The sequence below is a fragment of the Giraffa tippelskirchi genome, chromosome 4 (genome assembly GCF_054371585.1).
Source record: "Giraffa tippelskirchi isolate mGirTip1 chromosome 4, T2T-mGirTip1v1.2.pri, whole genome shotgun sequence".
NCBI lineage: Eukaryota > Metazoa > Chordata > Mammalia > Artiodactyla > Giraffidae > Giraffa > Giraffa tippelskirchi.
The window spans coordinates 178146221-179096897 of NC_137278.1; the positions used below are offsets into that span (position 1 = coordinate 178146221).

The following is a 950677-nucleotide window of genomic DNA, read 5'->3' on the forward strand; positions in this document are numbered from 1 at the left end:
AGTCTAGGGTATCAGACTAAGATAACATGAGGCAGGCTAGTTTCTAAACTGAAGGCATTCCTAACAAATTCCCCTAGGTTTTTAAGGTACCTGACCTGAATCAAATTAGAGCCAAGTGGCCTTTTGGAAGTTTGGTGACATCTATAGACTCTTTTTCAGAATAGTGTTTTTAAATGCATAAAATAAGCTACCTAGGGTATAAAGGAAACTGATTACATTAATGTAAAGTTATTAAAATAATAAAACTGAAATTTTATATAGTTCTGATGTAGGCAGCTTCTAAGACGACTCTTAATAATCCTCAGTTCAGTTCAGTTCAGTCGCTCAGTCGTGTCCGACTCTTTGCGACCCCATGAATTGCAGCACTCCAGGCCTCCCTGTCCATCACCAACTCCCGGAGTTTACCCAAACTCATGTCCATCAAGTCGGTGATGCCATCCAACCATCTCATCCTCTGTCGTCCCCTTCTTCTCCTGCCCCCAATCCTTCCCAGCATTAGGGTCTTTTCCAATGAGTCAACTCTTTGCATGAGGTGGCCAAAGTATTGGAGTTTCAGCTTCAACATCAGTGCTTCCAATGAACACCCAGGACTGATCTTCTTTAGGATGGACTGGTTGGACCTTCTTGCAGTCCAAGGGACTCTCAAGAGTCTTCTCCAACACCTTCTCACCTTCTGGTATTCCTATCTTGCACAACCCCTTTCTCTTGAGTGTGGACTGCACCTAGTGACCTGGTTTTGCAAAGGAGAATACAGCAAAAATGATGAGATGTCATCTCCACGATTGGGTTACAAAGAACTCTGGCTTCCATCTTGTTCATCCTCTCTTGCTCCATTTCTTACTCACTCTGATGAAAGCAGCTGTCATTCCCTGCCCTGTCTTGAGGAGAGGGCCATGCAGTAAACAAAAAGCAAGGTCTCCAGTCAACAGACACTTAGGAATTGGGGCACCTAGTCCAACAACCTGTGAAGAACTGAATCCTGCCCACAACCACATAGAAGCAGACTCTGTCCCAGTGGAACTTCAGGATGACTACAGCCTGGTAAAGGACCCTGAGCCAACATACACAGCGAAGGCTTGCAAGATTCCTACCCCACAGACACTGTGAAATAATATGTATTCGTTTTTTAAGCCATTAATTTGGGCCAGGGTAATTTATTACACAGCCATAGATATTAATAGTTATATATTTGCTTCTTTATTAATGCATCAAATAACAAGATCAATACCTACAGTAATTTTGCAGTAGTGATATACATAAACAATATTTTGAGATATCTGTACCAACTTAATGTGGTAGAAAATATGCATGATTTCTTTTGGGAACAAAGCCAAAGATTTCTAATATTACTATGGTTTGCTGAATATATTCATAATGGAAGAAACGATCATTTTCAATTAAGGATTAGTGAAAAATACATTGATGCATATGTATTATTAATGCATATGTTTATATATATGTATATAAAATGTGTATATTTATTTTTCGTTAAAGTTCACAGACCCAGATTGAGAACTGTTGGCCTAAATAATAGATTTTTTGGTAGGACTTTACAAAACTCTTCTTATCAACTCTCTTATTATCATTCATAATTAAAATTCAGGTAATACGGGTAACAGATACACACCAAGGTCATTGCTAACTTTAGTAACCTATAGTTGAATATGAATTTTTATCCCCTATCTTTCACTTATTCCTTCTTCTCTAAATTACACCAAATGTGGATAAACAAACTAAAATTGTAGCCCACAGAGAAAAATCATGGTGAAAACCTTTTTGGCACCCAGAATTCATCTGATTTTTGTTTTCAGTGTGTGAAATTTAATATTGCTTTTATTCTCCTCGACCTACCATGTAGTAAATAACCAGAGAATACCAAATGACGGTAGTAAATGGTAACAGAAGGAAGCTATTAGTAAAACCCTTCCACATAGAAAACATAGAAACAGAAAAGTTGTTTTCCTGTGTACGCAGCTTTGCATCTGTGGGATATGGTCAAAGTAGTATTTAAACTTTTTGCTTTAAATGCATTGAACAACAAACACAAAAATGTACAAACAAATGAACCAAGCTCTCAACTCAGGAAACCTGAAAAAGAAAACAAAATAAATTCAAAGAAAGTAGAAGAATGTTAAGATTATAGCAAAATCCCTTCCAGATGTCCTGGCCCTTATGTGTACCAAGTATTATAGATCAAATACATAATTGCTCCCATATATAGCTCCATTTTTCAAATGGATGTCATTTATTAAGATTAACAAATTCAAATACAATTCTAAAATATAAAGGCAGAAATTAATGTAACACAAAGTAAAAAAAAAAAGTCTGAAATTGACTTTGACACAATTGAGTGACTGAATTGAACTGAACTGAATCCAGGGGAGACACAGCTAGCAAGGATGATAATAGAGATATAACTGCTGATATGGAGATTTTTTTTAAGCATTAAAAATTATGATGAAAAGGAGAGTGAGGATTTTCCTCACTTGTATTGTAATCTTTATAATAAGTTGGTGAGTTAGGTATTATTATCACCAGTTTATAGATGATGAAACTGAGGCTCAAAGAGCTCTAATGGTTTACCCTAGGTCACCCAGTAGCAAGTAGCAAAGCCAGCAACCCAGATTCCTAACAGTGGATCAAAGAAGCACTACTAAGCAGAAGTAAAAGCATGGAAACAGAGAAACTAGTCTGAAGTACTTACCTGTTTAAAACATGTTCAGTGACTGTTAAACGTGAGTACTGCATGCATGCTAAGTCGCTTCAGTCATATCTGATTCTGTGTGGCACTATGGACTCTAGCCTGCCAGGCTCCTCTGTCCATAGGATTCTCCAGGCAAGAATACTGGAGTGGATTGCCATGCCCTTCTCCAGGATATCTTCCTGACCCAAGGATCGAATCTGCTACTCTTAGGTCTCCTGCATTGGCAGGCAGGTTCTTTACCACTAGTGCCACCTGAGAAGCCCACTAGTATGATGATAATCCCCATCCTTTAAGTGGAATTAAGACTACAGCTGCCTACATGCAGACATATGGACAGAAATATGTCTCAGCATTATGTATTCGTAACTGTGAAAAGTTGGAACTAATCTAAATACCTAAAGATAGGGATTAGTGTAATAAATTATGGTGGATCTGTACAGTGTAATAGCACATATTTGTTTAAAATTGTATGTAGATAAATGGTTAATGACATAGAAAGATGTTCAGAATATATTGTTAGGTTTGGGAGTTGTAAAGCATGTTACCAACAGTCTAACAGCTTTTGCATAAAAATTATTTGAAAAACAATATATGTACATATTCATAATATAGGCTTCCCAGGTGGTGCTAGTGATAAAAAAATCCACCCGCTAATGCCGGAGACATAAGACATGCGGGTTTGATCCCTGGGTCGGGAAGATCCTCTGGAGTAGAAAATGGCAACCCACTCCAGTATTCTGACTGGGAAAATTCCATGGACAAAGGAGCCTGTCGGACTACAGTCTGTGAGGCTGCAAAGAGTTGGACACGACTGAATGACTGAGCACATACACATAAATACATACATTCATAATATACACATTCCATATATATAGATAGATAGATAGATAAATTTTTAAAGACTGAAAGAAAAGCAGTAAAATAAAAGCTTTAAGTGTTGTGATTATGAAAAAAGATTATGATATATAATGTTATGCCAATTAATTTTTTTTAAGGAGAGAGAGAATAGGTGCTTTTTAGTCTGCTTGGAAGACTGTCCTGACAGGAAGACATTAATTTTTCCGTTTTGGAAAAGATAGAAAGTAGATAGGATTTACGAAAAAAAAGTGAATGGACTTTTCCAGTTGACGTGAAGAGTGCTTGACCCCTGGCTTCTTTTCTCATAGCCAAGGTTTTCAAAGGGGCTCTTGCCCAGACAAGCTAAATGCAATTCAGGTTTGTCTGTTTGAAAACAAAGTCTCTTTTCTACAAGCTTCAGGGGACTTTCACTGGACCATTTAGTCAAACACATGACAATCCATTCAGAACTCTCACCAGACTGCCTTCTGAAAAATACTTTATAAACCTGGGAACAATGACTTCTAATTTGATTTATACTTTAATTTTTAGCTGGCTTGACTAAAATGAAAACTATTTATCACCTAAGGTTTATAGCATTCCAAGTTTAGGCTATTTCTCTCCCAAAATTAAAAGCACCTATGTAAATCAAAAAACCCAAAGAAAAGCATAAAGGGAAGGTAAAAATATACTACATCTAACTGAAGTGGTAAAGAATCTACCTGCCAATGCAGGAGATGATGTATGCATAGATTCGATCCCTGGGTCTGAAAGATCCCCTGGAATATAAAATGACACCTGCTCCAATATTCTTACCTGAAAAATTCCACAGACAGAAGAGCTACAGTCCATGGGATCATGAGGAGTCGGACACAACTGAACACTTACATAAAGCAACCCATCTTTTTGCATTTTATTTATTACTCTTCTAGCAGAAAAATCAGATTGGATTTGTATTCCAAAGACCTGGTTCTCTTACTACTGAATGACCTTGCACAGATCAAAAAAGTCCTATTTCCTCATTTGTAAGATGGGAGAATAGCAATAGGATATTTGCAGCAAAAAAAAGAAATATTTTTTTGATTAAAGTACTTTGTGAACCATACAACACCATTGCCATAATGGAAAGAATATTGAAGATAGAAAGATCTCAGTTTAGTAATAGCTACCTTTTAGGATTAAATGAAATTAAATGAGATAATATAAACACCTATTATAGAACTCAGAACATATTCACTGTCAGTTCAAGGTAGCTGTCTTTATTATCCTCACTAATACTAATAATTAACAAAAATGCATGTTTCAGAATGAAACCCTGTTACTTTTGTCAACTGCAAATCAAATGAATTCTCTGCATCTACAAATGACTTTTGGTGATATTTACATCCATGAAGAGAGAGGAAGTCCCTGCAGACCTTTCTTGCTTTGATTTGTGTCTCCTCTCTATTAATTTTTATAGATTTCTGATACTAATAGAGATACAGTGGATTTTCCATCTGTGAAATAGGAAATATAGTGCATACAGAAGATGAGACAAAGTGATGCTGTGATAACAGACAATCAGAGAATTTTAGTGGCTTAAAATGGTTAAGATTTATTTATTACTAGTGTTTCATGCCCAATTCAGGCCAGCAATAAGGCTTGCTCATCAGGATTACTCAGGGTTCTAAACCAATACAGCAGCTACCATCTTGAACATTGCTAATTTTTATGCCAGAAGGAAAAGACAAGATGGAAGTGTCTCAAATAGAGACTTCTGCTTACAACTCATTGATTGACCAGAAGCAGTTCGATGGCCCCCATACAAATAAAAGAAAGCCAAGAGGTACAATCTCCTCATATTCTAGGAAGGAGACATCTCTGACACTCCACCCTTCTAGTGCAGTGAGCATGGGTTCTATCCCTGGTTGGGGAAATAAGATCCTGCATGTCACATCAGTTCAGTTGCTCAGTCATGTCCAACTCTTTGCAACCCCACGGACTGCAGCATGCCAGGCTTCTCTGCCCATCACCAACTCCCAGACATTACTCAAACTCTTGTCCATTGAGTTGGTTCGTCCCCTACTCCTGCCTTCAATCATTCCCAGCATCAGGGTCTTTTCCAGTGAGTCAGCTCTTTGCATCAGGTGGCCAAAGTATTGGAGTTTCAGCTTCAACGTCAGTCCCTCCAATGAATATTCAGGACTGATTTCCTTTGGGATTGGCTGCTCTGATCTCCTTACAGTCCAAGAGACTCTCAAGAATCTTCTCCAATACCACAGCTCAAAAGCATCAATTCTTCGGCGCTCAGCTTTCTTTATAGTCCAACTCTCACATCCATACATGATTACTGGAAAAACCATAGCTTTGACTAGATGGACCTTTGTTGGCAAAGTAATGTCTCTGCCTGTTGATATGCTATCTAGGTTGGTCATATCTTTTCTTCCAAGGAGCAAGCATCTTTTAATTTCATGGCTGCAGTCATCATCTGCTGTGATTTTGGAGCACCCCAAAATAAAGTCTGTCACTGTTTGCGTTGTTTCCCCATCTATTTGCCATGAAGTGATGGAACCTGATGCCATGATCTTAGTTTTCTGAATGTTGAGTTTTAAGCCAACTTTTTCACTCTCCTCTTTCACTTTCATCCAGAGGCTCTTTAGTTCCTCACTTTCTGCCATAAGGCTGGTGTCATCCCTTATGTCACATAGTGTGGCCCAAAAATTTTTTTTAAAAGAAGGAGAAGATATCCCAGGAAGGAGAAAAAAACAGGAATATTTGTCAGTAGTATTAATATTAATGACCACTACATACTGTATGTGTGAAAAACACTGTTCAAATACTAGGTGTTACTTGAGTCCCTTTCTCCATCTCTTAAAGAAACACTGATAGTTAAGCTCTTTACAAAAGAAAAATGCAAGATACTATATAATATTTTGTAATAATATATATTTGATGCAATTTTAATTTTTAAAACATGAAATTATTACAGAAAAAATAACTTCTCCTTGGTCTCTTCAGTCTCTTGTGACATTCATTCACATTAGAAATTCACTCACATTATATAATATCCTATTTTTAAAAGATTTTATTTTTAAAACTAAAAAGTAGAGTCTTTTTTCTTCAATCTCATTGCCGTTTCCATTCCCAATTTTAGGACTGAGTCCTAAAAATTTTATTTTATCAAGTAAAAGAAAGACTATCCCTCCAAAGACTGTTTTTCATGACAATAGTGGAATTCAACTTATAAAAAATTCATGCATAATGTAGGCAGTCTAATGAAAGCTAAAATAATTTGAATATATTCTGGGAAGTTAATGTAGTCACTTTGTTGTAGAGTGTCTATTCATATTCTGTGAATCTAGAACTTAAAATTATTATACCTTTATAAAGCAATCACTTTCCAGTTTTAAAAAGAATGTTAATGGTATCACTCTGGTTTTTAAATAAATATTTATTTATTTTAAATATTATTTTTAAAATATTATTAAAATATTTATTTTAAATAAATGGATAACCTATTTGGTTTTTGGATCTGCCCCAGAGTTCCTATACTTTATTTGGTTCTTCCTTTATAATTTATCAGCCCGTTTAATATAGAGTATCTTTTATAAAAAGTTGATTTCTTTATAAGTGATTATGACTGCTTCAAAATCTATTCGCATTGTTAATAGATAATATCAGATCTCAGAAAAATCTGTAAACTAAACTTTCATGCATCGGAGAAGGAAATGGCAACCCACTCCAGTGTTCTTGCCTGGAGAATCCCAGGGACGGGGGAGCCTGGTGGGCTGCCGTCTATGGGGTCACACAGAGTCGGACACGACTGAAGCGACTTAGCAGCAGCAGCAAGAGGGTTTAGAGGAGATTTTTTTTTTAACACCTCCCATCTTTTGGTCTTTCCTTCTCTTGAGATGCATGCATGCTCAGTCGCTCAGTTGTGTCTGACCCTTTGCGGTCCCCATGGACTATAACCCTCCAGGCTCCTCTGTCCACCGGATTCTCCAGGCAAGAGTACTGGAGTGGTTGCCATACCCTCCTCCAGGGGATCTTCACGACCCAGGCATCGACCCCACATCAACTGCATTGGCAGGCAGATTCTTTATCTCTGAGCCACCTGGGAAGCCCAAACCTCAGTTTATTCATCTATAATATGGAAAATTTAGGAAGTTCTTATTATCAGAGGATAATTGTTACCCGGGAAAAAAAAGCAAATATCAGAGGGAGGGGCAGTATTTTATAGTAACCATGGAAGAAAATTTATATTTATTTTACTAAATTAAAAAATAATTGGAAAAAATTCAGGTTACAATGTAGCCATGAAATACTTAGACTGAACAGAGCCTGAATCACATTAGGGATTTTTTTTTAACATTTTTTTTCTGACATTGTATGATATTATGCACTGACATCCTCAATTTACATTTAACATCACAATCATATAGAGGGTTCGTCTTAAAAAAATAAGTTTTCTGAGATCTTTTGATGTTCATATTTTTCTATTTTAAACCATTGTTTTCAATAGTTTCCACTTTGTGAAAACAGTTAAAACAATTGAACTTCCTCCTCAGTTATCTCTTCCCATTAGAGAGTGTCGACTTTAGGGCAAATTCCTAGAAGTGGATCAAAGAGAATGCACATTTTATATTTCCCACACTGATTGCAAAAACTATCATCCCGAGGTTGCACTAATTTCCACTGTTACCAACACACAGTACAAGAAAATATCCATTTCCCCTTATGCTGTTCACACCAGGACTTGTCCACATTTTCAGTCTTTCTAGAGAAAGAGAGACTCGCAGATGTAGAAAACAAACATATTGTGATTACCAAAGGGGATGCAGGGGGAAGGGAGAAATAAATTAAGAGTTTGGGGTTAACATATACATACTGTTATATATAGAATGCTGCTGCGGCTGCTGCTAAGTTGCTTCAGTCATGCCCAACTCTGTGCCACCCCATAGACGGCAGCCCACCAGGCTCTCCCGTCCCTGGGATTCTCCAGGCAAGAACACTGGAGTGGGTTGTCATTGCCTTCTCCAATGCAAGAAAGTGAAAAGTGAGAGTGAAGTCACTCAGTCATGTCCGACTCTTCGCGACCCCATGGACTGCAGCCTACCGGGCTCCTCCGTCCATGGGATTTTCCAGGCAAGAGTACTGGAGTGGGGTGCCATTGCCTTCTCTGATATATAGAATAAATGACAAGAATTCCCCTGGTGGCCCAGTGGTTAAGAATTCACCTGTCAAGCAGGGGACATAGGTTCGATCCCTAGTGGGGGATGATCCCACATATCCAGGGGCAACTAAGCTTGTGCACCACAACTACTTAAGCCTGGAGCCACAATTATTGAAGTTGATGCACCCTAGAGCTTGTGCTCCGCAATGAAGAGAAGCCACTGCAATGAGAAACACAAGCACCAAAACTAGAGAGTAGCCCCTGCTCACCGCAACTAGAGAAAGACCGTGCACATCAATGAAGACCTAGCACAGCCAAAATTAAATAAATAAATAAAATAAGCAACAAGGACCCACTGTATATATAGCACAGGGAACTATATTCAATATCTTGTAATAATCTATAATGGAAAAGAATCTAAATATATATGTGTATATATATATATATATATATATATACGTATAGCTGAATCACTTTGCTGTACACCTGAAACTAATGCAACATTGTAAATGAACCAGACTTCAATTTTAAAAATGGTTTTAAAAAAAAGAAAGCAAGAGAGACTAAGACTTTGGTATGGTATTAAAAATAAAACCCAGTGTTAAGTGGAAGGTTTGTGTGGAGACTCATTTTGCAATAGGTCCATTTGTTAGTAGTTATTTTCATGTTTTGAGACTCGTTTGAAGAATCTCATAAGAATAGGGACTCAGGGAATGAATACTTGGATAAGGAGGACCCCCTCCTCTGCATCTGATATAATCTCCTCATAGACACTCAGTTCTGAGTCCCTGTTCTTCCTCTCAACTGTGGAGGTAAGGTTGAGAACAAGACATATAAGGAAGAAAGTCACAAAACCTGTGGCTTGTTTGATCATAGAGGATTCAGGTAGAGTCTGGGGTCATGTTGTTTGTTGCTGGGTTGATGATTTCTCTTTGCCTAATAGTTTTATAAATCTAGAAACAAGGGATTGTAGGGGAGAAGTTATTGGACCTATCTCTCATTCTGCTACACTCTCCAACACCCCTGAGAGTCAGGTTGATTTCAGAGGGTTGGACTCATGTATTTTATGCTGATTTGGTTTCCTGGAGGAAGTAACCCAAATAGGGCTTTCAAAAACATGATTTTTTTTTCTGATTAGGCCACATAGGGCCTTGCAGATGAGGTTAAGATTTATCTACCCTTAATAACAACTGGCAGCTATTACAGGGTTTTAGGCAGATGAATGATGTGTCAAATTTACATTTAAAAAGTACTCTGTTTCTCTTGTATGGAGAACTGGCCTTATAAGTATTAAGTTGAATATTGTAAGTTGCCATGGTAAGCAGGAATAAATGTCTGGTCTACTTGTGGGTGAGTCCAACCAGGGCTGAATAGTACAAATATGATCAGATACGACAAATCAGATAAGTGAACATCAGATGTATCATCTTAGTCATTAAATACATTTCTGATTTAGCTTCTCATTTAGATTTTCTTATGGATTAGGGGTATGCCAGTTAGCCAGTAGAAAAATTTTGTTTGCAAGTCAATTACTTTTCTCATTATAAATTGCTACATGTTCTTTTCAGAGCTATATTACTATTGTTCTGTATTAGTTTCTTTAAGTTTGATCACCTCTGACAAAGTTACATTTCTAGCTTGCAAAGCTAAGGACCAAGCTCTAAGGACAAAGCCTCTTGTTGACATCTTAGTGGTGGTTCTCTGACTGTAACAGTCTCTGGTAGAATCTCGCTGGAGTAAAATTCTTTTAAGAGGATTAATACACAGACTATTTTAATAATTCTGAAGTGTTTTAAATGAGCCTGTTTTAATGTTTGAAATGATTATTGAAAGACTCACTCACCTATTTAAAATGGCCTAACTGTGGGTCAGTTTTCCCAGGGAAAAGACCCTAAAACTCTCAGGTTAGTACGCAGGAGGTTTATTGGAAAGTGATCTCTGGCACAACTCAGGTGAGCGAGAGAAGGTAGCAGGATTAGGCAGAGGAAGAAATGGAACTCAGATGCAGATGCAACAGAAGCTTCAGTCTATCCCCCAGAGTTGGGATTACTTTTCCAAGTTGTCCAGTTGAGACAAGGGGACAGGACTTTGCACCTCAATCTCAACCAGCTGTTGAATGTGGGAGAGGCAGCCACTTGGCTCAAGGAATAGATGAAGAAGGATGCGTCTGTGGGCACCAGTGTTTCCAGCAGATGTGGAGTTGGATGGTGTCCCACAGCATCCACTACCAGCCCACTGAAGTGGTTCCAGGCTTCATCCTTGGTCATAGGCTTGTTTATTGCATGTACCAATAAAGTCAGTCAGTCAGTTCAGTCACTCAGTCATTTCTGACTCTTTGTAACCCCAAGGACTGCATCACCGGCTTCCTTGTCCATCACCGACTCCTGGAGTTTACTTAAACTCATGTGCATTGAGTCGGTGATGCCATCCAACCATCTCATCCTCTGTCATCCCCTTCTCCTCCTGCCTTCAATCTTTCCCAGCATCAGGATCTATTCAAATGAGTCAGTTCTTCACATCAGGTGGCCAAAGTATTGGAGTTTCAGCTTCAGCATAAGTCCTTTCAATGAATATTCAGGACTGATTTCCTTTAGGATTGACTGGTTTGATCTCCTTGCAGTCCAAAGGACTCTCAGGAGTCTTCTCCAACACCACAGTTCAAAAGCATCAATTCTTCGGTGCTCAGCTTTCTTTATGGGTCCAACACTCACATCCATACATGACTACTGGAAAAACCATAGCTTTGACTAGATGGACTTTTGTTGGCAAAGTAATGTCTCTACTTTTTAATATGCTGTCTAGGTTGGTCATATCTTTTCTTCCAAGGAGCAAGCATCTTTTAATTTCATGGCTGCAGTCACCATCTGCAGTGATTTTGGAGCCCCAAAAATGAAGTCTGTCACTGTTTCCATCGTTTCCCCATCTATTTGCCATGAAGTGATGGGACCAGATGCCAGGATCTTAGTTTTCTGAAAAGCCAACTTTTTCACTCTCCTCTTTCACTTTCCTCAAGAGGCTCTTTAGTTCTTCTTCACTTTCTGCCATTACAGTGGTGTCATCTGCATATCTGAGGTTATTGATATTTCTCCTGGCAATCGTGATTCCAGCTTGTGCTTCTTCCAGCCCAGCATCTTGCAGGATGTACTCTGCACATAAGTTAAATAAGCAGGGTGACAATATACAGCCTTAATGTACTTCTTTCCCGATTTGGAACCTGTCTGTTGTTCCATGTCTGGTTCTAACTGTTGCTTCTTGCCCTGATACAGATTTCTCAGGAGGCAGGTAAGCTGGTCTGGTATTTCCATCTCTTTCAGAATTTTCCACAGTTTGTGGTGATCCACACAATTAAAGGCTTTGGCACCGTCAATAAAGCAGAAGTAGATGTTTTTCTGGAACTCTCTTGCTTTTTCGATGATTCAACAGATGTTGGCAATTTGATCTCTGGTTGCTCTGCCTTTTCTAAATCCAGCTTGAACATCTGGAAGGTCACGGTTCACGTACTGTTGAAGCCTGGCTTGGAGAATTTTGAGGGTTACTTTACTAGCGTGTGAGATGAGTGCAATTGTACGGTAGTTTGAGCATTCTTTGGCATTGCAATGAAAACTGACCTTTTCCAATCCTGTGGCCACTGCTGAGTTTTCCAAATTTGCTGACATATTGAGTGCAGCACTTTCACACCATCATCTTTCAGGATTTGAAATAGTGCAACTGGAATTCCACTACCTCCACTAGCTTTGCTTGTAGTGATGCTTCTTAAGGCCCATTTGACTTCCTCATTCCAGGATATCTGGCTCTAGGTGAGTGATCACACCATCATGGTTATCTGGGTCATGAAGATCTGTTTTGTATAGTTCTTCTGTGTATTCTTGCCACCTCTTTTTACTATCTTCTGCTTCTGTTAGGTCTATACCATTTCTCTCCATTATTGTGCCCATCTTTGCAGAAAATGTCCCTTGATATCTCTAATTTTCTTGAAGAGATCTCTAGTCTTTCCCATTCTGTTGTTTTCCTCTATTTCTTTGCATTGATCACTGAGGAAGGCTTTCTTATCTCTCCTTGCTATTCTTTGGAACACTGCATTCAGATGGGTATATCTTTCCTTTTCTCCTTTGCCTTTCACTTCTCTTCTTTTCTCAGCTCTTTGTAAGGCCTCCTCAGACAGCCATTTTGCCTTTTTGCATTTCTTTTTCTTGGGGATGGTCTTGATCACCATCTCCTGTACAATGGCATGAACCTGGGTCCATAGTTCTTCAGGCACTCTGTCTATCAGATCTAATCCCTTGAATCTATTTGTCACTTCTATATTGAATCTATTTGTTACCGACCTGCCAACACAGGAGACATAAGAGACTTGAGTTCTGTCTCTGGTTCATGAAGATCCCCTGGAGGAGGGCAAGGCTACCCACTCCATCATTTTTGCCTGGAGAAACCTATGGACAGAGGATCCTTGCTGGCTATAGTTCATGGGGTTAGAAAGAGTCAGATATGACTGAAGGGACTCAACAGCAGCAGCAGCATGATATAGTGAGGTCACATTACTTTTATCTTACCCTGTGGTGGTGGTGGTTTAGTCGTTAAGTTGTGTCCGACACCAACACTTGCAACCCCATGGTCTGTAGCCTGCCAGGCTCCTCTGTCCATGGGATTCTCCAGGCAAGAATACTGGAGTGGGTTGCCATTTCCTTCTCCACAGGATCTTCCAACCCAGGAATCGAACCCAGGTCTCCTGCACTGCAGACAGACTCTTTACTGATGAGCTACAACCCTTGTAGCTCACCCTGCTTTCCCTCAAATTCATCATGAAGAACATCAGATGAACAGAAGTCAGAGATACTATGCAAAATAACTGGTCTATACTCTTCAAAATATAAACTTCATGGAAAAACAAAAGGTGGACTGAGAAATTGTTTTAGATTTTAAAAACTAGAGAGATAACACAGCTAAATGCAACATTTAATCCCCAATTAGATCCTTGACCAGAATTTTATGATTATTTACTATAAAGGACATTTTGGTGACAGTTGATGAAAATATGATTAAGATCTATAATTTAGATAAAGTTAATGTGAATTTTCTGATTTTGATGATCATTTTATGGTTATGTAAGACAATATTCTGTTCCTAAGAAATACACACAGGAATATTTAAGCATAAAATGGTGAAACATTTCATTTGAACAATGCCATTTATTTTTGTCTCAAATACTCCCAGTTTTGCCCTGGAAAAACTACTGTATCTGTCAATGGAGAACCTGACATTTTTAGTGCATCCTAAGTCGCTTGGGTAGTGCCCAACATTGAGCGACCCTATGGACTGTAGCCCACCAGGCTCCTCTGTCCATGGGTTCTCCAGGCAAGAATACTGGACTGGGTTGTCGTGTTCTTCCTGGGGGAACTTCCTGACATTTTCAGTAACTAAGACTAATTACAAATCACAGAAATATATTTACCTAGAATGCATACAATAAGAAAAAATCTTGCTTCCTAAAAGGGCTCTTTCTTAAAGTTGTTTTATTTTTTTTGACAAGAGCCAGGTGGCTCGTGCAACTACCTCCTTCCTGAGTATGTCTTTTGTTCCTGAGGTCAAAAGGCCCTATTTCATTTGCCTTCCCTCTTTGATATTTTTAAAAGAGCAATTTGTTTCAAACTAGTTCCATATTATGTAAATATTGTTAGTGGAACCTCCAAGGGAATTACAGTATCTAAGTGATGGTAAAGTAGTCCCTCCAGTTTCAATCAGTAAGGTGCTTTGAGTCCTGCTGAGCCCTTCTGAATACAATAAGAATAATATTGTTACAAACTTTACAGTTATTTAGTGCTTTCATCAAAGGATCCCAAAGCAATTTACATGTATTAATTAAGCAACTGAACACTCCTGTGAGCATGCTGTATATTATTCTCTTCACTTCAAAGATGATTCAACTAAAGAAAAATTAAATGGTGATAAATAGATCATGGAATTCTCCAGGCAAGAATACTGGGGTGGGTAGCCATTCCCTTCTCCAGGGGATCTTACGGACCCAGGGATCAAACCCATGTCTCTTACATCTCCTGTATTGGCAGGCAGGATCTTTACCACTAGTACCACCTGGGAAACCCCAATAAATAGATAGGTGTATAGTCGTGTCTGACTCTTTGCGACCCCATGGACTGTAGCCTGCCAGGCTCCTCTGTCCATGGAATTCTCCAGACAAGAATACTGGGGTGGGTAGCTATTTCCCTCTTCAGGGATCTTCGTGACCCAGGGATCGAACCCAAGTCTTCTGAGTTGCAGGCAGATTCTTTACTGTGTGAGCCGTCAGGGAAGCCCCATATACATACTGGATTGGCCAGAAAAGTCCTTAGAGATTTTATGTCAGGTAATATCAAAAAACTCAAACAAACTTTGGCCAACCCAATACATATGAATATAGTAGTAGTTAGTGTTAGTCACTCGGTCATGTCTGACTCTTTGCAACCCATGGACTGTAGCCCGCCAGGCTCCTTTGTCCATGGAATTCTCCAGGCAAGAATAATGGAGTGGGTTGTCATTTCCTCCTCCAGGGACATATGTATATAAATGTATATATTTAAGTACTTATATGGGTTATAAAATTAATGAAAACAATTGTTTACCATATAAAACTAATGCCTTTTATTTACTTATTTTTATACCTCTAATGTCTATCTATCTATCTATGTGATAACCAACTCATCCCAGTTTGCCAGGGATTTCCTTGGTTCCAGCACTGAAAATCTTGTGTCTTAGAACAACCTCAGTATCAGGCAAAGCAGAAACATTGGTTACTCTAAGTAGAACTTTTGGGTTTTTTTTTTTCAAGATAAATGAATGAAAATTGACTTTAAAAGTCAAAGATCCCACTAGTTAATAAAGTGTGGACTGGCCTTGTGGTCCTATGAATTTAAATTTCACTCTGTTCTGTTAAAGAAGTGAAAATTGGGTCAACTTACATGGGCTTTTACATTCTCCACCAAACATTTTAAATTGAAATTTTTTTGAGGATCTGGCTATATAAATAAATAGTGGTACAAAACAGAATTGCATTTTGCTTCTAGCCTCTTGTGAGTCCAATCTTAAAATTCATAGCACTGAGAAATGGAAGTTATTAAAGTTTTAAGGGGTTGAAGCTTCATAATAGGAAGGTAGACTAGGAAAAATATAAAGTCAAAAATGCATCAACAGAACCCTCAGAGATGAGAAATAACAGATTTTGGCAAAAACAGAAGCAAGAAGTATGTTAATGGGACTTCCCTGGTGGCACAATGGGTAGGAATCAGCCTGCCAGTGCAGGGGACACAGGTTTGATCCCTGATCCTAGGAGATTCCACATGCCTTGGAACAGCTAAGGCCATGTGCCACAACTACTGAGAACATACTCTGGAGCCTATGAGCTTCAGCTACTGAGCCCATGTGATGCAAGTACTGAAGCTCACGCACTAGAGCCTGTGCTCCAAACTAGGAGAGACTGCCGCAATGAGAAGACTACACATTGTGACTAGAGAGTAGCCCCTGCTCACCACAACTCGAGAAAGCCCACGTGCAGCAACAAAACACTCAGCACAGCCAACGATCAACAAACAAATGAAATTTCTAAACAAGAAATATGTTAATGAATGGCTTCCTACAGTAACATTGGATCTTGACCTTAGCATCATCATCATCAACATTATCATCGTCATCATCATCCCACTGTTTGCTGTTCAGTCTCTCACTCATGTCCGACTCTTTGTGACCCCATGGACTGCAGCATGCCAGGCTTCCCTGTCCTTCACCATCTTCCAGAGCTTGCTCAAACTTATGTTCATTGAGTCAATGATGCCATCCAACCATCTCATCCTCTGTCGTCCCCTTCTCCTCCTGCCTTCAATCTTTCTCAACATCAAGGTCTTTTCCAGTGAGTCGGCTCCTTGCATCAGGTGGCCAAAGTATTAGAGCTTCAGCTTCAGCTCAGTCCTTCCAATGAATATTCAGATTGATTTCCTTTAGGATTGACTTCTTTGATCTCCTTGCTGTCCAAGGGACTCCCAAGAGTTTTCTCCAACACCACAGATTGAAAGCATAAATTCTTCAGCGCTCAGCCTTCTTTATGGTCCAACTCTCACATCCATACATGACTATTGGAAAAACCACAGCGTCGACTATACAGACCTTTGTCAGCAAAGTAATGTCTGCTTTTTAATATGCTGTCTAGGTTTGTCATAGGTTTTCTTCCAAGGAGCTAGTGTCTTTTAATTTCATGGCTGCAGCCACCATCGTCAGTGAATTTGGAGCCCAAGAAAATAAAATCTGTCACTGTTTACATTGTTTCCCCATCTATTTGCCATGAAGTGATAGGACTGGATGCCATGATCTTAGTTTTTTGAATGTTGAGTTTCAAGCCAGCTTTTTCACTCTCCTCTTTCACCTTCACTAACGAGGCTCTTAAGTTCCACTTTGCTTTCTGCCATAAGGGTGGTGTCATCTGCATATCTGAGGTTATTGATATTTCTCCTGGCAATCTTGATTCCAACTTGTGCTTCACCCAGCCTGGCATTATGCATGATGTACTCTGCACATAAGTTAAATAAGCAGGGTAACAATATATAGCCTTGACATACTCCTTTCCCAATTTTGAACTAGTCTGTTGTTCCATCCCACTATAAATTAGTACTATATAGACTTTCAAATTGTTCATATTTTATACATAAAGACAAGATTAAAAAGTGATTAAAATGAATGAAACCGTTTTATGTATACCCATGTGTATGGCTATTGTGTACAGCAATCAGATTACCTTTAATTCACATCACATAACTCTTCCTTAAAAATGAAAACTAGACAAAACTAAAAGGAAGTATACTCAGAAGAAATCACTCCCTTCTTTACACTTTGTATCTTGTGAACATTTTACCATAGCATTTGTGATATTCCAAAGATGTACAGTGATTGTTGATATATAATAAATATTCAATAAATATTCTTTGAAAAAAAGACTTGGAGAAAGAAAAGCATTCAAGCAAGGGTAGAATAGTCTACTGAAAATTAGTTCTTCTAAACACACAAGAGCTCCCTAGACAATGGGTAAGACATTTGTTCTTAATTGAGAAGAAGGGTATGAAAACAAAGGGATGTAAGATTATGGCTTCCGTCATTAAGAAGATTGAACTTAGATTAGGGAGCTATGATTAAAAGTTTAAAAATGCCTGTGTTCAGTCTGTATGTATGTGTGTGTGCTCAGTCATGTCCTACTCTTTGCAACCTGATGGACTATAGCCCACTGGGCTCTTCTGTCCATGGGATTTCCCAGGCAAGAATACTGGAGTGGGATGCCATTTCCTTCTCGAGGGGATCTTCCCAGCCCGAGGATCAAACCTTTGTATCCTGCACTGGCAGGCAGATTCTTTACCACTGTGCTCCCTGGGAAGCCCCTTGTGTTCGGTACAGTAATACAAAACTCCAGGTAAGTAAAAGTCAAATGAATGATAAGGACAGTATACTCGGAGAGACTGCAAGATCACTATGACCTAGATTAGAGTAGGTGAGATCTTCACTTAGATTCACCTCCTCCAGGAACCCTGGCCTGATGATCTAAGATTGGGTTGGATGTTCCTCTCAAGGTCTTGCTCTCTCAGTATGGAGGTTTCGAAATTGCCTTTTCTTCTCTGTTTCTGCCACTAGGCAAAATGTCTTTGAAGGTAGAAACTCTATTGCATTCACCATCACATCTCCAATAGCTTTCATTATGCTTGGCAAATAAAAGGCCAAAAAGAAATGGTTTTTGAAAGACTGAGTACATGAGTGAATAAAAAAATCTTTTGACTGAATATTAAAGCATTTGGAAAAGGTATAGGATTTGACATACAGAAAAAAGGAAAACAATGTGGGCAAAGGTGGAGAAACAGAAATGATGTGTTGACAAAACACTGACTGGACTAGAAGTTCCAGGAAGGAGAATTTAGAATACAAAACTAGAAAAGTAGGTTGGGATTGAACATCAGAGCAAGAATTTTTATAATTTTACTTATTTATGGCTGTGCTGGGTCTTCATTGCTGCACGAGCTTTTCTCTAGCTACAGCGAGCTGGGGTTACTCTCTAGTTGCAATATGCGAGCTTCTCATTGCAGAGGCTTCTCTTCTTGCAGAGCACTGGCTCTAACTGCCCGGGTTTCTGTACTTGCAGCTCATGGGCTCGACAGCACAAGCAGGCTCGATATGTGTGGCACATGGGCTTAGTTACTCCACGGTATGTGGGATCATCCGAGATCAGGAATCGAACGTGCGTCTCCTACATTTCCAGGTGGATTCTTTACCACTTAGCCACCAGGGAAGACCCCAGAGTAAGGATTTTTCACTTGATGTTCTAAGCAACAGGAAGGCAATAAAGGTTTAAGTTGGGAGATGATAAAATCAGTGAACTTCTTCAGGAAGATCAGTGGCAAGGAATGGGATGGTTTAGTTGAATGAAGAGAGGGAAGATACAGAGGTCAGTTAAAAGACAAATCCCAGTCATATGCACAGCTCAACTTTCTGTTGTCTCATTCTTACATATTAAGAGATAATCAAGCATTTGATGAAAGCTACAGCATTAAAGAAGAAGATAAAGACAAATAAATAGAAAAAGTGGCCTGGCAAAAACAGCTAATGCAGGGAGTAGGACGGAACTTTTAAAACAAAAATGCAAATAAAATCAAATTGAAGTGATATATTCCTAAAACATGAATGAGATGCTACAGAGAAGAAAAAGTCAAAGAACAAACCTCATTCTTGGGAAGCTAAAATAGAACTGCCAAAAACATTTAAAAATGGAAGATAAAACAGGGAGATTCGGTAATATGGAATAAAAAAAGACATAAAGGTAAAAAGCAGGAGAGAAAGTTAAGAAACAAGAGATTATTCCAAGAAGTCCCAACTGACTAAAAAGCATTTCGAAATGAAAGAACAACACAATAGAAAAGCTAAATAGAGAAACACTGTCTTCACATTGCAAAAGCCCGTTGATTGCAGAACAGGATGAATAGGGAAAATAAAGAGAAAGTAAAAACTCAGATACATCACTGGGGATGCATAAAGATAAAATCTTCTAGAAAGAAATTTCACACACACACACACACACCTAATCTTTGTCATCAAAGCCGCAAAAGGTAAGCATGCTTCAGACTTCTCATCAGCAGTAGTGCTGTCAAAATTCTAAGAGAAAATGAATTTCCACCTAGAATTCTATGTCCAGCCTAACTACCAATTATATGGAAAGCCAAATACAAGACTTTTCAAATATGTAAGAATTTGGAAATTTTACTCCCAATGCATCCTTTCTTAGGAAGTATTTGAGTACAGCAAAATGGAAATAGAGATCCGTAAGGCTAATCGAGGAGAATGACGAAGGGAAGTACCATCATGGCATTTATTTAGAAAAAAACTAAATAAAGAGAAACCCCTTCAATTATCCAGCAAATACTTATTGTGCTAGGCACTCTTCTAGGTGCTAGGAATTCATTGTTGCTTCACAAAGTCATCATAATGCTTCCATTCTGACATGGGAGACAAAAGAAGTAAACAAATATGTATATAAGCTAACTGTTGGAAATGATCGATGCTATGATGAAAAATAAAGCAGGGAAAGGAAAGGTATGCTGGTTCAGTCATTGTGGACAAGGAAAGCTTCTCTTGTGGGGTGGCCCTTGAGGGGAGTCTTGAAAGAAATGAGGAACTGGGTCTAGGAAAATCTGGGGGAAGATTATTTCAGGAAGAAGAAACAGGAAGTGCAAGAATCCAGAGGCAGAAATGAGCTTTGTGTCTTTGAAGAGTGGAAAGAGGGCAACAGTAAGTAGCTAGAATGGTGGGTGTGACACAAGACAGGAGATGATGGGAGAGAGATAAGCAGGGGCCAATTCATGAAAGCCTTCTCTGTCTTGTTAACTGTGCCCATAAAGTCATTGAAGGGTTTGGGGCAAGAGAACAAAGTGAACAAGAAAATGGAGGAATACAGGAAAAGGAGAATTCCGTGTGCTTGATGGTGTGATTGAAATAATGGAAAATATTGAGGATTAAGCCAGAGAATGAAAGAAAAAAAAAAAGGAAGGTAATTTGAAACTATAGGGGAAACAGTGATAGAAAGAAATAGAATTATCACACATTATGTGCCTCTCCATGAAAGATATTTAACTCAATACAAAAATAGAAATAATTTTCATTGACTTTCAATTTTCAGGATGGATTGGGGGAAGCATGAAACAGAGGAAGCAGAATAGCACAGTAGTTATAAGAGTGCTATTCTAAAAGCAGACTGCTTGAATTTGAAACCCAGCTTTGCCATTTATTAGCCATATGATCTTTGGAAAATTATTTAACCTCTGTTCTTCAGTTTCCTTACCTAGAAAATGGGCATAATAAAAGTACCTACCTCATACAGCTGTAAGGAGAAAATGAGTTGATACTGTAATATAGATAAAACAGTATTTGCATATAGTTGCCATTACATTAGGGTTTTGTGGGACTTTCCCCGTGGTCCAGTGGCTAAGACTCCACGCTCCCGATGCAGGAGGCCTGGTCAGGAAACTAGATCACACATGCTGCAACTAAGACCACATATACCCAAATAAATAACTATTTCCTTAAATTATAATTGTGTATGATTAGAGGGTGGTAGAAAAGTGTTCCTCCTGAATTTCCCTCCTGCATGTATGAAATTCCAATATCAGAAATTTTGTCCAAGGTTCTACAATTTTTTAGAGTCCTCTGTGAAATAAAAATTCCCTTGAGAGGAATGGCATCTTAAACTCTCATTTGCTGCAAATGTGTTTGAATTAATCAAATCCTTTCCAACCTCAGTCCTGTCTGAGCACAAAGGCAGCATGGTGGGCAACCGAGATGGGGAAAGGGGTCCATTGGCCAGGAGAGTAAACAGCTTCAGAAAGGGAGGTGGTAGGATCGTTCAAAAGGCGACTAACGTGGACAACTCCAAGACAAACAACCTCCCCTTGTGGCCAAGAGCCGGACTTCAATCAATGGAGTCCTGGCTCCTTGTTGCTCCACCGCCAGTCCTGACTGTGTCATGTTGACGTGTTTGAACAAAGATAGACTCCGGCATCAATTTCAGGTTTGGCGCAGGCTCCCGGTTATTTATTAACGACTGAAAAACCATGTTATTTCTGGATCTTCCATGGAGTCAAAACCAGGGACCACTTTCTTCACATTTATTTTTGTCCGAGGCTGACTGGCCCCTGTAGTGGACTTGATCCTGAAGGGTAGTCCCTGAACCAGCTCAGCCTCAAGGGCTTGGGAGGGGCTGTTTATTCAGGCAGGAAATGGTTCCCAGAAATTCCACCCGCCTTTGGGAGTGGTTGCCTTGGGAGGCCTTTCAATCCCCTCAGACTGGGGCCTCTGGCTGGCCAAATTCCCCTAGTATTTCCACAAAAACTGTGTCTGCATTTGAGCAGAAAGAACATGTGGACAAGTTAGGACTTGCCCCTTTTCAAGATGAGATCCATAAGCAATCTGCTTTGGGAGTTGATGAAATCTGAAACATGGCCATTTACAGGAAACTTTTTTAGGTTTTCAGATTTCATTTGGAGAGAAATGTGATACAGGAGGAAACTGTGCCGGCTTAAACCATTGCCATCTGTATCTGCATTTAAAGTATAGAAGTCATAAAATTTTAAAGCTGGAAGAGACTTAACATCACCTAGTCCCCCTCCCTTCTTTATGTGTATGCTACTGCTAAGTCACTTCAGTCGTGTCCGACTCTGTGCGACCCCAAAGATGGCAGCCCACCAGGCTCCACCGTCCCTGGGATTCTCCAGGCAAGAATACTGGAGTGGGTTGCCATTTCCTTATCCAGTGCATGAAAGGGAAAAGTGAAAGTGAAGTCGCTCAGTCGTGTCCGACTCTTAGCGACCCCATGGACTGTAGCCTACCAGACTCCTCCGTCCATGGGATTTTCCAGGCAAGAGTACTGGAGTGGGGTGCCATTGCCTTCTCCGTTATGTGTATGAGGGAAATAAAATATCAATATCAACTGAGAGTGACTGACATTAAACTCAGGTGTGTTGACTTCCAGGCTAGGACTTCAATTCATCAGACACTATCTGCAACCTGGAGGGGATTGGAAATACACTCTATGAGTTTTGGTAAAAACACTATATTTTCTTTGTCTGATACCATTATCTACCAAAATGTAAAAATAAATTGAAATGTTGTAAAATTTTTAATAGTTTTTAAATGGTTTAAAAATTTTAAAGACTACAAAAATGTAACACCATCTACAACTCACAGACACCTGTAACCTATGCTGTGTCCTCTGAGAAACTACAAATTAGCTCACCTTAGTAGTTGGTAAAGCCCTCTGAGGTGGAAGTAATTAATGGGGGGCGGGGGGGGGGAATTATTAGATATCTCTTTTGCAGTCCCTCTCCTAACCAGTTGGCGCAGCTTAGATGCCTGGGTATTTGTGAGGGAAAAAGAAACTAAGAAGCTGAGGGTTGGCAACAGCCAGGCAGGTCTAGCCCAGCATGGCCCCTGTACTGTGAGCCCAAGGGTTCTGGATCGAGAGCACCAGGGAGCCAGAGATAGAAAACAAGGATGGGAGAGAACAGGAAAATTTGGAAGCAGACAGATAGGAATCAGACACATAGGACTGTGCTCAGCTCTCAGACTTCGTGTGGTCTTTCTATGGCCTAAACTGTAAAGTGTATCCACCCCGAAATATGGAAACACTAATATGCAATCAGACTGATAAAATGAGCAAATGTAGAAAAACAAAGTGAATGCTTAAGAGAAGGTAGGGATGGAGTAGGGAATATAGGATGTCAAGGAAGAAAGCACTTTCCTCGGTAAGGCAGTGTCAGTGAAAAATCACCTCTACTACTCAACACTTTATCCCTCTCTCACTGACTCATTGCTTAGACTCTAAAAAATGAACCTTATTTTTTAGAGCACTTTTATGTTCACAGCAAAACTGAGTGGAGGTACAAAGAGTTCCCCTTCTGAGCACAACCCCTCACCCCCCATCACTTTCAAGATCCAGCATCAGAGTGGTACATTTGTTACAATCGATGAACTTACACTGACAGGTCATTATCACCCAAGTCTATAATTTATACTAGAGTTCACTCCCAGTGTTTTAAATTCTTTGGGTTTTAAAAAGCAATGAATGCAATCCACCATTACAGTATCATACAAAATAGTTTCACTGCCCTAAAATTCATCTATACTCTGTCTATTCATCTGTCTTTCCCCTGTAACCCCTGGAACACACTGATCTTTTTATATGTTCAGAATGTCATATTGTAGGAATCATACAGTTTGTAGCCTTCTCAGATTGGCTTCTCAGTAGTATGCATTTGAGGTTTCTCCACATCTTTTTTGGCTTAATAGATCATTTTCTTTTAGTGATAGAAAACATTTCATTGTCTGGATATAGCACAGTTTATTTATCCATTCACTTACTAAAGAATACCTTGATTGCTTCCTTTCCTAGTGATGTATGATATTGAACACTCTTTTATATGTTTACTTGCTATCTATACATCTTTGTTGAGGCGTTTATTTAAGTCTTTGACCAATTTTTTATTCATATTGTTTATTTTTTAATGTTGAGTTCTTTGTATATTTTGTACAAGTCTTTTCTCAGATATGTTTTTTGCAAATGTTTTCTCCCATCTTGTGTCTTCTCATTCTCTTGATAGTGTCTTTCACAGTGCAGAGGTTTTTAATTTTAGTAAAGTTTCTAGCTTTTAATTTAATTTAAAATTAAACTTTTTAATTTTTAGCTTTTTAGCTTTTTTTAATTTAACTTTTAGTTTTTAATTTTAGCTCAGTCATGTCCAACTCTTTGTGACCCTATGGACTGCAACCTGCCAGGCTCCTCAGTCCATGGGATTCCCCAGGCAAGAGTACTGGAGTGGGTTGCCATTTCCTTCTCCAGGGGATCTTCACAGCCCAGGGATCAAAAGTCTCCTACACTGCAGGAGGATTCTTTACTGCTGAGCCATCAGGGAAACCCCTGATTGAAGTATAGCTTATCAATGATTTCTTTCAAGGATAATGCCTTTGGCGTTGTATTTAAAAAGTCATTCCCACACCCAAGATTATCTTGATTTCCTCTGACGTTATCTTCTAGGAGTGTTACAGTTTTGTATTTTACAATTATCTATGAACTACTTTAAGTTAATTTTTGTGAAGGAAGTAAGGTCTGTATCTGGATTCATTTTTTACATCTGAATGTCCAGTTGTTCCAGCACCATCTCTTGAAAAAACTATCTTTCTTCCATTGTATTGCCTTTGCTTCTTTGTCAGGGTTACTTGCTTGTATTTTTTATTGAGATTGCCTTGAATCAAGTTGAGAAGAACTGACATCATGACCAGATTTGGTCCTCCTATCTGTGAACATGGAATATCTCTTCATTTATTTATTTTGATTTTATTTCATCAGAGTTTTCCTCTGTTTTCTTCCAATAGATATTGTATGCTGCTAAGTCGCTTCAGTCGTGTCCGACTCTGTGCGACCCCATAGACGGCAGCCCACCAGGCTCCACTGTCCCTGGGATTCTCCAGGCAAGAATACTGGAGTGGGTTGCCATTTCCTTCTCCAATGCATGAAAGGGAAAAGTGAAAGTGAAGTTGCTCAGTCGTGTCCAACTCCTAGCGACCCCATGGACTGTAGCCTACCAGGCTCCTCCGTCCATGGGATTTTCCAGGCAAGAGTACTGCAGTGGGTTGCTATTGTATATATTTTGTTAAATGTATACCCAAGTATTTCTTTAGTATTTCTTTTGGGAAATATTAATGGACATAGTACTGTATATTTATTTCATTTTTTACTTGTTCATTGCTGGTATAAGAAATTGACTTTTGTATATTAACCTTACATCCAACCAACTTGCTGTAATAGCTTATTAGTTCCAGAAGGTTTTTTGTCTGTTCTTTCAGGTTTTCTACATGGACAGCTTATGATCTTTTAAGTTTTGTTATACCTGGGTTTTGTTTCAGTTACTTCAAAACAGTGAAGCAGCAGAGTTGGGAGAAGGGGTTTGTGAGCAGGGGGTTTCCCCTGATTCCCCAGACTGAACAGAGCTGCACCATCAGGTTTGTGCTTAGGTCAAAGCACTTGGAAGGATAGTGAAGGAGTGAGATAGTGAGTGAATGAGGTAATTACTTCAGTAGTTCTTCAGATCTTTTGTCTGATTTTTGGCTATTGTTTCTCCTAAGTGCTTTCTTTTCCTAAACAGCCATGGGCAGCTAGAGATGCCACCTTGTTCTTAGGACCTTGTACAATACTTCAAAATTTCTAACATGAAGCTGTCTTGTCCTCAAGTTTGTTCTTTTGCAACCCTGCCTACCCAGCTGGTCTCCAGGGAGACATCTCCTTAATGGAGCAATCTCAGAACTTAAAAAAAAAAGAGATAACTTTGCTGCTTTATCCCATTCCCCTCTCCCAACCTCCTGGAAGTCCTGGGCCAAGTCAGGTGGCCTCTACAAGCAAATATTTACAAATGTTTGTTCAACATTGATTTGGTCAGGATATGGGTAAATTTTTTTGATCAATAAAAAAATGCATTTAGAAACATATTTACTGCTAATTCACTTCCACTAGCTGAAGAACAGGAAATGTTCTAAAAAAATTTTTAACAGTCACTTCCCATTTTTCTGAAGCTCTCTTCTCTCTTGTGTTTTGTTTTGTTTGTAATTTTATGAATTAGAAAACATTTTGAGAGACATGAAAGGGTGAGTAAAACAAACCACTCACTCTCAAAAAGCCCTAGGTCATACATCAACAGATTCAGGAATTTCAGCTAAACACTAGTGCACATATTCACCTCAAAAATATCCAAATTAGATTGGCTGCTGCTACTAAAGAGTGCTGTTTTCATTTCCTTTTGAGGGGAGTGTCCACCCCAGCAAGACTGTAACCAATTTTCATTTCCTTAGCTATATGAGGAGATGACAGAAAACCCAGAATTAGAGTACATTACTTTTCAGTTAATTCCAGTGAAATATTGATGTTGATTTGTTTTTGCCAATGTAATTTTCACATTCTTTGACTATCACCCCTCCCCCCCCCACCTCCTTTCACAGCTGCCCATTGGCCTGCCTTTTTAATCTGGCTCTGAAACTTTGTGACCTAGTCCAGTCACATAATTTCTTTCTAAAATACTCTTCCTTGATTCACTGACTTGAAGCTGACAATTTACTCCTGAATAATTTAACTCCTTTCTTGGAACTGCCTCCCTTAAGATTTCTCCTCACCTTTACTTCTGAGGATGGAAAGGAAGTAAACATGTTAGAGGTTCACTGTGTAATTGGCTAAGAAATACATGGACCTGACAGCAAGGACTTTACTCAATCTGATGTAATATAACCTTGCTTGATCTGTATTCATCACAGTACCCACCTTTAGTGTGAACTAGTGTGATAGTTTGACTAGGATACTCTCCTTTGGTCAGAAGGTGATGGATGTATGAAAAGAAGAGACACAATTGATTCATACAGTAATTCTACCTTGACTGCTTTACAGCAATATCAACTGTACTTCAATTCAGAATTCGATATTTTACAAGCATATTTGGCAATACTGTTGTGGGAGATAACTTGGAAATATGCAATAAACTATTAGAATACCTACATTAGCCAAAAGTCATGGTTGCCTAAGGACAAAAAAGTGAAACATGCAAGTATTAGTTGCTCAGTCATGTCTGACTCTTTGTGATTTCGAGGACTGTAGCCCTCCAGGCTCCTCCACCCATGGAATTCTCCAGGCAAGAATATTGGAGTGAGTGGATAGCCATTCTCTTCTCCAGGGGATCTTCCCAATTCAGGGACTGAACCTGGGTCTCCTGCATTGTAGGCAGATTCTTTACCATCTGAGCCACTAGAAAAGCAAACCAGCTCCAATTGTTTTAAGCAAAAAGGAGAAGTTATTAGGTCAAGTAACTGGAAAAGTCTAGAGGAGCACCTTGCTTCTGGAATCAGGAAGTTGAATGTTGTCATCAGGAATCTTCCTTCTCTCTCCATCTCTCAGCTGTGCTTTCTTCTATGTTGGCATCATTGTTGCAAAGATGTCTTTTGTCATTTCCAGTCTTAAATAATCTGTGGTGCCCATAATTTCAGAAGAAAAAGAGCTGTTTTTATCCAAGTATCATTATCAGATATAGAAAAATTCTCCCTTATTGACCCAGCTTAGATCATATACCACTCCTGGACTAGTCACTCTGTCTGGAGTGGTAGGAAACAGGATACTGATTAACCCCAGCCATGTGACAAAACATTCCACCAGGTGGTTGAGAAGCAATTCCTGAAAGGCAGTGCATGGGTGGCGTATGAGGTCAGTTCTATCATCTGAAAAAGGCAAAGAATTCTAGGCAGAAATAAGGGACATCTATATCCAAGGTTCTTAATCTTCTATGTATTTACTTTTAGGAAATAATCAGGAGTGTGAGGGAGTTTCAAGGGTATTCATGACAGAATTATTTATAATAATGCAAACCAGAAAGAATTGAAATATTCAATAATGAGGGATTAGTTGAATAAATTATGGTATGATGTATTCAAAGGAACACTACACAGCCTTTGAAAAATGTGCTGTTGAAGAAAATGATATGAAAAAAGTGTTCATGACATGTTGTTAAGCATGACAATTGTGTGCAGTGTCCCAGTGTATACAATGTATTTCCACATATGTGCACATTTTATCTAAAAAAACATATTGATGTTGATTACCTCTCCATGAAATTAGGAGTTATTTTAAGCATTCTGATATTTTCTTTATTTTCTACAGTAAATATGTATTTTTTAAAATTAAAAACATTACTGAAAAACTTTTAATTCCTCACTACCAATTAAAAACTGATCATGCTATTTCTCTCTGGGAAAGAAGTTGCTGAAATAGAAATCCTAATTACTGGTAAATAGCAAATTCTACGGAAAGGAAACTAATTAGGAGAATAAATTATTCACAAGTTTTCTAAGATTAGCTAAGACCCAAATGTATTCTCCATTATGTCACATTTCCATATTTTGATGATTTATTTGTATGCACACCACTGAGTCTTTCAGAAGTGATCAACTGGCCAGATCCATACTCAAAGCACCAGGCCAGATATCCACACAGAGAGACACTCACAGTTCCTTTCTAAACTTTACTCTTGAATGTATTTGGAGAAAGTGAAATGTATTTCCTGCAGTTAGAGACCAAGACTTTTTCTTGATCATATTAAAAACATTCAGACTGGAGGAAACAACTTCTGCAAAACAGAGAGCAATAAGCATCCTAAGTGAACAAACCTTAGCTCCTGAATTGCTTATTCACTTGTTTCAATTTTTCCTGGGGAACTCCCTTTTTGAATGAGACTTGGCATCATCCTGAGAGCTTCTAAGTTATCTGACCCAGGAGAGAGGATCGAATAATTGGTCTCTCCCCAGTTTACAAATAATATATCAATGAGCCAAATCTTTACAAGCCCAAAGGGAAAACTTTAATTATGCCAGTGACTTTTTAAAAAGCACAAAATTAAGAGGAAGGACAAAAGCAACATTCACATTCAATGATTTCTGCCATTACTTGTGTCCATCACTTCACCTGGAAGCTAGCCCCATTCCTTTTTGAATTACCAAACCAGTGGCAGAAGCCTCCATGTGGCTCAGACGGTAAAGAGTCTGCCTGAAATACAGGAGACCCAGGTTCGACCCCTGGGTTGGGAAGATCCCCTGGAGAAGAAAATGGCAACCCATTCCATTAATCTGGCCTGGAAAATCCCGTGGATGGAGGTGCCTGACAGGTTCAGTCCATGGGGTTGTAAAGAGTTGCACATGAATGATCGACTTCACTTTCACTTTCAAACCAGTGGCAGCTTGATGCCATGTGAAGATGGCTTACAAGGTGCTCACTAATGCAGATGATGTTTCTGTTTCTTGTCACCCTTGCACCACAAGACACAACTACTCGTAGAAGTTTTTTCAACAAAGAGTCCCCTTTGTCTGGCAAAATTGTTCTTGTCACTGGAGAAGGAAACTTAACAAAGTTTATGCAATAATACAAGGCCTATCCAAGGGTCCCCAAACTCTGGCATCTAATGCCTGATGATGTGAGGTGGAACTGACATTAAAATAATAGAAATAAACTATACAATAAATGTAATGAGCTTGAATCATCCCCAAACCATCCCCCCACCCAACCTCTGGCCCGTGGAAAAATTGTCTCCCATGAAACTGGTTTCTGGTGCCCAAGAAGCTGGGCAACATCCTTTCTTCTTCCTTATTAACAAAACTCCAAATTTCTTTGGGAGGGCAACATGTTCAGCTAAAAACCTCCATTTCCCAAGTTGTCACACATGGGGAGGTACCACTCAAATCCCCTCATTTCTGGAAAGGATTTGCTACCCATGTCAAAGTTGCCAGTTACTTCCTGGCAACTTTCAAATTGAAATCTTGCTTTCCTCAGAAGATCCTGCTCTCCTGCTGCTCTCCTCAGGGCTCTCCTCAGCCCCCAGACAATGTCTAGCAGGATGAGAATACAAAGCCCAGCCATTTCCACCCAACCCAGGATTCCCCTAGTGGGCAACTCTTGCTGTCACTCAGCTGGCAGACACTGTCAGATTTGCTTCAGGGCATGCTGACTCTCCCTGCCCAACTGGGCTTCCTGCTTCTTTCACAGGTGTTACTCCCCATTAAACCATGCTCACTCCTCACTGTCTCAGCATCTACTCCCTGAAGAACAAAACTGGCCACACCCAGCTTCCTTTGTGGTTTTGGTCAGCCACGTGACACAGTTCTGATCAGTGAGATGTAAGCGGAAGTTGATAGGTGGGAGCCTAGAAAACCACTGTAATCAGAAGCAGTTTCAACTGACACACCTTTTGCTCTTTGCTGTTTTCCTCTTTCTTGCCTGGGACACAGATGTGTTTTAAACTGTGGAGCAGCCATCTTGTGACGAGGTAATAAGCACTAGGTTTAACACCTCATACTAAAAACGGCACAGTAGAAACCTGAAAAGAGCCTGGGTCCTAGAAGGCGGTGTGAAGGGATCATACAAGTCTCGTGTACCTCCAGGTTTCTTATTTTGTGTAACAAATAACTTCCTTACTTGTTTAAGACTTGGTATACAGGCTTTACAGCAGACTGCAAATCTATGACTTGCACATCTATGTTGCCCTGGGAAATGAAGGGTTTTAGCTGGACATGTTGCCCTCCCAAAGAAATTTGGAGTTCTGCTAATAACAAAGAAGAAAGGATATCGTGCAGGCCATTGTTGTACCAGATATACTTTGTTAAGTTTCCTTCACAAGTGACAAGAACTGTCTTGCTAGATTCCCAGGACATAGGAAAATGCTCTTGATATTAAGCATGTTAAGCAATAGCAGTAGGTTACAGAGCATGTGCAGAGCACGGTCCTCATCATCTTGTGTGAGTGTACATACACGCACACAGGCAGATACCGGTTATATACGCATTTTAACATGTACACATGCAGATATCTATTATCTGCACATTTTACACACATTATAGACATTTCATCTATATAAAGCTAAAATATGTGCTTAAGAAGAGGAGGGGCATGGTGATATTCAGCCAAATGAGCTAAGTCAGCCTCGTTCAGTGAGGGGACTGGGAATGACATCACTTTACCTTCCGCTTCTCCTTTAGTGGCTTAACTCATGAGGAACTAAACCAACAGCATGTGAAATATTTTCTGTGTAGACAGAAAGCAAATGTTTATCAGTTGTATAATACCCATATTGATTTACCCAGGAAACTGTAAAGCCAAACGCTGCATGTAATTTAAGCCAAGCATCTCTTTTCCTAGGAGAGTATGAGAATTCCAAATGTCTACCTTGTCATCTTCTGAGAATTCTCAATGACAAGAAAAGACACCCAATCTTTAAATTTTTGAATAAGGAAAATCAGGCAGCCACCCATGCATGGGGGAGTGGAAAGGGGCTTGAATTAGAAATTGGAAAATCTGAATTGCAGGCCTAGGGTACTGAATCACTTCATCTGCAAAGATGGTAATATGGCCTACCTTAACATTTTTCACAGGGTGCTGTGAAAATCAAATGAGATGATCGCTGTTGTTCAGGCACTCATTCATGTCCAACTCTTTGCAACCCCATAGACTGTGGCATGCCAGGCTTCCCTGTCCTTCACCATCTCTTGGAGTTTGCTCAAACTCATGTCCATTGAGTTGGTGATGCCACTCAACCATCTCACCCTCTGCTGTCCTAAATTAATAATAATAACTAAGGTTCTCTGTATGCCAGGCACTGTTTGCATACTTTTATATATTTTAACTCATTCAATTCTTGCACCAGCCCAATGATATTATGTGATGTGACTATGGGACCCAGAATGCCCTGAGGGCCATTCACTCAATTTGTGGGTGGACACAAGTATGTATTTATTATGAAGCAAATAGGCTTCAACATAAGGCTGAATTTTGCAATAAGACATTCATGATCTTTAATGCAGAATGACAAACTTAGACAGTGTATTGGGGCTTCACAGGTGGTGCTAAAGATAAAGAATCCACCTTCCAATGCTGGAGACATAAGAGACGTAGGTTCAATCCCTGAGTTGGGAAGATTCCCTGGAGGAGGAAATGGCAACGCATTCCAGTGTTCTTGCCTGAAGAATCCCATGGACAGAGGAACTTGGTGGGCTACAGTCTATCAGGTTGCAAAGAGTCAGACATGACTGAAGCAACTTAGCACACAGGCAGACTGTGTATTAAAAGGCAGTGTCGTGACTTTGCTGACAAAGGTCCATATGGTCAAAGCTATGGTTTTTCCAGTAGTCATGTACAGATGTAAGAACTGAACCATAAAAAAGGCTAAGTGCTGAAGAATTAACGCTTTTGAATTGTAATGCTGGAGAAGGCTCTATAGAGTCCCTTGGACAGCAAGGAGATCAAACCAGTCAGTCCTAGAGGGAATCAACCCTGACTATTCATTGGAAGGACTGATGCTGAAGCTCCAATACTTCGGTCACCTGATGCAAAAAAAAAAAAAAAAACTATTCATTGGAAAAGACCCTGATGTTGGGAAAGATTGAAGACAGAAGGAGAAGGGGGCACCAGAGAATGAGCTAGTTAGATACCATCACTGACTTGATGGGCATGAATTTCCACAAACTCTGGGAGATAGTGGAGGACAGAGGAGCTTGACGTGCTGCAGTTCATAGGGTCACAAAGAGTTGGACACAACTGAACAACAACACTTGCTTCACTGGTATTTCACATTTCAGAAAATGTTTAATTATGACTGAACATTGAGACACTTGTAGATTTTCGTGCTTCTAATTATTTCTAAGAAAAGCAGACACAGGTAAGGAAAACTGCTGAAGATGGAGGGATTTCTTTCACCTTTTCCTTACTTCTTTGCCTTATCCCAGAAAGAGGGAAACTCACATGCTTCTTTCCTCTCTCACTTCACTCCTTTTTATGTCTCTCCTCATAGGAGAGACTGAGATGCTTGGTCAGAGTTGGGAACATTTGTTAGACCAGTTTAACGGGTTATTTAACTTATATGCAGAGCACATCATGAGAAACGCTGGGCTGGAAGAAGCATAAGCTGGAATCAAGATTGCCAGGAGAAATATCAATAACCTCAGATATGCAGATGACACCACCCTTATGGCAGAAAGTGAAGAAGAACTAAAGAGCCTCTTGATGAAAGTGAGAGAGGAGAGTGAAAAAGTTGGCTTAAAGCTCAACATTCAGAAAACTAAGATCATGGCATCTGGTCCCATCACTTCATGGCAAATAGATGGGGAAACAGTGGAAACAATGTCAGACTTTATTTTTTTGGGCTCCAAAATCACTGCAGATGGTGATTGCAGCCATGAAATTAAAAGACACTTACTCCTTGGAAGGAAAGTTATGACCAACCTAGATAACATATCAAAAAGCAGAGACATTACTTTGCCAACAAAGGTCCATCTAGTCAAGACTATGGTTTTTCCAGTGGTCATGTATGGATGTGAGAGTTGGACTGTGAAGAAAGCTGAGCGCCGAAGAATTGATGCTTTTGAACTGTGGTGTTGGAGAAGACTCTTGAGAGTCCCTTGGACTGCAAGGAGAGCCAACCAGTCCATCCTAAAGCAGACCAGCCCTGGGTGTTCATTGGAAGGACTGATGTGGAAGCTGAAACGCCAATACTTTGGCCATCTGATGCGAAGAGCTGACTCATTTGAAAAGACCCTGATGCTGGGAAAGATTGAAGGCAGGAGGAGAAGGGGACGACAGAGGATGAGATGGTTGGATGGCATCACTGACTCGATGGACATGAGTTTGGGTAAACTCTGGGAGTTGGTGATGGACAGGGAAGCCTGGTGTGCTGCAGTCCCAGCCACGTGCCTCAATATGCAGGTACCAAGTCTACTTACTAACCTGTGTGCAAAAGAGGAAACTCCAGCACAGCCTCAGCCAGACTCAAAATTCAGTCTCTAACTCTGCAGTTTATCACACCCTTGCCTTTGAGGGAAGGGACTATTGAGAGTTCCTTGTCCAGCAAGGAGATCAAAACAGTCAGTTGTAAAGGGAATTGGTCCTGAATATTCATTGAAAAGACTGATGCTGAAGCTGAAGCTCCAATCCTTTGGCCACCTGGTGTGAAGAACTGACTCATTGGAAAAGACCCTGATGCTGGGAGAGATTGAAGGCAGGAGGAGAAGGGGATGACAGAGGATGAGATGGTTGGATAGCATCACCAGCTTGATGGACATGAGTTTGAGCAATCTTCAGGAGCTGGTGATGGACAGGGAAGCCTGGTGTGCTGCAGTCCATGGGGTCACAAAAAATTGGACATGCCTAAGCAACTGAACTGAAGTGAACTGACATAAGCTAAGACATAAAAGACGTTGAGAATACTAGCTGGCATATCATAAGCCCTAGTTATTTTATGATATGCCAGGCAGTGTTCACTGACTTGTGCAGCTGAGACCAACTCACCTGTTCTCTCCCCAGAGGCCAGGCCTGGTCTCAGGTAAGGACAACAGAAGTCAGCATGTCAGTTACGGTAGTCCTGAGTGAAAATTGATCTCACTTCATGATCTATCCCTCTAGGAGGAAGTCTTTGCCTTCAGCCCCATTTTCCACAAGAATTAAATTTCCTTGCTCTGAATTCCAGCTCTATTGACCAGGTCTTTTGTGCTTGTCTCTAGACCTCCCTGATGCCAGTCATTTATCCATATGTCAGTTCAGTTAGTCAGTTCAGTCACTCAGTCGTGTCCGATTCTTTGCGACCCCATGAATTGCAGCACCCCAGGCCTCTCTGTCCATCACCAACTCCCGGAGTCTACCCATATGGGTAGTCTATCCATATGGGTCTTTGCTAATTATCTCTGCTGCTCCCTCCTTCTACACTGCTTGGATAGAGATGATTTCTTAGACAATGGTTCTGACCTTTTGCTAATAGAACATGACCATAAAATGTTTGGCTTAGTATTGAGTTCAACTGCATAAAATAGAAAACTAAAATAATGAATGTACACCGGTAAGAAATTTGTTTTTTCTCATGAAAAATAAATCCAGGCTCCAGAGTTGCTCTGTGACATCATGTGTTTACCAGTCTCCTTTCTCATTCTGTAATACTGTCCATGGGCTTCTCCTGGTGGCTCAGCGGTAAAGAATCCTTCTGCAATGCAGAGACACAGGTTCAATCCCTAGGTTGGGAAGATCCCCTGGAGAATGAAATGACAACCCACTCCACTATTCTTGCTTAGAGAATTCCAGGGACAGAGGAGCTTGCCAGACTACAATCCATGGGGTGTCAAAAGAGTTGGACATTATTTAGTGACTAAACACACACACACAAACGCACAATCCTGTCCATAATGGTCAATTTCACCCTCATGTGGCCTACTGACTACCCGACAGTAGCTGCACAGGAGAATTCCAGGCAGGGAGAAGGAGGAAGAGAAAAGGAGAAGTGTGTGCCTGCTAGGTAAATCAGTTCCCTTTTAAGAACTTCTGTAGATGCTTCACCCAAGGGCTTCTGACATCTCACTGACCACCCCAATCTACAAGGAAGGTTGGTAAATATGCTTCTCAGGATTGCCAGATTAAATAGTTCCTGGGACATTCTTATACTAAGAAATTATTCATTGATTAACTGAAATACAAAATTAACTGACAGTCTTATGTTTTGAATTTGTTAGGCTTGCAAACGTAGTATTTTTATTTGACAGGACACACCGTCATACCCAACAAGATGGGCATCGAATTGGAAACAGAGCAGTCAGCCAGCAGTCCCTACCATGTTGAGCCTTCTGTTTACTTCTGTAGCTTCATCTTTCAGATTTTAATTCAGATTTTCACTCCCTACATGCAATGCCAAGTCGCTTCAGTCTTGTCCGACTCTCTGTGACCCTGTGGACTATAGCCCACCGGGCTCCTCTGTCCATGGGACTTTCCAGGCAAGAATACTAGAGTGAGTTGACATGCCCTTCTCCAGGTTCCTCTCCTTATCCCTAGAGTGATTAGCCAACTTCAGTTTTACTAGGGTTCCTCATCTACAACAATTCTAATATCAGAACGCTTTTATTTTATTTGAAGTTTTCGTTGAGAGGTGAATAGAGGGAGAGGCATTTAGCTCAACTGGATGTTAAAGATAAACGAATGCTAATATAATTTGTCATATTAATTTCATAGCCTAAATATTTAGGTCCACGTCCCTAAATAAAGTGTCTTCTATCTCACAGCCTTTATAGTACCTAACTCTGGTTTTTAATCATTAATTTCAAGGTAACAAGTATAGGAACAAAAAATGGTGATGTAATTAAGTTAAAAGGAAGGCAGAAGGCAAATTGAGGAAAGTGTGCAGAAGTGAGCTGTTTCATCATTCATTGTAACAGGATGTCAGCACACCATGTTTAACACTGATAAATTATAAGTAGTTAAATATATATACTTTAAAAGATTCCTTTGGGTTTTTGTGGAGTAAGGCAGGAAGTTATTGTCTCTTTTTGCTGTACTTCTCCTTTTAATTTTTTTTTATTATTGGAGTATAATTAGTTTATAATGTTGTATTAGTTTCTGCTATACAATGAAGTGAATCAGCTATATGTGTATATATATCCCCTTCCTCTTGGATCTCCCTCCCAGCTCCCCCTCATCTCACTCCTCTAGGTCATCACAGAGCACCGAGCTGAGCTCCCTGTGCTTCAAGCAACTTCTCACTACCTTTCTATTTTACACATAGTAGTGTATTTATGTCAGTGCTACTTGCTCAGTTTGTCCTACTCTTCCCTCCCCCGCCCCATGTCCAAATGTCCATTCTCTTCATCTGTGTCTCTTCCTGCCCTGCAAATCGGCTCATTTGTACTATTTTTCTAGATTCCATATATATATATGTGTTAATATACAATATCTGTTTTTCCTTTTCTTATTTACTTCACTCCTGTGACAGACACTAGGTATATCCGTTGCCTTTCGATAAACATCATGATTATTTAACTTTTAAAAATTCTGTGATTGAATTATTTCACTGAAAATTAAAATGTAGAGGTGAGCTCTGACTATGTATGGAGTTTTATCTTCCTAGAATAAACAAGATGGTGTAGCAAGAGAACTGTTAGAATTAATCAATAATAGTGACCAACAGACTGGGCCCTGGTAAATGAACCAGGTGAAAGGTATGCTTGGTGTCTGTCAACCACCACATTTTTCTTTTTACAGACTTCCTTCTTTTCTGTTCACCTGAGACCTAACATTTCCATTCTTCAAAAACCTCTCATCTGCAAGGGTCAGAAATTCATCAACTTTGTTGTAAATGACAAAGAAGCTTAGAGAATTCCTTTCTTCATGGATTGTTGTTATTGTTAAGTCATTAAGTCATATCTGACTCTTTGTGACCCCATGGACCACAGCTCACCAGGCTTCCCTGTCCTTCACTATCTCTCAGAGTTTGCTCAAACTCATGTCCATCGAGTCGGTGATGCCATCCAATCATCTCATCCTCTGTTGTCCCCTTCTCCTCCTGCCCTCAATCTTTCCCAGCATCAGGGTCTTTTCCAATGATTCGGCTCTTCGCATCAGGTGGCCAAAGTATTGGAGCTTCAGCTTCAGCATCAGTCCTTCCAATAAATATTCAATGTTGATTTCTTTTAGGATTGACTGATTTGATCTCCTTGCTGTCCAAGGGACTCTCAAGAGTCTTCTCCAGCACCACAGTTCAATTCCTCATAGGTATTTTGATTAAAAAGATAGGAAGCTTTTAAGGTCAAGGAACAAAACTGGCCAGAACTCTGGATCTCAGTTGTTAGAGGAAAGCTCTCTGGGGCAGCAGTTTTCCCTAAGATTCCTGATGTCAGGAGGAGGAAGTGGTGAGACAAGGTTTGCCTGTTGGTAAGGCTGTCACGCTAGGAATCATTCATTTGCTCTAGAACTTTGAGTGATATGATTATTCTGCGGAATTAGATCATTTCTCCAACTTATATTTATAGTTAAAAAAAAATAAAAACAGTCTTGGGCAGAGTAGATAAACCTCTAATTCAGAGCCCTATTTAAAATCAAGCCACCGTAACACAAATGTAGGTTTAATAAGGGCTTCTTTGAAATAGATCACTTTGTAATAATTATAAAGTATATTATCCCCACTACTTCTAATAGAATTACTGCAACTTAAACATGTTACTGCAGTATAGGCAGGATGTAATGTGATTTGGGGGCTTCCGTGGTGGCTCAGACTGTAAAAGAATCTACCTGCAATGCAGGAGACCTGGGTTCGATCCCTGGATCAGGAAGGTCCACTGGAGAAGGGAATGGCAACTCACTCCAGTATTCTTGCCTTGGAATGGCTACCCACTCCAATATTCTTGCTTAGAGAATTCCATGGACAGAGGAGCCTGGCAGACTACAGTCCATGGGGTCACAAAGAGTCGGATAGGACAGTGACTAATACTTTCACTTTAAATGTGATTTTTAAACCTCTTTATATTGGTAGAATGGAAAGAATATTTTATTCCTTTTTAGTTATGTATAGATTTAAAAATTGAAGTAACTTTCCATTGTTTTTGATCATTCTAAAATAATACACATTCATTGTTAAAATTAAAGCAATGCAAAAGTATACATACTATACTGTGGCAGATTGTCATAGTGCATCCAACACACTTTTCTCATAATGAGATCCTGACACTTTTCCATCAGGAACAAAATCTAGAACTCACAGAAGCAGAAAACAGATTGGAGAGTTTTGCCAGGGGCTGAAGTCAGGGGTGGGGGAAATGGTAAATGTGGTCAAAAGACACAAACTTCTGCTTTGTAAGATGAATAAGTTCTTGGGCTATAATGTACAGATTGAGGACTACGGTTCATAATACTATGTTGTATATTTGAAAATTGCTAAGAGATTTTAAAAGCTCTTGCCACACACAGAAAACAATTGTAACTATGTGTTAACTTATCCCATTGCAGTAATCATCTTGCAATATATACACATATAAAATCATGACATCACATACCTTTAAACTAATACAATGCTATGTGTCAGTTATATCTCATTAGCTGGGGAAAGAGAGATGAGGGTCAGATTCCTCACCTTGGACCTGAATGGTGCATGTATGCTCAGTTGGGTCCGACTCTGCGACCCTGTGGACTATAGCTCACCAGGCTCATCTGTCCATGGGATTCTCCAGGCAAGAATACTGGAGTGGGTTGCCATTTCCTCCTCCAGGGATCTTCCCAACCCAGGGATAAGAATCCATGTCTCCTGCATCTCCTTCGTTGCAGGCACCCTGCTGAGCAACTTCAAAAATCCAGATCCACATAAACAATAAGAGTTGATAAAGAAATACTGTTGTTTCAAGCCACACGTTTTAGGGTGAATTGTGATGCAGTGTTAGATAAACAGAATAGCTTCTTCATTTCTCATCCAAGATATAACTACGATTACTAGTTGAGTGTATATTCATAAAGACATTTTGTTAAATTTTTAACGAACTTAAAAAAAGACTAATAAGCTCATAGTACGTATATTATTATGTAACCTTTCTCTCCACTTAAAAATATATCAGTGTGGAAGGGTTCTGTTTTCTCCACATCCTTGCCAAGATTTGTCATTTGTAGACTTTTTGATGATAGCCATTATGATTGCAGTTTTGATTTGCATTTCTCTGATGATTAGCAATGTACATATATATATCAGTTGTATTCGACTTTTTGCAACTCCATGGATTGTAGCCTGCCAGGCTTCTCTGTCCATGGAATTCTCCAGGCAAGAATACTGGAGTGGGTTGTCATTCCCTTCTCCAGGTGATCTTCCCGACACAGGAATGGAACCTGGGTCTCCTGCATTGCAGGCAGATTCTCTACCATCTGAGCCACATTTCTCTCTATATATGTATTATTACATAACATTTTTATCCATTTAATATATCTTTGTCCATCAGCATTTGGATCAACATCATCCTTTTTTTCTAGCCAAGCCAAGCCAGCATGTGGGATCTTAGTTCCTCAACCAGGGACAGAACCCATGTCCCCTGCATTAGGAGCTTGGAGGCTTAACCACTGGATCATCAGGGAAGTCCCATGTTATCCTTTAATATCCACATAATACTCCACTCTATGGATGTCCCATAATTTATTTCCCAACCTCTTAGTGACATATATATGTATGTATGTATATATTTCCAGTATTTTTTAAATAAATATTTATGTATTTCATAATAAAACTATAATCGTACTATCATACTATTGTTTTTGATTTTAAAAATGCTAAGTTAACATCATCACATGTGAATTTGTATGTGTTTGTCCCGTTATTTATTCTAAATGTTTAAAAATAAACAAGCTAAACCAAAGGTACGAACATTTTAAAACTTTATACAAACTGCAAAATCCATATGAAAAACATTCTTCTAATTCATTCCCCAACAATGGAAAATGAGAAGATAATTTCTCTATAATCTGTTAACTCTGATAATTTAAGAATAATCTACCGAGTTGTAAATTGGTTTATAATATTATATCAGTTTCAGGTGATTCACAACACAGTGATCCAAAATTTTTATAGATTATACTCCATTTAAAGTTATTATAAAATATGGTCTCTATTCCCTATACTGTACAATGTATCTTTGTAGCTTATTTATTTCATACATAGTAGTTTGCATCTCTTAATCTCCATCTCTATCTTGTCCTCCCACTTCCCTTTTCCCCTGATAAGCACTAGTTTGTCCCCTTTATCTATGAGTCTTTGTTTTATTATATTACTTCATTTGTTTTATTTTTAGATTCCATGTATAAGTGAAATTATATAGTACTTTTCTTTCTCTGACTTATTTCACTAAATATAATATTAATATTGTCCAGGTCCATTCAGGTTGTTACATACAACAAAATTTCCTTCTTTTTTAATCTCTGAGTAGTATTCCATTGGAGAAGGAAATGGCAACCGACTCCAGTGTTCTTGCCTGGAAAATCCCATGGATGGAGGAGCCTGGTGGGCTGCAGTCCATGGGATCGCTAAGAGTCAGACACGACTGAGCGACTTCACTTTCACTTTTCACTTTCATGCATTGGAGAAGGAAATGGCAACTCACTCCAGTACTCTTGCCTGGAGAATCCCAGGGACAGCAGAGCCTGGTGGGCTGCTGTCTATGGGGTCGCATAGAGTTGGACACGACTGAAGTGACTTAGCAGCAGCAGCAGTATTCCATTGTATATATATATATATATATATATATACACCACATCATCTTTATCCATTCATCTGTTGATAGACACTGAGCTTGCTTCCATATCTTGGCTATTGTAAATAATGCTCTATGAACACTTAGGTCCATGAATGTTTTCAAATTAGTGTTTTTGTTTTCTTTAGATATATACCCAGGTGTGAAATTGCCAGGTCATATGGTAGTTTCATTTTTAGTTTTTTGAGGAACACCTATACTGTTTTCCACAATGGCTGCCACCAATATTCACATTTCCACAGCAGTGTATGAGTGTTTTCTTTTCTCCACATCCTTGCCAATGTTTGTTATTTTTATACTTTTTGAGGACAGTCATTTCTGGCAGGTGTAGATGATATCTCATCATGGTTTTGATTTGCATTTCTCTGATGATTAGCAGTGTTGAGCTTCTTTTCATGTGCCTGTTGACCATCTGTATGTCTTCTTTGGGAAAATGTCTATCCAGGACTCTGCTCATTTTTAAATTGGGTGTGTTTTTGCTTTTGTATGAGTTGTTTATATATTTGGATATTAATCCATTATTGATCATATCATTTGCAAATCTTTTCTCCCATTCAGTAGGTTGTCTTTCATTTTGTCAGTGGTTTCCTTTGCTGTGCAAAAGCTTTTAAGTTTGGTTAGGTCCTACTTCTCACTCTGTTCATCCATTCATCTCACAAGTTGTTTGACCATCTTTAGGATTATGACCCTGAACTCCTTCTCCTGTAGATTGCCAGTCTCCACTTCAATTAGTTCTTCCAGGGTTTTATTTTGTTCTTTCATTTAGAACATGTTCTTCCTGTTGCTTCATTTTGCCTAATTTGCTGTTTTTATTTTTCTGTATGTGGTAGGTTGGTTATGTTTCCTGACCTTGAAAAGAGACCTTTTGTGGGAGATATCCTATTCATCCCAACAGCACACTCCCCCTCTGGTCACCAGGACTATAGGTTCTAGGGGTGTCTCTTATGTGGGTTGCAGGGGTCCTTCTCTTGGGGCAAATTGGCTATTTGGGAGGTCTGGTAGGCATGGCTGGCCCTCTGTCTGATTGGTTGCCAGGCCCTGCCTTGTGCCGAGGCTGCTGGCTATTGGTTGGCAAGGGCAGGTCACAAGGTGCCTGGCTCCAGGAACCCTGGGAGCTCCCAGGTCTAGTGCTGCTCACTTGTGAGCAGAGTCAGGTTCTGGGCTGGGTGATTGTAGGGTCAGGTTCCTGAATGTAGTGTCAGTCAGCCAGCCTGCTGATAAGTGGAGCTGGATCCTGAGGACCAAGGTCTCTCAGAGCTGGTATTGGCCTGCAGGTGGATGTGACTAGACTGGGAGTAGTGGTGGCAGTGGGGGTGAGTTGAGAAGACAGTGGCAGGGGGGTTGTTGTGGCACTAGTGCAAGCTGACTGGTGGGCAGAGATACGGCCCAGGGGCTCTGGCAGCAGGCCCCTGGATGTCCTGAAACTGATGTTGGCCATTGATGGGTGGGATTGGATCCCCAGGCTGCTGGCAGAAGGTCCCAGAGTGTCTCAGAGCTGGCGTTGACCTGCTAATGGGCAGGCTGCAGGGCCAAGGTGGTCCTGAGGCTGGTGTCTGCCCATTGATGGGTGGGGTCATGGCCCAGGGCATCCCAAAACTGGTGCCTGCCAATCGATGAGTGCAATCAGGTCCTGGGTTAGAGACCCACTGGCAGAGAGAGCTGGGTCTTGGAGGGGGAGTGTCAAGCTGCTGGTGGGTGAGGCCAAAGCCCTGGGTGTTCTGGAACCAGTGCTGGGTCACTGGTAGATGCAGCTGGGTCCTGGGATCTCTGGATGCAGGGCTCTGGGGGTCTTGGAACTGGTGTTGGCCTATTAGTGGGTGGGATCAGTTCCTGACACAGCTGGCTGCAGGGCTATGGTGGCCCTGAGCTGGAGCCTGGCCATTCATGGGTGGAGCTGGTCCCAGGGTCTCTGGCTGTAGGGTATACAGGGCTCCCAGAGCTGGTGTTGACTCAGATCATTTAAAAATGTTTTGATCTTTGCTGGTCTCAGTGGTTAAATTATTTCACTTTTGTTTTAATTTATGTGTGTTCAATTACTTTACATTATAAGATACAGCCGACCTTAGTTTGGGTGTGTACTGTCTTTGGAGAAGATTACTGGAGTTAAAAACTCTTCAGCACCACAGAGAGTCCTTTCTAGAGAATTCAGAGCTCTCCTGCCTCCTGGGCCATCCTGTGGACTGTGGCCTTGCACAATGATGACTGGATCCAGTGATGACTGGATTTTTCATATCGTATCCTTTTGCTTTAGCATTTTGGGGATTTCAAGAATATTATTTTTTTAATGCCTTTTAAATATCATGCATCTTCTAAAAAGAAACAAGCCTGATTATAAAACACTCAATGTATTATATTAATTATAAGAATATATTTATACTTTAAAAAAATATTTTTATTTGGCCTTAAAATTTTGCGTTTTCATATCTCTAGAAAATTAACCTCTCACCAGTTTGAATGTTTGTGCCACTTGAGAGGTTATTTTCAAATTTTTCCTCTTTAACATTCCTATTGGGTCCATTTATTCTTGTTATCACTCTATCTAAAGCTTATACTGAATTTGAATATGTCATTAATTTGGAAACTGATCTTTTTCGGTTTGCAAGGAATTGTTTTTTGTTTTGGTCTATAAGCATTGAAAAATCCTAGAAAATGTTACTGATTCAGATTTATAATATATGTAAGATGATAACTGTTATCTGTATGATTTACAGTTTAAAATGCCTTCATGTATATAAAATTTCATTGTAATGTTGAGATACTAACAACTCTGGGAGTGGGGATTATCATCCATGTTGTTCAGAAGGGAATGGACATCAGTGAGGAGCAATGATTTATTTGTCCAATAAACTACAGAACTGAAAAAAAAAAAAAAAGAATCCAGCTGCCAATTCAACAGAGATGGGTTCGATCCCTGGTCTGGAAAGATCCCACATACCATGGGGCAGCTGAGCCCATGCACCATTACTACTAGCCTGCACATCCTAGAGCCCATGCTCCGCAACTAGAGAAGCCATTGCAATGAGAAGCCCACACACAGCAACTAGAGAAAACTCTGGCATAGCAATGAAGACCCAGAGCAGCCAAAAATAAATAAATACACAAATAAAATTTTTTAAAAATAAAATGGCAGTATTAGGTAGTTGTGAGAGAAATCTTACAGCCTGCAAAGCTGAAAATACTTATTATCTGGCCCTTTACTTAAAAAGGCTTGTTAATCCTCGTCTATTTTTAGTAAGAAAAGAGATGTGCCCTTTGGACTTAATCCATTAAACCTCTCACCTCATAAAATCCGCAAGCATTAGAATTGTGAAAAGGAATGTTCCTCATAAAATAGAATCTCAGTTCAGGAAGTGTCAGGAGTCAGCTAAGGGCCTTGTAGGAAATTCATGTACAACTTAAATGTCTAGGAAGTGTCTAGTTATCATTGAAAAATAATGACCTGACATTTGAGATTTGTAGATCATTTTCTCTGAATTTGAATAATAGCAGCCTGCAATTTGTGTCCAGCTCAGCTGGAATTAGTCTTTCCTTCCTTGGTAGGAAGAAAGGAAATATTCCTCCAGAATATTTCATTCTCTCTGTTACAACATCCATTTCAATTGGCCTTGCATTAATTTATTTTCATGAGTGTACTTCCAGACTAGGGTTATAGACACCATGTGTTAAGAAACTCTTTTGTCCAACCCTGGAGCCTCCATGAAGTTTTCCCAAAGCAAATATTGATAAATGGTGGTTGAATGAATGTCACTAATGCAAATGTGAAAAATAGGTTTATGATACACTGATCTTTTGAAACCATGGGCAAACCTTCAGCAGAGATTCTTCATACTATGCTTCATGCATACACATTTTCAATCCAGTTTATTCTGCTTATATCTGTTTCACTTGTTCATGTATGTGTACAGAAAGGAAGTCATCTCAAGAATGCCTCCTAACAATAGCATTCTGTTGTTAAAAAAATAAAAAAAGACCAAGACAAAACAATTCTCTTGAAAAAGTAAATGCCTTGTCTGGGGTCAAGCAATTTTCTCAGGAAACTGACATTATTGTTAACCGGAACACCCTTCTGGACTTCATTTCCTTAACTCTTCACTGTTTAGCTTCATCAGATAATGAATCTTATTTAGCAGTCCAAGTGACAGCTGATCCAGTAAGCCTGTGGTTTTCATCTATGTGAAGTCACAGTTGTAGTCCAGACCCAGTGGAGTCTAAATGAAGCAACCTTAAGGTACTTTATTTGCCTTTGGATAAGTAAAGCTCTTGGTTGCAAGATAATAGAAACACAGCTTGAATTTGCCTGAGAGAGGAAGTGGTGTGCTGCGTGCTAAGTCACTTCAGTCCTGTCCAACTCTTTGTGACCCCGTGGACTGCCGCCTGCCAGGCTCCTCTGTCCAAGGGATTCTTTAGGCAAGAATATTGGAGTGGGTGGCCATTCCCTTCTCCAAAGAGAGGGGGTGGGAAGGCAAGGATAGCTGTCTCACAAAATCCAAGAAGGAGGTGAATAACCTAATAAGGGGGAAATTGGAATGCAGCAGAGCCTCTGGAACCATGGGAACCAGGGACTGGAAAACTGCCAGAATTCTCTCCTTCTCCATTTGGAATCTCTGCTTCCCTCCACATGCCACCCTCAGTCTCAGTGTAGATCAATCTTCCCTATCAGGAAACCTAACCTTACACAGCTCCTTTCTCTCTCTCTTTCAAACCTACAGCTTTATTCCTAAAGAGGCACAGTGTCTCAATTTTAATTAGAAAAATCCCAGGGAAAACCTTTGGGCCCAGGTTGGACCAAAGCTAACAGGAGATGTGTCGTATAAAAATGACACTCTTATCCTAGATGAGGGGGCGAAGAGGGAGACAGGATGGAGAAGAGACTGCTCCTTTCCTAGGAAAAGGGAGCCAGAAGGGTATTGGGTTAACAGCTCTGTCCATGTTCTTTGCTCTGTTTGAGGGCATGGATTGTCCTATTTACAAACAAATCCCTAAGATTCTGGAAAGACAAAAAAAGGGTTAGGAAAGAGCCACCCACTGGATACTTCTAGCATAGTGGCTTCAGTGAAAGGCAAGGAGAGGTGATATGTTTATCTGAAGCACAATTCCCTGATAGCTCAGTTGGTAAAGAATCCACCTGCAATGCAGGAGACCCTGGTTCGATCTCTGGATAGGGAAGATCTCCTAGGGAAGGGATAGGCTACCCACTCCAGTATTCTGGCCTGGAGAATTCCATAGACTGTATAGTCTATGGGGTCGCAAAGAGTCGGACACCTGAGCGGCTTTCACTTTCACTTTCAGTGACAGTAGGCTTCCCATCAAAGGACATCAAGAAAAATTGACAAGAAGGGACTTCCCTGGTGGTCTAGTGGTTAAGACTCCACTGTAAGGGATGCAGGTTCAATCCCTGGTTGGAGAACTAAGATCTCGCATGCCCCATGACATGGCCAAAAAAAGAGAGAGAGAAAGAAATTGACAAGGAGCACCTAACATATGTAGCACCTGAAACGGAGCCTACTGGGAAGGTCTGGTCTGTTTTCCTCACATGAAAGACTGTAACTCCGCAGTGCCTTATGGTTTCTCTAAGCACTGCCCAGGACTGCCACCAGCCCAGGAGTGCCTTTGTGCAAATTAGAAAGACATCCCTTCCTTGAGCTGACCCAGCACCTGTCCACCTCCCTAGCACCCTGCCAGGACTACTGTGTTGAGTGCTGGATTTCAGCCTCCTTATACCCCTCAGTTTGGGCCCCACCAGCCCAGGGTCTCACCTGCACAAGCATCTCTGGCAGTCCAGGCCACCCAGAAGGAAGTGAGGCAGGCAGGCTATCCCTTCTCCAAAAGCAAGACTTCCAGCATCAGTAAAAGTAAGGCTCGGTGGTAGCTTGGGCTTGGTGATGGAAGACAGTAGAAGGAAAGGCAACATGGCTAAATTGGAAGGCCTCTAGGAATGGACAGCCCATCCCCAGGTACCAGAGCCATAGGGACATCTCTGGTAGTGGAGAGGTCAGCCAAAAACTCCACGGACTGAGTGACAGCAGAAGCAACATTAGCTTCTGAGGCTCTTGGGCTGATTCAAGGAGGAACAGTGATGAGAGTCTGTGCACACTTGTCTCTCCCACTTACAATTTTTTTTTTAAACAGGAATTAATCAATTAACAGAGATCAAATTGCCAACATTTGCTGGATCATCGATAAAGCAAGAGAGTTCCAGAAAAACATCTATTTCTGCTTTATTGACTATGCCAAAACCTTTGACTGTGTGGATCACAATAAACTGTGGAAAATTCTGAAAGAGATGGGAATACCAGACCATCTGACCTACCTCTTGAGAAACCTGTATGCAGGTCAGGAAGCAACAGTTAGAACTGGACATGGAACAACAGACTGGTTCCAAATAGGAAAAGGAGTACGTCAAGGCTATATATTGTCACCCTGCTTATGTAACTTATATGCAGAGTACATCATGAGAAACGCTGGGCTGGAGGAAGCACAAGCTGGAATCAAGATTTCCGGGAGAAATATCAATGACCTCAGATATGCAGATGACACCACCCTTATGGCAGAAAGTGATGAAGAACTAAAGAGCCTCTTGATGAAAGTGAAAGAGGAGAGTGAAAAATTTGGCTTAAAGCTCAACATTCAGAAAACTAAGATCATGGGGAATAGATGGGGAAACAGAGGAAACAGTGGCTGACTTTATTTTTTTAGGCTCCAAAATCACTGCAGATGGTGATTGCAGCCATGAAATTAAAAGACGCTTACTCCTTGGAAGGAAAGTTATGAGCAACCTAGACAGCATATTAAAAAGCAGAGACATTACCTTGTCAACAAAGGTCCATCTAGTCAAGGCTATGGTTTTTCCAGTAGTCATGTATGGATGTAAGAGTTGGACTATGAAGAAAGCTGAGTGCCGCAGAATTGATGCTTTTGAGCTGTGGTGTTGGAGAGGACTCTTGAGAGTCCCTTGGACTTCAAGGAGATCCAACCAGTCCATCCTAAAGGAGATCAGCCCTGGGTGTTCATTGAAGGGATTGATGTGGAAGCTGAAACTCCAATACTTTGGCCACCTGATGTGAAGAGCTGACTCATTTGAAAAGACCCTGTTGCTCAGAAAGATTGAAGGCAGGAAGAGAAGGGGATGACAGAGGATAAGATGGTTGGGTGGCATCACCAACTCAGCAGATGAGTTTGGGTAAACTCCAGGAGTTGGTGATGGACAGGGAGGCCTGGTGTGCTGCGGTTCGTGGGGTTGCAAGGAGTCAGACATGACTGAGCGACTGAAATGAACTGAACTGAATCAATTAACTAATGAAGAATTTATGTAGCAAAATTCCTTGATAGAGATGAAACATTTTTATCTCCTTCAAAGACCATATGATATCACTTCTATGTGGAGTCTAAAATATGACACAAGTGATCTTATCTACAAAACAAAAACAGACTCACAGCCATGGAGAACAGACTGGTGGTTGCTAAGAGGAAGGGGGTGGGGAAGGGATGGATAGAGAGTTTGGGGTTAGCAGTTGCAACCTAGTATACATAAGATGGATAAACAAGAAGGTCTTACTGCCTAGAACAGAGAACTATATTCAATATCTTGTGATAAACCTAATGGAAAAGAACATGAAAGTGAATATATATATGTGTATATCTGAACACATGAATCACTTTGATGTACACCCAAAACTAACACAACATTGTAAATCAACTATACTTTGATAGAATGAATTTAAAAACTTTGTTGTATCCTTTGATTTTACCTTTGAAACATCAAAAATAACTCCCCTTTGAAGGACATGGCTGTGTAAGGATTTAGGGAAGCTGTACTCAGAAAAGGTAATGCAGGATTTAGGAATGCCATTTTTATAATGTTGTATTCAAAGTTGTAGGGTAGTTTGTCTTCAAAGAGAAGCCACACTTTCATCCTTCTCAGAGTGAGGAGTCAGTCCATTTAAGGTGCAAAAGAAAGGCACTGGCTCCCGGAAGCAGAAACAGGAGAAGGGAAGATGATCAAGGTTAGGGTCTGGGGGTGGGGGACACCAGAATCTGGTTGTGCTGCCTTCTGATAGCAGCTGGAGATCAGCTTCCACCCTGGAGGTCCTGAGCACCCTGAGCCTGGGCGATCAGGGTGCAGTTCTGCCGCAAATGGGCATCAGGCCAGTGCCTGCAGTAATGGCCATAATAGCAGAGCCATCATCCCAGCAATGCAGCCCAGGGAATCAGTATCCAGGCAGCCTGCCACTGTGCTGTTAGAGTCCCGTTTATTTTTGTCCTTCGAAGGAGCCGCCCATGAATGTTCCAGTCACAGCATGAGTCAGAGTCTTGTTCCCCAAGAGCTGCTGCAACGATGCCTCCATTCCACGCTCTCCCCCACTTCCTGGACTCCATCTGAGAGCTGCTCACCAGGGCTCTGTATGAATTAGGTGCAAGCTGACTCTCCTACTCTGACGCTTGCACAGAGCCACAGGGGGCGGGGAAGTGGGAAAGAACTGGACACTCGTTACATGTGTCTGTGACAAAAAGTAGCATTCAAACCACTGAAGGAAAGAACAGATCATTTAAAATTTTTGGGTCAATTGACTAGCAATTAGGGGGAAAATATTAGCTCATTACTTCACTCTATCTAACTAAATACAGACTTTTATTTTATACTCGAGGATAGTTGATTAACAATGTTGTGTTAGTTTCAGGTGTACAACAACGTGATTCAGTTACACACTTACATGTATTTGTTCTTTTTCCTGGAGAAGGAAACAGCAACCCACTCCAATATTCTTGCCTGGAAAATGCTATGGGCAGAGGAGCCTGACAGGCTACAGTCCGTGGGGTAGCAAAGAGTCGGACACAACTGAGTGACTTCACTTTCCAGTTAGGTTGTTACAGAATATTGAACAGAGTCCCCTGTGTTATATAGTAGGTCCTTGTTGGTTATCCATTTTAGATATAACAGTGTGCACATCCCAAACTCCCTAACTATCCCTTAATGTAAACATTTTAGACATAAAAATTATTTAAAAATAGGAAGAACTATGACAAATAAACAATGTTAAGTACAAACAGTTGGAAACTTCTGTGTGGCTAAATTTTTAAATCACATATAAATTTCAAACATAAGTGACAAACTGAGGAAAATAATAATGCGAGGCAAAGGGTTACTACTCATAATATTAACAGAGCTCATACAATGCATGAAAAACTCAAACTTCAATAGAAAAAATGGGCAAAAGTCACAAACAGGTAAGTAAAACACATTGGTCAAAAAATATATGAAAAAATGTTCAACTTTGCTAAAACTCAGAGGCAAATTGAAGCAATAACAAGATAATTTTCACCTGTCAGATTAGCAAAGATTTTTAATTGCAGAAGCTCACACACTGACAAGGTTGGAAGACATGTATACTTCATGCTTTTTCTATTGGAGTATAAAATGGCACAACTTTCCCAGAGGGAAATCTGATAAGAAGTATCAAAACATAAGATATACATTCTCTTTGATGAAGCAATTCTACATGTAAGACTTTAATCCAAAGAGATTATTACACCTCCTTGAAAAGATGTATTTAGACTTTATCAGTTTGAAAAATAAGAAATAACTTTAATGTTTCTTAGTAGGGGCTTCCCTGGTGGCTCAGACAGTAAAGAATCCGCCTGCAGAGCAAGAGACCTGGGTTCGATCCTCGGGTTGGGAAGATGATCCCCTGGAGGAGGGCATGGCAACCCACTCTAGTATTCTTGCCTGGAGAACTTCCTGGACAGAGGATCCTGACAGGCTACAGTTCATGGGGTCACAAAGAGTGGGACATGACTGAGCGACTAAGCACAGCACGGTACAGTAGGGGCTGGTTAAGTAATTGTGGCACATGCATTTATGGACTGCTTTACAGCCCTTGAAAAGAATGATGCGGACTTCCCTGGTGGACCAATGGTTTAGAATCCACCTGCTAGTGCAGGGGACATGGGGTTGATCCTTGGTCCAGGAAGATCCCACATGCCGCAGGGCAACCAAGCTTGGGCATCACAACTAGAGAGTAGCCCCTATTTGCTGCAACTAGAGACAGCTCAAGCACACTAATGAAGACCCAGGGCAGCCAAAAATAAATAAATAAGAATGATGTAAATTTATATCAACACAGAAAGATGACTTCAATGATTGAATCTTTAAGGACCATGCCATTCAGTCATATCAACTACTATCCTTCCTTATCAGCAGAGTTTTTGATAAATTGCCCCTTATTAAATTGGCACTTGGTTCATAGCTTTGCAAATGACTATCATCCAAAGAGACTTAAATAACTGCATAAATAACCCATACCCTTTCCAGTCTCAGGAATTCTTGAATTTCTCATTTACAATAGAATACTATAGATTCATAGAAAGTTGCGAATACAGTATGGGGATGTCCCCAGTGCCCTTCCCCCAGTTTCCCTCAATGGTTACATTTTACATAACAATAGTGCAACATTAAAACCAGGAAACTAACATGGGAATAATGTGTGCAGTTCTATACCATTTTATCACCAGTGTGGGTTTATGGAACCACCACTGCAATCATGACATAAAACTATTCCATCACCACAAAGAGCTCTCTCATTTGCATCTCTGTTTCTTTTTTAAAGTCTCATCAGATCCTTGAGAGAACGGACACATATGTTATATGGGTTTGTGTTCTCAGAGTCTCACACATGGTGCCCTGCTCTCAGAAGGCACTGCTAAATGTTTGTGACAGCAAGGATGGAAGAATGGAAGGGGCATCTAATCCATGGAGGCCAGCAAGAGTTGCCTGGGATCCAGGGCAGACTATGACAATGCTTAGCTCCAAGCCAGTGACCAGGGACCTGAGGACAGAGCCCTCTTCCTTGTGAATAAGGAATCTCCTTTATCTCCTGGTGAATAACATATTAGCAGATGCAGCAAGAGTCAGAATGGTGAGGCTCGTACGTGCATGCATGCTAAGTTGCTTTAGTCATGTTGGACTCTTTGCAACCCTATTGGACCATAGCCCACGAAGTTCATCTGTCCATTGGATTCTCCAGGCAAGAATACTGGAGTGGGTTGCCATGCCCGCATCCAGGGGATCTTCTCGGCCCAGAGATTGAACCCACATCTCTTATGTCTCCTCCATTAGCAGCTGGGTTTATACCACTAATGCCACCTGGGAAGCCCTAGTGAGGCTTACCTCACATTAATTCCAACAGTTAATCATACTTCTGTTTGTTTGTAGCAGGGGCTTCCCTAGTGGCTCAGACAGTAAAGAATCTGCCTCCTATGTGGGAGACCTGGGTTTGATCCCTGGGTCAGGAAGATCCCCTGGAGAAGGAGATGGCAACCCACTCCAATATTCTTGCCTGGGAAATCCCATGGACAGAAGAGTCTGCTGGGCTAGAGCTCATGGGGTCGCAAAGAGTTGGACACAACTGTGACCAACATTACACTGTCTGTAGCAGAGAGGAAGGACTTTCTCAATTCAGTCCCTTTTGTAGGAATCTCTGACATCACACCACATGGCCAGTTACTGTCTTCATTCTACCTAATGACTGCCCTGCTCTCACATCACCAGCACTTCCTGTGCATACTAGAAGAATCAGGGAGACCATCTTGACTTCAGCTTGTCTACTACTAGGCTAGCATATGGGACAACATTTGTCTCAAGGCTCAGCACTTTTGTTCAGTCCTAGGACATGATTTTAAAATTTTGCTTACTAGTAATTGCTCTTGATATATATTTTTGTTGTCCAGTAACTATGATAGTCAATAGGAGAACTCTAAAACTGGGAAGAGAGGAAAAGCACACAAGAAAATAGCTAGAAAAACTGCATAGACAATTACACATACGTTCATGGCTAAACTCGCCCCACATTAAATGTGCATGTGTTTGTTTATCATCAAATCACTATTCCTATTAGAAGGAAAAGTAAGGAAATATTTATCCAACATGTTCCATGTTATTATAAGATTTTAATCAGAGCAAAAGTCAGTTTGGGTTCCCTTAAATAGTGTGGTTAAATCCTCCAAAATGAGAAACATTAGCTTGGAATCTCTTTGTCAACAATGAGCAATTGTTGTCTAGTCTGCAAGTCTCAAAAGACAATTATTTGATTTCCAAGCCTTAAACTTATTTACCAGTGGTAATTTATAAACTTGGTGCAACAATTTGTGAGCTGATGTTACGCTTCCAGCAGGGTGGTTTGGAAACGGTCCATATGGGAATTCATTTTCTTTTTTTTTTTGGCCTGGCTGCGGGACATAGGGGATCTTAATTCCCTGACCAGAGATCAAACTGGTGCCTTCTGAAATGGAAGCCTGGAGTTTTAACCACTGGACCAGCAGGGAAGTCCTAGAAATGTATTTATAATGGAGGAAATGAGAGGCAATACATGGGTCTCTTCATCTGGGAAATGGCCGGGGGGGGGGTGTTAGGAAGTACAGTGTGTCTTGTACATTAAGTGAAAGACCCATTGGTATCTTTCAGGGTGCTTTTGATGTTAAAGACTGATGTTTGCAGAAAGCACACACACAGGATGAACGTGGTTAGAAAGACAGGGATCTTGTTTCACTTACTGGCATTGCCTCAGTGCTCAGGATTGTGCTTGGTGGATGGTGGGCTCTCAGAAAATTTTGACTGAAAGAATAGTCAGCACTTATACCACATGCAAGGGAGAAAGAACAAATCAATAGGTGTTCAGTTATCAATTGCCAACTCAAGGCTTCCTGGGTAATAACGTTACAACACAAGACTTAGCCACACAGCCTGTTGGGTCATAGCAAAATGAGAGAGGATTGAGAGAGAAACAAGGAGTCAGAGGAATAAGGTCAGAGGAGACGACCGAAACAGCTCTGGAAAACTTCCATGGTTCAGGGCCAGCTTCGGTTGGGTTTGGGCAAGTCAGTCCAGTCTGGAGGGTAGGGCGTGACAGTGTGAGTCCCAGTAATAGGCTAGAATCAAAGTCAGGTGGATGGAGAACAGTCCTGTCCTAGCAGAACCTGAGTCACTTTGCTGTACGGCAAAAATTGGCACAGCATTGTTAATCAAATAAGTAAACATACAAAGCAAAAAACAAAAAACCCCACAAATTTAAAATAAACTAACAAGGCAGCCAGGCTACATTTCCCCTTTTTTACTAAGCAGCCCCAGATTTTCTGTTGCAATTACATACTTTGCTCTCTGAAGAATGTATTTTCACCTTAGTATTTTCTGCTACTTTACAGATGAGAGCTGTAAAGTAAGTATGAGCTTCAGGGAGAGGAGGGATGAGGAGTAGAAAGAGGAAATAGAGAAAGGAACAGGAGAAATTAAGACATCCCTGTACCACTTGTGCCAGGGCTGGATCAGGATTGCTGATGCCCCACCTCCTAGTTACTGCCCAGTATCCTGCCCACTCCTGGCTTCCTGTCTGCCACAATGCTACAACTGCAACAAACCACAACCTCTGGAGAGCCAACCTAGGACAGAGGAAGCCTTGCCCACTGCATCCCAACACTGTAGCCACCTTTGTTCTGAGTGCCTGGCTTCCCGCTATACACACTGAAGTTCCGCTCTCCTGCGGTTACTTGACCTTTTAAGGGCTTTTTCCTTTGTAGCATGAGCATCTCAATCAGTGAGACAGAGCTGGAAGGTCATCCAGTCTAGAATGCCTCTGAAGCCAAAGCTAATAAATAGCTGAAAAATGGGTCAATGTTGGGAAAGAAAGACTTTGTGTGTGTCTATGTGTGATTTTAAACTAACAGGAAAATCATTGTAAATAGAATTCCAGCAGGACAAATTCATACCCAACGGGAAATTGTAAATGGTTCTAAGAAATAGCTAAGAACATAAACTATTCGCAGGAAAAAAACTGAAGGATGACATCATCGCCTCTAAAAGGAGTTGGTGTCTTAAAAATAAATAAATAAACTGACCCATGAGGCGAAGGGATAACCAGAGCATATCTGGATTCTTTGCCCTGTATTTTTACAGCAAGATTAAAAAAAAAAAAGATTTCAAGCATGATTCTGAGAGGGTGAATCAGGGAGACCATCTTGATAAAACTGGGAAGAGAGGAAAAACATAGAAGAAAATAGCTAGACAAACTGTATAGACAATTACACATACATTCATGGCTAAGCACACCCCACATAGAACATGCATGTGTGTGTTTATTGTCAAATTACTATTCCTATTAAAAGGAGAAAGAAGAAAATATTTATCCAACATGACCCATGTTATTATAAGATTTTAATCAGATCAAAAGTCAACTTCTGTCTACATCCACACCCATCGCTTCTCTTTTCTCCTCTTCAGTAAAAGATGAATCTCTCACCCATCAAAGGCCAACACCTCTGCCTCTCTTTGACCCTCCCTTCCATCTTCTTGGTAACTCTCCTCGATTAATTGCTTTTTCTCTCTCTTGAATCTTCAACCTGTCTCCCTTGCCTTCTCTCTTTCATCTGCCTGCAGTACAAGAGACCTGGGTTAAATCCTTGGGTTGGGAAGATCCCCACAAACAAATCAAGTGACTTGGAACTAGCAGATGTAATTTCCAAAGAGAGAGACTCTAGCATATATGGGAAGGGCAAGAATATCAGCATCTCAGTCAGATGTGTTGATCTCTCAGAAAGAAAAGGCTTTTGACGTCTCCTCATAACACTCTCTGGCCAAGTTAATGTTAACCAGGGTCCAGATGGGAGGCGAAGCAGTTGGAGCTTCCTGAAAGGTTCACTCAGTGATAAAGGTGGTCTTGGAGTCCAGCCCAGGGATCTGTTAGCAGGAAGTGGGATGCTAGTGAAAGCCTTGGGCACAAAGCAGGAGAGACAGGTCTCAATAGATTGAAATTGGTTTTAAGAAGTTCTTAGGGCTTCCCTGGTGGCTCAGTGGTAAGGAATCCATTTGCCAATGCAGGAGACTTGGGTTTGATCCCTGATCTGGGAGGATCCCACATGCTGCGGAGCAATGAAGCCTGTTTGTCACCACTCCTGAGCTTGTGCTCTAGAGTGCTGGAGCCGCAGTTACTAAAGCCCTTGAGCCCTAGAGCCTGTGCTCCACCAGAGAAGCCACCCCAATGGGAAGCCAATGCACTGCAGTGAAGAGTAGCCCCCACTCATTACAACTAGAGAAAGTTTGACCAAAGCAATGAAGACCAGGCAAGGCCAAAAATAAATAAGTAAATAAATAAGGAGTGATAATAACAGTACCTAATTTATAAAGTTATTAGGAAGATTGAAAAAATTAACACTGTTAAAACATGTATCTAGCACATAGGACGGAGAAGGCAATGGCACCCCACTCCAGCACTCTTGCCTGGAAAATCCCATGGATGGAGGAGCCTGGTAGGCTGCAGTCCATGGGGTCACTAAGAGTCAGGCACAACTGAGCGACTTCACTTTCACTTTTCACTTTCATGCATTGGAGAAGGCAATGGCAACCCACTCCAGTGTTCTTGCCTGGAGAATCTCAGGGACAGGGGAACCTGGTGGGCTGCCATCTATGGGGTTGCACAGAGTCGGACATGACTGAAGCAACTTAGCAGCAGCAGCAGCAGCACATAGGAAGCTTTTTTTTTTAAATTAAAAACTTGTATCAAGTGCCAACCACTAATCAAATGCTGTTTTAGGTGCTGAAAATACAGTGGTGAACATGTAGCTTCTATTCTAGTGTAACAGCAGTTAATAAACCAATAAACAACACGGTAAATAATACAGTGGCTTGTGATAAGAAGCACTCTAAAAAAATAACATGATGAGCATGCTTTTTTGAACAGGGTAGTAAAGAAAGCCCTCTATGAGAAGATGGTATTTGACATAGATCTGAACAGAGTGAGGGCATACATCATGAGGATATCTAGGTGGAAAAGTATTCTACACAAAGGAAACAGCATATGCAAAAGTCCTGAGTCAGGCATGTGCTTGGGGATTTCCCAAGAGAGCTGGAAGACCAATGTGCCTTGAGAAGTGAGAGTAAGGAAAAAGGATAGGAAATGAGATCATAGAAGCAGGCAGGGGCCAGATCATAGAGTCTTGTAGGCTGTGATTAGGACTGGATTTTGTTTAAGATCAGTCATAAGCCACTGGAGAGGATTGAACAGTGAAGTTATCGGGCATATCTGTAGAAGGATTGTGAGGATGAGAATGAAAGCAAGGAGAGTTGTTAGGTAGGAATACTCCAGATATGAGATGATGGTGCCTCAGACTGTGTGGTGTCTGTAGAGGTGTAGTATAGTTGTATTGGAACTAATAATACTCTGATTGTCAGCTTGGTCACAGGTGTGACAGAAAAAAGAAGCACAGAAGTGCTTGTTCCGAGCAACTTGGGAGAATGGTGTCACCATTCACTGAGATGAATATCATTCAGGAAGTAGCTTTTGGGGGAGGGGAGGTGTTGAAAAGTTTGGTCTTCATTGGTTTAAGAGGATGTGAGAGAGAGGTGTGTGTGTGTGTACATACATGTAATGGAATATTACTCAGCCATAAAAAATGAAATGATGCCATTTGCTGCAACATGGTTGGACCTAGAGATTATTATACTAAGTGAAATAAGTCAGAGAAATAAAAATATTATAAAATATCACTTATATGTGGAATCTAAAAAAGAATGCAAACAAATATAAGGACAAAACAGAAACAAACTCACAGACATAGACAACAAATTAATGATTTCCAAAGAGGAAAGGCAGGGAGGGGAATAAAAAGTATGAGATAAATAGATATAAATTACAATACATAAAATAGATAAGCAACAAGGATTCACTGTATAGCACAGTGAATAATTAAAATAATTATCAATATCTTATAATAAATGATAATGGAAAATAATCTGATACATATATATGAATACATATATATATGTATACATCTGTAAACATGATTACATATATGTATACATATATATGATTCAGTATGATAATCTCTAGGTCCAATCATGTTGCTGCAAATACATATACATATATATAAAACTGAACCACTTTGCTGAATACCTGAAACTAATACAATATTGCAAATCAACTACACTTCAAAAAAAAGGTTCGGTTTTGGACATCTTAATTTTGAAATACAAATTAGACATCCAAATCCAGTACATGCTCAGTCGTTCAGTTGTTTCCAACTCTTTGCGACCCCAAGGACCATAACCCACCAGGTTCCTCTGTCCATGGGATTCTCCAAGCAAGAACACTGGATTGGTAGTCATGCCCTTCTCCAGGGATCATCCTGACCCAGGGATTGAACCCAGGGCTTCTGCATGGGAAGCCCCATGGCTGCTACATTGAATGGCAAAGGGAATTTTGCAGACGTGAATTAAATTGGGGATCTTGAGATGGGGAGATTGTCCAGGATTATCCAAGTGGCCCCAATGTAATCCCCAAGGTTCTTCTAAGAGAGAAGGGAATGTGAAGATGGAAATGGGGAAGACTGAGATTTAAAGATGCTGTGATCCTGGATTTGAAGTTGGAGGAAAGGTCCATTAGCCAAGAAATGCGAGAAATACAGTTCTAGGAACTGGGGAAGGCAAGGAAACATTCTCCCTAAAAGCTTCCAGAAGCAAACAGTCCTGCTGATACCTTGATGGTATCACTGAAACCAATTTTAGACTTCTGGCTTCCAGAACTATAAAAGAATAATCTGTGTTGTTTTAAGCTGTCAAGGTTCTGGTAATTTGTTACAACAGCAATAGATAACTGGGCTTCCCAGGTGGCGCTGGTGGTAAAGAATCCACCTGCCAATGCAGGTATATATAAGAGACATGGGTTCAATCCCTGGGTCAGGAAGATCTCTTGGAGAAGGGCATGGCAACTCACTTCAGTATTCCTGCCTGGAGAATCCTATGGACAGAGGAGCCCGGTGGGCTGTGGTCCATGGGGTTGCAAAGAGTCAGACACGACTGAAGCAACTTCACACACGCACACCCAATAGGTAACTAATATGACAGGGTGATGTGGGAGGCATGGCCACCACTGGTGAGGATATGAGAGAGATGTAGAACTGGTGAGATGGTGAAAGTCCCCGGATTCTTCAAGAGTAGGACAGTCTATGAGAAAAAACTATGAAGTAGCCTCAAGCTTGGGATGGGTGTCATTTCTAACCAGCTCATAGAAGTCTGTGCTTCCAGGAAGACCAAGAACTGACTTCCCTTGATGAAAACTTGTATTGAATCAAAGCAACTTGTACTGGGTTACCCAGGCTTTCTTCAAGATTGAGGACTGACACACCTGTACCAAGTGAGGTTGGGTCCCAGGCTTTGGGGATGAGGAATGGCACCTTGGTTCAGTACCCAGTGCAGTGCGTTAAACATAAAGATTGATTTGATTGTGTATATACTCAGTTGTGTCTGATTCTTTGTGACCCCATGGACTGTAGCCCATCACGCTCCTTTATCCATGGGACTCTTCAAGCAAGAATACTGGAGTGGGTTGCCATTTCCTTTTCCAAGGGATCTTCCTGACCCAGGGATCGAGCTCAAATCCTTTGCATCTCCTGCATTGGCAGGTAGATTCTTTAACAGCTGAGCCACTTTGGACTGTAACCCTAGGGGCTCCAGTAAAATTGTCCCTTGTTACATCGGAGTACCTCAATATGTAAGGTAAATGCTAACAACTATGAAATGGGAAGTTAACAGTAACACAATAATAGTGGGAGAATTTAATACACCACTCACACCTATGGATAGGTCAACCAAACAGAAAATTAGCAAGGAAACACAAGCTTTAAGTGATACAATGGTCCAGTTAGACCTAATTGATATCTATAGGACATTTTACCCCAAAACAATGAATTTCACCCTTTTCTCAAGTGCACACGGAACATTCTCCAGGATACATCACATTCTGGGCCATAAACCTAGCCTTGGTAGACTCAAAAAAATTGAAATCATTTCAAGCATCTTCTCTGATCACAATGCAGTAAGATTAGAAGTCAACTACAGGGAAAAAAACTGTTAAAAATACAAACATATGGAGGCTAAACAACACGCTTCTGAAGAACCAACAAATCACAGAAGAAATCACAAAGGAAATCAAAGTATGCATAGAAACAAATGAAAATGAAAACACAACAACCCAAAACCTATGGAATTCAGTAAAAGCAGTGCTAAGAGGGAGGTTTAGAGCAATACAAGCTTACCTCAAGAAACAAGAGAAACAACAAATAAATAATCTAACTTTACACCTAAAGCAACTAAAAGAAGACATGAAGAAACCCAAAGTTAGTAGAAGAAAGAAATCATAAAAATCAGAGCACAAATGAATGAAAAGGAAAGGCAACTATAGCAAGAATCAACAAAGCTAAAAGCTGGTGCTTTGAGAAGATAAATAAAACACACAAACCATTAACCAGACTCATCAAGAAAAAAGAGAGAAGAATCAAATCAATAAAATTAGAAATGAAAATGGAGAAATCACAACAGACAACACAGAAATACGAAAGGATCATAAGAAACTGCTATAGGCAACTATACGCCAATAAAACAGGCAACTTGGAAGAAATGGACAAATTCTTAGAAAAGTATAACCTTCCAAAACTGAACCAGGAAGAAATAGAAAATCTTAACAGTCTCATCACAAGCAAGGAAATAGAAACTGTAATAAAAAATCCCCAAGAAAAAGAAGTGCAAAAAAGCAAAATGTCTGTCTGAGGAGACCTTACAAACAGCTGTGAAAAGAAGAGAAGCGAAAAGCAAAGGAGAAAAGGAAAGATATACCCATTTTAATGCAGAGTTCAAAAGAATAGCAAGGAGAGATAAAAAAGCCTTCCTCAGGGATCAATGCAAATAAATAGAGGAAAACAATAGAATGGGAAAGACTAGAGATCTCTTCAAAAAATTAGAGATACGGCTCGATAAAGGAAAGAAATGGTATGGACCTAACAAAAGCAGAAGATATTAAGAAGAAGTGGCAAGAATACACAGAAGAACTGTACAAAATAGATCTTCATGACCCAGATAATCACAGTGGTGTGATCACTCACACTCACCTAGAGCCAGACATCCTGGAATGTGAAGTCAAGTGGGTCTTAGGAAGCATCACTATGAACAAAGCTAGTGGAGGTGATGGAATTCCAGTTGAGCTATTTCAAATCCTAAAAGATGATGCTGTGAAAGTGCTGTACTCAATATGTCAGCAAATCTGGAAAACTAAGCAGTGGCCACAGGACTGGAAAAGGTCAGTTTTCATTCCAATCCCAAAGAAAGGCAATACCAAAGAATGCTCAAACAATCACACAATTGCACTCATCTCACACGCTAGTAAATTAATGCTCAAAATTCTCCAAGCCAGGCTTCAGCAATATGTGAACCATGAACTTCCAGATGTTCAAGGTGGATTTAGAAAAGGCAGAGGAACCAGAGATCAAATTGCCAACATCCACTGGATCATTAAACAAAGCAAGAGAGTTTCACAAAAACATCTATTTCTGCTTTATTGACTATGTCAAAGCCTTTGACTGTGTGGATCCCAATAAACTATGGAAAATTCTGAAAGAGATGGGCATACCAGACCACCTGACCTGCCTCTTAAGAAACCTGTATGCAGGTCAGGAAGCAACAGTTAGAACAGGACATGGAACCATAGACTGGTTCCAAATAGGAAAAGGAGTACATCAAGGCTGTATATTGTCACCCTGCTTATTTAACTTAGATGCAGAGTACATTATGAGAAACACAGGGCTGGAGGAAGCACAAGCTGAAATCAAGATTGCCAGGAGAAATCTCAATAACCTCAGATATGCAGATGACACCACCCTTATGGCAGAAAGTGAAGAAGAACTAAAAAGTCTCTTGATGAAAGTGAGAGAGGAGAGTGAAAAAGTTGGCTTAAAGCTGGAAATTCAGAAAACAAAGATCATGGCATCCGGTCCCATCACTTCATGGGAAATAGATGGGGAAACAGTGGAAACAGTGTCAGACTTTATTTTGGGGGGTTCTAAAATCACTGCAGATGGTGATTGCAGCCATGAAATTAAAAGACGCTTACTCCTTGGAAGGAAAGTTATGAGCAACCTAGACAGCATATTAAAAAGCAGAGACATTACTTTGTCAACAAAGTCCATCTAGCCAAGGCTATGGTTTTTCCAGTGGTCATGTATGGATGTGAGAGTTGGACAGTGAAGAAAGCTGAGCGCCGAATAATTGATGCCTTTGAACTGTGGTGTTGGAGAAGACTCTTGAGAGTCCCTTGGACTTCAAGGAGATCCAACCAGTCCATCCTAAAGGAGATCAGTCCTGGGTGTTCATTGGTAGGACTGATGTTGAAGCTGAAACTCCAATACTTTGGCCACCTGATGTGAAGAGCTGACTCATTTGAAAAGACCCTGATGCTGGGAAAGATTGAGGGCAGGAGGAGAAGGGGACGACAGAGGATGAGTTGGTTGGATGGCATCACCGACTCAATGGACATGAGTTTGGGTAGATTCTGGCAGTTGGTGATGGACAGGGAAGTCTGGCGTGCTGCGGTTCATGGGGTTGCAAAGAGTCGGACACGACTGAGTGACTGAACTGAATTGAACTGAATAAAAAAATCTTCCAACAAACAAAAGCCCAGGACCAGATGGCTTCACAGGTGAATTCTACCAAAAATTTAGAGAAGGGCTTCTTTCATAGCTCAGTTGGTAAAGAATCTGCCTGCAAATCAGGAGACCCAGGTTCTATTCCTGGGTCAGGAAGATCTGCGGGAGAAGGAAATGGCAACCCACTCCAGTATTCTTGCCTGAAGAATCCCATAGACAGAGGAGCCTGGTAGGCTACAGTCCATGGGGTCGCAAGAGTTGGACACTGCTTAGTGACTAAATCACCACCAACACCTATCCTACTCAAACTCTTCCAGAAAATTGCAGAGGAAGGTAAACTCCCAAGCCCATTCTATGAGGCCACTGTCACCCTAATACCAAAACCAGACAAAGATGCCACAAAAAAAGAGAACTCCAGGCCAATATCACTGATGAACATAGATGCAGAAATCCTCAACAAAATTCTAGCAAACAGACTCCAACAATGTATTAAAAAGTTCATGTATCATGACCAAGTGGGCTTTATCCCAGAGATACAAGGATTCTTCAATATTTGCAAATCAATCAATGTGACACACTACCTTAACAAATTGAAAGATAAAAACCATATGATTATCTCAATAGATCAGAGAAAGGCTTTGACAAAATTCAACACCCATTTATGATAAAAACTCTCCAGAATGCAGGCATAGAAGGAACATACAACACAATAAAAGCCATATATGATAAACCCACAGCAAACTTTATCCTCAATGGCAAAAAATTGAAAGCATTTCCTCTAAAGTCAGGAACAAGACAAGGGCACCCACTCTCACCACTACTATTCAACATAGTTTTGGAAGTTTTAGCCACAGCAATCAGAGAAGAAAAAGAAATAAAAACAATCCAGATTGGAAAATGAGAAGTAAAACTCTCATTGTCTGCAGATTACATGATCCTCTACATAGAAAACCCTAAAGACGCCACCAGAAAACTACTACAGCTAATCAATGAATATAATAAATTTGCAGGATATAAAATTAATACACAGAAATCCCTTGCATTCCTATACACTAACAATGAGAAAACAGAAAGAGAAATTAAGGAAACAATCCCATTCACCACTGTAATGAAAAGAATAAAATACTTAGGAATATATCTACCTAAAGAAACAAAAGACCTATATATAGAAAACTATAAAACACTGATGAAAGAAATCAAAGATGAGAAATATACCATGTTCATGGATTGGAAGAATCAATATAGTGAAAATGAGTATACTACCCAAAGCAATCTACAGATTCAACACAATTCCTGTCAAGCTACCAATGGTATTTTTCACAGAACTAGAACAAAAAACTTCACAATTTGTATGAAAACATAAAAAAACTTGAATAACCAAAGCAATCTTGAGAAAGAATGGAACTGGAGAAATCAACCTGCCTGACTTCAGGCTATACTACAAAGCTACAGTCATCAAGACAGTATGGTACTGGCACAAAGACAGAAATATAAATCAATGGAACAAAATAGAAAGCCCAGAGATGAATCCACACACCTATGGACACCTTATCTTTGACAATGGAGGCAAAAATATACAATGGAGAAAATACAATCTCTTTAACAAGTGGTGCTGGGAAAACTGGTCAACCACTTGTAAAAGAATGAAACTAGACACTTTCTAACAGCATACACAAAAATAAACTCAAAATGTATTAAAGATCTAAATGTAAGGCCAGAAACTATAAAAATCCTAGAGGAAAACATAGGCAGAACACTCTCTGACATAAATCACAGCAGGATCCTCTATGACCCACCTCCCAGAGTAATGGAAATAAAAGCAAAAATAACAAATGGGACTTAATTAAACTTAAAAGCTTTTGCACAACAAAGAAAACTATAAGCAAAGTAAAAAGACAGCTTTCAGAATGGGAGAATATAATAGCAAATGAAGCAACTGACAAAGAATTAATGTCAAAAATATACAAGCAGCTCATGCAGCTCAATATCAGAAAAATAAATGACCCAATCAAAAAACAGCCCAAAGAACTAATCAGACATTTCTCCAATGAAGACATACAGATGGCTAACAAACACACAAAAAGATGCTCAACATGACTTATCAGAGAAATGCAAATCAAAACCACAATGAGGTAAAATCTCACACCAGTCAGAATGGCTGCTATCAAAAAGTCTACAAACAATAACTGCTAGAGAGGGTTTGGAGAAAATGGAACCCTCTTACCTTGTTGGTGGGAATGTAAACTAGTGCAGCCACTATGGAGAACAGTATGGAGATTTCTTAAAAAACTGGAAATAGAACTGCCATACTACCCAGCAATCCCCTTACTGAGCATACACACCAAGGAGACCAGAATTGAAAGAGACACATGTACCCCAATGTTCATTGCAGCACCATTTACAATGGCTGGACATGGAAGCAACCTAGATGTCCATCGGCAGAGAATGGATAAGAAAGTTGTGGTACATATACACAATGGAATATTACTCAGCCATTAAAAAAGAATACATTTGAATCAGTTCCAATGAGGTGGATGAAATTGGAGCCTATTATACATAGTGAAGCAAATTAGAAAGAAAAACTTCAATACAGTATATTAATGCATATATATGGAATTTAGAAAGATGGTAATGATGACCCTATATGCAGGACAGCAAAAGGGACATAGATATAAAGAACAGACTTTTGAACTCTGGGAAAAGGCAAGGGTGGGATGATTTGAGAGAAAAGGAATGGTGAAATAGGTGAAATAGATGACCAGTCCAAGTTTGATGCATGAAACAGGGAACTCAAAGCTGGTGCACTGGGAAAACCCAGAGGGATAGGATGGGGAGGGAGGTGATAGGGGGATACATGTACACCCATGGCTGATTCATGTTAATGTATGGCAAAATCCACCACAATACTGTAATGTAATTAGCATCCAATTAAAATTAATAAATTTTAAAAATAAAGAATAGATACATGTACAAAAAAAAAAATTGTCCCTGTTTTTCCTCCTGGACAATGTTACTCAGAAAACAAGAAGCACATAGACATATTCACCCACACATATACCTTTCTCAGAACTGGGACAGATACTTTCTTATTCTAGATTTCTAAATAAAGCCCTGGAGGAAAAATTTCTACCCAAACTTAAAGTATTAAAGGAAGTAATGACACATATGATTCTAAGGAAATTCATGCCATTTTTTCCCACATATATCCAGACTCATGAGCATTCCACCCAGAAAAAGGAAAAAATGTCAGCATTAGTTAGAACAAGTTACCACTGTACCTGATTTATTGCTCATTCCAGGGTAACTGCAAACAGATGCCATAATAATTTCACTTTAATCAACCATTGTGTGACTAATCAAAATACCAAAATACTACCATTTTTCACAGGACTATCTAAATTTCCTAAAGTTGTCCCCTGAAAAGGCTGCTTGCTGGAACACTGGAGTACTGCTGACGTGCTCCCAAGGAAAGCATCATGCACAGAATGACGTTATATCATTTCAGAACTCTGAGGTTTTTAGAAAATTTCAAGTACTCTTGGTTTGAGTGACACTGAGTCAGAACCTAATGGGTTTTGGTACACAGTCATAAGAATTCATAAATTGAACACTAGATATGTCATTTTTATTATTAACTTTTTCCTGATTATTAAAAACAGTGCATGTCATTATAGAAAATTTAGGGATGCAGAAAAGTGCACAATAGGAAAATATAAATCACCCATAAAGAACCACCTGGACATAGAACTATTAATATGTTGTATTTTTTAGTTGAAGCATAGCTGATAACATCTTACTGTATTTTTTAATGTATTTTATTTCCAGACAATTTTTAAATGTTTATATATTGATGTATGTGTGTTTTCTTTTTAAAACATTCAGAACATACTGAAAAGCTACAACCTGAAATTTTATTGTATCACAAACATTCTCCCAAGTCAATCAATATTCTTGAAAAATCTGAGTTTACTGGTTGTGTCATACGGATTTACCATACTTATTAAGGATCTCACATTATTGGGCTTTATTTTTCCAAGATTCAGAAAAACCTTTGTATTTAAATACTTATGAAAACTTCTAATTATTTTACAAGTAAATTCTTAGAATTAATGGGACAGAGGATAGTAATTTTTTTAACTTGTTATTTTATATTGGAGTATAGCCAATCAGCAATGTTGTGATAGCTTTAGATGACAACAAAAGGACTCAGCCATACACATGTATGTATCCATTCTCCCCCAAACTCCCCTTCATTGAGGCGGCCACATAACCATGAGTAGAGTTCCCTGTGCTATACAGTAGGTACTTCTAGAGAGAGGATAGTAATTTTAAAGGTCCTGATAGAGAAGAGTAGTAACAGTCTACATTTCCACAAACTTATACCTATTCTGAGTATTATCTTGTTTATATTAAAAACTAAGACTCAGGAACAAACAGAAAGCCTCCAACAGTCATAATCAAGCACATGTCAGATTGTAGGTAAACCCACCTTTCCTGAATAGACAGCTGAAATTTCTGCCGTGGAATTTCTAGCTGAGTTTCACATTAACAGGCGTATTTTAAAAAGCAATGCTTTCCTTCTTCCTTTCTGGTGTGTGTGTGTGTTTCCAATGAACATCTATAACTTTTATGATTAGGAAAACAAGACCTAAGTTAAAAACACAAGGATATGCCTTTAACTCAATAGTTCTACAGACAAAATCTTGCTGAATTAGTACACCTATTATACACATCATTCAGAATAAAACATAGTAGAACACAACCAGAATATTTGCTTTTTTTACATGTCAAATGGGATCCAAGAAAGGAAGATTATTTGTTATTTTTGTTTGTTTAGTTTACCGAAAAAGATTTTGAGAAAACAACACAACCAGCATATTTAAAAGAAGCACTGCTTCAGTTTTTTGCTCAAAATGGAAATGATCCTTTTCTTCTAAAAATGTGTTAGAAATCCCAAACGTTTCTTTGACCCTCCACCCACACCTATCTCTTCCACCATCTCTCTCCTCTTCTACCCATAAGACTTTAAAAAAATTATTTATTTATTTATTTTAATTGGAAGCTAATTACTTTACACTATTGTCCCATAAGACATTTGAAAGTCATCTACACTTGCTGGAAGCCGTAACTTCTTCAGCCTCCTTTCAGTTCATAGTTGCATCGTGTCTTTGTTCCAACTATTCCCCTAAAACTTGGTGTATAAGTGTGATCAGTGATGTTCCACTGAGAAATCCATTGATTACATGTTGTCCTTATTTGAGTGGATCTTTCTGCTGAATGTAATGCTGGAGACTACTTCTTCCTTCTTGAAATTCTCAACCCTTGGCTTTAGTGACTCCATTTATTCTTGGGGATCTTTAAGGCCTTCTAACCCTTTCTTCTTGCACTTTCCTAAGCTCCTCTTCCACCACTCACTTCACAGATCTTGATATTCTCCCAGTTTCTCGCTGGCTCTTCTCTTTTTGTTCTGCGTGTCCGTCCTGACAGACCTCACACACTCTCACAGTTGTAACAGTTCCTTGAATGTCAAGTCTCCCAAACCCATTCTCTGTCTAAGGCCTCAGACACACAAATCTGTCTGTTCAATATATGCATTGAAATTTACCGCCACAGAAAACGCGAGTGAATGTGTCCCAAATTCTCCTCCTCTTTACAGGCTTCTCCACCATTCTCTGTTGGTGACATTACTTAAGGAATAGTGTCCAACTCTTTGTGACTCCATGGACTACAGCATTCCAGGCTCCCCTGTCTTTCACTGTCTCCTGGAGTTTGCTGATTCGTGTCCACTGAGTCAGTGATGCTATCTAACCATCTCATCCTCTGCCATCCCCTTCTCCTCTTACCCTCAATCTTTCCCAACATCAGGGTCTTTTCCAGTAAGTCTGCTCTTTGCATAAGGTGGTCAAAGTATTGGAGCTTAAACTTTATCATCAGTCCTTCCAATGAATATTCAGGGTTGATTTCCTTTAAGATTGACTGGTTTGAATTCCTTGCAGTCCAAGGGACTCTCAAGAGTCTCGTCCACCACTACAGTTCAAAAGCATCAATTCTTCAGTGCTCAGCCTTCTTTATGGTCCAACTCTCACAATTTCATGTCTTAAATATCTCTTAAATCAGTCTTTTTCTCTTCAATCACTGTCCCTTAATCTAGATTCAGTTATTTGTCATCTCTCATCTGAACCATTTCACCAGCCACAAAATTTGCCCTCTCCCTTCAGGATGGCTCTCTTCGAATCCATCCTCCAGTAGCTTACCAGGTCTCTAATAGCAAAATCTAACTCTGTGACCCTCCACATAAACCTCGGTGGTTTCTACAGCTGTTATAGCAAAGAGTCCCCCCACCCCACAGACCAACTCCAATCGTTCAATGGTAATTTCTAGACTCTTGTGTTGAGAAGGACTATGAAGACATGTCAGAGGTTCATAATGAACAATGGCTGTCATTGGTAAGGGAAGAAAGAGTAGTGGCCCTTATTCTGTGTATTTCCTTCCTTCTGATGAACAGAACAAAAACCCAACTCTTTCATCTTTACCATTTGATACTTTCTCCTCTCTCTTTACACTGTAGAGCTTTAAGTCCCATCCCTCATCACTCTGTTTCTGGAATCGGTGCTTTTGTGAAAGAGCTATCGCTACATGAAACACCTCTATCTGCCTCCCATACTCCCTGCTCCTGACTAACTTTATCCCATTATTTGAGACTCAGGCCCGAATGCATATATCTAGTATACTTTTGAACTTTCCATGTGGCTCAGTGTTAAAGAATCTGCCTGCCAATGCAGGAGATGCAGGAGACATAGGTTCAATCCTTGGGTCAAGAAGATCTCCTAGAGGAGGAAATGGCAACCTACTCGGGTATTCTTGCCTGGAAGAACCCCATGGGCAGAAGAGCCCAATAGGCTACAGTTCATAGGGTCACAAAGAGTCAGACATGACTGAGTGAGCATGAGCACAAGTATATCTTCACTGACTCCCCATGTTTCCAGCCAAGGTTGGGTGAAGTGTTCTTTCTCTGTGTTTCCTCCAAATTTCAAGTTTCCCTCTATCATTACATATTGTCTAGTTATACATCTATCCCCGTCCCCAATATGTTGTCAACTACTTGAAATAGATGTAAATTCTTTGCAAAGGGATGCAAAATCTTTGTCATGTTCCATCCCCCAAAGGTGACATCTATTTCTTTACCTCCTTGGATCTGGACAGGCCTGGGCCTATTCTTTAAGAAGACTGGCAACTTCTAATTTTTTCCTTTTGCGACTCAGCTTCCAAACTGTGAGGAAGCCCAAGCAGCCATGGAAGGACAAAATGTGGAAGATAACCATCATCCTTGGCTGGCAGCCTTAACTAGTAGCTTTATTCAGCACCAACTTGCCTGTCACATGAACAAACTGTCTTGAAAGTAGCCCTCCATTCTTCTGGAGCAGTTGAGCAACCCAGGTCACTCTGGTCAAAAGGAACAGAGATGAGTTGTCCTTACAAGTCCTGACCAAATTACAAAATCATAGACAAAGGGATGAATGTTATTGCTTTAAACCACAAGATTTGAGGGTAGTCTATTTTACAGTATTAGATAAAACAAATGATTTGGTTCTATTGACTGAAACTGGTCTTTGATTGTGACTTTTCCTCCCTTGCTAATCATATTGGTTTCTTTCACTTAACTTTATACTTTGATTTTCCCTTGTTTAATTTTGGATAATATTCTCAGGTGATTAGTTAGGATGATTTCTCAACATTATAAAATGCTATGGAAAAGTACACATATTTGATGTATGTGGTTTCCCTGTTTTCAGCAGTATGATAATCATTTTTCATTAGGAAGATATACTTTTTCAAAGACTTGTCCAAAAACATGTCAGGTTGCCTTTTGGTGAAATAAGCAAAAATTTTTTAAACTGAAATATAAAGGCATGTAGTACTCCTGTGCCTTTGACCAATACATCTTACTCAGGTTGGGTAGAGGTTGGCTGTGTTGTCTAACTCAATGAATGGACTTCTTTGTGAAGGGTCATCTGCCTAATGCATCCAGCCATGTTAGCTGAAAGTACTAACCATCTTACTTCTGTCCATTTGAAGCACTCCAGCATACATAGCTCTAAGAGCAGATAAGATATTCCATGCTGTAAGACTCTAGTAGGATAAAAACTTCCCTCTATTCCGAACTGCTTTAAAAATTCTGACCTTCAAAAAAAAGAAGAAATCCTGGACAATAGAAAATTCAACATCACATCAGGCCTGAATGTTAATATTTCACTTTAATTATTTGCATATATTTAACACATCATTTGACAACTTTCATGTGACAGCTACAAAACTCCGCATCCTTTTGCCTTAAAGCCAAGATATGTTTGGCTGTCTATAGGTCTACTTTTCAATTTTAGGAGGAAGGAGATCAGTTCTATTCATGTGTTTGTAGTAAACCATCTTTCCTAGTCTTCCCTATATAGCCTATTAGCATAAATGAACCCCACCCCTTAATACTGTCCCCCTTCTAGGAACAATGTAGACATTTCTCTCTTAAGTGACCATCTCCACTCTAAGTTGGCAATTGACGTTACTATACATTTGGCAATGTTATTCATTCATTCAATCAATAAAATTTTTTGCTATGTTGTAGGCATTGTTCTGAGAACTTTATATTTGCCCACGAAACAAACAGACAAGGTCTAGTCTCATGAAGCTTAAATTTCAGGGGCAGGGTGTGATTTTAGTCAATTAAAAAAATTGAACAACTTCCCTGATGGACCAGTAGTTAAGACTCCACGCCTCTAATGCAGGGGGTTCCGATTCCATCCCTGGTCAGGAAACTGAGATGCCATAGTGTTGTGCAATGTGGCCAAAATTTTTTTTTAAATAATTTTTTTAAAGAACTTGGGTTTTAAAAATAAAATAAAAAATTAAATGAACAAGATAATTTCAGGCAGTGTTATGAAGAATATATAGTTCAGTAATGTGCTAGAAGGGCTTCCTTGGTGGCTCAGCAGTAAAAGAATTTGCTTGCAATGCAGGAGACACAGATTTGATCCCTGGGTGAGGAAGATACCCTGGAGGAGGGCATGGCAACCCACTCCAGTATTCTTGTCTTGGAGAATCCCATAGACAGAGGCACTTGGCAGGCTACAGTCCGTGGAGTCACAGTGACTTAGATATGACTGAAGCAACTTAGCATGCATGCAGTGTGCTAAAGAGTGTCGGGGGGTGGGGAGCTACTTCAGATTTGATGCCAAGAGAAGTCTCTCTGAGCAGGGGACCTACAAACATAAGCCACCCTTCCTATTCTCAGCCCAGTCTGACAATGAGGGATTGAGAAAAAGGAGAAAAGCTAGCTGAACTTCATTATGAAATACCTAAAAGCCTTCTTCAGTGGTAGTGGGGAATGGAAATAATCTTCAGGAGATACTTTTGATGTGAACTGATTTTCTTTTCTTCTCTTCCCACTTCTTCTGGTTGGAGCTAAGAGAGACGACGCCAAAGTCCCGGATTTCAGGAAGCAGGCACAGTGGGTTTGTTTCCTAAGGCAGCCATCATAAATTACCACAAACTGAAACAACTGGAAATTTATTTTCTCGTGGTTCTGGAGGCTAGACATACAAGATCAACTTGTGAGCAGGGCCCTCCAAAAGACTGTAGGGTTGCACAATGAAGGAAACTATAAGCAAGGTGAAAAGACAGCCTTCAGAATGGGTGAAAATAATAGCAAACAAAGCAACTGACAAATAATTAATCTCAAAAATATACAAGCAACTCCTGCAGCTCAAGTCCAGAAAAATAAACGACCCAATAAAAAAAATGGGCCAAAGAACTAAACAGACATTTCTCCAAAGAAGACATACAGATGGCTAACAAACACACGAAAAGATGCTCAACATCACTCATTATCCAAGAAATGCAAATCAAAACCACAATGAGGTACCATTTCATGCCAGTCAGGATGGCTGCTATCCAAAAGTCTACAAGCAATAAATGCTGGAGAGGGTGTGGAGAAAAGGGAACCCTCTTACTCTGTTGGTGGGAATGCAAACTAGTACAGCCACTATGGAGAACAGTGTGGAGATTCCTTAAAAAACTGGAAATAGAACTGCCATATGACCCAGCAATCCCACTACTGGTCATACACACCAAGGAAACCAGAATTGAAAGAGACCCGTGTACCCCAATGTTCATCGCAGCACTGTTTATAATAGCCAAGACATGGAAGCAACCTTAATGTCCATCAGCAGATGAATGGATAAGGAAGCTGTGGTACATATACACAATGGAATATTACTCAGCCATTAAAAAAGAATACATTTGACTCAGTTCCAATGAGGTGGAAGAGACTGGAGCCTATTATACACAGTGAAGCCAGAAAGGAAAACACCAATACAGTATACTAACGCATATATATGGAATTTAGAAAGATGGTAACGATAACCCTATATGAGAGACAGCAAAAGAGACACAGATGTATAGAACAGTCTTTTGGACTCTGTGGGAGAGGGCGAGGCTGGGATGATTTGGGAGAATGGCATTGAAACATGTATATTATCATATGTGAAACAGATCACCAGTCCAGGTTTGATGCATGAGACAGGGTGCTTGGGGCTGGTGCACTGGGATGACCCAGAGGGATGGGATGGGGAGGGAGAGGGGAGAGGGGGTTCAGGATGGGGAACACATGTACACTCGTGGCAGATTCATGTCTATGTATGGCAAAGCCACCACAATATTGTAAAGTAATTAGCCTCCAATTAAAATAAATAAATTTATATTTAAAAAAGACACTAGGGAAGGATTCTTCTTTGTTTCTTCATAGCTTCTGGTGGTTGTCAGCAATCCTCGGTGTTCCTTGGTTTGCAGCATCGTAACTTTAACCTCTGCCTCAGTTTTCACACTGCCTGATTCCCTGTATCTCCTCTGTGTCTCTTTTTATTAAAAAAAGAAAAAAGGATTTTTAATAAAAAAATTTCCCTCTTTTTATAGACATGTGTCATTGGATTCAGAATGGCTTCCTTGGTGGCTCAGCTGGTAAAGAATCCACCTGCAATGTGGGAGACCTGGGTTCGATCCCTGAGTTGGGAAGATCCCCTGGAGAAGGGAAAGGCTATCCATTCCAGTATTGTGGCCTGGAGAATTCCAAGGACTGTATTGTCTACAGGGTCACAAAAAGTCAGACACAACTGAGTGACTTTCACTCACCCTAACCCAATATGACCTCATTTTAACTTGATTATATCTGCAAAACCCTATTCCAAATAATACCATACTCATAGGTTCTGGGTAGACATGAATTGGGAGGAACTATTCAACCAATAACAGAAAGTCAGCTGGAACTCTCATCAGCGGGAGGAAATAGACCCCAACAACTTGACGTCATCCAGAGACTAAAGAGGAAGGAAAAGTGTGGGGACCTACTGAGAGGCATGGTCTGTGGAGTCTCGCTGTCTAATTTTAACTTTGCTTCTAGTGTCATCAATCTCTTCTGTTATCCTCAAGAATTGAGTTGTTTGTCAAACTGCTAAAGCCTCTTAGGAAGTGCTTCAGGAGAAGGCCCAGAGTAGTTGAATCCATGATTAAGCAAAGTGGGTGAGGAGATCACAGCAACACAAGGAGGTAACTGCCACACAGCCAAATGGATCAGCAATCTTGATCTGAGACAACAACAAAAATCAGGACTACCTGGGTGTCCTTGGAACTGTTTGGTGACAAAATCTTTAATGATGCAGGATTCATTCACCCAACCAACAGCATTCCTCAAATACCTGCTATCTGCCAAGAACCTTGTTGGTGCTGGGGAAAAACTGCTGAAGTACCAGAAGCTGGTCCCTGCTCTGGAGAATTTTATTGCCATCAAGGATGCTGAGAATTGGAAGGGTGATGTTCTTCAGATGTAAAGGAAAATGTGACCACAGGAGCTGAGTTGAGGACATGACTTACACTGATTATAAAGTGATAGGACTTCCTTCATGGAGTGGTAGATTAGAATCTGCCTTGCGATGAAGAGAACACCACAGGTTTGATCCCTGATCTGGGAAGAGTCCATGTGCTGCAGAGCAACTAAGCCCATGTGCCACAACTACTGAGCTCATGTTCTGCAACTACTGGAGCCCGCATGCCTAGAGCCTGTGCTCCACAGCAAGAGAAACCATCACAATGAGAGTCCTGTGCACTGCAACAAAGATTAGCCCCTGCTCACTGCAACTAGGGAAAGTCCATGCAAAGCAATGATGACTCGGAACAGCCAAAAATAAATGAATAAAATTATTAAAAAAACTAAAGTGATGGCTAGCACAACCAATGTTTGTTGATTGCCTCCCACACACCAGGCATTATGCTGGATACCAGCATTCAAAGGCAGCATCCACCCTACTCCCCGTCTTCCAGCTTCTCCTTCACGGTTTCATGGAATCTTTAGACACCACAAATTCTAAGACATTGATGTCCCTACAACCTCCCTCAAAATAATCACTTTAATTGGTGTGCTTTGTTTGGAAATAGCCCCATAATAGTATCAAATATCAAACATTTGATCACTCAGCATTCCAGCTTGAAAAACACAAATCAATGCCTCAGTGTCCTTCTTCTTAACTTCTATTTAAATCCCTTAGCACTGGCACAGAGACACACAGCGCAGTTTCTGGGACAAGGCAGACATTCATTCATATTCAAAATCACTCTGCACCGGGTACTAACCAAATGTTAGTTTCTGTTTCCTTCCTAAATGAATATCACAGGTGTGCTTGCTGGTCATAGCAATGAGTACAGAATAAAAGAAATAAAATTCTGATGAGTGATCTCACTATGATTTAGCCAAAGAAAGAATCACTGTAGTTCAAAATTTCAGAGAAGTTATGCCTTCTCAAGATCTTGCAAGAATTCATCTCCAGCTTTTCTTTAATGTTGAATTTTCCTCTGGATCATAGTTTCTGTTGTGTAATACTCTGGTCTTCTCTTCTTTCTTGCCTTCTCCTTGGATCCCTCATCCAAGATACAGAGTCCTCACTGTTAAGCTGGTTAACTACACGCAAATTGTAATACTTCTGTCTAAATAAAATTTGGATGGGCAACTTACATCTATCGTATAAGAGCTTGTAGAAATCAATGTCTAAGCTGTCACTTGTGAACATACCTCATCTGATGTGACTCATTTTTCTTTCACAATTATGGACACCATGATATTAGGGAGAAATATCTACAACCTCAGATATGCAGATAATACCACTTTAATGGCAGAAAGTGAAGAGGAACTAAAGAGCCTCTTGATGAAGGTGAAAAAGGAGAGTGAAAAAGCTGACTTAAAACTCAACATTCGAAAAACTAAGATCATGGCATCTGGTCCTATCACTTTATGGCAAATAGATGGCAAAATGTGGGAACAGTGTCAGATTTCATTTTATTGGCCTCCAAAATCAATGTGGACAGTGATTGCAGACCTGAAATTATGACGCTTGTTCCTTGAAAGAATAGTTATGTCAAACCTAGACAGTGTTTTAAAAAGCAGAGACATCACTTTGCCAACAAAGGCCTGTATGTATAGTCAAAGCTATGGTTTTTCCAGTAGTCATGTATGGATGTGAGAGTTGGACCATAAAGAAGGCTGAGCACAAGACAATTGACACTTTTTAACTGTGGTGCTGGAGAAGACTCTTGAGAGTCCCTTAGATTGCAAGGAGATCAAACCAGTCAATCCTAAAGGAAATCAACCCTGAATATTCATTGGAAGGTCTGACCCTGAAGCTGAAGATCCAGTATTCTGGCCAACTGATGTGAAGAACTGACACATTGGAAAAGACCCTGATGCTGGGAAAGATTGAGGGCAGGAGGAGAAGCAGGCAACAGAAGGTGAGATGGTTGGATGGCATCACTGACTCAGTGACATGAGTTTGAGAAAACTCAAGGAGATAGTGATGGACAAAGAAGCCTGGCGTGCTGTAGTTCATGGGCTCACAAAGAGTCAGACACAACTTAGCGACTGAACAACAGCAACAACAATGACATCAGAAGAGAACACAGTGTGATGAAAGACCAGGGCTTTGGGGTCAGGTCCAGTTTTGAGTCCCTATTCTTCCATGTGCCACCTGAGTGAACATAGACAAGTTCCTTAATTTTTTTCAGCTGGAAATCATAGTTATATTTCTGAGCTATAGTGAGAACTGGAAACAAACTATGAAAACTGTCTGGCAGGTGATAGGCACTTAATTCCTGGAAGCTATTCCTTTTATTCTAGTCATGCCCAGTAATCTACATAATCTCTTGAATCTATTTATGGTTGCTTCTGACATTTCTACTTTTGCCTTTTTTATATTGGTTATGAATGTACTTGTAAAAATAAACCTGGTGTCTTCTAAATGCAAGGGGGAAAAACCCAATTAAGATTACATTACATAAAATTGAGTACTGGAATTCAAGCTGTGAGATAAAGTTTAAACAGATTAACTACCAAGAACTGGTGGTGAGGTCATAGCTTAAAATAATTTGGCAGAGTTAAACCAGACTAGCACAAACAGACTTCTGAATTGGCACATAGCACAAAAGGTGGTTCTCTTATGCCCAAATATAGAGGTTGACTCATGCAGTCTGGGTGAAACATCTGAGGAACCAAGTGATATCATTCAAGGAGGCAGGATGACATCATTCTGCAAATGTTTCTTGTCTGTCTGGTTTTGGCCTTGAGACTTCTGGGGCTCTTGTGTCTCATGATTTCCAGCAGTTGCTCTTAAACTCTCCCCTCCTTGAGGGAGGCAACATTAGTCCTCGCCTATCTTTATATTTCCTGCATGTTATAAATATTTTTCCACGTCTGGCACAGTATCTGGTTTCCACTCTGCTTCTTCTACTGAAACTGGTCTCAAAACGGTTGCTAAAAATAGTCTAGTTGCCCAATCCAGTGGATCCTTTCAAGTTCCCTTCCCTCTGGAACTGTGGGCTGTGGTTGACATGTGGATCAACTCTTCTTCCTCACCCCTTTCTTTGCTTCCTTATACCTGTCTTATGATTCTCTGGATTCTGAAGATCACTTCTTACGACCCTCCTTCGCTTGTTTCTCTTCAGTAACTCACCCTTAGACGTTCTCCAGGGCTATCATTGAAGCTTCTTCTCTGGCCCCGGGGCCCCCTGGCAAGCTTATCTCCTGGCTTCCCTAGTCTCAATCACTGCTTCTGCTATGACCTTCTCCAAACAAAACCTGGACAGGTCACTGTCCCAGCTAAGAACCTTCCATTTTCCCTGTTGCTTTCAAGTTGGATCCACACACTCTAGGAAGAGTGTCAACTCCTTCCTAACCTGGTCTCAGCAAATCCTCTGACCTTCCTCTCCCACCAGGGAGCTTCTCCGCCTACGGTCACGCGACTTCTCTGTTTCTCCACCCTCTGCACCCAAAACTCTCACAGATCCTCTAAGATCCCACTCAAAGGCCATCCATACAAAGTCTTCCTTAGCAGCTTCCTCCCTCCACCCTGGTGGAATGAGTGGCTGCCTCACCACATACCATGTTTGCCTACTTCTAGCAGAGCTCTAACCATGTTTTGTTACTGTCTGTTCTTCTCTTTTTTGTCTGTACCTGTAGATGATGATTTCTTGAGAGCAGAGAATTTACCTTCTTTGTCTTATTATTATCCATATCCCCTAGCACAGGCCTTGCAGATAATCACATTCTCAAGAAATACTTCTCCATTTGAACTGAACCTATTTTTTCAAAATCAGCCTTCTAATCAGATTCAGTTGCTTTGCTACCTGCAACAGAAGAAAGAGAGAAACACAAAGTGTCTGCCATGCACTCAATGTATGTTAGGCCATTGGACTTTCTTGGCAAAACTCTTTTCCACACTCTCTATATAATTAAACTGTAGGCAAAGAAAGGTGTGTTCCATGCTTTTTTTATGCACAACCAACTTCAAGGTCAGCTAAATTCCAGTGCAGAATCATCAGAAAGATCCAGCTTGTCTAATCAACTCTATGTGAATCAAGGGCCTCTTCCATGAAGTTGAATAAGCCTTTCTAGGACATCAGGGTATCATTTAGCAAATTTCTTCTCCTAGCAGATTAAATAGGGCTTGGATATATGTTATAACAGATGCACATAAGCTCTAATTTTGTTCAGCAAAATAAATGGTTACTTAAAATTAAGTCTGGACCAACTAAAATTTTTCGTGGATCACTCAGACAGAAATAAAGCTCATGATAACGGTTGTGGAGAGCACAGTTTTTCTACTTGCACCTGCTCCATTCACTCAAGATCTGCTTCACCAGTTATCTCTGGATAGGAACATCTAACGGAGTTCTTTAGCTCCGGATTTCATAAAGGCATCAGAAAAAGCCTACTCTGAATGACTGAATTTCTACTGCTTAATAAGGGTGCACACAACATATAATATATGTTTCTATAAAATAATGGATAACATGTATTAAGCAAGACCATACATATGTCAGGCCCTTGCTGTATTTCTTACAAGGATTATATCATTTCCTCACAATAACCATATAAGGGAAATTGCTATTATCTCCCTATTATAAATGAGGAAACTGAAGGTCAGAAGGTCAGTAACTTCCAAATGTTACAGAACTACTGTGAAGTGAGCTAGGAGTCAAAGACTGCCTCTTGCTCCAGTGAATTTAGAGGATAGAGAGATGTCAGTGAAAAGCACCTGTTTATGAAGGGAAGGATGATGACTCATAGCCATGTTAATATGGAAACGTGGTTGGTCAGGTCTCAATCTTTATGCACTTTCTTCTGGCCCAATCTTTTTCAATTACAGATACAGAAGACTTTATTTCTTTTTGAAGTGGAAAAGAGAGTGGGAAAGGGAGAGATGTTGAGGAAGTTCAAGTATATGGATGCACGCTTTCTTGCTCAAACCTCAACTTATGACTCAGTTCAGTTCAGTTCAGTCGCTCAGTCGTGTCCGATTCTTTGTGACTCCATAAATCGCAGCACACCAGGCCTCCCTGTCCATCATCAACTTCCGGAGTTTACCCAAACTCATGTTCATCGAGTCGGTGATGCCATCCAGCCATCTCATCCTCTGTCGTCCCCTTCTCCTCCAGCCCCCAATCCTTCCCAGCATCAGGGTCTTTTCCAATGAGTCAACTCTTCACATGAGGTGGCCAAAGTATTGGAGTTTCAGCTTCAACATCAGTCCTTCCAATGAACACCCAGGGCTGATCTCCTTTAGGATGGACTGGTTGGATCTCCATGCAGTCCAAGGGACTCTCAAGAGTCTTCTCCAACACCACAGTTCAAAAGCATCAATTCTTCGGTACTCAGCTTTCTTCACCATCCAACTCTCACATCCATACATGACCACTGGAAAAGCCATAGTCTTGACTAGACAGACCTTTGTTGGCAAAGTAATGTCTCTGCTTTTTAATATGCTATCTAGGTTGGTTATAACTTTCCTTCCAAGGAGTAAGCGTCTTTTAATTTCATGGCTGCAATCACCATCTGCAGTGATTTTGGAGCCCCCCAAAATAAAGTCTGACACTGTTTCCACAGTTTCCCCATCTATTTGCCATGAAGTGATGGGACCAGATGCCATGACCTTAGTTTTCTGAATGTTGAGCTTTAAGCCAACTTTTTCACTCTCTTCTCTCACTTTCATCAAGAGGCTTTTTAGTTCTTCTTCACTTTCTGCCATAAGGGTGGTGTCATCTGCATATCTGAGGTTATTGATATTTCTCTACGTTTGGATAAACGGAGGCTCTGCTCAGTATCCCTTAGGATCCTGACAGTGGGTCTGATTGCACCTTAGCAGAAACCGCTCTGCCTTTGCCTGGACCTCTCCCCGCCCCCCCGCAGGGGAGCTCTGTAGCAGGGGGCCCAGTGGGCTCCAGAACAGGATATAAAGTACTGTCGTTCAATAGTTTCATCAAAGTGGACATTTCTTTTGTAAACTGACATTTCTCTTTCACTTTTCTAGTGTCTAGTGGAAAAATACTCCCATATCATTTTTGAAGTGTAAGAGCTATAATATTGAACTGTATCTCTAAGAATAATTGTTACTAACTCTCAAATAAATCACTTCAAGTCTATCATTTAAAATAGAATTGCAATTATTATGAAATGCAATGATTAATGCATTGCATTAGCTAAAATTGCATTTTTAAAAATTTTAGGTGGATTACCAACAATCATTAATAATAAAAGTACAGAAAGATACAAAGCATTTGACAGCACACTGTATTACTGAAGGTGTGAGAAAACAGACATTCTTGTATATTGCCAGTAGGCATAGCAATTGATGAAATTTTTCATTGACAGCAATTTGGAAATAACTATTGAAATTACAAATGCATTTACAGATGATTCATGGGTAATTCACTGTAGCTTTATTTGTAGCAGCAAGAGACTACAGCCTAACTATCCATCAATAAAGTATATACAATGCAAACCTAAAAAGACTGAGGCAGCTCTGTTGGTGATATGGAATGAGAGCTAAATTACACACGTGTGTGTGTTTGTACCATTGGTGTGCTGGCTAATGTTCAACTACCCACCTCCCCAAGTGTAGTTCCACAAATGTTGGTTGACAAGTAAGATGAAAGTGAACCAATGAAGATGTATTCTGGAGCTTCATTGGTTCCTCAACGATGCAAGTGACTTATTTGCTGGAATGGAAAATAATTTCAAATAATGGAAGAACATTTCCTCAATTTTTTATTATATTCACAATGACAAACACTTAGGTTTAATTTGTATTCTTCACATGTTTACCATCTGCAGACAATCAATCAAACAAAAAATTAAGCCTTGATTTTTATGATTTGCTGATTTCTGGTGGAAATACTCCCACAATGGCCAATTTCAAGTTGCCAATGTGACATCACTGAATACAGAGTTGGGAAAAAATGCACATACCTACACGGAGGTCATTATATAGCATTTACCCCTTTCAAATACAGTATATGCAAATAATTTCACAACAAACATATAATAGTAAAATATAGTAGAATAATTAGGAAGTGATGAATTTTTAGTATTTCTTATCTGTTATAACTTAATTGTAAGTTTATTTATTTTGAAATAGTAGCTGTGTTTAATAACCAACACACAAAATTCCTGAAAATTTAACATTCAGCTCTCATGAGCTGATATGAGCTGGCACCAACATCCCACCACATATACAATGAGATAGTGTCCCACCAGGAAACAGAAAGCACATGTGGAGGAAAATCTGAAGAGAATTAGTTGAAGGGTATGATCGAGGTTAAGGAAACACAAAGAGAAGCTGACAGATGTGTGAATACACACACAAAAAAGAATTGTACACTTTAAGTGAGTGCTGTGTATGGTATGTGCGTTATACTGCAACAAACCTGCTTTGAAACATGAGAGAAGTGCTGAGGCCTCCGGGGACCAGCATTGACAGGAAACTGTTACCATCCCTAAATCTTATGGGTCAAGAGGAGGGAACAGTGTTAACAGAGCCTCTGTGAGATAAAGACCACGAGGAGGGGCTCCCCGAAAGAGCTGCAGTTGTGGATGGATTGATCCACTGCCCCGACAGCAGCTCTGAAGCAAATGATGTTGTGCAGGAGGATAGTGCAGCCTTTCTCCTCTCCTGCCCTTCAACCCACCATGCCTCACGTTGGCCAAACTCCACTCCAAGTCAGAGGGCAAGGCAACCTCTGTGATGTTTGCATACAGGTCAACACCTTAGACTCCTTGGAAGGAAAGCTATGACAAACCTAGACAGTGTATTAAAAAGCAGAGACCTCACTTTGCTGACAAAGGTCTGTACAGTCAAAGCTATGGTTTTTCCAGGAGTCATGTATGGATGTGAGAGTTGGACCATAAAGAAGGCTGAACGCTGAAGAATTGATGATGGAGAAGACTCTTGAGAGTCCGTTGGACAGCAAGGAGATCAAACCAGTCAATCCTAAAGGAAATCAACCCTGATTATTCATTGGAAGGACTGATACTGAGGCTGAAGCTCCAATACTTTGGCCACCTGATACAAAGAGCCAACTCATGGGAAAGACCTTGAGGCTGGGAAAGAATGAAGGCAGAAGGCGAAGGGAGCGGCAGAGGATGAGATGGTTAGATAGTCTCATGGACTCAATGGACATGAATCTGAGCAAACTCCAGGAGAGAGTGAAGGACAGGGAAGCCTAGCATGTTGCAGTCCATAGGGTTGCAAAGAATCAGACATGACTTAACCACTGAACAACAATAACTCCTTAGAGCACAGAGCAGATCCATAAAAGGTAGATAATGAATCTGAGGGCAAACAGAAAATGATCACACACACACACACAAGTATTCGCTAATAAAGTATATGTATACAATATTTCTGGAAGAAACACAAGAAAATTGTTACTGCTAGTTGGCTCCAGGAAAGGAGAAAGATTGAAAACATAGACTTTTTCATCTATAACATTTTGTAGCTTTTGCATTTTGAACCTTGTAAATATATTACCTATTTCCAAAAATTAGTAACATTAGCATTTAAAAAATAAATATAGAAACAATGAAGTTTGTGATAGCCGTTAAGGCTGGTCAGAATAGCCTGCTACTTTTCCCCTGAGTGCAGAGTAGGACTGTAATTCCCAGTGTCTGTTGAAGTTAGGTGTCACTACTTGTCTTATGTGAAGGATGAAATATGAGAACTAATGTGCATCACATCAGGCAGAAGCTTTAAGAGCCAGTGCATGTATTGCCATTTTCTCTTTTTGCCACTTCATGCCACCTCTGTCAGCCAGAGTCCAAGATATACAAGGAATAGACACCCACCCTCCTACCCCACCACACTAACATTGGACTTTTAGTATGAGTGAGAAATAACCTGTGTTGTTTGAAATTATTGAAATTATAGGATTGTTTGCTACTAGAGCATAAAATGGCCATAAATTTACATTTGTTTATTTTTGGCTGCGCTGGGTCTTCGTTGCCACACATGGGCTTTCTCTAGTTGTGGTGAGTGGGGACTATTCACTACGGTGCTCGGGTTTCTCATTGCAGCGGCTTCTCTCGTTGCAGAGCTCAGGCTCTAGGCAAACGAGCTTCAGTAGTTGCAGCACGTGTGGTCAGTAGGTGTGGCACATGGGCTTAGTTGCTCTGCAGCATGTGGAATCTTCCTAGACCAGGGATCGAACCCGAGTCCCCTACACTGGCAGGCGGACTCTTATCCACTGCACCACCAGGCAAGTCCTAAACTGGCCTACTTTTGCTGGTAAAAAATGGAGCCTGATGACTCCTGGCATTATTTTCAAATAAAAAACATTTTATTTGAATGTACATAAAGAATATGTACATTTAACCTCTTGTATTAAAAACAATACATATATTTAGACCCATGGAAATACCATGGATTTTGACAATATGAATTTTATGAATGTCAATTCTAACTTTACATTCAGCAATTTATATCAATTGCCTCAAAAAAAATGCATTTTGACCAAACAATTCTGTGCTAAGTTAATTCAGTCATGTGCAACTCTGAGCTGCCCAATGGACTGTAGCCCGCCAGGCTTCTCTGTCCATGGGATTCTCCAGAAAGGGATGCTGGAGCGGGTTGCATTTCCTCCTCCAGGGGATCTTTCCAACCCAGGGATCAAACCAGCATCTCTCACATCTCCTGCATTGGCAGGCAGGTTCTTTACCACTAGCACCACGTGGGAAGCCCTGAACAATTCTACTCCTAGGAATTAATCCTAATGAAACAACCAATAATAACAGCTAAATTTTACTGAACAATTATTATGCAACAGACACTCTTCTAAGAGCTTCACACAAATTAATTTAGTATGCTTATAGCAATACTATGATGTATGACATTATTACCTATCACTGTTACACTTTTATACAAAGAGACTGAGGCTTAGAGAAGTTAAGCAACTTGTCAAAAATTATACAACTATTTGGAGAAATGTCTGTTTAGTTCTTACAGATGGCTAACAAACACATGAAAAGATGCTCAACATCACTCATTATTAGAGAAATGCAAATCAAAACCACAATGAGGTATCATTTCATGCCAGTCAGAATGGCTGCTATCCAAAAGTCTACGAGCAATAAATGCTGGAGAGGGTGTGGAGAAAAGGGAACCCTCTTACACTGTTGGTGGGAATGCAAACTAGTACAGCCACTATGGAGAACAGTGTGGAGATTCCTTAAAAAACTGGGAATAGAACTGCCATATGACCCAGCAATCCCACTGCTGGGCATACACACCGAGGAAACCAGAACTGAAAGAGACGCGTGTACCCCAATGTTCATCGCAGCACTGTTTACAATAGCCAGGACATGGAAGCAACCTAGATGTCCATCAGCAGACGAATGGATAAGGAAGCTGTGGTACATATACACAATGGAATATTACTCAGCCATTAAAAAAATACATTTGAATCGGTTCTACTGAGATGGATGAAACTGGAGCCCATTATACAGAGTGAAGTAAGCCAGAAAGAAAAACACCAATACAGTATACTAATGCATATATATGGAATTTGAAAAATGGTAACGATAACCCTATATGTGAGACAGAATAAGAGACACAGATGCATAGAACAATCTTATGGACTCTGAGGGAGAAGGTGAGGGTGGGACGTTCTGGGAGAATTGCATTGAAACATGTATATTATCATATGTGAAACAGAACACCATTCCATGTTCGATGCATGAGACAAATGCTCAGGGCCGGGGTAATGGGATGACCCAGAGGGATGGGATGGGGAGGGAGGTGGGTGGGGGGTCCAGGAAGGGGAACACATGTAAACCCATGGCTGATTCATGTCAATGTATGGCAAAAACTATTACAATATTGTAAAGTAATTAGCCCCCAACTAAAATAAATAAATTTATAAAAAAAAAATTATACAACTAATAGGCAGAGTAGCAAGGATTTAAATCAATCAGCTCGATTCCCGAGTTTATGTGAAATTTCAGCCACTATGATATATTGCTACTTTTTCCCCTATCTATTTCTTCTTTGACCTACAGACTTGTTAATTTTCAAAGGTATGGTCTTTTCCTAGTGATTTTGTTCTCAAGTTTACTGAGGAATATCTGATAGATACCATCATATATATTTAAAGTGCATGACATGATGATTGTATATATTATTACTATTATTTCATTATATACATAATGAAATGAAATAATTGCCAAGATCAAGATAATTAACACATCCATCACTTAGTGGTGAAGATGCTTAAGATCTATTCTCAGCAGCTTTCAAGTGTACAGTAACATTACCAGCTGTAGTCACCGTGCTGTACAGTAGACACTCAGAATTTGTTCTTCTGTAATTCAAAGTTTGTGCCCTTTGACCTACATCTCTCCATTTCCCCCTCCCATCCACCCCTGGTAACCACTGTTCTATTTTCTGTTTCTATTAAATCGGCTTTTTTTTTTTTTTTTTGGTTTAAGATTCCACGTGTAAGTGGTACCATACCTACTGCTACTTCTTAAATAGCTTTAAGGATTTAAATCACAAGTCTGCTTTAGAACCATGAAGCTGGGAAGCAAATCAAGTGTCCACATGTGAGACAATGTTGAATCAATTGCAGTCACACTGAGTGCTAGAATACATACCGTGGAGAGGCAGTTGCTTCCTACAGATCACAGAGAGGCACAGGAAAAATGATTGGAATATATAGAATAAGAATAAAATTTAAAATTCTTGTCCTAATTTCCAAAAAGTATGTGCATAAACATATACTTTGTTGGTTTCGAGCTTTGGAGTGGAGCCCAGAACAAGACAAGGATATGAGCAAGTCCAGTATTCAGTCTGGAAAGCTTATTCTTGGATAGTGGATCTTGCATGAGTTTTTCTTCTAAGTATCTCCATGCATTTTTTGATTTTCTGTAATACCACATATAAATCCTATATTTAATAGTGTCACACTGAGCTCACATAGAAGATCCTGAAACAAGAGCTTGCCCACAGTGACTGGTTTGTTCAGTGATACCAGGGAACAGGAGTAAGAATGTGAAAGTGAAACTATTGCTGGTGAATTTAAGGTTCTTTCTTCATTGTGAAAGAACACAGAGATGAAATAACAGGTAAGAAGTGGATTTATTTAGAGAGAAACACATTCCACAGACAGAGTGTGGGCCATTACAGAAGGTGAGAGAGCTTTGGAATATGACATGGTTAGCTTTTATGGGCTGGGTAATTTCCTAGGTTAATTAGTGGCAGGATTATTCCAATTATTTGGGAGAAAGGGTGGCGATTTCCAGGAGCTGGGTTGCCTCCCACTCTTTAGCCTTTTATGATCAGCCTCAGAACTGTCATGGCGCCGGTGGGTGTGTCATTTAGCATATCCTAATGTATTACAATAAGCATATAATGAGGCTCAAGGTTTACTGGAAGGTGAATCTTCTCCATCTTGAACCTAGTTGTTTCTAACTAGTTTTTGTCATGGCCTATAAGCCATGTTTTTCTTTTGAAGGTTGTGCCCTGCCCCCTTCCCTCTTGTTTCAAAATCAAGGGTGTGACGTGTTATAAAGCTGCTCACCACTAGGGGAAACTGAGGTGTTCCTTCTAGAACCCTCTCCAAAGAGCCAAGTAGAATGGACCTCCCCACTGTCTGTCTGAGGGACATAAGACAGGAGGACTTCTCAGCTCCTTCTCCACAGGTCAAGGGTTTTAAGTCCTTCCTATTTCCAAGTTTGCATGTTTGTCAGAAAAGCTAGGAAGTTTGCTGAAGGTGACCCACAGCAGAGCAGAGAAGCCTCTGAGCAGCAAACTAGAGCTCTGAAGGGCAGCTGACATGAAGTGTTGGAATGGAACTGAGGTGAACAAGGTGAAATGAGAGGTGAGCCTTGAGACATAAGAGATGTACCATATATAACTTTATGAAGTTTAGGAATTGAAATTCCTGACTCTTCCAGTCATGACTCTCTTCTTAATTAGACTGTGATAAGACCCATGTCTTATCTTGTTTTTCTTTTACAGTAGAGCTTCATTGTAGAAGAAAATGTCAAGTGGGATTTCCTGAAACTATCGACTTCTCCATCCAGCCAAGAGAGTAAATAAGAAACTAAGTTACATCTCAGAGGAGCATGGCAGAGATCAGAGCCATCCTCAAAGATTTAAAGGCTACCTTTGTGGCTCAGTGGTAGAGAATCCATCTGCCAATGCAGGAGACACAGGTTCAATCCCTGGATCAGGAAGATCCCCCTGGAGGAGGGCATGGCAACCCACTCCAGTATTCTTGCTTGGAGAATCCCATGGACAGAGGAACCTGGTGAGCTCTAGTCCATGGGGTCGCAAAGCGTCGGACACAACTTAGCAAATAAACAACAACAACAACAAAGATTTAAAGGGTGCAGAGGTGGTGGTGCCCATTTAATTATTGTTCTGGAATCTATAAAAACCAGATGGTGGGTGATCATGCATTATGTAAATGTAACAAAGGAATAGCCCAATTGCAGCTGTTGGGCTGGATATGGGACCTGTACTGAAGCACATTAACAGAGCCTCAAGTATGTAGTGTGTGGTTGATCTGGTGAGCATATTATTTTTCATATCAGTCAAAAGAGGAACCAAAAGCAGTTTTCAATTGGCACAAAATGACATAATATATATTCACATACTGTTCATGGGGTTCTCAAGGCAAGAATGCTGATGTGGTTTGTCTAGTCAAAGCTATGGTTTTTCTAGTAGTCATATATGGATGTGAGAGTTGGACCATAAAGAAGGCTGAGCGCAGAAGAATTGATGCTTTTGAACTGTGGTGCTGGAGAAGACTCTTGAGTGTTCATTGGACAGCAAGGAGATCAAACCAGTCAATCTTAAAGGAAATTGATCCTGAATATTCATTGGAAGGACTGATGCTGAAGCTGAATCTCCAATACTTTAGCCACCTGATGCAAAGAGCTGACTCATGGGAAAAGATCCTGACTCTGAGAAAGATTGAGGGCAGGAGGAGAAGCAGGCAACAGAGGGTGAGATGGTTGGATGGCATCACTGGCTAAATGAATGTAAGTTTGAGCAAACACTGGGAGATAGTGAAGGACAGGGAAGTCTGGCATACTGCAGTCCAAAGAGTCAGATACAACTGAGCAACTGAACAACAATATATTCTCAGGATTGCCCCAGGACTATGTTAATTCTCCCATAGGGATCCATGCTATTCGGACATTTCACAAAATTACATTGGTCTACCATTCTGAGGAAATGTTAATGAACAAGATGTGCCATGTACCCTAGATGCCTTGATGAGACATATCGAATCCAGAGGGTGAAAACTCAGCCCTAGAAAGATCCAGAGGCCTGCCAGATTAGCGTAGGACATGGAGAGTTATCCCCTCCCACATACAAGGTGAAAAGTGTTAGTCACTCAGTCATGGCCAACTCTTTGTGATCCCATAGACTGTAGCCCACCAGGCTCCTTTGTCCATGGGATTCTCCAGGCAAGAATACTGGAGTGAGTAGCCATTCCCTTCTCCAGGGGGTCTTCCCAACTAGGGATCAAACCCAGGTCTCCCACATTGCAGGCAGATTCTTTACCATCTGAGCCACAAAGGAAGCCCAGATATAAGGTAGGTTACTGCATCTTTCACTTTCAGCTTGTGAGAAAGAAGCACACCACTTGTCAGGCATATTTATCATTTGTTTGCAGACTATTCCACACTGAGGTACACTCTTTCGGTTCATTTATAGGGTGACTTGGAAGGCTGCTTGCCCAGGGCAAGAGAAGAGTTTGTAGCATGTTCAGTTTTCAGTAAAAGCAGCCTTGCATGTTGGGTCATACATCCCAGCAGATCCCATGGTAGCAGAAGTACCAGTTGAAGAAAAGATGCCATGTGAGTTCTTGGGCAAGTCCCAGTAGGAGGATCACAATGCAGACCTCTAGGGTTCTCAAAGAGATGCCATGCCACTTGCTGCAGAGACTAGGAAGAGAAAAACAAATACCGTATATTAATGCCCATATGTGAAATCTAGAAAAATGGTACAGATGAACTTATTTGCAGGGCAGAAATAGAGATACAAGCATAGGCAATGCATGTGTGGACACGGTGAAGGGGATGGGTGGTGGATGAATTGGGAAATTAGGACTGACTTTGTGCACTGTACACTGCAATGTGTAAAACAGATAGCTAGTGGGAAGAAGCACAAGGAGCTCAGTCGATGCTCGGTGATGACCTAGAGGGGTGGGATGGGGGGGAGATGGGGAGGAAATCCAAGAGGAAGGAGATACATGTAAACATATAGCTGATTCATGTCTTTGTAGAGCAGAAACTAACACAACATTGTAAAGGAACTATACCTAAAATTTTTTAGACATGCAGCCCCTGGCAGGCTACTGGGCCCTGATGTAGTCTACCCCCTACCATGGAACATCAAGTGACTCTGCGTCCAGAATTGCTCATCATGAGCTGGATGCTCTCGGATTCCCAGGTCACAAGTTAGACAGGCCTAGCAGCAACGCACTATTGTAAGTGAGAAGCAGTACCCTGGAGACTGTGCTTGAGCAGGCGCAGAAGCCAAAGAAACTTTGTGAAAGATGACCCCAACCCCCAGAAAAGCTATTTAATCTCTCCTGACCTCAGTGTCCTTCTTTTTGAAACAAGGTGGATGATACTTTAACTAGGCTCTTGAGAGGCCTGTCAAGTACCATTGTGCAGCCTGTGAACTGTACAAATGTACTGAGTAGAGGAGGTGAGAAGAGGCTGACATTCCCGTTGGGCTCAAATCCCTGGGCAGCATCTACCAAGCAGAGGTACCCATTTCTATTTGCGCAAGGGCCTCTATGGGCTACTTCAGGCCTGTCTATTGTCAGGATTTAAATGATATTACAGATGTAAGGCATCTATTAATAGTAAGTAGTAATAAATGGTAGTTGCTGCTGTATTCTGCTGTCTCCAAGTCCATCAGTTACTGAAAGCCTAAGTTAAAAATGTGGTGCTAGTGGTAAAGAACCTACCTGCTGATGCAGGAGACTCAGGAGATGCAGGTTGGATCCTTGGGTTAGGAAGATCCCCTGCAGGAGGAAATGGCAACCTACTCCAGTGTTCTCTCCTGGAAAATCCCACGGACAGAGGAGCCTGGGGAGCTATAGTCCATAGGGTCACAAAGAGTCAGACATGACTGAAGCGACTTAGCATGCATGCATGCTAGTTAAAAGTAGAAGTCAGCACTGAAGCCCTACATGACAAAAATGGTCACAGAGAAATGGCATGTCTCTGACAGAATCAGCTTCCCCCAATGGACTCTAAGGACCATGAAGTGGGGATCTGCCTCACTCATGCCTGGATGCTCCTGGGACTTAGTAACACAATAAATAATAGCTGAATGATTGGGTAATTGAGAGAAAGGATAATTTTACTTTTTGAAAAAAAAAAGTAACAGCATCTTTGAAAATATTTGCTTGGAGCTCTTTCTTGAGTATCTTTCCATATCTTGATTTCAGCTTGCCAGTTCTCAGAGTTTTCTGTAGTTTCGAGGCCACTTCTGGAATAAATCTAGGTCAATGTTCAGAATAACTTGCTTTAACTGACTAGAATTTAGAGAGAGAATCCTCAATAAGGTAACTAAGCAACAACAGTCCCACAGAATCTCCAAGTTCAGCTCTTTGTCTTGTTTACTATGTAATCAAACTATATCTCTTGGCCCATTTATGTTACACTGATCAAGTTTAAAAAGACGCCATGAAATTAAAAGATGCTTGCTCCTTGGAAGAAAAGCTATGACAAACCTAGACAGCATATTAAAAAGCAGAGACATTACTTTGCTGACAAAGATCCATCTAGTCAAAGCCATGGTTTTTCCAGTAGTCATGTATGGATGTGAGAGTTGGATCATAAAGAAAGCTGAGTGCCAAAGAATTGATGCTTTTGAACTGTGGTGTTGGAGAAGACTGAAGAACTGACTCATTGGAAAGGACCCTGATGCTGGGAAAGATTGAAGGAAGGAGGAGAAGGGAACGACAAAGGATGAGATGGTGGGATGGCATCACTGACTTGATGGACATGAGTTTGAGCAAGCTCCTGGAGTTGGTGATGGACAGAGAAGCCTGGCATGCAGAAGTCCATGGGGTCACAAAGAATCAGACACAACTGAGCGAATGAACTGAATGAACTGAACTGAATTGATCAAGTTTAAGTCTGATTCATTTAAAGTTATCCAGCTGACCTTTGTTGTCACTTTTAGACTATGTAGGAAGAGTCTGATTTCTTCCATTAAGCTTACTGAACTGTGTGACGGGTGAGGGAAAAAACTATCTTGAGAGATAAGTTTCTGATAGAACCTTCTCTGGTCCTATCTAGACTCTACCCCTTTGCAATTGTGCAGTGGAGAATCAAACCTCCCTGGTGGCTTAGATGATAAAGAATCTGCCTGCAATGCAGGAGACCCAGGTTCAAAGCCTGGGTCAGGAAAATCCCCTGGAGAAGGGAATAGCTACCCATTCCAATGTTCTTGCCTAGAGAATCCCATGGGCAGAGGAGTCAGGTGACCTATAGTTCATGGAGGTGCAAAGAGTCAGACACAACTGATCAACTTTGGAGTCCAGCAAAAGAATGTTTTGAGTTCAGCAAATTTAATTTTCCTATAGTTACCTCTGATTTAGTGTAAGTGGTCTGAACTAGCTTTAAAATACGGTATGATGTGGTGAGATGCAATGTGATAGATTGTGATAAGTCTTACTCTTATTACTCATTTATTCTGTGTGTGCTCCCTCTCTTTTGTTCCATTGCCTGGTTGAATTCCTCTGTTTCTCCTACCTCAACACTGACTGGGCTGATTCACTTGTCAGAATTAAATTTTACATGTTGCACCAACAGTTTTAAACATCACTGAGGACTCCAGGCCCTGTGACAGTAAAAACAAGAAGGAGCTTTGCAAACTTCCCCATAGAAGGGCAACCTCATTGAGGATCAGAAGGGCCTTTGTTCTTCCTCAGAACAGTTAATCTCTCTTGCTAAATTTGCCTTCCACACTGTCCCAGAGACTTCTGAAGAGTTCTGTTCTTGGAGCATTTCTTTAGTCACTCCCAAGATGTTTTACTGTCACAGTAAGCCTTGTCTTTTGCTTGTTTTAGTTGCCTGTTTAAAGGTTGCTTTTAGAATAGTCTTCTTTCCAATTAATCTTTATATTCAGTAACTTGGATGATAAACAAGCAGTATTATGTTGTCATTTCTCTATGAGAACAGAATTTCCTAGAATTAATAATTATATTAAACACGAGAGAGCAACATACTGGAGCATTTTAAGAGCGCCCATATCTGTAAATGCAGCTTAAAAATCTTTTCTCCTTAAGTAAATTTTATTAACTCTATTTACTTCACAGAAAAATGGTAAAAGGGAGGAGGAAAAAAATTACATTCTGCATAATAATTGTGTTTTGGGAAGCTACATTTTAAAACTCACAAAAATTTGAAGAGAGGACGATACAGATTTCTTCAGGTAAGGTTTGCCATTTTTGGTCTTAACAGAATAATTGATGGCTGGCATTCTATTCCTGATCTAAGAAGTTCTAGATTCCTTTCTTTTCAAAAAGATTGGCTAAGACTCACTCCATTCCCAGAATTTTCTCAGTGCTCACCAAATTCTCTTTCTTGGATACCCCTATGCTGTTCAATTAACACCTTAAATCCCATTTCTCAGATAACCCAGGAAAATGACAGCAGGGCTAATCCTTGTAAGGGAATGGCTAAGAGCATGAATCCTAATGCTACACTAGCTCTACCACTTACTACCTGTGTAACACTGGGGAAGTTGACTAAGTTCTCTGTGCCTCTTTTTCCCATTTATAAAATACTGCTGCTGCTGCTGCTAAGTCGTTTCAGTCGTGTCCGACTCTGTGCGACCCCATAGACGGCAGCCCACCAGGCTCCGCCGTCCCTGGGATTCTCCAGGCAAGAGTACTGGAGTGGGGTGCCATTGCCTTCTCTGATTTATAAAATGGGGATAGCTATATTATGTACCTCAAAGCATTATGAGGAGGAGTCAATGATTTTATCTACTTAAAGTATTCAGAATAGTAGGGAGTAAGAACTATATGAATGTTGTTAAATAGAATTTTATCTAACAACGTCTAAACCTGACTTTTTCTCTCTAAAATCTTTTGATTATACAAAATAAACCAACATTAAACATTAATCATCCACAACATAAAAAAGTATTTTTATCCCATAAATCCACTGGAAGAAATTGTTAGTAATTTTTAATGTCTATTATATTATAAACAAATCTAATAAGTATCCTTATCACTGGTTATAAACAAACTAGATGTCCAACAATAAATGAAGATATCAAGAGAATACATAATTTGTAAAATGAAGTACAAATTTATGTTCAATATGTTTAAGTGAAAAAAAGCAGGTTACATGAAAATAGTATGTATATGATTCTATTTTTTTCATTATTTATTTATTATCTTTTTATTTTTGGTTGCACTGGGTCTTCGTTGCTGTGAGCAGGGTCTACACTTCATTGTGGCATGTGGGTTTCTACTCTCAGTGGCTTCTCTTCTTGCAGAGCACAGGCTCTAGGGTGAGCGGGCTTCAGTAGTTGTGGCACATGGGCTCAGTAGTTGTGGCTGCTGCTAAGTCACTTCAGTTGTGTCCGACTCTGTGCGACCCCACAGACGGCAGCCCACCAGGCTCCTCCGTCCCTGGGATTCTCTAGGCGAGAACACTGGAGTGGGTTGCCATTTCCTTCTCCAATGTGTGAAAGTGAAAAGCGAAAGTGAAGTCGCTCAGTCATGTCTGACTCTCAGTGACCCCACGGACTGCAGCCTACCAGGCTCCTCCATCCATGGGATTTTCTAGGCAAGAGTACTGGAGCGGGGTGCCACACAGGCTTAATTGTCCCATGGCATGTGGAATTTTCCCAGACCAGAAACTGAACTTCTGTCCCCTGCATTGGCAGGCTGATTCTTATTCACTGTACCACCAGGGAAGTCCTGATTCTATTTTTTTATTGAAACAATAGGTACCAAATAACAAGGCTAAAAAAAAGCCTAAACAGATAGACACCAAAATGTTCATAGTGGTTATTTTTAGGTGATGAAATGATGAATGGCTTCTATTTTCTCTTTTTTTGTCAAAGTCTGGATCTTCTAAATTATCTTCAAGGCTATTAATTACTTTGGAATAAAATGTGTGTGTGTGAGTCGCTCAGTCACGTCCGACTCTTTGCAACTCTATAGACTGTAGCCCACCAGGCTCCTCTGCCCATGGAATTCTCCAGGCAAGAATACTGAAGTGGGTTGCCATTCCCTTCTCCAAAAAAACTAAAAATTAATCATAAGAATATAGATTAATTGTGGAAATTTATTTTCTCTCCATGGGAATCTCTAAAAATAAATGGTGAAATGCATTGAATTCGTCTAATTAGATAAAATCACAACTTCCATAAACCTCAAATTTAGTATGATGTCTTAAATCCCATTGCCTTTAAATAACTTAAGACACTAAAAGGTATTTTAAACAATCCTGCACTTATTAACTTGGATATTTTAGTCATTTGTTCTCACTTTCTTCTTACATTGTACATGGGCTTAGTCGCTCAGTCGTGTCTGATTCTTTGCCACCCCATGGACTGTAGCTCAGCAGGCTCCTCTGTCTATGGGGATTCTCCAGGCAAGAATACTGGAGTGGATTGCCATGCCCTCCGCCAGGGGATCTTCCCAACCCAGGGATCGAACCCAGGTTTCCCACATTACAGGCGATTCTCCACCATATGAACCACCAAGGAAACCCATGAATACCTATATTAGTTGTGGATAATTAATGTTTAATGTTGGTTTATTTTTTATAATCAAACTTTTAAAACAACTTATTACACTAAATTTGAGAACTGAAGCAGATTTTCTGTGAATAAAATAATTTTAATTACTTCAATTTACAAAATAACAGAAATAAAAAGTTTTAAGGTACTAATTATGAGACAAGATAGATGATTACTTAATTGAATACATTTTCCAAAAATCAGAGAGAAAAATTAAATATAGTATCTTATGGAACAGTATAGAGAGCCCAGAAATAAGCCCACACACATACAGCCAATTAATCTTTGACAAAGGAGGCAAGAATACACAATGGAGAAAAGACAGTCTCCTCAGCAAGTGGTTTTGGGAAAGTTGGACAGTGGCATGTAAATCAATGAAGTTAGAACACACCCTTACACCATACACAAAAATTAAAATGGCCTAAAGACCTAAACATAATACATGACATCATAAAACTCCTGGAAGAAATCATAGGCAAAACATTCTCTGATATAAATTGTACTAGTGTTTTCTTAGGTCAATTTCCCAAGGCAATAGAAATAAAACAATAATAAACAAATGGGATATAATCAAACTTACAAGTTTTTGCACCACAAAGGAAACAATAAACAAAGCAAAAAGATTACCTACAGAATGGGAGAAAATATTTGCAAGTGATGCCAACAACAAGGGCTTAATTTCCAGAATATACAAACAGCTCATGCAACTCAAAAACAACAACAAAAAACCCAATCAGAAAGTGAGCAGAAGACCTAAATAGACATTTCTCCAAAGAAGAAATACAGATGGCCAATAGACACATGAAAAGTTGCTTAACATCACTAATTACTAGAGAAATGCATAGCAAAACTACAATGAGGTATCACCTCACATTGGTCAGAATGGCCATGATTCAAAAGTCTACAAATAACAAATGCTGGAGAGGGTGTGGGAAAAAGGGAAACTTCCTACCCTATTGGTGGGAATATAAGTTGGTGCAGGCACAATGGAAAATAGTATGGAGGTAGCTCAGAAAATGGAAAATAAAATTACCATATGATCCAGCAATCCCACTCCTGGGCATATAACCAGACAAAACTATAATTCAAATAGATACACGCACCTCTATGTTCATAGTAGCACTATTCACAATAGCCAAGATATAGAAACAAGCTAAATGTCTGTCAGCAGACGAATGGATAAAGATGTAGTACGTATATACAATGGAACACTGCATAGGTGTGTGCTAAGTCGCTTCAGTCGTGTCCAACTCTGTGCAACTCTGTGGACTGCAGCCTGCCAGGCTTCTTTGTCCATGGGATTCTCTAGGCAAGAATACTGGAGTGGGTTGCCGTGCCCTCCTCCAGGGAATCTTCCTGATCCAGGGATCGAATCTGTGTTTATTATGTCTACGTACATTGGCAGGCGGGTTTTTTACCACTAGTGCCACCTGGGAAGCCCCATAGTGGAATACAACTCAGTCATTAAAAATAATGAAATAATGCAACTAGAGATTATCATACTAAGTGAAGTCAGAAAGAGAAAGCCAAATACAGTATTATATCATGTATATGTGGAATCTAAAATATGACACAAATGAACCTATCTAAGAAACAGAATCACGGACATAGAGAACAGACTGGTGGTTGCCAAGGGGGAGTGGTTTGGGGGAGGAATGGAGTGGGAGGTTGAGATTAACAGTGTAAGCTATTATTAATATATAGAGCATGGATAAACAACAAGGTCCCACTGTATAACACAGGGAATTATCTTCAATATCCTGTAATAAACCATAATGGAAAAGAATATTTAAAAAAAAGAATGTGCACATATATATTTATAACTGAATCACTTTGCTGTAAAAAAACAAAAAAAGCAAAAATTAACATAACATTGTAAATCAACTGTATATGTGTGTGTGCACACATCCGTGAACAGTCATGTCTGACCCTTTGCAGCCCCGTGGACTGTAGCCTGCAAGGTTCCTATGTCCATGGGATTTCCTGGGCAAGAATACTGGAGTGGGTTGCCATTTCCTCCTGCAGGGAATCTTCCTGACCCAGGGATCTAACTCTCATCTTCTGCATCTTTGGCAGTGGCAGGCAGTTTCTTTACCACTGAGTGACCAAGGAAGCCCAAATCAACGATACTTCAATTTTTTAAATGTGTAAATGTGCCATCTTAGCATTTAAGAGATTACATGTGTCACTTCTGGTTTTGCCTTTCTTCAAGTGTGACTTTGTTTCTCCTCAAGCTCAGTTGTAATATTTTTCCAGGCTCATCTATGACCCTTGTGGTTCTTCCTTTAATCACCCTTTAAAGTGTTCAACAGATTAAGTAAAATCCTTGCGAAACTGCCAACTCCTCTTTTTCCTTTTTTTTTCTTTTTAAACTACACTGGGGATTATCTTCTATCTCATACTAAGAACCATAAACCTAAGAGCCACAATGAATCAGTACATTGGGGAACTAATAAATCAATACATTTAAATTTGAGGGAAGTCAGTTGATTTTTGTTCTACAAAACTGAGAAGCCAATTTCTGTCACTTATTAAATCAACAATTAACCCACTAATTTACATACTTCTTTCCTCCAATATTTATTTCAACCTTGCTAAAGAGCCTCTTGATGAAAGTGAAGGAAGAGAGTGAAAAAGTTGGCTTAAAGCTCAACGTTCAGAAAACTAAGATCATGGCATCTGGTCCCATCACTTCATGGGAAATAGATGGGGAAACAGTGGAAACAGTGTCAGACTTTATTTTTTTGGGCTCCAAAATCACTGCTGATGGTGATTGCAGCCATGAAATTAAAAGACGCTTACTCCTTGGAAGGAAGGTTATGGCCAACCTAGAGAGCATATTTAAAAGCAGAGGCATTACTTTGCCAACAAAAGCCCATCTAGTCAAGGCTATGGTTTTTCCAGTGGTCATGTACGGATGTGAGAGTTGGACGGTGAAGAAAGCTGAGCGCTGAAGAATTGATGCTTTTGAACTGTGGTGTTGGAGAAGACTCTTGAGAGTCCCTTGGACTGCAAGGAGATCCAATCAATCCATCCTAAAGGAGATCAATCCTGGAAGGATTGGAAGGACTGATATTGAAGCTGAAACTCCAATATTTTGGCCACCTTATGGGAAGAGTTGACTCATTGGAAAAGACCCTGATGCTGGGTAGGATTGAGGGCAGGAGGAGAAGGGGACGACAGAGGATGAGATGGTTGGATGGCATCACTGACTCGATGGACATGTGTTTGGGTAGACTCCGGGAGTTGGTGATGGACAGAGAGGCCTGGCGTGCTGAAATTCATGGGGTCGCAAAGAGTTGGACACGACTGAGCGACTGAACTGAACTGAACTCCATGCAACCCTTCTCTCTAGCTAGTTTACTCATTTTTGTCTCTAAGAGGAATTCCCCACTGGATTGTTGAAAACTTGCTACCTTTGTTTCTCTTGAATTTGTTTTCTGATTTAGAAAAGAAAAAGTTCTGAAAAGAAGATGACCCAGTCTTTCAGAGTGAATAAAAACTTTCCTCACCCACAGTAGAAATCTTATAGTATTTTTTTCCCCAGAACTGTAAGACAGTGGGGAAGGAATTTTTTTTTTCTTATTTAGAAGTACTGAATAAAAAGTTTAAAAGATATCAAAAATCTTACTTAGAAAATCTACTAACCAAGAATCAGTAGAAAACACCCAGAAAACTACAAAGAGGTTTTAAGAAAAATTAAGTCAAAGACTCTTCTCTTATAATCTAATTTCTCTAACTACTGAAAGGTTCAATGAGTATTTCTATTCCAGATCTTACAGTATAAAGAAAGACATGGGTTCTTATTTGCAAAAACTTTTCCACAGATATTGCTTTTATATATTCAAAATATATTCCTTTTTGCTCCCTTTGGAAATCTGTAACTCTAGATAAAATTACTCTTCACTTAGGTTTTATTGAATGGAGCCACATTAATAACTTTTATTTCCAATTGTTGCTTTATTATTTATTTTGAATCATTGTAAAGAAGACATCGCTGGGACTTCCCTGACTGTCCAGTGGTTAAAACCCCAAGCTTCCACTCCAGGGGGCACAGGTTCGATCTCTGATCAGGGAACTAAGATCCTGCATGCCACGTGGCCACAAAAAATATATATATATATTTCTTATATCAAAATTTTCCTAAAACTCCAAATATATTTGGTCACTTTTCGTTGGGCTGTTCTTCGCTGTTTTTTTTTAAGTTTATTCTTATTTCAAAATAAATACATGTATAATAGGGAAAATACTACTATTTTAGTAGTAAAGTAAACTGAAACTTACCAGCCCTGAGTCAGAGATAATCACCATTAATATTTTGTTGTATACCTACATACATATAATTCATTATATCTCTTCAGAATTTTCATGAGGTAATTAAGTAAGAAACAAACAAACAAACAAATGTTTCCCCTCAGCTATAATCAATGATACATTTCCATGATCTTTTGTCAAATAGTAAATTATATAAACATTTACTGGGTCACTGTTATCTGCTTCTCACAAAAATGGCACTATTCCTTTATGTTTCCACATAAGCAATATTGCCACCAGGTTCCATTATTTTACTCTAATTATCTCTTATCCTTATTTTAAATTCTACTGGATTTTTTCTTTATCTCATAGATTGTATCTGTCTGCTATCAACTCAACATTTCCATCTATAGAAATCACTAGGAATCCTGATTTTATAATCTGTCATTTGAGCTAAGCCTCCTACTTTTGTGTCCTCAACATACTTAAAAATAATTTCTTCTAAGCCTTCATTTAAATCGTTCGTTAAAAATGTCAAGCCATTTGTAGAATAAGATAAGGCTGGCTAAAAAAAAAACAAGAAACTTCCCTGGCGATCCAGTGGTTAAGACGCCATACTTCTAAAGCAAGGGGTGCAGATTCAGCCCCTGACTGGAGAACTAATATCCCACATGCCACACAGCACAGTTAAAAAATAAATTAAAAAAGACAGATATACAGAGAGAGGACAAGAACAAAGTAGCTCACTACACAATTCCAGTGTAAAGACAACTGGAGAACAATAAGAAAGTGCACCGTGGATGCACAGCTGGAGGTCCAGTTTAAAAGAAGGGAAGGAACTGAATCTACACCCACCCTGAGAAAAAGTGTTAGAATGGGGACCTGAATTCAAACAAATCTTCACAAATCTTTTCATATTACACGGGGGAGGGTTATATACCTATATGATTGCAAAAAATTGCATGCTTATGTCATGTAAGTATGCCTGGAATGTTACAATAAAAATATATGCTTTTTACAATCAATTAGAGGATGGAAGGAAGATTTGATTGCTGAGGTTTCAGTCAGCAGCGTGTGGACTAGTCTACATGGCACCTGTGTGCAAATTAGGAAAAAAGGACTCTTCCCCAGGCTGTCAGAGCTCCGCACAAGGGCTTGGCAAGAACAGCAGAGGTTGGACTTCTGCCCTCACTGGCCCGCTTGCCAGGAGTCCACGTGCACGGACACAGAGGAGTTGGCCGCATCTCTGCTTTGCCAGCGGCTCCTTGCTAGGCTCTGACAATAGGGGGCGCTAGAGGGAGCCGGCAGGGCTGGACGGGGAAGAAGGGACTTGTTCCTGCCTGTGGCCCTTCAGCTGGCTACGGTTATTGCCAGCAGCACCCCCATTAACTCTTACCCCCCGTAGCAGCAGGTAGATCCAGTATGCAGTTTTCTCGACACTTGCAGGACAAGTTGCCTCGCGTGCCCTCAAGGACACTAGGCAGCCGACCCTTCCTCAGAGTTGGGTCCAGCTCAGGCGGGCGCCTCCTCCGACCCAGAGACGCCAGCGCAGCCTGAGAAGCACCCTCTTCCTCAGATGGCTGAATTTCAGCTCCTCAGGGCCCCTTCTCTAAGTTTCTACGTTTTAACAATCATTCCAATCTCTTGCCAACCGTTTTCTCGATCCTGAAGGTAATTAACAGTTTCTTGTAGTTGCTACTTGGGCAGTACATTCGATTTCTCTTTATACCTTTATGGTTACCAACTTGACAATTTCATACCTAATTGACAGTTCATTACATTAAATTCTTTTTGTCAAATAACTGTGCAGTTCCTGTCTCTTGACTAGACTCTGACCGGTGCAAAGAGGAGGATGCAGTGGAACAATAAAGGGTACAATTTGCATATGTGGTCTTCTTAAGACATTACTTGAACTGCCCTAACAGCCACATTACTCAAAAAGGGGAAACTTTCCATCATCCTCTTGAGCTGGGGATTACTGCCAGAATCAAAAAACTAGCTGGCTTAGTTGGCAGACTCTCCTTAGAGAATCCTGGTTGGGGAGTGATAAACCCAGCTTACATCTTTCCAAAGAGGTTGTATTAATCACAAACAAGTTATGCTACAATAACAAACAACTCTCCAATTAGCAATGGCTTAGAACAGCAGTCCCCAACCTTTCTGGCACCAGGAACGGTTTCATGGAAGATAATTTTCCACCAACCTGGGAGGAGGTCGGGGAGGGATGGTTTCTGGATGATTCAAGTGTATTACGTTTATTGTGCACTTTATTTCTGTTATTATTACATCAGCTCCACCTCAGATCATCAGGCATTAGATCCCAGACATTGGGGACCCCTGGCTTAGAACATTTACCTATCTTGAAGGTTTCCTAGTGGCCAAGGATCTGCTGCAGCTCTGTCCCATGGTTCTGCTCCAACTATCTCCTTCATTTTGGGGCTTGAGCCAAAGATGATGCCCCTCTCCTTGTCTCTTGGCAGAGGGAAGAGGGTAGGAATGGAACCAGGCAATGGCTGCTGTGTCTGTTAGTCAAAGCTAGTCAGGTAGTCAAAGCCATTATCAATAAGGCAGGTGCATAAATGATTAACAGAATCTTTTCCCTGCTGTGTAAGAATCTGACCTTCAGTTAACGCACTAACTCTGTTCCCCTAGACCCAGAGGAGAGTAATGTGTTAACAGTGTTCTTCAACAACAGTGCTCATAGTAAATATGATCTCAGATTAGAAATTGCATCTGTCCTGAGAGTAACTGGACTTCCCTGGTGGCTCAGTTGGTAAAGAATCCTCCTGCAATGCAAAAGATCCAAATTCAATTCCTGGGTCAGGAAGATTCCCTGGAGAAGGAAATGGCAACCCATTCCAGTATGCTTACCTGGGAAATTCCATGGATCCCAGTCCATGGAGTTGCAAGAGTCAGACACGACTTAGCGACCAAACCAACCAACCAACAACTGGGAGGAACTATAAATGCATAATAGATCCCTGATGGAGGCTGTGTAGATTTAGCTCCCCTGAGTGTGGTGACAATTTTCAGTGAGCATGTCCTTGTGGGGATGCTAGAAGCTATGCTTCTGAAGTTTTAAAGGAGATATTGGCTCCTTTGGGGCGTGAGTGGGTCCTGCACCAGTCCCAGGTATGTCACATCTTGCACTTGAGCTGTCGCCAGGAAGCTGTGTGATTTGGTGTCCCATGGAAGAGGAACACTTAACGCTTCCCTGCTGGCAAATTGTGATTCCTGTCCTATGTTCTTCTGCTGAATCTGATGCCAAAGTAATCGATGGTAGTTTTGTGCATCTGAATATTGACTTGAATCTAAGAATATGCCATGGTGGAAATATAGGTGGAAAATGTATCAATATAGTCTCCCACGGGGAAGCACTACAAGGCTGTAGGCTCTTCTCACAGGAGAGGAGCAAATAATTAGGTGTGGTAATAAATTCTCCTGGTGGCTCAGAAGGTAAAGAATCTGCCTGTAATAAGTCGGACATGACTGAATGACTAAGCATACACAATAAACTCTCCAAGAGAGATTCTCCTACAGGACCCTGGTACCTTTCAGCAAAGAATAGATTGAGAACTACTGATCAATAGAGGCAAAATGGAAAGAGTAATGGGTTTGTGATCTCGAAGATCTCAGAAGCCTGCATCTCTTGCTTACTGCTTATAACATGAGTGATTGAGCATCGGAATACTCACCTATGAATATATAATCATTTTGGCCTTGTTACTAAAAAGAAAAAAATTGAAACAAGCAAAAAAAAAAAAAGTGGAATTATCTGCTCATGTGATTGGAAGAGCCTGGGATGCAGTCATAATCTAATGAACTTGAGTTTCCAGGACTCACTTTGTCCCCATCTCCAATTTTTTTTTCACTTCTTCGCTTCGTGCTAACCTACTTCAGGGAGGGTTTTTTTTTCACATGACAGAGATGTTGGCAGTTCTTGATCACAGTCTTACAATGAGCATATAAAAGTCTTTTTAAATTTATGATTTCATTTTACTATGTGGCTGGGTTCTCTCATTACCGCACCGGTCTTAACAAGACTGTCTATATTTAGGCAGATAGTTCTGATGTTTGCAAACTGAAGGCAATCCTTTTTGCTAGAGAACCTGGAGAAAACATAGAAAATGAGTAAGCTGATTATCATAAAGTACTATGAATGGTCAGGATCATGGAGATCATCTAGTCCATGCGTTCTGTGTTCATTTAACCTTCATCTAACCTGTCTTCATATAACTTTGATCTAACTTTCCCTGGTGGCTCAGATGGAAAAGAATCTGCCTGTAATGCAGGAGATCCAGGTTCGAGCCCTGGGTCAGAAAGATCCCCTGGAGAAGGGAATGGCAACCCACTCCAGTATTCCTGCCTGAAAAATCCCATGGGCAGAGGAGCCTGGAGGGCTACAGTCCATGGGATAGCAAAGAGCTGGACACAACTGAGTGGCTAATGTTAACCTTCTAGCATCCTTCCCAAGATGCTTGCTTACCCTTCTCTGTTCTTGTTCAGATAATACCTTAAAAGTCTTTCCATTTTTATTAAGAATTTTTACAAACTTACACTTATTCTGGACTTTAATCCTTGCAGCCATCCTACTGTCTTCTTATGTTTCTCCTACTTGTTTTCCTTTGGAATTTTTCACATTTATGCAATCAGATAATATTTTAGAATGTTCTCCTTTTTTCCCTATTACATACGCTATTTCTTTGAATTTTTGTAAATCTGCTTTGCTAAGCCTATCCATTCCGTTAGAATGTAATTGTTGTTGCTTAGTCACTAAGGCATGTCTGACTCTTTCTCAACCCCATGGACTATAGCCCCCCAGGCTCCCCTGTCCATGGGATTTCCCAGGCAAGAATACTGGAGTGGGCTGCCATTTCCTTCTTCAGGGGATCTTCCTGATCGAACCTGCATCTCCTGCATTGGGAGGCAGATTTTATTTCATAGTAATTTCCCTGATATAATCAGTCTTTTCTTTCTTATTTTGGTAGGAAAAAAAGTTAGAATGTTGAGTTTCCCTTTGATTTTCTCTACTTTCTACGAATGTTTCAGTTAGAGTTCTTGCAAACAAAGAAAATAAATCTAATTTGCTTAAGGAGAAAAATAATGTTTGGAGGGGTTGAAAGTTACACTATAGGCAAGAAGACCAAATAAACAGACTCAGGCAGGAACATACATAGACAAAGCGCAGCTAAGACCCTGCCAAATAGAGCCATCTGTGTAGGGTGCCCTATTGGCACTGGCCCTGCTGGAGCGTCACAGCTGTGCTGCTGGCATCTGCTCCCTCTGGACACTTAGCTTAATGCCTCTGAACTCACTGTGTCTCTGTAGATACAGTAAAATTTGTTCAGTCATGTCTGACTATTTACAACCCCATGGACTGTAGCCCACCAGGCTTCTCTGTCCTGAATTATCAGAATTAGCTATTAACTTGGACAGCCAGGAGATCAAACCAGTCAATTCTAAACGAAATCAGTCCTGAATATACACTGGAAGAACTGATGCTGAAGCTAAAGCTCCAGTACTCTGGCCACCTGGTGCAAAGAGCCGACTCACTGGAAAAAAAACCCTGATGCTGGGAACCATTGAGGGCAGGAGGAGAAGGGGGCCCATAAAGGATGAGATGGCTGGATGGGATCATCGACACAACGGGCATGACTCTAAGCAAGCTCCAGGAGATAGTGAAGGACAGGGAAGCCTGGTGTGCTACAGTCCATGGGTTTGCAAAGAGTCAGACATGACTGAGCAACTTAACAACAACTATTAACCAACTAGAAAGACTGTCCTTCCCTCCAGTTTCCATATCAATCAGAGCTCTTCATTTTTTATTTCTCCCCTTGTGATTCTCTCAAAGAAGATGTTCATGTACTGGGCTACCAAAACAATAAGAAACCATTACAAAAATATCCAAGAAATGCAAGGATTTGTCAGTGTCATTCCTTTAACATAATTAGTGTTCAGGGTGTTGGTATATTTGAATTCCTACATTACCACTCTAATCTGTCCTCTGTAGTTTTCATAATTCATGAGGAAAACATCTTTTATATAATTTATTATCCTATGTCCTCATTGTAATCTAACGACAATAGCATTTTTGTTTGGCCCTGTTTTTATCCTAGTCTGAGGTCTTATGAAATGTTAAAACTGTGTTTGGTGGGGAGAAAATTACCATATAAAATTGAGAAGCACTGCAAACTCAAAGTGTAGAAGCACTACAAACTCCCTTTTGAAAAATTTCAAACACAATAGCATATCAAAGGTTTGGAGAAATCATAAAGTAAAAATTTTTTAAAGGTTAATTTAAATTAATGGATTTTAATTTAAAATTAATTAAAATTAAATGAATTTAATTTTAACTCAATTTTTATCATTCTTACTAGAGTATTGTTCGAGTTACTTGACTGTTGGCCTTCAACTTCATACTATTCTCCTTCCTGCCTCTCACGGGCTGGAAGCCTGAAAACCACATCTCCCAGACTCTCCCATCTGCTGGATCTGATTAGGTTCTGGCACAGAAAGTCCTGGCAAGAGGTTAGAAAGCAGGAGAAGCAAAGGAGCCCTGATTTTCCTCCTTCTGCTCTGGCTGGGCAGCCACCCAGCTGGCCATGGCAGGTCATCACAGGCCACACAGGTTGCTGTAACGGTGGCATGGTCATAGCAACAGCGCCAGAGGACAAACAGCAGCTCCAGCAGCAGCAGCAAGTCTATCAGCAAAAGCCAGAATGCTGGTTTCCAGAATCCTGAACCATCATTTGGACTGCTGGCTTCATGTGAAGTAGCAGCTGTTGTGGTTCCAGCAGCAGTGTGGCAGTGATGCTCTCAAAGCCTCAATAGCACAGCACTCATGGGATTCAGGAAGCATCCTTTTCCCTTTCACTCCTCCTGCCATACAGGTTGACAGCTTCCTGGACTTACTGATATCTGGGGAGCATCCTTTCACCTCTTTGCACCTTCAGCCCTTCTAACACTTTTGCAGACAATCTCTATATTAAAGGCTAAAGGTTAGAGAAATCTGAGTTGTTTCCACTGTTCTGGTTAGACACGGAAAGATACAAACATAGTCTTTCCCTCCCAGCAAACATAAGATCTTTTAGAACTACAGTATTCTGCCTAACTTTCCAATACTTTGGCCACCTGATGAGAAGAGCCAACTCATTGGAAAAGACCTTGATGCTGGGAAAGATTGAAGGTAGGAGGAGAAGGGGATGACAAAGAATGAGATGGTTGGATGGTATCATCAATTCAATGGACATGAGTTTGAGCAAGCTCCAGGAGATAGTAAGGACAGGGAAGCCTGGCGTGCTGCAGTCCATGGTGTTGTAAAGAATTGGACGCTACTGAGTGACTGAACAATGAAAACATTCTGCATGACATGGTTTAGGAAAGGCAAACAGCCCAAATCATCTCTACCTTTCTTCTGTTTTCTAGTTGTTGATTTTTCTATAAATAGGTACTCTGACTATTTACAATGAGTGAGAAAAAATGGGAAGAAATTAAAAGTGGAGTCACAGTAAGATCTTCTGTTTTCTTTAGTGTGAATCATCATGTGTGCTTAAAGATCAGATTTATAAATAGGGATACCAAATTCCAAGTCCTTGGTGAAGTTTACTAAGAGAAACTAACATTTCACAGATGAGCCAAATGCTCCTAAGTGTAAAAGTTTTGGTTCTCAAATATCTGAAGAAAAACCATACACATTTCAGCACTGTAATAAGAGTCAACAAGCTGGAACCAGTTTTGCCCTTTAAAGCACTTCAAAGGAAAGGTGTACCTCGGCCACTCCTATTTTTTTTTTTTCTAGAAGGTAAATAAAAGTGACTAAAGCAACTGGTAATCCCAAGCCTGTATTTTTCTCATGTGGACAAAAAAGACCTCATAAGGATTTTGAGTTTCGTTATTCATAATGAGCCCTTCCTTTTGTTCTTATAACATGCCAAGCTTGTTCCCAGTGCCTTAGCCCTGGCTCCTTGCTCAGTTGGTTTTTTTTAATGATCCAAGTCTCAGCTCAAATTGCCACCCCCACAGATAGGTCTTCCCAGACAACTGCACCTGACTTCCCCACCACACCCCAGCATCTCTCCCATCAGCCTGTATCCATCACCCTGTTTTATTGTCTTCTAAGCTCCTACTTACACTATCTGAAATGACCATTCTGATGTATTTGCTTATTTGTTAATTGCTCATCTCCTCACTCCAGTATGTGATCTCTTTAAAAGTAAAGACCTGATCTGGCTCACTCATCCCTGTATCCCAGAGCAGTCCCTGCACACATTGGGGGTGCTATAAATATTTGCATCATGAATGAAAAAGTAGCTGACCTCCCCTATTATACTCAGCTGTTTAGGCCACTCTGCTGGACTCTCTACCATGCTAAGACAGTCCCTGCTCTCCAGAATTTTGAGAAACTACCACATCCAGTGTGACCCAATTATCCTAAATATACAGTTTGGGTCTATAAACAGCTACTGATAGAGATAGATCTTAGTACAATGTGAAAGTAATAAAACAATATATTTGTTGTTGATTTGCTAAGTTGTATCTGACTTGTGGATGCCATGGTCCATGGGGTCACAAAAGAGTCAGATATGACTTAGTGACTAAACCACTACCATGGACTATAGCCCGCCAGCCTCCTCTGTCTATGGGATTTCCCAGGCAAGAATACTGGAATGGGTTGTCATTTCCTTCTTCCGGGGATCTCCCCAACCCAGGGATCAAACTCACAGCTCCTACATAGGCAGGTGGATTCTTTACCTCTGAGATACCAGGGAAGCCCCAAAACAATAGTAATCAGAAAATTAAATAAATTCAATAATTAATGTATGTTTGTTCACAAAGGTTCAAAGTTCAGGTTTATATGCTTATCTAGATTCTATAAATTCTCTGAATTTATTAAATAAGGTATAAGATTATGTAAGAGTTCAAGCTTTTATGAGTCTTGTTCCTATACTTAAAAGATTCAGGATGGAGTATTAAGAAGTGCCCTGAGTTTGGAATCAGAGGGCCATGGGTTCTGGGTCAATGGACAGTTAACTGCTGACCCTCAGTATTTCCTTAGAAATAGTGATTTCTACCTCACAGGAATCACAGAGCTGTGGGAGGTTCAAGAAATAAAAGAAAACCAATTATAAATAATGTTTATTGGTTACTTCATATCAGACCAAATACTTGACATTTATTATTCATATCAACAACATAATCCTATAAGGTAGGTCATTATATTTCTTATTTTATGGATTCAATATCTGAGTGGTAATGTGAGTTAACCAAGGTCACATGACTTGTAAGTGGTATGGCCAGGGCTCAAACCTGGAGCCTATATACTAAACTGTTACGTCTTATGGCTTCTACAAAGAAAAAAGTTGTTCAATGCTGATGTATAAATAATCTTTCAAGAAGTTCTTGCAATAGTAATCAGGAGACTGCAGAGTAATATCCTATTTTCCTAACCTCAGCTTACATCTACGGACCTTGAAGCCGACACTTCTGGTATTCTCAGCAGCTAATTTCTAGCAAAATCAAGGGAGTAAACTTCAATTTGGAGTCACCATATAAGTCCTGGATTCTGCATAGCATGCTTTATTGGCAACTATTCCTTTGTTTTGATTTAGCAAAACCAAAAAAAATAGGCTGACATTGAACTTGCATCTCAAATCTGAAAAAGTCTCTCTGAATTCCTATGTATCCACCATTGTTAGAAAGAATAAGTACAAATCAAGGGAATTAAGTTTAATCCCCCTAATAAATAAAGAGAGCCCCAACCAGGGTTAGGGAGAAATCTGTTCCAGCAGCGCTCTTAGGAAAGACAGAGATTTACTGTACTGTTTGGTGTTATTTGCTGAAGTATTTAGAATAAGCCACTGTCTGAGAGAGTAGACTATATCAGGAAGGAGCTTAACTCTTCCAAAATTAAACCGTGTATTCAATCGCTTATTGGATATTTTTTCCTCCAAAAGCACCTGTGTTTAATAAGTAATTTTTTCACTGTAGGTTGACAAAAATAATTTCAAGATCATAAGTATGATCCTGGTGTCTAAGGATTTTCTTACATCTTAGCTCTCGCAGAAGAAGAGTGTACTTTAAGGAGAGTCTTCCAATTCATGGGGTCGCAGAGTCGGACACGACTGAGTGACTGAACTGAACTGAATTGAACTTCCAACTTTAGCCAATCTTGGGTCTGAGAAATAAACAAGATTAATGTAAACAGAATAGAATCAACTGACAAGAAAATGCTTCATTGTCATGCTTATCAGGGTTATGTGACTTATGATGTACCTCCAGAGTGTCCCAATTCTTCTTGCCATAATAAAACAATTAAAACAAAATACCAAGCTATACCCGACTTCAAACAAAGGGGAAAGAGTAAGAAGAAAAAATGTAACCACTGATGGTTACATCTGCCACCTCACTTCTCTCTCCTGGACCCTTAAGCAATCTTAGCAATGTAAAAGTACAGTCTTATTTTTCTTTTGAGGCAGCAGTTCTCAAACTTTTGTCTCAAGAACATTTTATACTCTTAAAAATTATCAAGAACTCTGAAGAATTTGGGGTTGGATGATATCTAATAAATGGGAAATTGTTAACATTCAGGCATACCTCAGGGATATTGTACCTCAGAGATATTATAGATTCTGTTCCACCGCAATAAAACTAATCTCACAATAAATCAAGTCACATGAATATTTTGGCTTCCCACTGCATATAAAAGTTATGTTTACACTATATTGTAGTCACATTTTGTCTAAAATATGTACACACTTTCATTTAAAACTATGCTCTTGCTAAAAAATGCTAACCATCATGTGAGCCTTCAGTGAGTCATAATCTTTTTGTTAGTGGAGGTTTTTGCATCGATGTTGATGGCTGCTGACTGATCAGGGTAGTGGTTGCTGAAGGTTGGGGTGGCTGTGGCAATTTCTTAAAATAAGGCAATGAAGTTTTCTTTCACAAATATTTCTCTGTAGCATGCAATGCTACTGAGATGACCTAATAATTAAGTATAAGGGTTGCTTTATTATCATATAGGCCTATGATCCCAAATTTTTTTATTGGACACTCCATCCAAACAAATGTTTAGTTGATATTCCTGATATATGCATATTTATTTTTTATAAACTATATACATAATACTGTGCTAATACATTTCAGTTGTCATACTTCTAAAGACAGAAATTTTGAAAGGATTTAAAACTATTCTTGGGACTTCCCTGGTGGTCCATTGGTTAAGAATCTGCCTTGCCATTGAGACATGTGTATTGTCATATGTGAAACAGAGCACCATTCCATGTTCGATGCATGTGACAAGGGCTCGGGGCCGGGGCAGTGGGATGATCCAGAGGGATGGGAGGGGGAGGGAGGTGGGTGGGGGGTTCGGGAAGGGGAACACATGTAAACCCATGGCTGATTCTTGTCAATGTATGGCAAAAACTATTACAATATTGTAAAGTAATTAGCCCCCAAGTAAAATAAATAAATTTATAAAAAAAAAAAAAAAAAAAGAATCTGCCTTGCAATGCAGGGGACACAGGTTCGATCCCTGGTCAGGGAATTAAGATCCCACATGATGTGGAACAACTAAGAGCAATGAAGATCTGTCACTCCAAAACTCAGACTGACACAGCCAGATAAATATTTTTAAAACAAATTTAAAATTACTCTTTAATATTTTTATTTTATGTTTTATAAAACTTTTTTCTTCACCAAAGAAATTTTAGTGAGAGAAATGTAATTGAATAGCTTTGTCTCTATAATATTTGGTTTGGGACTATGGGATAAAGTGATATAAAGTTCTGGTTTCAAGTTTAGTTTATACTAATGTTTGGTAGTAATGGCTCTGACAGCTAAAAAAGATCTTGCAAAAAATTATGGATTCAAACTTAAAGGTTAGCTGCATTTACTAAATCAGTTCACCCACCTATTATACAAGTTTTTCTTTTTTAGCATTTAAGTAGTAAATTTCCACCTTTCCAGATGTCAATACATTCTTCTTGCAAAGACTAAAACTTTTTGTATTTCCATATTTTAAATAAATTCTTTCAAAACTAATGTTTGGGAAATTTTTAAAATAGATCAGATAGTTTTATTTTAGAGATACTGTAAGTGTTTAGATAGGAGAGTTTTTATAGATGATGAAAATCATTTTTGTCCAAAAACATCGCATAATAACAAGGTCTACTGTCCAGAGAACTATATTCAATATCCTGTGATAAACTGTAAGGAAAAGAATTAAAAAAGAAAAAAAGAACATATATATGTGTATGACTGAATCACTTTGCTATACAGCAGTAATTAACACAACACCGTAAATCAGCTATGCATGTCTGCTAAGTCGCTTCAGTCATGTCCGACTCTTTGCAACCCTATGGACTATAACCTGCCAGCTCCTCTCTCCATGAGATTCATCAGGCAAGAATACTGGAGTGGGTTTCCATGCCCTCCTCCAAGGAATCTTACCGACCCAGGGATCAAACCTGGGTCGATCTTCAACAAAAAATAAAAACAAAACACGTGTCCAGGAGAAAGATGCTAGACTACTGTACCTGTCTAGTCATTTACCCTCCATAATAACCCCATGAGGCAATTAGTAATATCATTGCTATTTTTCAGCTCTGCATGGACATAGGTAACCTGTCCAAGGTCGTACAACTAATAAGTGGCAGTGCAAGCAGGGTGGTGCACGCACGTATACTATTAACCACTTTTTACTTCGTCTCTCCTGCCTTCAGCCAGTAAGTAGCAGGTCTCTGCTGCTGACCTATCCAATGAACGTGGACATAAAAGATAATTCACCATCCAGAAGAAGTGCTCAAGGAATTTCCTCTGTTGTCATCACTAGGACTTAACAACTTCTCTATGAAGAGCCATGTTATGTCCCTCTCCTTTTCAGACAAGAGTAGACATTTGGTCATTGTTATCGATTTTCAGTCCCTAAGTCGTGTCTGACTCTGCAACTCCATGAACCACAGCACATCAGGCTTCCCTGTCCTTCACAATCTCTCGGAGCTTGCTAAAACTCATGTCCATTGAGTCAGTGATGCCATCCAACCATCTCATCCTCTGCCGTACTCTTCTCCTTCTGCCCTCAATCTTTCCCAGCATCAGGGTCTTTTCCAATGAGTCAACTCTTCGCATCAGGTGGCCAAAGTATTGGAGCTTCAGCTTCAGCATCAATCCTTCCAGTGAATATTCAGGGTTGATTTCCTTTACGACTGATTGGTTGGATCTCCTCGCCATCCAAGGGACTTTCAAGATCTCCTCCAGCACCACAATTCGAAAGTATCAATTCTTTGTCGCTCAGTCTTCTTTATGGTCCAAATCTCACATCTGTACATGACTACTAGAAAAACCATAGATTTGACCATAAAACCTTTGTCAGCAAAGTGATGTTGTCTCTGCTTTCTAATATGCTGTCCTGGTCATAGATTCAAGTTGCTGGCTCCAGCAGAACACTAGCTCAAATCAAAATCACAACACTAGCTTTGAGTGGATTCCAGGGGACTTGTGATGTCTGCTACCAAGCCAGCTAGTCCTCAGGTTCCTTTCTAGGACACATCAGCTTCCCAAATAGAACCAAAGTTCAGGGTTAAACTGCCCTCTTGTGGTGAAAGATTGTTGCCTGTTTGGTTTTAGAAGACCCAATCTGCATCATCAAGGCATCAGTGCCTTAAGGGAGTTTCTTTCCCTCTATCTAAGGCCTTTCTCAGGCAACCAGAAGAAAAAAAAAATGCAATCCTCCATAGGCAGGGGCAAAGATGAAGAGTCAGGACATGATGGCAGGCAGTTCACCTTTCTAAATTCCACTTAGTGTTGAACTTTTGAGGAGTTCAGGAGACAGAGTGAGAGTCAGTCTTGTGGAAACAAATCAAAATGCCTTTTCCAACAATATCTGCAGTGGCTAACAGCAAGCCAGTTCTGCTGAACGGTTCTATGAAGACCTACAAAACCTTCTAGAACTTACACCCAAAAAAGATGTCCTCTTCATTATAGTGGACTGGAATGCAAAAGTAGGAAGTCAAGAGACACCTGGAGTAACAGGCAAATTTGGCCTTGAGTACAAAACAAAGCAGGTCAAAGGCTAACAAGAGTTTTGCCAAGAGAACACACTGGTCATAGCAAACATCTTCTTCCAACAACACAAGAGAAGACTCTACACATGGACATCACCAGATGGCCAGTACCGAAATCAGACTGATTATATTCTTTAAAGCCAAAGATGGAGAAGCTCTATACAGTCAGCAAAAACAAGACCAGGAGCTGACTGTGGCTCAGATCAGGAACTCCTTATTGCCAAATTCAGACTGAAACTGAAGAAAAGAGGGAAAACCACTAGACCATTCAGGTATGACCTAAATCAAATCCCTTATGATTATACAGTGGAAGTGACAAATAGATTTAAGGGATTAGATCAGATAGAGTACCTGAAGAATTACGGACAGAGGTTCATGACATTGTACAGGATGCAGTGATCAAGACCAGCCCCAAGAAAAACTAATGCAAAAAGGCAAAATGATTTTCTGAGGAGGTTTTACAAATAGCTGAGAAAAGAATAGAAGCTAAAGGCAAAGGAAAAAAGAAAACATAATACCCATTTGAATGCAGAGTTCCAAAGAATAGCAAGGAGAGATAAGAAAGCCTTCCTCAGTGATCAATGCAAAGAAATAGAGGAAAACAATAGAATGGGAAAGACTAGAGATCTCTTCAAGAAAATTAAAGACACCAAGGGAACATTTCATGCAAAGATGGGCACAATAAAGGACAGAAATGGTATGGACCGAACAGAAGCAGAAGATATTAAGAAGAGGTGGCAAGAATACACAGAAGAACTATACAAAAAAGATCTTCATGACCCAGATAACCACGATGGTGTGATCACTCACCTAGAGCCAGACATCCTGGAATGCAAAGTCAAGTGGGCCTTAGGAAACATCACTACAAACAAAGCTAGTGGAAGTGATGGAATTCCAGTTGAGCTATTTCAAATTCTAAAAGATGATGCTGTGAAAGTGCTGCACTCAATATGCCAGCAAATCTGGAAAACTCAGCAGCAGCCACAGGACTGGGAAAGGTCAGTTTTCATTCCAATCCCAAAGAAAGGCAATGCCAAAGAATGCTCAAACTACTGCACAACTGCACTCATCTCACATGCTAGCAAAGTAATGTTCAGAATTCTCCAAGCCAGGCTTCAACAGTACGTGAACTGTGAACTTCCAGATGTTCAAGCTGGATTTAGAAAAGGCAGAGGAACCAGAGATCAAATTGCCAACACTGCTGGATCATAGAAAATGTAAGAGAGTTCCAGAAAAAAATCTACTTCTGCGTTACTGACTATGCCAAAGCCTTCGAATGTGTGGATCACAACAAACTGGAAAATTCTTAGAGATGGGAATACCAGACCACCTGACCTGCCTCCTGAGAAATCTGTATGCAGGTCAAGAAGCAACAGTTAGAACCGGACATGAAACAACAGACTGGTTCCAAATCGGGAAAGGAGTACATCAAGGCTGTATATTGTCACCCTGCTTATTTAACTTACATGCAGAGTACATCATGTGAAATGCTGGGGTGGATGAAGCACAAGCTGGAATCAAGATCGCCGGGAGGAATATCAGTAACCTCAGATATGCAGATGACACCACCCTTATGGCAGAAAGTGAAGAAGAACTAAAGAGCCTCTTGATGAAAATGAAAGAGGAGAGTGGAAAAGTTGGCTTAAAGCTCAACATTCAGAAAACTAAGATCATGGCATCCGGTCCCACCATTTCATGGCAAATAAATGGGGAAACAATGGAAGCAGTGACAGATTTTATTTTGGGGGGCTCCAAAATCACTGCAGATGGTGACTGCAGCCATGAAATTAAAAGACACTTGCTTCTTGGAAGAAAAGCTATGACCAACCTAGACAGCATATTAAAATGCAGAGACATTATCAACAAAGGTCTGTCTATTCAAAGCTATGGTTTTTTCAGTAGTCATGTATGGATGTGAGAGTTGGACTATAAAGAAAGCTGAATGCCAAAGAATTGATGCTTTTGAACTGTGGTGTTGGAGAAGACTCTTGAGAGTCCCTTGGACTGCAAGAAGATCCAACCAGTCCATCCTAAAGGAAATCAGTCCTGAATATTCATTGGAAGGACTGATGCTGAAGCTGAAACTCCAATACTTTGGCCACCTGATGTGAAGAGCTGACTCACTAGAAAAGACCCTGATTCTGGGAAAGATTGAAGGTAGGAGGAGAAGGTGATAATAGAGGATGAGATGGTTGGATGGCATCACCAACACGATGGACATGAGTTTGAGTAGGCTCTGAGAGTTGGTGATGGACAGGGAAGCCTTGTGTGCTGCAGTCCATGGGGTTGCAAAGAGTTGGACACGACTGAGCGACTGAACTCTGCTGAACTCAGTCACAAGTAAAACAATGTGTTATGCTGCTTAAAAATGTGCCACCTTAAACCTTTTTATTGAAAACATGACCCTTAAATGTAGTTTACATAAAATGTTGAGTTGTATTAAATACATGCCTCTCTACTCTAGAATATTATTATACTACGTTAAAAGACCCTCTTTCACTTCTTTGATGGCACCCGTTTCTTTCCATCAGAAAGGTAATCAGTGCCTTGCATTTTGTCTTTGGAATCTCCTTGCTTTCCTTTAAGTTATATAAAATAAACATACATTTATAAGCCTGCCTGAATAGATGCAGCCCTGGCCAAGAATACATGCAAGCCTAGGGATCATATACCCAAACGTATGAAATTCATAAGTCAAGCTAGTAAAGTGTCAATTTAAAAAATAAGTTTTGTCTCCCTGCCCAGAAAAGTGAACCTTCCTGAAAACCTAGACAGCTAGATTCAAATTTCTGATTATCAGTAAGGTTGAGCATTTTTGGACCTTTATTGGCCATTCTTCTACTGTAAAATGATTAAGTGTTTTGCAATTTTTTTGATGGGTTGGGTTTTTTTTTTGATTGATTCATAGAAGGGTTTTATATATTCTAGATACTAACCCTTTGTCCAGTTAACAAGTCTTGCAAATATCTGCTCTGCCCCAAGTTGAGCTTGCACTTTCATTCTTCTTGGAGTATTTTTATAAACACAAAGTCTAAATTTCAATGCATTTAAATTAAATTTACTCCACTGCACTGTGCTTAGTTGTGTCAAACTGTTTCCTGTCCCATGGAGTATAGCATCCCAGGTCCTCTTCCCATGGAATTTTTCAAGCAAGAATACTGGAGTGGGCCTTTTCTAAATTAGTTAATATGTATAAAAGTTTGAAGCAGTATGATATACATTGCTTATTGTAATTTTTATATTCTTTTCCTTTATAATGTGAACTTTTTATATCTAGTTCAAAAAAATCCTTTCCTGTCCTGAAGTTACACAGATATTTCCTCAAGAATGTCGTTTTAAAGTTTTAGATATTTGCCCTTCACCTGGCAAGAATTTTTTCTTTTTCGCAACAGCTTTATTGAGAAAAATTAGCATAAGTCACCCATTTACAGTATACCATTTTCATTAAATTCACATTTGTGCAACAGTCACCACTATCTAATTCCAGAAAATTTTCATCACCCCAAAAAGAAACCCCAGAGGTACTTTATATTATGACTTTAACATATAGCATGTATATAATCAATATTCTAGCACAATTTCTATTCTTTCCCCAGTGATTTGTAACCTCATCTCTGTCACAAATCAAGTTTTCATATCTGTGAGGATCTGTTAGAGCTTTTGCATTGGTCTATTTATCTATCTTTCCACTAACACATGCTGTCTTAATTAGTAAATACTATTAAAGCAAGCTGTCATTCTGTTATTTTTTCATGAGAATATTAATTTCTATTAATACTTTGTACTTCCATATAACTTGTCAACTTCCACAAGAATCTCAGCTGGAAACTTAAAATTGTGTTAATTCATGAGGAAAATTGATATATTTACAATAATGATTCCTGTTTCATAAAGATATTATTCTCCATTTATTCCAGTTCTAAAAATGTTTGAAAATAGTTTTATAATTCTTCCTCAATTTTTGTTCTATTTCTCCTCAAATGTTTTACATTTTTACTGCAAAGTTGAAAGTTTTTTTTGCTATTGAAAATGTTTTTTTCAAAAGCCTTTTTTCCTACAATTTGTTGCCACTGTGGTGCACATTGTTTTTATGTCTAACGTGCAAAACCTCCCGAAGTCTATCTATAGAATCTTCTTTATTTTCTCTCAAGGCAATTATTTCATCTTTAAATAATAAGAAATTGTTTCTATTTTATAATTTTTCTTTTTAAAGCTTAAATGTGTAGGTTATTACTGTCAGCACAAAATGAATAGATGTGATTATAGCAGGCATCCTTGTCTTGTTCCCAAACTTAAAGGGAATTCATTTGATATTTCAGGATGTTTGCTGTATTTTGTAAGTCACTTGCCGCATTTAAAATTTTTTGTTTCTTCTTTGCCAAGAATTTTTTCATAAATGATGTTGAATATTATCAAATGCTTTTCCTACACCAAGTTAGATGATCATGATTTTGATTTTAATCTGTTAATGTGACAAATTACATTACTATTTGTAATCAAAGATCCCATCAATTCTGAAACACACCATGACTTTATGCTCCATTAAAGAATGAAACAACAGCTCCCCACTGAATATTCCAATTTAAGATACAGTTAAGAAAAATATAGGCATTTTAGAATTGCCAAAATACAGAGTAAATCATGAAGAAAAACTCCCATGCACTCTTGAGATTAAACACAGATTGTGATGCACACAATTTTTTCTTTAGCGGTTCACATTATTTAAGTTATCTCTCTTTTTTCCTTAATCAAACTCACCTAGGTTGTTCATTGCTGCCGCTGCTGCTAAGTCGCTTCAGTCATGTCCGACTCTGTGTGACCTCATAGACAGCAGCCCACCAGGCTCCCCCGTCCCTGGGATTCTCCAGGCAAGAACACTGGAGTGGGTTGCCATTGCCTTCTCCAATGCATGAAAGTGAAAGTGAAGTCGCTCAGTCGTGTCCGACTCGTAGAGACCCCATTGACTGCAGCCTACCAGGCTCCTCCGTCCATGGGATTTTCCAGGCAAGAATACTGGAGTGGGGTGCCATTGCCTTTTCCATAGGTTGTTCATTACCTTACTCTTTTTGAATCCCAACTTTGGGCTTTTCTTATTCTCTCAAGGTATAGTTGCTTTCTTAGTTTTCTGTTATGATTTGGTACTTCCTTCTTTCAGTTTGAAGTTTAGCAGATTAATTTTCAGCTCCCTTTTTTCTAATATAAGCAAGTAATACAATATTGTCCCTCCTAAATGCTGTCTTAGCTAATGCAACAAGTTTCTATATGTAGTTTGGTTTTATTTAGTTCTGAATTATGTCCTAACCTCCACTATCACTTCCTCTGATCTCCAAGTTGTCTCTTAGTGTTAGTTTTTTACCATTCATCTTAATTTTATCCTGAACATGCACGCAAAATGTTCTGATCAGATAAGATTTCTTATTACTTGAAGTAAATGCCTCCACACCCTTTACTCCAGACTTAGACCTGGGGCTATGTGTTAAAAGAGTCATGGGATTTTTTTCCTACACAGTGAGTGGTGTTAAAACAAATCCAGACTTAAGTACAAGACTTTGGGACACCAGAGGAACTACTGCAAATGGGCAAGGAGGCTATAGCAACAGGATTCACAGAGACTTAAGTCTGCAAGCTGCTCAAAAACAGATCGTGTATGTGTGCTCAGTCATGTCTGACTCTTTGCGATCCCAAGGACTGTAGGCCACCAGGCTCCTCTGTCCATGGGATTTCCCAGCCAAGAATACTAGAGTGGGTTTGCCATTTCTCCTCCAGAGGATCTTCCCGACCCAGAGATTGAACCTACGTCTCCTGCGTTCTTTAGCAGGTGGATTTTTTCCCACTGCGCCACCTGGGAAGCTCAAATACAGGTCAGATCCTTTTAATAGGAACAAGTAAGCAAGGCTAGAAAGATCTGGCTGTGAGGGAGTGAAGGGAACAGATGACAGAATGGGACAGTTGATCAGGGAATGTCTTTTCTGTGTTCCATTTTCAGGAGGTGTGGCTGAGGAGAGTCTCTTCTACATTCCAGGGCTGGCTCAGGCTGAGGGTGGATTCAAGTTCAGGGGACTCTAGGGGAGAGTCTAAAGTGTGATCAAGTCAAGTTAGAGGGCATTTTGTCCAGAGTGGTCTTTGGGAACAACCAGTTCAACAAACAATTCATGAGATAAAAAACAGGAATCTGGAGGCTCTAGGTCTGGCTGCATCACAGGTAGTCAAAGGAGTCATCCACTCATCGTACCTAAGTCATATTGGGAAAGGTGGTTCTCTGCAGGAAGCCATTTCCTGGAATACAGTAGAGGGATTTCTTCACTGTTCTGCCCATACATTTATTTCAGCTCTGAGGACCTCCTAATCCAATAGCCACAAAATGGTGCCTAAGAGAAGCTGCTGCAAACCATCTTTATGAATTATGTTATACAATCTCTATGCATATTTCAGAATATGTATTGTCCTCTTTCTATAATACCTTAAACAGGGGGGTGGGGGGAATGCCAATTTCAAATATAAGAAGTTTCTTTCAGGGAAGAGTAATATTTTAACAGTAGTCAGTCTACCATTTAAGGCTGTAACTTATTTCTCTTTTGGGGTTAACTGCATTGAGTATGCTCAGTCATTCAGCTGTGTCTGCTTCTCTGCAACCCCATCCACCAGGCTTCACTGTCCATGGACTTTTCCAGACAAGAATACTGGAGCAGATTGCCATTTCCTACTCTAGGGGATCTTTCTGACCTAAGGATCAAAACCGAGTATCTTGTGTCTCCTGCGTTGGCAGGCAGATTTTTTTACTACTGCACCCTGGGAAGCCCAAAATGTTTTGAATGGGGTTCATTATTTTGAAGACTACTTTCTTTTGTGAGCTCCTTTACATCCTTTATTCTAGTGTTTAAAAATAAAATTAATTTTAAGTGATGTCAGAGAGAATAAGCTTAACATTTAAAATTATCTGTTAGTATGGATAACATTCAACAATTTAAAAAGCTAATGATTCTATAAGTTGTCTTACTGGAGCTAAAATGTACTCTCTAAGCAGTATTTTTCAAAAACTGTAGAAGTGCTTGATTATGATGGAATTCAAGGAGATCCAAGAGTTGGATGCATAAGCATACTTGAAAAAGCAGACACAAATCAGCAATAACAAAGGGCTGGACTTCCCTGATGGCTCAGTGGTGAACAATCTGCCTGCCAATGCAGGACACATGGCTTCCATCCCTGGTCCAGGAGGATCCCATATGCCTTGGAGCAACTATGCCCGTGGGTAACAACTATTGAGCCTGTGCTCTAGAGCTCAGGAGCTGCAACTACTGAGCCCACATGCTGCAATTACTGAAGCCCAAGTGCCCTAGATCACATGCTCTTCAACAAGAGAAGCCACTGCAATAAGAAGCCCATGCACCACAACTAGAGAGTAGCCTCCAACCAACACAACTAGAGAAAAGCCCATGCAACAACAAAGACCCAGCACAGTCAAACATAAATAAATAAAATTTTTTAAAAAGGGCCAATGGAGACAATGATATTGAAGTAGTAATAACTGATGTAGCAGAAGCATGTTCTGGTCAAATAGAATGCAGCAATAAAGGCTGAGAGGCTTATAAGATCAGAAAACAAACTCTGGATAAATAAAAAGAATGAGAAGGAATCTATGACTCAGGAAACGTATATACGCCACTATTTCACTATGCAAATTAAGGAGAGAAACAGGGAGAAAAAAAAACAGGCAAAGAGATAAGAGAGAAAAAGTTGAGAATGAAGAAAATTCTTCTCACAATAGCATGAAAATTACACAGAGACAATTTCTTATTAGAAACAAATGTGGAGATGAACGAGAATGGGTTCGAGGTTCTAGGAAAAGAGGAAAAAGCCTCCAAAAGTGACCTGGTATCTCATACAGCCACATTAACTCCTTGTTTTTAAAAAGCAACAAGGTTTCAGAGTCATTCCTTGCTCAAGCTCCAAATTTTTTTTTTTTAATAAATTTATTTATTTCAGTTGGGGGCTAATTACTTTACAATATTGTAGTGGTTTTTGCCATACATTGACATGAATCAGCGGTTTACATGTTCAAGCTCCAAATTTATACCATGTCACCATTACAGAGGTAGAAGGATGTCAACCTAAATTCAAAAGTCCACGCTCTCTGCATTTACCACCTCCTGAGGGATGTTTTGATTTGTAAAGACTGCAGAAACATGACAAAAATAAAGACAGAGATTATGTCACAACAGAATTTTATAGTATTGCTGTTTATTAATTATGAACATTAATGCAATATTGGCCTCAATAATTTCACTCAGATAATAAAAAATAGTGGCATATTGACAGTTTTAAAGCTGGTTCATTCACGATTTTACAAGCTTATTTATTAAGAGTGAAATCGGAAGACTATTTAAAATAGATGAAAAGATAACGCATGTCATAGTGCTCAATGTTTCTGGAACTGTTGGTAAGGCTTGTACCTAAATCTGATGCAGAATTCTTACTGGTATCGAAACAGTTCTTTCCTCACCTGCAGTATGTATACCCAGGTGCTATGAGTCTGGAAGAGACTGGCTATGGGTACCGCTTCTTGTCTTCAGCTGGGACTGTGCAATATCAGCAAGTGCGCTCTGTATCTTTTCCAGAAGCATGTCCCCTCGGTAGACAACATCCTCCAGACTGGTAGCAGCCTCGTGGTTTTCCTCTTCCAGCTTATATAAACTAGCAGCCTTTGTGAGAAAACACAAATTTAAGAATAGTTTGAGAAATGAAAAACTCAGAGACTGATAAAAGTTGAGGAGGAAAGAAATTGCAATGAAAATATTTTCTTTTAAATCTGATGGCTATGCGACCACTGTGATAGATTTTTTTGCCAGTGGCAGAAATTCTAAGATCAGATATTACTTGAGAGTCTTCCCTGTATGAACTATTTAAAAGATGACTTTTCAATTAGAGATCTCTGGATGGCTACATGAAACTCCTTTCCACACTGCTTTCAGACACTGCTCTTCTACTCCTTATCCAGAATGGTCCCTCTCTTGTCACTATTGGCAAGGAAAAGAACCCAACTAAGGAAAATGGCAAGTTTCCTTGTAACTCAAAACTGGACAACTATATATATTCAGCACAGTCTTAAACAGGCTGCAGTAATTTACAATAAAACTCCCATTTAAAATTTAGAGTAACTTTGAATATTGTAATAAAAGGTACTAAATCTATTTCCTTGAATTCAAAATTCTATTTGTAAAATTCTCAAAGGAAAAGAGATTTTTACCTGTAAAGCAGCTGTAGATTCTTCACTGGGTAAGGAATCTATCAGAACATCAATGTCTTTTGCTGTTCGTGCAATCAGTGCTGCAAAAAGCTGGGCATATTCTAGAGAAAAATAGCACTCATTGAGGATATTAGAGAATCTCAAGTTTTCAGAAAGAGAAATTAAAGTTTAATGAAACCAGGAAACTTCATTACTTTTTCTGTATTAGGCTTCTAATGATAAAAGTGTAATTTTAACACATCAATTCTATTATGTCTGAGAATTAGCTTTAATGTTAACTCAAATTAGAACTTAAGCATAATGTATTATCATTTCATTATTAGGACAATATGGGGGTCCCTTGAATAAAGGAATGTGTAAATTGGATGCCATTTTTATTAAGGTCCCACAAGTAAAAATTTAGCTAAATTCACACAATTCTCCTTTAGAGAAGTAAAAAATCTGTTATGTATTAAAAGACATTAAAAGAATTATGAGTTGTTATGTAAATTTACTGTAATGAATTCATTTCTTTTATGACAAACTTGTAATATTCTCAAAAAATAACATTTTTAGAAAGCCACAAATAAGTTGAATATTTCAATAAATCTGATTTTAAGGTATTACAGGTAATGTGAGAGTCAAACTAAGAGAAGCCAAGAAAATCCGTTTACCTTCTGTAGGGTTAGCCGGCTGATCTTTGTTAATGGCTGTCTGAATATTACTAAAGGAGGCAGGAGGGCCACACTGCTGCAGCACTCCAATGGCATTACAAAACTGATCTGCAAGCTGGAGGCAAAGGAAAGGTGGCCAAGTTAGAATGGATTTATCCTCTTTAAGGACTTTATTGGTAACAGTGGCAGCAACGTTTCTATAATGTTCTCTCAGCAAAAATAAATAAATAAAACAGAAAGGAGTAATTCTGGGTAACAAAAACCAGTTACTAACAATGATTAAATGTTTTATTTTTTTTTACAGTTTTAAAAAATGTTTTATTTTGTATTGGGGTATAGCTGATTCATAAACGTTTTAATCATGCAAAGAAACTAAATTCTCAGTGGCTCAGTCATGTCCAAATCTTTGCAAACCCATGGCTCCTTTGTCCCTGGGCTTTTTTCAGGCAGGAATACTGGAGTGGTTGCCATTTCCCCCTCCAGGGGATCTTCCCTATCCTGGGATGGAACTCAGCCTCCTGTGTCTCTTGCATTGGCAAGCGGATTCTTTACTGCTCTGCAACCTGGGAAGCCCTAAAGAAACTATGTTTGGTATCAATTTAGTTGAGACAGTTAAAAAGAAAAACAAAATCATCTTTCTTTTCTTCCCAAGGTAACAGAATGATAAAAGAAATATAGGCCAGTACCTTCTGCAAGCACAAGTAAATACTTTTGGGGGAGCAGTGGTGGAAAAGAGCACATGTGACAGGCAAACATCTCAGAATGGCCCCAGGCTAAATTTTTAAATGTGACTCATATACAAGGTATATGATCCCTTTTCTGAAACCAGAGTAATTACAAGTAGAAAGAAATAATGGTGGGAAAAGACTGCACCTTACGTATGTCTGAAATGTTTTTCTCCAGGACTCAAAACTCCTAGTGCTCTAAAAGTATTTCTTAAGCCGTTTGAAGATTGAGAATACCAAGTCCTTACTTACTGAAACTGTGTCCCATGGGGTTAATGGAAGCTAGCACCTTACACAAAAGACTGGAGTATGTCTTACAGAACAGCAGATAAGGAAACAGCTTATGACAAGGCCCTTTGCTTGTAACCTGCCTCTAATGATTATGTTTGCTTTAGCTTTTTTCTTTCCCTAATTGCATACCTTCCAAGCTTCACACAGCCCACATAATACAGCACCAGACTTCTTACCACCCCAACAGATAATGCTCCTGATGTGTGAGTCACTATAGTAACAGGGACTTAAGCTGTTTCTCAAAAATTTGAAAAATCTGGAGTAAGGTCCTGCCCAGTTCAGACCAGTTAAGAACAGTTGGGAACAACGACCCTACCTGGGTCTCCTGCATTGCAGGCAAATTGTTTACATCTGAGCTACCAGGGGAGCCCTAAGAACTGGTCCTGTGCAGAATACTGATTACTTTACCTTCTCTCTATCTCCAATCACTTTACATCACGCCTGAGACCACCCTACTTCTTTATCCATAAAATCTCAAGCCTCTTTATTTTCTGTTTGTTTCCCATGCCTACGCCCCACCCCACAGCCAAGAGGCATGTGGGATCTTAGTTCCCTGACCAGGGATTGAACCCATGCCCCCTGCATTGGAAGTGCAGAATCTTAAACTTTGGACCACCAGGCAAGTCCTCCAAATCTCAAGTCTCTTGCCTTCTGGGAAGCAATCTGAGATCTGCCCTCCTATCTTGTCACTCCGCTGCTTCCGGAATAAACAAACCCCTTCTCTGGCTGCAAAATGATGTCTCAGCATTTGGCCAGATGTGGATCCAGCAAACAAACTTAGCTTTGTTAACATTACCATCTCCAAACCTAAGACTCCTACCCTCACCAACTTCTCTTCATAGTCCTGACCACTCAAACTGCAATTCCTTGTCTCCAATCAGTGAATCAGTATTTCCACTAAGATTCACTGCCATAATTTGAATGACAGAACTCAACAGTCAACTATTTCCTTTAATGTCTAATTTGAATTGAGAATCTTCCAGTCAACCAGTCTACCTTCAGACTCTTAACTTTCATCTTCAAATCCTGCTAATATTACTACAAATCTTTCCCTTTTCCTTCTACCATCACCGATGCTGTTAGTGCAACAAATTGCTTCACACAAGAATTGTTTACAATAGCTCCTTACTATTTTCTAGTTCTTATTTTCTAGGTTATTTTACTCTGCTCCAAAATTCTGAGCTAGCCCCAGCATGGTTTTCAAGATAAATCTCCAAATCTTCAGGTTATTCCAAAGCTTTCAATAATCGAACTCAACCCTACTTGTTCATATCTACTAGTCCTTTATATATCCCTGACAAGTGAAAATTCATTCCTGACTACACGGTTTTTGTTCACATTTTTGCAAAGGTATTGGGTGGCAGTAAGGGCTCTGAGCCTATAGAAATATAGATTCTGATTCTGGTAACTGGAGTGTGTTAACTGAGAACATTCTCACATTAGGTTAAACACAGTGGCTGTTTATTCTGTCCATATGAAGCTCTCAAAATCCATTTACTCAACAAATATTTATCAAAATAATTCTAGGGACTTCCCTGGTGGCTCAGTAGTAACAAACCCACCTGTCAATGCAGGGGACACAGGTTCAATCCCTGGTGTGAGGAGATTCCACATGCTGCAGGGCAACTAAACTCCTGCACCAAAACCACCGAGCCAGCGCTCCAGAGTCCCTGACCCTCAACTACTGGGAAGCCCACATACCGAAAGCCTGTTGTCCACAGCAAGCGAAATCACTGCAGTGAGAAGCCTGTGCACCCCCGGCCCCCAGCCTCCACTCAGTGCATCAAGAAAAAGCCTGTGCACAGCAATAAAGACGTAGTGCAGCCATATATAAATAAACAATAAATAAATCTTAAAGAAAAAAAAACAAAAAAAAAAGAGCTCTATGAGAAGCACTGTGTGTATAATTGTATAAACATTATAGTGATAAAGCGAATAAGACAGTTTGCTCTCATGGAGTTCTCAGAGGGTAAAATAACTTTATTTTAAAAATTTTACAAATAATTATGATTCAGATAAATCCTAATGAGATTCCCTTACTTTAGTTAATATCACTCAACAGTCCACTTCAGTACTTACAGCTCAAAGTTCACTTCAGTCGCTCCATGGTGTCTGACTCTTTTCAACCCCATGCACTGCAGCACACGAGGCCTCCCTGTTCATCACCAACTCTCGGAGTTTATTCAAACTCATGTCCACTGAGTCAGTGATGCCATCCAACCATCTCATCCTCTTTTGTTCCCTTCTCCTCCTGCCTTCAATCTTGCCCAGCATCAGGGTCTTTTCTAGTGAGTCAGTTCTTCACATCAGGTGGCCAAAGGATTGGAGCTTCAGCTTCAGCATCAGTCCTTCCAATGAATATTCTGGATTGATCTCCTTTAGGATGGACTAGCTGGATCTCCTTGCAGTCCAAGGGACTCTGAAGAGTCTTCTCCAACACCACAGTTCAAAAGCATCAATTCTTCAGCACTCAGCTTTCTTTATGGTCCAACTCTCACATCCATACATGACTACTGGAAAAACCATAGCCTTGACTAGACAGACCTTTGTTGATAAAGTAATGTCTCTGCTTTTTAATATGCTGTCTAGGTTGGTCACAGCTTTTCTTACAAGGAGCAAGCATCTTTTAATTTCATGGCTGCAGTCACCATCTGCAGTGATTTTGGAGCCCAAGAAAATAAACTCTGTCACTGTTTCCATTGTTTCCCCATCTATTTGCCATGAAGTGATGGGACCAGATGCCATGGTCTTAGTTTGTTGAATGTTGAGTTTTAAGCCAGTTTTTTCCTCTCCTCTTTCACTATCACCAAGCAGCTCTTTAGTTCCTCTTCCTTTCTGCCATAAGGGTGGTGTCATCTGCATATCTGAGGTTACTGATATCCCAGCAATCTTGATTCCAGCTTGTGCTTCATCTAGCCTGGCATTTCACATGATGTACTCTGCATATAAGTTAAATAAGTAGGGTGACAACATACAGCCTTGATGTACTCCTTTCTCGATTTGGAACCAGTCTGTTGTTTCATGTCCGGTTCTAACTGCTACTTCTTGACAAGCCTACAGATTTCTCAGGAGGTAGGTCAGGTGGTCTGGTATTCCCATCTCTTGGAAGAATTTTTCAGTTTGTTGTGATCCACACAAAGGCTTTGGTGTAGTCAATAAAGCAGAAGTAGACGTTTTCCTGGAACTCTCTTGCTTTTTTGATGATCCAGCAGATGTTGGCAATTTGATCTCTGGTTCCTCTGCCTTTTCTAAATGCAGTTTGAACATCTGGAAGGTCACAGTTCATGTACTGTTGAAGCCTGGCTTGGAGAATTCTAAACATTACTCTGCTAGCATGTGGGATGAGTGCAATTGTGCGGTAGTTTGAACATTCTTTGGCATTGCCTTTCTTTGGGATTGGAATGAAAAACTGACCTTTCCCAGTCCTGTGGCCACTGCTGAGTTTTCCAAATTGCTGGCATTTTGAGTGCAGCACTTTCACAGCATCATCTTTCAGGATTTGAAATAGCTCAACTGGAATTCCATCACCTCCACTAGCTTTCTTTGTAGTGATGCTTCCTAAGGCCCACTTGACTTTGCATTCCAGGATGTCTGGCTCTAGGTGAGTGATCACACCATCGTGATTATCTGGGTCATGAAGATCTTTTTTATATAGTTCTTCTGTGTATTCTTGCCACCTCTTCTTAATATCTCTTGCTTCTGTTCGGTCCATACCGCTTCTGTCCTTTATTGTGCCCATCTTTGCATGAAATGTTCCCTTGGTGTCTTTAATTTTCTTGAAGAGATCTCTAGTCTTTCCCATTCTATTGTTTTCCTCTATTTATTTGCATTGATCACTGAGGAAGGCTTTCTTATCTCTCTTTGCTATTCTTCGGAACGTTGCATTCAGATGGGTATATTTTTCCTTTTCTCCTTCGCCTTTGGCGCATCTCTTCTTTTCTCAGCTATTTGTAAGGCCTCCTCAGACAACCATTTTGCCTTTTTTGCACTTGTTTTTCTTGGGGATGGTCTTGATCACTGCATCCAGTACCATGTCATGAACCTCCATCCATAGTTCTTCAGGCACTCTATCAGATCTAATCCCCTGAATCTATGTCACTTCCACTGTATAATCATAAAGGATTTGATTTAGGTCATACCTGAATGGTCCAGTGGTTTTTCCCACTTTCTTCAATTTAAGTCTGAATTTTACATAAGTTCATGAGCTGAGCCACAGTCCGCTCCCGGTCTTGTCTGCTGACTGTAAGAGCTTCTCCCTCTTTGGCTGCAAAGAATATAATCAAACTGATTTCAGTATTGACCATCTGGTGATGTCCATGTGTACAGTCATCTCTTATGTTGTTGGAAGAGGGTGCTTGCTATGACCAGTGTGTTCTCTTGGCAAAATTCTGTTAGCCTTTGCCCTGCTTCATTTTGTACTCCAAGGCCAAACTTGCCTGTTACTCCAGGTGTCTCTTGACTTCCTACTTTTGCATTCCAGTCCCCTATGATGAAAGGGACATCGTTTTTTGGTGTTAGTTCTAGAAAGTCTTGTATATGTCATCATAGAACTGTTCAACTTCAGCTTCTTCAGCATTAATGGTTGCAGCACAGATCTGGATTACTGTTATTGAATGGTTTGCCTTGGAAATGAACAGAGATCATTCTATTGTTTTTGAGATTGCACCCAAGTACTGCATTTTGGACTCTATTTAACCTAACATTCCAGGTTCCTATGCAATATTGTTCTTTACAGAATCAAACTATACTTCCATCAGCAGTCACATTCACAACTGGGTATTGTTTTCACTTTGGCTCCCTCTCTTCATTCCTTCTGGAGTTATTTTTCCACTCTTCCCCAGTAGCATATTGGGCATCTGCCAACCTGGGGAGTTCTTCTTTCAGTGTCGTATTTTTTGCCTTTTCATACTGTTCATGTGGTTCTCAAGGCAAGCATACTGAAGTAGTTTGCCATCCCCTTTTCCAGTGGACCACATTTTGTCAGAACTCTCCACCCATGACCCGTCCATCTTGGGTGGCCCTACATAGCATGGCTCATAGTTTCAATGAGTTAGACAAGGCTGTGATCCATCTGATCAGTTTAATTAGTTTTCTGTGATTGTGGTTTTCAATCTGTCAAGAATAGGTAACCATGGGTTTAAAAAAAGGGTGTCCTTATATGATGTTGGAAACTTACTGCTCTGATGAGGCTGATAGGACGCTCAGACCTCAGACCCTTTAGAGAATGCAGTTGGGTATCTCTAGAGCCAGAAATTTCTGCCTACAGCTGAAAACACTCGATTAATTACAACTCCTAACTACATACTGCTTTTGCATTATTTAAATGTCTCGAGTATATGACATCTTTCTAACCAGACTGTAAACTCCTCAAGGAGTAACTCTCTGTAACCATGACAGTGTTTTTATATACCAGGAAACCATACCAGATAACCTAGAGGCTTTCCTCCAAAATCCAATGATCAACCATGGAGTTAAGGGCCATATTCACTTTGTCCTTACTATCCTTCTGGCTATGAGACATATATGAATATGCAACATTTCCCCTAAAATAATATTTGTATCCAGCAGTCATTACAATTTAATTTTGTGAAGCCTCAAAGAAGTATCTCCCTGAGGGAGACTGGCTGGCCACCCAGGCAAGTCACCAAAGGTAGAATTCATCTTGGTGAATTTATCAACATTTAGAGGCTGACCCTCATACACAAAATAGATCCGTTTCTCACAGGCAGAGTCACACTCTTCAAGTGTACAAACACTGAGTGATAACAAGAATACCAACTTATTAGCTTCCAGTGAGAAAAAACTGGCAAGAGACTAGGTAGTTTGATTTTCCAGTCAACATCTACAGGTGTCTTACCTGGGACATCATATTATAAACAGAATGACAGAAATGTAACTACCAATGAAAAACAATTTAGCTCTTAATGGTAATAAGTATATGAATGCTTTGGTTTGCATATACTTTCCACGCAGACATAAATAACAGGAAAAATAACCAGAAAGATTAAAGTATGGGGGGCGACTTACAACACCTGACCTTTCATAGGGAGGAGACTCATTGGCAGATGTTTTAAAAACCTTAAAGATATACAAAGACCATAAGATTCACTTTTATCAAGATGTCAGTTCCCCTTAAACTGACAAGTTGGGGGAGCAGCCAAGAGATGGAACTTGGTCTATAGGAACCAACTAGGATGAAACAAAACTTTTCACATCACTCCAGCCCCAATCTGAAAATTGTAGCCGAAGAATACTCTCGGCTAACATCTAATGACAAAGATCCAATCATTAAGAACCCAGATTTCTCTCCGCGGGTTAAAATTGATACGGGGAAAAAAGCTTCCGCTTCTTCTCTCCTCCCAGCAAAAAAAAGAAAAAAGAGAAGGAAAGATCCATAAGCACCACTGACAAGAAAATAAAACTGGTCCCAGAGAACAAGACAAGCCGGTGAAGCCTGACAGTCCACACAGTGAGATCCTCCACTTGGCAGGCGAAGAGGCCGCCGGCTCCCGGCCCGCCTCGCAGCCCGTTTCAGACCTTCCAGACCGCGGCGCCGCCTCCAGCCAACCCCAGAGCTTGTTGCTGAAGCCCAGCCTCAGTCCACTCCCTACTTCCGAGTTTCGTCCCTCACACTTCTTTTTCTAACATGCTTTTTTTCGGGAAGGAAGACGAGGGAAATTAATCGAGTGCAATTGCTCACCGAGTTCACGGCGTCCTGCAGCTGCGTGAGGCGATCCGCCATATTTCTCCCGCAAACAAAGAGACGTGAAAGCCGCTGCTCCTACGCAATTGGACAGTCATGGCCAATCACAGGGCTGCATTCTTGGAGGGGTGGAGTCAAGCCAAACACCAAACCCCGTAGCGAAGGGGCGGGGCTTTCCCGAGCCTTACGTTTGTTTAGACTAAACTCCACTTGAAATGAACAGACGCAGCCTAGAAATTGAAAGACCTTGCGTACTCCTTAGAAGGAAAGTTATGACCAACCTAGACAGCACATTGAAAAGCAGAGACATTACTTTGCCATCAAAGGTCCGTCTAGTCAAGGCTATGGTTTTTCCAGTAGTCATGTATGGATGTGAGAATTGGACTATAAAGAAAGCTGAGCACCGAAGAATTGATGCTTTTGAACTGTGGTGCTGGAGAAGACTCTTGAGAGTCCTTTGGACTGCAAGGAGATCCAACCAGTCCATCCTAAAGGAAATCAGTCCTGAATATTCATTGGAAGGACTGATGCTGAAGCTGAAACTCCAATCCTTTGGCCACCTGATGCGAAGAGCTGACTCACTAGAAAAGACCCTGATACTGGGAAATATTGAACGCGGGAGGAGAAGGGGGGCGACAGAGGATGAGATGGTTGGATGGCATCACCGACTCAATGGACATGAATTTGAGTTAACTCCGGGAGTTGGTATTGGACAGGGAGGCCTGGCGTGCTGCAGCCCATGGGGTCGCAAAGAGTCGGACACGACTGAGTGACTGAACTGAACTCCACTTGGGATAACCCTGCTGTGCCACTGTCTGTATTCTGTGGGTTTTCACAAGTCGCTCGGTTTTGGAGGTCAGCATACTTTCTCATGACTTAGGTGTTATGCACTATACAGAGATTGTTCAATTGTGCGGTTTTTAAATGTAGTTTTCCTTACCCTCCCTTGCGTTCTTAAACATCGCCTTGAATACTTTACCTATTTTACATTGCTTTAGCTTTCTAGGTGACCACAAAACATACACAGCAAGCAACTAAAGAATTCTTGCGAGTCATGATACTGACTTTCGTTTTAAGAAATACGAATTAAAATTCAGCAACCGATCAGGACAGACTGGGTTCGGGTGCCCCTCTGTTGCATTTGGGTGCAGAGTGCCTTAGCCAAGTGGAGGCTGGATGCGTGTTTAACTGTGGATGTGCTGGGGAAGTTGACATACATGAGATGGAAAGCGTCCAAAACAAGTACTGAAGGGAGCTGTAATGTCCGTGTTGAAAGAGTACGAACAAGAGAGGTCTTGTGGGCGAAAGCGAGAGGAGGAAGATGAGCTAGGTGACAGATAAGCAGTTTGTGTGTCCGTGACCTCGGTAAGGAACAGAGTAGGCTTAGTGGAGAGGAGAGTGGAAGTCTCACTGTGTAGTCGTAAGAGAAGAGGTTCCTAGAAAATAAGCCAGGTGTGGAGGTGGGGCAAGTTCAATTTTAAAAATGATAAACTGTGCAATTTAGGCTTACAGTCGGGGCCTCCTAAGGGTATCAGTCTGAAGAGTGATACTAGAAACTTGGTATTTAAGGGACATTAGCCTGGGGACAGTCTGGAAAGAAATGGGGCTGGAATCAGCTAATGATAAGCTCCCAGATCCTAATCAGGCAGATTATCCCTGGGGATGATCTCCCAGGGCTGAGGGTGGGGTGGAGAAAACTATCCACTGGGAGCTTGGCTTGTTGGATCTATTCCAACCTTCTGTTTCGCCCTGACACCCACCCTATCTCCAAACAATGGACAAACATTCTGGGACCTAATTAGGAACCTCTCCAGGTTTCCCTAATTCATAGGAATAATGATAGAGAACTCCAATTTGTCTTAACTGTATGTGGGCTAAGCTTGCGACCCTCTCTTCTTGGCCCCAGCTGAGGGTATACATTACTGAATGCCTGCCATGTGCCAAGAAGTATGTCAGGGGTGCTGAGTTTGCAAAGATGAATAAGTCAGGGGCTCACAAGGAGAAGGGGTTTGCATTTATTTAAGAATGAGTTAAGTTGTACCTAGACTAGGGTGTTGACCCTGATAGGAGAAGAGGCTAGTTTTGAAGGAAAAGTTCATGTGAATCGAATACAGAGGGATGAATAAGCATGCCCATGAAGGGAGAATACTAAGTTTTGTTGCCTGATGGAAGAGAAGTTGGGCTCTTGAGGTAGAACCACTAGGAGACAATTCCTGTTACAACCCAACTTCCATCCTGTCATCCTGTTGACATTGAAACCCAAGCAGAAAGATTTGGGTATCAACCTAAGATTTCTCTGGAGTTACTGGAAACTGTAAAAAAGAGATCTTAGGTTTCTGTCCAGCCCTTTCTGCTTGTGTTTCAAGGCTGACCATAACTTGGCTCTAGTAAACCGATCCTCCTCATCTTGCAGTCATTTTCTGATTGAAATAATCACTTCAGATTTTTCAGCCACAGCTTCTGAAAACCCTTGGTTTTCCCAGGCTTCTTCAGCCTCTTCTGGCCACGGACCCCTTAAGAATTAGATGAAAACTGTGGACTTTTCCCCAGACTAGGCTCTCAAAATTTTGCATACATTTAAGGGATTTGTGAATATCTTGAAGCTGTGAACTTCAGATAATAACTCATCAGCCTAATACAGTCTTAGATATGTAGCTCAGGATGTCTCAACAATGCCTCTATTGACATTTTGGGTTGATTATTCTTTGTCCTAGGGGTGCTGTCCTGGGCATTGTAGGATGTTTGCCAGCATCCCTGTCTTCTATGCTTGAGGTGATGGTAGCAATGCCCTCCCCTTTCCCCAGTCATAACAACCCAGAATATCTCCAGATATTCCCAAATATCTCCTGGGAAGTGTGGGGCAAAATTGCCCCCAGTTGACAACCATTCCCGGTGGCTCAGATGGTAAAGAATCTACACGCAATGTGGGTGACTAAGATTTGATCCCTGGGTCAGGAAGTTTCCCCGGAGTAGGGTATGGCAACCCACTCCAGTACTCTTGCCTGGAGAATTCTGTGGTCAGAGGAACCTGGCAGGCTACAGTCCATGGGGTCCAAAGAATTAGAAATTACTGAGCGACTAAGGTTTTATCAAAACAATTTCTTTGCTGTTATTTAATTCATACTGTCCTTTATGTACAGTTGGGAAGGTCCCCTGGAGGAGGAAATGGCAACCCACTCCAGTATTTTTCCTAGAGAATCCCATGGACAGAGGAGCCTGGTGGGCTATAGTCCAAGTTGTCGCAAAAAGTCGGACACGACTGAGCGACTAACACTGTCTTTGAAACACAATTTTGGTATGTTCTGTTAAGCTTTATATTATTAAAAGTTTCAAATATACACAAAAGTAAAGAGAATAGTATAGGGAGCACTCATGTACCCATCATCTAGCTTCACATTTTTTTAATCAACTTATAGCCTATCTTGTAGCATTTTAATCTGTTTAATCTGTAATGACAGTTTTTTCAGAAAAAAGAAAACTAACAGTTCTTTAACTTGACATTTTAGACCCTTAACTGCCTTTATTAACTATTCAGTCACAATTTATTTAACTTCTAAACTGTTCCAAGCACGGTGCTAAAATACTGTAAGCATTTGCTATAGTAGATTACTTGCAATTCCCTATAGATGCTCTGCTGTTTCACACTCCTGTGCACATCATATAAGACACATTAATTCTCTTTTCCTGTATGAAAAGCCCACACTTCATTCCTACCTTGATTTTGTTCCCTTGTTGATCATCCATTTAGCTTTAAACCTCACTTTGAACAGTTTATTTTTTGATAATACATTTCCTGAAACCCTAGAGTAAGTTAATTGCTCCCAATCTTTACAATTGTTCCCTGTACTTCTGTTATTACACTTAGCAAATTGAGATTTAATTATCCATGCAGGACTCTCATTCACTCACCACCATTAGCTACTTGTGAGCAGGAAACATATTTTAATTGTTTCCATATTTCTAACGCCTAACACCTAGCATTTAGCCTGACACATAGAAGCCACTGAATGCATATTTATAGACTAACAGAATGAATTTCCTAGCATATTGATTTCCATATAAATTACTAAACATTTATTGAATTTAATTTAATAAACACAGTCCAAAGAATGTAACCAGCAGGAAAAACAAAAGTATTAAAAAATACAGAGCTAAGGTAAGTTTAGAATCAGAGAAGATAGGAACTTCCCTGGTGGTCCAGTGGCCAATGCAGGGAGCCTGAGTTCGATCCCTGGTCAGTAAACTAGATCCCACGGCCACAGTGAAGATCCTGCGTGCTGCAGCTAAGACCTAGAGCAGTCAAATAAAAAAAAATTTTTTTTTAAAGAATGAGATAGGATAAATGGTAGAGCTTCACATAGAACCTTTCCTGCCTTTCCCCTGAAACCCTATTCCCATCTCCATCCAAATGTCTTCAGTTCAGTTCAGTCACTCAGTCATGTCCAACTCTTTTTGACCCCATGGACTGCAGCAAGCCAGGCTTCCCTGTCCATCACAAGCTCCTGGAGCTTGCTCAAACTCATGTCCATCGAATCAGTGATGCCATCCAACCATCTCATCCTCTGTCGTCCCCTTCTCCTCCTGCCTTCAATCTTTTCCAGCATCTTGCATTTTGTCAAAAATCTAGGATAAATTGCCCACCTTCCTTCCTTTTGTAAACTTTAAGCAGTCCTCAAGGCTCTAGTTATTTATTTGTTGGATTCGTGTTTGGTTTCAATTTTTAGGAATAAAATCTCATCTGCAAAGCTGGTGGGCCCATTTGCTTCACAGGTTGCCAGTGGAACTCTGACATGAGCAAGGAACCCCAGCCAATACTCTTCCCAAGCTGTTACAGTATTCCAGAGCCAAGGTAATGAGATCCTCTTCTGCTTACTGACACATCTACCATCATCTGTCTTCTGCAGGTATGGGGAACTGCAATGCAAAAACGTGGAGAAGGAAACATAGGATTAGTTCAGGGAAGTGAAACTAATTCAGCATGGCCAGCACACAGGAGTTGAGTTGCACCAAGAACCCAGAATGCTGGATGGGCACTACATCATGAAAAACGTGTCATTCTCAGGAAGATGGACTGTTACCCTGAATGATTTTACCAGAAAACCTTCAGAACATTATCTTTTAAAAAAATTATTTTCTTAATCAAAAGCTATATACACTCATAGACATTTTACAAAGGACAGAGAAAATCATTCTTATTTAAAAAATTAATTAATTAATTTTGGTTGTGCTGGGTCTTTGTTGCTGTGCACAGGCTTTTTCTAGTTGTGGCTAGTGGAGGCAACTCTCTAGTTGTGGTGCATGGGCTTCTCATTGTGGTGGCTTCTCTTTGTAGCAGAGTCCAGGCTCCAGGGCTTGTGGATTTCAGTAGTTGTGGCACATGAGATTAGTAGTTGTGGCGCACAGGCATAGTTGCCCCGAGGCATGTGGAATTTTCCCAGACCAGAGATTGAACCAGTGTCCCCTGCATTGGCAGGTAGATTCTTTACCACTGACCACCAGGGAAGTCTGAGAAAATTATTTTTAATCCAATCACCTGGAGATAAACTATTTTAAACATTGTAATAATGTTCTTTCAAACTTTCTGACATATAAACATGAATGCATATCAAAAAGAAAACAAAGTTTATACTATATATATATTTTGTATTGCTTTTTAACTTGTCTTTTCATAAACATTTCCTGATCAATCAGTTGCCTTTTAAAGCATGATTTTTGATGGGCTACACAGTATTCTATCACATGGATGCATTATAGGTTATTTAATTACTTCCTTAATTGTTGGGGATTTAGGCTGTTTTAGTTCTTTTTGCTATAGTAAATAGCACCTTGAACAGTTTTGTACACTATATAAAATTTTTATACACATTTACATACTTAGATCTAAAAGTGTAATTAACACACTAAAGCTGTGAGTATTTTTAAGATTTTTGATGCAGCTCATGTTATAAAAAGGTGTATGAAATTACACTGTCACTAGTTCTATCATAGAATGTCTTCTCAGATCTTTCATCCACACTCAAAGTTCTTGTTCTTTTGAAATATTTGCAGCTTAGTTTCTTGACTTGATTTTTTATGTATGTTTGTTACTAGTAAATTTGAACTTATTTTTCATGTTTATTGGGCATTTGTGTTTCTTTTATTATTTTTATTTTTATTTTTTTTAAAACATATTTATTCATTTGGCTGCACTGGGTCTTAGATGCAGCGTGTGGGATCTAGTTCCTGACCTGGGGTTGAACCTGAGCCCCCTGCATTGGAAGCGCAGAGTCTTAGCCACCAGGGAAGCCCCTCTTTTATTTTTTTAAGATTTCCTATTCATGTTGTTTGCTAACTTATATTTTTGGCCATCAACTTGATCATATTGTTTATGGTGATTTTGACTTTAATATAATTAAGAATGTTAAGTAGCCAAATCTACCAGTCTTTTTCTTTATGGCTTCCTCCTTTGCTTTTTTGCTTAGTAAGTTCCTCCACTTTCATGCTGCCAGATTCCAAGAGATTTTTGCTCAAATAAATTCTTAAAAGAGTGGGAGATCTGAGATATATAATTTATTTTTTGGTTATACTGGGTCTTCATTACTTCTAGCCATCTTTTCCTAGTTTCGAAGAGTGGGAGCTACTCTCTAGTTGTGGTGTGCAGGCTTCTCACTGTGGTGGCCTCTCCCCCGTGGAGCACAGGCTTCAGTAGTTGCAGCACTGTGATCAGAAGTTCTGGCTCTCCGGCTCTAGAGAACCGACTCAGCAGTTGTGGTACATGGGCTTAGTCACATCTTTAGAATCCTCCTGGACCAGGGATTGAACCCATGTCTCCTGCATTGGCAGGCAGACTCTCATCCACTGTGCCATCAGAGAAGTCCCAATTTTTTTTTTAAACATGTATTTCCTCTAGCTCTTTTAAGATTTTGTGACAATGTGAGAGTTGTAATCCTCCCTCCCTAATACAGTTAACCAGTTATCAAACACAATTTATTGCATGCTCCATCCGTGGATCCAAATGCTACCCTTATAATCGCTCCCATCATCTTCTTGGTATTTCATCTACTGAGAGTTACTGGAATGAGGACAGTAATAAAAACCATAGGAATAAACAGTAGTACCGCAGCTGTGAACATTTAGACCAGGCAGAGGAAGGACAGGAAAAGACTTGTGCCTGTTAATATTATGGTGATTGCTATAGGTTTTTAGTTTAGTAGTGGATTAACCAAATATGTAATTTTCAACATGATTGTTCATTGAAATATATAACTGAAAAAGTAAAAGTGAAGTCGCTCAAGAGTGGGTTGCCATTTCCTTCTCCAGGGGATCCTCCTGACCCAGGAATCAACCCAGGTGTGCCCACATTGTAGGAAGATGCTTTACCGTCTGAGCCACCAGGGAAGTCCTCAAAAAGGTGAAAGAGCAGGAAAAATAAAGCAAGGCACTCTTCTCCAAATAACTTTGAATCTATAAACCTAATTCCACCATCGTCTCGCGAGCCATCTAATCACATGGACCACTGTTCTTTAAACAGTCCTCGGGTATAAAATTTGAGAGAGGAAGTTCAGCTGAAGGTCTTGAGTCTTCGAGGATATTTCGCTTGGAGAAAATGAAACCTCATTTTTAAACGTGGCCCTCATCACTATCGAAATAAGTACTACAGACACAGCATCACCCCCACATTTTCAAACTAATCTCTCCCTGAGCCGCTAAGGCAATTGCGACAGGGAGAAACGAGCATCTCCAGCGTTTTGAGCACCAGATTCCTCTTTTTTTTCCCTTTTGCAAAGGACCGTTAAACGTGGTACCGGGAGACGTTAGGCCGCAAAAGAAAGGGTTATTTTTTTACTCGAACGGTGGCTTTCGTAAGTGCAAAGATACCAAAGTTGAGAGACACAGGTTACACCACAGAACTTCCTGGGGTCGTCGCTGACCCCGGGGTGGGAGTCTGAGAAGCTCGGCCGGCCGAACGGAGCCTCGTGCCGCCCGGACACGCCCCTCGATCCCGCCCGGCTCCCGGCCCCGCCCCGGCCCGCCCTCGGGCCCGGTCGCCCCCGCCCAGGCCCGGCCCAGGCCCCGCCCCCGAGGCCCCGCCGCCGTGACGTAAAGGTCTGGAGGAGGCGCGAGGCGGCGCAGCTGGGCTAATTGCCGGAACTGGAACGGTCTACTGGGCCCGGGGCGCGCGGGCTCTGCGGGGCTGGCAGGTGTGCAGCGTGTGCATCTGGGTAGTGATGGCGCCAGGCGCGGGCGACCCGGGGTAGCGCTGGCGAGACGGCGAGGCCCGGCCCGGGCAGCGATGGGGCTCCTTCGGCTGCTGCTCATCGCGGTGCTGGCTTCGGTAACCCGGGCGGCCGGCGGAGCTGAGATCGTCGGAAACTCCAGCGAAGGTAAGGTCGGGGGCGCCTGACTTCTGCAACCCAAACTTGGTCTTGCATTTATTGCAGGGTCAAAATCCTCCCTGGGGTCAGTCCACTCAGCCGGGGAGGCGGTGCGTTCAGAACTGGCAGGAATGGATCGAGGTCCTTTCCTGCAGGAGGCAAGTACTATTGGCTAAGGAGGCCCTACTGTCAACCTCCTAATCTATCCTGGGGAAATGGGAAGAGATAGGAAACCCGCTTGCCCAGACACATTATTCTCTCCCTTAGGGCGTAGCCATGTTTTCAGGTTTAATTTAACACCGTAAAACACCCCCTTGCTCCCAAGTGGCTGATCTGAACCTCTGTACTGCGAGGCTTGATAAAACCAAGCTGCAGCGGTTCTTGTACTCCCCAAATCTAGATGCTTTTCAAATTCGTTATCCTCGGCGGAGTTTAAAAGGAAAAGTGAACCCAGAATGGGACTTCAGGTCATAGGTCATGTGCTTAGTGAATGGATCTTAGCACTAGTTAGTGTTTTGTTACCGTAAACTGTAAAAAGCACTAATTGTACCAAGCTGATAATCATGTGCTTTTCCGTGACGTGAGGTCAAGCGTAGTTTCGTTATGTATTGAGCTTAAGAGACTAGTAGTTCTGAAACATAACATTTTCTGAATAATGTGATTGTGCTTCTAAATGCTTATCTGTGAAACGCTCTGTGCAAACTGAATCCTAGAATTTTTGCCCAGGACTTAAGGCCAAAGCTGAAAAGGGCAGTTATACTTTTGCAGGAAAAAAAAAAAAAGCCTTGTTTCTAACAGGGCACTCACATTCACTGCGTGCAGTGTGTGCCAGGTGCTTTTCATGGCAGTGTTATTTAGTCCTCACAACCCTATGAGATAGTTACTGTCCCTCACTGGTGGAGGATGAAGCTGAGACCCAGGATGATGCTCACTACCGGAGTAAACAGCTCAGTGGGGCACAGGTAGCATATGAACCCAAGTGTGTCTTGTAAATTTCATGGTCCTCCCCTTCTACAAAGCTGCCCTCCAATGAGAATGCTTTATTTAGTATGGTGCTTTAACCTTAATTCTTCTCTGAATTCTTATTCCTTGAAATAGAATCTCTTCTCCCTTCCTCATCAGGCCATCTCCATTCTTCCAAGGAGAAGAGTCTGAGAGATTAGAGTGTGCAGATGATCAGACTCGTGAAGTAATTTGAGAAATTAATGTTTTTCAGATGCTGTTTCTCACCTCCTTTCTGTGATTACAGCACTAGCATTTCCTCAGCCACGTTATTCTTCTGCCCTTGCATCAGTATTGTTGTTATGGGTAGGAGAAGGGCAGCATGTGGCAACGTGACTGCTGAGCAGTAATGAAACCTTATATTCTCCCCATCTGTCAGGTAGAGATCAGAGTGGGAATTAACAGAGACACTTCAGCACTTGCATGATCCTCCTGGAAAATGGCTGGATTTCTATTGGAGGATTCTGACAACTTACCAACTTGAAATTGAGCAAGTGCCATAAGTTAGGAGGATTTACCCAGCTTATAGCAGGATAAGCTAACTTGACACCTTGTGTAGTGGTTTAGAAAGAAGCTAAGGGAAGCTTTAAAGGTGGCAGACTGAGTTTTTAGAATGTTGGAGGACGGTGACCAGTGGGGCACAGGAGATGAATCCTACATCTAAACAATTTTCCCTTCTCTTGGAGTCCCGGTTCCCTGCTGCCCTTAACACCTTTAATTCAGTATTATTTCAGGTTCATATCCAGTAACTCACATGGAACTTACCGAGTGTTTGGAGTTTAGCATCGTGCCCTTTGAACCTTCTCAAGTGCCTTAAGGAAGGTAGCAGGCCACTTGTGTAGTTAGTTGCAAGTGTTCTCTTTCTCTCAAAAGTGTGTACGTGTTTGTATTTCTTTTCATCTTTTAGGGCTAATGAAAATTCATAAGAAGGCATCAGTGAGAAATTGGGAGGGCAGTTGAATGCCAGCCAGCTCAAGTGGCTGAACTATTTTTAATACTCCATCTGAAGAGAATTATGAAGTGTTGACAGATCTCTCCTACAATTTGCTGTGTTAAAGCACAAACATAAAGAGATATGTATTAGTAAAATAGTAAAAAGGAAGAGTTGGTAAATGTTAAGGTTGCACATTTAGGCTCTGATTGGGAAAGAAAAGGAAAATAGTGGGATTAGGCAGCGTCTTTTAGAATGGTATTATTGGAAAGGAGGCATTCCCAGGGGGCTCAATGGTAAAGAATCCACCTGCAATGTAAGAGACATGAGTTCAATCCTTGGGTCGGGAAGATCACCTGGAAGAGGAAATGGCAAGCCACTCCAGTATTTTTGTCTGGGAAATCCCATGGACAGAGGAGCCTGGTGGGCTGCAGTCCATAATATCGCAAAGTCAGACATGATTGAGCCATGAGCACACATACTTTTTTTTTTTTTCACACACACATATTGAAAGAAAAAATGACTCTGGGTAGGAATGGAGGAAGAGTATGAAAATAGAAAAAGATCCTGCTGTGGGTTAGATGGCAAAAAATATTTTTGGCAGAAAAGGCAGAGGTACTGCTTTTTAGAGAAGAGCTACAACCTGAGCGCTCTGTCTCCTGGTAGCCATTTGCCCTGTAATATCCTTTGATGTGCTGTCTTTCCCGCCCACCCCCAAGTCATAAGACCTAAATATCCCCTCATAAAATGTTTCTGATGCATCCTTTTCCAGATGACTTTGAGGTGCAGTTAACTTCCTGTTAACCTCTTCAGGATGTGTTTTGTGTGCGTGTCTTCTTTCGCCATTTGTGTTTTTATGAGTAGTGACTGAATGCAGTTTCTGCCCGGCGGCATTGTTAAAGTCGTCTTGACTTGCAGTGTTTTTCCCTGTCGCTCTATGGAAGTCACTTTCTCAATGCTGTTTATAATGGATGTGCTGGGCATTTAGCCATGTGAGACCTCTTCTTTTCACTAGTATATTTGTAACAGAACCATACTGACTGCCTGCATATTTTTTTTCTTGATAACTACATGAACCTCTGAAACACTGGAAAGCTAATGGAAGTTAATAATGATGTTTTGTTGTGCAGTATTGGATAGTTTACAAATATTTTTCCCATTTGATACTTTGAGCAGCCATTTGATGTATGCGCTACAGTTGTCTGCATTTTACCCCGAGGGAACTGAGGTCCAGAGGAAATAGTTACTTGACTTGAGGTCACAGAATTCAGCCATCATTTACCAAACACTTATCGTGTGCCAGTCAGTTTCCTGGGACTGTATGAGGCCCTGGAATATCAAATATGACAGAGCCCTGCAAGTCAGGACTCAAACCATAACTGGTTTGTTTAACGTGCAACCTTCTATAAACATTGTGAAATGGCTCTTGGATTGCCTGTGTAATGCTGCCAAAGAATTTTCACACAGAAGTTAGATAAAGGTAACTAAGGATAGGAAAAAATATAATTATCCTTCCCTAATTCATCAAGCATTGTGTTAGGAGTTCTCACACCTGGCAGAACATTAGAATCACCTGGAGTGCTTTGAAAAAAAGGCATGTTGATGAAGAGACAACTAGAAATTGAAATATAAAATAAAAAGCAAATTTATAATACCATCAAGAAACATTAAATATTTAGAGATGATTATAATGGGATATGAAGCAGTCTGTACACAGAAAACTATACAATGTTCTTGCGATAAATTAAGAAACTTAATAGAGGGATATCTCAAAATCACAGAAGAATTCTGTGTTATAAAGATATTTCTTCCTAAATTAATACTTTCAGTGCCATCCCAATCAAATTTCTACAGGTTTTTGTTTTGTTTTGTGAAAATTGACAAGTTGCTTTCTAACATTTATGTGGAAATGAAAAAGGGCCAAAAATAGTCAAGACAGTCTTGAAGAGGAAGAACAAATTTGGGGCAGAAATTAAGACTGTCATACTGGTGTTAAGACTGAGCGACTTCATTTCCACTTGTCACTTTCACGCATTGGAGAAGGAAATGGCAACCCACTCCAGTGTTCTTGCCTGGAGAATCACAGGGACGGGGGAGCCTGGTGGGCTGCTGTCTATGGGATCACACAGAGTCGGACACGACTGAAGCGACTTAGCAGCAGCAGTTATTTTGTTAAGTTACCAGTTGTTTAGTAATATATTTTTATTGCTATGGTCGTGTCTTTCCCTACTGTCTATTAAATCACTGGAAGTTTTTGGTTCTCCAAGTATTTCTGAGTTGTGATAGATTAGGGAAAGGTTAAGAAAACCAAGATTTCACTAGCTGGTAGCATCAATCTCTTTTAGGGTTTGTAAAGGTTATAAATGGTTTTTCGAGTAGTCATGTATGGATGTGAGTGTTGGACAATAAAGAAAGCTGAGCACCAAAGAATTGTTGCTTTTGAACTGTGGTGTTGGAGAAGACTCTTGAGAGTCCCTTGGACTGCAAGAAGATCAAACCAGTCAATCCTAAAGGAAATCAGTCCCGAATATTCATTGGAAGGACAGATGCTGAAGCTGAAACTCCAATCCTTTGGCCACTTGATGCGAAGAACTGACTCATTGGAAAAGACCCTGATGCTGGAAAAGATTGAAGGCAGGAGGAGAAGGGGACAACAGAGGATGGGATAGTTGGATGGCATCACCAACTCGACGGACATGAGTTTGTGCAAGCTCTGGGAGTTGGTGAAGGACAGGGAAGCCTGGCCTGCTGCAGTCCATGGGGTCACAAAGAGTTGGACGTGACTGAGCAACTGAACTGACTGAAAGATTCTACAGCATATTTTGATTCAAGGCCCATGTAATGGGAGACAGACATAAAGATTATCAAGAGAGTTTCCAAGACAGGCTTACGGGCAAATTTAAGTGTTAAGTGATAATAACCTTTATGAATTTGCTTACATCAGTTTCAGTCACAACACCCAAGAGGCAGAGTGACTAGTTCAGCAGAAATACTTAAATAAATATTTGTCAAATAGAGAAAATGGGGTGGGGAGGCTCTGAAAACACAAAAACTGAAAATGTAACTCGAAAACGGAGGCCGGTAAATGAACTGAGTGCTGTGGACAGTTCAAGGATGGAAATCTAATTAATTCCTAGGAAAGAAAACTGATCCTGCTCTTAGTTTTACAGACTAGAATTTATGGATGGTTTTAAGACTTGGAAGATGGTGGATAGGTGATACCAAAATTAAAGTGCAAAACATGTTAGGGCCATTTACTGAGATCCACTTAATTTTATACATAATTTTGGTTTCCTAGTAAAGTAATCTGGGGAAGAAAATGGCAACCCGCTCCAGCGTTCTTGCCTGGGAAATCCCATGGACAGTGGGCTACCATCCATGGGGTCTCAAAGAGTTGGACACTCCTTAGAGACTGAGCACAATAGAGTAATCATGGTTATGGAAAGGCCTGGGATATATTAAAGTGCTTTCCTTACTCCCTTTAAAAAAACAAAACAGGAAACTCGCCACTTTTTCCAGACTTCCGTTGATTCTGTTAGTCGCTTCTTAATATTTTTACCTCTATTTGGGCTGGAGTTTTGTTCCACATAAAAAGTGAAATGTCTTTCTTGTTACCTAAATAAGAAATACACCGCCTTCATTAAAATTTTCTCTGGGTTTTTAGAAATTAAATTATAACAACAAATAACCTCTTTTGTCATCAATTAAAAAATTAAGTTACAAAGGTACTATAGAGAGTAGCTTTTATTCTGGGCTTCCCAGGTGGCTCAGTGTCTGCCAAGCAGGAGACATGGGTTCCATTCCCGGGTTGGGAAGATCCTCTGAGGAAGGAAATGGCAACCCACTCCCATATTTTTGCCTGGGAAATCCCATGGACAGAGGAATCTGGTGGGCTACAGTCCAGGGGTTTGCAAAGAGTTGGACTCAACTTAGGGACTCAACAACAACAACAAAAACCTTTATTCTCATCCACTATTTATATGTTCTGTTTGGCTTTCTTGGTTAGCCTTTCTTAATAGTCTTTCTTTTTTTTTAATCATCCAGATGGAGTACTTGTGTTAACAACAAAAACAGCAGAAAAGTATTGAAAAAGTTAGTTTTCTCTGGAAATTGTACATAAGAAAGAGTTAGGAAGTTATTAAGTGTCTGGAGTGTTTCTTTCAGCTCCAACTGACTCAAATTTCTTTCTAAAAAAAAAATGATTGTTCCACCTTAAGACTTTGGTGAATATAATCTTTGCTTCATCAACTCCTTTTCATCTATATTAAATTGAAATCTTTTTGTTTATTTTTAGACTCCAACACCCAAGCCTGCTTATGTAATGCTTTCGAACTCTGCTGTTTATGCAAAGATACACTGACTCTAGGGCAGAGGGTGAGATGAAAACCCAGAACCACACAGAAGTCAAAGCAGCCCATTTAGTGGATTCCTTGAGAATTAGGTTGGAAAAGGAAAGAAGTGGTGAGCGGCAACAAGAAAGACACGCAGAGTGAATGAAATACAGCCAGACAGTGGAGGCAGGTTGGCAGATGGGAAAGCCTAGATGAGGTGTTGGAAAACTTGTTATAGCCTACCTTTTATGTGGACTCTGAACTTGATCTTTCAACAAACAAAAAGCTCCTTGAAGACCTGTTTTTCATGAAGTACCTGGTGTGGACACTCAATACACATTTTTGCCCACATTGATGACACTTTCCTTTACAAGCTGGGTAATATAGTCCTATTAGACAGATGAAGAAATTGAGGTTTAAGGGAATTAAGTAACTTTCCTGAGATCACATAGCTAGTAAAGGATGGGATAAAACTGAAGCCAGATGTGTCTCTCTAGCTGGACTGATTTCAGAATGTATTCTTTAGTACCCATGCATTTACAATCAGTGGTAACTCATGAGGGTTGTTAATCCTTAAATTCAGGGATTCTGTTCTGAATAGAGTTGTTATTGCTGCTACCGAGAAAGAGGGATTTTCCTGGGCTCTGGAAGCTGCGCACCTTGAACATCCTGGTGTTTGCATCTTTGGAAATACCTTTCTTCCCCTTCAGTTCTCAATTTCACCCTTTCCAGATGAGTCACCTTGGGTGGGGCTGGGGGGAGGTTTATGAGAGGGTGGAGGGTTGCTGCTTCTGCCTTTTAAGCTTCATTGTCCTCATTAGTGAATAGCTGCTCAACAGTTTTTTCTGAGGATTAAATTAACCTTGCATGTGTGTTTAAGCATACAATTCCTACAAATTGGTTACAGAGAAGTATGAATGTTACAATGAAACATTTCTCCCCTTGTAGGTCTTCTGGAATTTTCTATGGGGAAATTTAGATACCTGGAGCTCAAGAAGCCCTCTCCAGAGGAAGCTATTTTGCGTCATATTTCCAGCAATGTCACTTTTGTTATTTTCCAAATACACTCACAGTATCAGAATACAACAATTTCTTTTTCTGAGGTAAGTACGAAGAGTTACGTCCATAAAAGCCATTTCCACAATTTGGTATCTTGTATTTAGTGTGAGCATTAGAAATTAATGCCTCTTTATGTGTTAAATTTTTCAAAGATCAAGATTGAGTCCTGTCAGTTTAGTAATTTAAGCTGGCTAGGAGGCGAATATCTAAGGCCTTTCTTGAGTGGTGACCTCTGACCTAAAAGAGGGGTGATGCTGCTAAGTTTGGGGCGAGGGCAGCTTGTACCAAATGTCTCCTGCCTGCAGTTGGGCTTTCCTCATACTTCCCACCTTTTCTTTTTCTTACCCTACTAGGTCCTTAGTGATTTTTACCTGAGAATACATTTTAATGGATTTCTGTGGTCATTCAGCCATTTAGTGTTGAAGTTTACTAAGACGCCTAATAGGATCAGCTTTATCCTTTAGAGATTCATCGAAACAAAAGAATTCTCAGTTTAACCAGAGCAGTGCTGGGCTCCCAGCAGCATTTGAGACCCTCTTAGAGAGGTCCTCACTAAACCCCTGAACCTCAACCTCGTCTCTGAGAAGTTTTCAAATATCCTGAATCAGCTGAAGCCATTAAGGCTTTGCCATTTCTGGTACCCTTTACAGATCTACTTATTTTTAGTCCATATGACCCCTTAGACTAATACATGAATTTCACTCCGTATGAAGCTGTGCTGCATTTTTATTTGTCCTCAGCCTACCTCTGGCTTCCCTTGTAGCTCAGCTGGTAAAGAATCCGCCTGCAATGCAGGAGACCCTGGTTCGATTCCTGGATTGGGAAGATCCCCTGAAGGAGGGTATGGCAATGCACTCCAGTATTCTTGCCTGGAGAATCCCCATGGACAGAGGAGCCTAGCAGGCTACAGTCCATGAGGTCGCAAAGAGTCAGACACGACTGAGAAACTCAGCACAGCACAAGCCTACCTTCTAATATTCTGGAATTTGCTAAATGAAGCTGTCTTCATCCAGTCTCTATATGTTTTATGGACATTGGTAATAGTATCTTTCACACTAAGTGTTCTGTAATTTTTGTTCCTGCCTTCCTGCCCCTACCACAAAGGTTTTGAAGGGGTGTGTGTGTGTGTGTGTGTGTGGTTTGATAGACTAGATATGGGGGCTTTCCTGCTGGCTCTGTGGTAAAGAATCCTCCTGCCAATGCAAGAAACATGGGTTCAATCCCTGATTCAGGAAGACCCCGCATGCCATGGAGCACAACTAAGCCCATCCGCCACAACTAGTGAGCCCATGTGCTGCAACTGCTGAAGCCTGAGCGCCCTAGAGAGGGTGCTCTGCCACAAGAGAAGCCACCATCATGAGAAGCCGATGCACTGCAACTAGAGAGTAGCCCCTGCTCGCCACAAGTAGAGAAAAGCCCATGCAGCAATTAAGACCCAGCACAGCCAAAAATTAATAGACTAGAAGTGGAAGGGTTTGATTGAGGAAAAGAGGAAGGAATAAATTATACTAGTTGAAGATATAATAGTGTATATGACCCATACATTGATTTTGCTGGAGTTCTTTGCAGCCAGAGCAGAAATCAAAGCATGTTGAATTTCATAACTTTCTTAGAAGGAAAAAACATTCTCATTCTTCAGGGGGAAGCCAAGTTTTTTTATGGCACTAAATTCAAAGGGAAACTTTCTATTCAGGCACTTACCTAGGAGACACAGTAAAATGGCACATAGATGATTTCCTTCTTAATAACATCACAGCAAAGACAACGTTTGAAGGAAGAGACGGGGTGGAGGAAAAAATGCAGTTATATTTATTGGATGCCCACTCTGTGCTAGGCCAGTGATCCTTGAGCTCGTGGGGCCAAAGACTTGGTGTCTGCTGAAATCGTGGACTCTCTACCTGGCAGAATGTATGACTACATCTGTATAATTTCACGGGGGACTCTGGAAATGCATTGAGCCTCCTTGTTAGGACCCCTTGCATTTGGTTTTCCACATAGTTAATTTAATTCTTATAACAGTTCGTCCAAGTAGTTCTAATGTTTATTTTTACTTTTGAGGAAACAGAGGTTAGGTGAAGGGGTACCTGCATGACTGACATGACAAAAGTGGCCTGGATGAGCAGCATCTTGGGTCTCAGTTTTCATGCAGAAAGGATCTTAGTTATCCTTAACGATAATCATGTTCCTTTCTTGGGCTGCCTTTAGTTCTCTCTGTATTTATACTGCTGAGAAGATGATAACCATAACTGTGCATAATTCTAGAAGGGAGTGGTCTGCATGAAGAGAGCTGTTTCTATTGTAACTTCCTGATGACTTGTGACATCTTGGAGTTTTGGGGTCATCTTGGCAGTGAGTTCTTTGAAACTTTTGACCCTTAAGTTCTCTTATGCTTGTCAAGTTGAAACCCATGTGGCACTTTTTTCTTCCCATTTCCTTCTTGTTCAGTTGCTCAGTCGTGTGTGACTCTTTGCGACCCCATGGACTGCAGCCCACCAGGCTTCCCTGTCCTTCACTATCTGCCGAAGTTTGCTCAAACTCATGTCTGTCGAGTCGGTGATGTCATCCAACCATCTCATCCTCTGTCGCCCCCTTCTCCTCTTGCCCTCAATCTTTCCCAGCATCAGGGTCTTTTCCTTAACTTTGAGAAAACACTCTGAATCTACTACCTCTCAACTTGAGTACTTTGTTATTCAAAAAGCTTTCCCAGCAGATGGGGGGAGGGGATGAGAGAGTATGGGGGTGTAAGGAAGAGTAAGAACGGGACACAAAGAAGATGATCTCTGTGTTCACTGTCTTGGTCTTGGTGATGGTTTCCCAGGTGCCTGCATTTATCAAAACTTATATTGGTATACTTTATGTGTAATTTATAATATGTAAATTATAACTGTTTTTTCAAAAACTTCTCAAGAACCAAACTCTTTAGGGGCAGAGCTTCTATTTTTTGTCTCAGTAGTGGTCTAGTTAATTTGTATATCAGGACCACAAATGGAGGCCACCCTAGTGACTTGGCCCATGTCACAAATCTAAACCTAAGACTGCACTTACAGAGAATGCCTGTCAAGGAAACCTAACTTACATTGATCACAATCCTCCAGCTCAGCTTAGCCAGCTCACTTTACCCTAGAAAATAGGACTTGCTCGTCTTCTGACTAAATCCCAACCTCCTAACTGAGCTTGCTCTTCTAATGCTCTAAAAAGCTAATTCATGCCCCACATCCCTTGGGAAGCATGCTCCACATATAGTGAGGCACTGTCCTCCCCCAATCCATCAGTGATGTTCCATTGAATAAAGGACATCAGACTTGTTACTAAATTGTTTTAGTTTTGTCATTTCCATGGAAGTCCTTAACCCAGTAGTCTTAGTACTTGAAATGCATGCTAAGTCAATTCAGTCTTGTCTGACTCTTTGTGACCCCATGGACTGTAGCCCACTAAGCTCTTCTGTCCATGGAATTCTCCAGGCAGGAATACTGGAGAGGGTTGCCATCCCTTCCTCCAGGGGATCCTCCTGAACCAGGGATCGAACCCTCATCTCTTATGTCTCCTGCACTGGCAGGCAAGTTTTTACCACTAGCAACACATGTGAAACCAAGTACTTGACATAGTAAATCCTAACTGAAGGGACTGAAAAGCTTGGGAATGTTATTGTGTATCTGCTATTCCTGATCAAAGAGTGTATATTTTAAATAATTCCTCCATGTGTATTTGTGGGCACATGCACATAGAGGTGGAAATAATTCTTTAATCAACTAAGGAAGGTCTTTTTTACTCCTTTTTGGTTTTGAGAAGCTTTGGAATAGGGCACACACCCTAGATTCACTCTGGCATTGAAACACTTTGTTCAACTGCTGATTTGCGATGACTCTTCTTTTCTTGTTGCAGACTCTCCTTCCTAATGCCTCGGGGACGGGCACTGACAAAGGACTGGTTTCCATTCTGAGACCAGAGCAGAGTATGTGCACTTGGCACTTGGAGACATTAGACCCTGAGCCTGTCCAAAATGTGGCCATTCCACTGTCCTACTCGGAAAGCGGTAACCTTTCTATCATCAACTCCTTATTACTATCCAGAATGCAGGACTTGTGGGTGAGAATTTAGAGATAACTATAATCCTATTAAAAGTGTTTATTATAAGTATGGTACTCCGAATTAGAAAGGTTTTAACAGCGGAGGAGTCAGAGAATTAGCATGATGAGTGAAAGCCCAGGAAGGGACTAGGACTAGAACACAGGTATTCATTTGGAGAACACTGAAGGAGCCCTTGGAGAAACTGTAACAGAAAGATTAGACTTGTCAAGAGGAGGGGTTGATTCATGTTGATGTATGGCCAAGACCAATACAATATTGTAAAGCAAATATCCTTCAATTGAAAATAAATAAATTAAAAAAAAAAAAAAAGGCAAGACATGGTCTTCATACACTAGTTGATGGTTCTAGGCAGAGGAAGACATGGGAGAAGAATGGGTATTTGGAGAATGATGGACAGTGGGTATGGCTGGAGCCAGAGTGTGAAGGTCCTGGTATATAATGTGAGGTCTACACTCTTTACTGAGGCAGCATAGAGACTTCTGAAGCAGAGGAATGACCTGATGCCTTTCCTCTCTTAGAAGGTTAACCTTAGAAGCAGTGTGGGGAGTGGATTGGAGGGGGCATAGCAGAGTCAAGACAACACAACTTTCAGGATTCAAAATGAGAAATGAAGATTTGAACAGAGGCCCTGAGAAAGGGATAGAGAGGACAGGCTGGATTTGAGAAATTTGGAATGTGGAATTACAAGATACAATGACCAGTGGTTATGGGTTGTTAAAAGTGGGGAGCACAGACTTCCCATTTGGGCAGCTGGGAGATGATCAGAATAGTGATCAGATGGGGTGTTTGTGGTGCTGGATGTTCTAGGTGGTTGGGATGGGGTTAGATGGTGACTTCAGTTTGACACATTGAATCTGAGACACTTGTAGGACATCTGGATGGACTTGCATAGTAGGCAGCTGAAAATAAGGGCCTAGGGTGGAGGAGTGGGGTTAGATATCCAACTGAACAGCTGAATAGCTGTTAGTAAAGTCATGGAAGTGAATGAGGTCATCCAGGCATGAACTTAGAGATTTAGGGCGGAAAATTATAGCAAATACTTTCCTAGTGCCTGCCGCAGTTTCTGGGGGATGCTAACTGCTGAAGAATAATTAGAAGACTAAGGAGTAGACAGGACAGTGAGAAGAGAGACTGGATGCCCAGCATTATAAGAAGTGGTAAATAGGACTTTGCAGAGAGGTCAAGAGAGTGACTAAAAATGTCCCTATGGTGGCACAATCCAGAGTCAGTGGTGGCCTTTAATGAGAGTCATTTTAGTGACACCATGAGGGTGAAAACCAGATCATAGTGATCGAGGAGTGAAGGCGAGGGGAGGAGATTTACATTCTCTGAAAGTTTGATGGTAAAGGGAAGGAGAGGTTACAATAACTAGAAAAGGAGGTAGAATTCCAAAAAGTGATGGGAGGTGAAGAAAAACAGTTATATGTAGCCAAAGGGTAATTACTTGATTTAAAGAATGATAGATGTCAAACTTTCATCAAGGTCAGTGTACAAAGAAAATTAATGAGCAGTGGAGTGTCAGTTACAGTACACATGCTTTTCTCGGGTGTGGTAAATGTTGGTAAATACAGGAAAAGAAGAGTATGAAAGAAGAGCATAGAATTCTGAAACAGTGCACACTGGGTGTCTCCATTCCAGAGCTGCAGAATTCCAGCAGTTTATGGAAATTAAGAACCAGCTGTGGAAACGATTGAATGAGTGTTTGAAGCTGCGATCTTAAAATACTTTAAACTGGTTTACCTTCTTGTGTCTTAACTTCTCCTCTTGAGCCCACCATACACAGTTCTTTACATGGAGTTGAACTAATGTCAAGTGACTTCTTTAAGCTTTGTCTTGGTTAAAGGTTATGAATAGGATTCCTAAGAAGAGCTGTTTTAACTATATTATGAATGTAAATTAAATACCCCAAGGGGATTCCCAGGTGGTGTTAGTGGGAAAGAACCTGCCTTCCAATGCAGGAGATGCGGGTTTGGTCCCTGGGTTGGGAAGATCCCTTGAAGGAGGGCATGGCAACCCACTCCAGTATTCTTGCCTGGAGAATCCCATGGACAGAGGAGCCAGATGGGCTATGGTCCATAGGGTCACAAAGAGTCAGACACAACTGAAGCAGCTTAGCATGCAGGCATGCAAATACCCCAGATTTATTTTGTGTTTAATTGTGCACAAGCTATGTCTAATACATGATCCTGGGGTTCTTGAGATCTTTTATTTTTTCCTCTTTTATGTATACACAAAGACTCTTCCAGCAACGAGGATGAGAGGTTGACACCATCTTTCTCCTTGTTGAAAGAGTTAAGTGAAAAGTGGACACCCTTTTTCTATTTACCAGGATCTAATGAAAACTTCTCAGAATCTAAAGAAAATGTGTTTAGGTAATGCATGCATTCAACATTTGGCATACAATTTCCGGGTGTTCAAGAAGCTCCTAAAACCCATTCTTGGACCCCAGCTTCAGAATCGCTGTCTCTTCTGATGTTTTCAACTCTAGAGCAGAAGCTGGCAAACTGCAGAGCACAAGGCAAAGCCAGCTCACGGCCTGTTTTGTGCATAAAGTCATTTTAGAACACAGCCGTTCACTTACATATCATCTGTGATTGCTTTCCTGCCACGGGGCAGGGTTGAGTAGCTGCCACAGAGACCAAAGAGTCTGAATAGCTTCTAAAATATTTACTGTCTGGCCCTGTACAGAAAAGATCTTCCACAGCCCATCACCTTATATAGCTTTACCCTCAGTCCATGAGGTAGTACAAAGCTAGAAGCTCTCCACTGAACTTCTATGTTGGGTGTTCTTGTAAGAGTGGGGTTCTCTTTTTCTGAGTGTGCTTTGAATATATAAGAATTCTAAGTAACTTCCTGGTTTCCCATCTAGATCCTATCCCTGGTGGCTGTAACTTGGAGTTTGATGTAGATATCGATCCAAACATTTACTTGGAGTATAATTTCTTTGAAACAACTATCAAATTTGCTCCAGCAAACCTAGGCTATGCGAGGTATGTCTGTCTCCCAACTCCCAAAACTCTTTATAGGATAAGCATGAATCACTGTTGTGTAGACTGAATAAATTCTCTCAAAATCCATAGTTCTCCTTAGCAAAGTTGAACTGCTTATTTTTTTTTCCAAATAGAAGTAATTTAAGCTTTGTTATTAATACTTAAGGTGTCATTTACAGTTAGTCTTGTTTCCCTCCGTTCTTATGAAGAGCCAAATGTTGTCTTTATTAGGAGCTTAGAAGTACATCTTAGTTTTTGTAAAGAATTTTAAATATAGAAAGCATTTTGGGGACTTCCCTGGTGGTCCAGTGGCTAAGACTCTGTGCTCCCAATGCAGGAGGCGTGGGTTCGATCCCTGTTCAGGGAACTAGGCCCACATGCCTCAACTAAGAGCTCACATGCTACAACCAAATATTCCATGTGCGGCAACAAAAACCCGATGTAGCCAAATAAATAAATATTTTAAAAAAGAAAACATTCTGTAGCTGTGAAACATTCCTATGTTTGTAAGGATTTTATTATTTTAACTAAAACTCTGCCCTAATTTCTACTTTAATAGTAATGATAGGTAACATTTGAACACTCTCTGTGTATCATTTACAGTGCTGCTGAATACTCTATGTTCTTTGTCATTGAATCCTTAGAATTTTATGAAGAAGGGGCTGTTGTTCTTATTTTACAGAACGGTGCCGTAAGGGTTGTTGAGGTTAAGTGACTTGCCCACATACACACGGCCAACAAGTAGCTAAGCTGGCAGTTGACTCAGCCTGACTGAAACTCACATCTGGTTAATTAACCATACATACCGCTTCTCTTTCCTTAGTGATGCCAAACTGGGGATCGCTGTTGCAGAAGTTTGAAGCTTTGATTCCTTTTTACATTAGTAGATGAGATTCGTAGCATGAGAGATTGATGTTCAGCTTTGTTGGTTGATTTTAGAGGTGCAGATCCTCCGCCGTGTGATGTCAAGACGGGCCTGGACTCCAGGTGGAGGTTGCAGTATGATGTCTATCAGTATTTTCTGCCTGAGAACGACCTCACTGAAGAGGTGTTGCTGAGACATCTGCAGAGGATGGCCGAGGTGCCTCAGGTGCAGGCCAATGCTGTCAAGGTAAGTCTGATACCTGTAATTCCTGTAGCCAGACTGTGACTCCTTTGTAAGAGCTGAGAAGGGGAGAAGCTACCAGGAGCTTATTATTATTACTATTTTTACTGTTTTCTTGGTCTTTCTAGGATTCTCATTTTATCCTCTTTGATTTCATTGTCATCTTGGGAGTCAATGCCAGTGACATCCCAGAGTAACATTGGCTTTTGAGGAGATGCCTGTAAATTTTGTTATGTTTTGTTGCAGCCACGACTGTGGCTGGTTATCTTGAGCTATGGGTGGAAGTGGGTGGTCATTTTCTGTGTACTCCCATAACTATTAGATTAAAAAAATTGAGAAATGTAAAGTGTATAGTGTCTCGAGAAAAAATAATGTGAAACTATTTAAAGATATACGCATTATTCTACTATTTAAATGCAAGTACAAAGTTTGTAACTTGCAGCAAAAATTTTCTCTGAGCTTTTGAACCCCTGAAAACTCTTGCTACTCCTCAAGTGTGGGGGTACAGGTTGGCAGCACTGGCATCACGTGGGAATTTGTTAGAGTCACAGACTCAGGCTCCACCCCAGACCTACAGAATCAGCCTCTGTATTTTATGATCCCCAGGTGATTCCTCTGCACATTAAAATTTGAGACTCATACTCTTGATCATTTTTGTGGAGGGCAGGATTTTGTCTTTACGTCTTAAAAGGAACCCAATATCAGTCTGATAAACAAGGACTTCTGTCAGTCTGGTGGTTGGTGAGGAGCATTTTTGCAGACTGTCATGATCTTCCCAGAAGGTTGCAGACTACCGGATTATATAGAAAGAAGCGATTGAAACAGGCACCATGGGCCTTCCCTGGTGATTCAGTGGCTAAGACTCTGAGCTTCGGATACAGAGGGTCTGGGTTTGCTCCCTGGGCAGGGAACTAGATCCCATGTGCTGCAGCTAAAGATCCCGCGTGCCGCAACAAAGAATGAAGACCCCAGATGTCGCAACTAACACCTGGCACAGCCAACATAATTAATTAATTAAATTTTAAAAATATTGTGATTATTCACAAATTAGGAAGCTCAATTCGAAAAGTTTGCCTTTGTACATAGGAAATTTTGAAGAGCACTTTTATTCTCATGAAGAATATAAAAATTCATATAACAGAGTCTTTTTAGAATACTTTTTTTTATTTTAAGCTGTACCTCATGGCTTGTGGGATCTTAGTTCCCCAACCGGGATCAAACCCAGACCTTTGGCAGTAAGAACCCAGAGTCCTAACCAGTGGACTGCCAGGGAATTCCCTAGGTTACTGTTTAACTTTTGGTTAAGAGTTAGAACATCATGTGCCAGAATTCAAGGAAACACTAATTGAGGACATGACAAAAAGACTGTGGAGCCTATTTGAAGAGGCTCACACTGACCAACTCAGGCAATTCAGTCATAAAAAAGAACATGATCGACTATGTCCTGAATAAAGAAGAACATCTTTAGTCCATCCTGATACTAAAAAAAAAGAAAAAGGAAAATTCCTCAGTTGCTACCTACCATTGGAGCAACTTACATAAAATTACTCTGAAAATTGATAAAAGGGAAGGAATTTACCTTTAACAAAAGAAGGATGTGAATTCACCCCCAATCGATAAGAGAAAGCTCCCCTTCATTTTTTTTAGTATTTATTCACTTATTTTGGCTGTGCTGGGTCTCCGTTGCTGCACACAGGCTTTCTCTAGCTGTGGCGAGCAGGGGCTACTCTCCAGTTGTGGTGTGCGGGCTTCTCATTGCGGTGGCTTTTCTTGTTGCACCGGCTCTAGGATGCATAGGCTCAATAGTTGCAATTCACAGGCTCAGTTGCCCCATGACATGTGGGATCTTCATGGACCAGGTATCAAAACACTGTTACTTGCATTGTAAGATGAATTCTTAACCACCAGACTACCTGGGAAGCCTCAGAAAAACTCTTAAGAAGAATGCCAGCTAGTGACTGCAGAAGAATAATAGAATTAGAAAATCACCATTTTATGACCCTCAATGAAATAATTCAGGCAAGGATCTCCAGGTGAAAGAGTGCCTAAATAGTACCCTGAGGTTAATTCTAATTGCAGAGGGAAAACTACTTTGAGAATGGAGTGATCCGATGGTCTCTACCTTATCTGTGTGGTCAAAGTTGACTTTGCTGATGAACCTGCATTATGTGCTTAAACCAATGTAGGCTGACTTTATCACCATCACTTATGGAATATTCTAGCAAAACAGGTTCAACTTGATTTCCTGTTTATAGGAGTTTCTGTTTACAAGAAATCCATGGGATGAAAGTACAAATTAGACACCCTGAGCACAATCTGATAAATTCAGATTGGAGAATAATCTATAAAATAACTTCCTTCATCTTTCAAAGGTGGGAGAAAGTTGGTTCCAGATTACAGAGATTGGAGATAAACATATGTGGAACTTGGTTGGATCTTGGTTAAGGGGGAGAACAGTTATAAAAGACATTCGGGGAAATTCGAATATGGACTGCATATTAGATAATAAGAAATTGTTAATTTTCTTAGGTGAGCTAAGGTATTGTGGGCACATCAGAGAATATCCTTGTACTTGGTACTTTGCTATTCAAAGAGTGGTGGGTGAATGCATAGCATTGCAACACCTGAGAGTTTCTTAGAAAAGCAGAACCTTGGGTACCTCCTCTGACCAGCAGAATCAGAATCTGCCATGATTCATAGTCCACTAAGTTTGAGAAGCACTGAGTTAGGACATGCATGCTGAAGTATTTAGAAGTGAAATGCCATGATACTTGTCACTTACTTAAAAAAGAAAAAAAAAAAAATATATATATATATATAGGGGAGAGAAGGGAGAAAGAGGGGAGGACAGAAAAGCGAATGTGCTAAAATAATAACAACTATTGAATCTAAGTGGTGGTATATAACTTATTCATTGTGTTTTTCTTTCAACAGTTCTCTCAGGTTGAATGTCTCATAATAAAAACTTGGGAGAGTAGAAGCTAATGTTAACAGCATTCTGTTGGATTTGACCAGTCCTTTCCCCAGAAAACATATTTTTGAAGGCTAAGTGCTATATTTAAACAGTAGAAGTTTTCTAAGAAGCTTCTAATTATTCATTCCTGAAACTCTTAATATTTAGTTTTCTCTCTTCTGTTAGTAGGAACCTCTCTGTGTGTGAGGGCTAAGTGGAGCTTTTGTTTTTATTACATGTATCCCCTATCTAGAAGAATGAAAGTAGAACGCCTCCTAACACCATACACAAAAATAAACTAAATGGATTAAAGACTGAAATAAGGCCAGAAACTATAAAGCTTTTAGAGGAAAACATAGGCAGTACACTCCTTGACATAAATCAAAGCAAGATCCTCTATGACCCACCTCCTAAAGTAATGGAAATAAAAAAAATAAACAAATGAGACCTCATTAAACCTAAAAGCTTTTGCAGAGCAAAGAAAACTATAAACAAGGTGCAAAGACAACCCTCAGAATGGGAGAAAATAATAGCAAAAGAAATAACTGACAAAGATTAATCTCCAAAATATATAAGCAGCTCATGCAGCTCAATACCAGAAAAACACAACCCAATCAAAAAGAGCAGAAGAGCTAAACAGACATTTCTCAAAGAAGACTTGCAGATGGCTAATAAACACAGGAAAACATGCTCAACATCTCTCATTATTAGAGAAATACAAATCAAAACTACAATGAGATCTCATGAGATATCACCTTACACTGGCCAGAATGGCCATCGTCAAAAAATTTACAAACAATAAATGCTGGAGAGCGTGTGGAGACAAGGGAACCCTTTTGCATTGTTGGTGGGAGTATAAATTGATATAGCTCACCATATAACCCAACAATCCCACTGCTGAGCATATACTCTGAGAAAACCAGAATTAAAAAAAGACACATGTACCCCAGTGTTCATCGCAGCCCTATTTACAATAGCTAGGACATGAGTCAGTGCTAATGAGGTGGATGAACAGCTATTACACAGAGTGTAAGTAAGTCAGAAAGAGAAAAACAAATATTGTATATTAGTGCATAGATATGGAATCTAGAGAGATGGTACTGACGGACCTATCTGCAGGGCAGCAGTGGAGATGCAGATAGAGAGAACAGACTTGTGGACGCAGTGGAGAAAGGAGAAGGTGGGACGAATTGAGAGAGTAGCATTAAAACATACACATTACCATATGTAAAATAGATAGCTAATGAGACTTGGCTGTGTGATGCAGGGAGCTCAACCCTGTACTCTGTGACAACCTAAAGGGGTGGGAGGTGGGAAGGAGTTTCAGGAGCGGGGGACATGTGTATAACTATGGCTGATTCATGTTAACGTATGGCAGAAACCAACACAGTATTGTAAAGCAATTATCCTCCAATTAAAAATAAATAAATTTTTTAAAAAACAACCTTTAAAAGGGAACTTTTGAAGTGAAGGTCTACAGGATAACACAGCTATATGTAATTTTTCTTATTTCAGAGCCTGTTAGACAAAAGTAAGTGGGTGCTCTCTGTGAGATGTTAACCCCCACGACCTATGTTGGCTCTGGCTGTCAGTGATTACTGGACCCTCACTCTGTGCGGAGTATTGACAGGAGACTAGTGAGCAGGATGTATAAGGTTCCTGCCCTTACATCTTTAACAGTCTAGCAGATGGGAAAAATTCTTTTACTTTGTCCTAACTAGCACATTTTACTTAATCATTATATCACATTTTACTTAAATTATTAACATATGCAGTCTTTAGATGTTTTTGTGTAAGAGCTTGATCATGTCAGCACGAACAGACTGTGTAGATAATCTTCTTACAAACTCAAATGAGTTGGCAAGCTATGATATATAGGATGGATAGATAACAAATTGCTATGTATAGCAAGTGCGTGCCTGCTAAGTCACTTCAGTCTTGTCCAGCTCTGCGACCCTATGGACTGTAGCTCGCCAGGCTCCTCTGTCTATGGGGATTCTCCAGGCAAGAATACTGGAGTAGGTTGCCATGCCCTCCTCCAGGGGATCTTCCCGACCCAGGGATCGAACCAGTATCTCTTATGTCTCCTGCATTGGCAGGAGAGTTCTTTACCACTAGCACCACCTGGGAAGCCCAAGGTATAGCACAGGGAACTATATTCAGTATCCTGTGATAAGCCAGAATAGAAAAGAATATGAAAAAAATATATGTGTGTATAACTGAGTCACTTTGCTGTGTAGCAGAAATTAACACAACATTGTAAATCATCTGTACTTCAATACATTAAAAAAAGTCAAATGGGCTGGTGTAGATTTTAAACAAGAATGATGCTTTCATATTAGAATTTAATAGCACATGTAGGTGGGATTATAATAGAAAAGCTTGTGGGGTTTGATTTTTTTAACTTAAATACTAATCATGCATTATTTTTGGCTTCAGGTGGTCACCCTAACAGCTGACGATAAGACAAGTGTTTCCTTCTCCTCTCTCCGGGGACAGGGGGTCATTTACAATGTCATCGTTCGGGATCCATTTCTAAACACGTCCACGACTTATGTGCCCACTCACACGTACGCTTGCAGCTTTGAGGCAGAGGAGGGTAATTGTTCTTCCCTTGGTGAGTATGTAGATTTCGACTGTGAACTTTCTTCTTTGGCCTTGAAGATCTTTATCAACTAGTAAAGAACTTCAGGATATTTACAAGTGCTTTTGTCTTATTTATTCATTCATGCATTAAGCACATGCCTCCGGAGGGCCTGTGTTACTCTGCTCTCTGTTCTAGGCTCTGGGATAGACGAGTGAACAAAATGGACAAAATACCTGCCCTCCTGGAGCCTGCATTTTAGTGGTGGAGGGGAATGAGGCAGACAAAAGACATTTGTTAAATACACAGTACCTAAGATAAGGGATGAGGGCTAAGGAGCAAGAATTAAGTAGGAAAGGGAGATAACCAGTGAGGGCGAGAGAATTTGAGAAACTAGCTAGGGAAGTCCTTGCTGAACTGGTAGCATTAGGGTGGAGACCCATGGCAAAGCAAGGAGCCATGCCCGTGTCTGGGGTGGGGAGTGGGTTGCCAGGCTGAGGAGACAGCCAGCGAAGAGCCCTCAACTGGGAGCCTGCCTGGTGTAGCTGCAGGAGTGAGCAGCCCCGCAGGTCCTCCTTTGAGCTACAGCTTTTATTCTGTGTGCAATGAAAAGGCATTGGAGGGCCTGAGCAAATAATACTATGATCTGTTTCAAATTTTAATGGGATCACTCTGGTGCTTTTCTTGAGAAAAATCAGGGGCAAGAGCAGAAATAGAGAGATTGATGAGGAGGCCATCACAGTGTCCAGGAGAGAGAGGACAGTGGCACTTGGGGTGTTGTAACATCATCCTGTGTGTGTGTATTTAGCATTTTATTCTGAAACAGTTTCGCAGGAAAGATGTAAAAATAATTCAGAGAATTCTGTATAATCTTCACCAACATTCCTCAAATGTTAGTTAACATGTTGTGCTGTTTGCTTTTCATTCTTTATCTAGACATACACACATATCTACATTTTTTTCCCCCTGAAGCATTTGAGAGTAAGTTGCAGATATAAAGACCCTTTTGCCCTAAAATATTTCTGTTTGTTTCCTTATATAGCCATAGTGACATTATCAAATCACAAAATGAACATTGATATACTACTGTTACTTAATCTATAGATGTTATCAAATTTCATTGTTTGTTCCACTAATGTCCTTTATAACCAAAGGAAAAAATTTTTTCTGGTTCTGGGGTCCACTTCAGTATCACATGGTGCTTTATCTTTAATCTGGAATAATTTCTTAGTCTATTTTTGTCTTTCAAAAAACTTTTCCTTTTTGAGGAGTACAGATTAGTATTTATTTTTGTAGAAAGTCCTCAGTTTGGGTTTATCAGATGTTTCCTCCTAACTAAGTTCAGATGATGCATCTTTGCCAGGAATACAAAAGAAGTGATGGAGTGTTATTCTCTGCAGACACCTGATGTCTATCTGTTCCATTCCTGGTGGTCATAATCCTGAGTACTTGGTTAGGGGTGTCTGCCAGGTTTCTCCACTGACAAGTAACTATTTTTCCCTTTAAATATCTTTTGGGAAGATACTTTGAATGCAGGCAAATATCCACTTCTCAAACTCTTCACTTGCTGGGTGGAGGATCCAGTGAACTTGCCTGAAATATTACCAGCAGGTTTGCCAAATGGCATTTTCCTATATTTATCGTTTCTTTCATGTTTATAGCTGTAGGAAAGAGGAGAGGGTCTCGGGACTGAGCTGATGGGCCAGCTAAGAAAGAGACTGGAAGAGGACCTTTGGATTTAGCAACAACTGGAAGTTACTGGTGCCCTTGGGAGCGTTTCAGAGGAGCCTGATTGGAGTATGTTCAAGAACAAATAGGAGGAAAGAAATTGGAGAAAGAGTTCAAAGAGCTCTTTCAAGGAGTTTTCTATAAAGAATAAAGTCTGTCGGTTGTGGGAATTCCCTGGTGGCCCAGTGGCTAGGACTCGGCGCTTTTACTGCCTGAGTGGCCTGAGTTCGGTCCCTGGTTGGGGAACTAAGATCCCACAAGCTGCACAGTGCGGCCAAAAAATAAAATAAATAAATAAAGTCTGTCGGTTGTGTTCAAGCAGGGATTAATTTTTGCTCTTCTCTGCTAGAGCTATATCCCACCCAGTCTTCCAGTGCCATGTACAAGAGCCTTGAGAGATACAGTGCAAGAAACCAGGCAGATATAAGTTCTATGATTTGACGGCTAGGCTAGATCTTGTCTGGGTTTTTCTGTTCCCTTTCCCTAAACTCTTTGCATCAGGGCCCCTCCTGATCAGAGCACTCTGGGCCCCGTCTTTCCACTTTAGGTGGAGGAGAGGGAAAGGTCCCATCTGATTGTTCCTTCAACTCAGGGTGGAACCCTCCAGGTCATGTGGGTTCTATCACTTTCCTTTTCAAGCTCGATGCACACTAGCACGACCTTCCTGAGCTTGGAGTAGGGAGGATGTATCCACGTTACCTCATTTAAAAAAAAATTTTTTTTTATTGGAGTATAGTTGCTTTACAGTGTTGTGTTATTTTCTGCTGTAGAGCAAAGTGAATCAACTGTACATATATACATGAATCCCCTGTGTTTTGCCATTTAATTAAAACCTTTGCCTATGTCATTACCTATAGCAATGCTGTGATGACTAAAAACACTGTAAACATTGGCTCTCCATCCTCCCATCCCACTTTCTATCTTACCTCTCAGTTCTACTTATGAAACCTTGTCTCCTCTCTGGTTTGCTTATATGTTTGACTTTCTCTCTCTTTCCTTCCTGGTATCGTGATCGGAGATTCTTAGTTCCCCTCTGCTATCTAATGTCCTGGAGGAACATATCTAAACTGGGTCAGTTTTTATTGGGCCGCTTGCCATCTCTGGTGATTGTACTTGTTGGAAACTTCCACTAGATTTTCACTTGAAAAAAATTATCCCACTAAACTGCATGTTTTTGTTATAATGATTGAATCATAGAGCAGCAGTCAATCATAGGGCAGGAGGAGAAGGGGGCGTCAGAGGGTTAGATGGTTGGATGGCATCACCAAATCAATGGACATAAGTTTGAGCAAGCTTCGGGAGATGGTGAAGGACAGGGAAGCTTGGTGTGCCATAGTCCATGGGGTTGCAAGGAGTCGGACATGACTTAGCAACTGGACAACAACAAATAGGTCTGAAATAAGCAGAATGTGGCAGTAACTCTCATTTCATCTTTCCTTTCAGCTCTTCATTCACAGAGAAACTGATATGTAGGTATATTTTATGCCCTGCAAGTTCTGGCCTTCTATCTTGTGTTCTTTATCTAAATGTAGGTCTTCATGGTATCCACTGGAATGCTTGAGTATTTTATGTGTTTGGACTTGTAGTTGGTTTGTAATACCTCACATAAGTTTGTGTAGGTGCTGTGTTTTTATTTTTAGTTCAGGAATTATTTTCTTGTGTTTATCTCAGAGGAGTCATGACGGTGGTGAATTTAGTGGGCCTATTTTCCCCTTCAGTAGGGTTTACCTTTCGAATCCTAGTTTTTGTATTTAAGTTTGTGCTGCTTGAGGATCACAGGATTTAGATTCTTCTGCTTTAGGGAGCATATTGTGCTTTATCATTAGTTATTAAACTAGATTTTTTTCCAGAGCAACATGCATAATTGATAAGATTGGTAGTGACTTGTTCACGTGTGACTTGTAGAATAATACTTGTTCTTTTATTTTAATGTGAGTTTCGGTTAACTTCATTTGTTAGGGAAAACTTCAGTGAGCTTCCATATACCATTATCCAGCCTTATCAATTTTGATTCATGGCTGTTATCTTGTTTCAGTTATACACCCACCCGTGTCTCTGCCCCTCCACCCTCCTTTATCACTGGGTTTTTTTAGAGCAGGTACCTAATTGTCATTTTGCTTACGAAATTTTGGTATGTATATCTTAAAGAAAAGGGCTATTTAAAAAAAAATAGCCACAGTAGCATTAATACACGTTTCAATGAAAAATATTGAAGATAATTCCTTAATGGCATCAAATTAACATCCAGTGTTTACATTTTCCCAGTCTTGTTTTTCACAGTTCATTTGTTTGAGTCAGGTGTCACATGAGGTCTGTATATTGCATGCAATTGGTGTGTCTTAAATTCTCTTGATGCCACAGTTCTCCCTCCCCACTCTCTCCTTTTTTTTTCTTCTAGATTCTTTGTGAAGAAACAGAATTATTTGTTTTAGGCACACTCTCTTTCCTTCTATTTTCCACCGTTCCCTTCCCCAAACATGTCACAGGTAGAATTGCAGACCCTTATCAGGAAGCAGCGTTGTTTGATTTCTCTTTCTGTGGGACCTGCAGCCATTGGTATTCATCACCCATATAAAGTCATCAAGGGTAGCAAGAATGTTTCTAAAATAATGTATATACTTATGGAATAAATTATCACTTCACTCTACTTTTTTTTCATGAAGCTGTTGTTCTGTATTAAATAGATACAAAGTATCAAATTGGATATATTATCCACTTAATCTTTACTCTTTTTAGGAAGAGTATCTACCAAAGTCTTCTTCACTCTTTTTGCCCTGCTTGGCCTCTTCATCTGTTTCTTTGGACACAGATTCTGGAAAACAGGTATTTTGTCTAATATAGTTGCTACTTACATGCCTCTGGTTTTTTGGCTTTTGTTTTGTTTTGTTTTGTTTTTCCCCGAAATGCTGCTGGGGAGTTTATGACCTGTAAGGAGAGTAAGCAACTGGTCATCTCCACTATTTTCATTGATTTGTAGCTGGGATCTTTTAGTAAACATTTTACTGAATTACAGTGCATTTTAATTTTTTCTCTTTTCTCCACTAGGGAGTGCAAACTCCTCTTGTTAAGCAGGGTATAAAGTTTGATTTGTGCATCCACCTTTATCAATTGCTAGAGTGACTAGTTGACCAAACATTACTAATTAGAAATCAGAATGTCTGTATACAAAATATATGTGGATTTTGGTGATGGTGATGGACATGGTTTTGCACAAATCAGGCTGCAGGGCACAGTGAAGTTGAAATGTCTGCACAACCCTGGGAGGTTCAAACAGCAAATGGGAACTCCACGATCTGCTCAGTGAAACCCAGTGAAGGGAGGAGAATATGAAATGTGCTTATTAAATTGACTTGAATTCTTTGGATTACCTTTCATATAACTAACGTTTGCATGAGTGCTTAGTCACTCAGTCATGTCCGACTCTTTGCAACCCCATGGACTGTAGCCCACCAGGCTTCTCTGTCTATGGGATTTCCAGGCAAGAACACTGGAGCACGTTGCCATTTCCTCCTCCAGGGGGTCTTAACTCTCCTGTGTTTCCTGCATTGCAGACGGATTCTTTACCCATTGAGCCTAATGTTTGTAGCTACTAAAAAAAAATGAATCCTTTGTGTAATTCATTAACAGGGGATATAATGGTATAACAAGGGGAGAGTGAATGTAATCCTGATCTTAGAAAACTGTTTGAACTGATAAATTGTTTGAAACAGCAACTCCTTTCCCTCCATTGCTACCTTTTTTTATCTTGATTGAGAAGAGAATATTGTGAAGACTATTTAATTGCTCAAAATGTAGAATGATCCTATAGTACAGAATTTCATTGTTAAGCTGTATGTAGAGTTTAAAAGATACTGCTAGGTTTTTATGGTTAAAAACAATAGTCGATGTTCATATTAAACAAGAGAGGATGAATTAAAAGAAGACATAAAAGTCAGATTTTGCTTTGGAATATATTTTTTTAATCTTTCAAATTCTATTTTTGCTCATGTAATGAAGGGCTCCCAGGTGGCACTTCCACCTGCCAATGCAGAAGACACAAGAGATGTGGGTTCGATGCCTGGGTTGGGAAGATTCCCTGTAGTAGGAAATGGCACCCCACTCCAGTATTCTTGCCTGGAAACTTCCATGGGCAGAGGAGTCTGGCAGGCTGCAGTCCATGGAGCCACAAAGAGTAGGACATGGTTGAGTGACTGAGCACAATGAACTGAAATCTAGTGTGTAATTTCAGATCAGACACAATAACAAAAGTACTATTTTTGTTTTAAATCAGAACTATAAATATATTAAACCAAATTAACAACTGATCAATCGAAACTGACCTATATACAAAAAATGTATCCAATAGTTAATACTTTAATTTGTACCCATCTAATAAAAATATTTACCCCCAATGACTTCTGAAATTTTCCTGCCTTTTAGATAATTATTTATTTTCTTTGAATGCCCTCATGTATACATTCTGGGAACTGAAGAATGTATTTGTAGATTAGACATTTAAATTGCATTTACTAACCGTAGCTTTTTTTTTTTTGCTTTCTTGGTGGTCTGCTACTAGAACTATTCTTTATAGGCTTTATCTTCATGGGATTCTTCTTTTATATACTGATTACAAGAGTGACACCTATTAAGTATGATGGTAAGTGAACATAATATAGTTTGATGGAGGTTCGAACAGCAAGGTGCTGTGTTTGCACACAGCATCCCTTGTATAGTCTGGCCAGTACTGAGTATGTTATCCTCTTATGTGTGTAAAATAACTGGCCACCTATGCTCTACACATCTTTTCTGAACGACTCCTTCAGACCTTCTCTCCAGGGTTTTTAATCTGCATGGAGAATTCCTTGGTACTCACGGAAAGGAAGGGCCATGTGGATTATAAGCCTGTTTTCCAGCTATGTGGTATATTGACAGTATGACATTAACAACAGTCAGAGTGTTAGGATTTTCTTTACCTCAAAACAAACACAACCCTCCTTCCTTGTCATGTTGAACAGAATGCTTGTCACCCCTTCTTCCGCAGTCCCAGATAGAGGTTGTACCAGACCATGCCTGTCACTCATCCTCAGCGGCTTAGCTCCCCGACTGGTTTCCAGTCTCAGACCCTCCCTAGAGAGGGCCTCTCCCTGCTGGTTTCATGGCACTGCTGATGCACCCTTGGTGCCCGACCCAGAGAAAGGCTAGTCTAGTCTGGCTTTGGTAACGTTAGTGTGTCTGAGCGTGCATCTGAGAAGCTCTGATTTAACTGTCCATCTGCTCCCCTTTTGCAGTCCGCCTGATTGTGACGGCCGTCGCTGGAAGCATTGGTGGAATTTTCTTGGTAGCTGCTTGGTGGCGATTTGGAGTCCTCACGTTCTGCATGCTGTGTGTCGGACTGGTGCTGGGCTTCCTCGTCGCGTCAGTGGCTTTCTTCACTCCCCTGGGTAGGAGATGTATAACTCGTTATGTGCATGCAGTTCATTGTCAGAGACTTTATTTCATCTCTCCAGTACACGTCCCCCCGACCCCTTGTCAAGGATTTGGGGCGTCTCCTGAGAGTTCTGGAAACTTGCATGGATAATGTGCCACTTTAGGGAAAGCCAGTACCAATAAGAATCCCCCTTTCCTCAAAGGCGCCCTATGTAGATGAATTCTAGAACATCTTCAGAGGTTGCCTTGGACCTACGTGTCATGATAAGGGGTCTGTGTGTATTTCTGTTGGTTGAAATTAATGGAGGAAAGGGAATTCTTTATATATGGCAGAACAGTGGTTTTCATTTTTTAAAACCCTGCAACACTTTCTTCAAGGGAGTCTTAACCAGAAGCCTGATACAACCCACAGATAAATTTGGCACTACTCTGATGGGCAGCTGAGCCAGGGAGCCTGGTGCTCTGTTGCCAGGCTTCTCTTGTACCCCTAACCCCTGCTCCCACCCTTTGCAAGCCCTGAGTGTTCCTGAGGTGCCTACTTGTAGTCATCCTAGCGCAGTAGCACAGGGACGGTTTGGGGGATTTTAAATTATTCAGTTTCTATCCGTTGAAAAGATCTAGTTAATGTGTAAGTTAACTCCCTTTCGTAGGGAAGGAAAGATTTTCCTTTTAACCTGCTAGGTTCTTTGGCTGCTCTAATAATTCAATTGACATAGGACAGATTAATAGGAGAAAAACAAATTTAATTCTGTACCACTGGAGTCCCATGAAAATAGAAGACTCAAAGGCAGTCAGGCAGTTGAGGCTTCTCTGCCATCCTGAGCTAAGAATTCAGATGGAGTCTGAGGCTTCAGAGAGAAGGAGGGCAGTTCACAGGAACATAAGGGCAGGTGTTTGGTAATCAGATGTCTGCCATTGCAGATATAAAGCTGTCTCTGGTAATTGCTTTCATTCTGGGCCAGGCCTGTGATCTAAATTCTTTTAGGCAGTAAAGGGAGAGAAAAGTTTCCCCCAAATCTGCTGGGTCTTGATTGCCTTCAGCTCAAAATAATCCACATGGCAAAGGGGCCCATTTTGGGGTGGCTGTTCTGCTCCCCTTCACTTCGTAGTTGTATGATAACTTTCATTTCTTCAGTGGTAAAAAATCCTCCTGCCAATGCAGGAGAGACAAGAGATGTGGGTTCAATGCCTGGGTCAGGAAGATCCTCTGGAGAAGGAAATGGCAACCCACTCCAATATTCCTGCCTGGAGAATCCCATGGACAGAGGAGCCTGGTGGGCTACAGTCGATGGGGTCACAAAAGTCAGGCACAACTGAGCACACACACACTATACATAAAATAGATAAACAACAAGGACTTACTGTATAGCACAGGGAACTATATTCAGTATTTTGTAATAACCTGTAATGGAAGATACTTCAAAAAAGAAGTGTGTGTGTGTCTGTGTGTGAGTGGGTGGGTGGGTGGGAGTATAGCTGAATCAGTTTGCTGTATCCCAGAAGCTAACACGACATTATTAATTAATTATATTTCAAGAAAAAATAAAATTTTTAAAAAGGGTATCTATGGCCAGAAGTACTCTATTAGGCTATTTTCTTCTTCTGATAATGTTTAGTTCTTATATTAAAAACTTTTTAAACCAGAAAGAATTGGTGACCTGTGTGTTTACCGATGATTCCAAGGCCCTTTGCTCTGATTTTAGCAAACCTTCAGCCAAGTTCATTCCAGGCCGCCTTACAGGTAGCTCTTTATCTACCTGCAAAGTAGCATTGTTTAGATTCGGCTAAATCATAAACTCTCAGGGATGTTTATTGAAAATACAGACTCAGAGCTCTACTCTAGAAGTGCTAAACCAAATACTACTTAATGAGCTTCCTTTTTGTTAATGTTTAGAAGATGGAGGGATGATAGGTTAGAATCTTTTGTAGTTAATGTGTTGAACTATCTTACTTTTAGTAGTTAATGTATGAGCTATCTCATCACTCAAGGACATTTAGGGTAAATGTGACCTTAATTAGAGTGGGTGCAAACTCATATTTCTAAGCATTAAAATTTGGGAAAGATTTGGTTGACTTCTAGATTTAATGAAATTACTGTCTTCACTTTATTATGTGTCCTCTGAATCAGTCTTCTCATGCCTGGCATCATAACTGCTATTGTTAATCTCTTGTATTCCTTTTTTTAAAGTCACATGTGCATGTTATGAAGGATAGCATAGGTGAACTGGAGATATTATCCATCATTCACCTCACTGAAGCATGTTGCAGTTTGCTTTCTGAGAACATGGGGTCTCCAGATCAGAGCCCCTCACTATGGACCTCCAGCTCTTTCAGGATACGTGGGTCTCAAGACACAGGGACATCTCCAGTTGGACTGAGGGATGGTGCCAGTGTCAGTATTAAATAATTGTCAGATTTACATTTTTGTTATTTAAACATAATTTATAATAGGAGTTCTAATATATCCATCCTGGGTCACCCCAAGGTACACTGCACTTTGGAGAAGAGTTTAGTAGGATGGATTAGCTCACATCTTAGCTAAATGATTAGCTCACATCTTTCCTGATGCCTGAGAAAAAGTCACATCTTCCAGTGTACAGAGGATAAACAGAAAATGCATTGATGGTCAAAATCTACTAAACAGGGTTTGCTCCTTATATGGGACTTCATATATCATATGATGACTCTGAATGCCACTTATACTTTTTACTTCACAGTACAAAATCAGGGAATTATAGAAATTTATAGCTAGAAGGGATGATTTGAAGCTTGGAGATAAAGTGGTTCAACCTTTTCATTTTAAGGATCAGGAAATGGGCCCAGCATCACAGCTGGTGAATGGTAGAGCTTGGACTAGTCCAGCCTCTTCTAAGTTATCCTGTAATAAATGCAGAGCATTACCTGCTTGATTTTTCCTCCTACCCCTCTACTTTCTTAGGACACATCCTTCAAAGAGGATTGTATTGATAGTTAAGTGAAAAGAAATCAATTCATTTCATAGTGCCTGTTTGTTACATTAAACCTTCAGGGTATGCCTCTGTTCACATGTTGAGAAAATGAAACTTCACTTGGTGAACCTGTTGTTTACTCTTGATTTCTTTCTGCTTTTCCAGGAAACCTAAAGATTTTCCGTGTCGACGCAGTATTCTGGGTGACCTTCTCTTGTATAGCCATTTTCATTCCAGTGGTTTTCATGGGCTGCTTAAGAATAGTAAGTGTTTCATCAGGTCAGGATATTCACCCTATTTTCCTGGGCCTTCCTTTGTTCATTATTGCATCATTTTGCATTTCTGTTCACTAGAGAGAGCTGTCTGTTTGTATCAAATGATTGATTTTGAATAGCCTTGTTACTGTGAAAGCAAGAGAAGTTCTTATTACAATGATCACATTATTTTTTCCAATAAGTGGTGCAGGTCATCACACTTCTAACAGCAGGAGCAGAGAAGGTAGAGCTTACAGTGATGCAGCCACCTGATGGATTGTTCATTTCTGCTGTCTCTCCAGGAGATTCTTCATCTCCTTAGAATTTATTATTGAAGTTATTTTAGAGGGAAGACCTTTTCTATGATGAGGGAAACTGTTTTATGAACCATAGGTGTTGAAAGTTGTTTTCAGTTTATCTTTTTTTTTCATAATTTTATTTATTTTTCAGCCAAAATAAATTAATAAATGCACTGGGTCTTCAATGCTGCAAGGGGGGTTTCTCTAGTTGCGGTGAGCAGGGACTTCTTGTTGCAGCGTGCAGGCTTCTCACTGTGGTGGCTACTGTTGTTGCTGAGCACAGGCTCTCAGACACTCGGGCTTCAGTAGTTGTGGCATGCGGGCTCAGTAGTTGAGGTTCCCAGACTCTAGAGCACAGGCTCCGTAGTTACAGTGCACGGGCTTGGTTGCTCCAAGGTATACGGGATCGTCTCGAATCTGGGATTGAACCTGTGTCTCCTGCATTGGCAGGTGGATTCTTTACCACTGAGCCACCAAGGAAGCCCCAGTTTATCTTTTCAGGTAACGTTTATTCAGTTCTAAGATTTGGTCCCTTTTCATATGCCCTGAAGGAGCAGGAGTGATTCCCTGCTCCTCAAGGTTGAGGCCAGTGATGAAAGCTATAAAAACTATTATTGTTCTACCAGAGGTGATGCCTGAACACTTCTGCTTTTCCACAGCTGAACATACTGAGTTGTGGATTCATTGGCTCCTATTCGGTGGTCTTGGCCGTGGACAGTTACCTGTACACAAGCCTTTCTTACATCACTTTGAACATACTCAGGAGAGCACTCCATGTGGATTTCCGCAGAGCTTTCATGAATGTGCCTTTTCAAACGAATGGTAAGACTCTAAATCCAAGAACCAAGTGATAGTCAGGTAGGAATATTGGCTTACCTGAGCCAATACTGAGCTCTTACCTGAGCTCTCTTACAAGAGCTCTTATAACCAGATTGAAAGAAGGTTAACGGGACATAAGGAGGAAATTCACACCATCCAGATGCTATTAGAGCCCTGAGTTAATGATTACTTATGATCATAGGAGCAAAGAATTTAAATTTGTAAGGTGGCTGAAATTCATACTTCTGAAAATCTAATAAATGAACTTATTAAGAAATTTCTAAACCAGGATTACTAAGGTTTATCTAGTCATTCGCAGTTGTTAGAAAAATGCTGAGAATAAAGCTGGTTGGCACCTTATGAGTTGAGGGTAGGGTGAGGGGTGAGAAGGACAACCTGATTTTTTAAGTCATTCCTTTGTTTCCTTCCTATGAAGAAGCACATAATTTGCTAATAAAAAGAGAAAGTGGTTTTCAATCAGTAGTTGTGTTTTTCCTCAATTGTACGAGTCTACCCACTAAAGATTTTCCATTAAATTTTTGAAAGAAAAAAAAATGACTACTAAATCAAATTTCACAAAAATTGCAAGATATGTTGGTTTCAGAATGTTAAAATAGGGAGGATGGTAAAGCAAGCCTTAGAATCGAAGGTATAGAAGCATGATTGCAATTGTTACGAATATTTAAGGTCAGCTCTTTCCCTCTCCTATCCTGAACCTGCCCTCATGGTTTAAGAGGTTGATGGTAGAGACCTTGAAATCCACATGTCGTGGAAGTTTCAGTATTTGGCCAAACCTTTTACTAGAAGCTCAGTACAGTTTGTTGAAGCTCTTCATGCATTTCTATGTCTACTCTGTATGAATGGGGTGGGGTCCCATACAGGATGGAATGAGAAAAGAAGAGCATGGTGGTGTCTGATGTTCCATGTTGTATGACTGTGAGATCACTGCCTTTCCTCTCCACTCTGGAAAAACACAACAAACAACTCTGCCTGTGAGCGCTATGCCTGTAGTCATAAACTACTGGAATACCAAGGCTCCAGACAACTGATTCCTTTATAACTCTGTCTGGACTTTCAAATGCCTGTAATAGGAAATTCCTGTCTTGAAATGTAAGACCATAGTTTCCTTGCTTATTCCCTGGCTTGTAAGTGAGGAAATACGCATATATTTGGACATACTCACCAGAAAGTATAGTGTCAACTGAGAAAAGACGATACAGATTGAGGCTATAAAATGTTGTCTTAACATCTGTGCTAGGTTTTAAAATACGAAAGTTCAAACTGTGCTTTTCTACTGTTCTGTAGACTTTATTATCCTGGCAGTATGGGGGATGCTGGCTGTAAGTGGAATTACGCTACAGATTCGAAGAGAAAGAGGGCAGCCGTTTTTCCCTCCCCACCCATACAAGTTATGGAAGCGAGAGCGTGAGCGCAGAGTGACGAACATTCTGGACCCCAGCTACCACATCCCTCCACTGAGAGAGCGACTCTTCAGCCGATTAACCCAGATCAAAGAGCTCTTCCAGAAGGAACAGCCAGCCGGAGAGAGAACGCCCCTGCTTCTGTAGATGCCAGAACAAGTACTATCTCAGGTTCGGTGTTGCTGCCCGGCTGCTTCCGCAGTCTCTGGGGCAACTCTGCCAAGAAACTGGCTCTGCATCTGTGCCTTGTACAGTACTGTGGTCTCTTTATTGAAAGAGGGTAAGGGCATGCCTGGGAGATGACAATAATTCCAAGTGAGAGTGAGACAGGTGGTCATAATGTTGGTGGTAAGGAGGTTATTCTTTATTACCAAATGCTTAAGAAATTACATTTTTGGTTTATAAGTTATGTGTCAACTTACTCCATTAAGTAGATACACTTAAAAAAAAAGAAATTAAAAATTAATGGTTGTTCTGTAAAGCCATGGTGGGTTTTTTTGTCTTCTGCTTTTTTGTTTTTTTTGTAACTCCTTGAATAATTCTTTCACCTAAGTCTGTCTAAACTTGGGGACCAGGGCACGGAGGGCGGTTTTATTTAAATAAATTTTTATTTGCCACTGTGTTTGTAGTTTTGGGGAAGTTTTGGGGATTTGGTACTGCACCTTTGAACTTCAGAGTACAAAGGAGGGAGAACTAATTTTCTGACTACAAGCAGTCTGATTCCTTAGTTGCACATAAATATCATATATTATCAAAAATTACCTTTTTGTTATATCTTTGTGATAAAATACATATTTATCCTGTCGATCATTTTTAAATGTATATATAGTTCAGTTGGTATTCCTCATCTTTGCCTTTTATTGCTTAGAATGGTAAATAGCTGAAATATTTCAATCATTTGAAAAGAGGTCAATTTATATAGATAGTAAAGCTCTTATATGGATGACTTATTTATATTCCAGATAAAAAATGACTTTTTTTCCTTTCAAAACCTTTTAAAATAGTTTTGACAGCTTATTTCTAATTTAAACTGCATTCAATGACATATAAATTGTTTTATTTTTGGGAGATAAATTGGGTCCTAGCTTCATCTATAGTCCCATTAATAAGGAAACCTTTAAAATATTTGCATTTTGTAGTTCTTTCTACTAAATTAGTTGTTAGAGCATTGGTACAGTTTCAAAAATTTCAGTATGAAGTCTTTGTCCTATCTGTGTTGTAAATTGATGAGGAGAGAGAAAGGATTTAGGTGTTGCATAGAGCTGCTTTCAATGAGGCCCTTGGATTCTGTAAGGAGAGTCCCTTCAATTCTGACTTTGTTGTACCATAAGAAAGCACCCAGATGCCTTGGGCTGCATCCTTGCTCCTCATGGCCTTCTAACAACTGTCAGAGTCTCCGCTAGGGTTCTACCTTGTATCTGAAGCTGGTGACTAAGATGCCTGAGTGGCTGTGAGGTTGGTTGTGGTTGCCCTACTCCTATTTGTGAGTCAACCACTATTTAAATGATGCTGCTTTTACAGCTTTTTCAACATACAATAGGTTTTTGATGCTTCAAGTAACTGGAAACTTTTCAGCTTTGCTCTTAAAAGTGTTATGGAAAGGCTGAAACAAAATGAAAAAAAATGTATGATAATTTCTTGCATTGAAAAATTGAAATTACACAGGTGTTTGTTTACTATTTATTTTGTAATCTTCACTGTTTATATAACTTCAAAAAACACTTGAATGTGAAGAAAAAAATGTGGGGTTTTTTTATGATTCACCATAGAGATTCTGTATTCTGCTGTATCATAAATTCTAACAAAGTGATGTGGAATATTTGTGTTTTTTTTTTCTATACCATCAAAATGTCTGCCAGAAAAGATTATAAAGACAAAACATACTTTCTTGGAGTGGGGAGACAAACTGTTTAAAATTTTTCATGATAATTTGTGAGTAATAGACCAGTTTGTTTAATTTTTTAATAATAAGTACCTATTTTGAAAAAAATGCAAAAAAGTCTCATTATTATAAACTTTTTTACCAATGGTATTTGTATAAAAGTAATAAGACATGAGGACAGTTCATATCTATAAACACAAAATTATTTAACCTGAACAAATAATTCTTTATTTCAAAAAATCAGTTTAACAGAAACAGACTCACAGGAAACAAATTTATGGTTGTGGGATGGTGTGCGGGGGTGGGGTGGGAAGGTTGAAGGGGAGGGATAGTTAGGGAATTTGAGATATACATGTACACAGTGCTATATTTAAAATGGATAACCGGCAAGGACCTACTTTATAGCATAGGGAACTCTGCTCAACGTTATATAACAACCTAATTGGGATAAGAATTTTAAAAAGGATACAAAGATCCTTTGGATAAAAGGATAAAATTTTTCCTTTGGAAAAAAGGATAAAATTTAAAAGAATTTTAAAAGGATATTCTTTTAAAAAGAATTTAAAAAAAATCAGTTTAAGCATAAGTGGAATGATAGGAAATGAAGGAAATCTGGGTTAACGTGTTAAAGGTTATATCCTTTATTAGAAAGAAAGCTGTTTCCTTTAATGCATTAGTTTGTGTTAATGTCATTAGTACTTCAGTTGTGTCAAACAGAAAAATAATAGTGTTGTCAGAAACTTGTTTCTACCATTTAAATATTTTAGTTCAGATTAACCTATTATGGATTAGTTATTAGGTTGCCAAACCACAGCAGCTAACCAGTTCTATAGACCTGTTGAGTTCTATATAAAGTGGGATAGAAAACTGATTCTGACAAAGAAATTGCTACAATGTTAGAGCAGGAATGGACTTTAGATACAATGTTATCTGATCTTAACATGTAATCATGTTATTTTGTACTTGAGGAAATTCTTAAAGAGTAAATTATATAAAGTCATAGTTATCAAATAATAGTGCCCAGACCAAAATTTGAGAACTCCCTATCCAAATGTGCTTTACACTCTTATTCTGATGTGAAAATGTGAATCATTGATTTTTTTCAATTTTTTACTGTTGTTAGTGAATTCTTAGGAAGCTCCCGTGCTCCTAATATTGCCATGATCTCTTCTGGGAAGGTGTTAATTTTACACAGTGAAACATGTTTTTCCAAGTTACAGTCATGGACCATTTCATATTCATTATAAAGTATATTATATATATTTAGTTTCCAATTCCATAAGTATTTCACCACAGCAGCACTTGTAATGAATTTTTTGGTATCAGGTTCACTCCTTGATGATGTACTTGATACCTGTTGTTAACCTTCATTAAAACACCAGAATTCTTGGCTCTCATTTCCTGAAAACTGTAGGCTTTCCCACTGTGATCCAGTCCTTGGGAGCAAGGCTGCCTGTGTTTTCCTTTTTGACATGTACTGAATTGTGCCACCCACCACCCAAAAATTATATGTTGAAGCCCTCACCTGCCAGTATTTCATAGTGTGACTGTATTTGGAGAGAAGTGAAAAGTGACAGTTGTTAGTTGCTTAGTTGTGTCTGACTCTTTGTAACTCCACGGACTGTAACCCACAAGGCTCCTCTATCCATGGGATTCTCCAGGCAAGAATCCTGGAGTGGGTTGCCACTTCCTACTCCAGGGGATCTTCCTGACCCAGGGATCGAACCCAGGTCTCCTGCATTGCAGGGTTCTCCCACATTGCAAGCAGATTCTTTACCGTCTGAGCCACCAGGGAAGCCCCATTTGGAGAGAGGGCTTTATTAAGGAGTTAATTAATTCAGTGATCAAGCTTCCCTGGTGGCTCAGATGGTAAAGAATCTGCCCACAATGCGGGAGGCCCTGGTTTGATCCCTGGGTCAGGAAGATCCCCTGGAGTAGGAAATGGCAACCCACTCCAGTATGCTTGTCTGGAGAATTGCAAAAAGTCGGACATGATTGAGTGGCTAACACTCTCACTTAGGTGAAAATGAGGCCATCAGGGCGAGCCCTTAATCCAATCTGAAAAAGATTAGAACATACAAGAACCCTGGGACAAAGTAGGTGTGAGCACACGATGAGATGGTGGCCACCAGCCAGCAGAGGAGAGCGGCCTCAGATGAAACCAACCTTGATCTTGGACTTTCAGCCTCAGAACTGAGAAAATTTCTGATGTGATGCCGCCTGGTCTGTGGTATTTTTGTTATGGCAACCCTGGCAAATGACTACACTTTACAAGTCCATTTATTCTGCTTGTTGATTGGAAGACACCTGTGCAGTTTGGCTACTGCTTTTGCAAGGACCACTCTTTATGAAACTGAGGTAGAGAGGGGCTCAAGTTAGTGGAAACTTGGACTCACCAAGGACCCTATAATCACAGCACTGGGGAGGCTGGCACTTCTGGATCAAGCTACATCAGCACCAGGGACAAAATTTTAAAAATTGTTAATACCATAATAGTCTGATTTGGACCTCACCTTCACTCATCCATGGAATATTTTGTTAAGTTCCTAAGTGCAAGGCATTGGCAAAAATCAGGCCCAGTCCCTGCTTCAGGGTTTAGTGTGTGATGAGGCAGACACTAAAATGGTTACAGAAAATAAATACAATATGCAATGGAAATTTACCATGGAATTGGGGGTAAAATCTGGGATGCCAGGGAAGAATTCCTTGAGGAAATGACATTTAAGTGGAGACCTGGAGGATGATCTTCATTTTTTGAATGTTGAATTTTAAGCTAGTTTTTTTTCACTCTCCTCTTTCACCCTCATCAAGAGGCTCTTTAGTTCCTCTTTACTCTCTGCCATAAGGGTGGTGTCATCTGTGTATCTGAGGTTATTGGTATTTCTCCCATTAATCTTGATTCAAGCTTGTGCTTCATCCAGCCGGTATTTCACATGATGTAACCTACGTATAAGTTAAATAAGCAGGGTGACAACATACAGCCTTGATGTACTCCTTTTCCAATTTTGAACCAGTCCATGGAACAATGGATAGTTAGAACAATGGTTCTAACTGTTGCTTCTTGGCCTGCATACAGGTTTCTCGGGAGGTAGGTAAGGTAGTCCCATCACTTCATGGCAAATAGAAGGGTAAAAAATGGAAACAGTGACAGACTTTGTTTAATTGGGCTCCAAAATCACTGCGGATGGTGACTGCAGCCATGAAATTAAAAGATGCTTGTTCCTTAGAAGGAAAGCTATGACGAACATAGACAGTATATTAAAACTCAGAGACATCACTTTGCCAACAAATGTCCATATAGTCAAAGCCATAGTTTTTCCAGTGGTCATGTACGGTTGTGAGAGTTGCACCACTATAAGGAAGGCTGAGCACCAAAGAATTGATGCTTTTGAACTGTGGTGTTGGACAAGAGTCTTGAGAGCCTCTTGGACAGCAAGGAGATCCAACCAGTCAATCATAAAGGAAATCAGTCCTGAATATTCATTGGAAGGACTGATGCTGAAGCTCCAATACTTTGGCCACCTGATGAGAAGAGTTGACTCATTAGAAAAGACCCTGATGCTGGGAAAGATTGAAGGCAGGAGGAGAAGGGGACGACAGAGGATGAGATGGTTGGATGGCATCACTGACTCGATGGACATGAGTTTGAGAAAACTCTGGGAGATAGTGTAGGAGAAGCCTGGCTTCTTTGCAGTCCATGGGATCAAAAAGAGTCGGACACGACAGTGACTGAACAACAGCTGGAGGATGAGGGATTCCCTGGTGGCTCAGCTGGTAAAGAATCTGCCTGCAGTGTGGGAGACCCGGGTTTGATCCCTGGGTTGGGAAGATCCCCTGGAGAAGGGAATGGCAACCCACTCCAGTATTCTTGCATGGAGAATCCCATGGACAGGGAAGCCTGGCAGGCTACAGTCCATGGGGTCACAAAGAGTCAGACATGGCTGAGCAACCAACAGTTTCACTTTCACTGGAGGATGAGTTAGGACCACAAGGAGGCACAGTGCATTCCATGTAGTAGAGGAAAAGCATGAACAAAGCCTGGAGGCCTTCCCTTCTCATTTTGGAGATGCCCCAGTGGAATCTCACTTTTATGCCCACCAGTCATCATAGCCCTTCATTTTGGTGCTTGGCAGAATCAGCGCTCCCATTCTCAGCCCTTGTCATTTTGGGCAGCTGATCCAGACAAGATGTTGTCATTTTTTTTAATCGAGTTACAATTGATATATAACATTGTGTAAGTTGAAGGTTTACCATGTGCTGATTTAATACATTTATATATTACTATATAATTATCATTAGAGCATTAACATCTCTATCATATCACACAATTATCATTTCTTTTTTGTGGTGAGAACAGTTAAGATTTCATTTATCAGCAACTTATAGTATTGCTGACTGTAATCATTATGCTGTGAATTAGATGTCCAGAATGCATCTATTTCCCTTCTCATTGTAAGTTTATACCTTTAAACATTCTCCCCAGCTCCCCTTCCCCCTACCCCTGGTAACCACCATTCTACTTCTGTTATTAGGAGTTTGGCTTCATTAGATTCCACAGATGAGTAGTACCATAGTTGTTTGTCTTTCTCTGCTGACTTATTTCACTGAGCATAATGCTGTCAAGGGTCATCTATATTGTCACAAATGGCAGAATTTCCTTATTTCCTATGGTTAAATAATATTTGCTTACATACATATGCAACATCTTTGTCATTCATCCATTGAAGGACACTTAGGTAGTTTCCCTATCTTGGCTATTGTGAATGATGCTGCAATAAACACAGGCATAAAGATAATTTTTCAATATTCTGTTTTCCTTTTTGTGTGTGGGTTTGTGTGTGTATATCTAGTAGTGGGATTGCTGGATTATATGATAGTTCTGTCTTTATTGTCAGTATTCTCTTCCTCATTAAATTTTAACTGTTCTACAAGACTACACAGAGCACATCTTGCCTTTTAAATTTACCTTTTTCCATTCCTCCCAAGACCCTAGAATTTAGTGATCATTCCTTGGCAGGTAGGTCAGAATCCCAGTGACTCACAAGGCGTGACCCTTGGAATCTCTCCTTCTATTCCAGAGTCCTGTACACACAAGTATAATAATATATGTTACACTACTTCCCCTGGAAGGAGGCTAATAAATGGCCACATTTCTTTTGAAGTCTTTTCCCTTTGAAGTCCTTAAGGATGAAAAAGCCTATTTCACATGAGGTTTCATGGCTCCTCCTCCAATGGATTATCTTTTGCCCAGATTAGCTTGAATGTGCTCAGCCTGCCTGTAGTCATGGTGCAGGATGCATGCTAGTATCTGGGAGCTTTGAGGAGAGGGGCAGAGGATCAGAAGCAGCTGCAAACAGCAAGGAAGAAAATGTATTAAGCTCCCTGCTTCTCCAAGGGTGGTGTGTATCACATAAAACACACCAGTGATTTTCTTTCTACTGAACAGAGATGTTTTTCACCTCTTGCATTCTATGTATGTCTAGAGTCTGCATGAGCTGGGAACAAAAACCTTACAATTACTGAGATAGGTCTTAAAATGAACATATTCTAGGGGAAGTTAATATTTGAGAAATCCATTCATTTTCTCTCACATCAGCTTTTGGTTTGACAGGACTCAGCACTTCATCCTTGAGTGGTACCAAAATCAGAGATAAAAATCCTCTGGCATTGAAAGCAACCAAGGACGACTAGCCCTGTTCATCAGCTATTTATACAAATCAAAGCAATGTGCTGAGGTTCAGGGTTACATACAAATATGATAAGGACAAGCTGTTAGGGAATGCCAGTTCTAATGAGCTTTCTTCGTTTCAGTTCAGTTCAGTTGTGTCCAACGCTTTGCAATCCCATGGACTGCAGCACGCTGAGTTTCCTTGTCCATCACCAACTCCCGGAGCTTGCTCAACCTCATGTCCATTGAGTCAATGATGCCATCCAACCATCTCACCCTCTGTCTTCCCCTTCTCCTCCCACCTTTGATCTTTCCCAGCATCAGGGCCTTTTCCAATGAGTCAGCTCTTTGCATCAGGTGGCCAAAGTATTGGAGCTTCAGCTTCAGCATCAGTCCTTCCAATGAACATTCAGGACTGATCTCCTTTAGGATAGACTAGTTGGGTCTCCTTGCTGTCCAAGGGATTCTTAAGAGTCTTCTCCAACACCACAGTTCAAAAGCATCAATTCTTCAGCACTCAGCTTTCTTTATGGTCCAACTCTCACATCCATACATGACTATTGGAAAAACCATAGCTTTGACTAGATGGACCTTTGTTGGCAAAGTAATGTCTCTGCTTTTCAATATACTATCTAGGTTGGTCATAACTTTTCTTCCAAGGGGCAAGCGCCTTCTAATTTCATGACTGCAGTCACCATCTGCAGTGATTTTGGAGCCCAAGAAAATAAAGTCTGTCACTGTTTCCATTGTTTCCCCATCTATTTGCCATGAAGTGATGGGACCAGATGTCATGATCTTAGTTTTCCTGAATGTTGAGTTTTAAGCCTTTTTTTTTCACTCTCCTCTTTCACTTTTATCAAGAGGCTCTTTAGTTCTTCGCTTTCTGCCATAACGGTGGTGTCATCTGCGTATCTGAGGTTACTGATATTTCTCCCCGCAATCTTGATTCCAGCATGTGCTTCATCCAGCATGGCATTTTGCATGATGTACTCTGCATATAAGTTAAATAAGCAGGGTGACAATATACAGCCTTGACATACTCCTTTCCCAATTTGGAACCAGTCTGTTGTTCCATGTCTGGTTCTAACTGTTGCTTCTTAACCTGCATACAGATTTCTCAGGAGGCAGGTAAGGCAGTCTGATATTCCCATCTCTTGAAGAATTTTCTACAGTTTGTTGTGATCTCCACAGTCAAAGTTTCTGGTGTAGTCAATAAAACAGAAGTAGATGTTTTTCTGGAAATCTCTTGCTTTTTTGATGATCCAACGGATGTTGGCAATTTGATCTCTGGTTCCTCTGCCTTTTCTAAATCCAGCTTGAACATCTGGAAGTTCATGGTTCACTGTTGAAGCCTCTTGGAGAATTTTGAGCATTACCTTGCTAGCATGTGAGATGAGTGCAATTGTGTGGTAGTTTGAACATTCTTTGGCATTGCCCTTCTTTGGGACTGGAAAGAAAACGGATCTTTTCCAGTCCTGTGGCCACTGCTGAGTTTTCCAAATTTGCTGGCATATCGAGTGCAGCACTTTCACAGCATCATCTTTTAGGATTTGAAATAGCTCAACTGGAATTCCATCACCTCTACTAGCTTTGTTTGTAGTGATGCTTCCTAAGGCCCATTTGACTTCACATTCTAGGATGTCTGGCTCTAGGTGAGTGATCAGACCATCATGGTTATCTGGGTCATGAAGATCATTTTTGTATAGTTCTTCTGTGTATTCTTGCCACCTCTTCTTAATATCTTCTGTTTCTGTTGGGTCCATACCATTTCTGTCCTTTATTGTGCTCATTTTTGCATGAAATGTTCCCTTGGTATCTCTAATTTTCTTGAAGAGATCTCTAGTCTTTCTCATTCTATTCTTTTCCTCTATTTCTTTCCATTGATCACTGAGAATTTGTTAGAAAACTCAAATGTAGCCTACTGATACTCAAGAAGTAGGCCCTGTGTTTCAAGATCAGTGCATTTTTATTCTAGGCACAATCCTATCCATTGATGTTGATTTCAATATAACGAATTTTCTGAAGGCTTTTGGTTACTCCACAACAGTGGCCTTACTCTTTCCCTTTTGCTCATGTGGAAAAAGACAACAGATATCATTAACTGAAAAAAAAAATCAAGGTGAAAAAGCAAGGAAACTTATTAGACATGGGTTTTAGGATGAGGTTGACTACTTTGAATTTTATATTTTCCATGTATTGGATTTTTAACCATGTACAGTTCTTTTTCCTTTATGTGAAAAATAAATAACTAAAGTGAACATAATCTAACAAACCTCTGGGAATTTATGCACCAGACATTACAGTGCAAAAGCCTATATATATGAATGTTTATTTTTTATATGAATGTTTAATGCAGCATTGTTTTAATAAAAACTGCAAACAATCTGAATAAACACCAATAAGGGAAATAGTTGAAAAAATTATAATGCATTTATCCAATGATGGTTACTAAAATTGGTTTGTAGGCGAAAGAATCTAGTTGGCTAGAGCATGTTACCAATAGAATCATTTGTTAGAATACTGATGTTATTTGCTTCTGTACATTTCTCCCAATGGATTTGATTTTTCGGTCAGTTCGGTTCAGTTGCTCAGTTGTGTCCACCTCTTCATGACCCCATGGACTTAGTTGTTTTATGTGCAATTTAGTATTAAGCTTCTTATGCAAATTTAGGTATGTATTTTTTTCTTCCTGTTGTTCGAGTCAAGCCACAGTAAATAATAAACCTCAATGAATAGGTATCAATAATTTATCTTTAGATTATTAAAAAACTAAATTTAACTCTTTTCCTGTTGTATTTAGGTTGAATCCAGTTTAACTCAATCACTATCGTAATGTGGCTTTAGCCAGTGAAAGCAGTGGTGATGCTGAGAAATGGTAAGATTCTGATACACAGTTGACCCTTGAATAACAGGTTTGAATGGATTTTTTTTTCAATAGTAAATACTACAGCAATACATCATCCATGGTTGGTCGATCCACAGATTCAGAACCTCACGATACAGAGGAACACCGGATATAGAGGGCTGACTCTGTTATACTCAGATGTTCAACTGTGTAGAATTAGCACTACTAAACCCCATTGTTGTTCAAGGGTCAATGGTATTTAGAAGGGAGACTCGACAGGATTTGCTGATGAACTGGGTACAAGATTTAAGACGTGGAGTCAAAGATGCCACCAAGGATTTTGGCTCTAGTAGGAGTTGGAAAGATGGAGCTGTCATCAACTGAGATGGGGAAAAATACAGAGAGATCTGAGAGTCAGACGGGGAATTCAGCTTTGGACATCTTAAGTTTGATATTTCTTTTAGTCACAGTTGGAGGAGTCTAGAGTTAATGAGGTCTAATTGAGAGCTGTAAATGTGGGAGTCATCTAGCATATAGGTGGTATTTAAAGTCACAAGACTGGATGAGATCAGCAAGGAAGTGAGGTAGATTCAGAACAGGAATAAAAACCAAGCCCTGTGCTTCTCTAATGTTAAGAAATCACAAAGAAAAGAACAAAGGAGAATGAGCTGCAGCCAGCGAGTTAAAAAGGAAACGACCCCTCAAAAACCAATTAGAAATTCTTTTTCATCAATAGTTCACTAAAAATTGTACTCCTGTTTTACTCTGAAAGTCAAAAAAGGTCATAGTCACCACAAATTAAGTTAAGGATCTGTGATCTTCCATTCATTACAGTCAGTTTAGGAACACAACATTTTGGAAGATATCTTGATGTTAAAGAGTATCAATTTGAGCAGAAAACATTTTATCTGTAAGCCTGTACATAACTGTTTTTTTAGAATTGTATTCTTTTTATAAAATAAATAACATGGTGGATAGATGATAAATAATAGATGATATATTCATTTCCTACGTCTGCAGTAACAAATTACTACAGGCTGGTACAGGCTGGGGGGGTAGCTTAACAGAAATGTATCCTCTCAGAGTTCTGAAACTCAAAAAGGCCAGATGCCTGGGATTAAGCAGGGCTGATCCCTTCTGGAGGGCCTGAGGGAGATAAGGTCATTCCATGTCTCTTTCCAACTTTCTGGCGGCACCTCATAAACCTTAGGGTTCCTTGATGTGCATAACTCTCTGCCTCTGCCTTCACGTTGACTTTCTCCTTGTGAGTTTCAAATCTCTTCTTTTCTTATAAGGACACTAGTCATTGGATCCAGGATCCATACAATATCCAGGAAGATCTTATCCTGAGATCTTTAAAACTTTAAAGACTGTATCTGCAAATAGGTTCACATCCACAGGCAGAGCAGTTAGGACCCGGACATATCACTGGAAGACACTTTTAAACCCACTACAGATGATCAACAGGTCTGCAGATTCAGCAATAAGTTGCTGGCCAGTTCCTAAGGAATACAGGTAGAAGCTGTTGCCAAGTATTAATTTTGTGGTAAGAAAAGATAAACAGCCCTAAAAAAATACCTACAAGTAAGAATAAATGTAAGCATTGTTTTCAACTTAACTTGGAGACCATACCAATTTTAATCACTCATCTTTATTGATAAAATAGGTTCCTAGCAGTACAGTCGCAGACATAAGTTTAAGGGTTCTGCTTAAAAAAAAAAGTATGGGCTAGAACACTGTTGCTATATAACAAAGTACATGTTTTTAAACACCAAGTTCTTAAAATAATATCCAAGTAAGAAGACCAAGAATAAATTAATTCAACCTATTTATAAAAATAATTATTTATCAAGTAATGTTTTATAATAGAGCTGCCCCAACAAATTGCCTCAGACTTAATCTCAATTGTGTAGCTTATTTTAATTATGACTTGGGATAAAAACTCTATGAATGTGCCATCAAATTAAAGGATACTTTCCCAAAAACCAATAGAAAAGTTTAAAAATAAAATTTATCACTTGTTTATAAAATACCAATCAAGACTTCTGAATGAGAAAATAAATCTGTTTAATGTTTGGGCCCATTAGCCCTTTTCTATTCAGTCAGTCCCCTCAATTATTCCAAACTCAAGATAAAAAAATTCCAAAGTGAAAAGCAGTTTTGAATTTTACCATATATGAAATTATACATAAAAGTTACCATGTGATTATTACTTTAACAAATTATACACTCCAAAGTAGAATGTTCTATCATGTGTATTTTAATATATATTCAATATAAATGAGTATAGTATATTTAATAATATTTGACATTCTTACCTTTTCTTCTATAATCACCACAAAATATGAAAAACTTAAGATTTTGACTGATGTCAGCACATTTCTATTTCTAGTGGCTTTTAAAAACTTATATATTGGACATATATTTTGTAAAAAATAAAACAAATACTTAGAAATCCAGATTTCCCCCCTCCTCCCATGGCACTCCCCCCAACCCCTTGACTGAAAGGTTACAAGAAATATCTTTTGCTTATGTTTATGAAAACCAGATGGAGCTTTAGACCTAGAAAAAAACTTTTTAATTTTAATTTACTGTTTCTGTATCTCTTAAGAGTAATTACTTTAAAAAAGGTTCTGAGGCAGAGCAATTCCCAATTTACTGTGAAATTACCATACCTAGCTTGCTGTATCAAACATTTCAACTGTTAGCTAAATGAGCTACATAATATCCTTAAAGATTAACCAGAGAAGAGAAAAATCTCATCTTCATTACTGATTTAGAACCAAAACTTATTCAAAGAAGTAGTTTAACCTACTAAATATGTCTTTTATAAGCTCTTCTTTCTTAGAAAGTAGTATTCCTTCTCTTTCATTCCTGAAGTGATATCTCATGTACTTAAGCAAGTCATGGACAAGTGTCAGCTCATTATTATGATAAATGAGCTCAAATTAAATTAGTTATTTTATTTATGGTACATATAAAACATTCCTAAAAGCCTTTTAAACTGAACTTTATTTGACAAAAATTTAAATTAATGAGAAGGTAGACAGGCAATCATTAAAGCTGAAGTCTCATGGTACATAAGCTATTTGTTAACTTTCACCAAATAGGAAGAATATAATTTAGTATGATGATTTTTCCATTCATAATACTGTGGCAAAATTTGTATTTTAAAATTGGGATATTTTTTATGAATTCCAAGACGTTTGTTGGGAATATTCATGTTTATCTAAATGTTAACCGAAAGCCAACAGCACTGCTGAAAGCTCTTGTTATGTTCAGTAGTTGCTGTGAAACTTTAATTCTGCCAATTACATTTAATTGGCAGAATCAATTACATTTAATTGGCAGAATTACAAAATTCTTGTAATTCAAATTTTGTAATTTTGTAATTATAAAAATTACAAAAAATTACAAAAATCTTGGTCACTAATTAACAAAGGCTTAATTTCTACTTTTCAATTATATTTTGGAATAAAGTCTGTGACCATTAACTATGCATTTTTTCATTGCTATCTTTTAAATGTCCTTGCCAGTGCACTGTACATATTATAGAAAAAAAAAAACCAAAACCACGGGTAACTTGAGATGGATTTTGCTGTTAATTCATTCACTTAACAAGCCAGTCCCAGTGAGTGTGTTGGAACTTTGTAAGAAGTTCACAGACTTAAAAAGCTCTTCAACTCTTCCTCAGACTGAGGTCACTACTGGTTACTAATGCTGACAAAGATGTACTTTCTGACATATCCTCTTTCCTAAGGTTCAAAAATGATTCTCGAGTTATTTGAAGAATCTCTCTCAAGCCTTTATTTTCTTGCTATAAGGAAGCAAACAAAAAGAAGCAGTCAGCACGGTGGCTATAATAGTAAAAACATATCTTAAGGAAAATCAAACATATGAAGGTATGATAAATAAAAAGCAAGTACTGTAATTGGCAGAAACGTATTAAATCAGTGGGTCCCCAACCTTCTTGCCACCAGGAACCAGTCTCATGGAAGACAATTTTTCCATAGGCTGGAGGTAGGGGGTGGGAGGAGGGAAGGAGTTGGTTTCAGGATGATTCAAGTGCATTACATTTATTGTGCCTTTTATTTCTATTATTATTACATCAACTCCACCTCAGATCATCAGGCAGTGGATCTTGGAGGTCAGGGAACCCTGTATTAAATGATATACGCCGCTGAAGCTGACAACTTGAATCCAGAGAACAGTTTTATAAAGAGGTAGGAATTATGTGTTCAGTGTCTTCTACCACTGTGAAGGCTTTTTATTTATGCAGCTTTAATTACAGAACTTCAGAAACTGCCTTATTTTACAACACAGTATATATAGATGAAGAGGAGCTTTCCTGGTGGCTCAGTGGTAAAGAATCTGCCTACAATGCAGGAAAGGTGGGTTTTGATCCCTGAGTCAGGAAGATCCTCTGGAGTGGGAAATGGCAACCCACTCCAGTATTCTTGCCTGGAGAATTCCCTGGACAGATGAGCCTGGTGGGCTACAGTCCAAGGGGTCTCAAAAGCATCGGACATGACCGAGCGACTAAACAACAATATGGATGAAGAAAATAACATCTAGATTTTTATTTATGTAAACAAAGAAAGTCTGTGAATAATACCCTGGGGCTAACACCTCTTAGTACTTTAGTACTTTTATTATTTTCCATGATAGCATGGAATGCAGGGCAAGCCTGGTTTGCTTTCCTTGTGGGGATTTAACAGCAGCAGGCTGGCTGAATAGATTGTGGTGTTTTTTAAGAAGGAAAGTAAGCGACCAAATTGAGCACTGGTAAACAACTTTGCCCTTATCTTCTAGATTAGTTACTGTAAGTCCATGGGGTCGCAAAGAGTTGGACATGACTGAGCAACTGAACTGAACTACTGTAAGAAATTTTTAGACATTTAAAAATAACTATCATAATTTATTCTCTACAGCTTTGTCTTTGGTCTCATTTTCTAAGTTTCAGTGGTATAAAACAGGCATCAGCAAACTATAGCTGGGCTTGAGGCCTGTTATTATAAATTAAAACTGTACTGCAACATAGTTGAGTCCAGTCTTATTTTGTGTGTGTATGGCTGCTTTTTCGTTTCAGTGGCAGAGCTGAGTACCTACAACAGAGACTGCCTGATTTTCACAGCTGAAAAGATTTATTATCTGGCCTTTTACTGAGAAAGTTTGCTTGCCTTAGTTACAAAGAATGAGAGAACTTTGTACAGTTAGAAAAATCATTTTGGTCTCCTATAACCAATTTCTCCACCATGATTTCAAAATGAAGGTTTTAAAATTATAAAGGTCACCTGTTCTACCAATTTGAGCTATTCAACAATGACTTGTGCTTTTGCTACCACAAAATAAAGGACAGATGCGATAAAAGCTTTTATGTGAAGTGTTAGTTGCTCGGTCGTGTCTGATTCTTTGCGACCCCATGGACTGTAGCCCTCTAGGCTCTCTGTCCATGGGATTTTCCAGGCATGAATACTGGAGTGGGTTGCCATTCCCTTCTCCAGTGGATCTTCTGACTCAGGGATTGAACCCAGGTCTCCTGCATTGCAGGCATATTCTTTACCATCTGAGCCGTCAGGTGGTAATAACGTTTTTATATCCCCTAGAAACATACAAGTGGCCAAAGAATATTATTTGTGGATTAAAAAAAAATTTCCCCCTGCATCATTGTGATCTCTGATAAAATAGAGATATTTTAACAAATTACTAAGCTGAAGAATTATATTCACCTAATAACAGAAGCAACACAGGATCAAAAAAAAGTCAATTTTCTCAATGACTGGTGTAAGTTTACTACTGATCTTAGACTCCTACATTACTATAAATGAACGTTACTAGCATCCCAGAAAGTATATATTTAAAAATGAGATATATTTTCTGTCATAAATCTTTGTACAAATAGTTTTCACCTACATGTGCAATTTAAAACTTACTTCAAGTTGAAATATTCGTTCCTGTTCCTTGCAACCCTGTTGCTCGTCAATTTCAATGGCTTTCCTCATTACTGCTGCCATTTCAGTTATCTGGTCAACATGTGCTTGTAATTCCTAAAAAAAAAAAAAGATGGAAGCTGTAAATCAATGAAACACTTAAAAAAAAAACAACTCCTCTTTTTATAAAATCTGCATTACTACTTGATATGAATGTTAATACCTTTACACTGCCATTTACATTAATGTAATATATCAAACAGATATTTATTTACAAGACTATTGACTGCCGATAAATGTCCTTGTGAAGTCAGATTTCTGTTAGGACTAGGATTAAGGATAAGCAGCACAATATATCTAAATCCACGAACAGGAAGAATACTCATTTCACATTCCTCTCACCACAAATGATCAGCAACATTTTCTTTTTCGTACCTACATGCCCCATGACCAAACTAATGGGAAGATATATATTCAGTATCTATTCCTTCCTGAAGTCTTCATGATTTATAAATATATTCTATGTTATCCATCCCTAAAAACTGATCTCAATTCAATCTAGAATCTTTCCAGACTATAATCCTCACTGACAGCAGGACCTATACATTGCTTGTAATTCTCTATTATTTAATGTTAGGTATATAATAGATGATAAGTATTGAGTAAATAATAAGTATTGAATGAAATGAACAGAGTTCTGCTTTTATTATTCTTTTTTACACACCTATGGTGTGCAGGCACTATGCTAGGTGAGAGGAATAATGTTCCCTCATTTCAAAGAGCTTACAGTCAGTGAAAGAGATAGACAAAAGGTTTTATAATTTCTCTGTTGTTTATAATCAGCAGGGACACAAGGCTAATACTTTTTTAAATGAATAACTTCTATAGACCATTGCTCACTGGCAACTGAGGGTTCCTTTGTTATACTAAGGCCAAAACTTAAATATAGAAGTTAACAGTTTCCCACATAAACATTCAGTCTCTTAAATAGTTGTATATACTCTATTTGGAAAAAAGATTTGAACAAGACCCCTCAAAACCTACAACACTAGTAAACTGTGGAAGGAATATAAATATTCAAACAGACAATAGGAATATCTTTAGCAAACCACACGTTTAATATCTTAACTAACAAAAATACAGATCCTTATATTAATATAATCTATACAAAGCTATTACACAGGAAGAAGGCAAAATAAACTACACTGTACAGTACAGTGCTATTTAAATTGAAATTACTTGAAGTCAAATACATTTTAAGAAATTAACAATTCAGCCCCTCAGTTGCACTGCTGACATTTAATAGCCACATGTGGCTGGTGGCTTCCAATTTGAATAGCACAGATAAAGAACATTTCCATCACTGCAGAAAGTTCTATTAGACAGCTCTGGATTAGAATGATGGTAAGAATGATATCAAGATAAGCAACTGTCATGTCCTATAAAAATTAAAAAAAAATAATTACAATCCCTCCTACCATAAAGGGAGCCTAACTTTTAAAAGCAAGTCAAGTACAGGTAACTGCAGCAGCAAGTTGGATAAGGATATGAGTAAAAATTTTGCATACCAACAGCTTTCTCAGTTTATGATTTGATGTCTTATGGCACTGACTTAGGTTAAACAACTACAAGGAAACAAATAATCATTTGCCTCTAAAACAGAAGAAAACAAGAAACTACTTTTTTAGGACAGTCTGTTCTAACAAAACCATCATAAGAAAAAAAAACCTCAATACAAACAGAAGGGTATTTTTACAGGCCTGGTTCCTGGATGATCCACTTATTACAATAAGATCTTTAGGGAAGTATCATAGATCTCTTAAAAGGCACAAGAGGGCAAGACCTGTGCTTTCAAAATGTTTTAAAAGCAAGAAGTGGTAGCAACAAAATCTTTGGACTCTTTTGAAATAGCATTCAAGGAAAAAAAAGACAAAACAGAACAGACACAATGGAGAGGTTGCTACTATACTTAATTGTAACACCTAAACAAAGGTAATTTTATTTTATTGTGAATGCAAATTAAAGCACTGTAAACTATGGAAAATCTGAATTAAAACAGTTCATTTAATTGTTTGACTAAACAAAATTTTTACAAAGTCAGATTAAAGTTACTGTCAAGAAAATGTCTTTGATGTCTACAAAGAGGACAACCGTTTGAAGCTTCCTAAAATTTTGCAGCTACAGTTAACTAGAACAACAAAATGAAAGGCTGGCCCAAAGAACCTTTAAAGCCTGCAGTTACCTAACAGGCTATGTATAATGCAATACACAGCGAATTCATGACAGATTTAAAGTTTTTACACTTGAGTATTTTTGTAAGGCTATCAAAAGCATAGTGTTTTTTAAAAGCAATTTCATTTATTTGCTGATTTAATTTGGGAGAATTTAATGTAAAAGAACTTTTTAAATGCCACCCCCCTCCATCCACACCCCCAAAGTTGACTGTTTTATTTAGTGTACATTCTGATTTGCTTCCAAGTGCCTCCTCTCCAGTCCATGTTGAGGTGCTTCAAGGATGTGTCGAGATGCACCAAGGAAGAATCCTTCAGAGCTGTTACGATGCACCATGTCAATCTGTAGTACAGAGTCATTATAATGTTAATACGGACAATATCCGTAATTTAAAAACTGAATGAGTGTTAGTTCATGCGTGTTAGCCAACTGTTGGAAATGTTTGTTTTTTTAAGATTTCCAAAAAGGTAGTAGTTCAAAAATAATGTAAAAATGAGTGTTTGAATGAAAATGAGTTCTGCTCAAACTTTTTACTGGCTTTTAAACATGTCCTCAAGAACTTCTAGGTGAGGGCAGAATTCTGTTACAGTAGTCTCAATAGAGCCTTTTACTCCAAAATGCTGTTAAGTGTAACTCTGTGTTTTACCCAAAAATGTGTTATAAATTATTTTTTTGTTTAGGTATATCGGAGCACCAGTACCTAAACATACCCTGGAAGCTCATACTTATCATGCAAGTTTCTCTGCTCATCCATTTCTGCTTGTTAAGCCCCCAAATTAATTCGAGGCTAGATTTAGATGGATTTGCTACCTTTCCTTGCCACTTTCCCAGATTCTCCTCTTGAGAACTAATCTTGCTTCTTCTAGTACTCCAGTAATAATCCAGATCTCTATTTAGGATTCATCACATCCTACCTTATGTTAGATAATCTTGTTTGTATCTGTATCTCCCAATGCACTGAAAGGTCCTATGGTAGAATAATAAAACTTATTCATTCATCTCATTATGACAACTAAGCTAGTGCAAGTGTTAATAAATATTTGTTTGAATCAAAGCGTCTCCTTTTTGGGAAAAATCAAAATCACAAACATTAATATGTATTAGTTAGAATTAATAACAAGTAACTGAACTGTTATTTCATGGAAGGCAAGAATCAGCACTTAGAAGAAGAATTTCATCTGCATAATGAAAAAGGATGGCTTACAGCTATCTTAAGAACATGTTTAACTTGCTAATTAATAAAACAGCTGTAATGAATGGTAAAATCTAATGTGTTTTAGAAAACATTTGCTTATGACATAGCTGCTACCATGAGGGACTAGCTAGCTTCAGTATCTTATTCTTAAGTACTTGCTTGCCAGAGTATTCTCTGTAGATCTTAAAAAATTTGTTAGGCTGTTAAACACAAGGGCCTTTTGGAATGTCTCAAGAACATACTTATTTTACCAATAATTTTAAGTCAGTTCATATTTGTACCTTAAAAAAACCTCCTAAATTATATATTCAAAATAAAATGTTTTTATAATGATAGTAACGATACATTTTATACTCAAAAGATTGCCACTTAACTGTCCAAGGTTCCTTTTGCTTAGGAGATAAATAGCATAATTAGATAATATTAAAACCACATTTGTTAATTTATTATTATACTATTTGACACAAGAGCTATTACCTACTTCCTTAATATGGAAAGTTGAATTTACATGTTAAAGCAATTTACTAGATATTTATTTTTAGTAGAATTAATAATAAAAAATACCTAAAAGGCACCAAGATGGAAGAAATATTTTAAAGAATCTAAAATGTGTTTTAATAATCAAGAAATATAAAAATACGTTATAACAGTCAATACTTCTTAAATAACACTCATTATAACTAATAAAAAATAGTTAGCTCATCATTATCCAACAGAGATAATGGCCTCGTAGTCACAATCTATTCTAATATTTTTCACACCAGCAGTTAAAAATCAGTTTAAAATAAAATGTAAATGGTAAAGGACTATTCTATCTTCTCACAGCAGCTGCTAGCAAACACAGGGATCACAACTAATAAGATGAACAGCAGAAATAACACTGATTTCTAGCCAGTTCAGCTCTGTCTCTAAAAATGATGTTGAGTGGTATGTGATGGATGATAGGATGGGTGGGAAGGCAACATATATAGTACATTGTTTCTTTTCCTCCCCCACCCCTTGGTGCTTCCATTAATAATCAGGAGTATCTACAGTCTGGATGAATTAGCCTCATTCAGAAGACAGTCTTAAAAACAAATCTAACTTTAGCTGTTTCCGGATTTTTAAAAAGGTTTTTGGGCATTTAATTTTCATTTTTGCAACATATACCAATACACAAGTTAGAAGAAATATTTCTTTGAAGCAGGTAACATTATAATTTTGAATAATTTGAATTGAATAGACTTACCTTTATTTCCCAAATGTTTACTTTTTAATATATATTATAAGCTACTAGGGAAGAATGGGAGTTTGAAGACTAAATCAAACAGAAAATGACACATAACTTGAAAAAAATAAGGAAAAGAAGAAAATGTCAAAAAGAGAAGTATTCAATATCATGTAAGACACCTGTGATTTTTTAAAAATCTGAACACAAGTTAATTGATTGTCCTTTTTTCAAATTATATTTACAGAATGGGATTACCTTAGTGTGTTGCTCTTTTAACTTCATTATTATTCCTGGATCATCTTTTTTGCTAGCCATTAGCAATCTAAACATTTGCTCTCGATACTTGCTCATTATAAGTTCCAAGGCAGATTGATGTTCTTCCAGGGATGTACGTAATTCTATCAAGAGTAACAGTATATTTTATTTAAACTTGAGTTTAAGATGCACAATGTATTCTCTTCCACATTACATTTTTAAAAAAGCAACTTATAATGGGGGTATTTCATAAAGAAAACATGAGGTACAAAAATCTAGCCATATGGAAATAAAGGACACCAAATGGAGTCCTTTATTAGTTTTCAAAATAACCATTTTAAGCTCATTTTTTGAGAATCATTTTAACAACTATTTACTGAACAACAATTGAGTGTCAGATCATGCTCTATATTAGGAATACCAAAAGGCCATAAAGTTCAGTCTAGTGGAGAAAACAAAACATCAATAATTGTAACACAATGTGGTAAGGGCAGAGGGGAGCTCTACTCTAATACATATAAAAAGTCTGTGAGGAAAAATTCGTGGAGGCTTCACAGAAGTATAGTAGTGAGATGAACGTACATTCCTTCAGTCGAAAAATAAAGGACAGGGCATTCTAAGCAGGGAGGCATGAAAGTGGATGGTATGTTCGGGAACTTGTTCAGTGTGGCAAAAGCAAAGGTCTCATGGAGAAGGGAGGTATGGGAAGAATACAAAAAAGAAGGCTTAGAGTCAACTTTGAAGGCCTCTGGATAAGGAAATAGTATACAGTGAGGGTTCTTAAGCAAAAGAACAACATGACCAGATATGTTTTTGTAAAATTAATCTGATGACTGTGCTGAAGATGGACTGGAGAGGAAAGAGCCTGAAATCAAGGAGACCAATGAGGATACTTCAGGCCGGAGACTATAAACACCTAAGCTAGGGGCCAAAGTGGTGGGACTGCAGAGAATGAAACTGAGTTATTTCACAGGTAATAATTTCAGTGGTACAAATGGATATTGAAGGTGAGAGCCTAAGATGATTTCAAGTAAGGTAGACAGACATTCATATGTAGGATTGGATAAAGAGAAATATATGTAATTGAAGCATAATGGACTAGAAAAAGTGACTTTAACAGGCTATTTTCCCATTTAATATTTAAAAAATATTAATTGATCTGAATTCAATAGTGCAATTGGAGATTAAAGCTCACTTTTGATTTGCTATACACAGTGATAATATAGCTTGCCTTTGTTCTCTTGTTGCAATTCTCTGATTTGTCTGTTTTCTTGCTGGATTCCCATAACTAATGTGGACCGTGGCCGATGTCTTGCAACTTCATTAAGTTCTTGAATTTCTTCTTGATACTAATGAAAAGATTTTTTTTCAAGATGTAAGAGAATATATTTGAAAATATGTATCTTACATATGTGTATATATGTGTGTACATTTCATAAATAATTCTTACAGCTCAACAATAAAAAGAAAAAGAACCCAATTAAAAAATGGGCAAATGACTAAGTTCTGAGGATACAATGGACATCATGGTGTCTAAAGTTAACAATACTATATTATATATTTGGAATTTGTCAAGAGAATACAGCTTAAATATTCTCACCACATATACACAGTAATTACATATAGTAATTATGTGAGGTGACAGAAGTATTAACTAACCTCATGGTAGTAGGTAATGGTTCCACAATATATACATGTGTACTGTATACCTTAAACTTACACAATGTTGTACATCAAGTATATCTCAATAAAGCTGAAAAATATGGGCAAAGGATTTGAAGGAGACATTTCTCTAAAGATGACACACAAATGGTCAATAAACACATGAAAGATACTTAACATCATTAGTCATTAAGGAAATACAGCTCAATATAACAAGGAGATAGCACATGACAACCACTAGGATGACTTTAATCAAAAAGCAAGTAATAACGAGTTTAACAGAGGATGTGCAGAAATTGCTAACTCCTATATATTGTTGATGGGAATGTAAAATGATGTAGCTGTTTTGGTAAACAGACAGGCAGATCCTCAAAAAGTTAAACATAGAGGTATAAGACCCTTCTATTCTACAGCTAGGTATATACCCAAGAAAACTGAAAACAGATGTCCACATAGAAATGTATACACAAGTATTCACAGCAGTATTATACATAATTGCCCCAGAAGAAAAACAATCCAAATGTTCATCAACCAATGAATAGAAAAACATAAAGTGCTATATCCTTACAATGAATATTATTAATATTTAGCAATAAAAAGGAATGAAGTACTGATACATACTAGAACACAGATGAAACTTGAAAACATTAAAAAACCAGTCACAATAAGTCATATATGGTATGATTCCATTCATATGATATGTTTAAAACAGGCAAACCCACAGACTGACAGATTCATGGTTGCCAGGAACCAGGGAAAGGGAGAGTTAGGGAGCAGCTTTAGGGGTAACAAAGTGTTCTAAAATTAGACAGTGATTATGGTTGCAGAGCACGTGAATATACTAAAATCCAATCAACTGCACCCTTCAAAAGGGTAAATTGTAGGGGACTTCCTTGGTGGCCCAGTGGTTAAAACTCCATGCTTCCAGCAGATGTGGGTTCGTTTTGTGGTTGGGGAACTAAGATCCAGCACGCCATGTGGTGCAGCCAAAAAATAAAAAAACAGTAAATTTTATGGGATGGTTCTTAACTCTGGTTGTCAACCTCCCCCCCTCTTTTTACAACTCAATACAAGATATGTATGTTCACTGGAACATATGAGTCAAGCTAGACAGGGAAGTATGTAATGTGTTTAGGGCAGCAGAGTTGCAAAACAAAATATGGGGCTGGCCAAAAAGTTCAGGCTTTCCCATACGATGTCATGGAAAAACCCACATGAACTTTTCAGCTAATCCAACAGATAAACTTGCTTCACCTTTTCAGCAGCTTTGTTAAATCAGTACCCCCAGGTTGCTGCTTCCTTTTACAAAAGAGATGCGCTTCACGAGAATAAGCTATAAACATATATTTTCCTACAGTGATTTCCATCATAGTTTCTATAGTTCTCTTAAAGTTAAAACCTTTATCAAAAGAGGGTTTAAAATAGTAGTTCAACTTCATAGCCCATTGGAAAGTTCTTATACACAATGGTAAGGATAACAAGAAGTGAAGCCTTTTTCATTTCTTCCTTAATTGGCAGCTGCTAAGTCGCTTCAGTCGTGTCCGACTCTGTGTGACCCCACAGACGGCAGCCCACCAGGCTCCGCCGTCCCTGGGATTCTCCAGGCAAGAACACTGGAGTGGGTTGCCATTTCCTTCTCCAGTGCATGAAAGTGAAAAGTGGAAGTGAAGTCGCTCAGTCGTGTCTGACTCTTCACGACCCCGTGGACTGCAGCCTTCCAGGCTCCTCCGTTCATGGGATTGCCAGCAGTAAATGAAAAATAAGGTAGCAAATATAAATGAATAGGGCTTCTCAGGTGGCTCAGCAGTAAAGAATCCACCTGCCAATGCAGGAAATGCAAGTTCAATTCCTGGGTTGGGAAGATCCCCTGGAGTAAGAAATGGCAACCCACTCCAGTATTCTTGCCTAGAAAATCCCATGGACAGAGGAGCCTGGTGGGTTATAGTCCATGGTGTCGCACAGTTGGACACGACTGAGCATGCACACACACACACAAATGCAGTAACTGCACAAGGTGAAAACGAGATATTGCTTTGCATCATCTTCAAAAACTATTATTAAACAGCACCACCAAAATATTCTTATAAAAATATTTCTACATTATAAAAATAGAACAAAATATGTGTCACTATTAGTAAAAGATATTATCTCATCTTTGTCAAATGTATTTAGACCTAAAAAAATTTATGTATTTTCCAAACTCAAATCTGCATCACTGTAAGAAATTAAGTGATCAGATCTACAAGTTTGAGAAGATATATATACACACATAAATGTCAGTTGACCTTGACAAAATTATATTTCAATCTAAAGTAAACTAAAACATACAAGTCAAGCTACTTTTAAACTTCAGAAAACATTAAAAATAAAATACTAGTTAAGCAGAAGTTTAAAATAAAAGCAACACATAAATGTCAATGACTGCCTTTTAAAAATAGAATCAACAGGGGGAAAAAAAAGTCAAACCTGCTTCATAGCTTCTACTCGCTTGTTGAGAGCTGTGGTTTGCTCAATCAAAGATTCCGCTGCATCGTCGTGATCTCTCAATCTTTCAACAAGGGCTTTAGCATCAGCAAGTGCCTTCTCAATGGTGCAACTCATTTCTGAAGGAATACATAGGATTAAAATGAAAAACAGATTCAAAAGAAAGCTGGCATATCAATCTTGTTTTAGTTCTGCTTTAACACACATTATGCTTAAGCTACATTTGTTACCGAATCGTTCACTGTCTCAGGATGAAAAACATCTAAGAGCATCTGTGGTTTTGATTCTGTTAAGATGGAACAAACGTGAAAGTGAATTTATAATATTAAAAAAATTATACACAACATAAACATATATAATTATATATTACATATATACACGTGTTTATATATACACATTTATTTATATATATATACAAAAAGTTTGAGAACAAAATCAGAATGTATTTTAAACACCCTGAATATACAGTGGGGACAAAAGTGTACATTCAATAAATACATTTTATGTTATATAGACTCCTCTATCCATAGGATTCTTCAGGCAAGAATACTGGAATGGGTTGCCATTCCCTTCTGCAGGGGATCTTCTCAACCCAGGGATCGAACCCATGTCTCCTACGGCTCCCACATTGTAGGCGGATTCTTTAGTGCACTGAAGAAGTGATGCTTTTGAACTATTACAATATTGTAAAGTAATTAGCCCCCAACTAAAATAAATAAATTTATTAAAAAAAAAAAAGATTAGGGAGGGGAATTAAGAGACAAACGACTGTGTATAGCACAAATAAGCAACAAGGATACTTTGTACAGTGTAGGGAGTATAGTCAAAATTGAATAATAACTTTAAAAAAAAAATAAATAAAAATAAAAACAGAAAAAAATGTCTTACAGTAAAAATAAATGGTTGCAACAGATGGTGAAAGAAAATAAAAAAGCAAAGTCTAGAGAAAGCTGTAAAAGATTTGAGAAAAGTTTATCTTAAGTTAACAGAACTCAGGTATGAGGACCTTGACAGTCCGAGGTCCCAACATGTAAATGACACTGTTGGGACTAATATCAGAAGAAACCTCCTTATGCTTTGTAATAACATGACATCTACAAACAATAGCTAGGTTGTGTTTCCAAATAAAATGTACTAAAGTTCTCATACAGGATGAGGTGACAGGTGATCAAATACCTATACTGTGTGTAATTCAGTAAGCTGCCCTCTCCCCTAAAGCCATGCTTTCAGAATTGTCTGGGCAAAGGAATCTGTAGATTAACTGAAACAGAGCCCTGAATCTAGATGCAATCTTTTCAGATAATCATAAATCTTTCTTCTGAAATATGAAAAAGTTAAGCTGTGTCTGAGGTTACCAACTTGACAACATGTTAGACAGGGAGATATATGGGCTTCCCTGATGGCTCAGACGGTAGAGAATCTTACCTATCCCCAGTGTTTTGCCTTTATCTTTAGTTCATTTGCTGTTTATTTGCATGTGTGGAATATCTAATTATATTTTCCTTTTCTCATGGAGATAACCAATTGTCCCATTTCCCATTTTTTGGACAGTACGTTCCTCCCCACTGAATTTTAATGCCACATCTGTTGTATGTTTTCTCAATAAATGTATGGGTATGTTTCTGAGCTCTCTATTTCTGGATCTATTTATCTATCAGTACGCTGCCTCAGCTGTTAGATTCCAACTGTTGGTAGCTTTCTGAACCTAAGGGATATAACCTTATACTGAATTTTGGCTCATTGGGATAATTGTTATCCCCGTTTTATCAATGAGCAAACAGATCCAGGACTTGAACAGAAAGGAGCTGACTGACAGCACCATGCAGCAAGGAAGGAGCCAAGCAAGTACCAGAAATAGAACTTCTGATCCCAGTCTAGGGGATGTTCATCAGCCAAGATGGACCTCCAGGGCTCTGCCTGCTTCTACCAATATAAAAACTACCATGGTCTTCTGGGTGGAAAAACAAAGCAAATTCCTTGAGGCTACTCCACCAATGAGACTTCCAAAATATTATATCAACTACATTTCAAACCAGCAGTAGAAAATAAGTGTAAGTGTAAACGAAGATGAAAAAATAACAAATTTCTAATATCTTCCCTCACAACCAGTAAGAAGCCTACCACTTACTTTAACCAGTCATCAGAGTTAATCTTTAAGACTGCTAAAAACAGAAAACAGGCCCCAAATGGAGTCACTTATGCTAAGCCCCACATCACCAAACCAAGACTTAACTTACAGTTTTGGCCTCTTCCAGAAATGGAACCTTGAGTCACTCAATCAGGAATCACTGTGAGGTCATTTGCCTGACAGACTCCTGCCATCCCCTAAAGGGAACTGACCTTGTCACATCCAACCTGCTTTTTGCTAGTATAATTTCCTTGTTCCTTTTCCTATAAAAGTGTCTCATTTTGTACAGCTCCTTGGAACTCTTTTCTGCTAGATGGGGTGCTGCCTGATTCATGAATTGTTGAACAAAGCCAAAAAAAGATTTTTAAAGTTTACTCAGTTGAATTTTATTTTTTAACAAGACCAACTAGGCTTCTTGAAACTATAATTAACATCCACTTAAAAAAACTTCTCTAGATTGCATAATGAAATACTCCTATCAAAATGAACTACATTTAAAATCTGTTTTGTAACTATAAAAACTTATTTATTCAGGGAAAGTGTTAGCTACTCAGTTGTGTCTGACTCCTTGCAACCCTATGGACTGCAGCCTGCCAGACTCCTCTGTCCATGGAATTCTCCAGGCAAGAATATTGGAGTTGGTCCATTCTCTTCTCCAGGGGATCTTCCCAACCCAGGGATCGAACCTGGGTCTCCTGCATTGCAGGCAGATTTTTTACCATCTGAGTCACCAGGAAAGCCCAATTCTATTCAGGGTAAGGGATTATAAAAAACAGGTAATTAAAAGCATACTTTTATTAGCATTTTAAACAGTGACATAAAATTTCTAAGAGTCTGTATGTTTATTTCCTGTATGTGAAACCACAGAAAAGTTTAAAATATTTTATAATATGCATTTACTTTGCCACATTTTTGGAAACCACTGTGCTTCTCTCCCTCCCCCAGTCCTCCTTTTTCGTTGGTAACTGCAGTGGGAGGAAGATTTGTTTTCCCATTCTCCGACAAGTTTTAAATTAAAAAAAAAAACTCCAATTAAAAAAAAAAAGATAGTCTCAATTTATCTATTTTTAAGTGCACGTCTTAACTAGTCATACTTAACTAGTGTACTTACTTACATCATCTTCTACAGGTTAAGTTCAGATTACAGGTAAAATTTTTTTAAAGCAGTTCCTGGTCCTACTCCCCACCCCCACCCCCATGTTAAGCACATTCTCGCCCACTCTACCAACCAAAGACATCTGCAGTCAGACTCCTGGCAGAGCCTTCAGAACATTCTGCTGCTGATAAAAGAGAAACCACCACCCACCCAAGAAACTGCCAGCTGTTTACTTTTAGACTTTGGTTAAGAAAAATTTAACGAAATTAAAATCACTCTTCTTTCTCCTTTATCCACAAATCCATTATCCTATAGCTGGAACCACAGAGAAATACTGTGACCACTGACATACCACAGATGTGTCTATAAATGTCAACAATCTAGTTTGGTTAAAAGTTTTTATTGTTCGGGCTGGTGCCTCTAAAGTTAATTTGTAGAAAATATTAACTGACAGCCATGAAGTACAAAAATAAAAGGCATAGTTATGGTTTTCTTAGAAATTTACAGAGATAAGAAAGAAAACATGTAAATTATAAATTATATATTTTATAAAGCACCTTACACACACATATCACTGTATTTGAAAGCACAAAAATTTTTCACTGTCTTTGGAAGTAATGGAATGAACACACTTAAGAGTTTTATGAAGCAGCTTTTTGAAAGGAAGAGAATTTGAAAGCAAGAACACAGGTGAAGTTTTTTTTTTTAATTACATGTTTCCTTGGAATTGTGACTAAATATAAGTTCATATACATATATGTTCAAACAGGAGTGACAATTTTAGAAGAAACTAATCTAACCTAAACCAGTTATTTCTAACCTATGGGCAAGGAATCACTGGAAGGGTGGCACTGGAAGGGTGGCACAGATGTACATGCACTAAGCATGGTCTGTAGTCTCAATATTTCTCTCATACCTATATATCCCACTATTTTTAAGAGACTGCTAATGATAAAATACAAAATCATGTAAAAGAATAATAGTTTCATGCCACAATGTACAATCTCAACTAACAGATACTAAAAATACAATTACTTGTGTGTTGCTGCTGCTGCTGCTGCTAAGTCACTTCAGTCGTGACCAACTCTGTGTGACCCCATAGACGGCAGCCCACCAGCCTCCCCCGTCCCTGGGATTCTCCAGGCAAGAATACTGGAGTGGGTGTTAGTGGTACAGAATTCCTCATACTCAAAACTGGTCAGCGTTTTTGAAACTAATATATAAGGTTCCTCTGGCTCTAAAATTCTACATTTTTCGAGGATGCTAAGGACTCCTACTCCTACGATGAATCTTCAGAACTATTATATTAGAAATGGGGCTTCCCAGGTGGCTCAGTGGTAAAGAATACACCTGCCAATGCAGGAGACTTGGGTTCAATCCCTGGGTCAGGAAGATTCCCCTGGAGTAAGAAATGGCAATCTGCTCCAGTATTCTTGCCTGGAAAATTTCAGAAACAGAGGAGACTGGGGGGCTATAGTCCACGATGCTACTAAGAGTTGGACACGACTGAACAACTAAGCACGCACACACACATTATAAATAAGTATACACATGTATATATTAATACAAATAATGCCTGCTATGTGCCAAGCACTGAATTAACTTTTGCTACAAAGATGAATAAGATGTGATTCCAGACTCAAGCTCAAATTGGTAGGAGACAAGATACTTGAATAAATAATGTTACACAGTCTAAAAAGCTTTGTAGAAATACTGTTTCAAGTGCTTTGGGAGAACAGTGGTACTATCAGCATCATCTGGGGGAGCCTGAGAAGACAATGGTCTATGAATTAGATTTTGATAGGTGGTTTTATAAAAAGGAAGAGGAAGCATTCAAGACAAATGGTACAGCACATAAAAAAGGCAGAGAGCTGTAAAAGTGCTTGGGGTGTTTGGACAAACAGCCAGCAGTCTGGCGTGAACGAATATTGAGGTACTGGCAATATAAAACAGAAAAGGTAAAAATGGATTGGGGCAGATAGTAAAAGGCGCTATGTGATATGCTTGACAAATAGGCCTTAATTCTGTCAGCGGTAAGGTTATTGAAAAAGTTTCAAGAAAGGATTGACATAAACAGATTCGTATTTCAGAATGGTAACCAGGGGAGGAGGATGGTGGGGAAATCATCTGGTTTTGAAAGAAGAAATAGCACAGTGCAGTACAAGCGGAAATACAGTCAAGGATGAGCCTTGGGTTTCTAGTGCGGACAACTGGATGGATACCAGTATTATTATCTCACATCGGATACAGAAAAAAGGTAAGACGAAAACCAAGAAAAAGGTAGGATTCGTCAGAGGGCAGTTTAAAGACAGTTGGTTATTCGCGAAGAGAACTAGGAAAAGAGTAATATTTCTTGAAGGGTGGTTTCAAGAAAGGGAATGGTTCTTACGCCCAAGAGGTAAATTGAAGCCTGAAAAGGAACCCTCTTCTATCCCTGCCGACCACCCCCACCCCGCCCCGCCAACGGTGAGCTGCCAGGTGGGTTAGGCAGGAAGAAAACAGAGAACACAGGTGTGTCCACACGGGTTAGAGCCAAGGCTTTTCATCGAACTTTCTGCACCTGAATTCCGGAAAGAGGTGCTCAGAGCTGAGGACAGGAAGTACCGCGCCCAGGAACGGACAGCCGGTAGTTCAAGAGGTGGTGCAAAAGGGGAAGGAAGCCTACGACTCCCTACGCCCGCTCGTCTCCCTGGATTGATTCCACTTACTCTGGTCTCAATCCCTCGCAGCCGTCAGCTGTGGCGGTTAGGACTCAAAGCCTCTGCCAACGGGGACCTGTGCACCCAAGGGAAAAGACTCCTCCCGCCTGTTCAGCTTCCTCAGCGAGCAGACGCAGAACCCAGGACAGGCAATGCAGGGCTGGCTGCGGGGATCCAAGGGCTCAGCCCCATCACTGGCAAGGAGAAAAATCTCCGGCGACCGCCTCCGACCAGCACGCTCAAATCGCTTTAACCTCGCGAGACTTCCTTCCTAGCGTAACGGTGGGGGGTTGGGGGACAGACCTCAGCGATTTATTTGAGGCCTCTAGCTGACATGCGCAAGAAGTAGGGGCGGGCCACTTTGCGTCCCTCCCCGCTAGTCCACACTCGGGCTTTTGCTCGGCCTCTCGCAAAGTCTCGCGATTTTGCTAGGGGAAACGGGCTGGGTGGACAGACGGAGCGGGGAGATCTAGTGGGAGGCCCTTGCGCTTAGGGGGCCGTGGCTGGTTTAGCCGGTGCTGTGGTTGGTACTACGCTGTTGGGGAGGCTCTCAGGTCGCCTGGATCAGTCTTCCTAGTGGGTGACTGAGAAAATTAGCGGGTAGAAAATCTTGAGGGTCGGAGGCATTTTTTTTCTTGGCTCCGCCCTCTTCCTGTTAGAGACCTGGGCGTCTGGCCCGCCGAGGGGGAAGGGCAGCTTGGCGGGGCTGTCGAAGACTGCTTTGCGCACGCGCCAGTCCGAGTGTGTGAGTGTTTGTGTTCACGCGCAGGCGCGCGCGCGCTCCTGCATTTAGGAAGCCTGGGAAGGACCGGTGTGCTAAGAGATGAGCGGGGAAAGCATAGTCCCCTGTCTTTGGTACCAGTCACTCCTGACTGTGCGCTGACCCTCCCCACCCAGCCAGCAGCCTTTTCCAGAGAGGCTGTGGTCCATAGCCTCTGTTCGTTTTCACTGCAGGACCAGGCACGAAAGTAAGCGAACCTCGATCCTGAGGTCTTCCCTATCCACTCACCTTGTACTTTCTACCCCCAACCTTCCAGCAGAGTGTGTCTAGGTTTCTCAAAGAAGAGTTTTGCATGAAGGGGAAATGCGTTTGAAAGCAGTAGAAGAAAATAGGTAGATTGTAAAGAGTCAGTTCGTTTTGATGAGCACTTTTGCTCTGTTTACCATGTGCTTTTCGAATGTGGATTGTCTATCCAGTATAAGATTTTCTTAGCGAAGCAAGGGAGTTCCTATAAGAAAAAGTTCTTGAAGTTCTTCCTCCCCACCAGCGTGATGGTAGCACCTAAGTTTTTCTGTTCTACATGATAAATTTACCGTGGTGTTTCGTAAGCTAAGAGGGAGAATGTGAATTTGAGGTCCTTATCCTAATGCGAAGACCAGATATGCAGTTATCTTAGGAGATGTTTGTTATGTTTTGGACTTCCCTTTGTTGTCACTCCTCTTTCCAGTTCATTCTTTCTACCCCCCTACCCTTCTTCAGAAGTCTTGAGATTTTTTTGGAGGGAAGCTTCCAAATACTGGCTTACTTAAGTTTAGGGATTTATATGTAATTGATGTCAATTAACAAGGATCATCAAAAGTGTATTTGAAGAGTACTTGTCGTTTATTATGTTTGATATTGTGTAAGGGAAACAATTCGATTATTTGTAAAAATATTTTCTTCTGACAAGTTTAAGTGCATTCCAAAAGCGAAAAATGTATGCATGGATTGCAATGTTGCCTGCCTCCGGTAGAATGACAGGTTAATATGGAGTAGCTCATCCCTTGAGTTGATAGTTACTTTCTTGTCATGACCTCATTACATCTTGTCCTTTGTTGGATAAATTTCATTGAATGCTGATTATTTATGTTCCTACCAAATCTTCTTGTGGAAAAGAGACAGTCATTAGAAATAATTTAAGAGATTAAATGTTATTATATAAGATGTTTGGCTAATATATTTTATCCTTTACAGGTTAAAACAAGATGAAGATTTTTTCTGAATCTCATAAAACAGTGTTTGTGGTGGATCACTGCCCTTACATGGCAGAGTCATGCAGACAGCATGTCGAGTTTGATATGCTGGTGAAGAATAGGACCCAAGGAATCATCCCATTGGCCCCCATATCTAAATCGTTGTGGACTTGCTCAGTAGAATCTTCCATGGAATATTGTAGAATAATGTATGACATATTTCCTTTCAAAAAGCTGGTGAGTGTGAAGTACAAGGAAAATCATAATTTGGGGGGTGTACTTAACTGCTTGTTACATTTTTTTATATATGAATTTGCTATCAATTTGAGTTACTGTTTATTTGCTACTTTAAAAATGTGATATATAGAACTCCCCTTTGGGATTAATGTGTTATGTGTATTTAATCGGGGCCAACAATAATAATAACAGCTTACAGTTACGGAGCTCTTCTTACATGTGCTTCATATTTATTAATTCCTATGACTCTCACAACAGTCCTATGAGGTAATTACTGTAATTAATGGGACAACATTCAAAGTATGTAATAACCAGAAAGGAACAGACACTGACCACTGAGAACGTCGCCAGCACAAGCAGAAGGGATGTTGGCTGAAAGGACTTTGTCAGAGTGTGTTGGTGTGTTCCATGTGAATATCAGTCTTGTTTATTACTGCCTTGTTGAAGATGCAGAAACTGATGTCAGAAGAAGCAACTGTTCTGAGTCATATAGCTAGTTAGAGGCAGAACCAGAATTCTAAGAACCAGGCTGCTTACAGTTTTAGTGAAAGTGTCCTAAACCGCTGCAGGGTTTGGCCATATTGTAAAGAAATACTCTTAAGAATGCTAAGTAGAAATTGTTTTTATCAATAAGAAGGGAAATGTAAGATTGATAAAAATTTCGAGTATGAAAATTATCTTCAGGTTTCAGAATGTCAACTGTTCTATTTAAGGGAAGTCATTTGGTTAGCCACAAGTGGATGATGTGCTTTCTGTCTCATTTGGAGCTGCCTCGGCTGGGACCTGTGGTTGTTTAGTCACCTCAGTCATGTCCAACTCTTTGCGACCCCATGGACTGTAGCCCGCCAGGCTCCTCTGTCCATGGGATTTCCCAGGCAAGAATACTGGAATGGGTAGGCTGGGACCTAGCCAGTTCATAGACTGGCATAGACAGAGGAGTAACAGAAAAGCTGAACATGGAAAGTCTAATATCTATTACACATTCAGATGTATTCTAAATTAAATATAAATTGCTTTTAGTCCTTCTGTAAATTGTGTATCATGTAGGATAAAAAAGAAAGTGTATATGAGAGGAAGCATAATGTAGTGGTTGAGGGCATAGGTTTCGGTTCAAATTCTGACGTCATTAAGCAACCAGCAGTGTGACCTTGATCTTTTTGCTTCATCTCTTCAAGCCTCAGTTTCTTCCCTAGTCAGCATAACACCTCCTTCCTATGATTGTTGTAAGATTTCATCGCAGTAATGTGAGTAAAGGGGCCAGTAAGACATGTTCCTGTCAGATAAGCCTCAGGAGAAAAGGCTACTTATCAAACTTACTGGGGAATCAAAACTAGTATTTCACAGATAATAAGAAAAAAGATCGTGAATTAGACTGTACAGTTCAGTGAAAAATAAATAATCTCACCCTCCTCCCAAAAGAGAACACTGCCATATTCTGATGTATTTTCTATTATGTCCTTACTGTCATCATCTTACCTGATAGTATTTTTTCGTTTGCATTTTCCTTTAAAATTTAGAATGAAGTCCAAATCCATTCTTCTGGTCTCCACTGCCTTATGTGATATGACTCCGGCATAATTTTCTGGCCTTATGAGAGTGCACAGAGGCTTTTGCATTTGCAGTTTGCTGTACCTCGTATTCTCTACCCCCATCTCTTACCCTGCTGGTTTCTTTTGGTCATTTTGGATCCCCCTCAATTGCCACTTCTATAGAGAGCCCTATTCTGATCAACTGATCTAAAAAAGCTAAACAATTTCTTTTTCATAGCATTTATCACTCTCTGAAATCATCTTGTTCATTTATTTTTGTTTGTATTCTTCCTGCACTGCCCTGTATCTTTCTACATCCGAGAACCCCTGACGTTCCCCACTTTGTGAGGGGCAGAACTGTTTTCCTGGTACTGGGTGTTCTGTGTATGTATGAATGAATCAGTCAAACCAGCGCTAGAGACTGCACTTCCAGTTGTGTTTGTATTACATATATTAAAAGATACTTATAATGAAATAAATATTTTAAATATGACGTAATTGAGTGGAATTGAAGTTGAATACTAATTATTTCTTTGAACTCTATTAGGTGAATTTCATTGTAAGTGACTCTGGAGCACATGTTTTAAATTCTTGGACTCAAGAAGACCAAAATTTGCAGGAGGTATGCTTAGGTTTCTTTTGTTTTTTGCTTAGGTTTTGAGTTGTGGCCATTTTTGAAAATATCTGAATACAGTAATACTCCCTTAAAAAATAATTTTTTTTACTGTTGTAGTGTTTGCATGTAGGTTTAAAACACCAACTAACACGAAAAGAAAAACAGCTATCTACCTTCCAGTCTTTCCCCACTTCCTAGAAGCAAGCTTTCAACTCTCTAGCTCATCTAGTATTTACTTCCATATTTCTGAATAACATTTTTACTGCTATTTATAGAGTTCCTAATTTAAATCTTATTTATCATTATTGTCAGTGAAGATTTACCTTTTATACTTTCTCTTGCATATGCCACTATGACTGCCTACTTCCCTTCCCCGATTTTCTCAGTACTGTTATATCAGAAGTTTTGGTTAATTCAAAATTCCATGTTTACATTATGTCTACATAAAGGTTTAACCCTTCTAAGCCAAGTAGTGTATGTGATTGTTTCACTTTGTTTGTGTTTTGTTTAAGCTTTTATTAAAATATAGTTGATTTACAGCTCTGTATAAGTTTAAGATGTACAGCACAATGATTTGACTTCTGTATTATTTCCTTTCTTGTACAATTTTTTTATGTCTTCCTGGAATTTGTATTTATTTTTTTCGCTTTTAATGTACTTAGTTTTCTGAGAATATATTGCTGTTTTCCTCATGTCTCTACAAAAAAATCTCAATATTTTATTATTGGTGAATTAGAAATTAGGCAGTTTGATTTTTTTTTTTCCCTTGAAAACCTTCCCGGAGCTCACTCTTGGGCTGCAGATTGAACTGGCTGCGTTCTAGGCCTGGTGCCCTGCTGTCATCCTCCTCGCTCCCTGCCTTTCAGTTCCCAATTTTTTTCCTCTTTTTTATTTTTTTTTTGTGTGTATAATCTCTTGTTTGGGGAGGATATATCCTCCAGAATTTCTGTAATTTACCTTACAGTTTATTCCTACTAAAGGTATAAAAATTTAAGTTTGGAAATAATTTTTTCTTCAAAATTCTGAGGAACTTACTCAACTGTTACATAGCTTCCAGTCTTGTCGAGAAGTCAAATATTTTTTCCTTTGTAAAATGGAAATATTTCTTTGTAACATTTTAGAATATTTTCTTTCCTCCTTTATGTTCTGAAATTTCCCAATTATTTGCCCTAGTGTTGGTCTTTTGTCATTCATTGAGCTAGGGCTTATATTCTTCCAGGGAAATTTCCCTGTACTGTTTCTTTGATAATGTTCTTGTCTTTGTGTTCTACATCTTTCGGGAATCCCTATGAGTGGGAAATTGGACTTGCTGAATTAATTTCCTTATTCTTTTTCTCATTGGTCCTCATTGTTCTTTCTGAGCCTTTTACCTATTTCCGTTTAACCCTTATATGGAACTTTTTATTTGATCATATCTTTAATTTCCAAGAACTTTTACTTATGCTTTAATTATGTACATGTTTGTCATTTTTCTTCTCTTGTTTTATGGGTGTAATTTTTCAATCTCAAGATACTATAATTTATTTGATGTTTTCTTTTGATCTCTTGTGTTTTCAGTGTTCTTTTCATGTTGAGGCTTTTCTTAAATGCCTGCTGATACTTGGGTATACAATCTTGTTTAAAAGAAAGGCACTGAACAGCAGGTGAGAAGATCTGCATCTTACGAAGTAGGTATTGCTGACTGGTCTTTGTCATAGTTATCTGATTGTTCTCCCTGGGAGACCTCTGGATGTCAGAAGGAACAGATCACCTCTCTGGGACCACTCAGGCTCTCCAGGGAAGACCTTCCACTTTTCTACCTCTATGCTGTAAACCTGGTTATCAGCCTTCTGGGAACCAGGGGAGAGGGTAGATGAAATATTGAACTTTCACTCAACCTTTCTGGTTTTGGTCTAGTATTGTGCTGTCCAATGTACTAGCCATATGTAGCTACTATTAGCTATTAAGTAGCTACTATTTAAAATTAAATTAACTGGAAAAGACCTTGATCCTGGGAAAAACTGAGGGCAAAAGGAGAAGAGGGTGACAGAGGATGCGATGGTTGGATGACATCACTGACTCAGTGGACATGGATTTGAGCAAACTCAGGGAGATAGTGAAGGACAGAGGAGCCTGGTGGGCTGCAGGTCATGGAGTCGCAAAGAGTTGGACGTGACTTAGTGACTGAACAAAATTAAATGCAGTTAAAAAGTTCAGTTTCTTTGTAGTACTAGCCATGTTTCAGATGCTCAAATAAACTACGTGTGGATAGTGGCTACTGTACAGCATAGATATAGAACATTTCCATCATCACAGAAATAGAACATTTCCATCACCACAGAAAATTCTTTTGGGCAGCACTGGTCTAGTGTCTTACCCTTACATTCTGCTGTGCTTGGTGAAATCCATGTTTGGTAACTTTCTGGTTCAGTTCCTCCAAGGGAAGTGATTCTGTGTCTGGGGAGAGGTGGTCACTTGCATGGGTAGGGTGTAAGTTGGGGAGTCAAGTTGTACCTTATACTGACTTCAACTCATTCACAGTTTTCAGTATCTTGCTCACTCTTGCTTTGTGTGGTACTTGATGCCTCAGCTCCTGAACTTCTCTTAGATTCTGAAAAGCCTATCCTCTTGCTTTTTCCCCTATAGGCTCTTAGATTCAGCTAATTCAGTGTTGCTAAGTTGATTACCGGTCCTCTATCCAGTTTCACACATTCTTGCTGACATCTCTTGTTTATTCTCTTGTCTGCTCCTCCATTCTCTTTATCTTTGTGAGTTTATTGGGGTTCCCCCCTCTGCCCCCCTGCCTTTGGTGTTTGCTTTTTAAAATTAAATTCCTTTACTACAGTTTTAGTGGAGTTTTAGGAGGAAGCAGAAATAAACCCATGCTCAATACATCAAGTTTATGCTTTTTAAATATGTGTCTAAGGATACTGAGTTTATGGTAGATTGCATCTTTGCTGTTGTTTAGTTGGATAGCAGACTTCAGTCTACAAATTTCTTCACTGATGAATATGAGCAAGAGAGCAGGCATTAGTGAAATATTTCAATACATTATTTTGAACTATTTCATGTTAAAAATTCTCTGTTAATGGATATCCTTTAATGAAAATCGCTCAGTCGTGTCCAACTCTTTGCGACCCCATGGAGTATACAGTCCATGGAATTCTCCAGGCCAGAATACTGGAGTGGGTGACTATTTCCTTCTCCAGGGTATCTTCCCAACACAAGGATCAAACCCAGGTCTCCCACATTGCAGGCAGATTCTTTATTAGCTAAGCCACCAGGGAAGCCCTTAATGGAAATAATCCCATCCAAATGGGGGTTTTAAATTGAATACTTCTAAGAAAATGTGTTTATCACAGTGTTTGGTCTTAAAATATTGTGATTAACATAATATATAAACATTTCTAATCTTCTTTTGAGGTAACTCATTGAAGATGGCAGGTGGGTAGGAGGGCTGTTTTTTGGCTTGTCTTTGCATTTATATCACTCCAGAATGATCTTTATTCTTTCATTGCTTGAAAAAAATATTAAAGATTCCATTCATTCCCCCTGTACAATCTCTTAGAAATAGCGTGTATTCTGTTTTGTTCTTTCAAGAGGTACTGTGAAAGAAGCCTGAGGCTTCTCTAGTTGTATATGAATAAAAATAAGTACAAATTTGTATAGATTTTCCTTACTGCACCTTTGCAGTTCAGTAAAAGGTATACATTTGATATGGTAGATATACTGATGATATGAGAATTATTGTACTACTTCCTTCTGCTTTTTTTAAAATTAGTTTATTTATCTATTTTTTAACTTTACAATATAGTATTTGTTTTGCCATACACTGACATGAATCCACCATGGGTGTACATGTTTTCTCCTTACAGAACCCCCCTCCCACCTCCCTTCCCATCCCATCCCTCTGGGTCATCCTGGTGCTCCAGCCCCGAGCGCCCTGTATCATGCATCGAACTCCTTCTGCTTTCTGAAGGTGAAGAAATATTATATCACACTGTATCACAAGAGTTGCTTTTAGATTATGAACTGAAGGGGAACTAATTGTGAATGCAACCATATAGCAAAGCATTGATGTTTAGGATGATACAAAGTAATTGACATTTTGTAAAAATTATGTATCATCATCTCCATGTTGACACATTTTATGTTTAGCTTTAATTATCCATGTTACACCTTTCTCTAGTTTTTTTGAATAATAAAGAGAAACAATTGAAGTAGATTGAATGAAGAATGTTTAGGCTGGAAGGATTGTAGACATTTTTTGCTTTGGCTGTTTCTTCATGCTGGTGAAGGAGCTGAAGCCCAGGGGGCCAGAGGTAGTTTGACTTTCATGCTTAGATCCAGGGCTTCTTCTCTTACATCTCATAATGCTATGCTCTCTTTACATGGTAGATCTTATTAAAAAAAATTGTCCAATTTTAAGAGTCTTGTTTTTGTTAGCTAAATTTAAGTAAAGTCTACGAGTATCATACTGATGTGGGGCAGGTTCTATTGGTTTCACTTTCAGATTAGGTTAAAGGACTAGGAGAGATTGACCAGGATCACACGGTATTAAAAGGCACAGCCAGAATTTCAGCCCATATTTATCTGACTCCAGAAGGTAAACTTTCTTTCTGCTGCTTTCCCATGACCACAGCACCCCTCTCCTAAAAAGCAGTTTCTCCTATGAACCAGGAACTTTTATAGTGATGTGTACACAGTGATTTTTCTTTTTTGATTATTGTTTATGAGTAGGTAATATCTATGTAGTTTAAAAATAAAATTTGCATATATATTGGCCTGTGTACATATGTACATACATGTGTGTGTAAATAAAAGCTAAGCCTTGAAGAATTTCCCACTTGTCCCCTGCTTCAGTTAGTGGTGTACTAGAGCCTGCTTATACCAGCTTGAGAGAGCTGAGTGTGTGAATTCCATCTCACCTTTGCACTCAGTGAAAGATTGAAATAAGCTATCATGGGAGTTTTTAACTATAGGTACTGGCAAATACTACATATTAGGAATTTTTTTTGTTAAGAGAACTGGTTTACCGGCACATCACCGTTTATCCCCGTCATTATTAGTTTTTAACTGGACCTTCGAATGTATCTTTCTCCATACATAGAACAAAGTCCTCACTCTCTTTTAAAGATTGTTTTAACTATTCTGGATCCTTGCAGTTCCATATGAACTTTCAGATCTGCTTATCAGTTTCTAGAAAAGTCAGCTGGAATTCTGACAGGGCATATGTTTAATCCTAGTTCAGTTTGGGTAGTATTGTCATCTTAACAATAGGAAATCTTCCAATCCATGAACATAGGGTGTTTTCTATTCATTTAGATCTTTGATTTATTTCAACAATATTTCATAGTTCTCAGAGTATAAAATTTGCATTTCCTTTGTTAAATTATTCCTAAGCATTTTATTCTTTTTGGTGCTATTGTAAATGGAATTATTTGCTTAATTTCACTTTTGAATTTTTCTTTGCAAGTGCATAGCAGTGCAATTGGTTTTTGTCTTTTGATCATGTACTTGCAACCTTGCTGAGTTTTATTATTTTTAGAAAATTTCTAATGGATTCCTTAGAATTTTCTACATGCATGATTATGTTATCTGCAACATAGAGATAGTTGTACTTCTTCCTTTCCAATCTGAATTCCTTTTGCATCTTTTTCTTTCCTAATTGCCCAGGAGAGAACCTCTAGTACACTGCTAAATAGAAATGGTGACAGTGGATATCCTTCTGTTTCTAATCTTAGAGGGAATGCATCTGTTAAGCATGATATTATGTAAAGGTTTTTCGTAGATGCCTTTTATCTGCTTGAGAAGGTTCCCTTCTGTTTCTAGTTTGTTAACTGTTTTTATCATGAAAAGATTTTATTCTGTTTTTTTACCTTGGCTCATTTAATCCTCTCTCAACCCTTGAAAGGATTTTAGATTTTTGTCAAATGCTTTTTCTGGAGCTGATCATGTGATTTTTAAAAAATTCTATTGATAGCATTTGCATTAATTAATTTTTGGATGTTAAATCAACTTTGCATTCCTGGGATAAGTCCCACTTGGTCATGGTATATATTCTTTTGAAATGTTGCTGGATTCAATTTGCTAGTATGTTGTTGAAGACACTTGTGTCCATATTTATAACATACATTGGTCTATAGTTTCCATTTCTTGTGATGCCTTTGTCTGACTTGTGCTTATTCTTGTCAACATAATTGTTTCCCCTTTTACTTAGCTGATGGCAGCATTAGCTGCTGTTGGGCCTCCTAATCCACGGGCAGACCCAGAATGCTGCAGTATTCTGCATGGTCTCGTTGCAGCAGTGGAAACCCTCTGTAAAATTACTGAATACCAACATGAGGCTCGTACTCTGCTAATGGAGAATGCAGAACGTGTTGGAAATAGAGGACGAATAATTTGTATTACTAATGCAAAAAGGTGAGACATTAATCACAGTAATTCCTACTGAGGAATTTTTCACGTCCTAGTGTGGTTTTTATTTAAAAAAAGTAGAGGCAACATGTTAGCATGTAAGCATATCACATGTGGCCTTTCTAATATCAAAGTTGTGTTCCCAGTTCTAAAATATCCAGTTCACCTCAGTGAAACTGTTTTAAATTGTTATCATGTAGGTCAGTTTGACTTTTTTCCCTCACTAGTTTTTCATTTAGTTGGTTGTTTGGTATTGTGAATGAGCATGCTACAGACAATCCTTATTGCAATAATTAAAGTGCCTCTAACACGATACCACAGCTGAATAGTGTGTTTTTTTCTCTTATTGTTTATTTAACTTGGTTATGTCTTTTTTATCCCATAGTGATAGTCATGTGCGAATGCTTGAGGACTGTGTCCAAGAAACAATTCATGAGCATAACAAACTTGCTGCAAATTCAGATCAGTGAGTAAAATCCATAAATGTAACAAATATTCCATTTTTATAGTCCTGTTTATTTCATTATAATTATTCCAGTAATTTAATTAATAATTGGTAGCATTCCCTTGAATTCTCTACTGGCTCTACAAATTAGTCAAAACGTGTGTTTGATCAGAAACTTCTTGTCCCATTTTCCCTTTCACTTTAAAATTTTACTTTTTGCTCACAGGAAAGGTGACCAGAAGGATAACATAATAAATATATTTATAATGCATATTTTTAATGGCTAAATCTCATACTCTGTTACAAGTCTGTAAAATGCCAAATCAAAACATTACATTAATTACATTGTATGAATTTTTTAAAAAGAAAAAAGCTACTAAAGACATGTTTGGGACAATTGTAGTGTGGAGTATATGTTAGATTGAGCTACTATTAAATTTCTAGATGGAGTACTGGTATTATTGTTAACAAGTAGGATTATTCTCACTAGGAGAAGGAAGCATGCTGAGGTATGTAGGAGTGAAGTATCATTGCCTTTGCAACTTACTCTTAAATGACTTAGTAAAAAAAAGAAACAGTGTACATCTATTTAGTCATTTATAGTGGAAATGAATGTAACTAACAGTGAATATAGGTTAAGGATATATGGGTGTTCATTGAATAGTTCCTTTTAATTTTTCTGTAGGTTTGGAAATTTTAAAGTGAAAAGTTGGCTCACAGATATAGAGAACAAACTAGTAGTTAGCAGTGGAAAGAGGGAAGGGTGGAGGGGCAAGTTAGGGGTAAGGATTAAGAGGTACAAACTACTGTATATAAATAACTAAGCTACAAGGATATATTGTACAACATGGGGAATATAGCCAATATTTTGTACTAACTATAAATGGAGTATAATTTTTAAAAATTGTGAATCACTGTGTTGTAAACCTGCAACTTTTATTGTACATCAGCTGGACCTCAATTTAAAAAATTAAATAAAATAAACTGGAGGGGCAAAAAATCAGATAAAAAGTTGGGGTAACTTTTTAGTATTACAAATCCTGTATTCTTGGAAATAACCAATTATAGGTAATATGCTTGCCTGATTTTGTCCTTAAAAACGCTAGTAGGTATGTGTATGTTCTCAGTTGTGGCCAACTCCATGTACTGTAGCCTGTCAAGCTCCTCGGAAGGTGGAATTTTCAAGGCAAGAATAGTGGAAAGGGTTGCCATTTAAATACTAGTAAAAGGGAAATTAATACACAATATATTCATTTTTATACGTGGCAGTTATCTTTTGAAAATTATACCAGAATATAAGAATTTTTCCTTTATTGTATCCTTCAAACACACAGAAAATGATCATTTTTGCATTTGAATTAAATTCATAAAAATTATTCATTAAATGTTTGTACAAGGATAGCAATTATACAATCTTTCTGAATATTTAGCTTTTATGTTAACTGTACTAATCTGATTTGTACACTGTTTTAGTATATTAAATGTTTTATGGTTTACCTGCCTGAATTCTTTCCATAGTATGTGTTATCTTTTAAGTGAAAAGTTTCTCTTTTAAGTCTCATGCAGATTCAGAAATGTGAGCTAGTCTTGATTCACACCTACCCAGTTGGTGAAGACAGCCTTGTATCTGATCGTCCTAAGAAAGAGGTAAGTAGAGGTCATGAAAGAAGAGGTCATTGTTAGTTATTAATGATAAATACAAGTTTTAGCATAAGAATAGTCAGATTGCCAACATTTTCTGCTAAGAAAATTTAGAGTTTTGTTGAAATCTACCTGTATGGCAAAATACCTGGATTGGTTCTTTATTTTAATATTGTAGATTTTGAAAGTATTTTCTGTTTTGCTTGCCTCTTGATGTTTATTTCAAATAACTTCTGTTTTTTTCTTTAGCATTATTTATTATAAACATCTAAAGTATTAATGAATTTTTTTTTATAACTGGTTGGTTTTTTTAGGTTATCTCTGTCATGTGTTTTAGGTGATTTCCAGTGTACACCCATTTTTTTGTTAGCTTTTTTGTGACTGTTGATAACATGACAGTATATTGGCTTTACTTTATGATAAGGAAACAATTTACTTACAATAAATATTACCCTGAAACGAATAAAATATTGTTACCTTGTTATAAGTGACTTTTGGCTGCCTTGTTACATTTATTGGTGACAAAATATGACATTTGTAGTGATTTTCATTCTATGTAATGAGTAGTGTTATCTGCAGAGGTTAGTCTTCTTCACAAAATTAATTATTCTACAATATTTCTGTGGGTCACCTCAAATCAATTTTACATATAGATAAATAGAAGTAAAACTTATAAATTAAAATATATATTTAAATCAAAGATTATTCTACTCTGAGTTTCAAGAGGAAAGAGATTTTTACCTGTTCACTGCTGTATCCTCCAATAACTCACAATTTCTGGCAATCAATATAGTAAGTTCTCCTTACCTATCTGTTGACTGAATGAATGAATAAAAATGTATTACTAAGATAATGATTATGAATAACTTATGGATCTTTTGTTCCCTATCTCAGAAGTTTAAAAGTACTTAATTTTTATGGGTTGAAGTAAAATATTTAGCCCTAAGTTACAATGTATTAATGTTTTGTGGGTTATTTTTTTTTCATACTTCTCTATAGTTGTCCCCCGTTTTAACCAGTGAAGTTCATAGTGTTCGTGCAGGACGGCATCTTGCTACCAAATTAAATATTTTAGTACAGCAGCATTTCGACTTGGCTTCAACTACTATTACTAATATTCCAATGAAGGTAGGCAGTTCTTCTTCTTGCTACTTTGAAAACTCTGCTTTGCTTTTTAAGTATTTGCTTGATATGAATAATTTGTTTTAATGAACCTTAATTCTTTCTCCCCATATCATATTTTCTGTTTTGCTAGCCCACATTCAGTGTCTTTGACCAGGTTAGTATATAATGAAAAGCAACATGAAAGGATCACAGAAGAAAATGCAATGTTTTTTTCCTAATTTGAACCTTCTATATCAGCTTTTTTGTTTTTAATTTTGTTCTCATTATTTTCATCAAAATATAATTTTCATCTGAAATGATTACTTTTTCTGTGATTCTTTTCCTGACAGTTGTTATTAGATTTAACTCACTTCGTGTGTTCTAGTAGATCTTGTTTCCTTTATTTTTGTTCTTCCCTACCCAGTATAAAGGTGTTTGTAACTGATGGATCTAACTAGGGGAAAAAAGTTTATAATTTTAAACAAGTTTATTATTCTAGTTGAAAAACTACCATATGAGTCTTATGATTTTACTAAAGGATTTTCTTAGGAATCTGTTACTAACTTGTCATTTTCATTACGGGCTTCCCTGATGACTCAGTGGTCAAGATTCTGCCTGCCAATGCAGGAGATGTGGGTTCAGTCCCTGGGTCAGGAGGATCCCCTGGAGAAGGAAATGACAACCCACTCCAGTATTCTTACCTGGGAGATCCCATGGACAGAGGAGCCTGGAGCATTACAGTCCATGGGGTCACAAAAGAGTCAGACACAACTTAGTGACTAAACAACAACAGCAACAGCATTTTCATTATATTACTTAGTTGTCTAAGACCAGTACAATGCCTGACCTATAGAAAGCTTCACATGAATTTTTACTGAATGGAGTTAAGTTTAATTGTATTGTTTATGTCTGCAAACATAAAGTAGCCACTATATCTAAACATTTAAATTCATTTCTTATAAGTCCAGTTGTATTTTTTTGCACATTAAAAAAATTAATTTGCATGAGAAATGTAATCTTTTCATTATTAATTCCTTCCTTATACCAGTGGCTGGCTCTTCAGTGGAAATTATAGCCTTAACCAATAGATGACTTTGGGTGAGGAAGCAATTAAGAAGTAAAATAGCATAGTAGATGTACTTTATATAATTTCATGAGTTGTAAGCATAATCCTCTGAGGGTGATAGATACATTACTTTTTAAATTTGACCATATTTGTGTGCTACTGGTGTGACTCCTCAATCTCTGTCTCTTTCTTGTAAATAGATAATACTAACGTTTCTATTTACTGGTTAGTGAAAACAAGTTGCTCAACTTGTTTATTAGTCTATATTTGCTATTTTATATAATTGGTGCTTGTTAATTTACTATAGGAATTTAAAGATGCTATTTCCTCCTTTAAACAACTATTGTACAATTAGCAAAGTATTTGAGTTACATCATATTTGTGTATAAAAAAGTATTGGCAGGACAATGCATTCAGAGTAAAAAAATATCTAAATTTCTAGATTAGTCATCTACATTAATTCTGACATAAAAACCATTACTTTATTGCTGAAATGTAGCCAGTAATTTTTTTCATATAGTTTGTATTGAATTGGAAAATTATTGCATTTTTAAATAGATTAATTACTGAGCACATTGTCCCATTATTATAGCTAATTTCTGTTGAATATGTTTGATCTCACTTTAAGCAAAATGAATAATTAATTACATCATTATTTTAAAATCAAAGCCAAATTATTTTTAATTTTGCTTTAAGGAAGAACAACATGCTAACACATCTGCCAATTATGATGTGGAGCTGCTTCATCACAAAGATGCACATGTAGATTTCCTGAAAAGTGGTAAGTAAGAGACTTTGGAATGGAGAAGGCGATGGCATCCCACTCCAGTACTCTTGCCTGGAAAATCCCATGGATGGAGGAGCCTGGCAGGCTGCAGTCCATGGGGTCATGAAGAGTCGGACACGACTGAAGCGATTTAGCAGCAGCAGCAAGAGACTTTGGAAAGTATTATTTTATAAGATCTAACATAGGAAAACATACTAACAGCTTTGAGAAGTTCTTGAGTAACTAACTCGATGACTTTAGTTCATCCCTTTGCAAACTTATCTGACAGTGTCACCCATTAATGGCCATGGAACCTAGTGTTCTATTGAATATACTTTGGGAAAGATGAGGCTAATGGAACAAATACAGGTATACCTTGTTTTATCATGCTTTGCTTTAACAGGTGTAGCTTTTTTTTTTAAATTGAATGTTTGTGGTAACGGGTTGAACAAATCTATTGGTGTCATTTTTTAATAGCACTTGCTCGCTTCATGTCTCTATGTCACATTATGATGATTCTCACAATATTTCAAACTTTTTCATCATCATTATATTTGTTATGGTGACCTGTGATCGATGATCTTTGATGTTGCTATTGTAATTGTTTTGGGGTGCCACAAACTGTACCCATATAAGACAGAGAATTTACCCATAAATGTTGTGTGTGTTCTGACTGCTCCACAAACTGGTTCCCTGTCTCTTTCCCTCTTCTTGGGCCACCTTATTCCCTGAGACACAAAAATACTGATATTATTAGATTAGATAATCTCCAAGTCCATCCATGTTGCTGCAAATGGTGTTATTTCATTCTTGTTAATGGCCGAGTAATACTCCTTGGTATGTATGTACCATACCTTCTTTATCCATTCATCTTCACTGGACATTTAGGTTCTTCTATGTCTTGACTGTTGTAAACAGTGCTGCAGTGAAAATTGGGCTGCATATATCTTTCCGAATTAGTTTTCTCTAGGTATATGCCCAAGAGTGGGCTTGCTGGATCATATAGTAGCTCTGTTTTTAGTTTTTTAAAGAACCTTGGTACTGTTCTCCATAATGGCTGTGTTTATTTACATTCTCATCAACAATGTAAGAGGGTTCCCTTTTCTTGTCAACCTCACCAACATTTATTGTTTGCAGATTTTTTTAATTATGGCCATTCTGATACCTCATTGTAGTTTTGATTTGCATTTCTCTAATAATTAGCAATATTGAGCACCTTTTCATGTGCCTCTTGGCCATGTGTATATCGTCTTTGGAGAAATGTCTCTTTAGGTCTTTTGACCATTTTTTGATTGGATTGTTTTTTTGATATTGAGTTGCATGAGCTGTTTGTAAATTTTGGAGACTAATCCCTTGTCCATCGCACATTTTCAAATATTTTTTCCCATTCTGTGGGTCATTTTGTTTATGATTTCCTTTGCCGTGAAAAAGCTTTTGAGTTTAATTATGTCCCATTTGTTTATTTTTGTTTTAATTTTCGTTACCTGGACATCTCTCACTTTTAAATCAAAAGCTCAAAATGATTAAGCTTAGTGAGGAAGGCATGTTGAGAGCCAAAATAGGCTGAAAGTGAGGCCTCTTGTGCCAAACAGTTAGCCAAGTTGTGAATGCAAAGGAAAAGTTCTTGAAGTTAAAAGTGCTACTTCAGTGAACAGAAAAATGGTAAGAAAGTGAAACAGCCTTATTGCTGACATGGAGAAGGTTACAGTGGTCTAGATAGGTTAGACTAGCCACAATATTCCCTAAAGCCAAAGCCTGATCAGAGCAAGGCCTTCACTCTCTTCAATTTGTGAAGGCTGAAAGAGATGAGGAAGATACAGAAGAAAAGTTTGAAGCTAGCAGAGGCTGGTTCTTGAGATTTAAGCAAAGAAACTCTGTCTATAACATACAAATGCAAGGTGAAGCAGCAACTACTGATGTAGAAGCTGCAGCAAGTTGTTCAGAAGATAGAGCTCAATAATCACTGAAGTCAGCTACACTAAACAACAGATTTGCAGTGTATATTATACAGCCTTCTATTGGAATAAAATGCCATCTAGGACTCTCATGGCTAGAGAGAAGTCAGTGTCTGACTTCAAAGCTTCAGAGGAAAGGCAGACACTTTTATTAGGGAAACTAATGCAGCTGGTGACTTGAAGTTTAAGGCAGTGCTAATTTACCATTCTGAAAATCCTAGGGCCCTTAGGAATTATGCTAAATCTACTCCACCTGTGTTCTATCAGCATAACAACAAAGCCTGGATAATAGCACATCTGTTGACACCATGGTTTACTGATTCTAAGTAACAACAGGGTCTACTGATTTTAAGCCCACAGTTGAAACCTGCTGCTCAGAGAAATGGGTTTCTTTTAAAACGTTACTGCTCGTTGCACAGTACATCAGATCTCTCAAGAGCTCTGATGGAGACATACAGTGAAATTAATGTTTTCATGCCTGCTAACACAACATCCATTCTGCAGCACCTGGATGAAGGAGTAATTTTGACTTTCAAGCCTTGTGTTTAGTCACTCAGTCGTGTCTGACTCTTTTCAACCCTATGGACTGTAGCCCACGAGGCTCGTCTGTCCCTGGGATTTTTCCAGGCAAGAATACTGGAGTGGGTTACCATTTCCTCCTCTAGGGGACCTTCCTGACACAGGGATCAAACCCACATCTCCTGCCTGCCTCTCCTACACTGGCAGGTGAATTCTTTACCACTTGAGCCATGTGGGAAGCCCTTCAAGCCTTACTATTTAAGAAATATATTTTGTAGAACTATAATTGCCTTTGATAGTGATTCCTCTGATTGAGCTTGGCTAAAAATGTTGAAAACCTTCTGGAAAAGATTTACCATTCTATATGTTGTTAAGACCATTTATTGTTTGTGGGAAGAGGTCAAAATATCAACTTAACAGGAGTTTGGGAGAAGTTGATTCCAACCCTCTTGGATGACTTTGAGAAGTTTAAGACTTCAGTGTTGTCATTATTTTAACATCTGTTTACTCAACTCCATTAAGGCAAAAAATGTTCATTTTATATCTCATATATTTAACTTATAGACTCCTCATTTTATGTTTTTTTCTAATAAATTTATTGGGATTCAGAACAATGAGTTAACGTATTTTAGATTCCTGAAGGTTTAGTTACATAACCATATTATTTTATCATTTAATGATGTCAGAGGGAAACAGTTGTAGATTCTTGAAATGTAAAAAAAAATTTTCTCTTGATTTTTAGTGTAATGAATAAAATGATTTAAGTTATTAACAACAAATTTGGAGGAAAATAAAGTACCTATTTTAATAATAACTAATATCCAAACTCTGTTTGGTGTTTTTTAAGAGACTTAATAAAAAAGATGTTCTCCCAGGCTTATTTTTTCTTATGAAGCTTAAACTCTTTCAGAAATCTTGGCACACATTTGAAGTTTGTGATCTATTTAATAATCGTAATCAGTATTTCTCTAACTTATTTTTAAAGGTGATAACCATTTAAGTGGCAGCAGTAGAGAAGGCTCATTTAAAGAAACAATAACATTAAAGTGGTGCACACCGAGGACAAATAACATTGGTAGGTACTTAAAAATAATCGAAGGTGAAAAGAATAAATCAAAAGGTTCTTTTTAAGTATTAGGTAGGGTTCATTTGTTTCTTTTTGAATTTTTGTTTTCATTATTTTAGGGGCTCAAAGAACAAGTTTTTGTTTTTGCTTGTTTTTCTCTTTTAATTACAGAAATATTCTTTCAAATCAGTATTTTCTTCTATTTCAGAATTACACTATTGCACTGGCGCTTACCGAATTTCACCTGTAGATGTAAATAGTAGACCTTCCTCCTGCCTTACTAATTTTCTTCTAAATGGTAACTTTACTTTATTTGTTTTTACTGCGATCATTACAAGTGAATCATTAGAATATGTGAAAATCTGAATTCTGGAAAAGCTTAAATATAGTCTATAACCATTTTACTTTCCAAAGCTGTTTTGTTGGTTTTGGTAGCTAAGTCGTGTCCAAATCTTAACGACCCCATCTACTGTAGCCTGCCAGGCTCCTCTGTCCATGGGATTCTCCAGGCAAGAATACTGGAGTGGGTTGCCATTTCCTTCTCCAGGGGATCTTCCTGACCCGGGAATCAAACCCAGGTCTCTTGCATTGCAGGCAGATTCTTTACCAACTGAGCTACAAGGGAAGCGCAAAGCTGTTTTAAACTTGTATAATTATAAATACCTTTTAACAGTGTTACTAATGTTTAAAAATAAGTTGACTTTATGTCTTTCAACTGCTGTATCTAAGTAAATTTATTTAGTATATTTTTTGGTATTTTTATTTTAAAAAATTGACATTTAGAGTCTTAAGTTGATTTTTTTGGAAGATAGAATGATATAGATTATCTTGGCCTATTGAATTTTAAATTGTAAAATATAAATGGACTTATTTCTCTTTACTATTCCTTTATCATAAATAAATATTCTATTTTCAGTAATATATGATGTGATTCTTAGAGATATAACTTTAAATTTGTGGTTTCCTTGAGTAAAAATTGTTTTTTAAAGCCAAATTATTGAATTCCACTTGCTAAAACTAAATTCCAGTGACTCCTTTGGTGATTCTTACAATAACTAGGTTTTGGAACCACTGTAGTAAAGAGTTACTCTGCCTTTATCATAAAGTTAGTTCAATTGTTATATTAAACACAGTTTGATTATCAGATCAGGTAAAATCCAGATTAAATAACATTTGATCATGTAAAATAGAAAGTAGTTAACAATAACTATGCTGATAGGGAGGTATTGTAGAAGTGAATTAAGACTTGCTTTCTTCCTAAAATGGTTTGTAGCTTTGATAATCGGAGGCTTATATAAGAGTTGTCCCACTTTTTTCTTGACGTTTGGGAAAAAATTTTTATATGAGCTTGTAACTGAATGAAACCAAACATACCAGAGACCACTATACTTATTCTGGAAAACTGTCTTACATACCTGTATAAGCTTGGAGTAACCAAGAGAAGGCTAAGGCTAGCATTCAAATTTTTAGAACTTGATATGCAGATAGACTGAATTAGCAATGCTAGTTAAAATATGAGGGGCAATAAGTAAAATGAAAAATCTAGATGTTGATGGGAAAAATTAAGAGCCACTTGAATTCCATCACTGATAAGAGTAATCTTGTTTTTGACAGGCCGTTCTGTTTTATTGGAACAACCACGAAAGTCAGGTTCCAAAGTCATTAGTCATATGCTTAGTAGCCATGGAGGAGAGATTTTTTTGCACGTCCTTAGCAGTTCTCGATCCATTCTAGAAGATCCACCTTCAATTAGTGAAGGATGTGGAGGAAGAGTTACCGACTACCGGATTACAGTAAGACTCTAATACCTATAAATTTTGAGTCGATCATTCAGTGAATATGTAGAAGGCCTATTATATGCTAAGACCTGTAGCAGAAAGAAGTTTAGAGAAGTTGGTTTTTTATTATTATTTTAATTAGGTGAATTTCCTGCAGTACTTGCTCAAAAGAGCTATTTATCACTATGACATCTTCCCTATGTATTCATTGTATGCTGAGATGTATGTGGATAGCATTGACATGATGGAATTATAGGAAAGAACGGAAATTGATTTGAACTAATACCTTAGGCTGAATGTTATTTCTAGTAACTTAAGTGCCAAGCATAAACCTTTGAATGTTTGGATTCTGCTACTTTGAAATAACACTGTCAATTTTTGTGTTATTGATAGGTACATACAGGGCAATTATGTCTATTTTTGATAGAAACTGTATTGTTCTGATTTGAATTTTTCAAGCTCTACCCATCTGTTATATTGGATATTTCATGACTGGTCTACTTTTCAAGGTGGTTACAACAATTAAATGTAAATTACCTATAATTCCATCATTAAAGATAACCACTGTTAACATTTTGATGTTGTGTTAAGATAATTTTTAAGTAGAATGGTATTTTAATGTGACAAACTTATTCCTTTATCTACATATAATAGAAAAGATATAAATTAAAGATGTGAAGAAAAATGAGTGGTTTTAAAAAGTGGAAAGAACCATGAATGTATTTATGTTTGAGGCTTTCTTCATCTCCATTGAGTAAAGGCTGAGTTTCATGTTCAAAAAGAAAGGAAAAAATTACTGCGTGGAGGGTGGGCTGCTAGAGGAAATGCTTTGTTGTATATCACAGGACAGAAGACATCAGGGGAACAGACTGTTACATGTAATCCACACTGAAACACTAGAAAATAGCTTCTAATTTTATCTTATTTGGTTATCATTAGGATTTTGGTGAATTTATGAGGGAAAACAGATTAACTCCTTTTCTAGACCCCAGATATAAAATCGATGGAAGTCTTGAGATCCCTTTGGAACGAGCAAAAGATCAGTTAGAAAAGCATACCCGTTACTGGCCTATGATTATTTCACAAACCACCATTTTTAATATGCAAGCGGTAAGTGTGAAATAGTTTGTTTTTCTTTTGGATTAATGATATATCATTTATAGATAACATTTATCAAGCAAAGAATAAAATTACATGAGTTTGTTACAGTTAAACAATAGAAAATGGAAATGATAGTAATAGATTAGCTCTCTATGGTGATGTTTAAAATCAATTCAAGTTCTGTCTAGGTGCTTTGATACTATTTTTTATGACAGATTTTCTTTTTCTCTCCTTTTTTTTGGAATCTGACAGGTAGTTCCATTAGCCAGTGTTATTGTGAAAGAGTCTTTGACAGAAGAAGATGTATTAAACTGTCAAAAAACAATATACAACTTAGTTGATATGGAAAGAAAAAACGATCCTCTGCCTATTTCCACAGTTGGTACAAGAGGAAAAGGCCCTAAAAGGTAGGTTTTTTTCCTTTCTTTCCCATATATCATATTTACTTGATGCTTATTGGTTTTTTTTTTTTTGAGGTAACTTATTTCACATGTATATTATGTGTTTGAGAGTGTATATCTACACATACATAGAATTAAGGTGAAATGATAAGAAACATAAAATAGATGAATTAGACACATTATCAGTTAGAATTGCACCACTGGAAGAGAAAGGAAGCCCATGTTTAATTATCTCTTTTAACTTCATCATTAACAAGTGACACTTGGATATTATTTAAGGAGTATTTTGTAAGGACATTATTTTTAAATCTTTACTTCAGAGATGAACAGTACCGTATCATGTGGAATGAATTAGAAACCCTTGTCAGAGCCCATATCAACAATTCGGAGAAACATCAAAGAGTCTTGGAATGTCTAATGGCATGTAGAAGCAAACCCCCAGAAGAAGAAGAACGAAAGAAACGAGGAAGAAAGAGGGAGGACAAAGAGGACAAGTCAGAGAAAGCAGTGAAAGATTATGAACAGGAGAAATCCTGGCAAGATTCCGAGAGGTGATTTGTTGATATTAACATAGCTCCGTGGTGCCTTCTGGCATATGACATTCTACATGTAACACATTTGAACATTCAGACCTTATTTATTAGTAATGCGTTTAATGTGTTTATTGTACTTTATAGCTGTTATTTTATCATTCTTCAAATCTGGAAGGTCTTTCTTGGGCTTAAAGAGGTTTTTTGTTTTGTTTTTCTTTTTGCTATTAACAGCAAAGGTAGTGTTTAATTTTTCCTAATTAACTTCTGATTTTTGTTATCTGTAATTGCTGATGTGTTAATACATGATTATACATGTTAATACATGATTTTTATTATCAGTAATTGCATTTATGTGTTATGCACATCAAAGGCATAGTTTTATTTATTTATTTAGTGAATATTTTTTAAATGCCTATCATGCATACATTTGGCATAAGATCCCTACCCTGGAAGGATGAACAGTGTTGTGTAGAGGTTGACCAAGTAAGTGAGCAATTTATAGCAAAGTGTGAAAGACGCTGCTGTAAAAATAGGCATAGGAAAAACACTTGAAAGCACAGAAGGTCATAGTCCTGTTCTGGAAACCTTCCTCCTTAGTACATTCTTTTTCCTCAGTTTGTGATTTATGTAGTAGTGTCAGGTTAAATTTGAAAAAAACAAAAAATAATAAACATCTATAAATAAAAAATATCATGACATATTAGTTGGATTCATCTTCTGCCTCCTTGCCAGAAATCAGGCAAAGAGCCAGGTAACTATTGTAATGGCAACAGTTAAAAGCAGAACTTTGATGGAAAATTTCAGACATATGCAGCAGTAGAACAGTCACCTATTATCTTCTTTCAACAGTTAATCAATTTGTAGCAGATCTCATTTCATATATATCCACATCCATTCCCTTCACCATCACCACCCTCCACTTTCCCCATGTGAATATTTTGAAGCTAATACTGAAAAGTGTATTATTTCATTCATAAGCAGGCAGAACACTTTTATTCTTTTTGGCCTTAGAAATTCACTTCTTCCTTAGGGCTGCTGAGTTTCTGACACAAAATTATCTTGCTTTAAGAAGAGGAGGGAAGAGTATTATCATTCCGATCCCATTGATCTTCAAGTACATGAAATTCAAGATAAGCTTGGAGTTAAGTTCCTAGCTTATGGAACATAAATACATTTTCACAGTGCATAAATAGGAAACAAATTCTAGTAGATTTCTTAATCTTAGTTCTAATTTGAAACAGTGTTTTGTCTGTATCTTTAGAAAAATTAAAATTGTGGATTATTTTCCAAAGATCACATTATTTCTGATCTTTTGCATTTTACCTTCTTAAAATACCCCCCTTTTTTTTTTTTTACAGTTTTAGCACCATTTTATAGCTAACTACATTACTGAATAATGACACTATGATGAAGAAAAAGAAAAAGTATTTATATTCATTAAGTTCTCTTACCTTATTATAGATTGAAGGTTAGCTTCTGATTTGTTCCTGATTTGTTCTTAGGCTTATGTTGTGAGAGCAGGTATCTTAATAAGACTGATATGCAAAGTCTAGTTTAATTACTGAGCCGTTTAGATTTGTAAGAATGAAAACGTTAAATTTTTTTTTTAATGTGGAAGTTTTTATTATTTGTTCCTCTGAAAGATTAAAAGGAATCTTAGAACGTGGGAAAGAAGAGCTGGCTGAAGCTGAGATTATAAAAGATTCACCTGATTCCCCAGAACCCCCAAATAAAAAGCCTCTTGTTGAGATGGATGAAACTCCACCAGTAGAAAAATCAAAAGGTAAGGTAGAACTGTGGTAACTATGTCAACAGTTTTCCAGTTTAGTTCTGTTGTACAGAGTCCTCTATGTTTTGTATGAGGAAGAGCTGCTCATGGCTCCTGATGTCACTTCAGTTCAGTCGCTCAGTCGTGTCTGACTCTTTGCAACCCATTGACTGCAGCACACCAGGCCTCCCTGTCCATCACCAACTCCCAGAGCTTGCTTAAAGTCATGTCCATCGAGTTGGTGATGGTGATGCCATCCAACCATCTCATTCTCCTCTTGCCTTCAACCTTTCCCATCATCAGGGTCTTTTCTAAGGAGTCAGTTCTTCGCATCAGATGGCCCAAGGATTGGAGCTTCAGCTTCAGCATCAGTCCTTCCAATGAATATTCAGGACTGATTTCCTTTAGGACTGACTGGTTGGATCTCCTTGCAGTCCAAGGGACTCTCTAGAGTCTTCTCCAGCACAATAGTTCAAAAGCATCAATTCTTTGGCACTCAGCTTTCTTTATGGTCCAGCTCTCACATCCTTACATGACTACTGGAAAAACCGTAGCTTTGGCTAGACGGACCTTTGTCAGCAAAGTAATGTTTCTGCCTTTTAATATGCTGTCTAGGTTGGTCATAGCTTTTTATTGTAGACCTTAGTTATCTTGTAGGTAAACTAAATTCAGTTCTTTCAGAGTAAATGGGAGATGGTATGACAGTGGACTGGGTTTTTAATCACTGCACCCTTACCAATACAGAAAGGCCTCAAGGCTGGCCAGGTTACAGTTATTGGTAGCTCATCCTAGGGAGAAGGTAGGTTTGTTTGTTTTTTTGTGTACTGCTATTGTAGTATATATTATAATACATCTTAGTATTCTCCAATTCGCTGGTTTCTTTGAAATTAGAGATAGAGGCAATCTTATAAAATTTGTCTTTCAGGCATTTGCCAGGGTACCTGGAAAATACTAGGCTTTAAATAAATGTCTCCTGGTAAATTATCCTATTATTCATATGCCACTGCTGATGAGGATGCAGTTAATTTAGGTTTATTGTAAACAATGCTTCAACATTGTTTGGAAATTACAACTCTAAGAATTATTAGTAGTAACAAAATGTTGCAGACAACTGAAACATGTATTAGTAAGAGAATGACTTAAATGATGGTGTGTCCATAGGGTGGAATTTATAAAGCCCCAGAATTACTATTGTCACAAATGTCTACTCTTCCCTCTCGCTAATATATATCATTTCAGATTTTAACTTAGATAACTACTTTTTCAGGAAAGACTTCCCTCACCTCCTTTCACACTTACTTGTGTTCTTTTTGATGATAGCCATTCTGACAGTTGTGGGGAGATATCTTATTGTGGTTTTGATTTACCTTTCCCTGATGACTGAGGATATTGAACATCTTTTCATGTGCCTGTTGGCCATCTACATTTCCTCTTTGGAAAAATGCATATTCAGGTCTTCTGCCCAATTTTAAATTGGGTTGTTTATTTTTTTGATGTTGAGTTGTAAGAGCTGTTTATATATTTTGGATATTAACCCCTTATTGGTCATATCAATTGCAAGTATTATATCCCATTCAGTAGGTTTTGGTTTTATTTTGTTGATGGTTTCCTTTGCTGTGCAGAATCTTTTACGTTTAATTAGGTTCCATTTGTTTATTTTTCCTTTTGCTTTGGGGACAGATCAGAAAAAAATCATTGCTATGATTTATTTCAAAGAGTATTCTGTCTGTGTTTCCCTCTAGGAGTTTTATGGTTAATGGTCTTAACGTTTAGGTCTTTAATCCATTTTGAGTTTATTTTTGTATATGGTGTTAGAGAATGTTTTTTGCCTTTTCATATTGTACAGAAAAGAGTTAACTATAGCAGGCCTGAAGCTACTATCATCATTAGAAAAGCCTGCTTGCATGTTTGGCCCTTGGCTGACATCTGGGAATATGGCTTTCGAAACATTTCCCAAATGATGAAGTTATGTCTGAATTAAACACCTGCTTTCCTTCTGGGAATCTGTAATTTTGTTGGTTGTAGTTAGGAAGAGAATGCATATGTTCCCAGCCTCTATAAAAACTTTGAACTCTTGAATCTTAATTGTGCTTTTCTGACAGAAATATTGTATACACATAGCTGCATTTTTGCTGCTGGAGGGAGTATGCACTCTGTATGAACCCTCATGGGAAGGAGAGAACATGGAAAGCCTGCAGATGGATTTCTCTAGTCTTTGCCTGTTGTGTCTTTCTGCCACACTGGGCTGGCTATGTGTTCCTACTGTGCTGCTGTAATGATTCTTAGCTATGATTATAACTTTAATTTTAGTTATTTGAGTCCTTCTAGCAAATCACTGAACTCTAGTAGGTGGTCTTGGAGATCCCTAAACACATAACAAATTTTAGAATAAAGGGAAGATGATATTGCTTAAATTCATATAAAGTGAACAAGAATTAGGGGTAAATTTGTAAATTTTGAAGTAATGAATTGTTCTACTTTTTTTCTCTTCTTTCAAATATTACACCAGGGCCAGTGTCCTTATTATCTTTATGGAGTAATAGAATCAACACTGCCAATTCCAGAAAGCATCAGGAGTTTGCTGGACGTTTGAACTCTGTTAATAACAGAGCTGAGTTATATCAACATCTTAAAGAGGAAAATGGGTTTGTATTATTTATTGTAGAAATTAGTTTTGTTAATTGCCTTATTATAATTTTAAAAAATAAACACTGCCTGTTTTTTGTGTTCAGCAGTTTTGATAATGTTACTTAAAAAGAGAAAAAAAAAATCACTTTCTTAAATTTTTGGTTCTTGTGAAAGACCTGATATTGTTCTTTGTAACCATGAATGTTCAGTAAACATCATAGAGGGAAAAATCATAAAGAAAACTTGTATGTAGCACTGACCCTTGTATAAAATGACAGGGAGAAAATATTTTCCTAGTAAGTAGAACAGTATTAGGAATACTGAGTTTAATTGAATAAATCCAAAATCTAAAAATAATTGAAGATTTATTAGAATAAATATAAAATAATTTAAATGGTTATTTTAATTGCTTTTTTAGAAGAAATTCTCTTTAAAATGTATTGATAAAAGAAATTTCTTTAGTAGAAAAGGAAATAAATTCTAGTCTAAATAGTAAAGATTTTTTCCTTTATTTTTACTTTGAGCAGTATAGTGAATAAAACCAGTGGCCTTTGAAATGAAAGCTTGGGAAAGTCACATGATCTCTTTGGGCCTCCCTCAATTTTCACTCATTTGCAAAACAAGGAAGTTAAACTAATAATCAGGAACCCTCAAGTTAGTCGTTTTCTAAAGTGCTTACATTCTTCTGTTCTGTGACTATATTAGATTTTAATTTCATTTAAAAGTTAGATAAGGAGAAAAAATATGGGTAGTTAATGAATATTTTATTTTACCAGCATGGTTTTTCCCTCCTATTTTTCAGAATGGAGACAACAGAAAATGGAAAAGCCAGCCGGCAGTAAAGAGTGACTTGAGCAACTGAATTTAGTATACTGCATAAATATTTTGGATGGAATTTGATATAAGAACTTTTACAGCAAGATTGTATAGTTATGTTGCCTGGACTGGTTTTTACATTTTTAAAATATTTCAACTAACTTTATCTTTTTTGTAGTAATTGTAAAATTGGCACATATGTCAAAAATATACATTTGTCCTCCCAAATTAAACAAATTTATTTTATGGTAGAGGGTCTTCCCTCTGGAAATGTTTTTTAAAAAATTCTTAGGCTTCTCTTTGCCAAATAAAACTATTAAAATATCTAAAATGCAAAATATCGGAGTGTTCTTTTAAGTAAAAGATTATATTCATGTAATGGCTGACAATTTTAAGAAATTTTTAAGAAACTTTAACAATTTGGGTGATATTTACAGTATTTAATATAAAATATTGCCTATAAATCTGCAACATATGTGGTGCTTTTCCAAAAACTGTTTTGTTTGCTTATTTTGTATTTTATTTTAGATTATTTTGTGTGTGTGTGTTGCCCATTTAAAAGCAGAGTTTTCTGGTAGTTTTCAGTTTTGGGATGTTAACATGTTGGATGATGTTATTTATTCTTTTTCTGCCAAAAACTTTACCATCCATTAACTTTTCATATTGAAAAAGAAGCATGAAGGAGGTTGCTTTACAGACGTATTTACCCATATTGGATGATGTTATAATTCTTTTTCTGCTAAAAGCTTACTCATTAACTTTTCATATTGAAAGGGAAGATTAAAGGAGATTGCTTCTGCAAACTTAAAGAAAAGTTACTAGTTGCTTATTTTAATCCCTGAATAGAATCTTGGTCTCCTCATCTCTCAGAAATTTCACAGTTATACGGTATATGTTTGGTGAGTCTTCTTCCTGTGCTGCTTTTGGAAGCTCATAACATATTGTCCTAGGCGTGTCATTTTTCTTTGAATTTCTACTAGAGAACAGGAAAAGCTCTTTGTTTAAATGTAGAAATTCATATTTTCTGTTTAAAAAAAAAAAAACACTTGTGCTTAAGCAGGGGTTCACCAGGTTCCCTTGTCAATCCAGTGAAATTTCTTGTGTCCTCCTTTATCAGCTCCTGTGTGATTCTAAGCTGTTGCATCTGCCCTCTCCCCTAAGCTAGTGCCATCTTAATTTCTACCACTGTGTTTAGATACACACCACTCAAAAGCATGACCAGACCTAATTAGCACCTAGACTTGCAAGATTTCAGGAGTTGTAACCCAGTACTAAATTATTGGATCATTTACTTGTGGTTGAATTCTGACCATTTCTGCCTTATCCTTGATACCCATTTAACTTGTACCAAGTTGAAGTTCCTAGTTTAGTTCTTAATTCAAAAATACTTTCTTTATAACCCATTTGAAAGAGACTCTTTTTTAGTCTCAACTTGTGCTGCTTCCTTTCCCATGTGCCAAGGCAACGCTCCTTGTTGACAGACGTACCTACATTTCAGTCTTATTTTTAAGTATTATTTTTGCATATATACTGCTGTTACTGTGTTCTACCAACTGGGAGAATGTTTCTGTGGCTGCATTTTGAACTACTGTAGGTAGTTTCTATATTATTCTATATGTTGTTGGTGGTTTAATATTCTCCAGTAGACACACTCTTACCTGTCTAACTAGATGCCTTTTGAGCACCTAAAATTGAGCTCCTCCTTCATCTCCCACAGAACATCAGGCTATGTATTATTGGTCTTATCCTGCAACACCTAGTACAGCCTTTTGGTGGAAGTGACTGTTTTAGGACAAAAATGGAAGGATTGGTGAGTGTTTGGTTCTTCTAAAACAGGATCCATATTGAGGATTTACTAGTCAAGAGAAGTGGACAAAACATAAATTTAAAAAATTATTACCCTTCCAATACTGGAATCTAAGCTTAAGTCCAGACTTACTGATCATGGGAATCAAAGCTACCCTAGAGAGAACAAGTACACTTTCAATTCTGAAGATTCTGATACCAGTATCATGGAGCAAAAGATGTCCCTTATTTTTGTCCCCTGACCCCAACAACACCAATGAAAGTTTGACATCCATCCATGGACAAAAGTCCCTTTGAGAGAGCTGTGGAATTCTGCATCCTTTGACAGACTGAGAAGAGTCTCAGCCACCTGTGTGTTGAGGTAGACTCAGCTGTGGACCATGCAGTGGCTCATGAAGAGCCTCCAAACCCTCAGCTACACTCTGGGAACCCCTGGAAAACATATCTTAGGCAGTCACCCATGGACAGGAGAGCCTTTGTGGAATTCCAAGTTTCTAGGACACCATTGAGCAAAAAAAAGTTTCAGCACACCATTGAGCAAAAAAAAAAAGTACATCTGGAGGTATTGGAGTAGATAAGAGAAACAGCTTGATCTTACTTGCATCACCCTCCAAGGTGACACAGCATAGGGCCAAAAGAGATCTTAGTGTGGAGAAAGGGAGAGTGTATAAGCACCCAACTTTCCCAGTGGTGTTAACTCTTACAAAAGTTAAGAGTATTAAAAATAATAACTATAGCTACAATAATTTGTTAATAAATATAGAATATAAAAGATGATTGTGACATCAAAAGCATGAAGAGGGGAATAAAAGTGTAGAGTTCTTGTATGTGATTGAAATTATCAGTGTAATGTATACTGATATGTGTATATTTTATGTAAACCTCATGGTAACTACAAAGCAAAAATCTACAGTAGATTCACATGACATAAGGGGCAGGGAATCAAAGCGTACCACTCTAGAAAATCATCAATTCACAAAATAAGGTAACAAGAGAGGAAGAAAGGAACAAGAGAAATACAAAACAGCCAAGAATAAAGATGACATTACCGAGTCTTTACCTATCAATAAGTACTCGAAAAGTAAATAGATTGAATTCTCAGTTAAAGACATACAGTGACTGGATGGATTTAAAAAAAATATGAGACACAACTGTATACTGCCTGCAAGAGACTCCTTCAGCTTTAAGGACACATATATGCTCAAAATGAAGAGAGGAAAGCAGTATTCCATGCAAGTGAAAACCAAAAGAGAGCAGGGTAGATATACTTTATATCAGACAAAATAGACTTAAAGCCAAAAATGATGACAAGAGACAGTCATTATATAATGATAAAGGGATCAATTCACCAAGAAAATATCAGAATCATATATTCACCCATAATTGAGCACCTTAAGCAAATGTCAACTGCTCTGAAAGGATAAATATTATTGTATTATAACCAATAATAGCAGGGGACTTCAATACCCTAATTTCAACAATGAATGAGTAATTCAGATAGAAAACTAATGGTTAAATGAACCAAGCAGTCATACAAAACATTTCATCCAACTGCAACAGAACACATATTGTCCTCAAGCACACACAGAATATTCTCCAGGATAGTTCACATGGTAGGTCATAAAGCAAATCGTAGCAAATTTACGAAGACTGAAATAATACCAAGTATCTTTTATGCCCACAGTGGTATGAAACTGAAAGTTGATAACAGGAGGAAAACTTAAAAATTTACAAAAATGTGAAAATAAATAACACTCTCTTGAGCAATCAATAGGTCAAGGAAGAAATCAAAAGAGAAAATTTAAAATATCTTAAAAATGGAAATTTCAGCATATCAAAACATAGTATGATGAAAAATAGAGTTTGTAGCGATTAACACTTATATCAGAGAATAAAGATCTGTAGTAAACAATCTAACTTTACACCTCATGAAACCAGAAAAAGAAGAAGCAAAGTCCAAAGTAAGAAGAAGGAAGGAAATAACAAAGATCAGAGCATAAATAAATGAAATAGAGGTCAGAAAAACAGCAGAAGAAATAAAACTAAGAGCTGGATTTATTGAAAAGATAAAATTGACAAATATCTAACTAGACTAAAGAAAAAAGACTCAAAATGATAAATGAAAGTGGAGACATTATAACTGATAATACAGAAATATAAAAGATGTTGAGACTGCTAGGAACAATTATATGCCAACAAACTGTAACACAGAAAAAAAAATAAATTCCTAGAAATATACAACCAGACTGAATCATGAAGAAATAGAATATCTGAGCAGACCAATCATAAGTAAGGAGATTGAATCAGTAATAAAAAAACATTCACCAAAGGATAAGCCCAGGACCAAATTATTTCACTGGTAAATTCTACAAAACTGTTAAAGAAGTAATGCCAACACTTCTCAAACTCTTCCACAAAACGGAAGAAGAGGAAACACTCTCAAACGCATTCTATGAGGCCAGCATTACCCTGATACCAAATCCAGACAAGAACACTACAAGAAGAGAAACTAGAACTTATGGATATAGATGCAAAACTTTTCAACAAAATGTTAGCCAAACCAAATTCAATGACAAATTAAAAAGTGTACACACACCATGATTAAGGGGGATTTAGCAAAGATGGCTCAACATATAAAAATCAGTAATTTGTGATGAATCACATTAATCAAATAAAAAATAAAAATCATAAAATCACCTCGATAGATGCAAAAAAGCATTTGATAAAATACAACATTCTTTTATGATAAAAGTACTCAACTAATTGGATATAGAAGTAACATATCTCAACATAATTAAGGCCTTATATGACAAGTTCCGGAGAAGACAATGGCACCCCACTCCAGTACTCTTGCCTGGAAAATCCCATGGATGGAGGAGCCTGGTAGGCTGCAGTTCATGGGGTCGCTAAGAAGCGGACACGACTGAGCGACTTCACTTTCACTTTTCCCTTTCATGCACTGGAGAAGGAAATGGCAACCCACTCCAGTATTCTTGCCTGGAGAATCCCAGGGATGGGGGAGCCTGGTGGGCTGCCATCTATGGGGTCGCACAGAGTCGGACACGACTGAAGCGACTTAGCAGCAGCAGCAGCAGCAGCAGCATGACAAGTTCACAGTTCACAACATACTCATTGATGAATGGTTGAAAACTTTTTCTCTAAGATAAAGAACAAGACTACTTTTATTCAGCATAGTACTGGAAGTCAGAGTAATCAAGCAAGAAAAATAAATAAAAAGCATTCAAGTTGGGAAAACAAGAGGTAAAACTGACTTTGTTTGCAGATGATATAATTTTAAATAGAAAATACTAAGACTCTACCAAAAAAAAAAAAAAACCTGATAGAACTAATCAAAAAGTTCAGTAAAGTTGCAACATAAAACATCAACATACAGAATTAAATTGCATTTATGTACACTAACAATGAAGTATCTGAAAAAGAATAAAATTTTATTTACCATAGTATCAAAAAGAGTAAAACACTAAAGAATAAATTTAACCAAGAGGTGAAAGGTCTATGTACATTGAAAACTATGACTCTGGTTAAAGAAACTGAAGAAGACACAAACAAATGGAAAGATATTCCATGTTTATGGATCAGAAAAATTAATATGTTTAAAATATCCATACTACCAAAAGATATCTATAGATTCAGTGTAATCCCTATCAAAATTCTAGTGGCATTTTCACTAAAAAACAAACAAACAAAAAAAAGGGTTCTAAAATTTGTATGGAGTCATAAAAGAATCCTGAGAAAGAACAAAGGTGGAGGCATCACAGGAGCTGATTTTCAACTATACTACAAAGCTATAGTAATCAAAGCAGTATGGTACTGACATAAAAATACACACATAGACCAATGAAACAGAGTTGAGAGCCCATAAATAAATTCTCACATGTATGGTCAACTGATATTTGAAAAGGGAGCCAAGAATATTCAATAAATGGCACTGGGAAAACTGGATAACATGTGAAACTATATCCCTATCTCACAAAAATTAATTTGAAATGGATTTAAAACTTAAAAACAAGACTTGAAGCCATAAAACTCCTAGAAAAAGATAAAGGAGGGAAACTTACTGACAATTATTTTTTGGATATGACACCAAAAGTACAAACAACAAAAGCAAAAATTAATAAGTGGGACTACCTCAAGCCCATGGTCGGGAAGATCCTTTGGAGAAGGAAATGGAAACCCACTCCAGGATCCTTGCCTGGAAAATCCCATGGACAGAGGAGCCTGGTGGCTACAATCCATGGGGTCTAAAAGAGTTGGACACAACTGAGCGACTGAGCATAGCACCTTAAGCTAAAGAGCACAGCAAAAAAAACAATCAATAAATTCAAAAGCAACCTTTGATACGGGAGAAAATTTTGCTAATTATGTATCTGATAAGGGGTTAATATAGAAAGAACTCATACAGCTCAATGTCAGAAAAGGGATTGAGTCAACATTTTTCCAAAGAAGATATACAAATCATCAGTTCAGTATCTGAATTAAATACACCCATTCCAGTCCATTTTAGTTCACTGATTGCTAAAATGTCAACGTTCAGTCTTGTTATCTTTGTTTGACCACTTTCAATTTACCCTGATTCATGGACCTAACATTCCAGGTTCCTATGCAATATTTTTCTTTATAACATCGAACTTTACTTTCACCAGCAGTCACACTCACAACTGGGCACTGTTTTTTGCTTTGGCTCTATCTCTTCATTCTTTCTGGAGTTATTTCTCCACTCTTTTCTAGTAGCATATTGGGCACTTCTGACCTGGGGAGTTCATCTTTCAGTGTCCTATCTTTTTGCCTTTTCATACTGTTTATGAGGTTCTCAAGGCAAGAATACTGAAGTGGTTTGTTATTCCCTTCTCCAGTGAACCACATTTTGTCAGAACTCTCCACCATGACCCATTTGTGTTGGGTGGCTCTAAATGGCATGGCTCATAGTTTCACTGAGTTAGACAAGGCTATGGTCAATGTGATCAGTTTGGTTAGTTTTCTCTGATTGTTGGACAAGATGGTAGAGTAAAAGGACGTGCATCATCTTCTCCTGCAAAAACTGCAAAATTGCAAATCAGAGTGTCCATGAGTCTATAGTAGAGGCATGGGTCGACAGTATACAAATCATAGTGTATGGTAAAATTTTCACAATCCTGTGATAATTGCATGGTTTGTTTGATGAACTATTACAGTCATAAATAGTGTGATATTTTACTCCAAAAATTTCATGTTTATATGAATATTGTTCAAAATCGCTGTATGGACATGTGCAAACCTCATTAATGCATATACTTGTTAATATGTGGATTGACACTTGTATATCATACAATAAGACCAAAAAACACACAGCATAGTTTTAGAGGAAAGTTGCCAATTGTTTGAATTCTTGAATACTGCTCCTGTATTCCTGACTTTACAGTACTAAGTACCCTTAGTTGAGGGCAAAATAATCTACAGAAGTTTGTTCTCATTGTTTTATGAGGCACTATGTTATTTGCTTTGTTATTTCTGTAACACTTCAATTAAAGTGACCAGCACAATTGTACATGTGTGGAGAACAAAAGTGTCCAGATGTTAACTTTGTTATGGAGGTGTTGCTTATGTGAGCAAATCTAGAAATGTCCATATTATTGTAAAGATTTGAAGCACTAGACTTAATTCTGAGAGCTCTGAATTTATTATTAGGTTTCATTTCATTGAGATATAGTTCCATTATTAAAATGAACATATTAGATTGAACCATATAAAATTGTCATTTTTAAACTAAAACCAAAATTGAATATTGGCCATTTCATGTGGCTTGATTTGTAGATTTGTTTTTATATTCTGACCAAATATTCGGGAGAAACTAAATTTAGTAGCTTGTGCATATTGAAACAAGTTCTTCCTAATGAAAGGTGCAAACTTAATTTAGTGTCTTATTTGTAACATTTTAAATTAATTCCACCACTGCCCTGAATCAATTTAAAATTAAAAGCTTCAAAGGACCTATGGCTTATTCATGATGATGTTTGGTAGAAACCAATGTAATACTGTAAAGTAATTATCCTTTAATTAAAAATAAATAAAATTTTTAAAAAGCTTCAAAGAGAAGAGCATTTTGAATTTAAATGCCCCTGTAATTTCCTTCTTAGTAAGGAATGGAGTAATACTCAACTATTTAGATTTGAATATTAAAAGAAGAAAGAAATATTATCCTATTTAAAAGCACACATCACATTAAATTTATGTACTTACCAAGTTCAAGAACAGTTCTTCAGAATATGTTTTAAGTGGTAGAAGAGAAGGGAAAAATAAAGGTCAAAGAGGTCAGAATAAAAAAGTGCCACAAGTGTTGCAGAGATGTGCAGAAGACTGAAGATTTAGACAAGGCCAGCCAAAAGTTATACCAACCAAGATGTTGGCAGTTACTTCCAAAAAGCCATTTCCATGGAGTGGTGAGAGTAGAAACTAAACTGTAGTGATTAAAATGTTGTTTGAATGAAGTTAGAAGGGGAGGATATGAATCAGCTCTTTCAGAAGTGTGGTGACCAAAGTGCTCTTGCCAGATATGGTAGCTCAATAAGAGAATAGAACTGAGGGAAGGTTTGTTGTTATTTTTTGGTAGTCTTTTAAAAAAATATCAATATCATGTGCTTGTTTGTGAGCTAAGGGTAAGAATACAAAGGAGTCATTTAACAATATTCTTCCAATTCATGAGCATGGTATGTCTATCTGTGTCATCTTCAATTTCTTTCATCAGTGTCATAATTTTCTGAGTACAGGTGTTTTAATTTATCTCCTTAGTTAGATTTATTGACAGGTTTTAGATTTGGGGTTTTTTGCTTTTTTTGTTTTTTGTCTGTTCTGTATAACTTGCAGGATCTGTTTCCTGACCAGGGATTGAAGCCAGGCCATGGCACTGAAAGTGGTGTATCCTAATCACCAGATCACCAGAACTCCCAATTCTCAGGTATTTAATTCTTTTGGTTGTTATTTTAAATGGGATTCTTTTCTTAATTTCTCTTTCTGATAGCTTGTTGTTAGAATATAAAAATGCATCATATTTATGTACATCAATTTTGTATCCTGCATTCATTGATGAGTTCTAGTAGCTATTTTGTTGACATCTTAAAAATCTTCTACATAAAGTATCATGTCAATGGCAAACAGTGACAGTTTTATGTCTTCCTTTCCAATTTGGATCCTGTATTTCTTTTAGTTGTCTGATTGCTATGGCTAGGACTTTCAATACTGTATTGAACTAAAATGGTGAGAGTGGCCATCCTTATCTTGTTCCTGATCTTAGAAGAAATGCTTTAAGCTGTTCATCACTGAGTATGATGTTAAGCATGGGTTTGTCATTGATGGTTCTTATTATGTTGTGGGAGGCTCCCTCTATTGGGCCCTCATGGCTCAGATGGTAAGGAATCTGCCTGCAATGCAAGAGACCCAGTCCCTGGGTTGGGAAGATCTCCTGGAGAAGAGAATGGCTACCCACTCTAGTATTCTTGCCTGGAGAATCCCATGGACAGAGAAGCCTGGTAGGCTACAGTCCATGGGATCTCAAAGAGTCAGACACGACTGAGTGACTTTCACTTTCACTTTCAGGTTCCCTTTATGCCCACATCCTGGAGAGTTTTTAATCATAATGGATATTTAATTTTTTCAAAAGCTTTTCATTCATCTATTAAGATGATCATATGATTTTTAATTCTTCAGTTTATTAATGTGGCATATCACATTGATTGATTTGTAGATATTGAACAATCCCTGCATCTCTGGGATAAATCCCAATTAATCAAGATGTATGATCCTTTTTAATGTATTGTTGAATGTAGTTTGCTAATATCTTGTTGAGGCTTTTTGCATCTATGTTCATCAGTGATAATGACTTATAACTTTCTTTTAGTGTGTGTGATATCTTTGTCTGGTTTGGGTATCAGGGTGATGCTGGCCTGGTAGAATGAGTGTGGAAGCAGTCCTTTCTCTGAAATTTTTGGAATAGTTTGGGGGCTTCCCATGTAGCTCAGTTGGTAAAGAATCTGCCCTCAGTGCAGGAGACCCAGGTTTGATCCCTGGGTCAGGAAGATCCCCTGGAGAAGGAAATGGCAACCCATTCCAGTATCCTTGCCTGGAAAATCCCATGGACAGAGGAGCCTGGTGGGCTGCAGTCCGTAGGGTGCAAAGAGTCGGACACGACTGAGTGACTAATGCTTACATTTTGAGAAGGAGAGGTGTTAGCTCTTCTCTAAATGCAGGTGGGATCCACCTGTGAAGCCGTCTGGTCTAGGGCTTTTGTTTGTTAGGAGTTTTTAAATTACTGACTCAACTTCATTATTGATAAGTGTTTCACTCATATTTCCTATTTCCTCCTGATTCAGTCTTGGGGAAAGAATTAGTATTGTTAAAAATAACCACACTACCCTGTAGGACAATCTACAGATTCAATGCAATCCCTATCAAAATACCGATAGCATTTCTCACAGAACTAGAACAAATAATTCTAAAATTTGTATGGAAGCACAACAGATCTTGGATAGCCAGAACAATCATAAGAAGAAGAATGAAACGGATGTATCACCTCCCTAATTTAAAACTACGCTACAAAGCTACAATCATCAAACAGCATGGTACTGACACAAAAACAGACACTCAGATCAATGGAACAGAATGGAGAGCCCAGAAATGAAATCACACTTGTATGGGCAATTGATCTACAACAAAGGAGGTGAAAATATACACTAGGGAAAATATAGCCTCTTCAATAAATAGTTTTGGGAAAATTGAACAGCTACATGCAAAAGAATCAAACTGGACTACTTTCTCACACCATATACAAAAATCAACCTAAAATGGATTAAAGACTCTAAGACTTGAAGCCATAAAACTTCTAGAAGGAAATACTGGCAGTATGATCTTTGACATCAGTCTTAGCAATATTTTTTTTGATATATTTCCTTACACAGAGCAGCAAAAGTAAAAATAGACAAATTAAACTATATCAAACTAAAAGGCTTTAGCACAGCAAAAGAAACCAACAACAAAGTGAAAAGGCCACCTACTGAATGAGAGAAGATATTTCCAAATGATAAATCTGAAAAAGAGTTAATATTTAAAACATACAAACAACTTATACAACTCAACATTCAAAAACCAAACAATCCGATTTTAAAAATGGGCAGAGGGCCTGAATAGACAATTTTCCAAAGCAGACATATAGATGGTTAACAGACACATGAAGAGATATTCAACACCACTAATCATCAAGTAAATGCAAATCAAAACCACAAGATATCATCTCAGACCTGTCAGAAGAGTATTATCAAAACATCAACAAATAACCAGTGTTGGCAAGGATGTGGAGAAAAGCAACCCTTGTGCACTGTGGTGAGACTGTAGATTGGTGCAGACACTGTGGAGAACAGTATGGAGAGTCCTCAAAAAACTAGAAATATGATCCAGCACTTTTACTTCTTTGCATTTATCCAAAGAAATTGAAAACACTAATTAGAAAAGGTACATGCACCCATGTTCATTGCAGAATTATTTTCAATAGCCAAGATATGGAAGCCACCTAAGCAACCATAGTCGATGAATGGATAAAGAATATGTTGTCGTTGTTGTTCAGTTGCTAAGCCATGCTCCAACTGTTTGTGACTCCATGGGTTTCACCATGCCAGGCTTAGAAAATTGGGCTTCCCTGGTGGCTAGATGGTAAAGAATTACTCAGCTGTAATAATGAAATTTTGCCATTTGTGACAACATGGATGGACCTTGAGGGTATTACGCTAAGTGAAATTAAGTCTGACAGAGACAAATACTACACAGTCTCACTTATATGTAGAATCTAAAAACAAAACAGATGAACAACCATAATCAAATAGAAAGAGTTATAGATTCAGAGAACAAGCAGGTGGCTGCTGGAAGGAGTTGGGTCCGGGGAGGACAGAGATGGGTAACATAGATTAAGAGGTACAGACTTTCAGTTCCAATATAATGAGTGAAAGGTATGAAATGCACAGTGTCATGAATGTAGTCAATAACTATGTGATATCTTTGTATCGTGACAGATGACAAGTACACTTATCATGGTGACCTTTTGAAATGTACAGAAATACTGAATCACTATGTTTTGCACAAAGAGCTAATATAGAATTGTAGGTCAATTATACTTCAAAAACAAACTAATTAACAAATAGGAAAAGAGACTAGATTTGTAGCTACCAGAGGGGGAAATAAATGAAGGCGGTCAAAAGGTACAAACTTCCAGTTGTAAGATAAGTAACAAGTACCAGGGATTTAAGGTACAATATGATAAAGATAATTAACACTGCCATACATAATAAATGAAAGTTATTAAGAGAATTAATCTTGAGTTCTCATAACAACAAATATTTTTTCTCTTTATCGTGATGTATATACAGGAGATGATGAATGTTCTCTAAATCTATTGTGGTAAATCATTTAATGATACATGTAAATGAAATCGTTGCTTAAACAGTGCTATATGTCAACTCAGCACTTTTATTTCTATCTCAATAAAACTTGAAAAAAATTTAAAAATACAATGGAGAGGTAAGCATTTACTCATTCTTTCCTGTTCATAGTCAAATCTTAACCTATTGCAGAATTTATTATTTATAGTTAAACTATGCCATCATGCTGAGGTTGTAATGAATGTCTTATGTTGGCAGTTTATAGCATTTTGTACACTGGGAAATGCTGTTGCCAGTGATGCAATTACTTTCCATAATGGATGAGTCTAGATGATTTGTTTATGATAGTGGTGGCCTGGATGACATAAATTTATAATTGATCATCAGGCTTCTAAGGAGAGGTAAGTAATTAGAATTAATTGGTAGTATGTTAATACAATTAATGCAGAGGATGAAGTATTTATTGCTTTTTATTGTTCATTTTACCTGCTTTCTAGATCAGTCATTCCTGTTTGTCACACAGTTGTTGACACGTCTGGCTTTCTGACAGTATCACTCCCTTCTCCTCTGGCTAATAAGATCCACTTCATTGTGAAAGCTGGTGTTTTGGAGCCTGGAAGACTGCCTACTCTTGTGTCTGTGGCAGAGATCGCATTTTCTCTGTAGGGTTGATGTTGAGAGGCAATGGTGCCCCTCTCCATAATCCAGGTGAGGGTGGAACTTCACACTCCAGGATAGGGGGCTTTCTCAGCCTTAGAACATACATTTCTTGGTCTGAATGACTTATTAAGTTTCTCCTTTGAAGCATCAGGGACTGAGGAAAAAGAAAAGTCTTACAGTTTCTATAGAAATGGTGAGCAACACCTGCCGCTACTGCAACAGTCAGTATACACACACTTACTAACAAACCCAAAGGCAGATTTTTAATCTAGGGGCTATTTTCTGTGTTAGATGAGGTAAGATGACTGTTCTCAATTAACACACCATTGTCTGGCTCCAGAATAAGGCAAATTCCACCATATGTGATGTTTTCAATTGTGCCAATTTTATGTTCTGGGGACAAAAGTTTGGGTGGACATTTCCATCAGACCTCCTTAGTTTAAACATCGTTTCCTGAATTTCTCTGTTAGGACACCTTTTCAGAGGACTGCTGTTGACTACACATAAGGTTCTGTTATACTAGCATATGATAGTAGATCCTGGTCTTAGGGTGGTTAATACAATTTGTTCAGTGCTGCTGGAGTTTAGGTAGTCAGTGAGTTTAGCAAAAAACAAACCAATTAAACTGCAGCCAGCTTTCGGGACCCAAAGGATGATCATTTACTGATCTTATTGCAAGTGTCAAGTGAGTTGAGCTCCCGTCTTCCTGATCATAAAAAGTGTAAGAAGGAATTGAGAAATAGGGTCTGTGCCTGACAGTTGCTCTTATCAACTGAACTGGATTAACAACTGTTGGAAACGTGTTGGGTTGACCTAGAAGGAACAAACAAGAAACAGATTTCAACAAATACCATTTTCATTTAAATATTTGACATTGTCTTGATGGTTGACTTATTTCTCCCTATATTCCCTTTTGGAGCTGATGCGTGTGTGCGTGTGTATGTGTGTGTATGTGTGCACATGTATGATCAGTTGTGTTCTACTCTCTTTGACCCCCATGGACTATACTGCCAGGCCCCCTGTCTATGGAATTTTCCAAGCAAGAATACTGGAGTGGGTTACCATTTCCTCCTCCAGGGGATCTTCCTGACCCAGGGATTGAACCTGTATCTCTTGCGTCTCCTGCATTGGCGGGTGGATTCTTTACCATTAGTGCTACCTGGTGGGAAAGCACATGTATCCTGTATTTGGGTACCACTTAGTAGCTCCAGGAAGGAGTGAAGGGTCTGAATTCTTTCATCTGTTTTTAGCCTTCCTCCTTCTACTCAAGGGTCAGGTTCATCCATCATGAGCTCTGTCTACTCTTTCTCTTCTGTTTTGTTTTTCCCACTTCTGTCTCCCTCTCCTCTACTTCATTTTCTCCCTTACAAACAATTGGTAGATTTCACATTACAGCCTTGATGCTGCTTATTATATTTATGGAGTTTGTTAGTTTCTAAATTGCTTGATCTTCTCAGTCTTTTTATAGTATGGAAGAACATCTTGAGATTAACTCATTAATAGTATCGAATAACTAAGTCTGGGTTGGAGGGCTCCAGAAACACAGTAATTTGGCAGTCGGTTCAAATTTCTAAACTGTGTGTGTGTGTGTGTGATTTAAAAGCTCAACAGGGACATTTTTTTAAGTTTAGGATATAAGGGACTTCTCTAGTGGTCCAGTGGCTAAGATTCCACGTTCCCAATGCAGGGGGCTAAGGTTTGATCCCTGCTTAGGGAACTAGATCCCACATGCTGCTAACTAAGAGCCCTCGGGCCCCAACTAAAGATCTCATATGCCGCATTGAAGATCAAAGATCCTGTGTGCTACAACTAAAACTGGTGCAGCCAAAAAAGAAAATATTAAAAAATAAAGTTCAGGACATAAAAGTTGGATAATTGAACAGAAACACAGTAATAACTAGTATTCTAATTTCAGTGAATACATTTAAATCTCACAGAAGCTAGAAAATAATTTAAGTTTTGCACAGCAAATGTTTGATGTTGTTGGAGAAAGAAGATGAGGTGACTGATTATTGCAAAAATGGAAATATGCTGCAATATAACAAAGGCAGGTGGCTTTAGATATTGTGAGTTGCACTAAGTTGGAAAGAAGAGCGTCATACTAGGGGAAAAACAATGAATCTAGAAGAAAAAATGGGGCAACTACTTGATGAAGAGAAACACTATGTTGAAGTGATATCTGAGCACTGTTGCATATTTCATGGGACAGGCTAGCAGTTATATGTTCTAACTACCAGGGAGATAAGTTCCAAACACACTCAAGTTCCATCAGCCTTCCCTCCTTGGCAATAGAATTGCTTACCTGGGGGTGACATGTCCTCAGGTTTCTGAGATTCAGAATGGAGAGCACATGTTTTCAGCATCTTTGTTGCAAGAAGCAATTCATATTGAGTGAGAGATATAACAAACTGGTTATATATTGTATATAAAATGTAACAAACTGGTTATATTTTGTCTAAATGATGTCTCTGAAAAGATGATGCTGTGAAAATGCTGCACTCAATATGCCAGCAAATTTGGAAAACTCAGCAGTGGCCACAGGACTGGAAAAGGTCAGTTTTCATTCCAATCCCAAAGAAAGGCAATGCCGAAGAATGCTCAAACTACCGCACAATTGCACTCATCTCACACACTAGTAAAGTAATGCTCAAAACTCTCCAAGCCAGGCTTCAGCAATACATGAACTGTGAACTTCCAGATGTTCAAGCTGATTTTAGAAAAGGCAGAGGAAACAGAGATCAAATTGCCAACATCCGATGGATCATCGAAAAAGCAAGAGAGTTCCAGAAAAACATCTATTTCTGCTTTATTGACTATGCCAAAGCCTTTGACTGTGTGGATCACAATAAACTGTGGAAAATTCTTCAAGAGATGGGACTACCAGACCACCTGATCTGCCTGTTGAGAAACCTGTATGCAGGTCAGGAAGCAACAGTTAGAACTGGACATGGAACAACAGACTGGTTCCAAATAGGAAAAGGAGTACATCAAGGCTGTATATTGTCACCCTGCTTATTCAGCTTATATGCAGAGTACATCATGAGAAATGCTGGGTTGGATGAAGCACAAGCTGGAACCAAGATTGACAAGAGAAATATCAATGACCTCAGATATGCAGATGACACCACCCTTATGGCAGAAAGTGAAGAAGAACTAAAGGGCCTCTTGAAAGTGAAAGAGGAGAGTGAAAAAGTTGGCTTAAAGCTCAACATTCAGAAAACTAAGATCATGGCATCTGGTTCCATCACTTCATGGCAGATAGATGGGCAAACAGTGGAAACAGTGGCTGACTTTATTTTTCTGGGCTCCAAAATCACTGCAGATGGCGACTGCAGCCATGAAATTAAAAGACGCTTACTCCTTGGAGGGAAAGTTATGACCAACCTAGACAGCATATTAAAAAGCAGAGACATCACTTTGTCAACAAAGGTCCATCTAGTCAAGCATATGGTTTTTCCAGTGGTCATGTATGGATGTGAGAGTTGGACTATAAAGAAAGCTGAGTGCCGAAGAATTGATGCTTTTGAACTGTGGTGTTGGAGAAGACTCTTGAGAGTCCCTTGGACTGCAAGGAGATCCGACCAGTCCATCCTAAAGGAGATCAATCCTGGGTGTTCATTGGAAGGACTGATGTTGAAGCTGAAACTCCAATCCTTTGGCCACTTGATGCGAAGAGCTGACTCATTTGAAAAGACCCTGATGCTGGGAAAGATTGAGGGCAGGAGGAGAGGGGGACAACAGAGGATGAGACAGTTGGATGGCATCACCGACTCAATGGACATGGGTTTGGGTAAGCTCCGGGAGTTGGTGATGGACAGGGAGGCCTGGCGTGCTGCAATTCATGGGGTCGCAAAGAATCGGACACGACTGAGCAACTGAACTGAAAACTCTGGAGTGAATCCAAATAAAATGGTGAGCATCAATTTAAATTAAATGTTTAATGCAAACATAGGAATTCTCCTAGAATTAAAAATCATACATGAAAATTTCTATGAAGTTATCATACAAATATGCTTCAATATGAAACAGGTTCTAAGAAAATCACTCTGATATGAGTTACCTAGTTCAGAAAAGAGAAGATGGGCGGAGATGATAACAGGTTACATTTAAAGAACATTCATCCAATGCCAGGCATTGTGCTAAGTGTATATTTCATTTTATCTTCACAACAAATATATGGGGATAAAAATTATCCTCAATTTATAAATGACGAAAATGAAATAATAAAATTAAGTAGCTCCTCAAGGTCACACAATAGTATATTATAGAACTAGATTTAAAACACTTGTCTGACTGTAGATACTGGATTTTTAATCAATATTGCCTGTGTTTAGAGTATATGATGAGAGAGAAGATGGTCTTAACTTTACTGGTAGAGATTAAATTTGTTAGCAAGACTTTTTCTAATGATGAGGAACCACAAGGTTGCAACAGATGATTAATGTCTTGCTGAGATAATTTAAGAATAATAATAACCAGACAGCATGGCCTAAGAGATGGCTTAAAGTTCCTTCCAGTTTTGTTAATCTTTGGTAAATCTGAATTGTATTTAACCTGTAGAGGGTAGAAAATGGATATCATGTCTTTTTTAATTTTTTAAAAAATTTATTTATTTTTTAATTGAATGATAATTGCTTTACAGAATTTTGTTGGTTTCTGTCAAACCTCAACATGAATCACCCATAGTGGATACTGTATTTTGTTGAATTTTCTTACATAATATTTTATTACAAGTTTTTCCTCCTGAAAATCACTATGCTCCTTGTAGAAATATTGGAAAATACAGAAACTATAAAGAGAAGAAAATAAAAAACTTATAATGTCACCACAGTTGACATAAGGCACTATATTTGAATCTTAACACTCTATTTTAATCTGAATATTTTAACCAACATTAGCTGATTACTACTACCTGTTAGTATAAAAATTCACTGAAAAATACAACAAATAGAAAACTAAGCAACTACCACAATCTTACCTCGCATGTTGATAACATCAGAAACAGCCCCATATCTTGTCAATAAGTTTTGGGAGGTATGTGAGTGACTTATCACCATTTCAGTAGAATCCAGGTTAAACATTATGTTGCCTGCTGAAGTGTGGCTAGTTCTGGAGAATTTGCCAAAAACTAAATGTTGTATGCCTGAATACCAGTCACTAGGAAAATGCAGTACAGTCTTTGAGCCCATACTTTCAGGTAACTCAAATGTATTTACAAATTTGGGCAGCTCAGAAAGGGATAAATCTGATAAATGCATCAATGATGAAATCTCCTTAGAATAAGATTGAGTTCTCATAATCACATCAGATGATGAGTCTTCTTCTAATTGGTTGTTGGTGAAACAAGCAGTTCGCCACAGCCAAAGAGTTGAGCCAAATGTACTATCCCATACAAATTTTGTATTTACGTTCATCCTAAGAGGTGAAAGTGTCTCTGCAGGAGTGGAGAATGAATGATTCTTCTGAGAAACTTTAGGAGTCTCAGACACATGACTATGGTCATGAAGATGCTTCTGTCTCAGCTGGCTTGGCCAGAGAAACCACCTAAACTCAAGGGGAAGATGGGAGGCTGCCAACGTCTCCCTTGCTGATGCTGAAGGTATCAGGAGGCTATTAGGTGACAGTACAAAGCTTTCCATGTAGACTGGGTCAAAGCCACTCCATTTGCAGAGCAATGTTGTCACTGAAGATAGTCCCTCAGAAGATGAGGCTGTATCCGATATTACTTCCTCTGAGATGGAGGACCCAGGAGAATGAAAGTACTGGGATAAGTCAAGCAGGGCTCTTGAATACCAAGCTTGACTAACTGACTCTGAGTCAATGTCAAATAAAACAGGATGCCTTTGTCTTTTTGTCCTGTGGATCAAGCTGTGCCCTTTTATTCCCCACTCTGTTGAGTCTAGTTTTCCTAATAACATTGATATGGTAGTTCTACTCTGAAGGAAGTAAAAATCTGTGAATGAAGTAGCTGTTGATACCATAGAAGGAATGACCTCAGGCAAAGCAAAAGAATATTCAAGATTTGTTTTCAAGGAGAATTCTCTTTAACGAATTCTGGGTTGCTACTGTATGCAGCAGCCTTGTTGTCTTTGCGTACCTTGGAGTACCTGGAATAAAGTCAGGGTTGAGGATAGGAGTGATCTGTCTTAAGCAATCAAATAAGCTGGAAATTGATGAGGCCTCATCTTTAGGGGGCTTCCCAGGTGGCGAAGTGGTAATCCCCCTGCCAATGCAGGAGATGCAAGAGATGCGAGTTGGATCCCTGGATCATGAAGATCCTCTGGAGGAGGAAATAGCAACCTGCTCCAGTATTCTTGCCTGGAAAATCCCATGAAGAGAGGAGACTGGTGGGCTAGAGTCCATGGGGTCATAGAGTCAGGCACAAATATGCGACTGAGCAGGCACAGACATGTCTTTAGGGATCCAAGACATCACTAAGGTAGATAATGAATCAGAGAAGGGTTTGTTTGGTTTTCTTGTTATTTCATTTGGCCCCACTGGGACAGCCCTTCACTGTCTGGGTCGTCTTCTCTGAGGTTTTTGAGGTAATCTCCAACCTGTAATCTTATATCCTGAAATCTGGGCAGGACACTTAGAGGAAGCATGCTGTTGAAAAACTTGTATTAGTTCTGGCAGTGTTGTAGAAACCTCACGGTCCATAGGCCAGTGGAATTGTACAGAGGGACCTTGTAAAGGAATGACATACCTGGGATCTGCAGCCAACACTGGAAGTTTCCAAAGGTGCTTGTTTGTCTTCTTAAGAAGTTCATAGTCACTCAAGATGGATCCAAGGGGAAATAGTCTGCCAGTATGTGTACCAAAAAGAGACGGTTTCCAACACCAAGAGTTTCGGCAGCTGCTTTAACAGTAATTTAGCTACGTTGGTAGAAAACTTTGAGCCTCCTTGGACCCTAACACTGAAGATTTAAAAGAACAACGCAGAGTGGATTATTGCCTTATTAACAACCCCTCACTTTTTTGTGGGCCTTCAGACTGTATTTAGAATGATATCGGCTTCCCAGGTGGTGCTAGTGGTAAAGAACCCACCTGCCAAGGCAGGAGACGTAAGAGACCTGGGTTTGATCCCTGGGTCTGGAAGATTCCCTGGAGGAGGATATATAATATTCTCACATGGTTTATTGTTACCTCCAATAACTAGGAGAAGATGGAGGACAGGTATTATAATCCCTAATATATAGCTGAAGAAACTGAGATTCAAAGAGCTAAGTAAAATGTCCAAACGAACAGAGCAACTACCTGATCCAAACCCAGGTGTTTGATGACTTCAAATCAGAAGATAAGAATTTCAGTAGGAAAGTCATTTTGGAGTTTGAAAATTTTGAGTTATTTAATTGATCTGAGTTTCAGTTTCTTCAAATAGAAAATGGGTATAGTAATTTCTCTTTAAGAGATATTTTATTTGTTTCAAGTGGACCATTTTTAAAGCCTTCACTGAATTTGTTACAATACTGTCTCTGTTTTATGTTTTGCTTTTTCAGCCTCAAGGCATGTGGGATCTTAGCTACCTGACCAAGATCGAACCCGTATCCCCTGCATTGGAAGGCAAAGTCTTCACCACTGACCACCAGGAAAGTGCTAGATATTTTCAATATGAACTGACATAGGACACTTCGCGAGTCACCTGGCAAAAAAAAAGCCTTTTCACTCCACTGCACCTGTCCTGTTCCTTTCTGTCCCTGCTCTTCTTTTCCTGTGACCTTTCCTATCCTTCCCATCCCTGTGTTCTGCCCTGTGTCCTTCCTTTCATCGTACCTCATGTCCTTTCCTTCCTTGCATCCTTCTTTTCCTTTCACCTTCCTGTATCCCTCTTTTCCCTGCACCTTCCTTTTGCTTTGCTCTCTTATACTTCTTTATCTCACACCTTTTTCATCTAAATGAATGGTACATCTCCTCTTAAATGGAAGTATTGGCTTGTAGTTCCCGCAATTACTAAATACACTCTTTTAAGTAATAGACCCTGATTTGACCTCAGTCCAGAGTTGGGGTCGTGAGGCTAGTGTGTCTAGAAGGTCCTGGCTTTACTGAATGAAACATCAAGTTAAAATCCTCACAGATCCAGAGAGGACCTGAGCATCATACAGCCCTGGTTTACTGTTGAAATGAGTCAGTTCAGTTCAGTTCAGTCACTCAGTCATGTCCGACTCCTTGCGACCCCATGAACCACAGCACACCAGGCCTCCCTGTCCATCACCAACTCCCTGAGTCCACCCAAACCCATGTCCATCGAGTTGGTGATGCCATCCAGACATCTCATCTGCTGTCATCCCCTTCTCCTGCCCTCAATCTTTCCCAGCATCAGGGTCTTTTCAAATGAGTCAGCTCTTTGCATCACGTGGCCAAAGGATTGGAGTTTCAGCTTCAACATCAGTCCTTGCAATGAACACCCAGGACTGATCTCCTTTAGGATGGACTGGTCGGATCTCCTTGCAGTCCAAGGGACTCTCAAGAGTCTTCTCCAACACCACAGTTCAAAAGCATCAATTCTTCGGCACTCAGCTTTCTTTATAGTCCAACTCTCACATCCATACATGACCACTGGAAAAATCTTATGCTTGACTAGACAGACCTTTGTTGACAAAGTAATGTCTCTGCTTTTTAATATGCTGTCTATGTTGGTCATAACTTTCCTTTCAAGGAGTAAGTGTCTTTTAATTTCATGGCTGCAGTCGCCATCTGCAGTGATTTTGGAGCCCAGAAAAATAAACTCAGCCAGTTTCCACTGTTTGCCCATCTATCTGCCATGAAGTGATGGGACCAGATGCCATGATCTTAGTTTTCTGAATGTTGAGTTTTAAGCCAACTTTTTCACTCTCCTCTTTCACTTTCATCAAGAGGCTCTTTAGTTCTTCTTCACTTTCTGCCGTAAGGGTGATGTCATCTGCCTATCTGAGGTCACTGATATTTCTCTTGGCAATCTTGATTCCAGCTTATGCTTCCTCCAGCCCAGCGTTTCTCATGATGTACTCTGCATATAAGTTAAATAAGCAGGGTGACAATATACAGCCTTGATGTACTCCTTTTCCTATTTGGAACCAGTCTGTTGTTCCATGTCCAGTTCTTCCTGACCTGCATACAGGTTTCTCAACAGGCAGATCAGGTGGTCTGGTATTCCCATCTCTTGAAGAATTTTCCACAGTTTATTGTGATCTACACAGTCAAAGGCTATGGCATAGTCAATAAAGCAGAAATAGATGTTTTTCTGGAACTCTCTCGCCTTTTCAATGATCCATCAGATGTTGGCAATTTGATCTCTGTTTCCTCTGCCTTTTCTAAAACCATCTTGAACATTTGGAAGTTCACAGTTCACATGTTGCTGAAGCCTGGCTTGGAGAATTTTAAGCATTACTTTACTAGTGTGTGAGATGAGTGCAATTGTGTGGTAGTTTGAGCATTCTTCGGCGTTGCCTTTCTTTGGGAGTGGAATGAAAACTGACCTTTTCCAGTCCTGTGGCCACTGCTGAGTTTTCCAAATTTGCTGGCATATTGAGTGCAGCACTTTCACAGCATCATCTTTCAGGATTTGAAATAGCTCAACTGGAATTCCATCACCTCCACTAGCTTTGTTCATAGTGATGTTTCCTAAGGCCAACTTGACTTCACATTCCAGGATGTCTGGCTCTAGGTGAGTGATCACACCATCGCGATTATCTGGGTTGTGAAGAACTTTTTTGTACAATTCTTCTGTGTATTCTTGCCACCTCTTCTTAATATCTTCTGCTTCTGTTAGGTCCTTACCATTTCTGTCCTTTATTGAGCCCATCTTTGCATGAAATGTTCCCTTGGTATCTCTAATTTTCTTAAAAAGATCTCTAGTCTTTCCCATTCTATTATTTTCCTCTATTTCTTTGCAATGATCGCTGAGCGAGGCTTGCTTATCTCTCCTTGCTATTCTTTGGAACTCTGCATTCAAATGGATATATCTTTCCTTTTCTCCTTTGTTTTTTCACTTCCTGTCTTTTCACAACTATTTGTAAGGCCTCCTCAGACAGCCATTTTGCTTTTTTGCATTTCTTTTTCTTTGGGATGGTCTTGATTCCTGTCTCCTGCACAATGTCAGGAACCTCCATCCATAGTTCATCAGGCATTCTGTCTATCAGATCTAGTCCTTTAAATCTATTTCTCACTTCTACTGTATAGACATAAGGGATTTGATTTAGGCCATACCTGAATGGTCTAGTTGTTTTCTCCACTTTCTTCAATTTCAGTCTGAATTTGGCAATAAGGAGTTCATGATCTGATCCACAGCCAGCTCCTGGTCTTGTTTTTGCTGACTGTATAGAGCTTCTCCATCTTTGGCTGCAAAGAATACAATCAATCTGATTTCGGTGTTGACCATCTGGTGATGTCCATGTGTAGAGTCTTCTCTTGTGTTGTTGGAAGAGGGTGTTTGCTATGACCAGTGCGTTCTCTTGGCAGAACTCTATTAGCCTTTGCCCTGCTTCATTCTGTACTCCAAGGCCAAATTTGCCTGTTACTCCAGGTGTTTCTTGACTTCCTACTTTTGCATTCCAGTCCCCTATAATGAAAAGGACATCTTTTTTGGGTGTTAGTTCTAGAAGATCTTGTAGGTCTTCATAGAACTGTTCAACTTCAGCATCTTCAGCGTTACTGGTCGGGGGATAGACTTGAATTACCGTGATATGGAATAGTTTGCCTTGGAAATGAATAGAGATCATTCTGTCATTTTTGAGATTGCACCCAAGTACTGCATTTCAGACTCTTTTGTTGACTATGATGGCTACTCCATTTCTTCTAAGGGATTCCTCCCCACAGTAGTAGATATAATGGTCATCTGAGTTAAATTCACCCATTCCAGTCCATCTTAGTTCACTGATTCCTAGAATGTTGATGTTCACTCTTGTCATCTCCTGTTTGACCACTTTCAATTTGCCCTGATTCATGGACCTAACATTCCAGGTTCCTATGCAATATTGCTCTTTACAGCATTGAATCTTGCTTCTATTCACAACTGGGTGTTGTTTTTGCTTTGGCTCCATCCCATCATTCTTTTTGGAGTTATTTCTCCACTGATCTCCAGTAGCATATTGGGCACCTACTGACCTGGGGAGTTCATCTTTCAATGTCCTATCTTTTTGCCTTTTCATACTGTTCATGGGGTTCTCGAGGCAAGAATACTGAAGTGGTTTGCCATTCCCTTCTCCAGTGGACCACATTCTGTCAGACCTCTCCACCATGACCTGTCCATCTTGGGTGGCCCCATACGGCATGGCTTAGTTTCACTGAGTTAGACAAGGCTGTGGTCCATGTGATCAGATTGAAATGAGCAGGCATGCTAAAACAAAAACTATAAAAAAATTTTTTTTTAGGTCTTTTAAGACAAGGAAAATAGATTTTATTTCCAGGGTGAAGTGATTAGATTCTGTTCTGAAGGCTTCTGTTTCTTCCCTTCATATCTAAGACCTTCAAATGTGCCATGGAGCCCACAAGACTTTTCAAGATCCAGGGTTTGCTAACTTCTCTAGCCTCATTTCCCGCCACTGGCCAACTCACCCTGTGTTCCACCGATGCCAAATTTTGTGTGGTTTCCCACACATATCATTCTGCTTAATGCTTTTGTAACCATCAAAGAAGTCCTTCTTTGAGACTATAGTGCCTCCTTTTCTGACCAGCTAACTCCAACTTTAAAAATCCTTCATAGACATGATCTCATCCAAAAAGTTTTGCCAACATCCTACCCTCAGCTGGGTTAAGCTACTAATTTAGCCTCTATAGCTTTTTCTTTTTTACTTGAAAGTAAAAAAGTGCGGTTGATTTACAATGTTGTGTTAGTTTCAGATGTACAGTAATGTGAGTGTTTGTATATTATACATACAAATACATATATGTTCTTTTTCATATTCCTGTCCATTATAGGTTATTGAAAGATGTTGACTATAATTCCCTGTGCTCTACAGTAGAACTTTGTTTATTATCTATTTTATATATATGGTGTGTATTTGCTAATCCCAAACTCCTAATTTATCCCTCCCTTTCCCCTTCATTAACCATAGCTTTGTCGTCTATGTTTTTGTTTTGTAAATAAGTTCATTTGTATTATTTTTTTGATTCCACATACAAACGACATCATATGATATTTGTCTTTCTCTGTCTGACATTTCACTTAGTATGATATTCTCTAGGTCCATCAATGTTGCTGCAAATTAGCCTCTACATATTTCATATGGTTCTGTTATTGCATTTGTTACACTATATTACAGTTTCTTTATTACATTCCTACATGCCCTACTGCACTATTAGACTGAGTTCTCTGTCAACAATTTATTCCTATTATCTCCTGCTCCTGGCTTTGGGATGTGGCAAATAGTAAGCACTCACTAAATTCTTAATGAATGAATGAGTAGATAAATGAACAAAAAAATATGCCATGGTACATGCAAAGACACCTTATAAATTGTGAGTAATACACGAACACAATAAAAGATTCACAAGACACAAAAATGAAAATCATAAAATATACAATGTTCCTTTTTACCCCCTCATTTTTGTTGCCCAGTCTCTTAGTTTTCCTCCCTTACTGTTACTATAATAGTCTGATCTATTCTATGCTTACAAGGCATATGTGTATTCAGGTTGCTGCCTTTTGAAAGAGAAAAGGAGGACTGTTCTCAGTTAGTGTGTGGTCCATGAGTGTAAAATAAAACGGTGTGAGAAATTAAATCTTAGTTCCCAAGAGTTCATTTATTTGGAGAGTTTGTCTTCCAATTCAAGGAATTATCATAATAAGCTTTGCTCTAAGAGCCTGTATATTAGCAACATTGTAAAATGTGACTGCTTCCTTTTGTGGCGGTCTTCTGTTCCTTACTCTTTCTCTAGGGCAAGGTTTTACTTCTTCATATCCTGTCCTTGCTCTTGATTAAACTCATAGGCTGAGAACCTCACACAGCTGTCCTGGTACTTTTTAAAATGAGGACACTCACCCACTTGGAGAAGGGATCAAGCTTGTTTCCTTTACGTCATCCCTGTCCAGCACATGAAGGGTAGAGGTGATGGAGGCTGTTCATGTTTGCTGGAAACAGAAATCCCCAGGCACCAGCGCCATGATTTGGAAATCTCTTCCTTCATCTTCTAAAGGCAGTCCTTGCAAGTTCTTGATAGAAGGGTTATATTCTAGCCATCTTGGCAATCTAACGTTATGAACCAGTGTAACCTGTTAAGTTACATGTGAACTTACCTTTAGGAAGACGTTTTATGTTTGTTTTCTTGCTCTGTTCCTGTGACAGAGTACTGATAACAAGAGTTAAAGATCTCTGTTGAGATAGAAACGTCAAGTTTAATCATAAATCAGTATTTTTAAACCCTGCGAATAGACATTCTTTCATCTCTGGCTCGTAAAGTCCTTATGAAAAACAAACTTTGAGTAGAAATCATAGAATAAACATTAAACTTGATTAAACTACTTGGACAAGTATTACACTAAAAAAAAGTTTACCCAAACCTAGCAGCTATTTAATGATTGACAATTAAGACTTGTGTCTAAAAATGTTATGTTCTATTAAATTCAAATACAGAATTGTTTTTCTTCTTGAACTAAGTTCCTCATAGGAAAATTTATTCTGAACCTTTTAAAATAACTTCATTTCTTGGTTAGTGCTCTAAGACACGTACATATAAATTATTACATGGACAACTTGGAAAGCTTGAACTATTTATTCTTTAAATTTTTAAAATTTTTGTTCCTCATGCTATGCAGTAGGTCCTTGTTGGTTATCCATTTTAAATATAGCAGTGTATACATCTATACATCCCAAACTCCCTAGCTTTATGTCCATCCCAAACTCCCTAGCTTTCCCTTCCCCCATACCTTCCCCCCTGGGAACCACAAGTTCATTCTCTAAGTCTGTGAGTCTATTTCTGTTTTGTACAGTTTCTTTTTAGATTCTGCATATAAGGGATATCATACAATGTTTCAGCTTCTCTGTCTGACTTACTTCACTCAGTATGACAATCTCTTGGTCCATCCATGTTGCTGTAAATGGCATGATTTTATTCTTTTTAATGATCCCTGTTTATTTTTAATAACTGCAAGAACACAGTGCTGAACAGATGGGTTAAAGATACTTAAATGCTTACCTGAAACTGGTTTATTTTTCCTTGGAAGGCACAGGGAGGAAAATGGATAATAGAATAATTTTCCAATGATAGCACCTGTGTCTGGCTTGCCATGAAGAGTCTGGATCTCTTCGCATGAATAGTGAGTTGTCACAGCCAGCACATTCACAGAGACGGATGTCAGCACCAGCCCCAGACATGGTATTGTTGAAACTCTTCTGATCCACTTCAGGGACAAAGGAGTACGGTGAGGTAGGCTCCCCTGTGTTTCTTACTGGTATCCACGGCTCACTTGGGTAACTGGATATCACATTACTGAACCTCAAACTGCCTAAAAACAAAAGCAACAACATTTAAGCTCAGCCCATTAGCATTTCTAACTTATCTTCAGAGCAATATTTAAGGGTTAGAAGCCTTTCGCTTTCACATATCATTTGCATCAACTAACAGAGAATTGAAGATTCCCACTATTTCAAAACATCACTGCTCTGCGGTGACAGTACAACGAGTGAGAGAGGGAAACCACTGATGCATTTTGACAAAGTCAGGCTTGTGTGGCTTCCTGTAGTGGTTCCATCCAGCTCTACCTAGAGTTAATATGGGGCTCCCAAAAGGATGTTAATGTAAATAATACAGTAAAAGCAAATATAAAACAGCAACAAAAAGCCTTCCGCAAAGAAACAGACATCCCATTTTCACCTGTGCCCCCATAATAGAGATCAGAGGCTTTTCAGCAGCCCTGTCCCTCATTTTCATCATATTGACCTCCCTTTGGGAAAATTTGCTCTGCCTGTTTCGTGACCAAATGATGTAGTGACCAATCACAGTCACCCACCTCTCTGGCCAGGCAGGTGAGCAAATAACTATGGGTTGGTCAGTAAAAGTCCTCAGTGCCTCTTGCTGTTGGGAAAGACCAGGTTTAGGGAGGAGACCCAGGCTCGACTTTTAGTGTGTTCTGGGGTTTTATATGCACATGCTGGGACATAAAATCTCTCCCTTTCCTCTCAGGCTGGTTGAATGTTAACCTGTGGCTTCTTATCACTGCTCCTTCCTCTCCCCACTCCGCTTCTCTCAACGCCTCTGGTTACTGGAACTTACAGAACAGCCCAGTCATGCACAGGCACTCTGGAAAATGTCGAATAACCCACAGTGCGAGCTACGCTTTGTTCCTTTTCAACTCCCAGTGGACTGGTGGTGTCTGTAGCATTTCTTCTTCAGGTTGAGCACGATATTAAGCTTAGCCGGTAGAGAGCGCCGGAGAGACACTGCAGGAAGAAGGAGGCGTCTGGTTTCCGGGCGTTGTTAACGCTTTTGCTGGTTCCTGCTGTAGGACTCAGCAAGATTGTGTGTGAAAGAGGACATCCAGTGTGCTCTGCACTCGCCACACAGCGTCCCTTGGTGACCTGGCAGCCCGGCCCAGGCCCAGCTGACCACTAACCGTGACTCTCCCGCCTGGACGCTGGCATGTTCCAGACATTCGTCAGCCAGTGGTACCCAGACCATCTCTATGCATCCGCCTGTCAGCCTCGGAACATCTGTACCCTGGAAGATTGTTTCCAGCTGGTGACTGTGGACCAGCTCTGCCTCAGACAACCCAGTAAACATCCCTGTCATCTTGGGGGTGGCAAGCATCATTTTCTCTAAAGAGATCTAAACCCTGCTCTTGGAGAGTGAACCCTCTCCAGGTTTTCTCTCCCTTAGGCACTGTCCAACAGCCTTAGGTATACTTTAGAGTCTTCTTTACATCTTTTTAAAGCTATTCTCCTAAGTTAATAATTCTTTACATAAAACCTTCCCTTTTCAAATTCCTATGTGTCCTGTTTCCTTATTGTCCAGACTGATTCACCCCTTATTCTTAATATTAGTTTTAATTTCTTTAATTGGCTTGGTTCCTTTCTTATCTTCAGGTTGGTAATGTTTTATTATTACTATTCCACCACTGAAGTCTATGTAAAATGGGAGAAGTAATGCCTTTCTTACCTGTTATTATGTATATGGAAGAGTTTGTAAATTATAAAGTGATAGTTTATGTTTGTTGTTTTTATTATCTAACAGCCCTTCTCTCTTATTTTATTTAGCCTCACCCCTGCTCTGTTTCTAGAATATTGGTTCTTGACTTTTGCCTTCTCTCTGTACCTTAGCTTCTCATACCTATGGGTTCACCTTGATCTCTTGCTGAAACTCTAGGCTTAATGTCTCTATGACTGTCAGTAGTTATTCTACACTGTGTAGGTTGTGGAAAATAATGTCCTTAATTTTTAATTTGACCATCAAGACTTCATTTACTCAACATTCATGAGGGCCTGTGATGTGCAAGACACTGTTTGGGTGCTGGACATCTAGAAGTGAACAAGATAGGCAAAGCCCCTATGTTTGTGGAGTTTATAATCCACAATTCAACCCTAATCTATCCTTCCAGACTCATCTTGCTGCTTTAACATGCGCTCTGAGGAAAGTAAACAGTCATTTTCCTGCCTGTCTTCTATTATTAAACCTGAAATGATCTCCATCCTCTCTGTCTATCTGTACCCTATGTTTTAAGACCCAATTAAAAACCATCCATGAATCTTCAGTAGACAACTCCCAAAGCACTTAGAGCAGTGATTCACAACTTTTCCCAAAGCTTGTCTGAGAGTTAAAATATGCCCTTTTTGTAACAGTGGCCAATATTACCCTCAATTGGAAACGGGAGGGTTTTTGCCAGAATTTCAGCATGTAGGTGTGTGTGTGTGTGTGTGTGTGTGTGTAGAGGGGCCGGGGGTGGGAGGCATGTATAATTTGAAAGTCTTCTCGGTGATTTTGATATATCTCCATAGAAGGACCTGGCTCCTTCCTTGTTAAGAATCACTGGGTTCTGTATCTTCTGTTTCTCAGTGAAATATGTGTAGCTTTTAAAACAGTTTATTTTGTTCAAATTCTCATGTTTCATCTTCTTAATTAAATGGAAACACATTAGGAAAAAGTTCAGTGGGTCTGCTACTTCTTGAGATTCTTCCCTGCCCACAATTCCTACTTGTGTGTATTACACACAGAATGTCAAGAAATATTGAAATGATTATTGGTTTTACTTGCAAATTGCAAAACCAAAACCAAATAAAATACTGTTTGCCTTAACAACTATTGACCAAGCTTCCCCCCCCCCCTTTTTTTTTGCCAAAGGAGTCTAAGTCCATTTCCTGGCTTGTGCCACACATTTAATTTTAGATTAAAAAATCAAGGTTATATCTAAATATAAGAGTTAAAACTATAAAACTTTCTGATGAAAACTTGGGGAAAAACTTTATGACCTTGAATTAGACAAAAAATTCTTAGGCTATAAGAAGCACATAATTACCAAAATTGTTAATTTCTTTTAAAGGTGACAATATCAAATGCTGGCAATAATGTGGGGAAACATTGTTAATAGTTTCAAAATGGCACTGCTGCTGCTGCTGCTAAGTCGCTTCAGTTGTGTCTGTCTCTGTGCGACCCCATAGACGGCAGCCCACCAGGCTCCCCCGTCCCTGGGATTCTCCAGGCAAGAACACTGGAGTGGGTTGCCATCTCCTTCTCCAATGCATGAAAGTGACAAGTGAAAGTGAAGTCGCTCAGTCGTGTCCCACTCTTCGAGACTCCATAGACGGCAGCCCACCAGGCTCCCCCGTCCCTGGGATTCTCCAGGCAAGAACACTGGAGTGGGGTGCCATCGCCTTCTCTTTCAAAATGGCACAGCTACTTTGAAAACCACACCAACCATTTCTAACAGAGCTAATCACATAAATACAGAATTTATCAAATATACAGTTTATTATTATTTCTGGTGGCAATATAACATTTCAGAAACCCAAATTTGAAATTACTTTAAAGATTAACATTTTGCTTTTTAATGAGGCAATTCCTCCTTAATGTATTTTTTCTGCACTTAGCTGTCTCTTCTTTAGATAAACAGTCCCACCTCACCTGACTGCCACAGAGAAACCACTTCCCATCCTTTGGGCTTTTCAGTTGCTTATCTTCGACCCTCTTTAAGTTCTCCAACAGTCTTTCACACAAACAGAATGAAAGGAAACATCAAGAAAGAGTTTCATCTTGTCTAAATATAAAAGACCACTTCACTTAAATGATGACTGGGAGAAAATGTGGCCAAGAACCAGCAGCATTTGATGCTGTCTTTGGGAAATGAGCTGACAGTGTGAACACGACCGTCAGCCCTGCAGCTTTCCCAAGTCTGCTGGGATCTGCCTTCAAACTCCCTGTGGAGAGGATGGGGTTGTCAGGAGGGAGTGCTCATGTATGTCAGAAAGGGAATGTGGACCTGGACACACTGCCATCTGTTTCACTGAGCTTAATGACCCAACAAAGTTAGTATCCATCATTCTGATGAGTCCTGAAAATAGAAAGCTCCCTCCAGTCAACAGTTTGTAACCTTCTTATTAAGCATTTCAGGCTTTATCAACAGAATGATAAACGGAAAGTGGGGGAGGAATAGAAAGCTCTGAATTGGAGGGAGTTCTTGTTTCTTTCCCAATTAACTAGCTAGTCCACTTCCTGTCTTGGCGTCTCAGATTTTGCAGTTGTTGAATTAGAGACGATCAGACCAAAAGTTCCCTATGGTCTCTTTCTGTTCTTACATTTTATGATTTCGTAGTGATAGGCGACAAGAACTTACTGAAGTGAACCCTTCTCCTTGTGGCAATTGTAAGAGAATTAGCAGAAGTAACTGCCCTTGTTTACTTGACTGTCTTACTTGGAAGCACTTCAGTGACTCCTGAGGGTTGAAGAGACTGAGCACTTCAAATTCCATTTCATCATCCACACTGTTAAAGAAAGCCTAAAACAGATTTACTGGATAGCTTGAAAATATGTGTTTGAGTATGTTAGAGAGCTACTGTTCATTTAAATAGGTAGGAACTTAGTGGGCTCTTTCCATTCTCTGCGACATGTGATAACAGAAAATAAATAATAGAGTAACTTTGCCAGAGTGTTAGATTCTGGGTTCCTTTGGCTGATGAACAGGATGATCCAAGAAGTAAACAGAGAATGATCTCATTCTTAAAATCTTGATTTTTAGGTACTTTTCCAAAAGAAAAGTGTATTTCAGGTGTGAGATCAAAAAACCATAACAATTAAAAAATCTATGGCTAGAAAATTCATAAAGTTTGAGCTTAAAAAGATTTGAGGTGGCTTTTTTTTTCCTTCTCTCAGAACTTCAGCAACACATAGATAGACACACTGTTTGCAAGTGGTTGCCTAGTAACTGCTTATTTACAGTGACTATGGGGACCACTTCCCTGTAGCCTGACTCTAAAACTAGAAAGTTCAGGGAAAACACAAACACTAAATGATTTATTTCATTGATCATCAGTTTGATTTTCAAACATTCTGTAATTCTTATGTTTTAAAAGTACCAGCTTTAAACAGTGGATTAAAAAAATACAGTGTGATATTTGCTTTGTTTTAGTAGGAAAATAATGCATTTTCATTTATTGTGGTTATTGAAATATTAGGATTGTAGAAATAAATCTTATTATGTCCTTTTTCTTTGTGCTGCCTTTTGTGCCTCCCTTCTTTAATATTGCTGTCTTTCAAATTCATTGTTTTCCCTTATTTGAGTCTTTCACATGTACTAACTTAGAAATAATAAGCTCTGTGTCTTTTATTTTGGTGGTTATTCCAATTATTTTAATGTGAACACTTGTCAGAGTTTATAGTTGTTCAATAATTTTACCTTCCAAAAACTGCAAAGACTCTAGAATCTTGTTGTTGTTTTTAGCCATGTGGCATGCGGAATCTTAAGTTCCCCAACCAGGGATTGAACCCACTCTGCCAGGTAGAAGCATAGAGTCTCAACCACTGGACTGTCAGGGAAGTGCCAACCTTAGAATGTTTTAATTCTGACCACCTTCCACCCTCTCACTATTTGTAAGTTCTATAATGGTGTTTTAGGCTAATTATTCCCACTGATTTTTATAACATTACAATCAATGTAATCAGGTATTATAAACAATCAATGTTGTTTATTTTATCCTTATATTACCAATGTCTTTGTTACCATTTCTTTTGAAATAGGGTCTTTCCTTCAGTCCTTTGGTGAGCTCTTTGGTAGTAAATTCTCTCAGTTTTTATTTGTCTGAAAATTATTTTCTTAAAGGTATTAATAATAGGCTGTCAATTGTTTTATCTCAGCCTGTAGAAGATACTCTACTGTCTCTGGCTTCTCTCATTGCTGTTGAGAAGTCGGTTGTCAGCCTAATTTCTGTCTCATTATGGGTGATGCATCTTCTGTCTGTGCACTGTTGAAGGCATTTTGTCTTTTGGTGTTTTGCGGCTATGATTAAGTATAGAATACTTTTTTTTCCATCCTGCTTTTTGTTTTGTTTTCATTTAGTTTTTCTGGATTTGTGCCTTTCAGGCATTCTGGGAAATTCCCAGCCATTATCCTGACAAATAATATTTCTTACCTATTCTAGTACCTCATTCTGGAATGATAGTTAGATCTCACTCTATACTCCATGTCTTTTAACTTCTATTTCATATATTTCATCTCTGTCTGGGATATTTCCTGAATTTTATTGTATGTTTCTTCCCATTCTCAAATTTTCTCCTCAGGTATAGCTAACAGATTATTCCTGTCCATTGATATTTTACAATTCAAGTGTTGATCTCTAGAAATTTTGTTTGGTTCTCTTTATTTATTTATGTATTTATTTTCACTCATGCATTTTATTTTGTTTAATTTTTTTAAATTTTATATTGGAGTATAGTTGATTAACAAGGTTGTGATAATTTCAGGTGTACAGCAAAGTGATTCAGTTATAATGTACATGAATCTCTTCTTTTTCAATTCTTTTCCCAGTTAGGTTATTAGAGAGTATTGAACAGGATTTCCTGTGCTACACAGTAGGTCCTTGTTGGTAATCTATTTTAAGTATAGTAGTGTGTACATGTCAATTGTTTGGTTCTCTTTAAAATCTGTTTGTTCATCTGTGGAGTTTGTTGTTCTTTATTCATATTTTGAGCTTTCACATTTATTTATTTAAACATATTAAATATAATTATTTTGTATCTGTGTCTAGTAATTCCAACACCAGAAGCCTTTGGGGATCTTTTTCCCCTGTTGTTTTTGCTGTCTCCTATTCATGGTGCCTTACTTCCTTGTGCAAGGAATTGTGCAAATTCATTTGTGAATTACTCCTTTTCCTTGGGTCTTTTTTTATTTAATCGAAGTGTAGTTACTTTACAATGTTATGTCAATCTCTGCTGTACAACCAAGTGACTCAGTTATACACATTCTTTTTTTGTATCCTTTTCCATTATGGTTTATCACATGATACTGAATATAGTTTCCTGTTCTATGCACCTTGCTGTTTATCCATTATAAATGTAAAGTTTCTTGGATCTTTATCTATGGGAATTTTTGTGTCCTAGATTTTACTGTCTTCTGCCAACCATTTAGGAGACAATATCACCATTTTAAATAAATTGTTATCTCAAGAAATTTTATTTATTTATTTTTTTGATACAGTGGCAAACTGTAAATCAAAATTCAGGCTGTAAATCATTGTGAGAGTCAGGCTGTTATTCTCTGTCAGTGAGGGTTTTTACTTGGTTAGGAGACCTGAATATTTCTTTCTTTCCTGCTATTTTATCCATCAGTTTATTTGTTTCTAGTAAGAGAGTCATTTAGGGCATCTAGTCTGCCATCTTGCTGGAAATGGAATAATCTTATAAAATTCAAAGTTGAATGCACCTTATTTTTGTCATGAGAATTTCTTACTTGACATGAAGCACCAGTGCCTAAAAAGTCACACATTTGGATCAAGTTAGCAGAAAGAGTAAGTGAGAATTGTTACAACATAAATGGGACTGTAGTTCTATTTTTTGTAATATCCATGGACATAGAACCTGAAACTTGCCAAATTTCAGAATTTACTGTACTCAAGATCTGTGTCATTGACTTTAAAAAGTGAAATGTGAGGGTTTTTTAAAAAAAATATTTATGTATTTGACTGTATCAGGTTTTCATTGGGTCATGCAGGATCTTTTGTTATGCCACGTGGGCTTAAGTAGTTGTGGCACGCTGGCTTTGTTGCTCTGCTGCATGTGGGATCTTAGTTTCCAAACCGGTGATTGGACCCACGTCCCTTGCATTGCAAGGCAGATTCTTAACCACTGGACCACCAGGGATGTTCCTAATGTGTAAGTTTTGAAAGAGACTTGGATCCCTCCTGGTAACTTAATGTTAATAAACAAATTATATTGATTTAAGCGCAAGATCCACTTTAGGAGTGGTTTATACTTGATACTGGATCTGAAGGTGTAAATTCCCAGTGATGGATACAGCCAGGTGTGTTGTGCTGACACCCAGGAAAACATTCCTCTTTGCCTTCCCTTTTTTCTTTTGATGCTCAGTTGCCATGATCAGAAACAGGTATTACTTTCTGAGGACAATTCTGAAAAATAGTTCACCTCAGAAATTTATGTGAACAAGCTACTCAGTGCCAATAGCAAGTTGGTAAATACCATGTTCCCAGGAATAGTGCAAATGGCTGTATACCTGTTTCAACCTCTGTGGGGCTTGATGAAACCTGCTGTTGTCTCAAAAGTTCCTCAACAAAATAACAAAACGAAGGACACTGCATATTCAGCTACTGCTTGCTGTAACCTGCATAGACCCAAGATTTCCTCAAGCTTAAAAATGCTTTCATTTCTTTGAGTCACTGCAGACTATTAATAGAAGCTTTCGCTGTCTCTGGGAATCATTTAGCTGAATGCAGCTCTTGCTGTAGGGAGAGTGAGTGGTCAGTGATGAGACCACCCTTGTTCCCTAAGTCCTGTTCAAGTAGGCCATCTAGAATGCTCATCAAAAGAAGACAGATAAGCAGTTCAGAATCACAGAGTAAATGATCCAATCATGGTTTATTCAATAATTAAAAAAAAATTTACTGTGTATCTACTGTGGTCTCTGGCATTGTTCTAAGTGCTAGAGATACAATAGAGAGGAAAACAACCCCATTGCTACAGCTCACAGTCCTGGAGTGGAGGACAGATGAGAAAAAACAGATGAGTCCATTACTAGAACTTTTTTTGCCTGCACTCCACAGGATCCTAGTTCCCTGAGCGGGGATCAAATCCACACCCTCTGCATTGGAAGCAAAGAGCCTCAACCACTGGACCACCAGAAAAGTGTCCCATTACCAGAGCTTAATGAAGGCCTTAATCGGGGAGGTAGAGGCTGCTATTCAACCTTCTGGGGTGCACTCTGCTGGTCCCCCGTGGAGTTTTTCAGCCAAAACTGTACTACATCACAACACAGCAGAGAAAACAGCATGCCAGGAACTATCCCCCCAAAATGAAGCGATGCAGAGGGTGGGGTGGGAACAGGAGCAAGAAACGATGATGAATCTATTGTAATTATTTGACCTTGCAGGAGAAGTTTCAAACATATTAAGAAAGCTTGTTTAGTAAACAAAACATTGGTACATTGGTCTGGCACATGGAATTTGTAGACAAAACTGGGAAAAAGGAAGTGAAAAAATTTTTAGTTTGGAATTGAAAAGCCAAATTTTAGTATTTTTCTATGTTCACAAAAATAGCTTCATTTTAAAAACTAAATCCTTATGTAAAGAATTTTTTAAGGCCATGAAAATACCATCATAATGATGGACATATGTCATTTACATTTGTCCAAACCCATATGGACTTCCAAGGTGGTGCTAGTGGTAAAGAACCCACCTGCCAATGCAGGTAGGTATAAGAGACTTGGGTTCAATCCCTGGGTCAGGAAGATCCCCTGGAGGAGGGCATGGCAACCCACTCCAGTATTCTTGCCTGGAGAACCCCCATGGACAGAGGCTGGTGGGCTACAGTCCATATGGTCACAAAGAGTTGGACACAACTGAAGTGATTCAGAGAGAAAAACCCATAGAATATAAAACACTAACAGTGAACTCTAACATAAACCAGGGGCCTTGGATAATCATGATGTGTCAGTGTTGGTTCATCAGTGTAGCAAATGTACCCCTTTTGCTGATAATGGGGGAGGCCATGCCTCTGTGGGGGCAGGAAATAATGGGAAATCTCTGTACCTTCCAATCAATTTTGCTGTGAACCTAAAATTTCTCTTAAAAAAAAGTTTAGTTTCAAAAAAGAAAATTTGCATCTTCGTTGTGTGCTCCGACCACACCCCCTTATAAAGCAGCCACATAAGTGAATCAGATATTACAGAATAAAAAACCCATCAACACACAGTGTCTTAAATGAATAAGAGTGGCTCTAGCACTAGTATGTGTTAGCATTTTCTTGGGAATAATAGTTGTGAAATTTGCTCAGTCATGTCTGACTCTTTGTGACCCCATAGACTACACAGTCCATGGGATTCTCCAGGCCAGAATACTGGAGTGGGTAGCTGATCCCTTCTCCAGGGTATCTTCCCAACACAGGGATTGAACCCAGGTCTCCTGCATTGCAAGTGGATTCTTTACCAGCTGAGCCACAAGGGAAGCCCAGGAATAATGGTTAGATAAAGCTTAACACTCCCATTGGAACATTAAAAACATTTTCTCTGCTTTTTCAGTTGTCAAACCCAAGAGCCGGCTTTATCACCAGAGCCCTCTTTCGAATGCTCCTTATCATCTGGTTGTCGCTGCTTGTCAGCACTTGGCTACTCTTTCTTCTCTCTGGTTTGGCTCTGGGCACAAAAGTGAAGTTGTTAGTTTTTTGCCAACTGTCTCCATGATGACTGGTAGGAAATAATTGATCCTTCCTTCATTGTTTGTAGTGAAAGCCTGTCTCCAGTTCTATAAGCTTTCCTCTGCATCTTGCCTGGGGAAGCCAAGACAGACATATTTTCCCTGGGCCCTGGCCATCTGACCCACTCCCCATGCATTGTTTTCTCTAGATCAGGAGGCTGGGGCAAGCACCATTCACCCTGAGGGGGAGCAGATGAAGGGGATGTGTGTGGGAGTGAAAAAGCCTAGTTTTAAAGAGAGAATATTGTGGGTACCATGCCTACCTGGATAGCCTGGCATGATGAGAAATCATTATTTTTTTCATATCTTCAACAATATTCTGATCAGCATGCCTTTCTCATCACTAGTCCTAGCTGAGATTTTAACACTATTCTCTGTTCATGAGAAAAAAAAAAATCTGTATTTAGTTTACAAACATTACATCATCAAGAGGGCAAAGTTTAAAGTACTTGACCTGTCTCTGAACATTGTTACAGAGCTGTCTTAACAAATGAGACATAGAACAATGTTTTCAAGAGTCCTAGGAAAATGTTATTTCTTAAGATATAGACTATACATGGGGTGCTTGGGAGTCACAGATGCTGGTGATAGTCTTGATAGTCACATTTTATTCATTGATGTGAAATTCCAGGTAAGTAAGGCCTGCACAGGTGTTGCCAAAACTCACCCTCTGTTCAGTGGTGCTGAATAGAAATGTGGAGATAGAGTTTTGGGTGACATAGAAAGAAGAGTAGCTTCTATTGCTTTGCTAGACAAAGGGGCCCACAGTGGGCGAATGCCCTGAAGACAGTGCCCTGGAGGGGGTATTGAGGAGTTTTATAGTGTTCAAGGAGCAGGGCATGATCAGCTTGTGGACAGCTCTTGGACTGATTGACATCAAGGTGAAGTTTCAAGCATCATCCATCTTCTGAGTTCAATCAGTGTAGGGTCTATATTCTTGTGGTCAGCAGATTTCATCTGAGTGAGGGGTGGAAGGGGGCGGTCTGCCTCCCAGAAAACAACTTAGGAATGTGTGTCACGCCTTTATCTATGTCTTTCAGGGAACTGGGAATATGATGATTCTGTTATGTGGCAGAATTATCGTCTAAATTGTTACCAGTTTCCTAGCCCAACAGCTTTTCTTTGTCTCTACATCTTCACATTTCCCAATCATTAACTCTTGAGTCAGCATTTTACTTCAAAAGTCAAGGACAGAGGGGCTTGTACACTGTTCCACAGGGATCAGACCTGACTTTTTTTTTTGCCTCATACTCTATACCCAAATCCTGTTGATTCTACTTTCAAAATATAGTGTATTCCTAAATCAAGCATGTCTCAACATTGCATCTTAGTCCAAAACACCATTATCTATTTCCCCGGGGCACTGAAGTAGACTTTACTTCCATTACCTTTGATCACTTTCCCATCCACCCAGCTGTTGGGTTGGGCCACTGAGTCTCCAAAGGTTCAAATGACAAATTTTTTTCAAGGAAATTGGCTTTGTGGCTCCTCCCTCCCCCAGGTTGTTTTTGCCTTATCTGCATGGTTATCCCTGGGGCATCCTTGACAGGTGATGTATGGGATACTAGAGATGACTATGTAAGTAAGAGCATGGAGCTGCTGGGACTTTCCTCGTGGTCCAGTGGTTGAGACTCTGTGTTTCCAATGCAGGGGCCACAGCAGGTTCCATTACTGGTTGGTGAATTAAGATCCCAAATGCCCTGTGGTGGGGCTTCCCAGGTTGCTTAGTGGTAAAGAATCTGCCTGCAATGCTGGAGATATGTGGGTTCAACCCCTGGATCAGGAAGATTCCCTCCAGGAAGGCATGGCAACCCACTCTAGTATTCTTGCCTGGAGAATACCAGGGACAGAGGAGCCTGGCAGGCTATAGTCCATAGGGTCACAAAGAGTTGGACATGACTGAAGCAACTGAGCATGCATGCATGCACATGCTCTGTGGTGAGGCCAAAAGATTTTAAAAAAATGAGTAGGGATCTGCTATGGAGTGTGGAGCTCACAGAGAAGAATCAAGAAAAGTTCATGTTGGACAAGAGGATTTTTTGCACCAATAAAAGACTCTCATCTTAACAGTTTCTGCTTCAAAATAAACAAGTTCCAGGACAAAAGTTTAATATGCCCTAAGGGTGTAAACTGAAGGTCATATAACTCATGAAGAATAAAGTCCAGAAATTTTCCAGCAAAGATAAACATGAGGCTATATACATAAAGTTGGGCTTCTACAGGTGGCTCAGTAGTAAAGATTCTGCCCACCAAAGCAGGAGATGTGGATTCAGTCCCTGGGTTGGGAAGATCCCCTGGAGAAGAAAATGGCAACCCACTCCAGTATTCTTGCCTGGGAAATCCCATGGATAGATGAGCCTGGCAGACTGGAGTTCATGGGGTCCCGAAAAGTCGGACACGACCTAGTGACTAAACATCAGCAGCAGCATACACACGAAATAGGATCACCTCAGTGAATACGCTAGCATTAAATGCAGGGGCTAAGTTGAAAGGAATGTTTTGTCTTTAATGATTTTTTTTCTTCAGATTTCTGTTTGTAAGCTTCTGTTATTAGGCCCTTCTCCACACTATTTGTATGTACTATTTATATATCCAGTAGTCATGTATGGATGTGAGAGTTGGACTATAAAGAAAGCTGAGCACCGAAGAATTGATGCTTTTCAACTGTGGTGTTGGAGAAGACTCTTGAGAGTCCTTTGGACAGCAAGGAGATCCAACCAGTCCATCCTAAAAGAGATCAGTCCTGGGTGTTCATTGCAAGGACTGATGTTGAAGCTGAAACTCCAATACTTTGGCCACCTCATGCGAAGAGCTGACTCATTGGAAAAGACCCTGATGCTGGGAAAGATTGAGGGCAGGAGGAGAAGGGGACAACAGAAGATGAGATGGTTGGATGGCATCACCAACTCAATGCACATGGGTTTGGATAAACTCCGGGAGTTGGTGATGGACAGGGAGGCCTGGCGTGCTGCTATTCATGGGGTCGCAAAGAGTCGGACATGCTGAGCAACTGAACTGAACCACACTATTTGAAGAATGACTATCTATTGTGGACACAACTATAGCAAAGTGAATGCCAGTTGGCAAACTGAACTGTACAAGAAGCCTGTTTTTCTACAGTCCTACACTCTACCACTGAGCTATGGCAGGAGGTATAGCAGTCTGTTCTTCTATAACCTAATTTCTGTTTGGAGCCCCCACTCTTCCAATGCAGCAGGAATTAATCTCTGTGAGTTCAGGGATTTCCTCCCACATTTCCCAGAGTTGCATCAAATTTCTGGAGAATGTTCAGCGGATGAAAGTTTGGGAGTGGAAGTACAAATTTGAATCTGACCTCTGGTCACCATCTATCCATGCTGGCAGGCATCAATGGGATGGCCAACACTGGGAATGGGAAAAACCTGCCACTCCGGCTCCCACAAGGACAACACCCTCAGTATCTATCTGTTGGACACACCTAGCAGTCATTTTTCTAGGCTATTCCCAGGAACCCAAAAACCTATGTGGAGCTTTGGTAATGCCTCTTTCCCACCTGATTCTTGGATGAATGAGGGAGAAGGGAGGGGGTGGGCCCATCTCGAGGCCATGTTAGCATCTATGTTCCAACTTCTTCCTACACCAGGAAATCTTTGTTGGGGATCCCATCCTCTACATTACTGAGTAGATATCTACATCTTATTTATGCCCTGCACACTTGCCATTCTCTTTGGGTGTCAAAAGCCAAAAGAAGCTCATTATTTTCTGCTTTCTGTTGATTTATTCTGCCTGAGGGTGTGCACGCTCACTCACTCAGTCGTGTCCGACTCTTTGTGGCCCTATGGACTGGTCCCTTCAGGATCCTCTGTCTGTGGGATTCTCTAGGTAAGAATTCTGGGGTGAGTTGCCATACCCTCCTCCAGGAGGATCTTCCTGACTCAGGGATCAAACCCAAGTCTCTTACATCTCCTGCATTGGCAGGCAGGTTCTTTGCCACTAGTGCCACCTGGGAAGCACCCGGCCTGAGGTTAATAGAATTCAAATAACCTATCTGCTGTTTGGAAGACATTAAGAATGAAGAAGTAGAGAAAATAATAGAGGAAAACATTGGCTAGTACTTAAAAAATGTATCCTACCTCATAACTTTCTATTGATTAATTCCCTAACAGATGTCTGAAGCATAGACTGGAGTGGTGTCTGGAACAGGCTAAACCTCTTTATGCATACTAAATGATGATTACATGCTCTAATATGATGCATAGGAGCTCTTAAAAATATTATTTGCAACAACTTAGAATGTAATTAGATTATATGGAGTCCATTTCTGCTATGATCTGGCCATAGAATGCTAGGCAAATCAATCACTTAACTTTCTAAACATAGATTTTCCTATTTGTAAAGTGGGGATAATAACCTCTACTTCACACAATTTTGTGGAAATTAAATCATGTTAAATAATCAAGGTGATGCATCACAACCATTAAGTAAGCTCTTATTTGTTCATTCATCCATTTATCAACTCATGGGTTCACCCTTTCTGTCATCAGGTATGCATGCTTTACTACTGTACAGCAAGACTACAGCCACTGTTTTTGTTTTTGCTTTTTTTTAATTAATGTGGATGGCTCTTTCTTTCTGACTGTGTCAGATCTTAGTTGCAGTTACAGCATGTGGGATCTTTGTTGCACCATATAGATCCTTTGTTGTGGTGTACAGGCTTCTCTCTAGTTGGGGCACATGGGCTCAGTAGTTGGAGTGTATGGACTTAGTTGCCCTGGCACACATGGGTTCTTAATTCCCCGACCAGGGATAGAACCTGTGTCTCCCTCATTGGAAGGCAGATTCGTAACCACTGGACCACCAGGAAAGTCCCCAGCTGCTGTTAATGAAGCTTTTGCAATATATACAAACAGGTCTTTGGGTGGATGTGCCTGCCTAGCCATTTATCAAGTCAATTATAGATAGAAGCCCTAAGTAAAATCAGTGCAGATAAGCCCTGGCTTCACTATTCCCAAGGATCCTATGAACAACGTTCATGACTAGGGCCTCCCCATTGCCCTTACTGGCTTTCAGCAGATGAATACTTTAGAGCAGAAATAGTAACCTATGGACAATAACATCCCCCTCATCTCTTCTTTAAATAAATATTATCAATGATACTTTATGGGCTTCACATAGAGACTAGGATGAGATAAACTCAGTTCTAGAGCAGAGATCATAACTATTCTTTCTCTTTTCATTGCAGTATAATTTTTATACAATAACATGGACTGATCTTACATGTTCAGTTCGATGAGTTTTTGACAATTCTATACACCACCCTGAGCAAGAATTAAACATTTTTATCACCATCCCCACAGTTTACCCTCATGGGCTTCCCTGGTGGCTCAGACGGTAAGGAATCTGCCTGCAATGCAGGAGACACGGGTTTGATCCTGGGTCAGGAATATCCCCTGGGGAAGGAAACAGCAACCCACTCCAGTATTCTTGCCTGGAGAATTCCATGGACAGAGGAGTCTGGTGGGCTACAGTCCATGGGGTCACAAAGAGTCAGACACGAATGAGCATAAAGCTAGGAATTTACTCTCGTGCCCCTTTCTAGTCAATTCTCCTACCAATATGGCTGAATTTTTTAAATTGTGAGAGTCCCCAAATGTTCTTAGGGATGACTTCTATTTTAGTTACCATTTGAATTCTCACAACTTTCATCTGTTGGAAGTAAACTAATGAGAGACAATGCTTGCTGCATCATCTCAAAATCCGTAACTATTCTGGGAGGTTGGAACTATTCCTCCTTTCATGTTACAGATGAGAAAACCGAAGCTTAATGAGATAAAGTCAGTTACCCAAAGGTCAAAAAGCTCTGAGTGGCAGAGCTGGAATTTGAACTCAGGAGGGTCTGATTATAGAAGTTTTATTTTAAAAAAAACCACATTTATTCAGCATCATGATCAGACTATTACATTTAGCAATCAGTAGCATGGGTACAAAAAAAGAGCCAACTAAAACACTTCGTTGGAAGGCTTTACACTTTTCACAGAAGAGAAACTAAAATAACCTGTTATACAATTAGTCGCAAACACAGTCCTGGAGGTTTTTTATCCATACATCTGAGTCTTGTCTAAAACATGTCTTCTTCGTAGCAGCTAGGCCCCGCCACCACTGTGCCTGGGTGAGTTCGCAGGTCTGTTGTAACCTGTGGTTTCCCTGTCACTTGTCTGACTATCTTTTCTTCCTAAGTTTTGTTTCCTGACAGTAATGAAAACCTTCTGTCGCTGCCATAGCTACTGCTGGAACTGCCATAGCTACCTTGGTTTCATGGGTTTAGCAAAGTATTGGCCTCCACCACCACAAGGGCCTGAACTTCTGCCTCCAAAATTTCCTCCTGTCATGGGTCCAAAATTCGAAGCTTGACTATTGTAACTGCCAAAACCGTTGTAGCTTTTGCCACCTCCAAAATTGTTTTCGTCGTCACCAAATCCATTATGGAGCTTCCCTGGTAGTTTGGCTGGTAAAGAATCTGCCTGCAATGTGAGAGACCTGGGTTTGATCCCTGGGTTGGGAAGATCCCCTGAAAAGGGCACGGCAACCCACTCCAGTATTCTTGCCTGGAGAATCCCAGTGGACAGAAGAGACAGGGGGCGTAAAAAGTCGGACACAACTGAGCAACTAAGCATTGCACAAATCCATTATAGCCGTCCCCACTGCCTCCATATCCACCACCACCACCACAGCTGCCACCAAAACCACCTCGAACACTGAAGTTTCCTCCTCGACTAAAGTTGTCATTCCCACCGAAATCACTAGCCGCCATTCACTCACCAGCCAGTGAAGCACTAACCATCTCTTGCTAAGGTTAGTCTTTCCTTACTTCACAGTTGTGATCATTCACAGTGTGGTATTTCTGAATGATAGTCTTGTCTACAGAGTCATGGTATCAAAGGTTACGAAAGCAAAGTCTCTCTTTTTGCCACTGCCTCAGTCTGTCATGATTTCAAACACTTCAGTTTCCCCATACTGTTCAAAATAATCTCTCAAGTGATATCCTTCAGTGTCTTCTTTAGTGCCACTCATAAAAATCATTTTTTCACAGTTAAGTTGGCACAAAGTCTTTGAGAATCTTCCCCTGAGATGGCCCTCTTGGGCTCCACAACTCTTTCATCACTTTCCGTGGCCTTGCCTTCCTGGCCGCATCCACCTCCTCCACAAGGCACATGTGACAAACCCGAAGCCTCTGGAGTGCTTGGTGTTTGGAGCCCTCATTACCACACACTCTGTTCCCCATTGCTCAAAATGGCTCCTCAGACTCTCCTCAGTTGTTTCAAAGCTCAAAAGTCTGATGAAGAGCTTCCGCAGCTGTTTGAGTTCCTTGGGAGATTCTGAGTTAGACAGTCGTGCAGCAGCGAGGGTGGTTGGACACTTGAACGATGCTTACCGGGCAGCGTCCATGGGCAGAAAGGTTGGAACTTGACTTTTAAATCACTATACTAAAGAGCAGGTACACCTTGAGGTTTGGCTCATGACTACAATTCTCCTGGATCTGAATTTTGGGCATCTGTAATTATGACATCTGCTGTAGATAGCGTTAGTGACTCAGTTGTGTCTGACGCGACCCCATGGACTATAGACTGCTGGGCTCCTCCATCCATGAAATTCTTCAGGCAAGAATACTGGAGTGGGTTGCCATTCTTTTCTCCAGGGGATCTTCCCAACCCAAGGATCAAACCCGGTCTCCCACATTGCAGGCAGATTCTTTACCATCTGAGCTACTAGGGAAGCCCTATGATGACAAAAGGAGAAAGAATAAGTTGGTTGACTTAATACCATCATACAGTATAACTTCCATGTCCTTTATAGTATCTTCACAAGCCTTTCATTAGCTTATGCCTGCAAGATTTCTATCAGTTGATGGTTAACCATAATGGTGATCATGATAATGATGAGAATTATGAAAACAAACATTTCTGAGCACTTATTATATTTAAGGTGCCATATGAGGCCCTGTACCTTAATTTCCTTATTTAGTTCTCATAACCACTTTCAGGTTAGAATCTGTCATTAACATTTTTACAGACTAAGACATTGAGACTTTAGAGAGCCTGAGTGACTTGCCCAGTGCTGTCCAGTTAAGAAGGTGGTAGAATGGATTTTGAATCTTGTCAGGCTGTCCCAAGAGCTTGCGTTTCAACCACCACCCTATACAGCCTCTTAATCCTCTATTTATGCCCTCAGTCCTGTTAATAAAGAATGGTTTTGGTTCTTGCCCGAACTAGATTCCACCAGTACAACTATGTGAGCATGAACTCTGCCAGCTGGCACTCTTGAAGATAAGATCCTTTTAGTCCCAAACGCTCAAGTCCACCCGGTCTTCAGAAACTTGGACAACAGCCAGCCTGGCCTCTGGCCAAGTTATGAAGTAGAGGAAGTTGGTCTTTGGCATTTTATACTTCCCTGCACTCTGCCATACCCTCTAAATATCCTATCAATCAAAGATTCCTCTAATTTTCAGTTCCTGGAGCCCAAATCTTGCCAAAAGGACTGAATTCTTAAGTTTCTGCCTGTTTACTTCTTGAGACTCCCTGAGCTCCTCAAGCCCCAGCTTGCTGATTTTCCATCTGTATCTGAGTCAGTTTCACTCTAGTTTCCCATCCATGCCTGTGTTAATGTACTCATGGAGGGAGGTTGATAGAGGCCCTCCAGACACTCAAGGCTTTCTAGAGATAGGACCCCTATCTACTGGGTTGGCCAAAAAGTTCATTTGGGTTTTTCCATAACATCTTATAGGAAAACTCAAACAAGCTTTTTGGCCAACTCAATATTTTGGCAACTGGAGTGCTCTGTGTTCCAGGACTGATAGGAAAGGAAGAGATGGCAGCCTTAGTGATAACAACAGCTAATCACAGAGTATTTAATCTGTGCCCTGAACTGTTCTAAGTACTTTATATGTGCATGCACGCTAAGTTGCTTCAGTCATGTCCCTCTCTTTGTGATACCATGGACTGTAGCCCACCAGGCTCCTCTGTCCATGGGGATTCTCCAGGCAAGAATACTGGAGTGGGTTGCCATGCCCTCCTCCAGAGGATCTTCCCAACTCAGGGATCAAACCTATGTCTCTTATGTCTACCTGCATTGGCAAATAGGTTCTTTACCACTAGCACCACCTGGGAAGCCACCTGGGAAGCACTTTATACATATTAATTTATTTCATCCTTCCAACAGTCCTATGAGGTATTTTAGTCAAGGCTCCAGCAAGAAATAGGAGATACACAGAGATGAAATTCTGAAGCAAATTCAAAGAAGGGACTATTTGCAGATGTGTAGGCAGATCTGAGGGAATCAATCAGGAATGCTGAGGCATCCAGGAAACTAGCCATAGTAGAAAACCATTCCTACCCCTAGGCTGAAAGAGCAGTCAAGAAAACGGTGTTAGAGCTGATGAAGAGCTTCTCCAGGAAGAGCTGCTCTCAGTCATGGGATGAGTCAGAGCTCCAGTGATGTGGGGACTGGGGCAGCAGGGGATGTGACCATCGCGGGGGTTAGTGAGGTGTTGGGGAAACAAGTGCTCTTCCTCCTTCCAATTTCCTATCATCAGTAGTCATGTATGGATATGAGAGTTGGACTATAAAGAAAGCTGAGTGCCGAAGAATTGATGCTTTTGAACTGTGGTGTTGGAGAAGACTTTTGAGAGTCCCTCGGACTGCAAGGAGATCCAACCAGTCCATCCTAAAGGAGATCAGTTCTGGGTGTTAATTGGAAGAACTGATGTTGAGGCTGAAACTCCAGTACTTTGGCCACCTGATGTGAAGAGCTGACTCATTTGAAAAGACCCTGAATCTGGGAAAGATTGGAGGTAGGAGGAGAAGGGGATGACAGAGGATGAGATGGTTGGATGGCATCACCGACTCAATGGACATGAGTCTGAGTAAATTCTGGGAGTTGGTGATGGACAGGGAGGCCTGGTGTGCTGCAGTCCATGGGTTTGCAGAGTCAGACACGACTGAGCAACTGAACTGAACTGAACTGAAGCAACTAGAAGCCTGAGGTGGGTCTGGGTGGTATAGGCTGGAGGTACCCATTGCCATGGGGCTCAGTACATGGCTTAAGGACAGAGAAAAACCACAAAGCACAGAGAGGTTGAGCAATGGACCCAATGTCACAGAATTAGGGAGTGGAAGCACTAGGATTGGAATGGAGGCTGATACACCGTCGCTAGCGTTGAGGAGTCCTCCCACATTTCCATCGAGTCTGACAGCTTCCAAAAATGCCCTTGGGCTCCAGTCATCTCTTTAAAATGTCCTTGTCCACAGTAGACCTTGAGCAGAAATTACTTCGTGACAGGTTTGGGTGACACTGGTAGGTCTTGGCCAATTCGATGGGTTAATGATAACTAACATGGTTAAGCTTATGAAATGGAAAGATCATGAACTAGTAAGTTTGCCCGAAGACTGCTGAGAAGTTGGGGAGAATCATTTTGCCTCAGCAGAGGAGAAACTGAGACCTGTGATTTCTGGGTGAGAGAAGTCAGTATGTCTTCAGTGTGAACAATTTCTGAAAAAAAAAAAGAAAAATCTACCCACCTGGGTTGAACCTGCTCATGGCAGAACAACTGCATTGCATGGAGACATTTCCTGTGAAAAGAGGTACATAAAAGCACTCCCATGAAAGAGAAAATTCAAGAGAAATGAAATGATTAGAATTTCATGAATGATTGATTAGAATCAATGAATGAATCTAATGAATGAATGATTAGAATCTAATGAATGATTAGATTTTTTTACATTAAAATAGTGAAGCTCTCATAATAGCCTTTTAGTATTTATTTGTTTCTAATTAACTTTTTGTTTTCTTCTTGGAAAAATTGGGCAGCAAGCTAAAGTACACTCTCCCCCTCCTTTTTTTTTGCTTGTGCTGGGACTTCATTGGTGCGGGCTTTTCTCTAGTTGCAGTGAGCAGGGTCTACTCTCTAGTGCTCAGGCTTCACATTGAGGTAGCTCCTCATTGCAGAGCATGGGCTCTAGTGAAGTGGACTTCAGTAGATACAGCGCACATGCTCAGTATTTGTGACTACTGGGCTCTAGTGCCGTGGGGAATCTTCCCAGATCAGGGATCAAACCCATGTCTCTTGCACTGGCAGGTAGATTCTTTACCACTGAGCCACTTGGGAAGCCTCTAAAGTACACTTTTAATGTAAGCCAGACAATGGCTTCTATGAAGAAAAAGAATGAAGCTTGGAAAGAGGGAAGAGGCCCAGGGTGATGCATTAAGAGGCACAGAGTGTAAGAAAAATATCAGCTTTCCTTACGTAATTTAGCAACAGAATTGTATACTCTGTAATGGGTCACTATGGCTTGGCATTACCTCTGTAATTTGAGAAAGAAAAGCAGTCTTAAGCAGACGGAACAGTTTTCTGGTAGAATTCTGTGAAAAGTAAATCAAATGTACTCAGCTTATAATCAAACCAAATGTTATAGACCCAGAGAACACTCTTTCCCACTAGGCATTTTTCTCTCCTACTATTTGTTCACAAGTTGTTCCGGTAAAATTCTATTCTATTAAGCTATTTGAAATTTGAAATTGGCTTTAGGTAAGCAATCTTTATTTATCATAAAGATGAAATATAATTGCCTTAATTTTTATTCTTTCTAGAATTTGGCTATTTCTGGCATCTGATCCCATTACTTCATGGCAAGTAGAAGGGGAAAAAGTGGAAACAGTGACAGATTTTATTTTCTTGGCCTCCAAAATCACTGTGGCCTGTGACTACAGCCATGAAATTCAAAGACACTTGCTTCTTGGAAGGAAAGCTGTGAGAAACCTAGACAGTGTATTAAAAAACAGAGACATCACTTTGCTGACAAAGGTCTATATAGTTAAAGCTATAGTTTTTCCAGTCATGTATAGATGTAAGAGTTGGACCATGAAGAATGCTGAGCACTGAAGAATTGATGCTTTTGAACTGTGTTGCTGGAGAAGACTCTTGAGAGTCCCTTGGACTGCAAGGAGATCAAACCAGTCAATCCTAAAGGAAATCAGTCCTGAATATTCATTGGAAGGACTGATGCTGAAGCTGAAGCTCTAATCCTTTGGCCACCTAATGCGAAGAGCCAACTCATTGGAAAAGATCCTGATGCTGGGAAAGATTGAGCGCAGGAGGAGAAGAGGGTGACAGAGGATGAGATGGTTGGGTGACATCACCGACTCAATGGACTTGAGTTTGAGCAAATTCTGGGAAATGGTGATGGACAGGGAAGCCTGGCGTACTGCAGTTCATGAGGTCACAAACGGTCAGATAGGACTGAGCAACTGAACAACAACTGGAGAAAGAAGGTTGGGGGAGTATACCATAGCTGTCTTCCCTCTTGGTGACCATAGCATATGGAATAAACATTAGAGTTGTTGTGAAAATTTTTAATGGGACAAACTCAGGAAAGAGCTGGACACATCAGGGAAACATTTCAGTTCAATGGAAGGAAGAGCCGTTCAACCTGAAACGGGTTCCCTTGAGAGTTATTGAGTTTTATTTAGCTGGAGACTCTCATACATGGACTCTCTGTGATTTATGTAAAGTCAAGGCGAGCATATGCAGGGTACCGAGCCGGGTAAATCTCAGTGCCTCTCCTGTATTCCGATGACTAAATGTCTGTCCCTTCTTGAGGAAAGGAAAGAGAAATATAGCCAGAACACAAGAGTCCATGAGCAAATAAAGCCTTTGTAATGGTCTGAATGGGCTGTGTTGATGACTGACAGATTAATGGTGGAATAATTTCCGCTGTTTGTCCTGTAATGAGTGTTTGTACCTTGGGTTTACAACAAAATTCTCACCCTGTGAACTTTTCCAGCTGGATTTCAAAGAAAGGAAATGGTTTGGCTTAAGCGACAATTAACAGAATTCCTTCTCATTAATTATTTTCTGTATTATTTTTATCACAGGCAAATAGGTAGCTATTTGTTTCAGTTATAAACCTAAAATCTTATAAGTTTAAGATAAGAGTTTACATCCAATTTATTTACAAAATGTATGATTTCCTGAATGCTTAAACTTTGTATGGATCCTTTTCTTCTGAACACAGAAATATGAAATTTATTTCTACCTAGCAGCATCCTTACATCCCCTCACAGAAAAGTATTTTTGTATTAATTTATTCATTTTCCATCTCACAAATGGGAATTTTTCTAAGCAGTTCCTCCTCTCTTTCTTTGATTATTTAACATGTTTTCCTCTCTATTTTAACCTTTCACTCTCTCCCACTTCTTACCTCTTCTTCATTCCAGTTCATTGAGGAAAAAAAAGCATTGGGTGGTGCTCTCTGCTCATCTCCTGGAAAATCCTATGAACACATCTATTTCTGCACCCATCTTCTTCCTCTTTCCTTCCCTTTCAGTAAAAGAAATGTTCCTCCTTTTTAAAAAAATTAAAGGCAATGTTCAATGAAGGTAAAAGAAGGGCTAGGTTCTATGTTTGTGAAGAATCATGTCATGGTGAAGAAAAACTGATCATTTACAGGCAATTAATGAGAGTGAGGCTTATGTTTTTTTCCATAAAAAGAGGAAAATGATTTCAGAATTCCTAGTGACCTATCTAAAATTTGGTTGCATTTAGCTTATGACATTGAGACAATCAGTCCACAAGCATTTATTGCCCTTTCCTCATTGTACACAGTAAACAATTTTATGTTTGGAGGCAGATGTACCCAAGAATGCTCAGAGGACCTGAATAAACATTTTTCCAAAGAAGACATGCAGATGGCCAACGGGCACATGAAAGGATGTTCTACATCATTAATCATCAAGGAAATGCAAATCAAAACCACAATGAGATATCACTTCACACCTGTCAGAATGGCTATTATCAAAAAGAATGCAAATAACAAGTGATAGCAAGGATGTGGAAAAAAGGATATCTTTAACACTGTTGCAGGGAATGTAAATTGGTGCCGCTGCTATAGAAAAAACAACATGGAGATTACTCAAAAAACTCAGACTAGAACTACCATATCATCCAGCAATTCCACTTCTGGGTATATATCAGAAGAAAACAAGACACTAATCAGAAAAGATATATGGACCTTTATGTTCACTGCAGCATTGTTTTCAATAGCCAAGATACAGAACCAACCTAAGGGACCATTAAGAGATTAATGAATATAAAGTATGAATATAAACTATGTTGTAAAAAAAGAAAACAGGAAATTAACAAGCTATACAGTATTATTAACTAAAGTACAGATTTTGTTCAAATTTCACAAAATTTTATGCCAGTGTCCACTATATGTTTTCATACCTTATTCAAGACTCCACATTGTGTTTAATTACATTGAGCAGCTTCAGCTGTGTGCAAAAAATTCTGGTAAATTCTCTTTTCATTTTTATTCTATTACAAATATTTAAAATTTCTTTGTCATGGCTTCTTAGATATATCCAGCATTTAAAAGTGGACATTTAATTTCCAAATACATGGGATTTTGTTTAAAGTATCTTTGATATTGATTTCGCACTTTTCATTTCATTTAAATGTTTTCTTCTCTGCAATCACCCTCTGTGCTTTTTTCAGTCTTCTAACTTCACTGAGGTTTTTAATGGCTAAGTCAAAGATCTCTCTTGGTAAATGTCACACTGCACTTGATAATATGTGGGCCTATTTTTAAATATCTTTTGATACTGATTTCTAACATAATTCCATAGTGATAAGTGAATAGATTCTGTATGATTTCAATAACTTTAGACCATGATACTTTTGCACCTTGTTTTATGTCCTTGGATCTGTTCCAGCATCTCCGACTTTACAATCTATAGGAACTTGAATAGAATTTGTATCCCACTGTTGTGTGAAAATTAGACCGATTTTAATTATGTTGAATTGGTTCACAGTGCTTTTCAGGTCTACTATATCCTTCTACTTCTCTGTATATTCATTCTATTCATTTTTGAGAGTTTGATATTGAAACTCCAACTAAAAATCTTAATTTATCTACTTAAAAAATAATTGTGACATATAGTGGAACTATATGTAAACTTGTTCTGTATTTTCCAGTTATAGTGTCCCGTAAATGTGTTATCATGCTTTCATAATTTTTAAAAAAATATTAAAAAAGGAAAAAAGAGATGAATGAATAAAGAAGTGGTATATATAGATGATGGAATATTAGTCAGCAATAAAAAGCAATGAAATATTTCTATTTGTGACAACATTCATGGAGCTAGATGGTATTAATACTCAGTGAAATAAGTTAGAGAAAAATATTATATGACTTCACGTGTACGTAAAATCTAAAAACAAATCAAATAACCAAACAACAAAACAAAAACAGAGCCTATAGCCCATAGTAGTGAGAACAAACAGGGTGGTTGCCAGACAGGAAAGGCAGTTGGGAGAGGAAAGAAAGAGGTAAGTGAGACCAAGAGGTACAGACTTGCAGTTGGAAAAATAATTGAGTCACAGGTATGAAACATACAGTGCGGGAATATAGTCAAGGACTATGTAACATCTTTTTATGGTGACATATTGTAACTAGACTTCATGTGATCATTTTGAAATGTATAGAAATATATTGTGTGCCAGGAGCTAGCATAGTATTGTTGGTCAATTATACTCCAAAAGAAGAGAAGCAGACAAATTCATAGAAAAAGAGATCAGGTCTGTGGTTACCAGAGGCAGATGTTGGGATGGAGGGCAAATTGGATGAAGGCAGTCAAAAAGCACAAACTTCTAGTTTCAGGATAAATAAGTATTAGCAATGTGATGTACAACATGAACAAGATAATCAACACTTCTCTACATTATAAATGAAAGTTGTTAAAGAGAACAAATCTTAAGATTTCTCATCACAAGCAAAAATATTTTTCTTTTCTTTAATTTTGTATTCATATGAAATAATAGATGTTCACTAAACTTATTGTAATCATTTCATGATATATGTAAGTCAAATCATTATGCTGTACACTTAAAACTTATATAATGCTGCATGCCAATTATACCTCAATAAAACTGGGAAAAAAAAAACAACAAGAAAAGAAACTGTGAAGAAATGATTGATCTTAGGAAGTTAATACCATTCTACTACCCTTATGTCTGCTACCCACAGGACATTTGATTCATTTTTGTGACAGTTTGTGATGACTCTGAACATGAAGTTCAGTTCAGTGGCTCAGTCGTGTCCGACTCTTTGCGACCCCATGAATCGCAGCACGCCAGGCTTCCCTGTACATCACCAACTCCCGGAGTTTACCCAAACTCATGTTCATTGAGTCGGTGATGCCATCCAGCCATCTCATCCTCTGTCGTTCCCTTCTCCTCCTGCCCCCAAATCCTTCCCAGCATCAGGGTCTTTTCCAATGAGTCAACTCTTCGCATGAGGTGGTTAAAGTATTGGAGTTTCAGCTTCAAAATCAGTCCTTCCAATGAACACCCAGGACTGATCTCCTTTAGGATGGACTGGTTGGATCTTCTTGCAGTCCAAGGGGCTCTCGAGAGTCTTCTCCAACACCACAGTTCAAAAGCATCAATTCTTCGGCGCTCAGCTGTCTTCACCGTCCAACTCTCACATCCATACATGACCACTGGAAAAACCATAGCCTTGACTAGACGGACCTTTGTCGGCAAAGTAACGTCTCTGCTTTTTAAAATGCTTCTAGGTTGGTCATAACTTTCCTTCCAAGGAGTAAGCGTCTTTTAATTTCATGGCTGCAGTCACCATCTGCAGTGATTTTGGAGCCCCCAAAAATAAAGTCTGACACTGTTTCCACTGTTTACCCATCTATTTCCCATGAAGTGATGGGACCGGATGCCATGATCTTAGTTTTCTGAATGTTGAGCTTTAAGCCAACTTTTTCACTCTCCTCTTTCACTTTCCTCAAGAGATAGTGTCTTTTATAAAAAATCTTTTAATTGCTCCACACCTCCATCCAATCCATTATCATGTCCTTTGATTCAAACTTTCAGACAATTTTAAATGAGCCCATTTCTCTTCATCTCTACTACCCCCACTAGAGTTCACACCAATATTGTTTTTTGCCTGGGCTACTACATGAAGCTTTCTCACTAGTGTCCCTACATTATTTCTTGCTCCCCTTGGGTCTTTTCTTCATGCAGCAGCCAGAGCCATCTTATTTCAAATGCAGCTGATCATTAGGACTCAAACCCGTCTATTAGACAAACAAGTATAAATGTCTAGGCAGGTAGATATAGCATTCGGAATTAAACTTGAAGTGGAAAACCTGTATGTGAAGGTAGACTCAAAAGAGAAGAGGCCCAGTGTTTAAGCACTGAAATAAAATATTGTTTAGATGCTTCAGATATACTAAGGCACCAGCAATCAGTAAAGTGCCAATACAAGGAAAACCAAGAGAAGGTGATATTCCTGGAGCCAACAGAAGAAAATAGATCAAAGAGGAGGGAGTCAGCCACTGTGTAAAATGTTGATGATAGGAGAAGTAAGACGAGGACAGAGAACTGCTGATTTAGCATCATGGAGGTCACAGGCGATGCTGATGGGAGTAGTTTCAGTGGATTCATGGGGGCAAAGCCAAAGCATTCAAAAGAGAATGGGAGGAGGACTTCCCTGCTGGTCCAGGGGTTAAGAATCCACCTGCCAATGCAGAGGACATGGGTTCCTTCTCTGGTCTGGGAAGATCCCACATGCCTCAGAGCAACCAAGCCTGCATACCACAATGACTGAGCCCACACTCTAGAGGCCACATGCTGCAACTACTGCACCTAGAACCCATGAACATGTGCAACACGAGAAGCCACTGCAGTGAGAAGTCTGAGCTCCACAACAAATAGTAGCCCCCACTCACTGCAAGTAGAGAAAGACTGCGCAGCAAAGAAGACCCAGTGCAGCCATAAATAAAATTTAAAACGAGAGAGAGAATGGGGAGGAGACAAATTAGAGAATGAGACTGCACAACTCTGTTCAGGAGGTTTTCTGTAAGGGGATTAGCTGCCATAAGGGTGAGCTCATAACAACAGAGCAGGGGACACAGGAAATGGCAGAGGTGTGCTGGTATGCGCTTGTGGAACTTCTGTCTCAATTGTTTCAATTTCCTCAGGAGCTGGGAGACAAGGTTACCATCAGGAAGAGTGTCAGAGCTGGCAAGCAGCTGTGGCATTTGAGGAGGGATGAGAAGGTATGAGCAGTCATACAGAGGAGTGGAAGAGGGACGGAATTAAGAGAATGTGTTCTGACTGCCTCACTCCCTGGAAGTCCAGTAGTTATGATTTTAACACCAAAAACATTTTGTATTTGGGGTATAGCTGATTAACAATGTTGTGATAGTTTCAGGTGAACAGTGAAGGGACTCAACCGTACGTATCCCGTAGTTATGATTCTAGAATGGCACTGGTCTGTGTGGGTTTACATTTTTCTCTAGTGATATTAGTTAGCAGTGCAGGTTGCAGCAAGCTGGGATACTGGATTTAGCCAGAGTTGCAGTTGTCTAGGTGAATAACACAAAGAGAGAGAGAAGACAAAGAAAATTGAAATAGTCATGTGTGATGATGACAACGGACCTTAAGCCAGCTGAGTAAGGAAAATAGGACCTGTGAGAGGCAGAGATCAGTGGGATCTTAGCAGGCTGAAAAGTGGTGGATTTAGGGTAGTTACAAAAATAGGAAGCAGATGGTAGTGAGAGAGTAGCTGCTTGAGATTAAAGTTTATGTTTATAGTTACTATTGGTAATGATAAGGACCCACAACATGCTCATAGAGTGAGCAGACGAAGCAGAGAGGAAAAATAGGGGTTGGTTAAGTTAGAGACCAGGATGTGAGAAAGATCTTTTATGTAGATACTGAAAGTATTATGAGTTATGCTTGAAGTGCTGGCAAGAGTAATAGTGAGCCAGAAGGTAAATCTTCAGAAAATTGAAAAGGATGACTCAGCAGTCTGCAGATGACTGTGATAAGATTCAGTTCAGTTCAGTTCAGTCGCTCAGTCATGTCAGACTCTGCGACCCCATGCACTGAAGCACGCCAGGCCTCCCTGTCCATCATCAACTCCTGAAGTTTACTCAAACTCATGTCCATTGAGTTGGTGATGCCATCCAAGCATCTCATCCTCTGTCATCCCCTTCTCTTCCCACCTTCAATCTTTTCCAGATTCAGGGTCTTTTCAAATGAGTCAGCTCTTCACATCAGGTGGCCAAAGTACTGGAGTTTCAGCTTCAGCATCAGTCCTTCCAATGAATATTCAGGACTGATTTCCTTTAGAATCAGCTGGTTTGATCTCATTGCAGTCCAAGGGGCTCTCAAGAGTCTTCTCCAACACCACAGTTCAAAAGCGTCAATTCTTCTGTGCTCAGCTTTCTTTAAGTCCAACTCTCACATCTATACATGACTACTGGAAAAACCATAGCCTTGACGAGACGGACCTTGGTTGACAAAGTAATGTCTCTGCTTTTTAATATGCTGTCTAGGTTGGTCATAACTTTCCTTCCAAGAAGTAAGCGTCTTTTATTTTAATGGCTGCAGTCACCATCTGCAGTGATTTTGGAGCCCCAAAAAATAAAGTCTGCCACATAGAATATTCAAACCTGGGTACCAAAGAACAATAAAACCAAAACTATAATGCCGGAATGTAATAGAGCTCATAAAAGAAGCACAAAATGTTATGACCACAGTTCTCAAATTTTAGCAAGCATCAGAATTCTTACACAATTTGTTAAAATACAGATTGCTGGGCCCCACCCCTCCAAGTTTGTTATATAGTAAGTCTGGAGTGGGGTCCAGTGATTTGCATTTCTAACAAGTTCCCAGCAGTGATATTCCCAGCAGAATATCAAAGCAGCAGTGATGCTGATGGTCTTGGAGCCACATTTCAAAAACGAACTTGCTATGGAAATTTAGAATAAGGAGGGATTTCTTCTGGCTGGAAAGATCAAGGATGATTTGTGAAGAATATTCTGTATTTCTTTGCACAATTTTAGAAACGACAGAGTTTGACATCATCAAATATCGTATATTTGGTATAAAGAAGAGAAGTCATAATTTTGAGTCACATATTTACCTACTCTGCATGTCAGAGGAACTGAGAAAACATGGTTTCTTCATATGTCTAACACTATCAACATTTTTCACACCACATGCTAAGTCACTTCAGTCGTGTCTGACTCTTTGCCACCCTATGAACTGTAGCCCACCAGACTCCTCTGTCCAAGGGATTGTCCAGGCAAGAATACTGGAGTGGGTTGCTGTGCTCTCTTTCAGGGGATCTTTCCAATCCAGGGATCAAACCCTTGTTTCTTTACGTCTCCTATATTGGCAGGCAGGTTCTTTACCACCGGTGCCACTAAGAAAGCCCCCCATATGCACACAATGTTGTATGCCAATTATATCTCAATAAAAACCTAGACAGAAAAATAAAACTGCATTATCCAAAGCAGATTTGATCCTCATCAAGACTTCATCTGATGGACGACAAGAAAAAAAACTGACTTCAGTCCATTCTGTTTAAACTTTGATATGTTGTTGTTGATTAATTGCTAAGTCGTGTCTGACCCTTTGGGACCCCATGGACTGTAGCCCACCAGGCTCCTCTGTCAGTGGATTTCCCAGGCAAGAACACTGGAGTGGGTTGCTATTCCCTTCTGCAGGGAATCTTCCTGATCCATGTCTCCTGAATTGGCAGGCAGATTCTTCTTTTTTTAAAAAAAAATTATTTATTTATTTTAATTGGAGGCTAATTACTTAACAATATTGTAGTGGTTTTTGCCATACATTTACATGAATCAGCCACGGGTGTACATGTGACCCTGTCCCTTCCCATTCCATCCCTCTGGGTTGTGGCAGGCAGATTCTTCTCTTTTTTTTGATTTATTAAATTATTTTAATTGGAGGCTAATTACTTTGCAATATTGTGGTGGTTTTTGCCATACATTGACATGACATGAGTCAGCCACGGGTGTACATGTGACCCCATTCTGAACAACCCTCCCACCTCCCTTCCCATTCCATCGCTCTGGGTTGCGGCAGGCGGATTCTTTACCACTGAACCACCAGGGAAGTCCCAACTTTGATCTAGTTACATAAATTCAAGCAATCCCTTTAAGTCAGTATTTAATATCTTTGGGGTGAAATGTTTGGCCTTTTGGATTTCACCTGGTAGAATGTGGTTTTGTGACCTTGTGGCTGTGGGGGGATGGGGTCCCGCCCTGTGCTTTGGCTTCTCTCTTCTCTGTGGTGAAACCTCTTGTCTGCCAGGCTGCTGCTCGCCCTGCTGATATTCTTGGCTGAGGTCTGTGCTGGTGTAACCCATGGCCTGCTCACTGAGCTTGATCTGAGCCCAGGAATTCTCTTTCACCAAGTTGGCATTAGCTTGCTTGCCATTGTCCCCTCTGAGTTTCTGCCCTGTCTCCTATCTGGCCACTGGCCTGGTGGATTATGGATCATCTCACCCTTTACCAAAGTGGGGTGGGATGTATGACAGCGGCCCTGTGGCAACCTCACTGGGTCTCTGTTCATATGACTTCACATTCTAACCCTTGGGATTCTCACTTTGGGTCCCATCTCTACATTGGGCTTCTCTGGTGGCTCAGGAGGTAAAGAATCTGCCTGCAATGCAGGAGACCTGGGTTAGATCCCTGTGTCAGGAAGATCTACTAGAGAATGGAATGGCAACCCACTCCAATATTCTTGCCTGGAGAATCCCATGGACAGAGGAGCCTAGTAGGCTATAGTCCAAAGGGTCACAAAGAGTTGGACATGAATGAGTGACTAACACTTTCACACTTTCTACCACATGGGAGTAAAAGCAAATTTTGGGGATCTGCTGTCTGTCTCCCCTCTCTGCCCAATGACACTGACTCACCACTTTTTCTCTAACATGCACTCTGCCTCCCTCATTTAGCATGGGATTTGCCTGAGAGGCAGCCTCCTTCTGAAACTCTACTGGAAGCAGAGCATGACCCCGACTCTGCCCTCAGCATTGCCCTCCAACTAGCCTACATGCCTCCCTCCATCCTCCTGTCTCTAACGCCCCAGACTGAGGAGATCAGAGCATCTCATCCACCTCCCTCGCTGCCTTTTTTGTCTATTCCTGCGCTGTACTTAGGCATCAGAGAAGTGCTCTCCACCCCTCTTCATATTTGAATATCCTTGAAATTGGGTCTTAGAATTCATATCATGTCCTTAGTTTAATTAGCAGAATTTGTTCTTTCTTGGTGGTGTAATGGTGCTCCTTATAATCAATGTTGTCTTAGATTCTAAAACACTGCATCTCTTTATTTCTCCTGTATCACATTCTCCTATTTCCACTTTATTGTCAAAACTGAGTGCACTAGTGTCACTAAAGATATCGTCCCTGCTCTGTGGCAGGTCTTATTTGTTGAAAGAGAAATAACAAATTTAATAAATTCCTTCTCCACCATTCTGGATTTTTACCTACTGTCTTGATCAAGAAACCCAAAACATGCCCTTCTACCTCTGGTATGATTAAAATCCAGGGCTTGGTCTCTGAGATGAAGACAGCATTGAAATCTGATTTTGGAGTGGGGAATAAAATGTATCTGTTTAACAGTTGCAAAGTAAATGTGATACCTGTTACACATTTGAATATCAAAGCAAAAGTTACTTTTATAAAGGTATTGTTGATAATGATGGTAACAATTTGATGCTGATAGTAGTTTTTCAATAGTTTAATTGCTAATAGTGATAACTAATTTTCTATTATTGGAAAGTAATTGTTTAGGTTGGGGCCTCTTTAAATTCAATTTTTTATTAGAGTATAATTGATTTAAAATATTGTGTTAGTTTCTGCTATACAGCAAAGTGATTCAATGATACATATATGTATTCTTTTAATTTTCTTTATCATTATGGTTTACTACAGGATATTGAATGTAATATCCCTGTGCTATACAGTAGGACTTTGTTGCTTATCTATTTTATATATAGCGGCTTGTATATGCTAATCCCAAACTCCTAATTTATCCCTCCCCCACCCTCTCTTCCTTTTGATAACCATAAGTTTGTTCTGTATGTCTGTTAGTCTTTCTGTTTTGTGGATAAGTTCATTTGTGTCATATTTTAAATTCCACATATAAGTGATATTGTATGGTATTTGTCTTTCCGTTTCTGACTTACTTTGCTTAGTATGATAATCTCTAGATAAAGCATTTAAGAAACAAGGCAAATAAAAATTTACTTATGATGGAAAGATGATAATGATCTACTGTTTAAAAAATAGTTTCCAAATGGTTTGAATAGCATGATCTTTTCTATTGTTAATCTTATTTTCTGTTTTATACTATACGCACGATTTATTTGTATATTCTTCTAAAAATCAAGCATAGTTTCTCTTACTACAAAAAAGATTCTAATGTAATATGATAATGAGATGAGAGTGAGAAGGTTATGATTTAATTCTTGATTTATGAACAAATCACCTGATTTATCTGGTCCTTAGCTTTTGTCACTTGTAAAATGAGAAAAAGATGATACTCATCTAGGTAAGGACCTGTTATCAAGTCTGGGAGTATTCTGTTTGCAAAATCAATAGAAAAAATGAGTTCAAAAGGGAAAGCGAAAATAGAAACCTAAGCTTAAACTCAAGTATTTGACTATTTCATTATAGTGTGAATTATCCAGAGAATTGCATTAGTTCTCCACCTCATTTTGCATTGTTAGTAAACATCATCAGAAACACCTACAAATGTTTTAACTTCTTCACCTATAAAAGCTTAAGAAATTTAAAAATATGAACTGAAAAATATACATATGTGAATAGTCACCTTCTTATTGTTATCTTAGGTTTATTAAGATTTATTAATACTGATGATTCAGTCATTTATCATAATCAGATTGAATCATATAAAGTTCGCAGTCATGGATTCTTTTCTCTCAGGCACACTTTCTGCTTCTATGATACATTTTGGAGCATGAATTATGCTGGACAAACTGACAAATATGGAATTTTCTGTTCTTCTGAAATATGCAAGTATTACAACGAAATAAAATAATTTTCATTTTAAGGTTAGTGATGACATGTTACATATCTGTCGGGAATATATTTAATCCTTACACAATTGTCGCAAATTAATACAGCATTTTTCTTCAGATTATATAAAGTTTAATACTACGGTCTTTGGGATTGTACTAAATTGAGACTAGATAGATGCTTTTTTGCTTATAAATCCAATTTGAGAATTCCTCTAACTCAGAATGAAGATGAAAAATCTAACAGTGGACAAACTAAGTATGCAGCTGGAAGCTATTTGATACTTCTCATTACAAATTGAGGGACTGATAAAAAACGAAAAAATGCAACTTGTTTTCCTGAAAATGTTACCAAAGAAACAAGTTCTCATAATCTATTAATATACACCACAGTTTTTTCACATTTACAAGTACTCTCCCTATTTTCAGACATAATTTTTTACATTGTCTCCTTTTATTCACTGTATCTAGCTCAACTAGATAGAGAAATGATTTTGAAAATTGTAAAAACTGTTAAAATACATGTTAAGTGATAAAGTTGTTCTAAGCAGTCGTTGTACAAATGGTTAGGCCAAGAGAATTTTGTTATGAGAATTCATATAAAATATTAATGTTTAGATGGTTAAATCTCTATTTTATAAGCAGATCATGTTATTGAGTGGAGAAGGAAATGGCAACCCACTCCCAGGAAAGTATTCTGTCCTGGGAAATCCCATGGACAGAGGAACCTGGAGGGTTGTAGTCTCTGCGGTTGCAAGAGTCGCCCACAACTTAGTGACTAAACCACCACCACCATGTTGTCAAAGAGGAGCTGTGATATGGAGAGTTTTCTTTCCTGGCCTTCAGAAAGGTGCTGGTCCTGAGTCAATGAAAATTGCTAGTGAATAATGGGTAGCTTATGATATGTAGTATTTGTTGACTTGTAATTACCACAATTTCCTGCTTTGTTTTAACACTGCAAATGTCTTAATTATTCACATTAATACACATCAACTTAAAAAAATCTTAAGACTAGTCAGCTATGTGCCTTCATCTATGTGACAATAATTTTTGTAAATGTGAGATGAGTTCAGAATGTATTATAGATCAAAATTAATATGGAAGATTTTAAAAATAAGTTATTTGGGAACAAGCTATATCCTAGAAGAAATATAAAGCTTGAGAGAGTAAAATCAGAAATTCTCTCGATTGGTAAGGGTTTAGCTATTTAATTCTTACACATGGGAGGCAATTATTTTTAATCAAAATGTATCTTTTTATTCTTTGAGAACATTCATTCAAAGAAAGCATCTGTTGCACTGACATTCTAAAATCCAAACAAAGAATAAATGCATCCTAACAAGTAAGCTGATCCTAGAAGGGCTGGGTCTTGCTACCCTAGCCTGGCTACCTTGTTCTGCATCACATTGTGTGGAGGGTGGGGGGATAGTTTTCTTTTTTCTTAATTTTTAAAATTTATTTATTTATTTTTAGCTTTGCTAGGTCTTTGTTGCTCTACTTGGGCTTTCCTAGTTGCGGTGCACAAGCTTTTTTTTTTGCAGATCACAGGCTCTAGTGTGGGTGAGTTTCAATAGTTGTGGTGCCTGGGCTTAGTTGCCCCATAGCAGGTGAAATCTTCCCAGACCAGGGATCGAACCTGTGTCCCCTGCATTGGCAGATGGATTCTTTACCACTGAGTTACCTAGGAATTCCAATAGTTCTCTTTATTGATCCCTTACTTACCATCTGCCTCCTCTACCCTTCTACCCTCTCCATTCCTTTACTTTTCTATCTATATGTTTTGTATAACTTGAAAAAATTCCTATTTTTGTCTTCTTTCCAAAAGATAAAACACATTTGTGTCGTTATGCTATTAAAGATACATTGCCAAAATAATATTTGATTATAGTAAATCCACACATACAGACAGACATTATGAGTCTATTTCAATTTGGGATAAATTATGGAAACAAACAATAAAATGTGTTTGACTTATGTAAGTAGAAAATACTGTGCACACAGGTGCCGAACTTTATTGATCAGCTATTTCATTGAGCTAGTATTTTAATATATTTTGAATGTGAAAATATTTGACATTCTTTCTGATACAAACCACTCAAGTCTGTTTTGTTTTTTTTTTTCACCCTTGAGAGTCTCTATATAATAACTATCTTATAAATAGAAATGTTTGGAATTCTTTTTGAATGTATGCTTTGAAAGACATGTATCATTGGACTTACTGTTCATGGGTGACAGTGTATGGTTTTATTTATTTTTCTTCAGAGCATCAGTTTTCTACATTCTCTTCCCTCACTAAATTCTTTCTTAGTAATATACACGAAAAGACTTTCTTGTTGATCCAGTGGTTAAGAATCTGCTTGCCAATGCAGGGGACATGGGTTTGATCACTGCCGGGAAGATTCCACACTCCTCAGGGCAACTAAATCTGTGTCCCACAATTATTGAAGATGACACACCCTAGACCTGTGCTCTGCAACAAAAGAAGCCACCGCAGTAAGTCCCCACATTACAGCTAGAGAGTAGTCTCCACTCGCCGCAACTAGAGAAAGCCCGTTCATAGCAATGAAGACCCAGCACAGTCACAAACACGGCTAGAGAAAGTAATATACACAAAAATACATCCCTATCAGAGGAAAGTGTCAGTCCAAAAAATTGAGGAGCTTAATCTTTTTTTTCTTCCAGTTTTATTGAGATAGAATTGACATGCAGCACTGTTTGCATTTAAGATGTATAGCATAATGATTTGATTTACCTTCATCATGAAGTGATTATCACAGTAAGTTTAGTGAACATCTATCATCTCATATAAGTACAAAATTAAAGAACTAGAAAAAGATTGGTGTTTATTGTGTTGTGAACTCAGAATTTACTCTTAACAACTTTTATATGTAGCATTACAACAGTGTTAATTATGTTTGTCATGTCATATTATACATTCCATTCCTAGTACTTATTTATCCTATAACTGAAGGTTTATACATTTGACTGCTTTTATCCAGTTCCCCTACATACCACCCCAGTTCTGGTAGCCACAAATCTGATTTATTTTTCTATGAATGTGTTTGCTTTTGAAATAAAATCGACCCATAGCACTATGTTAGTTTCTGTTACACAGCATAGTGATTTGATATTCCTATACACTTCAAACTGATCACCATGATGAGTCTAGTTACAATGTTTGCATACAAAGATATTGCATAGTTATTGATCTTATTCTCCACACTGTACATTTCACATTCAGGAGCTTAATTTTTATTGTGATATTGAAATATACCCAAATTTAATTTAGATTTTAATGTCTTGTTCAAAAAAAAGAGGAAAATAACAATTTTGGTAGAGCAGGAAATTTTGCTGCCTCATACTGAATGTAGCTCCTGGGGGTAGCAGGAGAAGGGAATTGCTTTTCTCTGTTTCAGTAGCATGATGCCCTTGGAAGCATGAGCATGCGACAGTTCTTTGTTGTTGTTCAGTTGCTAAGTTGTGTCTGACTATTTGCGATTCCATAGACTGCAGCACACCAGGCTTCTCGGTCCTCCACTATCTCCCGAAGTTTGTTCAAATTCATGTCCATTGAGTTGGTGATGCCATCCAACCATCTCATCCTTTGCCACCCCACTCTCCTCCTGCCCTCAATCTTTCCCAGCATCAGGGTCTTTTCCAATGACTCAGCTCTTCACATCAGGTGACCAAAGTATTGGAGCTTCAGCATCAGCCCTTCCAATGAATATTCAGGGTTGATTTCCTTTAGGATTGACTGGTTTGTTCTCCTTGCTGTCCAATAGACTCTCAAGAGTCTTCTCCAACACCACAGTTCGAAAGCATCAATTCTTTGGCATTCAGCCTTCTTTATGGTTCAACTCTCACATCCACACATGACTAGTGGAAAAACCATAGCTTTGACTACACGGATCTTTGTCAGCAAAGTGATGTCTCTGCTTTTTAATACATTGTCTAGGTTTTTTCATAGCTTTCCTTCCAAGGAGCAAACATCTTTGAATTTTATGGCTGCTGTCACTGTCCGAAATGTGTTTGAAGCCCAAGAAAGTAAAATCTGCCACTGTTTCCATTGTTTCCCCATCTGTTTGAGACGAAGTGATGGGATTGGATGCCATGATCTTGCTTTTCAAATGCTGAGTTTTAAGCCAACTTTTTCACTTTCCTCTTTCACCTTCATCAAGAGGTTCTTTAGTTCCTCTTCGCTTTCTGCCATTAGGGTGTTGTCATCTTTTCAGCTTGTGCTTCATCCAGTCTGGCATTTTGCATAATGTACTCTGCATATAAGTTAAATAAGTAAGGTGACAATACACAGCCTTGACGTCCTCTTTTCCAATTTTGAACCCGTTCATTGTTCCATGTCTTGTGCTAACTGTAGCTTCTTGACCCAAGTACAGGTTTCTCAGGAGGCAGGTAAGGTGGTCTGTTATTCCCATCTTTTTAAGAGATTCAGATGCTCAAAGGGTAACTTTTTTCATTTTCAACTTTTCACCTTAATTCTGACTTTAGAACTCAGTCTTCAAGAAAGATGGAACTGTATAGTTCGTAAAATATTTACTGTCAATTTTTTCTTTTTCTTTAATGCCTATCCAGTTTTACATGACTTACAAAAATAGGTTGGCATTTTCTAAATAATGTTTGGATCAAACTCCTTGAGGGCAGAAACAATTTTTTGTCACTGTTATATAACTACCATGTAACATGATAGCATAGGTGCTCCATCAATATTTGCTGATGAGTAAAATGACTGCCAGGATGTCCCATTAACTTTGAATAAACTGCTATATTTAAAGCGTTTAAATGTTCATGTCCACTTGCTTTATAAGAACACTGTCAGGTGAATGACACACAATTAGTTTTAAGTTTCCACTGCCTGTGTACAAACTGACCTGGCCATGGAGGAAAAGAACACAGGGAGACTCAGCTTGGGGAAAAATGAAAGCTGAGACTTTCAACAAGTTAGTGGAAGAAGTGGATGGATATACAGAAGTGTAGAATCCTGAACACCTCTAACCCAACATAAAGTTTATCAGCGCACTTGGCAAAAGTCAAAAGCTGAATCAGAAATAAACATGAATGGTGCAGGGTAGACTATGCCACATGGATTGATGGGCTGTGTTGCAGTGATAGTGAAAGCAGAGAGAATAAGTGCTCTCCTCTCTCTCTATCTCCTTGCCTTTTGGTCCATGAATATGTCAACAATAAGAAAATCTATGGGGAAAAAGATGAGCATTAAATTGGAAGAAAATACTCATGACAAAAAGCAAACAATTATTTTCTCTTTTAAAAAATTTATTTTATTAAATTATAGTTGATTTACAATGTTGTGTTAATTTCTGCTGAACAGCAAAGTGCTTCAGTTATACATACATATATTCTTTTTCATACTCTGTTTAAAAATGTGTATTTGTTTATATGGCTGCACTGGGTCTTAGTTGTGGCACTCAGCACATTCGATCTTCATTGTATCATGCAGAATCTTTAGTTGCGGCATGAGAACTCTTAGTTATGGCACATGGGATCTATTTAGTTCCCCAAGCAGGGATTGAATCTGGGCCTCCTGCATTGGGAGCATGGAGTCTTAGCCACTGGACCACCAGGGAAGTCCCCTCTTTTTCATATTCTTATCTGTTTTTTAAAATTTATTAGAGTATATTTGATTTACAAAGTTGTGTTAATTTCTTCTGTACAGCAAAGTGACTCAGTTATACACATATCCACTCTTTTTTAGATTCTTTTCCCATAAAGGTCACTGCAGAGTATTGAATAGTTTCCTGTGCTATACAGTAAGTCCTTATTGGTTATTTATCTTTTATATAGTAGTGTGTATACATCAATTCCAGTCTCCCAATTTATCCCTCCCTACCCCTTCCCTCCACCCTGTAACAATAAGTTTGTTTTCTACATCTGTGAATCTATTTCTGTTTTAAAAACAAATGATTTTTAAACTCTAAGAATACAAAGTATAGTTAATGTAGACTTGCAACGTAGCTGCTAAGAAAATCAGTATGGTACAACTTTATATGGCATTGTGTATGGCTGTGTTGGGGGAGATGGCATACATTAAGAAATATTAACCTTAGAGACATGAACCATTATGCAATGACTCTAGGGGAGAGTATTTCAAGTGCTGTGAGAATGAAGGAATTGCATGTTCATTAGAAGCAAATAGAACAGATGTTGCTAACAAATTGTCTGAAAAGTCCTAGCATGTTCCCTTCTCATCCTCTAGTTCTACCCACTGCTGCTTACACCTTCTCTCAGAAGTTGACAGACTAGAAGGAAGTGAGCATGTATTCAAAACCTGGTGTTATGTTATCTTCTTCCACACACAAACATGGACAGGAAATGACATTTGAGCCAGGTGTTCATCTCTTCAGGGAAATGAAAGTCTGTGTGAAGTGGCCGTGATGGTTGCAATGTTTGAAGGAATGTGTTTGTCTAGTGTAAACCTACTTCCATATGAAAAATACTAGATTCGCTTTATACAATAGCCCTCAGGCATTCTTAAGAGAAGATGCAATATAATTTGGGAGAGTTTTGGGGAGCTGACTTTAAGCCTGTTTATTTGAGTATCTCTCAAAATCTCTTGGGAGAAGGCAACGGCGCCCCACTCCAGTACTCTTGCCTGGAAAATCCCATGGACAGAAGAGCCTGGTAGGCTGCAGTCCGTGGGGTCGCGAAGAGTCGGACACGACTGAGCGACTTCACTTTCACTTTTCACTTTCATGCATTGGAGAAGGAAATGGCAACCCACTCCAGTGTTCTTGCCTGGAGAATCCCAGGGACAGCGGAGCCTGCTGGGCTTCCGTCTATGGGGTCGCACAGAGTTGGGCCCGACTGAAGCGACGCAGCAGCAGCAAAATCTCTTATTCAGTTTAGAGTTTTATATAATGACCAAAAAATGAATATTGTTATGTCATTTATGGCAAGTTTTATTCAATATCAAGCCTGCTCCAGTTTGATATGCAGAGATTGATTGTAATGGTGAACCTAGCCAAATCCTGACTTAGCCCAAGGCCCAGAACTAAGGCAAAAATGGTAACAGGTTTAGTTGCAACACTTTCCTGTTACCTGGTACCCAGAAATAACCAGACTCCAAACACTGATAAGGTTGTCACGGAGAACTACATTCCAATCTTAAATGTTTTTGCCAAGAAGGGTGGATTTGAATTCTACAGGCTTCTTGAATTTCCACTTGGCATCTGTCTGCTGAGATGTTCTGAAAGATGCCAGGAGACACGTGTGTGTATGTGCCTAGTTGCTCAGTCATGTCTAACTCTTTGCGATCCCATAAACTGTAGCCCACCAGGCTCCTCTGTCCGCGGGATTCTCTAGGCAAGAATACTGGAGTGGGTTGCCATGCCCTCCTCCAGGGGATCTTCCCGACCCAGGAATTGAACTCATGTCTCTCTTGTTTCCGGCATTGGCAGGCAGGTTCTTTACCACTAGTGCCCCACCTTGGAGGCCCTCTAGGAGACACTGGGCCAGCCAAAAGTGAATTATTGTAATGCCACGCAGCTATATATCCTCTGCTTGTAATTTCACTAGAAAGACTGTGATAAACACTTTCTTAAAAATATGCCTTAACAAGAAAAGCTTAAGTGAAAAACCAGAATCAAAAGCTGACGTCCTAGGCCTGTCTTCTGCATGACTGAATCTGGTATTTCCATTTTCTCCTGTTCTGCCTTCACTCTATTGTGTCAACTGTGAGACTTTGAAAAAATCTTTCTCAGAGTTTCTTTAGAAATTTTTCCATTTAAAAAGAAGTGTCATTTATTGCTGTGATTTTTATTTTTTCATTTAAAAAAATACAAACTTTCTAAAACATTAGGAAAGTAGAGCAAATTAGTCCTAGTTTTATCATACAAGTCTTTTATTCTAGTATGTTGTTTTCCCGTGCCATTTTAGTGACCAAACTCAATACAGAACTTTGATCCTACTTGTAAACCTTGACCTAAATCCTTTTATAAATGTTACGTATCCTTAATAAGAATCATTGGCATACACCATGTTAGTTACTACTTCTACATCACTGATTTGCTATTTGCTCAATATTTGCTTTGTTTCCAATATTTATTATTATTAATACTATGACAAAAAATTGTGAGTAAAGTATTTTTCATATATAGAATTATTTCCTTAGGATATACTCCTTGGATCTATATTGCCATTTAAAATGGCTGTAAAGATACAAGATTGGCTCTTTCACTATCAGCATTGGTTATTATAAGTAAAAAATATTTTTGCTATTATGAGAAATGAAATCTCACCATTATATTACTTTCATTTCTTGTCTACCTCCAACATTTTGCCTATAACATTTGTTGCATATAGTTTGCCCATCTTGTTGTTTTCTTTTAAATTTTATTAGAATTTTGACATAATATTTTACAGTTGTATGAATTAAATCTACTTGACATTTTACTTTATGTTTTATATCAATACATATGTATTTTAAATTAAGAAATCCCTTATATATACTTTTAAATATTAAATTTCATTTTTGAGTTTTTTATTGAGAAACTACATTCTCCTGAATTTATTTTTATTTTAAGATGTCATGTGGTGTTCTAAAAGCACTAAACTAAAATTTTTAGCCAACCACGGTTTGCGTATATGGTACAACTTTACATGGGTGTGTGTATATGCCTGGGTGTTGGTTAAAATTGCAGATGCAAAACCCACTAATAGGGAGGACCAACTGTACCAACTCCCTCAGGGGACTTGAGCATCTGGGGACTTTGGTATCCGTGGACCCTCTTGGAACCAATCCCCCACAGACACTGAGAAATGACAATGTGACAGTTTATAGTAGGTACACAAATGAGAGGAAACCAAGGCAAATTTGGGAAAGGTCAGGTCAGAAAAAAGACTTCAGGAAGTTCTCCTTGAGTTTATTCTCCCTGTTTTTGTCCTTTTCTGAGTTATGGTGCTATTTTCTCTTTTCTCCCACTAGTTGGGTGCCCTTGGGTTGGTTCCTTAACTTCTCTTAGACTCAGTTTCTTCAGCTGTAAAATGGGGCTGATAGTAAGTAGTAATTATCTCCTGGAAGTTCTCAGATAATATATGAGAAGAGAAGTGCTCCGCTCGGAGACTCCAATATGGAAGTCATTAATATAATTATTTTTTCCCATCTCTTTCCTTTCTACTCACACTTGCTCTTACGTCTTTCATTCTCATTGACAGTTACCAGTTTGACGAGTTTGGCCTTAGTAGTCTGTTTCCACTCATTAAGACAAGGTTAAAGTTCCTGAAGTAAACCTTTAAGAGCAAGTCAGAAATCCCGAGGCATCTGGGAAATGGATTACACATTGAGAAATTGCTCCTAGTTTGCCTTTTAGGACCTTAATTGCCCCCACTGCACTTCTTATAGTACGGGAAGTCTGTGAGAGGTGAGGGATAGTCAGAGGTCTGCTCTGTGTCTTCCCGTTATCACGCTGGGGACCGCAAGCACAACAGCTTTTTCTGGTGTTAGACGGCAGTTTTCTCCCGGGGTTTTATCTGCCCCCCTTCTGTGAAGAGATAAAAACTTGTCGAAGGCAGAGTTCCCATGGGACATTGTGGGGTGGTTTTGTAGCACCAGTGTGGGAATTTAGCCAGTTTGGTTTCAAAATTTGTTTTCTCTATTATGTTTGAAATTTCTTGGTTAAAAATCAGATTTCTTTCTTTTAAAGAAATTTTAAAGAATCAAATATCCCTGAGAGAGATTATCAGGCGTTCACTACTGTTTATTGAAGGGGCTGATGTGTAAATAAAGCAGCTATTGACTCAGACTCTCTGGAGACAGGTCTGGTGTTGACTTTGTCATTGATCTGTCTTCTTGCACAGGTCACAGTATCTCTGATGTTTGGTTTTCTTATAACTTTTAATATTGCTTTTCTCTCAGACAATGGTAATCACAAAAATAACTAACACCTTGTCAAACTTGTTAAGTGTATTTTCTAATTTAAATCTCACAAGGACTATAGGAGGCAGGTACTATTGTTCTCATTTTACAGATAAAGAAAATGAGGCATCAGAGGCTGAATATTTGCATAAAGTCAGCAGAGAATCAATTAGTGACTTAAACCAGGTTTCCCTGGTGGCTCAGACCATGAAGAATCCATCTGTAATGCAGGAGACCTGGGTTCAATCACTGGGTTGGGATGATCCCCTGGAGAAGGAAATGACAACCCACTCCAGTATTCTTGCCTGGAGAAGTCCATGGACAGAGGAGCCTGGTGGTTATAGTCCATGGGCTTGCACAGAGTAGGACATGACTGAGTGACTAACACACACACAAACCAGGTCTATGCGACGCTTTGTTTTTAATTATTCTGGTATACAGTTATGATTGATGACTGTTGTCCTGATATCTAGCTGAGAACATGAAATTATATTAGAGGAAGAATAGTTGCAAATCGAAGTAAGCAAGAATTGAAATATTTGAGCAGTTTAACAGTTGGTGTTATAAATATCTCTAAGAGGTTGGAAGAATATTTTAATAGGATGTTAAATAGGGACTTTCAGTAGAGACACTGAAATACAATAGTTAAGACCAAGATTCAAATTGTGAAGGGACACATTTGAGCTAGGCTGTTGGAGATGATAAACGATTTTGAAGTGCTTTGGAGTGCGGTGCTGCTGTGTTATGAGTCCTGCCCCACCCCCAGTGCTTGGGCAAGATCCAAGTGTATGTGTGTGTGTATTGGGAGGAGGGTGTGGAAGGGATAACCGGCTCTCACAATCTAGTTTACTGGGAAGAACTTCAAAGGCACCACTGGGGGAGATTGGAATTTGTCCCCCGCAGGTAGGGAAACACAGTAGACCCGATGTCAAACTCCAGCTTTGGAAATAGGTTAAAGGTCAGGAGATGGGTTGGACACCATTCTTGGCAGGAAAATCAAACTTGCTGCCGCTTTGGGATTGGCCTACATTTGTGGAGTTTTCCCAAGCTAAAAGAGTGTTTCTTGTGGATCAATCTTTAAAATGAGACCTGGTTTGGGATTATTGCTAAACTCTTCTCCACTAGACAACACTTTGACAGTGATCAAAACTAAAGCCGTAAACAAGGGGACAGACGGACACCACTTTCCTGAAGTCAAGTCACCTGAAGAAGTGCACGTCATCACTTAACGTATTAATACTATTCTAGCTGGAAACACTTAACCTAATCTAGTTAGGAAGAAATGCAAGACAAAACCAAACAGAGGACGATCCTATAAATAAATGGCCTGATTCTTCAAAACTGTCAATGTTATTAAAGACAAAGGATGTCTGAAGAATTGGTGAAGACACTGAAGAAATATGACAGCTAAATGCTGTATGTGATCCTGCATGGGATTCTGTCCTGGAGGAAAAACAATGCCATCAAGCAGTGGTCCTCAACCTTTCTGGCATCAGGGACTGGTTCTGTGAAGAAATATGACAGCTAAATGCTGTATGTGATCCTGCATGGGATTCTGTCCTGGAGGAAAAACAATGCCATCAAGCAGTGGTCCCCAACCTTTCTGGCATCAGGGACTGGTTCTGTGGAAGACAATTTTTCCACCGACTGGGGGTGGTGGGGATGGTTTTGAGATGATTCAAGCACATTACATTTACTGTACACTTTATTTCTATTATTTTTACATCAGCTCTACCTCAGATGATCAGGCATTAGATTCTGAAAGCTGGGGACCCCTGCTCTGAAGGACAATTGACAACACTGGATTATGGACAGTAGATTAAAGTTTTAGATCGATGTTAACTTTTCTGAGCTGGATAGCTGTATTATGGATACAGAAGAGAATATCTTTGCTCTTAGGAATACATGAAGTCCTAGGTAAAGGGGCATGATATATGCAAGCTATAGACAGATGGTTCTAAAAATAAATTGTATGTGTGTATGTGTGTGTTTGTAGAGAAAGACAACGACAAAACAAAGGTGGCAAATTATAAAAATTCGTGAATTTGGGTCAAAGTAATGTGTTCTTCATAAAAAGTTACTCTTTTGTAACTTTTCTATAAGTTTGAGATTATTTCAGAATAAAAATGAAAAATATTATTTTTTCAGCAATGCCTTCCCACTCACCAAGGTCTGTTTCACCCGAACTCCCTCTACCCCTTCCACACATGACCACCTCCTCCAGAAATGCTAGTAAACCTCACTCTAGATGAGAAATGCTGGGCTGGAAGAAGCACAAGCTGGAATCAAGATTGCCAGGAGAAATATCAATAACCTCAGATATGCAGATGATACCACCCTTATGGCAGAAAGTGAAGAAGAACTAAAGAGCCTCTTGATGAAAGTGAAAGAGGAGAGTGAAAAAGCTGGCTTAAAGCTCAACATTCAGAAAACTAAGATTATGGCATCTAGTCTCATCACTTCATGGGAAATAGATGGGGAAACAGTGGAAACAGTGTCAGACTTTATTTTTTTGGGCTCCAAAATCACTGCAGATGGTGACTGCAGCCATGAAATTAAAAGACGCTTACTCTTTGGAAGGAAAGTTATGACCAACCTAGATAGCATATTAAAAAGCAGAGACATTACTTTGCCAACAAATGTCCGTCTAGTCAAGGCTATGGTTTTTCCAGTAGTCATGTATGGATGTGAGAGTTGGATGGTGAAGAAAGCTGAGTGCCGAAGAATTGATGCTTTTGAACTGTGTTGTTGGAGAAGACTCTTGAGAGTCCCTTGGACTGCAAGGAGATCCAACCAGTCCATGCTAAAGGAGATCAATCCTGGGTGTTCATTGGAAAGACTGATGTTGAAGCTTAAACTCCAATACTTTGGTCACCTCATGCGAAGAGTTGACTCATTGGAAAAGACCTTGATGCTGGGAAGGATTGGGGGCAGGAGGAGAAGGGGACGACAGAGGATGAGATGGCTGGATGGCATCACCGACTCTGTGGACATGAGTTTGGGTAAACTCCGGGAGTTAGTGATGAACAGGGAAGCCTGGCGTGCTGCGATTCATGGGGTTGCAAAGAGTCAGACATGACTGAGTGACTTAACTGAACTGAACTGAGACCTGCTAAGTCAACATTTTCATGTGATGGGGCCTAGGGAGCTGTGTTTTAAGATGGTTCTTACACTAAAGTTTGAGAAGCACTGGTTTAGACTAGTCAGAACCCATGCTTGGAGTTGGAGGGGGAGTGGCATTGACCCCACTCAGGCTGGTAGACATGGGGGAAAAGTGGACAGTTCTCTGGGATCTACCTCTCCACAGTGGTAGATTCTCCTACAAATCCTATGAGAATCCTATCAGCTTCCCCTTCTACATTCTTCCCTATATCATCCTCTATTCTCATTCCAGCTTGCACCTGGAGGCAAGTCACAGCACTTTTTTAGTCCAAAATTACATAACAGGCTGTATACATGACGAAGGCATATTAGTTAGAGGACAAATCCACAGAACTCTCCCTAGTGAATATAGAGATTGGGATTCAGCAGGGAGGGGCACTTTGCCCTGGCTGTACCTGGGACACTTCCCTGGGGAAATGGAGCTTGGGCCTGTAGAGGTGGGAGGAGGGAAAGAGGAAGGGGAATTTCTGGCAGAGGAACCATTGCATTCAAAAGCATGAAGACTGAGACTTCCCTGTGGCCCAGTGCCTAAGACCCTGAGCTCCCAATGCAGGGGGCTTGTGTTTGATCCTTGGTGAGGGAACTAGATCCCACATGCTGCAACTAAGAATTTGCATGCAACAACTAAAAGGTCTTGCATTGCACAATGAAGATTGAAGATTTCACATAGCACAACTAAGACCCTGTGCAGTCAATAAAAATAAAAATCATGAGACTAAAAGTACTAGATTATATGTGGGAAGTCTGGCTTCCCACGAGGCTATCAGGAGTGGAAGAGTAGAAACTAAAGTTATCAAAGGAAGAGACCAGATAATGACCACTGTGCAACGTTATGACGTGGTGGTATCATATTCTCAGCAGAGGAAATCCATTTAGATGCCCACAGTATCTAATATTCATACCAGCAGGGTAAAGACTTTAAACTTTCTTCTGTAGACAAGGGGGTGTCACTGTAAGTTTGAGCAGTTTTTGATCAGGTCAACCTTGTAAGGAGAGTGCTCAGGCTTGCTGTGAGGACTCCGAGTGGGGAAGACTGGAAGAGTAGAGACTTGGGTGCAGGCAACAGGTATAGGATGGAGCAAGTGGGGAAGGTAAAGAGGAGACATTTTTTGAGATAAAGGAAAGAAAGCAAGTAGAGAAAAGAAAAAAGAGTGACTCCAAGACCTTGTGCCTGATTACTTAAGAGGTTGCTGATGCCATTGGTGACAAAAGTGATTTGATTGGAAGATGGAACATTTTGAGTTTGTGCATTCAGACAATTAATGAGGAATTAAGTAATGTGTTTTACCCCACATACAGCTTCATTGAATTCTTTTTAGTGGTAACCTACCACCTTTTCCCCAGTCTTGGCAGCTAAGTATGAGGCTACTGTTGCTCCAAGTAGGTGTCAGGTGAAACCAAGAACACAGAGGTGAAGTTAAAGGGAAAAATATAGTGAGCAAAAGTGTAAGTTTGAAGAAAACTTTCTCATCACTCCCAAAAGGAACACTGTGTCCTTTCTTATCCACTCCAGGCCATAGGTAACCACTAATTGGCTTAGAAAATATTATTTATTTATTTGCCTGCACTGGGTCTTAGTTGCTGCATGTGGATCTTTAGTTGCAGTATGAGTGCAGTCTTAGCTACTGAATCACCAGGGACGTCCCCATTAATTGACTTTTAATCTACATGAATTTGCCTATTTTGCACATTTCATATAGTTAGAATCATATAACATGAGATCTTTTGTGCCTGGTTTCTTTCACTTAGCATAATGTTTTCAAGATTTATCCATGTTGTAGTATGAACCAGTAGTTTTTATGGCCATGTACCATTCCACTGTGTATTTATCCATTCATCATGGATGATGGACATTGGCTATTATGAATAAAGATACTGTGAATATTTTTGTACAAATTTTTTTTTGTGCACATATATGCTTTCACTTCTCTTGAATACATATGTAGAGATGGAATTGCTGAAAGTGAAAGTGAAGTCACACTCCTTGCAACCCTACGGACTGTAGCCCACCAGGCTCCTCTGTCCATGGGGATTCTCCGGGCAAGAATACTGGAATGGGTTGCCATTTCTTTCACCAGGGGATCTTCCTGACCCAGGGATCAAACCCAGGTCTCCCACATTGCAGGCAGACTCTTTACCCTCTGAGCCACCAGGGAATTGCTGGGTCAAATGTTAAGTTTGTTTAACTTTTTTAAGGACTATCAAACTCTTTTTCCACAATATGTAATTTTATATTTCTACTAGCAATAGAGCATCCCAATTTTTCCATATCTTTGTCAACACTCATTATTATCTTATCAGTCCCTTATTAGATATATGATTTGCAAATACTTTCTCCCATATGATTATTTTAACTCTCTTGATAGCATCCTTTGAGGCACAAAATTTTTAACTTTGGTAAAGTCAAATTTATCTGTCTTTTCTTTTGTTGCTTATGGCTTTGGTGCCATATTTACGAGACTATTGATAAATTCAATATTATGAACATTTACCCCTATTTAAAAAATTTATTTTTAATTGAAGGATAATTACAATATTGTGTTGGTTTCTGAATACATCAACACCTTTATGTTTTCTTATAGGACTTTTACAGTATTAGCGCATATATTTAGGTCCGTTTTGAGTTAATTTTTGTATATGATGTGAGGCCAAACTGTTCTTTAATAATTTAATCTGTTTCAATTGCCCATCTCTACTGGTGGTAAAAATCTAGTCAACTCTGGATACATTAAGTTTAGGTTTCCTCAATCACCACAGTTTTAGTCTCAGTAAATTTAGGACTCGGCATTTTCCTTCATCCTCTTCTTATGTGGAATTTAGCCAAGTCATTAATGGTTAATGGTACCGTTGACAAGCAGTATGTACAGAATGGGTTAGAATTAGGATGAGATTTAAATGCGGTTCTCTGTCCTAGGATTAGCTTCAAAGAGAAGACAATGATAGGTCCTGAAGAAAGTTTGGGAATCTGGGATTAGAGTGAACATGCATCCCAACTGAAGTACGGTTACTCTTGGAGGTAGCAAGTTTCACAGAGGTCCCTGAGACTCTATAACAATAGCTGTACTAGGGGATTTTTCTCCCACACATTCAACATGTATTTATTAATTGCCTATCATGTGCCAAGAACTCTAATAATAGTGGAATAAAGCAGGAATGAAAACAGACAAATTCTCTGCCATCCTGGAACTCCTATTCTAGTGGGAGGAGACAGGACAATAAATAAGCAAATAACATGTTGTGCTAAAAATAATCTAAGAAAAATAGAATAGGGGAGACATAGAACAAATGAAGCTGAGGACAGTATTTTTTACAGGGTGGTCAGGGAAAGTCTCCTGTGATACGGTAACATCAGAGCTGAGACCTGAAGCAGGAGAAGGACTGAACCCTGCAGATACACGTGGGAAGCATACACAAGGTAGAGGGAACAGCAAGTGCAGGGCCCTCCTATGGCACATGTGAGGGTGAACGAGGTGGCCAAGATGGCTGGAATGGAAGGGGTCAAGCCAGCGGTGGGAGATGAAGTCAGAGATGCGATGGTGGGCTCTCAGAATGGTTGTGCAGGTGTGGACTGCTCACCACTCACTCATATACAAGGTGCTGCTCACATATGTGTACCTGCACAGCTGCACCACATCAGCCCAGGGGGAAGATCAATATAGGGCCTTAAAGGCCATGGAAGTGACTTTAGAATTCACTCTGAGACGGGACGCCATTGCAATGTTTTGAGCAGAGGCTTGACTTAATTTCTATGTTAACAGCAAATGTCTGGCTTCTTGGTAGAGAATAGATCATAAAGGTGCAATGGTGGAAGAGGGGAGGTCAGTGAGCAGTCTGCTGTGATCCAGGAGAGAGATGATCGAGGCATGGACCAGGGTTGTAGGATTTTGTTTATAGTTTGAAAGCTGAGTTGACAGGATTTGCTGGTAAATTGAATGTGGGATATGAGGGAGAGAGGAGTCAAAAATGATTCCGAGGTTTCCAAGCTGAGAAAATGGATAGAACTGCCAGAATAGCTAAGGCACAGAAGACTCTTCAGTGGTTGACTGACCATCTATTTCATGTTAATGCAGAAGTGTGACTGGATTCAGGTCTCAGACTATACAGGACACCTCAGTGGATGGTGGGTGGTGGGGATGGGGTGAGGAGGAAAAAAGACATTGATCTTGGTTATGTGACGTGAAGTTTGTACCTGTTCATTAGTATGAACCTACTTGTTTTATAATGTCTTGTTCACTGATAAGTTTATACCTAGGGGAAACAAAGAAAAACATTCATGACTTTGGCCAATAATAGTGGAGCATCCATTTGGATATTTGGCACAGGATTGTGCAACATGGGAAACCATAGAATGTAATCCACGGATTTCTTGGATAAATAGAAACCTCCATTTTCAGGGTCTTCATCAAGTTCCATCTCAAGCTTTTAAATAGTTCCTCTGTTCAATGCCTGGGAGGTTCCCAATATTAATATAGTGTATCATGTAGACAGAAGAGAGCTTCTGTCACATAACAGGCATTTCTAAGTTGCTAAGTAATGATTTCCAAAGGAGAACCCAGAAGTAAAGGGAGATCTGTCAGTTACATGGTAGGACAATGACTGGGTCCAGTTTATCTCAACACATACAGGCTTTGCACTGACATTTCCTGGATTCTGTTTTTTTCTCCTCTATCTTGCATGCTTTCTAAACGTCTGAATATTAAGCTTATTCCTTCAGTATAGAACTTACCAGCCAATGCAGGAGACATAAGAGACACAGGTTCCATTCCTGGGTTGGGAAGATCCCCTGGAAAAGGAAATGGCAGCCCACTCTAGCATTCTTGCCTGTAGAATCCCGTGGACAGAGGAGCCTGGTGGGCTACAGACTATGGGGTCCTAAAGAATCCCACATGACTAAAGCAACTTTGCAGAAGCAGCTTTACTTCCATTATATGATTATAAGTGTCAACCCAAACCATCGTCAAAATGTAAGACAGCCTTGAACTGTAAATTTAAATTTCGGTCAGTTGCACAATTTGGCACACACCTCTTTGTGCTCCCTGAGTCCCTTCACCTTTGCTCTGGGGGATTACTTAGGTTGAAATTGTTTGATTGGGTGGCTAGTGTCCTAACTGCTGCCCAAATTTGCCTTTTCCAGGTCTTCCGGAAGGATAGGACCAAAGTCTTTTAAAATGATAAGACGAGGGTTACAAAAACAACAAAGAAGGTGTGGAAACATGTCCCGCTGCCAGTTTCATTCATGACCTTTGGAACTTTAAGAGTCAGAAGCTTTACAAAGGAAACAAACCGAGGCTGTCAGTGAGAGGGTGACAGCAGGCTCCGGAGGTGGAAGGTTAAACCTGGTCTTGGGATTAAGAGCCGGAGGCGCGGCCTCTGAGGCTTAATAGAAGGTTCGCTGCTTACGGTTGGCTAAAAAATTGCTGGCTCGGCCAAGTGACTTTCCCCTCGCGTCTACCTGGACATGTGCTGACGGGTCAAGTTTCACTAACTCCTTACATTAATACTACAGACAAAAACCTAAACTACTAACTCCACATGGAGACAAACCCTTCCCTCTCCCTCCCGACTGTCTCCCTCCTTTTCCCTCATATTTTCTTTCCTTATTGTGTATTTTGAAAAAGTTCTATTTTTTTCCTTTATTTCAATACACTCCTTTCTCTCCCTCTGTAAGCATATTACCCATTCCACGCACCCACCCCACCCTGACTCCTCCTTTACATCTCCAGGCGTGAGGCTGGCTCCCTCTGCTCGGGTCCAGCGCGCCCGCCCCATAGCCAATTCTCATGCTCCCCGCCCCCTTTAAGACGCGGGAACGGGTCTGGACCCCGCTGTCCTTCGCCTTCCCAGGCGGGAACTGTCGCATCCCAAGTCTAGCCACTCCAGGTCGGCTCTCGGGCGACAGCTTCCCGGCTCGGGGGCCCCGCTGTCGCCCCTCCAGCGCCTCCCTGCGTTCGGTGCGCGCGCGCCCCGGCTTCCCGGGTGGCCCGGTCCCCCGCCCCCTAAAGTCGTCCCTCCCTGGCCGGGCTCCGCCCCCCGCCGCCGCTGCCTGATTGGCCTCCGCCTCCTTGTCCCCACGCTCCTCGGCTCCCCTTCGCCCAATGGGCACCACCACCTGGTCCAAAAATTTCCCCGAGAGGACCCAAAGGCTCTGCAAGCAGCAGCTCCGGCCAGGCGGCGGGGACCACCGCGGAGGCGCGCGCGGAGGGCTTGCGGAGGCGGGAGCGGAGGGGCGAGGAGGAGGAGCAAAGGTGTCGCAGAGAAAAGTTCTGAAAGGAACAGGAAACCTGCCGGGGAGGCGGCGGCTGCGGCTCTCCCGGCGTCCGGGCGGCGCGCGTCGCGGGGTCTCCGGAGCTGCGGCTCCGTTCCTGGCAGCTCTCCCGGCGCAGCTCAATCCCTCTGGCCCTGCCAGTCGCCGCCGCCGCCGCCGCTGTTCTGCGCTGCAGGAGGGCGCTCCGTTTCGCCTCTGCCGCTGCGGCTCCCCGGAGAGGGCGGCGTGGGTGCTGAGAAGGGAACGTCTTCTTCGGAGCATGAAGCAGCATGTCCGATAAAATGTCCAGCTTCCTCTACATAGGGGACATCGTGTCCCTGTACGCGGAGGGCTCGGTCAACGGTTTCATCAACACGCTGGGGTAAGCCGGGGCGGGGGCCGGGGAGCGCGGGCTGGGGAGCGCTGGCGCTTGGTCCCCTCGGAGCTCATCCCCTTCGCCTGGGGTGGCCGGGCAGGCTCTGTGCCCGCGGACAGCGCGGTGCGCTCGGCTCGCGCGCTCGCAGGAAGCTGCCGGTGGAGGCAGGACTTTCTCAGCAACTTCGTAATCTCGAGCTCAGACTCATCTGAAAAGGAGGAAGTGATTCAGAAGCCCAACACAGGCCCGACGAAGTCTTCGTTGGCCTCTCCGTGGGTTGTTTTGATTAAAAAAAAAAAACAACAAAACTTTTTTTTTTTTTACCCTTACAGGTGGGGAAAAAAAAAAACCCACCACAAACAACACGGCTCCTCTCCCCACCTTTGCTCGCTGCGACTCTCAAGCCCCTGCCCTTCACGGCCGGGTTTGTAAGAGCAGTCGATAAAAGTCTGTGGCCTTGGACGTGAGACTCGGGCGATGAGGCGAGCGGGAGGAGTGTGGCTTTGCCCTGCGGGAGGAGCTCACTGTCCCCGCTTCGCTGAAGTAATTTCCTTTTGGCCGTGCCAAACGGGAACTCGCCTCGCCTTGGGGGCGACCTGGGGGCTTCTGAGTTCTAGAATTCACACCTGCTTTCTCCCCTCTCCGGGCCTGGGCCCGCTGAAATGCTCAGCCTCTTCTGGGACGCAGCCAAGTGCATGGCTCTTGAGATTGAAGTTGATTTTTGAATGGGGGAAGTAGGTATATAAACATAACCTGTGCTAGCTGGGTAAAGAGGACTTCCTTGATTACTAGTATTTTCTCTCTGTCCTGATGTTGAATACCAGTCTGTAGTTTTAATGCGCACTGCATTGTCTTTTGAGAGGCACATTTTTTGTTGCTGTTGCCGCCTAGTCTCAGTAGCTGGACTCCCCAGTCTTAGAGATTTTAGGCTGAGGAACTGGTGTTTCCACTTAAGACTGGTCACTTTTTTTTTTCTTCTGCTGTTAGATTTTAGGGCACACGACTTAACATGCAGTGCCCTTGAATGGTGACTTTGAGCCATGCCATTAACAGGGTGGTGTCTACTTGACAGGGGACATGGGAGTCCCAACTTCCACAGTTTCTGTTACTTGTGCATCTCCTCTAATGAGTGAAAGAAGGGAGGTAGATTTAATGTAATTCCTTTAAGATCAGTGTTAATTTATTGTGAAACTAAAGCATGGAAGAAATAAAACAGCAGTAACAACATGCTTGGTGCTGAGTTTGTAAATCATAAGCTGCCATTTGTTTCTGGGAGAGTTCAAGGTTCAAGGTCAGTGTTTGGGGCCCCAACAACATTTTGCAGATGAACTCTGCTGCACCTCATCCTTCTCCACTGTGAACTCTCTTTGTGGAGGTAACACGGTGGTTAAGCTGGAGGGGCCTGGGATCAAATCTCTGCTTTTCCTCTTATGAACCTGATGACCCTGGGCCAGTTGTACAATTGCATCTCAGTTTCCTCACCTCTGAAAATGGAAAGATCATTGTTACTACCTCATAGGATTGTGCTAAGAAGTGAGTTAACATAAAGTGTTTAGTATAGCACCAGGCACAGGAGCAGTTGTATAAAATGTTCGCTATTGTAATTATCACTCCCTTGGTAACTGTGAGCAATAGAGACATTCTTGGACAAAATAATAAAAAGGATTAGGAATAAAGTATAAAACCTAGTCAAATAAAAAGCCATGTTTTTGTAGTGTCTTATTCAGCAAAAGAGGGCTTCCCTGGTGGCTCAGATGGTAATGAATCTACCTGCCATGTGGGAGACTCGGGTTCAATCCCTGGTTGGGAAGATCCGCTGGAGAAGAGAATGGCAACCCACTCCAGTATTCTTGTCTGGAGAATTCCATGGACAGAGGAGTCTGGCCAGCTACAGTCCATGGGGTTTCAAAGAGTCAGACACAGCTGAGCGACTAATACACACTTTCAGCAGAGGAATATGTTTGGTAACTACCTTCTTAAGCGCTTGTAGTGTCTCTCCTGCTCAATTTGGAGATGGAGAAGTGGAGGGGAAGAGAAATGAAGTGACTTACCTACGAAGCAGAGGACATTAATGTCAAAAGCTGGAACTGTAGCTCTGTCCCCAGATTCTCAGCCAAGTGTGTATTTCTTTGGTTACATATTGCTGTCTTTAAGCCTTGAGAGAAAGAAGCTTGACCTTTAATGTAGCATGTAGAGTTGTATTCGACATTTCTTGCTGGTGTTGTGGAAGTTGAGTTGCTTTAGAGTGTGTTTGTGCAGTATTATTTTTCTGTTGACAAACGGATTCTTTTTGAGGTTTCTATGACAAGACCTCTGTGCAGCTCAATTCTAAGGTGAGGATAGATCTTTGGGTACACTACTGCCGGTGAAGCTTGGTGCTTGGAGTGTTCTTTTTCTTTATGGAGTACACGGAGTAGTTGGAGTACAATGTAGTTCATGGAAGTTTGTAGGAAAATCCACATTACGATTATATTCTTGTGGCCCTTAAGTTTCTTCAAAGGTGTGTGAATTGTTAAAGTGAATCAGAGAGCTTGATTGGAGACGTTGGCATTGTATTTAGTTAGCCAGCATAGTTTGTTTCACTCTAATATTAAAAACTCAGCGGAAGAGCTAAAAATGAGGCTGAAAGTTTCTGACTTCTGTTTTCACTCTTTATCTGTTTTACACTTTTGGTTGTGTGATGGTTTTTCAAATTCAGCTTAATTATCACAAGATAATTCATAGATATTTATTTGTCTGCAGATAAATCCTATCTGATTTTAGTATCTAGTGTGGAAATTTGAGAGGATACACATTGCTATTATTTGGCTTTTGGAAATTTTTTGCAATAAAGTCATGAATTTTTCAGCTGGAAAAAAAATTACAGGTTTTCGTTCTGTTAGAGTTCAGTAGGCCCTTTCAGAGGCCTTTCCAACTGGAAATGTGGTAAGATTTGTGTAGGCTCTGTGACCTAGCTTTTAAGTTCAGTTTCTCAGTCTGAGAAATTAGACTGCTTCTGTTGCAAAGGTTTGCATTTCCCTCCCTCCCACACACCTCCCCACAATTATCCTTTAACCAGGATTTATCTGATGTTTCTGAATCCTGAGTTGTCGCTAAATAAGGTCGAGTATTGTTCTTCCAATTTGTATTGGTAACAAAGGGGCCTGGTTTATATTTTCTAACTTAATTGTCATAGAAATATCTATTTAGGAAACACTTATATTGACTTAAGGAAAACTGTTAAATCCTGTTGGATGAAGATGGTGAATATATTTTAAATACACAATTGTTTTTTGCTACTGTACACTTTAAGGTTATGTTTTTATTTTTCTTTTAAAAGTGAAGGAGTTTGGGGATATGCTGTAGAGTTTCAAATGTGGTGTTGCTTTTGTTTTTTTTTAATTTTTAAAATAATTGAGGTATAGTTCATTTACAATGTGTTAATTTCTGCTTTGCAGCTAAGTGATTCAGTTATGCATATATATATATATATATATAGTTTTTTAATATTCTTTTCCATTATGGTTTATCATAGGATAGTTCTCTGTGCTATACAGTAGAACCTTGTTGTTTATTCATTCTCTATATAATAGCTTACATCTGCTAACCCCAACCTCCCACTTTATCTCTCCCCCAACCCCTATCCCTTATGGTATTTACCTTTCTCCCTTTTTTTTTTTTAATATTTTTTGATGTAGACCATTTTTAAAGTCTTTATTGAATTTGTTACAATGTTGCTTTTGTTTTATGTTTTGGTTTTTTGACTCTGAGGCATGTTGGATCTTAACTCCCTGACCAGGGATTGAACCAGCACCCTCTACATTGGAAGGGAGAGTCTTAACTGCTGAATCACCAGGGAAGTCTGTATCTTTCTCTTTCTGATTTCTCTTAGTATGATAATCTGTAGGTCCATCTGTGTTGCTGCAAATGGTATTATAAAATTCTTTTTTATGGCTGAGTAATATTCCATTGTATGTGTATACCACATCTTCTTTATCAGTCCATCTATTGATGGACATTTAGGTTGTTTCCATGTCTTGGCTATTGTGAATAGTGCTGCTATGAACATAGCTCATATATCTTTTTGAATTATAGTTCTGTCTGGATATATGCCCAGGAGTGGGATTGCTGGATCACATGGTAATTTTTAGTTTTCTGAGGAACCTCCATACTGTTTTCCATAGTGGCTGTACCAACTTACATTCCCAACAGTGTAGGAGGGTTCCCTTTCTTCCACATCCTCTCCAGCATTTGTGATTTGTAGAGTTTTTGAGGATGGTGATTTTATTTGCACCAAATGCAGTGTTAATTGTCTCTTTCCCCTTCCTCAATTTTCTTTATATTAAGATTTGCTTTGCTAGTCATTGATACTTGTTTTTTTTCTTAATTTTTATTTTATATTGGAGCATAGTTGATTAATAATGTTGTGTTTCAGATGTACAGCAAAGTGATTTAGTTATACATGTACATGTATCAATTTTTTTTCAAATTCTTTTCCCATTTAGGTTATTACAGAATATTGAGCAGTGTTCCCTGTGCTGTACAGGGGACTGTATATCCTTATTGGCTATCCATTTTATATATAGTAGTGTGTATATGTCAATCCCAAACTCCCAATCTATCCCTCCCTCCCCTTCTGCCTGGTAACCATAAGTTCATTCTCTAAGTAGGTGAGTCTGTTTCTGTTTTGTAAATAAATATATTGGTATCATTTTTTTTAGATTTCACATGTAAATGATATTGTGACATTTGGTTTTCTATTTCTGAATTACTTTACTTAGTATGATAATCTCCAGGTCCATCCATGTTACTGCAAATGACATTATTTCATTCTTTTTAATGGCTGAGTACTGCACAATTGCACTCATCTCACATGCTAGTCAAGTAATGCTTAAAATTCTCCAAGCCAGGCTTCAGCAATATGTGAACTATGAACTTGCAGATGTTCAAGCTGGTTTTAGAAAAGGCAGAGGAATGAGAGATCAAATTGCCAACATCCAATGGATCATTGAAAAAGCAAGAGAGTACCAGAAAAACATCTATTTCTGCTTCATTGACTATGCCAAAGCCTTTGACTGTGTGGATCACAATAAACTGTGGAAAATCCTGAAAGAGCTGGGAATACCAGACCATCTGACCTGTCTCTTGAGAAACCTATATGTGGGTCAGGAAGCAACAGTTAGAACTGGACATGGAACAGCAGACTGGTTCCAAATAGGAAAAGGAGTACGTCAAGGCTGTATATTGTCACCCTGCTTATTTAACTTATATGCAGAGTACATCATGAGAAACGCTGGGCTGGAAGAAACACAAGCTGGAATCAGGATTGCTGGGAGAAATATCAATAACCTCAGATATGCAGATGATACCACCCTTATGGCAGAAAGTGAAGAAGAACTAGAGAGCCTCTTGATGAAAGTGAAAGTGGAGAGTGAAAAAGTTGGCTTAAAGCTCAACATTCAGAAAACTAAGATCATGGCATCCGGTCCCATCACTTCATGACAGATAGATGGGGAGACAGTGGAAACAGTGGCTGACTTTATCTTTCTGGGCTCCAAAATCACTGCAGATGGTGACTGCAGCCATGAAATTAAAAGGTTCTTACTCCTTGGAAGGAAAGTTGTGACCAGCCTAGATAGCATATTAAAAAGCAGAGACATTACTTTGCCAACAAAAGTCCATCTAGTCAAGGCTATAGTTTTTCCAGTGGTCATGTATGGATGTGAGAGTTGGACGGTGAAGAAAGCTGAGTGCTGCAGAATTGATGCTTTTGAACTGTGGTGTTGGAGAAGACTCTTGAGAGTCCCTTGGACTGCAAGGAGATCCACCCAGTCCATCCTAAAGGAGATCAATCCTGGTGTTCATTGGAAGGACTGATGTTGAAGCTGAAACTCCAATACTTTGGCCACCTGATGCGAAGAGCTGACTCATTGGAAAAGACCCTGATGCTGGGAAAGATTGAGGGCAGGAGGAGAAAGGGACGACAGAGGATGAGATGTCTGGATGGCATCACCGACTCGATGGACATGGGTTTGGGTGGACTCAGGGAGTTGGTGATGGACAGGGAGGACTGGCGTGCTGTGGTTCATGGAGTTGCAAAGAGTCGGACATGACTGAGTGACTGAACTGAACTGAATATACCATTGTATATATGTACCACATTTTCTTTATCCATTCATCTTTCACTGGACATTTAGGTTGCTTCCACGTCTTGGCTATTGTAAATAATGCTGCAATGAACTCTGTTGTGAATGTACCATTTCGAACCATGTTTTTCTCCAGGTATATGCCCAAGAGTGGGATTGCTGGATCATATGGTAGCTCTAATTTTGTTTTTTAAGGAAACTCCCTATAGTTCTCCATAGTGGATACACCAATTTATATTCCCACCTACAGTGTAGGAGGGTTCCCATCTCTGCACATCCTCTCCAGCATTTATTGTTTATAGATTTTTTTGATGATTGCCAATCTGGGTGGTATGAAGTGATATCTCATTGTCGTTTTGATTTGCATTTATCTAATAATTAGTGATTTGAGTATCTTTTCACGTGCCTCTTGGCCATCCATAGGTCTTCTTTGAGGAAATATCTACTTAGGTCTTCTGCCCATTTTTTGATTGGGTTGTTTGTTTTTTGGATATTGAGCCGCTTGAACTCTTTGTAAATTTCAGAGCCTGATTCTTGTTGGTCACATCATTTGCAAATATTTTCTCCCATTCTGTGGGCTGTCATTTTGTTTTGCCTATGGTTTTGTTTGCTGTGCAAAAGCTTCTGAGTTAATACGGTCCCATTTGTTTATTTTTACTTTTATTTCCATTACTCTAGGAGATGGCTCAAAAAAGATATTGCTGTGATTTATGTCAAAGAGTTTTCTCTGTTTTCCACTAAAGTTTTATGGTATCTGGTCTTCCATTTAGGTCTTTAATCAATTTTGAGTTTATTTTTTTGTATGGTGTTAATTCAACCTAGTTTTGGAAGTCCTAGCCTTGACACTTCTGACATTAGCTATTTTGGGTACATCACCTTGATCAACGGTCTGATACCACACTGTGGGCGTGAGCATGACAGAATTCCCAGGATGGGTGGGACAGTAGAATCAGTGAAAAGTACACCGTTGTTTCATTGTCTGTTCTGCTTGTAGCTCAGAGTTCAGTGAATGACAAGTGTGTGTAGTCATGTACGTCTATATACGTATATTTAAGTGATTACTGCCTTTGGTTTGAGGGTTCTTCTCAGGACCTACCAAGAATCAACACCAGCTTGTTAAGGTCTGAGAAAATGCTCAGGTGACCATCCGTTGAAGCAGTGACTGCCAAGTATCATAATAATTGCTTAGCCAGAGTGGCTAAAGATCAGGACTCTTATTTTTAGTTCATGTTTGATTTTGCTCAGTTCAGTGAATTTTGTTTCCACGTTCAATGATGGATATCAGGTAGGGGAATGGTGGGTCACACCATTTATAATTCTGACTTAATCCCTCAGATAAATGAACAGGACTGTGTAAAGTCCTATGTTTATTTTTCCCAATCATAGTCCCTTGAATTTCCCTTTCTGATCTTTTTTTCTGCTTAAAGTTTTTAATATTTAAATGTTTGCAAATTTGATTTTTAATTTTTTCTTCTTTTACTTAATTTTTCTGCTCTTTTCATAGTTTAGAAAATCTTCCATCTAGTAGGACTGTTTAATCAGTAGAGACGCAGATGAAACAAGGAACGGTTACAGCTGACTTATAGTTGCATTAATTTGTAATTTATCTTTAGTCTCTTCTGGATAGAACTCTTCCAAGTAACAGCCATTATTTTCTGCTATAACTAGGTGTATAAATTTACCTCTGTTTTGGCTACAGCATTTGTTACTATGATAAAAGTATCTAAAAATCCATTGGATATTTGCATGTGTCTTTAAAGAGGAGGAAGAAGACAGTATAATCTTGAATACTGAGTTGTTTTGGAAAGTCTGAGGGTTAGTAGTGTCATGTTATGGAACTTGAAATCAGCTGGAGTACAAAGACAGCTTCTGAAGTGGTGAACATAAAGTCTATTTTAAGCTGAAAGGTCGACCATTTCTTAAACTTTGAAGTCATTCCATAAACAACAGGGTAGCTTTTAGACCCTCTCTGGTGGAGAGCTCAGTCAGGTAAACAACCATGCTTCCTTAAGTGCCCCGATCCTTGACTTTGGTAGAAGAGAATTCAAAGGCAAATGATTGCCCTTATTCTTTATTTAACCGAGCTTTTTTGCTTAAAACATTTTTTTTTTTTTGCATAGGTAGCGCTTTTCACAATCATGTTTTCCCTTTGGAACCCAGCATATAGACAGAATACTTTAAAAGTTAAAAGTTAAATTCAAACGTTTAAAACAAATTCCGGACACAAGGTGTATCTTCATATATAAATATAAAGGAAGTAACAGTGGACTTCTATGACAGATTTCTAGCATAACAGATGATTGAATTTTACTCCTTTTGTTGACATCAGAACTTGGTAATAAATCACCAGATAGTAATCAGAGAAGTGAAATTTTAATGGTCATTCATCTATTCATTTATTTAATGAGTAAAATTGATTGTGCCTTTCAAATGCACAGTGGTTTTCTACTCTCATGCAGATTTAGGTGGGAATGTTTTTAATATATGCTTTAGAAAACCATAAATCTGATTTAAAAATATAGAAAAAATATCCACGGAAAATAGTGAAAGCAAAGACCTTTCAGCGTGGTTTTTAACAGTGATACAGTGACACTGTATCATGGATGGGTGCATGCTTTTCATTTTTATTTTCATTCTTATGTCTCCTGTGTTTGCCAGATTGTACATATGTTTCTTTAATTAGACATTTATTACTGTTACAGTCAGCACAGTTAACTAAAATGAAAATAATGTTTTTGAGGATCTTCAGTTTCTTATTACTGTTCATCAACAATGTTTATTTTAAAAAGCATAAAGAAAGCATTTTCCTGGTCATTATCAGTAGACAAAAACCACAAACCAGGAACTGCATGTTGCTAAAATATATAGGTCATATGTTTGCCATAAAATTTTTTGTTCCTAGTTATTTATTGTTGGTATTTTACAATGTATTATGGAAAAATATTTGTCCAGTAATGGTGATCCTTTATAAATGGTTGATTTAACTTTTGCTTCCCTTGTGGCTCAGATAGTAAAGAATCTGCCTGCAATGTGGGAAACCTGGGTTCGATCCCTGGGTTGGGAAGATCCCCTGGAGAAGGGAATGGCTACCCACCCATGAACAGAGGAGCCTGGCAGGCAACAGTCCATGGGATCACAAAGAGCTGGACACGACTGAGTGACTAACACTGACTTGTACAGTAAATATATAGTCTGTTTTATTTTAGAAGTCTGTTTACACGTGTAAGAAGTATGCCCTTCAGCATGACTGACTAGTTCATTTTAATAATCTTAGTACCCACTATGGAACTTTTATTGTATCAGTTTCTATGGGTATTACTTAGTGAGGCCTCTGTGTGTGTATGTGATTGAAATCATTTGATTAATTGTTTTTATTGAATATCTTTGAAATGGATGCATTAGCCCTTTCAAAATTCAAATCAATGGTTAATAATAGCGATTTTATAGTTTATTCTGACACAAACCTACAGAACTCCAACCCTGAATTAAGAATAAATTATCAGTTTATTCAGAAAAATTTAATCATAAAATTGAAAATGTGTCCCCAGCATGATCAAGTCTATGGACCATTCTTGGTGATATGGTTTATGCTGGAGGATGCTGCAGATGAATCACTGGTTCATTTGACACATAGCTAACAAACCCTGACTATGTGTTAGGGATCCAGCATGAAGAGATGCCAGATATTGTGCTATTTTAATTATTGTTTCAGAATTCAAGCTTCCTTTGACAATTTGTGGTATGACATTTGACTAGGATTTATGGGCGTCTAGGGGCATTTGACACCTTTGCCCTCAGAGTTGTAAATGCCACAAGATCAGGAACTGACTCTGACTTTTAACCCTTGTATGCTCAGCACCTCACATAATTCCTGCTACACAGTAGGCATTTCATAAATATTTGTGAAATCAGCGTAGTCATTATTTAGTCACGGAGCTAAGATTGGTATTGAATAACTACAACATAAAGCAGTTCTTTTCAAATAAAGATGATTAAAAACAGAGATCACAGGGAAACCAAAGACGATTCTTTGAGTGGTATGACCCGAAGAAGGCTTCAAAGAGGAGGTGATATTTAGCTGAACTTTGTGGGATCATTAAGATGAATATTTGTCTCAAACCTGTGTCCATAATTTGATCATGTATGTGGAGCCCTATACCAAGGTCACAGTGTGGAGCCCTGTACCAAGGTCACAGAATAAAAATCTCTGGAACTGACCAAGGCCCATAGCAACTTTTGCCATGAGCCTCTGGATCTAAATTGGCCAGTTCCTTGCCTGGTAATCAAACCCAGGCCGCAGTGGTGGGAGTGCTGAATGCTAACCACTAGGCCAAACAATATATTCTTGGTACTTTTTTCTTTTATTCAAAAAATTAGTGAAATTTTACTGTTCATATTAGTGGCTCCAAAAAAAGAAGCAAAAATTTGATATTATTGAGATGTGCAAAGATTGAAGAAATATCCTAAGAACATATTTTATGCTTATTTATCAAATGTAAGAGCTTTAAGTTTGATTCAGGCCCTCTGAATTTGTCATGTGCTGAGACATGTTTACTGAATTTACTCAGTTTGCTGAGACAAGAGATAAAGAGGGTAGGATATAAAGCCCAGAAACTTGGCAATTATTTGGGGGAATTTTTATAGTATTTCCAGCTTCTTTGAATATTCTGTTTTCATTCCTTTCCCCCTATTTCTCCTCATCCTGGTGTTTCATCATTTTTCTTCCTTAATCATGGACTTCAGTTGTCTTCTAGATCCCTGGAAGCTTTGCTAATAAAGACAACTTTCCATCTAAAATAGTTATAATTTTTTTTGTTTGTTTCATAGTGCCTGAGACTATTCAACATATGCGCACAAGTACAGGCGCGTGCGTGCATACACACACACACACTCCACTTGGTGTAGAGTACTGTTCTGGTATCTGTGGAGCCCACTCTGCTCTCATTTCCTTTTGGTGTTTAACAAGCAATAGAGGCCATAGATAGATTCCTGTGATGGCCGGGAAAGACTTAGGAAGTGAACAAAGCATAATCTAAATTCATATCTAAATTCTTAGAATTCAAGCATGTGTTATTAAGATTCTATCTAAAGTGTTTGAGTCATTGTTAAAATATCATCAGAAAAATCTCTTTGTGAAAATTGCAAATTGCTGGACTTCTATTATGTATTTGTTATACAAAAAAACTCCTCAGTGGAATCTTAGAGCAAACTTTTATGTTTTTAATTAAATAATTCCTAGATGTCTAGCTCTCTAAGATCTGTGGTAATGACTGATTATGAAATAGCCACTAGGAGCAGACACTACTACTCTCTACATATTATCTCCTATTGAAAAGAGGATTTTTCAAATTGTGTAAAGAACTTACGGATTATCAGAGCTAAATATAACATATCAAACAAACAAAAACCCAACCAAAAATGAAACTGGATTAAAAAAATTGTTGGTTAACTTTTCCAGTGGCAAATCAAAGTGTATAATTTATAAAAATTAGAGAATATTAAGTGCCCTCCAACTTATATTTAGTTAAATTATTTGCAAGCCTTATATTGCATTGCCTTGGAACTCTGAAAAGCTGCCTGTAGGTATCTCTTGTTATTCTTTTTTTTTAAATAAAGTATTTATTGCTGCATTGGGTCTTCATTGCTGTGTGTAGGCTTTCTCTAGTTGCAGCGAGTGGGGAGCTATTTATTCTGTAGTTGTGGTGCACGGACTTCTGGTGCAGGCTTCAGTAGTTGTGGCTCTTGGATTCTAGAGCACAGGCTCAATAGTTGCAGTGCATGGGCTTTGTTGCTCTGTAGCTTGTGGGATCTTCTCGGACCAGGGATTGAACCCTAGTCTCCTGCACTGGCAGGTGGATTCTTTATCACTGAGCCGTCAATAGCTGTCTCTTGCTATTTTAATTTTTACTATCTGATCACAAAAGCTCAAAAGATTTGGAAAGCAAAAGATACTTGCATATCTCTTCGCTCATATGGATAAAGCTTAAGAACTGAATATTAGAAGTAAAGTTCCATTGTTAGTAAGGAACAGAAACCATCTTTGGCTAGCTTAAGCAAAGAAGGGAATTTATGAGTACAAGGATCCTGGATGAGCTCCAGGAAATTGAATGATGAGCTCAACAAGTGAACATCAAGAAAGGCAGAAACTCAGAGCTGCTGTGGGTATCTTGGTAGCAGAACCTTCTGTCTGGTCCTGCCATTTACAGGACTAGGATACAGCAATTCCTATACCCTTTATCTTCTTACCACTCAAAATGCAGAGTGATAGAATTTGGCTCCACTTGGATTAATCACTTATGTCCATGAAGAAAAGTCACAAGGCTGGATCTGATTATCAGGGAAATCACTGTTAGCGGGGCTCTGATTTCTGCCTGCTTCCAGGGTGGTGTGGTATGGCAGGAAGAGAGTGCAGAGGACCTGAGTGAACTGAGATCTCACCACTTAGTAGGTAACTGAATAGTAACTCCTCAGCACCTTTTAAAATTATGCTCCTATTCGTAACATAAAATGTACTGTCTTTTTTTTTTTTTAATATTTATTTCTTTGACTGTGCTGTGTCTTAGTTGTGGCGCTCGCAATCTTCTCTCTTTGTGTGGCATGCGGTATTGAATCTGGACTGTCTGCACTGGGAGTGCAGACTCTTAGCTACTGGACCACCAGGGAAGTCCCCCATCTTACTCATCTTTAGGTGTAAAGTTCAGTGGTGTTAAATGCATTCACAATATTGGGCAACCATCACCATTATCCATTTTCAGAACTTTTTCATCATCTCAAAGAGAAACTCTTCACCCTTTTGAAAATAACTCCCCATCTCCCTCACCAGGCCCCCCTCCCCCACTTTGGTGTGGTCCTTTTGGGTCTGGCTTATTTTATTTAACATAATGCTTTCAAGGATCATCCATATTGTAGCATGTGTCAGTACTCTATCCCTTTTTATTGCTGAATAATATCTCATGATAAGGGTACAGCCCATTGTGTTTATTCATTCATCAGTTGATTATCATTTGTGTGGCTCCTACCTTTTGACTATTATGAGTAATGCCTCAATGAATTTATGTGTGTAAGGTTCTATGTGGACATATTCTTAATTCCTTTGGGTGTATACCTAAGGAGGGGAATTGCCTGGTCATATGGTACCATATTTAACATTTTGCCTCAGCCTTTCCTGTTCTCTTTATCTTGCTTTACATTTTTCTTTCATACCTTCTTATTATACACAATGTAATTAACTATTTCTTGTGTTCATTGTTTATTACCTGCCTGCCCCTGGTAGAATGTAAGCTCTTTGAAGGCCGAGATCTTTTGTTTTGTCACTGAGTATCTTAAGTGCTTGACTCCATAAATATTTGTTGAATGAATACATGTTGAATTAGGATATGAACGTTCCCAGATCTCTAAGTAGATGTTAACATCAGCCCTGCTCTGGGAAAAAAGTCAATTTAATTGTAAAGTCAGTGTAATTGTTCTTATTAAATACTTTGAGAATCCATAAGGGTAATTCTTTTAAAATGGATGAGAGTTGTCACTAGATTTATAGTGCTATTAACTCTTACTGTACTAGGAACTTTAATAAATCTCTTGGGTCATATCTCTGTACCTCCCTAGCCTAACATGCGATAAAACTTACGGGCTGGAAAAAGTAATGTATATAGCCTTATTTAATTGTTTGAGTGTTATAGACACATTGAAATTGTTATTTCTGAAAGTTCAGTTTTATTTTTGCACATGCAAAAAGTGAATTTGTAAGCATTTTGTGAGACCTTTTCTTAATTTCGATCAGCTCTTTTTCTTAGTGGATAATATATAATACATCCAGGGAAATATTTTGTACTTTTAACATCTTTAAGCAAAAAAGTTTAGTTGAAAATAATTTGCTAATATGAAACCAGAAAGTAATTGGGGAATTTATAATTTTATTTTACTAAATAGAAGACAGCATATAACAAGTTGTAATTTTTATTTCTGAAATTTAGGAATAAGTGTCTGGAAAGGGATGGGTACTTAAATGTAGGTTGAGGAGAACAAGTGAACGGTATTTTTGTTCTTCATTACTTAATATTCTTTCTGTTGACTCAGTCTGTTATAATGTGCTCTGCCTCAGTCTTATTCCAAAAGACATGTTTTGTTATTCTCTTTAAGAATTTAGAATTCTCCAGTGTTGTTATTCACTCTTATTCTTGGGGGGATCCTTACTGATAGTGATGTACCAATGGGAACTGCTTTGAGAGCATATTTGCATATAGGAAAGAGAAATAAAGGGAAAATGTAGATGTGTACAAATGATAAAATAATGTAGAAACATGGAACAAGGTCATTCTGTTCCCTCTAGTCCTAACATGCTGTGATCCACTGTGATAGATGTTTAGAAATATGATATCTTTAGAAAAGTAATATTGAGATAAAAGATGCATTAGAAATCCAAAGTAAGTTAATGATTCAAGGACTAGTTATTTGTGTTTGGCTAAAGTGTTCAAGGTCATTGCTAGTATCAGGGATATAACTACTTAGACATTTGCGTTTCAAGTAGACTTTTGGTTTCAGCCATGTTTGCAAAGAGGGTAATTTTAGTTTGGGTTTGTTAAAATTCACAGGGAAGAATTTACAACACACCTTGTTGTGTTGAGGACTCTACTTGTGGCTAGGAATGGTTAATACTATAACATTTTAAGTCAAATCAAGATTATTTGTCAATGAAAGTGTTAGTTATTTAAAACTTTACTGAATGAATCCATTGCCAGGATTAATAACAAATGATAAAAGACCTTTATTTATCTTTCTTCCCTATTTACCTGGAAGGACACGATTTAGTAACTGAGTTCCAATTCTAAATCCATGTCCAGAATGAGCCTCCTTTCCTGGTCAGCACAAATGAAGTCATTGTTATGTGTCATGGTGAAACAAAGTACTTATTTCTGAAGTCTTAGCTGCTAAAGAATCTCTCAGAACTGGCTTTTAAAAACTATCAAACTGCAAGTAGAAAAACATTTTGTTAATTATTGGAGAATCTGAAAAAATAATTGTTGAAGTTAATTGACAGGTACAGGCTCTGGAGAGTCAATAATTACTTTGGCAACAAGATAGCCATAATTTTATACTATAAACATTTTTGAAAGAATAGATCAACATTCATATTGTACTTTTTTCAAAATTGAAGTTGTAATACATGCTCAAAGAATTAATATCAACTGCATTATTTAGTTTGAATCATATTTAATTTAGCAAAATGCACAATGATTTTAATTTTTTATCCGAGTGTGCTAGTTAGTCTCCCAAATTAGTTTTTCACTCTTTCATGCTAATAGAAGTATTTGAGTGCATGGATGCTGAGAATAAAGACCACATTTCCTAGCCTCTTCTGTAGCCAGGTGTGGCTTCAGAGTAGAACGTGTGGTCAGACCCTTACAGGAGATGTTTACTCCCCTCTTCTGACCCTCCAGCCCACTCCCATTTAGCTGTTTGTAATGTGCGAGGGAAGAAGCCATCTCGAACCATGTGAATGAAGCCAATACTTTAGGAGTAACAGGATATCAAGAAATGAACCTGTTCTCTGGACATTTGGAAATCCTGGCTGTACTGTATTTGAACAGAAGATGAAACAAGATGGGCTGACAAGGGTCAGATCATGTATTCCCCATTAGGCAATGTGAAGCCCTTGATGAACTGTTAAGTGGAAGAATGAAATGGTCAGATTTTGCTCTAGGAAAATCAGACAGTGGTAAAGAGAAGTAGAAGAAAGCTGCAAATGGCAGGCATGGGAGGAACCAGGTGACTCAGCAGCCTGAACCCAGCAGCTGAAGTGGGGATGTAGAGTAGCTTCTCACCAGAATCATTGAAGGGACAGTATCTTTGTTTAGTGTCTGACTTTAGACCCAAATGATTTATGAATGAAAATATTCATTGTTGCATTTGAGGCTTTATTACTTTAAAAAATTGAGTATATAGACTTGAAAGGTTTCTCGTCATTGCTTCCAGTTGGGTAGAATGTCATTAAGTAGGACCTTTCCGTGGTTCTGGGAGGAGGTACAAGCTTTGTTTTGTACCGTATTTCCATCCTACAGCTCTGTTTTAGGCATAGGCGTTTTTTTAGTTGCACAGACATCCTGAGTTTCCTCTTAACACAGGGCTTTTTCACATGTTTGTTTCCTCTGTTGGGTTGATTTCCCCTCTTAAGCCCTTTGTGCGTGCTAAGTCGCTTCTGTCGTGTCCTACTCTTTGCGACCCTATGGACTGTAGCCCACCAGGCTTCCCTGTCCGTGGGATTCTCCAGGCAAGAATACTGGAGTGGGTTGCCATGCCCTCCTCCAGAGGATCTTCCTCACCCAGGGATCAAACCCACCTCTCTTGCATCTCCTGCATTGGCAGGCATGTTCTTTACCGTTAGCGCTACCTGGGAAGCCCTTATCTTTCCCTTAATTAAAGCCTGTTTATCATTCAGATTTCAGCTCTGTGATGCTTCTGTAGTGAGCTTTCTTTGCTATATATATGCTCATACAGTACTGCATTCTTTTCCTTCAGAAAGTTTATCCCAGTTGTAGTTTTCATTGTACTACTTTTATAATATTATTGGATTATCTGTGTTTCTCCCAGGCTTCCCAGGTGGCTCAGTGGTAAAGCATCTGCCTGCCAATGCAGGAGATGCGGGTTTAATCACTGGGTCGGGAAGATCCCTTGGAGAAGGAAATGGCATCCCTCACCAGTATTCAGTCCAGTGTCCTCCTGCATTGGCAGGCGGATTCTTTATCACTGAGCCACCTGGGAAGCTTGGGAGAAACAGAGATAATCCGATAATGTTATAAAAGAAGTACAATTAAAACTACAACTGGGTAAACTTTCTGAAGGAATAAATCCCATGGACAGAAGAACCTAGTGGGCTGCAGTCCATGGTGTTGTAAGAGTCAGACGTGACTGGGTGACTAAATAACTAATGTTTCTCCCACTAGGCTTTAAACTGTGTAAGGGCAGCAACTGTATTATTTACAGTTACATCCCCAATGCTTTGCACAGTATCTGTCACATAATAGGTTTTCAAGAAATATATATTGAACAAATGAATAATGTTTTAGCATAATGGCTAAGAGGATGAGTTTTTGAGCAGATAAACTTGGTTTCAAATTATGTCTTTCTCATGGTATGATGTTTGGAAGTTACTTAATATCGAAAACCTCAACTTTCTTATCTGTAAAGAGGGATTGTTACCTATAGTATTGCCATGATGACTAATGGAAATTAACATATGTAAAACCTTTAGCTTCAGCCTCTTAGAATACGGGACCTAAGTGTTAAATAGGTGGAAACCATTATTATTACTATTATTATTCTATCTGAAAAAATCAGCAGGAGTCTCTCTGGAAGCTTGGCTAAGTTTGTACTTCATTGATTTGAAAGTTCTCCCATATTATGTTTATAAAACTTTGCAGTAAACCAGTTTTTCAGTGGGTATTTGTTTAGTAGGCTGTTCAAAGGCACTCCGCCTTATCTATTGTTTGCTTTGGTTTTTGCCTTTTTTTTCTTCCTTCCTTACTTTGATAATGTGTACTACTAAACTGCAGGCATTTCTGTTTATCTTGTATTAGTGGTTTGATCCATACTATCTTTTTGTTGCAATGCAAACACTTAAAGTGTATCAACATTAGTCACAGCCTTTGAATTGCTTGGCATACATTTTCCATATCTTCCTTGACTAGAATTTTCAAGTCTTGTTAAATTTTAAAGCCATCACACTACTTAAGTGGCTAACATTTCTTCCCTCCTGGAACACAGTCGTGAAAGGAAACAGTTTTATTTATTGAGACAAAACAAATGTTTGCTTTGAAGCCATTAGAATGGAGGTTTTGCATAAGTTTCCACTGAGCAGCTGGTGTCACCATCCCTTCTCTGAGGTTTCCTGTTGCCAAGAATTCCTTCTGAGCTTCTGTGACTGTTAGAGGGATTAGCAAAAACATTTATCTAATTTGGACAATTAATCAGTTTAGAAATAAACAAATTTGCCTAGGACAATCATGTCAGATTTTAAACAGTGACTAATCAAATTATAATGGTTACTTCTCTTTAAAATAATAATGATTTTTAGACAAAATCATAGGAATCTGAAAGGCATAGAGAGGGTATCTTACTCCTGCCACTTAGATGTACCTAGTGAACAAAAATGATCCAGGTTGTAGCCTTCTTTTGATTATGACATGGAAGGAGATTTTGCTATTTGCCAGAATCTTAGTGTGTATATACACTCAGACTATTGAAGCCCTCTTAAAAATTAAAGCATTAAAACACTTAAACCTGGTTTGCAAACTCTTGTTAGAAAATTTCTCTGTGAGAAGGTATTTCCTTTTAGTTAAGAGCAATTCCTGATGGTGCAGTTTATGCCAATTTGTTATCTCTAGTCTTACTGGACTAACTAGTAATGGATAAAAGTGCTGCATCCCTTGTTCTGACAGTGAACTAGTCAATCTGAAGACCATTTGTTAGCCAGGATGTTTTTTAGTTGCAAGAAACAGAAAACTCAATTAGAACAATTGTTAGCAAAGAGAACTTTTTAAAAGCTTTTTGTTTTATATTGGAGTATAGCCATTAACAACGTTGTGGTAGTTTTAGGTAGACAGCAAAGGTACTTGGCCATACACTAAACTCCCCTCCCATCCAGGCTGGTACATAACATGGAACAGAGTTCTCTGTGCTATAAAGCAGGTCCTTGTTGTTTATCCATTTAAAATATAGCAGTGTGTACATGTCCATCCCAAACTCCCTAACTATCCCTTCCCCCCATCCCCACCCCCCTCTGGCAACCAACAAGAATGTATGGTTTATGATCAGGGTAGCTAAAAAGTCTATGCATAACTTTGTTACAGGCTCTCTGGCTTTATCCTTCTGTTTTGTCATCACTGTTAGTCCATCCTCAGATCAGGCCTTCTGCCTCTAGTGGCAGTGTGTCTGCTGGCAGCTTCATCGTTACCATATTCTACTGTCTTACATCCAGAGCTGAAAAGAGAGAGTCTCAGTTCCTTCAACTCTGGAAGTGCGGCAGTCTTCACTGTTGCAATGACTGGGATAACAGTCCCATCTTCAGCTGAACACTGTGGCCAGGGGATGAGAGGCTCTGATGACAGAGGATACACCATCATGCCCTACGTGGAAGAAGAGCCCTTCTCCATTCTCCTTTCAGGGCTCAGTGGCCAGAAGGAAGACAGTGGATGCTGGAAAGGCAAAGACAACATGTGTCTGCTGCAGCCAGATGGGATTGCCCTGTGGGCATAACAAAACCATGTTTCCTGTGTCCTTACCATCAGGTTTTAAAATGTGAAGCCATTAGTTTTTTTTTTTTTTAATATATTTTTTTATTGAAGGATAATTGCTTTACAGAATTTTGTTGTTTTCTGTCAAACCTCAACATGAATCAGCCATAGGTATACATATATCCCCTCCCTTTGAACCTCCCTCCCATTTCCCGCCCCATCCCACCCCTCTAGATTGATACAGAGCCCCTGTTTGAGTTTCCTGAGCCAAACAGCAAATTCCCATTGGCTATATAGTTTACATATGGTAATGTAAGTTTCCATGTTACTCTTTCCATATATCTCACTCTCTCCTCCCATCTCCCCATGTCCATAAATCTATTCTCTATGTCTGTTTCTCCATTGCTGCCCTGAAAATAAATTCTTCAATACCATTTTTCAATATTCCATATATATGCATTAGAATATGATATTTATCATTTTCTTTCTGACTCACTTTACTCTGTATAATAGGTTCTAGGTTCGTCCACCTCATCAGAACTAACTCAAAGGTGTTCCTTTTTATGGCTGAGTAATATTCCATTGTGTATATGTACCACAACTTTATCCATTCATCTGTTGATGGACATCTAGGTTGCTTCCATGTTCTAGCTATTGTAAATAGTGCTGCAATGAACAATGGGATACATGTGTCTTTTTCAACCCTGGTTTCCTCAGGGTATATGCCTAGGAGTGGGATTGCTGGGTCATATGATGGTTTTATTCCTAGTTTTTTAGGGAATTTCCGTACTGTCTTCCATAGTGGCTGTATCAATTTACATTCCCACCAACAGTGCAAGAGCATTCCCTTTTCTCCACATCCTCTCCAGCGTTTATTGTTTGTAGACTTTTTGATGAGGGCTGTTCTGACAGTTGTGAGGTAATATCTCATTGTAGTTTTGATTTGCATTTCTTTAATAATGAATGATGTTGAGCATCTTTTCATATGTTTGTTAGCCATCTGTTTGTCTTCTTCTGAGAAATGCCTGTTGAAGTCTTTTTCCCACTTTTTGATTGGGTTGTTTATTCTTCTGGCATTGAGTTGTATGAGCTGCTTTATATATTTTGGAAATTAATCCTTTGTCAGTTGCTTCATTTACTATTATTTTCTCCCATTCTGAGGGTTGTCTTTTCACCTTGCTTATTGTTTCCTTTGCTGTGCAAAAGCTTTTGAGTTTAATCAGGTTCCACTTGTTTACTTTTTTTTTTTATTTCTGTTACTCTAGAAGGTGGGTCATAGAGGATCTTGCTTTGATTTATGTCATCAAGTGTTCTGCCTATGTTTTCTTCTAAGAGTTTTATAGTCTGATTTTACATTTAGGTCTTTAATCCATTTTGAGTTTATCTTTGTGTATGATGTTAGGAAGTGTTCTAATTTCATTCTTTTACATGTAGCTGTCCAGTTTTCCCAGCACCATTTATTGAAGAGGCTGTCTTTGCCCCATTGTATATTCTTGCCTTCTTTGTAAAAAATAAGGTACCCATAGATGCATGGGTTTACTTCTGGGCTTTCTATCTTGTTCCATTGGTCTATATTTCAGTTTTTGTGCCAGTACTATACTGTCTTGATGACTGTAGCTTTGTAGTATAATCTGGAGTCAGGATGGTTGATTCCTCCTGCTCCATTCTTCTTTCTCAAGACTGCTTTGGCTATTCGGGGTCTTTTGTGGTTTCATATGAATTGTGAAATTTTTTGTTCTAGTTCTGTGAAAAATGCCATTGGTAATTTGATAGGGATCACACTGAATCTGTAGATTGTGTTTGGTAGTATAGTCATTTTCACAATATTGATTCTTCCTACCCAGGAACGTGGAATATCTCTCCATCTGTTTATGTCATTTTTGATTTCTTTCATCAGTGTCTTATAATTTAATGTGTACAGTTCTTTTGTCTCCTTAGGTAAGTTTATTCCTAGATATTTAATTCTTTTTGTTGCAATGGTGAATGGGATTGATTCCTTAATTTCTTTTTCTGATTTTTCATTGTTAGTATATAGAAATACAAGTGATTTCTGTGTATTGATTTTGTATCCTGCAGCTTTGGTAAATTCACTAATTAGCTCTAGTAATTTTCTGATACTATCTTTAGGGTTTTCTATGTACAGTATCATGTCACCTGCAAACAGCGAGAGCTTTACTTCTTCTTTTCTGATCTGGATTCCTCTTATTTTTTTTTCTTCTCTGATTACTGTAGCTAGGACTTCCAGGACTATGTTGAATAAGGGTGGTGAAAGTGGACACCGTTGTCTTGTTCCTGATCTTAGGGGGAATGCTTTCAGTTTTTCACCACTGAGAATAATGTTTGCTGTAGGCTTATCATATATGGCCTTTACTTTGTTGAGGTAGATTCCTTCTATGCCCATTTTTTGAAGAGTTTTAATCATAAATGGGTGCTGAATTTTGTCAAAGGTGTTTTCTGCATCTGTTGAGATGATCATATGGTTTTTATCTTTCAATTTGTTACTATAGTGTATCACATTGATTGGTTTGTATATATTGAAGAATCCTTGCATTCCTGGAATAAACCCAGCTTGATCAAGGTATATGAGCTTTTTGATGTGTTGTTGAATTCTGTTTGCTAAAAGTTTGTTGAGGATTTTTACATCTATGTTTATCAGTGACATTGGCCTGTAGTCTTCTTTTTTTTGCATTGTCTTTGTCTGGTTTTGGTATCAGGGTGATGATGGCCTCGTAGAATGGGTTTGGAATTGTTCCTTCCCCTGCAATTTTTTGAAAGAATTTTATAAGGATAGGCATTAGCTCTTCTCTAAATGATAGTATTCTCCTGTGAAGCCATCTGGTCCTGGGCTTTTGTTTTTTGGGAGATTTTTGATCACAGCTTCAATTTCAGTGCTTGTAATTGGGTTGTTCATAATTTCTATTTCTTCCTGGTTCAGTCTTGAAGATTGGACTTTTCTAACAATCTGTCCATTTCTTCCAGGTTATCCATTTTATTGCCATATAGTTGTTCATAATAGTCTCTTGTAATCCTTTGATTTCTGCATTGTCTGTTAACCTCTCCTTTTTCATTTATAATTTTGTTGATTCTTCTCTCTTTTTTCCTTGATGAGCCTGGCTAAAGGCTTGTCAATTTTGTCTATTTTCCCAAAGAACCAGCTTTTAATTTTATTAATCTTTGCTATTGTTTCTTTCATTTCTTTTTCATTTATTTCTGCTTGGATCTTTATGATTTCTTTCCTTCCACTGATTTTGTTGTTGTTCTTTTTTTCCCCCCAGTTTTTTTAGGTGTAAAGTTAGACTGTCTATTCAATGTTTTTCTTATTTCTTGAGGTAGGATTGTACTGCTATAAACTTCCCTCTTAGAACTGCTTTTGCTGCATCCCATAGGTTTTGAGTTGTTGTGTTTTCATTGTCATTTGTTACTAGAAACTTTTTGATTTCCCTTTTGATTTCGTCAGTAACCTGTTGGTTATTTAGAAATGTGTTGTTTAATCTCCGTGTGTTTGTGTTTCTTACAGTTTTTTCTTGTAATTGATATCTGATATCATAGCATGGTCAGAGAATATGCTTGATATGATTTCAATTTTGTTAAATTTACTGAGGTTTGATTTGTGACCCAAGATATGGTCTATCCTGGAGAATGTTCCATGTGCACTTGAGAAGAAGGTGTATTCTTCTGCATTTGGATGGAATGTCCTGAAGATATCAATGAGATCATCTCATCTAATGTATCATTTAAGACTTCTGTTCCTTTTTTAATTTTCTGTTTTGATGATCTGTCGATTGGTGTGAGTGGGGTGTTAAAGTCTCCTACTATTGTGTTACTGTCAATTTCTCCTTTTGTGTCTGTTATTGTTTATCTTATGTATTGAGGTGCTCCTATGTTGGGTGCATAGATATTTACAATTGTTATGTCTTCCTCTTGGATTGATCCCTGGATCATTATGTAGTGTCCTTCCTTATCTCTTGTAATCTTTATTTTAAGGTCTATTTTGTCTGATATGAGGATTGGTACTCCAGCTTTCTTTTGCTTCCCATTTGCATGGAATATATTTTTCCATCCTCTCACTTTCAGTCTATATGTGTCTTTAGATCTGAAGTGGGTTTCTTGTAGACAGCATATATATGGGTCTTGTTTTTGTATCCATTCAGCCAGTCTATGTCTTTTGGTTGGAGCATTTAATCCATTTACATTTTAAGTAATTATTGATATATATGTTCCTATTGCCATTTTCTTAATTGTTTGGGGTTGATTTTGTAGATCTTTTTTCTTCTTTTGTATTTCTTGACTATATAAATCCCTTTAACAGTTGTGGTAAAGCTGGTTTGGTGGTACTGAATTCTGTTAACTTTTGTTTGTCTGAAAAGCTTTTTATTTCTCCATCGATTTTGAATGAGATCCTTGCTGGGTACTGTAATCTTTGTTGTAGATTTTTCCCTTTCAGTACTTTAACTATATCCTGCCATTCCCTTCTGGCCTGCAGAGTTTCTGCTGAAAGATCAGCTGTTAAGCATATGGGGTTTCCCTTGTAGGTTACTTACTGCTTCTCCGTTGCTGCTTTTCATATTCTTTCTTTGTGTTTAGTCTTTGTTAGATTGATTAGTATGTGTCTTGGTGTGTTTCTCCTTGGGTTCATCCTGTATGGGACTCTTTGCGCCTCTTGGACTTGACTGACTATTTTCTTTTCCATGTTGGGGAAATTTTCAACTATAATCTCGTCAAAAATGTTCTCATACCCTTTCTTTTGCTCTTCTTCTTCTGGGTCCCCTATAATTTGAATGTTGGTGCATTTGATATTGTCCCAGAGGTCTCTGAGACTGTCCTCAGTTCTTTTCATTCTTTTTACTTTATTCTGCCCTTCAAAAGTTATTTCCACCATTTTATCTTCCAGCTCACTAATTCATTCTTCTGCTTCAGATATTCTGCTATTGATTCCTTCTAGAGTATTTTTAATTTCAGTAATTGTGTTGTTTGTCTCTGTATGTTTATTCTTTAATTCTTCTAGGTCTTTGTTAATTGATTCTTGCATTTTCTCCATTTTGTTTTCAAGGTTTTTGATCATCTTTACTATCATTATTCTGAATTCTTCTTCAGGTAGTTTGCCTATTTCCTCTTCATTTATTTGGACTTCTGTGTTTCTCGTTTGTTCCTTCATTTGTGTAATACTTCTCTGCCTTTTCATTATTATTTTTTTAGCTTATCTTGTTTGAAGACTCCTTTTCCCAGGCTTCAAGGTTGAATTCTTTCTTCCTTTTGGTTTCTGCCCTCTTATGGTTGGTCTAGTGGTTTGTATAAGCTTCATAAAGGGTAAGATTTGTGCTTTTTGGTTTGTTGTTTGTTTGTTTTTCCTCTGATGGGCAAGGCTGAGTGAGGTGGTAATCCTGTCTGCTGACGATTGGGTTTGTATTTTTGTTTTGTTTATTGTTTAGCACAGGGTGCTACTGTCGGTTGGGTGATGCCAGGTCTTGTATCCGAGTGGTTTCCTTTGTGAGTTCTCACTATTTGATATTCCCTACGATTAGTTCTCTGGTTGTCTAGGGTCTTGGAGTCAGTGCTCCAACTCCAAAGGCTCAGGGCTTGATCTCTGGTCAGGAACAAAGATTCCACAAGTGGTTTCTTATGGAATTAAGTGAGATTAAAACAAATATCCAAAAATGAGAAACCAAAGATGAACCCCAGACAAATGGCAGTTACAAAATCAGGCAAATAGTAATTAAAATAATGGAATATACACATATACATATACACCCATGAGCAAAGTGAGAACAGTCCAACAAAAATAAAGTATAGTAGATAGACCTGGTGAAGAAAGGAAACCAAAAATTATATTTACCAGTTAAGAACAAAACTAACTAAAGCACAAACTGGAAAACAAAACTAAAGCAAGGTGCCAAGTGGGGAATAAAGCAATGAAAATAAAACTAACAAATATGTTGAGAGGAAAGGAAAGAAAGAAGAGAAAGAAAGGATATGCAAAGTTAAATAAAGGCAGATGAGGAAGATTTATATACATTATAGATGAACTGCAAGGGGAAAAGAACAGCACGAAAGGTGACCAAAGGAATCAATGTAGAAAAATATAATATTTAAGAGCAATGAAAAATTAAAATTATAAAAAAGAGAGAAAAAAAACAGAAGAGGAAAGAGAAAGGAAAAAGAAAAAAGGAAACTCCATAGAACTGCAAAAGCTCAACATAGAGGCAGAGATTTATAACAACAATAAAAAATGTGACTGAATATACACCCATAAGCAAAATCAAAATAGTCCAACAAAAATAAAGTACAATAGATTGACCTGGCAAACAAAGGAAACCAAAAATTAAATCTACCAGAACAGAGCTAACCAAAGCTCAAACTGGAGAACACAGCTAAAGCAAGGTGCCAATTGGGGAATAAAGGAATGAAAAGAAAACTAACATATACCTTGAGAGGAAAGGGAAGAAGGAAAAGAAAGGAAGAATAGACATGCAAAGTTAAATAGAGGTAGATAAAGAAGATTTACATACATTAAAGATTAACTGCAAGGGAAAGAGAACAGTAGGAAAAGCAAACAAAGGAAGAAATGTAGAAAAAAATAATAACTGGTTTAAAAAAGTAAAAATTAAAATTAAAAAAAGAAAAAAAAAAAAACTGGATAGAACTGCAAAAGCCCAGTGTAGAGGCAGAGGTTTTTAACAACAATGAAAAATGTGACTGAGGAAAAAAAAAAAATCTCAAAAGCTTAATAAGATTTTATAGTGCCAATAAAATCAACAACTACAGCAGAGAGGGAAGAAAAAGGAAAAAAAAAAGAAAAAAATCCAAAAGAATCTACAGAACAAGTCAAAACATAAGAACAATAAATGTTTTTCTTGAGTCACTGCTGTCAGAATCCTTTCCCTCACTTGGAGTCAGTCTACCTCACCTCCCTAAGATAATCTCCAGCACCGTGCTGATCTCTGGACCTGCTGTGAGGGCAGCTCAGATTCTAACCTGGTTCTATTCCTATGTGTTCTTGCCTCCAGTGTCCACAGTGTTCTTTTGTGGGAGATCTCAGTGACCTTTTATATATTCCGTAGACACAGAGTCTGCCTAGTTGATTGTGTGGATTTAATCTGCAGCTTGTACAGCTGTTGGGAGGGTTTGGGGTCTTCTTCCTTAACCACACTGTCCCTGGGTTTCAACTGTGGTTTTATTTCCACCTCTGCATGTGGGTCATCCACTGGGGTTTGCTCCTGAGGCTGCCTGGAAGACTTGGGTTTGCCCCTGTGAGGGCCTGGTGTGAAGGTGGTGCAGCTGCTTGGGTTGCAGGGGTTCTGGCAGCACCAGGTACTCAGGGGAGTTGGCGGCTAGGGCAGCAGGAAATACAGTGCTCTAGACAGGCATGGCAGCCAGTATTGGCCAATACGCCCCATTATTCTTGCCTGGAGAACCCCCGTCTTTGACAGAGAAGGAAGCCACAGTCTACAGGGTCACAAAGAATCGGACACTACTGAAGCGACCCTGCATGCATTCAAATTCAAATTTTTTTTAAAGAGACCACATATGAAAGATATTGTATGTACCTATGACTGATTCATGTTGATACATGGCAGAAACCAACACAATATTGTAAAGCAACTATCCTCCAATTAAAAATAAATAAATTTAGAAAAGAAAGAGACATTGTATGGCATTTATCTTTTTTTGTCTGACTTATTTCACTTAGCATATTTCACTTCAAGGTCCATTCATGTTGTTACAGTAGAAAGATTTCCTTTCTATTTTATGGCTGAATAATATCCTATTATATACATTCATTAATATTTTGTTTAAATAATATACAGTTGTATGTGGTATATACCACATTTTCTCAGTTTATCCATCAGTGCGGTTCAGTTCAGTTGCTCAGTCATGTCCAACACTTTGCAACCCCATGGACTGAAGCATGCCAGGCTTCTCCGTCCGTCACCAACTCTGGAGCTTGCTCAGACTCATGGTCATTGAGTAGGTAATGCCATCCAGCCAGTCTCATCCTCTGTTGTCCCTTTCTCCTTCTGTGTTCAGTCTTTCCCAGCATCAGGGTCTTTTTCAGTGAGTCAGTTCTTCACACCAGGTGGCCAAAGTATTGGAGTTTCAGCTTCAGCATAGGTCTTTCCAATGAATATTCAGGACTGATTTCCTTTAGGATTGACTGGTTTGAACTCCTTGCAGTCCAAGGGACTGTCAAGAGTCTTCTCCAACACCACTGTTTGAAAGCATCAATTCTTCGGCACTCACATCCATACATGACTACTGGAAAAACCATAGCTTTGACTAGATGGACATTTGTTGACAAAGTAATGTCTCTGCTTTTTAATATACTGCCTAGGTTGGTTATAGCTTTTCTTCCCAGCAGCAAGCGTCTTTTAATTTCATGGCTGCAGTCACCATCTGCAGTGATTTTGGAGCCCAAGAAAATAAAGTCTGTCACTGTTTCCATTGTTTCCCTGTCTATTTGCCATGAAGTGGTGGGACTGGATACCATGATCTTAATTTTTTGAATGTTGAGTTTTAAGCCAGCTTTTTCACTCTCCTCTTTTACTTTCATCAAGAGGTCCTTTAGTTCCTCTTCACTTTCTGCCATAAGAGTGGTGTCATCTGCATATCTGAGGTTATTGCTATTTCTCCTGACAATCTTGATTCCAGCCTGTGGTTCATCTAGCCTGGCATTTTGCATGATGTATTCTGCATATAAGTTAAATAAGCATGGTGACAATATACATCCTTGACGTACTCCTTTCCCAATCTGGAACCAGTCTGTTGTTCCATGTCTGGTTCTAACTGTTGCTTCTTGACCTGCATACAGATTTCTCAGGAGGCAGGTAAGGTGGTCTGGTATTCCCATCTCTTGAAGAATTTTCCACAGTTTGTTGTGATCCACACAGTCAAAAGCTTTAGCATAGTCAATGAAGTATAAGTAGATGTTTTTTCTGAAACTCTCTTGCTTTTTCTGTGATCCAGCAGATATTGGCAATTTGATCTCTGGTTCCTCTGCCTTTTCTAAATCCAGCTTGATCATCTGAAAGTTCACAGTTCACGTACTGTTGAAGCCTGGCTTGGAGAATTTTGAACATTACTTTGCTAGTGTGTGAGATGAGCAATTGTGCAGTAGTTTGAACATTCTTTGGCATTGCCTTTCTTTGGGATTGAAATGAAAACTGATCTTTTCCAGTCCCATGAACACTGCTGAGTTTTCCAAATTTGCTGGCATATTGAATGCAACACCTTTAGCAGCAGCATCTTTTAGGATTTGAAATAGCTCATCTGGAATTCTATCACCTCCATTCACTTTGCTCCTAATGATGCTTATCCATCAGTGGACACTTAAGCTGTTTCCGTATCTTGGCTATTGTAAATATGCTGCGGTGAAGTGGGATGTATATGGCTTTTCAGGTTAGTGTTTTTGTTTTCTTCAGTTACATACCTAGAAGTGGAATTTCTGGATCATATATGGTAGTTATATTTTTAATTTTTGAGGAACCTCTATATTATTTTCCATAGTGGCACCAGTGGCGAAGAGTCTCCTTGCCAGTATAGGAGACACAAGAGGCGCGAGTCAATCCCTAGGTTGGGAAGATCCCCTGGAGTAGGAAATGGCAACCCATTCTAGTGTTCTTGCCTGGAAAATTCATGGACAGAGGAGCCTGCTGTGCTACAATCCATAGGATCACAAAGAGTCAGACACAACTGAGCATGCATGGGCATGCCCGCACATATGCACCAATTTACATTCCAACCAACAGTGCAAAAGGATTCTCTTTTCTCTACGTCTTTGCTAACACTTGTTAATTCTTTGTCTTTTTGTTAATAGCCATTCTAACAGGTGAGAGGTGATATCTTATTTTGATTTTGGTCTGTATTTCCCAGATAATTAATGATGTTGAGCACCTTTGCATGTGCTTATTGACCATCTGAGTGTCTTATTTGGAAAAACTGTCTATTCAGGTCTGTTGCCCATTTAAAAATTGGATTTTATAAGTTCTTTATATACTTTGGATATTAACTTCTAGATATCTGATTTGCAAATATTTTTTCCCATTCAGTGGATTGCCTTTCATTTTTTGATACCTTTCTTTGCTGTGCAGAAGCTTTTTAGTTTCTAAAAAACTAATAAACATGTTCTAATAAACATAGTTCCACTGTTTATTTTTGCTTTTGTAGCTTTTACTTTTGGTGTCAGATTCAAAAAATCATCATCAAGAGTGATTTCCAATAGCAGGTTACTGCCTTTGTTTTCTTCTAGGAGTTTTATGGTTTCAGGTGTTACATTCAGGTCTTTAATCCATTCTGAGTTAATGTCTGTATATTGTGTAAGATAGTGGTTCCCGTTTTATTTGTTTGCATGTGGCTGTTCAGTTTTCCCAACACCATATACTGCAGATACTGTCCTTTCTACATTGAATATTCTTTGCTCCTTTGCCAAAGTTAATTGAACATATATGTGTGGGTTTATTTCTGAGTTCTCTATTCTGTTCTGTTTATTTATGTGTCTGCCTCTACCCGCCCCTGCCATGCCATAATGTTTTAATTACTATAGCTTTGTAATAGCATTTGAAATGAAGGAGCATGATGCATCCATGCTTGTTCTTTCTTAAAGTTGCTTTGGATTTTCAGGGTTTTTTTTTATGGTTCCATATAAATTTTAGGATTGTTTGTTCTACTTCTGTGAAAAATGCCATTGGAATTTTGATAAGGATTGCATTGAATCTGTATATTGCTTTGAGTAGTATGAACATTTTAACAATATTATTTTTTTCTATCAATGAGTATAGAATATCTTACCATTTATTTGTGTCTTCAATTTCTTTCATTAATGTGTTGTAATGTTCACTATACAACTCTTTCACTGCCTTGCTTAAATTTATTCCTAAGGTTTAAAAACTGATTAAGTCATAAAGAAGTCACTGAAACCTATTTATTTTCAACAATTGAATCATATTACACATTTAGTATCAGTGGCTTACTTTTCCAGATTTGCTATAATTTTAAGGCCAGGAAAATGTTTCCCCTTTAGCAGGGATGCAAATAACTGTTGAATTAGTTACATAATTCAGTATTTTCTTGATTATATTTTGTGTTTATTGATAAAGAAACATATCTGGAAAATAGAAATAATTTATATTCAGTTCAGTTCAGTTCAGTCGCTCAGTCGTGTCCGACTCTCTGCGACCCCATGAATTGCAGCACGCCAGGCCTCTCTGTCCATCACCAACTCCCGGAGTCTACCCAAACCCATGTTCATCGAGTCGGTGATGCCATCCAACCATCTCATCCTCTGTCGTCCCCTTCTCCTCCCGCCCCCAATCCTACCCAGCATTAGGGTCTTTTCCAATGAGTCAACCCTTCGCATGACGTGGCCAAAGTATTGGAGCTTCAGCTTCAACATCAGACCTTCCAATGAACACCCAGGATTGATCTCTTTTAGGATGGATTGATTGGATCTCCTTGCAGTCCAAGGGACTCTCAAGAGTCTTCTCCAACACCACAGTTCAAAAGCATCAATTCTTCGGCGCTCAGCTTTCTTCACCGTCCAACTCTCACATCCATACATGACCACTGGAAAAACCATAGCCTTGACTGGACGGACTTTTGTTGGCAAAGTAATGTCTCTGCTTTTAAACATGCTATCTAGGTTGGCCATAACCTTCCTTCCAAGGAGTAAGCGTCTTTTAATTTCATGGCTGCAGTCACCATCAGCAGTGATTCTGGAGCCCAAAAAAGTAAAGTCTGACACTGTTTCCACTGTTTCCCCATCTATTTCCCATGGAGTGATGGGACCAGATGCCATAATCTTAGTTTTCTGAATGTTGAGCTTCAAGCCAACTTTTTCACTCTCCTCCTTCACCTTCATCAAGAGGCTCTTTAGTTCTTCTTCACTTTCTGCCATAAGGGTGGTGTCATCTGCATATCTGAGGTTATTGATATTTCTCCTGGCAATCTTGATTCCAGCTTGTGTTTCTTCCAGCCCAGCGTTTCTCATGATGTACTCTGCATATAAGTTAAATAAGCAGGGTGACAATATACAACCTTGATGTACTCCTTTTCCTATTTGGAACCAGTCTGTTGTTCCATGTCCAGTTCTAACGGTTGCTTCCTGACCTGCATACAGGTTTCTCAAGAGACAGGTCAGATGGTCTGGTACTCCCATCTCTTTCAGAATTTTCCACAGTTTATTGTGATCCACACAGTCAAAGGCTTTGGCATAGTCAATAAAGCAGAAATAGATGTTTTTCTGGAACTCTCTTGCTTTTTCAATGATCCAGCGGATATTGGCAATTTGATCTCTGGTTCCTCTGCCTTTTCTAAAACCAGCTTGAACATCTGGAAGTTCACGGTTCACGTATTGCTGAAGCCTGGCTTGGAGAATTTTGAGCATTACTTTACTAGCATGTGAGATGAGTGCAATTGTGTGGTAGTTTGAACATTCTTTGGCATTGCCTTTCTTTGGGATAGGAACGAAAACTGACCTTTTCCAGTCCTGTGGCCACTGCTGAGTTTTCCAAATTTGCTGGCATATTGAGTGCAGCACTTTCACAGCATCACCTTTGAGGATTTGAAATAGCTCAACTGGAATTCCATCACCTCCACTAGCTTTGTTCGTAGTGATGCTTTCTAAGGCCCACTTGACTTCACATTCCAGGATGTCTGGCTCTAGGTGAGTGATCACACCATCGTGATTATCTGGGTCGTGAAGATCTTTTTTGTACAGTTCTTCTGTGTATTCTTGCCACCTCTTCTTAATATCTTCTGCTTCTGTTAGGTCCATACCATTTCTGTCCTTTATCGAGCCTATCTTTGCATGAAATGTTCCTTTGGTATCTCTAATTTTCTTGAAGAGGTCTCTAGTCTTTCCCAATCTGTTGTTTTCCTCTATTTGTTTGCACTGATCGCTGAGGAAGGCTTTCTTATCTCTCCTTGCTATTCTTTGGAACTCTGCATTCAGATGAGAATATCTTTTCTTTTCTCCTTTGCTTTTCGCTTCTCTTCTCTTATTAGTTGTGTACATTATTAAATACCTTCTTTGAGGCAGTGGTTTTAAAGCTATACTCCAAATATCATCTAATTACAATTCAACAGATCAGTCATGACATTTGGTGTGTCATTAAGGTAACCTACCTGATAACATTTTTTTAAACCTTGAAACATCAAAGGAGAGATGAGACATAAGTTTAAGATTTGTTGACTGTTAGAAAGAAATCTAGTGAAGCTGTTTCTTAAAATTGCAGTGTTTAGGGAAGTTTAAAAGGCAAAATAGTAAACACAGTTATGTGTCTAAATCAAGATATTCATAAATTAAAGGAAATGTAACATTAAATGAAGGAAATAAAGCATTTCCTATCGCATCCTTTCTTTTCCTGTTTTTAAATTCCAGGCCCTTTAGAGAAAACTTCAGCTGCTTAACAGTTCTTTAGGCCATGGATAGAATACTTATGAGTCTGGCCCAGTAACAGCCCCTGCACTGCCAAGTTCTTGGAATTTAGATTTTCGACAGTCTGGAAAGAGGCTTTTGATTAGTTTGTGAACAGAAGGGAGGGCTGAACATCCCTGTGGTGCTGCGCTGAGGATAGGGAAGAACTAGAAAGGGTGGACAGTGGGGAAGCAGTGAGTTCCTACTGTATAACTTTTTTACATTCAGAGAGAATTCAGTAATGTAGAGTGCTGAATTCAGCAGGTAGCTGAAGATATGTCATTTCACTAATTTAACACTGAAAAATAGGACTCTCCAAGGGAAAAGCTATAAGGATTTGGGGCAATCCTTTACTATAGGGACTATGCATAGAATTACTTTGAGAGAGGAAACTAGAAAAGGCATGTGGTGATGCTATTGGTAGTAGTAAATCTTGTCCACAGTGAATTATGTGCCTTTTTCATAGACTTTCTTCAGACAGGACAAAAGCAAGGGCCAAATGCCATGGTGAAGGATTTTTATTCTTTATATGTGTGTGTGTGTGTATGTGTGTGCTCAGTCATGTCCAGCTCTTTGCGACTCCATGGACTGTAGCGCGCCAGACTCCTCTGTCTGTGAATTTTCCACAAGGATACTGGAGTGGGTTGCCATTTCCTCCTCAAGGGGATCTTCCTAACCCAGGGATTGAACCCACATCTCCTGGGTCTCCTGCATTGGCAGGCATCTTCTTTACCACTGTGCTACCTAGGAAGCCATTTCTCCTGGCAGCAGTTGTCAGCATCTGCATGGATGAGACCCTCCAGTGATGAAGCCCTTAGTGTCTAATCCAGAACCAAAGCACAGCTGCAGAATTTTGTCTCTTGACGGATGTATTTTTTCCATGTAATTTGTGGTTATGAATGGTATTGTGACTTAATGTGCAAAGTGGAAAACTTTAATAAAAAGCTGAAAGTTGCATTGGTTTATGGGAGAAATTGAGTTTGTTATGAAGTTTACATTTGTTTCTTAGAGGATGTCCAATAAGATGGGGGTAATCGTGGATGTTTATCTTTTTCTTCTTGATTAGAAGTTTGGTTTGAAATCATCAGTTTGGCAAGATGACTGGGCCCTAAAAACAGTTGTTCTAAAAGGCAATTTAAAAAATATTTTGAATAAACTTTACTTAATATCTTTTTAAAGCTTGCTGTTTATCCATCTTATATAAAATAATTGTCCTACTATATAGCGCAGGAAAGGGGCTTCCCTGATAGCTCAGTTGGTAAAGAATCAGCTTGCAGTGCAAGAGACCTCGTTTCGATTCCTGGGTCGGGAAGATCCACTGGAGAAGGGATAGGCTACCCACTCCAGTATTCTTTGGCTTCCTTTGTGGCTCAGCTAGTAAAGAATCCACCTGCAATGTGGGAGACCTGGGTTCGATCCTTGGGTTTGATCCCTGGGTTAGGAAGATCCCCTGGAGAAGGGACCAGCTACCCACTCCAGTATTCTGGCCTGGGAATTCCATGGACTGTATAGTCTATGGGGTCGCAAAGAGTTGGTCATGACTGAGTGACTTTCATTTCACTTCACTTCACAGCACAGGGAACTATATTCAGTATCTTGTGACAAACCATAATGGAAAAGAATATGATAAAGAATATTTTTGTGCATATGTATATATATACATAAACGTGTCACCTTGCTATACAGAAGAAACTAACACAGCATTGTGAACAACTATAATTCAACAAAATTAAAAAAAAATCTGTTTAAAGCTTGACATTATAAAAGAGAAAGAATGAGAGAGACAGATATAGAAGACTAAGGAGAGCATGAATTACCTGAAGATTGCAGCTGGTTTTTTTTCCTGGGGCAAAATGACTGCTGGTGACATTGTTTTTCTCTTGCCTCTCCACGGGGGCAAGAGAGTCATAGCATCTTGAGGAAACCGAGAAAATCTTAACCAAAATGTCAGATGTTGCTGTCCCTAGGGAGAGATCTTTTATACCAACCATAAGTAAACTTTGGGCTGGTCTTATTAAGTCTACTTCCTAAATGTATGGTGTTAAAAATTATAGCTTAGAGAAATTGTATCTTTTCATAGATGGTTGGTATTTATATGTCTACTATGCTGAATGAGGAAATGTAATTTTTATTTAGAGACTGCAAATCTAGAATTAGGAGGCATAATTACTCCTTTAAGTTATTCAGAATATCAGTTTGTGAGATTCCAAAGGCATAGCAATTATGTGGAAAACCTAGGATGAGAAAGAGAGTATGAGTGTTGGTAGACCAGTTGCTATTTCCTGTGAATTCAGTGAAAAAGGCTGGTGAAACTTAACTTCTGTCCAGACATTTTTAGAGAAGAGTGACGGTAATGGATCCCTCATGAATATGAATCAGTGAATTATTTGGGCAGGATAAAAAATTTCATTGTTTACCTTTGATTACTTGGTCTTCAGTTTCCCTCCATAGGATGGCAGAAAGTTGAGAAATGAGTTATTTTGTCTTGAAAAAGAATCTGCTTTTGGTAACTTAGAAGTAGGAATAGCCAAAGCAAAAGCCACCAGAACACATTCTTAGAGACAGTTTTGATGAGAAAATAATTGTGATGCATCAGCTGGTGTTTAAACATCTGCAAAGATCTTTTTTTTTTTTTTTTTGAATAAGGATAAGCAGTGACCCTGGTTCCTGTTTTTTTTTTTTTTACCAGATACGAATCTGATCAGTATCAATTAAGAAGGAAACCATTTTGCAGGTGAAAGGAGGTTGCTTTTCTTTTGGGTCCAGGAAATGCAAGTGTGAAGCATAAACAACCTGTATATAAAATGAGTTAGAAAGGAGGGCAGAATATCCACATCCATTCTCATGAAGGGGAGAATGCAGAAGATGGTACCTTTCTTGAGTTTGTCTTTGTACAATTAATTTTCCTCTCACTTAAAATTCTAAAGATGAGGCATATAACTTCAAGAGAAACTTCTATAATGGTAATTTCCCCTTTGACTTTTGCTTGTTGCGGCTTGATTGCTCTTTAGTTGTATTGAATTACAGCATGGAAACTTCCAAATACAAATTAAGTTGCTAAGGGAGAAGAAAAAAATTGGTTGTTAATGATAGCAGTATTTGTTAACTGGGCCCTTCAAAACTTAATGTGGGCGGGCATGGGAGTGGGGATGGAATTTTCCTTTTAAAAAGAGATATGTAATTCCTTTGCATCCTATCAGTTTTAAAAAAGTTATTGAGCTATTTGTTGGCAAAGAACAGCTTCCTAGGAAGAGGAGACTATGTGACTTGAGGAGAGGACCTAAATATTTTATTCTCTGTTCCTTACAGCCTTTAATTGAGGTACTATTATTTGAGGTACTTTCTAGGTTTTTAGGGTTTAAGGCAACCACTTTTTGGGCTTCCCTAGTGGCTCAGCAGTAAAGAATTCACCCGCCAATGCAGGAGACCCTGGTTCGATCCCTGAGTCTAGAAGATCTGCTGGAGAAGAAAATGGTAATCCCCTCCAGTATTGTTGCCTGGGAAATCCTGTGAACAGAGGGGCCTGGTGGGCTACAGTCCGTGGGTTATCAGAAGAGTTGGACACAACTTGTGACTAAACAAGTGTAGTTTTATTTGCATAGAAAAATAAAGTATGAAAAGAGTTAGCTTCCTAATAGATGTTCAAGGAGAATAATATTTATGTAAAATCCCTGTTGAATAGAGTGTGTCTTCTTTGAACAAAACTATGCTAACATTATGATAGGAGAATTTCCATAAGAACTTAAGGCATCTTGATCCTAAGGTATGCTTATGTTCCAAGAGTTTTTCTAAATCTTTTGGCTGGGGGCTGGGGGAGGCCATGTTCCCTTTTGAGACTAAGAGACAATTTATGGTTCAACTTGCCATGAATATACACAAACATAAAATTTTACATTTATTGAGGGTGTTCAGTGCTCCCTAAAACCCACTCTGTGGACCTAAGCTTGGGAGCACTTGTATTAGTGTGTAATTATGGTGCTTATATTAAGATGTAAGCTCTGGGTTTGGTCTGTCTTGTACTCTGTTGTTTACCAGTGCCTGGGACCATGCCTGGCTCACAGTCAGCCCTCAATGAATATTTGTTGAATGGATGAGTAAGGGACAAAATGAATATATCTTGTTTGTGGTTACGTGGCCACTCTGGATTTTCTGGTTGCTTATATTCAATACTTTACCAGTTCTTTACTAGCTCTGTGCCCTTCATGGGTACATTAACTTCTTTTGCAAGGAATAGAGACCCAATCCGTTTAAATAAAACAAAGACTTTTTGGTTTGCATTGCTGAGAAGTGCATGAGGAGGTCTAGCTTCAGGTACAGCTGGAACCAGGGGTTCAGTTGATGAGACCAAGATTCTGTCTTTTGCTTCATTTTTTTCCTCCTTTTGGGCTTTCTGCTCTGTCACTTTTTCCACCCATGGTGGGGAAAAATGATTCCTGACAGTATTAGACCTACACTTTCCATCACAATTCTTGATCCTAGAAGGAGATTAGGACTGCTCCCTTTTCCATTCATTGTTCATATCTGCTTCTGTAAAGGTGCTTTGGCCCTGCTGGGGTTGCATACTGTCCTCTGGATGAAGCACTGTGTCTGGGAGGATGCGACAAGAGGGGTCGGCCTAGGCCTCTTATCCTCCCTTGGGTGGCCGAGAGGCCTTCTTGGTTCTTAACTATGCTCTGTTAAGAGTTTTAAGTGGAAAATGGAAGCTTCTAAAAGGTTAAGGAGCAGAATAAAAGGTAACATATGTCTGAGGCACCTTTCCTATATAATTCATTTCAGGTTGATATGGTCTTGGGATGTCAATGGGTCCCTTACTGAGCAACTGGTTTTCTGGATGATATCACCAAACACACTTACATCCTCAATGGAATGACTGCTATCTTTCTTGCAGAATTTTTGAGAATTAAGAGAATAAATGCCAACGTTAACTAAGTGAGCATAGTAATCTTGTGAAACCTGTTATAAATCAGAGAGAGCTTCTGTCTTCAGATTGCAGGCGCAGTGATTTGGATTTTCTGTACATGTTCTAGCTTTGACTTATCGGCCTTGCAGTGACTCCTGTAGGACATCAACATATGCTGAACACCCTGTGCTTGGCAGGGCTCGTACATGGAACCAGTGCGGGTTGGCTCTGGGTGGGGAAGGAAATACTTTAGAATATGTGGGTGTTGTTTGAAACACTCTGCTGTGTATTTCGGAGAAGGCAATGGCACCCCACTCCAGTACTCTTGCCTGGAAAATCCCATGGACAAAGGAGCCTGGTAGGCTACAGTCCATGGGGTCGCTAAGAGTCGGACACGACTGAGCAACTTCACTTTCACTTTTCCCTTTCATGCACTGGAGAAGGAAATGGCAACCCACTCCAGTATTCCTGCCTGGAGAATCCCACGGATGGCGGAGCCTGGTGGGCTGCCGTCTATGGGGTCGCATAGAGTCAGACACGACTGAGGCGACTTAGCAGCAGCAGTAGCAGCTATGTATTTTTTTTTATTATAATTTCACTGTTTTTTCTTTGACATATATTTCATTCAACAATGATTTTCTAATGATGCATATATATTTTTTAAAGACAAGAGGAATGTTTTCTTTCTATACTTATGCAAGTTTAAGAATAACCCACTGAGGAAGATTCAAATGCGTTGAAAATCTTGAGATATATTTTGATAAGTTAAGACAGTTTAATTTTGAAATGCATAATGTTCTTAATTTTCTGTTTGGTTCATTGTGGACCCGTGCTGAGCAGGAGACTATTAAATCCTTGATGCAGTGCTGACTTTTGAAACTTAGATTTTTTAAAAAATTTAATTAATTTATTTTAATTGGAGGATAATTACTTTATAATATTGTGATGTTTTTTGCCATACATCAACATGAATCAACTTCCCTGGTAGCTCAGTTGATAAAGAATCTGCTTGCAGTGCAGGAGACCAGGGTTGAATCCCTGGGTTAGGAATATCCCCTGGAGAAGGAAATGGCAACCCACTCCAGTACTGCCTGGAAAATCTCATGGATAGAAGAGCCTGGTGGGCTGCAGTCCATGAGGTTGTAAGAGTCAGACATGACTTAGCGACTAAACCACCGTATACATGTGTCCCCCCTATCCTGAACCCCTTCTGCCTCCCTTCCCACCCTATCCCTCTGGGTTGTCCCAGAGCACTTGCTCTGAGTGCCCTGTTTCATGCATTAAACTTGCACTGGTCATCTATTTTACATTTGGTGATATACTTGTTTCATTGTTATTCTCTCAGATCATCCCACCCTTGCCTTCTCCCACTGTGTCCAAAAGTCTGTTCTTTATGTCTGTGTCTCTTTTGCTACCCTGCATGTAGGATTGTCAGTACCATCTTTCTAAATTCCATATATATGTGTTAATATACAGTTATTTGTCTTTCTCTTTCTGACTTACTTCTCTCTGGATAATAGGCTCCAGGCTCATCCACTTCATTAGAACTGACTCAAATGCATTCCTTTTTATAGCTGAGTAATATTCCATTGTGTATATGTACCACAAATTCCTTATCCATTCATCTGCCTACGGACATCTAGGTTGCTTCCATGTCCTAGCTATTGTAAATAGTGCTGCATTGATCATTGGGGTACATGTGTCTCTTCAGTTCTGGTTTCCTCAGTGTATATGCCGAGCAGTGAGATTGCTGGGTTGTATGGCAGTTCTATTCCCAGTTTTTTAAAGATTCTCCATAGTTCTCCATAGTGGTTGTACCAGTTTGCATTCCCACCAACAGTGTAAGAGGGTTCCCTTTTCTCCACACCCTCTCCAGCATTTATTGTTTGTAGACTTTTTGGTGATGGCCATTCTGACCCGTGTGAGATGATACCTCACTGTAGTATTGATTTGCATTTCTCTAATTATGAGTGATGTTGAGCATCTTTTCATGTGTTTATTAGCCAGCTGTATGCCTTCTTTGGAGAAACGTCTATTTAGGTCTTTTTCCCACTTTTTGATTGAGTTGTTCATTCTTCTGGTGTTGAGCTGCGTGACAGCTTGTATATTTTGGAGATTAATTCTTTGTCAGTTGCTTCATTTGTTATTATCTTCTCCCATTCTAGGGGCTGTCTTTTCACCTTGCTTATAGTTTCCTTCCTTGTGTAAAAGATTTTAAGTTTAATTAGATCTCATTTATTTTTTGTTTTTATTTCTGTTACTTTGGGAGGTGGGTCATAGAGGATCTTGCTCTGATTTATCTCAAAGAGTGTTCTGCCTGTGTTTTTCCCTAGGAGTTTTATAGTTTCTCATCTTACATTTACGTCTTTAACCCATTTTGAGTTTATTTTTGTGTACGGTGAAACTTAGATTTTTAATATGTTCGGCTCCTCATCCTGAACTTCTTTTTCTTGTTCAGTGTCTAAATGCAAATTTATTTGGAAAACTTCCACACCTTTATCCTTTCTTTTTCCCATGAGGTCTTAGTTTAGAGATTCAATTAGAATCTAGTGTGCCTGACACAAAAAAGTTGGTCAGTTGCTTGTGTTTAATGAAAGGATGAGTGAATGTAAGTGAATGTGTAACAGCATGCAACAGTGTGTAACAGTGTGCTTTACAAGGAGCAGGGTTATGTCATATTTTTCCTATTAAAAAATCATATTTGAAGAACGTTTTCCACCAAGAAGTTGAATAAATTAATTTACACAATTAGATAAATGATTATAAAGTATTTACTGTCAGACATTGTCTGGTTTTTGAATTCTGAAGTACTTATTTATGGTGAATACTCTATTGCTATAATACTATATGGTAAATATATATATTTAATATATAATACTGTATGGTGGTGCTTCTCCAGTGGCTCATGCAGTAAAGAATCTGCATGCAATGCAGGATCACAGGAGATGCAGGTTTGATTCCTGGGTCAGGAAGATCCCCTGGAGCAGGGGATGGCAACCCACTCCAGTATTCTTGCCTGGACAGAGGAGCCTGGCGGGCTATAGTCCATAGGGTCACAAAGAGTCGGACATGACTGAAGTGACTTAGCACAAATGCACGCACGACTGTGTAGTAATGTATATATGTATTGTACTTAGATATAAATAATATGTAAAATCCTACTCCGCAAACCAATATAATAGCCCTTAAAGAGACAATAGCTATTCACACCTCTGCTGACATTTCCTGCTCTTCTTCTCCCTTAGGATATTGATAGTTTGTATGAGACTCTCATGGACTCTCACTTTTCTCACCTTAATGCCTGTGCTCATCTCCAAGGTGGGCTTTCTGCCTCTGTCTCCATCTTTCCTACCGGCCTGTTCTCAGCTTAGCAACCATCTTTTTGCATAGAAGTCAGAATAATCTGACTTTTTTCTGTTTTAAACCTTCCAGGAGCTACAATATCACTCATAGTGAAAGCCAGAGTCAATTCTAGGACGTGGAGGTCCTGTAGGATCTGGCCTTCCGTTCCTTGGCCTTTCTGACCTCCTTTCCAATTGCTCGTTCCCATCAGCCATATTGGCTTCCTTGTCGGTCCTCAAACATGACAAACATGCTCCCACTGTGCTGTTTCTTCTGCCTGGAATGCAGTTCTCTTAGATAACTCCCGCACCTCCTTTATATCTTCTATCATGTTTTATGTTTCCTTTTTAAAGTAGTGTTTATCCCTTAGCACATCCCATGGATGGAGGAGCCTGGTGTGCTACAGGCCATGAGGTGGCAGAGAGTCAGACACGACAGAGCGACTAACACACTAAGTAATTAATGGATTTATTGTGTTTATTGTTTATTTGTTTCCTACTACTCCCTGCAAGAGTGTTGGTTTTGTTTGCTCTTAGAACAATACCTGGCACATCGTACTGCTCAGTCAATATTTGTGGAATGAATGAATTTCCTGGTGAAGAGATTTCAATTCATTTTTCTGTGGTGATTACCTTACTGCTGAACATTTTTCAACAACTATGTATTAATAATAAACAACCGGAATGAAAATGATGAATTCTAATAATTATTGAGAATGTACTTTGTGCTGGGTATTTGTAATAAATAACATTGATGATGATGATGGCTATCCTTTATTGAATGTTAACTTTGTACTGGGTGTTTCGCATTGTCAAATCAGTTGATTTTTCAGATCAACTCTATGAAGTTAGTACTAAGTTATCTCAGTTTTATAGGTAGGCCAGAGAAATAACTTCCCAACATCACATGTTTATGTGGAATCAGTACAGCTGTGATATTAGAATCTTAAAAGGAAACATCATCTGCTTGTCGCTTTAACACGGTAACTTTTATACCCTCCAACTTACTGGAAAAAAGAAGTCTAGTTTCTTATGCTAATCATTGTGAGAATTGGTTTATGGTTCCCAGAGGTTTTTCTGGTGAGGGAACTTCTCTTGCCAACTATTTCCTCCTAGATATGTTTCTCTTTTATGTCTGATTAGCATGGTATTTGGTTCTCATATTCATCTCTTTTTGAAGAAGGTAGCATAGTTAAAAGAACAGAGAAGACACAGGTCCTAACAGCTATAAAACTAATTGCTAGTTGCATTGTACTCTGGAGATTTCAAAGGAGAGAAATATTTTTGGCTAAATTATGTTTGTTCTGCCTAGGAGCTCCTACTGACTGGGTTATTTTTTGAGGTCTCTTTTAGCCACTCACTTCTGTAATATATGATTGTTACTTTTATGTTTTGCTGAGGGCATGAGCCCAGGAGGAGCAGTTCAATCACTGTTATATACTTAATTCATCTTTTCTTCCTGCGTTCTTCCTGCTACCTCTTTATTGACCTCGTTTTGTCTTTTGAGATTTGTTTTCTTTATCCTTGTGGTCCACTGAAGTATGTAAGTTCATTCATTCAACAGTTATTTCTATATACTGACTATATGCCAGTCACTATGCTAGGTATTGAGAATATGAAGATTAAATATATACTGCTGCAGTCTCCAAGGATCTCAGTGTTTATTAGAGACATGGAACTAAAAGTATTATACAATATATAGCAGCTTGAAAGGGCGCATATCAAATACAGTGGGATCATAGAAGGAGACCCTAAGCTTCTAGAGGATTGAAGAGTATGGAGTTTTAAGCTAAATATGTGTACTGTGAGCCAAGAGAATTTGTCAAAACCTTGTAAATTTAGGCTATATTGTCAAAATATAGTAGGGATACGAAAATCATATAACCTGAAAAGAGTTGAGGACCCTGGTATATACTTTTTTCCTAGAAAAATGACACAGATGAAACTATTTGCAAAGCAGATATAGAGAACAAACATCTGGACACTAGGAGGGTAAAAGGAGAGTGTGATGTATTGGGAGATTGGGACTGACATAAATGTTTACTTACACTTATACACTGTTATGCATAAAATAGATGACTAACAAGAGCCTACTGTTTAGCACAGGGAGCTCTATTCAATGCTCTTTGGGTTCAGAGAGAGGGTATATGTATGTGTATAGCTGATTTACTTTGTGGTATAGCAGAAACCAACAAAAACATTGTAAAGCAACTAAACTCCAGTAAAAGAAACTTAAGAAAACAATGCCAATAGATTGCTGGACACACCGCTGCCACACACTTTCAGTTTGTAAAAAGAATGCAGTATCTGTAAAACACAATGAAGCAAAGCACAATGACACAGGTATGCTTGTACTTCTATTGCCTTTTATATCTCTTACCTGATTTTTCCATTCTCTGCAAGGTACAGATTTCTAAAATTTCAGAGACAAGAAGAGGCCTTTATAAGATGCAGCCCAACACTGTAAAGCCATCAGGTCTGCTTTATTCATGGATGGTCTTGCTTTGTTGAAACATTTTTTCAGCAAGGCCTAATCTAAGAAGACTCAAGGAACAATCAGAATATTAGTGGGTATTGGATCTTGTTTGTTTTCTTCTCAAATGAAGGTTGTGTCTCCACAATAAGTACCTGAGTGTGCATTCTTAACTAGATCTTTCATTTCCTAGAGGTGCAAACTCTTCAGAAAAAGATAAACATAATTTCTGAGATAATGTTATGCAAGCACTATATGGCAAATAGCTTGCGTAAGTGTCATAATACACTTATGTGGTAGGTTCTTTCAGTCAGTGCCGTTCAGTCACTCAGTCGTGTCCAGCTCTGTGACCCCATGGACTGCAGCGTGCCAGGCTTTGCTGTCCATCACCAACTCCCGGAGCTTACTCAAACTCATGTGCATCGAGTTGGTGATGCCATCCAACCATCTCATCCTCTGTTGTCCCCTTCTCCTCCTGCCTTCAGTCCTTCCCAGCATCAGGGTCTTTTCCAATGAGTCAGTTCTTCACATCAGGTGACCAAAGTATTGGAATTTCAGCTTCAGCATCAGTCCTTCCAATGAATATTCAGGACCGATTTCCTTTAGGATTGACTGGTTGGATCTCCTTGCAGTCCAAGGGAATCTCAAGAGTCTTCTCCAACACCCCAGTTCAAAAGCATCAATTTTTCGACACTCAGCCTTCTTCATGGTTCAACTCTCACATCCATACATGACTACTGGAAAAACTATAGCTTTGAATGGACGGACCTTTGTCGACAAAGTAATATCTCTGCTTTTTAATATGCTGTCTAGGTTGGTCATAGCTTTTCTTCCAAGGAGAAAATGTCCTTTAGTTTCATGGCTGCAGTCACCATCTGCAGTGATTTTGGAGCCCAAGGAAATAAATAAAGTCTGTCACTGTTTCTACTGTTTCCCCATCTATTTGCCGTGAAGTGATAGACTGGGTGCCATGATGTTGTTTTTTTGAATGTTGAGCTTTAAGCCAACTTTTTCACTCTCTCCTTTCACTTTCATCAAGAGGCTCTTCAGTTTCTCTCCACTTTCTGCCATAAGGGTGGTGTCATCTGCGTATCTGAAGTTATTGAAGTTATTGAAGTTATTTCTCCTGACAATCTTGATTCCAGCTTGTGCTTCATACAGCCCGGTATTTTGCATGATGTTCTCTGAATATAAGTTAAATAAACAGGGGACAATATACAGCCTGACAATATATAGGTTCTTTAGGTTCTTGTTATTAATCCTTCATTTTACAAATGAGGAAACTGAGACTCAAAGAAGTTAAATAACTTTCCTAGTGTCACACAGCCAGTAAATGGCAAGGTCAGAATTTGAATCCAAGCATTCTGATGACACCAGAGTTGCAAATCTTAATCATTACACTATGTGTAACATTATTAATGCTAATTGGTTAATAATCATTTTTGTCCTGTGCTCATAATTCCTGTTACATTTCTTAGTCCCAACTGTCCCCTGTGTAGATTTTAATTATTGGTGGGAATACTAGGAGGATGGAAGGGAGAAGACAGCATATGAAGTAAATCAGTACATTTGAGAGACCCGGAATATTAATGTTATATATACTCTCAAAAAGAAAATATTTTCTCCACTTGTTGTTTTATATATTTCTATGAGAAGTTTCATGTTTTACATATGTCCGTTAGATCAGGCTTGTTAATTATGGGTTTTAAAGCATGTATCCTTACTACATTTTGTCTGCTTGCCCTATCAGTAATTGAGAAATATGTTGAAATCTCCCACTGTGATAATATCTTTGTTAATTTCTCCTTGTAGTTCTAAACTTTTTTTTTTTGCATAATTTGAGGCTGTTACATTAAAATTTAGAATTGTTTTATATTCTTAGAGAACTGAAACACTTCTTGTTATTTAATCACCTTATTTGTTTTGAATAATGCTTTTTTTAAAAAAAATCTGAAGTCTATTTTTCTACCATAGCTTTCTTTTGATCAGTATTTCTTTAATGTGCTTTTCTCTGTCCTTATGTTCTAGGTATAATTCTAGTAAATAACATATGGTGGGATTTTTTCATTCAGTCTGGACATCTTTTTTTTTTTTTTTTTAGTCTGTCTTTGAAGTGGAAAGTTAAAAATTAAATTTATTATGATTAATATTGACTTATTTCTACCTTCTTACTTTGTGCCTTATGTTAATCATGATTTTCCCCAATTTTTCTTCTCTCTTAATTATTTTTTGGATCAATTGAATTTTTGCTTATTTTTCTTTTTGTTTTGTTCATCCTTCTCTGTTGGCTCTGTATTTACATATTAATACTAGTTCTGTTTCAGTATTTTAAAAATTATACTATGCACACTCATTAAAGTAAAAATTTAAATGATATTTAGCTAATGCTTGTACAACTGAGAACCATGAAACTATTTAACTCTGATCACTCTCTTTTTGCTTATATGCAGATATATGATATGTAATGTACTTTTAAAAAAGTCATATGTTAGTCGTTATTATTCTTTTATACTAAAAATGTTTATTTACATTTATTCACATGTTAGTTTTTTCCTTCCCATTTCTTCTTAGAACTGATATTTTTGTACTAAGATAATTTTCCTTCTACCTGAAGTATATCCTGGAAAGTTTTTTAGTGAAAATCTGTTAGCGGTAAATTTTAATTTTTATCTATCTAAAAATACTTTGACATTACCCTGTTCTTAAAAATTAGTTTTGCTGGGCACACAGTTTCAACTAGATGATTGCATTCAAAGAAATGATTCCAAAATCTTCTGGCCTGTGTTGTAGAATCTGAGACGCTAGCAGCCCAATGTGTTGTGTTTTCTGTATTTGTGGATTCATACCTTTCATTAGTTTAGGATATTCTCAAACATTATTTCTTCAAATATTGCCTCTCTTCCATTTGTCTATTCTTCCAAGGATGCTAAATATAACACATTGATACTTTCTCGTTCCATCCCTTGTGTTTCTTGTGTGTTAGTCACTCAGTTGTGTCTGACTCTTTGTGACCCCATGGACTGTAGCTCACCAGGCTCCTCTGTCCATGGGATTTTCCAGGCAAGAATACTGGAGTGAGTTGCCATTCCCTTCTTCAGGGGATCTTCCTGAGCCAGGGACTGGACCCAGGTCTCTTGCATTTCAGGCAGATTCTTTAAGCCACCAGGGAAGCCCTGGTGTTTCTTGACCCCTCTTTCATATTTTTTCTCTTTCCTGTCCTCTGTTTCATTTTGAGCAATTTCTTAATATCTATCTTCTAGGTTATTAATTAGTTGTGTGTGATTTTCTATCTTAAACCCACCTACTGAGTTTAACAATTATTTTTTGTTTCTGGAAATTCTTTATCAAGTCTGTCTGGCCATTTTTGATGTGCTCTTTCTCTTTTTTCATTTAAGAAAAGTATCTTTAATGTCTATAAATATTTATAATAGTTATAGTTTAAGTTGGTAATTAAAGTGTATGTTTGTTGTTGCTTTTGCTGATGCGATAGCAGTTTGCTGCAGTAGAAACTTTGAAAATATTTGAACTCATATTTCTTGAGTATAATCTACAATATAATTGCTATAACTCTGGACAGAAAATAATAAACAACTATGTGGAAGTGTGAGTGAGTAACCAAAACCAGACAGAAACCTGCGGCAGGGGAGGTGTCTATTCTTGGAATAAGAGAGTGTCATTATATGAGTTTCCCATTTTATATAGCCTTTTTACTGGTAGCACCTTTAAGTTGATACCAACCAGGTGGCAAAAACTCAGATAGGGTTGACAGTCTGGTAGTATTAGTATTAATAAAGTTCTGGATCTGAACTTTGCCCGGTCTGTCACTTGTACCAGTGCCAAAGATTTTCTAGCTCTCTGCAGATGACTGAGAACTGGTAGTAGTTAAGGTAACCTTGCTGCTGCTGCTAAGTCGTGTCAGTCGTGTCCCTTAGCTATCATTAAATAATTGATCTCAACTGATATTGATGACACTTTGTAAATGCTTTGACTTTCATGAGAACGGAAATGGGCAAGCTAGAATAAAATGCTGGATACACTGGCTTGCAATAGTATTGAGTTCAAAGAGGTTGAGCAGACAGGGTAGAGAGGATCAAGGAAAGAAAGTTATTAGATGGAGAAGGAAAATCTGAGAAGAAAATGATTGCTTTCTTTGGCTAGATTAAGACTTTAAGCTTTCAGAATATACAGGCAAATCCTTTCTGCAGTCATGGTTAGGTAATACATGCTTCTCTTTGTGAGGTAATGTGTAATTCTTTTAGTTTTTTCCCACCAGTTCTACCAGCATCCATACTCTGATGAATATAATTGTTTCACTAAATGATGGCTTCTTGCAGTGATTTCTAAAAATGTTAATATGTGAGCAACAGCATTGCCTTTGTAGTCCTCAGGATATGCATTTTGTGTAAAGGTCTTTAAGTCTTTTGGCATAGAGAGTGCTGATCAAAAAAATTTAAGCATAAGGATTCACTCAGTGTTTTTCAAGATTTCTATGTAGTATTATTTGATAATTTAGTGTTTATGCTATAATTTATGTGTGGTTTAGATTAATTTTATCTTTCATGGAAGAACAACTGGAAACATTTGAAATACGTAAGAGCAAGCACAATTTCAGCTTTGGAAGGAACCAATTTTAGAAATATTAGCAGCAACAAACCTGTGTATGGTTGAAAAGCTTACATGTAGAATTAAATATACTTTTAATGTTTAAACTTAAAGTATTTGTGTTAGTAAAAATATATTATTGAAATAGGAAACCTAATAAGAGAAAATAATGTTCAACTTTATTGATTTAATTTTTAAAAATCTCACATTTCTAGTGGCAAAAGGGAATTTAATTCTACTTTATTGGCAAAATATGAGTCTAGGCCATGAGTGAATTTTCTATGTTGCATCTGTTTTATATTTACAAGTTAGAACACTCTTTGGCAGAAAGTTTAACAATGAAATTACTTCCCTTTTTGTGTGATTAGAATTGTTTATGGCGTTATGCAGGGGTGTATCCACAGGACTTATCAGATCTGAGGTATGGAGCTGGACATTTGTAGAACCTAGTATTTCCTGTTAAGTTACTCTGAATTATGCGACAGATTAATTGGCTTACAAACAAGAAACTACAGGCCTTGTTGTTGTTCAGTTGCTAAGTCATGTCCGATTCTTTGTGACGCTACAGACTGCAGCATGCCAGGCTTCCCTGTCCTTCTCCATTTCCCAGAGTTTGTTCAAACTTATGTCCATTGAGTTGGTGATGCCATCCAATCATCTCCTCCTTTGTTACCCCCTTCTCCTCCTGTCTCAATCTTTCCCAGCATCAGGATCTTTTCCAGTGAGTCGAATTGGCTCTACAGGCCTGGAGGTTGGCTTTTTACTTAGGCAACTTGAATATTGGTCAGTAAAAAAATATTCCCATTACTAAATGGCAAGACGTTAGGATGCTAAAACACTGCATTCTAAGACTGTGGTGAATGAATGGAACAAAGATCACACACTAGTACTTTGCTTGATATGTTAAAATAATAAAAAAACTTTAAGCAATTTATTCTGAACAGTTAAACTTTCAAAATACAATATATACAATATTTTAAAATCAGAATTTGCTACTGAAAGATGATACCAAAGCCAACTTTGATTACAAAATAGAATCAGAGAAATGGGAAACCACAGAAATAGAAGGAATTTGTGAGATCACAGCTGCCCCATTTAGAAAATGAGGCAGAGAGAAGTTAAGTGGATAGCATAAACACAGCTGGCTGTAAAGTGGCAGACTAAGGATTTGAGCTCAACACATGTTTCTTCTCCTCTAGTACTACTTCTAAGTGACGATAAAGGAGGGTGATGTGCCAGGGTTGACTGATGGCGGGTAGTGGGGTTGTATGGGGTGGAGGGACAGTTTTGCTAAAAGTCAGAAAATTGCAGCTAGAGGAGAAATTCATATGGCTATCAGGGTAAAACTCCCAGGTAAGGGTAAAATGGTTTGTGACAGAGGCCTGAGAGTTCTGTAAAGGTAATTCCATCATAATGAACCTGGTCACAATATTAGCTCTCTTTCTTACTAATAGTTTTTGATAATGCCTATCTGTGGATTCCCCTTTTCTCTCTCCCCTCAAATTCATTTTATTTAAATGTGCTTCAAAACCATTGTATTAGAAACGAACTATATCATTTAATTGCACAAGGATTGCATATGTGTAGTAGGCAAATATCAGGAAGACAACACACTTATTTAAAAAAGTATGATATTTCAAAGGTAGAAATATCAGTTATGGCTTCATGAGGAAAAACATATGACTAACATATTGTATTTTACCTATTTTGTGGCATTTTCTTTACAATTGGTGGAATAATAAGGGACTGGAGACCAAAAGAGTAATTTGCTTTCTTTTGGAAGTCTACTTAAAAATTAGAGAGCCGTGTATTTTTATACAATAATTTATTTACACTCCATGTGTATTCCTAAAATATATCCTATTTAATTTTGCCTACTTATGCCTTCTATATAAATGGAATTATATTACATTTGAGACTTAACTTGTTTTTAGCTCAGTTTCATGTATTTGAGTGTTGTTGCATGCAGCTGCAATTTATTCACCTTTTAAAATAGTTTTTTGCTTGAAATTACTCACTTGTCATGGTATATTTATTTACATTACTATTACTGATGGACATTTGAGTTTTTCCCGTGTTTGCTATCATGAAGTGTTGCCTCAAAAACTCTTGTATCAACACATGTCTTCAGATGCACAAAATTTGCAAGATTTCTCTAGGGGACATATCTGTCCAGTTAAAATTTGATTCATGTATATTTTTGATTCATATTTATGTATAAAATCATTCAAAGTAGCTAATGAAATCTCCTTATAGATACCTTGGAAGGTCTAATTGTTGAAAGATTTTTTTTCTTATTAATTACAGTGAACAAATAATTTACAGTTATGACCTTATGAAGAGAAGATAGATATGAAGGATAACAGGTTTTATGTTAGCTGAGTTTCAGTGACAGATTGAGAATTTTTGGCTCTGGCTATAATTGCCCATTTGGCCTACTTGCTGATTCAAACAAGGGGAGATTAATACAACCCTTTAAAAAGTGTACTGACAGATTGAAGTTGAAAGGTTCTATATAAGATATTTTTGTTTAGAGCAGGCTGTCTTGGTCCTTATCAGGATTTGACATTTTTGATAACTTTCTGAGATATGTCACTCTTTCTTCCATCTACTATTAGTTAACCATTTGTTAGTTCCAGTTATTTTTATTGATTTTGTGATCTATTAATACCGAAAATAACATTATTGATTTACTCAGTTGTTCAAAAAGTGACTCAGTCATTCACTCACTTAATACTTAACACCTTGCATGTTTGAGGCCAGCATTTAGATTTGGGCATATTATGAGGGCTTCCCAGGTGACACTAGTGATAAAGAACCCACCTGCCAATGAAAGAGACATAAGAGACGTGGGTTTGATCCTTGGGTCAGGAAGATCCTCTGGAGGAGGGCATGGTAACCATACCAGTATTCTTGCCTGGAGAATCCCACGGACAGAGGAGCCTGGCGGACTACAGCCCGTAGGGTTGCCAAGAGTTGGGCATGACTGAAGTGACTTAGCATGCATGCATGCATGCATGCAGAACAGAAATGTGCTGACTCTCCTGGAACTTATAATTTGTAGTGCTAGTAAAATATGCATGTATAAGAAAACTTGATGGAGTGTGAGACATTCTCTTATAGAGGACAGCTTCAGGTACTATGGGATTATAGGTGCTACTAATCCATTCAAGAAAGATTGGAAAGTGTTTAAAAAGTACAGATTCTTAGACTATATCCTCAGAAATATTTGTTTGCTAGATAGGGACCAAAGAAAGGTATTGTTATTATTACCTCATGTATATATGATTCAGTCAATGAGCCAGATTTGGGAAACACTGTTTATGAGTGAGAAAAATGGGAAGAATCATGAGATGGTATTTAAATGACTTCAGGATGGTATAGATGGCTTTCAGATGGTTTTCTGCTCATTTGCCAAAGGTTGGTCTTTATATTTGTACCTATTCAATTGTAAATCCTTGTTCCGTAAGTTATAAAAGTTAACTGCTCCAATGGTGGATGGGAAAGCCTGGTTTATTGGTAGTACACATGAAAAAACCTGAAATTGTTTGGCTATAATGAGTGTCAGAAGTGGGCTTGACTTCCATGGAAGCTGATATAATCTTAGGTAGCATAACTGTAAGTTTAGTGTCAGAAAGAAGGAGGTGAAAGATCCCTGACCCCTGCACTTGTTGGAGATGCACCTGGATTCATGTGAATAGTCTCTGGGATCACATTTATGGGGGGCTGTTAACACTTGGATTCATGAAAGGATGTTGAGCTCCTTGGTAAATATCCATATGAGGAAGAACTAGAGAGAAATAGACTTGTTCATCCTTGAAAAAGAAAACTTAGTCCAAAAGAAAGAACTGAGATCAAAAAGGGAAAGTTATTTGGGAAAGCCAGTCTCATTGTTTTTCGTTGATTCATTTATTTATTTAACAAATATTTACTTAGTGGCCACTATAACTCATTCTAATGGGTGCCAAGGATATAATGGTAAACTAGACGGATTCAGTTTCTGACTTCATAGAGTTATGATTTATTGAAAGATCCAACTAATAAGGAAGTAGTTAGTACTGTGATGGGAAAAAGACCTATAAAACAGAGCAGGAAGATGGTAAGTGGTGAATACTCTAGCCCTGCAGGTATTCAAGAAGAGGCTCTTAGAGATATTGTAGAAGTTGTGCAGTAAAGTCATGTTTAACATTTAACATCTGGGATCATATATGTTTTTCTAACATTCACACTGTTAGAAAATTCACACTTGTTTCACACTGTTAGAAAATTCACACTTGTTTCTTTATCCACCCATTTCATCGTAACCTTCCCTTTTTTCCATTCTCTCCAAGCTCAGTTCCAGTTCATTCAGTCTGTATGATGAGATGACTGACTTTGTAATTTTCACAGACTTTGGTTTGTAAGGGATAGGACAAATTGTTTGAACTGAAGTCACTTTTAATGACTAATGTTTTTATCTGGGCTATCAGATGATTGAGGATAGGCATAAATATTTACATAAGTGCACTGTGACCTGACTGATGGCTTTAGTTTTTTCCCATTCCTCTTGGTGGCAAGCCACCATGCAGGTGGACACTCCTTGGACTACTCTAGGGGAGCCTGTATTTCTGTGGGAATGGCAGACACAAAGACTAAGTAAAATATCAATGCCACTTTTAATACAGATTTTGTGTGCTCTAGAGGAGTTGTTGTTGTTCAGTTGCTAAGTCACGTCTGAGTCTCTGAGAACCCATGGGCCACAGCATGCTGGGCTTCCCCTGCCCTCCACCATCTCCTGGACTTGTTCACATTCATGTCCATTGAGTCAGTGATGTCATCCAACTTCTCCTCTCCAATGCTATCATCCTGTGCTGTCCCCTTCTCCTTTTGCCTTCAGTCTTTCCGAGCATCAGGGTCTTTTCCAGTGAGTTGGCTGTTCTCATCAGGTGGCCAGAGTAGAGCTTCAGCTTCAGCATCAGTCTTTCCAATGAATATTCAGGGCTGTTTTCCTTTAGGATTGACTGGTTTGATCTCCCTGCAGTCCAAGGGACTCTCAAGAGTCTTCTCCAAATTTGAAAGCATCAATTCTTTGGCCCTCAGTCTTCTTTATGGTCTAACTCTCACATCTGTACATGACTACTGGAAACACCAAAGCTTTGACGCGGACCTTTGTCAGTAAAGTGATGCCTGTTTTTTTAATGTGCTGTCTAGGCTTGTCATAGCTTTCCTTCCAAGGAGCAAGCATCTTTTAATTTCATGACTGCAGTCACTGTCCACAGTGATTTTGGAGCCCCAAAAAGTAAAATGTGTCCACTTTTTCCCTTCTATTTGCCATGAAGTCTCTAAATTAGACTATGTGCTTTTTTTTGATTATTATGTTTTGAATTCTTAACTTTTTTTTTAATTGGAGGATAATTGTTATGATGTTATGTTGATTTCTGCTGTATATCAACATGAATCAGGTATAAGTGTACAGATAACCCCTCTCTTTTCAGCCTCCCTTCCACGCCTCCCCCATCACACATCCACACCCCCTCCCCGCCCCGGCCGTCACTGAGCCCTCAGCTGAGCTCCCTGTACTATATAGCTGCTCCCTACCAGCTATCTATTTTACACATAGTGGTGTATACACGTCAGTGCTACTTTCCCAATTCATCCCACCCTCTCCTTGCCCCACAATTTAACTAGTTAGAAAAGCTGAAGTTTCCCTCACAACATTTTTTTAGATTTAAATATTATATTGTGATTATATTGTGACATCCTTAGGACTCTGAGCCTTTCACATTCAGTGTTATAGCCTGAAGTTGGATTTTTTGGAGGTTTGGGTTTGCTGTCTCCTGACCTATTGTGACTTCCTGTTTCTAAGAAAACAATTTTGAATACTCTTAAAAGGAATTTCTTGCATGCTTGGCAGCTCTTGTAAAACCACATTTTAGTAAACCAGTATGAATGAAGTATACTAAACAAAGAACTATATGCTTGACCAAATTATTATTTTGTTTGGTGGAAATTGGATCTTATAGAAAAATCCAGTGATTTAGGAAGTGTCTGCTTTTGTAAACAGATAAACTAGGAACCAAAAGTTTCATCTTGATTTGGTTGATTATTCTAGTTCAAGGGGACTGTTGATCATGAATTGGGGTTTACTTTGTGCTGGGGTTAATGCATGCTTTTTAGCAAAGTTGAAACTGGGGCATCGTTCTTCAAATGAGCTCATAAATTTGGAACTAATGTGCATTCTCACAATATTCTGGAGAAAACCCTAATGGCTCTCATCACTTAGTCAATGGTGAAAATGACTATCAGTGAGTCTTTTGGTAGTTAGATATTACCCTGACACAGAGATTCATGTCTCTTGGCTCTCAGATCAGAGATTCAGCTTTTCTGGGAATTGTCCTTGAAATTGACTTTTCATGGATATTTTAATAGGGGCAAGTTTTTGTAACTAGAAAGGTACTCTGTTCATTTGAGTAAATTTGTTGAGTACTCATCACTAAGTGTCAGGGATCCTTCTAGAGGAAGATAGGAATAAGGCAGGTGAAGTCCCTAATGTTATTATCTTAAACACTTAATATTTAAGGGCTTACTCTATGCTAGAAACTGTGCTAGGTACATTACAGCTAAGAAGTTAGTCAGTCCTCTTAACAATACCATGAGGTGGGTACTCTTATCTGTGTTTGCAGGTGTAGTGAAGGAGGTTCAAACCCCAACCTGGCTGGGAAGTGGCTGAGCCATAGTTGAACAAAGGATGAGCACTTTTTATCCCACTGTGTCATCACTGTGAGCCTGATCTCATAAGCTTAGACATTCCTTATAAAAATAAAACAAAACATGCTTGCATACACACTGGAATATAAAAACTATGGGCAGTCTAACCCCTGTTAATGTTTCGGTGTCTGTGTTCCAGTCCTCATATGTGTCTCTGTAGAGGGCTGTGTGTGTGTATGTGTGTTTCAGTTCAGTTCAGTTCAGTCTCTCAGTCGTGTCCGACTCTTTGCGACCCCATGAACTGCAGCACTCCAGGCCTCGCTGTCCATCACCAACTCCCGGAGTTCACCCAAACCCATGTCCATTGAGTCGGTGATGCCATCCAAGCATCTCATCCTCTGTCATCCCCTTCTCCTCCTGCTCTCAGTCTTTCTCAGCATCAGGGTCTTTTCCAATGAGTCAGCTCTTCGCATCAGGTGGCCAAAGTATTGGAGTTTAAGCTTCAACATCAGTCCTTCCAATGAACATACAGGACTGATCTCCTTTAGGATGGACTGGTTGGCTCTCCTTGCAGTCCAAGGGACTCTCCCAGTCCTCATATGTGTCTCTGTAGAGGAGTGTGTGTGTGTGTGTGTGTGTATGTGTTTAAATATATACAATATCTTATTGATTTGTTCCCACTTATTTTCACCACGTATTATAAATGTTTTCCACACCACTGCCTTTAAAAAATAGAATTGTAAATGGCTCTGCAGTGTTTCATGGTTTGTCAGTATCATGATTTCTCTAACGTTTCCTGCTGCTGCTGCTCAGTGCTTAGCCATGTCCAACTCTTTGCAACCCCATGGACTGTAACCCAACAGGCTTCTCTGTCCACGGAATTTTTCCAGACAAGAATACTGGAGTGGGTTGCTATTTCCTCCTCTGGGGGATCTTCTCTACCTAGGAATTGAACCCTCGTCTCTTATGTCTCCTGTGTTCGCAGATGGATTCTTTACCACTTAGCACCACCTGGAAAGCCTTAACAGTATTTCAGCTTTAAGTTTTGTAAACCTTGCTTTAATTCATGCCTGTGTAACCAGATCTTTTTACAAATCCACGACTATTCAAACATTCTGAATGAAGAGTGGTATTAAAACTCTTTGTAAACATTGATGCAGTCTCCATGTGCATTTTGTGCTCTGTGGACACGACGATGTCAACAGTGTGAACGTTCTTTTCCTTCCAGACTGGTGGATGACCGATGTGTGGTGCACCCAGAGGCAGGGGACCTTGCCAACCCTCCCAAGAAGTTCCGAGGTAAGAAAGAAATACTTATTTTATATGACCTAAGTGGGGATATTTTTGTGTCTTAAAAGAAGTAATGTTAGAAATTGAATGTAAAACTTTCAAATAGAAATATATCTGCTGGAAATTCTTTCAAAAGTTCCCCATTGTTTTTCTTCCTTGACACATTGAAGGACTGATACTGAAAGAATAGCTTCAAGTTTTATTTTGCTGGACAGTAGTCTGTATGTTGAAAGGAAATCTTGGTAATTATTAAATAACTGTGAGAGGCCACTTTTCAAAGCAGTAAATATAGCTAAATGATACGTATTTATATATTTCTGTGACAGTTGCACCATAAATATTAGCGTTTCCTTACCAGCTCTTTAATTTATCTTTGTAAAATCTCCAGCATGGTGACACTGATGTGTTCGTTTCACTTTTAAAATGTCACTTTGGGTGATACATAATAGCAAAAATTGTCTTAGAACTCCCTTCTAGGTATAATTTTAGAGATAGTGTCATACTATCAACTGAGAAGTTGTTCATAGTAGCAAACCGATTATGACTGTTACAAGAGAAGGATTAATGGGACTTGTAGAGAATCATAGACAACTAAGACCAGTCATTAAGAGCTTGTGCAATTCAAACTGATAAACTTTATAGTGTATACTTATAATAATAATATAATAATAACAACTTAAAAGCAGCATTCATTTTGAACACACTGTGTCAGCATTCCTCCTCACACTGGTGAAACACAGCTTTAATAAGGGAGCCTGATCTGGACAGAGAGTCAGAGGGGTTCGCTGGAGCCCCAGACCCAGGTCAGGATGCTGTCCCCGTGTGCAGGGGAGGAGGGGGCCTTCACATCTGGTGAGTGTTTCCCACGCTTCATGTTCTGTAACTTTTTACACAATTGTTATTATGAGGATTTGCAGGAATATTGCATTTCCATCCCACCGAGAGTGACAAACACAGTAAATGTGGTTTGAGTGACATCAGTCACTTTGAGTACGTGATCCACATGTCTCCCCATGTGGGGAAGTTAGCGAGAAAGCGGACTGTGGGAGTGATACCACCCATCAGTGCACCCGGCAGTGCTCACTGGGGACACCTCCCAGCCCTGGGCCTGTGAGGTCTTCTCACCACACACAGTCCCCATGCAGGAGGGACTCACTGTTGAGCTGCTTGAAGGAGAGTCAGCGGTTGTGACAAACAAGACACAGAGCGCTCCAGGATAGTTTGCCGGAGACTGTGCAGTGAGTGTGTGGAAATGATTTCAGACGCAGAAGAGGCTAGAGGAGCCTAATGGAAGAACGGACACTATGAAAAAGAACATACAGGTTCTAGAAGGCGTGAGCTAGTGTATTGTATGAGGAGATGAGGAGACTGGTATGGAAGAGAGAGCGGAGGAGATTACCCGGAATGCAGTGTAGAGGAAAGTGTGAACGAGTCCTGAAAAGCCCGTGTTGAGGAGAGACCGAGAGGGTCTAGCAGCATCTAATCAGATTCTAGAAGGAGAGGCTGGAGTGCATGAGAATGAGACAACATGTAAAGAGATATGGGTGAGAACTTTCCTAAGTTGTAGAAAGCCACTGTTTCTCAGGTGGAACAGATACATTGAATTCAGAGAAGAGATGATAAGCAAATTCAGATCCACAGACTCTTTCGTGAACTATAAGATGTGGAAGATAAAAAGTTTTAAAAGCAAACTGGGACAACAGATCTGTATTTTGTAGCAGAAAAAAGCGTGGAGTCTGTGTTTGACCGCATTTCTTGCCGACTGTCATCTTAAGTAGGTCACCCAACCACTTAGTGTCTCCGAGGACATCTGTCATTGCCTGGTGGGACCAGAGGTGGATAAAAACAAGAATAATCTTGCCACACAAGGCTCTTTGTGGCTTGAAATCTTTCCAGAGAATAAATGTAAAAGTGTTTTAAGTCATTATACAAATGGTAGCTAACTTATGATAGAAAGGCATAATGTATTTCCTTTAAACAAAATTGGCTCTTCTCTTACATTATAACCTCTTCAAGGGCAGGCTTTTCTTTTTTTCTTTTTGTGTTTCCCAGGCACAGAACTTTGCTCATAGTAGACATCAGAAAAAAATAGCCATTAGATGTTTATGGGTGAGAGACCAACACTTTCCCTGGGATCGTGTGATACAATTTGTTTCCCAGGGGTGCTTCATGCTTCATGACCATGAGCTTGTGTAGCCTTATTCCTCTGTCAGTCAGGGGAAGTTAATCTGTCAAGGATAAATCTTCAGGGTTTGTGGCTGTCTTTTTTCTTTTAAATATTTTAGTGTGTCTGAGCGAACTCTGCAGTAACAGCTCTGTACCCAGGAGGTAATTATACACAGATACTTGGTGTCATATGATTCAGTGGGCATTGGTTCAAAGTATGAATCATTCAGGTGCTCCGTCTGCCCCTGGAAGGCTGTGTTTTCCTGTAATCTAATACTTTAGGTCATTGTCGTTGCTGGTTTGCTCTCATTTTCTACCTCTTGTGTAAGACTGAGTCATTTGCCTCCACTCATCATTGGAGAAGGAGGATATCTTGCTATTGAAGATTCAAGATTCCTTTTTGTCTTAAAGCTCTGACTCTTCTCCTTGGATTCTTGGAGGCCCATCCTGATGGGGCCCCAGAGAATTCCATGAGGTGGGCTTGCATTGCTTTCCCTGGCCTTCACATTGCTTGACAGACCTTGTTTTCCCAATTCTCTATCCTTTCTCATACCTTATTCTTTTGCAGCTTCATCCTTCTCTTCCTGAAATGTGTTCCTCCTGTTCCCTTTGGCTGTAAAAGCCATCACTTTTGCATAGATTGACCTCCCAAGATCACCACGCCTGCCTTTCAAGACCCCTCTGCCAAGTTTCCAGAGCACCCTCTCTTATTGTTACTTTTTAGATAATATGAAGAAACAACACTGTATCAGCAGTTCAGGTGCACCTCATTTCTTCTTGCCTCAGCCAAACAAATGGTGTCCTCAAATTAATTTGAAACAATTTTTATTTTTCATACTTACTGTGTGGTTTGTTCAAGTGGATCATAAAATTTTAGAGCTTCTAGGCAATTAGCAGTCAATTGAGGAGTTCCCTGGTGGTACAGTAGATAAGCATCTGCCTGGAATGCAGGGGACGTGGGTTCGATTCCTGGCCGGGGAAGACTCCACATGCCCTGGAGCAACTAAGCTCTTGTGGCAAAACTACTTGAGCCCATGCTGTAGGGCCCATGAGCAGCAACTACTGAGCCCACATGCTGCACCTACTAAAGCTTGTGCTTAGAGCCTGTGGTCCACAACAAGAGCAGCCACCACACTGGAGGCCTGTGCACTGCAACGAAGACTAGTCCCCACTCATCGAAACTAGAGAATGCTCATGCACAGTGATGAACACCCAGCACAACCAAAATAAATAAATAAAAAGTAAATCGAATATGCATCTCTCAATTTTTTTAATGAGGAACCAAAATTTTAAAGAGGTTGATACAATTATTCTCAATACACACAATTGTACAAGCAATATTCCTTTGACGGGTTCCCTCTGCTTTTCACATGAACAGAAGAAATGAAGCTTTAACAAACAAACAGCTTCCCAAGGGTTATTTAAAACCTGGAGGATGGACAGCTATTTTCAGTAACCACACCATCAGAATAGCACTAACCAAAGCACATTGGCTTTCTCTTAAGTAAGTGCAGAAGTCTTTTCATGATCAAATATTCTTTCATTTTTAAAGATCAGGTATAAACTTTGGAATACATTTTGGTTATGAAGTCGTAAAGGGAGTATAAAGAGTTCCCTTCCACCCACTTTCCCCTGTGTTAGCATCTTGTATAACTGTGGTACATTTGTCACAGTTAAGAAATTACCATTTGTACATTCAGTTCAGTTCAGTCGCTCAGTCGTGTCCGACTCTTTGCGATCCCATGAATCGGAGCATGCCAGGTCTCCCTGTCCATCACCAACTCCCGGAGTCCACCCAAACCCATGTCCATCCATTACTGTTGACTAAATTCCAGGCTTCCTTTGAATGTCACCAGTTTTCCACTATCCTTCCCCAATCCTGATCCCGTTCAGGATCCCACATGCCATTAGTCATCATGGCTGTTTAGTCTCCTCTGGCTTGTTCCACTTTCTCAGTCTTTCCTTGTTATTTATTTATTTATTTATTTAATGACCTTGATACTTTTGAAGAGTACTGGCCAGCTATCTTGTAGAATGTCTCTTGATTTTGGTCTGGCTGATGTTTTCATCATAATTAGACAGGGGCTAAGGTTTTGAGAAGGGATATTAACTGCCTTTCTCCCTACATCGTATCAGGGGCACATATTGTCAACACGATTTATCACTAATCCTATTTTTTGATATATAGTTTTAAAGAAATATTTGCTTAATTGTTTGGCTGTGCCAGGTGTTAGTTGCAGCACGTGGGATCTTTTAGTTATGGCATGCTAACTCTTAGTTGCAGCATGTGGGATCTAGTTCCCTTACCAGGGGTTGAACCCAGGCCTCCTGCGTTGGGAATGCGGAGTCTTAGTGAAGATCCTGATATACAGTTTAGCCCTCCTCCTGCACACTAAATGATAGCAGTTATTTCTGTTGACTTTACATTCTTTCCATTTTTCTTTTCCCTGTTCTTGTTCCTTTATGTATGTCTCCCCCTATTCTCAAGAGAAGTTGGGTATAGATTTTTCCAAACGTTTAGACCTATTAATACATGCGCGTTTTCTGTTAGGAGGAGAAACTGACCTAAATCAAAACAAGAGAGGTTTGTGTGCCCTTTTCTTAACCATAAAGGTGATAAAACACAGAAGTAACCCAGAACCCAGGGGGCCACTCCCCAGGAGGGCTGAGGGAAGAGAAGACAGGCCTTTCTCTTAGACCACAGGCTTTTTGGCTGTTTGCTCTAGAAATTTCTAGCTCTGTGACTCTGTGGTCATTTGACATGTGACTATTTCATAATCCACCAGCCCTATCAAAAGGCCACTTCTGGCAAGCAAAAAGTCATTCTGAGGCAATAATTTTGAATGCTTCAGGAACTAAAACAGAGACTTTCTGTGCTGTGTGATGCCACTTGAAGGCAGGTAGTGAGTATCAGGGACGGGGAGAACACTGACATGACATTTCTTTAACTCAGTTTCTTCTGGGCTTATAACTCAGAGTGCCATTTTGAAGGCTGGGATTTTCATCTTTGGGCTTCCCTGGTGGCTCAGTTGTAAAGAACCTGCCTACCAAGCAGGAGACATGGGTTCGATTCCCTGGGTTGGGAAGATTCCATGAGGAGGGCATGGCAACCCACTCCACTATTCTTGCCTGGAGAATCCCATGGACAGAGGAGCCTGGTGGGCTGCAGTCCATGGGGTCGCAAAAGGGTTGGACATGATGTAGTGACCAAACAAAAACAGGAGCAACAACAATACTTTCACCTTTTGGCTCTACTCATGGAGGTTATGGGCTTCCCTGGTGGCCCAGATGGTTAAGAATCTGCCTGCAATGCAAGAGACCCAGGTTTAATCCCTGGATTGGGAAGATCCCCTGGAGAAGGGAATGGCTACCCATTCCAGTGGAATTAAGATTGCCAGGAGAAATATCAATAACCTCAGATATGCAGATGATACCACCCTTATGGCAGAAAGTGAAGAAGAACTAAAGAGTCTCTTAATGAAAGTGAAAGAGGAGAGTGAAAAAGTTGGCTTAAAACTCAACATTCAGAAAACTAAGATCATGGCATCTGGTCCCATCACTTCATGGCAAATAGATGGGAAACAGTGGAAACAGTGACAGACTTTATTTTTTTGGGCTTCAAAATTACTGCAGATGGTGACTGCAGCCATGAAATTAAAAGGCGTTTACTCCTTGGAAGAAAAGTTATGGCCAACCTAGACAGCATATTAAAAAGCAGAGACATTACTTTGCCAACAAAGGTCCATGTAGTCAAAGCTATGGTTTTTCCAGTAGTCAGGTATGGATATGAGAGTTGGACCATAAAGAAAGCTGAGCACAGAATTGATGCTTTTGAATGTGGTATTGGAGAAGACTCTTGAGAGTCCCTTGGACTGAAAGGAGATCCAACCAGTCCATTCTAAAGGAGATCAGTCCTGAATGTTCATTGGAAGGACTGATGTTGAAGCTGAAACTCCAATACTTTGGCCACGTGATGCGAAGAACTGACTCATTGGAAAAGACCCTGATGTTGGGAAAGATTGAAGGCGGGAGGAGAAGGGGGATGACAAGAGGATGAGATGGTTGGATGGCATCACCGACTCAATGGACATGAGTTTGAGTAAACTCCAGGAGATTGTGATGGACAGGGAGGCCTGGTGTGCTTCAGTCCATGGGGTCGCAAAGAGTCGGACGCTACTGAACTGAACTGAACTGAACCCACTCCAGTATTCTTGCCTGGGAATTCCATGGACAGAGGAGCCTGGTGGGCTACCGTCCATAGGGTCACAAAGAGTCAGACATGACTGAGAGACTAACACTTTCATGGAGATTATACACTTAAAAGCATTGGCGAAAAAGCTATCTGGCTAAGTAGTAGCTTTGACGTTTTATATAGTTGAATGTGTCAATCTTGTCTAACATAGTAATTCTCTGGTATGAGCCAATTTATAAATATCTACTTCCTCTACCAGTTTCACAGTTCCTTTATTGAGTTCCTTCAGATTTGATGATCATGTAGTTTTTGGGATGAAGACTGAAAATATTTCAGATTTGAAATCACTAACATTTATTGACCGAGCGCTTAATACATGCAACACTGGGCTCAGGACTTCCTGTGCATTAATATTTATAGTCATCTCAATAACTCTATAAAGTAGAAATTGTTGCTGTCTCAATTTTGCAGTTGAGAGAGTTAAGTATAAAGAAATTATACAACCATTTTAAGGTCCCCAAGCTTATTAGTGGTGGAGTTGGGACTCAAAATGAATTTGTCTAACTCTGGAGCTGTTTGTTTTTAACGACTGTACCCTACTGTCTGTTGTATAATACCCTCCTGTAAATTCTACCTGTTGGCCCTGAAAAGCCACATAGATTTCCATCTAATCCCTCTTCCACACAATGAAGCTTTAAGTATTTGTTTGTTATTGTTTGGTTGCTCAGTGGTGTTTGACTCTTTGTGACCTCACAGACTGCCGCACGCCAGGCTTCCCTGTCCCTCACCATCTCCCGGAGCTTGCTCAGACTCATGTCCATTGAATCGATGATGCCATCGAGCCATGTCATCCTCTGTCCCCCCCTACTTCTCCTGCCATTCTGTATTTGTTTAGCATGATTTTATTCCTGTACATCTTTTCTTCTACAGTCTTAATTTAAAAAATTATTTCACCTGTTGCCAGCTGCATTGTCTTCAGTGATTTCTCTAGTCTTCATCTCGCTGCTATGTTTGGATTCTGGTTAGGCTCCTATTTGTCAATGTCATTCTTAGTGGTGTAGGAAAATCGGAACATAGTACATTTGGGTGTGTTGTGATGAGACCCTCCCTTGTTTTTGGATGCCACACTTGCAGCCCAAGAGTCCTGAGCAGAACTCCGCAACTCCCCTATAGCTGTTAGTCAAGCCAGACTCCTGAGGCTTTTTCATTTGCATCTCTGGACCCTTGCTTTCCTTCTCCTGTGCTCCATACTTGGTATTTTGGAGCCAGATGGGGGATCTGTTATGTTTCATCTTTTGAGCATTGGTCATTATTCTAGCCTGCCAAACTTCCTCTTTCTCTCTCATTCTCTCTTTTTCGATCTTAACTCTCATCCACATTATTTATTCAAAATCTCAGTCTCCTGATATCTTGAAGCTGAAGTGGATCACAGGGATATACGTGATAGTCTCCTTTCATGTGTTACTCCAGTGTGACTGAACACACCTGAAGAGAACTAGATTAGGACTGTGTTGGTTGGAGCTGTTGTCACATCAGACCCTGGAAGACGTGGGTGGAGAGAATCAATTTGGGAAGTGGTCCTGGGAAGTGTGAGGGAGTGAGGGAGAGTGAGCCTAATGCAATGAAAGGTGGTGAAGTGTGCATGGAGCTTCCCGGGTAGCACTAGTGGGAAAGAGCCTGCCTGCCAATGCAGAAGGTGTCAGAGATGCAAGTTTGATCTCTGGGTCCGGAAGATCCCCTGGAGGAGGGCATGGTATCCCACTCCAGTATTCCTGCCTGGAGAATCCCATGGACAGAGGAGCCTGGCAGGCTGCACCCCATAGAGTTGCACACAGTTGGACAGGACTGAAGTGACTTAGCAAGCATGCACACAAAGTGTGCGTAAGACTCACCACTGTGGCAACTGGTGCTCAGTCCTTTGGGGCCCTTTGAGAAACCACAAGGAACATGCCTCAGAATCTCCTATCCAAGGCTGGAGCCAAGTTTTATCCTCGGTGGGTTTGTGGATTGTGTTGTCATCTCTTCCACATGAACTTCTGGGTTGGTCCTGCTTGCTAGCTGAGCAAGTTCTCCAAGTGTTGGGGAAGCGATCATGAAGACGAGGAGCGATGCAGGCACTTGAGCTTGGAACCTGCCCACATGCTTGGAACTGTCCACTGTGGTTGTCAGTGAACTTGAGCCTGAGGACACATAGTTGCAGTACTTGTGTGTGCTTAGAATTTGCACCCATTTCTTTATTTGAAAGACCTATGATGAGACTACAAACTGTTTGAGGGTAAAAACTGTGCTCTGTTGAGTTACCTAGATCAAGAACAGTCTTTTGTGTATCATTGGGGTTGAATTAGTTTTTGTTGAATTAATGAATAAAGTCCTAGAAAATTGTAATTCTGAAAGGCAATATAATTTCAGTTCTGTCATCACATGCTTTTCTTGAGGTCTTAATATTACCCAGTGTGTAACATAGATGTTAGGTGATTATTTCACTCATGAGAAAGCAAAGTATAGACCTATTATATTATTACAGCATTATATTCTCCACCTCTGACTTTCAGTTCATTGGTGTTAAAAATATGTATTCTGACATATAAATCTGTAGTGTGAATAGCAGAAGATGAAAACTTCTACATGAATTAAGTGAAGTTCTTTTAGGTTGTAGCATTTGGTAGTGTGGTGCTGCTCAATTTAGAAAACTGCAGTGAATTTCCAAGCCAGAAACTACATGGTTTATTGAAAAACATCTTTAACATTCTCCAGTTGAATGTTTCTGCTGTGTTGAGTCTGTGTATTTGTGGTAAGTCACCATATTAAGAACCTTCTATAGCTAATCCCCTCTTATTAAACTCTTAAGTGGCAGTGGAAATTGGATAGTAAGTTTATTCTTTTCAGTGAGATTTCAGAGAAGGGCCAAAAGATGGAATGAAAAAACATTTCTTTGTCTCTTTGCTTCTCTTGTTGAATCTAGTCAGGATTGTAAAAGGGCTTGTACTTTTAAAATATTTTAGTCTCTGTTGGAAGGAAGTTGCTGTCCTTCTGAATGGTTTTCTGTTTGGGGCTGCAACAACAAGAACAACACAATTAATTGTGTGTCTGTCCCTCTGTGTAAGCTGTGTGAACTTTGATTGATTTGTGGCTTTGACTTGTGAAGTTTAATTTGCTCCATGAAGAGTAAAAGTAATGGGTAGAAAATGAACACTTGTGATCTCCATGGTTTAGTATTGTTAGAACAACTCCCTAGTTTACTGTTCCTGTATCCATGGGCCAATTTTTCTGAGTTGGGAACTTGTTGTAAAAATCTCCCTTCGAGTGTTATGCATGATGTTAAATGTGTGTCTAAATTTTTGGTAAGTAGAGAATAAATACCTTTTGTCTGTGAACATTTTAACTTAATAACCAAGACTGCTCTTTCTAAGAATAGAAAGTCCTACATATTGAAATTCTTAACTTTGAGTGCTTTGAATGGCCTTTGTCCATGTTGCCTTACTTAATTCATGGTAGCCTCATTTTACAGATATAGAAATCACACTGTGAGGAAGTCAACTAATATGCTCAAGGTCACACGGCTGTTAGGTGATGAGACCGGCTTATCTGAAGCTGATGTTTTGAACTGTATAAGATCTCATTATAATTAGTAGAGATTTATTGATTATTCACTGTGTGCAGTGCAGTGTGTGAGTTAGAAAATAATGCTGCTCTCAAGGAATTTATAATCTAATGAGGGAGATAAGATGTGTGTGTAAATAATTGCAACCCAACATAGAAAGTACAGGTTCAGTTCAGTTCAGTCGCTCAGTCATGTCCAACTCTTTGCAACCCCATAGAATGCAGCACTCCAGGCTTCCCTGTCCATCATCAACTCCCAGAGCTTGCTCACACTCATGTCCATCAAGTTGGTGATGCCATCCAAGCATCTCATTGTCTGCTGTCCCCTTCTCCTCCTGCTTTCAATCTTTCCCAGCATCAGGGTCTTTTCCAAGGAGTCAGTTCTTCGCATCAGATAGCCAAAGTACTGGAGTTTCAGCTTCAGCATCAGTCCTTCCAATGAATATTCAGGGCTGATTTCCTTTAGGATCGGCTGGTTTGATCCCCTTGCAGTCCAAGGGACTCTCAAGAGTCTTTTCCAACACCACAGTTCAAAAGCATCAATTCTTCGGTGCTCAGCTTTGTTTATAGTCCAACTCTCACATCCATACATGACTACTGGAAAAACTATAGCTTTTATTAGACAGATCTTTGTTGGCAAAATAATGTCTCTGCTTTTTAATATGCTGGCTAGGTTGGTCATAACTTTTCTTCCAAGCAGCAAGCATCTTTTAATTTCATGGCTGCAGTCACCATCTGGAGTGACTTTGGAGCCCAAGAGAATAAAGTCTGTCACTGTTTCCACTGTTTCCCCATCTGTTTGCCATGAAGTGATGAGACCAAATGCCATGATCTTAGTTTTCTGAATGTTGACCTTTAAGCCAACTTTTTCACTCTCCTCTTTCACTTTCATCAAGAGGCTCTTCAGTTCCTCTTCACTTTCTGCCATAAGGGTGGTGTCATCTGCATATCTGAGGTTATTGATATTTCTCCCAGCAATCTTGATTCCAGCTTGTGCTTCATCCAGCACAGCATTTTGCATGATGTATTCTGCATATAAGTTAAATAAGCAGGGTGACAATATACAGCGTTGATGTATTCCTTTCCCAATTTGTAACCCATCTGTTGTTCCTTGTCCAGTTCTAACTGTTGCTTCTTGACCTGCATACAGATTTCTCAGGAGGCAGGTAAGGTGGTCTGGTATTCCCATCTCTTGAAGAATTTTCCAGTTTGTTGTGATCTACACAGTCAAAGGCTTTGGCGTAATCAATGAAGCAGAAGTAGATGTTTTTCTGGAACTCTCTTGCTATTTCGATGATCCAAGGGGTGTTGGCAATTTGATCTCTGGTTCCTCTGCCTTTTCTAAAACCAGCTTGAACATCTGGAAGTTCACGGTTCATGTGCTGTTGAAGCCTGGCTTAGAGAATTTTGAGCATTACTTTGCTAGCGTGTGAGATGAGTGCAATTGTGCAGTAGTGTGAACATTCTTTGACATTGTCCTTCTTTGGGACTGGAATGAAAACTGACCTTTTCCAGTCCTGTGGCCACTGCTGCGTTTTCCAAATTTGTTGGTATATTGAGTACAACACTTTCACAGCATCATCTTTTGGAGTTTGAAATAGCTCAGCTGGAATTCCATCACTTCCACTAGCTTTGTTTTTAGTGATGCTTCCTAAGGCCCACTTGACTTTGCACTCTAGGATGTCTGGCTCTAGGCGAGTGATAACACCATCTTGGTTATATGGGTCATTAAAATCTTTCTTGTATAGTTCTTCTGTGTATTCTTGCCATCTCTTCTTAATATCTTCTGCTTCTGTTAGGTCCATACCATTTCTGCCCTTTATTGTGCCCATCTTCACATGAAATGTTCCCTTGGTATCTCTAACTTTCTTGAAGAGATCTCTAGTCTTTCCCATTCTGTTGTTTTCCTCTGTTTCTTGCATTGATCACTGAGGAATGCTTTCTTATCTCTACTTGCTCTTCTTTGGAACGCTGCATTCAAATGGGTATATGTTTCCTTTTTTCCTTTGCTTTTCACTTCTCTTCTTTTTTCTGCTATTTGTAAGGCCTCCTCAGACAACCATTTTGCCCTTTTGCATTTCTTTTTCTTGGGGATGGGCTTGATCCCTGCCTCCTGTACAGTGTCACAAAGCTACATCCATAGTTCTTCAGGCACTCTATCAGATCTAATCCCCTGAATCTATTTGTCACTTCCACTGTATAATTGTAAGGGATTGGATTTAGGTCATACCTGAATGGTCTAGTGGTTTTCCCTACTTTCTTCAATTTCAGTCTGAATTTGGCAATAAGGAGTTCATGATCTGAGTCACAGTCAGCTCCTGGTCTTGCTTTTGTTGACTGTGTAGAGCTTCTCCATCTTTGGCTTCAAAGAATATAATCAATCTGATTTTGGTATTGACCATCTGGTGAAGAAAGTGCAAAGGGCTACATAAAATGTTATAGTCATGGTATTGTGGAAGGATGGAGTTTTTTTTTTTATTTTTTACAACTTTATTGAGGTACAGTTGTTTAAAATGTACAATTTGATGAGTTTTGACATATACATATACCAGTGAAACCACCATCACAATAAAGGAGAAAATGAGCTACTTTTCTATTAATAGTAAAACAAGTAAATTCTAGTTAAGGAGTCCAACTGGTAAACCATAGTATATATTCCATGCTGGTAGATGGAAAAGACCCTGATGATAGGAAAGATTGAGGGCAGGAGGAGAAGGGGCCGATAGAGGATGAGATGGTTGGATGGCATCATCAACTCAATGGACAGGAGTTTGAGCAAACTCTGGGAGATGGTGAGGGAGAGGGAAGTCTGGCATACTTCAGTCCATGGGGTTGCAAAGAGTCAGACATGACTGAGTGACTGAAGAACATCAATGCTAGTAGACTCATGAGCTGGAGCAGGTGTGACCCTGTGGAGCCCAGAGGTGTAGGATGGCATGCACAAAGATATATGGTAGGACATTGGTCCTGATGGTTCATGGGGCCACTACTGCCTCCACCTGTTTGCTCCCAAGCCATTTACCCTTCCTCTTGGGGCACATGGACCTGTAGCGGTCTCTGATTTAGTAAATGCACTGCGTGCTGAAGAATGGCACTTTAGTCTTCCAGAGAGTTGCCTGGAACATCGATTGTGTCTTTAGAAAAGCATTTCAGCATTCTGTGAGACTGGTTGTTCCTGGGCACATTATGCGATTAGCTATACATCCCACAACCATGGGTTATTCCCATACCTCATTTACTGGTCTGGTCATGTGCTGTGCTTGGTGGCCTCCATGCCTGTGAATCGGGTAATTCTCATAACCACAGGGGGCCAAAAGTAATAGGATGAAGATAATAAGAATCACATTGAGAAAATAGAGGGTGTCAGTATACGGTAACAGGCAAGATGACTGGTAAAGAAAAAGATTCTGTAGAACCAGAAAGCTAATCTTGTTCTGTCATGTTGGATAGAAGCTAGCCACTTCCAAAGGCTGCAAATTTTAGTGAATTCCTGAGTTCTCAGTCTGAGGTTTAATGGCTTGTAGTCTGGATAAAATGACGTATGTCTTTTCAGTTGACAAAAGTATCCCGTAGTTTCATACTGTACTAATTGTTTTTAATTGTTATTTATTTTTGACTGTGCTGGGTCTTTGTTGCCACTTGCCGGCTTTCTCTAGTTGGGGTGGACAGGAGCTAGTCTCTAGTTGTGGTGAGGTTGCTTCTCTTGTTGGGAAATGCAGGCTCAGTAGTTGTGATGCATGGGCTTAGTTGCTCCCTGGCATGTGGGATCTTCCTGGACCAGGGATCGAACCTGTGTCTCTTGTATTGACAGGTGGATTTTTAACTATTGGACCATCAGGGAAGTCTTGTCATGCTATGTTCATTGTTAAGAGTGGGTGATAAGACCCTTTCTATTGATGCTCAAGGGCAATTTTCCTCTGATATCTTTTCTGGAAACCAGATCTCCATATTTCAAAACTGGAGACTTCAATTTCCTGTTTTGAGAGATGAGAAGAGCTCCTTAATTAAGATAGCATTTTCCCTGTTAGTAGAAAGATTTGTGCCTATGGGGAAGAGACATTTTGGCTTTTCGGGCCTAGTATTCACCTTTTCATGAAAGTGGTTCCTAGGGAAATACTTGGTATGCAAAGCTAAATTGCATTTCCCTTTTAAATAGTAAGTATAATACGGAGATGAAAGTGCCAAGCCATTACCCAAATAAATTTGGCCTCTGCAGGACATAGACAAGTAAACCAATGATAACTAAATGTGATCAGGGCTACTCTACTACCACGGCTGCTAATCACTGACATTTATTTAGTCCTTACTATATGTCAGGTGATGTCTGCAATGCTTTATATTGTCTTAATCCATTCAATCTTTCTGAAACCCTAAGAAGTATGCACTGTTATTAAGATATTATCTGCGTGTGCTGTATAAGGTGATGAATTTCCCAGGAGGCTCAGCAGGTAAACAGTTTGCCTGCAATGCAGGAGACGCAGGAGACTTGGGTTTGATTCCTGGGTCAGGAAGATCCCCTGGAGAAGGAAATGGCAGTCCACTCCCGTATTCCTGCCTGAAAAATCCCATGGACAGAGGAGCCTGGTGGGCTACACAGTCCATGGGATTGCAAAGAGTCAGACACAACTGAGTGACTAAGGGCACAATACTGCAGACCTTGAAACAAAAAAAATATAAGGTGCTAAAACAGAAATAAAACAACAACAAAAACCAAAGGCCTACAGAAGATAGAAGTTTATTTCTCTTTCACCTAATAGTTCCTAGGTGAGTGATACAGAACTGTCTTGTAACTGTATTGTCTTTAACATGTGGCTTCCAAAATTGCTTCAGTAGTTACTATTCCGTAGTCAGTACAAAGAGGGCAAAGGGCAAGCAGATTCTTCTTTAAGGAGAACTTCTGGATTTGCATGTATTACTCCTACTCATGTGTAATAGTCATATAGTATATTGGGCTGAATGAGATCCTAGTTCCCGGACCAAGGATCGAACCCATGTTCCCTGCATTGGCAGGTGGACTCCCAACCACTGGACCACTAGAGAAGTCCCAACACATCCCATTTTGTGGATGAGTAGATAAGGTACAGAGAAGTTAAGTAACTTGTCCAAGGTCATATAACTAGTAAGAAGCAAAAGACTGATTGAAATCCAGACTCTTAACCACTATCTATACTGCTTTTAGTCCTAAAGGGCTATTGAAGTAAGAGAAGATTATAATTGCCTTGTGAATTCAGAGGAAGAATGGAGGTAAGCTGGAGCTGTGGAAGGATGGGCAGTTGTTAACTGGGTGGAAAGGAGAGGGCTGCGGAGAAATAGGCACAGGGATGTGTAGTAGCATGACTCATTTGTGGTTGTGGTTTTAGGAATGTTAAAAGCTGAGGAGAATGTGGAATAGTGACAGAAATGAGCTTGGAGGAGGGTCTGGGTGCTTCAATTTTTAACACCCACCCTCCTCCCCCACCAAAAAAAAAAAACCCCAAAACAAAACTGAGTGGCTTTCTGAGCATTCATTTGCTTCACTCCTGAATCTCTGGGTTTGCTTGTGGCTCCTTCTGTTCTGAGCTGACTTGGCTGATCTCTGATGAACTTGTTTGTGGATCTGTGATCAGCTGATGGCTGGATGGTATGGGCTGGCTTCACTCATCTCTCTGTGGATAGGTTGTTAACAGGCGTGGCTGGGCCATTCATCTCAATCTCTGTCAGCTCAGATTCTTCCCATAAGGAGAGTGTGAGAACAGCCAGAAAGGGCAGTCCCTCTCCCCTGGTGCTGAGGTATTATTCAGACCTCTAATGTTACATGGCTAAGTTCAGAGGCAAAGAGGGGAGAAATTAACAGTGTCTTTTGACAGAAGTACCTGCAAAGCCACTTGTAAAGAGACAGGCATACAGGGATGAGAAGAATTTATGACTGCTTGCCATTTACCACAGCAGTGAACTTGGTTCTGGCATCCTTTCTGCCAGAGGGGTAGATCTAGAAGATTGTTGGAGATGTTAATCTCGAGGTGCAGGAAAAATATCCAGATGCAAAATACAGATTTGAAATTTGTCAGCATATAGATAGAATTTAAAGCTGTGAGTGAGAAGAGTTCCCTAAATGGAATCCCTGAGAATACTAACATTTAAGGTACTTCTCCCAAAACAACAATATCAAGAACCACAATGAAGTACTATTACAAAAATGACTAAAATAAAACTACTGACAATATCAAGTGTTTGCAAGGATGCAGATCAGCTAGGACTCTCATGCATTTGTCAGTGGTGTGAAAAATGCTCCAGCCATTTTGGAAAAGAGTTTAGCAGTTTCTTATAAAGGTAAACATACATAACTATAAAAGCCCAAATCTCACTCTTAAATATTTACCAAGAACAATTAAAACTTAGTTTCATACAAAGATATCTGTTCCTCAATGCTTATATTAAAAACTGGAAAAAATTAAAAAAATCTTTTTTAATGAGTGGATAAATAATACACGAAGTACATTACCATTCAACAGTAAACAGGAGTGAACCAGGGATACCTCCAACCATATGGTGACTCTCAAGTGCATGACACTAGGTAAAAGAAGTCAGTCTCAAAAATCTGCCTAACATATGGTTCCATTTATATGCCATTCTGGAAAAGGCTGAGGCAGGAGGGGTAAATTTAGTCAGTTCAAGATAGAATAGTCCAGAGGGGAAAACTAGCCCTGAAATGGTTAGAAGTTCATGTGATCCAAAAGTAATCTCATGACTTCACTGAAAAATAATGAAGTCTCCCCACTGTACACTTCTGTGAATTTTTTTCACCTCTAAGTCTAGCTGTGTTGAAACATGGAGAAAGCCCTTAAGCATTCAGGACTCTCTGCTTCTCTGGGCCCTCTCTGGAGGTCCTCGGTGAGGTCATCAGATATTTACATAATACAGTATTAAGTTGGGGGGAAAGAACAATCCTTATGAAAGTACAACAAAGCACATTTTAATCACTTTTATAGGATGTTTGTTCTTCTAAATACATGGAAGGTTAGAGTATTTCTACCTGTGCTATATCTATTATTATTTTTGTGTTTCTTAGGTAATTTCAAGTATATTATTCCAGTGGAATTTCCTATGAGAAATGCATTGCTTTTATAATATAGTTTTCAGAAACACATTGTGGTGAGAAGCATGGACTGTTTGTAAAACTAAAGCTATGGCTCAAAACTCTTCAGTGAATTAAATTGTAGCTATTTTTTTAAATTTATTTTTTAACTGGAGGAAATTTGCTTTACAATGTTGTGTTGATTTCTGCTGTACAACAATGCAAATCAGCCATAATTATACATATAATCCCCTCCCTCTTGACCGTCACTCCCTTCCCCCATCTTACCCCTGTAGGTCGTCAAAGAGCACCAGGGTGGGCTCCTTGTGTTATTTTTAAATAAACTATTTCCCTATCCTCTCTTATTTTGTCATGTATTAGGTGTGTTAAAAACATATTAAAAAGTCAGTCACCCCAGTTTTCACAAGCTGTATAGCATAAAATATCTCTAGTGGGAGGGAAAATATCTTACCCACATTTGATATTTTAAGTGAAAGTGTGTGTGAATTAAGATTATACTTCTATGGTTTATGGTAGATTGGCCTTACTTATTTTCTTCTTTTGAGTATTAAATGAATTAATATATGTTTTGTTTCTGAAAGTCTCTGTACATCCTATAAAACTTATTAATCATTAACTTACTCAAGCAACCACTAAGATAAAAGATAAATTTGTACATTGTGTGCTCAAGTCCAAGTCAACTGCCTTTCTTCCCAGGTGTTGATTTAGTGAATGAGCATTTTCAAGATCTTCTCTGATCAGGTGCCCTTGTTTACATTTTGTGGTTTTCAAGGTAAATACAGCAGTTTCAGAATAAAGCAAACTGCTGGCGGGTGGCAGTGTTTGTTTTACAAATGCTTGGAAGTAGTTTGGAAACGTTGCCTTTGAAGAATAAGAGGTAAAAAGTGAACAAAGCAGCCCTCTGCGTAGAGATCCAGCCTCAACTGGTGACTCACCACCCTCTCACCTTGTTCTCAAGCCTTGTCGTCTTCTGTTAGCTGCTGTGTGCTGTGCTTAGTCCCTCAGTCATGTCCGACTCTTTGCAACCCCATGGACTGTAGCCCACCAGGCTCTTCTGTCCATGGGGATTCTCCAGGCAAGAATACTGGAGTGCGTTGCCTGCCCTCCTCCAGGGGATCTTCCCAACCTAGCAATCAAACCCAGGTCTTTCTCATTGTAGGCAGTTTCTTTACTGACTGAACCCCTAGGGAAGCCCAAGAATACTGGAGTGGGTAGCCTATCCCTTCTCCAGGGGATCTTCCTGACCCAGGAATTGAATTGGGGTCTCCTGCATTGCAGGCAGATTCTTTACCAGTTTGTTACTGAGGACCCCTGTAAAAAGAGATTTATGCCCTGAAAGTGAAAGTGATAGGTCCCTAGGAGTTCACGGAGTCTTGCTTCTTCTCTAATGTTTTGCTATATGACTGTGATTTTTGGTGGTGGTGGTGGTGGTGTGTGTGTGTGTGTGCATGTGCGTGTTGGTGTGTGTGACTCTTCCACTGGATGACTTAGAGCTGGTTAAAATTAAACTTCTAGAGTCTCTCAAGCTCCATGAAAAACCAGAAGATAATAAGCACATCCAGAAAGTATTCTATCTTGAAATCATAGGTATAGATAGGCTAAAAATGATTTTTAAGCTAACACTTTCTAAACGACAGAAGCTTCAGCTCTGGTGAGAAATAAGGCCTTGGGATTTGTCCTTCTGGTTCCATTTAGATGTACTGCATGAAGCACAAGTCCAGCTATGATTATTCTAGAAAGCTTCATGGTTATGCAACTTGTACTCTGATTGTATCTGCATAATTGAAACCTCCATGTTGATAAATAATGGAAGGCAAAAAGAGTTAAAACAAAGTTAATTATGTGGTTAGCTTGGGAGTTAGGTTTTGTGAAAAGTGAAACTCACTCAGTCGTGTCTGACTGTGACCCCATGGAACTCTAACCTGCTAGGGTCCTCTGTCCATGGAATTCTCCAGGCAAGAATACTGGAGTTGGTTGCCATTTCTGTCTCCAAGGGATCTTCCCGATTCAGGGATCAAACCTAGGTTCTCCTGCATTAGGTTTTGTGATGTTACCACATAAAAGAAAAAAAATCAAATACTTGAAATGTCATGTTAAAAAAAACAGTGTGACTGTCCAGTGGGCAAATGTATAAAAAAAGGAAAGAGCAGCTGATTGAGTGTAACTGGTATATTGACTTAAAGCAATAGTTGGATGTTCTTTGATTCCTGTTTCTTTGTCACCTTTGTTTTTTAAAAAATATATATTTGGCCAGCATTGTTAATAAAACTAAAGGCAGTTACCTTCACTGGTTGGCTTCCATATAGGCAAGCCCAGAGAGCAAGCAAGTTCCCTACTTTCACCTAACACAGAGATGGGTAGCGTGTTCTAGTGGCTTTTTTGGATATTCTCCCAATATCTTCCTTGCCCCCCTAAATAAAATATCAAACAGCCTGGAATTCAAGGTTTCATCACTTAAATAGCCTAGAACAAAAGTAGCCTTGAAACAGCAACTTAGTTGCATAAAACCTTTTGGACTTGGGAACTGATCCCTTTCTTCAGAGAAAACAAGGCAGTCAGGAACATTTGCTACATGTGTTCTCTGAGTCATGCTATGATGGTTGTATAGCAACCAAGCAAGCTGAAGACAGCCCCACCTCGGTTGCCACAGGCCATGCTGTGCTGTGCCTAGTTGCTCAGTCATGTCTGACTCTTTGTGACCCCATGGACTGTAGCCCGCCAGGCTCCTCTGTGCGTGAGATTCTCCAGGCAAGAATACTGGAGTGGGAAGCCTATCCCTTCTCCCGGGGATCTTTGAGACCCAGGAATTGAACAGGGTCTCCTACATTGCAGGCAGATTCTTTATCAGCTGAGGAAAGCCCACCACAGGCCATAAGAGATGGTAAATGCAAAGTATGAATTACTTGTAGCACTTGTAGGGGTCCTCAAGACTCTTTTGAGAGGGTCTTCAAGATCAAAGTATTTTCATAATGATACTCAGGTGTTATTTGTCTTTTCCACTCTCATTCTTTGTTGACTGTACAGTGGAGTTTTCCAGAGGGCCTGTGAAGTGTGATGCTGTCATCTCTCTTTGTTAATGCAACGTATACTTGTGTTTTATTGTGTTGCAAATTTCTAATTTTAACCTGTTGTATAGTAAACATCGATAGAAACAGCCCACAAAAGAAAGTCTCTTATCTTTTAAGCTTGTGAAGAGGTCTTGATACCAAAAAATTTGAGAACAATTTACTAGAGAAACAATCAAGTAGCAAGAGTTAAGAATCAGCTTAACTGAGCTTTGGGAAACAGCATGTGTTAAAAGCAGTGGATAGGCAGGGAACAGGTGAGAATTCTGGTCAGGGAGAGTAATTAGAAGTCAGACCAGCAGGTATACCTAAGGAGGCAGGACAAAATGAAGGGACAAGGTAGATAGATATTTTCCATGAACTTTGCGAGTTCAGCACTGTGCCTACAGCAGGATGGACCTTTGACAAATATTTATGAATGAATGAATTGGCAAGTATAAAGATTGTGGAATCACATAAAAATTTGAAAAACATAAGGTGCAGTGTTTATCATAATATTTTTTATAATGAAGGAAACTTAAATATGCACAAGGAGAAAAAAAGATATAGATGTTGTGATTTGTCCTTAGTAGAAATTTAATATTTTCAAGTAAAGTTTAATAACTACAAAATATGAAATGGGTATATATATCCATATATATGGGCTTCCCAGGTGGCGGTAGTGGTAAAGAACCTGCCTGCCCATGCAGAGATGTAAGAGACATGAGTTTGATCTCTGGAGGAGGACATGGCAATCAACTCAGTATTCTTGCTTGGGAAGTCCCATGGACGGAGGAACCTGGAGGGTTATAGTCCATGGGGTTGCAGAGTCAGACATGACCGAAGTGACAGCACACACAGCACACGTCTGTATATATACACACACACACACACACACACACACACACACACACACACACACACACACTGCATCTTCTTTATCCATTAATCTGTTGGTGAACACTCAAGTTGCTTCCATATCTTGGCTATTGTAAATAATGCTATGAAGAACATAGGGGTGCATATAGCTTTACAAATTCGTATTTACATATACAATGGAATATTACTCAGCCATAATAAATAATTGAAATCTTACCATTTGCAATAACAGAGATAGACCTAGAGGGTATTTTGCTAGGTGAAATAAGTCAGACAAAGACAAATACTGTAATATTTCACTTGTATCTGGAATCTAAAAAACAAAACAAATGAACAAACATAACAAAATGGAAACTGAGTCATAGATACGGAGAACAAACATGTGGTTGTCAGAGAGGGAGGGGGTTATGGGGAAGAAAGAAATGGATGAGGCACATGAAGCAGTACAAACTTTCATTTGCAAAATAATTGAGTCGTGGGTATGAAATGTACAGGGTGGGGAATAGAGTTGATAATGCATAATATCTTTGTATGGTGACCGACTGTAACTAGACTTACAGTGGTGAGCATTTGAAATGTATAGAAATATCGAATCACTGTGTTGTACAGTAAGAACTAACATATTGTTGTAGGTTAATTATATACCTCAAAAGCAAACAAATAGACTCATAGAAAAAGGTAATAAGTTTATACTTAAAAGAAGTGTGGGGTGGGGAGGAGATGGTGAATTGGAGGAAGGCAATCAAAAGGTACAAACTTCCAGTTATAAGATAAATAAGCACCAGAGGTGTACTATACAACATGACAAATATAATTAATACTGCTGTTAGTTATGATTAACACTTAGGATTTAAGAGTTCTGAGAGTTCTCATCATGAAGAAAAAAATAGTTTTTTTCCCTGTTCTTTAATATCGTATCTACATGAGGTGATGGATGTTCACCAACCCTATTGTGATAATCATTTAATAATGTATGTAAGTCAAATCTTTATGATGTACACTGTAAACTTATACAGTGCTATATGCTAATTTTGTCTCAATAAAACTGGAAAAAAGAGATAATGTGAAGTGTGAAAAGGCTCTAGTTAAAATTGTAAATATAATACATTTTCAGTTACCTAAAATACATATGCATGTATAGTTGTATATTTTGGTAACTGTATCTGTTTGCCTTTCTAAGAGCATACATCAAAATAATAAATATGGTTAACCTTGGGGCATGAAAAAAGTTAGGACTTTTATTTTTATTTTTTTGTATTCTTTATATTTTCCAAAGTGTTTTGATCATATATCAGTTTTATATTAAGAGAAAAGTCATTTTTTTTTACATACACACACTTATTTGAAGCCACTAGAAAAATTTTGAGTTGTTTCAGATTGAGATATTTTTCTGTCCTAGGCTCAGAATTTTTTAATTTCTTTGCTGCCTGTATGAAGCTGGCTTGAATGTCTGGAGGAGGCAGAGAAAGAGGGAATTCCAGGCAGAGGAGGGAGTACTGGCAGCCAATACTGCCCTTATCAGAAGGAAGACACAAACTCAAGAAGTCATTTTAATTTGTCCTGTAACACCTACTGCTCCTTGTGATGATCTTTACTAGAATCTGGGCTCAGAAGGAGGCCTGGCTGCTGCAGGGGTGTCAAGAAAAGGACAAGAAAGCTTGCAGCAGCAAGTAGAAGAAAATAAAGAAATACTAGTTTATCTGCAGCTTTGCTTGCCCTTTGCCATTTAGAAGATACAAAAACTAGGCCTATATTAGGAGGGAAAATAATAATAATTAAATATATATATATATATATATATATATATATCATGCACACATATATTCTACTTGCTAAAGTTTTTAGTTGTTTTTCTAGCTGTAGAACATAGATTGTCCTTTAGTGCTTCACTTTTTATCTTTTTTCCTTTCTTTAGTAGAGGAAATTTTTGGACATTTAAAAGTGAAAAGACCATATTAAAAAATTAGCTCAAAGAAGATTATAGACATAAATGTAAGAGAGAAAACTATTGAGATTATTAGAAACAAACATAGGAATAACTCTCTGTGATGTTAGGTTATGCAGTGATTTCTTAGATATGACATCAGAAGCACAAGTGATAAATAGATAGACTGGACTTCATCAAAATTAAAACCTTTATGCTTCAAAGTACAGCATCAAGAAAGTGTAAAGATAACCCATGATCTGGGAGAAAATATTTGCAAAACATATATCTGATAAAAGGCTCATATCTCAAATGTATGAAGAGCTCCTACAACTCAATAATAAAAAGAAAAATGATGTAATTGAAAAATGGGCAAAAGATATGAACCCGTATTTCTCAAAAAAAGATAAAAATGGTCAATTAAGCACATTAAAATATGTTAAATATCAGTAGTCATTGGGGAAGTATATATAAAATCCACTGTGAATATTACTTCACACATGTAGTATGGCTGTACTAAAAAAGATTGATAATAACAAGTGTTGGTGAGAATATGAAATATTAGAACCTTTATACACTGCTGATGGGAATATAAAATAATACGTAGTTTTGGAGAACAATCCAGGAGTTCCTCAAAAAGATAAAGCTATCATTTGACCTAGGAAATCATCTCTAGATATATACCTAGATGAAATGAAACATAATCCACGCTAAAACTTGCATACAGATGTTCATAGCAGGATTATTTATAATAGCCCAAAGTGAAAAAAGTCCCAAATGTTCATCAGCTGATACATGGATAAACATAACATGGTATATCCCCACAAGGGAACATTATTTACCCATAAAAAGGAAGGATGTACTGATACATGACATGGATGAACCTTGAAACCATTATGCTAAGTTACAAAAGACTCCATATTATATGATACTATTTCTGTGAAATGTCCAGAGTAACACAAAGTAGATTAGTGATACACAGAGATGAAGGAGGGGATGGCAATCCTCTTCAGTATTCTTGCTTGGAGAATCTCATGGACAGAGGATCCTGGCGAGCTATAGACCATGGGGTTGCAAAGAGTCAGACACGACTGAGTGACTAACACACACACACACACACACACACACACACACACACAGGTGAAGGAAGGGGGTGTAGGGGAGTGGGGAGTGGGGAGTACAAGATTTCTTTTTGAGGTGATGAATTGTTCTAAAGTTAATATATACTGATATTTGTACAGTTCTCTGAATATTTTTAAAACAATTGAATTGTACCTTTAAAGTGTGAACTTAATGGAATATAAATTATATATTTATCAAGCTTATGAAAAGCAAAAGGTCATGTAGCCAACATGTGATAAAATGTTAAAACTCATAAGTTGTACCAACTTGGTGTACTATTATTGTTGTCCAGTCAGCCAAAATATGTGAAAATTGTAAGCTTTAGAGAGGTTATGAGCTTCCTCCTCTTAAAAAAGAGAGGCTATGTGGAAATAGGCACTCTTACACTCAAGGAGAAATATAAATTAGCACAGACTGTCTGGAGAGCTGTCTGATGAACCAAGGCTACTGTACAAGGCTTTGGCTGAGAGAGGGAAATATAAAATAGCCAGCAAGCAAAGAATTATGATCTTAAATGTTGAATAATAAGGTTCTGTCTCTGCCTACTTATGAGCATATAAGTTCAGTGATCAGTGGCTCATAAAACCTATTATTAGCTCATAAAATATATAATTAACATAGGCTGATGAATCAAAATAGGATGGGCAAAGCTCAAGGCAGATGAGGATATCTTCAGTTGTTTTGTTGTTTTTGAAGGTTTGGAGGCAGGAGGAGAAGGGGACGACAGAGGATGAGATGGCTGGATGGCATCACTGACTCGATGGACGTGGGTTTGGGTAGACTCCGAGGGTTGGTGATGGACAGGGAGGCCTGGCGTGCTGCGATTCATGGGGTCGCAAAGAGTCGGACACGACTGAGCGACTGAATTGAACTGAACTGAGTTGCTAAGTCATGTCTGACTCTTTGTGACCCCATGGACCATAGTCCTCCAGGCCTCTCTGTCCATGAGATTTCACAGGCAAGAATACTGGAGTGGGTTGCCATTTCCTATTCCAGGGGATCTTCCCCACGCAGGGATGGAACCTGCATTTCTAGTGTCTCCTGCATTGGCAGGCGGATTCTTTATCAATGAGACACCTGGGAAGCCCCATTCTGATGTATATCACATGGAAAATACTATTTTGTTGGATTTTCACACAAAATTCTAGGGTGTTACTTATGTTTCACTTTGACAAAGAAATGTTCCAGTTTATATTAGTTAGACTTTTCCTTACCATTCTATCTGATAACAGATCTAGATGAAAGAACCTGATAATCTTATCAAAGCCTTTGTTCTAGTTGAGTCTTAGGGCAGCTAGAAAGTGGACAAAGAACTTGCAGAACGTTTTTTTTTGTTTGTTTGTTTATTTTAAAGCTCTGTTCCTCAAAATAGCTAAAAAAAGAAACAATCAAAATATCCAACAATTTAAGAGTAAGTAAACCATGAAATATCGATGCTATTAAAAATAGGTGCACCTTTGCTACACGTTTTTAGGTATACATTTCTGCTATGGAAGTAAAAACTCTACAAAGTATAACCCTCTTGTTTATTTTTTCATTCCCAGCAAATAGCATAGTGCTTGGCACATACTATGTACTCACTAAATGTTTAACAGATGAGCCTGGAAAATTTTATTTTTTGTTAGACTTTTCTTTTCTGTATATTAGGAGTAGTTCATAATTAAGAAAGATTAAAATAGAACAAAACCATGTGCCTACCTCTGTTGTTGCTATGTAACATTTTATTTATTAATAAGGATTCAAAGAGAATATGTTCCTTTATGTTTTGAAATATTTTCCTTTAAAAATGTAAGTATTATGAACAAATAAGAGCAACACACAACTTCTAGAACATTGGGAGTTACTATTTGGTGCAGATCGTACTTTGTTCAAAGTGTCACTATCCACAATTCAGAGTCCATTATCAACCCTTCTGCTTTCTAGTGGAAGGGCCTATAGATGTCAGGATCATTGCAAAAGAAACAAAAAGCCTGAGGAATAAGAAAGGGAAGGGAGAGGGGAAGGTCACTGTTACATGTTAAATACCACTTGATGAAGAGAAGAAAGGGAAGAGGAAAGATGAAAACTGCCAATATTAGGTCTGCTGAGATAGAATTAACTGGGTAGCGTGCGTGCGCGTAGTCGCTCAGTCATGTCCGACTCTTGCAACCCTATAGACTGTAGCCTGCCAGGCTCCTGTGTTCATGGGATTCTCCAGGCAAGAATACCGGAGTGGGCTGCCATTTCCTTCTCCAACTGGGTAGAGCCTCAAACTAACATTGCTCTTTTTTTTATTAGACATTATTTTTAAGAGAAGTTTTAGCTTCACAGCAAAATGATAGCAAAGTATAGAGATTTCCCAGGTCAACATCCCCCACCAGAGTAGGACATTTGTTATAATTGATAACTTACATTGATATATCATTTCACTGGAAGTCTGTTGTTTGCACTAAGGTTCACTCTTGGTGGTGTACATTCAGTGGAGGTTGACAAATTCATAATGATATGTATCTACCATTACCGTATCACATAGAGTCATGTCGCTGCATATGTGTGTTCCACCTATTCATTCCACCCTCTCCACTAAACCCTGTCAACCCCTGAGCCATTTTTTGCCATTTTTTTTGTTATAATTGACATAAAATACTGCATTCGTTTAAGACGTACAACATAATGATTTGATACATGTATACATTGTGAAACAACTACCACAATAAATTTAGTTAACGTCTATCACTTCACTTACAGTTTTTTTCTTGTGATGAGAACTTTTAAGATTTACTCTTTTAGCAACTTTCAAGTATACAATACAGTATTGTTAACTATATTGTTGATATTGTAATAGTGTTTAGTCACTCTGCTGAACTCCCCAGAACTTATTTATCTTTTAACTAGAAGTTTGTTAAACTTTGGACTGCCTTCACATCCCCATCCACTACCCTGCCTCATCACCTCGCATCCCCGCCCCACCTCTGGCAACCATTAATCTGTTCTGTTTCTGTGAGTTTGTTTTTTTCTTTTTTTTTAGATTTCTCTTATAAGTGCTATCATACAGTATTTGTCTTTCTTTGCCTGACTCATTTTACTTAGCATAATGCCCTCAAGTTCCATCCATGCTGTCACAAATGGCAAGATTTTTCCTTCTTTATGGCTGAAGAATATTCCTCATGGAATATTATTCCTTTATGGCTGAATAATATTCAACCTCCCATTGAATATATTCCATTAATATTTCATTCCAATAATATTCCATTATATATGGTATGTACTTTATTTCTTTTTTCCATTCATCTGTTGATGGACGCTTAGATTGTTTCCATGTTTTAGTTATTGTAAATAATAATGCAGTGAACTTGAGAGTGCAGATATTTCTTTGAGACAGTGATTTCATTTCCTTAAGATCCAAACATAGGATTGCTGGACTATATATATAGTAGTTCTACTTTTAATTTTTTGAATAATCTCCAGTTTTTCATAGTTGCCACACCAATTTACATTCCACCAATAGTGCATAAAGGCTCCCTTTTTTGTACATCCTCACCAACTCTTATCTCTTATCTTTTTGATGATAGCCGTTCTAACAGCTGTGAGGTGATACCTCATTGTGTTTTATATTTGCATTTCCCTGATGATTAATGATGTTGAGCACTTTCTTATGTACTTGTTGGCCATCTGTATATCTTCTTTGGAAAAATGTCTCTTCATGTCTTTCCAGTTTTTAATCAGATTGTTTGGGTATTTGCTGCTGAACTGTATGACTTCTTTATAGGTTTTGAATATTAGCTCCTTATCAGGTATATGATTTGCAAATATTTTCTCCCATTTAGTAGGTTGCATTTTCATTTTGTTGATAGTTTCCTTTGCTGTGCAGAAACTTTTTCGTTTGATGTAGTCCCACTTTTTTTTAATTTTTGTTTTTGTTCCCTTTGTTATTGGTGCAGAATCCTGTCCATTTTTAAATTGGATTGTTTATTATTTTGCTGTTGAGTTTTATGAATTCTTTATATATTTTGGATATTAATCCCTTATCAGATATTTGTTTCACAAGTATCTTCTCCCATTCTAATCTCTGATCCTTTCACTTTTTGCCTTGGTTTTGCTTTTTCCAGGACGTCACACATTTGGAATCATATAGTATGTAGCCTTTTCAGACTGGCTTCTTTTACTTAAGTCTATGCATTTAAGGATCCTACTTGTCTTTTCATGACTTTGATAGCTCATTTCTTTTTAGAATATTAGTATATTCTGTCATCTGGATTCCCACAGTGAATTTATCCATTGACATACTGAAGGACATCTTGGTTGCTTCCAAATTTTGCATATTAGGAATAAAGCTGCTATAAACATCTGAGTGCAGCTTTGGATAAACACCAAGAAGCTTGCTGGATCAGATGTTAAGATTATATTTAGTTTTATAAGAAACTCCTAAATAGTTTTTCCAAGTTGATGTACTATTCTGCATTCTCACCAGTAATGATTGAGAATTCTTGCCAATATTTGATGGTCTTCGTCTTTTAGGTTTGGGGCATTCTCACTGGTATGTAGTTGTATCTCATTATTTTAATTTGCAATTCCTTAATGGCAAATGATGTTGAGCATCTTTTCAGTTGTTTCTGTGCCATCTCTGTATCTTCTTTGGTGAAGTATCTGCTTAGGTTTTTTTGCTCAGTTTTTAATTGGGTCATTGGTTTTCTTATCATTGAATTTTAAGAGTTTATTGTATATTTTTGATAACAATCCTTTGTCAGGTAAATTTTTTTACAAATATTTTATCTCCATCTGTAGCTTATCTTATTCTCTAGACAGTGTCTTTTGCAGAGTAGAAGTTTTTAATTTTAATAAAGTCTAGCTTACCAGTTATTTCTTTCGTGGATTGAGCCTTTGCTACTGTATCTAAAAAGTCATCACCATACACAAGGTCATCTCGGTTTTTACCTATATTATCTTCTAGGAATTTTATAGTTTCACGTTTTACATCTAGGTCTGTGTTCCAGTTTGAGTTAATTTTTGTGAAGAGTGTAAGGTCTTCAATTTTTTTTTTTTTTTTTGCATGTTGCTATCCAGTTGTTCCAGCATCATTTGTTGAAAAGCTCATCTTTCTCCATTTTGCTGCTTTTGGTCCTTTGTCAAAGATCTGTTGCTGTAAATGGGAGTCTACTTCTGGACTCTATTCTATTCCATTGATCTGTTTTTCTCTTCTTTCATTTGTAGCATGTAGTCTTGATTACTATAGCTTCATAGTAAATCTTGAAGTAGCCCTTTTCTTTTTCACTAAGGACAAATTGGGAAGTTGGTGGGGAAGATGGATACAAAAATTTCACCTTTTATAAGCTAAAAGCTAGGTTTGAAGATTTGACTTGAGGCATTTTGACCAAGTGGGTATGCTGATTGTGAATCTATAATAGAGTCAAGTAAAAGTCTTTACCCAGTAACAAGCAGCATTCAGGTATTCAGGTAAGGCCCTTTATTTCCTTAGTAGGAGGAAGCCAAAGGGTGGGACATGTCACAGTTTCACTCTTCAAGTCCCATCACTAGAAAGAAACAGTGGAAGTGGAAAAGAACCTTTTCCCCACCAGTAATAGCACTGTTAAAACAATAGCAACATGAATGCTGATCAGCCAGCATAAAACTAGAAAGTGCAAGCACCTCAAAAGCCCCTGTGTGCCCCTTACTCATCTCCTGCCATTTCTTCCCCCACAGAGATAACTACTGTCCTGACTTTTGTGTTAACCAACCTCTTTCTTTAGTTTTTATCATTTACAATATATGTATGTATTTCTAAATTAAATATACAAATCTCGTTGTTTTCTGGGTCCATGAAATTGGATGGAAAAAATTACATCCTTGTTTTCATTCACTTTTTTTATGTTTCACTATTTTTTATTAGTTGATTGCCTTTAATTACGAACGGAGCTAATAAAGCATTATCTGAGACAGTGTCTGTTGGCTCCACTAGCTCACCGAAGGCCCGCGGCACATTCTTGCTAGGGTATTTCCTGGGAGTGGCATTGCTAGGTCTGAGAACATGTTTTCCCAGTCTTACCAGGAACCAGCAGATGTTCCATTCTAGCCCTTCTTGTCAGAATTAGTCCTTTAACCACAGAGCATGGCCAATAATGTGAGGGACTGCTTTCTCAGTTCTCCAAAGAATGGCACATAACCAGTCCATTCTATGTGATAGGAGAGATGTTGATTTGTTAGTAAATTTCTTAGGCATTAGGGCTTACTTCTCTCCTGGAACCACAGAGCTGGCATACAATTCTTGGTTGTCTTACTGGGAGCTTCTTTGTCCTGGGCTGGGTGTAATGGAGTCAGACTGATGGAGGTTTAGACCCTGTCCTGGCCACTTACTAGGAGTGTGACTTTGAGGGGTTACTTCATCCCAGTCTGTCTCAGTGTACACACTGTAAAATGATGGTGATATTGATGTTCTGAGGTTCTTTGAAAATTATACAATTTGTGTAAATTTACAAGCACAGTTACTAGCTCAGTGTGTATCACTAAGGGTTGTTTTCTTCCTAATCCCCACCCAGTCCCTATATTATTAATACAAGGAATCAGAGATATAGATGGAAGATATAGTTAAATTTCTGTATCTTATATAATATTTCTTCTTTCTTTCCCCTTTTCCTTGAAATGCTTGAAATTGATTTATATATAGTATATAATATATTATATATTAATAAATATATAATATATTAATAAATATATAATACATATATACACTCACTTCAGTTCAGTTGCTCAGTCGTGTCCAACTCTTTGTGACCCTGTGGACTGCAGCATGCCAGGCTTCCCTGTCCATCACCAGCTCCCGGAGCTTGCTCAAACTCATGTCCACTGAGTCGGTGATGCCATCCAACCATCTCATCCTCTGACCTCCCCTTCTTCCCCCACCTTCAATCTTTCCCAGCAGCAGGGTCTTTTCTAAGAAGTCAGTTTTTCGCATCAGGTGGCCAAAGTATGGGAGCTTCAGCTTCAGCATCAGTCCTTCCAATGAATATTCAGGACTGATTTCCTTTAGAATCAGCTGATTTGATCTCCTTGCAGTCCAAGGGACTCTCAAGAGTCTTCTCCAACACTACAGTTAATAAGCATCAATTCTTCAGCACTCAGCCTTCTTTATGGTCCAACTCTCACATCCATACATGACTACTGGAAAAAACATAGGTTTGACTAGATGGACCTTTGTCGGTGAAGTCATGTCTCTGCCTTTTAATATGCTGTCTAGGTTGGTCATAGCTTTTCTTTCAAGGAGCAAGCATCTTTTAATTTCATGGTTGCAATCACCATCTGCAGTGATTTTGGAGCCCCCCCAAAATAAAGTCTGTCACTGTTTCCATTGTTTCCCCATCTATTTGCCATGAAGTGTTGGGACCAGATGCCATGATCTTAGTCTTCTGAATGTTGAGTTTTAAGCCAGCCTTTTCACTTTCTTCTTTTGCTTTCATTAATAGGTTTTTCAGTTCCTCTTCGCTTTCTACCATAAGAGTGGTGTCATTGCTTATCTGAGGTTATTGATATTTCTCCTGGCAATCTTGATTCCAGCTTGTGCTTCATCTAGTCCGGCAGTTTGCATGATGTACTCTGCATATAAGTTAAATAAGCAGGGTGACCATATACAGCTTTGACGTACTCCTTTCCCAATTTGGAACCAGTCCATTGTTCCATGTCTGGTTCTAACTGTTGCTTCTTGACCTGCATAAAGAGTTCTCAGGAGGCAGGTATGGTGGTCTGGTATTTGCATCTCTTGAAGAATTTTCCAGTTTGTCATGATCGGCACAGTCAAAGGCTTTGGCATAGTCAATAAAGCAGAAATAGATGTTTTTCTGGAACTCTCTTGCTTTTTCTATGATCTAACAGATGTTGGCAATTTGATCTCTGTTTCCTCTGCCTTTTCTAAATCCAGCTTGAACATCTGGAAGTTCATGGTTCACGTACTGTTGAAGCCTGGCTTGGAGAATTTTGAGCATTACTTTGTTCGTGTGTGAGATGAGTGCAGTTGTGTGGTATTTTGAACATCTTTGGCATTGCCTTTCTTTGGGATTGAAATGAAAAGTGACTTTTCCAGTCCTGTGGCCACTGCTGAGTTTTCCAAATTTGCTGGCATATTGAGTGTAGCGCTTTCACAGCATCATCTTTTATGACTTGAAGTAGCTCAGCTGGAATTCCATCACCTCCACTAGCTTTGTTCATAGTGATGCTTCATAAGGCCTACTTGACTTTGCACTGCAGGATATCTGGCTCTATGTGAGTGATCACACCATTGTGGTTATCTGGATCATGAGGATCTTTTTTATACAGTTTTTCTGTATATTCTTGCCACCTTTTCTTAATATCTTCTGCTTCTGTTATATATATATATATATATATATACATTTTAAAATTAGAATACAGTTGATTTACAGTTTTGTGTTAATTTCTGCTCTACAACAAAGTGATTCAGTCATACATATACATACTTTTTTTTCATATTCTTTTCCATTATGATACTGAATATAGTTCCCTGTTCTTTACAGTAGGACTTTGTTGTTTATCCATTTTATATATTCTATTTGCATCCACTAACCCCAAACTCCCATTCCATCCCTCCCCTCCTTTTTCCCTTCACAAGCCCAAGTCTGTTGAGAGTTGTTTTAATTTTCACCTCTGTTATTCCAGTACACTCATGTTTGATTCTGGTGACCTCCACATTGCTGTGACTTTAGTTCAGACTTCGTTTGGGCTCAGTGGAGGAGTCAGCACAAGTCACTGAAGCTCTAGAGAAGATTATGTGGACATCACATGCCTTGTCCCTGGCTTTGCCCACAGCTGCTACTTCAGTGTCTTGTCACTCTTTAGTCTGGTTCCACCACCTCTAATTACTCTTCAGTCTTTGACAGCATCCTTCTCACCTTTCATTAGGTGGTTTGTGTGTGTCAGCTCATAGAATTAGTAATTTTGTGTTTAATTTGTCTAGATTTGCTTAGTGTTTGCAAAGCTTGTGTAATTTCCTTAGGTAAGATACAGTTTATAACAGAATGATACCTTGCAATTTAAATAGCAGCTGTTAGGGAAGACAGACAGTTACAAACTACTCTCTTTCTGCTCTTTTGCAAAACAGCTGTGCTCTGATGAAATGAATAATATGTTTTGGGACATACCTGGATTTGCTACTGTGGTTTGATTTACATAAACAAAGGAAAAACTCTAGTTATTTGAATTTGCTTCCAAGTGCAGCACAAGTCTATTCCTGTGAGAGAATTTTGAAAGAGTAAACTGTCTTGTTCCTAAGAGAAGGAAATTCTTATCTGTTAGTTCTTACAGTGGATATGACCCATCACCTACTTCTAGGAAGGGGTGTTTTACTTGAAAGGTAAGAATTTATGTGTGTATCATTCACTTATTTCTAAAGTATTTAATTAATACTTTTTATGTGCTTTATACATTAAAAAGTTTTTTTTTTAAATTTCCCCAGCTTTATGAAGGTTGATTGACAACTAAAATTATGTACATTTAAAGCATAAAAGGTGATGATGTGATATATGTGTATGTTAGATACTTTGATAGATGTTGGAAATCTGAAGGTGATCAATACATACACTGTTCCTGCTCTCATGGTGCGAGTGGCCACTGATGCCCAGAACGTTTTTATCTTTTTTTTTTTGTCTTCATCGTGGGGCACATGGAACTTCCCTACCAGGGATCGAACTTATGCTCCCTGCATTGAAGTGCAGAGTCTTAAACACTGTACCACCATGGAAGTCCTTATGCCCAGAACGTTCAAGTATGACTTCTTGACTTTGGTCATAGTGGGTCAGAGGTGGTCTGTAGAGGGTCAATAACTTGTTTGAAAAGCCATATGTTTTGTAAATATTTCATTTTATATCTCTCTTGGCATTTAATAAGAAAATTTAAAAGAAAATGCTGGCTTATTTCCTTTGCATTAAGGAGAATAAAGAAAATCCCTGTTTCCGCCCATGTGCCCAGTTCAAAAGGAGAAGCCATAGACCATTGACAGATGGGCAGCAGGTGAAATATTAATACTTTGGTGGCCACTGAAACTCAGTAAGATAGTCTGGCTACTGAAGCAGGTGCCATAGTCTACCTGGGGCTTCTCTTTCTGTGTCTAACCTATAAACACATGGACATTCTCTTTCCTAATAAGAGGCTTTGTATTACTGGGCTTGTGTCTTTTAACAGTAACATTGGAAAGTTGGGCTATTTTAGGAGCTGTTATGGCAGTATCATGGGAAAAGGCTAGTTTTAAGGTGGGAAACCCTTTTTTTCTTCATTAAGGAACATTAATCCTCACAAAATTAATCAAGTAAGGGTCAGTTGCCAAGCAAAAGCATACAATAAACAAAGAGGAGAAGACTAACATTAATAATCATCTGTTACATATTATAGTAGGTAGTAATTGGTTATTTCTCAGTTTTCTTGCTCAACAAATCTTTTAAAACTGAGAAAAGGAGACATCAGTGTATATTAAATGGATACTTAAAATATACTTTTATATAATCTGTCTAGTTAATGAATAGAGAAGATTAGAAGGGGGAGATGGAGAGTGAGAAGGATGGGGGTGGAGAGAGGATGTGGAAGAGATAGCTCCAGCTGATTGAAGAGATGGAGATGGAGGAGCCAGCCATGAGGAGGGAGGAGGAAGCAGGAGGAGAGTTACTTACCCTGGACTCTTAATTTGGGTAGTTTTTTTTTTTTTTTTTTTTTATTTATTTATTTTTCCCTTTGTAGTATATATTTTATTTTATTTTATTTTTTTTTAATTTTTTAAATAAATTTATTTATTTTAGTTGGGGGCTAATTACTTTACAATATTGTAATAGTTTTTGCCATACATTGACATGAATCAGCCATGGGTTTACATGTGTTCCCCTTCCTGGACCCCCCACCCACCTCCCTCCCCATCCCATCCCTCTGGGTCATCCCATTGCCCCGGCCCTGAGCCCTTGTCTCATGCATCGAACATGGAATGGTGTTCTGTTTCACATACGATAATATACATGTTTCAATGCTATTCTCCCAGAACGTCCCACCCTCACCTTCTCCCTCAGAGTCCATAAAATTGTTCCATGCATCTGTGTCTCTTATTCTGACTCGCATATAGGGTTATCGTTACCATCTTTCAAATTCCATATATATGCATTAGTATACTGTATTGGTGTTTTTCTTTCTGGCTTACTTCACTCTGTATAATGGGCTCCAGTTTCATCCATCTCAGTAGAACCGATTCAAAACAAAACTGACAAGCCATTAGCCAGACTCATCAAGAAACAACGGGAGAAGAATCAGATCAACAAAATTAGAAATGAAAATGGAGAGATCACAACAGACTCCACAGAAATACAAAGGATCATAAGAGACTACTACCAACAGCTATATGCCAATAAAATGGACAACTTGGAAGAAATGGACAAATTCTTAGAAAAGTATAACTTTCCAAAACTGAACCAGGAAGAAATAGAAGATCTTAACAGACCCATCACAAGCACGGAAATCGAAACTGTAATCAGAAATCTTCCAGCAAACAAAAGCCCAGGACCAGACGGCTTCACAGCGGAATTCTACCAAAAATTTAGAGAAGAGCTAACACCTATCCTACTCAAACTCTTCCAGAAAATTGCAGAAGATGGTAAACTTCCAAACTCATTCTGTGAGGCCACCATCACCCTAATTCCAAAACCAGACAAAGATGTCACAAAAAAGGAAAACTACAGGCCAATATCACTGATGAACATAGATGCAAAAATCCTTAATAAAATTCTAGCAAACAGAATCCAACATCATATTAAAAAGATCATACATCGTGACCAAGTGGGCTTTATCCCAGGAATGCAAGGTTTTTTTAACATCCGCAAATCAATCAATGTAATACACCACATTAACAAATTGAAAGAAAAAAACCATATGGTTATCTCAATAGATGCAGAAAAAGCCTTTGACAAAATTCAGCATCCATTTATGATAAAAACCCTCCGGGTAGTTTTTTTTTTTTTAGAATCAAGCTTGTTGACTCTTACCGGTTCTTTGGAATTCTAATTAGTGCATAAACAATTACTCTTAATGCTTCGAGAGCTGGCTTTGACTTTCTACAAGTTCTCAAGTAGGAGAGTGATAGCAGTCACCTCCTATCCTCACTTCCCCATTGTCTACCTCCTGAAGAGGATATTTTTTCTAAGGATTCTGGCTCAAAAATCCTCACAACATAGGGAACACTTCCTGAGAGCCCAATACAATCAAACGGATATGAATGTATATCAGATAGAGAAAGAAGAAAAGTTGAATTAAATAAATGGGTTTTCACGTATTCAAAAATTTATGCCTATATGAAAACTAACTAGTCATTATCTCACCTGAGGATGTAATAGGAGAAACTGGCTTAAACAGTCTGAAAAAAGTAGTATAGACAAGAAGATCTGTATCACTAACCAAGAGGGCTGTTGAAATTAAGATGAGTTTTTAGATGTCTGAAGTGAAATCTTTAAAAGATTTCTTTACTCTTGAAAACCTGTTATTAATCCTGCATATGCATTTGCCTTTTCATAATTGTTAAAAGCTAAACTGAGGCACATTAACATTTTTTTGAAGGGTTTGTGAACAAACACAATTCTAATGGGACCATGCCAAATCAGAAGTGGTTAGGAGCTTTCTAAGGACAGGAGCTAAGGGCAAGGTTTTTACAGACAGGATGCAGAAACAAAGCAAAGCAATTACTTGATTGGTTACTGCTTATTCAGTTGCTTTGAAAAAGCCTCTTTGGCTGTTTGTCATTGGTTGTTCTTAAGTTTCACTTTCTCGGATTTGCTTCTGGCTTCTGTTGATTTGCGTATTTAGGCTACCAAGGCATTAGATGCTGCCAGCACTGGCCCCTCCACCCAATCCTCCCCCATGTGATGGCCTCCTGTTTAAATACTTTAACAAGAGTATACACACATAGTTGTATAATTCTGTGGGTTTGGTCAGTCGTGCGGCAAAAATAGTTTTATGGGTGGGTTTAAACTCATGTTGATTAATGGTGTTTGTTTAGGACCTTTAAAACTTCTATTACAAAGTGATGTGTTTTGACAGCTCAGGTTCAGCTGATTTGAGTTGAGGGTAGGGTATTGTTGGAAGTAGTAGAGAAGCGAACCTCTGTCACCATAACTCATGCCTGCAACATGGGCTCTAGCAGTGTGAGATGAACACTGATGATGTCACGTGACTGTAGAACTGTCTCCTCAGAAGTGGCCATCTGTTGCTTTGAACCCGAAGACAGTGGTCTTTCAACTTTTTTGATCATATATTCCAACAGAAACAAAGTAGGAATAATAGATGTTTAATTATAGATTATATATATTATATATGTATTACTGTAATACTGAGTAGTATACATTATTGAACATACATAGAAATAAGTTAAAAAATAGGGGATAAATATGAATATATATTCAGTTTTTAGACATTTCTTCCACCCTCTAGTAGACTGGGCACTCCCTGAGAATGTGCACACCTTTGTGGAAACCTTCTGCCCTAGTATTTTGCCTTTATGATGACTCAGCTGTTTTCATGGCCTGACTGGTGTTAACTAGCTACCTGATCTTGGGCAGATAATCTCACTTAACTCATGTGTAAATTTGGGAGTAATTATAGCTATCTCTTGGAATTGCACTAAGACATCACAAGTTGTAGCAGTCTGAAATGTCAGCACTTTTCCTCATACCATTTCTATCTCATCTCTTCTGTTCATTCATGATATGTACTTCCTTCTCTTCTGCCTTGGGATTTTAGTTTACTAATTTCACTTTGTGTGTTTCTCCTGACTTCCCCCCCCCACGCCCAGTCTTGTGTACTGAGAGAGTATTGGTTTAGGCTAATTTGTTATAATGCTATGTCCAGTTTTACTGTCCAGTTCTGGTTTTCATCAGTTGTTCTAGTGTCATTACAGTTCTTTTAACTTTTGAAGGTGTCCTGGTTTAGAATAAAGGACATGTCCTGCCCCCCCCCCCCCATTAATCAGTCACCAGCAAGTATAGAGGACCTTGATGGGAGCAGACCTCTTGAATGAAGGTCAGCACCTTGGCACTACACAGATGAGAGATGGTTATTTTCAGATGAACTGTTAGTCTCTAGTTTATCCCAGCTGCTATCAGAAGAGAGCGAGGGGTCTTATAACTTACTATCTATAAGGAAATGACCGAGGCAGTGGTAAGTATGGCATGCCCATAGAGAGATGTTGAGTGTATCTACTGTCTACGCAGATTGCAGAATGAAAATCAATTTTTTTTTGGATATTGAAGTTAGAAATCTACATCTGTGACCTGAAACTTGACATCATGGTGAACGTTTTCGAAACTGAGAAAAAGTTCTTTCAATGTGGAATGAAGTGTTATGCTATTATGCAAGGTTACATTCATGTTCATAACAGGAGTTTAGAAATAGGTCTCGTTCTTCCCCAGACTCTCAAGAAGCAGCAGAATCGTTTCTTGTTCTCCTAGTGTCTTACTCAAGACTGTGGCTCCTTGTCTTGTGTTTTTTTTTTTTTTTCCGTTTCTGGCTCCATGCTTCACCCCTGTTGGACACTCAGCAAATTTTAATTAGCAATGGTGAAGCTTATTCTCACAGTGCTGGGGGAGAAAAAAACCATACATGATTAATAAATCATGCATGTCTTTTTCACTTTCAAAGATCCTATAACTGTGTCCTAAGACATAGTATTTAAAATTACTAGACTTGTTAGGGAATTATAGGTAGAGGGCTTATGTTATAGTAAAGAAAATGAGTTTTTTGGTATTTATTTTTACTTTTTTGGCATTTATGGGGATTGATCACATAAGAAGCTATTGGACAAGTTAACTTTTGCATTCCTTGAGATCTATAGGCTTCTTTTCCTAAAAAGAACATTGATATTTGGTTGTGATCTTCAGTGCTCAAATGTTAACAACCCTGACACAAGACTTGAAAACAAAGGTCTTTATTTCCTCTAGTAGAATCAGGAGCAGGTGATGAATGTAGTGGACTGTATGAGCTTTTCATTGGTTCTACAGGAGAAAAAAAATAGGGATTGAAACTGTTTGATGTGTACATTTAGAAAATCAGTTATGATTTAAATGTGAATACAGTTCAGATTTTTCCACAAAACCTTGACATTTTATATTATACTAGAATAAGCAGTGACTTTCCCCTTAGAAATTTATATGAGTAATATGTCTGAAAGCTGCTTTGGATCACAGTCTATTTTTCATTTTCCAACCTGGAAGTTTTATAAGTCAATGCTGACCTTCTTAAGTTCTGTTTGTCTTTTAGTTTGCATATTGGACTCACTGAACTGTAGGAATGACAACTTATGAGAACTTAGTAGGGAATCCACATAATACTTTTGAAGAAAGGCTACAGATATTTGGGTACCATATGGTACTGTACAGTCAAATCCTTGTCAAATCAAATTCATACAGTAATGAATCTCACTTCTTTTAGTCATTCAGCACATACCTAAAGGTACAGATTTCCTCAGATTTTGCCCTTTTCCCTTCTTAATTCTTATACTTCTATTTTAAAATTTCAGTGATTCTTGCAGTTTAAATTGCCATCTTTGTGCTGATGGACTCTAAAATTTGTATTTCAAGTTCCTTATAATTTTCTTTTCTAGTGACCCTGGAGGAAGTGGTATTTTAGAATCCCATCTACTATTTCACAATTTAAAAATGAGTTTATTTAAATGTCAAGAAATAATCATTGTAATTCTTATTAAGACTAAAAGGAAGGTCTTATTTCATGCGGAAAATGAGACACCCAGTGGACTTGTCCTCAGGCAACAGGGAAATCATGACCCTGATGATGAAAGGATGGTTTAGAGATACATGTCTGAAACTCAGAGAGGAGCAGCTGCCAAATGGGAATTTGCTGTATGACTCAGGAAACTCAAACAGGGCCTCTGTATCAACCTAGAAGGGTGGGGTGGGGAGGGAGATGGGAGAGAGATTCAAGAGGGAGGGGATATATGTATGCCTATGACTGATTCATGTTCAGGTTTGACAGAAAACAACAAAATTCTGTAAAGCAATTACCTTTCAATTAAAAAATAAATAAATTTTTAAAAAAGAAAAAAAAACAGTGAGAAAGAATGATTTTTTTGGTAATATTATAGGATTAGTTGAGTGTTACAAAATTAATTAGAGAAGCCTTCCTGGAGAAAGTGATTCTTCAGGGTTTTGAAGTTAGAAGGGATTTGACTTGGTGGGAAGTTAACAGGCTGAATTATTTAGATGATAGAACAACACACATAGGTCTCTTTGAAAGGAAAAACAAGCTCTGGGTTTGGGGCAGGGACTTTTTTTGTGTGTTTGAAACAGAGAATCTGTTGAGGAATAATGAGAAAAGGTCAATGAAGTAGTGATATAAAATAGGAGATTTGGTGGAGCACACTCAAGATGGGGTAAATGAATTTGCACTTGATGCAGAAGAATTCTTAAACAGAAAACTATGCTAAAAGCAGTGTTGGAGGGACTTCCTGGTGGACCAGTGGTTAAGACATCATTTTCCCAATGCAGGGGACCTGGGTTCAATCCTTGGTCAGGGAACTAGGCTCTGCATGCTGCAGCTAAGAGTCAGTGTAGCCCAGAAAAAAAAAAGCAATGTCGGAAAAAATTGATCCAGTAGACACAAGACTGAATTGAAAGGGGAGACTCAAGCAAGGACATATAGTTAGTTGTCTTGATGAGAGGTGATGAGCTATGAGCTTAGGTGAAGCTGTGCAAATAGAGAATGGTAGTTGTTAAAGCAAGAGGCATATCAGAAAAACCATATTCGATTAGACAAAAATTTATATTTGAATGAGTAAGTATTAAGACAAGAGGAGTTGAAGATGTTTTCAATCATACGTTTTGTTTGAATTATATGAAATTACCAATATTTGACATTTTAAATCTTCCAAAGTGGTAGCTTTATATGATTCCTGGTTATATACACCTGGTTGGGTGATAACCACTCTCAAAAGTGGGTAGCAGCACTAATAAAGAACCAAGAATTGCAAGGGTAGCAATGCTACCAGCTAACTGGAGACAATGTTTTTAAGTGATGGTGGATTTTTTTCAGAGCTCTGAGCTGGGAGCTGAGTAAATTACAGAATTGAGAACAAAATAAATAAAGACAAATTTCACAAATAATCTTTGAAGTTTTAAACATGTACATATTTATATACCAACTCAAAGTGCTGATAAAACAATATGGCCTTTGAAACTGGATTAAGTAGTCTTTAACTAGTTTAGAGAAACTCTGGAAGATTGATTAACTGTCCAGACAACTTTCCTCTGACCTGGGCAATTGCTCGCTTCTGATTTACTTGGATATTTAGCAAGCAAAAGGAATTTTGTGAATCTGGAAGAAAGTCGAAGCATGTTTGCCTCACTTTTACAGTCACTCTGATGTAGCTTATAAGAGAATTAGGCTCAAGTTAATTAAGAAACTAAACAAAATACAACACACACACACAACTAATAAGAGAGCACTTGAGACCTTTGAAGGAACAGGCGTGTATACACAATGGTTTTGGAATACCCACTTTGACTGAATTACTTTGGTAATCATCTCTTTTTCTTTATGTGCATCTTATTGGTGAGTATAAATTAATTAATCATAAGTGGCCCACATGTGCTTCAGTAATGAAGAAAACAGTGTCACCAGATTAAATTTGTGACCCTCTCAGCAGACCAGGGGTGTTCTGAGTTTCCAGATAAAACCTCCCAAGACTTCTTTGAAGAAGACGTGAATTACCCGACTCCATCTCCCAGGAGGCGGCCGCACCAGTAGGACTGAACAGCAGCTGAGGAAAGACGTGTTCATGGTTTAGAGTGGCAGATTGTTAGGTTGTTTCCACTCATTTCCTATTCAAACTCACGTCCAGTGCTTCCTGAACACCACAGAGAACACTAGCCCTGTCTTCTCTGGCTCAGTAGATGGGGGACATGGGCAAAAAAGAATGGGCTCATTCTCCAGGTGGCCTCCATTTGCATGCAGATTTTACTGGGTCTTCAAAGAAGCAGCTCATGAACAGCCATGCAGGGACTTGTGTGTGTGTCTGTGTGTGTGGTAGGAATATTATATTTCAAGCTGTTTGTGCTCCCTTAGGATGAATGGGGTGAGATGTTTTATATTTAATCCCACTCTGTGTCCCCTAGGTTAGGTACTGCTGGGTTATTCAAAAGAAATTTAATGTTTAGGCTCTGAATTTGAGGGAGTTGGGAAATAAGGTGGGGAGATAAGCTTCTTTGTATAAAATAACTAAAGAACAACAAAAAACTGTTTATAATCATTGTTGGATAGTAAATATTGGAGGGATCTGAGAAGGGGGTTTCTTATGAGCTGCTGCAGTCGGGGATGGCTTCTTGGAAGACTGAGGTATATGTTTTAAAATTAAATTGGCATGTACTGAACATATACTAGGTTAGCCTCTGTTCGCAGCAAGGACTAACATTTGAGTTACAAATAATTCTATTTTTTATCCATTAAGTAGAGCCACTTTTTGATAATTGGGTTCCACAAAATAACTTTGTGACCACGACATTTAAGCCAAATGTTTAAACCAAATGTTTCCTGATTTTTGCTTCATGAAATTTGATTACCCTACAGACTTCTATGGGCTTCCTAGGTGGTGCAGTGGTAAAGAATCTGCCTGCCAATGCAGGAGATGTAAGAGATGCGAGTTCCATCCCTGGGTCAGGAAGTTCCCCTAGAGAAGGAAACGGCAACCCACTCCAGTATTCTTTTCTGGAAAATCCCATGGACAGAGGAACTTGGTGGTCTTGTCCGTGGGGTCGCAAAGAGTCAGACACATCTGAGCAACTGAGCACCCCCCGCCACCCCTACAGACTTCTGTAAGGGAGAATTTTAAGGCATTTCTTCTTTCTTAAAACAGAGGTTCTGGGAAGGCATTCAGGGGCGCTTCTTCAAACAATGTGAGTCCGCTTTCTCTGTAGCAATTGTTCTAACAAGCTGACAGTTCAACTCTGCTGTTTGGACTATTGAAACATAATCCTGTACCATTTAACGGATTGTTAGAGCATCCAGAGTTTATGCCTCAAATAAACTTTTATGTCGGTGGCACAGAGGGTGGCTGCCGTCCTCTGCCAGGGTTCAGGCCACAGAGCCGGGAGCCTCACGACGTGTCATCGTTAGAGTGCAATCAAAACTGTGCCTCCGCTGGACTAGCTCACATTTGGCCAAGTCACAGCTGCTTTATGTCTGTGTGTGTTCAAGGATAAAAGGCAAAAACACCTGGGCTCCTTTCTGTTTCCATGTTTTCATCTGGCAGGCAAAGAACACGGGAGGTCTGTTGTTCACCGTTCCTGGATCACATCAAAGCCTGCCTGTTCGAGCAGAACCACAGCTAATCTGTGGGCAGGACAGGCCCCTGCGACCCGTGAGAACATTAAGAGTGCTGCTACTTCGGAAGGATTCTATCGCTTTCACAAAAACATTTTAGCTCAGAAAAGTGGCACCTATCATCATTTGCCTAACTTTGTTTCACAAAGAACTTCTCCAGACAGTCTAAAATGAATAATCACATCTTGACTGCAAATTTATTTTCCTCTGTGCTCACCTTTTCCTTTTAAAAAGATCCCAGGAACCACTTTCAAGAAAAGATAGCACATTTCCTGGTGCTTTGTTTTTTTATTTTTTATTTTTTTAGCCAATCATGGGTGGAATCCAGTTAAGTTGCAGGCTCCTGTAGTTCTTCCTGATGTCTCTTGTTTATGGTCAAAGTGATTCATACTTATGATGAAAAATTCAGATGGTACCAAAGGTTGTGGGATTTTATTCAACATCTGGGAAGTAATATCACTAATATTTATTCATTTCTTTCACTCTTTTATCCATGTGTGTGTGTTCATTCATTCAGGAAACATTCACTGAGCATTTAGTAAGTGCCAGACATTTATCAGGTGGTGATATTTTTCTACACGAGGTAGGAAAATAAATCAGGGTGGCTGAGAGTACAGGCTGTAAAGGGGCTGCTTGCTGTTTTCACTGTGCTGGGGCTGGGGTGTCACTGATACTTGAGCAGAGGCCTGAAGAAAGAGTCAAGAGTTGACTATGCAGAAATGCTGGGGAAAAGGCAAAGGCAGAGAAAGCAGCAAGGCCCAAGGCCCTGAAGTAGGGGTTCCTGGGTAAGTGTCAGCAATAGTGAATGACGGTGAGGAGGCTGGGGGACCTCGAGAATGGCCTGAAGGTGGAGTAGGGAAGTCAAGAAAGCCCTTGAGGGTGCTGGAGCTGGAAGAGTGAAGCTAATGCAGGGTTTTGAGCAGAGGCTGATGGTACCTGATTGTCTTTCAGTGGGTCCACTTCCCCCGCCTTTTGGAGACTCGACAGTCAGAGGGGTGGAAAAAGGGAGCTTTGTCAGGAGGCTGTTGCTGTAGCCAGGAGAGAAGTGGTGATTTGGGTCAGAGCAGTGAGTTGGTAAGAAAGGGGATTCCAGGTATATTTTAAAGGTAGAACCTATAGTGTAGGTTGTCTTTTGTTTTTTGTTTATGATTTCCTTTTGGCTTCTCTGGTGGTTCAGTGGTTGAAAACCCACCTGCCAATGCAGGAGACCTGGGTTCGATCCCTGGATTGGGAACATCCCCTGGAGAAGGGAATTGCTACCCATTTCAGTATTCTTGCCTGGAGGATTCCATGGACAGAGAAGCCTGGCAGGCTACAGTCCACGTGTTTGCAAAGAGTTGACTGAGACCCAACTCAGTTCAGACATGACTGAGCAGCTGACACTTTCACTTTCATGGTGTTAAAGAATGAAATAATGCCATTTGCAGCAACATGGATAGACCTAGACATTATCATACTAAGTGAAGTAAGCAGGATAAAGACAAGTATCATATACTATTGCATATATGTGTAATCTAAAATATGATACAAGTGAACTTATGTACAAAACAAATAGACCTACAGACATAGAAAACACATTACCAAAACACATTACCAAAGAGAAAGAGGGGGAGGGATAAATTAGAGTCTGGGATTAACATATGCACACTACTATATATAAAATATTATTAGATAACCAACAAGGACCTACTGTATAACACAGGGAGCTCTACTCAATATTTTATAATAACCTATATGGGGAAAGAATCTGGAAAAGAATAGATTATATATATGTATAACTGAATCACTTTGTTGTATACCTCAAAATGTCACAACATTGTAAATCAACTATTTTAACAACAACAAAAGTAAATTAAAAAATAAAGTTTATCTGTTACAGTGGGTAAAAAAAGAACCTAAAGATGTTTTATTATTTTGGACATGAGGTACAAGAGATGGGAATCAAGAATGGCTCTGGAGTTTTTAGTCTAGGCAACTGAAAAGGTGAAATTACTTCCTTGAGCACACACTATGTGCTGTGGAGCTTACAAGCTACAATGTTAAGGACTGTAAAAGGATTTTTTCTTCACAAAGTTCTCTGGTGAAATTTAACTTACATTCAATAAAACACATAAACATTCAGTAAGCTTAAGTGTATCAAGTGTAAGTTTAATATATTTTTACATATATATTCATGTAATTATCAATCAGTTTCCTTATGCCCTTTCCCACTCTTTGTCAGTTCTTCTGTTTAAAGTAACCACTATTTTTACCCTTATTACCATAGACTAGTTTTCTCTGCTTTTGAACTGTATGTAAATAGAACCATATCATACATATTATTTTTTAATTAAGCTTTAAAATGGAGATATAATGTACATACCATAAAATTCATATTTTAAAGTGCACAATTCAGTGTTGTTGAGTACACTTGCAAATCTATACAACTCTCCCACTCTGAAACTCCAGAACTTTTTCAACATTCCCCAAACGTTGGCCATTAACAGTCACTCTCCAATCTCCCCACCTTCTACCCTGGCAACCACGAATCTACTTCCTGCCCCTTTGGACTTGTACATTCTGGATATTTCATATAAATGGAAACATATAATATGTGACCTTTTGTGGCTGGCTTCTTTCACTTAGTATAATATTTTCAAGGTTTATTCATGTTGTATCGTGAGTCAACAAATCATTCCTGTTTATTGCTGAATAATATCCCATTGTGGGAATATGCCATATTTTATCTATCCTCAGTTGATGGAAATTTGAGTTGTTTCCCATTTTAGGCTATTATGCTTACTGTTGCTATAAACACACATGTACAAGTTTTTGTGTGGATATACATTTTCAGTTATCTTGGGTATAGACCTGGGCTTGAAAAGCACGTCCCCTGGGTGGCTGTTTTCTGCTGATCAGCATTATGTCTGTGTAGTTAATTCATTTGTGGTGTTGTGTGTTTCAGCAGCTCATTCTTTTTCACTACTCTTTAGGATTCTGTTCTATGAATGTACCACAATTTATTTATCCAAATACGATTGATGGACATTTGGACTATTTCCGGTTTGGGGCTATGGTGAATAATACTGCTGTGAACATTCTTTATATGACTTTTGGTGGAAAAAGCACTCATTTCTCCTGGATAAACACACAAAAGTGATGTTGCTAGGTCATCCTTCTTCATCTGTCTTTCCACATTGTTCTGGTGTGCTCATTCACGCTGGTGCTGGGCACGCCCTTGGCTTCTTGCCCACCTGCTGCAAGAGTCCATCCCCGCCTGGGCACACATTTAGGACCGACTTTTATCTAGTCTCTCTGAAGCATCTTGTAACAATCCTGTCCTTCCTTATATACCTTTTTTCCCCCCCTGTTGAAGAACAAAGTCAAGTTTAGCATATTTGTGGATTTGTGGACCTCCATGAGTCCCATCCAGCTGTTTGTTCATGGTTCCCAGGTCAAGAATCTTCTCAATTTTGTGATGCCTTAAACATACCAGTCCTCTTCAACCTTCCCCCTCTTCTTTAATATCTTCTGTTTCAAGCTGTCACTGTCAACTGATGTACAAGTAGGAAGGACCGTATGTGTGACTCTTTGCGACCCCATGGACGCTTGCCAGGCTCCTCCTCTGTCCACGGGGATTCTCCAGGCAAGAATACTGGAGTGGGTTGCCATGCCCTGCTCCAGGGATCTTCCCAACCCAGGGATCGAACCCATGTCTCCTGCATTCCAGGCAGATTCTTTACTGTCTGAGCTACCAGGGAAGCCCTGAAGGACCATATATTCACATATATAAAACTGGCTAGTACAGAGACCCTGACCTTGCTGGGAAAAGAGGTTAGAATTATTAGCACTTAGAAAAGTCACTGTCTTGTTGGGAAACTCCCATTGTTTCAATTCTTCTAACCTTCACCACTCCTGTTAAATAAACTCCTTAAGTGGAGACTAAAAGGGATACACTGCAATTGAACTGGACTCTCCCTGGCTGAGAAGGCATCACCCTGTCCTCAGACGCAGCCAGCCTCCGAGTGGTATATGCTGCCTTGAGCTTCGTCCCTCACCGGGAGCCTTCCTCTCCTAGCCTGGGCAGTCTTCCTGCCTCAGATTTTCTTTATGGGCAGTAATTGGGTGCTAATTAATCACAGAGTTCCATGGAAAAGAATATGAGTGGACTAAACAAAGTAGACAGTTAAGTAGTTCATAGTAAGTTAGATCTTTTTCTTGGGAAAATGAAAAATTCTTGTTTAAAAAGTTTTTGTTAAAAAATTTGTTAAAAAAAATTTTTTTTATAAAGAGTTTTATAAAGCACAGAGTGAAAATCACTTTTCCTTCCTCTGCAATGCTCACTTCCATTCCTCATGGTGAATAGTTTATCTTCTTGTGTTTTTATCAAGCATATAATAGCGTGGTGTAGCTTTGTTTGTTTTTATAACACCGAGATCACATTATGTGTGTGGTGTAGCTTACTTCTTCCACTCGGCAGGGCAGCACAGATGTGCTTCTGTGGATGTGCTTCATAAGTGCTGATGTACCTTCCTTTTTTCTCGTCTTTCTTAATGCTTAGTTTTCTTTATTTACTCGTGTTTAGAGTAATGAGTTGATACCTTGACCTTCAAAGAAGACTAATAAGTATTTTTTCTCATAACTGTGAACTCATGGATTTTAACGTATTTGCTGTGCTTTAGTCCACTTTAGTCGTTAACCTTCAGGCACAGATAGCCTCATCCTTGTTGAGTAGGAGCCTCTTTTGACGTGACTCAGTTGGTGTCACTCACTTTCAGGTAGGACAAGGTATTCCAGGCTGTCCTTTCCTCCAAATTAGAATTAAAATTTGAGTTAAGCCTCAGTTTTATTGTGTGCTGTGTTTAGGAAAATGTGTCTCACTAGGTTTAATCAGATCTCCTTGCTGCAGCCCTGGGTGTGCCTTATCGGTCCATCGCCAGGTATGTGTGAGAGCCTCCAGGTGCAGAAAAGGGCAGCTGGAGCCTGGTCTGTAGCCAGCAAGTCACCTTGTCTTCCTCTTCCTCCCAAACCAAGCCAACCACAACCCAAAGAGCAAAAAAAACAATAAATCCTTATTATGTCCTCAGAATTTTATCTTTTATCTTAAGACTATTTATGGGACACCACTGATCCATCGAAAAGAAAGCAGTTTAGGGCTATATACAAATCTAGTGATTTTTTTTTTTTTCGGTTTTATTTTACAGTAATTTACATATAATAAGACTCACCCATTTTAAGTGCCTAGTTCAATAAGTTTTGGAAAATGCAGTTTTGCAGCCAACACATGATCATATTTCCATTACCCCCAACTCAAAAATTCTTTTGTCCCCTTGCAGTCAAGCCTTGTCCCCAGCCCAGTGCTAGGTGAACCACTGACTTTGTTTTGGATGCTCTAGTTTGGCCTTTTCTAGAATTTCATATAAATGGCATCATTATGGTGTATAGTTTTTTTGTGTCTGGCTTCCACGGGCTTCCCTGGTAGCTCAGATGGCAAAGAATCTGCCTGCTATGTGAAGGATCTGGGTTCGATCCCTGGGTCAGGAAGATCTCCTGGGGAAGGGCATGGCAATCCACTCCAGTGTTCTTGTCTAGGAAATCCCATGGACAGAGGAGCCTGCAGTCCAGAGGGTGGCAAAGAATTGGGCACGATTGAGCAACTAACACTTTTCACACTTTCTTCCACTTTGTGTATATTTTTGAGATTTATCCATGCTGTTTTGTGTATGACTAGTTCAGTCTTTTTTTTTTTGACTCAGTAATATTCCATTCTGTGGATATACTAATACATTTGAAGTTGCATTGTTTCCCTTTTTTGTTTTTGGCTATTATGAATAATGCTGATATAAACATTTGTGGACAGGGAAGTCTGATGTGCTGCATTTCACGGAGGTTGCAAAGAGTAGGACAAGACTTAGCAACTGAACAGCAAACATCTGTGTATGAGGCTTTGTGTGGACATGTGTTTGAATTTTCTTGAGTAGGTACCTTGGAACGAGGATTCCTAAACTATATATTCAGTGTATATTTAATTTTTCAAGGAATTGCCAAAATGCCCTGTCTCCTACAGAAGCTACTCTGTCACCCCATCTTCTAAGTTTCCTACTGCTCATGCCCAGCCTGCTCTCTGGAAGTCTTCCCTTTCCTGCCATTTCCTAGTTCTTCAGTATCTTACTGCCCTGACTTCCCAACATGCAAAATAGCTGGTTTATGTGTGTCCTTTCCACCTCTAGTGTATAAAAGCGGAGACTCTGAGGGCAGTTACGAGGGTTTGACTCCGGGCTCCACTACTTGTTTAATTCTGTGACCCTGGGCAAAACCTAACCTTCTGTCTCCACTTCACCATCCGTGAAATGGGAATGAGAGTAGGACCTTTCTCTCATTTTTCTTTTTTTGATTTATTTACATTTATTTTAATTTTTTACAAATTACAGTGAAATTTAGTTGACTTACAATATTACTTTCTGATGTGCAATATAGTAATTTGATATTTTTGTAAATTATACATCATACAAAGTTATTATAAAATATTGACTGTATTCCATGTGCTATACAGTATGTCCTTGTAATTTATTTTTAAAAATTTTTATTGGAGTATGATAGAATTGATGTGAAGCTCTTATCATAGTGCTTGGTACATAGTGTCTGACCATTCATTGTTAGCTGTTATTAGAGTGTGTGTGAGTGTGTGTGTGTTTTGTGCAGGGAGGGTGTTTCTTAGTTTTTATACTTGAAACTTTAATTCTCTGTTCACCTTCTTTTCATCTGAAAGGATCTTATGAAGTTAAGTGACTTAAGTGACAAAATATCACAGCAAGCATGCTTCTGAAACTCTGAGATATAATCGACACAACTGTATTTGCTCATCCGGAATGTAAAGTTGGAAGTAATAATAATGGATATTTATGTAATGCTTTAATTTTGAGTATTTTACCCTTTACTGACAGATATTTCATAGTGAAAGACTTAGAAGGTCTGGGGCTGCAATTTCTTGGTCTTTGTAATAGTGAGATGCCAGCCAGTCCATGATGTGATAAACACAGATGGGGCGGGTGAGCTGTCTGAGCTTTTTATCGGGAAATTCTAAACATGAACTCTATAACCTTTCATGCCAGTCATCTCTGCCAAGGGTCCCGTCATAACACAGAAGGCAGTAGGTAGTATATAGAAAGGGCCTTCTTCTTAATACAAGATCCCTTTGACAGAATTTCTCATCTGCCTCTGCCTGAACGCTATTGTGAAAGCTAACTTGCCTGTGATTAATTGCTGTTATTCTTCAAATAGCATGATCTCTATATTATACCGGCTTCCCTATGTGCCCAGCTTTGGAGATATGCTATTTTGTTAGGGTGCCACTTAAAATGTGGCAGCTATAATTGAGCCCAGCATTCTGAGTGTGCATCATTGAGCTTAATATTCTGAATGTGTCCCCGGTTCTCTGGTTGAAGCTCCTTTCTTCCGTGAATCAGCCTGAAATGTCTCCATCACCTTTCTAGTCGCCATATCACGGTATTCATTTATTATATTAGGGGTGAACATACACTTTATCGTCTAAATTAGGATACTTTTGAGAGTAAAAAAGGACACAATAATTAAGCTCAGGCACCAGGCATAAAACCAGAATTGGCCTGGACACATAAAATTATATGAAGTTGAACTCAAATCTGTCAGATACTCAAGCAGCTGCATTTTTCTCAACTTGAATTCAGAACTGTACTTTTGTTAAAGTTTCGTTGTGTTGATGTTTGTCCTGTAGAGATTATTTCAAATCTAGATTTTTGTCTGTCAAATTAATTATTCATCCCCATTCTGCACTGTCTGAAAATTTGATACACGCCTTTCTTGCACATCCTTCCCAGTCATTGGTAATATAAAACTTACCTCCCCAGATCCACAGCACCAGCTCATCTTCACTTTTAAACTGAGGCCCAGGATCCTAGAGTGTTCCTGTCTCAAATATTTGCATTTTAACAGGAGACAAAAATGAGTAAAACTTTTTGGAGCAGAAAGAACAGAAATCTAACGATTGTTTCTCAGGCAACTTGGCAGGTGTTTCCTCTGCAAATTTTGAGCATCTTCCATATACTAGATATTAGGTGCTGAATGTAGTGCTGTGCACTGTGCTTAGTTGCTCAGTTGGATCAGACTCTTTGTGACCCCGTGGACTGTAGCCCTCCAGGCTCCTCTGTCCATGGGGATTCTCCAGGCGAGAATACCGGAGTGGGTTGCCATGCTCTCCTCCAGGGGATCTTCCCAACCCAGGGATCAAACCCAGGGGAATTCTTTACCATCTGAGCCACCAGGGATGCCCAAGAATACTGGAGCGGGTAGCCTAATTCCTTTTCCAGAGGAACTTGCTGACCCAGGAATTGAACCAGGGTCTCCTGCATTGCAGGTGGATTCTTTACCAGCTGAGCTACCAGGGAAGCTGAATGTAGAGTTACATGCAAAATATTAATTAGCAAAAGGTGCCGTCTGATGGATAGGTAAGGTAGTAAAGGTAGAGGTCAACTAGAGTGGGGGTGAAAAAGAGGAAGATACATTTCAAAGGGTATCTTCCTGTTCTATTGTAATTGCCTATATAGGCACTTCATGGGGTAATTAATAGAAGGATACTTTTTATTTCAAAGTAAAAACTGGATTTCAAAGTCTATAAATAAAGAAAAAGTTCCTTTGATCATGTCAGTTTTCTCTCCTCTTGACAACAGAATTCCTTCCTTCCTTTGTTTCCTTTCCTTCCCCTCCTTTTCTCCTCGCTTTATATAGATTTGTTTTTTAAAAATTTCATTTCCTTTAACCCTAACCTGTATTCATGTGTAATCCTATAGAAGAGTCACTTTCAAACACTTTGTATTGAAACTCTCAGTGTGGAACTGAATACTCTACATTTCACATCATAATCCAGCATGTAACACACACACACACACACACACACACGAAATGAGTTTCTTGAATGGAATACTTGCTAGTGCAGTGACTTTTGTTTACCTTCTCTTCTCTTCCCATTCCATTTCATTCCATCCCTCTTGAAGCTCCATGCTGATATATGGTAGAAACCATCACAATATTATAAAATAGTTATCCTCCAATTAAAAATAAAATAAAATTAAAAAATCAAATGCCATTTCATTCCATCCCATTTCATTTCAGTTCATTCAAAAAGGGCTGATTGAAGCCAAATAAATTGACTTCAAACTTGGTTTGCACAATTACAGTTTTTAAAACAATTGTTGTTTAGTTGCTAAGTCATATCTGACTGCTTGTGACCCTAGAGATTGCAGCATACCAGGCTTCCCTGTCCTTCACTATTTCCCAGAGTTTGCTCAAACTCGTGTCCATTGAATTATTGTCCATTTACTTATAAATTATCTATAGAGATAGATGCTTTATGGTCATAATAATCAACAAAAAGTAGTTTTACTTGGGCACAACTCTGCAATAACAGTGATGATTAGGACTTTGGGATCTTTTTTTTTTCTTTATGGGTAAATATCTGCTCACAGAGGACCTAGCATGAGACACTGATTTTGTTTTGGTTCTCCTGTATGGATATAACAGTGAATTCAACAGCTAGATAATGAACAGCAAGAAATTCTTCAATCTAAATACATAACTCTCCATTACATAATTATATCTTGGCATAAAATATTTTGTGTTCAACTTTAAAAAAGTTTAAGCCAGGAGTTATTATTGCCATCCTGCAATTGGTTTAAAAAGCCCATCACTATAAAGTTATTTTCCCTGTCTTAAAAGTTTAGTTTTCAGCTATTTGAAAATTATTACTTTTAAAGTGGAGGCCTTGAGGTCACGAAATATCCTGCCTAATTGTTTCTAGCTTGCTACTTTGTTACTTCCATTAAGTCAGAGTTGCAGATACTCAGCCCTTTTTTAAATACATTTTTGGGTCCTTATAGGAGAGGTTTGAGCTTCCCAGGTGGCGTTAGTGGTAAAGAACCCACCTGCCAAAGCAGGAGACATAAGAGATGTGGGTTCAATCCCTGGTTTGGGAAGATCCCCTGGAGGGGGGCATGACAACCCACTCTAGTATTCTTGCCTGGAGAATCCCATGGACAAAGAAGCCTGGTGGGCTCCTTTGTCCGTGGGATTGCAAAGAGCCAGACATGACTGAAGCAATTTGGCACGTATGCACAGGAGAAGTTAAGCATCTCTCGGAGTATGAAACCAGGAAAAGTTAGACTATCATGTTGTGTTTTAATTTCAATAAATGTACCTAAATGTATCTTTTATCATGTATCAGAATTTTATTCTTTTTATGGCAGAGCTATAGTCCATTGTAAGTGTATACCACATTTTGTTTATCTATTCATCTCTTGATGGATGTTTGGATTTCTTTTACTTCTTGTAAAAACAGAGGTTAATCTGGAGTAAATCTAAAAACTATTTTTGAAAATTTAGGATAGATATTCAGTTTCAGTTTCTTCATTTATCAAACTAATGCTAACCTCAAAGTGTTTTTAGAAGAATTAAGTTAGGGAATGTGACAAGCTCTGATACATAGGAGACACTATAAAAGTGTATTATATAGTTATAAATGCAAATACAAGTAAACACATATAAAATGTATATAAATAAGTATTGTGTATATGTATGTCTATGTCTATACATATGGTGGTGGTAGTGGTTTAGTTGCTTAGTGGTGTCCATCTCGTTTGTGATCCCACAGACTGTAGCCCACCAGGTTCCTTTGTCCATGGAATTCTCCAGGCAAGAATAGTGGAGTGGGTTGCCATTTCCTTTTCCAGGGGATCTTCCTAACCCAGAAATCAAATCCACATCTCCTGCTTGGCAGGCAGATTCTTTATCACTGAGCCACCTTGGGAAGCCCTGTGTCTCTATGTATACACACACACATTTATGTATGTATAAATTTGCTTCAGTTTCTTTCAGACATGATATTTGTGTATTGTGACTTGAAGACTTGCATTTTGATTTTGGAATCAGCCTGCTTATTACACATTTTTTGATTGTCAGTGTTAATATGAAACTTTAAGAATGGGAAATTAATTGAAAATTATAAATTATGATGTTTTGATAGTGAATTCTGCTTAGACCTAGTGTTTGCATAATGCTAAAATTAAAACCTTGACAGGAATGAAAATAAGCATTGGTACATTTGAATTTTATTTTTCTGTCTCACTCCAGAGGAAGCAGAATATAAAATTTCATTTGTTTTTGAGAATTTAGCCATTAATGTAGGAATCAGGTAATAAATGTTTTTGAGACTAAGATTTTGTAACATTCCTATTGATGTCTTAACATTTAATTAATTATATATGCATATGTGGTGTACTGGGCTTCCCTTGTGGCTCAGCTGGTAAAGAATCCACCTGCAATGCAGGAGACCTGGGTTCCACCCCTGGGTTGGGAAGATCCCCTGGAGAAGGGAAAGGCTACCCAATCCAGTATTCTGGCCTGGAGAATTCCATGGCCTGTATAGTCCATGGGGTCACCAAGAGTCGGACAGGACTGAGTGACTTTCATTTCACTTTCATGTGGCATACGTCCCATGATAAAACATAAATGTTCCTTTGAGGTATTATAATTGTTTTATATATATGTATCTAGATATCAGAAATCTATATATTTATAGATGTAGATAGATATCCATGGGGTCGCAAAGAGTCGGACTCGACTGAGCGACTTTCACTTACTCAGATAGATAGATAGATTTCAGAGGATTTCAGTTCACATTCTGGCTTAATTCCTCACCAACTTTTTGGATTTAAGAGAAGCATCAATTTCTTTCTCTGGAATATAGAGAAAATTATCCTCGCTAACTCTCAGTGTTGTTGTGAAGATCAGATGTTCTTTATTATCAATATGCAGTCCTCTCTGTATTTTACGAGGTGCTCCAAGGCAGTTAACTGTATCCAGCAAGCCAAGTATGATATCAACATCTGTCACCACGGGGCCAGACAGTCCCTTCACAGGGCTTTCAAGCATCCTGTGTGTGATTGAACTTGTTTATATTTGTAAGTTATTTCAATCTATAGATTCTATCTTGAATGACTAAGGCAACTTAACTCTGAGCTTTTGCTTCCTATGTCAGAGAAGGGAAAGGTTAGATTTTATCTGGAGCCCCTTTGAGTTGTAACATTTTCATAATCTACAGGCCATTTCTCTCCTTCTTCAGTAGTAAAATAGCTGACTTTTGCTTAGAGGAAGCTATCCTGCAATCTTCATGGTTGTCCAGCCACATATTGTGATAAATTTTAACACATGCTAACACCTGCAGTAAATTTTCTTTGGCCTTTGTAACATTCTAGAGGATGCTTCCCCTCTTAGACACCCTCTATCCTTGCCTTTGATCATGATCAGGGAATAGATGTTTGGTTTGAAATTTCCACGCATAAACAAAACAAAACAGACTCCTTAAAAAAAAAACATACTCTAAACTTAAAGAGTTCTTTACACACACTGTATTTCAGGATACATTTCTTAGAGAAACTGAAAAACAAAAAGAGGGCTACAATTGTATTTTTGGCCAGTGAATGTGTACCTCTCTCTGACCAACTGTTAATTCTAATTGCTGGCATCCAGTCACCCCTCATCTGCCTGTCCCTGCCCCTGGGGAGAGTTTTGTTACCACTGAAGGGCCTGTTGTCTTCATGGAACTCTGCTCCATCCGGTTTATATTAAAAACAGGAGAAGCTCAGAGGCTTTCCCTCCCCACCTTTCTCCATGTGGAGATAATAAAGCCCTTGGCAGCCACATTCCCTGTAATCAACATGAGGTAATTTTATAGGCTTCCATGAAAGAGCCATTTGTTGAATGCCTGCTTTGTGACACCCATTTGCTGATGGTTTAATGTTTTGCCTCATTTAAATCTTACGACATCTCTTGGAGGGAGAAGAAATGAAACAAAGTTTTCTTTCCACCATTACCAAGGGAAATTGTTGGCTACTATATAACTTGAACTTCATGTATAATAACCTAGAATAGAGTCCTATAGACAGTTTCTAGGGTGCAAAAGCTGCCTTGTATTTTAGGAAGTACTTGTATCTGTACAAAGCAAAACATTTGAGAACTATTTTAGTGAGGTATTGTGAGTAGAAATTTAGACTGGTTTCCTTCCAGATGCACATGGAGTTGCTTGGGAAGGTTAGTTCTTTGATTTACAGTGTTACATACTGTGGAATACATGCTGCACACCATTTGAATGGCTTTCATATTTCTTCCTTCCACCAACATTTATTAGAAGGTTTAAGATGCCAGCAGATCTTTCAGTTCAACGTGAACACTTCTGGGAGGTTTGATTTCCTTCCATGGTTTTAAAATAAATGTTCCAATTTTAAGACTTTTTTTTTGTTTTTACAATATTGCTTGACTGAACATAGCCTGCTTTGTCAGATTTCTAACATTTCCTGACCTTCTATAATTCTGCAAAATTGCTGGCCTTACATATTGAGGTTAAGTTTTTAAAAAAAAATTTAACTAGAATTACGTGTTTGTAATTACTTATTTGTGCTTTTGATGTTTGCTCTATGAAGCAAACCTTGCCTTTTTTTAAAAAAAAATTATTCTTTGAGTCTTGAAATGCTAGAGATTGTTGCTACCTAGTTAATAAATGACACTAAGTAGCTTTGTAATTAGCAAACTCCCTGAGGTCTTCTTTCCTAGCAGTATATGCGTCTTTAATTTTAGAGCAGACCGAGGGATTCCAGAGTTCTGACAGCAGGGTGAGGAGGGTGATGAGAGTGGATAGATGGCTCTGGATTCCTACCTGCCAAAGAAAGTGTTAGTTGCTCAGTCGTGTCCAACTCTTTGTGAGCCCATGTAGCCCACCAGGCTTCTTTGTCCATGGAATTCTCCAGGCAAGAATGTTGGAGTGGGTGGCCATTCCCTTCTCTAGGAGATCTCCCCAACCCAGGAACTGAAACCTAGGTTTCCTCCTGCATTGCAGGCAGATTCGTTACCAGCTGAGCCGCCAGCGAAGAGAAATCAAGGCTTTCTGTCAAGGCTGTACCCATGCTGGTGCTAGTTATTGCTTCTGCATATTTTAAAAGATATTACATGGTAGTGGAGACTTCACCCACTACTTCTTGCTGTGCTCTTTCAGGGAATTCAAGAACTGGATACAAAAACACATTGTGGCATCTGAGACTGTGGCATCACTGAAGGGGTGAACACCTTGTCATGAATTTGACATTTTGGGGTTACGTTTGGGTTTACTCTGAGAACTCTACTTTTTGAAGCTCTTTACTGAAATCTCTGTAACTGTTTAGTCACTTCTTAATCTTAGTAAAGCTACTGCTGAATGAATGGAGCAATATTAATAATAATACCTTACATTTAATGCTTATTATAGGGCTTTAAAGTTCACAGAGTAATTTCACAGATTCTCTATTATTTTATTTTTATTTTTTTGTTCATCTCAGCAGCCCTGTGAATTAGCTGTGGTGAGTATTATTACCACCTTTATTGTGCAGTAAATTTAAAATCAGACAGAATACGTGACTAGCCCAAGACCAGTAGATTTTTAAAAATGTTTTCCAAAGAAGGTAGAGGGAGAGTTACACACACACACACACACACACACACACACACACACACACACACACACCCATCACTGTTACCACCAACAGCATTTTTACAGAGGTCTGCATGCCCTAGGTTTCTTCCTGTCAACCAAAATAGTCCTGTGATGTTGGTACCCACAGAAACACTTCAATTATTTACAAAATGAGATGCCTCCTGGGGAAGGTGGCTGAGGAGAACTATACAGCTGAGGCTCTGAAAATGGAAATGGCTTTGAAAATCTAAGCCTTAGTGTCTCAACCAGGGTGGGAGGATGTCAGCTAGACTATCCTCACTTTCCCTCTCCCTCACCCTTTCCCACCCCACACTAATAGGTAAGACTAAGCCTGTTGGTTCTGCTGCTTTCTTTTTAAATCTGCAGCTACCCTAAAACTCCCACATGCCTAGATCCTCCCTATCTCTGATCACACTGGCAGTGGACTTTCATGCTGGGCTTCTCATCTTGTTGTTTATGTCATCCTCCACATGTTGTTAAGAGCTGAAAACCCAAAGAATAGGGTGTTTTCCCTGGGGTAAAGAGCATACTCCTAACCTAGAATATGGCACTCTGCCGACCCAGATTTCAGCCAGTGTCGCCGATTTCATTTCACAGCCGGGAATGTCATTTTCCTACCCTGTTGGCAGGTCCCTGGACATTCTGCTTCTCTGCCCTTGTTCCGGCCATGGGTTCTGTTTGAGATGTCCCCCTCTCCCAACCCCTGAGCATTCGAACCTTCTTGCCAACATGCTGATTGATTCTTAAACACTTGACTTGTGTCTTCTTCTCTGGAAGACTTTTCTGGATCCCCCTAAACAATGTGAATGGGCTCTTGCATCTTTGAGGCCCACAGCACCTTCTCTAGAGCCTCATTGTGAAAATTCATCACACAGTCAATGCCTGTTTCACTCACTAGACTGAGAGCTTTCTGAGGACAGGGTCTGAGTCTTCACATCCAGAGGCGCAACCTACTAGTCAACCCTAGTTGGCTGGATGTTTGACTGGATGCTTCACAATTGCTTTGGCTATGACGATGAGGACTGGGACAGTTTCTTTGCTAGCTACCCAAGGATACCATTCATTAGGAGTGCTCCTGGGGTGGTCTAGAATTTAAGAAAAAATATTTTCTTTGTCAAAAGACTATTTCCTAATGGATTTAACTAGGGATTTGAAGTAATGGAGAACCCGTTTTTGTTTTTTTTTTTTCTTTTCTTTCTTTATAGGTGAAGGTAATCAGAAGTAGAGATTGCAGATTATGGAGTTGAGTTCTACTTAAATATAGGCCTGTATTTTCACTGCACTAAACAATGTAAGATTTGGCCATTAGCCTAATATAGGACAGTTAAAGCAGTCTGCTGTATTACTTCGGGAGTACTCTTTTGGAGATATCGCTAAACAACCTTGGTATGCGTGCTTGTAAAACTTGTATATTCTCTTTGTAGATACTAATATATAGGAATAGTTTCTAGGGGTTATCAGCTATGTTGCCAAGGAAAACAGTTTTTAAATCTAGTTATTTGGGTTTCACACACTTGTGCCTGGTGAGGATTCCTGTCTCCTGCTGTAATTATGAGTCTTTCGATCTACTTTGAGCAGTTAGAAGGTATCTGTTTTCTGCTACTTATAAAATATTTACTCATGCACATCAATAACTTTTAGACCAGAAGTTAATAATGTTTTCTATAGCTGTATATGTGTAGAGGGGAGGCAATCAATAGAATTTGTATCATTTATAATTATAAGCTATAGAAAAAAGTCATTATTTCTTCTGAGTTTTAAAACTTCCTTAAGTAATTTACAGTAATATTTATTGATCATGTGTGTCATTAGAACCAAAAGAAAGCAAGATTTGAAAAGAGATTGCCTCGGACTTCCCTGGTGGTGCAGTGGATAGGTATCCACCTGCTAATGCAGGGGACAGGGGTTCGACCCCTGGTCTGGGAAGATCCCACATGCCACGGAGCAACTAAACCCATGTGCCACAACTACTGAGCCTGTGCTCTGGAACCCTGATCTGCAACTAGCGAACCCATGTGTTGCAACTACTGAAGCCTGCGAGCCTAGAGCCTGTGCTCCACAACAAGAGAAGCCACTGCAATGAGAAGCCTGTGTACCACAATGAAGAGCAGTCCTTGTTCACCACAACTGGAGAAAATCGCAGCAACAAAAACCCAGTGCAGCCAAAAATAGATAAATAACAAAAGTATATAAAAAAAGAAAAGAGATCACCCCATTTAATTCTATACTTAATTTTAAAGAGAATAATAGAATGAGCATATATATATATTTGTATATAATATAGTCAATAATGTGCCTAAAATTGACATTTGAGTTGACTGAATTGTATCTTTGGAAATGTATTTGAAAAATGAAAATGAATGTGAACATTAACACATCAGTCAAAACAAGGTTAATTTATATAGAATATTTACAAATTTTTGTGAGATAAATGAAAATAATGTTTGGATCTTCTGTGACAATACTCCTTTACTATAGAATATTGGGAATTGACCTCTATTCTAGATTGTAATCCATTCCACAAACATACAGAATCATTAACAAATAAAAGCAGTGTTCAAACTTCCCCTTTCCTCTTCAAACAGAAAACATTTATTTTTTCACTTAGAGATAGCACTATATTATTCCACTATGATTTCCTAACTTGATATTTAGTAGTAGAGTTAGGACTATAATCTTGGTTTTTTGTTTTGCTTTGTTTTTCCCTTATAACAATGCAGTGCAATCATTATAACATACTGCATCTCAGATTTCCACACCGTGTTCACCCTAGGTATGTGTAACCTTGGGGAATAGATGGTGGAAATGTGATTGCTTGATTGCTGTGATTGTTTGTACTTCTTCCATCACTTTTGACTGTCAGAGATACATATCATGAATAAGTAATTGATTGTGCAAGGTCAGATAAAGCAAGGAAAGACACTAATCTGGTTCTACTGACTTTCTAAGACCAGGTACCCCATTATAATTAAGAAGTGCTTAATAATATTTACATTGGTTTGGTTTCTTTATAAATCACATTAGCTATGGTTTCTTTTAAAAACCCTAAACTAATGAAAAAGATGGTATTTTAACAGACTAAATAATTATTTGAAAAGAAATGTTATGGGTAGAACTTAAGAATTCACCAGAGTATGGGCTAAATGATGTTTAAGTGTTATTTGTACTCAGACATTCAAGATTCTAATACTCAGCTATAAGGGAAATCTAAAAAATGCTGGTCCCCTTAGTTACAGTGTTTTCGTTTGTTGGTTTGTCTTAGACTGCCTCTTTAAGGTGTGCCCTATGAACCGATATTCTGCTCAGAAGCAATATTGGAAAGCCAAGCAAGCTAAACAAGGGAACCACACAGAGGCGGCCTTGTTGAAGAAATTACAGGTAAGGACCAGCCTTCCATCTCTCTGGCTTAAGATAGAACAAGTACAACAGTAACAAAAGATCTATTCCAGAGCGTAGTGATTTCCCTCAATACGCTGAGATCCAGAATAGATGTGGCAACACGCTGAAAGTGGAAAGGACTTTTAAGTCCTTTTAATCAGTGTATGACTACTGATTTCCTGGTGTGTAGGTAATGTATTTCTTGCTATTTATTAGGGTGTGCCAGACCAATTCAGATATTCACATCACACTGAAAACCAATTCAGAATCTTCGCAGGAATAACAAATCCAGTTATATTTTACTTGACATAGTAACCAATTTTTTTTGAAAGACTATCAGAAAAAAATTGAAAGTCTGTTGTTTCTGATTTGGACTCTGTGTAGATTTAATAGGACTTAGTTTGTCATTAAAATTCCTGTTACTTTTAGAATTGAAACTGTATTTTGAAGCTTTTGAAATTTATCTGTGTTTGGCTTCTCTAGCAATACTCCTTCTGAAAATAATTTTTTAAGACCAAACTGCTTAGTCCTTTTTCTGAAATTTCTAAAAGAAGAGCTTATCAACATATTTTAGGCTACATTTCAACATTAAACTGAGAGAATTGTCACACATTATAATCATATATTTAGTTACTGCCCCACTTCTCCCTGAGCACCAAGTTTAAAGCAATCCTCCTATTTTAGTCTTGATTGTATTCTTTGTGCCTGAAATAAACCTTTTTTCTGTGTCAGCTATTGTGCTCTATTTGTTATGCTTTCACAGTAAATATTTGATAATCACTTTATAGCATGCTGCAGAACTGGAACAAAAACAGAATGAATCAGAGAATAAGAAGCTATTGGGAGAAATTGTGAAATACAGTAATGTTATACAAGTAAGTGTCTATTTATTTTTGTGTAAAAGAGATGAATATTTTATTGATAATTTGCATTTGGTAGGAATGCCAACCTGCATTAAAATTGGGGGCTACAGTAGTTTGTTCTTTGGTCAGAATTATACAGACAGTGTGATATTTTCAGTTGATATTCAGCACGTCATTCTATATGAATAAATCTAGTGTGTACACATAAAGAAATGAGCTTATCTAGATGAATTGCACAAATTATTAAATCAAAGGAAGAAGATGGGGAAAGCTTGTAATAAAATAGTCTTTTAGAATTAATGAGACTAAACGTGTAACATATGAAGCTTTATCTTTTCATTTTGTAGGGAGGAAAGTTTTCAAATTGTACTTTTAGATGAGAACTGTCCTTCAGTTATTATATCTTTATTTCAATTAGTGTGTGCACTGATTTATTTCATCAGCATTTCTTTCTTGTGCTTCACTTAGATCTTTTAATTTTTCACTTGGATAGTTGTTAATACATGCCCCACCTTGTTCCAAAAAGAATGTAAGGCATTTTCAAAAATGCCTTTCACATAACAAGATAAAATAGAAATAAATAAGGCAACTGAATCAAAGGGAAAATACTGATTGCATGAATAAAGTGAAGTCAAAGGTGAGGCATGTTTATCATATCCATGTTGTAAAGGCTGGTAAACTTTGAGTTGAAGCCTTTTTGTTGCTCGTCTAGGTATAAGGCCGTGTGAAATATTGTGATATTCACATATTAGTAGAAGGCCTGTACAGAGAACTAAGTCAGAAGTTTGGAAGCACAAACATTCCCAGGAAGAGGACCAGAGAACTGTTTCTCCAATGAGCTCTCATAAAGAGGACACTGTTTAATATAGTAAACAATGGCCCTAACAACTTCCTTACCATAAATGCTACAATGAGGTGTTTCATAGAGCTGTTTCAAAAAATAACATCCCCTGATGTTTTGTTATTGGCCAGTGGCCACGTGCCAGAGCGGGACCAACAGAGCAGTTCTCTGATGGGGCAAGAGGAGAGCCCTGGGTCTGCCACTCCCCGGCTGTTATGAGTTAATCCCATAATAGACTGTGTGTTACCTGTGGCTGAATGTCCCTTGGGTGGTCCTCCATAACTAGAGTTTCTCTTAACCAAGTTTTGCTTCATATTAAGTGCCAGCAAGCAGAGCTTATGTTTCTTGTCAAGAATCTGACATGCAAATGTTTCCCGACACATTAAGGGCTGAGCCACCCCCTCTTAACAGAGTGGATTCCAAAAGGACTGGAGTTGGCCCGTGAGGGTTTTCACTGATTTCACTGGAAATTTCTGAGATAATTTCCTTCTTATTTTGTGGATGTTAAAACGACCATCCTTTTTTTCTTTTGAAATGATTGCAATAATAGATAGGAAGGTTATTTGTTTCAGTTTTCCTACTCAGAATAATGTCTTGGAAAAGTTTTGCCCATGGGATCCAAATAACCCCAGCAGTGGCACTCCTGCCTTCATCTGAGAAGGAGCAGGATCATGTCCTCTTGGGGAGTGGCAGAGGTTGTTTAGGACGAGCAGCTGGTCTCTTCACACAGGGGGATGAGGGCCGGTTTTAGGCAGGGGTGGTTAATAATATGAAGTGGGTTGATGCCGTATTCCAGTTCCTTGGTTATCCTTTAATATCGTTTGCTTTTGTGGCCGGGCAGGAATTGAGAAAGAATATATTGGGTTGGTCAAAAAGTTCATTCAGGCTTTTCTGTAATGTCTTATGAAAACCTGAATAAACATTTTGGCCAACCCAGTAGTTGGGAGTAACATCCTGGTCTCTTTTGGAAAGCCTGGGTTTATCCTATTATTTATCAGTAGATGAAAATCATTCAGGGATGTGTCCTTAGTTTTTTTTCCTTATGTGCTCACTTCATATGAAACAGCACTGGGGGTGGAGGTGAGGAGGAACCCAAAGTCAACTTGGAAAGATGATGAGTCTGCAAAGATCTTCTTTGTTTACTCTCTTCCCTGAGCCGTATTATGTGGGTATGTGATATAAATATAAACACATATATGTAATGAACAGAGGAGATCAAAGAATGAAGGCAGTAATCCCTAACTTTTTCCTACAGCTACTGCATATAAAAAGCAACAAGTATCTGACTGTCAACAAGAGATTACCTGCTTTACTGGAGAAGAATGCCATGCGCGTGTCCTTGGATGCTGCGGGAAATGAAGGGTCTTGGTTTTATATTCATCCCTTCTGGAAGCTGAGAAGCGAGGGCGACAATGTATGTAGCTCTAAGATGAAGAGAAAAACAGTGCGTTCTTGAAGATGTTAGTTCTTAATAATGGGGAATCCAAAAAGTGCGAAGAAAGGAAAGATAGTTTTCAAGCTTCAACATATTATTATTATTATTTTTTTCAACATATTATTTTAAGTTAATTCCTTTAATAGGTTGAAAGCATTTATTTATAGTACAGATTGTGCTCGGGAATCATAAAAAGACTAAGATCAGATTGAATTAATCATCTTCTGGCCAGAATTTTGTGAAAGAATTTAAGTAACATTAAAATATTGGCTGAGACTTTTAAGGGAGAAAGGAGAAGAGTTTGCTTCTTGGCCTTATCAAGGAGGGAGTGTGGCTGTATAGAAGAAGCTGTGTTTAGGAGATAGAGTTTATTCCTTGGAATTAATAGAGTAACACAGCAAATCTTGACAATATGTCATTTATTGGCTCAGTGGCCAGTTGTTTACAATCTGTACAACTTAATAGATGTGTAATGTATGAGGAGATGTGTAATGTAATGATTGGCAGTGGCTCATTGATGACAATACTTAAATATGTTGTATCATATGAATTTTAGTAGTTGCAAAATATTTTTCTGCTGCTTTATGGAGCAGGGAAAATAAAAATTACATGTGATGATTCAATAGGATCAATAGTTAGATATTTTTGTGTGTAATAGATGAAGTAGCAGGTGACAGTCCCTGGCATGTGGGAGATGCTTAATAAATTCTGGTTGACACCAAGTACTCAATAAGTTTTATAAATAGAATACAAATATTGGGTCAGGTGATCAATAAAAATAGTTGAGATTTTTAAAAAATTAACATTAAAAATTGAAAACAATGTTAAAGTCTTACTATTCTAACAGTTTTCTCAATCAATACTGTAATGATATTTTAAAATGTATTGGCTGTTTCTTGTCTTAGAAATGTCTTATGTTGTAATAAATCTATTTTTCTAGTGAATTTTGAAGTCCAAATTCAACTCCACAGGTTACAAGCTTCATGGTTTAATTTGATTAATAGATTAACTGATGATATCCTCCTTTGGTAAGGTTTGGGAGAAGCATGGCATGCAGGAATGTAATGCACTTTAAACTTGTTTTGGATTCCTTGAAAATAAGTTATTTTCTTTTTCCTTTTGGCATCAAGTGATGTGTGCTGTGAGCATGACATATATTTTAATTTCAGTAGGTAGTTAATTACAGTCAACTCTCAATTATTCCGGGACTGGTCATGCAGCTTAAGACAACCTGTGTCTTTGGATGCCCTGTATTAAAATATTTCTCTAGCCCCCTAAACTGAGTAGGGTCCCTGTTTGCAGGTAGTCAATGAAAATTAAGCATGAAAGCAAACAAAAGCTGAGCTCAAGCTCTAAAGGAATGGGGTGAAATCATTGGATAAACTGGGGCCTTGAGATTAAAGTGGATTTTATTAATTCATGCTATCTAATTTTTCATCTTATCTATTCCTTTCCCTACTCCCAAATGCCTTTATGGACTTCCCTCATGGTTCAGATGGTAAAGAAGCTACCTTTAATGTGGGAGACCCAGGTTCGATCCCTGGGTTAGGAAGATCCCCTGGATAAGGGAATGGCAACCCACTCCAGTATTCTTGCCTGGAGAATTCCATGGACAGAGGCGCCTGGTGGGCTACAGTTCATGGGGTCACAAAGAGTTTGACATGACTGAATGACGAACAGTAAGCTCCAGATGCTCCTTGTCAATAAGCTATAATAAGGATGATTTGATTAATTCATCCTATCTAATTTTTCATCTTCTATTCCTTTCCCTACTTCCAAATGTCTTTACAGGATCAAAGAGAGTTGACTGTAATGAACTATTTCAAATAATTAGTTGGACTGGATTGCAGGATGGGGAACAACCTACCACCCAAGCACTCCATCTTGGTTAAAGTGGATAGTATAATTGTTATGTGCAAAATAGAGATCCTCTTTCTATAGATGTGCTCCATAAAGCATGGCTAAAACAACCTTACACATTGCTTTTTGCTGAAATAGCTCACTGTTTTTGCTCACCACTGTAGCTTTTGTGTGTGATTAAGGTTGCTGTGAAATCATAAGCACATCCATAGACCTTTATTTCCATGAAAATAATTGTATCGTAATGCTCATTTTCCTCCTTAAAAGTAGGTAGCATTTTTCTGAAATACAAGCGTCCTGTATTTTATTGAAGGCAGTTGGAAACCCTGTCATTTCATAACAAGTGGTTTAATTACTATTGATTTTTTGAAGCAGTTTTTAATAAAATTTTTTAAATTATGAAAGTATGATAACATTTACTGGAGACTTGGAAAATACAGAACCAAGTTATGTATATTGCCACTATATGTTACAATTATTTTTTAAGTAGATAAATTAAGATTTTTTGGTTGGAGTTTCAGTATCAAACTCTCAGAAATTAGAATGAATAGACAGAAAAGTAGAAGGGATATAGTAGACCTGAAGAACACTATGAACCAATTCAACATTATTAAGATTTATACAATTTTCACACAATAGCAGCATACAAATTCTATTTGTTTCCTTGACTGTATAAGACTATAGATTTTTTAAAAAAACATTAAACTGAAAGGAAGAAGTTGCAAGATTTAAAGGACTTTTAAATTTCTATTTTATTATTTACTAATTACTTAGGTTGTGATTTAGGTTATAACTACCCAAAAGATGTTCAGTAGCTGAAAGCTAATGTTGACTGAGGCTGATGATAGGCTGGAGAGAAAAGTGCTCATACCCTCAAAAAATCAGTAGTTTCTACTGTTTAAGGCCATCTCTGTCATATATCTTATAGAATTTCAGTGTAGATAATTTTTGGGGAAAAGTAGTTTCGTGTGTCCCTCAACTTTTAGTTGTGTAGATGTCCATGCTTGCTGTTGTCCAGAAAGTCATTGGAGACAGCTTTGAGCAGAGTACATAAATATTTTATTTTCATTTATCTTCCCTTGATTGAGTAGTTAATTTTTCATCTTCAACTTTGATCTAAGAAGACATTGGTTGTTTACCTTGATAGTAGATTTTAAAAGGGAGAAAATGTCAGATAGTTCTTTCAATCAAGAAAAAGAAAAACAACCCTTAGGGAAAGAGCCTCTTTAAATAGCAAGTAGATTTCACTCTTTTTTTTTTTTAATAAATTTATTTATTTTAGTTGGGGGCTAATTACTTTACAATATTGTAATAGTTTTTGCCATACATTGACATGAATCAGCCATGGGTTTACATGTGTTCCCCTTCCTGGACCCCCCACCCACCTCCCTCCCCATCCCATGCCTCTGGGTCATCCCATTGCCCCGGTCCTGAGCATTTGTCTCATGCATCGAACATGGAATGGTGTTCTATTTCACATATGATAATATACATGTTTCAATGCTATTCTCCCAGAACGTCCCACCCTCACCTTCTCCCTCAGAGTCCATAAGACTGTTCTATGCATCTGTGTCTCTTATTCTGTCTCGCATATAGGGTTATCGTTACCATCTTTCAAATTCCATATATATGCATTAGTATACTGTATTGGTGTTTTCCTTTCTGGATTTCACTCTTTTGAAAACCTAGACTCCTTGGAATTCCAGAGAAGGTGGCACTCGATCCCTGGTATTTTGATTTCTACTGCAGTGTTCTTTTCACAACACCAGGTGCCACTTCAAAAGAAGGGTGGCTGCCGGTGGTATTGTGTTGTTCTTTATTTTCAGTAAAATCCCAGCATGAATCTTCCATGGCTGTTACATAGAATCAGCAGAAATCCTTTTGGAATTGCAGTTTTTTAAAAATGTGTGTGCACTAGGGTGAAAGTGATATGGCAGAAAATGATATCATCCTCAAGTTCTGTATTAAATATATGGCTTCTCAGAGTACACCTCTCCCCATCAGTGAATCATGCTCCATGCCTGCACTCTTCTGAAAATACTACCAAATTCACTAAGTTATCTAAACAGATAAGAATTCCTCAAGAATAGAGACTACTTCTTACACACGTTTGTGTTATTCCTAGCACTTCTTACTGTTCTTTTTATATCTTATGATTAGCATCTTGTCCATTTCATTTGTCAGTCTTATTCATCATGTGTGCCCAAAGTAACAATTGTCAACTACAAGACCTAGGACCTGGAAATTAGTGAGATAATTTTAGATTCTCTTTATGAATACCACACTTAAGAATACTTGAAGTTGGTGAAATTTTGGCTATATGACTAGTCTCTTAAAGTTATAGAAGACTTTACAGCTATTGTTTGGAAGTAAAACTAATATAGGGATTGATCCAAAGCATACAGAAAGCTATGGTAAAATAGTGAGAGCACTGACTATAGGTGCAACCAAAAGTATTCTTTTAATTAGAAAGATATAGCTAAAATATGTCATTATATTTAGCAACTTATTGGCTAATATTTATATAGTACAGACAGGAATGATAGTGAACCAAATCTAACTGTTCTTTAGGAAATTGGAAGACCAGATGTAGTATTGGCAGAGTGTAGTGTCAAGTCCCAGTGTCTGTAGAATTGAAGACTACTCAAGCTTCCACATGATTTTGAGACTTGGAGTTGGCTTGATGTCACGTGCAATAACATACGTTTTTGTTTTTCGAGGGAGGTATTGAAAATATGTCTGCCGTGTTGATTTTTGTTTATTTGGTTTATAATTTAATTGCTTAAAATAGATAGCAATTCATGATTCAAAGATAGAAAACAATATAAAGATATATAGGGAGAAGTCTCTTTTTAATCCTTTTTTCCATGTTCCCAGTTCCCACTTCTCTTTTTCACAGTTAACCACTGGGGTAATTTCTTATGCGTATACTCCTACTCTCCCTTTTTTACACAAACATAGCCCAGTTCTGCCCTCTCATCCTCTCACTTAACACAGTTTCTAAATGATTTTTTCCTTATTTGGAGATAATAAAGAGCTTCTGTAATGATTCTTTCTGAATCACAGCCTCCACCTGATTATGGACTTGAAAGGCTGAATGGTGAATAGAGACCAGTCCTGTAAATAACAGAAGCTATTCCTGCAAACCAAAGAATAACCTTCTGTTGCTCGATTAATGAGCTTATGGCTTCTCTATCATATTTGAATCTCCAGGTATAGTTTGTGACAACAGTACTATAGGTGAATGTAGACTCTTGTATATAATTTATTGACATTGAAAATGTGAAATTATATTCCTTAAAGTCTTAGTCTAGATTCAGATCCAGGGAGAAGGCATTTTATCTGGTTTTTTTTTGTCTCAATCCTAATTTGTTTTTCAGTTGTCTACTAATCTATTCTAAATTTAGTTGATATGAAATATGCAAAAGGAAGGTATTGGTTTTCATTTCTGAAGTGGTGAGCAATTCTGTGAAGAAGAGTGAAGGTACTACAGTAGTAAATCTTCTAGTGGAACTTGACAAAAGTAACTTTAATAACTATAAAGTAACTGTTCACTATTATCATTAAGAAAAGCACAACTTCATTTCCCCAAAATTTGAATGACGAATAAAGACACTTAAAGATCAAGCAGACATTGTTAATAAAAAGATCAACTTTGACTTATTTCTTTAGTGCACTTTTCCCATAATTAATTTTAATTTTTATTTACAAATGAGCACCAAGTTTAAGGAACACTGTTAGTATTGGATGTTTAAGATAAAAGTGAACCGGTTGCCCAAGGCCCAAACTATAAACATGTTCCTATAGGGTCATACCAGATTCTTCATTTTCTGAATCCAGATGATATTAGAATGTTTATTAAATTTCTGAGACTATGGGGCAGATCAAATATAGTAGATTTGTTTTTAATTTAGAGCAAATACAAATGTTTAAGATTCCCTGCTTGCACTTGAAGTGGTTCTAATGTTTAGGCAGATTCTTGTTTTGTGGCAGATGGATTCATTCTTGATAGCTCCTGTGTACATGACATCAGACCTCTGTGGAGGGATGCTGACCTAATTATTGACATTAAGAAAGCTCTAACTGAAATGGCAGACCAATAAGAAAAGACTAGGGACTTGCTTGGCAGTCCAGTGGTTAAGATTCCACGCTTCGACCACAAGGGGTGTGGATTTGATCCCTGGTTGGGGAACTAAGATCCCACATGCCAAGCAAAAGAAAAAAAAATCTACACCAGCTTTATGAATCCACACTTATAGGCCCTGTGGGACATGATTATATAATCATTTATCAGAAGATATTTTACCTTAAAGAGAAAAGAATTGACCTAAAATTTGATGAACAGGTCAAATATTAGGTCAATAATGAGGACTCTTTACAGTTATTTTTAGCATCAAATATATCACCACAGATCCATGCAGTGTTTCAGTTGCAACTTAATTCTGATTTCCAGATTGTTGTTGGAGATAAAGTTGTTTTGATGCCCGTGAATGCAGGACAGCCACTACATGCCAGCAACATAGAACTACTCGATAATCCAGGGTGTAAAGAGGTAAGTTTGGGAGGAAAGGAAGTGAATTTGTTGATTTTTATCATGAGAAGAAAAAGAAATCTTATAGTTTCTTTCATTGTTTTCGTAAGCATAAGACCAGTTTATGCTAGTTATTATTACTAAGATACCTATAGATTTAGTCCTATAGATATAGTCCTTTGAAGATATTTTTTGACATACCCCCATTGTCCAAAGTTGTTCTTTTTTCTCCTTCCTCTAGTTGAAGTAGTAATTCATGATATAAGATGGAACCTGCAGTCTTATAACTTAACATCTCTTCATTAATAGGTGAATGCTGTTAATTGCAACACTAGCTGGAAAATTACTTTATTCATGAAATACAGTTCCTATCGAGAAGATGTACTAAAAGGAGTAAGTATGTCACGTAGAACATTTGCTGGAAGAATTGAAGAGTGTCTTACTGAGCTTCTAGATGCAAAACCTATGTATTCACTGTGTTTGAAATTTAGAATGTTACTGTAAACCTTAAAACTCATGTTGAGTTTTCCTTCCTATATTTGGAAATGTATGCGTAATCATTAAAAGCCAAGTGTTAGCAGAAGGGCCCAGAATATCAAAAACCTGCAGAGTCACCTACTTCTTACGTCTGTTTGTTCAAACTTTTGTTGAAAATAGTTTTTAATTTATTTATTTTTAATTGAAGGATAATTGCTTTACAATATTGGTTTCATTTCTACCGTGCATCAACATGAATTAGCCATGGGCATACATAGGTCCCCATACATACCTCCCTCCCATCTCCTACCCTTTCCCACTCCTCTAGGTGGTCACAGAGCCCTGGTTTGAGTTCCCTGAAACATACAGCAAAGGAAATACAGTTTTTTTGCCTCTTTTTCTAGGGTGATGTTGTTCGATTGTTCCATGCGGAACAAGAGAAGTTTCTGACTTGTGATGAATATGAGAAAAAACAGCACATTTTCCTTCGTACAACCTTGCGTCAATCAGCCACTTCTGCTACCAGTTCTAAAGCACTCTGGGAAATAGAGGTGCGTAAGTAATTTTTGGCTTTTAATAAATGCTTATATCTAAAAGACAAGGTCACTTGTATGGTTTGTTGTTATAAGCATCACTTGTGCATGCATGCACGCTCAGTTGCTTCAGTTGTGTCTGACTCTTTTCGACTTCATCACTCTAGCCCGCCAGGCTCCTCTGTCCATGGGGTTCTCCAGGCAGGAATACTGAAGTGGGTTGCCATGCCCTCCTCCAAGGCATCTTTCCGACCCAGGGACTGAGCCTGCTTCTCTTATGTCTCCTGCATTGATAGGCAGATTCTTTACCACTAGTGCTACCTGGGAAGCCCAAGCATCACTTGTGATAGATCCATGAAACAATAATTTTGGTGAAGCCTGTTGTACCTCTTTACTGCTGTGACCAGTCTGAAACGTTGCTACTTCCTTTATTTATCTTCTTAGAGGCATCTTTCTCTTTCTCTTGAATTTAATAAGGGCATATATATATAATTTTGCTTTTAAGAATTCCATTGTAAAGTGTTGACTTCAGGCCAACATCAGACGGCAGGCCTTGTGCCTTGAATGGCACTGGTGTTGAGATGGAGCAGGAGGATTCACTGTAAGTGAGCATCAGAAATACACAGTCACTGAAAAGAACATTTGTGTCTTCTGAGGATGCTCTTTCTATTGGAGTGAGGAGAACCATAGTTAAGAATTCATTCACCTTTAAGAGGTATTTTCTTAAATGTGCCAATACGATAGAGTAATTAAGAAAATGTAAGGTATGGGTTTTTCTTTAAAGGAACTTTCTGTATACTGGAAGAGATAAGATATGCCTGTGCTGTGCTTAGTCACTCGGTTGTGTCTGACTCTGCAACCCCATGGACTATAGCCCGCCAGGCTCCTCTATCCATGGAGAGTCTCCAGGCAAGAAAGATATACCTGAGTGACTACAAACAACCCGATAAGTTCCATCTGGATTTAATGTATCTCCAGCCACTATAGCAGTGGTTCTCAACCATTTCAAACCCATCACCCCCCACTTTTATAGCAATAGATTTTGTTATACTTCCTTTATGTACGAAAATGAAATTCATGGTTAATATTATTATTATATATTCTCATGATTAAAAAATCAACAAAATGCCCAAATTCTAATATAAAGAAGATACAAAAGGAAAATAATTTATAATGAAATATATGCATCTCAACATATAAATACATACTCTAGAAACTATAACATTTATACCCATCTTGGGGCTTCCCTAATAGCTCAGTTGGTAAAGAATCTGCCTGCAATGCAGGAGACCCCAGTTCGATTCCTGGGTCGGGAAGATCTGCTGGAGAAGGGATAGGCTAACCACTCCAGTATTCTTGGACTTCCCTTGTGGCTCAGCTGGTAAAGAATCCACCTGCAATGCAGGAGACGTAGGTTCGATCTCTGGGTTGGGAAGATCTCTGGAGATGGGAAAGGCTACCCACTCCAGTATTCTGGCCTGGAGAATTCCATGGACTATAAAGTCCATGGGGTCGCAAAGAGTTGGACGCGACTGAGAGACTTTCAGTTTCTCTTCACTTTCACGGATTCATTTAGATTTGGGAGAAGTGATAAAAGAAGAGGGTAAGAAGACATTCTATACAAGTACAGGAAAATGAAATAGCAGAGCTAAATGTGGGCCCTTGGGTAATATCTAGTATTAGGAGAGGTAATAACAGAACAGACTTATTTGTACATGATTTAAAAAAGAAATCACCATAATTGAAATAAGGATAATGAGGCAAATTACAAGCTATTGAAACAGAGAAAATGAGGAAGTATAATATTTATGTAAATGAGCCAAGCCTTAATTATAAATGTTACATAAAGACAATTCTCTAAGTTATGACATGGTTTAGAATAGAGATGAACTAGCACAAAAGCATGTTGAGGCATATTTTCAGTCTCTTGCATTCAGAAGGGACCATATCCTTCAATGTATTTGGAGGCTTTATACGTTGGTCTTTAGTAGGTGACAGGGAATTAAGTTGGTGTAAAACAACTATCGCCAAAACTACATAATCCTCTTCCCAGAAGCCAATCTCACAAATTCTCTTATTAGAATAAGAGAAAGATAACAGGCAACCGGGAAATAAATACATAGTTAAAATAAACATTTTTTTCATACCATAGATTTCTTATCATTGTGCTCCAAGAATTTTCAAAATATAGGGGGTAGGGCTTCCCTGGTGGCTCAGTTGGTAACGAATCTTGCCTGCAATGCAGGAGACCCAGGTTTGATCCCTGGATTGGGAAGATCCCCTGGAGAAGGGAATGGCTACCCACTCTAGTATTCTTGCCTGGAGAATTCCATGGAGAGGGTAACCTAGTGGGTTACAGTCCATGGGGTCGCATAGAGTCGGACACGACTGAGCAACTAACACTTTCACCTTTCACTTTCTTTCAGCAGTACTGTTAAATGCTATTTTAAAATTTTATTAGCAAAATACAGTGATGGAAAAGTTATATAGCAAATTTCTTACACAGTGAGTTTGGTTCCAACTCTGTTAAAAGAAGTTTTGTATCTTCCCTCTTATATATGTGCTGTTAGTTTTATAGCTCTTGATGTAATTTTACCACTGCACCAAAATCCTTCCCAACAAAATGCGTGGTTGGAAATGTTATGATCCATTGAGCAGTCATAATAGAGAGAGTGAATACATTATTCAGTAATTTTGACATAGTGTCTTGGATTCACGTAAGCTTCCTTATCCACAGTGAATTTCTCTAAAATGATTGGCCTTTTCATACAACGTGATGTAAAAGCTTTTCCATATGATTACATGTTACAACACTAGCAGTTTATATTTGTGGTAGGTTTTATTTCTGTTGGAGATTTGAAAATGATACTAGGGGACACTTCTGTATGGTGTGCTACATCAACCAGGCCTCAGTTCAGGAAGCCTGAGCATCAGGTGCTTCAAGCAGACAGGTATTTAAAATTGGAAATTGTTGGAAGGACTGGATGGGAAAAACTGGGATGAAGAATATGGTTTTATGTTAAGATCTGGTAGGGCTGGAAGCCAGGGCTGCCTCTTCCTGTGCTCCACCACGCCTCCCTGTGGGAGGCCCTGCAAGGCACCTGCTGCCACCTTTATTGGAGCCCTTAGAGAAGTCTCTCTTTCACTCTCCTTTGCTTCCTGTCCTGGTGATACAGCAGGGCACTTAGAAGGACTGGGATGGTCCTGAGTGTCACACACAGTATCTAGCCTATGCTTGAACTCTTCTGTGAATTGCAGGATATTTAATATCTTGGCCACTGTTCATTCATTCCAGTAGCGTCCCTCAAAAATGACTGTGATAAATGAAAACGTCCTCTCTTCCCTGACTCCAAATTGTCCTTTAGGGAGCTGTATCTACTACTATTGCTAGACCTGCTAATGTATAGGGCAGGAGTTCTTAGTCTGTGATCCCTGGTGAGTGTCAAGTTATTTATTAACCTACAGCAGTTGCATACAAAAGGTGTGAGAATATGTGTGTATGTTAGACAACTCATGGATTTTATCAGATTCTCAGAGATATCTGTGTCTCTCCCAAAGGAGTAAGAGTTCAAATATTGACAAGATCATGGTAGGGGGTGGGATTAGCAAAGGACTGGTGGAAGAAGGTTGATTTGAGAACTGAACTTTAAAGGATAAGCAGGTGTTTGGCCATAGGGGGAGTATTTTTGTAAGACTTCATCCGCTTTGAAGTATTTTCGTAGTTATCTCATTTGAGCTTTTGGAGTATGGGAAGAAATGGGAGCTGGAGTCTAGCAAAAGGCATTGGGAAGTTCTATACATTTGTTTGCCTGGTGGCTCAGATGGTAAAGAATCTACCTGCAATGCAGGAGGTCCAGGTTTGATCCCTCATCGGCAAGATCCCCTGGAGAAGGGAATGGCAACCCACTCCAGTATTCTTTCCTGGAGAATTCCATGGACAGAGGAACCTGGAGGGCAATAGTCCATGGGATCGCAAAGGGGCAGACATCACTAAACGACTAACACTTTCACTTTCACATCATACGTTAACACACAGAATTGAGACTGGGGCAGGAGGCAAAGAATATCAAAAAGAAGAAGGTGATCTGCTGAAGAACAGTGGAAAGTTATCTGAGCACTCTAATATGCCTTGTGATATTTACTCTTCACAACAATCCTATGAATTAAACCTACTTAGTACATGAAGAAACAGGCTTCTGAGATGTGACATTCCTTGCTGTGATCATACCATAGTCATTAACGTCAAGAACGTGTATGCTCAGTTGTAGCTGACTCTTTGCGACCCCATGGACTGTAGCCCATCAGGCTTCTCTGTCCATGGGATTATCCAGGCAAGAATACTGGAGTGAGTCATTGGTGGGACCCAAAACCAGTTGTCTCTGAACTGGAGAACTTGAACTTTGCTTCAACACTGAGCCACTTGTCATAAGCGACAGTTTCAGACCTTCTACCACTTTCATTTTCAGTGCACCTAATGGCTCAGCATCTAGGACAGGCATCAAAGGACATGGTGTTAGTAAACAAGCAACACATAGAAAGAGCCAGGAATGAAATTAGTCCAGACTTCCAGGCCTTGGCTTTGTGGTTCTCTCTGCCTGGAATGACCTCTTCCAGTCTCTCTGCATCACCATCTCATTCTTATCCATCAGAGTGCCCGTGCTGGCTGCCATATTGATCCAAAGTAGCCTTCTGTAGGGAGCTTCCCTGGTGACTCAGTGGTAAAGAATCCACTTGCCAATGCAGGAGTCGTGGGTCTGACCCCTGGGTAGGGAAGATACCCTGGAGAAGGCAGTGGCTACCCACTCCAGTATACTTGTATACTTCCCATGGACAGGGAAGCCTGGCAGACTACGGCCCATGTGGTCGCAAAGAGTAGGACACGACTGAGCGGCTGAGCATGAGCGCAAGCCTTCTCGGGTATTCAATCACGCACTCTATTTATTTCCTCCTGGTGTTGCCAAATCTTATTCATTGAAAGCTTAGTCTTATTCATTGCTCTGGTCCCTACTGCCTAGAAGAGTACCTGGCACCTGGTAGACTCTTAACATAATCTGTTGAACGAATGAGTAACAAATGTGGGGAAGCCCCCCCAGTATTTCCAGTTTGGGCCTGGAAACATGTCTTTTGGAGTAAGGCTGTATTTGCAGATATGAGGCATGAGAATCATGCAAGCCCAGTGAGGTAACTGTTCTCTTATTTATGGGGAATCTTGTTTTTGCTACATTGGACTCCTGAAAATGTATATTAGATTTGACAAGTTTAATGTTAACATGCGGGTACCCCATGTAACCTGTTGAGATTTGCTTGCCAGGAACATGCATGTCTTTTAGGCATTGTTTTTGTTTCTTTTTTGTCTGTAGGTAGTTCATCATGATCCATGCCGTGGGGGTGCAGGACAGTGGAACAGCTTGTTCAGATTTAAACATCTTGCAACCGGGAACTATTTAGCTGCAGAGGTAAGATTAATGGATATAGTGTTGTAAAATCTCTGGTGCGGAAATAGTGAAACAGGCAATAGAGAAGATGTATTTGTAGGAACAGTTATTGTGCACATTTGATTATTGCCAATCAGGTACTGGATTGGCATGTCCACTATTCTCAAAATGTAAATATTAATTGAAATCTTAAAATAATCTTTGTTTTGAAAATAAAAACAGCAGCAACCACCACCACAGAACCGTGTGGTTGGTTTGCTGGAAGGGTATTTGGGAGAGGGTATCTGATTTGCATCTGTGTGGGATTCATCCTGAGACTTCCTGTTTAGCTTCACTCTGTCAGAATGTCTGATTTGGAACCCTGATCAGCTCGTAGTTGCTGTGGTGTAGTCTAGATAGTTTCAGATTGATCTTCTGTGGCGGTTCTTTCACTGGTGGGTGGCTTTCATTGTTCAAACCGTTGGAAAGGAAAGGGTTTTTTTTTTCCCCCCTGAGATACTGCACTGTCCTAAAACTGTCAATAAAAATGGTAAAAACATAGAAAGGTCTTTTCTTTCTCCACTAAATGCATGTTGACAATCAGAGTGAAGAGTGGTAGAATAACAGCACTGAAGTTGTAGGAATGATTTAATTAAAGTTTAGTTATCTGGTTTAAAACTAGTTTTGAAAATACTTGTTATAATTTTTAATTTATTTTTTCTTAAATCTTTTTAAAATTGAAGTATGGTTAATTTGCGATATTGTGTTAGTCTCACATTTACAGCAAAGTGATTCAGTTATATGTACATAATATACATGTTGTGTATCTATATATATGTATTTATATTCTTTTTAAAATTCTTTTCCATTTTAGGTTATTGTAAGATATTGAATATAGCTCCCTGTGAAAGTGAAAGTCACTCAGTTGTGTCCTACTCTTTGTGACCCCATGGACTATACTAGTCCATGGAATTCTCTGGGCCAGAATACAGGAGTGGGTAGCCTTTTCCTTCTCCAGGGCATCTTCCCAACCCAGGTATCAAACCCAGGTCTCCCTCATTGCAGGCGGATTCTTTGCCAGCTGAGCCACAAGGGAAACCCATAGTTCCCTGTACTATACAGTAAATCTTTGTTGTTTATTTTATATATGGTATTGTGTAGAGAAGCTTTGTTTTCAGATATATGAAATATCCATTCATTTTACTCTTAACTCTGTTTTTCAACTTAGAGTTTCTTCTGGGATTCTAAACCAGAATTTTGTCTTGGAATGTCTAGTATTAATTATCTAACTTTTGCTTTTGGATGTTTCAGAGGGTAAGTAGGTGGGGCTGGAAAGCTGATGAGAAAAAAGTGGTGCAAACAGGAAGTTTCTATAAATATGCTGACCCCAATCTAAAGTAGAACTCAAACCCATTACCCTCTCCACCATGTTAATCTGTGATGGTTTTCCTTATAGTATTTCCCACGTTCTCACTTTTTATTTCTTATTTTATTGACTTTCTCTGTCAGAATGAATACTCTCTGAAGGCAGGAATTTTTTTTTTTTTATGTGCTAACATCACCACTGCATGCCCAGCACCTGGGAAAGTGCCTGGTACTTTGAAAGCATTTGGTGAATACATTTTGAATGAATGAATGGATATGAAGAAGCTATTCAGGCTTCTCTAAGCTTAGAGAATGGGAAAAAAGAAAATTTTAGAATTTGTATCTGAGACACATTTGAGACCATATTTGGGCAAATTAATCTCTCTAAACTCCCATTTCCTCTGCTAGAAAATGGGGATAATCACAATATTTATATAAGTTTATCAAGAGAATGAAATGATACAAAGTGCTTGGCGTAATGTGTGACCATGGTAAGCGCTTCCAGAAAGGAATGCTGGCATGATTAATTTTATTATATGGCAAGTAGAAAGCATCCTTACTTTTATAAATATCTGGCTCAACTTTAATGAATTGGCTCACTTAAATGAAATAGAGCCTCACAATTTATGAGCTGCTTATACCATAAATGTTTTGAAGTAACATTTTTTGGAAAAGTAAAGCTTTGGAAGAGTTAAGCAGTAAGGTAAGAGAATCTTGTCTAAAATAAGAAATAGAAAAGTCTACTGGGTGTCCTACCAAAGATTAGAAATTAGGATTAAAATTCTCTTAGAAATGGGGAAACACTCAAGTACAACACACCTTGGTAAAGGGCAGTGGGGGACTCAAGGAAGGGCAGCTGCCTGGTGGATGAATAAGGCAGATGGGGAAGAAAGAGAGGCGTGTTCAGGCAGTGAGGCAGAGGAGATGTGTGTATTTTACAAACTAGTTCCATATGGGTAATTCATGTGTGTATCACACATAAGATATATGTGAGTTAAGAAGTGATGCTAGAAGGTGGGAGGGGAGTGGCGGGGCCAGAAACGTAGGGTAGCTGGTATTTTCAGGCCATATATATTAAGCCATGCCGAATGTGTTTAAACTTTAGCTTAAAGAGCAGCGTTCTAAATAATCTGTGTTCAAAACAGACCACTCTGGAGTGGCACTGTCCAATATGGTAGTCACCAGCCACGTGCTGGCTATTTAAACTTTATGTTTTTAAAATTAAGTAAAATTAGAAAAGACTGGCAGCCTGGGAAGTCACACAAGCAACAGGAAAATCAAATGTGCTGAGTCACAGATGCCAAGCAAGGGAAGATAGGGTTTCCACAAGGAGGGAGTGCTACAGAAAAGGTCAGGAACAAAATGTCTTCACAGCACTTGGCAAGAATATGGTCATCTGTGACTTCACTGAGAGCATTTTTAGTGAAGACCAGAATGCAGAGGGCAGAGGAAGAGACGAGGAAGCCAGCAATCAGAGGGAGGTGTGGACTGAGATTTGTATGATGGTTGTGAAGGGGGAGAAACAGAGTCATAAAAGGAAAGGAGGAGTTCTATTAGATTTTTATAAAGTGTTTTTTAAACAGTAAGATGGATGAGCTGTTCTAGGGAAGGATCTATCAGAGGGCAGGATTTGGAGGCATGTTACTCTTTTCCTCCAACTTTTCCACTTTCAACACACCTATTTATAATTTGAAATGTTCATTTAGTATGCTTAGGCACCCCTGTCAATTGGATGATATAATTCTTAAATTGCCTTTGAGTTCATGGTATTTATATTGGCCAATGCAGCAAAGAGAGCCTGGAGTAGTGGGAAGAAAAGTCCCAGGTAGACTGCTTACAATCTCTCTGCCTTTAAGCAAGTATTTGACCTCTCTGAACCTCAGTTCCCTTGAGTGTGAAAAGGTGATAATATATATTATATGAGATTTTTTGGAATTAAAGAATACCTTGTGTATTTTCAGCAGCTTGTACATAGAGGGTATTTAGTAAGTATTAAGTCCCTTTGCTTCCATTGGGAGGAAGGTGAAAGGAAATGTGTAGTTGTGTTTATTATTATTTTAAAATTTATCTTTATTACTTTTGTTATTCATAACTGACATTTCTTTGTCAGTCAGATAACTTAAGGGGGAAAATGTTTCGGGAATCACCACTGGCTACCTTGTATCTAGAACAGTCTCTGATAATTTATATTCAGTAAGTATTGAATAGTCTAATGAATAAATCATAGAGAGAATGAAGTTTTAAATCCACTCATTTCGCTTGGCAAAGCAGGAAACCCAGAGTCAGAGAAGTGATTTATTTTTTCCAAAGTTAAGAAACAAGGTTAATGATAGTATTCAGGCTGAATGCCACACTTGTATTGCTTCATCCCTATCAGCGAGTCTCAACCGAGGATGGTCTTGTTCCCAGGGGGTGTTTGACAAAGTCTGGAGACATTTTTATTGTCACAGTTGGGGAGAGGGAGCTACTGGCATCTAGTGGGTAGAGGCTAGGGATGCAGCTAAACATCCTATAAAGTGCAGGACAGATCGCACAACAGAGAATGATCTGGGCCCAAATGTCACTAGTGCCAATGTTGAGAAACTGATGTATGTTATACTGAAATTACATAATCATTTTATTCACTGCCTTCTAGGTGAAAGCACTTCTGTTTCTTCTGTTACTGTGAAGAAAACAAAGATGACTAACATTTTGTCCTTGTCCTTCAAGAATGTGCAGTTTGGGGGGGAAATTATATTAACTCATCACTGGGACATCTGTTTGTCAGTTGTTTCCAGCATACATAAATATCTGAGATAACAGATTATGTGTAAGGTTTAAATTATTAACATTTAAAGATGACCATGATAAATCTCACAGTAAGTTTAAAGAGCTGCTACCTTAAATCTAAGCACATATGAGAAAAAACACCTAAAATTTTTACTTATACTTTCTTGATCTGATATTCCATTTAACCAGTGCTTACTGGGTGGCTAAGTTATTCAGAAAAATGTAATAAGCTTATTTTTTAGAAATGAAGGGGAAACTAAAGAAAATTAGACTATTTCATATGCTGAATATTCTGTAGTCTTAACTGTGGAAACAAAACACGTAAATTACAAGCTATTCAAGAATAGCACCATGTTTTTTTTGTGTGTGTGGGTGTGAATTATAGAAAACATCTAGGAATTAGGACTGTGATATGATATAACACTGTTTAGACTTATTCTTTAAATTAATAAAGTGAACTAAGGTTTAGAAATGAACCCTTACTCAGTTGGAATATCTCCAACAGTGTTGTCTTAGCAAATTAAGGGTTTATTTTTGAATAATATACAGTGCTACTAACTCATGGAAAAAATGTGAAACAAAATATTTAATTGCGAATTAGGTAACAGGGCATTTGTGACTGTATTATTGGGCTTTCTTCTATGTCAGTTTCTGTAAGCCATGCAAGAAATGAGGTGACATGAACGGAAGTAAACACTCCTACATTTTTGCTTTTTTTTCCCTTTTTAAAAATTTATGTATTTTTTAACTGAAGGATAATTGCTTTACAGAATTTTGTTGTTTTCTGTCAAACTGCAACATGAATCAGCCATTGGTATACATATATCCCCTCCCTTTTGAACCTTGCTTTTAATATACAGCATGGTTGTCAGCACACTCCTTGCCATTTTGCCATAGATATTTTTCTTGTATCACCTTATTGGTGCAGGAGTGTTCATAATCCTGTCTGTGGCTGAGAAAGTAATTTTATCATAATTTGAATAAGACAGTATGAAAACCTCAGTAAATAGTTCTTCCACAGCTATGGGAAGAATTATAACTCAAATATCACAATTTCTAATCTGCTGCATTTTCTTTCTTTGGGTGTTATTAAAGGACTAACTTTTGATGATCATTTCCCAAATAAGGTAGAGTAACAGTGAAAAATAATTTTGTTAAAGGTTTTGTAATTGCCCGTTTTAAGACAACTAGCTTATTTATCTGTAGATAGGCCAGACTTCCACCAGATGGCAGTAAACACTTACTTCCTAACTCTAGTCTTTGGATTTAGTTAATTAAAACCTTAGTACTCAAGAACTTGTACATTAGCATAGAATCTTACGTATATTAGGGCTGTAGTTTTAAATACCTCAATGTTTGTTTCTCTTTCAAATGTATCAGCCATAGTATATGAAAACGGTCTTTATATATATGTGTGTGTATGTATGTATGTATGTATGCAAAATTTATATACAATAGAGGAACATACATACCAGACTCCATATACAATAAATATGTATCAAAATATAAATGATGCCTGGCACATGTAAGCAGCCTGTAAATGTTATTTTTCCCTTCTTTTCTGGCCCTAGCAATAATAGGTTGGCTCTGAAATGCCTCGTCATTGGAAAGAGGAACATATAATTATTTAAAATTATACATGTGTTGATTTTATGACTTCAGTGTTATATATAATAAAAATTGATCAAAAGACATTTCATTATAAGAAAGTAATTTTTTTTTTTACGAAAATGAACATAAATTTTGGACTTATAACTTGCCATCTGCTGCTTGCTGTTCTTTAGAGAGATGGTTGCAGCTGTCTTTAATTTGATAAGTGGTACAGCCATGACTTTCACTGTCTAGGTGCTTATGATATTAATCTTTCTCTCTGCCACTTTTCTATTCTAACTTGTCATATTCTCTGCCTGACTTCATTCTAGTCCTCTTTGGCCACTTAAACGAAGACTCCCTTCAAAGCTTAGTTTCAGGACTTTTCTGGTGGTCCAGTGACTAAAACTCTGCACTCCCAATTAAGGGTGCCTGAGTTCAATCCCTGCTCAGGGAACTAGACTCCACATGCCACAGCTAAGAGATCTCACATACTTCAACTAAGACCCAATACAGCCAAAAAAATAAATACATGATTTTTTAAAATTAAAAAAGTTTAGTGCCTATTTGCTCTTTCTCTTCTCTCTCTGTTACTTACTCTCCTGGCTGCAGTGGGCCATGACTTTGATCTTAGATATTTCACTGCCATTGAAACTCAATAATCATATCTAAGATGGAATTGTTTCCCCAGAGAGACTAAGTTTTCTTAGCTCTGGGTGAAAAACTTGGGAGTTATGATAAACATTTTTTCTCTCTCTGTGTTCTCCCTCAATCTTCAGGTTCTCTTGACTCCATGTCTGTAGAATCTTTCCCATCCGCTTTCTCCTTTCTATTTCAACATTGTTATTGATGTTGGGGCTCTACCACCACTTACTCCAACCTTGCACTTGGTTACATTGTCTCTTTTATCATCTGTCTCTATCTCCTGCTAAGTATGGCCAAGTGAGGATTTTTAATGCACTGTTTCTGCGAACATTTTGTCAGTGATGTATGCAACATCTTCCTGAAGATGCAAACCCTTTAGCATGTGGCAAAAAAAGCCCCAAGGTGAGGGTGGGACGTTCTGGGAGAATAGCATTGAAACATGTATATTATCATATGTGAAACAGAACACCATTCCATGTTGGATGCTTGAGACAAAGGCTCAGGGCTGGGGCAATGGGATGACCCAGAGGGATGGGATGGGGAGGGAGGTGGGTGGGGGGTCCAGGAAGGGGAACACATGTAAACTCATGGCTGATTCATGTCAATGTATGGCAAAAACTATTACAATATTGTAAAGCAATTAGCCCCCAACTAAAATAAATAAATTTATTAAAGATTAAAAAAAAAAAGCCCCATTGGTTAGGCCTTCCTTCTCACCTTGGATCATATCAGTCCTCATTATGGGGGTGGGAGGGAAGTCATTGGCTATCAGAACTAAAAGATGGAGCTTTGGAACCATCAGACTGGTGCTTCTGAATAACCTGCTGCTCTCCAGTGGTTTGACTTTGTCTGGAGTACTGCTCTTAGTGTGCCCCAGGCGCCTCACCTTGAAAATGGGGTTAAGGGTTGCTTCCAATAGGATAATTGTATGGGGAAATGAATTAACCTTTAAAAGCATATAAAAAGTACTCCATAAATGACATTTACGGGCCTTCTCTGATCAAGGCTCATTTTCTCAGATATTTGGCAGTAGCTCCCCTTGTACTGCCTGCCTTCTTCATTCCAGCCTTCTGTCTTTCTTTTTTTTTTTTCCAGTATTAATTTTAAATTTTATTTTTTAACTTTTAATTTTATATTGGAGTATAGTTGATTTACAATGTTGTGTTAGTTGCAAGTGTAAAGCAAAGGGATTCAGTTATAAATATAAATATATCTGTCCTTTTTCAGATTCTTTGCCCGTGGGTTATTACAAGAGTATTGAGTAGAGGTCCCTGTGCTATACAGCACTTCCTTTCTGAGAATCAATTTTATACAGAAAATATTTCCTTCTCTCCCAGTTGTAATTCTACCTATCCTTCAAGGCTTCACTCATATGCTACCTTCGCCAAGAATAATTCTTTTTTTTTTTAAATTATTTGTTTGCTTATTTTTCGGTAGTGCTGGGTCTTTGCGGTGCACTCGGGCTTTCTCTAGGGGTGGTGAGCTGGGGCTACTCTTCCTTTCAGTGTGTGGTCTTCTCATTCTGGTGACTTCTCTTGTTGCAGAGCAGAGGCTCGAGGTGCATGGGCTTCAGTAGTTGTGGAGCACAAGCTTATTTGCTCTGTTGCATGTGAAATCTTCCTGGACCAGGGATCGAACCCATGTGTCCTGCATTGGCAGGCGAGTTCTTATCTACTGTACCACCGGTGAAGTCCCTTCATGAATAATTTCTGAGTAAATTTGCCCACCACAGATCCCTCCTTCTTCTGACCTATTATTATTTATAAATTATTCATTCCTGTCTTGTATCTCTTGTCTCATTCTATTTTGTATTACTGCTAACTGTATTTATGTCTTATTTTCCCTCCTAAATTGTAAGGTCTTGTGGTCAGGGACCATATTCTGTTTGCCTTTGTGAAAATACCTAATGCCACTATGCTTTGTCCATTATAGATGCTCTATTAATATTTATTGAGTAAATGATTGAATAACATATTAGATCTCTCTCTCCAATGCCAGATTTATAATTCATCTTTTAACATAAAGAAATACTTCCTTTAAAGTCCTAAAAGATTCAGGAAGCTTCATATCACCGTGTCTTTTTTCCCCTTCTTTAGAAATACATTTTTTGATTCATCCTTAGTCTAATTGCTGGATTACTATTATGGTTATAGTTAGAGAAGGAAATCAGCAGTATAATTAAAATGTACAGTAAAGCATATATTTATTTGATCTTTGGTTAATGTTGATGAATTTATATAGCCATAGATTTATTTGGGTACTCCTTCCTTCTTCTTTCTTTTTCTTCCTCTTTTCCTCCTCCTCCTCACCATTATTATTATATTACTTTAATGAATTTACTGAAGCAATAATTTTTTATAAAAAAGGCCACATTGCAGTCTGAGACACAAGATGGGACGAAATCGAACTGATGAGCACCATCTTTAGTATTGTTACCAAAGACATGAGTACGTAAAGTTTAATGACGTGGAATTAGTATGATTAGGCTTTAGTCACAGACTTCTTTCATTTTACAGATGAAGACCCTCAGTTCTTTTGGAGTTAGGTGACCTCTCCTAAGACCCGTGGTATTTCCTTCCAGCCAGAGTCTGGAATCCAGTTCCCCACACATCTGTCAGGGACTGGACTGAGTGATGCTAAAAGGGTGAAATGTGTGAAGATAATTTTAGAAAGTAACATTGACTTTAAGGTAGAATGTGACCTGTGTCTTAAAGGGCATATGTGATTCTGTGTTTGACTTTGGTACGTTAATTCCTGTTTCTGTACACATTTTAGTGATGGATATGTCATGGCTTCTAGCATGAATTTGATTTATTTTACAGTTTCTGTAACCAACTAGTCCAAATGCTTATTGGATGAAAACTTTGACCATACAGTATATCCTGGTTAAACTTGCTGCCTACCTTTTGAATATAGTTTAGCTATAATTTTAGCATATATATTGTAATTTAAAGGAAAGTTCTGAATTCTTCAAGCTGAAAAAAGGAAAACAATGATCCTTTTTTTATTAAAGGCATTTTATTTTATTTTTAATTTGGCTACGCCACACAGCATGAAAGATCTTAGTTCCCTGACCAGGGATTGAACCTGGTTTCTAGCAGTGAAAACAGCCAAGTCCTAGCATTGAACCTCCATGAAATTCCCTAACACAGTGATCCTTGACTAAGAAAGCTGAATAAACCCCTTCTGTGCCCCTTGTTGGAACTTTTATTACTACCGAGTAAAAGTGTGTCTTTTTGAGTTTGATTAATCAGTACACTGCCTTTTCACTTTCTGCCTTTCACTGTTGGATTCCAAAAGCAAGAATAGTACTCTTCTGGAACTGACTCATTTAATCACAATTCAGGGGAATTTAAGGAGCTTGAGGTACACATCTCCATAGAAAAATAAAGTTCAGCCTCAGATCTCCCCAGTTACGGGCCTGGCACCAAGAGGCAACTTGTAACTGGATTCCTCTTTTATAACCCCTCCTCCACCCTATTGTCTGTCTGCTCTGAAACTTGGAAGACTGCTGTCCAGTGGCTCTTGGACTGGCTTCTCCTTTTCAGCAACTCTTCTCCCTTATACCCCCACCCATTTTCTGGTTTGTTTAACCATAGTTTAGCTTTGTCTGTTCTTAGATTTCATATGAATGGAGTCATACCATGTGTGGCTTCTCCCACTTTAAAATTGAAATATAGTTGACATATTTGTAGGTGTACAATATAATGACTTGCTATATATCTATACACACACACACACACACACACACACACACACACACACACACACACACACACACACACACACACACACACACACACACACACACATATATAGTGGTAGTGGTAAAGATATATATATATAGGTGCTAGTGGTAAAAAACCTGCCTGCCAATGGAGGAGATGCAAAAGACACAAGTTTGATCCCTGGGTCTGGAAGATCCTCTGGAGGAGGAAATGGCAACCCACTCCAGTATTCTTGCCTGGGAAATCCCATGGACAGAGAAGCCTGGCAGACAACAATCCATGCGGTCACAGAGAGTTGGACATGACTGAAGTGACTTCACACACACACACACACACACACACACACACACACACATGACATATATATAGAAATGATTACCACAGTAAATCTTGATAACATCCATCAACACAGTTATAAAATTTTTTTCTTGTGGTGAGAACTTTGAAGATCGACTCTTTTAGCAACTTCCAAATATACAATTCAGTATTATTAAATGTAGTTACCATGCTGTACATTACATCCCCAGGACTTATTGTCTTATCATTGGAAGTTAGTACCTTTTGACTCTGCCTTCATCCGTTTCTCCCACGACCATCCCCGCCTCTGATGACCACAAATCTGTTCTCTGTTTAAGTTCATTTTCTGTTTTTTTGTTTCTTTGTTTTGGATGCCACATGTAGGTGAGCTCATACAGTATTTGCCTGTGCTGTGCTTAGTCACTCAGTCATGTCTGACTCTTTGCGGCCCCATTGACTGCAGCCTACAGTGTTTGCCAATCTCTGTCTAACTTATTTCACCTAGTATAGTGCCCTCAAGATCCATCTGTGCTGTTGCAGATGGCAGGATTTCCTTCTTCTTCTTCTTCTTTTTTTACGATTGAGTAATATTCCATGGTATATACTTTTGAGATCCTTCCTTGTTATGTACATCAGCAGCTCTGTGTTTTATTGCTGACTAGTACGCCATTGCTTGAATATGCCATGTTTTGCTAATCCAGTCTCCGGTTACATGGTATACATTTTTGTCTAAGCCTAAATTCTAGCTCAGTTTTATATCCCTACCATTGTTCCTCCCCACCTTTCCCATCATCTTCAAATGATTGTGTCTTTTTAGTTGATTTTCCTCGAATATGGTCTCCAGGAAACTCCTGGAATATGAACTCAGCATACACTGTTCTTTCTTCAGCTGAGGAAAGCTTCATTTTCCACTATCCTTGATTATTGCTTGTGTTTCACTTATTTTCTCTTCCTTTTAGTACTCTGGAGGTCTATTAGTTGATACCCCATTCTCTGGTCCTCTATGACTATTTCCTTTTTCCTAATTTTCATTTCTTTACATGTTTCCTCTGTGTTGAAAGATAGCTGTTCAATTTTTGTTCTTTACGTCAGTCATTTCCAATAACATCAAATATGCTCATTCCTGCTGCTGACATGGACTTTAATTTTGTATTTATGTTTTCATTATTATTGAAATTCCCCTTAATTTAACTTCTTTTTATATTGTGATTCTTTACTTTTTATATTATTTTATTATTTATCTTATTATTTTATATTATATTTTTAGCCGTTCATATTTTGCTATCTTCATATAGAGGCAGTGTTTACTTGTACTTTCTTGAATGTGTCAAGCCATTTCCTGAAAACTTATTTTGTATCATATTGAGCTTCCCAGGTGGCTCAGTGGGTAAAGAATCCACCTGCCAGTGCAGGAAATGCAGGAGACTTGGGTTCAATCCCTGGGTGGGGAAGACTGCCGGAGAAGGAAATGGCAACCCACTCCAGTATTCTTGCCTGGAGAATCCCATGGACAGAGGAGACTGGCGGGCAGTCCATGGGGTTGCAAAGAATCAGACATGATTGAGCACGCTTGCAGGCATACCATAGATAATATTCAGAAAGACTCTGAGAACAAATTCCCTCTGTTTTAACATACTTTGTAATCTGTCCCATATTGTTTTTTTCATGCTTTCCTCCCTTATTATCCTCAGAAGCAGAAGGGTTGAGTGGATGGTCTTTTTGTTCCTCTTCCTTTTTCTCAATCCTCTTGCTGGATCTTTAGCTGCAGGACAGCCTACAGGGTCCCTGCCTACTTCCCAGTTCCAGCAGGTATCGACTCTGCATCCCTGGGATCTCTTGCAGTTGTGTCTCTTCCTGGCTCTTCTGCTATTTCCCCGTTATCTCCATCATCATGCAGTGTCATTCCAGATTGCAGCAGCTACAGTTCTTTCTCTTCTCGCTGTTTCTTCAGGCAGAGCTTCTTAGAAAACCCTCTGCCATCATATGCTCCCTCTGCTTTCTGACCATTTGCTTTCTGAGCTCTGTTGTTTCTCTTTGATCATGAGAAGCAGAGAGAGGTAATGGAGAGTGGATGGAAGGATGTGCTCAGATATTCAGTTGTGTCTGACTCTTTGCGACACCATGGACTGTATGTAGCCTGCCAGACTCCTCTGTCTATGGGATTCTTCTGGCAAGAATACTGGAGTGGGGTGCCATTTCCTCTTCCGAGGGATCTTCCAGACTCAGGGATAAAACTTGATTCTGTTGTGTCTCCTGCGTTGGCAGGCAGATTCTTTACCACTAGTGCCACTTGAGAAGCCCAGATGGAAGGATGGGGGGGAAATTTTCTGCTCCATTCCACAGCAGCTTTTCAGGGATGGAGAAGTACTTCTGTATGGGTCTTTGGTTGGTGAATACTTGGTTTCTGTGGGTCAGCAGGCAAATCGTGGAACCACAGCCAGTATCTTCTGAACTGTGTTCACTTGGCCACTAGCCTGAAGTGAGGTTGATATTTGCCATGAGATGACAACTGGGGAGATATTGCCTCTCCTCCAGCTTTATAATTACTGTCAATTCATTGAAGATTTGAGGCTTAGGTTGTTTTCAGTCTAAGTCTTCAATGTTATTGAGAGTATTTTGCTGTTTGATCTTTTTTCAGCACCTTCATTAATATTTAGCAATTAATTGACAGGGGCATTCGTCAGAGCTACTAACCAAGTGTCATACTGAAAAAGACCTCTAGCCTTATGTCTTAAGTGGTGACTTTAATTACCTGGTGTTGCATATTATATACACAAACTGACTCACATTAATAGGATTACATTCAACTGGACAGCTTGTTATTTTGAGAAAACAGCCTGTAAACCAAATGAGCAACAAGAACACCTTTTTAAAACTGTGTAGCCTGGTGGAAAGATTGAAGTCAGGAGGAGAAGGGGATAAAAGAGGATGAGATGGTTGGATGACATCACTGACTTGATGGACATGAGTTTGAGCAAGCTCCGAGAGGTGGTGATGGACAGGGAAGCCTGGCGTGCTGCTGTCCGTGGTTTGCAAAGAGTCGGACATGACTGGGTGACTGAACTGAAGTCCAGTGGGAGTCAGGAGTTATGAATTCTAGCCAGCTGGAAATGTGTGGGCCAACACACAGCGTATCCAGATCTCATGCTTCTCGTTGGAATGACCCCCAAACTACTCCACAGCCCAGCCCAGAGACATGAGTTCTTTTTTGTTAAATAATCCTCCTGCATTAGCTGACATAGGTGATACATGTATGTGTGCGTGTATGTATATATATGTGTGTGTGTGTGTGTATGTGTGTGTGTGTGTGTGTGTGTGTGTGTATGTATATATATAGTTCCTCTTTTGCTTGACTTTCTTTTCTTGTGTGTATAGCATGTGCAGCAGGATCTTGAATCACAGTTAAAACTTGCCTTTGGTCTACTTTTTAAACTTGGTATCTGCATTATTGGTCAATGGCAGGTTTTGTGGTAGGCAAAATGAAATTTCTCGAATGCTTCCTAGGAGGTGAGATTGTCAGCTCTCACTTGTTCAAAAATGTCAACTGTTTGATATAAACAAAGGCCATAGCTTTGGTATTTTACCTCTAGTTTCCTGCCACTCGGATTTGAAGGTATTTAGCAATATCTTCTTTCGTAGCCTCTCTTTATGTGAAATTTAGTTAAGTATATGTTGTGTGTGTGTGTGCGTGTGCTCAGTTGTGTCCAACTCTTTGTGACTGCACGGACTGTAGCCTGTCCACAAGGCTCCTCTGTCCGTGGAATTTTCCAAGCAAGAATACTGCAATGGGCTGCCATTTCCTTCTCCAAGAGATCTCCCCAACCCAGGGATCGAACCTATGTCTCCTGCATTGGCAGGCAGATTCTCGATCACTGCACCACCTGTGAATATCAGGTTGGTTCAGTTCAGTTGTTCAGTCATGTCTGACTCTGCGACTGTATGGACTGCAGCACACCAGGCTTCCCTGGGAATATAGTGAACTGGAATTAAAGATCACTGGTCTTGTTAATATTCTTTTAATAGCAATTCAAAACTAGTTTTGTTTTTTTGATTTTTAGCTTAACCCTGATTATCGAGATGCCCAAAATGAAGGAAAAAATGTGGTGAGTAGAACTATTTTTTTTTCTCCATCAAATACAAACATATTATTTATATTTTATATGAACAAATTGAAAAGTTAGTAGACAATTTGAAGACTAGGCACTCTGAGAGAGAGACTCTGAGTAGAGTTTGTGGATCAAAGATCAAAGTAAATGATGAGGTGGCTTAGAGTATAAGAAGATGATCAGTAGTGGGTATTTAGGGAGATTTCTAGCAACTTGGAGGCTATTTATGATAGAGTGCAGAAGGCAGCTGGGTCTTGGAGGTGTGCTGGGTCTGGGTTTAGTTTTCAGAAGTGCATAGAAATTAGGAAAGAGGAGTGGAATTGTGACTTAATATTAAAATAGGACAACAGAAAAATCATTTTTGATTAAAAATAACTTGAGTTTTATTTATGGAGAGAAATTGAACCATTCAGCAAGTAGATAATTTTTGTTTCTAATATTCTACCCTGTGCTACTCAAAAAGATGTCAATCATTTTTCATTAAAAATACTTACTCATCCTGCTCATCTCATCCCCACTTGTAAAGAAAATGACTTAATGATGACAACATGATTTAATTCAATAAAATTTTAGAGAGGAAGGGATGTGCCAGAGGGAATGGGTTTGGGGTACAAGTGAAATTGTGTGGTGATAGATGGTAACTAGACTTCTGGTAGTCATCACTGTGTACTATAGGATGTTGAATTATAATGCTGTATACCTGAAACTTATTAAAGTTCAGAAATTCAGGACACTTTGATGTGATATAAATAAAGCCCAGATGATGGGCTAGATTTCTTTTTTTTTTTTTTTGGTATGTCTAATTATCATTTATATTATTGTTGTTATATTTTTAAGTTACTTCTGCAACTGCTGTCCTTGGAAGCAACTAAGGACAAGACCTAAAAGTCAAACTCCTGTTTCTCAGTTTCCTACAGGAAAAGACTGTGGGCTATTTTTTTAAACTGATTTAGTTTCCCCTCTTTTAGTAGAAAATTGGCAACCCCGACACTCCTGTTTTCCATGACATACAAAAGCTAGTAAACATCTGGAAGTGGTTCAAAATTTATAAGTAAACTAATTTTATATGACCAAATAGAAAGTTTAAATAATTTTTATGATCTGAAAACACACTTAAGAGAACAAAACCTCTCAAAATTTTCATGCCTAATCTTAAACATTCTAAGGAATAATTTCCATTGTCTGTAATTAGTTGCACAAAAAAGATATAACTAAATGTTTTAACTAATCAAACTGATCACATGGACCACAGCCTTGTCTAACTCAATGAAACTATGAGCCATACCATGTAGGGCCACCCAAGACAGACAGGTCAAGGTGGAGAGTTCTGACACAATGTGGTCCACTGGAGAAGGGAATGGCAAACTACTTCAGTATTCTTGTCTTGAGAACCCCATGAACAGTATGAAAAGACAAAAAGATAGGACACTGAGAGATGAACTCCCCAGGTTGGTAGGTGCCCAGTATGCTACTGGAGAGGAGTGGAGATATAACTCCAGAAAGAATGAAGAGATGGAGCCAAAGCAAAAACAATGCCCAGTTGTGGATGTGACTGGTGATGGAAATAAAGTCCCATGCTGTAAAGAACAATACTGAATAGGAACCTGAAATGTTAGGTCCATGAGTCAAGGTAAAATGGAAGTGGTCAAATAGGAGATGGCAAGAGTGAACATCAACATTTTAGGAATCAATGAACTAAAATGGACTGGAATGGATGAATTTAACTCAGATGACCTTTATATCTACTACTGTGGGTAAGAATCCCTTAGAAGAAATGGAGTAGACTTCATAGAAGGCTTCTATGTAGTAGCTACATAGAAGGCTACAAAAGAAGAGTCCGAAATGCAGTTCTTGGGTGCAATCTCAAAAGCGACAGCATGATCTCTGTTCCTTTCCAAGGCAAACCATCCAATATCACAGTAATCCAAGTCTATACTCCAACCAGTAATGCCGAAGAAGCTGAAGTTGAATGGTTCTATGAAGACCTACAAGATCTTCTAGAATTAACACCCAAGACTGGAATGCAAACCTAGGAAGTCAAGAGATAACTGGAGTAACAGGCAAATTTGTCCTTGTAGTACAGAATGAAGCAGGACAAAGGCTAACAGAGTTTTGCCAAGAGAATGCACTGGTCATAGCAAACACCATTTTCCAACAACACAAGAGAAGACTCTACACATGGACATCACCAGATGGTCAATACCAAAATCAGATTGATAATATTCTTTGTAGCCGAAGATGGAGAAGCTCTACACAGTCAGCAAAAACACAACTGGGAACTGTCTGTGGCTCAGATCATGAACTTATGTAAAATTCAGACTTAAATTGAAGAAAGTAGGGAAAACCACTAGACCATTCAGATATGACCTAAATCAAACCCCTTATGATTATACGGTAGAAGTGACAAATAGATTCAAGGGATTAGATCTGGTAGACAGAGTGTTTGAAGAACTATGGATGGAGGTGGCATCAAGACCATCCCTAAGAAAAAGAAATGCAAAAAGGCAAAATGGTTGTCTGAGGAGGATTTACAAATAGCTGAGAAAAGAAGTGAAAAACAAAGGAGAAAAGGAAAGATATACCCTTTTGAGTGCAGAGTTCCAAAGATAGAAAGGAGAGATAAGAAAGCCTTCCTCTGTGATCAATGCAGAGAAATAGAGGAAAACAACAGAATGGGAAAGACTAGAGATCTCTTCAAGAAAATTAGAGATACCAAGGGAACATTTCATGCAAAGATGGGCATAATAAAGGACAAAAATGGTATAGACCTAACAAAACCAGAAGATACTAAGAAGAGGTGGAAAGAGTACACAGAAGAACTATATATAAAAGATCTTCGTGACCCAGATAATCATGCTGGTGTGGTCACTCACCTAGAGCCAGACATCCCGGAATGCGAAGTCAAGTGGGCCTTAGGAAGCATCACTATGAACAAATCTACTGGAGGCGATGGGATTCCAGTTGAGCTATTTTGTATCCTAAAAGATGATGCTGTGAATGTGCTGCACTCAATATGTCACCAAATTTGGAAAACTCAACAGTGGCCACAGGACTGGAAAAGGTCAGTTCTCAATCCCAAAGAAGGGCGATGCTAAAGAATGTTCAAACTAACGCACAATTGCACTCATCTCACACGCTAGGAATGTAATGCTCAAAATTCTCCAAGCCAGGCTTCAAGTGTACATGAACCGTGAACTTCCAGATGTTCAAGCTGGATTTAGAAAAGGCAGAGGAACCAGAGATCAAATTGCCAACATCCCCTGGCTCACAGAAAAAGCAAGAGAGTTCCAGAAAAACATCTACTTCTGCTTTATTGAGTACACCAAAGCCTTTGGCTGTGTGGATCACAACAAACCGTGGAAAATTCTTCAAGAGATGGGAATACCAGACCACCTTACCTGCCTCTTGAGAAACCTGTATGCAGGTCAGGAAGCAACAGTTAGAACTGGACATGGAACAACGGACTGGTTCCAAATTGGGAAAGGAGTACGTCAAGGCCGTATATTGTCACCGTGCTTATTTAACTTATATGCAGAGTACATCATGCGAAATGCTGGGCTGGATGAAGCACAAGCTGGAATCAAGATTGCCAGGAGAAATATCAATAACCTCAGATACACAGATGACTTTATGGCAGAAAGTGAAGAAGAACTAAAGAGCCTCTTGATAAAAATGAAAGAGGAGAGTGAAAAAGTTGGTTTAGAACTCAACTTTCATAAAACTAAGATCATGGCATCAGGTCCCATTACTTCACGCCAAATAGATGAGGAAATGAAACAGTGAGAGACTATTTTTTCGGCTCCAAAATCACTGGGGATGGTGACTGCAGCCATGAAATTAAAAGACACTTGCTCCTTGGAAGGAAAGCTATGACCAACCTAGACAGCATATTAAGAAGCAGAGACATTGCTTTGCCAACAAAGGTCTATCTAATCAAGGCTATGGTTTTTCCAGTAGTCATGTATGGATGTGAGAGTTGGACTATAAAGAAAGCTGAGCGCCAAAGAATTGATGCTTTTGAACTGTGGTGTTGGAGAAGACTCTTGAGAGTCCCTTGGACTGCAAGGAGATCCAACCAGTCCATCCTAAAGGAAATCAGTCCTGAATATTCATTGGAAGGGCTGATGCTGAAACTGAAGCTCCAATCCTTTGGCCACCTGATGTCAAGAACCGACTCATTGGAAACGACCCTGATGCTGGGAAAAATTGAAGGCGGGAGGAGAAGGGGACGACAGAAGATGAGATGGTTGGATTGCATCACCAGCTTGATGGACATGAGTTTGTGCAAACTCTGGAAGTTGGTGATGGACAGGGAAGCCTGGCGTGCAGCATCCCACGGGTTTGCAAAGAGCTAGATGTGACTGAGCGGTTGAAGTGAATTGTGCTGAACAGTTTTAAACTGAGTACAACTTGCTCTTGCCCCATGGTGTCTACTGCGTCATATGTCTGATTACCTCCTTTTCTGTATGTTACTCTCAGTAGGGCTGGATTTCTTTAAAAGCAATTTGTATGCGTGTTAATCACTTCAGTTGTGTCCAACTCTTTGTGACCCTATGGACTGTAGCCCACCCGCGGGGCTCCTCTGTCCATGGGATTCTCCGGGCAAAAATACTGGAGTGGGTTACTATTTCCTTCTTCAGGGAATCTTCCCTACCCAGGGATCGAACCCATGTCTCTTACGTCTCCTGTATTGCAGGTAGGTTCTTTACCACTGGCGCCACCTGGGAAGCCCTAAAAGCAATTTAGCCAGATATTTTGATATAAAAGAAACACAGTCTGTAATACAATTTGGTAGGAATTTAGCCATCCCTTTTGGAATGAGCAGGTATTATTACTGCATCACCCAAAATTCGGCTGTTTGATTGAAACAGTTGGAATATTTAACGTGATTACTGTTTTATATTGGTATGCAGATTTATGTTTTATGAAGATAATGATTATGGAGGTGATGAATCAAATCAGAATTTCTGGACCTGAGTCAGTCCTGTTTGACATCTCTCTGTAAAATAATTATCATGTTTACAATAGAAATAAGCTGAAGTATCAGGTCACTGATCCAGTAAAAGCTTTAATTCGTGTCAAAATATCTTTAAATAGAGAAGTAGTTTTTTGATTTTTTTTTTTTTAGATAAACTGGGTCTTTGGTTTGTAATTCAATTTTATCCCCTGTTGTCGGCTTTTCTTGCCTTGGTTTTCAAGTAGCTGTAGCAGGATTGTTGGGCTCTTACCTTCTGATGACTTAGGAAAACGCTATCAGTTGCCATGTTTGAAAAGCGCAGTGTGTTCTTGTAAGCTTGTTTGTGCTCACAATGGTTTCTAGTCAGAGACCACCAGGAAAATACACGTACTTGAACAAATGGGGTTCATTACTCTCTGCACTCAAACTGTGGGGAACTGTGGAGTATTTCAGTGAGCATGTGTTAGGAAGAACCTATTTTAGGGTTTGGGCTTATGCAGTTGATTTTGGGGAGGACTTAAACAGGTGAAGCTTTGCTGTGTATAGGAATGCTGTCAGGATGAAGAGGTGTCTTGATACATTTTATCTATGGGCAGGGTAGGCAAGATCCATGTACTTGCTAAAGAGGCATAGCTGCTCATCTTTGGTAGAGGAGAAGAACAGGATCATCATTTTTTGTGGCTTGTACAATATTCACAATCTGTTGGTGTTCAGACATGGTTATGAAGTGGTGTTGTTTTGTCCTGATCCATTCCAGTCATGAAGTGGCCTTATCTGGTGTTGTTGTTTTGTGAAATTGTCCATATTCCCCAGGAGAACTCCATGGCCTAGCTCGAGTGTTAGGCCAGCTCCTAGCAACTCCAAGGCCTGGCTCATATACCAAGCCAGCTGTTGGATGTCAAGGACTGTTTTTCTCTTTGTCAAGGTTTATTTCTGTGATACTCTGTATGGCTTCTTGAGCACCGTGTAGAGACAAGAGAGCTCTGCTTTGGCACCACCATAAACTTGCATAGCCTCAGACAAGTCAGGTAGCTTTCCTGAGACTCAGTTTCTTCACCTGTCTGATAGAATGAGGATGTTTGCCCTACATTCCTCACTTGCATGTCATGAGGATAAAATCAAAGCAGACAGATGGAAAACTCATTGTGTAAAAGATGTTAGTAGGTTAAAAAAATGTAAGTTGTTTCTCTTAAGAGGGCCTCATATCAAAGCTTCAAATTGTGTAGTTGAATTAAATCTGTGCTCATCTTTTTTACACTCCATACCAATTGGAGATGCTGTTGATGCTTCTGGGTGGAGGTGAGGGGAAGAATATAATGTGTGAAAGTTTATGGAGCCGCACAGAGCATATAAATAAGTAATCAATCCATGGTAAAGTTCACTTTTTGTGTTAATCAAGCCTAGTTAGACTTGCTAGATTTTGTTCCTTTGTATTCTGAAGTACAGTTTCTTCTCCACCTCTTAAGTACCCTTCTGTTTAAGCAGTGTTACTAGTGATGCTTTAATTGCATACCACACAGGTGGATTTGCTTTTGCTGTAGAATTTTATGGTTGGCTCTCATCTGTCATCTCAGAAGCACATCCACCTGGGACATTTGATTTCATTTTCTTTTCTCTCTAAAACCACTAGCTTGAGAGTAAATAAAACTGAGAATATGGAGCAGTAAAGCTAACAATATGGCTGCACATTTTATACACCATTTACCACCTAGCAATAATGACGTTTCTGTCTAAGAAAGGAAACAGAGGAACATTTGGAGTGTAGTCTGTGAAAAATGAAATCTGTTTCCCAAAACAATACTATCTCACCTTAGATCTAGGTTCCAGTAACACTGAATTCACTGTGACTGTGCTAATTATTTTCTTATTTTCCTTATGTTGTCTATGTAATATCCAGTTAATATTTTTCCTGTAATTCAGAAACCTTTATCAAGTGTTGCCTTCCATTTTTCAAGTTTCAAAGGTTAATGGATGGTGCTGCTGAAATGAGGCGGAGTGTGTCAGAGCTCCCATTAAGACCCAAATTGCTGTATTTATTCTACAAAGAAGCCTATTATTTCCAGTCTTACAAATGTACAGCATCCACAGGGACCCTGTAAATATTGGAACTGTATCAAGCCCAGCTGGGAACCTGACAGTCATTAGTTTTTTTTCTCCGTAAAAGCCTGCGTCTTTTCGGATGGCTCTTTGAAGGGGACTTTTTGGAGGATAACATCACCCATTTTCACTTACTTTATTTCTGTGGAATGTGATCTGATTTTTTGAGGGAGTGTCTTTTGTCTGTGCTGGGGATTCTCAACTTCAGAAATCCTGATATATTGATATTTGGGTCAGATCATTCTTTGGTGTAGGGGCTGTCCTTTGCATTGTAGGATTTTTAGCAGCTTCCATGGACTCTTCTCACTAGATTCCAGGAGTGGTCACCCTGTTCTCCCCCCACCCAAGTGTGGCAACTAAAAGTATTTCTGTAAATCTCCTAGGAGCCAGATTGTCTTCCTTTGAGAACTATCAAAAACATACATGAAACAGAAATGTTCTAGGAAGCATGAAACTTTGCTGAAATAGACTTGAAACTTCTATAGATTTTTTTCTTTGGGGGGACAGATTCTGAAGGAAGACCCCCCAGTTTCTTTGAGTTTTACTATATATTCATCAGTGGTAGGATGATAAGGAAAAGAAAGAAAAAAGGGGTCATATTAGGAATTCGTTTGAGAGCACTTGATTGTGAAGGAACCCTGGCAAGAGAAGCAGTGTTTGCAGCTTTAACTGGCAGGGTTGTGTCTGTTACGTAAAGTCTGCAGTGAGAGCCCCAGAGGGTCTGGACCAGGACACAGATGCCTGCACATCTTATGCTGCAGTGGCTGCGCACAGGTCTGAATCAGCCCTGAAAACGCATACATTATTTCTTACCGAATGTCTCTGGCTCCTCACAGCAGAATCCCTACGTGATGTCTCTGCTAAAAATTCGATGACTCACAAATGAGTCAACAGAGAAGGTGTTACAGGAGGCTGCCTGCTGTTAAGCCACAGCAGGGCCCCTAGGAGCTGGAGAATCCAACGAGCCATTAGTATCCTCTCTGGCTTCCCATACGGGATTTTCGATTTATGTAGTCTGAGAGACTGTGTGCCTTTCCTTCCAAGTGCAAATGCTAGTTTTCTAAAAGCCCAGCACACTAGGTTAACATTCTGAGGCCCTGCATGCCCTAAATTGAGAGAGTTTGGGAGAACAAGCTGATGTTAAATTTAACACCTGTTTAAGCTCTGTTGTACCTTAATGTATTTTCATGATGCAAAGAGGGAGAGAAGTGTGCTTCTGTAATTCTCAGTAGGGAACTAGTGTTTTGGGGTCTTTTTTTTTTCTTTAAAAGAGATGTGGGTTTATAAATAAAAGCCACAAGCACACGATTTTGAACAGAACTGCTTTAGTATTATGGAAATAAAGCATTAATTTTCTTGTATATTGAAACTCAATCCATTCATTTAGAAATTGTATACTTATAACTCATTATTCACATTTCATTGTTTAAAAAATTCCAAAGGGCTATCTTGAAGTTTGCTGTCAAACTGCTTATGACAGCTTGTTAAGAAAATTAACAGAGTACAAGAGATTAAATAGCAGAAAGCTTTAGACTACAGCACTGTTTTAAAAAACTTCTAAATGTGTTAGAAGCTCCTATTCATAAATAAAAATTGTTATGCTTTTATAAATGGAACTTATCTGTTCAGTAAAGCTTTTTATCCCGAAGGACCTAAGCAGATGATTTGGGGGTACAATATGCATTCTATTTATCCTGTGTAATTAAAGTTAAACCACAGGTCTTAAATAGTATGAGTAATTTAAAGTGACCTTTTAGTTAGCCCTAATAAGTGAGGTTTCTCTATGGCAAGGATTTTTATTGTTCACTGTAAGAGTGTCAAACTGGAGAGGTCTCTGATCACTCTTATCAGGATTCCACAGGGAAATATTACCAAGTGGGATAAAATTGAAAGTGGGGTTCAGCTGCTCATTGCTCAGAAGCCATTAAAGAGGCCAGGTTGGTAGAAACTGCTTTATTTCGGAGGCTGCGAGGGATAGGGGGAGAGGACAGATGCCTGTCCAAAGCCAACTCCTCCCCATCCCCCCACCCGGTCCCCTTCCCTTCCCCTCCCTGCCTGGACAATCTGGAGGCAGGAGCTTTTCTAGACAGAGAGAGGGGGCTGCATGCAGAAACAGCACAGTCAGTCCCGACAGTCATCTTGAAATCAGTCACTGGTGGTCTGATCAATATCATCATAATTGTTTTAAGTACATTTAATGTTCATTTCTAAGGTTGCTTTGTTTCCATTTCTTTGCGGCCAGTTCTCTGAATTGTGGCAGCTTATATCACGGCTACAGTTTGGTCATCATTTAGTTAACTTCTTCCACTCTGTGTGAGTTTTAGTATCTGCAAAACAGCTCATAGACTATGGCTCAGAATATTATCTATAGCCTTTGAGGAGAAACTAAAGGTCCTTGACTCTGCTTAATGGCTAAACTATTATTATTTGGTCTCCTTTGACTGGTTTCCTTTGTTTCTGCATGTTCTCACTTTGGTGATTAAACCTATTCTTTGGCTAAGGTTTTTCCATGGACAAAAGGCAGGCTGAGGACATGGGGGACAAGGACCATAGGGTCCTGCTCCATTTCAGTAGAAGGGCAGTCTCTAGGAACCTGGACCTGCTCTCCCTTCATAAGTCCAGAAAATTCATTTTATTAGCTTTTCAAAAGAGGAAAAAGGAGAGTGTATACAGGAGGACTGACTCCACTAGATGAATTCACAAATGGCTGATGGATAATCACAATGTCATCTCTCAGTTCCCCGTGCTTGTGCTCAGCTGCTTATTCATATCCGACTCTTTGCGACCCTGTGAACTGTAGCCCACCAGGCTCCTCTGTCCATGGGATTTTTCTGGCAAGAATACTGGAGTGGGTTGCAATTTCCTGCTCCAGGGGATCTTCCCAACCCAGGGATTGAACCTGCATCCCCTGCACTGAAGGCAGATTCTTTACCACTGAACTACTGGGGAAGCCCTCTCAGTTGCTAAGTAGACATGAAGCCTTGGGGCAGTTGGTGCATTTTCCCTGAAGGAAAGTCTCCATCAAAAGCTAAATTATGATGAGAAGGTTGGTGTGCAGATGGCACAGATACCTTTCAGGGATATGGAATGCCTCCAGGAAGACTGGAATACTAATTTGTTGCATCTATACTGGCCTACAGTGAGAGAAACTGTCAAATATTTGTTCATTGACTCTCCGGTATTTAGGATACATGCTTATCTTCTGTTAATAAAACATTTCTTCAAATATGAAAGTGAAGTGTGTGAAAGTCCATTGCTCAGTCATGTCTGACTTTTTGCAATGCTGTGGACTGTAGCCCACCAGGCTCTTCTGTCCGTGGAATGCTCTAGGCAAGACTTCTGGAGTGGGTTGCCATTTCCTCCTCCAGGGGATCTTCCCAACACGGGGATCAAACCTGGGTCTTCTGCATTGCAAGTGGATTCTTTACCATCTGAGCTACCAGGGAAGCCCTTCTTCAAATATGGTTCAATATAATTGATTAGATTTTATTTTCCTTAGCTAAAATTGTGTTTTAATTGTGCCTTTTTGATACTACATTTAAGCCACTTGTCTCAAAAATCCTTTGAGTTTTTTTCCTACAACTGCCTGATCTCATCCGTTATTTCTGCATTCTTCCATTCTGAGGCAGTCTTCCCTCATGTGTATTAATAACACTCATTATGTTGGTGGTTCTTTCTTTTGGCTGCAATAGCATTGCCAAATCCAAAAAAGAGCTCTTTTGTAATATTTCTTTGTGATTGTAACTCTCCTGAACTATTTCTCCCCAAGTTTTCATGTTATAATAAAAAAAGAATTTCCTTTTTTCCTTTTAGAGTTAGCATTTTCTTTTCTTAAATCTTCCCATTCCTCTTTCTCTACCTTCTTCATCATAGTGATTTTTATCTTCAATATCAGATGTCACTACCATTTTTACTATTGAGGAGTTCCTGGTTGCACATGGTATATTCTACTGGGCCCTGTGTAAGAGGATTGTGTAGATCTTCTTGAGACCCTGACTCAATTATTTGGGGTCGGACAGAAGTGTGATTCCTGTGTCACCATTACATTTCAGATCCTCCAGGGAAAGCTACTTCCATCATCCATATCTTAGTATAATATCTGGATTTTCATGTTGAGTTAGACGGCAGAGATAATGAAACAACATACTTTTGAGCTGGTTAGTTTGTTCTTTTATTCTTTCCTCCCTCCCTCCCTCCCTCTCTCCCTTCCTTCTCCTCTACCTCCCTGTCTCTTCCATCTTCCCTCCTTCCCCACTCTTTCCTTTCCTTTCTTCCTTCAACAGCTTTACTAAGTTACTATTCACATACCATAAGAATTCTCCTGTTTAGAAGGTACAGTGTTGTGAATCTGTAACCACTGTCTAATCTTAGAACATTTTTTTGTCACCTCCCAAAGAAACCCTATATCTACTAGCAGCCCCTATCAACCCAGATCTACTGTCTCTGTGAATTTGCCTTTTCTGAATATTTCATATATGGAATTATACACTATATGGCCTTTTAAGTGTCTGGCTTCTCTCACTTAACATAATGTTTTCAAAGTGCATACATGTAGCATGTATCTGTATGTCATTCCTTTTCATGGCCAAATACTATTCCATTTTGTGCATGTACCATATTTTGTTTATCATTTGATGGACTTTTGGCTTATTTCTGCTTTTCAGCTATTATAAATGAAGCTGTTATGAACATTCATGTGCAAGTTTTTGCATGGTCATATAATTTCATTTCTTTTGGGCGGATACCTAGAATTAGAATTGCTGGTTGCATGTGTGTTAAGTCTCTTCAGTCATGTCCAACTCTGTGTGACCCTATGGACTGTAGCCTGCTGGGCTCCTCTATCCATGGGCTACTCCAGGCAAAAATACTGGAGTGGGTTGCCATGCCCTCCTCCAGGGGATCTTTCTGACCCAGGGGTTGAATCCATGTCTCTTCCATCTCCTGCATTGGCAGGCAGGTTCTTTACCACTAGCGCCACCTGGGAAGCCCAGAATTGCTGGTTATATGTTTGATATTTTGAAGAACTTCCAAACTCTTCCTAAGAGGCTGCACCATTTTGTGTTCCCTAGCAATACGGGGCGAGACGGAGTGTTACAGTCTCTCCACATCCTAACACTTGTTATTGTCTGTACTTTGATTGTAACCATCCTAATACATTTTCCTATTTAGTAATGAGATTGAGCACTTTTGCAAGTTTTCTTGGCCATTTTTCTGTTTTCTGTGGAGAAATGTTTGGTCTCATCATTTTTTCAATTTTTAATTGGGTTATTTGTCTTTACAACTGTTAAGTTGTAAATGTTCTTTTTATATTCTGGATACAAGTCCCTTATCAGATATGTAACTTACAAATATTTCCTCTCAGACTGTGTATTTTTAATAATTTTATTTATTTATTTATTTTTGGTTGTACTGAGTCTTCATTGCTGTGTGGGCTTTTCTCTGGTTTCAGTGAGCTGGGGTCCTTTGTAGCTGCAGTGTGCAGGCTTCTCACTGCTGTGGCTTCTCTTGTTGCGGAGCATGGGCTCTAGGATGCATGGGCTTCAGTAGTTGCAGCTCCCGGGCTCTAGAGGACAGGCTCTATAGTTGTGGCACACACAGATTTTTTTTTTTTAAACAGGCATTTGTAAAGAGCATTTTAGATGCATAGCAAAATTCAGTGGAAGGTACAGATGGTTCCCACATACCCCTGCCTGCACAAAAGTACAGCGTCCCCTACTATGAGCGTCCTTTACCAGAGTGGTACATTTATTTGGTACATTTATTACACTGGTTAACCTACCTTGGCACATCATTATCACCCAAAGTCCATAGTTTACGTTAGGGTTCACTCTTGGTGTAGAACTTTCTATCTCTTTGATTAAAGTATAATGACATATATCTGCCATAAAAGTATCATGCAGAATAGTTACGTTGCTTTAAAAATCCTCTGTGTTTTTCCTACTCATTCCCCTCCCGTCCCTGGCAGCCACTGATCTTTTTACTGTGCCATAATTTTGCTTTTTCCAGAATATCATACTGCTGTATATTTGAAGTCACACAGTATGTAGCTTTTTCACATTGGCTTTTTTCATTTTAACTGTGCCTTTAAAGTTTCTTCATGTCTTTTCATGGCTTGATAGTTCATTTCTCTTTAGTGCTGAATAACATTTGATTGTCTGAATGTCCCACAGTTTATTATTTACTCACCTACTGGAAGGTATTTTGTTTGCTTTTATGTTTTGGTAGGTTGAATAAAGCTGTGATGCAAGTTTTTGTGTGGACATAGCTTTTCAGCCCATATGGGTAAATACCAAGGAGCATGATTGCTGAATCATATGGTGTACAGTGTGTTCCATTTTGTGTAAAATCATGGAAATGTCTTCCAAAGTGACTGTACCATTTTGCATTCCCACCAGTGGTGAATGAGAGTTCATGTTGTTCCACATCCTTGTCAGCCTCTGGTGTTGTCAGTGTTTTGGATTTTGGCCATTCAGTAGGTGTATATGGTATATCATTGCTGCAAGTGAGATCTAATTAGAGAATTTGCTATTCCCTAGTGACATTTGATATTGATCATCGTTTCATATATGTATTTACCACCTGTATGTCATCTTTGGTGAGGTATCTGTTCAGGTCTTTTGCCCTTATAAAAATTCAATTAATTGTTTTCATATTATTGAATTTTAAGAGTTCTTTGTATATTTTGGATACCAGTCCTTTATTCAATATGTCTTTGGTAAGTATTCTCTCCCAGTCTGTGGTTTATCTTCTCATTCTTTTGACTGTGTCTTTCACAGTGCAGGAGAAATTTGTTTTCATGGAAGCTTGATTATCAATCATTATTTTTCATTGAAAGTGCTTTTGGTGTCATATTTTTCTCGCACATTCCTATTTTCCTTCTAATGTCCACACTTCCCATTCCTTCCCTTATTTTGACCTTCTCATTCCAACTATTTTTCTTTCTTTAGACCCTTTCCCTTAACTGTCTGTGAGAGTTGAAATACAGGAAATAAACAAAACTGTACAAAGGCTGCCTAAATTTCAGTAGGGAATAATTAAAGACCAATGTTTTCATGATGCAAAGGAACAAATTTCAAGTAATAGAATTTCACTTGACTAGCTGCTGCCAGAGATTTATTTGGGAAGAAGTCTTTTTATCTCAGAGATGACCTATGAAGATCTTTCCTAAGCTTGAGATTCCATGAGCCTAAGCTACAATGTTACCCAAGCTGCCTTCTTTCCTAACTTACTTGTCTGGCCAGGCCATTTTTATTGGTTTATTTAAAGACATTTAGGTTTTCTTTTCTCAAGATGGGATGGTGTTTTGCCCTTCAAAGACTTTTGTTTTCAGTTCACAGATTTCCATGCCCTCAATGCAGATGACTGTGAATTGGGTCTTCTGACCCATGAGAATTTTTTCAGAAACCTTAAAGAAGGTTATTAACCATTGAGTTTATGCCTGTTCTTTGAGGAGTGACTCACTCAATGCCTAAGGGCTGTAGACCAGGCCTCTGGCTTTGGGTGATATGGATTGAGATATGGCTAGTTAAATTTGGAGTTGAGCATTCACTGCTGCTCTCACTGCTCCCTTCTCCTTCCTCTTCCCCTCTCCTTTCCCTCTTTTATTCCCTCCTCCCCAGCTCGTTCCCTTCTTTCTCTTCTCCTTTCTCTTTCCTCCCCCTCTTTCTCCTCTGGTCCTCCCCCTCTCCATCCTCTTTCCTTCTCTCCTTCCCTCATCTTTCATCTCCTGCAGGTAACTGCACTCATCTCATTGTTTAAATGAAATGACGTTCTTCCTCTTTCTCAAATTTTTGTTGTCAGATTAGCAAGAACAACCAAGGAATGGTTTGGGTACCCTGAGAAGCTTTGTGTAAATTCACAAGTGTAATTTGCTTACTGTTTTTGCATTTCCTTCTTTCTTATTTCTCTATACTTCCTTCTAATGTGTAGTAAGTTAAGCTTACCTTTTTCTGATGAATAAACATAGTTCATACTTACTGATAAGAAACAACTGTTACAGGGGTTAAACTACCTGGGGAGAGTTTGCTAGATGCCTATCTTCATTTAAGTTTGAACTTGGGTCTTTGTGGAGGGCCTATAAGTGAAAGATGCCAAGAGCTATCAGGTACTGCTAGGCTGTGCGAGATTTAGCAGATAGCAATCCTGCTTCTACTTCTGACCCTGGCAGTTCCTCTGCCCATTTGTAGGTCAGTGGTGCTGCCAATTTGTGCACCATTTATAGAAGACACCAGCAAGAAATGGCAAAGATTTTCTGACCCAAGGAAAATGATGCTCACAGTCTTTGGATGGTGCTTTAAGTGAACATTTTGGAATGGTCAGGTGTAGTACTACATTGCCACGGCGACCTTGAAAGCGAAGCTTGTCTTTGGATATGAACTGCTCTCATTTACTTTTGAGCACCCCTTCTCTCCTCTATTTTCGTTCAACTTCCTTTGATGGTACAATGACAGCTGTCCTCTCTTATATTCAAATTTAATTGATTTAGTAAATATGTAGAAGTATTACCAAGCTTATATTATGATTGTTGTATCCTGTTTTGGTTTTCTTATATATCAGATCCTTCCATGGGAGATAGGAACTTGGGGAAGTTCAAGAGAAAATGCATAATCATCAGTCTTGTGTTGTTCTCTGCTTAAAATGGTAGGGATGTAGTGGAAATATTGGCTGGGTTTCATCATAAAGGCTTCTATTCCATTTGACTTCACTTTATTTGACATTGTGGTATCTTCTGGGATCTTATAGAGTAGCCAATGAACTGAATGGGAATCCTGCTGTTGATTCCCTGTCACTCCAAGTTAATATCCCAGTGGTGTTTTAGGGATTAGGCAGGAACTCTGAAATACTTCCATGCTTCCAATTTACGAAATCTAGATGATTCAGCACACTGTTTCCTCTCTGTTTTTGTTTGTTTTTTTTGGCTGAGCTGAGTCTTCGTTGTGGTGTGTGGGTTTTCTCTAGTTATGGAGCATGGGCTCTAGAGTTTTCAGGCTCAGTCAGTGCAGCGCATGGGTTTAGTTGCCCTCAGGCATGTGGAATCTTAGTTTCCGGACCAGGGATTGAAATCCGCATCACCTATATTGGAAGGCAGATTCTTAACCTCTGGACCACTAGGGAAGTCCCTCTGTGTTTGTTTTAAATGTGGAATGCTCAAAATTACTACTGTGAAAATAGGTTTACTATCAGGGAAGGGCCATAACTATTTTGACTGTTGCTGCTTCGATAATTTGCCCAGGTAAAGTCCTCTGGAGTGTGTGAACTAGGCATCACTATAATCCAATGAAGAAATACATGCAAATTTAAACTTCTCTCCCAGTTTAGTAAGAAACATAATAAAAGTAAAAAACATTCTACCACCTCAACAGAGAGATGGAGATCTGCCAGCTTCAAAGAAGAAACGCCAGGCAGGGGAGAAGATCATGTACACTTTGGTCTCAGTCCCACATGGAAATGACATTGCGTCGCTTTTCGAACTGGATGCCACGACTCTTCAGAGAGCGGACTGCCTGGTTCCAAGGTAAAAAAAAACACACAAAAACAGGTTAAGCAATAATGTCCCTTCGAGTAATTTTACTGGTTGGTAAGGAATTAAAACCATAATTTTAATATAATTTTTGTGACAGCAAGAGAGCAAGTAGAAGTGAAAAACAAGTGTAAAAAATCATGCCTCTTTTATGAGTAGATTAACATAGCTGTTCTATTCTTAAAAATAAGTATAAAGTTCAGGACAAGAGAAATTCTGAAACATTCATAAGAATTATTTATTTCTATTACTTGGATGTTCCTTGGTTACTAAAATGAAAAACAATCTAGAAGCATTTCCATCAATACTTACAGCATTTTTATACTCCTGTAAAAATTAATTTAAAAATACTTGTGACATTTTTATTATGTCAAATTCCAGATTTCATTCATTTACTTATTTATTCATCCATTTGTTCATTTATTTAGTCCTTGAGTCAACAGATCTTTACTGAACATTGATTACCTCCCAAGCATTGCCCTTGGCATTGGGAGGAAAACTGTGAGCAAACTGGTTATGAACTTAAATTCAAATGGAAGAGAGAGGTAATAAAGAAATAAGCACAAACTATAAGGTCAGGTAATAAAAATGTTTTGAAGAAAAATTGAAGCGTATAGAGAGTTCTATTATTAGGTATGAGACCTCTGATTTAGGACATTTGAGAAAAGATCTGAATGATTTGAAAGATCAAGCCCTCTCCATCTGGGAGAAGTGTTTTAAGCAGCAGGAACACAAAATGGAAAAATCTTGAAATTTACTAGCTGTGCTGAAGGCCCAGCTAGGAGACAAGTAGACCTAAATGAAGAGGGGGAAGGAGGATTGTTAATGAGGTAACTGTTAATTTAAAGTGAGAGAATATTTTACATTCTTTTGTTTGGATTTGATTAAGTTTTTTTTATTTTTTTGGCCTACAGCTGTCTACCTTCCAATAATAGCACTAGGAGGCAATCTCTAGATGCACGGAGTTTTGCCTTTATTATTTAGTGGGATTGTTCTAAATTGTCCTTGATTCAGCATGATTGTCCTTGGCCTTGGGCAGATCACAGTGGTTAGATTGAAGGTACATGCTGAAAATGTAGACATTACTGTGCAGGTTACTTTCAGAGAAAGTAAAAAGTTGCTCTACTAACACTGCCAGAAATCACTGCTCCTTGGGCTTCCTGGGCTGTTTCACAGCTGTTCTCACTCATGAGATATGTAGCTGAGTCTATGGTCACACCACCCAGAACATGCCTGATCTTGGAAGCTAAGCAGGATCAGACCTGTTTGGAACTTGGATGGGCGAAATGCTGAATCTTGGCCTTCCGTGAGCCATTTCTCTTTGGGCTACCTATAGAGATCTGTAAAGAGATCCCCACTGAAGGTTTGACCTGATGCAAGTCTCTGACCTTCTTTTCTGAGTATGGCATCTTAATAAATCCTTGCTCTGACTACTCACTTTAAATTTTAACTCAGCAAACATAGAGACCTTCTTGAACTCTAACCAAGAAAATTTGCTTAAGGAAAAGGTAGAAAGATCTCACTATAAAGTATAGACAAGCCCCAGAGCCTTGCTCTATATGGAAGGGTTCATCTATTACTATTCAGAGCCGCTGAAGCCCTTCTCATTATAGAACAGATTTTTGTATTAACATATTCTTTGTCATTAGTTGTTTTAAAGCTTCCACTAATGAACACTTAGTAATAACTACTATTGTAATATAACTCTGGAGCTCTTGTTATGTGCTGAGCACTCTGTCAAGTTCTTTATAAATATCCTGTCAGCAATTCTAACAGATCAGAACTAAAGACTAGCTGTGCTGTGTGTGCTTAATTGCTCAGTAATGTCTGACTCTTTGCGACCTCATGGACTGTAGCCCACCAGGCTTCTCCGTCCATGGGATTTCCCAAGCAAGAATACTGTAGTGGATTGCCATTTCCTTCTCCAGGAGATCTTCTCGACCCAGGGATCGAACCCAGGTCTCCCACATTGTGGGCGAATTCTGAGCCACCTGGGATGAACTAGTTAATGCTGTGCTTTTCATGTCAGCTTTAAATTGGGATCACCTGTGTAGCATTCTGCCCTTTATGCTCTGGCCACATGAAGACCAGTGAAATCACTTGGAGATCTTTAAAAAGCACTGATGCCTTCTCTGAGTCCCAGACATTCTGATTTAAATAATGTGCAGTGCAGCCTGGGTGACAGGCTGTAGAAGCTTTACTGGTGACTCTAATGTGCAGCCAGGTTGGGGAACTACTGGCTTAGTGTGACTAGGTTGATCAATCAATGTCTAGCTCATGAGGTGGAATTTGATCCTGATGTGTGTGAATTTGAAGTCTATACTCTTAACCACTATGATGCATACCTTCATCTTTTATTTTTATTTATTTAAGATTTTTTTTGATGTGGATCATTTTTAAAATCTTTATTGAGTTTGTTACAATATTGCTTCTGTTTTATGTTTTGTTTTTTTTGGCCTTGAGACATGTGGGATCTCCCCAACCAGGGATCAAACCCATACCCCCTGCATTGGAAGGCAAAGTCTTAAGCCCTGGACTGCCAGGAAGTCCTCCCAATGCCTTCATATTTTAGACATTCAAATTACATCAAGATTCTAAGAAAGGATTTTTGTGGTATAGGTCCTAAGGAGTTATTCACTTCTAGAATTCTTGGAAATTGCAAGCTATTATGCTCAAGAGTGGTCTCATTAGTTTGGAACTCAGCCATCTAGGTTGACTCCATAAGCGTCTATAGAAAAAGTGCAGGGAACGACCATGGAGCTGAATAAGCTATGGCCCCACTTTCCAGATGCTTAAAATACAATGGTGAGGATAACTGAGTCCAAATGACATATCCTGTATAATTCCATGCAGAAGATAAGTGGTATCACAGAGGTGTTTAAGTACTGGACCTTTGCTGATTATTTGGACAATGATTGGACCTTTGCTGTTCTAGATTTGTGAAACTCAGTCTCTATCTACTTTTATGAATGAGCAGAACTATGGTGTTTGAGACTAAATCTCTTTCCCTGAAGCCTTTTTTTTTTTTTTTTTTAATATGAGTTTCTCTTATTGGACTTAATGCTTTCTGCCTTGTGTTATAGGGATTTATCTTATCTTTCCTGCTGAACTTCTTGCAACTTGAAGGCAGAGAACTTACCACAATGGTTTTCTTTTAATGGACACTTGATTCATTTTGTTTAAGAAATGATAATAAAAGTTTCACTGAAAATGGTAATATTTGAGCTGGAGGAAGCTCTAGCTATTCTTTCCCATACACTCTCTCACAATTCACCCATCATTGGTTCTTATTATTGTGGGAACATGAATTACCAAATACGGGACCATTGCTCCTAAGAGAATTATCGAGTTAGGTTCCTGCAAGCCTCTGGACACAGTATTTTTGTCAATCAGTTAATACTCAACCTTGTTTTCTATGTGTTTTTGGTTAAAGACACCTCACTTAATATATATTTTTGGTTCATGAACACTGAATTCATGACCATCAGCACTATAACTCATGCCTGGATGAAGCTTCTCTGTCATTAGTGTTTTCTCTGTAATGCACATCACAGCTTTACTCTACAGGAACACAAGACAGCACTTCAGCACTATGCTCGGGACTGTTTTCAACAATGAATTCCCCAGTGACAGTGAAAAACATGGTAATATACAGACCACCAAAGGACGCTTGTTGACAGTTCAAGAGCAGAAATGAGAAGGCAGAGCATCGCCTTGTTCAGTCTCACTGGGGACGTAAATGGCAGGGAATCAAATTTTTTACCACTCTATGCATGTCTGAGAAAGACTGCCAGAGTGCCCCCAAGAATTGATTTTGGGGTTACAGATAATTTGTCACAAGTACGTAATCTGCAATTATTGAGGATTGACTACACTATATACTTTCATGTGCAAATGGTTAAACCACAAAAGGGACTACAGTGAGACAGCCATTATAACTGAGATGGTTACACAGACAGTGCTTCTTACCTTCGTATACATCAGAATTTCCTGGAAAGGCTGGTAAAATACTCACTGTTGGACTTTATGCTCTGATTCTCTGATTCGGTGGACTGGGGTAAAACCTTGGAATTTGTATTTCTAACTAGTGTCCAGGTGATGCTGATGGTGCTGGTCCAAGGTCCAGATTTTGAGAACCACTGGTCTAGGTAATAATACTGCATGCTTTGAAATAGTCTGTAGTCAGATTTTCTCTTTAAATGTGACTGATCTATACTCAGTTAATTGCCTAAAATATATTTATATTCATATCATGTATGAAACTGTTAAATATGTTAATGTTAAGTGTGTTAATTTTTTATAAACCATTTTTAAAATATTATTTTTCTTTTAGGAACTCATATGTTCGGTTAAGACATTTATGTACAAACACGTGGGTAACCAGTACTAGCATCCCCATAGACACGGATGAAGAGAGGCCTGTTATGTTGAAGGTAAATGTTTCTGAGAATGGTTTACTTTTCATCCATATGTTGTCTGAATAGGATTAGGGGATGACTGACATGTTTTTACAACTGTACTTTGTCAATATTAGAAATTATTGCAATGAATTTCATCAAGGACTCATGCCCACCAGTCAGGTCACTGCAGGGCTGTGATTCAAGAAGATGCAGCAGAGATACCAAGAGAATGGGAGCAGCATGTAGAAAGGGAAGAAGATTCCAGAAGGGCATTTCCTCTCCTCTGTTGAAACTGAAGCAAAGGGCAAGGGTAAAAGGGCAACATTGCCATTTGGGCTTTGAGAACAAGGCAAGAAGTGGGCAGGAGAGATCTGTGTCTCTACAGCTTTTCATAGTTGGCAATGCTTGTAAGAATTGCCATGTTTGGATCATCTACTTCTGTTTTGTACCTCTTCCACAGTACTAAGATGTGTTAGTACTTGAAGAATGTTACATCATTTTTGAATAAAGCAACTAATCTTAATGGAAAAACACATTGCAGATTGGAACTTGCCAAACAAAAGAAGATAAAGAAGCATTTGCCATTGTGTCTGTCCCACTGTCCGAGGTCCGAGACTTAGACTTTGCCAATGATGCAAATAAAGTGCTGGCGACTACAGTTAAAAAGCTGGAAAATGGCACAATAACCCAGAATGAAAGGAGGTTAGTAGTTTTCTAGAATGACTTTTACTTATTTATTTATCATTCATATTTTTTAATTTATTTATTTAATTAGAGGCTAATTACTTTACAATATTGTGGTGGTTTTTGCCATACATTGACATGAATCAGTCATAGGTGTACATGTGTCCCCCATCCTGAACCCCCTTCCCACCTCCCTCCCCATCCCATCCCTCAGGGTTGTCCCAGTACACTGACTTTGAGTGCCCTGTTTCATGCATCGAACTTGGACGGTCATCTATGTCACATATGGTAATATATACGTTTCAATGCTATTCTCTCACATCATCCCACCCTTGCCTTCTCCACTGAATCCAAAAATCTATTCTTTATATCTGTGTCTCTTTTGCTGTCTCGCATATAGGGTCATCGTTACCATCTTTTTAAATTCCATATATATGCGTTAATATACTGTATTGGTGTTTTTCTTTCTGACTTACTTTACTCTGTATAATAGGCTCCAGTTTCATCCACCTCATTAGAACTGATTCAAATGTGTTCTTTTTAAAGCTGAGTAATATTCCATCATATATGTGTACCACAGCTTTCTTACCCATTCGTTGGCCGATGGACATCTAGGTTGCTTCCATGTCCTGGCTATTGTGAACAGTGCTGGGATGAACATTGGGGTACACGTGTCTCTTTCAATTCTGGTTTCCTCAGTGTGTATGCCCAGCAGTGGGATAGCTGGGTCATATGGCAGTTCTGTTTCCAGTTTTTTAAGGAATCTCTACACTCTTCTCCATAGTGGCTGTACTAGTTTGCATTCCCTTTTTCCCATACCCTCTCCAGCATTTATTGTTTGTGGACTTTTTGATAGCAGCCGTTCTGACCAGCGTGAGATGGTACCTCATTGTGGTTTTGATTTGCATTTCTCTGATATTGAGTAATGTTGAACTTCTTTTCATGTGTTTGTTAGCCATCTGTATGTCTTCTTTGGAGAAATGTCTTTTTAGTTCTTTGTCCCGTTTTTTGATTGGATCATTTATTTTTCTGGTGTTGAGCTGCATGAGCTAGGATAACTTTTAAATCATCAAGAGTCAGTTATCAACTCTTGCAGTAGCTCTCAAGTGAATGAATGACTCAAAGGAAATACGTAGAATGGTCTCCATGGCAGCACACCTGCTTCTCAATGAGCAGATCCTGGTGCATGAATGAAAATAGTAACATTAAAATCTGGGGAATGTTTACATTTTTCTATTTTCGTTTGGCTTGAACACAGTTGTTTGGAGTTACTTTCTGATCTTTCCTTTTAAATGTTTCATAAGAGATGCCTTTTGATGCACTTGATTTGATATTTGGGTTTGGAGTTTTAAAGGCCCTCAAAGTTTTATGTTTTTGTGTTCTTATTTATTCAAGATACATTTCTCTGCTCAAGTCCCACAAAGCAAACATGTTATATAATACCAGGAAACAGTCTGTAAAAGTGTAGCTTTCTGCCCTTGTAACTTGCTCGAAGACGCTGGAAGAAACTGGATCTTTGATTCTTCCACTCATTCCATTTTGGAAATGAGTAAGAAAGAGTGATACTGATAGCCATCAGTCATTTCATCCCTACTTTATACTAGTACTATGTTAGGCACTGTAAATATATTTCTGTAGTCCTTCAAACAGCCTTGATATGGACATTATTCTCATTCTACATAAAGGAAAATTGAAAGTTTAAGGCAATCAGGTAAGGTCACACCACAAGTGGGGGATTTAATCAGGTGTGTTTTTGAAGTCCATAGGTTTCCAACACACCAGAGCACACGCATTCTCTGTATTTCTCCACTTCATGGTCTGCTACATACCTTTCAATTTGAATAGGAAAAATAAGAAATTACCAATTTCCCAGGCATTCACACACTGAAACTCTCATGCACAGCTGGTGAAATGATCATTGATATCAGTTCAGTTCAGTGGCTCAGTCATGTCCGACTCTTCGCGAACCCATGGACTGCAGCACACCAGGCTTCCTTGTCCATCACCAACTCCCAGAGCTTGCTCAAACTCATGTCCATCGTGTCGGTGATGCCATCCAACCATCTCATCCTCTGTCGTCCCCTTTTCCTCATGCCTTCAATCTTTCCCAGCATCACAGTCGTTTCCAATGAGTCAGTTCTTCACATCAGGTGGCTAAAGTATTGGAAGCTTTCAGCATCAGTCCTTCTGAATATTCACGACTGATTTCCTTTAGGATTGACTGGTTTGATCTCCTTGCTTTCCAAGAGATAGTTGGTATAAGCATTTTGAAACATAGTTTGACAGTAAGGAGCAAAGTTTAAGGACGCAGTCACTCCTCGTGTAAGTGGAATCATGCAGTGTTTGTCCTTCTGTGACTGGTTTATTTCACAAAGGAGGTTCACTCATGCTGTCATATGTGACAGGATTTCCTTGTTTGTTAAAATTGTGTAGTATTCTTAGGACAGTTTACACATGGTGGCAATGCAGCCATGAGCAGCTCAGACTCCATTCACATCTTCATGCAATTTACAGGCTTGAGTACTGGTTCCAGTTCCCTGAGACAGGAGCTCAGAGTCTAGAGCAGGGGCCATCCAACATGTGATCACCAGATCAGATGTCCTTCTGATACAGAGTTAATATTTTCCTGTAGCGGTGTCATTTCCCTTTGAATTTTACTTGCTTGATATTCCTGTCTTGACACCCGCTATCCTTTGTTTAGTGTTTGAGTAGATAACTTTTTTTCATATCCATTTGTTTCAGATTTACAAGTCATTTTGCTTTGTTAATGTCTTGTGAGCAGGCAAGAGCTGGATTTTAAAAATATAATCTGATAGTCTATTTGAATTCACTAAAGTTGAATTACCTTGATTTGTTAAATGATGTGTTTGGATTTATTTGAATACCAGTGGGTATCATATTTTGTTATTTTCTTTCTCTTGTAGAGCTCTTTTTCTTTTCCCTCTTCTTTCTTCCTTTCTGTTAGAGTGGTTCAGTTTGTATTTTCTCCCCATTTTTACTTTTCTTCTAGTTTAGAAGCTATAGATCCTATTCCTATTCTTTTGCAAGTGCCCATATGGTCTTGTCATACATTTCAGCTATATATTCTTTTTTACACAACTTGAAAATATTTCTTTCTCTCATGGGAGAAAAATACTTCAGAATGCTTTGATTATTCTCTGCTATTCTACTTCCCATCTATTTTTGGGGGAGACTAGTTGTCTAGATGCATAGTTCTGAGTTTACTCTTTAAATTACTTATGTCATCTAAATTATGATGTATCACTTTTTTCCTGAAAATTTAGTTCCTAAAATTATTTTTCAGTTATTCATTATATTTCTTAATGTATTTTACCTTTTATTCTACTTACTTTTATTTCTTGCTTTTCACTCCTCTCTGGGTTCACTTTCCTTTTTGCTGAAATTTTTTCTTTAGTCTATTCAATGAGGTTATAAATCTTATTAATCTTTATATGGGGATGTCTTTATTTTACCTCCTTATTTAACTGATGCTTTATGTATGAAATGCCAGCTTGACAATTCTTTTTCTTTAGTATTTTAAAGTTATAACAATTATTTTCTGTTGTGTCTTGTTGCCATTAAGAATTGTTATCCTTTATTGGCATTTTTCTTTACTTTCTGATAATTTTGTAGATTTTTTATTTTGTCTTTGATGTCCTAAAGTTTCACTACAATGTGTTTATGAGTAATTTTTAATTTTGTTTTTCCCACTTGACACTTAGGGTATACTTTTAATCAGAATACTTATATTTTTATTCAATTGTGGAAAATTTTCAGCCATTTTCCTTCAAATATTTCTTATCTTTTCCTCTTATCTCTCTTCTGGAACTCCTATTAGATGTGTGTTGAATTCTCTTAATTCATCTCCCTTTTCTCTTAACTTTCCTTTTATAATTTGCCTTTCGAAATTTGTCCTGCTTCCAAGATTGATTTCTTTGATATTGTCTGTAAGTCACCACATTTTCTTAAAATGTGTGTGTAGTATTTTACCTTCATGAATTATATTTTTATTTAAATGATTATAATTTTGTTTCTCAGATTTCTACTGGTTCTTTTGCATAGCCACATTTTCTTCATTTGTATCTGCCCTTTTTTATGTATATTGTCTTCTTTGGTATATAATTGTTTTCTTAACTCTTTGAGGATTGGAAACACACTGATTTAAAAGTTATTTTGAAATTGTACTGTTACTTGCATTTTTTTGGTGATGAAGTCGCCTCCTGGTTTTTTAGTATGATGGATGGCTTTCCTAATGTTAGTTTTTCTCTTGTGCTTTGAAATTTAAATATGCAGGTTCTTCTTGAGTGGAATTTTTTTTCATATTCTCTCTCTGCATTCTCTCATCTTCTTTATTAGTTTTATGGTTGCCTCCACCTGGCTCATCTCAACAGGTCGAGAGCCAGATCTGATATTGAGGGCTGAGAATTCATGTCCTCTGGTAATTTGAGGCTTTAGCCATTGAGATTGCGGGTGGTTGAGTCCAGTCCTGTCTGTGTGCTTCCTCTCTTTCCTCCTGTCACTCACTGCACAGCCAGGACTGGAACAAGGGTCACAATACCTTTAGGGTTCCTTTAAGAGATGGAGACATCCTGCTTTAGTCTCTGCTTTTGTATCTTTAGTTTACTTCCCTGCCACATGCTTTCAGTTCCCATTGTCTTGCCAGTACTGAATATTATCCTTGCTCATCACTGTGTTTCTTATTTCATTCCTGATGTTTTTTTTTATGTTTTAGGTATGTCTTTTTTAAATATATATTTTGTCTATCATGGCTGCATATGGTAAAAAAATTCACACAAAAAGTTTTTAGTAAAAGGAAATTAATAAGTTTGAATGATTAAAGGACCTACTCATCTCCCTGGTGGCTCAGACAGTAAAGCGTCTGCCTGCAATGCGGGAGACCCGGGTTCAATCCCTGGGTTGGGAAGATCTCCTGGAGAAGGAAATGGCACCCCACTCCAGTATTCTTACCTGGAAAATCCCATGGACGGAGGAGCCTGGTAGGCTACAGTCCATGGGGTCGCAAAGAGTCAGACGCAACTGAGCAACTTCACTTTCACTTTCACTCATCTCCCAGTATAGAATTGTAATTTGGTATAAACTGAAAAAATCAGTTTTATTTGCCACAGATGGGATGCTTGAGGTAAAAAGACAAAAATAAAGTTTCAACAGTTTTGGAGGTCAAAAGAGAAGACTCATTTTCTTGACTATCATTGCCTCATCATTAGGGGAGGTGGGCTCTGCAAATAAGGTTAATGTATAGTCATTCTCAGTCAAGACGGTTAATTTTCTTCATCATCATTCCATTAGCTATCACCAGTTTTTAATTTATTTTTAATTGGAAGATAATTGCTTTACAATATTGTGTTGGTCTCTGCTGTACAACATTGAGAATCAGTCATAACTATATATATATATATATATATCCCCTTCCTCATGAGCTCCCTCCCATCTCCCACCATCCTACCCCCTCTAGGTCATCATGGAGCACCAGGCAGGGCTCCCTGTGTTATATAGCAACTTCCCACTATATCTATTTTACATATGGTAGTGTATATATGTCAAAGCTACTTTCTCGATTTGTCCTACCCTCTCCTTCCCCTGCTGTGTCCACAAGATCATTCTCTACATCTACATCTCCACCATCATTAATTTGTAAGCCATCTGGAAGAGTTTGAAGCAGAGGCCATTTGTAGTTGCTCCAAGAGTTGTGCTTTCTTAGATAACTAAACACCTGAATACAATATCCTCTAAACCGCAAGAGAAAAAAAAATACCAATACTTCTTAAAAGAAAATGCAGATGAGATGTATTTATGCTTGGACTGGACTTGTAGATTAAGCCCTTGAGGCTCAACTCAATTTTAGTTTGCTGAAGCAGTCGGAGCTCAGAATAAATATTTTATTATTTCTGTTAGGGACAACAGAATAATTTAGAAGATGTTGAGTCACAATTTCAAAAGAAATTTGCACCACATTTTGATGTGTAGAAATCATGTTTTACATTTCTGTGGTTGCCCCTAGAAGTTATGTCAGTGAATCCTATTCCTAAGACATGTTGTCGAAAAGAAACAGATTGGGTTAAAATTTAAAATAGGCACACAAGAAAACATAATATCTCTGGAATTTGGAGTGAGTTTATGAACCTTGGAGGTGTGCTGAATTTGGATGTGGTGGCTAAATTCTGGATTATAGGTGTATCCACTTGGCTGCACTCCCTTGCAGGAGTTGAATCTGGAGATAAGATCAAGGTGCTTCATAACCGAATACATTCCACACTTTTCTAGAGTCACTGAATCTCTTAAATTGTAGTTTTTTTGTTGATGTGATCTTGATTGATCATACTAATAACTGAATAATTATGCTGATGTATATGGATAAAGCTTATTTATTGAAATATAGTTGATTTACAATGTTGTGTTAGATTCTAGTGTAAAGTGATTCAGTTATATATAAATATACATATTCTTTTTCATTATGGTTTATTATAGAATGTTGAATATAGTTCCCTGTGCTATACAATAGGGCCTTGTTGTTTATCTGTTTTATATATTGTAGTTTGTATCTGCTAATCTCAAGCTCCTACTTTATTCCTCCCCCACCCCGTGCCTGCTTTTGTAACCATAAGTTTGTTTTCCATGTCTGTGTTTCTGTTAAATGCTAAAACATTGTAAATAAATTCATTTGTGTCATATTTTAGATTCCACATACAAGTGATATCATATGGTATTTGTCTTTTTTTGTCTGACTTGAACTTCACTTAGTATGATAATCTCTAGGTCCATCCATGTTGCTGCAAATGATACTATTTCATTCTCTTCTGTCTGGGTAGCATTCCATCATGCATATATATGACATCTTCTTGGATAAAGTTTACTTAAATATTTGTTGGATAGTTTTTGTAGTATTAAAAAATTCATATATGATGCAGTTCCCTGGTGGTGTAGTGCCTGTATGAATTTTACAAAAAAGAGGCACACAGAAAATGATAAAATGCAGGAAGGAGGAAGAAGAAAGCTAAGGGAGGAAGGGGTCTCCAGACACTTCAGGTTCAGATGCCACTAATGTTCAAGTAATAGTTAAAAAAATAGCCAAAATGTAGAATTAAAGGTAAACATTAGTGTATGATTTTAGGGTGTTGTGATTTTTATAGATCAGTTGATACTTTCAGAACAATTTAGAGATATGATAGCTTGCTCTTGTCTCTCTTTGCAGGTCATTTAAGTTTTTCCTGTTGTGTACAGGGAGAAATTGTAATGTGGTAAAGATTAGAAAATGTAGTTGAGTTGATAATAAAAAAGAACAAATTTGAGTTTAAGAATTTAGTTTAGCTGTTCTCTCATAAAGCCAAAATACCCTTTTTTGTGAGTCAGTCATGAAAAAGCATCTGCTGATGGATGTTATCCTCTTAACTAACACCTCTGGTTTTGGGACTCATAGGGTTTTATTTCATAATTGTCTTTGCAAATACTTGATTAGAGTTGGAGGTGGGAGTAGGGGTTGGTGGAACTGGAGAAGGGATGCTCTTTGCAAAGATTTAAGTAAATATTTACTGTATTAGTTATTTCATTAAATGATTTTGTTATAAAATACTTTTACTTCTTAATGCTGTAGTGTTTATTTAAAAATATTTCCAAGATTAAGCACACCATAATATTTCCTTTTCTTTTTATGATAGGTTTGTAACCAAGTTATTGGAAGACCTTATCTTCTTTGTGGCTGATGTACCTAACAATGGACAAGATGTTCTAGACGTACTTATCACCAAGCCAAACCGAGAACGGCAGAAGTTAATGAGGGAACAAAACATATTGGCACAGGTGATTTTGCGTATTTCATCATCTTTTGAATTATAGTATCAGGAAAGTTTTTGTATTAGTTACCTATTGATGTATAACAAATTACCCCAAAACAGTGTCTGAAGCCAGCCGATACTTAGGTTTTCTGTGGATTAGGAATCTGGGGGTGGTTTGGGTGGGCGGTTCTTGCTCACGGTGTTTCATAGGCTGCAGTCAAGGTCTTGGCTGGGTTGTGGTCATCTCGAGGCTCAAATAGGCGAGGCTTTATTGCCCAGCTTACCCGCCTGGGCCTCTCCACAGGGAGGCCTCAAGACCAGGCAGGTTGTGTTCCTTAGAAGTGAGGGATCCAAGACAGAGGAAGAGAGGGCCTCCAGGTGGAGGTCATAGTCTTTTTGTAACCTAATCTTAGAAGTTGTAACATCTCATCATTTCTACCTTGTTCTCTTAGTTAGAAGTGAGCCAGTAATTCCAGCTCACAGTCAAGAAGATGGGATTCCATAAGAGTGTGATTCCAGAAGGCAGGGTTCACTGGGGACCATCTTGGAGATGGCCTGCCACAGACCTCTGAAAAACCTGCATGGTGAAACTGTCTCCAGAAAATATGCTGTAATAGTGTTCTATGTAGAATTTCCAGGGGAGCTTGGAAGCTGCCATCTCCATCTGCTTCCTACTTTTTTCCCATTTTCCCCTCAAAAAGTAGGGCAGTCTATTCATTAGTCACAAGTGCTCTTTACAGTATTCTGGTTTTTTCCCTGAAAGTCTAGAAATGCTCCTATACTGTGTCTTCCTGAAGTTGTTCATCACGTGCCAGCAAATTAATTTCCTCCCTAATACTATGCACATTTGGACATGCCTACCTTTGTACATTCTTTTTATTCTGTTAATTGCTATATAAGTAATGGGCTTCTGCCTGAATTGTAGACTGTAGGAAGATACTTAAAAAATAAAATTTATGTTATTAATGTACATGCTCTTGTTGAGTTGGGAAAGGAAAACAGTAGACGTTATCAATTAATATTCTGTAGCTGATTGTCAGAATATATAAAATCAACATTTTTCTCAAATAAAATAAAGGTTGCAAATCTAATGAGACGAAGTCTTTTCTAACATTAGCATTTCTTTTGTATAAAACATTTGATTTCAAGGACTTTTAGGACCTTGAATGATTTATTAATATTATTTCAACCAATATATGTCAAACATTTTACTTCAGTATTATAAATAGAAAATTCACAGTTTAGTGAATATAGAATTATTGAAGAAACTTTAATTCATATTTTATTTCATGGACTACAGAGGAGAATTCTGGTTTCTTGTATGACTCCTCATGTCTTTGCCTAGGTGCTCTTTTATAAATAATTTACTCATCCTGCCAGTTCATCTCCAGGTAATCCTACCTGCTATCTTGTTGCCTAAAAGAGTCATGCTCCTCAATGCTTTTTAAATACTTCCCAACTGCTAATTTTCTTACAAGAAGAATCTGAATCACTGGGTATCACCAGCTGCCCATATGGCTCCTTATTTGTTTTGAATGCTGATACATTCATTGATTTGGTCACATCTTTATGTATACAAATAATAAGTTAATTCTTTTACCAAGAGGTTTACAAGCAATATTTGGAAGTAGTTTTTGATGTCAGTTTTAGATGAAAAGTAAATATTTTCGTTATAGTGTTTTGATTTTAGAAAGTTAGAGAATCACAGAAGTAGTTGTAAAGCCCATTGAAGTCAAACTATATTTTTGTTCATCTGAATATGTTCATGTAACTTGGTAAAACTTAAAATCTTTAAATTTTTTATTTGATTTTTAACCAAATATTTATTTATTTATGGTAAGTCCTTATTGGTTACTTTAAATATAGCAGTATGTACGTGTCAGTCCCAAACTCCCAATTTAGCCCTCCCTCCCACCTTCCACTTGGTAACCATAGTTCATTTTCTAGGTTGTGAGTCTGTTTCTGTTTTGAAAATAAATTCACTTGTATGATTTTTTTTTAGATTCTGCATATAAGTGATATCATATGATTTTTTTCTTTTTCTGTCTGACTTATTTGGGAACTTGAACACTTCCCAAATATTTTTTTATTTTAATAAAATAGAATTTCTAAACAAAATGAAGCATTTTATTTAAATATTGTTTTGTCGTTTAATTTAGGGAATATTTTTAGCAGTATTTTTCTGTCCCTTAATATGTTGGTCTTGTATCCCCCCAAAATCTTTCTTTTATTTTTTTTACTTTACACTAATTCTACTCAAATATTACAAAAGCCTTTCTGAGTCAACTTTTTTTGTTATAAAAAAATTAAAAAATTATAAACATGCACCTCCATTCATCAGAATAAGTCATAGTTGTTGTTTTCTTAATAGGTATTTGGAATTCTTAAAGCACCCTTTAAGGAGAAAGCAGGAGAAGGCTCAATGTTGAGACTTGAAGATCTGGGGGATCAAAGATACGCCCCCTATAAGTACATGCTGAGGCTATGCTACCGTGTGCTGAGACATTCGCAGCAGGACTACCGGAAAAATCAGGTTCAAGGATAGCCCTCCTTTTTATCTTTTTAACATCTTAAGTATGGGCAAAGTTGTTTGGTTACAGTTCCAAGACATATAAATTAGGAATGGGAAATTCTGCTTTGCAATGAAATGTTTTCTCTTGGTCATTTGTGTGTGTTCCAAAACGTTTCTTTTATAATTGAAATATTTTATAACACACAAAAATGACCTGTAAATGTATCTGAAATGACATATATATTTATTATTCCTTGTAAAATTAGAATTGTTGGGGGAAGATGTCTGAGTCCTCGTGTGTGCACGGTATTAGCTCCTGCTGGGCAGGAGGCATGCTGGATATATTATGTAAAGAGGAATGAGACACTTCTTGGCATTTCTAGAAACATGTGGCATGCCCCATCATGTATAGGCTAAAGAGTTCATCGTCTGATGGAAAAAATATTATGTGCATCTGAAATGTAAGGCAGAGTCATGGAGCGGGTAGGGGAGATAAGACAGTATTGTGGGAATTCAGGATAGAGAGGAGCTCAGCTCAGATAACCCAGGAAGGGTGCTTGGAGAAGGAAACATTTGAATACTATAAGAATCATTAAAAAAAAAAAAAAAAGAATCATTTTCAAAAATTGTATGGGAACTGGCATTTTAGTGAACAGAGATTTCTGAAAAGAGAATAATGGATCCTAGAAGGGCAATTTCATCGCAAGATACACCTAACCATGGAGGACAGGGAACCCAGGTGTATCCCGGGATATAGCTTAAAGTTGCCAACTCATGTAGAATTTCGTCTCATTTTTGTCTTATAATACGCAGTGGGCTCAGTTATATACATCTGCTTAATACAAAATTGTTTTTAGTTAGTTATCATTTGGTAAATTAGTGTCCTATGTTTCTCTTAGACAGCTGGAGAGATGAGTCAGGAAACTTTGGTGATGAGTTTAGTCCATGTGGAAGGATGGTGTGGGCATGGGCTGGAAAGGCATGTGGGCTGAGCTGTGGAGGGCTAAGGATGTCTGACCTGAAGGCTGAATGTTATTTGGGAATCAGTTCAGTTCAGTTCAGTCGCTTAGTCGTGGCCGACTCTTTGCAACCCCGTGAACTGCAGCATGCCAGGCCTCCCTGTCCATCACCAACTCCCGGAGTTTACTCAAACTCATGTTCCTTAAGTCGGTGATGCCATCCAACCATCTCATCCTCTGTCATCCCTTTCTCCTCCCGCCTTCAATCTTTCCCAGCATCAGGGTCTTTTCAAATGAGTCACTTCTTCACATCAGGTGGCCAAAGTATTAGAGTTTCAGCTTCAACATCAGTCCTTCCAATGAATATTCAGGACTGATTTCCTTTAGGATGGGCTGGTTGGATCTCCTTGCTGTCCAAGGGACTCTCAAGAATCTTCTCCAACACCACAGTTCAAAAGCATCAATTCTTTGGTGCTCAGCATTCTTTATAGTCCAACTCTCACATCTATACATCACTACTGGAAAAACCATAGCCTTGACTAGATGGACCTTTGTTGGCAAAGTAATCTCTGCTTTTTAATATGCTGTCTAGGTTGGTCATAACTTTTCTTCCAAGGAGCAAGTGTCTTTTAATTTCATGGCTGCAGTCACCATCTGCAGTGATTTTGGAGCCCCTCAAAATAAAATCTGTCACTGTTTACACTGTTTCCCATCTATTTGCCGTGAAGTGATGGGACCTGATGCCATGATCTTAGTTTTCTGAATGTTGAGCTTTAAGCCAACTTTTTCACTCTCTTCTTTCACTGTCATCAAGAGGTTCTTTAGTTTTTTTATACTTTCTGCCATAAGGATGGTGTCATCTGCATGTCTGAGGTTATTGATATTTCTCCCGGCAATCTTGATTCCAGCTTGTGCTTCTTCCAGCCCAGCGTTTCTCATGATGTACTCTGCATATAAGTTAAATAAGCAGGGTGACAATATACAGGCTTGACATACTCCTTTGCCTATTTGGAACCAGTCTATTGTTCCATGTCCAGTTCTAACTGTTGCTTCTTGACCTGCATACAGATTTCTCAGGGTGTTGGTCAGGTGGTCTGGTATTCCCATCTCTTGAAGAATTTTCCACCGTTTATTGTGGTCTACACAGTCAAAGGCTTTGGTGTAGTCAATAAAGCAGAAGTAGATGTTTTTTCTGGGACTCTCTTGCTTTTTCTGTGATCCAGTGGATGTTGGCAATTTGATCTCTGGTTCCTCTGCCTTTTCTAAATCCAGCTTGAACATCTGGAAGTTCATAGTTCATGTACTGTTGAAGCCTAGCTTGGAGAATTTTGAGCATTACTTTGCCAGTGTGTGAGATGAGTGCAATTGTGCTGTAGTTTGAGCATTCTTTGGCATTGCCTTTCTTTGGGATTGGAATGAAAACTGACCTTTTCCAGTCCTGTGGCCACTGCTGAGTTTTCCAAATTTGCTGACATATCGAGTGCAGCACTTTCATAGCATCATCTTTTAGGATTTGAAGTAGCTCAAGTGGAATTCCATCACCTCCACTAGCTTTGTTCGTGGTGATGCTCCCTAAGGCCCACTTGACTTCACATTCTAGGATGTCAGGTTCTAGGTGAGTGATCACACCATCATGGTTATCTGGATCATGAAGATCTTTTTTGTATAGTTCTTCTATGTACTCTTTCCACCTCTTCTTAATATCTTCTGCTTCTGTTAGGTCCATACTATTTCTGTCCTTTATTGTGCCCACCTTTGTATGAAATGTTCCCTTGGTATCAGTAAGTTTTACTTAAGGCAAGAACACATTCTAGTCAGTAAATTTTCCCAGAATAGAAAACATCCCTAAGGAGAATCCCCAAGAAATTGAAGTGAACACTTTGGACCGTGGAGAAGGTTAAGCTTACCAGTTCTGAGATGTGGCTTGGAATAGAGAGGCAGGCTGGTGGGAAGGAGAAGCAGCAGATGGAATCATACATGGGGGAAACAGCCCAGTGGCTCTCTCTTGCTCTCAGAATAGACCTTTCTGTTTTCACATGGCTGATCAGGACCTCACCTCCCACGTCAGCTCTTGTTTTCTCCTCACTGACGACATTCCTGCTTCAACAGGCACCCTGTGTTTACAGAACTCAGAAGATTGCGTTCCACCACCATGGAACCTTCCGCTTGCTACTCCCATTGCTTCGATGACTTCTCTCCCCATGACTGCCTCATTTTTTTTTTTTTTAAATCATTTCCATCGTTTCATCATTTTCATCATTTTTATCCCAGGTCAAATGTCACCTCTTCAGCGCCTACCCCATCTAAATTTGTCAGCTTTTCTCATCCTTCCGCTTGTTTCACTTCACTTATCAATACCGAAAATGATCCTATTTGTTAGCTGAATGACTGTCCTTTATCAGTAGGACATGAGCTCCATGGGAGCTTGTCTGTCTTGTTTACTGCCATACTCCTAGCTCTCAGTTCTTCAACATGTGTTTGCTAAAAGCAAGTACATCCTCTTACATAACCATACTATAGAGCTGGAATGGCCTTCCAGAAATATCTATTGGATGAATCGGTCTGAGCAATAAAGTGATTAATCATATTACCTTACTGGACTTTTTTCCCATTTACCTTTTTATTTGTGATTTTTTTTTTAAGATGAAAAGTGCTATATAATTTTATCATTATTTTAAAGAGAAGATTTAAGACATCATTGTGGTATGTGTAAAAAAAAGAAATCGCCTAGGTTCACCTGGGATCTTCATATAACAGTATGGAACTCATGCTTCATGAACAAAATGTCAGAGGGTCATTTTCATTTCTGTAATTATGCTGAAATCCTGGGTTATGACTTTTAGTGAGTGTTTGAAGAAGGGCATCTGTTATACTGGTGAGATACTTAGTTATCATGTCATAAAAAATTGTGATTTTAACTAGGTTTATTTTCGTTTTTCTAATTTGTAAGTGTAAGCACCATATTAAAAATTGTTTCTAGACATGTAATTTTCTATTATAATTAAAATGAGGTCTATATTAATATATTTGCAGTTCCTTCCTCAAAAATCCTATTTATTGAAGAATTACTTATTTGCTTTTCTTTTGACAATAATTTTTAGTGCGTTTTCTCTTATGAATAAATTAATCATTGTTGCTGACCCTAATAGAACCTGTTATTTCTGAGCTGTTTGGCAGTGCGTTCTTACAGTCCTTCTCCTTTGCAGGAATACATTGCTAAGAATTTCTGTGTCATGCAGTCCCAGATTGGCTATGATATTTTGGCAGAAGATACCATCACAGCTTTGTTGCACAACAACAGAAAACTACTAGAGAAACACATTACAGCAAAAGAAATAGAAACATTTGTTAGTTTACTCAGGAGAAATCGAGAGCCAAGGTTTGAAGTAGTTCATGCAGTGTTTTCTTATGGGGATTATAGCTTATTGCTTTATTTTCAGAACTTTTGTAAAGTTAGAATTCTTTCATGGACAAAACAATGTTGGACTTATTGCTATGATAATTATGTATCATCATGAGTTATTATCTCATAGGAGATCAAAACCCTTTATAGATAATGTATTTAAATGTGGTTGATTTTGACTCTGATAACGTGTTTTTATAGTTCTCCATAGTTTTTCAAAATATGTTCATATATATATTAATGCATTGTTTCATTTAAATCCTTGCACATTCTCCTGAAGTACACTGGTCATAAAATATTATCCACATATTAGAGATGAGAAAATATAAGCCTACAAACCAACTAGAAAGAGAAGTTAGGGTTTCTGACTTCATGGCAAGTCGCCCTTCTCTTATACCATGCTGCCTTATCTGGGAGAAATGAATGCGGAGAAGTCAAGCAGATTGACAAAATCTTCTTAATTAGCATGGCAAATAAGTGTTAGAAGGTAGAATTAGGCCTCTGACTTGACCAGACCAAATTCACGTTAAGTGTGTGCTGTCTGTTTTACTGAGTACACTGTTAGCTTTGATCTGGCTTTGTTTTGATACTGTAAATATAACAAGTCACAGTGCTGTGGGATGAATATCACCAAATAAGTAGAAGCAAGCTTATATCATTTTCGGAAACAAGATTTGTACTAAATACAAATAATTGGATGTTTAATGTGTCTCTAATGATGCAGTAGATAAGCAACACATTAGAAAACTGTTGCATGGAAATAATATTAAAAATATATCTAGACAGTTTCATTATATCCCAAAGTATATTTTGGGGGATGATTTTATGATATGCTTTTTGCTAATGTCCAATTTAATTTTTTTCTCTTGTCAGGTTTTTGGATTATTTATCAGATCTGTGTGTGTCTAATACCACCGCAATACCCGTAACTCAAGAACTCATCTGCAAATTTATGTTGAGCCCAGGCAATGCAGACATTCTCATTCAAACCAAGTAAGCCCAAATGATGGAGGCATCCTTTTATGTTCATTATTTGTAAGCAGGACAGTTCCTTGTCTTGTTTCTGAATGAACTTTTTCATAGATTTTTGTGTGTGTTATTTATTTCAAGACTGGTCTCAATGCAAGGAGACAACCCCATGGAGAGTGCCATCCTTTCAGATGACATTGATGAGGAAGAAGTTTGGCTCTACTGGATTGACAGCAACAAGGAACCTCATGGCAAAGCTATCAGGCACCTTGCCCAGGAGGCAAAGGAGGGCACCAAGGCTGATTTGGAAGTCCTTACCTATTACAGGTTAAGTATCATAGAGAACTGTAATTCTCAGTCTCACATATTGAGAGGTGATTTTCAGAAATATGTAAATCTGTGAAGTCAGATGTCTGTGAAGTCAAATGTCTGTAAAGAAATTTAAGAAGTTATATCAGAACTAGGGTAGCTGAAATACTTGCTGCTGCTGCTAAGTCACTTCAGTCATGTCCGACTCTGTGCGACCCCATAAACGGAAGCCCACCAGGCTCCCTTGTCCCTGGGATTCTCCAGGCAAGAAAACTGGAGTGGGTTGCCATTTCCTTCTCCAATGCATGAAAGTGAAAAGTGAAAGTGAAGTTGCTCAGTCGTGTCCGACTCTTAGTGACCCCATGAACTGCAGCCTACCAGGCTCCTCCATCCATGGGATTTTCCAGGCAAGATCACTGGAGTGGGGTGCCATTGCCTTCTCTGGCTGAAATACTTAGTATTATTTAAAATGTTCACAATAAGTGTAAACATCTGTGTTTACCACATATATCACTTGTTATTTTCTCATTTTCTGCTAGTTTGGAGCTGTTGTGCAGCAAAGGATTTTTTCCTCTTGTTGATTGGTGTGGGTGCAGATAATCGAGTTGAGAGGGAGATAGAACTGGGGCCAGGGAAGCTGATTTGGTTGTAGAGGTGGCCTCAGAGAACGTTAGCCAGTAGTTATGTATATATTGCTCATGGTCATGTAGAGACCTAGGACTTTGGACAAACTGGTGTCTATAGTAGTGAAAGTTCAGTGGTGGCATATGGTTGTTGAAGTTTCAGTGGTGGTTGATGTTGTCAGTATAGTGAGAGCAATAACCGAGTTGGTGTTTTTTGAGTCTAAGGCATGGAAACCCAAAGCAGAAACCAAGACTGGGCCCAAATCACAAAATTCTGAGAAAGACAGAGAATTCCTTGTGTTCCCTGATTTCTACAGCTACAAAATCAAAGGCTACTTTCTGTATCTTGGAGGCTGATGAATCAAAGTGTACTGATGCCATTTGGGTTGATCACTTGAATAATCATTGATCATTTGGGAACTGAGTAGGTCTACACTTGACATGTAGACATGAGAGCCTGGAACTGAGTGAGCCTGGGCAAGGCAGAAAGAGATGGTTTCATGAGAGCTGTTATCCATAGCCTTTGGGCTTAGTGTATTTGTAATCCTAGGAAACCAAGAACCTAGAGCCTGATGACAGTCTCCACCAGAAACTTGTTGCTGGAACAAGTGAGAGAAATTGCAACTGAATGGGCATAGAAGTGACCTCATCTATGTGTTGCCATTCAGTCACTTAACCCACTACCACAATGTCCAGTATCACATACAGTTGGAAATATTAGAAACATAAAAGTAGATGCGGATTGATACTAAGACTTTATCCAGATAAGACAAATAATGTAATACCTTTACTATTTTTAAGGTACCAGCTAAATCTCTTTGCAAGGATGTGCTTGGATCGCCAGTATCTGGCCATAAACCAGATTTCTACACAACTCTCTGTTGATTTGATCCTGCGATGTATGTCAGATGAGAGCCTGCCTTTTGACCTCCGAGCATCTTTTTGTCGCCTCATGCTGCACATGCATGTTGACCGGGATCCGCAGGAGTCCGTGGTGCCTGTTCGCTATGCCCGGCTCTGGACAGAAATCCCCACGAAGATCACAATTCATGAGTATGTTTGAGAACATTTCTCATGACTTTAAATTCAGCTGATGAACTCAAAATCAAATGTCTTCAATTTCTTAAAAATTTTATCTTATTGAAGTATGATGGTTGATTTACAATGTTGTATTAATTTCTACTATGCAGAAAAGTGATTCAGTTATGCACATATATACATTCTTTTTAATATTCTTTTCCATATGGTTTGTCATAGGATATTGGATATAGTTTCCTGTACTATACAGTAGGATCTAGTTTTTTATCCATTCTATATGTAATAGTTTGCATCTGTTAATCCTAAACTCCCAATCCATCCCTCCCCCAAATGTATTCAGTTTTGAAATGGAATATAAAGAAAAGCATTCAAAAGGTGTTCAAATTTGGCTTCTTTAACCTTCCAAATGCAAATGAGATACTGTTTGGAAAGTAAAATGACAACTTTGGATAATAGAAATGTTATTCTGGAAACCAGTAATCAGGAAACATATTAATAATAGGAGCAAAAGTTTGTTAAGTCTTTAATATTATGGTAGACTTGGATTTAAGTGCTTTACATGTAGTAACTCATTTCAAAACAGGCCCATTTTACAGATGAGGACACAGCATCTAGAAAGGTTGATTAATTTACCCAAACTTAGAAGTCAGGAGGTTAAAGTATATATATTTTCCAATTTAAATGACTACAATCAATTTAACTTCCTTTAAATTCTTTCTGTGTTCCCAGATATGATTCTATAACAGACTCTTCCAGAAATGATATGAAGAGGAAATTTGCACTGACAATGGAATTTGTTGAGGAATACTTGAAAGAAGTTGTAAATCAGCCTTTTCCTTTTGGAGATAAAGAAAAAAACAAACTGACATTTGAGGTAATTTTTTTGAAACAATTAATCTGTGAAGTTATTCACTTTACCCTGTCTAAAATTAGGTACATTGAACATCAAAGATTTTTTTTCCCTTTAATATTTAGGATGTTTTGATAATTCAGTAAATTCTGGAAGGTATGATTCCCTCTGCCATTGATTAAAAGATAGATTTGATACTTTAATTATAGTTATATACTCTTTTCTTTGTTTTTTTGATTTATTTATTTGTGTAAACTTTATTGCATTTAATGGACAGAGAGAGTTTTGCATATTTATAATATATTTTGCATACGTTAAAAAAAAATCTCCATTAGAGTGGTGTTGTTAGCCTCATTAAACTAACTTGAAATTATAATATCACTTTGAGTAGATAGTGACAAAACTAGAGAGAAGATGCTATTACCTGATACCTGGGGTATTAGGTACCTACTACTGATGTGTAACAGATTACCCCCAAACCTAGCAGCCCAAAGCAACAGCCATGATTATCTCATGTTTCTGTGGGTCAGAAATCTGGTGGTTCTGGATCAGGGTTCCTCATGAGGTTGTAAATCAAGCTGTTGAGTGGGGTTACCATCATCTGGGGTTAGATGATCTGCTTCTAAGTTCACGTGTGGTTGTACTTCCTTGCTGGCTACTGTTTAGGCACCTCATTCTTCTTGCCACGTGGGCCTTTCCATAGGCTGCCTCAGTGTCCTCACAGCATGGTGCCTAGCTTCTCCTGAGGTAACTATTTGAAAGAGAGAAAGGACCCAAGATGGAAGTTGCAGTCTTCTATAACCTGAGCTTAGAAGTGTCTTGTCATCATTCTGCTGTATTTTGTTGGTAACACCGACTAACTCTGGGGCAATGTGGAAGGAGACCCTGTGTTGAGGACCATCTTAGAAGCTGGCTGTCATGCCTAGTATGTCCTGTAGTATCCAGAAGACCACAAGGTGGCCTAAGGAGTATGTATTTCTAGACAAATTTCATGGATAATATTCAGTTGTTCATTAATGTGACTTTATTAAGTGATATCCTACTGACTAAATAACTTAATATTTAAGCAAGAGGTCAGTCATTCTAATGTAAACCTCATTTAACCACCCTGATAAAACTAAAATCTGTCTTCTTGCTTCCCCTGCTGACTGAGGGGATACCTCATATTCCTGTCACATGGGCCTGTGATGGGGTTGGTGAACTGGTCTTATTTGGACTTAATTCTGAACGTGATTAAGTCAGAGTTCAGTGGTTACTTTTGCAGGTATTAAATTCCTAGGTATTAATGAATTAGAAGAGCACTGCCTGGAGGATATCTTTCCTGTTAATTAGATAGAATTCTTTTAAAAATTTTTGAAGTATAGTTGATTTACAATATTATATTAGTTTGAGGTATATAACAGAATGAGTCAATATTTTTGTAGATTATACTCCCCTGAAAGTTATTACAAAATAATGGCCGTATTTCCCTGTGCTGTAAAGTATATCATTTTTGCTTATGTATTTTATACATAATGGCTTGTACCAGCAGTTTCCTAAACCCACATTGCTCCTCCCCACTTCCCTCTGCCCACTGGTAATCACTAGTTTGTTCTCCATATTTAGGCAGGGTTCTTTAAAATCTACCTTTCTATTAAATCAGACCAGCTGAAAAAAAAAAGAATTAGATATAATTAGACATGTCTGCACAAACTTAGATAATAAAAATTCAATGCTTATTTTTGTTCCTAATGTTTTTCTTTTCTTTTCTACCCTTTTTCTTCTTTTTCTAAATTAGGTGGTCCACTTGGCTCGGAATCTTATATACTTTGGATTTTACAGTTTCAGTGAATTATTAAGGCTAACAAGGACTCTTCTGGCTATCTTAGATATTGTCCAGGCCCCCATGTCATCGTATTTTGAAAGATTAAGCAAATTTCAAGATGGAGGTAAGAACTTTGGAGAAAAGTTATAATCTTTTTGGTATTACTTTGAGGTGAGATAAAAAGCAAATCTGTCGAGAGTGGTTGTGAATATGTACCTGGTAATATATGTGCGCAAGTGGCCCTGCATCCTGTGATAGGACTGAATGCCAAGAGGCTAGATTTGCTAACATGCTTCTCTTTTTAATGAAAAACTTTAAAAGACAACTTCATAAGATCAAGGAATTCCATCATGCTATGGTCAGTTCACTAGTAAAAATATTATGTGTTAAAAAATAAACACTTGAGACTTCACTGGTGGTCCAGAGGCTAAGACTCCATGTTCCTAGTGCAAGGGGCCCAGATTCGACCCCTGGTCAGGGAACTGGATCCTGTGTGCTGCAACTAAGAGTTCACATGCCACAACTAGAGGAACCCCATACCGCAACGAAGACTGAAGATCTCGCAAGCTGCAATGAAGAGCCGGTGCAGCCAAATTAAAAAAAAAAAAAATTGAGATCATCCTGGTGTGTGTCACATGCTGGCTACCCTTCATAGAAGGGCAATAGAAAAATGCAGAGAATGGGTACATGCAGGGTCACACCAAAGAAGCAGGGGGTGCAAAGCCATTACAGAGGCAGTACAGTACAGTGGGCAAGAGAGTATGTGCTTTTGAGTCACAGTGCCTATGTCCCAATTCTGGCTTGACCACTTTTTATTAACTTAGGCAAGGTACTTCTCTTCTAAGAGTTTCTTTTCTATTTCAGATATGGTGACAATAATGATAGTATCTGCCTCACGGTTTCCTTGTGAGAATTAAGTGAAGGTATACAACATATTGAAAGCACTTACAACAGTGCCTGCCTCATAGTTTGATACAGTTTGTTTCAGATGGTGATTGTCTTCAGGTTGGATGCCCTGAAAATACCCTGTGGTATAGAATTGTTTGCAGAATGTATATTGAAGAGTGCATTTGGGATATATCACCTGTAAGGAAGTGGGGAAGGTAGGATTGGCATTTAGGATATATACTGTAAGGAAGTGGAGAAGCTGAGCCACAGTGTGGTTACAATTGAAGTCTTTGCTGATCCTACAGGGATCTCTGGAGCTGGGATGGTCCTTCACAGTGGTCACAAATTAAGGCAGAGAGCCTGGGCTTTGTATCTGCATATTAACCGGCATTGATTGCTGGCTTCATCATAGAGAGGATATGCAGCCTTCAATAAGGCAGTTCCTTTTGGACGGTGGTCTCCCTTAGTGAGAAGCATGGGTACAAGAAGGCAGCAGCCATAACTGGCCAGCAACTGAGGAAATAGATACCTCAGCTCTGAATAGGTGGTTAGGGTGGAGCACAATGTATCCACTACAGGATTAAACAGTGAAGCCAGAAATCTAACTTCAAATATAGAGAAGAAATATCTGACAAAGAATTATAAACAAGTAGCTGAAGTAATTAATTCAGTTTAGTTCAGTCACTCAGTCGTGTCCGACTCTTTGCGACCCCATGAATTGCAACATGCCAGGCCTCCCTGTCCATCACCAACTCCCGGAGTCTACCCAAACCCATGTCCATTGAGTCAGTGATGCCATCCAGCCATCTCATTCTCTGTCGTCCCCTTCTCCTCCTGCCCCCAATCCTTCCCAGCATTAGGGTCTTTTCCAATGAGTCAACTCTTCGCATGAGGTGGCCAAAGTATTGGAGTTTCAGCTTCCACATCAGTCCTTCCAATGAACACGCAGGACTGATCTCCTTTAGGATGGACTGGTTGCATCTCCTTGCAGTCCAAGGGACTCTCAAGAGTCTTTTCCAACACCACAGTTCGAAAGCATCAATTCTGCAGCGCTCAGCTTTCTTCACCATCCAACTCTCACATCCATACATGACCACTGGAAAAACCATAGCCTTGACTAGACAGACCTTTGTTGGCAAGATAATGTCTCTGCGTTTAAATATGCTGTCAAGGTTGGTCATAACTTTAATTGCTGCTGCTTAAATCTCAGTTCTTTCTACATCTGCCAAAAACTTGCACATGTCAATAAGAAGCAAATGAAAATTTATAAATCCCTCACCTTCAGCAGAATTCAAAGACGGAGGACAGTATGAAGTTATTGTAAGGAGAATGACATGAGTTTTTAGTGGCACTGCCTCACTGTTCCCACTGAGAGCTTCTGTGGATAGTTAGGGGGTTCTGGAAAAACCATGTGGAAGAGACTGTGTGAAAATCATCCACAGAAGGAATTCCCTGGCGGTTCTGGTGGTTACTTTACACCTTCCACTGTGGTGGGAAGGTGGGGAGGTCGATCCCTGGTCAGGGAACTACGATCCTGCAAGCCATGTGGTGTGCCACACCTCCTCCTCGCCCCGAAAAAAAGGAAATCACCCTTAGAAAGAGAAGGTCTATCCTAAGGATGAAAAAATACTGAAAGAGAATCCAGACTGCAGATAGATAAGAGGAAGGAACTTGAATGGACACAGGGAGCAGCTGTGGAAAACTAGAGGTGAACAGGTTAAAAGTAAGACAGAGGCACCCTTTGGCCTCTTGTTGGTGACAGGGAAAAGAAACACGGTGGGGAAATCTGGAATACCACAAGCTAGGATTGAAGAAAAGAAAACTGTTTCTCCATAGCCTCCCAACAAGGGCCAACCTTTAAAGAAACTGAATTTCATGACTCAGACAGGAGAGGGTGCCCTTGAGCTAAAGATCGTGTAAATCAGCCCATGTCACCTTGACCATGAAATGCAGAGGTGTAATCAGTTGTCATCTGTATGAAGGGACTATGAGATCAAAACAGAATGGAGAATCAAAACATTTCAGCTGATGGAAATTTCTCTCTCAACATCAGCCGTGGAAGAGAAGAGAATTCCATCACGATACTCTCAACTGAATTAAATACTTTCAAATATGAAAACATAAACATATGATAAACACCTTGAATCATAAATCCAAGAATCAAGGTTAGAAATGGACAAAAAAAAAGCCCAATAAGAAATGAAATGAAAGTTTATTGGACTCAGAAAAGAGAAAAACTTTATTATTATTATTAGCAAATAACAGACTGAATTACACAATATCACAGGGAGAATAGATTTCATTGAAAGTGTAGGAAGCACCATTGAAGAAAAGCAGAACAGTAATGAGAATGTTAAATATGTAAAAAAAACAAGTAAAAAAGTCAGTGAGAAAATTGTTGAAATGGAAGAAAGCAAAGAGGAGTCATCATATGAATAATTGGAGTCCTTGTAAAAGAAAAATTAAACAGTGGAACAGACCTGAGATTTAAAATTCCAATCCAAGAAAACATTCTGTAACTAAATGAAAACTTGTATTATGCATGGTGGGGTTGTACAGAATGGTAATCTCCAAGACTTACAACAGAATAAAGAAACTATTATATAAACTATTACATATAGTATATATTCAGAGAAAGTGGTGGTGGGGACAAGGAAGCAGTATGAAAGCAAATGGAGAAATAAAAGAAAGCAGAGATGCTTCCTGGTGTGATGGTTTTACAATATCCAGTTTACTTTACACCAGACCATGCTTTAAAAACTTAAAAATTGACTTCAACTTTTGTTCAGTGCTTATAATCTGTTTTCAGAGTTTTATCCTAAAGAAAAGTATTTGAATCCCCTGAAAAATTGCTAATATCTTTTATGTACTCTCCACTGTTTTATACATGTCTGTCCTCTGAGAGACATTTTTACTCTTTCCAATATTTTATAATTCTCATATCTTCTCATGGGCTCCATTCACCTCTGGATACCTTAATCATTTTATCAGTTATATGAGAACCATTAATTAAATTACTTAGTAAATTCTCACTGAATAATTATTACTGAGCAACTGTTGTCTACCAGACACTATTCTAGTCAGTGGGAAAATTGATGAACAGGATGCAGTCCCTAGTCCTAGACAGAACAGACAATAAATAGGCATAATCCCTCCCCTCTCCCTACAGGGGGAAATAGTCAGATCATAAATGAATAAACACTGCTGTATTGAATAATACTATGGACAAAAATCAACTAGGACAATATGGAGTATGACGGAGAGGAGACAGGCAGTTTTACTTTTAGCTAAAATGGATTTTTAAAAAATTGAAGTAGAGTTGATTAACAGTGTTGTGTTAGTTTTATGTATACAGCAAGGTCATTTAATTATATGTACAGATATATTGTTTTCTTTTCAGATTCTTTTCTCTCACAGATTATTACAAAATATTGAGTATAGTTTCCTGTGCTCTAGAGTAAGTCCTTGTTGTTTATCTGCTTTATGTATGGTAGTATATTTATGTTAATTTCAAATTCCTAATTTATTCCTCACCCCATTCCCCTTTGGTAAACATGTTTGTTTTTTATGTTTGTGGGTCTATTTATGTTCTGTATATAAGTTCATTTGTATCATTTTTTTTTAGATTCCACACATAAGTGAGATCATATGGTATTTGTCTTTCTTTGCATCACTTATTTTACTTAGTATGATAATCTCTAGGTCCATCCATGTTGTTGCATGTGGCATTATTTCACTCTCTTTTCTGGCTGGGTAGTAATCCATTGGTGTATATGTACCACATCTTTATCCATCCATCTGTTGATGGACATTTAGGTTGTTTCCATGTCTTGGCTATTGTAAATAGTGCTGCTATGAAATTGGGGTGCATTTATCTTTTCAAATTATAGTTTTCTCCGGATATACGCCCAGGAGTGGGATTGCAGGAGCATATGGTAGCTCTGTTTTCAGTTTTTAAAGGAACTTCCATACTATTTTCCATAGTGGCTGTACAGTTTACATTCCCACCAACAGTGTAGGGGGTTCCCCTTTCTCAACATCCTGTCCAGTATTTATTATTTGTAAACTTCTTGATGGCGGCCATTCTGACCTGTGTGAGGTGATACTTCATTGTAGTTTTGATCTGCACTTCTAGCTAGTGTATTGAACCAGCTCGCTGACATTTGAGCAGAGACCTACATGCATCAAGAAAGAGAGCCCTGAGGTGGAATGAGCTTGATATATGTGCATGTCAAGCAGGAAGGCCATTTTGGCTGAAGTAAAGTGAGGAAAGGGCCAACATAGGAGAAGAGGTTGGAGAAGCTCAGATTGTAGATTGTTATACCCTCAGATTGGAATTGTGTTCTGAGTTTGATGAGCAACTTCAGAGGGTTTTAAGAAGGGAACAATATGATTTGATAACTTTGGCTTCTGAGTGGACAGTCGTGAACATCTGTGTGGACATAAGTGTTGGAAATATTATAGAAAGGAGGCTATTTCAGGATTGGGTGATGGTGACGGACTAGGATAGAAGTGGTGGAGGTAGAGAAGTGGATGATATTAGAGTGGTGCAGTCCTGACTGATCGGACTTGATGGGAATGGGGAAGAAAGAAGCGAGTCAAAGATTATTACAGGATTTTCAAAGCAGCTGGGGAAATGTGGTACTGTTTACTGAGATAAGAAAGACTAGCAGGTCAGTAGGATTTTAGGGACAATCAGGAATTCCGATTTGGGTACCTCAAGTCTGAAATGACTATTGTGAATCTCCTGGCGATGTTATAGTTGGATATGTGAATGAATTTAGGGTGTAGTCATGGTAGGAAATATGAATGTGAGAATCGGTGCACAAGAGACATTCAAAATATCAGACTGCATATAATCACCTAAGGAGTGACTGTTGATTGGGAAGAAATGATGTCCAAAGATTGAATCATAGATGTGCAAACGTTGAACAATGAGATAGCGGAGGAGCCAGCAAAAGAGACTGGGACAGAGTGCCCGCAAGTAAAGAGGAAGACCAGGAGAATACAATGTCTTAGAAGCCAAATAAAAAGTAATTTTAATTGTTTGTTGGCTTATATAATGTATTTCCTAGATTAGCGCCTGTTCATTGAGTACTTTATGTGCTGAGTGGTTTTATGGGATTACCTTTCATGTAACGTAACTTGGGCTTAACCTTGTGTTAGTCCATTAATGAAATATGAAACACCATAATTCTATTGTAGTATAAAAAAGTGATTCATGGTAGTTATTATCAGCCAATTATAGTTTTCTAAAAACTTCTTTTTGTGTTGGTAAGAAATACCTATATGTGTTCTACATGAACTGAGATTCAGAGGTCTTCCTTTTGAGACTGGTGTGGTGTGTAGAATGGTGTCTGTTCATTAGGGAAACACATTTTCTTAATTTGTGGTGTGGGTTTGTGCATTTTGCCTAGATTTTTAGAATCTGAAACCATGTGTTTATCCCCGTTTAGTAGTGAATATTCTAGAAATCTGTTATTCTAGTTCTTGGTGTATTAAAATTAATTTGAATTTAAGGATGATAGTTTGATTCCTTCTCTTGATATTTGCAAATCAGAAGGTAAATTATTTCTTTTCTGCATTCCTATTATTGGATACATAATGTAAGCTACAGGAAAATATAGTTTGTTAAGCTTCTTTTGATAATAGTGAAAATTTTACTTACTACACGTAATACCTCTGAGAGAATTTGTTATGATTAGCTTTCTTCATTTCTCTCAACTCGAAAAGTCCTTCTCAAGGAATTATTTTTGCTTTTAGTAACATTAACTGTTTATTTAATATCATTATCTTGCATACATATGGAAGGACAATGCTTTCATAGTGTGTTGAGCTCAGTCACTTCAGTCGTGTCTGACTCTTTGCAACCTCATGGACTGTAGCCCATCAGGTTCCTCTGTCCATGGAATTTCATGAACAAGAATACTGGAGTGTGTTGCCATTTCCTCCTCTAGGGGATCTTCCTGACTCAGGGATTGAGCCCGCATCTGCTAGTTCTTCTACATTGGCAGATGAGTTCTTTACCACTGGTGCACCTAATTTAGATTTCTTTGGAGTTTATCTATATTTGTAAGACAAAAAAAGAGACTATACTTTTGTCAATATTGCCTCGAGATACATTTGAAAAAGTGCATATGTGGCTTTCACTTACAGTACATAAAATAAGAAAGAATGTACCTCACAGGGATACATCGTTTGCTCATAAATGTTGCCAATATGCAAATATAATGGAATTGTGTGTGGAGTCCACAGTTTTGTAACAGAAAAATTTTTTAAAGTGCCAATATAAGAAAGCATATTTACAATATTGTAAAGTAATTAGCCCCCAACTAAAATAAATAAATTTATAAAAAAAAAAAAAAAAAAGAAAGCATATTTAGGTAGCTTTATTAACTTGCCTAAGATTCATTAGTAAGTTAGTAGCACTGCTAAGAATTAAAGTGCAAGAAATTAGTCTTCCTATCCTTTGCACTGCTCCATTATTTATTAGTCCAATGAGCTAATATTTTAGAAAAATTCTTATTGAGGTTAGAATTGTGTTCCATAATTTTTTTTTAAAGTTAGCATTTCTCTAGGGGCTCAGTCTTATTCTTGAAGTTAAGTAAACAAAATAGAGGTTAAAGGTAATTTTTAAAATAAAAATAATAAAATCAGGACAAAGCAACATCGTGTGCTTCTAGATGTGATGTCCTGAGAAAGGCACAGCATTGCCCATTTCAAATTTCTGATAAACATTCATCATCTCTATCTGGTCATGAGGAAATATTAGACAGATACAAATGGTAGGGTATTTTATAGAATAACTGGCTTGAATGTTTTGAAAATGGCAGTGTTATAAAAGATGAAGTTTGAAAAACTGTTTCAGAATAAAAGAGATTAAAGAAATATGACAACTAAATAGAATATGTGGTGTTGCATCAAGAAAATTATTATCTACAGAAGACATCATTGACACAGTTGGTAAAATTTGAATATGGATTGTATATTAGGTTGTAGTGTTGTATCAGATTTTCTCATTTTTCTAACTATACTGTACTGTGGTTATGTAAGAGAATGTAGTTGTTTTTAGCAAATAGCTGAAGAATTGAGGGTTAAAAAGGCTATGATGTCTGGAACTAACTCTCAAATAGTGCAGGAAAGATTGTGTGTGTGTGTGTGTTTGTGTGTGAGAGAGAGAGAGAGAGAAGAAAGAAAGAGAGGATGCAAATGTGGCAGAATTTGTGAATCTGATAAATTTGATCAGAGTGTATTATGGGAGTCCTTTGTACTATTCTTGCAACTCTTTCCATAAATTTGAGAGTATTTCAAAACAGAAAAGTTAATGACTTAGATAATTAGCCAAGTAGGAAAATGATTTATTGTATGTAAGATGACACTTCAAACTTGACAGCATTATCTTGCAATTTTTCTGGGAGCTGTGTTATTATAGCTGAATTCTATTAGGCTATAAATTCCTTAAAAAGTCTTCTTAGACTCTATAAATTCTTAGCAAAAGAAGCAAGAGAGAACACATTTCTGGAATTTCCAAAGGTGGAGACAGGATTGTCAGGCCTGGGAAAAATTCCTGTGGTACAGAGTGAGACTGAGGTTGATGCCAGAGAGGAAATCCCAGATTACGGGAAGTACCTGGGGAAAAAAAGAGTTGTTATTCTAAAGGAAAAGTCAGGGAGCCATAGCAGTGTTACCACATTACAGTACTCGGTGTAGCATCCTCTTGTCTCTTTTATTTTAAAATGGTTTGGATTCTGTTTTCTTATTTTTAATGAAACTTTATCTTCAATTGGAAATCACTTGCAAAGCACAATTTTTTAAAAGTAGGAGACAATTTTATAAGCACTGTGGCTAGACAAACCATCTCTTTCAAGTAAGAGATAACAGATTTCTTTTCTCATAGTGTGTCTAGAAAATTCTGTGCAATAGAAAGATGTCTTTTTTTAAAAAATCCTTTTGATCTACTTACCACTTCGGAATTCTGCTCCAGTGCAGTTAGGGTTATACATTCAAAGACACGTGTCTCGTCATTGTTTGGCAGGTCAGACCCAAGGGGAGCGGAAGAAGAGGCGTGTCGAGAAGGTGAAGGTTTCCGGTTCCGGAGTTCCATGCTGGCCTCAGTGGCGCCTGCCTTAAATAGGGTGTGCACACCGCACTCTTGTGTTTTTCTGGGAAATCCTGTAGGCTTAGATGCCAGTGATTAGTGTTTGAGGTGATGGGGTTGGCTGCCTTGCAAAGTGGCAGTTACAGAGGTTTTCCTCGTATGGGTCCCTGGTTACAGTTCAGCCCTTCTTATCTCTGGGAGTTGCCTTCTCCCTTGAGCTGGTCGGGGGTCTGAATCTAGCTCCCAGGCTGTGGCAACGCACCATCACAGTGACTTTTAGTTGGCATGCTCGGCAGCTTTGCATTTTCGTGCCCTAGAGGTGGTCCATTCAGAAAATTATGGAGGCATACTCACATGGAGACAGAGGGGACTGGCACTCCCTGCCCTTTCCTGTGGTGAGGAAGAAGACTCTCATCTCCAGAACTATCAACTAGCAACCTTTCAGCCGTTATGTACTCACTGACGAAAAGAAATATTGTTTTCAAACAAATGTATTCAATCCCAGCAGGCTATGTTGTTCAGTAAATTTGCTTTGCCTAATACCTATCATTTACTCTCAGTGATTTAAAATGCACAGGCACCATTCGGTGTAATTGATCTTTTGGGTCGAAGGATTATGTCAAACAGTGCTCTTCTTTGCCATGTCCAGAAGTTGAAAGCAAATCCTTAGACAGGCTGATAAACTGGGTATTTTCAATATGCTTGTGAAAGTACAGTTCCTTTAAAAAATTATTCATCTCTCTTTCTGCTTGCTGAAGGATATACAATCCGAAAATTGGTACTGCCACAGACATGCCTGCTTTTAGTGCACTTAGCTTTACTGAGCTTTACAGATAGTGCATTTTTTATAAATCGAAGGTTTGTGGCAACCCTGAGTCCAGCAAGTCTGCTGGAGCTGTTTGCCCCACAGCAGTTGTCACTTTGAGTTTCTGTGTCACATTTTGATAATTCTCACAATACTTCAAACTTTTAAAATTATTAGTATTTTTGTTGTGATGATCTGTGATCTTTGATGCTCTCTTGTAATTGTTTTGAGCCACTACTAGCTGTACCCACGTAAGCTGACCAACTTAATCAATAAATGTTGTGTGTTCTGACTGCTCCACCAACTTGCCATTCCCCATCTTTCCTCCCCTCCTTGGGCCCTCCTTTTCCCCTGAGACACATAAATATTGAAATTAGGTCAATTAACCATAAAGTGGCTTTTATGTGTTCAAGTGAATGTAAGAGTTGCACATCTCTCACTTTAAATCAAAAGCTAGAAATGATTGCACTCAGTGAGGAAGTCACATTGAAAAGCCAAGATAGACTGAAAACTAGACCTCTTGCACCAGTTATTCAAGTTGCGAATGTAAAGGGAAAGTTCTTGAAGGAAATTAAAAGTGTTAACTCCAGTGAACACCTGAACAGTAAGCCTTATTGCTGATATAGAGAAAGTTGTGTAATGGTCTGGTTAGAAGATCAGACCAGCCATAATATTTCTTTAAGCCAAATCCTAATCCAGAGCAAAGCCCTAACTCGCTCCAGTTCTCTGGAGGCTAAGAGAGGTGAGGAAGGTGCAGAAGAAAAGTTTAAAGCTAGACAACTCTGGTTCATAATGAGGTTTAAGGGAAGAGGCTCTCTGTATAACATAAAGTGCAAGAGGCTCTCTGTATAACAGCAAGTGCTAATGGAGAAGCTGCAGCAAGTTATCCAGAAGATCTAGCTCAGATAACTCATGAAAGTGGCTACACTGAACAACAGATTTTCAATGTAGGCAAAACAGCCATCTGTTGGGAGATGTTATCTTCAACTTTCATAGCTAGAGAGGAGAAGTCAATGCCTGTCTTCAGAGCTTTAAAGGACAGGCTAACTCTCTTGTTGGGGGCTAATGCAGCTAGTGACTTTAAGTTGAAACCAGTGCTCTCTTACCGTTCTGAAAAGCCTAGAATCCTTCAGAATTTTGCTATCTCTACTTTGCTTGTACTCTATAAATGCAGTAGAAAGGCCTGGATGATAGCACATCTGTTTACACCATGGTTTACTGAATATTTTAAGCCCATAGCTGTTCAGGATAAAAAAAAGATTTCTTCCAAAATATTACTGCTCATTGACAGCGCACCTGGTCACACAAGAGCTGTGATTGCGATGTACAACCAGATTAATGTTGTTTTCATGCTAACACAACATCCATTCTGCAGCCCATGGATCAGGAAATAATTTTGACTTTCAAGTCTTATTATTTAAGAAATACATTTTATAAGACTATAGCTGCCTTAGATGGTGATTCTCCTGATGAATCTGGGCAAAGTAAAATGAAAATCTTCTGGAAGAACTTCTCATTCTAGATTTCATTAAGAACATTTGTGATTCATGAGAAGAGGTCAAAAAACAGGAATTTGGAAGAAGTTGATTCCAGCCCTCAGAGATAAATTTTAGGGTTTCAGAACTTCAGTGCAGAAAGTCACTGCAGATGTGGTATAAGTAACAAGAGAACTGGAAATGGAAATGGAATCTGACGATGTCACCAAATTGCTATAATCTCATGTTAAAATTTGAACAATGGAGGAGGTGTTTGTTATGAACAAAGAAAGTGGTTTCTTGAGATGGAGTCCACCTCTGGTGAAGATGCTGTGAAGATGTTGGCATGACAACAGAAGATTTAGAATATTACATGAACTGAGTTGGTAAGCAGTGTCAGGGTGTGAGAGGACTGAACCCAAGTTTGAAAGAAGTTCTACTGTGGTTAAAATGCTGTCAAACAACTACAGAGAAATTGTTCATGAAAAGAAGTCAATTGATGCAGCAAACTTTGTTGTCTTATTTTAAGAAATTGCCACAGCCACCCCAACCTTTAGCAATTCTGATCACTCGGCAGCCATCAACATCTTATTGTGACAAGACTCTCCACCAGCACAAACATTACAACTTGCTAAAAGCTCAGGTGACAGCAGTTTTTAGCAATAAAGTGTTTTTAAGTGAAGCTATTTACGTTGTGTTTTTAGACATAGTGCTACTGTACACCGAATAGACTAAACTGTGGTGGAAACATAACTTTTACGTGCAGTAGGAAACCAAAAAAATTTCCTGTGACTCACTTTTATTGCATTATATGATTTATGGTGGAGATCTGGAATGGAATCTGCAACATCTCTGAGGTCTGCCTGTACTGATGTGATTAATTAAGATCACTTATTACAGGTGGTTGGGTGTATACTGTTCTACTCAAGAGTTATTTAAATAGTTGGGACAAATGTGACTCCTACTTACACATTCTTCTAAGAGCGACATACGTGTTAACTTGGAAAGTTCTATACTCTGTTCAAATAGAACTTCACACAGTCTGGAAATGGTTTAGGTCTAATTTATTATTTGGTTATCTTGTCAATATCCTTTAATTTGTCTGTTTGATGTTTAAATGGAACTAGGATTCAAATTTAAGCCTCCAAAATGAAGCAATAAAGTCTAATCGCTGAGTAAACGTTGGGCCCATTCGGGTATCCACGCCACCACTGTCATTTCTTTTCACAATTGTTTCCATGTCCTTGAACTCACCATAGTTTGAAAAGACAATAGATCAGAAAACTACCAAAAGGCCAAATGAGAGCTGAATAGTTTCTTATTTTTTTTTAATCTCCTATCGTTTTGCTTTGTCACAACTCCACATTCTTGGGAGTTCCCATAATCAAACCCTGACGTGTGGGCCTGTTCCCAGTCAGTAATCAGATAATCTCTTTTTGAGGGCATATATGTTATAGTACTGAAAACGGTAAATTAACTGCCCCCCCCCAAATCAATGAAGAATTCCATTCTCTTTGAGGATTTCCTTTCCTTTGAGGTTTCAGGGTTGGAGCAGAAGTGCCTTTGGTCTTAGGGAAATAGGATACAGGTAACCACAGCAGCCTGGAATGATCCTCTTTCTCTAAAAGGATCCCAGCCGCACTGGGCGACTCAGTGTAGCCCTGTGGGCCCAGCCCAGGGCAGGGAAGAGGTCCGGAGGGAGGGGTGGGAGAGCGACCTTGGAGACACAAGTGTCTAGAAACAGTTTCCTTGCTCCAGGAGATTGGGGGAAGAGAGTAAGAGTATGCTACCTTCCCATCTGGTGGCAAAGAACCAGCTGCTTCTTCAATTTAACTTTTTTTTTTTCTCCTTGCCTTGGCTGGGACTTCACGTGATCCACCTTGAAATGCTTTTCCTGGCAACCTCATTGCTTTTTAAAAGGAGAAGGGAAATTGAGATGGGAGGTGGAGCAGAAACATTTTTTAATAGTGTTCTATGGGTGGGAAAGGAAGAAAATATTTGCAGCAAAAAAAATCTTCCAGAAAATAGTTTCTTCCTTTATAAAATCAGGAGGTTAGTCCAAATGTAATTTTTGTGGTCTGTTTCAGTTCAAAACCGGGACTCTTTGAAGATTAGTGTGTAATTCTCATTCCCTCGCTGAATGCTGTTCTTCTTAATGTGTGTTGCAAAACACTCCTTTTAGCAAATATCTGTGAAGCATGTCTCCTGGTTAAGAGCTGTGATTGCTCTTTGTAAAGACATCAGCTACAATGCCTTGAAACCAGGGGCTTTAGTTCACTTAAAGTATGGAGTGTGTCACCAAAGCAAGCAAGGGGACTTCCCCAGTGGTCCAGTGGTTAAGACTCTGAAGTTCCGCTGCAGAAGCTTGGGTTCGATCTGGGTCGATCCTTGGTCAGGGAACTACCATCTCACATGCTGCGTAGTGCAGCCAAGAAAAAAGAAGACAAGTAAGTTAGCAAGAAGGTATGACTGGGTGCAAAGTGGGACTCCGAGGAGGTGTCTGTGTAGAGGTGGAGGATGAGACAGAACAGAAATGAGGCTTAGTTCCATGACCATAACCGAAGAGCAGGTAGTGAAGGTCCTTTTTAGGTCTTGTTCCAGTGTCCCTTCAGCTTCTGTTAATGTTTCATCAGACTGAGCTCCTTCCAGGTCTGTATAAAGGACATATGTTCACAGCGGAGCTTACAGTACTCAGAAGTGTCAGGCAGATTGACTTGCTGGATTACCTATCATCATTTGAACCTCTGTTTCATGGACTTCTGGACTTAATTTTTCCAGTCACCATTCTGCCTCTTAAGATGCTCCTTTTAGTTGGTCCTGCCTCATCTCGGCTTTCAAGCCTGTCCCTCGCCCTTAGATCTGTCTCATCCTCTCCAGGTCTCCTTCCTCACACCTGCCTGCTGCCCATCTGCTTCTCTCTTCTATCTATAACCTTCTCTCCATCCACATCGTAGGCTTCCAGTAAAGGGAGCTGGAGCCTTGAAGAGGAAGCAGGGGCATGTGCAATCTTGTCCACAGTGATAGGTCTATCTTGTCCTTTGTGTGTGCACACTGTGTCAGATGAGTGTGTTCTCATCATGCCTTGAGATTCTTCCACTGACAGCAACTTCCCTCGAGACAGAACAGGTTGTGTTCCCCAGGGAGCAGAGATTAGCCCTCAGGAGGTATATTAGGAGGAGCTCTTAGGACAGCACCAGTGGAATGGAAGGGCATGGTAGAATGGAGGAAGCAGGACTGGGCCAAGGAAGAAACTAGATTGTGATGCAGTCTTAGGGGGAGCCTCAGGGTTGTCTGAAGCTGGATGTCCTTTCAGAGTTGTCTCTCACTGGACGAGTGGGCTGAGTTTTTATGCCCCCGTGGGCGACTCTGGAATGGCATGGGCACTTGCTTGAGGCAGCTCTCTTCAGATCAGTCAGTCCCCATAGGGCTGACTTTTGAGGGCTGTCCCCCAGGTGGCACTGCCAGCAGCTGAGACAGTAGTCCTTCATTCCTGAAGGTGAAGCTGGGTGGGACCATCACAGCATCCACCATAGATATTTTCTAGAGAAGTACCGTGATTGGAAAAATTGTAGGTCAAGATTAAGCTCTCACAGGAAATACAGAATAGGAGGAACCGTAAAAATGATTCAGATCTTACAGAAGATAGAGATTAGGGACTCCGAAACATTAAACCATTTAAATGCACAGCAAAGTTCTAGACATGAAAGAAATTTCTAGATGCTACCTGCTTTCAAATGCCCCAGAATCACAGGAAACAGAAACCTACTGTAGGCAGCAAGTCTGTTATGAAATCCTTTTCTTCAGATATGAAGGACGTTTTCTGTGACATTCCGATCTCGTGAGTCTGGTTCTTCCACCAGCTTTGTGCTATGCTGACTGCACCGCTAAGTCCTTTCTGACTTGATGTATAATGTCTTTTACACTTTTATACATGTATTTTTTTTTTCTTCTTTAGCTTTTATAAGTTTTAGAAAAAATGCCTGTAACTGTCAGGCTTTCTCTTAGTTACCAATGGTGCCTGGGAGGACTTGTTTTCTTCCCCTTAAGTGTTAAGGTTTAAGTGTTCTCTGTATAAAGAGGTTCTCAGAAACATGATCTACACTAGATCATGTCCCTTTAAAAAGTGGGATGGGGTGGAAAGTGGGAGAGAGTTTCAAGAGGGAGGGGACATATGTATGTCTATGGCTGATTCATGTTGATGTATGGCAGAAACCGACACAATATTGTAATTATCCTCCAATTTAAAATAAAATTTAAAAAATCAAATACACACACACACACATACACATAGTAGGCAGAGAATAATTATGTAATATGTCTCCTTCACACTGAGTTTCCACCATTGGCCAGGCCACACATTTAGCAGGGTATCTATTTATATTTAACACCTAGCACACATATAGGTCTTGCATATTTTTATCTGCTGTCCTTGTCATAATCCAGCTTGTTAGATATTATGGTCACATTTTGCCCAGGAAATAGGCTCTTTCAGAAGTTAAGTACTTACCCTGAGACCATACGGCTTGTAGGTTGCTGAGCCAAATTTTGAATTCAGGTTTCTGTCTCTTTTTCTCGAGTTCTTCACAAAACCTGACAGCCTTGCCAGCGATGAGCTTTCTCCTGCTCCACTGCTTTCTGTGCTGGTGACTTCTGCATCTGCAGGGGTTCTGCTTTCTACCTTTTCCCAGTGTCCCGAGAAAGTTTAGTGCGGAACAGTAGGTGTTTATTAAGGAGTTTTGATATAACTTAAGGTGATTTCACAGGTCAGATCCAAAAAAATTTTTAAGCCGAAAATCTCGCCTTCATGAACCGTTGTTGGACTTGTCTCAGAAGCGAAGTTTCAGTCACAAGTCTTAAAACTTTTACCAGCTTAAATATCTTGAAGTCGGATGTTTCTCTTCACTCCCTGCTGGTCTCTTTGTCTCTGTTTTTGGCTGTTTCTCCACATTCCCACATAAGGATCCTTCTGAGTCACTTGTTCTCGTAATCTCTAGAGAGTAACAACACAGTACCTTAAGTTGATGCCTGCAGGTCTTCATCATCTGCGTTAGATGTCTCTAGGTCTGTCTCTTGCTGATTCCCAGTAATATGAAACAATTTTATCCTCCAGGATCAAATATTACTGTATTTCATGTATACTTTTATAACTCACTTGTCTCTAGGATGAATCTGTGTGACATGCTTTATATAGATATGCATGCATTTGAAGGACAAAAATATTGAGACCCTAATATTCCAAATGTATGCTTTTGCCTTTTGGTTAATGTCAAAAATTTTTTTTAATGTCTGTTTTTTCTAGTAGACTTACAAAAGACTCCATGACTTTTACAATTACTACCTAGATAATTAAATAATAAAGATTGAAATTTATTGGCTGAGGGAAGGAGCTAAAGTGGGGAGAAGAACTTTGAAAATACATTCTGTTTCTGGTTCTAGAGTTGACTTGGACCATGCCTAACATGCTTTTTTATGCACACTTGGCTTTCAAAAATATCTACTGAGTGACATGCATTTGAGGAATGTATGTAAATTATGTGTTTTGTATATTTGAATGATAAAAATATTTTGAGACCATAACATTTCAGATTTATAATTTTTTCTTTTATTACTCATGAACTTTTAATTTGGCTGCCCAAATTGCCAGTGAATGGGAGATACCAAGACAAAAGCCGGTTGATGTTCAAGTGCTTCCTGATATTTTGTTTCTACAATTGTAGTGATTACTTATGTTATACCTTTTCAGGGATCTCTCATGCACCATCTCTTTTTTTCTTTATTTTTATGATGCTGACCTTTTTTTTTTTACAATTTTATTTATTTTTTTGGTTGTGTTGGGTCTTTGTTGTTGTGTGGGCTTTTTCTAGCTACAGGCAGTGGGGGCTAGTCTCTAGTTGCGATGCATAGTCTTATTCTGGTAGCTTCTCTTGTTGCAGAGCACTGGCTCTAGGGTGAGTGGGCTTCAGTAGTTGGGGCATGTGGGCTCAGTAGTTTTGACTTCTGGGCTCTCAAGCACAGGCTCAGTAGTTGTGGTGCACAGACTTAGTTGCTCTGCAGTGTGGAATCTTCCTGGATCAAGGATGGAACCCATGTCTCCTGCACTGGCAGGTGGATTCTTTACCACTGAGCCACCAGGAAAGCCCCCCATCTCTTTTTTAAATTGAAGTATAGTTGATTCACACTGTTTTGTTAGTTTTTGGTATACAACAAGGCGATTCAGTTATATTTGTGTGTATATATATACACACATACACACATATTCTTTTTTGTATTCTTTTCTATTATGGTTTATTACCAAATATTGAATATGGTTCCCTGTGTTATATAGTAGGTCCTTGTTGTTTCTCTACTTTATATATAGTATTTGTATCTGCTAATCCCAAACTTAATTTATCCCTCCTTCCCCATTTCCTTTTTGATAACTGTAAGTTTGTTTTCTAGGTCTGCCAGTCTGTTCCTGTTTTGTAAATCAGTTCATTTGTGTCATATTTTAGATTCCACATATAAGTGATACCATATGGTATTAGTTATTCTCTTTCTGACTTAGTCACTCAGTATGATAATCTCTGTGCCTGTCCACATTGCTGCAAATGCCATTGTTTCATTCTTTTTTTATGGCTGAGTAACATTCCATTGTATATGTGTACCACATCTCTATCCATTCCTCTGTCAATGGGCATTTAGGTTTAGTACACCTTCGTAACAGAATAATATGGTTGAAATATTCCCTTACTAACTGTGTGGGTTAATAAATTTTAGAAGGATTTAATGGGTATGATGCATGCCCAATTTCCATACTGTACTAAGTCATGAAGCAACTGTATAACTTCCTTACAGTTCTCTCAGTCAAGGATTGTGCACATAAAGTTATGATACATAAAAATATTTTTCGTTATACTTTGTAAATTATTTAACTCGGTAGAAGCTGAAGACTGATTCTAGGTTTATCTGTGTTATTCTGAGGTGTGTTGGAAACAGAAGAATTGTCTGTAGTTTTTGAGGTTTTGGTTTTGCAAAGGTATCTGCTCCACAATGGATGAAGCACCTTTCAGTTTAGCGTGGAGTTTGTTCTCATTCTTTAAGCTCTGAAGTGAATGAAATCTCTGGAGTTCCCTAGGAGTAATATGAATGATTCCTGGAAGCCAGAAAGAGCTACTGACATTACCAAATTCAGTTAATAAGGCAAAATCAATACTTAGATGACCTTACAAGTGATGAGAATGACTAAAGAGGACCAGGTTGTCCTCACCTTCTCTCTACTCAGTTATTTCCTCCATCTTAAGTTCTCTTTGAGCCTCAATCTCTGGTCAAGAGCATCCACCAATGAGGTACAATGAAGGACATTATTGGAACATAAATAGAGATTATAGAACGTTAGTGCATAAAGGGACTGAAGAAATCATCTACGCATCGTATGATCTGTAGATCTTTGTAATACCCATTGCAATTGGTCATCTAAGATCTCTTGGAACACTTGAGTGACCAAGATTTTACTGCTGCAAAAGGCAGCTCTAAATATTAGGTCTCCTTTGTTAGGTTATCCTAAAGATACCTCCCTCCCACTTCCAAAAAAGCAGCTGTACTTTCGTTCCCTGGAGCCATGCTGAAATCTAGCTTTACTCCCACACATCAGTTTTTTCTGTTTGAATATGGCCAGCCTGTCACCTGTGTGTCTCCTCCTCACTGTGTCATCACCTGCAGTTCCTTTAACAGTTCCCCTTATGATTCAAATATTTTTGATCACTGCTTGGCAAGAACAGTTATTTTCTCATTTATTCTGAACACTTTACTTTTGTAATACAGTCTAGGTGCAAAAGGAGTGTTTTGGGTAATGGTGACATAGTATTGATTTCTGCGTGTGCTCTGCTGTGTGCTCAGTTCTTTAGTTTTGTCTGACCCTTTGCAATCCTTTGGACTGTAGCCAACCAGGTTCCTCTGTCCATGGGATTTTTCAGGCAAGAATACTGCAATGGGTGACCATTTCCTTCTGCAGGGGATTTTCCTGACCCAGGGAATGAATCTGCATCTCTGATGTCTCCTGCCTTGCAGGCAAATTTTACCTGCTGAGCCACCGGGGAAGCCCTACTGTTGATTTCTACTTGAATGAAACTCAAGTTCTGGTTTGTACTCTGTTTACATCACATTTTTTTCCATCATATAGTTGAGTTGGTTTTATTTGTTTCTAAATGGCAGGGCATTTTATATTTTCATTTTACCTTTTGGATTTAACCCATTAGGTGAATTTGGGATGAAGCCCACTTGGTCAAGGGGCTTCTGTGGAGGCTTAGTTGGTAAAGAATCTTCCTTCAGTGCAGGGGACCTAGGTTCGATCTCTGGGTCAGGAAGATCCCCTGGAGAAGGGAATGGCAACTCACTCCAGTATTCTTGCCTGAAGAATTCCATAGACAGAGGAGCCTGGTGAGCTGTTGTCCATGGGGTCCCAAAGAGTCAGACATGACTGAGTGACTAACACAACCACTTGGTCATGATGTATGATCTTTTCTATGTGCTTTGGATTCAGTTTGCAACTATTTTGTTGAGAATTATTGCATCTTTATTTATCAAAGGTATTGGCCTGTAATTTTCTTTTTTGTTACTGTCCTTGTCTGGTTTTGGTATCAGAGTAATGGTGGCTTCATAGAATGTCTTTGGGAGTATTCCCACCTCTTCAGTATTCTGTAAGAGTTTGAGAAGGATCAGTATAAGTTCTTCTTCTTCATATGTTTGGTAGAATTCATTTATGAAGCCAGCTGGTCCTGGACTTTTGTTTGTAGGGAGTTTTGTGTTTTTTTTTTAATTTATTGCAGATTCTATTTCACTTCTAGTGATTGGTCTATTCAAATCATCTATTTCTTCTTGATTCAGTTTTGGTGTGCTGTGTGTTTCTAGAAAGTTGTCCATTTCTTCTAAGTTGTCAGATTTGTTGGCACATAATTAACAGTTCATAAAGGCTTCCCTGGTAGCTCAGATGGTAAAGCGTCTGCCTGCAATGTGGGAGACCTGGGTTCAATCCCTGAATCAGGAAGATCCTCTGGAGAAGGAAATGGCAACCCACTCCAGTACCCTTGCCTGGAAAATCCCATGGACGGAGAAGCCTTGTATGCTACAGTCCATGGGGTCACAAAGAGTTGGACACAACTGAGCGACTTCACTTTCCTAATATTCTTTTATGGTTCTTTGTGTTTCTAGGATATCAGATGAGATTTCTCCTTTTTCATTTCTTATTTTGTTTATTTAGGTTGTCTCTCCTTTCTTCTTGGTGAGCCTGGCCAGAGGTTTTGGTTTTGGCTATTTTGTTTAGCCTTTGAAAGAAGCAGCTCTTGGTTTTATTGATTTTAATCCCTTAGTTTTCAACCTATTCATGTAGTTTTGGGATTTGATGCAGTCATTTACTATATTAGTTATCCTTCTTTGTTTCATATTATCTTTGACTTGGCAAAATATGCTCTTTCTGGGATTCCCTGGTGGCTCAGTGGTGGAGAATCCCCCTGCCAATACAGAGGACATGAGTTCGATCCCTGGTCTCTTAATATCCCACGTGCTGTGGAGCAACTAAGCTGGTGCACCACGATTACTGAGCCTGTGCTCTCGAGCCTGCACTCTGCAACGAGAAGCCACCACCGTGAGAAGCCCACACAGCACAACTCGAGAGTCACCCCCACTCGCTGCAACCAGGGAAAGCCCATGCCCAGCAACGAAGACCTAGAACAGCTGTAAATAAATAAATACTCTTAAGAAAGTGTGCTCTTTCTGACTTCACCCATCACTGACAGATACACTTACCTGGTGGAGGCAACAACAGAGCAGCAAGGAGCTAGAGGCCCTTTAGTACTTGAACAATGACTGATTTAATAGTACTCTGGCTAAAGTCAGCTTCTAAAATCATACCTATGAAACTGTACATTATTCAGCGTATATCTCTACAGTGTGATAAATCAGAGGAGTGGTTATTTTTTGTGGTGGTGGTGAGGGAAAATGTGGAGGGGATTAACTGGGAAAGGGCACAAAGGAGCTGTCTGGATAATAGAAATGTCTGACTGTCTGGGTACTTTGTGGTTTGTATGGGTCCTCCCTTTTCCAAACTGCTACAGCCTTTCATTTAAGGGCTGTGTATTGCACTATATTTAATTTGCATCTCAATTATAAAAATAGTAAATCCACTTACTGCTTGCATTACTAGCTGTTAAGAATTAAAGATCAGTTTGGCAAATTAAAATGAAACCTTGAGGTTTGGAATACTGAAATGACTTTGTCAATATTTGACAGTGATGAAATTCAAAATAAGATGTAGAACTCAACCACTGTTTTGTGTGAATTGCTTTTTCAATTCATCCTTTGTGTAACTCTTCTTTAGGGTGTGGAATGGGAAATAATTTTCTTCTAAGAAGTCTACTTGATATTCAAAAAAAACGATGGATAATAACACTACTATACCTTAGTAACATGTTTTCAGTAGGTTTTGCTTTGCTCTATTTCTACTTGGAAAGTTGGAATCTGTCAGTGGCTTATCAACGTATTGTACTCACTGAGTGTTTATTCAGAATGAAAAAGATTAGGTGTCATATTATCTCCTCTGTCCATTGAGTATGCTTTACAAACCACTCCTCTGCGAGACTCCTTTTAGAGGTGATACTTTGTGTCAACCCCACCAGTGTGTTAGTGATTATGAGCTATGATTATGTGATGGATCACATACTCATTAGTAAGGTGGTGACCACTGTAATAGAACATAATGCAACAGAGAAGAGCTGTTTTTCAGAAGTTTAGTGAAAGCATGCACAAATCCTCCACTTTTCATTTTGAGATAATACCTCACAATTATATGGTATTTTTCATGACTTTTGGGGCACATTATAGAATTTTCTTCTTACAAGAAATTGGAAACTTTTTAATTCAGATTAAGATTCTGAACATCAGGTGGTGAAATGGTTTGTGAAAGATTTACACTAATTTAAATCCTTCACCCCATTCAAAGCCTAGTTCAAAATTTTATCTCTTCAGTGAAGCTGACTTTTAGTCTTCTTACCCTAAGGTAATTTTCCCAATGGAAAAAAAAAATGTCCTAAGTAATTTTTTTTTAAATAAATTTATTTATTTTAATTGGGGGCTAATTACTTTACAATATTGTAGTGGTTTTTGCCATACATTGACATGAATCAGCCATGGGTTTACATGTGTTCCCCATCCTGAATCCCCCTCCCACTTCCCTCCCCATCTCATCCCTCTGGGTCATCCCATTGCCCCAGCCCTGAGCATTTATCTCATGCATCGAACCTGGAGTGGTGTTCTGTTTCACATATGATAATATACATGTTTCGATGCTATTCTCTCAGAGCGTCCCACCCTCACCTTCTCCCTCAGAATCCATAAGACTGTTCTATGCATCTGTGTCTCTTATTCTGTCTCGTATATAGGGTTATCATTGCCATCTTTCAAATTCCATATATATGCATTAGTATACTGTATTGGTGTTTTTCTTTCTGGCTTACTTCACTCTGTATAATGGGCTCCAGTTTCATCCATCTCAATAGAACTGATTCAAATGTATTCTTTTTAATGGCTGAGTAATATTCCATTGTGTATATGTACCACAGCTTCCTTATCCACTCATCTGCTGATGGACATCTAGGTTGCTTCCATGTCCTGGCTATTGTAAACAGTGCTGAGATGAACATTGGGGTACACGCGTCTCTTTCAATTCTGGTTTCCTCTGTGTGTATGCCCAGCAGTGGGATTGCTGGGTCATATGGCAGTTCTATTCCCAGTTTTTTAAGGAATCTCCACACTATTCTCCATAGTGGCTGTACTAGTTTGCATTCCCACCAACAGTGTAAGAGGGTTCCCTTTTCTCCACACCCTCTCCAGCATTTATTGCTTGTAGACTTTTGGATAGCAGCTATTCTGACTGGTGTGAAATGATACCTCATTGTGGTTTTGATTTGCATTTCTCTAATAATGAGTGATGTTGAGCATCTTTTCATGTGTTTGTTAGTCATCTGTATGTCTTCTTTGGAGAAATGTCTGTTTAGTTCTTTGGCCCATTTTTTGATTGGGTCGTTTCTTTTTCTAGAATTCAGCTGCAGGAGTTGCTTGTATATTTTTGAGATTAATTGTTTGTCTTTTGCTTCATTTGCTATTATTTTCTCCCATTCTGAAGGCTGTCTTTTCACCTTGCTTATAGTTTCCTTTGTTGTGCAGAAGCTTTTAACTTTAATTAGGTCCCATTTGTTTATTTTTGCTTTTATTTCCGATATTCTGGGAGGTGGGTCATGGAGGATCCTGCTGTGATTTATGTCTGAGAGTGTTTTGCCTATGTTTTCGTCTAGGAGTTTTATAGTTTCCGGTCTTACGTTTAGATCTTTAATCCATTTTGAGTTTATTTTTGTGTGTGGTGTTAGGAAGTGTTCTAGTTTCATTCTTTTACAAGTGGTTGACCAGTTTTCCCAGCACCGCTTCTTTGTCCTAAGTAATTTTGTATACTGTCCATGCTATTACTATCTCATGTGCTTTGTATCGGTTCTTAAATTTGGGATGAGGGGCGTGTTTTCTGTTTTCTTAGCTGGTACTGTAAATTTTCTGGGCTTCTCTGGTGGCCAAGTGGTAAAGAACCTACCTGCCAATGCGAGAGATGTGGGTTTGATCCTCGGGCTGGAAAGATCTCCTGGAGAAGGAAATGGCATCCCACTCCAGTATTCTTGCCTTGGAGATCCCATGGACTCAGGGGCCTGTACAGTTCATATCATTTTTAATAATTCATTTGTTCATCCAACTTATTTTATTTGTGCAGTAATCTAATAAGCATTGATTGAATGTCTGTAGCATGTCAGACACTGTGCCTGGTGCCGGAGATAGAGTAGTAAACCAGGCAGAACCTCTGTCTTCATGGAGGTTATGTTCTTTTTTAGGGGGGAGGAAAACAATAACCACATACACAAATATAAAATATGATGTGAGACAGTGATAACGCCTTGACTGAAATGTAAAGCAGGATCCAGAGTGATGGCAGTTCTTCTTTAGAGAGGGTGATCAGAAGAGGTCTGAAGAGGTGACATTGTGCCAGAAATCAGAAAGGATTTTGAGAGAGCCAAGTTCCCATCTGGGGACCAGAGGAATACCAAGTTCTCTCCAGTTCCAGCACATGGATTAAAACCCCGTGTGACTGACAGAGGAATGGGTAAAGCAGATGTGGTATATAGGATGCATATACACAAAGAAATACTACTCAGCCGTAAAAACAGTGAAATAATGTCGTTTGCATCATGGAGTCCATGGGATTGCAAAGAGTCAGACATGGCTGAGTGACTGAACAACAACAATGCTATTTTCATCAACATGGATGGACCTGAAGATTATCATACTAAGTGAAGTAAGTCAGAGAGAGAAAGGCAAATACCATATGATATCACTTATATGTGGATCTAAAATATGACACAAATGAATTTATGTACAATTATCTACAAGAAAATAGACTCACATAGAGAACAGACTTGTGGTTGCCAAGGAGAAGAGGGGATAACAAAGGAATAGAATTAGCAGATACAAACCATTATTTATAAAATGGATAAATAACAGGGTCCTACTGTATAGCACTGGGCACTATATTCAATATCCTGTAATAAATGATAAATGAAAAGAATATTAAAAAGAATATATATATATATATATTTGTGTATAACTGAATCACTTTGCTGTACTCTGGAAACTAATACAACATTGTAACTTTGAACTATACTTTAATAAAATAAATTTTAAAACTACCATTGAGCAGTTAAAAAAAAAAAACCTATGTGGACTGTATATGTAGCTCTTATTCTTATCTGACTTTGAACTGGGAGTGCTGGTTACTTACTTGTTTATTGGGATGCTAAATCTTAATCTTTCTTTTAATTTAGATTGATACCGTGTTCCCTGTTACTTTGATTATACCACTATCTTAACTAAGGTTTTGATCTTGTGTTAATGCTTTTTTTGCGTGTGTGTGCATACAGAAAAGTCCTTTTAGAACCCAGACCCTAACCACTGGGAGAAAGCACTGCTCCAGGGAATGATCAAAATAGAAAACTGCTCTAGCTCTACAGAGTGTAGGCGTTTTCCAGCAAGAGGAGGTTTATAAGGAGCTGCTAAGCAGGGAGGGGAAGTAGAAAGATGTCCTGAAACATGTCTTTATGGTTTAACATCATTCTGTTTCAAATGAGTGATGAAGACAGCAGATATATTTTTCCAAGTCCAAATATAAAAATGTGTTTCAGGGAAATAAGAATGGTTTTGGTGTTATCCATTTTTTGGCTTCCATTATTCTAAAGCATTGAGAGTTGCCTTTGGTAGGCACAAAACAAGAAAATTGCCGTGAGCAGTTATTCACAGAACTCTTATCAGATATATCTATTTCTCTTATAAATGCTTAGAAGATTTCAGGAATGTCTATCTGAAATCTGAACAGCTAGAAAACCCAGATGATCAATTTTATTATGTGTTCATAGGTGAGAAGTATTTCTTTTTTAAAAAGTATTTATTTGTCCATTTGACTATGTCAAGTCTTAGTTGTGGCATGTGGAATCTTCCTTGCATCATGTGGGATCTTTTGTTGAGGTGCATGGACTCTCTAGATGTGGCATGTGGGCTCAGTAGTTGTGATGCTGGAGCTTAGTTGTTCCGCAGCATGTGAGATCTTAGTTTCCCAACTAGGGATTGAACCTGCAACCCCTGTATTGCAGGGTGGACTCTTAACCACTAGACCACCAGGGACGTCCCCAGAGAAAAGTATTTCTAATAGAAAGAGATAGCAGGTAAAGAATGACTTTAAATAAAACACCAGAGGATTACAGTAAATTTCAATCAATCAAGTAAGATTCTGCTAAATCCCGTACACTCTCTGTAAATCCACAAAAGTGTTAAAGATTGTTGAATCCCATAGTGTGGCCAGTAATAAAATGACTTTGGAATAAGGAAAGATTCAATTATGGTCAGCACACTTTTAGTGTTATCTCTGGAATTGGTAATGGAAACTTCACTCACAAAAACCATCAAAGAAACAAAGCAATGAACTCTCAACCCATTTCCAGTCACCATTTCTAGTATGCATTTACTGTACTTGTCTTGCTTTGGGGGATTTTCTCTTGAGGGCATTAGGATTAGCATTCATGCTAAGTCGCTTCAGTCGTGTCTGACTCTGTGCAACCCTATGCACTTGTAGCCTGCCAGGCTCCTCTGTCCATAGGATTCTCCAGGCAAGAACACTGGAGTAGATTGCCATGCCCTCCTCCAGGGGATCTTCCCCATTCAGGGATCAGACCTGTGTCTCTATGTCTCCTGCATTGGCTGGCAGGCAAGTTCTTTACCACTAGCACCACCTGGGAAGCCCAAAAATACCTATACAATCATATAATGAAAGAACCTGTGAAGTCTGTCTGCTTTGGTTTCTAAGAAATTCCTTCCTTTGTATTTTATGTAACAAAGGTGACTCCCTTTTTCAAACCATCTCAATACACTTTGTACATAAATCCAAATTCTAGCTTCTGGGTTAATATAAATGACATTGAAAACCTGAATTTATCCAGAGGATTTATGTTATAGTATAGTAGCCTTTTCACTGAAAACTTTTCAGTAGTATTAACTAATCATGGTTGAGAAGAGACATCCATACCTCTGGTTAATTCAACAGTCTGGGCCCTGCAGAAAACAGATGGATCCTGGAGAATGACTACAGACTGCTGCCAGTTCAATGCAAGCCCTGATGGCAGCCACCATGCCAGACATGGTTTCTTCATTTGCATTGTTGAAGACTAATCACCTCTGGCTTCTCTGGTAGCTCAGCTGGTAAAGAATCTACCTGCAATGCAGGAGACCCCAGTTTGATTCCTGGGTTGGGAGGATCCCCTGGAGAAGGGATAGGCTACCCACTCCAGTATTCTTGGGCATCTCTGGTGGCTCAGATGGGAAAGAATCCGCTTGCAGTGTTGGAGACCTGGGTTCAATCCCTGGGTTGGGAAGATCCCCTGGAGAAGGGGATCTGTAATTATCAGGATCAGAGAGTTGGACACGACTGAGTGATTTTCACTTTCAATCACCTCTGAGTTATCTCAACAGTCTTAGAATTAAAAAAAAATTCTGTGGGAAAAAATGGAGCCTTGCTTGTCTGTGATTTATGTGGTGTTTGATTTATGTTTTCCAAGCTGTCTGCAGTCCATGGGGTCGCTAAGAGTCGGACACGACTGAGCGACTTCACTTTCACTTTTCACTTTCATGCATTGGAGAAGGAAATGGCAACCCACTCCAGTGTTCTTGCCTGGAGAATCCCAGGGACGGGGCAGCCTGTTGGGCTGCTGTCTATGGGGTTGCACAGAGTCGGACACAACTGAAGCGACTGAGCAGCAGCAGCAGCAGCAGCAGCAGCAGTAGATCATAATTGAAGCACTTCTCATCACCACCCAGAAACTCTGGAAGACATAGCATCTTTTAATTTGCAAACTCAGCATTGGCCATACACAGCGATGTTAGGAGAGTTTTGTGGCCACAATGTGCCAGAGGCATCTAATGATGTGTTGCCACTGGGATGAGCCCTCGCATTTTATTGACAGCATGTGTTATCTATTATGACAGAACTGGCTTCTAGATTTTAATTGCTTGATGACAAGATCTATATTTTGGGGGGAAAGAATTGTCTAGGCAAATGTTTTGTGTGTAACCGTCATTTGGATTAAATGGTTATTTTCCTTGCAAATCTAAATAAGGTGCAGACAATGTGGGTGCCTAGGATTTTTGTGTGAATCAAGGGTAAGAATAACAGAAGAGCCTGTTCTGTGTTGGTGGTAAGCTAGCATCATTTGGAGGCTACTACATATACATACTGGAATTGCTGCTGCTAAGTCACTTCAGTCGTGTCCGACTCTGTGTGACCCCATAGATGGCAGCCTATCAGGCTCCGCTGTCCCTGGTATTCTCCAGGCAAGAACGCTGGAGTGGGTGAGCCTCAGATAAATGTACTGGTTGAACACTGATGATCCAAAACTGTTGCCAGCAACCAGATCACATGCCTGCAGTTGGTGGGGAGATGTAGGAATGCTCAGTTGTTAGGATTATTTGGGAACCACAGACAATGAAGTATTCTGTCTCGAGGTTTTTCTGATAGAAAATGAGGCTGTCTCAAATCCTTTGTCTCAAGCTTGTACAAACTTGGAAATTATCTTTCATGTACTTTTTCTTATCCCCGTTTTTGGGTTTATGCTAGCAGCAGTGTAATAAAAGGTCCTAGACTCTCAGAATGAAAACCCTAAGTAATTTCTGCCTGGAAGATGCCACTCTAGAAAAAAATATTCCTTCATTGCATTCTCAAAAATGTATTATTTCAGTACCACCCTCTTTTATGTATAGTGATTTAATCTGCGGCTAAGATAATGAATTTAAAAAGGCATTTCACCTTTCACAGTGTACAAATAATATCAGTTACCACTGGCTTGATGGTAATTGTGGTCTGTGCACAGGACCATGAAGATTCTCTTGAATCATCCTTTAAATATTTTCCTTTTCTTTATTTGTTTGCCTTTCAATCCTGTAGGTATTCCCACAGTTTATGGTCTTTGCTTGGAGCTGAGGGTTTAATCTTATCCCTTCTTATTTCCATTTCCCTTTCTCTTGGTTTATACCCTGAGACACTTGGGGAAAGGAAAATTCTTTGCCAGATTCTTAGGTCTTTGCTTGAGGCAAAGCTCTGTGAACACCCACGAAGCAAAGACCACTGTTTAGAAAAGAAAGTAGAGAGTTGTTCTTTCAAATTCTCATTTCTTGTTGTAGGGATTTAGAAGTGAGAAATAGCAGAGGAGAGGGTAAATCATAGCAGTGACAGGAGGATCCTTTGGTACAGCTGCGTGTGGTCAGTGTGAGGAATGAGTGTGTGGGCAGTTTTGTACACGCTTCGTGCTCAGTCATTTAGTCGTGTCTGACTCTTTTGCGACTCCGTGGACTGCAGCCCGCCAGGCTCCTCTGTCCATGGGATTCTCCAGGCAAGAAGACTGGAGTGAGTTGCCATTCCCTTCTCCAGGGGATCTTCCCAGCCGAGGGACTGAGCCCACATCTCCCGCGTTGACAGGCAGATTCTTTCTCGCTGAGCCACAAGTGAAGCCTGTGGGCAGTTTTATTGGAGGACAAATTAAATGAGGAGCCAAACTCAAGATGCAGGAGAGGCAGGATGCCTCGTTGAAAATGATGATTAGTAATTTTTTTCTGTAATTATCTCAAACACAGTTGCTTTTTGTGGATTTTGAATTACGATTTTTAAATTCAAATTGATGAAGAAGTGGATAAAATGTGCTTCTTCTCTAGAAAAGAGTTTTTCTTAAAATGAAGCTGTAGAAATTCTCCTCCCAAGCTCTTTTCACAAGCATTATGAAAGCCAAGCTAAAAAGTCCTAGGTTTGAGGGTAGGATTAGGACACTAGTCACCATTTAAGTGTTTTCCTGTAGTCTTTGTATCCTCACTTGCAATGTACTTTGTGGTAGAGATTGATAACCTTTCTTCCTCATGACTGTAAGAGTTAGTACCTCTTGGTGTGATAGATGGTAGGACTTCCTGTGTTCCAGAAGGACCTACTTTGGATATTGTTAGAGCCAGCAACAACTCACCTGCCGTGTGTCATTTGAAAGCATTTTCTGAGAAAAGTAAACTTGTATTTCTAAAATCTGTCATTCTGAAATGTGTCTGCACTATTTTGACTTTATCTGCAAGGAAAGATCCGGAGCAGGGCTGATGCTCTTCTTTCTCATCCTTAGTGCTCTTCCTGCCACATTTTCAGTCTGGTTGTGGCCAACGGATATAACAGCTGTCTCCCGAGGTGGCGTGTGTGTTGACTTGTGGACTTTTCTTGTGCCAGGAAACAATGTCATGAGAACCATCCATGGGGTGGGAGAGATGATGACCCAGATGGTGCTCAGCAGAGGCTCTATCTTCCCCATGAGTGTGCCTGACATTCAGCCCAGCCTGCACCCCAGCAAGCAGGGGAGCCCCACTGATCACGAGGACGTCACCGTCATGGACACCAAGCTGAAGATCATTGAGATTTTACAGGTAAGGGCCTAATGGGAGGGAAGCAGCAAGCACCTACCTGTGCCTGTTGGTTTAAGGTCTTAACTTTTTGTTGCAGATCACTGTGTAAATATTCTGAAATGCTGTTGATCTAATTTTATTTCATTTAAGATAATGATAAGCCTGGTAGGAAATCTCACACTGACACTATTTAACATATTAATTACATGTGTGCATGCCCATTAAATAGTTTAATGATGATACCTAACAAATGTGGAGTGCTCTGAGGTTGACATAACTTCTTTAATATATATTTTGTCATTAAATATTGACCTTGATTTAATTTTACCTTAATTTAAGAAGGGTTTCAGAGTAGGCGAAGTTAAGATTGAATTCCAACTCTTTTTTTACTTTTAATTGAATTGGACATTTGATTCTATATATACAGATTTATCGTAGTAAGAGACTTTTCATTTTTATTAACTTAAAAGTTAATGACTGTTTTTAGCATTTTATATAAGTGACTGTCTTGATGTTTTTGTTTCCAAAAGGCTAGGAATAATATATGTAAATATGTTTGTTTATCTATGTTCTTATTTTTTAATTTTGGCTGTGTGGGCTCTTAGTTGCTGTGTGTGGGCTTTCTCTAGTTGCAGTGAGTAAAGGTTACTCTTCATTGCCCTTCTTGGGCTTCGGTGGTTGTGGTGCATGGGCTTAGTTGCCCCACGGCATGTGGAATCTTCCCGGACCAGGGATTGAACCCATGTCCCCTGCATTGCCAGGAGGATCCTTAACCACTAGACCACCAGGGAAGATCAATAATATATACATTTAAAAACTAACCTAGTCTAATACCTATGTCGATGAAGTTAAAGGAGTAAACTGCTATTTTGTGACCAGTGGTTTAGTATGGGATAGTAAATAAAATCCCATTACTATAGCTATGAATTCTTAGCATTTTTTTTAAGTTTGGAAAGTAGTTTTATGATACTTTAATTATAGCATTTATTCCATATTTGAAAATTGGAGCCTGGAGTTTTTGAGGATCTATTAAAGTTCTGGCTACAGTTTACTAAGTCTTTCATCCTAATTTAATGTAGACTAGCTACCAGAAGTGGGTTAGTTGTCCTGGAAGGATCTGTACATTTTTATTTAAAGTAATTAGATTTATAATCATAAAAAGTTTCACAGTTCCCCCAGGAATTCCAAAGGCTGAGTCCCAAGAAATTATTGGCAGGCATCCCAACCCCGTGTTCACTACCCTGAGTAATCACTCAGTTGTCCTGTTCTTAACCCAAGGAAGGTGTCAATCACCTGACCTGTGGGCCTAAAGGGCTTCCAGCTTAGTGTCATCCTCCTCATGGGACAGCCTCTGAAATACATGTCCTCATTTTAGCCCAATAACGGTTGCAGATATTCTGCATTTACAAAACAGTCGGTTGCAGCTAAAAAATGATGAGATGGCGAAATCATGGCAGGGCAGGGCAGGATTGGCTTACTTTTGCTGCTGCGTTTGGGTTCTTCACGTATTTCCTGTTGGACCTGTGTTCTTGCTCTGGTTTTTGTGTGTCTGTGTCTGACTCTGATTCCCTGTCTGTGTTCCCCTGTGCTCCTTTTTTAGAACGTCTCTTCAAGAATTCCTTTGTAGGCACGTTCCTTAAGCAAGTCTCCGGCTTTCTTGCCAGCTCCTCTTCCTCTCAAGCCTTTCCTCTCTTTTCCCATCATTTGTGTATTTTCTTTAAGTCTTTTTGTTTCTCTCTCATTCTCTCCCTCTGCCTTCAGCCCTTTGTTAACTCTCTTTCTCTGCCTTTCTTTTTATTCTTCCCTTTCCCCCTTCCCTTCTTCCTTCCATTATTTTTCACAATTAACTATATTAGAGATGAAAGTTTGAATTTTGGCTCTATTTATAAAATATAATTCTTTGACTATTGATCTTCAACTAAAAGCCAATGAGTGTTTCATTCATTTATGTTTTCACACTTTGTTCTTTACATGAAAGTGAAGTGTTAGTTTGACTCTTTGTGACCCCATAGACTGTACCTGCCAGGCTCCTCTGTCCATGGGATGTTCCAGGCAAGCATACTGGATTAGGTTTCTATTTCCTTCTTCAGGGGATCTTCCCGACCCAGGGATCAAACTCTGGCATGCAGCTTTATTAACCGTCTGAGCCACTAGAGAAATAAATTCGCTTAAAAAAACAACTCTTCATTTTATGCGCCTGCAGTCTAGCTTCTGCTCCTGCCATTCTGCTCACCAAACCCACTGGTCCCTTCTCAGCCCTCTTCTCCCACGATCTGTCTCCAGCTTTGAAAATCCCCTTAGTAATTGGAATCAGTTCAACTAATAGCTGTAGTGGTGCTCAGGGCATGCTAATAAGAGTTTCTTTGGTGTTTGCTTTTCTCTCTGGATTATATGCTGTTTGGAGGCAGGTTTTATATCCTTGGCACCTTTTCTGCACTCTTGGTACCTGCCTCAGTTTCAACATGTTTGTGGAACTTGACTGAACATAGCTGACATGGAGCGTGACTGTGACCCAGGCGGAACATAAAGGTCTAGCAGAAGAGGAATAGGGAGAAGGAAGAGAGAGAGGCATTCAGCTTTGGACCTGTAGCTGTAAATAATGTGTTGGGTGAGCAAAAAGGAGAAAAATTGATTTGCACTGGGGAACCAGGGAAAGCTTCATTTCAAAAGGGATTCAAACAGGACCTTGGAGGATATCTCGAAAGCTAGTAATTATGGGGTAGAGGAGAAGAATATTCAAGGTAAAGTGAACAATGAAAATAAATGTGAGGAGGCAAGAGAGACACTGCAGGCATTCCAGCCTGTGCTGTTGGGATGGAGAAGAACCAAAGGAGAGAGAGCAAGGGGCGGGAGGGTGGGAAGAGGGAGATGGGGGTCTGCCACTACTGGCTGTGGCATAGATAGTGAGAACTAGGTTTAGAGGGTACCACCAAACCCCAAGTTTTCTGAAACTTGCATGATCTTTATTGTTTGCTGTTCCAATGAGCATCTCTTAAGAGGGTGTAGAGGACACAGATAATAATTATACTGGGAGCAAAGGCTATCCCAGGACTCTCCCAGGCAAACTGGGATGGCAGGTTGCCCTGTGTAAGTCTGCCTCTCTGTTGTTTCCCATCTCCACTCAGATAGCAACATATGCCTTTCCCTTCTTGATCTCCGTTTTATTTTATACCACGTGGGTAGCCCTCAGTCATTTCCTAAGTATGTTAACAATGCTGTAGCAGGGACTGACAGCCCTGTAGTTGAGACTCCGTGCTTCCACTGTGGGGGTGAGGGTTTGATTCCTGCTTGGGGAACTAAGATTCCACATGCTGTGCAGTGAAGCAAAAAAACAAGTAACAACAACAAACAGCACTATAGCAAAATATATTTAGTTTTTCCAACTCCATCACTCTTCTTGAGAACCCTGGGCTCCAGGCACTTGCATCCTTCTCAGTGCTGAGCACAGATGGGAACCTTATTGGTACTTAGTCTCTGTCAATACGTCCATTAAAGAGAACAAGGACAGCAACACAGAGCCCAGGGGAGCCAGGCAGCAGTGAGGCATATCCCTGGTATACCGGATGCTGTTACTTAAGCTGCCCCTCTGAAACCTAGGTCCAGGACTCCTTTTGTTATAGTCAGAATCCACACTATTGTAGCAAAAATCTTGGCCTTTCTGTTGTGAATGAGGGTCTCAGCTCCAGCACTTTTCTTGTGCAGCCGGTGGAAACTCTGCTCAGGGCTCAGGAAATTATGTCATCATAATGTCTTCATCCATATCTACTGGATACCCGCTCCTGGAATAGTCCAAGAGTGATCGTGGGAAGTCAAGTTGTCTTCTTTTCAAAAACTGTTGAGGGATTTTACTGACATTGGCTCATGCAAATGCCTCACTGTTCTTAGTGTTATGACTGTTTATCATTTGTGCGATGGAAGTGTTGAGTTTTCCAGTAAAGATTCGAACTAGTTCATGTGACATGTTGATAGTTTTGTTGTTCTTGCTGCTCTGTAATGAAATGAATTTTTAAACACCATGCTGACGAAAGAAACTTATGTTGTTTTTAATGTTTCTTATAGTTTATCTTGAGTGTCAGACTAGATTATAGGATCTCCTATATGCTGTCAATATATAAGAAGGAATTCGGGGAGAACAATGGAAATGCTGAAACGTCCACCAGTGGCTCACCTGATACACTGCTGCCATCAGGTATTACCTTTGTGACAATATTTACTCTCTGGATGATGTTTCCATGAGAGCTTTAAACTTCCTTTTTATGTTTTAAGACAAGAAGCATTTTATGAGACAAAAATGTCCAAATAATCTCCACCAATGAAATGAAGGAGCTGAGACAGAAATTAAATAACTTGTCTAGAATGGCAGGGAGGATGTTTGCTGCTGCTGCTGCTCTGTCCTTTGAATGCAGTTTCTCTTGTTATCTTCACCACTCCACAAGTTTGAGTACTCTTTATTGTGCCAGTTTACTGATAAGAAGACAAGGTTGGAGCGATTAAGTTACTTGCTTAAAGTTATGAAGTAGTGGAAAAGGGATTCTCTCTGAGGTCTCTCTAACTCCAGGTCTGAATCTTTTAAGAATCGTGTTGTTTTGGTGAAAATCCAAGGGGATTATTTTTTTGGCTTGATCATAGAGCATGTGAAATGCATCTATCAGGAAGAAAGGTATTTTGTAGGAATTACCCAACTCAAGAATAAAGACATGGCATTCCCATAAAGGTCTGGATGTGGGTGTTGGTTTTACTGTGTATGTGTGTGTGTTGGTTCTTTATTACCTTGTACAGTTGTAAATTGGTACTGTTGTTCAGTTTTTCAAATTTAAAGTGTGTAAGAATGAAGCCACTCTCTCTGTGAGTAAAGGAGCATAATGATATAAGAGCATAAAAATTATTGTAAAAATGTTGTGACTCTAGAAAGTACCTTATGAAACCTAAGAAATATTAGATCATCATTTTTTTTCTGGCTAGATCAGGCCAGCCGTGACAAGCTGGAAACTATATCATATTGAAGATGGAATCTATGTCATTGACGATTTAGCCAGTTCACAGAACTCTTTTGCTGGGGTAGGATTTATATACAGATATGAAACTTCTTGGGAACTACAACCACTGTGATAACATCAGGGAGCCTCTTCTTTGTGCATCAGTCGGTTTGATAGGAAAGTCAGCATAGTTAACATGTATGCTAAGCCAAACTTCCTGCTCCCTGACTCATCGGTATCATCCAAAGGCAGCGTGCTCTACAGATGGAGTTCAGCTCTCCTGAGCTAGAAGTCTCCCTGGCACATTTGCAGCTGTGCTGCTTTTATGCTTCCCAGAAGTGTAGAACCCCAAGGGGCTATTTCCAGGAATGAGGAGCCAGAACCAGAAAGTCATGCTGGCGTTTGCATTGACACTAGTATAACAATTATTGGCTCTCAGAAGCCAGACTTCTGGAAAAAGGAGCTCTGTCAGTAAAAGTGTGGGAGGGGAAGTCTAGGGGCATCCCCAGAAAACCAGTCTTCTTTGATTTATCTAACCTCTTAAATCGGTTGTATTTGTATGAGGTAGCTTTCTGGGAAGAATTTTTTCCCCTTTTATCTCTTGCTCCTTTTTCTTTTCATGCTTTGGAGATGAAAAATAAATTGTGTACCTATCATAGACATCTTCAAAATGTTAGTGGAGGGATGGGTGAGGAATCAAGACTGGTTCACATTAAAAAAAAAAAAAGCACTCTGTCCCACAAGAAGAAGGTATGGAATTGCAAAAGTAAACTTAGGTATAAAGGTCATATTGTTTGGAAGTACCATGTAATAACAAGGTTCCTTATAGGTATATTGTGATTCTTTAAAAAATATTATCCTTCCATATCATTACCCATTCAAATTATATGTATATATGTATATAGGTATGTATATATGTATGTATCTATATATACACATAGGTATGTATATATGTATATAGGTATGTGTGTATTTAGTTTTATACACACACACACACACACACACACACATGTGCCTATATAGATGAAGAAACTTTGTAAATAGTTCTTTGTGATCTTTTCAATGTATCTTTGAGTATGATGATTTTAAATTATAAACTTCAATTTAAAATATTGATGAATAAGAGACAATGTATTGTGACTTTTTAAAGTGTTAATTGACTTTTGGTGGCATAAAGAAATTAAGACAAAAATATTTTTAGGTATGCTACATTAATATAAATATTGGGACTCCTAGTTATAAAAATATAAAGAATGAATGGATTTTTTACCATTTTACCATTTATCTTTGCAGCTATTGTTCCTGATATAGATGAAATTGCAGCTCAGGCAGAAACTATGTTTGCTGGAAGGTATAGTAGCACTTATGTATCGTTATTTTATGAATAAGATTTTACTTAGAATTTTATGATACTTTATTGTTCCCTATATCTACGTAATTTTATATCCTTTATGGTTGCCAACATAATTCTTGCCAGAAATGAAGCTGCGAATTTACTATAGAAGAGAAAGTGTAGCTTTTCTTTAGGTCAGGTTAAAAAAAAAAAAAAAGACAGGAGAGATGAGATCAGTGTGTTGAACTTTCCCCTGAATTCTTTGCTTTTCTTTCCTCAAATAATGACAGCATACCAATGCCCTTTAAATCCCCTGGCAAAAATATCACTGGATCTTGCAAAACACTGCTTCCCCAAATCGGAGAAATTTGAGGCAAGAAAATAACTTCTTTCAATGTTATCATTAACTATGTATGTGAGAACTAACGCTTATTATCTGCCAATTGGAAATATCCATATGACTGAAGAAAATGAAATATCTGTGCCATGGCTACCCTCCTTTGCTGTTATGAGCCATACTATTCATTGTTTTTAGGTTGTTTCTTTGGTTTCACCAGAAATGAAACTAATAGAATGAAAAGTAAAACCCGTACGATGTCTGAGCTACAAATATCGAGTTTCTAGCATCCATTTTTATCGCAGATTTGCCATATGTACCTAACAGATTTCTGTACTAAGCCTTTTGTTGCATTTTCTTTGATTGATAAGAAAGACGAGAAGAAAGACTCAGGGAAGCCCCAAAAGGATTTTTATCTCTAGTGAACTTTTGGTTTAGGTTTGTTTTTATATTGTTTTGTCAGTTTCTGCTGTTGTTATTGTTACTGTGTTTTCCTATTCAAGTATTTCATTATTCCTGAGAAGAGGATAAACCAGTGTATGATTTTCGCCATAAAATAAACCAACTTTTCATCTGGGTAATCTTGCGGAGTTGCTCTGGATATGGCCTTGCCTGAGCACGGGCGCATGCGCATGCCTGTGCCTCACTGCCTCACCGCCTGTCCTGAGGAGGTTTTGGGCCTGGTCAGGGAGTGGTGTGTGTGTGTGTGTGTTAGTTGCTTAGCCGTGACCGACTCTTTGCAACCCCATAGACTGTAGCCCACCAGGACCCTCTGTCCATGGGATTCTCCAGGCAAGAACATTGGAGTGCGTTGCCATTTCCTTCTCCAAAAGGAACTATAGAAAGAAAGTGAAGTCTCTCAGTAGTGTCCGACCCTCTGCGACTCCATGGTCTGTAGCCTACCAAGCTCCTCCATCCATAGAATTTTCCAGGCAGGAGTACTGGAGTGGGTTGCCATTTCCTTCTCCAGTGGGAGAGTGGGGGTGGTGATGATAAATTGGCCCTTGACATGCATCCAGCTGATATGCCTTCTTAATAAACGCTTCTGGATTGATTCATATTCTATCTTTTGTCTGTTCCTGGATTACCTGATCATCCCAGTTTGCCTGCTACTTTCCTATGGCAATTACTGACAGTCCCCTAACTTAGGAACCCTCTCAGTCTTGGACAGACTGGGACTTTGGTCACCTCTCCTTTCATGGACAATCACAAGCTTTTCTTTAAGTTCTGTTTCCTCATTAGTTGTGCCTGCAAGCTAAGTCACTTCAGTCGTGTCCGACTCTTTGTGACCCTATGGGTTGTAGCCCTCCAGGCTCCTCTGCTTCTGGGGATTCTCCAGGAAAGAATAATGGAGTGGGTTGCCATGCCCTTCTCCAGGGGATCTTCCCAACCCAGGAATCAAACCCACGTCTCTTATGTCTCCTGCATTGGCAGGCAGATTCTTTACCACTAGCGCCACCCTGGGAAGCCCCCTTGTTAGTAACGTGAGGCCAAAGAAAGTAAAAACATCTTCCTTTGCAATTTCCAATTTTTTGTGGAGGGGTTATGATGGAAATGGTGTTAAGTCTGAGAATGTATACACAATTTTAGCCATTTATGACTAGATTTAATGTAAATACAAGTCTTTTAGAATGATGTTTTGGTTTTACAGAAAGGAGAAAAATCCAGTTCAACTTGATGATGAAGGAGGCAGGACGTTTTTACGGGTCCTCATTCATCTGATCATGCATGACTACCCGCCTCTGCTATCCGGAGCCCTGCAGCTGCTGTTCAAGCACTTCAGCCAGAGAGCGGAAGTTTTACAGGCATTTAAACAGGTGAGATTGAGTAGCCTTCAGTGCTTCCGCCCACAGAGGCTCTGAAATGTTGTTTATAGCATCCAACCTGACTTAATGGTTGCAGAGTTAATGAGACTGCAGCTTTTCCTGGGGACACTTTCTATTTTTAAAGATAGATATGGCCTTGTCTGCAGCCAAGACGTGATCTATTTTAGAAAGTGATTTTTCAGTTAATATCTTTAATGTGGATGATAGGCACTAAGATTTAGGAAGGCACTGGGGGATAATACCATATTAGGAATTTTGTTGCCACCCCTGCTGTTATTCTGACCCTAAATTTTACTGATCAGTTTGGGTACTGCACCTAAATAAATGTTTTGTGATTGAAAAATACATGAATACAGAAGAGAGGAATTGTGATAGATCTAATGTTTTTTTTTGTCATCTTTGAATGATACCAATTTTGAGACCATTAATGAGGACTATCTCTAGGCTTCCATGTATTTCACTAATAGTTCCTTAATAGAACATTGATCTTCATTAGGAAATTTTATAGGAATATGTTAAAATAATTAAAAGTAATTATATAAATAGATAAAACTATTCATATATTCACATAATATATGCAAATTAAGCTTTAGACTGTATGGGTATTTTCTTCTACTTACTTTTATGTTTTTACCTCTTTCAAACAGGGAGTCTCAGAAAAATTAACTTTATCAGTAAAATTAAAGTTAGGGTATCTTTTACTTTAAATTACGCTTTAACATTTTGAAAAGCATTGTTATGGCTTACTTTTTTATATGTATAATTCCTTATAACATGTGACGGTATTAAGTAGAATTTACAGATACTTTTAGGTAAATCTTCATGATCAATATACATGTAAAATATCCATAAATAGCCTAGAAATACTAAACTTCAACTGAGGGACATATATGTTAAAAGGCTTGGAATTTTTGACATAAATGAAATTCCGTAAGTAAATCAAGGATTGAAATTCTGTTTCCAGGTGCAGTTGCTGGTGTCTAATCAGGATGTAGATAACTACAAGCAGATCAAGGCAGATCTAGACCAGCTTCGACTTACTGTCGAGAAATCCGAGTTATGGGTTGAGAAGAGCAGCAGCTATGAGAATGGAGAAATGGGTGAAAATCAAGTAAAAGGTGGTGAAGAGCCAATTGAGGTTTGTTTTCAAGATCTAAATTGAAATCATCCAAACAGTATCTTTTAAACCAGCATAAAATTTCCATTTGCCAAGTCGATAATCCACATAAACTTGTATTTTGCTTAATTCTTGTTAATTGTTCTCATTACATCATGTCTCCTTTTTCACTCTTTCTCCTTCCCACTCTCAATCTTATAATCCAAGAATCAAGACCACAAGATGAAGTGAAGTAGAGAAAAAAGGAGTAGATCGTAAGCCTAAACCTATGAAGAAAGGGGAATTTTCATTTTTAACGTTCATGGTGGCTTTTTTATTGCCAACCTATAAATCATTCTTTTCATTATTGAATAGTCTTATAAATAAGTAAAAATACCCAAATGAAAGGACATTGCCAACATGAAAATCCCCCAAATTTGTTTGATCTGAAAAATGGTAAAATGGTGCTCGTAAGTCTTTTGTTAAATTGATTTTAGTTTTCATTGGGCTAATTTCACTGCTGTTTCTGCATTTTGCTAAATACTAAATAAACCATTAAAATTTTTTGAGCATTTTTTAGAAAATCAGTGTCAACACCATAATTGATAGTATATTGAGTTTCTTAAGTACCTGTCCAGTGTTTTGTTTAGTTTTTTTTTTTTTTTTAATTTATTTGGCCATATTGAGTCTTAGTTTCAACATGCGAGATCTTCGATCTTAGTTTTGTCATGCAGAATCTTTAGTTGTGGCAAGTGAACTCTTAGTTGCCGCATGTGACCTCTTAGTTGTGGCATGTGGGATCTAATTCTCTGACCATGATTCAAACCTGGGTCCCCTGCTTTGGGAGTACCAGATCTTAGTCACTGGACCACAGGGAAGTCCCTATTTAGTTACTATTTTAGTCTACAGGAATGTAAACTGTTTGGAGGGGTTTACCTGCCCCAACTTTTCTGTTTGTTGGAATACCCAAAGTATTTTGTATTGTAGGGTGTTGAGTAGGAGGTAATTAGTAGGAATGGGAAATAATTAAAGTCAAGATGCTGAAAAATTCCAAAGGGAAGTTCAGTGGTGGGTAAGGTAACTACTTTCTACTTGTCTCAGGACTAATCGCCACTGATCTGCACAATATTTTTGACTTAATTCTTTAGAAACTTTTCTGTGATTTTGTGATATAAGTTGGTTCAATGGTAAAGAATCTGCCTGCCAGTGCAGGAGATTCAGGAGACATGGGTTCAATTTGTGGGTCAGGAAGATCCTTTGGAGGTGGAAACGGCCTGGAGAATCCCCATGGACAGAGGAGCCCGGTGGGCAATAGTCTATGGCGTCGCAAAGAGTCACACACGACTTAGCAACCAAGTATGCACACACACATGATGTAAGTTAGTGGCATGTAGAATTTCTACAGCTTTTTTTTTTTTTTGGTTGAAATGGAGTTCTTTCATAGCATATTTAAGATATAAGAGAAAATTCAATATTTATATAGTATTTGCTATGTTACCAACTCTTAAAGCAGACACTGTCATGCAAGGTATATTTTTTTAAAATGTTACAGTAAACTTTGGAGATAGTTATAAAGATCACATTTCTGAATCAGCTGAATTAACTGAAATTCAGAAAACCCAAGGATTTTCTCACTATCAAGCAGCGCTATGTGATTTTAACTCAGTTAGGTCTTTTTAATGATAAGCTCCAGGCTCTTTAACTAAAATTGCACTTTCTGATACAATATTTAAAGTTATTAAGAGATGTATTATGCTTTCATGAAGTTAGAATACCTCTTCCTTTTACAAATACATATTTTGTAAATATTCTAGAGGATAAATGTAATGTCTCTTCCCTTTTCAGAACTTTTCATTATTTTATTTTAATAGAGAACAACTCTAAACCTTAGGAAAAATGCATTATGCTTTTTGTAAAAGTTTGCCCAGAAAATCACTTAAGAGTAGAAGTGAGATGTTCCGCGAGGGATCTCAGTCACTAGTCTACAGTTTAAGTTCCCAGTCATGAGGGAAAGTGGAGAAAGAACCTCTCTTAAGTGTATATCCACAACATCCTCGTAGCAGTTTAATAAAAGTTTGTATTTATGTGAGAAAGAAGATGAATAAGTCATCTGATGATAGTCATTTTATTAAAAATAAAACTGCATTACACGTGGGCTATAAAACTATTTTTCTAGGGACTTCAGATGAATATAAATCAATAAAGTTGAAATATATTTATTTGTTGAGGTCAGGATTTATCAGTTTAGCACATGTTAATAATTTTAGGTACTTAAAGCAGGAAGTGATTTAATACAAGGAATTAAATTTTCGGAATGGCTGGAGGAATACAGTTTTAGAGGCTGCCTCTGGACTATAGATTTCAAGGTCAAACATCATAGCCACGATTCAGAGGCCAAGAATCTGCATCGGCTGCTGTATAAATACTGCAGCCGCCAGCACTGACTTGTACCTTAGATGCGTATGGACCCCTCAGATCTGTTGGGATTTTCTTTTCACCTTACACAGCCTCAGGAAGATGGATGGGCCTTGAATGGATAGGGCATTCAGAGGATAGGTTTTGGTGTCAGGCACCCTAGAATTTGCCACTCACTATATGTGTGACTTTGGGCAACTGATTTGAATTCTTTCAGTTTTGTTTTCATTGTCCATTCAGTGAACTTAATAATGATACTTAGCTCACAGTGTTACCGTGAAGATTAAATGAGCAAACTCTGCGTATGGTGTGTCAGTTGATATGACTTCAGTGGAAAAATATAGACAATATGGTGACATATTAGTTACCAACAAGTCAAGAAGTAAGACTCCAGCTTTAGTTAATTTATTGTCTCAGTGCAATCATTATGGACCAGTGGCCTTACACCGAGACTGATCTTCCTCATGGTTGCATCAGGATATCCTCATTCTAGCATCACAACACCCCAAGAAAGAATGTCTATGCGTTTCTGGGTCTCCTGCTCAACAGCAAGTAAACCTTTCCCAGGTGCCCCTCGGTAGATTCTATCTCATGTCTCCTTGGCTGAAGCAGGGCCACATGTTTACCTCTAAACCAAGGGACTGTGAGTTTAGACTAAATAAAAGATGCTCCACAGGCTAGAATACTCTCCCCTGAGTTAAACGGGGGAAGGATAAACAAAATCAGAATCTGCTTGTGGGGCTTCCCTGGTGTTCAGTGGCTAAGGCTCCATTCTATCAATGTGGGGGGGGGGTCTGAGTTCAATCCCTGATCGGGGAACTAGATCTCACATGTTGCAACTAAGAGTTTACATGCTGCAGCTAAAGTCTGAATGCCTCAACTAAAGATCCTGCATGCTGCAACTAACACCTGGTGCTACCAAATAAATAAATAAATATTTTTAAAAAATCTGCTGGCAAGGGAGAAGGAAGTGAGGATGTAGGTTAGCAACCAATAGTGTCTGCCAAAAATCTGCAGTCAGTGAATGCTTGTTATGAGCAACATATTGTGCTGTTTGTTATGATGCACATGGAATTATGAAATCTTGACAGATACTTGTAGGGTTATCAAGTCCATTTCCTATATGGTATTTGTTCTGTCTCTAAATAGCTCACCTAAGTGAGATATTTCTTAAAACAAAACAAACTTCTGTGATGGGAAATTCAATACTTCCTGAGGTAGAACAGTCTGTTGAAATTAGTGTATAGCTTGAGAAATAGAATATTACCAATAAGATGTCCCCATGGTCCATCCCTGTATTCCAGAGGCAACCATTTTCATGAGTTTATGTTAATAATTGCCTTACTTATAGTGGTTTTACTATGTGTATCTGTATTTCTAAAACATTTAGCAAATGAAAAGAATTGCATTTAGTCTTTTTTAGATTAATTTTTTACTGGAGTCCAGTTGCTTTACGTGTTAGTTTCTACTGTACAGCAAGATAAACCAGCTGTACGTATACATACTTTCCCTCCTTTTTGGACTTCCTTCCTATTCAGGTAACCACAGTGCATTATAGAGTTCTTTGTGCTAGACAGTATGTTCTTATTAGTTATCTATTTTATACATAGTATCAATAGCGTATGTGTGTCAATCCCAGTCTCCCAATCCCTCCCATCTCCTTGCTTTCCCCCTTGGTGTTCTCTATGCCTGTGTCTCTATTTCTGCTTTGTAAATAGGATCATCTACACCATTTTTTCCTCTGATAGCTCAGCTGGTAAAGAAACTGCTTGCAGTGTAGGAGACCAGAGGTTGATCCCTGGGTTGGGAAGATCCCCTAGAAAAGGAAATGGCAACCCACTCCAGTATTCTTGCCTGGAGAATTCCATGGACAGAGGGGCCTGGCAGGCTATAGTCCATGGGATCCCAAAGAATTGGACACAACTGAGCGACTAACACACACACACACACAAACACACCATTTTTTGTAGATTCCACATATATATATGTATATCAATATATAATATTTGTTTTTCTCTTTCTGACTTATTTCACTTTGTGTGACCCTCTCTAGGCCCATCCACATCTCTACAGATGACCCAATTCATTCACTTTTATGACTGAGTAATATTTCATTGTATTAAACTCTTAGAGTAAAACTTAGGCAGAACACTCCTCAACATATATCTCAGCAAGATCTTTTTTGACCAACCTCCTCGAGTAATGAAAATAAAAACCAAAATAAACAAATGGGACCTAACTAAACTTAAAAGCTTTTGCACAACAAAGGAGACCATAAACAAAATAAAAAGGCAGTCATCAAAATGGGAGAAAATGTTTGCAAATGAAGCAACTGACAGGATTAATCTCTAAAGTATATTAACAGCTCATGAAGCTCAATATCAAAAAAACAAACAACCCAATCAAAAAATGAGCAGAAGACATAAATAGTTATTTAGTCTGTTTAGGTATGTTTTTGTTCTCTGTCTTCGTTGTTGTGTAGCAGTGACTTATTTTATTTTCTCTAATATACATTATTACATTTTATGCAGATGTTTATCTAGTAAACTCTTCATGGACATTTTCATTCTTTACAGTTCTAGTGTCTTGAAAGGAAATTTGCTACCAAAAGGAGCTTTAAAAACTTTGAAATGTCACCTGATGCACATGTTTAAGAGACCCTTCGGGATGTATATTTAGGTGTAAACATCTAGTATGATTACCGAATAATGTCAATTGCTTTCCAAAGAACAAATGATACTCCCAGGGTATGTAAGAATTTCTGTAATTCCCCATCATGAAGACTACTAGTTTTCTCGCTTTTCCATTTTTGATAATTGGATGTGTTTGGTATATTATCCCTGTGTGATTTTCATTTTGCTGGATTTTTATGAAGTTGAACATGTTTTTATATTTTTATTGGACATTTCACTTCCTCTTCCAGTTTAGATTAAGCTAAATTCTGTGTGGGAAGGTAGTTAGATCCTACCACTTCATGTATACCTACTACTGAGTTTAAAAATATTTTTTATATCAAGTCATGGTGATGCTCTAAGTTTAAACTTGAGTACTATCTTTTCATCTGTTATTTCTTCTTTTCTTATTTTATTGTGTTGGTAAGATTTTCTGGTACAGTGTTGAGCAGATGTGTTAATGGCATTTTTGTTTTGCTTCTGATTTTAAAGGGAATAATTTTAATATTTCACTATTGAACATGATGTTTATTATACTTTTTTGTAGATACCTTTTATCAATTGAGGAAATTCTTTCTTGTTTTTCATTTGCTAATTTTTACCATGAGTGGTTATGATTTTAATTAAATGCAGTGTATGCATCTATCAAGATGGTGTTTTCTTTAATTTTCATCTGCTAATTTTAATAACATGAATGATCAATAGACTTCTATAGTAACCTTGTATTCTAGAATAAATATGTCTTGGTGATATTTTATACAGTACTACATCTAGCTTGTGAGCATTTTGTTTACCATTTTACATCTATGTTATCAGTGAGGTTGGTCTCTAATCTTCCCTTTTGTACTGTTCCTTTCAGTTGTTGGTATCAAGGTTAGACTAATTCCATAACAAAGTGAGTTATAGAATCTTATCCTTTCTTTGGTTAAGATTGGAATAGTCTCTTCCGTCAGTGTTTGGTAGAACTTGTCTAAATCTGCATTGGCCTTGGATTTAGTTTGGGTAAATTTCAACTAGTAATTAATATTGTAGAGATTATAAATTCGTTAAACTTTTCTCTTGTGGGTCAACTTGTATATTATTCTAGCTGTATACGTTAGTATTCAAATTTATTCATCTTTCATTATCTTTTAAAATTTCTGTTATATCTGTAGCTTCATAGCCCTTTTTCATTCTCTTCTTTTTCCCTTTAGATTTTACTCTTTGGGTTGTGCAATTCTGTGGGTTTTGACAAATGTATGATGTCAGGTACAATCTCACCAGAGCTGTACACATTTTATTCATCTTTTTAAATGAATTTATTTTTGGCTTTTTAAGCTCCTGGGCTTGTTTGCTATTTCATTATATTTGTCCTATTATACACTAGCCTTTTATGTTGACATACTTTGCAGACTTAAAAAAAATGAATGGTATAATTCCTAAGGAACTGCATCCCACAGATTTTGACAAATGGTATTCCACAGGATGGGAAAAGTTCAGTTTTCATTCCGGTCCCAAAGAAGAGCAATGCTAAAGAATGTTCAAACTACCATACAACTGCGCTTATTTCACATGCTGGCAAGACTGTTCTCAAAATCCTTCAAGCTAGGCTTCAGTAGTAGATGAACCAAGAACTTCCAGATGTACAAGCTGGATTTAGAAAAGGCAGAGGAACCGGAGATCAAATTGCTAATATTTCTCTGGATCATGGAGAAAGAGAGTTCCAGAAAAACATCTACTTCTGCTTCATTGACTACGCTCAAGCCTTTGACTATGTGGATCACAATAAACTGCAGAAAATTCTTGAAGAGACGAGAGTACCGAATCCCCTTACCTGTCTCCTGAGAAACCTGTATGTGTGTCAAAACTGGACGTGAAACAATAGACTGATTCGAAATAGGGAAAGGAGTGTGACAAGGCTGTGTATTGTCACTCTGCTTATTTAACTTACATGCAGAGTACATCATGAGAAATGGCTGTGCTGGATGAATCACAAGCTAGAATCAAGATTACTGGGAGCAATGTCAACGACCTCAGATATGCAGATGATACCACTCTAATGACAGTGAAGAGGAACTAAAGATCCTCTTGATGAGAGTGAAAGAAGAGAGTGAAATAGCTAGCTTGATGCTCAACATTAAAAATACTTAAGATCATGGCATCTGGTCCATCACTTCATGGCAAATAGAAGGGGGAAAAGTGGAAGCAGTGATAGATTTTATTATCTTGGGCTCCAAAATCCCTATGGACAGTGACTGCAGCCATGAAATTAAAAAATGCTTGCTTCTTGGAAGAAAAGCTATGAAAAACCTAGACAATGTATTCCAAAGCAGAGACATCACTTTGCTGATAAAGGTCCACATAGTCAAAGCTATGTTTTTTCCAGTAGTCATATACAAATATGAGAGTTGGACCATAAAGAAGGCTGAGCTCCAAGAAATTGATGCTTTTGAACTGTGGTGTTGGAGAAGACTCTTGAGAGTCCCTTGGACTGCAAGGAGATCAAACCAGTCAATCCTAAAGGAATTCAACCTTGAATATTCTTTGGAAGGACTGTTGCTGAAGTTGAAGCTCTAATACTTTGGCTCCCTGATGCAAAGAGCTGACTCACTAGAAATGACCCTGATGCTGGGAAAGATTGAAGGCAACAGGAGAAGGAAGCAACAGAGGATGAGATGGTTAGATTGTATCACTGACTCAATGCACATGAATTTGAGCAAATTCCGGGAGATACTGGAGGACAGAAGAGCCTGGTGTGCTCCAGTCCATGGGGTCACAAAGAGTTGAACATGACTTAGTGACTGAACAGCAACAATTTTTATTATTGTTCAATATTAGATATTAAAATTTTTCATTATGATTTCTTTTTGGCCCAGAATAGTTACTTGAAAATGAATTTTTAAATTTCCAAATATACTTGCAAAATTTACAGTTCTTTGGCTATTGAATCCTTAACTCACAACAAGAGAATGTGGTTATGATGATACCAATTCTCCCAAGATTTGTTGGGACTGCTTTATGGTCTATTATATCTTCAGGTTTTAGAACTATCTTCTCATGCTCGAGTAGAATGTGAATGGGTATAGGATTCCTTATACGTGACTAGCAAATCAAGCTTATTGTATTTAAATCATCCATCTACTCACTAATACTTTTGTTTTCTCTCTTTTTTCATGGTCACAATTTTATTTATGAAGTTCATTTGTTCAACTTTTTAAAAATTAATTTTTATTGGAGTATAGTTGCTTTACAATGTTCAATTAGTTTCTACTGTGCAACAAAATGAATCAGCCATACATATACATATATCCCCTCCCTTTTGGACTTCTTTCCCATTCAGGTCACTACAGTGCATTAAGTAGAGTTCCCTGCTATATTGTATGTTCTCATTAGTTATGCTCTGCTGACAAAGGTCTGTATGGTCAAAGCTATGGTCTTCCCAGTGGTCATATGCAGTTGTGAGAGTTGGACCATAGAAAAGATGGAGTGGTGAAGAATTGATGCCTTTGAACTGTGGTGCTGGAGGGGACTCTTGAGAGTCCCTTGGACAGCAAGGAGATAAGACCAGTCAATCTTAAGGAAATCAACCCTGAATACTCGTTGGAGGGACTGATGCTGAAGTTGAAACTCCAGTATTTTGGTCATCTGATAAGAACGGCTGGCTCATTGGAAAAGTCCCTGATGCTGGGAAAGATTGAGAGCATCAGAGGATGAGATGGCTGGATGGCATCACTGATGCAATAGACATGAACTTGGACAAACTTCGGGAGATGATGAAGGACAGAGAGGCCTGGCGTGCTGCAGTCCATGGGGTCACAAAGGTCACAAAGAGTTCACTGGGCGACTGAACAACAACGACATTAGTTATGTATTTTATCCCTAGTATCAACAGTGTATATGTGTCCATCTCAATCTCCCAGTTCCTCCCATATCCCCCCCAACTAGGTATCCATACATTTGTTCACTATGTCTTTGTTTTCTTGATGTATCCACAATTGAGAGAGATTTGCTTACATTTCTCACATAGTGGTAAACTTACCAGTTTCCCCTGTAGTTCTATTAACCTTTATATGTTTTAAGTCTATTTTATTAGATACATATAAATTTTAAATTGTTTTTAACTAGAAACAAAAACGTTTTACCATTTGCGAGTTATCTTCTTCCACTTGTGTTGATATTGTTCCATGTCTTCTGGCAGCATTACTACTGTTGAGAAGTTTACCATGTATTGAATGTGGTGGTTTAGTCACTAAGTTGTGTCCGACTCTTGTGACCCCATGGACTATAGCCTGCCAGGCTCCTCTGTCCATGGGATTCTCCAGGCAAGAATACTGGAGTGGAGTGGGTAGCCATTTCCTTCTCCAGAGGATCTTCCCAACCCAGGGATCGAACCTGGGTCCCCTGCATTGCAAGCAGATTCTTTACCAACTTAGCTTCGAGGGAAACCTCGTATTGAATAGTGGTGCTTTGATTCTGATCTTACAACTGCTCAGTCTTTTCATTCATATCTGACTCTTTGCATGTTACTTAAACCTTATTATTTCTTTCATATCTATTAGTTTCTTTTTTATATTTCCCATACCTGAGACTTTGTGCTGAATTTGAATAATTTCTTTAGACTTGTCTGAGTCGCTTTTCAGGCATGTCTTATTTGTAGTTAACTTCACTTCTTGACTTTTAAAAATTTCAGCCATTATACTTTATCACACCTGTGATTTGATTAAAAAATCTTTTTGGTCATTTTTATTATCTGTTGTTTCTTGCTAATTTTTATGATTCCATGTGGCTATTTTATGGCCTTGTTGTAATACTAATTCCAGGATCTGAAGTACTTGTGAATTTCTTACGATTTTTACACTTATTTCATTATGTATTTGGTCATCTTTGATTATGAGCTCATATCTTCATTTAATAGACTTTGTTTTTAGAGCAGTTTTAGGGTTAGAGAAACATTGCACAGGAAGTTTAGTGAATGCCCATACATCCCCTCCTTCCTTCCCTTCATTTTTCTATTATTAGCATCCATGCAAGATAAGTTGCTTCAGTCGTGTCCTGCTCTTTAAGACCCTATGAACTGTAACCTGCCAGGCTCCTCTGTCCGTGAGATTCTCTAGGCAAGAATACTGGAGTGGATTGCCACACCCTTCTCTAGGGGATCTTCCTGACCCAGGGATCAAACCTGAGTCTCCTATGTCTCCTGCATTGGCAGGCAGGTTCTTTACCACTGGTGCCACCATTAATTAATATGGTGCATTTGGTACAATTGATAAGCCAATACTGATACATTATTATTAACTGAAGTTTGTAGTTTATTTCAGGTTTTGCTCCTTGTTGGAAAGGTACCCACCCACTCCAGTATTCTGGCCTGGAGAATTCCATGGACTATACAGTCCATGGCGTTGCAAAGAGTTGGACACGACTGAACGACTTTCACTTTCACTTCACACACACAGAACAGAAAGGAAACAAAGCCTGTATCCCGGGGAAGATGGAAGGTCTGATCAGAAACCTGTGTTAGAACCAGGAATACCTAAAGGAAACACCCACAGTGATAAACCAGGGAAACACATGGCCCATAGAAGAGCAAAAGGGTACCTGTTTTGGCTTGGTCAAAGCCAAAATGGGGAGAAAAACTCTCTTTAGCTCCTATATATAAAGACAAGTACGCTTGCACTCAAGATTTGGGACTAGAATTCCCACTAGTAAAAGGCACCAAAAGTTCCAAGTCAAAAGCTCTGATTAACATATTCACAAAATGTCATATCCCAAAGTGGCTCTGAAAGGCAAATGAAATCTTCTCTGGGTTAAACAAACCCCAGAGGAACTCACATATTCCAAGGAATCTAAGTTCACAATATACTTTTAAAATTACTAAAATATCTAAATAAACACATTCCCAAGGACTTCTACAAAAGTAGCCAAGTTAAAACTCAAATGGCCCTCCTATTACAAAACCACTAGATCCTAGATACAAAGCCTATTTTGAGTATATTTCTGGGCTCACTGGAAATGGAGGACAACTCTAAAAGACCCCACCCTCCATCTGTTATTCCTGTTGTTGTTTATTCGCTCAGTCATGTCCGATTCTTTGTGACCCCATGAACCACAACACGCCAGGTTTCCCTGTCCTTCACTGTCTCCCAGAGCTTGCTCAAACTCATGTCCATTGAGTCAGTGATGCCATCCAACCAGGTCATCCTCTGTCTCACCCTCCATCTACCAAGTAAGAAAAGTAACCTCAAACCTGATCAGAGAGTTCTAAGCTTCTGGGTGACATGGTAAGTTTCCCTGAAGACAAATGCCAGTACCTCTGCAACTCAGAAAGACAAGTTAGCTCTAAGCAAATATCAAGATTGGGACACTGAATCAGATGCCTGCCTTCAGACGTCTCAGGCTCACAGCGCCCTCTGGCCACAGGTTGGGGTAATCACACATACTGTAAGGAGCAAAACATGCCAGCTTTCAGCCCCTAAGATACCAACTCAAAACCTACACCCAAATGTTTACAGCAGCTTTACGCAAAATGGCCCCAAATTGGAAGCAATCAGAGGTCTTTTAGTAGATGAATTAGGATAAATAAACTTTGGTATATCCAGACAACGGAGTAGTATTCAGCAATAGAAAGAAAGTTACAAAAGGTTGCAAAAGGACACAAAAGAACCTCAAATGTGTATTGCTAAATGAAAGAAGCCAGTCTAGGCTGAGTGCCAAAGAACTGGTGCTTTAGAATTGTGGTGCTGGGGAAGACTCTTGAGAGTCCTTTGGACAGCAAGGAGATCAAATCAGTCAATCCTAAAAGAAATCAACCCTGAATATTCATTCGAAGGACTGATACTGAAGCTGAAGCTCCAATACTTTGGCCACCTGATGCTAAGAGCTGACTCACTGGAAAAGGCCCTGATGCTAGGAAAGATAAAGGCAGGAGGAAAAGGGGTCAACAGAGGATGAGATGGTTGGATGGCATCACTGACTCAATGGACATGAGTCTGAGCAAGCTGCAGGAGATGGTGAAGGACAGGGAAGCCTGGCGTGCTGCAGTTCGTGGGGTTTCAAAGAGTCAGATATGAGTAAACAACTGAACAACAACAAAGTCTGAAAAAGCTACATACTGTATGACTCCAACTGTATTCTGGAGAAGGAAAAACTATACATGAGACAGTAACATGATCATGGGTTCCTCAGAGGTTCTGGGGTGTAGAGATTAAAAAGAGAGGAACAAACAGGTAGAGCAGAGAGGAATTTTAGGGTGATGAAACTCTTCTATACGATACTATACATAGCATTACACATTTGTCAAAACCCATAGACTCTAACAACACACAAAGTGAAAGTGAAAGTCACTCAGTCCTGCCCAACTCTTTGCGTTGTGTGTGTGTGTGTGACAAGTTAAAACTCAATTGTTGGTTATCAACTCTGGCTGATGCCCTTAAAGGCCAACAAATGGGTCAGTGCTTGATTATTACTTGGAAATGTCATGTATTTTTCTGGTTTCTGGCCTCCATTTGTTTCTTTCTCTTTACTAACAAGAGATAGTTTAGGACTTCCCTGGTGGTCCAGTGGTTAGGAATTCGCCAGCCAGTACAGGGGACATGGGTTTGATCCTTGGCCTGGGAAGCTTCCACATGCTGTGGGGCAACTAAGCCTGTGTGCCACAGCTACTGAGCCCACACACTGCAACTACTGAAGCACAGGTGCTCTAGAGCCCAGGCTCCGCAACAGGAGAAGCCACCATAGTGAGAAGCCCACACACTGCAAGAAGAGTAGCCACCACTCGCTGCATTGCTCGCAGCAATGAAGACACAGTGCAGTCAAAAACAAACAAAAAGAGAGAGAAATAGTTTAAATGTTGTTTTTATCTATCACTTCTGGATGTCGTGTAATCAGAGGGATTTCTCTTTATTTCTACTTTAGACAGTTCTTAAAAGTAGAAAACTCTTCTGTATTTTGAACCCATATATTTATCCTTGTAATATCTTTTTGCTGATGCTAGATTCGAGTCAGTGTGAACCACATCTGGGGCTTCCCCTGTGGCTCAGCGGTAAAGAACCCACCTGCAGTGCAGGAGACATAGGAGACTCAGGTTCGATCCCTGGGTTGGGAAGATGCCCTGGAGGAGAGCATGGCAACCCACTCCAGTAATCTTGCCTGGAGAATCCCATGGACAGAGGAACCTGGTGGGCTGCAGTCCACTGGGTCACAGAGAGCTGGACACGACTTAAGTGACTGAACACACATGCATGATCAGACCATATCTGAACCTGCTCTACTTGATTGCTTTCATGTTTCTCCAGAGCACCACTCTTCTTTTGAACATTCTGCTAAAGGTACAACTTTATACCTTCACCATCATGCTTCCATGCCTTTGTACACACCTGAATTTCTCGTTTCCCTTCTTAACATTTGATATATAGAATCAAATCTAATATTTGAGATACAACGCTTGCTCTCAAAGATAACACACACAGAATAACACCCAGAAAACAGTATGACAAATGTATGATTAAATATTGAACTGTTTTATCACAGAAAAGGGAGATATCAGTGTGGGTGTGACTGTGTGGAGAAGGCTTCACTGTTTTATTTATTTATTTATGGCTGAGCTGGGCCTTGGTTGCTGCGCGGGCATTTCTATAGTTGTGGCAAGCAGGGGCCACTCTCCAGTTGTGGTGCAGTGGCTTCTCATTGCATGGCCTCTCCTGTTGCTGAGCATGGGCTCTAGGGCAGATGGGCTTCAGTAGTTGTGGCTTGAGGGCTCGGGAGTTGCAGCGCCCAGTCTCTAAAGCACAGGCTCAATAGTTGTGTCGTGTGCGGGCTTAGTTGCTGTATGGCAAGTGGGCTCCTCCCCCGACCAGGGATTGAACCTGCCTCTGCTGCACTGGCAGGTGAATTCTTTACCAGTGAGGCGCCAGGGAAGCCTGGCTTCACTGTTTTAAAAGGTTGGGAGGATTTTGTTAGCTAGTAATTCAGGAATAATCACAAGAGAAGCAGAATTCAACAGGAATAAGTGGTTTGTATTTGAGGTAGCTGAGATTGGGAACCCTTGAAGATTTGGGGGAAGGATGGCTCAACAAAAAGAGCCTAAAGGCGGGGACCAGTTAGGAGTCTCCTGTTCAACTCAGGTGTGAGGTTAGGTGAGCATGAGCTTGGGAGGCAAAAGTAGAAATGGACACAAGAAGACTTGAGAAGCGAGGAGAATGGTACATTTCTAATGGATTAATATATGGAGAAAAAGTGAGAAACTACAGAGTTACTAACTTGTATACAGCCAAATAATCTATGTTATGCAATGAACCAACTGCCAGAGATAGTGACAATTTATTGTAAACAGGATGAAATATATCACAATATCAATGGAAACAGCCAGTAGCAGGCAGCATGCACTCTGGCAAGCCAGTACAGATAATAATCCTTTGTTGTGTAGTAAATCTTTACAAAGGCTCTAAACACAGGATTATTGCCATTGTTTTAAAACAGCTCATAATTGTCTAACTTTGTGCCTGCTTAGACATCAGAAAACCAGATAACAGTACAGTGAGTCTTCATTTTGGTAATAAGAAATATTTCCAATAGCATAATAGTATTTTTTTTCCTTTGGTGATAAATTTTGTTTATTTGGGTCAATAACTGAGCTGAACTGCCGTGCCTTTCTTAGTCGCTTCAGTCATGTCCAACTCTTTGTGACCCCATGGACTACAGCCTGCCAGGCTCCTCTGTCCATGGAATTCTCCAGGCAAGAATACTGGAGTGGGTTGCCATTTCCTCTTCCAGGGCATCTTCCTGATACAGGGATTGAACCCACATCTCTTGTATTGGTAGGGGAATTCTTTACCACTGAGCCACCTGGGAAGCTCTGATAATCTACCTACTAACACTACCAAATCTCAGTGTAACCAAAATTATCCTAGTATTGTAGTTGATCTCGTACAAACACAGTGGAGGATGGGGTAGATTGGGTCTTCTAGTAAGCTCACTGCAGCCCTAGTACTTATGAGCTTTATTACCTATTATATCTTACAGGGTTTCCCTATTAACTTACCTTCAAGGGCATTAAAAAGGGCATCGTTGCTGAAAACTTAAAAGCTAGGGTATAGCAAGTTGACAGTCTCTGTAGCATTACTAGTTCATCACCTTCAAATGCGTGTTGACTTCTAAATATAAGAAGGAGGGATTAACTCAGGAAATCAGATCTGAGTGGGTTAAATCAGGATTGCCCTTTATGCTCATCCATCTCTTTATAAAGAGTTGAAAAGCAAGCCATGGGGCATCACAGGACTTCTAACAGAAGTTCCCACTTGTGTTAAATATTTTGGTTGTTAATTTTCCTTCACAATGATTGTGCTTCTGTGTCTGTGTATGTATATATATTTATCTCTACAGATGGTTGCCTGCTCCTTTTAAAAAAAAGGGAAGGGGATTTCTCTCTTGGCTCTGATGGTAAAGAATCTGCCTGCAGTGCAGGAGACCCAGGTTCAATCCTTGGGTCGAGAAGATCACCTGGAGAAGAAAATGGCAACCTGCTCCACTATTCTTATGTGGAACATTCCATGGATAGAGGATCCTAGCGGGCTGTAGTCCGTGGGGTCTCAAAGAGTTGGACACAACTGAGTGACTAACATTAAAAACAAACAAAAAAAACCTTACAGTCTTCACAATCTAAAGTCTGATGTTTAAACTGTCTAGTTTTTCCATCAAGGACTATTTTTTCTTTGGGGGTTTCTAATTGATTTTTTTCACATCTCTGCATTCAAGATTCCTATCTGCGTGTTTTTACTTCATAATTTTTTTTGTCCTTTTAATAGGTGTGTGATGTAAGGGGCAGAATTAACTGGAAAGTGTCCCTGGAGGCCTACTCTGGGTTGCCTAGGCAGCAAGCTGGCTTGCTGTTTGCTGGAGTGGGGGTGGGGGGTGGGGGCAGGAGCTTCTCTCCCAAGAGGCCCTGCACTGATCTGACTTCTCATGCCAACCCCTGGCTCTTGCCTCTCAGCAGGAGGAGTCTCATTTGTATGGGCCTCATAGCTGGTGATCCTGATCAATTCCTGCAAACAGCAGGCACCTAAATCCAGACTGCCTGGTGCCCAGAATGTTTTGTGTACATTTAGAGACCCCTTACTCTCCAGCTTGCCCTGTGAGAAGTTGTGCCGAGATGGGGCGGAGGTTGTTAGTCAGAAATGTAGACCCGGGATGGCGTCCAGCAGCACAGTCACACCTCTCTAGGGTGATTGAAGGCTGGGGGACACATGCCTTCCCTTCTCTGCTGACCCTTGGCTTGCATCTCCCCCCTTCTCTCCCCTGCCCCACCACCCTTTCCCAGTAAGACTCTCCCTAATCCCTGCCAGGTGATGCTGTGGGTCCTCCTGACCATGCGGCAGCCACACAGGGGTCCACCTGGGGTGAGAGAGGTTATTCCTCACTTTATGATTATTTTAAACATGTGCTTGTGCATGCTAAGTTGCTACAGTCATTTCTGACTCTTTGCGACCCCATGGACTGTAGCCCACCAGGGTTCTCTGTCCATGGGATTCCCCAGGCAAGAATACTGGAGTGGCTTGCCATTTTCTCCTCCAGGGGATCTTCCCGACCCAGGGATCAAACCCCAGTCTCTTAGGTCTCCTGCATTGGAAGGCAGGTTCTTGACCACTACCATCACCTGGGAAGCCCATTTTAAACATACTTAAAGGTCCTTTCAGAAGGTTGCTTAATTGTTTCATTTTCCTGGGAATGACCGAGTCTCATTATTGAGTTTTTTGTTATCTACCTTAGCATTCGCTTTCCTCACAGGTATTTAAATTTTAGTTTGCAGGTTTACCTTTCGAGAGAATGAACTTAGTTCCTTCCTTCCCTCTCTCCCTCCCCTTTTCCTTCCCTCTTTTGCTTTCCCTCTGCTTTTCTGTCGACAGCCCTTCCTTGTCTGATGGTTTATGTCTTACCTCCACATCCCATTACTCTTTAAAAGTGAAACCCGGTTTTCATTCTTTGCCGACCATTTCTGATCATTTTTCTTGGATGAGGCAAACAGGCAAGGAGGCTGTTCCCTCTAGAAAGATATCTTGAAAGAAAGCTATGCTTTCCCAAGTGTTAAGACTTTGATTCTGCACAGCAGGGAAATAGTTTTATATAAACTTGGTTTCTCTGGCAAAACTTGTGATTGACCAACTGACTCTTGGCAAAAGTAACTGATTGAATGTCTAACCTTCATAGCTGGGTACAGAAAGTGTCCATGAGTTTCAGACAGAATCTTCCTAGATGATCTGACTTAGGCGGGACTCTATGGTAATTGGATAGAGAACTTTTATCCATTCATTTGGGAGGGTGCTTGTGTGAATTTTCTTTTTATGGAATTTGTTTTCTTCATTTTCTGTTTTTGCCCTTGACCTCCTTGTATGTTTATTTTACTTGTTTATATCAGATCACATATTTCTGTCCTTTATGTCTGAGCTGATGTTACTGAAGGTGATTTCTGCACATGAGTATCACGTTAATAAGTCCTTTCACAAGACATGCAGCTGAAAACTAATTTTTAGTCTTGAGCCAAATGCTACTTATACACATCCTCATTCTATTTGGTTGTAATGCAGATTCTTAAATGTAGTGCCTTTATCTCCTGAATTGGTTTCTTTGAATTATTTCCAGGATAAGAATCTTTTTCTCCCTCTTGTCTTCTGGCCTGCATTTAAAATTAATGCTGTTTTATTCTTTCCCTTCATGTTGTAGAGAAAGTTACTATTTTATTCATTTTTTCCACTTTGCCATTTGTTCTGTTTCATTTGAATTTTGTGATCTTGGGTGGCTTTGGCCTGCAACAGCTTGAAGCAGGGTTTCAGTTGCTGGCTAGAGATTGAGGTCAACCCTCAGCAGTAAGAGCACTGAATCCATGCAACTAGACCTCAAGGGACCAGCGGCCAGTGACAAGGCCCTGGCCCGTCAGCTATGTAGAAATGAATTTCCACATAGAGATGGAAAGTAGTGAAAGAAGTAAAGTGTTTTAATAAACACCCCTCCTGATGGAAGAGAAAGAATATGTGTGGATAGACACGGGTGGTGTCAGAGAGAGAGTCGTGCCCTCATGGAGGTTTGAATCCCTTTTATGGGGCATTTATTCTGGGTTTCCTTTGGCCAGTCATCTTGCTTTGCCTGGTTCCAAGTCCATATTTGGTATATCTCAGGGTCCTTCCATATGTGTGCACACAGCTCTTAGCCAAGATGGATTTTAGTAAAGGTGCCTGTGGGTAGGTTGATATCACTTACTAAAATGTGATGCCCCCTCTCGTTTGATCTCCAAGGGGCCTTTCTGTGCATATGTAGTCAGGGAGGTCTCCTTGACTTCGAGAATGAGAAATATGTGGTCCCTATCTCTTACCTGGACAGGGCTCATCTCCTCTCTTGCTCCTGCTATTTTAGGGTATCTGTCCACAGGAGAGAAACCAGCTGTTCACCCTGAGGCCCATCTAGCTCCTGCCTCATTGGTAGCGAGGAGTCTAACTTCCTATGTTTTTTTTCCCTCAGCAAGTGGCTTACAAGGAAATTATAGAAGTTGATTCATTCAAATTAGAGCACACCTATGGCATTGGGCCAGATAACAACGTTTCTGTAATGACTGCTTGCTAAAGAGGGATTGAAGAGAAGGTGCTGGTTTATTCCCCCGCTTCCGTCCATGCAGCCCTCTTCTCACAGCCGCATCGGGGTTTGCTCTGAGATGACTGCGACTAGGGTTGCTTCCCTCACATATGTCCGGTACTAGGCATATTCTCTGAGGGATCTGCTGTGTTGCTGTTTTCACTTCCTGCACAGTACTTTATTTTTCTTGGTTACCCTGCTAACTAAAGGATTGTCTTTCCTTTCTACATTTTACATAATACTGCTGAGGATCATATTAAAAAGTATTATAGCTTTCCTGGTGGCTCAGTTGGTAAAGAATCTACCTGCAATGCAGGAGACCTGGGTTCAGTCTCTAGGTCAGGAAGATCTCCTGGAGAAGGAAATGCCAACCCACTCCAGTATTCTTGCCTGGAAAATTCCATGGACAAAGGAGCCACGACTGAGCGACTAAACCACCAAAGTATTATAGAAGGTATTATGTAAAAAGTATTGTACATGACTCTGCTATAGTGGGTTCTTATTGCACACCTATGAAAACAGCTCTTAGTTTACATTGAACATACCCATCATCAGTACATTCCCTATTTTTCTGAGTATCACTTTAAGCAACGAGAAAGCACTCCAGTGGCACACACTTTTTTGTTACTTTATCAGAGATACTGATAGACAAAGAGATTTGCAGTGTTTTCTAGGACATCTGACTAAACATCATCAAATACTAATTAAAATGACATCAAATGAATAAAAAAAAGTCAATATTTGTATTGTCTTGGGACAAAGGGAAAGCAAACAGGTTTGGGGTAAGACTGAGAGTATGGTTTACCCTCTAGAAGGGGAGAAATTTGTGCCCAGGTTGAGGGAAATGTAGAAGAAGGTTATCTACCAGTATAAATGTCTTCATCAAGTCTTAGAGCAACCTTAGACGTCAACCAGGGAAGCCGAAACTGTCAATCATGACCCCATGATGGTCTGTATTAGCTTTACTGCCAAGGTCAGATAATTAGATTGAGGATGATGTAAGAGTTTCTGTAACCCCTTGAATATCATCCTAAATGACTGGTATGTGATGTAACTCTTAGATGGATGGGAGAAAAACATACCTCATCCTCCCACAGCAGGGCTATCATTCAGTTTTCTGAAGGAGGTGATATTTAATATGAAGAGCTTCAGTTAAATTATAATCTGGTTGGTCAGTCAAGCATCGAAGTCTGATTATTAGATTTTTTTTAGTGTGTTTTGGAGGGAGGTGAGAAGGAGAAAGGGTGGCATTTGACATCTGAAGTTGGGAGGAGGGTGATTGGTAAATGATGCCACTGATTTGGTTGAGTAGTAGATACAAGAAGAGAAGGCTAGGGATCCAGATGGTGAGAAGAATGCTTTCCAGTCTTGCTGACTTGATGACATTGCTGAAGAAGGACATCCTTTCACTTCACTGGGGTTGGGACAAAGCAAAGAAATGCACTGAGCTATTTTAATCACAGCTGTGGTAGATGTAGGCATTTCTACATTGTAGGATTTGGAAAGTTCTTTTTTAAAAGCATGATTGACCTTGTTTAAATTAAGGAGCCAGATCCTCATTAACTTGTGCCCATGTTTAGTTCACCATATGATTCATACAATATTATTTTGTTATATCATTTTTGCTACTTATCTAAAAAGAGTTTCCTTGTCTGATGCAAAATAAGTGTGGAAGCAATGTGATGTTCAGAGCCAGTATTTGCTTAGGTATTCACTCTGAGCATGTCTAGATCCATGCTGACCATCTAATTTCTAGACTCTTCCAGAAATTTCTAGACCCTTCTAAACTATCTTTGCTTTGCTGTTTCTGAATATACTGCTTTATGTTACTGTTGTTGTTGTTCAGTCACTAAGTCATGTCTGATTCTTTGCAACCCCATGGACTGCCACACACCAGGCTTCCCTGCCCTTCACTATCTCCCTGAGTTTGCTCAAACTCATGTCCATCGAGTTGGTAACGCTATCCAACCATCTCATCCTCTGTCATACCCTTCTCTTCCTGCCCTTGATCTTTCCTAGCATCAGGGTCTTTTCCAATGAGTTGGCTCTTCACATCAGGTGGCCAAAGTATGTTACAGTATATACTATGCAATTAAAAATATAGCTGCCTCAAGAAAATCACTTGACTAAGTGGTTCCCATATTCCATTAGAGGAAATAAATTCAAGTTCTTCCAGATGATAGGCAACAATTACAGTAAAGTACAAGTATTTTTGCAGTGCCTTTCTTCATCACTGTTGTCAAAAGCATAATTTAGATATTTACTATAAGCATGGCACTGTTCTCAGTGTTACACATTTTTTTTCCTGAGCCTCCTCAACTCTGGGATTCTGCATAAATTACACTTCTACATTTTACACCTTACTAATATGTTGTCATTAGGATAAAGCCAGGACTCTGTAGATTTGGCCACTAACCTAGGGACAAAGTGGTATAGGATGTAAAAAAAATATAATCAATTTCTTTCCTTTCTGGAGGAAGACAGGGCAACTTTACTTGGAGCATCTTGGCATTAAATAAGAAAATAAAACCTAACTGTAGTTATATAGTTTACATATTTCTTAAATTCCCCTGATCACTGCTTTGGGATCATCCAGATGTTCTATGAGTTAATATTTTTGTTCGGTTTAATTACATTGAATTATTTTCTGAAATTAAAAGGGGCCGTTCATTGAATTCTCCAGCATTGCCTCCTTTGTTGACTGCTGGCAATTTTAAATTAAAATAATTTTTCTTTATAATTCCCATACTTAGGAAGTTTAGCATTGTCTACATCCTCCCTTGGGCAGAACTAAAGAACATAACTTTTGTAATGTAGTACATCTTCCCTGAGATTTCTTTTCTTAAAACAAGACAGTTGCTTTTTCTGCAGGCCATTGCTTGAAAAATAGACTTAAATATATCTGCCAAAGCTTTGCCTGTATATTTGACTGATTTTTTAAAAAGTTGAAATATATCAGAAAGATCTCCTTTCCACCTTAGGAGCTTTGCCAGTCTTTAGACTTGGTAACATCTTAATCTTGGATTGGAATACAAACTTAGTTTTCTTTAATATTTTTTCTCTCCCAGAAAAAAGTGAATATGTCCTTTTTAAAGTCAACCTTCACCTTTGTGATCAGAAAAAGGAAATTTAATTATATTTCTACCTTTGCAGTTTCTACTTCTCATCAATAAATTATTTTTCTATAACGTAGAAACCCTGTTTGTCTCGTGCTGTGACCTCCAACCTCTTCCATCCAAATAGCGTCCATTCATATGAGGCCCTGGGGCCCTTTCCCTCTTCTATTAATACATTGGCCTCACGTATATATTTTTACATTTTCTTCTGTAACTTTTTTGGATTTACTTAGTGTTTTATTGTCTTGTAGATACTATCTCTCATTCTTTTTTTCTCTTTTGTTTACCTAGGATGGAAATTGGATTGCTTTCATTTCCTTCCTAGGATTTATTAACATAGATGACACAACCCTGGAAGGTAATAGGAACAGTGTTAATGCTTTCAGTGTTTTTATTCTTGACTTTTTGTGGTTCCAGTTCCATTCAGTGAAAGAGACAAGGTGGACAGAAAATCTTGGAGAATATCCTGTCATAATAAAACAAAGTGGAATTTAAAGACAATGGTGGTGAACCAGAGAATCAGATGCTAAAGACAATTTTAGTAATTGTGAGTCATTGACACATAAAACAATTTTAGTACAGTAGATTATTCTTTTGAGAAACTTAGTAGGGGTAATAATCCAAGATGCAAGATGACTTCCCAGAATGCACAGTGTCATGGAAAGTGCTCAGTTAGCCTCAACTTGGGTTGTAGTTTCAGAGAGTTCAGAAAGAATCAGTAGAGGATAGAAACTGTTCACCTGCAGAAACAGGGATGAATCAGAAAAGGCAGGGGAGATGAAATTTAAAAATCTGAGTTTCAAAAGTTCTTTTTCTCTGAGACACAGTAGGGAATGCAGATGGTTTTGTGGATGATACTGGATGTTTTCAAATGCAGAAGAGACAGCATCATGTAGGGGAATTTTCTTATGCTCAGTAAAATGAGAGAAGAGTTACTTGCTAAGATGGAGTTCAGATTGGGAGCCTCTGTCTTGGATGATGTTTGCCTGGAGAGAAGTCAAAGAGAAACATGGAGTTTACTGAGCAGTGGTGATAGCGCCATACCTGACCAAGTCACTCTCTTGCTTGAAACCTTGGATCAGAAATCTTTGACTAGCAAGGAAAACACAATGATTTTTCTTCCTTGGTTTGCATTTATTGTGTGATTTGTCATGGAATGCAGTAGGAAAAATAGGGACAAATAAAATTGTATTAATTAACTTCATATATATTTTTTTACTTTCTCCTAAGCTTAGATTACCTGGAGAAGGAAATGGCAACCCACTCCAGTATTCTTGCCTGGAGAATCCCAGGGACAGAGGGGCCTGGTGGGCTGCTGTCTATGGGGTCGCACAGGGTCAGACATGACTGAAGCGACTTAGCAGCAGCAGCAGCAAGCTTAGATTGGCGTCCCATTTAACTGTGAGAGCCCAGCACCTTCAATGTAGTCAGGAATACAGGGTGTTTTTTAAACCACGTTGAACTTGATATTCATCCCAGATGCAATTTTGTACTAGTTGTAAATCAGGGAGGTGGTCAGGCCCCACTCCACCTAATTGCCTACTTTTGCAACATGCTTTGTCAGTTCTTGTCGTTTTCTACACACCATTGTGCTTTCCTTTCTACAGCACCTTTGGGTAAGGTGACTTCACCTAACCAATGTCCCCTGCCCTTCCGCATGTCTCTCATACTTAACTGAATTGTTTTCATCTTTCAAGACCTTGGCTTAAACTTGCCCTCCTTCATAAAGCTGTCTAAAATTATATCTAGTCTCCTTCTCTCTGTCTCTGTGAATAGTAAATTCTGCTCTGTTCAGATCTTTATTTTCATATTTCTCCCTGCTTTCTTAGGTAGACTGTAATTTCTTGTGGGAAGAACCATATCTTCTATTTCTTTTGTATCCATTCACCATTGTCTAGTACCAAGCATGCATTAAGGATTAGTAAATGTTTGGAGATTGTATTATAACTGGTGTTTTATTTTCATATGATGACTCCAATAATTGGTATTTAAAATATGTACTCTCCTTAATATTTGTCTTTTATTGTGCTACTGCAGATAATGGTTGTTATAATAAAATGTTTCTGATGTTGTAGGTCCCATTAATATACTTTGTTAATTTAAAATATTATTTTTAATTTACATTTACTTTTTTTTTTCATTTTCATGGTCTATATGTGGTTGTTCGGCTCCCAGTCATGACTCTTAAGAATGTCATGGTAACCTGTCAGAGAATTCTTGGGTTAAGGTGTTTTTACCCCCCATCTCTGAAATTATGCTTCATTATGATATGCTCCTTCAGTCTTTTTTTTTTTTCCAGCAGTTTATCCCTGATAATAAAATTTTGCCTACTGTGCCCTGAAATTTTACTATTCCTTTTTCTATAGGCCATATAAGGTCTGATACATTTAGCATAAGGAAATGCACTGAGAATGTTACTTGTTATTCCTTTTCCTTTCTAACTTACTTATTAATTAGTAGTAATGCCATAGATCTTGTCATTTCTTTTTCTATTTTGGCTGCATTGGGTCTCCCCTGAGGCATGTGGGGGCTTTGCTAGTTGAGGCACATGGACTTAGTTGCCCCATGGCATATGAGATCTTAGTTCCTCAACCAGGGATTGAACCCACATCCCCTGCACTGGGAGGCAGATTCCACTGGACATCCAGGAAAGTCCCAGATCTTATAATTTGGTTGTTATTGGGAAGTGGTCATTTGCATGACTCCTTGAAGCCAAGGAGCTTTTTACGAGATAAAAAAGTACCAAAGAAACATTTAAGTTGAATAATAAATTCATCACAAAATAATTTCCAAATGTATTTCTTTTTTATTACGAAAGAACCAAATGTATTACAAAGCTATACAGAACATAAAATACATCTTTGTGTTTATTTTAGGACTCAAACATTTTAAGTCCAGTGCAAGATGGAACAAAGAAACCTCAGATTGACAGCAATAAGAGCAACAACTATCGGATTGTAAAGGAGGTCAGCAACTAGTTTTATGTGGGTTTATATTTGCATGGCAAAAAAGTTTTACCTGTTGATTATATTTAATATTGTATTTTCTATGGTTAATGATTTTCTTCTTGTTTGGAAAGATTTTGATTAGGCTCAGTAAACTCTGCGTCCAGAACAAAAAGTGTCGCAATCAGCATCAACGATTATTGAAAAATATGGGAGCCCATTCGGTGGTGTTGGATCTGCTGCAGATACCCTATGAAAAGGTGAGTTTTAAGGTTCTGTTTTCCTTTTTTAATTTTGAGGCAATTTCAGTATAGCAAAGTTGCAAATAATATTTTTCCCTGAACCCTTTGCAAGTAAGTTGCCAACCTGATGCCCTACCTCCCCTGAGTCCTTTAGTTTGTATTCCCTATGAACATCACCCCATAACACCCTTCCAGATTGAGAAAGAACATGGCACTCTGCTGCCATCTCATCCTCACAAGCCATCCACATGCTCCCATCATCCCAATCACGTCCTATTTGACAAAAAGATCCACTTCAGAAACAGGTGCTGTTTGATGTCATGTCCATTTAAACCTCCTCATGCTGGACCTCTCATGACCTGGACACTTTTGAAGACAAAACAGCTATTCTGAAGACTGTCTCTTCATTTGGATCATCTGACTTTGCCTCATGATTTGATTCAGTTATGCATCTTTGGCAGGAACGTTACAGGAGTAACACTTAAGTTTTTCCCACTGCTTCCTATCAGACAGCGTGCAATTTTGATTTGCCTCATGACTGGTAATGTTTACTTGGGTCACTTGATAAAGGTGGTGTCTGCCAGAATTCTCACTGTGAGCTACTCAGTTTTCCTCTGTAATAAATATTTTGTGGCACAGTTCTTTGAAACTAAGTAAATATTCCATTTTTGATCAAAATTTCTTTTTTTAACCTTTTAAGTATTTTTTTTTAATTGAAAGACAGTAGCTTTGCAATGTTGTGTTGATTTTTGCTGTACAACAGCGTGAATCAGCTATAAGTATACACATATTCCCTCCAGTCTGAGCTTCCTTCCCCATGTATCCCACCCCTGTAGGTCATCACAGAACACTCAGCTGAGTTCCCTGTGCTATACTGCAGCTTCCCATTAGCCATCTATTTTTATTAAACCTTTGATTTATTCATTTATTTATTTATTTGTTTTAGTATGGACTCATGGATGCTCATTTCACATAATAGGTTATATTAGGTTTCTATCATCATTTGTTTTGACTCTCTCAAATTGAGCCAATGGAGCCACTTCGGGTTAGTTACCTGTCCTCTAACATGGCCTCATCAGTCTTCGAGTGATTCATCACTTAATTGCACATTAAAAAGTTCCAGGCTCACCTTGCATTTTTCTTGTTACACCTGGAATGAGCTATTTCTTCAGGAAGCTCCAGATCCATTTGGGGGAGAATGATATTTGGGAGAAAAATTCTGAGAACTTAATGTACTTATTTCTGTGGGGGTTTTGCTTCTTCAGGTCCTCTAAGTAGACAGATCTAGAGAATATATGTGTGTGTGAATATAATTACTCACTTATTAATGTACTGTTTATAACTCATCTTCCAACCATCACTGCTCCCCCTTCCTCCTGATGAATGCCCTCTGCACTTCACTCAGGCTCTGACCTCCATCTGAGAGTAGATGCCCTGTTTATCTCTCTTGGAAACCAACCATGCCAGGCCATACACCCTTCCCACTTGGACTTTTCACTTCTCTTATTGAATTGCCCCCTGTCTTACTTAGTTGCATTTTAATATGTATATTTATAAGGTAGTATAATTCGAACTATGTTAGAGAATACAGTAAAAGAATTATGTAAAAGCAGCCAAAGTTATTAGCTCCTTAGTATTTATAATCCAAATTAATATATCTTTGATATTGTAACACAGGCATATGACATGTAATGAAGTCCCTTTTTCTAAAAATATAACTGTGGTGTTGAGTGTTTTACTACTACTTTATGTTTGTGGGTTTTCTATTTTATTATTATCTTTTTGTTGAAATATTACTCATTTACAATATTATATTAGTTTCAGGTGTCCAGCAGAGTGATTTGAAATATTTTTGTAATCACAAAATGACGTCAACATACAAAGTTATTACAATATTATTGGCTGTATTCCCTATGCTGCACATTATTACATCCTTTGTTTATTTTCTAAGTAGTTTATTTTATAAGTGAAAGTCTGTAACTCTTAATCTTCCCCACCTATTCATCCCCCCATCCCACTCCACTCTGGTAACCATCAGTTTGTTCTCTGTTTCTATGAATGTGTTTCTGTTTTGTTTGCTTGTTTTCTCTTTTAGACTCCACATATAGGTGAACTCATGTAGTGTTTGTCTTTTTCTGATTTATTTCAGTTACATAATACCCTCAAGGCTCATCAGTGTTGTCACACATGACAAGATTCTGTTCTTTTTGGCTAAGTTTTATTCCATTGTGTGTATATCTATCTATCTATCTATTTAGGGATGTGTGTGTGTGTGTGTGTGTGTGTGTGTGTGTGTGTGTGTGTATCTCACATCTTGATCCTTTTATGGAGACTTAGTTTGCTTTTGTATCTTGACCATTGTAAACAATGCTACAGTGAACATATGGGTGCATACATCTTTTTGAATGAGTGTTTTTGTTCTCTTCAGAAAAATACTCAAAGTGGAACCGCTGGATCATATGATAGTTCTATTTTTAATTTTTGAGGAAACTTTATACTGTTTCCATAGTGGCTATACCAATTTATGTCTCCACCAACAGTGCAGACACTGCACTCTAAATTTTCACCAACACTTGTTACTGTTTTTGATAATAGTCTTTCTAACAGGTGTGAGTTGATATCTCCCTGTAGTTTTGATTTGCACTTCCTTGATAATTGGGCTTCCCTGGTGGCTTAGCTGGTAAAGAATCCCCTTTGAGTGCAGAAGACCTGGGTTTGATACCTGGGTTGGGAAGATCCCCTGGAGAAGGGAATGGCCACCCACTCCAGTATTCTGGCCTGGAGAATTCCGTAGACTGTATAGTCCATGGAGTCGCAGAGAGTTGGACACAACTGAGCGACTTTCACTTTCACTTCCTTGATAGTGATGTTGAGCATCTTTTCATGTGTTTGATGGCCATCTGTGTGTCTTCTTTGGAAAAAAATGTCTATTCAGTGCCTTTGCCCATTTTTTTCTTTTTTGATGTTGAGATGTGTGAGTTTTTTGTGTATTAACCCCTTATTAAATACATCATTTGCAAATATCTTGTCCCATTAAGTATTTTGCTTTTTTTGTTTTGTTGATAGTTTCCTTTGCTGTGCCAAAACTTTTTAACTTGATTAGGTCCCATTTGTTTATTTTTGCTTTTGTTTCCCTTGCCTGAGGAGACATTCAAAAAGTATTGCTGAGACCAATGTCAAAAAGTATATGACCTGTATTTCCTCCTAGGATTTTTGTGATTTCAGGTCTTAGATTTAAGTCTTGAATCCATTTTGAGTCTGTTTTTGTATATGGTATAAGATAGTAGATTCTTTTGCATGTAGCTGTCCAATTTCACCAACACTAAGAAGTTCTCTTTTCCCCAAGGTGTATTCTTGTCTTCTTTTTCATTCTTTCCTGATACATTTTCCCCAGTCTCTTCATCAGCCTAGAAATCTAAACCAAGTGACTTTTAATTTGCATCACCTAAAATTTGAATAAACGGTTGAAGAATTTTCCTACACATCACTGAAAAGCACATACAATGTGGTATCATCTCTCTCAGAGCTCATCCCTAGGTTAATTTACCACATGTTTTTGGGTTTATCTCTTGGCTCTCTGTTCTGCTCCATTGATTTATGTGTCTGTTTTTGTGCCACGATCATATTTTTTGAATCACTGTAGCTTTGTAGTATAGTTTGAAATCAGGAAACATGGTATCTCCAGCTTTGCTCTTCTTTCTCAAGATTGTTTTGGATATTAAGGGTCTTTTGTGGTTCCGTATAAATCTTAGAATTATTTCTGTGAAAAATGCCACGGGGCTTTGCTCAGTTTTAATAACTAGATTGTTCATAAACAAGCAAAAAAAGCATAAGGTGACAGCTTCAAAGAAATTCCAGTTCCAGTAGAATTGCCCCTGCTATAATTCTGTACTGGCTGGCTTGTCTGTGTGAATTGAGTGTTCCTGTGGCTGAAGTTGCTTTGATGTTTTTCCACTATGCCTGGACTACAAACATAAAAGAAAATACTAATATATTTTGAAATAAAAACTTCCTATTTTCAAAATGGGAATGGACTTTTTGGACATAATTATTAGTCTACTTAGTTCATCCCTATTTCAAATATGAGGAAATGTGTCTTTTAATGATCTTAGGCTGTTGGTTTAGTTATAGATGGCATAAAATTTAGATTCTCAGATTAGGAAAAAAGAAAACAAGAAAACATTGAATTATTTTAATATAAACTGTGACTCAAAACATAAATCCATTTTGTGTATCTGACACTGACCACATGACCTATCCTAAAAAAATTTTAGATTGTTTCAGTGATATTTTAAAAGATAACTTTTAAGAAGAAAACTTTGCATTCTTTGTGAGTTTTGAGACTCAAGTTCCTAACTGAAATTCTTATTAGCAATGAAGTACTTTATCATAAGACTTTGGGAAAAGACAGTGAATAAAGAAACATCTTAAGAGTATGTGTGCTAAGAAAGAGGGGGGTAAAGATAGTGGGGGAAGAAGAGGGCGGAAAGCGAAGAGATAAAGGGAAAGAATGAGATGGAAAACAGAGGCAAAGTAAGTAGCAAAAGATGCAGGCACAGAGAAGGGAGAGTGGAGACTAGAGGGAAGGTCAGAAATACTGGATTGGCCAAGGTTTGTTCGAGATTATCATCAGCTGCTATGTGACAACCTGAATGAACTTTTTGACCAACTCAAATATGTATATTTACAGAGTGGGGAAGAGAGGGCAGGTGAGTGGAGAGAAGAAGGTGGGGGCAAATCAGCAGGATAAGGGAATGAGAGCAGGGAGAAGGAGCCAGAGGATGAGGGATAAATGCCTGGAGAAGAAGAAAGGGAGGAGCTGGAGAAACAGGGGGATAGAGATGATGCAGAATGAGGAAGAACAGAAAGCAGAAGGATCAGGAAGCTCCAGGTACACTGAAACACTGGCAGAAGGTAAATCAAAGAGAGGGAAGGAAAGAGAGGGATTGGAGGGTGCAGGACAGAAGGGAACAGAACTGGGGAGAGTGAGGAGGCCAGAGAGAGAGAGGAACGGGGGGACAGATGCAGGGGAGAAGGGCAGCTTTGTGCAGTGATGGGAAATTGTAGTGGACAAGTAGGAAGATTGAGGAGAACGAGAAATGGACTGTGAAACAAAAAGGGGAGCAGAACAGATAATAGAATGAAGATGAGGGGAGAGACATCTGCAAAATGGGGAGAAGTATAGATACAGAAAGGAGACCATAAAACAGTGAAGAAAACAGAGGAAAAAATGCATGTGTGAAAAAACATATTCTTTGATAGTATTTTTGCTCTGTGTGTTTCTCTGTATCATGTACTACTTTTTAACTTCCAGAACGATGAGAAGATGAATGAAGTAATGAATCTGGCCCACACATTCCTGCAGAATTTCTGTCGGGGAAATCCACAGAATCAAGTTCTCCTCCATAAACATCTGAATTTGTTCTTAACCCCTGGTGTAAGTATTTGAGTGAATTCTTATATTTATAGTATTTATAGTAAAGTGTCCATGTCATTTCTTTTAGCAACATTAATGGATAGAACTTTATTCATCTTTGTGCATGTGTGCGTGCTAAGTCACTTCAGTTGTGTCCAACTCTTTGCGACGACTCCATGGGCTGTAGTCCACCAGGCTCCTCCGTCCATGGAATTCTTGAGACAAGAATAGTACGGTGGGTTGCCATGCCCTCCTCTAGGGGATTTTCCCTACCCAGGGATTGAATCTGTATCTCTTAAGTTTCCTGCATTGGCAGACAGGTTTGTTGCCATTAGTGCCACCTGGGAGGCCCCATATTCATCTTCGTCACCTCATTTTATTCCTTGTAGGGGCTTCTTCTTCTGAGAGTGAGTATCTTTCCATTAAGGGAACATTTAAAGAAACTTGAAAGATTACACAAATCTTCCCTGCAGATGGCAACTTCATTTTTATGTACACAGTTAGGAAAAAGATAAGGTACAGCAAAGACTAAGTGTGATGCCATGAGTAAGTAAATATGAAAAACTCGAAGGTGTAGTTACCTCTGCTCTGTAAAACATGTGTCAGCAAATACTAAGGAAGAGCCAGGTTTGAATAGCACATGATTAAATTAATCTCAAGAATACTGTTGCCAACATGTTGACTTTTATAACAAGCTCCCTTTTCCAACTAAATTCCTTTGTGAGCTCAGTTTTTTTATTTTTTTTTTAAATACTGAATAATCTCATTGCATTTTTGTGGAAGAGTTGCACAGAAAACTCACTACAGTTTTGCATAAAATAGAAAACTGATCACAAGCCGGATAATTGGTCTAAGTATTACTGTAAAATAGAAAATTGGTCTTGTCAAAATTACAAGGGCACATTCCTCTGTGTGTAGCTCCTTGAAGCAGAAACCATGCGGCACATCTTCATGAACAATTACCATCTGTGCAATGAAATTAGCGAGAGAGTTGTCCAGCACTTTGTGCACTGCATTGAGACACACGGCCGCCACGTGGAGTACCTAAGGTTTCTGCAGACGATTGTCAAAGCAGATGGTAAATACGTGAAGAAATGCCAGGATATGGTAATGACCGAGGTATGTTCTCAGTTTGCATTTTACCAGCTTCACATAAACATTATGCTCAAATACGTGTTTTCTGTTCATTTTGAGTGAAAAAAATTCCCCAACAACATAGGTTTGGAAAATGATTTGAGTACAACCTTTAAGCATAAATGTATTTTGCTTAGGTCTAGGGAAGTGACATATCATAAGTTGATGTTATAATTTTCTAGGAGTGAGCTTTTCTTTTTGAGCCTTAATGAATTTGTGTATTTTAAATAATGGGTAAAATCCTATGAAATGTTATAGATTATTTAGAATGAAAGTGATTAAATTTTATATTTTTAAGTTTCAAAATATAACAAAACTGGATTAAGCTCTGCTTTTCGAGTGCCTTTATTACTGTGTTCCTGTAATCATAAAATGGATATTCTTTGCTACTATTTACAGAAGCCTTTGAAGGAAATGAAATTAATAGAAATTATTTGTCAGTGATTTTTTTACATTTGGAAGCTTAGCTATTCAGAGTCAGTTAAAAATTTGAGAAAAGCAAGTGGATGAGGTACTCCATTTATTTTGCCCTCTTCATTATGATATTTCTCACTGAGCCAGATTTATACAGTGAATGAGTTACTTACTAGGAACCAAGTGATACTTGGAGAATGCATGCGTGTGTGCTCTAAGTCACTTCAGTTGTGTCCGACTCTTTGCAACCCTATGGACTCTAGCCTGCCAGGCTCCTCTATGCAGGGCAAGAATGCTGGAGTGGCTTGCGATGCCCTCCTCCAGGGGATCTTCCTGACGCAGGGATTGAACCCATATCTCTTATGTCTCCTGCATTGGCAGGCGGGTTCTTTACCACTAGCACCACCTTGGAAGCCTACTTTGGAGAATACTTTGAGCCTATGTGGGTAGATCATTGCTCTGTGACCTAATGGGTCTCTAAGGGCCTGTATGGATTAAGGCAGCTTTCAACCATCTACAAACAGTTACCTAGTGGATTATATTGATTTGGAGGAATTTTCATAATTATACACTTTAAGTTTGGGATGGGAGTAATTTCTGTATTGTTACAATGTGAGTCCCTCTTGGCCCATAGAAATTTCAAAGTTAATTCAGTGTATAGTCCTGAATTTTTAATGTAAATTATTGTTATTAAACATTTAAGGAGCATTTTAAATTTGTAAAATTTACCTATCTGTATTTGCATTCATATTAGTTCTCCTTTGCCTAGAAATGTGGCAATTAATTTGATTTTGGAAAATCATCATGGAAAGAATTAAAATGGGAAAGCACCAAATAGTTAAGTGAGTCCAATGGCATTTATTAGGTGACGTGTTTCTATATGTAAAGAAATATTTATAATTTTATGTTAATATATACATTTTTGACACAAATACATTCTCTTTCAACAAAACTTTCAGTGTAAACCAGTTAATTGTCTTATCAATTTAAATATGTTATCAGTTTAAATAAAATAGAGAAAAAATAATGTAATCTGTGTTACCTACCAAAATATTTCCCACTGGGGGTAGAAAATTGATACTAGAATAGACAAAAAGAATTGAGGCCAGCGCAGGTCCTGACCTGTCTGTGGTTTGGAGTTGCTATCTGCCTCATAAAGCAAAGTAGAGGGTTTGTCTCCTGGGAAGACAAAAGTTGTCTTCTCTGCAGAAGCCTCTTACATAGCCAGCCTGGGCATCTTCCAGGAATAGGAGGGTGAGAATTGAGACCTCATGAGGCTGGGTTTTCAGTTGAGGGAGAGAGAGAAGCTAGCAGTGATAGTCTGGAGTGGAGTGTTATTTCCTCCAGAACTCATCACTGTTAACTCAGCCTGGGCTTCACGACAGTCAAAGTGGATTTCTTAATAAAATAATACTGTTTTCCCCCCAAATAGACAATAAGACATTATGGTGATTTAGCAGTAAAATTACATCCTGCTGGAAACTCCACTTTAGCTTATTATACAAACAAAACAGAAAGGAAAATTTATTTTCTATTCATTCTTTGTCTCTATCTCTCTTTTTTAAGCTTGTATTTTTCTTTTTATTTCTTTGCTTTTACCTCCATTCCCTACTGATATCCACAACAAATGGAATCTGCAAATTCTTGTAGAGTTACATTTGGTTACGTGTACTTGCTTAATTATTCCATCACAGTTGAAGGGGATGGGGATACTTTAATTCATAGTAAAATTAGACTTATGAGATTTCTCATACTTGGCAATGGCATCTACCATTTAAAGTTAAAGAAAGTAACTGTGTCATTTATTCTCAACACCACATACCTTTCCCATATCTCCTCAACTGGTTTTGATGACTTTCATAATTAATCACTTCACACATGAATAGAATCTTTTTGCCATCCTGCTTTGGTATGATTCTGCTTTTGCAATGTTATCTATGTTTTTACAAAGATATGCACGTATTTCCACATAGACCAAGCCTTTGGAAATAACTGCAAGGATGAACATTTGGACTGCTATATAGACTCTCTTATTATCATTTCAGTTGATAAATGGGGGTGAAGATGTGCTGATATTTTACAATGATAGAGCATCATTTCCCATCCTTCTCCATATGATGTGTTCAGAGAGAGACAGAGGGGATGAGAGTGGCCCCTTAGCCTACCACATCACCCTCGTGGAGTTGCTGGCAGCTTGCACAGAGGGGAAAAATGTCTACACTGAAATCAAGTGCAATTCCCTTCTGCCCCTGGACGACATAGTGAGGGTGGTGACCCACGATGACTGCATCCCTGAGGTAAGCCTGGCAAAAGCTTAGCAGCTATGGAATTGTTTTTATTTTCTAGTAAGTGCCAGAAGTCCTCCTATGGTTATTTATAATGAGATAACACACTTAGTCACAGAATAGTACCTAGGTATATAATTAGGGAAATTTAAAAATCGTTAAAACTTACTTTTTTGTTCTACTAGGGACTATGAAAGTTGATAAACCTTTTAAGAGTATAGCCACTGTTAGTTTTTTAGAAATTCCACTATAGAAATTTCTAGGTATGGTATCGTGATCAGACTTAAACATTTGCTTGTAACTTCTAGTATGTTTTGAGCATAAAACAGATGCTTCATAAATAATTCACAGTCATCAATAGAGGCTAGAATGGTGCTGCAGGACCGCTATTAGATTCTCTAGGTTTACCTTTGCTTTATTTAATAGATGCTTTCTTGGAAACATGGACACATATTTTGCTTTATTCCTACATCATCTTTTACCCTCCATCCTAGTTTGGCATGACGGGAAGGGAAAAAACTCATTAGAGACTGGTTGTCTGCCAGGTGCATTAATGAAGCTTCCAGGAATGTATATGACAATAATTTCTTTTTTTCTACTGTTCTAGTGTGTTGTTGCAAAGTTTATAAATGTGTGATATGCTAAATCCAAACATTTTAAATCACAGTAACTTTAAAAGATACAGGGTTAGGTTACTTTTCCTGTTTCCAAATAGTCCTGCATAGTGATGGACTTGAAAGTATATTTTTTATGAAATTTTGTAGGATTGCTAACACCTCAAACCAGGAGTACTTCATGCCTTGATTGTTTTGAAGTAAGGTAGCAAAGAAAGGAAGCATAGTGTTGTGATTAAATTGTGGGTTCTGTCTTTATTTGAAGTCCTGATTCAGGCCAGTCAGTTCTCTCTGACACAGCACTCTAATCTTTTATATTCACCTGCTTCACCCCTCTTCATCCTTTAGATCCTGATTAAAGTATTACTTCTTCAAATAAGACCCTCCTGGCTTCTAGTTTTAGAGCCTATAAGAGTCTACAATTTGAAATTTGACATTTGAATTTTGTTGATTAACAAATGTCTGTAGTCTTTTCATTCTTTACCAAGATTATAAGCTCAGTGAGAGCTTTATATTTATAGTTACCATTATATTCTCTGAGCCTGGACCTACATTTAATAAATATGTTTTGGGTGAATGAGTGAATGGGTTGAAGAATGAGTCAGAATCTTGGATCGGTTACTTCCTACCTCTGTGACTGATTCCATCAGGTTATTTAACCTTTCTCATTGTCAGTTTACACAGTTTTGAGTGAAATAACTATAGTCTATATCTGGTAGAATTGCTGGGGAATTAAATTAAGATATTGCAGAATCTCCAGAATGTTGGAGATTCTGACACCTCCTTACCCTGTAATGCAGCCTTGACACAGGCACCCTGTGGTTGAAGGTTTTAGACCTCAGTCAAGTAGTGATAACTTCTAAGGCCATAAAAGCTGGCCTTGTATTCCTATTGGTTCTAACTTGGATTCTATGAATCCTCTGAAATTGTTTACCTGATTTTTTTATATATGTGGTTTTTACTGGGGAGATTTATAGCCTTCATCACATTTTCATGAAGAGAAAGAGGAAAGACAAGGAGAGAGAAAAAAAAATAGGAAAGAAAAGAAAAACAAAAACTATTGTCCTGTGAACTTTAGTAATGGTATATGTTGGTGAGACTCATCCCAGTCTTTATTTGATTTCTATGAGAAGTCATAGAAATCAAAACTTTTATAAGAAGTTTTGCTAAATCTGGAAAGAAACTTTAATACATTTTAAAATAATACCATTTTTTTTGGTAAACTGTGAGCCTGCTTCTTCTCAGAAATAGCAGTTTAATTGTTTTTGAATGGCAATACAGTATTATTTAGTCAACATATTTAAGCGTTGTATTAGATCTCTCTTGGTTGCAATGGACAGAAACCTAATTTAGACTCATTTAAATTTTAAAAGGGAATTTTATATATTGGCTCCAGTATTTGGAAATTTGAAGGATGGTTGTTCAGATGAGTCAAGAGGTTCAAGCAGTGTCAGAGTTCATCTTTCTCTTGTTCCGTTTTCCTTTGTGGTTTTGCCTCATGCTCTTTTTTTCTGAGCATAATTTTCCTCTACACACCTGGAGAAGAGGCTTCTTGGAGTTCAGATTTACCTTGTTCCATTTGACAATTATAGAGAGAGAGAGAGAGAGGATGAATATGAATGACTGAATGACAGAGACAGATAAGGGAAAAGGAGGTGGGGAGATACGAGAGAGTAGAGGGATGGAGAGAGAGAAAGGGAACACTCGTGTCTCAAATATGTTAAACTTGATTTACATGAAGTTCACATTCTCACACCAGTCACTGGGCCCAGGGGAACAGGATACTAGGTCGTGTGTTTACTCTGGGTCAGGGGATGAAATATCTTAGTAAAAGAAGGAGATAGGCATGCTCTCTGGGTAGACACAAATCATACTATAATTTACTTTAGGAAATAAGAGTTTTATTTAATCAATCATTCCTAATATATATTTGAAAATGAAGAACGCAGAAAAAACTTACTTTCTTTTATATTTGAAATTTCGCACAGGTTAAAATTGCTTATGTGAATTTTGTTAATCACTGTTACGTTGACACAGAAGTGGAAATGAAAGAAATCTACACAAGTAACCACATTTGGAAATTATTTGAGAACTTCTTGGTGGATATGGCAAGGGTAAGTTATGCTTTGACCATTAAATGCTGCTTCATGTTTGGTAAGGTTGTTGGTGTAGCTTTTGACTATATATTATCAAGCAGCTGTTAATAGATGAAAACTTAAAATTAAACCCACTATGTTTGGATGTCATCAGTTACATTCAAAAAGTTGTGACCGAGTTTCGCAAGACTATGAATGAGATTTAATGAGTTAATGTACACAAAATGCCAGTACAGTGTATATGGCAACAAGGTGTTCATTTTCACTTTTACCGCTGATTATATTGGTCTATTAGTAAACACAATTTTAGTAGCCATCTTACATTGGTTAGAGAATATATTTGGCAGAGATCAATTTATTCAACCTCATGTCAGTTACAAACTGTAGGTGGAAGAAATCTCACAAGATCTTGACTATGGCTTTCAGGCAGGTAGGTACTTGACCATACTGTTTGGGACCTAACACTGTCCACTTGTTGCCTATGGGGGTGTGTTCCAGTCATTGAATCATCTGGTATTTTTAATCATGTCAGCCAAAATGAAGTCTGCTTTTCATTTTGAGTCCATTTTCTCATGTTTGGGTTTTTTTTGAGTGTTGGGAAGGACACATGTAGCTGGTTGGCATTTTCTGGATATTGTCTAGCATATGCTTTTGTTCTATTAATATTAACTGAATGAATGAAGAAAGGAAGGAAGGAAGGAATCTTTGATAGCACTTAATTTTAGTTGATGTATCTGATGCCCCTTTTAAGCATGCTTATGTTTGAATTATCAAAATATCCAAACTCTTTTATTTTAGGTTTTTTTTTTTTTACAGGGGGCTGGGGATCTTCTCCAGTTTCCCCTTTAAAATTATGGGATGTACTGTTCAATTAAGAGTTTCACTAATAGAAGATAATGTATAGCTAACACCGTAGACTTGTTATAACTTATGGTGGCCTGTCCCAGTCCTTTGGCTTCCTACATTCCTGAGTGCTGTAGTTTACATGGGTCTCACTAAGATGTACTGAAGATGTAGTGAAGGAGGGTGGTTAATGAAGTCCACATGGATGGATGCTGATTTTATCCATTATCTCACTGCCTCCTTACAGTTCTTTCTGGAAGGAGGAAGGACAAAGGGGATATAATGAAACAACTGCAGACCCAGACATCCAGGACCAATCTTAGATAATAGAATAAATCACATATTCTAGTCCAGGCACTCTTATATTTAGTCAGGGTTAGCAGGTGGAACGTATTTATTTTGACTTTGGGGTAGTATGCTCGAGCTCCGCTGTGTTCACACGTGCGTGAAGTAAGGCAGTTCCCGTTTTACTTTATTTCTGTAGACCTTCAAAGCCACTCATTACCTTCCTCAGGTGGACCTGCACCTGTGGAGAAGTCATCCTGTTTTACACAGCACTTACATACCACTTGTATTTACCCTTGTGACCTTGTGAAAGCACTTCTAAATGACTAGCCACAAGTATCTCCAGAGACCTTGGAGTGAACAACGGTTTACATGCTGATGGCTGAGGTTTAAAATTGCATGTGCGGGAAGATAGTAAAAATATTGCAGACTGATTTGCAGATTTGCACGGTGCTCTGGACTAAAGATAAGGTTGAAAAGACCAAAGTCACACTCTAGACAGCACAAGCTGCAAAGCTAACAGGATTTTTATTTTTAAACTAAAGAAAGCTAATGATAACTGTCATTGATCATGCTACCTTGGAAACAGTCTTTCCATTGATGTGTTTATTCAACTAAGGGGTACATTTTTATTTTGAAGTGTGTGTGTAGGCAGGATTTTTATTTTATTTTGACTAAGTAGACATAGTGTTATTAGTATTAAAGGCTCCAAGGGAATTTCAGGATCTTCTTGGTCTGTTCAGTCCTTATGTCTAACCACAATAGCTTAACTATACTGCAGAAAGCATTTTTTCTTTCCTTCTTGTTTCCCTCCCTTTTGTTTATATGTAAAGCAGGAACTCTCTTATCCTCTTATTGAGAAATACAAGGAATCACCCTTCTTATGTCAGGGAAGGGACAGGAAACCTGACTTTCCATATCTAGGATTTGTCTTTCTCCCCTTGAAGAAAGTTTAAGGAGCTACCGCATACTTTAAAATTCAAATACAAAAAAAAAAAAAAAGGGTAAGTAAGTAGAATGTGGCCTTTTAGGCAAATTTTCAGTTCAGTAGAGCAGTAATTCTCAAACTTTAGTAAGCAGCAGAATTACGTGGAGGGTTTGATAGAACACAGATTGCTGGACCCCACCGCCATAGTTTCTGATTCAGTAAGTGTAAGTCTTTGTATTTTTAACAAGTTTTCAGGTGATCCTGAAGATACTGGTTTAGGGACCACACTTTGATAATCACAGCAGGAGAGCAGGGTTGTTAAGACATTTTAGAGGCATTAGCCAGACCAGAATTAAAGCTTAGATTTTGCCTCTTTTTTTTTTTTAATTAATTATTTTTATTTAATTATTTATTTATTTTAATTGGAGGCTAATTAATTTAGATTGTGCCTCTTAATAGCTCAGTTATCTTGTTGGGCAAGACACCTACCCCTCTGACTCTGAATTTCCTTATTTGTAAAATCGATACAATAATAATGCATTCTTTATAGTGTTACTGGGAGGATTCAATGAGATAATGGATATATAGGTCTTAACACAGGCTTGGCACTTAGTAAGAGAGTTGGTACTATCATCTATTTTATCCATGTCATGGTAACTTCACTGGTATTATTAAAAGGTTATATGTAGCCTTTAAAGCAATTTCGAGTAGCTTCCCCAAGACCCAATAATAATATGGAGGATGATCTGAATGAGGACCATCCAACACAGGCAAGACCAAGAAACCATGTTGGTGAAGCTGGATGCAGGCAAGAGCAACCTGATGTAGAGATGGACTAAATTCAGGTGTTATAACAAAATTATGAAATCCTGGGACAACTGATTTCCATCACTGAGACAAGGTGAAGGTAATCTGGAGGAAAGGTATTCGGTAAATTGGACCTGAAGAACCATAGGATCTCAGGGTTGAAAGAAACTGGCAGTCCCGCAGTTCAGTGTTCAGTACCTGCCTGTACATTTCCATTAACAGTGACCTCAGTCTTCTTTTTCGGGAGACAACTGGTTTCATTACTTGAAAACTTTACTTGTTAAAAGGTCTTATGTTGATCCAAATTTTTATGTTATAATTTTTTACCTGTTTTTCCTTTTGTAGCAACATAGGATGATTCATTTCAGAAAAGATGTGGGTGTTTGCTAGTCTCCTTGTTAGTGATCTAGTTTGAAATGATAAAGGTATACAACTTAAAGGAATTTAAGATTATCTAGGTTGATCTGATAATTTTGCTCCCAAGTTCCTAAGAGATTAATTTGCTAGCATAGGGTGTCTTGCCTGGCTGGTAACAGAACTGGAAGGCCTGTGGGTGCTGAATCCAGGGTTTTTCACACAGGAACTTCTCAAGTATGTCATGATAGCCCTCATGTCTCCTACTGTTTTCTCCATGACTTTCAGTGGTTCCTCTTCCTTTAAGACTTCTGGGCTTGTTTGAAATACACTTTTGAATTCTCTCTAATTTGTTAGTATTTTAAACATGGCATTCAGGATGGAACCCAGTGCTTCAGGCAGGGTTCAACTAGCACAAGTGTGTATGTGTGTGCACGTGTGCACAGGCTCAGCCGCTCAGTGTGTCTGACCATTTGCAACCCCATAGACTGTATAGCCTGCCAGATTCCTCTCTCCATGAAATTTCTTCAGGCAGGAATATTGGAGTGGTTGCCATTTCCTCCTCCAGGGGATCTTCCTGACCCAGGGATCAAACCTGCATCTCTTGTGTCTCTTGCATTAGCAGGCAGGTTCTGTACCACTAGTGCCACCTGGGAAGCCCAGGCCAGCACAAGGCAGATGATTAAAAATTTGGAGAGCAATCCTGTTTAAAAGGCAAATTAAATATTAATATATGGTGACCCTCATACCACCTTCCACCTTTGTCTTCATGTTTCTCAGGAGTCAGCACCTTTTGTTTGCTCTTGGTAAAGTTCTCTAAAGAGTCCCTTAATTAGTATCTTTCATGTTCCTGTTTGTCCTCACTTGTCTTTTATCTTGTTAAGACCCATGTAAGAAAAGTTTTCCGAAAGACAGTTTTTACTAAACCAAATTTGTTTAGTTTTAATTTGTATTATTTTTAAAAATTTGTTTATTTGCACTGGATTGTTTCATATACTTATTCCAGTCTGATTTTCTGAGAGAATCAGCATCCATGTCCTATAAATACATCGGAATTAGACAGACAGCAAAGCTGTTAGGCCTATGAAAATTTGCTTTACTGTCTTTTAGAGCGAGCATTTAACAACAGCCCACTTTGATCTCTATGTCGATGCAGCTAAAATCGGTGTTTTTAAGGCAGAAATGCTTTTCTTTGCTTCATAACTGATTGTTGTTGCAAAGTCAGGAGATTTCAGTCATATCAGAAGGCACATGGAGAGGGGTGAGCTGTGGTCAGTGTTAGCCTCAGACTGTTTTTCCTTTTGAAGATGTTCCCAATTTTGCTATCAATTCCAAGATTCTCTAATGGCCAACAATACCCTAAGTGATGTACTGGCAGATGAAATTAGACTGAGGAATAACTTAGAGACACACCTGACACAGTGTCATGTCATTGTCGCATCAAACACTGCTTAACAAGACAAATCAGAGTATTTCATTTCCAAGTAGATCACTTGAGCATTCTCTCCCTTTGGCTTACCAAATAGGTAGGAAATGACAGTGAAGATAAAATGTATTGGTACTTTTAAACACACTTTCAAGGTTCTCTAATTTGATAGAATGGAATAGGTTTTCTTTGCTTGATGAATTGCTTCCATAATTTTCTTCATTGTTTTTTTAAGTTGAATGAGCCATTGAAAAGTCTCATTCTAAGGCCTTCTTTTTAAAATTTATTTATTTTGGTTTTGGCTGTGGGCTACTCTCTAGTTGTGGGGTGTGGGCTTCTCTCATTGCCGTGGGTTGTCTTGTTGCAGAGCATGGGCTCAAGGTCACATGGGCTTCAGTAGCTGTGACTCTCACGCTCTAGGTGCGCAGGCTCGGTAGTTGTGACACATGGGCTTAGTTTCCCCGTGGCATGTAGGATCTTCCCAGATCAGGGATCAAACTCAAGTGCTCTGTATTAGCAGGCAGATTCTTAACCACTGGACCACCAGGGAAATCCCTTCTAAAAAGCCTGTTGGATAGCATCACTGACTCAATGGATATGACTTTGAGCAAAATCCAAGAGATAGTGGAGGACAGGGAAGCCTGGCATGCTGCAGTCCATGGGGTTACAGGGTGTCAAACATGAATTAACAGTTGAACAATAGCTAGCTCTGCAGGCAAGTGAAGAATGTAAGTATTCTAAAAGTATTATTTTGTGTGTAGCACCATTCCCTCAGTTGTAATTCTGCTTTTCTTTTCAGCTTTCATGCAGAATTTATAATGGTGGTGCCCATGTGGAGCGAACACTTGTTTGACTCTTCTTCACTGATGATTGGTTGGCCCCAGTCCTGCATAGTACTTTCTACTCTTCAAGTCATCATTAGCATTTATCATAGTTGATCGGTTCCTCCTTGAAACATATCCTCACTTGGCCCCCAGATTATCAGTCCTACTCTCGGCCTTCCACTTCACCAGGCCACTCCTTCTCAGTCTCCTTTGCTATTTCCTCTGTATCTTCCTAGCTTCTAAATATTGAAGTGTGCCAAGCTCAAATCTTAAACTAGCTCCCTCCTCTCTCCACAGTCACTTGCTTGCTGTTTTCATCTGCTCTCCTAACTTTAATCCCAGGCTGGTTGAAGCTTGGGTCGTTCCTCTTATAGTGTCACATATCTCACTGCCCACGTGACATCTCCAGTTGGCAACTGAACCTCAAACTCTTCACTCACTTTCATGTCCCACTAAAAATGAATTCCTTTTCAAGTCTTTTGCATCTCAGTAAATGGCAATGCCATCATTCATTCTAGGCATTCAGGCATAAACATCTTGATGTCATCTGTAAATCTTATTTTCTTGCTCTTAAATTTAATCCTTTAGCAAACTCTGCAAGTTCTAACCTTAAAATATTCAAAATCTGACTACCTCTGAATACTTTGATCATTGCCACCCTGCACCAAAGTACCGTTAACTCTCATCTGGATAATTGCTGTAGCTGTTTTTCCAGGCTTCTGCTCTTGCCCCCTCCCTTCATCTTTTCTCAATACAGCAGCCATAATGATTAAAAAAGAGGAAGAACATTGGTTCAGGTTCCTCCTCTGCTCAGACTCTTCACAGAGTAAAATCAGTATATGATCGGACTCTTCCTCTGTTCAATGACCACCCCCAACCCCACCCTGGCTTCCCACCGTCCTCTTGTTCTCCCCTTGCCTAGCTCTCTTTTGCATCTGATGGCCTCCTTGCTGCTCCTCACATATGGCAAGCTCACTCCCTTCTCAGCATCTCTGCATCTGCCTGGGATGTACTCATCTCCCAGGTACCCTCCATCCTCATGACTTCTTTGAGGTCCCTCCCCTACTTAAAGTCTTCAGAGAGGCTTTGGTTGACTTCCCAATGTTAAGTAACAACCTCTTCCTTCTGTACCCTCTTCTTGAGCTTAATTTTTCTCTTTAAAAATTTTATCTATGTATGTATTTTTGGCTGCCCTGGATCTTTGTTGCTGCAAGTGGCCTTCCTCTAGTTGTGGCGAGTGCAGGTTACTCTTATTTTTGGTGCACAGACTTCTCACTGTGGTGGCTTCTCTTGCGGAGCATTTGCTCTACATGCTGGGGCTTCAGTAGTTGCCGCTCTTGGGTTTAGTTGCTCCATGGCACGTGGGATCAGGGATCAACCCATGTCCTCTGTATTGGCAGGCACATTCTCAACCACTGGTCCACCAGGGAAGTACTGCTTCATTTTTCTTTATACAACTTATCCTTACCTGATTTTTTTTTTTTTTTAATGTATTTGTGTTTCTTTCTGCTGCTACAAAAGAAGGACAGAGATTTTGTTTGGTTCACTGATGCATATCTGACCTGGAACAGTGTCTTACATGTAATAGATATTCAGTGTTTGTGTTATTAATTATTTAGACTGCACTGCGTATCTTGTGGAATCCCAGTTCCTCAACCAGGGACTGAACCCGGGCCAGGGCAATGAAAGCATCAAGTGCTGACCACTAGACTGCCAGGGACCTCCCAATATTTGTGGAATAAATAAATAAATGTCATTTGAAGTTGAAAATATTTAAAAAGTGAATTTGAAAAAAGTGTGGTTTTAGCACAGAATTAAATGGGCATATCAATGGAATGGAATAAATAGCCAGAAAATGATTTTTATTTATGTAAGATATTATGATACAATAATAATACAATAAATAATACAATCACCTATTAGTAGGTAAGTGATGGGTAATTTTCAGTGATTAGCAAACTTTTTTGTCAAGACAGGGATAGTTAATATTTTAGCTTTTCAGGCTCCTATCACAACTCTTATAACAATTACTGAAGGGAAAGGAGCCATAGACAAATATAAATTAATAGATATGGCTAGATTTGACCCATGGTAGTTTGGCTACCCCTGGATTATTAAATTAGTAATAATAAACTTCATCAGGTTAGTGATTTTTATATATTTTGTTGTTTACTGATAGATCCCAGGTACACAGAACATCCTTGGCATAGAAGAAGGGCATTCAATAAAAAGTGTTGATTTGAACTAAATCAAAATGACATTTCGAGACCTGGCTATTTGGGATGAAATGAACTTAGTTCCTGTCCTTACATTGTATAATTGTATAAGTTGCAATAGATAAATGTGAAACAATAAAAATGGTTGGACGTGTAAGTGTATATTTATCTGTCTTTGGATGAGAGTGTTATTTCTAAACATAAATGCAGTAGACGAAATTAGCTATGAAAAAAGCATTTCCCTATTTGAAAATGTAAAACATATATATATATATATATATGTATGTGTATGTGTGTATATATATATCAACATCATAAAAATAAAAGAACATAAAAATAGAAAAATTTACCCTACATTAAAAAAAGGCTCATAGTCTTTACACAGAAAACATATATATGTATTGATAAGAAAAATACGAACAATCTAATGATAAAATGGGCCAAGTCCAGGCATTTCCTGGGTTACATACAAGTATATCCCTGAAAAAATAGTCAACTGTTAATAACTTTAAAAAAATACAAAGGAAAATATGATCTAATTTATAACTATCAAAGTATAAAAATAAAAAGATAAAAGGATAATGCTAAATATTGGTTCACATATCTTGCTGATGAGAGTAAATTTATGCCATCTTTTTGAAAAACATTTTTGTAGTACATTAAAAAAAACCCTTCATACCTTTTTAATGTATCAAGTAATTTACCTTCCAAGAATCTGTCGTCAGGAAATAATTAACAATGATATCAAGGATTTATGATCAAGAAAGTTCAACATACTTTTACAATAAAATACAGTAGGAAATAGTTTACATATTTAATTAATAGGGAAATGGTTCAACAAATTATGATATATCTGCAAGATTGAAGATATAGTGTCACTGTGACTATTTTTTGAAGATTTTTAATGATATGAGAGTGCTAATGATTGAGTAATGAGCATAAGAAGGAGAATAAAAAGCTGATTATCCAGGATTATTTCAATTATGTAAAATATATAGGGCAGAGCAAGATTAGAAGAAAAGATTCCAAGATGTTAACCATGGTTTTGTCCGGATTTTAGGACTGTGGATAATTTTTGTTTTCCATTTTGTATTTTTCTATTTTGTTACAAGGTTCCTACATTTATATTAACATCAATATATATTATCTTTTTAAAAAATGAATTTAAAATTCTAAGAAAGCCAATTGAGTGTAGGCACAGATGATTCACATAAAAAGGAAGTATAAAAAGCAAATGTTTGAAAAAATTTTGGCCTCATAAATAAAAGAATGCAGATTAAAATAAACATGAGCTATTACCTCGGATATTTATAAAAACATTTTTACTGCCTATGAAGAATGAAAAATGACTTTAAGATTTGTATTCCTTGGTCTGTATGGTCAAAGGTATGTTACTGGTGTGAGCTGCCCTATCTGATAGGTTCATAATTTGCCACATTTAAATTTTAATTTTAGCTAGATAAAATATAATAAAAGAGATTTTTCTGGCAGTCAAGTGGTCAGGACTGAGCCTTCCAATACAAGGGGTGCAGGTTTGATCCCTGGTGAGGGAGTTAAGATCCTACATGCCTTGTGGCCCAAAACCCAAAAAACATAAAACAGAAGCAATATGGTAACAAATTCAATAAAAACTTTAAAAAAATAGAATAAAAAATCCATTTCAAGTGCTCATTAAGCACATGCCTAGTGGTTACTATCTTGAACGTGCCAGATATAGTTTTCTATCATTGCAGACAGTCCTATGGACAGGGCTGCTCCAGCATATATATGATAACTTATTTAGCTCAGTCTGTTATCTTTGAAAGATATTAGTCACTTTTAGAGCACAAGAGAGAAGGGACATCATACGTAAAACAGGAGAAGTTTCAGAAATATATCTAGAAATTACACTTAATATTAATTTGTTCAACCAACAGTTTTAAGTACTTACTCTGTGTCTTATCTGTGGAGACAGCTTTTACTTGCTCTTCCCCCAGAAACTTCCATGGCTATTTCCTCAATTCTTTGTTAAAATGTGGCCTTATACAGAGAAATTCTCCAAGCAATTTATTAATAGATAAAATAGTAATCCTTCCCTGTACCTACTCCTCCTGCTGCATTGCCTGTACCACTTGCTCTTTATTTTTCTCAGGAGCCTATTTGTTTTCTCTATTTTTACCGCTTGTCAGGATACATTTAACAGGAGGCTTCCTGTGTGCTGTTTTCAGTCTTGCATGAATTCTATGTTCCTTAACAGCATCTGAATACAGGTGCCAGAGGGCTGGCAAGCCAGCTTTTGGGGATAATAGAAATTCATGTATCTCATTTGTATGGAAAATAGCTTTTCCATGCGGTGAACAGCAGCCATTTACAACTCTCTTCCCTTCTGATATGTAAAGTAGCTTTTACAACCCCCTCTCTTGAGAATGATTCTAGCCTCTGGCTTTCTGGATGACTTGTTAGATTTTTGATCCCTGTCTCTGCTAAAAAGGGCTATCTTGTAAGAGAGTATATATATATGCCCACAATATGTTAAATAAACGCCTTAGTTCCACCAGAACTCTGGTCCCTGTGTCTTTCCTCCTGTCAGGCAGGTGTCTAGGTTTACAGTTGTGTAAACCTAGAATTTCCACAACCAGGATTTTGAGGAAAGCCTTCATCTAGAAGTAGATTCCTTTAATTTGTCCACAGACTAAAGCAAATCTGGAGGATTCTTTAGCAAATGTTCAGTTGCAGATAATGCAATGTGATCCTATGGTAGCTCCAAATGCCCCCAATCAATTGGTGAAACGTCAGCTGTTCTTCCTTGATGAGGAAGAAGCATCCTTGGGCTGGTTATGGTGGAATTTTTAACCACCTACCCAAATTTAATGTATTTTTATCCTGTGTATCAGAAAAAATCACCATAAGAGCCAGTGCTTATTTAATGAATTAAAGATATTAAATGAAATAAATCCTACTTTATATCCATCATGGGAAAATCAATTTTATATTAGTTCAGTGGCCACATTAAATTTTAATCCAAGGTTAGATGTTCCACAAGTAGGATCTAACCCTTAGTTAACCTAAGATAAAATGAATCCTTTCTTATTCTCTGTTATTCTTTCATTTAAAACATTAATTGGTCATTCACTTCATAAACATTTATTGAGCATTTTGTATTTATCAGGCATGTGCTGAAACAATAACTAAAAGATGACATAACAGCATAATTTATTGCCATTAATTGCATCATTCCCTACATAGCTATGAGATTGTGTGTGTGTGCTCAAATGTGTTCGACTCTGTGACCCCATGGACTGTGGCCAACCAGGCTCCTCTGTCCATGGGATTCTTCAGGCAAGAATACTGGAGTAGGTTGCCATTTCCTCCTCCAGGGGATCTTCCCAACCTAGGGATCAAACCCGTGTCTCTTGTGTCTCCTGCATTGGCAGGTGATTTCTTTACCACTAAGCTACCTGGGAACACACTGAAAACCTTTTAGTTCTGATAGCACCCCTGTCAGGCAGATGTCACTTAATAGATGGGAAAAAAGTGAGATGCCCTGACTGGAAGGAAAGTGACTTAGCAAAACAAACCCTGTACCCTTTCTTCTTTCTCCTTTCAGTGGACACTTATTTTCCAAACCGAAACACTGGGACACACAGTTTGAGAAGGGAGTTTTTCTCTTTGGTGATTTTACTTGTGTGCAGGGTTTTAAAGGAATATCTGATTAAATTATATTTCCTTACTCTTTTGATTAATCACCTTATTGAAAAGAATAAATTATGTAAAAGTTCGGAATTTTCTAGGAACATCTGGAACATCTGGCCACCATACTGACCCATTGTAATCTTGCGAATATTTAAATGTTCTCTCTCTCTGCCCAGTCCTTGAGTCTTTTCTCACATCCTATGTTCCCTTGCTCACTTCTTTTTATTTTTTAACTCCATTTTTTTTTATTGCTACCACCCAACTCTTTTTCATTTGGTTTCAATTGTGTATCTTAGCTTTAGCAATTTGTCTACTCTGACATGCTTGGAAATTTACAGTTTGTTTAGCAGGATAACCAACTTTGGCCTCATTGAATCCCACATGAAGGTCAGAGCCCGTGGTCTTTGTTGATGTTCCCTTTGCTCTAGAGTCGTCTCTTCTCGCTTAGCCGACTCAGAGAAGAAGGCACGAGCGGAGATCCTCTGAGCTTACCAGATAATCTGTGGACGAACAAGTCAAAATTGCTGGCAAGGGTTTGACCTTTCCTTATGTTTCTGTTTTCCTCTCCAGGTATTTTCTGTGTTCGCATCCTCCCATATGGGCCAGTTATTAGAGGTGAAAATGAATAGAGATGTGAGCCATCAGTAATCACCTTCACCACTTTCTTGTACTTATAATGGCTGTTTCCTCTTTATTTTCCTCACATCAAGTGGAGAAGTATTTTCCAGCAAGGCCAGGCTTGAGGATGGAGGGAGAAGGCTGTGTGCAGGAGGAAAGACAAGCAGATCAGGAAGACGGGGCGGTGGTCTGTGAAAGAATTCTGGCCCGGAGATGAAATAACAACCAAACTTAAAGGCGAAGCTACTGCTGAATGATAAACTTGGAATGGATTTTAGGCAGGAATATTTTTATTCAAAGCAACCTTCAAAAGCAGAAGAAATGTTATCAATAACCATTTCAGGACAATTTTTTGAAGGTTCCAATATGGAGTTATAAATCAAAGTTGTCATGGAACATACTGAGTTGTTTGGCTTCTCTTTCCAGGTTTGCAACACAACCACAGACAGGAAGCATGCAGACACCTTTTTGGAGAAGTGTGTTACTGAGTCAATAATGAACATTGTGAGCGGCTTCTTTAATTCACCTTTTTCAGACAACAGTACCAGCCTCCAGGTAACATTACCAAAAAGTAAAAAGCATCCTGTCACACAGAATTTCTGTACCTTATTTGAGTGGAAAAAATTTAATATGGCCAGAAAGTCCTTTTCTACCCTTCGAAATATCAGTCTTCTTTCATAGTACTCACTGTTATGCCCCTTTCTGAATTTCCCAATCTTTATTTTCAATAAATGAAACTTCAAGCTGAATTCTTTTTGCTCTCTCTAAGCAGAATAGGAACTTTCACAACTGTAGACTGACTGTTTCCCATGTGTCAAAATAACTGGTATGATTCCTTAAATGGATAGACATTTTGACTCAATAATTCCAGTTTAGTAAATCCTGGAAGAATTAGCATGGATTTATATACTAAGATTTTCACTGAAGTATTTATAATACTTAAAAATTGATGTCAACTTTAAATGTCCACAAGCAGGAAATTAACTACTTTGGTGGCTCAGATGGAAAAGAAAATGCCTGCAGTGTGGGAGACCTGGATTCCATCAATGGTTTGGGAAAATTCCCTGGAAAAGGAAAAAGCAACCCACTCCATTATTCTTGTCTGGAGAATTTCATGGACAGAGGAGCCTGGTGGCGTACAGTCCATGGGGTCGCAAAGAGTCAGACACAACTGAGTGACTAACACTTTCAATTTCATTTATAAATACTTAAAATTTGATGTCAACCTCAAATGTCCTCAAGCGGGAGATTAGCTAAATAAATTGTGGTATATCTACAGATGGCTTATTATATCACAATTAAAAGTTATGGTTTAAAAGAAAAATTGATCACTAAGGAAAATAACCACAAAGCAATATAAAGTGAAATAGGCCACAAAATTGCATTATAGTGTCCTCCAGGCTTGTGTGTATAAAGAATATATATGCATATATACATAGAAAAACTCAGTAAGTAATTACCTTAAAAATGTTGATACTAATTATGTTTACTTGTTAAGATTATTGGTGATTTTTATTTGTTTGTTTGCCAAATATTCTACAGTGATTGTATATTGCTCTTATAAAAGTACTATTTCAGTTATACCTTTTTGGAGAAAACTTTTGGACTGTTAAAATCATGTAAAATTGTTTTCGTAGGTCAAAATTGCTGTCTCCTCTACTTGCTCATCATATGAAACCTAAACATACAATCAATGAAACAAACAAATAAACCCAAAGCACCTGTTCTATTTATGTGTGCTTGGTTGCTCAGTCGTGTCTGACTCTCTGTGACCCCATGAACTGTGCCCAATAGGCTACTCGGTCCATGTAATTTTCCAGGCAAGAATACTGGCGTGGGTTGCCATTTTCTAATCCATGTTCTGCTTATACTTAGAAATAAACCAGGAATTATAAAAGTATACTTAAATTCATATCATTGGCTTCAAGAGATGTCATATTTTCCAGAGTAAGAATATAGGTAAAATAATGAATTTTCTATAGTGTCTAATGTGGTTCTTGTCATGAAATGAGTATATAATAAATATCTGTTGAATGAGATGTTCATTAAATAGCACTGAAACTTAAAAGACAAGATTGTATTTTATTTTGATGGGCCTGTTTTGATAATGAATAGATATCACATCAGGAGGGTTAATGGTTTGATGACCTGTTTGCCTGTTTCTGTTTTCAGACACATCAGCCAGTTTTTATTCAGCTGCTCCAGTCTGCCTTCAGAATTTATAATTGCACCTGGCCAAATCCAGCCCAGAAAGCCTCAGTGGAGTCCTGTATCAGAACTTTGGCTGAAGTGGGTAAGTTGGAGTGTCAGATTTTACTTACTTCACCTTATGTAAAAGAAATCAGGCTTTTGTCTAATAGGCAGTATAAAGCAGCTCGTGTGACTTCTATAAAGGTGAAGAGCAAAGATGAGCAAACGATTCTGAACATCACATCCTTTTAGGGAGGAGAGTATAATTATTAAATTTCTTCATTTTAAATATTTTTAAAATACTTATTTTTAACTTATATTTCTAACCTTAAATTAATATTTTATATAGTGCTTTAGTATAGCTCAGTAGGATATTACACAAATGAGTTTATTTTTGTTATCTGAGATTTTATTATGGAATTGTCTGTTAAGTAGCCTAATATATTAATATCTGCATGTAGCAGGAGGACTTCTTGAGGGGTTTTTAGTTTTCTAATTTTGTGTGAAATCTATCCATATTTACTTGAGCCTTTATTATCCATAGGAGGGTTCAGAAATTACAGATAGAATGGAATGCCAGAGAATAACACTTAAGGGAAGGTTAGTGCATTCTAGAAAGTATTTTTCAGAGTTCTCTCCTTTTTTTTTTTTTGAAGTAAATTTGGACTGTTCTAGATGGCAGAAAGGAGGAGGGAAAAGTAATATAGACTGGACCTGACTTCAGAAAACAAACAGGAGCTGAATCATTCTTCTCAGCTAATGGTGGTTCTGCAGGCATTGCAGGCATTGGAAAGGGCAGCTTATAGTGTGTTTCATTATTGTGATCATCATCACTGCTGACATTTGTCAGCATACACCATTTGCCATGTTAAGCAATTTACATGTATTATCTCATTTAATCCTTAGATAGGCTCATTGCTTATTTACATTTTACAGCTGGGGAAACAGAATTACCTAGATCAGTTAAGTTGGCCAGGGTTACAGTATGTGCTCAGTAAATATTTGATAAATGGACAAATGATTTAACTAATTAATGACCGCTTGAAATATTTTAGTGTCTTCTCCCCGTGTGCAATTTGGTTTAAGTAATTTAATATTGACAAAATGTAATGATGGCCCAATTTTAATTTGAATACATCCAAAAGGAGTTATAACCTAAGAGGATCAATTGAAAATTATTAGAAATAAGAGATGAATAGAGTTCATCTAGGTGATTGTAAATTGTTAATAAGTATTAAACTTGGAGACTATCCCAAAGAGAGAATACATTTGAAAAAATATGTCACAACAATAAAAATAATATTTTAGGCAAAATAAGAAACATGAGAGTAAAATTATATTGCTATTTTGAAGGATATAAAAGATTTTAATAAATAATTTGTTTGAATTTTTAATAAATGATTTTAATTTAATTTTTAATTTAGCAAATGGATTTTATTTAAATTTAATCAATGGATTTATTTAAATTATGTTAAATTTATAAGATTTAATAAGTAATTACTATTTTTGGATTATAAAATTCAACTTGTAAGGATGCCAGTTCTCCACAGTTTATAATTTTACTGCTTTCAAATGGGACTCCTTCTTTGCGTACACTCTCCACCCCACAAGGCTGTGTCCTCTGACAGCTTGGCCTCTGCCTCCTTCTTGTGGAAGCTTCCTCCTCTCATCCCACTGGTTGCCACAGCCCCCATCAGGCTATTGCTCTCTTGCCCGGTGGCCTCTGACTCTGTGCTGGGTCGCTCATTAGCATGGATACCCTTATCACCTTTGTCACCACGCCAGGCTGTCCACCAGTGTGGACAGCTTCCTTACCTAAGTCTGATTCTCCATTCCATGGCGCCTCCTAGGCATATGCCTTCCACTTCTTTCTGGGTTCGAACACTCTGGACCACCTCCGCCCCTAATGCACTCCTTGCCCAGCGCTGGCACTTGACTTTGCTTTGCTCCGCCTCCAGGTTTTAACATAGAATGTGTGTGAGGGTAGCTCAGTTGTGTCTGACACTTTGCAGCCCCATGGACTATACAGTCCAAGGAATTTTCCAGGCCCAAATACTGGAGTGGATAGCCTTTTCCTTCTCTAGGGGATCTTCCCAACCCAGGGATCGAACCCAGGTCTCCCACTTTGCAGGCAGATTCTTTACCAGCTGAGCCATAAGGGAAGCCCTAGGACAGAATTGTTCAAGAAGAAAAGCAAGAGGCCATCACGAAAGTGAAAGGGTTAGTGTCTCAGTCGTGTCTGACTCTTTGTGACCCCTGGACTGTAGCTCACCAGGCTCCTCTGTCCCTGGAATTCTCAAGTCAAGAATACTGGAGTGGGTTGTCATTCCCTTCTCCAGGGGATCTTCCTGATTCATGGATCAAACCCAAGTCTCTTGCATTGTAGGCGATTCTTTACCATCTGAGCCACAGTGAAGCCCAGGCTGTCCTACGTACTGTCAAAAATAAAGAACACAAAAGAGAACTTAAATTTTGTTTTGAAAAGATGCACATAGCAAAGTGTCCAGCAGGATATAAATAAAGTATTAACACAGGTTATTGCTGGGTGGTAGAATGGTTCTATTGTTCATGCTTTCCTGTAACTTCTGAGTTTTTAATAATAGATCTCAAATTGTAATGAAACAATATTAAAAGCATTTTCATTTTGACCCAGTCAGCTGGGAAATATACTAACGATCAAAAGATAATCTAAAGGAAAAGCAAAGAAATTTGATGATTTGTTTTTACAAAGGAGTTTTTTTTGGCATTGTCTTTGCTGTCAAGTGTATTTCTGTATTTTACATTTTAAGGCAGTCTCCCTTCTTCCTCCTCATCTTTCTGCTTCTTCTCTCCCCTTTCCTCTTTCTCCTCCCCACTTTTTTTTTTCACTTCCTTTTTGTCTCTTCTTCCTCCCTAAGCGCTGATATTCAGCAAATACAATGGGGGAAAACATGGGGCATGGAGGGTATGCTGTTCATACCACTTACAAGTTGGGAGATGAAGAGCTCTGAGCCACAAGTTGAGATGCCATGCTGTATTTTCCATCTGAATTGCAGTTCCAGTGTTGTTCCCTGTGTAGTCAGGCCAGTTCTTGCAGAGCAGAGTGGCACAACTTTGGAAGTTTAAAACAGTCACTGAAACTCTATCAAAGAATAGAATTTATTTCTGTGTTACAGGACTTCATTTTCTACCATTTACTTTACTCTTTATGATTTAACGGAAATTTTAGTCTCTTTTTGTATGCTATAGAGACACATGTGAAAGGAAGTCCAAAAAATATCTTAAGTCAATAATCAAAGTAGGTTTGGAAGAATGCTTTGGTATAAAATCTCAGTTTTATCTTTGTCTGAAAGCATGTTTTTTTTTTAAATTGAAATATACTTGATTTGCAGTGTTTCAGGAGCCCAGCCAAGTGGTTCAGTTGTGCGTGCATTTGTGTGTGCACATGCACACACAGACACACTTTTTCAGGTTCTTTTCCATTATAGGTTATTGCAATTTATTGAATATAGTTCCTTGTGCTATATAGTAGAATCTTGTTGGTTATCTATTAAGGTTTTATGTGCAGTAGTGTGTATATGTTAATCCCAAACTCCTAGTTTATCACTTCCCCTGCCCCCTGCCACTTTTCCCCTTTATAACCATTAATTTGTTTTCTTTTTTTAAATATATTATCTTTATTTATTTTTTAAAATTTATTTATTTTAATTGGAGGCTGATTACTTTACAATATTGTAGTGGCTTTTGCCATATATTGACAGGAATCAGCCATGGGTGTACATGTGTCCCCCCATCCCGAACCTCCCCCCAGCCCGCCGCCACATACCATCCCTCTGCGTTGTCCCAGTACACCAGCTTTGAGTGCCCTGTTTTAATCTTTGAAGTTAGACTGGTCATCTGTTTCACATATAGTAATATATATGTTTCAATGCTGTTCTCTCAAATCATCCCACCCTCAGCTTCTCCCACAGAGTCCAAAAGTCTGTTCTCCTTGCATCCCTGGGATAAAGCCCACTTGGTCATGATGTATGCTTTCTTAATATGTTGTTGGATTCTGTTTGCTAGAATTTTGTTGAGGATTTTTGCATCTATGTTCATCAGTGATAATTGGCCTGCAGTTGTCTTTTTTTGTGGCATGTTTGTCTGGTTTTGGTATTAGGGTGATGGTGGCCTCATAGAACGAGTTTGGGAGTTTACTTTCCTCTGCAATTTTTTGGAAGAGTTTGAGTAGGATAGGTGTTAGCTCTTCTCTAAATTTTTGGTAAAATTCACCTGTGAAGCCATCTGGTCCTGGACTTTTGTTTGTTGGAAGATTTTTTATTACAGTTTCGATTTCCATGCTTGTGTTAGGTCTGTTAAGATTTTCTGTTTTTTCCTGGTTCAGTTTTGGAAGGTTGTAGTTTTCTAAGAATTCATTCATTTCTTCCAAGTTGTCCATTTTATTGGCACATAGTTGCTGATAGTAGTCTCTTATGATCCTTTGTATTTCTGTGTTGTGATTTCTCCATTTTCATTTCTATTTTATTGTTTTGATTCTTCTCCTTTTTTCTTGATGAATGTGGCTAATGGTTTGCCTATTTTATAATCTTCTCAAAGAACCAGCTCTTAGTTTTGTTGGTTTTGCTATAGTCTCCTTTGTTTCTTTTTCATTTATTTCTGCTCTGATTTTTATGATATTTTTCCTTCTACTAACTTTGGGATTCTTAATTTCTTCTTTTTCTAGTTGCTTTAGGTGTAAAGTTAGGTTATTTATTTATGTTTTCCTTGTTTCTTGAGGTAAGCTTGTATTGCTATGATCCTTCCTCTTACCACTGCTTTTACTGAATTGAATCCCATAGGTTTTGGGTTGTGTTTTCATTTTGTTTCTATGCATATTTTGATTTCCTTTTTGATTTCTTCTGTGATCTGTTGGGATAACCATTAATTTGTTTTCTGTGTCTGTGCGTCTGTTTCTGTTTTGTTAAGAAGCTCATTTACATCATTTTCTAGAATTTCACATATAAGTGATATCATATGATATTTGTCTTTCCCTGTCTGACTCACTTCACTTAGTATGATAATTTCTAGGTCCATCCATGGCGCTGCAAATGGCAAGCATATTTTCTTCCACTTCCTCATTTGTTGTTTCCAACTGAGCAGTTAGGAAACTATCCGTCTGCATTTGTCCCCCTCTCCTACTCCATAATGGCCTAGTTTGACCCCTCTTTGCTTCCTTTCTGGACCACCTAGGCTTGCTGTGTTTTTCCTCACTTAAAAAAATATGCTACCAGAATAATCTTGATGTGAAATTCTGTTGTTTTAAAAACATCAACAACGAAGTCCTCAGCCTTCAGCAGCATCCCTTTGTCCAAAAATCTAAGGATGGATTCCTCATTGCCACATTTGTGGCCTTGCCAGCACAGCCCTGCCTCCTCTTTTGACTTGTTGCTCACTGCTTCTCACCCCCACACAGAGAGCTGGATATCCTGCCCCAGATATTGCTTACATAATAAGTCTCTTTTTCTCTCCAGTTTCCACCATTGCCATTTGCCAGTATCTTTTCCATTACTCGAAAATTTTTGTTGTTCAAATTGCTTTATTCACTGATTGCTTCTGCTTAAAAGTGTCTGGTTCTGACATAGCTGGTTTTTGAATTTTGTTGACTGACAATAATCCATGAGCTAGATATTTTTGCAGATGGTGAACTTTAGGCATAGAAGGGTTAAATAACTTACCTGATTAATAAGTAGAGCTGGATTTGAAATCCAAGATGCTGTACCAGGTTGCTCCAAGAGTCCTTTCTTAGGAAACCCCAACATATAAACTAGGACTATGGCAGTTTGGCTCGCCAGGTGGGGACTGTCTGACATGTTACAGCTCAGGTGCAAAGTCATTTTGTGTTTCAACACCTCTTTAAGAATACAAAGAGACATTTATTACAATTGAAATATGTATGAATTTATATTAAAGAAGACAATATATGTATTCAAGAAAAATGTTACAAAGTCAAAGAGAATACTTAATTTTTATAAAGCAAAATTTCAGTGCATTTACAAAGTGGTAAGCACATTCTTATAAATGCAGATGATTATTATATTGTCTATTCTAGTTATATTTACATAACATTTTGTCATTTGTAAAGTGCTGTCAAGTATATTGGCTGAACTCATCTATCATCAAAAATATTTCACTCTCTTTCATATTCATACATTAGATATAAAAGGTAGTAAAAACAGCAAAACCATTTACTAGGTCAGAACTTACCTTACTGGGAGCGAGGAGCATTGATTAGTGTTACTGCCTGTGTATATGATCAGTAACTCAGTTGTGTCTGACTCGTGTGATCCCATAAACTGAAACCCACCAGGCTCCTCCGTCCATGAGATTTCCCAAGCAAGAATACTGGAGTGGGTTGCCATTTCTTTCCCCAGGGGATCTTCCCGATCCAGGGATCAAACCTGCATCTCCTGCAGCTCCTGCATTGGCAGGCAGATTCTTTACCACTGAGCCACCTGGGAAGCCTTGTTATTAGCGTTAGACAGTGTGGTAAACCCTGTGACGTGGACATAATCCGCAGGCCCATTTTAAAGATGGGGTCATGAGGTTAGCAAGGTTAGGTAGCTCGTTTGGTCACACAGGCAGGTGTGAACCCCTTCTAGACTGACATACTAGCAGGCATTTGTGATGCTCTGCTATCAGAAATCAGTTTAAATAACATTGTATTATACCTTTAAAGTACAAAATATGGATCAGGATGTTAATTTCATTAGTCAGTTACTGTTCTTCAATTTATTCATTTGTATAAAATACAATAGCACATGTTAGAAGTACTTTGAGAAAAAGAATCCAAGGAGTGCTCCCATTTTATTTCCTTTAAAAAAGAATTTTGTTCCCTGTGTTTCATAACCTTCAAATGATTTGAGGGGACTAATATTGGGTACTTTGTTAAAAATATAATCATTTTTCCAAATGGAAATTTTGCAAAATATCTTTTACAAATGGTTTGAATAATGAACATCAATCTTCAAGCCAGTCGTGCCCCCCCAAATTTGAATGTGTATAAAACATAAACCCTTTGAGAAGAGAAATTCAATCTCTCTTAAATCAGTGTGTCTATTTTCATCTCTCTAGATGTTATGACTGATTGATAAAACATTTGACATACTGTATCTCTATAATTATGGTTTTAAAGTAATAATGGAAATTTTAAGACTCCATTATTACTTAAAAAATTAAATCTGAAGCAGAAGCTAGGACAAATTTTATAAACTTTTTCACATATTTATTAATTCAGCTATTGATAATAAGCCCTCATTATTTGAAAAACATTATTCTAGTTGTTAGGGATATACAGTCTGAGAAACCATATTTCTTGCCCTCAGTGAATTTCTAGTACATTGAGGGTAAATGTAACATGTACAGAAATCACAAAGCAGAATAAAACTAGATAAGTGGGATGGGATAGAGTAGGAGGGAGGTGCAAGAGGGAGATGATACCTGTCTACATATAGCTGATTTATTTCCTTGTACAGCAGAAACTAATGCAACATTGTAAAGCAATCATACTTCAGTAAAAGCTAAGTGCTTTATCTGTTACAAAGTTCGAGAATCTGACACTGTGGCTAGAGCATTGTAGATCGATGAGTATTTATTATATGAATAAAATACCTGAGTGAATACAAATGAATGAATATTCTACTCTTGTCATTGGCTCCATAATATCCTATTGTGGGCCTATATTCTAATTTATTTAACCCCATTATTCTTTATATTGTTTCTAATCATTTTGCTCATGAGGAAGAATAAGATAAATACCTAGGGGTAGAATTTCTGGATATTCTAATTTTGACAGATACTGTAGTCTGTAGAGATTGTTCAATTTATATGCCATAAGCAATGCAGGAGATAATATATCTCCTTGATAATATGGTGTGTTATTGGATTCTTAGATCTTTGCAAATCTTTTAAGTAAAAGTATCCATATAGATTTAATTTATGTCTCTCTTCTTACAAGTAAGGGAAAAAAAAAAAACCTTTCCATATGATTGAGTCATTGGTATTTCCTTTTCTGTGAACTGTCACTTTTTATTTACTTTTTCAAAGGTTTTTTTTTTTTTTTTTTCTGATAGTCTGCATAGCCTTTTATCTATTAAGAAAATGAGCTCTTTGCCTGTAAGTAGCCAATATTTTTTTCTCAGTTTTTCATTTTTCATTTGAATTTTTTTTTGGCATGTAGAAATTATTTTCTTGTAGGCTTTTTAGGTTTTGTTTCATCTTCCAGAATGGCCTTGATAAGCCTAAGATGTTGTTTTTTAATTCCCATTGAGGATTTTCATGGTTTTAGTTTGCCTGGTATGTTTGTTTTTTGGTGTGGCTGTTTACAATTTTGAGTTATCTGGAATATATTTAGTTGTAAGATAGAGGATGTGGAATCAACTTAATTTTTTCCAGATGAATAGTCAGGTGTGCCAATACTAGTTCTTACATAACCCATAAAATTATATATTCTTTTTTAATTTAGGTAAAATTGGTATATAACAGTACACTAGTTTCAGGCTTGGAACACAATAATTTGGTATTTTTACACACTATGAAGTGATCACCACAATAAGTATAGCTTCCATCCTTCACCATGTGTTTGGACTGCCTTGACTCTTTACGCTCACTTCCTAAGCCCCTCCTCCTCTGAGCTGTCCTCTGTATCTATGAGTTTTGTTTTTGTTTTTTTTTTTTTAATAAATTTATTTATTTTAGTTGGGGGCTAATTACTTTACAATATTGTAATAGTTTTTGCCATACATTGACATGAATCAGCCATGAGTTTACATGTGTTCCCCTTCCTGGACCCCTCACCCACCTCCCTCCCCATCCCATCCCTCTGGGTCATCCCATTGCCCCGGCCCTGAGCCTTTGTCTCATGCATTGAACATGGAATGGTGTTCTGTTTCACATATGATAATATACATGTTTCAATGCTATTGTCCCAGAACGTCCCACCCTCACCTTCTCCCTCAGAGTCCATAAAATTGTTCTATGCATCTGTGTCTCTTATTCTGTCTCGCATATAGGGTTATCGTTACCATCTTTCAAATTCCATATATATGCATTAGTATACTGTATTGTTGTTTTTCTTTCTGGCTTACTTCACTCTGTATAATGGGCTCCAGTTTCATCCATCTCAGTAGAACCGATTCAAATGTATTTTTTTTTTAATGGCTGAGTAATATTCCATTGTGTATATGTACCACAGCTTCCTTATCCATTCGTCTGCTGATGGACATCTAGGTTGCTTCCATGTCCTGGCTATTGTAAACAGTGCTGCGATGAACATTGGGGTACACGCGTCTCTTTCAATTCTGGTTTCTTCGGTGTGTATGCCCAGCAGTGGGATTGCTGGATCATATGGAGTTTTGTTTTGATTTGTGTATTCATTTGCTTTGTTTTTTAGCTTCCACATGTAAGTGAAATCGTGTGGCATTTGTGTTTCTGTCTGATTTATTTCACTTAGCACAGTAACCTCCAGATACGTCCATGCTGTCCCAAATGGCAAGATTTCCTTCTTTTTTTATGATTGAGTAGTTTCCAGTTTGTGTGTGTGTGTGATATCTTCTTTATCCATTCATCATACATTGACAGACACTTCGGTTGCTTCCATTTCTTGGCTATTGTAAATAATGCTGTGGTGAACATAGGGGTGTATATATCTTTTGGGGTTAGTGTTTTCATTTTCTTTGAATAAATACCTGGAAGTGGAATATGTGGATCATGGTAGTTCTATTTTTAATTTTTGGAGGAACCTCCACACTGTTTTCCATAGTGGCTTCATCAAATTTATATGCCCACCAACAGTGCACAAGGGTTCCTTTTTCTCCACATCCTCTCTAATACTTGTAATAAAGTTTTCTTTATTTAATTGAGGGGTCAGTTAAGTGTAGATTGAGTACCAAACAGGAAAGATACGATTTGTGTATTTTAGTGTTCTTCATATTTAAGAATGCTAGTGTTTCAGTTGAGATTTATCCTGGATATTTTGACCTGATTCAGAAAAGATACCACTCTGCTCATTTATCTTTCTTGTACACTAGCCATTCTTATTCTTCTGAGCCTGTACAGGGGTGCTTGACAACAAGCCAAGTGTTATTAATAAATGCTCACACTTTCTGTTGCGTTTTTCCCTAACCTGTCAATTTATCTGTCTAAACATGTTTTTCCTATGGCACTTATCACTGTAATATGTGTATTCTCAGAGATTTTCATTTGCCATTTGCCACCAGTAATTTGGGCTAATTTAAAAATGTCACAGAATATGCAATATTTAATGAATAATAATTAAAAATAGATTTCAATTACATCTTAAAGTAATTTTGTCATATCTAGAGAATTTTAAGGATTTGTAAGCCTAATTAGTCAGTTAGCCCAGTAATCACAATACCTATGAATAAAGATAATGCATTTTAGAGAACTAACCATCTCCGGGTAGAACACTGTAAAAGATAAATTGTTAATAACAACCTATCTTCTCTCTTATTTGATTTTAAAGAACTCCATATGCTTATTCTCTGACAAAATACCCTTAATGAGATAGTATCTTAGTTGCATTCTTAGGAGAGAAATAGGAACATTTATTTTTAAATATTTTAAACTTTTATATGACCGCTAAAGCACAGTTGGAGTTAATGCCACATGCTGGAAGAATGACTGATTGTTGGTAATTCATTAGTTTTTTTCTGATTGGAGATAGGAGGTGTGGAAACCATTTATCCCCAAAATACATCCTAATTCACATTTCAGTTCACATTCTGATATTTATATCAAAATGTTTTCTACCTTAATAAATGGAAGCTAAATGTAGATCATATTTTTGGTTACCTTAGAAAAATATTATTCTAGTTATTAATGTTCTTGTAAACTGAGATCATGAATTAATTCCTTTCTTTTCCTAGCCACAAATTTCTGCTTTAATTGTTAAACAATATATAGAAAGCTAACTTAGCATTGTCAGCTTTGCTTTCAACTTAATCTTTATAATATTTTGACAGTGCTGAGAATCTATTTCAGGCCATGTCTTAAAGGTAATAATATTTTTACAATTGCTTGAAAAAGTTTTATAATTATCTACACAGCTGACTTATTTTAACTCAAATTCTCCTTTCCCCAGTTGCTTAATTGATTTTCTTTTATTGCCTAGAAATTGTGATTTAGCATTTGGCTAGAGTTTACCTTTGGGGATGAGAAAGTAGGGTTTATTTCAGCCGGTTAATGTATATCGTGCAATTTGTGTCAAGACAGAAGGCTAGAAAAAACCAGCTAGAATGGTTCAGTTTGGGGACAGAAACACCCTTTCAACAAAGTTTGGGATAGTGGTGTCTCCTTGCTGCTGGCCATAGTGGAATAGTGGCAGCAGCTCATGGGATACATGAGGAGGGGGTAGGGGATGTGATTTTCCTGACCACGCTGATAGAGGGGCTTCATGTGATGGGGTGGCACTAGTGGTAAATAACCTGCCTGCCAGTGCAGGAGACGGAAGAGATGCGGGTTCAATCCCTAGATTGGGAAGATATCCTGAAGGGAGAGTACTGAAACCCACTCGAGTATTCTTACCTGGAGAATCCCATGGACAGAGAGGAGCCTGACAGGCTACAGTCCATAGGGTTGCAAAGAGTCAGACATGACTGAGACATGGTAGCATGCACTCACACACCATTGGATTACATCTTTACATCTTCACTGGTGTCATTAGAAAAATACTTCTTAGGTACATCTTTGTGTAAGTTGTATTCATAGCAGCACACACTCACTTGATGGTTAGTTGTATCTAACATATCTGGTTACTAAAAGGGAGGTAAATCTATCCCCTTTGTTTAAACATTTGTGAAAACTGGGTTGCAATACGTTTTGAGCAATTTTAAGTTTTATGTTGTTTTTGTTCAGCTGCTAAGTTGTGTCTGACTCTTTGTGTCCCCAACTGCAGCATGCCAGGCTTCCCTGTCCTTCACTATCTCCCGGGGTTTGCTCAAACTGATGCCCATTGAGTCAGTGATGCCATCCAACCATCTCATCCTCTGTCACCTCTTTCTCCTCCTGCCTTCAATATTTCCCAGCATCTGAGTCGTTTTCCAATGAGTTGACTCTTTACTTCAGGTGGCAAGAGAATTAAAGCTTCAGCATCAGTCCTTCCAATTCAGGATTGATTTCCTTTAGGATTGACTGGTTTGATCTCCTTGCTGCCCGAGGGGCTCTCAAGAGTCTTCTCCAGCACAGCAGTTCAAAAGCATGTATTAACCGTGGACAGAGGAGCCTGGCAGGCTACAGTCCATGGGCTTGCAAAGAGTTAAGACACAACTGAGCAACTAACACTTTAAGTTACATAATTTTTCTTACTTTCTGTTGCTTAGAAAATAACATAAGGAATATTGTCTTCTGTTTGACTTTTGAATGTTTAGAGCAAACCCAGCATATGTGTGAGGCAGTCATTATGGGTGAATCAGTCAAGTAAGAATTAAGTATTTAAAAAATATGTGCAGCTTGGCCATTTTGAGGCTGTTGGTCCTTTAGATGGGACTGGAGTGCATTTGCTTTGCTGTATGTGATGGACAGAAGCAGAGACATTGTATGCTGTGGAAAAGGGAAATTTATAAGGAATATTAGGAAAATATTCACTTGGGAAATTTGGACAGTGGTACAATTGATCGTTTAGGGTTGGCTTAGAGCTATTATTGTTTCCTTAAAACTTTAGCTCAAGTTCCTGTCTAAATTGGGAACTTTTTGTGTTGGCAGCTAAAATTATATATTTTCAAAGAAGTTTTTAAGTATCTCTGAGCATCACAAAATTTTCACCAACAGGAATAGTACTGTCACTGCTGTTACTTTCCTTCCATTATATGAAGCAAGCCAGATCCTCTCATTCTCACTCACTCTCATTTCTTTTTATTCCTTCCCTCCTATTTCCATTAATTAAAGAAATCTTCTAGTGACTATCATTATAACTTTAAAGAATATCTTTTTCTCCCTATCCCTTGAATAACAGGTCTAAATAATGTCTTTATCTTCACACTGTGAAAAATCAGGAAATTAACACATCTTCATTTTTCACCTTTCTTTCCCACTTTGTGTTCCAGTGATTGCTTTATAGATTACTGGTTTGCATTGTTATGGCTTGTGATGTTTGTATTCTATTCTGAAATACAATGAAATCTCTTATAGGTTGATAATGTTGAAAAATCAGGTTTTTTTCTGGAGAAAAAAATTTCTGAGCCTTGCTTGTTCTGAAATGTTTGTATTTAGGTATCAATGTTGATTTTTAGTTTAGATGATTTATAAACACCTAAAAAAATCTGGTTTCATCCATTGGTCTTTTTTTTGCCTCTTTATCACTTTTAAAATTGAAGTATATTTGATTTACAATATTGTTTTGGTTTTAGGTGTACAACATAGTAATTCAGTATTCTTGTAGACTAGACTCCATTTAGATCATCATAAAATATGGGCTTATATTCCTTGTGTTTACAATATAGCCTTGTAGCTTATTTATTTTCTACTCAGTAGTTTGTACGTCTTAACTGCATGTACGTATAATCCTCTGCTCCACCCCTGCCTTTCCCCACTTCCCTTTTCCCACTGGCAGCTACTAATTGGTTTGTTCAGCAGTCCGTCTATAAAGATATTATTCTACTGACTTCTAGCATCGAATATTGATGATGAAAAGTCTGATGGCAGTCTCAATTTCTGTAGAAACCCTCTTTTCTCTCTGAAAATTCTTGCAGTTTTCTTTTTGCTGTTGGCATTTACAGTGATTTCATAGGGCAGCCATAATAAATTACCACACCTAGGAGCCTTAAAACAACAGAAATGTATTGTCTCCCAGTGCTGGCTAAAAGGCGGAAATCAAGGTGTCTGCAGTGCCATGCTCTTTCTGAAGACTTTAGGGAAGGATCTGTTCATGCCTTTCTCATAACCTCTGGTTCTAGCTGATGGCCCTTGGTGTTCCTCGCTTGGAAATGCATAAATCTAGTCTCCCTCCATCTTCACATGGTGTCTTGCTCTCTGTTTCCCTTCTCCTCTTCTTATAATGACACAAGTTGTATTGGATTAGAGCCCACCCTAATCTGGCATCAACTTAACTTGATTCCATCTGCAAAGACCCTATTTCCCAGTATGGTCACCTTTTCAAGTACTTGGGATGAGCACTTCAACACATATTTTTTGACAGACACAATTCAACCGATCATAGCATTATACATGTTGATTAGAATATGAACAGTATACTTATTTAATCCTATTTAACACATACAGTCGACCCTTTCAGTTAAGACTTGCATTTTTTTTCAACTCAAAGTAATTAATTATCTTCTATATTTTCTTAATCATTTCTTCTCTTCCATTGTCTCAGATGTTTCTTTCTGGAGCTTACATTTATTAGATATTTGACTTCCTAGGTGACCCTCCCTATTTCATTTCCTCTCTGTTTTAGTTTCCCTTGTACTCATTTTTATGCATAGTTATTTTATTTAATGGAGAAGGAAATGGCCATCCACTCCAGTATTCTTGTGTGGAGAATCCCATGGACCGAGGAGCCTGGCAGGCCACAGTCCAGGGGGCCGCAAAAGAGTTGGACACAGCTGAGCGACTAACACTCACACATTTTATTTAAAATATGGTCTATTATAATACTCGATGGACATGAGTTTGGGTAAACTCCGGGAGCTGGTGATGGACAGGGAGGCCTGGCGTGCTGCGATTCATGGGATCACAAAGAGTCGGACACAACTGAGCGACTGAACTGAACTGAACTGAACTGATAATACTTCATCTATCATTATGAGTCTTCAAATCTTTTCACATGAGTGAATTTTCTAGATAACAAATGCTTATTCCGTTTAGCACCACAGTAATTCTAGATGTACTATTTTTTTTTACAAAGTATTTCCATGTTTTCATCTTCTTTATATTGTCTGTTTGACTCTTTTATGCTTTATGTTGTGGAAGATTCCTTGACTCTCCCAGTTATCAAAGTGTTAGTTAGTTGCTTGGTCGTGTCTGACTTTTTGCAACCCCCTGGACTGTAGCATGCCAGGCTACTGTGTCCATGGAATTCTCCAGGCAAGAATATTGGAGTGGATAGCCATTCCATTCTCTAGGGGATCTTTCTAACCCAGGGATTAAACCTGGGTCTCCTGCACCGCAGGCAGATTCTTTACCACCTGAGCCACCAGGGGGACCTTATTCCTATCTTTTTCAGCCAATTTTGAAATTTTTTTTTGTACAATCTATGCAATCGTTTTAATTTCCAAGATTGCTTTCTTATTTTTATTTTCTATTTTTTTGAATGTGTTGTGTGCTCACATTTTCTGAGGACAATAATTGGAATTACTTGAATGTTCTTTTTTGTGCTTCCCTGAGTCATTTCTGTTTTCACTGGGACTAGTTATTCTGTTTGTTTTAATTGGTTTTTATTGGTGTATTCTTGCTTTACAATGTTGTGTAAGTTTCTACTGTACAGCAGAGTGAATCAGCTGTACGTATATAAAGACCCTCTCTTTTTTGAATTTCCTTTCCATTTAGGTCACCAGAGAGCCCTGAGTAGAGTTCCCTGAGCTGAACAGTAGGTTCTCATTAGATAGTCTGTTTTATTCCTACAAGTGCATACGTGTCAATCCCAGTCTCCCGATTCATCTCACTCCCTTTCCCATTTGATGTCCGTACCTTTGTTCTCTACATTGGTGCCTCTATTTCTGTTTTGCAAACAAGATCATCTGTACCATTTTCTAGATTCCACATATATGCATTAATATGCAATATTCGTTTTTCTCTTTTAAAAAAAAATTTATTTATGTTTTGGCTGTTCTGGGTCTTTGTTGCTGCTCACCAGTTTTCTCTAGTTGTGGTGGCTTCTCTTGTTGCAGTGCACAGGCTCTAGGCGAGCAGGCTCAGTAGTTGTGGCCCATGGGCTTAGTTGCTCTGAGTCATGTGGAATCTTCCTGGACCAGGGATCAAACTGGTGTCCCTCACACTGCAAGGCAGACCCTTAACCAATAGACCATCAGGGAAGTCCCAGGGCTATTCTTAACATTCTTGCTTTTCCCTGTGATTCTTGGTGGTATGTCATAGTTATAAAGATCTATAAATGACTTGCATGGGCTTCCACTGCAGTTTTGAGAGTCTATTTCTCATATAAATGACAGGGCTTACCCTGAATTCTGGATGAGGGAAGAATACAGGAATGGGTAGCCATTCCCTTCTCCAGGTTATCTTCCTCACCCAGGGAATGAACCTGTGTATCCTGCTTTATAGGCAGATTCTTTACCATCTGAGCCACCAGGGAAGCCCCCCCAAAATGATACACAGGCTTTCTTGAAGTGTACGTGTGTGTGTGTGTCAGAAGACAAGCTGAAGTTACTAACAAGTGTTAAAATCAGGAGGTTTTTTCCCCATGGGTTGAAATCTTTGATATATTTTCTCTTTTTACTGGGGTTGCCTCCTCTCTCCCCTGCGTTCTACTTCTTATTTGATCAAAATCTTTCGAGTTACTTCCAGCCCTGTTCAGCTTCTCTGTCAATCCCTAACACCTTCATTTGGCATCCTGTCCAGGCAGATTTTCTTGTTTCTTGGGAGAACATTTCTGCATTTCTCTAACTTTATCCTCTGGGTAAAAGCCTCTGCTGCTTGTCGCTCTGTTTATGCTAGTCAGAGAGAGGAGGGCCTGAACTTCCCAGCTATTCAGATGTTGTTCTTTCTGGAGTTGCCAACCTACTTTCCCACCTCCCATGTCTACTCTGTATTGTTTGGCTGGGAACCTAGGAAGGCCTGTTCTAACTCTAATCTCTTGCAGAGCAATTTCTTCTCTTCTTTCTCTGATGGACGAATCCCATCTTCATTCTGCTTGCAAAAATGCCTCAACATTTCAGTTTTTCTTTTTTTTTTGGCAAGCAATCTTGTTTTTCAGTATTGTGATATGAAGTAAAAGTGAAAGTGTTAGTTCCTCAGTCATGTCTGACTCTTTGTGACCCCATGGACTGTAGCCCACCAGACTCCTCTGTCCATGGAATTGTCCATGCAAGAATACTGGAGTGGGTAGCCATTCCCTTCTCTAGAGGATCTTCCCAACCCAGGGATTGAACCTGGGTCTCCTCTGTTGCAGGGAGATTCTTTACCATCTGAGCCACCAGGGAAAGCTATGTCTATTAAAGTATAAATTTCAGTGGATCTTGGAAGAAGAACATGTACTGTGTACTATTTTCCAATGAAGATTTTCTCATACTTTTCCATTTTTTAATTTCTTGTCTCAGATGTTTTACCATATGCAGTTTTGTGCATTTTACATGTCTGTGCATACACATATACACAAGAATTATATTTATAAAATGGACTGGCAGGATTTTGTCATATATTTTCTCTCTGCTTTTTAATTGTCTTCTGCATCTAGGAAGGTACAAATATATATGATTGTTATACATTGTTTTTCCATATTGATGCTATATTTTAAGAAATCAAATCAAGAAATCAAATAAGTTCTTGAATGTTTAATGAGCCTATTTTAATCATTGGTCTTAAGAACTGAGACACTTTAAAGTTAAACACTTGTAGTTGTGTAAAATAATTTAATGGCAGAACTTGAAAGTTTGATAGTTTTCTTTTTTCCCCATTTTATTGAGATATAATTGGCATATAATATGTCATTGATACATGTATATATTGTGAAATGATTACTACAATAAATTTAGTTAACAATCATCATCTCACAATCATAATTTTTTTCTTCTAATGGGAACATTTAAGATCTACTCTCTTAGGAACTTTCAAATATATGCTGTAGTATGGCTAACTGTAATCACCATGCTTTACATTACATATCAGAATTTGTCTCATTTTTTTCTTTTGTATTTGTTCTATCTTAATTGTTTTGATACCATGCAGGTAACTTTAGTCAAATTAAGTGGAAAGTGTTTAAATCTTTCTTTTTCAGCAAAGAATCGTGGAATTGCCATTCCAGTGGATTTGGACAGCCAAGTGAATACTCTTTTCATGAAGAGTCACTCAAATATGGTGCAGAGAGCGGCCATGGGCTGGAGACTCTCAGCTCGGTCTGGACCACGCTTTAAGGAAGCTCTTGGAGGGCCTTCTTGGGATTACAGAAATATTATTGAAAAGTTACAGGTACAATAAGAGCATGAAATGACATTAATATTTTCTAAATTATAATTTTAATATATGTGGCCACATAAACAAACTATGGTTAAAAATATCAAATTCTAATTGGGGACCAGGCTTTGCTTTACAATGTCCAATCAACACTATCCTTTTTAAAATATTGCTTCTAGATAGAAGTTGTTGGGAGTCTTTTTCTTTTTTTCTTTTTGAGTAGGTATTATTTAATGTGTTCTGACAGTAAAGTAATGGGTCTTAATATCAAAATAATAACTGTAATACATTTGGTGGAATAATTTACTGTGAAGACCCATGTAATAAATATTTCACAACCTTGTTTCAGTTCACGTCTAAATATCCTTTTATATTTCTTTGATGAAAATGGTGTGAGCACCTTTACTCCCAAATTATTTGCATAGTATCCCACTCCTGTGTTTGGCCTGGACATTCTGGGACACTGAGTAAAGAGAGGCATTGTGTTAATCTACCCAGACTGCCATCATGAAATACCACAGACTGGGTGGTTTAACCGACAGAAATTTCTTTCTCACAGCTTTGGAGCTAGAAATTCAAGATCAAGGTGTTGGCAGGTTTGTTTTCTTCTGAGGGCTCTCTCCTTGGCTTGCAGGTGACATGCTTGTCACTGTGTCCTCATATGGTCTTCCCTCTGTGCACATACACTTCTCTGTCCTAATTGCTTCTTATAAGGACACCGGTCATTTCAAAGTAGAGCCCATCCATATGAATTCATTTTACTTGAATTACCTCTTTAAAGGCACTGACTCCAAATACAGTCACATTCTCAGGCATCGGTGTGTATGTGCTGTGTGCTCAACTGCTCAGTCGTGTCCGTCTTTGTGGCCCCATGGACTGTAGCGCTGCCAGTCTCCTCTGCCCATGGAATTTCCTAGGCAAGAATACTGGAGTGGGTTGCCATTCCCTTCTCCAGGAATCTTCCTGGCACAGGGATTGAACCCATGTCTCTTGCATCTCCTGCATTGTCAGGTGGATTTTTTTTTTTTTTTTTTTTACCACTAACACCATCTGGGAAGCTTCAAAGCACCAGGATTAGGGCTTTATCATATGAGTTTTGAGAGGGACACAATTCGGCCCATAGGAGATACCTTCCCACTCACATAATCAGTGAAAGATTTCATGGCACAAACTGGACTATGGCTTTAGGAAAGTTTTTGCATGGAGAATAGTCAGAACATGAACTGGAATAAATATTATAAGAGGTAAGGAGTAGATTACTTGGTGAAGATTCAGTTTTAATAGATGAATGTAGTCGCCCCCTTTTGACACAACTAGAGAAAGCCTGTGCACAGCAATGAAGACCCAGCACAGCCAAAAATAACTAGCTAAATAAATAAAATTAAAAAAAAAAAAAAAGAAGGCAGGGTCAACAGTCCTGGTGGTTCTCAGATGGAGATAGAGAGGGAGCATGAAGGACATTGAAGAGGCATGATGATTGGAGACTAGGTGACATTATAGACCCTGGACTGTCAGAAGGAAGGAGAGAATACAGCAGAAGGATGTTGGCTATGCTCATTGAACACACAGTGAATTAGATTTATTGGCTACTGAATGTATTGGAAGGTAGGTCTACATTTGGAGTTAATGGTTGGTATTGCTAAAAGAGAGAGTATAATGATAGGAAAAACAAAGAACATTTTTTTAGGCTACCAGAAGTTGCAGAATAGCCAAATAAAATGAGGGAAAAAAGGTACAGTCAGAAAGGAGGCAAGCAGGTTCATGAGAGACAAAGGAACAGACATTTCAGGGGAGAGACAGTCATGTCAACCAGCATAGAGAGGGTATGCTTTCAACTTATTTCAGCATAGTCACTGTCATTCATTGGATAAATATATATTTGATGAATACTCTGTACCAGCCACTGTGTTAAGTACTGGAGATAGAACCATGAGGTCTGTGTCCTCATGGAAAATGCATTGTAACCCATTAAGTAAATGATATAATGTTAGATAATTAAAACTGCTATGAATAAATCATGAAAACAGTGTGATGGAGAGTCACTGGGAGAGTGATCCTGTAGTGAGGGGGAGCTTCTCCATTGAGGAGATGTGGACGCCCAAATGAGGAGGAAGAGTCTATTCAAAGAGAGCTTTATGGGAAGGGAAGAGTAAATGCAATGATGCTTTGACAGGAATGAGGTTGGGGATTTGAAAAACCAAGAGAAGCCCATTGGGGCAGATGTGAGCAAAGGAAGAGAATATGAAATAAGGAGCCAAATCACATAGAGACTGCCATGCATGATAAAGTGTTTGGCTTTTTTGTAAATGTGATGGAAAATCATTGGGGATTTTTAGCAGAGAATAGGCATGACTTGGTTTACCTTTAAAAAATACACTGTGGATTTTGAGTGGTGAATTGACTATCGGGTCCGGACAGAAGCAGTGAGTCTAGTTCATTAGCTATTGTATTAATTCAGGTAAAAGGTAATGGTGGCTTGGCTTAAGGGGGTAGTGATAGCAATGAAGATAATAAATTTTGAATATAGTTGGTCCTAAAGCCATTGGGGCTTGGTGTATGGATGGGTGAGTTGTGGGGTGTTGGAAAGAGAAATCAAGGATGAGCCTTGGTATAATATGATTAGATCATTTGCTAAGGTAAGGAAGAATGGGAGAGCTGGAATCAAGAGATTCTGTACAGAGACTCTTAAGTGTGAGATGCCTATGTCAGTATCTATATGGATTTGTCAAACAGACTGATGGATGTATGAGTCTGGGGTGGTTTGGAAAGATATCAATGCAGGAAATATAAATGTGGGAATTTTCAGCATACATATGATGTCAAAACCATGCAGTTTCATGAGGTTCCTTACAAGAAACTGTAGATATAGAAGAGAAAGGACCAGGAATTTGGTAAAGGAATAGTCAGGACATAGGTAGAAAACAAGGAAAAATGTGATGTTACAGAACCAAGAGGAGAAAGTGTTTGACGAATCAGAAACAGTATGTAAAATGTTTAGGTAAGATGAGGACAGAAAAGTAACCACTGAATTTAGCAACATGGTGATGATTGCAGCTAACTGGTATTCAATGATTACTCACATTAAGGAGTGGCCAGTACATGTTGGAGGCTGTTTTTTTTTTTTTTTTCAGTTTTTTTAGCCATTTTTAAAATGAAGTATAGTTAATTTGGAGGTTAGTGAGAGCTTCCCTGGTGGCTCAGACAGTAAAGAATCTGCAATGCAGGAGAACTGGTTTCCATCCCTGGGTCAGGAAGATCCCTTGGAGAAGGGAATGGCAACCTACCCCAGTATTCTTGCCTGGAGAGTTCCATGGATAGAGGGGTCTGTTGGGCTACAGTTCATGGGGTCCCAAAGAGCTGGACATGACTAAGCAACTATTTCACATAGTTAATTTGCAGTGTTGTATTAGCTTCAGGTGTACATCAGTGATCATTTTTCAGATTATTTTCCATTATAGGTTATTACAAAACATTGTAGAGGCTATTGTATGTACTTACTTTTAATCCTCACAGCAAGCCTATGTAGTTGCTAGTATCATTATCGTAGGTTTTCACATTGGGGAAACAATGAATCAAAGAGATTACATAGTTGACCCATGATCAAAATAGGAGAAAAAGACTCACATCATAGATGCCTGGACACAATTTGTTTAGAGAATGAAATGAAGTCGAGAGGTAATCTGAAAGAGAGGTATGTTTTTGTGATGTTTTCTTAACTATGGTAACTGTGGTCACATTTGATAACCATATTCTCTTCCCTCCTTTGTATAATATCTAGTTTCCATTTATGTGATTCTTTTTCCTCATTGGTAGTCTCTCTCAACTATTGTGAGGAATTTCTCAGAAAACTTACTTAGTAATTGAAGGAGAAATGATCACTTTTGCTAAAAGGGCAGGAAAGAGTTAAATAAGAGTAAACTCCTGAAATCTGGTCATAAGAAATCAAGAGACTACCAGGAAGAAAATAACTTAAAAACATATGCTGAGAGTGACAATAAGCAATTGGCAGTCAGTTTTCTGCTTGCTTAACAGAATAAAGCCACAGTTATGGGCAAATAAAGTATTGCTTTATGTGAATTTTTTTTTTCAGTTTGTTTTCTTAGTTAATTTTAAAACAAAAAGGGGAGGCTTTCTTCATTAAATAATGTTCAGTAAATTATCATGCTTATAGTTAATTTAAGAAACATGTCAGTTGACTGCTTTCAGCTATAATTAACAGCTAAAAGTGGCTTAAATAATAAAAAATTTATCTTTTCACATGCAAGGAATCTGAAACTGGGGCTCTTCCTGAGGTGTTTAATTCAGTAGCTCCATTGGTTGGGGTCCCAACCACCATTAATCTGTTGACTTTCAGCTTAAGTCTGGGCTGCCTTGTATTTTGAATTTTCACACTCTGAGGCTATCTTAGAAGCCATAGATAGTTTCTAAAGAATGTGCCCTGCCCACTCCCCAGCTCCATACACACCCCCACACTCAGCAGACTTCACTTGATGTGTTATTGGCCAGGACTGTGTCACAGAATCACGCCTAACCAGTTGTTGGCAGGCGAAATGGAATGACCATGACTGGCTTAAACCAATCAACCTTGACTCTAGGGGAGGCGGGCAGGGGCTCCTCTCCCTGACAATGTTGTTGCCTGACTGAGAAAAAACATGGAGATTCTGTTAGCAAGGAAAAGGATGAGGAAAGGCTACTGGTAGATAATCAACAGTGTCCATCAAAAAGTATAATTTGAAATACTACTAAATGACATCAAACCCTTGTACAGTACTGATACTGCTTCAGGTAATATATCAGGGAATTTCCCCCACTGGAAAAAATGGTCAGTTCCAGGTGACCAGTGACACATATGAAATCTTTTTCAGCTGTTCCCTGAGCATACTCTAACTCCAATTTGATGAATACCTACACTGTCTGTAGGCTTCCGTGGTAGCTCAGTTGGTAAAGAATCCGCCCGCAATGCGGGAGACCCAGGTTCGATTCCTGGGTCTGGAAGATCCGCTGGGCAAGGGAACAGCTACCTATTCAGTATTCTGGCCTGGAGAATTCCATGGACTGTTTAGTCCACGGGGTCGCAAAGAGTTGGACATGACAGAGACTTTCACTTTCACTTTTGCACTGTCTGTATTACAGTCCTAGACACTACAGTGCTTATAGCAGTGGCTTTACTGATGTTTCATCTTTCCTGAATATTCTTAGAAATCTATAGCTACCCACTCCTCCTTTATCATATAAATGATATCATATAAATGATATCATATAAATGAAAAAGAAGATCCAGGAAGTATTCAGACGGAAAGCCAGCTTGTGCTTAAAGCACACGCATCCAGTGCTTTGGGAAGTAGGGTACCTCTTCTCTGAATGCCCCATATCTCATTTCTGGTTAGTATTCATAAGCTTGTCATATTTTTAAAGGATGAAGTCTGAGTCAGGTCTTCACATGTCTTCTCTTGTGCTTTATTCCTTAGGATGTAGTGGCCTCCTTGGAGCAACAATTCAGCCCGATGATGCAGGCTGAATTCTCAGTGTTGGTTGATGTGTTGTACAGCCCAGAACTGCTGTTTCCTGAGGGAAGTGATGCGAGAATACGATGTGGCGCTTTCATGTCGAAGTAAGTGGGTACAGCCGAGATGCGGCAGGTGCTGCCGCACTGAGACCACCTCTGGCACCTCTGCTTTCCGACGCTGCTCGTGCCCCATGACAGTCTGCAGAGTATGTGAAGCGTCTAAAATCCCTGCAAATGGACCTCCAAGAGCATTAGTGTGATTCAATGGAGATTTGGTTTTGGTGATTTTCAGGTTATCATATTTATTAACATTTACTGAAAATGAAATGTATCATTGGGCACAAAACATCACATAAAAGAATATCTTGGCTCTGAGTCCTTTCTATAGCTATATGGTGTGAACTTTTAAAAGATTTCAGTTTAAGGTCACTGATTTTCCTTAAGAGAAAGAGGAAGGAAAGGGAACTAGCATTTATTGAGGTCTTACTATGTGGGCTATTGTCCTGTGTGTGCTTACCCATGTTATCTAATCTGCACAAATGCTCTGAGAGATTGGGCCTCATTTTAGAGATGAGAAAACTGAGGCCCAGGTGTGCTTCAGGAACCAGCTGTGAAGTCTCGACCCGGCACTCAGCCATGCTACCTTGATGATGCTCATCTAAAGCTCTTTCATTTATGTATTTCTCTTAGCATTTTTGTGGTATTGTCAGGTCTATTGCAGTGGATGTGTTTATCCTGGAATATTTTCATTTTAATGGTCAAGGAGCAATTCTCAAGGAAATATAAGCAGTTGTGAGAGAAAGTTTTAGGTAGCTCCAGAAAGATGTGTCTTAATGTTGAGGACCCTTCACTGAATGATTTGTGCAAGTAATCACATGTTGACTCAAGATGGCCAGGCAGAGGTACATGGTCTCCTTGGGGAGAGAATCTGGATGAAGGGTCAGAAGCTGCAACCCCCTTGACCACTATTTGTCACAGCCTCTTCTGTATGGTTGAGAATATGGCTAAAATGGTCTCAAAGCCTCCTCTATTGACTGTGACATAGTAAAGCAGAAATTGAAGGATCAGGGGACACAGGAAGTATGTTTCTTTCTTTTTCTAGTTAAAGTTGGGATTTGGGGAGAGAAAACGAGGTATGGGGTGAGAAGAACTGATTACAAGGGTCATGTTGAAGAGCAGGTGGAGTTTCTACATTATGGCCAGAATCAGGAATTCTTGACTCTTGATAACTGTATCTTAAGAAGCCTGAGAAGAATGGGCTTGTCTGGGCACTAACCAGCCTTCTAATAAGCATTTTTAAATGAAGAGGTATAGAATGTCTGCAAAACTGCTGACTGTGGAAGCCCCTGGAAAAAAAAAGTAGAGATGTTATCTAGTATAAAAATAGGGTCTTTGACAAATATACTTTATCTCCCATGAATATATATCAACGTATATATAACATAGGTTAAAAAGTAAGCAATAAACCTGAGAATTTTAACCCCAGGATATTCATATGATGCTGCTGTAGCTATATCCGCTTTGCTGAAGCAGCTGTGAAGAGATACCCCACATCCAAGGTAAGAGAAAACCAAGTAAGATGGTAGGCAGTGAGAGAGGGCTTCAGAGGGCAGACAGACTGAAACCACAATCACAGACAACAGGCCAGTCTGATCACGTGGACCAGAGCCTTGTCTAACTCAATGAAACTAAGCCATGCCGTGTGGGGCCGCCAAAGACGGACGGGTCATGGTGGCGAGGTCTGACAGAATGTGGTCCGCTGGAGAAGGGAATGGCAAACTACTTCAGTATTCATGCCTTGAGAACACCATGAACAGTATGAAAAGGCAAAAAGATAGGACACTGAAAGATGAACTCCCCAGGTCGGTAGGTGCCCAATATGCTAATGGAGATCAGTGGAGAAATAACTCCAAACAGAGTGAAAGGATGGAGCCAAAACAAAACAACACCCAGTTGTGCATGGGACTGGTGACAGAAGCAAGGTTCGATGCTGTAAAGAGCAGTATTCCATGGGAACCTGGAATGTTAGGTCCATGAATCAAGGCAAATTGGAAGTAGTCAAACAGGAGATGACAAGAGTGAACATCGACATTCTAGGAATCAGCGAACTAAGATGGACTGGAATGGGTGAATTTAACTCAGATGAGCATTATATCTACTACTGTGGGCAGGAATCCCTTAGAAGAAATGGAGTAGCCATCATGGTCAACAAAAGAGTCCGAAATGCAGTACTGGGATGCAATCTCAAAAATGGCAGAATGATCTCTGTTCGTTTCCAAGGCAAACCATTCAATATCACGGTAATCCAAGTCTATGCCCTAACCAGTAATGCTGAAGAAACTGAAGTTGAACAGTTCTATGAAGACCTACAAGACCTTCTAGAACTAACACCCAAAAAAAATGTCCTTTTCATTATATGGGACTGGAATGCGAAAGTAGGAAGTCAAGAAACACCTGGCGTAACAAGCAAATTTGGCCTTGGAGTACAGAATGAAGCAGGGCAAAGGCTAATAGAGTTCTGCCAAGAGAACGCACTGGTCATAGCAAACACCCTCTTCCAACAACACAAGAGAAGACTCTACCCGTGGACATCACCAGATGGTCAACACCGAAATCAGATTGATTATATTCTTTGCAGCCAAAAATGCAGAAGCTCTATCCAGTCAGCAAAAACAAGACCGGGAGCTGTGGCTTAGATCATGAACTCCTTATTGCCAAATTCAGACTGAAATTGAAGAAAGTGGAGAAAACCACTAGACCGTTCAGGTATAACCTAAATCAAATCCCTTATGACTATACATTAGAAGTGAGAAATAGATTTAAGGAACTAGATCTGATAGACAAAGTGCCTGATGAACTATGGATGGAGGTCCCTGACATTGTACAGGAGACAGGAATCAAGACCATCCCCAAGAAAAAGAAATGCAAAAAGGGAAAATGGCTGTCTAGGAGGCCTTACAAATAGCTGTGAAGAAAAGAGAAGCGAAAAGCAAAGGAGAAGAGGAAAGATATACCCATTTGAATGCAGAGTTCCGAAGAATAGCAAGGAGAGATAAGAAAGCCTTCCTCAGTGATCAATGCAAAGAAATAGAGGAAAACAATAGAATGGGAAAGACTAGAGATCTCTTCAACAAAATTAGAGATACTAAGGGAACATTTCATGCAAAGATGGGCTCAATAAAGGACAGAAATGGTAGGGACCTAACAGAAGCAGAAGATATTAAGAAGAGGTGGCAAGAATACACAGAAGAACTATACAAAGAAAAATCTTCATGACCCAGATAATCACAATGGTGTGATCACTCACCTAGAGCCAGACATCCTGGAATGTGAAATCAAGTGGGCCTTAGAAAGCATCACTACGAACAAAGCTAGTGGAGGTGATGGAATTCCAGTTGAGCTATTTCAAATCCTGAAAGATGATGCTGTGAAAGTGCTGCACTCAATATGCCAGCAAATTTGGAAAACTCAGCAGTGGCCACAGAACTGGAAAAGGTCAGTTTTCATTCCAATCCCAAAGAAAGGCAATGCCAAGGAATGCTCAAACGACTGCACAATTGCACTCATCTCACACACTAGTAAAGTAATGCTTAAAATTCTCAAGCCAGGCTTCGGCAATATGTGAACCTTGAAATTCCAGATGTTCAAGCTGGTTTTAGAAAAGGCAGAGGAACCAGAGATCAAATTGCCAACATCTGCTGGATCATCGAAAAAAGAAAAGAGTTCTAGAAAAACATCTATATCTGCTTTATTGACTGTGCCAAAGCCTTTGACTCTGTGGATCACAATAAACTGTGGAAGATTCTGAAAGAGATGGGAATACCAGACCACCTGACCTGCCTCTTGAGAAACCTGCATGCAGGTCAGGAAGCAACAGTTAGAACTGGACATGGAACAACAGACTGATTCCAAATAGGTAAAGGAGTACATCAAGGCTGTATATTGTCACCCTGCTTATTTAACTTATATGCAGAGTACATCATGAGAAACGCTGAGCTAGAGGAAGCACAAGCTGGAATCAAGATTGCCGGGAGAAATATCAATAACCTCATATATGCAGATGACACCACCCTTATGGCAAAAAGTGAAGAAGAACTAAAGAGCCTCTTGATGAAAGTGAAAGAGGAGAGTGAAAAAGTTGGCTTAAAGCTCAACATTCACAAAACCAAGATCATGGCATCCAGTCCCATCACTTCATGGCAGATAGATGGGGAAACAGTGGAAACAGTGGCTGACTTTATTTTTCTGGGCTCCAAAATCACTGCAGATGGTGATTGCAGCCATGAAATTAAAAGACGCTTACTTCTTGGAAGGAAAGTTTTGACCAAACTAGACAGCATATTAAAAAGCATAGACATTACTTTGCCAACAAAGGCCCGTCTAGTCAAGGCTATGGTTTTTCCAGTGGTCATGTATGGATATGAGAGTTGGACTGTAAAGAAAGCTGAGCACCGAAGAATTGATGCTTTTGAACTGTGGTGTTGGAGAAGATTCTTGAGAGTCCCTTGGACTGCAAGGAGATCCAACCAGTCCATCCTAAAGGAGATCAGTCCTGGGTGTTCATTGGAAGGACTGATGTTGAAGCTGAAACTCCAATACTTTGGCCACCTGATGCGAAGAGCTGACTCATTGGAAAAGACCCTGATGCTGGGAAAGATTGAGGGCAGGAGAAGAAGGGGACCACAGAGGATGAGATGGTTAGATGGCATCACCAACTCAATGGACATGGGTTTGGGTGGACTCCAAGTGTTGGTGATGGACAGGGAGGCCTGGTGTGCTGCAGTTCTTGGGATCGCAAAGAGTCGGACATGACTGAGTGACTGAACTGCACTGAACTGAACTGATAGCTATATCCCAGAGACTTGATGGTCTAGACAAGTGATGGGCAAACTCTAGCCCACAGGCCATTGATAATTTTTACAATTAAAATTTTATTGGAACACATCCACACACATTCATTTATGTATTGTCATCAGTGGCTACTTTCATACTATTAGAGCAGAACTGACTATTGGCCTAGTCTGCATGGCCTCCAGAGCCTTAAGCTATTTACTGTTTTGCCCTTTAGAAAAAGAGTTTGCTGATTCAGTGCAAGAATTAGTGTCAATACGATAACTGTACATGGCTATTAATATGAAATTTTAAATTCATTACAACACAGATAAAATATTTAGTCCCTCAGTTGACATTTGCCACATGTTACATACTCAGTAGCCCTAGGTAGCTAGTGGCCAACAACTAAGGCAGCACAGTTATAGAACATTTCCACGATCTCAAATAAAATTCTAGTCTAGAACTTAAGGACATAGGTGTGTGAGAAGGTGATGTGAAGTAACTCAAAATGCCAAGGAAATATTGACCTGTGCTGAAGATGAAGCAAGTCTGTTGCAATAGTAGGTAAATTCAAAGGAGAGAAGCAGAGGGACATGATGCTGAGAATGTATCACAGGTCCTACATTTGGGTAGAGGAAGAGAAAGTCACACATAGTTTAGTAGTTAGAGAAAGGATTTTTATGCAGTTGTATCTGAGTGATTGTATGGCTTGAGGCTCAGGGATATCTGTTTACTTCTTCCATAATTCTGGGATGAGCCATGAGTTTTATTTGCAAGGATATCTATTATAATAAAATTAGAATCCAGTATCGGTAATTGCTGTAGGTCTTAAGTGGGGCTTCTGACTTCCTCAGATGAATTGAATTCTTGAAACTTGTTGAGTCAGATGGGTCTGCTGGAGAATGTCAGGGCTAACCCACAGGAAAGGACCAGATTTCACATTAGTCACATGCAGTGAGATAGAAGAGACTAGGTCATTGTGAGTATTGGGTTTTATGGTGGCTGCGTGTAGTTCATTCATATCCACACTTACTCCTCCCTTATGAAGGAGAAGCTTAATGTTTCTCAAATTATGGGATGTGACTTATGAAGAGGAAACCATTGATTTTTAAAAAAGAATTGGAAAAGAATATAAAATATCAGCACGCATCTCATATAGTAAAGGTAACTTTTTGTGATCATTGTATAAATACACTCACATTCATGTATTTGTATGGTGAATTGTTTTGTGAAACTTACTCTTTACTTAGATACAGAAAAAATTCGAAAGCCAAATGATATAATTCAACCAAACATTATTTGATAGATGAATACTTTGTATAAATTCCAAGCAACACTGAACATAAGTGTTCAGCAATGAACATAAGTGTTCATTTATTCCCATCAATATTTTCAAATGGTTAGTGAATTAAATATTTTATCTAAAGAAGAGTTAAAGAAAATAGAAATAGCCTAAGAGAGAAAAATGTCGAAAGAAATTTACAGTGCCCACCAAATTATTTTCATGAACTTCCCTGGTAGCTCAGCTGTTAAAGAATCCGCCTGCAAAGCAGGAGACTGTGGTTTGATTCCTGGGTCGGGAAGATCCCCCGGAAAACAGATAGGCTATCCACTCCAGTATTCTTGGGCTTCCCTGGTGGCTCAGATGGTAAAGAATTTGCCCACAATGTAGGATACCTGGGTTCGATCCCTGGGTAGGGAAGAACCCCTAGAGGAGGACATGGCAACCTACTCCAGTATTCTTGCCTGGAGAATCCCCATGGACAGAGGATCCTGGCGGGGTACAGTCCACGGGGTCATAAAGAGTCGGACGTGACTGAGCAGCTAAGGACAGCACAGTCTATAAAAAAAAAAAAGACTGAATAACTCGCTTTCAGAGAGGCAGGTTTTTGTTTCTTGCCAGGAGAACTTTTGACCAACAAATGTGCCTGACCACATGGACATATAGCGCCCTGCCCAGATGTAACATGTCTAAGAGGAAATCACTATTCCTTCCCAACATGAAATCGGTGTCATTTGAAAGTACCATTACCCATCTACTAACCCAGCTCATATATTTCAGGCATCTGTGATCTCCCTTCCTTCTGTTTTTCCGCTTCCTGTATGCCATTGTTTGCCAGGTCATGGCTATTTTATTTCTGTATTGCTTCTTATGCCCTTTCCCCATCGTGTGCCTTATTCATCTCTTACTTGTTCTCATGCTTCCATGCCCTTGTTCCCACTGCCATCTTTTTAACAGGTAGGCAGGATCATACAGCTCCTTTAACACAGTGGTTCTCTATTTTCTATAAATTCCAGACTCTTTAGCATAATATTCCCAGTTCTTTCTTTTCAGACTGCACTTTTACACTCTCCTTTTCCATATCTTTAACTATCAGCTGGCAGTTAAGAGTATACTTATTTCCTGGACATGACATCAGCTTTTGTGCATCTGCCCTTTTTTTCATTCCCTTTGAAATCACTTCTCTCCACTATTTCCTGCCAGGTGAAATCTTCATAGTTAAATGTTACATTGTTTCTGAAACCTTCTCTGGTTAGCCCTAGGCAGCTCCCCAACAAAATGTAATGGCTTCTTTGTCCAATTTATGGCTTTTGCCTTTCTCTTTGCTCTAACACTTCCTATAAGTCACAGCTGTGTGTAACCTAGGACTGCCTTTATCAGCAGAGGGAAGTCCTGTCTCCATGGAGTGGTGCTTCAGAATTTTGACTCTGAAGTCAGGTTCAGTTCAGTTCAGTCACTCAGTCATGTCTGACTCTCTGTGAACCCATGGACTGCAGCATGCCAGGCCTCCCTGTCCATCACCAACTCTGGAGCTTGCGCAAACTCAACGTCCATCTAGTCAGTGATGCCATCCAACCATCTCATCCTCTGTCATCCCCTTCTCCTCCTGCCTTCAGTCTTTCCCAGTATCAAGGTCTTTTCCAATGTGTCAGTTCTTTGCATCAGGTGGACAAAGTATTGGTATTTCAGTTTCAGCATCAGTCCTTCCAATGAATATTCAGGACTGATTTCCTTTAGGAGTGACTGGTTTGATCTCCTTGCAGTACAAGGGACTCTTAAAAGTCTTCTCCAACACCATAGTTTGAAAGTATCATTGTTTGGTGCTCAGCTTTCTTTATAGTCCAACTCTTATATCCACACATGACTACTGGAAGTCAGATATACCTGGTCTGTTTCCAGATCCCACAACTTAACGATAGTGTAGCCGGAGGCAAATTGCTTTACCTCTTTGGGTGTCTGTTTTCTCATTAGAAAAATTAGCCTGTTAATAGAACCTATGACTTTGGTTTGCTGTGAGGATAAATGGAGAAAATTCATAGAAGGTGCTCATACTTCACACTGACGCTTGATAAGCACTGACTAGCCGACATCTAGTGAAAGCTCACTTTTCCTCGGGGCTCTGTCCCACTGGATTCCTGTTATGTCACTGAAATCAGATCATTCCATGATATTCTACATGGTTTTGTTTTTTTTCTAGGAGGACATATCTCACGGGGTTGTTTTGAGAACCAGCTTTTTAACAGCATGAGTTGTATGAGTTGTATTGAAGCTGTAAATTCTGATGCTCAGCCTCTTACTTGATTCTGAGTTCTTGGAGATGTTATATAACTGTGACCTCAAATATTTCTCTTGACAGAACACTGCTGCAGAGGTCTCCACTGTAAGGTTAATTAGAATCTTTGCCCAAATTATAGCAAAAATAGTAAATGGATAGACTATCTTGAAGTTATTTTTTTTTTTTTTTTGCTTCTAATCACGAAAACTGCCAATTTCTACCAAGCCCTAGCAGTGAGAAATAGCAGTTATTATTAATGGAAACTGAAAAGCATTCCATTAAAGCTAAGGCTCCAATGTTGTATGCTGCTACTATATAGTTAATGTGATATACTACATGGAAAATAATATAGTATGACATAATATAATGAAGTGTACTATACTGCAAATATTCGTATTTCTTTCCTAATAAACTTGTTTTAGTTCACATGATAGACTTGAGGATAATCAGTGTTTCATTGGTTTTTTTTAAAGAGTATTGTGTCCCACTAAAAGTATGTTACCTGAATAAACTTGAGAAGCGCTGGAGTATACTGACTATAAAGCAAATGTTTTATAATACGAAGTTTATAAGCTGGAGTATAATTTTAAAACTTTGATGACATGTATCTAGTTTGCTTTATACTCTAAAATAATGGTGTGATTATTTTTCCCCTCTGGTATATGATGCTATTATATTAGCTTAAAGAGAAATTACTGTCCTATTAAGGCTTAATGTTTTGTTTTAAGGTTGATTAATCATACAAAGAAACTGATGGAAAAAGAAGAAAAATTGTGCATTAAAATTCTTCAGACTTTACGAGAAATGCTAGAGAAGAAAGACAGCTTTGTGGAAGAGGTATTTAAATTTTTTTCTTGCTATTTGAAAATCAAATGGAATCTCTAGAATACAATAATGAATTAATTACAAATGGAATCTCTAGAATACGATAATGAATAAATTACAATAGATTATTATTACATGATTATTTGTATTACATATTAATGGTGTGTGTACTTATATGAATTCCATAATTTGAGTTTTTATATTATTCATCTCTTAATGTTTACTTTTGATTTGAGAAATAACTAAGATTAGAATGGCCCAAGTATTTGGTTTATTTGTTATTATTATATTTTGTCATGAATATGTATATTTTTCTCATATAGTATCAATGGACCAAATGATCTTTTTTAAGCATTATTAAGATTTTGTACAAAGTTCTGCTGTGAATTTAAATGGTCTGTGCATTTTGGAGTATGTTGATTTTTCATTGTATGTATATATTCATGTCATTTTCTATAGTATCATGACCAGTATTATAAAATAATACTTTTTTAAATAAATGGAACTGTAAGTTTCTATTCTTAACTATACTAAATATTGCACAGATGATTTTCAGGGAATATCAACTTATAGATAATAATTGTCAGTCTGTTATTAAAAATGACAGCTCAGGTGCTTATTAAGAGATAACTGGCAGCATGTTTAATACCCAAGGTGATACACTTAAATATAAACTATAAATCTAATGTAGGTTTTTTTTTAGTGAGCTACCTTTACTCTTTACTTTTATGTTAGGTATCAAACATAATTTGTACATGCTCCTTAATAATTTTTTGTTCTGTTTCTGTAAATATTAATTATCTGGTATGTTTAAAATTGGAAAGATTTTATTTTTATTTATGTATATGCTATTTAATTCCAAAAAGATTGTAGTGGTAGGTTTTTTCTTAACATGTTTTGGTAGAAAAGAATTGCAGTGGAATCTTGGCTATTAATAGAAGGGGGGATAGCTCCGAAATACAGCATTTGAATCAGTTGTTTGCTTCAGTAATCAAAATGACTTCTGCATTGCATTAGTTCTCATCATCCTTTAAACTATATTTGGGAAACATTAATAAAATACAGGTGGTCAATACAGTTTTAATAAATGTTGCTGTAACATAGGACTCAAGAAATATGCTTGTAAGTTTGAGTATATGGTATGCTCTTAAAAAATGGTACATAGAGTTCCTTCAGACTTTTTGTTTCTTTCTCCTTTGGTTCTTCAAACTATTGCTGTAGATTGTTTGATATTGGATGAAGTATCAGATCCTAAGGTAAAAAAAATGAGATGAAATTTTTACAGACGAGTGAGGTTTATGATAACAGTTATTTGTGCTTAACGGGAGATATGTGATAAGCCTTCCAATTTTGTATAATAGATGATTATTGAATTACTATAAAGGAAACTAGGAAAGAAATCAAGCACGATTTTACTATGACTAGTCAGGAGAATTTCAGCACATCTCCTAAACCACTGTAAAATAATTCACACTGCTATCTGGGTCTCCTTTACACTCCTAGGACCATCACTAACTAGTTCAGGCTTTCATCTTCTCTTGTCTAGAAAACACCAGTGTCTAGTTCCCTGAGACCTCCTTGAAGGGAGAGGCAGGGCTGCTGTTTTCAGAGCTCCAAGGACACCATTCCCATCAAGTATGATGTGAACGGCGCCCCTAGGACACTGTCCTCAGGGAAGGGGTCAGCTGAGGCTCTTCAGGCTCATTCACTCAGGCAGCTCACACACGTTGTGAGCAGCTAGGCCGGCCCTGGTGTCTGGGCATGGGGGAGATGGAGCCCAGTGGCACAGCTTGCTAAGGGCCGCCATGGAGTGCATTTCACATGCTTCTGGGGGTCCTGTCAGTGTCTGTGGAGATCACGAGAGCCTTTCAGGAACCTTCAGGGGCTCTGCACTGCCTGGGTATTACGGGACCCCCTCTTGCCTTTTCTCCCCACCCTTCCTCATCCATTAGCCTCCAGAAACCTGTCCTGCCCGGTGTGCCTGCAGTGTCCCTCAGGCTTTCTCAGCCCTGAGCCTCGCTGCATCTGGAACTGGGATTCTTAAAATACAAAGAAGCCTCAATACCCCCAGTGTTGTCTTTGTGAAGGAGCTAATGAGGAATACTTATCAATTGTTTTTGCCACAAGTGATACTTTCTCAATAGAATTAACAAAATACTATGTGCCTCTCTTTTTTTAATTAATTTATTTTTTATTGAAGGATAATTGCTTTAAGAATTTTGCTGTTTTCTGTCAAAGCTCAACATGAATCAGCCGTAGGTATACATATATCCCCTCCCTTTTGAACCTCCTTCCCATCTCCCTCCCCATCCCACCCCTCTAGGTTGATACAGAGCCCCTGTTTGAGTTTCCTGAGCCATACAGCAAATTCCCATTGGCTATCTATTTACATAAGGTAATGGAAGTTTCCATGTTACTCTTTCCATACATCTCACCCTCTCCCCATGTTCATAAGTCTATTCTCTATGTCTGTTTCTCCATTGTTGCCCTGTAAATAAATTCTTGAGTACCATTTTTCTAGATTCTGTATATATGCGTTAGAATATGATATTTATCTTTCTCTTTCTGGCTTACTTCACTCTGTATAATAGGTTCTAGGTTCATCCACCTCATTAGAACTGACACAAATGCATTCCTTTTTATGGTTGAGTAATATGTGTATATGTACCACAACTTCTTTATCCATTCATCTGTCGATGGACATCTAGGTTGCTTCCATGGTGCCTCTCTTTTTAAGACATTGTATCTGGGTATTTAGTCCAAGCTCATTAGTTTATAGATGATGTAAATGAGACCCAGAGGGGTAGTGTGATTTACCCAAGGTCACACAGAAGGGCCAAAACCAGAACCAGCCAAAACCAGGGCTGCTTCCTCTCTGCCTAATCTTATTTATCAGATCACAGATGACTTTTGCAAATGATGTATATCACTATTAAGAAAGATTAGTATATTTTGTCCAACATGTTTGAGGGGCTGGATTTTAAGTCATAAGCAGACAGAATATAGCAGAATGTAATATCCAGAATAGATGAAAGTTTAGAAACCTAGAATTAAACGTTAAGGAATATGGAAATGTAGTCATTAACTTAGAAAGAAAAACCTAAAAGAGACTTACATAAATATCATGTCTTAATTTCTTAAGACATGATATTTCTTACATAAATATCATGTCTATTAAAGATGGAATAAGAAAACTTTAGCTGAAAGAATTCTAGATCTTAGTCAACATTTTAATTCTAAATGTTGTAGAGTGAGAAGCATTTCTACTAGTGGAAGGAGAAGACTTTTCTCCCTATATGAAATTTTTAGAAAGCATATTAGATCTAGAATGATTCAAATACCTCTGCTGGGAAAGAGACAGCAATGGACAATCTCTGCATGTTGTCAGTTGGCCCATGTTACATGGCTGGTGCTCCCTTTTCTGCGCCAGTGGAGGGGACCTAAAGGACCCACCAGTCTGGATGAAATGGCCTTGGGTAACGATTCAGAAACTGGTCAAAGCCATTATTTTACAACTTACTATATATTTTCAGAAAAAATCCTGAATATCTGTCCTGGGATAACAGGTGGCTGTGTTTTTGTTTCTGTGTTAGTTTCCTATTTGTTATTGCTGTTCAGTCGAAATCGTGTCCGACTCTGCAACCCCATGAACTGCAGCACACCAGGCTTCCCTGTCCATCACTATCTCCTGGAATTTTCTCAAATTCATGTTCACTGAGTCAGTGATTCCGTCCAACCATCTCATCCTCTGTTGTCCCCTTCTCCTCTTTCCCTCAGTCTTTCCCAGTAACAAGGTCTTTTCCAGTGAGCCAGCTCTTCACATCAGATGGCTCAAGTATTGGAGCTTCAGCATCAATCCTTCCGATGAATATTCAGGGTTGATTTCCTTTAGGATTGGCTGATTTGATCTTTTTGCTGCCCAAGGGACTCTCAAGAGTCTTCTCAATCACCACAGTTCAAAAGCATCAATTCTTCAGTGCTCAATCTTGTTTACGGTCCAACCCTCCCATCCATACATGACTACTAGAAAGGCCATAGTTTTGACTATATGGACTTTTGTTGGCAAGGTGATGTCTTTGCTTTTTAATATACTGTCTACGTTTGTCATAGCTTTTTTCCAAGGAGGAAGCATCTTTTAATTTCATGGCTGAAGTCACTGTCCGCAGTGGTTTGTAGCCCAAGAAAATAAAATCTGTCACTGTTTCCACTTTTTCCCCTTCTATTTGCCATGAAGTGATAGGACCAGATGCCATGATCTTCGTTTTTTTAATGTTGAGTTTTGAGCCAGCTTTTCACTCTCCTCTTTCATCCTCATCAAATTGCTCATTAGTTTACAACCCACATGTTTATTATCTTACAGTTTGGGAGGTTGAAGTTTAACATCAAAATGTCGATTAAATTCTTTTTTTTTTTTTTTAATTTCTTTTTTTTTTTTTTATAAATTTATTTATTTTAGTTGGGGGCCAACTGATTAAATTCTTTTTGGAGGCCCCAGGAAACAATTTATTTTATTTGCCTTTTTTAGCTTTTAGGGTGGAGAAGGCAATGGCATCCCACTCCAGTACTCTTGCCTGGAAAATCCCATGGACGGAGGAGCCTGGTAGGCTGCAGTCCACAGGGTCACTAAGAGTCAGACACGACTGAGCGGCTTCACTTTCACTTTTCCCTTTCATGCATTGGAGAAGGACATGGCAACCCACTTCAGTGTTCTTGCCTGGAGAATCCCAGGGACGGCGGAGCCTGATGGGCTGCTGTCTATGGGGTCGCACAGAGTCGGACATGACTGAAGCGACTTAGCAGCAGCAGCAGCAGCAGCTTTTAGGGGCCGCCTGCACTCCTTGGCTCGTGGCTTCTCCTTCTGTCTTCAAAGCCAGCAGCTGTAGTATCTTCAACACCCTCCCCTCCAGCCTCATCTGTCTCTCTCTCTCACATACACACACAACACACACAGAGACATATACACAAAGACTCCATTGTTATATCCCCCGCTCTTATTCTTGCCCTCCTGCCTCCCTCTTATTAGACACTTGTGATTACATTGGAACCAGCTAAATAATCCTGTGATTAATAACTTAATCACATCTGCAAAATTCCTTTGCCAAGTAAGGTAACAGTCCCAGGTTTTTGTTGCTAGAGCATAGACAACTTTGGGAGGGCCATTACCCAATCTATCACAATGATCTTTTTACTGGAGAGCTTACCTATGGCTGATTAAAATGTAGGATAATTTTAATGTGAATGAATATGACAAAAATTGGTTTGAATTCATAGCATTTTGCTGTTTTCAAAATACTGTAAAATATTTTGCTACCTTTCAGCAGTTCTAGGAAGTATGTAGAACAGGAAGCAGTTCTAGGAAGTATGTAGAACAGGAAGCAGTTCTAGGAAGTATGTAGAACAGGAAGCAGTACCTCCAGGTTTGTGGAGAGACTCAGAGAATTGAATTGCATTGTCACATAGTTTACCTAGTACCTGGCTGCCTAACACTTAATCAGCTGGATGTCTACTGTCTGTATATTGAAGCATTCCCAAGAGATCTCTCAGAATTAAATCAAAACAGAAAACTCACACCAGGATTTTTCACACTAGCTATCTTAGTGTTGCTTCACATACCTGGTGGCTCAGTAGTCAAGAACCTGTCTGCCAATGCAGGAGACCAGAATTCGATCCTTGGGTTGGGAACATCCCCTGGAGAAGGAAATGGCAACCCACTCCAGTATTCTTACCTGGGAAATCCCACAGACAGAGGAGCCTGTTGGGCTCTAGTCTGTGGCGTTGCAAAAAAGTCAGAAATGACTTAACAACTGAACAACAGTAACATCATAATGTTACACTTGAGGCTTCATTTATTTAAATTTAATACCGTAAAAGAAAATCTCCATTTTCATTTTTGTTTCTTTTGTCTCTGGTACTAGAAGTGTGTGTGTCTGTGTATGTGCATAGTGGTGAAAATTTAAAAATAGAGCAGTGAAGTAAATTTGCTTCATGGTTGAAACAGATGTCCTTAAAGCAATTTTGGACTTTGAGAGCATAGTTTTCTGATTTTATTAGCCTTCTCTGCATGAAATATTAAGGAAAATCTTCATGTAACTACCTTTTTCTGGTATTTAGTTGATTTTAAAAACGTATTCAATTTATAATCCCTTTGATCATAATTCCTAAATTAATTTTACTTAATATTCTTCCTTGCTCTATGTTTCTTTGTGCCAAAGGCTGAGAGAGAAGATGTGGGTGGTAATATCCTGAAGACTTCAAGTAGAATAATACAAGTAAATGAAAATTTAATTTTCTATTAGGCAAGCCTCTGTGAAACCCACTGATCATCTGTGTACCATTTGTTACAAGTGACAATGCTTATTTTTATTGAAGGTTAAAACATGAAAATTGTATATTAAAATCCCTGAAATAGGGAGTTAGCTGAATTTTATAAAAATTTTATAAAGTTTTATTTGTTTAGGTGATTCTGGTAGAAAAGCAAAAAAGTTACAAAGGATATATGTAAATACCCTGAAAGCTCAGTGTTCCTTTGGGATGGGTTCCATTTGAAAGGATCCTTTTAGGTAACAACAACAGGCATGTTTATTTGCACTTTAAAAAATATATATGTTGGAAAATGTGTGTAGGGAAAGAGAAGAGAAGAAATGTTTTTAAAATGGCTTCAGAGCAGTGTGATTTCTAATATTCTCCATCCTCAGCGCCATGTTGTTCTACTCTTATTTCTGTGGAAGTGGAAGTGTTAGTCACTCAGTCATGTCTAGCTCTTTGCGACCCCACAGACTGTGTCCCACCAGGCTCCTCTGTCTGTGGAATTGTCCAGGCAAGATACTGGAGTGGGTAGCCATTTTCTTTTCCAGGGGATCTTCCCAACCCAGGGATCAAACCTGGGTCTCTTTCATTGCAGGCAGATTCTTTACCATCTGAGCCACCAGAGAAACACTTTTATTTCTGTCATTCCACCACAAAATAGAAATACCTGTTAGAAAGTGTGTGCTTTTGAACAGCATAGTTTAATTTAACACCACACCTGAGTTTTGTGTACTTCAAGGTGTTTTAGGTCCAGGTCTGAGCAAGGTTTACCTGAGGTGGTCAGGAGATAGAGCTGTATGGGTTGGATGGAGGTGGATGGTCAAGATACTGAGCAGGAAATAGTAAGAACTGTGTTCAGAGGATTGGTTTGGCTTGAGGGACTTTTTTTTTTTTTGGTCAGTTTTCTTCATCTTATGCTCTTCAGTATCTATTTTCATTAGGATTTATAGAGCATTAGAGATTATTTCTCTCATAAAAGGGAGAAATATATAAATAATAAACAGTAAAGATGTTTATAAGATTTGATCCTGAATGTATAAAATTTGTAGCTTCTGTCCTGTAGAATTGGAAAAGATAAGGAGCCCTGAAAATATTCCCTGATAGCCTGTGGATCTGGTGATTTACGGTCTCTTTCCTTACATTGTAGTCAAAGAAGTTGACCTATTTAGAATGCCAATCATAATTTCCTCTGTGAGTATATTCATATCCACTTGTAAGTTATACTGACAATACATAAAATCTACAGGACAACAAAGATGTTTAGTCAAGTTCAATATTCTTCAAATTTTCAGGTTTGAAATGCTATATATTCTTGGAATATTTTTGCAAAGGGATCTAAAAACCACTTCTACTCTGGTTTAGTTTTATATGCTTGTTTTTATAAAGTGATGATTGCTAGCATTTATTTGGGAGCTCACTAAAAATCAGATACTGTTCCTGATCCTTTGTATATAGTATCTTATTTAATCTTTAAGTCTTTGTCATCCATAGTATTACATATTTTATCTCTCTTTAATAAATAAATAAATAAAGAATAGCGAACCCATGGACTATAACCCACCAGGCTCCTCTGTCTATAGAGTTCTCCAGGCAAGAACACTGGAGTGGTAGCCATTCCCTTCTCCAGGGGACCTTCCCAACCCAGAGATCAAACTTGGGTCTCCTGCCTTGCAGGCAGACTCCTTACCATCTGAGCCACTAGGGAAACCTTATTAAAAATCAGATACTATTCCTGACCCTTTGTATGTATTATCTTATTTAATCTTTAACTCTTTGTCATCGGACTTCCCTGGTTGTTCAGTTGGTTAAGGATCTGCCTGCAATGTGGAAGACCCAAGTTTGATCCCTGGGTCGGGAAGATCCCCTGGAGAAGGGCATGGTAACTCATTCCAGTATTCTTGCTTGGAGAGCTCCATGGAGAGAGGAGCCTGATGAGCTACAGTCCATGGGGTCACAAAGAGTTGGACATGACTGAGCAACTAATACTTTCACTTACTTTGCCATCGGTAGTATTACACCTCTCTTACTGATGCGGAAACCAAAGTATGTAGTGTAACTAGGTGAAGAGAGCTGGTATTCCACCCAAACATTTTGGCTTCTGAGGTCTTAACAAGATGCTAGAGCTGAACAGATGATACAATTTACAATCACTGCTCTTCTATTTTCTCAGATATTCACCTAAATAAAATGAAAAGCTTTTTAGTTTTGTTCTTGATAAAAATTTGTATGCATGTGTGCTGGAAAGCATAAAGCATTGATTCAGTGAGCTGCTGAGGAAAGGCTTGAAGATTTTAGATTGAGCTGTTTGGGAACAATGTGATGCAAGAACTGTGCAGATTTTTAAGATTATTTTTTACAGACCTAAAGATCAATATCAGAGCTTCCCAAGCCCCACCCTGTGATCATATCTGAGTTGCTAGTAGCCTGAATATTATATATAATGTCCCAAGCAATGCTTATGAGATGACATGGTAGATAGCCTCTTGTGGAAATATGGCATTCAACAAACAACATAGCATCTAATTGAGAGCTGTGATCTTTACGAATGCCCAGGTGGGATAGGTGATATTTACACATTGAACAATGATGACAGACAGAGCTTCTTGGTTTGAAAGTTGGTATCTGGATTGATATGGAATAAAGATCTTTAAGAAAGGATGCTTTGAGTTATTTTTAAGATACCCTCTAAAGATACCTTTAACTCAAAAATTTACTGAATTAACTAGATTTTATTTTTTTCTTCAGCAGGAAAAAAAAATCATTGTAATTAATCTTTTGTTTCTGATTTTGAAAAGCAGCAAAAAGAATGTCAGAAAAATACCAAGGAACTTCACTCCTACATCAAATATGCAGACTTGTCAGTCCCAGCAGTGATTACATTGTTGCAAATTTATAAATTATATCAAACTCCTCTTATTGTAAGAGTCTGCAGAATTATTCACCTCCTATGCATATGTTCATTTCACTTTTTTAGGAGGCAGATAAACTAATTATGTAGAATTGTTGCATAAAGTGCACTGTAGCTTAAGAATTGTTTTGCTAAGGAAAAATAAATTTCAGTTTTAGCATCAGATGCATTTTGTAGAACATACATTTTAGAGGTGAGTGAAGTTTTCCCCCTATATTCTAATATTTTTTAAAGCTAGATACAGTAAATGATGTTATAAACCTTTTGTATCACCATTCCTGTATTGTGAGGGCGTGTGTATGTGTGTATTGTGTTTAACTAGGTAACTAAATGGTTGGAAATATGAAAATATGTTGATGTCTCCTTACAGTAAGAGATCTGTTTTAGAAATATAATTAGTATACTTTTACCCTTTGGAGTTTTTGTTTTATATTTTTATAGGGGCAGAAAGACTTTTAGCATTAAGATAGGCACAAAGGAAGTAGTTACTTTTAGAAATTTACTCTTCAGTTGCTGGGCTGGCTTGGCCACTTGTTTTAGGCCATCAAAGTGATATGTTTATCAGATTTATTCATCATTGTACCCTTATTACAAAAATTATAAAGTTCTGAAATACATCTTGACTTTACTCTCCCACTTAAAAATCTGACAATAATGTCACTGCCTCAATGATTTTTGAGTTAAGCTTGATTCTGTAGAGATCAATGACTGAAAGATCATGTTGAAAGTATTATCAGTACTCAAAAATTAGCCAATTATTTGGTAGTTAATGGTTGTATGTGAAAAATGATATTGTGATTAGAAAATAAACATGGGTTACATACAAAGTTTAAAAAAAACAAAAAAGAAAAAACTAAAATTAATGTATTACTAAATTATTGTGTTAATTATTTCCGATTAAATCTAACCTAAACTCTTTTTCAGAATGCATTCCATGATTAGTTTCTTTTAACTCCGTATTATTCTAGTTTATAATCATTTAAGTACTTATAAAATCATCTCAGTCTTGTTACATCCTTCCTAAGTCATTTCAGTGGTGTCTGCCTCTTTGAGACCCTATGGACCATAGCCCACCAGGCTCCTCTCTCCATGAGATTCTTCAGGCAAGAATACTGGAGTGGGTTGCCATGCCCTCCCCCAGGGGATCTTCCCAACCCAAGGATTGAATCTGCATCTTCTATGTCTCCTGCACTGATAGGCAGGTTCTTTAGTGTAGACCTTTTATTATCTTACCATTTGAAGGAGGTATGTTGTTACTTTTAAATAAATTAGGAACTCCTTGAGGACAGGTCTGATAGATGTGATGAAGAAATGCCCCAAAGACCTTTCAGAGATTCTCTAAGGGTCTAGTTCTGTATTTATCCCCAGTCCCACTCCACATGTCATAAGCATTGTGCTGTTGAGTACAGAGATGGGTGATCTTATTCACTGCAGTGTTCCCAGTGGCGCACAATCATTGCTCAGTGTTTGTGAACTGACATTTATACACAGTAGAAATAAATGTCAGTGACTGCTTGTACAACACGTTGCCCTTCACTAGTCATATCCAAGAAGTGGGTTCTAGAAGTATCACTTCACATTCTAATTTGCATCTCTTTGTCACCCAGGAAGGTTTCTTGTACTTGACAGACCTGCAGAGTTGGGCCAGCTGCAAGGAGATCTACATACATTCTTGAGGGCTGGTGAAGCAGATTGTCTTATAGCAAAGGCTTTGTCTGGTGTGCTGTGTGGTGTTTGCTTGTGGTCTGCCTTGGAAGGGGAAGAAGTGGGGGATCCCCTGACATAGTAACGTGAATGCTCAGTTCAGGGAAGCTGCGGCAGAGGAAGGATGACCGGATCTGAAGGCAGGCAGGTGGGAGGAAGGATCAAGCCACTGGGCTTTGCTCTCAAGAAGGACTCCCTTCCCCTGAGAAGGAATTCGAGAACAAATAGGGAACTCAGGCCACACAAGAAGTGGGAAGACCCCACTGTAGAACCGAGAACCTGAGAGCAATTCAGGTTCTGGAGAGAGGCTGAGACCCAGTCAGCTGGACTGGTCACTGCATTTGTCAGGTTAACTAGTGTTACTACCTGTTGTTTTTTAGTTGCTAAGTTGTGTCTGACTGTTTTGTGACCCCCTGAACTGCAGCCCATCAGGTGCCTCTGTCCATGGGATTTCCCAGGCAAGAACACTGGAGTGGGTTGCCACTTCCTTCTCCAGGACATCTTCCCAACCCAGGGATCAAACCTGTGTCTCCTGCATTGGAGGGTGGATTCTTTACCACTGAGCCACCTGGGAAGCCTGTAACTAACTTTACAGCCCACTAACCAATTGTTCTCAAGCAGCATCAGGATCTCCTGCCATGGGACAAAATTGGTGTTTGAAACTGTTCTGCTGTTACCATGGTAACGAGAAAGCGAGATGTAAAGGCTTGAAGCAGATTAGGTCTGAGGCATTTTACTTTTTCCGTCTGATGCTTTCATCTCCGGACAGGTGCTCACAGAGGAAATATCTGACTTAGTATATGAGACACTAAAACCACATTATTGGCTGTTGCTGTTATTTAACTATCATTGATTGTGCATCTCTAGAGAAACTATTTGCAAAATAACAATGTGTCTCTGGGCATTTGGAGCCTCACAGTAACTCTCTGAGGTAGGCAAATATTTTTTAATTTCCATTGTATGGACAAGACTGAGGCCCCAGTGGGGAAATGATCTGGTCACAATCATAGATTTGTCAGTGACAGAGCTGGAGATATGAATCAAGGAGTTCTGATTCTACTCTGTATGTGATGCTTCTCCACATGGTAAGAAATCAGATAATGCTGGAGAAAATAAATGACCATTTAAATGTGATTTTACCTTTTGAAACTCTCTTTCAGGCTTTCACTTCTTTTACTGCCTCTAGAAACCTGGGGAGTTCAAGCAGTCTTAAAAAATAAAAAGGGAAAATGTATTTTCATTCTCTTTTAGGTACATGCTCTAAATGATAGTAGCATAAATAACTTCTGTGGTGTCTGTTGTTTTTGTTGTTGTTTAGTCACTAAGTCATGTTCTATTCTTTTGTGACCCCATCGACAGTAGTAGCCTTCCAGGGTCCTCTGTCCATGGAATTTCCCAGGCAAGAGTACTGGAACAGATTGCCGTTTCCTTCTCTAGGGCATCTTCCCAATCCAGGGATCAAACCCGCATCTCCTGCATTGGCAGATGGAGTTTTTATCGCTCAGTCGCCAGGGAAGCCCTCTATGGTGTTTACTATATAATAAAAGTCAGGTGCTTGTATAAATGCCCCACAACGTTAATTCGTTTAACCCTCATAACCACACATTGAGGAAACCATAGCCCAGAAAGGTTACGGAGCTTGCCCAAGGTCACAAGTGAAAAATTGGTGGAGCCAGGATGAAAACTCAGGTCTTCTGGCTCCAGAGCCCAGGTTTGCAATCATTGTGGCAGACTGCCTTTCATTCTAGTCTGGCATCAACTTACAAAGCCCTAAGAATGTCACTCATGGCTGTCAGAGGAAAACTGTTTCAAGTAACACAAACTACCTTAAGATATTTCTTCTTGTGTTTAATGATTCTGAACAGCTACCATTTGCTGATTTCTTCAGGGTAGGCTCTTTCTGCGCATTCCATCTGGTGCTTGAAAATCTTACGCATTTTTGGATACTTCTTGGTTACTTAAAACAGAGCAGCATACATTTAGAATATTTGCAGATTGCTCAGTGTGATGTCAGGTTTATCTTTTCTCAGTTGTTCATAGCCTTTGGCTGAGTTTTTAATTAAAACTCAAATTACATACTATACTAGTTCTATAGTCATGGAATAGGGAAAACAGACGTGATGTGTTAATGAACTCAACCTGGCAGCTTGGTTTAATGAGTTGGTGGCACACACAAAAAAATCTAAATGAGAGCACAGGACAGTTAAAGTCAAATCGAATGCTTATAGTTAATATCAGATACAGGGAATAATATTGATATACTTGTAAATTCCCATCCCAGGAATTGAGTCTGTTTCCTCTTCTCTCAAAATGCCAGAGTACATTCATATAGTAACCAGAGATGTACATACCAGGAGGAATGTGGTAACCAGAAGTAGTCTCATACTTGGGCATACCTTTGAGAAGTGTGCTTTCTTTAGGCTGCTTACCATCTTCTACCATGAAGCATGCACTTATTTATTCATTTACCATATGTAGAGTCAGCTGAGATTCCCCGACCCCTTGGCAGAGTTAGATATGACTTCTGGCTATTGGCCGATTGCCCACTCTCTTGAAAGAGATCTTTGATATCAATTCCACATGCTTTTGCCATTCAGGGCACAAAGTGTAAACACTAAGCCCTTCTTGCAGTCCTGGTCCCACTGCTGTCTCCATGGCATTGCCTGTCTCCTTGCCCTGAACCTGCTATTCCTCTCCTCCTCAGGCTTCCAGGCTCTTCCTCTCTTCTGTCCCCCTCAGCAGATGCTCCTGTGTCCTTATCTTCTCCTATAAGTGTTCCTTCCACCTCCTTTCTAAAAAAAATTTGTATTGATTTATTTGTTTGTTTATTTCTTTATTATGGAAGTTTAGTTGATTTACAATGTCATGTTAATTTCTGCTGTGCAGCACAGTGATGAAGTTATACATATACATACTTTTTTTCATATTCTTTTCCATCATGGTTTATCCCAGGATATTGAATATAGTTCCCTGTGCAATACAGTAGGACCTTGTTGTTTGTCCATCCTATATACAATAGTTTTCATCTGCTAACCCCAAATTCCCAGTCCATAGCCCACCTTCTTGCTTTATTTATTTTTCATTTTATTTACTTAACTGCACTGGGTCTTTGCGGCAGCACGCAGTATCTTGTTTCTTGACCAGGGACTGACTCCAGGCACCTTCATTGGGAGCCCAGAATCCTAACCACTGGACCACCAGGGGAGTCCCCCACCTTCTTGCTTTAATCAAGAATCTCTTTCCCTGAGGCCACCCCTCTTTCTCGGCTGCTCTGTGGATTAGAGCTTTTCTCTCATACCCACTATGTGAAGAGGCTTTGTGGTCTTGCTGTTTTTCTTGGTTATTTCTAGACTGATTCCTCTGCCTTCTTTTAAAATCTATAGCTCTGAGGTTCGGACCCTCTGACTCAATCACCCTGGCTTTGCCAGCATTCCCAGTCCCCCCTCTCCCCCCGCCTTCCCTGCCTTTCATCTCTCCAATATTTTGGAACCTGGCTCTCATTCCATGTCTCTGCCCCTAGACCTGCCGTCATTGTGTTACAGAAAGGGAGACCCCTTTTGGGGCCTGAAAGTGGGCTCTTATCTAACACTAGAAAATGAATTATCTGAGGAGACACATGGCTGACAAAGGAAGAGACTTTATTGGGAAGGGGTGCCCGGGAAGACAAAAAGAGGGTAAGGGAATCCAGGAGTACTGCTCTGCCATGTGACTTGCAGTCTCGGGTTTTATGGTGATGGGATTAGTTTCCCAGTTGTCTCTGGCCAATCATTCTGATTCAGGGTCTTCCCGGTGGAGGACCCTGAATCAGGGTCCATTGATATTGCTCAGACAAGATGGATTCCAGCAAGGAGGATTCTGGGAACTTGGTAGGATGCATGACGTCTCCTTTTGATTTTTCCAGAACTCTTCTGATTGGTGGTGGCTTGTTAGCTCTGTGTTCCTTACTAGGACCTCCTGTCATAAAATAACTCACACACATGGTTACTCTAGTGCCTGGCCAGGGTGGGCGGCTTCAGACAGTGTGTTTCCCCTAACAATTGGGGTGACCAGTCCACATGGGCAGCACATTCAACACTTCGTCCTCTCAGGCCCTTGAGCCCTGCATCTGCACTGACCTTCTCCCGTCCAAATCCATCACCCACTTCTTTAGCAACGTTTTGGGCATTTTCATCACCAGGAACTGCTTCTTCCCCATGATAGCAAATTCAGACGTCTCGCTGGCTGCCCTGTCCTCTTTCCCATTCAGCTTGTTTATTTAACTACAACTCTTATGACTGTCCTTTGACCTAATCAAAATCACTGACCCCTCCAACTTCCCAGTTGCCCAGCTTGGTCTCTTTGTCTGCTTATTATTTCACGGTCATAAGCCCAACTGCTGAGCAGCTGTTGAAGGCGGGCCACTAACATGGAAGATGGGAGGGTGGTTCCCCACCAGAGAATTGAAATATTGTTGCCAAAAGGTTAGGGAGAAGAATGTCCAGGAAAACCAAAACAACCTGTGGCCATTCCAGTTTCCTCTGCAGTTTGTTTCTTGACAGACTGAATAGTTTAGATTATTTAAGTTATTTGCCTGATTTTCTGTTCATGTTCCACTGAACTGTGTATGCCACGTTTTCCCAAATGAAACCAGAATTCTTGGCTCACAGTTCCCTGACAGAAAAACTTCTACTTCACTGTGTACACAGGCACTATGTGTTCTCCAGAATTGAAAACTGGCTGAGGATCTCTTTTCTCAGACGGAGAAAACATATGGACGAGAGTATGCTACGTCTCGTCATCTGTAGCCTTTTGACAAGACATCTGCTGCCAAATTTTTTGCTCTTGGATCACACACTGTTGTTTGCCAATTGTTTTCGTAAATATTAATCTTTGAAATCTTGACTGACATCTGAGTTGTTCTTTTTGGATGCTTTTCTTCTTTATATGCACCGTCTTTAAATAATTGTTGCAATATAATAAAAAAAAAAGATTTTTCTCAAGAAAAATTCCTATTTTCGAATCAAGGGCTAAAATTTCTAATTCAGTAACATATATGCTTTTTCTTACATTTGAATTCTCCCTCCTTTTCCTGTACTTAACTAAATGTGTGACCACTGAAATAATGCTTCTGCTCTAGTTTTGTGAAAAGTTATCTTTCACGTCAGCCCTTGAATACCCCTCAGGGACACTTTGAAGCTCAGATCCACCCACCCTCCCACCCCCCTGTATGTGGCTGAGTCCCAAGGTTGATAACTACACTCTCTTTGTCTGAAACTATGAACTTGAGAACCAGATCATGTTCTTGAACTGGACTTCGAATAGCCTATTCAAGATGTTCACTAATAGTTTTAATTTCTGTTCACACCTTTGCATGAGAAGATCATTGACAAGGCTGTGATGGAAGATACAGTGAGCACACGTTTCAGCCCAAAGTCTATCTATTGATTGTCAGTACAGTTTTCCTGGACTTGGTTGGTCTCTTCTGTGCTCTGTTACTATATGGAAAGCAGCATACATGTTCCACATAGCTTTTTAGGCTCATTTTTATTATGCATGATATTCATGATGTGTTTTACTGTTAACTCTGGAGATCGTTAATTCAGTCCACTTTAAGTTGATTCTGTGTTACTCAATCAATAAAACATTTTAAAAAGTTTGATTGAAGTATAGTTATTTACAATGTTATGTTCTGCTATATACAAAGTGATTCGTATATATGTATTCTTTTTCATATTCTTTTCCATTATGGTTTATCACAGGATACTCAATATAGTTCCCTGTGTTATACAGTAGGAACTTGTTTATCCGTTCTATATTTAATAGTTTGTATCTGCTAATATCAAACTCCAATTCATCCCTCCCCACCACCCCTCCCCCTTGGCAACCATAAGCCTTTTCTCTATGTCTATGAGTTTGTTTCTCTTTAGTAGATAAGTTCATTTGTGTCATATTTTAGATTCCACATACAAGTGATGTCATATGGTATTTGTCTTTCTCTTTCTGACTTACTTCACTTTCTCTGAGTCCATCCATGTTGCTGCAAATGGCATTATTTCATCCTTTTTAATGGCTGAGTGGTATTCCATTGTAGATATATACCACATCTTCTTTATTTGTTTATCTGTCAATGGACATTTAGCTTGTTTCCATGTCTTGGATATTGTGAATACTGCTGTTATGAACACTGGGCTGCAGATATCTTTTCAAATTATAGTTTTCTCCAGATATATGCCCAGGAGTGGGATTGCTAGATCATATGGAAACTCTATTTTAGTTCTTTGAGGAACCTCCATACTGAATAAAATGGTTTTTAATCATAAGAATGGAAATTGCTTCATATAGATAACCTGATCTTGAGGTCTGTTAGCAAAGAGTTATCTGTGTGTTAAGCCACTGTGCCAAACACAGCATGAGCCTCATTTGGAAGGGAACTTATTTGTTTGCAATGCCATGGGATCATCTGTTCCTTAGTAAACTGACTGTGTAACATTGAATTTAATTTGTTTTATAAAATGGCTTGTAAGATCTCATTACAAGATCTTGAGAGGGATACTGCTTCCTCAGATTTGCATGTGAGAGTTCCTTTTTCTCATTGTTTAAGCCAGAATGCTCTATTATTAAAGCCGAGTTAATAAATTGGAAGATACTGTAACTCACTGTTGTATGATGAAATTGTTATTTCTTCAGCTCTATCGACAGTCATGTAAAAATTAGAGTAGAAGAGATTTTTAGATGTTGCTGTCCTAAAGGGTGTGTCAGGGTCTGGGAATGAATTTCACAGTTGAGATCAAGCATGGTTCGCTCTAAGGTCTGTTGGCAAGAGTCAACTGTCCTCCGCTGTGTTTAAAGACACACAGCTGGGGAATTCCTTGGTGGTCCAGTGGTTAGGACTGTGTGCTTTCACTGTTCAGGGCGTGAGTTTGATCCCTGGTCAAGGGGCTAGGATCCCAAAGGCTTCGTGGTAGGGCCAAGGGAAAAGAGAAAAAAATAAGTCAGCTCTTCTCGACGTCTCCCATTTCCTGAAAGTAAAAAGAGATTCACATGTTCGTCTACCATCCTGCTAAGAAACTAAGAATTGATGTGATACCACCAGCATTGGGTTTCGTGGGCTGCCATCATGTCACAAAGTGCCACAGACTGGTGAATAGCAGGAATTTATTTTTCCAGAGTTCTGGAGGTGAAATGTCTGACATCAGGGTGTTGGGGAATTTGTTTCTCTCTGAGACCATGAGGGAAGAGCTGTTGAGATCTGTGTCCTTGCTTTAGATTGCTGTCTTCTCCCTGTCTTTATATGGTCTTCTCTCTGTATACATGTCTGTCTCCAGATTTCCTCTTCATATAAAGATACCAGTCATGTTGTATTAAGGCCAGCCCTTGTGGCCTTGCGTTTTTAAATAAATATTAATGTTTATTTATTTTCAGCTGCACTGGGTCTTCATTGCTGTACACAGGCTTTCTCTAGTTGCGGCAAGTGGGCACCACTCGCTAGCTGCAGTGTGTGTGTGCAGGCTTCTCATTGCAGTGGCCTCTCTTGTGGAGCATGGGCTCTAGATCTTGGGCTCAGTAGTTTTGGCACATGGGTTTAAATGCCCTGTGGCATATGGAGTCTTTATGGACCAAGGATCAAACCTGTGTCCCCTGCATCAGTAAGCAGATTCTCAATCACTGAACCACTAGGGAAGTCCATGACCCTGTTTCAGTTCACTTATTTATTTAAAACCCATACATCCAAGTATGTTTCTGTTCTAAGGTAATGGGAGTTAAGACTTTAATTGTAAATTTTGGGCATTACAATGTGAAGTGAATAATGTAAAGAAAACAGTAAAACAGTGAAACAGGAAAAACTAGAGATCTCTTTAAGAAAATTGAGATACCATGGGAACATGTCCTGCAAAGATGGGCACAATAAAGGACAAAAATAGCAAGGACCTAACAGAAGTAGAAGAGATTAAGAAGAGGTGGCATGAATACACAGAAGAGCGGTACTAAAAAGCTCTTAATGACCCAGATAACCATGATGGTGTGATCACTCACCTAGAGCCAGATATCCTGGAGTGTAAAGTCAAGTGGACCTTAGGAAGCATCACTATGAACAAACCTAGTGGAGGTGATGGAATTCCAGCTGAGCTATTTCAAATCCTAAAAGATGATGCTGTGGAAGTGCTGTACTCAATATGCCAGCAAATTTGGAAAACTCAGCAGTGGCCACAGGACTAGAAAATGTCAGTTTTCATTCTAATCCCAAAGAAAGGCAATGCCAAAGAATGTACAAATTACCATACAATTGCACTCATTTCACATGCTAGCAAGATTATGCTCAAAATCCATCAGGCTAGGCTTCAGGAGTACATGAGCAGAGAACTTCCGGATGTTTAAGCTGGATTTAGAAAAGGCAGAGACACCAGAGATCAAATTGCCAACATCTGTTGGATCACAGAAAAAGCAAGGAAATTCCAAAAAAAATCTAATTCTGCTTCATTGACTATGCTAAAGCCTTTGACTGTGCAGATCACGACAAATTGTGGAATATTCTTGAAGAAATGGGAAAACCAGACCAACTTACCTACCTCCTGAGAAACCTGTATGCCGGGCAGGAAGCAACAGTTAGAACTGGACATGGAACAACGGACTGGTTCCAAATTGGGAAAGGAGTACGTCAAGCCTGTATATTGTCACCCTGCTTATTTAACTTATATTCAGAGTACATCATGCGAAATGCTGGGCAGGATGACTCACAAGCTGGAATCAAGATTGCCGGGAGAAATATCAACAACCTCAGATATGCAGGTGATACCACTTTAATGGCAGAGAGTGAAGAGGAACTAAAGAGTGTCTTAATGAAGGTGAAAGAGAAGAGTGATAAAGCTGGCTTAAAACTCAACATACAAAAAACAAAGAACATGGCAGAGACATCACTTTGCCAACAAAGGTCTGTATAGTCAAAGTGTGTTTTTTCCACTTGTCATGTATGGATGTGCGAGTTGGACCATAAAGAAGGCTGAGTGCCAAAGAATCGATGTTTTCAAACTGTGATGCTGAAGAAGACTCTTGAGAGTCCCTTGGATAGCAAAGAGACCAAACCAGCCAATCCTAAAGGAAATCAACTCAATATTCACTGGAAGGACTGGTGCTGAAGCTGAAGCTCCAATACTTTGGCCACCTGATGCGAAGAACCGACTCCTTGGAAAAAACCCCAAGGGTGGGATTGTTGGATGGCATCACTGACTCAATGGACATGAGTTTGAGCAAATTCAGGGAGTTCATGATGGACAGGGAGGCCTGGCATGCTGCAGTTCATGGGGTGGCAAAGAGTCTGACTCGACTTAGCGAATGAACAACAACGACAACCTCGGTCTTTAGTCTACACATAGATAAGATGTGTTCACGTGTTTTCTGTGCTTGATTCTCATTTGCTCATTTGGTTGAGGGCAGCCACAATGCACTGAGCAGATTGCTGGTATCTACAAGCAGAGATTTAGGAAGTTATTTCTAAATATCATTATTTAAGTCAGTCTGTACCAACAAAGAAACAGAAAAAGGGGTTTGCTTTCCTCTTGTTTCATGTCTTGGATTAATGTTGAAAGAAAACTGTTGATTGGCATAAAAATTCCATTGATGCTGGGAATTACATGGATAAATGTTTGAGCATAAAATTGGAACCCTATATAGATCTGACTGGTTCTGAAAACAGAAAATGGGAAAATTTGATAGAATTTAATATTTGTGATATTATTATTTAGACTTAGCCTGACATAGTCCAGTTTTTTTCTTGGATGTTCAGTGTTTCAGCACAATCTCAAAAAGTTGGAAGTTTCAGATATAATCTTTTGGAGTTTATTTATTCCAAATTAAAGAATTATTCTGGAATATAATTTTAGCAGTTTATCAGTCTGGTCTTCTCGTAAAAATTAAACACTTAAAATCCTTCATTGAAAAGTATACTTTTGGGGCTTCCCTAGTCGTACAGTGGTTAAGAATTCCCCTGCCAGTGCAGGGACATGAGTTCAATCCCTGGTCCAGGAAGATCCCACATGCTGGAGGGCAGCTAAGCCCATGCACCACACTGTTGAGCCTGAGCCGTAGAGCTCGGGAGTTGCAATTACTGAGCCCAAGTGTCACAACTGCTGACGCCCTTACACCCCAGAGCCAGTCTCCGTAACACAAGAAGCCACTGTGATGAAAGGGCCGCAAAGCACAGCTACGGAAAAGCCCATGCAGCAGTGAAGACCCAGTACAGCCAAAAATAAATAAATTTTTTTTTTTTTTTTTTAAGAAAAGTATGCTTTTTCTAGAGGAGGACTTCCTATTATTTGTAAAATTCACATACACATTTTTATTTATTTTGTTAGGCACTTGTTTTTTAAAAATGGTTATTTCTAATATTCACATAAAGTAAAATTTAAAAAACGAAACACAGCCAGGAGCACTACTTTTATCCTAGCCTCTGTACTTTGTTCCTTGTGCCTGTCTGTGGGATGAAGTGGCAAGTTCTCCTTATTTTAAGGAAAAAAATGACTCATATCGTAGTATTGCTTTTGTAAATATACTGGCTTATGGAACATTTTTCTGATATTTTAAAGCAGTGTTACTTTATCTTCTTAGGAGTGAAGTTCTACTTTTTGTGTATTTAACATCAAGTCTCTCCTACTAACCAATATAAATAAGTAGTACCAGAAAAATATTTTAAGATCCATTCACGCAGTAATTCCTTCTGCTCTTACACAGGTAACTATATAGCTAAATTAAGATTAGCTATATATATATAGTTTTTGTTTTGATTTTGGTATAATCTTTCCCGTGGGATTCTAAATGGTCACTTCAATAACTGCACAAGAAAAGAATTTTCGTGGATCATTCAGGTAAACATTTATACACATATGTAAAGCAGTAAACATGAGATATAGAACATGGTATTTGAAAATCGTTGGTGTATGTGAGAAAATGTCACCTACAAATAAAAACTAGACTAAAGTACAGGATCCTGGAAGCGGAGAGCCAGTCTGAGCTATATAAGAACAGGCATCATCAGAGCATTTTTTAATGGATGTATCCTTTTTTTGGGAAAAAAAAAAAAGAAACCCAGAAGCATTTTTAAAAACCACTATTTATACCTGTCCACTGCAGAGTTTCTCTAAGCTTAGTTCCTTTACTCCAATTTGATACACACAACCATTGTATAGTAAATGAACAATTAGAAGTAGGTTATAGACTTTAATATGAAAATCTTTTTTTCTGATTTTTTTGTTCACTGCTGATATTTTCAGTGCATTTATTGACGTGTCTTCCATACGTAATGCTGTAGTGTGTTATGCTTGTCTGTACTTGACATTTGCCTGAGATATTTCAGTTGGCAGAATACAGTGAGCTGCGTCAGGAAAGTGCAGTAAATATTGTTAGTGCTCCGAGGGAACCACATACAGAAGTGAACTTGCTCAGCTCCTGGCCATTTATCTTCTCTTACTTTTAAGGATATTTGCAATAAAAAACATATGCTATAATTGATTGATTTTCTTCCCTGTGGCTCAGTTGGTAGAGAATCTGCCTGCAAGGCAGGAGAGCAGAGTTCGATCCCTGGGTTGGGAAGATCCCCTGGAGAAGGAAGGGGCAACCCACTCCAGTATTCTTTCCTGGAGAATCCTATGGACAGAGGAGTGTGGCAGGCTACAGTCCATGGGGTCGCCAAGAGTCAGACACGACTGAGCGACTAAGCACCACACAGCACAGCACCAAAGATACTAGATAGACTAGATGGATTTCAGTGATCTGAGAAGAAGTGCTGTTCCAGTCGGCTTATCCCTGCAGGTTTTCATAAGGATAGTTATTGTTATAACAAGAGACTAAGGAAGAATATGAGAGAGGATAATAAGATGGATGATACTTTCCTGGAATAGATGCAATGTTCCTAGATGATCTAAGTGTGTTGGATTTTATGTTCAGCTCTGTAGCCCCACATGAAAATTCAGCACCGTGTATTTCTAAATTTCAGCAACCTTAGAAATAGGTTCTAATTTAAACTGTCTGTTACTGTAAGGGTTTGAGATAAACCACTTAAACAGCATCCTTCTCCCAGGATTTGGAAGTATTGAAAGACATAGAAGTCACTCAGATTGAGGTCAAAATGCCAGCTTACTGACCGGAATATCCAATTGAAAAATGTGCTTCCAATTTGTGAATATGTTTGCTAATATTTTGCCCCAACCTAATAACAACCCCAGATTCCCTCAAAGGGCAGACCTCTTAGAATGTGGCAGAGAGCAACCCAGAATTCACCTGCTCTTGTGGTCAAGAACTCAGGAGAAGCTCTGCTAAGCATCCTCCTAGTCCTTCTTTCCAACTCACCGATCAGATTAAGTTGCTCCCATTTTTTACGGGGGAAGTGAGTTGGCAGAGACAGGTCAAAAGTGGCACTAATAGAAGTTCTTCCACCCAGGGCACATGAGGTGAGGAAAAAGGAATTTCTCCACTGATCTTTCTCCATCTATTGTTGTTGTTTCTCCATTGGGAGTTTTGTTTCATTACATAATGAATTTTAGTTGCCTTTATCCATGCTAAGTTCATGTTCTCATAAGAAATACTGTATACGTATGTGCTCAGTCACTCAGTCATGTCCTACTCTTTGTGACCCAATGGACTGAAGCCTGCCAAGGCTCCTCTGTCCATGGGATTCTCCAGAAAAGAATACTGGAGTGGGTTGCCATTTCCTCTTCCAGGGGTATATGTATCCTTGCTTTACAGATTGGGAATACTAGGTTTTAACTTTTTTCTTTTTTCATAGAAGCATATTGATTAATAACATGCCATCAATACGGGTACCTCAATCTGTGCTACTGCTAAGCTATATGTAATTGCCAATTTTGACGTTAAATCCTTTCTTTGTGAGCTTGGGAACCCCTGGGATAGGTCTGTGTTAGTCTAGACTGACTAAAGAAAATTTCTCTAAAATGAATATTTGGAACTGATTTTCTCTGGAAGTTTACCCGTAAACCTGAATTGAAAGATACTGGTTTCATTTCCATTGCTCAAAATGCTGAGCATTCCACCATATCAGAACCATTCTGATTGGTTGGACGCTGTTTAATAGAATTATCAGGATGTGATGCCACTGTTAGCCATTATACTCTTCATCATTGATGACACACACTTATCAAAAGCCTGCTTCCTACAAAGTACAACACTACCAAGTTCTGAGGCACCAGGCATCAATTATCTGCTCACAGGAAGTTTGTGCCCTAGGGTAGAATGCATGCCAGGCAAATCCATGTGAAAAGTAAATAATGTGAGTTAAACTTGTGCTACCTGCTAAGTGAATTATATAGACGTTAGAGGCAGAATGTGAAGTCATGAACCAAAGTCATTTTTGACAGATTTGGGATGGCTACAAGCCATTTCCTAGGAATTATTCATAAAGTTCGAGACACTAAAAATGAGTGTTACTGCAAACTTTGCAGGAGTAGATTATAATGAGATTTTTTGGTCCTAGGAAATTTCAGGAGGGAGGTAGAATTTTAGCTGGTCCTCTGCTATCCCAAGGACCGAGTCATTCTCACACTGTGTGCTGTGCTTAGTCTCTCAGTCATGTCTGACTCTTTGCGACCCCGTGGAATGTAGCCGCCAGGCTCCTCTGTCAATGGGGATTCTCCAGGCAAGGGTACTGCAGTGGGTTGTCATTTCCTTCTCCAGAGGATCTTCGAAACCCAGGGATCAAACCCAGGTCTCCAGCATTGCAGGTGGACTCTTTACCATCTGAGCCACCAGGGAAGCCTTTCTCACACAGCATTCCGCTGCATTCCACTTATTAGTAAGCAGTATCACCATCTACCAAGCTCCTCAATCAAAACCTTAAGTGTCATTCTTGATCCCTCTTTCCTCTCATCCACACAGCAAATGCGTCAGCAAGTTGATTCTACCTATAATGTTTCTTCAACACACCCAGCTCTCTGTTTGCCCTGCAGTTCCCTGGTTTGGACCCATTTCCTGACGACGTTATCATCTCATGCCTGGACTACTCTGTGATCACCTAATTCATCTCTGTGCTTCCCTTGTTTGTAACCCCCAGTCCATTTTTTTTCTATAGAATAATAGTTGTAATCAGATGATGCCATTCTTCTGTTAAAATCCTTTGATGTTTTCCTGTTGCTCTTTAAAAGAAAAGTTACATTTCTTACCAGAATAAATAAGACTCTACATGACCTAGCTTGTGCCATCTTTTTCATCTTTCTTTTACTTTACTAAAAAGATAGCCACATAATGTCCTTTATGTTCCTCAAACAAAAGGATCTCTTTCTATTTAGAGGTTTTGCATCTGCTGTTCCTTCTGCCCGGAATGCTGATCCTCTGGCTGTTACCACACCTGTTTCCTTTCATCCTTTAGGTCTCAGCTCAGATGTCACATTCTTAGCTCAAATGCCTTTTTTTTTTTTTTTTGATGACCCCCATCTAAAATAATTTCCCTCAGTTGTCTCCTATTATATTATTCTATTAATTGTGTCTCCCTCTGTGGCCCTATAACTCCATGAGAATAAAACTCTTGTCTTTTGTGTTTATTAATGTATCTGCAGTACACATCACTGTGTTTTGGATTATCCAGTAAACATTTGTAAAATGAATAGAGAATGCAGCTTATACAAGCAGAGCAGAAAGACAGTGGTCTCGCAGTCTGGGTGAGAGTGTGAGCAAAGTGCCGGATAGTTCAGAATGTGGTTTGTGAACAGATTATCCAGAGCACTGTTCCTGTTAAGGCTTCTGTGTATAGCTCAGCTGGTAAAGAAAAGTGAAAGTTAAAGTTGCTCTGCCGTGTTCGAATCTTTGCAACCCCGTGGACTATACAGTCTGTGGAATTCTCCAGGCCAGAATACTGGAGTGGGTAGCTCTTCCCCTCTCCAGAGGATTTCCCTAATCCAGGGATCAAACCCAGGTCTTCCGCATTGCAGGTGGATGCTTTACCCGCTGAGCCACCAGCTGAGAATATTGGAGTGAGTAGCCTATTCCTTCTCCAGGGGATCTTCCCGACCCAGGAATTGAAGCTTGTAGAGAATCCACCTGCAACACAGGAGACTCCAGTTCAATTCCTGGGTTGAGAAGGTCCCCTGGAAAAGGAAATGGCTACCCACTCCAGTGTTCTGGCCTGGAGAATTCCATAGACAGAGGAGCCTGGCAGGCTGCAGTCATATGGTGCCAAGTTTTCTTTTAATTGTACTTGGATATAAATTGTAAAGTAAAACTAATTTATAGAAGATCTTAAAGCTGTAGGAATAGAATTCACATTGCAGTGCATCACCTTGAAGCTACTGAATGAAGTTTTTGATCAAAGAATGACTGTAAGATTAATCTTTCTGTGATACTGTTGGTGAGAAATGCTGTAGGCAGAGAAGTCATGTAGGAGACTACTGTAATTGTCCATCTGAGATTTTATGAAATGTCTTTCTGTGGCTCTTTCACTTGAAAGTTCAGTTCAGTTTAGTCGCTCAGTCATGTCCGACTCTTTGCGACCCCATGAACTGCAGCACGCCAGGCCTCCCTGTCCATCACCAACTCTCGGAGTTTACCCACACCCATGTCCATCGAGTCAGTGATGCCATCCAACCATCTCATCCTCTGTCGTCCCCTTCTCCTCCTGCCCCCAATCCTTCCCAGCATTAGGGTCTTTTCCAATGAGTCAACTCTTCGCATGAGGTGGCCAAAGTATTGGAGTTTCAGCTTTAACATCAGTCCTTCCAATGAACACCCAGGATTGATCTCCTTTAGGATGGACTGGTTGGATCTTCTTGCAGTCCAAGGGACTCTCAAGAGTCTTCTCCAACACCACAGTTCAAAAGCATCAATTCTTCGGTGCTCAGCTTTCTTCACCATCCAACTCTCACATCCATACATGACCAATGGAAAAACCATAGCCTTGACTAGACGGACCTTTGTTGGCAAAGTAATGTCTCTGCTTTTAAATATGCTATCTACGTTGGTCATAACCTTCCTTCCAAGGAGCAAGCGTCTTTTAATTTCATAGCTGCAATCACAATCAGCAGTGATTTTGGAGCCCAAAAAAATAAAGTCTGACACTGTTTCCACTGTTTCCCCATCTATTTCCCATGAAGTAATGGGACCAGATGCCATGATCTTAGTTTTTTGAACGTTGAGCTTTAAGCCAACTTTTTCACTCTCCTTTTTCACTTTCATCAAAGGCTCCTCAGTTCCTCTTCACTTTCTGCCATAAGGGTGGTGTCATCTGCATATCTGAGGTTATTGATATTTCTCCCGGCAATCTTGATTCCAGCTTGTGCTTCTTCCAGCCCAGCGTTTCTCATGATGTACTCTGCATATAAGTTAAATAAACAGGGTGACAATATACAGCCTTGACGTACTCCTTTACCTATTTGGAACCAAGCTGTTGTTCCATGTCCAGTTCTAACTGTTGCTTCCTGACCTGCATACAGGTTTCTCAAGAGACAGACCAGATGGTCTGGTATTCCCATCTGTTTCAAAATTTTCCACGGTTTATTGTGATCCACACAGTCAAAGGCTTTGGCATAGTCAATAAAGCAGAAATAGATGTTTTTCTGGAACTCTCTTGTTTTTTTGATGATCCAGCAGATGTTGGCAATTTGATCTCTGGTTCCTCTGCCTTTCCTAAAACCAGCTGGAACATCTGGAAGTTTACAGTTCACGTATGGCTTAAGCCTGGCTTTGATATGCTACTGGAGATCAGTGGAAAAATAACTCCAGAAAGAATGATGGGATGGAGCCAAAGCAAAAACTATACCCAGCTGTGGATGTGACTGGTGATAGAAGCAAAGTCCGATGCTGTAAAGAGCAATATTTCATAGGAACTTGGAATGTTAGGTCCATGAGTCAAGGTGAATTGGAAGTGGTCAAACAGGAGATGGCAAGAGTGAACGTCGACATTCTAGGAATCAGCGAACTAAGATGGACTGGAATGGGTGAATTTAACTCAGATGACCATTATATCTACTACTGTGGACAGGAATCCCTTAGAAGAAATGGAGTAGCCATCATGGTCAACAAAAGAGTCCGAAATGCAGTAGTTGGATGCAATCTCAAAAACGACAGAATGATCTCTGTTCGTTTCCAAGGCAAACCATTCAATATCACGGTAATCCAAGTCTATGCCCCGACCAGTAATGCTGAAGAAGCTGAACTTGAACGGTTCTATGAAGACCTACAAGACCTTTTAGAACTAACACCCCAAAAACATGTCCTTTTCATTACAGGGGACTGGAATGCAAAAGTAGGAAGTCAGTTAACACCTGGCGTAACAGGCAAATTTGGCCTTGGAGTACAGAATGAAGCAGGGCAAAGGCTAATAGAGTTCTGCCAAGAGAACGCACTGGTCATAGCAAACACCCTCTTCCAACAACACAAGAGAAGACTCTACACATGGACATCACCAGATGGTCAACATCGAAATCAGATTGATTATATTCTTTGCAGCCAAAGATGGAGAAGCTCTATATAGTCAGCAAAAACAAGACCGGGAGCAGACTGTGGCTCAGATCATGAACTCCTTATTGCCAAATTCATACTTAAATTGAAGAAAGTAGGGAGAAACACTAGACCATTCAAGTATGACCTAAATCACTTGAAAAGGGTAGACTTTGTATGTCTGTCATAAATCCCAAACTGAAAGCTATTAAAAGGGAGCTATCATGCAATCAAGGGCTTCAAAACTTGGACCCTGGGAAGCTTTAAAACTGGAAAGGTTGACAGGGACACATGTATCACTTCTTTTCCATTCCTTGACCCCCTTGTCCACATGGTAGTGATACTCACGTTTTGCATTGAGATCTTTTGAACTTTCCTTCCTGTCTCTTCACCGTGATAAACGACCTATAGAGCTGGGCTGCAGCGTCACAACTCATCAGTAGGTGTCACCATCTCACAAGTGATTTATTCCACTTTGAGACTTTGTCAAGTCTAACTTAAAGATGCTGCTGCTGCTAAGTCGCGTCAGTCATGTCTGACTCTGTGTGACCCCATAGACGGCAGCCCATCAGGCTCCTCCATCCATGGGTTTTTCTCTAGGCAAGAGTACTGGAGTGGGTTGCCATTGCCTTCTCTGAACTTAAAGCTAGTGTATTTTATATAAAATAAATTACTGTTTTTTTCTTCCATCTCATATCTTTTGAGTTATCAGTTCATAATTATAAATATTTATTGAGATCACATGAAATCAACAAGTTTTGTCTAAATTTAGTTACATATTTAATACCATGAACACATTTTGTTGACAGTTTTGCTGTTTTGTGATTCTTTTTAACAATTGATAGTCCGTTTAGTTTTAGCTACTGTAGTATCATGTTACTTATTTTGATAATATTTTAATGTTTGATGGACCTATAGACATATCTTGGAGCAAGAAAAAAATACGGTTTGTGTACTTGGTTTTCATTTTCCTGTTTCCTTTGTTTTCTTTTTTTTTTTCTTTCCATCTAATATTTCCACCATCACAGAAAGTTCAACTAGACATCCCTGGTACAAACTAAACTGCTTTCTTTTGTTAAAGAAGAAAGTCTGAAGATATCACCAGGTGCCTGGTTTCAGGATCTTGAATGTAGATATTTTAGGTATGGAATTTTATTCTTTGTTTGAAGGTTTTGTTTGTTTCAGTTCAGTTCAGTTCAGTTCAGTTGCTCAGTCGTGTCCGACTCTTTGCGACCCCATGAATCGCAGCACGCCAGGCCTCTCTGTCCATCACCAACTCCCGGGGTCCACCCAAACCCATGTCCATTGAGTCAGTGATGCCATCCAACCATCTCATCCTCTGTCATCCCCTTCTCCTTCTGCCCCCAATCCTACCCAGCGTCAGGGTCTTTTCCAGTGAGTCAACTCTTCACATGAGGTGGCCAAAGTATTGGAGTTTCAGCTTCAACATCAGTCCTTCCAATGAACACCCAGGATTGATCTCCTTTAGGATGGATTGATTGGATCTCCTTGCAGTCCAAGGGACTCTCAAGAGTCTTCTCCAACACCACAGTTCAAAAGCATCAATTCTACAGCACTCAGCTTTCTTTATAGTCCAACTCTCACATCCATACATGACCACTGGAAAAACCATAGCCTTGACTAGATGGACTTTAGTTGGCAAAGTAATGTCTCTGCTTTTGAATATGCTATCTAGGTTGGCCATAACCTTCCTTCCAAGGAGTAAGCATCTTTTAATTTCATGGCTGCAATCACAATCAGCAGTGATTTTGGAGCCCAAAAAAATAAAGTCTGACACTGTTTCCACTGTTTCCCCATCTATTTCCCATGAAGTGATGGGACCAGATGCCATGATCTTAGTTTTCTGAGCGTTGAGCTTTAAGCCAACTTTTTCACTCTCCTGTTTCACTTTCATCAAGAGGCTCTTTAGTTCTTCTTCACTTTCTGCCATAAGGGTGGTGTCAGCTGCATATCTTAGGTTATTGATATTTCTCTTTGTTTAGTGTGTATTATATTTCACTCTCAGTTTTAGAATTTTTTAACATTACGGCATAATACTAGTAAAATGGAAAGAAGGCAAGGGTTAAATGTCTAGGCTTATATGATAGCTCAGCATTTTCAAATCTAATAACATTACTTTAAAACTAGATATACTTAATATGTTTAAATTGTGCATATTCTAATCAATCCTTAGAAATCAACTAATGAGTAAAGAGTATATGAGGGTGGGGATTTATTGGAGCCCCTGTAGCTCATTTTCAGGAATAACCATCTCACGTCTGACACTTGGTTGTACTCCATGTAGCTAGCTGTAAATATAATGTAAATGCCATGTAAACAGTTGCCAGCCTGTGGCAGATTTAAGCTATGCTTTTTGGAACTTTCTGAAGCTTTTTCCAGATATTTTTAATCTTTAGTTGGTTGAATTGGCAGATGCAGAACCTGCAGATAAGGGCTGACTATTACTCTCATACTTCATTTCCACCACCAAATGTAGAAGTCTCCCTGCCCCCTGCCCTTGACTAATTTCCCATCACCAGCTGGGCATGATTTAACCCAATCCTAGCACTGTCTGCCTAGAGACAGCATCAGATTCCAAAGGTTCAGGGCTCAGTCCCACAAGCCTGCTCCCTCCTTCACATGCCAAAGCAAGTCCAGGTTTTTACCAGTGCTTCTGAATGTGCAGGACTTCCCTAGTGGCTCAGATGGTAAAGCGTCTGCCTACAATGCAGGAGATCTGGATTTGATCCCTGGGTCGGGAAGATCCCCTGGAGAAGGAAATGGCAGCCCGCTCCAGTATTCTTGCCTGGAGAATCCCATAGACAGAGGAGCCTGGCAGGCTACAGTCCCTGGGATCGCAAAGAGTTGGACATGACTGAGCGACTTTACTTTCACTTTCACTTTCTGAATGTGCATGTGTACATGTGTGTGCTCAGTCATGTCTGACTCTTTGTGACCCCATGGACTGTAGCCCACTGGGCTACTCTGTCCAAGGGATTTGCCAGGCAAGAATACTGGAATGGGTTGCCATTTCCTCCTCCGGGGGGATCTTACCACCCTAGGGATTGAACCCATGTCTCTTGCCTCTCCTGCATTGGCAGGTGAATTCTTTACCACTTGAGCCACCTCGGAAGCCCTGACCAGCTATAAATTCGAGATTCCCAGGACTCCTTCCTCAGGTTTGATAATTTGCTAGAGTGGCTCACAGAATTTAGGAAAGACAACTTGCTTACTAAATTACAAATTTGTTGTAAAAGGATAGAACTCATGAGCAGTGGGATGGAAGAGTGTGAAGTGCAAGTATGTGGGAAGGGGGAATGGTGCTTCCTTGCCCTCTCCCAGCGCCTCCATGCATTCAGCAACCCAGAAGCCCCAACACTGTCCTTCAGGGGTTTTTATGGACCCTTCATCATGCAGGCATGATAGATGGCTAATGCCGTTTCCAGCCCCTCTCCCCTCTTCAGGGAATTGGAGGTGGGGACTGAAAGTTACAGACTTCTAAGCCTAATTTGGTCTTTCTGGTGACCAGCCCCCAAGCAGGAGCCCACCAGGAGTTACCTCATTAGAACAAAAGATGCTCCTGTCCCCCAGGCAGTTCTAAGAGATTTAGATGCTCTGTGTTAGATCCACCTATTACTTGGGAAACTACAAGGGTTTTAGGGGCTTTTTGTTGGGAACCAGGGTCAAAGACCAAACATTAGCAGAAACCGTGGGTGGAGACTATTATTATTTCACACTTACTATTCGTAGTTAATTATATGAAAAGTAGAATATGTCACATTTGCTCTCTCTGTTGCTTGCTGAGAAACTGCAGTGCTGTGTCTTCTGTCCTGGTATAATCTTGTGTGCTGTGCTACTGATTTTAATGAACTGTTCTTCCTTACTAGTAGGGAAATGGTCCCTGTGTTCACTGCTATGAAAGTTTCAAAACATGTGACCGTCCATGTGAACAGCCTGTGCAGATTAAAGCCACAGAGCATGATTGAAGGAGGCATGGACTGCCAAGCCACGAGGCAGCTAAGGAGGCGTCCTCTGCCAACAACGGCATGGGATTATGTAATGCCTGAAGTGTCTGGCACTGTGCTCCACTGGAGACACATCACGTGTTGTACAATGCTCTTGGCCCTGAAATTCAATTAGATTGCTTTGAATGATCCGTGAGTCTGCATGAGATAAGCTTTTACTGCTCTCCACTAAAAAGCAAATGGGTTGATTAGCCCCACATAAATTGAGAAATTGCCATCATAATTCCAGCAAGGATATTTGCATTATATATATATCATTGTGCCACAGAAGAGCAGAGTGTAAGCATTATGTAACCTGGGTAAATAATGGGGATAAAACACTGAACCCTCACGACTAAAAAAAATAGATTTTCTTACAGACACTTAGGAATAGATTTTCTTTATTTTAAAATAGATCTTGCTATTGTTTTGAGGAATCAGTTTAAAGGCTACCTGTGTGGTGTTTTTTTTTTTCTTTATGTTTTGTTTGTTTGTTTATACTGTGATCTGTGAGTGAGAATAGAGGAATGGATAGACTGATAATTTGGTGAGGGTGGGGAAAGGAACTTTCATTAGGAAGAATTTTGAATTATAAGTTCAATGGCCTTTTTATACTGAGTGAGTTTACTTTCTTTGTGAATTGTAGATGATCAATTTAAGGAGTTGGGATCTATCTGAAATTAACCCCATATTGTTTGGCTGAAACTTCTGCTATCTTTTCACAAAAGAAGATCTGGGATGGAGAAGGAAAGGTCAGAGTAGATGTTGAGAAATTGAAAACTTGGAAGGAAGGTGAGGATTATCATAGCTCAGACGGTAAAGCGTCTGCCTGCAATGTGAGAGACCTGGGTTCGATCCCTGGGTCGGGAAGATCCCCTGGAGAAGGAAATGGCAACCCACTCCAGTACTCTTGCCTGGGAAATCCCATGGACATAGGAGACTTGTAGACTACAGTCCATGGGGTCGCAAAGAGTCGGACACGACTGAGCGACTTCACTTCACTCCACTTCACTTCAAGGGCTTAAAGGGCCACTGGGAAACCACCAAAATCAGTGATGTGAGATTGACTTTCCCACTTTCTTTTACCCTTATTTTCCTCCAAATGGGATTTAATTTAAGGTTTCAACCAGAAGCTGTGGTAAGAACTTAAAGTTCTTTAGAACTGTTTGGGACACTGAATTGAAACAAAAGGTGCCAAAATGCTATGCAGAGAGCTTCCGTTTTGATCTATCAACAGAGATTAAGGAGTACAATTCCTTTGTGGTTTAGGCAAAGTGGTCTTGAACTGATGGCAGCAAAACCACCATCGCTGTAGCTTTTTCCCTGTTGGAAAAAGCTTTTATTTCTCTCCTAAGTTTTGAAATCCTTAGGACACGAATTTGCTCACTGCAACTTAATATCCTGCCTTTTAGTGTAAGCTGATATTCATAAGTGAGTTGTTTTCTAACATGTCATAGTAAAACCCAGATTTTAACAATTTTTCTTTTTGATAGATTATCTAAATTTTGTGAGATTTAACAGGCATAGATATTTCTACTGGTTTAATTTTTCTAACCATTGGCAGTAGGTATAAGCAAAGGGAAAATTGATGGGTAGAGGAGTACAATGAGCTGCCCAGGGTAACACCACAAGGAGGTGACTGGATAGAGGTTCCAAAGCAGATCGTAAGCATTCTCATCCCACTGTGTACTAATGGTCCTCAAATGCCGTTCCATGGACTGGGGCTAGATTGGCCCATATTTCAAGGAAATATTTTATTATGCCTAGAATGAAGGTCTCAGATTTTGTCATTTTAAAGTAGCTTCCCAGGTGCTTCTGATGTAAGATAAGAGTTGGTAGCTACTTCTTGTTTAATATTCTGAGCTATAGAGATAGCATTAGAACATCTCTATGCTCTACTTCAAATATATTTTTTCTCTGTTTATCCTTCTGATATGTGTGTGTATGTGTGTGTGTGTATATGTACTTGTTGTTGTTGTTTAGTCAGTGAGTCATGTCCAACTCTTTTTCTACCCAATGAACTGTAGTCCACCAGGCTCCTCTGTCCATGGGATTTCCCAGGCAGAAACACTGGAGTGGGTTGCCATTGCCTACTCCAGAGGATCTTCCCAACCCAGGGATCTAACCCAAGGCTCCTGAATTGCAGGTGAATTCTTACCACTGAGCCACCAGGGAAGCCCATATATGTGAATATATATATATATATATGTATATATATTCAAACCAAATTGTAAAAACATAGTTTTTTTTTTTGTTTCTTGGTAAAATTTTAATAGAAAATATATCTTTTCAAAATGGACACCAAATATTTTGTAGCTAACAGAGTAATATTTTATAACAATCAAAAGAAAATAGTGGGAAATATAATTCAATAAATGGCATCTGTTATTAAAAGGCTAGCTAGCCTCCGGGTCTTAAATTGATGCTAGGGTGTAACTTTGTTAATGAATGAATTCAGAGTTGGTTTAATGAGTTGGTGTTGGAAGGATGGTTCATTTTCATCAGTGGATATAACTTGCTGCTGCATCTTTGCAAAATAATAAAAAGGATCTAATGCATCCCCTGGCCCTACCATAATTGTCCTTTTTTTCCTTTTCCTGTTGGCATCTTTAAAAGATGATGTGTGACTCATCATTGCAGGGGCTGGGGCTCCATGAGCATCTTTCCTTTCTTCATCTCATTCCCCACCTCCATCCCCCACCTTGCCGTTTTGCAAAGATCATCTGGTTTTGTACCACAAATATTTGTCTTAAAAGCAGATGTTTGCAAAAGTCAAATTAAGTATGTAAACCTAACCTGCTTTATGACCAAACATCATGGTTTGGGCTTTGGATAGACGCAGAATGGGGCTCTGAATGCCTGCAATGAATCTGAAAAATTTTGACAGTTCTAAGTTAATAGCCAGCATACAGACAACTTTGCAGAATATGTACTTTCTAGAAACACATTTTTAATGATTCAGCTGTCACAATGGGTTTACCAAGTATATGATTGGCAGATATATTAGGCATTTTAAATTAAATTTTACATAATACTAGCATTACATAATTAATAGAAATAATTTTCCATGTGTTATACTTAAAAAAGTAAATAATAATAAAGTATGATATGGTTTTCTGAACTTCAGTCATGAGCAAATAAACTTTTCTTGGCAAATGAACTACATATTGTCAGTTTTTCACTGTTGAAAATGCACCATCTCACAAAAATGTCTTCAGGTAATAAATGAAATCAGCATTATAAAAGCTGGTTAGCTGGAGTTTCTTTCTGAGGATTTATACCATGGAAAGGAAACTACTTAAGGGCAGAATCTGGGTCTCTAATGTACATTCTTTCACAATGACTCATATTGTTATATTAACGTGATGGTGTTTGGTCCAGGAAATAATTTATTCAGGTTCTCTAAAAGGAAATTGTACTTCTTACCTAAATGAATTCTCCCCAGTGCCTGACTTGTCTTGTATAGTTTTCCAAAGTTGTATCAACCTATAGAAGATCCATTTCTACAAATATCTAATCAAGTTCATAAGTAGTATGTGCTTTAAAATTTGTTTTAAAAATTTGCTTGGTGTATTAATTGGATTTGAGTCAGGAAAAAGGCACAGGTTATTTTAATAGATTAATATGAAGAATTGTTAATTAGGAATTGAAGAAGTAAAAGGCTAAAATAAAAACACACTTGAAGTATGGTATGGAAAACAACTTCAAGAAGCAGCTGTCACCCCTAGGGCAGGAGTAAGGGGAAGTGATTGGGAATCACTAAAACTTAAAAACTTAGCATAGGGGACTGATGTGGCTGGATCATATCTCTGAATCCTGTGGCAAAGACTAAGAGCAGATTTTTGGGGGAAAGGCATGATGAAAAATCTACAGACTGGGTTAGGTGTGTGTGAGTGCTAACTCACTTCAGTCATCTCCAATTCTTAGCAACCCTATGGACTGAAGCCTGCCAGGCTCCTCTGTCCATGGGATTCTCCAGGCAAGAATACTGGCATGGATTGCTATACCCACTTCCAGGGGATCTTCTTGACCCAGGGGTCAAACCCAGGTCTCTTACATCTACTTGCATTGGCAGGCGGGTTCTTTACCACTAGTGCCACCTGGGAAGCCCAGATTAGGTGTAGCTGTGGGCAGGAATCATCCCTGTCAGAATCATGTATGACTGGAAAGCCACCTACAAGAAGAGGAAGCAAAAGCAGGAAGTCTTCAGGAAGCCAACAGGAAACAAGGAGCCTCTTCCTCCAGCCCTGTACACTCTCTCCTGCCTCCTATTGGCAGAGCCTTGTTTGAATTCAGCCAGCAAAGCAGAAAGGAGGTTTGTTAAGTCCCAGCCCCTGCATCACAAGAGCTGATCTGTAGCTGAGAAGCAATAGCTTAATAACTGGCATTGTTATTGTTGTGTAGTCGCTCAGTCGTGTCTGACTCTTGCAACCCCATGGACTGTAGCCCGCCAGGCTCCTCTGTCCATGGGATTCTCCAGGCAAGAATACTGGAGTGGGTTGCTATTTCCTTCTCCAGAGGATCTTCCCGACCCAGGGATCAAAACTGTGTCTCTTGTGTCTGCTTCATTGGTAGGTGGGTTCTTTACCACTGAGCCACCAGGGAAGCTCAATAACTGGCATGCTTGACTTTTAAGTAACTTAAGAAAATTCACTCAATTAAAAATTATTTGAAGTTTAGTTTTTTGAACAGTTAATATACCATGTGGTACAAAAATATAAACAGAATGGTAGTCCTCTCACCTTCACACCCCTTGTATCCTGTTCAAACCCTCCCATCTACTTCCAACCAGATAATCACTGTTATTTGTTTCTTATATATACATTCAGGGCTTCCTTGGTAGCTCAGAGGTAAAGGATCTGCCCGTAATGCAGGAGACCCAGGTTTGATACCTTGGTTGGGAGGATCCCCTGGAGAAGGAAATGGCAACCCACTCCAGTATTCTTGCCTGGGAAATTGCATGGACAGAGGAGCCTGGCGGGCTACTGTCCATGGGGTTGCAAAGAGTCAGACATGACTGAGCAGTTGAGCAGGCATATACACATTCAGTCTTTATTCATTCACAAGCAAATGCAAATACATATTCATTCTTTTTTATTGAAGTATAATTGATTTACAATGTGTTAATTACTGCTGTACAGAAAAGTGATTTGGTTATACATACATATGTGTGTGTGTGTGTGTGTGTGTATGCATACATTGTTTTTTAAATATTCTTTTCCATTATAGCTTATCGTAGGGTATTGAATATAGTTCTCTATGCTATATAGTGGGGCTTCCCTGGTGGCTCAGAGGTTAAAGCGTCTGCCTGCAATGTGGGAGACCTGGGTTCGATCCCTGGGTCGGGAAGATCTCCTGGAGAATAAAATGGCAACCCACTCCAATATTCTTGCCTGGAGAACCCCATGGACGGGGGAGCTTGGTGGGCTACAGTCCATGGGGTTGCAGAGTTGGACATGACTGAGTGACTTCAGTGTATAGTAGAACCTTGCTGTCTATCCATTCTGCATGTAAAAGCTTACCCCTGCTAACCCCACCCTCCCACTTCATCCCTCCCCCAACCCCTCCCCCTTGGCAACCACCTGTCTGATCTCTATGTTCCTGATTCTGTTCCCGAGATAGGTTCATTTTTGTCATGTTTTACACTCTACATATAAGTCATATCATATGGTATGCAAATACTTATGCTTATCTTTGTTATCATATTACTTCTCATAACACTTTTTGTCACCTTGGTCTTTTTACTTAACAGTATATCTTGTTGATTTTGCTGTATTAATACATAAAAAGCTTCATCATATTTTAGAATCTCATTACCTTAATGAATTCTCTTGCTCTTTTCAGTAGTTTTACATTTTATTCTCTTTGGCGTTCTCAGGATAAAATGACATCATCTGCAAATACTGATAGTTTCCAAATTTTCTATCTCTAAAATCATTTCTCTCTGATGATTGTTTTGGCTTGTACATTCAGCACAGTGTTAAATATTAATGGTAGTAGTGAATCTCTTTGTCTGCTTCTGGCTTTATTGGCAGTGTTTCTAACATTTCCTATTTAGCATGATGTTGAATTTGGGGATAAGTATATTACTTTGTTAAAGGAATTAACCATTTATTGAGCTTATTTTTTAAGGTCAGAAATGAGGTTAAATTTTACTCAGTGGGTTTTTACCATCCATAGGGCATGACCAACCATACTTTTCTTTTTAAACTTAATATAGTAAATATATTTCCTTTAACTTCCTATGTTGTTAATAGTTTTCTTAGTATTCTTACTATTGAGCCATCTTGGTATTCCTGGAACAGAGTCCCCTGAGTCATAGAATTGTTAACACACCCACATACACACACACAAAAAAATGATACTTCTGAAAAATTGTAGGTATTTGTTATTGTTGATAACTATTCTTCAGGTTTTTAAATCACTTTTACTGTTTCGTAAGAAGAATTTGAAAGTTGTTCTTGTTTTCCTCTCCTGAAACAGATAGCATTGGAATAATCTCTTCTTTAAAGTTTGGTAGAGTTTTCTGCTCAATGTTATGTGCCAGCCTGGATGCGAGAGAGGCTTGGGAAAATAAAAAGTTCAAAAAAAAAGCTTGGTAGAATTTTCCTTTGAAACTCTCTGGAGTTGGTACTTTTTGGGTGTTTAGCTCCTTTGATGCTTTTCTCTATTTCTTCTATGGAAATGGAAGGGTTTTTTAGGGTTTTTTTTTGTTTCATTTTGGCTCAACTCTGTTGAATCATATTTTACTAGGATATTATTTTATTCAGGTTTTGAAGAAAAATGTTATATGGAGATGAAAAATTATGTTGATCATAGAAAATCTTTTATGATCATTTCATTTTTTTGTTTCTTTGATTATTTCCCCTTTGCAGTTTATTACTTAGTGTTTTATATTATTTCTTTACTATGTCAGATGATTAATCTTTTCATTTTTCCCAAAGGAAAAGTTTTTAAAAGTTTATTTATTAGTGCTGTTTGTATATCTAATGCATTACATTTTACTTCTGTATTTAAAATTTTATCTGGCTTAAATTTTTGCTAAGTTTTTATTTTGGAATATGACATTTAATTTACCTTTATTGCTACAAAGGTTTCAGTTCACTTCAGTCGCTCAGTCATGTCCGACTCGTTGCGACCCCGTGGACTGCAGCACGCCAGGCTTCCCTGTCCACCACCAACTCCCAGAGTTTACTCAAACTCATGTCCATCAAGTTGGTGATGCCATCCAACCATCTCATCCACTGTTGTCCCCTTTTCCTCCCACCTTCAATCTTTCCCAGCATCAGGGTCTTTTCCAATGAGTCAGTTCTTCATATCAGGTGGCCAGTTTGGAGTTTTAGCTTCAGCATCAGTCCTTCAGGACTGATTTCCTTTAGGATTGACTGGTTTAGGACTATGAATTTTTCTCCTAGCACTGCTTTACTTATATCCTATAGCATCTCTCTCAGTATAGGAATTTACTCATTGTTGTTTTTTAGAAATTCTTCAATTTAGTTTGAATTCTCTTTCTGGCCCAAATGTTTAAGGACAGTGTATTATTTACCAGATGCAGGAGGTCTTTTGTTTTCAGATTCTAAAAACTAATCTCTAGTTTCTTTTTTGTTATTGTTATACTCTTAAAGTTTTCTTTACATTTAGGAAAATTCTGTTAGGTCTTTATTCTCTTTTGTTTCTGTGGTTTGCTTCCTCATACTTCTAGATTATGTATGTGTTGTTTTCATTCCTTATCTTCTGTTTTTTTCACTTTTGCTTTTAATTTTGAAGAAATTACTTAATGTCCATTTTGTTTTCTTTTTCTTGTTTGTGTTCTGTGTCTGATTTCTGTAGTGGCCCTTCAAATTATTTACTCATTTCTGAAGAAATATTTTCTTAGTTTCATTTCTTATTGTATTGTCCACAGTCTCTTTATGAATTATTTCTTTTTGCTCTGCTGTGCTCATTTATAGATGTGATGTCATTATAGCTTAAACGAATGTGTGTTGAAATATTTTGGTAGCAGTTTTAATCTGTATGTGTAATTCACATGGGTGACATATATTGATTCGTTTTGCTGTTGCATTTCACCTTTTCCATCCTTTCAGGTCCCTTTTTATATGTTCTTTCTGTTGATACAACCAAATACTCTACAGGATGTCTTAGAGGTCCAAAAGCACTTTCCTTTTCTGCCACCACAAAGACAGAACCATCTTATAAATATGGCGACTCGAGTTCCTCGGCACATCTCACGTTGCTTTTCCTCACTCTCATCCTGACATCTAATGATATAATGTGGAATGTAGCTTTTGTAGATTGGAGGGAGGGTTTGGTCCATCACTTCAGGGGGTATATTTTTGCCTTTCCTTTTTGGCCTTAGCGCTCTTAATGCATCTTCCTGACACTGTCCTGCATGGCTTCTGCTAGACAGCAGTCCTTTGTAGTCTTCAGATTGTATCTGTCTCCTCCTTCTGCTGCAAATGGAGTTTTCAGGGTTTTGTTTCTTTCATTGTTGTGTTCATTGATTCCACAGAAGTATAATGTTGTTAGATTAATTAGTCAGGCATATACTGAAAGACAGGCTTCCCTGATGGCTCAGATAGTAAAGAATCTGCCTGCAATGTAGGAGACCCAGATTCAATCCATGGGTCAGGAAGATCCCCTGGAGAAGGGAATGGCTGCCCACTCAAGTATTCTTGCCTGGGAAATCCCATGGACAGAGGAGCCTGGCGGGCTACAGTCCATGGGGTCACAAAGAGTCAGACACAACTGAGTGACTGACACTCTCACATCATACTGGCAGTCAGTATGTGCTTTTAAGGACCAGCATTTCAATATTGGGCTTTGATGGTACCCAGGTAATACAGTAGTTATAGCAGGTGCTGTTCATATTTGAAAGTAAAATAATGTTCAGATTGCCCCCCAAAAGTCACTGTAAACAATGAGAGAGATGTTGCTCTTCAGTTTCTTGACTTTCACTTCTTTAAAAAATTGATTTTAGTATTGGAACTTGGTGCTAGTGTTTTTATAGTCCAGGAAAATTATTTTCTTTAATAAATGATATGAAGCTTCTGGTTTTTTGTGTGTGTTTTTCCCCTAGAGTTTTCCCTTTTTTAACTTGTAGGTTCTTTTTTTTTTTTTTTCCTATTTCTCTTCTTCTCTTGCTGGTATTAGACCAAATTGGCTCAATCTGAGTAAGATTATATGGACCTTGTTTTTCCACTGTTTTTTGGGTCTCTTGTTTTTTGGGGTTTTTTTTTTTTTTTGATAGTGCAAAATATATTAGTGAGTACTGAGGTAGAAATTATTTGTGTGTTTGTTAAACTCTCCAGAGTTTAGGAGAATAATTTTCTACTGTCTAACTTAAGGATAAAATTTTAGTCTGTTATTATAAATACAGATCAGCAGTAGATAATTGTGTTTTGTGTGAAGAGTTAGTCATAGTTTAAGTGCAAATTTTAATTGATAAATAAGAAAAGTTGAGGTCAGCTGTTCAATGAATCTTATTCCTTTTTGATTATCATTGGTTACCAAACTTAAATGGCTTGAATTAAGGTTAAAGGTGAATCAGTGTTATGTGTCAGCCTGGATTGGGGGGTGAGGGGGAGAATGGATTTATGTATGTGTATGGCTGAGTCCCTTCGCTGTTCACCTGAAACTACCACAACATTGTTAATCGACTATACCCCAGTGAAAAATAAAAAGCTTAAAGTTTGAAAAGAAAAAAAGATTAAAGGTTAAGCTTTAGAATTAATTTGCCTTGTAATATCACAATTCTCCATGACAGAAAATAAATGAACTGAAATCAGTGTTCCAACACTGTGACTATGCATGCAGTAGCAAGGTACTGGAGCTGACAATTTTCAAATGATAGTAGCTGGTTATGTAAGTCACCCAAGATGGCTTGATGTACTGTTATTTCCAGATGAAATTAGAAATAACATGTGCCGAGGTAACAGGCAGTCAGATGAAAACATAACAATTTACTTCCCAGTAATTATCATCACCTCTAGCCAGGCTGGAACTTGATTGATCTAGTACAAAAGAATATCTTTTGTGTGGATTTATTTCAAGACCAGAAACATCGTAACTGTAGTAAATATTCTTGTAAATCATTTTTTGGTACTTCATTAGAAGACATAGCAATAATCACTTCATTCTTTGCTATTGAATTAAATTGATACAAATTCCAGCCGGTACAATTCCTCGATTCATTTGTCCGTATTTCCATTCCCTCACTCTTGCTTTTTTCCTATCTCTTTTTAAAAGTGAAGTTAATTGGAAGCTTTTCACATGAAAACTGATTGTTCTCAGAAATTTAGCTCGTACTTTTTCCATAGTTGGTAAAATAATGAAAAAATGAAGACAAATCTTGGTTTATGTTGTTTGGAAGTATCATATTGTTCTTGGAATATGTATTTAATTGAGGAGTTTCTAATACTTTCCGAGTCTTATTAAGCCTTCAGTTATCACTATGAAAGGGGAAATGTTTTCAGAGGTTCAAAGATGGGACAGATGAAAGCAGACAGGTAACAAAGTGGGTAGAAACATAGCTGAATACTAGAGAGTTTGAAATAGTTGATGATGTGCGTGCGGCCTGAAGTTAGTTGACTTTCCTTTTGTATTTCCCTTTTTTCAGGATCAACCACATGGGAAAAAAGTGTGTGTGTGTGTGTGTGTGAGAGAGAGAGAGAGAGAGAATTGTAGTAATGGTTATTGGAGACAATGGAAAAGTTGGATAAGAGAGAGAAGGCAGAGATGGTGGAAAGAGGGAAAGCTGTGACAAGTTAAGGGAAACCGGGAATCACTCTGATGTGTATGAAATTTTATTCCCAGATGACTTTTCATGGCAGCTTCACGCCTAGCTTGTGCCCGGAGTCAGTTTCTCCAGACAGAGGTGGGTCTGGACAAAATACCTTAGGAAGAGTCACAACTGGAGCTGCCAGGGACAGGACCAGTTATTCCCCATCCAGGCTAACCCACGCTGGCGTGTATTGGTTAAGGTAGCCCTAGCTGTTGAAACAGATAAACCCCAAAACCTCCCTGGCTTAGTATAGTAACCGTTTGCTTATGCTTTTGCATAATGAAAGTTAAAATCCCGATGTGATGTTCTGGCTGGGCAGCTCCCGAGCAATATAGAGCCTTAGATTCCATCCTTCTCCTGACTCTGCATCTTCTTTGGCTGCTGTAACTTTTTGCTTCAGGCTACAGGGTTCAATCCCTGGGGTGGGAAGATTCCCTGGAAGAGGGTATGGCACCCCACTCCAATATTCCTGCCTGGAGAATGCTGTGGACAGAGGACCCTGGCGGGCTACAGTCCATAGGGTTGCAAAGAGTCCAACACGACTGAAGCAACTGAGCACACAGTAGAGGAAAGATGCGAGATTCCAGCGTGGGCCCAACACCTGTTCCTTCTCTCCCCTTTCTTTTGGCTCAGGCTCAGTCACGTGGCCCCACCTGACTGCACAGCAGGCTGGGCAACATAGTCGAGTTGTGTGTCCAGAAGGAAAGGGAGAGGATTTGTGAAAGCCGGCCAATCTCTGCCTCTCCTCCCAGTAAACCGGAGTGTCTATCTTTTCCTCTTGAGCTGGTAATGTCACACTCACAGGGCAGGTGTCAGTTCAGTTCAGTCACACAGTCGTTTCCAACTCTTTGCAACCCCATGGACTGCAGCACACCAGGCTTCCCTGTCCTTCACCAACTCCTGGAGCTTGCTGAAACTCATGTCCTTTGAGTCGATGATTCCATCCAACCATCTCATCCACTGTTGTCCCCTTCTCCTCCTATCTTCAATCCTTCCCACCATCAAGGTCTTTTCCAGTGAGTCAGTTCTTCGCATCAGGTAGCCAAAGTATTGGAGTTTCAGCTTCAGCATCAGTCCTTCCAATGAATAATCAGGACTGATTTCCTTTAGGATGGACTGGTTGGATCTCCTTGCAGGCCAAGGGACTCTCAAGAGTCTTCTCCAACACCACAGTTCAAAAGCATCAATTCTTCAGTGCTCAACTTTCTTTATAGTCCAACTGTCATATCCATGCATGACTACTGGAAAAACATAGCTTTGACTAGACGGACCTTTGTTGGCAAAGTAATGTCTCTGCCTTTTAATATGCTGTCTAGGTTGGTCATAGTTTTTCTTCCAAGGAGTAAGCATCTTTTAATTTCATGGCTGCAATCTCCATCTGCAATGATTTTGGAGCCCCCCAAAATAAAGTTTCTCACTGTTTCCTTTGTTTCCCCATCTATTTGCCATGAAGTGATGGGACCGGATGGCATGATCTTAGTTTTCTGATCAGGGCAGGGATGGCTGCTGCTATCTTTTTAAAAACTTCTATTTATTTATTTTTAAAATTTTATTTATTTATTTTTATTTTTTTGCCTTTACCTGTGCTGGGTCTTTGTTGTGCTATGTCAGCTATTCTCTAGTTGTGGTAAATGGGGGTTACTTTCCAGTTGCTGTGCACAGGCTTCTCATTGCAGTGACTTCTCTTGTTGTGGAGCATGGGCTCTAGGACATGCCAGCTTCAGTAGTTGTGGCTTCTGGGCACTGGAGCACAGGCTCAATAGTTCTGGCACACAGACTTAGTTGCTCTAGAGCATATGAGATCTTCCCAGATCAGGGATTGAACCTGTGTCTCCTGCATTGACAGGTGGATTCTTTACCACTGAGCCACCAGGGAAGCCCTTCACTTTATTTTTCATTGGAATATAATTGCTTAACAATGTTGTGTTGATTTCTGCCGTACAACAACATGAACCAGCCATAGATATGCATATGTGCTCTCCCTCTTGAACCTCCTTTCCACATATCCCTCCCCTCTAGGTCATCACAGAGCACCAGACTGAGCTCCCTGTGTTATTCACCAATTCCCCATTCTATTTTACACTTGATAATGTATATGTTTCAATGCTACTCTCTCAATTTGCCCCACCTGCTACTGCTGCTGTCTTTACCAATGGATTTTTATAAAATGTTCTATGTTTTCCAGAAGGAACAACTATATTAATTTATTTTCAAAGGACAAAAATATTAGCATCATGGCAATACCATAGTGAATCTTAATTCTGACTTAAGCTTGGGCTTTTAAAATGCAGGGTGAAAATGCCTTTCACAGTCCTGAGAGATCCCCTGGGTGAAAATGCAGTATACTCTGCTTCACGATGATACTGCAGAGTGTCTTCCTGTAAAGTGTGTGCTCAAGTGCTTTAGAGTTAAAAATTGGTGCCCTTCTATGTTCATTGAGAGGTGAAATATGGGCAGAGGGACGTTTGCAGCTGAACTTTGAAATGAGGTGAACAGTAAATGAGGTAGAGACGTACCAGGAGGTCGTTCCAGGTGACAGAAGCTGCAGAGCACACGATTTTAGTGCCGTGAATGGTAAGATCGTGTGGCAAGGTGTCGAGAGGTCAGAGCTAAAGAAACTAATGCAGGCTGAAGGGTGAAAGTGGAAGACAGAAATGGCTTCGGTTTCAAGTCTTAATTTTCAGCTAAAGTGGATGTATAGAAATTCCCTTCTGCCTTACCATTCTCCAGTTGTCTACATTAGTCCCACACATGTCCCAGACATGGTCACACAGGTGTTTATGCATTGGTCCCATGTGCTTGAGAGTGATTGTTTTCTATTCATCCTAGGATGAAGAATATTTATTTCAGAGTATGACCGTTTAGGTGATTTTGAAAAACAATCTGATTCTAAGGACAATTTTTTATTAGGAAATCAGGAAAATGACAGAATGCAGAGGTATTTGGAAATAGAAAAAAATTGATGACATGGTGTATATTTACAAAAAATTTACTGAATGTCCACTAAGCCCTGAGAATGCCTTGAACAACCCATTATGCTCTCAGAATTTAAAGTTTAGTGAGAGACAGATACCAACCATTAGGTTGGGCAGGGATTAATTACTTTCTTTACTTAATGACTCTGAGGAAGATCTGAATGCTGTTTAAGAGTGTGTAACTGGAGGGTGTAGGTTAGGTGAGGAGAGGAGCATCCAGAAGATGGTTTTTCCGAGAAAGTGACATTTAAGCTGAGACCTGAAGGGTGACAGGTGCTGGTGAAGGCAGGGAGCAATGGAATGCTGCAGGGTGGAAGGAGCAGCAGGTTCCAAGGCTCCTGCTCCTGCACCACAGATGGGATGATAATACTGTACAGATCTTGTCTCCTGATAAAAACTTAGATATCCAGAAGCAAAGGGGACTGCAGGGAAGGAACTGGTTACAGCTCAGGTGAACGCAAAGTGAGAAAACAGGAAGAATTGAGGGGACTCAAGATGATTGTTGCTGCTGTTTGGTTGCCAAGTTGCATGGGAGTCCTTTACAACACCATGGACTGTGGCCTGCCAGTCTCCTCTGTCCATGAGATTTCCTCGGCAAGAATACTGGAGTGGGTTGCCATTCCCTTCTCCAGGGGATCTTTCTGTCCCAGGGATCAAACCCAGGTCTTCTACATTGGCAAGGGGGTTCTTCACCACTGAGTCATCAGGGAAGCCCCATAGTAAACAAGAAATAGGGGAATAGAGTTGGCAACAATCAAGAAAACTTGATTCGAGCTGAGTTCTATTTAATATGAGTGTTTTTCTGGGTAGATTTCTTTTTTGTATTCTTTGACCATCAGCTTCTGCCCCAACACTTTTATTGAATATTTTCTAATTGTTCAAATCATTGTCTTTATTTTAAAATAAATTAGATGCATGCTTTTCAGAAATATTGGGGAAGAGCATATGCAGTGAGTTGATTCTTGCTGCTAAATGAGGTGTTGTGTCAGTTTGTTATCGGCATTGAATGAGCTATTGTGAAACTGTCCTGTTATATTTGGTGTACTTTGATTAAAATGTACTGATTCATTTGTCTCCTTTATTAAAACACCCATGCTGTATCTCATGTAATAACAGGACTAAGTGGTCCAAAGAAAACATTCGTGTTTTCATGCTGGTTCTCTCTTGAGTTCTGTGACTGAATCCTGACTTGGTTGCTTAATAAGGGAAGTGATTTGGGGACATGGAAAAAGCTGATGCTATGACTTCCATCATTTTTCTTCTCTAATATTTAAAAGTGTGAACAAACAGATGTAGAGTCAGGTCTTCTCAGCAAAGTGGACTGGGAAATATCTCTTTTGAAAGCTGCGTGTGTTCTGTTTTTTTCTCCTTTTAAAAAAATGTATTATTTTTTTAAATAATTATTTTAAAAAATTAAAAATAATTTAAAAATAATGATACATATTAAGATAATAAAATAATAACCAAAATTACATATTTTAAAAATAAAACAATAAAATATAATAAAATAAAAATGTTATTAATTTTTTATTTTTTCTCTCTTCGAACTTTTTATTTCATATTGGAGTAGAGCCCATTAACAATGTTGTGATAGTTTCAGGTGGACAGCAAAGGCACTCAGCCATGCGTATACAGATACATGTGTTCTTCTCATGCTTTATTTTGTTTAATTCTGAAATGATTGTTGAATAACACTGTGGCTTTCATGTTACATCTGGAAAATGTGTAGTCTTATTCCATGGGAAGGAGCAAAAGGATGGTGGGTGGAGTAACCTGGTTGTAATTACAGTTACTGGGAAAGATCAGCATATTAGTATGCAGTGGCCAGATTAATTAAACTCAGCTGGAATAATTCAATAGAGTTGGTTTCTATAAAAGCTAAATATCTTTAAAACTCTTGAGGTTTGCTGTAAACCTTATGATGTAAAGCCTTTTGAATATGTCTCTCCCTCTACTGTGAATTCTAACTCAACTTAAAAGCTGTCCTTTTAAAACCCTCCCTCATGCCCCACGAAAACCTTATCCACTTATCAACAAAATTAATTCTAGCATCTTCAAGAAGATCATTATTTTTAAATTAATATATTTTGTGAAGTATGCTTTTCCTGAGGTTGTTTATAAATTTTAGTTTCTTACACCTCAAATGGTGTGAGGTATCCATGGAAACTGTCCAGCCTATATTCAGTGCGCTGGACCGCCTTCCCACACAGGTCAAGACACAAGCAGTCTTAGATGCTAGTTCAATTTATTGTGCCTTAAACATTAGATGGTTTTAACAAGAAATTGGCTTCTAATTGACACATGCAATTTTATATTTAATTAGTAGTTTGAGCTGCTCTGTATTTTACTAACAGATGCAACATTCAAAGCATGTGCTGTTTTAATACATCTGTTGTACAGATGTACTTACATGCAGGAACTTTGTGGCAAATAGCAGTGATGGCTCGGCTGCTTATTAGCAAAAATTTGGACAGAACTGACATTATTTTCTTTAAGATATGCATTTTAAAATCATTGAAGTTCTTTAATCTAATGTATATATTTTATATTTTTAACGGCCTTACTGAAATTTTCATACATTGTAAAATTCACCCTGCTGAAGTATACAGTTCAGTGGTTTTTAGCATATTCACAGATTTGCAAACAACACTCACTGTCTACTTTTAGAACATTTTCGTTACCCCCAAAAGAAACCCCATACCCATAGCAGTTTCTCTCCATTCCCCCACCCCAACCCCTGTCAACCACTAATCTGCTTTTTCTCTCAGTGGATTTGTGTCTTCTAGACTTTCATATAAATGCAGTCTTAAACTATGTGGTCTTATGCTTTCTTTCACTTAGCATAATGTTGTCAAGGCTAATCCATGTTTACCTATATCAGTACTTCATTCCCTTTTTATGGCCAAATAATATTCCATTGTGTGTATTTATCATATTTTTGTCTATCCATTTATCGCAGATGGACATTTGGGTTTTTCTTCTTAGCTATTATGAATAATGCTGCTGTTAACATTCAGGTACAGTTTGTGTGGACGTATGTGTTTATTTTTCTTTTACACATGACTAGGAGTGAAATTTGGGGTCATATGAAACTATATGTTTAATTTCTAGGAATTGCAAAACAGTTTTCCAGAGTGGTTGTACCATTTTATTATGGCCAACAATGTATAAGAGTCCCAATTTTTTGCATTCACAGACTTGTTATTGTCTCTGTTTTTTTATTTTAGCCATCCTAGTGGAGGTAAAGTGGTGTCTAAGGGTGTATATTTTAAACGAGAGCAATTTAATATTGTCCATGCTTCATAAATTATTTTAAATGCATCTCTCTTACTTACTTTTCTATGGTTCTTGGTTCATAGGTAAAGCATACCTCATCTCTGTCAGTATTTTCATGTTGTTTACTGATCTTAATGTAGTCCCAATTCAGAGCATATGACATCAAAATGTAAGGTGATGATGAAGTGAAGTATTGCAAAGAACAGGTAGCAGTAAAAAAGGGAAAACACTAAAGACAACTAGTTTGATTATAAAATTGAATTCTTAAATCTCTGGTATATTTTCATCTGCTTTATATGAACTGGAATGTAGGTGTAACAGTGAGTGATACCAGATACTATGAGGCTTTGTTGAATTCCAATGTGAGATTAAAAGATATTTTTTCTTTCTCGTCAATTTTAATGTGCCTTGAGTTGTATCTCTGGGGAGAAAAAGAAATGTTGCCAATTGAGGTATGGTATACCATTAATTTTAGATTGACCCGTAATTCAGGAATCCTAAAGTTTGGGTGAAAATATGTGTGTTAGAATCATTGAAATGTTTTTCAATTCTTTCTATTCAAAGTAAATACATATGTTTCAATAAATATATCCTTGTGAAAAAAAATCATTCACATGTAATACAAGGGACTTCCTTGGTGGTTCAGTGGCTAAGACTCTGAGCTTCCAATGCAGGGGGCATGGGTTTGATCCCTGGTTGGGGAACTAGATTCCACATGCTGCAACTAAGATCTGGTACAGCCAAGTAAATAAATAAATAAATATATATATATATACACACACATATATATATATACACACACACACACATACACACATATGTATATATTTTTTAAAGAAATGTAGTAGGAGATGTGTTTGTGCCCTTTTTATTTTTTGAAGGCAACTCAATCGTCTATGCTGCCAATACCCACAGGAGAAACAAGACTTTTAATACCTCAAAGACTTGATCAATACCTTTTATACATACTAATGGGCTTCTCCAGTAACTCAGAAGTAAAAAATCCTCCTGCATTGTAGGTGATGCAGGAGATGTGGGTTCGGTCCTTGGGTTGGGAAGATTCTCTGGAGGAAGGCATGGCAACCCACTCCAGTATTCTTGCCTGGAAAATCCCATGGACAGAAGTGCCTGGTGGGCTGTAGTCCATAGAGTCTCAAAGAGTTGGACATGACTGAAGTGACTGAGCATGCACATATACATACTAATATCCATGAGTATAAAAATGATATTTTGCACACACTCATGCACACACACACAAATTAAGAAGAGAGAAAGAGTCATCAACTTACTGTTTCCGAATTTGGGAGTATGGAGTATGGCATCAGGTTGCCAAAGTACTGGAGCTTCAACTTTAGCTTCAGTTCTTCCAATGAATATTCAGGACTGATTTCCTTTAGAATTGACTGCTTTCATCTCCTTGCAGTCCAGGGGATTCTCAAGAGTCTTCTCCAACACCACAGCTCAAGAGCATCAGTTTTTCAGTGCTCGGCCTTCTTTATGGTCCAACTCTCACATCCATACATGACTACTGGAGAAACCATAGCTTTGACTATATGGACCTTTGTTGGCAAAGTGATGTCTCTGCTTTTCAACATACTGTCCAGCAACCTATAGTTGACTGAAATTTTTCTTTTCCATGTCCTATTTAAGTTACTAATTGAAAGTAGCTGATTTACCTCAAGTCAAATTTTTTGAAGATTGTGTTTTCACCATAAAAATATTTTGCTTTGTTCCTTTCTGAAGCTAACTAGACAGGTGATTCACGAGACTGCATTAAGTGTTTATAATGCAGATCCCTTACACCCAGCCCTGCCAAGCAGCTCAGCTTCCATAACAGCAGAAGTACTTTGCATGTTACTAGACACCCTGGTGGCTCAGCTGGTAAATAATCTGCCTTCAATTCAGGAGACCTGGGTTTGATCCCTGGGTTAGGAAGATCCCCTGGAGAAGAGAATGGCTATATTCTCCAGTATTCTTGCCTGGAAAATTCCATGGACAGAGGAGCCTGGTGTCCTGCAGACCATGGGGTTGCAAAGAGTGGGGACACAACTGAGTGACTAACACTTCACTTCAGACATAAAGAGTTACTTTCTTAGTGGCTTGAATTCCAGTTACAGTTCAGGATGTATAAGATAGTGAATTTTCTGCCATAGTATATGCCAGAGGAAATAAATGACTTTCAAAATAGTGTTCAAAAGATTGTAATAAGCTGAGCCAAAGACTGAAAAAGTCTCTTCCTAAAGTAGGCATTTGATACTTTGTCTTTTAATCAGCTCAGGCATCTTTAGATTTGTTTGAATTGAAATCTTGTTTTCTTTTGGTAATAATTGTATTAGTACTTTAAAATGTTGTTGAATATTTATGAAATTCCTAGTTTCTACCAGTTCTAAATCCTTGTCTCATAGTGTTTCATTGTGGAATTCTTTGAAAATTATGGTTAACTTCTAGAACATAGTTGGGACATATAAGCAGATGCTTGCTTATATTAAAATAGGCAAGATATGCAGGTTCATGGACACTTAGATGCAGGAAATCATCAAAATTAGGCCTACATAATTTTTATTGTCATAACAGCAAACACTAAGAAAAAATGATTTTAATTTGATAAGGGGAAAATGAGTTAGAAAAAAATTATTTTTAATTTTATCTTTTATAAATTATGGCACACCAAACATAATATTTTTAAAAGAAAATAGTATGTTTTTAAGAGACACACATACATAATATTAAGAATTATGTTAGTCAGATCCTTGGAATGATGTATTCAGTTCAGTTCAGTTTAGTCACTCAGTCGTGTCTGACTCTTCGTGACCCCATGAACTGTAGCACTCCAGGCCTCCCTGTCCATCACCAACTCCCGGAGTTTACCTAAGCTCATGTCAATTGAGTTGGTGATGCCATCCAACCATCTCATCCTCTGTCGTCCCCTTCTTCTCCTGCCCCCAATCCTTCCCAGCATCAGGGTCTCTTCCAACAAGTCAACTCTTCTCATGAGGTGGCCAAAGTATTGGAGTTTCAGCCTCAACATCAGTCCTTCCAATGAACACCCAGGACTGATCTCCTTTAGGATGAACTGGCTGGATCTCCTTGCAGTCCAAGGGGCTCTAAAGAGTCTTCTCAAACACCACGTTTCAAAAGCATCAATTCTTGGGCACTCAGCTTTCTTTATAGTCCAACTCTCACATCTGTACATGACTACTGGAAAAACCATAGCCTTGACTAGATATAGCATCAAGGTTTTTCAGTAAATATGAACGTTTTTCAGCAAAATAAAAAAATCCTATTTCATTAGATGTATGGTAACAAGGGAATAATTTGGACTAGACTTTTAGCATATTAGTGTATTTTCTTGCATTAGACCATATCACAATCATTGATCAACATGTTACCTTCAAATTTTTCAGACTGAATGTTAGAATTGTTCACCTTTTCTTTTTGGTAGTCTAATATTTTGCTTCTTAGATTCCAACATAACTTCCTTCTTTCTGACCTGGAAGCACAGTTAATGAGTTTGTGTATTGAAAATATTTAATATGTAAGTAACTTTAAATATAATTCAAATATCTTCCAAAGTTGTAAGACATGACAGACATCAAATATTGCAGTCCTTAAAAAGACTGCACTCAATGTGACTCGTTTTTGGTAAATAGGGCCTTCTCATTCAGAATCATTGGTTTATACATTCATTCAAAAGTTTTTATTGAGTATTTAATGTACCAGCTTTTGCTAGGTGTTGGAGTTGATGATCAGCCAAAAGGAAAAAAATGGCAAAAGGAAAAAAAGAAGGCAAGTTCTTGTCCTCGTGGTTTCTATAATCTAGTAGAAAAAGATCAAAATCATTCATATATTGATATAAATAACTATAAAACTAAAACATATGGTGAATGAAGGGCATGGTATTATGAAGGGACTGAAAGAAAACTAGTTTGGTAAGATTCCAGAGGATGACTTTGATATAGTTGAGCTCAGACCTAAAGGTCTAAAGGTCCAGTCAGAGTTAATTAAGCAAAGCTGGGGGATGGAGAGGGAGAGGGGCAAAGAAAGAAAGCATGGATGGCAAAAGGAACCATCTTCTCCTGATGCCTTGAGGAAGAAGAGACATGATGAGACACGGAAAGACTTGTGTGGCAGGAGGAAGATGTAGACTGATTCACAGAACAATAATGACAGTGGTTCAAGATTTGTAGATGTTGGATCAGGAGTCCTTATGTAAGCTATGCTGTGGGTTTTGGTCGGTATTGTCACAGAATATGACATGCAAGAAGACATGCATGACAGAACATGACATGCAAACTATCATGATGTTTAATATTTATTAAATATTGGGCATTGCTGTGAGGCTCTACTTCTTTCATACTTACCACTGTTTATTCCATTCTGGGAATGTACCACAGTTTACGGATCCATTTTCTTGTCAGTGGATATTTGGATTGATTGCAGTGTTTCGGTTTAATTTTTGCCTGTTTGTTTTGCTATCAGTGCTAATATGAATGGCTAGGATGTGGTACTATGTGTCTTCTGGAGCACATTTCCTTGGGAATGTAACTGCCAGTTGAGAACACATTTTCTAAAGTGGTTGTACCACTTTTCATTTCCATAACCAATTCACGTCGTCCTCTTCAGCACTCATTTTGTCAGACTTCTTAATTTTTGCCAATCTAGTGGTTGTAAAATGGTGGCTTATGATAGTCTTTTTGGTATTTCTCTTTTTAGTAAAGTATAACTGATTTAAAATGTTGTGTTAGTTTCAGGTGTACAGAACAGTGATTCAGGTGTATATGTGTGTGTGTGTGTGTGTGTTCTTTTTCAACATAGACTTAATTTATATTCCCTAATTACTAATAAAGGTGACCATTTTTTCATGCTTATTGGCCATATGTGTTTTCTTGTATGAAATGCCAGTTCAATTCTTTGTCCACTTTTTACAAGATCTTTTCTCATCAGTTTGTAGGCATTTTTATGTGTTCATATATATTCAATATAGCCCTCTGTTGTTTCACAGCCCTCTGAATATCAGAGAATGAATTACCGGGGCACCAAGTGTGTGTAGGGAGACTAGTCAGCAAGCACAGTCTTTCCTAATGGACACTGTGTGATAATTTTATAAATGTTTAAAATATTTTTCTTACATTTCTTATGTTAAAAACAAATACTAGGATGAAATACTGCTCTTTTTTTCCCCTAACGGAACATTAGACCATTGGCTTTTGGAAGAGTTCTGCTTTGTACATGCACTAGGGACACTTGAAACTTACGCATGTTAATGTATTATTTTTATGAAATCATAACACACTGATCAAGTTGGCTTCAAAATGATCTTCTACAAAATGAATGCTGTTTTTCATTTGCCTTCTTTTAAACATTTACAGAAAGTTGGAGCTGGATGCTTAGGTCAGCAGTTAAAACTGTGGGTATCTTTGTGGAGCTAGGCATTGTCATATCCTGTATATGCTATTTGTGCAACTCTTTCTCAATTGAAGCATATTTTTTAAGGTTAAACAAAATATTATAATAACTGTCTATTTAGCACTTATTATGGGCTAAGAACATAAGCTTTCCGTATACAATCTCTGATTCTTAAAATAGCCCTGCAGCATAGATATTATTATTCAAAGATGGGGAAACTGAATCCAGAGGCAGGTAAATAAAATTCTTGAGATCACAAAGCCAGTGGCGGAAGCCAGATCCAACCTAATTATGTTGGTTTCCAGAACATTATCATTTTCGCTAAGTGTCCAGCTTTCCAATGCTGAGCGCTGTCTAAATTTCATCATTATGTGTTAGACTGTGTGTTGATAGATATCTCATTTAATTTTCTTTTTTTTTTTTATTTTTATTTTTTTTAGAAAACATTCCTTTACAATATTGTAATAGTTTTTGCCATACATTGACATGGATCAGCCATGGGTTTACATGTGTTCCCCTTCCTGGACCCCCCACCCACCTCCCTCCCCATCCCATCCTTCTGGATCATCCCATTGCCCCGGCCCTGAGCCCTTGTCACATGCATCAAACATGGAATGGTTCTGTTTCACATATGATAATATACATGTTTCAATGCTATTCTCCCAGAACGTCCCACCCTCACCTTCTCCCTCAGAGTCCATAAAATTGTTCCATGCATCTGTGTCTCTTATTCTGTCTCGCATATAGGGTTATCGTTACCATCTTTCAAATTCCATATATATGCATTAGTATACTGTATTGTTGTTTTTCTTTCTGGCTTACTTCACTGTGTATAATGGGCTCCAGTTTCATCCATCTCAGTAGAACCGCTTCAAATGTATTTTTTTTAATGGCTGAGTAATATTCCATTGTGTATATGTACCACAGCTTCCTTATCCATTCGTCTGCTGATGGACATCTAGGTTGCTTCCATGTCCTGGCTATTGTAAACAGTGCTGCGATGAACATTGGGGTACACGTGTCTCTTTCAATTCTGGTTTCCTCGGTGTGTATGCCCAGCAGTGGGATTGTATTTTTAAGCCACTTTGTATGGGCCTGCTGAGTGAAGTTCATTAAAGTACTGTTAGTGTTGCAGGGATTTTAGCTTTTGATTCAAGAGCTTACCTTGACTTTGTGGCTTTGTAGAGCTCCTCTTCATTCCATTGACTCCATAAATCTAAGGAACTTCTAAATATATTCTGAACTTATTAAAATTTGCCTTCATACTTCTTTTGTCAAAATATTTGCACTGATTGATAAGTAATGCAAGTGGTAGTTTTCTCCTTCCCTTTTAAAGCTAATTCCATTCCAGTATTTTGGGGGAAAAGGGGTGAGGATTCTCTCTCTCTTTTTCTCTGAAGGGGTTGGTTCTTCTACCATCTTGTTCCCTCAACAACTCTGCCAAGTTCTGTGCCCCTCTCACTGCCCACTGAGCCAAACGCTCTTGGTTGTAGATAGGTAGGTCACAGCTTGCAGCTCACCAACTGCATTGACAACATAATATCCATAGAAACAGGAAGGTGAGTATAGGGCTGGAACTTGCTGGTCTTTCCTCTCTCTCTTTTCTCTTTTTGTTTTGCTTTGTTTTGTTTTTTGTTGCTGTTTTTCATCTGTACGTCATTAGCTTCACTGAGAATATCAAATTATTTTTCAAAGTAGCTACAGCAATTGCTCAACTCCCAGTGTTCTGTTTGCTCACATCTTTGTAGAAGGTTGATGTTGAAAAAATTTTAAAATTTTGCCAGTCTTGTAAATGAGAAGTCTCTTATTGCAGTTTAAATTTGTGAGGTTGGTTATTTATTTTCGTATGTTTTTCGGGGAACTATTTGGCTTCTCTCTTCCATAACGTGCCTGTTTGAGTCTTTTGTTTATTTTCTTTTGGATGGTTTATGCTTTTTTTCTAGTGTGCAGGAATTCTTTAAACATTATATATATTTATATATATGTATATATATAAATTATCTTTTCTGAGTGGTTTCAATGATGTCTTTTAATAAATGGAAGCTCTTAATTTTACTGTAGTCTTTTATAGCTTGCAGATTTTGTTTCTTGTTTAAGAAGTCCTCTCCTACCCCTTTGTCATAAATATACTTTCTCCTACATAGACCTCTGAAAGTGTTAAATGTTATAATTTTTTCATTCACATTTAAATCTTGAATCCACCTGAAATTGATTTTTTGTGGATTGTGTGAGATAGAGGTTGATTTTCAATAGCTTATATATTGTTCCTTACCACTTGGTACTCCGTCTCGCAAAGTTGTACCTATGTAACAATCTTTACCAAGTGACTGTGGAAATATGAGAGGAATCACAGCATTGGAGGATCTAAAACAGTTATCATTCTTCCCACTGTCCAAGAGGGAAACTCTTCACTTGTACTTCACATTCAGATCAGGTTCCAGTCTCTCAATTATTTCCATCTCCTCCCCCATCTTGCTTTGTTGTCTTGTGTTCTCTGAGACCTCCATAGGCTGAATCTTTATTGATCTATACTTGGCCATGTCATCATTCAGGTATACAAACAAAGCTTTTACAGGAGCTTTGAAATTAACCATAAGAAATTCCATTTTTCCTGGTCTTCGGTGTGAGTGCTCATGCTTGCATTGGCAGCATATTGATTCCATTTTCTCAGTAACAGGTAGTTTCTGCACTCTTTATCAGGGGATTGTGGGCTTAACTTCAGTGGTTGTACGCACTGCCATTTGAGTGTAATTTTATGAGGTAGTGATTTATGATGTGTGAATCTAGGAGTTTTGCTTCAATAGGGAAATGGTATCTAAGGCTCCTCTGCTTATCACTTGCTTACTTATTCTCCTCTCAGCTCTTTATGTTCTGGAGATGAGAGGAAGACTGCTTACCCAGAAAAGTAAACAATTATAAGCAGAAAGATCCATTTTCAGTACTGTGGGTGAAGGGTTGAATAACTTCTCAACCCTTAGAATTTAAGCAGACCCTGTATTAAGATGGGTGAGGAGGTGTATGATGCTGTTGAGTTTCATGTCAGTCTGTGTACTTCCTGGAAACCAAATACTGAGAGGCTTTTATTAAACCCCAAAGAAGATAAATAGTTTCCTTCACTTCTCACTAGTTATGGGGCACAAACTCATCCTCTAAAACAGTGTTCTTAGCAACCTTGTTTTTCTAGAGGCTAGGATAGTTGATAAATCCAGAATGATGACTTGTCACTCTTACCTCCAGTATCATCATTAAATGTTTAAATATCAATCTTTACCGTTTAAATGTTCAGATTTCACAAATGGAATCAAATGGTCTGGTGACAATTATTTATTTTGAAAAACAGTGCCATATGTTTCAGCTCTACATATTTGAAAATTCTTTTAACATATGCTGCCGAATTGCTCTTCGCAGCCCCTTTCCTAGTTCCTGACACATGGTAGAAATATAATATGTCTTAACATTGAGTAAAAAAGAGGGAAGAAAGAAGATGGAAGTAGACTGTCATTCTGGTGTATGAATAATTGGTTTTAAAATTTTTCTACATTCTTTTATTTTTCATAACCTCCTTTACTAGATTTATTGAAACATCTGTATGTTTTCAAGGTTATCATGATTGTGTCATCGTGTTGATAAAGAGTATCTGTGAACGTATATAATAACTATTCCTGTTGCAGTTTGTATTTCTTATCTTAAGAAAGTGGGGGGAAATTATCAGAGGAAAGAACTGGCTTATATTCCTTGGAGTCAGCGACCCAGAAATTTAAACCATCAGACAACTAGATTATAGGAGTTTGGCCACATTTTCCCAAAGGAGTTCCTTGAAGATGTAGTTGATTATAATGCCTCATTTAATGTAATTCCTTTAGGATACAGCTGTTGCAATAATTTGTTTGAAATTAGAAGTATACCTTTTAACCTCTTGGAATTCAAATGAGGAAAACTATCTAATCAGAGAGATTATCATTAAACAGAAAGGTTAGGGAGCACCGGTTAGACCAATACCAAGTTTAATGTTAAAATAAAACTATGCACAGGGTACAGAAACATACAATCCCTTCCTTGTAGATCTTATCCAAGCTGATTAGCAGCTAATTGTTAGTCCTGGAGGAGAAACCATAAATTAAGCATCTTTAGTTTGCAATTTTCATTGTTTTTTTAATTTCTACTTGAGGACTTAGTTTTCTAGGATTCTGGCTGTGGGGACGCATTTTGATGGTGTGTTAAGGATACTGCACACAGTAGAAAAATGTTACTTTAGTGTCTGATTTTTCCAAGGAAATGGGAACAAATGTGGATCTGGTCCCTCAAGTATCACATCCTTGAACCCTTCACTCTTAATGCTACTAACTCCTGATAAGACAGGGCTGGGCTTCCTCGAAAATCAAAGAAAATCTTTAGTCCTTTTTAGGACTAATACATACTTGTTATCCTTTCTATCTGTGAAAGGCAGTCATTTCTAAGCTTCTTAATTTTTGATTCATTAGAAGTGATGCAACAGGAAGTGGCCGGGCAAAACCCATTCTCTCAGATTTTCACACACTTGTGGCTTCTCTTTTTATGGAGATGTTTTGTTGCAATTTCAGAAGGTGGTTGTTAGTTATGTTGGCTGCATTACCTTTAGCACATCTGGGATGTGTTCACATGAAGGCATTGGCTAAAAACTGTGTCTTGTGGCCTGGAACTGACTCTGATATTGAAAAGACAGGGAAGGACATTCCTTGCTACTTGGCCTAACCCAATAAAGACACCTTCCATGGCGAGCCCAGTCAGGAATTCATTTTGGAAGCTGAAGAGCAAGTTACAGAAGTTGAGCTTCTCAGTTTTAGGATGCTTTTAAAAATATGTTTTTAGTTCTTTCCCAAATTTCTGCTGTGGCAGTTATAGCTCTGAGACTATTATTTATGATCCTGGCAACAGAATTTCTAACCTTGGTTCTACAGTTACTTTGAGTTAAAGGAATTTGTGGAAATGACTTGCCTCTGAGCTGTCAACACTGTAAGACCACCACGAATGCCCCAAGACAGGTTGAGGCGAAATTCTTGCCTCCCATCCTTCAAGTCAGAGCTCAGTACTGGACAACAGAAATGTCTGTTGTCTGCTAAACTTGTGATGTAGCGATATCTGAAGTTTTCCAGTCTTAAATGAGGGTAGTTAAGACAAACAGAATCCTGTTCCGTCTCTGCCTATTCTTCATTCGTGTTTAGACCCATGCATGCATGCTAAATCACTTTAGTCATGTCTGACTCTTTGCGACCTTATGGATCTTAGCTTGTGAGGTTCCTCTGTCCATGTGATTCTCCAGGCAGAATACTGGAGTGGGTTGCTGTGCCCTCTTCCAGGGGATCATCCCCACTCAGGGATCGAATCCCCATCTGTTACATCTACCTGCATTGGCAGGCAGTTTCTTTACCACAGGTGTCACTTGGGAGCCCTGTTTAGCTCCAAGGTTTGCTTTTTTTGAAAAATGTGAAATTGGAACCAGTATAGAATTTTTCCACTTAGCTGAAGTTGGAAGGTCCATTTTAAATGGCAAAGTATATGCAGATTAGCTCACAAGTATGTAATTCCAAGGACTTTTCACTTAGTTTATCATTTATTATTTTTGCCATTTTCTTAGTATATGGGACAGTTTGGTATACAATGAGAAACTATGTACAAAATCACCTTGTTAATTGTAAACTGTTCTGTGATCTGGTATTAATACTAGCAACGGCATCAATTATACACAACTTCAGTTCAGTTCAGTTCAGTCACTCAGTCGTGTCCGACTCTTTGCGACCCCATGAATTGCAGCACGCCAGGCCTCTCTGTCCATCACCAACTCCCAGAGTCTACCCAAACCCATGACCATTGAGTTGGTTATGCCATCCAACCATCTCATCCTCTGTCGTCCCCTTCTCCTCCCGCCCCCAATCCTACCCAGCATTAGGATCTTTTCCAATGAGTCAACCCTTCGCGTAAGGTGGCCAAAGTATTGGAGTTTCAGCTTCAACATCAGTCCTTCCAATGAACACCCAGGATTGATCTCCTTTAGGATGGATTGATTGGATCTCCTTGCAGTCCAAGGGACTCTCAAGAGTCTTCTCCAACACCACAGTTCAAAAGCATCAATTCTTTGGCGCTCAGCTTTCTTCACCGTCCAACTCTCACATCCATACATGACCACTGGAAAAACCATAGCCTTGACTAGACGGACATTTGTTGGCAAAGTAATGTCTCTGCTTTTAAATATGCTATCTAGGTTGGCCATAACCTTCCTTCCAAGGAGTAAGCGTCTTTTAATTTCATGGCTGCAATCACCATCAGCAGTGATTTTGGAGCCCAAAAAAATAAAGTCTGACACAGTTTCCACTGTTTCCCCATCTATTTCCCATGAAGTGATGGGACCAGATGCCATGATCTTAGTTTTCTGAACGTTGAGCTTTAAGCCAACTTTTTCACTCTCCTCTTTCACTTTCATCAAGAGGCTCTTTAGTTCTTCACTTTCTGCCATAAGGGTGGTGTCATCCGCATATCTGAGGTTACTGATATTTCTCCCGGCAATCTTGATTCCAGCTTGTGTTTCTTCCAGCCCAGCGTTTCTCATGATGTACTCTGCATATAAGTTAAATAAGCAGGGTGACAATATACAGCCTTGACGTACTCCTTTTCCTATTTGGAACCAGTCTGTTGTTCCATGTCCAGTTCTAACTGTTGCTTCCTGACCTGCATACAGGTTTCTCAAGAGACAGGTCAGGTGGTCTGGTATTCCCATCTCTTTCAGAATTTTCCACAGTTTATTGTGTATACACAACTTACAGAGCACTTACTATGTGCTGGAAACTGTTCTAAGTACTTTACATATTTTCCCCATCCTGAAGGATGTTATGATCATTTCATTTGACAGTTGTAGGACTGAGTGCTGGGTAGTATAGTGAAGTAACTTGCTTAAAACATACCGTTAGTATGTGGCATAGAGGGGACTGAAGCACGGACAGTGTGGCTCCAGAGTTGAAAGCAGAATATAGGGAGCCCTTGTCCCCTTTCTGTGGCGTTCTGAATTCACACAGTTAGAAAACATATGCTTCTAACTTGGCTGGAATTGGATAACAAAAAGTGTGGCTCATTTGATTTTGATGTTTATGAATCTGGTAAGCACATGCAATTTCATTTTATCTGCCTGAAAAGAATTTAGAAATAATGACAGATAGGGTGCATATTTTAATCTGCCGTGAAACACTTCCAGTCTCTGATTGGTTTTGAATAGCTTTCTTCCTCTAGCAATATAAAGGCCATTTTTTAAAATAGAGAGTAAAATGTAGCTTTCTAGTTCTCCTTTAAAAAACTATTGTTTCTCTATCTCTTGGTTGAGTTCTTGGAGTAACGGGGTTAAAAGGCTCTTACAGAGAATAAAATGGGAGTTCGTTCACGTAGACCTGGGGCTCCATTCCCAACAGGTTCTCTTCCAGGAGGTGACCATGACTTGTGCCATATCAAGAAAAACAGTCCTAGGACTTCCCTGGCAGTCCAGTGGTTAAGACTCTGCACTTCATCTGCTGGGGAGCATGTTTGATCCCTGGATGGGAGACTAAGATCCTGCATGCCACAGCCAAAAAAATTAATTAATGAATTAATAGTCATACCTTAAAAAGAGAAAAACAGTCCTGTGTTTTCACATTTTTCAGTTTTATTTATTACAGCTAGGCCAACTGTAAGTTACAGGGTTTGAGTGAGAAGCAATCCATTCATGTGTAGAGGTGAGAACCATGATTAGTACGACAAACTGAGCTGCCCTTTAAAGAAATTACTTCAGTTAATGTGTTCTCACATCTCTCTCCCCAGGTTACAACTTGAACCTTATAATTTATGGGTCTAAAAAGGTCTCTTGTAGCATCTCCTTCTGCTGTAATGAGATACATGATAAAAAGTCCGTTTGACTCCAAAGAAATGCCTTATTTTATTTTTCCTACCCTTTTGGAAGCATCATTCTTTGGCCAGATGAAATTATTTCAACTCAAAAGGCTTTCTTTTCAAAGTAAAAAGAGAACTTTTAGTTTCTTGTATCTTTTACAAGTGCCCCACTTTGGTTTGAGAGGGGAGAGTCGAGTTCTCGTCACTGGTAGAATAAGCTCTTAACACCTCACTTTCTCTTCCAAGACTAGTCATCACCTTTACTCACAGCACCCCTATATGAAAAAATCTTAGACTAAGAAAGCATGAAATAAGGAGGAATAATAGATGTGTTCTAAAAATTTTAAGTGTCAGTAAATAAAAGTCACTGTAAGGCTCTGAGTGTCTGTTGCAATTCTTAGCACTGTGACATTTAGGACATTTGTTCCACACTGAATGTGCACGAGACAGCTTTGCTGGGATGATCATCTGGGTTAGCAGGGGAAGTTTGCCATGTGAAACCTCTTCTGAGTCAGCCATCCCCTCTTAAGCACTTCCGTAGGTCTTAGTATACATCTCCCTTATGGAACTGATCTTATTGTAAATTCTTTGAGAGGAGGGTTATATTTTTAAAAAAATTATTTGTATTTTTTTCATTTATTTTAATTAGAGGATTATTGCTTTACAGTATTTTGATGGTTTTTGCCATACATCAATATGAATCGGCCATAGGTATACATGTATCACCTCCATCCTGAATCCCCCTCCCACCTCCTACACACTTTATCCCTCAGGGTTGTCACAGAGAGAGCACCAACTTTGGGTGCCCTGCATCATACCTCAAACTGCCACTAGTTATCTATTTTATATATGGTAATACATATGTTTCAATGTTATTCTCAAATCATCCCACACTCTCCTTCTCCCACTGAGTCTAAAAGTCTGTTCTTTACACCTGTGTCTGAGAGGAGGGTTATATCTTATTAACTTAAGACAGTGCCTAAAATACAGTTGATTCTTAATGAATATTAGTAGAGTGAAGAGGGAAGATAGGATATGTCCATACCTGCATGATAAGTCACTTCAGTTGTGTCCGACTCTTTGCAATTCCATGGACTGTAGCCCGCCAGGCTCCTCTGTCCACGGAGTTCTCCAGGCAAGAATACTGGAGTGGTTTGCCATGTCCTCCTCCAAGGATATGTCCATAAATAAGATGAAAGAAGAGCTTTCAAACTGAGAATATGATATGAACAAAGAGAAAGACTTAGAAAACTGTGGTTGAGGAATCATCACATAGTTCAGTTGGGTTACAGTATAATGTGTGAAGACACTCTTGGAACCAACAGTTGAAAAAGTAGAATGGGTAGGTTTTCACAAATCGTTTTCAAGTTGGGGGGATATTGGAGCCTAAAAGACCAGAATGATGTGACCGCCTTGAAACCAATTGAATTTCTTTCACTTAAGAGAGAAACATGTTGAAGAGAGAAGAATTAATCCATTGTGAAAAGCTGAGTTTAGTTGCCAGTAGAACCTCCAGCTGTAGATAAGGAAATGTGAATGGAAAGAGAAGGAGAGGGTCCAGAGAACCAGGTCAAGGATGGAGGAGATACTCCAGTGAGACCTGCCCAAGGGATTGTACAAGCAAGGGCTGGAAGAAGTTGCTGATGGGGAGTGGGGAGCTAAGAGTTGGAGAACTGAAGAAAAAGCCTGAAGGGCTGGAGAAACAGGGACAGCCAAAGCATGGGAGGGAGAAAGTGCAGTGGAGTCACATGTCACAGCAGGAAAGGGAGGCATGCGAAGGGGGCACGTGGCATGGCCCGGGGCAATGGCTACATTTTGCTGTCAGGAGTTGAGTTCAAGTGTTAGTCTATCACCTGTTAGCTGCATGATCTGCAGCCAATTGCATAAGCTTTTGGACCACATGTCCGAAGGGGGCACGTGGCATGGCCCGGGGCAATGGCTACATTTTGCTATCAGGAGTTGAGTTCAAGTGTTAGTCTATCACCTGTTAGCTGCATGATCTGCAGCCAATTGCATAAGCTTTTGGACCACATGTCCTTACTGTTGCAGTTGTGGTGTTAATGTAAGTAGTTTAAATACATAGTCCTTACATAATACTTCAAAAACTACCCTTGTCTATTAAAATCATAACCAATAAAATGGAAGATTTGAAGTTATCTATATTTCTTCTGTTGATGCAAGCAGCTATATTGCAAAATATACTATTTTAAAATCTCTTGTAATCCATACAAAATTGAAGACAGAAAAAATGTTGGTATATGATAAAAGTTTATTGAAGATAAGTGGTAAAAATGATTTTTGCAATAAATTATGTGGCAACAATTGATGTCAACATGGAAAAAATTAAATTAAGATCTTACCTTTCACCTGGCACAAAATTCAATCCAAATTGGAGTATAGATCTAAACGTGAAAGGCAAAATTTTCAACTTTTGGAAGAGTATATTTGAAAATGTCTTTCTGAACCAGAGTTGGAAAGAATTTCTACCAAAAATGCAAAAACACAAGACTAGTGGAAAACACTGATAAATGTGCCTGCCTTAAAATTAAATATCTCCTTTCATTAAAGAAAAGTGATGAAAGAGGAGTAATAAACAAGAAGACTTTACAACATATATAACTGACAAAGGACTAGAAATTAGTACATGTGAGGAACTCCTTTTTGTCAACAGCAAAAGATATAATCTAATTGAAAAAAATCAGGTAAAGAAACTCTTTCTAAAAGAGGAAATCCAAACAACCAATTAGTATATGACTATCTGTCAACCTCATTAGCAATCAACAGTAGAAAACAGGAATTTTTGAATTGTGTGTTTGATAGACTATCTTTTGCCCACTGTCTTCTGTGTAAAGCTCTTGAAATTTAAATATAATTCATTCTGTCTTATCAAGCTTAATTTTTTGAGCACCTTCTGTATACCTGCGACTTTTCTAGCTCTTTTTACTGAGCCTATCTAAGTGAAGGCTTTTCCTTTGCAATTCTTAGGTTATTTATTAATCTGTTTTCTTTAGACGCCATGAATATTCTTACCGACACTGGGACCCTCAGCTTTTGAAGCAATTTTAAATTTATAGAGTTTGTGACTGTATTGTTCTATTGAAACTACTGTATATTTATTCTTTATTTCTGGGAGAGGCAACATTTTTGTTATTTTCATAGGAAATATTGGCAGATTTTTGCCTTAGAAAATATCATACAATGTTAGTTTTTCCCTGTTCAACATCATTGATAAAATGCATTGTAAGTGGCATTTTAATGTGTTGATAATTTTCCCTTTTACGAGAAAAAGGAACAATAAATGTTTTTCTTATCCTTTTTATTATTAGGGTAATACATTAAGAAAAATCCTCCTGAATCGATACTTTAAAGGTGATTATGGAGTCTCTATAAATGGACACCTCTCTGGAACCTACTGCAAAACTGCACAAGGAGGAGGCAAGATATCATTTTTCCCCTTATTTTCAAATTCTAATAACGTCTCTTCATGCCCGTGTTAGTGTTTTACTTAAAATAGCACAAATATGAAAAAATTCATTTAAAAAGCACCATCATCAGCCAAAGCAAAAAGAAAATCCTGCCATTTGTATCATCTAGGATTGACCTCAAGGGCATTATGCTAAGTGAAATAATAAGTTATGTATGTAATCTAAAAACTCCAAACTCAGAGAAACAGATCAAGTTTGTGGTTGCCAGATGCAGAGAGTGAGGAGTAGAGAAATTAAGTGAAAGTGATCAAAAGGAACAAACTTTCAGTTAAATAAATAAATCTTGGGGCTGTAATATACAACATGATGACGGTCGATAACAATACTGTATTACATGTTTGCAAGTTGCTAAGAAAATAGATCCTAAAAGTTCTCATCACAAGGAATACAAATTAACTTTATGAGATGATGAATTTAATCTTATAGTAGTCATCACGGTTTCAGTATATACATGTATCAAATTATTAATGTTGTACACCTTAAACTTATACAATGTTATGTATCAATTATATGTCAGTAAAACTGGAAAAATAAGTATAAAGCACATTAAAAACCCTTTGTATGATTTTGGGTTCATGAAATAAACTTGAGCTTTAGAATTAATGTTGCCTTTTGACAAAGGTTTACTTATTTATTTTTCCTAATCACAGGAAGCTTTTCTGGGCAAGATTCAGATAAGATGGGGATATCCATGTCAGATATTCAGTGTCTCCTGGATAAAGAAGGTGCATCTGAACTTGTCATCGATGTTATAGTGAACACCAAAAATGACAGAATTTTTTCAGAAGGCATCTTACTTGGAATTGCCTTGCTGGAAGGAGGAAATACACAAACTCAGGTACCTGCTTACCATCATTGCCATTGGTTTACATTTGATTATTTTGTATTTCTTACTTCTTTGTCTTGGAAACCTAAGTAATGATTCTTCTTTAAGTTTCTCATGACTATCTCAAAAAGAAAAAAAAAACCCACAACAACCTTGTATCACATTTTCCTTATACATTTTTTGATTTGCTGTAGTAACTACATTGTTGTTGTTTAGTCACGAAGTCGTGTTAGACTCTTTTCCAACCCGGTGGACTGTAGCCTGCCAGACTCCTCTGTCCATGGGATTTGTCAGGCAAGAATACTGGCATGAGTTGCCTTTTCCTTCTCCAGGGGATCTTCCTGATCCAGGGATTGAACCCAAGTCTCTTGCATTGGCAGATGGGTTCTTTACCACTGAGCCACCTGGGACGCAGAACTTTGCAAGTTATTCAGTGAAGCAGAACATTCCAGAAATTCTCATTTGCTTAGGGAAATTTTAGGCTGACTAAGCAGATTAGGACAACATTTTGACTTGTCCAAGAATTATATGTAAAAAAAGGAATTAAGTGCATTTATTAAATGAGGTTATGTATATATATATATAAATTCCTCATACAGTGCTTGACATTAAAACAAGTTCTGATAACATTCACCATGCATCTCAGTTACTTTTTTAGAAACTGGGAACTCTTCTGTTCCCTGTTCCCCAAATCTGCCAGTGCTTATTACCTTGCTGCCTCTGAGTAGCTGAAGCTTTCACTGTTGCGGAGAGAGAAGAACCATTCCTTCTTTTTTTTGTTCTGTTTACTCATTCAGCTCAGGAGGGGTGACTTGAGAGTCATCGTTCATCTATTCAGTGTTCCACGCCGGTGAGCAATGTGCTCACCTGCACGTAGGATCACACCACTATTTCCAGAAGGCACACACGTGACTTAGAAACTCCTGCCAAGTTGCCCCTGAACTTCCCGACACCTCAAGGCAGAAGCTCACTGTGTGATCCTGAGAGCTGGGACGTGTTCCCAGGGAACAGGCTTCCTCCTCCCAGCCCTGCCACTCACTAACCAGATATTTCCAGCTTTGCCTTGGTCAGGAAGGCAAACAACTAATTGGAAATTCCAGAATCTATTTTCCCTATTCATGGCAAATAGACACCACATCTTACTAAGCACTAAAAGAAAAAAAAAATCATGTTGCTTCTAAAGATACCTTTTCATAACACATATTATTCTCCTGCTTAAAGTCAGTCACTTTTCCCTATAAAGGCAAATGCTCCTTCATGATCTAGTCTCTTCAAGTTTTCTAATTTTCCTTTCTTACTTTATCTCCCCCCGCCTCCATCCTTTCTCTTGTGCACCAGCTGCAGTAAGCTGTTCATAGCTCCTCAGATGTGCTGTGCCATTTCTCATGTCACTTTCTCCTCTTTGAGGACTCAACTCATGAACTTCTCTTGGAAGCCTTTTCTCACCCCATGTCCCACTGGGCAGAATTGTCCACTAGTGACTCTATGCTTCTGCTGTATCCTGCAGATGTCTGCAGTAGCATTTCTGCATTTTTGTGTGTGTGTGTGTGCCTCTTCATGAGTACAGCAGGCTCTGTCTAGTGAATTACGAATCCTTAGCGGTTGAGACCACGTGCTTTCCATCTTCACATCCCTTGTTTCTGGCACCATGTCTGGCCCAGCTTAGGGATTCAATAAATAATCGGAAGTGAACATCCCTGTGAATGAGTGGTCCAAGTCCATTTCTGTTCACAAAGTCTTCCCTATTTGGCTGTGGCCTTTGGGACCACTTCCTTATCTGAGCTCCCATAGCATTTGCTTCTTGGATGCTCACTTGGCATTTTTCCTGTGTTGCTTTGCTTGGTTGTTATCTATATGACATTCTGTTTCTCCAGTTAAATGTCATCTGCTTTAAAGTAGGAGGATCATGTCTTGTTCTTCATATCTACAGCTTTATAGCCATTTGACAAATACTTGATGAAATAGAATTCAGTGATTTTTGTTTATGAAAATCTTTTAAATGGGTTATGACAGTCTTGTTTACCAGCCTTACACTATCCAGATTCTTCACTATATACATCATTGTGTAACCCAGATGTCAACTGTGTGCTCCTGGCCCTAAGAGGTCTAGTTGAGGTCAGCTTGAATGCTTGCCCTCCCCAAGACTTCTGTCAAAATCCAGGGGTATTTATATTCTAATTGACTCATTGGCCACTATTGTCTTGCTTACTTAGTTCAGGGATTGTCTTGACACCCAGCTTCTGTAGTCCTAAATTAGGGATCTGATGCCCTTTCTTAAATTTTACCCTCCTAGCTACATAAATCAATTTATATGTTTAAATGTACTTAATTAAAAATTGGTTGAGGGGAGGAGAAAGAAGATGGTAAAATTACAATTTCAAATTGTACACTAATTATAGCAGCAATGAGAATAATGCCTCCTAAATATTAGGCCCTCTTCTTAGTGGTTTCTGTATATTAGCTTGATTAATCCTCACAACAACCTGTGCAGGAACTTGAGTCCTATCTCATCTTACCAAAGAAGAATCTGAGATACACATAAGCTCATGTAACTGGTTAGAAATCAAGCTAGGATTGGAGCCCATGCAGACTGGGTCCAGTGTCTGTGCTCTTAACCACTATAAACATCTCCTTTTGGGACTTCCTTGGTGGTCCTGTGGTTAAGAATCCACCGTGCAACGCAGAGGTCATGGGTTCGATTTCTGGTGGGTAAACTAAGATCCTACATGCTGCAAAGCAACTAAGCCTGCACGCCACAACAGAAGACCCCATATGATGCAGCTAATAAATAATAAATATTTAAAATGTCCTTTCTAAAATATCCTTCTGTCTACTCACTCCTGGGAAGTTTCACTGACTGATCACCCTGCATCACACCCTAGTATTACTTCATCTCTCTGGGTCCTCACTTCATTTCTTTTCTCTGCCCTCTCATTTCTAGTTGCCCTCCATCCTTCTTGGGGAAAAGTCCTTCCTCTATCACATGGAACTGTTTGTCTATCACCTTGGCTCCTGAAAAAAAACGGGGAGTTTCCCCTTATACTCTGAAGCTTATGGAGGTGGTTTCCTAACCAAAACCTGCACCTCTGTGAGGGATTAAATTGTTATGCTACCTCTTGAAATTATATATATATTATAAAAGCATACTATTTATCTTTATTAAAATCATACTGTTCAGCTTTGTTGTTGTTTTTGTTCAGTCATTCAGTTGTGTCTAATTCTTTGCAACCCCAGGGACTGCAACATGCCAGGCTTCCCTGTCCTTCACCATCTCCCAGAGCTTGCTCAAACTCATGAGTCAGTGATACCATTCAACTATCTCATCTTCTGTTGCCCCCTTCTCCTCCTGCCCTCAATCTTTCCCAGCATCAGGGTCTTTTCAAATGAGTCAGTTCTTCGCATAAGGTGGCCAAAGTTTTGGAGCCTCAGCCTCAGCATCATTCCCTCCAGTGAATATTCAGGATTGATTTCCTTTCTAGTTTTTAAAAGTCCATGTAAATTATTTGTTATTTTGAGCTTAAAGGGTTATTTTATATAGTGATTTAGAGTCAGAGAATCTAGATTTAAATCCTATCTCTATTAATACTGTATAATATTGGGCAAGTCGTTTACATTCACCAAACTTTATTTTATTAATATATAAAATGAAATAAGTACACTCTGTTCATCACACAGTTGTCCTGAAAGAGTCAATGAGATAACAAAAATTATAAAACTTTGTGTTAATAGAACCACGAAGTTCTGTAACTTCCTCATTAATATATAGGAATCCTTTTCTGCCTTCTAATGCCATTATATTGAAAATATTAGGGTTCAAGCATAGCGTAATTTATGGGACCACAGAGGGCTCTGAAATCTGCCTTTATCCTCTGAATTAATAGGACCAGCTTGATGGTTTCACTGTGGTTGCTATGGTTACTATGGCTTTTTGGCCTGCTTTCTTGAATTATTGCTAGCCCTCTGCCTAGTGCTTCCCCCTTGTAGGTATGAAACCGACTTATAAGACTTTATGAAAACGCTTTGAGAATGTGCATCACCCACAGCAGAAATTTCAGGACAGGTTTCCTTTTCCAGGACTGATAGATGTCATTAGACAGACTCTCACCTGCAAGTCCCAGGACCTGTGAGTCGTGGTTTCAGGCACTCTTTCAGGAAAGGGTATCTGCAGGAACCAAACTCCCCAAAATTGTCTACTCTATTGGATTATGGTCAATTCTACTTGATCTGGAAGTCATTATTTCTTTAGATGTTTTCTTCCTATTGTCTCTCATCAAGTTTATATAACTCTTCTCATATCAGTACAGTGACTAGAATTACTATCTTTATTAATTATTTTTACTGTATTTCTCTTGTTTGTGTTGTGTCTGTACCGTGGTTTTTGTCTTAATAACTTAAAATTGCACCACACAGTGTGAATCCTGTCTTGTCCAGAGCATATCACGTTTCCTAACTCCTACCTCTTCTGGATACTTCTCCAAGCAGACCATGATTAGGGCAGATGATCTCAAGGTTCATTATTTCCAGAGATGTGTTTTTATCATACTTTGACTGTTGAATCCTTTCCACATCATTATTGATTATGAAGCAGAGTTCACTTCATGGATTTTATGGTGGACTTGTCCTAGATCCTGTGCAAAGCAATGTAGCTAATAAAATTCCCAAGGGACTTAGTGCCTACTTATCAGTGGGTTCCTATGAGTGAGGCTGCCCTTGTAACACAGTCTAAATTAAATGTACAATAATTTAGGTAAAGAGAAAAATAACTCTTTGTAGACTCACATTTACCAGAATGATCACAGAATTAGTGGTTGTTTTCCAATCTAGATTACAGAGTTGTGAAGGCAGGAATTGTAGCTGCTTTTCCTGAGTGTTCTATCACTTCACAGCATGGGGCCTGGAACATAGTAGGACCTCAATAAATAGTACTGCACAAAACATGACTTCATAATAATATAAAAATCAAATGGCTCTTTGCATACCACTCTTACAGTGTTCTTATGAAATTTTAAAACAAATAATCACTAAAGGTGACTTCAGTAACATAAAATTATGTTGAATTTTAGTGGAAAGTACTAAGCAAATATAAGCTATTATTAGGACACAGTAAATAGTATAGGAGACTGGTAAAACTGTCAGTTTATGAAATAATCATGAGCAGCACATTAAATATGGGCTTTTATCCATAATGCTTATGTTTATTTCAAACACCCTTGGGGGTCGATGTCTTAAAATATGTTTTCTTGCAGTATTCCTTCTACCAGCAGTTACATGAACAAAAAAAATCAGAAAAATTCTTCAAAGTTCTCTACGACCGAATGAAAGCTGCTCAGAAAGAGATAAGATCAACAGTGACAGTTAACACCATCGACTTAGGTAACAAAAAAAGGGATGATGACACAGAACTGATGACATCTGGCCCACGGATGAGAGGTAAAGGACTAGTTGAATATTTGGGAGAATGAGTGAGAGAAAAGAGGGTAACACGATTTTTAGATCTCATTTATCTTTGTCCTCTCACTTACCTTAGTCTAATTATCCCACCTGTGCCTCTGTGTATGGAACACTGTCCTTGAATTATTGTGGTCATGGTATTGACCTTCAAATAGCTCCGTGCAGTCAGCCTCAAACAAGGAATTATCAGTGCAAAGCAACTAGTGACATGAAAATATTTGATATCATTGTGAAATTCATGGTAAAGAACAATTACCCAAACCTTCTGAATGTTCATGAAATGTAAACTGTAAGAACCAGAAGTATAGCACTAAACTCTATGAAAGATTCTTGGAATTTGGAATAACAAAGTCACCAGGATAGTAAAAACAAATCGTATAAATATTTTGAGCTTTGTACTATTTTCTCACTTTCTTGTATTCAGGAGCTCTTAATTTTATATTTATCAGGAAGACAGGAGCCCTTCTAAAATGGGCTAAGCATTAAGATCTTTTTAAAAAAATATCCCAGTTCATATTTAATTTTTTGGTTGCTTCTAAAGATTCTTTGGGGAGAAGTTGTTACACCTGTTGTCAGGTGATTTGAAATCCAATTGTTAGAGAATTTGGGTAACTGTCTTAATTAGCAAATGGAAGTTAATTCATAAATATAAGAGTACTGCTTTATTTTCAGTAAGAGACTCATCATTACATTTAAAAGAGGGAATGAAAGGGCAGTTAACAGAAGCTTCTTCGGCAACGTCCAAAGCGTACTGTGTATACAGAAGAGAAATGGATCCAGAAATAGACATCATGTGTGCAGGACCTGAAGCAGGAAATGCCGAGGACAAGTCCACCGAGGAAGTCACAATGAGCCCTGCCATTGCCATCATGCAGCCGATTCTGAGGTTTCTGCAGTTACTCTGTGAGAATCACAACCGCGAGCTGCAGGTACTTGTTCTCTTTTGTGTGAGAGCTGAGCATCCAGCCTGTGATGATAGTGATTAAATTCAGATAAAACTAACAAGTCGTTTTGGAGAAATAATAAGAACAATAGTGCTTTTCCGAAATGGGAGGAAATTTTGTTATCTGGGTGAAGGAAAATGAGAAGAAAATTCCTTTATGCATTCCTACAGTATCATTTTTTGCGTCCTCAACTCACATCTCTTTAGTCTCAGTGGGTTTCATCCAACCTTAGGACTCTGAGATTTGTTGAATAAGGTCAGTTTTGCCTCATCTGTACCTTTCAGGGTTTTATAAGACTTGGAGGGCCTTCATCATTGCCAATTAGGTTCATATTTCTTGAGTGAGGATACAGAGTATCTTTATATGTCTTTATTATAAACAGTTAATATATGTCTATTATTAACAGAGTATGTTTTTATTATAAACACATTAATATAGAAGAGGAGAGGATTTTTTTGCTTTTGAAGTTTAGTTGATTTACAATATTGTGTTAGTGTCAGGACTACAGCAAAATGATTCCGTTTTATATATATATATATATATATATATATATATACACACACACACACATATCTTTTAAAATTATCTTCCATTAAAGATTATTACAAGATATTGAATAGTTCCCGGTGCTATACAGTAAATCCTTAACGTTTATCTATTTTATATGTGAAAGTGAAAGTGTTAAATGTCCAGTCGTGTCTGACTCTTTGTGACTCCATGGACTGTTGCCCAGCAGGCTCGTCTTCCATGCAATTCTCCAGGCAAGAATACTGGAGAGGGTACCCATTCCCTTCTCCAGAGCATCTTCCCGACCCAAGGATCGAACCTGGGTCTTCCACATTGCAGGCAGATTCTTTACCATCTGAACTACCAGGGAAGACCTATTTTATATATGGTAGTGTGTGTTTGTTAATCCTGTGTGTGTGTGTGCTCAGTTGCCAACTTGTATCTGACTCTTTGCGGCCCGATGGACTGTAGCCCAACAGGCTCCTCTGCCCATGGAATTTTCCAAGCAAGAATACTGTAGTGGGGTGACATGTCCTCCTCCGGGGAATCTTCCTGACCCAGAGATTGAACCCATGTCTCTTGTGTCTCCTGCATTGGCAGGTGGATTCTTTACCACTAGTGTTACCTGGGAAGCCCTTTAGTAGTTACCTTATTAAATTGCAAATATCTGTTAGATCATAGAGAAAGCAAGGGAATTCCAAAAAACAACATCTACTTCTGCTTCATTGACTGCGCTAAAGCCTTTGACTCTGGATCACAGCAAACTGTGGAAAATTGTTTAAAAGGTGGGAATATGAGACCATTTTACCTGCCTCCTGAGAAACCTGCCTGCATGTCAAGAAGCAACAGTTAGAACCTTACATGGAACAACAGGTTGGTTCAAAATTGGGAAAGGAATATGTCAAGGCTGTATATTGTCACCCTGCTTATTTAACTTACATGCAGAGGACATCATGTGATATACTGGGCTGGATGACTCAAAAGCTGAAATCAAGATTGCCAGGAGAAATATCAACTACCTCAGATATGCACATGATACCACACTAATGGCAGAAAGCAAAGAGGAACTAAAGAGCGTCTTGATGAGAGTGATAGAGGAGAGTGAAAAAGCTGGCTTAAAACTCAACGTTCAGAAAAGTAAGCTCATGGCATCAGGTCTCATCATTGCATGGCAAATAGATGGGGGAAAAATGGAAACAGTGACATACTTTATTTTCTTGGACTCCAAAATCACTGAATGGTGACTCCAGCCATGAAATTAAAAGATGCTTTCTCCTTGGAAGAAAAGCTATGACAAACCTAGAGAGTGTCTTAAATAGCAGAGACATCCCTTTGCCAACAAAGGTCCATCTAGTCAAAGCTGTGGCTTTCCAGTAGTCATGTATGGTTGTGAGAGTTGGACCATAAAGAAGGCTGAGTGCCAAAGAATTGATGCTTTTGCACTGTGGTGTTGGAGAAGACTCTTGAGAGTCCCTTGCACAGCAAGGAAATCAAACCAATCAATCCTAAAGAAAATCAACCCTGAATATTCATGGGAAGGACTGGTGCTGAAACACTAGTACTTTGGCCACCTGATGGGAAGAGCCACCTCTTTGGAAAAGACCCCAGTGCTGGGAAAGATTGAAGACAGGAGGAGAAGGGGACGACAAAGGTTCAGATGGTTGGATGGCATCACCAACTCAATGGACATGAGTTTGAGCAAGCTCTGGAAGATGGTGAAGGCAGCAAAGCCTGTTGTGCTGTAGTCCATGGGGTCTCAAAGAGTCGGACATGACCTAGTGACTGAATAACAACAGTTATTAGATTAATTATTACCAAGTTAATTACTAAATTATTCCTAAATTGTGTTTATGTCAGTGCATACTGAAGTATCTCCTTCTTTTTCTTTAAGTATTTATTTATTTATTTGGCTGCATTGGGTCTTAGTTGCACACACAGGATCTTCACTGTATCATATGAGATCTTTTAGTTGTGGTGGGCAGGCTCTGGAGCATACAGGCTATGTGGGCTTAGTTACTTCACTGCATGTGGGATCTTACTTCCCTGACCAGGGATCAAACCTGCATCTCTTGCACTGCAAGGAAGATTCTCAATGATTGAATCACCAGGAAAGCCCCCTGAAGTACCTCATTCTTATAGCTTCTAAGTATTCCAGTGTTTGGATATACAATTATTTATTAAATCAGTCACATTGTGATTGGTATCGTGTAATTTTCATTTGGGGCTGTTACAAGCAGTGTGCTCTGGATCTCTTTGTAGTTGCCTGTTACTCAAAATTGACAGGTCCTCCAAGTTGCCCTTCATAGTGGTTGTAGCATTTGAAGCTGCACTATGTATAAAGGATTGCTTAGTTGACTATTAGATTGCTTCTTTCCCTAATTAACTTCTTCTGGTCTCCTTTTTCTTTTCTCCTTTTCCTGCTACTTAATTATTTTTGCCCTTTGTATATAGTTTTAAGATAATGACATTGAGAAATGTTTGTTATGAACTGTATTGATAAATATAGATGCTTGAAAAAATATATCTCTCTTTTCTTGATCCCAAGAGAAACATAATAAATATGAATACTTCCTTATAAAGAGCAGGTCCATTCCACATTGCCATGGGGATCCTCTTGAGTTGGAAAAACACTCATAGAAAGAAAACTGAAAGCATTTAACATAGTGATTTTTTTTTTAATGCCTTGGGTATATTTTCTTTTGTGTTTAGAACTTCCTGAGGAATCAAAACAACAAAACCAATTACAACCTTGTCTGTGAGACCCTTCAGTTTTTGGATTGCATTTGTGGAAGTACAACAGGGGGCCTGGGACTCTTGGGTCTCTACATCAACGAGAAGAATGTAGTGCTGGTCAACCAGACTCTGGAGAGCTTGACTGAGTATTGCCAAGGTCCATGCCATGAAAATCAGGTAACTGAAAGCAGTCCTTCACGAAAATTATTCCGACCAGTCAGCCAAAGGATCAAGTTGGTGAAAGAGCCAACCTTTGTGTGCATTTGCAAGATCTTTCTTTTACTTTGCCAGATATTTTTACTTTCCTAACAAAGCATACAAAGACTGAATTATGGACTAGCAAATACTATGCCATATTTTAATTTAATTTCACTGCAAAAGGAAATTCCCACGAAAACATCCCAGATAAAAATCAGAGTACAATATATTTTTTCATCATTGATCAGTTTTCATCTTTAGTCAGTCTCTCCAGGATTTGTGGCATCAGCTCCCTTTGGCTTCTTCGGCTCCACTGCAGTGGGTTGTGTATATTACCATCTTTATATTGACAGTAAATGTAGCAAATAGGTCATATTGCTCCCTTTTTGCTGATAGCTAGGTTGTGGCTCAGAAATTAGGTGACGTTCAGGGTCCTAGAGTAATGGAATCCCTTAAGTTGTAGGGCCATTCTTAAAACTCAGGACTTGTGGTTGAGTCTAAACAGAGTGCGCTTTTGACTGTATAACATTTTCCAGGGCAAAGTTTTAACTCCCTCTTCCAGAATGTTTGTCTCTGATTCCATTTTCTTGGATATCACAGACACAGAGAGGGAGTAGAGATGGAATACTTGGGTTGGTAAAGGGTGGGGGGGCAGCCTGGAGTTTATTGACTCCGCATCCACACAGGTGTTATGGAGCTACCATACAAGCATGGGTCCACCCTGGAAGGAAGAATTTTCAAATCACAAACATTTCTGGATATAAATTTTATTTTATTTTTTAATTTTTTTAGTATCTTATTTTTTTTATAAATTTATTTATTTTAGTTAGGGGATAATTACTTTACAATATTGCAGTGGTTTTTGCCATACATTGACATGAATTAGCCATGGGTTTACATGTGTTCCCCATCCTGAACCCCCCCACCTCCCCCCCCATCCCATCCCTCTGGGTCATCCCATTGCCCCAGCCCTGAGCATTTGTCTCATGCATCGAACCTGGAATGGTGTTCTGTTTCACATATGATAATATACATGTTTCAATGCTATTCTCCCAGAACATCCCACCCTTACCTTCTCCCTCAGGGTCCATAAGACTGTTCTATGCATCTGTGTCTCTTATTCTGTCTCACATATAGGGTTATCATTACCATCTTTCAAATTCCATATATGTACATTGTATACCAATACAGTATACTGTATTGGTGTTTTTCTTTCTGGCTTACTTCACTCTGTATAATAGGCTCCAGTTTCATCCATCTCAATAGAACTGATTCAAATGTATTCTTTTTAATGGCTGAGTAATATTCCATTGTGTATATGTACCACAGCTTCCTTATCCACTCGTCTGCTGATGGACATCTAGGTTGCTTCCATGTCCTGGCTATTATAAACAGTGCTGCAATGAACATTGGGGTACACGTGTCTCTTTCAATTCTGGTTTCCTTGGTGTGTATGCCCAGCAGTGGGATTGATGGGTCGTATGGCAGTTCTGTTCCCAGGTTTTAAGGACTCTCCACACTGTTCTCCATAGTGGTTGTACTAGTTTGCATTCCCACCAACAGTGTAAGAAGGTTCCCTTTTCTCCACACCTTTTCCAGCATTTATTGCTTGTAGACTTTTGGATAGCAGCCATTCTGACTGGCGTGAAATGGTACCTCATTGTGGTTTTGATTTGCATTTCTCTAGTAATGAGTGATGTTGAGCATCTTTTCATGTGTTTGTTAGCCATCTGTATATCTTCTTTGGAGAAATGTCTCTTTAGTTCTTTGGCCCATTTTTTGATTGGGTCGTTTATTTTTCTGGAATTCAGCTGCAGGAGTTGCTTGTATATTTTTCAGATTAATTGTTTGTTGCTTCGTTTGCTATTATTTTCTCCCATTCTGATGGCTGTCTTTTCACCTTGCTTATAGTTTCCTTTGTTGTGCAAAAGCTTTTAATTTTAATTAGGTCCCATTTGTTTATTTTTGCTTTTATTTCCAATATTCTGGGAGGTGGGTCATCGAGGATCCTGCTGTGATTTATGTCGGAGAGTGTTTTGCCTATGTTTTCCTCTAGGAGTTTTATAGTTTCTGGTCTTACATTTAGATCTTTAATCCATTTTGAGTTTATTTCTGTGTATGGTGTTAGGAAGTGTTCTAGTTTCATTCTTTTACAAGTGGTTGACCAGTTTTCCCAGCACCACTTGTTAAAGAGATTGTCTTTTCCCCATTGTATATTCTTGCCTCCTTTGTCAAAGATAAGATGTCCATAGGTGCATGGATTTATCTCTGGGCTTCCTATTTTGTTCCATTGATCTATATTTCTATCTTTGTGCCAGCACCATACTGTCTTGATGACTGTGGCTTTGTAGTAGAGCCTGAAGTCAGGCAGGTTGATTCCTCCAGTTCCATTCTTCTTTCTCAAAATTGCTTTGGCTATTTGAGTTTTTTTATATTTCCATACAAATTGTGAAATTTTTTGTTCTAGTTCTGTGAAAAATACCATTGGTAGCTAGATAGGGATTGCATTGAATCTATAGACCAAACTGCAATGGATATAAATTTTAAAGAAGCCACTGAGACCAAATGTCAGTGCTTGATACCAGAAAGACACGTTGAAAAGTAATTGCTTTTCTATTTCAAATTGTATGACATATGTGTACAAAGTACACACACATACATGTACATACATAGGTATGTAGAACAAAAATATGACAATTATTGGCATAAATAATTTGTTATGGGGATCTTTACCCCCTGTAATATGCATGTGACATGATGAAAGAGTTTGTGGATTTTGTTCTGTATTATATTTCACTCTTCTAGGGCAATAATATAAGAAAACCTAACTGTTTACTTTAAGTTAAGGAAATATATGCAAATTCAAAGATTTCATTTTCTTGTTGGTTAAAGTCAAGTAAATCTATAATAGGAAGCATGTATTCTCCACTCTTGGTTTTTTAAAAAAATGAAACTGAGTTTTGAAAGTTACTAAATCAAGTTAGCTCTAAAAACAGAAATTAATAATAATGTAGCATGAATCCCATATACTCTAAAAATAAGATTACTATGAACCCCATGCTCTGGAAATACGTGGAAGGAAGGAAAATTGCTAGCAAATTTCAGAAATGATCCGCAAATTGATTTCCTCTAAGTTTAGCAAACATTGTCATGATCAGAAGAACCTCAGGAAATGTAGATGAATGGAAGATACCTCTCCTTGTGTGTCAGGGGCCTTGTGTGAAGAGAGAAATGAAGCCCATCCTGAAAAATAACAATCCTTTTAGAATTACCTTGATTTTACTCTTTCTCGTTTATCTTACTGGGTTTCAATTTTTCAAACCCCTCTGACTCTGGGTGCTGCATGGTAAGATGTAGTTCCACAAATTCCAACCCATGAGTTTCTGATTTTCAAGTTGTATTAGATAAATTCAGAGTCCTAGCACGGTAGGCCCTAACCTTCAAAATACTGACATTTATCTCTCAGGGTGCTTTATAAACTTTTCCCAAGTCAGATTCCTCTATAAATTGCTTAAGTTTAAGGAATCTGCTGACTTTTTCCCTCAACCACCATAATTGACACAATGTCTGAAATATCAGGAGGTGACTATATTCCCAGCACAGTCAACAGCATAGATTGTTACTCATTTAGCATTAAGTAGCAGAGAAATGAAGATGCCACATCATTACAGATAAAGTTGACTTACAAGCCTTGGGCGTAAGGTTTTTATAAATAGGAATATTCTCTTAAAATTGATCAGATCTTAAAATTCTAAATTTAAAGAATTTCTCTAATGAAGGACATATAAAAATTTATAGACTGAGTGTTTTACTTAACCATTGTGTTTTGAAATTCTACAAAAATGGTTCACCTGAAAAGATACCTGTTTCACACAATATCTTTCTCTGTGTTCTTCATACAAGTCATTTAATTAACGCTAATGAAATAATAGACTCTATATAAAAGAATAAGTAAAGTTAAATCTTTGACTTATAGTAGACTTAATCGCAAGGTTAAATCTTAATTGTATTTTAAAGGTCAAAAGGCTAAAGTGATTCTGTTATTTTATGTCATGGCCCCTAGTGCACTTGTGTTGTAAATAGACTGTTATTTTTAAAATATTTTGTTTTCTAGACATGTATTGCTACTCATGAATCTAATGGAATTGATATCATCATTGCTTTGATTCTAAATGACATAAACCCTCTTGGTAAATATCGAATGGACCTGGTGCTCCAACTAAAGGTAAAGTAAACCCACTGGTGGGGGGAAGGGGAAAGTGACATTCTCTATATAAAACTCACTTTCAGAGTTGACTCTAAATGTTCAAATAGGTCTTCTAGAAAGCAAGATATTATCATATTTTCAAGTAATGCATTGACAGAAAGTGATAGTAAAAGCACAGTGAGCACTGAATTCCTGATAAAGTGTCAAATAAGATTTGAGGATACCTTACTGGAAGTGTTTTTAAGCAGCCACTTTGTTTCACTGCTTTCCTTTTCTATTTTTCATTATATAGAGGAACATAAGATGCTGAACATTCACTATGTCATATGTGTTTAATTCATCTTGACTATAGAATTCTATCTAACAAGTCACAATTAATGAGACTATGGTAGAAGAGGGCTCCGTTTTAGTTTTATGTCTATTTTCTAAAAGTTGTTTTCTTTTATATTAGAATTTTAATTTTTTCCCCAATACTGTAAGCCATTTTCTAGCTCCCTTTGAGAAGTTTTGTTTAGTTGCTAAGTCGTGTCTGACTCTTTTGCAACCCCATGCTCCCTGTCCATGGGATTTTCCAGACAAGAATACTGGAATGGGTTGTCATTTCCTTCTCTCTGGGGTCTTCCTGACCCAGGGTCCAAACCAGTATCTCCTGCATTGCAGGTGGATTCTTTACCGCTGAGCCACCAGGAAAGCCCCCTTTGAGAAGTTGCTTTAGCTTAAATCATGTGCATACTTTGCAGCAGTTCCATTTTTCAGAGGTCAGGATCACAGTGGCATTTTGAAAAAAATTTCTTCAACTTTTTGTTCAAATGGAAATAGGTAAATGAATATACACAAGAAACTATATAATTCCAAATAAAAAGACACGATATTCAATTGAGATGAATTATGAAAGACTACATATGTTAGGTGTTAGAGCTAAAAACATTGCTTATTTAAAATTTTTCCATAAACATAAGTTTAATCCTATATCGTAGAGAGGATAAAGTTTACCTTTTATGGTAAATTTATGGCCAAGAAGGATAGAAATGGTATTTTTATAGTTGTTTCTAAATATAGATTTAGATTACATAATGGAGTACATATATGTCCTACTTATGTGGAGATTGTGCTGATGCTCTTAATAAGCAAACAGAGTTATGTTTGTATATTTTCACTATTTTTATTTGCAATAGGTATCAGCTTTGGATCTTTCTCTTCATAAATGAGAAAGAAGGTCATCCTCATGTAGATTGCACTTGTGTCCTTTTCCTCATTAACTTCATTCTTCCGTTAGCAAAGTCAGCCTGGCCTATATGATAGCTTAATTTGAGTTACTAGAAAAAAAAGTGATCTTATCTTGAATTCATCTTTAACCATATTTCAGAAAGAAACAGTATTTTGAAGCCTTAGATTTTTTTTTTAATCTTTCATTTATCTAAAGACTTACATCTTTAAATCTCATTTTTAATTGATATACAACTTAACTTGGGGAAATACTGAAGGATTCATCAACTTAAAGTGTAGGGGACTTCCCTGGCAGTCTAGTGGTTAACACTTCACCTTCTAATGCAGGGGTTGTGAGTTGAATCCCTAGTTGGGGAGCTAAGATTGCACGTCATGGCCAAAAAAACAAAACATAAAACAGAAGCCATATTGTGACAAATGCAGTAAGGACTTTAAAAATTGCCCACATCAAAAAAAAACTAAAAAATAAACTAAAACAAAGTATAAACACATAGATTATTTACAAATTCAGACCTATGGAGGGGGGGGACCCTAAATGATAGGGTATGATTTAATTGTATGAAGGTATTCTTGGCTATTCAAATGAAAATCTGTTATGAAAAAAGGGTCATTTAAAATTTCGTTTATGTTACCTTTTCAAAATATGACAGTTGGATAGGTCAAGGTATGTATAAAATAGAAAATGAATGAATTTGAGTTGAAATATTTATAATATTTTACTAAGAGAGATGAGTGTATGTTTCTAAATAATCCATGAGGCTTTGTGCATAATGGCCAATATGAGAACAATGTTTGTAAGACAGAATGATATAGTATACTGGCAAATTTTAGAAGGTATAGGTAGGATGCTTTTAATTGTAAATTCCCTGGAACATTATAAGAGATGCCATATGAAAAAAATGTTAAGGTTTTATTATATATCATTTACTCTTATATTTAATTACTTAAACAGGTATAATTTTAGGTCTATTTAACTTTACTCATTTATTATACAATTTCATGAATTTTTTCATATATATATATATCTTGTCCCTTTTAATTTACATTTCATAACTGTAGTTATGTAACTGTAATTTCATAACATTTCATTTCAGCATATAAATTGCTGAATTTGTAAAATAAGTAGGTTTATTTTGTTGTTATTGTTACTGTTGTTGGTTTTTTCTTTTTTTTCTGTCTAAGGACTCTAGCTTCTTTTGGAAGAGAATCCTTTATTAACACATATAAATTGGATTTCTTAGCATATATAGTTTCTTGTACTTTCAAATTGATTCAGATTTGAGTAGGTCATTTACAAGATTTCTGTTCCTCCAAGATAGTATGAAAAAGATTGGTTAGGAAAAACACCATATTGCCAATAGCGTTCTGAAATTGGATGTATTTTTGTTTGTTTGTTTGTTTGTTTTGTTATTCTTTTTTTTTTAAATAAATTTATTTATTTTAGTTGGAGGCTAATTACTTTGCAATATTGTAGTGGTTTTTGCCATACATTGACATGAATCAGCCATGGGTTTACATGTGTTCCCCATCCTGAACCCCCCTCCCACCTCCCTCCCCATCCCATCCCTCTGGGTCATCCCATTGCCCCAGCCCTGAGCATTTGTCTCATGCATCGAACCTGGAATGGTGTTCTGTTTCACATATGATAATATACATGTTTCAATGCTATTCTCTCAGACCGTCCCACCCTCACCTTCTCCCTCAGAGTCCATAAGACTGTTCTATGCATCTATGTCTCTTATTCTGTCTCACATATTAGGGTTATCACTACCATCTTTCAAATTCCATATATATGCATTAGTATACTGTATTGGTGTTTTTCTTTCTGGCTTACTTCACTCTGTATAATGGGCTCCAGTTTCATCCATTTCAATAGAACTGATTCAAATGTATTCTTTTTAATGGCTGAGTAATATTCCATTGTGTATATGTACCCCAGCTTCCTTATCCATTCGTCTGCTGATGGACATCTAGGTTGCTTCCATGTCCTGGCTATTGTAAACAGTGCTGCAATGAACATTGGGGTACACGTGTCTCTTTCAATTCTGGTTTCCTCGGTGTGTATGCCCAGCAGTGGGATTGTATTTTTAAGCCACTTTGTATGGGCCTGCTGAGTGAAGTTCATTAAAGTACTGTTAGTGTTGCAGGGATTTTAGCTTTTGATTCTATTGGGTCAATTCAGATTTTTCTAAAGATGTAAGCTCTCCACTAACTCTAGTACCTTACTTTTTTAAAGATATGTTGTTTGTGTGGGATGCTGGATTATAAAAAGGGAATTTTAGGATTTGTGAAAATCTATAGAAAGTGAAAATGGAGCATCATTCTAAACGTTGAGGATATTGTGTTTTGTGTTGTAAGACTTTCTGTAACTGTGTGGTACCCATTTTGGATAATAAATTGGCTGAATCAGAAACATTTAAGATTTCTTCTATAGGTAAACATGTTTGAGAGAATATATTTTTAAAACCAAATTAGGAAGCACCAAAGACAACATGAATTGTTTTTATTTTCTATTAAACAAAAATAGAAAATATTCTACAACCCACTTGTTAAAATGTTGCATTTATATTACCATATAGGGAGTCTAAACTGTTATCAATAAATTTATATTTTATTTCTGACTCATGAATTTAGAATTTTATAAATTAATTCTCACTAATTATTGATCAAATTTATTTAAGATTCTGGTTTTCTATGAGTTGATGTTTCATGTTAAAAAACAATTGTGCTAAATTCTAATGAACTATATGCCATTTTTGTAAAATATGTCATTGATACTGGTTCACCTTACTGTCTTGTTAGATTGTCTTCATAGAAAGATCTACTTAGGAAATAGTGAAGGAAGATATGATTATATTTTAATGTATCATATATAAAGTCAATTTTGTGTTTAAAATGCCTTTATAGCAATATTTAAAATTTCCTTTATAACATATCTCGAATGATTCATTGCTTTTATTTTGTGTTGACAATAAAATAAAACATTCTCTTTTAAAATGTTAATAAGCCAACTGAAAACTAGGAGTTTACAATTGTGCTTGATTTAAAAAAAAATAGTCCTAATAATCTCAATTAAAACACATGCAGGGGATCCTTAATCCATGAAATAGACTTTTCATGTGCATCAACTCAATGTGTATCTTTAGAACAATGCCTCCAAGCTTTTGCTGGCCATCATGGAAAGCAGACATGACAGTGAGAATGCAGAAAGGATTCTTTTCAACATGAGACCCAGAGAACTGGTAAGAAAACTTTTGAAAGTCATGTCAATAATGTGTAACCTAAAAGGGACAGTGTATAGTATACATGTCAGGGGAAAAGTCTACTGGCTTTCCCTGATCTACCAAGACATGATGGCACATCACGACCTGCCATTATCTCAGAAGGCTTATGAAAGCAAAGACCTGTGTGATTTGGATCCTTATGACTTCATTGGTTTATCTACTCTAAATACTTTTCTTAACCAGCTTGTTACACTTGACTGAAATATCTGCAAATTATTTTTGCCCCCCAAAAAAGTTTGCTTTAGTTTGTGTATTAGGATATATGTGAGGAAGATAAATAAAAATGTTTGTACCCCTCAAAAATTATATTTATACCTCTTTCTGAAAATAAAAGCAGAATAAATATCTTTTGCAATTGTCCTTAGTGAAACATGACACAGTGTTCAGCCTGGAGAAAGTTGCATGGAGACCTGATGGGAAATCCCCAGAGATCATTAGTGTTGTCTTCCTATTGGAGAAGTTATATTTTCCTCCTTACTGTAACATGGGAATTATGAAGAAATATCAGCATGCTTTAACAGCATTGAGTTTCAAACGCATTGAGAACATTCTCGAACTGTATAGCCAGTCCCCTAATAACTAAGTCCTAGTTGTTTGAGTACCCCTGTTGGTGCTACAGGCAACTCTATGAAGACACTTTTAATGTATAAGCAGGATAAGTTCATTGATGTGAAAGAGCATTTGCTAAAGATTAGAACAAATTGTGGGCCCAGGAGGTTCAGGGAAGGGACAGGGAAGCAATGTGTAATGTTAACAGGAAACATGAAAGGCTGAGAGAAGAGCAGAGAGGCAGGGAGGGTAGGGAAATATGACGTATGAAGGACCTCTTTTGCTCTTTAATAGTAAGGAATAGAGTGGAAGAATGCAGATAAAGAGAAAGATAGGTGCAATTTGATTTAACATATTTAATGACAGCATAGTATCTGCAAGGCGGTGGGCTAGGAAGAACAAGACACTTCCTCATCCTCATAGTTAAATGTGGATGGTGAGTTATGTTTTCATTCAACAGCAACTCTGCACAATGGTCCTTTGAAAATATCATTTCCTTTGTCTACAATACTATTGTCCCATCATCCACTTCCTCCTTGTGGCCCACCCTCAACCTCCTGCCTGAATTAATGCCCCTGCCCTGTACTTACTGAGTGCTTCACACTTATTCCTGCTGCAGGCAGGACTGTTATACTGGCCTCTTGCTGACTCTTCCACTGGATGGTAAGCTCTCTGTGGGCAGAAACTCTGTCATATCCACCATTGGGTCCTCAGGCAGAGGATGGTGTCTGTCCAGCACCATGTGTTCTTGTTATTAGTGGGCCCTTGATAAATAATGGATGCTTACCAGGGTTCCAAAGTCTCCTAATTTCATGGGAACTTTGGCACTGTCAGCTTTCAAAAATCAAAGCCAAATTTTCCAAGGAAAACAGAGGATTTTGTAGGAAAATAATTCCATAATCATTTAAATGAAGAAGGTTTCCAATGCCATTTTCATTTAGAATTCTTGTATATTTTTCAAGTCTTAGGAGGCATTCCAGTTTTTAATTATACCCCATAAACGAGGCAAATGCATGTTGTTTGTGGCATTTCAAGTCTTGATGTTCCTATTGGTTTTTTGATAGGTGGATGTGATGAAGAATGCCTATAACCAAGGATTGGAATGCGATCATGGGGATGATGAGGGCGGAGATGATGATGTGTCCCCAAAGGATGTTGGACACAATATCTATATCCTGGCCCATCAGGTATCACATTTTTTTTATCTTTGTATTGTTTTGCTAATCTTATCAATCTCATCTTATATTATGGCTTGATGTCAGTACTTTCAAGATCTGGTCCTTCCTTTTATTCAGCACTTGTGTCCTTTGCTCTGAGTCAAGAGAAGAAAAAGCTCCCAGAATGCCTGCTGGTGCCCCAGGGCTGTGGTCAGAACTGGTCCACAAGTAAACAATACTTGGTACCAAAAACTGGGCCAGCAAAGAGGAGACAATCCCATGTCGTAGCCTGAGGAATAGGTATCCATGGCAACAGACAGAAGTCTGGAAACAGAGAGGACAGAGGCTCCTAAGACAGAGAGTGTAAAGGAAAGGATGCATTCAGTTCGCAACAGACTTCTGGCCTCTTTGAGTTGTAGGCTGGCGTATTTCCTGCAGAGCATGTAAAGTGACAGCCTCTAACTGTTTTTTACCAGACTTCTAAAAAATGAGGCTAAATTCACATTCTTTCAAAGGAAAACCATTTCTATTTTGTGTTAGTATGAAAATGAGTGCTTGGTTAGTGTTATTTGATCTATTTAATTCTTTTAACCCGAAGATCCACTTCAAGCTTGCATCTTCTAATGTAGAATTGTTTTAGAAGTGAAAAAATTGAGATGTACATATGTCCATTTGATTTTATCTATATCAATTCAGTTCAGTCGTTCCGTCGTGTATGACTGTTTGCAACTGCAGCATGCCAGGCTTCCCTGTCCATCACCAACCCCCAGAGCATGCTCAAACTCATGTCCATCAAGTCGGTGATGCCAACCAACCATCTCATCCTCTGTCGTCCCCTTCTCCTCCTGCCTTCAATCTTTCCTGGCATCAGGGTCTTTTCCAAGGAGTCGGTTCTTCACATCATATAGCGATTATCTATATAGCTCTCACTTTTTTACAGAATAAAGTCTAAACTTCTAGACTGTCTTGCTAGTCATTTTCTCCTACTGACAATCTCTACCTTTTCCTGCTTCCCTGTATATCTTATCAGGTAATTGAACAAACATTGGTAGATATAAGTAAGACTGTGAATAGATTAACTTTCTATATTTAAAATTTTTCCAGTTTTATTGAGATGTAATAGACATACAGCACTGTGTAAGTTTAAGGTATTAAAATTTTCCTCTTTAGACAATTCTTACCCATCTCTGTCCTCATACATAACTGCCTAATGTATGTAACCTTGAGTATAATTTTTACAAAAAATTCAGAAAGGAGTTAAATTCTAAAAGATATTAATACAAGAAGCTGCGATAATTTTGTAGTATAGTTGCACCACTGAGAAGATTTTTAGGTCTCTCACAGTATGTTCTCAGCCACGTCCAACTGTTGCAACGCTATGGACTGTAGTCCATCAGGCTTCTCTGGCGGGGGGATTTTTCAGGCAAGAATAGTGGGTTGCTGTTCCCTTCTCCAGGGGATCTTTCCAACCCAGGGATCAAACCCGCATCACATCTCCTGCACATCTCCTGCATTGTCGTGGATTCTTTACCTGCTGAGCCATCAGGGAACCTTCTCACAGTATAGCAAAATTCATATATAGAACAGAAAAGGTCAGGGCAAATGGGTTATAGCTAGGAAGATGAGAGAATTCTAAGTATTGAGGAACTGAAAGCTAAGATGAAGAGATACACTGAAGAAAGTAGAACACAGAGATTTAAGAGGCAGAAAAGGTATAGTTTTAGAGAGAAAGAAATTGGGTGACAGCAATTGCATCAAGCCAGAGAAGGACTGTCCAGAGATTGAATGAGAGTAGAGAGGGAAAAAAAATCACAAACTGAGAATTAAAATCATATTGGCTTCTACAACAAAGATAGAAATACAGTGACACAGCACGTGTACATGAGCAAGACGTTATTTCAGGAGCTGTAGCATTGTGGAAGGAGAACAACTAAAAAAAGAGAAGAGCAGAGTGAGCAGTAATAAGTTTTACAAGGAAGTCAGGGAGTACGGCCACCCATCGTGTTCTCTTGACTGAAAGCTAGTCTCGCTCTGCCTGGAAAGGTTATTCTGCTGCCTGAGCAAGCAGCTACACAAGCAAGATCTAACCATGTGTCTTTCAAGTTGGAAGTGAACAACCCAACCAGCCAAGTCAGCCCTGAGACAAATAGAAGAGTAGATGTTTGAGCCAGATTACCTCGAACCCATGGAGAAGACATTTAAAAATGTAATCTCATGTTACCAGTTATGAGTGATGATAAAAATATTGTCAGGAAAGACCCATGTTAGGTCAGTTCAGTTTTAAGCAGATTAAATACAAGAGTAGAGATTAGTTTTTGTTTTTTGTTTTTTTGGTTTTTTTGGCCATGCCACATGACATGTGGGATGTGGGATCTCAGTTCCCTAACCCAGGAATCAAACCTGAGTCCCCTGCGTTGGAGCTCAGAGTTCTAACCACTGGACTGCCAGGGAAGTCCCAAGAATACAGATTTTTAAGACAAGTTAAGGTGAATGTTGAAAAGAGTGGAGAATAAGAATAAAGAATACAAAAGCTATTCTTAGATTGAAAGATAATGATTTAAATTATGAAAGAGGTTAAAATGAAGACAGCATAATGTCAGTGATTTTGATGGATCTGAGTTTATGAAAGTGCTTAGAGAGAAACAGATTCAACGATGATGGTGGAGTTGTCCAAGGAGTGGAAATTCAGAACTACCTGTTTAAAAAAAGTAATGAAGAGCTAAAAACTACTTACTGAAACGAAGAGATAATGGATGTAAAAATGGCCTGAATGGATATCTAGAGGTTTCTGAATCTCCCCCAAACCAAAATGTTAGAAAAGCAGTAGTATGCAGAGCTGCAATGGTACAAGATATAGGCACATAAATAAAGCCAGACTTCAGGAAGAGGGAGAATGTCAGACTGAGTGAGGGAAGGAGCTCTGGAATCCTTAAGGCCATGTGATTAAATTGTAAGAGTGTAAACATGAAACAGGAGTCCACAGGAGTCTAGGACAGGAATGCCAGATGTATGGAACAGTGTATGTAACCAATAGGGTAGTTAAGCAACGGTCTGCTCACTTTCTTACAATGACACAGGAAGTTGCTCCCTTGCCACTTTATACATGTATGCTCTATGGGGTGGCTCCTCCCACTAGTTTTAATGAAAAGTTCAGTTTTCACTCAGAAGAGAGCCAACCCGTGCTCTTTTGATCTTTCCTCAAGTGACTTCCTTAGCTTTCTCTAGGCCAGGATATTGTACTTGTTTCTTAGGAGGCAGAGATGGTGGCTGAGTTCCTTCCTTATGAATCTGTTGTCCAAATAGCCTCTGCACTGAGGCACAAATGCCAAAGACAGTGGTTGTAAGCCTTGCTTCAGAAATAGCCATGTAGCTGTGCTCCAAGAATTTTCTGGGGTCCAGGTTTGGCTGTGTCCATTGTGAATGTGGATTTGTTTGGCTCTGTCGTGCTGATGACCATGCATATTGGTTTCTGCCTTTGCACAGTTCAGTAATTCCAAAACTGAGGTTCAGCTTCCTCCTTGTTTTACTATAATCATCTTTTGCACAGACAGTCTATTTTGGTGCCCTCAGACTTTCAATTTTTGTTGTTATTCTTTTCATGGTAGTTGGGTAGTTCTGCTTTTTCTACCATTACATCCTTTTTGGCCCTTCCTGTGGTTGGTGTTACAAGAAACAAATAATGCTTCTTGTAAGTGTCTTGTCTGATCTACATAGAACTATCAATACCTGAAAAGGGGAATTTCTTAAGTTCTAATACCATAGTGTTATGCAGAGTAATTTCCTTAAAATTCAGCTATGTGTCCTTTTACATTTTCTGTCCTTCACATGCTCTTCTCATGCATCTCTGCCTCCTCTCTCTACTCTAGCTTTGGTCTTTTATATTCTACTTTCTTCCTATTCCTTCTCTTTATTCCTGTCTTTCTATAAAACAGCCATTGCATGAAATCTAGAACAATGTTCAGTACTTTAGATAAGTTTAACATATATGAAGTCCTGTTGTTTCTTTAGGGCTTCCCTGGTAGCTCAGATGGTAAAGAGTCCACCTGCAATGCAGGAGACTTGGGTTCGATTCCTGGGTTGGGAAGATCTCCTGGAGAAGGGAATGGCAACCCACTCCAGTATTCTTGCCTAAAGAAAATCCCATGGATGGAGGAGCCTGGAGGGCTACAGTCCATGGGGTCACACAGAGTCAGACATGACTGAGCGACCAACACACACACATTGTTTCTTTGATTCCATGTGGCAGTTCTGTTTTTATGAGACTTTATTTTATGTTAATTTTATTTTCTTCCCCCATTTTATTAAAATATAATTGACACATAATATTGTATAAGTTTAAGGTGTGAAGTATGTTGATTTGATACATTAGTTAATACCCAGTTTAGTCACATGATTGAGATTTTTCTTTTGTGTTGAGAACATTTAAGATCAACTCTTTTGGCAACTTTCAAGTTTATGATACAATATCACTAACTCTAATGACTGGGCTATACATTAAATCCTCAGAATTTGTTAATCTTTCAACTGAGAGTTTGACTCCCATACCTCCCTTCCCCCCCCCCACCTCCCAAACCCTGGTAAAAACCACTCTATCTCTGCTTCTCTGAGTTTGTCATTGTTAGATTCCACATATAAGTGATATCATGCAGCATTTATCCTTTTCTGTCTTACTTATTTCATTGAACATAGTGCTCTCAGGGTTCATCCAGGTCATTGCAAACAGAAAGACCTCCTTCTTCCTCATGGTTGAATAAGATTCCATTGTGTATCTATATTGGATATTCTTTATCCATTCATTGATTGAAAGACAACTACATTGCTTCCATGTCTTAGCTATTGTGAATAATGCTGCAGTGAACATGTGAGACCATTTATTTCAGTACCTACTAGAATTGAGAATCATATGGAGAAATGTAAAATGTTATGTGCCTTGCAGGATGCAGAGAAGTATTAGATAGCTTGCCTGTGGAAAGCAAAAATAACTCCTGGCTCTTAAGGCAAGAAAGAATGGATCACTTTAATTGGATATATGAAATCATTTTTAAATATAGGCTTTAAATTTTTTCATCATCATTTCCCCATGTCATTACATAGGCTTTGAAAACACAGTTTTAATGTCTGCATAATTGTTCACCATTTTATTGCACCATAATTTATTTAATCACTTTTTATTGTTAGACATTTAGGCTTCTAATGTTTTTGATATTATAAATTATGCTACGATTAACATCCTCATACATTAATGTTTGTCTGCTGCACTGACTATTTCCCTAGGATAAATTCCAAGAAGTTTAATTACTAGGTTTCACGGTAGTAACTATTTTATGGTTCTTGGTGCACATTATAAAATTGTTTTTCACCATGTGATGGTAATCATCTTACTGAATCCTAAAATTATTACCATTTAAATAAAGATTCACCAAGTTGAATAGTGTCAGGAACACAGTGACCACTCATCACATGTTTGTTGAATAAATTAATGAGGTAGATGAAAAGGAATTTCATTTTTATCCACATCTTTTGGATTCCTAATAAAATGAATTGTCTTTTAATATGTGATTTGGTCATTTCTATTTATTCTCTGAATTGCTTGAAAATGTGTCTGTCCATTCTTCATTTGGGTTTCATTTTTTTCTTTGTGAATTTTAAATCTTATGACAAATCTTAGTCAAAGTAGTTACATCTGCTTCATCCTGGTTCATTTGCTTTCTAATGTTTTAATGACATTTTTTTCTACTACCTTGATATCTTTAAATACTCACCTAGATTTTCTTCTGGTATGTAGGAAATTCAGTTTTTGCTCTTAATTGTTCAATTTTTCCATGTCATAATGCAGGAATAATATTAGTGGTAACAGCAGTCTGGGAGGGCAGGGTTTCCAATAATTATGTGACTGTGATGTATGTAGGACATTAGAGACCAGAGCCAAAACCCAAACCTTCAGGGCCAAGCAAAAATAGGTGATGTGGGGGCAGGTGAGGCTGGCACTATCTGGTGATCTGGTAAGCACTAAATTTCCTCTTCCTCCACTATTTCAAAATGTCTGAATTTTTAAATTTAAAAAATTGTGAAATCTAATTTTAAAAAATTGACAGCTCATTCAGAATTTTTAAAAACATCAAGCATGCCAACCAAAATTTACCAGCAGGCAGAATGCAACTTACAAACCATAGTTTGCCACTTGTGGATTTGTTTAGTCACTAAGTCGTGTCCAACTCTTTGACCTCATGGACTGTTGCCTGCCAGGCTCCTCTGTCCATGGGATATTCCATGTAAGAATACTGGAATGGGTTGCCACTTCCTTCTCCAGGGGATCTTCCTGGCCCAAGGATCAAACCCACATCTCCTACATTAGCAGGTGGATTCTTTACCACTGAGCCACCAAGGAAGCCCACTTGTGGACTAAGGGATCTGAAATTCTCATTCACTTTTTATTCAATTGTAGAGACTTTTTGAGTGCTTTACGTGATGTCCGGCACTGTACTAGATACTAGGAATACAGCAGTGAGGGAAACCAGTAAGAAGTCAGCTCTCAGGGGACTTAGATTCTGACTGGCAGCAGTGATGAGTCGACAAACCAAAGAGAGCAGATAGTCATAAAAGCTAGGCAGTGAGTGAGAAGAGGGTGGGATGAAAGACACTCGGGAGGTGTATTGTAGAATGACTGATCAGGAGAGTTTTCTCTAGGGAGGTGAAATTGAAGCTAGATCTAGGTGAAAAAAGCAGAAGTCAGCAGCATGTAATGGGGCAGTGTGGGGGAGCATCCCAGAGATATCTGGAAAGTGGCAATAAGCTTGGCATGTTTCCGGGAGTAGAAGACCTGCATAGCTGGACCCTCAACCAGCTCCCAGCGCTTAAATACTATACTGATCACACACACTGCACCTGAGGCTCATTTATTATAAGATTATCATTCAGGAACATTTATTGATTGAGCACTTCTTTTTTTTTTTTTTTTTGGCTTTGCTGGATCTTCATTGCTGTGTGGACTTTTCTTTAGTGGCAGTGAGCAGGGGCTACTCTTGGTTGTGGTTAATGGACTTCTCATTGTGGTGGCTTCTTTTGTTGCAGAGCACTGGCTCTATGTTGCACAGACTTCAGTAGTTGTGGCACATGGGCTTAGTTGCTCTGCAGCATGTGGGATCTTCATGGACCAGAAATCAAACCTGTGTCCCCTGCTTTGGCAGGCAGATTCTTAACTACTGGACCACCACAGGTATCCCTTGCCCTTGCTTTTTCCCTCCTACTGAACATCTCTTATATCAGGCATCGTTTTAGTTGCTGAGATAGAACATAAATAAAGTTGCCGTCAAAAAGCTCACAGTTAAGTGTGTGTTGGAGCGGGGAGAGCTAAGTTGCTTCAGTTGTCTCCGACTCTGTGTGACCTTATGACTTGCAGCCCACTAGGCTCCTCTGTCCATGGGATTCTGCAGGCAAAAATACTGGAGTGGGTTGCCATGCCCTCTTCCAGGGGATCTTCCCTACCCAGGGATCGAACCTGTGTCTCTTATGTCTACCTGCATTGGCAGGCAGGTTCTTTACCACTAGCACCACCTGGGAAGCCCTAGAGTGGAGAGAGGGAGACAGATTAAATTATGATAATCTAACATACTTTTGTTAAAATGGAGGTATGTACAAGACACGCTTCTCTTAAGTCAGGAGAGAATTCATGGAAGTGACACTTGAACTGAATCTTGACAAATAGGGGAATTGGGGAAAACATTCCAGGCAGAGGCAACAACTTCAGCAAAAATACACCATAGACATTTTAGAGAAAGGGACTCCTTTGGGGAATATTGGTAAGGATTTGGTATGGTATCTACTTATGTCTTTATTTGAAATGAATTACAATAATTTGAATTGAGTCAACATCTTTCATAACTGTAATGACCCTGATTGTAAGCATTTAACAGATGTTGCATGATTGAGTGAATGAATGAACAGGACATGATATACTCTAAAACTTTAATATTTTTAACATAAGTATTATAATTAAAAAACAAAGATATTGTCCTGTTCTCACTACCACAATCAAAATTAATCGTATTTTCCCCCACTGGAGTATAAATCCTGTGCACAAACAATTATTGTTTCTGTTCCTGTGCTAAGTATTATACCTAGCTATAGTAGATACTCAACAAGAGTTTGGGAGAATAATGTTTTGCAAAAATTCATGCATGCTGATAGTATTTTTATATAATACAGGTACTCTGAGATTTACAGAATCCTGCAAAATTGACATTAGCATTCTCACAGTCAAGGATATTACTCAACTGCTGTGGACTTTCTTTTTAATTTTGTAGTTTATTCTTTACCAGTCATGTAAGCAAACTACATAGACAGGACCCTATAATATCTTCCCTCATATCAGGAACTTTTCTTACTTTCATTCAGGATACCATCTTTCCTCTGAACTAGCAAAGTATCTCTTCTTGTTTTTAAAATTCATTTAGTATTACCTTAGTTCCTCTAAAGCTCAAATTGAAACCTAGTTACCCTATTTCCAATCAACAGTGGTCTTTGTTTTGAGTTCTGTTACGTCCACCACCCCCCAAACTGCTTACATTCTTTCTCACTAGCTTATGCTGTGTATAATTCTAGAATTGTTCTTTATTTCATGTATGTAAGTCTTGGCTACATAGTTAGTAGTAGATTCGCAAAATCTGAGCACCCATGAAGCCTCATTTAAAAACTTTTTTTTCATGAAGAAAACTATCTCAGGGAAAAATGCTTAGTTATTTAACCCCTCAAAGAGGCTCCTGCATATCTTTCAACAAGCACCAAAGAATCTTTGGATTACTGCCATTCATATAACCTCTCAGAGTCCTGATTAGTGGGAGCAGTAAAAAAAAAAATTGTAGTCTAGGAAGTGGGTTGTAATTGGACTTCTAATTGTTAGTTTGGTGTGAGGATCATCAGGTCAAATTCAGTGGAAGCAATTATTTCTCTGCTTAACATTTCATGTTTGGTGGACTTATATTTATTTCTGAGTGGCATTATTAGAGCATCAATCTGAATTCTAGGAATGTAGAAGGCCTTTGTTGTGTCTTCAGCCCCTCTTTAAAAATTTTTTTTTTATTATTATCATGTACCTGTTTTTTGACTGTGCTATTTTCATTGGACTTCCTTAGTGGCTCAGACAGTAAAGTGTCTGCCTGTAATACAAGAGACCTGGGTTCGACCCTGGGACAGGAAGATCTCCTGGAGAAGGGAATGGCAACCCACTCCCGTATCCTTGCCTAGAGAATTAGGTGGACAGAGGAGTCTGGCGGGTACAGTCCACAGGGTGGCAAGTTTTTCTCTAGTTGTAGCAAGCAGGGGCCACTCTTTAACTGTGATGTGTGGCCTTCTCACTGCAGTGGCTTCTCTTATTTTGGAGCATGGGCTCTAGGGCACATGGGCTCAGTGTTTGTGGCTCCTGGGCTCTCGAGCACAGGCTCAAATGTTGCGGCACATGGGATCCTCCTGGATCAGGAATCAAACCTGCATCTCCTACACTAGTAGGTGGATTCTTTCCCTCTGAGCCCCCAGGGAAGCCCTCTTTGGCTCCTCTTTAGGTCTGCTCTGATTTCAACTATATTCTTGAATTCAAAGTCTATTAGTAGAGCTAGAGATACCTGGCAGGGCTGTTTCCATATATTTTTTCTCCATGCAGAGAAATACATACATCCCCTACCATATTTTAACCTTTTGAGTTGTTACCGTGTCCCCAAGCAAAGCCAGTATCTCTTTTTTTTCCCTTCAGGGGTGAGAGGATGGTAGGAACTGCCATCCTGTTTCAAGGACTAGGGTGCTTCCTGTCATGCTGATGGAATTTGTTATTAATTTTTTATTAATGAGTTGTTATTGCGCATTAATCTGTTTTTTTCCCTTAAAATTCTATTCTCACAGCTTGAGCTATATTCATTTTAAGGGATATGCATATACATAGCTAAGTAGCTAAATTTTAATTTATACCAAAGTCATATGAAATGTATGTATTGCTCAGATTACTTAAAATGTTTTCCCTAGAGACCTAGGCTGCTTCACCTTTCTGCCACTTCTGTTTTCTTATGCTGATATGTAGTCATCAGCGTTTCTTCATTTTATTCATAGAAACGGAAGGATGGGCCTGTAATTGGATACATGACTTCCATCCTTAATTTCTTTGAAGGATTTTAACTAACTTAACAATTACTTCTTCTTTCACTTCAGTTCAGTTCAGTCGTTCAGTCATGTCTGACTCTTTGCAACTCCATGAATTGCAGCACGCCAGGCCTCCCTGTCCATCACCAACTCCCGGAGTTTACCCAAACCCATGTCCATCGAGTCAGTGATGCCATCCAACCATCTCATCCTCTGTCGTCCCCTTCTCCTCCTGCCCCCAATCATACCCAGCATTAGGGTCTTTTCCAACGAGTCAACTCTTCGCATGAGGTGGCCAAAGTATTGCAGTTTCAGCTTCAACATCAGTCCTTCCAATGAACACCCAGGACTGATCTCCTTTAAGATGGGTTGATTGGATCTCCTTGCAGTCCAAGGACTCTCAAGAATCTTCTCCAACACCACAGTTCAAAAGCATCAATTCTGTGGCGCTCAGCTTTCTTCACCGTCCAACTCTCACATCCATACATGACCACTGGAAAAACCATAGCCTTGACTAGACAGACTTTTGTTGGCAAAGTAATGTCTCTGCTTTTAAATATGCTATCTAGATTAGCCATAACCTTCCTTCCTTCTTTACTATTGCTTGCATTGCAGAGAGTAGAAAACACGATTGGGTTTTCAACTCACAGTCATATGTTGGCTAAAATATGGTACAAACTGCTTAACTCGTATTCACCCTGAACTCTGTGTTCTCTCCATTAGCTGATTATGTCACTCAACTTCTCTGACTTCAGCTTTCTCTGGGGGGGGGTGGAGAACAAAACATGAGTATCCATGAGCTATGTTTGCAAAGTGAACTTCCAGAGATTTGTTGGACACTAACTAGAGAGTGCTGCTGCTGCTAAGTCGCTTCAGTTGTGTCCGACTCTGTGCGACCCCACAGGCGGCAGCCCACCAGGCTCCACCGTCCCTGGGATTCTCCAGGCAAGAACACTGGGGTGGGTTGCCATTTCCTTCTCCAATGCATGAAAGTGAAAAGTGAAAGTGAAGTTGCTCAGTCATGTCCGACTCTTCGAAACCCAGTGGACTGCAGCCTACCAGGCTCCTCCGTCCATGGGATTTTCCAGGCAAGAGTACTGGAGTGGGTTGCCGTTGCCTTCTGTGAGAGTAGTTGAACCTTAATGACTCTTTTATTGAGTTAGATTATGTTTTAAGTAATGTAACAAAGTAACTAATTGGACTGCAAGGAGATCAAACCAGTCAATCCTAAAGGAAATCAACCCTGAATATTCATTGGAAGGACTGATGCTGAAGCTGAAGCTCCAGTACTTTGGGCACCTGATGTGACGGGCCGACTCATTAGAAAAGACCCTGATGCTGGGAAAGATTGAGGGCAAGAGGAGAAGGGAGAGACAGAGGATGAGATGGTTGCATGGCATCATCAACTCAATGGACATGAGTTTGAACAAACTCTGGGAGATGGTGAAGGACAGGGAAACCAGGCGTGCTTCAGTCCATGAAGTCACAGAGTTGGACATGACTTAGCATCTGAACAGGCTTCCCTAATGGCTCAGATGGTAAAGCGTCTGCCCACAATGCGGGTAGACCTGGGTTCTATCCCTGGGTTGGGAAGATCCCCTGGAGAAGGAAATGGCAACCCACTCCAGTACCCTTGCCTGGAAAATCCCATGGACAGAGGAGCCTGGTAGGCCTACAGTCCATGGGGTCGCAGAGTCGGACATGGCTGAGCGACTTCACTCCGCTAGCATCTGAACAAGAACAACAAAACTAACCAGCTACTAGATATTTGTTTTTACCTTACCTACTTATAAAAGGAATTTGAGGTTGAATAAGAAATGCACTTGTGTAATTAGACTGTTAGAATACAAGATCAAAAGGCTTGAGAAGGAAAAGAATCGAAATATGCTAAGTATCTTACCCAATATCCTTCTTGTTTATCAGTGGTAGCACTGAGCTTCTTGGTAATTACCAAGAGCGAAAAATAATCGGCAACACAAGTCATATCTATACTATTCATTTATGACCAACTTAATACTGGTATTTAATTCTAAAAGAAACATATACAAGTTCAGAAGACAGCATGGTAAACAATGTTTTCTAAACTGTTCTGCAGAACACACCAGAAAAAAAATGAACATAGCTGTTTTTAGTCTTCAGGGATAAATAATGATCTATATTTTTGAGTTATAATCAAGAGTTGAATATAAATAAATGTGAAGCATGTACGACAGTCATTCTGAAAATAGGTATGTAAGATCACTTCATAGAGAGACTTTCATATTGTAGAAACTTTCCAATATGTGAATTTAGTTGAAAAAACTTTTTTAAATGTCAAGAGATTATTTTATCAAATAACAGAAAATACACTTATCGTAATTGCCCAGCTACGTGAAAAACCTGCTGTTAGTCTTGGCAAATAGATATGTAGAAATGCAAGCAATTAAAGGAACTTTGCCTGAAAACTGAACATAATTGCAAGTTTTCTTGTCTCAAAGAAATAGGAAAACCAGGATCAGCTATTTTCCCACTACAAGAAAGATATTTTTCTATGTTGCTATCATATGGCAGTTTGACATAAGAAAATACATTGTTGTTGTTCAGTTGCTGTAGTGTCTGACACTTTGCAACACCATGGACCATAGTCCTTGAGGCTCCTCTGTCCTCCACTTTATCCTTGCGTTTGCTCAGATGTTGAGTTGGTGATGCTATTTAACCATCTCATCCTCTGCTACCCCCCTTTCCTTTTACCTTCATTCTTTCCCAGCATCAGGGGAAAATATTACTAACTAATATTATTTTGAGCATTAATTTGTCTATGTTTCTTGGCAACCAAGGCACAGAAAGAAATATTTAAGTTACATGATAATATATAATGTAAAATAACACCCCACCCAAACCCAGGCCCCCCAAAACAACAAACCCATACTGATGATTAGTGAAGCACAACACTTCATTGTACCTGAGGCATATAGGAATTGATTGAGGGAACCTTCACTAGTAGTATTAATTACTGGTCATATGATAGAAGTTTAGATTAATACAACTTCGCAATTTTAAAAGGCCTGTCATATTCTAAATTTTAAAAAGTACTTAGCTGTATCCTGTTGCCATACAGCAAAATAATAGAAGACAATTATATTTTCAGAAACAACTTTAACATGATATAAAGACTGACAATTGTCTCCACAAATATTCTTACATACACATCCAGCACCTGGACAGAGCCTGGTGCATCAGAAGTGCTCCATCAACTTTAAGGCTCATCAGATTTATTTTCATGACTTTAAATTCATTCTCAGTTCATTCTTAAGTCAATGTAAGTTTATTGATCATGTACTATCACCTGGCTATGTTCTCAGCAAACAGATGCAGATTCCATGCTCAATGAGCCTGATCCCTGAGGTCACATCGCCAGTTCCTTTTGGGTCAGCTATTCTAGAGACACCAACTGTGCCACAGATGGAGAAATCTGAGGGCATGACAGTGAGATATAGTCTCTACTCTCATGGAATTTACCCTTTATTACTGGGAGACATAAAGACAATCAAGAGCTTTCCTGGTGGCAGCAAAGAATATACCTGCCAATGCAGGAGATACGGGTTCGATCTCTGGGTTGGGGAGATCCTCCAGAGAAGGAAATGGCAATCCACAACAGTATTCCTGCCTGGGAGATCCCACAGACAGAGGATCCTGCTGGGCTACAGTCCATGGTGTCACAAAAGAGTCAGACACGACTGAGTAACTAAACAACAACCACATAAAGACAATCACAGCATAGCAACCCTGTGGACAGTGTGTCCCTGGGATGCTCTGGGATCTCAGGTTATAAGTGTGCACAGGAAAGTGAGTGTATGGCTGAGACAGAGAGGGAGAGAGAGTCGGAGGAACAGAGACTCACTTTCCCCCTACTCGATCATTTGCTCAGCATTCAAGCAGGCAAATCAGCTTCTCTAAAAAAAAAACCCTAGCCCATTGACCCGTAGCTCTGCTCCCATTTTTAGCAAAACGATCAAAAGTTGTATACAATTGCTACCTCCGTTTCCTCTTTCTGTTCTCTCTGAAATCCCTCCCTGCCAGGCTTTCCTCCTGACCATGCCATCAGGACAGCTCCTAACGAGGTCACCAGTGACTGCCACCTGAATAATTGAATGGCTTGTCCTTAGTCTTCATCGTATTTCTCCTGTCACTAACATTTCACACCGTGGGATGCTCTCTTCTTGAAATACTTAGCTTTCTTGCTGCACAGTTTTCTACTCTTTCTGCCTTCTTCCCAGCACTGGTTCCTATTCCTCTCCCATTTCTATCAGAAGGGGAGTTCCAGGACCCATTCCACGGCTCTGGTCTTCTCAATGGACACTCAGATGATCTCATTCTGTCACGTGACTTTATAAACACCAGATGTACCATAATCAGCTCCCAGTTTATATCTTCAACCTGAGCCTCTCCTCTGAACGCCAGATTTGTACATCCAACTGCTTAAGATCTTCATTTGAATGTCTTTTTAGGCATCTTGTTCGTGTGTACTTGGTCACTCAGTTGTCTCCAACTCTTAGCCACCCCATGGACTGTAGTCCACCAGGCTCCTCTGTCCATGTAATTTTCCCCCAAGAATACTGGAGTGGGTTTCCATTTCCTTCTCCAGGGCTCTTCTTGACCCAGATATCAAAACCTCATCTTTTACATCCCCTGCTTTGACAGGTGGGTTCTTTACCACCGTGCCACCCAGGAAGTCTGCATTTGAATGTCTTTTTAGGCATCTCACACTTTACATATTTGTAATGAAACTCTTGATTCTGCCACAGTCTTTTTAACTTAGATAGAGACCCAGACCCTAAAAACCTGAGTTTTATTTTATTCATGTATGTGTTGCCCAGTGCACAGGACTGTGTTTGATACCGTAAATACTTTGAGTGAGTGATTAAATGAGTGACTATTACAGTTAACAAGTGCCATAGATGACTAGAAAGGGAAGAGGTTGGCATTGGTGTTACTGTAGAGGGCTTTGTGGAGGGGCTAACATTTTATTTTATTTTAAAAAATATTTATTTATTTAGCTCTATCAGGTCTTAGTCGCTGCATGTAGAATCTTCAATTATGTCATGGAAACTCTTAGATGTGGCTTGTGGGATCTAGTTGCCTGACCTGGGATTGAACCCAAGGCCCTCTGTTGGGAGCTCGGAGTCTTAGCTAATGGACCACCAGGGATTCCCAAGGGGGCTAACATATTAGATAAACCTTGTGTATTGATAAAATTTGTTTTGTTCAGCCACTAACTTATGTCCAACTCTTTGAGACTCCATAGACTGCAGCATGCCGGTCTTCCCTGTCCTTCACCATCTCCCAGAATTGGTCAAACTCATGTCCATTGAGTTGATGATGCCATCAAACCATCTCATCCTCTGTTTCCCCCTTCTCCTCCTGCCTTCAGTCTTTCCCAGCATCAGGATCTTTTATATTGAATTGGCTCTTCACATCAGATGGCCAAAGTACTGGAACTTCAGCTTCAGCATCAGTCCTTTCAATGAATATTCAGGGTTAATTTCCTTTAGGATTGACTGGTTTGATCTTGTTTTCCAAGGGACTTTCAACAGTGTTCTCCAGAACCACAGTTCAAAAGCATCAGTTCTTTGGTGCTAAGCCTCCTTTATGGTCCAACTCTCACATCCATACATGACTACTGGAAAAAACATAGCTTTGATTATACCGACCTTTATAGGCAAAGTGATATCTCTGCGTTTTAATACTCTGTCTAGATTTGTCATAGCTTTTCTTCCAAGGAGCAAGTGTCTTTTAATTTCATGGCTGCAGTCACTGTCCCCAGTGATTTTGGAGCCCAAGAAAATAAAGTCTGTCACTGTTTCCATTTCTTCCCCATCTGTTTGCCAAGTGATGGGACAGGATGCCATGGTCTTAGTTTTTTGGATGTTGAGTTTTAAGCCAAATTTTCACCCTCATCTTTCACCTTCATCAAGAGGCTCTGATAAGATTTAGATAAGTTGAGAAAAGAGAGGAAGGCATTTCCATCACGGGGAAGAAATGAGCAGAGGAACCAGAAGTAGTCATCATGATATGTGTATGGAAGTGAGGAGCTCTGGGGCATCAGGAGGTAGAGCAGCATTGTACAGATGTAGAGGTAGCGGTGGAGGGACATCCCTTATGAAATTCTGGAGGGTTTTAAGTGCTAAAAAATAATTCAGTTGAAATATTTATTGAAATATAGTGTAAGTTTCTACTAAAATCTTCCTTAGGATACTTAGTTCTTATTTATGTTGCCATAAAATTAATGAGATGTTGAGGATTTTGTTGAATGCTAAACACACTAACACAGAGACAAATGGCACAGAACTCGGCTTTAAAGATATCCACCAACTCAAAAGCATTATTGCAAGTCTCCAAAAGATATTTTAATGACTGTATTTTTATCCCATGTGCTAATTTATACCCTGACAGTATTAAGCAAGTATTTAAAGACAGATCAATTAGATACAAACTCATGAGAAAATATAATTAGTAAACATGGAAGCCAATATAAAAACACTAATGCCATAGCACAAGAAGTATCCTGGATATATGTGTTGGTGTGTGTGTGCTTTCATGTATCTGCCTATGTTTATTGGTTAACTTGTTTTTCCAGCTCAAACATAAATGAAGAAAGGTTAACATATAGCTGACACTTTATTCCAAGGACACATTGTAGAAGTATGAGATGGGAGGGGCTTTCAGGACAGAAGGGTCTACTTTACTCTTTTAATCAATAGATCCAATGGTAGAATATTAAGGTGGTGTATGAGAATAGTTCTTTTCTGATTTAGTAGTCGAGAGACTTCTGTAGGTATGTTGAATCTTACTAGTAACGTGATAAGCTAGCCCAGCCTTTGTGTTTTGTGGCTGTTGGTGCATTTGGAGTTTTAGAATTAAAGAGGCACAGAAAAGTGAAAGACCACAGTGACAGAATAATGCTAGAAGATAAACTGTTGAACTAAAATGTCAAGTTTCAGAAAGGAAAGTAAGGTACCCTCAGCCAAACCAAAAAAGTGTCCCCCTTCTACATCACAACCAAGTAGTTGTTTGAAATTATAAGAAGGGGAAAGTTCTGGAAAGTCCCATGTTGGGATTTATGTAATCAATGAAGTAATATCAACTCTAGAGGTATAAAGCTGTTTGGTTTAAAAGATACCTTTTCAGGTGGTAAAGAATCCTCCTGCAATGTGGGAGACCTGGGTTCGATCCCTGGGTTGGGAAGATCCCCTGGAGAAGGGAAAGGCTACTGAGTTGAGTATTCTGGCCTGGAGAATTCCATGGACTGTGTAGTCCATGGGGTCTCAAAGAGTCAGACACCACTGAACGACTCTCACTTAACTATGTATCTATCTCTCACTCGCTCTCTTTCATTTTGTCTGCTCTATGAGACCTGCAAAGCATTTGCAAGTTTTTTGGTTTTGTATTTTTACTTTTATAGGTAACTTTTGGCAAAGGGCCACCTAGTAAATAGTTTAGGCTAGTTTTCAGTTATACAGTTTCTGCTGGAAACATTAACTTACCAGTCTAGTGCCAAACCAGTCTGTGTTAAAATGAGACTTCATTGATGAAAACAGATGTTAGGCCAGATTTGACCCACAAACCAGAGTTTGCCGAATTTTGCTTAGAGGATCTGTAGAATCTTCACAGTCTGAAGTTTCTCACGTTTGAAAAACCTCTATGAGTCAGAAGTGATAGGTCATTTATTTTTCATCTTTATATTTATAAAATTTAATTCACTTTGTTTATGAGTATAACACACAGGCACACACATACCACAGAGAGACATACACTTAGAGTCTGCCTGGATAAAAGTGAAGTCACTCTGCATTGCTGAGATCCTGATTTCAGCCTTCTATGAACAGTGGAAGCCTGATGCTAACTAACCCATTGACTGGGCAGTGTATGCTGAATCATTAGATTGAGAGTATGAATGAATCAAGTGAAACGAGTATGGATGAATCAAGTAGAACAGAAGCAGAAGAGGGGAGCATGGGGGCACAATACTTGGAATGACACATACCTAGGGTAGAGGTTAGAGGGCAAACTAAAGAAACTGCTAGCTGGGGGAAAGGTAATATTTCCATCTCCAAACTGGGGAAACACTGTGTATGGTACTGATGAACCTTATCTGCATGGTAGGAATAGAGACAGAGACAGAGAAAAGGGTCTTATGGACACACAGAGGGGAAGGGCAGGGTGGGACAAATTGAGAGAGTAGCACTGACGTATTTAAAACAGATAGCTAGTGGGAAGTTGCTGTATAGCACAGGGAGATTAAGCTCAGTGCTCTGTGATGATCGAGAGGTGTAGGATGGGACTGGGTGGGAGGGAGGTCTAAGAGGGAGGGGATATACACAGACATATAGCAGCTTCATTTTGTTGTACAACAGAAACTAACACAATACTGTGAAGCCATTATATTCTAATTAAATTTAAAAAGTTGAGGTCAGAGTAGCGGTTATCACACCGTAGTGTGCATCAGCTCCTGGCCCCTGTCCCCAGAGACTTTGATTGACTAAGTCTAGGGTGGAGCCTTCAACTGCCTCTTACCATCCATCCTGGGTATTTTTATTCAAGTTGTCCGCAGGCTAGACGTTCACCCTCACCAGCTTCCTTCCCTAATTGTCCCAGAGCCTGGTCACCTGACTCAGATCCAGCCTCTTCTAATCTGTTTCCTGTCCCTCTCCTTTTGAAATTTCTACCTTCTTGCTATCAAACTAATCTGATTGTCACCTAATTTTCTTTTACATGAAATTAAAAGAATTAATCTGGGTGATTTATCCACAGAAAGAATCTTTTTTAAAAAATTTACATCAAAACAAAAAAAACCCATATCTTTCTCCTCCTGGGCATGGATTCTTAGATCCCCTATGGCTGTGTGTGAATCCTAAGCCTCACACTGCTTTGCTTGTAAAATTCGTAAGGACCAAGCAAGAAGAGAAGGCCAGACAGTTGGAGGACAGCATGGGAGAGGGCCAGGGGTGAGGTTGGGGACATTGGCAGGGTCAGTCCAGGATACTTGGAGAGCTCCCTAAGGGGGCTGACCTTTATCCCTGGAGAAATGAGAAGCCATTACCATCATCTAAGCCAACTCCACTCCCTTTCTGGGAGTAGAGTGGGATGATGGGAGATAACTGCCAGGTGTAGAGTTGGTGGCTGGGTAACGATAGCACATTTCACAAGATGGAAAAGAGAGACGACTAGGGGGTGGGATGGGGGGAAAAGAAGCTTGGTTCTGGACCTCTGGTACTTGAGGAATTTATGAGACATTGGGTCACAGGTATATAACCTGCAGCTTATTATATGTACCTGATTCTCAGGAAAGAGACCTGGGCTTGGAACATGGATGGACAGAAATATTAATATATAGATACTATTTGAATTGGTGGGCATAAATGAGAGTTCTCAGGAAAAACAGTTGGAATGAGAGGAGAAAAAGATCAGGAATGAAATGCTTTATTTAAAAAAAAAATTATTAATTAATTTGGCTGTTGCGGGTCTTAGTTGTGGCACACAGGATCTTCTTTTGCAGCGTGCAAGCTCTCTAGTTATGGTGTGTGCAGGCTCAGTAGTTACAGCACACAGGCTAGTTGTCTCAAGGCATGTGGGATCTTCATTCCTGGACCAGGAATCAAACCTGCATCTCTCTGCACTGGAAGGTGGATTCTTAACCACTGGACCACAAGGGAAGTCCCAAGAATGGAACACTTTACAGGAAAGGAGGAGAAAGAGAAACATGTAGGTTGAGAATGAGAGGTCTGAACAAATGGGGCATGAAAGCAAAATAGGAGAGAGACTCACAAAGGAGCAGGGGACCAGGGACCCCAGCGAACTCAATATGCAAGTGTTAATCAATTAGTCATGTCTGACTCTTTTCGACCCCATCAGGCTTCTCTGTCCATGAAATTCTCCAGGCAAGAATACTGGATTGGATAGGCATTCCCTTCTCTAGGGGATCCTGCCAACTAAGGAATCGAACCCAGGTCTCCCGCATTGCAGGCAGTCTTTACCATCTGAACCATAAGGCAATACCTAAGGTGCAGCCCTAAATCCCAACAGGGCTTGGCACTTAGATCACCAACAGCCTCACTCAGGGCAATCCATACTGAGTGGTGGGGACCCCCAGCAGACAGCAGTGAGCAGAGAGGGCTGTAAGGTTAATACTAAAAAGTGGATTCACTCTGGGTGCATATTAGAGAAGCAGTGATTTAGAGCCGCTTAGCCAATGTATCCTCTACTGATCCCTGTCTTAAGCATAATGAAAGTGAAATATCAGTTCTAAATCTTTGAGGGGAGGGAGGATGAGATAAACACTGGTGGCATTACAACTCAAATTTTCTCATTGTCACTGAGCAGCTTTTATACCCTCAACACACGGCAGTCGCTCTTCAGATGAAGTGGGTGTGTATGCGTGTGTGTGTTTTGTTTAACATGTCCATCCCAGATTTCCGAAGCCTCCTCATATAGGTTTGTCTCTGCTTTTAGCACAGTGGCATTATCCAGAAGCACTGCCCGGAAAGGGCTAAGAGGAAATACAGATTCCTGTTTGCAAAAGCAGATCTTTAGCTGCCAGACAAGGCATTTATTTCAACTGGTACCCACCCTGAGTGGTGCTCTGCAGTTCCCAGATGGTAACTCACGTGATGGGATCGCAGCGACAGTGCTAATTAAATGTCAGTGAGCTCGAGAGCTGCAGCAAGGCCTTCGTGCTCAGATTGCTGAGACAGAAGTAGGAAGGAGAAGTGCACCAGCCTTCCTGAGGCTCATTAGAGTTGGGCAGGGCTCAAAGTCACAGTTGCTGGATTCCGATCCTAAATGGACACTGCAAGAGGGCCCACAAATGAACTCCAAAAGGAATAAACAAACATTAGTCTACATCGTTTTAACAGAAAACACATCCTTTGGGCAGGTTTTCCTTGACATCATCCATCACCCCCATTTGATTGACTGTGAATTGAACTGAACTTGTTCTTTATTAAAAAAAACATTTTTTTATCGTGAAAGGCGATGCTTCATTTAATAGGTCTTTGTTGATTATCCATTTTAAATATAGCAGTGTGTACATGATCTTCCTGAAGTCCCTAACTATCCCGACCCCCCAACAACCATAACATCATTTTCTGTGAGTCTCTTTCTATGTTGTAAGTTCAGTTCAGTTCAGTTCAGTCGCTCAGTCGTGTCCGACTCTTTGCGACCCCATGAATCGCAGCACGCCAGGCCTCTCTGTCCATCGCCAGCTCCCGGAGTCTACCCAAACCCATGTCCATCAAGTCGGTGATGCCATCCAACCATCTCATCCTCTGTCGTCCCCTTCTCCTCCCGCCCCCAATCCTTCCCAGCATCAGGGTCTTTTCAAATGAGTCAACTCTTCGCATGAGGTGGCCAAAGTATTGGAGTTTCAGCTTCAACATCAGTCCTTCCAATGAACACCCAGGATTGATCTCCTTTAGGATGGATTGATTGGATCTCCTTGCAGTCCAAGGGACTCTCAAGAGTCTTCTCCAACACCACAGTTCAAAAGCATCAATTCTGTGGCGCTCAGCTTTCTTCACCGTCCAACTCTCACATCCATACATGACCACTGGAAAAACCATAGCCTTGACTAGACGGACTTTTGTTGGCAAAGTAATGTCTCTGCTTTTAAATATGCTATCTAGGTTGGCCGTAACCTTCCTTCCAAGGAGTAAGCGTCTTTTAATTTCATGGCTGCAATCACCATCTGTAGTGATTTTGGAGCCCCAAAAAATAAAGTCTGACACTTTTTCCACTGTTTCCCCGTCTATTTCCCATGAAGTGATGAGACCAGATGCCATGATGTTAGTTTTCTGAACGTTGAGCTTTAAGCCAACTTTTTCACTCTCCTCTTTCACTTCCATTAAGAGGCTCTTTAGTTCTTCTTCACTTTTTGCCATAAGGGTGGTGTCATCTGCATATCTGAGGTTATTGATATTTCTCCTGGAAATCTTGATTCCAGCTTGTGTTTCTTCCAGCCCAGCATTTCTCATGATGTGCTCTGCATATAAGCTAAATAAGCAGGGTGACAATATACAGCCTTGACGTACTCCTTTTCCTATTTGGAACCAGTCTGTTGTTCCATGTCCAGTTCTAACTGTTGCTTCCTGACCTGCATACAGGTTTCTCAAGAGGCAAGTCAGGTGGTCTGGTATTCCCATCTCTTTCAGAATTTTCCACAGTTTATTGTGATCCACACAGTCAAAGGCTTTGGCATAGTCAATAAAGCAGAAATAAATGTTTTTCTGGAACTCTCTTGCTTTTTCGATGATCCATCGGATATTGGCAATTTGATCTCTGGTTCCTCTGCCTTTTCTAAAACCAGCTTGAACATCTGGAAGTTCATGGTTCACGTATTGCTGAAGCCTGGCTTGGAGAATTTTGAGCATTACTTTACTAGCATGTGAGATGAGTGCAATTGTGCGGTAGTTTGAGCATTCTTTGGCATTGCCTTTCTTTGGGATTGGAACGAAAACTGACCTTTTCCAGTCCTGTGGCCACTGCTGAGTTTTCCAAATTTGCTGGCATATTTTGTAAGTAAGTTCATTTATATCATTTATTTTTAGATTCCACATAAAAGAGATGTCATATGTTATTTCTCCTTCTGTCTGACTTACTTCACTCAGTATGACACTGTCTAGGTCCATCCATGTTGCTGCAAATGGCATTACTTCAGTCTTTTTAATGGCTGAGTAATATTCCATTGTATATATGTCCTGCATCTTCTTTATCTATTCCTCTGTCAATGGACATTTAGATTGTGTCCATGTCTTGGCTGTTGTAAACAGTGCTGCAGTGAACACTGGAGTGCGTGTTCTGGTCATGTTTTTCTCTGGATATATGCCCAGGAGTAGGAGTGCAGCGTTATATTGAGGGCAGGAGAAGGAGACGACAAAGGGTGAGATGGTTGGATAACATCATCAGCTCAATGGACATGAGTTTGAGCAAACTCCAGGAGATAGTGAAGGACAGGTGTGCTGCCGTCCATGGGATCGAAAAGAGTTGGACACACCTGAGCGACTGAACAGCAGCAACATCATGGTAGCTCTACTTTTGGTTTTTTAAGGAACCTCCATACTGTTCTCTGTAGTGGCTGTACCAGTGTACATTCTCACCAACAGTGCAGGAGGGATCTCTTCTTTTCACACCCTCTCCACCATTTATTGTTCGTGCATTTTTTGATGATAGCCATTCTGACCGATGTGAGGTGATGTCTCATTGTAGTTTTGATTTGCATTTATGTACTAACTAGCGATGCTAAACATCTTTTCATGTGCCCATTGCCCATATGTATGTCCTCTTTGGAGAAATGTCTGTTCCAGTCTTCTGCCCATTTTTTGAGTGAGTCGTTTGTTTTGATGGTGTTAAGCGTCATGAGCTGTTTGTAAATTTTGGAGATTAATCCCTTATCGGTCACATCATTTGCAAATATTTTTCCCGGCCTGTGGGTTGTCTTTTCATTTTGTTTATTGTTTCCTTTGCTATGCAAAGACTTTTAAGTTGATCCAATTTGTATATTTTTGCTTTTATTTCCATTATTGTGGGAGATGGATGGAAAGTTGGCCAATTCCACACATTCAGCATTGATGCAGAGGAAGGGAGAAGTCTTCCGAAGTAATAAACACTCAGCATTTCCAGGAAAGATGAGTGCTGAGGCTGCGGGTGGTGACAGGCAGCCAGGCGCTATCGCACGTCTCCTGGGGGCTCAGACGATTTCTTTTCTTGTGCATCACAGTCTGCGTTGCAGTTGGTGGCACAGAGAAGCAGCCACCTTAAAGTCATCACCAGTCTCTACCCAGAACTACACTGAGCCCCCTTTCTCAGTGATGGCACGGTTCTCTAACCAGTTCCCCAGCTGGAAAGCTGGCGTTCGTCTCGACCCTCCCCACTCTCCAACCCAGACAGCATGGCTCACCATTTCCTCCCTCCGACATCGCTCAGACCTGCCCAGGCTTCTTCCTCTTCTTGCCCGTTTCCTCCTTCTGGCCAGGCAGCTGTAACAGCCTCTTTCCTTTGCCTCCAGTGAAGTCCCTTTTTAATCCACTTTCTACCACGAGGTCAGAGGGATTGTTCTAAAATACCCACTGCTTGTGTCTGTCTCCTCACCAAACTTTTCAGTCATTTTCAATAGAACAGAGCAGGCAGTCACAAACAGGCTTGGGAGACCTCTGATGATCACGTACAGTCCATGGGTCGCACAGAGTCGAACACGACTGAAGCAACATAGCATACACGGCACGCTGTTAGAGAAGGTGAGTGAATGGAAGAGAAGGCTGAGGTGAATGGAAGCAGGGAAGATAGCGTGTTGCGTTAGTCACTCAGTCGTGTCCAACTCCTTGCGCCCCCACGAACTGTAGTCCGCCAGGCTCTTCAGTCCATGGAATTCTCCAAACAAGAATACTGGAGTGGGTTGCCATTTCCTCCTCCAGGGCATCTTCCCAACCCAGGGATCAAACTCACATCTCTTTGGTCTCCTGCATTGGCAGGCGGGTTCTGTACGGGGTAGGGCCACCTGGGAAGCCTAGCAGCTTCTCTAACAGCACTGCCCCGAACCCTTAAGAATGCAGTGCAGATTGTGTCATCTTTCTGCTCACAACCTTCTGATAATTCTAGTTTCTAAACAAACATCAAATCATTGGCTTCAAAAGCTCCCCAATATGACCTGACCTCTGCACCCCCTCTACCTGCCTCTGTGGCCACCCTCCTCCTCCCCTACTTATGTGACCCTGGTCTTAAGGCTGTGTTTTGAAACCAGCAAACATACTCCTGCTTTCTGTCATTGAATTTACTGTTTCTTTTGTTGTTAAGTTTCTGTTACAATGTTCTATTTCGTCTGAAATAGCAACCTCCAGCCCCTTCCAGTGTTCATTACGCCCATCCTCTGCTTCTTTTTCTCTTAGCACTTTCCCCTTTTGATTGACCATATATTTGTTTATATATGTTGCTTCCATGACCAAAAAGTCCCTAAGGGCAGGAATTTTGTCTGTTATGTTCACTATTACGCATGCTCCATATGCTTAGAGAATTACTGGACACACATCACAGTTTCATGAAGCATTTTAGAAGGAACACAGAAGGCATACGCCAGTCATAGTATTTAGCTCATGATTGCTTACATTATAAAAGAGAATTTTGTTGCTGTTGTCCTGGATTGGGATAAGTGGCTTTGTTGTTATGTCAAAATTGCATATACTGTGCTTTATGGATCGAACAGTATTGTTTATTTTACAGATAACTCACGACCTTATCATGTAATACCAAAGAAGCATAAATTGTAGAATATAGCATTGTCTGTAGTATCTATTTATTTGTGTTTGATGCCTATATCCTTAGATATCAAACAGTTAGCCATGTATTTTTTAAGAAAGGAGAGCAAATCTTTCTAATTGAGTTTGTCTCTGAATTTTCTTTCCTCCTTTTCTCTTTTCATTGCATGCCCTCTCTTTGTCTCTTCATTTGCAACCTGGGTAATTTAACTTCTGAATGACTGTATAACTTTTAAAAGGTGTTGGGTGTCACAGAATGAACAAGCAACAAAATTTGTCCGTTTGAAATTCTTTGTCTCTTTTCAGTTTGGTTCAACTTACCTGAATCCTATCTTAGAGCTGAAATTCACCTTGCCACCTCATTTCCTCCTTTATTAGGTTTGCCTTTGAATGCAGAATTTCACGTGAGCAATAATTGTTTCACTTTTGAGAACCACTCTATCTAACAAAGGCTGACCTTTTTTTTTTGTTTAAAGCAGCTGTTGATTAGACAGTTAAACATAGAGAGGCACTACCACGGTAAATTTCTCAGTCTGATGTAACTCAGAAATAGAAAGCTGCAGAAACCTGAGGTTGAAATGCTTTCAAGCAATTGATCTTAAAGTTCTTGGAAATTATCTCATGGTGCTTCTTTTCAATTCCCCACATTCCTCCCCTGGTTTTACATCTGACTCATTTGTGCACTTCAGATTAGATTCCTGAGCACACTGGCAGTGGCAGCACTGTTGTGGAACTCATCATTAGGATTCCAAGCCTTTAATTAGGCCACTTTGAAGTGGCTTTGTCAAGACTATGAGCAAGAGAAAAGCAATTGACTCATTCTTAGACGAGGTTTATCATAAAGAAGAGTAGAACAGTAATACTGTGCTCTTCACTAAGCCTGGTTGGTTGAGGAATGTCAGGAGTGTTAGAAGCATAGGTTCTCCAGTAATTCTCTTTGATAGGGTATTGTAGGTATTATTTCACAGCCAGGTAAATTAGACATAAAAAGGTCAAGTAATTGTACATGTTCCTATGAAAGGTCAGGGGCAGAACCAGAGATAATCCCTCAATATGGATAATAAGCCCCCACACTCCAACAATTATTTTGAGAGCAAGTTTTCCCAGACAACCATAGGACCCATTTTAATATGGTCAAAGACTTCAGAAAGATGACTGTCTTCATCTCTTAATGCTTTCCTTGAGGGGGGAAAAAAAATCACTAGAAACTGTGAAAGAATCAGAATACTTTTGAACAGATAAGCAATACTCTAATTCATCAATTCTTTATTTTGTAAGTAAACAATTGCTTTCCTCCATAAAAACCAATTAAACCATCTTTCACATTTACAAATTATGATTCAATATTTTCTAAAAATCAATCTCTTTTGGAAAATTAAACACATTTACCATTAAAAATTGAACAAACAAAAACTCTTTATGCCTGCCATCCACCCATCCATGTCATCCATCCATCCAATTAATATTTATTAAGGAGTCTTTGTATACTAGACTCTTGATACATGGGACACAATGGTGAACAAAACAAAATTCCTGTCCTCCCAGGACTTTACTGTAGGTGAGGGAAATACACTAACATCAGATAAATGATAATTCACAGTCATGTTTCATTATTTTAATTACTGTGGAGAAGGATTCTTCTGTTCTGCTAGTGTTTCCCAAACTACATTTGAAAAATCATCAGGGAGGGGACATGATTGTAAATTTCCAGCTAATTTATTTCTAGATGCTTGAAGAAGCTAATGAAGTATTATTATCCTCTTATCTCTGGGTCTGAAGAAATGCGTTGCTTCCTTTATGGGAATAGTGGTGGTGATGGTGGTGAAGTCGCTAAGTTGTGGCCGACTCTTGCGATCCCATGGACTGTAGCCTGCCAGGCTCCTCTGTCCATGGGATTCTCCAAGCAAGAATACTGGAGTGGATTGCTATTTCCTTCTTAAGGGGATCTTCCTGACCCAGAGATCGAACTTGGTCTCTTGCACTGCAGGCAGATTCTTTACCAACTGAGCTACCAGGAAAGCCCTATGGAAATAGTAAGACCCGGAAATTTCAAAGACTTGTCTTTATTTACATCAAAAAGAAATAGAGTATGAAGAAATATCTGTCTTTCATCAATCCCACAAAGCAAAAGAAAAACTCTGAGGGTATATCATTTGGGTGTTTCCTGGAGATCACTTGCTAATGTTAATCTGTATTTTGAACAACTCCACTAAACAAGTAGAATTAAGTTTTTTCTGTACTTCTAGCCATGAAATATTTTATTTGTTTTGAGTAGAACACTGCCAACAATGATAAATGCTGATTTCAGAGAATATAATCTACTTACATACAACTTATTTTCATGTACAGTAGTTTTAGTCATTCAGAAAATATTGATGTACATTCTTATATTAATATCAGAAGCAGTTCAGCATTATATTGTACTTTTTAAATTTTTCCATGAAAAATGTAAAATGACAGATATTTTCCTTCAAAATTATAAAATTTTAATAAAATGCTAATATGAGAAAGTGTGACCTGTTTTAATTGAAGAAATGAAACTAAAAAATAAATATGACAAGCAATTCTAGGGAAAAAGCTTGCTTTTAGAAAGTAATTTTGTTCATCTATTCATGAAAATACATCTATAAACTAATTCCCTATAGCTCAAATGGTAAAGAATCTGCCTGCGAGGCAGGAGACCAGGGTTCAGTCCCTGGGTTGGGAAGTTCCTCTGGAGAATGGCATGGCAATCCACTTCAGTATTCTTGCCTGGAGAATTCCACGGACAGAGAAGCCTGGCGGGCTACAGTCTGTGGGGTCGCAAAAAGTCGGACACGACTGAGTGACTAACACACACACACAAACTAATTTTATAAACTAATATGCTTATATAATTATGTAAACCTTCTAATAAACATTTTTTACTTGAATGGGATTTTGGTACAGAAATCTTTTATTTATTTATTTTATTTTTATTGGAGTATAGTTGATTTACAATGTTGTGTTACTTTCTGGTGTACAGAGAAGTGAATCAGTTTTATATATACATATAGCCACTCTTTTTTAGATTCTTTTCCCATATAGGTCATTACAGAGTACTGAGTAGAGTTCACCATGCTATACAGTAGGTTCTTATCAGTTATCTATTTTGTATATAGTAGTGTATATGTGTCAATCCCATTCTCCCTATTTATTCCTCCCCGTCTTTCACCCCTGGTAACTCTATTCTGTTTTCTACACCTGTAACTCTTTTTCTGTTTTGTAAATAAGTTCATTGATACCATTGTTTTAGATGACACATATAAGTGATATCATATGATACTTGTGTTTGTGTGTCTGACTTACCTCACTCAGTATGACAATCTCTAGGTCCGTGTTGCTACAAATGGCATTATGTCATTCTTTTTTATGGCTGAGTAATATTCTATTGTATATATGTATCACATCTTCTTAATCCATTCCTCTGTCAATAGACATTGAGGTTGCTTCCATGCCCCAGCTATTGTAAATAGTGAGTACAGAAATCTTTTTAAAAGAGCAAAGTGAACTCAGAAATTGGAACCTGTGAGTGATAAGTGACCAATTTTTTTTAATTAAATGGAATACTTTTTTATATGTCTGATCCCAATTTCAATTTAAAAAAAAAAAATGGATTCAGTAACTACTGTAGTCCTCCAGGCTCCCCTGCCCACGGGATTCTCCTGGCAAAAATACTGGAGTGGGTGTCATGCCCTCTTCCATGGGATTTTCCCGACCCAGGGATCAAACCTGCATCTCCTGCATTGCAGGTGGATTATTTACCCACTGAGTCACCTCCTTTGAAAATAGAATTGCTTCTTTTAAGTTTAATTTTAGATTACAAAAGGGGATTTCCTGTCAAGAATATAAGTTGATCCTGGTGATAAAAATTTATTAAGGACAAGGATTCTCAACTCTTGGCAGCATTGAAATCACCTGGAGGGCTGGTTAAACCAGATTGCCGGACCCCAACTGCAGCGTTTCTGATTCTGAAGGTGAAGTGGGGCCCTAGAATGTGCCTTTCTAACAAGTTCTTGGGTGATGCTGATGTCACCGGTCACGGACCATATTCTGAGAACCTTTATATTAGCATAAGTATTAGCAGTCAGCAGGAAAGCTAGATTCTTCATCACAACAATTTGTAATGCTTTATGGCAAAACTTTAGTATAAAGACAACTTACTACCTTCAGTCATTTTAAAAGGCATTGTTTCTTGCCCTTTCCCCCCCTCTCCTTTTTTGCCTTGCTTCAAAGGTTTAGCTGTCAAATATTTATTTATTATGATCACTAAAGGTCTTTTATTGGTTTTACTATAATTTTATGAATAGGAGTCTAGATCATTTGGAAATAAGGAGTTTTAAAAATTTTGGCAAATTTCTTGTTATTTCCCATTATCTTTAGATTGGCTACCATTGTAAAATGGAAATAATAAACTGATCTTTAAGAAATATAAAGGATTTATTTTAGGTATTAGATAAGTAAAAGCTATGTTTCTTTAACACCGTAGATAACAATGCTGTAACAGAGTAATACTGGCTTTGCAGGGTCCCTCCTTCAGTCCTGCCCTGGAGGGAAGGTACCAGTTCTTTACTTCCTTGTGGTTGTGTATATGTGGCAAGGATGAGAGAAAACAGTCGTGAGACCTCATGCTTTCCTAGGTCTGGGATCCTTTGGGCTGGTGGTCCATGAGTCCTTCACAGCTGCCTGGCAAGGTACTAAGGAATTTGCCCCATCTCTTTCCTGGGGTGCCAAACTGTATTTCTCAGAATGAACGCCCGCTCTATTCTCTCTCCTGTTCATTGCCAGCTTTCCTCTTGGTTACACTTTCTTAAGGGCTCTCTCTTTGGATTCTCAGGAGCCTCTTTGGAAATCCAGAAAAACAAATATTGCCTTTTTCCTCTTTCATTCTGGTTACAGTCCAAATACTGCTCAAGGTAATATGGACAACTGTGTTTGACTGAGTAACAGGGAAACCTGAGAAGGAGAAAAAGAGACTTGTGAATTAACTTTTTAAGAAAGACCGAGATTTGTTACTTTCCCAGCTAATCGATTCCATTACACTATTTGGTGGTGAATCCATACTTTCCTCTGCTTCCCATGGCCCATCTATAGTACTCGTCCCGCTTTGTCTCAGTCTTACCTGACTTGTCTCCCAGTCTCTAATGTTGTCACCTCCTTCCTTTGGGAAAAAGCCATCATGTTCTCCTTGTGAAAGGAGCCCTTCGCTCCTTAACCTCAGACATAAGCCACATTATCAATGGGGATTTCCTGTGGCCTGGGCTGTACTGCCTGAGGTGGGAGGGGTGTTCGCCTGTCTACCTGGAGGGCCTAAAGCCAGTTCTCCTCTGAAGTATCTTAGTACAAACAACTCCTGCCATGGTGACGTGATTGTTCTCTTGCCAAGACCACACAGCTGAACTACCTCATGTGAGAAAATCTTTTCTTCTTCTCGTCATGGCTTTGACCCTATTCTAACAGAATAATAATTCTGACATCCATATGCTGGAAGAAGAGTTATTTCTTCTTTGGTCTACTTTCTTTATAAAGGACATCACAGTCCTGGGAGTGGCTCTGGGCAGATGACACCAATCCCAAATGGCTTCTCTCTAATCCCCTGACACCTTTTCTAATAGAAGCAAAAAGAATAGATAAGGATCTCAGTTTATCTTGCTACAGTTAAGAGAAAAATTCCTTTATGGTTTGTATTTGTATTAGCTTCTGCTATAGATTAAATGAGTGTGAAACTTATTTCTCATTGGCAAAAATGTGTTGATTGTAATGGTTCCTATTTTGATTGATAAAGATGTGTTTGAACTTAGTTATAATGATTTAAAATTCATGGTCCTAAACTGCAATTGTTTGTGTCAACCTAATATCTGTTGCTAAAAATGTTGTTACAATTGCTTCCAAACTTAAACGGTATAAAAAAATAATGATAAAGTTTCTTATGATCCCATGCCCAGTCCCCAGATGCACCCTTTGTCTTGCTTTCTAAAGTCTAATTTGTTTCTATTCTTTTAGTGTGTATTTATGTACCTTCCCCCCAAATTCTTATGTTGAATCCTAATGCCTAATGTGGGGACTTCCCTGGTGGCTCAGATGGTAGAGTCTGCCTGCAATGCAGGAGATGCAGGGTCAGGAAGATCCCCTGGAGAAGGGCATAGCAACCCACTCCAGGATTCACGCCTGGGAAAGCTCATGGACAGAGGTGCCTGGCAGGCTACAGTCCATAGGGTTGCAAAGAGTCAACTGAGCAACTACTTTCAATGCCTAATATGATGGTATTAGGAGGCAGGGCCTTTGGAAGGTGCTTAGGTCATGATGGTGAGCCCTTATGAATGGGATTAGTGCCCTTATATAGCAAAGAGGCCTGAGAGAGATCTTTTGCCCGTCTACCAGTGGAGTTATAATGAGAAGACATCTGACTATGAGAAAGTGAGCTCTCCGTAGACATTGAACCTGCTGGTCCTTGTTCTTAGGCTTCCCAGCAGCCAGGAATGTAAGAAATCAGTTTCTGTTCATAACTCACCAGTCTGTGACATTTTTGTTATAGCAGCCTGAACAGACTAAGACAGCTTCCTCGGGCTGTGGTAACAAGTTACCACAAACTTGATAGCTTAAAACAGCAGGTTTTTACTATCTCAAAGTTCTGGGGGCTGGAAGTTCTAAATCAAAGTGCTGGCAGAGCCAGGCTCTTTCTCTAGGCTCTAGCGGAAGATCCTGCCCTCCTGTTGTTCTTAGTTTCTGGTGGTTGCTGGCAGTCCTTGGTATTCCTTGGCTTGTCTCACTCCCAGCTCTCATATCATCGGATGGCATTCTGTGTGTGTGTGTGTGTGAGTGTGTGTGTGTTTGTCCAAATTTCCTTCTTCTTACAAGGACGCTAGTCAGTGGATTAGGGCCCACCAATGTCCGGTATGACTTATCTTAATATTATTATGTCTGCCAAGACCTTATAGTAAGTCCACTACATACAAACCTTCAAGTTGTGAACTTTCAAAGATGCAAATATGTATTTGCATGTCCAGTCACGTAAATTCTTAATGGTTCACATGTCTGGTGTACATTGTCACATGCATGTATCCCCTACAAGTGTGTGTGCTTTTGTGTACTTTACTGTATGGTACTGTAGTACAGTAGTACAGTGTGTTTATTTCAAGGCTGAGATGTCCAGGAGCAAGCATAAAAGCATCAGTGATGTAGCTGATACTACATGTAGCTGAAAATTTTAAATGTTTTCTTTATTTTTGTGTATTTGTTTTTTATGTATTATTTGTGTGAAACATATTGTAAACCTACTATATGGTATGGTACTATATAGCTGATTGTGTTAGTTGGGTACCTAGGCTAACTTTGTTGGGTTTATGAACAACTGGACATGCTCTGGAAATTCAACAGAACTTGGTATGTTTCCAAATAGGTCAATTTCACAGGTCCTGGGGGTTAGAACTTGAATGTATCATTTTGGTGGATATAATTCAATCTACAGCCATACTCTCTATTCAGACTCCTCATGTGGGCATTTAGTCTGGCTCCAAATTCTAGTCTTGTCTCCTGCTACCCATCCTTTGTGACTTGGTTCATGTGGATCCCTCTCTACATAGAATAAATTCTTTGTGCCATCCTCTCCATCCCCTTCTTCATTTTCTCTATTCTTTAAAAACCTTTATCAGGTGCATTTCATGCGTGATTCCTTTCCTAGCATCATGACCCAAATGTGTCTCCTTGTATTTCTGCCCTTGTGTTCCCTCTTTGAATTACATTCCTGTAATCATTTTAATTCCTCCAACTAAAAAGTAAGTTGTTTAAAAGAATAAAGTATCTCACTTATCTCTGTAATCCCACACTAGTTCTGTGCTTTGCATATAGTAGAATCACAAAATCAGAGAAAAACAGATGTTTTGAAAATATAGCCCTTGTATATTTTAAGCGTGTTAGAATAGGTAAAACTTTAGTTTATACCCTCTTCTGCTGATTTCTCTCTATCTCAAATAAGAAGAGTGTTTGGTATAAAAGCAGTGTACCAAACCTGAGCAGATAAGGCAATTATTCTGACTTCAGGCTCCAGCTCACTTTGTGATCTTTGGATAGCTGTGTCAGTTTTACCAATTAACAAAATTGGAGACTACATGAAAAAGTTCACAGATGAGAGGTGCCAAAGAATAATTATTGTTGAATAACATTCAAATGCAATTGCTTGATTTTTTTTTTTTTTACCTCATCCTTACTTGGCTCCAAACTAAAATGAACACTAAAATCCTAATGATAAGAATGCACATTTGAAATGGTTTAACAGGAGTTGCTGCTAAATATGAAAAGCCCAGGTCCATCATCTTTATTTCCCAATCTTGGACTTTAAAAACTTTCCAGTGTTAGTCAAAGACCCTACTGTAGGTTTATGTATAAGGTTTGTATTTAAAGCGTGTGTACATACATATGCATATTTTAAATTCCATTCAGTGTTGCATATGTATTTAACTAAATTACAAATGCCATAATTAATAATAAGGTACATGACTTTCATTTTTTCTTCTCAACATATACTGAAAGAATCCTAGCCCTTCTTGGCAGTCTTTTGCTATGAAGGATGTCTTGATTTTTTTATAAGGCTACTGCTGCTGCTTAGTCACTACAGACATGTCCAACTCTGTGCAAACCTATGGACCACAGCCTGCCAGGCTTCTCTATCCATGGGATTCTCTAGGCAACAGTACAGGAGTGGGTTGCCTTGCCCTCCTCCAGGGTATCTTCCCGACCCAGGGATCAAACCCAGATCTCCTGCACTCCAGGCAAATTCTTTACTGTGAGCCACTGGGAAGTCTTTTTATAAGGCTAACTCTCCACCAAAGCCTTTGATCCCTTCCTTACTAATATATCTCCCCATGGTTGCACTGCAATCTGTTTTAAAGCTTTATTATTTTTATAGACAACAGATTATCTCAGGACTAATTTTTCTGTTTGTATTAATGAGCTAATAAGAGTTGTTTATTGGTAAAATTATTTGGCCATCACTTACTAAGCAGATGTGACAAGTGTAAATCCCATGTCCATATCATATACAAAACAATTGCTACTATTTTTCCTCACAAATATTGCTGTGGATTACAAGTTTTTCTGTTCTCAGAGGTTTCCCACCTATGACGTTATCCCTTTCAGCATTCGGTGTTGTTGCCTGTGTTCAGCTTCTCGTGATTACTACTATTGATTGTTGGCTGGTTTTCCAGACTGTGGTGTGTCGTGACATCAGATGATTTTGAGTGCTGTGGTGAGGGTCTCTGTCAAGTCAAATTAGATATTGTAAGATGGATGTCCTTGATTATTTAAATTAGCTGTTTTCCAGTTTTTCATTAGGGTTTAAATTAGATTTCCTACTGTGATGGCTCTTGACAGACATACCATACTTGTCCAGAAACTTAGCGAGTGTTTGCACCTTTGGTTTCCAAAGCACATAATACTAAATGATGCCATTGCATCTTCAGATGCTGGGGTTGTTTTTCTTTATTTGCATCATAGGAAAAGGTACATGGCTGGTAGAGTGGACAATTCTGGTTGTCAGTGTGGCCATTCTGCCGAATATTTTTGATAGAATTGCATAAATAGGGGACTAAATCTTTATTTAAAAAAATTAGGTGTGTGTTCATTGGTCTCTGAGAATTTGTATGTGCTTTTAGTAAACTATAAATTTGGACCAAGAGAGCTCTAAACTGACACCAGTCATTTTCACACATTTCAGAATCATTGAGAGAGTCTGCTTTTTTGTATTTTGCCTATGTGATAGGAATGCTATCCTTGCTTCATAAAGGATTCAGTTCAACAGTTTTTGAGTACCCAGTTCCTTCTTCTCCAAATAGTTTACAATCTAGCAGAAGAAATAGAAGTACGTGAACAGCTATGAGATAAGAAAAAATATTAAAATATTTTATTTCTACCAATGCTGGGAATTCTGTCATCATCTGATATCTAATCAGATTTCTTTGTCTTTGGCCTTTCTCATTTATTGAGGAGAAAACAGAGACAATTTACTGAAACTTATACATGTCCTTGCTCATTTAAATGCATAATGACTGTCACTAATTAACACATTTCTTTATTTATCCAACAAATATTTGTTTTTGCCTATTTGATGTACCAAGTTCTGCTTTTGGCTCTGAGAATGTAGAAGTGAGTAAGCCCAAGCACTTTTTCTCAAGGTTGTCGCAGCCCAGTGAAGAAAAATAATAGTTACTAAGAGGCAATATAGGAAATTATACTCTCTAGAAATGTAAAGGGCAATATCTGAACACGGAACAATGAAGAAACTAGGTGACTTTAGTCACCATCAGGAAAGGCCATCAGTTATAAAGAATGTAAAAGATGTCCAGGTTTTAAAAAATGGCAATTACTTCTAATTTGTTTTTATTTTGAAGAATTATTTATTTCAGGGCTTCCCTGGTAGGCTCAGTGGTAAAGAATCTGCCTGCCAATGCTAGAGACACAGGTTCAATCCCTAGTCAGAGAGGATCCCACATGCCATGGAGCAACTAAGCCCATGGAGCGACTAAGCTGTTGGGCCACAACTACTGAGCTCACATGCTGCAACTACTGAAGCCCAAGCGCCCTAGAGCCTGTGCTCCACAAGAGAAACCACTGCAATGAGAAGCCCGTACACCACAACTAGAGTAGCACCTGCTTGCCACAACTAGAGAAAAGCCCATGCGGCAACAAAGACCCAGCTCAACCATAAATATAAATAAATCAGTCTTTGCTATATAAGCTTTTTATTTCTTTTACAAATGAGCTTATTTACAAAAAAGACTTTCAGACAGAGAAAATAAACTTATGATTATCAAAGGGGATAGCAAGGGTTGGGGGGAAAGACAAATGACAAATTTGGAAGTAAGAGCTACACACTACTATATATATAAAATAGATTAAAAAAAAACAAGAACTTACTGCATAGCACCGGTCAAAATAACTCAGTATCTTGTAATAACCTATAATGGAAAAGACTCTAAAAAAGAATATACATGTATATGTATACACATAATTGAATCGCTTTCCTGCGCACTTGAAAGTAACACAACATTGTAAATTAACTCTATAGCAATTTAAAAATAGAAAGACTAGAGAAGAAAAAAAAAGTAAAGTGTTTTAATAAGTAAATTGAAAAGAAATCATTCACATTAATGTCTCACCTTGGGAAGCTATCCATAATTTAAGATTAAAAGACTGACATTCAGTTGATTTTTTAAAGGTATGTACTGAGTATCTACTATGTGCCAGACACTATTCTAAGCCTTGGAAATACAGCCATGAACAAAACAGACAAAAATCCATTTCCTCTGAAAGCAGGTGCTTACCTTCTTTGGAGGGAGATAGCTAATAAATCAGTGATAAAATGTGGTACGTCATAGTGTGTGGTATGGAGAAAAACAAAGCAGGAAATGGGGTTAGATGTGTTGGGGGAGGTGAGTAAGTTGGTCTCTGAAAGCATAGTTATTGATAAGGTAGTATTTGAAAGGAGTCCTGAAGTAGGTGAGGGAGCAAGCCATGTAGGGATCCAGAGGAAGAGAATCTAGGCAAAGGGAACCACACCTGCCAAAACCCTGAGATGGGAACACACTTCTCAGGCTGAAGGAACAGACAGGAGCCCAGTGCGTCTGGGACTGTGGGGAGGGTGGCAGAGAGGAGTCCATAGAGGGAGCAGGGCCACATTCTGTCTTCCTTCGTGGCCACAGTGAGGACTGGGCTCTGACTCTAGATGAGATGACAGCCATCAGAGGATTTGGGACAGAAAACAGGCATGATCAGATCGAAAGGACTCTGGCCTTGGACTAAGGTGATATCTAGAAGACAAAGGTGGAGCCAGGAGACAGTTATGAGGCTATTGTAGAATTCCAGGTGAGAGAAGATGGAGACTGAGACCAGGGTGATGTGGAGGTGTGAGAGGCAGTAGATATAGATGATAGACACTCCTGAGACCTGGTCCTGACTGATCGCTGCTCCCTGCTCTCTGTCAGTAAGCTCCATTTCAAGTATCTCACTCTGACTAGTGCTTCCTACCTTGCACCAAACTCCCAACACATTTTAAAAACCTCAATTTGTTGATCCTGTCACTTTTTCATCGTTCCTCCTGGCTTCATTTCCTTCCTTATTCAGCTGAGATTCCATGGTCCCATATACATTCCCTGCATAGACTCTTAAATCCCCCCCCCTTTTTTTTGCATGTTGTTAACCCAGCAAAACCACAGTCTCATTAATGGCAACTTTCATTGTAATTCCCTTTCTCTAGCTACCACCCTATTTCTTGGCTCCCCAAACACCTACACTCTTCAAGATCTGCCTACACTCGTCTTTGTACTTCCTCTCCTCTCATTCTTATTCAGACTCACTACGACTAGACATTGGTATCCACTACTGCCTGAATTGCCACCGTGAAGGTTACCACGACTTCCAAGTTGGTAACCCCAGTGACCACTTCCCCGTCCTCATCTGATGTGATGCAGATGATCATGCCCTCCGTTTTTGAAGTTCTTTCTTCCTTTGGCTGCCAGGAGACCCGATTTCACTGGCTTTGTTCCTACTTCACTGGCCCAACTTTCCCAGTCTCCTTTGCTGGTGCCTCTCATCTTTCTAACCTCTGTCAGAATTCCTTAGATCTCCTTTCTCTGGCTAAGCTTACAGCAGCTGATCTCTTTAAGGGTCATGGTTTTAAATATCAGCCATATATTGATGATGCCTACCATATAGCTTCATCCCCAACCCCTGCCTAGAATTCCAGACAGACATCAAGAGCCTGCTCACTCTTTCCTTTTGAATGATATCTGAAGCTTTTTGTGTCCAAAACCAAAGTCCAGATACTGAACCCCTAAATTATGCTCCTCCTGCATTTTTCCTTAGTAAAGGGCATTTCTAGACTTTCACTTGCTCAGGTCAATAATTTTGGAGTCATCCTTAACTCCTTTCTTTCTCTCATGCCTCAGATCCAATCGATAAACAAATCATGCCAGTTCATGCCTTCAAGAACTGGCCATTTCCTAGAACATATGCTAATGTGCCTAAATGATTACCATAATTTTATCTTTTGAAACTCATTTAGAGTTTTAGAAACACCTGCAAGTCACAACAAGTTTTATGACTATGGTTTGTAATAAAATCTGTATAATTCACATTTCAGTCAAAAATTAAATATGAAAATAAAATAGGAATGGCTTTCTGGAGTGATTTATAAATATCCCTGAAAGCCAATTCTAAAATAATAGTTTAATAAAAATGAGGAGCAGCATCAATGGAATGAATATATAACTTACCAAATTATCACTAACAAGGATGATATTTATTTAGTTTCATAGATTCAGGATTATTGTTTAAAATTTATTACTATTCTTCATACCCATAATTTATAATAACATTGAATGAATAATACAAAGACTTATCTATTGCTCTTTCATGTTGATGAAGGTATTGATTCTGGAACCATGCTGTTTGAGTTCAATACTGGATCTATCATTAGCTCGAAAGCTATGTTCTCACAGACAAGTTCCTTAAATATTCTGTGCCTCAGTTTTCCTGTCTGTAAAATGGGGATAATAGTGCTTACCCCAGGATTTCTTACTAGGTTCACGTGCATTCATGTACCTAAATGTTTAGGATAGTGTCTGGCACAGAGTAAGAGATAGGAATGGTGCTAGGAATAAAAGAATTATATGTCAGAGTTTTGTTACCAGAAGCCCTCAGGGAACTTAGGGCTTAATAGAAAATCTGAAAGGTTAAAGACATTATGAGGTTTTTAGAGATTGTTCAAGACAACCATAAAAGAGCTATCTGAAGGCAATATGTATTAGTTATCTACAAAGTGAGAGAACTGACCAACAAAGGCCATAGACATTCAAATGAGAGAGAAACATTAGTTCTATTGACAACCATTTAAGATAATTTATAATGAAATTTTTGTGTTTTAAATGTTTGGTTTCAATCCTAATAAAACTGAGCTCTGTACTCATAAAACAGCAATTTTGACATCTGACTATGCAGAAGCATAGGATTTTAGTACAAACTGCTAATTGTAGAGCTTTGATTAGATGCTATAGGAAATATAGATACCTATTTATGTGCATATAAAAAGCTGCCATTTATATTGGTACCACTACTCATTGAACTATCACAGTATTCATCAAGTTATTTTATGTGTACATGTAGTCTAAATTTATTATAAGGAGTATCAATTATATATCATTGTGGGCTTTTCTTCTTCTTGGCACAATTATACATTTATTGGAGATATATATTTAATCAACAATAGTAACTAAATACCTACTCTGGGCAAGACGTGGTCACCTGCTAAAAGCATGCATGCATGTGTGCATTCTCAGTCGTGTCTGACTCCTTGCAACCCCATAACTGTAGCCCACCAGGCTCTTCTGTCCATGGAATTTTCCAAGCAAGAACACTGAGTGGGTTGCCATTTCCTGCTCCAGGAGATTTTCCCACCCAGGGATGAAACCTGTGTCTCCTGCATTTGCAGGTGTATTCTTTACCACTGTGCCACATGGGAAGCCCTTGCTAAGAACCTATATCACCAAATAAAAATGCAAGATTGCTATAGTGATGTCATTGTTTGTGCCTTACAGATAGACATGCTCTCCTGAAATGGAATTAATTGCCATTAGTCCCAGAACTGTGAAGCTCTGTATTAAAGTGGATAAAGTATTTTCAAAGTCTGTCCTCAGTAAAGGGGGGAAAAAAGAACTAAAACATTTTTCTCACTTTTCCCCTTAGTTGGCCCGCCACAACAAACTTTTACAGCAGATGCTCAAACCAGGATCTGATCCAGATGATGGAGATGAAGCCTTGAAGTATTATGCCAACCATACCGCACAGATCGAGGTAACCATCAGTGGGTCCAACTGTGAAAAGATATGTTTACTTTCTCTTTCAGACCATTTTCGTAATTGTTTCCTAGAACAATGACGTAGAATTGAGTGATGTAAACTGTGAAAGTATCAACATATATACCAAAAGAGGAGATGTGAGGGGTGGTCTATAAGAAATCAATGTGCACGTCTTTCAAAATTGTCTTTCTTTTTTGACCAGAACTATATGTAAATTCTCTTTTGTAATTAATAAATTTGTTTTTGTTTTCTTTTGGTCCTGGAAGATATTTTAGAGACAGGATTATTATAATGGATTCTGTCATTCAAGAAATTGTTTCTTTTAAAAAACTGTGGAAGGCTTATTAAAGAAGAGTTCTCTGTGTAAGAAAGTGTACAGAAGGGTGGGGAAAACAGAAGGCACTAGTAAAGTTTTCATATTGATAGCATGGACTTGAAATGGTTTAACAGTTTCCATTTCAGTCTGCAGCAGTTGTGCTCTGCCCCCATAAATGAGCCCTTATTTAAGGGCTGCTGGCAGTTCAGGAGGTGTGGGTCAACATGGCCTTAATCATTATGTGTTGTGAGACCCATCTGGCTGTCATTTACTAGCTATGGTATCATTTTGACACTGGTTGGCAGAGATGATCAGGCAGAAGTGAGTAGAATAGTTGACGCCTGTCAAGGTAATTTACATTCATGCATTCATCCACTTTGGCAGATATTTTTTAGTTTTCAGCAGAGTGCACAATGGCATTACTGCTGTTAACTCTCAGGGTACATAATCACTGTACCTTCTTGTTTACTGTTGCCAAACCTTTGCAGTAATGATCATTATTACATTGTGTTATAAAGTGGATCCCTTGCTCACATTTATGAACATTAATAGCTTTGGTGGGAGACATGACCTAGTGCAACCCACGAGCTGGGGTTTTTGCACCCACAGCAAAAACATTGCTCACTATCTCAGGTGCTTAGGTGCTGAGAAGCTGGCAAAGTTAGGAAGCCAGAAAAATTGATACAAATAGATCATCAAACCACCAAGGTTCTATGGAAGGTCCCAGAGGCCAAAGAACAAGGTTAGTAATTAGAAGAGAATATCAGGAATAGATGGAATAGTAGGTGGGCCAGAGATAGGGGTTGAATTAATACCTCTCTGTGAGAACTGGGGACTGTGGTTGGAGTTGGACTTTTGTGGGTTTTCAGCAGTGAGGAGAGATTTAGCTGTGAATACATACATTCTGTAAATGTTTACTGACTTTACTCTCTACCAGTTACATACACATAGAGAATATCATTCTGTGTAGTAATTGTATAAACAAAGGCCAAGGATATTTAGAGAAAATAGTAGTTAACTGTGCCTGAGGTATTTCAGGGTAGATTTCACAGAGAAGGTTGTCATAAAATATATATTAAAAGATTGAGTAGAGGTTTCTTTCTACTGAAGTTTGGGCGTGGAATTCCAGGTAGAATTGAATGAAGGGAAACAGAAAGAACATAGGAAAGGTAACGATTCTTTTCAAAGATTACTCAAATTGCTGTTTGGGGAAAGGACTGGAAAAGGGAATGAGGCAAGGAATGCAAGTAGATGAGATAGGAAGATAGGAAAGAGAGAGATGGTGGTACTGAAGATGACAGATTGGAGTAAAGAGACACTATGTATTGTATCACACACATATACATACACACAGGGCTTGATGCTTGATGTTGGATTCTGCGTGTAAGGTGAGGGAAACACTGGGGAAAAGGATGCCCCCTGGGCTTATGGTTTAAATAAATGGACAGAAGTTGGTGTTATGCACAAGGATCCTAACTTTGGCAGTTCAAATGTTCCAGAAGGTCATTTGTTGATTCTTGGATAGACTGAATTTGAGGTGACTTGAGGAATGCATGAAGCTGGATATAGAAGTTAAGGGTTCAAAGGAATAATCTGGACTGATGATCTAAATTCTTCATGTTGACCAACCTCATGCTCATTCAAAGACCAGCTTATATCACCTCCACATTCATTTATTTTATCCCACTATACTCCCACAGGCATTTTGATCATTTTGTTTTTTTAAGGTGTCATGTTGGAATATAGTTAGCTTCTTCTGGGTCGCTGGCCCCCTACTTGAGGCAGGGACTGCTCTTAATCACCCTTTTATTTCCAATACTAAACCTGTTCTTGAAGTGTAGCCTCAGAATAATGAGTATTGTTGAAAATAATAGCTTGACTATATGTTATAGGCTCAAAGACTCTGGGGAAGGACCTTATGGGTTACATAGTCTGTTCACCAGTCCAAGGAGGAATTGCTTTGCAATGATCCTATTTCTGCTTTAAATTCTTCCTGTGATAGCCATCTCACTACTTCAGGAGGAAACATCTGATTTGGAATAGCTAATGATTAGAAAGTTATTTTTTGATAACACATGCACTCCAGCCCACTTTCGTGTTTGCCTACTGTTCAGAATGTTTGCTCCCCTGTCACCATGATAGCTTGGTTCAGACATTTGAGGTGCCATCGTGATTACAAAATTGCAAGCCTTTATAGATTGGGGTTCATGCTTTTTCACTTTGAATTTCCCAGGACTCCTCACCTAAGGCCTGAATAAGCATGTGTGGTATAAGTGTATTGAAAAAAGTATCCCTTTTTTGGCTTTTTGCTGTTAACACATCCCCATCTCTTTCAGTACTCCCTCTAGTCTGTCAGTGTCCTTTGTAAAATGTAACAACCAGGATCAAACATAGCATGCACAAAGGGGCTGAAAAGCTTGGCTTATAGTCATCAGGACATTATTTCTTAAATGCATCTGGAGTTTTTTTTTTAATGTTTAACACTGTTGGAACCAGTAAACCATTTTTTCCCATGTAGTTGCTTACCATACCAAATACTTCCAATTCTTATTTTGTATGATTGATTTTTTTTAACCTATGTTCCAAGAATTTTTATCTACCACTACAGATTTCTTCTTTGTTTTATGATAGTATTCTAGTATGTGGTTTGTATATATAACATATCATTTACAATAGCTTCAATTACAAGTAACAAAATACCAGGCTAACAGTTTTTAAACAATAAAAATGTTTGATTTTCCCTCATAATGGGAAGTCTGGAGGTACTAGTAGTTCTATAATTGATTCAATGACGCAGTGATGTCTTAAAACACTCAGACCTTTTCCATATTTTCAGCTAAGTCTTTCTTATTATGTGGATGCTATCTCACCTCATGGTTGCAAAATGGCTGCCAAAATTTCAAGTAGCATTATCACCTTTCTTCTAAGCAGGGAGAAAGAGGGCACTGATGAAAAAGAGCTTTTGTGTTGTATACTTGATTTTTTGTTTGTCTCATATGGCTTTCTGTCTTTTCTAAAAGCAAAATCTCCCTTGAGAGCACCTCTAGCCCCAGGATATTTCTCCTTATGCCTCATTTTCCAGAAATAGGTCAAGTGCTCATCACCATACCAGTCAGTAGCAGAGGGAAATAGAATGACTCTTTTAGCTTAGACTAATTTCTGATTAATTTTTGAGGGCTAGATAGAGTATATAAATATGAACCTTGACAAGTAGTCTGCATGAACCCTTGTGACATAGAGACTCTATGAAATCATTTAACTTGTTTTTCTGTCTAAAGCTAAACTGTGATCAGGGCTTCCCAGGTGGCCTAGTGCACCTGCCAATGCAGGAGATGCAGGTTTGATCCCTGGTCTAGGAAGATCCCCTAGAGAAGGAAATGGCAACCCACTCCAGTATTCTTGCCTGAGAACTCCATGGACAGAGTCCGGGGGTCACAAAGAGTCAGATACGACTCAGCAACTAAACAACAAACTGTTACCAATACTAAATTAGAGAAGTTCAAAACAAAAAATATTTACATCTGAGTGTATGCTTGAATGAATGTTACACACAAAAATATGTTTGCCATTATCAGAAAAACATTTTAATGACATAAAACATTTTTCTCTGTAGAACTCAGGGCACATTATGTTGAATATGTCATCTGTTCCCCAGTAGCCATTTTTAGGAAGAACAGGCTAAGAGCAGGATAAAAATATAACAAGTGCTGTGCTTAAGGTTACGTAGCCAGCCACTTCGCAGTGAAGACCCTCTTAGTTCTAGTTCTCTGATGTACTTCATGAAGATTAAAAATGGGTGGCAAGAGTTTAATGTTAATCGAGAAAGAATAAAGATGTTGGTTTTTGTTATTTACGGTGAAGTATAATACTTATGATACATTAGTCTGGTTAATTCCTCTCATTTAAAAGGAATAATATACAGGACTATTTCAGATATTTCAAGTTGGCATTTTTTCATAGCTGAATTCATAAAGTATCATTATTGAAGTCATGCTAAAAACAGAGAGTAGTCTAAGATTCTCCAAAGTTTAAAACAAATGCGAATTAATGTTTTTCAGATTGTTCGGCATGACAGAACAATGGAACAAATAGTATTTCCTGTCCCCAACATATGTGAATACCTCACGCGAGAATCCAAGTGTCGCGTATTCAACACCACGGAGAGGGATGAACAGGGAAGTAAAGTGAATGACTTTTTCCAGCAAACTGAAGATCTCTACAATGAGATGAAGTGGCAGAAGAAAATCAGGAGTAAGTACAACGAGCCAAAATGATCTGAGCATCATGAAAATGTTTTGAGCATAATGATAGATACACCAGTACTTTGGGATACATGACATTGTTCACTTCAATTGGCTCTTAATTTCTTGCTGTCTGATGTTACTGAAGTCACTTATAAGCTTAAGCATGTAAGCTCTGTCTACAGTTGGAGCCAAGACACCTGTGGCTTAAGGAACATAGAAGGTTCTGACTAATTAGATCGTCTTTTAGTACTGATCCTATAGTTTTACAAATATTATGACATCCAAGATTGCAGCTGTGGGTTTCAGCTGTGGAGCAGCTGCAGGTTTGAAGTCCATTAATAGGCCTTGACTGGCCTTAGCCATCAGTGAATGGAGTGGAGAGACCCTGGCATAGGCTTGCTTGTCCTCTTGTATCTGTGGTCTTATGATCAGGTAAGCTGTTTAGTGTTTTTTCTGAAACTCATTCCTTTTTACAACATATATGAATCTTGCGAAGTCGAAGTAAAAATTGTGTGACACTTGTATTCAAATCGGGCAAGGTTATAATGTAACACTTAAAAGTTACCGTCATATAGTTCCCATTACTTATTTCTCAGGTTTAAGTCTATTTGGAAATATTATGTAACAACCAAAATGGGAAAACAACCTGAAAAAGAATAGCTACGTGTATATGTATAACTGAGTCACTTTGCTGTACACCTGAAATCAACACAACCGTGTTAATCAACTACACTCCAATAAATAATAAAAAGTTTTTTAATAAGACCACAAAAGGATTAAAAATTTTTCAATTTTAAAATAAACTTTATTTTCCCAGATGAGAAATATCATGAGTTTTTAATAAAAATTGTTGGGGAAAACTTTTGATTAGGTCTTTTCTGACTATTGGAGAGATTTTCCAGACAACAGGCATATGTTCTCAATACTTCTATTCAACAGTGTTGCATCATTTAGTTTCCTGGGAACTTCAATGATTATGGTTTATGAATTTGGTTGAGCTTGAGACATAACATCCTTGAATAAAGATTGTAGCATGCATTGTCAGACTTTCTTAGCAGGATATTTGAAAAAAATAAATTACTCTCCCTTAGCACTTTCCCATAAAGAACCTTATGGAATTCAAAGAAACTTAGGCATTCAGAGTACATAACAGAAACTCAATTTGAAAATCATTCATTTTATTCCTGACAAACAGTAGATTGGATAATTAGCTAGTGCTTGTGGAGTCTGTGTTTTTGAGATAAATATTTGTCATTTGTCAAAAAAAAAAACCACCTTAAAATAATTTCCAATATACAGTTTACTTTTCAAATTTGGAAGCAGCTTATGATGAGGTTTTAGACAGAATTGAATTCATTTGATGAATTTGTTGTTACAAATGTATGTATCAACATCTTCTAATTTTGTCTTAATATTCTGCTTTTTAAAATGAGGACTCCTAATTCAGGAACGATGAAAATGCAAATGCTTACAATTTATGACACATTAGTCAACTAAATGCCGTAGCTAATCATAGCCTACTCCAGTGTTGGAATGTTCTATTCCAAGAGAAAAAAAACAAGATGTACTGAAGGGAAGTGTAGTTTATAAGTAAGCAGCAGACTTGAGATTGGAATTCACAGAACATACTTTGAAAGCTTAAAATTTCTATTTGAAAATTGAGATGGCTTTTCCCCTCAATTGACTGTTAATATTTTAAATCTAATGTTAAACAATTAAGAGTTAGACAATGGGCAAGACCTTAATATGTTGTGTGACAAACTTGTATGCATGACATGTCTGTTCAGTTTTTTAGGAGAGGTGAAAGAAACTGAGTTTTGGCTTATGTAAATTTTATTCAGTAGATACATCTAACAATTCATTTCTGGTGACAGACACAGAATCCCATTTCTGGAAATATTCAGCAAAAGCTCTCCCACTTATAGGTAGTTTTTGTTGTATCTTTCACTTACTTTTTCTGTTGCAAACCCAAGTTCTTGGGAAGCATAAAGGTTTAAAACTTAGGTAATATTATAAATCACTAGTTCCCAGTAAGCAGTGCTGTGCCATGCTATTAAGTTTCAGAGTTTCAGGTAACTGTGACTGTGATTTGAAACTTTCACCAGAGATACATCTGTGCAAAGGGTGGGGGTTTTATTTTACTTTTAAGACAGGGGAGTGAGACCAATTAATTGATATTACTAAATTACACAGCAGTATATACCATTCCATTAAAAGGGGCCCCAAGTGACTGCTAAACTGCCTTCCCCCAACCTGCTCTAGGGATATATTAAAGAGAATTAACCCAGAGTCATCTTTTCTGACCAGAATTACTCACCCTTCTACAATGGCTTAGGTGTAAACTGACTAAAGAAAAGAAGGAATTATATGGAAAGCTCCTTTATGGTATTGATGATAAATGTTCTAAAATAAGTTGCATTGAATGTTTGTTTATATACGCTTTTATAGTAGTTTGCAAAAATGCATTTAGGAAGATGATATTTCAGTAGGGCTTTGGTATTGAAATCAAAATTCATTTTCTGTTCTGTCCCACCGTGCTTCTTTATCACCAGGTAATCCTGCCCTGTTCTGGTTCTCAAGGCATATTTCTCTTTGGGGGAGCATCTCCTTCAACCTGGCTGTGTTCATCAACTTAGCTGTGGCTCTCTTCTACCCATTTGGGGACGATGGAGATGAAGGCAAGTGCTTGTCTGTCTTTAAATGAAAAGTATCTTAGAGTCTAAAAGCAATACTTTTGATGCGTGCCTTAACTATTTAGACCTTCCCAGTTACAACAATTTCATTCTTGTTAAATAGCTTTTCTTTATTCACTGGAAACAGAATGATCGTAAGTATAATAGGCAGAAAATGATGGTCAATATAAATATTTTTCAAGAAGTTCATATACAGAAGAGCTAGAAGAGCTATATTGATAAGTAAGGCAAGAAAAAATATTTCTACCTTATTTTGTGAGCAAAAGCATTTTATGTATCATTTCAATCATATAAATACATGAGAAAGTGAGAGATGTATGCCAAAATGTTGATTGTGATTATCTTTAGTAGAATCTCTATTTTACCCTTTTTTCTTTGCTTTCGGTATTGTCTAAGGATTCTACAGTGAACTTGCAGGTAATTTGAAAAATAATTTTAAATGTATAGCATAAGGCAGATTATAATAATAGAGCACAAAGGATATTGACCATGAAGTTAATATTATCAAACTGCTGATACATGAGGTTTTGCGAAAGCAAAGACAAGAAAAATTATCCCATGTTAAGTGAAACGGGAAATAATAGGAGAGGTACACTAAAGGCTGTGGAAATTAAGTTTTCTTTAAATCTGGCAAAAGAACATGGGAGAATATGTCACAATCTGTATCCTGATTGGTATAGAATCAGGTAGATAACTTTGGAATGGGTATTGAAAGAATGGCTCAGAGGACAGGATGAGAGATACCAGCAAATAATAACCACAAGATGCTTTTGTATCTCATCAGTTTATAGGATTATGTGAGAATTTAATGAGATGCCATAGGTAAAGCATTAAGAATAGCAGCTAGTAATCATATGATACCAAAAAATAAAACTTGAATTTGCCACTTATCTTCAACTATTTACATAGTACTTACATTTTATCTGGGCTTCCCTGGTGGCTCAGACAGTAAAGAATCTGCTTGCAATGCAGGAAACACTGGTTTGATCCCTGGGTTGGGAGATCCCCTAGAGAAGGGAATGGCAACCCACTCCAGTATTCTTGCCTGGAGAATTTCACGGACAGAGGAGCCTGGTGGCCTGTGGTCCATGGGGTCACACGACTGAGCGATTAACACTACTACTACTAATCATTTGATAAAGCTTAGTTGTTGTTGTTACAAGGTGAATATTAATACTACAAAGGGAAGCTCAGTGGAAAGGAGGATATGAGAAGAGAAAGAGGTATTTAAACCTATTTCAGATGTGAGTAGGAAGGGGACTGAGCAGGAAGGGAAATGGGAGTGCAGAAGTAATTTGCTATTTCTAAGGTCTGTTACAGATGGCAGATAGCAAAGTTCTAGCCTTTGGGTATAATCTGAGTAGTTATAGAAAGGTTTGATTTTTTTTAGAAGGTACACCAGTGCTAATAAAAGAATATTTGACAAGGGAGTAGATATGTGAGTTAAATAGCAATGAAAACATAGCAAATATTTGGCCGTCCATTGTGGGGAAGTTGCAAATACAGCAGGAAGTGGAAACAGCTCTCTTCACTGTGTTTAGTCTCATTTAGTGATGATAGCCCTCTTGGCAAAGAAGAACATAACTTTTGTAAGGAGAGAAGTCCAGCCTGAAATGATAAATTAGTATCATCTGCACATGGAATGCTAACTAGATTGTAGCATCCTGTTAAATAGAGCATAAGGTCTTACATATAGAAGTAGTTTTGGAAATTATCTAATATCAAATCATCATTGACACATAAAGAGATGGAAGCCCAGAGAAGAATGTCAGATCTCAGAATAGATGGTTAGAGCATTTGTTTGTGCTCTTGGACTTTTCTGCATGGATGATTAGGTTAGAAGTGTGGCAATAACAGGTGCCCCTTTATACAGGGACATCATCTTCCCTAAGTTCTATTCCATGATATACCTTACAAGAGCACCAGAGCCAAAGTATATAGCCTGTGCTGCCATCTATTGTACGTTAAATATGATGGTGATGGGCACGGGTACCCCTCTGAACATCTGCTCTTTACTCATTCAGGAGAAAGTAAAGCACCCGATACATTTTTTCATACTTGCCTGACTAATAACAGTTGTAATAGTATTGCTAATGATAATAATAGCACCTGTTATTGTTTACCGTTTAGATTGGATCAGGCAAAGTGCTAAGCACGTGGCATACATAATTCCATGTAATCTTCCTGACAATTCTATAAAGTAAGTACTTCATCCTTCTGGATGAAGAACTTGAGGCTTCCCTTGGAAGATTTGACCAGTAATTCGGGAGTCTGGAAATACATACTTTTTAACAAGTTCCCGAGGTGTGACTAATACAACTGGTCCTTGAACAAGAACTTGAAACCACATACATGGTAAAATCGGGAATGAGGCTCCAGCCTCAGAAAGAAATAAGACCAACAAAAACAAGGCAGGAAGACAAGGTGTGTCCTCCTCAGGTGCAGCTGTACACTTTACTCTTTAGATAGGACTGAATAGAGGTTAACAGCAGCAACCAAGGTGGAGGCTCACTCTTAAGTATCTGGGTGTGGGTGTGGCACTAAGGGGGAAGGGGAAGCATGAGCTGCCATTTTGGCAGTATGGAACCCCAAGGTTACATTTGGGTAATCTGATGACAGTTCTAGATGGGTTATTTAATTATAGCTCCATGAATAAGGTTGCAGTTTTGATCAGGATTAGCTAAGCCTCCAACCTTCAGTTACATGCTACGCATAGCTGGGAAGGCTGAGAAAGCAAAGTTAAGACTGATTACTGTACTTGGCCATCGGAACTGGCTGAAGAAGGTAAATTCTGTGCTGGACACGCAAGTCCCTAATGCTGGATTTTGTCAAGCATAGCCTGGATGACTCCTTGGCTGGGACGCTTTGAGATGATTTAAAGATGAATTAGTTGATCATTAAGATTCCTTCCAAAAAGTGCTACAAAAAATGGTGGGAATGTGTCAAAGAACACAGGATTCAACTTGAAAGGTCTCCCAGTGGCCAAGTCTTTGGAAATTTTGACATAAAAATAGTTACAGTAATACATAATAACCCGCAGAATAAAATAAGAATCCGGGAATCCATATTGGTAGACGAGAAAGCTCTTCCTTACAATAGTATTCCTGTTAATCAGTGTAGAAGGAGTAATAGAAATAAAATGTTGCTATTTGGCTAATACCATATAATAGTAATAATCATCAGTGAATGCTAAAATTAATAGATAAGTGTTAGATGAGAAAGTATAATGAGAAACAGGATATTGACATAGTCAAACTATTTCCCCATAATATACTTATTATGAGAGTGACTTTAAAGTGGAGAAATCACTTTAATTATGTGATTAATGTTAATGTCACCAGTGAAGAGACACAGCAACATCAGGTGCCTGTTGACATGATGTGCTGACAAGAATATGGCATCTGTTGACAAAAATGCATGAAGTGAGGAAATTTCAGACAAATCCAGAATGAGAAATATTCTACAAAATAATTGGGCAGTACTCTTGAAGCATGTGAAGTCAAAGAAGTACTGAGGAATTAAAAGAGACTAAGAGACATGACAGCTAAATGCAATGTGTGATCCTGATTCAGAAAAAAAGACATCACTTGGGCAGTTCATGAACTTTGAATAAAGGTCTGTAGATTAAAGCGGTTGTTGTTCAGTCACTAAGTGTCCCACTCTTTGTGACCCCATGGACTGCAGCACACCAGGCTCCTCTGTCCTCCACTATCTCCTGGAGTTTATTCAAAGTCATGTCCATAGCATCAGTGATGGTATCTAACCATCTCATCCTCTGCTGTCCCCTTCTCCTGTTGCCTTCAATCTTTTCCAACATCAGAGTCTTTTCCAGTGAGTCAGCTCTTCACATCAAGTAGCCAAAGTATTGGAGCTTCAGCTTCAACATCAGCCCTTGCAACAAATATTCAGGATTGATTTCCTTTAGGATTGACTGGTTTGATCTCCTTGCAGTCCAGGGACTCTCGACAGTCTTCTCCAGCACCACAATTTGAAAGCATCAGTTCTGTGGTGCTCAGCCTTCTTTATGTTCCAACTCTATTAATGTAATATATCATATTAATTTCCATACATTGATCCTTGTTGTGTGATTATGTAAGGTGTCAATATTTGGGGAAGCCAGGTAAAGAGTCAATGAGAATTTTGTATTATATTTACAACTATAACATTAGTCAGAAAGAGTTCTAAAATAAAAAGTTAAAAAAGAAAAAATAAGTAAATATGAGGATTCCATCCAGCTCTAAGGTTCCTGGATTCTGGGTAGAAGTTGATCACAAAATCACCTGGTGAATCCTGAGCCAGAAAAAAAGACCTGTGGTCCAAACGGGCCATCTTTTCCAACCCCAGATCCTAATACAAGCTGCTCTGGAGTCAGTTTGGCTAATGTGTCAGGTGAGGACAGAGAGGCTAGCTAGCAGGGGGGAATGGGCTGTGTATGCTGTCTCCAAGGGTATTTTCCAGCCTGAACACACAGTGAGCTTGTGGGAATCACTTGTGTCCAGATACCTGGTTCACACTTAGGTTATAATATTAGCTGAGAGAGCAGTGTCTGCCTTCAACCAGGGTAGTAGCGTATGATAATAAAAGGGAGATACTTAGTGGAAGGTGATTCTCAGAGTACCAGCTTGTAAGACGTCCACCCTCCCAAGCCCTACTGCAAATAATCTCCTTCAGTAGTCAGGCTTTGCAGAGCTTTCTTTGAATTTCTTCGAGAATCCAGGGCCTATTGCTGTGGCTATAGATTTTGGTGTGGGTTTCCTTGTTTGGTTGATTGGTTTATATGCTTAACATGTGTTTCTCTAAAAATGAAACTTGTGCCAAAGTTAAGGAATGAGGTCATGCTGCTTGTGGCTTAAGCCATAGCTATCGATGCTAGGGAATCTCCGAGATGTCAACCCAGAAGTTGAGTGTTGCCATGCCAACCATCCCTGCCCAGTTTGGCAAAGGCAGAGGGGTTAGCAGAGAATTGTGCCTTCTTATATCCATTTAGCATGTGATTTTTAAAAAAAATACTGTGTTCAAATTTGGGATGTCATTCTTTTTCCCTTAAGTGCTTTGTGTTAAAGTAAATAAATCTTCAAGGTGATTATAATTCATTCACCTTAATAGCAACCATTGTTAGAGTGTGGCTGGATGCCAGACACTGTGCTTGACCCTAGAGATACAAACACTGGGAAAACTGACCTTGTTCTCAAGGAGCTTATGGGCTTCACCGGTGGCTCAGAGAGTAAAGAATGCCTGCGATGCAGGAGACCTGGGTTTGATTGCTGGGTTGGGAAGATCCCCTGGAGAAGGAAATGGCTACCCACTCCAGTATTCTTGCCTGGAAAATCCCATGGACAGGGGAGCCTGGCGGGCTATAGTACATGGGGTCGCAAAGAATCAGACACGACTGAGCGACTAACACACAAGGAGCTTATAGTCTAGTTAAAGGATGAAGAAAGGAATGAGACACAATAGTAAAGAACACCCATAGATTTATCTAATCTGCGTCAGCCAGACTGAGGAGGGAGAAATGGGAAATTCTTACAAGTCTCTGCCGGAGGCAGAGGAGTGGAGAGAGGAGAGTAAGATGCAGCATGTTGTATAAGTTAGCGGTACCCAACCTTTTTGGCTTCCCTGGTGCCTCAGGGGTAAGGAATCTTCCTGCAATGCAGGAGACATAGTTTGATTCCTGAGTTGGGAAGATTCCCTGGAGGAAGCCCTGGCAACCCACTCCAGTATTCTTGCCTGGAGAATCCCATGGACAGAGGAACCTCATGGGCTATAGTCCTTGGGGTTGCAAAGAGTTGGACATGACTGAAGCGACTTAGCATGCACACACAACCTTTTTGGCACCAGGGACCAGTTTCATAGAAGACAATTTTTCCCTGGACCATGGGATGTGAGCTATGGAGAGTGGCTGTAAATACAGATGAAGCTTCACTCGCCCAGTACTGGTTTGTCACCCAGGGGTTGGGAACCCCTGCTATAAGTACACTTAAAACAAGTCAGTGTGAAGTAGATAGGAGAGTAGAATTGAAGTCTCCAGTGTTTCTATTTGAATTTTCTTTTATTAAGGACAAATGTTATACTCTAATATTTTAAAATGTATAGAGCGCATTCTTAAATTTTTTCTATTATAAAGTAATACATGATCATTATAGAAAATTAGTACAAATATCAAGAAGACAGCCCCCTCTTTCCACCCTTAATGGATAAAAAATGGCTTTGACAGTCTACTGTCTTCTAAAGTTTGTCAGAGGATTTCAGTTTATTTTTCTAGCTGAAGATCAAATCTTCAGCTAAAAACCAATATGATCATTCTTACAAAATACAATTACAAATTGTTGTCAGTTGACAATAGTGTAAATAGCCATTTAAGTAACTTTTAAATTTATTTACTCTTCACAAATACATATTTAACATTAAACTATGTGCAAGGTACTAAGCTAGACACTGTTTGAGTTCTCTCTACAAAGGGATCAAATATTCAGTTTTAAGTTCATGGTTATAATTTCTTATTGGATCAAGAGGAAATCCCAGCAAGCCAGATACTGTCTGAGAAAGGGTGGTCAAGTTGTGGTTAGCTTATCAGGCATTAGTGACAATGCACAGTGTGACTAGCAGTGCCAAAGTTGAGACTTTTACAATAATAATGTCACACCAAGACATTGCTTATGAATTATACCAAAGAATCTAGTGATTGGATGAGAGTTAAGTGTGCAAAGATGTTGGCGGTTTTACTAAAGAGTGAAGCTCCACAACTTGGGGAATTTGTAACTAGAGATTGGCTTACTCAAAACGAGCTCACAGATTGTTTCTGTTTATAGTCAACAAATATTGGTGCTTCCCAGGTGGCACTAGTGGTAAAGAACCTGCCTGCCAACGCAGGAGATGTAAGTGACTTGGGTTCGATCCCTGGGTCAGGAAGATCCCCCAGAGGGGGGAATGGCTACCCACTTCAGTATTCTTGTCTGGAGAATTCTATGGACAGAGGAGCCTGGCGGGTCCATGGAGTTGCAAAGAGTCGACACGACTAAGCAACTAACGCTTTGACTTTCACACACACACACACACACACACATATATATATGTAAATACACTTGTGTGTTTTAACAGTGAAAGTTTAGGTGTGTTTCATTAAAGAATGGGTATTTTACATTCTGAATCTATAACTTAAAAACAGTTTTTAAACTTTATTTTTGGCTGTGCTGGGTCTCCATTGCTGCTCACAGGCTTTCTTTAGTTGTGGCGAGCAGGGGCTACTCTTCATGGCAGTGAGAGAGCTTCTCATTGTGGTGGCTTCTGTTGTTGCAGAGCATGCAGGCTTCAGTAGTTGCGGCACTTGGACTCCCAGACTCTAGAGCACAGACTCACTAGTTGTGGCACAAGGGCTTAGTAGCTCAGAGGCATGTGGGATCTTCCTGGAACAGGAATTGAACCCATGTCTCCTGCATTGGCAGGCAGATTCTTTACCCCTAAGCCACCATAAGAACTTGATAATAATTTAACAGGACAAGATATGAGTTTGGTGCCTGATTCCAAATGACTTACCTGAACTAGTGGAAAGTCGCAGTTTTGTTGTTTCCTCTCTGACTTCATCAGCCTGAACACACATGTTTGAGGTCTAATCAGCCCAAGAGTGTTCCCCCCTTAATTTACTTCTGCAAATATAGCATCACTTAACTTTCAGAGGGGGATTCCTCGAATCCACATGTCAGTGCAAACATCAATGAACTGTCCTTTTTAAAAAATGAAATGTATTTATAAACCCCTTCTGGGGCCATTTCTAAAGAAACTTTTGTTGCAATGGAGTTTAGTTTTGAAACATTTGGAGTTTTGGTTTTCTGATGAAGTAAATAGCTGAATGTTATTTTTAGAAGTTGAGAAATACACACGTATACCTATGTATTCATACACATAAATGCACTTGTGTGTTTTAACAGTTAAAGCTTAGGTCTATTTCATTAAAAACTAGAGAGTGTGCATTCTGAATTCTTTAATATAATATAAAAACTTGGTTATAATAAAACAGGACAAGGTATGAGTTCAGTGCCTGATTCCATTTGATTTAGCTGAATAGTTGATGGCCATTAATCATGCATTTTGAATTAAGATTCCCAAAATGAGAAATCCCTATCCAAAGCATCTAGCATGACTCCCATTGGAAAGAAAGACACACAAGTTTCAGAGCTAATGTAAGGAGCATTGACTAGTGAGTATTTAAGCAGCCTGGGATTCATCACAAGCTTTCTGGAAATGTAGGTGGTGCTAGTGGTAAAGAATCCAACTGCCAACTCAGGAGACTTAAGAGATGGTGGTTCGATCCCTAGGTCCAGAAGATCCCCTGGAGGAGGAAATGGCAACCTGCTCCAGTATTCTTGCCTGGAAAATCCCATGGACAGAGGAACTGGGGGTGGGAGGGGGCTACAGTCCATAAGATCATGAAGAGTCAGACACCACTGAGTGTCTGAGTACAAGAAATAATGAATAATGTGTACAAAGACATCTCCTCTAAATATACAGTGTATTCTGTTCAGTCACTCAGTTGTGTCCAACTCTTTGTGAACTCATGGACTGCAGCACACCAGGCTTCCCTGTCCATCACCAACTCCTGGAGCTTACTCAAACTCATGTCCATCGCATCAGTGATTCCATCCAACTATCTCATCCTCTGTCGTCCCCTTCTCTTCCCGCCTTCAATCTTTCCCAGCATCAGGGTCTTTTCCAGTGAGTCAGTTCTTCGCATCAGGTGGCCAAAGAATTGGAGTTTCAGCTTCAGCATCAGTCCTTCCAATGAATATTCAGGACTGATTTCCTTTGGGACGGACTGGTTGGATCTCCTTGCAGTCCAAGGGACTCTCAAGAGTCTTCTCCAACACCACAGTTCAAAAGCATCAATTCTCTGGCGCTCAGCTTTCTTTGTAGTCCAACTCTCACATCCATACATGACTACTGGAAAAACCATAGCTTTGACTAGACGGACCTTTGTTGGTAAAGTAATATCTCTGCTCTTTAATATGCTGTCGAGGTTTGTCATAGCTTTTCTTCCAAGGAGCAAGCATCTTTTAATCTCATGTCTGCAGTCACCATCTGCAGTGATTTTGGAGCCCCCCAAAATAGTTTGTCACTGTTTCCATTGTTTCCCTATCTATTTGCCATGAAGTGATGGGACCGGATGCCATGATCTTAGTTTTCTGAATGTAGAGTGGGTTACTTTGAAATTCAGTGTCTTACAACTTGTCTTGCTCTATTATATGAAATCGGTTCAGTTCAGTCCCTCAGTCATGTCCGACTCTTTGTGACCCCATGGACTGCAGCATACCAGGCTTCCCTGTCCATCACCAACTCCTGGAGCTTGCTCAAACTCATGTCCATCGAGTTGGTGATGCGATCCAACCATCTCATCCTCTGTCGTCCCCTTCTCCTCCTGCCTTCAATCTTTCCCTGCATCAAGGTCTTTTCCAATGAGTCGGTTCTTCACATCAGGTGGCCAAAGTATTGGAGTTTCATATATATAAAAAATATAAAATAGAGTGGCAAATGATTTAACATGTTCCAGTTTTGTTCTTAGTAAAAATAAACTTCCACATTTTACAGGTACTCTTTCACCGTTGTTCTCAATTCTGCTCTGGATAGCAGTGGCAATCTGCACATCTATGCTGTTTTTCTTCTCCAAGCCTGTGGGTATTCGGCCATTTCTTGTGTCAGTAATGCTCAGATCAATATATACAATAGGTCTTGGGCCTACATTAATACTTCTTGGTGCAGCAAATGTAAGTACTTTATTTAGTTTTGTACTGTTTTAGAGTAATTAAAAGTGTACTAAATATAAAAATGTAGCTCTATACTTTAACTCTGTAAATAAATTCTAATTTATTGTGAATCCAAATTAAATTGAGTTTAATGTGTACCTTCTTCATTGACTTTTGAGAGGAAGAAAAAATGGCAAGTGAAACTTGTATATATTTAGGACGGTAGCATTTGGGGCATGACCCAGTTCTGCAGTCAATTTAACCGAATCCAATTTTAATGCCTTCAGCATCCTATATGGGCAGCTATTGACAAAAATGACTCTGAACCACTGTTATCATTCTAAAGTAACTTCTAAATCATCCAAGAAAGATTAAATTATATTCAGTAGAATTTTAGAAGTGAGTATCTTTTATAAAATGACCAAAGGAAAAGTATCGCTATAAGAGAAAATATGAAATTGGGCTTTTTTAAATATGAACAACACCTATTAACTTGTGAAAGGCATAGATGAGATTTTTGTTTTCACTGTATTTTAAAATATTAGAACAAGGGAGCACATTTCACAACCTTACTAGGTAAGTTTAGGATAAGTAAGCCAGACTACTATTGCATATAGCAGTAATTTTGCCCAAGTGATAAAATTTTAAAGGGACTAAACAACTTTCTGTATGGCGCAGATGAAAAGGGATATTAAGAAGCAATAAATCACCAGGTTGATAAAAGAAGAAGTTGCCACATAGGCAAATAAGTCTTGCTAATATGTCCACTGAATACCTAAGCACTTTAAACTGAGTTTCTAGCATAATGTCCTATATTCTGGTATCTGTGTATCTGTATCTGGTATCTCCCCTTCTACATAAGTTCTTAAGAAGAATGAGTAATCATTCAAAGTCTGAAACATGATTGGTACTCAACAAATGTTTCTTAAGTAAATTAAGTAATGAGTGAGTAGATGAATGAGTGAAAGATTATTTTTGTATTCTTACACATTTACAGTGCCTCGCCATAAAAAATGTGGCAAATATATATTGAAAATGAATAAATGAAATAATCAACTGAAGTTTTGAGAATTATAAAGCTGAGCTGGTATGGCCAGATCTATGTTTCTGATCTCTATTATAATTCTTCAAAAATTGAACATGATATATATGAAAGATATATACATATATATGTGGTGGATACATATATACATATACATATATGACAGATATACTTATCTGTCTGACCTGGCATGCTACAGTTCATGGGGTCGCAAAGAGTCAGACAGGACAGAGTGACTGAACTGAATTGATATGACAGAGATATTTATATGTTTATATATGTTAAACTAGAACATTCAGGTCACCATATTACCAATTATTCCTCAATCATTGTGAATAAAGTGAAGTATACTATACATACAAAGAGTTTATCAGTAAAAATTCTGTAAAGTACCAAATATATTTTTCTATAAGTTTCTTAAGAGCAGAGGTTGTTACATTCATAGATATAATCCTATCCACCTCACTCCTTGCCCCATTTTACTTTACCTTAATACCTAGCACTTAAATATTTAGAAATGGTTTACGTGAACTGAACTTGTACTTTTTGTACTTTGGAAATAAGCTAATTTTGCAATATTTCCAGCAGGTGAGTTAAGGAATCTTCATGGCTTTGTCTGATTTTTTCTAAGCCTATTACTACTTCTCGTATATTATTTTTTCTTTAAAAAATACAATGACTATTGAACCCTATTGTTTGAAGAAGCAAATAATATACATAAACTAATAGCTGATTCTCAATAAGACATTAATCCAAGTGAGAAAATTCAAATTTGATCAGTGAAATAATAGCTAGACAGAGTTAGACCCAAAATAACAGCATTTATTGGGTCTCCAATAGAGGATTTAGTTCTTGTCATCGAGAAGTTTCAAGAATATATAAAGAAATAAGGAATAACATTTTAAAGTCTGTTGGGAAAACTGAAAACATTGGGAGTATTTTCCCCCTCAGGAGACAGGATAAAAAGATAACTTCTGAAAAAAAAAAAAAAGAAGATAACTTCTGTCTAGTTTGGTGAAAATGGTTCCACCATAAGAAATGACTATTTGTTTGACTGACAAATTTTATACTTTAATTTCTTCATGAGAAGAAATCTACCTGGAGATAAACTTTTCTTATTAACTTTGTCAATCTGTGGGTACTCAAAAAGCGTTCAGGTCATAAAACACTAATTTGCACAGCCCCTAAATAATGCATTATTATCTGCCTATCTAGAGTGTGTTGACTGAAAAAAAAATAATCAGCTTTCATTTGGGACAAATTAAATGGAATAATTGTAATTTTGATATGATAAATATTGATAGAGTTTTTATCTATAGTTTTGATATTATACAGTTTAATAGAAACGTTTTCGTGAATATCATTTATCTTAACATTTAACGTACAGGATCATTACAGAACTATCTATGCTTTACCATTTCCTATGAGGTAGGAAAGAAAACAAATCAATCATGTTTGTACCTTAGATTTTAACATATTTAGTAACTTAATTTATACTTAAAACTTTGCATTGTATAACAGGTGGAACTATAATTACTAAAGTTATAGGTATCAGAAACAAGAAAAAGATATCTACCTGCGAGTTAAGACTTAGTGAGAATCAGAATTTCAGACCTTAGGCAAACAGCATGCCTCTGAATTTCATTCTTTTCATCAGTTAAATGGGTTGTTGAGAAGATCAGTTCAGGAGATTAGTGTGAAGATTTAAAAAAGAACAGCAGCAGTAATAATGATAAAACAGCAATAAAGGCTAGTGTTTCCCAGGTATCTAGTATGTGAAGTGGGATTTAGTTGTCGAACGCTGCTGTCATGATCGTTAATGTGTTTGTGTTTTGGTTCGCAGGAACTTGTTTGTTTCTGACTCAGTGTCTTTCACAGTTTTAAGCAAATACAGAAAGTTCCTTTTTTGGAAAAGGAATCAAGTGGGAGGAAAAGCCTCAATCTGTGTTCTGAGCACTTCATATGATCAGTTTCTGCTTATGATGATGCTTCATCTTTACTTGGTTCTAAAAATTGAAGTTTTATTTAGCTTGCTGATAGCTTCTCCTGTCTTGTCACAGGGGTTAGTTATCTCAATAGTTGAGATGCTTAAAAAATTCAAATGTTTTTCTCTGTTATAAAAGCCTATCTTATAACCCAATACAGTTTTCTTCCCACCCTCTGCATTACAATTTTAGCTATGGGTCCTGGAAATTAACATTATTTTGGCAAATATAAACTCTTTTTAACAATTTGGGATCACTTAATATTTTTTCATACCATTAAACATATTTGTAAACCTCATTTTAGTAATGATAATATTTCCAGTTGTATGGATATTATATAATTTATTAAACCATCCCATTAATTCTTATTATTCATATTTTTTAGATTATTTTTATAATAAATAATAATACAGTATATATCTGTGAAGGATGTATTCAGAGTCAAAACATTCCTATTCTTTTCGTTGCTCTCTCTCTCTCACACACACACATACACACACACACACACACATACACTCACACTCTCTGTGTTTTTCTTATAGTTATACTCACTGAGGCACCTACTTCTGATGTTCAGTTGCAGAGACAGAAAACTGCTCCAGTTCTAGGAGAATACTATTAATAGCATGTGTTGAATTTAGTAAGAGACACTATAGTTTATACCACCCTTGTTTACTATACTGTTTTGTTGACAGTTTAAAAGTTTTCTTGGGTGATTTTGACTACATAACAATTTTGCCTTAGACTTTGACAACTGGAGAACCTCATCCTGCCCATGTAACATCACTGAAATGGAAATTTTTGAATCAAATAATCTCATTTTTAGTTAGAAAGTTGATGGTTGATGAATATATAGTAATATAGTTAAACTATAGTTCAAGACAATAAGTTTAGTTTTGCTTTTCAATAAACAGTAGACAATCTTCTTTTACTATAATTTATTCCTAGGAAATAAATAGGAACAATGCAAGATGGGGATGGAATTACCAATCAGGAATACACAAATAACAAATAGGATAATATAAAGGGAGCTGGAAATTTCTGGGATCACATAAAATAGCAAAATTTAAAGAACACCACTTTGAATTCTAGAGCTATGAGGCACCTTCAGGCTTATTCCCTTCTAGTCATTTCATTTTAGAAATGAGTATATACACATCCTATAGAGACCAGGAGGATTTACCAAAGTGATTAATGACAGAGACAAGACTGGAACCCAGATGCCCCAATTTCTAAACCAGGGTCTTTCCACTATACTGTGCTGTTAAAAGTTTTGCGAAGACATATCAATTAAATGTAATGTATCTGTGAAACTATTGCTATACTGTATAATTAATTTACTTAGTTAAAATTAATGAACTTATTTTAGTATACATTAATTAACAAATGAGCATTAATTTTGCTGTTATAGAAGACATTCATAAATCATTTGGATGATGTGCCACTTTTAAAAGGCTGTACAGAGAGCTTACATTACTACTCTTTGTCTCCCCCACCTACCACTGTTTCCTCCCAATCTTCACATAATTTACCCCATTCTTAATTAAAAATATTGTTGTTGTTATTCAGTCACTAAATTGTGTCTGACTCTTTGTGACCCCCTGGACTGCAGCACGCCAGGCTTCCCTGTCATTCACTATCTCCTGGAGTTTGTTCCAGCTCATGTCCCTTGAGTTGATGATGACATCCAACCATCTCATCCTCTGTCACGCCCTTCTCCTGCCCTCAATCTTTCCCAGCATCAGGGTCTTTTCCAGTGAATCAGCTCTTCACATCAGGTGGCCAAATTACTGGAGCTTCAGCTTCAGCATCAGTCCTTCCAATGAAAAATGTTGGGTTAGCTCAAAAGTTTGTTAGGGTTTTTCCATAAGATCTTATAGGAAAACCCAAACAAAACTTTTTAGTTAACCCAATATATCAAGGGAAGCTTTGAAGAATAGAGAACAAAAAAATACATGGGATAGTTATGATCATTTATATTGGTGTTTGAGTGCTGACTGAAAGGTCCTTTCAACAGCAGTTCAGACGAGGATGACCTTTTTAAAATTAATTTTTATTGGAGTATAGTTGCTTTGCAGAGTTGTGTTAGTTTCTGCTGTATGCAAAGTGAATCAGCTATGTGTTTACATATATCCCCTCTTTTTGGATTTCCTTCCCATTTAGGTCACTTCAGATTGAGTCGAGTTCCTTGAGCTATACAGTTAGGTCCTCATCAGTTATCTATTTTATGCATAGTGTAAATAGTGTATACATGTCAATCCCAGTCTCCCAATTCATCCCACCCCCCCTTTCCCTCCTTGGTGTCTATATGTTTGTTCTCTATGTCTGTGTTTCTGTTTTGCAAATAAGATCATCTATACCATTCTTCTAGATTCCACGTATATGTGTTAATATACAATGTTTGTTTTTCTGAGGATGGCCTTTTAACCACCTTGCCCAGTTCCCACACTCCCCATTTATTGTTGCCTACATGGACCCTTGCCATAGAAGTAATGATTGCCTACATAATGATATCAACAAATGAAGGACTAGTTAGACAGTGTCCAGTAAGTCATGACATGAAAAAGGAGAATGTTTTTGTAACTTCTTTATTTCCATGAATATTCCCAGCTTTCATGGAAAATGCTCAATAAGACTAGTTCACAAATTTTAAGGTCATAGGCAGGAAAAACCAATGTTCAAGTTCTTTCCTACCCAAATCAGTTTATACTTGTACTTATTTCTTCATGGTATGAACACTTTAAAAAGCTTCAAATTCCTTGCTTCTGTTCTGTGCAGAAATAGGTGGCTGCCACTTACTGTATCAATTCCATCAAGAGAACAGGAGCATGTCCATCAGCATCAAACTTTAGGTCAAAGTTCAGAAAAATTAACTTGAAACCAATAAGGCTAATCTTTATTTTTCATGCAAAACTGGCAGAGGCCCTTTCAGGTAGAAGTGTGTCCTTGCTTTTGCATCATTTGAGAAGTGAAATATATTGCTCTTTTTGAGAACTTGAATTCAGCATATCCCTTTTACTTAGTATAAGGGATGTGTACATAGTTTTCACGCCTGACTTTTTATGACTCAGGTTAAGGACACAATATATAAATAATTTGTCTGCAGCACATCATTCATCGTTCTGAAAAGTAACAATTTTAATCTTTAATTTCATTTTTATTGAACTTCTTATTTCTGTTTCATATTAACGATTTGGGTGAATGAATTAAACTTGCTCTTAGATAGTAAGCATAAAGACATCCATTAATACTGTAGCTATATTTAATAGTAATGTCAAGATATGATGATGTAACACTAGTGAAGTAAAACTTCATTTGACACTGTTCAGGTTGTTAGCAAGATGATGAAATTGATAAAGTTGATTGTTGAGAGGATATTTAATTAACATGGAGCAAACTTAGGAAAGGTTTGAAGCTTTTAATTGCTATGCTGTTGATTTGGTTTGGTTATCTTCACAAGGTGCAATGATAAGCCATTTCTCATTTTATCTGTGTTGATTTGGACTTCAGAAAGTTGAAGGAAAGGTTTTTCAACTTCTCAAATTTTACTTCTGTCCAAAGTTTTATTTATTCTCCTTCTTATGTTATTCAAAATCATTCCATAAGACAATATCTTTCATATACATTGAAAAATCTATGGTGTTGCAAAGAGTAAGCTGTTTTCGTGAAGTTAGGTCTGGACACATAAAGACAAATATGGTGCCATTAGAAAATTTGTAAGGACTCAGGGAATGATTTGGAAGAACTAACTGAAATTTTGAAACCTATAATTCTTTCCTTGATAACTAAATGGAAAAACTAGTCTTTCCATTGACAAATAATGCAGTGATTCTAGAACCAAATAGATGGCACTAAGTTTATGATAGCCATGCTCTTTGGAAATCATTGCATGGGTCATTGTTATTGCCCAAAAACCTCAGTATAAATTTCTGTATTCTAAAATTATGCCACAGAAAGCAATTTTAAATGTAGCTTTAATTTAAATATTAAATATTCTACAGGATACCAAACATAATAAACACTCCAGAATGCTTACTGAATAATTACCATACATACAGGTTAGAAAATACATGCAAGTACTATATTTATTTTAATATCGGTAGATAAATATATTTATTTTTTTATGAATGCAGAGTAAATTAAAAAAATAATTTTTAATTGCTTACTTGTTTAGAATAATATTCAGTGGGGAAAATCCAGGATAAAAAAATCCAGGACAAATCTCTGGTTGCTTTCTGAAAATGTATTTTTCTGTTTCATTTACAGTATAATTAAAACATTGCATGTATTACTTTTAATATAGAAGATATAATAAGTAATATTTCAAGAGTCATTGTACTAAGGATTTCATATGCATTATGAATTATTTAATTCTTTGAAGAGTTCTCTGAGGTGGGAATTCCTTTATTCTAATTTTTAAGAAGAAACAACCAAGGCCTACGGTTGCATGGCCTGGATCAGATAATAGTAGTGGGAAAGCTAGGATTTAAATTCAGGTCTGTCTTGATTGCAGAGCTGGGTCTCTTAATCACTCTTGCTCCCGTTTCCTGGAATTGCAGAAAATACAAGGTTTGTCTGTCTGGTGTTTACATGTAGATTTGTAAGCAGTGTTGAAAAATTACAAAATGAGAAATCATCAAAGAAAACCACAGACTTTGCGAATAATAGGTTTTGTCAATGACCTGCTGTTTTTGTGAGCTTCACCAGTATGAGTAAGACAATAAAATCGAATCTTTTCCTCCCTTTAGCTTTGTAATAAAATAGTGTTTCTGGTGAGTTTTGTTGGAAATCGTGGTACGTTCACCCGAGGCTACCGAGCAGTCATCCTGGATATGGCCTTTCTCTACCACGTGGCATATGTCCTGGTTTGCATGCTGGGCCTTTTTGTCCATGAATTCTTCTATAGCTTCCTGGTGAGTACATCTCTGTGTAGACGGTCACTGCTGAAAAACATATACAATGCTGCTGCTTCTTATGCTTCTCTCTTTGATTTTTTTAAGCAGAGTCTGGCATTGAGGACAAATTATGTTATTTTTAGACTTGCCTAGGAAAATCATGCCTTATTATTATTTTTAGTCTTTTTCTCTGAGATACTACATAGGTGGTGCAATTCTTTATGTACTCTCTGAGACCCAGCTCTTGACCCAGGCTTTGTGTAGCGGGCTGCTTTGGGTTTTAGCCCCATCATATTAGCTTAGAGATTCTTGAGCAAGAAAAGGGATTTATTTTCTTGATACTGAATTCATTGTATTTATTTATAACCCCAAGTATTTTGTATATCTTTAGAATGGCATATAAATAAACTGAGAGGGAAAGCCAACAGTTAGCAAAAAGACAATGAATTGTTTTAAGGACAGTCTTATAGTTTCAGATTTAACATGGTGTTGTTGTTAAACTTATTTACATATATCTATTCATTAGATGGGCTTGCAGATTTCTTCTAAAGTTGTATTTTGGTTTTGATTTTGTTTTTTGTTGATTATCAGTTTTCCTTCCTACGTATATGTTCTCTAGCCATAAGCCAGGAGAGGAGTCGATACAAGTATATGATAATGTTTTGAACCTTAGAGCATTACCAGGTTAGCATCATGATGCCATAATAGCAATTTCTTTATATCTTTAGCTCACAGCTGATGTGCAAAGAAGAGCACTACCCAGTAAAATAATTCCTAAAAAACAAGCTGAAGATCTAAAACCATTATCTTGACTGGTTTGCTTAGATCATGAGAGGCAAATCCATAGTCTCCTGCTGCCCTGTTATCCAGCACAGCCATGTAGGAGGATTCAATAAGAGGCTACGTTTTCATTTACCCTAAAGCAATTGAAACAGCCCCAGTGAAGAGTAGATTTGTCCCTTATCAACATAAGGATACAAAATTATATTCTAGGCAGTTAAGTTAGATTAGTATTCAGCAATCAAAAGTAGATTATTTTTTTCTGATCCAGGGATGCAAATGAACATCTTTTCTGCTCTAATTCACCATAAAACTTCCATTAAAAAAAAATCTGCCTATGATATTTAATGATATTTAATAGACAGGTTATATCATGTATTATATATGATATAATAGGTTATACCCAGCACTATTCCCTGTCTGTAATACGTAAAATTTATGACAGTGTTTTTTGTGCTTCAACCTCCCTGTTTATAAAATGGATAGGTTTAGTATAAGAGACTAGTAATATCAAGACCCATTAAAGAAATAACATGAAAAACATGTGAAATGATATATGTAACTCTGCATTATTGAAGGAAAGGCTTTTGACAAAATAAAGGTATATTTGAATTATTATATGAGTTATTAATAGTAATGTTACTTTTGATTTGTGTTAATCTTACTTTCTATCTGCATTTTCCTCATCTTTCATCTTTCAAATTGTACGACACTGATGCTAATTTGTCTTCACTGGGTTGATTATAAAAGGATATGTTTCATTTTCATGTTTAGAGTTCTAGAAGGACATTTTATTGAATATAGTGCTAAAATGGTATTTCAATGTATTTTTAAGTACTTTTATATTTAAAAAATATATGAATATGCACTCTCAGTTATGTCCACAAATGCCCAGGCATCCTGTAACCAGTAATAAAAACCACACTCTAGATTTTCCTTTCAGAAATAAACAGAAGGAACCATTCATCTGTCTAATGTCAATACCTTTGCCTTCTCAAACTTCTGATTCCATACATATGGAATGGGGCCCAGAAATACGCATTTTTTAGCAAGCATCCCATCAGCTTCTGAAAACTAGAAACTTTCAGAAACTATCCAGAAGTGAACTGTAGATTTTGCCAGACCTTTTCTTTCAGCCACTTTTCAACTGAGGAAAAATCTCCTGTCAACTAAATGTTTAAATAAGTTAAATAAGCCAGGTCAATAATTTGGAAGCTGAATCAGCATTGCTTAATTTGTCTTTATGGAAGAATATGGACTTTATTTCTAAATTTTGTAGCTCCCTCCTGAGATAAACAGATAGCAAAATAGTTAAACACATGTTTTTATATTTGACCATCATAAAATATCATTGTCTTAAGGTGAGCAAACAAGTTAATATCTTTACAGCAATTATTTGCACAGCTGCAATTAAATTGGTAAGTAACCACATAAGCCTCAGTACTTAGAAAAACAGTGTACAAAGCCCTGGTGTTTCTGAAAGGATGAGTGACACTGATAATTGATCATTTAAACCAGTTCAGAAATTCTAATCACTGACCACAGATAGCAGAAGACAAACCCAATTATTCCAGTGTTAAAAATACTATTTATTTCCATACTGCTATTTATGCCTTCTTTAAAGTAACTGTTAATTTATTGCTTTTAACCAGCTTTTGATAATAAAACAGGTACTTTCTGATGTTTAATTTCAACATTATAACAATAAATAAAAATTTCCTTAATGTTGACAACTGATAGCAAACACATACCTAGGTTCTTAATTAGAGCATAGATCTTCTACTACTAATACAAAATTGATAGTAACCCATTAGAGGAAATGAATTAGCACTGTGTATTATATTTTTGTTACCACAAGTATATACTAAAGTAATAGATTTTGCCCTCATTCTACTTGTTTAACTAAGAAAGATGTTTGCGTTTCTCAAATATTTTTAAATTGCATACTTTTTCTATTAATATTATAGTGGGCTCATAAAATTGAATTCTTGTCATCTCACCTCTAATCCCTTAATTAAACAATGCATTGAATGAATCTGTCAATTATTCATCACTTAGGTGAATCTAATTCAGCATTTTCACATTAGCTATTTTACATATTCCAGAGGCAACTGCAAAATATTAGAAAGACTAAAAATAGGGAATAAGCAGCTAAGTTGATTGTGTATAATATTACAATTCTAAATTCAAATTTGAATTTTCTATACTATTTCCATATCTTAAAAAATTCGTATTTTGTTGGTTAGGAAATCAATAGATGCACATTATATATTGTGTTAGAGTTATCTTTATTGAAAAGCAGTTTATTAATACATTCCAACTGGAGAAGAAATACCTATCTTGGTTCATTTTTAAGGTCTTACTTATATTGTTATTCTCTCATGGATAAACTAAAATGGCTGCATTTGTATTTGTGATTACCCTTGTATTTATTCACTTGTTGCTTCATTGCATTTTTTCTCCTGCCTTTGTTTTCTTTTCTTTTCTTTTCTTTTTTTTTCTGTAGCTTTTTGATTTGGTATATAGAGAAGAGACTCTGCTCAATGTCATAAAAAGTGTCACACGGAACGGCCGATCCATTATTCTAACTGCGGTTCTTGCCCTCATCCTTGTCTACCTGTTTTCCATTATTGGGTTCCTTTTTCTGAAGGATGACTTCACTATGGAGGTGGATAGGCTGAAAAACAGAACTCCCGTCACAGGTAATGCAAACAGTTAATATCCTTACAGAACTCGCAGGTTTGATCCCTGGGTTGCGACGATCCCTGGAGAAAAAAATGGCAACCAACTCCAGTATTCTTGCCTAGGAAATCCCATGGACAGAGGATCCTGGTGGGCTGCAGTCCACGGGATGGCAAAGAGTTGGACATAGTGACTGAACACGCATAGCTTGTACATAGCTTCTTAAGAAGATCACAGATAAACACTAATGGAGGCAATGTTTTCTCTCATTGCTTTGAAAACATTTTCTTATTCATTCAGAGCTCATGAGTGTGAAATACCCATAGGCTATATGTTAGCTGACAGTGTATACTATTGAGGAAAATCTTTGTACAAGAAGTATCACATAAGCTCAGTCTCAGTACAGAAGTTTCAGCAGTTGTTGACTGTACTTCAGGAGACAGTTGACAATTTCAGTTCAGGGTAACCGCTTTGAGATTCTTTTCCTTCTTTCCTCCTCTTTTTCCCATTGTGGGATATCTCTCCCAAGAATATCTAGCATCTTTCACAACCATTATTTCATACATGTTTTCTCACAGTATGTTATATTATACTTGAATAATTGGAAAGTATAAATGCTTTAATTTGGAAGCCATCAGATAGAAAATTTAGTATAGAAAAGATGTTCGAAGTATTGTCATTAATACTGTCAGAATTACGACTGTCCATGAGTCTGTGGCTGTCAGGATTTCTGTGTGATATTTATTTTTGTTGTCTTACTGGTTAGCCATGCCCCATTTATACTCACTGTGATTCTTGAGGTTTGAGGAGTGTTTCTTTCTGTCTTACTTTGGGTTTTTTATTTATTATGTTCCCTAATGATTTCTTTTTTCCCTTTTTCCTACATTTGTTGTTTTGGTTAAATTTCATTCTTACTCTCGTTTTACTCTCCTGTTTTGCTAGATGGACGTCATAGATACTGCACTTTGCTAACAGTTTCTCTGGGTGATTCCACTGCCTGTGGATTGCAGGGAAGGGAAGCCACAAAATGACCCTCTCTTTCTTCAAACCATCAAATTTAAAGCAGGATTTAATTAGTGGTGCTTTTAAAATATGGGATAATTAAATGGCATTTAAATCTATTAGAGTCTAAGTGATCAAAGCATAGAAACATCATATACATAAGTTGAAAGTTATTAATCTTGAGACTGAATTTCAGACCTAGGTAGTAGTCTTTGTTCACAGACACATTGTACATTTTCTGTTATGACCTTTCTTGTTCTTCCTTAAATGTTTCTTTATCCAGAGGTTTACAGGTATAAATATTTATAGGAAAAGCTCATCTATACAAATACCCCCAAAACTCCACTAATACTAAACTGTGAATTCCTATTCTCAAAAATCTTTGTCTTAAGTATTTACTAGGCATGATCATATTGATTTATTCAATACAGAGTAAGTCTGACCCTTAGGCATCATAATTTCTGAATTCAAATGTATATAGTCATTATTGTCTTATGAATCTTGTAGTAAATAATTTTAATTGTGTTATTTTAAAAGTAGGTTAGTGTCATTGTATTATGGATGTATTTCCTTAGAAATATTATATTTTAAAAGTCTTCTTTTATGTTTTAATTTTACAAAATAAGCAGCACTGAAACTAAAATGTCAAGGTCTTCACTAAAAATATTTATGCATGTTTATATGAAAACTGTTAAATAAAGCATTTGTAAAAGCTATGCTAATCTAGCACTCAAAACCAGCTAACAAAGTTAAACTTTTGATTCTTCAAAGACTGAGAACTCTGTGTTTCATAGAGAGTGTATGTATGTGATACCATTTTCTTGGAAAACCACTTATATTTACATTGTTGTTGTTCATAGCTCAGTTGCTCTGTCATGTCCAACTCTTTGCGACCCCATGGACTGCAGCACACCAGGCTTCCCTGTCCTTCACTAACTCCCAAAGTTTGCTCAGACTCATGTCCATTGAGCCGGTGATGCCATCCAACCATCTCATCCTCTGTCGCCCCCTTCTCCTCCTGCCCTCAATCTTTCCCAGCATCAGGGTCTTTTCCAACGAGTTAGTTCTTCGCATCAGGTGGCCAAAGTATTGGAGCTTTGGCTTAATTTCTAATTCTATATATTATGGCTGTTGATACATAGCATAAAGTTTATCCTTTCAGTTATTGAACACTATTTTCTCCCAGAGTTGAGTAAAATTGTCAAAGATACACATCTGGAGAGCAAGTGAAATTGGGAATATATAAATACACAGCCCTTCAGCGAATGTGAAGAGTCAGGGAGCAAAGAGGAGGGTGAGATTCTAGAGTGAATGACAGGAGCATCGCAGGCACGTGGGAGAACAAGGGACCGATAATTTGCCAATGGCCTTGGGAATTTAGCACAATGCAGATCCCACCTTTGGCACCAGCAGAATCTGACTCTGTAGATGCAGGAGGCTCCATTTGACAGCGTTCAGGGGAATCCACATCTTAGATGAGCCCAAGGAGCTGGAGAGAAGGTGGTGCTGACAAGTGGAGGTCCCAGTGTCTCCCTTGCTAGCCCGCTTCCCCCTCCTCAGCACTGGCCTCCTGTTTCTCACCCTCCTTTCCTCTTCCCAGAAAACGGTAGAAGCCTCCCAGATGGCCTCAGGTGGCATCCTCTCTTCTCGTCCTCTTCTCGTCCTCCATCCTCCTCTCCTCGTCCATATCATTCATTCCATCCACGGCTCTGGTTCTGTGTCTCATGGGTTCAAAACCTTGCTGGATCCTGGGCTGGCTGTGGAACGCTTTGTTTAAAATCCTTAGCCTGGAAGCTCTGCCTAGTCTGTGCCTTTACTGTGCCCTTTTTCATACAGCTTGTTCCCGGAACTGCAACCTTTTCTCTCTACCTGTGTAAATCCTGTCTCCTCAAAATGGATCTTTTTCTGAAAAGCTTTGTATTTTCCTTTCTAGAATTCACTTCTCTCTCTCCTGATGTACTACATCACTTCACCTGTACTTCACTTCCTTTATTCAACTATAACTATGTCTGTACATCTCTGTGTTCCCTAATGGATTGTGGGTTCTTCAAGGCCCCAACTCTGAGCCCTCAGAGCCTAGCACAGAGTGAGTAAATATTTACTAATTTAAGGGAATAGCTATAAGGGACACTCAGGAACCTCACCTCTCTCTTTCTCTGACCACCTGACTCACCCTACACCCGTGATATACCCACCAAGCTGCCCCAGTCAGTGTGCAGGGAGAGACGGAGGTGAAGTTGGTGACCTCCTTCCTCATGGACCTCAGCTTTCTCATCTCCAGGGCTTGTGTCAGCAGCAAACCCAGGCCTAGTTCCTCTCCTCATCACATGTCTGAACTCCAGCCACCATTCCCCATTTCCACCCTCTCCTCATTATACAACCAGGCTAACCTTGGGGGGTGCTGCCCTGAAATGCACTTGAATATTTTTTCAGTGTATAAAAATGAACGGATGGAAGAAGAAATGGCAGCCCACTCCAGTATTCTGGCCTGGGAAATCCCCTGGACAGAGGAGCCTGGCAGGCTACAGTCCATGGGGTCGCAAGGAGTTAGACACAACTTAATGGTTAAACAACCAAGAAGACAATAAACGAAATGTGCTTAAAGAAAAAAAAAAGTGAACCGAATCCTCTCCCTGTATCTTCTGGACTTTCCTTGATGGCTTCATGTAATAAATGGGTTTGAGAGGAATGAACCTCTTCACTTTGTTACTAACAACAAACTATGTGAAACTTTTTTATGCGGAGAAGAAGATTGCTATTTTCTGTTACATCTGGGCCAGGGAGGTAGGTGGTAAGCCAGCAAGCAGATGGATCCTTGGGGACTAAGGAAGAGAAGGAAGATCCTGAAAGGGATCTGGCAGATGATTCTTGCTTCCTTGAGATGCTTTACGCCCTGTTCCCAGGACCCCACATTTTACTGTGAGAGCTGCCACCTCCAGCCATGGGCATCAGTGGCTGAGAGCTCATGGGGTGCCAACAACACTGGGGGACCGTGTTGCTGGCATTTCCAAGCCACAGCCCTGAATGCATTTGGCCATGGTAAACTTGTTACACAGGGTAGTTAGCGCCTACAGAATTATTAATACTTTATCTCAGCCACTTTAAAAAGATAGAAAAAGCTTTTAGTGGGTTGGCCCATGAGCCTATTCTCTATTTATAAAATTGCTTCAGTAGGCAAAACTGTATTCAGAGTTCCACATTAACTTAACCAAAAACTTTAGGAACGCAGCTGATTTGGAGTAATGGTGCCTTTTATGTATGTGCCTTTGTAATTGTCTGCTCATTTCCTGTCACTTGTGTATTCATCTCTATACCATGTCTCCGTTGTATGTTCTCAGGTAGCAGTGCAGTTCCTACTATGACTTTCACTTCGATCCTGAGTACATGCGAAAAGGACAACTGCTCACCTACAATACCAGCTTCAAATACAGGTTAGTAAAAGGGTCTCCAGGACAGCATGAACTCAATGGTTCTGAAGTTATGCTTAGTTAATTAAAGTTATTACAGCTTGAGGCTTCCCTGAGGGCTCAGTTGGTAAAGAATCCACCTGCAGTGCAGGAGACCAGGGTTCAATCTTGGTCGGAAGATCCCCTGGAGTTAGAAAGTTGCTCTGAAAATTTCATGGTGAATTGAAATGGAATGGAAGGTAAAAGAACCTAAAAGTTTCAAACTAGAGAAAGGATTCTCATATCCAACATTTTGTAATCTCACCCTGTTCTTTATATCATTTCTAATCATGAGAATTTTTCAGATTTACTCTGTGGTACATGCTGCTAAAAATGCTGTTACTATACTGCAAAACCATACTGCACTAAGCAAGACCCTTTCCACTGTACAGGCTTTCACTAACAGTGTCTTACCTTTAACAAAAGAATCCATCCATTAACAAAGAATGGAAAAGCATGGGTTTAGAACTCAAAAGCCTTGGTTATAATTCCTGTCCTGTCGCTTTCTAGATTTAGATCTTGGATATGTTATGTAAATTTTCTAGACTTTTTTCAGATGGCTTGTCCTAAAAGAGGGAGGAAGGAAGGGAGAGGGGCAGGCAGGGAGAGAGGAAGGTAATAGATAGATAGATAGAGAGATAGAGAGATAGATAGATAGATAGATAGGGCTTATGATATTTTCTTGCCTGCAAAGGAACAAATGTAACCATACATACAAAAAATTTTTAAAACTCTACATTGTCCTCTTAGGATGTGGCAGGAATTTGGAAACTAGGGCATATGTGAAATTTAATGAATTGTAGAAGGAATTAGTGATCTGTTTCCAGAAGCAGCAGAGATTTAGGAAGTGTGTAGATATTTCAAGAGTTCTATATATAAAAAAGGAATGGATTAAATCTCTGTGATATCTACAAAAGGCAAAATTGGACTCAGAGAAAATGAGGGAAGCAAGAGTTAAGCACAGCATAAAGATGGATTTCCTCACTTCCATCCAGAAGGACATTGTTTAGTCATAACAATAGAGGATTTTCCCCCAAGTTGCTTCTTACCATACGATGTCGGACTACTGCTTGAAGTCCAACAAAAACAAACAATCCCTTCTACTGACTAAATGTTTCATTCTCTATGACCTAAAGGGTGAGTTAAACACATTCCTGTGTTCCATTGTGCTTCAAAGGTGGCTCAGTGGTAAAGAATCCGCCTGCCAGTGCAGGAGATACAGGAGATGCAGGTTTGATCCCTGGAATGGGACGATCCCCTGAAGGAGGGCAGGTCCCTGGGTTGGGAAGATCCCCTGGAGGAAAGCATGGTAACCCATTCCAGTATTCGTGCCTGGAAAATCCCATGAACACAGAAGCCTGGCGGGCTGCCGTCCATAGTGTCGTAAAGAGTCAGACACGGCTGAGCGAGCATGCACGCATATGTTCCAGTCCCATGCGCCAGCAGCTCTAGGCACTGTGAGCAGTGACCACTCAGACTTCTTTTCTCCCTGACCTCCTGGGTACCCAGTTCAGGCCCATAAACCACAAACCAGTTTGTTCTCGCTTTGTGTAGCTTTACTGTGCTCTGCAGTTTCTGAAACGCCGTTACATGCCTCCTCAGGCTTGTACACCTCCAGTTTCTTCATTCTTCCCTGTGTATTATGGCCGTGGCTCCTCATGTAACACTCCAAGGCAAGAGGTTGAATGGGGGTGATCATTTTCAGGATAGTGAAATTTGCAGTCACACCACACTCTTGACCCATATTTGACTGACTCTCAGTTAAAATGCCATTCTTCAGTGGTTCAGCTCTCAAGCCATAAATGCCTATTCTGTAGTCACGTAATTGAGAGTTTGGGATTTCAAGTATAAAACCAAGCATTTATATTTATATATTTCTGCCAACCCATAGCCCCAGGCTGTCCCAGTTTGTCCTGTGAATAGAGGAGGGGCGTCTTGACCAGATGTTCTCTAAGTTTCAGGTCCCTTCCAGTGCTCACATGCCATGAGCTCATGGTGTCCTAATGAATCCTGATTCTGTTAAGCAGTATATTCATTCTCTCTCGTGTCATCGTCAAGTCTGATAAGCTCTAGAACAGGGGTTAGCAAACTTGGCCCATGGGGAAATCTGAGAAAAAAACATGTCAAATGTCACTTGTTTCTGTACAGCTCTCAGGCTAAGAATGTTTGCAACTGAATTCATTGACTTTATTTATAATCCCCAATATTGTTATGTGTCTTTAGAATGGCATATAAATAAAATGAGAGGGAAAGTCAGCTCAGCAGAAAGAGAATGAGTTGTTTTAAGGACAGTCTTAAAGTTTCATATTTAATATGTAGCTATTGTTAAACTTATTTACATTATAGTTTTTTTTTTCCTTTAAAGAAAAAGATGCATTGGAGACTATATGTAACCCACAAGGCCTAAAATATTTGTCATGTGGCTCTTAACAGAATAAATTTTGCCAACGTCTAGAAGATTTTCATGAAAGGTGCTAGAAATGTTACATTGAGACAGTGCTAAGAACAGAGTCCTTGGCATGCAGCCACTGAAAACATATTTTCAGATTGCTGTAGGCACGTTTTGTGCATTATTCACCCACAAAGAAATCTGTCTTAAATAAACTACCATTTAGCCCATGTTCCTCTATCTTTTTAAAAAAATATGACATGAGGCTCCTTCTTAATGCCTCCTTGCCAAAGCCTGGATACATAAAATCTGCCAGTATTCTCAGTTTGAGGTTAGTCAGAACCCATACTGTCTTCTCTTGATCCTGACTCCTTCCCACACACTATCCTTTTAATGAAATTTGATATTATGATAAACTCTGAAAACTATGACAAACAAGATTAATGCTGATTCCCCCAGATAAGTCTATAGATGTTTCTCTTCTCTTGCCATTATCCATGATTCAAAAAATCACAGACAGCTGTTTCAAAGTTGTAGACCTAGTTTAAGTAGCTGGCTAAATGTAAATAGCTCTTGGGATCTTTCAGCCACCTTGAACATCAGTTTATTGTCTTAAGTACTTGTTACTTCTTCTTCAATTCAACATTGTTTCTCCTTGACAGAATATGAAAAAAGTATGTTAAGAAATTTGCTTTCTTGTTAGCAAAAGTATTTTAACAACATGATCTCAAGTGGAATAACCCTATTCCTGCCTTGTTACTGTTGTTGTTCAGTTGCCAAGTCATGTCCAACTCTGTGACCTCATGACTGCAGCATGCCACGCCTCTCCATCCCTCACCATTTCTCAGAGTTTGTCCAAGTTCATGTCCATTGAATCATTGATGCCATCCAACCATCTCATCCTCTGTTGCCCTCTTCTCCTTCTGCCTTCGATCTTTCCCAGCATCAGGGTCTTTTCCAGTGATTGGGCTATTTGCATCAGATAGCCTAATTATTGGAGCTTCAGCTTTAGCATCAGTCCTTCTAGTGAGTATTCAAGGTGAATTTCCCTTATGAAAAGGAAAAAAAAATTATTTCCTTTTTTAAAAAACAAATATACTGTAACAGTGGTTTGATTTTAAGTAAGTGGTTTTCCAGTAAACCAACAAAGAAACTAGTGTTCCTCCTGCCAGAGTCTGTAAAGGGGGCTAACCCAACACAGCAGCTGAGCGTCAGTGGTGCTTGCCCACCACTCAGCGTCCAGAAGCTCTAAGGTGCTGTGTGAGAGCCATGGGAGCCCACTTTCCGAGAATGAGGTCCTCCGGGTCATGTGTGTGTGCACACATCCCAGGGTGTGGCTGTCCAGCTCTGTGCAAGTCTGCGAATTTTAGGCTTTCTACAGTTCCCCAGGCCTTGTTGTAGATGCTCAACCAGGTATCCTGGTGTCATTGTTTCACATATTCTCACTAATTGTGATATTTTGACCTTACCATTTAACACCATGAAGTGTTTTTGTAAATTAGAAATTAAGCCAAATCTGTACAGATCTTCAATGATGACAATGATATATTAATAATTATGAAAACCTTGTATACTCATTCATTTATTCATACAGTATTTGTTGAGCCTCTGTTATGGGCCAACCATCATGTTGGGTATTCAGGCCAGTGTTGAATAAAAGATAACCCTGGACATTATGGAATTTATAAAATAGTGAGGGAAGCAAAGTTGCAAAATATGGAACTATGATATGGTGCTATGATCGGTAATCACAAGAGAGCCTGGCTGCCGACAATCAGAGAAGCCCTTCTGAGGAGGGATTATTTGCACTGAGATTTGGAGTATAAAAGGGGGCCAGTCAGGCCAAGAGGAAGAAAAAGCCATCTAGACACAGGGAACTGCATAAGTGACATCCCTGAGGCATGTTAAAGGATAGAAAAATGCTACTAACGATCCTCATATTATAGGTAGAAACACTGAAGGACAGAGCCTGTCAGTAAGATCACAGCTACTAAATCAATTTAGATCTCTGATTCAAGGCCTATGTTCCAACCTTCTGAATTTTATCACCTCCTGATTAAAGGATGCTGCTGCTGCTGCTGCTGCTGCTGCTAAGTCGCCTCAGTCGTGTCCGACTCTGTGCGACCCCATAGACGGCAGCCCACCAGGCTCCGCCGTCCCTGGGATTCACCAGGCAAGAACACTGGAGTGGGTTGCCATTTCCTTCTCCAGTGCATGCAAGTGAAAAGTGAAAGTGAAGTCGCTCAGTCGTGTCTGACTCTTAGCGACCCCATGGACTGCAGCCTACCAGGCTCCCCCATCCATGGGATTTTCCAGGCAAGAGCACTGGAGTGGGTTGCCATTGCCTTCTCCAAGATTAAAGGATTAATCTCTACAAGTGATTTATTTCCTAGCCAAAATTTAGAGATTGTTACAATTCTGCCTATCATATTACCTTTCCCCCTAGAGTGCTTAGATAGATTTTCTTTATGCATATTGTCTTCTGAGGCAATTTCTTAAAAAATAAATCTTCTCTCTGATGTGTTTATCAACTGAAGTTGATGCTCTCGCCGCTCTCCCTGGCCTAAGGATGCTTGGCAATATCTGGAGACATTTCTGGTGGCCATGACTCTGGGAAGAGTCCTACTGGCATTTAGAGGGTAGGGACCGGGGATGCTACTAAATATCCTGCAATGCACAAGACAGTCCCCGCAGCAAAGAATTATCCAGCCCCACATGCCAATGCACAGTGGTAAACAATCCATCTGCCAATGCAGAAGATGCAGGAGAACCAGGTTCAATCCCTGGGTCAGGAAGATCCTCTAGAAGAGGAAATGGCAACCTAATCCAGTATTCTTTCTTGCCTGGAAAATTCCATGGACAGAGGAGCCTGATGGCTCCAATCCATGGGGTCGCAAAGAGTTGGACACAACTGAACACAGCACAAATGTCAATAGTGTTAAGACTGAGAAACCTGGTTCTGTCATAAAGCCTGTTTGCATACTGGTTTATATTATAGCTCTGAATGCACATGCATAAAAGATTTCCCACAATACCTCTATAACCCATCACTTTTACCTACTACATTATACAGAGAACAGAACTTCCTTTTTTCCCGTGGACAAATGGGGACAGTTCTTCCAGGCATAGCACCCCAGGGGCAGAGTCTCCATTTTTTTAATCTGGACCTGAGCTAGAAGTTGTGGGGGAAAGCTGGGTATGATTTTGCAAGGGAAGCTCCCAGAGTAGGGAGGAAAAAATCCTGCAGGGATTTCAGTGCTGGAGGTGTGATAGAGAGGCTGGTAGGAGATAGAGTTGGTGTTCATCATTAGGGATCATTCCTAAATGAGTATTAAAAGCTACAGGAAAGCCTATATTAATCTCCTTTTCCTTCTGTGCCCTTTTTACATTTGACATGGTAAGTAATGAAATCCATTTGATTGAAAATGGATTTGGTCTTGCAGCCCTGGCCACCTTGAATTTTGGCCACATGTGTTTAACTGCAAAAGTAGAATGAAAGCTAGAACCTGGGGTTTGTTGTGCAGCGTGTGTCACTTAGATTTAAAAATAACTTTGCTATGTCTAAGACCAGGATGAAATTTTAATTTGCAAGCCCTAGTGTGCATTTGTGAAGGCTTTGGTTTGTCACCTAGTGGACAGCAGGTCCACATTACAAAAGACCCGGACACACACAGTAGCATGATAACAAGCCTCGCGGGGAGTGGGAGGCTGAGCTGCCAACTCCTGAGGAAGCTCCACGAATGTGGGTAGGGTCATTGTCCCAGAGGCAGCAAATTCTCATGGCAGCTGGCAACCAACTGTGGTTGAATAAAGAAACAAAAAACCTTTTATTTGCTGCAGACCTCCCTGACTTCCTGGACAAAAATATTCTCTTTAAAAAAAAAAACTGACTTTTTGCAAGAGCTGGACGTGACTGAGTATGTACACATGCATATTATATATATATATGCATGTGTGGGTGTTAAAGCTGCTTCAGTAATGTCCAACTCTGTGCAACCTATGGACTGTAGCCTGCTAGTCCCCTCTGTCCATGAAATTTTCCAGGCAAGAATACTGGACTGGGTTGCCATGCTCTCCTCCAGGGAATCTTCCTGACCCAGGAAACGAACTCACATCTCCTGCAGCTCCTGCATTGCAGGCAGATTCTTTACCCCTGAGCCACCAAGGAAGCCCTATATATGATATATATTGCATTTATTTTCTAAGTTCAAATCATTTGAATATACAGGAAAAAGAGGAAGTTAACAGATGTCCAACATCTATGAGTTATTCACATTGAATATATTCTGGTATTTTATTGTAATAAAAAAGAGTGATGAATAGCAGAAACCAGTCAGTCTTTATATTGCTCTACATTTTGTCTTCCTACTGGGTGTCCAATGTTTTCAATTTTTTTTCCCTAATAGTTTTTTTAAATCAGCAATTCCATATTGAGTTGATTGTGATTAAAGTTCAAGGCCAACACACAAGAAGTTCTCAATTGTACTCATAGTTTCAAATATATCTCAATGGCAATCTGTTGCTTTCTGAGAAACTATAAAAAAAGAAGTAACTTAATTGTTACAGCAGAAAAATGGCACTAATAAATACTCTTATTCAAGCATGTCCAGTATTAAAAAAATTTACAGACTAACACCTTAGATCAGGGGAATTATTTCAGAGTCAATAGGATATATTTTTATTTCTTTTCTCATATGAAACATTCCTCTTAGGAATTTTAAAAAATCCTTCCTAATACTACTAAACTGAAAATGAAGATAATTTAACCTCATATTGTTCAAGTACAGAATTTGTTGATTGTATTAAAACTATAGCTTTGCATGAGATTTGACAGCCATTCTATCAATAAGAATGCTAATTATGATACCTAGAATTTATTACACCCTAAATACATGCCAAACAGTGTTCTAAGTCACTTACATGAATATACTTAGTTCTTTAAAATGTATCCACTTGAAAGTCTATATCCATTAAGTTTTCCGTTTTGCATGTAAACAACTGTGTTCTCTCACTTCTTTTAGAACCATCTTTGTTTTTCATCATTCCCCCTTTGCCATCATTAGTGTGATCATTGTTCTTATAATTGAAATCTTTTCCATATTACCATCTATTCTCTTTTCTCTTATAAACACTTGTGGGTCCTAATTGAACCTTCTTTAGCATTCGCTTATCCCCCCCAAACTAATATCCTATTAATCTCTTTCCTTTCAGTACCAACTTTTTCTCTAAAAACAATTGATGTACACTCTCTCCTTCAATTTCTGAATCAACTCTCTTCTCTTCTACTATTTGCCATCTTCCTATCGTTTCCTGATGACCTAATTGTTAAATCCAGTGACCTTTTCTTGTTTCTCATTGCTTTTGACCCTTGTGTAATTTTGATGTTTTTTGTTACTCTCTTCATCTTTAAATTATTGTTTTCCTTAATTTTGTATCACAGTTCACTCCTAGCTCTCTTGTCCTCTCCAGCCTTTTAAAATGTTTTCTCATCTTCATATCCCATAAACAAAAATCATCTGAGATTCTTTCCTTGTCTTCATCGAAACACAAGCATCCAATTCCTCCTTCCAAAGTTTCTGTTTCTGTGTTTAATGAGACCGTCCTTTCCCAAGTGACCGCTGGCTGGAAGCTTCAGTCTGATATTTAATGTTTCTGTCTCCTTCCTATCAAGTCCCTCTAGTTCACCATTCTTTCATCCTTTTTATTCTCACAACCATTACTCTAATTCAGACTCATAGCACTTCATGCCTGAATTATTGCAACTGCCTCCTAGGTGGTCTTCCTACCTCTAGTCATTCTCTCCTCTTGAGTTTACCCACTATATCACTGCTAAGACCACTTGTCAGAAATCACTGCTTTGAATATTTTCTCCCCTACCCCAACTTAAGATCTCCGCGATCCTCCATTGCCTGCCAGCTAAAATCCAAACTCCTTAGAGCTTTTCGGAGAGCTCTCAGTTTATCTCCAGCCATATCTTAACACTCCTCTACATACTGCTATTTATCTTTAAGCAATTTTTTTTTTAACTCTGGGGCTCTCTGTCCATGCCTTGTGAAATGCCAATCTCCTGCTGTCTTACTCTATTGAATAGTCAAGGCAAACTCAGTATCTGCATTAATTAGAAGGGCTCCCCTCTCATTATCCTTATTATTAAAAGTTCTCTCTCTGTTTTGATCTCTTTGCGCCACTCTTGTGGTCTGTTTTGATCTCTTTGTGCCACTCTTGTGGCTTTTATCATGTGTTAATTTGTCTGGTTATTTAAGTTCATGTTTTATCTCATACTATTTTGCCAACTAGACAGTAAATCACCTTCCTACTGTATAAAATTCTCCAGTGCCTCCTCATAGCTTTCTGGATAAAGTTTAAACTCTTCACCTGGGTGTATGATTCTCGCAATAATCTGGCCCCTACCTGCTTCTCTTCTTACAGCTCCCATTTTCATCTGTATACCCCAAAGGCCCAACCATTCCAGGTCTACTATTTTGGGGGGGGGGGTTGCTGCACTAGCAGCATGTTAATCTTAGTTCTGCAATCAGGAATCGAAACCACATCCCTTGCATTGATAGTACGGAGTCTTAACCACTGAACCACTAGGGAAGTCCCAAAGCCCAGCCGTCCCAATCCATTTGTCATTCCACAAACACTCCAGATATTTTCATGCCCATTTGCTTTTGCTCATCCCATTTTATCTGCCTGGTATGTCTTCACTCATCTTATTGGCCAAGGATGCCCCTCTTTCAGTAGTCAACCCAGGTGCCACCTTCTTTAGGATGCTGTCCCTGACGCCCCAGCCCATGAGATGCATATCTATCCTACTTCCTTGGTACCCATGCATTGCCTTTGTTCATATGCTGACCTGTGTTTCCTAGAGGACCATAAGTTTCCTGGGGGTTGCAACACTTTCATCTTCTCACTTATATTTCCAGTACCTAGCCCAGGGGCTCTTGATGAAGTGAAATGAGGCAGGCTTGACATGGGGAAAACCAGTTGGTTATGTAGGTAAGTCTCCACCAGGTGGCATTTACTTAGGTGAATTCACCATGACTCAGGGCCTGGCTCTCAGCCTGAAGGCCTGGGAACTTGGCTTAACATATCGTGAATAGATCCGTCTCATAAAGGTAGAGACTTATTATCCACACTCACAGAGGCTGCTCTGTGAAACCAGCACGCCTAAGCACTAGTTGTGGAGTGAGTGGACTGGACTTTTGCTGGCATTGACCCTGACCTGGGCACTCTGCCTTTGTTTGCATGTCACACAGGAAGCCAGACCTCCTCATGTGTTGGCGGCCAGTCTATTTTACTTCACAGTGACTAATCATGTGAGTTGCTTGTGGATTGTACTAGCTCACCTCCTAAAGAACAAACAATCTCACTTCTCAATTATTGGGGAGAGGTGGGCGCACTTTCCTGTAGCTTCTGTGAACTGATTAACCCACACGTAATAAGTCTTTTTTTTTTTTTTATAAATTTATTTATTTTAGTTGGGGGCTAATTACTTTACAATATTGTAATAGTTTTTGCCATACATTGACATGAATCAGCCCTGGGTTTACATGTGTTCCCCTTCCTGGACCCCCCACCCACCTCCCTCCCCTAAGTCTTTAGTAAACACCGGTGTCATATGATTAGGCAGTTGCTGATTAGATACATAAATGCCACTAGATAGAAGATTATTTGAAAGTCTAACCGTGGCAAAGTAGCATAAGATATACTGCACATGATGGCATTGCTGGAAAACCATATTTCTCTTCAAAATTTCCTTTACCTCTTTTACATGTTTCTAACTATTTTCTTCATGTGCTTCTTGCCATCACCACCACCAGGCACTGAGACCTAACCAAGCGCTTTGCAGACTGAGCTTTCTCTCTGTCTTCTCTGCCTTGCTTGTCTCTTCCACTGCTCTGACTTCTGTCACAAGCTTCCCCTCCTCCCCATCTATTCTGTCTCCAAAAGCAGTTTCATTTCTTCTACTTTCTAAGTCAGAATATGCCTTGATGCTCACCTCTGAGGTACACGGTCCAGTGCAGGCTCTGTCAGTATCTTCGATGCCACATTTAGTGTTTGCCCATCTCTGACTTCTGCCCTTCTCTCAAGGTGTATGTTCTGCTTTTTTAATTTTATTTTATTTTATTTTTGCTGTTCAAAGCAAATTTATTTATTGTTCCTAATCAACACTATTAATAAATTGAGGATTCTGTATTTTATGGATTTTTCTTAACCACTAGATGGGTCAGAATTAGAATAAATAGTGAGCAGTGGAGTATGAAAACATTCGATTTTCAAGGGAGTCATATTTTTCCATCAGTTCCACTTCAGAATATTTTACTATGTATTTTTCCCCCGGTCTTTCTGATTTTGAATTTCACTGTGTAACTGATTAAAAAAAACAAACAAACTGGTATTCCACTATGGAGAACAGTATGGAGGTTCCTTGAAAAACTAGGAATAAAACTATCATATGGCCCAGCAATTCTGCTACTGGGCATATACCCTGAGGTGTATGTTTTAGAAAGAAAGAACTCTGAGTAAAGGGAAAATACCAGATCCCCCATCCATGTGATGTTAAAGTCAGCTTACAGGAAGAAAACCAGCCTTTTCATAACAAAGTACCAAACAAACTATTTATAATGGATCATGTACACAAAATTAGAAGAATTCTTTTCCCTTTGGTAGTGATTATTATTACACTCACACCATGACATTCAGACTGGCTATATAATTCCAAAATTCAGCACCACTATGGTTCTTTAATCTAACAAGAAAAATACATTCCTTCTCACTTCTCAATTTAGGATATCTTGATTCTAATTTCCAACTTGGTGTGAAGTGTTTATTATTTTAAGTGACTGAGAGATTACTACCAATTTTGGTAATTTTATCTTTAAAAAAAAATAAGACTAGAAGTTTTTCTGTCACATAGTAATTTTTTTCCTCTTTCTATTTGTCCCTAAATATTTTCACATCTGGAGGAGGACTTGGCAACCCACTCCCATATTCATACCTGAAGAATCCCACGAACAGAGGAGCCTGTCAGGCTATGGTCTCCATAGAGTCACAAAGAGACATGTCTGAAGTGACTTAGCAGGCACATGTTCACATAAACACATTCACATAAAATAAATTATTCACATGAAACAAATTGTTCACATAAATGCATTGTAGTACTGTGCTAGTCATTCAGAAAGTGTATCACTTACCAAAGAATTGAAATAATATCAGCCCTCAACTTGTAAGCACTTACTATGGGTATGCCAATCTCTGTGCAAAGTCTTTTACATACCTTAAATAAAATCCTTAAACAACCCTCCAAAGGATTTTATCCTTAAACAGATTTCCCTGTTTTACAGATGAGCACATTGAGGCTAATAACTTACCCAAGTCCCAGTTCTGGAACAGAGTAGAATTTGAAGCTGGGCTTGCCTAGCTTCCTTGTACACATTCTTTCCTCTGTAGTGCTTTTCCTTCCTGGGTGAGTTGATTGTGTTCTCAGAAGGTTTTATGGAACTCCCCCCACACCACGACGATGCACAATGAATAGTAACTTTCTTATATTTCATCCTTTTCCTTTTGTCATTTTCCACTGATGGAAGAAAACGTGATTTGGGGATATTATACATGTGGCTTTATCAGTCTATGTCAGTCTCGGGATGCCACATAGAAAATGTGTTATTAATATATGATTTCAAAAAAGTGTGTCCTGGCACAGTTACGAAGAAATAGATCTTTAGATGTAGAAAAGAGTGTTTTAAAAACGTGAGTTTGCTGTACAGTTTGACTTTGTGTTTTTATAGCTGATGAGGAATATGAAGATGGGATTGAAAGGACGTGTGACACTCTTCTTATGTGCATTGTGACTGTCCTGAACCAGGGCCTCAGGAATGGCGGAGGCGTGGGTGATGTGCTAAGAAGACCATCAAAAGATGTAAGCTGGAGAAAAATAGTTTTTCACGGAGCACACGATCCGATCTTTTTTTTAACCTAACAGCATTTACAACTCAGTTTTGTTTATAGGGTACTCCATTTTATGTTGTTTGCTATAAAAATATAACGGCAGCTATTGAAAGCAACCTATTGTATAATAGAATTCCATAGAAATAGCAAATGTCCTAAAAATCTATATATGTTAGTAGGTCATGACATCTTACCAACTTTGAACTGTATGTTGTATGACAGCAACAAAATCATGACTTCTGACTTTATGGAGGAGTTTGATTGTTACGTAAATAACAGAAACCAGGCTGTCTCTGTCTCTCAGTTTTTGCAGGCGTGGAGATTTGCTCTTTGCCTCCGAATAAGGACATCCTCCATTATTTGTCCACAAGAAATATCCAATCTGAACAGATTCTAGCAGGATTTCATATATTAAAAAGGCAAGGCTGAAAAACTTCTCGTTGGTGGCAGCATCTCAAGTCCCCCACTGGGAGCTTGAACAAGTTCAGTCCTCTAACTGGCCAGCTGTATCACGTTGTCCATCCATCTCATGTTTCTTCATCTATGAAACACCTAGACTATCTTATCTCTGATGTGTATTTTAATAACATTTATCAAGTAGAAATACGCTTGAGTTGAATGTACTTGACCCTACAAGGCCAAGAGCAAAATCTCCTTCAGAAATGGACAGACCATTAGATGATACTCAAATTTCCAGTCTCTCTGATCTTTAGAAATGGCATTTGTTTACCTTCTGGGTAGCTCCTGGGATAGGAGCCCACTTCACCAAAATGCATTTAGCATAATTACATGTAAAATGATTTTTAATACATGATAAATCCCTCCTTTGGAGAAGAAAAGTACAAGTGCATGGAAGGAGTCTGGGGACAGACTGGAAAGTTTTCCTCACAACGCTTATAAAGTAAACAAAGATAGAAAGTGGGTCTTATTTTTTCCAACTTGGAATACTATTATAGTCATTGAGCAAACAATTATTGAATATATACTTTCTGCTAGACAATATGCTAAATCAACATGCCTTGAAAATGTGAATTTGTATGCATATACATGATAGAGGGGTTTTTTTAATGTTTTTAAAATGTTTTATTTCAGGAGCCCTTGTTTGCTGCCCGTGTGGTATATGACCTTCTTTTTTATTTCATTGTCATCATTATCGTTCTGAACTTGATTTTTGGGGTTATCATTGATACTTTTGCTGATCTCAGAAGTGAAAAACAGAAAAAAGAAGAAATTCTAAAGACCACCTGCTTCATCTGTGGTAAGTGTTCTCAAGACACTAAAATAAGAGAGAAAGAAACTGCCCAGTAGAAAGGAGGGGATGGAAGGACTTTTTGTTTGTTATGCCTTGGGAAAAATTATTTCAAAATGAAAGCTGGACAAAATTCAGATTATGTAACTGAGCATTGGACCAGGATACTCTGCTTCCAGAAATAGAAGAATTACATCCCAAAGCTGTCTTGTCATTATTTCTGCCATTTGTATGATTCTCTAACTATAGCATGTGTTGCAAAATGCCAGAAGGTTCCACCAACTGGCAAACAGATTTTTCATCACAATAACATATTGATTAAACAATAGAATGATTTTTATTTTATTTTGTTAGATTTATGAATCCACAGATGAGTTTTCCAGCAGCTTGAACTTCTTACTCACTGGCAGCGCTTTGTCTTCGATTCTGAGTTGTGCTTTCTCCCAGTTTCTGTCTCTCTCTCCCCATCTCTCACACCCTGTCCTTTTCCTCTTCCTCTCTCAGACCCACCCAACCTTCCGTTTGTCCTCATTATTTCCTTTGGCTCCACCCTCTGTTGCATAGACCTCAGCCTTTTCTGGTTTTAGTTGTCTCTGTCGCTGGCTTAGTCACCCTAGGATATTTTCCCCTCCTTTTCTTTTATAGAAGCTATAACATGGATGTAGTTTTGCTTTCTTTGTTTGTTTGTTTGTTTGCCTGCTGTGCCATGTGACATGTGGAATATTATTCCCTAACCAAGGATTGAATCCATACCCCCTGCAGTGGAAACACAGTCTTAACCACTGGACTGCCAGAGAAGTCCCCCTTTCCCCTCCTTGAATAATCACCAACTCCTGGTGATACTCAACATCTATTTTTCCATATCGAGCTGAAGTCACACAATAAGCATAAGGGCTTCAGCGTTCATTATATAGTATATAACATTTATTCTATATAACTTAAACTGCACCCGCAATAATCCCCTTCCTTCCTCAGTTCACCTTTTGTCACCTGTCTCTTTTCCCTGAATGGCTCATTCATCACTCCAACAGGTGGATGTGTGCCAGATGTTAACCTGTAATAATGAGCTGTCTTCCAAGGAAACAAACACAAATTCAACATGCCCTTCTCCAGGGTGTCCACAATCTATTGTGAAACATAGAACAAAAAAATACCATTGCTGTCTAATGCATTAAGGGAAATGATAGAGAAGTTTAAAAGTTGTTAACATTTAATTGGGCTGTAGAGGGCAGATGAGAAAGTCAGGAAAGGTTTCCTGGAAGAGATGGTGATGGAGCTGATGGTAAAAGACGGAAAGGAGAGAGCCATATGAAAGTGGGCAGAAGCAGAGTGGCTAGCATAAGGAAAGGCATGGAGAGGAGAACAGACGGAAAGAATCTTCATTTCCTGTAAACAGTTTGATGTTGCTAAAGTGAAAGTTTCAGAGCAGGGTATGCAAAAGAGACTGGCCAGGCCATGTGTGACCTCTTATATTAAAAAGTTTGGACTTTATCCTTATGGTTTTATAGAAGATGGTGAATCATTATAGAATTTTAAGTAGAAGATACAGGGTGTAATTTTTATTTTCAATCACTGTGGCAGCTATGGGAAGTTGTTCATCGGGGAACAATATTGGAGGCAGAGGAACCAGGTAGAAGTTTATTGCCATTGTCCGTAAGAGGTAAAGAAACCTTATCCAGGACAGGTAGTGATGGCAGTATTCAGGGTAATGGACAGAGTTAAATATTGGAGAGGTAGAATCTGCCTGCCAATGCAGGGGATGCAAGAGAACGCAAGTTCAGTGCTTGGGTCAGGAATATGCCCTGGAGGAGGAAATGACAATCCACTCCAGTATTCTTGCCTGGAAAATCCATGGATAGAGGAACCTGATGGACTACAGTCCATGGGGTCACAAAGAGTTGAACATGATTGAGCATGCATAAGCACACACAGAATCCTTAAATCTCAGTGGTTTGTAATGGATATGAAAGAATGTGAGTGCCTGGGTGGATAGTAGTATCAAAAGTTGAGTTTAAGAATGGAAAAAGAAAAACAATTTTAGGTACGCATAGGCTGAATTTGGCTTTACAAGTACTGAAAATGAGATGTGTACTAAGTTGGACCATAAAGAAGGCTAAGCACTGAAGAATTGATTCTTTCAAACTGTGGTGTTGGAGAAGACTCTTGAGAGTCCCTTGGACTGAAAGGAGATTAAACCAGTCAGTCCTCAAGGAAATCAACCCTGAATATCCATTGGAAGGACTGATGCTGAAGCTCCAATACTTTGGCCACCTGATGGGAAGAGCTGACTCATTGGAAAAGACCCTGATGCTGGGAAAGATTTGAAGGCAGGAGGAGAAGAGAGAAGGGGGTGACAGAGGATGAGATGGTTGGATGACATCACCGACTCAAGGGACATGAGTTTGAGCAAGTCCCAGGAGATGGTGAAGGACGAGGAAGCCTGGCATGCTGCAGTCCATGGGGTCTCAAAAAGTTGGACATGACTGAGCTACTGAACAACAACTAAACAACACAGTGGGATACACCCAGCACAGAGGTGAACATATATGTCTGAGCCTCAGAGAAGAAGACAGTACTGAGGAGTCCTCAGCCTGAATGGGATAGAAAAAGCTGGAGTGTGGAGGAAGGCTTCCAAGTAAGAGGAGGAGACAATGGGGTTCAAGTGGAAAACATCAGCATTGAAAAGCTGAAAGAGAAAGGGGATCACATACACACAAGAGCTATCCAGTATGAATGGTGTGACGACAACCAGGCACAGGTGGCATGTGAAAGTGAAAGGAGAAAGTAGCCTTGGGGAGAAAATAGCCTTGGGAAGAATATGGTAGATTATCAACTCTGTCCAAGCAGAGAAGACCAGAAACATGAATTGAAACACAGCCTTTCAATTTCTTGTTTAGGCGGTTTCAAGTCTTAGGACTTTCTGTGTAGATAAGGGCAGGGACCAGATTGCACAGTGCTGGGGAGGGGCTGGCTGGAAGAAAATGACACAAAAAAGAAGACTCTTCTCAAAAAAGAAGAGTCTTCTCCATCTAGATTAGATGAAGGAACGCAAGACCGACATGGCGTCAGGAAGACGTTGTACAATAATTGGGGGATTTGAGAAGAGTTATTATATATTAACAGAAGGGTGAGCCTCAGAGGAAGAAAGATAACTGCCTTTGAAGAGTTTCCTGTGTCTCGTGGTCTTGCCTTTACCCTGCTTCCTCAAAGCCTTTTTCTTCACAATTGCGATGACTATTGTGTCAGAACCCTGCCTCTGAAACATGGACTCTTTGGAAAAATCTGTCAGTAGAATGTGAACCTCATCCTGAGACATGATCTTGTCTCCCCTGTTCTAACAACACAAAAGCATGAACAGCAAAATAAGTGCATCACTTCACCCCCGTTCCTGCTCCTCTGAGCTTTCCCTTCAATATCAAAATTCTCTCTGGCTTTTCAAAGTTATCAAAAAGCTTGTAACCTGTAAATTTCTTAAGATATCACATTAAGCTTCTTCTCCAAATTGAAGTGTTTGTCTCAAATCTCATCATGAATTTCCTGCTGACCTTTTCTTCTAGCTCAGGTTGCACATTCTCTGGGTCCATCACAATGTCTCAGACTTTCTCCCAGCCCATGATTTTATCATTGACTCCTTGTGTCTTCCCTCTACTGTCCTCTTTAACACTGCTCTATGCAGTTTATTGCCAAATATGTAGCCAAGCCTCTAGCCTCTCTCCAAGCTTTCATCCTTTGTTTTCCATGGTTGATTGGCATTTTAAAAGGTATGACTTCCTGGCAGCCAATTTTACCATGTCTGCGAACCAGTACATCATGCCTCTCCATCTCCTTCCTCTAACCCAGCAGCTTATCCTGACTTCCATATTGCAATTAATGACAGCCTACTGGGCTGGCAATGTCTCCATCATTCTAAGCATCTTCATTTTCCTCTTTCAGATGCGCTAGTTACCACGTGCTAATGAATCTGTTTTCACAATCTCACTCACTTCCTTCCACATATTCCCACAGCCACACCTTGGTTTTTCAGGCTTACCCTGGCTCATACCCCTAAATGACCTATTCGGTGCTGCCAGACAAAATTTTCCACTTTGAGCTCATCATTTCCTTATTCAAAAGGCCATCAATAGCATTGTACAGACTATAACTCAAAAACTCTGATTTTCCTGGCATGTAGGATGCCCCACAATTGGGCCTCTTCTTTTTTTGCCTGTCTTTTCTTCCACTGTTCTCCCAATTATAGCTCAAGGTCTGGTTCAACTGTGTTACTCATCTTTAACTCTTTCTTTCCATGTGTTCTCAGTTATAGTGTTTCTGTTTAGAATGCCCAAACTCCTAGGCTGTTGAACAACTGCCTTCTCTCTGAGACCCAGATCTAAAATCGTTATTGCATGAGTTCAGCTTTCTCTGGTCTTACTAATCAGAAGAAAACACATTTGCTTCTAAATTTTTCAATCACAATTAGCTCTAGGGTACTGTACACATTTTCCATTGTCTTATCTCTTCTGTTGGATACTATGCATTGCCATATTATAGAAAGTAAATGAACTTTACAGTCAAATAGATGTGGGTCTACATTGGTTCCCCATCCTGGCTTTGTGATCTTAGACAAGTCTTCTTTCACCTTGAAAGTGAAGAATATGCTGCCATGTTTTGGGGTTGTGGTGGCTATAAATGAAATCTTGTATATAAAAATCCTTAGCTAAGTGCTTAGCTGAAAGTAAGCTCTCAATACATGATAACTTCTCTTCTTTAGATCAACATCTACATCTTATCCATTTTTATGCTTCCAATTATTGGGTTGCCCAAAAAGTTCATTTGAGTTTTTCTGTAAGATGTAATGGAAAAACCCGAACAAACTTTTTGGCCAACTCAGTATGTATTGGGAATTATTCATAAATATTTGCTTAATGAATGACTATCCAATTAGTCACCTCCAAATTCACATTGTCTCTATATTTATGTGGCTTACTGCTTATAAAGGAAAATAAAGCAAGTAAGTCCTAAATTACTATATACTGCAGACAAAAAGCTTAATTGCACTAATTCCAAGTTATTCCAAATTTTGTTACGTGTAGGGTATAGTTTCTGTGGCATACACATATCCACAGGGATATATAGTGTGAGATATCAAGAAGTATTGGCATCCCTGGCTCAAATGGTAAAGAATCCGCCTGCAGTGTGGGAGACCCAGGTTCAATCCGTGTGTTGGGAAGATACCCTGGAGAAAGGAACTGGCAACCCACTCCAGTATTCTTGCCTAATTCCATGCACAGAGAAGCCTGGCAGGCTACAGTCCATGGGGTCGCAAAGAGTCTGACACAACTGAGCAACAACACACACACACATCAAGAAGTAGTAGATCAATGTAGTGTATTTTTCAGAAACTTCACATTTATTCAAATATTTGAGAGGCCATTTAGGTAAGTTAACCTAACAGCAAATTTAAATAGTATTTTTTTATATTGGAACAAATGTTTTGTAAAGTAGAACAAATTTAGTGTGACATTTAAAATAAAATAGAAACTTAACTTAAATATTGAAAAGTGTTTCCAAGTTCTTACAGCTGCTAATCCCTGTGACCTCAGTAACTTAAGGGTTCCTTATCCTCTGCCCTCAAAAGGCAGAAATATGTATAAAGTGTTGTGATCATGTATACCTAGATATATGTTCATTCCTGGAATCGCTTATTACATAAAAGATCTAATATATACCACTGAAAGTGAAAGTGGCTCAGTCATGTCTGACTCTTTGCGACCCCATGGACTATACAGTCCATGGCATTCTCCAGGCCAGAATACTGGGATGGGCAGCCGTTCCCTTCTCCAGGGGATCTTCCCAACCCAGGAATCAACCCGGGGTCTCCTGCATTGCAGGCAGATTCTTTACCAACTGAGCTATCAGGGAAGCCCAAATATATGCCATATATATTATAATAATATATCTTCAAGAATGATTTAAACATATGGGATATTTGGGGGTTGTATTAGCAGGCTGTAAAATAGTTGTGTTTAATCTAGATATGGTTCTTGGAATAGTCTGGTATTAAATTGTGATCCAAAGGGGAATATGGTATCAAATAACATAAAAGGGATTCTCCACAGTAGGAACTGGCTCTAGGAATATTCTAAGGATACTCATAGTAGCATTTGCAGAAGAGGTAGGTACTGTGACAGGCAATGAGAGCAGATGGGACTTCTAAGCCTTGAAGACATGACCAGATGTATCAGTTATGATTCAGAAAACAATTGCTAGGGATCCAGAAGGCAGCCGTGATAGGGTGGTGATGAACACATGACAGAGCCGAAGCAATAAGCATGGGAACAATTTGGCTCTGTTGTCCACATTAACTATTAATTTTGAATTACTAGAGGCTGCAGTGCAACAGAATAACAAAATGGAGAGAGGTCAGCATTCCTGTCATAAGGAGAGTCAGATTCCTGAAATTAAAGATCTTTCTAGATGCTTTAATAGGAAATAAAGGCTATTTTGTGAGGAAAGCATCTGTGTTCTTCTCTTGGTATGTTAGTTCCTTCTCTATACCTTATGCGTGATTTTATTCTCTTATATGTTATGCATTGTTTTATTCTCTTATTCTCTACATTTATGCATGAAAGTCATTCATTCACCTATTTGTTCAATACTTATGTCCACAATGTAGTAGGATCTTGCAGTGAACAAAGCCAGACAAAAAGCACTGTCATCATGGAGCTTATTTTCTAACATACATAGAATATCAAATGATGACAAGGACTAGGAGAAAAATAGAGCAGAGAAGAGGAATAGGAATGCCTAGCTGCTGAGTGGATATGTGCTCTGACCTTAGTCGTACTGGGTGGGAAACACAGCATAAGTGTAGTCTTCTCATTTTTCTGGAAAAGTTTGTATTGGGCACACAGAACTCTTCTTACCCATCTTTTCTTTCTCCTTTAGTCATCTCATCCAATGCTCTGGCTTTCATTGTTGTTTTATGTCATTTATCCTTGAACTAGTAGAGTTACATCTTCAATGCTTTTTTGGAGTTCCCAGATTCCTACCTAGCATCCCAACATTAATTTTTCTATAGGCATCTTAAGAGGGACACATCCCAAATCAAACATATCCTCCCTTTAAAATCTCTTCCTTCTATTTTTTTTTCCTCTTGATTTGTTGATATTACCTTAAATTCACTCATCCAAGTCAGAAAAGTCAGAGTCATTCTTCATTCCTACTAAATCTATACCTCTAATTGGACATCAAGCCCTCTTCAGTTGAGTCCTCTTCAATCTCTGATTCATATATTCAATTATTCTGTCAACTTTAGTTGAATGTCAACTGTTTTCCAATTACTATGCCAGGTGCCGGTAAGACAAAAAATAAATCAGACAATAAAGTCATAGAGCCTAAGGAATCAATAGAAACAGACAAATTTTTGCAGAAACATACTGAAAGGATCAACCAAGGGAGTCAGGGTGGTGCCAGTGGTTGAGCTGGCTCTTGGAGAAGGAATTCCTGTAAAGTGGGAAAGAGACTAGATAGAGGCATAGGGTTTTCAAAGGATTTGGTGTGTTTGGAGAATAGTGAGGACATCAGGGTGACCACAGGACATGTGCAGAGTGGATAGTTAGTACATGAGTCTGAGGGCAGCATCAGGTTCCTTGGTGGACAGGGACTTCATTAACAGAAGAGACGAAGGGCTAGAGACATAAATCTTTGATGAGTTGAGTTTGACATGCCTGTAAAGTTATTCAGGAGGCAGCTGGAAATAAAATCTAAAGTTGAGAAGAAAGGTCGGTACTGGGAATAAAGATTGAGAAATCATCAGCATGATGCTGGTTGAAACCACACGAATGGACTATACTGCTTAGAGAGTAAGATCTGATGATGATGAAAGACAACCAGTTTCCCTCCGTTACATGCCTCCTCCCGTGCCCTGGCCCCCTGGACTCCCACCCTCTCCTCTTCTCCCACAGTCTTCCTCTAAATCCTGCCACCAGAAATTACTTAAAGGAGAGCACCCAGTATGCTAGGCTCCACTCAGAAGCCTTCAGAATGAAGTGCAGACTCCTTAGCTTTGTGTGTAAAACTTTTCAGGGTTTGTGCCAAATGTACCGTTTCATCTTCATTTCCAAGTGTTCCCTCCTGACCATACCAGAAGAACTGACAGTTCCCCAAACAGGGCATTTGCTTTCATCTCTAGTTTTGTTGAGCTGTTTCCTCTGCCCAGAGGCAAAAGAACATAGATTTGGAGTCAGGAATATTTTTACTTAAATATTGGCTGACTTTTCCACTAAGTAGAGGTATTAATGTGAGCAATCAATGAAATCCCTCTGAATCTCTTTTTTCACATGTTGAAAGGTCAGATTGATTATTGTTGTTGTTATAGCATATTTAAACATCTTTATAGTTCTCAGCATAAATAAGTGCTCAGTAAAAATTAAGTACCCTTTCTTACTGGTCATCTCTTCTCCACTTGCCATGGTCATGTTTCATAGGTCAGACGTTTAAAACTTTATGCCTCATTGAAACGTTTTAAAATGTACCTGGTCAGAACTCATTTTGCTCTCCTTTATGTTTCCTTGATAGTTTATACCACTTAGAATATAATACAATTTGTCTGTTTCCTTTACCCTATTATGGATTGATTGATGGTAGACATTATGTTTTTATCTTTATAGTTCTATGTACTTTGCAACAGGTACATATGTAGGTAATTGTTTGAATTGGATTCTAGGAGAAAGCTACTTAAAATTTTTCTCCATTTTTCTGTAATGGCTCTGTTGAGGTAGAATTTACATACCTTATGATAGACTCATTTAAAGTATACATTTTCAGTGGGTTTAGTATGTGCAGAGTTGTGTATCTAGCATCATAATTTTATTTTTTTAATTAATTAATTCATTACTTTACAATATTGTGGTTGTTTTTGCCATACATTGACATGAATCAGCCACAAATGTGTATGTGTCATCATAATTTTAGAGCATCTTCATTGCCCTCTTAAGAAACCTCCTACCCTTTGGCCTCACTGTTCTCTTCCTTCCCATCAAACTGACCATCCTCCTCAGCCCTAGGCCACCACTGATTACTTTCTTTTGCTATAGATTTGCCTGTCCTAAGCATTTTGTATAAATGGAATCGTATCATATGTGGTCATCTGTGACTTGCTTTCTTTCACTTAGTATGTTTTCAAGGTTCATATTAGCATGCATCAGTACTATCTTATTGCAGAAAAATATCCATTGTATGGATATACCATACTTTGTTTACCTTTTTATCAGTTGATGAAGAATTGGGTTTCTACTTTTTAGCTATTATGAATAATGCTGCTACAGACACTCATGTATATGCTTTTGTGTGGACGTACATTTTTTTCTGTTGTGACTATACCTAAGAGTGGAATTGCTGGTAACATGGTAACTCTGTGTTCAACTTTTGAGAAACTGCTGAACTATTTTTGAAGTGTAGGAGAGTTCCAATTTATCCATGTCATCAATACTGCTATTATCTGTTTTTTACTATATGCATCCTAGTGGAACAATATTTATTTGTGACATACTCCTTTTTTTCTTAAAATAATGAGCATTTATTGAAAAAATACATGAGCAATTTAGGTAACAAATGCAGTAAGCAAAAGAGCCATCATGGAGAGCCAGATGCTTTAATTTAGCAAGACCCGCAACCCCACCATACACTATTACCGAACTTTTTTCTTGGCTTCCCCCTTTCTCTCTTTTCTAGGGCCATTCTAATTCCCTCTCCCTACTTGCAGCTCTGTCTCTTGATTTCTGCCAGTTTACAACTTCTACTGCTTCATTGCTTTGTGCTTATATTCTACTCTTTCCTGCATCTCTTCAATTCTGTTTTGCTCTTAGTGACATACTCTTAATTCACTCAATTAATATTTTATGCAGTGCCGACTACGTGCCAGGCAATGTTCTAAACTACAGGGACCATTATTGAAGAAAAGGGACACATATATCTGCCCATGGACATGCAGTAAATAATCAACATAATAAGCTCATATCTAAGTTCCCAGATAAAACGTTATGGCTTTCTTTTGTGCTAATTAGCAGGCTGGGTTTTTCTTGCACAACAATTTTTACCTATATATCTGAGACTTGTGGTCCAGTTTAATTGAACACCTTTGATATGGCTATTTTCGGTCTGTTCGGAGATGAAAAACACTCTAAGACCAATGAAAGAGTGATCAAAAGTATCAGTAGAAAGGGAGGGACAGACTGAATAAAGCAATCAAATTAAGCCACATTAAGAAAGTGAGGTTTGAGAAAAACTAGAAGGTAAGTGAGTTAGTCCAAGAGATATCAGAGAGAAGAGAGCTGTAGGGAGAGGAAACAGTCAGTTCAAAGGCCCTGAGGCAGGGATCTGGGTGCAAGGAAGAGCAGAGAAGCCCTTGATGGCTGGATGAGAGTTAGCAACAGAGAGAAAGTGGGAGATAAGATTAGAAAGGATGGAGGACCACATCACGTAGGGTTTAGCAAGCTGCTATTGCATGGGATGTATTTAAACTCAACAATTATTCATTGTTTTTTCAATCTTTGAGCTTAACTGGGGATCCTGTGTTTTCCCTGGCAACCCTACTCATGGGCCATTGTAAGAATGTTGACCTTTTTTCTGAGGAGGTGAGGAACCACTGCAGGGTTTAAAACAGAGGAGAGACACCATCCTACTCAGGTTTTTAAAGGGTCACTCTGGCTGCTGTGTTGCGAATAGGTCTTAGAGAGGAAACATGGAAGCAAGGAGGCCTGGGGGTTATTTGGGTAAACCAGATGAGTGACAGTAATGGCTCAAACCAGAGTGGTAGCCTAGGAGGTGGTGAGAGGTGATCAGATTCTGGGTATATGTTGAAGATACAGCCAAAATAATTTCTTTTTTAAATTTTTTGGAAAATATTTTAATTGGTGGAAAATTGCTTTACAGTTTTGTGTTGGTTTCTGCCATTCAACAATGTGAATCAGTCATAAATTATATATATATATATATATATATATATACACACACTGTTAGTGGGAATGTAAACTGATACAGCCATTATGGAAAACAGTATGAGGATTCCTTAAAAAACTAGGAACAAATCTAACATATGACCCAACAATCCCACTCCTGGGCATATACCATGAGAAAACCACAATTCTAAAAGATACTTGTACACCAGTATTCATTGCAGCAATATTTACAATAACCAGGACATGGAAGCAACCTAGATGTCCATCAACAGATGAAGGGATAAAGAAGTTGTGGTACATGTATACAATGGAATATTATTCAGCCATAAAAAGAAATGAATTTGAGTCAGTTGTAGTGAGGTGGATGAACCTAGAGCCTCTTATAGAGTAAAGTAAGCCAGAAAGAGAAAAACAAGTATTATATAGTTAAAGCATATATATGGAATCTAGAAAAAATGGTATTCATGAACCTAGTAGAGAACAGATTTGTGGACCCAACAGAGGAAGGTGAGGGTGGGGTGAATTGTAAAAGTACCAAACAAATTTCAACATGAATTGAATGTGACATGTGAGACAGAGGATTCAAGGATGACTCTAGACTTTTGGCTTGAAAACTGAAAGACTGGAGTTGCCATGGAATGAAAAGAGGACGTGGGTGGAGCTCGTTTGGGGGAGAGGATTGGATTTTTATTTGAAGCATGCTAAGCTGACGATAGGTCAAGTAAGACGAGGCATGACCATCAGCCAGCTAAATTTTATGGTATTTCCCGTAAAAATATCCAATAATATAATTTAAAAGGTCACACCTTCATTGGGGACACACTTTTTTTGATTTATGTACTTTGTATCTTATTGTTTAAAGGGTCTTCTTCATGCCTAAAGGGCCAAAAGACTTTTTTAAAAAAAAATATGTTTAGGAAAAAAGTAGCCAGTTTTGGAATTCAATTTCCAGATTTCTTCTCCAGTATCCGAACTGCAAAACCAGACTGAATCCCAGCATCCCATTTTACTTGGCAGCCTAATTCATTTTTCCATAGACGTTTTTCTTCATCTTCATTCATTTCCTTTCATCTACCCTTCAACCTTTGAGAAAAAAGCATCTTACTACCCAGATCCTCTCCTCGGTGTCCTTCCAGAAGCTAAAAAAATATGCCCTGGAAATTGATCAGACCTTCCCCTCACCAAAATGCCTGGAACACAGTAGTCTAAGGGTGGGACAAGTCTGTGAATCCTTATTGCATTCGGAGCACAGATCTCTGTGGACATTCTTTTGCCCTTCACTGATTACAAGTGGTTTTGAAGAGAGATGACTGTTGCTGCCTTTTTTTCTCTTTTTACCCAAGTTCCTGGATAAAATGGCTTTTTTTTCCTGCCCTGATTATTAGCAAGTGTGCTTTTTCTTGCACAATCATTTTGACTTCTTTTTCTTAGACTTGCAGTCCAGTTTATTATAATTTGACAATTTTTATTTGGTTGTGTTTTAAATTGTCTGCAAATTTCACATCTATAATAGGACTTCACTTTTCCCAGGATCCACGGGGGATAATGTTAGTTGGGAAGAAATGAAAAACTCTGGCATTTTTTCTGGAGGTCTTGGGTACTGTGTTGTTTTTAATCATAACATTTTAAATTGTCATGCTCTTTCAGAAAATGTTTCTTCACAATAATGATTATGTTTTTATGCCAAAAGTGAGTGCTGATTTAATGACACGTTACACACATTGTCTCTCCTGGTTTTTTTTGCAGGACTCGAGAGGGACAAGTTTGATAATAAAACGGTTTCTTTTGAGGAACACATCAAGTCAGAACACAATATGTGGCATTATTTGTACTTCCTAGTCCTGGTGAAGGTGAAAGACCCAACTGAATATACCGGACCTGAAAGTTATGTGGCTCAAATGATTGTGGTGAGTGAGGAGAGGGTTTGGATCTATGACTATACTGCATTCTGTATGCTTCCAATTCCCTACCCTACCTTTCTCCCAGAATGCAAAGGTTCTAGCAGTCATTTTGTTAACTTTTAAATAGGACTGTCAGTCATTGAAGAACCCCTGTCCTGGCTAAATCATTGGTTCTTAGTGGACGCCTTGATTATACAAACCAAATCTAAGCCTCAGATATACAGATGGTATTTCCTGGAGAATTCTCTGTGCAGTGAATTCAGTCCTTTCTGTGATCTTCTGACCTCATGCTTCCTGTCATCACTAATGTCTCAGTTCCCCAAATCTGGAACTTTCACATTGGGACATGATTCATACGTTAAGAAATGCCTTAAATTTCATAAATCAAGCATTTAAGCAATTAAAGAGTGTTTGGGGAGGGGATAATGTTCAACCCCAGTGGGAGAGCATTGACTTTTTGTCAGCATACATTTTGGATAGACTGACCAGTGTTGGTGATGGATTTGCCCTGATCCTGCTGTGTCCAGTTGCTTGTGACTCCTCCTCATGATCAGTAGCATTGCACAGAGAGTATGATTGTCCATGATTCAAAGTTTCTTCTGTTTCATAGAAAATTAAAATGAACTGGCTTAAAGAGAAGTCAGAGTTGCAACTTTCATGTATCCATGATATGCATTTTGTTGTTCAGTCACTAAGTCATGTCCAACTCTTTGTGACCCCATAGACTGCAGCACACCAGGCTTCACTGTCCTTCACCATCTCCCAGAGTTTGCTCAAACTCATGTCCATTAAGTTAGTGAGTATCATTGCATCTGATGCTGAAGCTGAAGCTCCAGTACTCTGGCCACCTGATGCAAGGAGCTGACTCATTGGAAAAGCCCCTGATGCTGGGAAAGATTGAAGGCAGGAGGAGAAGGGGATGACAGAGAATGAGATGGTTGGATGGCATCACCAACTCAATGGACATGAGTTTGAGCAAACTCTGGGAAATAGTGAAGGACAGGGAAGCCTGGTCTTCTGCAAGTCCATGAGGTCACAAAGAGTCAGACATGACTTAGTACTGAACAATGACAAATCTTTGCATCTGATATAAATTCTTGTATTCTTACAATAAATGTGGCCATATACTGGATTTTGCCTCAAAACCATCCTCCAAAACTGTGTTAACTATTTGAGAATGAGGCCTTCGAAGAGCCATGACCCTCTTTAATGCTGAGTCCCAAGAATGTGTGTACACTCAGTCACTTCAATCGTGTTTGACTCCTTGTGATTCTGTGGACTGTAGCCCACCAGGCCCCTCTGTCCAAGGGATTTTCTAGGCAGGAATACTGGAGTGGGTTGCCTTGCCCTCCTCTGGGGATCTTCTTGACCCAGGGATCAAACCCTCATCTCTTGGATCTGCTGCATTGGCAGGTGGATTCCTTACCACTAGCACCACCTGGGAAGCCCTATCCCAAGAATAACATTTTAAACACCAGAGTGTCAGGAGAGCCAGGTAACAGCAGGTCTGTATCTTCCCCTCTGGGAGCTTACATCCACTTAGGAAGGCATAAGCTACAATATAATGAACAACCAAAGAACATGTTCAGAGGCTAACATCTTACTAAGTACAAGTTAACATTGCACTGTTTTACCTTACCTGACAATATTTATGTGTCACAGGAGAGCTCCATGTAAACAGACTTTTTTTAATTCAGCATTTTTTATCCTATTTTATTATGGACATGCATCCTACTGTAAGTTATTTTCTTTCCGTTTTTCATATGACAGTGGGCAGAACCTAATATTGTTTCTTTTTCTCCATGTGTCCTTTTCTGCCGTCTCTTCCTTCTAAATTAGGAAACAGGTTATCATTTTGAGAATAGGCACTCACAGTCATCGTTTATTCTTGATATCAAGATGCTCAGAGACTGTTTGTATGAAACATTTTGCTTCTGCTTGCCAGGGGAAAATCGTGTAAGCATTCATTTAACATGTGACCTCGGGACTTCCCTGGCGGTCCAGTGGTTAAAGCTCCGTGCTCCTAAGGCAGGGCTGGTGGGTTCCATCCCTGGTTGGAGAACTACAATCCCACACGCCTTGAGCTGTGGCCAAATTTTTTTTTTAATTTAGAAAAATAAGTAGATACAATGTGACCTCACACTGCTGTATTTTATCAAAGTTTGAGTTACATTTAATTAATATATATTTATCAGTCATCTGTTATGTCCCTTGGACTAAAGATTTTGGGGAATACACTGAAGTCTGAAACATTCCTTTTCTGCCAAAGAATTTAGAGCTTCCTAAGAAGAGGAGGTGAATAATAAACCTAAAGTAGAACAAACCAAGTTCCCTAAGAGTGGAACAGAGAAAAGTCTGAAAGCTTAACGATGTAGAGTGATAACCAACTGGAAGGTGGTGGAAGGGATTTGGGGGTGGGGGGTGTGTGTGTATGTAATACATAAGACAGGGTAGACTTCGTGCAGATGAGGACTGTCTACTGGATTAAGAGTGAGTTCCTATAAGAGGGAGCAGCCTAAAGAAAAGCCTCAAAATGGGACATTCAAACCCTCGGGGAAGTTACTTGCCTTGTTTCACCAGCACATGGTTTACTTCTAAGGAAGTTCTGAGAGTTATGACCCAAAAAGTCAACTGGACTTTTGAGTAAGAGGTGTAGGTTTTGGTCATTATTTTCTTTCAGCAAGGGGAAGCCGCAGAGGTTTTTACCTAAGGGAATAATATGGCCCAGTAGAGTGTTCAGGCAGAGGTGCGTGGGCTGGTTTGGGGAAGGGAAAGACGAAGTGAGAGGTGGTACTTGGCAGTTGACAAGATTAAGAGGGGGGTGTGGAGGAGCAGGTGAAAAGCTGAGAGATGAGCCAGGGACACCTGCCACTGTGAGCCTGGTCATTGGGAGGAAGGCAGTGAACGGGTTTCAGAAAGTCTCTATGAGGAGGAGAAACTAGTCAGAGAAGAAGACTTATTGATTTTGAAACAAGACAGGAGGCTGAGTCACAGCTTGTGAGAGATGAGATAGTGACAACAGCAGGAGTCTTACAACCAGAAAGATCTGGACTCAAACCCTGACTCTAGCACAGATCTGCTGTGTGGTCTTGGTATCTTGGGTGAGTCTTTGAACCTCCCTGAGACTCTGCCTCCTCACCTGACAGGCAGAAAATGGGTGTGAAATCAGTAAGATGATGTGTAAAAAGTGTCTTGCTCATGGCGGGTCCTCAGTCATTGACAGTTTTCCCTGAGGTCATCCACATGGAAAGACAGTTGGCGCCATCAGGTTAGCGAGTGGTGGGAGAAATATAAAGAGAGGAGAAGAGAAAGCCAGAGACAAAACCTGGGGGATCTCTTCTTGAGATAAAAGGAAGAAGACAAATAAAATAAGTAGAAAAGAAGACAATAAAAAGAGTAGAAGAAGCACCAGGGAGAGGAGTGTGTCAGAAGCCTAGAGATGAGCATTTCAGTGTCAAAGTTTACAGCATCAGTTGTTACAAAGAGGAGACAGGTCCAAGCCTTTGGATCTTGTGGTAAGGAAATCCCCAGGTGACTGCCAAGAAACAGTTGACCCATCTTTAGCCTTCATATTAAAACCACCATTTTGCCAGGCTCTTGTCCTTGAATGTTTCAGACTTAAATTTCCGTGTGTCTGTCCATCCTCTCCGCTCCCAAGAACCAGGACAAGAGGGAGGAGAACCACAAACTTCTTCAAGCATGAAATATCTCGATCTCATCCAAGCAGAGCACATCCAAGAGAATGGGCGCCGGTCCTGCATTTTAATGGTCAGGAGAAGGAAGGGTGATATTAAGCTTAGGAAGGATGGAAACAAAAAGTCATTTGACTCTTGAGTGTTCATTTACTGAAATAGCCCTTTTGGAAAACTTCTGAAAATCTGTAGCTGACAAACCCAGTTTGGAAAATTGTTACTCCAAGCTCCATGGAGATTACGGCCTCCTAATCTTGATCCACGAGAGAGAGAAGATTTTAGAGCTCATGACAAGTCGACACATGTCTGTAGCTCATTTCAAAGACTATATTTTTCTCTTCCTCCAGGTCAAAGGTAATCACTCTTAACAGCTTGGTAGGAAACCTTCCATTTCCTACCACTTCAATTTTTGGACTTTAAAATTAGGTATATTTACCAGTTTTATTTAAATCCTTGTTTATCAATAGAGCTTTAGAAGAAGTTTTCATTTCTTCATGATGGACATAGGTTTTACCCTCAAGGATTTATGCAAAATAAAATAAGGAAGTTCCTCATATTTGCTCATGAAACAACTCATCTGAATTCTACTACACTTTAAGTAAGCCCGATTTGGACCTAGAGGCCCTTAGCAAATGCTTCCTGTCTTCTGGTGAAATGAGAAAAATAAGAATATACCAAGTTTGGGGCTGTTTCTCCCCTCTGTGTATTTTTTCACCTCCAATCCATCAACTTTACGCTCAGGTAAAAATGAGTATTTGGTGGCTTCCCAGGTGGCACTAGTGGTAAAGAACCTGCCTACAAACGCAGGAGACATAAGAGACACACGTTCAATCCCTGGATTGGGAAGATCCCCTGGAGGAGTTCATGGCAACCCACTCCAGTATTCTTGCCTGAAAAACCCCATGGACAGAGGAGCCTTCAGTCCAAAAGGTCACAAAGAGTCGGATAGGACTGAGGCAACTTGGCACGCACACAACACACATAAGGAATATTTATACTAATATGCATTAAAGCATACATTATAAATAAATTGATATATTGTTTCTAGGGGTTAGATTCTTAGAAAATACATTTGTGCCTCTACATCCACCCAGTGACAGGGTCAAACTTCTAAAATATTCATAGAAACTTAAAACTTCTCACTCCTGCCTTCAGACCCTGCCTGAAGCTGTTTAACTATCCACTGTCTGAGTCTTTGAATTAACACAAAACTCTTTGGGGATATTGTTAGGGGAGATGTGAGTAGATCAAGGTATTTTGGGAATATATTTTCTTCTGGCAAACAAGTTCTCATTTGTTATAAGAGGATTGATATTTTGAGCTAGTGTTTATTGGGGACACAAAGTGGCAGACAGAAAAGGAAGGACGACCATGCAGGAAAGTAAAAATAATGAAAAAGAACCCAATAAACTAGGAGGAAAGGGCCTAAGAGGGTAAGTCCTGTAGCCTGTGCTAGTAATGGCCTATGAGCATCACTAAGCCCCTTTGCTTCTGCCATTACCCAAAGGATGATATTGAAGAGGAACAAAGTAGAGATCATTAGGAAAAAAATGCCCAAGGCTTTTAGAGGTTCCTGTAACATTTTGGAGACATTTTCAGATTTTAAGTTGTTCATTTGCCGAGGTATGTTAGGGACCTTTGGGAATATTTAGTACTTAGTTTGACAAACAGTGAGATCGAAATCAGAGGTACCAGAAAGGCAGGTACCCTGCTTATTCAGAGAACTGCCCACTTGTTCTGGTGTACTGAGTGGCAACCCAGACCCTGGCTGGCCATGCCCCATGACCATGGCTTTGCAGGGGAACCAGTTCCTCATTTTAGTGCATGGCACTTTTAAGCTCTTATGCTTATTTGACTCTTGACTAAAAATTATTTGTGGACATCGTGGTGATGTCAGCTGGGACAGTTTCAGTTGTTCTTTTTTGTGGGGCTGGAGTTGTGTGGGGGTTTTTTTGTTTTCTTAATTTTTATTGGAATACAGTTGATTTACAATATTATGTTAGTTTCTGCTGTATAGCAAAGTGAATCAGTTTTACACACACACACACATACACACACACACACACACACTCTTTTAAAAATTTGTTTTCCATATAAGTCATTGCAGAGTATTGAGTAGAGTTCTCTGTGCTATACCATAGATTCTTGTTGGTTATCCACTTTATATATAGTAGTTTGTATCTGCTAATCCCAATCTCCCAATTTATCTTGTCCCCACTTTTCCCTTCTGGTGACCATAAATTTGTTTTCTACATCTGTGACTCTATTTCTGTTTGGTAAGTTCATTTGTATCATTTTTTTTTAGATTCCGTGTATTAAGTGAAATCTTAGAGTGTTTGTCTTTCTCTGTCTGACTTACTTTACTCAGTATGATAATCTCTAGTTGCATCCATTTTGCTGCAAATCGCTTTATTTCATTCTTTTTATGGCTGAGTAATATTCCACTGTGTATATATACCACATCTTCTTTATCCATTCATCTATCAATGAACATTTAGGTCACTTCCATGTCTTAGCTATTGAAATAGTGCTGCTATGAACATTGGGGTGCATGTACCTTTTCAGATTAGTTTTCTCTGGATATATGCCCAGGAGTGGGATTACTTGATCATATGATAGTATTTTTAGTTTTTTAAGGAACCTCTATGTTGTTTTCCATAATGATTGTACCAATTAGCTCATGTTTTTGTTAACATAATAGTTGTTTTGACACAAAAACAAATTTTAAGTTTCTTGAAGGCCACAACTAGGAATAGAGTAGCTTTTGTTCTGTATAAGACCAGGGCAGGTGATGTCTGTAATATACATTAAAAGTAACTCAATAGACATTTAGTGCCTCTTCTATGCTAGCGGCTGTTCTGTGGTTTTGATACATAAGACTAAACAAGAAGTAATCTCTTCCCTTGGGCTTCCCACACGCCACTAGTGGTAAAGAACCCGCCTATTGATGCAGGAGATGTAAGAGACATATGTTTGATCCCTGGGTCATGAAGATCCTCTGGAGGAGAGCATGGCAACCCACTCCAATATTCTTGCCTGGAGAATCCCATGGACAGAGTAATCTGGTGAGCTACAGTCCATGGGGTCGCAAAAAAGTTGGACACAACTGAAGCAACTTAGCACGCACACACAATCTCTACCCTCAAGAAGCTCAAAACATTTATTGAGTGAATAAATAAAATAGTGAGTGAATTAACAAATGAACAGTTTCTCCTTAGCCCGCTGGTAGTTGGGCATAATTTACAGAAAGATGCAGCAAAATAGCTGCACGAGTTTAGACTATGAGTTTCTCATTAGGCAAATGTCATCGTTTCCCCTCTTTTAAAATCAAAAGGTAAAAACGAAGCAGGAAGGGTATGCCACCTGAACCAAGTATAATGCATGCAATATTAAAAATCGGATGGCCAATTTGAGAGAGTGGTGATTTAATCCCTCTGTTGTCTAAGTATTTCTCAAGACCAGCTCCTCCCATACATGCGAAGCCTTCACGAGTGCACCCGAAGCTGCTAGTTTGGCAGAGGGGCAGGTGTGCACAGTGGCGGGTTGTTCAGCATGATTCACCCATCAGAATGATTCTTGCATGATCTATGAAGACTTCAGAAACAGAGAGGTCATCCTTTAATGAGATAGAAAAGCCATCTAGTCACCCAGAAGGAAGGAAAAGAACTAAGAATTTACCAGATGTTGTTTTTCTGTGTCTGGAGCTCAAAATCAATCTCGTTTAGTTCAACGGTATTTTTGAGCAGTAACTATTTCAGGAGGGAGGTGGGCTCATGAAAGACATCAGGTCTTCTAAGATTTATATGCACCCTTCTGCATCAGCAGCATTTGCTGACTTAATTGCTGCTTTATTGTCATGTGTTATAATTATGAAATTACACATTCTGATTCTATTATTTCCAATTTATGCTAATTATGTAATTGGATCTAATTAAGCCAATTATGAAACTGCTCAATCTTCAAAACCTATTTTAAAAACATCAGAACATAATAAGACACTTTTAAAATGTTTACATTTCCAGGGAAGCAGGAGGCTAGAGGTTGTAGCTTCAGAATGCACAATTAAGAAGTAAATGTCTACCTTCAAGGGAATGCCACCTCTACTGTCCACATTTTAAATCCAGACATGTGTCTTCAATTTAAGAGGCATCTTTTTTCAGTTCCCAACTCTGGATTTCATTCTTGTGGTGGGATCTATCCTCTAATTATCCTAATTTCCTCTTTAGTATGCATACATATGATCCATGAGTTACCACATTTTTGTGTACATCTTAACATCTTTCTAATCCTCATCTTATTTTGAAATACAGAGATAGAAAAGGTAAATATTTCACGGTGTGGCTGTACACAGAGTCTTCATCTTAAAGACCAGAAGTGAGGATGAAAGGATTGGGCCAAATTGTTTTAAATGAGATTCAGGGATGGAAGTGGGATGAGTAAGAAGGACCAGGGCAGGCACATGAGGCGTGGGTTCTCAGTTGTCATTGACTGGTTTCCTGAATTAATCAGAAACTGAATCTGCTGGAGTTCAGGTGCGTGGTTAGTCACTTCAGTCATGCCAGACTTTTTGCAACCTCATGGACTGTAAGCCCACCAGGCTCCTCTGTTCATGGGATTCTCCAGGCAAGAATACTGGATGGGTTGCCATACCCTCCTCCAGGGGTGTCTTCCAGACACAGGGATCGAAACCACACCTCTTGCATCACAGGCAGATTCTTTACCCCTGAGCCACCGGGAAAGCCCCTGGTATCCCGGTAATAGTCCTCAAAGTTCAAGAAGCCAAAATTGCTCTTGTTAGTTTTTCTCATCCGTTTCTAAGGAGAAGCTCAGTGTCACAGAAGGAACCTGGGCCTCAGATTCTGAAGTGTGATTTGCTAGGATTCCCATATGCAAGACCCATGATTTTTCCTGATTCCTTCTATACTTCACATTACCTGTCAATGAAGAAAACGTAGCCGTCAACACTCAGAGTTGAACAAGCTGATTTGTGCCTGGATCCCAGAGGCCTCCTGCTCTGTGGGATCCTGTTCCATTAGCTACCGGGTCACGAGGCGAAGAAGTGGACAGGGATCCCAAGGAAAGAAGCTGGGCAGAGAAGGCTGCAGGGTCATGGGGAGGGGAACAGGACTTGAGGGCTTGAGAGAATGGGTAATCTGGAAACTAGGAAATATTGCAATAGTTTTAGCAACTAGTAAGGCCGTATCTATGCAAACCAGCTAAATATTGACCCTGTCTATAGTAAGTAATATGCTATGAGGATTAAATGAAATCCTGTATACTAGCATTACTGTGACTCATAGAAACTGACATTTGATGAGTGCTGTGTGCTTGGTGCTATACTGAGTGACACGCATGATCTCTTTAAAGGCCTTGGATCAGCCCTAGGTGGCAGTCTGTTATGATTATCCCAACTCTCCATAGGATTAAACTGAGGCTTAGAGAGGACTGATAACTAGCTCCCAAGTGGCACGGCCAGCGGAAAGGAATGCTGTGTCCATTACGTGCAGTGGCCAGCATGCGTGCTATTGTGCTGTGATGCTGTTCGTTATGTAAAGCTACCAGCTGTGCTTCCTCTGAGGGCGGGGTTCCAGCACAAACCTCAAGCTCTACAGAAGAGGGACCACAAATGTGCCCTGCAGGCCGGGCCCGGGAGTAACTGAGCCAGAAGACAGGAAGTCAGCGGACTAGCCTACAATGGCAGGAAGGCCTGAGAGAAATACAAATAGGACTGTCCTTGTTCAGAGCTGGCTGGCAATGGCATGTTTCCTGCAAAGATTAGAAGGGTTGCAACTACGATTATTACAATGGTAGGCAAGAAAGAAGCTACGGGACATTTACATTTAATTTGACTAGTGTTTTACTGGGAAGACTGTGCATGAGGCACTGATGGAAACAAGAATAGAACATCATTACTGCCCTTACAAAACCACCAGGTAATAGAAAGAACAGCTGTATTCACCAGAAAGTGTAGTGTTAGTTGCTCAGTAGTGTCAGCCTCTTTTTGATCCCGTGGATTGTAGCCCACCAGGCTCCTCTGTCCACAGAATTCTCCAGGCAAGCATACCAGCATGGGTTGCCATTTCCTACTGCAGGGCATCTTCCTGACCCAGGGACTGAACCCAGGTCTCCCACATTGCAGGCAGATACTTTACCATCTGAGCCACCAGGGAAGCCAATCACCAGAGAACTATAGTGCAAATCAGAACTCCTGTGAGAGAGATAGTAGATGTTCAGACACACTGTAGCTGGAGAAATCTTAGAACAAATTATACCAGTACACCCTTGATTTATTTACTTATTTATTTATTTTTGTCTTTCGGCCACAATGCACAGCATATAGGATCTTAGTTCCCTGACTAGGGATCAAACCCACGTCCCCTGCATTGGAAGCACAAAGTCTTAACCATTGGACCACCAGGGAAGTCCCTGACCCCTGATTTATTAAAGCTGTTCAGTGGTACTTAGAATAAAATGCAGGCTAGCCTCCTGGCCCCCTTATACCTACTTCACCAATCCTATTCCATCCCACTTTCCTTAACCCAGGACAGTTCAATTACACTGACCCTGTTCTTTTCCTTGAGAATGCCACACTTTTGCCAGGTCAGAGCCTTGGGATGTGGGTGCCTTCCACTTGCAGTTGTTGTCCCCCAGCTCTTTCCATACCTGGCACCCTCCCTGACATCTCTGTTCCAGTTACTTCCTTTCCTGTTACCCATGAGAGCACTTACACTCATCTGACCGAATATTGTTTTTATACTTGTTAGCAAGTTTATTCCTCTCCACTACGACTCAGCCTTTTCCACATCTGCTTTGTTCACTGCTGATTCCCAGACCCGAAATTAATGCCCGGTACATAGTGGGCATTCAGCATAGATCTGTTGAACAAAGGGAATAAAATATTGAGGCGCTGGAGCCCCAGTGACAGGACAGCCCTTTCTGGCTGAAGGCTCCAGGGACAACTGCACAGAGAAGATTTGGAGGAAAGTTGGACCTTAAAAATGAGGAGGATGCGGTCAGGAGGGATGGAAGAAGATATATTCCAAGTGAAATGTGTATCTTTAAAGGGAAAGGATAAGCAGAGAAAAAGAAAATGAATTCTATGTATGCTGTGGGCCAGCAGCTTTGCATGTTATTTAATTATACTCATTTTCTGTACATTGAGACTCAGAGAAGCTCATTACTTATCCAAGGTACTCAGTCAATAAGACTTGGACCAGAATCCAAACACTCATTTTTCTGGGACTTGTGTATATGATTTTACTTTAGCTTTGCTATCTCTTAGTGAAGAATCAGGTAGAACAACCAAGATCAAATATATATTAAGCTCAGTGTTGGAGAACAGGTAGGGGAATAAACCCAAACACCAACCAAAAGGCATCCTTTGGAAGGAAGAAAGCACTTCCTGCTTCTCCAATATATATGTTAAGTCAGGGGTCTCAACCTCCAGAACCTAATGCTTGATCAACTGAGGTGGAGCTGATGTAATAGAAATAAAGTGCACAGTAAATGTAATGCTCTTGAATCATCCTGAAACCATCCCCCACCCCAATCCCAGTCTGTGGAAAAATTGTCTTCTGCAAAACTGACCCCTGGTGCCAAAAAGGTTGAGGACCACTGTTTTAAGGAATTAGAATCCTTAGTTTTTAAGCTGTAATAGTTGAGGCATAATCCAAAATGTCTTGAAAATGCAGACCAATAAATCTTTTTTCATCATTTCAAGATTTGTTCATCCAATAAAAACAGGCTCACAGGCTGAGTGCTTAGTGGGCTGCCTAGGGATTCAGGGTTGAGGCAGAGACTGTCACTTCCTTCCAGAAGCACTGGTGAAATACAGCAGACAGAGGAATCTAATAAAAGAGTGATAATGGCACAAGACAGCAGCGGAGCCTGCTGTGGAGCAGACGGCCTGGGCAAGGAGGCTTCATGAGGTCATGCCTGGATGCTCAAGTGAGTCAGGAAATGAGGAGAGAGCAGGTGGAGGGAGCAAGTCAACCTGTCTAGGGAAAGAGTGAAGCTGTCCAGGAGGAAATGTAACTAGGAGCCAGATCACAAGGTCCTTGTATGCTTAGAAGTCTTTACTTCACCCTAAAAGCTAAGGGAAGCCCTTCCGAGTTATTAAACCAAAGAGACAAGATCAGGTGTGCATTTTAGAAAGTATGTTCTGTGACAGTGTGGGAAATGCTATTCAAGGAGGCCATCATGGAGCAAGGAAAAAATTACCTAGCAGCAGTGATGGGAGTTGGTATGAAATGCCACTGGGGATTGAGAAGAAATGATGAGGATGAAAAGATTCAGGCAGAAGACTTTCTGAAGGCAAAAGGAGGGGGCTTTCAGTCTCTGGCCTTGGGTAGTTGTGGGTGGTGGGTTGAGCAGTGGGGCCCAGCCCAACTCACACAGGTTCATTGCAGGGCAGCTGAGGAGGTGTGATAATCTCAGTTTGCCTCATGGTATCCAACGGCACAGGAACAGTTTGGGTTTCTAAGTGCATATGTCCAATAAGAAACAGAATAGATGGGTCTCCAGTTCCCACAAGGAGTTAGGAAAGATCAACTACCATAGAGGGGAGATTTCCAGAGCACAGAACAATGCCTGGTATATGGTAGGTACTCCGTAAAGATTTGTTAAATGACCATAAAGCTTATACCTCATGGAATATACTCGATAGCTGAATTTGGATGAAGTTTTCCAAGGGAGACTACACAGAGTGAGTACTTGACAGGAACGTGCTCTTAGACAGACACAGAACTGTAACCTACTTAATACCAATAATAACAACTAACAGTAATAATAATGTCTAGAACCTGCCACCCAGATTTTACTCATCAAAGAGTGAACCCAGAACAGAGAAAAACAATTTTGGTAGGAGGGCACCAAAAGACAAATTTAGCTTTTCATTGGCCAGTAAACTAAGCAGAGTTTTGGTCAGTTTGTGCATATCTTATAACCCAACATTGATTAGTAAGTTTCAGCATAGAATTATGCTGCAAACCCAAATGTTTAGAGCAAAGCTATTTGGGTTTCATTCAATCTAAGCCACTTTGAAGCCTCTTTGAATTATGACCCATCCTAAGGTATTTATTTGAACCTTTGGATGTTCTGATTCTCATAACCTTAATAAAAAGACTTCTTCCCGCTGTGCTGAAGAAAATTCTTGTTTCCCAGTTCTGGTCATTACCGTAAGATCTTGTTCAATTCTCAGTTGGCTTTCTGGAATAATAATGTCCACATTGTTAGGACTGATACATTTTACTCAGAAATTCTGGCTTTCTTCCAGAGAGTAACAGATGCCATCAAAATGTAAGTTGTGGGAATGAGAACTATATACCGTAAAGCCACACAGCTTCTATCTAATGGTTTTTAATAGACTGGCATAGCCTATGCCCCATATGAGTAATTAGTCAAGACAGCAATTAAGCTGAAACACTACATTTATGTTAGGTAAGGTTATCAGGCAAGCTAGTTTTCATAGGATTTTGGCCTAGTTTTATCTAAGGGAATTCCTGAAAAATAATGGCTGAATTTTACAAAAATGATTCAGCACTTGTATTTCGAAGATGAGTCACTTAATGTCATGTCTGTGCAATCAGTTACTTTTATGAGGATTTAGAGATCAAGGTGTTCTGAAACAATAGCACTTGAGATAATTTGCCCCCGCTCTGAATCTTGTTTCCTCACCTATAAATGGGCATCCTACTCCTCTTTACCATGATTCCTGTATGTATTCCACAAAATCACATCCGTCCTTGTGCCTCACATGGTGTCTGACTCCTGGTCACTGGTCAACAAATATTTGATCGTTCCACTTCTACTTAAAACATTGGCCTCTTAAAATAATACTGTTGTTCAGTCACTAAGTCATGTCCATCTCTTTGCAATCTGTGGACTGCAATACTCCAGGCTTGCTATCCTTCACTATCTCCTGGAGTTTGCTCAAATTCATGTCCATTGAGTCAGTGATACTGTCTAACCGTCTCATCCTCTCTTGCCCCCTTCTCCTTTTGCCCTCAATCTTGCCCAGCATCAGGGTCTTTTCCAGTGAGTCAGTTCTTCACATCAGGTGGTGACAGTATTGGAGCTTCAGCGTAAGTTCTTCCAGTGAATTCAGGGTTGACTTCCTTTAGGATTGACTGGTTTGACCTCCTTGCAGCCCAAGGTCGAGTCTTCTCCAACACCACAATTCGAAAGCATCAATTCTTTGGCACTCAGCCTTCTTTATGGTACAGCTCTCACACCCATACATGACTACTGGAAAAACCATAGCTTTGATTATAGGGACCTTTGTCAGCATAGTGATGTCTCTGCTTTTTAATATGCTGTCTAGCTTTGTCATAGCTTTTCTTCTAAGGAAAAAGTGTCATGAAAGTGTAATTTCATGGCTGCAGTCACTGTCCACAGTGATTTTGGAGCCTAAGAAAAGAAACTCTATCACTGTTTGCACTTGGTCCCCTCTATTTGCCATGATGTGATGGGACTAGATGCCATGATCTTAATTTTTTGACTGTTGAGTTTTAAGCCAGCTTTTTTACTCTTCTCTTTCACCCTCATCAAGAGGCTCTTTAGTTCCTTTTTGCTCTCTGCCATTAGAGTGGTATCGTTTGCATATCTGAGGTTGTTAATACTTCTCTCAGCAATCTTGATTCCAGCTTGTGATTCATCCAGCCTGGCATTTCACATGATGTACTCTGCATGTAAGTTAAATAAGTAGGGTGACAATATACAGCCTTGTCATACTCCTTTCCCAATTTGGAACCAGTTCATTGTTCCATGTCCAATTCTAACTGTTGCTTCTAAATCTGCATACAGGTTTCTCAGGAGACAGGTAAGATGGTCTGGTAATCGCATCTCTTTTAAAAATTTTCCACAGTTTGTTGTAACCACACAGTCAAAGGCTTTAGTGTAGTCAATGAAGCAGAAATAGATGTTTTTCAAATAATGTGGCTACATTTAAATACTGTTTTGCAGATTCATAGCATTCTTCAGAGTTTTAATGTTCAAACTCTTTTCACATTCAGCACCATGTTCCTCTTAGAAATCAAGCAATAGTCAATTTATTTGTTCAATAACTACTACCTACCATGTCCTCTTGATGAAAGTAAAAGAAGAAAGTGAAAAAGCTGGCCTAAAACTCAACATTCAAAAAAAAAGAACATGGCATCCGGTCCCATCACTTTATGGCAAAAAATGGGGAGTGGAAACAGTAATAGACTTTATTTTCTTGGGCTTTAAAATCACTGCAGATGGTGACTGCAGCCATGAAATTAAAAGATGCTTGCTCCTTAGAAGAAAAGCTATGACCAATCTAGACAGAATATTAAAAAGCAGAGACATTACTTTGCCAACAAAGGTCCATCTAGTCAAAGCTATGGTTTTTCTAGTAGTCATGTATGGATGTGAGAGTTAGACCATAAAGAAAGCTGAGCACTGATTGATGCTTTTGAACTGTGGTATTGAAGACAACTCTTGAGAGTCCCTTGGACAGCAAGGAGACCAAACCAGTCAATCCTAAAGGAAATCAGTCCTGAATATTCACTGGAAAGACTGAATATTCCAATTTTCAATTTTCCAGTATTCCAATTTCCAATATTCTTTGGAAAGCTGAAACTCCAGTGCTTTGGCCACCTGATGTAAAAAACTGATTCATTAGAAAAGATACTGGGAAAGATTGAAGGCAGGAGGAGAAGGGGACGATAGAGGATGAGATGGTTGGATGGCATTACCGACTCGACAGACATGAGTTTAAGCAAGCTCTGGGAGTTGGTGATTGACAGGGAAGCCTGGCATGCTACAGTCCATGGGGTCACAGAGTCGGACATGACTGAGTGACTGAACTGAACTGAACCATGTCCTAGGCATGTCTCCTGGAAAGGTGGACAGAGGAGAGCAGGACAGGTGTGTCCTGTCATGGAGTTTCCTGTTTAAAGCAGAAGGCAGATCCTAAACAAGTCAGGATGGTTTTTACATAGTGAATGTTATCTTTAGAACAGGCCGGGCAGAGGGACTTTCCTATCTTGTGACCTGACTCAAACTCAAGTCCTTCTGCCATTTGTTCCTTTTTGTTAAGCTGAAAGTTAGGAACTCACTCAAATTGCTTGAACCATTGAATTCATTTGAGTCCTATAAGTGATTTTAGTGTAGTTGCTCAGTCGTGTCCAGCTCTTTGTGATTCCATGGACTTAAGCCTGCCAGGCTCTTCTGTCCATGGAAATCTCCAGGCAAGAATATTGGAATGGGTTGCCATTTCCTACTCCAGGGGATCTTCCCAACCCAGGGATCAATTCTGAATCTTCTTCACTGCAAACAGTTTTTTTACCATCTGAGCCACTGGGGAAGCCAGATCTTCCCACAAAGAGCTATGGTGTGATGCTAGTAGGAGAGGCTAAGAGAGGACCTGGGGGCTGGGCTGTTTCGAAAGAGCTAGGAGCTGCCACTGAGTCAGAACAAAAGCCCTGGGAAAACAGATTTTGTCTGGCTTACTTCAGGTTCCCCCTGGGGGCAAAGGTGGGGAGGGTGAAAACTTTGCCTTTATCTTGGCTCTGTGGTGGGAGCCCCAGGAAAGTCTGTTTCATTTCCAAAGAGTACATTTTAGGCTTCTTCAAATGAAGAATTTGCAGCATTTTTCAGTCATGTAATCACTTTTTAAAATTTTTCTCAACATTTGATAAAGTTCTAATATAAAGCACACATTTCCCTTTAGAAAGAATATCCTGAGTTTAACTTCCCTTCTGCTTTGGAGCTCTACTGTCATCATTAACTCTTAAGAAAGGATTCTTAGTGTTATGTCATTCTTTGAGATTATTGATTAGAATTTCAAACACAACTGACATAAAAAAAAAACAAACACCAGTTCACCAATATCTGGAATTAAAAATAGCCAAATTCATGTGTTAGTCACTCAGTCGTGTCCAGCTCTTTGCAACCCTAAGGACTATAGCCCACCAGGCTCCTCTGTCCATGGAATTCTCCAGGCAAGAATACAGGAGTGGGTTTCCATTTCCTTCTCCAGGGAATCTTCCTGAAACAGAGATTGAAGCCGGGTCTCCTGGATTGCAATCAGATTCTTTACCATCTGAGCCACCAGTGAAGCCTGATTTATTTGCAGAGGTACTTGACAAAGAGATAATTACCCAGGAATTATCTCTAGCCAGCTGGGTACCATGCTGTGATATAAAGGCCCTTGGCCCTGGTTCTACCTGTGACCAGAGACTCAACTGCCATGCACATCAATTCCTCACTCAGAGTGAGAATGGAAGTGGTTTCTAAAGTCTCTTCATCCTAGTTCTAAAATTCTGACAGCTCTAATATTTAAAATATTTCTTTACATCAGATTTTGAGTATGTTAATGTTTGTTTTCTGTTACAAGCTGAAAGCAGTTGGGATACAAAGTAGTTTGGAGTGGTCCAAATTTGTTTCTAGGACTGACCTCTCCCCCAACCCTTCCTTAAGTCTGGGTCTTAGATGGTACATAGCCTGCTGTTCACAGGATTACACGTCCATGCTGCTGGAGTTCCCTGGAGGACCACATTGGTTAGTATCAGACCATGAATTACCCTCTAAGACCTGGAGCCTCGCCTCTGAGAAAGGTGCACTGTGGTTTTGGTGGGGGTCCCTGTACTGCGGGGCCTCGGAGACTTCCTGTTCCCTGAGCTCAGGTTCTAGTACAATTTGGAAGCACTCAACCCAGGAGACAAAGACATAGTACCAACAGGTATGTACAAAGATAACTCATATTACTGGGAATGATAAAATGTTTGGTTACTTGAAAGGATCATGTTTTTCTCACTTGGTCCTCTAGTGCATAACTCACTTGTACGCAAGTATCTGAGGATGAAGTAAGAGCGGGGAGTGTTGCAAGGGAGCTACTGAAGGATACTGTATGTGAGAATGACACAGCATCGCATGGTGTGTAGATACGGACTGGGGGGCTCATGCAGATACTTTTATCTTCCTGTGTCTCAGTTTCTTCATCTGAAAAGTAGGTAAACATCTCTACCTCTATGATTTTTATGATAATTAAACAAATTAATATTTATACAGTATCTGACACGCAGTAAATGTTACATTAAAATTTAAAATATGTATCAGAAGCTGCTGTATAACATAGGGAGCTCAGCTTGGTGCTCTTTGATCACCTAGACTGGTTGGGTATGGGGTGGGAGACAGGCTCAAGAGAGGATATATATATATATATGTATATATATATATAAACACACACACACACTTATAGCTAATCCACGTTGTACAGCAGAAACTAACACAACATTGTAAAGCAATTATCCTCCAATTAAAAAAATTATACAAACCACACTCGGGAAAATAAACTTTTATATGACAAAAAATAAAATCAAATATATATCAGTGTCTCAGGATCAGAATAGCATTTCAAGGCTCAAGAAATTATTATTTATTCAACAACTTTTATATTTAGTGCCTGCCACGTCTGTAACAATGGATTAGATCATGTAGGAGAGTACCGATAAAGGACAGATGAATTCCCAGCTATCAAGAAGCCTGTGCCTAATACAGAGAGCATAATATATGGTCACAAAGATTGGTTAAAAACACCAAGCAGCAACATATGATGAGCTGCAGATGAGGAACTGTCCTCCAGGTTGGGGAGAGCTGGCTGTGTGTAAAGGAAAGAAGCAGATCTGAGTATCAAAGCATAAGGGGACCCACCCCTGGATTAGATGGGGGCTAAATGGTAGCAGTAGTGAAAGGGCAAAAGGCTGGAGGAAGGGAATCCAGAGAGCATCACTCTGATGGAAAATGTGATGGAAAGAATCTAGAATGGAAAGGAAGGGTGTGGTGGGACGAGAGCAAAGATGGGCTGCTGTCCTTTTCCCCCACCTAGGAACCAGGCAGTTTTGTCCCTGTGCCCAACTTTCCTGGCTTTTCTTTCTGAGGTTTCTCATTCTTCCAACTTTGTCTCCTGCTTTCCCTCCACTGGGAATGCCAGTGTTCAGGAACTAAAATCCCCACTCCTGGCCAAGCCCACTAAGACCCCAGGGGCTTGATAAGAGCACCTGGTCATATTTTCACAAAGTCCTCAGCATTGTCTGAAATGATACGGGAATGCATGTGCTAACTTATTTTTGAGTCTTTGTTTCCCTGGAAACTGAACTCTTGAATGTCCTGTTCACTGTTTCCCCAGTCCCTAGAACAGCATTTGGAATAAAAATCCTCTCAAACAGTACCTATTAAAGAAGTGTATAAATAACTCATCTCTGAGGTCCTTCCAGACCTGATTTTTGACTCCCTAATTCCACCTGAGAAGAAAACTCTTAGCTGACCATGGATTTACGAGAAAAGAAGATTAAGGTTTTCAGGTTTGGGTGACTAGAAGAATACCTTTTTGCCTGAAATGTCAACAATTAACCCCTCCCCAAAACATGCAGGGAAACAGTAATTTTGGTTGCCAGCTCACTCCACATGTGATGACAATGGGACATCAATCCAGAGGGTAATGATTGCATGGTTCCTGGCAATAACAAAACTGGAGTCCAGGAGAGTAGACTGACCAAACTGAAGATGTTATGAAACTCATAGACGAAATTCATGCTTGCTAACTGGTGGTAATAACAAAGGCTGATTTATTTAAAACTATTAGTGTTGCTATTGATATTTGAATGAAAATCCTATATTTTCATTCAAATAACTGAAAGGAAAATGTTAAGAACTTTTATCACGGTAAATCAATGTTAACATGTAATAGTTACATGAATTTGTTCAGTGTTTAGGGCAGAGTGGTGGTGGAACTAAAAGACTCCCTTGTCATTAGGACCCAGCTGTGGATAAGTCATTTTCCCCATGTCCGTTCTGTCCTGTACAGCCATGGTGATCTGGGATGCTATTCTCAAACCAGTGGTTATACTGCACTGTATCTTCATTGGTAACCACCCAGAGCTAGCTCAGACCCCAAAGGTTACAGATCATGGTCCCCAACAAAACCTCCCTGACTTCAGATGCCAGCTGCACTTAGGTTGTTCTCAGGACACCTGCGCTTCTGACCAGTTCAGTTCAGTCGCTCAGTTGTGTCCGACTCTTTGCAACCCCATGAACCACAGCACACCAGGCCTCTCTGTCCATCACCAACACCCGGAGCTTACCCAAACTCATGTCCATTGAGTTGGTGATGCCATCCAACCATCTCATCCTCTGTCATCCCCTTCTCCTCCTGCCCTCAATCTTTCCCAGCATCAGGGTCTTTTCAAATGAGTCAGCTCTTCACATCAGGTGGCCAAAGTATTGGAGTTTCAGCTTCAACATCAGTCCTTCCAATGAACACCCAGGGCTGATCTCCTTTAGGATGGACTGGTTGGATATCCTTACAGTCCAAGGGACTCTCAAGAGTCTTCTCCAACACCACAGTTCAAAAGCATCAATTCTTCGGCGCTCAGCTTTCTTTATAGTCCAACTCTCACATCCATACATGACCACTGGAAAAACCATAGCCTTGACTAGACAGACCTTTGTTGACAAAGTAATGTCTCTGCTTTTTAATATGCTGTCTAGGTTGGTCATAACTTTGCCTCCAAGGAGCAAGCGTCTTTTAATTTCATGACTGTAATCACCATCTGCAGTGATTTTGAAGCCCAGAAAAAAAAGTCAGCCACTGTTTCCACTTCTGACCAACTGACTATAAATTCAGAGTTTCCCATGACCCCTTCGGTTTTATCGTTCACTAGAGTGACACACAAAACTCAGAGACACACCATACTTACCCTTACAGTTTTATTTAAAGTATAGAGATTGAGAATAGCCAGATGAGATCTGGGTGGGTTTCAAACACAGCACTCCACTGCCCTCCCTCTGTGGATGTGCCAGGGTGCTTCCTCCTCCTGGCCCAGAGATGTGTTCACCAACCAGGAAGCTTCACTGAGCTTTAGTGTCCAGAGTTTTTATCGGAGTTTCATTACATAGGCATGGTTGACTTTTTGTGGCATTTGCCGGATGATTGAACTCAATCTTCAGCCCCCTTCCCCTCCCTGAAGGTTGAACTGACTCAAAACTCCAACTCTCAAATCACATAATTGGTGTTTCTGATGACCAGCCCCCATCGTGAGGCATCTTATCTCTTAACACTGAGGGACTCATGAATAACAAAGACACTTTTGTCAAATTAGAATCTCCCTCTCTAGAAGCAGGGATAAGGACCACATTCCTTTTTGTGTAGTAGATACATTCCCCATTTCCTATATATGTATTTTTTGCTTTTATTTAAAGTGGCTAATTGGAAAGGAGCTTTAAAAATAATTAGAAGTTAGAAATCCTACTTCCTGTATCTCTTATATAGACCCCATGGACTGTAGCCCACCAGGCTCCTCTGTCCATGAGATTCTCCAGCAAGAATACTGGAGTGGAGAAAAATAAGTGACCCAATCAAAGAATGGGCCAAAGAACTAAACAGATATTTCTCCAAAGAAGACATACAGATGGCTAACAAACACATGAAAAGATGCTCAACATCACTCATTATCAGAGAAATGCAAATCAAAATCACAATGAGGTTCCATCTCACGCCAGTCAGAATGGCTCCCATCAAAAAGTCTACAAACAATAAATGCTGGAGAGAGTGTGGAGAAAAAAGAACCCTCTTACACTGTTGGTGGGAATGCAAACTAGTATAGCCACTTTGGAGAACAGTGTGGAGATTCCTTAAAAAACTGGAAATAGAACTGCCATACAACCCAGCAATCCCACTGCTGGGCATATACACCGAGGAAACCAGAATTGAAAGAGACACATGCACCCCAATGTTCATTGCAGCACTGTTTACAATAGCCAGGACATGGAAGCAACCTAGATGTCCATCAGCAGATGAATGGATAAGAAAGCTGTTGTACATATACACAGTGGAATATTACTCAGCTATTGAAAAGAATGCATTTGAATCAGTTCTAATGAGGTGAATGAAACTGGAGCCTATTATACAGAGTGAAGTAAGCCAGAAAGAAAAACACCAATACAGTATATTAACGCATATATATGGAATTTAGAAAGATGGTAACGATGACCCTATATGCGAGACAGCAAAAGAGACACAGATGTAAAGAACAGACTTTTGGACTCTGTGGGAGAAGGTGAGGGTGGGATGATTTGAGAGAACAGTATTGAAACATGTATATTATCATATGTGAAATAGATCGCCAGTCCAGGTTTGATGCATGAGAAAAGTGCTCAGGGCTGGTGCACTGGGGTGACCATGAGGGATGGGATGGGGAGAGAGGTGGGAGCGGGGTTCGGGATAGGGAACACATGTGCACCCATGGCTGGTTCATGTGAATGCATGGCAAAAAACCACTACAGTATTGTAAAGTAATTAGCCTCCAATTAGAATAAATAAAAAATTAAAAATAAAATATACCTGTTAACCCCCACCCCCAAAAAAAGAATACTGGAGTGGGTTGCCATTCCTTTCTCCACACTCCATCAAAATATTTCATCTACTGTCTCTGGTGAAATAGATACGAATCTACTGTTGCTCAAACTCTAACCCTCAACTGCCACTTAGACTATTGCAGGTTCCTCTAAACTTCTGCATCTATACTTGCCCCTTTACTGATTATTCCTTGGAGAACAAGGTGATGATTTTTAAACTGTAAATCAGAGTATGTCACTCCCCTGATCAGAACCATCCACTGGCTTTCTAAAGTACATAGAATAAAATTCAAACTTGTTCTCCAGGCCCGTATACTCTGACACCTGCCATCCACTGCCTCTCTCTCATTCCTTGGCTCTAGCCTCTCTGACCTTGCTCTTCCCACAATACGCCAAGCCTGTTTCTACCTGAGGGCTTTTGTATTCTTTTTTTCCTTGGCCTACAGGATGCCACTTGTTATTTCATATCCTGGATGTTTCTGCTTAAATGTCAGCATCTCAGAGAGTCTGTCTCTGGTCACCTTTTCAAAGAGTCACTTCTCCTGACTATATCATTCTTCATCCTCTTACCCTCTTACTGACTCCTCTCAAACACTATTGCAACCTGACATTATATTGTATGTTTATTTTTTTTAACTGCATGTCTTCCTCATACATACATAAATAACATAATCTGCACTAAGGCAACAACATTTTTAGTCATTGCTATATCAACAGGACTCAAAGCCATGGCTGGCACATAGTAGGTGCTCAGTGAGTACTTGTGGAATGAATGGATGACTGAATAAACAAACAAATGAATAAGAAATAAATAATGATATATCTCTAGTGGCTTGGCTTAGCTTCCTAATAATGCAGATGATGATTGGTGAGCAAAATGGAATAGTAGGAAGTGTACAGGGATTAGATTGAGTTCACATCCCAGTTTGGCTCCTTCCTAGCTGTGTGACTTTGGGCAGTTTGCTTAGCCCCTCTGCCTCAGTGTCCTCATCTGTTAAAAAAGAAAAAAAAAACTATTTTCTACCTTAACACTTAAAACTGTGTTTGAAGACCTCTCATAGTTAGGAAACTACCCTCTCCTAGCACTCTCCAGTATACACACATTCAAGTGGAAGCTTGGATCAGAGGATTCAACAAGTCTGAACTAGACCAAGTAGACATGGGAGACTGAATTAGAGACTAAGAGACGTGAGAGAGCTTGGCCATGTTGCTTGACCTCCTCTTGCTTCCTTGTATGAAAAACAAGGTGGTTGAATTAAATCTATCAGAAAAGCTTCAAGCCCTGATACGCTTTGGTTTTATAAGCAAAGCCACAAGTCTTGAGAGACATGGAATCCAGAGGTGGATCAGAGAATCATACACCAAAAATGGAAGAAAAGCAGTGGTGCTCTCTTTCTCATAAGAGTCCGCTCATTCAAATAGTCACCACGTAGTCCTACAGCGCCAACTAAATTTTCTTTGTAGGATGTAAACAGTCACTGAAAAGCTTGGTTCCTAATCATGGTTACAATTATCATGGCTAATTCTGGTCTGTGCAGAGAAATGGCAGCAAAAATGGAGCTGAGGATGGAGTCAGGTTTAGCTCAGTGCCCATGTCAGTATCTCTTTTCTCTCTTACTCTTTCTCAGATAAAGCAGTGCCTAAGAAAGAAGAGAAGTTAGTTTACATCATCAGAGAAAGACAAGGCACTGTCTAGATAGAAACAGTGATAGAAACGTGGGCTAACACATGTGAATGCAGTTTCTCCATCTGGCAATACATAAATTATTTGATCTGATCAAGTCATAGTCCATTATCTTTTCAGAATAAATAATTGATTTCCTACTGTTCATTCGTAATTTTTTCCAGATATGTGTCTTAGTTTGGTTGAGATTTCTTCTTTTCATATAATATGTTTTATCACTCTTCTGCATCTGCATTATGAGTTTTTATCAGATTTTTATATTTGGTTGCAAACCTGCTTTGTGAAATCCTCTCCTTTCCCATCTTCATCTTTGCATCTCTCTCAGTAGGCTTTGTGGATGTAAATGTGATAGAAGCTAAGATTACATCCTCTTTAATAAAGGAGAAAATATATAATATGTAGAAGCCAGGTGAGCTACACAGAAGGAAATCAATCTGGTTGGCAAATTGCATCTATGGCACAAAGTGTGAAATGCTTTTTTTGTGCAATATTTATTGAAGAAGTTTGTGAAGAAGATGGTTAAAATGTATATGGAAAAAGTAAGGAACCATTTTGTTAAATTTAAAATGACATTGATGTCTTTTTTACAGTAAGAAATCTTTCAATATTTCCAACAATCCTTGTTATAGTATTTTACACAATTGCCTCAAAAGGCCTTCAGATATAAAAGTATATATCTAGTGTTGTAAATTAGGTACCTTCTCTCTATGTATAATAGATGCCTCTACAGCCACTCCACAAAGTGCAGTAGATCAAGAACTGCATTATAGTTTGGGGATTTGGAGGAGATTTTGAAGTTGATATTTTTAATAATCTTTAATGCCCACAGTTAACTATCCATGTTTTTAATGTTTTAATCATTCCTAGTTTAAAATGATATATGGATGATTTCCCATTGCTCTTTTGTATTCACTGTGAGAAAATAGTCAAGAGTGTTGACTTTATAGAGCTAGAAGATGCATTCTTGCAAAATGACTTTTCTTTCCTTATGGTTATAGCAATGGTCAATATGGGCATCCTTTCCAGAAGTGACTGCTCAATAGATTGCTTTTATTGCTGTTTCTCCAAAGGAAACATTTAAGTAAAATGTTAAAGATTTAACATCACACCCTCCCAGATAAGTGCATGCTTCCCTCCTGCCATGAATGTAAATAGTGGTGTGCAAAGGAGAAGGGACAGTCTTGTAGAAACTTGCATTTTTCTTTAGTATTCTTAACCGAAGAAATTCTGAAACAATAGTGGAGAAGAACACAGTAGACAGTATTTGAGTTAGTCCAACACCAGAAGAAGAATGCATCTTATTTTGGAGAAAGAGCAGAGATAGGACTGTAGTTGAGTGGATCCTGATAAAGACATCCTTGCTAACAAAAAGCATAAGCACAATCCAAAGCCACTTTCTTTGAAACCCTGGTACCTAATAAACATAGAAATATCAAACTAAAATTAACAAAAAGAATTGTTGACAAAGGCTTTATTTAAAAACAGAGTGTGAAACAGTTGCAACCGGGTGTGAAATTGTAGTTAGAGCTCACAAAGCCTTTCATGACTTATTTGCAATTTAGTTGGATTTTCCTGTTTCCTTGCTTGTTGCTGTAATTAGCCATTAAACCAGCAGAAACTACATTTTCTGCATCACACAGACAATGTCTTTAAAGTTTGCAAAGAGAACAAGGAAAGCAGCCTAAACCATTTCATAAAAGTCCAACTAATGTAGGAAAATAAGCATAACCGTTGCATAAATACTGAAAATTTGTCAGCAGGCAGAAAGAAGGTATTAACTGGTAATTAATTTAAAATAGATTTCTTGTCTTTTTAAAGAAGTCCTCTGTATTATTTTTATTTTCTAGTTTAATATAATTTATAGTTTTCATGACACATTGGGTAATGTGCAAGAATAATGCAATATTACCTAAAAACACTCCACTCCGAAATGGTTTCTATGCAGGCAACAGCATGGGGCCAGTGTCTGCGGAAGATTTCTTCTTGCCCACTCACTCCTGTACCTGTACTCGTTGTGGTTGTTCAGTTGCCAAGTCGTGTCCAGCTGTTTGCTACCCCATGGACTGCATCACGCCAGGCCTCCCTGTCCCTCACCATCTCGCAGAGTTGGCCCAAGTTCATGTCCATTGATTGGCGATGCCATCCAACCATCTTATACTCTGTCACCTTCGTCTCCTTTTGCCTTCAATCTATCCCAGAATCAGGGTCTTCTCCAGTGAGTTGGCTGTTCGCATCAGGTGACCAAAGTATTGAAGGTTCAGCTTCAGCATCAATCCTTCCAATGAGTATTTAGGGTTGATTTTCTTTAAGATTGACTGGTTTCAGATCATGCTGTCCAAGGAACTCTTGTGCCTTTTCCAGCACAACAATTTAAAAGCATCAATCCTTCGGTGCTCTGCCTTCTTTATCTGCCCTCATCACTTGACATCATCTTAATCAGACGAAGTGTTTTTTAAGTTTATTGAAACTCTTTAAAGGTGATAGATTTCCCTTTTAATTAAAACATTTTTTTCCTTTAAGTAGTAGATAAATATTTTTCACAATTTATTTTCCTTAGAGAACTTCTCTTCTGCTTCTTGCCTTCTAGAATAAATACACAGATGAGCTCATTTATTTTAGGATTTAAAGCTGCAAACTCATATATATATACATATATATATTTATGTATATAATGGTAAACAGGCATGAACAATCTTATGTTTCAAGAATGTCATGTGTGCTTAATGAAAATTCTGATCTATTACCTCTGAATTCCCATATCTTAAGTCTGGGGATACAGTATGTCAAGAAAAATGACAGTTTCATTTTTATAAATAGTTCCTGTAATTAAAGTTGTAGGAGCCATTTCTTGAACCCTTGCATGATTGGGGAATGCACAGTGTCTTACTCTTATATTAAAAATATTGTTAGGTACTCAGGCTACGGGAATTACTGAGCTTTAAGTTTAATTTGCATTCTATATATAGTGACATTGTTCATTTTCCTTTCCTGAAGTCCTTTGTGTTTAAGCATGAACATTGTCTGACTTCCTTAGAGTTTCCAGTTTAACCTTGCTAGGAATCTCTGCAATAAAGTTGTGGCTTGCTTTTGTACTCTTAGCTTGAGATCAATAAGCGTCCTTTCATGATTCCTGTTCGTTGCTGTCATTCCCAAATTATATCAGATAACTGTAGTTAGACTACTGCTTTGCTGAAAATGCTTTATCCCAGCTCACATGTGAATGCAGTGATGTGGGGCCACCACCTGGAGAGGCTGACCTACAGCGGGTCACCAGATGGTGTCTCAGGGACAGAGTTCCACACAGGTCTTTTCCCATGTGATAAAAGTTCTAGATCCTGTGCTCAACTTCCTAGCCTCAGATCCTCAATGCCATCAGGACACACAGAATGAATTAGGGTGGAAATACACTAATCAGAGTCCAAAGACAGAGCTGTAGAGAAATCAGAGCACCTATGCATTGATTTAACAAGATAAATTATCATTTCCAAATAGAATAGGTACATATACTAGCTGGTCGGTGTATTTTTTTTTTTTTCTGAGAAGTCAGATTGTAATCTGAAGATTATTTAATGAGTAGAGGTTCAGAGCAAAGGGAGCTAGTTGGATGCATGATTTGAATGTTTAGTGGGTCAGACTGAGATAAACTGATCCAGCCTCATCACTGCATGCACCTGTAGACTGGGTTGTAAATGAGAGCTTGAGTCCTGCAGATGAGTCCTGGCTTTACCACCTACTCGCTCTGTGACCTTGGGAAGTAATCAGTCTGTACAAGAGTCTGCTTCTCTGTGAAATGAGAGAGAACTAGTGCCTACATTAGGGTTATCAAAGCTCATTCATTTGTTTATTCATTACCAAGTATTTATTGTACTTATAATGAACTGAGCATTATTTTAGGCACTGGGGAAGCAGCGGTAAACAAAACAGAGGAAAATCCCTACGTTCATAAAATTTATGTTCTAACAGCAGGCCATCAACAACATCAGTAAATGACACAGTATGCTAGATGGTGATGGATGCTACAGGGAAAAATTAAGCGGAGAAGGGAAAAGAACGAGGGCAGTGGAGTTCCTTTTATTTATTTATTCATTTATTTATTTATGGCTGCTCTGGGTCTTCGTTGCTGCACGTAGACTTTCTCTATTTGCAACGAGTGAGAGCTACTCTCTAGTTGTGGTGCACCGGCCCCTCACTGAGGTGGCTTCTTTTGTTTCGGGTCTCAGGCTCTAGGGTGCCCAGGCTTCAGTAGTTGCAGCACATGGGCTCAGTTGCTCCAAGGCACATGGAATCTTCCCATACCAGGGATTGAACCCATGTCCCCTGCATTGGCAGGCAGATTCTCAACCAGTGGACCACCAGGGAAGGGCTGCAGTTGCTTTTAACTGCAGTGAAATAATGAATGTACATATGACAGGACCCAGACCATTATATTTTTCATTCTAAATTATTATTATTCCTGCTCCTCTTGTTTCCTCTTCCATGGACCACATGGAGCCTAGGCAAGTTAAGTGGCACACAAGCCAGTTGTGATGCTTTCTGCCCACTTTGTCCCAAGCTAACTTTCTTCCTGGCAGTGGACAAAGTTGCCTTTAGATGAGTTAATTTCATTGATTCATTAACAGTGGTGGATCTTTCTTTGTTCTGGAGGATATGTTATCCTTAAGTTGTCAGAGTACAAATTTCATTTATCACAAGTTAGTTTTTAAGTCTAACTTCAAGCGTTTGAGAGGCACCTGCACACGTAGAGCAATTTGTAGGATAAGATCATGAAAAGAATTCTAATATCTCATGATCCCCAGAGAAAGGGTCTTGGGGCCCTGACAGTCAAAAGTCTATATTCTAGTTCTGACTTATTCATCATTCATGTGACACTGGTTAAGCAATGACAACTGTGAACCTTAGTTTCCTCTTAGTTTTGTCTTGGAGTACCCTTCACAGAGTTCATGTGAACTATTTAAAACAACTATTTAGAGCAGTGAACTATGTAAAGTATTATGTGAATGAAGTAGTACTGATTTTAATAATGTTTTTAGTGGTTTCTCCTTCACTTTTTCTTTCAGATCTGTACCAATATTTTGCCCACAATCCTAAGTAGGAGTTGAGATGATAAAGCATAAGCTTAGAGAATCTAGGGGCTGCAATAACTAGTCCAAGTTTCCAGGCCAACTCAGGAGTTCCTCTTCCAAGAGAGGATCAGAGAACAAAAGTATTCACCCAAGATTGGCTGCCAGTAGGTTCCCTATCTTTTGTTTCCCGGTTATGCATTCTTTCGACTATAATATGGTGCTGACCAGGACGAGGAAAAACAGCTGCCTAGTAGTTGGGCCTCTTTTTTTTGCTGCACTGGATCTTCAGTTGCATTGCAGGGCAGGGCTTTCTCTACAGGCTCTAGAGTACAAGCTCTCTAGTTTTGGTACATGGGCTTAGCTACTCCGAGGCATGTGGAATCTTAGTTCCTGATCAGCCATGTCCTCTGCATTGGAAAACAGGTTCTTAACCACTGGACCACCAGGGATATCTCTAGTAGTTGAGCTTTAATGTTACATCAAGAGACTAAAAAGTTTCAGTGCTATAGGTTAGAAAATGATGGTGTTTAAGCAGGAGAAGAATTCATTATGATGGTTTAAAGGAGTCCTGGCAGTACTGTAGTAGAGAAAAAGGGTCTGATGAGACACCAAATAAAAATGTAAGTAATCAGCGACTAAGTAAAAATAGCAGGTAGAGTTATTGTTGTTCAATTGCCAAGTCACGTCTGACACTTTGCAACCCTATGGACTGCAGCACAGCAGGCTCCCCTGTCCTTCACTGTCTCCCAAAGTTTGCTCAAATTCATGTATGCCGTATTGTTCTTACAGCATCCAGTTTTACTTTCACCACCAGGCACATCCATGATTGAGCGCCGTTTCCACTTTGGCCCAGCCTCTTCATTCTTTCTGGAGCTATTAGTAATTGCCCTCTGCTCTTCCCCAGTAGCATATTGGACACCTTCTGACCTGGGGGGTTCATCTTCTGGTATCATATCTTTTTGCATTTTCATACTGTTCATGGGGTTCTCGTGGCAAGAATGCTGGAATAGTTTGCATTTCCTCCTCCAGTGGACCATGTTTTGTCAGAACTCTCCACCATGACCCGTCTGTCTTAGGTTGCCCTGCACAACCTGGCTTATAGCTTCATTGAGTTACACAAACCCCTTCACCACAAGACTGTGATCTGTGAAGGTGAGGGAGTGATGATAGTGAAACATCTTCCCACATTCTTCCATGTGGGGTATCTAGCCCCACATATCTGCCTGCTTGTTGGGCTTGTGTGCCAGACACTAACCAGAGAAAAGCCGGGGTCCTTAGGTACATGTGACATCAGGAAAGGATGAGAAAACTTGTTCTCTAAAATGCTGTGTTGAGATTTAGGCTGTGAAAGCACTATATAAGTTGTTTTGTTTTTGAGAGAGAATGCATTATTGTGAGCTCTGGGTTTGATCTCCAGCTCAGGCTGGAGATATATAGCCAGTGACCAGCTCTGAGAGAGAGCCTGTCCAGGGCTGTTGAACTGGAGCAGGTGACAGGCACCCTGCTCCGTGCACTGTCCTGCATGGCTGCATGGGACTCCAGCCTGTGTGATGGTGCTTCAGCACCCTGACCGTAGCCGAGAGCCTTGCTGGAAATGCAGTGCCTTCATCTGCAGGATCCCAGGCCACTTGGAAGTGGGGCATATTAGAAACACCTCACCACCTTGTTCCACCCATCACAAGCTTATTTATTATAATAGGATTCTTTGTGATAAGGTGGGGATGCTATGACTCAGGCAATAAATAGCACAGGAGATGCTGTATTAAAAAAGGGATTTGTAATGCTTAGAGGTGGTTGAACAAATTCATATCCAAAAATCATTTCCAGAAGACAAGCATTCCTATGAATTTCAACACAAAGTGTGCAAAAATGTGCTAATTTTACAAACTACTTTGCCATACACTGGCAACCTCTTTAACATCTGGAGACTACATGTCACAAAATTAGGACTCATTTGTCCATTATATACACTATATACACAGCAAAACAAAATGCACATAACATACAAAAATGGTTTCGTCTGAAAATGTCCAGGTGCGAATGCACTAGCATATTACCTTTTGCAATTCTCACCCCCCCACCTCCTCCAAACCACTAAACAAGTATAGACAACAGTATGCTGCTCACAGAGATGGTTTAACATTTAACATTCCCAAAGACAGTACTTCCTATAAATTTGAGCAAAAAGATATTTACAAAGTGATATTTCACTGCCTCTACATTTGACATACTTCGGACACTTCTAAACATCTAGATGGACTAGACGTTTCAAATAAGGACTTAATTTGTCCACTATATACAGAGCAATCTTGAATAAACTGCACACATGTAACAATTATAATCTGAAAGTGTCTTCAAAATGTGAGCATTCTAGCCTAAGGCTCTTCCCTTCTGTCCCCCCTCCACCAACCCAGAGGGCTATAATGCTCAAATTTTCAGAAGACAATCTTTCCTAGAAACTTTTAACACAAAATGTACAAGATGTATTATTTACTAACTCTGTTTTTCTCATACTCTGGCAACCTCTTTAACATATAGAGAGACTAGCTGTTGCAAATTAGGACTCATTTGTCCATTATATTCACTTTATACACAGCAAAGGGGATTGGTGGTGGCTACAAGGAAGCAAAGGAGGAAATGGTTCGGGCCAAAATGGTCGTATTTAGAAGATGCCTCCGATTATAGCCATTGTTACATTGTACAATTTTATTTAACAGTGCTGTGTACATGTTGTTGTTCATTTGCTCAGTCACGTTCAAGTCTTTGTGACCCCATGGACTGCAGCATGCCAAGCTTCCCTGCCCCTCACCATTTCCCAGAGGTTGCTCAAACTCATGTCCATCAAGTCAGTGATGCCATCCAACTATCTTGTCCTCGGTCGTCCCCTTCTTCTCCTGCCTTCAATCTTTCCCAGCATCAGGGTCTTTTCTAATGAGTCAGCTCTTCGCATCAGCTGGCCAAAGTATTGGAGCTTCAGCTTCAGCATCAGTCCTTCCAATGCATATTCAGGATTGATTTCCTTTAGAATTGATTGATTTGATCTCCTTGCAGTCCAAGGGACTCTCAAGAGTCTTCTCCAACACCACAGTTCAAAGGCATCAATTCTTTGGTGTTCAGCCTTCTTTATGGTCCAGTCCTCACATCCACCCACACATCTCACATCTCAGATCTCATATCATTTCCCTGGTGGCTCAGCTGGTAAAGAATCCACCCACAAGGCAGGAGACCTGGGTTTGATCCCTGGGTTGAGAAGATCCCCTGGAGAAGGGACCGGCTACCCACTCCAGTATTCTGGCCTGGAGAATTCTATGGACTCTATACTCCATGAGCTCGCAAAGAGTTGGACACACCTGAGCGACTTTCAGTTTCTCACATCCATACATGACTACTGGAAAAACCATACCCTTGACTATATGGACTTTGTTGGCAAAGTAATGTCTCTGATTTTTAATAGGCTGTCTAGGTTGATCATAGCTTTTCTTCCAAGGAGAAAGTGTCTTTTAATTTCATGGCTGCAGTCACCATCTGCAGTGATTTTGGAGCCCCCCAAAATAAAGTCTGTCACTGTTTCCATTGTTTCCCATCTATTTGCCATGAAGTGATGGGACCAGATACCATGATCTTTGTTTTTTGAATGTTGAAGTTAAAGCCAGCTTTTCACTCTCCTCTTTCACTTTCATCAAGAGGCTCTTTAGTCCCTGTGTACATAGGGGACAAGTAAATTCTTATATGAAATATCTAGTCTTTCTAGATACTTAGAAGTGCTTGATGCACGTAAAAGTAGAAGGGGTAGAATAATGCTTCTTGTAAATAGCTTTTAAAAACTGATGGGAAGTACTGTCATTGGAAATGGAATTGTTAAACCTCTCTGAACAGTGTACTCTGCGCTTTTTCATTGGGTTGAGGGAGGTGGGAGGGAAGATTGCAAAAGAGGTTTTGCTAGTGTGCTAGAACATTTCAGCTTACCATATGTTAAATGTGTTTCATTTAACTTTACTGTATAGGTATATGTATATACTTTACAAATGGGTCCCAATTTTATAGTATCTAGTCTCTAGGTATTAAAGAGGTTGCCAGTGTAAGACAAAAATAGGGTCAGTAAACTAATACATTTTGTTTCCAAAAAAAAGAAAGTGGGATTTGGCTGGTAGAAAGTTTCTACTGCACATTGCACTGACTGCTTTCATCGTGTAAAATTTCATTTTGCAGTACAATGGCCATCAGTATAAATAAGCATTTGCTAAATTAGCTGCTTAACCAGATAGTGCACATCAAAAAAATCTCTCGCTTGTTTTTGACCCTAGACACATCATTGGAATGTCACATATAAATGTAATATTTTGTGTTGAAAATGGAAACATACTTCCAGTGTACCTGGGGAAGTTGTTACCTAAAGAAATCCTGTGATTATTCCTTTAGGAAAGAAGCCTTATCAAACAAATAGCAAATAATCTATTTTGTTTGGTTTTATAAATCTGGTCTTATATATCATATTATCTTAAGACACCTACCTGTCTTGGGTCAGAACAGATTATCTTTTTTCCAGTAGTTGGTCATTGTGTACAATCTAAACCAATACTATCCGCATTATATAGTTGTATTACCAAATCATTCCCCACATTTTTCAGCAAATTGAAAAAAAAAAAGAGTTAAGAGACAATGGGCTTGGGGTACAAAGATTACTCTGAGGAACAGAAATGTGGGGGAATTATGCTCAATTTTATAAGATACATAAACCATGACCAAGGATATAAATGATAACCAAATATCTTAAATAATGTTGAATAGGTGTTGCTATAATTCCAATAGATAATGTAATTTTTAACCTAACACAACATAATTAAATATGAGGCTATTTGGTAAGATTCTTTTATATTCTAAGTACCCCAAGTTCCAAAAAATGTATTAAACTTTGGACAACTACAATGTCTTATAAAAGTATTTATAACTGTCACACAAAGATGTGTAATCAAATTACATTAAAGTTGTCGTAGAAAGAAAATATATATATTTATATCTGCCTGGTGGATTGTATAGGATATAGCAGACCATCTGTTGGAGAACTAAGGATAAATTTAAGTTCAACAGGACCTTCAAAGTCTTGGCTATTAACACCAGCAAAACTATCAGTTTTCCATTACTAGTGATAAATTTTAATCCAAATAAATCCTGTTTGTTAGGGCACTAAAAAGCCTTGTCAGCTCAGAAGTTAAGAAGGCATGCATTGACTGGCAGCACATTGATGCCACAAACCAGGCCAAAGTGCCAACATCTCATGTAATCTCATTTTCAAGCACAAAGTTAAGGCAAAGCCAAGTATGGCTCCAAGGGCAAGGCCTCTTCAACACAGTTCATAGTATGACCCTGGGCTTTGTGACCAGGCAAAGCCAAAGGTCAACATCACTTCTTTCTCTAAAACAGTGAGCCTTGAAGAGAGGTGACAAGGAGGTTAGAATGGGAACGGGAAGAGATAAACTTGATGAGAAGGGTTTCTCTATGTCTTGGGTGAGACAAATAAAGAAGGAGAAAATGGAAGAGAATTAATACTATGTTTAGTAAAATGTGGAAGGGCTAAAATACCCTGGGACAGAATCTTATCACTTTCTTTCCGAGTAACAGTCTGGATACACCAATGCTATGGGCTCTGGCTGTGTGCGCACCACCCCTGGAAGACTGACCACAGGTTGCCCTTGCAAAGAAACAGAAACGAAAAAATAGAATCCTTCCACTCTGAGGTGGCCTTCCTCTTCTCTTTGTGTGTCAGTGAGTCTCAAACAGTAGATTTTGAAATCCATAGTGACTTGAGGAATTTACATTTTAAAAAGTGGGCAGATATAGGCAAAGATGTAAGTGGGAATTAGGAAACAAATGAATAGATACTTCATTCCCCTAAGGTTACTCATGGTGGGGTGGGCCAGAATGGAGGGAAAACCTTCTGAAACTCCCAAGTAGCATTCGACATGGGGAAATGTTAAAATTCAACATCAGGGTGACTCTTTGTCCTTATCCCTTAAAATCTGTTGATTTCAGTGATGTCATAATCTCATGAGGCCAGTCACAGGCCAGTCTTCCCACTCTCTCCATCCTCTTTGCCCCAACCGTATGTTCCCCCTTCCTACACCCACACCGCCCTGCCTGGCTCCCATTCCACTCTCCTCCCACCAGAAACGTGTTATACATATTAGTTCCTGTTCCCACAAGACAAAATCATTGTACTAGTTCTTCTACATCATTTCTTCAAATCCTGACACAAGTCCTAAAAGATAGGTATTATTATCCCCATTTTCAGAGAATGAAACTTGAGCAGTCATCTCTGATCACACACCTAATGAGAGGAAAAGCTGGAATTCAGAAAGAGAATGGATTGCCTCCAAAACCCCTGCCTTTTCAGTCACAGCCTGCTTTACTGGGTCCCTGCTCATCTAAGCATTCTTTCATTTAGGGACTGTCTTGAGTGGTTTCACCTTGGTAAGTGTTAACATGAAGTCTAGGATGGCAGAAATCACTTCACCTTTTACCTGAATATTGCTTACCTCTGACATTGAAAAAATCGGAGCAATGGCAGAAAACTTTTCTTCCTCTGCATCCTCCATTGTAGCCTCTACATTTATTCAGCTAGCATCTATTGAAAGCCTGCTGTGTGCCAGACACTGTTCTAGGATCTAAACAAGTCAGACAATCCTTGCTCTCCTAGAACTTGCATTTTATCTCTGGAAACTGACAAGTAACTGTGTAAGTGAAGCCATGTTAGGGGATGGTGAGGAAAACCAGATGATCATCTTAGTAGAGGCAAGAAAAGCATTCAACAGAATTCAACATTCATGATAAAAACTATCATCAAAGTGGGTATAGAGGGAACATATCTCAACATAAAGGCCACTTACATCAGACCCACAGCCAAAATAATACTCAGTGATGAAAAGCTGAAAGCTTTCCTGCTAAATTCAGGAACATGACAAGAATGCCCACTCTCACTGCTTCTATTTAACATAGTATTGGAAGTCCTAGCCACTGCGGTCAGGCAAGAAAAAGAAATAAAAGCTACCCAAATTGGAAAGGAAAAGGTATAACTATCATTATTTGCAGGTGGCATGATCCTCTGTATAAAGCAACCCTAAAGTCTCCATCCCCAAACTATTAGAACTAATAAATGAATTCAGCAAGGTTGAAAGATAAAAGATAAATATACAGAAATATGTTGCATTTCTATCACTAAAAATTAAATATCAGAAAGAGAAAGTTTTAAGAAACATGTTTACAATTGCATCCAAAAAAAATTGCCATACCTAGGAATAAACTAACCAAAGAGGTGAAGGACCTACACTCTGAAAACTATAAAACACTGATGAAGGAAATTGAAGATGATTCCACAGTCATGGAAAGATATCCTGTGCTCTTGGATTGGAAGAATTAATATTATTAAAATGACCATACTACCCAAAGCAGTCTACAGATTTAATGCATTCCATATCAAAATACCCAGGACATTTTTCACAGAACTAGAACAAATAATCCTAAAATTTATATGGGACCACAAAACCCACATACCTCCAAAGCTGGAGGTATGACCCTCCCAGTCCTCAGACTATAGTACAAAATTAAAAATTAAAGTACAGTAATTAAAACAGCGTGATATTAGTACAAAACCAGACATACAGACCAATGTAACAAAGTGCCCAGAAATAAAATCGTGTACCTATGGTCAACTGATCTATGACAAAGGAGATAAGAATATATAATGGAGAAAAGTCAGTCTCTTCAACAAGTGGTGCCGTGAAAACTGGACCACTACGTGTAAAACAATGAGATTAGAACATTCCCTTACGCCATATACAAAAATAACTCAAAATGCTTACCTAAATGTAAGATCTGAAATCACAAAAGTCCTAGGACAGAACATAGGCGGAACACTCTTGGACATAAATTGTAGCCATATTTTCTTGGATCAGTCTCCTGAGGCAAAAGAAATAAATTCAAAAATAAATGAGACTTAATTAAAGTGATGGGGGAAAGCAAAGAAAGCTGAAGGAGCAGAGGGATGGAGGTATATTCTACTAGAGTGACTGAGCAAGCCATGGAGAGATCTGGGAATCAGCAAGAGCAGGTCCCTGACAGCTATGGACTGGGCATGAGGGAGGAACAGCCAGGTGGCCCACTTGACCAGAGCTAGTGAGGAAAGCAGATGACTGTCAAGGATATAGGAGAGGAGAGGGCAAAGATTGGATCGTGCTTGGAAAGGAGTTTATATTTTTGCTAGGAGATTTTATTCTAAAAAAATTATCAGTGATTTCACTTTCTGCTTCAACATTGTCAATTATTTTTCATGCACCAAATTCACTCCTGACAAGGAAATGGGGAGCACATACTAGAGTTAATAGTTCAATTCGCAGAACATTCACAGGCTGGTAGATTTAAACTGCTCCTAACCACTCAGGCAGAATGTAGGGAGTAAAGAGAGAACATAAGATCATAATCCAAAAGCATCCTTTTTGCTTTATTCTTTATCCATAAACACACCCTGGATAAATCTTTCTGCCTTGTGTGGGTTATACCCTAAGTATGCACATGCTAAGTTGCTAAGTCGTGTCCAGCTCTTTGCGACCCTGTGAACTACAGCTCACCAGGCTCCTCTGTCCATGGAATTCTCCAGGCAAGAATACTGGAGTGGGTTGCCATGCCCTCCTCCAGGGAATCTTCCTGACCCAGGGATCAAACCCACATCTCTTACATCTTCTGCACTAGGAGGTGGAATCTTTACCACTACTAGCACCACCTGGGAAGCCTAAGTATGTGTGTAGCTGCATGTTTCTGGGTGTATTCTGTCCTTCTGTAACTCTCTTTAAAACAGTCCCATCAAATATCCACTATGTATGGGTCTCAGATCAGCAACAGTTAGCAAAAACTGATGCCCAGCTAGCCCACTTTACCTGGGCTGCTTGTCCTGAAGCTTCTTTACCATCATTTCTAGGGCATCCTGCCCCTCTGGCCACCTCCAGCAGGCAATGGCCACATGGCCCATAACCAGAGACAGTGAACAGGATTGGTGCCTACTCCAACACCAGTTGTCCCATCTGAAGGCACTGCAATCCAATTTTTGTCAGTAACCACCCAGAGCTAGCACAAACCCTCTAAGTTATAGAGCATGGTCCCCATCAAGACTGCCCAGACTTCAGATGCCAACTGCACTTTGGGTGTCCCCAGGCCACCTACACTTCCAACAGCCTACATATAAGTTCAAGGGTACCCATGACCCCTTCAGGCTCAATAACTCACTAAAACAATGCATTCAGGAAAACACTGTATTCATGATTAGTTTTATTATAAAGGGTACAAATCAGGAGAGCCAACGAAATGATGAAATCTGGACAAGGTCTGGGAGGGGACACAGGGCTTCCGTGCCCTCTCCCCATAGACTGGAGTGCATTATCTAACTGGTACATCAGTGTGTTCACCAACCAGGAAGTCAGTGCCCAGAGTTTTTAGTAGGCTTTCATAACATGGGCCTGATAGACTGAATCATGGCCACATATGGATACTTGAACTTGGTCTGCAGCCTCCCTCCCCTCCCCAGAGACCAGGATGGCTCAGAGTCCCAGCCCTCCAATTAGGAGTGCTTGGGCTTTCTGGTGCCTTGCCCCTGTCTTGAGGCTTTGTAGGGGCCCACTGGGAGTCAACTTATTACAGTAAACTCAGGATTGATTCAGGTATCTTGTGAATAACAAAGACATCCCCATGATTTGGGAAATTCCAAGAAAGTAGACTCTGGAACTATAGCCCTCCAGGCTCCTCTGTCCATGGGATTCTCCAGGCAAGGATACTGGAGTAGGTTGCCATTTCCTCCTCCAGGGAATCTTCCCAACCCAGGAATCGAACCCACATCTGTTACATCTCCTGCATTGGCAGGCAGGTTCTTCACCACTGTGCCACCTGGGAAGCAAAGAGTCAAACACGACTGAGCAACTGAGCATGCACACAAGTTATACAAGAGAGCAGAATATCCCCTTAGGAATCAACCAGAAACAGTCTTACTCTTTGCTATATAACTTGGCCCCAGCCAAGGGGGCCTGAGTGTGGTCAGTGAGGAGGAAGGCAATAGGGGTAGAAGCAAGTCAGAGGAGAAATGTGAGATCAGAAATTGCCTGTACTGCTGGGGACAGGGGTGGGAGGCACATACATATAGCTATGTCCAAAATTTCAACTCCTAAGATGTGTACCACCTAAATGAAGAGACAGTTTAAAGTGAAAGAAAGTGAAAGTCGCTCAGTCATGTCCAACTCTTTGAGACCCCATGGCCTATACAGTCCATGGAATTCTCCAGGCCAGAATACTGTAGTGGATAGCCTTTCCCTTCTCCAGGGGATCTTCCCAGCCCAGGGATTGAACCCAGGCCTCCCGCATTGCAGGCGGATTCTTTACCAGCTGAGCCACAAGGGAAGCCCAGCAGTTTAAAAATCAGCCAGTATTTGGTAGAAAACATCTCAGGACAGCATCTGAGTTCTCATCAACACAGAGCACCTATGTGCAGCAGCCAATCACCACCAGGCATCACAGTGTTTCATCAACAGGCTCCATCATGTGTCAGAAATGATTTTTACATGTAGGCGTTGCTTCAGCATCTCTTTCAGTTTAACTCTTATGTCAGATTGATGTTCCATAAAAACAAATAATTAGGGAAATGTTTCAAAACTGGAAACATGGGGACTTTCCTGGCAGCTCAGTGGTTAAGACTCCACACTTCCACTGCAGGGGGCACGGGTGTGATCACTGGTTGGGGAACTAGGATCCTGCATACCGCATGGTACAGCCAAGAAATTAAAAAAAAAAAAAAAAGGTGGGGGGAATGCATGAAGATGAATAAAACCTGAATAGCCTCAGTTGGAAAAATGGGGAGTGTATTTGTGAAAGTGTACAGAAATCAGAAATACAGTACCTACTGCATGATCAATGATTGTTTCCACATGGCCTTGTGTCCAACTGCTCTATGAACTATGGCTGCAATTCCTGTTCATCAAGACCCTGTGCCTTTTGTGACTGGGCATCTTATCATTGCAGTCAGCCGGGAGTGATTATTCAAAAAGAGCTGCCATCCCCTGGGTTTCTAGTACACCCTACTCTTCTGCCAGCCCCACTTGTGTCCTGGGCAGCCCATAGTTCAGCTTTGTCATTTGAAGTTTCCCTTGTTCATCCACTTGAGATTATCTCATTTCTTCTCACACTTAACAGCAGCTGCCTGGAAGACTTATGTGTCATCACCTGCAGCCGTTAGGCTCCCTACATTCAGGGCTACATTGTCCTTGGACCCAGTGGCCAGCTGTTGATGCTTTGACAGTCGAAGTCAAGCTGTGCACCATCCTGCGTGCGTGCGTGTGTGTTAAGTCACTTCAGTCGTGTCCGACTCTTTGTGACCCTATGGACTGTAGCCCGCCAGGTTCCTTTGTCCATGGGATTCTCCAGTCAAGAGTGCTAGAGTGAGTTGCCATGCCCTCTTGCAGGGGATCTTCCCAACCCAGGTCTCTTGTATCTCCTGCATTTGGCAGGTGGGTTCTTTACCGCTAGTGCCACCTGGGAGCCTATGCACCATCCTACAGTTCTTCTAAGTCCCTGAGCCAGCTAGACAGTGGTCAGTGCTATACTCTTCAAGCTATCATCAAACTTAGAGTTCAGTCTCATGTTGACATCACATCCTGCTTGCCCCTATCCCAGAAAAACGTATTGGTTTTGACTCAAGAGTTTTTTATTCAGCCTCCTTCAATCCCTATAATGCCCTTTGCAAAAAATTTAGTGAAAATATATTAGCTCATTGATGCTAATGAAAATGATCCGAGTGTAAGATTTCTTTGGTACAACCTGGCACATCACCTTGGCCCAACTCTGGATTTGTTTTTAGATCTCAATGTTGTGCTGTCCCCAAATAGACACTCCAGATCTTTTTTACTTTCTGTTTTTTTATTGAAGTATAGTTGATTTACAATTTTGTGCTAATTTCTATCTTACAACAAAGTGACTCAGCTATACACATATATACATTCTTTTTTATGTTCTTTTCCATTATGATTTGTCCCAGGAGATTGAATATAGTTCCCTGTGCTGTTACAATAGGACCTTGTTGTTTATCCATTCTAAATGTAATAGTTTGCATCTACCAACCCCAAACTCCCAGTCCATCCCTCTCCCTCCTCCTTGGCAACCACAGTCTGATCTGTGTCTGTGAGTCTGTCTCTCTTTTGTAGATAGTTTCATTTGTACCATATTTTAGATTCCATATAAAAGTGGTATCATATGATACTTGTCTTTCTTTTTTTGACTTTCTTCACTCAGTATGATAATCTCTAGTTGCATCTAGCTGTAAATGATATTAATATTATTTTTATGATTGAGAAAGATTCCGTTTTATATAGGCACCACATCTTCTTTATCCATTTATTTGTTGATGGATGTTGAAGTTGTTTCCATGTCTTGGCTATTGTGAATGGTGCTGCTGTGAACATAGGGGCACATGTATCTTTTTGAATTATAGTTTTTTCTTCATGCCCAGAAGTGGGGTTGCTGAATCATTTGCTAGTTCTGTTTTTAGTTTTCTGAGGAACTTTCGCACTTTTTTTTCATAGTGGCTGTACCAACTTACATTCCCACCAACAGTATAGGAGGGTTCCCTTTTCTCAACATTCGTTATTTGTAGACTTTTTAATGATAGTCATTCTGATTGGTGTCAAGTGGTACCTCATTACAGTTTTAATCTGTAATCTCTCTAATAATTAGTGATGTTGACCATCTTGTGATGTGCCTACCGGACATCTGTATGTCTTCTTTGGAAAAATGTCTATTAAGGTCTTCTGCCCATTTTTCAATTGGATTGTTTGGTTTTTTGTTGTTGAGTTGTATGAGCTGTTTATGTATTTGGAGATTAAGCCCTTATCTGTTGCATCATTGGTAAATATTTTCTCCCATTCCATAGGCTGTCGTTTCATTTTGTTATGGTTTCCTTTGCTGTGCGAAAGCTTGTACGTTTGATTAGGTCCCATTTGTTTGTTTTTGTTTTTAATTCTATTGCGCTTAGAGACTGATCTGAGAAAAGCCACTCCAGATCTTGATTGTGAACCATGCTGAAGCTCTTCATGATAGATTTTTTAAACAATTAAGGGACTGATAGAGAGGCCAATGATGATAAAAACTAAAGGAACAAATACGGATTTTTTTAAGAGAAGTTCATTGGCATCAAAGAGAGATTTCAGGGACTTATTAATATCCATCCACTTTAATAAAGAGAATGGGAAATAATGAAATGAGCGAGGCAAGCATGGACAACTCCCATGAGAATATATCAGAACCCATTTTTATAGGCAATTTACAAGTGACCTAAATATGACTTCATAGTAGATAATATCTCACAAATATCCTTTCAGCAATTTATATACATAAATGCAGTTGTCTGTTTTTATGTACTTCTGTTTATTTAAGCTGAGCTGGGTCTTCGTTGCTACATGCAGGCTTTCTCTAGTTACAGTGTGCAGGGGCTACTCTTCGTTGCAGTGTGTGGGCTTCTCATGTGGCCTCTTGTTGCTGAGCACAGGCTCTAGATGCGTGGGCTTCAGTAGTTGTGGTGCACAGGCTTAGTTGCTCTGGGGCATGTGGAATTTTCCCCGACCAGGGATCCAACCTGTGTCTCCCGCATTGGCAGGCGAATTCTTCACCATTGAGCCACCAGGGAAGCCTCATAAATGCAATTTTCTTATCTCCAGGCTGCCCAGATATGGAACTCTTTCATTCTCCTAACGGATTGGTCCAGATACTGTAAATGATAGTCTGGGTTTTCATGCAAACAAGAGGGACCATAGTTTTGATGGGAACAATTCTGGTTATACCATTGTCTCTGCAGAATTTTTAATAACACTCCTTTCAAGTCCAAATGTGTCCCTATTTAGCCTACAAATTGTTTGATTATTCGATATTTACAGGAATACAGTTAAGGATTTTGGTTAAGGTTCATCCAGTGCTTAGTGATGATATTACTGGTTAGGTCTTGAATTATTTAAAGTGGTTATTCTCAGACTGTAGTACACATCAGCATCACCCAGAGGGCTTGTTAAAGCATAGGTTACTGGGCCCCAACCTTAGAGCACCTGATTCTGCAGGTCTGGGTTGTGGCCTGAGAATCTGCATTTCTGTTTCCCATTTGTATGCTAATGCTGCTAGCCCAGGACAGACACACTTAAGAACCACTAACTCTTTTCCTTTGCTTTGGTAGTATTTTGAAGACAAGGAAAAAGACTTTACAATAAACCAAGCAAGTTAAAAGCACAATTTGATAAAATGTCTTAATATTAGAGGCTAGTATAAGAATGTCAGCTGGTGAGCTGGGGCCAACTGCAAACTCAGTCTAATCAGATTATGACAGGTGAAGCCCTGCAGTGATAACCATGTGCTGGATCCTTCATTGCTTTTGTGTATGATTTTGAGATTTGGTGACAATTCATTATATAGCTTACTTTCGTGGGGGGCAAAATGGACATTCTTTTTTTTTTATTCCAGAGGAGGAATTTAAGTGGTCTTTTAGAAGGTTTACTCATTTTTTTGTTTGTTTCAGACAAACCTCTATGTGCTGTGTATATACGTGTGCAGTACTCAGTCACTTCAGTTGTGTCTGACTCTTTTTGACCCCATGGACTGTAGCCTACCAGGTTTCTCTGTCCAGGGGCTTCTCCAGGCAGAAATACTAGAGTGGGTTGTTGTACCCTCCTCCAGGGGATCTTCCTAACCCAAGGATCGAACCCATATCTTCTACACTGCAGGCGGATTCTTTACTGCTGAGCCACCGGGGAAGCCCATATATATATATACATATACACATACATATATGTGATACATGATATGAGGTATGAAAGCAGTGAACTTCAAACAGTAACAGAAGGAGTTACTAAAACAGATTTTAATTCCATTTTTTATTATGTTGCATTTGACTCTGGTGTAAAAGAATTTCTAGGAATGTTTTTATATAGGCATTTTATATGTGTGTCTCCATAAAACTTCCCCTGAGCTCTACTTATAAATTGACTATTATTTTTTAAAATAAATGTATTATTTTTAATTCACTTCATATTAAATTATGTACAGTGGACATGAATGATGATATCTGAGCAAAGTTTCCGGAGAGGCCTGTCAAAATATCAGAAAAAGATGCTTTGATCTACATTTTACTGCTTATGTCTCCACTTCTTATTCAGCATTATTCAGTAACATTGTACAAAACCCCAGACTTTTTAACCAACCCAACACGTCAAAGAAACCCCTGACCTTAAAAGTCTCTTGACTTAAGGAGATGTCACCAACTGAATTTTTAGTTTACAGTGCTCATAGGTTAATCTTTTTTCCTGAATATTTGTTGTTCTGTATTTATATATGTACTTTGGATATTACTCTCCTCAATTATGACAATGAGAAGTATGTTTAGATTAAGATCATCCTGTTCTTTAAAATCAAAAAAGAAAAGTCAGTAATGAAAACAAAAATGGCACCTGTATGAACCCTGTAAACTAAGAATTCAGTTGGTGACATCTCCTGAAGTTGATATATTGAGTTGGCCAAAAAGTTTTTTGGGGATTTTGTATGATGTTACAGAAAAATCTGAACAAAATTTTTGGCCAGCTCGGTATCAGGAGTTGTCACCTTGGTTCTGCCATGATCTTCTGGTTTGTGACTTTGGGGTTAATGGTTTAATTTAAACTATCTTTAAGGCTTCCTCCATCTCTATTAGTAAGAGACGTTCTGCTGCTGCTGCTAAGTCGCTTCAGTCGTGTCTGACTCTGTGCGACCCCATAGACGGCAGCCCACAAGGCTCCCCCGTCCCTGGGATTCTCCAGGCAAGAACACTGGAGTGGGTAAGAGACGTTCTAGTAGTAGTGCACTAATGTTTAATGACCAGTTTGGGGATACCAGGAAAGCCATGGTAGTAGCATTGCCCATTTCCCTGGTGTAATTACTTCCGCCATGGCTGATTTCAGGCTGCCAACATGGTGTCACTGAACTCAGAGATGGGCACAATGGCACAACCCAGTTCTCTCCTGTGGGAGAAAGCTGTGAAGTTCTGACCCAATAATCCATTCAGGGACTGAATTGTCCAGTCTACCTATTCACATTAATCATGCAAACCAAATATTTTGAGCTCTTTGAATGCAGTCTTATCCTCCAGGAAAGGTGTTGCCTGTCAAGTATGCACTTCCAAACACTCAGTGGCTGCCTTCAAAGCCCCCCTGGTGGCTGACAGTATTGTGGAAGCACTTCCCTGTGCCCTACTCCTGCCCCCTCTTGCCAAAGCCCCCAAGAATGCCCACCTGGAGATGGTGCTCTCCAAATGGGAATCTCCCATCTGTTCATGAAGCAGCCAAAATGTTCTGTTTAACCTGATTTATGTGTGTGTGTATTGAATGCATGTGTATGTGTGTATGTGTTTGCTGCAAACCAGGAAATGCCATTCCACTGTTGGAAGTCAAAATTCTCCTCGACTCCCACTGCCTCCAGGCCTCTCCATAACTGGTCCCTGTCTACCTCTGATACCTTCTCTCTTACTTCTCCCTATCTCTCACTTAGTAGCACACTCTAGTTACACCAATCTTCTTTTTTGTTCTCCAGATATGCCAGCCTCATTTCAAGCCTTGGGGCCTTTGCATCACTGTTCCTTCTGCCTGGAACTCTGTCCCATTAGTTCAGAGCACCCTTTACAGCCAGTTCAATCCACCGTAGCCCCCTCTTCTCTAAAGATAACGCTTCAAACCACCATTTTATTCATAGTACTTACCCTTATCTGAAATTATTTTCATTTATTTTCATTTGTTATCGTCTTCATCCCCTTCATTCACCTTTCACTAGAATGGAAATGGGTCCTCCTGAGCTGCTCATTTGCTTTACCCAGAGCTTGGAACGGTATTGACTACATGGCAGATGCTCATTAAATACATTTGAAGAAAGGGAGGAAGGAGGTCTTTTTGCTTTGGATTAATAAAGAACAAAAAGGAAGGAGAACCATTCATAATATGTCTTATTGAAAAATTCAAGTTACTATGTTTACTTATGTTCATTTGCACTCTATACAGCAACTCCTTATCATCCATCTGTTTTACCAACAATAGATATCAAGTGCCAAGGACATAGAAATGGAAGATGCAAGAAGACATCAGAAAGAAATACTGCCCTCTAAAGGGCTTATAAACTAAACACTTTATGAATTACTTCTCTGTTTAATTGATGATCCCATAATTAATCAGTAATATTAATTATGTATTACATGATATTATGATATGATTATGATATTTTATTTATGGTATGATGATAATTATCCCATAACTATGATATTACTAAATACAATTATTATATCATAACTAGTTAGCTGTATGACTTAGATAGGGTTTCCCTGGTAGCTCAGCTGGTAAAGAATTCACCTGCAATGCAGGAGACCCTGGTTCGATTCCTGGGTTGGGAAGATCCCCTAGAAAAGGGATAGGCTACCCACTCCAGTATTCTTGGGCTTCCTTGGTAGCTCAACTGGTAAAAAATCCATCTGCATTGCAGGAGACCTGGGTTCAATCCTGAGTTGGGAAGATCCCTTGGAGGAGGGCATGGCAACCCACCCCAGTATTCTGCCTGGAGAATCCCCATGGACAGAGGAGCCTGCTGGGCTACAGTCCATGGGGTCGCAAAGAGTCAGACAAGACTGAGCGACTAAGCACACACACTCATAACTTAGATAAGGACCTTAGTCACCGTAAAATTTTATCATCTTTATTCTGGACAGAATTTGCCAGTGTTAAATTAGCACCTGGTCCCATAGGTCCCTTGATATTTGTACCCATAGAGAGTCTTTAAACAATAACAACTGATTTGTGGAAGGGAGGCACAGAATTAAGAGGAAAGTGACAACCAGCCCCACCTAGGCACAATCCAAACCAAGTGAGCTGGCCAGAAAGTCCCACCTTGGGACAGGCTGGCTGGAGGGAAGGTGCCACTGCCATGTTGCACGTCCTGGAAGTCGGCCTTGGCACCAGTGGTGTTGTCACAGCCAGAAGTCACTCTTTCACCCATTGTGAACAAAAAGAATTCTTCTTGGTAGCACTTGTTCCACATCAAAATCTCAAGCAGGGGCAACTAGTGGGCACTCGTAAGTCATATGACTGCGCTCTGACTGTCTCAGGGAGGACAGACGGGAGTCAACCTTTTCAGCTTCCACAGCAGGACGCTGGACCCAGCCTTCCATCATGACCCCCAGTAGCAGTTTCCTCAGGCACAGGAGGACATCAGGTGTTAGGCAGCCAGAAGTTGGACAGATGACCACTGGAGTATTCAATACTCTGTTCAGAATACTTTGCCCCAATCTCACCATGAAGAAATCTCGTTTTCTTCTGTCCCAGTGAGATTTGCAAATGCTCATACTTGAGATTATTTGCAGAAGAAAGTAAATATATTCTTTGATAAAAAGGCTGAGAGAGTAACTTATGAGAATAAATATGGAAATTAACAAATAATAAGACTAGGAAAGAGTTAAAGTCCCAAGAATAAAATTATAGATTAAGTGGAGTTATGAACTGACAGGAAAAGAAAACCACAAACAAGAAGGGAAATGACCTTCTCTGAGGAAGCCCACAGGTACGACCTTGGAGCTGCCCAGTGTCCCTGATGAGGATGGTTTCCTCTGTTACACAAGCTGTTCTTATTTGTTTACTTTTCCTTTGTGGTCAGAATGCTTCCCACTTAACACTTCTCTAGGAAAAACAGCGAGAGGAATCTGGGAGACTGTCAGGCAGGCCCTTTGATTCCTTGATCACTCACAGCCAGTTGGCAGACAAGCCTCCCATCACCTCATCCTCAGCCCTTTGGCTGTTTCAGTCCCTGCCTCTGGGGCTGCTGTGTGTCTCGGGATCAGCTGGCCGGTACTTAAACCAGCTTTGGGTGCCGGACTCACCTCCTCTCTCTCTGAGTGATTGCCCACCTGGTTGCTGCTCAAGGTAGGGTCCATCACCTCCAGAAGCCCCACATCACAGCTGCTCCCGCAGCCAGAGCCCTTCTGCCCCTTGATGTTCCTGACCTAGCAATAGTGCTAGATACTGACAAGAGGACTATAGCTCCCAGCTGCCCTAAGCTGTGTTGGGTCCGGGGCCCTCCCAGCCATGGGCCACTGTCTCTTCTCAGTGCAGCTCCTTCCTTGGGTGCCCTGATGTCTGGGAGCAGATCAGAACTCCTCCATTTGCAGATGTAGCTGTTGCATTGTGTAGACAGCCAAGGACCATGGTTAGCTGCATTAGAGGTGGGAAGACTGAGACCAAAAGAGAATCCACAGGCAGTTTCACTTTGACTGCAGCCACTGCCTTCTGGTCGTGGACAGACATGATGCGGCTAAGAGGGAGCCCTGGGAAGGAGGGAGGGAGGAGGATCGGGCTAGGAAGCAAGGTGGGTGCCCGGGGGCTGTGGGCTCTGCTCATGGTCCTTCCTGCTGTCAGTGATAACATTTACTGCTCACCCCCAGGGGCACAAGCTTTGAGATATCATCAGATGATAACCTATTCCAGGTCACCACTGAGAGCCCTGCTTTTCAAAATCAGTGCATTTTCAGGTTGCTGGGATAGGTGGGCCTTGGCAATCACAGTTCTCTCAACCCCCAAGCAGCTGGGGCCCACCATCCAGCACGTAGACCACCCTCAGGCGGTGACCTATGGGTTGGCCTAGTACATGCAGTGCCTCTTGCCCATTGCAGGAGGCAAAGTCCCCATGAACGGCTGACTTTACCAGCATCTGGGGCTTCCCTGGTGGCTCAGACAGTAAAGAATCTGCCTGTAAAGCAGGAGACCCAGGTTCTATCCCTGGGTCGGGAAGATCCCCTGAAGGAGGAAACGGCAACCCACTCCAGTATTCTTGCCAGGAGAATTCCATGGACAGAGGAGCCTGGTGGAAACGACTGAGCAACTGATTTCACTTTTTTTTTTTTAAACTAGTCTGGAAATGTTTAAGGACAGAAATCTCAGCCCATGAGTCTAAAACTCCAGAGTCCAGCACTTTTTCTGACACTCTTCTGTAAACATTGGTTGAACTGTTTTAACCCTCTTTGCAGCTGATGAGGTTCACACTCACCTGCTTTGCTCTGGCTCTGAAGGTGAGGAAGCCACAGAAGGCTGGCATTCAGGCTTTCATTGCCACAGAAACTGAGCCTGCTAGGCCATGGGCAGTACCCTCCTGCACCCCCTGTGCTGGGCACAGGCCAGCTGCTCCCACCATGGCGGTGCTGCATATAAAACAACAGGACTATGAAACTGGACCCAATCCCTCCCAGCTGAGACTTTTTGACTACTAGCCTGGGGCCCTGCTGAGATCAGTAGCCTGTTAAGTAATTTTCATTCCACCACTCCCTCTTTCGGTGGTACTTCTGCTGGACCTACTTCTCTCACTGACCTTGGGAGCAGGGACTGGACAAAGTAGGCCTTGTCCCTGGAGGGCTCCCAGGCCAGCAGCCCCCAGGAGGCAGAGCCATGGAAAGGGGTCAGGCAGGAGCCCCGCAGGGATGTCAGGGGCTCTTGCTTTTCAGCCTTTGTTAAATGCTTCTAAGGGACAGACTCCTACCTCTGTACAGTCTGTTCAGCAGTCCAAGAATCTTTGACGTTTGTACCTTGCTTTGTAAGGTTCAGGGCTTCCCAGATGGTGCTAGTGGTAAAGAATCCTCCTGCCAATGCCAGGAGACGCAAGAGACGCTAGTTCGATCCCTGGGTTGGGAAGATCCTCTGGAGAAGGAAGTGGCAACCCACTCCAGTATTCTTGCTTGGAAAATCCCATGGACAGAGGAGCCTGGTGGGCTACAGTCCATTGGGTCTCAAAGAGTCGGACACGACTGAGCACACATACATGTACATCTCCACCTTTTAAGGTTCAAACCACTTTCACATACATAATGCAAACATGATGTCCACACATTTAGATTTTTAAAATAATTCAAAGTTTGAACATGACACCATAAAGGGGTTTGTTGCTTTACAAAAACTCAATACAGATTTGCCTTGAATAACTAACATATTTTAAATTTCTCAAGCCACCCAAGTAGGGTGCTGTGCCAACAGTTTCAGGAACTCAGTTGCAGAAGGAAGATACAGAACAGAATAAACAGAGACAGAAGAAAGATACAGTTAATAAAGGGTGGCAAATGAATCTTCCAGTCCTGGAATGTGCTATTTTTCTAACACAGCAAAATTTTTATTCTTATTCCCTCCTTTTTTTTAGAACTAGTTGACAAGGTTCTCATTTATTTATCAACCCAAGAATATCGTTTTAGCTTCAAAGGACACAGCTGGATCCTTTCCCTCACTGACAGTTCCCGGTGTTTGTCAGACAAGAGTGTGTTTCCCAGCTCATCCTTCCTTCCTTTCAACCCAGGGTCTGTGTCCAAACCCCTGTGAGAATCAGCCTTTTTTGTTGTCCAGATTAAGCAACTCTGGTCACATACAGGTGGGATGTTCACTAGGAACAAAGCTAGAATTCCAAATGCCAGTTGTTGTGGGTGCTCCTTAAGGGTTTGAGACAATGTCTCACCTGCCAGCAAGGCCGCCATATTGGTCGGAGGGTGGGAGGCCCGCCATGCCCCTCCTTCGTGGAGCAGAGGCTGGGATGGGCTGTATGATGCATTTCCTGTTAACTCACACAATTACTTTGACTTCAGAAGTAATCATGTGATTACTTTGACTTCAGTAAGAATCCTTGTTCCAGATTATTGGCCTTGGTCTGTGAAGTTCCAGGAAAGCAGGAATGGTGTCTTTCCCTCCGGGACCTTCCAGTGAGTAGACAGTATTAACGTTGCTGGTATTCCTTTTGAGAGCCATTTCTGCTGACTTCTTCAAACTGAAAGTGCCAAGAGAGGAATGTAGTGGGTAACACTGAGGCTTTGGGCAAATGGTTATGCTCCTCAGCCTAGGAGGCTTCACGTACGGTTTTAGAATAGAAAGTGCAGTGTAAATTTAAGGCTTAGAAGAGGATGGTAACCAAGAAAAACCTTTGCAAATGGTCTTGTGACAGCATGTTTTAAGCATAGTCTGGAAGTGGAAATGAAGGTAATGTGCAATGGTTTATCAATATTCCAGTACAACATAGTACAATGGTATGTTCAGGGTGGTACCACTCATTAGCAATATTTCAGAGCACTCTGCAAAATTGCAGTGAATGTCAAGGGTCAATCAATGTATTTCCACAGTATCTGCATCTACATTTCTGATACAATGCCTAAAGCATTTATTTCTGATTTTCAATAAATAAATCTTTAGCCTACCCAAGAAGAAATATCAGGGGAATTCAGGTTATAAAATGTATTCTCACTGTGCTGCATGCTTAGTCGTTCAGTTATGTCTGACTCTTTGTGACCCTTTGGACTGTAGCTTGCCAGGCTCCACTGTCCATGGGATTCTCCAGGGAAGAATACTGGAGTGGGTTGCCATTTTCTTCCTCCAGGAGATCTTCCCAATCCAGGGATCAAACTCGCGTTTCCTATGTCTCCTGCATTGCAGGCGGATTCTTTACCCACTGAGCCTTTGGTTACTCTCTGTTTTCTCTGGCAAGTTCAGATCCTAAGCCTTGGCATCTCTATTGGACGTGGAGAAATAGTCCAGGGTAGTGAAAAGAGTACAAGATTTTCAGTCACCTAGGGTGGAGGCCAAAGCTTGGCCAAGCCATTTACCACCACTCTGTGGCCTTGGCCAATAACTAATCCTCTTCCTGTGTCAGTGTTGTCTTCTGTAAAATGGGGCTGGCAACAGTCTCATCCTTATGGAATTTTTGTGGGTATTGGCCGTAGCATGACTTAAGTGGCTGACACTTGCCAAGCAGCTAAAAAATGCGATTATTGCTATGATACAGAACTACAGTGCTTGTATTCTGTTTAAATTACATGCAGGTAACTTTTTTTTCACATTTTTTTTGAAATTGAATATAGTTGATTTACAGTGTTTCGGGTATACAGCAAAGTGATTCAGTTATATATATAGAGAGAGAGAGAAGTATGTATGTATTGTTTTCAGATTCTTTTCCATTATAGATATTGTAAGATATCAAATACAGTTCCCTGTGCTATACAGTAGGTCCTTGTTGTTTGTCTATCTTATATATAGCAGCATATATTTGTTAATTCAAAACTCCCAATTTATCCCAGGCAACATTTACTGTGTACCTAGTACACATTAAAGAGACATAAGACAATTTCTCCAATGTTTGGCTCACTGAACTCAGTCTTATTCTACTTTTCAACCTCATTGTGATACGGAGAGAAATCATTACAGTCTTTATGTTTTCTTGAGCCTGTCGTCGATTAAACATCAGCAGGGCTAGATTACATTATGTAAGAGCTGTTCCACTACATTAAATGGAAGGACTTGTCCAGAAGTGGAAATCAAGTACAGAGGAACAGCTGTGAGACCTCAAGGAAACCTAAACTTTCTAGGATTCAGACTGGGCATTTGTAATATGCTGAGCTTGGGTTATGTGGTTTCAAGGTTGCTTCTAGCCTAAATGCTATGCTTCTGTTTGCTCAGTTGGCAAGCTTAGGGCTTGTCTCAGCAATTTGATTTTTAAAGTTTTGAATTCATAACTCATGGAATGATGAGCTGGAAGAGACATAGAGACCACCCAGGGTAACATTCTGGTTTTACAGATGAGGAAACTTGGATTCAGAGAACAAGACTCCCCCACCCTCCTTCTATCACATAGTTCATTTTTGGTTGAACTAAAATCAGAACCCAGGTGTCCTGACTCCTAGATCAGTGCTCTTTGCTTGATATTCTGTGGCCTCTTTCCTGAAAGTGGGGTATCACATTTAAGAACAAATTATAAAGACAACACAGATAAGCTCTGACTGACTCTGACAACCCAATCATTTACTGAATAACTACAAAATTAAATAAGGCAAATTGATCTGACTGTTGAAAAGACTATTTGAAAGGTTTTCACGCTCCTAAGTATCCATCTTCTGGTCCTCTAGGAAGATGCGTTATTATTAAAATTTAGGGCTGGCAGGAGGATCATGGCTGCCATCCTCTCTGTCCCTTCATCTCTGGGAGTTGCATTTTAGTACCTTTGAAAAGCTTTGTCTTTCCACTTACCAAGTTTCTAGGATTGGATGTTGTAACCTCAGAATCTAACACTTAATCTGTAGCATCCCAACTTTATACTACCCTGCGGTCAAACATATTCATTCCTGGTGAAACAAAGAAATGATGTCATATTGACTAACCAAAGTCATGGGACTCTACTAATCATGAGCATGATCACAGGATGGACATAACCTATGTGAGTATCCAAGAAATAACAAATCAAATCAAACTGCTTTGTTAGATGGCAGACATGTTACAAGTCAACACAGTGAGTGAGTGGTGTCTTGTTAACCAGCCAGTGTTCTGGGTGTCGGTCCTGTGGTTCTGGCTCAGAATAAAGTCCAGGGTTTCCTTTCTCACCCTGCTCAGGCTGAGCCTCCTGTGGAAGCTGCTCCTTGTGACATTGGAGCAGAGAGAGGAAGCTTGGGGTATTTCATTGGAAACCACTTTCTGTGAAAAGCCACGTGCAGCCTTTATTCTAGGAACTCATTTGGATTTGAGTTACTTTTGGTGAAAAGAATACACTTTCTGTACTAGGAGAAATCAGTTGTGAGCATTTATTTTTAAAAGACTGGCTTTATTGTAGAAAGAGGGCAAAAGACAATCAATTTAGGGTGCTTATTTTTTGCTGTTTTAGTGAGATGCAAGGCATTCAAGTCAGGTTCCTAAAAATTAAGAAAAGGAACCAGAAAGCATTCAATATTGAAAAAAAAATCTTAATGACACATTATATTTTATAGTTTCTGATTATAGTCCGTTGGTATACACAGAAAAAGAGGACTGAAAGAAAAAGCATGAAATGAGTAGAGAAAAGGCTGAGAACCAAGCAAACATACACAGAGAAAGATACAGGCAGTGAAAGGAAGAAAGACGAGAGAAACCAGAAGACGATTAGAAGAGAGAATGATTTGGGGGAACTTAGGAGAAAGGACAGTGGAGCCAGGTGACTTTCCTGCCCAGCACTTAAGTCCAATTTGTCATTATTTTCACCATCTTTGATTGAAGTCTTATCCTCCACCTAGACTATCACTATCAATTCCACCAGCACAAGAATCGCACTGGGTTTGGCGCCCTATTGTTCTCCCAGTGCCTAGCACAGACAGGGTCAACAAGGAAGAATTAGTCAATGAATGCATGAACAAAGGAACAAGTGAAGAAAGAATGTGTAAGGAAAAGAGTCCCGTGGCCCAACTGGCTGGGGCAGCGGTCCCCTGAGAACTGCTTTTGTTTCCTCAAAAGCAAGAGACTGTGGACCAAGCTGACCTGGCCCCTGAGATACCTATGATAGCAATTTCTTTGGAGGCAGTTTCCATCTCACCCATGTTCTCTTTGCTAAGCATTGTTGTTGTTGTTCAGTCATGTCCAACTCTTCGCAATCCCATGGACTGCAACATGCCAGGCTTCCCTGTCTTCCACTATGTCCTGGAGTTTGTTTATGTCCTCAGACTCATGTCCATTGAGTTGATGATGCTATCTATCCATCTCATCCTCTGTTGCCGACTTCTCCAGCACTCAATCTTTCCCACCATCGGGGTGGGAAAATGAGCTAAGTATGACAACAGTGTTTTGTCTCTGTTTCTCTAGGAAATGTTCTAAAAGCTGAGGTTTTCGCCATCTCCATCATGTCTCCTGGTACCTTCTCAGCCCAGATCCAGCCAGTCATCTGAGGCTGTCAGACCTTTCTGTTCCATCCTGGGCTTCCCAGGGTGGCGCTAGTGGTAAAGAATCCGCCTGCCAATGCAGGAGACGCAAGAGACGCGGGTTTGATCCCTGGGTCAGGAAGATCCCCTGAAGAAGGAAATGTCAACTCATTCCAGTATTCTTGCCTGGGAAATCCCATGGACAGAGGAGCCTGATGGGCTACAGTCCATGGTGTCACAAATAGGACATGGCCGAGTGACTGAGCATACACATGCATACCATTTTAACCTTTTTTTTTGGCTACACTGGATCTTACTTGTAGCATGCGGGATCTTCAGTGTTCGTTGTGGCATGCAGACTCTTTTTTTAGTTAAGGCGTGTGGGAGCTTTTAGTTGCAGTATGTGGGATCTAGTTCCCTGATCAGGGGTTGAACCTGGGCCCTCTGCATTGTAAACATGGAATCTTAGCCACTGAACCACCAGGGAGGCCTCATTTAATCCATTTTATGTGTAGAGTTTTGTGGCATTCAGTACATTCACATCATTATGCAAACATCCCCAGTCCCTATCTCCAGAAATTTTTCATCTTCTCCAACTAAAGTTCTGTATGTACCCATGATGTACTAACTCCCCAAATTCACTAATATTTTATCAGATTTCAGACTTTCTTACTCTACTATTTTTATTTCCTGAAGTTATCCTACCTTATTATTATTCGACTTTCTGTCCACAGTCTCCTTTCTGGCCAGAAGGCCTGGATACAGACAGGTCTGTGTTGGGCTTCCAGCTAAATAATTTGCTAGCCTCAGTTCAGTTCAGTTCAGTCGCTCAGTCGTGTCCGACTCTTTGCAACCATGGACTGCAACACACCAGGCCTCCCTGTCTATCACGAACTCCCGGAGTCTACTCACACACATGTCCATTGAATCAGTGATGACATCCAACCATCTCATCCTCTGTCATCCCCTTCCCCTCCGCCTTCAATCTTTCCTAGCATCAGGGTCTTTTCCATTGAGTCAGTTCTTTGCATCAGGTGGCCAAAGGATTGGAGTTTCAGCTTCAACATCAGTCCTTCCAATGAGTATTCAGGACTGATTTCCTTTAGGATGGACTGGTTGGATCTCCTTGCAGCCCAAGGGACTCTCAAGAGTCTTCTCCAACATTACAGTTCAAAAGCATCAATTCTTTGGTGCTCAGCTTTCTTTATAGTCCAACTCTCACATCCACACATGACTACTGGAAAAGCCATAGCTTTGACTGTATGGACCTTTGCTGGCAAAGTAATGTCTCTGCTTTTTAATATGCTATCTAGGTTGGTCATAACTTTTCTTCCAAGGAGCAAACGTCTTTTAATTTCATAGCTGCAGTCACCATCTACAGTGATTTTAGAGCCCCAAAAATAAAGTCTGTCACTGTTTTCATTGTTTCCCCATCTATTTGCCATGAAGTGATGGAACCAGATGCCATGATCTTAATTTTCTGAAAGTTGAGTTTTAAGCCAACTTTTTCACTCTCCTCTTTCACTTTCATCAAGAGGCTCTTTAATTCTTCTTCTCTTTCTGCCATAAGGGTGGTGTCATCTGCATATCTGAGGTTATTGATATTTCTCCCGGCATTCTTGATTCAAGCTTGTGCTTGCTAGCCTCAGTTTCTGCATTTGTTAAAATTCAGATAAGAGATAGTACAGTAGATAATACAGATTCTAAATAGATAAGAGAACTGGAGTTCACTGGATTGTCTGTTTATTATCCATCCCTCCTACCAGTACACACAGTAGTGTTCCTCACACCAGCCACTGCTCTGCTGACATACCTAGCTTCCCAATACCTTTGTCATTCTGATGCCCTTTCCAGGGGACACACCATCTTGTATCAGTCCAGCTCTTGGCCTCAGCTGCACACCCATCTGGGCTGTTGGTGAGCCCTGGTCTCTGATGGAGTCATTCCAAGGTAGGGTCTCCCACTCCACCCTGCAAGCAATTAGTGGTCCCTATTTGGCTTCCTCTTCCCTGGTGGCTCAGATGGTAAAGAATCACCCTGCAAGACAGGAGACCTGGGTTTGATCCCTGAGTTGGGAAGATCCCCTGTTGAAGGAAATGGCAACCCACTCCAGTATTCTTTCCTAGAGAATCCCATGGACAGAGGAGCCTGTTCATGGGGTTACAAAGAGTCAGACACAACTGAGTGACTAACACTTTCATTTTTCACTTTGCCCATTCCTTATGCCAGCCACTTCAGATCTTTCCTCTTCACTCCATCTCCCTACCCTGCCACTACCCTAGCGGTTCTCATTAATCTTCTATGTCTCCATAGATCAGACTTCTTAAACTTTAGTGTACCTACGAATCATGCAGGCCCCCAGGAGGTTCTTATTTCCTAAGAGGTGGTGGGATTGAAATCTGCTATTTTTACAAGCAACCCCAGGGAATTTTGATACGCAGACCGGTCCACTTTTCATGGAGAGCTGTCCTAAGCCACAAGCTCCTTGAGAGCAGACATTCTGTCTTACCTGATTTTCATCTTTAAATACCTGGCAATAGATGTTGAAGCACTAATCGAATGAATCTGGCTGTCACTCTGCACTTCAGAATAAGTTACCATTCTCCTTTGAAATGCTAATTAGCTACAGCTGTTTAAATGCAGCTTCACTCTCTTGAATATTTTATCCTATCCTTTATCAGCCCTTTCCACTGCCACTGGGGGTCAGGAACTATAAAGAATGTGTTGTTCTCTGACTAACAACTACCAAAGAAACCAACCAAAGGGCCAGATGAGATTCAGACAGAAGTGCCAAGGTACAAAGGTTGGACGTTTCCCCTTTCCCCTTAGGGGGAGAAAGAACTCTTCTGGCTCTTGTTCTAGGCATCAGCTAGGCAGACGTCTTTGTAGCCATTGCAGTGGGCTTTTCTGGAGTGGAAAGAATCTTAAGCAGGAAGGTCACTGCTAGGGATACTGGGAGAAGGTGATTTAAGGAAATAGGTAAATATAGACTGGGATTCCTGATCAGTGGCCAAAAGGCTGGTATGCCTGCTCAGTCACGTCTGACTCTGCAACCCCATGGACTGTAGCCTGTCAGGCTCCTCTGTCCGTGGGATTCTCCAGGAAAAAATACAGGAGTGGGTTGCCATCCCCTCCTGTGTTGGATCCTGACCCGGGGATCAAACCTGGGTCTCTGGCATTGCAGGTGGATTCTTTACTGCTGAGCCACCAGGGAAACCCAGCCAAAAGGCTAACCTGCCTTCAAATCCTAGCTCTGCCAATTCCTAGCTTGTGATAAGGGTAATTAAACTCTTGGGACTGCTCGACTCCTCATCTGTAAAATGGGAAACTTTTTTGAGGATTGAAAGATGGGATATAAGTAATTCACAGTGATTCTATGATGTTGGGCAATCAGGAAGAATTTTCAAGAGATGTGGGTATCTTGGTAACCATCTGTTTTTACCACAATGGAGGGAACACACACACACACGTTCACATACACACAACCCACCCCTATACTCTCAGTCAGCCTGGAAAAACAGAAGTGGCACCCGCTGTTGCCCTCTGAGGAAATCTAACTGTAAAACCTCTGTAATAAAATGTTTCCAAAAGGAGCAGACAGGGTAACCCAGGGCCATGCCCTCCCACTTCCCTCTTCCCTGGAGCCTGTCTTGGGGAAGTGGGAGGTAAATGGGTGTGGGCACCTGGAACTGAAACATGTCTTTTATCACCTCCTATTCTGCCACCCTTTCTCCTCTGCGCCAGTGCGGGGATCAGGTAGGAAGGATAAACAGCTCAGGCCTTTACTGTCCCCACACACATTTGGATCTGCTCTTCTCAGCCTCCAAAGCCTAGCTCATCATTCAGCAAGATTCAGTGATCGCCTACAGGGTGCAGGACACTGTCCTAAATGCTTTACCCAGGACCTCTGGGGGAGCCCATAAGAAATTCGTTCCAATATTTAAAATCTTCCCTCAGCTCATGAAGACTAGTATGGAACCCTCACTTCATTCCCACCCTCAACCTCTCCCCACCCCTGGTCAGAAAGAGTACCTTTTGCTTTGGAAGTGCTAAGAAACTTTGATTTAAATGTTAATAATGTATTCAGTTGCTCAATCGTGTCCGACTCTGTGTGACCCCATGAACTGTAGCCCACCAGGCTCCTCTGTCCATGGGATTTTCCAGGCAAGAATAACTAGAATAGTTTGCCATTTCCTTCTCCAAAATGTTAATAATAATGAACCCTTATAAACATTCTTTACATAACTTCAGCCTCCCTTCCATATTTATTCCCTTGTTCCTGCACATTTATTTGCTTTTAGGAGAAGAATTTGGACTGGTTTCCTCGGATGCGAGCCATGTCCCTTGTTAGCAATGAAGGTGACAGCGAGCAAAATGAGATTCGGAACCTGCAGGAGAAGCTGGAGTCAACCATGAGTCTGGTCAAACAGCTGTCCGGTCAGCTGGCAGAGCTCAAGGAGCAGGTGGGTGCCCCTCGGAGATGGAGCTGGGGGGGAGGTGATGTGAAATTGTTCACCACTGTGAGTGGTGGAGACTGGAGAATCTCGGCAGTGAGATTGTTATCCACGGGATTGTAAATCACAGTAAAGAAACCCCACACTATGTTGTAAGAACCACCTCTCGGCAAGCAGAGGCTGCTTCTGCTTATCACACCCATCTTGTGTGACACTTCTTCTGTGGAACAGGGAAGGAAGGAACAAATACTGAAAGACGGGGACCACTTTGGACTTTTTGATAGAAAATCATATATTCTGCCATCACAGCAATTATTAAGTTCATCAGAAAAGCAGATCGTCATCAGTATCTATGATTTCAGTGCTGCAGTCAACCCCTTCATCATGTAAGATTGTTAGCCTTAGTAAAAATAGTATCAAAAGTAACTGTGGTAGCTTTTTAAATGACTAAAGTGATGGCAGTGATGATATGTGACAAGCGAGGGCTGCTTTAAACCATGGTTCCTCTTTCTTAACCACAGAGAGTGGTTTGCTGTGTTTCTCTGCCTATGGAAATTCACTTTTAAAAATATTTTCCCTTTTTCAATAAATATTCACTGGGAAATATTCACCCAACACTGTGTATTCCACCAGCGCTGGGAAAGAGTGAGAAAAATCAGCTTAATACACTCTCTCTTTTCCCCCCAGATGACAGAACAAAGGAAGAATAAGCAGAGACTGGGCTTTCTCGGATCAAACACACCCCATGTGAATCATCACATGCCACCACACTGATACCATGGGGGCAGCCGTGACTAGCCTTTCATCAGCGTCCTGCCTGATCACTGAATAAAGAACTGAGACGGAGGGGAGTGAACAGTGCCTATTGTTGAAAAGTTAAAAACAACCAAGTGCCAAGATGTTGAGTGGTTTAGCTCTGAGAACGATTTTTAACTGTGTTTTCATGGTTGAGAAGACCAAACTTAAAATGCAGCCGCTAGAAAGCATACATCACGCATTCTTAATGCAAAGTGAAGCCGCTTGCTCAAATGGACAGAGAGAGGAGGGGGGAGGCAGGGTGGAAGGAAATGCAGGGCAGAGAGAACTACCTTTGGCTGAATCGATAAGGGTCTGTTTTGTCTTTAATGCTCACTGCAACCTTTGTCATGGTTGGTTGGAATATCTTTCTTTTAATTATGGCATCTGGGTCAGTGATACAGGAAGTCATATTTTGGTGGCTAAGTTTTTCTAAGGGAAATAACTAAAAAGATTAAAAATGAGAGCTGCAAAGAAAAAATGTTAATGCTTCCAAATCATAGCCATCACAGGCAATTTCCTTATTTATAACATGGAACACAATGGATTTATGGCCCTAGGAACTAGTGCTTTGGAGCTTATGTCCCTCAGCTGACAACGCGACTGGAATATGATTGCTTTCTCCCAGATTCAGAGGGACTCTTGTCAATACGGAGCACAAAAGAAGGCTTTCATATAACTTGTTAACATCATGTTTCAAGTCATGTAGAGACTAAGACTATCAAAGATTTGGGGACAAAAAAGCTGACAGTAAGCCCCAGAGAAGAATTTTTTGAGAACATATGTGTGCTATTGAAATACACTGAGATTAACAAATGAAAATGCTTAAAGGTGACAGGAAATATAGAGAAACTTATGATGGTGGCATTGCCTTTTATAAATATGGAGTAAAAGCTATATGATTCATGTTTGCTGTGCTTAAGAACTGAGTGGTTTTATTTATTCTATTGCTGCAGTTAGGAAAAAAAATCCAAGAAATGTATTGAATACTCCAGAAAATGCAACGTCTCAATTGCATATTTTAAACTCTATCAGTAAGAGCTTTGCAAAAGGTAAAAAGATAATAATCTCTTTCTCAAATTGTTTTTATGTTAAATTATGCAACCAGATTTGTAGAGGGAGAAAATAACCTGCTATGCCTGTGTTAGTCTTAGAGACTATGCTTTTAGAATGCTAAAGTGAAATTCACACCATGAAAGTGTTAGGAGAACCGCCATGTGGTGAGAGAGCAAGGCACCTGACACCAGACTCTGGGAGGTGCTCAGCAAGCTGACCTTTTCTGGTTGCTGCCCCCGAAAGAACAAAAAGTTGCCTTTTAAACGCTCATGTTATTACCACCAAGGTTTGAGGTTTGGACAGGATTTGCTATGCCCCTTTTTAAAGCTTTTGGATTATTTGAATGTAGTTTAAGCTATTGGCTCCTAAAATTCTCAAATCACGGTCTAGGAAGATGATAAAGGATGCCCAAACCCATCCTTCTTCCACACCCCATTAAAATGTAGACTTGGAGGAAAGCTGTGGAAACCCAGAGCAGTGAATTTTTTAACTGAATCTGCTGATGCATGCCCACCTCCGAATACCTCCCCAAGTTAAGAATTCTTCACTCAAATGTGATAGTATTTTCCAGACCGGTCCCTGAAGGGTCACAATCAAGTGATACTCAGAAACTGAGTTATATGCAACACAGAGCCTAGGACCCAGTGGGCATTCAGTGAATATATGAGAAATTCTACTGTCATTCAATCCGAATGCTTCACTAAAACTTTAAACCATATCACATTTTGATTTTTAAATGGCTTCACCAAAACTGAAGTAGACCAAAGCAGCCATTTAAAGAAAACCACGAAATAAGGCCATTCTTATTATTAACAGTATTAGATGAAAAGTACTCTTTTAAAGTATTTTAACTAGGCAGAGAGTTTCACAGGCAGGGTAAAATGATAAATACTGGCTATATTGCAATGTCAGAACCTATCTCTGCTTAGCACAAACTAACATGTTTCTGATGGATGTCCCAGCATCAAGAAAAGAAATTAGTTTGTACAGATGAGAGCAACCTGTCTTTCAGATGAGCTACCTACTTTTTTCTTACACTTTTTTTTTTTTTTTAGAGAGAATGAGTCACTGGATATGTAACTGCTATCAAGCAATGGCCTAACCTCTCCAACCACTGTGGAGTGGCAGGTCACTATGTCATAGTGTGTTTTCTCCTCTGAGAAGTGTTCAGAAGGGATTGCAACTAACCAGACTCTTATTTAATCAAAACTGAAATATTGCTCAGTTGTGTTTCTCTTCTTTCCTTCCTCAATACTTTGAGATTATTAAAGTAAAATAAATGAAAGCAAACACAAAAGGCAGCTTTCAGGCTATTAAATTCATGATGAAGCAGATAATCATGACATTTGCTATAAATTTATATTTGTTTTATATATGTTTGTTAATGCAACTGGAATATTTGACCTAGACAAGTGTCAATTAATGTTCTCATATTTATATAGTGATATTAAAATAAGTACAATCTTTGATTTTGATGTTAAGAGAAATGTTTTACTGTTTAGTTATTAAAACCCATATTGGCTTAAAAGTATCAGTTTCTGTGGAACATAATTTTTAATTTCAAAAGGATTTGATTCCCCTACATAGTCCACTCTGAAGCCCAGGAGTTTCATGCAGGTATATTTTAAGACTATAATACTAAAAAATAAATTTTATACATGTAAAATTAACATATTTTACCTTTTAAAAGTTTGTTTAGACAAGGGCTTATTTTCTTGCATACTGAAAGTTTTTTATTGGTGATGAGGATTCATTTTCTAGTGGATTATTGATAAACCAGGAAGATATTCTGCTCAAGTCAGAACTGTTGGCTTTTTTCCATATTCTCAGCTCATAACTCATTGTTTTGGTTATTCTTTGTAGTTTATAGTTGTTTTATTAGAAGCAGTAATGCCGAAGGGTCCACCCTCTGTCCCCATGCCCCAGTGCTGAGAATAAGCAGAGAAATTGGGGATCTAGAGACTTGGGGAGGGAAAGTGCACGTTGGGACTTCACTGTGATTAGGAGGAGGGCTTCCCTGGTGGCTCAGTGGTGAAGATCCCGCCTCCCCAAAGCAGGAGACTCGGATTTAATCCCTGGGGATGGAAGATCTCCAGGGGAGGAAATGGCAACCCACTCCAGTATTCCTGCCTGGGAAATTCCATGAACAAAGGAGCCTGGCAGGCTACAGTCCAGGGGTCGCAAAGGGTCAGACACAACTGAGCTAGTAATAACGTAGTATGATTAGGGGAAAGACGGAGTAAAGGGTAGATAGTAGGATGAAGACACAACTGAGCTAGTAATAACGTAGTATGATTAGGGGAAAGACGGAATAAAGGGTAGATAGTAGGATGAACAGGGCTTACCCTCCAGGGACCCAGTAGACTGGGACATAAGTAAGTAAATATTGCACAGGTATAATGATTTAGCAGATTACAATCTCAAGAGATAACCCTTAAACATGCAAAGAACAGGGCTTTGTGGAGAGCATCCATAAGACCTGTGTTCCCTCCAGCAGTCCTTAAATCTTTACAGAATCACAAATCAGCATATTCTGACCCACAGACCTGTTCCAGGAAGCCCTGACACTCAATGCAATGCAAAAAGGGGGTGCAGCAGACATCTTAAACACAAGCACAGGTGCCCATAGGAACCAGAAAAGTGATTAGAATGAATGCAGTTGTGAGGGGCACATTGTATGTAGGGAAGGGGAAACCCATGGGGAGCTTTCTTTTTTTTAGTTTATTTTATTGAAGTATAGTTGATTTACAATGTTATGTTAATTTCTGCTGTCCAGCAAAGTGATTCAGTTATATATATACATACATTTTTTCATATTCTTTTCATCATGGTTTATCCCAGGATATTGAATATAGGTCCCTGTGCTGTACAGTAAGACCTTGTTTATCCATTCTGTATATACTAGTTTGCATCTGCTAATGTGGGAAGCTTTCTGTTTACAAATTTGACACCTAATTCCACTTTGAAGAAAATGCCTGAGGCCAGTTGAGGCTCTCTAGTCATTGGTGGCTCAGCTGGTAAAGAATCCGCCTGCAATGCAGGAGACCCTGGTTCGAGTCCTGGGTCAGGAAGATCCCCTGGAGAAGAGATAGGGTACCCACTCCAGTATTCTTGGGCTTCCCTGGTGGCTCAAATGGTAAAGAGTCCGCCTGCAATGTGGGAGACCTGGGTTTGATCCCTGGGTCCAGAAGATCCCCTGGAAGAGGGCATGGCAACCCACCCCAGTATTCTTGCCTAGAGAATCCCCATGGACAGAGGAGCCTGGCAGGCTACAGTCCATGGGGTCACAAAGAGTCGGACACGACTGAGCAACTAAACACAGTCACTCATTTGTTATTTCTGAAAGAATTGTTGGTAAATCTACACCATTTAGTAGAAGAAAGTACACTACACCAAAATGGAGCAGAGGAGCTAAAATGCATGTGAAACTCAAGAAATCTGAAAACAAAGCCAGATTTCACCTCTGAACTGTTTCCACAGACTTGAATAATTTATGAAAATATCATACCAGTTCTTCTCATTTCACTGGAAGCCTTTTTTCCCCCTGCAGTAGAAGATTGCTATATTTGTCTCAAAAAGTATGATTCTAATATATGTCAAGACCAGATAAGTATAACTTATAAATTATTATTAATAAAGTTGAATTTGTAAAACTTTTTTTGCATGTGATACTTCAAATGCTTTGTCGTTTTTTAATGTTTCTAAATAATGTATTGATATGAAAATCATTATTATTGCTATTTTACATAGTGAGACTTGGGTGACAAAACTTTGGCAACTTGAACCACACTGGTGAGATAGTTCAGGTGGGCCACTGTGCCCAACGCTTACTGGGAATTGGCCAGACTCCCAGTTGGCCAGCCCTTCCTAGTATATCGACACTGTGCTGACACCCAGCAGGGGCTCCGTGGGCACAGGTCATATGGTCATCCAGAATTTCCTGGTTCTTAACCCCCAGAGCATGGCACAGCTGAAATCAAAATGACTTGCATGAATCACGTGCAAACCACGAAGAGAATTCTCTGCTCACATGGGCATTTCGCAGTGTCCTTGAAGCTGGGTGACAAGAATTGTTTTGTTTTGTTTTGTTTGAGATCTGAGGAAAGGCTTCAGGAGGGAAACTGAACAGTGAGTTCCTCTTCCAGTGAGAGAAATTGGCACAAATGGAGGATACACGTGGTGGGGAGCGTCATGGACACTGCAAAGTGACCCTGCATTTGACTGTCAACCGCGGTGCTTTGAGGAAGTCTTAGGAAGGCAAGTCTTCAGAGCACAAAAATCTGCAGGCCTGAAATCTGTGTACTCGAACCACTCCTATGTCCTTCCCTGAAAGCAGAGGCACTGGCATATCACAGGGGACCTACCACATGGAACACAGAAACACAGAGACCAAACTTGATGAAGGTAGAAAACTGATAAGAACAGAGATGCATTGTTGAACATAGTTTGGCTCAATCTAACCGAAAATTCTGGTCTTTGCACTTCACTGTGGATTTCCGCCTTGATTAGCCTGTTTCCTTTTCACTCTGGTCGTTGGAGTAAAATCAGCTCCAGGTAGAACTGTCCTCCTCACAGCTGTGGAAATGTGGATACAGGTGTGAATTTCCTCTATACTCCACTGCAATGCTTCCTCCCAAAGTCTTCCTCCCCTCAAATCTGCAAAGGGAAAAGCTGCTACTGAGGCTGCTGCCTATTCTAACAACTGTGCTTTTTCGTTCTGTCTTTATAATTGTCTTCACTGTGGACAGTTGTATCAGCCTTTTTGCCTGCCATAACCTGTTCCTTCTCTTTCAATATAGATCAGATTTTTTTGTGTGATCCTGATCTTTTCAGCAGTATCTTCTAATAGAAAAATTTGTGAACACAATACCTTAAAATTAGACCTGGTTTTATTACATATGTTAATGTATTTTAGATCTTTTAGGGTTTTATGGGAAAAGAAAAATCAGGTTGGGTGACATGGACTGAGAGGTCTATTTTAAGGATTTGACCTCATGCAGTAATAGGGAAGGGGACTTCCTAGGTGGCGCTAGTGGTAAAGAACCCGGCCTCCCATGCAGGAGACTAAAGAAACTCTGGTTCGATCCATGGTCAGGAAGATCCCCTGGAGGAGAGCATGGCAACCCACTCCAGTATTCTTGCCTGGAGAATCCCATGGAAAGAGGAGCCTGGAGGGCTACAGTCCATGGGGTCACCAAGAGTTGGACATGACTGAAGTGACTTAGCACGCACTCAAGCATGCACACACAGTTGTGATGAAGAGCTGGTGAAGAACTCGACGGAAGCCTGCTGCAATGGCATCAGTGGTTGAGTCTGAAATTACTACGTCAGTGGGGCTGGTGGTCAGACAAAAAAGCTGGGTGTGAGGCATGGAAGGGCAAGGACAAATTACAACCCAGGAGGACAAACTTAAGATTTGCATCTGGCTCTCACAACCTCCAAACTCCATGGCATAAAAAAGCTGGTGGCCTTCACCATGGAACGGTATGCATCTGACCCAGGACTCAGAGAAGCTGAAGGAGGTCTGATGGAAACTGGAAAATGGAAGACTGTCGTGTCTAGCCACTGTTCACACCAGTATCATGAGCAGGAGATCAGGTTTCAGTGGCAGCTGTTGTCTATGCCTTCTGAACTTAATAGCTCTTGTTTCATTCCCACCTTCCATATCTCAGGAAAATACTTCCTGTGGTCAAAAGTAACCTCTAATCCTCTGAGAGAGGGGATTCTGGGAAATGTAGTTCTAGCTAAGCTAAACTGAGGTAGTGCAAAGCCACTCCACTGGAGTAGAACTTGATGCTCCCCAATAGTGATGCTCACCTCATCCTGGACACACAAAGGACACATTTCCCAGCACCCACTGCAGCAAGGGGGAAACATACTACTACTGTGGGTTTTTGTTTTTAGATTTTTTTTAAGGGTTGTTTTTGTTTTGTTGGCCACATTGCACAGCATGTGGGATCTCAGTTCTCTTGATCCAACCAGGGATCAAACCTATGCCCCCTGCAGTGGAAGCACAGAATCTTGACTCCTGGACTGCCAGGGTTGTCCCGAGATTTATTTTTCATTGAGGTAACTTTGGTTTATAACATTATACATGTTTCATGTGTAGAACATTATATTTCCATTTCTGTAGGCCCTATAGCTTGCCCACCACTGAAAATTTAGTTTCCATCATCACCATATAGTTGATCCCTTTTATACCCATTTCTCCCCTCTGGTAACCACTACTCTGTTCTCTGTATCTACATGTTTGTTTTTATTTGGTTTAATTTGTTCATTCATTTTATCTATTCGATTTTTATATTCCACATCTGAGTGAAATCTTATGATATTTGTTTTTTAGCATCTGATTTATTTCACTTAGAACTAACCATCAAGGTGCACCCATGTTGTCACACATGGCAAGATTTTGTCGTTTTTATGATTCATCAGTATTCCATTGTGTGTCTGTATATACCACATCTTCTTTACACATTCATCCATTGATGGGTTCTTAGATTGTTTCCATATCTTGGCTATTGTAAATAATGCCATGGTGAACATAAATGTGCCAGTCTCTTTTCAAATTAGTGGATTCACATTCTTTGGATAAATGTCCAGAAGTATCATGGCTGGATCATATGGTAATTTTAGTCTTAACTTTTTGAGGAATCTCCATACTGTTTTCCATGGTAGCTACACCAACTACAGTCCCACCAACAATATACCAGGGTTCCTTTTCCTCCACATTGTTTGCAACATTTGTTATTCCTTGCATTTTTATGCCTATTCTAACAGATGTGAGGTGATATCTCATTGTGGTTTTGATTTGCATTTCCTAACTAGTGATATTGAACATCTTTTTATGTGCCCATTGGCCCTTTGTATTTCTTTGGAAACATTTTTAATTGGGTTATTTGTGATTTTGTTGTTGAGTTATATGTGTTCTTTATATATTTTGGATCTTACTTCCTTATCAGATATAGAATCTGGATATAGATATAGGATATAAAATATTTTCTTCCATTCTGTAAGTTGTCTTTGCATTTTGATGATGGTTTCCTTTGCTGTGCAGAAAATTTCAAGTTTGATATGATCACATTTGTTTGTTTTTGCTTTTGCTTTTCTTGCCTAAGGAGACATATCTAGAAAGACATTGCTAATGCCAGTGTCAGAATGCATACTGCCTATGTTTTCTTCTAGGACTTTTATAGTTTCAGACCTTACATTCAAGTCTTTAATCCGTTTTGAGTTGATTTCTCTGTATGATGTGAGACAGTGGTTATGTTGTATTTATTTATTTTTTGTGCATGTGGCTGATATAACTAGTTCTGAACAGTGAGCTGTGAGTGCAACTGACAAGTGGAGGCAATAAAAAAGTCCCTGCAGAACCTCGAGTTCTTTTCCCACCACTCTAATCATGGAGGCCAAGATGGAACCATCCTGAAACCCCGAGTCAGCTCTTTGAAGAGAACTGCCCTGGAGATCCTTGATACACACAGCAGAATTGATATGGGTAAAAAGCTTAACTGTGGTAAGTCATTGATATTTAAAAGCTTTGTTTCCTGTTAAATAAATGAGATTAGGGTATATGTGATGGTTACTATAGCATAACACAGTCTACCTGACTAATACAGACATTTGTATTAGGGACCAGAAAACTGATTCAAATGTACAGCTTCTGAGATGTATCCAAGAAAAAGATGAAGAAAAATATATGTTAACAAACTCTATTTATAATTAAAAAAAATTGAATGCAGTACAAAGGCCCAGTAATTTGGGTGTGTTTTAAAATTTATGATTCAATCATGGAATGGACTGTTGTGTGTGTGTGTGTATGTGTGTGTGTGCATGTGTTAGTCACTCAGTCATGTCCGACTCTTTGCAACCCCATGGACTTGTAGATGGCCAGGATCCTCTGTCTATGGGATTCCCCAGGCAGGAATACTCTAGTGAGTTGCCATGGCCTTCTCCAGGTAATCTTCCCAACCCAGTGATTGAACCAGGGTCTCCTGCCTTGCAGGCAGATTCTTTACCGTCGGAGCTACCAAAAGTATGTAAACTGAAGCTACATTGGAAAACAGGCAGAATAAACTTTAAAAATGCCTACAAATTTTACGTACACTATTAACTATAGAAGAGCATGTTTCTCAAAAAGACTTAGACAAAATCCACTATAATGGTATTTATTTTAAAATAACTATAGCATTATATATTATTTTCTTTTTTCATTTTCTAAGTTTTTTATGGTTTAAACATCTTTAAAAGGAATGAAAGTTGTATTAAGTCCAGCAAGTGTTTTCTAAGAGTAAGTTTTCCCAAATTCATTTACATTTTATACGATCATTGAAATGGTAGATTAAGTAAATACTATAGCCACAGTTTATATTGATTTCAACAAGACGTTAAAGAAAAGTTGAATGATTTTTCTACAGACAAGATACAAAACTTGTCCTTGATGAGAATAAAGTTCTACAAATAGGTATGCAAGTAAACTTAACATGAGGGAATTTTACTTAACATGAGATTTGAGTAAAATATCCTTGTGTATGTGTGTGTGCTCAGTCACTCAGTCATGTCCAACTCTGTGAACTCATATAGACTGTAGCTGCCAAGGTCCACTGTCCATGAAATTTTCCAGACAAGAGTACTGGAATGGGTTGCCATTTCTTCCTTCAGGGGATCTTCCCAGCCCAGTGACCAAAGCCGCGTCTTGAATCTGCTGCATTGGCAGGCAGATTCTTTACCACTGGTACCATCTGGGAGGCCCAAAGTATCCTTGGCCTGTTGTTTAATCTCTGTCCTTTGCCTTTTCCTGATCAACATGTATTTCAATGTGTGAAATAAAGAAATAGCAGCATTTTTAAATGTGGAGATGATATAAAGTTGGGAAGTAAACAAGATGGATGACAAAGTAACAGTATGGTCAGAAAACTAGAATGATGAACAAAGCTATTGTGATGGACTTTAACTGGGAGAAATGTAAAGTTTAGCTCCAAAGAGCTCAGTTGCATAAATATAGGATATAGAAGACATGCTTTTCACTCATGTAAAATGCAAACAAACCTTGAGATTTTCAATAACCTCTAGCTCTATATTGATATATTCATTTACTTCAACATGTTTCTCATCTTATGCATGCTCAGTCGCATCTGACTCTTTGCGACCCCATGGATTGTAGCCCACCAGGCTCCTCTGTCCATGGAATTTTCCAGTCAAGAATACTAGAGTGGGTTGCCATTTCCTCCTCCAAGAGATCTTCCTGACCCAGGGATCAAATCTGAGTCTCTTGTGTCTCCTGCATTGCAGGAGGATCTTTTACCGCTTGAGCAATTGGGGAAGCCCCTCAACATGTGTGTATTTAGTGTTTATTTTATTTAAGAAATATTGAAGAAGTCCAGGCAAGATATGGTAAGGGTTTTATCTTAAAGAGTAAGCGCTAGGGATAGAAAGATGGGTTGGTTACAAGAAATATTCTAAAGGGAGAATCTATAGAACTTGGTGCTCAATTGGGTGCTCAAGAAGGATTCCAAAATGATTCTTAGGCTTTGAGTTTGCTGAATAGGGAAAGAGTGATGCTGTTTATTGAGCTAGGGAATACTGGAGAAGTGGGCTCAAGGGGGAAATAAAAGATGAGTTTATTCTTGGACATACTCAGTTTTAGTTCTTTAAGACATATCCAGGAAGGAATATCTGTTCAATAGAGGTTATAAGGGTCTGAAGTCTATAAAGAAGTCAGGGCTAGAGATAAAAGTTGTAAGAGTCATTGAGACATACATGACAGTGAGACTAAAGAAGTAAATAAATGCTGAAAGACAGAGATTAGACCTTGAGAAGAGAAGATCAAGGACAGAGCCCCAAAGAACAACTAGCAAGAGAAGTTAAAAAAAAAAGTGAGAAAGAAAAATCAGAGAGCTAATGTGAGAACAAAAAAGAATGATGTTTCGGAAGTCAAGGGAGGAGTTTCAAAAATATAGGAAATTTCCTATCAAATATACTAGTAGACTGTCAGAGCCTCATAACTTTCTCCTAAGTTTCTGTTCTAAGCATATTAGGTAATACCATACCTAATAATATGACATAGAAGCAAAATTCCATCATCACACATAAACTAGGTAATATAATTATTAAAGCAAGTCTATTTAGTAGTTAAAGGAATTTTTCTAACTACATTAGGGCCACTCCCTTGACATTCCATTCTCAGAATTAATTTGTGGACAGTCTAAGGTAAGAAGCTAGGGGAGGATTTCCTTGGTGGTGCAGTGATTAAGAATCTATCTGCCAAAGCAGGGGACATGGATTTGATCCCTGGTCTGGGAAGATCCTACATGCCATGGAGCAACGAAGCCCAAGCACTGCAACTACCGAGCCCCCAGGCCTAGAGCCAATGCTCCACAAAAAGAGAAGCCACCACAATGAGAAGGCTGCACACCACAAGGAACAACAGCCCCTAATCACCACAACTACAGAAAGCCTGAATGCAGCAATGAAGACCCAGCATAGCCTTACATAATTTTTTTTTTGTTAAAAAAAATAGAAAAGAAATTAGGAGAAAACTTTGAGTCACTCTCACAATTTGTCCCTTACCCAAGATATGGGCTGCTCTCTTCCAAAAAAAAAAAAATAGGTGGCCATCTCCTTTTACATGAGAACTATGCTCTGAGTCCCAGTCCCCATGTCACACTTCCTCTTCTCCCTTCTGTTCCTATCAAATCTTCTCATTCAACCTCTAGAGATAAATTTCCTGTGTATAACTCTACAGAAAGTAGAATGAGCCAGGTGAGAAGGAAGGTTCATCTTGGCATACCTACATGATGGAGTCCATGGAGTTGCAAAGAGTAATGCTTACATATATTTAATGAATAATAAATGTGCTGCATCTAGAGAATCCAGAATCAAGAATCAGTGTAGAAGGGAAGCACATTTTCTACAAAAAGTACTAGCTAGGTACCACAGTTTGGGCTGCCAGCATGCATAGCAATCTGCTCAAGCGAGAGAAGTGAAGTGGGAATGAAGAAAATGCTCTTCTTCTACCACAAGGAACTTCATGCTCTCCTTCCTCCAGTATTGCTGATTGAAGGATCCTAGAAAGGTAGCAATACTTTGGCCATCTGATGTGAAGAGCCTTCATTGGAAAAGACCCTGAAGCTGGAAAAGACTGAAGGCAGGAGGAGAAGGAGGCGACAGAAGACAAGAAGGTTGAATGAATCACTGACTCAACGGACGTGAGTCTGAGCAAAGCTCCAGGAAATGGTGAAGGACAGGGGAGCCTGGCGTGCTGCAGTCCATGGGGTCTCAAAGAGTCGAACATAACTGAGCAACTGAACAACAACAAAGAAGGCAGCATGAAGTAGGCTCGGTGTAGCACAGGACATCCTGAGGAACCAATTCCTAGCCTTCATTTCAAGTCGCCTTTCACATGGTAGGGACTTCCCTGGTGGCTCAGACGGTAAAGCGTCTGTCTACAATGCGGGAGACCTAGGTTCAATCCCTGGGTCAGGAAGATCCCCTGGAGAAGGAAATGGCAACCCACTCCAGTACTATTGCGTGGAAAATCCATGGATGGAGACGCCTGGTAGGCTACAGTCTATGGGATCACAAAGAGTTGGACACGACTGAGCAACTTCACTTCACTTCACATGGTGGAGATGTAACTGAATGCTAAACTAAAAAAGAGCCTTCTCTACAACTGAATTTTTTAATTGATTTATAATGTGTTAATTTCTGCTGTACAGCAGGGTGATTCAGTTATATATATACGTTCTTTTCCTAATATTCTTTTGCATTATGATTTATCATAGGACATTTAATACACTTCTCTGCGCTATACAGTAGGACCTTGTTGTTTTTCCATCCTGTATATAAAAGCTTACCTCTGCCAACCCCAACCTCCCACTCCCATCATTCCCCAAAATCCTTCCTTTGTTTGGTTACATAAAGCATTACAGACAAGTATAAACTCTGGAAATTTTAAATGATAAGCATATTACTATCACCAGTTCAAACTCACTTCATAATTGCAGAGCCAAATTTTCTGGCTTCAAGAATTACAGCACGTGACAATTGACCTGCTTTTCAGTAGTTTCAACATTGTTTCATTGGTTTGACCTGTACCTTGTAGCATATGCCTTCTCTTAGTTTAAAATAATCTAGCAGTACTGTCTGTGGACATGCATATAGACAAGCATGCAAATATTGGATGTACTATACTACAAGGTTGATACTGACTTTGTCTGTGCCCCCACAATCTTCTTCCCCTAGTGTTAGTCACTCAGTCGTGTCCCATGGACTTTGCCATCCCATGGACTGTATGTAGTCTACCAGTCTCCTCTGGCCATGGAATTCTCCAGGCAAGAATACTAGAGTGAGTTGCCATTCCCTTCTCCAGGGAATATTCCTGACCCAGGGATCAAACCTGGGTCTCACACATCACAGGCAGATTCTTTACCATCTGAGCCACTTGGGAAGCCCTTTAGAGTCACCTTTAAAGACCCTGAGCTGGCTCAGTGAATGAGCTATAAGGGCAGCCAATCCAGCACAGTGCAGTAGCTGATTGTGTGAAATGCAGGCCCATCCCGACTTGTCCAGAGTTACTGTCTATCTGATATAAACTATTACTCAATAGTCACATCTTTAAAAATAATTGTTAAAAAATATATAAGAGTAAAAGCAAAATGAAAATTGTAAAAACAATTTAATTAAAAAAATAATTGTTCTATGTATAGAGGATGAGCAATAAAGTGGAACATGCTCTGTAAAAAAGAACTCATGGGAGGAAAGGAGTGGCTGAGAGAGGTGGACTATGGAGCCCAGAAGAAGGAGCTTGCAGGAGAAAAAGAGAAGTCCACATTTGGAGCACTCACACCTGACTACTACTGGTACCAACTAGCATTCCCTGAATGTGCACCAAGAAACAATACATGCTGCACATATGTTTTAACTCATTTAATTCTTCTGCAACCCTGTGATGTATTACAATTACCTCTGGCTTAAAAATGAGAAAACCAAAGCATGGGGAAATTAAGCAATTTGCCCAAAGTCCTACAACTTGTACAGTCTGAACCAACACAGTCCGACTCTAAAATCCATCCTCTCAACCCATGTGCTATCCCACGCACTGAAAAACAAAGGCGTAGGACAAGTCATGCTGGAGAAGAGATAGGAATGTGGCAGTGTTGTTAAATAATCAAAGAAAAGTAGAAGAGACAGAGGTGGGAGGAAAGCTTGGCGGGTCTCAGAAGATGGAGATGCAGGACAAATGCCTGAGGGATGGGAGAAAATGAAGACAAGCTCTGCCTTTTCCTATCCATCAAACATCTGTCAAAGTCACACACTGTCCCAGGCACTGATCTGGGCACTGGAAATACAGAGACAAATAAAATATAACCACTATACTTCAGGAGCTTGCATTTCCAGAGTGAGAAGGGCCAGTGTATACTTCAACACACAGTAGTAAATATGTATGGAAGGTGCCACGTCCATGGAAGGTGCCTTGAAGTATGGAAGGTGCCACGTCCAATGTGGGGAGAGAGGTTGCTCAGAGGAAATGACATTGAAGAATTGAATGGGAAGTTAAAAGTGGCCAAGGAAAGGCTCCGGAAGAAGAGGCATTTGAAGTGTCAGGAAGATTGAAGGCAAACAAAAAGAGACAAGAAAAAGGAACTGTATTTACAGAATGGCCAAAGTCACAATGGCTGTTGTGTCGTGGAGTACTAAGAGGCAGGCCATGAAACTGTCCATGTTATTATCCTAAGGAGCAAGGGGAGAAGGGCCAGGGGAAGCTTTTATGTAGGAAGCAGAATGTGATGGTGTTTAGTTTCAGCAAAGTAATTAGAAGCAGACTGAGGGCTGGATTGGAGAGGAAGAAGTTATCAACAGGAAGGCCAGTTCAGCTGGATTGTTGCAAAGATCACCCAAGGAAAGGCCTGTGCCAGGGCACTGGTCTACAAAGAAGCATGGACAGATCCAAGAGACACCAACAAGGTAGAGGTTGAGGATCTTAGATCAATAGCGGGCTAGTTGTAGAGGATTATCTTAAGATTCTAATATGGGAGAGAGGGTAGACATCCATTAGTGGAGAGAGAAAATTCTTCACAGTGGGCATGTTTGTGATCTATTGAATTTGAGGAATCTACCAGGCATCTGGATAAATATTATAGTAGACTCTATCATTGTTGAGGCAAAATAATATCATCATTGTGACCTAACACCTTATTTTCCATGCCAGATAGTTTCCCTATATAAACATTACCCACAGGTTATAGATGGAAACTGAATCAGTGTCCTTAATGCTATAGATAAACCTAGACAACATATTTAAAAGCAGAGACATCACTTTGATGACAAAGGTCCAGATAGTCAAAGTTATGGTTTTGCCAGTAGTCATGTACAGATGTGAGAGCTGGACCATAAAGAAGGCTGAGCACCGAAGAATTGATGCTTTCAAACTATGGTGCTAGAGAAGATTCTTGAGAGTCCCTTGGACAGCAAGGAAATCAAACCAGTCAATCCTAAGGGAAATCAACACTGAATATTCATTGGAAGGACTGATGCTGAAGTTCCAATACTTTGGCCACCTGATTCAAAGAGCTGACTCATTGGAAAAGACCCTGATGCTGAGAAAGATTGAGGGCAGGAGGAGAAGAGGGCAACAGAGGATGAGATGTGTGGATGGCATCGTCGACTCAATGGACATGAGTTATGAGTTTGAGCAAACTCTGGGAGATAGTGAAGGACAGGGAAGCTTGGCGTGCTGCAGTCCATAGGGTCACAAAGAGTCGGATACGACTGAGCGACCGAACAACAAATAGATAGAGAGGGATTAATTGAGCGTATTTTGAGTTCAGTTAAGAAGAATCAAGTTACATCATTTTACAATACTTTAATGTATGGTATTACTTTTAATCCCCCCAATAATCCTAAAGGTAGGTACTTAATATTCTTCCAAGATAATATTTAATATCCTTCCAATTTTGAAGAATCAAAGTCCATTGTGTTAGTTATCACACAGTTAGTAGTGGAGCTACAACTGAACCACCTCCTTCTACCTTTGCCTGGAGAGAGACAATCCTCACAAGACTGCAAAGCCATGGAAATCATACCCAATCTTGTTAATTCTTGTGATTCTGATATTCATCACAATGCCTGGTGTATGGCAGCACCAAATCACTGGATTTATTCATTTGCATGAATGACACATATCTAACATTCTTAAAGTCTTTACTTTGTTAAATAACATGATTACATTTCTGAGTAACTATTTTCATGGAAATGAAATATTAAAGGGACATCCCTGGTGGTCCAGTGGTTGAGAATCCACTTGCCAATGCAGGGGACACAGGTTCCATTCCTGGTCTGGGAAGATTCCACATGCCCAAGAGCAATTAAGCTTGTGCACCACAACTACTGAGCCAGCATGCCCTTGAGCCTGTGCTCAGTAACAAGAGAAGCCATCACAACAAGGAGCCCCCACATTGCAGCTAGAGAGTAGGCCCCACTTGCCGTAACTAGAGAATGTCTGAGCACAACAATGAAGACCCAGTGCAGCCAATAAATAAATTTATTTTAAAAGAAAAATTAGTATTAGTCAGAAAGGTGTTACTTCTTGTGAAAAAGCTTGGGAGAGAGGGTAGATTCCATTAGCTAAAATAACACGTGTGGGGGAATTCGTGTTGTAAAGAGAATATATATAATAAGAGGTGTGTACGTGCATTACTGGCTCAGTCGTGCTTGACCCTTTGCGACCCCATGGACTGTACCGCCTGGCTCCTCAGCCCATGGAATTCTCCAGGCAAGAATACTAGAGTGGGTTGCCATTCCCTTCTCCAGAGGATCTTTGCAACCCAGGGATTGAACCTGGGTCTCCCAAATTACAGGCAGATTCTTTACCATCTGAAACACAAGAGAAGCCTATAAAAAGTGGTATTTCTGTGTAATCAAATTAATTTCTCATGCTGTTGGCAGGAAGACCCTTTCCTGAATCCTTTTCATTGCTCACTTTTCAAGGTTGTGTCTATACACCAACTCCTCGCCTTCTCTCTCTGCCTCTCTCTGTTTTATTACAGGACATTTTCATTGAGCTATCGAAATTGGATGTGTCAGACACATTAAAAGCAATGGCAGTTGTGGCAAGTTAGTTGATATATTTTAAAATAAACCAAGAGGACCATGTAGCTGTCAGGGGAATAAATTGCTCTGTTTAGCAACAAGTGATTTATTTAATGGTGGTAGACAGGGTCCGAGGGATGCCAAGCCGCATACATTTGGGGGAAAGCTGAGCAATTTTCTCAGAAATCTCTCATATGGGACCAAGGTAAGAGCCGGAGGAGTTTATGAGAAGATTAATTAAATTCTTGACTTGGGAATGACCCCAAGGAATGAATTTTATTTCCCATGTGCTGCAAGGTGAGACACATTCCAGAAGCATCAAGTATGAGCAGTGACCCAGACTTCATGGGTTTCCCCCAAACTGCCACAGCAGCATTTTCCTTGCTCACCTGTGAGGACAAAGTGTGATGTTTCCAAAAGAATGCTGAGCAGAGAAGCTCACGTCTTGGATTTCATTCTTTCTTCCTCTCTGCACTCAGCTTTGTTTGGTGCCTGCTTGATGTATATAATCAGTGTATGTGAATTGATTGAAGTCTAAAGTTGCACAGAAGCTAAAAGCATGGGCCCCCATTCTAGAAGGGTCCACCTGCCAATGCAAGAGCCATAGGAGATACAGTTTCAATCTCTGAGTTGGGAAGATCCCTTGGAGGAGGACATGGCAACCCACTCCAGTGTTCTTGCCTGGGAAACCCTATGGACAGAGGATCCTGGCAGGCTATATAGTCCATGGCATCACCAAGAGTTGGACATGACTGAGCTTGCACATTCACCATTCTAGAAGGCCCTGGTTGGCATCCTCTTTCTGCTTCTCATTCACTGTGTGACCATGAACAAGTAACTGGCCTTCCTGTACCTCATTTTTCTCATCTGTAGCTGAAGATAGTAATAGTACTGACCACATACAATTAATGTGACGTTAAATGAGTTACTACAGTTACAGAGAGGACCACATGGGATTGTCCCGTCTCTTACTTTCTGATCGACCATCCCCTCTCCATTGGTTGATTCCCCTCAGTGTACACATTCTACTGTAATATCTCCCTTGAAAAAGAATCCTTGATCTTACATCCTTCTCCAGTTTAAACCTTATTTCTTTTCTCTGCTATTCCAATGAAATTTTTCATCAGAATCACGAGTAAACTCCATCTTGCCTAGTCTGAAGGTCAGTTCTAAAGGTCCTCGCATGGGACACAACATTTCAGCAGCATTTGACTCATCCTGGATTCCCTCGTTCTGAAACACAACTCTTTCTTGTTTCTTTTCTTTCTCCACTGGCCACTCTTCTTTTGTCCCCTTTACAGACACTTCCTCACTGGACTGCCCCAGGGGTTAGTCTCTGGAACTTTTCTGTCCTTTTTTCTATGCTCCCGTGATGATTTCATTCAGTCTCGTGAAAGCTACAGATATAAATACATGACAATGGCTCTCAAGTCAGTACCTCCTGCCCCAGTGTTTCCCCTGGAATCCCCCAGAATCCGACTCTTTTTTCATATCTTCACTTGGATGAATAATAGGCCTCTTAATCTTAATGCAATCAGTCCTCATTATTTGAGAATTTGTCTGTTTGCTAACATTTATCTGTGACCCCCCAAATCAATACTCATGGTGCCTTCTCAATCATTCGCAGACATGAGCAAAGCTGCAAAAATTTGAGTCATTCAACATGCACATTCCAACTAAGGTCAAACATGGCAACACTTTGCCTTCTTGTATCAGCTCCCATAATGTAAATAGGCATCCTCTAGTAATCTCTTTAATACAGCATTAAAAAATTTGTGTACTTTCCTTGTGATTTCACTGTTTAAAATGATTCCTAAGCATTGTGCTGAAGCACTGTCTAGCATTCCTCAGTGCAAAAAGGCTGTGATGTGCCTTATGGAGAAAACACATGTGTTATATAAGCTTCACTCAGGAATGAGTTATCATGTTGTTGGCAATGAGTTCAATGACAGTGAGTAAACAACACATATTAAGTAATGTGTCTTTAAACAGAAGCATACATAAAAGAAGGTCCTGTATTGATCAGCTGACAAAAACATTGTTATCAGGGGACCCAGGAAGTTATCTCTATATTTCCCCTAGGTGCAAAGGTTCAGTATTCATTAATTCAGGGTTCATGGTGACTTTGTAGAATATAACTATTGTGAATAAGCAGAATTGACTGTATATCCAAACCTTAACTGTGAATTCCTCCCACTCCATTCTTTCATTGCTCTAGTTGCTTGGCCCAACCTTTGTTCATCTTCTCCTCTCACCTCCCACCTGCAATCAACCAGTCCTTTTATAGATTCCTTCGAAAGTGCTCCACTTTTTACACTTTCATTCTTTCAAGCCTGGTCCAAATCGTGATCACCATGATGATGGTAATGACATCCTAATTGGTTACCCTGCTCTTATCCATGACTGTGCCCACCCTTCACATTCACATAAGTGACAGTGTGACAGTCCTCCACTGGGAACCTTCTCCAGTGACTTCTCACAGTATTCAGAGCAAAGGCCAGAGTCTTACCATGGCTTTCAGCTTCACTGTCCTCCCTGCTGATCCTCTAACACATCATGAAATGCTCATCCCTTGACCTTTCACTTTCTTTTCTTCAAACATTCATCCTGCAAGGATTGATGTGTCTCTCGCCTTTGTGTCTCTCCTCAAATGTCACCTTATCAGAGAAATCCCCCCTTGGTAGTACTCCATGTAGAAATGCAGCTCCCCTAATCTCTCTCCCTTTCCCTGCCTTATTTTTCTTTCTTGAAAACATTTTATTTATTTATTTATGACTGTGCTAGGTCTTTGTTGCTGTGCATGGACTTTCTCTAGTTGTGGTGTGCGGGCTTCTCATCGCAGTGGCTTCTCTTGTTGAGGAGCACAGGCTCTAGCATGCTCATGCTTCAGTAGTTGTGGCTCTTGGGCTTTAGAGCACAGGCTTAGGAGTTATTGTGCCCTGCCTTCGTTGCCCTGCAACATGTGGAATCTTCCCAGACCAGGGATGGAATCTGTGTCCCCTGCATCGGCAGGCACATTCTTAACCATTGGACCACCAGAGAAGTCTCCTGCTTTATTTTTCTTCATATCAGTTTTCATTCAATGTATTATCCATCTGTTTAATGTTTCCTCTCAACAGAATGTAAGTTTTTTGAGGGTAAGAACTTTACCTAGTATGTTCACTGCTGTTTCCCCAGTGCCTAAAACAGTACCTGACACAAAGTAGATACTAAATAAATTAGGATTCTGGTTGATTCTTTGATTTCTTTTATGTGAAATGGAAATAATATTATTCTTATTTCATACTGTGATTTATGTGTGTGTGCTTGCATGCTCAGTTGCTTCAGTCGTGTCCGACTCTTTGTCATCCCCATGGACTGTAGCCTGCCAAGAGATTGTCCAGGCAAGAATACTGAACTGGGTTACCATGTCCTCCTCCAGGGGATCTTCCAGACCCAGGAATCGAACCCAAGTCTGCATTGCAGGTTTATTCTTTACTGCCTGAGCCACCAGGGAAAACTCGATTTATCCAGAACGATATTAAAATATACTTCCGACTGCCTTCCCTTTTTGCTGGGCATGCCCCTGGGCCATCTTCAACAAGTTGGCTTAGCAAGAATTTCCCTGGCAGACCAGTGGTTAAGACTTTGTGCTTCCAGTGCAGGGGTACAGGCTCAATCCCTGACTGGGGGGCTAAGATCCCACATGCCTCAAGGCAAAAATGCCAAAACATAAAATAGAAACAATATTGCAATAAATTCAATGTGTTCAGTCATTTCAGTCTTGTCCAACTCTTTGTGACTCCATGGACTGTAGGCTGCCAGGCTCCAAGGGATTTCCCAGGCAAGAACACTGGAGCAGGTTGCCAATTCCTTCTCCAGGGAATCTTCCCAAGCCAGGGATTGAACCCGCATCTCCTGTGTCTCCTGCATTGCAGGCAGATTCTTTACCTGCTGAGCCACTGGGGAAGCCCTAACAAATTCAATGAAGACTTTTAAAGTAGTCCACATCAAAAAAAATCTAAAAAAACATTTGGTGGAATTTATCTATGAAGCCATCTGGCCCTGGGCTTTTGTTGGAAGATTTTTTATTACAATTTCAATTTCCATGCTTGTGATTGGTCTGTTATTATTTTCTGTTTCTTCCTAATTCAGTTTAGGAAGGTTATATTTTCTAAGAATTTGTCCATTTCTTCCAAGTTGTTCATTTTATTGGCATATAGTTGCTCATATTAGTGTCTTATGATCCTTGGTATTTCTGTGTTATCTATTGTAATTTCTCCTTTTTAATTTCTAATTTTACTGATTTTCATCTTTTCCTTTTTTTCCTTGATGAGTCTGGCTAATGGTTTGTCAATTTTATCTTCTCAAAGAACCAGCTTTTAGTTTTATTGATCTTTGCTATAGTTACCTTCATTTATTTTTCATTTATTTCTGCTCTGATCTTTATGATTTCTTTCCTTCTACCAACTTTGGTGTTGTTTTTTTGTTGTTGTTGTTCTCTTTCTAGTTCCTTTAGATGTAAGGTTAGGTTGTTTATTTGATGTTTCTCTTGTTTCTTAAGGTAGGTTATATTGCTATAAAATTCCCTCCTTAGCACTGCTTTTACTGCATCCCTTAGGCTTTGAGATGTGTTTTCATTGTCAATTGTTTCTATGCATATTTTTATTTTCTTTTTGATTTCTTCAGTGATCTATTGGTTATTCAGAAGTGTATTATTTAGCCTCCATGTGTTGATGTTTTTGATAATTTTTTCCTGCAGTTGATATCTTAGAGCATTGTTATCAGAAAAGATGCTTGAAATGATTTCAAGTTTTTAAAATTTACCAAGGTTTGATTTGTGGAACCTAATTGAACTTAAAAGCTTTTCACAACAAAGGAAACTGTATGCAAGGTGAAAAGACAATTCTCAGAATGGGAGAAAACAATAGCAAATGAAGCAACTGACAAAGGATAAATCTGCAAAATATACAAGCAGCTCAATACCAGAAAAACAAGCAACCCAATCAAAACTTGGGCAGAAGACCTAAACAGACATTTTGCCAAAGAAGACTTGCAGATGGCTAATAAACACATAAAAATCTGCTCAACATCACTCATTATTAGAGATATGCAAATCAAAACTACAATGAGATATCATCTCACACAGGTCAGAAGGGCCATCACCAAAAAGTCTACAAACAATAAATGTTAGAGAGGATGTGGAGGAAAGGGAACCCTCTTACTTTGTTGGTGGGAATACAAATTTATACAGCCACTACAGAGAACAGTATGGAGATTCCTAAAAAACTAGGAATAAAACTGCCATATGACCCAGCAATCCCACTATACTGGGCATATGCCCCGAGGAAACCATAATTGAAAAAGACACATGTACCCCAATGTTCATTGCAACACTATTTACAATAGTTAGAACATTGAAGCAACCTAGATGTCCATTGACAGATGAATGGATAGAGAAGCTGTGGGACACATACACAATGGAATATTGCCCAGCTATAAAAAGGAACGCATTTGAGTCAATTCTAACGAGGTGGATGAACCTAGAGCCTAATATACAGAGCAAAGTAAGTCAGAAAGAGAAAGACAGATATCATATATTAATGCATATATATATGGAATCTAGAAAGATAATACAAAGGATCCTACGTGCAAGGCAGTAAAGCAAACACAGACATAAAGAACAGACTTTTAGACACAATGAGGGAAGGAGAGAGTAGGATGATTTGAGAGAATAGCATTGAAAGACACACATTACCAGATGTAAAATAGATAGCCAGTGGGAGTTTACTGTATGACACAGGAAACCCAAAGCCAGTGCTCTGTGACAACCTAGATGAGTGGGAGGGGGAGGGAGGTGGAAGGGGCATATAAGAGGAAGAGGGCATATGTATACCTGTGGGCGATTCATGTTAATGTATGGCAAAAATCATCACAAAAGTATAAAGTAATTATCCTACATGGGTTTGGGTAAACTCCGAGAGTTGGTGATGGACAGGAAGGCCTGGCGTGCTGCAATTCATGGGGTCGCCAAGAGTCGGACACGACTGAGTGACTGAACTGAACTGAACTGGTTTAAAAAAATAAATAAAATAAAATATAAATTAAAAAAAAAAGTTTATTGGGGAAGACACAGGTTCACTGTGGCCCTAAGCAAGCCATCCCAAGCCAGATATCAGGAATTCTGAGATCTACTACCCCAGCCTCTCAGCTTTGGTAAAGGGAATTAAGAATGACTGTGTTGTTTTAGAATATTATCTTGAAAGCTCTGTGCGTGATGGGATTTTATTATCCCATAAATTACCTATTTTCTTCCCAGTATGAATTATGATGGATACAGCTTTCTCCCCAAAGGATGATGTGCCATTTGAAAAGTTTTGTTCCCACAGAGGGTGCATCACAGTGAGATTACCATCCAGTCAACCGTGGAATTGCGACTCAGGATGTTCACATAGATTTGATGCTTAAGAAGTTAACTGCATGATTCCCAGCTGTTAAGGCCCCTGACCAAGGATGTTTGCTTAACTTTAAAAGAAAGGTTTCCTTTGGAACATACTTCCTGGTGAGCAGGATCAAGTGTTGCTTAATAGATATTAAATATATACAGAGTAAACCCCAGGCTTATGCAGGGTAATTAACAGCCTAGGGAAACTCACTGTTCAGTTTTGGTCAGCAAGCCAGAATTTTAGGGCAGAGTCAGGTCTGGAAGCCACGTGCATTGAGGATCTATGAAACCACCCACAGAGTCATCATTCTTCCAGGTTCAGGCTTCTCAGACAAAAATCCCACTCTGTTCCCCGGCCGGAGAGCCTCCAGGGCTAGAATTGCTCAAGCCTTAGTTCACAGACATGTCACTGTATTCATTTGCTCCATAGGTATGTGTGCAGGTTGGCCTCATACACGAGAGTCCCAGTTAACAGAAACTTGATGTTTAGAGCAAAAAGAACACATATTCATTGTGAAAATTTGGAGCTTCAGGAAACATCGTGAGTAAAAAAAGGATTCACAATTCTAAGGCCCAGAAACTAAACACTTAAAAATTTAGTGTGTATCCTTCCAGCTGTTTATTATATGCATGGGAGTATATATAGTTTTAAGTAAGTTGGATTATGCTCACCTTGTTTTATAATCCTTTTCTGCTTACTATTGTGTACATTTTCCCATGTCTGCTGGGGAATTATTAATTATTCTGCTCTAGCGATTTTTTGAATAGCTGTCCACTATTCCAAAATACAGAGGTCCTGTATTTTATTTATTAATGCTTCACAGTTTAACATTTAGATGATTTCCAGTTCTCCATCATTAAAGACAATGCTGTGATGAACATTGTTGAACATTAATGTTTGTGTACAATACTGATGATTTTCTAAGAATAAATATCATTGAAGGAAAATCATGTGTTCAAAATATGTGAAGTTTTAGCCAGCAAATACTCCCTCCCACAGAGTAGGCAAGGGTCCCCTTTCCAGAGATGGCTTTTAGAATGAGGCTCCTCTGGGAGTCCCTCTTAGGATCCTCCTAACAGATCTAACCTGCACCCCTAGAAGCTGCCCCAGGGCAGTTGTGTGCAGAAGGCCGTCTCTCGCGTCAGGGCCTTCTGGGCCGCATTTACTCATCTCTGCAGCTGGGCTAGCTGAAGCATGTGGAGGTCAGGTGATGTGCGTGGGGTCATGCAGCCAGCGGTGACTCAGCCAAAACCGTTCCAGCTCCTGAACCTTGCTCAGATCACAAGGTTGAGAGCACTCGCTTCCCTGAGGCCCATTATTCCCAAATAATTAAAAGGTCGCTTGCCTTTGAGTTGGTGGATATTCAGTTTTGGAATGACTGGTTCAGCCTCATGACTTTGCTAATTGTTGACACCAAATGCTGCACAATCCTGTTTTCCTCATCCTTTTAGGAACCAGTCAGAGAATGATTTCTCCCTCTGTGACATAATTTGCGATCTAACTGTGTGCTGGGTGGCTCCAAGGGTCCACCTGAGCCTCTCAGAGACATAACTGCTGAACTGGATCAAAACAAAAATTCTGATTCATTATGACTCATACATAAAACCCAAGCTGCCTGGTAAGGCACCAGAACACCCTTACCAACATAAGAAAAACTCTGGTGATACAGATCAGCCCTAAGATGAAGGCCATTTGTCTACATGATCCTTCACCCATTAAGGTGAATTCAATTCAGGTGACCCATCGTCAGCAAACCTAGTAAGACTAAGAATTCGCAGGTGATCAGACCAGTATGGGAGATGACTGCATCTGATGCAAGATGGTTCTTTGCTTTCATTGGTTTCCCATCCCTGGATTACTCCCTGAAATGGTGCCTAGGAATTCAGGGTTCCCCATGGTCATTGTACTTTGTTCAATGTACACTGTACTTTGTTCGTAGACAGGGGGTATCAAAGCCCAGATGTTCCCCTAGTTGTGGATACTAACTGCACAAGGCGCAAGAGAAAGTGAAGAATTACTGATTTAATACTTACAGTAGATATAAGCCTATTCAGATTGCCTGTTTCTTCTTGTGTGTTTTGGCATATTGTAAAGTCCAAGGAATTGGTCCATTTCATCTAGGTTATCAAACCTGTGGTCATAGAATTGTTCATGGTACTCCTTTTTTTTCCCCATGGTATTCCTTAATTAACCCCTTTAAGGTCCATGAGATCATGATGACATCCTTTTTTTCATTTCTGTTATGAGTAATTTGTGTCTTCTCCCTTTTTTTCTCAGTTAGTCTAGCTACAGGGTTATTGATTGTAGTGATCTTTCCAAAGAACTAGCTTTTGATTTCATTGTTTTTCTTTATTGATTACCTCTTTTCAATTTCATTGGTTTTTGCTTCACTCTTGACCATTTCTTTTCTTCTGTTTCTTTGGATTTAATTTGCTCTTTTCCTAGCTTCTTAAGATGGAATCCCAGATGGTTGATTTTAGATATTTCTTCTTTACCATAAAGAAATGTTTATATTTTATTATAATATAATATATTTATATTAATTATTATAATTATATATTTATTCTTTGCTATATTTTCATTCAATGCTATAAATTTCACTCTAAGTGCCACTTTCACTACCTCCCACAAATTTTGATAAATTGAGGTTTCACTTTCATTTAGTTAAAAATATTTTAAAAATCCCCTTGAGAATTCTTCTTTGACCCATGTGTTATTTAGAAATGTGTTGTTTAATCATTTGGGGGTATTTTGGGGTTTTCAGTTATTTTTCAGTTATTGAGTTCTAGTTTTAATTCTGTTGTGGTCTGAGAACAGACTTGTATGATTTCTAATCTTATAAAATTTGTTAAGGTGTGGTTTATGGCCCAGAATGTAGTCTATCTTGGTCAGTGTTGCATGTGAACTTGCGAAGAATATGTCTTCTGCTGTCATTGGATGAAGCAGTCTACAGTTCAGTTCAGTTCAGTTCAGTCGCTCAATCGTGTCTGACTCTTTGCGACCCCATGGACTGCAACATGACAGGCTTCCCTGTCCATCACCAACTCCCAGAGCTTGCTCAAACTTCTGTAGAAGTAGTCTACAGAAGTCCATTTTATCCAGTTGATTGATGATATTTTTGAGTTCGAGAATATCCTTACCAAATTTCTGGCTAGATCTGTCCATTTCTGATACAGAATTCTTGAGTTCTCCAACTATATTAGTGCCGTGCCTGCGTGCTTAGTCGTGACTGACTCTTTGTGACCCTTTGGACTGTAGCCCACCAGTCTCTGTTCATGGGGTTTTCCAGGCAAGAATACTGGAGCAGGTTGCCATTTCCTTCTCCAGGAGATCTTCCCGATTCAAGGACTGAACCCGAATCTCCTGTGTCTCCTGCATTGCATGCGGATTCTTTACCCGCTGAGCCTTGGGGGACGTGGATTCATCTTTCTCCTTGCAGTTCTATTAGATTTTTGCCTCACATATCTTGATGCTTTGTTGTTAGACGCTAAACACATTAAGAGTTGTTTTTCTTGAAGAACTGATACCTAGATCATTATGTAATGTCTTTCTTTATCCTTGATAACCTTTCTGTTCCTAAGTATGTTCTGTCAGAAATTAGTACAGCTATTCTCACTTTCTTTTGATTAGTGTTGGCATAGTATATCTTTGTCCATCCATTTACTTTTAATCTACATGTGTTCTTATATTTAACATGGGCTTTGTATAGGCAATTATATACTTGGGTCTTGATTTTTGATCCCCTATGACAATCTCTATGAGATTGACAGTCTTTGAATATAAATTTTTATATGTATTTCTGATTAAAATCATATACATATAGCAAATACTTAATATTGTGTGTAGCCACTTAAAAACAATTTTATCATAAGTTGTATATTAGTATTCATATATAAGTATAAAATTTGATAATTTTTTATAAATATATACATCATGTAACAACCTCCTCAGTCAGAAAATTCACTTGTGCTACTTTACAATCTCCTCTCCCCTCCTCATGGCTCTCTGACAATCACTGATGTGATTTCTACCACCATATATCAATCTTGCCAATTCCACAACTTCATAGAAATGGAATCAGACAGTATATAATCTTTTGTACCTGAATGATGTCACCTAACGTATTTGAGATTTATTCATGCTGTCTGTACCAGTTTGTTCCTTTCTGTTGCTAAGATTCTATTTTGTGAATATGCTCAAATATATTTACTCATTTTATTGTAGATGGAAATTTGGGTTGTTCTCCAAGCTTTTATAAATAAAGCTGCTGTGATTATTTCAATACAAATCTTTTTATAGACATGCACTTTGTTTCTCTTGAATAGATACCTAGGAGTGAAATTTCTGGATGGTTTCCTAAGTTTATGTTTAAATAAGAAACTGTCAAATTTTTTCCAAGTTGCCATACCATTTTTTTCACTCCAGCTACCAGGAGTTCCTGTTGTTCTACATTTTCACTAACACTTAGAATTTTTAGTTCTTTAAATTTTAGCCATTCTAATGGTTTGAGATATTATTGTGGTATTAATTTTCATATCCCAATGACTACTCTTAAGTACTTTTTCATGTACTTTTTGGCCATTTATAGATCTTTAAAAAATTATTATAACTTTCAGATGTATGACATTGTAGTTCAACATCTGTATACACTGCAGTGTGATCAGCATGAAAGTCTAGTTACCATCCATCACCATACATTGACCCCAATCACCCATTTTGTCCATACCTCAACCCTCTTCCCTTTTGGTAACTACTAGTTTTTTCTCTGTATCTATGAATTTACTTTTATTTGTTGATTGGTTTTGTTTATTTTTTTAATTCCACATACAATTGAAATCATACATTGTCTTTCTCCATCTGACTTATTTCATTTAGTGTGCTACACTCAAGGTCCATTTGTGTTGTCACCAATGACAGAATTTCATTCTTTTTTATGGCTGATCACATTTCATCATGTAGAGATATACTGCATCTTATTTATCCTTTCATCTGTCAGTGGACACTGAGGTTGTCTACAAATTTTAGCTACTGTAAATAATGCTAAATCACGTCAATTGTGTCTGACTCTGCGACCCTATGGACTATAGCTCACCAGGCTCCTCCGTCCATGGGATTTTCCAGGCAAGAATGTTGGAGAGGGTTGCCATTTCCTCCTCCAGGGGATCTTCCCAATTCAGGGGTCAAAACTACATCTCTTGCATCTCCTGCATTGACAGGCGAATTCTTTACCACTAGCACCACCTTGTTGTTGAGTCACCTCTCATGTCCGATGCTTTGCAACCCCATGGACTGCAGCATGCCAGGCCTCCCTGTCCCTCACCATTTCCCAGAGTATGCCCAAGTTCATGTTCATTGCATCAGTGATCCCATCCAGCCATTTCATCCTTGGACGTCCTCTTCTCCTTCTGCCCTCAATCTTTCTCAGCATCAGGGACTATTTCAATGAGTCATCTGCTTGCATCAGATGACCAAAATACTGGAGTTTCAGCTTCAGCATCAGTCCTTCCAGTGAGTATTCAGGATTTATCTCCCTTAAGATTGACTGGTTTGATCTCCTTGTTGTCCAAGGGACTTTCAGGAGTCTTTTCCAGCATCAATTCTTTGGCATTCTGCCTTCTTTATGGTCCAGCTCTCACAACCGTATGTGACCACTGGGAAGACCATAGCCTTGACTATATGAACCTTTGTCAGCAGAGTAATATGTCTGTTTTTCAACACAGTCTGGGTTTGTCATCGCTTTCCTGCCAAGAAGCAAATGTCTTCTGATTTAATGGCTGCAATCACCATCTGCAGTGATTTTGGAGCCCAAGAAGAGGAAATCAGTCACTACTTCCACCTTTCCCTCTTCTATTTGCCATGCAGTAACGGAGCCAAATGCCATGATCTTAGCTTTTTTTAAATATTTAGTCTTAACCTGGTTCTTTCACTCTCCTCTTTCACCCTCATCAAGAGACTCTTTAGTTCCTCTTTGCTTTCTGCCCTTAGAGTGGTATCATCCACATGTCTGAGGTTTTTGATGTTTCTCCTACCTATCTTGATTCTGGCTTATACCTCATCCAGTCTGGCATTTCTCATGATGTGCTCTGCGTATAGGTTAAACAAACAGGGTGACAGCAAACAGCCCTGTCCTACCCCTTTCTCCATCTTGAACCAATCAGTTCCACCACCAATTGCCATTATATTAATTATTTTCTGGCTGCTTTTGTGGTTCCCCTCTGCTCCTTTATTTTCCTACCTTTTACCTTGTGTTTTGGTGGTTTTCTTTAGTATTATGTTTAGATTTATTTCTCATTTCCTTTTGTGTATTTATTATATTTTTTCCTATGGCTATTGTTAGGTTGAAGTAGGCACAGGTAAGTTGAAGAAATGAAGAAAGTAGGGAAAACCACTATATCATTCAGGTAGGCCTAAATCAAATCCCTTACAATTAAACAGTGGAAGTCACAAATAGATTTAAGGGATTAAATCTGATAGACAGAGTGCCTGAAGAACTATGGATGGAGGTTTGTGACATTGTACAGGAGGCAGGGATCAAGACCATCCCCAAGAAAAAGAAATGCAAAAAGGCAAAATGGTTGTCAAGGTGGCCTTACAAATAGCTGAGAAAAGACGAGAAGTGAAAGGCAAAGGAGAAAAGGAAAGATATACCCATTTGAATGCAGAGTTCCAAAGAATAGCAAGGAGAGATAAGAAAGCCTTCCTCAGTGATCAGTGCAAAGAAACAGAGGAAAACAATAGAATGGGAAAGACTAGAGATCTCTTCAAGAAAATTAGAGATACCAAGGGAATATTTCATGCAAAGATGGGCATAATAAAGGACAGAAACTGTATGGTCCTAACAGAAGCAGAAGATATTAAGAAGAGGTAGCAAGAATACACAGAAGAATTATACAAAAAAGATCTTCATGACCCAGATAACCACGATGGTGTGATCACTCACCTAGAGCCAGACATCCTGGAATACGAAGTCAAGTGGGCCTTAGGAAGCATCACTACAAAGTTAGTGGAGGTGATGGAATTCCAGCTGAGCTTTTTCAAATCCTGAAAGATGATGCTGTGAAAGTGTTGCACTCAATATGCCAGCAAATTTGGAAATCTCAGCAGTGGCCACGGGACTGGAAAAGGTCAGTTTTCATTCCAATCCTAAAGAAAGGCAATGCCAAAAAATGCTCAAACTACCGCACAATTGTACTCATCTCACACGCTAGTAAAGTAATGCTTAAGATTCTCCAAGCCAGGCTTCAACAGTACATGAACCGTGAGCTTCCAGATATTCAAGCTGATTTTAGAAAAGGAAGAGGAGCCATGGATCAAATCGCCAACATCCGATGGATCATTGAAAAAGCAAGAGAGTTCCAGAAAAACATCTACTTCTGCTTTATTGATTATGCAAAAGCCTTTGACTGTGTAGATCACAACAAACTGGAAAATTCTTCAAGAGATGGGAATACCAGACCACCTTACCTGCCTCCTAAGAAATCTGTATGCAGGTCAAGAAGCAACATTTAGAACTGGACATGGAACAACAGACTGGTTCCAAACTGGGAAAGGAGAACGTCAAGGCTGTATATTGAAACCCTGTTTATTTAACTTATATGCAGAGTACATCATGGGCTGGATGAAGCACAAGCTGGGATCAAAATTGCCAGGAGAAATAGCAATAACCTCAGATATGCAGGTGACACCACCCTTATGGCAGAAAGTGAAGAGGAACTAAAGAGTCTTTTGATGAAAGTGGAAGAGGAGAGTGAAAAAGTTGGCTTAAAACTCAACATTCAGAAAACTAAGATCAGGGCATCCAGTCCCATCACTTCATGGCAAATAGATGGAGAAACAATGGAACAGTGACAGACTTTATTTTCTTGGGCTCCAAAATCACTGCAGATGGTGACAGCAGCCATGAAATTAAAAGACACTTGCTCCTTGGAAGGAAAGCTATGACTAACCTAGACAGCACATTAAAAAACAGAGGCATTACTTTGCTGACAAAGGTCCATCTAGTCAAAGTTATGGTTTTTCCAGTAGTCATGTATGGATGTGAGAGCTGGACGGTAAAGAAAGCTGAGCGCTGTAGAACTGATGCTTTTGAACTGTGGTGTTGGAGAAGACTCTTGAGAGTCCCTTGGACTGCAAGGAGATCAAACCAGTCAATCCTAAAGGAAATCAGTCCTGAATATTCATTGGAAGGACTGATGCTGAAGCTGAAACTTCAATCCTTTGGCCACCTGATGCGAAAAACAGACCCATTGGAAAAGACCCTTATGCTGGGAAAGATTGAAGGCAGGAAGAGAAGGGGAAAACAGAGGATGAGGAGGTTGGATGGCATCATGGACTCAATGGACATGAGTTTGAGCAAGCTCCAGGAGTTAGTATGGACAGGGAAGCCTGGTTGCTGCAGTCCATGGGGTCGCAAAGAGTCGGACATGACTGAGCAACTGAATTGAACTGTTAGGTTCACATGCAACATTCTATGTAAATAACAGTTTTAGGTTGGTAGCAACTTAAATTGAACACATCCGCAATTCTTACCTTTTTACACCCCACCCCAAGTTTTTAACTTTTGATGACATGCTCCATCTTTTTGTTTTATATCCCTTAACTGATTACTGCAAGATTAGTTGCTTTTACTAGTTTTGTCTTTTAACCTTCATGTTTAATTTATGAGTAATTGGTTTCACTACATTTTAAAATACGTTTACCATTTGCTGTGAGATTTTTACTTTTGCAGGGTTTCTTATTATTAATTAATGTCATTGCTTTTCATTTTAAATAAGTCTTTTTAACATTTTTTTACAGGACTAGTTTAGTGTTGGTGAACTCCTTTAACTTTTGCTTATCTAGGAAACTCTCATTCTTTCCTTCCATTCTAAATGATAACTTTGTTAGGTAGAGAATTTTTTGGAAGTTTTATTTCTTTCAGTGCTTTGAATACGTCTTTCTACTCCATTCTGGACTATGAGGTTCCTGCTGAAAAATCTGATAGACTTTTGCAGTTTCTCTTGTATATAATGAGTTGCTGTTATTTTTCTTGTTACTTTTACCATTCTTTCTTTATCCTTAACTTTTACCATTGTAATTATAATATGTCTTGATGTATGTCTCTTTGACTTCATCTTTTTATAAATCTTTGGACTTCCTGGACCTGGATTTCTGCCTCCCCAGATTAGGAGGAATTTTCAGCCAGTATTCAAAAATTTTTTGGTCCTTTCTACTCTCATCTCTAGTATTCAGCCAGTATTCAAAAAAGTTTTCTGGGCCTTTCTCACTCTCATCTTCTTCTGGGACCCTTATAATGTGAGTGTTATTTCACTTAATGTTGCCCCAAATATCTCTTAAGGTATCTTCACTTTTTCTTTTTTATTTTGCCATTCTGTCTAAGTTTCATTGCTTTTTCTTTCAGCTCACTGATTCTTCCTTCTGCCTCATCTAATCTGCTCTTGAACCCCTCTAGTGTATTTTTCAGTTCTGTTGTAACTTCTGTTTGGTATTTTCTTATATTTTCTATCATTTTTTGGAAGTTCTCACTGTTTTCATACACTTTTCTCCCAAGTTCAGTGAACACCTTTATGACCATTATTTTTAACTCTATCAGGAAGACCACTTATCTCATTTTCTTTAGTTCTTTTTCTGAGGTTTGGGCTTTTTCTTTTAATTAGACTATTTTCCTCTGACTCCTCATTTTGCCTAATTCTCTGTATCTGTTTCTATGTATTAGGTAAATCATCTACTTCTCTCATTCCTGATGGAGCGACCTTATTTAGGAGATGTCTTGGGGTGCTCAGAAGCACAATCCCCTCTGACCACCAGAGCCAGGTATTCAAAAGATATCCCCTGAATATACTGCATATATTGTCTAGTTGTGGCAGGGCCATAGCCACTACTAAAGCATGCTGGTGGGCAGAGCTGGCTCTCAGAATGCCAACAGAGACTAAATGTGGCAGCGGCTCTAGGCTGGTGTATCAGGTTGACTTTCAAATGGCTACAGGACCTGGCCATAGTGGTTGCTAGGTGCTGGAGGGCAAGGTTATTGCCCAGCCTGCTGTGAGGCCCAGCTCATGTGCAGGGTTAATGTATGCCCACTGAAATTAACAGATTAGATGGAAACTTTCAAAATTGTGCCCGCCAGCACCAGTATTAGCAAGGTAGACTGAGGACACAAAAATGACTCTGTCTCGTGTCTCAGTCCTCAGACAGCATCCAAACTGGTCCCTGCCTCTCTAGCCGATGCTTCTGGATAAGTACATGCATCTCCTTCACCTATTGTCCATGAGATTTCCAATCTGGTATTTTTGTGCTGATTTTCAGGTCAAATGAGCCTGCACACAAGACTTTGCCAGTGGATTTTTCTGTACTCTCTAGGTCTATAGTGTTCCTTAGATGTATTCCTCACTGGTTCTCAAAACCAGGTGTCTTGGGGTCTCATCTCCCCTGTGCAAGATTTAAGGGTTGGGGCACCAGATGTGGAAATCTCATCCCTCATTCCTTGGGGAAAGATCTGTACCTTTATAATCCTTCTGATTGTGGATCACTGCAGCTGAGGTGTGGTCTTTTTCCTTGCCATGACCACATCTCTGTATCTCTGTTTCTCCTATCTGTCTCAGCACTGTGCCTTTACCCTTTGTTGTGAAGATTTTTCAGTTTTCAGAGGAATTATTCTATATGTCGTTCCATATGTAGATTTGTTGTGTCCACGGGAGGAGGGACTTCAGGAACTTGCGCTGCTATCTGTAACGTTCTCTTGTGGGTCGTTTTTCTGTGAACTTTCTGTTCCCATCTCACCCATATTTATTTGTGTCACTTCTTACTCTTGAGTTATAAGAGTTTTGCCATTCTGGATTCAAGTTATTTTCCAGATACATGTATTGAAAATATTTTCCCCAGCTTACTTTTTATTTTCTTTCTCTGGAAAGCACCTTTTAATCTTATAAGGTCCAATTTATCAATTTTTTAACAGCTAACAAAATTGATATTTTGCATGAAATTAGGAAAAAGTATCCATTTATTTTTAACACTGTAAATAGGCTAAGGTTTACAGTTGATCAGGGTCTATATGCTAATGAGCAATAGACAAAGCAAGTAAGCCAGCAAACAAACTTTCTTTCAAAAACTTAACTACAAAGCAACTTATCTTAATCCAAGAAATCTGAGTTTTAGTAAGAGAATCAGAGATACTGATTAATCATTTTTCAAAGCAGAAGATAGCACCATAGTATCCACCTGATGTATACATGTTGTCATTCATGTACAGTCGTGAAAAGGACTCGCTTGTTTAGTTTTCTTTTTCTTATGCCCATTGATTCCCTCAAAGGAGGGAATTTGGAACCCATGCTGCTTCCAGAGTCTATTCCCTTGTGACCGAAGCTATAGAAAAATAAAGTAACTACAGGTTTTGTTTGCATTTATTCGAAAATACAAGTGAATGGCAGTTTCTCAAATAATGTAGAAACACACAGAAAAGCGATCTTCTACCTCTTTTGTGTTAGATAAAAGCATGGTGTTCACCTGGGTGTTGCTATTACACAGACAGCCTTAGGACAAACAGTGTAAGGATTGCCACAAGTTCCACTGCTTAGAAAAGTCACACTTACCCAGATGCTGAAAGCCCTCAATTACTGAGTGGACAGGACACTTCCCTTGGGTTTCAATTCAGCTTTCTTCGACTTTCAGCAAATAAATTACTTTTTCCGAGGCTCTGTTTTTTTCCTTTTTAAAGTAGGGATGCTACCTTTCATAGCTATTATAATCATTAAGTGATATGATTTAATGGGAACATCTAAAACAAGGCCCTGTGTTATCTAACAGGAAATATACTCAATAGAGTAAATTTTGTCTAAATGAGTTGCATGTTCAAGGTTGCTATTGAAACCAAAGGGTTCTATTAAGATACCATGGGCCATTAGCAACTTATTGCAAGGTAGCTTTTCAGATTTTCCTATTTCCTAGCAAGGACCTATGGGAATGCACCACTAGATAGTCACTTTTGAGCAGGGGAAAAATGTCATATCAAAGAATGAAGAAAAAATATCAAAGACGTAAGGTATTTCCCAAAGTGGTTTTCGTCTCTCGGGTGGGGTTTCACCTTTTGACTGAGGTTTCACACTAGGGCAACCAGAGTGGGTTATATTGTGTTGACTGGTTGCCCTGGGAGGGAGAAAAGCAAGAAAGAGAGAAGCAGAACGCAAGATCACCAAGTCAGTGTTTTCTCATTTTACATTCAGCCCTTGTCTTAAATCATTTATTGTTTCAACAGATTTTTTTTTTCAGATCACAATGGACCTAGCATTCTGCTGAATACTATATAGATAGTTCAAACCTAGTGCCCGTACCCTCCAGTAAGTAAGCCATATAGATATAAAACAGTGATTCAGGGCCAAAATTATTGGCACATCCAGTGATGGTTAATTTTAATGGATCAACCTCACTAGTCCATGGAATGATCATATATTTGGTCAAACATTATTATGGGTATTTCATGAGGGTGTTTTGGTTGTCATTAACATTTAACAATTAAAAATCTACTTTACTTTAGTTTGTATAAAGTAGATTGCCCTTTCTGATGTAGATAGGCCTTGTTCAATCCACTGAAAGCCTGAATAGAACAAAAAGATTGACCTTCCCCTGAACAAGAAAGAATTCTTCCTATCCATGGGCCTTCAAACAGGAACATCAACTTTTTTTCTGACTCTAACTGAAACATGGGTTCTTGCTGGGTCTGTAATCTACTGGCTTCCAGACTGGAATGAAACCAAATACTCTCCTGGGTCTTCAGCTTGCTAACTACGTGTCTTTGAACTTGCCAGCCTCCATAATTGTCTGAGCCAGTTTCTTATAATCTATATATTATAGAGTGTGTGTTATATATACATCTTATTGGTTCTGTTTCTTTGGAGAACCTGAACCAAAGACAGACTGAATATGTTCGGAGTTCTAAAAGAGGAGATGAGATTTCAGGGTAGAGTTGCCAATGAAGGCCTAGGAAACAGGTGTTAAAATATGGTAGTGAGATAGGGTAGTCCACACAGAACACCTCTCAAGTCTCAAAAGTGTGGGCTGGTGAAGCAGAAGGAATTACATCTGAAGAATACAAAGGGCACAGTGTTTCCTTGGGTCTTTAGGCCTTGAATAAGTCTCAGTTCTAGTGTTACCCCTTGCTAGTACCCCATGGCAGACAAAAAGACCTTCTTTGGTCTAATGAGTTAATTTCTGTAAAAGGAAATGAATAAACTTGGTATCTGTTGTTGTCTTCCACTCTAATCTCTCTAGACATCACGTAGATTCTTAAACTAAAAATATAGTATAATATTACACCATTATAAGATAAATATTATTTATTTATACCATGGTCTTTCCCCATGGCCATGATATAATCATAAATGGTTTTGGGAGAACTGATGATAAGATAGAGAAGGGACAAATAGGTATGACATGATTTCAGTAGCAGAGACTTGGCTGAACTCAAAGTTGCCTCTCTCCTATAATGTTGACCCAGTCCTCTAGACAACATTTTATAAGCTTGTCTTGCCAAGACTGATTTATTTTTTAACAGGCTCATTCATCTTTCAAACCAACCAATTGTTGATAGTTTCTTGACCATCAGTCTACTAAATGCATTAAAAATTGTTAAGTTTAACATGACTTAGACAAAGAACCTGGACCCCCCCTATCTTGCAGGGATAGCTAGTTAGTAGCAAGGAACTCACAGTCATCAACTCCTTAAATATCCATCTAGTGATATCAAGGTAGGGGTTGTAGTAGACTCATCAGAAGGATTAGAACCTAGGCTTGTCTCATCACCACCTTGTGCCAGGGGCTGTCTATGATTCACCTTCTACCAGCAATGGTCTCCTTACTGCCAGCCAGGAGTCAAAATCTAATTTCTGCCTATTTTATAGGACCACTCCTAGATGGGCTTCTCCAGGAGGAGATACTGAGACAGAGTTTGGAGCCAATGTATTTACTAGAGATGAAGACCTATAAAGGATGGATGAAGAAGCAAGATTAGGTAGAGAAATTTGAATGTGATGGAAAGCCCAAGAACTAATTGCTCATCAGTCATCCTGCAGTGTGGAGAAGGCAATGGCACCCCACTCCAGTACTTTTGCCTGGAAAATCCCACGGATGGAGGAACCTGGTGGGCTGCAGTCCATGGGGTCGCTAAGAGTCGGACACGACTGAAAGACTTCACTTTCACTTTTCACTTTCATGCACTGGAGAAGGAAATGGCAACCCACTCCAGTGTTCTTGCGTGGAGAATCCCAGGGGTGGGCGAGCCTGGTGGGCTGCCATCTATGGGGTCACACAGAGTTGGACGCGACTGAAGTGACTTAGCAGCAGCAGTAGCATCCTGCAGTGGTGGGTGGGGGGTGGTGAAATAGCTCAGACTTTGTTTTTGCCTTCCTCAGTCATAGATGTGGACCACTCTTATAAGAATGTGAGATCAGGGAAGGCAACTCTGGCAGCTGAAGTAGACCCTGAAGAAGCTGACACAGAATTGTTGCAGATCACATTTCCCACAGCTGGGCAGCAAGTCATTCCTTCAAGGGGAATCTGGACAATGTATCTCCAAAGCTACCACAAGGCCTGAGCCAAGATGGATACCGTAAGGAGTTTTAGATAGATGGAGAGAGAGAATGAGAGGTAGATAGAGAGATATGTTTATTCAGATATACACACAGAGGGAGAGAGAGAGAAGAAGGAAGAAGGTGAAAAATTATGGAACGGGATCAATATTTTCTGTAAATTAAGAAGGCAAATTAATTTGTGAAGGTCAAGGACAGCATGGCTGAAGATTAAAGAAGATGGGGCATTTGGAAATACTGACTGGGAGGAATGCTTGAAGTCTTCTGAGAGAATTTTTAAATTACTCTGCAGGTCAGGTGAAATTTCTAGTGTAAACTTGAAGACAAATCCCATAAGATTTTGAATCTTTATTCCACAGTCTCTGATGGACAAGGGCAGCTCCAGAGTACATAGTGAGTGCAGACTAGAGTTTGGGGTTGGCATGATGGACTTGGCAAAATGTCTAATGAATAGAGGAGTCTAGTATGGTAGGGACAATGTTATAATAGTTGACTATGAGCCCAAGCTGAATGAAGCATCCGGAGGAGTTGGAAGAGCTCCTAGGTGCTGGTGTTATAGAAAGAATAATAAGTACTTGAAGCTAGCATAAGGGTAGAAAGGACTTTTATTTCTTGTGAGTGAGTGGAAGAGAGACTAGATGAGGAGGTTGCAATCAAGAAATGAAAGGACTAATTTGAGATCTTGGTTGGGAAATTTCTCATGAAGAGACTCAGGATATAGCTACACAGGTAGAAACTGGTATGTGCTGGAAATGAGTGCCCATAAAGTCCTAGAAGGTAGGTGAATGTGCGGTCAACAAGTTGTCATCATCCTTGTCACGAAGAAGGTTTCAGTAAAGGCTGGAATCATCAGATGTGAATCTTAGGTGCTGCACAAGGCACAATAATGGATGACATGTCTGGCCACTAGGATTTGTCATCAGAAACCCTTGAAAGGAGGTGAAAGCCAGTTCCCCATTCCTGGAGAAAAGTCTTCAATTGATGTTTCAAACTGAGAAGAAACAGAAGAATGTTTTGGTGACAAGTATTAGGTCTAAAATGTGAAAATATGTCGAAAACTCCTTTGGTGGAGAGAGGGTCAGAACATACTTTTTTTTAAAGAACAGACATTGAATGGCTTCTTCTTTCACTTTCTGCCACAGTGTTTGCTAGGCAAGGAAAATGACTCATTAATACGTTTAGCACTAGAGGCCTGACTCATTCAGAAATCTCGTAGCAACCACCTCACCCCATCTCACTATACTTCTTTAGCTAATGATATTCTCCAGCTCAGGCTGTCAGAATTATGCCTCACACGTGGGTAATGGGTTTTATAGCTTGTACCAGAAGTAGGCTAGTAGTATTAATTCCTATTTTAGTGATGTAGATGCTGAGCTAAGTGAATCACCTTAGGCTAGACATTGAACAGAAGCTGAAACTGTACTTCTTCTTACCACCAAAATTAGCAAAATGTCCACAGCGAAACACTGACTTCTAGAGCAGACACACCAGGTGATGGTGTGAAGTCTAAACCCAGTGACTGCACAGAATACCACATTTGAAGAAGTGATAGCATATCAATGAATGAGCAAGTCAAAGGTAGCAATGATTTCTTATTCAACTTTCTATTTCCTGGACCTAGCACAAAGCTTGGTAATAAATATTAAAAAAATAAATTAAATGAATGAATGATGAAACATCTTAAATATCAATCTTGTGATTACTATCTTTCCTAAAAGAAATACAATAGGGGCTTCCCTGATGGTTCAGTGGTAAAGAATCCACCTGCCAATGCAGGAGACATGGGTTCTATCCCTGATCCAGGAGGATCCCACTTGCCTCAGAAAAACGAAGCCCATGCGCCACAACTACTGAGCCTGTGCTCTAGAGCCTGGGAGCCCACGCACCATAACTACTGAAGCCCACTCACCCTAGAGCCCATGCTCCACAACAAGAGAAACAACTGCAATGGGAAGCCTTGGCACTACAACAAGGGACTAGCCCCTGCTCTCCACAGCTAGAGAAAAGCCCAAGCAGCAACAAAGACCCAGCACAGCTAAAAATAGATAAATAAATTAAATTATATTTAAAGAAAGGAATACAATAAAATGCATGCTTTGTCACTTAGACAAATTCCTTAATTCTCAGCAGTGAATTGTACTCAGATGCAAGTATCAAAAATAAAAAGATCTATTGCATTACAGAATTTTCTCTTTCATTGGTTTACTTTTTTGATCAGAGTTCGATGCTAATACACATGTAGTGCTGAGGCAGAGGTGGAGAAGGAGCCCAAACAGATCTCCAGCTTTCTGAGTTTGGGGTTGCCAAAGCTTTTTATTTTTATGTTTATCATTTGAACCTTAGAAGCATCCATTGCCTCTTCTGTGCTCATGGGTTAGAGAGTGTAGGTGACCCTAAGGGAAGTCAAATCTAAACAATACTTACTGACATCTACAAAAATGTCATTTGAGGGTTACAGGATGGAAGATAGAGGCTTTCTCTCAAAGTAGTGTTTGCCATCTACCTGAGGAGAGAAGACATCAAAACTATGAAAAAGTGACAATAAAAGAGATAGTCAATTTATGATCTTGAACATGGTCACAGGATAGCCTATGACTATGCAGCATTCATCTCCCCACTTCTGGATTTCTATCTGCAGCTCAACTGTATTCAAGTATTCACCCCTCCTGGTGCCAGATGGGACCAGAGCAGGTTTAGATCCTGATTGTTGTTGTCGCTTCGTCGCTAACTTGTGTCTGACTCTTTGTGACCCCATGGACTGTAGCCCTCTAAGCTCCTCTGTCCATGGGATTTTCCAGGCAAGAATACTGGAGTGGGTTGCCATTTCCTTCTTCAAGGGATCTTCTTGACTTAGGGATCGAACCTGCATCCTCCGCAATGCAGGTGTATTCCTTACAGCTGAGCCACTCGGGAAGCCCTTAGATTCTGATTAGTAAAGACAATTAACACATGACATTCCCTGTGCTACTGTTATTGGTCCAGCAGTGGACATGTGACTAAAGCTGGCTCAAGCTGATTGGAGGAAAATAGTTACCGCTTGAGGAGAGGGTTCCTACTCTCTGTCACTAGAAGTGAGCAAAATAGAGCATAGCCCTAGCCGCATTTGACAGCCCTCTTGTGACCACGAAGAAACCAGACATGGGCTGGCAATGTGGAGAAAATTTGCATCTCCAATGATGCATTTGAGTCCCTGAATCAACCTTGGAGCCTCTCCTAACTCAAGGCTTCCTGCTACATGAGATAATAAATTTCCTTATTGCTTAAGCTGGCTTGATGGGGAATTTGTTTCCAAAGGGATCTCAAGGAGACAATGATCAATTGCCAAATGCGTGGGCAGATAATAATTACTGCTAGAGTTCAGCATGGAGAGAGTTCACATCAGGCCAGAGTGGTCAGGACAGCATTCAGAGAAACAGAGCCTTTAAAAATGAATAGAATTTGTACAGAAGGAGAGGCCAGAGAATGACATTCCAGGCAAAAGCCAGGAGATGAAAGGAATTTGAGGAGCAATAAAGGAACAGAGGGTGCAAAGTGAGAAAGGAAAGGTCAGATCAGACTTTAGAAGACCTTGAAGATCAAATTAAAGTACCAGGGACTCTGATATTTAGGCACCAAGGCTACAATAAAGATTTCTGACCAAGCAAATTGTCTGTGCCTGCCTGAGCATTTGAAGTCGGGTCCACCCACCACCACATTGTACTTCTGCTGGTCCATAAAAACAGTTTCAAACTCTAATGGGTGTTTTAAGCAAATGGCTCACCCCACCCCACTGCCCCCTCACCCTGACCTTCCCACACTTTGGTCTCATCTCTCTGGCTCCACACTCATGGCTCTGAGATTCTGACTTTGATCCTGTGTCTTCAGCTTCTTCAGATTAATCTCTCATCCCGCTTGTCCCATCATTTAATCCTTGTTTCTTCTCTCTCATGAGCTCTGGGGTAATGTGTCTTTTGCCATGGAGCCCCACTGTGTTCTGGGATGCTTTACTTCCTCACAGACCAATCTCCATCCCAGGTACTCAAGAGAGAAGGAGAGGAGGAAGATTCAGGTAGAAAGGACAGTGCAGAAGTGAGCCAAATAGGGTTGTGCCCATGGTTAGAACCAAGGTTGTTTTAAGGGAAATCACATAGAAGTTAATATCTTTGCTATACAAAGAGCTCTTAGAAATTGACAAGAAAGATACAAGAAACTTAATAGAAAAATAAGTAGATGGCTAACCAACATGAAAGGGTGCTTGAATTTCTTAAGATGCTGCTGCTGCTGCTGCTGCTACTGCTAAGTTGCTTCAGTCGTGTCCGACTCTGTGCGAACCCATAGACGGCAGCCCACCAGGCTCCGCTGTCCCTGGGATTCTCCAGGCAAGAACACTGGAGTGGGTTGCCATTTCCTTCTCCAATGCATGAAAGTGAAAAGTGAAAGTGAAGTCTCTTAGTCGTGTCCGACTCTTAGCGACCCCATGGACTGCAGCCCACTGGGCTCCTCCATCCCTGGGATTCTCCAGGCAAGAGTACTGGAGAGGGTTGTCATTGCCTTCTCCATCCTAAAGATGATGGGAGTTCAAATTAAAGAAAACTATGAGATATCACTTTAATAATATCTATTAATTTGGCAAAAGTAAAAAAGAACTCTACTACCTATTGTTGTTGGGAATGTAGGGGAAAATGCACTCATACATTATTGGAAGAAATATGAAGACTTAAAGTCTTATTCATGAGGGAAAAATGGCAGCATCTCTTGAAATTAAAAATACATATACCCTTCAATCCAGAAATCTATTCCTGTTTTAAACTCATAGAAGTAAAAGCAGCAATACAAAAGACTTAAGTACACATACATACATATTGCAATGCTATTTGTACGACAGAAAACTGGAAAAAAGAGAATACTCATCAAAAGAAAAAGAACTAAGTAAATTATAGAATATTATGCAGCCATTACAGTCAGTGTTCTGCTGGTTGACATGGATGGAATGACATGAGGAATAACAATGGCTCTGATTTATCTGGTGCTTCCTAAATGCTAGGCATGGTTCTAGTGCTTCACATGTATTGACTTATCAATCCTCATAATAAAGCTATGAACCAGGTATTATTACAGAGAAATTGAGTAACTTGTCCCAGGATACACAGCACATGGCAGAGCTGAGGTTTGAAACTTCAGGGGTGCAAAGCTGCTGAACCAAGGGGAATAGGGAGAATAAGAGAGGAAAATCTAAGTTTGAAAAAGGAAAAGAAGCATGTTGGACTTTACTTTTTTAAAAAACAGCAGTTATGACATAATAGCATTTATGTATTATAGTACCATATCAGTTCAGTTCAGTTCAGTTCAGTCTCTCAGTCATGTACGACTCTGAGATCCCATGAACCACAGCACGCCAGGCCTCCCTGTCCATCACCAACTCCCTGAGTCTGCCCAAACTCATGTCCATCAAGTCGGTGATGCCATCCAGCCATCTCATCCTCTGTCATCCCTTTCTCCTCCTGCCCTTAATCTTTCCCAGCATCAGGGTCTTTTCAAATGAGTCAGCTCTTTGTACCAAGTGGCCAAAGGATTGGAGTTTCAGCTTCAACATCAATCCTTCCAATGAACACCCAGGACTGATCTCCTTTAGGATGGACTGGTTGGATCTCCTTGCAGTCCAAGGGACTCTCAAGAGTCTTCTCCAACACCACAGTTCGAAAGCATCAATTCTTCGGCGCTCAGCTTTCTTTATAGTCCAACTCTCACATCCATACATGACCACTGGAAAAACCATAGCCTTGACTAGACAGACCGTTGTTGGCAAAGTAATGTCTCTGCTTTTTAATATGCTGTCTAGGTTGGTCATCACTTTCCTTCCAAGGAGTAAGCGTCTTTTAATTTCATGGCTGCAATCACCATCTGCAATGATTTTGGAGCCCAGAAAAATCAAGTCAGCCACTGTTTCCACTGTTTGCTCATCTATCTGCCATGAAGTGATGGGACCGGATGCCATGATCTTAGTTTTCTGAATGTTGAGCTTTAAGCCAACTTTTTCACTCTCCTCTTTCACTTTCATCAAGAGGCTCTTTAGTTCTTCTTCACCTTCTGCCATAAGGGTGGTGTCATCTGCATATCTGAGGTTATTGATATTTCTCCTGGCAATCTTGATTCCAGCTTGTGCTTCCTCCAGCCCAGCATTTCTCATGATAGTTGTGTATATAAAGAAAATTGACTTAAAAAAAAAAAAGAATTCATGGAATCATAGAACCTTACAGTTTGAGAGGAATATAGAAATCATGTAACACAATCACCCATTAGAAGCTTGAAGTACTTCCATAATATCTGTGCTTAGTAGTTGACAAACCAGGATGAGAAACTTAATATATTTTTCAGATAGTCCCTATTTTTAAGTATATTTTTATTATTTTTAATTGTTTTTGGCTGCACTGGGTCTTCATTGCTGCATGTGGGCCTTCTCTAGTTGCAGTGAGTGAGGTGGTGGGGGGCACTCTCTTGTTGTGGGGCAGAGTCTTCTCATTGCAGTGGCTTCTCTTACTGCAGAGCATGGGCTCTAAAGTGCAAGCTCAGTAGTTGTGGTTGCATGAGCTTAGTTGCTCTGTGGCATGTGGGATCTTTCCAGATCAGGAATGGAACCCATGTTCCCTGCATTGCAAGGTGGACTCTTAACCACTGAACCAACAGGGAAGCCCTCCCCTATTCTATCTGAATCTCTGAGTCTCAGTATCAATTAGCTCTTGTTCTATCACTTGGGTGTCATATAGAATAAGCCTGTTTTCTCTTCCACAAAGAAGCACCCCAAGTGTTTTAGGGAACATCAGATCACCTCTAGGTATTCTCTTTTCCAAGGGCTGAGTTTCTTCACTGAGCCTTCAACATGGTTTTGAGTTTCCATTAAATTGATCATTCCTTTACAAATATAATCTCATTTGTCTATATCTCTTTTTCAAGGATGGTACTCACAGTTGGACACAACAGTATAGTTATAGCTGAGACACATGGTTACTATTCAATTCTCACACTCTGTTGGTGTGAACTGAAACCATTTTAGTTTTTGTGATCACTGAACCACGCTGTTGGTTCTAAGTGGGCTGTTGTTGTTTAGTCATTGAGTCATGTCCCAGTCTTTGCGACCCCATGGACTGTAGCCCACCAGGCTCCTCTGTCCATGGGATTTCCCAGGCAAGAATACTGGAGTGGGTTGCTGTTTCCTCCTCCCAGGGATCTTCTCAACTCAGGAATCAAACCCGAGTCTCCTGCGTTGCAGGTGGATTCTTTACAGCTTAGCCACCAGGAATCCCTCTAAATGGGCCACTGTCAACTAAAAGCATTGTCTTCATCACTACAAAGCTCTCTCGCATACACTTTATGTGGAGTTGTTTTTCAGATGCAAGTGACATCAAGGGAGGACCTTTCTAGAGAGACTGACCTGATTTGAATCTTGGCTCTATCATATCTTAAGAGACTTCAGGAAAGTCAATGACTTTATTCAATTTCAGTTACCACAACAGTAAGGATTCCACTACAAAGTTGCTTTAGGACTAGAAATAGCTTGAAGCTGAGGCTTCCCTGGTGGCTCAGTGGTAAAGAATCCACTTACAATGCAGTGGACTCGGGTTTGATCCCTGAATGGGGAAGATCCCCTGGAGAAGAGAATGGCAACCCACTCCAGTATTCTTGCCTGGAGAATTCCACAGACAGAGGAGCCTGGCGGGCTATACAGTCCATGGGATCACAAGAGTTGGACACGACTTAGTGACTAAACCACCACCACCATAGTGAAACTAGTCCATATAAGTACAGAATTAAAAGAGAGCTTTTTAAAACCAGTTTATTGGCATTAGTAGATTTAGCTCACTATAACAACATTTGGGGGCCATTTACGGTTGGGCTTTTGCTTGCTTGCATCGCTTAAGTCATGTCCGACCCTGTGGGACCCCATGGACCAGAGCCTGCCAGGCTTCTCTGTCCAAGGAATTTTCCAGGCAAGAATACTGGAGTGGGTTGCCATTTCCTACTCCAGAGGATCTCCCAGACCCAGGGATCGAATCCACGTCTCTTGTGTCTCCTGCATTGGCAGGCAGGTTCTTTACCACTAGTGTCACCTGGGAAGCCTCTTTATATTAACTCTTCAACCCTGCTTTCTGTCAGGTGTCATCAAAAATATCTTCTGATTAATCTTCATCCTTTGGGTAAGGTCAGAAACTACTTATTTTTACATCTAATTATCCTTTTCTCCAATAATCCTTCAGCTATTTTGCAGAGAAAGAAGGTAGTCAGAACATTTTACCTATTACCAACATTATTTTATTTTTTCACAATTCCACAAAAAGTCACCAATATTTAATTCAGTGATCTCATGAACCAGGAGAACTGGGCTCATTTAGAGCAGTTAAGGGAATCAGACCACTTTCTCTCCAAATTCCCATCAATTGCACTTTCGCCAAGACATTCTTCCTTGTTAAAGTAGGAGCTCTTCCTGTCTCTCCCTCCACTTACTGATTGATGACTCTGTCAGTAGACTAAAACAGGAATTTGTCAGATGCTCTACTTTTAGCCCAATGAGACTCCCAGCAGGTGCCCTCTTGGTTAGAGTGGGCTTCTAAGCCATGCTAAGATCTGGGTCAGGAAATTATCCCCTCTGCCAGCTGGCCGCATATGTGTTCTCCTTCCAGAAACCACCCATATTCCTGCCTAATGTTCTCACCCTCAAATTTATATGTTTCTACACTTGTATGGAGATGTACCACTTCTTGACAGGCAGCTAAACTGCATCCCCTCCTACTGGGTTAGACCTTTTTTTTTAAATCTGTTGAACTTGGAAAAGTCTCACTATCCATCATCCCCTCTTCATGTCCCCACATCCCTCCTTTGTTATTGTTGTTTTTTAAGTCATCAAATCATGTTTGACTCTTTGCAACCTCATGGACTGCAGCCCACCAGGTTCCTCTGTCCATGGGATTTCCCAGGCAAGAATACTGGAGTAGGTTGGCATTTCCTTCTCCAAGGGATCTTCCTGACCCAGGGATTTAACCTGCGTCTCCTGCTTTGGCAGATGGGTTCTTTACCACTGAGCTGCCAGGAAAGCCCCATTTCACTCCTTAGTGAGCTTAAATTCCATCATTAAAATAACTGAACAAACATCTCAGATCTCTTCCTCTTTTTTGTGTATCATACTCACCTAGTTAAACTCTGATTCTGATTACATCCTGTATTGTGCCTACATCCTTAAGTTTTAACATTGCTGGAAAAAAATCACAGGATCATGCTGAACTGAATAGTCTCACTTAAATTCATGACCACAGACCTCAGATGGGCACACAACACTGCCTGGTACACCACATCATTTTTATAGCAGTAGATTTGTCACTCTCCTAGTTGACTTTTTTTCACACATCTCTTTGCTCCCCAAATACTCAACATCCACTCCTCCTTTCCACTGACTGATGCCCTTTCTGTTCATTTGTATTTGTTGTTACCTTGAATGCTTCTCCCCCTGACTCTCTTAACTTCATGATTTACTCCTTCATTTTATTCACATCTTTATTTGGGCCTTCCCTAGATAACTCAGCTAGGAGGACATGCTATCAGCAACTCTCTTTTCCCTTCATATTTATTTCTCAGTTACTTATTTCTACCTGAGTTGTTCTATATATATATATTTTTTTCCTACTATTAGCTGAAATTTAAAAAATTTTTAGTTTCATAGTTTGCATCTGCATATTCTCAATTCTTTCTGGGTGCTCCATCACATTACCATCTATAGTATCTACATTATTGAATTTAGATACCTGTCTCCTAAGCACCCAATCCTGCTGTTTCAAACTTTACAGGTTGTATACAGGGTGTTTACAACGTAGGTTGTATAGTTACTATTCTAAATCTTCACCCTCTCCTACGTTGAATCCACTCTTTTCCAGATAACATGTTTTTCCCTTTCATAGGTTATTCTTTCTTTGTGTTGAAGCACATCTTCTGGGAACTAGGGCCTCTAGACTCACAGAGCCCAGAGCTGTAGGGACAGGGAGCACACATTTCTCAAATGGGTCACTGATGATGGTAAGAAGGACCACTCCCACTTCTCCTCTTATTTTCTAGACCCATTTATTTTATCTGTTGGAGGCACAACACAATATAATGGTCATTGATTTATGGCAGCTATTCTTAACAAGGATTCTCTATGATAATCAAGCCTTAATGCCGTAACATATTCATTATATACAATGAATTGAATTTCCTCCTAACAGTCTAAAGTAGTATTTATTTTCTGTGGAACAGCCTTGTGAGAATTGAGAAAATAGTCCCTCCACTAATTTGGAGTGTGGTTTAAATCTCTCATGGAATTCTGATTGAGAAAGACTGAGGGTATACCCTCTAACCGAGAGGATGACATATCTACACTGTGGTTTCTGCAAGCAAGAACATTCAAAAGGCCATTTCTTCTTGGTGGCACAGTATGTGATACAACCAGTAGAAATTATAGTCAAATGTCCAATGTCACATATTTTTTGCTATAAAAACATGTAGTTCTCAAACATTAGTGTGCATTAGAATCATTTGAAGGGCTTGTTAAAACACAGACTTCTGGGCCCTGCCACAGTCTTATGAAAATTCTTGGGTGGGATCCAGAAATTTGCATTTCTAATATCTTTCCAGTAGATGATGATGCTATTGGTCCAGGAACCACACTTTGAGAACCACTGCTGTAAAGTGGGTTTGTAGATCCAGTGTGTTGTTATACAAGATCCCAATTCAATGGATCAAACACTCTATAAACTTTTTGATAGCAGTGCAGGCTGAAGCCCTGGGAAAAATAAAACCACACCCAGAATATATGCCACTGTTCTTTTCAGGTGGAAAGGTCCAATGTAATCAGCTTGCCATCAAGTGTCTGGTTGATTCCTGGAGGGATGAGATCATATCAGGGCCTTATAATTGGTTTCTATTGGTAGCAGACTGGACATTTGGTGGTAGGAATAGCTATATCAGCCTTGGTGATTGGAAGTCCGTGTTACTGAGCCCATGAATAGCCTCCAGTCATGCTATGATGGTACCCCATTCATACGCTCATTGCGCCACCACTGGAGTGACTGATGACAGAGGTTTGCTGATGTCAGCTGGCTAAGTTATTCTGTCTACTTGATATTTTATGCTTTGTTTGTGGTTGATGCTATCTAGTATGTAGGTAATATATGATGTAAAGATTTTTATACTTGTGAAAATCTGCCTCCCATAGATCCATCCAAGTCATCTTGAATTTTTGAGACTTGTTTTGTGGCCTCAAATATGATCTATCCTACATAATGTTCTATGTGTGCTTGAGAAGAATGTGTGTTCTACAGCTATTCTGTGGAATATTCTGTTTATGTCTATTAGGTACATTTGGTCTCTAGTGTGATTCAAATCCACTGCTTCCTTATTTATTCTCAGTAGGGATGAGCTGTCCATTGTTGAGAATGGGGTAGTAAAATCACCAACTATTATTGCATTGTCATTTATTTACCCTTTCAGTTCTGTTAGTATTTGCTTTATATATTTAGGTGTTCAATATAGATTTGCAATTGTTGTATCTTATTGATGAATTTGGAGAAGGTGATGGCAACCCACTCCAGTACTCTTGCCTGGAAACTCCCACGGATGGAGGAGCCTGGTAGGCTGCAGTCCATGGGGTCGCAAAGAGTTGGACACGACTGAGCAACTTCACTTTCACTTTTCACTTTCGTGCATTGGAGAAGGAAATGGCAACCCACTCCAGTGTTCTTGCCTGGAGAATCCCAGGGACGGGGGAGCCTGGTGGGCTGCCATCTATGGGTTTGCACAGAGTCGGACACGACTGAAGCGACTTAGTAGCAGCAGCAGCAGCATTGCTGAATTGACCCCTAAATCATAATTTACTGGCCTTTGTCTCTCATGACAATTTTTAGCTTAAAATCTATTTTGACTGATATAGGTATAGCTACCTCTGCTTTCCTTTGGTTATCATTTGCTTGGAATATCTTTCTCATTTCTTAAATTTCAGTCCATATATGTCTTTAAGGCTAAAGTGTAGGCAGCGTATTGTTGTATCTTGTAGTTTTCTGCTTCCTTATTATTCATTCAGCCCCTATGTGTCTTTTGATCAGGTAATTTAACTGATTTACATTTGAAGTAATTATTTATAGGCAAGGACTTACTATTGCCATTTTGGTCATTGTTTTCTGACTGTTTTGTAGTTCCTTTGTTACTTTCTTCTTTTTTGCTCTCTTCCTTTGTGACTTTTTGTGGCAACGTGTTTGGATGTCTTTATCTTAATCCTTTGTGTATCTACTACAGTCTTTCCTTTTTGGGTATGGTGAAACTTATGTAAAATATCTCAGAGTTATAACATCCTATTTTTAAGCTGAAAACAATGTAACTTTGATAGCATATTGAAACCCTATACTTCTATTTTTTCCCCCCTCACATTTTAGGTTATTGATGTTACAATTGAAATAATTTCTACATTGTGTATCTACTAACAAATTATTGTAGTTATATTTATTTCAATATGTCTCTTTTTAACTTTTAAATTAAAATTGCAGTGATTTGCATATCACCATTACAATACTAGAAAATCTCTGACAATCTATTTACTTTCACTGGTGAGTTGTGTACACATATGTTTTTATGATGTTAAATAGCATCCTTTAATTTCAGCTTGAAAAATGCCCTTAGCATTTTTTTGTAAGGCAGGTCTAATGGTGATGAACTCCATCACTATTTGTGTGTTTGGGAAAATTGTTATTTTTTCTTCATTTCTGCAGGACAACTTTGCCAAGTATAGTATTAGTTCAGTTCAGTTCAGTCGCTCAGTTGTGTCTGACTCTTTGAGACTCTATGGACTGAAGCCCTCCAGGCTTCCCTGTCCATCACCAATTCCCAGAGCTTACACAAACTCATGTCTATTGAGTCAGTGATGCCATCCAACCAAGTATAGTATTCTTGGTTCACAATTTTTTTTCTTTCAATATTTTGAGTATGTCATCCAATATTCTGACCTGCAAAATTTCTGCTGAGAAATCCACTGATAGTCTTGTAGAGATCCAATGGCTTCCTATTATACTTAGAAAAAATCCAAATTCCTCACCATTACTCTCAAATATCTGCATGATGAGGCCCTGTCTACTTTTCCAACCTCATTTCTTCCTACCTTCCCCTCATTTACAATCCTCCAGCTACTCTGGCTTATTTTCTGTTTGAAACTTTGCAGGCGGGGTTCTCCCTCAGGGCAGCTGTGAATGTGGTTTCCTTGGCTTAGATTATTCAGTCTCTATTCCCTCACATTGTGAATCCAACTAAAAATTTAGGACTTCATTCAAATAGTATATCCTCAGAGATGCTACCCTGACCATCTCCCTTTTCATGTTGACTGCCCAACTCTACAACTCTACAACTCTACCAGCAGTCTCCCAATCTTATCACATTTTTTCTCAAAGGACAAATCACTATATACAATACTCATTAATTGAATTGCTATCCTGTTCATATTTTGTCTCATTCCCTCTCATTTTTTAGTTAGGCTCCATCATTGAACAGCTCTCATCTCTTTCATTCAGTGCTCTATCCTCAGCACCCCAATAAAATAGGCAGCCAATTCATATTTGTTGAATAAATAAATATGTCAGTAAGAAATTCTATCCAATTTTATTAATATGTATGAAATTAAGCCCAAAGATGTGCTTTTGGCCTAGCCATAGGCCTCTTAACAAGCCCAACCTCCACTTGTAACCTCCTAAGGACATACATTAGTCTGAATAACCCTTGGCAACATGGAAAAGATCCAGCCTTCTTCTTCTTCTTGATTTTTTTAAACAAGGTATTTTTAAAATTTTTAATTGAAGAATAATTGCTTTACAATGTTGTGTTGGTTTCTGCCATACATCAACATGAATCAGCCATAGGTATACATATATCCCCTCCTTCTTGAACATCCCTCCCACCTCCCACCACATATCACCCCTATATATTGTCACAGAGCACTAAGTTGAGCTCCCTAAGCAAGGTATTATATCTCTGAAAATTTAAGGGTAAGGTACACCTTAATAAACATGTTTATCTAAAGCATGGAATCAGCCTACTTCCTGCATCCAGTCACTGCAACCCATTCTGGGATCAAATTCTCAAACTGTTTCTGCCTCTCCGCCTCCTGGTGTCTTGCCTTATTCCCCACCTAAGCTGTGCCCTTGAAGTTTCCTCAGAACTTTGTGACAGAGGACCAGATCCCTTCATCATCACCTCCAGCTCCCCTTGTGAATTCCCCACTCCTGATGTGCTGATATTGAAGGCTGCTCTCCATCACAGGTATGACTCACCATGCCTTTTCCTTCTCGATTTCTTCTTTCCATGTTTCTACCTGCCCCTCTCCATGGTAACTGTTTTCCCAGGTTTATCTGATTGCTTTCCTCCTTCATCCACTATACTGAGTTAAAAGCCTTTTGGGTCTGTCAGTCTAGCCTCTAGGCAGACACATTATTTCTGTGTGTGTGAAAAGTGAACCACTTGTGGCCAAAAACCCAGTATTCCAGTATCTTAAGCCAGTGGGCCCCAAATCTAAATCCAGGTTATCAACACTCTCTGGACAGGCAATCATTGATCTCTTAGCTCTTTCTCTTTCATCTCAAATCCATACTTTCAGAAGAATTAAGTGATAAAAACAGCACCTGTATCCCAAGTAGTTTTTTGTTGTTATTCAAGAGTTTATACTCTCTAAAGGTTCTGTCCTGAGAGCCTCTGATTTTCTCTGATTTCAGACTCAAATGCTGCCTCTCTGTTTTTTTCTCTGCTGCAGCATCCAGGTTTCCTGTGGGCAGGTCTGGGCTTTGAGCATCTCTTTACAATCAGTTTTGACACAGGCCAACAATTTCTTTGTCCCCATACTTTCATATACCTCAGACATCTTTCCATCAGTCATATCAGAACGATTCATGCTTTAAAAATGTAGTTTCTTATAGAGCTAAAATCCCAGAATCAGGAGATCTGCAGGAGAGCTGAGAGAGAATGAACAGGTGAACACAAAAAAGAAATGATAGAGGAAAATGAGTCCAGTTCTAGTCAAGAATTATGATGCCTGTGGATTATCTGAAAACTTTAAAAACATACAAGTGAAAATGGAAGAATCAATGAGGTCATCTCAGGTTGTACTTTCTTGCCTTTTATCACATACCATAAACTTTACAGAATAATCTGCCTCCGAATCAAAATATTGGTGAAATATCTGCACCATTTAAGTTATAGATACAATATTAAACAATAATAACTACAGTATCGGGAAGACAGAACATCAAGCTCTTTTCCAAATTGACTAGTCAGTTTATTTATCTAACTGTGAATGCAGCTAATGTGTCAAGCTGTAAAGCTATAGCATAAAGTGTTTGAAGAAACAAGTAGTTCAAAATAATCACCATCAAGAGAACAGAATCCAGCAGCACCATAGGGTTTATAATCAGATTCAAACGTCAGGTCTACCAGTTATCAGCCTGTAGCATTCAATCTATCTGAACTGTCCTATACTTTTATATAACAATGGAAGCAAAGACTCCTTTCTGGGTTGTTCTAAAGATTTAATGACACAATCTATAGGAAAAAGCTCCAGCATAGTGCTTGATACCTGGTTACTCAATATTTGTCTACTTTTCTTCTTATCAGACTGCCAGCACAAACTCTAAGATTTTAAACCCTATATAAATATTAGACATTCATAGCTCTGCTCATTTAAAAAGTAGGAGGAAATAGCTTTGTTCCACCTCCCTAAGAGGTCATTGGGTAGAACAACCCTTCTATGCCCACTCATTAGTGTTTAGAAAAGAGAATGTCAAGTTTTTCTGCCAGTGATATTCAGTGTTGGAATATATGGAGTGTCAGGGAATCAATGTTTCAGTCCAGTGGGAATTTCAATTCAGACTTCAAACCAGAAAAATCTTAATCCTATCCAATAAATGTGTACATAGAAGAGGAACAGTGAACTAGATGAATCAAAACTTGATGAGAACAAAATAATCAAATACACTGATATTGTTTATTTGTTTAGTGATGAAGGCCTGGAGTTTCATGTCAAATCTCATTCCACATCCTTAATTTGCTATGGACAATTTTGTTTAAATTAATGTAAAGCATAATGTAAAACTATGGTTCTCATTTCAAATTGTGGGCTCAGTCATTCTCAACAAAACATTTGTTTGTCTTCATAAAGCTGTTGTTGTTGTTCAGTTGCTCAGTCGTGTCCAACTCTTTGCGACCCCATGAACTGTAGCACATCAGGCTTCCTTGTCCTTCATTGTCTCCCGGAGTGTTTGCTCAAACTCATGTCCATTGAATCGATGATGCCATCCAACTATCGCATCCTTTCTTGCCCCCTTCTCTTCCTGCCCTCAGTCTTTCCCAGCATCAGGGTCTTTTCCAATGAAGTCAGCTCTTCGAAGTTCAGGTCAGTTCAGCCGCTCGGTCATGTCCAACTCTTTGCAACCCCATGGACTGCAGCATGCCAGGTTTCCCAGTGCTTCATCAACTCCATGGAAGCATCAGGTGGCGAAAGTATTGGAGCTTCAACTTCAGCATCAGTTCTTCCAATGAATATTCAGGGTTAATTTCCTTTAAGATTGACTGGTTTCATCTCCTTGCTGTCCAAGGGATTCTCAAGAGTCTTCTCCAGCACCGCAGTTTGAAAGCATCAGTTCTTCAGTGCTTAGCCTTCTTTATGGTCCAGCTCTCACATCCACACATGACTACTGCAAAAACCATAGTTTTGACTATACGGGCTTTGTCAGCAAAGGGATGTCTCTGCTTTTTAATACGCTGTCTGGCTTATCTTTGTTATAGCTTTTCTTCCAAGGAGCAAATGTCTTTTAATTTCATGGCTGCTGTCACCTTCCGCAGTGATTTTGGAGCCCAAGAAAATAAAATCTGTCATCGTTCCCATTCATGAAGTTAATGAAGCAAAACCTCAGGAAGGAAAACCATGGCCATGACCACTGCGTCTTCAGTCTCTTCTCCTGTTTCCACAGCAGACATCGCACCGCATCAGTCACTCCCACTCATCTTGGATGTGGTCTCAGAATTGCAGCCAAGGTTGCAGAGCCAGAACAAGTGAAGGCAGGTGAGCAGTCCTGGGTACAAATCTCCTGTCTGTCTAGGTAGGCTGCATACCATGTTGGTCACAGGTTAGAGTTGCCGTCATGAGGATGAGGAGAACCAGGCTCTATCAGAGAATGCCAATCCATATTGGCACCTGATTGGCCCCAAAGAGCTTGCTACTCTGTTTCTACTCACTTGGCTTAGAATTTTGACCTCACCTCCTTGGATATCACTGCCTTTGTTCCTCTCTTCTGAAGGCCAAGCCTTCATCTCCGGCCATGCCACTCTGAACGCGCCCAATCCTGTCTGGAGGCCAGGCCTGCCCATGTGGCGCACAGCTCTGCTTCTTCCCTGGCATCCACTTGGCTCCAGACCTTACTCCGGATGCTCACTCCATGCTGCTTTTGCTCAATGAACACAGGTCTCAGGACTTCCCAGCAACGCACTGCTTTCTGCTACTCCTCCTGGGCAGAGCCTGCTGTGACCTTCATGGGCGGCCATTCTCTGTTGTCCTCACCTGGTCCGATTAACCCAGTTCTGGGAAGCTGCTCTGTGGGGTCCAGCCTGGCCCACCCTGGCCTTGTCCGGTCTTGGCACTGGGGGGGAGGGGTCTTCACAGCCCACATCTTTCCTCAAGGGACGGCCTGTACCTGAGTCAGCCCATGCCAAAAAGGCGGCCTCCTCTTCCTTTTCTGGATTTGTGGTTCACTTGCTATTCCTCAAGCCTACCACAGTTGCCTTGGCAGCAACACACCCTGGGGCCTGCTGGGAAAATTCCACACTCTGATTTGGCACCTGTTCCTGATGGCAGACAGGCCTGAACTGCTGCAGAGAAACATAGGCATGATGAATTAGATATTGAGCTGATGGGGGCAACAGTGGAGTCCCTTGCTATGACAGTGGCCTAGAGAGCAGTGTTAGAGAGATGGCTTCTTTTCTTTCTTCTGTTAGCAATAAATCCTTCTGCCCCAGGATGGCCTCAGCTTGGCAGGTTGACACCCCGATGATTTCTGATGGCCTACGTGCCGACCGCAAGGCAAGCTCGAGCACTGCCAACTCAGCCCCCACAGAGAATCCCTTCTCTGGGGATGAGAGGTGCTGTTCCAAACCCCAGCAAGCTGGAAGGCATCCACTCCTCCCCCTTGCATGCAGCTACAGTGAACAGTGGTCAGCCGAGGCAGAAGAGCAGAGGCACAGCCTGTCTGTGCGGGAAATGTTATTCTACGCTTGGAAACCTGAGACATGAAGGGAAATTTGGCCACGGAAGAGCTGCAGTTCCAAAACTGATAAAAATGGTCCAAAATCTCGCTCTGTCATATGCTTGATTACACCAATGCTAGGGATGACAAATGAGCTTCCACCTTAATCATAGCTCAGGGAAGGATGCATAGACCATTCTCTGACTTCTGTTTTCTTCTGTCCATTCCAAATAGCTGCTTTGAAAAGGAGGAGTGAAGAAGAAGAGACGTAAATAGCATGCCATGGATGGTCTCATTTGCTCTGGAAAATCCCCTAAAAGGTTAATGTTGCGTCTCATGCTTCCAGGCATGTGTGGCGCCCATGCTGGGAACTGAGAGGAAGCTCCAGACTCCTGCTGTGGTGATGTCCAGCCAGGCAGATAGGGAAAAAAAGACACCAGGTGGCACAGACATAGGCTCTAGTAAACCAGTGTTGACTTCAGGATTTTGTTCATGACTAGAAATCACACGAGGAGAGAACTTGCAGTTTCCTTCCCTGGGAGAAGGATGGAGCAGGAGAGGAAAGGGCACAACAGTGATTTAATACTTTCAAGTGTTAATGGGAGGAAACCCCTCAGACAATGTGGAGACAGAGACCACTCTGCCTCAGATGATGTAAAATCATCCTGATCCCTGAGGAAAAGGGGCACATCAGTTTCTGGTTGGCACGTGATGAGTTTCTGGTGCCAAGTATGCTGAGCGAGGTATTTTGTGGCAAGGAGAAAGGAGAGGAGGAAACAGATGAAATCCCACTGGAGACTGTCTCAAGGGAAAAAGCCAAATAGCTGCTACTCAATTTTCCTGTAGTCTAATAAGAGTCTCATATTTAAGGCAGGGGGCCCAAGCCTCACACAACTTCATAGGCAATAAGATGCCAGGCGACCTGGCCTGAGTTGATTTTCTGTGGGGGGTGAAAGCAGCTACATCCTTCTAGAAGGTATGGGATTCTTTTGGTATGTCCATGGAGAAGGTACAAAAGTGCTTAGTCGCAGTCGTCTCACTCTTTGCCACCCCATGAACCACAGCCCTCCAGGCTCCGCTGTTCATGGATTCTTCTAGCAAGAACACTGGAATGGGTTGCCATGCCCTCCTCCAGGGGACCTTCCCCACCCAGGGATTGATTCCCCATCTCCTGCATCTCCTGCATCACAGACAGATTATTTACTGCTGAGCCACTGGGGAAGCCCCAAAGAGTTAGAGATTCAGGATACCTGCGAAAGTAAAATGGAGAATGCAGCTGGAGCAGGTTGAGGGCAAGCTGTGCATGCGTGCTCAGTTGTATCCTACTCTTTGCGACCTCATAGACTATAGCCTCATAGACTATATAGACTCAGTCCATGGGATTTTCCAGGCAACTATGCTGGAGTGGGTTGCCATTTCCTTTTCCAGGGGATCTTCCTGATCCAGGGATTGACCTGCACAGATTCTTTGCCGCTTGAGCCATCTGGGAAGCCCAAGTGTCCTAAGCAGGCTAATGGAGAAATGGACAAAGGCCTCTGACGGCAAGAGAAGTAAGAAGATGCGGTGAGTTCGGCACCAGGATGGTCTGGACTGTGAGAACTCACATCACCACCACCACACACCCCTGCCACCCCCCAGCTACCTCTGCAACTTCCCAGCCTCATGTGGTTCTCACATGCCAGCAGAGGCTATTGGATCCGTATGAAATCTGCTCCCACTGGTGTCAGAGGTGGACCCACACCCCGTGCCCTATGAAATCACCACCAGCAGGAGATCAGGGCTCTCCCATGTGCCGTCCCCACTCTCAGCCTCCAAGTCCAGTGAGCAGCTGGGAAAGGGTCGCGGACCTTAGCCTGCTCCTGCTCTCCACCCGCCCAGCGGAGTGGTGGTGGGCCCGGACAATGAGCTGTTCCAGGTGGGATGGTTGTTGCTGCTGAAGATCCCCAGCAAATGCAACTGCTTGTGAATGACTCTAGAATGGGTCCTTGGAAATAAGGAAGTAAATGGTCTGTCTGGGGACTTCTGGGACTAGCCCCTGTGTCACAGGCGCTGTGCCCTAGGAGGATGTAGCACAGCCCATGGCCACCTGAAGTAGTCTGTTTTTGTCTGTTTATTTTTAGCCCTTTGGGAGGGACAGACTATGGCAAATTCTTGTTGTGCTTTTGCTTCTATTAATATTCTTCAACCTGACCACATTTATTTAGGGAATCAGGGACCTCTAGGAGGGGTGGTCTTCTGTCTTGATCTCTTGCTTCCAGGGAGGTCTGTGCCATTAAATCAAAAGAGGAATGAATTTTAGCTGCAAAGATTTATCCTCCTCCACCCCCAGCATCTGTCACATGCCCTGAAAACTTCACAGATTAAAGAGTCTCTGTATTAACAAAAATATGTATTCGAATGAAATAAAATCTATCGTGGAAGCTTGGATTGATTTCTTTAAAGAAAGTTATTGATTGTTTAGTATGTACCAGTCACCAATGAAACTAGGCTTAGAGAGATTTATTAACTTAAGTGTAGACATAGCTGGAGAAGGAAATGGCAACCCACTCCAGTATTCTTGCCTGGAGAATCCCGTGGTCAGAGGAGCCTGGTGGGCTGCTGTCCATGGGGTCACACAGAGCTGGACACGACTGAAGCAACTTAGCAGACATAGCTAGTATGAAAGAGGATCAGAGTTGGAACACACATCTTCTCAACTCCCAGTCCAGTGCTCTTACCATAATGCCATAAAAAAGGGAAGGAAATAAGATGTCTGATCTTTAACATCTTAAATATGGAATTGCTTTTAAATAATACAGTTCACACACACAAAAATGTTTGCAGAAATATTTTTTCTGGTAAAATTCATGAAACCTAAATCATATATAACCAGTGCTTCTAAAACTTAAGAAAGCAACATTTCCACAAACAAGGCCCAAGTCTGGTCCTGATGATTTGTTCTTCTGATGCTATGCTTAGCAAAACACTTTTTCTTGGCCACTTGCATCTTAAAGAGAATGAAGTCAAAATGAGTGGGATCCCCAGGAAGGATGCTCAGGGTCTCTTCTATGGTGAGGTAGACTTGCTATATGCCCATGTCATTCACTGACACATTTTCTTTAAGCATAAGTGTGAATTCCCTGGCGGTCCAGCAGTTAGGACTCTGAGCTTTCACTTCCAAGGGCCAGGTCAGGAGCTAAGATCTCATAAGCCACGCAGGCACGGAAAGAAAAAAATCAGAAAGAACTTATAATTTTCCCAGCTGCAGCTTTTGAGAGATGAGACCAAAGGCTCTTTCCCAGTTGTTCCTTCTTAGCACATCTCCTACCTTAGAGCTGACAAACTTGGGAAGGTGGTCTGATACTCTCCCGTCCCTCAGCAAGGACAGTCATAGCTAATCTGACATGGCTCTCCTTCCCATTGACCTTTGGGGTGACTCAGAATCCTTCTCAACACAGCACTCAAGACGGCAGCTGTCAACAGAAGTGACGTGAACTGACACCCAACTGCCAGCATGATTTTACCTGTTCCTTTTTACTCAGAGAATTGGCAGAAGCTCCCACTTTTCTCTGCAGTTTGCTCTTTGCCTCTATTCAACTGTAGTAGGGTCACAAATTTACTTAGGGTGCACTGAGATGTGTAGGGAAAAAAGTGTTGTCATATTGTGCTATAGCTGCTCAAGTTGAACTTACTGGACGATGAGGAAGGGATAGAGAAAGATTCTGTACTTGAGACCAGTGCATCTCAAACTTTTATGTGCATCCGAATGAGTCATCTAGGGATCTGCTTAAGAATTCAGAATTCATTAGGTCTGGAGAGGGTCCTGGGTTCTACACTTCTAATGAGTTCCCAGGTGTAGCTGTTGATTTGGGCCCCACCCTTTGAGTAGTGAGGCTTTTAGACACTACAATAAACTTTCCTAATGGCTCAGAATCTCCCTGCAAATGCTGGACAAGAGCCTGGTGGGCTCTTCTGTCCATAGGGCTGCAAAGAGTCGGAGGTGACTGAGCACACGTGCTGCCCATTTTTATGGCCTTCCCTAGTGGCTCAGATGGTAAAGAATCTGCCTGCAATGCAGGAGACCTGGGTTCGATCCCTGGGTCAGGAAGATCCCTTAGAGAAGGGCATGGCTACCCATCCCAGTATTCTTGCCTGGAGAATTCCACTGGACCGAGGAACCTGGTGGGTTGCAGTCCTTGGAGTTGCAAAGAGTTGGAAACGACCGAGCAACTAACACAATAAACTTAGTCTGGTATTAAATTTCAACAGTCTCCTTAGGAAGCTCTTCAGTCTTACATTAAATACTTAGTCCATCAGAGGCTCATTAGACCTCATGGTGAAATGGGATAATGGTACCCATGAATCCACATGGAATCTTCTGGATCATCCTTAGCTTCTGTTAGGAAGTGACTGGTCTGGGCTGCTCTACAGACTGGTGACCACTAAGGTTGAACTAGTCTCTTCTCTGGGCCTGATTGTGTTCAGACTCTCAGAAGCAAATCTGATAAATTGATCTTGTGAAGATATTGGGAATGGCATAGAATTCCTGTTCTGGTATAGAGAATCTATGAGCATTTAGAGAAGTGTGAGCAAGATGGCCGACTACAGTTTGGGGTGGGGGATTTTCAATGCTCTTAAACCACAAGTGGTTACCTAGGGATAAGACCAGACTACATGCTCAATGTCTCTGAGACTTAGTTTCTAGTTCTGTAAGTCAAACCCATACACAAACTGTACTTTTTTTCCCTATACAAACTGTACTTTTTAGTGTTTTCCCACAGCTGCAAAGAAGCGTAGTGAATCTGTTTTTGGTTTCACCTCAATCCAAGCGAAACTTGAACTTTGCTGAAGTAAGAGGCTGGAAGTTAACATCAGGATCCTGAGGTTGAGGATCCTAAACACCAAATCTTGAGAATTCCAGAGTGAGGGTGAAACTTAATGGTAGGTGACTTTTGACTAATCAAGATTTAGTCATCCATGCCTCCATCCCTCTGGCCAGAAACATTTGTTAAGCATTTAAATGTGACACACACAGAGCCATGCCCTAGACTATGAGTCAATCTTTTGAGGTAACTGAACATATCTAGTTCAAGGCCACAATGCAAAGATACAAATTTTGAGTTGCCTTAAAGAAGGAATATAACAAACTTTCATTTCCACATAAAACTTGCTCCAAAATGGTCTTGACTTGAGTCTTATTGAAAGCCATTCTAGGTAACACTCTAAAGGGTCCCTGACATTTTCTCTGGAAGCTGGAAATGAGAGGCTTTTAGAAAGCTCTGCAGGTTGCTAATAAGAGCTCCCATTCAGTTGCAAATACCCTTGACTATCAAAAGTGAAGTGAGAAGAGGAGCCAAAGTCTTGTAAAGAGAAAGAAGTCATTATCACACTGATGAAACCAAGTTGCTCAAACCTTTCTACTCAACTATTGAATTCTCCCTGTTCCCTTTTGGGTTGTTTCACATTTTGGAAAGGAGCAGATAGGTTGGATGACTTGCCCAAGGCCAGAGAATGTGTCACCACTGGGCTTTGGGATGAGACATATCATTACTGGTTCTCAGGGTCTTTCCCTGACAGCCTTACAGGGAGACTAGGGTTGCTATGAAGATGAAAAAAAACGAGTTACAGAGAGTCAGGCAGCTGTATTATTTTTATAGCCCTATTGTATGTGACATCTGCCCCTTGGGAATTTGCTTGGTTAGATGAGGAACGCTAAGGATTTCATTATTTAGACATCAAATAAGACCTGGTCACCAGGCCTCGAATTGGTGGGAGGGCTGCCAGTCCTTGAGTGTTTGACAACTGAAAGCTGATGGGCTGAGCCTGCAACCCTGTCTTGACTTGAGCCAACTAGGTCAAAGGTAGGTGGCATAGCCCTCTATTATGAAGCAGAAAATTAACTCTTGATGTCAGTGGTCCCAATATTGGAGATGTGAGGGTGACACACTGGAAATGAGCAAATGCGTCTCATCCTTGGCAACCCGTCTCTCCCAAAACGTTGACTCAGTTCATAGAGTGAAATGAGTTGTCTTGCCCAGCACCTTCATAACCCACTAAAAAGGGAATACAGTCCTAAGGCTCACAATTAGAAAGCTGGCTCTTGCTAACTCCCAGCCCTTGGGATCCAAGGGCATTGGATGAATTCTGTTCTGGGACTTGAGTGGACAGTCCAGCAGAAACCATGCTGCTCTTCACCTCCCTGAATGTCACTCAGGGCTTGGAACTCCCATAGTGGGCACAACTTGAAGGATGGTCTCTCCCTGCTGTCTCATTGGACCATGCTTGATGCTACAGTGTCCATCGAATGTCCTGGACCCTGTGCATTGGGCCGGTGATGCACCTGGCTGAGGTCAGCCTCTGTTGCTGCCTTACTTCCCTTTCATCCATGCCTTTGTCTTAGAATCTTCATCTTTATCATTTTCCTCCTTCCCACCAATAGAAGTCTTGACAAGTTCAGAAGGCTGCCCACTGCTACTGTGAAAAGGTCAGTGTGGATCAAGGTGGGAGACTGTGTAGCAAAAGCCATAGAAGTAGTCCAGGGGTTGGCAGAGTGAGTTATGCAGGTTCCCTCCCCAGGGCTATTACATCAGCTGCTTGGAGAAATGGCCTTGATGGCCCAAGGAGTATAACATGCACAGAACCAGCCTTAGATCTGGCATCTGGGCCCTTGCCTTGTATACTGTGCTTTAGTGGTCCCTGCTCTGACCCTTATCCAGATGAATGACCTGTGGGTGGGACCACAGATCCCACCCACCACACATGCTTCCCTTCTGACCACTCTCCAGGACCCTGGAACTCCTTCCAAACAACTCAAGGCCCATTTTCAGGGCCGGCCTAGAGCCTTTTACCCAAGTTCATCCCTGACTAGTGGACAGTAAGTGGACTAGTGGTGGAGATTGTGAGTTGTACACAGCGGCTGGGGTCGCCACACAGATGTACACAAGGCTCCTTCTGATGTGGTTGTAGAGCTTCTGTCTGTGTTCCTGCCCAGGGGCCTGTGCAGGCCAGGGCAGAAGAAATCCCTAATTATTCTTTTCTGGGATAATTTTCTACTCCCCATTTACTAAATCGGTTCATCATTCCCCATAAGTTATACCAGCTTCATGCTAATGACATCTTAATTTATATTTTTTCTTTGCTGAACTCTAGAATCTCTATTTGGTATCCAAGTTAAATATATCAGATGTCTCAAACTTAGCAAGGTTAAGACAGATTTTTGATCCCTCTCACCAATAATGGTGTTCCCACTGTGCTTCTACATTTCACTAATTGGTGTCACTATCCACCCAGTTGCTCAAGCTAAAGACCTGGGAGCATCCTTACTGAATCTTCCCCTTTCCCCTCCAGTGTCAAATCCTTTGGAAAATTGTATTGGTTCTACATCTGATCTCTTTCTTGTCTCTCTTTCCACTGTGTTCTATTTGGGCCAAGCCACCATCACCTCTTGCCTGGACAACGGAAATAACTTCTTGTTTTTCTGCGTCCATTCTTGTCCTCCTATGATCCATTCTTCTGAATGACAAAAATACTCTTCTTCCATGTAAGCTAGATCATGCCTTCCTGCCTGGCACTTGTGCAAAACGGGGAAATGGCTTCTTGTTCTGTTTTATGAGTCCTTTCTTCTTGCCTGTCTTCTCAGGTCCTTCAGTTCCTCTAGCACCCTCAGCTTTCCCACACCTTGCCTGACCAGCATCATCATGAGAGTCTCAGCTTAAATGTCACCTCCTCTGAGAGCCCTCCCTGAGCGACCCAGCTAAAAATGGTCCCGATCCCCCAACCTCCTACACTGATTCTCCTTCTCAGCCCCTGTTTTGTCCCCTGCATAGCAATTAGTATATTTGAAAATATTATTTTAAATGATGTGTTTTCTAATCCTTCTATCCTACTAGATGCTAAGCTCTTTAAAGGCAGGATCATGTCTGTCTAGTCCACAACGTGGTCCCGTATGACATAGGTAGTTTGAGGCACATAGTCAGCGCTGGGGAAACGTTTGTTGTATGTATAATGAAGGTGGGGACAGGACTGGTGGGTGTGGCAGACACATAAATAAGAATAGAATCTTTTACATCCCTCAGGGACCTAGGCCTACTCATTTTTCTGTACTCCAAAGGTCAACCACTGATGGCTGAATTTCCCCTTTCTCCTCATCACTCATGTTGGTTTCTAGATCCTCTGTATGTGATCTCAGAGGGCCCCTTCTAATCTATAGAAAGAATGCAAGGCCTTGGCTAAAGCTGAGGCTGAGAAATTCCACTGAGCCTCAGCGATCAAGAGGAAGCCATTCCCACCTGGAGAGTGACAGGTTATAGCTCTGCTCATAAGGCAGCCCCATCTTGAGAGCGCGGTGGGGTTGTTTTGGCGCAGAGATTACAGAAAGCCTCTCTGTTTGGGGTGGGTTCTCTTCGCTTTGTTTTCTTGTGTGCTCCGTGGCTTGTTCCTAGCTCATGGCCAATCACCACACTGCCAGATGGTGCGAAAGATTTACCGGAATTTCGTTTTCAAATAAACCACAAGCTTGGATGAGCTAATGTTGTTCCACATAAGAAAGCCACAAAAAACTGGACAAATTAGCGTTGTTTCAAGAAAAGAAACTTGTCCAAGCCATCAGCTCTGCCCTTCTCAAAGGGCTCTGATAGCTGCATGAAGACACTGGGGGGAGAGTGGGGGTCATTCTCGTGTGAGGCCACCACACCAAAGGACAGGGGATGATCCCCCTCCCTCTACCGCTGACTCTGCAGAATGACTTGGCAGTGCTGTGGGGAATTTCATTCTCCCGTGGAACTGGATCCTTTTTGGTCAAGTTCGTCTCAGTTACACCAAGGATGGCAATAGCCTCTTGCAGCCTGTCGACAATGGCTGCAGTGCCCCCTCAAACACAGACTGGCCATGAGCTTTCCTGGACAGCAGGTCACCTTTCCTGCTCAACAGAGACGTGAAGACAGATGATTTATATGCCCCAGCCGCAGAGGGTGTTCCAGGTAGCAACCCACACCCCACCCCCCACCCTACCCTGGCCCCACGCCACACACCCAGTAGTAATGGCAATATAGCCTGGTATTAATAGATGACGCTTCCAGAATCAGAATCCTAGATTCCACCTCCAGCTGCACCACTTACAGCTGCGGGGTCATGGGCAGGTTGCAAATCTCTAAGGAACACTGTTTTCTTGTCCTTTAGATAGAGATAATAATATTAAAACAGCAGGGTCATGTTAAGAATAAAGTTGAGATAAAAGTCCTTTGTGCTGTGCCTGACATATAGTAGGAGCTCCCTAAATGTGGGAGCTATATGGCAGGGGGGTGATGATGATGGTGGTGGTGGTGGTGGTTATGTGGCTGCCCTCCCCCCTCCCCATCCTACAGCACTCGGAGAGGCTATTGGATGACACACCTGAGGTGTGTCATCTGCTTCCTGTGGTCAAAATACCATGAAGTAAATCAAACCAAGAAAGCAATCAATATAACTCAGCTGAAAGAGCCCTTCTTAAAGAATCTAAAAAATCGCCTTGTCCCTTATCCCTTTTTTTTCTCAACCAGACATCAGACTAGGTCCCTTATGACCTCTGTGTTACATTAGAATTCTATAAGTTTGCCTCCCCTTGGAAAATTTTTATCATAAATATACATAGAAATACTCTAAAGGGAGGTCTGTGATCTGGTCTTGGAACTTCATTTTGTTACAGGGGATAAAGCAATCTGGAACTGATTTGAGCAGAAATTCAGGTTCATGAACTCGATAATAATAACCAAAATAGCTACCATGGACTGAGTACTTTCCAAACTAAAAAACTTTCTTTTATTCTATTGAATCTCCACTATAAATTTGCAACATTTCCCCCATTTTACAGACAAAAATACTAGAGAAAAATTGTACTCATTGTACAAAGCCTGGATCTGCTTCACCGTAAGGCCTACTCCTGCTGTTCTACTTACGTTTGGGGGTAGAAGTCACTAGAGAGGAACAAAATAACAATGATAATAATGGTAATGTTAATATCACTGTCATTATCATTACTGAATGTTCAGAAACCATTTACAGTGCCTTAGAAGTATTGCCTCAGACCTCATAAACCTATAAGGTGCGCCTATAAGGTGCAGACTCTCACTGACTCATTTTACAGATGAGGGAACCAAGCAGAGAAGCTAATGGCACAACAAAGTCACTTAGCTGGTGGTGGGTGGCAGTGCTGGGATTCAAGCTGAGGCACTTTGACCTTGACCTCTGTGCCCATGTGACTTCTCAAAGGCAGAGCTCGAAGCTTTGTGCATTGAGGCAAACTTTCTCTACATCCTTCATCAAGACTGACTCCCTGAAATTTCTGCCGCACCTCCACAAAGTAAGGTAGACACACCGACTCTGTGAGAGAGAGCCCTGTACAAGCACACAGATTTAGGGTGTGACTGGCTGAAGTGAAAGTGTTAGTCACTCAGTCGTGTCTGACTCTTTGCGAACCCATGGACTGTAGCCCTTCAGGCTCCTCTGTCCATGGGATTCTCCAGTCAAGAATACTGGAGTGGGTTTCCATTTCCTTCTCCAGGGGATCTTCCCGATCCATGGATCGAACCCTGGTCTTCTGCATTGCAGGCATATTCTTTACCTTCTGAGCCAGCGGGAAAGCCTTATGACTTGCTAACAAAGCACAATAAAGCCTATGACAAAGCACAACAAAGCCTCTTCCCGGGCATGTTGAAAAAGCATCTCTAGGGGCAAGGAAGGGGGGTGGGGGTCATGAGAAATAATTTCATAATGTGAAAATCTGCAAGTTGACCGAATTTCTTAGAAATATGCAAAGGGACAAATAATGTTGGTCCATTTTCTTACAGAGCTTAATTTCTTTTCCTTGGGGCTTTGTTTGTTTTACCTCAGAATGTGATAAACAATAGCATATCTTAATTTCTTCTTTCTGTATGAAAGCAAACTTTTTAGTTTCTCAGTTCCCACCTCTCAGATTTGTTTCATTTCTTGGGGTTCAGATGAGGTTTGGAGAAAACTCTGTTCATTTTGGAGCCTCGTGTCTAGGGCCTGGATGAAAGCTGCAACTGCAGCCTTTCCAAGATAGGAAAGCCCCTGTCAGGTCAGCCACAGGCCTAAATAAACAGTGACTCTCCTCACAGAGTGCCCAGCTCCTGAAGTCCCTTCAGCAGTTTGGCATGAAAGTCTGGTGGGGGCTCATTTCAGGGCCCTCTGTGGTACTTTCCCTTCCCAGGGCTGACCCCACCAGCCACTGACTCACAGCTTAACATCCTTTACTAGAAGTTCCGGATGAAGCAATGCAGGGGAGAAATCCACTGTTTCTACTCCCTAAATCTGACCATGACTCATTATTCAGCAAACACCAAATGGTTCCACGTCCTCCTCCTAAGAAGGAGGTGCGGGGTGGTTACATAAGCAGCCGTCTACAGCTGCTCTTGGGTAATTGAAAGTGAAGCCCTTCTGACTGGAAGCTTGGCTGGGAGCAACGTGACTCTTTCCTCACCCGGTGATATCCATCTTTACAAGGGGAGGAACCTCTCCAGGAGAGGGCCCCCAAAGCCATAGTGTGTTGCGGGGGGTGGTTTTTGCACAGTAGGCTTGATGGTTGGAATAGCCTGGTATTTTTGGCCTTGTTAAAACAGGGCCCTTCTGCAGTGTCTCTGATCTTATCTCTTGACAAGCTGGAGCTGAGCTTCCTGAGGTACAATCTGCCCAGCACGCTGAGCAGAGGAGGAGGCGTGGTATGGGATTCCTGTGCCTGGGGAACCCACCCAAGAAGGACCACCCAGGAATGATCCATCAGAGGGAGAGGATGCGTGAGGGCTCTCTCTCATTAAACTCAGCACTGTGATCATAGAAAATAGAGTTGAATTGCAGAGCCCAGAGTATAGGAAACAGTTGTTTTTTCTGGTTCAGGGAGAGGAGAAGTGATTTTAAATTGCTCTAGGAAAGAAACTGAGGCATTAGATGCATCTTCGCTGGGCTCAGTAATCCTGTCTTCCTTCCCAGCATGCATAACTAGGGCATCACTTTTCGAGGAGTGGTGGGAAGCAAACCAGATTCTGACCATCCATTTCTGGAACCTGCTTCATGCACCGAAGGCCTGCTTATGGACACCACAGGAAGTACCAGCTGATGAAGGGAATACTGTCTTTTCAAATGCCACCCCAAGGGGCTTGGGGGAGTGGGTGTATATACCTGGCTTCTTGGGCAAGACCACAGCTCTCCTTAACTGGGCCTGGTGGTCCACTTGAGCAGAACTGGGAAGGGTCTGCAGGGGAGGAATGGTGGGTGAGGGAACACAGTGGCCTCCATCTTGGCAAGGTGGCCATCCTCAAGAGGAATGTTCCAGGAAACATCCCCGACACCAGAAGAAATGAGATCCTGGAGATGACTAGCCTCATGAGCTCAGAAAGACTGGTAAAACTGGAATACTTTGTAAGAAATGGAAGGGCACTGTTGGGTTATCTAAATGTGTGTATGGCCATGAGTAGGGGGGCTGTCTGGAGTTCCCAGCCTTCCTGAAAGTCACAGACATGATATCATAGCTGAATTATGTGTCCTCCTTCCCAGCACCAAACTGATCTGTTGAAGTTCTAACCTACACCCCCACCCCAACCCAGTATCACAGGATGTGACTGTACTTGAGATGGGGGCTTGAAAGAGACAATTCAGTTAAATTGAGGTCATGAGTGGGAGCCCCTCTAATACCACCTGTCTCCTTAAAAGAAGAGATGATCAGGGCACAGACAGGCAGCAGGGGGACCATGTGAAGACACAGGGAGAGATAACCATCCACAAGCCAAGGAGAGACATCGACCCTGCCAACACCTTCATCTGGGACTTTCGGCTTCTAGAACTGCAAGATGATACATTTCTGCTGTTTAAGTCACCAAGCCTGTGAAACTTTCTTGTGGCAGCCCTAGCAGACTAGTACACATGGTGACTCTGCAACTGCCCTAAATCTGGTGAAAGTGTCAGTTGTGTCCAACTCTTTGTGACTCCATGGACTGTAGCCCACCAGGCTCCTCTGTCCATGGGATTCTCCAGGCAAGAATACTGGAGTGGGTACTCCCTTCTCCAGGGGATCTTCCCAGTCCAGGGATCAAACTCTGGTTTCCAGCATTGCAGGCAGACCTTGGCTTTTCTTTAGAACTCAAAACTTGTCCCTTCTATGGATGATTCTTGGAAGAAAACCTAAAGCAGGCAGAGAGAGAGGCCTTCCTCCCCCTAATATAGTCCTGAGTACAAATGGATCTTGGAGACTGGCTTCCTGAGTGTTTTAGCAAAATTCTGAATGCTCCTATTCCCTGGTGCAGAGAAGGATGCAGAGACCCAGTAAGGAAATGCAGTTCTATGGGCCTCCTTCTCCAGGATGTTGTAACCAGCACTTTCTCAACAGTGTGCTCAACCCAGGGACATTCTCGTCCAGAACCTCTTAACAATCCCTTTTCCTGGAGCCCAGTCAGGCCTTCCAGTGGTCCCTTCTCAGTTAAGAACCTGCCAAAGGAATGGTTCATACATGTGCTTCATGTATATCAAGGGAAACTAGTCCAAGGTTTTGGCTGAGAGGGTCTTAGGGGAACTTCAGGAAGGAAGCCTACCTGATACACAGCATTAGATAGAAGGCTATTAGCTTTGCTAGCGCTTAGTTTTGTTTTCTCTCTCCTGTGAGGCAAGGTTTGGACATCAACAGGAACAGGATAAAAGCGCTGAAGGATTAATGATTGGCTCCCTCCCCACCCTTCCCACCACCATCATCTCAATTACTTCAGTTTTAATCTTTTCTAAACTTTCTCTAAATCTGATATTTTAATGAAATATTCTGGTTTTGTCTTTTTTCCTTTATTTCTTTTTTTAAAAGTCTGTTTTAATTAAATGCTCTCTGGCTCCCGGCAAAGCTAACCTCCACTGTGAGTGCCCCTGGAGTGTGCAGGAAAGGTTGAGTTCTAGCTGCCTTTCAAGGCCGCCCCAATCCTTCCCCATCCGCACTGCCCACGCCTATGTGAGGACAAGGACAATAGGACACCACAGGCCAGCGTCTCAGGACAGTTCCTCAGAGCCACTTCCCCCAACACTGCTCTTCCCTCAGGGCAGGCAAGTGTGGGTGGGACCTGAGAGAAGCTTCCAGCCTCATCATTTTCTTTGAGACAGAATTTAGAGAAGTGTTAAGAAGAAAACAGGGCATAAACCAGTGTCGTAGCATGCGCTACGATTCAGAGACAAAGTGCATTTTCGAGGAAAAATCCCTTTTCCTAGACCCATAGGTATGAGCTAAATCCTGACATAAATGTCCCATAAACTTGGAACTTCCAACCCAGCCCTGAGAATGCTGCGCTCTCCCACGCGCTGATGGCAGACCTGGCCCTCCGCCAGGGAGTTCAGTTGCAAAGCTGGAAATTCCCTGACTTAAAACAATGTCTGGGTGTTTTCTGCTTCCTAGGAGCTTGGAAGGAGGGGGGAAAGTTTAATAAAAGTGTTGCTTAATTTGACTTCTCCTGCCCTGCGTACCTATGTGCTTCATCTGCCTTCATTAGATGCGCCAGCCATAAAAAGCGGCTATAAAACACTCAGTGAGCCACACGAAGAGATTACTTCATGGTTCTCGTCCAGCAAATAGCAGTGTGCTCAGGTATTGTATAAGACAAACACCTCCCCCCTCAAAAAAAAATTGGACACAGTCCCTGCTTTCTTGGAGTCAATAAACCAAGGAGTCCAGATAGAAGGCTAATTAACACTTCAGATATGTATTTCTTTAAACAAATTTTTTTTCCATTATGGTTTATTACACTTCCCAGGTGGCACAATGGTAAAGAATCCGCCTGCCAATGCAGGTCCTGCGAAGACCCAGGTATGATCTGTGGATATGGAAGATCCCTTGGAAGAAGAAATGGCAACCTACTGCAGTATTCTTGCCTGGGAAACCTCATGGACAGAGGAGCCTTGCGGGTTACAGTCCATGGGGTTGCAAACAGCTGGACACAACTGAGAGTGTGCGCCCATGTGCACAGCACACACACACACACACACACACACACACACACACACGGTTTATTACAGGATATTGAATATAGTTCCTATCCTAGGACCTTGTTTATCCATTCTCTATATAATAGCTTGCATCTGCTGGTCCCAAATCCCCAATCTGCCCCTTCCTTCTTCCTCACCTTGGCAAACACAAATCTGCTCTCTATGTCTGTGAGTTTGTTTCTGTTTTGTAGATAAGTTCATTCGTGTCATATTTTAGATTCTATATATAAGTAATATCATATAGTATTTGTCTTTCTGACTTACTTTGCTTAGTATGGTAATCTCTAGGTCCATCCATGTTGCTGCAAGAGGCATTATTTCATTCTTTTTTAAGGCTGAGTAGTTTTTCATTAAATATATGTGTCACATCTTCTTTATCCACTCAACTGTTGATGAACATTTAGGTTGTTTCCATATTTTGGCTATTGTGCATAGTGCTGCTATGAACATACGGGTGTGTGAAGATTTCTTTTTCTGCTTCACCTGCTTCTTCCTATTCTTATTTCCCCTATCCTTTCACCTCCCCTTCCCCTTCATCCATTCCTTGCCCTTTCCTCCTTCAGGTCCTCCTTTCCGTGACAGAGGTTAAGGGCATGACAGCTCTTTCATTGCTCTCAGGGTTAAGGGTAAAATAAGTGATTTAGAGTTCACTTCCCTTCTCAACCCACTTCTCTTGGCTGAAGTTCGCTTCTAGGAGGGGTAAAATAGAAAGAGAAGAGAAATAGATGCAGGAACACCTCATCAGAAAGCTTTTTCTGGCAGTGAAGAAGATAAGTGAATACATAAACAGTAAATCACAGAATTCCAGGGAATGAAGAAGACTTTGAGCCTTGAAAACTTACTCTCTCACTTTATAGATAAGGAAAATGAGAGCCAGAAGTCTGATGACCTACACAAAAAGGGAGCATCATCATCAAAAGGTCTAAGACTCAGGCCTTCTTGTTTCTAAATCAATGCTCCTTCCCTGGGTATGTTGCCTCTTAGATGCCAGGTAAATATATGTGCCTGGGAAGGCAATCTGTGGGCCTAATCCTGTCCCACCACTGCAAGCTCTCTCTTATCCCATCATATTAAATGAAACTGCCCAGGGATGTCATGTTAAGTGCTATCTATTGACTGTGTCTCCAGGTAAATGAGTAATGTGAGAATGGTTAGGACATCAAGTCCCAACCTGCCTCCAATGATCTGGGCAGAACAATCTGGATCAGTGTTCTCCAACAGTTATAATGTAAGCCATGAGGGAGAACCACTTGTATAATTTTGAATTTTCTAGTAGTCGTGTTAAAAAAGAAAAGCAAAATGAAACAAGTGAGATTGATTTTAATATATTTTATTGAACCTAATATATCTAAAATATAATACCAATGGACCATCAGTTTTAAAACTGTATTGGTGGGGTATTTTCTATTCTTTGATTTTGGTACCGAATGTTTGGCATTGAGTGTGTGTGTTGCACTTACAGTATCTTCAGTTCAGACCAGCCATTTCAAATGCTCTGTGGCTACACACTCCTAGTGGACCACACTGCAACACTGTGGACCCTACCACACATTGGACAGGGCAGATCTAGATGTCTTTTCTCATCTGTAAAATGAGAAATTAAGACCATCAGGGATTTTCAAATCTCTCTGCTTCAAATCCTAGGAATTCTTTAGAGGTACCTCAAGGAGAGAGAGAGAGTGTGTGTGTGTGAGTGTGTGTGTGTGTGTGTGTGTGTGTGTGTGTGATGGGACAAGTAGAGACCATCTCCTTCCACTTCAAGCCAGATACTTCCTGTATTAACTGTTTCAAATATTGGACTTTTGTGTGATGTTTTGTTGGGAGACAACGTTCTACAGCTAAATAAAGATGTTTTAAAAACCTTTGAACAGCATAATCTTGTAAATTTCACCGAGTACTACAGCCTAGCTTCTGGAGGAATGGAAAAGGAGTAAATAGATATCTGCCAGAAAAGGAAAGGGCCAGGTGACAAGCATGGGAGTGGCCCTACACTCTAGCTGCTTGTAAAAGATGTGGCTGTGACATGTAGACTAGGGTGTCAGGCACAGACTGACTCTCTCCCACCTGGGCAGGTTAATGGGTAACAGTTTGAGCTCTCAATCTGGATTTTGTCTAGTAGGACTGTCGTGGGGCCCTAGCATTTTCCACAGGCCAGACTGTCTGTAATCTAGGCTGATGGATGCACAGAGGTCACAGAAGGACAGGCTTTTGTGGAACACAGGACCTTGGCTTTCTTATTCCCTAAGCATCCCAGCTTGAGGACACACTGCACGTGGGGCTCCATGTGTGGCTGCAAAGACTTTATCCTGCTCTCTTCATTTTAAACTGTAATATACAAGAAAATACACACAACAGCTGCAAGATTCAAACAGCTATATCAGCAAAGGATGCAGTGTTGGAGGATATCATTAAATCCAGGTTCACGGTCAGCAGTCAGCACACCCACTCACTTCCCAGGGCCAGGCCAGTGTAAGATGGAGATTGTGGCCACAGTCCTTTGAAACTCAACTGCTCAGGAAATTCACACATTTTTATTAGATTGTTATTCTTTATTTAACGAGTTATTAAGTAGCCCCACTGTGTTCAGTTAGACATATGGTCACCATCCTTCTGGAATTTCTCAAATATTCTGGTAAAATGAAGATGACCTCTTCAGTTTGGCTAAAAATTCTCAGAATCTTAAGCAAGCGAGAGATGAAAATATATACAGCAGTCCATGACATGTTTATATTACCAAGGAGACAATTAAAAACACAGCCTGAATTTCTTCAAAAAATTAAAAATAGAGCTAGCATGCGTATATGCTCAGTCGCTCAGTCATGTCCAACTCTTTGCAAACCCATGGACTGTAGCCTTCCAGGCTCCTCTGGCCACGGGATTCTCCAGACAAGAATACTGGAGTGGGTTGTCATTTCTTCCCCTGGGGATCTTCTCGACCCAGGGATTGAACCCTGGTCTCCTGCATCTCCTGCACTGGCAAGTGGGTTCTTTACCACTGAGCCACCTGAGAATCCCAGAGCTACCACGTCCTGTGCTTAGTTGCTCAATCGAGTCTGACTCTTAACCCCTGGACTGTAGCCCCACATGTAGTCCTCCATGTAGTCCATGGGGATTCTCCAGGCAAGAGCTATCATATGATCTAACAATTCGACTTATCCAAAGGAAATGAAAACTCCAGCACAAAAAGATATATGCACCCCCATGTTCCCTGTAGCATTATTTACAATAGCCAAGATATGGAAAACAACTTAAGTGTTCATTGGTGGATGAATGGATAAAGTAAAGTGAGATACACACATGTGCACACACACACACATTCACACAAAATGGAGCATCATTCAGCCATAACAAAAGAAGGAAATCCTTAAGGATATTATGCTAAGTGAAATAAGTCAGACAAAGAAAGACAAATACTGAATGATCTCACTTTTTTGTGGAATCTTAAAAAAATAGTACAAATAATAAATTCATGGATTCAAAGAACAGATTGGTGGTTGCCAGAGGTGGAGAATGGGTAAAATGAATGTGGTTAAAAGCTACAAACTTCCAGTTATAAGATAAATAAGTAAATAAGCTCCGGGGATGTGATGCACAGCATGGTAACTATGGTCAACAATACTGTGTGGTATGTTTGGAAGTTCTTAAGAAAGTAGATTCTGAAAGTTCTCATCACTAGAAAAAAGTATTTTTAACTTTGTGTGGTGATGGATGTTAACTAGACTTACAGTGATCATCATTTTGCAATACGTACATATATTGAATTATTACATTGTGCACGTAAAACTAATATAATGTGTCAATTAAATCTCAATTTTTTAAAAAGCAAGGTTTAGTCCCAGATTTATCCCTTAAAAGAAGAACACTCATAATGAAGATGTTTCTAAGAAAAAAAAAAAAGACACAGCCTGTACATTCCCTACTTTCCCAACTCTTCTCCATTTACTTACCTCTGCGTCTTTGGATTGAGTATAAACAGAAATCCTCTAGAAAAGACTCCCCAACCTTTGGACTGCAGGGAAGGTACATCCTTTCAGAGCAGTGGCATCATTAGATTAGAAATAAAGTGTACAATAATTGTATTATATTTGAATCATCCTCAAACCACTCCCCACTCCCTGGTCTGTGGAAAAATTGTCTTCCACGAAACCAGTCCCTGGTGCTGAAAAGGTTGGGGACTGCTGCTCTAGATGTTCCTTCAGGTACAAGGGAAAATACTGCCTTCAGTGTCTAGCAACACACAAACAATAGTAGTAGCTATTTGTGTGCCAGACACTGTGTTGCACATTTACTCGGACAGGTTGCTTCATTTAATTTTGCAGCAACTTTTATCAGTAGCCCATGGTTTGCAACCCACTCCAGTATTCTTGCCTGGAGAACCCCAGGGACAGCGGAGCCTGGTGGACTGCCATCTATGGGGTCGCACAGAGTCGGACACGACTGAAGCGACTTAGCAGCAGCAGCATGGTTTATGAAAGACAGGCTGGCTCAGTGAGGATCAGAGGCTTCAGAATCAGAAAGTTAGGGTGTAGTAGAACTGGAATGCTAACTCAAGCTTAAAGGATATGCCAGAGCCTCTGTGTCTTAACTAACAACATTCTCTTGCCATCCTATCTGTGGACCAATCTGTGAATTTTTTAAAAAGACAATTCTATAGAAATTCACTGGACCATAGTTGTACAGAAAAGGATAACTCAGTATGTTCCTGCTAAGTATTTATTAATTTGGGAG

The 950677-nt window shown here is 39.2% G+C and overlaps 5 protein-coding genes, 2 long non-coding RNA genes and 1 pseudogene across 25 annotated transcripts; 4 read left to right on the plus strand and 4 right to left on the minus strand.

Annotated features, from left to right (window-relative positions):
- Nucleotides 1-89321: 89321 nt before the first annotated feature.
- Nucleotides 89322-131454, minus strand: MED21 (mediator complex subunit 21). Of its 5 annotated transcripts, none has more exons than XM_081483715.1 (5): nucleotides 131392-131454; nucleotides 123676-123790; nucleotides 123023-123123; nucleotides 122279-122477; nucleotides 89322-89619 (listed from the first exon to the last, which is right to left on the minus strand). In XM_081483715.1, exons 1-4 carry the CDS (start codon nucleotides 131431-131433, stop codon nucleotides 122301-122303), a joined length of 435 nt encoding a protein of 144 aa, XP_081339841.1. In that variant the 5' UTR covers nucleotides 131434-131454; the 3' UTR covers nucleotides 89322-89619; nucleotides 122279-122300. The 5 variants fall into 5 exon arrangements, with proteins under 5 accessions (XP_081339841.1, XP_081339839.1, XP_081339838.1 ...); XM_081483713.1 differs by lacking the exon at nucleotides 89322-89619 and adding an exon at nucleotides 108838-109889; XM_081483712.1 differs by lacking the exon at nucleotides 89322-89619 and adding an exon at nucleotides 118217-121951.
- Nucleotides 131455-134684: 3230 nt separating this feature from the next.
- Nucleotides 134685-139426, minus strand: LOC145503674 (uncharacterized). Its single transcript, XR_014051646.1, has 3 exons — nucleotides 138754-139426; nucleotides 136036-136308; nucleotides 134685-135684 (listed from the first exon to the last, which is right to left on the minus strand). It is a non-coding gene; the product is annotated as an uncharacterized LOC145503674 (long non-coding RNA).
- Nucleotides 139427-139520: 94 nt separating this feature from the next.
- On the plus strand, nucleotides 139521-175484 carry TM7SF3 (transmembrane 7 superfamily member 3). 2 transcript variants are annotated; one of them, XM_081483699.1, is made up of 12 exons: nucleotides 139540-139757; nucleotides 146961-147115; nucleotides 150954-151104; nucleotides 154030-154150; nucleotides 155090-155261; nucleotides 160648-160825; nucleotides 165257-165343; nucleotides 167076-167156; nucleotides 167788-167940; nucleotides 171040-171137; nucleotides 172087-172249; nucleotides 173552-175484. In XM_081483699.1, exons 1-12 carry the CDS (start codon nucleotides 139667-139669, stop codon nucleotides 173812-173814), a joined length of 1713 nt encoding a protein of 570 aa, XP_081339825.1. In that variant the 5' UTR covers nucleotides 139540-139666; the 3' UTR covers nucleotides 173815-175484. The 2 variants fall into 2 exon arrangements, with proteins under 2 accessions (XP_081339823.1, XP_081339825.1); XM_081483697.1 differs by lacking the exons at nucleotides 165257-165343; nucleotides 167076-167156 and having other exon boundaries at nucleotides 139521-139757.
- On the minus strand, nucleotides 166457-205199 carry FGFR1OP2 (FGFR1 oncogene partner 2). Of its 7 annotated transcripts, none has more exons than XM_081483704.1 (7): nucleotides 204963-205199; nucleotides 199013-199149; nucleotides 196116-196233; nucleotides 194885-195027; nucleotides 192453-192566; nucleotides 189996-190109; nucleotides 166457-167936 (listed from the first exon to the last, which is right to left on the minus strand). In XM_081483704.1, exons 2-7 carry the CDS (start codon nucleotides 199145-199147, stop codon nucleotides 167916-167918), a joined length of 645 nt encoding a protein of 214 aa, XP_081339830.1. In that variant the 5' UTR covers nucleotides 199148-199149; nucleotides 204963-205199; the 3' UTR covers nucleotides 166457-167915. The 7 variants fall into 7 exon arrangements, with proteins under 7 accessions (XP_081339830.1, XP_081339831.1, XP_081339826.1 ...); XM_081483705.1 differs by having other exon boundaries at nucleotides 204959-205199; XM_081483700.1 differs by lacking the exon at nucleotides 166457-167936 and adding an exon at nucleotides 185694-187879.
- Nucleotides 205200-205374: 175 nt separating this feature from the next.
- INTS13 (integrator complex subunit 13) lies at nucleotides 205375-233609 on the plus strand. Of its 3 annotated transcripts, none has more exons than XM_081483694.1 (17): nucleotides 205375-205921; nucleotides 206908-207143; nucleotides 209220-209294; nucleotides 215488-215690; nucleotides 216070-216150; nucleotides 217686-217776; nucleotides 218770-218898; nucleotides 220637-220721; nucleotides 224166-224255; nucleotides 224455-224544; nucleotides 225861-226039; nucleotides 226964-227134; nucleotides 227378-227532; nucleotides 227847-228077; nucleotides 229703-229842; nucleotides 232337-232472; nucleotides 233258-233609. In XM_081483694.1, exons 2-17 carry the CDS (start codon nucleotides 206919-206921, stop codon nucleotides 233295-233297), a joined length of 2121 nt encoding a protein of 706 aa, XP_081339820.1. In that variant the 5' UTR covers nucleotides 205375-205921; nucleotides 206908-206918; the 3' UTR covers nucleotides 233298-233609. The 3 variants fall into 3 exon arrangements, with proteins under 3 accessions (XP_081339820.1, XP_081339821.1, XP_081339822.1); XM_081483695.1 differs by having other exon boundaries at nucleotides 205375-205507; XM_081483696.1 differs by lacking the exon at nucleotides 225861-226039 and having other exon boundaries at nucleotides 227010-227134.
- A 43489-nt stretch (nucleotides 233610-277098) lies between these two features.
- On the minus strand, nucleotides 277099-279392 carry LOC145545700 (heterogeneous nuclear ribonucleoprotein A1-like; annotated as a pseudogene).
- A 34569-nt stretch (nucleotides 279393-313961) lies between these two features.
- Nucleotides 313962-877140, plus strand: ITPR2 (inositol 1,4,5-trisphosphate receptor type 2). Of its 6 annotated transcripts, none has more exons than XR_014051645.1 (57): nucleotides 313962-314549; nucleotides 370537-370607; nucleotides 431725-431840; nucleotides 432629-432715; nucleotides 434800-434958; nucleotides 441293-441391; nucleotides 441680-441763; nucleotides 442252-442398; nucleotides 447741-447836; nucleotides 462247-462291; nucleotides 478711-478862; nucleotides 483202-483301; nucleotides 483810-483970; nucleotides 491626-491767; nucleotides 494114-494275; nucleotides 498420-498592; nucleotides 499490-499609; nucleotides 499727-499912; nucleotides 501319-501570; nucleotides 502285-502429; nucleotides 504183-504333; nucleotides 534338-534531; nucleotides 538570-538699; nucleotides 540780-540837; nucleotides 542808-542973; nucleotides 543947-544120; nucleotides 568751-568840; nucleotides 568954-569079; nucleotides 574376-574498; nucleotides 575396-575596; nucleotides 578071-578322; nucleotides 580913-581038; nucleotides 593420-593548; nucleotides 595166-595286; nucleotides 613104-613294; nucleotides 618748-618890; nucleotides 627904-628012; nucleotides 693985-694093; nucleotides 694794-694981; nucleotides 700216-700399; nucleotides 701093-701349; nucleotides 704581-704781; nucleotides 708917-709027; nucleotides 713383-713478; nucleotides 715134-715256; nucleotides 755387-755494; nucleotides 759874-760066; nucleotides 762612-762741; nucleotides 772332-772507; nucleotides 780262-780426; nucleotides 783695-783890; nucleotides 788211-788303; nucleotides 800499-800629; nucleotides 801751-801916; nucleotides 814594-814754; nucleotides 873608-873769; nucleotides 874448-877140. XR_014051645.1 is itself a non-coding variant. In XM_081483690.1 (57 exons), the coding sequence occupies exons 1-57, from the start codon at nucleotides 314458-314460 to the stop codon at nucleotides 874532-874534; spliced, it is 8106 nt and encodes a 2701-aa protein (XP_081339816.1). In that variant the 5' UTR covers nucleotides 313962-314457; the 3' UTR covers nucleotides 874535-877140. The 6 variants fall into 6 exon arrangements, 5 of the variants coding, with proteins under 5 accessions (XP_081339816.1, XP_081339814.1, XP_081339817.1 ...); XM_081483690.1 differs by having other exon boundaries at nucleotides 762612-762737; nucleotides 783695-783902; nucleotides 788223-788303; XM_081483688.1 differs by having other exon boundaries at nucleotides 762612-762737.
- On the plus strand, nucleotides 425211-430665 carry LOC145503675 (uncharacterized). Its single transcript, XR_014051647.1, has 2 exons — nucleotides 425211-425550; nucleotides 427680-430665. It is a non-coding gene; the product is annotated as an uncharacterized LOC145503675 (long non-coding RNA).
- Nucleotides 877141-950677: the final 73537 nt, after the last annotated feature.

Bases quoted from the DNA above. Each gene is read 5' to 3' on its own strand.
- MED21 (XM_081483715.1), bottom strand. From the start codon at position 131,433: ATGGCGGATCGCCTCACGCAGCTGCAGGACGCCGTGAACTCG. The intron at 123,124-123,675 runs GTAAACGGATTT...ATTTTTCTCTAG, and splicing joins GCCGGCTAACCCTACAGAAG to AATATGCCCAGCTTTTTGCA. The intron at 122,478-123,022 runs GTAAAAATCTCT...TTTCTCACAAAG, and splicing joins AATCTACAGCTGCTTTACAG to GCTGCTAGTTTATATAAGCT.
- TM7SF3 (XM_081483699.1), top strand. From the start codon at position 139,667: ATGGGGCTCCTTCGGCTGCTGCTCATCGCGGTGCTGGCTTCGGTAACC. The intron at 151,105-154,029 runs GTAACCTTTCTA...TTTCCCATCTAG, and splicing joins ACTGTCCTACTCGGAAAGCG to ATCCTATCCCTGGTGGCTGT. The intron at 172,250-173,551 runs GTAAGACTCTAA...ACTGTTCTGTAG, and splicing joins TGTGCCTTTTCAAACGAATG to ACTTTATTATCCTGGCAGTA.
- FGFR1OP2 (XM_081483700.1), bottom strand. From the start codon at position 199,147: ATGAGTTGCACCATTGAGAAGGCACTTGCTGATGCTAAAGCCCTTGTT. The intron at 190,110-192,452 runs GTACACTAAATA...TTTTTTTTTTAG, and splicing joins ACTTGGAAGCAAATCAGAAT to GAATTACAAGCACATGTTGA. The intron at 187,880-189,995 runs GTAAGTTTTAAA...GCTTCCTTATAG, and splicing joins AACGAATATTTCAACTTGAA to CAAGAAAATAAAGGCTTGAG.
- INTS13 (XM_081483694.1), top strand. From the start codon at position 206,919: ATGAAGATTTTTTCTGAATCTCATAAAACAGTGTTTGTGGTGGATCAC. The intron at 220,722-224,165 runs GTAAGTAAGAGA...TTATTTTTAAAG, and splicing joins TGTAGATTTCCTGAAAAGTG to GTGATAACCATTTAAGTGGC. The intron at 228,078-229,702 runs GTGATTTGTTGA...TTCCTCTGAAAG, and splicing joins TCCTGGCAAGATTCCGAGAG to ATTAAAAGGAATCTTAGAAC.
- ITPR2 (XM_081483690.1), top strand. From the start codon at position 314,458: ATGTCCGATAAAATGTCCAGCTTCCTCTACATAGGGGACATCGTGTCC. The intron at 441,764-442,251 runs GTAAGTATGTCA...CTCTTTTTCTAG, and splicing joins GAGAAGATGTACTAAAAGGA to GGTGATGTTGTTCGATTGTT. The intron at 593,549-595,165 runs GTAACATTACCA...TTCTGTTTTCAG, and splicing joins ACAACAGTACCAGCCTCCAG to ACACATCAGCCAGTTTTTAT.